The 1,153,433-nt window shown below is 42.1% G+C and overlaps 4 protein-coding genes across 14 annotated transcripts; all 4 read left to right on the top strand.

Annotated features, from left to right (window-relative positions):
• The first annotated feature begins 25,835 nt into the window (after nt 1–25,835).
• Nucleotides 25,836–26,279, top strand: LOC139153841 (protein LDOC1-like). The gene has a single exon (XM_070728263.1). It carries the CDS (start codon nt 25,836–25,838, stop codon nt 26,277–26,279), a length of 444 nt encoding a protein of 147 aa, XP_070584364.1.
• Nucleotides 26,280–148,833: 122,554 nt separating this feature from the next.
• On the top strand, nt 148,834–156,051 carry CCK (cholecystokinin). Its single transcript, XM_070727030.1, has 2 exons — nt 148,834–149,071; nt 155,921–156,051. Exons 1-2 carry the CDS (start codon nt 148,834–148,836, stop codon nt 156,049–156,051), a joined length of 369 nt encoding a protein of 122 aa, XP_070583131.1.
• A 140,353-nt stretch (nt 156,052–296,404) lies between these two features.
• On the top strand, nt 296,405–1,006,315 carry TRAK1 (trafficking kinesin protein 1). 11 transcript variants are annotated; one of them, XM_070727389.1, is made up of 18 exons: nt 296,405–297,142; nt 434,629–434,918; nt 448,120–448,398; nt 536,130–536,324; nt 725,201–725,277; nt 799,197–799,313; nt 807,948–808,048; nt 808,543–808,651; nt 814,730–814,808; nt 828,146–828,276; nt 829,208–829,282; nt 844,562–844,699; nt 941,037–941,113; nt 942,963–943,199; nt 945,529–945,845; nt 949,126–949,335; nt 988,863–988,965; nt 1,005,355–1,006,315. In XM_070727389.1, exons 3-18 carry the CDS (start codon nt 448,350–448,352, stop codon nt 1,006,133–1,006,135), a joined length of 2,796 nt encoding a protein of 931 aa, XP_070583490.1. In that variant the 5' UTR covers nt 296,405–297,142; nt 434,629–434,918; nt 448,120–448,349; the 3' UTR covers nt 1,006,136–1,006,315. The 11 variants fall into 11 exon arrangements, 10 of the variants coding, with proteins under 10 accessions (XP_070583490.1, XP_070583492.1, XP_070583489.1 ...); XR_011556832.1 differs by lacking the exons at nt 296,405–297,142; nt 448,120–448,398; nt 1,005,355–1,006,315 and adding exons at nt 425,797–425,874; nt 979,622–979,777; nt 997,256–997,834; XM_070727391.1 differs by lacking the exon at nt 448,120–448,398 and having other exon boundaries at nt 296,406–297,142.
• On the top strand, nt 709,746–929,624 carry LOC139153446 (uncharacterized). Its single transcript, XM_070727398.1, has 2 exons — nt 709,746–710,328; nt 927,884–929,624. The coding sequence occupies exon 2, from the start codon at nt 928,134–928,136 to the stop codon at nt 929,565–929,567; it is 1,434 nt and encodes a 477-aa protein (XP_070583499.1). The 5' UTR covers nt 709,746–710,328; nt 927,884–928,133; the 3' UTR covers nt 929,568–929,624.
• Nucleotides 1,006,316–1,153,433: the final 147,118 nt, after the last annotated feature.

The following is a 1,153,433-nucleotide window of genomic DNA, read 5'->3' as shown; positions in this document are numbered from 1 at the left end:
AGAAGCACTAGCAGACATTAAGGCATTGCAAACCCAGGCAAAAACTCAAAGTGACACTGACAAGGAAGAAATGAAAACCTTTCTACAAGATCTGAGGCAAGAGATGAAGGAGATGAAAGATGAAATTAAAAAAGAAATTGCGGAACTTAGAACTGAATTAACTGAAGTAAAAGGAAATGTTGCCGAAATGGACGGAAATATAAAAGTCATTCAACAAAAACTACAAGATAGTGAAAAGAGAATACAAGTGACAGAAGGAAAAATCCAAGATGTGGGACAGAGAGTAGAAGAATATGAAGACCATAACTACGCAGCCCGCAGAGACTTTGATATAGCAATAACCAATCTAGAACTCCACTCCGCACAACATGGCTTGAGGTTTCAAAACATCAAAGAAGAAAAAGACGAAGACTTGCCTTCAAAAATGGCAGAAGTCATGGGAACTATTTTGCAGTTAGACTCAACAGACCTGGTAAAAGAAATCGATGAAGTTTACCGAGTCCAGACTGGCTATGTAAGGCGCCACAATTTACCTAGAGAAGTCCACATTAAGTTCACAAGAAGAATAGTCAAAGATGCTATACTGAGATACACAAAAAAAGAGTCCTTTCAACGCAATGGGAAAGAAATCACGATTCTGAAACAAGTCCCGAGGAGAGTCCGAGAGAGTAGAAGACAATATTATTTTCTTACAAGCATTTTAATCAGAAAGAACATTGTTTTCAGATGGCTGATACCAGAAGGGTTGACCCTAACATGGCAATCAACGAGAGTGAAAATAGAAAGTGTAGAACAAGCAAGATCTTTCTTAGCACGCAGTGGACTGGACAGCACCGTACAAATTCAGATTCAACCAAAGCCTAGCGACGAAACGATGGGAGCTACGGTGGTGGAGGGGAAGAAGCGCTGGTGGTGAGGCAGAAACAACCACAGATCTCACAGGACTTAATTTTGGATACCCGACTCCGAGAACCAAAAGAACCTAAAAGGTACTATAAATAAAGATGACACATGATCTGAAAATATTTTCAGTCAATGTAAATGGATTGAATAACCCAAGGAAGAGAAACCAAGTATTAACTAAACTTACGAAACAAAAAGCCCAGATAAACATTTTACAAGAAGTCCATATCAAAAAATCAAAAAGAAGTCTCCTTAAAAATTCAAAATTGGGAAAATTATGTACTAGTTTGGCTAATCAAAAGAAAAGAGGTGTAGCAATGTATATTGATGAACTAATTGAATCAAAAGAAATATATAATGATGGGGATGGAAGGATTTTGATAGTACAATTAGATTTAGAAACAAAACCATTAACAATTGTCTCAATTTATGCACCAAATGATAACCAAAAACAATTTTATAAAGATTTACACGAAAAAATTAACGAGTTATCAATTGAAAATATGATAATAATAGGAGACTTTAATGCAATCTCAGATGACCAAATGGATTATAACGGGAAAAGAAAAGAAAAGAAAAAAAAGGTAATCTTACCGGCGTCATTTTGGAAAATGAGTTCAGAATTAACATTAAAAGACATATGGCGAGAACAGCATTTAAAAGATAAACAGTATACTTTTTATTCCAACCCACATAAGACATGGTCTAGAATTGACATGGCTTGGGCCCCTATTCACATAATGGAACAAATAAGTGAAGTAGAAATAGAGACAAACACTTGGGCGGACCATAACCCTTTATCTATATATTGGAAAGGTAAAAGGAGAATAAAGAATTGGTCAATGAATAGAACTATAATAAAAGATCCTGAATATAAGAAATGGATAGAGAAGGAATTAGAGATTTTTAAAAAAATTAATAAAAATACAGATACCACACCTCAAAATTTATGGGATACAACTAAAGCATACATACGCGGACTAACAATATCATTTATGGCAAAAAAAAATAAAGAAAAGAAAGAATATCAAGGAGCATTAGTAGAAGAATTAAGAAAATTAGAAATTTCAATGCAAAAAGAGGACAAGGATGACAAATTAAAAAATCTGAGAGAATTAATAAGACATAAACTGAGATTAATAGAACAAGAACAAATTGTAGAAAAGATAAAGAGAGCAAAACAAGATAATTTTTAACATGCGAATAAACCTGGAAGATGGCTGGCATACAAACTAAGAAAAGAGAGAGAAAATAAAATTATTAAAAATTTGATAGATTCAAAAGGTACAATAAAACATAGAATAGAAGATAAAAAGGAAATAGTATTAGAATTTTATAAACAATTATATAAGAAAGAAGAGATAAGTGAGGATTTAATTTTTAAATATCTGGAAAAAATAGAACTTCCAGTTCTAACCGAAACACAACAGCAAAGATTAAATAGACCTATTACAGATATAGAACTAAAACAATCCATAAAGAATCAAAAAAATAATAAAGTGACTGGTCCAGACGCAATACCAGCTGAATTTTATAAATTAGAATTAGAAATATTGTTCTCAAATATGCTTGAGATATATAATCAAATATTGACAATAGGTAAATTACCAAAAACCTGGTCAGAAACCTTAATAACCTTAATACATAAGGTTGATACTAAGAAAGAAAAAATTGAAAATTATAGACCTATTTCATTGTTGAACGTCGATTATAAAATCTTTATATCAATATTTGCTAATAGACTTAAAAGTATTATAAATAACATGATACATAGTGATCAAAATGGATTTTTACCAGGAAGACAAATTAAAAATAATTTAAGAATAATAGTTAATACTTTAGAATATTATGAGCAGCATCCAGAAAAGCAAATAGCACTTGTATTTTTGGATGCCAAAAAAGCATTCGACAATGTGGATTGGAATTTTATGAAAATACAACTAAACAAGATGGAAGTAGGAACCAAATTTTTTAATATAATAGACGCTATATATTCTGAACAAACTGCTAAAATTATAATAAACAGTGAACAGACAGAAAAAATAGTTATACAAAGAGGAGTAAGACAAGGTTGCCCAATATCACCATTGTTATTTATTTTAACTTTAGAAGCATTGTTGATAAAAATAAGAGCGGATAAGGAAATAAAAGGACTGGAAATTAGAAAAGAAACCTATAAAACACAAGCATTTGCTGACGATGGAGTGTTTGTGTTGGATGACCCAATCAAATCTATTTTAAACTTAATAAATGTGATCGAAGAATATGGGAAAGTTGCAGGATTGAAAATAAACAAGGAAAAGACTCAGATATTAACAAAAAATATGACAGAAATGCAGAGAAAATATTTAGGAGATCTATCAAACATGAAGATCACGAAAAAAGTGAAATACCTAGGGATATGGATGACTTCTAAAGCCGTATCTTTAAAAAATGATAACTATTTAAAATTATTAAGTCAGATTTAAAAAGATTTAGAAACATGGAGTAATTTACAATTATCACTTGTAGGAAGAATTTCTACAGTTAAAATGAATATTCTCCCAAAAATATTGTTTCTTTTTCAAGTGATTCCAATAAATCCAGGAACGAAATTCTTTGTTGAATTGAATAAGATAATAAGAAAATTTATTTGGCAAGGCAAAAAATCAAGAATAAAACAAAATTCATTAGAAGATTGTAAGGAAAGAGGAGGCCTAGGTCTTCCAAATTGGAAATTATATTATCATGCCACGGCCCTGACATGGATAAAAGAATGGCTGACATTAGAAAATCAAAGATTGCTCAACCTAGAAGGTCACGACTTGATGGTCGGGTGGCATGCATTTGTATGGTATGATAAGTTAAGAACCCACTCATATTTTAAAAATAATGTTATTAGAAAGGCATTGATAGAAGTGTGGAATGAAATAAAGAAAAATCACTTTTTAGTAATGCCAGAATGGGTTTCACCCCTTGAAGCTATAGTACACCCAAATCTTAAAGGAAAAGGTAAGATTTGGAAATATAGTGACTTGTTAGATAATCAATTAAAATTAAGAACAAAACAAGAGTTATATGAGTTAGGTATAGATTTAGATTGGCGGCATTATATGCAGATTAGTTCTAGATATCAAATAGACGCAAAGATTTATATTTTTAAAAAAGAAAATAATGTACTGGGCAAATTATTATTCCAAAACCAAACAAAGACAATTGGAAATGTTTATAAATATTTACTAAATCATAGAACGATAGGTTGGATATTGAAAGATAATATGATCAGTTGGTGCAAAAATTTTGGCAAAGAGATTGATTTAGATACTTGGGAAAAGATATGGATGTATAACTGGAAAATAACAAAATCAATCTCTTTCAAAGAAAATCAAATTAAGATGTTTTATAGATGGCACCTTCCACCATACAGAATATCTAAAATGTTTCCTTCGGTATCGCCCATTTGTTGGAAATGTAAAAAAGAAGTTGGCACATACTACCATGCATAGTGGACCTGTCCGGAGACAAAAATATTTTGGAATAAAGTAGAGAATTGGATAAATGAAATAACAAAGGAGAAGATTAAAAAATCCCCTGAATTTTTTCTATTGGGTATTTCAAATACAAAGTATAAAAAAGAAATTTACTATTTAATAATACATATATTGACGGCGGCATGAATAACATTCGCGCAGAAATGGAAAGAAAAGACGATACCGAAAGACACTGCGGTGTTTAAAAAAATTATAGAGTGTGCAGAACTAGATATGATGTCTAAACGTTTGAACAACCAAACCGAAACAGAATTTTATAAAATTTGGGATAAAGTATATGATTGGTGGAATGTTAAAAACAGTATTAAAAATGAAATATATAAGAATAAATGACTATTTAAAAACTATAAGATAGAATTATATAGTTTATATTATAACTAACTTAGAAGTGTTTATATTATCTCTTTTTTGCATTACTAATAATTTGTTTATTGCTCTTTGATATATATATATATATATATATATACATATAAGTATATTATTTTTCATTTTTACTTTAAAAAAACATAAAGAAACTTAATCAATAATCTTAATTATAATTAAACTTAACAATAATGTAATCTTCAAGTGTGGCTTTTCTGCTTAGATCTGGTAATAGTTAGAGTGTTTTATATTTTGTATTAGTTAGACTTCTATGATAAGCGGAGCAATGGTAGCTCCTTAAATGTTCAATGTTGTATGTCTTTGTTTGTTTTCTTTTGAAAATAATAAAAAATATTTTTTTAAAAAAAGAAATGGATACGCTAGTGATAAATTAATATATATATGTAATAACAAATAAGAAGGGAAAAATATATATATGTATATATTATAAATGAATATGCTGCATGAAACAATTAGCCTGCAATATAGCAGGTGTAAATATTAAGCTCTGACACCAGGATAACTTATGTATAAAGCATAATGCTTTATTTTGTCTTGAATGTATATATGTATGTATGTATGTTGTAACCCCCTTTGTTGTCACACTTCACTTTCTTCTCTCTTCTCTCTTTTCTTTCTTTCTCTGAAAGATGCCTATGCATAAAAACTTATGTAATTTCATGCACCATGTAAATGTTGTATTGTTGTAGTGTTTATACCTAATCTTTTTTAATGTAAATAATCAATAAAGCATTTAAAAAAAAAAAGACTTACAAATTGGCACTCAAGGGGGCAAGATGCGCATATCATGCCGCCTTGATTGCATCAGCGGAATCTCACCCAGCCGCTCTGTTTAGGGTGGCCCGCTCCCTTCTTAACCAGGGGGGAGTTGGAGAGCCCTTGCAGAGTAGTGCCGAGGACTTTAACACTTTTTTTTGCTAAAAAAGTCGCTCAGATCCGGGCAGACCTCAACTCTGATTAGATAACAGAGTCGACTGACAATGAGTCAGTCGAGGTCACTGGGACCCGAACTTGTCCATCTGTCTGGGAACAGTTTGATCTGGTGACACCTGATGAAGTGGACAAGGCCATTGGAGCTGTGACTTCCACCACCTGCTTATTGGATGCGTGTCCCTCCTGGCTGGTCTCGGCCAACAGGGAGGTGACACGGAGCTGAGCCCAGGAGATTGTAAACACTTCTTTGGGGAGGGGGTCCTTTCCGGCTTCCTACAAGGAGGCACTTGTGCATCCCCTCCTCAAAAAGCCTTCCCTGGACCCGGCCATTCTCAACAACTATCGTCCAGTCTCCAACCTTCCCTTGGGGAAGATTGTTGAGAAGGTGGTGGTGCACCAGCTCCATTGGTCTTTGGAAGAAGCCGATTATCTAGACCCTCAACAGTTAGGTTTCAGGCCTGGCTACAGCATGGAAATTGCTTTGGTCGCGTTGATGGATGATCTCTGGCGGGCCCGGGATGGGGGTTTATCCTCTGTCCTGGTGCTTCTTGACCTCTCAGCGGCTTTCAATACCATCGACCATGGTATCCTTCTGCGCCGGCTGGAGGGGTTGGGAGTGGGAGGCATTGTTCTTCAGTAGTTCTCCTCCTACCTCTCCGGTCGGTCACAGTCGGTGTTAGTGGGGGGTCAGAGGTCAACCTCTGGGTCTCTCCCTTGTGGGGTGCCTCAGGGGTCAGTCCTCTCCCCCCTGCTATTGAATATCTACATGAAACCATTGGGTGAGATCATCCAAGGGCCTGGGGTGAGGTATCATCAGTACACTGATGATACCCAGCTTTACATCTCCACCCCATGTCCAGTCAACGAAGCAGTGGAAGTGATGTGCTGGTGTCTGGAGGCTGTTGGGTCTGGATGGGTGTCAACAAGCTCAAACTCAACCCCGACAAGACGGAGTGGCTCTGGGTTTTGCCTCCCAAGGACAATTCCATCTGTCCGACCATTACCCTGGGAGGGAATTATTGCCCCCCTCAGAGAAGGTCCGCAACTTGGGCATCCTCCTCGATCCACAGCTAACATTGAAACATCATCTTTCGGCTGTGGTGAGGAGGGCATTTGCACAGGTTCGCCTGGTGCACCTGTTGCGGCCCTATTTGGACGGGGAGTCATTGCTCACAGTCGCTCATGCCCTTATTACCTCGAGATTCGACTACTGCAACGCTCTCTACATGGGGCTACCTTTGAAAAGTGTCCGGAAACTTCAGACCATGCAGAATGCAGCCACGACCTAGGTTCGCCCTCGTCTCTCCAATACCCCGTGGCTTGCATTGGCTGCCAATCAGTTTCTGGTCACAATTCAAAGTGTTGGTAATGACCTATAAAGTCCTACATGGCATCAGACCAGAATACCTCGGGGACCATCTGTTGCCGCTCGAATCCCAGCGGCCGATATGGTCCCACATAGGTGCCTTCTCTGGGTCCTGTCGCCTAAACAATGTCATCTGGCGGGCCCCAAGGGAATACCCACCTCTCTGGTGGCCCTGGCCCTCTGGAATCAACTCCCCCCAGAGATTAGAACTGCCCCCACCTTGCCTTTCGCAAATTGCTTAAGACCCACCTATATTGCCAGGCATGCGGGAATTGAGACATCTCCCCCAGGCTTATATAGTTTTATGTATGGAATGCTTGTGTTGTATGGTTTTTAAATGATCGGTTTTTAGATGCTTTCTTTTAAATATTAGATTTGTTACATTGTCACATTGTTGTTATTGTTGTTGTGAGCCACCCTGAGTCTACGGAGAGGGGCGGCATACAAATCTAATAAATTATTATTATTATTATTATTATTATTATTATTATTATTGACAGATGGCGATGAAAACAGATGTCTAGTCACATCACGGAAGATCTTAGCAAACAAAGTAGGGAAAAAACTTTTTAAAAGTACATAAAATAATGAAAATTACTAAAATAACTACTGGAGAAGTGCCCACAGACTCCTACCCTGAAGGACTTCTAGCAAAAAGCCTCTGCAGAGCTCAGCTAAGAAGAAAACAAAAACAAAAACCTTCAGATCATTGCACAGACTCAAAGTTCGGCTATCCTGAACAGAGGGTAAGCGGGGACTATAGAAGAGATCGTGTGGGATGGGAGAGAGTGTTTGAGTTAATTAAGCCAGCCGAAACTTCTGTAGGGAGGGAGAAGTTTTTTGCCTTGCGAAAGGAAGCCGCTAGCTGGGAAAGAAAGCAAAGAGTCACTAGCTTTGATCTCCTCCCTGACACCCAGCTGATGCCTCCCAGCAGCCTCCAACAACCAGGAAATAGCCTCCACCAACCTGGGATTTCCCCCAGTACTCCCCAAAGCCAACACTACCAGCCTGAGCCCCTTTCGCCCAGCTGATACCTCCCCCCCACCTTCACCCACCCTCACGGAGCCTTTAAAAAACCTTTGTGACACAGACGCCCAGCTAATTTCCTCCCCCGGAGCCCCCCCAGAGCCTCCATTAGCTTGGGATTCCCCCCCTCTTTCCTTAAGCTGCCAGCCTGAGCCCCTGCCGCCCAGCTGTCTCCCCCCCTTACCTTTACAGAGCCATCAGGTAATCTTCAGGAGGATTCCACCTCTAAACTCCAGAAGCCCAGAGATCTCTCCTCACAGCTCTGACTCCTGAAGACCCATCCTGCAAATCTAGCTTCTGTTGAAAGTTGTGTCCACCATTAAAGAAACTTTAACCTCGTGGCTTCAAGCAAAGCCACTCTTCTAACAAAGAGACCACGTGATCCCATAGGTGAAAGGGACCAAATAATTAAATGAACAAATCAAGTGGCTGCGAGGGGCACTTGGAGCTCAGCAGAATCATCTCAGTCTCCAGAGACTACCATAAACTTCAATAGCCCAGTCTAATTATCCCTGATTGCTCCTAGCTTCAGATACACAATAGACCCATCAGCAAGCCCCAAGATACTTAACCTCAATGACCTTAACAAACTAACAATGTTTACTACCTACTGTCTAACAGCATTCTACTTCAACCCTACCTACTGGCAAACACTATTAACAAGAATGCCAAACAAAAAATTTAAAAATGCCACAAACTCCCCCCCCCCCCCCAATGGATGATGATTTCACCAACACTGATGATTTATGCTACAAATGCAACAAATCCATCGTACATAAAGAAGAATGCACTAAATGTCAAATGTGCCATAACTACATCCACTATACCTGCCTGGAAATTAGCAAAAATGTCATCAACTTCCTACAAAAAACTTCCTCATTTCTACATTTCTGCCCTTCATGTTTACCTAAAATGAATGACCTATTCATTATGACAATAAAATTTCAAAACCTTGAAACAATCATAGCCTCACAAAAAGTCCTCATAGATTCCATCAAATCACGCATTGAAGAACGCTTGTAAGCCCACATTGAAGAACGCTTGCAAGCATGCTTCACATCTTTGGATAACAAAGTCACAGCACAATCAAAAGGAAACCCAATTCATCTAAACCAGGGGTCTCAAACCCGCGGCCCATGGGCCAACTGCGGCCCTTGGGACAATAGTTTGCGGCCCCCACCTCAATATCAAAGTTAAATTTACTGCAGCCCATGTTTGATACAAATGGCACTTTTCAGTGTTGTGTGTGGAGCTGAATGAACCTACTAATCATGATGGGGTATATTGCTCTCAGAGGGGGGCTTATTGCGAACTTGCGCCATTATCCCGGGCTCAGAAGCAGAGGCAGCCGTGAAAATTGCTACTCAGTGAGATAGAAAAAAAGCGGAAAAGATGCATCGGCTAAAGTTTAGCCGCTAAACACTGAAACAGTAACACCTAGTGGAATTATATATTACATAGCCCCAAACATGTCCTTTTCAAAGCCTGCAGTGAAGAGAAAGGTTAGTGATGAGCACAGACAATTTCAGAAAAGTGGGAAGTGCAATATTTCTTTGTTGAGTCACAGGGGCATCCCGACGTGTCTTATTTGCACAGAGAAAGTTGCAGTGCACAAAGAATACAATTTGAAACGTCATTACGCAAGTAGATTCAGGGGCTTAAAGCACAGAAGGTTTTGTGCTTTTTTAGAGGAAATGGAGTCAGAATATGGTGATGTGCCCTCCTTCACCGAGGTACGTTGGCTCAGCAGGGGAAACATATTGGAGAGATTTTTTTAGTTGAGAGCGGAAGTGAAAACCTTCATGGAGAAAGATGGAGCTGCTATTCCTGTGCTACGTGATCCAAAATGGCTTATGGACTTAGCTTTTTTTGTTGATATCACACATGAGCTTAATGTACTGAACAAGAAGTTACAAGGCCAGGGGCAAATTGTCAGTGCTGCCTATGACAATGTGAGAACATTCTCTACAAAACTTATGTTATGGAAAGCCCAGCTTTCTCAGACAAACCTTTGCCATTTCTCAGTATGCAAGGCACTCATGGATGCAGGCACACCAATCAGTGGTGAGGAGTATGTGGATGTCATTTTGAAACTACAGGAGGAATTTGATCACAGATTTGCAGACTTTAAGATGCACAGAGCCACATTTCAAATTTTTGCGGACCCCTTCTCCTTTGATGTGCAAGATGCCCCTCCTGTGCTTCAAATGGAACTCATTGACCTGCAGTGTAACTCTTAACTCAAAGCCAAGTTCAGGGAGGTGAGTGAAAAAGAAGACAAGCTCAGGCAATTTTTGAGAGAATTGTCTACTGTTGTGGTTCAGCCTGAGGCTGCTCAGGGACCAGCTGTGTCTCTGCTGGCTCCATGCCTGGAGGAGGATGACAGCGAACAGGAGGGGGCTGAACAGTTGGACGGGGGAGAGGAAAGTCAGGAATGGGATGAAGGAGAACAGCATGAGAGCCCCGGGGAGGGGGGGCTCTCCCCAGCCAGTAGCTTGGAGTCATTAGGTGATGACGCACAAGCCGTCATTGACATGCGACAGAGACATTCAGATCAGAGAAAGGAGCAATTAAAGAAGTATTATCAGCACTGAATTAGGAACAGCTGGGCGTGGGTGTGGTCCTCCTTAGCAGGGTTTAAAAGGCAGGCAAGCCTTTGAAGCCATGTGGAGTGTTATCAGTTTGGAGTTGCGTTATCCTGTCTTGTTTCTCGGCGTCTCTGTTCCTGGCTTGTGGCCCAGCAGCTTTGGAAGACCCGTGGGAGGTGTAGGTCTGCTATCTACAGCCTCGGCTTGGCAGCAAGAATTCTGTATTGCTGCATGGACTTTTGCCTTCGTGGATATATCTGAAGATACAGCATTTTCCTGTTTGTAAAGACATTTTCTGTTACCTGTGTGTTTCTTGAATTTTATAAAACTGCCTTTGCCTTTTACCAGTGTGTCTGGATTCTCTTTTTGGGTTGGTATTGGCTTCTGGAGTGACCCAGACAGAACACCCACCAGCTTCCCTGAGCTTTCCTGAATGTTCAAGTGGCCCATGTATCTTTTTGGGAGCAAATACTTGTGCGAAAAGCTCTTCTGTACCTTGAACTTCAATAAGTCCAAGTACAGGTCCAGACTAACTGATGGGCATCTTCAGTCCCTACTGAGGGTCTCAACTGCTTCCTCCCTTAGGCCAAATGTGGCTCGGCTATGCGAGAGTAAACGCTGCCAGAACTTTAGCAGCAAGAAGTAGGCAGAAGAAACCATGTTCAATACTGTTTATGTTCAATGCTACATTCATGTTCAGAAGGATAAATGTTAAGGAACTGTTAATACAGACATTTGAATCTGAATAATAATAATAATTACATTTCTCTAGTCAGCAACTATATGTGGTTTCTTCAGGCTTCTATATCTGCTATATTTTCATTTTCATTTTCATTTTCATTTTCATTTTCATTTTCATTTTCATTTTCATTTTCATTTTCATTTTCATTTTCATTTTCATTTTCATTTTCATTTTCATTTTCATTTTCATTTTCATTTTCATTTTCATTTTCATTTTCATTTTCATTTTCATTTTTTTATTATTTATTATTTATTTATTTTTCTTATGAATTTGTTAATTTATTTTTATTTTTTAGCACAAAATAAGATGAAAAAATAAAGACATTTGATAACATTGGAATGTTTTTGTAAGAGCTTTTCTTGTGGAAAACCTGATGCGGCCGAGCCTCACCCAGCCTTTACCTCCAGTGGACCCTGGGTAAATTGAATTTGAGACCCCTGATCTAAACCATATTCCAACTCAGCAACAATGATCACTACCTCAACCGTATGCCCATCAACTGTCACCTCCACCATATGTTCAGTCACATCATCCACTACCTTAACTATCCTCAAACCATCCTAATGACATTTCCCTACTCATCAGAGACAACCTGGAACATGAATAAAAATGGAATAATGCCATTCTATTTGGGCTCGAAGTCACTAATGAACCTGATATAGACCAAATTCGAAAAATCATCGCATCCAATTTTCCAGCTGATGAAATCATTGAAGTAACCAGAGATGGCCTGGAATACAAATATAGATATGGTTCAGTAGCCCCCAAATTCTGCAGAGTGGTTCTCACAAATGAACTTAGCAAACGCAAATTCATTAAGACCATAAACTCATTAAACAGAGATGACTCAAATCCTACAAAAACTTCACTCAAGACCAGACTTCTCAATTTTACAATGTATCCAATCCCGTGAATTATGAGCAGATCTTTAAAAATGTCAAGACCAGGGCCAAACTGATCTTTATATCGACTACCGTGCTGGCTGCATCAAAACCAAGTTACGCAATCCACCAACCAACCCCCAAACCATCATCAACAAAAACCACCCCAACCTCCAATCTACCCTCAACCAAGATCAACCCCTTATTAACTACAACCTTCCAATCCATCACTACTCAAAACCAACTCTCAATAAACCAAGACTAAGTATGCACACCCCTTACTTCCTCAACACCATCCACTGCTAATCTCAAATGTAAACTGATGAACTCAAGAAGCATCGTTAATAAAATACCTGAACTCCTTCTCTTACTACAAACTGCTAAATTCGACATCATATTTATCTGTGAAACATGGTTAAATGAATTCCTCCCAGACTCCGTTATCACAGTAAGTGACTATCAAGTTTACCGTTCTGATCGTGAATGCTGCAGAGGAGGTGGTGTTGCAATCTTCTACAAGAAATCACTCAACCTTAAAAAAGTGCAAGTTAAACAAGAACTTTATCTTCCTGAAACCATCATCTGTGAACTGACTTTAGATACCACACTTCACTTTTTTCTATGTTATAGAGCTCCAGATTATGATATCACAAACGCGAACAAACTAACCTCACTACTAACGTGGGCAAGCTCCCAACCTCATCCTCTTATATTTCTTGGAGACTTAAACATTCCACATATAAACTGGATTCTAAACAAATGTTCCACTGAACCCATACATTCAACCCTTTGCAATGCCTAGGTCTAGATCAACTAATTACTGCCAGCACTAGACTTAACAATTGTCTAGACCTCATCTTCTGCAACAGTCTACACTCAATTTATGGACTACAAATAAAAGAACCCTTTTCTAACAGTGACCATAGCATGATTAACTTTTACCTAAACATACACCTTCACAAAAACCATCTTAACGAAAGGACTACCAAGTATAACTTTAAAAAGGCCAATTACGACCTCATCGAAGCCTACCTCTCACCTCTCAATGGGTACACAATTTTCTCTGATTGCATCACTACTGAAGACTACTACAATATGTTTTTACTTGAAATCCAAAGAGTCATCAAATTATACATACCATTATTATTCACTAAAACTAAGAAAAACAAATTACCCATAAAAATAAGAAAGCTCCAAACCAAAAAAGAATTATTTGGCACAAAAATAAAGCAGGCCATGTTTCAAACTTTAAAAGCCAGTATAAAAATTTGTGTCAGCAAATAAAGACTGAATGTACTAATTATTACATCATCCAAGAAGAAAACCTTCTACGGACAAAGTCTACTCGTGCCTTCTACAACTCTGTTAACAATGAACTCAAAGACTCTAGACCCATCCCACCCCTTAAGGGACCAAACAACATAGACCATAATGATGAATCAGTCAAAGCCAACCTCTTTAACATCTTCTTCAGTTCAGTCATTGTTAACAATGGCTCATGCCCAACATTTCCTAACCGCACCACAAATAACTTCAATGATCTTACACAAATTGATTTTACAGAGGATAACATTAGAAAGACATTACACAACCTAAAACCATCTTTATCTATTGGACCAAATGGACTATGGGCATTCTTCTTTAAAAAGCTGTCCTCCATCTTGGCTAAACCTCTGAGCATAATTTTTAATAAATTTTCCAGTACTAGCTCCCGACCCACACTATGGCCACAGTCATCCTTATCATCAAAAAAGGAGATCCAAACAACATTGAAAATTACAGACTTATCTCTTTGTGTTGTGTCACCTGCAAAGTTATGGAATCAATCATAAACCAATCCCTTACACTCCACCTTGAAGCTAATAACCTACTTTCCAATAAACAATTTGGTTTCAGAAAAAAATTATCCTGTAATCTACAACTCTTACACTGTAAAAACATTTGGACCACTCAACTTGACTAAGGTAATTCAATTGATGCAATCTATATCGACTTTTGCAAAGCCTTTGACTCAGCTGTCCATGACAAACTTCTTCTGAAACTCAAATCTTATGGCATCTCTGGACTACTACAAAATTAGTTAACAGAATTCCTGTCTAAAAGACAACAAGTGGTCAAAATAGGAAGTGCCACTTCTCTTCCTGCTCCTGTTAACAGTGGTGTCTCTCAAGGTAGTGTTTTAGGACCAACACTATTCATACTATACATAAACAATCTTTGTGATTGCATCACTAGCAATTGCATTCTCTTTGCAGATGATGTCAAACTATTTAATACCACCGACAATACTGCTACCCTTCAAAAAGACCTTGACCACGTACCAGAATGGTCTAAAACATGGCAACTTCAAATCTCCACCACTAAATGCTCTGTCTTACACATTGGTAAAAAGAATCAAAATACTAAATATAAACTTGGAGGAATTGAACTTATTGATAACCCTCAATCTGTCAAAGACCTTGGAGTACTCATATCCAATGACCTAAGTCCTAGAGCCCACTGCAACAACATTGCCAAAAAGGCTTTAAGAGTTGTTAACCTAATCCTTCGCAGCTTCTTCTCTGGTAATTTTGAACTGCTAACAAGAGCTTACAAAACATTTGTCAGGCCAATCCTAGAATACAGCTCTTCTGTATGGAACCCACATTGCATACCTGACATCAACACAATTGAGAAAGTCCAGAAATATTTTGCAAGAAGAGTCCTTCATTACTCTTCTCATAACAAAATACCTTACTTTGCCAGATTTGAAATTCTTGGCTTAGACAACTTACAACTCCATCGTCTCCATTCCGACTTAACTATAATTCATAAAATCATATACCAAAATGTTTACCTGTTACGACTACTTCACCTTCAACCGCAACAACACATGAGCACTAAATCGATTTAAACTAAATGCCAAACGCTCCAAACTTGACTGCAAAAAATATGACTTCAGCAACAGAGTAATTAACACCTGGAATGCACTACCTGACTCTGTGGTTTCTATTCCTAACCTTTAATCTTAGACTATTTACAATCGACCTCTCCCCCTTTCTATGAGGTCTGTAACGGGGGTGCATAAGCACACCATTGTGTCTACCATCCCTGTCCTGTTGTCTTCTTGGTTAGTTTTTATCATTACTTATCTAATATTTTATTTGTACAAATTACCACCCTATAATTGTTTGACTAACTAACTAACTAACTAACTAACTAACTAACTAACTAACCAGCTAACTAACTAAATAAATAAATAAATAAATAAATTTGCAAGTTCTTCTATTTTTCCAAGTCTTCTTCTATTTGAATTCTCAATTTGTTATAATTATCTTCTTTTATTTTTTATAGACCTTGCTGTTAAATATATACCCAAATATGTACTTTTTTTCTATCTGGATGCCCAATTTCTCTTCCACTTTTTCCTTTTGTTTTTCTGTCATATTTTTCACTACCAATTTCATTTTTTCCTTATTCATTTTTAACCCTGCTACTTCTTCATATTGTTCTATTTTTCTTGATATTTTAGGTCAATTTCTGTTAGAGCTTCCATTATAAACACCAAATCATCTCCAAAAGCATGTAATAATAATAGTAATAACAATATTATTATTATTATTATTATTATTATTATTATTATTAATTATATTTGTATTCCGCCCTTCTCCAAAAACAAGAATTTAAATCTTGTTTTCTGATTTTCATTCCTCTTATTTCTTTATCTTCACTTATTTTTCTATTTAATATTTCCACTACTATTTCCACTAAATAGTAGTGGAGATAGAGGGCATCCCTGTCTAGTACCTTTAGCTTTAGTCTCTCTGTCAATTCACCATTTACCATCTCTTTTGCCAATTGTTTATCATATACTGCTTTTACCATATTCAAAAAGTTATCTCTGAAATTCATTGTTTGTAATTGTAATGTCATAAATTTCCAATTAATGTTGTCAAAAGCCTTCTGTTCACGTAGAAACAATAATCCTAGTTGTTTTTCAGCGTCAGCTTCATAATATTCCAACATATTTAAGACAATTCGTATGTTATCTCTTATAGTCTTCGGAGAGGGGCGGCATACAAATCGAATAAATAATAATAATAATATGTCTTTTAGGTAGGAAGCCATTTTGGTCCAAATGGATAAATTCATTCAACCATCTTGCCATAATTGAAGCAAAAATCTTATAATCCACATTCAATTTAAAAAAATGGTCTATAATTCCTTATTTGTTGTAAGTCACAATCTTCTTTAGGTATAAGGGTTAAATATGCTGAGATTTTGGCATTCAATAACAAATCATAACTTCACTTATTTGTTGTAAGTCACAATCTTCTTTAGGTATAAGGGTTAAATATGCTGGGATTTTGGCATTCAATAACAAATCATAACTTCACTTTATTTATTTATTTATTTATTTATTTATTTATTTATTTATTTATTTATTTATTTATTTATTTATTTATTTATTTATTTATTTATTATTTATTTATTTATTTATTTATTTATTTATTTATTTATTTATTTATTTATTTATTTATTTATTTATTTATTTATTTATTTATTTATTTATTTATTTATTTATTTATTTATTTATTTATTTATTTATTTATTTATTTATTTATTTATTTATTTATTTATTTATTTATTTGGATTTGGTAATCTCCTGGGCCCAGCTCCATGTCACCTCCCTGCTGGCTGAGACCAGCCAGGAGGGACATGGATCCAGCAAACAGATGGTGGAACTCATAGCTCCAATGGCCTTGTCCACTTCATCAGGTGTCACCAGGTCAAACTTGCTCCAAACAGGTGGATTAAGATGGGCCCCTGTCATCTTGACTGACTCATTGTCAGCCAACTCTGCACTCCAATTGGAATCAAGATCAGTTCGGATCTGAGCGATTTTGTCTGCGAAAAACTTATTAAAAGCCTCGACACTACCCTGCAAGGGCTCCCCAACTCCCCCCTTGATTAAGAAGGGAGTGAGTCACCCTAAAAAGGGTGGTCAGGTGAGATTCCACAGACGCAATCAGGCTGACATTGTATGTCGACCTGATCGCCACTTTGTAAATCTTAATATGAGCTTTTACAAGTGTTCCATTAGATTCGGATCTGGTCTTTCTCCAACGCTTATCTAGACTGCTCTTCTGGCGTTTCATTTCCCGAAGCTCCTTGGTAAACCAAGGAGACCTCCAGGGTGTGTTGCCAGAGAGAAGTCGCAAAGGGGCAATTTGGTCAAGAGCCTCCATCGCAGCCATATTCCAGGAGGCAGCAAGCGACTCCGCCGAACTGTGGACAAGTGAATCTGGCAAAACCCTAAGCGTCCTTTGAAATCCATCAGGCTGGGGCAGATCCTCCTAATCGTTTCCACCTCCTTGCGGGGAAGGATTAGAGCCCTAAAATCAAGCCACAGTAGAAAATGATCTGACCATGACAAAGGCAATGTTTCTAAGCCCCTTAATATCAGATCATTACTGAACTGTCCCAAGAGGAAAACCATGTCAAGAGTGTGCTCCCTCTCATGGGTTGGGCCCTGAACTACTTGGGTTAGATCCATGGTTGCCATGGTGGCCATGAACTCCTGCGCCAATCCAGAGGATTCACCGAGCAACAACATATTAAAATCCCCCAAGACAATAAGTCTGGGGGACTCCACTGCCAGCCCAGCTACCTCCTTGAGCAATGCAGGCAGGACTGTTGACACGCAGCTGGGAGGCAGGTACGTGAGCAACAAGTCCACATGTTCCCCTGGGCCCAGCCTCATAAGAAGGGACTCACAACCCGCAATCTCAGGAGCAGTGAGCCTACGCAGCTTGAAGGTCTTCTTGGCTATAATTGCCTCTCCTCCCCCACTTCCCTGGGGTCACAGCTGGTGCCACACCTGAAACCCGGCTGGGCACATTTCTGAGAGAAGAATTCCTCCCTCTGGGCCCAGCCAGGTCTCAGTCACACATGTCAGGTCTGCCTCCTCCTCCAGGAATAAATCCTGGATGAGGGGAGCTTTATTTATAGCAGACCTGGCATTAAGCAGCAACAGCCTGAGCCCAGGGTCCGGATTTCACTTGTCACCAGTACTCCAGATCAGGTCCATGTGGCTGGAACAAGGAACCGCTTTCAAGCAGGGGTCCATTCTTCCCCGAGAACAGCCTACCCCATGTCTCCTGCCATATTTGCCTCTCCCCAGCAACACTGGAATGTTTTGACCCTCCATCACCCCAGAGATGGGCTCCCCCACTCCTCCTGCCCTCAGGCCGCCAGGTAAATTGACCCTTCCATTCACCCTATACATTTCGCTCATCCCAAACATTCACACTTCCAATCATATCCACTTATCTAAGTTAAAAAATCTAAGTTAAAAGATAGTCTCATTAATTATTAAATTGTATCTTGTAATATTTTGTAAAATTCTTCTGGTAATTCATTAGGTCCCAGTGTTTTCCCCATTCTTCTGTATTTTAATCCTTTCTATTAATTCCATCATTGATATCCTTTCCTTCAAGTTCTTTTTGATATTTTCTGGGATTTATTATATATTTGCATTCTCCAAATAATATGTTATTTCTTCTTCCTTTATGTTTTCTTGTTTGTATAATTGTTCATATTTATTTTCTATTATTTTCTTTTCTTTCATTATTTTGGAAATGTACATTTTCTTTCACTATTAATTGGTTTATATCTTTCTTTTCTCTCTTTCTTAATTTTATAGGTCAAACAACATCCTGGATAATTTACTTTTTCAAAAAGGTTTTGTTTTACCTGTTTTATTTTTTGAGCAATCTTTTCATACTCTTTCAAGTATGTTTATTTTATGTTTCTGTAGAGTCATTTCATTTTTAACTGTTTTATATTGTGGATATTTTTGCAAATCTTTTTCCAATCTTTTGTATTTTTCCTCCATCCCTTTTTGTTTTTGTCCCTTTTGTTTCTTCTGTTTTCCCATATATGTCGTTACTAGTCCTCTAAGTATATGCTTTAAAATATTCCACAAATTTTGTAAGGAAGTATCCTCTTTCTTATTTTCTTTAAAAAATAAAGTTCTTTTTCCATATATATTTGAACATTTTTTCATTTACTACTCTCTATTCATTGTCCATCTTGGCCCTTTCTTTGTCCTTTCCTAATTCTAAATTAATTAAAGTAATGTCTTTCTACCATTTTTGGATTTCTTCCAATAGATCCTGGCCTTGTGACAGATCCACCCAGGGCCGCCGATAGGGGGGTACTACTGGTAGTGGGGTACCGGGCCCGGGCATGAGGGGGGCCCGGTTTTGCCCACCGTCGCACATGCACAGTACCGGCCCTCTGTTCCCGGCTGCCTGCCTCACCAACGAAAAAGGCGGGCCCTCTGGCCCTCGTGAGGCAGGACTCGAAGAAGCCCCGATGGAGCCTTTGGCAGCGCGGTCCTCCAGTCCCAGAGTAAAGCGTGCGGCGAAGGTAGGAGCCCCTTCGGGGTGGCGGTTGCAACTTGAGCTTGTGTTAAATTTTGTTTCTTTCCTAAGCAGCCTTCTGTGTAAAAAAATCCATTTGGGAACGAGTCGTTCCCAAATGGATTTTTTTACACAGAAGGCTGCTTAGGAAAGAAACAAAATTTAACACAAGCGCAAGTTGTAGGCTTCGCACGTGTGCGCCAGCGTCCCCCAAAAGCCCCCCCGTGCACCCTTTTCCAAGGGCGCGCATGAAGCTGCGGCCGCCCCCGCTCTCCCCGCGCCTCTAGCCCCCTCGCGCCCCCGTGGCTACTCGCCGCTGCCCTCGCTCGCCCGTCCGCTCTGCCTCTCTTCCCTGCAGGCATTCTCACAGCGGGGGCCACCACGCTCTCTCCATCTCCCTGCTAGCCTGCCCGGAGCATTCAAAGTAAGAGCGAAGGTTTTTCTTACTTTGAATTTTCCGGGTTGGGCTGGCAGCAGGGGGGTGGAGAGAGCGCGCGTCAGCCCACGCACCCGACATTCCAGGCGCCATCCCCTGACCCCAGTTTCCTGGATTCCTGGTGGTGGCGACCGAGCCCTGACCAGTGGGCTCCCGACCGAGCCCTGCGGCGGGAACGAAGCGAGTGGGGCGCTCCCCGCCTGCCTGCGGCTCTTGTAACTCGGCCCGGGATGGGTGTGACTCTACGGGCTGCCCTCATCGGGGAAAGGGAGGGGAGGGGAAGAGAGGGCCAGGAGGACACAGAAGGGAAGGAAGGAAAAATAGGGAGGGAAGGAAGGGAAAGACGGAGGGGAAGGAAGGGGAAGAGGGAGGAGAAGGAAACAGGAAGAAGAGATAGGTTGGTTGGAATGAAGGAAGAAGGGAAAGAAGGAGAAAGGGGAAGGGAAGGAAGGAAAGGAAAAGAGGGAGGGGGAAGGAAGGAAGGAGAGATAGTTGATTGTAATTGAAAATTACAATTGAAAGTAATTGAAAATTACTTTCGCCAGCCTCCGGAGAACGAGAGAGAGTGAGAGTGACGACAGAACAAGATAGAGAGAAAGTGAGAGAGATAGAGAGAGAGAGAGAAATAGGGGGAGAGAAAGAGATAGCAAGAGAAAGAGAACGAGAGAAAGAGTGTGAGAGAGAAAGCAAGAGAGAGAGAGAAAGAAAACAAGAGAGGGAAAGTGAGAAAAAGAGAGAGAGAGAAAGAGGGGGAGAGATAGAGAAAGAGAGAGAAAGAAAAGAGAGAGAGATCAGAAATGAAGGAAGAGTGAGAGAGAGGAAGAAAGCAAGATAGAGAAAGAGAGAGAGAAAGAAAGAGATGAGAGAGGAAGGAAGAGAGAGAGAGGAAGAAAGCAAGATAGAGAAAGAGAGAGAGAGAAAGAGAGAGAGAGAGAGAGAGATGAGAGAGGAAGGAAGAGAGTGAGAGAGGAAGAAAGCAAGATAGAGAAAGAGAGACAGAGAAAGAAAGAAAGAGAGAGGGGGAAGAAAGCAAGATAGAGAAAGAGAGAGAGAGATAGAAAGAGAGAGAAATGAGAGAGGAAGGAAGAGAGTGAGAGAGAGGAAGAAAACAAGATAGAGAAAGAGAGAGAGAGAAGGAAAGAAAGAGATGAGAGAGGAAGGAAGAGAGTAAGAGAGAGGAAGAAAGCAAGATAGAGAAAGAAAGAAAGAGATGAGAGAGGAAGGGAGTGAGAGAAAGAGAAAGAAAGCAAGAGAGAGAAAGAGAAAGAAAGAAAGAGATGAGAGAGGAAGGAAGAGAGTGAAAGAGAGGAAGAAAGAGAGAGAGAGAAGAGTGGAAGGAAGAGTGAGAGAAATGATAGACAAAAAGGAGAGAAAAAAAGAGAAATGAGAAAATGATTGAGGCAAAGAATGACAGAAAAGAGAGAGAAACAGAGAGAGAAGTGATTCTTGATTTAAAGCATATGGTAAAAGCACTTAAATAATAACAGAGGAAAAAACCCAGCCCTCACCTGTTTTTATTAATAGTTTTGCTGGTTGTTTTAGTTTTAATAGTAATGGATTTTGTTTTTTTTAAATTATTATTGACAAAATTGAACGGGTCCAAAGACGGGCTACAAGAATGGTGGAAGGTCTTAAGCATAAAACGTATCAGGAAAGACTTCATGAACTCAATCTGTATAGTCTGGAGGACAGCAGGAAAAGGGGGGACATGATCGAAACATTTAAATATGTTAAAGGGTTAAATAAGGTCCAGGAGGGAAGTGTTTTTAATAGGAAAGTGAACACAAGGACAAGGGGACACAATCTGAAGTTAGTTGGGGGAAAGATCAAAAGCAACCTGAGAAAACATTATTTCACTGAAAGAGTAGTAGATGCTTGGAACAAACTTCCAGCAGACGTGGTTGGTAAATCCACAGTATCAGAATTTAAACATGCCTGGGATAAACATATATCCATCCTAAGATAAAATACAGGAAATAGTATAAGGGCAGACTAGATGGACCATGAGGTCTTTTTCTGCCATCAGTCTTCTATGTTTCTATGTTTCTATTAATTTCTTTTAATAAAAAAGAAGGGATTTATTATTTATTTATTTATTTATTTATTTATTTGTTTGTTTGTTTGTTTGTTTGTTTGTTTGTTTGTTTGTTTATTGTTTCTATGCCGCCCAGTCCCAAGTTTTTCCTTATTTCCAGATTGCATTTCTTCTTGGTGAGGTTCCGCCCATTGCTTCTTGTACTACCTTCAGGTGGCATGAAGAATAAATAGATGCCATCTGCTCTGTGGCAGCCCTTTAAGGATTGGGAAACTACTATTATATTCCCCCTCAGTTTTCTATTTATTGAGTTAAACATACTCATTCTCTTAGCCCTTGTTCATGGGATTTAGCCTCTAGGCCAGGGGTGTCGAACTCAATTTCATTGAGGGCCACATCAGGGCTGTGTTTGACCTCAGAGGGCCGGGGGAGGGCTTGCCCAGGGTGTGTGGCCATGGTGGGCATGGCACCGGATTTGGGGGGCAGTAGTTTTAAAATGGCCGGGTGGGGCAGACACTTAGGCTGTATGGGGCCCCAAAATTCCTGATGGTGGCCCTGGATCCACCATATATGAAAGTATGTGCCAAGTTCTGATTTACATTTCCAACATTTAGGGGAAACTTTGGGATAAATTTACACGGTCTTGCTGGAGCAATCTGCCACTGATAAAACATTTTATATGAATTATCTTTGAAAGCCATAGAGATTGTCAATTTGAGATTATGGTTCCATAAGTTTTCCCAGTTGTCCAAATCAATTGCATGTCCTATATTTTGGGCCCAAGTAACCATTACCTCTTTAACCATTTTTTCATGCATTTTATAAGTTAATATATAATTGTACAGTCTTGAGATTATTTTGGTTGACATGTATAATGGGATTTAAAATTATTTTTAATCTTTCTGCCATAATGGAAACAAAAATTTTATAATCAATGTTAAGGAGCGAAATATGCCTATAATTTTGTATTAGGCATTCGTCCAATCCCTCTTTCTGTTTCAATGTAATTATGTATATTCCTTCCCCCATGACTCTGGGATGTTACCTTTGTCCAAAACCTCGTTATATAGTTCCAGTAATCAGTTTTCAAGTACAACTATAATTTTTTAATAAATCTCAGATAGAAGCCCATCAGGGCAAGAGTCCTATTATTTTTTTGCTTTTTATGGCTTTTTGTAGTTCTTCTTGAATGATTTCCTTGTTCAGTGTCTTCCTCACTCCTCCAAAGGTTTCTGGTTCATTAAGTATCTTTTAACATCTTTTTTACTAATGTCCTCCCTTTCATATAGTTGCTGCTGTTGTTGTTGTTATTATTATTATTGTTATTATTATTATTAATTAGATTTGTATGCCGCCCCTCTCCGTAGACTCCGTAGTTAATAGTTCTGCACCACTTTTTTCTTTTCCTCTGTTCCCTAATGTAAATTCCCCATGTCATCTTTCAGTTGTTGAATTATTCTCTTTATTTTCTTTTCTTTTCTAAGTCTGTGAGTCAGCCACCTCCCAGTTTTATTTGTTTGCTCAAAATAGTTTTGTTTCATAGTTTTAATATTATGGGCTCCTTCTTCCTGTTTCATTAAATTAATTTTATGTTTTAATGGTACTGGGCCTTTCTGGCAAAAGATTTCTACCTCTCCTAATTCTTTCTGCAGTTTTTTTTTTAATTTTTCTTTATATGTTTTATTTTTCCTTGCTAAATATGTGATTGAGATGCCTCTTACATAAGCCTTCATTGTGTCCCAGACATTTTGTATTGAGGTCTGCTCACTAGGATTTTCCTTAAAGAAGTAACCTAATTCTTTTTTCATCTTTTCTAAAAAAAATGTTGGTTTAATGTCCATTTATTTCTCTTTTTTATTATCTGTTTCCATTGCAACAGTACTGGGTGGTGGTCTGCCCATCAGTTAGTTTGTATCTCTATGTTTGCTTTATCTAAGAGTAATGTTAAATTTGTCCAGATCATATCAATACGGGGCCAGGACTTGTGCGGATGCGAATAAACTGTGTATTGCTGATCATTCGGGTTAAATTTCTGCCAGACATCTTGAAGGTCAAATTCTTTAAGCATATCAGTAAATGTATTTGGTAATTGTCTTCTTCTGTGTTTTTGCCTACACTCTTACAATCCATTTTACTGTCAAAAATTGCATTAAAGTCTCCTAAGGTACAAATGTTTCCCCAGTCTATCTCATTTATTTTGTTATGTAACTTTACGTAATTATTTTCTGTTTTTGATTTGGAGCATAAATTCCCACTATTAGGACTCTCCCCCCCCCCCATTTATAACTTCAATCATTAAGATTTCTTTGTCTGTGCATTTTAATTTCAGGTTTAACCATTCTTTCACATACATAGCAATTTTTCTTACTTTGCTGATGCACAAAACAATTTCCCCAATTTTGAACAAAACAGCAATTTATTATATTGTTCTTTTATATGAGATTCCTGAATACAAGTGACATCCAATTTCTGTTTCCCCAAATCCAGCAATTAATTAATGAATTAAGACCATTTATATTCACGGACAAGGTTCTTGTTTGACATTCTTTTCTTTCTTTATTAATTATTTATTTTAAGGCCATCTCTCATCTTTGTTTCAATTGGCATCCTTGCTCTTGCTCCTTCTCTTCCATTTCTCTCCAAATCTCCAGACTCTCTAACCTCTCCCTCCTCCAGTCCCTCTGTTTGAACTTCTGTAGCTATCTCCTCTTGGCTTTTACTCAGGGTTTCTTCTCTATTAAAATGTTCTTCTAATGACAATGTTCTGTGGAGTTCCTGTGCCTTTTGTGTAGAATCTCTCTTGTATTTCTTTTCTTTCCACGTCACCAACATCCCTTCTGGGATGAGCCATCTGAACGGAATTCTATTTTTATTAAGTTGTATTGAGAAGAATTGATACTTTCTTCTCTTTTCTCTAACTTTACAGGGAATTTGTTTCAAAATCAAAATGTCTTTGCCTTTGTATCTTAAAGATTCCCCTCTTATTGTGTTTTAAATCTCTTCTTTCACTTGTCTCCTCAAAAATCTAACATGTATCTTCCTTGGATGCGTAAACCATCTTGCAAAGCTGATATTTATATGATACACTTCATCAATTTCTTTTGCCATCTCTTTTTTGGGATCTAGCAAACCTCATTTTCTCTTTGATTTAAAGTCTTTTGATTTAGAGTCTTTTCGATTCCGTTTTTCTTCCTCCCCTCTCTGCCGACTTACATTTTCGTTGCTACAGCTCATACTATTCAAGGACTTCTACTGACTTTGGGATGCTTCATAGTTAAAGAATTCTTGAGGATATTTTGGCGTGTGTGGCTGTGGAGATTACAGCTGTCTTATCTGCTCTATTGTTTTTGGTAAACTCATGCCTTCAAGGACTTTTTTTGAGACATTTAGCTCCTCTAAGCGTTTGAATTTCAAGATTGTTTTATAAACTGGCTTTCAGTGTGTGTGTGCGTGCTTGAATTTTATTCCAAACTCACTGGGGGCTAATTGCCAAGGACCCGGCATAATAGAATAAACGCCCACGTATCAAACACACATTGACCAAGTTTTATGGGCTGTTCCCATTTGTTTTTTCTGTGTTTGTTTGGATTGCTGCTGCTGTAAGCATGGAAGAGGTGGAGGCCATATTTGCTGCTTTTTGTCAGGAGATTCAAGACCTGACTAAAATAGTGGCTGACCTTCAGAATCAGGTGGCTCAATTAACACAGCAGCCAGCCCCTCTGGTTCAGCAGGTTGTTCAAGCTCCACAGCCTATGTCATGTAGGAAGTGCTTTGTTGCTATGCCGGAAAATTTTGGGGGAGACCGCTGTCAGTTTCCTGCCTTTCTCAGCCAGCTGCAGCTGTTTATAAATGCACAGCTTGCACATTTTTCCATGAACGCAAAGAAGGTGGCTTTCCTCTGCAGTTTGCTGGCCAGCCCAGCTGCAGCGTGGGTGTCACCGTTGCTGGACTGCAATGATCCGCTGCTGCAGGACTACACCACTTTTTATAAATGGCTGTGGCGGCAGTATGCAGACCTGATGCGGGAGCAGACAGCCATGAGGCATTGAAAGAGCTGAAGCAAGGCTCGTGCCCACTGGCCAAATATATGAGTGACTTCCGCTGCCTCAGCGCTCAGGTGCAATGGAACGAGCCCGTGTTGCTGGAGGCCTTCCAGGATGGCTTGTCTGAGGCCATGTTGGATGAGTTAGTTCATGAGGCCTTGCACTGTTTGGACATTGAAGCCAGGCTGCTGTCCCGAGAGGTGCGTCAGGCCGCATGGACTTCCACCCGCATTTCTGGTGCCGTGCCTGTGCCTTCTCTGTGTCGGTGGGTGCTGGCTGCACCTGTTCAGTGCCCAGTTCCTATGCCCCAATGTTTTGTTCCAGCCCTGCCTCCACATCCAGCAGATCATTCAGTTCCAGAAACTCATTTTGCTAATTCCTGCCCTCGCAAGTGGTGGACCATGGCACCTGCCACCATCCCGACTACCCCAGTGCCGGCTCCCGATCCTTCATCACCTGTTCCGACCACAGCTCCTGCCTCAGCAACGCTGGCTCCCATGATTGTTGCAGCCCAGCTGGAACCACTGTCAGGAAATGAGGGGAGCCCAGTTTGGTGGCAATGATAGGTCAGGCTGGTATTCAGCCCTCTTTGGACTCTGGCTAACGACCCCGGCTTGTACCGACACTTAACTCTTGAAGTACAACTCCTCATAGAATGACGTACCCGGTAACTCGCAGCTTGTGCCCTCATGGATTTGGGGGCCACCACAAACTTTTTGGATGAGGCCTTTGCTCAGTGACATTCCTTGCCGTTGTGTCCTATTAATCCACCTTTAACTGTTCCAGACCCCACCGGTGCGTATGGCCATCGGGACTCACGAGGAGGCCCTCCAGTTCTATGTTACCCAAGGCCTCCATTTTCCTGTGGTTTTGGGATTGTCTTGGCTATGAGCACATGATCCTCACATGGTGTGGTCTCAGAATGTTGTTTCATTCCCAAGTCTGCAGTGTGTGGACTATCACCATCATGTTTGTACCGCTGAGGGGCCTTGGCGGACTGTGTTGCAATTACCAACAACTTGATGCCATCACTGTGCACAACCGGTACCCGTTGCCATTGATCCCAGAGCTAATGAAGCATCTGAGATCCACCAAGGTTTTTTCCAAAATCGATGTAAGAAGTGTGTACAATTTGGTGCGGATCCAACTGGGGGATGAGTGGAAAACAGCATTCGGCACCTGGTACGGGCACTTTGAGTACACAGTCATGCCCTTCAGTCTCACCAATGCCCCGGTGGTCTTCCAGCATCTGATGAATGATGTTTTTTGCAATACATTGGATTATTTTGTCGTTATTTATCTTGATGACATTCTGATATATTCTCCCTCACAGTCCAGTCATCTGTATAATCTACGCCGGGTCCTGCAACACTTATGTGAGCAACAGTATGCCAAGTTGGAGAAGTGTCAGTTTTTTCACATAACCATAGAATTCCTGGAGCACATCATTTCTCCAGGGGGGCATAGCATGGACCCAGGCAAGGTTTGCTACCAAAGCTTATGGCTGATCATCACACCTTACGATCAACCATTAATAAGCTGATCTCTTTGAAGCCCGATTTAAGGGTGTTTCTAGCACCATAGAGGAGATCGCCCTTCTCCCTCTGATGCTCTGAAACTTCCTCTCTCCACTGGTACTCTTCATTCGATGAGACCTTACCAAAACCAGCCATTGGCAAGAAAAGACCAAATCAGCCTAGCAGAGCTCCCACCGGCTGCTTATAATGGTGAGGTGCCAAACTAGAAATTTCTTTTTTGTCCTATTTCATTTTAATTGAAATGTGGTCAGCCCCTATATTTCTATTTTAGTCAATTCTAAATGACAGTCACATCATATCTATTCCTGACTATGATAAATGTCTATTTGAGTAGAATGTGTATCATCTTTTTTTCATAGTGCTCTGCCTCCAAGCATCTTGCAGTGTTAACTCATCCATTATTCTAAAAAATGTTTTTGAAAGAGTCTTTTTCTGTTCCTTATTTATTTTGGTTGATCTATAATCCAATTTCTTTAAATACAGCTGCACTAAAATCTCCTAGTAAACATATATTTTCATATTTATATTCAATTATTTTTCTATGCAATTATCTATAAAATTCTTCCTGATTGTCATTTGGGGCAGACTGGAGGATGGCAATTTCCCTCCTAATTCCTCCTCTTCTTATTCAAGCTGACAGTCCTTTGGCAATTCTTTTTCCCCACCCTCTGTAAATTCAAACTGATTGGAGGATGGCAATTTCCCTCCTTTCTTCTCCTCTTCTTATTTAAACTCTCACTCCTCTGCGAGTTGCTGTTTCCCCAGCCTCTGTAAATTCAAACTAATTGGAGGATGGCAATTTCCCTCCTTTCTCCTCCTCTTCTTATTCAAACTCACTGTTCTCTAGCAGTTGCTGTTTCCCCACCCTCTGTAAATTCAAACTGATTGGAGGATGGCAATTTCCCTCCTTTCTTCTCCTCTTCTTATTCAAACTCTCACTCATCTGCAAGTTGCTTTTTCCCCAGCCTCTGTAAATTCAAACTGGTTGGAGGATGGCAATTTCCCTCCTTTCTCCTCCTCTTCTTATTCAAATTCACAGTCACTTGGCAGTTGCTCTTTCCCCAGCCTCTGTAAATATAAAATGATTGGAGGATGGCAATGTCCCTCCTTTCTCCTCCTATACTTATTCGAACTAACAGTCCTCTGGCAGTTGCTCTTACCCCAGCCTCTGTAAATTCAAACTGATTGGAGGATGGCAATTTCCCTCCTTTCTCCTCCTCTTCTTATTCAAACTCTCACTCCTCTGCGAGTTGCTGTTTCCCCACCCTCTGTAAATTCAAACTGATTGGAGGATGGCAATTTCCCTCCTTTCTTCTCCTCTTCTTATTCAAACTCTCACTCATCTGCAAGTTGCTGTTTCCCCAGCCTCTGTAAATTCAAACTGATTGGAGGATGGCAATTTCCCTCCTTTCTCCTCCTCTTCTTATTCAAACTCACTGTCCTCTAGCAGTTGTTCTTTCACCAGCCTCTGTAAATTCAAACTGATTGGAGGATGGTAGTTTCTCTCCTTTCTCCTCCTTTTCATGTTCAAACTCACAGTCCTCTGGCAATTGTTCTTTCCCCAGCTTCTGTAAATTCAAACTGATTGGGGGATAGCAATTTCCCTCCTTTCTCCTCCTCTTCTTATTCAAATTCACAGTCACTCGGCAGTTGCTCTTTCCCCAGCCTCTGTAAATATAAAATGATTGGAGGATGGCAATGTCCCTCCTTTCTCCTCCTATACTTATTCAAGCTAACAGTCCTCTGGCAGTTGCTCTTACCCGAGCCTCTGTAAATTCAAACTGATTGGAGGATGGCAATTCCCCTCCTTTCTCCTCCTCTTCTTATTCAAACTCTCACTCTTATTTATTTATTTATTTATTATTTAGATTTGTATGCCACCCCTCTCCGAGGACTCGGGGCGGCTCACAGCAGAGAAAAACAAATCATAAATAATCTAAGTACATTTAAAACATTTAAGATTTAAAAGAAAACCCCATATAGTACATACACACTCACAAGCATACCATACACAATTTAAACATGCCCAGGGGGAGATGTCTTAATTCCCCCATGCCTGACGGCAAAGGTGGGTTTTAAGGAGTTTACGGAAGGCAGGTAGAGTAGGGGCAGTTCTAATCTCCGGGGGGAGTTGGTTCCAGAGAGCCGATGCCGCCACAGAGAAGGTTCTTCCCCTGGGGCCCGCCAACTGACACTGTTTAGTTGACGGTACCCGGAGAAGGCCCACTCTGTGGGACCTAATCGGTCGCTGGGATTCGTGCAGCAGGAGGCGGTCTCGGAGGTATTCTGGTCCGATGCCATGAAGGGCTTTAAAGGTCATAACCAACACTTTGAATTGTGACCGGAAATTGATCGGCAGCCAATGCAGACTGCAGAGTGATGGTGAAACATGGGCATACCTAGGTAAGCCCATGACTGCTCTCACAGCTGCATTCTGCACGATCTGAAGTTTCCGAACACTTTTCAGAGGTAGCCCCGTGTAGAGAGCATTACAGTAGTCGAACCTCGAGGTGATGAGGGCATGAGTGACTGTGAGCAATGAGTCCCGGTCCAGATTGGGCCGCAACTGGTGCACCAGGCGAACCTGGGCAAACGCCCCCCTCGCCACAGCTGAGAGATGGTTTTCTAATGTGAGCTGTGGATCGAGGAGGACGCCCAAGTTGCGGGGGATGGCAATTTCCCTCCTTTCTCCTCCTCTTCTTATTCAAATTCACAGTCACTTGGCAGTTGCTCTTTCCCCAGCCTCTGTAAATATAAAATGATTGGAGGATGGCAATGTCCCTACTTTCTCCTCTTATACTTATTCAAACTCATAGTCTTCTGGCAGTTGCTATTTCCCCAGCCTCGGTAAATTCAAACTGATTGGACGATGGCAATTTCCCTCCTTTCTCCTCCTTTTCTTATTCAAACACACAGTCCTCTGGCAATTGTTCTTTCCCAAGCTTCTGTAAATTCAAACTGATTGGAGGATGGCAATTTCCCTCCTTTCTCCTCCTCTTCTTATTCAAATTTGCAATCACTTGGCAGTTGCTCTTTCTCCAGTCTCTGTAAATTTAAACTGATTGGAGGATGACAATTACTCTCCTTTCTCCTCGTCTTCTTATTCAAAGTCACAGTCCTCTGGTGGTTCTTTATCTCCAGCCTTGGAAAATTCAAACTGATTGGAGGATGGCAATTTCTCTCCTTATTTCTTCTCTTCTTATTCAAATATGCAGTCACATGGCAGTTGCTCTTTCCACACCCACTTTAAATTCAAACTGATTGGAGGATGGCAATTTCCCTCCTTTCTCCTCCTCTTCTTATTCAAATTCGCAGTCACTTGGCAGTTGCTCTTTCTTCAGTCTCTGTAAATTCAAACTGATTGGAGGATGGTGATGTCCCTCCTTTCTCCTCCTCTTCTTATTCACATTCACCACGCTATGGCTGTTGTTCTTTCCCCAGCCACTGTATATTCAAAATGATTTGAGGATGGCAATTTCCCTACTTTCTCCTCCTCTTCTTATTGCAACTCACAGTCACTTGGCAGTTTCCCTTTCCCCAGCCTCTGTAAATTCAAACTGATTCTTGGGTGGCAATTTCCCTCCTTTCTACTCCTCTTTTTATTCAAACTCACAGACTTCTATCAGTTGTTCTTTCCCCAGCCTCTGTAAATTCAAATTGACTGTCCTCTGGCAGTTGCTCTTCCCCCAGCCTCTGTAAGTTCAAATTGATTGGAGGATGGCAATTTCCCTCCTTTCTCCTCCTCCTCTTATTCAAATTCACAGTCCTCTGGCAGTTGCTCCTTCCCCAGCCTCTGTTAATTCAAACTGATTGGTGAATGGCAATTTCCCTCCTTTCTTTTTAATATTTTTTTTAAATTATTTTTTAAAAAATTATTATCGACCATGGTATCCTTTTGCGCCGGCTGGAGAGGTTGGGAGTGGGAGGCACTGTTCTTCAGTGGTTCTCCTCCTACCTCTCCAGTCGGTCGCAGTCGGTGTTACTGGGGGGGGCAGAGGGGTCAGTCCTCTCCCATTGCTAATAATAATAATAATAATAATAATAATAATAATAATAATAATAATAATAATATATTATATTTGTATGCCGCCCCTCTCTGAAGACTCGGGGCGGCTCACAACAGTAATAAGAAACAGTGTAACAATGGGACAAATATAATAATAAAAAATATATAAAACCCCCAACAATTAAAAACCATAAAGCGCATACATACAAAACATGAAATATAAAAAGCCTGGGGGAGTTGTCTTAGTTCCCCCATACCTGGCGATACAGATGGGTCTTGAGTAACTTGCAAAAGACAAGGAGGGGGTGGGGGCTGTTCTAATCTCCGAGGGGAGTTGGTTCCAGAGGGCCGGAGCCACAACAGAGAAGGTTCTTCTACATGAAACCGCTGGGTGAGATCATCCAAGAGCATGGGGTGAGGTATCATCAGTACGCAGATGATACCCCGCTTTACATCCCCACCCCATGTCCAGTCAGCAAAGCAGTGGAAGTGATGTGCCGGTGCCTGGAGGCTGGTGGGGTCTGGATGGGTGTCAACAGACTCAAACTCAATCCTGATAAGACAGAGTGGCTGTGAGTTTTGCCTCCCAAGGATAATTCCATCTGTCCGTCCATTACCCTAGGGGAGGTCACTGACCCTGTTGAATCCTATGTAAATAGTTGGTTCCATGAAAAAACGCTGTCTGTGCTCAGACACTGACTGCTCTCTTTTGGCGGGAGCCGCAAAAGTATAAAAGAGCGGCTACTTTCCATGTTAAGCCAGACATATTCCCGCTGATTGTCACTTCCCTTTAAGAGCTGAATAAAGGAACCGTCCTTGCTTAGCCTTTGTCTCTGGACTCTTCACTGGCGACGACGGACGGAAGAACCACGTGTCCAAGATGAACAACCTTCAAATCGGCCGGGCTCCTGAGTTCTTCGATCCGGAGAAATCCTCCTGGGAGGCCTACATGGCCAAGTTTGAGATCTTCCTCGAAGCTGCCGGAATAAGGGATGCTGATGCCGAACGGAAGCGGGCAATTTTCCTGAATTACTGCGGCCCAGAGATATTCGATCTCGCCCAGACTCTCACCGATCCGCTTCCAGCCAAATCCGTCGCTTGGGACATCCTGCAAACCAAGCTCGCGAGCCACTTCAAGCCTACGAAACCAGCCGTCGTTTTCCGGCACCAGTTCTCAAGAATGGCCCAGCTCGAATCCGAATCCATTAACCAGTTCGCTACGCGTCTTCGAACGGTGCTTTCAAAATGTAAGTTTGATAGCCCGGAAGCTCGCCTCACTGATACCCTAATCTTCGGCATGAGAAATGCCATGGTCCGAAACAAGCTCCTCACCGAAGACGAGCCGTCTCTCCAGGCAGTAATCAAGCTGGCACAAACCGCAGAGGTCGCCGATGCTGCTGCCAAAGAGCTGAAGGAGCATGACAAGCGGGAAGTCATCGCCAAGATCGACTCCACGGTTTCCCGCGCAGAGGCCCCAGATGACCTCAGCCCACCTGCCCTCAACGAGGACAGCTGTTTTCTGCTGCAACAGGACCAGCCGAGACAACCCAGATACCCTCGCCCCGTCGCCCCCTGCTCCGGCTGCCGAGGAAACCATCCGCGCCAACGCTGCCCTTTCCGGGACGCCATTTGCCGCCGCTGCAACCGACGCGGCCACATCGCCGAAGCCTGCAGAGCACCCTTGCCTGAGAAATCTTTTTCCACACCTCGTCCTCCTCGGTTCCAGACCCAAACACCTCAACCGCGCGAAAACCGGTTTCCTCGGTTTTCCGGCCACAAGAACTACTCAACCGCTAACCGCGACTACTCAAGAGGTAACAATCAATTTTCTGTAAATAGCACGGCAACAAAAAATGGGAGCAAGATTGTAATCTCACTGCTCCTAAACAACAAGCCATGCACTATGGAACTTGACACGGGGTCTAAATACTCCATTATGCCATGGGAAAAGCTTATAATGTACATGCCTAGCCTCTCAAAGTCTGACCTTTTACAAACTTCATTGGTAATTAGAGATTTTCAAGGGGGGATAATACCTGTTCTGGGCCAAGTGAATGTACCTATTATGTTTAAAACTGTTAAATGTACCCTTCCTATGGTTGTTGTTGCAGGGGCTAGACACTCTCTCTTGGGGTTGGCTTGGATGGAACCATTGGGAATTGAAATTTCTGGTATTTGTACTGTTAACTCTGATAGCATTCCAAATTTCTTACAGGAATTCCCAGAGGTGTTTAGCCCCACCTTGGGATCGTATAAAGGGCCCCCTATCTCCTTTTCTATTGACCCCAAGGTTCCTCCTGTCCGGCTCAAACCACGCAGGGTACCCTTCCCGTTCCTTCCCAAGCTTGACCTACAGCTAGATAAGCTCATAAGCCAGGGCATTTTAGTTCCTGTAGAGCAGGGACCTTGGGAAACACCCATAGTCATGCCTCTTAAACCTGATGGCTCTTTGAGGGTTTGCGCTGACTATAAGTCAATGCTCAACAAAGCCCTCCAACATCACCCTTACCCCATTCCAGTGGTACAACAGCTCCTTCACTCCCTGGGGGAAGGGAAAGTGTTCGCAAAAATCGATTTAGCCCAAGCTTACCAGCAACTCCCTGTCGATGAACCGACAGCACTCGCACAAACCATTGTCACCCACAGGGGTGCGTTTAAATGCACCAGATTACAATTTGGAATAAGCATAGCCCCTGGGATTTTTCAAAGCATAATGGAACGTTTGTTGTCAGGAATTAAAGGGACCATTCCCTATTTTGATGACATTTTAATTTCAGGAGAAAACCAATCTCAACTCAACAAAAGAATAAGAGAAGTATTACATAGGCTACAAGATAAGGAGCTAAGGATCAAACCTGACAAATGTGTGTGGGGAACCAGCAGTGTAGAATTCTTAGGATATAGAATCGATGGGGAAGGCATCCACCCCACTACTGAAAAATTAAAAGCCATCAGGGAAGCCCCAGAGCCACAGAATAAAACAGAATTGCAGGCATTTTTAGGCCTTCTAAACTTTTACTCTGTTTTTTTAAAACAGAAGGCAACAGCAGCAGAGCCTCTACACCGGCTGCTTCAGGAAGGAACCCTTTGGACATGGGGGAGAACTGAGCATGAAGCCTTTTTACAAATAAAGCAGTTGTTAACTTCCACAAGTGTAGTAGTCCAGTATAGCACTTTGCTACCCGTCAGGCTTAAGTGTGATGCGTCCCCATATGGCGTGGGAGGGGTCTTGGCACATGTTTTGCCGAATAATACAGAGGCCCCAATTGCTTTCTTTTCCAGAACAATGACCAATACTGAGACAAATTACAGCCAACTAGATAAGGAGGCTCTAGCGTTAGTGGCTGGGGTGAAGAAGTTTCTTTTTAAAAAAAAAATAAATTTATTAAATATCTACAATAAAAACCAAATACAGAAAGACAAAAGAGATATGCGTATTGTACATTTTTTACACTCTACTTATGTAGTAATTGGGGAGTGGGAGAAGGGGGTTGTGAAGGGAGGGAAGTAGATACAGAAGGAAGGGGGATAGAAACATAGAAACATAGAAGTCTGACGGCAGAAAAAGACCCCATGGTCCATCTAGTCTGCCCTTATACTATTTCTGTATTTTATCTTAGGATGGATATATGTTTATCCCAGGCATGTTTAAATTCAGTTACTGTGGATTTATCTACCACGTCTGCTGGAAGTTTGTTCCAAGGATCTACTACTCTTTCAGTAAAATAATATTTTCTCATGTTGCTTTTGATCTTTCCCCCAACTAACCTCAGATTGTGTCCCCTTGTTCTTGTGTTCACTTTCCTATTAAAAACACTTCCCTCCTGGACCTTATTTAACCCTTTAATATATTTAAATGTTTCGATCATGTCCCCCCTTTTCCTTCTGTCCTCCAGACAGGGAGGATAGGGAAAAGAAGGGGGGGATAGAGAAGCGAAAACCAGCGTTAGAGCTGGGTCTTTCATGATTTGCGGCCTGTAGTTTGCGCTCGTAGTTGGTGTGTTTTACCCTAAGGCTTTATCGATATGTTTTGAATGTGGTTTTTAGTGCCAATATATATAATTCATTTAGGGGTTTATTTTCTTTGTAAAGTTGGAGTTTGTGTCGATCGATGTTTACAGTTTGTTGTTTCAATTTGATGTTATGCTTTGTGATGTAAATTGCTATTTTTTCAAGTTGTTTTTGTTGGATATTTTTCTTGATGAATAATTTTTAGATAATTCCTTTTTTTTTAACCAGAGGTACCATTTATCCCAAGCTTTGTAGAAATCTGTCTCATCCTTGTTTTCCAGTTCCATTGTTAGTTTGGACATTTCTGCGCATTCCATTATTTTAATCAAGAGTGATAGAGTAGTTGGGTTTTTTTCTTGCTTCCAAAATTGTGCATATAAAATCCGTGCGGCTGTAATAATATGGATTATAATATATCTGTTTTCTTTACTAAAATTTTGTCTTGTGATTCCTAGTAGAATCACAGTAGTTTCGCATGGATAGTCTGAGAAGTAATTTGTTCTAGTATAGTTTTAATTTTTTCCCAATATTTTTGGGTGGTTTCACATGTCCACCAGATGTGGTAATATGTACCTGGTTTTTCTCTGCATTTCCAACATAATGGTGATAGATTTGGATACATTTTTGCAAGTCTAGCAGGTGGCAAGTGCCATCTGTAGAACATTTTATAATGGTTTTCCTTATATGAGGTTGCCATCGTTAATTTATAGTTAGCAGTCCAAATTTTTTCCCATTCGTTTAAATAAATTGTGTACCCAAAGTTTTGTGACCACGCTATCATAGTTCGTTTAACTATTTCTTCAACAGTATCGTGTTGAAGGAGGATATTGTATATATTTGATATTTCCTTTTTTTGTGGACCAAAAATTATTTTATCGAGGGGGGTTATTTTTTTGGAAGTCTGATTTGTTCTTATCTTCATTATATTTTGATTTTATTTGTAGGTAGTGTAACCAATCTACTTTAATACCTTTTTCCATGAGTTTTTGCTTAGGGATTAGTTCATTATTTTCGTTTAGTAGTTGGTCGTATGTTATAATTTTATCAGGGGTTAATGCATTCGGGTATATAATGGCTTCTGTTGGTGAAATCCATTTTGGGATGCAGAGGTAGTGGGTTTTTTTAATGAAGTGCCAGGTGTTAATTAAGGTTTTTCGGATGTAGTGTGATCTGAAATATGTTGGTATTTTATCTATGTCTGTCATCAGAAACTTGTGCCACCCGGATTGAAGGTCATAGCCTTCAAGTGTTAATATTCTAGAATTTTTAAGTATTATCCATTCTTTCAGTAGGTTTACAATTGAGGCATGGTAGTATAGTTCCATGTTTGGTAACCCAAATCTACCCCTTGACCTATGGTCTTGTAGGTCCTTAAGTTTTATCCTGGCCTTTTTTTTGTCCATATGAATTTGCGAATTTTTGTGTGTAAGTTTTTGAAAAAGGTCCTGTTTAGTTTAATGGGTGCAGTTTGGAAAAGGTATAGAAATCTAGGAAGTATATTGCTTTTAATTACAGCAATTTTCCCCATTATAGAGAGTGGGAGTTTCGACCATCTGCAAAAATCTTTGTCCATTTCATTGATTAGTTTATCGTAATTGTCTTTCTTGATAGTGCTGCAATTTGCGGTAATCCATAATTCTAAGTATTTAACTTTTTTGGCGGTTTTTATTTTAGTGGATTCTTCTAATTTCGATATCTGCTGTTTTGTCATATTTTTTGTTATCATTTTTGTTTTTTCTCTATTAATTTTAAATCCAGCAATCTCTCCAAATTTATTTATTTCATTAATTAGGATAGGTGCAGATTTTAAGGGGTCTTGTACAATGAACACCATGTCATCAGCAAAAGCTTGAATTTTATAGTGTTCATTTTTAATTTTTAATCCTTGGATTTCCTTATTGTGTCTTATTTTATTTAGTAGAACTTCTAGTGCAAAGATAAAAATCAGGGGGGCTAAGGGACAGCCCTGCCTCACTCCTTTTTTTTATACTTATTGTTTCTGTCATATCATTGTTTATCAGTATTTTGGCTGTTTGTATTGAGTATATAGTTTTAATGAGTTCTGTAAATTTATTACCAAATTGCATTGACGCTATTTGTGTTGTAAAGAATTGCCAGTATAAACTATCAAAAGCTTTCAGTAGATCTACGAATAGGAATGCTGCTGGTTTATCTATGTTTTTATCGTAGTATTCTAAAGAGTCCAAAATAATCCTTGTGTTTGTTGTTATGTTTCTTGCCGGAAGGAAGCCATTTTGGTCTGTATGTATTCTAACAGTTAATATTCGTTTAAATCTTTCGGCTATGATGGATGCAAAGATTTTATAATCTGAGTTAAGCAGGGATATTGGATGATAATTTTGAATGTGAGCTCTATCTTGTGTATCTTTAGGTATTAAAGTTATGTAGGCCTCGTTCCAGGAGGAAGGAAGTTTTGAACCCTCGAGAATTTCTTTAACAAGGGGTAACATTATAGGCTCCAGAATTTCTTGAAATTGTTTATAGAATTCGGCAGGTATACCGTCTGTGCCCGGGGTTTTATTATTTTTTTGTTTTGTAATTGCACTAGTTAGTTCCATTGATGTTATTTTGTCATTTAGCATATCCTGATCTTCCTTATTTATTTTTTCTGTATTTTCTAAGTTCTTGAATAGATTATTTATTAATTGTTCATTTACGTCATCTTTTTTATATAATTCCTCAAAGAAAGATTTAATTATTTGTTTTTTATCGCTGAGTGTTGTTTTTAAAGCATCTGTATGATCATATAATGCCTCTATAATTTTATCTGCTTTTTGGTGAGCGAGTTTTGAGGCTAACCATCGCCCAGGTTTGTTTGCAAATTCAAAGTGCTTTTGTTTGGCAATCCTTAATTTATGTGAGAGTTCTTCTTGAGTTTGCAGGTTTATGTAATGTTTTGTAATATTCAATTATCCTAAAATTTCGGCGTTGTCTGGTTTCATTTGTAGAGTTTTTTCAAGGTTCTGAAGTTTTATTTTTAGTGTGGATAGGCTGTTTTGTTTCTGTTTTTTCTTTTTATTTTGGTATGCAATATAGGTTCCTCGCACATAGGCTTTCATTGTGTCCCATAGGTTTTGTGTGGAAGTGTTACCATCATTGTTAATTTGGAGAAACTCACCCAATTGTTGTTTTAACATTTTTTGAAAGTTTTCTTCTTTAAATATTGTTTGGTTCATAGTCCATCGTCTTGAATGGTTATTAGTTGAATCTCTCCATTTTAACAATATGGGGTTATGATCTGCCCAGGAGTTTGGAAGTATTTGTATGTCTGTTACTTCATTGATAAATTCTAAATCAGCCCAGGCCATATCAATGCGGGACCATGACTTGTGAGGAAAAGAGAAAAAAGTATATTGTCTATTGTTTGGATTAAAGTGACGCCATATGTCTTTTAGTGCTAATTCAGTTGTAAGTTGTTCAAAAGTTGTCGGTAGTTGTTTTCTCTTTTTCATTTGCTTAGTGCTTTTATGATCCTTTTTCCTGTCTAATATTGCATTGAAGTCGCCTGTTATTATTATATTTGTTAAGTTTAATTCCGTGATTTTTTGATGTAGCTTTGCATAAAATGTGGATTGATTTATTGTGGGAGCATAGATTGCGATTATATGTATTTTTTTTGTTCCTGATGTAATTTGTACTATTAATATCTGTCCGTTGTCGTCTGTGTAAATTAGTTTAGGGTTAAGTTTAGGTTTAATGTATAGTACTACTCCTCTTTTCTTGACTTCAGCAAGGGATGAGAAGATTTCTCCAAGCTTGGGATGGTTTAAGATTAATTGGTCTTGTTTTTTTACATGCATTTCTTGGAGACAGATTATATCTGCTTTTTGTTGTTCAATTTTGTAGAATGTTTTTTTCCTTTTACTAGGAGACTTGAGGCCGTTGATATTGATAGAGAATAGTCTTATTTCATTATTCGGTAAGCGTTTTTTGTGATGTAAGTTAGTTTGCTGGTTCTCTTCTTTTCTCCTTTCTCGCCTCCGCTTGAGATCTTGTTGTTGGGCCATCTCTGCCATATTCTTCCGTTAATTTAAGTCCAGTTTCCTTATCTGCGAGAGTGTCTTCAGAGCTGATTTCATCCAGGCTAGATTTATCTTTTGATTCTTGCTCCCTAATACATTCCTCATCTACCTTTTTGATGACTTGATCGTAAAAGTCTCTTGCATCTTCTGTCGAGGTTATTTTGTATTTTTTGTCAATTAAGGAGATAAGCATGCCCTCAGGTGTCAGCCATCTAAATGGTATCTTGTTTCTGTTGAGTTTATTAGCTAGGGTTTGATAGGGTTTCCGCTTTTCACGCACTCGTCTAGGAACTTGACGAAGGACTATGATCTCTTTTCCTTTATATGATGGAGGATTTTCCTTTGACATATTGTAGATTTCATCTCTTATAGTACGCTTAGTGAATCTAATATGTACTTCCCTGAGTAGGCGATTTCTTTTTGCGTAACTTGTAGATAATCTGTAAATTTCATCCATTTGTTGATACATTTCCTGTGGGGTTTTATTTGTGATGGGTGCAAGAATTTCTGACATAATCTGAGGCAGGTTCTCTTCACTTGATTCGCTAATATTCTGGAACCTCAAGAAGAATGCTGATTTTTCAAGCTCAAGATTTAAAATGGCCTCTTCCAGATTTTTATTGATGTATTCTGTCCTACTTTCTGCGTATTGCAACCTGGTTTCCATTCTATCATTTTGTTCCTCAGTTTTTTGAATTTTTTCATCATTCTGTGTGAGGGTTCCATGCATCATCGCTATCTTCTTATCAAGCTGTCCAACACGATCGTCAATTTTCTTGATCTCTTCCTTGATATCTTCCTTCATTGCACCCATATTTTCCATCATTAATTCATACTTCCGATCCATCGATTTCTGCATATTAATCATTATCTCTTGTAGGGAAGCTAGGGTGATGGGTGCAGCTTGGTCTGATTGATAGGGAAGCTAGGGTGATGGGTGCAGCTTGGTCCTGGGACACCTACATGGCCAAGTTCGAGATCTTCCTCGAAGCTGCCGGAATAAGGGACGCTGACGCCAAACGGAAGTGGGCAATTTTCCTGAATTACTGCGGCCCAGAGATATTCGATCTCGCCCAGACTCTCACCGATCCGCTTCCAGCCAAATCCGTCGCTTGGGACATCCTGCAAACCAAGCTCGCGAGCCACTTCAAGCCTATGAAACCAGCCGTCGTTTTCCGGCACCAGTTCTCAAGAATGGCCCAGCTCGAATCCGAATCCATTAACCAGTTCGCTACGCATCTTCGAACGGTGCTTTCAAAATGTAAGTTTGATAGCCCGGAAGCTCACCTCACTGATGCCCTAATCTTCGGCATGAGAAATGCCATGGTCCGAAACAAGCTCCTCACCGAAGACGAGCCGTCTCTCCAGGCAGTAATCAAGCTGGCACAAACCGCAGAGGTCGCCGACGCTGCTGCCAAAGAGCTGAAGGAGCATGACAAGCGGGAAGTCGTCGCCAAGATCGACTCCACGGTTTCCCGCGCAGAGGCCCCAGACGACCTCAGCCCACCTGCCCTCAACGAGGACAGCTGTTTTCTGCTGCAACAGGACCAGCCGAGACAACCCAGATACCCTCGCCCCGTCGCCCCCTGCTCCGGCTGCCGAGGAAACCATCCGCGCCAACGCTGCCCTTTCCGGGACGCCATTTGCCGCCGCTGCAACCGACGCGGCCACATCGCCGAAGCCTGCAGAGCACCCTTGCCTGAGGAATCTTTTTCCACACCTCGTCCTCCTCGGTTCCAGACCCAAACACCTCAACCGCGCGAAAACCGGTTTCCTCGGTTTTCCGGCCACAAGAACTACTCAACCGCTAACCGCGACTACTCAAGAGGTAACAATCAATTTTCTGTAAATAGCACGGCAACAAAAAATGGGAGCAAGATTGTAATCTCACTGCTCCTAAACAACAAGCCATGCACTATAGAACTTGACACGGGGTCTAAATACTCCATTATGCCATGGGAAAAGCTTATAATGTACATGCCTAGCCTCTCAAAGTCTGACCTTTTACAATCTTCATTGGTAATTAGAGATTTTCAAGGGGGGATAATACCTGTTCTGGGCCAAGTGAATGTACCTATTATGTTTAAAACTGTTAAAAGTACCCTTCCTATGGTTGTTGTTGCAGGGGCTAGACACTCTCTCTTGGGGTTGGCTTGGATGGAACCATTGGGAATTGAAATTTCTGGTATTTGTACTGTTAACTCTGATAGCATTCCAAATTTCTTACAGGAATTCCCAGAGGTGTTTAGCCCCACCTTGGGATCGTATAAAGGGCCCCCTATCTCCTTTTCTATTGACCCCAAGGTTCCTCCTGTCTGGCTCAAACCACGCAGGGTACCCCTCCCGCTCATTCCCAAGCTTGACCTACAGCTAGATAAGCTCATAAGCCAGGGCATTTTAGTTCCTGTAGAGCAGGGACCTTGGGAAACACCCATAGTCATGCCTCTTAAACCTGATGGCTCTTTGAGGGTTTGCGCTGACTATAAGTCAACGCTCAACAAAGCCCTCCAACATCACCCTTACTCCATTCCAGTGGTACAACAGCTCCTTCACTCCCTGGGGGAAGGGAAAGTGTTCGCAAAAATCGATTTAGCCCAAGCTTACCAGCAACTCCCTGTCGATGAACCGACAGCACTCGCACAAACCATTGTCACCCACAGGGGTGCGTTTAAATGCACCAGATTACAATTTGGAATAAGCATAGCCCCTGGGATTTTTCAAAGCATAATGGAACGTTTGTTGTCAGGAATTAAAGGGACCATTCCCTATTTTGATGACATTTTAATTTCAGGAGAAAACCAATCTCAACTCAACAAAAGAATAAGAGAAGTATTACATAGGCTACAAGATAAGGGGCTAAGGATCAAACCTGACAAATGTGTGTGGGGAACCAGCAGTGTAGAATTCTTAGGATATAGAATCGATGGGAAAGGCATCCACCCCACTACTGAAAAATTAAAAGCCATCAGGGAAGCCCCAGAGCCACAGAATAAAACAGAATTGCAGGCATTTTTAGGCCTTCTAAACTTTTACTCTGTTTTTTTAAAACAGAAGGCAACAGCAGCAGAGCCTCTACACCGGCTGCTTCAGAAAGGAACCCTTTGGACATGGGGGAGAACTGAGCATGAAGCCTTTTTACAAATAAAGCAGTTGTTAACTTCCACGAGTGTAGTAGTCCAGTATAGCACTTTGCTACCCGTCAGGCTTACGTGCGATGCGTCCCCATATGGCGTGGGAGGGGTCTTGGCACATGTTTTGCCGAATAATACAGAGGCCCCAATTGCTTTCTTTTCCAGAACAATGACCAATATTGAGAGAAATTACAGCCAACTAGATAAGGAGGCTCTAGCGTTAGTGGCTGGGGTGAAGAAGTTTCATAACTATCTTTTTGGCAGAAGTTTTGAATTGGTTACCGACCACAAGCCTTTACTAGGCCTCCTAGCCCCTAACAAACCAACTCCCCCATTTATGTCTCCAAGACTAATTAGGTGGGCCTTGTTTCTCTCAGGGTACCAGTACGAGCTCATTCACAAAGGGGGTAAAACCATAAACCACGCAGATGGTCTTAGTAGGTGCCCAATGGCAGAGTTAGTAGAGGACCCTGCCCCATCTGCTGATGTTTTAATGATAGAACTCGAAGATAACCCACTAACAACAGCAAGGGAGGTGGCTGTGCACACGCAGCAAGACCCAATTTTGAAAAAGGTGGTAAACTGTGTACTCAAGGGGTGGCAAAATGACTCTGTAGAAACAAACTTAAGTGAATTTAAAACCAAAAGATTGGAATTGTCATATGTTAAAGGTTGCCTGTTGTGGGGTGATAGAGTAATCATTCCTGAAAGTCTAAAGACCAAAGTACTCACCATGCTACATGTGGGCCACCCTGGTATTGTCAGGATGAAGGGTCTAGCTAGGGGGCACTTATGGTGGCCAGGTCTGGATACTGATATTGAAAAGTGGGTAGACAAGTGTGATCCATGCCAAGAGTCTTGGTCAAATCCCCCCAAAACAACTCCAGCTGAGTGGGAGCAACCTGCAGGGCCTTGGTCCAGGGTCCATATTGATTTTGCAGGGCCAGTGGGGTCACAATATTTCTTAATAGTGGTAGATGCATTTTCCAGATGGGTTGAAATCATTGCAATGAATAATATAACCACTAGTGCTACAATTAAGGTTCTGCGCCATTTGTTTGCCACCCATGGCTGTCCTGACATCTTAGTGTCAGACAATGGGCCCCAATTGACAGCCAGGCAATTTGAATTGTTTTTAGATAACTTGGGGATCAGACATGCTCTCATCTCGCCTTACTCGCCCTGGGCTAACGGGTTGGTAGAACGGTACGTTCGGGTTGCAAAAGAAGCATTGCGCAGGTCAGGCCCTAGAGATGTACAACAGCATCTGGACCAATTTTTGTTAACACAACATATTACACCAAATTCCCCCACACACATAAGTCCTGCTGAAATACTAATGGGAAGGAAACTTAGATCCCCACTGGATAGATTACACCCAAGGTATTGTACTCATAATTCTATGTATGTAAATCCTGAAAGACAATTGTACTTGGGTCAAAGTATTTTTGCAAAGAATTTTGATGGGGGTTTGAATTGGATGAAGGGAACAATTGTACAACAAACTGCTCCTAAAACATATATTGTAAAATTGGAAGATGGCCGAATGTGGAAGCGGCACATTGACCATGTACGAAGGCGCATTGAAACCTCCCCTGTGCAAACTGCTAAAACAGACTCTTCCCCTCTAATAGACTGTAACGCGCAACCCGCTTTAATGGACATTCAAATGGACTTACCGAGCCAGGAAAGGTCCTCCAGCGACGCCGAGCCATCTTCGTCCTCAGAGGCCGGTGTTGTGCCTGCCCACTTGACTCAGCGGGCCAGAGCCCAAACTCGGCCCTAGCCGCACTGGGGAAGTACAGGCGAACCGACCTCCACCGTTGGAAGCGAGGACTCAAATGATCTGCGCAGGTCGGAGAGAACCCTGCGTAGACCGAGCAGATTGGAGGATTTCGTCACATGGCTTACTTGATTGATGTATTCTTGACTAAGGAGGGAGGGGTGTTGAATCCTATGTAAATAGTTGGTTCCATGAAAAAATGCTGTCTGTGCTGAAACAGGAAGTCGCGCCTGATTGGCTCAGACGCTGACTGCTCTCTTTTGGCGGGAGCCGCAAAAGTATAAAAGAGCGGCTACTCTCCATGTTAAGCCAGACGTGTTCCCGCTGATTGTCACTTCCCTTTAAGAGCTGAATAAAGGAACCGTCTTTGCTTAGCCTTTGTCTCTGGACTCTTCAGACCCCCTCAGAGAGAGTCCGCAACTTGGGCATCCTCCTCGATCCACAGCTCACATTAGAGAAACATCTTTCAGCTGTGGTGAGGGGGGCATTTGCCCAGGTTCGCCTGATGCACCAGTTGTGGCCCTATTTGGACCGGGAGTCACTGCTCACAGTCACTTATGCCCTCATCACCTTGAGCCTCGACTACTGTAATGCTCTCTACATGGGGCTACCTCTGAAAAGTGTTCGGAAATTTCAGATCGTGCAGAATGCAGCTGCAAGAGCAATCATGGGCTTCCCTAAATATGCCCATGTTACACCAACACTCCACAGTCTGCATTGGTTGCCGATCAGTTTCCGGTCACAATTCAAAGTGTTGGTTATGACCTATAAACCCTTCATGGCATCGGACCAGAATATCTCCGGGACCGCCTTCTTTCGCATGAATCCCAGCGACCAGTTAGGTCCCACAGATTTGACCTTCTCCAGGTCCTGTCGACTAAACAATGTCATTTAGTGGGACCCAGGGGAAGAGCCTTCTCTGTGGTGGCCCCAACCCTCTGGAACCAACTCCCCCCAGAGATCAGAATTGCCCCTACCCTCCTCGCCTTTCGTAGGTTCCTTAAAACCCACCTTTGTCGTCAGGCATGGGGGAACTGAGATATTCCCTTCCCCCTAGGCCTATACAATTTATGCATGGTATGTTTGTGTGTATGTTAGGTTTTTTTTAAATAAGGGTTTTTAAAATTATTTTAAATATTAGATTTGTTACATGTTGTTTCATTATTGTTGTTAGCCGCCCCGAGTCTATGAAGAGGGGTGGCATATAAATCTAATAGATAGATAGATAGATAGATAGATAGATAGATAGATAGATAGATAGATAGATAGATAGATAGATAGATAGACAGATAGATAAATAGATAAATAGATAGATAGATAAATAGATAGATAGATAAATAAATAAATAAATAAATAATTTTTTCAAAAGACAAACATTACAAACACAACACATAACATAAAAAGGAGCTACATTTGCTACATTCAAAATAGAAGTCTTCATAGTACAAAAGAGAAAAACTTCTTATTGTTTAGATCAATTCAAAGAATTATAGAAAATACCTGTTACACTTCTCTATTTGTTAACAAATCTAATAATATATTGATATATATATATTTTCTAAAATCATTAACTCATTAAACATTTTTTTTATTCAACCAGATATAAACCCTCTCCCAGATTTTATAAAATTCTGTTTCTTTTTTATTATTTAACCACCTCATCGTCATGTCCATCTTAGCACATTCAATAATTTTCTTAATTACCTCCTTTTCTTTAGGGGTTTCCATTTCTTTCCATCTTTGTGCAAAAATAATCCTGGCCGCTACCAGAATATGAATTATTAAAAAGTAAATTTATTTTTTATATTTATAATTTGTAATACCTAGTTTAAAAAATTCTGGGGTTTTCTTTATTTCTTTTGAGGTGATTTCTCTAATCCATCATTCTACTTTATTCCAGTAGAGTTTAGCTTTTTGGCAGGTCCACTACTGATGATAATAAGAGCCAATTTCTTTTTTACATTTCCAACAATTTGGGGATGGATCTGGGAACATTTTTGAAAGTCTATTAGGGGGTAGATGCCATCTATAAAATATCTTAATCTCATTCTCCTTGAAGGAAACTGATTTCGTTATTTTCCAGTTATATGTCCATACTCTTTCTCATGTATCTAGATCTATTTCTTTTTCAAAATTCCTACACCAATTTATCATGTTATCTTTTAAAATCAAACTGATAGACTTCCGGTTGTGACGTTGCCCTGGTGCCCTGCTCTTCTCGACTGCTCTGAAAAAGCTGGGCTTTTGAAGGATTTTTTTGGCTGCCAAACGGGCGATTGCGGACCCGAGGACCTGCAATCAAATAGGGGAAACTGCAGTGCAGCTGAGGGTGTGATCGGCACCCCTCTAGACATTGGGGAACCCCCTTTCCAACCTTCAAAGAGATCGGCCTTCCCAGACCGATCCAGAAGCGCGACATCTTTAACTCACCAGCAGAAGCCGCGAGGACGACTTAGCATCAAGATCGAGTGACAGAAAGAAACAAAGAAGAGGGAAACGTGAGTGATTAAATAGTGGATGGTTAAGAAAGCACCTCTTTCAGAACTTTGATTGCTGGGGGTTTCCAAAAGAAATAAAAAACATCGTTGGAACTGCACTGCTTTTGCTCTGCTGTAGCTTTAAGGCTGAAACCTCTCACAGAGGAGACAACGTGACGCAGCAGAAATACATAATAATTGCATCAGAAAAGGCACCGCAGAGTCCGAACTAAAAGGATTGAAACTGAGCCAAGGAGAGTTAATAAGTGTTAAGACCTAGCTGAAAGAGTGGAAGGTCTTTTGAAAGTGAAGGATTGTGAAAGTGTTGGATTAAACCTGCTAAGCTGATACGGAAGAAAAGGAACCGAAAGAGATCTGAGTCAGAGGTACTGAAGACTAACAACCGGAATATACTTTATTAAAATCCTCTCCCTTTATGTTTCCTAATGAATTTTAAAATGTGTGTAGAGAATTGATTCTTTTGCTACATATTTACTTATAGCTTTATCCTTTATCCTTAAATATAGCTTTATTTTACCCGGCTTTGCACCCACAGCCTTCTTTAACAGTAAAACCAACACCTAGCTGACATGGGAGGTTTCCCAGTACCCCCAGATGTACACCCAGCACACCCTCAAACAGAATTCCAAACCTCACCCCCGCAACAATGCCATCCAAGAAGAAACCCCAAGCAAACCAAGTAAACATTTCTGATAACAATTGTGTTATATGCAACACTAATATAAATTCACAAGAAGGAACCACAAAGTGCCACTCCTGCAAAAAATTGGCTCACCATACCTGCCTCAACTTCAATAAACATGTTGCCACCTTTCTACACGACAATCCCTCATTCTACTATTCCTGCCCATCCTGCACTCCCAAACCAGACTCCTTCGACAATTTGTCCGATGTAATCTTATCTGCAGTCTCAAAAACCCAACAATCTTATACCGAAAGTATTGAACCACGGATCACCTCCATTGAAAAAAACATCCAAGCCCTGATAAAACCAAGTACCCTGCACCCCCACCCCCACCCCCACCACCATACTCCCAACCCAGGCCACCAAAACCTCCTCCTCCAAACCCTACCACTGACATCTCCACCCTGGTGAACGATGCCATGGAAAGGGCACAAAAACGCCATAATGCCATCCTTTTTGGCCTTGAGGAAAACGGGGAAAACCGACCTAACAAATATACGTAACATTATCCACAATCATCAGCCTCAAACAATTACCCCTAATGACATCTTAGAGGTTTCCAGAAACGGACCCATATTAAAGTACAGCAACGGGTCAACGGCTCCCCGATTGTGCAGAATAGTCTGCACAAACGAAACTACCAAACAACAGTTCATCAGGACCATGAACTCCATCGCCAGAAACAACACCAAATTCAACAAACTCAGATGCAGACCAGACTTAACCTTACTCCAACGCATCCGCTCCCGGGAACTACGCGCCGAACTTTGGAGACGTCGTGAACTCGGTGAAACTAACCTTTACATTGACTACCACTCTGATTGCATCAGAACCAAAACCCACAACCCTCCCTTCATCTCCAAACCCACTCCCCCTCCTCAACCATCCCACACGTCTCCAACCCCCATCCCTCATCAACAATTGGACCTCCCCAGCACTTCCAGCAATGAATAGGAAAATGCGCCCCTTACTACCTTGCCTCAATCCTATTTCAACTCAACCCAATCCAGTCCCCTTCCTGTACACAAATGCAATCTCAAATGTAAACTAATCAATGCAAGAAGTTTAATCAACAAGATATCAGAATTCCTCCTTCTACTCGACACCAACTTATTTGACATAATCTTTGTTTATGAAACATGGCTGAATTGTTCCAATCCTGACTCCATCATCACACAAAATAACTACCTGGTTTTCCGGTCCGACCACGAATCCCGCAGAGGAGGTGGTGTAGCCATATTCCATAAAAGCTCACTCAATCTAAAAAACATTCAAGTTGCACATGATTTATTCCTTCCTGAAACCTTAATCTGCGATCTTTCCCTCAACACTACTCTCCACTTTTTACTGTGCTACAGAGCTCCAAACTATGACACTACCCATGCATCAAAATTAACCTCCCTACTAACATGGGCATCCTCCTGCCCCCATCCCTTTATCTTCCTAGGTGACCTCAACTTACCACACATCAACTGGACACTAAATGAATGCTCCACCGAACCTATACATACCGCCATTTACAACACCGTCACCAGCCTGGGACTGGAACAATTAGTCTCAAACAATACCAGACTCAACAACTGTCTCGACCTCATATTCTGTAATAGCAAAAGTGCTATTTATGGACTGCATATCATAGAACCCTTCTCCAACAGCGACCATAGTATGATCAACTTTAAACTCAACCTACGCCATCATAACACTCAACAGAACAACGCGGCACCTAAGTACAATTTCAGGAATGCCAACTACGAACTCATAGATGCCAATCTCTCATTTATTAATTGGCAATCCTTGTTCTCTAACTGCATCACCATTGATGACCTCTACAACACGTTCTTACACCAAATTAATAGACTTATCGATCTGCATGTTCCAATCACCTCTCCTACAAGAAAACGAAAAAATAACGTACCTATCTTGATAAAGAAACTACAAACCAAAAAAAGATCCCTCTGGCGTGGAAACAAAAAAGGTCCAGTAACCAACTTCAAAAGCCGCTACAGAAGCATATGCCAACAAATAAAAGTAGAATGTCTCAACTATCACAGTGAACAAGAGGAAAATCTCCTACGCACCAAATCTAACCGTGCCTTCTACAACTTCGTCAACAACAAACTTAACGACTCCAGACCTATTCCACCTCTCGTAGGTCCCAACAACAAAGAATACCACGATGACCCATCCAAAGCTAACCTCTTCAACTCCTTTTTTGGCTCCATTTTTAACAGTAATGGCTCAGCCCCCCTCTTTGCAAATCGCACTCCAAACTCATTAAAAAACCTAACCCAAATCATCTTCACTATAGACCACGTTGAAAAAGCAATCCGTGATCTCAAACCTTCCCTATCTGTTGGACCAGACGGTCTTTGTGCATACTTCCTAAGAAAACTTTCTTCTACCATAGCTGAACCCCTAAGCATTATCTTCCAAAAATCCTTCAGGACCAGCACTCTCCCCAAGCTGTGGTCAAAAGCAGTAGTCATCCCCATTTTCAAAAAAGGAGACCCATCACTAGTTGACAACTATAGACCAATATCACTATGCTGCGTCCCTTGTAAAATCATGGAATCAATTATAAATAGATCAATCACCCTTTACTTAGAATCTAATAACCTACTATCAAAAAAACAATTTGGATTCAGAAAGAAACTATCCTGCAACCTTCAACTACTTCACTGCAAAAACATCTGGACTACTCACCTTGATCAAGGAAAATCCATCGATGCAATTTATATCGACTTCTGCAAAGCCTTTGACTCAGTGGTTCATGAAAAACTTCTCCTAAAACTCAAATCCTATGGCATCTCAGGACTCCTCCACAACTGGATTACTGCTATCCTTTCAAACAGGCAACAAGTTGTCAAAATCGGAGGCGCCATTTCCTCCCCCGTCCCTGTCAAAAGCGGCGTTCCCCATGGCAGCGTACTAGGTCCTACTCTTTTCATCCTGTACATCAATGACCTCTGTGATAATATCGCAAGCAACTGTGTGCTTTTTGCCAACGATGTGAAACTTTTCAACAACACTGATAACACACTCACTCTCCAAAAAGACCTCGACTTTTCTCAGATTGGTCTAACACAGTGATGGGCAACCTTTTGAGCTTGGTGTGTCAAAATTCGCCAAAAAACCGAGCATAATTTGGGTGGTGTGTCACCTTGAGAAAAAAACACTCTCACTCTCTCTCACTCTCTTCCTTCCTCTCTCATCTCTCTTTCTTTCTTTCTCTCTCTATCTTTCCCCCTCTTGCTCTCCCTCTCTTTTTCTCACTTTCCCTCTCTTGTTTTCTTTCTCTCTCTCTCTTGCTTTCTCTCTCACACTCTTTCTCTTGTTTTCTTTCTCTCACTCTTTCTCTCTCGTTCTCTCTCTCTTGCTATCTCTTTCTCCCCCCTCTCTCTTTCTCACTTTCTCTCTATCTTGCTCTGTCGCAATCACTCTCTTTCGTTTTCCGGAGGCTGGGGAAAGTGATTTTCAGTGTCGGGCGCGTGGCCCGGCGCACGCTCTCCCCATCGCCCTGCCAGCCTGCCCAGAACATTCAAAGTAAAAGCGAAGGTTTTTCTTACTTTGAATGTTCCTGGCGGGCTGGCAGGGCGATGGGGAGAGCGCGCGCCGGGCCATGCGCCCGACACTGAAAATCGCCTTCGCCGGCCCCCGCTGTGAGAATGCCTGCCGCGCCTCTCTTGCAGCGGAGGAGAAAGAGAGGCGAAGCGGGCGGGCGGGCAGGGGGCAGCGGCGAGTAGCCAGGGGCGTGAGGGGGCTAGAGGCACGGGGGGCGGGGTTGGTTCGTGCGCGCCCTTGGAAAAGGGTGTGCGGGGCGGGCGGCGTTTTGGGGTGCGCTGGCACAGGCTTGCGCAGGCTACAGCGAACGGTGCAGCACAATGACTGCTATGGGCGCCAGGGGGCCGGCACACGGTGGCAGGCCAAAACCGGGGTGGGCGGCCCCCCCCCCCAATTTTCAGTTTGGCAGGGCCCCTGACGCCAGTCCCGGTAGTACCGGCCTATCGGTGGCCCTGCTGTACCTGCTTGCAGTCGGTGGGAAATTGGAAAGCAGGGAGATTTGCATCTTGGCCACTCCCTAAAGCTCCCCTTTTCTCGGCAGCCGAGTGTCACCGAAAATGGCTACGCGTGTCAGTGCTGACACGCGTGTCATAGGTTCGCCATCACTGGTCTAACACCTGGCAACTTCAAATATCAACCAACAAATGCTCTACCCTTCACATCGGCAAAAAGAATCCAAACCACATATATGAACTGAATAAACAAATTCTCGCAGCCAACCCACACTCAGTAAAAGACCTTGGAATACTAATATCAAATGACCTAAGTGCTAAAGCCCACTGCAACAATATCGCCAAAAAGGCTTCCAGAGTTGTTAACCTGATCCTACGTAGCTTCCGCTCTGCCAATCTCTCACTACTGACTAGAGCCTACAAAACCTATGCCAGACCCATTCTCGAATACAGCTCATCTGTCTGGAACTCACACCACATCTCAGACATCAACACTCTCGAAAACATCCAAAGGTATTTCACCAGAAGAGCCCTTCACTCCTCCACTCAAAACAGAATACCTTATGAAAATAGACTAACTATCCTGGATCTTGAAAGCTTAGAACTGCGGCGCCTAAAACACGATTTAAGTATTGCCCACAAGATCATATGCTGCAACGTCCTTCTGGTCAACGACTACTTCAGCTTCAACAGCAACAACACAAGAGCACGCAACAGATTCAAACTTAATATTAACCGCTCCAAACTTGACTGTAAAAAATATGACTTTAACAATCGAGTTGTCGAAGCGTGGAATTCATTGCCGGATTCAGTGGTGTCAGCCCCCAGCACTCAACATTTCTCCCTTAGGCTCTCCACGATTGACCTCTCCAGGTTCCTAAGAGGCCAGTAAGGGGCGTACATAAGTGCACTGATGTGCCTATCGTCCCCTGTCCAATTGTCTTTCCTTATCTCATATATCATATATTTTCTCTCCTTCCCTTCTACTTCTCTTCTTTCTTACTTTCTATCTTTATATATATTACTTAATGTCTACTCTCTTTCATATGTATTGTATATTGGACAAAGAATAAATAATAATAATAATAATAATAATAATAATAATAATAATAATAATCTATCTGATTTCCCCACTGACTTTTTTTCTCTCTACTCCCATACTTCAACCCAAACTTTGCTATTTTGTTTTCAAAGAGACAACTACTAAAATATTTGGATTCTTTACCGCAACTGGATTTTTACCCTTTCCCCACTTCGAGCCTATTTGGATTATATTAACTTTGAGCCTATTTGAACTGCACCAGCTATAACTACTAATCATAACAACTGTAGACTAGAGACTATTTGATTATTAGATGGACTGATAGACTATTAGACTAATTAATTGATGGACTGATTGACCAATTAATTGACGGAGGACACCAGACAGATTGATAAACTGGAATAAACTGAATTAATAAACTATCTCATTTTCTACATCCCGACTTCAAATCTACTTGAATGCTGGTGGAACATTTTTGTGGAATATCTTTGAAATGTTTTAAACTTCATATCCAAACATACTGAAGATACTTCGTTGAAAAAGATAAGAAAACGACCTCATTAACGGTTTATTAAATTAATTTTATAAGCAATTTTAATAATAGTTTACTCTTACTTAAAGTAATAATTGTATTTACTTAACATCTTTTCTTTCCTTTCTTTCCTTTTTTTCTGTATTTAAATAATTTAGATTAATATTTAGATTAATATAGTAAAAGACTTAGAAACGTAGTAGCAATATATATATATATATTTCCTTTTTGCATACTTTATATACTTAATTAACTGAAAAAAACCCTTTATTACATATAATATTTCTGATATAATCAATTGTCAATTAGATTGCTATTTTTCTTTTTATATAAAATATATATACTCCCCCGCCTTCTTTTTCCTTTCTAAATCTACTCCTTTTCTAAACCTACTACTTTATACTTACTCTCCTTTCTACCCTTTATATACAACATTAACTAATGAATTGTTTGAATCTCTTAGATAAATTTATTTTGTAAATATTAACATTAATTGGAAATTAAAATAATTGTATTGAAACATTTATAATTGATTCTATATAGATATTTATAGTAGATCTTCCATAGATTAAAACCAATTAACAAAATATAAATATCTCTCCTAATTGATTGTATAACATAACCTATATACGTTATAGACAAAATTGTACTGATCTTATAATATAGAATACTGTGTTTCCTTTTTATATTTAATATATTATAGATAAAACTCTACCTAGTTAATAACATAATTTACTGTGTTTTCTTATATATATTATAGACAAAATTGACTGATAAAATTGACTGCCTTATTCTCCTATTCTATATATACCTTACTTCTATCCTATACTTTAAAATCTTACGTTTCTTACTAACTTATTAACACCCTTTAACCTTTAAATAAAATTAACCAATTAACATATTAATATACGCTCAAAGATACTAATACTATTCTATTCTCTATATCTACTTAAATAACTTTACTAACCCAAGAATTGAATACCACCCCAAAAATCCAATGCGAAATATCGAGCAATAAATCTGAAGATGTCTACAACAAACCAAACAACAATAACAAAAGCATGGAAAAAGAACACCACACAATCGACCACATCATCTGCTCAACGTCCACCAGAGGCAACTCCTACAGACAAAGCAACATCACCTCAAGCCTCACAACCACCCCAGAATATTACAATGGCCTCACTCTTCGAAATGATGACAAAGTTGCAAGAATCCATCGATCGCAGCCACGAATCAATGTATGGAAGCATGGGAATAATGCGAGAAGACATTTAAAAAATGCAGGACAACATTGGCAGCCTAGACGAACGCATTGGAAAACTAGACAACAAAATGGAAACGGTACAGGAAATAGTAACCACTAATGGTCAAAAAATTCAAACAGTAGAAGAAAAAAATGAATGAACAGAAATGCGCCTGCAATTTACAGAGGCCAGAGTAGAATACATAAATAAAAATCTAGAAGAGGCGGTGATGAACTTAGAAATGGAAAAATCTGCCTTCTTCCTGCGATTTCAAAATGTGAAGGAAACAGATGAGCAAGATCTTCCACAAACCATGTCCGAAATTCTTTCAAAAGTTACTGGGAAAACAAAACAGGAAACGTTAGAACAAATTGATGAAATATATCGAGTCTCTACCTCGTTTGCACGCAGACACAGATTACCTCATGAAATACATATAAGATTCACAAAGAGAAGTATATGAGATGAAATATATAGAACATTAAAAAAAATTAATCTCACACGGAGGAAAAGAAATAACAGTACTAAGGCAGATTCCCAGACGAGTATGAGAGAAACGTAAACCCTACCAATTCCTAACATCCAAACTAAACAAAAATAAAATTATGTTTAAATGGCTGATACCAGAAGGGATACTCATAACTCTACTGGACAAGAAATACAAAATAACGACACCAGAAAATGCAAAGGAATTTTATGAAGAATTATTAAAACCTCTCAAAGAAATATTTTCAAAAGGAATAGAGGATAAAGATACAACAAACACCGAAGAATCAAGTTTAGAAGACATCATCCAAGAAAAAGAACCAGAAACAATACAGATTGAGGAAAATGACCCACAGAAACTACAAAACAAACATGAAAGACAAGGACCAATCACAAGGGCAAAAGCCAAAGCCAAAAAATAAAAATGGCAAAAAACTAGATACTACAACACAAAAAGATGACATTACTATATTCTCAACAAATATTAATGGATTGAACAAGAGAAAAATTTTTCCACAAACTCCTAAGCCACAATTTTCACATTACATGTCTACAAGAAACACATATCGTAAAAAAAGACACCACGACCTTATTACTCCCAGGTCTTGGCGAACTTTTCACCCCATCAGCATTAGTTAAAAGGAGAGGAATAGCAATATATATCAAAAGCCAATATAAACCAAAACTTATATATGAAGAATCCGAGGGCCAAACGAACAATTAACAATAATAGGAATATATGCACCCACTATTAATCAACCAGCATTTTACACACAATTACATAAAAAAATCCTAGAATTAAATCTAACAAACTTTATTATAATAGGTGATTTCAACGCAATACACAACAAAAACAAAGACCATAAAAGTAGCAAACACCACTGTTCTCGAAAAATCCTCCCATCTACATTTGACCATCTAACATACAAATTTGCCCTTAAAGATATATGGAGAACACATCACCCGGAAAATACACAATACACTTTTTTTTCATACCCACACAAATCCTGGTCGCGCATAGATATGGCTTGGTCCAATTCTTATATTATAAACCAAGCAAGAGAAATAAAAATCTTACCTGCCACATGGGCCGATCATAATCCCATACTCTTAACTCTCAATAACCAAGACTCCATAACATACAAAAGATGGACTATGAACTATTCCACCATAAATGAAAAACATTTTAAAACCAAAATAGAAAATGAATTACCATCTTTTATAACGACCAACTGCGGAGGAGATACAGCTTTACAGGTAGTTTGGGATACAATGAAAGCCTATATACGTGGAATATATATATCCTATTCAGCCTACACCACAAACAAAAAAAAGAGAAACTTAACAACCTTAACATAAAATTACAGGAAGCAGAAACAACATTACAGCAATATCCGGATGACCCAGCAACACTAATTAAAATCAAAACCATAAAACATGAAATAAACCTAGAAACTCAACAACAACTCACTGCCAAATATAAAACCTAAAGCAACTAAATTTCGAATCCACTAATAAACCTGGTCGATGGTTGGCCTTTAAACTGGCGCAACAAAAAGCTGACAAAACTATAGAATCTCTTTATGATAATTCGGGCTTACTGAAAACAAACACAGAGGAAAAGAAAAACATAATACAACAATATTATCAGGACCTATACAACTCAGATAAACCAGATAATTCTGCAATTAAGGAATACTTATCTCTAAACGAAACATTTCAGATAACAGAGGAAGAAAGAAAAAACTAATTAGAAATATCACTTCTACAGAAATTAAATTGGCTATTGCAAAACAACACAATAACAAAACACCAGGACCTGACGGTATTCCTTTGGAATTCTATAAGCATCACCAAGACATACTAGAACCAATAATGCTAAATTTATATAATCAGGCATTACAACAAGGCAAGCTTCCGAAAACATGGTCCAAAGCCTACATTGCCATCATACCAAAGGAAAACAAAGACAAAAAATACTTAGAAAACTACCGGCCAATTTCATTACTAAACACAGACTACAAAATCTTCTCATCTATAATTGCAGAACGCTTTAAAAATATATTAAACAACATCCGGACCAAAACGGATTTCTACCAAAAAGAAATATAAGCAATAATACCCGAACTACACTTAACACCCTAGAATACTATAACGAAAATCGTGATAAACCAGTGGCACTCATGTTTATTGACTTGAAAAAAGCCTTCGATTCCCTTTATTGGGAATATGTTATAATACAAATTGAACACATGAAATTTGGAGACAACTTTATTAACTTAATAAAATCTATTTACAGTGAACCCTCGAGTTTCGCGTCCTCAAGTATCGCGAAAGGGCTATTTCGCGAGTTTTCAACCCGGAAGTAAACTCCACCATCTGCGCATGCGTGGCCTTCCACGCATGCGTAGATGGTGGAGTTTCCCCGCCGGGCAGAGGCTTCCCTGGGTCTTCCCCCTTCCCCCAGAGGCTTCCCTGGGTGCCCGCTCGCTTGGGGACATCCCAGCTCCGCTCCCCAGCTGGGAAGCGGATCTAGGGAGTCCCCACCGCGCGCGCATTGCTGGGGAAAGCGCGCGTGCTTGGGGACATCCAAGCTCCGCTCCCCAGCTGGGAAGCGGATCTAGGGAGTCCCCACCGCGCGCGCGTTGCTGGGGAAAGTGCGCGCGCTTGGGGACATCCCAGCTCCGCTCCCCAGCTGGGAAGCGGATCTAGGGAGTCCCCACCGCGCGCGCGTTGCTGGGGAAAGCGCGCGCGCTTGGGGACATCCCAGCTCCGCTCCCCAGCTGGGAAGCGGATCTAGGGAGTCCCCACCGCGCGCGCGTTGCTGGGGAAAGCGCGCGCGCTTGGGGACATCCCAGCTCCGCTCCCCAGCTGGGAAGCGGATCTAGGGAGTCCCCACCACGCGCGCGTTGCTGGGGAAAGCGCGCGCGCTTGGGGACATCCCAGCTCCGCTCCCCAGCTGGGAAGCGGATCTAGGGAGTCCCCAAGCGCGCGCGCACCCCAGGCGCGAGCAACGGGGTGAGCGGGCGAAGGGCGGGCGGCAGTGGAAGCAAAAACACCATGGTGTTTTTACTTCCGCACCGCTACTTCGCTAAAAATCGATCATCGCGTGGGGTCCTGGAACGGAACCCTCGCGATGATCGAGGGTTCACTGTACTCCCAACAAACAGCAAAAATACTTTTCAATAAAACCATCACAGAAGAAATAACAATAATGAGAGGAGTACGCCAGGGATGCCCTTTAGCACCTTTAATTTTTATATTAGCTATAGAAACATGTTTTAAAAATATAAGAAACAATGAACAAATAAATGGACTTAAAATAAAAAAGGAACACTTCAAACTTCAAGCGTTTGCAGACGATATAGTATTCACAATTCAAGACCTCCTTAAATCAGCCCACATTCTAATGAGTGAAATCCATAGATTTGGGGAAATAACCAGTCTCAAAATCAACCTTGATAAAACTCAAATTATAACCAAAAATATGACAGCAAAACAAAACTCTATATTGGAACAAGCCCTTAATATAAAAATAGTGGAAAAAACCAAATACTTGGGCATTACGATCTCAGCGAACAACAATACTCTGAAAAAAGATAATTATGACAAACTCACACAGGACATACAAAAAGATTTAAATAGATGGACAAACTTAAAATTATCACTGATGGGTAAGATTGCCGCAATAAAATCAAACATTCTCCCCAGATACCTATATTTATTCCAGGTAGCTCCAATTAAATTAAATAAGTCATTCTTTGAACAATTACACAAAATAATTAGGAAATTCATTTGGACAAAAAAAAAGGCAAGAATAAAATTAAAAAATCTGCAAGATCACAGATCAAGGGGAGGCTTTGGCCTCCCCAACTTCAATCTTTACTATCAAGCCACTATTTTAACTAAACTTAAAGATTGGATAACATTACAAAATACAAGATTACTTTCCCTAGAAGGATTTAACCTACAATCAGGATGGCATACATTGTTAATGGTAGAACCAAATAAAATTCCAAAATACTTTAAAAATCATCATATTAGAAATACATTAATATCGACATGGCAACAGATAAAAAAAACTATTATCTAGCAATTCCAAAATGGCTATCCCCAAATGAATCTTTCATGTACCAGATCCCCCTTTCAGTACCAAAAATAATAACCTACTCTAAATTACTAGATGCTAATGATAATATTCTCACCAACTACAAGAACTACAAGACAATGGAATACCCATAGACTGGTTCACATACATACAAATAAACACAAAATATAAACAACACAAAAGTACATTTGGCTTTCAAAATACAAACCCTCTCAATTTAATAATATTTGGACCCAATATAAAAATGATTTCTAAACTATATACCTATTTGTTAAAACAGGATAATATAGAGGGTCAATGATTGCATGGACACAAAACTTTGGATACACAATAACACTCACGGAATGAGAAAAAATATATACAATTAATTATAAAATGACACTTGCTGTTTCCTACAAAGCAAATCTTTACAAAATGATATACAGATGGCACCTTCCACCAGCTAGGCTTTCTAAAATGTACCCAAACGTATCTTCTCTATGCTGGAAATGTAAAAAAAACCAGGGAACATACTATCATATGTGGTGGACCTGTACATACGCCCAAAAATTTTGGACACAAATTAAAAAAATAATGGACCAAGTCATATTGACAAAGATCATAACTAAACCAGAGTTATTCCTTCTGGGCATTTTTAGACAGAAATTAAGTAAAGAAGACAGATACCTCACTATCCAAATACTAACGGCTGCCAGACTAACATATGCACAATATTGGAAAAAAGAAGACATTCCGACAAATCTAACCATCATTAGTAAAATTATGGAATGTGCCGAACTAACTAAATTAACAGTGGAAATTCAAAACAAAAATGATTCACAGTTCTACAAGGCCTGGGAGAAATGGTTCAGATGGCTATCCAACTCTAAAGATGACAAAGCGAAAAATAACCAAAATCGCTTAATATAAACCAAAATAAAGATATGTATAATCAAAAATTGGATCAAAAATAATTCAATCCCTGTCTGAGTTCAATCCACTTGATAATTATTAGAAATCTACTAATATTACAACCTACGATTAAGTTTCACTAACAAAAACAACAAATACAATCCATCTAAGTGGTCACAATCCAAACGCCTGCTTGCTTGCAGGTACTACTTCTCCTCTCTCTATCTCTCTCTTCTTTCTTTCTTCTCTCTTTTTTTTCTCCCTTTTCTCCCTTTCTACCCCTTCTCTTTCCACATTACTGTTGGATTATTAAATATTACAGCTATAAGATTATTTAAATAAGAATTCTGAATACGTAATATTTACATATGGACAAATACTTGAAATGTATATACAATAATATATATAAGCTGTGATATAACAATACTGTTTACCCCACTCCCCTCCCACTTCTCTTTTCTGTACTCCCATCCCCCTTTCCCCCTTTTTTATTCCTTTTTGTATAAATTAATAAAGTATATATTTTTTAAATAAAATAAAATAAAATCAAACCAATAGTTTTTAAACTAATCAAATATTTATATGCTTTCCCAATCAATTTTCCTTAATTTTTGGTTAGTAATTTCCCTAAAACATTATTCTCTTTTCTAAATGCATACATTCTTACATCTTTTTGATATCTAGACTGAATCTGGGCATATTGCCACGAATCTATTGTTACTCCAGCTTCCTGTGATTCTTGTCTAGTTTTCAATTTCATTTGCTTATCTAATAAATCCTTATATTTCCATAACTTACCTTCTTGTGATCAATTATGGTGGCATGTTGCCTCTATTGGAGAAATCCATTCAGGAATTGTTAAAAAGTGATCTTTTCTTACATCAGTCCATACTTCCAGTAGCGACTTTCTAACTATATGTCTCTTAAAATATGATTGAGTTTATCATACCATACAAAAGCGTTCCAACCTAATATTAAATCATGCCCCTCCTTTCTCCTCCTCTTCTTATTGAAACTCACAGTCACTTGGCAGTTGCTCTTTCCCCACGTTCTGTAAATTCTAACTTTTTTTTTTTTTAAATTAATAGAGCTGAAAGGGACCGTTAGGTCATCGAGTCCAACCCCCTGCCTGAGCAGGAAACCCTACAGCACCCCAGCCAAATGGAAGTCCAATCTCCTCTTGAAGGTGTCCAGAGTTGGGGAGTTCACCACCTCCCCTGGCAGGCAGTTCCATTGGTTGATCGCTCTGACCGTCAGGAAGTTCTTCCTTATTTCCAGGTTGAATCTCTCCTTGGTCAGCTTCCAACCATTGTTCCTCGTCCGGCCCTCTGGTGCCCTGGGGAATAAAGAGACCCCCTCCTCACCGTGGCAACCCCTCAAGTATCTGTAAACTGCTATCATGTCCCCTCTAGACCTTCTTTTTTCTAGGCTGTCCATGCCCAGTTCTCTCAATCTCTCTTCGTAAGTCTTGGTTTCGAGTCCCCTAATCATTTTGGTTGCTCTTTTTTGCACCTTCTCCAGAGTTTCGATGTCTTTTTTGTAGTGAGGTGACCAAAATTGGATGCAGTACTCCAGGTGGTGTCTGACCAGGGCATAGTAGAGTGGTATTAGTACTTCCCTGGTCTTGGAGCGTATTCCTCTGTTGATGCAGCTTAGGATTGAGTTGGCTTTTTTGGCTGCTGCTGCACATTGCTGACTCATGTTTAGTTGATTGTCCACCAAGACTCCAAGATCTCTTTCGCAGTCACTACTGCTGAGTGGGGTATCTCCCAGGCTGTATGTATGTCTAGGGTTCTTTTTGCCGAGGTGGAGGACTCTGCATTTGTCGGTGTTGAACCTCATTTTGTTGGTATGGGCCCACTGTGATAGTCTGTCTAGGTCTTCTTGTACTCTGAGCCTGTCCTCAAGGGTGTTGGCTACCCCCGCCAGCTTGGTGTCATCTGCAAATTTTATTAGTTCCCCTTTTATTCCCTCATCCAGGTCGTTGATGAAGATGTTAAAGAGTACAGGACCCAGGACAGAGCCCTGTGGTACTCCACTGTCTACTTTTTTCCATGTGGATTTGGTGCCGTTGAGGACAACTCGTTGGGTGCGGTTGGTCAGCCAACTGTTTATCCATCTACATGTGTAGTAATCTACTCCATTTTTTTCTAGTTTGTGGATTAGGAGATTGTGGTCGACTTTATCGAAAGCCTTACTGAAGTCCAAGTATATGAGGTCCACTGAGTTGCGTTGGTCAACTGACTTGGTTATGGTGTTGAAAAATGATATGAGATTGGTTTGGCATGATTTGTTTCTGATGAATCCGTGCTGGCTATTGGATATGATCTTGTTTGTTTCTAGGAAGTGGGTAAGTTGTTTTTTGATTATTTTCTCCAGTATTTTTCCAGGTATGGAGGTCAGACTGATTGGTCTGTAGTTACCTGGGTCGGTCTTTTTGCCTTTTTTGTGGATGGGGACTACGTCAGCTCGCTTCCAGTCTTCCGGTAGGTCTCCAGTGATCCAGGATATTTGGTAGATGAGGAGGAGTGGTTCCGCTATGGTGTCTGCCAATTCTTTTAGGACTTTGGGGTGAAGTCCGTCTGGCCCTGGTGATTTGTATTCGTTGAGTTCCCTCAGGTAGTCCCTCACTGTGCTTTTGTCTATGTTGAGTTTGGTTCTGGGGCACTTTGTTGCAGTTAAATTGCAGATTGGTTGGAGGGAGGTTCCCTTTTGTGTGAAGACTGATGCAAAGTAGGCGTTGAGTAGCTGTGCTTGGTCATTGCTGTCTGTGATTTCTCTACCCTCTTCGTTTTTTAGTGTGACGATTGTTTCTTTGATTTTCTTCTTATTGTTGATGTGTTGGAAGAATCTTTTTTTGTTGTCTTTGACTTCCGCTGCAAGGTGTTGTTCATATTGTGCCTTTGCTGTTTTTATTTTTTGTTTGCAGGAACTGGCTGTTTGCTGATATTCCGCTTTGGTTATGAGTCCTTCTTTCCATTGTTTGTACTTAGCTTTTTTTCCTTTTATGTCATCTGCGAGGGCTTTGTTTAGCCATGCAGGTTTAGTTTTGGTTTTCCTGTTTTTCCTTTTCATGGGGATTGCGTTGTTTTGGGCGTCTATGATGCTGTTTTTTAGGATCACCCAGGCTTCCTGAGTGGTTTTTCCTTCTAAGAGTTCGTTCCAGGGGCATTGTTCAAGGTTCGCTCTGAGCTTGTTAAAGTCCGCTTTTCTGAAGTCTGGGACTGTAGTGGTGTTGGGTATAGTAGCTAGTGATTGCACTATGTTGAATTTGAGGATGACGTGGTCGCTCTCTCCCAGTTTCCCTTCTTCTTCTGTTCCCTCTATTGTTTCTTCCCTGTTTGTTAGTATTAGGTCTAATATAGCATTCCCTCTGGTTCCTGTTTCAACTTTTTGGGTTAGAAAGTTGTCAGCTAGACTGGAAAGAAATTTGGCAGACTTTCCGCTTGGTGCTGAGTTAGTTTTCCAGTTGATGTCTGGGTAGTTGAAGTCCCGCATTATTGTCGTGCTGTGTTTGTTGCATATGTCTGTTAGTTGGCATGTGAAGAGGTTGTCCATTGTGTCTGTTTGATTGGGTGGTCTGTAGTATACTCCAATTGTGGTGTTGCTCTTTTTTTCTTTTATGTTGACCCATATGATTTCTAGGGGGTTATCATCTTTGGTTGGATGTAGTTCTGTGGCAGTGTAGTGGTCTTTGATGTATAGTGCAACACCTCCTCCTTTCTTGTTTGACCTGTTCTTCTTGAAGAGGTTGTAACCCATTATCTGTGTGTTCCAGGCGTGTGTTTCGTCCCACCAGGTTTCTGTGATTCCAATTAGATCGTATTGGCCCTCGTGTATTAATAATTCCAGTTCATCCTGTTTGTTTCCCAAGCTTTGTGCGTTCATGTACAGGCATTTTAGATGTTTGTGTTTGTTTGCAGGTAGAAATTTTTTATTCTCAGGTTTGTTTGTAGGCTTGTCCCGTTCCCCTTCCTTGTTTTGTTCAGTGTTTTGTCGTATAGTTTGGTCACCCTCCCCTCTCAGAGCTAGTTTAAAGCCCTCCTGATGAGTTGGGCTAGTCGGTTGCGTAGGAGGTTCTTCCCCGCTCTAGTGAGGTGTAGCCCGTCGCTTGCTAGAAGCCCTTCTTGGAGATAGTGCAGGCCATGGTCGAGGAAGCCGAAGTTCTTATGGCGACACCATCCTTTAAGCCAGTGATTTATCTGCGGGATTTTGCGTTCTCTGGTGGGGTGTCGTCCTCTAGTGGGGAGGATGGAAGAAAAAACAACCTGAGCACCTGTTTTTCTGATTGTGTTGCCCAAGTGGTCATAGTCTTTCATAATTTGGTTCATGTCTTTCCCTGTGTCGTTGATTCCCGCATGAATCACCAATAGTGGGTAGTAGTCCGTGGGTTTGAGTATTTTGGTGAGGTTTTCAGTTATGTCAGAGATTTTAGCTCCAGGGAGGCAGCACACCTCTCTAGATTGGTTGTCTGGTCTGCAGATGGGAGGCTCAGTTCCCCTGAGGATTGAGTCTCCAATTACCAGTACTCTCCTTTTCTTTTTGGCTGGCTTGGGGTGAGGGAGGTTAGCTTCTGTTGTTGAGGCTTTTGGTGGAGTTGTGCTGTGCTTGGTTCTTGGTGGTTCTTTGTCAGATGTTTGCAGGTTTTCTTGTTCCGAGAGTACTGAATATTTGTTGCTTGTAGGCAGTGGGGTTGGGAGGAGGAGGGTTGGAGTTGGTGGAGGCTTGTTTTTTCGTCTTAGGGTGATGTGTGTCCAGCTATTTACTGCTTCTGGGGCGTGGATTCGGCTTAGCTCCTCTGGGGTGTTGGTTTTGTTGGGAGTCTGATGGATTTTCTCATTGTGATGTTGGTGCTTCAGGGTTGTTAGGTTTTTCTCTAGGTTTTCGATTTTTTCCTCAAGTAGCTGGATGAGTTTGCATTTGTTGCAGGTAAAGTTTTGGAGGTTTGAGGGGAGGAGTGAGTACATGGAGCACAAACTGCAGCACACCATGGATTCAGTTTCGTCTTCATCTATGCTTGTTCGGGGAGTGACTTGTGTGTGCATGGTTGGTGTATCTTCTCTCTCTCTCTCTGTGTTGTTCTTTATGTGTGTGGTAGGTTGCAGGGTGGGTGCGGGAGAGTGCAGAGGTGACATGTCTGCTCTTGTTGCTGGGTTGGTGATTTCCTCTGCTTCCCTGGTCAGCAAACCCGGTGTTCTTTTGCCTCGCGATGAGCTTTTAGCTTCTTCCCAGCATGCACCAGGAGTATGCAAATTACCCCCTGAAGCTCAGATTCCTGGGTGGTGAGTTCCTCTGCTTCCCTGGTCAGCAAACCCAGTGTTCTTTTGCCTCGCAGTGAGCTTTTAGCTTCTTCCCAGCATGCACCAGGAGTATGCAAATTACCCCCTGAAGCTCAGATTCCTGAGCTGATTGGAGGATGGCAATTTCCCTCCTTTCTCCTCTTCTTATTCAACTCACAGTCCTCTGGCAGATGACCTTTCCTCAGCCTCTGTAAATTCTAACTAATTGGAGGATGGCAATTTCCCTCCTTTCTCCTCCTCTTCTTATTCAAACTCACAGTCCTCTGGCAGCTGCTCTTTCCCCAGCTTCTGTAAATTCAAACTGATGGGAGAATGGCAAATTTCCCACTTTTCTCCGTGTCTTCTTTTTCAAACTGACAGTCACTTGGCAGTTGCTCGTTCCCCACACTCTGTAAATTCAAACTGATTGGAGGACGGTAATATCCCTCCCTTCTCCTCCTTTTCATATTCAAACTCACAGTTTTCTGGCAGTTGTTCTTTCTCCTGCCCATTTAAATTCAAACTGATTGGAGGATGGCAATTTCCCTCCTTTCTCCTCCTTTTCATATTCAAACTCACAGTCCTCTGGCAGTTGTTCTTTATCCTACCTCTTTAAATTCAAACTGATTGGAGGATGGCAATTTCCCTCCCTTCTCTTCCTCTTCCTATTCAAACTCACTGTTAGTCTTTCCCCAGACTCTGTAAATTCAAATTGATTGGAGGAAGGCAATTTCCCTCCTTTCTACTCCTCTTCTTCTTCAAACTCACAGTCTTCTCTCAGGTGTTCTTTCCCCAGCCTCTGTAAGTTCAAACTGATGAGAGGATGGCAATTTCCTTCCCTTCTCTTCCTCTTCTTATTCAAACTCACTGTTACTCTTTCCCCAGAATCTGTAAATTCAAACTGATTGGAGGATGGCAATTTCCCTCCTTTCTCCTCCTCTTTTTCAAACTCGCATTCCTCTTGAAGTTGTTCTTTCCCTAGCCTCTCTAAGTTCAAACTGATTGACGGATGGCAATTTTCCTCCTTTCTCCTCCTCTTCTTATTGCAACTCACAGTCACTTGGCAATTCTTCTTTCCCCAGCCTCAGTAAATAAAAACGGATTCTTAGGTGGTAATTTCCCTCCTTTCTCCTCCTCTTCTTATTCAAACTCACAGTCTTCTGGCAGTTGTTCTTTTTCCAGCCTCTGTAAATTCAAATTGATTGAAGGATGGCAGTTTCCCTCTTCTTATTGAAACTCACATACCTCTGGCAGTTGTTCTTTTTCAAGCCTCTTTAAATTCAAAGATTGTTGTGTTGCAGTATAGCATAAAACAGCGGTCCCCAAACTACAGCCCGTGGGCCACATGCGGCCTGCTGAGGCCATTTATCTGGCCCGCGGGTCTTTTCCAAGGCTGCACTGGAAAAGCAGTGAGAACGTCCTCCTCAATCTCATCTCACCCGAGGTAAAGTAAGGCTTGCCGAAAGCTGAGCTGGGCACAACACACACACACATGCACACACATACCCACCTCCTCCTCTTTGAGTTGCTAGCTCCTGTTTTCTGAATGGGGATAGAATGGGAGTCCAGGATCGGAGGGTGGAGGCTTGTTGGGGGAGTCCTCCACGGGGAGAGAAGAGGCAGGGTGAAAGAGGGAAAAGAGAGAGAGAGAAGTGGAGAGAAAGAAAGAAAAGGGAAAGAGAAGGGGAAAAGAGTGAGGGAAAGAGAAGTGGAGAGGAAGGAAGGATGGAGGGAAGGGAGGGAGGGAAGGAAGGAAGGGGGAGAAAGAGAGGGAGAGAGGAAGGGAGGGAGGGAGGAAGAGAGATAACAAGAGAGTGAGAAAGAGACAGAGAGAGCAAGAGACAGAAAGAAAGCAAGAGAGAGAGAGAAGGCAAGAGAGAGAGAGAGAAAGCAAGAGAGAGAGAGAGAAAGAGAGTGAGAGAGAAAGAAATAAGGTATGTGCAGTGTGCACAGGAATCTGTTCATAGGTTTTTTTATAGTCCAGCCCTCCAACAGTCCGAGGGACAGTGAACTGGGCCCCTGTGTAAAAAGTTTGGGGACCCCTGGCATAAAATGTTAGAATAGGAATATATCATATTATATATATCTGGACCTCTAGCATAAAAATGCTCTGCTTACCCTGATTCTATTATAGCCAGGATAGGATGGTATTAACTTGCTTAAGTCTGCATTCTGGTGAATTTGCAACAGGAAGACAACTGACCATAAAAGGGTTCAATAAACATCTCACTTATAAACAAGTTTACATCACTCCAGACAGGACGTTATACGATCAAAGGGGGAAATTTACATTGCCTGAAGCAAAAACAGGATGAGACTGTGATAAAGGAGATTGGTTGTGATAAGGCAGAAGGCTTCAGAGAAATTAGGTGTGAGAAACATTTGCTCAAAGGAAAAGTTTCAAGGAAATTGGTTTGTGATATCTGGGGGAAAGGGAGGACTCAAAGATATGTCATGTTTGAAGTTATGTTATTGTATGTTTGTGTATCACTTGACATGTATGTGTAATTATCCCCATCTGCTTATGCTCCCAAATAAAAAGAGGTACACAACTCCATACTGTGTCACTTCACCCAGAGAGAAAATGTGTCCAAGTCTTCTTTCTAGGATTCGCGTTTGTGAATGACCCCCCTTGGCTGGGTTGCCCTTAGCCCCTCTGAAGACATTGTCTTCATCAGGGACTTTGAAGCACCTCAGGCATAGTTCCCTCTAAGCTGAGCAGTGAGCAGTCGCTCACTTAAAAATCATCATCAACTCAGAGTTTTCCAAACCTGCCCAGAAGCCGAGAGGGAAAGAGTGAGAGGGAAGGAGAGAGAGAGGAAGAGAGAGAAACAGATAGAAAAAAGAGAGGAAGGAAAAGAGAAAGAAAAAGAATGGGAGTAAGGAAGACAGAAAGAAAATCAAAATCTAGTTTGAAACTAGCTCAACTATTTAAGTGGCATTTTGATATTGATAGGGTTGCCCTATTATGAGCTCACTGTGATAGACACACAGTACAGTATTTTATTTTGAAATTCTCTGAGGCAAAACAGGGTGGGGTTTTTATTTATTTGTTTGTTTGTTTATTTATTATTTCTGTGCCGCCCAGTCCCGAAGGGATTGCCGCTCAGACACTATACTTTTCTGCCCACCCCCACAAAAAATTAGAGGGAACACTGACCTCAGGTGGCGGAGAATGCAGGCAGATTTATCCTGTTACCTCACTGTGCCGATGCTGTCGTCACGTGCCTGAGACCCTCATCGCTTATCTGCACACTCGTCCGTCGCTGGGAATGGGCGATTTTTTGTAAGTATGGGGGCAAATTTGTCCAGGGAACAGGTCGTTCATGTAAAGGAACTTGGGCAAATTCTCAGAGCTTTTAAACCTCAATTAAGAAAAAACTTTCTTTTCCCTACTAAATGTGAGTTACGCCAACTCTTAACTTATGTTTGGAAACATTGTCCCTCTTATCCTCCTCACGGCTCGATAAAGCCTGCAGCTTGGATTAACATAGGTACTTATCTTTATCAGGAACCTCATGCTCCTGCTTCAATTCTTTTGACTTGGAAGGCTGTTCTCGCTGCCCTTCGTTTTCACAACTCTGATTCTCCCTCTCCTCCCGACCTCTCTATCGCTCATCCTGCCAAGCCTTCGGCACACACACACCATCTTATTCCCCCTCCCTCACAGATCACTGCCCTCCTCAACCTATGCCCCCCCAGACCCCGGGCCTATGCCCTCTCAGGATTTTCCTGCTCCCATGCTTATACCCTCTCAGGAAATTTCTACTCCCGCTTCTGCTTACTTCACCTCCCCTCTTTGCTCGGATCCTTCTTCCGGCAGTGCGGTTGCACGGGGACTTGCCTCCGCCCTGGCTGACCCATCTCTTTCTCCAGAGGATCTTGAAACTATTTCCCAATTCCCTGTTGATTTTGGGGGTAATGCCCCAAATTATAGGGCTATCCCCTATAAGGTTTTGAGGAACTTGAAAGAATCTATCACTGAATATGGTCTTACCTCTGCCTATTGTCAGACTGTTTTTAAAAATCTTACTGCAATTTATAACCTTCTTCCTATGGATTGGAAGACGCTTGCAGAGGCATTCTGACATCTACTCAATTTGTAATTTGGAAGTTTCTCTTCTACCAAAAATGCGAGGAAAAACATGCCCAAATTGGCCAATATCCTCTTGATCAGTTGAAAGACGAGGGGGCTTTTTCCACTCAGCAACAACAGCTCACTACTAACTTGGCTTGTATTCTTCTTATCAGTGAGTGTGCCCTTAATGCCTTTTCAAAAATAGATGATCCTGCTTCTAAATCTGCCTCTTCAGGGCCCCTCTGAAGCCTATGACACTTTCATTGAACATTTGCAGAAAGCTTTGAAGTGGGATATTAACAATTCTGACGCACGACAAGAGGTGTTGGTATGCTTAGCCTATGAAAATGCCAATGTAGATTGTCAGCGAGTTCTTGAACCGCTTCATGGAGACACCACTAAAAACCTGGCTGATTATTTACAAAAAGCCGCCCGGGTAGGCTCTCTTACTTATCAGGCTGAACTCATGGCCTCTGCCATTTCTGCCCTGCAGGTCTCTTCTTCCCACCCCAGGGCAGGTATCTGTTTCCATTGCGGCCGCTATGGGCATTATTGAAGCCAGTGCCATGCCCCAGGTGGTGGTGCCGCCCTCCAAACCATGAGCACGTGACCACAAACTCCGTGCCCTAAATGTGGCTGCCTCGGTCACTGGGCCCATGAATGCCATGACAGCTGCAGCTCTATTCCTAATCCCTCTCCTAGCAATGTCCAACCAATTTCGGGAAACTAGGTTTGGGGCATGTGGCTAGCCCCACTCTCAAAGCCACTTCTCATTTTGCTTTATCCTTACCTCCTGAACGGGACTCCATTCATTTGGGCGTAGACCGCCCTGAGGAACCCCAACCTATCGCCATCCTGACATCACCAGTTGGGGTGATAGATTCTGGTAAACTTACCACCTTTGTCCAATCCATAATTGTTCAAGCTATAGAAACTGTGTCTATGCAGACCCCTGGTCTTGTCTACTGTCTTCCCTTAAACATTCAGTCTCTCTCTTTTCCCCCCTCTTTGCCACTTATGCTGTATCCTCATTGTGATCTTATTTCCAAAGGGGTTCTTGCTTCCCCCTTTTTACTTTCTGCCCATGAGCTAACCTCTTTGGCTCTTGTTTGTATCCCAGATTCCCCCATTGTGGTGCAGCAAGGCTCTGACGTTGCTGTTGTTATGCCTGTACCACTAGAAATTGATCCTCATAAATATGATGATCTTTCCACTCATGAGGAGCACCCTTGGAGTACACTTCTTCTCACTTCTTCTGTCTCTTCATCTAAACCTGTGCTGACCCTTTATCTAAATGGCATCCCCTTTTCTGGTATTCTAGATACTGGAGCCGATGTCACCGTCATCCAGTTCTCTCTTTGGCCCACTGACTGGCCTTTGCAGTCTTCACCAGCCATGAGGGGCGTCGCCGGCATTCAGAGTGCACAGATTAGCACTGCTTGGATAGAAGCTACCATCCCCTCTTCTAAGACCAAGTATCCGTCCCACGTATCCGTCCCGTTGTTTTGCCCCTACACGTCAACCTCTGGGGACGTGATCTTCTTTCTCAGTTTAATGCTTCCCTTGTCCTTGACTAACTATGTCTGACCCCTTGCTTTCCCTTCAATTGCTCAATTCTTCTCCTGTCTGGATCGATCAATGGCCACTCTCATTGGAAAAATTGACAGCTCTTAAAGTGCTAGTGGAGGAACAAATAAGTCTTGGTCATTTGGAGCCCTCCAACAGTCCTTACAATACTCCGGTATTCGTAATAAAAAAGAAAAGTGGCCGTTGGCGTTTCTTTCAAGATCTTAGGGCCATCAACAAAGTAATCCGTCCCATGGGCCCCTTACAATGTGGATTGCCTAACCCTAATCTCATTCCACAAAACTTCAAACTGGCTGTAATTGATTTGAAGGATGCTTTCTTTTCCATCCCTTTGCAACTTTAAGACCGCCTGCTGTTTGCTTTCACTCTCCCTGTTTTCAACAATAGCTATCCTGTTTCTCGCTATCAGTGGAAAGTTTTGCCTCAAAGCATGTTAAACAGCCCTACCATGTGTCAGTATGTAGTACATTCACTGTTAGAGCCCTTTCGCCTCTTTTGTACCATGACATCTTGCTTTGCGCTGATATGCCTCACCCATCCTTTCAACAGATTCTGCACCTTCTCATTGAACACTTAACCGCTAATGGCATGACCATAGCTCCCGAGAAGATCCAACAAGCAGAACCTTTTCTGTACTTAGGTCACAAACTCTCCCAGTCTCGTTCTTCCCCTGTCCTTCCCTCCTTAACCTTACCCTCCTCTGTAACACTTGTACAGCTCCAGCAGTACCTGGGATCACTGAATTGGGCTCGCCCTTACATGGGATTTACAACCTCTAAGCTGACCCCCCTCTTTTCTGCCCTGGCAGGGGCTTCCTCCCCCTCGGATCTTATCCACCTCACCCCTGAGCAGCTTGACATGTTGGCTGAAATTAATAGTGCGCTGCGCGTTAAATGGGTGGATAGGTGCCAGGAGAACACCCCCGTCTTTTCTTTTGCTTAACACTCCTTCTATTCCTACTGTTTGTATTATACAAGTATTGCCCTCATCAGTCTTGATCATTGAATGGATTCATCTTCCGCACACACCCCGAAAAACTATTTCCTCTCTCTTTTCATTATACTCTCTTTTAATTGTTCGCGGCCACTGCCGCTGTTTAACGCTCATAGGTTTTGAGCCGGTTTCACTTTATGTCCCCCTTCTCCTTCCCATGTGGGAATCTTTATTTTTTCAAAGTACAGACCTCCAGATGGCCCTTGTGGACTGGACTGGCCAGGTCTTATATCATCTACCTGCGGACACTCGCATTCAATTAATTCAGTTGGTCCCTGTCCACTTTAACACCTGTATGCAAGACCCACCTAGCCTGCAGGCATTAACTGTTTTTGCTGATGGGACAAAAACCAGGGAAGCCTGTGTTTTTCAAAGAAATGGCCAATGTGTTATACACCACACCTCGGCCCAAACCTCTGCTCAACGCGCAGAATTGGCTGCTTCCATTTTGGCCTTTCAGAAACTAACTAATACACCCTTTAATCTTATTGTAGACTCCTTGTATGTTTCCCAGATTATTCTTAATATTTTTGATGCTTATTTGTCCCCAGCTGTTGACAGCTCCTTATTGGCCCTGTTTTTGACTCTCCAGCAGCTAGTTATGGCTAGGACTGCCCCCTTTTTTGTCGCTCACATACACAGTCATTAGCCTTTCCCAAGAATGCTACCCAAGGGCAACGATGCTGCCGATCAAGCTTCATGGTCATCTGCTGTTTTTTCTTTGTCCTCCCCAACCCCTTGGGAAAGCCACTCCTATTTTCACCAAAATGCCAAAGCTCTCGCCAAACAATTTAGTATCTCAAAATCTGAAGCCTCGGCCATTGTTCAGCAGTGCCCCACATGTAGTCAGCATCCTAACTCAATCCCTATGGGGGTCAACCCGCGTGGTCTTGAGGCTTCACAAATTTGGCAGATGGATGTTATGCAATTCCAACCTTTTGCACCCTGGAAATATTTACATGTTTCCATTGATACTTATTCAGGTTTTATTATGGCCTCCCCGCAAAGAGGTGAGGCCACCAAACATGTTATCAACCATTGTATTCGTACCTTTGCAATGATGGGATGCCCTAAAGAACTTAAAACTGACAATGGCCCCGCCTACACTAGTTCAGCCTTTACGCACTTCTGTAACACTTGAGGTATCACACACAAGTTTGTTATAATTTTTAACAGCCAGGGTCAAGCGGTGGTGGAGAGAGCAAACGTGACCTTTAAACGGGCGCTAGAAAAATTAAAAACGGAGAAAATCCCTCCGGGCCTCCCGTCCTTGCAAAACCAATTAAACAGAGTACTTTTTATTCTTAATTTTTTAAACTTAACTGGGTCCTCTGCTCTCTCTACTTCCACCCAGTGACATTTTGCTGCGCATGAATCTTTGCCTCCCCGACCCCCCACTTATTACAGGTTACTTCCAGATCTGACCTGGAGAGGCCCCGCAGATCTCATCACCTGGGGCTGAGGTTACGCTGCAGTGCAACTAGAAGATCATGTTTTGTGGGTTCCCGGATGGCACGTACGCACATTTTTGCCAAAAACTAAGGAAAAGAAGGGATCCCTCCCTGACCTCGCTGAGTGCTGTATCTTTAATTGATGATGTCCGCATCAACTACAGAGGCTGTTTCCATGCCCGTCCAGGAATCCGGACTGTGTCAACTGCCACCTTATGATGAAGTTTTTCCTGACCCTCCAGGACACCTTCCACCATGAGGATGCCCTTTTTTGCACATTCATAAATGCCCCTCCCATGTCACTCTATGGGATGAATTAAATGGGCCCATGTCATGTATGTCATTTTTCTTGCATGTTTTTATTTTTGTGTTGTGTTTTTTGTGCTTATTTTTTCTTATTGCCCTAGTTACCTGTTCCCAGGCTCCCACTTACACCCGCCCCAGGCATTCTGCGGACCTACAACAATGGATGGAGTATATTTGGCTACGTCTCGCAAATCTTTCCAACTTGTCTACATTCTGTTTGTCGCAAATTGTTGATATGCATATGATTCTTGGGCATTGTCTGATTCCTGTATGTACCCCCCTTTCTGTGTTCCTTAATGATTCCTCTTTTTCGATGTTTTTAACTGCCCAGGAACTACAATATACCCGGTTTTATGAGTGGGGTCCCGCGTCATATTGTCTCCCTTCTGGAGCAATGTCATTATATACCCCTCACGTTGCCATAGGAGCAAATGTGATGTGTGCCCGTATTGTTAATTGTTCCACCCATCAGTCCCACCCACACTGCTTGAAATTGTCATCTGCTACATGAAAGCGCAATTGCTCAACCATTCAAAATGTATCATTTGCCTATGGTCATGTGCTGCTGCCTCCAAGATGATTTTTTACATGTGGCGATAGGACCTTCAACTACATTCCAGCAAACTTATCTGAAACCGTTTGTAGCCTAACCCGCTTAATCCCTGTTCTCCCCTCCAAGCAGGATGTATTTTTGTCTCAACATTACTGGCAACGCAGAGACACTATTCCCATGGATGCTACTTGTGATAGTCAGGTCCACCTATTTAATAAGGCTCCGTACATTTCCTTAGCTACTTCACTTGTAGGGGTGCCCGGATTGACAGTGTATAATTCGCATTTGGCAGGGAAGCTTGCTTGTGCCTTGGCAAAAGATATTAATAGAACCTCTATTGCCTTTGCTGCTTTGAATGAAGAACAATCTGACTTAAAACATGCTATATTAGATAACAGAGCCACCATAGATTTCTTACTGTTACTCCACCATCAGGGTTGTCAGGCAGTTAAGAACATGTGTTGTTTCAATCTCACTGATAACTCTGCTACCATAGAAGAACAAATAAAGCAGATGAAGCAATTGGTGGACAATATAGGCACAGACATATTACCCAATTGGTGGAATGCTCTATGGTCATGGCTTCCGGATGGCTCTTGGTTAAGATTAATTTTTATATATATGATTGGTATTATTTCATCCGCTATATTGATATGTTATTTTATCCAATGTATTCCTTCGTTATTGTCTATGTGTCGCTCTACCTTTGTTCATGATGTATTGCATGAGTCTGCTCAACCCCTCAAAAAACCCCTGGAACCGTTTTATGATGATCCAATGGCAAAGAAGAAGCCCTTTCATTTCTCCTGTGATGAAGACATAAAAACAGAGTACTGACATAGGTGCTTGCGTTCAAAAACAAAACAAAGGAAATGTTGCAGTACAGCATAAAATGTTAGAATAGGAATATATCATATTATATATATCTGGACCTCTAGCATAAAAATGCTCTGCTTACCCAGATTCTGGGTTAATACCAGGATAGGATGGTATTAACTTGCTTAAGTCTGCATTCTGGTGAATTTGTAACAGGAAGACAACTGACCATAAAAGGGTTCAATAAACATCTCACTTATAAACAAGTTTACATCACTCCAGACAGGACGTTATACGATCAAAGGGGCAAATTTACATTGCCTGAAGCAAAAACAGGATGAGACTGTGATAAAGGAGATTGGTTGTGATAAGGCAGAAGGCTTCAGAGAAATTAGGTGTGAGAAACATTTGCTCAAAGGAAAAGTTTCAAGGAAATTGGTTTGTGATATCTGGGGGAAAGGGAGGACTCAAAAAGATGTCATGTTTGAAGTTATGTTATTGTATGTTTGTGTATCACTTGACATGTATGTGTAATTATCCCCATCTGCTTATGCTCCCAAATAAAAAGAGGTACACAACTCCATACTGTGTCACTTCATCCAGAGAGAAAATGTGTCCAAATCTTCTTTCTAGGATTCACGTTCGTGAGTGACCCCCCCCCCCTTGGCTGGATTGACCTTAGCCCCTCTGAAGACATTGTCTTCATCAGGGACTTTGAAGCACCTCATTGGTGGATAGCAATTTCTCTCCTTATTCCTCCTCTTCTTATTCAAATTCTCAGTCTCTTGTCAGTTCCTCTTTCCCCAGAATCTGTAAATTCTAACTAATTGCTGGATGGCAATTTACCTCCTTTCTCCTCCTATTCTGATTCAATCTCAGAGTCCTCTGGCAGCTCCTCTTTTCCCAGCCTCTGTAAATTCAAACTGATTGGAGGATGCCAATTTCTCTCCATTCTCCTCCTCTTCAATTTTTTAAAATTAATTTTTAACAAGTTTAATAGACACACAACATAAAACAGTGCATAGTGAAATGTGCCCCCCCCCTGACACACACACATACCCCACCACCAATCGGGGGTGTTTCTTATATAATCCACTTTGACCCAAGAGCAAAATATATATTTACATATTGTAGAGTGATTCCAATTTATTTTTTATAGCTTGGTCTCGGATTCTACTCGGATTCTACTCATCATTTATCGTCTTACCTTGTCCCACCATCCCATCAGTTGTCTCAATTCAGTTTCATTATCCAAATTTATCTTTTTATCCATAATTTCAAATTGAATATGGTCCACCATGTACCAATACCAATTTTGCATTGTCCATTTTATTGCATCCTTCCAACCCAAAATTATTACCACCTGAGCGCTTTCTATTGCTGCTTTTTTTATTTCTCTAAATTCTCCCATCACATTGCTTTTAACTAGTACTGCCATTTCCTTAGTGATTGTCCATTATACAGTGATCCCCCGCTCGTTGCGAGGGTTCCGTTCCAGGACCCCCCGCAACGAGCGGGTTTTCGCGAAGTAGCACTGCGGAAGTAAAAACACCATCTGCGCATGTGCAGATGGTGTTTTAAACTTCCGCAGCGCTAGCGAGGAGCCGAAGATTGGGGGGCGGCGCGGCTCTTTTAAAACATCGCCGCCGACATGGGGGGCTCGCTAGCACCCCCCCGAACCCCCAACCCGGGTTTGGGGGGGTGCTAGCAAGCCCCCCATGTCGGCGGCGATGTTTTAAAAGAGCCGCGCCGCCCCCCAATCTTCGGCTCCTCAGCGGCGAGCGAGCGAAGCCAAGCCGGCAACAATGTCGCCGCCGCTGCAGCCAACGCGTGCTACGATCTTCCGGGCCAGCCAGGCTCAGTCACGGAAGGCAGCCGCTTGGCCCGGGATGCTGGGCCGAAAGGAGCCGGGCTTGAAGATCGCAGCGCGCGTTGGCTGCGGTGGCGAGGGCTTGCGATGGAGGGTGGAGGAAGCGGCCATGGGAGGGCGAGCTGCCTCAGGGAGGAGGATCGGGCGGGACCAGGTGGGGGCTGGAATTTCTCCGCTGGGAAGAAGCGGCCAGGGCGAAGGGCGGGCGAGCGGTGAAGGGCGGGCGAGCGGGTGCTGGGGAGGGCTTCTCGCCCTCCCGCCAGCAAGAGGGGGAGCGAACGGCATGGGCAGGCGAAGGGCGGGCGAGCGGCAGCGAGGAGTTTGCGTGGGCGGTGGGGAAACTCCTCGCTGATGCCAGCAAGAGGGGGAATACCCAGGGAAGCCGCCCAGCAGCTGATCTCCCGGTTGCCATCTACGCATGCGTGCCCATAGAAAAAAAGGGCACGCATGCGTAGATGGTATTTTGACTTCCGGGTTGAAAAATCGCGAATTACCCTGTTCGCAATGGTCGGGGACACAATAACCGGGGGATCACTGTATATTTAGCATTCTATTGATGTTCTCTTGCACTTTTTGCCAAAATTCCTGCACTATCGGGCATTCCCAAAACATATGCATAAACACTCCTTTATCTTGACCCCCATGCCAATAAATACCCCTGACATTCTGCTGAAAGTGCGTGAGTTGAATGGGAGTAAAATACCACTTATGTAATATTTTCCTTCTCATTTCCCTGATTTTAATTTTCCTTATATTTTGTACTATATTTTCCATCTCTTGTACCTCTACTTGTATCTCATTTTCCCATCATTTAGTCAATCCTTCAATCACGTCCCCGTCTGACTGCACTAGCAATTTATATATATTGGTTGCTTGCACCTTTATACCCTCACTTTTTTCTCTTATTATTTTCTCTAACCCTGTCTCCTCCCTCAATAGTACTTCTTTATTCTCCCTTTCATTAAGATATTTACATATTGCATTTATTTGTAACCACCTCCCCTTACCTAACCACCATTCTATACAGTTTCTACTTGGCCTGCCATCCTTCTCATATAACTGTTGTATCTTAGTTATCCCTCTTCCCTTCAACTCTCCTATAACCCTATTTAAATTCACTTCATTATTTCTATTTATTACATAAAGCGATGACAGTTTAGATTTATATAATCCTATTTTCCCCTGCCATTTTTTCCAAATTTCCATAGTCCCTTTCATGGAACCTATTAATTTAACTAAATCGCTCCTGTTCCACTTTGTAAAAATTAATTCTCTATTCTTCATCCCGTTTATCTGTTTTTCCAATTTCACCCATTTGTTTTCACATAATTGCAACTCCATTAACCTTTCCATTTGAAAAGCTTCCCTATACAACTCCAAACAATGAACTCCTCATCCCCCCTCTTTTTCGTTCGCAATTAACCACTTTTTCCTTATTCTTGGTCTCTTATCTTCTTCAATCCAATAATTAAGATTTTTGTCCCACTCTTTAAACTTACATGCTGATAGCCCCCCTCCCTGACAGCAGCTGAAATAGGTACATCATTTTGGGAGCTATCATCATTTTTAAAGCTCTTATTTTATAGCGTCTCCTTAGCTTTTTCTCCTTCCAGCTCCTCATCTGTTTCAACATTTTCCTCCATATTAATCTATAATTCATCTCCTCAATTTTCACTGGGTTTTTCAATAACCAAATTCCCAAATATTTAATTTTTTAAAGTTCTAATTTCAACCCTGATTATTTCCTGATTTCTATCTGTTCTCTCAGACCTGTATTTAAACACATAATCTCTGATTTTTCCATATTAATCAACAGACCCGATTCCTGTTTAAACTCTTGTAAAATATTTGTTATACATTTAATCATCTCCATCGGGGTCTCGGTCAATATAATTGCATCATCTGCAAATAAATTTATTTTCATTTCTTATTCCCCTATTCTATATCCTGCCCAGGTGTTATCTTATTAGCTAAGATCTCTATTGCTATTACAAATAATTTTGGAGATAAAGGACATCCCTGCTTGGTGCCGTTTAATATTTTAATACTCTGCGTTCTTTGTCCATTCACTCTTCTATACGCTTCATTCCCTTTATAAATCTCTTTTATAATTTCATAAACTTTCCCCCCATATTTAGTTCCTTACATAATTTATATAAATAGCTATGGTTAACTTTATCAAATGCTTTATACACATCTAATTTCAAAATTCCCAATTTCCTTTTAGTAACGGTAGCATGGTGCATCACATTTATTACAGTCCTCTTCTTATTCAAAATCACTGTCTTCTATCAGATGTTTTTCCCTCAGCCTCTGTAAATTCAAACTGATTGACAGATGGCAATTTCCCTCCTTTCTCCTCCTCCTGTTATTCAAACTCACAGTACTCTGACAGTTGTTCTTTCCCCAGCCTCTGTAAATTCAAACTGATTGACAGATGGCAATTTCCCTCCTTTCTCCTCCTCTTCTTATTGCAACTCACAGTCGCGTGGCAGTTCCTCTTTCCCCAGCCTCTGTAAGTTCAAACCTATTGGAGAACGTCAATTTCCCTCCTTTCTCCTCCTTATTGAAACTCACTGTCCAGTGGCAGTTGCTCTTTCCCCAGCTTCTGTAAAATCAAACTGATTGGAGGATGGCAGTTTCCCTCCTTTCTCCTCTTCTTCTTATTCAAACCCACAGTCACTTGGCAGTTGCTCTTCCCCAGTCTCTGTAAGTTCAAAGTGATGGGAGGATGGCAATTTCCCTGCTTTCTCCTCCTCTTCCTATTCAAACTCACAGTTCTCTGGCAGTTGCTCCTTCCCCAGCCTCTGTAAATTCAAACTGCCATTCTCAACAACTGTTGAACAGTCTCCAACCATCCCTTTACGGGGAAGGTTGTTGAGAAGGTGGTGGCGCTTCAGCTCCAGCGGTCCTTGGAAGAAGCCGATTATCTAGGCCCTCCGCAGTCAGGATTCAGGCCCGGCTACAGCACGGAAACTGCTTTGATCGCGTTGATGGATGATCTCTGGCAGGCCCGGGACAGGGGTTTATCCTCTGTCCTGGTGCTTCTTGACCTCTCAGCGGCTTTTGATACCATCGACCATGGTATCCTTCTGCATCGGCTGGAGGGGTTAGGAGTGGGAGGCACTGTTCTTCAGTGGTTCTCCCCCTACCTCTCCGGTCGGTCGCAGTCGGTGTTAGTGGGGGGTCAGAGGTCGACCTCTAAGTTACTCCCTTGTGGGGTGCCTCAGGGGTCGGTCCTCTCCCCCCTACTATTTAATATCTACATGAAACCGCTGGGTGAGATCATCCAAGGGCATGGGGTGAGGTATCATCAATATGCAGATGATACCCAGCTTTACATCTCCACCCCTTGTCCAGTCAGCGAAGCAGTGGAAGTGATGTGCTGGTGCCTGGAGGCTGTTGGGGTCTGGATGGGTGTCAACAGACTCAAGCTCAACCCTGATAAGACAGAGTGGCTGTGGGTTTTGCCTTCCAAGGACAATTCCATCTGTCCGTCCATTACTCTGGTGGGGGGAATCACTAACTCCCTCAGAGAGGGTCCGCAACTTGGGCATCCTCCTCAATCCACAGCTCACATTAGAGAAGCATCTTTCAGCTGTGGCAAGGGGGCGTTTGCCCAGGTTCGCCTGGTGCACCAGTTGCGGCCCTAATTGGACCGGGAGTCACTGCTCACAGTCACTCATGCCCTCATCACCTCGAGGCTCGACTACTGTAATGCTCTCTACATGGGGCTACCTTTGAAAAGTGTTCGGAAACTTCAGATCATGCAAAATGCAGCTGCGAGAGCTATCATGGGCTTTCCTAAATACCCCCATGTCACACCAACACTCCGCAGTCTGCATTGGTTGCCGATCAGTTTCCGGTCACAATTCAAAGTGTTGGTTATGACCTATAAAACCCTTCATGGCACCGGACCAGAATATCTCCCGGACTGCCTTCTGCCGCATGAATCCCAGTGACCAGTTAGGTCCCACAGAGTTGGCCTTCTCCGGGTCCCGTCAACTAAACAATGTCATTTGGCGGGACCCAGGGGAAGAGCCTTCTCTGTAGCGGCCCCGACCCTTTGGAACCAACTCCCCCCAGATATCAGAGTTGCCCCTACCCTCCTTGCCTTTCGTAAGCTCCTTAAAACCCACCTCTGTCGTCAGGCATGGGGGAATTGATACTTTCCCCCTAGGCTTATAAAATTTATGCATGGTATGCTAGTATGTATGATTGGTTTCTAAATTGGGGTTTTAAATTAACTTAAATATTAGATTTGTTTACATTGTATTATTATTGCTGTGAGCCGCCCCGTGTCTACGAAGAGGGGCGGCATACAAATCTGATTAATAAATAAAATAATAAATAAACTGATTGCAGGATGGCAATTTCCCTCCTTTCTCCTCCTCTTCTCATTCAAACCCATAGTCACTTCGCAGTTCTTCTTCCCCAGCCTCAGTAAGTTCAAATTGATTCTTGGGTGGCATTTTCTCTCCTTTCTACTCCTCTTCTTATTCAAACTCACAGTCTTCTATCAGTGGTTCTTTCCCCAGCCTCTGTAAATTCAAACTGATTGACGGATGGCAATTTCCCTCCTTTCTCCTCCTCCTCTTATTGCAACTCAGTCACCTGGCAGTTCCTCTTTCCCCAGCTTCTGTAAATTCAAACTGATTGGAGGATGGCAGTCTCCCTCCTTTCCCCTCCTCTTCTTATTCAAACCCACAGTCACTTGGCAGTTGTGCTTCCCCAGCCATTGTAAATTCTAACTAATTGGAGTATGGCAATTTCCCTTCTTTCTCTTCCTCTTCTAATTCAAACTCACTGTCCTCTGGCAATTGATCTTTCCCCAGCCTCTGTAAGTTCAAATTGATTGGAGGATGGCAATTTCCCTCCTTTCTACTCCTCTTCTTATTCAAACTCACAGTCTTCTAGCAGGTGTTCTTTCCCTAGCCTCTGTAAATACAAACTGATTTGAGGATGGCAAATTCCATCCTTTCTCCTCCTCTTCTTAAGTCACAGTCACTTGGCAGTTGCTCTTCCCCAGCATCTTTTTTTTATTTATTTATTTTGTCAAACAATTATAGGGTGATAATTTGTACAAATAAAATATTAGATATGTAATGATAAAAAGTAACAAAAGAAGACAATAGGACAGGGACGTTTGGCAAAGTGGTGCGCTTATGCATGCCCCTTAAGGACCTCCTAGAATTGTAGATATGTAGGTCAATTGTAGATAGTCTAAAATTAAAGGTTTTGGGATTAGGAGTAGAAACCACAAAATCAGAAGTCATATTTTTTGCAGTCAAGTTTGGAGTGGTTTAACATTTAGTTTAAATCGATTTAGTGCTCATGTGTTGTTGTGGTTGAAGGTGAAGTAGTCGTTAACAGGTAGGACATTTTGGTATATGATTTTATGAACTATAATTAAGTCGGAACGGAGACAATGGAGTTGTAACTTTTCTAAACCAAGAATTTCAAGTCTGGCGGATGTTAACTCTAGTCGTTGCGTCTCCATTTATAATAATATAAACTGTGGATATATCTTTTTTTTATTTCTAATTTTTGTTTTTACTTTCCTTTATTAACTACCCTTTGCTCTCTTTTTTAAATTCTTTCTTTTTATTTTTCATTATTATTATTCTAAAAATTACATAACTATTTTCAAAATCCTTCTTTTTTATTTTTTTTTACCTGATATTTTTTCCTTCTTTTTCCCTCTTCCTTTCCTTTTAGTTAATAGATATTGTAAGTTTATTAAATTGATGCCATTTTGGAAATAGTTAAATTCTATAGGTTTTAGAAGATCCAGAAAAGTACCTAAGATATCTACTACATCCACCATTATAAAAACTTCAAAAAAACAGATTAAACTCCAACTGCTACACCACAAAGCTCCCCTTCACCATTGCCATCCCCCTTACCACAGAGAACAATAACAAGCATGCTGAGCAAGGAAAAAGAAAAGGAGAAGGAGAAAACCCTGGCACAGCGAACTTTACAAACTATTCAAGATACATTGGCCTTGCTTCAGATTTCTATAAATGCTAACAGAGACGACACACGTGAAGAAGCTCAAAAGCATTATGAAGGCATAAAAGGAGAAATGAGCGATCTGAAGGGAAGTGTACAAGCAATGGACAGGGAAATCAAAGTGATGCAGCAAATTCTAAAAGAAAACTAGCAATGGATGAAAAAGGTTGAAGATAAAATGGAAAAAACTGAAAAGAGATTGGATGAATTTGAGGACCATAGCACTGTGGTAAACAGAGGATTTGACCAAGCTATTACCAACTTAGAATTACAATGAGCCTCACATGGGCTGAGGTTTCAAAACATACATGAAGAAAAGGATGAAAATTTGGGATCGAAAATGGCAGAAATAGTAGGCAAGATTTTACAGATGGACCCATAGGAAGTAATTAAGGAGATTTATGAAATTTATAGAGTCCAAACCAGCTATGCCAGAAAACACAATCTACCAAGAGAGGTGCACATCAAATTCATTAGAAAAACCATAAGAGATGACATCTTAAACTGGTCAAGAGATGAAAGTTTAAAATACAAAGACAAAGATGTTATAATACTAAAACAAGTGCCAAGAAGAGTACGAGAAAGCAGGAGGGAATTTTACTTCTTAACAGCTGCAAAGCCAAAAGACTCCTGAAATGCCTGAAAACACTGAGGCACTTGGGGCGGTGGCCAGTGGTAGTGGCTGCTGTCTTGAGGGGGGCGCCCAGCAGAAGCTTTAAGAACGTGCTGGAGGGAGCCTGTTGGTGTCAGCTGCAAAGCCAAAAGACTCCTGAAACGCCTGAAAACATCGAGGCACTTGGGGCGGTGGCCAGTGGGAGTGGCTGCTGTCTTGGGGGGGGCGCCCAGCAGAAGCTTTAAGAACGTGCTGGAGGGAGCCTGCTGGTGTCAGCTGTAAATCCAAAAGACTCCTGAAATGCCTGAAATGCCTGAAAACACTGAGGCACTTGGGGCGGTGGCCAGTGGGAATGGCTGCTGTCTTGAGGGGGGCGCCCAGCAGAAGCTTTAAGAACGTGCTGGAGGGAGCCTGCTGGTGTCAGCTGTAAAGCCAAAAAGACTCCTGAAATGCCTGAAAACACCGAGGCACTTGGGGCGGTGGCCAGTGGGAGTGGCTGCTGTCTTGGGGGGGCGCCCAGCAGAAGCTTTAAGAACGTGCTGGAGGGAGCCTGTTGGTGTCAGCTGCAAAACCAAAAAGACTCCTGAAACACCTGAAACGCCTGAAAACACCGAGGCACTTGGGGCGGTGGCCAGTGGGAGTGGCTGCTGTCTTGGGGGGGGCACCCAGCAGAAGCTTTAAGAATGTGGAGCTACGAAGGGGCGATGGAGATAGAGATGTTATCAAGTGGGACTGAGGACTACTGGAGATTGCCCAGGGCACCTGATGGAAACTGGAACCCCCAGAGAGGAAGAACTTGGGACATTCTCAATTGAGGCAAAGAGACGGAATTTTTACAGTACTGGTCACCGATCTTGACCAGTCCTAGAAAAACCAAACTGTATTTAGACCCTGTGTCCCAGATACTGATATCCGAGGCTTTCAGAACTTTCACAACTTTGAGAACTAATCAGCCAAACCAACTTAGTAACTGAGAACTGATACGACCTTGCTGCTAACCAAATTCCTATATTCCTATATTCTCTATATATACACTTTATACACTACTGATTAGATTGGATTCATTTTAATTAACTAAATTATTACATTATTATCCATATTTTATATATTTTATATTTTTATGTGTATCTATTACCTTTGTTAGTATTTTAATTTTTAGTATTTTTAACTATAAATTGATTTACTTTTAACTAAACTATTGGGGGGGTTTAATGATGGACAATTGGGGAGGGTGTAGTATATATGGAGTGAATGATTGGTATGGATGGGATGGATGGGGTTACAATATGGGTGAAATGAATGGGAAGGATGCAAGTAACATAGTTGGCCCACCGGGCGCTGGAGAGGCAGGAGGGGGGGAGGCACCTATCTCTGGGGGGACAGAGGGTCAGAACATCCCGGTGTTGCTGGGGAGAGGCAGATATGGCGGGGGCCACAGAGTTAGCCGTTCCAGGGGAACGAGGGATCGTTGCGTAATAACGATCCCTTGTTCTGGCTCTGTGAGCCCAACCTTGGGTACTGGTGAGGAGTGTAATTCTGGCCCTGGGCTCAGGTTGCTGCTGCTTAATGCCAGGTCGGTGGTAAATAAAGCTCTCCTCATCCGGGATCTAATCCTGGATGAGGAGGCCGACCTGGCATGTATTAATGAAACCTGGCTGGGCCCAGAGGGAGGAGTTCCTCTCTCTGAAATTTGCCCAGCTGGGTTTCAGATATGGCATCAACCTCGACCCCAGGGAAGGGGGGGAGGAGTGGCTATTATAGCCAGGGAGAGCCTTTGCCTACGTAGACTCATTGTTCCAGAGATTGCGGGTTGCGAATCTCTCTTGATGAAGCTGGACTTAGGGGTTCAGGTGGGCTTGTTTCTCACGTACCTGCCTCCCAGCTGCATGTCAAAAGCCCTGCCTGTGCTGCTCGAGGAGGTAGCCGGGTTGGCGGTGGAGTTCCCCAGACTTATTGTCCTGGGGGACTTCAACCTGCCATCACTCGGTGAAGCCTCTGGACTGGCACAGGAGTTCATGGCCACCATGACAGCCATGGACCTGACTCAAGTAATACAGGGTCCGACTCATGAGGGAGGGCACGCGCCCGACATGGTATTCCTCTCTGAGCAATTGAGTAATGGTCTGAGACTAAGGGGCTTAGAAATATTGCCTTTGTCATGGTCAGACCATTTTCTACTACGGCTTGACTTCCTGGCTCCAATCCTTCCCCGTAGGGAGGTGGAACCAACTAAGATGTTCTGCCCCAGACGCCTGATGGACCCAGAGGGCTTTCAGATGGCGCTTGGGGTTATTCCAGATGCACTTGTCCACAGTTCGGCGGAGTCTCTTGCGGAAGCCTGGAACAAGGCTGCAGCGGAGGCTCTTGGTCGGATTGCGCCTTTGCGACCTCTCCGTGGTGCTAGACCCCGTAGAGCTCCATGGTTCAACGAGGAGCTCCGGGAGTTGAAACGCCAGAAGAGACATCTAGAGAAGCGATGGAGGAAGAGCAAATCTGAATCCGATAGAACACTTGTAAGAGCTTTTATTAAGACTTACAAAGTGGCACTCAAGGCGGCAAGATGCGCATATCATGCCGCCTTGATTGCATCAGCGGAATCCCACCCGGCCGCTCTGTTTAGGGTGACCCGCTCCCTTCTCAACCAGGGGGGAGCTGGGGAGCCCTTACAGAGTAGTGCCAAGGACTTTAACACGTTTTTCGCTGATAAAATCGATCAGATTCGGGTGGACCTTGACTCCAATTGGAAAACAGAGTCGGCTGACAACGAGTCAGTCGAGGTGACTGGGGCCCATACTTGTCCACCTGTCTGGGAAGAGTTTGATCTGGTGACACCTGATGAAGTGGACAAGGCCATTGGAGCTGTGAGTTCCACCACCTGTTTACTGGATCCGTGTCCCTCCTGGCTGGTCTCGGCCGGCAAGGAGGTGACACGGAGCTGGGTCCAGGATATTATCAACGCTTCCTTGGGGAGGGGATCCTTTCCATCATCCTATAAAGAGGCGCTTGTGCACCCCCTCCTCAAGAAGCCTTCCCTGGACCCAGCCGTACTTAATAACTACTGGCCAGTCTCCAACCTTCCCTTTATGGGGAAGGTTGTCGAGAAGGTGGTGGCACTCCAGCTCCAACAGTCCTTGGAAGAAGCCAATTATCTAGGTCCCCAGCAGTCAGGTTTCAGGCCCAGTTACAGCACGGAAACTGCTTTGGTCGCGTTGATGGATGATCTCTGGCGGGCCCGGGACAGGGGTTTATCCTCTGTCCTGGTGCTTCTTGACCTCTCAGCGGCTTTCGATACCATCGACCATGGTATCCTTCTGCACCGGCTGGAGGGGTTGGGGGTGGGAGGCACTGTTCTCCAGTGGTTCTCCTCCTACCTCTCCGGTCGGTCACAGTCGGTATTAGTGGGGGGCCAGAGGTCAACTCCGAGGTCTCTCCCTTGTGGAGTGCCTCAGGGGTCGGTCCTCTCCCCCCTGCTATTTAATATCTACATGAAACCGCTGGGGGAGATCATCCAAGGGCATGGGGTGAGGTATCATCAGTACGCTGATGATACCCAGCTTTACATCTCCACCCCATGTCCAGTCAACAAAGCGGTGGAAGTGATGTGCCGCTGTCTGGAGGCTGTTGGGGCCTGGATGGGTGTCAACAGACTCAAACTCAACCTGGATAAGACGGAGTGGCTGTGGGTTTTGCCTCCCAAGGACAATTCCATCTGTCCTTCCATTACCCTGCGGGGGGAATTATTGACCCCCTCGGAGAGGGTCTGCAACTTGGGCGTCCTCCTTGATCCACAGCTCACATTAGAGAACCATCTTTCAGCTGTGGCGAGGGGGGCGTTTGCCCAGGTTCGCCTGGTGCACCGGTTGCGGCCCTATCTGGACTGGGACTCATTGCTCACATTCACTCATGCCCTCATCACCTCGAGGTTCGACTACTGTAATGCTCTCTACATGGGGCTACCTTTGAAAAGTATTCGGAACCTTCAGATCATGCAGAATGCAGCTGCGAGAGCAGTCATGGGCTTACCCAGGTATGCCCATGTTTCACCATCACTCCGCAGTCTGCATTGGCTGCCGATCAGTTTCCGGTCACAATTCAAAGTGTTGGTTATGACCTTTAAAGCCCATCATGGCATTGGACCAGAATATCTCCGAGACCGCCTGCTGCCGCACGAATCCCAGCGACCGATTAGGTCCCACAGAGTGGGCCTTCTCCGGGTCCCGTCAACTAAACAATGTCGGTTGACGGGCCCCAGGGGAAGAGCCTTCTCTGTGGTGGCCCCGGCCCTATGGAATCAACTCCCCCCGGAGATTAGAACTGCCCCTACTCTCCTTGCCTTTTGTAAACTCCTTAAGACCCACCTCTGTCGTCAGGCATGGGGGAACTGAAACATCTCCCCCGGGCAGATACAATTTATGAATGGTATGTTTGTATGTATGTGTGTTTAGAATATGGGGTCTTTTAAATATTTTTAAACAGTAATTTAGATTTGTTGTAGATTGTTTTTTTCACTTGTTGTGAGCCGCCCCGAGTCTGCGGAGAGGGGCGGCATACAAATCTAAATAATAAATAAAGAAATAAATAATAAATAAATAAGAATTCTTATCAAAGAAAAATAATATTTCGTTGGCTGGTTCCAGAAGGTGTCTCTCTCTATTGGCAAAGATCCAGAATAAAATTAGAGACTGTTGAAGAAGCCAGAGCTTTTTATGAACAATCCGGCTTGTTTAGACAAGACTTAGCTTATAAAGAAATTGGAGGGGGAGGGGAGGAGTGGGGAGTGGCCTCTAGGGGGGAGGAAAAAAGTCAAGATGCAAAAAAAACCCCAACAATCACAACCACAACAAGATTTAGTACTAAGTACTAGACTTCGAGAACCTAGAGAAACAAAAAAATATTATAAATAGAAATGTACTCAGATGTTAAAATCTTTTCCGTAAATGTGAATGGATTGAATCACCCAAGAAAAAGAAAACAGATATTTTTAGCTTAAAAAACAAAGAGTGCAAATTATGATTTTACAAGAAGTTCATAACAAAAATACAAATAGAGAATTATGATGTAATTCAAAATTAGGTAATTTGTTTACTAGTCTAGCGTGGAAAAAAGGAGAGGGATAGCTGTTTATATCGACAAAATGATTGAAGTTAAACAACTTTATAGCAATAAAGAAGGTAGAATTTTAATTTTGCAAATAAACTTAGAAACAGGACCTCTTGTCATTATATTGATTTATGCTCCAAATGAAAATCAAAAAATATTTTATAAAGAACTACATGAAAAAATACTAGAGTTATCTATTGAAAATATGATTATAATTGGAGATTTTAATGCGATAGGCAAAAAGAAAGATAAGAAAAAGAAAACAATTTTACCTACATTTTGGAAAATGACTTCTGAATTAACATTGCAGGATACATGGCGAGATCATCACCCCACAGATAAACAATACACTTTTTATTCAAATCCACATAAAATTTGGACTAGAATAGATATGGCATGGATTTCAACCCAGATTTCTGAACATGTTTCGAATATCGAAATTGAAGCAAATAACTGGGTAGACCACAACCCATTAACAATTACTTGGAAGGGAAATAAAAAAATGAGATATTGGAGAATGAACAGAAACATTCTGCGAGATTCTCAATATAAAGACTGGATAGAAAAAGAATTGGAAATCTTTTTTAATTTAAATAACAATATAGACACCTCAACACAAAACTTATGGGATACAACTAAAGCATACATACGTGGCTTGACAATATCATATACAGCAAAAAACAATAAAGAGAAAAAATGTCAACTCCAAAAGCTAGAGACAGAATTAAAAGCACTAGAAGTACCATCACAAAGCAGTCAGGGTGAAAATGAGAATAAAAAGAAGAGGGAGTTAGTCAAACACAAAATACATTTAATAGAACAAGAACAGCTAGCATAAAAAATTAAACAGGCCAAACAGAAATATTTTGAACATGCTAATAAACCAGGCCGTTGGTTAGCATTTAAATTAAGAAATCAAAGAGGCTAGAACAATAAAAAATTAGAAGACAGTAAAGGTACACTTAGATATAGAATTGAGGAAAAGAAGGACATAGCGTTAGAATTTTATAAAAAATTATATCAAAAAGAAGATATAGATGAAGACAAGGCCTTTGATTTTATAAACTCAATAGATTTACCTTTCTTAACAGAAGAACAACAATAGAAACTTAATGCTCCATTTACTATGATTGAATTACAGCAAGCAATTAAAAACCAAAAAAATAACAAGGGCACTGGACCAGATGTTATTCCGGAAGAATTTTACAAATTAAATAGTAATATACTTACAACAAATATATTAGAGATCTTTAATAATATAATTCTAGACGGTAAAATCCCCAAAACTTGGACAGAAGCCCTAATAACTTTAATACATAAAGCTAATACCGAAAAAGAAAAAAAATCAAGACTACAGACCAATCTCATTATTGAATGTGGATTACAAAATGTTTCAATCTATGCTGATAGATTAAAAAATATTATGATTGGAATAATACACAAGGATCAAAATGGATTCTTACCAGATAGGCAGATTAAAAACAACTTAAGGGCAATTATAGACACACTAGAATACTATAAACAACATCCAGAAAAATAAATGGCATTAATATTTTAGATGCAAAAAAAGCATTTGACAATGTTAACTGGACTTTTATGAAACTACAACTTAATAAAATGAATTTTGGAACCAAATTTTTCAACATAATTGATGCAATATATTCCACCCAAACAGCTAAAATTATTCTTAATAATGATCAAACAGAAGTGTTTGTGATACAAAGAGGAGTCAGACAAGGTTGCCCTATTTCCCCTCTATTATTTATTTTAACATTAGAAATTTTATTGATAAAGGTAAGGCAAGATAAAAATATAAAAGGTTTACAAATCAAAAAAGAAATATATAAATTACAGGCCTTTGCGGATGATGTTGTCTTTATATTAGAGGATCCAACAATTTCTATTTTAAAGTTAATAAAGTTAGTAGAAGAATATGGAAGAATGGCTGGCCTAAAAATCAATAAAAATAAGACACAAATACTAACTAAAAATATGACAGATTTTCAGATAAAACAACTAGAAATAAAATCAAATATGAAAATAACTAAAAAAGTAAACTATTTAGGTATTTGGTTATCAGCAAAATCCATGACATTAAAAGCAGACAATTACACTAAATTTTTAAAGCAAATTTAAAAGATTTAGTAATTTGGAATGAAATTATCATTACTAGGCAGGATTTCCACAAAATGAATATTTTACCCAAAGTCTTGTTTTTATTCCAAGTAATCCCGATAAACCCAGGAAAAGATTTTTTTAAAGAATTAACAAGTATAATAAAAAAATTTATATGGCAAGACAAAAAACCTAGAATAAAACAATGCACATTAGAAGATATAAAAGAAAGAGGAGGCCTTGCCTGCCCAAATTGGAAGTTATATTACCAAGCCGCAACCCTGATCTGGACTAAAGAATTGCTTATCTTACAAAATAGAAGACTACTGAATTTAGAAGGACATGACTTAATGTTGGGCTGGCATACCTTCATATGGTATGAAAAATATAAAACACATTCTTATTTTAAGAGACATATAATTAGAAAAGCACTTATAGATGTTTGGAATGATATAAAGAAATACCATTTTTTAGTTTTGCCCGAATGGATATCTCCGATCGAGGCAATACGCCCCCCAAGCTTAGTACAACAAGGTAAGATTTGGAAATACAAGGACTTAGTAGATAATCAGTGGAACTTAAAATCAGGACCTGTTGGACGCGAGTATCGTTATAGACTGGTGGCAATATACACAGATCAAGTCTAGGTTTTTCAAAGATAAAAAAATATATACACTTAGAAAAGATAACAATATTTTAGGCAAATTATTAACAACAAACTAAAGAAAACTGATTGGAAAAACATATAAATTTTTAATTAACTGTAAGAATATAGAATGGATATTAAAGGATAACATGATTAGTTGATGCAGAAACTTAAATAAAGAGATAGATTTGAATACTTGTAAAAAGGTATGGACATATACCGGTAATTGGAAAATAACAAAGTCAACTTCTTTTAAAGAAAATCAGATTAAGATGTTTTACAGATGGCACCTACCATCAAATAGAATTTCAAAAATGTTTCAAAGTAATTCACCCAATTGCTGGAAATGCAGAACAGAAATAGGTACCTACTATCACACTTGGTGGACCTGCCCAAAAGCAAAAGAATATTGGAACTTAATAGAAAAATGGATGAAAGAAATAAAAATCAAGAAAATGCCAGAATTTTTTCTACTGGGTATATCAAATAACAATTATAAGATATGTTTTACTTAATCGTACATATATTAGCAGTAGCTAGGATAGCCTTTGCACAAAAATGGAAAGATACTGAGATCCCAAAAGAAACAGACATTCTTTAAAAAGTTTTAGAATGTGCTGAGCTTGATATGATGACGAGAGGGTTAAACAACCAAGAAGAATCAGAATTTTATGTCATTTGGCAGAAGGTATATACTTGGTGGGAAAAAAAGAAAAAGAAATAAGTGGGCTGTTGTATTATTTTGAATATTTGAATTTAGTAGTTAAATTGTGATTATTTACAATATAAAAGTAAACTCTTCCTTCTTCTCTTAAAAATTTCTATTTAGATTTTTATAAACTTTTGTATACGTTGATACTTATTATTTTAAAATTGATAATTTTACATATTTCATAGATAATGTTAAATAACAAAATATTTTTTCTCTCTCTTTTTTATTACAATGATGACTTCTACTTTGAGCGGAGCGACTGTAGCGCCACTAAATGTTGTATGTCATGTTTGTCATGTTTGTTTTTGAAAATTAATAAAATATTTTTTAAAAAAAATATAATAATATAAGGAGATTGTTGAGTATATATAGCTTTGATTGCGTTTATAATTTTTTTTATCAAATTCAATGTATTCCAATTGTTTAAGCATAAAATTCCAAGACACGTTGTCAAAGGCCTTCTGGGCATCTAAAAAGATTAGAGCCACTTGCTTTTTATTATGGACTTCGTAATATTCAAGAATATTTATTATTATCCTAATGTTATTTCTTAATTGCCTACCTGGAAGGAAACTGTTTTGATCCGGATGAATAAAATAGTTTAAATATCTTTTGATCCTATCTTCTAGTATAGAACTAAAAATTTTGTAGTCAACATTTAGTAAAGAAATAGGCCTATAATTTGCAATTTCCAGGACAATGGTATTTTACCTTTCTCTAAAGCTTCATTGTATACTTCTAGAAGGATCTCCATTGCTTTGTATGGTAAGACTTTATGAAGTTCAATTGTGAGACCATCTGGTCCGGGGCTTTATTTATATTTTGCTTTTTGTCTCTTTTAATTCTGTAATTGAAATTTCCTTATTTAACAACTCTTTAGTTTCATTAGGAATCTTAGGAAGATTGGCGTAATTTAAAATATCTTGTATTTTTTGATCTTGTATTTCCTCATTTTCATTTCCTTCATTTTCGTATAACTTACTATAAAAGTCCTTAGCAATTTGCTTTTTTTTTTTCTAGGTCGTGATACAATTCCCCTTCTTCTGTTTTGAGACAATTTATTAATTGTTGATATAGATTGCATCAATTGCATTACCTTGGTCAAGTTGAGTGGTCCAAATGTTTTTACAGTGTAAGAGTTGTAGATTACAGGATAATTTTTTTCTGAAACCAAATTGTTTATTGGAAAGTAGGTTATTAGCTTCAAGGTGGAGTGTAAGGGATTGGTTTATGATTGATTCCATAACTTTGCAGGTGACACAACACAAAGAGATAAGTCTGTAATTTTCAATGTTGTTTGGATCTCCTTTTTTGAACGTAGGGATGACTGTGGCAAGTGACCATAGTGTGGGTAGGGAGCTAGTACTGAAGGATTTATTAAAAATTATGCTCAGAAGTTCAGCCAAGGTGGAGGAGAGCTTTTTTAAGAAGTATGCACATAATCCATATGGTCCAATAGATAAAGATGGTTTTAGGTTGTGTAATGCCTTTCTAACGTTATCTTCTGTAAAATCAATTTGTGTAAGATCATTGAGGTTATTTGTGGTGCGGTTAGGAAATGTTGAGCATGAGACATTGTTGTTAACAAAGACTGAGCTGAAGAAGATGTTAAAGAGGTTAGCTTTGACTGATTCATCATTATGGTCTATGTTGTTTGGTCCTTTAAGGGGTGGGATGGGTCTAGAGTCTTTGAGTTTATTGTAAACAAAGTTGTAGAAGGCACGAGTAGACTTTGTCCGTAGAAGGTTTTCTTCTTCGATGATGTGATAATTGGTATTCAGTCTTTATTTGGTGACACAAATTTTTATACTGGCTTTTAAAGTTTGAAACATGGCCTGCTTTATTTTTGCGCCAAAGAATTCTTTTTTTTGGTTTGGAGCTTTCTTATTTTTATGGGTAATTTGTTTTTCTTAGTTTTAGTGAATATTAGTGGTACGTATAATTTGATGACTCTTTGGATTTCAAGTAAAAACATATTGTAGTGGTCTTCAGTAGTGATGCAATCAGAGAAAATTGTGTGCCAGTCGAGAGGTGAGAGGTAGGTTTCGATGAGGTCGTAATTGGCCTTTTTGAAGTTATAGTTGGTTGTCCTTTCATTAAGACGGTTTTTGTGAGGGTGTATGTTTAGGTAAAAGTCAATCATGCTATGGTCACTGTTAGAAAAGGATTCTTTTATTTGTAGTCTGTAAATTGAATGTAGACAGTTGCAGAAGATGAGGTCAAGACAATTGTTAAGTCTAGTGTTGTTAGTAACTAGTTGATCTAGTCATAGGCTAGTAATGGCATTGCAAAGGGTTGAATGTATGGGTTCAGTGGAACATTTGTTTAGAATCCAGTTTATATGTGGAATGTTTAAGTCTCCAAGAAATATAAGAGGATGAGGTTGGGAGCTTGCCCACGTTAGTAGTGAGGTTAGTTTTTTCGCGTATATGATATCATAATCTGGAGCTCTATGACATAGAAAGAAGCAAAGTGTAGTATCTAAAGTCAGTCCACAGATGATGGTTTCAGAAAGATAATGTTCTTGTTTAACTTGCACTTTTTTAAGGTTGAGTGATTTCTTGCAACAACACCTCCTCTGCGGGATTCACAGTCAGAATGGTAAACTTGATAGTCACTTACTATGATAGCGGAGTCTGGGAGGGATTCATTTAACCATGTTTCACAGATAAATATGATGTTGAATTTAGCAGTTTGTAGTAAGAGAAGGAGTTCAGGTATTTTATTAACGATGCTTCTTGAGTTCATCAGTTTACATTTGAGATAGCAGTGGATGTTGTTGAGGAAGTAAGGGGCGTGCATACCTAGTCTTGGTTTATTGAGAGTTAGTTTTGAGTAGTGATGGATTGGAATTTAGGATGGTTGTGGGTGATGGTGGTTTGAAGGTAGTGGTTAATGAGGGGTTGATCTTGGTTGAGGGTAGATTGGAGGTTGGGGTGGATTTGGCTGATGATGGTTTGGGGAGTTGGTTGGTGGATTGCGTAACTTGAGTTTGATGTAGCCAGCATGGTAGTCAATATAAAGATCAGTTTGACCTTGGTCTTGACCTTTGGAATGGGAGGATGGCAATTTCCCTCCTTTCTCCTCATCTTCCTATTCAAACTCACAGTCCACTGGCAGTTGCTCCTTCCCCAGCCTCTGTAAATTCAAACTGATTTTTGGGTGGCAATTTCCCTCCTTCTACTCCTCTTCTTATTCAAACTCAAAGTCTTCTATCAGTTGTTCTTTCCCCAGCCTCTGTAAATTCAAACTGATTGATGGATGGCAATTTCCCTCCTTTCTCCTCCTCCTCTTATTGAAACTCACAGTCCTCTGGCAGTTGCTCTTTCCCCAGCCTCTGTAAATTCAAACTGATTGGAGGATGGCAATTTCCCTCTTTCTCCTCCTCCTCTTATTGCAACTCACAGTCCCTTGGCAGTTGCTCTTTCCCATTCTCAGTAAGTTCAAACTGATGGGAGGATGCCAATTTCCCTCCTTTCTCCTCCCCTTCTTATTCAAACTCACAGTCCTCTGGCAGTTGCTCTTTCCCCAGCCTCTGTAAATTTAAACTGATTGGAGGATGGCAATTTCCCTCCTTTCTCCTCCTCTTCCTGTTCAAACCCACAGTCCTCTGGCAGTTGTTCTTCCCCCAGCCTCTGTAAAATCAAACTGATTGGAGGATGGCAATTTCCCTCCTTTCCCCCTCTCTTCCTTTTGAAACTCACAGTCACTTGGCAGTTGCTCTTTCCCCAGCCTTTGTAAATTCAAACTAATTGGAGGATGACAATTTCCCCCCTTTCTTCTCCTCTTCTTATTCAAACTCACAGTCCTTAAAGAACAGAGCTCGTTCTTTTTCAGCTGCAGCACCCCAGGTCACCACTGGAAATCCTAGTGAAATTATTTTAATCTCTTCTTCCACCTCTTTTATTTATTTAATTGGCTAGTTGCTCTAGTTACTCTTTGTTCCTTACATTCGTTTGGTCACGTTCCTTCTCTTATTGCTATTTCCTGACATTCTTGTAGTTATTATTATTTGTCTTTCTATTTTTATGTCTTTTTCCTTTATCTCTTGATTCTTCTCCTTTCTTTCTTCAATGGATTTCAAATCATCCAAGAGCTCAATATATTGATAATAAAATGATTCCGTTTTATCGAAAATGTCCAGTCTATATTTTTGATCCTACCAATTCACTAATAACCGTTCAGGTTATCCATCTAAAATTCATTCTTTTTCAAATCAGACATTTAGTCAAAAATTGATACTCTTTTCTAATAGCTCTCACTCTTCTGGAAATTTTATTGTGGTATTTCTTGCTGTGTATGATCTGATTTCTCACTACTGTTTTTGTGAATCTAATATTTGTTTGTTTGTTTGTTTGTTTGTTTGTTTGTTTGTTTGTTTGTTTGTTTGTTTATTTATTTATTTATTTATTTATTTATTTATTTATTTATTTATTTATTTATTTATTTATTTATTTATTTATTTATTTATTTATTTATTTATTTGAGTTGAAAGGGACCTTACAGGTCATCAAGTTCAACCCCCTGCTTGAGCAGGAAATCCTACAACACTCCAGCCAAATGGCAGTCCAATCTCCTCTTGAAAATGTCCAAAGTTGGGGAGTTCACAACCTCCGCTGGCAGGCCGTTCCATTGGTTGATCGCTCTCACCGTCAGGAAATTCTTCCTTATCTCCAGGTTGAATCTTTCCTTGGTCAGCTTCCAACCGTTGTTCCTCGTCCGGCCCCCTGGGGTCCTGGAAAATAGTGTGTCCCCCTCCTATCTGTGGCAACCCCTTAAGTACCTGTATACTTAAGCTATCATGTCCCCCCTCGCCCTTCTTTTTACTAGACTATCCATGCCCAGTTCCAGCAACCTTTTCTCGTATGGCCTGGTCTCTAGTCCACTTATCATTTTAGTTGCTCTTTTCTGCACCCTTTCCAGAGTTTCTATATCTCTTTTGAAGTGTGGTGACCAGGACTGGATGCAATACTCCAGGTGTGGTCTGACCAGGGCCTTATAGAGTGGTATTATTACCTCTCTGGTCTTGGAGTGTATCCCCCTGTTCATGCAGCTTAGGATTGTATTGGCTTTTTTAGCCACTGCTGTACATTGGTGCCCCATGTTTAGCTGGTTATCCACCAAGACTCCAAGATCCCTTTCACAGTCACTTATGGTGAATGTGGTTTCGCCTAATTTGTGTGGATGTTTGGGGTTTTTTTTGCCTAGGTGCAGGATTTTACTTTTCTCTACACTGAACTTCATTTTGTTCATTTCGGCCCACTGTACAAGTCTGTCTACATCTTTCTGTATCCTGTGCCTATCCTCTGGGGTGTTGGCCACTCCTGCCAGCTTGGTGTCATCTGTGAATTTAATTAATTTCCCCTCTATTCCCTCATCTAGGTCGTTGATAAATATGTTAAAGAGTACTAGGTCTAGGACTGATCCCCGTGGTACCCCGCTGCCTACCTCTTTCCATGTAGGCTTAGTCCCATTGAGAGCTACTTGCTGGGTGCTATTGGTCAGCTAGTTTTCAATCCATCTTGTTGTGTTACTGTTGATCCCACTCTTCTTTACTTTGGAGAGCAAAAGGTTGTGGTCCACCTTGTCAAATGCTTTGCTAAAGTTTTGGTATGTTATGTCCACTGCATTTCTCTGGTCAATTGATTTGGTCACAGTATTGAAGTATGAAATGAGGTTGGTTTGGCACCATTTGTTTCTGACAAATCCATGTTGGCTGGTGGTTATTACGTTGTTCAATTCAAGGTGATGGCAGATCTGTTTCTTGATTATTTTTTCTAATATTTTCCTGGGAATAGACGTTAGGCTGATAGGTCTGTAGTTTCCTGGGTCTGGTTTTTTGCCTTTGTTGTAAATAGGGACCATGTTGGCTCGTTTCCAATCGTCTGGTAGGTCTCCTGTGGTCCAGGATTTTTGAAAGATGTGGTACAGAGGCTCAGTGATGACATCGGCAAGCTCCTTTAGGATTCTTGGGTGCAGTTCATCTGGTCCTGGTGATTTGTACTCATTCAGTTCCAATAGGTGGTCCCTTACTGTATTTCTATTAAAGTAGTGTTTTGTTCCAATTTTGATTTCTGCAGCTGTGATACAAGCTCATTGTTTTGTTATTTCTTTATGCGTGAGAACTGATGCAAAAAAGGTGTTGAGCAGTTCTGCTTTCTCTTTATTGTCCGTTACTTCTATGCCGTCTCCTCTTTCTAGTGGACTGACTGCTTCCTTGATTTTTGTGTGTTTTGGAAAAAGCTTTTTTAATTGTCTTGGACCTTTGTTGCTAGGCTTAGTTCATACTGGGCTTTTGCTGTCCTGATTTTTTCCCCCAGATTCTGGCTGTTTGTTGGTAATCTGCCTTGGTTATGTGCCCTTCTTTCCATTTTTTTGTATCTGTCTTTTTTCCCCTTCAGTTTGTTTGTTAGGTCCTTGTGTAGCGAAGCTGGTTTCTTTTTGGATTTTGGATGTTTCTTTTTCATCGGTATAGCATTGTTTTGGGCTTTTGTGATAGTGGTTTTTAAGATTTCCCAAGCTTCTTGTGTGGTTTTGCCTTTTAGGACTGTTGTCCAAGGGATCACTCTCAAGTTTTCTCTAAGTTTATTGAAATCTGCTTTTTTAAAATCTAGGATTTTGGTGTTGTTGGGTCTAGTTGATTGTGTTGATATTATATTGAATTTGAGAATGTTGTGGTCACTTTCACCCAGCACTCCATCTGTTTCGACCCCAACAATCACTTCTTCTCTGTTTGTGAGAATTAGGTCCAGTGTGGCTGCCCCTCTAGTTACTTTTTGGACTATGAAGTTGTCTGCAAGGCATGTCAGAAATTTGTTTGATTTTTCGCTTGGTGCGGAATTATTTTTCCAATTTATGTCCAGGTAGTTAAAGTCTCCCATTATTACTGTGTTGTTTTTCTTGCATATGTGTGTCAGTTGGTTGTTGAAAAGGCTGTCCATTGTTTCTGTTTGATTTGGTGGTCTATAGTACACACCAATTGTTGTGTTGCACTTTTTTTCTTTTTTGATGTTGACCCACAAGCTTTCTAGTAGGTTTTCTTCTTTTGTAGTTTGTGTCTCAGTGACGTTGTAGTGGTCTTTTATGTACAGTACAACTCCACCTCCTTTTTTGTGTGATCTGTTTTTTTTAATAGTTTGTATCCTTTGATCTGTATATTCCACTTGTGTGTATCGTCCCACTAAGTTTCGGTGATTCCAACTATGTCGTATTTGCCTTTGTGGATTAGAATTTCTAGTTCACTCTGTTTGTTCCCTAGGCTTTGTGCATTGGTATAGAGGCATTTGAGTTCTTTGTGCCTGTTTTTTGGGGGGGGCATGGGTGACTTCTGGTTGGTGTTTGTGTGTGTTTCCCTTCCCTTCCCTTTTTAGTTTGTTGTTGACCCTGCTTGCTAAGGGGCCCTGATTGGCGTTAGGTTCTGGAATATGAATCTCACCCCACACGGTGTTAGTTTAAAGCCCTTCTGACGAGTTGGGCTAGATGGTTTCCAAGGACATTCTTCCCGGTCTTGGGCTAGATGGTTTCCAAGGACATTCTTCCCCATCCCTAGCTAGAAGCCCATCCTGGAGAAAGTGTAGTCCATGATCAAGAAATCCAAAGTTTCTTTGGCAGCACCAACCTTTTAGCCAGTGGTTCAACTGCAGAATTTTTTGTTCTCTTGTTGGGTTCCATCCTCTTGTAGGTAGTATGGATGAAAAAACTACCTGTGCACCCATGTCTTTGGCTTTCTTGCCCAGTTGGTCGTAGTCCCTCATTGTTGTTTTTAGGTCTTTTGCTGTGTCATTTGTTCCCACATGGAATATTATTAGGGGGTAGTAGTTTGTGGGTTTTATTATCTTAGTTATTTTTTCCGTTATGTCAGAAATTTTGGCTCCAGGGAGGCAGCATACCTCCCTTGATTGATTGTCCGGCTGCAAATGGCAGGTTCAGTTCCCCTGAGAACTGAGTCCCCAATTACGAGCACTCTCCTTTTTTTCTTTTGGTTGGTGGTGTTTGGGGTATTCTTTTTTATCATGGTGGTAATTGGTGTTGTTGTTTTGTTGGGGGTTCTAGCTGGTGCTTTTTCATCAGCTGCCTGTTTGTTTTCTTCTATTGGGAGTCCTTGGTAGTGGTTGTGGTTGCTTGTAGTTAGTGGAATTGGTTGTGGGTGAGTTGCTTTTGTTGTAGGTTTTGTGTTTGTTTTATACTTTTTTCTGTGGGTGACATGTGCCCAGCTGTTTTTGTCTTCTGGGGGAGTGTTTCACATGGAGGTGGCATGGTCATTTCTGTCTACTGGATGTGGTTGTTCTTTTTGTGTGCTTTGAGGTTTATTGTTGCTGTTGTTAAGTTTAATGGTGTTCACTTCCTGTTCTAGGTTTTCTATTTTCCCCCCAGTAGATAGATCAGTTTACACTTGGTGCATTTGAAGTTTTGGAGGTCAGTGGGTAGAAGAGTGTACATTGAGCATGAATTACAGATCACGGTGACTTCTGTTGCTTGTTCTTCCATGTGTGTGGCTGGTCTGGTTCAAGTTGTGTATGTGTGTGTTTTGTTGTTTTGTTGTTGTTTATGTGTGTGTCAGTATAAAGAGTCTTGGAGTGTTCAACGTCCGCTTAGTATTAGAGATTTCAAAGTCTCTTGGTGTTAGAGTAATCAAATGTCCACAGGGAATTGCAGTTGTCAGAAGTCTCTTTGGTGTTGGATAAATAAAACTCAGAGTCTTTTCATTTAAGGTTCAAAGTGAATTTATCAAATCAGAACTTGAAACATCAAAAGCAAAGCAAAGTCTGAATAAAATGGCGCGTAACCCACATACTAAAACCCTATATTTCACACACACACACCCTGTTGGGCATCTACCCAATCTCCATTGTCCAGACACATCAGGTGGTCCAAGATGCTCCTCCCGGGCTTCTTTTGGGTCTTATTACCTCAATCCAGTAAATCCAATAAATATGATAGCAAGGCACAAAAGTAGAAAAACGTATGTTTAAAAAGAGGGAAAAAATCTAGAAAAAAATCTCCTCAAAGAGAAAAGAAAGAATAACAAATACAATACGGTCTCTTATTTGAAAATTTAATAGCATGAATTTATAAAATTAATTTAAAATTCATTTTAAATTGATTTAAGTAAAATTAAGTAAAGTAAATTGAGGGAAGTAAATTGATTTACTTCTAAAAAGAAAAAAGAAAAATTAACAAACTCCCCAAACAAACTTGGCCACATTTTTCTCTTTAAAAATAATAATAATAATAATAATAATAATAATAATTTATTAGATTTGTATGCCACCCCACTCTGAAGACTCCCAACAAAAACACCACCAATGATATGAGAACTAAGTCTCACATATTTCTACTCCTCTAACAAAACAAAACCAGCAGCCATTTGTTATTATGATTATCTGGTGCTGTCCAAAATCACGTTACTTTCCTTCTTTGTCCAATATATGGCAATATTGTACTCCAGAACTCAGTAAATTTACTTTCAGTTTTAACTTTCAATAACTCATTTAAAAAAGAAAACCATACAGAATATAAAAATTTTAAAAAATCCAATCTTGCTTTCCAATTGTTTTTTTTTTTTAAATATTATCTTATTTATTTATTAGATTTGTATGCCGCCCCTCTCTGGAGACTTATTTAAAAGTCTTTTCAGGCTTTTTAATTTTCTGGCCTCCATTGTCCGCTGTTGTTATTTGTATAAAGTAGTAGCCATTTTTCAACTCCTCTTCACTTTTCTCCAAACTTCCCCCCAAAAAGATTCTTCCTTAAAGGAGACCCACTTTAAATAGGCAAAGGCCTATTTAAAAATAGGGTTCTTGTTTTTAAGACCAAAACAAAAATATCTCACCCAGATGTTTCACTCCACTGTTCCTCACTTCTTCAGTGTGGTCATCCCAGCTTTTAACATCTCATCTGGCTGTCTTCTACATCACCTGGTCCAGGGCTTTTTACTGGTGTTGTGGGGAAACTGTGGTTTCCCCAAAATTGCTTTGGTTCTTCACTGTCTCTCCAGGACAGCTCTGGATCACAAGAACATCCAACAATGGTGGGATTCAGCATCTATTTCAAAGCCACAAAACTTACACTGTGTTGCTATGACTCTGATCATGCCCTCTCCCAATTTGTTTTATTATTCAAAGCAAGCAAATTCTATGGAGTTCATACCTTCTACATTCAGAAGAGACAAGATCAAGGCTATAATCTTTGATAGATTTTGCATAGAATGCTGATCCAAAGAGAGATTAAGCAGACATACATTTTAGATCCCAAATACAAGGAATGTATAAATGTTTAAAGAAACCAGCTTCCATCCTCTAATAAAAGAGCCATTAAATACTTTTTGGATTTAGTAACACACACATTGTTAAGGCACCTAAAGGATTCAAAAGTGGTGTGAAAGTGCCAGCACTTCAGAAAGATTTGAGGGGTGGGTGGGTTGTTTTTTATATTTTCTTCTTTTTTCTTTTCTTTTCTTTTTTCTTTTTTTCTTTTCTTTTTTGTATGTATTGGTTTGTATGGTTTTGTTTAAAGTTTGTATGTTGACATTTTAAATGTTTCTTGTTAATGTTTTATACTCAATAAAAAATATTTTTTTAAAAAAAGAGAAAGGGCCAGCATTCAGCCCACAGAGCACTCCAGGCAATTCGTTCAATTCTACAAGTTAAAAAGATCTCAACTTATATTATAAGACTTTCGGCCTCTACATTCCACTTGACTCTGCCTACTTAACATCGAGTAAATGCCAAAAGTCTTTATTCCAAAGATAGGCCATGTTCCATATGGACTACATTTTTAGGAAAAAACTGAAGCATTCTCTGAAAATCATTGTTATCCATTTAGTGATTGGATAGACCACTTGAATTGCTGACCCCCTCGGAGAGGGTTCGCAACTTGGGCATCCTCCTCGATCCACAACTAATTTTAGAACACCATCTTTTGGCTGTGGCAAGGAGGGTGTTTGCACAGGTTTGATTGGTGCACCAGTTGCGACCGTATTTAGACAGGAAGTCTTTGCTCAAACTCATGCCCTCATCACCTCGAGGTTTGACTACTGTAATGCTCTCTACATGGGGCTACCTCTGAAGAGTGTTCAGAAACTCCGGATCATGCAGAACGCAGCTGCGAGAGCAATTATGGGCTTTCCCAGATATGCCCATGTCTCATCAACACTCCGCAGCCTGGCACTGGTTGCCGATTAGTTGCCAGTCACAATTCAAAGTGTTGGTAATGACCTATAAAGCCCTTCATGGCATTGCACCAGAATACCTTCAGGACCATCTTCTGCCTCACGAATCCCAGCACCCGGTCAGGTCCCACAGAGTTGGCCTTCTCCGGGTCCTGTCGATAAAACAATGTTGTCTGGTGGGCCCCAGGGGAAGAGCCTTCTTTGTGGCAGTCCCGGCCCTCTGGAATCAACTCCCTCCAGAAATTAGAACTGCCCCCACCCTCTTTGCCTTTTGTAAGTCTCTGAAAACCCACCTATGTCACCAGGCATGGGGTAACTGATATATCCCCTTGCTAATAAGATTTATGTATGATATGATTGTGCTGTGTGGTTATTTTTAATGATAAGGGGTTTTAGACAGAGTTTTTAATTATTGGATTTGTCATATATTGTTCACTATTGTTGTGAGCCGCCCTGAGTCTTCAGAGAGGGGTGGCATACAAATCTAATAAATTATTATTAATTAATTATTATTATTACTATATATATAATATAATAAGAGTACAAACACTTATTATTATTTATTCCTTATATCTCTATCTTTGCACACTTCAGATCTCTCCTATTCCTTCCACTCTTTCTTACTTCTTCCTCTCCTTTCTTACTTCCTCTATCCAGCTATAAAACATGTTCCAGCTTTTGCAAAATTATGTATCTTTTTTGTTATTTAATGTATATGTTAATTTGTCCAATTTCGTACACTCTAATATTTTTGAATAATAATCTTATTACTTGGTATTTCATTCTGTTTCCAGTGTTGTGCCATTACTATTTTTGTTGCTGTAAGAATATGTTGTATAATGTACCTATACTTTCCCCCTAGATTCTCCTCAAATATACCTAATAAAAATGCTTCTGGTTTCATATTAATCTTTTGTTGTGTTATGTCTTCTAACCATTTATGTATTTTAATCAATATTTTTTTAATATTAGGGCATGTCCACCACATATGATAGTAAGTTCCCTCGTTTTGCTGACATTTCCAACATTTGGGATCCATATTTTTGAACATTTTTGCTAATTTTGCTGGCAGGAGGTGCCACCTATAAAACATGTTATATAAATTTTCTTTATAAGACATCGCTTTTGTCAGTTTATAATTGCAAGTCCAGATTTTCTCACATTGATCCATATTTATACTATATCCAAAATTCCTTCCCCAACTAATCATACTTCCCTTAACAATTTCTACTTCCATTTTATAGTTTAATAAATATTTATATATTCTGGTTATAAATTTTCTTCCTGGTCCCAATTGAATCTTATCTAATTCCGTTCTTTCTTTTTTGCTATTCCTTCTTTCTTTCTATCTTCATTAAATTTAGATTTAATTTGATAATATGTCCACCAATCTAAGGTTATACCTTTTTGTTTTATAATTTTCAAATCTTCTATATTTTCCTGTGGATCCAATATTTCTTCATATCTTAATATCTTTTCCAAATTTATTACATTTGGATATATAAATGCCTCTATGCTTGAGATCCATATAGGTATTTCTCTATAATGACAAGATTTAATTTTTAACCAAATTCTGTGGAGAGATTCCCTAATTTTGTGATTGTAGAAATATGAATGTACTTTATGGTTCCCATACCATAAAAGACTGTGCCAACCTATTTGCAATTCATGTCCTTCTAAAGTTAATAGTTTAGTATTTCATAATGTTATCCATTCAGTGATCCACTGCAATCCTGCTGCTTGGTAATATAGTTCTATATCTGGTACTCCAAATCCTCCATGCCTTCTATCTTGCAAATCTTTTAATTTCACTCTTGCTTTTTTCTTTGCCCAAATGAAATTCATTATCATTTTATTTAAATCCTGAAAATATTTTTTATTTAATTTAATTGGGATACTTTGGAATGGGTATAGTATTTTGGGGAATATGGACATTTTGGTAGCTGAGATTCTTCTTAATAATGAAATCGGAAGTTTATTCCAATTATCCAATTCATTCGCTATTTGTTTACTTAATGTCACATAATTATCATTTTTAAATGTTGCATGTCTTACAGATATAGAATAAAATAAAATAGAATTTTATTGGCCAAGTGTGATTGGACACACAAGGAACTTGTCTTGGTGCATATGCTCTCAGTGTACATAAAAGAAAAAGGTACATTTGTCAAGAATCATGTGGTACAACACTTAAGGATGGCCATAGGGGTCAAATAAGCAATGAAGAAACAATCAATATTAATAAAAATCTTAGGATACAAGCAGCCAGTTACAGTCATGCAGTCCTAAGTAGGAGGAAAAGGATGATAGGAATGATGAGAAAAACTAGTAGAAATAGAAGTGCATATTTAGTAAAAAGTCTGACAGTGTTGAAGGAATTATTTGTTTAGTAGAGTGATGGCGTTCTGGAAAAAACTGTTCTTGTGTCTAGTTGTCTTGGTGTGCAGTGCTCTGTAGTGATGTTTTGAGGGTAGGAGTTGAAACAGTTTGTGTCCAGGATGCGAGAAGTCAGTAAATATTTCCCCCACCCTCTTTTTTGACGTGTAGTATACAGGTCCTCAGTGGAAGGCAGGTTGGCAGCAATTGCTTTTTCTGCAGTTCTGATTGTCCTCTGAAGTCTGTGTCGGTCCTGTTGGGTTGCAGCACCAAACCAGACAGTTATAGAGGTGCAGATGACAGACTCAATGATTCCTCTGTACAACTGTATCAGCAGTTCCTTGGGCAGTTTGAGCTTCCTGAGCTGGCACAGAAAGAACATTCTTTGTTGTGCTTTTTTGATGATGTTTTTGATGTTAGGTGACCATTTTAGGTCTTGAGATATGATAGAACCTAGAAATTTGAAGGTCTCTACTGTTGATACTGTGTTGTCTAGTATTGTGAGAGGTGGAAGGGTTTCTTTTAAAGTCTACCACCATTTCTACGGTTTTGAGTGTGTTCAGTTCTAGATTGTTCTGGTCACACCACAAGGATAGATGTTCAACTTCCAGTCTCTATGTGGATTCATCATTGTCTCGAATGAGTCCAATCACTGTTGTATCATCTGCAAACTTCAGTAGTTTAATGGATCGTTTGAGATGCAGTCATTAGTGTATAGAGAGAAGAGAAGTGGTGAGAGTACACAGCCTTGGGGGTCACCTGTGCTAATTGTACATGTATCTGATGTGATTTTTCCTAGCTTCACCTACTGCTTCCTTTCTGTTAGGAAGTTTGTGATCCACTTACAAGTGTGTTCAGGTACCGCTAGCTGATTTAGTTTGGTTAAGAGAATGTCCAGTATGATGGTATTGAATGCTGAACTGAAGTCTACAAAGAGGACCCTAGCGTAGGTCATTGGAGATTCAAGATGTTGAAGGATGTAGTGTAGAGCCATATTAACAGCATCATCTGTTGATCTATTTGCTCAGTATGCAAATTGCAGGAGTTCTAACAGTGGATCCGTGACAGTTTTCAAGTGGAACATCACTAGCCTTTAGTTTTCATAACTACAGATGTTAGAGCAACTGGTCTGTAGTCATTCAGTTCCTTGATGGAGGGCTTCTTCAGCACTGGGATGATAGTAGAGCATTTGAAGCAGGAAGGAACATAGCACAACTCTAAATGATTTGTTGAAGATTTGGGTGAAGATGGGGGCCAGTTGGTCAGCACAGACATTTAAGCAAGAAGGTATTATCTTGTCTGGGTCTGGTGCTTTTCCAGGCTTCTGTCTGTGAAATAGATATTTCACTTCCTTTTCTGTGATCACCAATGGGATGGGTTCAGTTGTAAAAGATTTAGCTGTTGGTGTGTCTGGGATGGAAGTTGTGGAGATAAGTGATTGTGGTTTCTTTTCAAATAGAACACATTCAGGTCTTCTGCCAATTGCTGATCTCCTTCAGCTTGGGAAGGTGGTTTGCTGTAGCCGGTGATGTTCCTGAGAGTTTTCCACATGTTTGCTGGTTCATTTGTTGAGAATTGATTATTTAGCTTTTCAGAGTAGTTCTTTTTGGCTGCCCTGATCTCCCTTGTTAATATATTTCTGGCCTGATTGTACAGCATTCTGACACCTTTTCTGTAGGCTTCACCTTTGGAATGATGTAACTGCTTGCGTTTGGCTGTGAACCAAGGTTTATTGTTACTGTATATTTGCAAGTTCCTGGCTGGTACACATAGGTCTGCAGAGGTGTCTTTAAAAATATTCCAGTCCGTGCAGTCAAAACAAGCCTGTAGCTTTAACTTTGCTTTGTCAGTCCAAGTCCTCACTGATTTAATTGTTGTTTTTGTGGCTTTAAATCCCAAATAGTTGGGTTTTTTAAACTATTTGTATTTCCAAATATCTCTCTATTTCTTGGTTCTGTTGATTAATCATATTTTTGGTTATTATCTTAGTTTTAATTTTATTTATTTTCAAACCAGCTACTTTCCCGAATTCATTTATTTCTTCAAGGAGATTTTCCGCTGATTCTAATGGATTTTCCAATATGCAGACTATATCGTCTGCAAAGGCTTGCAATTTATATTCCTGTTTTTTTATTTGAAGACTTCATATATAGATATTTCACCTAATTTGTTTTAATAAATATAACATAATAAAATACATAAATATAAAGAGCAATGGGGACATTGGATACCCTTGTCTTACTCCCTTTTGAATGTTCAATTGTTTTGTTAGTTCTCCATTTACAATTAATTAAGCCTTTCGCTCCAAATATATTGCATCAATCATTTTTATATATTTTGGTCCAAAATTCATTAATTTTAATTTGTTAATGTCAAGCTGCCAGTCAGAATTCAGACAAATAAAACTCAGAGTCCTTTTATAAAGGTTCAAAAGTGAATTCATCAAAATCAGAACTTGATGCATCGAAAGAAAAGCAAAGTCTGAGGAAAATGGCGCGATACAGCATGTATCAAAAAAACCTTTCCACCCCGTTGGGCTTTTGCCCAATCCCCATTGTCCAGCTTCATCAGGTGGAACATGTTGCCCCTCCAGTCACTCTTCAGGAATTTTTCCATCTAACGGTCCTAGAAAACAAAACAGACAACACCAATATATACATTTCAATATTAGGATATTTCATTCTAAAACGGTCAATTTCCCTCTGGGCATTCATGTGTTTCTCATCAACCCATTCAGCATGAGATGCAGGAAAATGTTTCCAAGCTACTAAATACTGAGTCTTCCCCCTGTGCTTCCTGGAATCCAGCACTTCTTTAACCTCAAAATGTTGCTCACTCTCAATGAGTAATGGAGCAGTGGGATCCGTTTGCGGTGGCCCCAAGTCACTTGTTCGTTCCGGTTTAAGTAAGATTACATGGAAAACCGGGTGAATTTTCCTTAGCTCTTTTGGCAATACTAATTTCATTGCCACCGAATTCACCACCTGTATAATTGGAAAAGGACCCACATACTTAGCTCCTAGTTTCTTTGACTTTTGAGTGGTCCTTAGGAACTTAGTGGAGAGATAAACCCTATCCCCCACCTTATAATCCACTGCAGCCATTATTTTTTTGTCAGCCTGGGTCTTATGTGTATTTTGAACCTCATCCAACGCCTTCCGCGCTATGGGCCAAGGTTGCCTCGAGCTGTGTTACCCAATCCTTTAATGATGGGTGTTGAGGCTCATCTTGGGGTAATTCCGGGATTGGCACAAGATCTTGTCCACTCACCAATTTAAATGGAGTGAACCCAGTACTACTATGTAGCGAATTGTTATAGGCAACCTCTGTGAACGGTAAAAAATCGCTCCAGTTATCTTGTTGATAATTCAAGTAACACCTAAGGTACTGCTCCAACACAGAGTTAGATTAGATTAGATTAGATTAGATTTATTGGATTTATATGCCGCCCCTCTCCGAAAACTCGGGGCGGCTCACAACAATAAGTTAGCCCTCTCACACCCACCATTGGTCTGAGGGTGGTGGCTCGAACTGAGCCCTTGTTTCATACCCAACAACCCTAAAAAGTCTTTCCAGAAGTTTGAGGTAAATTGTACCCCCTCGGTCTGATATGATTCTCTCAGGAACCCCGTGAAGACGATATACATGTTGTATAAACATTTTCGCTAGCGACCTGGAAGTGGGGATCTTAGACCATGCCACAAAATGAACCTGTTTGGAGAAAAGGTCAGTAACAACCCAAATCACAGTATTCCCCCCACCCTCAGGTAGGTCCACAATAAAATCCATTGAAATTTCCTTCCAGGGTGTCCCAGGTCTCGCCACTGGTTGCAACAGTCCTTGGGGACGACCCGGGGGCCACTTTTTCATGGAAGGCCACCAGAACTGCCTTCTCAATAAATGCAATGTTTTCAGGAACGCGAAGTGACCAGCCACTTTGGAATCGTGTCCCCTCTCCAGTATCAGTGACCTCATGGATAGGGGAACATATAAGCGGGACCCTAAAAAGGCCGCTTCTCTTGGTGTAGTCTCCTTGATGAGACAAAAACCAGTCATCGGATTCTAGTGCCTTCTGAAGATCCGCCACCAGACTGTCAGGAAGCTCCGTCTTCCCTGAACTCTGGTGTCTGGTAAGTGCCGGGCACGCTGTTTGTGAAGGCTGAAATACTGGTTGAATTAGTTCCAGTCTCCCGCTGTTGTATTGTGGCAATCTAGACAGCGCATCAGCCATGAAATTGTTCCCCCCCCCCCGGTATATAGCGCAGCGAGAAATTGAACCGACTAAAATGCTGCACCCACCTAGCTTGTTTTGGGGACAATTTCCTGCGGGGTTTTAAAGCTTCCAGGTTCTTGTGATCTGTCCACACCTCAAAAGGTTGCTTAGCTTCTTCTAGAAAGTGCCTCCAGGAGAGTAAGGCCCACCGCACTGCAAATGCTTCCTTTTCCCACACAGCCCACCTTCATTCAGTTTCAGTTAGCTTTCTAGAAGTGTACGCACAGGGATGTAACTCCTGTTCCTCATCCTTTTGTAACAGTACTGCTCCCACGGCCACATCACTTGCATCCACTTGTACCAAAAACGGCTGCTCTAAATCAGGGTGTTTGAGAATTGGCTCACTCGCAAACAGTCTCTTCAGCTTTTCAAAAGCTGCCTGACACTCCATGGACCACGATAGTGGACCGTTGGGGTTGGGCTTACCCTCTCCCTTGATTTTCAGCAAGCTGGTGATTGGCAATGCTATCTGGGAAAAAGCTGGAATAAATTGTCGGTAGAAGTTAGCGAATCCTAGGAAACTTTGCAACTGCTTCCTAGTACGTGGAGCTTCCCACTCCAAAATCACCAGCACTTTCTCCGGATCCATCTCCACACCTTGGTGTGAAATGCGATAACCTAGGTAGTCAATATTGCTCTGGTGAAACTCACACTTTGCCAAATTAGCATATAGTTTGTCAGCTTTAAGTTTCTTTAGGACCTCCCTGACCAGAGACACGTGTTCCTCTAGGGTCTCTGAGTATATTAAAATATCATCCAAGTAAATCAAACACCCTTTAAACAAGTGCTCATGCAGCACCTCATTGATCAGTTGCATGAAAACTCCTGGCGCCCCCTGTAGGCTAAAGGGGAGCACCCTGAATTGAAAACATCCCAGTGGAGTGTTGAAAGTGGTTTACCACTCATCTCCTTTTATGCGCACCCGGTAGTACGCCTCACGTAAGTCCAATTTTGTGAAAAACTTCCCTTTTGCCAAGTAGGTCAGCATGTCCTTCATTAATGGCAGGGGGTACACATTATGCATGCAAATTGTATTTAAATTTCGGTAATCAACTACCAGTCTCAGGGAGCCATCTTTCTTCTTTCTGAACATGATAGGGGCCGCCATTTGAGGCCTCGCTGGTAGTATGAAACCCCTTGCCAAGTTCTTGTCAATGAACCTGCATAGCTCTCCCAATTCCCCAGGGGTTAAGGAGTACATCCTGGGTTTTGGCAGTTTTGCCCCGGGTGATATATCAATGCTACAGTCCATGACCCTATGGGGTGGCAACTTATCAGCCTCCCTTTCACTGAAAACTGCCTTAAGATCCCAATATTCCTTAGGGATTTTCTCCTCCGCTATAATTTTCTCCATCAGGTGGGGGTTAATTTCAGGATTCCATTTTTGTAGCCAGGGCAGTCCCAGTATAACTGCATTATCGGGCAAAGGTCCCACAATAAATTGTATAGTCTCTTGGTGGGATCCCATTGTCATGATAAGAGTCCTTGTCTCATGGGTGGCTGGCTTTCCCCCTGCCATCGATCCATCCTGCTGGGTAAAGGAAATGGGGTCCCTCAGGCCTCTTAGTTTGAGGCCCAAGCTCACCGCCACCTCAGGAGTCATCAGGTTCCTGGTGCAGCCCGAATCCAAAAGGGCTAGCATGCTTCCCCTTGTCCCCCCTGTCGGATCCCTTAAAGCAGGGGTCCCCAAACATTTTACACAGTAGGCCAGTTCACTGTCCCTCGGACTGTTGGAGGGCTGGACTATAAAATAAACTATGAACAAATCCCTATGCACACTGCACATACCTTATTTTAAAGTAAAAAACAAAATGGGAACATATTTTTTAGAGGGGGGGAGAAGCCTGAAATTCATATACCGTATAAGATGTGTGTATAAGATGCACCGGTGTATAAGGCGCACCTAGATTTTAGAGGAGGAAAACAAGGAAAAAAGTATTCTGAACCAAATGGTGCAATATTATATTATTTAATAAAATACCATTGTAGCAGAATAATTTTTACAACAATGTATGATGTTTAAAGCCATGTACACCCTTTAAAGCCATGTGTACTTTTTAAAACCGTGCACTTTTTACAAACTTCAAACTTGACAGCTTTAAGACTTATTGACATCAACTCCTAGAATTCCTCCTTCATTCATGCTACCTCAGGAATGGGAGTTGAAGTCCACAAGCCTTAAACTTGCCAGGTTTGAAGACCCTTACACTCCTAACCACTAACTCAGGGGTTTTCAAACTTGACAGCTTTAAGGCTTGTGGACTTCAACTCCCAGAATTCCTCCTTCAGTCACAAGTCTTAAACTTGCCAGGTTTGAAGACCCTTGCACTCCTAAGTCAGGGGTCTTCCAACTTGGAAGTTGGTCTTCAAACCTGTCAGGCAGCTTGCTTCAGGCAGGGGAAGCAGTGGCAGCTCCTCAGATAAAGGCTTTTTCCAGTGGCGGCCAGCAGCAGCTTTTCTGAGCAGTCAGCAGCGGCGGTAGCAGCTTTCCGATTTTGCAAGCTGGGGAAGGAAAGGTGGATGCTCTCGATCTCTACACGCGAGACAAACCTACCAAGGGAGAGAGGCACCCCTGCGACGGAAGATAGAAGCTCGGCTTTCCCCCATGCCGTGAAAGCAAGCATGGGGGAAAGCCGAACTTCTGTCCTCCGCCGCATGGGCGCCTCTCTCCCTTGGTAGGTTTGTCTCATGTGTAGAGATCGAGAGCACCCACCTTTCCTTCCCCCTCCCAGCCTCCGAAGAGAGCAGTGTGGCGCTTGCAATGAGAGCCATATTGGTTGCCCTCCCCATTGGGAGCCTCGCATGCTCAGAAAAACTGCTGCCGCTGACCCACCCCGCTTCCACAGAAGGAAGCAGCGGCTGTAAGATTGAGAGCCTCGTGCCAAACGTTACCGCAGGAACGAGTTGGTGCCTAACACAGCTCGGCAAGTGCTGGTTTTTGAGTCTTTTGGGATGGTGGGAGTTGTGGTGAAAGACTGACCTGCAGCCCTAACTAGCGCACAGCTTGCTGGGAGGAATCGGTGCTGAATTCCTTGCTGAATTCAGCGCAGATCTTTTTTTATTTGTATCCTTGGGAAGAGGAGCCTGCAAGCGGGTCCAGGAGTCTCTAATAAGGGATTGAAGAGAGGTGGCTTGCCACCACCGGACTACGGGAAAGTTGCTAACGCCACTGGTGGCCGCAAACTTCGGCCAGGCAAAAGACGCGGCGGCGGAGGTTCTTAGGCTTCCTCTGGCGCCACTGTGTCTTTTGCCTGGGCAAAGAAGGTTGGAAGCGCTTCTGTTCTCCCCACCCCGATAGAAGACCTCTGGTACTAAACGGAGAGAAAAGCGCTTTTGGAGCACAAGATGAAATGGGGAAGGAGGTGAGATGTCCCCAAGGCTGCCCGTCAGCAGATCAGCTGTTGGGCGGGAGAAATTACGCCGACTCTACCGTGTGGGGTTTGAAAAACTTGCATGGAGTTTGTTGAACAGTGGCCAGGAGCACAGGATGCAGATGCATCCTGTGCTCCTGTCACTCACCCACGGGCCGGATAAATGGCCTCAGTGGGCCACATGCGGCCCCCAGGCCGTAGTTTGGGGACCGGTGCCTTAAAGTGAGAGGAATGTACACACATCCGGGGGGGGGGGGACTTACTGAAATAGCTTCTTCCAGCTCGCTATCCACGATGTTTGGATGAACCAGAGATTCCAACTCCTCCCTTTTGGGGGGAGCGACCTCTACAGTTTCCTTCCCCACCCGACCAGCATCTGGGAATTTCTTGATCTGTTGCTCCGGCTTCTTTCCACCGCTAACTGTCACTCTCGGCACAGGCTTGGCCAAACACTCCGCAGCTCGGTGACCCTCTTTTCCACATTGGAAGCAAGCTGTAGTTTTGGGTTTCTCTGGAAACACCCGGGGCATCTTTTTCAGGCCCTTCTCCCCCCTTGGGGTGGGGAGCTTTTCTCCCGTTGGCTTCTCAGGAGGTCCACCTCCACCTCTGCCGCCAACTCGAATCATCTGCTGAGATTTCTAGGGGTTGCTCTGGCTCTGCAGTGCTGGTAAACCCCATCATCCAACCCATCCATGAAATATTCCATCAGGATATTCATTGGGTACGAACTAACATAGGCCATCAGCTCCCTGAACTCCTGGGTATATTCAGTAACTGATCTCCCTCCTGTTTCAGGGTTTTCAGCTTGGTTCTAGTCTTCCTTTCTGCCTGGAGATCCTCAAAGCGCGCTCTGAGGGCGGTCATAAATTGATCAAAATTCCTAAGGACGGGGTCTCTGCATTCATGTAATGACACCATCCAATCCACGGCTTTCGCATCCAGCACTCGGGTCACCACCCTCACCCGGGCTGGGTCATAGAGAAACTATCTTCATAATCTTCCATGTATTGATTCACTTGGGCCAGGAAATATCTCAACCCTCCCGGCGCTCCATCATGTCACTGGCTGAAGGGGGGGCAGTCGGGGCCTTGCTCCTGCAGGCCTCCCCCCCCTTTGTGGCGTACGTCTAGAGATCAAGGGCTCAGATCTCGTGCTGGAGGGGGGCTTCGGGCGGCTGCACTTTGCTGCTGTCCTCCCTGCCCCAAGGGCCCGGCCATCTGGTCCTCCTCCCCCTCTTCCTCACTTGGGATGCCAGTTAAGGATTCCTGACTTTTTTTCTCCACCACTAACAGGGCTTCCTTAATTCCTGACATCAACTCCGTCAGCAAGCTCCCTTCCTGGCTTACCACCCACTTCTCTTTCTTTTGTTTCTTGTGGTGGGTCACATTAGCATCAGAATCCCTCATTACATCTCCAAGGAGACCACTTACGCCTACCCCGGTCGACCATTGTGGGGCTCTCCTTGCTGGCTCGTCTTTGCCATGTTTGTCTCCGCTGGGATCCAGTGTTCCTTCTTTCTCAAGTATTGGAGGATCAGGGCTTTTGAGGACAATATCCTCATCGGAAGAATCTCCCTCACTTTCACATCGGGACATCTTCGCCAGTCCCTGGTAGAATCACTTCTCCAGGAGTGACTGTTAGGGCAGACTTTGCTTAATGTCAAGCTTAATTTTTGTGCTAATTTTTCTTGTGTTATTAAATTATTATCATGTTTTGATAGTTCAATTTCCTCCCTGGTTTCATCCATTTTTATTTCTGTTAATTGTCTTTGTTCTAAATCTGAGAACATTTCTGTTCTCCAATCAGTGCAATCTCCTTCTCCTTTTCAGCTCCACTCCTCGATCTCTTCCAAGATGTCGTCTTGCAGGTCTGCATTGTCACGCTCGCTCCCTCCTCTGTCTGTCCTTCACTTTCCACTCTCCCCTGCGTCTGACAGATGATCATACAAATGGAGGAGGACTGCCTTAAGCTCCAGGTTAGCTCTGTATTTAAATTATGTTGCCGGAGATATTCCTGAGAGACAAATAGTCTATATTCTATATTTCCTTCAAAGTTTGAAATCAAGATCATTTTAAGTTTAGAGCTTAAGGTCTTTGTTAAACTTTTATACTATTTACTCTTAATGCTGCCCGATCAATCTCTGAGCCTCCCTAGGTTCCAATCAAATCAGTCTTTTCTTTTTCTTTTTTTTGAAAATAAATTTATTAAATATATACAATAAAAACCAAATACAGAAAGACAAAAGAGATATACATATTGTACATTTTAACATTTACACTCTACTTATGTAGTAATTGGGGAGTGGGAGAAGGGGGTTGTGAAGGGAGGGAAGTAGATATAGAAGGAAGGGGGATAGGGAAAAGAAGGAGGAGGGATAGAGAAGCGAAAACCAGCGTTAGAGCTGGGTCTTTCATGATTTGCGGCCTGTAGTTTGAGCTCGTAGTTGGTGTGTTTTACCCTATTGATCAAAAAGATAGCTACATAAAAATTAAAGCTAAAAAGTGAGGGTGCAATTGGTATCCTTAGTATTCTTTGGGGATATCGTAAATGTACTTGTGACTTCTCTATAATGATGTCATTCAGGTTTGCCTCAAATGATGTAATCTGATGGGAGTTATGTTCCTTGTGGATTGTTCTAATCTATTGGTACCCCTAGTGAAATCTGGATTACTATGCAAATCTGAAAATATTATCTATGTCCCAACTTCTAGATCTGTCCAATCTGAAACCAGTAGATGTGAATACATCAACTGCATTTACTTTCCTTGTTAGGTCTTCGATGGCCTTTACATAATTAATTCATGGAATTTACATTAGATATAAGATTTCATGGAGGAACTGGCTGTGAAAATGTCATTTCCCCAAATGATTAGGGTTAACCTAGTTTTACCCTAAGGCTTTATCGATATGTTTTGTATGTAGTTTTTAGTGCCAATATGTATAATTGATTTAGGGGTTTATTTTCTTTGTAAAGTTGGAGTTCGTGTCGATCGATGTTTACAGTTTGTTGTTTCAATTTGATGTTATGATTTGTGATGTAAATTGCTATTTTTTCAAGTTGTTTTTGTTGGATATTTTTCTTGATGAATAATTTTTAGATAATTCCTTTTTTTTAACCAGAGGTACCATTTATCCCAAGCTTTGTAGAAATCTGTCTCATCCTTGTTTTGCAGTTCCATTGTTAGTTTGGACATTTCTGCGCATTCCATTATTTTAATCAAGAGTGATAGGGTAGTTGGGTTTTTTTCTTGCTTCCAAAATTGTGCATATAAAATCCGTGCGGCTGTAGTAATATGGATTATAATATATCTGTTTTCTTTACTAAAATTTTGTCTTGTGATTCCTAGTAGAAATAGTTCGGGTTTCACATGGATAGTCTGAGAAGTAATTTGTTCTAGTATAGTTTTAATTTTTTCCCAATATTTTTGGGTGGTTTTACATGTCCACCAGATGTGGTAATATGTACCTGGTTTTTCCCTGCATTTCCAACATAATGGTGATAGATTTGGATACATTTTTGCAAGTCTAGCAGGTGGCAAGTGCCATCTGTAGAACATTTTATAATGGTTTTCCTTATATGAGGTTGCCATCGTTAGTTTATAGTTAGCAGTCCAAATTTTTTCCCATTCGTTTAAATAAATTGTGTACCCAAAGTTTTGTGACCACGCTATCATAGTTCCTTTAACTATTTCTTCAACAGTATCGTGTTGAAGGAGGATATTGTATATATTTGATATTTGCTTTTTTTGTGGACCAAAAATTATTTTATCGAGGGGGTTATTTTTTTGGAAGTCTGATTTGTTCTTATCTTCATTATATTTTGATTTTATTTGTAGGTAGTGTAACCAATCTACTTTCATACCTTTTTCCATGAGTTTTTGCTTAGGGATTAGTTCATTATTTTCGTTTAGTAGTTGGTCGTATGTTATAATTTTATCAGGGGTTAATGCATTCGGGTATATAATGGCTTCTGTTGGCGAAATCCATTTTGGGATGCAGAGGTAGTGGGTTTTTTTAATGAAGTGCCAGGTGTTAATTAAGGTTTTTCGGATGTAGTGTGATCTGAAATATGTTGGTATTTTATCTATGTCTGTCATCAGAAACTTGTGCCACCCGGATTGAAGGTCATAGCCTTCAAGTGTTAATATTCTAGAATTTTTAAGTATTATCCATTCTTTCAGTAGGTTTACAATTGAGGCATGGTAGTATAGTTCCATGTTTGGTAACCCAAATCCACCCCTTGACCTATGGTCTTGTAGGTCCTTAAGTTTTATCCTGGCCTTTTTTTTTTGTCCATATGAATTTACGAATTTTTTTGTGTAAGTTTTTGAAAAAGGTCCTGTTTAGTTTAATGGGTGCAGTTTGGAAAAGGTATAGAAATCTAGGAAGTATATTGCTTTTAATTACAGCAATTTTCCCCATTATAGAGAGTGGGAGTTTCGACCATCTGCAAAGATCTTTGTCCATTTCATTGATTAGTTTATCATAATTGTCTTTCTTGATAGTGCTGCAGTTTGCGGTAATCCATAATCCTAAGTATTTAACTTTTTTGTCGGTTTTTATTTTGGTGGATTCTTCTAATTTTGATATCTGCTGTTTTGTCATATTTTTTGTTATCATTTTTGTTTTTTCTCTATTAATTTTTAATCCAGCAATCTCTCCAAATTTATTTATTTCATTAATTAGGATAGGTGCAGATTTTAAGGGGTCTTGTACAATGAACATCATGTCATCAGCAAAAGCTTGAATTTTATAGTGTTCATTTTTAATTTTTAATCCTTGGATTTCCTTGTTGTGTCTTATTTTATTTAGTAGAACTTCTAGTGCAAAGATAAAGATCAGGGGGGCTAAGGGACAGCCCTGCCTCACTCCTTTTTTTATATTTATTGTTTCTGTCATATCATTGTTTATCAGTATTTTGGCTGTTTGTATTGAGTATATAGTTTTAATGAGTTCTGTAAATTTATTACCAAATTGCATTGACGCTATTTGTGTTGTAAAGAATTGCCAGTATAAACTATCAAAAGCTTTCAGTAGATCTACGAATAGGAATGCTACTGGTTTATCTATGTTTTTATCGTAGTATTCTAAAGAGTCCAAAATAATCCTTGTGTTTGTTGTTATGTTTCTTGCCGGAAGGAAGCCATTTTGGTCTGTATGTATTCTAACAGTTAATATTCGTTTAAATCTTTCGGCTATGATGGATGCAAAGATTTTATAATCTGAGTTAAGCAGGGATATTGGGCGATAATTTTGAATGTAAGCTCTATTTTGTGTATCTTTAGGTATTAAAGTTATGTAGGCCTTGTTCCAGGAGGAAGGAAGTTTTGAACCCTCGAGAATTTCATTAACAAGGGGTAACATTATAGGCTCCAGAATTTCTTGAAATTGTTTGTAAAATTCGGCAGGTATACCGTCTGTGCCCGGGGTTTTATTATTTTTTTGTTTTGTAATTGCATTAGTTAGTTCCATTGATGTTATTTTATCATTTAGCATATCCTGATCTTTTCAAGAGAGTGTTCAGAGGTTCACTTTCAGTATCTTAAGTACAGTTGTACCTCTATTTAAGAACGCCTCTACTTAAGAATTTTCTAGATAAGAATCAGCTGTTCAAGATTTTTTTGCCTCTGCTTAAAAACCATTTTCTATTTAAGAACCCCAAACCAGAAAAATTACCCAGGAAATTTGAGAGTGGCACAAAGTCCTGGCCAGTTTCCTGCCATTCCTCCTTTAATCCCGGCCATCTTGGGCTTTTCTGGGCTGCCAGAGGAGCCTTTCGGTGGTGCTTAAGGAGGCTTGGGCAGTCCAGAGTGAATGGAGCGTTTTCCTTTCTCTGGGCCCTTGGAGAGGGAATAAACCATTTTGCTGTGGTGACTCCCTCACACTGTCTCCCATATACCCGGTGCGAGGTTGCCTCCTGGAGCATCTGGCATGGAAAAACAAAAGGGGACACTTCACCCTGACTGGATCAACTCAGCTTCAGCCAAACCGAGGAATCAGGAAAATGTATATAAAACGTATCAGGAAAGACTTAATGAACTCAATCTGTATAGTCTGGAGGACAGAAGGAAAAGGGACATGATCGAAACATTTAAATATGTTAAAGGGTTAAATAAGGTTCAGCAGGGAAGTGTTTTTAATAGGAAAGTGAACACAAGAACAAGGGGACACTATCTGAAGTTAGTTGGGGGAAAGATCAAAAGCAACGTGAGAAAATATTATTTCACTGAAAGAGTAGTAGATGCTTGGAACAAACTTCCAGCAGACGTGGTTGGTAAATCCACAGTAACTGAATTTAAACATGCCTGGGATAAACATATATCTATCCTAAGATAAAACACAGGAAATAGTATAAGGGCAGACTAGATGGACCATGAGGTCTTTTTCTGCCGTCAGTCTTCTATGTTTCTATGTTTCTATGAATCACCGCAGTGAAGGAAAGGCGCTGGCTACAAAGTGAGCGAGTGAGAGAAGAGGGGAGCTCTTCAGCATGGGAAGGAAGAGGAGGCACATAACAGCAGCAGCAGCAGCAGCAGCAGCAGCAGCAGCAGCAGCAGCAGCAGCAGCAGCAGCAGCCTTTTGGTCAAACCCACCTGGGTTTTTCTCTCTGGCACAGTGTTTGGGAGGCAACCTCATACCGGGTGTATGGGAGGCGTGTGCTCCTCCTTGCTGCCTCAGAGTCCCTCTTTTTTTCGTTTTCTAAACCTTAAAGTTTGGGATTTTTAAAATTCCCCTCACCTCACTTTCTTCCTTCGGCAGCAACTCTTCTCCTCCTCTTTTTCTTTCTCCTCCTCCCACCCAAATTCTGAGCTTTTATTTCTTTCCTAATGGACTTGCATGCATTATTTGCTTTTGCATTGATTCCTATGGGGAAAATTGCTTCTACTTACAAACTTTTCTACTTAAGAACCTTGTCATGGAACAAATTAGAGCTAGAGGTATACAGTAGAGGTACCACTGTATATCGAATTCACACAAAATAAAGTCCAACAGAGCAGTTTACTGATCAATCTCAGTGCTTTTTCTTTTGAAGTTAAACCGCTATGTCTTCCGATCTCCACGTCCTTTTGATCTCTTCTAAGCTTGGATTTTGGGTGTTCCACCTGCTGCAATGGGAAAAAGCATCTCTCCACATTTGCAGCAGATTATCCCCTTTATGTCAGTGATGTCCTCCAGAGTAATGGTTTGTCTAAACCAGTGATCCAAGGCTCAGAAAATTGGGCAAAGACCGTAGCCCCTTTTTTTGCTCCGCTCCGACATAGCATCACACCAGACGTCATTTGGATGGGCCATTTGAATGTGTCTTTCTATTTGGCAAAGACCTTGGATGCCTTCAATCTGCATTGGCCAGAAAGTAATCTTAGGAAAATCATGTTTCACATCATGTATCATCTGCTCCAAAGCAAAACTGTATTCAGCTTATGCCTGCCTACCTGATCTTTAGGTTTTTGTAATGTTCATAATGGAGATGGAGATGGAGATCAGGAAACATGAACTACCTTGAATACCTTTCCCAGGGAATGGAGACTGAAGCTCAAAAGCACAAAAGAGTCTAATACCTATTTTGAAATCAACCTAGAACATCACTGAGCTAATAATTACTCATTTATCTATATCATTCATTCATTCGATTTTTATGCCGCCCTTCTCCTTAGACTTAGGGCGGCTTACAACATGTTAGCAATAGCACTTTTTAACAGAGCCAGCCTATTGCCCCCACAATCTGGGTCCTCATTTTACCCACCTTAGAAGGATGGAAGGCTGAGTGAACCTTGAGCCGGTGATGAGATTTGAACCACTGACCTTCAGATCTACAGTCAGCTTCAGTGACCTGCAGTACAGCACTCTACCTGCTGCGCCACCCCGGCTCACTCATTTATCTATATCACTAACTCCACATACAAATATTTGCAATCCATTAGATAGTGGAACGGAGCTTCTGGCTAGGGCAATCATTTCCCAAATGATTCCAGAAACCTCTTCTCTCTGGCTTCAACATCAGAGCTGCTGCAGAACCAGAAACCAAAAGGGGAGATCTCCATCATGGCCAGGTTCCCATTACTACATAACCAAATTTCAGTAAAACATACCAAATCTGCACAATCATCCACCAGCATTTCATGGTTGGATATGATTTTACTGTACATAGATTTGGTGTTTATCAACATATAAACTAAAACCCTATATGGCTCAGGGCCAGGCCATTTATGGGACCATCTCTTACCACATACCTCCCAGAGACCTTAGGATATAAGCAACAAGTTACAGTCATACAGTCAACATGGGAGGAAATGGATGATAGGAATGATGAGAAAAACTAGTAGAATAGAAGTGTAGATTTAGTAAAAAGTCTGACAGTGTTGAGGGAATTATTTGTTTAGTAGAGTGATGGCATTCGGGAAAAAACTGTTATTGTGTCTAGTTGTCTTGGTGTGCAGTGCTCTGTAGTGACGTTTTGAGGGTAGGACTTGAAACAGTTTGTGTCCAGGATGTGAGGGGTCAGTAAATATTTTCCCCGTCCTCTTTTTGACTTGTGCAGTATACAGGTCCTCAGTGGAAGGCAGGTTGGCAGCAATTGCTTTTTCTGCAGTTCTGATTGTCTTCTGAAGTCTGTGTCGGTCCTGTTGGGTTGCAGCACCAAACCAGACAGTTATAGAGGTGCAGATGACAGACTCAATGATTCCTCTGTACAATTGTATCAGCAGCTCCTTGGGCAGTTTGAGCTTCCTGAGCTGGCACACAAAGAACATTCTTTGTTGTGCTTTTTTTGATGATGTTTTTGATGTTAGGTGACCATTTTAGGTCTTGAGATATGATAGAACCTAGAAATTTGAAGGTCTCTACTGTTGATGCTGTGTTGTCTAGTATTGTGAGAGGTGGAAGTGTTTATTTATTTATTTATTTATTTTATTTATTAATAGAGTTGAAAGGGACCGTTAGGTCATCGAGTCCAACCTCCTGCCTGAGCAGGAAACCCTACAGCACCCCAGCCAAATGGAAGTCCAATCTCCTCTTGAAGGTGTCCAGAGTTGGGGAGTTCACCACCTCCCCTGGCAGGTAGTTCCATTGGTTGATCGCTCTGACCGTCAGGAAGTTCTTCCTTATTTCCAGGTTGAATCTCTCCTTGGTCAGCTTCCAACCATTGTTCCTCGTCCGGCCCTCTGGTGCCCTGGGGAATAAAGAGACCCCCTCCTCACCGTAGCAACCCCTCAAGTATCTGTAAACTGCTATGTCCCCTCTAGACCTTCTTTTTTCTAGGCTGTCCATGCCCAGTTCGCTCAATCTCTCTTCATAAGTCTTGGTTTCGAGTCCCCTAATCATTTTGGTTGCTCTTTTTTGCACCTTCTCCAGAGTTTCGATGTCTTTTTTGTAGTGAGGTGACCAGAATTGGATGCAGTACTCCAGGTGGGGTCTGACCAGGGCATAGTAGAGTGGTATTAGTACTTCCCTGGTCTTGGAGCGTATTCCTCTGTTGATGCAGCTTAGGATTGAGTTGGCTTTTTTGGCTGCTGCTGCACATTGCTGACTCATGTTTAGTTGATTGTCCACCAAGACTCCAAGATCTCTTTCGCAGTCACTACTGCTGAGTGGGGTATCTCCCAGGCTGTATGTATGTCTAGGGTTCTTTTTGCCGAGGTGGAGGACTCTGCATTTGTCGGGGTTGAACCTCATTTTGTTGGTATGGGCCCACTGTGATAGTCTGTCTAGGTCTTCTTGTACTCTGAGCCTGTCCTCAAGGGTGTTGGCTACCCCTGCCAGCTTGGTGTCATCTGCAAATTTTATTAGTTCCCCTTTTATTCCCTCGTCCAGGTCGTTGATGAAGATGTTAAAGAGTACAGGACCCAGGACAGAGCCCTGTGGTACTCCACTGTCTACTTTTTTCCATGTGGATTTGGTGCCGTTGAGGACAACTCGTTGGGTGCGGTTGGTCAGCCAACTGTTTATCCATCTACATGTGTAGTAATCTACTCCATTTTTTTCTAGTTTGTGAATTAGGAGATTGTGATCGACTTTATCGAAAGCCTTACTGAAGTCCAAGTATATGAGGTCCACTGAGTTGCGTTGGTCAACTGACTTGGTTATGGTGTTGAAAAATGATATGAGATTGGTTTGGCATGATTTGTTTCTAATGAAACCGTGCTGGCTATTGGATATGATCTTGTTTGTTTCTAGGAAGTGGGTAAGTTGTTTTTTGATTATTTTCTCCAGTATTTTTCCAGGTATAGAGGTCAGACTGATTGGTCTGTAGTTACCTGGGTCGGTCTTTTTGCCTTTTTTGTGGATGGGGACTACGTCAGCTCGCTTCCAGTCTTCCGGTAGGTCTCCAGTGATCCAGGATATTTGGTAGATGAGGAGGAGTGGTTCCGCTATGGTGTCTGCCAATTCTTTTAGGACTTTGGGGTGAAGTCCGTCTGGCCCTGGTGATTTGTATTCGTTGAGTTCCCTCAGGTAGTCCTTCACTGTGCTTTTGTCTATGTTGAGTTCGGTTCTGGGGCAGTTTGTTGCAGTTAAATTGCAGATTGGTTGGAGGGAGGTTCCCTTTTGTGTGAAAACTGATGCAAAGTAGGCGTTGAGTAGCTGTGCTTGATCATTGCTGTCTGTGATTTCTCTACCCTCTTCGTTTTTTAGTGTGACGATTGTTTCTTTGATTTTCTTCTTATTGTTGATGTGTTGGAAGAATCTTTTTTTGTTGTCTTTGACTTCCACTGCAAGGTGTTGTTCATATTGTGCCTTTGCTGTTTTTATTTTTTGTTTGCAGGAACTGGCTGTTTGCTGATATTCCGCTTTGGTTATGAGTCCTTCTTTCCATTGTTTGTACTTAGCTTTTTTTCCTTTTATGTCATCTGCGAGGGCTTTGTTTAGCCATGCAGGTTTAGTTTTGGTTTTCCTGTTTTTCCTTTTCATGGGGATTGCGTTGTTTTGGGCATCTATGATGCTGTTTTTTAGGATCACCCAGGCTTCCTGAGTGGTTTTTCCTTCTAAGAGTTCGTTCCAGGGGCATTGTTCAAGGTTCGCTCTGAGCTTGTTAAAGTCCGCTTTTCTGAAGTCTGGGACTGTAGTGGTGTTGGGTATAGTAGCTAGTGATTGCACTATGTTGAATTTGAGGATGACGTGGTCGCTCTCTCCCAGTTTCCCTTCTTCTTCTGTTCCCTCTATTGTTTCTTCCCTGTTTGTTAGTATTAGGTCTAATATAGCATTCCCTCTGGTTCCTGTTTCAACTTTTTGGGTTAGAAAGTTGTCAGCTAGACTGGAAAGAAATTTGGCAGACTTTCCGCTTGGTGCTGAGTTAGTTTTCCAGTTGATGTCTGGGTAGTTGAAGTCCCCCATTATTGTCGTGCTGTGTTTGTTGCATATGTCTGTTAGTTGGCATGTGAAGAGGTCGTCCATTGTGTATGTTTGATTGGGTGGTCTGTAGTATACTCCAATTGTGGTGTTGCTCTTTTTTTCTTTTATGTTGACCCATATGATTGCTAGGGGGTTATCATCTTTGGTTGGATGTAGTTCTGTAGCAGTGTAGTGGTCTTTGATGTATAGTGCAACACCTCCTCCTTTCTTGTTTGACCTGTTCTTCTTGAAGAGGTTGTAACCCATTATCTGTGTGTTCCAGGCGTGTGTTTCGTCCCACCAGGTTTCTGTGATTCCAATTAGATTATATTGGCCCTCGTGTATTAATAATTCCAGTTCGTCCTGTTTGTTTCCCAAGCTTTGTGCGTTCGTGTACAGGCATTTTAGATGTTTGTGTTTGTTTGCAGGTAGAAATTTTTTAATCTCAGGTTTGTTTGTAGGCTTGTCCCGTTCCCCTTCCTTGTTTTGTTCAGTGTTTTGTCGTATAGTTTGGTCACCCTCCCCTCTCAGAGCTAGTTTAAAGCCCTCCTGATGAGTTGGGCTAGTCGGTTGCGTAGGAGGTTCTTCCCCGCTCTAGTGAGGTGTAGCCCGTCGCTTGATAGAAGCCCTTCTTGGAGATAGTGCAGGCCATGGTCGAGGAAGCCGAAGTTCTTATGGCGACACCATCCTTTAAGCCAGTGATTTATCTGCGGGATTTTGCATTCTCTGGCGGGGTGTCGTCCTCTAGTGGGGAGGATGGAGGGAAAAACAACCTAAGCACCTGTTTTTCTGATTGTGTTGCCCAAGTGGTCATAGTCTTTCATAATTTGGTTCATGTCTTTCCCTGTGTCGTTGATTCCCGCATGAATCACCAACAGTGGGTAGTAGTCCGTGGGTTTGAGTATTTTGGTGAGGTTTTCAGTTATGTCAGAGATTTTAGCTCCAGGGAGGCAGCACACCTCTCTAGATTGGTTGTCTGGTCTGCAGATGGGAGGCTCAGTTCCCCTGAGGATTGAGTCTCCAATTACCAGTACTCTCCTTTTCTTTTTGGCTGGCTTGGGGTGAGGGAGGTTAGCTTCTGTTGTTGAGGCTTTTGGTGGAGTTGTGTTGTGCTTGGTTCTTGGTGGTTCTTTGTCAGATGTTTGCAGTTTTTCTTGTTCCGAGAGTACTGAATATTTGTTGCTTGTAGGCAGTGGGGTTGGGAGGAGGAGGGTTGGAGTTGGTGGAGACTTGTTTTTTCGTCTTAGGGTGATGTGTGTCCAGCTATTTACTGCTTCTGGGGCGTGGATTCAGCTTAGCTCCTCTGGGGTGTTGGTTTTGTTGGGAGTCTGATGGATTTTCTCGTTGTGATGTTAAGTGTGGAAGGGTTTCTCCTAATGTCTACCACCATTTCTACGGTTTTGAGTGTGTTCAGTTCTAGATTGTTCTGGTCACACCACAAGGATAGTTGTTCAACTTCCCATCTGTATGCGGATTCATCATTGTCTCGAATGAGTCCAATCACTGTTGTATCATCTGCAAACTTCAGTAGTTTAACAGATGGATCGTTTGAGATGCAGTCATTAGTGTATAGAGAGAAGTGGTGAGAGTACACAGCCTTGGGGGTCACCTGTGTTAATTGTACATGTATCTGATGTGATTTTTCCTAGCTTCACCTGCTGCTTCCTGTCTGTTAGGAAGCTGGATGATAATCAAATTATTGCCAAGATTTGACCCTAAAAGAAAAGAAATCCAGGAAAGAGGGTCTCTGGAATGCTTTTAAGCAGTGACTAAAAAGAGACAGAGTGAAATTACACCCTAACAGAATTCTGTCACATGAATCCCAGCATCTGGTTAGGTCACACAGAGTCGGCCTTCTCCAGGTCCCGTCAACTAGACAATGTCACTTTGCAGGTACTATGGGGGGGCATGGCCCTCTGGAATCAGCTCCCCCCAGAGATTGTACTTCCCTCACCCTCCTTCCCTTTCATAAAAATCTGAAAATTTATTTATGCTGCCAGGCTTGGGGTCAGTAGACCCCAGCCTCTGGCCATTGAATCTGTAGGGTGGTTGTAGTGTGTACTTGAATGAATAATTTTTAAATGTTTAACTTTTTAGAATATTTTAAACTAATTATGTATGTTATTTGGATTTTGATTTTTTTATTGATGTGTTGTGATCTGCCCCAAGTCCACGAAGAGGGACAGCATACAAGTCCAATTAATAAAATAAAATAAAATAAGTAAAGGCTATAAAACACAGAAAGAATGGATCTATAAATCTTACTGGCATAACTTTGAATAGGCATTTTAAAATGCTGGACAATTGACTTTGAAATAAATAACTGGCAGAATATTTTTAATGTTGAATTATAAGCTAAAGGTGCCATCCACTGATGACTACATATATACTATGTCATACTCCTAGAATAACAAAAAAACAGCCTTGGAAAATTCTGATGTAAAAGAAAAAGAAAATAATGAATGGCTATGGCTTTGGATACCCCCCCCCCCCCCGGTGAGGAATTGTCTTAGAAGTGGCACACTTTTACATATATACTAAATATATGCAGCAACATATTAGAATTGACCTCTTTTGTATTACTTGAAAAATTATTCTTGATTAAAGCATATTTTTATTAATGCAAAATAATATTGAACTTAACACATTGATTTGGCACATTGAATTTGATCTATTATACATCTAAGCTAAATGTTTCATTGCTTTTCTTTGGTTTAATTGCTTTTTTTATCCATTCAAGTAGCTTATCTTTCCCTCCAGGAATTGATTATTTTTAAAAGTGCTGTTTACCAATAACTATGTGTACTTGCTGTTATATATCCTATTAGAAATGCAGTTTATTTAAATATTCCCCATATAACTTTACTTATCTTCCACACAGCTGTTGTTATAGATTCTATTTTTATGACCTTTTATATAAAGTATTATAAAAATACTGCTGTTATCAGAAGAACACAAAGCAAGTAGTAGTCCTGATGCTTGTTTTATTACTCAAGCACTTAGAAATAATCCTTTTATCTGTGGCCATATGACCAAATGCTTTCCTATCTGCTATAGATAAAACATCAATTTTAAACAGTTTTAGTAGGTCCTAGCTTGGTGACAGAAGATTTATATACCAACATTTCAATACCTGGGATTTTCACATTTTTTAATGATCAGGGAAAAATAAACACAGAAGAAAAAACACAGTCCTCCTAACTTCAGAGCACAAAGTATTTAAACTGAACTTTCTATAATTTTCCTTAAGATAGGAAGATTAATTTTACTACTAGTCTTCCAAGCTCTACTTATTTTGAATTAAAGTATCCTGAGCCCAGAATGAATTTCTAATAATTGAATAAATTGAATTCACAGTTGAATACAAAAATTTGCCCCTGGTTACTTTAACCTTTCTTCATTTCCATAGTATAATTCAATACTTGGCATCTCTCTTATTCAGTTAGGAATCAGATATTCTTGACAATTTATTATAAAATTGATTAATTGTTCTCAATGTCAGAAAATTTGTTCTTATTTCAAGGTTAGATCTCTCTTGAGCAAGCTTACTCCTTGTACTGCTCTCCAGTGCTTTGGAGAATAGGTTCCCTGTTCTTTGTATCAGTTTCTTAAATTATCACATCCCTTGTAATCCTTCTCTTTGATAAGATAGACATATCTTGCTCCCTCAACCATTCATCATATAATTTAGTTTCCAGGACATTTTTATCATCTTTGCTCTCTTCTCTGCACACTTTCTAGACTCTTGGTGTCTTTTATTTATTTTATTTTATTATTAGAGTTAGAAGGGATCTTGCAGGTCATCTAGTCCAACCCCCTGCTGGTGCACGAGATCTACATCACATTACTCCAATAGCAGTGCAGTCTTTTCTTGAAAGTTTCTAGTGTTGCAGTGTTCACCATCATCTCTGCAGGCAAGCCGTTTCCATAGGTTGATTGCTCTCAGTCAGAAAGTCCTCCTTATTTCCAGGTTGAATCTCTCCTTGGACAGCTTCCAACCGTTGCTTGTCTGGCTCTCAGGTGCTTTGGAAAATAATGTGACCCCCTCCTCCATGTGGCAGCCTCTCAAGTATTTGAAGACTGCTATCATGTCTCCCCTGGTCATCCTCTTTGCTAGACTATCCATGACCAGTTCCTGCAACCTTTTTTTGTATGTTTTAGTTTCTAGTCCCTTTATCATTCTGGTTGCTCTCTTCTGCACTTTTTCTAGAGTATCAGTCCCTTTTGTGGTGTGGCAACCAAAAATTAATGGATGTCTTTTTTATGATAGTGATCAGAACTGTACACAGTATTCCAAATGTGGTTTCATCCATGCCAAGTAAAGCAGCCTTATCACATTTTATGATCTTGATGTTATCCTTCTGTTGATGCATCCCAAGACTGTAGGGATTACTATTTCACCAGTATGTTGCTAATTCACATTTAAATGTCCACTTGAACACCTAGCTCTCTCATACCACTTATATTGTACCTATGCATTTGGTTTTTCTGACTGCACACAGGACCACTGAATTGTATCTTGTTGACTGGGCCCCACTCATAAACTTTGCCAAGATCCTTCTTGACTCTATCTTCCAAAATGTTAGCAACTTTCCCCAGTTTGTAATTATCTGTAAATTTGCTTAGTTCCCCTCCTATTCCCTTTTCTAGATCATTTATGAAGATGTTGAAGAGCCCAAAACAGAACCTTGATAACCCATTGCACACTTTACTCCTAGTAAATGTAATTCCATTAAAGACTATATGTTGTGTGTGTGTGGTTGGTCAGCCAATTGAGAATCCCTATATTTGTATGTTGTATATATTGTGTTCTGCTCAAAAACACATCCTAAAGTTCTGTTCCCGGGTCTATTTGACCCGGACCGCAAATTGTTCATTTTAGGTATGTATATGTGGTCTTTTTGAAATCTTTTTTCACTTGGAAACAAGTTTGAACATTTCTGCACACAATGAAATGAAAATTGAAATGAAAAAATGAATGCTTATTGGTTTATTTTGCTGATAAAATGCGCCCCCCCCCTTTTTGTGAAATTTATTTCAATTTATAGATAGGTTTGCCTGCAAAATGTGTTCTATTTTACTAAGGTTGGTATGGGATTGGTAGCTTGAACATTTCTGAATATAATGATGTGAAAATTGAACTGAAAAAAATGATGCTTATTTGTTTATTTTGCTCATAAATGCCCCCCCACTGTGTTCAATTATTTCAATTTATATAAAAATTATGCTGTTAATTTCAAAATTACATACTTATTTTTAGTAAAATGGATTTCTTTCATAAAATTAGTTGTCTGGCTATCATGTGCTTTCTTTTCAAAAGGATATTCCAAATATTACTAGCCAAATCTATATAAAAAGTGAAAATAATGGCACACAGCAAGGCCGAGGGGATGGCCCATTTGTGAGCAAAATAAACAAATAAGCATCATTTTCTTCAGTTCATTTCTGTTTTCTTATAATCAGGAATGTTCAATTTAGTATATCAAAACTTTTGAGGGAAAATTCCTTAGAGATTTGTAGCCTAAAAAAAATATAAGCTGACACAAAATGCTGAAAATATGGGGGAGTGGATTTTTGATCAAAATAAAAATATAAGCATCAATTTTTTTCAGTTCAATTTTCATATCATTATGTTCAGAAATGTTCAAACTAGTTTCCCAGTGAAAAAGGTTTTCAAAAATACCAATGTTAAGTACCTAAAAGATTTTTTTTTGTTCCGGGTCAAATAGACCTGGGAACAGTACAATTTTAGGTAAACTTTTGCCCAGAAAAAAGTTAGCCCCCACCCCCAAAAATATTTTTATGATGATCAGCAATGTTAAATTGAGTAAATCAATGCCTAAGATATTAAAAATATTTCGGATTTGGAGCCTAAAAAAAATTTAAAGTGAAAATGGTTGCAAGCAGCAGGGGGGGGGATGCCTTATTTCTGATTTTAAAAAACCAATTATCATTTTTTTCAGTTCATGTATATTTTTCTTATGTTCAGAAATGTTCAAACTATCAGTCCCATACCAACCTTAGTAAAATTGAACGCATTTTGCAGGCTAAACTATCTATAAATTTTTAAAAGTTCACAAAAAAAGGGGGGCTGCCATTTATGATCAAAATAAACCAAAAAGCATTATTTTTTTCAGTTCAAGTTTCATATCATTGTGTGCAGAAATGTTCAGACTACTTTCCAAGTGAAAAAAGTTTTCAAATTGACCAAACATAAGCACCTCAAATGAAGAATTTTCGGGCTGGGTCAAAGTGACCCGGGAACAGAATTTTAGGCCTATTTTTTTTCAGCAAGAAAGAAGCCCCCCAGCCCCAAAAATTCTCATAGAGAGAACCCCTAAAATGATGCAAAGTCATGAAATTTCAAGTTTCAGACATGCAGGGAAAAATTTTTACAGGGTCTCAGACTTTGATTTCAGGTCTCACAGCAGGGTTTTAAATGCTGTCTATCTCACATTTTATATCTTATCAAGAAGCAGGCTGTGGTTACTTTGCCAACTGTCTTACTGAAGCCCAAGCATATCACTGGTCCACCAACGTAGTCTTTTTATCAAAGAAGGATATATGGTTTATCTGGCATGATATGTTTTTAAAAAACTTATGCTGGCTTCTAGTAATCACTTCATTTGATTTCTAGGTGTTCACAAATCCTCCGCTTGGTTATTTTTTCAAGGATTTCGCCACGTATTGATGTCAAGTTGATTGGCTATAATTTCCTAGATCCATTTTTTCCGTTGAAAGTTAGTACCACATATGCTTTTTTCCAGACCTCTGTTACTTTCCCTGTGCTGCAGGAGCATTGAAAGATTATACTCAGTGATTCCAAGTCATTCAGACATAAAGTAATAGGATGCATCTTCTGCCCATTCCTATGCTATAGCATATGTTCTTTCAATTCTGTGAGACACAGATCACTTATTTCTCATTTTGCACTACAGCTCTCTTGTTGTAAATGTTCCAAAATACCTTCAGAACTTAAAATTTAAGAGACCCGTAGAATTACGAGCTTTTTCTTCTGTCCATGATGCTAGTTAGAAAATGATTTTAAGCAGAACTGGAGCAAAGCAAGAGAAACCATGAAAATCATATTTCCATGTATACTTGCAATTAAGCTGTGAATTTTAGGTACTAAAATTCACCATCATATTTGGGTCTGGCTTATCCATTGATGGCTTTTTTTCAAGTATCCATATTTCTCATATATACATATGTACAAGCTCATCTTTGGATAAGCTGTTGAATTTGTAATCAAATTACCATAAAAATATGCATCTGCTTATTTGTGGGTAATATCTTTTCCATAATATTTCTCTTAATTTTTTTTTAATAAAAGTTTTTATTTACAAGTATATAAAGAAAACATAAAAGACAATAATAACAGTTGACAATTGAAACCTAATACATTACAATATGTCTGAATATAAAAATACAACAATCAATAAACATATAGACTTACAAAGAAAGGCTAGAGAGAGAGTAGAGAGAAGAAGAAAAAGAAAAGAAAAAGAAGAGAAGCAAAGGAGAGAAAAGAAAGAGAGAAAAGGGTGGGCGAGTGTACAGTGAAGCTTCTCTTAAATGATTGAGGGTCTTCTTATCTGAGGAAGGGATTTTATACACTATAGCTAGTAAAAAGGGAAAAGAAATAACCCTCTCAGTTTTATTTTCAAAAGTAACTGATACAAATAATAGCTTTCAAACATCATTGCTTCAAGTCAGTTAAGTGTTACTTTAGTCTTGAGGACTGTTTCAGGGAAGAAATAAGGCATTGCAATGAGATTTTGAAGAAGAGAGATACATTTGCTATATGATGTCCATTGTGTTCCTAAGCAAATTAGCTGTTCTCAAGTAATGCAAAATAATCTACTAGTGTTAAAAGTAAATTCAATTGTCAGCCTGGACAATTTCTGAACATGAATGGGATGGGGCTATCTTCCTGCAATCAACTGAAAAAGGTGACAAATATTTTGACAAATCAAATCATTGTCACCCAGTGGGAAGTAGAACTTCCATGGCTGAAATGATATGTATCAATGGTATATAATCTTCTCCATAAATTCAGGTGGTAGTTAACACAGGAGCAATGAGTTCATTATTTCTCTTAATTTAAGCTACAATGCCAAAGAGATGCCACAATGGCACAATTTCAAGATATTATGCCTCTCAATGAAAATTGAATTTCAGCAACATGTGGAAGATAAAATATTTTCCATTCTGCACATTTAAAAATGATAGTTCTCTTAGAAGAACTTGAACGATTAAAGATAAATAAGGCAATGGGTCCAGATGGCATCCATCCCAGAGTTCTTAAAGAACTCAGATCTGTCATTGCTACCTCCCTGACTGATTTCTTTAACCAATCCCTGTTAACAGGAGATGTTCCTGAGGATTGGAGAATGGCCAGTGTTGTGCCTATCCACAAGAAGGGCAGTAGAGAAGAAGCTGGTAACTACAGGCCAGTTAGCTTGATATCAGTTGTAGTTAAAATGATGGAGACTCTACTCAAAAAGAGGATAAATCAGCACCTAAAAAACAATAACTTATTGGACCCAAATCAGCATGGCTTTACTGAAGGCAAATCATGTCAGACTAATCTCATTGATTTCTTTGACTATGTCACAAAGGTGTTGGATCAAGGTGGTGCCGTGGATATTGCCTACCTGGACTTCAGCAAAGCCTTTGATACGGTTCCACATAAAGAGCTGATAGATAAATTAGTGAAGATTGGACTTAATCCCTGAATAGTTCAATGGATTTGCAGCTGGCTGAAGCGTAGACATCAGAGAGTTATTGTTAATGACAAGTACAGTGGTACCTCAAGATACGAACACCTCGTCTTACGAACAACTCGTGATACGAACCCGGGGTTCAGAAAATTTTTGCCTCTTCTTACGAACTTTTTTCGAGTTACGAACCGGCGTTCGGAGACTGCTGCGAAGCCGCGCGGCTGTTTTAAAAGGTGACAGCCGGGCGGCGGGGCTTCCCAGAAGCCTCCCGAACGCCGGTTCGTAACTCGAACAAAGTTCGTAAGAAGAGGCAAAATTTTTCTGAACCCCGGGTTCGGTTCGGGAGATTGCTGGGAAGCCCCCCAGCTCGGCTGTCACCTTTTAAAACAGCCACGCCACTTCCCAGCTGTCTCCCGAAGCCGAATGCGGAAGTTCGGCTTTGGCGTTCGACTTCAGGAGACAGCTGGGAAGCGGCGCGGCTGTTTTAAAAGGTCGCAGCTGGCCTGGGGGGCTTCCCCCCCAAAAAACCCGGGTTCGGGGTTCGGGGGGGTGCTGGAAAGCCCCCCAGGCTGGCTGCGACCTTTTAAAACAGCCGCGCCGCTTCCCAGCTGTCTCCTGAAGCCGAACGCCAAAGCCGAACTTCCGCGTTCAGCGTTCGGAGACAGCTGGGAAGCGGCACGGCTGTTTTAAAAGGTCGCAGCCGGCCTGGGGGGCTTCCCAGCACCCCCCGAACTGGGAAGCCCCCCAGGCCGGCTGTCACCTTTTAAAACAGCCACGCGGCTTCCCAGCAGTCGCCGAAAGCCGTTTTTTTGCGGGGGGTTTTGGTTGCACGGATTAATTGACTTTACATTGTTTCCTATGGGAAACAATGTTTCGTCTTACGAACCTTTCGTCATACGAACCTCCTCCTTGCACCAATTAAGTTTGTATCATGAGGTATTACTGTATTCTGAGCAGAGACAGGTTACAAGCGGTGTGCCACAAGGGTCTGTTCTGGGTCCTATTCTTTTTAATATGTTTGTGAGTGACATAGGGGAAGGTTTGGTAGGGAAGGTTTGCCTATTTGCCGATGACTCTAAAGTGTGCAATAGGGTTGATATTCCTGGAGGCGTCTGTAATATGGTAAATTATTTAGCTTTACTAGATAAATGGTCAAAGCAATGGAAACTGCAGTTTAACGTTTCCAAATGTAAAATAATGCACTTGGGGAAAAGGAATCCTCAATCTGAGTATTGTATTGGCAGTTCTGTGTTAGCAAAAACTTCAGAAGAAAAGGATTTAGGGCTAGTGATTTCTGACAGTCTCAAAATGGGTGAACAGTGCAGTCAGGTGGTAGGGAAAGCAAGTAGGATGCTTGGCTGCATAGCTAGAGGTATAACGAGCAGGAAGAGGGAGATTATGATCCCGCTATATAGAGTGCTGGTGAGACCACATTTGGAATACTGTGTTCAGTTCTGGAGACCTCACCTACAAAAAGATATTGACAAAATTGAACGGGTCCAAAGACGGGCTACAAGAATGGTGGAAGGTCTTAAGCATAAAATGTATCAGGAAAGACTTAATGAACTCAAATCTGTATAGTCTGGAGGACAGAAGGAAAAGGGGGGACATGATCGAAACATTTAAATATGTTAAAGGGTTAAATAAGGTCCAGGAGGGAAGTGTTTTTAATAGGAAAGTGAACACAAGAACAAGGGGACACAATCTGAAGTTAGTTGGGGGAAAGATCAAAAGCAACGTGAGAAAATATTATTTTACTGAAAGAGTAGTAAATCCTTGGAACAAACTTCCAGCAGACGTGGTAGATAAATCCACAGTAACTGAATTTAAACATGCCTGGGATAAACATATATCCACCCTAAGATAAAATACAGAAAATAGTATAAGGGCAGACTAGATGGACCATGAGGACTTTTTCTGCCGTCAGTTTTCTATGTTTCTATGATCAGTGGAAACTACTTTTTAATAGGCATGTTTTTAACAATTCACTTGTACATAAAAGTATTTACGTTTTAATTTTATCTCTTTTTTAATTGGGTGAATCATTTATTGAAACAATCTTTTCAATTATAAAAAGAGAGGGGCAGCATACAAATCTAATAAATAAATATATTGTTTTTGAAGCTACAGAAAATTCAGTCTTATTTCATGTGGAATCTGAACCAATTCATAAATAAAATAGAGTTCAAGTGAGGAAAGAAATTGGAATTTTGCTGCTTAGGTGACTTTGTTGTATAAGGTCCGATGACTCAAATGTTGTTTTAATTAATTTTTATATCTAACAACGAGAAGAAAAAGATTATAAGACTAATTTTCCCATGAAAATGATTTTTTTAAGTGTAATAATAATAATAATAATTAATAATAATTTATTAGATTTGTATGTCGCCTCTCTTCAAGGACTCGGAGCGGCTCACAACAAATAAAAGCATCATATACATAATAATAAATAATAAAGAATCAAATAAAAATAATAAGAAAAATAGTCACATAGAAATGATAAGACTGGGGGGAATTGTCAAAACTGGAGCCCATTATCACATTTTATTAAGTGGAAGTATTCAACCAGGGGACCAATAGAGGAGATTGTTTCATTGGTGAAATGCATAAATTTTGAGCCTAATGTGCAGTGCGGAGACAGCTTGGTTCATGAAGAAATGTTTCATTCTCATTGATTCAACTCTAATCTTTATGACCATTGCAAGATAGTAATGAACCATAATATAAACTATATAAAAACATTGCTTTTTCTTGTTGTTTATGACAATAATGTGCAGAATACATTGGAATAGTTTGCTATTCAACTTTTCTGTTCATTTCTGATCCCCTCTATCTTATTTTCTTTGTCTCCATCACTAAACGTATTGGGCTATAGGATGCTACAAACCAGATAGTTATCTGCAGAAGCCTTCTGGAGTAAGTCCATTACCCACTTCCTGAAATTAAGCCCAATAAAATGGACCACTGTGTCTTTCAGGCCACCAATTTCCTCTTTATTCCATTGCTACAACAGAGCACTTCAAGCTTCTTTGGGCTGAAAAGTTGAGAACTAATATCATTTGCTCTCTGTTGTGTGTGCTCCCTGTCAGCTGTTGGAATGCTCAGATTCAGAGGGGGGAGGTGAAATGGAGCCTGTCATTTTACCTGATTTATGAGATGAAGATAATTTTAGTGAAGATGAAATTGAAATGGGAGAACAGCTTTCGAGTGAAGGCTTACAGACAGATGTGTCTTCAGACAGTTCCAGCTGTCAGGATTTGAGATGGATTGATCCAAAATTCAGAAGGCAGCAGAAAATGTCAGAAGAAATTGGTGGGAAGAAATTTTGAGATGCATTTTAGAGCGTAGTTAATTAATTAATTAATTACATCACGTCCGGAGTTGGACAGAAGCAGTAACTGCTTGCGTCAATCTGACATCCAACCAACATGAACGCCTGCATGATAGCTCCGGAATGTGAAGTTTTATTGTGTGACTTATTGCCTTTCTTATTGCCTTTCTAATCAGCAAAACCCGGCCAGATAATTAAAGAATGCCCCCTAGCAGCCAGTGAAGCAATTATAGAGATAAATTATCTAGTTTATCACGGGAAAAACCAAAAATAATTCTGCTGTGTCACAGAATTGTATTGTACTAGAATTGAAGTAGAAGAAATAAATAGAAATGTTACTGTTTGAACATTAAGTGTCTGAGAAGCAATTTATTCAACTATCATCTGACTAACCTGAATCAGAACAATATTGATGCAAGCCCCAAAAAACAAACCAGCCAGCCTGCGTGATGGCCAATCTCCATAATCACTTTGATACAGACAGTCACTGGCTTGCAGGCCCAAGTGATAACCTTGCAGCAGAATCAGACCGCAGCAACCACCCCAGTTCCCCCCAGGTTGTATTTCAAAAGAGACCAAAGATTTATTTAACCAGGCCATCAGTCTTCCTGGGTGAAAGGGACCAAGTAATCCCATTTCTAAATCAATGCACAATTTTTTTCAACTCGTCCCCAGTGGACAAGACACCATGAAGATTTCTTTTATTATAAGTCTGTTGAGAGGTGCTACATTTGATTGGGTGTCACCCTTACTGAAACGTCAGGATCCAATCCTACAAAATTGTGACAACTTTCGCCAGAGGCTTGAAGAGGAATTTGCTGATCCCATGTGCATACAGAACGCCATTATCCAACTGCGCCAGCTACAACTTGGCACCAAGACCATCTCTGAATATATCTCTGAATTTCAGAACTTAGTAGTGCCCCTGAACTGAGATGAGGGGGCTCTGATGGAATTGTTCCAGGATGGTCTGTCACCCAAGTTTGTGAACGAGTTGATGTGCCAACCAACTCCTGATACACTACCCAAACTCTACCAGCTACCCAAAACTGAAATACTATCTGCCCAGACCTGTGTGACCAGATATGAAACACCAGACCAGTGCCAGCTCTAATCATTATTATTTTACAAAATATTTATTCATTTATTCATTTATTCATTTATTCATTTATTCGTTTATTCATTTATTCATTTATTCATTTATTCATTTATTCATTCATTCATTCATTCATTCATTTATTCATTCATTCATTCATTCATTCATTCGATTTTTATGCCGCCCTTCTCCTTAGACTCAGGGCGGCTTACAACATGTTAGCAATAGCCCTTTTTAACAGAGCCAGCCTATTGCCTCCACAATCCGGGTCCTCCTGTTGTTTTGTTCTAATACTGTAAGTGTGTTTGCATGATCCATCTTGCTCATTTTCATTTTTTTATTTTTGTCCTCAATAAATGCATATTTACAGATGTCAACTTTGGGTGGAGGGGTTGAAAATAAAAACATTTATTCTTAAAATATAAAAGATGCTTGGCTGATGATTATTTCAAAAACTGGGTCAGAACAGTATTTCATTTAGAAATTTCTATTGATTTCAATGATTGCTGCTTCCACCCAAGAATACTAACTCTCACTTTACGTGCTTAAGTCACAAGAATGGGAATGGCTGTCTTGATGGTCTCAATATTTTATTGTAAAAGCATTTAAGTTTCTCATCCAAATAATGCAAAACCTTTAGTTTGTAATGGGTCATATAGAATAGAATTCAGGCTCAACTCAAAATCAGCTGAAATACATAGCTCTATATCTAGGTTATAGCTAACTATGGATTCAGTCCATAATTTCCTCTGGATCTGTTCCACATTAAAAAACAGGTATTACTACATCTGTTTGGTAGTTCACTAAATATAGATAATCCTCAACTTACCACAGTTCAGTGGCCATTCAAAGTTACAATAGCACTGAAAATGTGACTTATGACCATTTTTCACAGTTGCAGCATTTACAACATCCATGATCAAAATTTAGATGCTTGCCAACTGGTTCATATTTTAATGTTTGCTGTGCTCCAAGGTCATGTAAACACTTTACAATCTGTTGACAAGCAAAGTCAATGGGGAAGCCAGATTCACTTAACTGGTTTACCAAATTATCAAATGCAGTGATTCACAACACCTGTGGGTAATCAAATGGGGTAAAACTCAATAAATGTGTTACTTAAAATTTGTTAACACAAATTTTGAGTTAAATTATGGTCATAAGGATTACTGTATTTTTTGGAGTATAAGACACACTGGAATATAAGACGCATCTTAGTTTTGGGGGAGGAAAATAGGGAAAAGAATCTGCTTATCAGGTATTTATCTGACTAGCATAAATTTAATCTGGGAGAGCTTGCAAGCCAGTAAGAGCTGACTTGCAGTAATGAAAGAGCTTGCAAGCCTGTAAGAGCTGGGAACATCATTAGTATCTGGAAAGAAATAGTCTGAGCAAGTAGAGCAATGGGGAAAAAACCTGCAAAGACTTAGGGCTTGGAAAACATTCTTCTTTGGAGAGTAACAATGAAAGAGCTTGCAAGAGGGTAAGAACTGGGAACATTGCTAGCACCTGGTTAGGGCTGGAAAGAAACATTCAGAGCAAGTAAAACAATGGGGGGGACTACAAAGACAGGCTTTGGAATACATTCTTGGCAGAGAGTAACAATGAGAGAAACAATTGGTACATTAATAGCACCTGGTTACGTCTGGAAAGAAATATCTGGAACAAGTAAAGCAATGAAAAAAAAACCTACAAAAATACATTGTTGGTAGAGAGTAACAATGAAGGAGCTTGTAAGCTGGTAAGAGCTGGGGACATTATTAGCACCTGGTTAGGGCTAGAGAGAAACTTACTCAAAGTAAGTTAGAGTAATGAAACAAGCCCTGCAAAAATTTAGGGCTTGGAAAACATTCTTCACAGAGAGTAACAATGAAAGAGCTTGGGTACATTAATAGCACCTGGTTAGGGCTGGAAAGAAATATCTGGAGCAAGTAAAGCAATGAAAAAAACCCTATAAAGACAGGGCTGGGGAAAAAAGCTATATTCAGAGTATAAGACATACCCTAATCATCAGCCTCTTTTAGGGAGGAAAAAGGTGCATCTTATACACAGAAAAATACGATACCTGTAAACCACTATCAGCAGCCACTCATGATGAACTAAAAGTGCCTAATATTCATGAAATTATATATATATTTAAATAGGTTAAGAGTATGATGCTAGATCTCGGACAGCAGCAGCAGTAAACAAATAAAGAAGTTTGAACCCTAACTTTTTTCTATATTAAAATGCAACATGAAATAAAATTATTTTCAATAAATATCAATGGACTTAATAACCCTTATAAGCGTAGAATTTTTTTTTCAAAACTATTAACCCCAAAAGCCCAAATAGTCTGTATGCAAGAGACACATGTAAAGCAAATCCATAGAAAAATGTTAGAATACCAAATCTAGGCAAACCATTCACATCATTAGATGATAAAAAGAAAAGAGGAGTAGCAACATATGTCAAAAAAGAACTAAAACCTAAGGAAATACTTACTGATACAAAAGGCAGATTTATAGTAATTGAAATTGAATTCATGGGAGAGAAGCTGACATTAGTTAATATTTATGCCTCAAAAAAATGTTTTTTCAAAAATTTGCATGAGAAATTGGTCCATATAAACCTCAAAAACATCTGTGTAATTGGGGACTACAATGGAATAATAAATCCAAAAACAGACCATGGAGTAGTTGGGAAACATAAAATGAAGAGACCTACTCTCCCTAACACCTTTAATAAGTTGGCAGAAGAATTAGATCCTAACAGACATATGGAGAACTAGACATCCGGAAATTAAACTATTTACATTTCATTCTGTACCACACAACTCTTTTTCAAGAATTGATATGGCATGGACCAACAAAGGATTCTGCCATAAAATAAAAACTGTAGAAATCAAACCAAATCACTGGGCTGATCATAACCCCCTTATTACTTTCCAAGGAGAAAAGAAAAGTTTTAGAAGATGGACCTTTAATACAAAATTACTCTCTGACGAAAATTATATCGATTTGATTAAAAAAGAGACAGAATTATTTCTAGTGGAAAATAAAAAACAACCTACAAAGACACATATAATATGGGACACTCTTAAGGTATACATCAGAGGAATAATAATATCATATACAGCAAAAAAAACTTAAAGAAGAGAAGAAAGAATATAACAATAGTCTAAACAAAATTAAAAATTTAGAAACAGCTTTACAGCAAGAACCCCAAAATAAATAAATAAAATATTCCGTGATGGATGCCAGACATAGAGTTAATCTTATTGATCAACAAGAATATGCAAGAAATATAAGACAAGCCAGACAAACTTATTTCGAATCAGCAAATAAGCCAAGCAGATGGCTGTCACAAAAAATTAAAAAAGGAAAAAGTGACAAAATTATCCATCATCTAGCAGATAAACAGGGCACATTACAACATACTGAACAGGAGGAAAGAAAGATAATTTATGAGTATTGCAAAGAATTATATATGCAAGGACAGGTTGATATAATGAAAATAATAAGCTATCTATCAGAGAGTAATTTTCCACCATTAGAGGAACAAGATAGAATGGCAATAAAGAATGAGATAACAATACCGAAATTGCAACAAGCTTTAAAAAGTCAGAAGAATAACAAATCACCGGGCCCAGATGGTTTTCTGGGGGAATTTTATAAAAAGTTAAATATTTGAACCTATACTTCTCAAACTATATAATAAAACGTTTAAAAAAGCATAAAGACACTTGGAGAGAATATTTTATCTCAATTATTCTGAAGAATGAGACAGAAAGAGATAAAATTCAAAATTATAGGCCCATATCATTATTAAACACAGATTATAATATTTTAATGACAAATTTTTGCAGATAGATTAAAGAAAGTTTTGAATAAAATTATAAATCAAGATCAAAATGGCTTTCTCCCATATCGTCAAATTAAAAATTGTACCAGAACTGTTTTAGACATCCTAGAATTCTGCGATGCACATCCTGGGAGACAAGTAGCATTGGCCTTCTTGGACGCACAAAAGGCTTTCGATTAGGTCAACTGGCAATATTTTTTAGAACTGATTCAAAAATTAGATTTTGGGAACAACTTTAAAAACATCATGCAAAACATATACTCATGGCAAACAGCCAGGGTGACAGACAAATTCTTTATTAACAAAGGGGTCCACCAAGGATGCCCGTTATCACCCCTACTCTTTATAACAGTGCAAGAAATACTGTTAAATAAGATAAGGAATAACGATGAGATAAAGGGTATTAAAATCAAAGATCAAGAGTATGGTATATTTTTTTGAAGATCCATTAGAATCAGGTGCAATATTACTTAGAGAAATAGAGAAATTTGGGGAGCTCTCTGGGCTAAAAATTAATAAACAAAAAAATAAAATTATGACCAAAAATATGATTCAAAAAATTGAAAAAGAACTGGAAAATATTTTGGATTTGCAAATAACAAAAAAGATTAAATATTTGGGGTTAAACATAACAAAAAAAGTGTCATTTATTAAAAGAGATAACTATGATAAATTAGCTCAAGAAACAAAGAAAATTTTAGAAAAATGGGGGAATTTACAATTATCTTTTCTAGGAAGAATCACCACAATAAAAATGAATATTCTCCTGAAATATTTGTAACTGTTTCAAATAGCCCCCATATATTTAGATTCAAAATATTTTAGGGAATTGAATAATATCATCTCAAAATTTGTATGGCAAAAAACTAAACCAAGAATTATATTAAAATATGTTCAAGATAATAAAAGAAGGTGGGGACTAGGTTTTCCCAACTTCAAACATTACTAGAGGTTGCGGGTTGCGAGTCCCTCCTTGTGAAGTTGGACTTAGAGGTTCAGGTGGGCTTGTTACTCACATACCTGCCTCCCAGCTGCATGTCAACAACCCTGCCTGTGCTACTCAAGGAGGTGGCCGGGTTGGCGGTGGAGTTCCCCGGACTTATCGTCCTGGGGGACTTCAATCTACCGTCGCTCAGCGGTTCCTCTGGACTGGCATAGGAGTTCATGGCCACCATGACAGCCATGGACCTGACTCAAGTAGTTCAGGGTCCGACTCACGAGGGTGGACACGCACCCGATATGATATTCCTCTCTGAGCAATTGAGTAATGATCTGAGACTAAGGAGCATAGAAGTGTTGCCTTTGTCATGGTCAGACCATTTTCTACTACGGCTTGACTTCCTGGCTCCAATCCTTCCCCGCAGGGAGGCGGAAACAACTAAGTGGTTCCGCCCCAGATGCCTGATGGACCCAAAGGGCTTTCAGAGGGCGCTTGGGGTTATTCCAAATGCACTCCACTGTTCGGCAGAGTCTCTTGCTGAGGCACAAGGAACAAGGCTGCAGCGGAGGTTCTTGACCGGATTGCGCCATTGCGACCTCTCCGTGACACTAGACCCCGTAGAGCTCCATGGTTCAATGAGGAGCTCCGGGAGTTGAAACGCCAGAACAGACATCTAGTGAAGTGATGGAGGAAGAATAAGTCCGAATCCGATCGAAAACTTGTAAGAGCTCATATTAAGACTTACAAAGTGGCACTCAAGGCGGCAAGATGTGCATATCATGCGGCTTTCATTGCATCAGTGGCATCCCGCCCGGCCACTCTGTTTAGGGTAACCCACTCCCTTCTTAATCAGCGGGGAGTTGGGGAGCCCTTGCAGAGTAGTGTCGAGGATTTTAACACGTTTTTCGCTGATAAAATCGCTCGGATCCGAGCGGACCTCGACTCCAATTGTAAAACAGAGTCGACTGACAATGAGTCAGTCGAGGTGACTGGAGTTAAACGTCTTTGTCCATCTGTCCAGGAGGAGTTTGACTTGGTGACACCTGATAAAGTGGACAAGGCCATTGGAGCTGTGAGTTCCGCCACCTGTTTACTGGATCCATGTCTCTCTTGGCTGGTTTCGGCCAGTCGAGGGGTGACACGGAGCTGGGTCCAGGAGATTGTCAACGCCTCCTTGGGGAGGGGGTCCTTTCCAGCCCTTTATAAGGAGGCACTTGTGCGCCCCCTCCTCAAGAAGCCTTTCCTGGACCCAGCCGTGCTTAATAACTACCGTCCAGTCTCCAACCTTCCCTTTATGGGGAAGGTTGTTGAGAAGGTGGTGGCACTTCAATTCCAGCGGTACTTGGAAGAAGCCGATTATCTAGGTCCTCAACAGTCTGGATTCAGGCTCGGCTACAGCACGGAAACTGCTTTGGTCGCGTTGATGGATGATCTCTGGCGGGCCCGGGACAGGGGCTTGTCCTCTGTCCTGGTGCTCCTTGACCTCTCAGCAGCTTTCGATACCATCGACCATGGTATCCTTATGCGCCGGCTGGAGGGGTTGGGAGTAGAAGGCACTGTTCTTCAGTGGTTCTCCTCCTACCTCTCCGGTCGGTCGCAGTCGGTGTTAGTGGGGGGTCAGAGGTCAACCTCGAGGTCTCTCCCTTGTGGGGTGCCTCAGGGGTCGGTCCTCTCCCCCTGCTATTTAATATCTACATGAAACTGCTGGGTGAGATCATCCAAGGGCATGGGGTGAGTTATCATCAATACGCCAATGATACCCAGTTGTACATCTCCACCCCATGTCCAGTCAACGAAGCAGTGGAAGTGATGTGCCGGTGCCTGGAGGCTGTTGGGGCCTGGATGGGTGTCAACAAACTCAAACTCAACCCAGACAAGATGGAGTGGCTGTGGGTTTTGCCTCCCAAGGACAATTCTATCTGTCCGTCCATTACTCTGGGGGGGGGAATTATTGACCCCCTCAGAGAGGGTCCGCAACTTGGGCGTCCTCCTTGATCCACAGCTCACATTAGAGAAATACCTTTCAGCTGTGGTGAGGGGGGCGTTTGCCCAGGTTCGCCTGGTGCACCAGTTGCGGCCCTATTTGGACCGGGAGTCATTACTCACAGTCACTCATGCCCTCATCACCTCGAGGCTCGACTACTGTAACGCTCTCTACATGGGGCTACCTTTGAAAAGTGTTCGGAAAGTTCAGATCGTGCAGAATGCAGCTGCGAGAGCAATTATAGGCTTCTCTAAGTATGCCTATATTACTCCAACACTCCGCAGTCTGCATTGGTTGCCGATCAGTTTCCGGTCACAATTCAAAGTGTTGGTTATGACCTATAAAGCCCTTCATGGCACCAGACCAGAATATCTTCGGGACCGCCTCCTGCTGCATGAATCCCAGAGACCGGTTAGGTCCCACAGAGTCGGCCTTCTTCGGGTCCCGTCGACTAAACAATGTCGTCTGGCGGGACCCAGGGGAAGAGCCTTCTCTGTGGTGGCTCCGACCCTCTGGAACCAGCTCCCCCCTGAGATTAGGATTGCCCCCACCCTCCCTGCCTTTCGTAAACTCCTTAAAACCCACCTCTGCCGTCAGGCATGGGGGAATTAAAACATCTCCCCCTTGCCCATGTTGTTTTGCCGTTTGATTGATGGACTGTGTGCCTCTTTTTTATATATATTGGGATTGTTTTATGAATTCTTAACTTAAAATTGTAATTAGATTGGTGGGCATTGGATTGTTATTATGTACTGTTTTTACTATTGTTGTGAGCCGCCCCGAGTTTGCGGAGAGGGGCGGCATATAAATCCAATAAATCTAATCTAATCTAATCTATGTTGCCACCTCCCTAATTTGGATTAAAGATTGGATCAAGCTTCTAAACAAAAGATTATTAACACTTGAAGGCCACAATTTGCAAACAGGATGGCATGCCCACTTATGGAAGGATGAAAATAAAACATAAAATATATTCAGTAAACATTTAATTAGAAAATCCCTATTAAAAACACAGCAAAAAATTAAAAGGAAATACTACATCAAAATTATCCTCTGGCTTTCTACAATGGAGGCCATTATCTTCCCCAACGTAATTGATCCGACAAAATCGTTGACCTATAAAGATATATACTACACCCAGATGGACATTTAAAATCCAGAGAAGAACTAGAAATTCAACATAATAAAATGGATCCAGATACAATAAGGATATAAGTGGGGTAGGCATAGAAAAATCTTTTAATCGATTAGATAAAATTTTTATAGGACCAGACAGGAAAAATATAACGATGATATACAATCACTACCCAGAAGAAGTAGTAAAAGGACCCATGCTTGCATGGGCTAAAAACATAGGTCATAACATTCATTTAATAGAATGAGAGAAAACATGGAATATAATTAGTAAAATAACATTATCTGTAGCCTATAAGGAAAATTTTTATAAATTATTTTATAGATGGCATCTCTCTCCATCAAGAATTGCAAAAACATTCCCAAGATCCACATCAACATGTTGGAAATGTAACACTACATGTGGTGGACGTGTTCTAAAGTAAAACTGATGTGGAAGAATGTACATAGGTGGTTGACAGAAATTACAGAAACAGAAATAGAATTTACCCCCAAATGCCTCTTACTTGGAATCTGGAACAAAAAATACTCAAGACATATATTATACTTAGTCACCCACATAATCACCACAATTAGAATAGTTCACACCCAGATTTGGAAAAATAAAAACATACTCTCAGAAGGTCAAAATATAGAAAAGGTATACAGATGTGCAGAGATGGACGAGATGACAAGGGATATTAAGGGAACAAAAGATAATGAAACTGTTAAAATATGGGAGAAATGGCACAAGTGGATTCAAAAAAGATACCAGACCGAATGATAATTAATTTCAGACTAAAGGTGTTCCAAACTATTTGATCATCCTTTCTTCAATTGGCTTACTGTAAATATATGCATACGCTCACAACTTTTCGCTATTTTAATATCTTTCTTTTTGGATTGAAATAAGTTTCTCATTTTTCTTTTGTTTTTTCCCCCTTGTATTACAGAAGTAAAGACAAAATATAATTGTATATTAAAAATGGGCAATGATCTGTAAATAGACGTTTTTCTTTATGTACCAAAAACAAAAAAACGTCTGATTGAGCTTATTATCAGGGAATGCCTTATTTTGGGAAAATCAGGGTAGATTCTAGTAGGTTATTGTTTCAATTGAAATAATTTAAGAATCCAATATAGAAAATCTATGTGAATTTGGATGAACCACTCTAATTCTATCATGCAAATCACCTGCATACCCTGTACAGTCTCAATTAATGTCTATTTTGTAAGAAGAACATTTTGCTAAATTCAATCATGGGGGCCTCAAAGTTATTCCCTGCTTGAATTTCATTGCCTGCACACAACACACGAGTTGATTCTAAGTCCCTATAAAGCAGAAGAGAATATCAAAGAAATATAGCAATGCTGTGGATATGATTAAACCGCAGAAATTGTCCCCCTATCCCCCCTCCAGTTGGAGACTTTCTATTCTCTCTCTCCATTATTACCATTCAACACTCATTCCAGAGGGAAGTGTATGGTACTCTCCTAGTTGCGTCAGATCTGTACAAACAAATGATAGCCTCTGGAGCACTTAACCAGACTATTTAAGGAGAAACTATGAATGGCTTTGCTACATTCTGGAGACCATTTCCTGTCCTGGCTAGTCAGCAGATCTACCTGCACTTGATTTGAAGGTAAGATCGGAAGATTTTGTATGATTCCTTTAGCTGGAGAAAATAAAACAGTAGAGGGTGACTAGCATCTTTATACAATTTATGCCACCTGAATTTCTCTCATAGTTTTACAAATGAAATCATCTGTGGTATCTTTCGCAACTCTTAATCTTAACCAAATTGTATATAGCTCATTCATAACATTTACCTTGGGCAACAGAATGATTTTGGAGAGGAAGTTATGAAATTGCTTGCTACATGTTAGGATAGGAAAGACTTTTTCATTAGCATTCTAAAGTATACTGTCAGGGAAAAATGTATTGCAACCTTATTTTTCAGTGCAGTAAATAAATCCTATGCTTTAATACAAATAATTTTGCACCAAGAGTAATTGTTACTCTTCAGTCTGTGGATGGATATAGCTTTAATTATTTACAGCCTTTTAATTATATCATTTGGATTTTTATCTATACACTTCTATATTTGGATTGTAGTCTAAAACAAACTTCATCATAATTTTTTAACTTCTCAGAACAAAAAGTTGGCACTGTATTACTTTCATCTTAAAAGTAAATGCTGACCACAGAATATGTATGTAATTATGATATATTGTATATTAAGCTGATAAAAGATTTAAAATTTAAAGACTTTTAATAACTTAAAGGTAAACAAAGTATTCTTCCACTAAAATAATGGATCTTATATACACTTAGCTAGAGATTGACTATATTTTGATACCTAAGAATTGTATGCTATATTGCAGTACATTCTACAAATATATCAAGTTAAGAGCTAATATCCAAATTTAATTTCTTTCTCTCACAAATTTATAATAAAGTGAAATCATGATTACGGCATTCCTTTTAAAATCCACACTCAAGTTTTAATTACTGTTCCTTATTAATCATCTAATAAACAGTACATTCTATAAGAGTTATATTTTTCAGCTAGTGACTTTCATCTGCATTTGTAGATATGGAATTGGAGCAGCGAATTCCATAAAAATTGAAATACATTATGAAAAACGAAGTGTAATGTTATAAACATTGCCTTATACATTACATTTTCATATGCTTTAGCGGTGGCTAAAGCATATGAAAATGTAATGTATAAGGCAATGTTTATAAATTGGATGCACTGATAAAGAACAAGCACAACAGTACTGAAATAATTGTTTTAGTGTATTTTAAAAGCACAATATTTGCAAATCTAAATATGACAATTCCTTCTTATTCTTGTTTAGCTATGTATAGTGGGATTTGCATTTCCCTGTTCCTGGCTATGTTGTCCCTGAACACCTTGGGACAGCAAACATCTGGATCCCATCATGCAATGACAAATTTTGAGCAGAGCTTGGTAGAAAATCACCAACATGGCCATATTCCAACCTCAGGGAAACCTGTCCAGCTGGTAGATGACAGTATTGACCAAAAGGCCAATCTTGGAGCTCTGTTAGCCAAATATCTCCAGCAAGCCCGAAGAGGTATACCTTTTAATCATTTTCTGTTCCAGGGATTCTTTGGGTTTAAAGGAATCCCTTTTCAAAATTCAGTACATACATAGATTCAAACTGAAGTTAGAGTGATCTCATTCTGTCAAATATGAGAGAGAGAAAAGGCCAGCATTATTGATCATTCCCACACAATGTAGCCTTTCAACACCTCTGGATTGCACTAGCTTGAGAATGTGCTGAAGACGTTAAAATTGTATTTTTTATTAGCAATCAACACAGTTATGCAACTTTTCCCAAGCTGGCATTATCCAAACATGTTGAGATAAGACATATCAACATTCTAAACCCACATGGGACTTTGCTTAGGTGAGTCTTTCTTCAAATGCATACAGGAATCATTGTGAAACTCCTTCTTCTCTTCCACATATCATCACATCTTTTTCAGTTTCTCACAGTGGCTACCTTAATTATCCAGAAATATTATTGTAAAAGAATTAGAAGGAAATAGCAATGTGTCCCTCACTCTGAAAGGTGTAATTTTAGGTGTTTACATGAAAATTGCATGGTGAAACTCTGTATGTATTGTTTGCTTTCATCTAAATACTAAAGCTGATTGCACATCAATGGGACACACTTGTGCATCTTATTTCCATAGAGGCAAGAGAATAAGGCTTTAACTTCCTAAGAGTTTTTTGTCAAGATAATTCTATGTTCCACCAATCCAATTAAATTAACTTTGCAATATTTTCTGAATCATACGTTGGATAACATTGTTCAATTCATACAGCATCATCTATCTTCTAAAGAGGAGGAGAAATAAATATGACATAGAAGATCAAGATTTAGATTCAGAACAGTTATAATTTGTCCAGAAATATAAAGAAAATGAAAATGGATGAAAATTCTTACCTGCAGGAATTTTTGTTTTGTCTATTTCTATTGGAATAGAAATCTTCCTGAAATACATAGTTGTCTGCTCCCATTTCTTGGTTTCTCCAGGTTTTTTGGGGAGGGAGGGAGAAACCAGAGGCTTTTAAGGATCAAAAAGTTTGGTCTTAATATAGCATCTCTCCCTTTACTTCTAATTCTCACTTTTACAAAGTATCTCTTCTTTATACAGTCAGTGAAGATTTAGTAGAGGCTGGGGAAATATGCTTCTGATAAGTATCATAAAGATATGATTTGTGAGTATGGGGTGCAAGCTACAAACCTTCAAGTAATGTTAGGTTACTCAGGTAAAGGTATGTATGCCCTAATTTTCATCCTGATTGCCCATATATACCACTTGATTAATTAAAGGATTAATTCTTATAATTAAATGTATGCCTGTTTGGATTTTTTTTTATGATTGTCTAAAATAATGTGTGTTCCATTGTTAGTATTCACTCAAAATATTTATTATCAAATAATGACTTGTCATAAGGTAAGAAAATAATTGGTACAATAATGAAAATGTCTCAAATTAATATCATAAAATGGGCAATCTTCCTCTTCCCAGCATTCTCCATAAAGGTTAGAACCAGAACTTCCATAATTCCCAGTTAACATTATTTATTCGGTTTTTTATGCCGCCCTTCTTCTTAGACTCAGGGCAGCTTACAACATATTGCATAGCACTTTTTAACAGAGCCAGCATATTGCCCTCACAATCCGGGACCTAATTTTACCCACCTCGGAAGGATGGAAGGATGAGTCAACCTTGAGCCGGTTATAAGATTTGAACCACTGACCTACATACATGAAGTCAGCTTCAGTGGCCTGCAGTACAGCACTCTACCTGCTGTGCCACCCCGGCTCATTATTAAATATATTGGAGAATTATAATGCTTAATTAATCTAAAATATATATAGGGCAATAAGTTAGGAAATCAGAATTTTCCATTAAAACCATTTTATATATAGTTGAATCCTTAATTCTTGGAGGCACTTTTCTGGTTAGGGGAATCTGTCAGACATACAAATACATGTACAGTACTGGGAGCTTGAAAATCTTTATTCCAAGAGAACTATATACTTATTTTTGTGGAGAGCAATTGATTGTAGAGAAAATTTCATTCAAAATAATCTTTATTAGGCATTGAAAGTTCTGTAGAATCACAATTCAGAGAAGGCTGATTAATGTCTCCCTTATCTATCACTTTTTGCCATTGGGTAAACCTCAGTGACTAAATAATATAGATAAAAATAGTGTTTTGATAAATTAATCAACGTTAAATATACTATTGAATAATTAAAGTGATTACTAAAAATCTAACAGATTGAGGTTATTCTCTGCCAACTTTATTAACATCTGGTCTCCTAAATTCTAAGCAGAGTGGGCAAAGTTCAAGAAGAAGAAGAAGAAGCAATCCATCAACATCTAGAAGACTATCAATTGCTCATTGCTAGTCTATTTTCTGAATTAGTTAATTATGACTAGGGAATAGAATCTAACATGGAATAAAGCACACAATGACCTTCTGAAGTTTTCTGATTTTTGAAAGAAATTGAATCAAAAATATCTGTCTCTTGGGAAAGAGATTGCCAATTTCTTCAAGGCAATCACTCTTACCAATCAAAGCAGCTACTAAAGAGCCAGATGGAAGGATATATTTTATTAGAGAGTCAGGGAGGCTGCAGACCAGCAAGGAGATCATTCTAGGCTATTCACATGTACCTTTCAGCTGTCTCCCATTTCAAGACAATTTCTCAGAAATAAATGTTCTTTTCCTTTTCCTCCAAAGAAAGAAAAATTGAAAGCAAATGCTCATTTATCAAATTGAATTAATATTGGCAGTTTTTTAATTTTAAAAAAACCAATCAGGCAGCAGATGAACAAGTCTGCCCTATTTTCTTCAGCCTTGTCAAGATACATTGCCTCTACAGATAAAATTCTAGTTGGCTAGCAATAGACCAATATGTCTTCATATAGGTTTAATATGTTACTTGGAGATCAGGATGGACAGACTTCAATGTTTCAGAATCTGCTCTTTGTCTGTTTGTTTGTGTCTCTGTGTGTCAATTTGAAACCTGATATCAAATTAGTAAGAGACAGTGACAAAATAAACTGGGCTAATAAAGTTTTAAAAGAAAAGGTGCTATATATTTACCATGATTTTTTTTTATTAGAACCAAGCTTACAATATAATCTCAAACAGCTGTCTTTTTGTTTTCAATATGATTTGTTTCAGCACTGTCCTGGTGTGCTTTTTTCTTTTCTCTTTTGGGAAAATGGGGGGAAAAAGAAAAACTATAAAATCCCAATAATCCAAAATAAATCTTTTAATGAAAAAGAAAAAAACCCAGCAACAATAAATTCCAATAAGAAAAAAAACAAGAATTATTAATATAAAATAAAAATGCAATTATGCATCCAATACTTTGCCAAAAAATAAAATAAAAATAAAAATGGAAATAGTGAGAAACTTAAAGAAGCTAAAAAAGGACTTCAGTTCATTTTCATTCTAAACCTCAAAATCAAAACAAAATAGAGCAAATATATAAAAACCTTTTAAAAGGCCAATATAATCTTAAGGGGAAGAACATCTGTTGAGAACAAAGTCCTTATTGTAAAAAATGCTAATATAAATACAGCAAGACAATCCACTTATTGATTCTAAACCAGATGTCTGTGTTTTGAGAAGCTGGTCAGTTCCAAGGTTAACTCAATTTTAAAAGCTGCAACAATGTTTCCAGCCTAGGATACTTATTAACGCTTGTTAGCACTAGATGGCAATCTTTTTCCAAAAAGAGTCCTGAAATAATGGTAATCAAAAATTCAAATTAATAGAGAAAAATAAATAACTTCTTAGGCTTAATCTAGTTGCAGCCACCTCCAAATAAGTCTTTTTAAAGCAAAGGTACAGTCACTTAGGTATCCATTTAGAAAAGAGGTCTCAATTTCCATTGCTTCTGCCAGCACTAAATCAGAAGCAGCTTTTTCCGCTGCTTCCAGTCCTCTTTCCTTTGCCAATGTTTCACTCTATTTTTTACAAATCAGCCTTTTTCACTTTTACTTCAGTTCCAAAAATTTATGCTAAACAGAAAAAAACCTTCTCACCCAGATGACTTCAATCTCACTTCAGCCTCACTTTTGCTGTTTTGCTAGTGGAACTGATAGCGACATGTCACCTCCAAAATGGCTGCCGGTCAGGGAACTGGTTACCTACAGGGTTTTGCATTAACCTGTAGCTTGCCAGACTGTTCCCTTGCTTCACTGACCCTACATGTCAGTTTGACCCAAAATTGGGTTCCCAGGCTGTTGCGGTTCAGCAGGTTCTCTGAAGTGCAGATGAAACTGTCCATCTCGTTCTGGTTGTAGCTCCACCCCCCCTTCTTTATTTTTTGTGGATGTAGTAGAAGTGACAAGATAATGAATATGTCCATTGTTGCTGCTACTGGGAGACTATTTTTTTAAATTATCCAGATAATCACTAGTGTATCTTGATTCTGTCTTTTAAATTTTATTTTAGAATGGACTTTGCTAATATGTTTTTTAATGATGCTTTACAAAAACACTTAGAAACATAGAAGCTTGACAGCAGAAAAAGACTTCATGGTCCATCTAGTCTGCCCTTAATGCTATTTCCTATATTTTCATCTTAGGATGGATATATGTTTATCCCAGGCATGTTTAAATTCAGTTACTGTGGATTTACCAACCATGTCTGCTGGAAGTTTGTTCCAAAGATCTACTACTCTTTCAGTAAAATAATATTTTCTTATGTTGCTTTTGATCTTTTCCCCAACTAACCTCAGATCGTGTCCCCTTGTTCTTGTGTTTACTTTCCTATTAAAAACACTTCCCTCCTGAACCTTATTTAACCCTTTAACATATTTAAATGTTTCGATCATGTCCCACCTTTTCCTTCTGTCCTCCAGACTATACAGATTGAGTTCATTAAGACTTTCCTGATAGGTTTTATGCTTAAGATCTTCCACCATTCTTGTAGCCTGTCTTTGGACCCGTTAAATTTTGTCAATATCATTTTGTAGGTGAAGTCTCCAGAACTGAACACAGTATTCCAAATATGATCTCACCAGCGTTCCCTCTTCCTGCTTGTTATACCTCTAGCTATGCAGCCAAGCATCCTATTTGCTTTTCCTATTGCCTGACCACACTGTTCACCCATTTTGAGACTGTCAGAAATCACTACCCCTAAACCCTTCTCTTCTGAAGTTTTTGCTAACACAGAACTGCCAATACAATATTCAGATTGAGGATTCCTTTTCCCCAAGTGCATTATTTTACATTTGGAAACATTAAACTGCTTTGACCATTTATCTAGTAAAGCTAAATCGTTTACCATACTACAGACGCCTCCAGGAATATCAACCCTATTGCACACTTTAGAGTCATCAGCAAATAGGCAAACCTTCCCTACCAAACCTTCCCCTATGTCACTCACAAACAGATTAAAAAGAATAGGACCCAGAACAGACCCTTGTGGCACACCGCTTGTAACCAGTCTCTGCTCAGAATACTCGCCATTAACAACAACTCTCTGATGTCTACGCTTCAGCCAGGTGCAAATCCACTGAACTATCCAGGGATTAAGTCCAATCTTCACTCATTTATCTATCAGCTCTTTATGTGGAACTGTATTAAAGGCTTTGCTGAAGTCCAAATAGGCAATATCCATGGCACCACCTTCATCCAACACCTTTGTAACATAGTCAAAGAAATAAATGAGATTAGTCTGACCTGATTTGCCTTCAGTAAAGCCATGCTGATTTGAGTCCAATAAGTTATTGTTTTTTAGGTGCTGATTTATCCTCTTTTTGAGTAGAGTCTTCATCATTTTAACTCAAGGTTGACTCAGCCTTCCATCCTTCCGAAGTGGGTAAAATGAGGACCCGGATTGTGGGGGCAATATGCTAGCTCTGTTAAACAGTGCTATTGCTAACATGTAAGCCACCCTGAGTCTAAAGAGAAGGGCGGCATAATAAATAAATAAATAAATAAATTGATAGATAGATAGATAGATAGATAGATAGATAAATAAATAAATAAATAAATAAATAACTACAACTGATGTCAAGCTAACTGACCTATAGTTACCAGCTTCTTCTCTACTGCCCTTCTTCTTGTCCAATCCTCAGGAACATCTCCTGTTAACAGCGATCGGTTAAACAAATCAGTCAGGGGGGTAGCAATGACAAATCTGAGTTCTTTATGAACTCTGGGTGGATGCCATTGCCTTATTTATCTTTAAACCTTCAAGTTCTTCTAAGACATTGGCCTCTAAGAGCACTAGTTTAAATGCCTGTCCAAAAAAGTGCTGAACTCCTCACTGAGCACCTGGGTACATATGTATGATGGATGCAAACCATCCCTCTTAAACAACTCCCTATTAGACCACCTACTGGCATCATGACTTACCTAGCCAAAATCTTCAGCTTTATACCACTGCCTTAACCACACATTAAACTCTCTGATACAAGTTGTTTTATCCTCCTGACCACAAACAGGTAACAACTCTAAGAAAGTCACTGAATCAGTTATTCTGCCCAGCTCCATGCTAAGACATTGGAAATATCTTTTTACTACATTAACATTTCTCTGGGACAAATCATTTGTGCCAAGATGCACCTTCTGGCACTGTAACTATACACTTCCTTCTGGCACTGTAACTATACACATGCAATAGCTATTTTACTGTCTATTATATATTTATCAATAAAACTGTAACTTTAAAATGTTTAAACTGACTAAAATTAGTAGTATATCACAATATTAACAAAAGGAAAATGCAGGTTTCATTTGATCATGGATGATAATGTTCACCATCACAGGATATTGATTTCACATTTAATGTTCTATAATTGATTTAAGATAGCAAAGAATTCATATTATTAAAAATGAGTCTGCTTATTTGTATGTTGCTGTCCAATATTTAGGTTCTACTGGAAAGGTCTCCGTGATGGGGTTACAGAATTTTGATCCTACCCACAGGATAAGGGATAGAGACTACATGGGCTGGATGGATTTTGGACGTCGCAATGCTGAAGAATATGAATATTCCTCTTAAATATTGTGCAATTTTGCTTAAAGGAAATAAAAATCAAGTCCTTGTACAGAAATATGATTTTCTCTACAAAACAATATTGGCATTCTTTATAAATTGGTGTTTAAAATATATGTATTTGATGTAAATTTGTCTGTAAAACTATGCAATATATATTTCGCAAATATAAGCAGAATTCTCAAGAATGTGGATCTATCAGAAGTATTTTATTCATTTCTTAATAATTTTATAATTGCAAATGTTGCCATCCCTTTCTAAAGTGTTTGCAATTTAATACATGGACTATTTGTTAATTTGAACTATTTATGTATTAAATAAAAAAAATATCACCCATGAGTCAGATTCAGATACACTCAAAATTAGTATTATTGTAATCAGTGAGACTTAAATTTGTCATGATCAACTGAATTGACTACAATGAATCCTCTCTACATATGACTAAATCTCGATTTTATTCTCTTTGTCTAGATAGTAACACTATAGAAAAGACATTATTCCAGTACATTATAAATGTAGTCAAATAATTTTCTATGCATGTTACAGCCTCTAGTTATTTTAAAATGTGCTATTTGTAAATGTGAAAATTCTGATAAAATTGTTCATACTAGAATAAATAGAACCTTTCTTGCTTTGTGGCTCTGTATTTGCTTTGCAATGAAAAGCTATACTTATGTCTCCTTAAGACCACATATTTGAGCATAAGGATATATTTCTATGACTAGAAGAAATTAGAACACTGTTTTAAATCCGAAAATAATGTTACACTGTTAAATTTGTAAAGGTTTATTTAAAATACATTCCATTAACTTGAATAAAAGACAATATTTTATAACTATAAAACATATTTGAAGAGGAGTGGATCAGTGGTAACATTGTCAACAATAGTAGGGAAATGATGGAAGGAAGGTAGTGGATTGGTCCCCAAGGACACCTGACCTGCCTCTATAAAAGGCAGCACCTTGCTGTCTATCGCCATTGTAAGAGATACCAGCTAGGGAGGGAAAGCCTGTTTTAGTTATACTGAGGGAGAGATAGTTTAGATTTCAAAGTCACACTTTATTTCTGCTACACAGAAAGAGAGATATTGACCTCAAAGACTCTTCATGTAAGTTGAAGAGACAAGAAAACTTTGGTGAGCATCCATCCAGGTCAGGGCTGAAGAAGAAAAAGACAGTGGGAGGCAGGAGGCCAGTTGCTCTCTGCTACACTTCCCCATACCCACAAGGGCAATCATGAGGACAAATCCAATGCAGGGATTTCTAATTCCTTCCTGTGTTCAGTACTTTGGATTCTGCGTGAAGGAATGTGTACTACATGGCATAATCTTTCACTCCCCTGGGTGTGGGGGTTTATTTTCTTTCTACCATACTATGTCAGGCCAGCCTTTGAATTCACTGGGGCCTGACAGGCGGCCTCCCCTGAGAATAGGGGTTGCACCATTCCAAACCATCTTGCCTCCCTCCTCCAAGACCCTTTGGCTTGTTCAGATAATTTTCATGGAACTGCTTGACTAACCTATCAGCACTAACGTCCCGACTTTTTACCCAGGTAGCCTCCGACAGAGGGTACCCCTTCCAATGAATTAGGTACTGCAAGGTTCCCCGGAAAATGCGGGAATCCAAAATTCTTTTCACTTCGTAATAAGGTTCCCCTTGAATTACTACAGGGGAAGGGGGCGGCTGTGCATGTGGCCTAGTATTGGATCTGATCACCGGCTTAAGCATGCTGCAATGAAATACAGAGTGGATCCTCCCTAGGATTCTAGGTAATGCAAGCTGCACCGTGACCGGGTTGATTACTCTCACTATTGGAAAAGGGCCCAAGAATTTTGGACCTAGCTTTTTGCTAGGCAGCCTTAACCGAATGTATTTGGCAGACAGAAAAACTTTATCTCCCACTTGAAAAGGCGGTCGGGGAGACCAGTACTTATCTGCTTGTTTCTTGCAGACTTGCGCTGCCTCTGTCAGCACCTTCTTCATGTCCTCCCACCCTCTCTTCAGCTTCTCCCTCCACTCCACCAACATAATGGATGAGGGAGGTTCTGTAGGTAGTACTGGCATGGGAACGAAATCTCGACCACTGGTAACCTGAAAAGGAGTTAGTCCCGTACTACTGTGTACAGAATTATTGTATGCTACTTCTGCAAAAGGCAGCAATTCAGCTCAATTGTTCTGCTGGTAACTCACATAACATCTAAGGTATTGTTCCACTAGGGCGTTAGCTCTTTCTGCTGCTCCATTTGTGGAAGGGTGGAACGCAGAACTGAGTCCTTGGGTGGAACCAATGGTATGGACGAATTCTCTCCAGAATGTGGCTGTGAATTGGACCCCCCAATCTCATATGATTCTGCGGGGGGCTCCATGCAACCTGTAAATGTGTTTTAAGAATAATTTATCTGGCTGTGGGTAGCCCTGAACATGCGATGAAGTGGGCTTGTTTAGAGAACAAATCAATGACAGTCCAAATAATAGTGTTTCCCTTGCTCTCGGGGAGCTCCACTATGAAATCCATCGCTATTTTTTCCCAGGGCCTAGTAGGGTTGGTTACTTCCTGCAGCAATCCAGGGGGGTTTCCGGGCCGATGCTTTCTGGTGGCACAGGTAGTACAACTTTTCACATAATCTTCCACTTCCCCTCTCATTCTGGGCCACCAGAACTGTCTCCGCACCAGATGCAATGTTTTCAGGAACCCGAAGTGGCCCCCTAGTCTGGAGTCATGACTCCTTTGGAGAATATCTAGTCGCAGGCTGGCAGGCACATACAGCTTGGTTCCCTTCCAAGCTAACCCTTCCCTCAGTGTTAGGATTTCCTTATTTATTTATTTATTTATTTGTTTGTTTGTTTGTTTGTTTATTTATTACTTAGATTTGTATGCCGCCCCTCTCCGAAGACTCGGGGCGGCTCACAACACGTGGAAACAAATCATAAATAATCTGACAAATTTAAAATATTTAAAGATTTAAAACAGACCCCATATACTAACAGACATACACACAAGCATACCATATATAAATTAAACATGCCCAGGGGGAGATGTTTCAGTTCCCCCATGCCTGACGGCAAAGGTGGGTTTTAAGGAGTTTACGGAAGGCAGGAAGAGTAGGGGCAGTTCTAATCTCCGGGGGGAGTTGGTTCCAGAGGGCCGGTGCCGCCACAGAGAAGGCTCTTCCCCTGGGGCCCGCCAATCGTCTTGGGGTTGTAATGAACAAACCAGAAACAATCTATCTTCCTGATTGGGGGTGGCTGAGATGCCCATGGGTTCCTGAAGATCCCCATGGCCCCTGAAGTTGCCTCTCTACATGGCAAAGATGAATAATGTAGACTTTCCTCCCACCCCCCTCGCTGACTCCCTAAGTGAATTGTGAGATAAAGCCAAACCACATGCACGTCAAAGACATTCCTTTGTGGGGAAATTTCAAAACCTGCTCGGCACCCCTTCTCCTGTTCCTCTGATGGCAAATGCACTTCCTAAAGTGCATAAGGAGAGGGCTTATGAGCCAATTAGTGCAACAAGGGATTTTTCAAGAGGCTGCCTTTTCCCTTGTCAGCTGGGCTCTCCTTGCTTAGGGGTTATGAGGGGAACAAATAGCTATAGATGTGACCAGATTGGACATAAGGAGACAGACTGTTTGACGCCCCTCTCTCCCCCAAAACCCAAGCCCGGTAGCAGAAAGAGGATCTGAAGAAGCCCCTCTGCAGAGTCTCTGGGCCTTTCAAACTACAGAGCTGTGACCTCCTGAGGATTTTGCTAAAGTGAAACCCTTATTCCTTCAGGAACTGGGCACAATTGGAATGAGAAGCCCAGTAGAAAGGATGACCCAATGGTGAGCAAGACCATCCATCCATTCATCATTAAAGCAAGGATTAAAGCAATGACCACAGGGGAAGAGGAAGAAATACGGGCTCTGATAGACACAGGGTGCTCGAGATGCCTTATTAGCAAAAGCTTAGTGGAGAAGTTAAAAATCCAGACCACGCCTTTAGCAAAACACATCTGGTTTCAGCAGGTGGACGGCTCTCTAGTGGGTGGAGTTTCTACTACGCTCCTGACTGAGTTAGTGGAGCTGCAGATTGGCCGGCACCGTGAACTCTTGAGATTCGTAGTCGCCCCCAAAATGTCAGAACCAATTATATTGGGCTTGGCCTGGATGGACAAATGGACTCCCACCTTTCAGTGGGAGGGTGGGCATCGTAAGCTTTTCATCCCCTTGGGCTCTAACCCTTTTCTAGAGACTGACAGGAGAAAATCTCCTCCCCGGAAGGAGCCAGATGGGTCCTTAGCAGCGTTTGCAATGAAGGAAGGAACACTTCCAAATCTCCTGAAGGTGCCCTTGGAATACAGAGACTAGGAAAAAAATTTCAGTGAGGAAGATTGCAATGAACTGCCCCCTCACAGACCTACAAACTGTGCAATAGAATTCGAGCCAGGGGTAACTCTCCCAAAACCTAGGATGTATGCAATGTCACCAAAAGAATTGGGAGAGCTGAGAAACTTCATAGACACCAATTTAAAGAGGGGATTCATCCAGCCTGCAAATTCCAGGACAGCAGCCCCCGTTCTCTTTAAGGAGACCGCTTAGTCATTGACTTCAGGAAAATTAATGTGTTATGTGTGCAGAACACTTATCCCCTCCCCCTCATGAAGGACTTATTAAATTATCTAGCCAAGGGAAAATACTTTACCAAATTGGACTTGAGGGAGGCTTATTACCGCATCAGAATAAAGGAAGGGGATGAGTGGAAAACCACTTTCAACTGTCCATTAGGGAGTTTCCAATTTCGGGTGATGCCATTTGGCCTGAAAGGGCCCCCTGCCGTGTTCATTCAGTACATAAATGAAGTTCTACACGCCCACCTCTACAATGGGGTTCTCGTGTACTTAGATGACATCCTTATCTACAGCCAGAACCTCCCTGGGATACCATATATCTAGTGAAGGCATAGAGATGGACTCAACCAAGGTGAAAGCAGTGCTCGATTGGCAAGCTCCCCGCACACGCAAGCAATTACAGAGGTTCTTAGGATTTGCAAATTTCTACCGGCAATTCATTCCAGCTTTCGCAGAAGTTGCCTTGCCCTTGACTGAGTTACTAAAGACTGGGTCAGCCCCTACTAAGCCAAGACCCTCTCAGCCAATCAGGTGGATGATGGAATGCCAAAAGGCATTCGAAAGGCTCAAAAGACCATCCTGCAACATCCTGACCCCGAGTGAAAGTTTGTGATCCAGTCTGACGCCAGCGATGTGGCAATAGCTGCAGTGCTATTACAAGACAATGGAAGGGGACAGTTGCTGCCTTGTGCTTACCTTTCCAGAGAAGCTGACCCCCACCGAGAGGAGGTGGGCTATTTGGGAGAAGGAAACATTTGCTGTATGTGTAGCGCTGGGGACATGGAGGCATTTTCTGGAAGGTGGAGCCATTCCTTTCGAAGTGTGGACTGACCATAAAAACCTGGAAGCATTAAAGATCCCTCGGAGGCTTTCCCCTAAGCAAGTATGATGGGCCCAATATTTCAGACGGTTCAATTTTACACTGAAACATATCCCAGCTGGGAAGAACCTCATTGCGGATGCTCTGTCAAGAAAGCCACAGTACAATAGCAAGAGAGAAGTAGTAGTACATCCAATCATCCCCTGTATTTTCCCCCCTCCTGAAAGTAAGGAGAAAGCTGCACCTGTCCTCACCCGAGACCAGACCAGGAGACAGGTTCCCCCAGGGAAGGGGGAATGGGAAAACAAATTGAAGTCAGTGTTGCCCACTCACCCGTGGTTCAGCATGTTTCATTCCAACTTAAGGCCCTTTAAGATTACATCCAGGTCAAAAACTCATCTCCTATCCCCACACCCACAAGGGCAATTATGAGGACAAATCCAATGCAGGGATTTCTAATTTCTTCCTGTGTTCAGTACTTTGAATTCTGTGTGAAGGAATGAGTGCTATGTGGCATAATCTCTCACTCCCCTGTGTGTGTGGGTTTATTTTCTTTCTACCATACTGTGTCAGGCCAGCCTTTGAATTCACATATTAACCTGGGGCCTGACAATTACTTTGTGGGTATTTTGGGGGTTATTTTCTCTATCCTATACTTCCACTTTCAAATTTTTAAACCATGTTTTCCCTTTCATTCATTCATTTTTATTTTGTGGGCGGCAAGACTGCCACTCAGCCAAAAAAAAAAAAGATTGCTGAGTCTGAACAAGCCTGCTGTTCCTGTCTGAAAAAAAGTTCTCCAGTGCGGTCTGGGGAACTTCTTGTCTTGGAAAGCAACACCTGCTTCCAGGGCCAAAGCTATGTCCTGTATCCAGAGGGAGAGGGACTCCTGTTCCTGTCTGAAAAAAAGTTCTCCAGTGCGGTCTGGGAAACTTCTTGTCCTGAAAAGCAACACCTGCTTCTGGGGCCAAAGCTATGTCCTGTATCCAGAGGGAGGGGGACTCTTGTTCCTTTCTGAAAAAAAGGTCTTGTCCTAGAAAACAACACCTGCTTCCAGGGCCAAAGCTATGTCCTGCATCCAGGACTTGTCCAACGTGCAGATTGGTTGGGTGGAAAAAGTTCATGTAGAAGTGATCAATCGAGCCATTCCAGTAATTAAAAAGTGCAATGGCTAACATGTTGAAAGTCGCCCTGACTCTAAGGAGAATTGCAGCATAAATATTGAATAAATAAATAAATAAATAAATAAATAAATACATTAAAAGGGGTGGATGGTCACTTTTGTCTCGCTACTGACCTCTGGCACTCGTACCTTTGGGTCCACCTCTGGGCCACCTTCTTTCAATTTCTTTCTGTGCATTTCCTTTTTTTCTATATATAAAAAAAGCCACTAGAGCTCTGTCAATTTATTTTTTGGTAAAACAAGGGCCAATTCCTATCTCTGCATCTCCATCTTCTATCTAATCTGAAACCTCTAGTGCTCTCTAAAAGTTTGGGTCAAACATGGGGCCACTTCATGTATCTGTGATTTTGATGTTTTTCTGTCTAATACAAAGGCTCTACTGCTGCCTGGGCATTTAAGTTTTACACGGCATTTATTCTCTAATTCTAGTTCCACCTGAACGCTGCACCTTCATCTGTTCCTTGGACCAGTGTCACTGCAGGCCTTTAAACATGAAGAAAGCCGCGAAAAAGGGATATGGCCCTGCTGCTGCTGCTGCTGCTGCTGCTGCTGGTGGTGGTGATGGTGATGGAGCTGGTGCTGCAGGGGCAGGTAGAGGGCGTGTAACATCTGCATCTCCTACCCTTTCCTCTGGTGCAAGCAGGCACCTGGGTTTGATGCAAGAAGTTGGAGATGACATGGCATGCAGCGCTACCTTTTCCTTTTTATTGCCTTCTACACACTCCATCACATCTGCGTGTTCAGTGCCTGAGTCATCATCCGCCTCCAAAGCAGCAAGGCCGTCTCAGCCAGAAGCAGCGAATGCTGTTCTCTGAAACTTGCAACTGGGATGCCATGGGGCGTCCACCTGCCCAATCTGCAGTTGCAGAACTTGGGCTTCCAGATAGCCAGGAGCTTCTGCCGGAGAAAGAGGAGGTGTCCATGGCATCATCAGGGAAGACCACGATAGATGATGATGAGACCCAGATCCCCGCTTCTGCAGCTTACTGCAATGTAGAGTTAACAGAAGACAAAAAAAAGGTTGTTTGCAATCTCTGCCACCAGTCCCTGAAGCGAAGGAGAGATCTTAATAATCTCAGCACCAGCTGCATGACCAGGCACCTGATTTCAAAACATGACCTTCAGTGGAGACAATACCTTAAAAGTATTCAAACGCCTGGGTCTTCCTCTTCTGCTGTGGCTGCCTCGGCCACTGCCAACGCCCCCCAAGAACAAGGTCATCTGTCTCTCCCCAAAGGGACAATGATGGATCACCACCAACACCACCACCAACGGCAGCACTGGCACCAGCAGCAGCAGCAGCACCGGCAGCAACACCACCACCACCATCGCCAAGCATGGTGCATTCATCAGCTGTCCATCCCTCAAACTTTTGAGAGAAAGTGGAGGTTCGGCCCATCCCACCCATGAGCCCTGGCCCTGAATGCCAGCATTTCACAGCTGCTTGCATTTGAAATGCTCCCCTACTGCGTGGTGGAGACACCAAGTTTCAGGAAATTATTTAAATTGGCTGTCCCACAATAGTCCGTTCGCAGCCGCTATTACTTTTCACGCAAGGCCATCCCTGCCCTGCACCAACATATAGTGGAGAAAATTTGGTGTGCACTGCAAAATGCTGTCAGTTCCCACGTCCACCTCACCACCGACACGTGGACCAGTAAACATGGGCAGGGCCGGTACATCTCTCTCACTGTCCACTGGGTGAATGTAGTGGCGGCTGGGAATGAGGCGGGAAGCAGTTCAGCACATATCCTTCCACCACCCAGGATTGCTGGACATCAGTCGGTGCCTGCTGTTGCCTCCTGCTTCTATTCTGCTTCCCCGTATTCTTCCTCCACATCTAGTAAGCTCAGCCCAGTAACCTCCTACTTCAGAATGGCCGTGGGTAAACGGCAGCACGTGGTGCTGAAACTCATGTGCTTGGGCGAGAGACCACACACCGCCCAGGAGCTATGGACCAGCATCCAGGGGCAGACAGACGAGTGGTTGTTGCTGCTGAACCTGAAGCCGGGGAAGTTGGTGTGCGACAATGGGTGGAACCTTGTGGCAGCCTTGGGCCGAGCGGGGTTGACTCACATCCCTTGCATGGCACATGTGGTCAACCTGGTGGTGCAGAGGTTCCTGGACAATTATCAGGGCATGTCGGTGCTGCTGGGTAAAGTGAGTGCGGTGTGCGCGCACTTTCAACGTTCCCACCCTGCTGCTGCTCACCTATCTTCCCTGCAGAAGAACTTTGGCCTTCCCACCCACTGCCTCATCTGCGATTTGCCAACCAGGTAGAATTCCACGCTGCATATGCTTGAAAGGGTGTGTAAGCAATATTAGGCAATAGTGGATTACCAGTTTCATAACTCCCGGTCAAGTAGAAGTGCAGACCCACAGCACTTTACCCCCAATAAGTGGGCCTCCATGAGGGACATTTGTTCCGTCCTGCATGGCTTCCAGTATGTCGCTAATATGGTCAGGGCTGACAATTCTGTCATCAGTGCTACCATCCCCATGGTTTTCCTACTGGAAAAAACCCTTCAGGCCATGCAGGATGTGCGACAGGAGGAAACAGAGCAGCAGGCGAAACAGGAGGAGCAGGAGGAGGAAGGCCCATTTTCCCAGCAAATCCATGTCTCGCAGGCTGGGGGGGCTGTGCCGACAGCAGCCAGGTACTCTGCTGTCCAGCCAGCGTAGAGTTTTGGGGCAGGAGGAGGAGGACTTGCAGCAGAGTGGTTGTTGCCGCTGAACCTGAAGCCAGGGAAAGTGGTGTGCGACAATGGGTGGAACCTTGTGGCAGCCTTGGGCTGAGCGGGGTTGACTCACATCCCTTGCATGGCACATGTGGTCAACCCGGTGGTGCAGAGGTTCCTGGCCATGGAGGATGTGCGACAGGAGGAAACAGAGCAGCAGGCAGAACAGGAGGAGCAGGAGGAGGAAGGCCCATTTTCCCAGCAAATCCATGTCTTGCAGGCTGGGGGGCTGTGCCGACAGCAGCCAGGTACTCTGCTGTCCAGCCAGCGTAGAGCTTTGGGGCAGGAGGAGGAGGAGGACTTGCAGCAGGGCGGCCCCCAGTGCAGCTTATGGGCACCAATAGAGCGTGGCTGATGGGGGGAGCAGGAGGAAGAGGAGGAGAGACCTGTTGCTGAAAACATTGCCTTGACTCCGGGCAGCCTGGCTCACATGAGCCACTACATGGTCCAGTGCCTGCGGAATGACCGCAGGATAGACTGCATCCTCAACTCTGCCAGTTACTGGGTGTCCGCCCTGCTGGATCCCTGTTCTAAGGACAGCATCACCTCCTTCATACCAGCACCCAAGCGGGAGCACAAAATCGAGTACAAGCGTGCGCTCATGGACGCACTATTGGAAGAGTTCCCACAGCAATTGGAGTGCCCAGTGGTGGCACGCGGAGTAGGAGTAGGACAGTCAGCAACGCAGCGGGGACACTGGCAGCAACGCAGGGGGGTGGTCATTGTCAGACGTTGCAAATATCTATGAGGTCTTATTCAATATTCATACAGATCCACCACCCTCAGATGTGATGTCCCATAGCAGAAGGCATCACGTGACCCACATGGTGGACGACTACCTGTCCACGTGCATGATGGTTCTTAGTGATGCCTCCACCAACTTCAATTTTTGGGTAGGTAAATTGAACACATGTCCAGAGCTTGCCCTCTATGCCCTGGAAGTGCTGCCCTGCCCTGAGGCAAGCGTCCTGTCAGAGCGTGTGTTCAGCACTGCAGGAGCAGTCATCACTGACAGAAGGATCTGCCTATCCACAGACAACGTTGACATACTGACATTTCTTAAAATAACCGTTGAACTTACCTGAACGGTCTTCTCGATGCCCTGGAAGGAGAGTCCAGCATGGGTTTAACTCAAGTCTTATTGGTAGGGACTGAGTTTTAAATTAATATAATTAACATATTAATTAGGTACCGCCCCCTTGCTGCCCCAAGAACTCAGTTTTAAAAAAACGAAGGTAAGAATAATCAAACAATTTATTGAACAAACATGAATAATAACAAGTAACTGAACTGGAACTCCCCATGGTTCAAGAAGGGAGGGTTTGGACTCTCCTTCCAGGGAATCGAGAAGACCGTTCAGGTAAGTTCAACGGTTCTTCTCCCATGCCTCTGGAAGGAGAGTCCAGCATGGGATATACCCAAGTTTAATGTTCAAGGGAGGGAGATTGTTGAACCATGGGCTGTGCTTCACCGCACACCTTCTGAAGTACACGTCTGCCAAGAGCAGCCTCAGCCGAGGCAAAGGTATCTAATTTGTAGTGGCAAATAAAGGTTGTGGGTGTAGTCCATGCCGCCGCTCTGCAGATGTCTTCAATGTACGCCTGCGTAACCCAAGCTGCTGACGAAGCTGCACTCCTTGTGGAATGAGCCTGGATCCCACTAGGTGGAATGGTTGATCTCGCCTTGTACGCCTCAATTATGCATAGTTTCAACCATTGGCTAATGGTATTGGAAGAGACCTTGAGACCCAGTCTATGTGAGCCAAAAGACACAAACAAGGCCTCAGTCTTTCGTACAGCACTGGTACGCCTGATGTAAAGCTTCAAAGCTCTGCGAACGTCCACCTTATGCCACTTAAGTTCCGAAGGATGGTTACCACAGGCACAGAAATCTGGCAATACCAATTCCTGGGATCTGTGAAAATGTGTGTTTACTTTTGGAATAAATGTGGGATCCAGACGCAGAATAACTCTGTCCGGATAAAACCTACACAAATCGGATCTAACCGATAGAGCGGATAATTCGGACACCCGCCGGGCCGAGGTAACTGCTACTAAAAATGCCATCTTAAGAGAAAGGAAACGTAATGAAACTGTTCTTAAGGGCTCAAAGGGTGGGCCCGTGAGAGCCTGAAGAACCAAAGTTAAATCCCAGGTGGGAAAACATCTCACCGGAGGAGGGTGTGTATTAGTAGCCCCCCTGAGGAAGTCTTTAATCCAAGGATGATGGGTCAAGGAGCTCCCATCTTCTCTCTTTATAATGGTGGCCAAGGCTGCCACCTGTCGTCTCAACGTGTTCGGTGCTAGTCCCTTCTCCAAACCCGCTTGTAAAAACTCCAGGACAGGAAGTACTGAAGAGTCCTGGGGCTGCAGATGCTTGTTGGTACAGAAGGATGTAAAAGCAGCCCATGTCACCTGATACACTCTGGTCGTGGAAGGACGCCTAGCCGCTTAAATTGTGGCGATGACATTTTCCGGGAGTTGGCAGCTCCTCAACCTGTCCCCCTCAAGTGCCAAGCGGTTAGGTGGAACCATTGGGGTTCTGGATGACACACAAACCCTTGGCTGAGGGAGATTCGGTTGTCCGGAATTCTCCATGGTGGGGAGACGGATAGTTCCATAAGGTCCGCAAACCAGGACCTTCGAGGCCAATGTGGTGCTAACAAGATCACCTCTGCCTTTTCCATCAGGATCTTTCCTATCACTTTTGGAAGAAGTGGAATTGGTGGAAAAGCATACAATAAGGTCTCTGGCCACGGGAGGTGAAGAGCATTGACTCCCTCGGCTCCCGGAGATGGGAACCGGGAATAGAACCTTGGGAGTTGGGTATTCTGGGGCGTGGCAAACAGATCCACCGTTAGGTCCCCAAACCGACGGATGACCTCTCGGAAGAGAAGGGGATCGAGCCTCCACTCCGCCGGGTCCAGCGCTTGCCGACTGAGCCAATCCGCCTGCTTGTTGTCCTCCCCCGCTATGTGCTCTGCATGTAACGAGGCAAGGTGAGCCTCTGCCCAGTCGAAGAGGAGAACAGTTTCTTCCATCAGTCTGAGTGACCGCGTTCCTCCCTGATGATTTAGATGCGCCCTGGTCACCACGTTGTCCGTGCGGACAAGAACGTGTTGCCCTTCGAGCATTGTTGAAAAGGCTTGTAACGCCAAACGTACGGCCCGCAACTCCAGGAAGTTGATATTGATCGGGTCGAGATCCTGGGGGTCCCAAAACCCGCCGGGCCGAGGTAACTGCTACTAAAAATGCATGGGCACCCCACCTCATGAGGCTGGCATCTGTAGTAAGGATGATGTAATGGAGATGGCCAAAGGGGGAACACTGACGTAATGCTGGGGATCTCCACCATCCTAGGGAGAGTCGTAGTTCTTGTCCCAAGGAGATCAGATGATGTGTGTGACTTAGGCGCCATCTCTGATACGGAAGTAATGTCCATTGAAGCAGACGAAAATGGTAGCGTACCCAAGGAACAATTTATTTATTATTTATTATTTATTAATCAGATTTGTATGCCGCACAATGTCCACACACGACACCAGGGTCCCCAGTACCTTGGACAGGAAGGACAATGGGACTTGCCGTTGATGCTGGAGTCTGTTCACCAGTGTCCGGACGTTGAGCTGTCTGTCTGGGGAGAGATACACTCTCCTGGCAATCGTGTCTATCACTGCACCCAGATGGGTGAGGCTGGTTGTAGGCACAAAGTGACTCTTTGGCACATTGATCGTGAAGCCGTGCCGTTGTAGCAAAGTTAACGTGGTTTGCAGGTCTCGATGTGCCGCTCTGCGGTTTCCAGAAAGGAGGAGGATATCGTCCAAATAAGCTAGGATTCGAATTGATTTGGATCGTAAATTGGCCGTCAACGCATCCAAGAGTTTTGTGAAGGTGCGTGGGGCCGAAGAAAGGCCAAAGGGCATTGCCCTGTATTGATAGTGAGTGTTGTTTAGGCAGAATTGGAGGAACCGCCGATGATCCGGATGCATGGGTACATGCAAATATGCCTCCTTCAAGTCGACTGAGGTCAGGAGGTCCCCTGCCCGAATGGATGCCAGGATGGATCGAAGGGAGCTCATCTTGAACCTGCGGTAGAGAACGTACTTGTTCAAGCGTTTGAGGTTCAAGATGAGCCTGCAACCCCCTGATGCTTTGGGTACGAGGAACACACTTGAGTAAAACCCCGTACCCTCCAGCTTGCACGGTACCGGTTCGATTGCTTGGATTTCCAAGAGGTGTAAAATCTCTTGCTCCAAGAGAGTCTTTTTTGCGGGATCCTTTGGCATGGGGCAAGTCACAAACTGATGTGGTGGACTGTAGAGGAATTCGATTCTCAATCCCCGAGACACAGTTGCCAACACCCAGGAATCGGTGGATGTATTCTGCCAGGCCCCTCTGAACTGCTGTAACTTGCCCCCCCAAGGGAATACTGTTTGAGTAGTCACTTGGAGCGTCGGAAGTTTTGTTGCTGAGATCCTCTAAAGGGGCATCTTGTCTGGTGGAAACCTCTACTCCAATCCTGGAAGTAGGTTCTGTCACTGCTATATGGTGTCGAGAAGTGACCTTGAGAATAAGCTCTGGCAGGCTGAGTTGTGGTTGAAGCTGAGTCCCACCGAAAGGACTGGCGGCGAGAGTATGGACCAGTTCTACGGTCCTGACATCTATACGATCTTGGAAGGACCTTCCTCTTGTCCTTATCCTCCACCAGGACGGACTCAAGTACCTCCCCAAACAGTTTCGTGCCCTCAAAAGGAGCAGATGACAATGTCCACTTCGACTTGGAATCTACCTGCCAGTTCCGTAACCAAAGGAGGCGACGTGACGAGATGGTTGAAGCCATGGCCCTTGAAGAGAATTTAGCTGCATGTAACGTAGCATTGGCCGAAAATTCAGCCGCCACCAGCAACCTATTTAAATCCTGCCTCAGTCGGGTCTCGTCTGAGCCCAGTCTAGCCTGGACCTCCTGGATCCACATGATGGATGCACAATTGAAAAAGGAGGCAGTAGATGCCGCTCGAAGAGCCCAAGCGGCCATTTGGTGAGTTTTCTTCAACAGAGTCTCTGCCCTTCTTTCATCAGGCTTGAGGCTATCAGCAGTCTCAGAGGGCACGACCGCATTGGACACTAACGTGGCCACCGGTTTGTCCACAGGCGGAAACTGTAACAAATTCTCCATTTCATCATCGAACATGTAGAATCTGCGTTCTAAGTTTGAAGGACCCTGTGCTGCCGCCGGATGTTGCCATGGGCGCCTTACGTTTTCAAGGAATATTTCTGACGCAGGAACTTTGTCAGATTCCTTGGGGGGTTCCTTGCATAATGTCGCCGATGTGCGCAGGCCATTCCCTGCTTCTACAGGAGTCGCAGATCCCGGTACATCCAATGCTTGTTTCGCCTTGTGTAATAGAACCCTGAACAAAGAGGGTTTAAATAGACCGGCCAATGCTGGTTGTTCGGGAAAACTATACTCGTCATCCGACAAGTCATTCCCATGGTCGCTGTCTTCCTCCAGATTAGAATGGTCACCTGTCATTGAGCCCAACCCAGTAGGGGGCGGTGGAGCTGACCAGAGATCTCTGGGTTGGGTGGCATGAGATGGGAAGGTATTAGAGCGTTGGGCTGCCGCCGCTATGCCTTGCATATAAGCATTAGCTATAATGTCCTGTAACGCTGGTGAGAAGGCTTGCCAAGCATCTGTGTGATCTCTAAGACCTGCTGCTGTTGGCGTAAAAGTAGCCGAAGGAGCATATGATGTTTGCATCCCAATCTGTGAAGCAGCCTGACTATTCAGGGATGAAGGCCTTTCAGGTCTGGTGATAGGTGAAGGCAAAGGCGGGGGAGGGAATTGCAACGCCTGCCTGTCAGGTGACCAGTCTCTCTCAGTTGCAGTACCTTGGACTCCCATTGATAAGCTAGGTGAGAGAGCTGATGGAGGAAGCGGTTGAAATTGGCTTATAGTTGGCCCCCCCTTGTGTGGGGGGGGGACAAGGCCGCTTCTAAACGTTGCTCTAGGGCTTTAATCTTCCTCTCAGCTTCGCGGAGTGATGAGGCTGACTGGGAAGATTTAATCTTGGGCTTGCCCGAGGACTTCTCCTTTCCTTTTGAAGCCACCTTAGGCATTTGGACCTGCTCCTCCCTCATATCAATTTGGTCAGCCATCACAATGAAAGGGGGCAGCGTACTCACAATCACTATCCACAAGCAGTAATAAGTAACGAGCCTGCACGGAGGAACTCACTCGCAAGTGAAGCGTGCGTGCAAGCTGACAGCTAGCCTGAACAATTTAATTGGCTGCCAAGTCTCCACATCAACTTCCAGCGTCAGGTCTGCTGTATCGAGGCAGAATAGGAGCCCTGCAACCGCTTGGCAGCTTGCCAGGTTCGCGCCAAATTAAAACAGCTAATTAGGAGCGTTCGCGCCTTCGGGCGCTCCAAAATGGCGGGCGCGACGAAATTACGTCTCAAAACTGAGGGCACATATAAGTAAGTCACCGAGGGACTCTTCTGCCAGGCATCGGCGGCTGACTCCCTTCAGGGTGTCCCTGATCAGCTAGAAACGCCGTTGCCTTCTGCTCCCTTTATCCGGAGTGATCAGCTGTTAGGCGGCTTGTAAACAGCGGTCGCCGCACCGGGCATCAATCTCCTGCCGCCCCCAGCAATGGGGGAGGGCAGACACCCCCCCCCCATCTGGGGTGTTAGGGCTTGGTATGGCCGTGGAGGTCAGTGACTTAAAGCCCAGTTGCTCCTTCTCAGGGCAGTACCCACGGAGAGAAGAGGCCCCATAAGGAGAATGATGGGGGTAGTGCCCGCGGAGGGCAGAGACCCCAAGGCGATCCCGAGCCTGTAGTGAAAGAAAGAAAAAACATTACAAAGTTCAATTTATTAAATTTCTCTAATAAACTCTAAACAATACTTATCCAAGAGAAAAACTCAAAGTCCCTTATCCTAGACTGAGTTTTTAAAAACTGAGTTCTTGGGGCAGCAAGGGGGCGGTACCTAATTAATATGTTAATTATATTAATTTAAAACTCAGTCCCTACCAATAAGACTTGAGTTAAACCCATGCTGGACTCTCCTTCCAGAGGCATGGGATAATTTCTTAAAATGAACCAGGCATGGATCACAGAGGACGTTGCTGTGCCACCACCTGAGTGAGTGGTTAGAGCGTTCGCTACCTGCACCAACACCACAGTCACAGTTGTAAAATTCATGTTATGTATGTATATAGTCAGTTATATTTTCATGGTGAAAATTTGGGTATAGTTTGTGTTTGACTAAAGTTTGTGTTCAGTAAACCTATTTTTTGCACAGATTTGTTCTGAGAGCCTAAATGTATGTTCCTTCCAAGTTGTGTCACCTATTGAAAATCTTTGATATCCCTGTGTATTTTCATGGGGAAACTTTTAGTGTGTCCTGAGTTCAAATCCAGTCAATGGCTGTACTGTGCACCTGGCCAGGAAGAAAAAATTTCTTTTGGAAAAATGGTTGCAGGGAACCTAACTGCAGAGAGAGGGGCGGCATACAACTCTAATAAACTATAAACTATGTTCCCTCCCAGAACTGTCACTGTTTGTAAATCTGAGATATGCAGACTTATAGTAATGGGATGTAATGTTCTCATTTCTGTTTGACAAACACGTTTTGTGTTCTCTCTCCACCAGTTGCAGTTTGCCAGTATGTCACTCTTGTCCAGTGTGCAAAGCCATCCAGCCATGGCAACAGAACAAGAGAAAGGGGAGGTGTCCAGGGCATCATCTGGGAAGGATGATGAGACCCAGATCACTGATCCTGCAGCTTACTGCAATGTAGAGTCTGAGAGTAAGGCTAGCAGGGAGAAGTCGGTGGAAGAAGATAACAGGGATGATGACGAGGTGCTAGATCACACAAGGACCAAAAAACCTCACTGTTCAGTCTGCTGTTACTACTGCCCACAGTGGCCAGTGACCCAGCGCGCCACAAAGCGCATGCCCTCCAATCACACAGGATTGCTGTGCAAAATCTGATTGGTGGCTGCTGTTCCATCCTCCTGCTACTCTGAGTCTGTCTTCTGTGACTCTATTTTTAAAAGTTTAAAAAGTTCAGGGTTCGGGTTTGCGTTTGGTGACGTCACCCGAATTTTTGCAAAGTTCGTCTGAATCTGCCGAGCCCGAACTTCGTTGGGCTCGCCCATCACTAGTAGTGACAATATTTATTTATTTTTTATTTTATTTATTGATTTTGTCCAATACACAATAAGGGGTTTAGTGGGTATAACGAAATGGGTTGGTATATGTACACTGTGCCAGGAGTCCCAATCAGCACTCTCCAAGGGACCCACAACCGAATGGGAAACCCCAAAGCACCCTGGTCATGAGTGCACATTTATTTATTTATTTATTAGATTTGTATGCCACCCTTCTCCGAAGACTCGGAGCAGCTCACAACAACAGAACAATACAAATCCAATAGTTAAAAACAATTGAAAACCCTTAATATAAAAAACAATCATACGTCTCATACAAACCATAAGTAAAGCGGGAACGGCCCAGGGGAATCAATTTCCCCATGCCTGACGGCAGAGGTGGATTTTAAGGAGCTTGCAAAAGGCAAGGAGGGTAGGACCCGTTCGCGGCCAAACATTCTTAATAGTTGGAGATGCATGTTCAAAGTGCTATGCAAAGTGCAAGGTAATGCTTATGGCCACAACAATGACCAAAGCAGTCATCAAGGTATTACAGAGACTTTTCTCCTTCCATGGCCTATGGCCTACCAGAGTATCTATCTATCTGCCTGCCTTCCTGGATTACTAGGCTGCCCTTCTCCAGGGGATTCAGGGCAATGTACAAAATAAAATAAAATACAAAATACAAAATGTAAGAAACCCATACATAAAATCTAAATCTAAAACCTGAAACAATTAAAATCATTGAACCAAATTCATCCAATCACAATCATACTATCTTACTGTCAGCCAGAACAGAATGGCAATGCTCAACAGCCCCAGGCCTGCCAGCAAAGGTGTGTTTTTAAAACCTTTCAAAAGGTCGGGAGGGCGGTGCGAATCTCTGGCCACAAATAAGACCCTTCTCCAGGCCCCACCAAGTGACATTGCTTGGCTGAAGGGACCTAGAGAAGGGCAACTCTGTGGGATTGAACCGGCTGCTGGGATGTGTGAGGTTCTAGTCTCCAGTCATGGCGCCCAATTCACAACAAACTAATTTGAGATATTTCTAGCAGAGCAGGGAATTAGACATGCCTTGGTTGCACCATTCCAACTTAGCAATGGCCAAGTGGAGAAAATGTTGCCAAGCATCCAAATTTGGATCACCTGATCATGGGGATGCTGCAATGGTTATTAAGTATGAAAATCAGACATAATTCCCTTTTTACAGTGTGATTGTAACTTTGAACAGTCACTAAATGGACTGTTGTAAGTGGAGAACTACCTGTATTTGGGAAGACTAGGTTCTTTAATGTACAGATTTTTCTCCAAACATTCATGGTTTAAATCTGGTTAATCAAAATAAGCTAAGATTACGTGCAGGCTGAAAAAACTTGCGATATTTTATAGACCATGTGGCAGAGTCGCTGATCCACTCTGTCAAAGCTGATTCCAGATGTGCTGGAATTGAACCAGTTCAATAAATCTTGTAACAGGAAATCCTCAATCTCTGACCTCTTGCTTAGTTATCATTCCAGGATATAGCCTATGGGGGAGGAACCCAAACATATACCCTGGTTCTGAAGTTCTAGCTGTCTGGGCTACAGCAAACCATGGTTTTCGCTTAACGATGATGTTTGTTTAATCACAGCAGGATTTGCTTAGTGATTGTCACAAATATGGTCATAAAATGTTTGGATAGGCTTGTTTGACAACTGACTCACAATATGACCATTGTATGAAGTTAGTGTGATGGATATATGATCTTCCGTATAGTGTGATCTTAGGTATGCCAAATTGGGAAACAATACAGGTAGTCCTTGATTTATAACCATTCATATAGTGACCATTCAAAGTTACAATGTCACTGATTATTATTATTATTATTATTATTTATTAAATTTATATTTAAATTTATAAAGTCACCCGAAGACTTGGGCGACTCACAACATATAAAAAACGGTATACATCAAGATAAAAATAAGTTAAAATGAAGAGTTACATTTAAAAAGAAATTTAAAAGCCTATTAACATGCACATATCCCATTCAGCAAGCTTACTATATATTCATTGGCCGGGGTAGAGTCTAATGACCCCAAGCTTGGCAGCATAAGTGAGTCTTTAAACTCTTATGGAAGGTGTTCTGATTTCAGACTGATTCGTATAATACTTGGAATAAAGGAATTCTCAATGCAGCTCATTGTAAAACATATCCTCTTTATTTTCTCCTCTACATTTCAACTATGCACGCAATTTTCTTTCCCCATCATTTTTACCTCAGCAATTAAGAAAAGCTTGGAAGTAACATGAAAGACATTCCACAAGTCATTCTAAAATTTATGGCTAATTAGGGCTAGCCAGGAGTAATAAAGAAACAAATAATAAATCACAAATCATGCTTATGCTTTGGAGTAACTTCGGAACCCAGCCATTCTTTTTTTGCAAGATTGAACAAATTCAGTGTCCCTTCCATTTCACAACTGGATGTGACATAATTCATTCATTAATTATTCTCTAATATCTCCACTCCCTGTCTTCCCAGCGTTTCTACAATCTTCGTAAACGAGTGTCCCTCACTGCAAGAGAGTACACACAACTAGTGATGGGCGAACCCAACAAAGTTCGAGTTCAGTGAGTTCGGCCGAACTTTGCCATTAAGTTCAGGTGAGTTCGCTGAGCCACGCTTTATTAAAATCAAATTGTCAGAGAGCTCTAGTGGCTTTTTCTTAGATAGAAAAAGGAAATGCAGAGAAAGGTGTCCCTGTGGTTGATCTCAAATTAAATTTAGAGAGATAGAGGCTTTAGATTTGATAGAAAAAGGAGATGCATAGAAAGAAACTATCCCTGTGGTTGACCCCAAATTACATTTGCAAGAGGGTGAAGAGGGGAATGCAGAGCAGCAGGAGGAGGCAACAGCAGCCACCAGCTTTTTTCCAGCAATCCTGTATGCAGCAGGCACCAGCTTTTTTCCAACAATCCAGTGTGATAGAAGGGCATGCGCTCTGTGGCGCGATTGGCTCTGGCCACAGTGGCCATTAGTAAGTTTTAGGCTTTAGATTTGATAGACAAAGGAAATGCATAGAAAGAAACTGTCCCTGTGGTCGACCCCAAATTACATTTAGAGAGAGCACTAGTGGCTTTAGATTAGAGAGAAAAAGGAGATGCATAGAAAGAAAATGTCCATGTGGTTGACCCCAAATTATATTTGTAAGAGGGTGAAGAGGGAGACGCAGAGTAGCAGGAGGAAGCAACAGCAGCCACGAGGTTTTTTCCAGCAATCCTGTATGCAGCAGCCACCAGCTTTTTTCCAGCAATCTTGTATGCAGCAGGCACCTGCTGGCCTTTGGTCCCCGTGGGATCTAGCACTTCATCATCACCATCAGAATCTTCTTCCACCCACTCCTCCCCGCTATTCTCCCTCTCAGCCTCAACATTGCAGTAAGCTGCAGGAGTGGGGATCTGGGTCTCATCATCCTTCCCCGATGATGCCCTGGACACCTCCTCATTCTCCAACAGAAGCTCTGGGCTATCCAGAAGCCCAAGGTCTGCAACTGGGGATGGGGCAGGTTGACGGCTCATGGCATCCCAGTTACAAGTGTCAACAAAGAGCATTAAAGACTCCACTGCTTCTGGCTGAGACGGCCTTGCTGCTTTGGAGGTGGGTGATGATGAGGGCTCTTTATGCCTTTGCGCACAGAATCAAATTGGCACAGTTTAGAACTGGCACCCCGTCCACCAAAGTCTGCTTGTTCTGGTGCCCTGGCTGGCTGGCTTGGCACACAGGGCAAGACTGGCACACTGGCAAACTGCAACTGGTGGAGAGAGAACCCAAACCGTGTTTGCCAAACTTGAACCCAAATCCAAACCCTTCTGCAAATAAAGCCACGCACCAGGAAGGAATCTCTGTGATGTCAAAGCCCCGCCCCCAGAATCCCATCGTGGAATTCCCTACCTCCTTTTGCTTGCAGCGCCGCTGCAGTGTCCTTTTACATAAAAAAAATTCTCCTATGAATATACACCTGGATATCTGAGATTTTCAACAGGTGACAGTTCTGGGAGGGAACATGCATTTAGGCTCTCTGGAACCATTTTCCCCAAAGATGTTTTTTTTTCCTGGCCAGGTGCACAGTACAGTCATTGACTGGATTCGAACTCAGGACACACTCAAATTTTCCAATAAAAATATACCTGGATATCTCAGATTTTCAAAAGATGGTACACCTTGGAAGGAACATGCATTTAGGCTCTCAGAAAACATCTGTGCAAAAAATAATTTTATTGAACACAAACTTTATTTGAACACAAACTATTCCCAAACTATTTTTACCATAAAAATATACCTGATTATCTACATGCATAACATGAATTTTACAGCTGATGTGGGGGGGGGGGAGTAGTGGTTGTGGTAGCAAACGGTCTAACCACTCACTCAGGTGGTGGTTGCACAGCCAAGTTTTGTGCGATCCATGCCTGGTTCATTTTAAGGAAAGTCAGTATGTCCACGTTGTCTGTAGATAGGTGGATCCTTCTGTCAGTGATGACCCCTCCTATGGTGCTGAAGATATGCTCGAACAGGACACTTGCCACAGGGCAGGGCAGCACTTCCAGGGCATAGAGAGCAAGCTCGGGCCACATATCCCGCACCCACGCTGCAACCTACCACACACATAAAGAACAACAGAGAGAGAGAAAGAGAAGATACACCAACCATGCACACACAAGTCACTCCCCGAACAAGCATAGATGAAGACGGAACTGAATCCATGGTGTGCTGCAGTTTGTGCTCCATGTACTCACTCCTCCCGTCAAACCTCCAAAACTTTACCTGCAACAAATGCAAACTCATCCAGCTACATGAGGAAAAAATTGAAAACCTAGAGAAAAACCTAACAACCCTGAAGCACAAATATCACAATGAGAAAATCCATCAGACTCCCAACAAAACCAACACCCCAGAGGAGCTAAGCCGAATCCACGCCCCAGAAGCAGTAAATAGCTGGACACACATCACCCTAAGATGAAAAAACAAGCCTCCACCAACTCCAACCCTCCTCCTCCCAACCCCACTGCCTACAAGCAACAAATATTCAGTACTCTCGGAACAAGAAAACCTGCAAACATCTGACAAAGAACCACCAAGAACCAAGCACAACACAACTCCACCAAAAGCCTCAACAACAGAAGCTAACCTCCCTCACCCCAAGCCAGCCAAAAAGAAAAGGAGAGTACTGGTAATTGGAGACTCAATCCTCAGGGGAACTGAGCCTCCCATCTGCAGACCAGACAACCAATCTAGAGAGGTGTGCTGCCTCCCTGGAGCTAAAATCTCTGACATAACTGAAAACCTCACCAAAATACTCAAACCCACCGACTACTACCCACTATTGGTGATTCATGCGGGAACCAACGACACAGGGAAAGACATGAACCAAATTATGAAAGACTATGACCACTTGGGCAACACAATCAGAAAAACAGGTGCTCAGGTTGTTTTTTCTTCCATCCTCCCCACTAGAGGACGACACCCCGCCAGAGAACGCAAAATCCCGCAGATAAATCACTGGCTTAAAGGATGGTGTCGCCATAAGAACTTCGGCTTCCTCGACCATGGCCTGCACTATCTCCAAGAAGGGCTTCTAGCAAGCGACGGGCTACACCTCACTAGAGCGGAGAAGAACCTCCTAGGCAACCGACTAGCCCAACTCATCAGGAGGGCTTTAAACTAGCTCTGAGAGGGGAGGGTGACCAAACTATACGACAAAACACTGAACAAAACAAGGAAGGGGAACGGGACAAGCCTACAAACAAACCTGAGAATAAAAACTTTCTACCTGCAAACAAACACAAACATCTAAAATGCCTGTACACGAACGCACAAAGCTTGGGAAACAAACAGGATGAACTGGAATTATTAATACACGAGGGCCAATGTGATCTAATTGGAATCACAGAAACCTGGTGGGACGAAACACACGCCTGGAACACACAGATAATGGGTTACAACCTCTTCAAGAAGAACAGGTCAAACAAGAAAGGAGGAGGTGTTGCACTATACATCAAAGACCACTACACTGCCACAGAACTACATCCAACCAAAGATGATAACCCCCTAGAAATCATATGGGTCAACATAAAAGAAAAAAAGAGCAACACCACAATTGGAGTATACTACAGACCACCCAATCAAACATACACAATGGACGACCTCTTCACATGCCAACTAACAGACATATGCAACAAACACAGCACGACAATAATGGGGGACTTCAACTACCCAGACATCAACTGGAAAACTAACTCAGCACCAAGCGGAAAGTCTGCCAAATTTCTTTCCAGTCTAGCTGACAACTTTCTAACCCAAAAAGTTGAAACAGGAACCAGAGGGAATGCTATATTAGACCTAATACTAACAAACAGGGAAGAAACAATAGAGGGAACAGAAGAAGAAGGGAAACTGGGAGAGAGCGACCACGTCATCCTCAAATTCAACATAGTGCAATCACTAGCTACTATACCCAACACCACTACAGTCCCAGACTTCAGAAAAGTGGACTTTAACAAGCTCAGAGCGAACCTTGAACAATGCCCCTGGAACGAACTCTTAGAAGGAAAAACCACTCAGGAAGCCTGGGTGATCCTAAAAAACAGCATCATAGACGCCCAAAACAACGCAATCCCCATGAAAAGGAAAAACAGGAAAACCAAAACTAAACCTGCATGGCTAAACAAAGCCCTCGCAGATGACATAAAAGGAAAAAAAGCTAAGTACAAACAATGGAAAGAAGGACTCATAACCAAAGCAGAATATCAGCAAACAGCCAGTTCCTGCAAACAAAAAATAAAAACAGCAAAGGCACAATATGAACAACACCTTGCAGCGGAAGTCAAAGACAACAAAAAAAGATTCTTCCAACACATCAACAATAAGAAGAAAATCAAAGAAACAATCGTCACACTAAAAAACGAAGAGGGTAGAGAAATCACAGACAGCAATGACCAAGCACAGCTACTCAACGCCTACTTTGCATCAGTCTTCACACAAAAGGGAACCTCCCTCCAACCAATCTGCAATTTAACTGCAACAAACTGCCCCAGAACCAAACTCAACATAGACAAAAGCACAGTGAGGGACTACCTGAGGGAACTCAACGAATACAAATCACCAGGGCCAGACGGACTTCACCCCAAAGTCCTAAAAGAATTGGCAGACACCATAGCGCAGGGGTCCCCAACCACCGGGCCGCGGACCAGTACCGGGCCGCGGGGCATGTTGCACCGGTCCGTGGAGTCAGCAGCTGCCAGCCCTCATGCCGCCACCCCCTCCCTCCAGCGCTTCGCCTCCCGCCGGGCAAGAGGCCTCGGGAGGCAGGTTCTGCCGGCCACAGGACGATGGATGGGACAGAGGGGCGGGAAGGACCGAGAGGCTCAAGCCTCTTTTGGCTTCTGCCGCGGGGCGCTTTTGCGTTTTTGGCTGGGGGGAGGCAGGAGGGCCAGCCTGACCCCCTCTCTCCAGCGCTTAGCTCCCGCTGGGCAAGAGGGCTTGGGAGGCAGGTTCTGCCGGCCACAGGACGATGGATGGGACGAGGGGCGGGAAGGACCGAGAGGCTCAAGCCTCTTTTGGCTTCTGCCGCGGGGCGCTTTTGCGTTTTTGGCTGGGGGGAGGCAGGAGGGCCAGCCTGACCCCCTCTCTCCAGCGCTTAGCTCCCGCTGGGCAAGAGGGCTTGGGAGGCAGGTTCTGCCGGCCACAGGACGATGGCGGGAAAGAGGGGCGGGGAGGACCAGCACCCCCATGCTTAATCCCGCCCCCAACCACGCCCCTTTCCACCCCCACTGGGCCATAGAAAAATTGTCTTGCTGAAACTGGTCCCTGGTGGAAAAAACGTTGGGGACCACTGCCATAGCGGAACCACTCCTCCTCATCTACCAAATATCCTGGATCACTGGAGACCTACCGGAAGACTGGAAGCGAGCTGACGTAGTCCCCATCCACAAAAAAGGCAAAAAGACCGACCCAGGTAACTACAGACCAATCAGTCTGACCTCTATACCTGGAAAAATACTGGAGAAAATAATCAAAAAACAACTTACCCACTTCCTAGAAACAAACAAGATCATATCCAATAGCCAGCACGATTCATCAGAAACAAATCATGCCAAACCAATCTCATATCATTTTTCAACACCATAACCAAGTCAGTTGACCAACGCAACTCAGTGGACCTCATATACTTGGACTTCAGTAAGGCTTTCGATAAAGTCGACCACAATCTCCTAATCCACAAACTAGAAAAAAATGGAGTAGATTACTACACATGTAGATGGATAAACAGTTGGCTGACCAACCGCACCCAACGAGTTGTCCTCAACGGCACCAAATCCACATGGAAAAAAGTAGACAGTGGAGTACCACAGGGCTCTGTCCTGGGTCCTGTACTCTTTAACATCTTCATCAACAACCTGGACGAGGGAATAAAAGGGGAACTAATAAAATTTGCAGATGACACCAAGCTGGCGGGGGTAGCCAACACCCTTGAGGACAGGCTCAGAGTACAAGAAGACCTAGACAGACTATCACAGTGGGCCCATACCAACAAAATGAGGTTCAACACCGACAAATGCAGAGTCCTCCACCTCGGCAAAAAGAACCCTAGACATACATACAGCCTGGGAGATACCCCACTCAGCAGTAGTGACTGCGAAAGAGATCTTGGAGTCTTGGTGGACAATCAACTAAACATGAGTCAGCAATGTGCAGCAGCAGCCAAAAAAGCCAACTCAATCCTAAGCTGCATCAACAGAGGAATACGCTCCAAGACCAGGGAAGTACTAATACCACTCTACTATGCCTTGGTCAGACCCCACCTGGAGTACTGCATCCAATTTTGGTCACCTCACTACAAAAAAGACATCGAAACTCTGGAGAAGGTGCAAAAAAGAGCAACCAAAATGATTAGGGGACTCGAAACCAAGACTTATGAAGAGAGATTGAGAGAACTGGGCATGGACAGCCTAGAAAAAAGAAGGTCTAGAGGGGACATGATAGCAGTTTACAGATACTTGAGGGGTTGCCACGGTGAGGAGGGGGTCTCTTTATTCCCCAGGGCACCAGAGGGCCGGATGAGGAACAATGGTTGGAAGCTGACCAAGGAGAGATTCAACCTGGAAATAAGGAAGAACTTCCTGATGGTCAGAGCGATCAACCAATGGAACTGCCTGCCAGGGGAGGTGGTGAACTCCCCAACTCTGGACACCTTCAAGAGGAGATTGGACTTCCATTTGGCTGGGGTGCTGTAGGGTTTCCTGCTCAGGCAGGGGGTTGGACTCGATGACCTAACGGTCCCTTTCAACTCTATTAATAAAAATAAAATAAAATAAAATAAATAAAATATTCAATTTACCTACCCAAAAATTGAAGGGGGTGGAGGCATCGTTAATAACCATCAAGCACGTGGACAGGTAGTCATCCACCGTGCCTTCTGGTATGGGCCATCACATCCGATTGTAGTGGATGTGTGGGATGATGGAATAGGTTTTCCCACATTTTGTCCATGCTCCTCCTCCTCCATGAGGTGCTGTCAGTGCCACTGCTGCATTGGCGACTGCGTCCTACTCCTACTCTGCGTGCCATCACTGAGCACTCCAATTGCTGTGGGAGCTCTGCCACTAGTGCGTCCACGAGCGCATGCTTGTACTATTACATTCTGCTCTCCTGCTCTCCTGCTGGGATCAAGAAGGTGATGTTGTCCTTATAATGGGCATCCAGCAGGGTGGCCACCCAGTAACTGGCAGAGGTCATGATGCGGGGTACCCTAGGGTCATTGTGCAGGCACAGGAGCATGTAGTGACTCATGTGAGCCAGGCTGCCCTGAGCCAAGGCGATGTTTTCAGCAACAGGTCTCTCCTCCTCTTCCGCCTGCTCCTCCCTCCAGCCACGCTCCATTGATGTCCATGAGCTGCACTGGGGGCCGTCCTGCTGCAAGTCCTGCTCCTCCTCCTCCCCCAAAACTCTATGGTGGCTGGACAGGGGAGTACCTGGCTGCTATCGGCCCAGCAACCCACCATGCGAGCCACGGCTGCGCCCCCTGAGGAAAATGGGCCTTCCTCCTCTTCCTCCTGCTCCTCTGCTTCCTCCTGTGCCACATCTTCCGGCATGGCCTGAAGGGTTTTATCCAGTAGGCAAAGGATGGGAGTGGTAGAACTGACGATGGCATTATCAGTGCTGACTATATCAGTGGCATACTGGAAGCACTGCAGCACGGCACATATGTCACTCATGTAGGCCCACTAAAGTGCTGTGGGTCTGCACTTCTACTCACCCAGGCGTTTATAAGCTGGAAATCCACTATTGCCTTCTGCTGCTCACACATCCTTTCAAGCATAAGCAGCATATGCAGCGTGGAATTCCACCTGGTTGGCAAATCGCAGATGAGGCGGTGGGTGGGAAGGCCAAAGTTCCTCTGCAGGGAAGATAGGTGAGCAGCAGCAGGGTGGGAACGGCGAAAGTGCACGCACACAGCATGCACTTTATTCCGCAGCGGCGACATGTCTGGATAATTGGACAGGAGCTTCTGCACCACCAGGTTGAGCACATGCGCTAGGCAAGGGATATGCGTCAACCCTGTTCGGCCCAAGGCTGCCAAAAGGTTCTGCCTGTTGTTGCACACCACCTTTCCCGGCTTCAGGTTCAGCGGCAGCAACCACTCGTCTCTCTGCCCCTAGATGCCGGTCCATAGCTCCTGCGCGGTGTGTGGTCTCTCGCCCAAGCAGATGAGTTTCAGCACCGCCTGCTTCCGTTTCCCCATGGCCGTTGTGAAGTTGGAGGTTGCTGTGCTGTGCTTACTGGATGTGGAGGGTGAAGACGGGGAAGCAGAGGAGGAGGAGGAGGCAACAGCAGGCACCGACTGATGTCCAGCAATCCTGTGTGGTGGAAGGATATGCGCTAAATTGCTTCCCTCCTCATTCCCAGCCGCCACTACATTCACCCAGGGGGCAGTAAGAGACATGTACTGGCCCTGTCCATGTTTACTAGTCCACGTGTCGGTGGTGATGTGGATGCGGGAACTGACAGCATTGTGCAGTGCACACCGAACTTTCTCCACTACATGTTGGTGCAAGGCAGGGATGGCCTGATGTGAAAAATAGTAGTGGCTGGGAACAGAGTATTGTGGGATAGCCAGTTTCATAAAATTCTTGAAACTTGCTGTCTCCACCAGGTGGTAGGGGAGCATTTCAAATGCCAGCATCTTTGAAATGCCGGCATTCAGGGCCTGGGCTTGTGGTTGAGATGGGCCGAACCTCCGCTTTCTCTCCAAAGTTTGAGGTATAGACAGCTGAAAGCTTCCTTGGGATGGTACAGACAGGCTTGCTGAGGGTGATGGTGTTGGTGCTGGTGCCGGTGGTGGTGGTGATCCTACATTGTCCCTTTGGGGAGAGACAGGTGGCCTTGTTGTTGGGGAGGCAGTGGCAAGGGCCGAGGCAGCCATAGCAGAAGAGGACCCAAGCGTTTGAATACTTTGAAGGTATTGTTGCCACTGAAGCTCATGTTTTGTATTCAGGTGCCTGGTCATGCAGGGGTTGCTGAGATTATTAACACCTCTCCCTCGCTTGATGGACTGGCGGCAGCGCGTGCAAATTACCTTTGTCTTTTCATCTGTAACCTGCTTGAAAAAATGCCATGCTGGTGACATTCTTTGTGGCACATGTAACATGCTCAGTCCCTGGCCACAGTGGGCAGTAGTACCAGCAGACTAAGTGCTGATGGTCTGCACCCATCTCCCTCTTCTGCTGGCTGCCTGGGACTGTGGGACCACCACAGCCTCTTCCTCCTCTGAACTCTGCTGGCCTTCGATCCATGTGGGATCTAGCACCTCGTCATCCCCCCTGGCATCTTCTTTCACCAACTCCTCCCCGCTAGTCTCCCTCTCAGCCTCAACGTTGCAGTAAGCTGCAGGAGCAGGGATCTGGGTCTCATCATTATCCATAGTGGTCTTCCCCGATGATGCCCTGGACACCTCCTCGTTCTCCGGCAGAAGCTCCTGGCTATCCGGAAGCTCAATTTCTGCAACTGTGGGTGGGGTAGGTGGACGGCCCATGGCATTCCAGTTATAAGTGTCATCGAACAGCATTAAAGACTCCGCTGCTTCTGGGTGAGACAGCCTTGCTGCTTTGGATGGGGGTGATGACGAGGGCACTGAACACGCAGATGAGGTGGAGTGTGTAGAAGGCAATACCAAGGAAAAGGTAGCGCTGCATGCCATATTATCACCAACTTCTGTTCTGGTTTCTGGTAGAACTTTAGCTATTACAAATAACTCTTACAGTACAGTAATCCCTCACCTATCGCGGGAGTTACGTTCCAGACCTTGCCGCGATAGGTGAAATCCGCGATGGGGAATTTATCCTCCTTCCCACCAGCTCCGGATGCCTGGAGGCGAGCAACGGCCGGCTAACCTTTCCCCCCCACTACTACTTACTCTGTTCTTTGCAGCAGTTCGGCCAAATGTTGTGTTTTTTGCCTTGCCCCGGCTGTAAAGTCCCTGGTGAGCTGCCCCGTCTGTTTCTTTTTCTCTCTCTCTCTCTTCCGCCCTCGAGCACTTCCTCTTCCGCCCTCGAGCCCAGTCTGGAAATCCCCGCCGCGTCGCGTTCCTTTCTTTTTTTTCCTTTCGGCACTGGCGAGGGGGATTGAACGAGGGGACGGGCCTCCGCCGGAGCTCAGTCCCCGCCCCGCTCATCATTTGGGAGTCCCGCTGGGGGATTCTAGCGCTTGTTTGTGTGGTAAAATCATTCAAATGAAGCTGACTTCAAAACCCGTGATGAAGTGAAGCCGCGGCAGGTGAAGCGCGATAGAGCGAGGGACTACTGTATTTCATAAACAAAGAAACTCCATTTTATTTCTCTTCCCTTCCATATTCAAAATACAGTTCATACTAGCACATTCCTCTTCCTTCCATTATCTTTATTAATTGCATTCCTCATACAGTCCTCCCAGCCTTCTCCGTTTAACAAAATTCATGTACTCACAGCATGATTCAAAAACAACAGAAATGACTGTAAAATAACACAGAATGCATTTGCTTGCTTGGGAGCTGAACGAAATACCTTTTATTTTAGCCCTACAACATTGAAACTCCTCCCTTCTTCCCCACTGACTCCCTGACGTACCAAATACATCACTCCAGTATTTAACCCATTCCTTCCCTTAATATCATCTTTCAAACATCTGTTCCTTACGTTTTTGGAACCTTCTGAATTTAGGATTGACCCAGCGAACGTCTGATTCTTCCTCGCTAGATTCTGGACTCATAGCCACATCCTGTGGTTGGCCTCCCACCTGTTCTACTACCTGTAACCCTGGGCCCACCACTAATTCATAAACACTATCTGTATCAGAGTCCTCAATTTCTTCATCATCCTCCAACTGACCAGGAGTATGTACAACACCATTCCCCTCCTCAGAGTCCCTCCCCTCCCCTGGAGGAAAATTAGGGTGAGGTTTATCAGGGAAATGAACATGAAAGTTAGCAATCAAAGCAGGAGCATCAAAGTCATGAGCATCCATCCAAACACTGGTGTCAGGCCCGCCTCCGGACCATTACACCTGGTATTGGAAATGATCGTTGAGCCAACAAGAGTCCCGGATGCTAGTAATGTCCAAGCGTTGTAGTGGAATGCAAAGAGCGGCGTCCAGATGGGAGGAAGCAGGACCGGCAGGGCCTGGGAGTGGGGCCCAAAGTGGAGAGTCAGGGGAGACTGGCAGCAATAGTGAACGATGAAAAACAGGATGCACCCACATGGAAGAAGGTAGAGTCAAACGGTATATGACAGGATTGATGACCTTTTCAACAGGGAAAAGGTCCAATGAAATGTTGATCCATCTTGCAGTGAGGTTTAGAAGAAAGGTATTTGGTAGAAAGCCAAACTTGATCGCTAACAGTCAATGGGGGAGTGTCTCTGCGGGAACGGTCGGCAAAGCATTTGTAGTCTTCTTTGGCTTGAGTTAAGGAACATTGGACGAGTTGGTGAATGGCACGTAACTCATTGAGAAAGTCACCAGCATGTGGAAACGGCGAATCAGGAGGAGGGAGTGGAATCAAGCAGGGATGGAACCTGTAGGTAGCGCAGAACGATGTGGTCTGCGTAGAGGTATGTTCAGAGTTATTAAAGGCGAACTCAGCTACAGAGATATATTTGGACCAATCGTTTTGTCTGTCGTGAACAAAACAATGGAGGTATTGTTGCAAGATGCCAAAAACATTTTTGATGCCCCCATCAATTTGGGGGTGATGAGTAGATGTCAGGGAAATCTTGACTTGGAGAGAGGTCATGAGTTCTTTCCAAAACTGGGCAGTGAATTGCGGACCACGGTTGGAGACGATGGTGTTGGGTAATCTATGGAGGCGGAAGATATTTTGGATAAATAGGTGAGCTTTGATTTTGGCTGTGGGGATTTGACGACAAGGGATGAAATGAGCCATCTTAGTTAACATGTCCACTACTACAAATATAGCAGTGAACCCTTTGCATAAAGGTGGTGTTGTCGGAGGCGTTGGAGTATTTGTCGTAAGTGGTGTAGGTGAGTTTCTGGTGAAGGAGAGTATATCAAAATGTCATCAATGTAGACAATCATGAAGTGGTCAATAAAGTCTTTAAAGATCTCATTCATAAAATGTTGGAATACTGCAGGGGTATTGGTAAGTCCAAAAGGCATGACAGTGAATTCAAAATGGTCATAGCGGGTGGCAAAGGCGGTCTTCCGTTCATCACCTTGACAGATGCGAATGAGGTTGTAGGCACCTCGTAACTCGATTTTGGTGAAAACGGTTGCTTTAGGGAGGCAATCCATGAGTTTCAAGATTTTTTTATTTTTTTTATTTTTTATAAAGTTTTTATTTAAAAAGATAAATACAATAAATACATTTAATTACAATTAACAATATGGACATGTCAAGATACAGGGAGAAAAAATAATAAGAGAATTGGGTGATTAAAAACAATAATTATATGTCAAATTATGGTCTAGACAAAATGTATTTAACAGTAAACAGAAACAAACAAACAAAACGGTCGACAAACATACAGACATACAGAAAGAAAAAGGGAGAAAAAGAAAGAATAAAAGAAAGGAAAAGGTGGGCGGGTGTACGATGGATCTGTATTGGAATTGTGAATTAAAAGTATTTTAAGTAGCCTATTCCCTTATAAATTATAGATAAATAAGAGAAAATGTTGAATAAATCAAGATAGAGATTTTAAGAAAGCCAATCTAATTTTAGCATATATATCAATGTCTCATACATCCATTTAGAAAAAAAGGAAAGATTTGACACCAGATGTGTATCTATTTAAATATATACAGTTCTTAACATTTATTGGGAAAGTTGTTCTTTTTTTTTTAACCAGCGATAGAAGGGATCCCAGCAGTTGTTAAATGAGGACTCATCATTATTTCTAATTTCCAGAGTTAATTTGGTCATTTCTGCACAGTATTTGATTTTTCCTATTATTGAATCCTCTTGAGGTATGTCTTCCTTTTTCCACCATTGAGCAAATTCTAATCTGGCTGCTGTAGTTATATGTATAATTAGGTAAATTTGATTTTTTGAAAGTTTCTGTCTTATAATGCCTAAAAGGAAACATTCTGGTGTTTTGTGAAGTTTCAAATTTAAAATTTCATCTAGCCAGACTATTTTTTTCCAATAGGCCTATGATTTTTTACATTGCCACCATAAATGGAAGTAAGTGCCTTGTTCTTTTTGGTATTTCCAGCAAGTAGATGATAATTTATTATTTAGCTTTGCTAATTTTATAGGAGTAATATGCCATCTGTAGAACATTTTAATCAAATTTTCCTTATATGGTATGGCTAAAGTCAATTTAAAGTTCCAAGATTAAAGGGAGAGGGTAGTGGTTGCGAATGGTAATGGAATTGAGTTTATGATAGTCACAGCAAAGTCTAAGGTCTCCAGTTTTCTTTTTGACAAAAAGTACTGGGGCGGAGAGTGGTGAAGAGGAGGGTTGGATGAAACCTCTGGCAAGGTTTTGGTCAATAGAGTCTTTTAAGGCAGTTGATTCGAGTTGAGACATTGAATAGAGGCATCCAGCAGGAAGTTTGGTGTCGAGTAAGAGGTCAATGGTACAGTTGTAGGATCGGTGGGGAGGTAACTGGTCTGCTTCTTTCTCATCGAAAACATCGGCAAAGTCAGTAATCTCTGGTGGGAGGGTGCAGGCAAGTTGGGCAGGAAGTGGAGTAGTAAACAGTAGACGGATGTGGTTGACACATTGCAGACTTGGAAAGGAAATTTGGTTTTGGGACCACACGATGTGGGGATCGTGGATTCTGAGCCATGCTAAGCCCAAGGACCATAGGAAATTGGAGGCCTCTTGTGACATAAAATTGAATAGGTTCTTCGTGTTGTTCGATGGTTAAGGTAAGTGGTTAGGTCTGGAATTTGATTGGTCCAGACAAGATAACTCGGCCGTCAATGATTTCAACAATAATAGAAGGTGTGACGGGGCACAATGGTATGGCATGAGAACGAGCAAAGGTCTCATCCATGAAGTTGGTGGTGGCTCCAGAATCCACTAAGGCAATAGCAGGGTGGGTTTTGGATGGGTTTTCTAAGTTCATCTTAGTGGCTAAGGTCAGGTGTCTTGACGGTCTCAGTTCCTCTGTCTTATCATTGTCATTTGGTTTGGTGCCTGCTCGGCCTAAGGTTTGTGTTAGGTCAGGCTCTGGTCATTTCCCGGCAAGGTAGCCTGTACCTGAAACATGGGCGTGGTGTTCGAGACTGGAGTGGACAGTGAGACGTCTTCTCTGAGGGCAAGTAGTTATCATGAGTCCAGCCTCTCCACAATACATGCATAGGCCTTCCACTCGACGTTTGACTCTCTTGGCTTCACTCAGATGAGGTCTGGCCGTGCCGAAAATCATTGGTTCCTCCCGAGCGATGACCGTTGGTCGGTTTCCCGTGTCTGTTGGTATCTGGAAGGGACGCCTTGGCACGGAGTTGAAACAGTTGTTTTGAAATCTTTGGTGTGGAACTGGCACTGGTCTGGTTCTCTCTCCAAACTGGTTTTCATGTTGGGCAGCACTGTCCTGGGCAGATGAGAATTTAGTCTCAATGGTCAAACAGGTCTCGTAGAGTTCATTTAACGTGTTAGGTGTTGGTTGGCGTGTTATCTCATGCACAATTCTGGCTTTCAGGCCATCTTGGAACAGTTCCATAAGGGCTTGCTCATTCCAATTCAGGGGTGTGACTAGTTTCCGGAAGTCGGAGATATATTCCAAGATGGTCTTATTGCCCATGTGCAATTTGCGTAATTGAGTGATAGCATAGGTCTTGAAATTCTTGTCCAAACCTCTGGCAAAATGCAGCATAATTTTGTAGGATTGGATCCTGGCCTGCTATAAAGGGCATTGCCCACTCAAATGCAGCACCTTTACACAGGCTTCTCATGAAAGAGACTTTCATAGCATCCCTAGCAAAGTCCTCAGGAGATGCGTTTCCGGAAGTCGGAGATATATTCCAAGATGGTCTTATTGCCCATGTGCAATTTGCGTAATTGAGTGATAGCATAGGTCTTGAAATTCTTGTCCAAACCTCTGGCAAAATGCAGCATAATTTTGTAGGATTGGATCCTGGCCTGCTATAAAGGGCATTGCCCACTCAAATGCAGCACCTTTACACAGGCTTCTCATGAAAGAGACTTTCATAGCATCCCTAGCAAAGTCCTCAGGAGATGCGTTGAAAAAATTCTGACATTCTTGTAGAAATACGTCAAGTTTATCTCATGCCCCTGTAAAAATGGATGGCTTAGCTAAGTAAATCTTTGCCCTTGGTTGAATGATTATTTGTCGTTGTGCGGGGGGGGGGCTTGATTTTGTAATGCAATGATTTGCACTTGTAAAGTAGTCACTGTTTGTGCTAAAAGTTCAATATCATTAGCTAAATTGGCCATCCTGATCTGGCTGGTTGAATTTCTTAATTAATTCAAAAACAGGAAGTTTCAACACTGTTCTGGTTTCTGGTAGAATTACAATTACAAATAACTCTTATTAAATGCATTATATCATGAATAAAGAAACTACATTTATTTCTCTGCTCTTCTGGAATTCAAACACATTTTACACACGCACTCATCTGTTGGTCCGTTATCTCCCTTGACCGTATTTCTCACATTCCTTCTCTGTCTCCAATTAACAAGATTTATTTTCCTAAATGCATGATCTCTAAAAGCAGCAGCCCTGAGAGTTAATCACACAGAATACTTTTGCTTACTTGACAGGGGCAAGAAAAACATCAATTTTTCTCATCGGCAATGTTGAAACTCCAAACATCTTCCCCACTAACCCCCTGACGTACCAAATACATCACTACAGTATTTAACCCATTCCTCTCCTTAATATCTTCTTCCAGACATCTGTTCTCTACGTTTATGGGCGCTTCTGAATTTAGGGTTAACCCAGCGAATGTCTGAATCTCCCTCGCGAGATCCTAAACTCATAGCCCCATCCTGTGGTTGGCCTCCCACCTGTTCTACTACCTGTAACCCCGGGCCCCCAACTAATTCATAAACAATATCTGAATCAGAGACTTCAATATCTTCATCATCCTCCAACTGACTAGGAGTATGTACAACAGACAGGAACTGCAGTCTTGGTCAGGATCAGGAACCTTAAATGTCTTTGTTCCTGGGTGTCAAGACGGGGCACCCAGGAGAATGTAGGCACTGGAAAACAATGGTACTGAGGTAGACAGGAACTGCAGTCTTGTTCAGGATCAGGAACCTTAAATGTCTTTGTTCCTGGGTGTCAGACGGGGCGCCCAGGAGAATGCAGGCACTGGAAAACACTGGTACTGAGGTAGACAGGAACTGCAGTCTTGTTCAGGATCAGGAAACTTAAATGTCTTTGTTCCTCGGTGTCAGAAGTGGCACCCAGGAGAATGCAGGCACTGGAAAACACTGGTACTGAGATACACAGGAACTGCAGTCTTGGGCAGGATCAGGAACTTTAAATCTCTTTGTTCTTGGGTGTCAGACGTGGTACCCAGGAGAATGCAGGCACTGGAAAAAGCTGGTACTGAGGTAGACAGGAACTGTTGTCTTGGTGAAAATCAGGAAACTTAAATGTCTTTGTTACTGGGTGTTAGACATGGCACCCAGGCGAATGCAGGCACTGGAAAACACTGGTACTGAGGTAGACAGGAACTGTTGTCTTGGTCAGAATCAGGAACCTTAAATGTCTTTGTTCCTGGGTGTGGGACATGGCACCCAGGAGAATGCAGGCACTGGAAAACACTGGTACTGAGTTACACAGGAACTGCAGTCTTGGGCAGAATAAGGAACTTTAAATGTCTTTGTTCCTGGGGGTCAGATGTGGCACCGAGGAGAATGCAGGCACTGGAAAACAATGAAAATGTTGAAGACAAGAACTGCAATCTTGGTGAGGATCAGGAAACTTAAATGTCTTTGTTCCTAGGTGTCAGCCATGGCACCCAGGAGAATGTAGGCACTGAAAATCACTGGTACTAAAGTAGACAGGAACTGCAGTCTTGCTCAGGATCAGGAACCTTAAATGTCCTTATTTCAGGGTGTCATATGTGGCACCCAGGAGAATGAAGGCACTGGAAAACAAAGGAAATGTTGAAGACAGGAACTGCAATCTTTGTCAGGATCAGGACTTTAATGTCTTTGTTCCTGGGTGTCAGACGTGGCACCCAGGAGAATGCAGGCAGTGGAAAACACTGGTACTAAAGTAGACAGGAACTGCAGTCTTGCTCAGGATCAGGAACCTTAAATGTCCTTATTCCAGGGTGTCATATGTGGCACCCAGAAGAATGAAGGCACTGGAAAACAAAGGAAATGTTGAAGACAGGAACTGCAATCTTTGTCAGGATCAGGACTTTAATGTCTTTGTTCCTGGGTGTCAGACGTGGCACCCAGGAGAATGCAGGCAGTGGAAAACACTGGTAGTGAGGTAGACAGGAACTGCAGTCTTGGTCAGGATCAGGAACCTTAAATGTCTTTGTTCCTCAGTGTCAGAGATGGCACCCAGTAGAATGCAGGCACTGGAAAACACTGGTACTGAGGTAGACAGGAACTGCAGTCTTGTTCAGGATCAGGAAACTTAAATGTCTTTGTTCCTCGGTGTCAGACGTGGCACCCAGGAGAATGCAGGCACTGGAAAACACTGGTACTGAGATACACAGGAACTGCAGTCTTGGGCAGGATCAGGAACTTTAAATCTCTTTGTTCCTGGGTGTCAGACATGGTACCCAGGAGAATGCAGGCACTGGAAAATACTGGTACTGAGGTAAACAGGAACTGTTGTCTGGGTCAGGATAAGGAACCTTAAATGTCTTTGTTCCTGGGTATCAGACGTGGCACCCGGGATAATGCAGGCACTGGAAAACAATGGTACAGAGGAACACAGGAACTGTTCACTTAGTGAGGATCAGGAACCTTAAATGTCTTTGGTCCTGGGTGTGAGACGTGGCACTCAGGAGAATGCAGGCACTGGAAAAAGCTGGTACTGAGGTAGACAGGAACTGTTGTCTTGGTGAAAATCAGGAAACTTAAATGTCTTTGTTACTGGGTGTTAGACCTGGCACCCAGGCGAATGCAGGCACTGGAAAACACTGGTACTGAGGTAGACAGGAACTGTTGTCTTGGTCAGAATCAGGAACCTTAAATGTCTTTGTTCCTGGGTGTGGGACATGGCACCCAGGAGAATGCAGGCACTGGAAAACACTGGTACTGAGGTAGACAGGAACTGCAGTCTTGGTCAGGATCAGGAACCGTAAATGTCTTTTTTCCTGGGTGTCAGATGTGGCACCCAGGAGAATGTAGACAACGGAAAACAGTGGAAATGTTGAAGACAGGAACTGCAGTCTTGGTCAAGATCAGGAACCTTAAATGTCTTTGTTCCTCAGTGTCAGAGATGGCACCAAGTAGAATGCAGGCACTGGAAAACACTGGTACTGAGTTACACAGGAACTGCAGTCTTGGGCAGGATAAGGAACTTTAAATGTCTTTGTTCCTGGGTGTCAGATGTGGCACCGAGGAGAATGCAGGCACTGGAAAACAATGAAAATGTTGAAGACAAGAACTGCAATCTTGGTGAGGATCAGGAAACTTAAATGTCTTTGTTCCTAGGTGTCAGCCATGGCACCCAGGAGAATGTAGGCACTGAAAATCACTGGTACTAAAGTAGACAGGAACTGCAGTCTTGCTCAGGATCAGGAACCTTAAATGTCCTTATTCCAGGGTGTCAGATGTGGCACCCAGGAGAATGCAGGCACTGGAAAACAAAGGAAATGTTGAAGACAGGAACTGCAATCTTTGTCAGGATCAGGAATTTAAATGTCTTTGTTCCTGGGTGTCAGACGTGGCACCCAGGAGAATGCAGGCAGTGGAAAACACTGGTAGTGAGGTAGACAGGAACTGCAGTCTTGGTCAGGATCAGGAACCTTAAATGTCTTTGTTCCTCAGTGTCAGAGATGGCACCCAGTAGAATGCAGGCACTGGAAAACACTGGTACTGAGTTACACAGGAACTGAAGTCTTGGGCAGGATCAGGAACCTTAAATGTCTTTCCTCCTTGGTGTCACACAGGGCAATCAGAAGAATGCAGGCACTGGAAAACACTGGTACTGAGGTATACAGGAAGTGCAGTCATGGTCAGGATCAGGAAGCTTAAATGTCTTTGTTCCTAGGTGTCAGCCATGGCACCGAGGAGAATGTAGGCCCTGGAAATCACTGGTACTAAAGTAGACAGGAACTGCAATCTTTGTCAAGATCAGGAACTTTAAATGTCTTTGTTCATGGGTGTCAGACGTGGCACCCAGGAGAATGCAGGCAGTGGAAAACAATGGAAATGTTGAAGACAGGAATTGCAGTCTTGGTCAGGATGTGGAACCTTAAATGTCCTTGTTCCTAGGTGTCAGACATGGCACCCAGGAGAATGCAGGTACTGGAAAACACTGGTAGTGAGGTAGACAGGAACTGCAGTCTTGGTCAGGATCAGGAACCTTAAATGTCTTTGTTAATGGGTGTCAGTCGTGGCACCCAGGAGAATGCAGATACTGGAAAACCCTGGTACTGATGTAGAGAGGAACTGCAGTCTCGTTCAGGATCAGAAACCTTAAATGTTTTTGTTCCTGGGTATCAGACGTGGCACCCAGGAGAATGCAGGCAGAGGAAAACACTGGTACTGAGGTAGACAGGAACTGCAGTCTTGCTCAGGATCAGGAACCTTAAATGACTTTGTTTCTGGGTGTCAGACGTGGCACCCTGGAGAATGCAAGTACTGGAAAAGACTGGCACTGAGGTAGACAGGAACTGCAGTCTTGGTCAGGATCAGGAACCTTAAATGTTTTTGTTCCTGGGTGTCAGATGTGACACCCAGTAGAATGCAGGCACTGGAAAACAATGGAAATGTTGAAGACAGGAACTGCAGTCTTGGGCAGGATCCGGAACCTTAAATGTCTTTGTTCCTGGGTGTCAGACATGGAACCCAGGAGTATGTAGGCTCTGGAAAACACTGGTAATGAATTACACAGGAACTGCAGTCTTGGTCAGGATCAGGAACCGTAAATGTCTTTGTTCCTGGGTATCAGACGTGGCACCTGGGAGAATGCAGGCACTGGAAAACACTGATACTGAGGTAGACAGGAACTGTTGTCTTGCTCAGAATCAGGAACCTTAAATGTCTTTGTTCCTGGGTGTGGGACATGGCACCCAGGAGAATGCAGGCACTGGAAAACAGTGGAAATCTTGAAGACAGGAACTGCAGTCTTGGGCAGGATCAGGAACCATAAATGTCTTTATTACTGGGTGTCAGTCGTGGCACCCAGGAGAATGCAGATACTGGAAAACCCTGGTATTGATGTAGAGAGGAACTGCAGTCTCGTTCAGGATCAGAAACCTTAAATGTTTTTGTTCTTGGGTGTCACACATGGCACCCAGGAGAATGCAGGCAGAGGAAAACACTGGTACTGAGGTAGACAGGAACTGCAGTCTTGCTCAGGATCAGGAACCTTAAATGCCTTTGTTCCTGGGTGTCAGACGTGGCACCCAGGAGAATGCATGAACTGGAAAACAGTTGAAATGTTGAAGACAGGAACTGCAATCTTGGTCAGGATAAGGAACCTTAAATGACTTTCTTTCTGGGTGTCAGATGTGGCACCCTGGAGAATGCAAGTACTGGAAAAGACTGGCACTGAGGTAGAGAGGAAATGGAGTCTTGGTCAGGATCAGGAACCTTAAATGTTTTTCTTCCTGGGTGTCAGATGTAACACCCACGAGAATGCAGGCCCTGGAAAACCCTGGTACTGACATAGAGAGGAACTGCAGTCTTGTTCAGGATCAGGAACCTTAAATGTCTTTATTCCTGGGTGTCAGACGTGGCACCCAGGAGAATGCAGGCACTGGAAAACAATGGAAATGTTGAAGACAGGAACTGCAGTCTTGGGCAGGATCAGGAACCTAAAATGTCTTTGTTCCTGGGTGTCAGACGTGGCACCCAGGAGAATGCAGGCACTGGAAAACACTGGTACTGAGGTAGACAGGAACTGCAGGCTTGGTCAGGATCAGGAACCGTAAATGTCTTTGTTCCTGGGTATCAGACGTGGCACCTGGGAGAATGCAGGCACTGGAAAACACTGGTACAGAGGAAGACAGGAACTGTTGTCTTAGTCAGGATCAGGAACCTTAAATGTCTTTGTTCCTGGGTGTCAGACGTGGCGCCCAGGAGAATGTAGGCAACGGAAAACAGTGCAAATGTTAAAGACAGTAACTTGGGCAGGATCAGGAACCTAAAATGTCTTTGTTCCTGGGTGTCAGACGTGGCACCCACGAGAATGCAGGCCCTGGAAAACCCTGGTACTGACATAGAGAGGAACTGCAGTCTTGTTCAGGATCAGGAACCTTAAATGTCTTTATTCCTGGGTGTCAGACGTGGCACCCAGGAGAATGCAGGCACTGGAAAACAATGGAAATGTTGAAGACAGGAACTGCAGTCTTGGGCAGGATCAGGAACCTTAAATGTCTTTGTTCCTGGGTGTCAGACGTGGCACCCAGGAGAATGCAGGCATTGTAAATCACTGGCACTAAGGTAGAAAGGAACTATAGTCTTGCTCAGGATCAGGAACCTTAAATGCCTTTGTTCCTAGGTGTCAGACATGGCACCCAGGAGAATGCAGGCACTGGAAAACACTGGTACTGAGGTAGACAGGAACTGTTGTCTTGGTCAGAATCAGGAAAATTAAATGTCTTTGTTACTGGGTGTTAGACCTGGCACCCAGGAGAATGCAGGCACTGGAAAACACTGATACTGAGGTAGACCGGAACTGTTGTCTTGGTCAGAATCAGGAACCTTAAATGTCTTTGTTCCTGGGTGTGGGACATGGCACCCAGGAGAATGCAGGCACTGGAAAACAGTGGAAATGTTGAAGACAGGAACTGCAGTCTTGGTCAAGATCAGGAACCTTAAATGTCTTTGTTCCTCAGTGTCAGAGATGGAAAGGAAATGTTGAAGGCAGGAACTGCAATCTTTGTCAGGATCAGGAATTTAAATGTCTTTGTTCCTGGGTGTCAGACGTGGCACCCAGGAGAATGCAGGCAGTGGAAAACACTGGTAGTGAGGTAGACAGGAACTGCAGTCTTGGTCAGGATCAGGAACCTTAAATGTCTTTGTTCCTCAGTGTCAGAGATGGCACCCAGTAGAATGCAGGCACTAGAAAACACTGGTACTGAGTTACACAGGAACTGAAGTCTTGGGCAGGATCAGGAACCTTAAATGTCTTTCCTCCTTGGTGTCACACAGGACACCCAGAAGAATGCAGGCACTGGAAAACACTGGTACTGAGGTATACAGGAAGTGCAGTCATGGTCAGGATCAGGAAGCTTAAATGTCTGTTCCTAGGTGTCAGCCATGGCACCGAGGAGAATGTAGGCACTGGAAATCACTGGTACTAAAGTAGACAGGAACTGCAATCTTTGTCAGGATCAGGAACTTTAAATGCCTTTGTTCCTGGGTGTCAGACATGGCACCCAGGAGAATGCAGGCAGAGGAAAACAATGGAAATGTTGAAGACAGGAACTGCAGTCTTGGTCAGGATCAGAAACCTTAAATGTTTTTGTTCCTGGGTGTCAGACGTGGCACCCAGGAGAATGCAGATACTGGAAAACCCTCGTACTGATGTAGAGAGGAACTGCAGTCTCGTGCAGGATCAGAAACCTTAAATGTTTTTGTTCCTGGGTGTCAGACGTGGCACCCAGGAGAATGCAGGCAGAGGAAAACACTGGTACTGAGGTAGGCAGGAACTGCAGTCTTGCTCAGGATCAGGAACCTTAAATGCCTTTGTTCCTGGGTGTCAGACGTGGCACTGAGGAGAATGCAGGCACTGGAAAACAAAGGAAATATTGAAGAGAGGAACTGCAGTTTTGGTCAGGATCAGGAACCTTAAATGTCTTTCTTATTGGGTGTCAGACGTAGCACCCAGGAGAATGCATGCACTGGAAAACAGTTGAAATGTTGAAGACAGGAACTGCAATCTTGGTCAGGATAAGGAACCTTAAATGACTTTCTTTCTGGGTGTCAGACGTTGCACCCTGGAGAATGCAAGTACTGGAAAAGACTGGCACTGAGGTAGAGAGTAACTGCAGTCTTGGTCAGGATCAGGAACCTTAAATGTTTTTGTTCCTGGGTGTCAGATGTGACACCCACGAGAATGCCGGCCCTGGAAAACCCTGGTACTGACATAGAGAGGAACTGCAGTCTTGTTCAGGATCAGGAACCTTAAATGTCTTTATTCCTGGGTGTCAGACGTGGCACCCAGGAGAATGCAGGCACTGGAAAACAATGGAAATGTTGAAGACAGGAACTGCAGTCTTGGACAGGATCAGGAACCTTAAATGTCTTTGTTCCTGGGTGTCAGACGTGGCTCCCAGGAGAATGCAGGCAGTGGAAAACACTGGTAGTGAGGTAGACAGGAACTGCAGTCTTGGTCAGGATCAGGAACTTTAAATGTTTTTGTTCCTTGGTGTCAGATGTGACAGCCACGAGAATGCAGGCCCTGGAAAACCCTGGTACTGACATAGAGAGGAACTGCAGTCTTGTTCAGGATCAGGAACCTTAAATGTCTTTGTTCCTGGGTGTGGGACATGGCACCCAGGAGAATGCAGGCACTGGAAAACAGTGGAAATCTTGAAGACAGGAACTGCAGTCTTGGGCAGGATCAGGAACCATAAATGTCTTTATTACTGGGTGTCAGTCGTGGCACCCAGGAGAATGCAGATACTGGAAAACCCTGGTATTGATGTAGAGAGGAACTGCAGTCTCGTTCAGGATCAGAAACCTTAAATGTTTTTGTTCTTGGGTGTCACACATGGCACCCAGGAGAATGCAGGCAGAGGAAAACACTGGTACTGAGGTAGACAGGAACTGCAGTCTTGCTCAGGATCAGGAACCTTAAATGCCTTTGTTCCTGGGTGTCAGACGTGGCACCCAGGAGAATGCATGCACTGGAAAACAGTTGAAATGTTGAAGACAGGAACTGCAATCTTGGTCAGGATAAGGAACCTTAAATGACTTTCTTTCTGGGTGTCAGATGTGGCACCCTGGAGAATGCAAGTACTGGAAAAGACTGGCACTGAGGTAGAGAGGAAATGGAGTCTTGGTCAGGATCAGGAACCTTAAATGTTTTTCTTCCTGGGTGTCAGATGTAACACCCACGAGAATGCAGGCCCTGGAAAACCCTGGTACTGACATAGAGAGGAACTGCAGTCGTGTTCAGGATCAGGAACCTTAAATGTCTTTATTCCTGGGTGTCAGACGTGGCACCCAGGAGAATGCAGGCACTGGAAAACAATGGAAATGTTGAAGACAGGAACTGCAGTCTTGGGCAGGATCAGGAACCTAAAATGTCTTTGTTCCTGGGTGTCAGACGTGGCACCCAGGAGAATGCAGGCACTGGAAAACACTGGTACTGAGGTAGACAGGAACTGCAGGCTTGGTCAGGATCAGGAACCGTAAATGTCTTTGTTCCTGGGTATCAGACGTGGCACCTGGGAGAATGCAGGCACTGGAAAACACTGGTACAGAGGAAGACAGGAACTGTTGTCTTAGTCAGGATCAGGAACCTTAAATGTCTTTGTTCCTGGGTGTCAGACGTGGCGCCCAGGAGAATGTAGGCAACGGAAAACAGTGCAAATGTTAAAGACAGTAACTTGGGCAGGATCAGGAACCTAAAATGTCTTTGTTCCTGGGTGTCAGACGTGGCACCCACGAGAATGCAGGCCCTGGAAAACCCTGGTACTGACATAGAGAGGAACTGCAGTCTTGTTCAGGATCAGGAACCTTAAATGTCTTTATTCCTGGGTGTCAGACGTGGCACCCAGGAGAATGCAGGCACTGGAAAACAATGGAAATGTTGAAGACAGGAACTGCAGTCTTGGGCAGGATCAGGAACCTTAAATGTCTTTGTTCCTGGGTGTCAGACGTGGCACCCAGGAGAATGCAGGCATTGTAAATCACTGGCACTAAGGTAGAAAGGAACTATAGTCTTGCTCAGGATCAGGAACCTTAAATGCCTTTGTTCCTAGGTGTCAGACATGGCACCCAGGAGAATGCAGGCACTGGAAAACACTGGTACTGAGGTAGACAGGAACTGTTGTCTTGGTCAGAATCAGGAAAATTAAATGTCTTTGTTACTGGGTGTTAGACCTGGCACCCAGGAGAATGCAGGCACTGGAAAACACTGATACTGAGGTAGACCGGAACTGTTGTCTTGGTCAGAATCAGGAACCTTAAATGTCTTTGTTCCTGGGTGTGGGACATGGCACCCAGGAGAATGCAGGCACTGGAAAACAGTGGAAATGTTGAAGACAGGAACTGCAGTCTTGGTCAAGATCAGGAACCTTAAATGTCTTTGTTCCTCAGTGTCAGAGATGGAAAGGAAATGTTGAAGGCAGGAACTGCAATCTTTGTCAGGATCAGGAATTTAAATGTCTTTGTTCCTGGGTGTCAGACGTGGCACCCAGGAGAATGCAGGCAGTGGAAAACACTGGTAGTGAGGTAGACAGGAACTGCAGTCTTGGTCAGGATCAGGAACCTTAAATGTCTTTGTTCCTCAGTGTCAGAGATGGCACCCAGTAGAATGCAGGCACTAGAAAACACTGGTACTGAGTTACACAGGAACTGAAGTCTTGGGCAGGATCAGGAACCTTAAATGTCTTTCCTCCTTGGTGTCACACAGGACACCCAGAAGAATGCAGGCACTGGAAAACACTGGTACTGAGGTATACAGGAAGTGCAGTCATGGTCAGGATCAGGAAGCTTAAATGTCTGTTCCTAGGTGTCAGCCATGGCACCGAGGAGAATGTAGGCACTGGAAATCACTGGTACTAAAGTAGACAGGAACTGCAATCTTTGTCAGGATCAGGAACTTTAAATGCCTTTGTTCCTGGGTGTCAGACATGGCACCCAGGAGAATGCAGGCAGAGGAAAACAATGGAAATGTTGAAGACAGGAACTGCAGTCTTGGTCAGGATCAGAAACCTTAAATGTTTTTGTTCCTGGGTGTCAGACGTGGCACCCAGGAGAATGCAGATACTGGAAAACCCTCGTACTGATGTAGAGAGGAACTGCAGTCTCGTGCAGGATCAGAAACCTTAAATGTTTTTGTTCCTGGGTGTCAGACGTGGCACCCAGGAGAATGCAGGCAGAGGAAAACACTGGTACTGAGGTAGGCAGGAACTGCAGTCTTGCTCAGGATCAGGAACCTTAAATGCCTTTGTTCCTGGGTGTCAGACGTGGCACTGAGGAGAATGCAGGCACTGGAAAACAAAGGAAATATTGAAGAGAGGAACTGCAGTTTTGGTCAGGATCAGGAACCTTAAATGTCTTTCTTATTGGGTGTCAGACGTAGCACCCAGGAGAATGCATGCACTGGAAAACAGTTGAAATGTTGAAGACAGGAACTGCAATCTTGGTCAGGATAAGGAACCTTAAATGACTTTCTTTCTGGGTGTCAGACGTTGCACCCTGGAGAATGCAAGTACTGGAAAAGACTGGCACTGAGGTAGAGAGTAACTGCAGTCTTGGTCAGGATCAGGAACCTTAAATGTTTTTGTTCCTGGGTGTCAGATGTGACACCCACGAGAATGCCGGCCCTGGAAAACCCTGGTACTGACATAGAGAGGAACTGCAGTCTTGTTCAGGATCAGGAACCTTAAATGTCTTTATTCCTGGGTGTCAGACGTGGCACCCAGGAGAATGCAGGCACTGGAAAACAATGGAAATGTTGAAGACAGGAACTGCAGTCTTGGACAGGATCAGGAACCTTAAATGTCTTTGTTCCTGGGTGTCAGACGTGGCTCCCAGGAGAATGCAGGCAGTGGAAAACACTGGTAGTGAGGTAGACAGGAACTGCAGTCTTGGTCAGGATCAGGAACTTTAAATGTTTTTGTTCCTTGGTGTCAGATGTGACAGCCACGAGAATGCAGGCCCTGGAAAACCCTGGTACTGACATAGAGAGGAACTGCAGTCTTGTTCAGGATCAGGAACCTTAAATGTCTTTGTTCCTGGGTGTGGGACATGGCACCCAGGAGAATGCAGGCACTGGAAAACAGTGGAAATCTTGAAGACAGGAACTGCAGTCTTGGGCAGGATCAGGAACCATAAATGTCTTTATTACTGGGTGTCAGTCGTGGCACCCAGGAGAATGCAGATACTGGAAAACCCTGGTATTGATGTAGAGAGGAACTGCAGTCTCGTTCAGGATCAGAAACCTTAAATGTTTTTGTTCTTGGGTGTCACACATGGCACCCAGGAGAATGCAGGCAGAGGAAAACACTGGTACTGAGGTAGACAGGAACTGCAGTCTTGCTCAGGATCAGGAACCTTAAATGCCTTTGTTCCTGGGTGTCAGACGTGGCACCCAGGAGAATGCATGCACTGGAAAACAGTTGAAATGTTGAAGACAGGAACTGCAATCTTGGTCAGGATAAGGAACCTTAAATGACTTTCTTTCTGGGTGTCAGATGTGGCACCCTGGAGAATGCAAGTACTGGAAAAGACTGGCACTGAGGTAGAGAGGAAATGGAGTCTTGGTCAGGATCAGGAACCTTAAATGTTTTTCTTCCTGGGTGTCAGATGTAACACCCACGAGAATGCAGGCCCTGGAAAACCCTGGTACTGACATAGAGAGGAACTGCAGTCGTGTTCAGGATCAGGAACCTTAAATGTCTTTATTCCTGGGTGTCAGACGTGGCACCCAGGAGAATGCAGGCACTGGAAAACAATGGAAATGTTGAAGACAGGAACTGCAGTCTTGGGCAGGATCAGGAACCTAAAATGTCTTTGTTCCTGGGTGTCAGACGTGGCACCCAGGAGAATGCAGGCACTGGAAAACACTGGTACTGAGGTAGACAGGAACTGCAGGCTTGGTCAGGATCAGGAACCGTAAATGTCTTTGTTCCTGGGTATCAGACGTGGCACCTGGGAGAATGCAGGCACTGGAAAACACTGGTACAGAGGAAGACAGGAACTGTTGTCTTAGTCAGGATCAGGAACCTTAAATGTCTTTGTTCCTGGGTGTCAGACGTGGCGCCCAGGAGAATGTAGGCAACGGAAAACAGTGCAAATGTTAAAGACAGTAACTTGGGCAGGATCAGGAACCTAAAATGTCTTTGTTCCTGGGTGTCAGACGTGGCACCCACGAGAATGCAGGCCCTGGAAAACCCTGGTACTGACATAGAGAGGAACTGCAGTCTTGTTCAGGATCAGGAACCTTAAATGTCTTTATTCCTGGGTGTCAGACGTGGCACCCAGGAGAATGCAGGCACTGGAAAACAATGGAAATGTTGAAGACAGGAACTGCAGTCTTGGGCAGGATCAGGAACCTTAAATGTCTTTGTTCCTGGGTGTCAGACGTGGCACCCAGGAGAATGCAGGCATTGTAAATCACTGGCACTAAGGTAGAAAGGAACTATAGTCTTGCTCAGGATCAGGAACCTTAAATGCCTTTGTTCCTAGGTGTCAGACATGGCACCCAGGAGAATGCAGGCACTGGAAAACACTGGTACTGAGGTAGACAGGAACTGTTGTCTTGGTCAGAATCAGGAAAATTAAATGTCTTTGTTACTGGGTGTTAGACCTGGCACCCAGGAGAATGCAGGCACTGGAAAACACTGATACTGAGGTAGACCGGAACTGTTGTCTTGGTCAGAATCAGGAACCTTAAATGTCTTTGTTCGTGGGTGTGGGACATGGCACCCAGGAGAATGCAGGCACTGGAAAACAGTGGAAATGTTGAAGACAGGAACTGCAGTCTTGGTCAAGATCAGGAACCTTAAATGTCTTTGTTCCTCAGTGTCAGAGATGGAAAGGAAATGTTGAAGGCAGGAACTGCAATCTTTGTCAGGATCAGGAATTTAAATGTCTTTGTTCCTGGGTGTCAGACGTGGCACCCAGGAGAATGCAGGCAGTGGAAAACAATGGTAGTGAGGTAGACAGGAACTGCAGTCTTGGTCAGGATCAGGAACCTTAAATGTCTTTGTTCCTCAGTGTCAGAGATGGCACCCAGTAGAATGCAGGCACTGGAAAACACTGGTACTGAGGTATACAGGAAGTGCAGTCATGGTCAGGATCAGGAAGCTTAAATGTCTGTTCCTAGGTGTCAGCCATGGCACCGAGGAGAATGTAGGCACTGGAAATCACTGGTACTAAAGTAGACAGGAACTGCAAACTTTGTCAGGATCAGGAACTTTAAATGCCTTTGTTCCTGGGTGTCAGACATGGCACCCAGGAGAATGCAGGCAGAGGAAAACAATGGAAATGTTGAAGACAGGAATTGCAGTCTTCGTCGGGGTGTGGAACCTTAAATGTCCTTGTTCCTAGGTGTCAGACGTGGCACCCAGGAGAATGCAGGTACTGGAAAACCCTGGTACTGATGTAGAGAGGAACTGCAGTCTCGTTCAGGATCAGAAACCTTAAATGTTTTTGTTCCTGGGTGTCAGACGTGGCACCCAGGAGAATGCAGGCAGAGGAAAACACTGGTACTGAGGTAGACAGGAACTGCAGTCTTGGTCAGGATCAGAAACCTTAAATGTTTTTGTTCCTGGGTGTCAGACGTGGCACCCAGGAGAATGCAGATACTGGAAAACCCTCGTACTGATGTAGAGAGGAACTGCAGTCTCGTGCAGGATCAGAAACCTTAAATGTTTTTGTTCCTGGGTGTCAGACGTGGCACCCAGGAGAATGCAGGCAGAGGAAAACACTGGTACTGAGGTAGACAGGAACTGCAGTCTTGCTCAGGATCAGGAACCTTAAATGCCTTTGTTACTGGGTGTCAGACGTGGCACTGAGGAGAATGCAGGCACTATGAAACAAAGGAAATATTGAAGAGAGGAACTGCAGTTTTGGTCAGGATCAGGAACCTTAAATGTCTTTCTTATTGGGTGTCAGACGTAGCATCCAGGGGAATGCATGCACTGGAAAACAGTTGAAATGTTGAAGACAGGAACTGCAATCTTGGTCAGGATAAGGAACCTTAAATGACTTTCTTTCTGGGTGTCAGACGTGGCACCCTGGAGAATGCAAGTACTGGAAAAGACTGGCACTGAGGTAGAGAGGAAATGGAGTCTTGGTCAGGATCAGGAACCTTAAATGTTTTTGTTCCTGGGTGTCAGATGTGACACCCACGAGAATGCAGGCCCTGGAAAACCCTGGTACTGACATAGAGAGGAACTGCAGTCTTGTTCAGGATCAGGAACCTTAAATGTCTTTATTCCTGGGTGTCAGACGTGGCACCCAGGAGAATGCAGGCACTGGAAAACAATGGAAATGTTGAAGACAGGAACTGCAGTCTTGGGCAGGATCAGGAACCTTAAATGTCTTTGTTCCTGGGTGTCAGACGTGGCACCCAGGAGAATGCAGGCACTGTAAAACACTGGTACTGAGGTATACAGGAAGTGCAGCCTTGGTCAGGATCAGGAACCGTAAATGTCTTTGTTCCTGGGTATCAGACGTGGCACCTGGGAGAATGCAGGCACTGGAAAACACTGGTACAGAGGAAGATAGGAACTGTTGTCTTAGTCAGGATCAGGAACCTTAAATGTCTTTGTTCCTGGGTGTCAGACGTGGCACCCAGGAGAATGTAGGCAACGGAAAACACTGCAAATGTTAAAGACAGTAACTGCAGTCTTGGTCAAGATCAGGAACCTTAAATGTCTTTGTTCCTGGGTGTCAGACGTGGCACTGAGGAGAATACAGGTACTGGAAACAAAGGAAATATTGAAGAGAGGAACTGCAGTTTTGGTCAGGATCAGGAACCTTAAATGTCTTTCTTATTGGGTGTCAGACGTAGCACCCAGGAGAATGCATGCACTGGAAAACAGTGGAAATGTTGAAGACAGGAACTGCAATCTTGGTCAGGATAAGGAACCTTAAATGACTTTGTTCCTGGGTGTCAGACGTGGCAACCTGGAGAATGCAAGTACTGGAAAAGACTGGCACTGAGGTAGACAGGAACTGCAGTCTTGGTCAGGATCAGGAACTTTAAATGTTTTTGTTCCTGGGTGTCAGATGTGACACCCACGAGAATGCAGGCCCTGGAAAACCCTGGTACCGACATAGAGAGGAACTGCAGTCTTGTTCAGGATCAGGAACCTTAAATGTCTTTATTCCTGGGTGTCAGACATGGCACCCAGGAGAATGCAGGCACTGGAAAACAATGGAAATGTTGAAGACAGGAACTGCAGTCTTGGGCAGGATCAGGAACCTTAAATGTCTTTGTTCCTGGGTGTCAGACGTGGCACCCAGGAGAATGTAGGCAACGGAAAACACTGGTACAGAGGAAGACAGGAACTGTTGTCTTAGTCAGGATCAGGAACCTTAAATGTCTTTGTTCCTGGGTGTCAGACGTGGCACCCAGGAGAATGTAGGCAACGGAAAACAGTGCAAATGTTAAAGACAGTAACTGCAGTCTTGGTCAAGATCAGGAACATTAAATGTCTTTGTTCCTTGGTGTCAGACATGGAACCCAGGAGTATGTAGGCACTGGAAAACACTGGTAATGAATTACACAGGAACTGCAGTCTTGGTCAGGATCAGGAACCGTAAATGTCTTTGTTCCTGGGTATCAGACGTGGCACCTGGGAGAATGCAGGCACTGGAAAACACTGATACTGAGGTAGACAGGAACTGTTGTCTTGGTCAGAATCAGGAACCTTAAATGTCTTTGTTCCTGGGTGTGGGACATGGCACCCAGGAGAATGCAGGCACTGGAAAACAATGGAAATGTTGAAGACAGGAACTGCAGTCTTGGGCAGGATCAGGAACCTTAAATGTTTTTGTTCCTGGGTGTCAGACGTGGCACCCAGGAGAATGCAGGCAGAGGAAAACACTGGTACTGAGGTAGACAGGAACTGTTGTCTTAGTCAGGATCAGGAACCTTAAATGTCTTTGTTCCTGGGTGTCAGACGTGGCACCCAGGAGAATGTAGGCAACGGAAAACAGTGCAAATGTTAAAGACAGTAACTGCAGTCTTGGTCAAGATCAGGAATCTTAAATGTCTTTGTTCCTGGGTGTCAGACGTGGCACTGAGGAGAATGCAGGTACTGGAAACAAAGGAAATATTGAAGAGAGGAACTGCAGTTTTGGTCAGGATCAGGAACCTTAAATGTCTTTCTTATTGGGTGTCAGACGTAGCACCCAGGAGAATGCATGCACTGGAAAACAGTGGAAATGTTGAAGACAGGAACTGCAATCTTGGTCAGGATAAGGAACCTTAAATGTCTTTCTTATTGGGTGTCAGACGTAGCACCCAGGAGAATGCATGCACTGGAAAACAGTGGAAATGTTGAAGACAGGAACTGCAATCTTGGTCAGGATAAGGAACCTTAAATGACTTTGTTCCTGGGTGTCAGACGTGGCACCCAGGAGAATTGAGGCACTGGAAAACACTGGTACTGAGGTAGACAGGAACTGCAGTCTTGGTCAGGATCAGGAACCGTAAATGTCTTTGTTCCTGGGTATCAGACGTGGCACCCAGGAGAATGCAGGCATTGGAAATCACTGGCAATAAGGTAGAAAGGAACTATAGTCTTGCTCAGGATCAGGAACCTTAAATGCCTTTGTTCCTGGGTGTCAGACATGGCACCCAGGAGAATGCAGGCACTGGAAAACACTGGTACTGAGGTAGACAGGAACTGTTGTCTTGGTCAGAATCAGGAAAATTAAATGTCTTTGTTACTGGGTGTTAGACCTGGCACCCAGGAGAATGCAGGCACTGGAAAACACTGATACTGAGGTAGACCGGAACTGTTGTCTTGGTCAGAATGAGGAACCTTAAATGTCTTTGTTCCTGGGTGTGGGACATGGCACCCAGGAGAATGCAGGCACTGGAAAACAGTGGAAATGTTGAAGATAGGAACTGTTGTCTTCGACAGGATCAGGAAGCTTAAATGTCTTTGTTCCTAGGTGTCAGCCATGGCACCCAGGAGAATGTAGGCACTGGAAATCAATGGTACTAAAGTAGACAGGAAATGCAGGCTTGCTCAGGATCAGGAACCTTAAATGTCCTTATTCCAGGGTGTCAGATGTGGCACCCAGGAGAATGCAGGCACTGGAAAACAAAGGAAATGTTGAAGGCAGGAACTGCAATCTTTGTCAGGATCAGGAATTTAAATGTCTTTGTTCCTGGGTGTCAGACGTGGCACCCAGGAGAATGCAGGCAGTGGAAAACACTGGTAGTGAGGTAGACAGGAACTGCAGTCTTGGTCAGGATCAGGAACCTTAAATGTCTTTGTTCCTCAGTGTCAGAGATGGCACCCAGTAGAATGCAGGCACTAGAAAACACTGGTACTGAGTTACACAGGAACTGAAGTCTTGGGCAGGATCAGGAACCTTAAATGTCTTTCCTCCTTGGTGTCACACAGGACACCCAGAAGAATGCAGGCACTGGAAAACACTGGTACTGAGGTATACAGGAAGTGCAGTCATGGTCAGGATCAGGAAGCTTAAATGTCTGTTCCTAGGTGTCAGCCATGGCACCGAGGAGAATGTAGGCACTGGAAATCACTGGTACTAAAGTAGACAGGAACTGCAATCTTTGTCAGGATCAGGAACTTTAAATGCCTTTGTTCCTGGGTGTCAGACATGGCACCCAGGAGAATGCAGGCAGAGGAAAACAATGGAAATGTTGAAGACAGGAATTGCAGTCTTGGTCGGGGTGTGGAACCTTAAATGTCCTTGTTCCTAGGTGTCAGACGTGGCACCCAGGAGAATGCAGGTACTGGAAAACCCTGGTACTGATGTAGAGAGGAACTGCAGTCTCGTTCAGGATCAGAAACCTTAAATGTTTTTGTTCCTGGGTGTCAGACGTGGCACCCAGGAGAATGCAGGCAGAGGAAAACACTGGTACTGAGGTAGACAGGAACTGCAGTCTTGCTCAGGATCAGAAACCTTAAATGTTTTTGTTCCAGGGTGTCAGACGTGGCACCCAGGAGAATGCAGATACTGGAAAACCCTGGTACTGATGTAGAGAGGAACTGCAGTCTCGTGCAGGATCAGAAACCTTAAATGTTTTTGTTCCTGGGTGTCAGACGTGGCACCCAGGAGAATGCAGGCAGAGGAAAACACTGGTACTGAGGTAGACAGGAACTGCAGTCTTGCTCAGGATCAGGAACCTTAAATGCCTTTGTTCCTGGGTGTCAGACGTGGCACTGAGGAGAATGCAGGCACTGGGAAACAAAGGAAATATTGAAGAGAGGAACTGCAGTTTTGGTCAGGATCAGGAACCTTAAATGTCTTTCTTATTGGATGTCAGACGTAGCATCCAGGGGAATGCATGCACTGGAAAACAGTTGAAATGTTGAAGACAGGAACTGCAATCTTGGTCAGGATAAGGAACCTTAAATGACTTTCTTTCTGGGTGTCAGACGTGGCACCCTGGAGAATGCAAGTACTGGAAAAGACTGGCACTGAGGTAGAGAGGAAATGGAGTCTTGGTCAGGATCAGGAACCTTAAATGTTTTTGTTCCTGGGTGTCAGATGTGACACCCACGAGAATGCAGGCCCTGGAAAACCCTGGTACTGACATAGAGAGGAACTGCAGTCTTGTTCAGGATCAGGAACCTTAAATGTCTTTATTCCTGGGTGTCAGACATGACACCCAGGAGAATGCAGGCACTGGAAAACAATGGAAATGTTGAAGACAGGAACTGCAGTCTTGGGCAGGATCAGGAACCTTAAATGTCTTTGTTCCTGGGTGTCAGACGTGGCACCCAGGAGAATGCAGGCAACGGAAAACAGTGCAAATGTTAAAGACAGTAACTGCAGTCTTGGTCAAGATCAGGAACCTTAAATGTCTTTGTTCCTGGGTGTCAGACGTGGCACTGAGGAGAATGCAGGTACTGGAAACAAAGGAAATATTGAAGAGAGGAACTGCAGTTTTGGTCAGGATCAGGAACCTTAAATGTCTTTCTTATTGGGTGTCAGACGTAGCACCCAGGAGAATGCATGCACTGGAAAACAGTGGAAATGTTGAAGACAGGAACTGCAATCTTGGTCAGGATAAGGAACCTTAAATGACTTTGTTCCTGGGTGTCAGACGTGGCAACCTGGAGAATGCAAGTACTGGAAAAGACTGGCACTGAGGTAGACAGGAACTGCAGTCTTGGTCAGGATCAGGAACTTTAAATGTTTTTGTTCCTGGGTGTCAGATGTGACACCCACGAGAATGCAGGCCCTGGAAAACCCTGGTACCGACATAGAGAGGAACTGCAGTCTTGTTCAGGATCAGGAACCTTAAATGTCTTTATTCCTGGGTGTCAGACATGGCACCCAGGAGAATGCAGGCACTGGAAAACAATGGAAATGTTGAAGACAGGAACTGCAGTCTTGGGCAGGATCAGGAACCTTAAATGTCTTTGTTCCTGGGTGTCAGACGTGGCACCCAGGAGAATGTAGGCAACGGAAAACACTGGTACAGAGGAAGACAGGAACTGTTGTCTTAGTCAGGATCAGGAACCTTAAATGTCTTTGTTCCTGGGTGTCAGACGTGGCACCCAGGAGAATGTAGGCAACGGAAAACAGTGCAAATGTTAAAGACAGTAACTGCAGTCTTGGTCAAGATCAGGAACATTAAATGTCTTTGTTCCTTGGTGTCAGACATGGAACCCAGGAGTATGTAGGCACTGGAAAACACTGGTAATGAATTACACAGGAACTGCAGTCTTGGTCAGGATCAGGAACCATAAATGTCTTTGTTCCTGGGTATCAGACGTGGCACCTGGGAGAATGCAGGCAATGGAAAACACTGATACTGAGGTAGACAGGAACTGTTGACTTGGTCAGAATCAGGAACCTTAAATGTCTTTGTTCCTGGGTGTGGGACATGGCACCCAGGAGAATGCAGGCACTGGAAAACAATGGAAATGTTGAAGACAGGAACTGCAGTCTTGGGCAGGATCAGGAACCTTAAATGTTTTTGTTCCTGGGTGTCAGACGTGGCACCCAGGAGAATGCAGGCAGAGGAAAACACTGGTACTGAGGTAGACAGGAACTGTTGTCTTAGTCAGGATCAGGAACCTTAAATGTCTTTGTTCCTGGGTGTCAGACGTGGCACCCAGGAGAATGTAGGCAACGGAAAACAGTGCAAATGTTAAAGACAGTAACTGCAGTCTTGGTCAAGATCAGGAACCTTAAATGTCTTTGTTCCTGGGTGTCAGACGTGGCACTGAGGAGAATGCAGGTACTGGAAACAAAGGAAATATTGAAGAGAGGAACTGCAGTTTTGGTCAGGATCAGGAACCTTAAATGTCTTTCTTATTGGGTGTCAGACGTAGCACCCAGGAGAATGCATGCACTGGAAAACAGTGGAAATGTTGAAGACAGGAACTGCAATCTTGGTCAGGATAAGGAACCTTAAATGTCTTTCTTATTGGGTGTCAGACGTAGCACCCAGGAGAATGCATGCACTGGAAAATAGTGGAAATGTTGAAGACAGGAACTGCAATCTTGGTCAGGATAAGGAACCTTAAATGACTTTGTTCCTGGGTGTCAGACGTGGCACCCAGGAGAATTGAGGCACTGGAAAACACTGGTACTGAGGTAGACAGGAACTGCAGTCTTGGTCAGAATCAGGAACCGTAAATGTCTTTGTTCCTGGGTATCAGACGTGGCACCAAGGAGAATGCAGGCATTGGAAATCACTGGCACTAAGGTAGAAAGGAACTATAGTCTTGCTCAGGTTCAGGAACCTTAAATGCCTTTGTTCCTGGGTGTCAGACATGGCACCCAGGAGAATGCAGGCAATGGAAAACACTGGTACTGAGGTAGACAGGAACTGTTGTCTTGGTCAGAATCAGGAAACTTAAATGTCTTTGTTACTGGGTGTTAGACCTGGCACCCAGGAGAATGCAGGCACTGGAAAACACTGATACTGAGGTAGACCGGAACTGTTGTCTTGGTCAGAATCAGGAACCTTAAATGTCTTTGTTCCTGGGTGTGGGACATGGCACCCAGGAGAATGCAGGCACTGGAAAACAGTGGAAATGTTGAAGATAGGAACTGTTGTCTTCGTCAGGATCAGGAAGCTTAAATGTCTTTGTTCCTAGGTGTCAGCCATGGCACCCAGGAGAATGTAGGCCCTGGAAATCAATGGTACTAAAGTAGACAGGAACTGCAGACTTGCTCAGGATCAGGAACCTTAAATGTCCTTATTCCAGGGTGTCAGATGTGGCACCCAGGAGAATGCAGGCACTAGAAAACAAAGGAAATGTTGAAGACAGGAACTGCAATCTTTGTCAGGATCAGGAATTTAAATGTCTTTGTTCCTGGGTGTCAGACGTGGCACCCAGGAGAATGCAGGCAGTGGAAAACACTGGTAGTGAGGTAGACAGGAACTGCAGTCTTGGTCAGGATCAGGAACCTTAAATGTATTTGTTCCTCAGTGTCAGAGATGGCACCCAGTAGAATGCAGGCACTAGAAAACACTGGTACTGAGTTACACAGGAACTGAAGTCTTGGGCAGGATCAGGAACCTTAAATGTCTTTCCTCCTTGGTGTCACACAGGACATCCAGAAGAATGCAGGCACTGGAAAACACTGGTACTGAGGTATACAGGAAGTGCAGTCATGGTCAGGATCAGGAAGCTTAAATGTCTGTTCCTAGGTGTCAGCCATGGCACCGAGGAGAATGTAGGCACTGGAAATCACTGGTACTAAAGTAGACAGGAACTGCAATCTTTGTCAGGATCAGGAACTTTAAATGCCTTTGTTCCTGGGTGTCAGACATGGCACCCAGGAGAATGCAGGCAGAGGAAAACAATGGAAATGTTGAAGACAGGAATTGCAGTCTTGGTCGGGGTGTGGAACCTTAAATGTCCTTGTTCCTAGGTGTCAGACGTGGCACCCAGGAGAATGCAGGTACTGGAAAACCCTGGTACTGATGTAGAGAGGAACTGCAGTCTCGTTCAGGATCAGAAACCTTAAATGTTTTTGTTCCTGGGTGTCAGACGTGGCACCCAGGAGAATGCAGGCAGAGGAAAACACTGGTACTGAGGTAGACAGGAACTGCAGTCTTGGTCAGGATCAGGAACCTTAAATGTTTTTGTTCCTGGATGTCAGACGTGGCACCCAGGAGAATGCAGATACTGGAAAACCCTGGTACTGATGTAGAGAGGAACTGCAGTCTCGTTCAGGATCAGAAACCTTAAATGTTTTTGTTCCTGGGTGTCAGACGTGGCACCCAGGAGAATGCAGGCAGAGGAAAACACTGGTACTGAGGTAGACAGGAACTGCAGTCTTGCTCAGGATCAGGAACCTTAAATGCCTTTGTTCCTGGGTGTCAGACGTGGCACTGAGGAGAATGCAGGCACTGGGAAACAAAGGAAATATTGAAGAGAGGAACTGCAGTTTTGGTCAGGATCAGGAACCTTAAATGTCTTTCTTATTGGGTGTCAGACGTAGCATCCAGGGGAATGCATGCACTGGAAAACAGTTGAAATGTTGAAGACAGGAACTGCAATCTTGGTCAGGATAAGGAACCTTAAATGACTTTCTTTCTGGGTGTCAGACGTGGCACCCTGGAGAATACAAGTACTGGAAAAGACTGGCACTGAGGTAGAGAGGAAATGGAGTCTTGGTCAGGATCAGGAACCTTAAATGTTTTTGTTCCTGGGTGTCAGATGTGACACCCATGAGAATGCAGGCCCTGGAAAACCCTGGTACTGACATAGAGAGGAACTGCAGTCTTGTTCAGGATCAGGAACCTTAAATGTCTTTATTCCTGGGTGTCAGACGTGGCACCCAGGAGAATGCAGGCACTGGAAAACAATGGAAATGTTGAAGACAGGAACTGCAGTCTTGGGCAGGATCAGGATCCTTAAATGTCTTTGTTCCTGGGTGTGAGACGTGGCACCCAGGAGAATGCAGGCACTGTAAAACACTGGTACTGAGGTATACAGGAAGTGCAGCCTTGGTCAGGATCAGGAACCTTAAATGTCCTTGTTCCTAGGTGTCAGACGTGGCACCCAGGAGAATGCAGGTACTGGAAAACCCTGGTACTGATGTAGAGAGGAACTGCAGTCTCGTTCAGGATCAGAAACCTTAAATGTTTTTGTTCCTGGGTGTCAGACGTGGCACCCAGGAGAATGCAGGCAGAGGAAAACACTGGTACTGAGGTAGACAGGAACTGCAGTCTTGGTCAGGATCAGGAACCTTAAATGTTTTTGTTCCTGGGTGTCAGACGTGGCACCCAGGAGAATGCAGATACTGGAAAACCCTGGTACTGATGTAGAGAGGAACTGCAGTCTCGTTCAGGATCAGAAACCTTAAATGTTTTTGTTCCTGGGTGTCAGACGTGGCACCCAGGAGAATGCAGGCAGAGGAAAACACTGGTACTGAGGTAGACAGGAACTGCAGTCTTGCTCAGGATCAGGAACCTTAAATGCCTTTGTTCCTGGGTGTCAGACGTGGCACTGAGGAGAATGCAGGCACTGGGAAACAAAGGAAATATTGAAGAGAGGAACTGCAGTTTTGGTCAGGATCAGGAACCTTAAATGTCTTTCTTATTGGGTGTCAGACGTAGCATCCAGGGGAATGCATGCACTGGAAAACAGTTGAAATGTTGAAGACAGGAACTGCAATCTTGGTCAGGATAAGGAACCTTAAATGACTTTCTTTCTGGGTGTCAGACGTGGCACCCTGGAGAATGCAAGTACTGGAAAAGACTGGCACTGAGGTAGAGAGGAAATGGAGTCTTGGTCAGGATCAGGAACCTTAAATGTTTTTGTTCCTGGGTGTCAGATGTGACACCCATGAGAATGCAGGCCCTGGAAAACCCTGGTACTGACATAGAGAGGAACTGCAGTCTTGTTCAGGATCAGGAACCTTAAATGTCTTTATTCCTGGGTGTCAGACGTGGCACCCAGGAGAATGCAGGCACTGGAAAACAATGGAAATGTTGAAGACAGGAACTGCAGTCTTGGGCAGGATCAGGATCCTTAAATGTCTTTGTTCCTGGGTGTGAGACGTGGCACCCAGGAGAATGCAGGCACTGTAAAACACTGGTACTGAGGTATACAGGAAGTGCAGACTTGGTCAGGATCAGGAACCGTAAATGTCTTTGTTCCTGGGTATCAGACGTGGCACCTGGGAGAATGCAGGCACTGGAAAACACTGGTACAGAGGAAGACAGGAACTGTTGTCTTAGTCAGGATCAGGAACCTTAAATGTCTTTGTTCCTGGGTGTCAGACGTGGCACCCAGGAAAATGCAGGCACTGGAAAACAATGGAAATGTTGAAGACAGGAACTGCAGTCTTGGGCAGGATCAGGAACCTTAAATGTCTTTGTTCCTGGGTGTCAGACGTGGCACTGAGGAGAATGCAGGTACTGGAAACAAAGGAAATATTGAAGAGAGGAACTGCAGTTTTGGTCAGGATCAGGAACCTTAAATGTCTTTCTTATTGGGTGTCAGACGTAGCACCCAGGAGAATGCATGCACTGGAAAACAGTGGAAATGTTGAAGACAGGAACTGCAATCTTGGTCAGGATAAGGAACCTTAAATGACTTTGTTCCTGGGTGTCAGACGTGGCACCCTGGAGAATGCAAGTACTGGAAAAGACTGGCACTGAGGTAGAAAGGAACTGCAGTCTTGGTCAGGATCAGGAACTTTAAATGTTTTTGTTCCTTGGTGTCAGATGTGACACCCACGAGAATGCAGGCCCTGGAAAACCCTGGTACTGACATAGAGAGGAACTGCAGTCTTGTTCAGGATCAGGAAACTTAAATGTCTTTGTTCCTGGGTGTCAGACGTGGCACCCAGGAGAATGCAGGCAACGGAAAACAGTGCAAATGTTAAAGACAGTAACTGCAGTCTTGGTCAAGATCAGGAACCTTAAATGTCTTTGTTTCTGGGTGTCAGACGTGGCACTGAGGAGAATGCAGGTACTGGAAAACCCTGGTACTGATGTAGAGAGGAACTGCAGTCTCGTTCAGGATCAGAAACCTTAAATGTTTTTGTTCCTGGGTGTCAGACGTGGCACCCAGGAGAATGCAGGCAGAGGAAAACACTGGTACTGAGGTAGACAGGAACTGCAGTCTTGGTCAGGATCAGGAACCTTAAATGTTTTTGTTCCTGGGTGTCAGACGTGGCACCCAGGAGAATGCAGATACTGGAAAACCCTGGTACTGATGTAGAGAGGAACTGCAGTCTCGTTCAGGATCAGAAACCTTAAATGTTTTTGTTCCTGGGTGTCAGACGTGGCACCCAGGAGAATGCAGGCAGAGGAAAACACTGGTACTGAGGTAGACAGGAACTGCAGTCTTGCTCAGGATCAGGAACCTTAAATGCCTTTGTTCCTGGGTGTCAGACGTGGCACTGAGGAGAATGCAGGCACTGGGAAACAAAGGAAATATTGAAGAGAGGAACTGCAGTTTTGGTCAGGATCGGGAACCTTAAATGTCTTTCTTATTGGGTGTCAGACGTAGCATCCAGGGGAATGCATGCACTGGAAAACAGTTGAAATGTTGAAGACAGGAACTGCAATCTTGGTCAGGATAAGGAACCTTAAATGACTTTCTTTCTAGGTGTCAGACGTGGCACCCTGGAGAATGCAAGTACTGGAAAAGACTGGCACTGAGGTAGAGAGGAAATGGAGTCTTGGTCAGGATCAGGAACCTTAAATGTTTTTGTTCCTGGGTGTCAGATGTGACACCCATGAGAATGCAGGCCCTGGAAAACCCTGGTACTGACATAGAGAGGAACTGCAGTCTTGTTCAGGATCAGGAACCTTAAATGTCTTTATTCCTGGGTGTCAGACGTGGCACCCAGGAGAATGCAGGCACTGGAAAACAATGGAAATGTTGAAGACAGGAACTGCAGTCTTGGGCAGGATCAGGATCCTTAAATGTCTTTGTTCCTGGGTGTGAGACGTGGCACCCAGGAGAATGCAGGCACTGTAAAACACTGGTACTGAGGTATACAGGAAGTGCAGCCTTGGTCAGGATCAGGAACCGTAAATGTCTTTGTTCCTGGGTATCAGACGTGGCACCTGGGAGAATGCAGGCACTGGAAAACACTGGTACAGAGGAAGACAGGAACTGTTGTCTTAGTCAGGATCAGGAACCTTAAATGTCTTTGTTCCTGGGTGTCAGACGTGGCACCCAGGAAAATGCAGGCACTGGAAAACAATGGAAATGTTGAAGACAGGAACTGCAGTCTTGGGCAGGATCAGGAACCTTAAATGTCTTTGTTCCTGGGTGTCAGACGTGGCACTGAGGAGAATGCAGGTACTGGAAACAAAGGAAATATTGAAGAGAGGAACTGCAGTTTTGGTCAGGATCAGGAACCTTAAATGTCTTTCTTATTGGGTGTCAGACGTAGCACCCAGGAGAATGCATGCACTGGAAAACAGTGGAAATGTTGAAGACAGGAACTGCAATCTTGGTCAGGATAAGGAACCTTAAATGACTTTGTTCCTGGGTGTCAGACGTGGCACCCTGGAGAATGCAAGTACTGGAAAAGACTGGCACTGAGGTAGAAAGGAACTGCAGTCTTGGTCAGGATCAGGAACTTTAAATGTTTTTGTTCCTTGGTGTCAGATGTGACACCCACGAGAATGCAGGCCCTGGAAAACCCTGGTACTGACATAGAGAGGAACTGCAGTCTTGTTCAGGATCAGGAAACTTAAATGTCTTTGTTCCTGGGTGTCAGACGTGGCACCCAGGAGAATGCAGGCAACGGAAAACAGTGCAAATGTTAAAGACAGTAACTGCAGTCTTGGTCAAGATCAGGAACCTTAAATGTCTTTGTTTCTGGGTGTCAGACGTGGCACTGAGGAGAATGCAGGTACTGGAAAACCCTGGTACTGATGTAGAGAGGAACTGCAGTCTCGTTCAGGATCAGAAACCTTAAATGTTTTTGTTCCTGGGTGTCAGACGTGGCACCCAGGAGAATGCAGGCAGAGGAAAACACTGGTACTGAGGTAGACAGGAACTGCAGTCTTGGTCAGGATCAGGAACCTTAAATGTTTTTGTTCCTGGGTGTCAGACGTGGCACCCAGGAGAATGCAGATACTGGAAAACCCTGGTACTGATGTAGAGAGGAACTGCAGTCTCGTTCAGGATCAGAAACCTTAAATGTTTTTGTTCCTGGGTGTCAGACGTGGCACCCAGGAGAATGCAGGCAGAGGAAAACACTGGTACTGAGGTAGACAGGAACTGCAGTCTTGCTCAGGATCAGGAACCTTAAATGCCTTTGTTCCTGGGTGTCAGACGTGGCACTGAGGAGAATGCAGGCACTGGGAAACAAAGGAAATATTGAAGAGAGGAACTGCAGTTTTGGTCAGGATCGGGAACCTTAAATGTCTTTCTTATTGGGTGTCAGACGTAGCATCCAGGGGAATGCATGCACTGGAAAACAGTTGAAATGTTGAAGACAGGAACTGCAATCTTGGTCAGGATAAGGAACCTTAAATGACTTTCTTTCTAGGTGTCAGACGTGGCACCCTGGAGAATGCAAGTACTGGAAAAGACTGGCACTGAGGTAGAGAGGAAATGGAGTCTTGGTCAGGATCAGGAACCTTAAATGTTTTTGTTCCTGGGTGTCAGATGTGACACCCATGAGAATGCAGGCCCTGGAAAACCCTGGTACTGACATAGAGAGGAACTGCAGTCTTGTTCAGGATCAGGAACCTTAAATGTCTTTATTCCTGGGTGTCAGACGTGGCACCCAGGAGAATGCAGGCACTGGAAAACAATGGAAATGTTGAAGACAGGAACTGCAGTCTTGGGCAGGATCAGGATCCTTAAATGTCTTTGTTCCTGGGTGTGAGACGTGGCACCCAGGAGAATGCAGGCACTGTAAAACACTGGTACTGAGGTATACAGGAAGTGCAGCCTTGGTCAGGATCAGGAACCGTAAATGTCTTTGTTCCTGGGTATCAGACGTGGCACCTGGGAGAATGCAGGCACTGGAAAACACTGGTACAGAGGAAGACAGGAACTGTTGTCTTAGTCAGCATCAGGAACCTTAAATGTCTTTGTTCCTGGGTGTCAGACGTGGCACCCAGGAAAATGCAGGCACTGGAAAACAATGGAAATGTTGAAGACAGGAACTGCAGTCTTGGGCAGGATCAGGAACCTTAAATGTCTTTGTTCCTGGGTGTCAGACGTGGCACCCAGGAGAATGTAGGCAACGGAAAACAGTGCAAATGTTAAAGACAGTAACTGCAGTCTTGGTCAAGATCAGGAACCTTAAATGTCTTTGTTCCTGGGTGTCAGACGTGGCACTGAGGAGAATGCAGGTACTGGAAACAAAGGAAATATTGAAGAGAGGAACTGCAGTTTTGGTCAGGATCAGGAACCTTAAATGTCTTTCTTATTGGGTGTCAGACGTAGCACCCAGGAGAATGCATGCACTGGAAAACAGTGGAAATGTTGAAGACAGGAACTGCAATCTTGGTCAGGATAAGGAACCTTAAATGACTTTGTTCCTGGGTGTCAGACGTGGCACCCTGGAGAATGCAAGTACTGGAAAAGACTGGCACTGAGGTAGAAAGGAACTGCAGTCTTGGTCAGGATCAGGAACTTTAAATGTTTTTGTTCCTGTGTGTCAGATGTGACACCCACGAGAATGCAGGCCCTGGAAAACCCTGGTACTGACATAGAGAGGAACTGCAGTCTTGTTCAGGATCAGGAACCTTAAATGTCTTTATTCCTGGGTGTCAGACGTGGCACCCAGGAAAATGCAGGCACTGGAAAACAATGGAAATGTTGAAGACAGGAACTGCAGTCTTGGGCAGGATCAGGAACCTTAAATGTCTTTGTTCCTGGGTGTCAGACGTGGCACCCAGGAGAATGCAGGCAACGGAAAACAGTGCAAATGTTAAAGACAGTAACTGCAGTCTTGGTCAAGATCAGGAACCTTAAATGTCTTTGTTCCTGGGAGTCAGACGTGGCACTGAGGAGAATGCAGGTACTGGAAACAAAGGAAATATTGAAGAGAGGAACTGCAGTTTTGGTCAGGATCAGGAACCTTAAATGTCTTTCTTATTGGGTGTCAGACGTAGCACCCAGGAGAATGCATGCACTGGAAAACAGTGGAAATGTTGAAGACAGGAACTGCAATCTTGGTCAGAATAAGGAACCTTAAATGACTTTGTTCCTGGGTGTCAGACGTGGCACCCTGGAGAATGCAAGTACTGGAAAAGACTGGCACTGAGGTAGATAGGAACTGCAGTCGTGGTCAGGATCAGGAACTTTAAATGTTTTTGTTACTGGGTGTCAGATGTGACACCCACGAGAATGCAGGCCCTGGAAAACCCTGGTACTGACATAGAGAGGAACTGCAGTCTTGTTCAGGATCAGGAACCTTAAATGTCTTTATTCCTGGGTGTCAGACGTGGCACCCAGGAGAATGCAGGCACTGGAAAACAATGGAAATGTTGAAGACAGGAACTGCAGTCTTGGGCAGGATCAGGAACCTTAAATGTCTTTGTTCCTGGGTGTCAGACGTGGCACCCAGGAGAATGCAGGCACTGGAAAACAATGGAAATGTTGAAGACAGGAACTGCAGTCTTGGTCAGGATCAGGAACCGTAAATGTGTTTCTTCCTGGGTATCAGACGTGGCACCCAGGAGAATGCAGGCATTGGAAATCACTGGCACTAAGGTAGAAAGGAACTATAGTGTTGCTTAGGATCAGGAACCTTAAATGCCTTTGTTCCTGGGTGTCAGACATGGCACCCAGGAGAATGCAGGCACTGGAAGACACTGGTACTGAGGTAGACAGGAACTGTTGTCTTGGTCAGAATCAGGAAACTTAAATGTCTTTGTTACTGGGTGTTAGACCTGGCACCCAGGAGAATGCAGGCACTGGAAAACACTGATACTGAGGTAGACCGGAACTGTTGTCTTGGTCAGAATCAGAAACCTTAAATGTCTTTGTTCCTGGGTGTGAGACATGGCACCCAGGAGAATGCAGGCACTGGAAAACAGTGGAAATGTTGAAGACAGGAATTGAAGTCTTGGGCAGGATCAGGAACCTTAAATGTCTTTGTTCCTAGGTGTCAGCCATGGCACCCAGGAGAATGTAGGCACTGGAAATCAATGGTACTGAGGTATACAGGAAGTGCAGTCATGGTCAGGATCAGGAAACTTAAATGCCTTTGTTCCTGGGTGTCAGACATGGCACCCAGGAGAATGCAGGCAGAGGAAAACACTGGTACTGAGGTAGACAGGAACTGCAGTCTTGCTCAGGATCAGGAACTTTAAATGCCTTTGTTCCTGGGTGTCAGACGTGGCACTGAGGAGAATGCAGGCACTGGGAAACAAAGGAAATATTGAAGAGAGGAACTGCAGTTTTGGTCAGGATCAGGAACCTTAAATGTCTTTCTTATTGGGTGTCAGACGTAGCACCCAGGAGAATGCATGCACTGGAAAACAGTGGAAATGTTGAAGACAGGAACTGCAATCTTGGTCAGGATAAGGAACCTTAAATGACTTTGTTTCTGGGTGTCAGACGTGGCACCCTGGAGAATGCAAGTACTGGAAAAGACTGGCACTGAGGTAGACAGGAACTGCAGTCTTGGTCAGGATCAGGAACCTTAAATGTTTTTGTTCCTGGGTGTCAGATGTGACACCCACGAGAATGCAGGCCCTGGAAAACCCTGGTACTGACATAGAGAGGAACTGCAGTCTTGTTCAGGATCAGGAACCTTAAATGTCTTTATTCCTGGGTGTCAGACGTGGCACCCAGGAGAATGCAGGCACTGGAAAACAATGGAAATGTTGAAGACAGGAACTGCAGTCTTGGGCAGGATAAGGAACTTTAAATGTCTTTGTTCCTGGGTGTCAGATGTGGCACCGAGGAGAATGCAGGCACTGGAAAACAATGAAAATGTTGAAGACAAGAACTGCAGTCTTGCTCAGGATCAGGAACCTTAAATGTCCTTATTCCAGGGTGTCAGATGTGGCACCCAGGAGAATGCAGGCACTGGAAAACAAAGGAAATGTTGAAGACAGCAAGTGCAATCTTTGTCAGGATCAGGAACATTAAATGTCTTTGTTCCTGGGTGTCAGACGTGGCACCCAGGAGAATACAGGCAGTGGAAAACACTGGTATTGAGGTAGACAGGAACTGCAGTCTTGGTCAGGATCAGGAACCTTAAATGTCTTTGTTCCTCAGTGTCAGAGATGGCACCCAGTAGAATGCAGGCACTGGAAAACACTGGTACTGAGTTACACAGGAACTGCAGTCTTGGTCAGGATCAGGAACCGTAAATGTCTTTGTTCCTGGGTATCAGACGTGGCACCTGGGAGAATGCAGGCACTGGAAAACACTGGTACAGAGGAAGACAGGAACTGTTGTGTTAGTCAGGATCAGGAACCTTAAATGTCTTTGTTCCTGGGTGTCAGACGTGGCACCCAGGAGAATGTAGGCAACGGAAAACAGTGCAAATGTTAAAGACAGTAACTGCAGTCTTGGTCAAGATCAAGAACATTAAATGTCTTTGTTCCTCGGTGTCAGACATGGAACCCAGGAGTATGCAGGCACTGGAAATCACTGGTAATGAATTACACAGGAACTGCAGTCTTGGTCAGGATCAGGAACCGTAAATGTCTTTGTTCCTGGGTATCAGACGTGGCACCTGGGAGAATGCAGGCACTGGAAAACACTGGTACAGAGGAAGACAGGAACTGCAGTCTTGGTCAGGATCAGGAACCTTAAATGTCTTTTTTCCTGGGTGTCAGACATGGCACCCAGGAGAATGTAGGCAACGGAAAACAGTGCAAATGTTAAAGACAGTAACTGCAGTCTTGGTCAAGATCAGGAACCTTAAATGTCTTTGTTCCTGGGTGTCAGACGTGGCACTGAGGAGAATGCAGGCACTGGAAACAAAGGAAATATTGAAGAGAGGAACTGCAGTCTTGTTCAGGATCAGGAACCTTAAATGTCTTTATTCCTGGGTGTGGGACATGGCACCCAGGAGAATGCAGGCACTGGAAAACAGTAGAAATGTTGAAGACAGGAACTGCAGTCTTGGGCAGGATCAGGAACCTTAAATGTCTTTATTACTGGGTGTCAGTCGTGGCACCCAGGAGAATGCAGATACTGGAAAACCCTGGTACTGATGTAGAGAGGAACTGCAGTCTCGTTCAGGATCAGAGACCTTAAATGTTTTTCTTGCTGGGTGTCAGACGTGGCACCCAGGAGAATGCAGGCAGAGGAAAACACTGGTACTGAGGTAGACAGGAACTGCAGTCTTGCTCAGGATCAGGAACCTTAAATGCCTTTGTTCCTGGGTGTCAGATGTGGCACTGAGGAGAATGCAGGCACTGGAAAACACTGGTACTGAGGTAGACAGGAACTGCAGTCTTGCTCAGGATCAGGAACTTTAAATGCCTTTGTTCCTGGGTGTCAGACGTGGCACTGAGGAGAATGCAGGCACTGGGAAACAAAGGAAATATTGAAGAGAGGAACTGCAGTTTTGGTCAGGATCAGGAACCTTAAATGTCTTTCTTATTGGGTGTCAGACGTAGCACCCAGGAGAATGCATGCACTGGAAAACAGTGGAAATGTTGAAGACAGGAACTGCAATCTTGGTCAGGATAAGGAACCTTAAATGACTTTGTTTCTGGGTGTCAGACATGGCACCCAGGAGAATGCAGGCACTGGAAGACACTGGTACTGAGGTAGACAGGAACTGTTGTCTTGGTCAGAATCAGGAAACTTAAATGTCTTTGTTACTGGGTGTTAGACCTGGCACCCAGGAGAATGCAGGCACTGGAAAACATTGATACTGAGGTAGACCGGAACTGTTGTCTTGGTCAGAATCAGAAACCTTAAATGTCTTTGTTCCTGGGTGTGAGACATGGCACCCAGGAGAATGCAGGCACTGGAAAACAGTGGAAATGTTGAAGACAGGAATTGAAGTCTTGGGCAGGATCAGGAACCTTAAATGTCTTTGTTCCTAGGTGTCAGCCATGGCACCCAGGAGAATGTAGGCACTGGAAAACAATGGAAATGTTGAAGACAGGAACTGCAGTCATGGTCAGGATCAGGAAGCTTAAATGTCTGTTCCTAGGTGTCAGCCATGGCACCGAGGAGAATGTAGGCACTGGAAATCACTGGTACTAAAGTAGACAGGAACTGCAATCTTTTTCAGGATCAGGAACTTTAAATGCCTTTGTTCCTGGGTGTCAGACATGGCACCCAGGAGAATGCAGGCAGAGGAAAACACTGGTACTGAGGTAGACAGGAACTGCAGTCTTGCTCAGGATCAGGAACTTTAAATGCCTTTGTTCCTGGGTGTCAGACGTGGCACTGAGGAGAATGCAGGCACTGGGAAACAAAGGAAATATTGAAGAGAGGAACTGCAGTTTTGGTCAGGATCAGGAACCTTAAATGTCTTTCTTATTGGGTGTCAGACGTAGCACCCAGGAGAATGCATGCACTGGAAAACAGTGGAAATGTTGAAGACAGGAACTGCAATCTTGGTCAGGATAAGGAACCTTAAATGACTTTGTTTCTGGGTGTCAGACGTGGCACCCTGGAGAATGCAAGTACTGGAAAAGACTGGCACTGAGGTAGACAGGAACTGCAGTCTTGGTCAGGATCAGGAACCTTAAATGTTTTTGTTCCTGGGTGTCAGATGTGACACCCACGAGAATGCAGGCCCTGGAAAACCCTGGTACTGACATAGAGAGGAACTGCAGTCTTGTTCAGGATCAGGAACCTTAAATGTCTTTATTCCTGGGTGTCAGACGTGGCACCCAGGAGAATGCAGGCACTGGAAAACAATGGAAATGTTGAAGACAGGAACTGCAGTCTTGGGCAGGATAAGGAACTTTAAATGTCTTTGTTCCTGGGTGTCAGATGTGGCACCGAGGAGAATGCAGGCACTGGAAAACAATGAAAATGTTGAAGACAAGAACTGCAATCTTGGTGAGGATCAGGAAACTTAAATGTCTTTGTTCCTAGGTGTCAGCCATGGCACCCAGGAGAATGTGGGGCACTGAAAATCACTGGTACTAAAGTAGACAGGAACTGCAGTCTTGCTCAGGATCAGGAACCTTAAATGTCCTTATTCCAGGGTGTCAGATGTGGCACCCAGGAGAATGCAGGCACTGGAAAACAAAGGAAATGTTGAAGACAGCAAGTGCAATCTTTGTCAGGATCAGGAACATTAAATGTCTTTGTTCCTGGGTGTCAGACGTGGCACCCAGGAGAATACAGGCAGTGGAAAACACTGGTATTGAGGTAGACAGGAACTGCAGTCTTGGTCAGGATCAGGAACCTTAAATGTCTTTGTTCCTCAGTGTCAGAGATGGCACCCAGTAGAATGCAGGCACTGGAAAACAATGGTACTGAGTTACACAGGAACTGCAGTCTTGGTCAGGATCAGGAACCGTAAATGTCTTTGTTCCTGGGTATCAGACGTGGCACCTGGGAGAATGCAGGCACTGGAAAACACTGGTACAGAGGAAGACAGGAACTGTTGTGTTAGTCAGGATCAGGAACCTTAAATGTCTTTGTTCCTGGGTGTCAGACGTGGCACCCAGGAGAATGTAGGCAACGGAAAACAGTGCAAATGTTAAAGACAGTAACTGCAGTCTTGGTCAAGATCAAGAACATTAAATGTCTTTGTTCCTCGGTGTCAGACATGGAACCCAGGAGTATGCAGGCACTGGAAATCACTGGTAATGAATTACACAGGAACTGCAGTCTTGGTCAGGATCAGGAACCGTAAATGTCTTTGTTCCTGGGTATCAGACGTGGCACCTGGGAGAATGCAGGCACTGGGAAACACTGGTACAGAGGAAGACAGGAACTGCAGTCTTGGTCAGGATCAGGAACCTTAAATGTCTTTTTTCCTGGGTGTCAGACATGGCACCCAGGAGAATGTAGGCAACGGAAAACAGTGCAAATGTTAAAGACAGTAACTGCAGTCTTGGTCAAGATCAGGAACCTTAAATGTCTTTGTTCCTGGGTGTCAGACGTGGCACTGAGGAGAATGCAGGCACTGGAAACAAAGGAAATATTGAAGAGAGGAACTGCAGTCTTGTTCAGGATCAGGAACCTTAAATGTCTTTATTCCTGGGTGTGGGACATGGCACCCAGGAGAATGCAGGCACTGGAAAACAGTAGAAATGTTGAAGACAGGAACTGCAGTCTTGGGCAGGATCAGGAACCTTAAATGTCTTTATTACTGGGTGTCAGTCGTGGCACCCAGGAGAATGCAGATACTGGAAAACCCTGGTACTGATGTAGAGAGGAACTGCAGTCTCGTTCAGGATCAGAGACCTTAAATGTTTTTCTTGCTGGGTGTCAGACGTGGCACCCAGGAGAATGCAGGCAGAGGAAAACACTGGTACTGAGGTAGACAGGAACTGCAGTCTTGCTCAGGATCAGGAACCTTAAATGCCTTTGTTCCTGGGTGTCAGATGTGGCACTGAGGAGAATGCAGGCACTGGAAAACACTGGTACTGAGGTAGACAGGAACTGCAGTCTTGCTCAGGATCAGGAACTTTAAATGCCTTTGTTCCTGGGTGTCAGACGTGGCACTGAGGAGAATGCAGGCACTGGGAAACAAAGGAAATATTGAAGAGAGGAACTGCAGTTTTGGTCAGGATCAGGAACCTTAAATGTCTTTCTTATTGGGTGTCAGACGTAGCACCCAGGAGAATGCATGCACTGGAAAACAGTGGAAATGTTGAAGACAGGAACTGCAATCTTGGTCAGGATAAGGAACCTTAAATGACTTTGTTTCTGGGTGTCAGACATGGCACCCAGGAGAATGCAGGCACTGGAAGACACTGGTACTGAGGTAGACAGGAACTGTTGTCTTGGTCAGAATCAGGAAACTTAAATGTCTTTGTTACTGGGTGTTAGACCTGGCACCCAGGAGAGTGCAGGCACTGGAAAACATTGATACTGAGGTAGACCGGAACTGTTGTCTTGGTCAGAATCAGAAACCTTAAATGTCTTTGTTCCTGGGTGTGAGACATGGCACCCAGGAGAATGCAGGCACTGGAAAACAGTGGAAATGTTGAAGACAGGAATTGAAGTCTTGGGCAGGATCAGGAACCTTAAATGTCTTTGTTCCTAGGTGTCAGCCATGGCACCCAGGAGAATGTAGGCACTGGAAATCAATGGTACTGAGGTATACAGGAAGTGCAGTCATGGTCAGGATCAGGAAGCTTAAATGTCTGTTCCTAGGTGTCAGCCATGGCACCGAGGAGAATGTAGGCACTGGAAATCACTGGTACTAAAGTAGACAGGAACTGCAATCTTTTTCAGGATCAGGAACTTTAAATGCCTTTGTTCCTGGGTGTCAGACATGGCACCCAGGAGAATGCAGGCAGAGGAAAACACTGGTACTGAGGTAGACAGGAACTGCAGTCTTGCTCAGGATCAGGAACTTTAAATGCCTTTGTTCCTGGGTGTCAGACGTGGCACTGAGGAGAATGCAGGCACTGGGAAACAAAGGAAATATTGAAGAGAGGAACTGCAGTTTTGGTCAGGATCAGGAACCTTAAATGTCTTTCTTATTGGGTGTCAGACGTAGCACCCAGGAGAATGCATGCACTGGAAAACAGTGGAAATGTTGAAGACAGGAACTGCAATCTTGGTCAGGATAAGGAACCTTAAATGACTTTGTTTCTGGGTGTCAGACGTGGCACCCTGGAGAATGCAAGTACTGGAAAAGACTGGCACTGAGGTAGACAGGAACTGCAGTCTTGGTCAGGATCAGGAACCTTAAATGTTTTTGTTCCTGGGTGTCAGATGTGACACCCACGAGAATGCAGGCCCTGGAAAACCCTGGTACTGACATAGAGAGGAACTGCAGTCTTGTTCAGGATCAGGAACCTTAAATGTCTTTATTCCTGGGTGTCAGACGTGGCACCCAGGAGAATGCAGGCACTGGAAAACAATGGAAATGTTGAAGACAGGAACTGCAGTCTTGGGCAGGATAAGGAACTTTAAATGTCTTTGTTCCTGGGTGTCAGATGTGGCACCGAGGAGAATGCAGGCACTGGAAAACAATGAAAATGTTGAAGACAAGAACTGCAATCTTGGTGAGGATCAGGAAACTTAAATGTCTTTGTTCCTAGGTGTCAGCCATGGCACCCAGGAGAATGTGGGGCACTGAAAATCACTGGTACTAAAGTAGACAGGAACTGCAGTCTTGCTCAGGATCAGGAACCTTAAATGTCCTTATTCCAGGGTGTCAGATGTGGCACCCAGGAGAATGCAGGCACTGGAAAACAAAGGAAATGTTGAAGACAGCAAGTGCAATCTTTGTCAGGATCAGGAACATTAAATGTCTTTGTTCCTGGGTGTCAGACGTGGCACCCAGGAGAATACAGGCAGTGGAAAACACTGGTATTGAGGTAGACAGGAACTGCAGTCTTGGTCAGGATCAGGAACCTTAAATGTCTTTGTTCCTCAGTGTCAGAGATGGCACCCAGTAGAATGCAGGCACTGGAAAACAATGGTACTGAGTTACACAGGAACTGCAGTCTTGGTCAGGATCAGGAACCGTAAATGTCTTTGTTCCTGGGTATCAGACGTGGCACCTGGGAGAATGCAGGCACTGGAAAACACTGGTACAGAGGAAGACAGGAACTGTTGTGTTAGTCAGGATCAGGAACCTTAAATGTCTTTGTTCCTGGGTGTCAGACGTGGCACCCAGGAGAATGTAGGCAACGGAAAACAGTGCAAATGTTAAAGACAGTAACTGCAGTCTTGGTCAAGATCAAGAACATTAAATGTCTTTGTTCCTCGGTGTCAGACATGGAACCCAGGAGTATGCAGGCACTGGAAATCACTGGTAATGAATTACACAGGAACTGCAGTCTTGGTCAGGATCAGGAACCGTAAATGTCTTTGTTCCTGGGTATCAGACGTGGCACCTGGGAGAATGCAGGCACTGGGAAACACTGGTACAGAGGAAGACAGGAACTGCAGTCTTGGTCAGGATCAGGAACCTTAAATGTCTTTTTTCCTGGGTGTCAGACATGGCACACAGGAGAATGTAGGCAACGGAAAACAGTGCAAATGTTAAAGACAGTAACTGCAGTCTTGGTCAAGATCAGGAACCTTAAATGTCTTTGTTCCTGGGTGTCAGACGTGGCACTGAGGAGAATGCAGGCACTGGAAACAAAGGAAATATTGAAGAGAGGAACTGCAGTCTTGTTCAGGATCAGGAACCTTAAATGTCTTTATTCCTGGGTGTGGGACATGGCACCCAGGAGAATGCAGGCACTGGAAAACAGTAGAAATGTTGAAGACAGGAACTGCAGTCTTGGGCAGGATCAGGAACCTTAAATGTCTTTATTACTGGGTGTCAGTCGTGGCACCCAGGAGAATGCAGATACTGGAAAACCCTGGTACTGATGTAGAGAGGAACTGCAGTCTCGTTCAGGATCAGAGACCTTAAATGTTTTTCTTGCTGGGTGTCAGACGTGGCACCCAGGAGAATGCAGGCAGAGGAAAACACTGGTACTGAGGTAGACAGGAACTGCAGTCTTGCTCAGGATCAGGAACCTTAAATGCCTTTGTTCCTGGGTGTCAGATGTGGCACTGAGGAGAATGCAGGCACTGGAAAACAAAGGAAATATTGAAGAGACGAACTGCAGTTTTGGTCAGGATCAGGAACCTTAAATGTCTTTCTTATTGGGTGTCAGACGTAGCACCCAGGAGAATGCATGCACTGGAAAACAGTTGAAATGTTGAAGACAGGAACTGCAATCTTGGTCAGGATAAGGAACCTTAAATGACTTTCTTTCTGGGTGTCAGACGTTGCACCCTGGAGAATGCAAGTACTGGAAAAGACTGGCACTGAGGTAGAGAGGAACTGCAGTCTTGGTCAGGATCAGGAACCTTAAATGTTTTTGTTCCTGGGTGTCAGATGTGACACCAACGAGAATGCCGGCCCTGGAAAACCCTGGTACTGACATAGAGAGGAACTGCAGTCTTGTTCAGGATCAGGAACCTTAAATGTCTTTATTCCTGGGTGTCAGACGTGGCACCCAGGAGAATGCAGGCACTGGAAAACAATGGAAATGTTGAAGACAGGAACTGCAGTCTTGGACAGGATCAGGAACCTTAAATGTCTTTGTTCCTGGGTGTCAGACGTGGCTCCCAGGAGAATGCAGGCAGTGGAAAACACTGGTAGTGAGGTAGACAGGAACTGCAGTCTTGGTCAGGATCAGGAACTTTAAATGTTTTTGTTCCTTGGTGTCAGATGTGACACCCACGAGAATGCAGGCCCTGGAAAACCCTGGTACTGACATAGAGAGGAACTGCAGTCTTGTTCAGGATCAGGAACCTTAAATGTCTTTATTCCTGGGTGTCAGACGTGGCACCCAGGAGAATGCAGGCACTGGAAAACAATGGAAATGTTGAAGACAGGAACTGCAGTCTTGGTCAGGATCAGGAACCGTAAATGTCTTTGTTCCTGGGTATCAGACGTGGCACCTGGGAGAATGCAGGCACTGGAAAACACTGGTACAGAGGAAGACAGGAACTGTTGTCTTAGTCAGGATCAGGAACCTTAAATGTCTTTGTTCCTGGGTGTCAGACGTGGCACCCAGGAGAATGTAGGCAACGGAAAACAGTGCAAATGTTAAAGACAGTAACTGCAGTCTTGGTCAAGATCAGGAACCTTAAATGTCTTTGTTCCTGGGTGTCAGACGTGGCACTGAGGAGAATGCAGGTACTGGAAACAAAGGAAATATTGAAGAGAGGAACTGCAGTTTTGTTCAGGATCAGGAACCTTAAATGTCTTTCTTATTGGGTGTCAGACGTAGCACCCAGGAGAATGCATGCACTGGAAAACAGTGGAAATGTTGAAGACAGGAACTGCAATCTTGGTCAGGATAAGGAACCTTAAATGACTTTGTTCCTGGGTGTCAGACGTGGCACCCTGGAGAATGCAAGTACTGGAAAAGACTGGCACTGAGGTAGACAGGAACTGCAGTCTTGGTCAGGATCAGGAACTTTAAATGTTTTTGTTCCTGGGTGTCAGATGTGACACCCACGAGAATGCAGGCCCTGGAAAACCCTGGTACTGACATAAAGAGGAACTGCAGTCTTGTTCAGGATCAGGAACCTTAAATGTCTTTGTTCCTGGGTGTCAGACGTGGCACCCAGGAGAATGCAGGCACTGGAAAACACTGGTACTGAGGTAGACAGGAACTGCAGTCTTGGTCAGGATCAGGAACCGTAAATGTCTTTGTTCCTGGGTATCAGACGTGGCACCCAGGAGCATGCAGGCATTGGAAATCACTGGCACTAAGGTAGAAAGGAACTATAATCTTGCTCAGGATCAGGAACCTTAAATGCCTTTGTTCCTGGGTGTCAGACATGGCACCCAGGAGAATGCAGGCACTGGAAAATACTGGTACTGAGGTAGACAGGAACTGTTGTCTTGGTCAGAATCAGGAAACTTAAATGTCTTTGTTACTGGGTGTTAGACCTGGCACCCAGGAGAATGCAGGCACTGGAAAACACTGATACTGAGGTAGACCGGAACTGTTGTCTTGGTCAGAATCAGGAACCTTAAATGTCTTTGTTCCTCAGTGTCAGAGATGGCACCCAGTAGAATGCAGGCACCAGAAAACACTGGTACTGAGTTACAAAGGAATTGAAGTCTTGGGCAGGATCAGGAACCTTAAATGTCTTTCCTCCTTGGTGTCAGCCATGGCACCGAGGAGAATGTAGGCACTGGAAATCACTGGTACTAAAGTAGACAGGAACTGCAATCTTTGTCAGGATCAGGAACTTTAAATGCCTTTGTTCCTGGGTGTCAGACATGGCACCCAGGAGAATGCAGGCAGAGGAAAACAATGGAAATGTTGAAGACAGGAATTGCAATCTTGGTCGGGGTGTGGAACCTTAAATGTCCTTGTTCCTAGGTGTCAGACGTGGCACCCAGGAGAATGCAGGTACTGGAAAACCCTGGTACTGATGTAGAGAGGAACTGCAGTCTCGTTCAGGATCAGGAACCTTAAATGTCTTTATTCCTGGGTGTGGGACATGGCACCCAGGAGAATGCAGGCACTGGAAAACAGTAGAAATGTTGAAGACAGGAACTGCAGTCTTGGGCAGGATCAGGAACCTTAAATGTCTTTATTACTGGGTGTCAGTCGTGGCACCCAGGACAATGCAGATACTGGAAAACCCTGGTACTGATGTAGAGAGGAACTGCAGTCTCGTTCAGGATCAGAGACCTTAAATGTTTTTCTTGCTGGGTGTCAGACGTGGCACCCAGGAGAATGCAGGCAGAGGAAAACACTGGTACTGAGGTAGACAGGAACTGCAGTCTTGCTCAGGATCAGGAACCTTAAATGCCTTTGTTCCTGGGTGTCAGATGTGGGACTGAGGAGAATGCAGGCACTGGAAAACAAAGGAAATATTGAAGAGAGGAACTGCAGTTTTGGTCAGGATCAGGAACCTTAAATGTCTTTCTTATTGGGTGTCAGACGTAGCACCAAGGAGAATGCATGCACTGGAAAACAGTTGAAATGTTGAAGACAGGAACTGCAATCTTGGTCAGGATAAGGAACCTTAAATGACTTTCTTTCTGGGTGTCAGACGTTGCACCCTGGAGAATGCAAGTACTGGAAAAGACTGGCACTGAGGTAGAGAGTAACTGCAGTCTTGGTCAGGATCAGGAACCTTAAATGTTTTTGTTCCTGGGTGTCAGATGTGACACCCACGAGAATGCCGGCCCTGGAAAACCCTGGTACTGACATAGAGAGGAACTGCAGTCTTGTTCAGGATCAGGAACCTTAAATGTCTTTATTCCTGGGTGTCAGACGTGGCACCCAGGAGAATGCAGGCACTGGAAAACAATGGAAATGTTGAAGACAGGAACTGCAGTCTTGGACAGGATCAGGAACCTTAAATGTCTTTGTTCCTGGGTGTCAGACGTGGCTCCCAGGAGAATGCAGGCAGTGGAAAACACTGGTAGTGAGGTAGACAGGAACTGCAGTCTTGGTCAGGATCAGGAACTTTAAATGTTTTTGTTCCTTGGTGTCAGATGTGACAGCCACGAGAATGCAGGCCCTGGAAAACCCTGGTACTGACATAGAGAGGAACTGCAGTCTTGTTCAGGATCAGGAACCTTAAATGTCTTTGTTCCTGGGTGTCAGTCGTGGCACCCAGGAGAATGCAGGCAACGGAAAACAGTGCAAATGTTAAAGACAGTAACTGCAGTCTTGGTCAAGATCAGGAACCTTAAATGTCTTTGTTTCTGGGTGTCAGACGTGGCACTGAGGAGAATGCAGGTACTGGAAACAAAGGAAATATTGAAGAGAGGAACTGCAGTTTTGGTCAGGATCAGGAACCTTAAATGTCTTTCTTATTGGGTGTCAGACGTAGCACCCAGGAGAATGCATGCACTGGAAAACAGTGGAAATGTTGAAGACAGGAACTGCAATCTTGGTCAGGATAAGGAACCTTAAATGACTTTGTTCCTGGGTGTCAGACGTGGCACCCTGGAGAATGCAAGTACTGGAAAAGACTGGCACTGAGGTAGAAAGGAACTGCAGTCTTGGTCAGGATCAGGAACTTTAAATGTTTTTGTTCCTGTGTGTCAGATGTGACACCCACGAGAATGCAGGCCCTGGAAAACCCTGGTACTGACATAGAGAGGAACTGCAGTCTTGTTCAGGATCAGGAACCTTAAATGTCTTTATTCCTGGGTGTCAGACGTGGCACCCAGGAAAATGCAGGCACTGGAAAACAATGGAAATGTTGAAGACAGGAACTGCAGTCTTGGGCAGGATCAGGAACCTTAAATGTCTTTGTTCCTGGGTGTCAGACGTGGCACCCAGGAGAATGCAGGCAACGGAAAACAGTGCAAATGTTAAAGACAGTAACTGCAGTCTTGGTCAAGATCAGGAACCTTAAATGTCTTTGTTCCTGGGAGTCAGACGTGGCACTGAGGAGAATGCAGGTACTGGAAACAAAGGAAATATTGAAGAGAGGAACTGCAGTTTTGGTCAGGATCAGGAACCTTAAATGTCTTTCTTATTGGGTGTCAGACGTAGCACCCAGGAGAATGCAGGCACTGGAAAACAGTAGAAATGTTGAAGACAGGAACTGCAGTCTTGGGCAGGATCAGGAACCTTAAATGTCTTTATTACTGGGTGTCAGTCGTGGCACCCAGGACAATGCAGATACTGGAAAACCCTGGTACTGATGTAGAGAGGAACTGCAGTCTCGTTCAGGATCAGAGACCTTAAATGTTTTTCTTGCTGGGTGTCAGACGTGGCACCCAGGAGAATGCAGGCAGAGGAAAACACTGGTACTGAGGTAGACAGGAACTGCAGTCTTGCTCAGGATCAGGAACCTTAAATGCCTTTGTTCCTGGGTGTCAGATGTGGCACTGAGGAGAATGCAGGCACTGGAAAACAAAGGAAATATTGAAGAGAGGAACTGCAGTTTTGGTCAGGATCAGGAACCTTAAATGTCTTTCTTATTGGGTGTCAGACGTAGCACCAAGGAGAATGCATGCACTGGAAAACAGTTGAAATGTTGAAGACAGGAACTGCAATCTTGGTCAGGATAAGGAACCTTAAATGACTTTCTTTCTGGGTGTCAGACGTTGCACCCTGGAGAATGCAAGTACTGGAAAAGACTGGCACTGAGGTAGAGAGTAACTGCAGTCTTGGTCAGGATCAGGAACCTTAAATGTTTTTGTTCCTGGGTGTCAGATGTGACACCCACGAGAATGCCGGCCCTGGAAAACCCTGGTACTGACATAGAGAGGAACTGCAGTCTTGTTCAGGATCAGGAACCTTAAATGTCTTTATTCCTGGGTGTCAGACGTGGCACCCAGGAGAATGCAGGCACTGGAAAACAATGGAAATGTTGAAGACAGGAACTGCAGTCTTGGACAGGATCAGGAACCTTAAATGTCTTTGTTCCTGGGTGTCAGACGTGGCTCCCAGGAGAATGCAGGCAGTGGAAAACACTGGTAGTGAGGTAGACAGGAACTGCAGTCTTGGTCAGGATCAGGAACTTTAAATGTTTTTGTTCCTTGGTGTCAGATGTGACAGCCACGAGAATGCAGGCCCTGGAAAACCCTGGTACTGACATAGAGAGGAACTGCAGTCTTGTTCAGGATCAGGAACCTTAAATGTCTTTGTTCCTGGGTGTCAGTCGTGGCACCCAGGAGAATGCAGGCAACGGAAAACAGTGCAAATGTTAAAGACAGTAACTGCAGTCTTGGTCAAGATCAGGAACCTTAAATGTCTTTGTTTCTGGGTGTCAGACGTGGCACTGAGGAGAATGCAGGTACTGGAAACAAAGGAAATATTGAAGAGAGGAACTGCAGTTTTGGTCAGGATCAGGAACCTTAAATGTCTTTCTTATTGGGTGTCAGACGTAGCACCCAGGAGAATGCATGCACTGGAAAACAGTGGAAATGTTGAAGACAGGAACTGCAATCTTGGTCAGGATAAGGAACCTTAAATGACTTTGTTCCTGGGTGTCAGACGTGGCACCCTGGAGAATGCAAGTACTGGAAAAGACTGGCACTGAGGTAGAAAGGAACTGCAGTCTTGGTCAGGATCAGGAACTTTAAATGTTTTTGTTCCTGTGTGTCAGATGTGACACCCACGAGAATGCAGGCCCTGGAAAACCCTGGTACTGACATAGAGAGGAACTGCAGTCTTGTTCAGGATCAGGAACCTTAAATGTCTTTATTCCTGGGTGTCAGACGTGGCACCCAGGAAAATGCAGGCACTGGAAAACAATGGAAATGTTGAAGACAGGAACTGCAGTCTTGGGCAGGATCAGGAACCTTAAATGTCTTTGTTCCTGGGTGTCAGACGTGGCACCCAGGAGAATGCAGGCAACGGAAAACAGTGCAAATGTTAAAGACAGTAACTGCAGTCTTGGTCAAGATCAGGAACCTTAAATGTCTTTGTTCCTGGGAGTCAGACGTGGCACTGAGGAGAATGCAGGTACTGGAAACAAAGGAAATATTGAAGAGAGGAACTGCAGTTTTGGTCAGGATCAGGAACCTTAAATGTCTTTCTTATTGGGTGTCAGACGTAGCACCCAGGAGAATGCATGCACTGGAAAACAGTGGAAATGTTGAAGACAGGAACTGCAATCTTGGTCAGAATAAGGAACCTTAAATGACTTTGTTCCTGGGTGTCAGACGTGGCACCCTGGAGAATGCAAGTACTGGAAAAGACTGGCACTGAGGTAGACAGGAACTGCAGTCTTGGTCAGGATCAGGAACTTTAAATGTTTTTGTTACTGGGTGTCAGATGTGACACCCACGAGAATGCAGGCCCTGGAAAACCCTGGTACTGACATAGAGAGGAACTGCAGTCTTGTTCAGGATCAGGAACCTTAAATGTCTTTATTCCTGGGTGTCAGACGTGGCACCCAGGAGAATGCAGGCACTGGAAAACAATGGAAATGTTGAAGACAGGAACTGCAGTCTTGGGCAGGATCAGGAACCTTAAATGTCTTTGTTCCTGGGTGTCAGACGTGGCACCCAGGAGAATGCAGGCACTGGAAAACACTGGTACTGAGGTAGACAGGAACTGTAGTCTTGGTCAGGATCAGGAACCGTAAATGTGTTTCTTCCTGGGTATCAGACGTGGCACCCAGGAGAATGCAGGCATTGGAAATCACTGGCACTAAGGTAGAAAGGAACTATAGTGTTGCTCAGGATCAGGAACCTTAAATGCCTTTGTTCCTGGGTGTCAGACATGGCACCCAGGAGAATGCAGGCACTGGAAGACACTGGTACTGAGGTAGACAGGAACTGTTGTCTTGGTCAGAATCAGGAAACTTAAATGTCTTTGTTACTGGGTGTTAGACCTGGCACCCAGGAGAATGCAGGCACTGGAAAACACTGATACTGAGGTAGACCGGAACTGTTGTCTTGGTCAGAATCAGAAACCTTAAATGTCTTTGTTCCTGGGTGTGAGACATGGCACCCAGGAGAATGCAGGCACTGGAAAACAGTGGAAATGTTGAAGACAGGAATTGAAGTCTTGGGCAGGATCAGGAACCTTAAATGTCTTTGTTCCTAGGTGTAGGCCATGGCACCCAGGAGAATGTAGGCACTGGAAATCAATGGTACTGAGGTATACAGGAAGTGCAGTCATGGTCAGGATCAGGAAGCTTAAATGTCTGTTCCTAGGTGTCAGCCATGGCACCGAGGAGAATGTAGGCACTGGAAATCACTGGTACTAAAGTAGACAGGAACTGCAATCTTTTTCAGGATCAGGAACTTTAAATGCCTTTGTTCCTGGGTGTCAGACATGGCACCCAGGAGAATGCAGGCAGAGGAAAACAATGGAAATGTTGAAGACAGGAATTGCAGTTTTGGTCGGGGTGTGGAACCTTAAATGTCCTTGTTCCTAGGTGTCAGACGTGGCACCCAGGAGAATGCAGGTACTGGAAAACACTGGTAGTGAGGTAGACAGGAACTGCAGTCTTGGTCAGGATCAGGAACCTTATATGTCTTTGTTACTGGGTGTCAGACGTGGCACCCAGGAGAATGCAGGCAGAGGAAAACACTGGTACTGAGGTAGACAGGAACTGTAGTCTTGCTCAGGATCAGGAACTTTAAATGCCTTTGTTCCTGGGTGTCAGACGTGGCACTGAGGAGAATGCAGGCACTGGGAAACAAAGGAAATATTGAAGAGAGGAACTGCAGTTTTGGTCAGGATCAGGAACCTTAAATGTCTTTCTTATTGGGTGTCAGACGTAGCACCCAGGAGAATGCATGCACTGGAAAACAGTGGAAATGTTGAAGACAGGAACTGCAATCTTGGTCAGGATAAGGAACCCTAAATGACTTTGTTTCTGGGTGTCAGACGTGGCACCCTGGAGAATGCAAGTACTGGAAAAGACTGGCACTGAGGTAGACAGGAACTGCAGTCTTGGTCAGGATCAGGAACCTTAAATGTTTTTGTTCCTGGGTGTCAGATGTGACACCCACGAGAATGCAGGCCCTGGAAAACCCTGGTACTGACATAGAGAGGAACTGCAGTCTTGTTCAGGATCAGGAACCTTAAATGTCTTTATTCCTGGGTGTCAGACGTGGCACCCAGGAGAATGCAGGCACTGGAAAACAATGGAAATGTTGAAGACAGGAACTGCAGTCTTGGGCAGGATAAGGAACTTTAAATGTCTTTGTTCCTGGGTGTCAGATGTGGCACCGAGGAGAATGCAGGCACTGGAAAACAATGAAAATGTTGAAAACAAGAACTGCAATCTTGGTGAGGATCAGGAAACTTAAATGTCTTTGTTCCTAGGTGTCAGCCATGGCACCCAGGAGAATGTGGGGCACTGAAAATCACTGGTACTAAAGTAGACAGGAACTGCAGTCTTGCTCAGGATCAGGAACCTTAAATGTCCTTATTCCAGGGTGTCAGATGTGGCACCCAGGAGAATGCAGGCACTGGAAAACAAAGGAAATGTTGAAGACAGCAAGTGCAATCTTTGTCAGGATCAGGAACATTAAATGTCTTTGTTCCTGGGTGTCAGACGTGGCACCCAGGAGAATACAGGCAGTGGAAAACACTGGTATTGAGGTAGACAGGAACTGCAGTCTTGGTCAGGATCAGGAACCTTAAATGTCTTTGTTCCTCAGTGTCAGAGATGGCACCCAGTAGAATGCAGGCACTGGAAAACACTGGTACTGAGTTACACAGGAACTGCAGTCTTGGTCAGGATCAGGAACCGTAAATGTCTTTGTTCCTGGGTATCAGACGTGGCACCTGGGAGAATGCAGGCACTGGAAAACGCTGGTACAGAGGAAGACAGGAACTGTTGTGTTAGTCAGGATCAGGAACCTTAAATGTCTTTGTTCCTGGGTGTCAGACGTGGCACCCAGGAGAATGTAGGCAACGGAAAACAGTGCAAATGTTAAAGACAGTAACTGCAGTCTTGGTCAAGATCAGGAACCTTAAATGTCTTTGTTCCTGGGTGTCAGACGTGGCACTGAGGAGAATGCAGGCACTGGAAACAAAGGAAATATTGAAGAGAGGAACTGCAGTCTTGTTCAGCATCAGGAACCTTAAATGTCTTTATTCCTGGGTGTGGGACATGGCACCCAGGAGAATGCAGGCACTGGAAAACAGTAGAAATGTTGAAGACAGGAACTGCAGTCTTGGGCAGGATCAGGAACCTTAAATGTCTTTATTACTGGGTGTCAGTCGTGGCACCCAGGAGAATGCAGATACTGGAAAACCCTGGTACTGATGTAGAGAGGAACTGCAGTCTCGTTCAGGATCAGAGACCTTAAATGTTTTTCTTGCTGGGTGTCAGACGTGGCACCCAGGAGAATGCAGGCAGAGGAAAACACTGGTACTGAGGTAGACAGGAACTGCAGTCTTGCTCAGGATCAGGAACCTTAAATGCCTTTGTTCCTGGATGTCAGATGTGGCACTGAGGAGAATGCAGGCACTGGAAAACAAAGGAAATATTGAAGAGAGGAACTGCAGTTTTGGTCAGGATCAGGAACCTTAAATGTCTTTCTTATTGGGTGTCAGACGTAGCACCCAGGAGAATGCATGCACTGGAAAACAGTTGAAATGTTGAAGACAGGAACTGCAATCTTGGTCAGGATAAGGAACCTTAAATGACTTTCTTTCTGGGTGTCAGACGTTGCACCCTGGAGAATGCAAGTACTGGAAAAGACTGGCACTGAGGTAGAGAGGAACTGCAGTCTTGGTCAGGATCAGGAACCTTAAATGTTTTTGTTCCTGGGTGTCAGATGTGACACCCACGAGAATGCCGGCCCTGGAAAACCCTGGTACTGACATAGAGAGGAACTGCAGTCTTGTTCAGGATCAGGAACCTTAAATGTCTTTATTCCTGGGTGTCAGACGTGGCACCCAGGAGAATGCAGGCACTGGAAAACAATGGAAATGTTGAAGACAGGAACTGCAGTCTTGGACAGGATCAGGAACCTTAAATGTCTTTGTTCCTGGGTGTCAGACGTGGCTCCCAGGAGAATGCAGGCAGTGGAAAACACTGGTAGTGAGGTAGACAGGAACTGCAGTCTTGGTCAGGATCAGGAACTTTAAATGTTTTTGTTCCTTGGTGTCAGATGTGACACCCACGAGAATGCAGGCCCTGGAAAACCCTGGTACTGACATAGAGAGGAACTGCAGTCTTGTTCAGGATCAGGAACCTTAAATGTCTTTATTCCTGGGTGTCAGACGTGGCACCCAGGAGAATGCAGGCACTGGAAAACAATGGAAATGTTGAAGACAGGAACTGCAGTCTTGGTCAGGATCAGGAACCGTAAATGTCTTTGTTCCTGGGTATCAGACGTGGCACCTGGGAGAATGCAGGCACTGGAAAACACTGGTACAGAGGAAGACAGGAACTGTTGTCTTAGTCAGGATCAGGAACCTTAAATGTCTTTGTTCCTGGGTGTCAGACGTGGCACCCAGGAGAATGTAGGCAACGGAAAACAGTGCAAATGTTAAAGACAGTAACTGCAGTCTTGGTCAAGATCAGGAACCTTAAATGTCTTTGTTCCTGGGTGTCAGACGTGGCACTGAGGAGAATGCAGGTACTGGAAACAAAGGAAATATTGAAGAGAGGAACTGCAGTTTTGTTCAGGATCAGGAACCTTAAATGTCTTTCTTATTGGGTGTCAGACGTAGCACCCAGGAGAATGCATGCACTGGAAAACAGTGGAAATGTTGAAGACAGGAACTGCAATCTTGGTCAGGATAAGGAACCTTAAATGACTTTGTTCCTGGGTGTCAGACGTGGCACCCTGGAGAATGCAAGTACTGGAAAAGACTGGCACTGAGGTAGACAGGAACTGCAGTCTTGGTCAGGATCAGGAACTTTAAATGTTTTTGTTCCTGGGTGTCAGATGTGACACCCACGAGAATGCAGGCCCTGGAAAACCCTGGTACTGACATAAAGAGGAACTGCAGTCTTGTTCAGGATCAGGAACCTTAAATGTCTTTATTCCTGGGTGTCAGACGTGGCACCCAGGAGAATGCAGGCACTGGAAAACAATGGAAATGTTGAAGACAGGAACTGCAGTCTTGGGCAGGATCAGGAACCTTAAATGTCTTTGTTCCTGGGTGTCAGACGTGGCACCCAGGAGAATGCAGGCACTGGAAAACACTGGTACTGAGGTAGACAGGAACTGCAGTCTTGGTCAGGATCAGGAACCGTAAATGTCTTTGTTCCTGGGTATCAGACGTGGCACCCAGGAGCATGCAGGCATTGGAAATCACTGGCACTAAGGTAGAAAGGAACTATAATCTTGCTCAGGATCAGGAACCTTAAATGCCTTTGTTCCTGGGTGTCAGACATGGCACCCAGGAGAATGCAGGCACTGGAAAATACTGGTACTGAGGTAGACAGGAACTGTTGTCTTGGTCAGAATCAGGAAACTTAAATGTCTTTGTTACTGGGTGTTAGACCTGGCACCCAGGAGAATGCAGGCACTGGAAAACACTGATACTGAGGTAGACCGGAACTGTTGTCTTGGTCAGAATCAGGAACCTTAAATGTCTTTGTTCCTCAGTGTCAGAGATGGCACCCAGTAGAATGCAGGCACCAGAAAACACTGGTACTGAGTTACAAAGGAACTGAAGTCTTGGGCAGGATCAGGAACCTTAAATGTCTTTCCTCCTTGGTGTCAGCCATGGCACCGAGGAGAATGTAGGCACTGGAAATCACTGGTACTAAAGTAGACAGGAACTGCAATCTTTGTCAGGATCAGGAACTTTAAATGCCTTTGTTCCTGGGTGTCAGACATGGCACCCAGGAGAATGCAGGCAGAGGAAAACAATGGAAATGTTGAAGACAGGAATTGCAGTCTTGGTCGGGGTGTGGAACCTTAAATGTCCTTGTTCCTAGGTGTCAGACGTGGCACCCAGGAGAATGCAGGTACTGGAAAACCCTGGTACTGATGTAGAGAGGAACTGCAGTCTCGTTCAGGATCAGGAACCTTAAATGTCTTTATTCCTGGGTGTGGGACATGGCACCCAGGAGAATGCAGACACTGGAAAACAGTAGAAATGTTGAAGACAGGAACTGCAGTCTTGGGCAGGATCAGGAACCTTAAATGTCTTTATTACTGGGTGTCAGTCGTGGCACCCAGGACAATGCAGATACTGGAAAACCCTGGTACTGATGTAGAGAGGAACTGCAGTCTCGTTCAGGATCAGAGACCTTAAATGTTTTTGTTGCTGGGTGTCAGACGTGGCACCCAGGAGAATGCAGGCAGAGGAAAACACTGGTACTGAGGTAGACAGGAACTGCAGTCTTGCTCAGGATCAGGAACCTTAAATGCCTTTGTTCCTGGGTGTCAGATGTGGCACTGAGGAGAATGCAGGCACTGGAAAACAAAGGAAATATTGAAGAGAGGAACTGCAGTTTTGGTCAGGATCAGGAACCTTAAATGTCTTTCTTATTGGGTGTCAGACGTAGCACCCAGGAGAATGCATGCACTGGAAAACAGTTGAAATGTTGAAGACAGGAACTGCAATCTTGGTCAGGATAAGGAACTTTAAATGTTTTTGTTCCTTGGTGTCAGATGTGACACCCACGAGAATGCAGGCCCTGGAAAACCCTGGTACTGACATAGAGAGGAACTGCAGTCTTGTTCAGGATCAGGAACCTTAAATGTCTTTGTTCCTGGGTGTCAGACGTGGCACCCAGGAGAATGTAGGCAACGGAAAACAGTGCAAATGTTAAAGACAGTAACTGCAGTCTTGGTCAAGATCAGGAACCTTAAATGTCTTTGTTCCTGGGTGTCAGACGTGGCACTGAGGAGAATGCAGGTACTGGAAACAAAGGAAATATTGAAGAGAGGAACTGCAGTTTTGGTCAGGATCAGGAACCTTAAATGTCTTTCTTATTGGGTGTCAGACGTAGCACCCAGGAGAATGCATGCACTGGAAAACAGTGGAAATGTTGAAGACAGGAACTGCAATCTTGGTCAGGATAAGGAACCTTAAATGACTTTGTTCCTGGGTGTCAGACGTGGCACCCTGGAGAATACAAGTACTGGAAAAGACTGGCACTGAGGTAGACAGGAACTGCAGTCTTGGTCAGGATCAGGAACTTTAAATGTTTTTGTTCCTGGGTGTCAGATGTGACACCCACGAGAATGCAGGCCCTGGAAAACCCTGGTACTGACATAGAGAGGAACTGCAGTCTTGTTCAGGATCAGGAACCTTAAATGTCTTTATTCCTGGGTGTCAGACGTGGCACCCAGGAGAATGCAGGCACTGGAAAACAATGGAAATGTTGAAGACAGGAACTGCAGTCTTGGGCAGGATCAGGAACCTTAAATGTCTTTGTTCCTGGGTGTCAGACGTGGCACCCAGGAGAATTGAGGCACTGGAAAACACTGGTACTGAGGTAGACAGGAACTGCAGTCTTGGTAAGATCAGGAACCGTAAATGTCCTTGTTCCTGGGTATCAGACGTGGCACCCAGGAGAATGCAGGCATTGGAAATCACTGGCACTAAGGTAGAAAGGAACTATAGTCTTGCTCAGGATCAGGAACCTTAAATGCCTTTGTTCCTGGGTGTCAGACATGGCACCCAGGAGAATGCAGGCACTGGAAAACACTGGTACTGAGGTAGACAGGAACTGTTGTCTTGGTCAGAATCAGGAAACTTAAATGTCTTTGTTACTGGGTGTTAGACCTGGCACCCAGGAGAATGCAGGCACTGGAAAACACTGATACTGAGGTAGACCGGAACTGTTGTCTTGGTCAGAATCAGGAACCTTAAATGTCTTTGTTCCTGGGTGTGGGACGTGGCACCCAGGAGAATGCAGGCACTGGAAAACAGTGGAAATGTTGAAGATACGAACTGTTGTCTTCGTCAGGATCAGGAAGCTTAAATTTGTTCCTAGGTGTCAGCCATGGCACCCAGGAGAATGTAGGCACTGGAAATCAATGGTACTAAAGTAGACAGGAACTGCAGGCTTGCTCAGGATCAGGAACCTTAAATGTCCTTATTCCAGGGTGTCAGATGTGGCACCCAGGAGAATGCAGGCACTGGAAAACAAAGGAAATGTTGAAGACAGGAACTGCAATCTTTGTCAGGATCAGGAATTTAAATGTCTTTGTTCCTGGGTGTCACACATGGCACCCAGGAGAATGCAGGCAGTGGAAAACACTGGTAGTGAGGTAGACAGGAACTGCAGTCTTGGTCAGGATCAGGAACCTTAAATGTCTTTGTTCCTCAGTGTCAGAGATGGCACCCAGTAGAATGCAGGCAGTAGAAAACACTGGTACTGAGTTACACAGGAACTGAAGTCTTGGGCAGGATCAAGAACCTTAAATGTCTTTCCTCCTTGGTGTCACACAGGACACCCAGAAGAATGCAGGCACTGGAAAACACTGGTACTGAGGTATACAGGAAGTGCAGTCATGGTCAGGATCAGGAAGCTTAAATGTCTGTTCCTAGGTGTCAGCCATGGCACCGAGGAGAATGTAGGCACTGGAAATCACTGGTACTAAAGTAGACAGGAACTGCAATCATTGTCAGGATCAGGAACTTTAAATGCCTTTGTTCCTGGGTGTCAGACATGGCACCCAGGAGAATGCAGGCAGAGGAAAACAATGGAAATGTTGAAGACAGGAATTGCAGTCTTGGTCGGGGTGTGGAACCTTAAATGTCCTTGTTCCTAGGTGTCAGACGTGGCACCCAGGAGAATGCAGGTACTGGAAAACCCTGGTACTGATGTAGAGAGGAACTGCAGTCTTGTTCAGGATCAGAAATCTTAAATGTTTTTGTTCCTGGGTGTCAGACGTGGCACCCAGGAGAATGCAGGCAGAGGAAAACACTGGTACTGAGGTAGACAGGAACTGCAGTCTTGGTCAGGATCAGGAACCTTAAATGTTTTTGTTCCTGGGTGTCAGACGTGGCACCCAGGAGAATGCAGATACTGGAAAACCCTGGTACTGATGTAGAGAGGAACTGCAGTCTCGTTCAGGATCAGGAACCTTAAATGTTTTTGTTCCTGGGTGTCAGACGTGGCACCCAGGAGAATGCAGGCAGAGGAAAACACTGGTACTGAGGTAGACAGGAACTGCAGTCTTGCTCAGGATCAGGAACCTTAAATGCCTTTCTTTCTGGGTGTCAGCCGTGGCACCCTGGAGAATGCAAGTACTGGAAAAGACTGGCACTGAGGTAGAGAGGAAATGGAGTCTTGGTCAGGATCAGGAACCTTAAATGTTTTTGTTCCTGGGTGTCAGATGTGACACCCACGAGAATGCAGGCACTGGAAAACAATGGAAATGTTGAAGACAGGAACTGCAGTCTTGGGCAGGATCAGGAACCTTAAATGTCTTTTTTCCTGGGTGTCAGACGTGGCACCCAGGAGAATGCAGGCAACGGAAAACAGTGCAAATGTTAAAGACAGTAACTGCAGTCTTGGTCAAGATCAGGAACCTTAAATGACTTTGTTCCTGGGTGTCAGATGTGGCACTGAGGAGAATGCAGGTACTGGAAAAGACTGGCACTGAGGTAGACAGGAACTGCAGTCTTGGTCAGGATCAGGAACTTTAAATGTTTTTGTTCCTGGGTGTCAGATGTGACACCCACGAGAATGCAGGCCCTGGAAAACCCTGGTACTGACATAGAGAGGAACTGCAGTCTTGTTCAGGATCAGGAACCTTAAATGTCTTTATTCCTGGGTGTCAGACGTGGCACCCAGGAGAATGCAGGCACTGGAAAACACTGGTACTGAGGTAGAAAGGAACTATAGTCTTGCTCAGGATCAGTAACCTTAAATGCCTTTGTTCCTGGGTGTCAGACATGGCACCCAGGAGAATGCAGGCACTGGAAAACACTGGTACTGAGGTAGACAGGAACTGTCTTTCTTATTGGGTGTCAGACGTAGCACCCAGGAGAATGCATGCACTGGAAAACAGTGGAAATGTTGAAGACAGGAACTGCAATCTTGGTCAGGATAAGGAACCTTAAATGACTTTGTTCCTGGGTGTCAGACGTGGCACCCTGGAGAATGCAAGTACTGGAAAAGACTGGCACTGAGGTAGACAGGAACTGCAGTCTTGGTCAGGATCAGGAACGTTAAATGTTTTTGTTCCTGGGTGTCAGATGTGACACCCACGAGAATGCAGGCCCTGGAAAACCCTGGTACTGACATAGAGAGGAACTGCAGTCTTGTTCAGGATCAGGAACCTTAAATGTCTTTATTCCTGGGTGTCAGACGTGGCACCCAGGAGAATGCAGGCACTGGAAAACACTGGTACTGAGGTAGACAGGAACTGCAGTCTTGGTCAGGATCAGGAACCATAAATGTCTATCTTCCTGGGTATCAGACGTGGCACCCAGGAGAATGCAGGCATTGGAAATCACTGGCACTAAGGTAGAAAGGAACTATAGTCTTGCTCAGGATCAGGAACCTTAAATGCCTTTGTTCCTGGGTGTCAGACATGGCACCCAGGAGAATGCAGGCACTGGAAAACACTGGTACTGAGGTAGACAGGAACTGTTGTCTTGGTCAGAATCAGGAAACTTAAATGTCTTTGTTACTGGGTGTTAGACCTGGCACCCAGGAGAATGCAGGCACTGGAAAACACTGATACTGAGGTAGACCGGAACTGTTGTCTTGGTCAGAATCAGGAACCTTAAATGTCTTTGTTCCTGGGTGTGGGACATGGCACCCAGGAGAATGCAGGCACTGGGAAACAGTGGAAATGTTGAAGACAGGAACTGAAGTCTTGGGCAGGATCAGGAACCTTAAATGTCTTTGTTCCTAGGTGTCAGCCATGGCACCCAGGAGAATGTAGGCACTGGAAATCAATGGTACTGAGGTATACAGGAAGTGCAGTCATGGTCAGGATCAGGAAGCTTAAATGTCTGTTCCTAGGTGTCAGCCATGGCACCGAGGAGAATGTAGGCACTGGAAATCACTGGTACTAAAGTAGACAGGAACTGCAATCTTTGTCAGGATCAGGAACTTTAAATGCCTTTGTTCCTGGGTGTCAGACATGGCACCCAGGAGAATGCAGGCAGAGGAAAACAATGGAAATGTTGAAGACAGGAATTGCAGTCTTGGTCGGTGTATGGAACCTTAAATGTCCTTGTTCCTAGGTGTCAGACGTGGCACCCAGGAGAATGCAGGCACTGGAAAACACTGATACTGAGGTAGACCGGAACTGTTGTCTTGGTCAGAATCAGGAACCTTAAATGTCTTTGTTCCTGGGTTTGGGACATGGCACCCAGGAGAATGCAGGCACTGGAAAACTGGAAATGTTGAAGACAGGAACTGAAGTCTTGGGCAGGATCAGGAACCTTAAATGTCTTTGTTCCTAGGTGTCAGCCATGGCACCCAGGAGAATGTAGGCACTGGAAATCAATGGTACTGAGGTATACAGGAAGTGCAGTCATGGTCAGGATCAGGAAGCTTAAATGTCTGTTCCTAGGTGTCAGCCATGGCACCGAGGAGAATGTAGGCACTGGAAATCACTGGTACTAAAGTAGACAGGAACTGCAATCTTTGTCAGGATCAGGAACTTTAAATGCCTTTGTTCCTGGGTGTCAGACGTGGCACCCAGGAGAATGCAGGCACTGGAAAACCCTGGTACTGACATAAAGAGGAACTGCTAATTAGAGAACTAAAATTAGGTAACAGATTTGAAAACATTATCAAAAATATATATACCACCCAAAAGGCCAGAGCAATAATAAATGGAGACACTACAAAACCAATTTTGATAGAAAAAGGAGTCCGCCAAGGCTGCCCAATGTCACCCTTATTATTTATACTGACACAGGAACTACTACTAAATAAAATAAGAAATAATAAAAATATACAAGGAATTAAAATTAAAAAAGAAGAATACAAATTACAGGCATATGCGGACGACATGGTGTTCTTTTTAGAAGAACCAACCAGCTCTGGCCCAGAGCTAATCAAAGAAATTGAAATTTTTGGGGAATTTGCAGGTCTAAAAATAAATAAACAGAAAACAATGTTAATGACAAAAAACATGAGTATACGACAAATTAGGAAATTAGAAGAAACTACTAAACTCCAAACTACAAAAAAAATGAAGTACTTAGGATTAATATTAACAAACAAAACAATTACACTTAAAAAGGACAATTATGACAAATTATTGCAAGATACCAAAAAAAATTTAGAGAAATGGAAAGACCTACAAATATCAATGTTAGGCAGAATATCTGTAATAAAAATGGATATTCTTCCCAAATTTTTATATCTTTTTCAGACAGCTCCGATTAACTTGGAACCAAATTTTTTTAAAGAAATCAATAAAATCATCTCCAAATTCATCTGGCAAAACAAAAGGCCAAGAATAAAATATGTGTATCTCCAAGATAATAGAATTAGAGGAGGCCTGGGGCTCCCGGATCTAAAATTATACTACAAAGCGGCAAGCCTAATTTGGATAAAAGAGTGGATTAACTTAAAAAATAAGAGAATACTTGTATTAGAAGGTCATGACTTACAAACAGGCTGGCATGCGCATTTATGGAAAGATAAATTGCAAAAACAAACTATATTTGACAGGCACTTGATCCGTAAATCACTACTAAAAACCTGGTACGAAATTAAAAATAAACACTACGACAAAATTCCAAGATGGCTTTCCACTATGGAAGCCATCATCTACCCAAATTTGATCGACATAGCCAAAACCATCCAGTACAGAGACATATTACACCCAAACGGGGAACTCAAATCTAGACAAGAACTGGAAAGATTAAATCATAAAATGGATTGGTGGACATACGCCCAAATAGAATCCAGATTTAAAAAAGACAATCAAACACCCGGTATTCAAAAATCTATGAACCCATTAGATAAGATTCTGATAGGAAATGAAAACAAACAAATAAGCAGAATATACCAAATACTTTTAGAACAGGAAAGAATAAAAGATACGACCAAAACACCAATGATAGCGTGGGAAAAAAATCTGCAACACGCCATCCATATTGCCGACTGGGAAAGAACATGGACCACAATATCCAAAATAACCCTTTCGGCAGCATATAAGGAAAACTATTACAAATTATTCTACAGATGGTACCTCCCACCGGCGAGATTAGCAAAGATCCACCCAACGTTATCAGACTCATGTTGGAAGTGTAAAAAGGAAAGAGGTACGTTTTTCCATATGTGGTGGTCCTGCCCCATGATACAAAAAATTTGGACAATAACTCATACTTGGCTCACAGAGATCACGAAAGAGGAAATAGAACTCACACCGGAAGCTATGCTTTTAGGAGTTTGGAGAAAACATTATTCAAAACAAACAATGCTCCTCACAACACATATTAACACCGCCACGAGAATTGCGATAGCACAACTCTGGAAAAGTGATCAGATACCAACGGAAGATTTAATTATAGATAAGATATATGCATGTGTAGAGATGGACGAATTCACGAACTCAATTAAGGGAAATAAATTAATAGAATCAAAAAGAACATGGCAAAAATGGCACGAATGGGTTCAAAAGAGAACATAAAAGCAACATAATATGAAACAACAGTACAATTGAAACGACCTACAGTTACCGTGTATAATTAATGAACGTAATAGATTTTAGAATTTAAAAATATAAAATACAATGTATATAATGAAAGAAAACCGGTCAAAACTTACTGTCAGAATGTTAACTGAGAATATGTATAATCTGTAATTCAAAATAATATGTGATGGGAATGACATAAGAAAAATTAATAAAGAGATTTAAAAAAAAAAAAAAAAAAAAAAAAAAAAGAGGAACTGCAGTCTTGTTCAGGATCAGGAACCTTAAATGTCTTTATTCCTGGGTGTCAGACGTGGCACCCAGGAGAATGCAGGCACTGGAAAACAATGGAAATGTTGAAGACAGGAACTGCAGTCTTGGGCAGGATCAGGAACCTTAAATGTCTTTGTTCCTGGGTGTCAGACGTGGCACCCAGGAGAATGCAGGCACTGGAAAACACTGGTACTGAGGTAGACAGGAACTGCAGTCTTGGTCAGGATCAGGAACCGTAAATGTCTTTGTTCCTGGGTATCAGACGTGGCACCCAGGAGCATGCAGGCATTGGAAATCACTGGCACTAAGGTAGAAAGGAACTATAATCTTGCTCAGGATCAGGAACCTTAAATGCCTTTGTTCCTGGGTGTCAGACATGGCACCCAGGAGAATGCAGGCACTGGAAAATACTGGTACTGAGGTAGACAGGAACTGTTGTCTTGGTCAGAATCAGGAAACTTAAATGTCTTTGTTACTGGGTGTTAGACCTGGCACCCAGGAGAATGCAGGCACTGGAAAACACTGATACTGAGGTAGACCGGAACTGTTGTCTTGGTCAGAATCAGGAACCTTAAATGTCTTTGTTCCTCAGTGTCAGAGATGGCACCCAGTAGAATGCAGGCACCAGAAAACACTGGTACTGAGTTACAAAGGAACTGAAGTCTTGGGCAGGATCAGGAACCTTAAATGTCTTTCCTCCTTGGTGTCAGCCATGGCACCGAGGAGAATGTAGGCACTGGAAATCACTGGTACTAAAGTAGACAGGAACTGCAATCTTTGTCAGGATCAGGAACTTTAAATGCCTTTGTTCCTGGGTGTCAGACATGGCACCCAGGAGAATGCAGGCAGAGGAAAACAATGGAAATGTTGAAGACAGGAATTGCAGTCTTGGTCGGGGTGTGGAACCTTAAATGTCCTTGTTCCTAGGTGTCAGACGTGGCACCCAGGAGAATGCAGGTACTGGAAAACCCTGGTACTGATGTAGAGAGGAACTGCAGTCTCGTTCAGGATCAGGAACCTTAAATGTCTTTATTCCTGGGTGTGGGACATGGCACCCAGGAGAATGCAGACACTGGAAAACAGTAGAAATGTTGAAGACAGGAACTGCAGTCTTGGGCAGGATCAGGAACCTTAAATGTCTTTATTACTGGGTGTCAGTCGTGGCACCCAGGACAATGCAGATACTGGAAAACCCTGGTACTGATGTAGAGAGGAACTGCAGTCTCGTTCAGGATCAGAGACCTTAAATGTTTTTGTTGCTGGGTGTCAGACGTGGCACCCAGGAGAATGCAGGCAGAGGAAAACACTGGTACTGAGGTAGACAGGAACTGCAGTCTTGCTCAGGATCAGGAACCTTAAATGCCTTTGTTCCTGGGTGTCAGATGTGGCACTGAGGAGAATGCAGGCACTGGAAAACAAAGGAAATATTGAAGAGAGGAACTGCAGTTTTGGTCAGGATCAGGAACCTTAAATGTCTTTCTTATTGGGTGTCAGACGTAGCACCCAGGAGAATGCATGCACTGGAAAACAGTTGAAATGTTGAAGACAGGAACTGCAATCTTGGTCAGGATAAGGAACCTTAAATGACTTTCTTTCTGGGTGTCAGACGTTGCACCCTGGAGAATGCAAGTACTGGAAAAGACTGGCACTGAGGTAGAGAGTAACTGCAGTCTTGGTCAGGATCAGGAACCTTAAATGTTTTTGTTCCTGGGTGTCAGATGTGACACCCACGAGAATGCCGGCCCTGGAAAACCCTGGTACTGACATAGAGAGGAACTGCAGTCTTGTTCAGGATCAGGAACCTTAAATGTCTTTATTCCTGGGTGTCAGACGTGGCACCCAGGAGAATGCAGGCACTGGAAAACAATGGAAATGTTGAAGACAGGAACTGCAGTCTTGGACAGGATCAGGAACCTTAAATGTCTTTGTTCCTGGGTGTCAGACGTGGCTCCCAGGAGAATGCAGGCAGTGGAAAACACTGGTAGTGAGGTAGACAGGAACTGCAGTCTTGATCAGGATCAGGAACTTTAAATGTTTTTGTTCCTTGGTGTCAGACGTGGCACCCACGAGAATGCAGGCCCTGGAAAACCCTGGTACTGACATAGAGAGGAACTGCAGTCTTGTTCAGGATCAGGAACCTTAAATGTCTTTGTTCCTGGGTGTCAGACGTGGCACCCAGGAGAATGTAGGCAACGGAAAACAGTGCAAATGTTAAAGACAGTAACTGCAGTCTTGGTCAAGATCAGGAACCTTAAATGTCTTTGTTCCTGGGTGTCAGACGTGGCACTGAGGAGAATGCAGGTACTGGAAACAAAGGAAATATTGAAGAGAGGAACTGCAGTTTTGGTCAGGATCAGGAACCTTAAATGTCTTTCTTATTGGGTGTCAGACGTAGCACCCAGGAGAATGCATGCACTGGAAAACAGTGGAAATGTTGAAGACAGGAACTGCAATCTTGGTCAGGATAAGGAACCTTAAATGACTTTGTTCCTGGGTGTCAGACGTGGCACCCTGGAGAATGCAAGTACTGGAAAAGACTGGCACTGAGGTAGACAGGAACTGCAGTCTTGGTCAGGATCAGGAACTTTAAATGTTTTTGTTCCTGGGTGTCAGATGTGACACCCACGAGAATGCAGGCCCTGGAAAACCCTGGTACTGACATAGAGAGGAACTGCAGTCTTGTTCAGGATCAGGAACCTTAAATGTCTTTATTCCTGGGTGTCAGACGTGGCACCCAGGAGAATGCAGGCACTGGAAAACAATGGAAATGTTGAAGACAGGAACTGCAGTCTTGGGCAGGATCAGGAACCTTAAATGTCTTTGTTCCTGGGTGTCAGACGTGGCACCCAGGAGAATTGAGGCACTGGAAAACACTGGTACTGAGGTAGACAGGAACTGCAGTCTTGGTAAGATCAGGAACCGTAAATGTCCTTGTTCCTGGGTATCAGACGTGGCACCCAGGAGAATGCAGGCATTGGAAATCACTGGCACTAAGGTAGAAAGGAACTATAGTCTTGCTCAGGATCAGGAACCTTAAATGCCTTTGTTCCTGGGTGTCAGACATGGCACCCAGGAGAATGCAGGCACTGGAAAACACTGGTACTGAGGTAGACAGGAACTGTTGTCTTGGTCAGAATCAGGAAACTTAAATGTCTTTGTTACTGGGTGTTAGACCTGGCACCCAGGAGAATGCAGGCACTGGAAAACACTGATACTGAGGTAGACCGGAACTGTTGTCTTGGTCAGAATCAGGAACCTTAAATGTCTTTGTTCCTGGGTGTGGGACGTGGCACCCAGGAGAATGCAGGCACTGGAAAACAGTGGAAATGTTGAAGATACGAACTGTTGTCTTCGTCAGGATCAGGAAGCTTAAATTTGTTCCTAGGTGTCAGCCATGGCACCCAGGAGAATGTAGGCACTGGAAATCAATGGTACTAAAGTAGACAGGAACTGCAGGCTTGCTCAGGATCAGGAACCTTAAATGTCCTTATTCCAGGGTGTCAGATGTGGCACCCAGGAGAATGCAGGCACTGGAAAACAAAGGAAATGTTGAAGACAGGAACTGCAATCTTTGTCAGGATCAGGAATTTAAATGTCTTTGTTCCTGGGTGTCAGACATGGCACCCAGGAGAATGCAGGCAGTGGAAAACACTGGTAGTGAGGTAGACAGGAACTGCAGTCTTGGTCAGGATCAGGAACCTTAAATGTCTTTGTTCCTCAGTGTCAGAGATGGCACCCAGTAGAATGCAGGCACTAGAAAACACTGGTACTGAGTTACACAGGAACTGAAGTCTTGGGCAGGATCAAGAACCTTAAATGTCTTTCCTCCTTGGTGTCACACAGGACACCCAGAAGAATGCAGGCACTGGAAAACACTGGTACTGAGGTATACAGGAAGTGCAGTCATGGTCAGGATCAGGAAGCTTAAATGTCTGTTCCTAGGTGTCAGCCATGGCACCGAGGAGAATGTAGGCACTGGAAATCACTGGTACTAAAGTAGACAGGAACTGCAATAATTGTCAGGATCAGGAACTTTAAATGCCTTTGTTCCTGGGTGTCAGACATGGCACCCAGGAGAATGCAGGCAGAGGAAAACAATGGAAATGTTGAAGACAGGAATTGCAGTCTTGGTCGGGGTGTGGAACCTTAAATGTCCTTGTTCCTAGGTGTCAGACGTGGCACCCAGGAGAATGCAGGTACTGGAAAACCCTGGTACTGATGTAGAGAGGAACTGCAGTCTTGTTCAGGATCAGAAACCTTAAATGTTTTTGTTCCTGGGTGTCAGACGTGGCACCCAGGAGAATGCAGGCAGAGGAAAACACTGGTACTGAGGTAGACAGGAACTGCAGTCTTGGTCAGGATCAGGAACCTTAAATGTTTTTGTTCCTGGGTGTCAGACGTGGCACCCAGGAGAATGCAGATACTGGAAAACCCTGGTACTGATGTAGAGAGGAACTGCAGTCTCGTTCAGGATCAGAAACCTTAAATGTTTTTGTTCCTGGGTGTCAGACGTGGCACCCAGGAGAATGCAGGCAGAGGAAAACACTGGTACTGAGGTAGACAGGAACTGCAGTCTTGCTCAGGATCAGGAACCTTAAATGCCTTTCTTTCTGGGTGTCAGCCGTGGCACCCTGGAGAATGCAAGTACTGGAAAAGACTGGCACTGAGGTAGAGAGGAAATGGAGTCTTGGTCAGGATCAGGAACCTTAAATGTTTTTGTTCCTGGGTGTCAGATGTGACACCCACGAGAATGCAGGCACTGGAAAACAATGGAAATGTTGAAGACAGGAACTGCAGTCTTGGGCAGGATCAGGAACCTTAAATGTCTTTTTTCCTGGGTGTCAGACGTGGCACCCAGGAGAATGCAGGCAACGGAAAACAGTGCAAATGTTAAAGACAGTAACTGCAGTCTTGGTCAAGATCAGGAACCTTAAATGACTTTGTTCCTGGGTGTCAGATGTGGCACTGAGGAGAATGCAGGTACTGGAAAAGACTGGCACTGAGGTAGACAGGAACTGCAGTCTTGGTCAGGATCAGGAACTTTAAATGTTTTTGTTCCTGGGTGTCAGATGTGACACCCACGAGAATGCAGGCCCTGGAAAACCCTGGTACTGACATAGAGAGGAACTGCAGTCTTGTTCAGGATCAGGAACCTTAAATGTCTTTATTCCTGGGTGTCAGACGTGGCACCCAGGAGAATGCAGGCACTGGAAAACACTGGTACTGAGGTAGAAAGGAACTATAGTCTTGCTCAGGATCAGTAACCTTAAATGCCTTTGTTCCTGGGTGTCAGACATGGCACCCAGGAGAATGCAGGCACTGGAAAACACTGGTACTGAGGTAGACAGGAACTGTCTTTCTTATTGGGTGTCAGACGTAGCACCCAGGAGAATGCATGCACTGGAAAACAGTGGAAATGTTGAAGACAGGAACTGCAATCTTGGTCAGGATAAGGAACCTTAAATGACTTTGTTCCTGGGTGTCAGACGTGGCACCCTGGAGAATGCAAGTACTGGAAAAGACTGGCACTGAGGTAGACAGGAACTGCAGTCTTGGTCAGGATCAGGAACGTTAAATGTTTTTGTTCCTGGGTGTCAGATGTGACACCCACGAGAATGCATGCCCTGGAAAACCCTGGTACTGACATAGAGAGGAACTGCAGTCTTGTTCAGGATCAGGAACCTTAAATGCCTTTATTCCTGGGTGTCAGACGTGGCACCCAGGAGAATGCAGGCACTGGAAAACACTGGTACTGAGGTAGACAGGAACTGCAGTCTTGGTCAGGATCAGGAACCATAAATGTCTATCTTCCTGGGTATCAGACGTGGCACCCAGGAGAATGCAGGCATTGGAAATCACTGGCACTAAGGTAGAAAGGAACTATAGTCTTGCTCAGGATCAGGAACCTTAAATGCCTTTGTTCCTGGGTGTCAGACATGGCACCCAGGAGAATGCAGGCACTGGAAAACACTGGTACTGAGGTAGACAGGAACTGTTGTCTTGGTCAGAATCAGGAAACTTAAATGTCTTTGTTACTGGGTGTTAGACCTGGCACCCAGGAGAATGCAGGCCCTGGAAAACACTGATACTGAGGTAGACCGGAACTGTTGTCTTGGTCAGAATCAGGAACCTTAAATGTCTTTGTTCCTGGGTGTGGGACATGGCACCCAGGAGAATGCAGGCACTGGGAAACAGTGGAAATGTTGAAGACAGGAACTGAAGTCTTGGGCAGGATCAGGAACCTTAAATGTCTTTGTTCCTAGGTGTCAGCCATGGCACCCAGGAGAATGTAGGCACTGGAAATCAATGGTACTGAGGTATACAGGAAGTGCAGTCATGGTCAGGATCAGGAAGCTTAAATGTCTGTTCCTAGGTGTCAGCCATGGCACCGAGGAGAATGTAGGCACTGGAAATCACTGGTACTAAAGTAGACAGGAACTGCAATCTTTGTCAGGATCAGGAACTTTAAATGCCTTTGTTCCTGGGTGTCAGACATGGCACCCAGGAGAATGCAGGCAGAGGAAAACAATGGAAATGTTGAAGACAGGAATTGCAGTCTTGGTCGGTGTATGGAACCTTAAATGTCCTTGTTCCTAGGTGTCAGACGTGGCACCCAGGAGAATGCAGGCACTGGAAAACACTGATACTGAGGTAGACCGGAACTGTTGTCTTGGTCAGAATCAGGAACCTTAAATGTCTTTGTTCCTGGGTTTGGGACATGGCACCCAGGAGAATGCAGGCACTGGAAAACAGTGGAAATGTTGAAGACAGGAACTGAAGTCTTGGGCAGGATCAGGAACCTTAAATGTCTTTGTTCCTAGGTGTCAGCCATGGCACCCAGGAGAATGTAGGCACTGGAAATCAATGGTACTGAGGTATACAGGAAGTGTAGTCATGGTCAGGATCAGGAAGCTTAAATGTCTGTTCCTAGGTGTCAGCCATGGCACCGAGGAGAATGTAGGCACTGGAAATCACTGGTACTAAAGTAGACAGGAACTGCAATCTTTGTCAGGATCAGGAACTTTAAATGCCTTTGTTCCTGGGTGTCAGACGTGGCACCCAGGAGAATGCAGGCACTGGAAAACACTGATACTGAGGTAGACCGGAACTGTTGTCTTGGTCAGAATCAGGAACCTTAAATGTCTTTGTTCCTGGGTTTGGGACATGGCACCCAGGAGAATGCAGGCACTGGAAAACAGTGGAAATGTTGAAGACAGGAACTGAAGTCTTGGGCAGGATCAGGAACCTTAAATGTCTTTGTTCCTAGGTGTCAGCCATGGCACCCAGGAGAATGTAGGCACTGGAAATCAATGGTACTGAGGTATACAGGAAGTGCAGTCATGGTCAGGATCAGGAAGCTTAAATGTCTGTTCCTAGGTGTCAGCCATGGCACCGAGGAGAATGTAGGCACTGGAAATCACTGGTACTAAAGTAGACAGGAACTGCAATCTTTGTCAGGATCAGGAACTTTAAATGCCTTTGTTCCTGGGTGTCAGACATGGCACCCAGGAGAATGCAGGCAGAGGAAAACAATGGAAATGTTGAAGACAGGAATTGCAGTCTTGGTCGGTGTGTGGAACCTTAAATGTCCTTGTTCCTAGGTGTCAGACGTGGCACCCAGGAGAATGCAGGTACTGGAAAACACTGGTAGTGAGGTAGACAGGAACTGCAGTGTTGGTCAGGATCAGGAACCTTAAATGTCTTTGTTACTGGGTGTCAGTCGTGGCACCCAGGAGAATGCAGATACTGGAAAACCCTGGTACTGATGTAGAGAGGAACTGCAGTCTCGTTCAGGATCAGAAACCTTAAATGTTTTTGTTCCTGGGTGTCAGACGTGGCACCCAGGAGAATGCAGGCAGAGGAAAACACTGGTACTGAGGTAGACAGGAACTGCAGTCTTGCTCAGGATCAGGATCTTTAAATGCCTTTGTTCCTGGGTGTCAGACGTGGCACTGAGGAGAATGCAGGCACTGGGAAACAAAGGAAATATTGAAGAGAGGAACTGCAGTTTTGGTCAGGATCAGGAACCTTAAATGTCTTTCTTATTGGGTGTCAGACGTAGTACCCAGGAGAATGCATGCACTGGAAAACAGTGGAAATGTTGAAGACAGGAACTGCAATCTTGGTCAGGATAAGGAACCTTAAATGACTTTGTTTCTTTTTTTCTTTTTTTTAAATATTTTTTATTATTTTCAAAGTAAAACGAACAAAGACATACAACATTAAACATTTAAGGAGCTACTATTGCTCCGCTTATCTTAGAAGTCTAACTAATACAAAATATAAAAAACTCTAACTGTTACAAGATCTAAGCAGAAAAACCACACTTGAAAATTACTTTATCATTAAATTTAATTATAGATTTTTAAAATTAAGATTATTGATTGAGTTTCTCTCTCTATATTTTTTTTGTACAAAAAATAATAATAATATACTTATATGTATATATATATATCAAAAAACAATAAGCACATTATTAGTAATGCAAGAAAAATAAAAAAAATAATAATATTAGTTATATTATGAACTATATAAACTATATAATTCTATCTTATAATTTTTAAGTAATCATTTATTCTTATGTTTAATTTTTAATACTATTTTTAACATTCCACCAATCATATACTTTATCCCAAATTTTATAAAATTCTGTTTCAGTTTGATTGTTCAACCTTTTAGTCATCATATCTAGTTCTGCACACTCTATGATTTTTTTAAACACCTCAGAGTCTTTCGGTATCGTCTTTTCTTTCCATTTCTGCGCGAATGTTATTCGTGCCGCAGTCAATATATGTATTATTAAATAGTAAATATCTTTTTTATACTTTATATTTGAAATACCCAATAAAAAAAATTCAGGAGATTTTTTAATCTTCTCCTTTGTTATTTCATTTATCCAATTTTCTACTTTATTCCAAAATATTTTTGTCTCCGGACAGGTCCACCATGTATGGTAATATGTACCAACTTCTTTTTTGCATTTCCAACAAATGGGCGATACCGAAGGAAACATTTTAGAGATTCTATATGGTGGAAGGTGCCATCTATAAAACATCTTAATTTGATTTTCTTTGAAAGAGATTGATTTTGTTATTTTCCAATTATAGGTCCATATCTTTTCCCAAGTATCTAAATCAATCTCTTTGCCAAAATTTTTGCACCAACTGATCATATTATCTTTCAATATCCAACCTATCGTTCTATGATTTAGTAAATATTTATAAACATTTCCAATTGTCTTTGTTTGATTTTGGAATAATAATTTGCCCAGTACATTATTTTCTTTTTTAAAAATGTAAGTCTTTACGTCTATTTGATATCTAGAACTAATCTGCATATAATGCCACCAATCTAAGTCTATACCTAACTCGTATAACTCTTGTTTTGTTCTTAATTTTAATTGATTATTTAACAAATCACTATATTTCCAAATCTTACCTTTTCCTTTAAGATTTGGGTGTACTATGGCTTCAAGGGGTGAAACCCATTCTGGCATTACTAAAAAATGATTTTTCTTTATTTCATTCCACACTTCTATCAATGCCTTTCTAATAACATTATTTTTAAAATATGAGTGGGTTCTTAACTTATCATACCAAACAAATGCATGCCACCCGACCATCAAGTCGTGGCCTTCTAGGTTAAGCAATCTTTGATTTTCTAGTGTAAGCCATTCTTTTATCCATGTCAGAGCCGTGGCATGATAATATAGTTTCCAATTTGGAAGCCCCAGGCCCCCTCTCTCCTTACGGTCTTCTAATGAATTTTGTTTTATTCTTGATTTTTTACCTTGCCAAATAAATTTTCTTATTATCTTATTCAATTCGGCAAAGAATTTCGCTCCTGGATTTATCGGAATCACTTGAAAAAGGAATAGTATTTTTGGAAGGATATTCATTTTAACTGTGGAGATTCTTCCTACGAATGATAATTGTAAATTACTCCATATTTCTAAATCTTTTTTAATCTGACTTAATAATTTTAAGTAATTGTCGTTTTTTAAAGATAGGGCTTTGGAGGTCATCCATATCCCTAAGTATTTCACTTTTTTCGTGATCTTCATGTTTGATAAGTCTCCTAAGTGTTTTCTCTGTATTTCAGTCATATTTTTTGTTAGTATCTGTGTCTTTTCCTTATTTATTTTCAATCCTGCGACTTTCCCATATTCTTCAATCGCATTTATTAAATTTAGGATAGATTCTATTGGGTCATCTAAAATAAAGACTACGTCATCTGCAAATGCTTGTGTTTTATAAACTTCTTTTTTGATTTTCAATCCTTTTATTTTCTGATCTGCTCTTATTTTTATCAGCAATACTTCTAAAGTCAAAATAAACAACAATGGTGATATTGGGCAACCTTGTCTTACTCCTCTTTGTATAACTACTTTTTCTGTTTGTTCACTATTTATTATAATTTTAGCAGTTTGTTCAGAATATATAGCGTCTATTATGTTAAAAAACTTTGTTCCTACTTCCATCTTATTTAATTGTATTTTCATAAAATTCCAGTCCACGTTGTCAAATGCTTTTTGAGCATCTAAAAATACAAGTGCCATTTGCTTTTCAGGGTGTTGTTCGTAGTATTCCAAAGTGTTAACAATTATTCTTAAATTATTTTTAATTTGTCTTCCTGGTAAAAACCCATTTTGGTCACTGTGTATCATGTTGTTTATAATACTTTTAAGTCTATTGGCAAATATTGATATAAAAATTTTATAGTCTACGTTCAACAATGAGATAGGTCTATAATTTTCAATTTTTTCTTTCTTGGTATCCGCCTTATGTATTAAGGTTATTAAAGTTTCTGACCAGGTTTTTGGTAATTTACCTGTTGTCAATATTTGATTATATATCTCAAGCATGTTGGAAAAGAATATTTCTAAATCTAGTTTGTAAAATTCAGCTGGTATTGCGTCTGGACCGGTCGCTTTATTATTTTTTTGATTCTTTATAGATTGTTTTAATTCTATATCTGTAACGGGTCTATTTAATCTTTGCTGTTGGGCTTCCGTTAAAACTGGAAGTTTTATTTGTTCCAAATATTTAAAAATTAAATCCTCGCTTATCTCTTCTTTCTTATATAATTGTTTATAGAATTCCGAAGCTATTTCCTTTTTGTCTTCTATTCTATGTTTTATAGTACCTTTTGAATCCATCAGATTTTTTATAATTTTATTTTCTCTCTCTTTTCTAAGTTTGTATGCCAGCCATCTTCCAGGTTTATTTGCATATTCAAAATAATCTTGTTTTGCTCTTTTTATCTTTTCTGCAATTGATTCTTGTTCTATTAATCTCAATTTATGTCTTATTAATTCTCTCTGATTTTTTAATTTGTCGTCCTTATCCTCTTTTTGCATTAAAATTCCTAATTTTCTTAATTCTTCTACTAATGTTTCTTGGTATTCTTTCTTTTCTTTATTCTTTTTTGCTGTGAATGCTATTGTTAATCCACGTATATATGCTTTGGTTGTGTCCCATAAATTTTGAGGGGTAGTATCTGCATTTTTATTTATTTTTAAGAAAATCTTTAACTCCTTCTCTACCCATTTCTTATATTCAGGATCTTTTATTATAATTCTATTCATTGACCAAATCTTTATTATCCTTTTACCTTTCCAATATATGGATAGAGGGTTATGATCGGCCCAAGTATTTGTTTCTATTTCTATTTCACTTATTTGTTCCATTATTTGAGTAGGAGCCCATGCCATATCAATTCTAGACCAAGTCTTATGTGGATTGGAATAAAAAGTATACTGTTTATCTTTTAAATGCTGTTCTCGCCATACGTCTTTTAATGCCAATTCTGTTCTCATTTTCCAAAATGATGCCGGTAATATTACCTTTTTTTTCTTTTCTTTTCTTTTCCCATTATAATCCATTTGGTCATCTGATATTGCATTAAAGTCTCCTATTATTATCATATTTTCAATTGATAACTCATTGATTTTTTCATGTAGGTCTTTATAGAATTGTTTTTGATTATCATTTGGTGCATAAATTGAGACAATTGTTAAAGGTTTTATTTCTAAATCTAATTGTACTATCAAGATCCTTCCATCACCATCATTATATATTTCTTTAGATTCAATTAAATCATCAATATACATTGCTACACCTCTTTTCTTTTGGTTTGCCAAACTTGTGTATAATTTTCCCAATTTGGGATTCTTAAGGAGACTTCTTTTTGATTTTTTGATATGAACTTCTTGTAGGATGCTTATCTGGGCTTTTTGTTTCATAAGTTTAGTTAATACTTGGTTTCTCTTCCTTGGGTTATTTAATCCATTTACATTGACTGAAAATATTTTCAGATCATGTGTCATCTTTATTTATAGTACCTTTTGGGTTCTTTTGGTTCTCGAAGTCGGGTATCTAAAATTAAGTCTTGTGAGATCTGTAGGTGTTTCTGCCTTACCACCAACGCTTCTTCCCCTCCACCACCTGTGGCCCCCCTCACTTCGTCGCCAAGCTCTGATTGGATCTGAATTTGCGCAGTACTGTCCAGTCCACTTCGTGCAAGGAAAGATCGTGCTTGTTCTACACTTTCTATTTTCACTCTCGTTGATTGCCATGTTAGGGTCAAACCTTCTGGTATCAGCCATCTGAAAGGAATGCTCTTTCTGATTAAAATACTTGTAAGAAAATAATATTGTCTTCTAGCCTCTCGGACTCTCCTCGGAACTTGTTTCAGAATCGCAATTTCTTTTCCATTACGTTGGAAAGACTCGTTTTTTGTGTATCTCAATATCGTATCTTTGACAATTCTTCTTGTGAACTTGATGTGGACTTCTCTGGGTAAGTTGTGGCGCCTGACATATCCAGTCTGAACTCGGTAGACTTCGTCGATCTCTTTTACCAGGTCTGTTGGGTCCAACTGCAAAATGGCTCCCATAACTTCTGCCATTTTTGCGGGAAGATCTTCGTCTTTTTCTTCTTCGATGTTTTGAAACCTCAGTCCATGTTGAGCAGAGTGAAGTTCTAAATTGGTTATTGCTATGTCAAAGTCTCTACGGGCAGCGTAGTTACGGTCTTCATATTCTTCTACTCTCTGTCCCACATCTTGAATTTTTCCTTCTGTCACTTGTATTCTCTTTTCGCTGTCTTGTAATTTTTGTTGAATAACTTTTATATTTCCATCCATTTCGGCAACATTTCCTTTTACTTCAGTTAATTCAGTTCGAAGTTCTGCAATTTCTTTTTTAATTTCGTCTTTCATCTCCTTCATCTCTTGCCTCAGTTCCTGTAAGTAGGTTTTCATTTCCTCTTTGTCTGTGTTGCTTTGATTTTTTGCCTCGGTTTGTAATGCCTTGATGTCAGCTAATGCTTCTTGGATAATCTGAAGACCAGGGTCCATCGTAGGCTTGTCTTTTTCTTTCTCTTTAGCTAACATTGTGGGTATGGTCATTTGTTGTAACGGTGATGAAGTTGGAGAAGTCCTAGGTGTTGAAGTTGGAGCGGGAGTAGTTGGTTGTTTTCGCGTTGTTATTGTAGTCACTGAAGTCACACTCTGTGCCCTGTGGGAACCTTTCATAGTCCAAAATTTACTGTTAATTATTTTGTGTTAAAAAAAATATTTTAATCTGGATCTTATGTATCTTAATAGAAAAATGAAGCAGTAAAAGGAAAAAAGAAAGATTAAATATATTGATTTAATTCAATTAATGCTATAATTTATTGTTGAGTTTAATTAAAAGGAAAGTAAAAAAGAAAAAGAAAATAAAGGGGTAAAGGTAAAGAAAGAAAAAAATATTTTGGTGAGTTCCTAGATTCCTTAAGTGGGGGTCAGGTAGGGGAAAGGAAGAAACCAATATTCTAGCACATATCTATTTAATAATAATTAAAAAAAGAAAAAAATATAGAAGAGAAAAAAGGGGGAAGAGAAAAAGAGGAGAAGAAAAAAAGAGAAAAGTAAAAGGAAAGAAGGATAGAGAGGGTTTCTTCAAAGAGGGGTAAATAGAAAGTAAAATCAATACCTAGATAGAATTTCTTTTAAGAAGACAGAAAAGGGAGAGGAGAAATAAATATTCTATATATAAAAAAAATAGAAAAATATATTTAAAATTATTTAAAAAATATACTTATATGTGTAGGAATGCAAAAATAAAATAAAATGAAATAATAAAATAAAAACAAATTAATCCAATTAATAAACAGACTTTTTGTTAAAAAAGAGAGATATATCAAAAACTCTAAGGGAAAAAGGGTTCAAAAATTTCTAATGAGTCCAAAAAAGAAAAAAAAACCCCAAAAAGAAACAGTAGGCCTAACTTATGCTCTAATAAAATTATCCAGAGAAAAAGGGAAAAAAGAGAAAAATAGGTCCAAAATCAATGTCCAGAATATTTTCTAAATTCAAATACCAATGAGATGGTCCAAGTTTCTATACTATATATTTAAAAAGAGAGAGAACAACGAGAGTAAAAAAAAAGTAAAAATACAAAAAATATCCTTACGCCTCTGAAATCAGACAAAAAATAGTCCCAGCAAGTCCAAGGGAAGATTTATAATAGAATAAAAATAATATCAAAAGTTTTAAGGATAGGAAAATAAGATGTATACTCCAAAATTCGTTTAAAATATTTATAGCTTCAGAAAAAATCCATTGAAAAGAAACAAAAACATAAATTGAATTAGTTCAGTTCATTAGTTCCACAATGCTCAATTGATTAATATATTTTACTTCATTCACTCCATGATTTCCAAGTCAAACTTTAGTTTTAGAAGAGAAAAAATTGTAACAAGAAAAAATATACGAAGAAAGGGGAAAGTAGACACACCACACTATAATCTTAAGTAGCAAAAAAAAAGTGAAAGTTATACTCAGTTGTAACAAAGGCAAGTAGTTCCGGCTGATATTCTCCACCGCGGATGGATATCACTCACAGTTTTCTTCTTTTGTTATATTCGCCCTAGAGTTGAAAAAATCTTCTTTTTCCCAAACTTGTGAAGATACCAAAGGAATTCCGTGTGGTGCTGTGAGTCTCCTCTTTCTGCTGATCAATTATTTGTAGACTTCTTCTATTTTTTTGACCTTCCGCTGTCGGCGATCACTACGGCTGTGTCCAGGCTATCCCTCACCCCCGGGACCGTGGCGATCCGTCCCAGGGTGTCCGGGAGACCCCCTGTCCTGTGCCAATCCCTCCTCTTCCCAGTTTGCTCTCCATGTGTCCCCAACCTTTCACGGAGGGTTTTCCACCTCTCCTCTTCCCAGTTTGCTCTCCATGTGTCCCAAACCTTTCAGGGAGGGTTTTCCACCTCTCCTCTTCCCAGTTTGCTCTCCATGTGTCCCAAACCTTTCAAAAAGGGTTTTCCACCTCTCCTCTTCCCAGTTTGCTCTCCATGTGTCCCAAACCTTTCACAGAGGGTTTTCCACCTCTCCTCTTCCGAGTTTGCTGTCCATGTGTCCCAAACCTTTCACGGAGGGTTTTCCACCTCTCCTCTTCCCAGTTTGCTCTCCATGTGTCCCCAACCTTTCACGGAGGGTTTTCCACCTCTCCTCTTCCCAGTTTGCTCTCCATGTGTCCCAAACCTTTCAAAAAGGGTTTTCCACCTCTCCTCTTCCCAGTTTGCTCTCCATGTGTCCCAAACCTTTCACAGAGGGTTTTCCACCTCTCCTCTTCCGAGTTTGCTCTCCATGTGTCCCAAACCTTTCACGGAGGGTTTTCCACCTCTCCTCTTCCCAGTTTGCTCTCCATGTGTCCCAAACCTTTCAAAAAGAGTTTTCCACCTCTCCTCTTCCCAGTTTGCTCTCCATGTGTCCCCAACCTTTCAGGGAGGGTTTTCCACCTCTCCTCTTCCCAGTTTGCTCTCCATGTGTCCTCAACCTTTCACGGAGGGTTTTCCACCTCTCCTCTTCCCAGTTTGCTCTCCATGTGTCCTCAACATTTCACGGAGGGTTTTCCACCTCTCCTCTTCCCAGTTTGCTCTCCATGTGTCCCCAACCTTTCACTGAGGGTTTTCCACCTCTCCTCTTCCGAGTTTGCTCTCCATGTGTCCCAAACCTTTCACGGAGGGTTTTCCACCTCTCCTCTTCCCAGTTTGCTCTCCATGTGTCCCAAACCTTTCAAAAAGGGTTTTCCACCTCTCCTCTTCCGAGTTTGCTGTCCATGTGTCCCAAACCTTTCACGGAGAGTTTTCCACCTCTCCTCTTCCCAGTTTGCTCTCCATGTGTCCCCAACCTTTCACGGAGGGTTTTCCACCTCTCCTCTTCCCAGTTTGCTCTCCATGTGTCCTCAACATTTCACGGAGGGTTTTCCACCTCTCCTCTTCCCAGTTTGCTCTCCATGTGTCCCCAACCTTTCACTGAGGGTTTTCCACCTCTCCTCTTCCCAGTTTGCTCTCCATGTGTCCCCAACCTTGGTTTTCCACCTCTCCTCTTCCCAGTTTGCTCTCCATGTGTCCCCAACCTTTCACGGAGGGTTTTCCACCTCTCCTCTTCCCAGTTTGCTCTCCATGTGTCCTCAACCTTTCACGGAGGGTTTTCCACCTCTCCTCTTCCCAGTTTGCTCTCCATGTCTCCCCAACCTTTCACGGAGGGTTTTCCACCTCTCCTCTTCCCAGTTTGCTCTCCATGTGTCCTCAACCTTTCACGGAGGGTTTTCCACCTCTCCTCTTCCCAGTTTGCTCTCCATGTGTCCCAAACCTTTCACGGAGGGTTTTCCACCTCTCCTCTTCCCAGTTTGCTCTCCATGTGTCCCCAACCTTTCACGGAGGGTTTTCCACCTCTCCTCTTCCCAGTTTGCTCTCCATGTGTCCCCAACCTTTCACGGTATGGTTTTCCACCTCTCCTTTTCCCAGTTTGCTCTCCATGTGTCCTCAACCTTTCACGGAGGGTTTTCCACCTCTCCTCTTCCCAGTTTGCTCTCCATGTGTCCCCAACCTTGGTTTTCCACCTCTCCTCTTCCCAGTTTGCTCTCCATGTGTCCCCAACCTTTCACGGAGGGTTTTCCACCTCTCCTCTTCCCAGTTTGCTCTCCATGTGTCCCAAACCTTTCACGGAGGGTTTTCCACCTCTCCTCTTCCCAGTTTGCTCTCCATGTGTCCTCAACCTTTCACGGAGGGTTTTCCACCTCTCCTCTTCCCAGTTTGCTCTCCATGTCTCCCCAACCTTTCATGGAGGGTTTTCCACCTCTCCTCTTCCCAGTTTGCTCTCCATGTGTCCTCAACCTTTCACGGAGGGTTTTCCACCTCTCCTCTTCCCAGTTTGCTCTCCATGTGTCCCCAACCTTTCACGGAGGGTTTTCCACCTCTCCTCTTCCCAGTTGCTCTCCATGTGTCCTCAACCTTTCACGGAGGGTTTTCCACCTCTCCTCCCAGAGCAAACTGGGAAGAGGAGAGGTGGAAAACCCTCCGTGAAAGGTTGAGGACACATGGAGAGCAAACTGGGAAGAGGAGAGGTGGAAAACCCTCCGTGAAAGGTTGAGGACACATGGAGAGCAAACTGGGAAGAGGAGAGGTGGAAAACCATACCGTGAAAGGTTGGGGACACATGGAGAGCAAACTGGGAAGAGGAGAGGTGGAAAACCCTCCGTGAAAGGTTGGGGACACATGGAGAGCAAATTGGGAAGAGGAGAGGTGGAAGGTTTGGGACACATGGAGAGCAAACTGGGAAGAGGAGAGGTGGAAAATCCTCCGTGAAAGGTTTGGGACACATGGAGAGCAAACTGGGAAGAGGAGAGGTGGAAAACCCTCCGTGAAAGGTTGAGGACACATGGAGAGCAAACTGGGAAGAGGAGAGGTGGAAAACCCTCCGTGAAAGGTTGAGGACACATGGAGAGCAAACTGGGAAGAGGAGAGGTGGAAAACCCTCCGTGAAAGGTTTGGGACACATGGAGAGCAAACTGGGAAGAGGAGAGGTGGAAAACCAAGGTTGGGGACACATGGAGAGCAAACTGGGAAGAGGAGAGGTGGAAAACCAAGGTTGGGGACACATGGAGAGCAAACTGGGAAGAGGAGAGGTGGAAAACCCTCCGTGAAATGTTGGGGACACATGGAGAGCAAACTGGGAAGAGGAGAGGTGGAAAACCCTCCGTGAAAGGTTTGGGACACATGGAGAGCAAACTGGGAAGAGGAGAGGTGGAAAACCCTCCGTGAAAGGTTTGGGACACATGGAGAGCAAACTGGGAAGAGGAGAGGTGGAAAACCAAGGTTGGGGACACATGGAGAGCAAACTGGGAAGAGGAGAGGTGGAAAACCAAGGTTGGGGACACATGGAGAGCAAACTGGGAAGAGGAGAGGTGGAAAACCCTCCGTGAAATGTTGGGGACACATGGAGAGCAAACTGGGAAGAGGAGAGGTGGAAAACCCTCCGTGAAAGGTTGGGGACACATGGAGAGCAAACTGGGAAGAGGAGAGGTTCGGGGGGGGGGGGTGCTGCGAAGCCCCCCAGGCCGGCTGTCACCTTTTAAAACAGCCGTGGGGCTCGCTGAAAGCCGTTTTTTTGGCGGGGGGGGGGGGGGGTTTGGTTGCACGGATTAATTGACTTTACATTGTTTCCTATGGGAAACTATGTTTCGTCTTAGGAACCTTTTGTCTTACGAACCTCCTCCTTGCACCAATTAAGTTCGTATCATGAGGTATTACTGTATTTTTAGAAAAGAAAACAATGTGTTAAGCAAATTATTACTCCAAAATCAAGTGAAGTTGATTGGAAATGTATATAAATATTTAATAAATCATAGAATAGGTTGGATATTGAAAGACAAAATTTTTGGGAAAGAGATAAATTTAGAAACATGGGAAAAGATATGGGTATATAATTTGAAAATAACAAAATCAATTTCCTTTAAAGAAAATCAAATTAAGATGTTCTATAGATGGCACCTCCCACCATATAGGATTTCCAAAATGTTTCCGACTGTTTCACCTGTTTGTTGGAAATGCAAAAAAGAAACTGGCACATACTTTCACGCATGGTGGACATGCTGTGAAGCCAAGAAATATTGGAATAAAATAGAGAAATGGATAAATGAAATAACAAAGAAGATAAAAAAATATCTCGAATTTTTCCTACTGGGTATTTCAAATATGAGGTATAAAACAGAAATTTACTATTTAATAATACATATATTGGTGAAATGGAAAGAAAAGGAAATCCAAAAGATGTAGAAGTATTTAAAAAAATTATAGAATGTGCGGAATTAGACATGATGACAAAACGCTTAATAGAATTTTATAAAATATGAGATAAAGTATATAAATGGTGGAATTTTAAAAAGTTTTAAAAATTAAATAAGTAAGAATTTACAATTATTTGTACTCATTAATTTGATGGTAAACTGCATGCATATATGAATAGTTTAACAATAATATAAACATAGGGTAGTTTTGTAATATGATAAATTTTTGATTAAAATTTGATAGATAAGAAAATTAATTAATATAGAAAATATAGTCAAAATTAATAAGAATATAGAGTATGTATGTTATGTTTTTGTATCGATCTTATTATAGTTAGGCTTTTTTCTTTTTGTATTAGTTAGAGTTCTATGATAAGCGGAGCAATGGTAGCTCCTTAAATGTTGAATGCTGTTTGTCCTTTGTCTGTCTTTTGAAAAACCAATAAAAAACATTATTTAAAAAATTAGATAATAAAATTGAGATAATACAGGAAGCAACTGCTAAAAAAGACAGAAAATAAAAGTAATAGAAGAGAAAACAGAATGGAAAAAAGATTAGAGGAAACAGAAGAGGGATTGAAAATGGTAAATATCTGGAATTGGAAAGATCTGAGTCTTCGGAGAGGGGCGGCATACAAATCTAATAAAACTTAAACTTATTATTTAAGATTCCAAAATGTACAAGAAACAAGATAGGAATATTTACTAAATTAATGCTAGAAATATTGACAAACTCCCTTCAAATAGACAAGAGATAAATTAAGAAACAATATCTATGTAATTTATAGAGTAGAAACAAATTACAGTGGTCCCTCGACTTGCGCGTTCTCGATTAGCGCGAAACGCTGCAACGCGGTTTTTCAAAAAATATTATTTAAAAAATAAAATATTAAAATATTATTTAAAAAAAAAAAATTTTTTTTTAAAAAATTTTTTTTAATTCTGTTCCCTGAATGGAGACCGCCGGCCGCTCAATCGGGCCGGCAGGGAACAGAATGGAGCCTTCCGCGGCGGGGCTGGTAAGGGGGGGAGCCGAGGGGGGAGCCGAGCCCAGCCCCGTGGCATTCGCTTTCCTCCCGCCGGCAGCCGACTGATCGTGGGCTCCTTCGCAACCTCGGAGAGCTTCCTGGTTTTCGTGAGCTTTCATGCCCCGGAAGCTCTCCGAGGTTGCGAAGGAGCCCACAATCAGTCTCGGCTGCGGGTGGGAGGAAGGCGAATCCCCCGTGGGCTCCGTTACATTTTCCGCTGCCAGCCAGGCCATGCTGGCGGCAGCGGAACAATCGCTGGGTGGAAGGCGTGCTCGGCTCTGCCGCTCCAGCCGCTTTCGGCCGAGCCTCCCCGGCCAAGCAGCCAGGGAAGTCGAGCCAGGCGTGGCGGCGGCAGCGCTGCTTCTCCGGTCGCCCGGTCCTCTCCTGCCTTCTGCGCCGATGTTCCCCGCTGCGACGGAAGGCAGTCGCTTGGCTAGGGAGGCTCGGCCGAAAGCGGCTGGAGCGGCAGAGCCGAGCACGCCTTCCACCCAGGGAGTCCTGCCCTTTCATTCCCGCCGACCACAGGGGCGAGGGGTGGGGATGAAGGGGCAGGACTTCCCGGGCGGAAGGCGTGCTCGGCTCTGCCGCTCCAGCCGCTTTCGGCCGAGCCTCCCTAGCCAAGCGACTGCCTTCCGTCGCAGTGGGGAACATCGGCGCAGGCCGCCGCCACGCCTGGCTCGACTTCCCTGGCTGCTCGGCCGAAAGGGGCTGGAGCGGCAGAGCCGAGCATGCCTTCCGCCCGGGAAGTCCTGCCCCTTCATCCCCACCCCTCGCCCCTGTGGCCGGCTCATCCAGGGGGGCGTGTGTGGACTGGCAAGCGGCAAGCGGGAAGACCAAGGGAAGGTTCCTTCAGCCGCCCAACACCTGATCCGCTCCGCAGCGCGGCAGCAGCGAGGAGCCGAAGATGGGGTTTCCCCTTTGCCTTTACCCCCATCTTCGGCTCCTCGCTGCTTCCGCGCTGCGGAGCAGATCAGCTGTTGGGCGGCTGAAGGAACCTCCCCTTGGTCTTCCCCGCCGCCCACACGCAAACTCCACCATCTGCGCATGTGCGGCCATGAAAAAAATGGCGCACATGCGCAGATGGTGGTTTTACTTCCGCATCCAATATAACGCGGAAATCGGTTAGCGCGGGAGGTCTTGGAACGTAACCCCCGCGCTAACCGAGAGATCACTGTACATGAGAAGATATGGATCTTCATGTGAGCTACACGTTAGTGTCATGAAAGGAGCTATTAGAAATGAGATTTATAGAAACATAAGGGGTGAACAGATACATTTTAAAGAGGAAGAGCTCATTGTATTCAAACATATACCAAAAAGAGAGAAGAGAATTTCAATCTTTTACAACAAAATTAATAAGAAATGAAATACCCTTTAGATGGCTGATTCACCTCAGCTGCTTCTCTCTGCCACAGCTTTTTCCGAATGGAAAGCTCACATCTGCTAAATTTAAGCAGAGAATGTTGATTCTCTCTGCTGCAGTGTTATCCCGATGGGATTTACGGGACCCAAAACAGTAGCTCAGGGCTACTAAATTTTGGTATGCTGCACTAGATGCCTCTCAGCAAGAGCAGTGGTGAATAGAAGCAGCTGCCAAGCCAAAGAGCACATCGAGCATCTCAGTGAGGAAACAAAGCTCACCCAACATCAAAAGCTGGAAAAAAGGGCTGCAAGATCTTAAGAGATGCTGGAGATTTAAACTTCTTTCCAGATGGGATTTCTTACAGATAAGAAAGAACCTTACCCAGTCCACTTCTCCCCTTCTGCACTCATGCTGCCCCCTCCCATGGCCCTTTGGATGAGCATGGCGGGCCAAATACATTGTTTCTGCCCATGGAGCCGTAGTTTGAGACCAGAAGAGAGCAGGCAGATGGACGCCCCAGAAAAAAACGGAGCCAGGGACTAGTGTACCCCCCAACCCAAGGCAAAGGATGAGTGGGCAGAATGTGAATAGAAGCCCTGGGGAAGGTAGAGCCAGAGACTGGCACATCCTGACCCAAAGTGAAGAATGAGTGGACAGCATATGGGTGGAGGCCCTGGGGAAGGCAGAGCCAAAGACAAAGGGTGAGCAGATGGCATACAGATGGAAGGATGGCAAGAGCCATGCCTGAAAGGCAGCCATTCCTCACCATGTTCACTTTGAGGCTGTCCTTCAGCCATGCGCTTTACCTCTGTTGGTAGTCACAGTCAGCAGAGTGGGCAAGGCTAGAAAATAGCTGGGTGCAGGCATGACTCTAGCCACTGGCCAAGGCAGGTGAGGTCGCGGTGTGTGGGGCCAACTAGTGGTGGGATTTGTCGGTTCGCTGAAGTGCTCAGAATCATAATATCCCGTAAAAGTCTTGAATTATTTGCTTCTTTTCATCTAATTTATAACAAAAAGTTCCATCCTCTTTTTTAAAGAGTGCGGTTAAACTTTTTCTTTTCATTTTTTGTTTATTTGCAAGCCACTTTCCAGGCTTATTAGCATTTTTTAAAAAAAGGTAACTATACTTAATTTACTGTGCAAGTTCTTCCTTATCTAGTAAGTTTAATTTATGTTTAGCCAATATCATCTGATGTTTAATTTATTTTCTACTCTGGTTCTTTTAATAGTTCTTCCAATTTCCTACATTCATCTATAATTTCTCCCTATTTAACCTCCTCTTTTAAAAGTCTTTGGCTGTGTATGCAATCGCCGTCCCCCCTCATTACTGCTTTAGTGGTATCACAGAGGTTCTGCAAATTAGTTTGCTCCTTGGTATTTTCTTGAAAGAAAAACATTAACTCTTCTTTTAATTTAAAATCCTTGTGATTCCCAATTGTCCTTTTTAAAGTCCATCTTATTTTTCTTTCCCTTCCTTTCCAGTTTATCCTTATTTCTTTATGGTCTGCCTCCAGATTGTTTTCGATTTCTACCTCCCCTAATTGTAAATCTACTTCAATAGTTGCCCAGACAAGGAGCAGTATCTATCTGAATAATATGTGAACCCTCTTTGTGTCAAATGTCTTTCTCTCTAGCAGCATAAAGACAGAAAGACAGAATTACACTGCAATTGATGGGAGATACACATTTCTTTTTCTAGAGAAGCTGGTTATTCACCCATCCCCTTTTCTTTCTCTCTCTCCCTTTAAAAGAAAAGAACCTGGTGGAAAGCTAGCCATCTCAAGCCGAACTCACACTCCAGCCGATCCCAGGTGCGTAGCCTTCCTCAGATTTTCCTCAGCTGGGCTTGGCTTCCTACTCGTGGCTGCTATATCTTCAGAGCGATGCCAGTTCTAAGTCCAGCTAGAGCAGAAGGGGATGTGAATCTGAACTGTGGGGTGGGTAGGTATTAAAGCTGTCAAGTTTGAAGACACCTGAGTTAGAGGTTAGGAGTGCAAGGGTCTGCAAACCTGGCATGTTTAAGGCTTGTGGACTCCCATTTCTGAGCTAGCATGACTGGTAGAGGAATTCTGAGAACTGAAGTCTACAAGTCTTGAAGCTGTCAAGTTTGAAGTTTGTAAAAGGCGTACATGGTTTTAAAATTATACATGGTTTTAACAAGTGTACATGGTTGTAAAAAGTATTCTGCTACATTGGCATTTTATTAAACAATATAATACTACACCATTTGGTTCAGAATGCCTTTTTCCTTATTTTCCTCCTCTAAAATCTAGGTGCGTCTTATAAACCGGTGTGTCTTATGTTGGGGATGGATTTTAAAGCAGGACTTCAGCAGGCAGGAACCATAGTGAAAACAAACTTTATTTTATAAACAGAAAAAGTTCATTGAGCCAGCTGCGCTTTATCAAGCAGCTTCTAACGAAAACATGGCTGCAAGCACACAAGAAGGTTAGATTAGAATGTGCTCACTCACATAAGCAAGCGGATATATATATAGGAAACAGAGAAAGATAAGGATTGTGGGAGTGATGTAAGAGGGGGTGTGATCAGAGCAAATAAAGAAACACAGCAACACTTTAACTAAGGAAAGTCTCTGTTGGCTGGCAATCTCAGCGTGACATCTTATACAGTGGTACCTCATGATACGAACCCCTTGTCTTACGAACACCAGGGTTCAGAAAATTTTTGCCTCTTTTTATGAACTTTTTTCTTCTTACGAACCTGCCGCCGCGGCGAAGCCCCGCCGTCCGGCTGTCACTTTTTGAAACAGCGCGGGGGGGGGCGCTTCCCAGCATCTTCCTGAACCCGAACGCCAAACTCGAACTTCCGGGTTCGGCATTCAGGAGGCCGCCAAGAAGCCCCCCGGCTGTTTCAAAAGGTGACAGCCAGGCAGCGGGGCTTCCCAGCAGCCTCCCGAACGCCGAATCCGGAAGTTCGGCAAAAGTTCGGGTTCGGGAGGCCGCTGGGAAGCCCCGCCGTCCGGCTGTCACCTTTTAAAACAGCCGGGGGGCGTCCCAGCAGCCTCCCGAACCCGAACGACAAACCCGAACTTCCGGGAGAAACGTTGGGGAGGAGCAGAAGGGCCGGCTTGCCTCCCTCCCCAGCACTTCTCCTAGGAACACAGGGACGGCGAAGGGGTGATGGGGGAGAGAACGGGAGGCTCAGGACTCCATCAGTCCCAGCACTGGCTGGCAACTTTTTTTTTTAGCGCTGGGGATGCAAGCCGGCCCTTCTGCTCCTCCCCAGCGCTAAAAAGAAAAGTTGCCAGCCAGTGCTGCAACTGACGGAGTCCTGAGCCTCCCGTTCTCTCCCCCATCGCCCCTTCGCCGTCCCTGTGTTCCTAGGAGAAGCGCTGGGGAGGAGCAGAAGGGCTGGCTTGCCTCAATCCCCAGTGCTTCTCCCAGGGACACAGGGGCGGCAGGGGGAGAGAACGGAAGGCTCAGGACTCCGTCAGTCGCAGCGCTGGCTGTCAACTTTTCTTTTTAGCGCTGGGGAGGCAAGTCGGCCCTTCTGCTCCTCCCCAGCGCTAAAAAGAAAAGTTGACAGCCAGCAGCTCCCCAGTCGCCGAAGGAGGCTTAACCCCGCCCCTCTGTCCCACCCATCACCCGTGGCCGGCAGAAGAAAGGGGGCAGGCAGGAGGCAGTTCTGCTGGATACGGACGATGGGTGGGACAGAGGGGCGGGGTTAAGCCTCCTTCGGCGACTGGGGAGCTGCTGGCTGTCAACTTTGCACTGGGCAAAGCACTCTTCACCTCCAGCCGGGCAAGAGCGCTCTTCTGCCGGCCACGGGCGAAGGGCGGGGAAGCCTCTTGCAGCAGCTGCTACAGCGGAGACATTTGGGGTTTTGGCTGGGGGGGGAAAGGCAGGAGGTCCGGTGCTTCACTTGCCCTCCCAGCCAAAAGGCAAAGCCACACAGCTCCCCAGCCACCTAAGGAGGCTTAACCTCGCCCCTCTGTCCCACTCATCACCCGTGGCCGGCAGAAGAGCGGGAGCAGGCAGGAGGCAGTCTTTAACATGCCGCAGAGGCTCTGGAGCGCCGCCCGGTCGTCGTCGCAGCACTGGCTTTCGCCCTTGTTGCATTCGTGAGCTTTCATGCCCAGGATCTCTCTGAGCTCGGGAAGGAGCCCACGGTCAGTCGGCTGCGGACGGGAGGAAGGCGAATGCGGCCCGGAGGCTGGGAGGGAGGCGGAATACGGGAGGAGGAGGGAGGCATCCTCCACGCTTTTCTTTCGGAGGAGCTAATTGGCCAAAGACGTTCCCAGCCCAGTGGCGCTTTTACATTGATCCCTTTCTCTGGCCACTTAGCTCCTCCGCAAAAAGAAAAGCGTGGAGGCTGCCTCCCTCCTCCTCCCGTATTCCGCCTCCCTCCCAGCCTCCGGGCCGCCTCCCGGCTGTCATTTTGTAGAGAAGCGAGAAGATAAGGAGGAGCTGGATGCTGGTGGTGGCGGAGGAAGGCGAATGCGGTCCGGAGGCTGGCGGAATACGGGAGGAAGCCGGGAAGCTGGGCTGGGAACGTCTTTGGCCAATTAGCTCCTCCGAAAGAAAAGCATGGAGGCTGCCTCCCTCCTCCTCCCGTATTCCGCCTCCCTCCCAGCCTCCGGGCCGCATTCGCCTTCCTCCGCCACCACCAGCATCCAGCTCCTCCTCCTCTTCTCGCTTCTCTACAAAATGACAGCCGGGCAGCAGCGCGGAGGCTGGGGGGCGGCGGGGATGTGTGGAAGAGGTCCGTGGGAGAACTGGGGGGAGCCACGGCCACCGCCCCGTGGAAGGGACCTGGCTGGGAAGCTCCTGAAGGTGATATTTGCGGGGGGCCCCAGGAGAGCAAGCAGGAGGCGTGGGCTGGGGTCTTTCCTCTGGGGGCAAAGGTGGTGGTTGCGGGGTACCTTTGCTGCAGGCAGGTGTCTAGGCACCACAGCTCCCCCCAGTTCTCCTGCGGACCTCTTCCACACACACCCGCCGCCTCCAGCCTCCGTGCCGCCGCCCAGCTGTCATCTTGTAAAGCGAGAAGAGGAGCTGGATGCTGCTGGCGGTGGAGGAAGGCGAATGTGGCTGGGAGGGAGGCGGAATACGGGAGGAGGAGGAAGAGGAGGAGGAGGGAGGAAGGAGAGAGAGAGAGAGAGGTTTCTGCTTGAAGTTGAAGGTGGCGGCGCAGCGCGAATCCAGCAAGGGCTTCTCCAACCTTTTCCCTCCCTTCCCTTCGAGTCAGTGCAGCCAGACAGTAACTGTCTACCTAATCCACCCCCGAGGTTCCCTCCGGGCAGCCTGCACTGTCTCTCTCTCCCCCCCCATCTCCCCCCTCCTCTACCCACCCCCGAACGATCTGAATGCCGGCAGTAATGAGGCAAAAGGGGTGAGTTTTCCGCTTGCACGCATTATTGGCTTTTCCATTGATTCCTATGGGAAACATTGTTTCATCTTACAAACGTTTCACCTTACGAACCTCGTCCCGGAACCAATTAAGTTCATAAGATGAGGTATCACTGTACACCGAAAAAGACGGTAATTAAAAATTTATAAATTTTACCAATTAATTTTGTATCTGTTCCCATAATTATCCTATCTAGACCACTCTTTCCCACTTGGAACCAAAGTCCTGCCTTATCTTTTTGGTATATATCCTGAATCTGTAAGCCACCCAAGAGCAAAGTAATAAATCAAACACACAAACTTGAACAGTAAAACAAAAAGGTTTCCTTTACATACAAAGGGTTGTACGCCTCCGGGAATGCAAGAACAATGCTGAGTTATTAGTCCAGAAGTTCAGAGTTACTCATTCAAGTCCGCACAGTACTTCTGCTTGACTGTCAGAAAGTTCACAGAAATCCAAAACCCAAAACGAAACCACGATGTATCACAGCTCAAACGATAATCTCCCACACAGATCACCCCAACCCTCCCTTTTCATCAAGGTTGCAGCAGTGTCCTATAATTTGCGTCTGCTCTTGCGCAGCTACTCATGCCTTCCCAACATTCTCCGTACTCGAGCATTCAGAATAGGATTACTCATTAATTCTTCCCTTTCCCCTTCTGATTCTGAGGAACCTCTGGTTGGAGGGCTGGCTGAATCCATTACTCTCTCTGTCTCTGCTGTCCCTTCCTGCTCCCTGTCTTTGCTTCCGATTCCGTCTGACTCGTGCTGCAGCCAAACTAGTCTTCTGTAAACAGACGACTCCCACTGCTCTTCATCAAAATCCCCAGCCACAGGAGCTGGCCTTACACCAGCCACAACATATCTAGGTGTATTAAACTTGGGTGGTATTTTGTTTCAATTGGGGAGACCGAATCAGATATTTTTTGGTAATTGTCTTTCTTTATATCCTGCCAAATTTCTATTAGTGCATTCCTAAGTATGTGTTTCTTGAAATATATATGTAATTTATATTTTTCATAGCATACATAGGCATACCATCCCAAAAGCAGATCAAATCCTTCTAAAATTAATATTTGCGCGTACCATGTCACCTTGAATCCCGCCCGGCCGCTCTGTTTAGGGTGACCCGCTCCCTTCTAAATCAGGAGGGAATTGGGGAGCCCTTGCAGGGTAGTGCCGAGGAATTTAACTTGTTTTTCGCTGATAAAGTCGCTCGGATCCGGACGGACCACGACTCCAATTGTATAGCAGTATCGGCTGACAATGAGTCAGTCGAGGTGACTGGGGCTAAACATCATTGTCCATCTGTCTGGGAGGAGTTTGACTTGGTGACACCTGATGAAGTGGACAAGGCCATTGGAGCTGTGAGTTCCGCCACCTGTCTACTGGATCCGTGTCCCTCTTGGTTGGTTTCGGCCAGTTGAGAGGTAACACGGAGCTGGGTCTAGGAGATTGTCAACGCCTCCTTGGTGAGGGGGTCCCTTCCGGCTCCTTATAAGGAGGCACTTGTGTGCCCTCTCCTCAAGAAGCCTTCCCTGGACCCAGCCGTGCTTAATAACTACCGTCCAGTATCCAAACTTCCCTTTATGGGGAAGGTTGTTGAGAAGGTGGTGGCGCTCCAACTCCAGCGGTCCTTGGAAGAAGCTTATTATCTAGGTCCTCAGCAGTCTGGATTCAGGCCCGGCCACAGCACGGAAACTGCTTTGGTCGCGTTGATGGATGATCTCTGGCGAACCCGGGACAGGGGCTTGTCCTCTGTCCTGGTGATTCTTGACCTCTCAGCGGCTTTCGATACCATTGACCATGGTATCCTTCTGCGCCAGCTGGAGGGGTTGGGAGTGGGAGGCACTGTTCTCCAGTGGTTCTCCTCCTACCTCTCTGGTTGGTCACAGTCAGTGTTAGTGGGGTGTCAGAGATCAACCTCTAGGTCTCTCCCTTGTGGGGTGCCTTAGGGGTCGGTCCTCTCCCCCCTGCTATTTAATATCTACATGAAACCACTGGGTGAGATCATCCAAGGGCATGGGGTGAGGTATCATCAATATGCTGACGATACCCAGTTATACATCTCCACCCCATGTCCAGTCAACAAAGCAGTGGAAGTGATGTGCCGGTGCCTGGAGGCTGTTGGGGCCTGGATGGCTGCCAACAAACTCAAATTCAACCCAGACAAGATGGAGTGGCTGTGGGTCTTGCCTCCCAAGGACAATTCCATCTGTCCGTCCATTACCCTGGGGAGGGGAAACTATTGACCCCTCAGAGAGGGTCCGTAACTTGGGCGTCCTCCTCGATCCACAGCTGACATTGGAACATCATCTTTCGGCTGTGGAGAGGAAGGCGTTTGAACCTCGAGGTTCAATTACTGCAACACTCTCTACATGGGACTACCTCTGAAGTGTTCGGAAACTTCAGATCGTGCAGAACGTGGCCGCGAGAGCCATCGTGGGGCTTCCTAGATTCGCCCACATTTCTGCAACATTCCATGGCCTGCTTTGGCTGCTGATCAGTTTCCGGTCACAGTTCAAATTGTTGGTTATGACCTTTAAAGCCCTGCATGGCATTGGGCCAGAGTACCTCCGGAACCGCCTGCTACCGCACGAATCCCAGCGACCGATAAAGTCCCAGAGAGTTGGCCTTCTCCGGGTCCCGTCGACCCAACAATGTCATTTGGCGGGCCCCAGGGGAAGAGCCTTCTCTGTGGCAGCTCCGGCCCTCTGGAATCATCTCCCCCCAGAGATTAGAACTGCCCCCACAATCCTTGTCTTTCATAAATTACTCAAGACCCATCTATACCGCCAGGCATGGGGGAGTTGAGACACCTTTCCCCCAGGCTTTTTAATATTTATATTTGGGTATGTATATGTTGTTTGGTTTTTAAAATATGATAGGGTTTTATGTGTTTTTTAATATTAGATTTGTTTTCGCTGGAATATTGTTTTTATTGTTGTAGTGAGCCACCCCAAGTCGTCGAAGAGGGGCGGCATACAAATATAACAAGTTGAATTGAATTGAATTTTCTAGGGTTATCCAATATTTAATCCATAATAATCCTGCAGCGTAATAGTATAGTTTCCAGTTGGGAGGCCTAATCCTCCATTTTTTTAACGTCTTACAATGATTTTGATACTATAGGTATCCCTCCTATCTCTTTTCCTGTACTTCCCACTGGTCTGTTTCCCTCCAGGAATAGGATTTCACATTTAGATTTATTTATTTTGAACCCAGAAAATGAGCCAAAGTCCTTAAATAAAGTTAGAGTTTCAGGGAAATCCCTGCATGGGTCAGACACGAATAGAAGGATATCATCTGCAAAAAATGTGGTCTTAAGTGTGGAAGATCCTATTTGTTTTCCTTTAAATGTATTTTGTTCCACTAGATATCTCACCAGGGGTTCAATGAGGGCAGGGGACGCCACAGAGAAGGCTCTTCCCATAGACCCCGTCAGACTACATTGTTTAGTCGACGGGATCCAGAGAAGGCCAACTCTATGGGACTTAATCTGATGGACGGATGGAATTGTCCTTGGGAGGTAAAACCCACAGCCACTCTGTCTTGTCAGGGTTGAGTTTGAGTCTGTTGACACCCATCCAGACCCTAGCAACCTCCAGGCACTGGCACATCACTTCCACTGCTTTGTTGACTGGACATGGGGTGGAAATGTATAACTGGGTATCATCAGCCTACTGATGATACCTCACCCCATGCTCTTGGATGATCTCACCCAGTGGTTTCATGTAGATATTAAATAACGGGGGGGGGGGGAGGACCGACCCCTGAGGTACCCCACAAAGGAGAGACCTAGAGGTTGACCTCTGACCCTCCATTAATACCGACTGTGACCGACCGAGAGGTAGGAGAGGTATATTCATTTATGAAGAGTAAAAACTTTCTAGGCAATTTGTTAACTACAAACCAGAGTAAACTAATAGGGAAGGCATATAAATATATGATTTGGTATAAAAAAATAGATCAGACATTGAAAGATAATATGATAAGTTGGTGCAAAAATTTAGGAAGAGACATTGATTTACAAACCTGGGAGAAAGTCTGGACATCTAATTGGAAAATGACAAAATCAGTTTCATTAAAAGAAAATCAAATCAAGATGTTTTATAAGTGGCACTTGCCACCAAATAGAATAGCAAAGATGTTTCCTAACATGTCTCCAAAGTGCTGGGAATGTAAGCGAGAAATAGGTTCTTTTTATCATCAGTAGTGGACTTGCCACAAAACTAGGTCATATTGGAACACAATAGAAAAGTGGATAAAAGAAATTATTTCACAGGACATAAAGAAAACGCCAGAATTCTTTTTACTAAGTATAACAAATCAAAAATATAAAAAAGATTTTTCTAAAAAAATTATTCATACTTTGACAGCAGCTAGGCTTCGCACAAAATTGGAAGGGTGGAGATATTCTCAAGGAAGATGAGGTAATAAGAAAAATTATAGAATGTGCCGGGATGGACATGATGACAAGGCGGTTAAACAATCATGAAGAATCAGAATTTTATGATATATGGAATAAATTGTATACATGGTTAAATAAAAGGGAAAAAAATAAGATTTAAATGACTTGAAAGTATATACAGATATTAGAATTAGTTATATTTCATTAACTTTATAGGTAATAAGTATATAAAAAGAAAAAATCTTCTTTTCATTTTATATTAATTTTACACGTTATTAGTGAATTTTCTTTTTTCTGTATTAGAAAGACTTCAAAGATGAGTGGGGTAATTGTAACCCCAAATAGATGTTAAATGTTTGTATGTCATGTTTGCCTTTTTATGGAAAATTCAATAAAGTTTATTAAAAAAACACAACACCGACTATGACCAACCGGAGTGGTAGGAGAACCACTGAAGAACTGTGCCTCCCACTCCCAACCCCTCCAGCCAGTGCAGGAGGATACCATGGTCGATGATATCGAAAGCCGCTGAGAGGTCAAGAAACACCAGGACAGAGGATAAACCCGTCCTGGGCCCGCCAGAGATCATCCATCAACGCGACCAAAGCAGTTTCCATGCTGTAACCGGGCCTGAAACCCGACTGCTGGGGACCTAGATAATCGGCTTCTTCCAAGGACCACTGGAGCTGGAGTGCCACCACCTTCTTAACAACTTTCCCGATAAAGGGAAGGTTGGAGATTGGACGATAGTTATTAAGCACGGCTGGGTCCAGGGAAGGCTTTTTGAGGAGGGGGCGCACAAGGGCCTCCTTGTAGGGAGCCGGGAAGGACCCCCCTCTCAAAGAAGCAATGACAATCTCCTGGATCTGTTCTGGTTTCTGGTATAACTTTAGCTATTACAAATGACTCTTACTAAATGCAGTATTTCATAAACAAAGAAACTCCATCTTCATTTCTCTTCCCTTCCGTATTCAAAATACAGTTCATATTAGCACATTCCTCTTTTTTATTTATTTATTTATTAATCAGATTTGTATGCCGCCCCTCTCCGCAGACTCGGGGCGGCTCACAGCAATCGCCATACAATGTAAACAAATCCAATATTTAAATTAATTTTAAAACACCACAAGTTAAAACCAATCATACACACTAGCATACCATACATAAATTTTATAAGCCTAGGGGGAAGGAACATGTCAATTCCCCCATGCCTGACGACAGAGGTGGGTTTTAAGGAGCTTACGAAAGGCTAGGAGGGTGGGGGCAACTCTGATATCTGGGGGGAGTTGATTCCAAAGGGTCGGGGCCGCCACAGAGAAGGCTCTTCCCCTGGGTCCCGCCAAACGACATTGTTTAGTTGACGGGACCCGGAGAAGGCCAACTCTGTGGGACCTAACTGGTCGCTGGGATTCGTGCGGCAGAAGGCGGTCCCAGAGATATTCTGGTCCGGTGTCATGAAGGGGTTTATAGGTCATAAACAACACTTTGAATTGTGACCGGAAACTGATCGGCAACCAATGCAGACTGCGGAGTGTTGGTGTGACATGGGCAAATTTAGGAAAGCCCATGATAGCTCTCGCAGCTGCATTCTGCACGATCTGAAGTTTCCGAACACTTTTCAAAGGTAGCTCCATGTAGAGAGCATTACAGTAGTCGAGCCTCGAGGTGATGAGGGCATGAGTGACTGTGAGCAGTGACCCCCGGTTCAAATATGGCCGCAACTGGTGCACCAGGCGAACCTGGGCAAACGCCCCCCTCGCCACAGCTGAAAGATGTTTCTCTAATGTGAGCTGTGGATCGAGGAGGACGCCCAAGTTGCGAACCCTCTCTGAGGGGGTTAGTGACTCCCCCCCCAGGGTGATGGACGGACAGATGGAATTGTCCTTGGGAGGCAAAACCCACAGCCACTCCGTCTTATCCGGGTTGAGTTTGAGTCTGTTGACACCCATTCAGACCCCAACAGCCTCCAGGCACCGGCACATCACTTCCACTGCTTCGCCGACTGGACACGGGGTGGAGATGTAAAGCTGGGTATCATCTGCATACTGATGATACCTCACCCCATGCCCTTGGATGATCTCACCCAGCGGTTTCATGTAGATATTAAATAGTAGGGGGGAGAGGACCGACCCCTGAGGCACCCCACAAGGGAGTAACCTAGAGGTCGACCTCTGACCCCCCACTAACACCGACTGCGACCGACCAGAGAGGTAGGAAGAGAACCACTGAAGGACAGTGCCTCCCACTCCCAACCCCTCCAGCCGGTGCAGAAGGATACCATGGTCGATGGTATCGAAAGCCGCTGAGAGGTCAAGAAGCACCAGGACAGGGATAAACCCCTGTCCCGGGCCCGCCAGAGATCATCCATCAGCGCGACCAAAGCAGTTTCCGTGCTGTAGTCGGGCCTGAATCCTGACTGCTGAGGACCTAGATAATCGGCTTCTTCCAAGGACCGCTGGAGTTGGAGCGCCACCACCTTCTCAACAACCTTCCCCATAAAGGGAAGGTTGGAGACTGGTCGATAGTTGTTGAGAATGGCTGGGTCCAGGGAAGGCTTCTTGAGGAGGGGGCGCACAAGTGCCTCCTTGTAGGGATCCGGGAAGGACCCCCTCCCCAAAGAAGCGTTGACAATCTCCTGGACCCAGCTCCGTGTCACCTCCCTGCTGGCCGAAACCAGCCAGGAGGGACACGGATCCAGTAAACAGGTGGCGGAACTCACAGCTCCAATGGCCTTGTCCGCTTCATCAGGTGTCACCAGATCAAACTCTTCCCAGACAGGTGGACAAGTACGTGCCCCAGTCACCTCAACTGACTCGTTGTCAGTCGACTCTGTATTCCAATTGGAGTCGAGGTCCGCTCGGATCCGAGCAATTTTATCAGCGAAAAACGTGTTAAAATCCTCGGCACTACTCTGCAAGGGCTCCCCAACTCCCCCCTGGTTAAGAAGGGAGCGGGTCACCCTAAACAGAGCGGCCGGGCGGGATTCCGCTGATGCAATCAAGGCGGAATGATACGCGCATCTTGCCGCCTTGAGCGCCACTTTGTAAGTCTTAACATGTGCTCTTACAAGTGTTCGATCGGATTCGGACTTACTCTTCCTCCATCGCTTCTCTAGACGTCTCTTCTGGCGTTTCAACTCCCGGAGCTCCTCGTTGAACCATGGAGCTCTACAGGGTGTAGTGCCGCGGAGAGGTCACAACGGCGCAATTCGGTCAAGAGCCTCCGCTGCAGCCTTGTTCCAGGCCTCAGCCAGAGACTCTGCCGAACTGTGTACGAGTGTATCTGGAATAACCCCAAGCGCCTTCTGAAAGCTCTCTGGATCCATCAGGCATCTGGGGCGGAACAGCTTAATCGGTTCCGCCTCCCTGCGGGGAAGGATTGGAGCCAGGAAGTCAAGCCGCAGTAGAAAATAGTCTGACCATGACACAGGCAACACTTCTAAGCCCCTTAGTCTCAGACCATTACTCAGTTGCTCAGAGAGGAATACCATGTCGGGTGCATGCCCCCCCTCATGAGTCGGACCCTGTACTACTTGGGTCAGGTCCATGGCTGTCATGGTGGCCATGAACTCCTGTGCCAGTCCAGAGGTTTCACCGAGCGACGGCAGGTTAAAGTCCCCCAAGACAATAAGTCTGGGGAACCCCACCGCCAACCCGGCTACCTCCTCGAGTAGCACAGGCAGGGCTTGTGACACGCAGCTAGGAGGCAGGTACGTGAGAAACAAGCCCACCTGGACCCCTAAGTCCAACTTCACCAGGAGGGACTCGCAGCCCGCAATCTCTGGAGCAACGAGTCTACGCAAGCCAAGGCTCTCCCTGGCTATAATAGCCACTCCTCCCCCCCTTCCCTGGGGTCGAGGCTGATGCCATATCTGAAACCCGGCTGGGCAAATTTCAGAGAGGGACTCCTCCCTCTGGGCCCAGCCAGGTTTCATTGACACGTGCCAGGTCGGCCTCCTCATCCAGGATCAGATCCCGGATGAGGAGAGCTTTATTTACCACCGACCTGGCATTGAGTAGCAGCAGCTTGAGCCCAGGGCCAGAATTACAGTCATCACCAGCACCCAGGATTGGGTTCACAGAGCCGGAACAAGGGATCGTTATTACGCAACGATCTCTCGTTCCCCTGGAACGGCTAGCTCTGTGGCCCCCGCCATATCTGCCTCTCCCCAGCAGGACCGGAATATTCCGACCCTCTACCACCTCAGACATCGGTGCCCCCTCCCCTCCTGCCTCTCCTGTGTCAGGTAGGCTAATCAAGTCATTCATACCATTTCCATTTATTTCATCCATACCAAAGTTCCACCCAGCCCACCCATAACAATCATTCATTTCATACATATCATCATACCCACCCCAATAATTCATTAGTTTTAAAACCCCTTCTAAGAAATTAGCTAAAATATTAATTATTAAAAATTCAATATAGATTCACTTAAAAAGAAAAACAATATAAAAAACCAATTACACTAAATAGGATATTAATTAACACTAAGTTATTCTCAAGATCTTAATAGAATAACATATAATTATTAAAAAATCGTTAAAGCTATAAAGTGCTAAAGTTATAGAGTGCAAAAAATATAGGAAATAATTAACAAATAATAATCTTCCTCCCGTTATGTTTATTAATTGCATTCCTCATACATTTCTCCCAGCCTTCTCCGTTTAACAAGATTTACCGTGTTTCCCCGAAAGTAAGGCAGTGTCTTACTTTCTTTTTACCCCCAAAAGCCCCACTGTGTCTTACTTTGGGGGTATGTCTTATATTGTCCCGGGCACCGGGGTCGGCTCATCTTCAGGCAGCCTGGTGCCAGCTTTCTCTTTCCGCGGCAGCAGGCTCCGGAGGGAGCTCGGGTGGTGGTGAGAAGACGGGATTCCGGGTGCCGAGCGCCACCTGCCCGCCGTTCATGCCAAGGACAGGCAGCCCCAGTTCCAGCGTCTCGGCCTGCTCGCCCAGCGGGGAGAGCAAAGGCGGCGGCGGGAGTAGCGGAGGCGAGGCGGAGAAAAAAGAAGCGGCGGATAGCTGGCGAGGCGCCGGCTAGAGGGCTGGACCCCGCCACTTTGCCGCTGCTCCCGCCGCCAGCTTTGCTGGGGTCGAGCGCCACGCCCGGCGGCAGGAACTGCGTGGGGTAGCTGGTGTACGCTCCGGCTAACGAGCCCTTGCCGCAGCTATCCGCCGCTTCTTTCTTCTCCGCCTCGCCTCCGCTACTCCCGCCGCCGCCTTTGCCTCTTGCCCGGCGGGGAGAAGTACAGAAGGGCCGGGTGTGCCACGTAGACGGCAAAGAGCCCCACTGCCAGCCCCGTCAGCGAGCTGCGCCTCGGCAGCATCGCTCCCCAAGACTAGCGCCGCGGCCGCCACCGGCATCGACCACCCCGCCACGGAGAGCAGCGTACGACACCGAGCGCTCCGAATCCCGGGGCCGTTGCCCGAGACGAGCGCGATCACCTCCCCGGCCGCTTCGCTTCTTCGGATCTCCCTTCTTTCGACAACGGAAACGGAGGCGGGCCGCGCGGAGAGTGCTGGGAAATGTAGTCTCTTAGAGAACAACGGCATATCATGGCGAACGCGTGCAGGAGTAAGCTGGCTGCAACGCGAGCGCTAGAAGTACATCAGCAAGGTAACAGGAATGCTAACCTTAACAAGCTACCGTGTTTCCCTGAAAGTAAGACATATGTCTTACTTTCGGGGTATGGCTTAAATTAGCCGACCCCCCTGAAACCCCCCATATGTCTTACAATCGGGGGGGGGGGGTCTTAATATCAGGGAAACACGGTATGTACTCACAGCATGATTCAAAAACAGCAGAAATGACTGTAAAATAACACAGAATGCATTTGCTTGCTTGGGAGCTGAACAAAATACCTTTCATTTTAGCCCTACAACATTGAAACTCCACCCTTCTTCCCCACTGACCCCCTGACGTATCAAATATATCACTCCAGTATTTAACCCATTCCTCCCCTTAATATCTTCTTCCAAACACCGGTTCTTTACGTTTTTTACCCTTCTGAATTTAGGATTGACCCAGCGAACGTCTGATTCTTCCTCGCTAGATTCTGGACTCATAGCCACATCCTGTGGCTGGCCTCCCACCTGTTTTACTACCTGTAACCCCGGGCCCACCACTAATTCATAAACACTATCTGTATCAGAGTCCTCAATTTCTTCATCATCCTCCAACTGACCAGGAGTATGTACAACACTAGGTAGGAGGGATGGGCTGAGTAAAATATAGTCAATATGTGACCATGAGTCATGGGGGTGTGAATAATGGGTATATGCTCTCCCATTTAGATGCGTGAAGCGCCAACTGTTGGATGTTATCTAGGAAGTCTGCAAGGCAAGTCTGGGTTTCCCCCCCGGTGGGGCATACAAATTATATATACTAAGCTTCCCTATTGGGCAAGACATTCTGACATTTAAAAGTCTACATGCATCATCGGTATCTATTGAGTAGATTTCATGTTGAAGATTTTTATGAATAAGCAATAAATCTTCTGCTTTCCTTTCCTTTGCCGAAGAATCAAATACCTTTCCCACCCATAATTATGCATCCTAAAAAAATCTGTTTCATTCAAATGTGTTTCTTGCAGTAATGCTATGTCTGCATTCAACATTTTTAAATGGCGTAAAACTTTCATTCTTTTCGAAGGGGACCTAAGACCTTTCAGATTCCAACTGACCAACTTCATATGGGTGTTGGTTTATCCCAGTAATGCTTGTTCAATGTATAGTTCGGTATAGTTTCAGTTATACTTTTGATTATGGTATTAGTTTTAAGGTTAATTTTAATTTTAGTTTTGGTTAAAGTTTTAATTTTAGATATGAGATCTTATACAGAGATCAACCTTTCTAACTCAATAAAATGGTAAAAATACAGAAATTCCCAATTAACTAATAATGTTTCTTTACATTTTAAATGGCATCTCTTTTTTCTGGTACCAAGTGGCCATCTCCTTTTCCCTTCTCCAATAATTGTAGTATTTATATGTAACAGCTTTTTCCCCCCTTTAAACTTCTAAAAAATGTAACTAATGAACTTTGAACTGGTAAGAAGATAATCACTTCCCTTCTCCATGTGCCATCTTCAGTCAAGTAGTAGTGTCTTTAAGAATGAGTATACAAAGATTAACATGTGTTGTAAATTGTTGAATGTCCATTCCAGGGATTGGGAAATAAGTGGCTCATTTGAGATATTTTAGTTCCTATTGTGTGGATTGTAGATTGTCTTGAAAGGTCTGCCTTTTATTGCTGAAGCTGTATTATGTCCCAAAGCTGGCCAGTCTTCAACTTGTAATGTAGTAGTATTGATTTTTTCAAATTTGTTGCATGAAGTTCCCTCTGTTCGGAGTTGCTCCTTTGATAATAAAGTTGATGGTAAATCCTGGTCTGGATTGATTGGAGAGCTGGATTGCTGTGCATCTTGATCTTCAAGCAGAGATCTTGGGCTGTGTGACACTATTTCATTACTAGATGGCAGTAGATGTCTTTGAGCTTCTTCTGCCGAGTTATACATTGTAAAAGAGCCATCAGAATTTCTAGTTCTTAAAATGGCTGGATAAAGTAATTGGAAATGCACCTTTTGTTTTGCTAACACAGAGCATATTCCACTAAATGTTTTTTTTTTCTTGTAACCTCTGCTGAATAATCTGCAAATAGGAGGATTTTGCAGCCTCTCACTTTAACTGGGTCTCTGTGATTTCTATAGGTTCTCAGCAATTCTTCTTTCTCCACATAGTCTAGAAATTTCATTATGATCTGTCTATGTCTTATAGCGCCTTCCTTTGCATTGTCCAAATTTTGGGGGCATATCACCCCTATCCTATGGGCTCTTTCTATTTCAAAAGGGTGAAGAAGACCCAAAGCAGCAGGTAAGTCCTTTTCACAAATGGCACGCAATTCCTTTGCAGGGATATCTTCTGTAATATCTACCATTTGGAGGTTATTCCTTCCGGAGCGATTTTCTAAGTCTTCAATACATTCATGTAATTTGGTAGTTGCTTGGATTACATCTTTAAGAATGCTATAGTTTTCCTCCAGTTCTTTTTCTGTTTGTCTGTTTCTTCAAGGTGCAAGCCCTGTTGTGCTACATTAGCTTTTATAGCATTTAGAGTCTCTTGTATTGTATTTGTGAGTGTAGCTTTAAGGTCTGGAGCAAACAGTTTAGCAACTTCAATTGCCATGTTACTGTAATCCAGTCCTTCAAGGGTTAATATAGTTTGAGTACCTTGCTCGGTAATTAAGGCTTTTGCTTGGGAGGTTTGTTGTCTCTGTGATTGGGGATCTGGAGAGGGAGGCGCCATTTTGGAGAGAGTCGTTGTATTCCTTGTGCTCTGTTCAGCTTTGATTCTATGTTTGTGTCCGCTCCATAAAAGGCAATGTTCCATAAAATACAAAGGCACCAGCTGTGGAAGTTTCCACGTGCTAGGAACCTGATTTTTTTTTTGTATGAGCTGCGGAGCTCTTACTGACAGAGGGATTCCCCTGCCTTGTGACTGCCCCTGATGGGATTTTCCATTTGTTTCCATGCCTGCTGGGATTCCCCGCCTCCCGACTGCCAGCCGAAGCACCTTGTCCATATGCCCCCCTTCTTCATCCATCTGCACGGCGGGAGGCGAAGCGCTGGGGTGGGGGTGTCAGGCCGGCCCTCCAGGCTCCCCCCCCCAACTAAAACCCCAAAGCTTTGCAGCCGCAGCCACCGCCACAGGAGGCTTAAGCCTCCCGGTCCTCCCTGCCCCTCACCCATGGCCGGCAGAACTGTCTCCCGAGGGCTCTTGCCCGGCGGGAGGCAAAGCGCTGGGGTGGGGGTGTCAGGCCGGCCCTCCTTGCTCCCACCCCAGCCAAACCCCAAAGCTTTGCTGCTACAGCAGCCGCTGCAGGAGGCTTAAGCCTCCTGGTCCTCCCCAACCCTCACCCGTGCCCAGCAGAATTGTCTCCTGAGGACTCTTGCCCGGCGGGAGGCGAAGCGCTGGGGTGGGGGTGTCAGACCGGCCCTCCTGGCTCCCCCCCAAGCCAAAACCCTAAAGTTTTGGTGCTGCAGCTGCCGCCGCAGGAGACTTAACCCTACTGGTCCTCCCCGCCCCTTGCCCGTGCCCAGCAGAACTGTCACCCAAGGGCTCTTGCCCGGCAGGAGGCGAAGCCCTGGGGGAGGGTGTCAGGCTGGCCCTCCTGGCTCCCACCCCAGCCAAAACCCCAAAGCTTCACCGCCGCTCGCCCATGGCTGGCAGAATTGTCTCCCGAGGGCTCTTCCCTGCGGGAGGTGAAGCTCTTTGGAGACTAAAAGGCAAACTCCTTCCAGGTGCCGCTGCTGCCACCCAGCTCAGTTTTTGAGTGTGAGGGTGTACGATTGTGAAGACCAGCGTTTGTGCTTCACAGAGAGACAGAGTGTGTGTGAGCAAGTGTGTTTGTGAAGACCAGCGTTTGTGCTTCACAGAGAGAGAGATAGAGAGTGAGACCATTCAGGGAAGGAAGGCTTGCAGGTGACGGGCTTCGCCCCTCCTCTTTTCTCACCCGCTGCGTGCCTTCCTCCATGGCTGTGAGATTCTCTCTTTCTATCTCTCTGTCTCTTTCTCACTCTCTTTCTTTCTCTGTCTGTCTCTCTCTCTCTCTCTGTGAGCACAAACCCTGGTCTTGAAGAGAAAAAGCCAACTGGCCCTTTAAACGGAAGCCTTCCGAGATGCTGACGTGACCTCGTTTGAGAAGCCGCCACAGGAAGACTGAAGGGGTGGTTGTATCTCCCTCCCCCGTGATGTCACACACCCCGCAAAGGTCCGGGGTGCCAAGTTTGAGGAGGATCCCGGGGAGGAAGGATGCCAATGGGAGAGGGAGGGAAAGAGGGGGAGGAGAGATCTTGTTTCGGGCTATCCGATTGGTGAGGATATTTTAACTCTGCAATTCTTATGTGGGTGAGAGATTTGATAATGTTAGAATATACTAGAATTTTAACATTTGAAGGCTACGATCTACTTAAGTCATCATTATTTTACAAAGCATTTTATAAGAAATTCTGTGCTGTCTGTTTTGGTTAAAAATCAAAACACAAATTTATAGAGGGATCCCAAATTGGTTTTCTCCTTTAGATGCAATTACCCGCCCCAACTTTACAAAAATTCGCAAGAGAATAACATATGAAAAAGTAATAAATGAAGAAGGGATTTTAAAACCTAGGATAGAATTGAAAGAAGAGGGGATTAATCTGGAATGGTGGGAATACTTACAGATAAAATCAAGACTAGACAAAGATAGGAGAGAGGGAATACTGAAACAAAAGTAGCACTAGATAAAATATTACTGGGCCCAAAAGAGAAACTAATTAAAAACATCTATTGTTATTTATTAAATTTTAAAATGGGAACCGAACAAGTGAAAGAAAATATGATTAAGTGGGCACAGGATTTAATCTAAATGAATGGAAACAGATGTGGAGTAGAATAAAAAGCTAACTTTAGCTATGGCTTGTAAAGAAAAATGGCACAAGATGTATTACAGATGGCAAAGGACCGCCACAAAATTAGCAAAAATAAATAAAAAGTGCTCGCCCAGATGTTGGAGATGTAATAAAAATGTGGATCATATTATCATATATGGTGGAGCTGTGAGAAAATTAAGAGATATTGGGGAACAATTCAGTCATGGTTAGAAGATATATTAGAGAGAAAAATTGAAAAGAAGCTCAAATTATTTTTGCTAGGTATAGCCCGTGAGCATTTTGAAAAAGAGCAATTATATTTAACCCTCCACATAACAACAGCAGCAAGGATGGTGATTGCACAACACTGGAAAAATGAAACTATATCCACAGAGGAAAATACCATCGAAAAAAATATTATCATGTGTCTTACTGAGGAAATAAAAAATAGAGATGAGGAAGAATTTATTAACTGCTGGGACAAGTTTTATAATTGGTTGGGAAAAGGTGGGGGGGGGCAAGAAAAAGAGCCAATAAGTGGTAGAAAACTTGGAAAATAAAGGTCAGAGTTTTGGATATAAAAGGGATTTTTTAAAAAAATGTATACCTGATTAAGATCACTACTAAGTTTTGATGTATATTATGTAAATATAATATGTATACTAGGAAAGAAGCACTCTTAGAATTGCATCACAGGGACGTCACAAATTGTCCAACTCTTTTAAATGTTTTGCCTGTCTTGTTGTGTATGTTTTCATTTATAAATAAAATTTATTTTTAATTTAAAAAAAAAGAAAAAAAGAAGAATCATAACAACCGGTTTGCCAACAGCCCATCTTGGATGTAAAACATCTCAAGACTTACGCAGTGTTTTGGTATAATAACTTCCATACTCTATATACCCGTGATGGCGAACCTATGACACAGGTGCCACGCCAAGCCATATCAGAGGGCATGCGAGACTTTGCTATGTTTCAGCTCCAGCGTGAATGCACACGTTGGCCAACTTATTTTCAGCCTCTAAACCCTTCAGGGAATCTTCCCTGAAGCCCTGGAGGCAAAGAAATTCAACGGACAAACTGGAAGTTCGGAAAAATGCACTTCCAGTTTGCCATTGTGCTGTTTTTTGCACTCCAGAGGGTTCAGGGAAGCTTCCTGAAGAGTCCAAAAATCAGTACAATGGGCAAATCAGAAGTGCGTTTTCCAAACTTCTGGTTTGCCCGTTGTGTTGTTTTTTGTACTCCGGAGCTTTAGGAAGCTTTCCTGAACCCTCTGGACTGCAAAAAACAGCACAACAGCAAACCAGAAGTGTTTCCCCAAACTTCCGGTTTGCCCGTTTGGGCATTTTTTTCACCTAGCAGGCTATGTGCATGCGCGGAGGGCAGCACGAAGTTCATGCGTGGGGGGAGGGAAGGGATGTGGGCATGTGTTCACACACTAGCATACCCATATACCCTTTTGGCATGCAAACCAAAAAAGATTAGCCATCACTGCTTTATACCAACACAGGTGATATTCATCTTTGTATTACATAATGTTATCATATCTAGTTTTGAACTGGATTTATTTCTACATTGAAAGTAAATTCCACACTGCAACTAGAGGCAGATTTCTTTTTGCAGAAAGAGACAGATTAATTATTTCTTCTTTTTATAGAAAAAATAACTTTCCAAAATTATCGAAGGTACCTTATGGTTACCAAGAACAAAGACCTTTACTCTCTACTGGACTTTTTTGACCTATTTTTTCCCTTTATGTATCTGTGTTGCAAATATTTTTGTTTCTCTACCATTGTGCATATTTTGCAAAAGGTTCTGTGGTTATTTTGCACTGAATTTCAGAACAATTATTGCACATTTTTGTTTTCCCCTTTCATATTTTTATTGTTCCTTATCCAGAAGTACTGTATAGGGAAACTGGCTTATAATTTTGAGCTTTACCAGTTTATTCTCTCTAGTTTTCTACAAAAGTATGGCATTATTTTTTTCCAATAGTATTATTCGCTATTCATGTTTCACAATATGACTCATTGTTTGCTCTACAGAGATTTTTGTCTTCTACAATGTTTCCCTGAAAATAAGCCCTAGCATGTTTCCTGTGTCTGTGCCCAATAAGATCTACCTCAAAATAAGCCCTACTTAAGCACCTATGTAGCCGCCTAGCCACCCTTTCTGTCTGGTTACTTGTGGTGCCACCAAGACAAGGTGAGGTCAGGCAAGGAGGATGGAGCTGCCTCACATATATACCAGCTTACCTTAGGACCTCACATGCCACAACAATTGCCTCATGGTGGAAGCACCAGCAGCCATTTACAGCAGAAGCCCATGTGGCTGCTGGCTCACTTCTGCTTATTCATGGCCCTAATAGCAAGAAGCTAAGCACCACGCTGCTGCCACAGCCACGAGGCAAGCTAGGGGGGAAGCTGCCTCACGTGCCCTGCACCAGTTTATCTTAGGGCTCCTACAGCCAGGTCATCCATACCCCAACAACTGCCTTACCTCGCGGCGGCAGTTCCATCCAACAAGACCCCATGTGGCTGCCAGTATGCACTTCTGGTGCAGCATTGGAGCAGGAGGCTGAGCGATGTGGTGCCACAGATACAAGGTAAGGTGGAGGGTGGAGATGCCCTACGTGCCCTGCACCAAATTACCTCAGGGTATTTCTATTATAATATTCTGTGGGAAGAAAAACAATTGGACATTAGAGATATATTTCAAATCCAGGGTGAAATGTGCATTTATCAAAAAATCTGTAAAAGTGGTAGTAGAAATATAATTAAAATGAAACAATATAGTTTTTCTCTTTTATATCCTTGTCAAATATTTGTTTTATAAATATGAGAGATAAATGATTTTATGCTCAAAATAACGTGAGTCAATTTTATTGCTGTCTACACTAACTCAATGAAATATTTCTGGGACTGCTACATCCATTTTTCTTTTCTAATTTATGGAAATAAACGTTAGGAATTACTATGATAATAAAACATTTCTTACAAGTGGATTTTAGGTAGTATGGTATCACCATGATTTATAGGGTTAAAAAAATAAAAGACTAAAAACCATTTTTCTATGTTTATCAATACTATTTTAATTATAAAATAGTTGATAATGCAAAAACTATTTTTAATTTGTACAAGTGATCTCTTCTTTTGAAACAGAGAAATGGGCTAATTATATTTTTAAACAAATCACTTATGATGCTTTTTGAAAGATGAAGTGGAGTTTGTAAAGCAAATTCAGGTATCCCTTTAAACTGAAAACAATCCCTATGCACTCAGTGAAAATTAGGCAAATTTCTTAGACAAATTTGCAGGACACAAATTTTATTTTCCCTCTTTTAATTTATAGTTTGAATGTAATCATTCATAGACTATGACTGAAATAAATAGAGCAAGAATCATTAATTATTTATAAATATTTCATACAGTTTGTTTACAGCTTCAATAAAAATATCACATGTACCAACAATGTCAAATGTTAAAACAGATGTATGAACGGCCCATGAAAACAAATACAAATCTGAATATCATCCTAAAGAGAATTGTATTGTACTGTACTAGCTAGTGACAATTCCATGTATAATATGCAGTGGAGAAAATAACATGACTAAATATGGATTCAACTTTATTGCTCAGTTTAACATTTCCGAAGCTGAGAGCTGGAACATGCATCTTTTGAAAAGTTAACCTTTTCACTTAACTTGGCTTTGCCATTATATCCAGAAGTGTCCTTTTGAAGGTCGCTGGTAAAATTTTAAATTTGCTAAGTTGTACGTAATGATGCGGTGAACGGGATCAGCTTTTGTTGGTGTACCAGGGTCAGTTGCTTAGAAACTCCAGGAGCTCTGGCATTCCCCTTCTCCCCGCCACCCGGGTTGGTGCGATGAGGTAATAGCTAAAGAGAGAAGGGCCTGCAAGCGAAAAGGCAAAACTGGGGCTCGCTCAACTTGTAAAGAAAAGATTTATGGCATCTCCCTTATTAATCTTTCTGGAAAGCCTAAAGAGAAGAGGATCCCCAGGCAACAGAAACGTCTTTTAGCATAGGATTCAAGAACAAGCGTGCGGACAGAAAAGGTGACGCAGTTTTAGAGAGCGCCTTAAGAAGCCTCCCTGCCACCCCTCCCAGCTCAGAGCGTGGGATCTGTGCAAGACGCCTGCCAACGAGCTCAAGACGGTGCAACGGCGGGAAAACACTAGGTTTTATTTTTTTGCCTTACACGTGGAGCTACTAGGCTACAAACAGCTCAAACTGATCACTTATTTAGCAAGAAAGTGACTCCCACCTTCTTATTGTCCGATCCTCTTCTTCTTGAATAATTCTGGAGAGCGCGCGCAGTTCGAAGTCAAACCGGAGGCAGTGTCGAAACGAAACGAGAACGCGCCGTAAGGCAGAGGAGGAAGTAGTTAAGTCATAATCGCCCGCCCCGCCGCTCATGTGCCGCTTGATCCACCGCGTTTGGAGGGGGATCCATTTACACCACCAACCGTTGTAGCAGAGCAAGCGTCAGAGAAGGGCCGTTTGCAAATGCTCCACCATAGTTGCCCTTTAATGTCGGGCTTTTGCTGTGGCGATTGCAAGACGTCTTGGGAAACCTACGCTTGGTGAGTTTCTTTTAATTTATTAGGTGTTCAGGGCAGTCGCCTTTCTCAGAAAGTAACAACCGGTTTTGTGTTTCCATCCCTGGCCGTGAGTTTGGCCCGCCCTTATGTTTCCAGACCTTAGATATTTTTTCCTTACTTTCACTGCTTTTCCTGGCAATTCAGAGAGGGGGAACGGAAGGACAATCTTGCGGGTTGCTGATGCGGCGTGTCCGACAGGCAAGTATGTTTTTGGTTGTTGGGAAGGTTAATGGGGTTTTTGCTATCGCTCATGGCACAGATAGGAATCTTCCAGTTTTTCCCTGAACCTTGCCTGCACCGCATGACAGTTGTTTGACCTTCAGAGAGTTATTTAAAAATAAACGAAAATAGCCCTGGATTGAACATTTTCTCTAGCAGTGCGTTTCTTCTCTTGATAAGCGTAGTCTAACTGAAGTTTGTTTGAACAAAAATTTGCTTGCACGTGAATTTATATCGGTGGTCTTTAATTTATTTAATTTATTTAAAATTATTTCCTTAACCTTAGAAGCTTCCAACTGTTATTGGATAAGGGTGATAGTAATATAGGAAAATAAATTGCTTACTTATATATGCATACATATATGTGAAACAATTATAACTTATCAAGTAAGAACTTAATTCGTTCTGAGACCAGGTTCTTAAGTAGAAAAGTTTGTAAGTAGAAAATGGGAAAATGATAGAAAAAACGCTAAAAGAGATTGTATCACAAGAAATAGGAAAAAAATCCCAGAATTTTATTTGTTAGGTATAACTAAGCGGGAATATAAAAAATACATTTTTTACTTAGTTATCCATATTTTAACAGCACCCAGGATAGTCTATGCACAAAATTGGAAGGGGTAAAATATCCCCAAAGAAGATGTAATAAAGAAAATTTTAGATTGTGCAGAGATGGATATGATGACAAGACAGTTGAATAACCAAGAAGAATCTGAATTTTATACTATTTGGAATAAAGTTTATAAGTGGATAGATAAAAATAAAAATTAAACATTATGAGAAATGTATGAATATATTAAAATGACCTTATATTTTTTTCCTCTTTTTTATTAAATTAATTTTATGTTATTATAATATTTGAACAAAATTCTTTTCACTTAGATCAATATGTTGACTTAATGAATCAAGAATATATTCTTTTTCTGTATTAAAAATTAACTTCTAAGAGGAGAGGGGTAATTGTAACCCCTACTATGGGTTAAGTGTTTGTATGTTTGTGTGTGATTTTTATGAAAAATTAATAAAGTATTTTAATAAAAATAAGCAATTTTTCCCATAGGAATCAATGCAAAAGCAAATAATGTGTGCAAACCCATTAGGAAAGAAAATGAAAGCTTTTGGGTGGGAGGAGGAGGAGGAAGACGAGGAGGAGGACAGACTGCCGAAGGAAGAAGGTGAGGTGAGGGGAATCAAAAAAATCTAAAACTCTAAGGCTTTAAAAAAAAGGGACTCTGAGGCGGCAAGGAGTAGCATGCACCTCTCATACATCCGGCTCCTTTGATCAAAGGTCAGCTGCTGCTGCTACCTGCTTCCTCTTCCTTCTCATGCTGAAGGGCTCCCCCTCTCACTCGCTTTGTAGACGGCGCCTTTCCTTCATTGTGGTGACTCCTTGGTTTGGCTGAAGCCAAGTTGATCCAGCCGGGGCAAAGCGCCTACCTTTGCCTTTTTGCGCTCAGACGCTCTGGGAGACAACCTTGCACCGGGTGTATGGGAGGCAGCGCGAGGGATTTACCACAGCGAAGTGATTTATTTGTTATCCAAGTGCTCAGAGAAAGGAAAACGCTCCGTTCACTCTGGGCTGCCCAGAGCGAAGGGAACGTTTCTTTTCTCTGGGTGCTGGCAGAGGTTTATTCCATCTCCAAGCGCCCAGAGAAAGGAAAATTATTTGTTTGCTCTGGCCTGCCAAAGCCGCCTTAAACGTTACCGAAAGGCTCCTCTGGCAGCACAGAAAAGCCCGAGGTGGCCAGGATTAAAGGAGGAATGGCAAGAAACTGGCCGGCCTGCTTGCCGCTCTCAAATTTCCTGGGAAATTTTGGTTTCTTAAGTAGAAAATGGTTCTTAAGAAAGGCAAAAAAATATTGAACACTGGATTCTTATCTAGAAAAGTTCTTAAGTAGAGGCATTCTTAGATAGAGGTACCACTGTACAATTAAAGTATTATGGTCTATGGATTCATATGACCTTTAAAATATCTCTCCTTGATTTTCAAACCCCTGCTCGAGCAAGAGACCCTACATCAGCTCAGAAAGGTGGCAGTCCAATCTCTTTTTAAAAGTGTTGAGTGTTGGGGCATTTACAACCTCAGCTGGCAATCCGTTCTACTGGTTAATCGTTCTCACGGTCCGAAAGTTCTTCCTTATTTTTAGGTTGAATCTCTCCTTGGTTGCATCTGTAGGTCCTAGTCTGGCCCTCCAGTGCCCTGGAAAATAATGTGACTCCTTCCTCTCCGTGGCATCCCCTCAAATATCTGAAGACTGGTATCATGTCCCCCCAGGACCTCCTCTTCACTAGACTATCCATGCCTAGTATCCTGCTTAGATTCAAGAGACCTTTAATATTCCAATAAATCAGATGCGGCAATCCTCTAATATATGAGGTTGCTTTAGAACAGTGGTTCTCAACCTGGAGGTCGAATGATTGTTTCACAGGAGTCGCTTAAGAGCATCGGAAAAGACAAATTTTCCATGGTGTTAGAAACTACAGCTTCTATTCTGGCACCTTAGAACATATTTATACAATTCAGGCATTTATAGTGGGGGTATCCCTCTGATTTTCCTGCCAATCAGCTTCTCTGTATGGAGAATTGGCACTAGACATATAGTTGGGGGTTACCACCACACCCCAGTAGAGGGGTGACTTATTAATCCAATAAATTAATGAATGAAGGAGGAATTGTAGTAAGGGGCCATGGCATTAGAAGGGTTGAGAATCACTGCTAGATGTTCTCAGATATCCTACAGCAGTGATGGCAAACCTTTTTTGGTTCATGTGCCAAAAAGGGTGCGTGTGGGGTACTAGCATGTGTGCATGTGTCCACACCCCTCCCCTGCTCCCATGCATGTGCAAGCACCCACCGCATTGCCCCCCCCCCCCCCGTGTGTGCGCACAGCCTTTATGAAGCCTGGTAGGTGAAAAAAAATGTCCAAATGGGCAAACCACAGCCCCTTCAGCTCTGCCGCTGCTCCTTTGGCTGTGCCTGTCACTGTTGCTTCCTTCCCTTGCTTGCTCGCTCACAGCAGAAAGAGCAGCTCACAGCCGTGAGAGCGATAGCAAGCGAGAGGTGGTGCATACACACATGGCGGAACTAGCTTGTTTGCTCCTCTAGGCTCTGCCTACAGCAATTTAAAATGCACTTCTGCCTGTGATGAAGAGGCGACGAGCATCGATCACTGCCTCCATGCAGGCAGGAGTGTGTTTTAAAATGCTGCCGCAGGCAGCCCAAAGCAGTCGAGCTAGTCCTGCATGTAGCCACCTCTCGATTGCTGACACCACGCCTCCCACACAGTGTCTCTTCCTATCTCTCCCTTCCCCCATCTCTTTGTAATCAAACTCTTAAGAAGGAAGAGAAGTGTGGAAGGAAAAGGCAAAGAAATGAGGGAGGGAAACAAATGAAGAAGCACCGAGAAAGCAGAAGGAGCCGCTCAGCCGCTTCTGGCCACCTGCACTGTGCCTGGTGAGTAGGGGAACCAGATGAGGCTCACCCCTCTTTCAAAGCTGTTTAAAACTCAGCTGCCTCTTTGTTGCAATGAATGGCAAACGGCATGTAAAGAGTTCTGGAGGACTGGAAGAGGGGATGCCCTGGTTTGCTAATGATCAGCTTGATAGAATTTTTTCCTCCAGTCTCATTTCTCTGAGGGCACCCTTCCCTGCCCACAGAGACTTGGAGGGCTAAGGGATAGCGGGAGGGGGCTGCCTTGAAGAAAAACCTCTTGCGAAAGTGTTTTCTGTTTTCCAGACATTTCAAACATCATGTTGAAACATGCTTTCTTTAACCAACTCTTGCTTCATAACAGCAAAACTAGTGTTTTCTCAACACAGAATCAGCCAAAAAATGGACAGGGACAATACAATAGATCAAAACAGGAGACGTTTATATTTTTTGGTGCTAGCAGACAGTTATTAAAGTCACACTGTTGTTTCTTTGATCGAAGTTTTAAAGTACAACGCACCTTAAGGGTTACTTGTTTTCAAAGTTTTTTTCTGTAACTTTAGGTTGGTGGGTGTTGTGAGTGATCTTTGTCAGCCTCAGGAAATTTCCAATTCTGAAGACGAAGAAAAAGAGACCTTCATTTATCCTGGGTTACAGAGGTTAACAGATGACAGAGGAGACGGGAGTGAAAGATACAGTGATTCAGAACAGCCCCAGGAAATTGAATTTACTATTGAAAGTAGTTCCTTGTCAGATAGTGATGAAATATCAAACAGTGGATAAACGCAAGATATAGAATATTGATAGAACTCAGGGAAGAAGTGCAGGGGAAAAGGTTTTGATTCTGTAGTTACAGTGGTACTTCTACTTATGAACTTAATTCTTTTTGTGACCAGGTTCTTAAGTAGAAAGGTTTGTAAGAAGAAGCAATTTTTCTCATAGGAATCAATGTAAAAGCAAATAATGCATGTGATTGAGGAAACCACAGGGAGGGTAGAGGCCCTGTTTCCTCCCAGGAGATTCCTAGATAGGCCCCACAGAGGCTTCTCTCTGCCTTTTCTGGCCCTGTTTCCTCCCAGGAGATTCCTAGAGAGGCCCCACGGAGGCTTCTCTCTGCCTTTTCTGGCCCTGTTTCCTCCCAGGAGATTTCTAGAGAGGTCCCACGGAGGCTTCTCCCCGCCTTTTCCGGCCCTATTTCCTCCCAGGAGATTCCTAGAGAGGCCCCATGGACGCTTCTCCCTGCCTTTTCCGGTTACAGTTTCGAACGCTTGGGTTTGTAAATGGAAAATGGTTCTTGAGAAGATGCAAAAAAAATCTTGAACACCCGGTTCTTACCTAGAAAAGTTCGTAAGTAGAGGCTTTCTTAGGTAGAGGTACCATTGTATTAGATCTCTGTATTGGACACGTCATTTCCAGCAGAAAACCGGAAATGAAAGTTTGTATCGAGCAAACTGCCAATTAAAACATGGCGTGTTTTATTTATCTTCTTGAAAAGAATGCCTAGAATAAATCATGAAAGACCCTGCAAATGAGACAGCTGTTGGCTTCCAGTTGCTGGTAAGCTATCTGCTTAGAAATAGAATTTATAGCCCCTGCCTTGCTGTTAATTTGGATGGAATGTTAATGTGGGTCATAAAGCTTTCAACTCCTTGCTGCAAGATTTCTCCCCTTGCTCTGCATGCCAATTTGTTTGCTATGAAGAAAAAACTGTGTGTGTGTATTCTGAACTGCTGAAGAGAAAATAAAGCATTTACTGTTTTGAATATCAAAGACTTGGGGTCTGGATCAGAACAGTAGGGGGGGAAACTTATTATACACAGATTGTTTTTTTTAATCTATATTTCATGTCAGTTTGGTTTTGCCTGTGTTTGTCTGTTTTTTTAGTTAAATAGAATTCTTTATTGGCCAAGTGTGATTGGACACACAAGGAATTTGTCTTGGTGCATATGCTCTCAGTGTACGTAAAAGAAAATATAGATTTGTCAAGAATCATGGTATAACACTTAATGATTGTCATAGGGGTCAAATAAGCAATGAAGAAACAATCAATATTAATAAAAATCTTAGGATACAAGCAACAAGTTACAGTCATATAGTCCTAAGTGGGAGGAAAAGGGTGATAGGAATTATGATTCACTGGCCATTATTTTGGGAGATTTAAACAAGTCAAACTTAAGAGATGAGCTACCAAAATACTTTCAACATGTAAATTGCCCCACCAGAGGCAATAATATCTTAGACCATTGTTACACAACTGTAAAAAATGCTTACCGGACCCTTCCAAGAGCAGCTGTGGGCCACTGATCATTGCATGATTCACCTTGTACCTGCTTACAAACAAAGATTTAAAGCCACAAAACCAACAATTAAACCAGCGAGGACTTGGACTGAGGAAGCAAAGTTAAAGCTACAGGCTTGCTTTGACTGCACAGACTGGAATATTTTTAAAGTCATTTCTGCAGACCTAGATGAACTCACAGATACTGTAACATCATATATTAGCTTCTGTGAAGACCTATGAGTACCAACCAGGAACTTGCAAATATACAGTAAAAATAAACCTTGGTTCACAGCCAAACTCAAGCAGTTACGTCATTCCAAAAAGGAAGCCTACAGAAAAAGTGATAGAATGCTGTACAATCAGGCCAGAAATATATTAACAAGGGAGATCAGAGCAGCAAAAAGGAACTACAGTGATCCCCCGATCATTGCGAGGGTTCCGTTCCAGGACTCCCCGCAATGATCGGTTTTTCGCGAAGTAGCGCTGCGGAAGTAAAAACACCATCTGCGCATGCGCAGATGGTGTTTTTACTTCCGCAGCGCTAGCGAGGAGCCGAAGATTGGGGTTCCTGGGAAGGGGACTCAGCTGGGAAGCGGCGCTGGGGTTTCCCCACCGCCCTCGCAAACTCCTCGCTGCCGCTCGCCCGCCCTTCGGCCGCCCACGCCGTTCACTCGCGCCGCTTCCCAGCTGAGTCCTGAAGCCAATTCGCTTCAGGACTCAGCTGGGAAGCGGCGAGAATGAACGGCGTGGGCGGGCGAAGGGCGGGCGCGCGGGCAGGCAGGCGGCGGACAAGCCGTTCGCTCTCGCCGCTCGCTCGCGCCGCTTCCCAGCTGAGTCCTGAAGCCAATTCGCTTCAGGACTCAGCTGGGAAGTGGCGAAAATGAACGGCGTGGGCGGGCGAAGGGCGGGCGCGCGGGCAGGCAGACGGCGGACAAGCCGTTCACTTGCGCCGCTCGCTCGCGCCGCTTCCCAGCTGAGTCCTGAAGCCAATTCGCTTCAGGACTCAGCTGGGAAGTGGCGAGAATGAACGGCGTGGGCGGGCGAAGGGCGGGCGAGCGGCAGCGAGGAGTTTGCGTGGGCGGTGGGGAAACTCCTCGCTGATGCCCGCCGCTCGCCCTCCCGCCAGCAAGAGGGGGAAGACCTAGGGAAGCCGCCCAGCAGCTGATCTGCCCGGCGCCATCTACGCATGCGTGCCCATAGAAAAAAGGGCGCGCATGCGCAGATGGTGTTTTTACTTCCGGGTTGCAAAATCGCCATATAGCCATTTCGCAATGATCGGGATCGCAATACCCGGGGGATCACTGTACTCTGAAAAGCTAAAGAATCCTCAACAAATGAACCAGCAAATACATGGAAAATTCTCAAAAACATCACCTGTTACAGCAAACCACCTTCCCAAGCTGAAGGAGATCAGCAATTGGCAGATGACCTGAATGTGTTCTACTGCAGGTTTGAAAAGAAACCACAACCACTTATCTGCACAACCTCCATCCCAGACACACCAACAACAGCTAAATGTTCTACAACTGAACCCATCCCATTGGGTTTACAACCCCTAGTGATCACAGAAAAGGAAGTGAAAGATCTATATCTCAGACAGAATTAATTTTAATTTAATTTAATTTATTATATTTGTATGCCGCCCCTCTCTGAAGACTTGGGGCGGCTCACAACAACAATAAAAATAGTATAACAATGGAACAAATCTAATAATAAAAATACATTAAAAAACCCCCAACAATTTAAAAACCATACAACACATACATACCAAACATAAAATATAAGAAAGCCTGGGGGAGATGTCTTAATTCCCCCATGCCTGGCGATATAGGTGGGTCTTGAGTAACTTGCGAAAGCCAAGGAGGGTGGGGGACGTTCTAATCTCCGGGGGGAGTTGATTCCAGAGGGCCGGGGCCGCTACAAAGAAGGCTCTTCCCCTGGGGTCTGCCAAATGAAATTGTTTGGTTGACGGGACCCGGAGAAGGCCAACTCTGTGGGACCTTATCGGCCGCTGGGATTCGTGCGAATCTAGGAAGCCCCACGATGGCTCTCGCGGCCGCATTCTGCACAATCTGAAATTTCCGAACACTTTTCAAAGGTAGCCCCATGTAGAGAGCGTTGCAGTAGTCGAACCTCGAGGTGATAAGGGCATGAGCGACTGTGAGCAATGACACCCTGTCCAAACAGGGCCGCAACTGGTGTACCAGGCGAACCTGGGTAAATGCCCTCCTTGCCACAGCCGAAAGATGGTGTTCCAATGTTAGCTGTGGATCGAGGAGCACGCCCAAGTTGCGTACCCTCTCTGAGGGGGTCAATAATCCCCCCCAGGGTAATGGATGGACAGATGGAATTGTCCTTGGGAGGCAAAACCCACAGCCACTCCGTCTTGTCTGGATTGAGTTTGGGCTTGTTGACACCCATCCAGACCCCAACAGCCTCCAGGCACCAGCACATCACTTCCACTGCTTCGTTGACTGGACATGGGGTGGATCTTGACTCCAATTGTATAGCAGTATTGACTGACAACGAGACAGTCGAGGTGACTGGGGCCCATACTTGTCCATCTATCTGGGAAGAGTTTGATCTGGTGACACCTGACGAAGTGGACAAGGCCATTGGAGCTGTGAGTTCCGCCACCTGTTTACTGGACACGTGTCCCTCCTGGCTGGTCTCAGACAGCAGGGAGGTAATATGGAGTTGGGTCCAGGAGATTGTCAACGTTTCTTTGGGGAGAGGGTCCTTTCCGGATCCCTACAAAGAGGCACTTGTGTGCCCCCTCCTCAAGAAGCCTTCCCTGGACCCAGCCATTCTCAACAACTATCGTCCAGTCTCCAACCTTCCCTTTATGGGGAAGGCTGTTGAGAAGGTGGTGGTACTCCAGCTTCAGCGGTCCTTGGTAGAAGCTGATTATCTAGGCCCTCAGCAGTCAGGATTCAGGCCAAGCTACAGCACATTTATCCTCTGTCCTGGTGCTTCTTGTCCTTTCAGCGGCTTTCTATACTATCGACCATACTATCGACCATACTGTCCTTCTGTGCCGCCTGGCGGGGTTGGGAGTAGGAGGCGCTGTTCTTCAGTGGTTCTCCTCCTATGTCTCCGGTCGGTCGCAGTCGGTGTTAGTGGGGGGCCTGAGGTCAACCTCTAAGTTGCTCCCTTGTTGGGTACCTCAGGGGTCGGTCCTCTCCCACCTACTATTTAATATAGTGGAAGTGATGTGCCGGTGCCTGGAGGCTGTTGGGGCCTGGATGGGTGTCAACAGACTCAAGCTCAACCCGGATAAGACGGAGTGGCTGTGGGTTCTGCCTCCCAAGGACAATCCCATCTGTCCGTCCATCACCCTGGGGGGGGAATTATTGACCCCCTCAGAGAGGGTCCGCAACTTGGGCGTCCTCCTCGATCCACAGCTCACATTAGAACAACATCTTTCAGCTGTGGCGAGGGGGGCGTTTGCCCAGGTCCGCCTGGTGCACCAGTTGCGGCCCTATCTGGACCGGGACTCATTGCTCACAGTCACTCATGCCCTCATCACCTCGAGGTTCGACTACTGTAATGCTCTCTACATGGGGCTACCTTTGAAAAGTGTTCGGAAACTTCAGATCGTGCAAAATGCAGCTGCGAGAGCAGTCATGGGCCTACCCAGGTATGCCCATGTTTCACCATCACTCCGCAGTCTGCATTGGTTGCCGATCAATTTCCGGTCACAATTCAAAGTGTTGGTTATGACCTTTAAAGCCCTTCATGGCATCGGACCAGAATATCTCCGAGACCGTCTCCTGCCGCACGAATCCCAGCGACCGATTAGGTCCCACAGAGTGGGCCTTCTCCGGGTCCCGTCAACTAAACAATGTCGGTTGGCGGGCCCCAGGGGAAGAGCCTTCTCTGTGGCGGCACCGACTCTCTGGAACCAACTCCCCCCGGAGATTAGAACTGCCCCTACTCTTCCTGCCTTCCGTAAACTCCTTAAAACCCACCTTTGCCGTCAGGCATGGGGGAACTGAAACATCTCCCCTGGGCGCGTTTAATTTATGCATGGTATGTCTGTGTGTGTGACTGTTAGTATATGGGGTTTTTTAAATATTTAAATATTTTAAATTGTCTGATTGCTTATGATTTGTTTTTTACATGTTGTGAGCCGCCCCGAGTCTTTGGAGAGGGGCGGCATACAAATCTAAGTAATAATAATAATAATAATAATAATAATATATATGAAACCGCTGGGTGAGATCTTCCAAGGGCATGGGGTGAGGTATCATGAGTACGCGGATGATACCCAGTTGTACATCTCCACCCCATGTCATTTTATTAAGATTGATTGTACTCACTCGTAATCGCGAAAGAAGTCCTGTCTTCCTTAGAAACTCAGATCTTAGATTCTGTTTGATCTCCTGAGAATGCTTTACTCCTCTGCTTTCCTTCAAGAAGGATTTATGATGTTTTAAGGAGGAATTTCACCTTTATTTAATATATCATAATTAGAGCTCGAAAATGAATCTAGCCTTGACGCATGTGCAATCTTCATTGAAAGTCTTTTTCTAGTAAAAATTCTCTCTTTAAAATCCATCTTGGTCTTTTTCTTTTATCTTTCCATTGTATAGTGATAGGGTTATGATCCACCCACACATTCGTTTCAATATCCACTTTTTCTATCTGTTTTGTTAATTCTAATGTAGTCCAGTGTTCTAATGGACGGACAGATGGAATTGTCCTTGGGAGGCAAAACCCACAGCCACTCCGTCTTGTCTGGATTGAGTTTGAGCTTGTTGACACCCATCCAGACCCCAACAGCCTCCAGGCACCGGCACATCACTACCACTGCTTCGTTGACGAAGCTGGATCAGCTATTACAAATTGTTTCAGGCTTTGAACAGAGGTTTCAGAAAGTGGTATCTGCTTTCGGAAATCTTTCTTTAGACTTTAAAACAGTTAAGGAAGGAGAGATGGCGGCAGAAAAAATTCAAAGTTTGGAAAAACAAGCTAAAATTCAGGATGAGACTTTTTAACAATTGAATTACAGAATTGCTAATTTGGAAGATTACCAAAGGCAAAAGAATTTTGCTTCAGGTTCAAAATTAAATGAAGCAATTCTAGGTTGGATGCAAGCGCAGGGTGCTCAGGTTCTTTCTGATGATATTTTACATGTCCATTGGGCTGTCCCACGTAGAAACCGGGAGAGGCAAAGAGACATTGTTATGGCTTTGGTCAGCGAGAAAAAAGCTGAGGACATTTACAAATATTTGAAAAGCTGTGCCAGCCTTAAGATGGGAACGAGATAAGAATTCTGAGAGATCTCTCTTGGGAAAACTTGAGAGCAAGAGCTGCCTTATGCCCAATTTCAAGCCACCTATATCAAAGTGGAAAAAAGTTTACTTGGGGTTTTACAGCTGCCATTTTGGTATTTCAAGAAAACCAGATGTTCAGAGCTCGGTCACTGGAGGAGGGAAAGGCATTGAATCAACTGGGTATTCAGTTTCAAGAGAGTGAGCCATGAGGAGCAGAAGGAGGGGGGACTATAGAGCCAAAAAGAGCTGAAGAAGGAGAAGGAGGAGGAGAGTATTTTAGCGATCGCAGTACCCCGGATGAGAAGGAAAGGCAAAGGGAGAAAGAGCTGAAGGAGTTAATCGGGCAGGTGGAGGTCATTACAAGGGAGCAGAGAAGAACAAGAGCCCAGTGGGACAAGAAAGCGAAGAAGTGATTTCATCAGAGACGTTTCAGCAATGCAGTGTTAACTCTTATTTTTCCTGGGGGGAGAAGGGAAAAAGGTAAGGGAAGTTAAAAAAAAGTAAAAGAAGGAATCATTTAAATGGATAAGGGAGAGTGGGAGAGGGATTTTTCTCTTTAATTATATTTAAAAGAAGTTGAAAGTGGAGCTCAGTAGGGTGGAACGCAATCCGGAGTAGTGCCTCATGATTCAACAAGATTTTTTCTTGTCTTCTCCACTTTTGGTGGGGGGAGCACGGGTGGGAGGAACTTTGGGGGGGGTAACTGGGGTAAGTTAGGAGAAAACAAGGAAACCAAGAGTGAAAGGGTGGGGGAAAGGGATATTATTGTATATTATGAATGAGTGTAATATAATGGTTTTAAATGTAAATGGTTTGGGATCTGATTTAAAACGTTACAGGATATTGAGAATGGCTAAGCAAAATAAGGTGGATATTATGATTTTGACAGAAACACATAAAAGACGGAGAGGAAGGGATAAATTGATTAATGATAGAAATTGGAAATGGGTATATGAATCTCGAGGAATGCAAAATAGTAGAAGTACAGCGATTCTTATTCATCAGAGGGTTTTATTTGAAGAGGTTGGAGTTCAGAAAGATAGAGAAGGGAGGTGGTTGCTTGTTAAAGGGAAAATTAATCATAAGAAGTTGACATTGGCACCAATTTATGCCCCGAATGCAAAAACAAAACAATTTATAATAAATACAAAAAGGAAGCTGGATAACTTTATGGCGGGCACAACGTTTTTGGCAGGAGATTTTAATATGCAATTAACAAATTGGATCGGAAATAGTAGGATGTCACATTTAAATAGACTTAATATGGTGGATCTCCATGCAGATATCCCAAATAGAGCTACGTATTATTCAGCAAGATATCATACATTTAATTGCATTGAATTTATATTAATGAATAGAGTGGGCAATATACAAGTTAAAAAAGTAGATATCAAAAATACTTGGTTGTCAGATTATGCCCCACTATTGGCAAAATTGGAAATAGGTCAGGAATGCAACCAAAGAATTTGGAGATATAATGCAGTTGTAACTGCTAGTGAACAAGATAAAGATAAATTGCAGACAGAGTTACGTGAATATTTTAGAATTAACAATATAGGTGATATTAAATAATCAATTGTATGGGATGCATGTAAGGCTTTTCTGAGGGGACAATGTATATCTATGGAAGCAGATATTAGAAAGAGGTGGGGTAGAGAAAGGGAAATGAAGATAAGGGAAATAGACGATGCAAGATCAGTTATGATTAACTAAGAGTAGGGATTGGAATAGTTTATTGAAATTGAAAAGGAAACAATTGATGGTATATGATGAGATCCAATGGAATAAGATGAGAATGATGATGAGACAAAAAACTTTGAGTTGGGGGACAAAACCAATGCAACAAATGGCAAGATATTTGAAGAAGAGGAAAGAAAAATCATGTATATTAGCACTGAGAGACCCTAGTAGAGTGGTTAGATATGGTAAAGAGCAGCTAGAGAAGATAATGAGAAAATATTATGAGGATTTGTATAAAGAGGAGCAGGTTAATATAGGAGTCCTCAATGTTGGGAAAATAGTAAGCGAAGAAGACAAACAAATATTGAATGCAGAAATCACACAATAAAAAATTGCTAGAGTAATTAAAGAGTTAAAACAAGCACCAGGCCCAGATGGGTTTACAGGTGAATTTTATGAAACTTATATGAATGTATTGTTGCCGTACTTGGGGAAACTGTTTAATAATATATTGTTAACTCATGATATCCCACAGACATGGAAGCTTTCAGAGATTGTTAATATTCCGAAGATGGATCGAGATTTAAGAGAGCCTGGGTCCTACCGTCCTATCAGCTTGGCAAATCAAGATTATAAAATATTTATGAAGATATTGGCAAATAGACTTGAAAATATTTTACCAAAAATAATTGAAGAGGATCAATAAGGATTTCTGAAGGGAAGGAAAATAAGTGAACCAATTAGAAATGTAATAAATGTGATGCACCATGCCACCGTTACTACAAGTAAATTAGGAATTTTGAAATTAGATGTTTATAAAGCTTTTAATAAAGTTAACCATAGTTATTTATATAAACTATCTAAGGAATTAAATATGTGGGATATATTTTGTGAAACTATAAAAGAGATTTATAAAGGGAATGAAGCGCATGAATGGACAAAGAACGCAGAGAATTAAAATACTAAATGGCACCAAGCAGGGATGTCCTTTATCTCCAATGTTATTTGTAATAGCAATAGAGATGTTAGCTAATAAGATAAGACAAGATAACATTTGGGTAGGATACAAAATAGGGGAAATAGAAATGAAATTAAACCTATTTGCAGATGATGCAATTATATTGACCCAGCCCCCGATGGAGATGATTAAAGGTATAAGAAATATTCTACAAAAGTTTAAACAGGAATCAGGATTGTCGGTCAATATAGAAAAATCAGAGATTATGTGTTTAAATACAGTTCCGAAAGAGCACATAGAAATCAGGAAAGAATCAGGGTTGAAGTTAGGACTAAAGAAAATTAAATATCTGGGAATTTGGTTATTGAGAAATCCAACGAAAATTGAGCAGGTGAATTATAAATTAATATGGAGGATAATGTTGAAACATGAAGAGCTGGAAAGAGAAAAAGCTAAGGAGAATCTCTAAAATAAGAGCCTTGAAAATCATGATAATTCCCAAAATGATGTATCTGTTTCAGGTACTGCCGGGGGGGGGGGGGGGCTATCAGCATCCAGGTTTAGAGAGTGGGACAAAAAACTTAATTACTGGGTTGAAGAAGATAAGAGACCAAGAATAAGAAAACAGTGGTTAATAGCGAACGAAAAAGAGGGTGGATGGGGAGTTCCTTGTTTGGCGCTGTATAGGGAAGCATTTCAAAATGAAAGATTAATGGTGTTGCAATTATTCGAGAATAAATGGGTGAAACTGGAAAAACAGATAAACGGGATGAAGAATAGAAAGTGGAGTAGGAGAGACTTAAATAAACTACTAGGTCCCATGAAAGGGACTATGGAAATTTGGAAAAAATGGCAGGGGAAAATAGGATTATATAAATCAAAACTCATCGATTTATGTAATAAATAAAGATATTGAAATAAATTTAAATAGGGGTATAGGAGAGTTGAAGGCAAGAGGGATAACTAAGATAGAACAGTTATATGAGAAGGATGGGAGGCCAAGTAGAAATCGTATAGAATGGTGGTTGGGTAAGGGGAAGATGGCTACAAGTAAATGCAATATGTAAATATCTGAATGAAAGGGAGAATAAAGAAGCACTATTTAGGGAGGAGATAGAGTTAGAGAAAATAATAAGAGAAAAAACTGAGGGTAATAAGGTGCAAGCAAACAATATACAATGGTACCTCATCTTACGAACGCCTCTTCTAACGAACTTTTCAAGATACGAACCCGATGTTTAAGATTTTTTTGCCTCTTCTTCCGAACTATTTTCACCTTACGAACCCAAGCAGCTGCTGCTGGGATGAAGGGGTTTCTTTCCCTCCCTTTTTTTGAAGAAAGAAAAGGGAGGGGCAGCTTGGAGGAGTAAAGATTTTGCATGCTTGCAAAGGCACTGAAACGGTGTCTTTTGAAGAAAGAAAAGGGAGGGGCAGCTTGGAGGAGTAAAGATTTTGCATGCTTGCAAAAGCACTGAAACGGTGTCTTTCGAAGAAAGAAAAGGGAGGGGCAGCTTGGAGGAGTAAAGATTTTGCATGCTTGCAAAGGCACTGAAACGGTGTCTTGAAGAAAGAAAAGGGAGGGGCAGTTTGGAGGAGTAAAGATTTTGCATGCTTGCAAAGTCACTGAAACGGTGTCTTTTGAAGAAAGAAAAGGGAGGAGCGCCCCCCTTGCCTTTCTTCCTTCCCACTCACCCTTTAGCCTAGCCTTGCTTCTTCCACCCACCCCCTTTAACTGCTCCTCCCTGCCCTCTGTTCGCCTCCCTTCTAAAGTTTGGGATTTTCCTGAAGGATTTGCATGCATTATTTGCTTTTACATTGATTCCTATGGGAAACATTGTTTCATCTTACGAACTTTTCACCTTACGAACCTCCTCCTGGAACCAATTAAGTTCGTATGATGAGGTACTACTGTATATAAGATGATAGTGAAGTCAGACAGGGATGTGATCCAAGGATTGACTAAATGGTGGCAAAATGAGATACGTGTAGAGGTGCAAGAGATGGAAAATACAGTAGAGAATATAAAGAAAATCAAGAAAACAAGTTAGGGAAATGAGAAGGAAAATATTACATAAGTGGTATTACACATCCGTTCAACTTGTTCAACTTTCAGCAGAACATTAAAGGTATCTGTTGGCATGGGTGTCAAGATAAAGGAGTGTTTATGCATAGAGACTTCCAAGTAATGAGAGGCAGACAAAAGACAGAGATTAGAAGTACTGGAGGGCGACTGGGGTGACATTGTAGACATGGAAGAGACACACAGATAAGATCAGGGGATGCTGGCTGGTGGCAGCGGCCGGCATCAAAAGGACTAATACACTTAGAGACTCGAACATTTCTTTTTAGACCTTTTAGAACCCCAGACCTTTTAGACCTTTTAAAACACAGCTAGATTAGGACCTGGCGCCATGTTCTGTTGACTATTAAGACTGCTGAATGCTTTTAAGAACTGCTGATTGACTGACTTTCCCTATATTGTTATCGTGTTTTTAATGCTTTTATTAGTGGGTTTAATTATTTTATTAGTGGGTTTAATATTAAGATTAGCAGTAATTAATTTAATTTTTTAATTTTAAATTATGGATAATTGGGGTGGGTTTAATAATATGTATGGAATGAGTGAATGGTATGAATGAGGTGGGTGGGATTATGGTATGTATGGGGTAAATGGGTATGATATGAATGATTTACATGGCCCACCTGACGAGAGAGAGGCGGGAGGGGAGGAGGCACCAATCTCTCGGATGGCAGTGGGTTGGAATATTCCAGTGTTCTGGGGAGGGACAGATATGATATAGCCAGGGAGAGCCTTTGCCTACTTAGACTCATTGCCCCAGAGATTGCGCATTGTGAGTCCCTCCTTGTGAAGTTGGACTTAGAGGTTCAGGTGGGCTTGTTGCTCATGTACCTGCCTTCCAGCTGCGTGTCAACAGCCCTGCCTGTGCTGCTCAAGGAGATAGCCGGGCTGGCGGTAGGATTCCCCAGACTTATTGTCTTGGAGGATTTTAACCTGCTGTCACTAGGCGAAACCTCTGGATTAGCACAGGAGTTCATGGCCACCATGACAGCCATGGACCTCACAGGGTCCGACTCACGAGGGGGGGCACGCACCCAACATGGTATTTCTCTCTAAGCAATTGAGTAATGATCTGACATTATGGGGCTTAGATGTGTTGCCTTTCTCACGGTCTGACCATTTTCTACGGCGGCTTGACTTCCTGGCTCCAATCCGCGGAACAGATTAGGCAGTTCTGCCCCAGATGCCTGATGGGCCGAGAGGGCTTTCAGAGGGCTTGGGGTTATTCCAGAGGCACTCATCCACAGTTCAGCGGAGTCTCTTGCTGAGGCCTGGAACAAGGCTGCAGTGGAGGCTCTTGACCGGGTGCGCCGTTAAGACCTCTCCGCGGCACTAGACCCCGTAGAGTTCCATGGTTCAACAAGGAGCTCCAGGAGTTGAAACGCCAGAAGAGATGTCTAGAGAAGCGCTGGAAGAAGAGTAAGTCTGAATCCGATCGAACACTTGTAAGAGCTTTTATTAAGACTTACTAAGTGGCGCTCGAGGCAGCAAGATGTGCGTATCATGCCGCCTGGATTGCATCAGTGGAATCCTGCCCGGCTGCTCTGTTTAGGGTGACCCGCTTCCTTCTTAACCAGGGGGGAGTTGGGGAGCCCTTAGAGAGTAGTGCCAAGGATTTTAACACATTTTTCGCTGATAAAATTGCTTGGATCCGGGCAGACCTCAACTCCAATTGGATAACAGAGTCGACTGAAAACGAGTCAGTTGAGGTGACTGGGGCCCGTACTTGTCCATCTATCTGGGAAGAGTTTGATCTGGTGTCACCTGATGAAGTGGATAAAGCCATTGGAGCTGTGAGTTCCGCCACCTGCTTGCTGGACACGTGTCCCTCCTGGCTGGTCTCCGCCAGCAGGGAGGTGACACCGACCTGGGTCCAGGAGATTGTCAACGCTTCCTTGGGGAGGGGTCCTTTCCGGATCCCTACAAGGAGGCACTTGTGCGCCCCCTCCTCAAGAAGCCATCCCTGGACCCAGCCATTCTCAACAACTATCGGCCAGTATCCAACCTTCCCTTTATGGGGAAGGTTGTTGAGAAGGTGGTGGCGCTCCAACTCCAATGGTCCTTGGAAGAAGCCGATTATCTAGGCCCTCAGCAGTCAAGATTCAGGGCCGGCTACAGCACGGAAACTGCTTTGGTCGCTTTGATAGATGATCTCTGGCGGGCCCGGGACAGGGGTTTATCCTCTTCCTGATGCTTCTTGACCTTTCAGCGGCTTTCGATACCATCGGCCATAGTATCCTTCTGCATCGGCTGGAGGGGTTGGGAGTGGGAGGCACTGTTCTTTAATGGTTCTCCTCCTATCTCTCCGGTTGGTTGCAGTCGGTGTTAGTGGGGGGTCAGATGTCGATCTCAAGGTCACTCCCCTGTGGGGTACCTCAGGGGTCGGTCCTCTCCCCCCTGCTATTCAATATCTACATGAAACCGCTGGGTGAGATCATTCAGAAGCATGGAGTGAGGTATCATCAGTATGCAGATGATACCCAGTTGTACATCTCCACCCCATGTCCAGTCAACGAAGCAGTGGAAGTGATGTGCCTGTGCCTGGAGGCTGTTGGGGTCTGGATGGGTGTCAGTAGACTCAAACTCAACCCTGATGAGACGGAATGGCTGTGGGTTCTGCCTCCCAAGGACAATTCCATCTGTCCATTCATAAGCCTGGGGGGTGGAATTATTGACCCCCTCAGAGAGTGTTCACAATTTGGGTGTCCTCCTTGATCCACAGCTCACATTAGAGAACCATCTTTCAGCTGTGGTGAGGGGGACTTTTGCCCAAGTTCGCCTGGCTCACCAGCTGTGGCCCTGTCTGGACCGGGACTCACTGCTCACAGTCACTCATGCCCTCATCACCTCGAGATTCGACTACTGTAATGCTCTCTACATAGGTCTACCTTTGAAAAGTGTTCGGAAACTTCAGATCGTGCAGAATGCAGCTGCAAGAGCAATCATGGGCTTCCCCAGGTATGCCCATGTTACACCAACACTCCGCAGTCTGCATTGGTTGCTGATCGATTTCCAGTCACAATTCAAAGTGTCGGTTATGACCTATAAAGCCCTTCAAGGCATCGGACCAGAATATCTCTGGGACTGCCTTCTGCCGCACGAATCCCATTGGCCGATTAGGTCCCACAGAGTTGGCCTTCTCCGGGTCCCAATGTCGTTTGGCGGGTCCCAGGGGAAGAGCCTTCTCTGTGGCGGCCCCAACTCTGGAACCAGCTCCCCCCGGAGACTAGAACTGCCCCCACCCTCCTTGCCTTTCATAAACTTAAAACCCACCTTTGCCGCCAGGCATGGGGGAATTGAGATATCTCCCCCGGGCCTATCATGCCCTGTCCTGTGCCCGCCAGAGATCATCCATCAATGCGACCAAAGCAGTTTCCATGCTGTAGCCGGGCCTGAATCCAGACTGCTGAGGACCTAGATAATCGGCTTCTTCCAAGGACCATTGGAGTAGGAGCGCCACCACCTTCTCAACAACCTTCCCCATAAAGGGAAGGTTGGATACTGGCCGATAGTTGTTGAGAATGGCTGGGTCCAGGGATGGCTTCTTGAGGAGGGGGCGCACAAGTGCCTCCTTGTAGGGATCCGGAAAGGACCCCTCCCCATAAAGGTAAGGTTGGAAACTGGTCGGTAGTTATTGAGCACAGCTGGGTCCTGGGAAGCTTCTTGAGGAGGGGGTGCACAAGTGCCTCCTTGTACGTTGTATGTTGAGCCTCCAACGAACAAGAAGATTATTGGCACACGATGGGTCTACAGAATTAAACAAAAAACAAATGATGAGAAAATATACAAAGCAAGATTAGTAGCACAAGGCTACTCACAAGTTTATTCCGAAGATTACAGATACATTTTCACCTACAGTTAAAAATGAAAGTGTCAAAATTGCCTTAACTACAGCTATATCCTTGAATTTAGAAGTTTATCAATTTGATGTTGAAACTGCTTATCTGAATGCTGATTTAAATGAAGAAATCTACATGAAGAGCGCACCCGGGTTCCAGGATCGAGAAGGGGATGTCTGGTACCTGCAAAAGAGTCTCTACGGTCTGAAACGGTCAGTCTTAATGTGGCACCATTGTCTCATTGACAAGCTAAATTCAATGGGCTTTATTAAGTCGGACTCTGATGAATGTGTGTTTACAAAAGGGCAAGATAACGTACGGAGCCGGACAATCTCCTCGACCCAGCTCTGTGTCACCTCCCTGCTGGCCGAGACCAGCCAGAAGTGACACGGATCCAGTAACCAGGTGGCGGAACTCACAGCTCCAATGGCCTTGTCCACTTCATCAGGTGTCACCAGATCAAACTCTTCCCAGACAGATGGACAAGTACAGGCCCCCGTCACCTCGACTGATTCGTTGTCAGTCGACTGTTATCCAATCGGAGTCGAGGTCCGCTTGGATCCAAGCCACTTCATCAGCGAAAAATGTGTTAAAATCCTCGGCACTACTCTGCAAGGGCTCCCCAACTCCCCCCTGGTTAAGAAGGGAGCGGGTCACCCTAAACAGAGCAGCCGGGCAAGATTCCGTTGATGCAATCAAGGCAGCATGATACACGCATCTTGCCCCCTTGAGCGACACTTTGTAAGTCTTAATATGAGCTCTTACAAGTATTCGATCAGATTTGGACTTACTCTTCGTCCATCGCTTCTCTAGACCAGTGTTTTTCAACCAGTGTGCCGCGGCACACTAGTGTGCCGTGAGACATGGTCAGGTGTGCCGCAAAGCTCAGAGAGAGAAAGAAAGCAAGAGAGAGAGAAAGAAAGAGAAAGCAAGAGAGAGAGAGAGAGAGAAAGCAAAAGAGAGAAAGAGTGAGCGAGCAAGCGAGAGAACAAGAGAGAGAGAAATAAAGCAAGAGAGAGAGAGCAAGAGAACAAGAGAAAGAAAGCAAGAGAGAGAAAGCAAGAGAGAGCAAGAGAGAAAGAAATCAAGAGAGAGAGAGAAAGACATAGAGGGAGGTAAGGAGGGAGAGAGGAAGAGAGCAAAAAGAGAGAGGAAGGAAGGAAGAGAAAGAAAGAGGGATGGAGAGAGAAAAATAAAGAGGAAGGAAGGGAGAGAAAGAGGGAGGGAGGGAGAAATAGAGTGAAAGGGAGGAAGAGAGAGATAATTGTTTTGTTCAAACTTTTTTTAACCCACCCCACCCCACCGCCCCAGGGTTTCGTAAATGTAAAAAATGTGCCGCAGCTCAAAAAAGGTTGAAAATCACTGCTCTAGACGTCTCTTCTGGCGTTTCAACTCCTGGAGCTCCATGTTGGAGCTCTGGCGCTGAAGGATACCATGGTCGATGGTATCGAAAGCTGCTGAGAGGTTAAGAAGCACCAGGACAGAGGATAAACCCCTGTCTCAGGCCCATCAGAGATAATCCATCATCCATACTTACATAAGTTAGTATACATTTATTCAAGTTTATCCATTTTGGAAGTTCTCTTATAGTCAAAATTTATTTTTCATATATTTTAGATCTGTGATGGTAAACCTATGGCACACGTACCAAAGATGGGCACATGAGGCATTGCCCTATGTTAGCTCCAGCATTCATGCATGTGCTGGCTAGCTGGTTTTTGACCTTGAGAAAAGCCATTTCATGCTTTGGATGCTTCAGGGAAGCTTCCCTGAAGCCCTGGAGGATATATATATATATGACGGTCTTGGTATATTCGGGTTTCTTCCCGTGTAGGATTTGGAAATTTCTGGCGACGTTTCGACGAGGTCTCACTCGTCATCTTCAGGCTGGTGTTTCTGTCCTTGAACAAGGACAGAAACACCAGCCTGAAGATGACAAGTGAGACCTCGTCGAAACGTCGCCAGAAATTTCCAAATCCTACACGGGAAGAAACCCGAATAAACCAAGACCGTTATACCTATACCCGTGAAAATCTACGAAAACAAGTATATATATATGTCACACGTTTTTTTTGCTGAATTTGAAAATTAAGGCCTTATTTTGGCCTCATCAGCTAGCCATACCCACTGGGACTTGAACCTGAAACCTTTGCCTTGTAAGGCAGAGAATTATCCTCTAGGCTACAGTATCCAATCCCTTCAGCTCTGCACCAGGGAAGGGTTACATATTTTTGTGTCGAATTACCCTGGTGTATTGAAGGACCATCACAGCTCATTATATATATATGATGGTCTTGGCATATTCGGGTTTCTTCCCATGTAGGATTTGGAAATTTGGAAACCCGAATATGCCAAGACCATCATACCTGTACCCTTGAAAATCTACGAAAACATATATATATATATATACACACACACACACACACACATACTTACAACATACACACACAGTGATACCTCGTCTTACGAACTTCATTGGTTGCAGGATGAGGTTCGTAAAGGCGAAAAGTTTGTAGGATGAAACAATGTTTTCCATAGGAAACAATGTAAAACGGATTAATGGGTGCAAGGAAAAAAATCGCAAAAACGGTTCTCCGGTGGGTGCTGCCGCTCGGCTGTCACCTTTTGAAATAGCTGGGCGCTTCTCAGCGTTCTCCTGAACGCCGAACCCAGAAGTTCAGCAAAAGTTCAGCGTTCAGGTTCGGGAGGCTGCTGAGAAGCGCCGCCGCCCAGCTGTCACCTTTGCAGAAGAGCCGCGGAGCTGTCGGCCGGTTTGGAGGTGGGGAATCCCAATAGGGAATTCCATGGGCGGAGCTTTGACGTCACGAAGACGTCCTTCCTGGAGTCCACGTTTCGGCCGGCTAAGAAGGACGTCTCTATGGCATGCATCTTTCTGATTTTTTATTTGGAAGGTTTGGTGTGCTTATGAGCTTTGGCAATGGATTTTATGCCCCTGGCTTCACATCCGGAGGAGCAAGAGTGCAGGACATCCCGAGTGCCGCCCTCGCATGTGTTGTGCCCCAGACCCCCCCCCCTTCCACAGAAGACAGGTGCAGGGTGAGGTGAGGGAGTGAATGATCCCTGTGCAGGGTAACTAGCCTGGCACTGCTGCTTAAGCCGAATGAGCGAGGGAATCATAGATGGGGAGATGGCCATTGATGTCACCAGGCAACCCCAGCAGGCACCATCATTGGCGCAGCCCTAGTCATCGTTGGCGCAGCCCCAGCTTATGGGCCATTTCTCATCATCTGTCTCATCCCAGTGGGGGAGCCCTATCCTAGCCACCCCTGGCCAGCCATCATCCCCCATCTGAAGGGGAGGGAGGTGGAGGGTGACAGGCTCGTGCCAGCGAGTGAGCGAGGGAGGTTGTGGCAGGAGGTGGAGCCGAAGGGGCAGTAAGCAGGATGCTTGCTTCTCAATCCCTGTGCTCATCTGGGCTCTGCCTACATCAGTTTAAAATGTGCTCCTACCTGCACGCCTACAAGCACAGAGCTTGAGCAGCAGACATCCCAGTCACTGCCTCTTTGGACTGCATATCACCGCCGCCTCCATCACTCGCTGTCATATTGGGTTTGGTCGCTAGCTGCTTCTGCTGGGCGGGGATGACTGAGGTGCTGCAAGTTCTGCTGGCCCTGCTGCCACTGCCTATGGAAACCCCAGCCGGCTCCCTGTAGGGCTATCACAGCTGCAGATAGGAAACACTGACTGTATCTCTTGGGGCTGCCCTCGGCGTGACTGCCCAGTGCCTTGGGAGGGACTGCAGCCAAGGATCCTGCGAGGCTCTCTTCCCCAGGAAGAATCTGGATTAATCCCAAGCCGTCCCAAGGTTGAAGGGCTTATGGGCATGCTGGCAGGTATTCCCTGTCAGCCAGCACTCAGGTGGGAGGAGTGTGGGGAGATTGTAGCAGAGAAAAGCATGGCGGAAGGGGAGGCATTCAGTCACTGTCACCATAGAGTGGAAAGTACATTCAAAGAGTGGCTGTTGCCCTGGCTAATATTTTGAAGTCTCAGAGCTGGAGTTTGCGGGAGAGAAAGAAAGACTGCTGCTGCTTTCCTTTCATGCAGCCAACTCCTGCTCTTTCCCCCAACTCCTCCTCTTCAGCTGTTGCGGGAAAGGATTCCCTCGATTCTGGTTGCTCTTTACCCAGCAGCTTCTGCCTGTCCCGATTCTCTCCTTTGCTTTTTTTTTTTTTCAATTTTGGTGTGCAAAAAACCAGCACAACAGCTAACTGGAAATGCATTTTTTCAAATTGCCGGTTTGTTCCTTGGGCTATGTTTTTTTCACCTACCATGCTTCAGAAAGGCCTGTGCGCATGCATGGGTGGCAGCGAAGGGGGGTTGCGCATGCACTTGGGGAGGGAAGAGGTGTACACACGTTATGCATGATAGCACACACACCTTTTGGCACACAAACCTGTTCTGCCGGCATGTTTCAACAGCCCGTAATTACACAGTAATTAGTCCAGGAAGACACACACCACACGATAAAAGGAAAACCCAAAAGTTTTTATAAACAGAAAAACAGAAACAGCTCCATTTTAAATGTCAAAGAGATTTTCTGGTACACACAAGGCACTGGTTAAATGCAATCCAATTGCTCACCCAATAACTGGGAAATTGAGTCCAATTCTGAAGTCCAGAGAGTCCACACACAATCTTGAACAGCACAAAAACCACGATCTTGACAAAACAATGAATCAGATAAACTGCCATGAGGCTAAAAGACCAGGCTGCGCTTTTATCTGTAGCACTAATTACAGCAGCCCCACTCAACCACAAGTGGCCTCATTTTCTCTTGTAATAATCCTTCAGTTGTTGTCTCCTATGCATCACTCTATGCATGTGTGGATGTGTCATTAATTCTTGTTCAGAATCCAGGGATGATACAGATGATTGATCTCCTCCTGGGCTGTCTACCAAACTCCCCTCCTCCCTGTCACTCATGCCTCCTTGGTCAGAGGAGACTTCATCGGCAGATTCCACTGGGAGCAAAACAGGCCTGCGGCATGTGGATGTCTCCCCCACATCCACCTCCACATTCCTTGGGGCAGGAGCTGGGCCAGAGCTAACCATAACACAAACCAAAAAAGTTTTGCCATCATTGTTTTAGATGATTAAATATCTCATATTTATATCTTCCAACCCACTGGGATTCCTCAGCCCAGGCCAGCCCTGCTTCCCCAAGAGAGCTCCCAGCTACACTTACCTCCTCCTTGAGGCTGCTGCTGCTGTCCTTGCTCTCTTTGGCCAGGTTGGTCATGGTGTGTGTGGGAGGGTAAAGTGTCTGGGTCAGAGGAAGGCCCACACTCTATCCTTCAGCAAAGATCTGACTTTGTAATGAACATATCCTCAGCAATAGGATGGGAGACTACCAGAAAGGTCAGAAGGAGAGAAGAGGATGGCAAAAGGGCAGCAGGGCTGCTGATGGCCAAGTGCCAAGGCAGAACTTTCTTCAGACCCTCCTCCCTTTCATCAAAATCATTATATTCTCTCTTCCCTCCCTCCCTTTCCTTTTTTCCTTTTCTTTTTTTCCCTTCCCTCTTCGTTCTCCTTTTATTTCTTCCTTTTTCCTTCTTCCTTGCTCTCTTTCCCTCCCTTTTTTTTTTTGGTCTTTCCTCTTTTTCCTTTCCTGTCCCTTCTTGGATGTTCAAATGCAAAACGAAACAATTCTCTTTGCCTCTGCTTTGTGATCAAATGCCAATTTTGCTAGTAGTTTGTGGCCACTTAAAAGACTACGAACAAACTAGGATCAGTATCTTATGCTTGCATTTAGTGGAGTTGTTTAGTGATAGCTGTACATCAGAACTCTCAAAATGGTTGTGTTAATTGATTAGAGCTCATCTGTTTTTTATGTGCAACAGCTTTATTTGTTTATTTATTGGATTTGTATGCCACCCTTCTCCATAGCTTTAGTGTTTAAGAACAGAGCTACCGTATTTTTCAGAGTATAAGATGCACTGGAATATAAGACACACCTTAGTTTTTGGGGAGGAAAATAGGGAAAAGAATCTGCTTACCAGATATTCCTCTGGCTAGTGTCCTTAGCCAGCACAGTATTTTATCCCCTAATATTAATAAATAACTTTTTTTGGAGAGATTAACAATGAAAGAATTTGCAAGCCACTAAGAGCTGTGAACATCATTAGCACCTAGAAAGAAACATTTGGAGCAAGTAAAGCAAAATAAAGCTAACCCTGTAAAGACTTAGGACTTGGAAAACATTCTTCGCAGAGAGTAACAATGAAAGAACTTGCAAGCCGTAAGAGCTGGGAACATTGTTAGTATCTGGTTAGGACTGGAAAGAAACACTTGGGGCAAGTAAAGCAATGAAAAAACCTACCAAAAACAGGGTTAGGAAAACATTCTTTGCAGAGAGTAACAATGAAAGAAATTGCAAATGGGTAAGAGCTGGAAGCATCGTTAGCACCTGGTTAGGGCTGGAAAGAAACATTTGGAGCAGGTTAGACCAATGGAAAAAAAAACCTCTGCATAGACTTAGGGCTTGGAAAACATTATTTGCAAAGAGTAACAATTAAAAAACTTGCAAGCTGGTAAGAGCTGGGAACATTGTTAGCACCTGGTTAGGTCTGGAAAGAAACTGATTTGGAGCAAATATCGGCAATGAAAAAAACCTGCAAAGACTTAGGGCTTGGAAAACATTCTTCACACAGAGTAACAATGAAAGAGCATACAATGTAAGAGTTGGGAAGATTGTTGGCAGCTAGTTAGGGCTGGAAAAAAGCCTACATTCAGAGTATAAGACACCTCAAATTATCAGCCTCTTTTGGGGAAGAAAAAGGTTCATCTTATGCGCCAAAAAATAAGGTATGTTGCTTTTCTCTGGTGTGCTGAGCCGATAATACAAACACGTGGATTAACTCAGCCCAGAGACTGAGTCCTTTTAAACTTTGTAGCCATACCTCTCTTGACTGTATCCCAGTTTTGATTCAGTCTGAGCCCAAGAGAGACGCATTTTTAGGAAAAGAGCAAAAGGCAGAATGAAAGGTTTTTGGATTCTCAGCTCTTTTGGGGTAGCAATCAGCTGTTTGGAGCGAGATCGCCAAAGGATCAGCTTTTTTTTTTTTTAGAAAACAGCGTGGGGCTTGGTGCGCAATTACAGCCATTTTAGGAATCAGGCAAGTAGCGTGAATTATGGATGAAGATTGCAGCCATTTTAGCAATCAGTTGTTTTTCAGCAAATAATTCAGCACTTTGGGAATCAGCTATGTTTCGGATAGCGGAACAGTTTGACTGTAAATTTTTCCTTTCATGATTTATATTAATATTGATTGTTTCCTGATTGCTTATTTGAATCCTATGACAAACATTAACTGCTGTATCTCATAATTCTTGACAAATGTATATATATATTTTAAGTACATTGAGAGCAAAAGCACCAAAGACAAATTCCTTGTATGTCCCATCGCATTTAGCTAATAAAGAATTCTGTACAGTGTTTCAGAGCTTGAGTTGGCCACTGCAGTATTTAGCTGCTTGAAGAGATGCCCCAACAATTCAGCTGGCTTCGCCATTTGATTGGCATAGCTGTTGCAACGACGAAGCTCAATTCGGCATAGCATAACAACTACTAAGCTCAATATGGCATTACCCCTTCCCCACCTTCTTCTGGAACTTTTAAATAGAGTTGACGTTTGATGCACTTTTCAGAGCAGACTCTGGTGCCTCCCCAGCAGTGGAAACAAAAGATGAAGGATATTGTTCCCTCAGAGAACCATGAGAGTGAGGAAGAAAGGTGTGGCCCAAAACTGTGGTTGGCCAAATAAGGGCTAAAGCCTTTTATTCCAGAACAATCTCTAAGGGTGAAGAAAGAGATGCCTGGAGATGCCAAGAGGCTTTGGAGAAAGAGATCTCTAAGGCTGAGAGGCAAGTTAAGAGACAGACAGGTTCTTAGATTCTCCAGAGGGGGGTAGGGAGGGGATGGGACATTTTGCCTCCGCCAGTTGGATGAAGCCCTTTCCTCCGCAGCAGCTGATAGGCCGCTGCATTCTCTCCTTCAACCAAAGGTCCCTAGCTCTTCGCCCCAGCCCTTTCGTCACAAAAATCCACATTCAGCCACAGCCTATTGGCCACATGGGTCACTTTGTCACCATCCAATCAGAACGGTTGTTACAAAATGCTACTTTTGGAAGGAAAGAATGGGACAGTTTGCTCTTTCAAACACACACACACCAGTTGATAGATAGAGAGGGAAGGGACCTCAGTAGCCATCTAGTCTGACACCCCCCTTCTCATTCAGGAGACTTACAGAATAATAGAGAGGGAAGAATGGGACAGTTTGCTCTTTCATACACACACACACCAGTTGAATGGTAGAGATGGAAGGGGCCTCAGTTGCCATCTAGTCTGACCCCCAGCACAAGCAGGAGAATGGAGGGGACCACAGAGGCCATCTAGTCTGACCCCCAGCTCCTCATCTTCAAAGAAACAGGAATTAACAAAAGAGTGAGAAAAGGATAGGAGTTATTTTACAAATTGGCATACCTGGTCACATTTAGTTGGGGCAATAGACCTCATGATCCCTTTACCATATATCAAAGAAACAGGAGTTTCCTAAAACAATTAGCATTTCAAGGAGAGATGGGAACAGCTTACCACATTCTCTTTTTTTAATAATTAAATTCTGTACTTGGTGGTTTCGATTCCATATCTATTGATGGGATAACCATCGGAGTTTAGCTTTGCTGAAAATAAAAGTTCATCACTGCTGATAATGTGTGTGTCTGTGTGTGTGTGTGAAAGAGCTCCCAAAGCCCCCCATACACTTTGGATACTCTACACATGAACGGAAGGCATGGGATGGTCTAGATGCCCAGAGTATGAACGGACCTCTCTCTCTGCAAAAAGGAAAGGATCATTAGCCTCCCCAATTTTTCCCCCCACAAAGCCCCCTGCCCCCCCCACTTTGGGGACCCATGCCTCTTTTCACCCCTCCTTCATTCGTCTTGAGGGTCCCCAGAAGTGGGATGGGGAGGGGGCTTTGGGAGCTCTTTCACACACAAACACACATCCACACATACCAATTCTACTCAGGACCCCTCCTCAAGCAGGAAACTGACACAGAGTCATAGAGATGGATGGTACCTCAGAGGCCATCTAGTCCAGCCCTCTTCACAAGCAGGAGAATTGGTCTCCCGGTCAAATTTCTGGGCTGCTAAATTGGCTGGTGGAATTCCCTGCCTCACAACAAGCTAATTTGGGAAGCCAAACAGATTGGTCCTCACAGAAGAGGGGTGGGAGAGAGAGAGGTAGCATTCTATTAGCAAAGGACAGAAGTGAAGGCTGGTTGCTGTCTGGGGTGGCCCCCTACCCCCACATCTGGGGCCTCCGAGATTTTGCCTCTCTCAACACTTTCTTTTGTCATAAATGCTCCACGCATCACAAAAATTCCAAAGATTACCATGAGGAGCAGGTCATAAAGGGGCCCCACAGGTCACATCTGTCCTTTGCTAAGAGAATGCTACCTAGCTCTCCCAACCCTCTTTTGAGAGGACTGCTCTGATTGGGTTTCCAAATTAGCTTTTAAAGGATTAGCTTGTTGTGAGGCAAGGAGTTCCACCAGCCAATTTAGCAGCCCAAGAATTTGATTAGAAGACCAATTCTCCTGCTTGTGAAGAGGGTTGGACTAGATGGCTTCTGAAGTCCCGTCCTCTATCATTCTATTTCATTCTCCTGCTTGAGCTGGGGGTCAGACTAGATGGCCACTAAGGTCCCTTCCATCTCTATCATTCTGTAAGGCTCCTGAATGAGAAAGGGGATCAGACCAGATGGCCATTGAGGCCCCTTCCATCTCTATCATTCTGTAAGGTTCCTGAATGAGAAGGGGGGTCAGACTAGATGGCCATTGAGGCCCCTTCCATCTCTTATCATTCTGTAAGTCTCCTGAATGAGAAGGGGTCAGACTAGATGGCCACTGAGGTCCCTTCCATCTCTATCATTCTGTAAGGCTCCTGAATGAGAAAGGGGATCAGACCAGATGGCCACTGAGGCCCCTTCCCTCTCTATCATTCTGTAAGTCTCCTGAATGAGAAGGGGGGTCAGACTAGATGGCCACTGAGGCCCCATCCCTCTCTATCATTCTGTAAGTCTCCTGAATGAGAAAGGGGGTCAGACTAGATGGCCACTGAGGTCCCTTCCATCTCTATCATTCTGTAAGTCTCCTGAATGAGAAGGGGGGGGGGTCAGAGTAGATGGCCACTGAGGCCCCTTCCATCTCTTATCATTCTGTAAGTCTCCTGAATGAGAAAGGGGGTCAGACTAGATGGCCACTGAGGCCCCTTCCATCTCTTATCATTCTGTAAGTCTCCTGAATGAGAAGGGGTCAGACTAGATGGCCACTGAGGTCCCTTCCATCTCTATCATTCTGTAAGGCTCCTGAATGAGAAAGGGGATCAGACCAGATGGCCACTGAGGCCCCTTCCCTCTCTATCATTCTGTAAGTCTCCTGAATGAGAAGGGGGGTCAGACTAGATGGCCACTGAGGCCCCATCCCTCTCTATCATTCTGTAAGTCTCCTGAATGAGAAAGGGGGTCAGACTAGATGGCCACTGAGGTCCCTTCCATCTCTATCATTCTGTAAGTCTCTTGAATGAGAAGGGGGAGGTCAGAGTAGATGGCCACTGAGGCCCCTTCCATCTCTATCATTCTGTAAGTCTCCTGAATGAGAAAGGGGGTCAGACTAGATGGCCACTGAGGTCCCTTCCCTCTCTATCATTCTGTAAGTCTCCTAAATGAGAAGGGGGGTCAGACTAGATGGCCCCTGTGGTGGAGAACCCAAGGACCAGAGATTTCTGAACAAATGAAACTTTTGATTTTCATAATGCAGAGATTGCTGCAGTATTGCAGCAAGGTAACCAAGCTGATTCTGTGACATCAGATTCATCCTTAAAGCATGACCAACACCTGACTTCTTAGGTTCATACAGACTTGGTGGACCTTAGGGAACCTAATTCTCCCACTTCATCCCTATAAAATAAATATTGGTTTTCAGGGGAGGAAGTGCAGAGAGAACTAATACTTTCAGGGGGTGGGGGTTTAGACCCTCCAGCGTTCACAGGGCTTTTTTGCTTAGCCCTCTTTAAATCCTCCTGTTCTCCGTGCTAAAGGAGCGGGTCCAGCAGTCACGTGGGTTGCTCATGTCCAATCCGGTGGAACTGAGCCTTGTATTAAAAAAGCCTGCTGGATCCGCCCCTTCCCAGAATTCGCTCAGTTCTCATATCCACGGTACGGTGAAACGCTCGTTCAACATAACACCTTCCCTTGACTCTTTCTGCTTAGAACAGTAAGCATATTTCTCTATTTTTTACTTAGTATATAGCCAGCCGTAACCGGCTTGGCTCCTTTAAGAGAGAAGCCTGCAGCCCGGCCCCCCGCGGCTTTCCCTTCGCCGCTAGCCGGCTGCTGCTGCCGGCTTGGATTGTTTCCCCTCAATCCTTTCGGCCTGGAGGTTTTATTTTTTTTTTTATATAAACAAGAGGCTTTTACTTAGAGGGCTTTACCTCCTGCGGTGTGAGACGTTATCAAGTTTCTCTTGTCAGTCTCCTGGACTTAGTCATCGCTTCTTTAAACTTCGGAGCGTTATTTTTTTTTTATTTTTTTTTTGGCGCGAAGGCCTTCGTGTCCCCTTAATTGCGCACTTTCGTTTTTGGCTTTCTGCCATCCGTTTAGTGCTTACAGTCCACCGCTGGGTTCCTGGAGTGGGCTTTGAGTCTCTCAGGCTAAATTCTCCACCGGCTAAGCCTTTAACCAGTGTGCCTTGGTTAATTAATTATCTTTAGGGAGGCTAGCCGCGCTGCATTTGAGGACACGAACTCTGGTCTCGCCCAGATTGCTCTCAAGTCGCAGCAGCTCCTAGGCCTAGGAGCAGGATCCCATTCCTCTTGGGAATAAACCCTTTTAAAGTGCTTCTCCCTCCTAGGTTCTTTGGCTCAAGCCTGGTTTCTGCTAATTTCAGACTATGGCTTCTTTTCCCAAGAGAGGCACAGCTAAAGGTCCCAGAGAGGCCATGCCTACAGGTGATGAGATTACTATTTTACCCCAGGCCTCTGTTTCCTCTCCTGCTGGAGCTCACCATGTGGCTAAATCCACCAGAGCTGAAAAGAGAAGGGACCTAGCCCTCCAAAAAATTCATGACAAATCAGCTAAACGCTTAAAGATGCAGGCCCAAGTGCACCCTAATCCTGACCCCTCAGAAGCATCTATCCTGCCTCCCCCTGGGTCATCTTTTTTATCTCTGGATGAGCCAAACCTAAACTTACCCCAACCTAACCTGTGGGGTCTAGGGCCAGAGGAACCAGATTTAGTGGAAGACTCCTCCCAGCCAGAAACTTCTCAGGCTCCCAAGGACTCTTCTAACATTCCTGCTGATATTTCTTCTCTACCACCAGAATTTCGATCTATTTTCTCTGTCTTATCCAAAGCCATTGATGCTAAGCTCTCAGCCATCAATGTGCCATCTGTGTCACACCCACCTGTGCGTCCTTCCCGCCCCCATGGTTCTCCCTCAACCTTTAGGGCTCCAATGGAGGAGGTCTCAGACTCCTCCCAGGACGAAGATGAGGATGAATACCCGGCAGAGGAGGAGGACCCTTTTCAGGGTCTCTCAGAGGACGAAGAATCTCAAGTCAAAACACCTACTCCAGCTACTATTTTTCCTTCTCAACTTTTCAAATCTCTCCTTCTCAAGGCAAGAGTATCCACAGGTTTAGCTGGACAGGAGAAGCAGACTGCTTCCTCCACTGAACCCCCAGAGGAAAATTTGCCATACTTCTCAGAAGAGCAGGAAGATAATGAGGCAATTCCTATGCCAAAATTATTTAAGGATGCCTTAATCAAACAGTGGGATCATCCAGCCTCTGGCCTCAACCCCACTACCAAAGACAAGAAATTGTACAAGCTCTCTCCTTCATACGAAGAGCTTCTATCATGCCCTAAACCTGATGAACCTGTCAAAACTCTCCATTCTGCTGCAGCCATGTCTGGTGAGGCAGAGGAGGTGCTTCGCCCAGAAGATAAGCGACTTGAGCAAATGCTCAAGAGGGGATTCACCGCTGACTCCTGGGCAATTAAGAGTGCTGCAGCTGCATCCTTCTTCTCCAGGGCTATGCTTCTTTGGCTTCGTCAACTTCAACAGCATATTCCTCCCGATGATCTGAGGGGTCAACAGGACTTCAACAAGGTTTTTGCTGCTGCCCAGTACGTGGCGGATGCCACTCTTCAATCCTCCAGATTTGCAGCCAGATCTATAGCGGCCTCCACAACGGCCAGAAGACTCCTATGGCTCCGTCCTTGGCAGGCAGGAGTACGCCAAAAGTGGCAACTTTCCATGGGGCCATTGAAATGTGACCTCCTCTTCGGAGATCTCCTGGACCCCCTGCTCACGGAGACCACAGACAAGAAGAAGATTTTGGGCCCCACCATCAAGAAGGCGTCCAAAACACAGCCTTTTCGTCGCCCAGGGCGCCAACAGGAGCAGGGGTCTACCTTTCAAAGACAGCCAGGTCAGTATTCCCCCCGCTTTCGTTCCCAAGCTAGAGGCGCCAGGGGCAGAGGCTTCCGGTTCCAAAGAGGAGCCTCTTCCAATAGGGCTTCAAAGAAACCCAGATGGTAATCTCCCCTCACATCCGATAGGCGGCCGCCTGGCCCTTTTCTCCTCCGCTTGGCGCCGCTCCTCCAAGGACCCCTGGGTCATTGACACTGTAGAAAGGGGTCTCTGTTTAGAGTTTATTTCCTTGCCCCCTAAACGTTACATTTCATGTCCCTCCCCTAGATCCTCCTCATCCAGTTCCCGAATGGAGGAAGCTATTTCTCATTTACTATCTATTAAAGCCATTCAACCAGTTCCCCCCGACCAAAGGGGCCGGGGTTTTTATTCCATCCTCTTTATGGTCCCTAAGACGTCTGGAGGCTGGAGAGCCATTCTAGATCTCAAAAAGTTGAATCTATTCATCAAGTATAGAAAATTCAAGATGCACTCCTTGGCATCCATTTTAGCTTCCATTCATCCGGGGGATTTCATGGTCTCGCTGGACCTCACAGAAGCGTACCTCCATATTCCCATTGCCAAACACCACAGGAAATATTTACGTTTTGCCTTCCAGGGCAGACACTTTCAATATAGAGCTATGCCCTTTGGGCTCTCCTCAGCCCCAAGAGTCTTTACCAAGCTTTTGGGAGCTCTAGCGGCTCACATCCGGTCCACGCCCATTCACATATTATGTTATTTAGATGACATTTTAGTTCATGGGAACTCTAGAGATGGAGTGGCCGCAGATCTTTCTATCACCATGTCAGTTCTACAGAACCATGGTTTCTCCATAAACTTCGATAAAAGTCACCTTCGACCATCTACTGCCATTCTGCATCTGGGATCCATTATTAATACTGAGATATCTCAGGTATTTCTCTCTCCTGAGAGGAAGCAGAGCATAGATGACCTGATTTTCTGTGTGTTGTCCCATCAATCAGTCCCCATAGTTTCCCTATCTTCCTTGCTGGGGAAAATGGTATCATGCATTGGGATTGTTCCCTGGGCTCGCCTTCACGCCAGGGAACTACAGTGGCTTCTGTTACCTTTCCAGAGATCGGGACGTAGCAACTCGACTCGGCGTATCGCCATTCCACCGGCAGTTCGCAGATCTCTCAAATGGTGGATTTCTCCAGCCATGGACAGGGGCTCCCCCTTCAGGTGCCCAGACCAGTTTGTGGTCACCACAGATGCCAGTCTCCTGGGCTGGGGAGCCCATGCTCAAGGATTGATAGCCCAGGGCACTTGGTCTCTGGAGGAGGCCTCCAGGCCCATCAACTGGCTGGAGTTAAGGGCCGTCTCTCTAGCATTAAAGCAATTCTATCCTCACATCTCCAACCAACATGTTCTGGTCCTGACCGACAACATAGTCACCAAAAGCCATATTTGCAGACAGGGAGGCACGAGATCCAAGGCTCTCATGAGGGAGGCCCTAAAGTTAGGCCTTTGGGCGGAGAAACATCTCCAGTCGCTCTTAGCCGATCACATCTCGGGAAGCCTCAATGTCCAGGCGGACTGGCTCTCACAAGCGACCATAGATCCAGGAGAGTGGAACCTCCATCAGACACTGTTCCACCAAATTTGCCTCAGGTTCGGGTTTCCAGTACTGGATCTATTTGCGACCGAAACCAATACCCAGCTCCCTCGCTTCATCTCCAGATTTCCAGCCCCGGGAGCGGAGGCAACCAATGCCCTCAGGAGCCCCTGGCCTCCAGGCCTCCTTTATGCTTTTCCTCCAATTCCGATCTTACCGGAGGTGATTCACAAAATCATCCTAGAAAGAGCTCGAGTGATCTTGATCGCCCCCCACTGGCCTCGCCGGCCCTGGTTCGCAGACCTTCAACAACTATCCGTCCAGGACCCTTGGCGACTCCCCGTTTTGGAGGATATGTTACGGCAGGGGGCCTCATTCCATCCAGACCCGGAGTGGTTCCACCTCACCGCCTGGCTGTTATCCGGAGAGACTTAGACCTGCGAGGGTACGATCCGGATACAGTGGAAATCATCCTGAAGGCCAGAAGGGGATCGACTAATAGGATATACGACCATACCTGGTCAAAATTTCATCAGTGGTGCTCACAGGAGGGTTTATCCCCCCTGTGTCTTCCCATCCACAAGATACTTACCTTTCTCATGAAAGGTTTCCATCAAGGTCTCTCCACCAGCACTATCCGTCGGCACTTAGCAGCCATCTCTACGGTTTTGGCAGGACCTCGGAGACAGCCGCTCCGTTCCTTTCCGGAAATCCAAGAATTCCTCAAGGGTATGGCCAACCTCAGACCGTCTAAGGTCCACAGATACCCTTCCTGGGACTTGCCTCGGGTTCTTCACTCCCTTACTCAGGCACCATATGAACCCCTGAAATCAGCGTCTCTCAGGTACCTATCTTTCAAGGTAGCATTCCTGGTGGCGATTACATCCGCCCGACGCATTTCTGAATTGGCTGCTCTCTCAATCAGACAGGACCTCTGCAAGTTCCATCAGGACAAGGTGGTTCTACGCTTGGACCCCACCTTCCTACCCAAGGTCAGTTCCATGTTCCACAGATCCCAGGATATTATTTTACCTTCCTTCTGCTCCCAACGGGATCATCTCCTAGCTATTAGATGGCACACTCTGGACTTGACTAGAGCGCTGAAGATTTACATCCAGCGCACAGGCCACATTCGGAGATCTGAAGCACTCTTCGTGGCCTATCACCCCAGATCCATGGGCTCCAGAGTGTCTTCAACAGTGATAGGCCGTTGGATCAGGGGAACCATATCTAAAGCCTATGAGTCAGCCTCTCTCCCCATTCCAAAGAATATTACGGCACACTCTACCAGAAGTGCTGCCACTTCGGCCGCTTGGGCGACTCAAGCCCCATTGGAAGAAGTGTGTAAAGCAGCCACTTGGGCCTCACCTAATTCCTTCATCAGACACTATAAAATCGATACATATGCCTCAGCAGATGCGGCCTTCGGTAGAAGGGTTCTCCAATCCGTTATTTCTCACAATGACAACTTGAACCCTCCCTAGGGACCTATCTATTGGGTATGTCCCACGTGACTGCTGGACCCGCTCCTTTAGCACGGAGAATAGGCGTTGATCGCTTACCTGAATGCCTCTTCTCGTGCGGTGAGCGGGTACAGCAGTCACTTCCCTCCCTTATGTGTTTTCCTTTTCTTATCTTCTATAACCTAACCTTATTCTTTTTCACGAGAGTTGAACATACTTGAGCTTTCACAACTGAGCCTAAGTCTACGGATTCGCGAATTCTGGGAAGGGGCGGATCCAGCAGGCTTTTTTAATACAAGGCTCAGTTCCACCGGATTGGACATGAGCAACCCACGTGACTGCTGTACCCGCTCACCGCACGAGAAGAGGCGTTCAGGTAAGCGATCAACGCCTATTTAAGGTCAATGGCAACAGACCATATGAGGACTGAGCTGGCATTTGGGTTACCAAACTCAAATGGGCTTGTCTTTTCAGAGCCAACAACAGAGAGTGAAGTGATCCCTACACCACAATTCTTCTATGACGTGGTCCAAAGACAATGGATTCATCCATGGACCTATGCCAATCTAAAGTGAAATGACAAAATATATTATAATATTGATCCAGAATTCGCTGAGGAGCTTCAGTTACCAACTGTGGTATCCTCCACTTTTTTGTCTCAGGACATGGCGGATGCACTTAAAATAGGGGGTAGAATGGCTGAACTGAACCCTTCGCAGTATTCACCAGGCAGCAGCCTGGACAGTAAGGGGAGCAACTATCACTTCTTTCTTTAATATAATCTCCATACTCTGGCTTCACCAGATGCACCAAATGCAAACAAGAGTGTCATCTCCAACAAGATATCAACAAATTTGTAACAGATTAACAGAGTTGGAGGACATCTAGTGCCACCACCACCCCTACTCAAGCAGGAGACCGTAGACCAGTGGTCCCCACATTTTTTACACAGGGGGCCAGTTCACTGTCCCTCAGACTGTTGGAGGGCCAGACTATTAAAAAAACCTATGAACAAATCCCTATGCATACTGCACATATCTTATTTTAAAGTAAAAAACAAAATAGAAACAAATACAATATTTAAAATAAAGAAGAAAACTTAAATCAACAAACTTGCCAGTATTTCAATGGGGACTATGGGCCTGCTTTTGGCTGATGAGATGGTCAATGTCCACTTCCATATTTGTCACTACTAGCAGTAACAAGTGATGTAAGTGTGCATCAGTTAATCTAGATCTGGTTGGAAATTTCATATGTTTCATTCTGGAAAAAATCTGTTCACAGACATAAGTGCTGCCAAAGATGGTTGCCTTTTTTTTTAATTTTTATTTTTTTTCCCAAATCTTTTTATTGTTTTATAGATACATATATCACAATTTGTTTATACAGTTTACAGGTCATATCCAACTTTTTTACCGGTTACAGTTCTTATATAGATAATATTAACTTAATACTATGCAATGCAAAACATGGTAAAAACATTCAAATGGTATTTTCATTTTCTTTTAAGGTTTGTACTGCTATTTTGTATAGAATTATACAAATCTTTTCCTTTGAATCCACTCGTGCCAATTGTTCCACATGCTTTTAGTTTCATTAATTCTGTTTCCCTTAAGTAGGTTTGTCATCACGTCCATTTCTGCACATGTATATATCTTGTCTATTATTAAATTTACATTGGGAGTCTGTTCGTTCTTCCATGTTTGCGCTATTGCAATTCTTGTAGCTGTGTTTATGTGAGTCAATAAAAAAAGGGTTTGTTTAGAGTATGATCTTTTCCAAATTCCAAGGAGCATCCCCTCCGGTGAGTACTCTATTTCCTCCTTCGTAATTTCCTTTAACCATTTGTAAATTGTTTCCCAAATTTTTTGAATTTTAGAGCAGGACCACCACATATGGAAGAAAGTTCCTTTTTCTTTATTGCATTTCCAGCATACGTTTTGTAGTGCTGGGTAAATTTTGGCAAGTCTTGCCGGTGGTAGATACCACCTGTAAAATAATTTGTAATAGTTTTCTTTATAGGCTGATGATAGGGTGATTTTAGTTATTGTATTCCATGTTTTCTCCCATTCTGTTATATGGATTTCCCTTCGTATATTTTTCTCCCAGGCTACCATTGAATTTTTAATCATCTCTTTTTCTTTCTCCTGTTCTAGTAAAATCTGGTACAGTTTGGTTATCTGTTTTTCCACATTTCCTGTTAAGATCTTGTCCAGAGTTTGGGTGGAATTTGCTATACCTGGTGTTTGTTTATCCTTATTATATCTGGATTTTATTTGTATATATGTCCACTCGTCCAACCTATAGTTTTGTAATTCCAATTCTTGTTTAGTTTTAAGTTCTCCATTTGGGTGTAAGATATCTTTATATTTTATGGTCTTGGTTGGGTCTATCAAATTCGGATATACTATGGCTTCCATAGTAGATAGCCATCTAGGAATTTTGTTATAAAATTTTCTTTTAGTCTCATACCAGGTTTTAAGGAGAGATTTTCTTATCATGTGTTTATTAAAGGCAGTTTGTTTTTGTTTATCCTCTCTCCATAAATAGGCGTGCCACCCCATCTGTAGATCATGGCCCTCAAGTACCAGTATTCTTTTATTAGTGAGATTAATCCACTCTTTTAGCCATGTTAGGCACGCTGCGGTGTAATACTGTTTCAAATCGGGGAGTCCTAATCCTCCTCTGTTTTTGGTGTCTTGGAGGTATCTGAATTGAATTCTGGGTTTTTTATTTTGCCAAATGAATTTTGAAAAAGTTTTATTAATGTCTTTGAAAAAATTTTGTTCGATATTAATAGGGGCAGTTTGAAAAAGGTAGAGGAATTTGGGTAAAATGTCCATTTTTATCACAGCGATTCTACCTAACATGGATAGTTGCAAATCCTTCCATTTTTCTAAGTTTTTATTAGTTTCTTGTATGAGTTTGTTATAGTTATCTTTTTTGAGAGATGAAATTTTATTTGATAATATTAGTCCTAAGTATTTAATTTTTTTTGTAGTTTGTAGATTTTTAATTTCTTCCAATTTTTTAATTTGTTTTGTAGTCATATTTTTTGTCATAAGCATCATTTTTTGCTTATTAATTTTTAGTCCTGAGAGTTCCCCACAAATTTCTATTTCTCTAATTAGTTCTGGGCCAGAATTTATAGGATCTTCTAAGAAAAGTACAATATCGTTTGCGTATGCCTGCCTGTAATTTGTACTCTTCGTCTTTTATCTTAATTCCTTTTATTTCATTATTTAGTCGAATTTTGTATTAGTAGTATTTCCTGGGTTAATATGTATAACAAAGGGGACATTGGGCATCCCTGTCTTACCCCTTTTTCTATTGAAATTAGTTCGGTCATGTCATTATTGATTATCGCTCTGGCTGATTGTGTTGTACAAGTATTTTTAATGATATTTTCGAATTTGGTTCCCAGTTTTAGTTCTCTGATTACAGCTATTAAGTATTGCCAGTTGACGCTATCAAAAGCTTTTTGTGCGTCCAGGAATGCAAGGGCTACTTGTTCTCCTGGATGAGCTTCACAGTATTCTATGATATCTAGAACTGTCCTTGTGCAATTTGAGATTTGTCTATTAGGTAGGAATCCGTTTTGGTCTGGGCTGATTATTTTATTTAATATATTTTTTAATCTTTCTGAGAGAATTGCCATAAAAATCTTGTAATCCGCGTTTAGTAAGGATATTGGTCTGTAGTTTCTTATTTTTTGTTTATCCAGGCCTTCCTTAGGTATCATTGTGATGTATGATTCCCTCCAGGTATTCGGGATTTTAGCTTGTTCCAGGATTTCATTGTAAGTTTCTAGTAATATAGGTTCGAATAATTCTTTATTATGTTTATAAAATTCTCCTGGAAGTCCGTCTGGTCCTGGTGTTTTATTATTTTTTTGTTTTTTTAAGGCCAATTGAATTTCCTGTAGAGTTATTTTCATGTTTAAAAGTTGTTTGTCTGGCTCTTCTATCTTTAGTATATTATTCTCATATATTTGGCAATTTTTGTACTTTCTACTGATTCCTCTTTATATAAATTTTGGTAATAATCTTTCACTATTTCTTTTTTCTGCTGTTCATCGTATTGTAATATTCCGTTTTTATCTTCTAAGTCAGGGGTCCCCAACCACCGGGCCGCGGACCAGTACCGGGCCGCGGGGCATGTTGCACCGGTCCGTGGAGTCAGCAGCTGCCGGCCCTCATGCCGCCACCCCCTCCCTCCAGCGCTTCGCCTCCCGCCGGGCAAGAGGCCTCGGGAGGCAGGTTCTGCTGGCCACAGGACGATGGATGGGACAGAGGGGCGGGAAGGACCGAGAGGCTCAAGCCTCTTTTGGCTTCTGCCGCGGGGCGCTTTTGCGTTTTTGGCTGGGGAGAGGCAGGAGGGCCAGCCTGACCCCCTCTCTCCAGCGCTTAGCTCCCGCTGGGCAAGAGGGCTTGGGAGGCAGGTTCTGCCGGCCACAGGACGATGGCGGGAAAGAGGGGCGGGGAGGACCAGCACCCCCATGCTTAATCCTGCCCCCAACCACACCCCTTTCCGCCCCCACTGGGCCATAGAAAAATTGTCTTGCTGAAACTGGTCCCTGGTGGAAAAAACGTTGGGGACCACTGTTCTAAGTGATAGATTAGTTTATCGCTTCTCACTTTTTATATTTTTTGCAAAAGCCATCTGCCCGGTTTGTTGGCCGATTCAAAGTGTTTTTGTTTTGAATATTTTATATCTTTGGCAAGTTCTTGTTGTTCTGAAGTGTTTATTTTGTATTTAGCTTCTCTTAATAAGTTTATTGTTTGATTATTTGTGGGGTCTTGTTGGAGGATTTTTTCCAAATTTACTATTCTATTTGTGTGGTAATTGTGTTCTGCTCTTTCTTCCTTTGATTTTTTGGCTGCATATGATGTTATTCCTCTCGTGTATGCCTTTAGTGTGTCACACAATATTTGTGTTGTAGTGGGTTGTTTCCTATTTTCTTCTAAAAATAATTTTATTTCTCTGTTAATCATCTTTATATATTTCTCATCGTGTAATAAATTTGTGTTCAATGACCATCTCTTATAATCTTTTTTTGTTCCTTGCCAAATTATAGTAATCGGATTATGATCTGCCCACGTGTTAGGTTCTATTTCCAGGGATTTTATTGATTTATGTAATCTTTTGCTTAGCCAAACCATATCTATTCTTGATAGTGAGTTGTGTGGTCCAGAGTGGAAAGTAAATTGTTTGTCTTTTGGATGTCTCAATCTCCACATATCTGTTAAATCTAATTCTTCAGTCATTTTATTAAACGTATTTGGTAATGTAGGTCTTTTCAGTTTACTTTTTTTCCCTGTTTTGTGGTCCATTTTTGGGTCTACAATTCCGTTGTAATCTCCTACCATACAAATGTTTATATAGTTAGTTTCAAGCAAAATTTGATGTATATTTTTATAAAATGGTTTAACTCTTGATTCGGGGCATATATGTTCACCAGTAATATTTTTTCCCCTAATATTTCAATTTCCGTCATTGTATATCTTCCTTTGGGATCCGTTTTAATTTCTTTTGGTTTTAGTTCTTTCTTCACATATGTGGCCACTCCCCTTTTTTTTTTCATTTTCGTCTAATGAAGCATGTAATTCCCCTAATTTTGTATATTCTAAGAATTTCTTATGTGCTAATTTGATATGCACTTCTTGCAAACATATTATCTGTAGTTTCTGGTTTAGGAGTTTGGAAAAGACCTTTTTTCTCTTACAATTGTTATTAAGGCCATTTATATTTATTGAAATCAGTTTGATATCTGAAAGCATTTAGTTAAGTATTCCTCCTAGGGAGGAAAAAAGTTAAAGCAAGAAAGCTAGTTTTGTTTATCTGCTGCCGCTGCCGTTTGTGATCTAGTCTTAGCCCCTTCTTCCTTCTCCTTTCCTCTCTCTGTTTCCTCTGGTCCTTGCTTTCTGTCTATTTGTCCGTCTGTTTCTATATCCTCTTCCTTGCTTGATTCTAGTCTATCTCCACTTTCTAATTCGGAGTCTAGGGCAGTTATTCGTTCGTATATCTCTTGTGCTTTTTCCGCATTGTCGACTTTCACTCTCCTTCCTTCTATTTTTACCATCATCCCCTCTGGTGTTATCCATCTAAATGTTATTTCCTTTTTGTTCAGGAGGGAGGCTAAGTTTCTATATTCCCTTCTTCGTTCTCTAATCTTTCTAGGGATTTGTTTCAAAATATTTAGTTCTCTACCTTTATATGTCATTTTCCCTTCTCTAGAGGCTGCATATACCCTGTCTCTTGTAATCTTTCTAGCGAATCTTAAATGTATTTCCCTGGGTAATCGATGTCTTCTCGCAAAGTTAGTATTAATTCTGTAAATTTCGTCTAATTCATTTATGACTTCCTCTCTGTTAGTCTGTGATATCCCTGAGATTAATGTTGTCATAATCTCCCCAAGGTTTTCATTTTCTGCCTCTACCACATTTTGAAATCTTAGAAAGTAAGATGATCTCTCTAATTCCAATTGGATCAAGGAGTTTTCGAGCTCTCTGTGGGATTCTATGAGTTTTTGATCAACCTGTTCCAATTTTTTTTCATTTTGTTCTGTCCTTTTTTCAACTATTATTTTTTCCTCATTTTTTTGTGTTTCTGCTTGTGCGGATTCCAATTGGTTTTCTAATCTCAGTATATCAGTTTTTAATTCTACATGATTATTTGTAATCAGTTCCTGCAGTTTCAACATGGTCTCCTGCATTACTGTTAAAGTTTTGTTCATGTTTTGCATCAATAATGTACTCTCTTTTTCCTTCTCTACATTTAACATCTCATCTATTTGCCTTTGAGAGGCAGGAGAAGCTGTATTTGTTGTTGTGGTGGGTTTTTTTACCACCTTTAGGTTGATAACTAGCCATCTCTTTTATGATCTGATTTTGCTTTTCCAATATAGTAAATATTCTATTCCAGATCACCATGGAAGATGAAAGAAAAGTGTTTAAGCAGATTAATAACTCTTGCTATATTTCATTCACTAATTAAATTTTTATAGTCAACTTTCTAGTTTGTAATTAATTAAATGATTCTAAATTCCTTTGCAAATAGCAATGTAAATAACAATGTAAATATAAACTTATGAACTTATAAACTTATTTTCTATACAGTTCAATTCTAATTCTTATCAATATTCTATAGTTTCCTATCTTATTCCGATCTAAAGTAATAAAGAAATAAAGAAAAACAATTAAGATACTCTTAAAAATATTAGGCAAATAATATGCTTTCAATTTCCAATTCCTATCTATCTATTTATTATGTTAAGAGGAGGATTATAATGAGAAAGAAATATTAACACAATACTATAAATAGTTCTAATGCTTATTCTTATCTATATTATATATATATAAATATTCTTATGTATAGTAGATATGAGTAATTATAAGAGTAGAAATCATAAGAAAATTATAAGCAAACATGTAAAGTATAAGAGGTATTGTGTCTTCTCTCCCCTCGTTGATTGTTGATTGTAGTTAGTGCTGTTAAAGAGTCCTTATTCCAAGGACTTTCGAAAGCTTTAAGTGTTCTGAAGTGCAGCTCTGAGATGCAGTTCTTTTTTTTTTTTGAAAGAGTTAACGAGTTAATTATAGGGTTGATTGTATTTGAGTTCGCTGAGTGTGACTTTCCTTCCTTTGCACTCCTCTCCGCGTTCACTTTCAGGGGCAGAGAAAGTACAAGGTCTTTTGCCGCTTGCTAGTTTGTGCTGACTTGTCTGTTCCGGCTCTCCTCCGACTCCTCGGTTCCTATGCTGTTTTGCACCCCGTCTCTGGGTCTGTCCTCAGCTCCGGCTTCCTATTCTTAAAGTTGTGGATTATGGAACAAATCTTCCTTCTGTTCTCGGCGTTCTCCTCGTCCTCTTGTCAAATCGCTCGGCTCACTCGGCTTTCGGGTTTTTTATATTCAAAGAACCACTTTTGCTACTTTCTCCTTCTTCCAGACACCCCAATTCCAAACACCGCAGTTCTCGGTAAATAGGAAAAAGAGAGAGGGGGATAGATGAATATTTCCTCTGCTCTCTCGATCTGTTATATCGGATCTTTGAGTCCAATTCCGGATTCTGCGCACACCAGCAAAGGAAAAATCAATATCTATGTGCTTCAGTATTATATTATCAATGGTTCCAAAAATCCAAATTAAACACTGTCCTGGGAAAAAGTTTTTAAAGTCCCTTCGGAGATCGGTATTTTCAAATTAACCAGCACTCGATCAAAAAGGGTTGCTGGATTTTTCAACCTCACCGTCGCCGCTTTTGTAGATTCCTACGGTAATTTTTAAAAAAAATCTCCTTACAGGCAGTCTATTTCAGCAATATAATAGAATTTCTATTTTTAACTTCTAATAAAAAGTTCTAGAATAAGTTCTTCAATATGCAGTACATAGTATGATCTTAAAAAAAGAAGGTGCAAAAAAGAGCAACCAAAATGATTAGGGGACTCGAAACCAAGACTTACGAAGAGAGATTGAGCGAACTGGGCATGGACAGCCTAGAAAAAAGAAGGTCTAGAGGGGACATGATAGCAGGTTACAGATACTTGGGGGGTTGCCACGGTGAGGAGGGGGTCTCTTTATTCCCCAGGGCACCAGAGGGCCGGACGAGGAACAATGGTTGGAAGCTGACCAAGGAGAGATTCAACCTGGAAATAAGAAAGAACTTCCTGACGGTCAGAGCGATCAACCAATGGAACTGCCTGCCAGGGGAGGTGGTGAACTCCCCAACTCTGGACACCTTCAAGAGGAGATTGGACTTCCATTTGGCTGGGGTGCTGTAGGGTTTCCTGCTCAGGCAGGGGGTTGGACTCGATGACCTAACGGTCCCTTTCAACTCTATTAATAAATAAATAAATAAAATTGTGGAAAGATCTGTATTTCTCACTTGCTTCCCTCTGCGGTGGCTCCTTGGAGTTTCGGACCCGCCATACTTTGACTGTAAGGACGGGTGCCTCCAACCTCTGATAGAAAGGGTGTCCTTCGCATCGATTGCAAAACGCCTTTTAACAATCGATACCCAGATAGTCCCTCATCTTCCACGTCGCCCTCCAAGCGAACTGTGCCCCGAAAGGTCTCGGAGATTGGAGGAAAAAAGCAAGCCCAGGGAGGAGATCCTCCTTGCAGCTGCTTCACTCCGCGTCACCAACCCGGAAACTCCCCAACCCGGAAACGCTGGTTGCCTTTTTTTTTTTTTTTTTTAAAGGGAATATATATAATGTACATTCTAGCAATTATAATTTACTTATATAGTACGCATAAGTGGGTAAGGAGAGAAGAAGAAGGGGAGGAGGTTGAGGAAGAAGGGGAAGAGATACGAGGGGAAGAGGGATAGGAAATTGGAGCAAAAAAGATTAGTAAGAAGAGTGTAGAGGGCTAGCGTTAGAGCTGCAGCTTCAATGTTTAGCGGCCTGTGGTTTAACGTAGTTGCTAGTGCCAACACGTATTAGTGATTTAAGGGTTTGTTCATTCGGTTTCTTTGTAGTTCGAAATTTGTGTCGATCGATGTAGTTCGAAATTTGTGTCGATCGATGTTTACAGTTTGTCGTTTCAATTTGATATTATGATTTGTGTCATAGATTGCTGGTTTTTCACGTTTTTGTTGGATATTTTTCTTGATGAATAATGTTTAAGTAATTTCTTTTTTTTAACCAAGGTCCCAGGCCTTGTAGAAATCTGTCTCATCCTTATTTTGCAGTTCCATTGTTAACTTGGACATTTCTGCACATTCCATTATTTTAATCAAAAGAGATAAAACGGTTGGGTTTTTTTCCTGTTTCCAGTATTGTGCATATAGAATCCTCGCAGCTGTAATAATGTGAATTATAATATATCTGTTTTCTTTATTAATATTTTGTCTTATGATTCCTAATAAAAATAGTTCAGGTTTTACTTGGATGGTCTGGGAGGTGATCTGTTCTAGTATAGTTTTAATTTTATACCAATATTTTTGGGTGGTTTCACATGTCCATCAGATGTGGTAATATGTGCCTGGTTTTTCCCTGCATTGCCAACATAGTGGTGATAAATTTGGATACATTTTTGCAAGTCTAGCCTGTGGCAGGTGCCATCTGTAGAACATTTTGTAATGATTTTCCTTATATGAAGCTGCCATCCTTAGTTTGTAGTTGACAGTCCAAATTTTTTCCCATTCATTTAAGTTAATTGTATATCCAAAATTTTGTGACCAGGCTATCATAGGTCCTTTAACTATTTCTTCTACTGTATGTTGAAGGAGGAGATTGTATATGTTTGATATTTGGTTTTTTTTGTGGGGCAAAAATGATCTTATCAAGGAGATTGTTTTTTGAAAGCCTAATTTGTTCTTATCTTCATTATATTTTGATTTAATTTGTAGGTAGTGTAGCCAATCCACTTTAATACCTTTTTCCACAAGTTTTTGTTTAGGGATTAGATCATTATTTTCATTTAGCAGTTGGTCGTATGTTATGATTTTGTCAGGGGTTAATCCGTTCGGGTATATAATTGCTTCTGTTGGGGATATCCATTTTGGGATACAGAGATAATGGTTTTTTTAATGAAGTGCCAGGTGTTAATTAAAGTTTTTCGTATGTAGTGTGACCTAAAAGTATGTTGGTATTTTACCTATGTCTGCCATAAAAAATGCGTGCCACCTGGATTGAAGGTCATAGCCTTGAAGTGTTAATATTCTAGAATTTTTTAATGTTATCCATTCTTTCAGTAAATTTGCAATTGAGGCATGGCAATATAATTCCATGTTTGGTAACCCGAATCCACCTCTTGATCTATGGTCTTATAGGTTTTTGAGTTTTATTCTGGCCTCTTTTTTTGTCCATATAGATTTGCGAATTTTTTTGTGTAGGTTATTGAAAAAGGTCCTGTTTAATTTAATGGGTGCAGTTTGAAAAAGGTATAGAAATCTGGGGAGTATATTACTTTTAATTACGGCAATTTTCCCCATTATAGAAAGTGGAAGCTTTGACCATCTGAATAAATCTTTGTCCATTTCATTGATTAATTTGTCCTAGTTGTCTTTCTTAATAGTGTTACAATTAGCAGTAATCCATAGTCCTAATTATTTAACTTTTCTGGCGGTTTTGATTTTAATAGATTCCTCTAGTTTCGATATCTGCTGTTTTGTCATATTTTTTGTTATCATTTTGGGTTTTTCCCTGTTGATTTTTAGTCCGGCAATCTCTCCAAATTTATTTCATTAATCAGAATAGGTGCAGATTCTAAGGGGTCTTGTACAAAGAACACCATGTCAACAGCAAATGCTTGAAGTTTATAGTGTTCACTTTTAATTTTTAGTCCTTGGATTTCCTTGTTGTGTCTTATTTTATTAAGTAGAACTTCTAGTGCGAATATAAAAATCAAGGAGGCTAAGGGGCAGCCCTGCCTCACTCCTTTTTAAATGTTTATTGTTTCTGTCATATCGTTGTTTATCAGTATCTTGACTGTTTGTATTGAATAAATAGTTTTAATGAGTTCTGTAAATTTAATACCAAGTTGCATTGATGCCATTTGGGTTGTGAAGAATTGCCAGTATAAACTATCAAAGGCTTTCTGTAAGTCTACGAATAGGAATGCTACTGGTTTGTCTATGGTTTTATTGTAATATTCTAGAGAGTCCAAAATAATCCTTGTATTTGTTGCTATATTTCTTGCTGGAAGAAAGCCATTTTGGTCTGTATGTATTCTAACAGTAAGTATTTTTTAAAATCTTTCAGCTATGATTGATGCAAAGATTTTATAGTCAGAATTAAGAAGGGATATTGGGCGATAATTTTGGATGTAGGCTCTATTTTGAGTGTCTTTAGGTATTAATGTTATATAGGCCTCATTCCAAGAGGAAGGAAGTTTTGAATCTTCAAAAATTTCATTAAAGAGAGGTAGTGTTATAGGCTCCAGTATTTCTTGAAATTGTTTGTAGAATTCAGTGGGTATACCGTCTGTGCCCGGGGTTTTATTGTTTTTTTTGTTTTGTTTCATAATTGCGTTAATTAATTCTATTGATGTTATTTTGTCATTTAACATATCCTGATCTTCCTTATTAATTTTTTTGTATTTTCTTAGCTCTCGAATAGTTTATTTATTAATTGTTCATTTACGTCACCTTTTTTATACAGTTCCTCAAAGAAGGATTTAATTATTTGTTTTTTATCACTAATTGTTGTTTTTAAGACACCTGTGTCTCTATGGTTTTGTCCGCTTTTTGATGAGCAAGTTTTGAGGCTAGCCATCGCCCGGGTTTCGAAATGCTTTTGTTTAGCAATCCTTAATTTGTGTGAGAGTTCTTCTTGGGTTTGTAAGTTTATGTAATGCTTTGTAATATTCAGTTCTCCTAAAATTTCGGTATTGTTTGGTTTGGTTTATAAGGTTTTTTCAAGGTTCTGAAGTTTTATTTTTAGTGTACATAGGCTGTTTTGTTTCTGTTTTTTCTTTTTACTTTGGTATGCAATATAAATTCCTCACACATAGGCTTTCATTGTGTCCCATAAGTTTTGTGTAGAAGTATTACCATCATTGTTAATTTGGAGAAATTCACACATCTGTTGTTTTAAAGTTTTTTGAAAGTTTTCTTCTTTAAATATTGTTTGGTTCATAGTCCATCACCTTGCATAATTATTGATTGAATCTCTCCATTTCAACAATATGGAGTTATGGTCTGCCCAGGAATTCGGAAGTATTTGTATGTCTGTTACTTCATTGATAAATCAATGCAGGACCATGACTTGTGAGGAAAGGAGAAAAAAGTATATTGTCTTGTTTGGATTGAAGTGACGCCATATGTCTTTTAGAGCTAATTCAGTTGCAAGTTGTTCGAAGGTTGTCAGTAGTTGTTTTCTCTTTTTCATTTGTTTAATGGTTTTATGATCCTTTTTCCTATCTAATATTGCATTGAAATCGCCAACTATTATTATATTTGTCAAGTTTAGTTCCGTAATTTTTTGATGTAATTTTGCGTAGAAAATAGATTGATTTATTGTGGGAGCATAATTGCAATTATGTGTATTTTCTTTGGTACTGATGTAATTTGTACTATTAATATCTGTCCATTGTCATCTGTATAAATTAGTTTGGGGTTGAATTTGGGTTTCTCTTCTTAGCTTGAGCAAGGGATGAGAAGATTTCTCCAAGCCTGGGATGGTTCAAAATTAGTTGGTCTTGTTTTCTTACATGTGTTTCTTGGAGACATATTATATCTGCATTTTGTTGTTGGATTTTATGGACTGTTTTTTTCCTTTTAATAGGAGAGTTGAGGCCTTTAATATTAATGGAGAATAATCTTATTTCATTGTTCGGTAAGGTTTTTTTGTGATGTAGGCTAGTTTGCTGGTTCTCTTCCCTTTTCCTTTCTCGCCTCTGCTTTAGATCTTGTTGTTGGACCATCTCTGCCATATTCTTCCGTTGATTTCAGTCCAGTTTCCTTATCTGAATGTCTTCAGAGCTAAGTTTGTCCAGACTACGTTTATCTTTTGATTCTTGTTCCCTAATACATTCCTCATCCATCTTTTTGATGACTTGGTCATAGAAGTCCCTTCCATCTTCTATCAAAGTTATTTTGTATTTTTTATCAATCAGGGAGATGAGCATGCCCTCAGGTGTCAGCCATCTAAACAGTATCTTATTTCTGTTAAGTTTAGTAGCTAGTGTTTGATAGGGTTTCCGCTTTTCTCGAACCCATCTGGGAACTTGACATAGGACTATTATCTCTTTTTCTTTATATGATACAGGGTTTTCCTTTGACATATTATAGATTTCATCTCTTATAGTACACTTTATAAATCTGATATGTACCTCCCTGGGTAAGCGATTTCTTTTTGCATAGCTTGTGGATAATCTGTAAATTTCATCTATTTGCTGATACATTTCCTGTGGGGTTTTGTTAATAATGGATGCAAGAATTTCCTACATGATCTGGGGCAGGTCCTCTTTGTTTGATTCACTAATATTCTGGAACCTCAAGAATGCTGATTTTTTTTCAAGTTCGAGGTTTATTATGCCTCTTCCACATTTTTATATAATATATTCTGTTCTACTTTCTGCGTATTATAGTCTGGTTTCCATTCTATCATTTAGTTCCTCAATTTTTTAAATGTTTTCATCATTCTGTGTGAGGGTTCCATGCATCATCTCTATTTTCTCATCAAGATGCCCAACACGGTCGTCAATTTTCTTAATATCTTCCTTGATATCTTCCTTCATCGCACCCATATTTCCCATCATTAATTCATAATTCCGATCCATTGATTGCTGCATTTTAATCATTATCTCTTGTAAGAAGGCTAAGGTGATAGGTGCAACTTGGTCTGATTGTACAACTGATGTTTTGTCAGTAGAAGTTTTCTGAGTTACGCTGGATGGTCGGGTTTGAGGGTTGAGGTGTTGCCTTCCTCCAAGCTTTAGTAATTGTATTTGTATTGGTGGATGACACTTTGAATATTTTACAAATAATTTCCAGTTTAGTCATGTATAATTAGTTATGGGGATTTCAGATTTGAATATCTGTCGTAGTTCAAAGTAATTGTATTGAAAAGATTAAAGTGATGAAAGGTAAAAGTAACTGGCTAGAAGTTTTCTATTATGAATATAGGAAAATCAGATAGAGTATAGTAAGTGATACGGAAATATTAGTTGTACTCAAAAGGGTCAATGTTGTTGATTTATATTAATGTTGTTGATTTATATTAATCTTAGTAAGATAACTTATAATAAACTCTACAGTCCAAATCTTAAGAGTCAAAATTGTCAATATACAATTCTATATCAATATCTCATTATTATTAATGTTCTAAATATGAGTATTCAAATATTCAAGTAAGTTGGAGTAAGTTAAGGACCGAATAATTAAGTAATTAATAAGTGATAAAAAGTAACTTTCAATTAATATATAATAGTTAAGTAAAGTTGTTTAGCAAGTAATTATCTCTTGTATTAATACAAATAACATATTATTTGTATTAATAGATAAATCAACACATGAGCATATATGTATATAGGTCAATAAATAAATTATTAATTTAAATATAAATCAGTAAGTAAATCTAGCTCCGTAATTCAATTAATTCATAGGTTCAATAAATATCTAATAGTAATGACATTATAACAGTATAGAGTATTATCAATGGCAGTATAACAGTGTAATGGCAGTATATCAGTATAGAATATTATCAAAAATCAATCGAAGGGTTATTCTCAATGTTGCAGCAAATCACATATAAAGTATTCAAAAAATAATTGAAAGAGAGAGAGCAGCAGGGGGCAGGATTATTCAGGAGTAGGAAGGAAAACAGTAAGAAGCAGGTAGTATCAAGAGACGTTTTGTTCCTTTTTCTTTTTCTCTCTCCTTGGGCTTATGCAATAGTGCTGAGTCACAGTTCAGTCTCTATCAGTAAGGGAGTCTCTGACAGTCTCTGACAGTTTCTATCAGTAAGGGAACAGCGTTGTAGGTTTAATAAGAAATCAAAGTTCAAAGTTTGTAGTTTTTTGTTTTTTAACAACTGGGGCAACAATGCAAAGTCAATACACAGTCAAAAGCGAGGTAGAAAAAAGGGATTAAAGGGATTAAACAAAGGGGAGGAGGTGAGAGGGAAGGTTAAAAAAAATAAAGTATATAAAGGCCTCCGATTTTGTAGCTTGTCACGGACTCAATTCGTTCTAATCCACTTAAATCTGTCCAAAACTTCCTCTTACCATCAAGACATCCAAAACCTTTCTCTCCCCCAACTGTTGTGTATCACACGTTGTTTCCAATTTATCACTGCATTAATCACAAACGGAGTCCAGCGGAAAAGGCCAGATGGTATATAGTTTTCACTCACACATCCACTCAATCTGCCTAATCTTTTTTTTTTAAAAAAAATATTTTTAATTGATTTTTAACAATTTAACATCACACAACATAAAACAGTGCGTAGTGAATTGTGCCCACCACCCCGACATACACACATTCCCCACCACCAAATTGGGGGTATTTCTTGTATAGTCCACTTAACCCAAGAGCAATATATCTGTTTACATATTATAGAGTGATTCCAATTTATTTCTTGTAGCTTGGTCTCGGATTCTGCTCGTCATATATCGTCTTACCTTGTCCCACCGTCCCATCAGCTGTCCCAACTCAGTTTCATTATCCAAATTTATCCTTTTTTCCATAATTTCAAATTGAATATGGTCCACCATGTACCTATACCAATTTTGCATTGTCCATTTTGTCGCATCCTTCCAACCCAGAACTATTACTGCCTGAGCGCTTTCTATTGCTGCTTTTTTTATTTCTCTAAATTCTCCCATCGCATTACTTTTTACTAGTACTGCCATTTCCTTAGTGATTGTCCATTGTATATTTAACATTCTATTGATATCCTCTTTCACTTTTTGCCAAAATTCCTGCACTATCGGGCATTCCCAAAACATATGCATAAACACTCCTTTGTCTTGACAACCATGCCAACAATTCCTCCTGACATTCTGCTGAAAATGTGCGAATTGAACGGGAGTGAAATACCACTTATGTAATATTTTCCTTCTCATTTCCCTGATTCTTGTATTTTTAATTTTCCTTATATCTTCTACTATATTTTCCATTTCTTGTACCTCTACTAATATCTCATTTTGCCACCATTTAGTCAATCCATCGATCGTGTCCCCGTCTGACTGCACTAGCAATTTGTATATATTAGTTGCTTGCGCCTTTATCCCCTCACTTTTTTCTCTTATTATTTTCTCTAACCCTGTCTCCTCCCTTCATAATACTTCTTTATTCTCCCTTTCATTTAGATATTTACATATTGCATTTATTTGTAGCCACCTTCCCTTACCTAACCACCATTCTATACGATTTCTACTTGGCCTGCCATCCTTCTCATATAACTGTTCTATCTTAGTTATCCCTCTTCCCTTCAACTCTCCTATAACCCTATTTAAGTTAATTTCATTTTCTCTATTTATTACATAAAGCGATGACAGTTTAGATTTATATAATCCTATTTTCCCCTGCCATTTTTTCCAAATTTCCATAGTCCCTTTCATTGGGCCTATTAATTTACCTATATCACTCCTATTCCACTTTCTAAAAATTAATTCTCTATTGTTCATCCCGTTTATCTGTTTTTCCAATTTCGCCCATTTATTTTCACCTAATTGCAACTCCATTAACCTTTCCATTTGAAAAGCTTCCCTATACAGCTCCAAACATGTTCCATGTTCCCCCCTCTTTTTCATTCGCAATTAACCACTTTTTTCTTATTCTTGGTCTCTTGTCTTCTTCAATGCAATAATTTAGTTTTTTGTCCCACTCTTTAACCTTACATACCGATAGCCCCCCCGACAGTACCTGAAATAGGTACATCATCTTGGGAGCTATCATCATTTTTAAAGCTCTTATTTTAGAGAGTCTCCTTAGCTTTTTATCTTTCCAGCTCCTCATCTGTTTCAACATTTTCCTCCATATTAATCTATAATTAATCTCTTCAATTTTCGCTGGGTTTTTCAATAACCAAATTCCCAAATATTTTATTTTTTTAAGTCCTAATTTCAACCCTGATTCTTTCCTAATTTCTATCTGTTCTCTCGGATCTATATTTAAACACAAAATCTCTGATTTTTCCATATTAACCAACAGTCCCGATTCCTGCTTAAACTTTTGTAAAATATTTATTATACCTTTAATCATCTCCATTGGGGTCTGGGTCAATATAATTGCATCATCTGCAAATGAATTTATTTTCATTTCTAATTCCCCTATTCTATATCCTGCCCAAGTGTTATCTTGTCTTATCTTATTAGCTAAGATCTCTATTGCTATTACGAATAATTTTGGAGATAAAGGGCATCCCTGCTTGGTGCCGTTTAATATTTTAATACTCTGCGTTCTTTGTCCATTCACTCTTATATATGCTTCATTTCCTTTATAAATCTCTTTTACAGTTTCACAAAATTTTCCCCCCATATTTAGTTCGTTACATAATTTATATAAATAGCTATGGTTAACTTTATCGAACGCTTTATAAACATCTAATTTCAAAATTCCCAATTTCCTTTTAGTAGCGGTAGCATGGTGGATCACATTCATTACATTTCTAATTGGTTCACTTATTTTCCTTCCCTTCACGAATCCATATTGATCCTCTTCAATTATTTTTGGTAAAAAAAATTCTAATCTATTTGCCAGTATTTTCATAAATATTTTATAATCCTGATTTGCCAAACTGATCGGACGGTAAGACCCAGGCTCTCTTAAATCTCGACCCATCTTTGGAATGGTAACAATTTCTGAAAGCTTCCATGTCTGCGGGATATCACGATTTAACAATATATTATTAAACAATTTCCCCAAATGCGGCAAAACAAGAGGGGAAAAGGGTGATTTTGGTATATTATGACGGAGTGTAAGATAATGGTTTTAAATGTGAATGGTTTGGAATCGGATTTGAAACGTTTTAGGATATTAAGGATGGCTAAGCAATACAAGGTGGATATTATGATTTTGACAGAAACACATAAAAGAAGGGGAGGAAGGGATAACTTGATTAATGATAGAAATTGGAAATGGGTGTTTGAGTCGAGAGGAACACAAAAAAGCCGAGGCACAGCGATTCTGATTCATCAGAGGGTTAATTTTAAAGAGGTGGGAATTCAGAAAGACAGAGAAAGAAGGTGGATATTTGTTAAAGGGAAAATAAATCAAAAGAAGCTGACATTAGCAGCAATTTATGCCCCAAATGTGAAAACAAAACAATTTATAATAAATACTAAGAAGAAGTTAGACAACTTTATGGAGGGCTCAACTTTTTTGGCAGGAGATTTTAATATGCAATTAACAAATGGGACTGCAAATAGCAGGATGTTACATTTAAACAGACTTAATATGGTGGATCTACATGCAGATATTTTAAACAGAGCTACATATTATTCAGCAAGACATCATACATTTAGCTGCATAGACTACATATTAATGAATAGGGGAGGCAATATACAAGTTAAAAAAGTAGACATTAAAAGTATATGGATATCAGATTATGCCCCACTATTGGGAGAATTGGAAATAGGTCAGGAACGTAATCAAAGAATTTGGAGATATAATGCAGTTGTAACTGCTAAGGAACAAGATAAAGAGAAATTGCAAACAGAGTTATCAGAATATTTTAGAATTAATGATGTGGGTGGTATTAAACAATCAATTGTATGGGATGCATGTAAGGCCTTCATGAGGGGACAATGTATATGTATGGAAGCGGATATTAGGAAGAGGTGGGGTACAGAGAGGGAAAGGAAGATAAGGGAAATAGATTTGATACAAGAGCAGTTAAGATTAACGAAAAGTAGAGATTGGAATAGTTTATTGAAATTGAAAAAGAAACAGTTGATGGTGTATGACGAGATTAAATGGAACAAGATGAGAATGACGATGTGACAAAAAATACAGAGCTGGGGGACAAGATCAATGCAGCAAATGGCGAGATATCCGAAGAAGAGGAAAGAAAAATCATGTATTTTAGCATTGAGGGACACTAGTGGAGTGGTTAGATATGGTAATGACCAGTTAGAGGAGATAATGAGGAAATATTATGAAGATTTGTATAAAGAGGAGCAAGTGAAGATAGGAGTCCTCAAGGTTGGGAAAATAGTAAGTGAAGAAGATAAACAAATTTTGAATGCAGAAATTACACAAGATGAAATTGCTAGAGTAATTAAAGGGTTAAAACAAGCCAAAGCACCGGGCCCAGATGGGTTTACAGGGGAATTCTATAAAACTTATGTGAATGTGTTGTTGCCGCACTCAATCTGCCTAATCTTGTTTGTTCTCTGCCGCCATCAGCCAGTTAAACAAAATCGCAGTCACCGCTTTTTCTCAAGGGTTTTGGCACTCTTCTTTAACAATGCAAAGTACACAACAGAGGGTCTTTCATCTGCTATTATCCACAAACAACGATCAATCAAACAGAAATTCTTCACTTATTTCACTCCAAATGCTTTCACCGCCGTCTTCTCACAGCTTCCTTAATGGAGTCAGAGCGTTACAGCTTCAGGCCGATTTGCAAATCGGTTCTTCATGTGCTGTCAAAAAGGGTTTCCCTGCTTCCCGGTGGGCCCACCGACCTCCCTTAGGTGCACAAGGAATTCCTCTATTAAATCACCGTCTCTCCAGGTCGGTGATCGCCATTAAGCCACCAAGAAACACCCGAAAGGCCAGGACAGCCCCGGAGAAACCAAAGGCTGCCTGGTGTCAGCGTGATGCCAAAACCAGAAGTCTAAAGATAGTTGCCTTTTGAGTGCATGGTTCCTGAGATTAGGATATGACTCAGAGAGGAGAGATGCATAGAAATTAAGCAAGCTACTTGACTTGAATGCATCTTTCAGACAGTCTCAATTCTGCATGTCCAACAGTTCCATTTGGTAAATTATATCCACATTTTCAATGTCAATAGAAAATGGGTTACGGAAAAGCTGTATTTTCTGTTCATGGAGATAAAGCTCTTTAAATCTGGATTGGAACTCCTTTTGCAACTTTTCCAGTGAATCCACACGTTTCTTTTGGAATTGCAATCAAGGGTTTTTCCGCTAAGAGATTTCGAGTTAAGGGGAGATGGCAGAAATTTTGCTCCTTCACTTGTTTGATGAGGCCTAATTTTACTTCAAATGCTTTCACATGTGATTGCATATCAATGATGAGCTTCTCTTTTCCTTGAAGTTTGCACATTGAAACTGTTGAGTAGCTCTGTTACATCTGTCGGAAAGGTGAGGTGCCATTTCCATTCTGTACCATTTAGCTCTGGTACTTCTTTGTATTTTGAAATCATAAAATCTGTAATCTGTGGAATTAAGTCATAGAAATGTCTCAGAAATCTCCCTCGACTCAACCAACAGACTTCTGTGTAATACACAACATCGCTTTGGCAACATTTAGCTCAAACAGAAATTCTTGAAATTGGCTCTAATGAAGTTAACACAAGATATCACAATTTTCAAAATTGAGTCCTACTTCAGTGATTTACTACATACTAGTGCTTGTTGGTGGATGAGGCAGTGTATGACTATTGGATGAGATTGGTTACACATGTCCATCTGTTGGTTGATCCGAGCAATTACTCCTTTCTTAGATCCCACCATGCTAGGAGCACCATCTGTTGTTAAGCTGGCTAGTGTAGCCCAGTCCAGCTCCAAATCCTTCACAGTTTGGGAAACCTTTTCATAAATATCCTCTCCTGTAGTTGTACCTTTGATGCTGCAAAGTTCAGCAAGCTCTTCTGTGGCTTTGAAATTGTCATTCGTCCCACGAACAAAAATAAGTAGTTGTGTGGAATCCCAAAAATCATTGCTCTCATCCAATGCCAAGGAAAAATATGACAGTTTTCTTGCAGAGTTTTGCAAATGCTGATGCAAATTGTCTCCTATTTCTTCAATCCTTCACGTAATTATAGATCCTGAAAGACTAACTGTACTAAGTAACTCTGCCTTTTCTGGACACTTCTCCATACTGAGAGAGCGGGTCCAGCAGTCACGTGGGTTGCTCACTGTCCAATCCGTAGAGGACTGAGCCTAGTTTTTAAAAAACCTGCTGGATCCGCCTCTTCCCCAGAATTTGCTCGGTCCTGCGATCCAGCAGGACTCGTGATCACTGTTTCCTGTAAGCTGCGTGCGCGTGCCCCAAAATACCCCCCGTGCACCCTTTTCCAAGGGCGCGTGAGGAGCCGGGCGTTGGAGTTGGGGGCGGAGAGCAACGAAAGTGCGGAAGTGCCGCACACACTCCCCACCCCCCTGCCAGCCCGTGGGTGGAAGGAAAGTGAGCTGCGGCCCCCTCCGCCTCCCCACAGTGCCTCCAGCCCCCTCGCGCCCCTGGCCTCTCGCTGCTGCCCCCACCTGCCCGATCTGCCCCCTCTCCGGCTTTCTCCGCCTCCCGCCTTGGGGCATGACTTTTCCCGTGGCGGCGGCGGCTTCTCTTCCTCATCCACGCTCCCAGCCAGGGGGCTGCGAGAGGGTTTTCTCCGCGCGCTTCGGGAATGCCCGCTTTGCCCCTCTTGCAGCCCCTTCGCTGGGAGCGCTTTCATCCTGAGCTTTCAGCAAGGGGGTTGCAGTGGAGGCAGAGCAGGTGTTCCTGAAGCGCTCGGAGAAAGCGCTCTCGCAGCTTCCTCGCTGAGAGAGAGAGAGAGCAACAGACAGAGCAAAATGGAAAGAGAGAGGGAGAGAGAAAGAAAGTGGGAGAGATAGAAAGAGTGAGAGAGAGAAAGCAATAGAGAGAGAGAAAGAAAACAAGAGACAAAGAGTGAGAGAGAGAGAAAGAGAAAGAGAGCAACAGACAGAGCGAGATAGAAAGAGAAGGAGAGAGAAAGTGAGAAAAAGAGAGAGAGATCAAGAGGGGAAGATAGAAAGAGAGAAATGACTCTTGATTTAAAGCATATCGTAAAAAGCACCCAAATAATAACAGAGAGAAAAAAAACCAGCCTCTGTGTGTGTGTGTGTGTGTGTGTGAACTCTTGAACCATTTCCAATAGCCCTCACCTGTTATTGGAAATGGTTCAAGAGTTCACATACACACACACACAAGGGGGGAGGAGACAGGGATGGAAAAAGAGAAGATAGTAATAATAGCAATAGATTTTGGTTTTGTTTTATTATTAATTTCTTTTAATAAAAAAGAAGGGAATTTTTTTCTTATTTATTTATTTGTTTGTTTTTGTTTGTTTGTTTATACTTCTATGCCGCCCAGTCCCAAAGGGACTGCCGCTCAGACACTATATTTTTCTGTCCACACCGAAAAAAAATTAGAGGGAACATTGCTCATGGTGGCTCGTTCCTCTCGCAAAACACCTTCCCTTCGTCCTCTTTCTATCAGATAAGTAAAAATTTAACTTTATCTTTTAACTAGAGCTTGCCTTGGTTTGCGTGCCAGCATTACTGGGCTCGGCGCCAAGGGAGAAGCCGCGGCACTGCTATAGCGGTTATTTTCAAAATGCCCTGCTTGCGCTACTGCCGGACTGTATTTTCTTGCAAATCTAATCGGCCAGGAGGTTAATCGGCAAGCTAAGGACTTCAAAATAAAAGGGGGGGGGGTTCCTCCTGCGGTGTGAGACTGTTAGCAAGCTTCCCTTGATTGTCCCCCGGACTTTAGACTTCCCTCCATTTTTAAAATCTCGGAGCGGTTTATTTTGGCGCGAAGGCCCTCAGTGTCCAGTAATTGTCGTCCCTTGCGGATCACCCACGTGCGGCCCGCCTGGTGCCAATAAGTCCACTGCTTGGCCCAGGAGTAAGCTTTGAGTCCCTCAGGCCTTCTCTCCCTGATTAGTCCTCCAAACCAGTGTGCCTTGGTTTACTTTGATTAAGGTTAGCAAGGCCTGCCCCTCTACACTCCCTGGCATGAACTCTGGTACCGACCAGATTTACTGTGAGTTGCAGACGCTCCTGGACCTAGGAGCAGGGCCCCCTTCCTCTTGGGAACGTTGCCCTAGTAGCTTCTCCCACCAAAATTTTGGCTCGTCTTGTCCCTGTAGTTTGTTCAGGCCATGACTTCGTTTCCCAAGAGAGGCACATCTAAAGGTCCCAGAGAGGTTAGGCCTACTGGCGATGAAATTGATACTATCCCCCAGGCCTCTTCCTCCTCTTCCTGGGGAGCCCCTATAATGGCTTGACCCACCAGAGCTGAGAAGAGGACCAAGTTCTGCAGAGAATACATGAAAAATCGGCTAAACGTTTAAAGGTGCAGGCCCAAGTGCACATTAGCCCTGACCCCCGCAGAGGCTTCTAACCTGCCTCCCTCTGGGGTCCTGTGCTCTCTCTGGATGAACCAAACCTAAACAGACCCCAACCTAACTTATGGGGCTTAGGTCCAGAAGAGCCAGACATTATGGAAGATCCCTCCGAGCCAGATCCATCCCAGGCCTTCAGGGAATCTCCATCTTTACCTGCAACCATTACTAATCTTCCTCCAGAGTTTCAATCTATGTTTTCTGCCTTATCTAAAGTCATTGATGCCAAGCTCTCGGCTATCAATGTGCCTTCTCACTCTCGTCCCCTTCCACGCGTCCCTTGGCCCGTGAGTTCTCTCTCATCCTACAGAGTCCCAATTAATGAGGATTCGGATCCTTCTCAGGATGAGAATGATGACGTGGACGTAGAGGATAAAGATGACCGTTTCATTGCCTGTCAGAAGATGAGGAATCTCAAATCAAGATTCCAACCCCGGCTGCGATTTTTCCATTTCAACTCTTCTAATCTCTTCTATTCAAAGCAAGAGTTTCTACAGGCTTAGCTGGGCAAGATAAACAATCTGTTCCTTCCACAGATCCTCCTGAGGAAAATCTACAATACTTCATGGAGGAACAGGAAAACAAAGAGGTCATCCCTATGCCCAAATTGTTTAAGGATGCTCTGCTCAAGCAGTGGGACCACCCAGCGTTTGGCTTCAATCCCACAACCAAGGACAAGAAATTATATAAGCTTTCCCCATCTTATGAAGATCTTCTTGTCTGCCCTAAACCTGATGAACCGGTTAAGACTCTACATTCTGCAGCTAGAAGACTTCTATGGCTGCGCCCTTGACATGTGGGAGTGAGGCGAAATGGCAGCTGGCCATAGGTCCTTTGAAGCGCGACCTCCTATTTGGCGACCTCCTGGACCCTCTTCTCACTGAAACCGCTGACAAAAAGAAAGTTTTGGGGCCCACCAACAAGAATGCCATCAAAACTCAACCCTTTCAACGTCCCAATTGTCAACAGGATCAAGGGTTCGCCTTCCAGAGAAACTCAGGTCAGTATTCCCCTCGTTTTCGCTCTCAAACTGGCAGAAACCCCAGGGGTAGAGGATCCCGTTACCAAAGAGGTTCCTCCTCGACCAGAGCTTCCAGAAAGCCCAGATGGTGAGCTTCATTCTACTCCCATAGGGGGGCGCCTGGCTTGGTTCTCCTCCAGATGGTGCCATTCGTGTAAGGACCCCTGAGTTATTGCTACTGTGGAATGGGGTCTTCAGTTGGAGTTTATTTCCATACCTCCTAAATGTTTCATTTCTTGCCCATCCCCCAGGTCTTCTCCATCTTGTCTCCGAATGGAGGAAGCTATTGTTTATCAGGGCTATCCAGCCTGTTCCATTTTCCCAAAGAGGTCTGGGCTTCTACTCCATCCTCTTCGTGGTCCCTAAGACATTGGGAGGATGGAGAGCCATTTTGGACCTTAAAAATTTGAACCAGTTTATTAAATATAGTAAATTTAAGATGCATTCTTTGTCATCCATCCTAGCCGCTATACATCCTGTGGACTTTATGGTCTCCTTGGATCTCATGGAAGCCTATCTTCATATTCACATTGCCAAAGGTCACAGGAAATTTCTATGCTTCGCCTTCCAGGATAAGCACTATCAATATAGGGCCATGCCCTTCGGGCTCTCCTCAGCTCCTCAAGTCTTTACTAAGCTCCTAGGAGCTCTGGCGGCTCACATCCGAGCCACGGCCATTCATATTTTATGCTATTTGGATGACATATTAATTCATGGGGCCTCTAAAGGGAGCACCTGCTCAGACCTCAACATTACCATGTCTATCCTACAGGATAATGGTTTCTCCATTAACATCAAAAAAAGTCAGCTCCATCCGTCTACTTCTATTCAACACCTTGGGGCCATCATAAATTTGGATCTCTTTCAGGTTTTTCTCTCTACTGAGAGAAAAGTCAGTATTAAGGAGCTCATTTCCTGTCTGATCCAAGGGACTATCTCAAAGACTTATGAGTCAGCTTCCCTCACCATACCTAGAAGTATCACAGCACATTGCACAAGAAGTGCAGTCACATCTGCCGCATGGGCAACTCAAGCTCCATTGGAAGAAGTCTGCAAAGCAGCCACTTGGACCTCTCCAAACTCTTTCATAAGGCATTACAAAATTGACTCTTATGCTTCAGCGGATGCTGCCTTCGGCAAAAGAGTCCTCCAAACCCATTATCTCTCACCATAATGAACTAATCCCTCCCTAGGAACTCATCTATTGGGTATGTCCCACATGACTGCAGGACCCGCTCTCCCAGTACGGAGAATAGGTGTTGATTGCTTACCTGAATGCCTCTTCCCGTACGATGAGCGGGTACAGCAGTCACTTCCCTCCCTGTATTTCTTTTCTAACTATGGTTATTGCTTTTTCCTATCATGAGAGTTGAACACTATTGAGCCACCACAATTGAGCCTACGTCTACGGATTCACGAATTCTGGGGAAGGGGCGGATCCAACAGGTTTGTTAAAGACTAAGCTCGGTCCTCTGCGGATTGGACAGCGAGCAATTCACGTGACTGCTGTACCCGCTCATCGTATGAGAAGAGGCATTCAGGTAAGCAATCAACGCCTAATCTCTTTGTTTGTTTGTTTTTTAATAAATTGTATTGATTTTTTAAAATTTTAACAAAAAGATAAAAAAATTCAAAACATAAATGTATCTACCATCACCAAACAAAATCATATATCCCTCCACCAGGGAAGATTCAATTCTATATCTTTCATTTACCTCAGCTCCAGGTTGCATTGCTCATTCTTTATAGAGTGATTGAATTTTATTTTTTACATTTGCATCGCTTACTAATATTAATATATGATTTTTAACCTTTTCCCACCGCCTCATTGTTGCTGCTAATTTCTCTTCATTATAATTATGTAATCTAATTTCCATAATTTCGTAGTGAATGTGATCCACCATGTACCTGCACCAATTTTTTTTTGTCCATTTATTAGCATCTTTCCACCCAAGCACTATAGTTGCTTGGGCACTTTCCATTGCTGCAATTTTAATTTCTTCATATTCTTTTACCTCACTATTTTTTATCAATAGTGCTGCTTCTTTGGTTAATTTCCAATCGCTATTCATAATTTTATTCACTTCCGTTTGTATTTGCTTCCAAAATATTTGGACTTTACTGCATTCCCAAAACATATGCATAAATACTCCTTTTTCCTTACATCCATGCCAACAATTTCCTTTCATCATCGTTTGAAAGCGTGCTAGTTGTACTGGTGTATAATACCATTTATGTAAAATTTTTCTTCTCATCTCTCTTATCCTTGTATTTTTAATTTTTTAAATATTTTCAATTATGCCTTCCATATCCTATTTGTCAATTTCTAAGTCATCCTGCCAATATTTCGTCAGTTCTTTTATTACTTGTTCCTCTGCTTGTAATAATTCCCTATATATATTACCTGCTTGTGCTTTTATATTCTTACTCTTTTCCCTTAATATCTTCTCTAAATTTGTTTCTTGTTTGAGGAATATTTCTATATTTTCCTTTTTACTTAAATACGTACTTATTGCATTAATTTGTAACCAATTTTGTTGTCCAAGGCATCTCTCTATTTCGTTTCTATTGATCCTTCCATCCTTTTCATATAACTGTTCTATTCTCTGTATATCTTTTTCCCTTAATTTCAATATTATCTTTGTGAGGTTACTTTCTTTCTTTATATTTATCACATGCAACGTTGCTAATTTCAAATTTGTCATTTTTAATTTACCTTGCCATTTCATCCAACTTTCTATAATCGCTTTAATTGGGTCTATTAATCTATTTAATTCTATCTTATTCCATTTCCTAAATAATAATTCTTGATTCTTAATATCATTAATTTCTTTCTCTAATTCTACCCATGGTTTCTCTTCTAATAATTGTAATTCCATTAATCTATCTATTTGATATGCATCCCTATAGTACTCCAGACTTGGATTTCCTCAACCTCCTTCGCCTTCCGTGACTATCAACCTTTTTTTTTTAATTCTTGATCTTCTATTACCTATTATCCAAGCATTTAATTTAGTATCCCATTCTTTTAGTTTCCTTATTGGGAAGGTTCCATGCATTACCTGTAATATATATAACATTTTTGGGATAATCATCATTTTTAATGCTCTTACTCTAGCCAAGCTTCTCAAATTTTTATTTTCCCAATTCTTAATTTGTTTCTGAATTTTTTTCCATATTAAATTATAATTAAATTCCACCATTTTTCCCGGGTTCTTTAATAACCATACTCCTAAATATTTCATTTCCTTATTCCCAAGTTTTAAACCTGATACCTTCCATATTTCAATTTGTTCTTTAGGCCCGGTATTTAAACAAATGATTTCTGATTTTCCCATATTTACTCTTAATCCTGATTGGTCTTTGAACTCCTGAAATATTATAATCATTCTCTTAATCCTATCTACTGGTGTTTCTGTAATTATTATAGCATCATCTGCAAATAGGTTTAATTTTAATTCCAAGTTCCCTATTTGATATCCCTTCCATTGTTTGTCTTTTCTAATTTTATTAGCTAATGTTTCAATTGCCATTGCGAAAAGCATCGGGGATAGGGGGCATCCTTGTTTGGTTCCATTATTTATTTCTATCTTCTCCGTTCTATTTCCATTTACTCTAACATAGGCTATATTTTCCTTATATATTTCTTTTATTACTTGACAAAACCTTTTCCCCATATTCAAACCATTACATAATTGGAATAAATAGTCATGATTTATTTTATCAAAAGCTTTATAAACATCTAACTTTTATAGTCCCATTTTCCTTTTAGTTCCAGTAGCATGGTGCAGCACATTCACTATATTTCTAATGGGTTCATATATTCTTCTTCCTTTTATAAATCCATACTGATCCTTTCCAATTATTCTTGGTAGTATATTTTCCAATCTGTTTGCTAAAATTTTCATAAAGATTTTATAATCTTGATTTAGTAGACTAATTGGGCGGTAGGAACAGGGTTCTTTTAAATCTCGATCTGGTTTAGAAATTGTTACAATTTCAGAGTTCTTCCATGTTTGTGGAACATCTAATGTTGTGAGGACATTATTATACAATCTCTCCAAATGCGGTAGCAAAATTTCTAAATACGTTTTGTAATATTCTCCTGTAAATCCATCAGGGACTGGTGCTTTACCAGGTTTTAACCCTTTTACCACTTTAATTATTTCATCCCTTGTTATATTTGCATTTAACATTTGTCTTTCTTCTTCATTCAGCCTTTCTTTAATCTCTATATCTTGTAACATAACATGTTCTTTTTCATACAATTTTGCATAAAATTCTCTCATTACACTTTCTAGCTCTCTATTACTATATTTCCTTACTCCATTTTTGTCTCTTAGACCATTTATTATTAATTTTTCTTTTCTCTTTTTGAGATAATTCGCCATTTGTTTTGCTGATTCCCCCCCCATCTTTCTATTCTCTGTTTTACCGTCATCCTCATATTATTCCATTGTTGTTCCTCTATATCCTTTAATTGTCTTTGTTTAAGTTTTAACAAATCATTCCATTCTTTATTTCTTGTTATTCTTAAATCTTCTCTTATTAATTCTATTTCCCTTATTCTTTTTTCCCTTTCCATTCCCCAACTTTTTTTAATATAAGACTCCATACTGATTAAATTACCCGTAATAACTGCTTTCTTCATGTCCCAGATAACTGATTGCCTCATTTCACCATTTTCATTTATATTATAAAATTCCTGAATATCTCTCTGAATTTTTTCCTTATTTCTTTCGCTTACTGAAACAATTGTATTATATCTCCAAATTCTTTGTCTACTAATGGAGTCTATTTTTATGACTGCTGTTATGGGTGCATGATCAGATATCCAATTACTCTTAATTTCTGCTTTTTTAATTTGAATATTTCCTGTTTTATTCATAAATATATAGTCAATACAACTAAACTTATTATGTCTTACAGAATAATATGTTCCTCTATTTAAATTATCAGCATTCAGGTCTATCATATTTAACCTATTTAAATTTAGTTGTTTCTTTTCTTTGTTATTAGCCATTATTTCTACTTTGAAATCCCCAGCAAATATCACTGTCCCTTCTGAAAATAAATCCAATTACGTTTTGCATTCATAATAAATTGTTTAGCATTTACATTTGGAGCGTATATTACCGCTAGTGTTATTATCATTTGATTTATTTTTCGTTTTACAAATAATAATCTTCCTTCTTTGTCCCCTTTTGTTTGTATCACCTGAAATGGGTTCCTTTGATTTATTAATATGGCTACTCCCCTACTATTTGTTATTCCTCTAGATTCAAAAATACCTTTCCAATCATTGCTATCTATCAATTTATCCGTTCTTTTCCGTCCCTTATGAGTTTCAGTGAGAAATAAAAAATCCACATGATTTTCTTTCGCTAACTTCAATAGTCTGTGCCTTTTTAGAGGCAATGCAAGACCGTTTATATTTAATGCCATAATTGTTTGATCATTCATAATATTTCCATTTGACGTTTCTCCCTCCTGTAACCCAGAGTTCTGTTAAATTCTTCATTTGTATAAAAGAATCTTCCCACCCAGGTGCCTCCCCCGGAATTTCTCTCACAATGAGAGAAAAGAGGGGGGAAAATCCGCTGTTTTGGTCAGGCACCATTGAGGGCACGGTTCCACCGAAACTGTTGCCCCCCCCAAACACCTTTTCTTTAAAAAAAAGGAAATAAAACCCCACACTCCCCTCCCCAAGTCTCCCTTAATTTGATTAAAGTTAAAACAGATATTAAATTGAATCAGGACCAAACCTTAGCCTTTTTCTTACTATATAAAACAAACAGAACAAAAACATTTTACAAACGTTTCATTTCTTTTTTTGCCTCGTAACTCTCGTCTCCATTTTGGAAGAATCTGGTGGTTCTTTCTCTTTCTCCAAGAGAGCTTGCCTTTTCAGTTCAAATTCCTTAATGGGGAATGTTGATTGCAGAAGTTCAAAAAGATTTTTAACCCCCTCTTCTCCTGTTGCACCCCCCTCTTCAATCACCTCTGTTGCTTTTTCTGCCTGTTGCTTTAAATCTGGATTCAAACCAAGTTTTACCAGCATCTCCTTCCCTTCCTCCAACGACTTTGCTCGGTACATTTTCCCCTCTTGAAAAACCATTATAATTGCCGGATATTGCTAGCTGAAATGAATGTTTCCTTTGAACAAAGCTTCTGCAATTGGACGCATCTGGCTCCTTGCTTGCAAAGTTTGCACCGACAAATCTTTCAAAACTCGGATCGAGGCTCCTTTAAAACTAAGGTTGGTAATTTTCCTTAGCTCTTTATAGACTGCTTCGGTTGTTTTTTCTGAGAGGAATTTGATTACGATGTCTCGTTAATTCCCGTCTCTTTGCGCTCCAAAAACCCAGTGTGCACATTCTATTTGGTGATCCTGAATTTCAATCTTATACTCCTTAAACCATTGCTGAATATTTTGGATCATATTTCTGCCATCGGCAAAATCTGCCTTAAACCCTCTCAGATGTAAATTTGCTCTTCTTAATCTATCTTCCAGCATATTTATACGTTGGCGGTCCTGTTCCCTTCCTTCTTCTATCTTTAAAACCCTAATACCCTGGGCTTGCTGTTCTATTTTCACTTCTTGCTGTTCTATTTTCACTTTTTGCAACTCGATCTCAGTCTTAATTACCACCTCTTGCATTTCTTTCAACTGCTGACCGACCATGACAAAAGTTTTCATCAAAGCGTCCATTCTCTCTGTGAGTTCTACTCCAACTGCTTCCACCATTTCCCTCCTCCTCTTAACTTATTGTTTACTCACAGTTCCGAATGCAGGCTGTTTTCACGTTGTTTCTGCTCTCCTTCGATAAGCCCAAGGTATTTTCAGGTTCCAAAGTTTTAACTTTTTTGCTTAGTCCAATTTATTTGAGACTCCAAGAGGTTCAATGGGGTTTAAAATCCAATGTTTATTTTCTCATTTGAGGAGCGTTCAGCGGAGCATCTACTCTCCTTGACGCATGCGTAACCCCCCTCCGCCTAATCTCTTTGGCAACAGAAAGAAGGCACTCTTTCACAAATTCTGCCTCCACGACTGGTCTCCCAGTGCGGGCTATTAGTTTAGCAACTTGAAAACTTGCTCGCAGTGATGAAATATTTAGCTGCTTCTGCTTCAGAAAAGTATTTTGCAGAGTTGTCACTGTACTTTTCAGTTTTAATATTTTATCTTTTCTCACATGTCCAACAATGTTCGCTCTAATTGTTTTTCAGTGTGGGCGGAAAAGCATAGTGTCTGAGTGGCAATCCCTTCAGGACTCGGCGGCATAGAAGTCAAAATTAATTAATTAGTTAATTTTTTCATTAATTAGTTAGTTAATTTTTAGTTAATTAGTTAGTTAATTTTTAGTTAATTTTAGTTAATTAGTTAGTTAATTAGTTAGTTAATTAATTAGTTAGTTAATTAGTTAGTTAATTAGTTAATTAATTTTCATGCCTGATTTTTTTCACAGATGTTACCCAAGCCAACTTATTGCATAATTATTTGGGGCTCGGTGCTGGGGCAGAATAAGGTCCCTTCTCACTATGTTATTCTGTTATTTTATATTTCAATTAATATCATTATCCTCTTATAAATCCAGATTGGCCGTCATGCCTACTCTTCCTTCTTATACATTCTTCTTAAAAGAAACAAAAAAACCTTATACAACTTTTTCCTAATTAGAAAAACATAATTCCCTTCTTTTTTATTAAAAGAAATTAATAATAAAACAAAACCAAAATCTATTACTATTAAAACTAAAACAACCAGCAAAATCAAAAACACAACTATTAATAAATCCATGCTTTAAAATCTTCATTTCTTAAATATTTATCATAGTATTATAGTAATCTAATAATACTATGAAAATCTATCTGAACACCAATGCATCAATTAATATATTTCCATATTTACTTTTCTATAATTTCATTCAATATTTCCAAGCCCAATTAATTTTCAGGCACTTAGCATTTACTATTATTAGCTTTCATCAATCTTCTACATTTCTAAGTATATTTTAAATTCATAATGAAAAGTCATAAAATCATACAGTACATATCATAAACCTTTATTTATCCTATGTATCTTCCATTAATTTTACCTATGTAATTCTATATACTGTGGTACCTCATGATACGAACCCCTCGTCATACGAACTTTTCGAGATACGAACCCAGGGTTCGGAATTTTTTTGCCTCTTCTTACGAACTTTTTTCACCTTACGAACCTGCCGCTGCCACTGGGATGCCCCGCCTCCAGACTTTCATTGCAAGCCAAGCGCCAGTTTTTGCGATACTGGGATCCCCTGAGGCTCCCCTCCATGGGAAACCCCACCTCCAGACTTCTGCAAAAACGCGATGCTGTAGGGAAATCCCAGAAGGGTAATCCCAGGATCGAAAAAACAGGCAGAGTAGTGGGGACAAAAAGACGCATGGAGCTCAAGGGAGGAGAAAGGTGTGGGGGAGATGAGGAGAGTGGGGTGGGAAAAAATGGGAAGAAAAGACTCATGGAGCTCAAGGAAGGAGAAAGGTGTGGGGGAGATGTGCAGAGTGGGGTGGGAAAAAACGGGAAGAAAAGGCTCATGGAGCTCAAGAGGGGAGAAATGTGTGGGTGAAATGATCAGGACAAGGTGAGCAAAAACGGGAGGAAACCATGGAGATCAAGAGAGGAGAAAGGTGTGGGGGAAATGATCAGGACAGGGTGAGCAAAAACGGGAGGGAACCATGGAGATCAAGAGGGGAGAAAGGTGTGGGGAAAATGATCAGGACAGGGTGAGCAAAAACGGGAGGGACCCATGGAGATCAAGAGAGGAGAAAGGTGTGGGGCAAATGATCAGGACAGGGTGAGCAAAAACGGGAGGGACCCATGGAGATCAAGAGAGGAGAAAGGTGTGGGGAAAATGAGCAGGACAGGGTGAGCAAAAACGGGAGGGACCGATGAAGATCAAGAGAGGAGAAAGGTGTGGGGAAAATGATCAGGACAGGGTGAGCAAAAACGGGAGGGACCCATGGAAATCAAAAGAGGAGAAAGGTGTGGGGGAAATGATCAGGACAGGGTGAGCAAAAACGGGAGGGAACCATAGAGATCAAGAGAGAAGAAAGGTGTGGGGGAAATGATCAGGACAGGGTGAGCAAAAATGGGAGGGAACCATAGAGATGAAGAGAGGAGAAAGGTGTGGGGAAAATTATCAGGACAGGGTGAGCAAAAACGGGAGGGAAAGACCCATGGAGCTCAAGAGAGGCTCTTTTCGCCTTGCTTCGTTGGGACTGCCACCTCTTGCCACCTCTCGCTGTCACTCCCTCCACTCCTTCGCCTCAGCTTCGTCTGCCGGCAGCTTTTTTTTTTTTAAGCCTTAATGTTTTGAATTTGCCTAATGGGCTTGCAGGGATTATTGTCTTTTCCATTGATTCCTATGGGAAACATTGTTTTTTCTTACGAACTTTTCACCTTAGGAACCTCCTCCCGGAACCAATTAAGTTCATAAGATGAGGTATTACTGTAATTAATACATCCTAATATTAAAGAACATCTAAATATATCTTTTACCATCATTCCATAGTCAATCCATATTTAATAATCAATCATCCCTCCTCAAATTTCCACCACTTGTCAAAGGGAAGAAACCATGTTGTTTTTCAGTAGCCTGCGTTTTTCTTTTGATATTTGTTATTTTTCTTTTTAATTATAAGCTACCAAAGGTTTTTATGCAGTTGAGAGACATGGAAATTAAAGTATATTAAGAAATTGGATGATTTATATTGTTTTGCTGAACTTAATCTGCAGTAAAGATATTTTGGTTTTTAAAAACCCCACAATATTTTGCCTCACAGAATTTCAAAATAAAATACTGGGTGTCTTTAACAGTGACCTCGGAATGGGGCAACTCTGCTAAGTATCAAAATGCCACTTAAATAGTTGAGTTAGTTTCAAACTAGATTTTGATTTTCTTTCTCTCTCTCTTTCTTCCTTCCTTTCTTTCCTTCTCTCTTCCTTCCACTTTTTTCTCCCTTCCTCTCTCTTTCTCCTTCTCTCTTCCCTCTTTCCCTCCCTTTCCCTCTCTTTCTCTCTTCCTCACTCCCTCCCTTTATATTTCTCTCTTTCTCCCTTTCTCTCTCCCTCCCTCCCTCCTTCCTTCCTCTCTACTTCTCTTTCCCTCCCTCTCTTTCCCTTTTCTCTCTTTCTCTCCACTTCTCTCTCTGCTTCTCCAGCGGGCACTGCCTCTGCGCCCTCTCCTTGACTCTGCCACCATGGCAGCTGCCGTTGGTGCGGCGACAGTGGCGGCTCCTCTCGGACCAGGTCTCACCAGCGGGTGCCGCTTTCTCCGCAACTCCAGCCTCCTCCCGCCCTGGCCAGCGTGGCCACCTCACCGCTGACACAGGCGGCAGGGACCACCCTGTCCCCCTTCATGGCCTCTTCGACAGCCCTTCCCAGCAGAGGCGCCACATCTGCCTCCCTGCCAGCTCTTGGCACCGCCGCGCAGCTCTGCTCACCCGAAGTCTGGCGTTGACACTTGAGATCGGGCTCGAGGCTCGGCATTAGTGGTCGTCACAACGCCGTTGCAACGCTTGGGAACTGCTGGTGACTGACCCTAGGGCTTGCTACAAAACTGAGGAATCTGTTGCTCAAAGTAGGGGTAGATAATTTGGACTCACGGCGATGGCCGCCGGCTTGGCAGGAGCTGCCAGAAGTAGACACAGGTGGTGAAGAAGGAGCGGTTGCCTGAAGGGGCAGAGTTGTCGCCCGCACCAGCGCCATGTTCTTGGGGGTCCCTGTAGCAGCGGCTGAAACTGGAGCCGTGTCAAGGCTGCCAGTCAGAATTCAGATAAATAAAACTCAGAGTCCTTTTATAAAGTTCAAAAGTGAATTTATCAAAATCAGAACTTGAAGCATTGAAGAGAAAGCAAAGTTTGAAGAAAAATGGTGCATTACACACATATCAAAAACCCCTTTTCACTCCCCTGTTGAGCATCCACCCAATCTCCATTGTCCAGATGCATCAGGTGGCATAAGTTGCTCCTCCCGGACTCTTCAGGAATTTTCCATCTAATGGTCTCTACCTGGCACCTGGGGAATCGAAACTTACTCTCCTCCTGCACACTTCCCAATCCCCCCCCCCCCGATCTCTACCCCTCTCCGTTCTCTATGACAACCAAGCAAAAGAATGCAGCAGCATAGCGAAGGTTGACATTCGCCCCCCCCCCCCGGAACAGGGATGTTAGTCCTAGAAAACAAAAACAAACAACACCAATATATACATCTCTACTTTAAGGCTTGTCAGGATATTTTAGTCTAAACCGGTCAATTTCCCTCTGGGCATTCATGTCTTTCTCGTCCACCCATTCAGCATGCGATACAGGAAAATGTTGCCAAGCTACTAGATATTGAGTTTTTCCCCTATGTTTCCTGGAACCCAGTATTTCCTTAACCTCAAAATGTTGCTCACCCTCAATGAGTAGCGGGGCAGGGGGATCTGGGTGCGGTGGCCGCAATTCACTTATCCATTCCGGTTTAAGCAAACTTACATGGAATACCGGGTGGATCTTCCTTAATTCTTTTGGCAAATCTAATTTCATTGCCACTGAATTTACCACCTGCACAATTGGGAAAGGACCCACATACTTAGCCCTCAATTTCTTTGACTTCTGCGTTGTTCTTAGGAACTCTGTAGAGAGATAAACCCTATATCCCACCTTGTAGTCCACAGCTACCCTTTTCTTTTCAGCTTGGAACTTATGTGTATTTTCAGCCTCATCCAGCACCTTTCGTGATATGGACCAAGTTGCCTTGAGTTGCATTACCCATTCTTTTATTGATGGGTGGTGAGGCTCATCTTTGGGGTAATTCCGTGATTGGCACAAAATCTTGCCCACTTACCAATTTAAATGGAGTGAATCCTGTACTACTATGTAATGAATTGTTATAGGCCACTTGGCAAAAGATCACTCCAGTTATCTTGCTGATAATTTAAGTAACACCTAAGATACTGTTCTAGGATGGAGTTCATCCTCTCACGCCCCCCCCCCCAATTTGTTTGAGGGTGATGGCTCAAACTGAGCCCCTGTTTTGTACCCAACAATCCCAAAAACTCTTTCCAGAAGTTGGAGGTGAATTGCACCCCACGATCCGATATAATCCCCTCAGGAACTCCATGCAACCGATATACATGTTGTATAAACATCTTTGCCAATGATCTGGAAGTGGGGATCTTTGAACACGCCACAAAGTGAACCTGTTTGGAAGAAAGGTCAGTAACAACCCAGATTACAGTATTACCCCCACTTTCGGATAAGTCCACAATAAAATCCATCGAAATTTCCTTCCAGGGTGCCCCAGATCTCGCCACTGATTGCAACAGTCCTTGGGGCCGACCTGGGGGCCGTTTGGCTGCCGTACATACTGGGCAGCTTGCCACATAAGTCTCGATGTCCTTTTTCATAGAGGGCCACCAGAATTGTCTCCTCAATAAGGGGTGGAGCTCGGCCAGAGAGCCGCCAGGACTGGCTAACTCGGGCGGCGCACCTAGGAGGAATAAGGTGGCCGGGAAAATTTGGAAAGTGCAAGGGAACTTTTCGTGCCCTCAGCAGAAAGTTGCGAGACTGGAAGTTCTTCACAATTTTTCTGACCACCGGCACGGGGAAAAAAGAGGTTTGAGACTTCTGTGCCAGAATTGAAAATTTGTGCGCCTAGCTCTCAAATCTCCTGCACTATAACACATAATACAGGCTAGAGGGAACAATTATCTCCGACCAAGCAATCATATTTAATTTTATTATTTATTTATTTATTTATTTATTATTTATTTATTTATTTATTTATTTATTTATTGGGTTTGTATGCCGCCCCTCTCCGTAGACTCGGGGCGGCTAACAGCAATAGTACAAAACAGCATGTAAATCCAATACTAAAACAATTTAAAAACCCTTATTTGAAAAACCAAACATACATACAAACAAACATACCATGCATAAACTGTAAAGGCCTAGGGGGGGAAGAATATCTCAGTTCCCTCATGCCTGATGGTAGAGGTGGGTTTTAAGGAGCTTACGAAAGGTGAGGAGGGTGGGGGAAATTCTAATCTCCAGGGGGAGTTGGTTCCAGAGGGCCGGGACCGCCACAGAGAAGGCTCTTCCCCTGGGGCCCGCCAAACAACATTGTTTTGTTGACGGGACCCAGAGAAGGACCACTCTGTGGGACCTAACCGGTCGCTGGGATTCGTGCGGCAGAAGGCGGTGTCTTAGATACCCTGGTCCGGTGCCATGAAGGGCTTTATAGGTCATAACCAACACTTTGAATTGTGACCGGAAACTGATCGGCAACCAATGCAGACTGTGGAGTGTTGGTGTTACATGGGCATTTTTGGGAAAGCCCATGATTGCTCTCGCAGCTGCATTTTGCATGATCTGAGGTTTCCGAACACTTTTCAAAGGTAGCCCCATGTAGAGAGCATTACAATAGTCGAGCCTCGAGGTGATGAGGGCATGAGTGACTGTGAGCAGTGACCCCTGGTCCAAATAGGGCCGCAACGGGTGCACCAGGCGAACCTGGGCAAACGTCCCCCTCGCCACAGTTGAAAGATGTTTCTCTAATGTGAGCTGTGGATTGAGGAGGATGCCCAAGTTGCAGACCCTCTCCAAGGGGGGTCAATAATTCCCCCCCCCCGGGTGATGGACGGACAGATGGAATTGTCCTTGGGAGGCAAACCCCACAGCCACTCCATCTTATCAGGGTTGAGTTTGAGTCTGTTGACACCCCTCCAGGCCCCAAGAGCCTCCAGACACGGCACATCACTTCCACTGCTTCGTTGACTGGACATGGGGTGGAGATGTAAAGCTGGGTATCATCAGTGTACTGATGACACCTCACCCCATGCCCTTGGATGATCTCACCCAGCAGTTTCATGTAGCTATTAAATAGCAGGGGGGAGAGGACCGACCCCCAAGGCACCCCACAAGGGAGAGACCTCTGGGTCGACCTCTGACCCCCCACTAACACCAACTGTGACCGACAGGAGAGGTAGAAGGAGAACCACTGAAGAACAGTGCCTCCCACTCCCAACCCCTCCAGCCGGCACAGAAGGATACCATGGTCGATGGTATCGAAAGCCGCTGAGAGTTTAGTTTAGTTTAGTTTAATCAGATTTGTATGCCGCCCCTCTCCGCAGACTCGGGGCGGCTCACAGCAACAGCAATACAAGACAAATCCAATATTAAATTAATTTTAAGAACACCACAAGTTAAAAACCAATCATACACACTAGCATACCATACACAAATTTTATAAGCCTAGGGGGAAGGAACATGTCAATTCCCCCATGCCTGACGACAGAGGTGGGTTTTAAGGAGCTTACGAAAGGCTAGGAGGGTGGGGGCAACTCTGATATCTGGGGGGAGTTGATTCCAAAGGGTCGGGGCCGCCACAGAGAAGGCTCTTCCCCTGGGTCCCGCCAAACGACATTGTTTAGTTGACGGGACCCGGAGAAGGCCAACTCTGTGGGAGGTCAAGAAGCACCAGGACAGAGGATAAACCCCTGTCTCGGGCCCGCCAGAGATCATCCATCAATGCGACCAAAGCAGTTTCTGTGCTGTAACCGGGCCTGAAACCCGACTGCTGGGGACCTAGATAATCGGCTTCTTCCGAAGACCGCTGGAGCTGGAGCGCCACCACCTTCTCAACAACTTTCCCCATAAAGGGAAGGTTGGAGACTGGACGATAGTTATTAAGTACAGCTGGGTCCAGGGAAGGCTTCTTGAGGAGGGGGCACACAAGCACCTCCTTATAGGGTGTTGGAAAGGACCCCCTCTCCAAGGAAGCGTTGATAATCTCCTGGACCCAGCTCCGTGTCACCTCCCTGCTGGCCGACACCAGCCAGGAAGGACACAGGTCCAGTAAACAGGTGGCGGAACTCACAGCTCCAATGGCCTTGTCCACTTCATCAGGTGTCACCAGATCAAACTCTTCCCAGACAGGTGGACAAGTACGTGCCCCAGTCACCTTGACTGACTCATTGTCAGTCAACTCTGCTGTCCAATCGGAGTCGATGTCCGCCCGGATCCGAGCGATTTTATCAACGAAAAATGAGTTAAAGTCCTTGGCACTACTCTGCAAGGGCTCCCCAACTCCCCCCTGGTTAAGAAGGGAGCGGGTCACCCTAAACAGAGCAGCCAGGCGAGATTCTGCTGATGCAATCAAGGCGGCATGGTACGCGCATCTTGCTGCCTTGAGCGCCACTTTGTAAGTCTTAATATGAGCTCTTACAAGTGTTCGATCGGATTCAGACTTACTCTTCCTCCATCGCTTCTCTAGAAGTCTGTTCTGGCGTTTCAACTCCCGGAGCTCCTCGTTGAACCATGGTGCTCTACAGGGTCTAGTACCGCGGAGAGGTCGCAATGGCGCAGTCCGGTCAAAAGCCTCCGCTGCAGCCTTGTTCCAGGCCTCAGCAAGAGACTCTGCCGAACTGTTGATGAGTGTATCTGGAATAACCCCAAGCGCCCTCTGAAAGCCCTCTTGGTCCATCAGGCATCTGGGGCGAAACATCTTAATCGGTTCCGCCTCCCTGCGGGGAAGGATTGGAGCCAGGAAGTTAAGCCACAGTAGAAAATGATCTGACCATGACAAAGGCAGCACTTCTAAGCCCCTTAGTCTCAGATCATTACTCAATTGCTCAGAGAGGAATATCATGTCAGGTGCGTGCCCCCCCCTCATGAGTCAGACCCTGCACTACTTGAGTCAGATCCATGGCTGTCATGGTGGCCATGAACTCCTGTGCTAGCCCAGAGGTTTCGGCAAGCGACGGCAGGTTAAGGCCCCCAAGACCATAGGTCTGGAGAACCCCACTGCCAGCCCAGCTACCTCCTCCAGCAGCACAGGCAGGGTTGTTGACACGCAGCTGGGAGGCAGGTACATGAGTAACAAGCCCACCTGAACCCCTAAGTCCAACTTCACCAATAGGGACTCGCAACCCGCGATCTCTGGAGCAACAAGTCTACGCAGGCAAAGGCTCTCCCTGGCTATAATAGCCATTCTCCACTGCATCTGGAAGGAGAGTCCAACACGGGTAGTTTACCAATCCTATTGGTAGAGACTGAGTTAAATATTTACATATTAATTGAGTACCTCCCCCTTGTGTCTCCCATGAGCTCAGTTTTAAAAACTCAGTCCCAGTGTAGACTGCTGAGTTTTGCTCTTAGATTAAAAATTGTTAAAATTACCTGTTTAATGTTTTTCTCTTTTGTCTTTCAGATGGTGATGAAGACTTGGATGGGGTCTCTGCCCTCCGTGGGCACCACCCCCAACGGTCACTCCTCAGGGGTCCTTTTCCCCCCACAGGAATTGCCCCGGAGAGGAGCACCTCAGCCTGGGGTCCCTGGCCTCCAAGGCCAAATTAGGGCTGCGAGCCAAAGGTGGGGGGGTCTGCCTCCCCCACTGGGAGGCTCGACATCGCTCCCGGGACCCGGCATCGCCTGCCTGCAGCGCCTCTCAGCTGTTCGGTGGCTGGGGGGAAAAGCCCCAGCCCCAGCCGCCGCAGCCGCGCTACTGCTGAGGCCACCAGTCACTGAAGATAGCAAGGAGGGGAGCCAGGAGAGGAACCCTGGCAGAGAACCTCATTAGCGGCAAGGCGAGGAGCGGCTAGCCCAAAGACCGTGGACCGGCATGGGCGCCGCCATTTTGGAATGCCAGCATCGGCTGGCGCGAAAGAGCGCGAAAATGCTAATTTCTGGCGGCGATGGGCGAAAGTGCTGACAGACCCTAGTGCGCCGGCGCAGGAGGCTAGGAAGCCTGAGCGCCATTTGGGGGAGCGACCTGACGAAGCAGTTGGGTTTCTTCCGAGTCACGGAGCCTCTGCTAGATCACCAGAGCAATACCTGTGAGTAGAATGGAGGAACAGACTGGGAGTGATAAAGCCAGCTCCCCCATTATTAAAGACAAGGGCAAGGGGAAGGCTAAAGATAAAGCCAAAGCCTCCCATTCCTCAGCTTCAAGCTCCTCGTTAAAGGAGGCTGAGAAGCGAATTAAAGCCCTAGAACAAAAGCTGGAAGCGGCCCTTCACCCCCCACCTTCAGGATTGCCTCTAACACAAAGGCAACCGCTGACCCCTGACCTGATGACCACCCAGTCTACCTTGGGGGCTACAGGGATCATGACTGAGGGGGACTGGTCTCCTGAAAGGCATTTGCCACCTTTACCTCAGGTCATGCCATCACCTGGCACATCTTGGACCAGACCGGGGTCTGCAGGCCACTCAGTCTGAAGCCTACAGGGGTCCTCAGCTACATTTACCCCCACGGCAGCCGGCCTAAGGGGCCCATCTGGTTCATGGCAGCAGATGTCACCTGACCTGCAGGAGATCATCTCCAACGCATACTCACAAGGCCTTGCAACGGGGGTGCAACAATGTGCTAGACACCCTCAACAGGCTCAAATGAGGATCCTCTGGTCGGTACCGCCCCCTTCGGGCGTGGGGTCCTTGATGGAGGAACCACAATTTGATGACAGCGACAGAGAATACGACTTATCAGAGGATGAGACAGCGCCAGAACAACCGCCAGCGGTAGGCCTTTTTAAACCGACACTTTTCAGGACCCTGCTCTACAAGGCCAAGCAGGTGATGAACCTACCTGGTGCGCCCAAGGCAACCGAGGCCACAGACACAAACAAGACTTCAGCTACCCTCCTCAAAAAGCCTCAGCCCGAATCCGACCACATCCCAGCATCAGAGATCTTCGTGGAAGGAGTCAAGTGCCCTTGGCAACATCCTGCAGCGGCACAAGTACCCTCGAACCTTGAGCAGAAATTTTACACCTTCGATGAGGAGGTAGAGAAACTCCTCGAGTTCCCACCAATTGACCAGCCGGTAGTGACACTTGTCTCCAACGCACTGGTACCCTCAGAGACTGGTGACAGCCTAAAGCCAGAGGATAGGAAGGCGGAGACATTGTTGCGAAAGGCACATCAGATGTCCGGCTGGGGGTTCAGAGCAGCTGCCGCGGCGTCATTCTTTAACAGCATCAATTATGTGGTTGCAGGAAATGCAATCTCGGCTCAGACCTGAGTACGGTCGCCTCCGCCACGATCTGAGCAAGCTGTTAGCGGCAGCGGAATTCTCTGCAGATGCCACTCTCCATGCGGCAAAGTTCTCAACTAGAAGCATGGCAACCACACTGTCGTCACGCCGCCTCCTCTGGCTGAGGAACTGGCAGGCAGACTTGAAATCTAAGTGGCGGCTGGCCTCAAGTCCCTTCCAGGGTTCCATGCTCTTTGGGGAGATTCTGGAGAAAGTCCTCATAGAGGACAGGGACAAAAGGAAAGTGCTCCCCAAGGCCAATAGAAGACAGGACCGCAGGTCCGCTCCATACACAAGATGTCAGAACCCTCGCTGGGAAGCTTCCTCCAGAACGGGGCAGGCCCAAAGATCCTTTACACAGGGCCAATATAGCCAATATAATCAACCAGCATTTAGAACCGATCGAGGATCGTTTCAGGACAGACCCCGAGGCTATCAACAATCGAGACGGCCCTTTCGGGGTAACAGCCAGAGGGGGTTTCGTCACACCAAATGACTCTGCCCTGCTTCCAATAGGAGGGAAACTCCCAACATTTCAGTTCCTCCTGGCAAATCATGTCATCCGACAAATGGGCCTTGGCCACCATTTCACAGGGACTCCGGTTGGAGTTTATCCATCCTCCACCCAACTGTTTCTTTCATTGCCCCGTAGTACGAGACCCACAAAAGAGGCTACAACTACGCAAGGAAATCACACATTTACTGGACATTCACGCCACAGAACAAGTACCCTGCCAGGAAGAAGGCAAGGGGTTCTACTCCCTGATCTTTATAGTCCCCAAGGCCTCGGAAGGATGCAGATTAATCCTCAATCTAAAACAACTGAATGTTTTCATAAAATACAGGAGGTTCCGCATGCACTCCTTACAGACAATTCTGGCTTCTATACGATCTCGAGATCTGTTAACATCCATAGATCTGAAGGAAGCGTACCTGCATGTCCCGATCCATCCAGCACATTGGAAGTTCCTCCATTTCTGCTCCGAAGGGAGACATTTCCAGTACAGGGCCATGCCTTTCGGCCTTTCATCGGCCCCACGAACCTTTACCAAACTGTTGGACATTTTGACTGCAGATCTTCGACAGCAGTCAATACGGTTAATGACCTACCTGGACGACATAATTATATTGTCCAGGTCCCCATCAAGTGCCAGAACCGATTTGGAAAAGACTATACAAACACTAGAAGCTCACGGTTTCACGATCAGTATGGAGAAAAGTCAACTGTCTTCCACCACAAGACTGCTCCACTTGGGGTCAGTCATAGACACCCTGTCAAACACAGTATCGCTTTCTCCGGAAAGGCAACTCAACATACACCAACTGATTTCCAGCATCCAGCGTCTGAAGAAGGTTCCACTGGCACTGCTATCCAAAGTGCTGGGGACCTTGGTGTCAGCCATAGGCATCGTACCTTGGGCCAGACACCATATCCGGAACCTACAGTGGTTCTTGCTTCCCGCTCAGAGGACCAAGACGAGCCACTCCCACAAAAAGGTACATGTTCCACGGACGGTCAAGGAGTCCTTAAGATGGTGGACATCCCAAGCCTTACGCAAGGGCTTCCCCTTCCATCTACAGCACCCGGTCATTCTTACGACAGACGCCAACCTTTCAGGGTGGGGCGCTCACATTGGACACCATATGGCCCAGGGACTATGGACAGCCAAGGACCTAAACCCGATCAACATAAATTTCCTCGAACTCAGGGCAGTCTTCTTAGCCCTTCAAACGTTCACTCCACTAGTACAGAACAGACACAATGTCGCAACCAGGGCTCACCTGAACCACCAGGGAGGTACGAGGTCACAGCGCCTCATGGAAGAGACAAACCGCCTCTTCAATTGGGCCGAGAATCACTTGGCATCCTTGACGGCAGAGCACATTGCCGGTATCAGCAATACTCAGGCGGACTGGCTGAGCAGGACCATTCTAGACTCATCAGAATGGAGACTGGACCCAACACTCTTTCAATGAATGGCCCACAGATTCGGGACTCCTCTAGTAGACCTGTTTGCCAGCAACCAGAACGCTCAGCTCCCCAGGTTCTACACACGCTTCCCGGAGCCGGGGGCAGAAGGGGTCAATGCTCTTTTATCCCCTTGGCCACCTGGCCTACTCTACGCCTTTCCCCTGACAAATCTCATACCCAGGGTGGTGGAGAAGATTCTGGAGGAGAGGGCAGAGGTATTGCTGGTGGCTCCACATTGGCCATGTCGCCCATGGTTCTCCGACCTGGTGTCACTGTCGGTGTCACCTCCGTGGAGGATTCCGGATCAAATCGTATCCCTCAGTCAGGGGAATCTACAACATCCGGATCCCCAGTGGCTACATCTAATCATGTGGCACTTGAGAAGAGCCGACTGAAACAACAAAAATTGCCAGAGAAGGTCATCGATACAATGCAAGCAGCACGACGTCCATCTACCTCAAGGATTTACCAAGCAACTTGGCAAACCTTCTGTAAATTTTGTGACGAATACCACTTGAACCTGTAAGAGGCATCGGTGATTACAGTATTAGAGTTTCTACAAATGGGGATGGAGCGGGGCCTGGCCCCTAATACCCTAAAAAGACAGGTGGCGGCCCTCTCGACCATGATACAGGTACCAGAGACACGTTCGCTAGCCTTCCATCCATGGGTGAGAGACTTCATTGAAGGGGCCACAAACAAACACACCCCGCCGGTTCGAAGGTTCCCGTCATGGGACCTCGCCTTGGTACTCAAGGCATTGACAAAACCACTGTTTGAACCCTTGAGGTCCATTTCACTACGGCTGCTTTCCATCAAGACAGCATTCTTAGTGGCAATAATGTCAGCACGCAGGGTGTCTGAAATATCGGCCCTATCAGTTAGGTCAGACCTCTGCATCTTCTATCCTGACAGAGTTGTGCTAAGACTAGACCCTACCTTTATACCAAAGGTGAATACTATTTTTCATAGGAAACAGGAACTGATACTCCCTGATTTTTGTATCCATGGAAGCCATCCATCAGAATTAAGATGGCACAAATAGACGTCAGGCGAGCACTGAAGATCTACATCAGAAGGACAGAAACATTCAGGAAATCTGAACGATTGTTCATTTCATTTTCACACCACAAAATGGGACTTGGACTGTCTTCTAAGTCCATTAGCCGTTGGCACAAGGACTGTATCACGGAAGCTTACAAAGCAAGGAACCAGGTTCCACCACTAGGGTTGACAGGTCACTCAACAAGGAGTGCGGCCGCATCAGCCGCCTGGTCTACGCAGGCGTCCATAGAAGATATTTGCAAAGCCGCAACCTGGGAAGCTCCTTCAACCTTTATTAGACACTACAAGTTGGATTCCTTTGCTTCAGCGGACGCAGCATTTGGGAGACGTGTTTTACAACGAGTTTGTTCTTCCCCAACGTCCCTGACAAGACCTTCTCCCCCCCATGGGCCTTAAATCTTTGGCATATTCCATGTTGGGCTCTCCTTCCAGATGCAGTGGAGAAGGACCGTTGTACCTACCAGAACGGTCTTCTCACTGCACTGGAAGGAGAGTCCAAACCCACCCGGCACTGCTATGTTCAGGGACTCCGGAGTTGGGGGGAATCTGTTTAGTTGTTGGTTGTTGACAATAAAATTTGGTTATCCTCTTACATTGTCTTCGTTTTTAAAACTGAGCTCATGGGGGATACAAGGGGGCGGTACTCAATTAATATGTAAATATTTAACTCAGTCTCTACCAATAGGATTGGTAAACTACCCGTGTTGGACTCTCCTTCCAGTGCAGCGAGAAGACCGTTCAGGTAGGTACAACGGTCCTTCCTCCCTCCCCTCCTGGGGTCGAGGCTGATGCCATATCCGAAACCCGGCTCTGCAAATTTCAGAGAGAGGAACTCCTCCCTCTGGGCCCAGCCAGGTTTCGGTCACACAAACCAGGTTGGCCTCCTCATCCAGGATCAAATCCCAGATGAGGAGAGCTTTATTTACCACCAACCTGGCATTGAGTAGCAACAGCTTGAGCTCAGGGCCAGAATTACACTCATCACCAGTGCCTTGAGTTAAGCTCATGGAGCCGGAAGAAGGGATCGCTACTAAGCAGCGATCCCTCCTTCCCCTGGAACGGCTAGCTCCATGGCTTATTTATCTTTATGTTGAGTTTGATAATGTTGACGCAAATTGTATTCTTTGAATACAGCCACTACATTCTGGCATATCAAACACACATCTTTTTCCTTGTACTGCATGAAAAAGTAATCATAAGTCTATTGTTCTTTGAATATCCTACATTTCAAATCAATGTTTCTCTTTCTTGACATAATTGTTTCCTAGGGAATCCAAATTGCTATTAGAAAAATACCAATAGAAAAATATACAGTCCTACATATACCAACAATTTCCCTTCCTTTCTTGTTCTCTCCATTTCTCCTTCCTTCCTTCCCTCCCTCCTTCCTCTGCACTTCTCTCTTCCCTCTCCCTTTTTTCCTTCTCTCCCCTTCTTTCTCATTTGTTTCATTTTCCTCTCCCTTGTTCTTTCCCTCCATCATTTTCTCATTTTTCTCTTTCTCTTTTTCTCTCTCTCACATTCCCTCCCCCTCTCACTTCCCCCCTCTTCGCCTCTGTCTCTCTGCCTCCATCTCTGTCTGAGCCAATAGGGAGGAAAGGGGGGGTTATTTCTCCCAAATTCCTGGCTTATTAAAAAAGTGGTGCTGAGGCGGGGTTCCTGCGGTTTTCTTAACGCTGCCCTCGGGTGGAAGAGGAGGCGAAGTGGAACAAGTCCCTAACTTCTTGCCGAGTTTTCTTTCTCTCTCTCTCTCTTCCTTTCTCTCCTTTTCTCTCTCTCTCTTGCTTTCTCTGTCTCTCTCTCTATCTTGCTATGTCTCTCTCTCCCCCTCTTTCTCTCTTTCTCTCTTGCTTTCTTTCTCACTCTCTTTCTATCTCTCCCTCTTTCTTTCTCTCTCTGTCTTTCTGTCTTTCTCTCTTTCCCTCCCTTTCTATCTCTCCCTCTTTCTTTCTCTCTCTTACTCTCCCTCCCTCTTTCTCTCTCTTTCTTTCTCTGCTGGGGCTGCCTTCCCTCCGCTTGGACCATTAGCGGGCCTGGCGCAGCGATCCGTGCACCCGCCCTCCCCAGCAATGGAGCGTTAGCGGGCCTGGCACAGTGATCCACAGTCCCCGAACCCCCCCAGCAATGGACCGTTAGCACTGGGAGGAGGTGTAAAATCTCATGCGCTGTCACTCACCCGCGTGCCGGATAAATAGCCTCAGTGGGCCGCATGCATCTTGTGGGCCATAGTTTGGGGACCGCTGCTTTAGATTATTTCTGACAAATGGCAGTCCAAATCTTTGAAAGTCTCAAATGATGAAGTTCCACAACTTCCAACGGCAAGCTGTTGCATTGGACGATTGTTGTCACTGTTAGAAAGTTCCTCCTTATTTCTAGGTTGAATCTCTCTTTCATCAGTTTCCGTCTATTATTTCTTGTCTGGCCTTCAGATGCTTTGGAAAATAGCTTGACACACACATCCTCCTCTGTGACAGCCACTTGATTGAAAAACTTACCACGTCTCCTCTGGTCCTTCTCTTCATTAGACTAGCCATATCCAGTTCCTGCAACCCTCATATGTTTTAACCTCTAGTCTTCTAATCATCCTGTTTGTTCCTCTCTGCATTCTTTCTAAAGTTTAACATCTTTTTTATAGCATGGTGACCAAAACTGAATACAGTATTTTAGGGGGGGTCTTAATAAAACTTTTTAGAGTGGTATTAGTACCTCACTTGATCTTTTGTATCCCTTTGTTAATGCAATTTAGGATTGTATTGGCTTTTTGGCTGCCACTGCACATTTAACTGGTTGTCCACTAAGACTGCAAGATCCCTGTCACAGTCACTGCTATTTAGCGTGGTTTCATCCAGTTTATATGTGTACTTTTGGTTTTCCTTACCTAAGTATAGGACTTTACTTTTCTCTACATTTAATTTTATTTTGTTAGATAGGGCCCAGTGTTCAAGTCTGTCAAGATCGATCTGTATCCCGAACCTATCTTCTAGGCAGTGATGGCAAAAAATTTTGGTTGTATGCCAAAAGGAGGGGAGCAGGGGGAGCACACATGTGCATGCCTACACTCATAATTGTGTGATCCCTCCACTCCTAGCACATGATGGCATGCCTGTTTTCATACTTTCGGAGGCCCTCTGGAAGCCAGAAATGGCCCATTTCAAGTTGGGAAACTTCCAGTCTCTGAAGGACCTCCATGGTGGGAGGGCAGGGGGGGGCATTTTTACTCTCACCAGGCTCCTACAAAGACTCTGAAGCTTGGGGAGAGCAAAAAATGGTTCTTTCCCACCACTTCCTGGGGCTGAAAACAGGCTGTTTTCCGACTCCCAGTGAGTCCAGATGACCCAAAAATAAGCTTGCTAGTGCATGCATGCATGCTGGACCTGAGTTCTCATGCCCACCAATATGGCTCTGCGTGCCACTTGATTTGGCATGATCTGTTTTTAACAAACCCATTTGTTTTTAGGTGTTGGCAGATCTGTTTTTTAAATCTTTTCCAGCATTTGTTTCCCCCCCCCTTTTTTTGAAGATGGGAAACATATCATCTCTTTTCCAGTGCTCTGGTGTTTCCTCGTATTCTAGGATTTTTGAAAAATGTGATGCAGTGGTTCTGCGATGACATCTGCCAGCTCCTCTGCGATGTAATTTATCTGGTCCTGGTGATATGTATTCATGAAGATCAGACAGGTGTTCTCTTACTATTTTTTGGCTTATTTTAACTTATTTCCAGCCTGTTACAGTTACGTTTCTGGCAGGTTTGGCTGTAGCTTCTGTTTGCATGAAGATCAATACAAAAAATGAATTAAGTAGCTCTGCTTTCTCTCTGTTGGCTGTTACTTCCTTGTCATCTCCTCTATTTAGAAGATCAACTGTTTCCTTGGTTTTTTTCTTGTTATTTATATGTAGGAAGAAACTTTCTTTATTATCTTTGACTTTTATAAAAATAATGGAGGGGGAAGATATGAATAACTAGTATCATTATAATTGTTAAAATAGATTTGTTATAATGTTACTTTACTACTATGGAGAAGTAAATGGACAGGAAGGTAATAAAAAATAGAAAATTACAAAAGCAAATTACAAATGCTGATAAAGAAAGCTGTTCAATGATCCTAAATGGTATGTATTATTTTTTAGTGATTTTTTTCTGTATTTGTGGTTGTTTTTTATGTTGTTATTATCATTTTTTACTTTTTTTGCAAGTCTTTGTTCATACTAAGTCTTTGCTTTCCTGACTTTGTCTTTACAGATTCTGGCTGTCTGCTGATATTCTGCCTTAGTTATGTGTCCCTCTTTCCAATTTTTGTACTTCTCTTTTTTGTCTTTCAATTTTTCAGAGAGATCTTTGTGCAGCATTTCCCTGAGTTGTTTTCCCCTTTAGAATTTTCATCCAAGGAATCGTTCCAAGTTCTGTCTGAACTTATTAAAATAAGCTGTTTTAAAATTTGGATGAACTACTTCTTTTAAACAGATGCAATTTTTATTTTTGGCATGCACGCAACAGGGTTTCAGATACTTTGAACAGACAAGATTGCAGAATTATCAGGGGCAAAAAAGGGAGGAGGTTTGTGTGTGTGTGTGTGTGTGTGTGTGTGTATGAAGGTCTTGGCATATTCAGGTTTCTTCCCGTGTAGGATTTAGAGATTTCTGGCAACGTTTCGACGAGGTCCCACTTGTCATCTTCAGGCTGGTGCTTCTGTCCTTGTTCTAGGACGAACAAGGACAGAAGCACCAGCCTGAAGATGACAAGTGGGATCTCGTCGAAACGTCACCAGAAATCTCAATCCTACACGGGAAGAAACCCGAATATGCCAAGACCTTCATACCTGTACCCATGAAAATCTACAAAAACATACACACACACACACATACATACAGTGGTACCTCATCTTACGAACTTAATTTGTTCCGTGACAAGGTTAGTAAGTAGAAAACTTCATAAGATGAAACAATGTTTCCCATAGGAATCATTGTAAAAGTAAATAATGCGTGCAAACCCATTAGAAAATCCAAACTTTAAGGCTTAAAAAAAGGCGGTGGGCAGACAAAGTGAAGGCTAACGGAGTGGAGATGGACAGTGAGGAACGGAGTCCTAATGAAGGCTAATGCCACCCCAAATTGCTCTCAAAATCACCCCTCCAGACGCTTCCTACACCATCCCAAATCTCTCCCAAAATCACCCGTCCAAAAGCTTCTTACACCACCCCAAATTGCTCCCAAAGTCACCCCTTCAAAAGTTTCATATGTTGCCCCAAATCGCTTTTAAAATTGCCCCTTCAAAACCATCCTATGTTGCCTGAAATCGCTCCTAAAATTGCCCCTCAAAAAGTTTCCTACGTTGCCCCAAATCTCTCCAAAACTCACCCCTCCAAAACCTTCCTACGTTGCCCCAAATCACTCCAAAAATCACCTCTCCAAAAGCATCGTACGTTGCCCCAAATCACTCCAAAAATCACCCCTCCCAAAGCTTCCTACATTGCCCCAAATCACTACTAAAATCGCTCCTCCAAAACTTTCCTATGTTGCCCCAAATCGCTCCTAAAATCACCCCTCCATCCCATTCGATTTAAAACCCCTGGTGATCACAGAAAAGGAAATTGAAGCTTTTTTCAAAGACAGAAACCGGGAAAAGCACCAGGCCCAGATAACATTTATTTATTGTTTGTTTGTTTGTTTGTTTTAGTTGAAATGGACCTTGCAGGTCATCAAATCCAACCTCCTGTCCAAGCAATAAACCGTAATCCCATCCATTTCCTTTTGAATATGTCGAGTGATGGGGTGTTCACAACCTTCACTGGCAGGCCGTTCCACTGGTTGATCGCTCTCACCATCAAAAGGTTCTTCCTTATTTCCAGGTTAAATCTCTCCTTGTGCAATATACATCCATTTCTCCTGGTATGGCTCTCTGGTGCCCTGGAAAAAAGTGTGACCCCTCCTTTCTGTAGCAACCCCTCAAATATCTGTATACTGCTGTCATATCCCCTTTGGTCCTCCTTTTTGCTAGACTATCCATGCCCAGTTCCAGCAACCTCTCTTGGTATGCCTTATTTCCATTCCCCTTATCATTCTGGTTGCTCTTTTCTGTATTTACTGTAGAGTTTTGATGCCTTTTTTGTAGTGAGGTGACCAAAATTGAATGCAGTACTTTAGGTGTGGTCTGACTAGGGCATTGTAGAGTGATATTACTACCTCCTTAGTCTTGGAGTGTATCCTCCTGTTGATGCAGTTTAAGATTATGTTGACTTTTTTAGCTGCTGTTTGCACATTGCTGACTCATATTTAGTTGGTTATCCACAAAGATTCTGAGATCTCTCTTACAGTCGCTACTGTTAAGTGTGATTTCTCCCAGTTTGTATGCGTGTCTTGTGGTTTTTTTGCTAGGTATAAAATCTTGCTTTTTTCTTTTTCTTTTTTTAAAATTAAAAATATACTTTATTAATTTATTAAGAATGGGGAAGAGGAATGGGAGTACAAAAAGAGAAATAGGAGGGGGATGGGGCAAACAATATTGTTGTATATTCATTTCAAACATTTGTCTATAGATAATTATTTTATATTCAATATTTGTATTTACATAATCTTATATCTATAAAATATAGTAGTTTAGGAGTAACGTAGTGTTTTGCTATATGCATTGATAAATAGAGATTGTAGTAGAGATTGTAGATAAGGTAGGAAAGGAAAGGAAAAGGAAAAGACAAAAAAAAGAAAAAAAGGGGTAGTACCTACAAGCTAGCAGGAATATATATTGTGACGACTTAGTTTGGTTATGTTTGTTAGTTTTGTAAGTAACAGATATTTGTGAGTTATGATATTGGTAAGTTGTTAGTAATTATCGGGTGGATTGAACTCAGACAGGGATTGTATTGATTTTGGTCAGGATTTCTGTTGTGTATATCTTTTGATTTATGTTGAGAAATTTTGATTGGTTTTTGTTTTACTGTTTAAAGTTAGATAACCATCTGTACCATTTCTCCCAGGCCTTGTAGAATTCTGAATCGTTTTTGTTTTATATTTCCATTGTTATTTTTGATAATTCAGCACATTCCATGATTTTACTAATAATGGTTAGATTTGTTGGGGTATCTTCTTTTTTCCATTGTTGTGCATATGTTAGTCTGGCAGCCGTCAGTATTTGGATAACAAGGTATCTGTCTTCTTTGTTTAGTTTCTGTCTAAAAATATCTAAAAGGAACAGTTCTGGTTTGATTATAATTTTTATCAAAATGACTTGGTCCATTATTCTTTTAACTTCTGTCCAAAATTTTTGAGCGTATGTACAGGTCCACCATAAATGATAGTATGTTCCCTGATTCTTCTTGCATTTCCAACATAGGGATGATACATTTGGGTACGTTTTAGAAAGCCTAGCTGGTGGAAGGTGCCATCTATATATCATTTTATATAAATATTCCTTGTAGGATATGGCAAGTGTCATTTTGTAGTTACAGTGATCCCCCGAGTTTCGCGATCTCGATCATTGCGAAACGCTATATCGCGATTTTTCCACCCGATGATGTCACTCCCTTCCTTTCTCATCTTTCTTTCTCTCTCTCTTTCTCTATCTTGCTTCTTCCTCTCTCACACTCTCTTCCTCCCTCTCTCATCTCTTTCTTTCCTTCTCTCTCTTTCTCTATCTCTCCCCCTCTTGCTCTCGAGCGGCGGGCGGCACCCAGGGAAGGTTCCTTCGGCCTACCACCAGCTGATCTGCTCGGCAGTGTGGCAGCAGCGAGGAGCCAAAGATGGGGTTTCCCCGTTGCCTGGGCAACGGGGAAACCCCATCTTCGGCTCCTCGCTGCTGCCGCGCTGCACGCGAGCGGCAAGCGAGCAGCCGGGCGGGCGGGCGAACGGGCAAGCAGCAAGCGATCTTGGGGTTCCCCTTTGCCTGGGCGGCGGGAAGACCCAGGGAAGGTTCCTTCGGCCGCCCAACAGCTGATCTGCTCCACAGCGTGGCAGCAGTGAGGAGCCGAAGATGGGGTTTCCCCGTTGCCTGGGCAACGGGGAAACCCCATCTTCGGCTCCTCGCTGCTGCCGCGCTGCGGAGCAGATCAGCTGTTGGGCGGCCGAAGGAACCTTCCCTGGGTCTTCCCCGGGTCTTCCCCGCCGCCCACATGCAAACTCCACCATCTGCGCATGTGCGGCCATGGAAAAAGGGGCGCGCATGCGCAGATGGTGTTTTTACTTCCGCACCCCTACATCCCGAAATATCGATTATCGCGAGGGGTCTTGGAACGGAACCCTCGCGATAATCGGAGGATCACTGTAATTGTAAATATTTTTTTCCCACTCTGTGAGTTTTATTATATATCCGAAGTTTTGTGTCCATGCAATCATGGATCCTTTGACTTGCTCTTCTATAGTATCCTGTTTTAATAGATAGCTATATAATTTGGAGATCATTTTTATGTTAGATCCAAATAGTATTAAGTCGAGCGGATTGGGGTTTTGAAAGCCATTGGGGTTTTGTGTTGTTTGTATTTTGTGTTTATTTGTGTATATGTAAACCAGTCTATAAGTATTCCGTTGTCTTCTAGTTGTTGTTTAGTGAGAATGTTATCATTGGGATCTAGTAATTTGGAATAGGTTATTATTTTTGGTACTGAAAGAGCGGTCTGGTAGGTGAAGGATTCATTTGGAGATAACCATTTTGGAATTGCTAAATAATGATTTTTTTTAATCTGTTGCCAGGTCGATATTAATGTATTTCTTATATAATGGTTTTTAAAGTATTTTGGTATTTTGTTTGGTTCTGCCATTAGGAATGTGTGCCATCCTGACTGTAAGTCAAATCCTTCTAAAGAAAGTAATCTTGTGTTTTGTAAAGTTATCCAATCTTTGATTTTAGTTAAAATAGTGGCTTGATAGTAAAGATAAAAGTTGGGGAGGCCAAAGCCTCCTCTTGATCTATGATCTTGCAGGTTTTTTAATTTTATTCTTGCCTTTTTTTTGTCCAAATGAATTTCCGAATTAGTTTATGCAATTGTTCAAAAAATGACTTGTTCACTTTGATAAGAGCTACCTGAAATAGATATAGGTATCTGGGAAGAATATTTGATTTTATTGCGGCAATCTTACCCATCAGTGATAGTTTTAAATTTGTCCATCTGGTTAAATCCTTTTGTATGTCCTGTGTAAGTTTGTCGTAATTATCTTTTTTTAAAGTACTATTATTTGCTGAGATCGTGATGCCAAGATATTTAGTTTTTTTGACTGTTTTTACATTAAGAGCTTGCTCTAATATGGAATTTTGTTCTGATGTCATGTTTTTGGTTATAATTTGGGTTTTGTCTAAATTAATTTTAAGACCGGTTATTTCCCCAAATCTATGAAGTTCGCTCATTAAAATATGGGCTGTTTTAAGTGGATCTTGAATTGTGAATGCTATGTCGTCTGCAAAAGCTTGAAGTGTAAAGTGTTCTTTTTTTATTTTAAGTCCATTTATTTGCTCATTATTTCTTATGTTTTTTAGTAGTGTTTCTATGGCTAATATAAAGATTAAAGGTGCTGAGGGACATCCCTGACATACTGTTATTTCTTCTGTGATAGTTTTGTTAAAGAGTATTTTTGCTGTTTGTTGGGAATAGATAGATTTTATTAGGTTGATAAATTTGTCTCCAAATTTCATATGTTCTATTTGTGTTATGAAATATTCCCCATAAAGAGAATCAAAGGCTTTTTTAAGGTCTATAAATATGAGCGCCACTGGTTTATCGGGGTTTTCATTGTAGTATTCTAAAGTGTTGAGTATAGTATGGGTATTATTACTGATATTTCTTGTTGGGAGGAATCCGTTTTGATCAGGATGTATAATGTTGTTTAAAATCTTTTTGAAACGTTCTGCAATTATTGTTGAAAATTTTTTATAATCCGTGTTTAATAGTGAGATTGGTCGATAATTTTCTAAATATTTTTTGTCTTTATTTTCTTTTGGTATGATAGTAATGTAGGCTTCAGACCATGTTTTCAGAAGTTTGCCATGTTGTAATGCCTGGTTATATAGCTTTAGCATTATTGGTTCTAGTATGTCCTGGTGATGTTTATAAACTTCTGAGGGGATACCGTTGGGTCCTGGGGTTTTATTGTTATGTTGTTTTGCGATGGCCAGTTTAATTTCTGTAGAAGTAATGTTCCTATTTAATTTTGTTCTTTCTTCCTCTGTTATCTGTAGTGTTTCAATTTGAGCTAAGTATTTCTTAATTGCAGAGTTATCTGATTTGTCTGAGTTATATAGTTCCTGGTAAAATTGTTGTGTTATGCTTTTCTTTTCTTCTGTTTGTTTTCAGCAGGCTCAAGTTATCGTAAAGGGATTCTATGGCTTTGTCAGCTTTTTGTTGCGCCAATTTGAAAGCCAACCATCGGCCGCGTTTATTAGCGGATTCAAAATTTAGTTGTTTTAGTGTTTTGTATTTAGCAGTACGTTGTTGTTGAGTTTCTAAGTTTATTTCATGTTTTATAGTTTTAATTTTAATTAGTGTTGTTGTGTCATCTGGGTATTGTTGTAGTGTTGTTTCTGCTTCCTGTAAGTTTGTGTTGAGGTTGTTGAGTTTCTCTCTTTTTTCTTTACTAGTGTGGGCTGAGTAAGATATGTATATTCCACGTATGTAGGCTTTCATTGTATCCCAAACTACCTGCAATGCCGTATCTCCTTCACAGTTAATCGTTATAAAGGGTGGTAGTTCATCTTGCTTTTTTCAACATTAAATTTCATTTTGTTAGTTTGAGCCCACAGTACTAAGCTATCTAATCTTTCTCTATTTTGTGCTATCCTCTGGGTTGTTGGCTACCCCTGCCAGCTTGGTGTTGTCTGCAAATTTGATTAGTTCCCCCTCTATTCTCTCGTCTAAGTCATTGATGAATATATTGAAGAGCACTGGGCCCAGAACTGAACCATGCCTACCTCCTTCCATGTGGAATTGGATAACTCCTTCCTTAAAAGTCTTTGCTGACCAATTGGTCTCCATCTTCACCCAAATCTTCAAGAAATCAGTAGAGGTGTGTTATGTTCCTTCTTGCTTCAAACATTGTAATATCATCCTAGTGCTGAAGAAGCCCTCCATCAAGGAACTGAATGACTACAGACCAGTTTCTCTAATATCTGTAGTTATGAAAATCTTTGAAAGATTAGTGATGTCCCATTTAAAAACCATTAGGGATCCACAGTTAGACCCCCTAACAGATAGGAAGCAGCAAGTGAAGCTAGGCAGAATCACAACCTGTACAATTAGCACACACACGCCACTCCGTCTTGTCTGGGTTGAGTTTGAGTTTGTTGACACCCATCCAGGCCCCAACAGCCTCCAGGCACCGGCACATCCACTGCTTCGTTGACTGGACATGGGGTGGAGATGTATATTTGTTTGTTTGTTTGTTTGTTTATTAGATTTGTATGCCGCCCCTCTCTGTAGACTCGGGGCGGCTAACAACAGTAATAAACAGCATGTAACAAATCGAATGTTTAAAATAATTAAAAAACCCTTATTAAAACCATGCACACAAACATACCATGCATAAATTGTATAGGCCTAGGGGGAAAAGGGTAATTCAGTTATCCCAAGCCTGACGACAGAGGTGGGTTTTAAGGAGCTTATGAAAGGCAAGGAGGGTAGGGGCAATTCTGATCTCTGGGGGGAGCTGGTTCCAGAGGGTCGGGGCCAGAGAGAAAGCTTTTCCCCTAGGTCCCGCCAGATGACATTGTTTAGTTGATGGGACCTGAAGAAGACTGACTCTGTGGGACCTAACTGGTCGCTGGGATTCGTGCGGCAGAAGGCGGACCCAGATGTATTCTGGTCCGATGCCATGAAGGGCTTTATAGGTCATAACTTTGAATTGTGACCAGAAACTGATCGGCAGACAATGCAGACTGCGGAGTGTTGGTGTAACATGGGCATACTTAGGGAAGCCCATGATTGCTCTCGAAGCTGCATTTTGCATGATCTGAAGTTTCCGAACACTTTTCAAAGGTAGCCCCATGTAGAGAGCGTTACAGTAGTCAAGCCTCAAGGTGATGAGGGCATGAATGACTGTGAGCAGTGACTCCCGGTCCAAATAGGGCCGCAACTGGTGCACTAGGTGAACCTGGGCAAACGCCCCCCTTGCCACAGCTGAAAGATGTTTCTCCAATGTGAGCTGTGGATTGAGGAGGACGCCCAAGTTGCGGACCCTCTCTGAGGGGGTCAATGTTCCCCCCCCCCAGGGTAATGGACGGACAGATGGAATTGTCTTTGGGAGGCAAAACTCACAGTCACTCCATCTTATCAGGGTTGATTTTGAGTCTGTTGACACCCATCCAGACCCCAACAGCCTCCAGGCACCGGCACATCACATCCACTGCTTCGTTGACTGGACATGGGGTGGAGATGTATAACTGGGTATCATCCGCATACTGGTGATAACTCACCCCATGTCTTTGGATGATCTCGCCCAGCGTTTTCATGTAGCTATTAAATAGCGGGGGGGGGATAGGACCAACCCCTGAGGCACCCCACAAACACCACTCCGACCCCCCACTAACACCAACTGCGATCGACTGGAGAGATATGAAGAGAACCACTAGAACAGTGCCTCCCACTCCCAAAACCTCCAGTCGGCGCAGAATGATACCATGGTCAATGGTATCGAAAGCCGCTGAGAGGTCGAGAAGCACCAGGACAGAGGATAAACCCCTGTCCCGCGCCCGCCAGAGATCATCCATCAATGCGACCAAAGCAGTTTCCATGCTGTAGCCGGGCCTGAATCCTGACTGTTGAGGGCCTAGATAATCGGCTTCTTCCAAGGACCGCTGGAGCTGGAGCGCCACCACCTTCTCGACAACCTTCCCCATAAAGGGAAAGTTGGAGACTGGACGTATTGATGATACCTCACCCCATGCCCTTGGATGATCTCACCCAGTGGTTTCATGTAGATATTAAATAGCAGGGGGGAGAGGACCGACCCTTGAGGCACCCCACAAGGGAGAGACCTAGAGGTCGACCTCTGACCCCCCACTAACACCGACTGCGACCGACCGGAGAGGTAGGAGGAGAACCACTGGAGAACAGTGCCTCCCACTCCCAACCCCTCCAGCCGGCGCAGAAGGATACCATGGTCGATGGTATCGAAAGCCGATGAGAGGTCAAGAAGCACCAGGACAGAGGACAAGCCCCTGTCCTGGGCCCACCAGAGATCATCCATCAACGCGACCAAAGCAGTTTCCGTGCTGTAGCCGGGCCTGAATCCAGACTGCTGCGGACCTAGATAATCGTCTTCTTCTTTCCTTGTAACTGGATTGATTCGACTGATCTACTTGACTGATCTGCTTGACTTTCTTAATTTGATTTGCCTAATTTGCTGATTTGTTTGACTTGATTAAATGAAATTGTTTCGGATTGAACCAGATTAATTTTAAAATTAACTAATTAACTGAATTTAAAGAATTTAAGGAACTCTGAACTCTAAATTTAGGAATTTAAAAACCTCTGTTGGATGCTATTTCCTTTTTTTCCCTATGTTGACAGAAAGCAGACATAAATAAAAATTTCATAGACACTTTTCCTTTCAACCTACAACTTTAAATTTGGATTTTAGTGTGTGTTGATGCCGGTGGCTTTTGACTTTGCTTCTGGACTTTAAAACGTGGATTGTACAACGGGGATCCTAGCCCTCTTAAATCAAATTTATGAACTTCTTTTTCTGCTGACATCCTGATGTAACTGTGTGAACAACAATATCCGGCCCCATACCCCCTTCAAAGAGAAAAAGGAAGAAGAATGAAAAAAAAACCTCCCTGTGATTTATGGAATCTTCAAGTTAGTAAATTTAAATAATTTAAACAAGTTAAATGAGCTGTATTGGTATTTTCTCTTCAGATCTGTATTTTTATAGTGAAGATATCTCTCGATAATCAATTGTTTAATGTTTAATTGTCAATTAATTGCTCAACTGCTCAATCATTAATAATTAATTGTTTGAAATTTTTAATCAATTGTTATTCTAGATATTTAATACTTAAATGATTTAAGTGATTTACTATATATTACTTTTCTACTTATCTCCTTATTAATTAAATAATCAATTTTAGTATATTTTGAATAATAGTAAATCTACAAATATTGGGGGAAAATTGATTACTTTATTAATTTGTTAATTTATAGAATACATATAGAGTATAGTATAGTATTTTTAGTATTTTTAGCATTTATAACAGTTATAGTATTAAATAATATTTAGAATATTTTATAAATATTTCAATTTCTATATCTTGGTAGATTAATAGGTTTTTATAAGTAATTTCTTCTTTGGGAGTAGAACTTGGTAAGGCCTATTTAAGAATATAGTATTTAAAGGCGGATAATTTAGATAAACAGACAGATCAAAGTTAAAGAATAATTATTGTTAGTAGTTCTAATCTTAAAATAAGATTGCTTCTAGAACTCTTATTTATTTTATTTATTTATTTATTGGATTTGTATGCCGCCCCTTTCTGTAGACTCGGGGTGGCTAACAACAGTAATAAAAACAGCATATAAACAATCCAATATTAAAATAGTTAAAAACCCTTATTATAAAACCAAACATACATACAGACATACCATGCATAAAATTGTAAAGGTCTAGGGGGAAAGAGTATCTCAGTGCCCTCATGCCTGGCGGCAGAGGCGGGTTTTAAGAAGCTTATGAAAGGCAAGGAGGGTGGGGGCAATTCTAATCTCTGGGGGGAGTTGGTTCCAGAGGGCCGTGACCGCCATAGAGAAGGCTCTTCCCCTGGGTCCCGCCAACCAACATTGTTTAGTTGACGGGACCCGGAGAAGACACACTCTGTGGGACCTAACTGGTCGCTGGGATTCGTGCGGCAGAAGGCGGCCCCTGAGATAATCTGGTCCGGTGCCCTGAAGGACTTTATAGGTCATAACCAACACTTTGAATTGTGACCGGAAACTGATCGGCAACCAATGCAGACTGCAAAGTGTTGGTGTAACATGGGCATATTTGGGAAAGCCCATGATTGCTCTCGCAGCTGCATTCTGCATGACCTGAAGTTTCTGAACACTTTTCAAAGGTAGCCCCATGTAGAGAGCATTACAGTAGTCGAATCTCGAGGTGATGAGGGCATGAGTGACTGTTAGCAGTGACTCCCGGTCCAAATAGGGCCGCAACTGGTGCACCAGGTGAACCTGGGCAAACAACCCCCTCGCCACACCCAAAAAAAGGAACAAAAAAGCAAACCCTTCTATTTTCAACTCCGACAAGACAAAGATCTTTGGAAAGCATGCTAACAGAAGAAAAGACATCTCCCCAGAAATTATAAGTCACCTTGAACACGTTACAAGACACTCTCCTAAAAATGCAAGACAATATCACTAAAAATATAGATGGAGTGAAAGATGAGATTAGTGAATTGAAGACCAACATGGGTAAAATAGATGAAAGAGTTGGGGCAATGCAAGATGCCATAACGAGGAATGAACAAGAAATAGAAATAGTAAAGAAAAAGACTGAAGGAATTGAAAGGAAAATGGAGAAGACGGAGGACAGACTAAAAGCCATCAATAATAATCTGGAAGAGACCATACTTCATCTTTTTTTTTCTTTTTTTAAATATATTTTCATTGATTTTTATAAAATGGTTACATAAAAAACAAACATAAAACAGTGCACAGTGCATGTGCCCATCACCTAACAGACAAGAAAACCCCCCATCACCACCGCCACCCATTACAAGGGGTTCAAAATTTACTAGTTTGTCTATATATATTTCCTTGGCTCTACTTTGCATTAGATATTACTAAAAGAGTGATTGCAGTTTATTTTTCACATTTACATCACAGATTCTACTCAACATATAACCTTTCACCTTATTCCATCGTGCCATCAGCTTCTCCAGTTTGTTTTCATCAAAATTGTTTAATCTTATTTCCATAATTTCAAAATGTATGTGATCCACCATGTACCAGTACCAATTCTGTAATGTCCATTTTATAGACTCTTTCCAACCCAATACCACTACTGCTTGAGCACTTTCCATTGCTGCGGTTTTTATTTCTTTGAATTCTCCTAGTTCTCTTTGTTTAATTAAAATCGCTATTTCTTTTGTAATTGTCCAATTAATATTTAACATTTTATTAATTTCATTCTGCACTTCCTTCCAAAATGTCTGAATTTCTACACACTCCCAGAACATATGCATAAAGATTCCCTTCTTTTGGCAACCATGCCAACAATTACCCTTCTCTTTCCCCTGGAAGTGTGCAAGTTGTGCCGGTGTATAGTACCATTTGTGTAAGATTTTCCTTCTCATCTCTTTAACTCTTGTATTTTTAATCTTATGTATATTTTCTACTATTTCTTTCATTTCACTTTCATCTATTTGTAATTCGTTTTGCCAACATCTTGTCAAACTTTTTATTACTTCTTCTTCCACTTGCAATAACATTCTATATATGTTACTAGCTTGAGCTTTTGTATCATTGATCTTTTCTTTTATTATTTTTTCTAAACAATTTTCTTCTCGCAAGAAAGCTTCTTTATTCTCACTTTTATTTAAGTATTTACTTATTGCATTAATCTGCAGCCATTTCTGTTGACCAAGCCACCATTCCAACCGAGTTCTGCTAACTCTCCCGTCCTTCTCATATAATTGTTTAATTCTCATTATCCCTTTTCTATTTAATGCTTTTATAATTCTGCTTAAATTAACATCATTACCTGTATTCAATACGTGTAACGTTGATAATTTTGAATTTCTAGTTCCACATTTTCCCTGCCATTTGGACCATATTTCTAAGCTTGCTTTCAGAGGGTCGGTTAAATTATTGATTTCTATTCTACTCCATTTTTTAAATAATAGCTCTTTATTATTTATATTATTAATTTCCTTTTCCAATTTCACCCACTTCTTTTCCCCCCATAATTGTAATTCCATTAATCTTTCTATTTGAAACGCTTCTCTATATAATACTAAGCACGGGCTCCCCCACCCCCCCTCTTTCTTGTGGGCAAACTGCCATTTTTTTCTTATTCTAGGCCTTTTGTTTCCTTCAATCCAAGAATTTAATTTACTATCCCATTCTCTCAATTTTTCACCAGGAAAAGTACCTGGTAAAACCTGAAATAAATACATCATTTTTGGTATTATCATCATTTTAAGGGCTCTGATCTTGGCAATTCTTCTCAACCTTTTTTCCCTCCAATTTTTTATCTGCTTTTGAATTCTCTTCCATATTAAATTATAGTTGGCCGTCGCAATTTTCATAGGATTCTTAAACAACCAAATTCCTAGATATTTCATTTTTTTACATCCTAGTTTCAATCCTGATACTTTTTGTATCTCAATTTGCTCTTTAGGGCCTATATTTAAACAATATCTCTGATTTCTCTATATTAACCATAAGCCCCGATTGGTCTTTGAATTCCTGGAGCAAGATCATTATTCTTTTCATCATTTCAATTGGGGTTTCAGACAACACTATAGCATCATCTGCAAAAAGATTTAATTTTAATTCAAGTTTTCCTATTTGATAACCTCTCCATTCTGAGTTAAAAATTAGCATAAATAACCGGTCCAACCCCCATGTTGCCCTCTCTGGGTCAGTCTAAAAAACTCAGTCATAGTGGAGGGACTCATGAGTTTTTCCTCCTATGACTCTTGTAGTCTTGTTATTATTTAGCTTGTACATTTACTTGCTTTTTTATTGTTTTTTATTATAAAGCATATTAAGATATTCACTAACATTCCTTTTTTCTGTTTGTCTTTCACACACTGGAGATGACCTACTTCGGCAGTTTGGGCCCCTGCTCTGCGGAGTTATGCCCACTTCTCTTCTCCCAGGTCGGAGCCTCTTCCCTGCGAGGGTACAGCTCCAAGGACCGGGTGTCGCCCAGTGAACGAGGTCCCCGGCCTGCGCGGCCATACCTCCGTTCGGAGCGACCATCGGGAGCCGGACACGTTGAGAAGAAGGACGGCAGCATTTGAATTTCCCACCGGAAAGCCGCTGCTGGGAAACGAAGGCGGCGAGCGAAGCGCCGAGCCGGGCAGCCCTGGAGATTGCGATCGCCGTTCGTAACGGCAAGAGCAGTGGGCACGGCCATGGCAATAAAGGCGCCATACACAGGGCGCCGCCATATTGGGAGTCAGCTCCGGGCCGCCATTTTGAAGGGTTGACGGACAGCCTGATTACCCCATTAAAACGGCCGGATGTCCTGTCTAGCAGGAAGAGGCGGAACTCAACGGCGGCGGCCATTTTTGCTGACCAAAATTGCTCAAACGCAGCTATAATTACCTGTTGGTCTCACGGAGCTTTACATCATCCCCATGGCCGATCCAGCCCAACAGGGGACAACTGAAGCCCCGATGACAAAGGCCAAGGAGAAGTCTCACTCTTCCAAGGCCAAGTCCAAAAGTTCTCAAGCCTCCTCTGCAATGAGAGATGCTGAAAGGCGCATCAAAGCCCTGGAGGAGCAATTGGAGGCGCAAAAACAAGCTGCCCTGCCACTGAATGCACCAATATCAGGTACTACCCCCCCGAGACTCCCGGAGGGTATTGGGTCAGCTACTGATCGGGACTGGTCGCCGGATAGGTTTGGAGGACCATCCCAGGTGGCAGAGCCAACTAGACCAGAACTTACCAGGCCTTCTTCCTCTTCCTCTGCATGGCACATGGCACCCCAACCAATGCCAACTGCCTCATTCACCCCGACAGCGGCTGGCCTCAGATCCTCCCCAGACACCTGGCAACGCCTACCACCTGCATTGCAGTACATGATTGCTTCGGCCTATTCCCATGGCATAGTGGCTGGGGCCCAACAGCACATGGCCAGTGTTCCCCCTGCTTCGCCTCGCCCTCCTCCATCTCTTCAGAGGAATATATAGGCAGCTCCAGCACCTCCGTCTCCTACGCATGAATCCTTTCAGGAGGACCCGGGCTTTAGAGAGCATGGTTCTGAACCAGATGATGGCCTATCAGAGGATGAGGGCGTACCTCCAGAACCTCCAGCATATGCTGGCCTCTTTAGGCCCTCTATTTTTCGAGTGCTTTTGAACAAGGCTAAACTAGCCATCGCCTCGGGCACACCTGACAAGCCCGCTGACCCGGCAGTGACCACTCAACCGACCTCAAGGGTACTTACTGAGACCCAGAGAGATGCAGACTGCATACCTGCTCCTAAGTTATTCTTGGACAATGTTAAAAGACCCTGGCAATACCCAGCGGGTGCTCTAGGCCCAACAGCCTCAGAGCGGAAATTCTACGCATTTGAACCAGAATTGGAAAACTTACTAGAATTTCCATCTGTCGATGCCCCTGTAGCGGCTCTTGTTTCCAATGCGCTCGTCCCATCAGAGGTGGCAGATGGCCTAAAACCAGAAGACCGGAGGGCCGAGGGCATAAACAAAAAAGCCCATCAAATGAACGCATGGGCCCTCAAAGCAGCCTCAGCAGCATCATTTTTTAACCGAGCGTCGGTCCTATGGCTGCAGGACATGCTCACGAGGCTAGGACCGGAAGATGGTCGCTTGAGGCAAGACCTCAACAAGTTATTAGCGGCAGCGGAGTTCTCCGCGGACGCCACTCTATCGGCATCCCGTTTTTCTTCACGGGCTCTAGCAGCAAATCAGTCGGCTCGCCGCTTACTCTGGCTCCGAACATGGCAGGCTGACGCCAAATCCAAATGGTGTCTGGCTTCAGCCCCATTTGATGGATCTAAATTGTTTGGCGAATCTCTTGACAAGGTCCTCATAGAGGATAAAGACAAGAAGAAAGTCTTACCCAGAACCTATAGAAGGCAGGACAGACGGACCACACCGTACTTCAGATGCCCACCCTTTCGGGCAGAAGCCTCCTCCAATGTACCCCAGGTTGGAAGGTCATACACCCAGGGGTCATACTCTCAACCCGCGTACAGAGCAGACAGGGGTGGTTTTGGAGATCGGAATAGACAATTCCAACAATCAAGAAAACCCTACAGAGGTTCCAACAGAGGAGGCTATAGAAGGAACAAATGACTCCATCGAGAACTTTCCTATAGGAGGACGGCTACAACACTTCACCGCCTCTTGGGAAGCCATATCTACAGACACTTGGGCTCTAAAAACAATAGCCCAGGGTCTCACTCTGGAATTTATCCAGGAACCTCCCAGCAGGTTCCTGCAATGCCCAGCAACCCTCAACAACCTCAAAAGCAACCTTCTGTATCACGAGATCAACCACCTACTCCAGATAGGTGCCATCAAAAGGGTCCCTGTCCATCAGGAGGGACGGGGCTACTATTCAATCGTGTTCATAGTACCAAAAGCCTCCGGTGGTTGTCGCCTCATCCTGAACTTGAAACAACTAAACATATATATCAAATACCGGCGATTCAAAATGCATTCATTAAAGACAATATTAGCAGCAATTCGCAAAGGGGATTGGCTGACGTCAATAGACCTCAAAGAGGCCTACCTACATATCCCAGTACATCAGGATTACAGGAAATACCTTCGCTTTTGCCTCGACAACCAACATTTCCAGTACAAGGCCATGCCCTTCGGCCTGTCATCTGCACCCAGGACATTCACAAAGTTGCTGGACATACTCACAGCACATCTCAGGTCACGTCCACTGCGCCTTATGGCGTATTTGGACGATATCATCATACTGTCCAAAAGTCCTGGCCGGGCTCACCACGACTTGACAGAAACCATGAGGACACTAGAACACCTCGGTTTCTCCATCAATCATCAAAAGAGCCACTTTACACCAACAAGGTACCTACCTCACCTAGGTACCAACATAGACACCACAACCGGCACAGTCTTCCTCTCATCAGAACGACAGACCAAGGTCAAAACCTTGGTCACACAGTTACAGCGCAACCGTTCACCGACATTAGCATTCCTTTCTCAACTGTTGGGGGTACTCATATCTTGTATAGACATTCTACCTTGGGCCAGGCTCCATGCCAGGCCTCTACAATGGTTCCTCATTCCCTTTCAGAGAAACAGAACAAGTCACTCTTCCACATCAGTGACAATTTCGCAGGAAGTACGGAGATCACTTCCTTGGTGGAAGTCATCAGCCCTCGCACAAGGATCACCGTTCCTGCCACAGCAGGGGATAACCATAACAACGGATGCGAGCCTCTCAGGCTGGGGAGCACACTCCGATGTGGGAGTGGCTCAGGGCCTTTGGACCTCGGAGGAGCTCACATGCCCAAATATCAATTACCTGGAGCTCAGAGCCGTTCACCTTGCTCTCAGACATTTCACTGCGCAGGTCAGAGGTCAGAATGTACTGATCCTCACAGACAATGTGGCAACGAGGGCACACATCAACCATCAGGGCGGCACAAGATCGGGTCGCCTGATGAGGGAATCCCAGTCCCTGTTCAAATGGGCGGAACGGCATCTAGCATCCCTGAGGGCGGAACACATATCCGGCATCTCAAACCTTCAAGCAGATTGGCTCAGCCGGACCACCATAAATCCGGCAGAGTGGAGCCTGGGCAGAGATCTGTTCCTAGAGATCATTCACAAATACGGGACACCGGAGGTGGATTTGTTTGTCACCCATCACAACAACCAATTGCCCATGTTCTTTTCAAGGTTCCCATCACCGGGAGCAGAGCAAACCAATGCACTGTCATGCCCGTGGCCGGAGGGACTGCTATATGCTTTTCCCCCAGTCTGCCTGATCCCAAGGGTAGTCAGCAAGCTGTTACAAGAACAAGCGGAAATCCTCTTGGTAGCCCCATTTTGGCCCAGGTGTCCTTGGTTCGCGGACTTGATGAGCCTCTCGATTTCCCCCCCTCCTGGCGAATCCCACACCACAAGGTGGTCCTGACACAGGGGTCAATTTATCACCCAGACCCTCAGTGGTGGAGTCTTGCCGTGTGGCACTTGAGGGGGAGAGATTGAGGAAAGAACAACTACCGGACAGAGTGATAAACACCATGCAGGCAGCTCGCCGACCCTCCACGACCCGCATTTATCAGGCCACATGGAGGGCATACTGTACATTTTGTAGAAACCGTCATCAGGACCCACAGTCCCCATCCGTAATCCAGATCCTGGAATTCTTACAGGCTGGGTTGGACAAAGGACTGTCACCCAACACACTTCGCAGGCAAACGGCAGCTATAGCCACAATTCTTAAAATGGACTTTTCTCGCCCAATTTCACAACACCCATGGATTCGGGATTTTATCAGGGGAGCATCGAACATCAGACCCCCTACCGTTCATAGATTCCCTACATGGGACTTACCACTGGTTCTACAGGCCCTGACGGGACCCCCCTTTGAACCTTTAAGAGACATTCCACTCCGTCTCCTATCGTTGAAAACGGTCTTCTTAACAGCAATCACATCAGGAAGGCGAGTTTCCGAACTCGCGGCCTTGTCAATCAGACCGGACCTATGCATATTTCATACAAACAGTGTAGTCCTGAGGCCTGATCCTTCCTTTTTACCAAAAATAAACACTGTTTTCCACAGATCACAAGATATCATCCTTCCGGATTTTTGTGCCAAAGGGTCACATCCACTAGAACTAAGGTGGCACAAAATAGATGTTCGTCGTGCCATCAAAATATACATAAGACGGACAAGTTCCTTCAGAAAAACAGAGGCCCTGTTCGTTTCCTACTTCCCGGCATCCATGGGGAATAAGGTATCATCTAAGACTATTAGTTGTTGGATACGCTCCTGCATTGCCACCGCATATAAATCAGGGTCCACACCAATACCTAGAGGTATCACGGCCCACTCTACAAGAAGTGCGGCCACATCAGCGGCCTGGGTGACACAGGCTTCTCTTGAAGATATTTGCAGGGCAGCAACCTGGGCTGCCCCCAATACGTTTATCAAGCACTATCGTTTGGACAGTTTCGCTTCGGCTGAAGCGGCCTTTGGACGCAGAGTATTGCAGAGAGTTTGCACCAAGTCTGCGCCCCTGGTCCAGCCTTCTCCCTCCCTAATGGTTTAAAGCTTGGGTATATCCCATGTTGGACTCTCCGAAGCAGTGCAAGTGGAGAAGAACCGTTGCACTTACCTGAACGGTCTTCTCGCTGCACTGCAAGGAGAGTCCAAACCCACCCGGCTAATGGGCCCAGGGTCACAAGACGATTCATAGTTGAGTTTGGATTCTGTTGAATCAGTTGAATAAAGTTTCCTTGGTTTACTAGCACTATGACTTCGTTTTATTATAAGACTGACCCAGAGAGGGCAACATGGGTGTTGGACCGGTTATTTATGCTAATTTTTAACTCAGTCCCTTCCAATAGGCTGTAGATTAACCCATGTTGGACTCTCCTTGCAGTGCAGCGAGAAGACCGTTCAGGTAAGTGCAACGGTTCTTTCATTGATTTGTTCCCCCAACCCATAATTCTCTGTTTTACAATCATCTTCATTTTATTCCATCTCTCTTCCTCAAGAGATTGTAATTTCTTTTTCTTAAATAATAATAATATATTCCAAGCTCTATTTCTTGTAGTTTTCAAAGTCTCTTGAATTAAATCTATCTCTTTTAATAGACTTTCTCTTTCAGCTTCCCAGGATTTCCTAATAAAAGCTTCGGTGCTAATACAATTACCTCTCATAACAGCCTTGTGTGTATCCCAAACTATTGTTTGCTTAGTTTCTCCTGTTTCGTTAATACTAAAGAATTCACTCAACTCCTTTTGTAATTTGAGTCTATTTTTCTCACTAGCCGAAACCACAGGGTTATATCTCCAAATCCTTTGTTGCCTACTAATATCCATTTCAATCACTGCTAACAGTGGAGCATGATCTGATAACCAAATGCTTTTAACTTCTGCTTTCTTGAGATGTACCTCTCCTGTTTTTCTCATTAATATATAATCAATGCAACTAAATTTATTATGTCTTGCCGAATAAAATGTATCCCTGTTTACTATGTTTTCATTGAGGTCCAACATATTAATTTTATTTAAATGTAACTTTTTCTTTTCTCCCCTCCCTGCTGTTAATTCCAAGTTGAAATCGCCTACATATTATAAAGTGATTCCAATTTCTTTCTTGAAGCTTGGTCTCGGATTCTACTCGCCATATATCGTCTTACCTTGTCCCATCGTCCTATCAGTTGTCTCAAGTCAGTTTCATTAACTAAATTCATCCTTTTATCCATAATCTCAAATTGAATGTGGTCCACCATGTACCTATACCAATTTTGCATTGTCCATTTTGTCGCATCTTTCCAACCCAAGACTATTACCGCCTGAGCGCTTTGTATCGCTGCTTGTTTTATTTCTCTAAATTCTCCCATCTCATTACTTTTGACGAATGCTGCCATTTCCTTAGTGATTATCCATCGTATATTTAACATCCTATTAATATCCTCTTGCACCTTTTGCCAAAAATTCTGCACCATCGGGCATTCCCAAAACATATGCATAAACACTCCTTTATCTTGACACCCATGCCAACAAATACCCTTAACATTCTGCAGAATGCGAGTTGAACGGGTGTGTAATACCACTTATGTAATATTTTCCTTCTCATTTCCCCAACTCTTGTATTCTTAGTTTTCCTTATATTCTCTACTATATTTTTCATCTCTTCTATCTCTACTTGTGCCTCATTTTGACACCTTTTGGTCAATCCTTGGATCACATCCCCGTCTGACTGCACTAACATCTTATATATATTGCTTGCTTGCACCTTTGTACCCTCACTTTTTTTCTCATTATTTTCTCTAACACTATCTCCTCCCTAAATAGTTCTTCTTTATTCATTCAGATATTTATATATTGCATTTGTTTGTAACTTTTTCTGTACCCAACCACCATTCTATACGATTTCTACTTGGCCTCCCCTCCTTCTCATATAACTGTTCTATCTTAGTTATCCCTCTTCCCTTCAACTCTCCTATATCCCTATTTAAATTCATTTCGTTATCTCAATTTATTACATAAAGCGATGACAGTTTTGATTTATATAATCCTATTTCCCCCTGCCATTTTTTCCAAATTTCCATAGTCCCTTTCATGGGACCTATTAATTTATCTAAATCGCTCCTATTCCACTTTATGAAAATTAATTATCTATTCTTCATCCCGTTTATCTGTTTTTCCAGTTTCAGCCATTTATTTTCAAATAATTGCAGCTCCGTTAACATTTCAATTTGAAATGCTTCCCTATACAGCTCCAAACAAGGAACTCCCCATCCACCCTCTTTTTCGTTCGCTAGTAACCACTTTTTCCTTATTCTTGGTCTCTTATCTTCTTCAATCCAATAATTAAGTTTTTTATCCCACTCTCTAAACTTGGATGCTGATAGCCCCCCTGACAGTACCTGAAATAGGTACATCACATCTCAAAATGAAAAAAAAATTCAAAATTATAGACCCATTTCGTTACTAAATGTGGATTATAAACTATTTGTTTCAATCATTGCAGAAAGACTAAAAACAGTATTAAATGAGCTGATACATCCTGATCAGAACGGCTTTCTCCCTAACCATTATATTAGAAACAACACTAGAATAGTAATAAATGCATTAGAATATTACGAATTACGATCAGATAAACAATTGACTCTCCTTTTTATCCACACGAAAGAAGAGGAGTTGGTCCCGAATTCTCGTGCGTGCTGCAGCGGGCAGCTCTGCCCAACCAGGTTACAGCTCCTCCCGCAGGAGGTCCTAAAGCCTGCGAGAGGAGGCTCATTTCTCTCTCGCGCTCACTCCTGCCCGCTACAAGGATACCGTGGCTGGTCTCTTTTGCTTGATCACTTGTTCTCCTGCCACATTGGGAGCTCCAGGGGGAGGAGGAGTAGCCCGGCCGAGCAGAGCTGCCCTGCTGCAGCAAACACGAGGATTCGGGACCAACTCCTCTTTCTTCTTCCTAGCGACATCTCTGCAAGGACAGTCTCAAGCGTCCCCCCCTCAAGCATCCCCCCTCCCAAAGATGCCTCCCCCTCCCAAAGGTGCCCCCAAAGCTGCCTCAGTTGGGAAGAGGCAGCACCTGCCATAGCTCCCTCACCCACCGGAGCCACCAATGCCTGCCGGGCTTCTGCGGGGCGCCCTCTTGTAGTGACTCGTCAGTGACCCGAGTATAAGCTGAGGTTGGGTTTTTTAGCCCATTTTTTGGTCTGAAAAACTTGGCTTATACTCAAGTATATACGGTATATATTTACATATCTTTAAAATTAATGTGGCTTCCTGGAAGTATTCTCTGCTATTTAAAAGAAGGTAAAATAGTACTGGGCTTTTTCAGATCAAGTATTCATTTTAAAAAGCTTCTTCATTTTGTTAAGTTAATAATAAAACAGTCTTTAAAAAATAAGTCTAATAATTTGAACCTTCTATAGGCATTTATTTTTAATGTCTTACCTCTTGCAGTAAAAAACAAACAGCCACTTTCAGCACAGTCTGATTCCTCCAGCAATTTGCCTCCATGCAGCTTTAGTTTCACTTTCATTTTAGCAGGTGGGGTTGCTGGCAACTTCAGTCAATCAGTGAGAGTCCTTAATGCCGGTAATATTCAGCTGGGGTAGGGGAACTTGGAGTCTGGCGCTAAGCGTGGAACAGTGGGAACAGCTTGGTTTGGAACAGGAAGACAAAGCCGAGAATCAGGGCTAACTGGAACAAGTAAGGAACGATGAAAGACGGGATATAAATGCATAGAGCTAGGCAAAGTCAGGCGATAAGTCACAGGATTAATGACCTTTTCAACAGGGAAAGGTTCTAAGAAATGTTGGTCAAGTTTGCGGCTGGTTTTTTCTGAGGAGAGGTACTTGGTGGAAAGCCAAACTCGATCACCAACGTTCAATGGTGGGGTGTCCTTGTCAGAATGGTTGGCAAATCTTTTTTAGTCTTCTTTGGCTTTGTTCAAGAAACGTTGGAACAGGCCAATGTTCCCTCTAATTTTTTTTGGGGTGTGGCGGAAAAGTATAGTGTCTGAGCGACAGTCCCTTTGGGACTGGGCAGCATAGAAGTATAAATAATTAGATAGATAGATAGATAGATAGATAGATAGATAGATAGATAGATAGATAGATAGATAGATAGATAGATAGATAAAAAATTCCCTTCTTTTTTAAAAAAAGAAATTAATAATAAAACAAAACAAAAATCTATTTTATTACTATCTTCTCTTTTTCCATCCCTGTCTCCCCCCCCTTGTGTGTGTGTGTGTGTGTGTGTGAACTCTTGAACCATTTCCAATAACAGGTGAGCTATTGGAAATAGTTCAAGAGTTCACACACACACACACAAACGGCTGGGGGGTTTTTTCTCTGTTATTTGGGTGCTTTTTACCATATGCTTTAAATCAAGAGTCATTTCTCTCTCTTTCTCTCCCCCCCTCTTGCTCTCTCTCTCTTTTTCTCACTTTATCTCTCCCTCTCTCTATCCCTCTACCCTTCTTGCTCACTCTCTCTCTTTTTCTCTCTCGTTTTCTTTCTCTCTTTCTATTGCTTTCTTTCTCTCATTCTTTCTTTCTATCTATCTTTCTTTCTCTTCTCTCTCTTGCTATCTCTCTCCCACCTTTTTCTCTCCCACCTTTCTCTCTCTCTTTCTCTCTTGTTTTCTTTCTCTTCTCTCTCTCTCTCTTTCTCAGTTACTTTCTCTCTCCTCCTCTCTCTCTGTCAGCGAGGGGGCTGCAAGAGCGCTTTCTCCGAGCGTTTCGGGAACGCCTGCCCTGCCTCTACTGCAGCCCCCTTGCTGGAAGTCCAGGACGAAAGTGCTCCCAGCGAAGGGGCTGCGAGAGGAGCGGGACGGGCATTCCCGAAGCCCACGGAGAAAGCCCTCTCTCGCAGCCCCTTGGCTGGGAGCGCTTTCATCCCGAGGAGAAGCCACAGCCACCACCGCCGCAAGAGGGGGAGAGAGAAAGAGAGAGAAGTCGTGCCCCAAGGCAGGAGGCGGCGGAGGAGGAGAGGGGGTGGATCGGGCGGGCGGGGATCTAGGTTGACAGCTGTAATTTGCAAAGAACAGTGGTGTGCGTGGAAGTGTACTGAGTTATTAAATGCGAATTCGGCTAAGGGGAGGTATTTTGCCCAATCTTTCGGTCATGGATGAAACAGCATAGGTATTGCTCCAGGATGCCAATGACTTTTTCTGTACCCCATCTGTCTGGGAGTGATGGGTGGAAGCCAAGGAGATTTGGACCTGGAGCGTGGCCATGAGTTCTTTCCAAAACCTGGCAGTAAATTGAGGCCCTCGGTCAAATACTATAGTACCAGGTAGACCATATTGTCGGAAGATGTGCTGGATGAATAGTTGAACAGTTACAATGAATAAAATGCACCATGTTGGTTAACATGCTCACCACCACGAACATGGCTGTGAATTCGGCAGAGACAGGTAAACAGGTCAGGAAATCCATGAAAATGGCCCTCCAAGGTCTCTCTGGTGTAGACAAAGGCTGTAATAATCCGGGGAGTGGCTCCTGTAGCTTTCTTGGCTTGGCGACAATGGGTACAAGAATTTACATAGGAGTGGACATCACGGTGAAGTCTCGGCCACAAGAAAGTCTGAGGTACTAGGTGTAGTGTCTTGAAAAGGTCAAAATGGCCAGTTGCAGGGTTATCATGGCACTGGTTCAAGATGAGGGTTTGAAGTGGCCCTGCTGGAACATACAATAGGTCTCAGTAACGTAGCAGGTCCTCGGAAAATGTCCATGGTGAATTAGGGTCAAGGTCTTGTTTTCTTTGGTCTACAAAGTCATCTTGGCATTGTGCTTTCTGAATCTGTTCTCGAAGATCTACTGTATTCTGTATGGCTGTGATCGAAGCGAGAGGTAGAATGGTACGAAGTTGCAATGTTTCTTTGGCTTGGTTGTACTCAGGTTTGTGAGACAAGGCATCGGCTTGTTTGTTATTCCACTTGGAGATGTAGGTGACTCTGAAGTTGAATCTGGCAAAGAAAAAAGAGCAACGGATCTGTCTTTGATTTAATATTCTGGCAGTTTTGAAGAATTCCAAGTTCTTGTGGTCAGTCTTGACTTTTGCTTGGTGGTGGGTTCCTTCCATGTGGTGTCTCCAGGACTCAAATCTGGTCTTGATAGTCTAGAGTTCTTTTTCCCTAATTCTGCTTGGATGCGTTTAGTTTTCTGGACTAATAAGAAAACGGGAACAAGGGGCCAACATTGTGGCGTGCTTGAAAGAGCATGGCCCCCACTTCGACATCTGAGGCATCAGCCTCCATTACAAAGGGACAACAAGGGTCTGGGGACTGAAGGATAGGTTCCTGCATGAAAGCTTTTTTCAGGGTCAGGAACACTTGTTGCTCTGCATCACCCCATTGAAATTTTACTCCCTTAGTCAGGAGTCAGGTGAGGGGCGCAGTCAACGTAGCAAAACTCAAGATGAAAGTTTGTTAATAGTTCACGAATCCCCAAATTCTCTTAATATCTTTTACTCAACATGGGGTTTGCCATGTTTGCAAGGCCTTGAGTTTTCCGGTGTCCATTGTGATGCCTTGGGTAAAAATAATATGTCCCAAGAATTCAATGGTGGTCTGGAAAAATTGACATTTCTCCAGCATGGCATAAAGGTGGTTTTCTCTTAGGCATTGCAGGACTTGTCGTAGGAGCTGAAGGTGACTTTCTCTTGAAGGGGAGTAAATTAAAATGTCATCAAGGTAAACCATAATGAATTGGTCAAATAAATCTCGGAAGATGTCGTTCATGAAGTGTTGGAGCATGGCTGGAGCATTGGTAAGTCCAAAGGGCATGACAGTATACTCAAAATGGCCATACTGGGTCCCGAATGCAGTCTTCCATTCGTCACCTTCCTGGATACGTATCACCTCGCAAGTCGATCTTGGTAAAGACGGCTGCTGAGTTTCTATGAGTTCTGGAATCAAAGGCAGTGGATACCGGTTACACACTGTTATGTGTGCTCCTTTGCAACATGAGGAGTTTTCAGATTCGGATGATGAGTGGGATCTAGAGATCATAAACCTTCCTGCTCTACCAACAGTTAGCGATGTTAGTGAAGACCACGGAGCTAATGACATAGATGAGTTTGAGTGACTCAAGTGGGGGAGATCACAGATGGAGGGATGCTCGCTTCAGATTTCAGAAATGCTGGGAATAAAGAGGGAGGAGATATTAGAGAGTAATTAATTAATGAATTACTTCACATCCGGGTATAAAATGTAAGAGACGCTGAATTCGTTCAATCTTGCAAAATAAGAATGGCCGAAGCATAAGCTATCATGTGTGATTTATTACTTGTTCTTTATGACTCCTGGCTAGCCCTAATTAGCCATAAATTTTAGAATGACTTGTGGAATGTTTTTTATGTTACTGCCAAGCTTATCTACTTAGTTGCGGGGATAATAATGATGAGAGAAGAAAACTGTATGCAGAGTTTGAGTGTTAAAGGAGAAATTAAAGGGGATATGTTTTACAATGAGATGCATTGAGAATTCCTTTATTCCAAATTTTATATGAATCAGCCTGAAATCAGAACAGTATTGAACGAATTCCTAAGAAAGAAAACTAACCAGCTGGTTCCGGATGGCCGATTTAACAAATGAATTTATTGCTTTAGCTCAAACTGTCATTGCCTTACAGGCCCAGATCATAACTTTACAAAATCAAGCCGCAGCTACAGCAGCCCTGGCGCAGCCCCAGGTCATAATTCAACCAAGACCAAAGATTTATTTAGCCAAGCCATCAGTTTTTACTGGGGCTAGAGATCTAGTCACCCCATTTGTTCATCAGTGTGTAAACTTTTTAAATTCTTCTCCAGAGGATTTTGCTAGAGATGCCATAAAAGTTTCTTTTATTATAAGCTTCTGCAAAGGTGCTGCATTTGAGTGGGGATCGCCTTTCCTAGCATGTCAGGATCCAATCCTGCAAAATTATGCTGCTTTTTACCAGAGGTTTGAACAAGAATTTGAAGATCCCATGTGCGTACAAAACAGTTGCGCCAATTGCACATGGGCAACAAAACCATCTCTGAGTATATCTCCAACTTTTGGAAACTAGTTACACCCCTGGATTGGGACGAAGGAGCCCTTATGGAACTGTTCCAGGATGGCCTGACCCCCAAGTTTATGAATGAGCTGATGCACTAACCACCTCCTGGCACGCTAAATGAACTCTACCAGACCTGTTTGACCATTGAAACTAAATTGTTTTTTTAAAAAAAATAATTTTTATTAGTTTACAAACAAGTATATACAAAGGGAGGAAGAGTGGATACATCTTGTTTTACATCATTATGATAACATATAGTTACAAGTAGAGTATGATTAATCTGTTCAATTAAACTTTATCCAGTCAATATACATATCAAGACTAAAATCAGTTGTGGATTAAATTTTTTAAAGTACTGTATCTCTGTAATTCGTTATCATCTAACTCTTCTGACTCTTCCTTCCCTCCCCCTCCCCCCCAGTGAACTGTTGTTGACAGTTCTAAAGATTTTAGATTGCTAATTGGTCGGCATATGGTTGCCGCGGTTTTTCCAGAGCATTTTTGATCTACACTTGAGTTAGGATCCGATTTGGTTGATCAAGATGTTAATAATAATCCAATAAAACCATTCAGAGTTTTGTATTTTGTCGATATAAAAGCTTCTCCAGTATCGGTTAGCCTATTTTTGATTTGCAATTTATGTTGTTCCCTTGTCTTTCTTTTCTTTCTCCATTTGTTTTTTATTTTTTACCCAGTCGTAAAAATTTTCCCAAGTCTTATAAAATCTTGAATCCTCTTTATTTTTAAGCTTTTGGGTGAGCCTGTCCATTTCTGCACAATCATAGACTTTCTTAATAATCTCTCTTTCAGTTGGTGTGTTCTCTTTTTTCCAATTCTGCGCAACTGTGATTCTTCTAGCTGTAATTATATGTTGTATTAAATAGAGGTCCTCTTTTTTACTTTTCAAATCTATTATGCCCAAAAGAAATATTTCTGGTCTAAGTTTTAATGTGATTGCAGTGATCTGTTGGATCCATATTTGAATTTTTTTCCACAACTTTTTTATGTGTGGACATGTCCACCATAAGTGGTAGAAGGATCCAATTTTGTTGTTACATCTCCAACAATTTGGTTTTAGGTTGGGATAAATCTTAGCCAATCTAGTTGGGGCTAGATGCCATCTATAGAACATTTTTTGTAAGTTTTCTTTGTACGGTACTGATTTAGTTAGTTTCAAATTTTTCCACATTTGTTCCCATTGTTCTATATAAATGTTACATCCTATATTTTTAGCCCAGCTAATCATATTTTCTTTTACTATTTCAGTTTCCATAGTATACTCCATTATATAGTTGTACATTTTAGTTATAATTTTTTTTCCATATCCTAATAATATTTTATCGATTAAACTATCTTTTTCTTGAATTCCTTCTTTCTTTTTATCTTTGTTCCATTTCGTCAAAATTTGAGAATAAGACCACCAATCAATATTGATGTTTTGGTTTTGTAGTTGTTGTCTGGTTTTTATAACTCCTTTCTCATCCAGTATATGGTTGTAACTCAGCACTTTTTGTGTTTGAAATAAATTAGGGTGTCTAAGGGTTTCAAGGCTGGAATACCACCTTGGGACTTTGGAGTAATGTTCTTTTTTAATTTTTAACCATGTGTTTATTAAAGAGTCTCTGATCATGTGGTTTCTAAAATATACTGATATTTTCTCCTTTTCGTTCCATAGGAAGCTCTATGCCATCCTTGAAGGATATTGTGTCCTTCTAATGCCAAAAGTCTCCGGTTTTGGAGAGTTATCCACTCCTTTACCCATAAAAGAACTGCTGATTGATAGTAGACTTGAAAGTTTGGTAATCCAAATCCGCCTTGTGTTACTTTGTCTTGTAAAGATTTAAATCTCACCCTTGGTTTTTTCCCCTCCCAGATAAATTTAGAGATAGTGGTGTTTATTTTGGTAAAAAAGTTTTTGTTCAATTTTATTGGGATAGTCTGAAATAAATATAAAAATTTAGGTAAGATAGACATTTTAATTGTAGCTATCCTCCCTGATAACGAAATATGAATTTTATTCCACCTAATTAACTGTTGTTCTGTTTTTTGGATAAGTGAGTCATAGTTGTCCTTTTGAATTGTACCACACCTGTTAGTTAATATTATGCCCAGATATTTTACTTTTTTGACAGTTTGGATTCCTAAGATTTTTTCTAATTCCTGTTCTTGTTTAATATCCATATTTTTGGTTATAATTTTGGTTTTTTGTTTGTTGATTTTTAGGCCAGCTACCTCTCCATATCGTTGTACTTCTCTCAATAAATGTTCCCCAGCTTCTATTGGATCATCCAAAATAAATGCTAGATCATCTGCATAAGCCTGGACCTTGAATTCCTGTTTTTTGATCGTGAGACCTGTAATTCTCACATTGGTTCTTATTTGATTTAATAGTGTTTCTACTGCTAAAATATATAGAAGCGGGGATAGGGGGCATCCTTGTCGAACTCCTTTTGAGATTTGAAAAGATTTTGTTAATTCACCATTAAGTATAATTTGAGCTGATTGGGTGTTATATATAGTTTGAATCATTTTTATCATTTTTGGACCAAATTGCATTTTTTAAATTAATTCAAGGGTAAATTCCCACCTTAAATTATCGAAAGCCTTTTGGGCATCCAAAAATATTAGTGCTAATTGTTTTTCTGAGTGTGTTTCGTAGTATTCTAAGATGTTCAGTATTGTTCTTGTATTGTTTCTTATGTACCTACCTGGGAGGAAACCATTTTGATCTTCCTTTATTATTTTGTTTAAGATTGGTTTGAGTCTTTCAGCTATTATTGTCATAAAGATTTTGTAATCGACATTGAGAAGGGATATTGGCCGATAGTTTTGTATGTGGTTTTTCCCCCCCGGTCTTTCGGGATTAGGCTTATTAAGGCTTGTGTCCAGGATGCCAGCAACAAACCTTTTCCTAATACTTCGTTAAATATTATTACTACGATTTCAAGTAAAGACTCCTTTAGTTCTTTATAAAATTCGGCCGGTATGCCATCGGGGCCTGGGGTTTTGCTATTCTTTTGTTTAGCTATTGCATATTCAACTTCTGATAGAGTTATTTCTTCATTTAATCTAGCTTCATCTGATTCTGCTATCTTTTGTACTTTCGCTTCCTCTAAGTATTTATTTAGTTGAACTTGATTTGTTTCTTCCTTTTGGTACAAATGGGCATAATATTCAACTGCTATATTCTTTTTTATTTCCAGTATATGTTGTATTTCCCCGTTTTTATCCTCTAGGGCTTGTATGTATCGGTCTTCTTCCTGTTTTTTTAGTTTGTAAGCAAGCCATCTGCCTATTTTATTCGCGTTTTCAAATTGATATTGATTAGTTTTCCTTAGTTTTGTGACAATTTTGTCTTGTATTATTAAATTAATGTTATGTTTTATTGTATCTATCTCTTCTCTTATTTTTTCATTTTGGAGGTCTTTTTGGGCTTCGATTTCTAAGTATTTTAATTTACTTTTGAATTCATCTAGTTTCCTATCTTTGTGTTTCTTTTTTTTTTGCTAGATAAGCTATTGTTATCCCCCTCATAAATGCTTTTATTGTATCCCAGATGTTCTGAGTAGGGTCCAGATGGCATCCACCCCAGAGTTCTTAAAGAACTCAGATCTGTCATTGCTACCCCCCTGACTGATTTGTTTAACCAATCCTTGTTAACAGGAGATGTTCCTGAGGATTGGAGAATGGCCAGAGTTGTGCCTATCCACAAGAAGGGCAGTAGAGAAGAAGCTGGTAACTACAGTTAGCTTGACATCAGTTGTAGTTAAAATGATGGAGACTCTACTCAAAAAGAGGATAAATCAGCACCTAAAAAACAATAACTTATTGGACCCAAATCAGCATGGCTTTACTGAAGGCAAATCATGTCAGACTAATCTCATTGATTTCTTTGACTATGTCACAAAGGTGTTGGATGAAGGTGGTGCCGTGGATATTGCCTACCTGGACTTCAGCAAAGCCTTTGATACGGTTCCACATAAAGAGCTGATAGATAAATTAGTGAAGATTGGACTTAATCCCTGGATAATTCAATGGATTTGCAGCTGGCTGAAGCGTAGACATCAGAGAGTTATTGTTAATGGCGAGTATTCTGAGCAGAGTCAGGTTACAAGCGGTGTGCCACAAGGGTCTGTTCTGAGTCCTATTCTTTTTAATATGTTTGTGAGTGACATAGGGGAAGGTTTGGTAGGGAAGGTTTGCCTATTTGCCGATGACTCTAAAGTGTGCAATAGGGTTGATATTCCTGGAGGCGTCTGTAATATGGTAAATGATTTAGCTTTACTAGATAAATGGTCAAAGCAATGGAAACTGCAGTTTAATGTTTCCAAATGTAAAATAATGCACTTGGGGAAAAGGAATCCTCAATCTGAGTATTGTATTGGCAGTTCTGTGTTAGCAAATACTTCAAAAGAAAAGGATTTAGGGGTAGTGATTTCTGACAGTCTCAAAATGGGTGAACAGTGCAGTCAGGCAGTAGGGAAAGCAAGTAGGATGCTTGGCTGCATAGCTAGAGGTATAACAAGCAGGAAGAGGGAGATTATGATCCCGCTATATAGAATGCTGGTGAGACCACATTTGGAATACTGTGTTCAGTTCTGGAGACCTCACCTACAAAAAGATATTGACAAAATTGAACGGGTCCAAAGACGGGCTACAAGAATGGTGGAAGGTCTTAAGCATAAAACGTATCAGGAAAGACTTAATGAACTCAATCTGTATAGTCTGGAGGACAGAAGGAAAAGGGGGGACATGATCGAAACATTTAAATATATTAAAGGGTTAAATAAGGTCCAGGAGGGAAGTGTTTTTAATAGGAAAGTGAACACTAGAACAAGGGGACACAATCTGAAGTTAGTTGGGGGTAAGATCAAAAGCAACATGAGAAAATATTATTTTACTGAAAGAGTAGTAGATCCTTGGAATAAACTTCCAGCAGACGTGGTAGATAAATCCACAGTAACTGAATTTAAACATGCCTGGGATAAACATATATCCATCCTAAGATAAAATACAGAAAATAGTATAAGGGCAGACTAGATGGACCATGAGGTCTTTTTCTGCCGTCAGACTTCTATGTTTCTATGTTTCTATGTTTCTAGTGTCAGTATTCCAATTATCCCGTAAGAATAGCTTGAGTTCTTGTTTAATGTGTTTAATATAATCCTGATCTTGGAATAACATTTGATTTATGGACCAACGGTGCTGTCCTGGGGTCGGTATTTTAATTTTCATCAATATTGGTTGGTGGTCTGCCCATATATTTGGGCCTATTTCAATCTTGTGGATTAGTTTTCCAAAATTTTGGTCTGTCCAGATCATATCTATTCGGGACCACGATTTCTGGGGGGGTGAATAAAAGGTGTATTCCCAGGCAGATGGGTTTCTTTCTCTCCAGATATCTACCAATCTATATTCTCTTGCTATTTACTGGAATTCTGATGGTAGTGTTTTTCTGTCTTTCGATTTTTTCTTCATAGTTTTAAAATCTTTTTTAATATCGCTCACTGCATTATAATCCCCAATGATACAGATGTCCCCTTTTTGTATGTGTCTTAGCTGTTCAGCTAATTTTTTGTAAAATTGTTTCTGTTTTGTGTTTGTAGCGTAAATGGCAATTATCACTATTTCTCTATGTCCTATTTTAATTTTTACAATCAGTATTCTTCCTTCTTCATCTGAGTAAATTTTTTCCGGTTGAAGTACAGTGATCCCTCGATTATCGCGAGGGTTCCGTTCCAAGACCCCTCGCGATAATCGATTTTTCGCGATATAGTGGTGCGGAAGTAAAAACACCATCTGCGCATGCGCGCCCTTTTTTTCCATGGCCGCGCATGCGCAGATGGTGTTTTTACTTCCGCACCTGGGAAGACCCAGGGAAGGTTCCTTCCGCCGCCCAGCAGCTGATCTGCTCGGCAGCGCCGCAGCATCGAGGAGCCAAAGATCGGGGTTTCCCCTTTGCGTGGGCGGCGGGGAAGACCCAGGGAAGGTTCCTTCGGCCGCCCAGCAGCTGATCTGCTTGGCAGCGCCGCAGCAGTGAGGAGCCGAAGATCGGGGTTTCCCCGCCGCCCACGCAAAGGGGGAAACCCGGATCTTCGGCTCCTCGCTGCTGCGGCGCTGCCGAGCAGATCAGCTGCTGGGCGGCCGAAGGAACCTTCCCTGGGTCTTCCCCGCCGCCCACGCAAAGGGGAAACCCGGATCTTCGGCTCCTCGCTGCTGCGGCGCTGCCGTGCAGATCAGCTGCTAGGCGGCCGAAGGAACCTTACCTGGGTCTTCCCCGCCGCCCACGCGCCGCTCGAGAGCAAGAGGGGGAGAGATAGAGAAAGAGAGAGAAGGAAAGAAAGAGATGAGAGATGGAGGAAGAGAGTGTGAGAGAGGAAGAAGCAAGATAGAGAAAGAGAGAGAGAAAGAAAGATGAGAAAGGAAGAGAGTGACGTCATCGGGTGGGAAAATATTTTTAATTAATATTTTTTGAAAAATCGCGATATAGCGTTTCGCAAAGCTCGAGATCGCGAAAATCGAGGGATCACTGTATGTCCCTAATATATAAAGCAATCCCTCTCTTTTTGGAGTCTGTTAGAGCTGTGAATAATTTAGCTAATTTTTTGTTTTCTAAGAATTTACGGTCCTGATTTCTTATATGTACTTCTTGAAGGCATAATATATCTGAATTTTGTTTTAATAATTTAGTCATTATCTGTTTTCTTTTTATCGGTGAATTCAACCCATTGATGTTTACAGAGATTAAATCAAGTGTTTTTGACGTCATTTTCTTCCCTTCCCCCCCCCCCCGGTTACTTTCCTTTTCTTTACTGACGTTTAGCCGCCGCTCTTGTTGTAACCCTTTGTTCTTTTTGTTGTTCTCCTTTGTCCTGTTCCTCCTCTCTTCTCTCCTCCACCCGTCTCTCCTCTTGTGATAATTCTTCTACAGTTTGGCGGTTCTCTAAGTCCTGTTCTAGATGTTTTTGTATGAAATAATCTGCTTTCTCGAACGAATCTATTTTGATTTTTTTTCCATTCCAAGTTACCAGGAGACCGTCCGGAATTAGCCATCGGAATGAAATTCCCCTTCTCAATAGCTTTGCTGTAAAATAGTGGAATTATCTCCTTTTCTCCCTTATTCTTTTCGGAATCTGTTTGAGAATTATTATTTCTTTTTCTTGATATGTGATTTTTTCATTTCTTGTTGATTTATATATTTCGTCCCTAATGGATTTTTAAGTAAATTTTACGTGGACTTCTCTGGGTAATCTGTGGTTCTTAGCATAGTTTGTTTGAATTCTGTAAATTTCGTCAATGTGATTTTTAACCTTGTCTAGATCAATTTGTGTATTGTCGCTTATTAACTGGGCTAATTTATTGAATAGATCTTTGTCTGCATTTTCGGGAATATTTTGAAAGCGGAGAAAGTAAGCTGCTTTCTCCATTTCCAGGATTGCGATAGAGTTTTCGAGTTTGTTATTGGCCGCTATTAATCTTCCTTCCGCTTCGATTCTTCTCTCGTCTACTCTTTTTGTGTCTGTTTCAATTTTTTGTATCCTCTGTTCATGATTAATTATAATTTCCTGTATGCCTTCCATTCGATTTTCCAAACCTTAAATTTTTTTGGACATTTTTTCAAAATTTTGTTTTGTTTCCTCGTGATTTTGTCTTATGGTTTCTTGGGTATCTGTAGATGCCTCTTGGCTGCGGACCATGAACTCTTGGATCAAGTTTAACGAGGCCTGGATTGATTGCAGAGAAGTTTTGTGAGTCGTTGCCATTTCTGTATTTAATTTTGTGCTTTGCGTCGTCGGTGTTCCTGGTGTGGGTTTTTTTTTATATTTAGAAAAGTTGGTTGTCATACTCTCTTTCCAGTTAGAAGTAGTTAACAGATTGTCCGAGATAATATCCGTTCCACGTATTCAATTAGTTAATAAAGAAGAAATTGTTGTTTGAATCACGGTTCAAAGTTAGTCTCACTTGGGAAGTTGGAGTAAATAAATTCGTTCTAACGTAACTGGATTCTCCAATATTTGGTAAAAGAAGAGTCAAATATAAAATTTCTAATTTCTGATTTCTAATTAACTATATATATATATATATATATATATATATATATATATATATATATATATGTAGATTGTTCTGAGTTCGGGTTTTGCCCTGTGTAATGTTTTGCATGTCTATGCGACGTTTCGGCGAAATCACATTCACCATCATCAGGCTGGAGTTCCAATCTTTGTGTTTTTGCAAATGAATATTAGCAACTGACATTTCTTCTTAGCATGTAGTGTGGGGGTGGAGATTTGCTTTGAATGTAGCAAATAGATTGGGTGACTATATATATATCTTTCTTAACTAGTCACTTATTATCAACTGATCAGTTAAATAAATAGCAAATAACAGCATTCAATAAGCATATGAATAAGGTATAAATAGAGATAGAGTTTAAATAGACAATTAAGGTGAGTAATTAATCGTTATTAAAATATACTCTAGTAGTAGTAATAATCAAATAGTATTGGATAATTAAATGAGTTAATTAATTAATAGTTAACAATTAATAAATAGTAATAAATAGCTTAAATAGCTTAAATAGTATAAATCTAACTTAAGTTTCTTCTATGCTAGTCCTAAAATCCTTAAAACACTCTATAAGCACTATTATAAACACTATTATAAACACTGTAATTAATAATTAATAGTTAATCTTAAATAGTTTTAATTAATATCAGTTGTCAATTGTCAATTAATTTAAAGGTCTTAATAGCTAGCCAGTTAATCAATTAATCACTTTTGATTCTTAAATAGAAAAAGGGGTTTCAAGGGGTTTCTTAATCTTGGTTAGAAATGAGAGCAAGGAAAGAGGGAGGGGGAAGAGGGAGAAGAGGGGATTAATGAAGTAGGGAGAACAATAATTTCATCCTTAAACTCCTTAAACTCCCGTAGAAATAAAAGAAGGAAAAAGGGATTAATAAAGTAAAGTAAACAATAAACAATTAGCTTTAGTATTGCAACACGTTCCAATCGGCTCGAAATTTGCAGCGGTCGCTTTAAGTAAGGGTCAGCAGTTCAGTCAATGTTGTTCACCAATGATAGAGGTATCCTGGTTTATCGTGAATGTCAGCAATGGTTTCTCAGATCTCCCTACAGGCAGGCAAAAGAAAAAGGCGTCTTCTCTCCTTCTCTCTCCTTCGGTCATATTAAATTATGAAACCCCCACAGACCATTCTCAGAGCAACAAACAACAAGCCTTTAGCTCTCCTTCACTTCCTCTCCTGCCGTCTCCCAGCCGGGCTTCTTTTCTTCTCCGTCGTTCGGTTACTAAGGGTAGCTGAATTCGATGGAGGAGAGGAGGGGAGAATAGCAAAAAAGAAAGAAAGAAGAGCAAGCGGCGGTTGTCTCAAATCTTCCGCCGCTGATCTTACTTGTCTCCTCCACGTGGGTGTTCAGCTGCAGAGGCTTCCGGGGGTGGAGCCAGGCTGAAGCGATGTGCAAATCGGTAGCTCCTGGTTTGTACTCGAGATTTCTCGTTTAAAAGACCACTTAGTGGTGTTAATTCTTCCCGGTGAGAAGATTTATAGTTAGGGGAAACACCCTGTTACGGGGGGGTCGCAACCCCTCCCTTAGCGGGTGGTAAACCCCCGTATTTGAGCGGGGGAAAAAGCCGGGGTTTGTCCTCAGCCCGAAGGCCTGGTTTACTGAGCTGTCATCAAAGAAGTCAAAAAAATAGAGCGGCGGCAGCAGCGGTTTGAAAAAAATACTACTTACCCAGAAAGATCTAGAGGTGGAAAACAACGGCTTTGTGAGAATTTATATAGTCTCCTGTGACTAACAAGCAGCGATTGAAGAGAGCGGAGCTTTTCATTTTTTTTGAAGAAAAAAGTAAGTTGCTGATGGTGGGCGGAAGTAGTCGCAGCCGGCTAGAAAGTTAAAAGAGGAAGTTCTGTGTGGAGGAAAGACGATATTTTGATGGAGGACTTGGAGCGGTGTGGTTTGTGTGGTTGGTGACAAAGAGAGAGGAGAAAGAGCAGAGGCGAAAGCGGTTATAGAGAGCAGCATATCGTGAGCGTTTGCAGTCGCTGCAGCGAGCGGAGAGCGGAGACCGGGGAGCGATGTGAGCCAAACGAGACAGGAGGCCTAGACCGGTCGGAACGCAGCGGAGCCGAGTTGTGACCATTGAAACTAAATTGTTATCTGCCCAGAACTGTGTCACCAGATATGAAAGCCAGTAACTATCGACAGCCACATTCTCTTGTCCGGACCAATCAAATTTCAGACCCAACCACTCACCTTAACCATCACGCACCATGAAGAACCTATTCAATTTTATGTCACCAAGGGTCTCCACTTTCCTCTAGTCCTTGGCTTAGTATGGCTCAGAAACCACGATCCCCACATCATGTGGTCCCTAAACTGTATTTCCTTTCCTAGCCTACAATATGTAGATCACATCCGTCCACCGTTTAGCACTCAACTTCTTGCCCAGCTTGTCAGCACCCTCCCACCAGATATTTCCGACTTTGCCAACGTTTTCGATGAAAAAGAAGCAGACAAAATCCCACCCACCCCGATCTTATGATTGTGCCTTTGACCTTTTACTGGACGCCAAACTTCCTGCTGGACGCCTCTATTCAATCTCTCAACTCAAATCGGCCGCTTTAAAAGACTTTCTTGACAAGAACTTAGCCAGAGGCTTCATCCAACCCTCATATTCCCCACTCTCTGCTCCAGTACTTTTTGTCAAAAAGAAAACTGGAGACCTAAGGCTCTGCTATGATTACCAAAAACTCAACTCCATCACCGTTCGTAACCGCTACCCTTTACCATTGATCTCCGAACTCATGGAGCACCTACGCACAGCAACTATCTTCACCAAAATCAATTTGCGAGGCACTTACAACCTCATTTGCATTTGCGAAGGCAATGAATGGAGGACCGCCTTTGGCAATCGCTACAGTTGTTTTGAATTCACCATCATGCCTTTTGGACTCACCAATGCGCCAGCAGTATTTCAACATTTTATGAATGATATTTTCAAGGACTTTATTGACCACTTCATGGTCGTCTACCTCAATGACATTTTGATATACTCTCCTTATAAAGCAGGGGTGGGCAATTGATTTTGCCATGGGGCCACATGAGTAATTGGGATGGTTTTAGAGGGCTGGACTAATATAATTAACTCTGTTCTACTCTCTTCCTTGTTTTCTTTCTCCCAAATTATTCCCCCTCCCAATGCACACACACACACACAAAGAGCGCAAACCTCCCCCCTGTTCCTTATTTATTTATTTTCCCCTCTGTTCTCCTCTCCCTCCCTTCATTTCATCATTCAAGCTGCCCCTCCCCAGCAGCCCATACCCCCACTCCTGGCTGGCCCCGCCCCCACATTATCACAATAACACTCACCTATGGCACAATAACACCCAATATGGCATGAAGCCGTCCGCCTGTCTTCCTCCCCTTTGTGTCAGCCCGCTGCCGTCTCCCCCAACAGCCCTCTGCCCTTGCATCCTATCCTCTGGGCTGTTCCCCCCCATCTCTGCTACCCAGCCTGTTCCCGCCGGGGTTGGGCTGCTGCTGCCCTGAGCCTCAACAACTGTCCCCCCTCCCAACCCGCTGCCTTTTATCCGGCACTGCAGAGAGGGGAGAGCTGCGAGGAAGGAGGGATAGTTGCTTTCCTGCAGCAAAACGGGACTAAAAAGAGCAACCCTGATTTGTCCCGTGACAGTGGGGCTCTCAGAGAGCCTTGTTGGTGGGTGCTTTTTTGTCCTGTTCATTTGAGGCGCTTGTTTTCCCCCCCCCCACTCCATGTCTTCCTCCTCCAGGAAACTGGTCACACTTAGCGGGTGGGCCAGACATAGACAGTGGGCGGGCCGGATGCCCCTTGCCCAGGTCTGTTCTAAAGAGACCCACCTACATCACCTACGACAAGTACTCCAGCGCCTCCAACAACATCATTTTAATGCCAAGTTAGAAAAATGTTAAAGGAGAAATTAAAGGAGATATATTTTACAATGAGATGCATTGAGAATTCCTTTATTCCATGTATTATATGAATCAGCCTTAAATCAGAACACACACTGTGATGGCATTTATTATTTATTTATTTGACTTCTATGCCACCCAATCTCGAAGGACTCAGGGCGGCTTACAAAACAATAATACAATATAAAAAGGTACAAATCAATAAAAGAAGTTGAATATAATTTCTAAAAAACTAAATCCCGTAATAAAATCCATTTATTATAAAAGAGGCATAATCGCATGCAAGAAAGATGTACAATTCATGGCCCCCAGGCATGCCGGCAGAGCCAGGTCTTTGTGGCCTTATAGAAGGCCAATAGGGTGGGAGCAGTACAGACATCTGGGGGTAGTTGGCTTCATAGAGCCGGGGCAGCTACAGAGAAGGTCCTCCCCCACTGTCACGCCAACGTGCATTGCTTAGTCGACGGGACCTGGAGGAGGCCAACTCTGTGTGTTGTTATTGGTCTCTGGGAGGTATGTGGTAAGAGGCGGTCCCATATATAGTGTGGCCCTGAGCCATATAGGGCTTTATAGGTAATAATCAACATCTTGAATTGTGCCTGGAGACTAATAGGATGTCAGTGCAGCTCACAGTGCACAGGTATTATATGGGTATGCCAAGGCATACCCATGACAGCTCTCGCAGCTGCATTCTGGACTATTTGCAGTCTCTGAACATTTTTCAAGGGTAACCCCATGTAGAGCATATTGCAATAATCGAGAAGGGAGGTGATGAGGGCCTGAATGACTGTGCACAGAGCCTCCTCGTCCAAATAGAGCCGCATTTGGTGAACCAGGGGAACCTGGACAAAGGTTCCCCTGGCCCCAGCTGAAAGATGATGGTCAAGACTCAGCTATGGGTCCAGGAGGATGCCCAAGATGTGGACGCTATTTGAGGGGGACAGTGTCCCCCCCCCCCCAGAACAATGGACAGGCAGATTGAGGAGTCCTTAGGAGGAAATGCCCAAAGCCACTTTGTCTTGTCTGGGTTGAGCTTGAGCCTGTTGGCCCCTATCCAGATCCTTACAGCTTCCAGGCACTGGCACATCACATCCACCGCTTCACTGAATTGGCATGGGATGGTGATATATAACTGGATATCATCAGCATAGTGATGATACCTTACCCCATGCTGTCGGATGATCTTGCCCCGCGGCTTCATGTATATATTAAATAGTAGAGGGGAGAGGACATACCCCTGCGGCACCCCATAAAGAAGAGGCCAAGGGATGGACCTCTGCCCCCCCCCACTAACACTGACTGCAATTGGAGAGATAGGAGGAGAACCACCGTAAAATGGTGCCTCCCACTACCTCCAGTCGTCGCAGCAGGATACCGTGGTCAATGGACGTAGTCGGATACCTCAGCTTCTGAATGTAGTCGTGGAGACAGAGTGGGAGCCATGAGGGAGTCAGGAGAAACCAACATTGCCGAGCCTTGAGCTGAAGGAGTGGACCTCCTGGGACTTCTTGTGAGAGGTAGAAGTGTTGAAGGAGAGTGAGAGCGAGCCAACGCCCCCGAAGAAGTAAAAAGTGACCAGCATTGTCGAGACTGCTGAATTTGATCAATTAGTAAGAACCATCATTGGTGAAGAAGCTGCAATTGTGACCTATGCTTGCCAGCAAGTGAGAGTGGCTGACAAGGACAAGGTCTTTTAACATGTCAACGCTTTCCGTTTGGTTACTTTTGAATTGTGACTGTGAAACCTGTCACCTTTGGACTAGGGGAATAGGCAAAGAGGGACTCACAAACTATGATATGCTCCTGATAGCATTTGTTTGGACCCTTCTCCCACAAATGGACCTCATTAATAAGACTGTTGCTTTGTCACTGCACTTAACACTTTATTGTTCTCCGGTTGTAGGAGAGAGAACAATCCTTAGTAGGACTGGGCTAGACTGGACAGTATATCCTCTTTTCTTATGGACCTGTTCTTTAGTTAATTTAATAATACTGTCTGGTTTGGTGCTGCAATCCAACAGGATCGACACAGACTTCAGAGGATAATCAGAATTGCAGAAAAAACAATTGCTTCCAACCTGCCTTCCATTGAGGACCTCTATACTGCACAAGTCAAAAAGAGGGCGGGGAAAATATTTACTGGTCCCTTGCAACCTGGACACAAACTGTTTCAACTCTTACCCTCAAAACGTTGCTACAGAGCATTGCACACCAAGACAACTAGACACAAGAACAGTTTTCCCCCGAACACCATCACTCTACTAAATAAATAATTCCCTCAACACTGTCAGACTTTTTACTAAATCTGCACTTCTATTGTGTTGTACCACATGATTCTTGATAAATGTACCTTTTTGTTTTATGTACGCTGAGAGCATATGCACCAAGACATATTCCTTGTGTGTCCACACTTGGCCAATAAAATTCTATTCTATTCTATTCTATATTGTAATCCTTGGTTATTAAATGGGGAGATGTGAATGTGGGTGAGAATGGAGAGAGGTTGTATATGCATGGGTTAGAAGGGAATGCATGGTTTATTAATATAGGGTATATTTTAATGTTTGAGGGAATGTATATTTTATTGTAATTTTAACTAATCTTAATTATATTAAGTACAATTTTAGAAATTTATAAATGGATAAGTGTGGAAAGATAGGATGTTTGGGATGAATGGGATAAATGGAAGGACCAGTTCTCCAATGCACTGCTGTGGAGCGTCCAACATGGGTAATACTTCAGCCTTATTGGTAGGGACTGTGTTAAAATTAGCATATTAATTAGGTCCCGCCCTGTACCTGCCCCCAATAGGTCAGTCTTAAAAACTCAGTTGCAGTGAAGGGACTAGAGACCCTTCTTCTACACAATCTTCTTATCTTCTACACAAATGAATTATTATTATTATTATTATTATTATTATTATTATTATTATTATTTATTAATTAATTAATGCCGCCCCTCTCCGAAGACTCAGAGTGGCTCACAAAAATAAAACAGTTCAAATCCAAAAAGCAATTAAAAACCCTTAATATAAAAAAACAGTCAAACCATACATAAAACAGAATTGACATTTATCTAATAAATAATAATAAATATTTTTTCTTTCTTTTTCACAGGAATGAAGTTGTCAAAATGAAGATCAGGCCTCTGTCCTCTGTGGACATGACTTGCATCGGTGTACCTCCTCAGGGCCCCTGCTCTCTGCAAGCACTGCCCAGAGGACAAAGGGAAGGGGTCCTAGGCTGGGTCCCTGATCTCCACGGTCATATCCCCCCCACAACCTAGAGACTTGAAGGGGAGATGAGATGGTCAGTTGGAGCCTTGAGCCGCCACCCCCCCCTCCCCACGTCGCCTGGTTTGCCTGCCTGGACTGCTGCTGCCTGGGCAGAGAGCACAGAGGGAAATCGTCCTCATCGATCCCGGCTATTTATTTGAGGGATTGGGCAAGGCCCGAAGAGAGTGCCTGCCATTTTGGGTGCTGAATACCGGCCCTCAGCTGACAGGCGTGACTGAGGAATCGCGCCTTTCATGTGGTCCCAGAGCTGTTGCTGCCATTTTGGGGACCCTCGGGAATGTCCGACACCCAGCTGACAGGCGCACTTAGGAGATCGCGCCTGTCATTGTTGAGAAGAGGGCGGGCCGGTCTTTACTGATGCCGCCTGCCATTTTGGGGCGTTCTGGGACTACCCGCCTCCCAGCTGACAGGTGTGACTGGGAGATCGCGCCTGTCATTGTTGGCAATGTGGGGGGAGCAAGTTGACCCCCTGTGATACCGCCCACCATTTAGGAGCATTTGGGGAGCCTGGCATGTATCAAGGACCCGCCCTTGCAAATGGGCGCCATAGCACACCTAGTATTAATATTATTAATATTTTTAATTTTATTTTATCCCTATTTTTAATTAAATTTTTGGGGTTTTTTTAATTGATGGATAATTGGGGAGGGTCTAATAATATGTATGGAATGAGTGATTGGTATAGATGGGATGGGTGGGGTGGGTGGGATTATGGTATGGATGAGGTGAATGGGAATGGTATGAATGATTTATTTGGTCCACCTGACGTTAGAGAGGCAGGAGGGGAGGAGGCACCGATCTCTGGGGTGGCAGAGGGTTGGAATATCCCGGTGTTTCTGGGGAGAGGCAGATATGGTGGGACCCACGGAGCTAGCCATTCCAAGGGAACGAGAGATTGCTGCTTAATAATGATCCCTTGTTCCAGTTCCGTGAGCTCAACCCAGGGCACTGGTGATTCTGTGTAATTCTGGCCCTAGGCTCAGGCTGCTGCTATTCAATGCCAGGTCGGTGGTAAATAAAGCTCTCCTCATCCGGGATTTGATCCTGGATGAGGGGGCCAACCTGGCATGTGTGACTGAAACCTGGCTGGGCCCAAAGGGAGGAGTTCCTCTCTCTGAAATTTGCCCAGGCAGGTTTCAGATATGGCATCAGCCTCGACCCCAGGGAAGGGGAAGAGGAGTGGCTATTATAGCCAGGGAGAGCCTTTGCTTGCGTAGACTTGTTGCTCCAGAGATTGCAGGTTGTGAGTCCCTCCTGGTGAAGTTAGACTTAGAGGTTCAGGTGGGCTTGTTCCTCACGTACCTGCTTCCCAGATGAGTATCAACAGCCCTGCCTGTGCTGCTCGAGGAGGTAGCTGGACTGACTAGCATAGTTCCCTCTAAGCTGAGCAGTGAGCAATCGCTCACTTAAAAATCATCATCAACTCAGAGTTTTTCAAACCTGCCCAGAAGCCGAGAGGGAAAGAGTGAGAGGGAAGGAGAGAGAGAGGAAGAGAGGAAGAGAGAGAAACAGATAGAAAAAAGAGAGGAAGGAAAAGAGAAAGAAAAAGAATGGGAATAAGGAAGAGAGAAAGAAAATCAAAATCTAGTTTGAAACTAGCTCAACTATTTAAGTGGCATTTTGATATTGATAGAGTTGCCCTATTATGAGCTCACTGTTATAGACACACAGTACAGTATTTTATTTTGAAATTCTCTGAGGCAAAACAGGGTGGGTTTTTTGTTTGTTTGTTTGTTTGTTTGTTTATTTGTTTATTTGTTTATTTATTATTTCTGTGCCGCCCAGTCCCGAAGGGACTGCCGCTCAGACAGTATACTTTTCCGCCCCCCCCAAAAAAAAATTAGAGGGAACACTGCTGACTAGTGCAGGAGTTCATGGCAACCATGACAGCCATGGACCTGACTCAAGTAGTACAGGGTCCGAATAACGAGGGGGGGGGACACACCCATCATAGTATTCCTCTCTGAGCAACTGAGCAATATCTGAGACTAAGGGGCTTAGAAGTGTTGCATTTGTCATGGTCAGACCATTTTCTATTGCGGCTTGACTTCCTGGCTCCAATCCTTCCGTCCCAGATGCCTGATGGACCCAGAGGGCTTTCAGAAGGCGCTTGGGGTTATTTGAGATGCACTCGTCCACAGTTCGGCAGAGTCTCTTGCTGAGGCCTGGAACAAAGTTGCAGTGGAGGCTCTTGACCGGATTGCGCCGTTGCGACCTCTACGCGGCACTAGACCCTGTAGAGCTCCATGGTTCAACAAGGAGCTCCAGGAGTAGAAACGCCAGAAGAGACGTCTAGAGAAGCAATGGAGGAAGAGTAAGTCCGAATCCGACCGAACACTTGTAAGAGCTCATGTTAAGACTTACAAAGTGGCGCTCAAGGTGGCAAGATGCGCGTATCATGCTGCCTTGATTGCATCAGTGGAATCTCGCCCGGCCGCTCTGTTTAGGGTGACCGGCTCCCTTCTTAACCAGGGGGGAGATTTTATTTATTTATTTACTTATTATTTAGATTTGTATGCCGCCCCTCTCCGCAGACTCGGGGCAGCTCACAACAGAACAAAACAATTCATGACAAATCTAAATTATAGTTTAAAATATTTAAAAATACCCATTTACTAAGCAAACATACATACAAACATACCATGCATAAATTGTATATGCCCGGGGGAGATGACTCAGTTCCCCCATGCCTGACGACAAATGTGGGTTTTAAGGAGCTTACGAAAGGCAAGGAGAGTAGGGGCAGTTCTAATCTCTGGGGGGAGTTGGTTCCAGAGAGTCGGGGCCGCCACAGAGAAGGCTCTTCCCCTGGGTCCCGCCAATCAACATTGTTTAGTTGACGGGACCCGGAGAAGGCCCACTCTGTGGGACCTAATCAGTTGCTGGGATTCGTGCGGCAGAAGGCGGTCTCGGAGATATTCTGGTCCAGTGCCATGAAGGGCTTTAAAGGTCACAACCAACACTTTGAATTGTGACCAGAAATTGATCGGCAACCAATGCAGACTGTGGAGTGTTGGTGAAACATGGGCATACCTAGGTAGGCCCATGACTGCTCTCGCAGCTGCATTCTGCACAATCTGAAGTTTCCGAACGCTTTTCAAAGGTAGCCCGATGTAGAGAGCATTACAGTAGTCGAACCTTGAGGTGATGAGGGCATGAGTGACTGTGAGCAGTGAGTCCCGGTCCAGATAGGGCCGCAACTGGTGCACCAGGCGAACCTGGGCAAACGCCCCCCTCGCCAGAGCTGAAAGATGGTTCTCTAATGTGAGCTGTGGATCGAGGAGGACGCCCAAGTTGCGGACCCTGTCCGAGGAGTCAATTCCCCCGTCAGGGCGATGGACGGACAGATGGGATTGTCCTTGGGAGGCAGAACCCACAGCCACTCCATCTTATCCGGGTTGAGTTTGAGTCTGTTGACACCCATCCAGGCCCCAACAGCCTCCAGACACCGGCACATCACTTCCACTGCTTCGTTGATTGGACATGGGGTGGAGATGTAAAGCTGGGTATCATCAGCATACTGATGATACCTCACCCCATGCCCTTGGATGATCTCACCCAGCGGTTTCATGTAGATATTAAATAGCAGGGGGGAGAGGACCGACCCCTGAGGAACCCCACAAGGGAGAGACCTTGGGGTTGACCTCTGGCCCCCCACTAACACCGACTGCGACTGACCGGAGAGGTAGGAGGAGAACCACTGGAGAACAGTGCCTCACACCCCCAACCCATCCAGCCGGTGCAGAAGCATACCATGGTCGATGGTATCGAAAGCTGCTGAGAGGTCAAGAAGCACCAGGACGGAGGATAAACTCCTGTCCCGGGCCCGCCAGAGATCATCCATCAACGCGACCAAAGCAGTTTCCGTGCTGTAACCAGGCCTGAAACCCGACTGCTGGGGACCTAGATGGGGAGTCCTTGCAGAGTAGTGCTGAGGATTTTAACACATTTTTCGCTGATAAAGTCGCTCGAATCCGAGCGGATCTCAACTCCGATTGGGTAACAGAGTCGACTGACAACAAGTCAGTCGAGGTGACTGGGCCCCATACTTGTCCATCTGTCTGGGAAGAGTTTGATCTGGTGACACATGATGAAGTGGACAAGGCCATTGGAGCTGTGAGTTCTGCACCTGGTTACTGGATCCATGCCCCTCCTGGCTGGTCTCGGCCAACAGGGAGGTGACACAGAGCTGGGTCCAGGAGATTGTCAATGCTTCTTTGGGGAGGGGGTCCTTTCTGGCTCCGCACAAGGAGGCACTTGTGCCCCCCCTCCTCAAGAAGCCTTCCTTGGACCCTGCCAGTCTCCAACCTTCCCTTCATGGGGAAGGTTGTTGAGAAGGTGGTGACGCTCCAACTCCAGTGGTCCTTGGAAGAAGCTGATTATCTAGGCCCTCAGCAATCAGGATTCAGGCCTGGCTACAGCACAGAAACTGTTTTGGTCGCGTTGATGGATGATCTTTGTCAGGCCTGGGACAGGGGTTTATCCTCTGTCCTGGTGCTTCTTGACCTCTCAGCGGTTTTCAATACCATCGACCATGGTATCCTTTTGTGCCGGCTGGAGGGGTTGGGAGTGGGAGGCACTGTCCTTCAGTGGTTCTCCTTCTACCTCTCCGGTCCATCGCCGTCGGTGTTAGTGAGGGGTCAGAGGTCGACCTCTAGGTTTCTCCTTGTGGGATGCCTCAGGGATTGGTCCTCTCCCCCCTGCTATTTAATATCTACATGAAACCGCTGGGCAAGATCATCCAAGGACATGGGATGAGGTATCATCAGGACATCTCCACCCCTTGTCCAGTCAACAAAGCAGTGGAAGTGATGTGCCAATGCCTGGAAGCTGTTGGGGTCTGGAATGGCTGACAACAGACTCAAACTCAACCCTGATACGACGGAGTGGCTGTGGGTTTTGCCTCCCAAGGACAATTCCATCTGTTTGTCCGTTACCCGGGGGAGAAATTATTGACCCCCTCCTAGAAGGTCCGCAACTTGGCCATCCTCCTCGATCCACAGCTCACATTAGAGAAACATCTTTCAGCTGTGGCGAGGGGGGTATTTTCCCAGGTTCACCAGTTGCGGCTCTATCTGGATGGGGAGCCACTGCTCACAGTCACTCATGCCCTCATCATCTTGAGGTTTGACTACTGTAACACTCTCTACATGGGGCTACCTTTGAAAAGTGTTCGGAAACTTCAGATCGTACAAAATGCAGCTGTGAGAGAAACCATGGGCTTCCTAAGTATGCCCATGTTACACCAACACTCCGCAGTCTGCATTGGCTGCCGATCAGTTTCCGGTCACAATTCAAAGTGTTGGTTATAACCTATAAAGGCCTTCATGGCATCGGACCAGAATATCTCCGGGACCACCTTCGGCCGCATGAATCCCAGCGACCAGTTAGGTCCCACAAAGTTGGCCTTCTCCGGGTCCCGTCGACTAAACAATGTCGTTTGGCGGGGCCCAGGTGAAGAGCCCCCCACCCTCTGGAACCAGCTCCCCCCAGAGATCAGAATTGTCCCCACCCTCCTCGCCTTTCGTAAGCTCCTTAAAACCCACCTTTGTCGTCAGGCATGGTGGAATTGAGATATTCCTTTCCCCGTAGGCCTATACAATTTATCCATGGTATGTTTGTGTGTATGTTTGGTTTTTAATAAGGGTTTTTAAATTATTTTAAATAATAGATTTGTCATATGCTGTTTTATTATTGTTGTTAGCCGCCCCGAGTTTACGGAGAGGGGCAGCATACAAATCTAATAAATAAATAAAATAAATAAATAAATAAATAAATAAATAGCACAACCCTGATGATTTTTTGAATATTTGGGTGAAGATGGGGGCCATATCTACATGAAACTACTGGGTGAGATCATCCAAGGATACGGGGTGAGTTGTCATCACTACGCTGATGACACTCAGTTATACATCTCCACCTCATCTGCACTAAGTGAAGCAATGGAAGTAATATGGTGGTGTCTGGAGGCTGTGAAGTTCTGGATGGGTGCGAACAGGCTCAAGCTTAATCCCAACAAGACGGATTGGCTGTGAGTATGGCCTCCTAAGGAAAATTCCATCTGTCCATCCATCACCCTGGGGGTGATGACCCCCTCAGAAAGGGTCCGCAACTTGGGTGTCCTCCTTGATCCACAGCTGACTTTATAACATCATCTTTTGGCTATGGCAAGGAGGGTGTTTGCCCAGGTTCACTTGGTACACCAATTGCAGCCCTATGTCAGGCTGAACTCTCTAACTGCACATGAAGACTGGTTGGACTGGGACTGGTTTATTTCTCAGATGCTATTTAGAACGCTGACACCCTACTTAGATAGGGAGTCTCTGCTCATGGTCACTCATGCCCTTATCACCTCGAGGTTCGACTACTGCAATGCTCTCTACATGGGGCTACCTTTGAAAAGTGTTTGGAAACTTCAAATTGTACAAAATGCAGCCGCATCAATTCAAAGTGTTGGTTATGACCTATAAAGCCCTACATGGCATGGGACCAGAATACCTGCGAGACCGCCTTCTGCCGCATGAAGCCCAGCGACCAGTTAAGCCCCACAGAGTCGGCCTCCCCCAGGATCAATGTTGCTTGGCAGGGCCTACGTGCCTAGGGGGAGAGCCTTCTCAGTGGGGGCCCTGGCCCTCTGGAATCAGCTCCTCCCGGAGATTTGTACTGCCCCCCCTCGCCTTCCGTAAGAGTCTGAAGACTCATTTATGCTGCCAGACCTGGGGCCATTAGATCTTTGCCCCCTGGCCAATGAATGTGTTGAGTGAATGGAATGATTGTTTTTTTACGTTTTGGGGTTTTTTAGATTTTTTAAATTAATTAATTGGATTTAAGATTTTGTATACTGTATATTATGTGTTGTGAGCCGCCCCGAGTCCTCAGAGAGGGGCAGCATAGAAATCCAATAAATAAATAAATAAATATTTCTTTGGATCAGTGACTTTCTTTCATTCCAACCTACTTAGGATTATTGTATGGTAAATTGGACTGTGAAAAAAAATACCAATCCCTGTTTAAGCTTCTTTCAGGTTCTGAAAAACAGTGAATATAAGTCAGATAAATACAAAGTAAATAATATTGATTAAGATTGACATAAAAAAGTTCCCAGCATGGTACTGCTAATAGAATTTTGGAGGAGAAGGAAAATATAATTGTGGTAACAGAGTGACAATACAAGAATTCCCAAATTCTTATCTTCAATACTGTTCCAAGTACAATGCTTAGTTATACTATAGCCCAGCGATGGTGAACCTATGGTAGAGATGCCACAGGTGGCACATGGAGCCATAGCTCCTGGCACGTGTTCTGCCAGGCTTTCTGGTAGGAGCCTCCTGAAAATTCAAGGGTACAAATTTCAGACACACACACGTTTGAAAATTCAAAACAATGTTCGTTATCCCAAAATTCAAAATAAACTAAACACTCTTTTTATATTGCAAAGAGCATTCATCCCAAAACAACAGGGTAGTCTGTACAATTAACCTTAAGCAGTCATTAAGTACTTAGCTATCAGCTGTGAAGAAACTTCACACCCCTTCTTCTTCCAACCAAGTGAGACACACACACACACACACACACGTTGCTCTGCTTTGTTTTCAAAGGCGTGAAAAATCAACAAAGTCCAGAAACTAGCAACACAGGATTCTTGACGAACTGCGATCAGATACTCTTCCACAACGGCCAAACCTACATGCTGCTATTTATAGCAGCAGCCCTAATTACTGGAGCCCCACCCAAACACAGGTGGCTGCTCTTATCTCCTGTAATATGTTCTTACTTGGTCTCTTCTACGCATAATTCTGCGCTTGCGTGGATCTAAAACGTCTTCATCCTAATCAATGGAAGATAATGGAGATTGACTGCCTGGGCTGTGTGCCAAGCCCCCTCTGCCGAGTCACTCCCACCTTCTTCTTTGTCCGAGGAAACTAAACTCTGAACCGACTCTGTCGGCAATAACACAGGCCTGTGACATGTTGAAGTTTCCCCTGCATCCACCTCCACATTCCCTGGGGCAGGAGCTGGGCCAGAGCCAACCACAACAGCAGGTGAGCCCTTGCCCTAGCTCAGCTCCAGCATGCATGTGTGTGCTGACTAGCTGATATTTGGCTTCCAGAGAGCCCGGGGAGGGGGGAGGGAATCTTTATCTTCCTCCGGCTCCAGGGAAGCCTTTGAAGTCTGGGGAGGACGAAACATGAGCCTACTGAGCCCACCAAAAGTTGGGAAACAGGCCTTTCCCGGCCTCCAGATCACCTCTGGGGAGCGGCAGAAGCTGTTTTCACCCTCTCCAGGCATTGACTTATGGGTATGGGCACTCGTGCATGCGCGATATTACATGCACACATTCTTTTGGCACCCAAGGAAAAAAAGGTTCACCACCACTGCTATAGCCTATTAGAAATATTTTGAGCAGAAGCCTATCCGAGCAGTAACTATTGGAATAATTTTAAAAACATTCTCAATGCAGGAAACTTGATCAGTTGGATATTACATTTAAGGATATTAAGTTCATGTCAAAGTGAGATTCTTGCATAAATAGAGTATTACAAAGTGTAAACTAAACTTTCCAAGGATTAGTATGGACTGTTGTAAGACCGAGTGATATTTTTAACACAGAAAACAATAATCTTACTTTATCCAGCTACATTTGGAATGCTTGATAAAAATGAGCTGAGTATGAATCAACCACTTAATTACTTAGAAAACTGGTTTGTTTTTAAAGTGGACATATTTTTTAAGCTTAGTATCTATCTTTTAAACTTGATTTATATTACATTTTAGCAGGTTTATATTGAAGTGAATCCTGGATGATTAGATGAAACTTTGATGTAGTTGCACTGGGCCCTTGTCAATAGAATTAATACTGATCTAGAAACTTGCATCATTAATATTTATTGTTCCTAGATTCTCTTCTTATCCTAATTACTTTTGTTTTAAATTGTTAACTTATGACCTCCAGAATGTCAGTATTTCCCACTTTTATCCTTCTGAATTTGTTTCTGTGTACATATCTTTAAAAATATATAGAAGTAAAAGAGACAATTTTATGCTGCTTTTCAATTGCCTTGGACACTTAGAAAATATATCTTGAAGTTATCATTAAAGAGCAAATATTTTTAGAAATGTGTCTTGTTTACTTAAATTTTCCTTCTTTTGTGTATATATTACAGATCCATCAAGGAAGCCAACAGAGAGAAGATTGCATTGCCAATCTCTGTCAGACATAGTCTCCTGCTTTGGCTCTCTGATGGCAATAGGCACTTTGCTGTGAAACTTGCCAAGCTGGACGCCACAGTTTTGAATGACTGTTCTTTGGAAGCTGTTGTGCCCCCTTCAGAGACAACTAATCATGCACTCCTTGCCTGTAGTACAGACATTAATGAAGAGCACTATGTAAGTGAAGCTGAGGTAAACAATGTGTCAGACTGCAGGGAATACAGAGATGCTGGCACCATTACTGGTAGGTAATAATCTTTACATTTCTCTCTTAGTATTGACAAATCTGCCATCTTTTTTGCAATGTCATTTGGGAGGAATTTGAACCTCTGAGTCCCAAAGACGTGAACAGAGTCTTTGGTACTGTGGTTATAGCCACTCATATTTTAGATCTGTCCCCCTTCTGTTGGTTAGGGAAGTGTTATTGTGTAGATATATGCAGTAATAAATGCCAATTTGATGCTATAGAAGGAGGGGTTCCATTGACTCAAAAGGAGCCCCTATCAAGAGACCATTTTTTTTCAAGAGACCTGGAAAGTTTCTTGTTGGTTGCTTTAAATTATTCCGTTCAGAATTTTGTTTTGCTCATCTTAACTATATTTTAGTATATGATTATTGCTTTCTTTACTTAAAGGTTCACTTTTGTTTTACAATGTCTAGAATAATTTTGATTGATAAGGCAGATATGCTTGACATACAAAACGAGGGCAACTAATTAAATATGAGCCAACAGTATGCAGTGGCAGTCAAAAAAACAATGCAATCCTAAATTGCATTAACAGGGGAATTCAATCAAGATCATGTGATGTTCTAATACTACTCTATAAAACCTTAATGAAATGTCTGGAATGCTGCATCCAGGTTTGGTCACCGCACTATAAAAAGATTTTGAAACTCCAGAAAGAGTTCAGAAAGAGAAAAGAAAGTGATCAAGAGACTGAAGGCTAAAACATATAAAGAACAGGGCATGCTAGTCTAGTCAATAGAAGGATCAGTGGAGACATCAATGCTCCAATACTTGAGGGACTGTCACAGAGAAGAGGGGGTCAACCTATTTTCAAAGTACCTGAAGCCCAGACATAAAATAATAGATGGAAACTGAACAAGGAGAGATTCAACCTAGAAATAAGGAAACATTTTCTGACTTGCCTGAACAACTTGCCTTCAGAAATTGTGGAAGCTCCAACACTGGAAGTTTTCAAGAAGAGACTGGACTGCCATCTGTCAAAAATCAGGTTTCCCCAGCTGGCTCCCGCTCCAACAGGTAAAATTGCTGGGTTGATGGCACAGAGTTTCAGCTCTAACCACAACAGCCGTTTCCTCAATGCCTGATTACAAAAGGGGGTTTCTGCTCCCAATGTTGCTATTGGAGCTCTTGCGCTCCAATCCCAACCTAATTCATCTGATGAGTCAGTCAAGGTGACAGGAGCCCATCTTAGTCCTGTTGTGTGGGAGGAGTTTGACTGCACAGCACCTGATGAAGTGGACAAGGCCACTGGAGCTGTGAGCTCCGCCAGCTGTTTATTGGACCCATGTCCCTCCTGGCTGGTTGTGGCCAGCAGGAAGGTGACATGAGACTATATCCAGGCAGTTGTCAATGCTTTTTTGGGCGGGCGGTCCTTCCCAGTTCCCCTAAAGGAGACACTTGTGTGCCCCCTCCTCAGGAAGCTTTCTATTAGACCCAAAGTCATTCTATGAAGTTAGAGGTTTTGGCCTGACACCGCAGCGATAGTGTAATGGGAAGGGTGAGAGAGATAGAGAAAGATTGATACCACCACACATTCCTTTACGCAGAGTCCAAGGTCAACTGAACTAATGAAGAAGCCAGTAATCCCTGCATTGGATTGGTCCATATGATTGCATTTGTGAGTGTGGGGATGTGAAATGAATCTTAACCTGGATGGGAACTGAAGAAAAATTCAGTATTGGAATGATTGAATACGAATCCAAAATGGCTTTGCTAATAAATTGAACCTTGTGTGAGAGCACAGAAGTGGAATGTGGTTTATTTTCAAATGCTATTTGGTTCACTGACAACAAATTCCAACACTCAGGAGAATGGAAGAGAGAGAGTTAACCAAGAACCTGGAGGTGCAAGGGCTTGGAGTTTTCTAACTCCCTCTCCTGGAGGATCCAGCCAGAATTCAACAATACGGATGTACAGAGTGAAGTTTCCAGCATGGGAGACAGGAGCTTGGGGCTGAGATGAAGAAGCCAGAGGAAATTTATTTTCCAAGGTTGGGATGGGTGAGGTGTCAATGGGTTCCTGAAAATCCCCCTCCCCATGGGCTCCCGAAGTTACCTCTCTACACGGCAACAATGAATAATGTAGTTTCCCCCAAGCGTCTTACCCTCTAAGCAAATTGGGACATAGACAAAGCTATCTGTTACATCAAAAGAATTTCCCTTTAATAAAATCCATCCAGTTCCAATAGGTGGACGGCTCTCTAGTGGGTGGAGTTCCCACTACGCTCCTGACTGAGTTAGTGTAGCTGCGGATAGGCCAACACTGTGAATTCCTGAAATTCATAGTTGCCCCAAAGATATCAGAAGCAGTCATGTTGGGTCGGGCCTGGCTGGACAAACGAACCCCCACCATTCCTTGGGAGGGTGGATATCGCAAGCTTTTCCTCCCCCTGGGCTCTAACCCTATTCCAGAGACTGACAGGAGAAAACTCCCTCCCCGGAAGGAGCCAGATAGGTTCTTAGCAGTGGCTGCAATGAAGGAAGGAACACTTCCAGATCTCCAGAGGGTGCCCCTGGAATACAGAGACTTGGGGAAAGTTTTCAGGGGGGGGAAGATTGCAATGAACTCCCCCCTCACAAACCCACAGACTGTGCGATAGAATTTGAACCAGGGGCAACTCTCCCCAAACTTAGGATGTATGCAATGTCACCGAAGGAATTGGGAGAGCTGAGAAAATACTTAATCATCTAGCCAAAGGGAAATATTTTACCAAATTGGATTTAAGGGAAGCTTATTACCGCATCGGAATAAAGGAAGGGGATGAGTGGAAAACCACTTTCAACTGCCCATTAGGGAGTTTCCACTTCCAAGTTATGCCATTTGGTCTGAAGGGAGTCCCTGCCGTGTTCATGCAGTACATAAATGAAGTTCTACACACCCACCTCTACAAACGTGTTCTCGTGTACTTAGATGACATCCTTATCTCCAGCCAGAATCTCCCTGACCACGTCAAATTGGTGAGGCAAGTCTTGAAAAAACTTTTGGCTGCTAAGCTCTATGTAAAACTTTCCAAATGTGAATTTCACCAGGCGTCAGTAGACTATTTGGGATATCGCATATAAAATGAAGGCATAGAGATGGACCCCACCAATGTGAAGGCTGTGCTGGATTGGCAAGCTCCCCGCACATGCAAACCATTACAGAGTTTCTTAGGATTTGTAAATCTGAATCTGGAACAATATCTTTCAGCTGTGGAAAGGGGGACATTTGAACAGGTTCTCCTGGTGTACCAGTTGCGGCCTTATTTGGACAGGGAGTCTCTTCTCTTTTTTAAAAAAAAAATCTGTTTATTGGTTATATACATTAAAAACAGGGTACAGAAAAGTAAAGGGAATATATATAATGTACATTCTAGCAATTATAGTTTTCTTATATAACATGCGTGATTGGGGAAGGAGAGGGAAAGAAAGGGAAAAGGATTTAGAAAGAAGGGAAAGAAATACAAGAGGAGGACAAATAGAAAAATAGAGCAAGAAAAGAGCAGTAAGAAGAGTAGGGGGGCAGCGTTAGAGCTGGGGCTTCTATGTTTTGCGGCCTGTGTTTTAAGCATATAGGTAGTATAGATTTTCCTGAAGTTTTATCCATATGTATTTGACGTAGTTGCTAGTGCCATCATTCATCAGTGATTTATGAGTTTGTTCATTCAATTTCTTTGTAGTTCAAAATTTGTGTCGATCGATGTTTACATTTTATTGTTTCAGTTTGGTATTATGATTCATGTCGTTGTTTACTGGTTTTACACGTTGTTTTAGTTGGAAATTTTTCTTGATGTATAATTTTTAAGTAATTTTTTTTAAACCAATGGTACCATTTGTCCCATACTTTGTAGAAATCTGTCTTATCCTTGTTTTGCAGTTCCATTGTTAGCTTGGACATTTCTGCACATTCCATTAATTTAATCAAAAGAGATAAAACGCTTGGTTTTTTCCCCTGTTTCCAGTATTGTGCGTATAGTATCCTTGCGGCTGTAATAATGTAAATTATAATATGTCTGTTTTTTTAATTAAAATTTTGTCTTATGATTCTAATAAAAATAGTTCGGGTTTTGCATGGACGGTCTGGGAGGTGATTTGTTCTAGTATAATTTTGATTTTATGCCAATATTTTTGGGTGGTTTCACATGTCCACCAGATGTGGTAATATGTACCTGGTTTGTCCCTGCACTTCCAACATAGTGGTGATAAATTTGGATACATTTTTGCAAGTCTAGCCTGTGGCAGGTGCCACCTGTAGAACATTTTGTAATGATTTTCCTTATATGAAGTTGCCATCATTAGTTTGTAGTTGACAGTCCAAATTTTTTCCCATTCGTTTAAATTAATTGTATATCCAAAATTTTGTGACCACGCTATCATAGTTCCTTTAACTATTTCTTCTACTATATCGTGTTGAAGGAGGAGATTGTATATGATTGATATTTGGTTTTTTTGTGGGCCGAAAATTATCTTATCAAGGATATTGTTTTTTTTGAAAGCCTAATTTGTTCTTATCTTCATTATATCTTGATTTAATTTGGAGGTAGTGTAGTCAATCCACTTTAATACCTTTTTCCATGAGTTTTTGTTTAGGGATTAGATCATTATTTTCATTTAACAGTTGGTCGTATGTTATAATTTTGTCAGGGGGTTAATGCATTCGGGTATATAATTGCTTCTGTTGGGGATATCCATTTCGGGATACAGAGGTAATGGTTTTTTTTAATGAAGTGCCAGGTGTTAATTAAGGTTTTTCGTATGTAGTGTGACCTGAAGTATGTTGGTATTTTACCTATGTCTGCCATCAGAAACGTGTGCCACCTGGATTGAAGGTCATAGCCTTCAAGTGTTAATATTCTAGAGTTTTTTAGTGTTATACATTCTTTCAGTAAGTTTGCATTTGAGGCATGGTAATATAGTTCCATGTTTGGTAACCCGAATCCACCTCTTGACCTATGGTTTTGTAGGTTTTTAAGTTTTATTCTGGCCTTTTTTTTTGTCCATATAAATTTGCGAATTTTTTTGTGTGGGTTATTGAAAAAGGTCCTGTTTAATTTAATGGGTGCAGTTTGAAAAAGGTATAAAAATCTAGGGAGTATATTACTTTTAATTACGGCAATTTTCTCCATTATAGAAAGTGGGAGCTTTGACCATCTGGAAAAGTCTTTGTCCATTTCATTGATTAGTTTATCGTAGTTGTCTTTCTTAATAGTGCTACAATTAGCGGTAATCCATAGTCCTAGGTATTTAACTTTTTTGGCTGTTTTGATTTTAGTAGATTCCTCTAGTTTCAATATCTGCTGTTTTGTCATATTTTTTGTTATCATTTTGGGTTTTTCCCTGTTGATTTTTAGTCCAGCAATCTCTCTAAATTTATTTATTTCATTAATCAGAATAGCTGCAGATTCTAAGGGATCTTGTACAATGAACACCATCTCATCAACAAATGCTTGAAGTTTATAGTGTTCACTTTTAATTTCTAGTCCTTGGATTTCCTTGTTGTGTCTTATTTTATTTAGTAGAACTTCTAGTGCAAAAATAAAAATCAGGGGGACTAAAGGGCAGTCCTGCCTCACTCCTTTTTTGATGTTTATTGTTTCTGTCACATCATTGTTTATCAGTATTTTTGCTGTTTGTATTGAATAAATAGTTTTAATGAGTTCTGTAAATTTATTACCAAGTTGCGTTGACGCCATTTGTGTTATGAAGAATTGCCAGTATAAACTATCAAAGGCTTTCTGTAAGTCTACGAATAGGAATGCTACTGGTTTGTCTATGTTTTTATTGTAGTATTCTAAAGAATCCAAAATAATCCTTGTATTTGTTGCTATATTTCTTGCTGGAAGAAAGCCATTTTGGTCTGTATGTATTCTAACAGTAAGTATTCTTTTAAATCTTTCAACTATGATTGATGCAAAGATTTTGTAGTCTGAATTAAGAAGGGATATTGGGCGATAATTTTGAATGTAAGCTCTATCTTTAGAATGTATCTTTAGGTATTAAAGTTATACAGGCCTTATTCCAAGAGGAAGGAAGCTTTGAACCTTCAAAAATTTCATTAAAGAAAGGTAACATTATAGGCTCCCGCATTTCTTGAAATTGTTTGTAGAATTCAGCGGGTATACCGTCTGTGCCCGGGGTTTAAATTACACTGCTCACCCATTTTGAGACTGTCAGAAATCAATACCCCTAAACCCTTCTCTTCTGAAGTTTTTGCTAACACAGAACTGCCAATACAATACTCAGATTGAGGATTCCTTTTCCCCAAGTGCATTATTTTACATTTGGAAACATTAAACTGCAGTTTCCATTGCTTTGACCATTTATTTAGTAAATCATTTACCATATTACAGACGCCTCCAGGAATATCAACCCTATTGCACACTTTAGAGTCATCGGCAAATAGGCAAACCTTCCCTACCAAACCTTCCCCTATGTCACTCACAAATATATTAAAAAGAATAGGACCCAGAACAGACCCTTGTGGCACACCGCTTGTAACCTGTCTCTGCTCAGAATACTCGCCATTAACAATAACTCTCTGATGTCTATGCTTCAGCCAGCTGCAAATCCACTGAACTATCCAAGGATTAAGTCCAATCTTCACTAATTTATCTATCATGTGGAACCGTATCAAAGGCTGTTCCTTTATGTGGAACTGTATCAAAGGCTTTGCTGAAGTCCAGATAGGCAATATCCATGGCACCACCTTCATCCAACACCTTTGTGACATAGTCAAAGAAATCAATGAGATTAGTCCGACATGATTTGCCTTCAATAAAGCCATGCTGATTTGGGTCCAAGAAGTTATTGTTTTTTAGGTGCTGATTTATCCTCTTTTTGAGTAGAGTCTCCATCATTCTACTGCGGCTCCAATCCTCCCCTACAGGGAGGCGGAACCGACTAGGTTCTTCCGCCCCAGGTGCCTGATGGACCCTGAGGGCTTTCAAAGGATGCTTGGGGTTATACCAGATGCAGATTGGGGTTATACCAGATTGGGGTTATACCAGATGTTTATCCTCTGTCCTGGTGCTTCTTGACCTCTCAGCGGCTTTCGATACCATAGACCATGGTATCCTTCTGCGCCGGCTGGAGGGTTTGGGAGTGGGAGGCACTGTCCTTCAGTGGTTCTCCTTCTATCTCTCCGGTCGGTCGCAGTCGGGGTGCCTCAGGGGTCAGTCCTCTCCCCCCTGCTATTCAATATCTACATCAAACCACTGGGCAAGATCATCCAGGGGCATGGGGTGAGGTATCATCAGTTTGCTGATGATACACAGTTGTACATCTCCACCCCATGTCAAATCAATGAAGCAGTGGAAATGATGTCCTGGTGCCTGGAGGCTGGATGGGTGTTAACAGACTCAAACTCAACCCTGATAAGACGGAGTGTCTGTGGGTTTTGTTTCCCAAGGACAATTCCATCTGTCCGTCCATTACCCGGGGGGGATTACTGACCCCTTCAGTGAGGGTCTGCAACTTGAGCATCCTCCTCGATCCACAGCTAACATTAGAGAACCATATTTCGGCTGTGGTGAGGGGGGCATTTGCCTGGTGCACCAGTTGTGGCCCTTCCTGGACTGGGAGTCCCTGCTCACAGTCACTCATGCCCTCATCACCTCGAGGTTCGACTACTGTAATGCTCTCTAAATGGGGCTACTTTTGAAGAGTGTTTGGAAACTTCAGATCGTCTGCATTGGTTGCCGATCAGTTTCCAGTCGCAATTCAAAGTTTGGTTATGACCTACAAAGCCCTTCATGCCACTGGACCAGAATATCTCCAGGACCGCCTTCTGCCGCACGAATCCCAGCAACCGATTAGGTCCCACAGAGTTGACCTTCTCCAGGTCCCATCGACGAAACAATGTCATCTGGCGGGCCCCAGGGGAAGAGCCTTCTTTGTGGTGGCCCCAACCCTCTGGAATGAATGCAGATCAGGACTGCCTTCACCCTCCTTGCCTTTCGCAAACTCCTTAAAACCCACCTCTGTCATCAGGCATGGGGAAATTGATTCCCCTGGGCCATCCCGTTTTATGTATGGTTTGTCTAGGATGTATGACTGTTTTTATATTAAGGGTTTTAAACTGTTTTTTTAAAGTATTGGATTTGTACTGTGTTTTTTTGTTGTGAGCCGCTCCGAGTCTCTGGAGAGGGGTGGCATGCAAATCTAAATAATAATAATAATAATAATAATAATAATAATAATAATAATAATATAAAAAAAACCAACCTCAGCACCTTATGTTGTAAGCCGCCCTGAGTCCTAGGAGAAGGGCATCCTAGAAGTTGAATGAATTAATGAATAAATAAATAAATTCAGGCACTGGGACAGGATTCAGGCCTCCTATCCACAGAGTCAGTCGTGGCCAGAGGAGCTTCGCAATCCTGCAAATTCTGTAGCCAATAACACTGGCTAGTTTGTTAAGAAGCATGTTGGATTGGGCTGTTGGAGGCTTTCAATCAAAAAGGTGCTTTGAGAACTTCCTATCGCCCAGCCACAGCCAAGACAAAGTTGCAGGGCGACAATAGACCACTGAAAATTAGCGCTCCATTTCTACAGCAAATGGCTACGGAGGAGGCAATGTGGATAGATTTAAGTTGCAGCAGCTTCACACTTGAGCGACTTGCTGTACTGCTCCTGTAGGATGCCCAGAGCTCAATTTGCCATAATACAGGCCCTGCACACACCACACTATAGTTGACCGCAGGCTGATAGCCAGAACAACAATCACATGGCTGGTCCATAGCTGACCAGATCCGATTCCCAACTAGTTATTTGCCCAGCCAAGAGCTACTCTCAATTGACCACTTTCATAGCAAACTACATGCTGAACGGAGCTGGCTGAGCCATTGTTTAATACTTCCGTGCTCAGGACGCCAGTTTAGAAAGTGTAACAGTGGCCTCTCTAAAATGCTACATTGCCTGTAGTGCCTCAAAGTGGCGGAGAGATTAGCTTCAGGCAACACAGCCAAGACTAAAACAGGCAGACGGCACAGGAAATTGGTGCCCCCCTATAACTGAGGCTATTCCTGGCACCTTCAATCAGGGCCACACTAAAACCAAAGATTAGTCTAAGGGGCACCTTAACAAGCACAAAATCTCCAGGGCAGACGAATATGACAAGTGTCACAAAGACAGGGTGCTAGAGAAGCTCTGTGCTCAATCCATCACCAACGCAGCCGGACCCCAGGACACACAAGTGGAAAGAGACAGAATAATAGCGAATCAGATATTCCTTGCCAGGAAAAACATCAACAAATCTTGCTGGACAACCAAAAATCTCCATCGATAATGCCAATATTTAGTGGTTTGTGCAGGTAGATTCAATGCCTGATCAGGCCGAGGGGCCCAGTCACATTGGGGCCCTCAGCCACATTCATGCCCATTGCAGCAGGCTTTAGATCCAATGTGGAGGAAGGCTCCTTGGAGCCAAAAGGCACCTACTCCATTATTGCCGAAGCCATTAACCAAGCCATTGCAGAAGGACTGAAATTCTCTGTGGTCTCAGACATGCCCTATTCACAAATTTGAAATCTAGAGGTGTCTTGGTCAAAAGCCAGTATAAGAGTTCCAGAATATTATTTGCTTGACCATTTGACAGGCTCTCGGTTGGACATCTCGGTCGAGGAAAGTCACCTGGACCTAGATCTCTCCTAGGGTGAGGGCATTTTATCAACTGTATCCAGCTGGGCTTTTCAAATCTCTGCTTTTTAAGGCCAAGACCTCGGCCAACCTTGGACCATCTTCAGCGGCCTCAGTGGAACTTCTGATGGGACAGAATGACCCACTCTTCACTGAACCAACTGCAGAGATGGAGGTTATACCATCTCCACAAATCTTTGTGGATGTCATCCAACACCAGTGGAAATCTCCTGCATCTGGACCCATATCATCTACGGCTGACAGGAGGTTCTATAGTGTTGGGTTGGAGCTGGCCATCTCACTCCTGACTCCAGTGGTGGATATGCCAGTGGTGGCTCGCCATTCATTGACCACCATGCTGGGTGCAGAGGAGAGGAGGATGGAGCAAGCACTCCATCACCAAGTGATTGCCTGAATGATCCGTGCATCCACCACTGCCTCCTTTTTTACTCACAGATCCCTCATATGGCTGTGACAGCTCCAGGACAGAATTCCGACCTCAGGGCACACCAGGACATAAATAAGCTCCTGATGGCAGCTCAATTTTCAGGGGATACCACCCTGCAAATAGTCAGATTCGCTTCTAAGGCCATGGTGTCCTCCATAGTGGCTCCCGATATACACTGGTTCCACCACTGGCACAAATGGCATCTGGCATCTGCCCCCTTTAGGGATACACACCTTTTGGGGGGAGGACTTGGACCCGATTTTGGTTGAGTCCAGGGGCAAACGAAAGGTTCTGCCCACCGTCTCTAGGAAAGGTTCCGTCCGCTCTGCTCCATAGCCTTGGCAGCTCTTAACCATGCGCCTGGGTACCCAGACCTCAAGGTCAGCATGGTCTAGACCAGCGTTTCCCAACCGGTGTGCCACTCGCAGCTGTCCCCTGGCTACTGCCTGATGCCGCTGTTTCCGGCGCTCTCCTGCTGGGCCCCAAAGAAGGAAGGCGGGAAAAAGGAGGGGTGAAGAATGAAGCTCTCCTTTTCCCCGCCTTCCTTCTTTGGGGCCCAGCAGGAGAGTGCCGGAAACAGCGGCATTGGGCAGTAGCCGGGGGACAGCTGCGAGTGGGAGCTCCAGGTCGGAGGCATCGGCAGCGCCCCGCCCAGCTGGAGCTTCCCTGACCTCGGCGGCAAGTGTCCTTTGGGGCCCGGCGGGAGGGCACTGGCGGTGGGAGTGGGAGGGTGCCGGCTGCAGTGGCCCCAGGCAGTCGTGGGGAGATGGCGGCGGCGAGAGGGAGCTCCAGGGTGGAGGCACCGACGGTGGCGGTTGGACGTGCTGCTGGAGACGTACATGCTGGCGCTGCGGGGCTGGCACTGGCTCGCTGGCTGGGCCGGAGGTGCCAGCCCCATGCCCAGCGCAGCGCCAGCATATACTGCGTCCAGCAGCACGTCCAGCTGCTGCCGTCAGGGCTCCCGCTCACAGTCAGCCGCTCTGCCGCCACCCTTGGCTACTGCCTGATGCCGCTGTTGTTGGCGTGGTAGAAAGACAGAGAGAGACAGAGAGAGAGAGAAAGAAAGAGACATAGCAAGAGAGAGAGAGAAAGAAAGAAAGAGACATAGCAAGAGAGACACAGAGAGCGAGAAAGAGAGACAGAGAAAGAAAGAAAGAGAGAGAAAGAGAGAAAGAAAGAGATAGCAAGAGAGAGAGAGAAAGAAAGAGACATAGCAAGAGAGACAGAGAGAGAGAGAAAGAGAGAAAGAGATAGCAAGATAGACAGAAAGCGAGAGAATGAAAGAGAGATAGCAAGAGAGGCAGAGAGAGCAAGGGAGAGAGAAAGACAGAGGGAGGGAAGGAGGGAGAGCGAAAGAGAGCAAAAAAGAGAGGAAGAAAGAAAGAGGGATGGAGAGAGGGGAAGGAAGGAGGAGAGAGAAAGAGGAAGGGAGAAATAGAGCGAAATGGAGAAAGAGATATTTTTTTTGTCCAAATTTTTTTTTAGCCCCCCATTCCCCCCCCCCCCCCCGTTCAGTGTTCCCCAGGATTTTGAAAATATGAATAATGTGCCGCGGCTCAAAAAAGGTTGGGAAACACTGGTCTAGACAGAGGCAGCTTCCAGACAGACTAGGCAGGGAAAGACAATATAAGTGGCCCTTTCAGGATGGAGGAGGTCACCCCTTTTGTCACCCTGAGTCAATGTCCAATCCTTCCATTGGAGGTAATCTGGCCCTATATGCTGATAGATGAGAGAAAATTTCATTGGAAGTGTGGGTCAGGGAGACAGTTAGATTAGGTCTCTCCCTAGAATTCCTCTCCCATCCCCAAGGTTTTTCTTCAGTTCCTGATAAACAGGTTCTCATGAAATATGCCATACAACACCTGCTGAACATTCAAACCATCCAGCAGGTACTGAAGGATCAACTATGTCAGAGGTTCTACTCTATTCTCTTCATAGTACCCAAATTCTCAGGGTGGGGTGAGGGTGGAGAGCTATTCTCGACCTTAAAAGATTGAACCGTCATCTCCAGCTATCAGCCATTCAAAATGCACTCACTTCAGACAATCCTGGGCAATATTCGACAGGGGAACTTCCTTCCCTCGATAGCTCTAACAGAGGCACACTTGCATATTTCTATTCTGCCACCACATTGGCAATATCTCTGATTCTGATATGCAGGTGTGCATTACCAATTCAGGGCCCTCCTGTTTGGTCTCACCTCTGCCCCTATGGTCTTTACCAAAGTGCTAGTAGTGGTGGCTGCCCACCTTAGAAATTTACCTGTGCATGTCCAGTGTTACTTGGTGTATTAATACAGTCATCCTCTAGGCACCAAGTGGTGCAGGATATCCTGGTAACAACATCCTCAGACACCACGGATTCTCCATTAATATGGAGAAGAGCTGCCTCTCTCCCTGTACTCACATGACACCCCTGGAAGCCATTGTGGACTCTCTGGAGTGTTGGATGTACCTTTCCCAGGAGCACCAGGACAGTATTAAAGATATGTTATCCTATGGTACTGCAGCAGTGCAAGGTTCCCCTGAGATTGGTTTTGACGCTCTTGGGCAAATCGCATGCCTACACTCCAGAGACCTACAGTGGTTTCTCTTGCCATTCCAGAGATCAGGAGGCAGCACCTCAGCAGTTAGGGTCCAGGTTACCTCAGAGGTTTGTCACTCCCTTTTCTGGTGGACATTGTAAGCCATCTCAAAAGAGTGCCTCTTTCAGGAGGCCCAACAACTCGTAGTCACTGAAAGAAGAAATTTCTAAAACTTACATTTTTTATATAAGTTAAGTAAGCATGGACTGGTAAACCGCACCTTTGTCAGTAATTTTAAGCAACCCTTGTATCTCCGTTGAAATTTGTGGTTAAGCAGCTAGAAGGTAAGATAAGGGAGGGGCAGGCAGGAAATAGTAGGATACGTATCAGGAAATGTGATTAGTTTTGTAACCCACCCACCAGGTTAGCAGGTGGGAATGGGAGGTCTCTGGATAAGATATATAAACCTGCATTTCACTTCTGTATGGTGTGCATCCTGAAAGGGGTGACACTGTGCTTGGCCAACTGCTTTGGGCAGTACAGAGATTGCTGCGCCCAAATAAACCTTGTTTCCTTACTCCGAAACCTTCTTTGGTTGATTATTTCTTTCAGAGATTTTCAGCGAACAAAATTGGTGCCAGAAGTGGGATCCGGATTCGATTGTCCACTCCCAACAGGAACCGACAGTGGACCTTGCCAATTTCGGTGATCGGACTCTTTGACTGGGGAGGACAACGAACTCCGGTAATCCCAGAAACAATTGGTTGGAAGAACGTCGGAGAAGGAAACAGGAAGGGAGAGGAAAAACTTAAAACCGGGAGGAGAAAGGAGAACAGAGAGAAATGAGAGAAAATTCCCTCGAGAAACTGGCAAATTTGTGCACAAACTTAGGTAAATAATTTATAAACGTATTCCCAGAATTGTCCGGGACAGCTGGCACCTTAAGAGAAAACCAAGGCGGTTTTGGGGTAAAGTTGGGCAGGCAAAATTTTGAAGACTGAATGTGTGGTGAGACATCCTTTTGAGGGATCTCTTAGAGATCTGCAGAGCAAAAATGAGTGCCTGATCTTGTGTTTCCAAAATCACCCGAGGGACTTGGCCAGGAGAAGGGGAAGCTATTTTAATAAAGAGTGTAGTAGGGATAAGCCTACCAGGAAGATAGAGGAGCGGTACTGCGGGAAGGAACAAAGAGAAAGATAGATGGGAAGTAGTGGATACAAAGAAGGGGGTAAGGCTAGTGCCCCCTAATATAAGATCTTAAAAGACAGTCCATGAGGGACAGGTCTAAGTAGATGGAATAGCTATCCATATAACCAAATTATAGAAGACAGAAATTTGAACAAAGTCGACTTTTTTTTTAATGTAAACTATTTATGGAATCAACAATGCAACCATTTACTGGCTCCTTCAGAGGAGTCAGAACCCAATAGACCAAGACAATTTACTTAGATATGCAAAACCCAAGGTAGAGAAGAAAAGAAGTCTACTGGATATTTAAAACTCCCAAGTAGACTGGACTATCCCCTTTTATATGCACCCAATGAATGGTACCCTAAGAGACAAAAAGGGAGAGAGAAAATAATGGTGGCCAGACATGAAAATAGTGACAGCGAATCAGAGGAAGAAATCAATCAAAGGCCTCCCAAATATACCAGGAGGCAGAACCCCAATGGCTCCTCCCTTGCCCAAAGATAGAAAAGAAGAACTCTCTAAAGGATCTGCCTATGCCCAAATTAACACCTGAACCTAAATAACTTCAACCACCAAATATTGAATTAAGAAGAAGGTCAGAAAGATTGAGAGAAAAAGAAGAAAGAGATAGTTTTAGCAGTCCAAAGGAAATTATCTGATTTGGTTCTAGATGAAAATGACAATGAGACTGAAATAAAAAATGATGAAGCCAAGTGCCTTCCCTTTAAGGGAAGTTCAAAATAGACAATGCAGGGCAAATTTGATTAGCTCTGGTCCAAGACCTATTGAACATGAAAGAGTTAAGAATGTTCAAGAAAGAAATGCCTTCCTTCATGGAAGATCCTACAGTTTGTGCTGTGGAATTAGATTTGCTGCTACAACCACCAGCAACAACCGGGGGGGGGGGGCATTGTCCCCGAGGCTGACCCTAGCTGGTGAAACAATATAGCAGCCGATAGGAGAAGAATGGTTCAGATGAGAGAATGTTTAATTGCAGGAATAAAGATAGCTGTTCCTAAACTCCATAAGAGCTCATCAAACTACTCAAGACAAAGATAAAAGCTCCATAGAGTTTCTAAAGAGACTTAAAGAAGCTTTCCACAAATATGGAGAGATTGACCCAGATGTGGAAGAACACAAAGGAAATGTAAAGGTTCAGTTTGTGGCCCCGAAACATACACTAAATTGCAGAAGATGAATTAGGGAGCCTTGAGTCTAGATGTCCTTTTGAAGAAAGCACAAGAAGTTTATGTGAATAGGGAAGTTGAGGTCCAGAAGAAGATGCGGGTTTGGACAGCCCTGCCGCAGGAAACAAACAGAATGAGGCTATGATGAAATTAGTGGAGGAAATTAATTAAGCAGGCAACCCGGCAGAAGTGGGAAAGGACAGTCCTAATGGGGACCCACCTAGTGAGGTGGTGCCTGATGTCTGTCCCACATGGGAAAACAATGTGCAAGGGGATCTACAAAAGATGAAAAGAATGAGAGATGCCCTTATGGCAGGAATGAAACAAGCAGTCCCTATGGAAGGAACATTAGAAAAGTTAGTCATTTGATGCAGGGACCTACTGAAAGTCCAATTGACTTCCTGACTATAATGAAGGAAGCTTATTGAAAATATGGAGGAGTCAATCCAGAAGACCTGTTCCATGCTAAGGTGCAATTTGTTATTAATAGTACCAAAGAGATATCAGACAAATTGCAGAAACAACAATGGATTGGTAAAAGTTTGGATGAATTAAGTGGTACAGCAAATTGATATAAATAGAGATAAGGAGAAGAAGAAAAAAACTTAATGCAAAACAGAGTAAGGGGAAAAAACTAGAAGCAGGAGAATTGAGAAGAATAACTAGCCCTACAAATATGAAAACATTTAAGTTTAGAGAGAAAAAAATCAGAATCTGAACCAGAAGAGAGTTTTTAAAACTTTTATTTGAGGAAGTTAAAGAGTTAAAGGGGACAGATGGCCCAGAGTTAAAGAAGTTAAGAGCTCTGTAGTAACAAGAAGGGGAGAGTTACATCTTGAAAATGCTTCGAATTAACAAAGCCCAGAAATGCAATTTGTGAGTCAGTCATTAATACCTCAATTGATTTAGACTCCTGACTTCCATACATATTTCAGGAGAATGGAGTATGCCTCCTAAAATGACTCCCCAAGATACTGAGTTTACTCCAAGTAAGAAAAGAGGTTGAGCAATTTATAGGGGATTTAACATAATGATGATGTGTAGAATTGAATAGATTGCATTGATTGTGATATGTTTGGCGGTCGGCAAATTAATGATGTGTGTGTGTATGTGTAAAATGGAACTCATTAGCTTGTGAAAAAGGTCCCTGGAATAATTGTAGATTGGTTTGTAAGTTTCGGTGTAGTTCTCTTTTTTTTTGTCTTGAATGATTGGGGGGGGGAGTTAGTCCCCCCTTCCCCCTTTCAGTGTACCTGCTTGCTTTTAACAGATTTTTTTCCTTACTAGCCCTTCTCCCTGCTTCAGAGAAAGGGGAGTAAATGAGCAGCCAATTCATAAAGCCTTTTACTGTTTTGATTTGATTTGATTCCTGTGAAGATTTTTTGAGGTTTAAAAAGTTTAATTAAACATATACATTTGTAAATGTTTTGATCTATGAGAATTGCTTCCATTTGAATGGAATTTGAATCTGACTCAATTTATTAAAAGTAAAGCATTGATTCTAAAGTTTGCCTCAAATATATTTCAAAGCATTAACTTAGAATACCTCATTAAGATTGTTTACTTATTTTAAAAAGGCTGTTCTTTTTTTATGTCTGTGTGCGACACACAGATTTAAAAAAATTAGCACCTCTCTTTTTGGTCTTGAACTAAAAAAAGCCAGTAGATGGCCAATGGATTGAAAAAGTCTGAAATATGAGAGAATATTTATGGAACAAATGATTAGTGTTAAAGACTGATGTTAACTTGAATCCAGCTTAGTTTTTAAGAGGAGATTTAGAAGAAGGATCATATAACATTACTGTGATGAAGTAATTAAATTACAGACCAGAATTAGATCTGACCTGATGGATCAGGAAAAGAAGGAGTTCTCCTTTAAGCCAGTTAGAAAGCTACCTTTAAGGTTGGTAACTACAGAGAACCTTTGGAGGGGAAATTGAAAGAAATTATTTGATATTAATTATTTGTATATGTACAATTGTTGAAAGGGCAAATGAAAAACAATGGTATGAATGGGATAGATATGTGTCAAAGCAAGTGAAACCAAGATTTGAGATTGGATGAGAACTTGTGGAGAATTGTGATCAAGTAGTGAAGTAAGAATGGAGGGTCTGGAAGAACAAGAATGTTAACCACCCTTGTCATTGAAGAGAGCATGGTATAAACCAGGGTTCTCAAACTCAATTTACCCGAGGGCCGCTGGAGGTAGAGTCTGGGTGAGGCTGGGCCGCATCAGGTTTTCCACAAGAAAAGCTCTTACAAAAACATTCCAAAGTTATCAAATGTCTTTATTTTTTAATCTTATTTTGTGTTAAAAAATAATTCACAAGAAAAATTCATAAGAAAATAAATAAATAAATCAGTAATAAATAAATAAAATGATAATAATAATAATACAGCAAATATAGAAGACTGAAGCAACCACATATAGTTGCTGACTAGAGAAATGTGATTATTATTATTCAGATTCTGTAATAATAATGTCTGTATTAACAGTTCTTTAACATTTAACGGACATAGATTGTGAGCTGGGCAGTGTCGGTGATGTTTGTGGTCTCATCAAGAGTAACGGAATATACACTGAAACATTTTGCTTTCTCACACAGATGATCATAAATGTGGATTGACAGGTCAGAAATGCGCTCTGCTACGGTGTTGGCAGAAAGGCTGATGTTGCTAAACTGACCTTTCTTTTCTGGACATACAATACTTGCAGCCTGTAATATGCACTTTTTTACAAATTCACCTTCTTTGAATGGCTTTCCTTATTTGGAATCATCTCATTAACCACATAGCTAGCTTCGACTGCTGCATCATTCTTGCTTTCTTAAAGAAATCTTGTTGCCTCAATAGATGTGTTTTAAGATTAGCAACCCGGTTTGCTCCCTCATCTCCTTGGTATTTTGCAAACTCCTCAGCATGTCTAGTTGTGTAATGACGTTTCAAATTGTATTCTTTGTGCACGGCAACTTTCTTTGTGCAAATAAGACATGTCGGGATGCCCCTGTGCTCAACAAAGAAATATTGCACTTCCCACTTTTCCTGAAATTGTCTGTGCTCATCACCAACCTTTCTCTTCACTGCAGGCTTTGAAAAAGACATGTTTGGGGCTGTGTAATATATAATTCCACTTGGTGTCACTGTTTCAGTGTTTAGCGGCTAAACTTTAACCGATGCGTCTTTCCCACTTTTTTTCTGTCCGACTGAGTAGCAATTTCCGCCTCCGCTTCTGAGCCCGGGGCAATGGTGCAAGTTCGCAATATGCCCGGCTGATGTTCCACCTCCAAGAGCAATATACTCCACCATGATTGATAGGTTCATTCAGCTCTGCACACAAAACTGAAAAGTGCTATTCGTATCAAACTCGGGCTGCACTAACATTAAACTTTGATATTGAGGTGGGGGCCACAAACTATTGTCCCAAGGGCCGCAGTTGGCCCATGGGCCGCGGGTTTGAGACCCCTGGTATAAACGGAATTTGAATGTATAAGTGAAGGAGGAACGAGAAAAAAATGTAAGGAATAGGTTGCACTAATTCACCAAGGGACGTGTAAAAAGTAGTAGAAGATGGTTAATAAAAATTGGAATGGATAAAATGCTGCCTAAATTGCCTGAGGGACAGAGAGTAGTGTGTGGGAACAAGACATACGAAGGATGTAAAATGGCAAAAATTGAACAAGAAGAAGAAAAAGGGAAATATCCTGAAAGAAGGTGGGCTTTAATAACTATTTTGGGGGGTAAGGCCTGTTATAAGCAAAATAAGACAGGTGGTCCATATGTGGGGGATTTGGTGTGTCTTGGATACTGGGAGAATGGAGTATGGCATCGTAATGCAAATTATACTGTCATTCTCCAATGCACTTGCAAGGAGAATCCAACAGGGGTAATTCTACAGTCTGATTGGTAGGGACTGAGTTTAATTTAAATATTAGCCAGGCACCGCCCCCTAGCCCTCCAGTCTAAAAAACTCAGTCGCAGTAATGGGACTCAGAGTTTTTCTCTCTTGTGTAAACTAAGGTTTAATTTGTAAGGTTTGAATAAATTAAGAAAGTTTTTGGAGTTTTACCTTGTGTTAATCATTTTTTCTCCTTTCTTTCTTTTGCAGGCACAGCAAGGGGTAGCTCCACTGTTGGCAGCATAGGGTTCCTAACCTCCGCGGGGCGAACCCTTTAAGCTGCGGCTCCTCGTTGTTTTTACCCACTCTCAGAGAGACTTATATGTGGGTTTTAAAGGAGCCCCCGGGTTGCCTACCTCCGCGGTAGCGCCCGGTGAGTGTGAATACGACTGACGCTATGGGGGGCCTGCCCCCTGTGGCGGAGATGCTGGGATGGCATCAGGAGCTCAAGCGCCCCCTTCTCTCCTCCTCTGACCTCAATGCAAAGAGGAAAGAAATCTTCGGCGATTGCCTCAGCTAGGAGCGGCGGCCATTTTGGAGGGGAGATCGGGCGGGAACGAGGAAGAGCTTCTTGCCCGTTTCCATAGCAACAAAGCGGCAGCTATTAAACTGAGCCGCAGGAGGCCGGCACTCGGCGTGAGTTTCAGCGGTTGCTATGGCAACCGTGACGCAGCCTATGAAGGGCCTAGGAGTGACGTCAGGCTCAGAGGGCCGATGTTTAAGCAAATCTGCCCAGTGACACGCAACCGCAGCAGGTGCCAGGGAGAAAAGACCGTTGGTCATTGCTGCTTCTTCTGGCATGCCTGCCTGAGCGGTTTTACTGATTCCTCTCAAGCAATCGTGAGTGTCAAAGAACAGATCTAGTGATGGCAGAAACACCGGCCCATTCAGGGGAGGAGGCTATTGTCCTGAACAAGCCTGATACCCCCAAGGAGAAGAGCCAGAGGGCTAAGGCTTCTCAAGCTGCCTCGCTGAAGGAGGCAGAAAAACGTATCAGGGCCCTTGAGAAGAAATTGGAGGCGACTCAAAAACAGGCCTCCTTATCAACTTTGTCTTTTGGGCCCATTCCTCTGCCAGCCTCCCCCGTGATTACACCAGGGGTAGCAGGCTCGGCTTCAGAGAAGGACTGGTCTCCAGAGCGCCCTGCACAGCTGGCTCCTGGCCCGGCTCTTGAGGCCTACGCATATACAAGACAGCCCTCCGGGTGGCCTGGAATCTATCCTCCACCTCAGGCCTCTGCTCATTCGACCTATGGCCAAGCGCAATCAGCCACTTTTACTCCAACTGCGGCGGGTCTGCGCAGCTGTCAAGATACCTGGCAGAGCATGCCTCAGGCCCTTCAGGAGTTAATCACTAGTGCGTACTCCCAGAGCCTTACAACTGGGGCACTCCAGCATCAGCAGCCGGTGGGGCCACCACCGTTGAGGCTCAGGGACCCATGGATAGCCCCAGCCACACATTCGTTGGCTGATTCTATGGAGGAGGAAGGATCCCCCAGGGACAATTTCAGTGACCATGACGATGATCTGTCCGGCGACGAGCAACAGCCGGAGCAGCCTTCATTCACTGGCCTGTTCAAGTCTTCCCTCTACAAGGTCTTGCTCAACAACGCCAAATTGACTATTGATCAAGCAGGTGAGGGGAGACAAGCAGAAGCCTCAGCTACGGCCCCTTCCACGGGAGGCCTCTTTGTTCTTCCAAGGCCAGAGACTGTGTGTATCCCTTCTTCACAGATGTTCCTCGAGACTATCCAACGCCCTTGGGAGAACCCGGCAGCAGCTCAGGGTCCATCTGTCCTGGACCGTAAATTTTATTCTTTTGATCAGCAAATGGAGGACCTGCTGGCCTTCCCGTCAGTGGACAAGCCCATCACAAGTCTTGTCTCCAATGCGCTGCTCCCGTCCGAATCCCAAGAGGGTCTGAAGGCCGAAGACAAAAGGGCTGAGAACATAGTCCAAAAGACTCACCAGATGGCAGCTTGGGCCATTCGGGCCGTCTCTGCAGCCTCGTTTTTTAACAGGGCCACCCTCCTCTGGATTCAGGAGATCCAGTCGAGAGTGAATCCGGAGGACGGACGCCTCCGGCAAGATCTCAACAAACTTTTGGCGGCCACGGAATTTTCTGCTGACGCTACGGCAAACGCTGCCAAGTTCGCGGCTAGGGCATGGCCTCATCGGTGTCCTCTCGCCGTCTCATATGGCTCCGCCACTGGCAGGCGGACGTGAAATCGAAGTGGTCCCTGGCCTCTTCCCCATTTACGGGTAAGAAACTCTTTGGAGAGGTCCTCGATGACGTATTAATAGAGGACAAGGACAAAAAGAAAGTAATGCCGCAGTCAAATAAGAGACTAGGCGTTTTACACCTTATCAGAGACGCCAGCCCTTTCGGGCAGAGCCCGCCTCAACCTCTACCCAGTCGAGGCCGTATTTCCAGGGCTCTTTTAATCAGGGATTTTTCAGACCCGACAGGACCGCAACAGATCCTACCAGGGCCGTCGTCCATTCAGGGGAGCCAATCGTGGCTTCAGAAAGGGCAAGTGACTCTCTGATTTCCTTTCTGTTGGGCGGCAGGCTGGCGCATTTCGCAAGCCGCTGGGAGTCCACGTCATCGGACGCTTGGGCAATAACAACAGTGGCTCAGGGACTAAGGCTCGAGTTTTTTCGCCCTCCACCTCAGCGCTTTCTCCCATGCCCTGTTCCTTCAGAGCCTCAGAAAAGATCCCTCTTGTACCAAGAGGTCTCGCATCTTTTGGAAATAGGGGCCATAGAGGAGGTCCCCCCAGACCAACGGGACAAGGGGTTTTACTCTGTGGTGTTCCTTGTCCCAAAGTCGTCCGGAGGAGTCAGACTGATCTTAAACCTTCGGCAACTGAACCTCTACATCAAGTACCGGAGGTTCAAGATGCACTCGCTCAGGTCTATCCTCGCTTCTGTTCGGCACAGGGATGTATTGACTTCCATCGACCACAAGGAGGCTTATCTCCATGTCCCCATTTTTCCATCACACAGACAGTTTCCACGATTCAGTCTGGGGGACAATCACTTTCAATACAGGGCAATGCCCTTCGGACTTTCTTCGGCGCCGAGGACGTTCACGAAGTTGTTGGACGTCCTCACGGCCTGTCTAAGACAACGATCGGTACGCCTGATGGCGTACCTCGACGACATCGTCATTCTGGCAAGGACAACGGAGCAGGTGTACCGAGATCTCCGCCTGACCATCCGGACTCTCCAGGCTCACGGGTTCACAGTAAACTGGGAAAAGAGCCATCTAACGCCTACGACACGTCTGGCCCACCTTGGAACTACCATAGATTCAACCCTGGGGATGGTGTTTCTGTCCCAAGAGAGACAGCCCTCCATCCGGAAACTACTACGAGACCTGGACAAGCAGCGATACCCTCGTCTTTCCTTCTTGTCAAAGTTCTTAGGGACTCTGGTGTCGTGCATAGACATCTTACCATGGGCAAGGCATCATTTGCGTCTGCTTCAGTGGTTCCTGCTCCCGTTTCAGAGGGAGAAGTCCAGCCATCTTCACAGGAAAGTGTTCCTCAACACCAGAGTGCGCAGGTCCCTCCACTGGTGGGTTTCCCCAGCATTAGGAAGAGGTTCCTCATTCCTACAGAAGGATCTTCTCACGGTAACGACGGACGCCAGTTTGACGGGGTGGGGAGCCCACGCTTCCTCTCAAATGGCCCAGGGTCTCTGGGAGCCAGGCGACTTACTGGACTGCAACATCAATCGTTTGGAGCTGCGGGCGGTCTCGCTGGCCCTTAAGAGCTTCACCCACTTGGTGAGAGGTCAGCATGTTTTAATTATGACGGACAATGTCTTGACACGTTCACATATAAACAGACAGGGGGGAACACGGTCGCGGTGATTAATGAGGGAGTCCGAGTCCCTGCTAACATGGGCGGAGGCCAATTTAGCCTCTCTGTCTGCGGAGCACATTTCGGGGGTGGAAAATGTATGTGCGGACTGGTTAAGTCGGGAGACTCTGGATCCAGGGGAGTGGCGCCTGGACCCCACACTCTTCCAGGAGATTGTCGGGCGGTTTGGGAGTCCAGTTATGGATCTTTTCGCCACCTGCTCCAATACTCAGCTTCCCCGCTTCCTCTCACGCTTCCCCTCCCCAGGGGCGGAGGGAGTGAATGCGTTACGCCAGAGGTGGCCACCCGGTCTGCTCTACGCCTTTCGGCCTGTCACCATAATACCGAAGGTGATCCGGAAGATACTAGAGGAAAGGGCGGAGGTGCTGCTGTTGGCTCCGTTCTGGCCTCGACGCAGCTGGTTTGCCGATCTCGCAGAGCTCTCGATGTCACCCTACTGGAGGATTCCCGACCATCGGATATCACTGAACCAGGGGACAATGGTCCATCCGGAGCCCCAGTGGTGGCAACTGACCGTGTGGCACTTGAGCGGTTCCATCTAAAAAACCAGCTCGTGCCTGACACGGTCATAGACACCATGCTAGCTGCCCGTAGGCCCTCTACTAGAAGGATCTATCAAACCACCTGGGCGGCCTTCTGTACCTTTTGCGAGCAGCGACAGATAGACCCACAGGGGGGCGTCGGTTCTAGTGGTCTTGTCCTTCTTACAATCAGGTCTGGAGAAGGGCCTTGCACCCAATACACTTAGGCGCCATGTGGCTGCGTTATCGACCATTTTAGACAAAGATCATTACCGACCCCTTGCACGACATCCTTGGGTCAGGAACTTCCTAAGAGGGGCAGCCAATATTAAGCCCCCCACTGTTCCTCGGTTTCCATCGTGGGATCTGCCTCTGGTTCTTCACGCTCTGACAGGCCCTCCTTTCGAGCCTATTCGCCAGATTTCCTTAAGGTTCTTGACCATCAAGACTGCTTTCTTGGTGGCCATTACGTCGGCCAGGAGGGTGTCCGAGATCTCAGCTTTGTCAACCAGACAGGATCTCTGTCAATTCTATCCTGATAGAGTTGTGTTGAGATTGGACCCGGCCTTCATGCCTAAGATTAATTCCACCTTTCATAGGTCTCAAGACATTGTAGTTCCTGACTTCTGTACTCATGGAACTCACCCTTCGGAACTGAGGTGGCACAAGCTTGACGTGAGACGCGCTTTAAAGATCTATGTGTGCAGAACTCAGACGTTCAGAGTTTCGGAAGCCTTGTTTGTGTCTTTCTCGACCAGTGCCATGGGTCGTAAGGTATCGTCTCAAACAATCAGTCGATGGCTGAGAGACTGCATATCGGAGGCATACAGGACTAAGAACACAGCCATCCCACAGGGGATAACAGTGCATTCTACCCGTAGTGCTGCCACGTCTTCGTCCTGGAGGACGCAGGCTTCGTTAGAGGACATCTGCAGGGCGGCAACGTGGGCCGCTCCGTCCACATTCATTAAGCACTACAGAATTGACTCCTTTGCTTCTTCGGAAGCTGCGTTTGGGAGGAGGGTTTTACAGGGGGTTTGTTCCTTCTCAGCGCCCCTGGTCCAGCCTTCTCCCTCCCTTTAACGGTAACTTGGGTATATCCCATGTTGGACTCTCCTTGCAAGTGCATTGGAGAAGGACCGTTGAACTTACCTGAACGGTCTTCTCGATGCACTGCAAGGAGAGTCCAAACCCGCCCGGCTTTGGGACCAGGGTCTCAGTTGGTTGAGGTTCTTGTTGGAAGTGGATTTGAATTTTATGGTTCAATAAATTGATTTGTTTTAAATTACTGCTCCTTCGTTCATATTAGACTGGAGGGCTAGGGGGCGGTGCCTGGCTAATATTTAAATTAAACTCAGTCCCTACCAATCAGACTGTAGAATTACCCATGTTGGACTCTCCTTGCAGTGCATCGAGAAGACCGTTCAGGTAAGTTCAACGGTCCTTCCTCATAATTACATAGGAATTTTAACAAATAGTAGTAATGAAAATTGGACTACAGTGATCCCTCGATTTTCGCGATCTCGATCTTCGCGAAACGCTACATCGCGATTTTTCTCACCCGATGACATCACTCTCTTCCTTTCTCATCTTTCTTTCTCTCCCTCTTTCTCTATCTTGCTTCTTCCTCTCTCACACTCTCTTCCTCCCTCTCTCATCTCTTTCTTTCCTTCTCTCTCTTTCTCTATCTCTCCCCCTCTTGCTCTCGTGCGGCGGGCGGGCGGGCGAGCGGCGGGCGGGCAGCAGCGAGGAGCCGAAGATCAAGGTTTCCCCTTTGCGTGGGCGGCGGGGAAGACCCAGGGAAGGTTTCTTCGGCCGCCCAGCAGCTGATCTGCTTGGCAGCGCGGCAGCAGCGAGGAGCCAAAGATCGGGGTTTCCCCTTTGCGTGGGCGGCGGGGAAACCCCGATCTTCGGCTCCTCACTGCTGCGGCGCTGCCAAGCAGATCAGCTGCTGGGCGGCCGAAGAAACCTTCCCTGGGTCTTCCCCGCCGCCCACGCAAAGGGGGAAACCCCGATCTTCGGCTCCTCGCTGCTGCGGCGCTGCCGAGCAGATCAGCTGCTGGGTGGCCGAAGAAACCTTTCCTGGGTCTTCCCCGCCGCCCACGCAAACTCCACCATCTGTGCATGCGCGGCCATGGAAAAAGGGTGCGCATGCGCAGATGGTGTTTTTACTTCCACACCACTATATCGCGAAAAACCGAGTATCGCGAGGGGTCTTGGAACGTAACCCTCGCGATACTCGAGGGATCACTGTACATCAAAAGGCATGAATTGGATTTGTGGGAATGCGGAATATGAATATTTGCCTACTAACAGGACTGGAACCTGTGTGTTAAGCTGGATTAAACCATCTTTCTTTTTAATATCTCTGAGAAACGAACAGAATTTATATGTACTAGTCTACGATGAAATGGAGAGGAACCAAAGTAAAAAGTAGTGACAACACTGGAATTGGAGTGTTACAAGTTGGTCAATGGGCAAAGGATGAATGGCACCCGGAACAAATCATCACCTATTTCGATTCTACGAGTTGGGCTGAGGATGGAAGTTGGAGATACTGGACTCCAATCTATATGCTCAACAGGATTATAAGGTTACAAGCAGTAATGGAAAGATGCAGCCTTGAATGCTATAGCAACTGAGCAAGATAAACTGCAGACAGTGTTTTATCAGAATAGGCTTGCATTGAATTATCTGTTAGCCACTGAAAGAGGTGTATATGAAAATTTTAATTTGACCAACTGTTGTTTGCAGATAAATACTGTGGGGAAGGTGGTAGCTGATTTAACCGTAGATTTGAAGAGAATCATACATGTACCGATACAAAGGTGGACTGGGTTATTGGATGAGGAAGAATTTTTTTTGGGGGGGGGGTATATTTAGAAGCTGGAAACAGGCAGCCTTCATGATTGGTGTAATCCTGTTAGATTTACTAATGTTACTTTGTCTTTTTCCTCTTGTTTGAAGTTTTATTTCGTTCACAGTGGGAAAGTGTCATTGCCAGTATACCAAACCCAAAAACTGAGCAAACAATGTTACTGTTGAATAATGTTGGAAAAGAGGCTCTGAAAGAATTTGAGCTGGAATTCCAGAAAGGTGAAAGCAGAATAACAAAACTTAAAGGAATGGTGTTTGGAAATCCCATAGAAGAAGAAAATGAGGGATTGAAAGAAGACATTTTTAAAATTTAAAGTTTTTTATATAAGTTAAGTAAGCATGAATTGGTAAACTATGTCAGTACCCTTGTAACAGGAAAACCTTTACCTTAACCCCCATTTTCTTCTTCTGTGGGATTTCCAAACACCATTCCTTTAAGTTTTGTTATTCTGCTTTCACCTTTCTGGAATTCCAGCTCAAATTCTTTTAGAGCCTCTTTTCCAACATTATTCAACAGTAACATTGTTTGCTCAGTTTTTGGGTTTGGTATACTGGCAATGACACTTTTCCACTGTGAACTAAATAAAACTTCAAACAAGAGGAAAAAGACAAAGTAACATTAGTAAATCTAACAGGATTACACCAATCATGAAGGCTGCCTATTTCCAGCTTCTACAACTACAAGACACAATGACAAAAGCACTAGAAAACAACAGAGAAGAAGCCAAAAAACAACATGAAGAATTAAAGACAGAGATGGGAGAAGTCAAAGATAAGGTTAAAGGAATTGACAAAACAATAGTAGATGTGCAACAAACATTAAAGGAAAATGTACAAAAGCTAAGGAACAAGAACTAAAACAAATAGAAATGGAATTACAACTAAATCCAAAAAGCAAAAAAACTAAGGAGAAAAAAATATCAAATTATACATGCAATTAATCTTTTACATCAGGAAGAAATGGAAGATAAAATTAGAGCAGGCAAACAAGTATATTTTGAGCAAGCCAATAAACCAGGTAGATGGCTAGCTCACAAATTAAGAAAACAAAAAGAAAAAAATTCATAGACAGATTGGAAGATGAACAAGGTATTATAAAATATGATAAAGAAGAAAAGAAAAGAATAGCAGTACAATTCTATAAGAAATTATACACGTATGAAGAAGTAAAAAAGGAAGAAATAGAAAAGTATATTGAATAATCAAATATGAAAATATTAACAGAAGAGCAACAGCAAGAATTAAATAGATCAATCACCTTAGTCGAATTGCAGGCAGTGACAAAACAACAAAAAAATAATAAAGCAACTGGTATAGATGGTATCAATGTTCCCTCTAATTTTTTTTCGGTGTGGGCGGAAAAGTATAGTGTCTGAGCGACAGTCCCTTTGGGACTGGGCGACATAGAAGTATAAATAAATAAATAAATAAATAAATAAATAAATAAATAAATAAATAAATAAATAAGAAAAAAAAACCTTCTTTTTTAATTAAAAGAAATTAATAATAAAACAAAACCAAAATCTATTACTATTATTATCTTCTCTTTTTCCATCCCTGTCTCCTCCCCCCTTGTGTGTGTGTGTGTGTGTGTGAACTCTTGAACCATTTCCAATTAGAGGTGAGCTATTGGAAATGGTTCAAGAGTTCACAGACACACACACACACACACAAACGGCTGGGTTTTTTTCCTCTGTTATTATTTGGGTGCTTTTTACCATATGCTTTAAAACAAGAGTCATTTCTCTCTCTTTCTCTCTCCCCCTCTTGCTCTCTCTCTCTCTCGTTTTCTTTCTCTCTCTCTATTGCTTTCTCTCACTCTTTCTTTCTATCTCTCTTGCTTTCTTTCTCTTCTCTCTCTTGCTATCTCTCTCCCCCCTTTCATCTCTCTCTCTCTTTCTCTCTTGTTTTCTTTCTCTCTATTGCTTTCTTTCTCTTCTCTCTCTTGCTATCTCTCTCTCCCCCCCCTTTCTCTCTTTCTCTCAGCAGCGGCATTGGGCAGTAGCCGTGGGGTGGCGGCAGGGTGATCAGCTGTGAGGCGGAGCTCCGGAACGGAGGCACCGACGGTGAGGGGGCTGCGAGAGCGCTTTCTCCGAGTGCTTCGGGAACGCCTGCTCTGCCTCTACTGCAGCCCCCTTGCTGGAAGTCTGAGACAAAAGCGCTCCCAGCGAAGGGGCTGCGAGAGGGGAGGGGCAGGCATTCCCGAAGCCAGCGGAGAAAGCCCTCTTTCTCAGCCCCTTGGCTGGCAGCGCTTTCGTCCTGCAGCCGCCACTGCCATGGGAGGAGTCGCGCCCCAAGGCAGGAGGCGGCGTAAGAGGAGAGGGGGCGGATCGGGGGGGTGGGGGGGCAGGGCCGAGAAGCCAGGGGCGCGTTTGGCCGGAGGCCCTGTGGGGAGACGGGGCAGCCGCGGCTCCCTTTCCTCCTACTGCCGCACCTCCCCCCTGCCCCCCCCCACGGGCTGGCAGGGGGATGGGGAGCGCACACCCATGGAAAAAGGGTGCGCGGGGGGTATTTTGGGGGGCGCATGCGCTCCCACGCAACTTACGGGAAACGCTGGATGGTATACAAGGCATACAAGGCAGTGGTGTAAAGCTGAAGGTTTTGGCTATGTAAGTCATGATGTCAGTAGGTGGTCTAATAGGGAGTTGTTTAAGAGGGATGGTTTGCATCCATCATACAGAGGTACCCAGGTGCTCGGTGAGGAATTCAGAACTTTTTTGGACAGGCATTTAAACTAGGTAAAGGGGACAGAGATGTAACAGATGTGGGTGATTTCTGTCCCCGACCAATGAGGATAAATCAGTTTCTGGAAGCTTTTGAATAGGGAGCTGTAAATAAAATAGATGTAGTTGTTGATGATAAGGGGCAAACTAATAATGAAAATAATGTTCTTCGGGCAATGTGCACGAATGCTCGAAGCTTGAGCAACAAGCTCTGTGAGTTAATGGCCATAATATCTAGAGATAATCTGGATCTGGTTGCCATAACTGAGACATGGTTTAAGGATTCTAATGAATGGGAAATATCCATACCAGGATATACACTGTATAGGAAGGATAGAATAGAGAGAAGGGGAGGTGGAGTAGCCATTTATGTTAAAGAAAGTCTAAAAACAATACTAATTCAAAATACATGTAAAGATCTGGAGACCCTCTGGATTTGCATGCAAAATAAAGACGGTTCTGTCATTAGAATTGGGGTGATCTATAGGCCTCCAGGGCAATCTGAGGAACATGACAACAAATGGTGGATGAAATTACCCTAATGGCAGTAAAGGGAGATATTGTGTTTATGGGTGATTTCAACATGCCTGATGTTGACTGGAATATCCCCAGTGCCCTTACATGTAAAAGTAAGAATATAGTAGAGGCCTTTACAGGAGCAGCTCTGGCACAGCTAGTTAAGACACCAACTAGAGGGGAGAATATTCTAGATTTAGTTTTTACGAATGGGAATTGGGTTTCAGAGGTCAAGGTGGGAGAAAATTTAGGTTGCAGTGACCATCTATGTTTGTGGTTTGATGTAAAAACTGATTGTGAGCAATCCTATACTGCAACCAAAATATTGGATTTCAGAAAAACAAATTTTAATGCAATGGGGGAATATTTAAATAATGAATTAAAGGGGAGGGATAAAATGGCAGGAGCGAGCACCCAGTGGACTGTATTAAAAAAGGCCATCTTAAAAGCCACAAGACTTTATGTAAAGCAAATAACTAAAGGTAAAAGGAAGAAGAAACCACTATGGTTTAGCAATGATGTAAGGGCTATAGTCAATGAAAAAAAGGCTGCCTATAGGAGGTATAAAGAGTCTGGAAGTATAGCTGATAGAGAGGTGTATAAATGAGACAGAAGGAGGCGAAACAGATAATATAAAGCCTCAAAAGCCTCAAAAGAGGAAGAAATTGCAAAATCTGTAAAGAAGGAGGATAAAACCTTCTTCAGATATATTAGTGATAGGAAGAAGAAAAACTGCAGCATCACAAAGCTTAGTACCGGGAATAATACAGGCATTGATGGGAATAAGGAGATCGCTGACCATTTCAATAGCTACTTCTGTTCAGTTTTCTCAAAAGACACCCTACAAAATAATACTATAGAGGGATATAGCATTGCTTCCAGCTGTACGGATTAGCTCCAGTGATCTTAGAAGCCAATGTCTTAGAAGAACTTGAACGATTAAAGATAAATAAGGCAATAGGTCCAGATGGCATCCACCCCAGAGTTCTTAAAGAACTCAGATCTGTCATTGCTACCACCCTGACTGATTTGTTTAACCAATCCCTGTTAACAGGAGATGTTCCTGAGGATTGGAGAATGGCCAGTGTTGTGCCTATCCACAAGAAGGGCAGTAGAGAAGAAGCTGGTAACTACAGGCCAGTTAGCTTGACATCAGTTGTAGTTAAAATGATGGAGACTCTACTCAAAAAGAGGATAAATCAGCACCTAAAAAAACAATAACTTATTGGACCCAAATCAGCATGGCTTTACTGAAGGCAAATCATGTCAGACTAATCTCATTGATTTCTTTGACTATGTCACAAAGGTGTTGGATCAAGGTGGTGCCGTGGATATTGCCTATCTGGACTTCAGCAAAGCTTTTGATACGGTTCAACATAAAGAGCTGATAGATAAATTAGTGAAGATTGGACTTAATCCCTGGATAGTTCACTGGATTTCAAGCTGGCTGAAGCATAGACATCAGAGAGTTACTGTTAATGGCAAGTATTCTGAGCAGAGACAGGTTACAAGCGGTGTGCCACAAGGGTCTGTTCTGGATCCTATTCTTTTTAATATATTTGTGAGTGACATAGGGGAAGGTTTGGTAGGGAAGGTTTGCCTATTTGCCGATGACTCTAAAGTGTGCAATAGGGTTGATATTCCTGGAGGGGTCTGTAATATGGTAAATGATTTAGCCTTACTAGATAAATGGTCAAAGCAATGGAAACTGCAGTTTAATGTTTCCAAATGTAAAATAATGCACTTGGGGAAAAGGAATCCTCAATCTGAATATTGCATTGGCAGTTCTGTGTTAGCAAAAACTTCAGAAGACAAGGATTTAGGGGTAGTGATTTCTGACAGTCTCAAAATGGGTGAGCATTGTGGTCAGGCGGTAGGAAAAGCAAGTAGGATGCTTGGCTGCATAGCTAGAGGTATAACAAGCAGGAAGAGGGAGATTGTGATCCCCTTATATAGAGCGCTGGTGAGACCACATTTGGAGTACTGTGTTCAGTTCTGGATACCACCTACAAAAAGATATTGACAAAATTGAACGGGTCCAAAGACGGGCTACAAGAATGGTGGAAGGTCTTAAGTATAAAACGTATCAGGAAAGACTTAATGAACTAAATCTGTATATTCTGGAAGACAGAAGGAAAAGGGGGGGCATGATCGAAACATTTAAATATGTTAAAGGGTTAAATAAGGTTCAGGAAGGAAGTGTTTTTAATAGGAAAGTGAACACAAGAACAAGGGGACACAATCTGAAGTTAGTTGGGGGAAAGATCAAAGGCAAAATGAGAGAATATTATTTTACTGAAAGAGTAGTAGATCCTTGGAACAAACTTCCAGCAGACGTGGTTGTTAAATCCACAGTAACTGAATTTAAACATGCCTAGGATAAACATATATCCATCCTAAGATAAAATACAGAAAATAGTATAAGGGCAGACTAGATGGACCATGAGGTCTTTTTCTGCCGTCAGTCTTCTATGTTTCTATGTTTCTATGTATACCAGCAGAATTATACAAACAAGAAATAAAAATATTAGAAAATAATATGTTGGAAATTTACAATCAAATAGCCCAAGAGGCAAAGATACCCCAAACATGGTCAGAAACATAATTATAGACCGATGTCCATAATTATAGACCCATATCCCTAGTAAACATGGACTACAAAATATTTATTACAATCTATGCAACAAGAATTTTTTAAAAATGAATCAATTAATACATTGAGATCAAAATGGTTTTCTCCCCAAGAGACAAATTAGAGACAATTTGAGGATAATAATAAACACATTAGAATATTATGAAGAGCGACTTCTGGGTTGGTCCGGGATCGCAGCGGAGGCTCTGGGGCAGGGCTCTGTCCCTGAGACTCCTACCCCTCCAAAGGTCGCATTTGTGGTTGGTTCAGGCCTGGATGGCTCGTCCTCAGAACAGGGGGCTTCCCTGAACCCGAGGAGCTACCACCGAAGCTCTGGAGGCAAGGGATCGCCCCGCAGCTTTGGAGAAGGGAGAACCGATCCTCGTACCTTCGAGGATCCGGCCATTACGATCCGTCCTTACCAGTGGGAAGTGAGGAAATAAGAAGAAGAACTAAAACACCGAAATAAGCCGTTAAAGCAGAAAGAGAACACAAAAGAGAAAGGAAGATTTTAAGGTATAAGTTTGCTATATGATAAGCTTGAAAAAATTGATTAAGTTGAACTTTTAAAATAATAAGGCGAAAAAAGAAAGTTTTAAAAAGAAAAATCATATCCTGGGGCCGAAAAAGACTATTCGTCCGGAACTACTTTTCTTTTCTTTTCTTTTCTTTTCACACCGAACTAAACTTAAAAATTGAATTTGACTTGATTCTTAAGATCGGGACTGGATATAAATTTATATTTTGGAAGAAGATGTTAGGAGGTGTGATTTAACAAAGATTCAACAAAGATTTGAATTCCAGAAAGTTTAGTATAACGTCAAATCCTGGGCACTACTTTTCCATATTATCTGCGGAGGGATTACGCTTCATGGCTTCTATTTCGAAAGTGAAATAAAAGTAAAGGAAAATCTTCTATGTGACTTTTTGCAATTGAGACTGGCGAATTATTTAAAGAAGAGCTGCATTGTTTGATTGGTTTTGCTGCCGTTGGATCTTCGGGTTTCTTGTGGAATTTGCTGCAAGGGGGAAATATTTTTTTTTCTTTCTCTTTTCATTTCATCGCTTGAAAGGATCTACTACAAAAGTTTAAATTTGAAACTGGATTACAATTATTTTTTTAAAAAACATTACTGGACTAAGCTATTGGATTATAATCATTGTAGAGCGCTCCCAAGAACTAATCAACATATAAAGACATTTTGGCCTCGTGACTGGACTAGATTTGGAACTATTATTGGATTATTGGATTATTAAACAAAATTAACTTGGACTAAATTGACTTTCTGAAATATTTTGGATCCTGGATTTTAGAAGAGAACTGTAAAAGAACTGTAAAGAACTATAAATTTAAAACTTCAATCAACAAAGACTTCTACATCTGATTGAAAATTATAAATATACTATTGGTGCTTTTTCTCCCTTTTCTCTCTTCTTTCCCTTTTTTCCCCTAGGTATTGACTATATTTATAGATATTTTGATATAAGATTAATTGAAATAATGAATTGCTAATTTTTGACCCTTCCTCCCCTCCCCTGGTGTGGTGCCTTTTTCTTTAAAAAAAAAACTTTTAAAGTGTAGCTAATAAGCTTTATTTATGTGAATTTTTTTTAATAGAAGTAATATAATCAACTTAAACTTTTTAAAATTAGTTTTAACATTGATTAAAAGCCCTTTTCTCCTTCCTTATCTTTGGTTATTTCTTTTTTCTTTCCTGTTTCCTTTTTGTTATTTCTTTTTTTCTTTTTTCTTTCACCTAGTAATTTTATATACAGTGGAACCCCGACATAAGAGCTGCTCTACTTAAGAGCAACTCGAGATAAGAGCTGGGAGGGGAGAGATATTTTTGTTCTACTTACAAGCCCAAATTCGAGATACAAGCGCCAAGGAGCTGTCTCCTGAAGCCAAACGCTAACTTCCGTGTTCGGCTTCAGGAGACAGCTGCGAAGCGGCGCGCGTGTTTTAAAAGGTTGCAGCCGGCCTGGGGGGCTCGGGGGGGTGCTTGCAGCTTTCTTTCTTGCTCTTTTTCTTTCTCTCTTTTACCTTCCCTTCCTCTATTTCTTCTTTCTCCTTCCCACCTTCTTCCCTCCCTCCCTCCCTTCACTCATTCCTCTCTTACTCTCCCCTTTCATAAGTTTCCTTGCTTCCTTCCTCTGTTCCTGTCCCTTCCCCCTTTCTTTCTTTCTTTCTTTCTTGCTTTCTTTCTTGCTCTTTTTCTTTCTCTCTTTTACCTTCCCTTCCTCTATTTCTTCTTTTCTTTCTCCTTCCCACCTTCTTCCCTCCCTCCCTCCCTTCACTCATTCCTCTCTTACTCTCCCCTTTCATAAGTTTCCTTGCTTCCTTCCTCTGTTCCTGTCCCTTCCCTCTTTCCTTCCTTCCTTCCCACCCTCCGTCCATTCATTCACCCATTCCTCTCTTGATCGCTTAAAGACGGTCCCTGGTGCAAAAAGGGTTGGGGACCTCTGTCCTACAGGATTGGGTGGCAGAGAAGTTGAACATATGTAAATTTAAAAGTTTAAGAAAGTTTACAAGTTAAGTGAAAGAAACTTCATTATTCATTTATATGTACATGTACATTTCTTCATTAAAAACATGTCTTTCTGCATAATTTAGACTAACTTTGTGAGTTTTTTGAGGGCTGGAACCAATTAAAATTATTTACATTAATTCCTATGGGGAAAAGTCGTTCGAGATAAGAGCTGCTCGACTTAAGAGCCCAGGTCCGGAACGAATTAAACTCATATCTCGAGGTACCACTGTACTTATTATACCTATCATTACGAATTATATATTGAAAATTAGTTTTAGGTAATTGAGAATAATCTCCTCCTTTTGTAAGAGTGAATATTAAAATAAGCTTCCTTTTGATATATTGATTTAAAATTATACATTATTATTTTAAAATAGATTAAAGATAAATTTGTGATTACCAGTATTTACATTGTTTTAAAAATAAGAACTAAGTCTATATTTTTGTTAACGTACAAAGAAGGTTAATTGGATACAATAGTGCTTTTTTTCATTTTTTCTTTCTCTCTTTGTCTAAAGGTGGTAATACATAAATGAATTTTCAGTCTTTATTTTATTTTTTTATTCTGGATATACAGTGTTCCCTCGATTTTCATGGGGGTTACGTTCCAAGACTGCCCGCGAAAGTCGAATTTCCACAAAATAGCGGTGCGGAAGTAAAAACACCATTTTTGGCTATGGACAGCCAAAAACTACCCCCACTCACCCTTTTTCAAGGAGCCGGGCTTGAAATTAGGGCGGGGAGCGACGAAAGTTCGGAGGTCGGCAAAGATTGCTTTGAATGTCGGCTGCCCCCACCCCCCCCAGCGCCTCCGGCCCCCTCGCCGCTACCGCCCGCTCGCCCGATCCACCCCTCTCACTGGCTTTCTTGGGACACAGGTCCTCCTGCAGCAGCGCTGGCGGCTACGGCTTCTCATCCTCTTCATTCGGCCGGTAGCCACTCTGAGCGCTTTGAGAATGCCCGCCCTGCCCCCTCACAGTCCCTTAGCTGAGAGCGCTTTCGTCCCAGCTATCAGCAAGGGGGCTGCAGGAGAGGTGGGGCAGGCGTTCTCAAAGCGCTCAGAGCAGCTACCGGCCGAATGAAGAGGATGAGAAGCCGTAGCCGCCAGCGCTGCTGCAGGAGGACCCGTGTCCCAAGAAAGCCAGTGAGAGGGGTGGATCGGGCGGGCAGGCGGTAGCGGTGAGGGGGCCGGAGGCGCTGGGGGGCGGGGACAGCCGACATTCAAAGCAATCTTTGCCGGCCTCACAGAGAGGGAGAGAGAGAGGGAGAAAGAGAGAGAGAGAAAGAGGGGGGAGAGTGGAAGGTAGAGAAAGAGAGAAAAATTATAGAAAAAGGGAGAGAAAAAGAGAAATAAGAAAATGATTGAAGCAGAGAATGACAGGAAAGAAAGAGAAAGAGAGAGAGAAGTGACTCTTGGTGATGACATATGACGTCATTGGGTGGGAAAAACCGTGGTATAGAAAAAAAACCGCGGAGTATTTTTTAATTAATATTTTTTGAAAAACCATGGTATAGCCGTTTCGCGAAGTTTGAACCCGCGAAAATCGAGGGATCACTGTATAATTGTTCTCTTGGTACTTTGAAATTAAAAACTTTTAAAAAAATTAAATATAGGTAGCAAAGTTTGATTGGGTTGGAGTTTAATGGAGTTTTCCTTTTTAAAAAAAGGGGGGGGGGAAACAAAATTATAAATCACTATCAAATATATTAAAAGTACCAGAAAATATTACAGAAGAGTACCATCTAGAGAAACAACTTGGATGTCGAGTACATCCACATTTACAAAGACTATCAAAAAGCAAACTTTAACTTCTTCTACATCACCTCAAGTGTCGCCTCTACCATCTCCCGTACATCAAAGCACAGCTGCAAGTATGTTAGTTAAAGAAAAAGAGAAAGAGAAAGCACAAACACAACCTACTCTCCAAACAATCCAGGAAACACTGAATGCAAAAGACTTTACAGTGATCCCCCGATTATCGCGAGGGTTCCGTTCCAAGACCCCTCGCAATAATCGATATTTCGGGATGTAGTGGTGCGGAAGGCAACGGGGAAACCCCATCTTCGGCTCCTCGCTGCTGCCGCGCTGCGGAGCAGATCAGCTGTTGGGCGGCCGAAGGAACCTTCCCTGGGTCTTCCCGCCGCCCAGGCAAAGGGGAAACCCCAAAATCGCTTGCCGCTTGCCCGTTCGCCCGCCCGCCCGGCTGCTCGCTTGCCGCTCGCTTGCAGCGCGGCAGCAGCGAGGAGCCGAAGATGGGGTTTCCCCGTTGCCCAGGCAACGGGGAAACCCCATCTTCGGCTCCTCGCTGCTGCCGCGCTGCCGAGCAGATCAGCTGGTGGGCGGCTGAAGGAACCTTCCCTGGGTGCTGCCCGCCGCTCGAGAGCAAGAGGGGGAGAGATAGAGAAAGAGAGAGAAGGAAAGAAAGAGATGAGAGAGGGAGGAAGAGAGTGTGAGAGAGGAAGAAGCAAGATAGAGAAAGAGAGAGAGAAAGAAAGATGAGAAAGGAAGGGAGTGACGTCATCGGGTGGAAAAATCGCGATATAGCGTTTCGCAATGATCGAGATCGCGAAACTCGGGGGATCACTGTATTCTAAAATCTCAAGATGACGCAAATTAACAACGTGAAGGATTAAAGGCGGAAATAGGAGAACTAAAAGCAGATACAGGAGAGATGAAAGAGAAGATGAAAGAAATACAACAGACTTTGAAGGAAAGTGAACAAAGAATTAAGGCAGTAGAAGAAAAAACCAAAAAAGTAGAACAAAGAATGGATGACTTTGAAGATAGATCGGATAGTAATAAATTTATACCTTGAATCTTCTTTTCTCTTTTGTATTCTCCTTCTGCTTTTGGTGCTCTTTTGAAATTTTAGGTTCTTATTATTATTATTTTCTTGCTTCCCACTGGTATGGATGGATCACAATGGCCGAGTCCTCTGGGAGTTCGATTGAATTGTCTGATTTAGTATGGATTGTCTGATTTAGTAATATATTGGGGTTTTAGCTGTAGTTTTTTTCATGTGTTAGATTTGTTTTTGTACGCTTTGTTTCTATATTTATTCTGTGAGCCGCCCTGAGTTTTCGGAGAAGGGTCGCATACAAATCTAAATAATAATAATAATCATCATCATCATCATCCCCACTGATGGGTACGCCTTGTCATGGTAGTGGGGCTTGTGTGCTTCAAGTGTGCTTCAGTGCCGGTGGTAGGGTAAACTACTGGTAGGTCTAACCTTGCCGGAGTGATCAAAGCAGAGGAGCCAGACTAAACGTACCTGACCCATTTAAACTAATGGAGAGACAAAACAAAAAGAAGTCCATACTGGCTCAGTCGTCGCCCAGGATAAAAAGGTCCGCGGTGGCTGCTGTGGAACCTGGGCAACCATCGACAAATGAGCTACAGGAACAAAACAAACAAAGCTTACAAATCAAAAAGCAGCAGAAATTCTCAATGTCAGAGAATCACACAATCATGAAGTGTTATTACAACTCGGAACCTGAAAAACATGGATATCAAAGACGGATGTACCAATTATGGAAACAAGAATATACAGACTCAAAAATAACAGAACTTCGACTGGCCGATCAGCGACGACTCATAATCAGGAACCAAATGTTCAGTGAAGTCGAATTAGAAAAAATACAGAAAATTTGCAAAATAGAAACACCAAAATCTGATCTGGCACCAGTAGAAGCTCCAATAAGATCTGGAGTTACTGCACAACTGGAACCTGATGAAAACTTGGAAAGACAGCAAGAAGCTGCAGATGAGACACTTGGCATTATGACTCAAAGGCAGCAAGAACTTAAGGACCAAATACTTGCTCATGCAGGGTCCAATGCAGAGCGAAAGAGACTGCCAGCCTTAAAAAACATAGGCAAGAAACGACTTGTCCCACTGATGGAAGATATTAACTCTGCACTTGCAACTGTCAATGTAACGTCAATTGAAGAACTGAATCAGCTTGCCTAGAGTACAGCTATGATAGTAACTGAAGAACTAGAGTTACTGCAACAGAAATCAATCGGAAAACCAACTGGAAAACCAAAATGGAAAATCCGACTAGAACTGAAAATCAAAAGCTTGAGATCAGATGCAAGTAACTTGAATAACATTAAGGAGCAGAAATTGAACAATCAGATCAAAGACTATTTGACAAAAAAGTACTGACTTAGTACAAGAAAGATTGAGGAAGCTCTGGAAATTGTAAAGCAGCAGATAACAGCAACAGCTAGAAAAATTGAGCGATATGAAGCTAGGATCAACCAGTACAGGCAGAATCAAACATTTCAATCCAATCAGAGGCAGTTCTACTAGAACCTGCATCAGCAAACAGATAAGAAAATTGGAAAGCCAGAGGTGAAAATAACAACAAAGTTCTGGAAAGATCTCTGGGAGGTCAAAAAGGACTATAACAGGACGGCTGGGTGGATAAAGGAGTTTGAGAAGGAATTCTCAGGGAGCAATATGCAGCAGCTGGAGATAACACCTGAAATGATTGCAGAAAGAGTGAAGAGGGTAAAGAACTGGACATCCCATGGCACTGATCAGGTGCATGTTTTTTGGCTGAAATACCTGACCAGCCTGCATGCAAAAATGGCCGAATTGTTCAACAAAATGCTGCAGAGAGGAAATATTAGTGAATGGCTTACAACTGGCAGAACATATTTAATACAGAAAGACACAGCGAAAGGAGCCATACCCGGAAACTACAGGCCAATAACATGTTTGACGACCATGCTCAAACTGCTGACAGGTATCAGAGCTGACAGAATTCAGGACTACCTAGAAGAAAATGACATCATGCCAGTGGAGCAAAAGGGCAATAAAAGACGAAGTAGAAGTACGAAAGACCAGCTCCTAATTGATAAAATGATTTTGGAGAACTGTAAGAACAGGAGAACAAACCTATACATGACCTGGATTGACTACAAGAAAGCCTTTGACTCATTGCCACACAGTTGGCTCATAAAATGCCTGGAAGTCATTGGAGTCAATGAAAACATCAGGAAATTCATAGAAAAGAAAATGAAATATTAGAAGACTGAGCTTTTTGTTGGGAATGAAAGCTATGGACTGGTCAACATCAGAAGGGGCATCTTCCAGGGGGATTCTTTGTCCCCATTGCTATTCATCATTGCTATAATCCCGCTGTCACTCATCCTACAGAAAACAAACCTAGGCTACCAAACTGCTAGGAATTCACCAAGAATTTCACACCTGCTGTATATGGATGACCTGAAGTTGTACGGAAAATCAGAAACTGAGATACAGTCAGTAACCAACACTGTGCGAATCTTCAGCAATGACATCGGCATGGAGTTTGGCCTGGATAAATGTGCCACAGTGGCACTGAAAAAGCGGAAAATCACTGAAAGTGAGGGCATTGAAATGCCAAATGTCAAACCATCAAGTGCCACCAGCCAGAAGCCTACAGATACTTGGGCATCTTGCAACTGGATAATATCAAGCATGGCCATGTGAAAACTGTGATCAGCAGAGTACATCCAGAGGATCAGAAAATTTTGAAGTGCAAACTCAATGGTGGCAACACTATCAAGGCTATAAATACGTGGGCCATACCTGTCATTAGATACACAGCTGGCATAGTGAACTGGACTCAAACAGAGCTGGACAACCTGGACAGGAAAACCAGAAAATTAATGGCGATCCATCATGCACTACACCCCCGCAGTGACGTTGACAGGCTGTATTTACCAAGAAAAATGGAAGGCAGAGGACTTTTGCAAGTGAAGCAGACAGTGGAAGAAGAGAAGCATGAAGGAGAGCAAAGAGTCAGCGTTGATGGAGGTCAACAATAGGAAGCTTCTCAAGGTGAAACAAACTAAGGACCAGTACAGAAAAACTGTAACTCAATATCATATGGACAGTTGGCGGAACAAAGCATTGCATGGCCAGTTCTTGGAGAAGATTGAAGGCAAAGTGGATAAGGAAAAGACCTTACAAGTGGAACACTCAAAAAGGAGACAGAAGCACTAATACTGGCGGCACAAGAACAGGCCATTAGAACAAATGCTGTCAAAGTCAGAATTGAAAAATCAACAGACAATCCAAAGTGCAGACTCTGTAAAGAAACAGATGAAACAATCAATCACATACTCAGCTGCTGCAAAAAGATCGCACAGACTGACTACAAACATAGACATGATGCTGTGGCACAGATGATCCACTGGAACTTGTGCCGGAACTACCATTTACCAGTGGTAATGAACTGGTGGGATCATAAGCCTGAAAAAGTGGTCGAAAATGAGCAAGCAAAACTACTGTGGGACTTCCGACTTCAGACATCCTGATTGTGGAGAAAAAGAAAGTATGGATCATCGACATCGCAATCCCAGAGGACAGCAGAATTGAGGAGAAGCAGCTAGAGAAATTAATGAAATACGAAGATCTAAAAATCGAGCTGCAACGACTCTGGCATAAGCCAGTGAAAGTGGTCCCAGTGGTACTTGGCACGCTGGGCGCAGTGCCAAAGAATCTCAGCAGACACTTGAAAACCATCGGAATTGACAAAATCTCCATCTGTCAATTGCAAAAGGCTGCTTTACTGGGATCGGCAAACATAATTCCCTGCTACATCATGCTGTCCTAGGTGCTTGGGAAGCGCCTGACTGGTGATGAAATACGAAATCCAGCATAGTGATCTCGTTTGCTGTGTTGTATTGACATGATGATGATGATGATGATGATAATAATAATAATAATACAGGTGTAGAAGCATGTCTGTATGTGGTTTTGGTGTAAGTAAAGGGAGGTTAGGAAAATATTAGAAACAGCTTCTGATTGGCTCCTCCCAGGCCCTGTAAGGCATAAGAAGAAGAGAAACCAAAGCCACATACAGACTTGCAAAAGTTTAGTCTTTCTCAATTATTTATTTGTTTGTTTGTTTGTTTTATATGACTTATATGCTGCCCAATCTCGAAGGACTCAGGGCGGCTTACAACAGTATAAAATTACAAGTAACAATAACAATAAAAAGAAGTCAAGAAAAAAAAGAACTAATTTCTAAAATCCTAATTAAAACTTAAAAACAGTTCAACAGCACACATACTAGTCATTCCTACCAATTCATTTACATGGACAAGCTAGTGGTTGATTTAGGGCCCCCAGGCCTGCCGGCATAGCCAGGTCTTCATGGCCTTATGGAAAGCCAGCAGGGTGGGGGCCATACAGACCTTGGGGGGAGAGTTGCTACCATAAAGTCGGGGCAGCAACAAAAAGGGCCCTCCCCTGCAGTCCTGCCAGCTTGATTGTTTAGCTGGCCAACTCCTCCAGGTCCTGTCAGCTAAAGTGTTTTCAGGCAGAAGTGCCATGATCCCCTCCCTGATTCTAAAAACTGATTGTGCAGAGACCCAAACAAAGCATTGCATATTGAGCGACAGGCAGCTCTGGTTGCAGGCCCTATTTTTGGAACCAAGAAGGAAAGAGTTTTTGGGTGGCAGCGCTGGCCAGAACTGCCTGCCACCTGAAATGCGATGAAAACGCTTTTCTCCCAGGCCAATTGGCGAGTTATCTTGTCTTATGCCTCCTGCACAGCACCCACTTTGCCTATTGAGTACTTACCTTCTGGGAATGAGTGGAAGTGATCACTGCTTCCTGGAAGGATGGGGGCTGGCAGGTTCAGAATGTAAGATGCACCTAGGTTTTGACCCTCTTTTTGGAAGTAAAAAGGTTCATCTTATTTTATTTATTTATTTATTTTATTTATTCTTTGTCCAATATACAATACATTTGAAAGAGAATAGACATTAAGTAATATATATAAAGATAGAAAGTAAGAAAGAAGAAATACAGTATGTTCCCTAGATTACCACCTAGATTGGTAGAATGTTTCCAGGCCACCAATGAATTGGACCTCGAGTTCCTGGAAGACTGGTCTAGAAGAGACTGGACCATGAGGCCTCAGAAACTACTGGTATATCCTTCTGGGATGGTTCCACAGGTGGATACCAGTCTTATAACCAGACCAATGGCTGCTATGACAGGGGCTTCATTACTGAGACCCCCCATTGACATGTTTCCGATGCAGGAAGATGGGGCAGACTGCCCAGCAATACAGCCATGGATGACTACAGGTAAATCCAGTCTCCAGAAGAGTACAGCAAGGAAGAGCACAAAGTTGAGTTCTGAAAAATTGTGAGTGGTCCACCAAACGGTCACACTTGACCCCAAGGAATGACAGGCCTGAAATAATGAAGATCTAAACCCCTAGTCGCATCAATGAGGATAGAGAGGCAGATCCTATATGGTAAGTGTGCCAATGGCATTCGTCATACCTGTGCTAATGTAGGATTTGAGCCAGTGTAGACCCAGCACAGCATTAATAGATTCAAGCTGTATCTGATGCTTGATGAAGGCTGCGATTGCCAGAGAGTTAGAGTTAAGGACAAGGGAACTGAAATGGCTAGTTAGGTTTGAAGAAATGAATGGCTCATTATTGTGAGGTATGATCAGCAACACACGTCACAGAAAATGTAGCCTTAGACATCGTGAGCACAGGGAGAATATACATTTCGTAATGGTTCCAGGCATAACCAACGAGATTTTATTAGTAGTGTCTTGGCTGGATAAGTTTGGCCGCATGATATGGTGGGCTAGGGGATGCTGGAATATCTGGATAGGTTTAGGCCCCTTTCCTTCTCCCCATGAGGAGCCCTCATGTAACCTAATAAAAGCTACAGTACAGTCAGGTAACCCTTCAGTATATGCTGATTTAAGGGAGGTCTTTAGTGAGAAACAGTCAGACTATTCTGCCTCCTCCTTGGAAGGCCAACTGTGGCATGAAAATCCTCCCAGGGGTACATTGCCGAAGCCCAGGATATACGTGATGACTCCTCAGGAGTTGGTAGAAATATGGGCTTACTGTATATAGAAAAGAATTTTAAACAGGGCTTTATTGAACAAAGCAGATCGAGGGTGGCAACTCTGGTCCTCTTCTGAGAGAAGAATGGATGGTTGCGTCTATGTGTGGACTGTGGGGGTGTTATTGCCATCTGAGTTGAACATTTGTATCCCTTGCTCCTGACAGTGGATATGCTGTCCAAATTGGCAGAAGGCCAACTGTTTACTAAACTAGACCTCCAGGAGGCATATTATCAGGTACAATTGAAGGCTGGTGATGGAAAACAGACTTTAATTGTCCATTGGAGAGCTATCAGTTCCATGTAATGCCTTTCGAGTTACAGGTTACCCAAAAGTCTTTAGGCAATTTATAAATGAAGTATTGCAAGAACATCTTTACAAGGAAGTACTCGAGTCTGCGGAGAGGGGCGGCATACAAATCTAAATAATAAATAAATTTATTTTGCGTCACAGAAAGCAGTAGACGCTTTCATAGAGGAGCTCCCTAATGTGGATTTGAAAAGTTGAATATAACCCCCAAACCCCCCTCAAATTCCTCAAAAGACAGAATTGAAGAGGAAGTAACACAGATCAAAGAGAGCTGAAGATAAAAGTTGAAAGAGGAAGATGCCTATTGGCTATTGGTAAAAGTGAGTAGAAAACAAGAGAAAAAAGAAAAGTTGGCAGACGGAGGAGCTTTAAATCCCTGGGGAAACATGGAAGGGAAATTAGATAAATTGTTGCAGATGTTTGGCTCCATGCAGGAGAGATTTAAAGCTGTCGAAAATGTTTTGGAGAACTTTGCTAAGGAAGCCGCCCCGAGTCCTCGGAGAGGGGCAGCATACAAATCTAAGTAATAAATAAATAAATAAATAAGTACAAGCAGTTAAAAAAGGGTCAGAAGAACAAGCAGGAAAAAAATCAAAAAAATACAGGAGGTAAAAAGACAAGCTAAGATGGTGAATGAACTACATAGACAGCATAGTTATACACTGACTAATTTAGAGGATCATCAAAGGAGACGAAATCTTCATTTGCGTGGCTTTAAAGAAGGTTTTTGTGTAGGATTGAAATTGGCTGAGGTAGTCCAAAGTTGGTTAAAACTGAATGGAATACAAATAGATTTGGATGATATGGAAAAAGTGCATTGGAGTTTTCCACGTAGAAATCTGGAGAGGCAAAGAGATATCGTGATTGTGCTTGTAAGTGAAAGGAAAGCTGAAATGCTTTACAAACATCTGAAAGGCAGTGCTGGTCTCAGTCAAGATGGAAATGAGATAAGAGTTCTTAAGAGATCACTCCTGACAAACCTTGCAAGAGAGGGCTGCTTTACGCCCAATTACAAGCTGCCTGTTTCAAAATGGAGTAAAATTCACCTGGTTTTTCCTGCAGCTGTTTTGGTGTTTCAAGGAAATGAGATGCTTAGAGCATGTACATTGGAGGAGGGAAAAGCATTATTGCAGCAATTGGTATTGAGTTCGAAGAAGCTGGAGCAGCTGGAGGATTATGAGGAGCAGAAGGAGGAGCAGAAGCAGTCCAATTCTAGCGGACGTGATATCCCAGATGAAGAGGAAAGGCAAAGAGAGAAGCAACTGAGAGTATTGGTGGAGCAAGTTGAGGACTTGAGAAAGGAACAGAGGAGAAAACTAAGACTGCAGCCTGAGATGAAAGTGAGGAAGTGAAGATCTGAAATTGACTCTGTCTCTTCTTTTGGGAAATGTTTCTGATTTTTTTTTGTTTATTAGTTTTTTTATTCTACTCTCTTTTATGGGGGAAGAGAATAGTATAAAGCAAGAGGAGGTATTCCTTAAGGGTAAAATAAAGGAGGACGGCGGGGGGGAGATTTTAAAAATAATGGTTGTAAGGGGAGCCCAAAGATGTGGGGACATAATCTGGATGGTGCCTTCAAGGAAGGACAAGGGGAACTTTTGTCCGCCCCCTCTCCCGGGGGGGGAGCACAAGGGGAGGCACTTGTAATGAGTAGGGTGAAGAAGGGGAAAACAAGTAAATTAAGAGCAAAACAAAAGGGGAAAGGGATTAAATTTATATATTATGAGTGATTGTATCATAATGGTTTTAAATCTGAATGGTTTCGGATCGGATTTGAAATGCCATAGAGTATTAAGGATAGCGAAACAAAACAAGGTGGATATTATTGTTTTGACAGAAACGCATGAAAGACGCCAAGGAAGGGACAAATGATAAAAATTGGAAATGGATATATCAATTTCGTGGTACCCAAAATAGTAGAGGTACTGTGATTCTTATTCACCAGAGGGTGTCATTTGAGGAGGTGGGAGTTCAGAGAGACAGCGAAGGGAGGTAGTTATCTGTTAAAGGGAAATTGTATAAAAAGAAATTGATGTTGGCAGTAATTTATGCCCCAAATGTGAAAACATTTGAATTATTGCAAGCATGTTTGTATCACCAACGATAATATTTTGTGTTTTATGAAATGACATAAATTTCCCCTCAGTTCAATTTCCCAAGCCATCAGGATCTCCTTCAGTGACTCTTGCTTACATGTTACTTTCAGAATAATTAAGTTTTAACTTCATTATTAGTGTTTCCAATAGACAATCTGATTTTATTTGATATAATATGTTCTCTAGACCTTCTATTAATTTTTTTAAATGATCTTCTCTAATACTACAATTTAATTACATCAACTATTGCCAAATTTTATAATGTAGAAAGGTTAAAATGACATTTATACTTACTGTAAACTTAACATTTTACTGTTTTCAAACAATTATTTGTATTGGATTTTCCAATAATATTCCTATCTTCGTGCACGAATATTAAATACTGAATTGGGAGTAAGCTTTGTGCTGACAAAATAATATTTTCTTTGTCAGACAACTCAGAACAATCATAATGTAATAATAATGGAATGGCCATAATATCTTTATTATGGCAGAAGTTATAATTGTTGTAAACCTCAGTCTGCATTCTAATTTCTCAGAACTTATGATAGCTCTAACTCAAAACATTCAGAGGTTATCTTCCTCTACAGAGGTTTTCTGGCTCTGTTTTAGATATCTTCAATTATTAATATTCAAATTTTATTAAATACTGAAGAGGGGAAAAACCATTTCAACTTGGATTTTTTTTTCTTGGTATAAATTCTGAATTTAATGGAAACAATCCTTCAGTAGCATTTTCTAGCAGGGAAAAAGTATGAACAATAATTTCTGTACGATCCGGCCACTCTTCCTTGTCCAAGAAAGTAAAAACTCTTGAAACTTTAGTACAGTGATACCTCGTCTTACGAACTTAATTTGTTCTGTGATGAGGTTCGTAAGTAGAAAGGTTCATAAGATGAAACAATGTTTCCCATAGGAATCAATGTAAAAGCGAATAATGTGTGCAAATCCATTAGGAAAATCCCAAACTTTAGAAGAGAGGCGAACGGAGGGTGGGGAGGAGCAGTGAAAGGGGGCTGGCGGAGGATGCAAGGCTAGCAGGATGCTTGGAGAGGCAGCGAAAGGGTGCATGGGAAGGAAGGAAGGTGAGGGGGGCCACCCATCCCTTTTCTTCCTTCAAACACACCCTTTCATTGCCACTCTAAGCACTCCATTCGCCTTGCTTCCTTCACACAAACACTTTAGCTGCCTCTCCAAGCCGCCCATCCCTTTTCTTCCTTCAAACACACCCTTTCATTGCCACTCTAAGCACTCTGTTCACCGTGTTTCCTTCACACAAACTCTTTCACTGCCTCTCCAAGCCGCCCCTCCCTTTTCTTCCTTCAAACACACCCTTTCATGGCCTCTCCAAGCACTCCGTTCGCCTTGCTTCCTTCACACAAACTCTGGCAATGGAAGTCCGGAGGTGGGGTTTCCCAGCGAGAGGACCCTCAAGTGAATCCCAGCAGCGCAAGAACGGGCACTTTGGCTGGCAACAGAAGTCCGAAGGCGGGGCATCCCAGTGGCAGTGGCTTGGAGAAGAGGCAAAAAATTCTTAAACACCGGGTTCATATCTCTAAAGGTTCGTTAGAAGAGGTGTTTGTAAGACAAGGTATCACTGTATTTCAAAAGGAACCTTTTATTGAACAGGAGGGATTGCAAGACAAATGAGAAAGGCAAATGATAAAGAAATTGGAAAACCTGCCCTTTGGTCCGATGTAGATTCAGCCAGTCTGCAGGTGTGGAGATGTTATTGATTGATTGATTGATTGATTGATTGATTGATTGATTGGATTTGTATGCCGCCCCTCTCCGTGGACTAACAACAGTGATAAAAACAGCATGTAACAATCCAATACTAAAACAACTAAAAAACCCTTATTTATAAAACCAAACATACAAAGAAACATACCATGCATAAATTGTAGAGGCCTAGGGGAAAAGAATATCTCAGTTCCCCCATGCCTGACGGCAGAGGTGGGTTTTAAGGAGCTTACGAAAGGTGAGGAGGGTGGGGGCAATTCTAATCTCTGGGGGGAGTTGGTTCCAGAGGGCCGGTGCCGCCACAGAGAAGGCTCTTCCCCAAATGACATTGTTTAGTTGACGGGACTCGGAGAAGGCCCACTCGGGATTCATGCGGCAGAAGGCGGTCCTGGAGATAATCTGGTCCGGTGCCATGAAGGGCTTTATAGGTCATAGCCAACACTTTGAATTGTGACCAGAAACTGATCAGCAACCAATGCAGACTACGGAGTGTTGGTGTGACATGGGCATATTTGGGGAAGCCCATGATTGCTCTCGCAGCTGCATTCTGCACGATCTGAAGTTTCCGAACATTTTTCAAAGGTAGCCCCATGTAGAGAGCATTACAGTAGTCGAGGTGATGAGGGCATGAGTGACTGTGAGCAGTGACTCCCGGTCCAGATAGGGTCGCAACTAGTGCACCAGGCGAACCTGGGCAAACGCCCCCGTCGCCACAGCTGAAAGATGTTTCTCTAATGTGAGCTGTGGATCAAGGAGGACGCCCAAGTTGCGGACCCTATCTGAGGGAGTTAGTGATCCCCCCCCCGGGTAATGGACAGATAGATGGAATTGTCCTTGGGAGGCAAAACCCACAGCCACCCTGTCTTATCAGGATTGAGTTTGAGTCTGTTGACACCCATCCAGACCCCAACAGCCTCCAGGCACCGGCACATCACTTCCACTGCTTCACTGACTGGACAAGAGGTGGAGATGTAAAGCTGGATATCATCTGCATATTGATGATACCTCACCCCATGCCCTTAGATGATCTTACCCAGCGGTTTCATGTAGCTATTAAATAGTAGGGGGGAGAGGACCAACTCCTGAGGTACCCCACAAGGGAGCTGTACATTGTAATGGCTGTCCTGAGAACATGATAAACAAATGTTCTTAGGACAATCTTCCATAAGTTTCCTGAGTGAGACAACCGACATGGCCCTTCCTCCCATTACATTACCCAAAAGGTAAGTATATCTCAAGACAACTAGATGCCAGGATAAAAGTTATAAAGTGAAAGGTTACATATTGTGTGGGAGTGAGAAAGGAAGCAATAACTTAAGTAATACATCCCTGGGTTTCTCCCACCCCTTTCCCAGAACTATGGCAGTATCACACTAGGGATCTGACCATTTCATTTAAAATGCATATTAGTAGTATTGAGAATTAATCTGCCTTAGAACAGTAGCAATCCAGGCAGATTGTTTGTCACATTTCATAAAATATGACTGTTATTATGGTCTAAGTATTAGGCCATAGTTTTGTACTACAATTATTTTTTTTCTTCACAAGGACATGGCAAGTATTGTTTATATTTATGCACAGTATATAATACTATAAATTTTCTCCAGTTGTTTTTCAGTTGTGAAAATAAAAGATCAGTAAACTAATTGCCACTCATACAGAAACAATTTATTAAAAAAATCTTATCTTCAATGGATTGTTAGTACTAAGATGGTTTTTTGCTGAGACATTGGATTCCAAAATACATTCTCTTTTTGATCATTTAAATTACAACAGTTGCTTTTTCTTGCAAAGACTAGTACACTAATAGTATTTCTATACTAGAAACCTAAACTGTTTTTCTACTTTTTTAAAGAAACAGTCTTAAAACAGTTCTTTAAAAGTGACAAAGATTAATAAAAAAGAGCATACAGTGGTACCTCTACTTAAGAACGTCTCTACTTAAAAACTTTTCTAGATAAGAAACGAGTGTTCAAGATTTTTTTGCCTCTTCTTAAGAACCATTTTCTACTTAAAAACCTGAGCCCGGAAAAATTTCCTAGGAAATTTGAGAGCAGCATGAAGGCCTGACCAGTTTCCTGCCATTTCCCCTTTATTCCCAGCCATTGCGGGCTTTTCTGGGCTGCCAGAGGAGCTTTTTGGTGGTGCTTAAGGAGGCTTTGACAGTCCAGAGCGAACAAAGCATTTTCCTTTCTCTGGGCGCTTGGAGAGAGAATAAACCTCTGCTAGCGTCCAAAGAAAAGAAACACTCCCTTTGCTCTGGGCAGTGACTGTCCTCCTCCCACCCAAATTCCGAGCTTTTATTTCTTTCCTAATGGGTTTGCATGCATTATTTGCTTTTACATTGATTCGTATGGGAAAAATTGCTTTCACTTACAAACTTTTCTACTTAAAAGTCACAGAACAAATTAAGTTCTTAAATAGAGGTACCACTGTATATCAAATTCACTAAAATTCATATTATACTCAGTGAAAATCATGTGGGAATTTTAATACAATTTATAACCATAGTTGGGACCAGAATTTAAGTTGCTGCAGTCATAACATTAGTAATCAGGTGACTGAATCCAGGTTAATGAACATTTTTACATCTGGTAGCCATGTACCCAAATTGCAATAGGAAACCATGAGGCTTTATAATCTTTTTTGAAATTTGCAACTACATTAAAATCTCCGATCACACAAATGTTTTCTTTCTCAAGTTTTATTATTTTTTGTTCAAGTTTTTTATAAAAAGTTTTTGGTCAGTATTAGGCACATAAATCACAATTAATGTTATCTTTTTTCGGTTGAATTCAATTTCTATTATCAAAATCTTCCCTTCCTCATCTCTGTCAATCATTATAGGATTTAACCAATTTTTTATATAAACTGCAATTCCCCCTTTCCCCCCTCTGCTAGAGAGGTGAATAGCTTCCCCAGCACAATTTTTTCCAATATTGTTTTATCCTTTTTTTTAACATGTACTTCTTGAAGGCATATAATATCTGCATTTTGTTCCTTTAATTTACCATAAACTTGTCCTCTTTTTTTAATGAATTAAATCACTAATGTTTACAGAAAATAATTTAATCTGTTGGTACATTCTCCTGTTAGCTATTTCGTTCTTCTGCTACTCCTTAATTCTCGGCTAGTTTCTGTTCTTTCCCTTCTTCCTTTTTTTAGTTGGTCAACTCTCTCTACTTCGGATTCTCTTTCTTCCTGGTTTACTGCCTCTGATTCTGTGCTACTTTCCCGTTCTTTGTTCAAATGTTCTGAAATAAATTGGTCCGCCTGTTCTAATGTCTCCATCGAAATCTTTTTCCCTTTCCACTTGACCACCACCCCTTCGGGTACAAGCCACCTGAACTGTATTTCTTTCCTTATTAACTTAGCTGTAAAATAATGGAAATCCCTCCTTTTTTCCCTAATCCTTCTAGGTATTTGTTTTAATACCATGATGTCTTTTCCTTTGTAAGATAATACTCCTCTAGTACTTTTATAAATTTCGTCCCTTAGTGTTTTCTTAGTAAATCTGATATGAACTTCCCTGGGGTGTTGGTGGCGTCGGGCATAATTAGTTTGCACTCGGTATATCTCATCTATATGTCTAATCAACTCATCTTCATCTATTTTCAATTCCTCTGCAAAGATTTCAACAACTGTCACAAATAAGTTCTCCTCTTTCTCTTCTGGTACGTTTTGTAACCTTAGGTAGAAGGAAGCTTTTTCAAATTTGAGCTGCGCAATGGCTGCTTCCAAATCTTTATTCACCCTTTTGAGTTCATCTTCACTTTTATTTAATTTAGTCTATTGTCTTCTGTTGTCTCCTCAATCTTTTTAATTTTATTCTCATGTTTGTCCACTGTCTTGTATTCCCTCTACTACAGCATTAATTTAACAAAAATCTCATGCACCTCTTCAAATTTTTATTTTGTTTCCTGGTGGTTTTGCAAAATTGTTTCTTGGGTTTTATTAGTGGCCTCTTGTTGTTTAAGCATGAACTCGTATATTTTGTCTAAAGAGTTCTGTAATGTTTGTAAAGTGGGGGTCTGCTCTTTACCTTCTGTTGTGAAGCTGAAGATTTATGAACTACTGGGGATGATAGAATTAAATTAGCCCTTCTCATAGACTTGTTTGTTGAGTTGCCATTCCTTCTTCTATGGTTAAAAAAAAGATTACCCAGATATTTCACTCTCAGTCACAACTCAATTATTATATACTAATCCCAAGTCAACTAACAGATATCCTATTATAACTTAATATGTCACCAATTAATTAATATACATTTACAATATATATATATATATATATATGTGTGTCAGAGAAAGTACAAAATTTAATTCCACTTAATTATTTAACAGTTGATTGACAGTAAAAACAACATGTGCAGTAAATATCAATTTCAAAAGGGATAGAGAAAAAATAAAAAATATAATAGTCAACAACTATATAGTATAATTATAGTACAGAAAGAATAATGATTTCTTGTTTAATATCTTACAGTTCATCAAATTTTTAACTTTCTTAAGGTCAATCTAATAAATTCTACTTAATATCTTCAATTAAGGTTGATTAAAGTTGATTAAAATTAGTCAATATTAATTAAAGTTAAAGTTGGCCTTTGAATAAGGGAAAATGATATTAATATCAGTAATAAAGTAATAAAAATATCAAAGTTCAATTCATTGAAGTTCAGTAAGATTTTATTTCTTTCTTTCCAATTTACATCTAGTTTTGTATTCTTAGTTCCAGAATCAAAGTTCAGTCCAGTTTCGTATCAATCCCCTTCTCCCAGAATCAAAGTTCAGTCCAGTTTTGCATCAATCCCCTTCTCCCAGAGAAATAGAAAAAAAGAAAAAGAAAAAAGGATTACCAGCTGAATTTAAAGATATAGTAGAGGAATTAAGTTAAAAGATGTATGGAGAGAAATTCATCAAGACGAACAAAAATATACATATTACTCTAACCCTCACAAGTCATGGTCCAGGCTTGATATGGCATAAATAGATATAGGGCTCCAAAAAGATATCTTAACATCCGAAATTGAACCAAATTTTTGGGCTGACCACAATCCAATAAGCCTTATAATTAAAGGAGAACATACTAAAAGATATAGGAGGACAACGAATCCTAGAATAATAGAAGAAAACGGTATATAGATAAAGAATTAGATATTTTTCTAGAAAAAATTGGAATAATGATACATCGATAGAAAATATATGGGATACAAAAAAGGCTTTTGTCAGAGGACTAACGATTGCATATAGAGCAAAAAAACAAACAAAATTAAAACTAATCAAATGAGGGAAAACCAGAAGGAATTAGAGAGATTAGAAACTAAATTACTAAATGATCCAGAGAATATGGAAGTAAAGAAAGAAAGGGAATTGATTAAGCACAAAATTAATCTCTTGGTACAAGAGGAGATAGCCCAGAAGATTAAACCTGTAAAACAATTATTTTGAGCAGGCGAATAAGCCAGGAAGATGGCTATCATATAAATTGAAAAAGAAAAAAGAAAAGAAATATATAGCATAATTAGAGGATGAAATGGGAGAGAAACAATTTGACTTAGAGAAAAAAAAACAATAGCCAAAAATTATTTTCAAGGATTATGTAAAAAGGATGAAATGGGAGAAGAAATAGAAACATACTTAAATCAGCCTAAATTACCACAAATATCTGAGGTTAACTTACACAAGATGGAGGAAAACATATCAATGATAAAGGGCGATTAAGAAACAAAACAATAATAAAACTCCCGGGACAGTTGGAATTCCAGTGGAATTTTATAAACAATCTCAAGAATCTATTAAAATATTAATGCTGGTAATGTTAAACGAAGTTCTTAACGAAGGGAGAATTCCACAATCATGGAAAGAGGGACTAATCACTTTAATTAATTAATTAATTAATTTTATTTATTAGATTTGTATGCCACCCCTCTCCGTAGACTCGGGGCGGCTAACAACAATAATAAAACAACATATAACAAATCTAATATTTAAAATAACTAAAAACCCTTATTAAAAACCAAACATACACACAAATATACCATGCATAAATTGTATAGGCCTGGGGGGAATGAATATCTCAATTCCCCCATGCCTGATAACAGAGGTGGGTTTTAAGGAGCTTACGAAAGGGGAGGAGGCTGGGGGAAATTCTGATCTCTGGGGGGAGCTGATTCCAGAGGGTCGGGACCGCCACAGAGCAATCAAAATATCCATTTTACCTAAAATATTATATCTGTTCCGAACTATACCAATCACCCTGAAGAAAGATTTCTTTCAAAAACTAAATAGAATCATAAGAACGTTTATTTGGGCAGGAAAAAAACATAGAATTAAACTACAGTACTTACAAGACAATTAAAAACAAGAATTTGGACTACCTGATTTTGAATTATATTATCATGCATCAATTATAGATTGGCTAAGAGAATGGATCAAACTTGAGAATAAAAGATTATTGTTACTAGAAGGCCACGATCTGATGTTAGGGTGGCATGCTTTCTTATGGGATAAGAAAGATAGAACCCACAAATATTTTAGACACCATATTATCAGAAATTCAATATATGAGGTATGGACCAAAATTAAAATAGCCTACTACCTGCAAATTCCGAAATGTTTCTCCAGCATGGAAGTCACTATGCATCCGAACACTAAAGATGGTTAAACCAACTACTGGACTACTGGAGGTGAATTGAAGACTAGGGAACAATTAGAAAAAAAATGAGATAAGAATGGATTGGTGGCCGTATGCCCAGATAAAATCAAGATACCAAGAAGTTAAAAGGAAAATAGGGATACAAAAGGGTGAAACAGAACTTGATAAAATAATCCTGGGACAAGATGAAAAAATGATCTCCAAAATTTATAAATATTTATTGAACTATAAAATGGAGGATTATATAGTTAAAAATAATATTCGTAGTTGGAATAGAAATTTTGGTTATAGTGTAAATTTAGATAAGTGGGATATGATTTGGACCAAAAATTATAAACTAACAAAATCAGCGGCATACAGGGAATACTTATACAAAATGTACTATAGATGGCACCTCCCCCCAGCAAGATTAGATCAGATGTATACTGGAATAAAGCCACAGTGCTGGAGATGGAAGGAATACATGGGGACTTATTATCATATCTGGTGGACCTACCCAGAGATAAAGGAATTTTGGATCAAGATACAAAAATGGATAATGGATATACTAAAAATTAAAATAAATAAAAGACCCGAAGCATTCCTCTTAGGAATTATAGATCAGAAAATAGATAAAGATAAATATTATTTAATTATACATATATTGACGGCTACTAGAATAGCGATAGCCCAATGCTGGAAGCAACCTAACTTGCCAGACGACTCACTGATCCTTAAAATAATTATGGATTGCACAGAAAAATAACTCTTGAATTAACTCTTTAATTTAACTCTTAAATTAAATAATAAAGAAGACTCCGTTTACTATAAAATCTGGAACTCTTTTTATGATTGGTTCAAGAGAAGGAAAGAAAGTTTAAATTAAACTACGACAATAACAATTCATTTACTTATTTTTCTTTATTGGTATAATAATATTGGTATGATATAGGTGTAATAGGTATATGGAAATAAAGATCTTTAGGAAATTAAATACTTAACAAAGAGTGTATAGAAGGAGGTTAAAATAAACTATTATTAATAGAATATGGATAACCAAAATGATTAATAGTGGATATTGGAGATTACATATATATAATGTGTGTGTGTGTGTGTGTGTGTGTGACATGTTTTTTTGCTGAATTTGAAAATTAAAGGAGACTAGGATAGATCTATTTCGGCATTATTTTGGCCTCATCAGCTAGCCATACCCACTGGGACTTGAACCTGCAACCTTTGCCTTGTAAGGCAGAGAATTATCCTCTAGGCCAGTGTTTCCCAACATTTTGAGCCGCGGCACATTATTCACATTTACAAAATCCTGGGGAACATTGAGCGGGGGGGGGGGGCGGGGGGGCTAAAAAAAGTTTGGACAAAAAATCTCTCTTCCTCCCTTTCGCTCTATTTCTCTCTCTCTCCCTCTTTCTCTCTCTACCTTCCTTCCTCTTTCTTTCACCCTCTCTCTCCATCTCTTTGTTTCTCCCTTCCTCTCTTTTTTGCCCTCCTTCTCTCTCCCTCCTTCCCTCCCTTTATGTCTTTCCCTCACCCTCCTTCCCCCTCTTTCTCTCTCTTGCTTTCTCTCTCTCTTGCTGTCTTTCTCTCTTTCTCTCTCCCCCTCTCTTGCTATCTTTTTCTCTTCCTATCTCTCTTTCTCTTTTTGTTTTTGCTTTCTCCCCTCTCTCTCTCTCCCCCTCTCTCTTTCTCTCCCTTGCTTTCTTTCTCTCTCTCTTTTGCTTCTCTCTTTCTCTCCCTCTCTCCCTCTCTTTTTCTCTCTCCCTCTCTTGCTATCTCTTTCTCTCTCTTTCTCTCCCCCTTCTCCCTCTCTTTCTCTCCCTCTCTTGCTATCTCTTTCTCCCCCTCTCTCCCTCTCTCTTTCTCTCTCTCCCGCTCTTGCTTTCTCTTTCTCTCTCTCCCTCTCTTGCTATCTCTTTCTCTCTCTTTCTCTCCCCCCTCTCTTTCTCTCTCTCCCTCTCTTGCTATCTCTTTCTTTCTCTTTCTCTCCCCCCCCTCTCTCTCTCTTTCTCTCAGCAGCGGCATTGGGCAGTAGCCATGGGGCAGCGGTATGGTGGTCAGCTGTGAGGCGGAGCACCAGAACGGAGGCACCAATGGCGGTGGCTAGACATGCTGCTAGACGCCGTACATGCTGGCATTGCGCTGGGCATGGACGTGGGGCTGGAGCCTCCGGCCCGGCCCAGCAAGCAGGCAAGTGCCAGCCACACAATTCCAGCATGTCCATCCACTGCCGTCGGTGCCTCCGTTCTGGAGCTCCACCTCACAGCTGATCACCTTGCCGCCGCCCCATGGCTACTACCCGCTGCCGCTGTCGCCGCCATCACCCTCCCACTGCGCGCTGCCCTCCCGCTGCCGCCGTCCTCCCACCAGGCCCCAAAGCTCACCTGCTGCCGCCGCCAGGGAAGCTCCAGCTGGGCGGGGCGCTGCAGCTGCAGCTGCCGGAAAACTTGGAAGACGCAAAGAAGGAAGCTCAGCTTCCAGTCTCACAACTTTTTGCTCTTCGCAAAAAGTTGTGAGACCATAAGCTGAAATTCTTTCTTCCCGGCACACCTGACCATGTCTCGCGGCACACCAGTGTGCCGCGGCACACCGGTTGGGAAACACTGCTCTAGGCTACAGTATCCAATCCCTTCAGCTCTGCACCAGGGAAAGGTTACATATTTTTGTGTTGAATCACCCTGGTGTATTGAAGGACATCACAGCTCCTTATTTGCCTCTCGGCCCAACCCAGGGCCATTTCCAAGGCAGTTAATTTTATTGATAGCCGACAATTCTATCTGTATGTGTCACATGGTGTTTTTTTTGCTGAATTTGAAAATTAAGGGAGACTAGGATAGATCTATTTCAGCTTTATTTTGGCCTCATCAGCTAGCCATACCCACTGGGACTTGAGCCTGCAACCTTTGCCTTGTAAGGCAGAGAATTATCCTCTAGGCTACAGTATCCAATCCCTTCAGATATATATATATATATATATATATATATATATATATATATTTACCAGAATAGGAAATATTTAATTACATTTTCCCTCCTCACACGATGATGTAAAGTATACATTGATGGTTATTTATTATGGTGATGTTGTTGTTTTTGTTTTGGGTTTTTTTCTTTTCTTCTTTTTGTATTCTGTAAATGTATGTTTGTTTATTTTTTGTTATATTTTTAAAGAATTTAAATAAAAACTATTGTTTTTTTAAAAAACCATGAAGCTGATATGATGGTAATGTTAAGGACAGGTTTTGAATCATTATTTTTTCTGAGGCCATTGTAATTTTGAATCACTGTTAAACTAATAGTCAGTTCAGCCCCACCTGTATAATTAAGCTTCAAGATGGAAAATATAGGACTAGATTTGATTCATAGAATTGAAAGTATAATTTTAATAAGAATGTCCAAAATTGATTCCTAAAGTTATCAAATAGTTCTCTTTCTGCATTTCCAGCTGAAACAATTGAGACTTTAGAGGAGGGTGTCAGTTCCAGCCGCCTGGTTGTATTTCAGGCAGGGAAGACTGTGATGGGACCCCTCCAGAACACCATAACCACCAATTACCCTACAGGACTTGCTTTCTGTCATCTATGCTGGCTCTTGCTAGAGCAGTGGAGCTGAATCAGATGAGTGGTGGCTCTGACAACAGCTGAGAGGCAGCCCCTTTGTTGAAAGCTCATAAGAAGCAGGCTTAGCAGTAGGGCAGCTGAGAGGCAGCCTCTACGCACAGAGCCAGTTCTGATGTCATGTGGGGTTGGGTGTGCATGTGTGACGGCCAAATCAGCAGAGAAGCGGCTTTGTCAACAGCTGAGAAGTGGCTTATTTGGCAGAAGCTAAGGAGAAGCAATTATGTATCGTGGGGTTGGGCATGCACGCATGATAAGACAGGGTGGGGCAGTGGGCAACATTTAAAGGTGATGAGGAGCACTGGGTGAGTAGCCTTGACTAAACTTCATTGAGTTGAGCTGTATTCATTGATAGTTCATGCAGAATGAAGCCTTGGACAAAGCTGGTTATCTAGGCCCCTTTCAGTCTGGCTTCAGGACCAGTCACAGCACAGAAACTGCTTGGGTCGTGCTGATGGATGATTTCTGGTGGGCCTGAGATAGGGGATATTTCTCTATACTGGTAATCCTTGATTGCTCAGTGGCCTTCGATACCATCGACCATGGTATCCTTCTGCGATGGCTGGGGAGATTGGGAGTGGAGGGCACCGTTTTATGGTGGTTCTCCTATCTCTCTGGTCATTCACAGTCAGTGTTAGTGTGGGAGCAGAGGTCCACCCCTCGGCCTCTCTTTTGTGAGGGTGCTGCAGGGGTCTGTCCTCTCCCCCTACTATTTAACATCTACATGAAGCTGCTGGGTGAGATCATCTGATGGCATAGCGTGAGGTATCATCAGTATGCTGATGATACCCAGTTATACATCTCCTTCCCATGCCAATTCAGTGAAATGGTTGACGTGATGTGCCGATGCCTGGAAACTGTTAGGGTCTGGATGGGTCTCGACAGATTCAAACTCAACCCAGACAAGACCGAGTGGCTCTGGGCATTCCCACTGAAGGACTGTTTCATCTGTCCATCCATTGCTCTGGGGGGGGAGGGGAAAGTTCTGGCATTCAGATAGGGTTCATAACTTGGGTGTCCTCCTGGACCCACAGCTAAACCTTAAAACCATCCTTCGGCTGTGGCCCAGGCTACCCTTGAAGAGTATTCAGAGACTACAGATAGTCCAGAATGCAGCCGTGTGAGCTGTTGTGGGTGTACCTCAGTATGCCCATATAACACCAACACTCCGCATGCTCCACTGGCTACCGATTAGTCTCTGGTACCTGAATGTTCCTGAGTGTTCCCAGAGGATTTGGGGATACAGGAGTGGGCAGCCCGGATGCCACAAGTATGGAAAGTGGTAAAAGTGATTTTACAATAGTCAGCAACAGAATATAAATAGCAAGCAGATAAGAAACAGAGGTTACAGTCCCTTTCTATATAGGTCAGCAAGTGTACCTTTCCACAAAACATCTCAAATTAAAGATGTCCTGTAAGAATCCAGCCACTAAATTCATTGAACCGTTTCCAATCATGAAGATTAATATCCCTGTCATAGTGCAACTCTAACTTTCCTGGTTATAGGGAAAGCCCACTCGGTCTTCCACTGCAGCTTACTCCGTCCAGGCCAATTCAGTTCAGGGGGACCCCCATTCAGTTATCCCTGCCATCATGGTGGTGGTGGGGAATATTATGAGATAGACGATATATTAGTCTCCAGTGGCATAGGGGTCAGCCAAAATACCTGATACAATGGAAAGGGTGGGGAGGAACCAAGATGGAGGACAGGCAGCAATGGCTCTAAAGAGCTCCTCCAAAAGTAAATAGGCTTTCTTTTTAACTCATTTATATTTATATTTTTAATTTATTTTTTAATTTTTAACTCTATTTTACATTTAACATTTTAACTCTATTTTACATTTTAACATTTTAACAAAATATTTTATACTTTTAACTTTTTCAACATAATTCTATTTTTAACTTTTTCAACATTTTAAAATCTATATCAGGTGGAGTGTTTTTTCAGCAGTTCTACATTTTTAATTTTATTTTAACAATCTTTTAAACAATTTTTACTGGATATTTTTATTTAAATAATATTTGTCTGGAGACAGACAAAGCTTTGGTGGTTGTTGACTAATAAGGCATGGGGAAAAGAAAGGAGTGCCATGGAACCAGCCCAGGATCTCTCCCACTAGGGAAGAATGTAAAATATCCCTAAATACCACAGTTCGCTTCTTACTCTGCTACAGAACCCCGGACTATGACATTGAACATGCTAACAAATTATCCACATTATTAACGTGGGCAACCAGCTGCCCATACCCCATTATCTTCCTCGGAGACCTCAACCTACCACACGTTAACTGGTCCTTAAATGAATGCAGCACGGAACCCATCCATTCTACTATATATAATACTGTCACCTATCTGGGACTCGACCAACTAGTAACTAACAATACCAGATGATAACTGTCTGGATCTCATCTTCTGCAACAGCAAAAGTGCAATATATGGTTTACAAATAACAGAACCATTTTCCAACAGCGACCACAGCATGATAAACTTCAGTCTCAGCCTAAGCCACACTATGTATGATCCACCAAAATAATACAACACCAAAATTCAATTTCAAAAAAGCAAACTACGAACTCATTGAAGCCCACCTCTCAACATTAAACTGGAAAACTCTATTCTCTGAATGCTACACTACTGATGACCTCTACAGTACATTCCTACTCGAAATGAAAATTATCATCAGACCTCATGTACCTCTAAACAAAAAAAAATAACCTCCCTATCTCAATACGAAAATTACAAACAAGAAAAAAATATCTCTGGAGGAAAAACCAAAAAGGACAAGTTTCCAACTTCAAAAGCCTATATAAAAGCATTTGCAATCAAATAAAAACAGAATGCCTTAACTACTACAGCAAACAAGAGGAAAACCTCCTATGCACCAAATCTAATAGAGCTTTCTACAACTTTGTCAAGAATAAACTTAAAGACTCTAGACCCATCCCACCTCTCAAAGAATACCACGATGATTAATCCAAAGCCAACCTCCTCAACTCTTTCTTTGGCTCTGTCTTTGTTAACAACAATGGCTCATCATTTCATCAATCACGCCTAAAACTCCCTCAACGACCTAACCCAAGTAGACTTCACTGAAGACCGAGTTGAAAAATATTACGTGACCTTAAACCTTCTCTATCAGTCGGACCAGATGGTCTATGTGCTTACTTCCTGAAAAAGCTCTCTTCTGCCATAGCTGAACCACTAAGCATAATTTTCAAAAAATCCTTCAGAACCAGCACACTTCCTAAGCTATGGTCGAAAGCAATGGTCATCTCCATCTTCAAAAAAGGAGGCCCCTCTCTTGTCGATAACTACAGACCAATTTCACTATGCTGCGTCCCATGCAAAGTCATGGAATCAATTATAACCAAATCAATTACTCTCCATCTAGAAACTAATAATTTGCTCTCTAACAAACAATTTAGTTTCAGAAAAAAACTATCCTGCAACCTGCAGCTCCTCCACTGCAAAAATATATAGGCAACTCATCTAGATGAAGGGAAATCTATAGATGCAATTTATATTGACTTCTGCAAAGCCTTTGATTCAGTGGTCCACAACAAACTACTCCTAAAACTCAAATCCTATGGCATCTCAGGATCCCTCCATAGCTGGATTACAGCATTCCTGTCAAACAGACAACAAGTGGTCAAATTAGGAAGCACCATATCCACCCCATCCCAGTTAAAAGTGGTGTTCCCCAAGGTAGTACTGGGACCAACGCTCTTCATTCTCTACATCAATGACCTTTGCGATTACATCAGAAGCAACCGTGTCCTCTTCGCCGATGATGTAAAACTACAACAACACCGATAACACAACTATTCTCCAAAAAGACCTGAACTCTGTTTCTGAGTGGTCTAACACATGGCAACTCCAAATCTCAACTAGCAAATGCTCTGTCCTACACATTGGGAAGAAGAATCTGAACTCCAAATACGAACTGAATAATCAAATTATCACAGATAATCCCCACTCGGTTAAAGACCTTGATATACTAATAACAAAATATGCCAAAGCCCACTGCAACAACATAACCAAGAAGGCTTCAAGAGTTGTAAACCTAATCCTATGTAGCTTCTGCTCTGGCAATCTCACACTACTTACCAGAGCTTACAAAACTTTTGCCAGACGCATCCTCGAATACAGCTCATCTGTTTTGAACCCATATCGCATCTCAGGCATTAACACCCTTGAAAATGTCCAAAGATACTTCACCAGAAAAGCCCTTCACTCCTCCACTCGAAATAGAATACCCTGCGAGACTAGACTTTTAATCCTGGGCCTAGAAAACTTAGAACTAAGACGCATTAAACAAGATCTAAGTATTGCCCACAAGATCATATGCTGCAACATCCTGCCTGTCGGCAACTACTTCAGCTTCAACCACAACAACACAAGAGCACACAACAGATTTAAACTTAATATTAACTGCTCCAAACTTGACTGTAAAAAATATGACTTCAGTAACCGAGTTGTCGAAGTGTGGAACTCATTACCAGACTCCATAGTGTCATCCCCAAACCTCCAACACTTTATCCTTAGATTATATACGGTTGACCTATCCAGATTTCTAGGAGGTCAGTAAGGCGCAAGTACAAGTGCACTAGAGTCCCTTCCATCCTCTGTCCTATTGCTCTCCTATATCTCTTTCTTCTATTATTTCTTTTTCTATATCTCTTCTTTCTTTTATTTCTTCTATTCCTATATCTCTTCTATTGTTTCTTTTTTTAAAAAAAAATCTTTATTGAATATACCTTAGAAAAAATAAAGAGAAGAAAAAGTTAATCAAAATGAAATAGAAAAACAATAACAGTACAAACAAAATAGTAAAGAAAAGAATACAATTCCCACAATGGTGAGTAGTAAATACATAAGAAAAGTACTAAAAGGAATAGTTTAAAGCTTTTTCAATACATAGGGTTGATTCTTAATAGTTTAATCAAATATATCCATTTCATCTCTGAGTGAATCTTATATAATCAGTAGTCGTACTTTCCTATTTTTTGGTTTAATCTAAAAGATATCACATCATTAGAGATTTTTAAGGTAAATAAAAGGATAGAGGAGAGGGGAAGACAAAAGGAGAGGAAGGAATGGTTAGAAAGAAAGGAGAAGGTGGAGGAGATAGGAAAAAAGCAATAAGATGGTAAAGTAAGAAAGAAAAAAGCAAAGTAAGATAGATAAAAGGTGAGAGGAAATCAGCGAAGGGCTGGTATATCATTTCATACAACGTTGAGTTCGCATTTATCGTTGGTATATTGTTCCATTTCTTAGAGAAGTTGAGAACTTCTGTTGGTTTAGGGTTATGGGTATGAGTTCTTCCAATGTTACATATGAGTTGTATCTTATACCTTGTATTGATTAGGGTGTCTTTTAAGGGTTTATCATTCAATAATAAATTATTTTGTTGGATTATTTTCTTTTTGGATTATTTGAGCGAATTTTTTTCCCCTTAGCCATTCATACAATTTGCCCCAGACTTGGTAAAAGACCGTATCATCTCAATTTTGTAGTTCCATGGTCAGTTTTGACATCTCTGCGTAGTCCATAATTTTAATTAGGAGCTTTAAAATAGTAGGTGTTTGTTCCTGTTTCCAATTTTGGGCTTACAGAATTCTTGCTGTGGCCAGGATTTGAATTATAATATAATAATCATCTTTGTTAATCTTCTGTCCGATTATTCCTAGGAGAAACAGTTCTGGTTTTAGGGGTATATTTACGGAAGTAATTTGGTCTATTATTTTTTTTTATTTTTAGCCAATAAGCTTTTGCAATTTCACATGTCCACCACATATGATAGTATGTCCCATTTTTTTCATTGCACTTCCAGCATTTTGGAGACATATTTGGGTAAATTTTAGCAAATCTTACTGGAGGGAGATGCCATCTATAAAATATTTTATATTGTTTTTCTTTCTGAGTGGTGGCAATTGTATATTTATAGGTTTTTGTCCATATTCTTTCCCATTCGTTAAGATAAATGTTGTACCCAAAATTTTGAACCCAGGCAATCATCGATGTTTTGACTGTTTCTTCTATCGTGTATTGTTGTAAGAAGATATTATATATATTAGATATTATTTTCTTTTTTGGGCTGAATAAAATCTTGTCTAATGTGATATTTTTTTGAAATCCAAAGGTTTTTTTGTGTTTGGTGTAAATATTATGTAATTGGATATATTGATACCAGTCTAAGTTGAAGCCAGTCTCTGCAAGGGTTTGTTTAGGTATTAAGAGGTCATTTGAGTCAAGTATGTGTACGTAGATTATCTTATTTATGGGAAGAAGATTAGGATAAGTAAATACTTCAATTGGTGAAATCCATTTTGGGGTAGCTAGGAAATATTTCTTCTTAATAAATTGCCAAACATGGATTAGTGCATTACGGAGGTAGTGTTGCTTGATATAAGATGCTATTTTGTGCAAGTCTGTTAGTAAGATGGCATGCCATCCCGTAAGGAGGTCATAGCCTTCTAGTGCTAGTAGCCTTCTGTTTTACAGAGTTATCCATTCCCTAATTAAATTAAGCATTGAGGCTTTATAATACAGCTCCATATTAGGGAGTCCAAATCCTCCTCTTGTACGGTGATCAAACATACATTTAATTTTTATCCTTCCCTTCTTCTTTGCCCAGATAAATTTGCAGAACTTTTTATGTAGTGACTCAAAAAAGGCTTTATTTAATTTTGTTGGGGCAGTTTGAAATAATTATAAATATCTTGGGAGAATATTTGATTTAATCATGGCTATTGTTCCCATTAGAGAGAGAGGGAGTTTTGTCCATTTTTTCACTTCTTTATCTACATCTTCGGTGAGTTTATCATAGTTGTCTCTTTTTATTGTTGCACAGTTCGCGGTGATCCATAGGCCTAAATATTTAGGGGGTTTTGTGGATTTAATGGTCTAAACTCCCCTTCTAAGAGAAGAAAACTTTCCACAAAATAATAAAACAAAACTTTGATTTAATCTGCCTGCAAGAAACTCATCAAATTCCAAGATGCCGAGATACTAACTTGCCCCAGACTTGGTAAAAAATTCATATCACTCGCAAGTGTAAAAAAGAGAGGAATAGTTGTATACCCCAAACCAAATCTCGCCCCAAATTTAATTTATTCTGACAATAATGGTCAGATTTTAATAATACAAATTTCTCTAGGCTCAAAAAGAGTGAATATAATTACAATATACGCCCCATCGATTCGGCAACCCATATTCTTTTTCAAACTCCATAAAAAAATTCTGGAATTAAAATTAGAAAATATAATAATTGTGGGGGATTATAACGTGATACTTAACAAAAAAATGGACTACAAAGCCTCTAAAGCTAAATCTAGAAAACAACTGCCATCAACCTTTGAAGATTTAAGTGCGGAATTTGCACTACAAGACATCTGGCATTATTACAACCCAGACTGTCTATACGTTCTTTTCTGCCCCCCATAAATCATGGTCACGCATTGACACGATTTGGTCTACCCCAGAAATCATTAATGAAATTACTCAGGTCCAAATACTTCCGAATACATGGGCAGACCATAACCCCATAACTTTGAAACTAAGAATTCCCACAAGTCTGTACTCCCGAAGATGGTCTATGAACCAAGCAGTTCTCAATGAAAAAGAGTTCCAAAATTTAATCCAAAACGAAATTCAGATCTTTCTTCAAATAAACCAGGACGGAATAACATCAACTCAAAATTTGTGGGATACCTTAAAAGCCTACATAAGAGGCATTTATATTGCATATACAGCCAAAAAGAAAAAACAAAACAAAACAAAACTCAATTTGACTCACTAAATACAAAAATAAAAAAATTAGAAGAAAAACTACAAATAAACCCAACCAATTATAAAATCCTACCCGAAATAAATCTGATCAAACATGAAATAAACATAAAAACCCAAGATGAACTATTTCGAAAATTAAGAATGTCCAGGCAATAACAATTTGAATTCGCCAATAAACCTGGTAGATGGCTATCTTTTCAACTTGCTCAACAGAAGAAAGACAAAAACATGGAAGCTCTACATGATGAACAGGGAGTCTTCAAAACCTCCCACAATGATAAAAAACAAATAATCGAAATGTTTTTCGCTAATTTGTATAAAAAGGAAGATATAGATGAACATTTGAACTCAGAATTATTACAACATTCAGATTTAATTAAAATAAAGAACACCAGGAACTCACGAATAAAAAAATAACGTCTCTTGAATTAGACAAAGCAATTGCCAATGAAAATAATAATAAAACTCCAGGGCCAGATGGCATCCCTGCTGAACTATATAAACAAAACTCAGAAATTTTGAACCCTATACTTCTTAAATTATTTAATGAAGCACTAGAAAAAGCCCTAATCCCCGACACATGGAATGAGGACTATATAACATTAGTCCCGAAAGATGAGAAAAATAGGTCCCATATACAGACTTACCGTCCTATATCCCTACTAAATTCAGATTATAAAATCTTCGCTACAATTATCGCTGACAGATTAAAAAGGATTCTAAACATTATTATACATGCAGATCAAAATGGTTTCCTCCCGACAAGGAACATTGGAATAAATACTAGAATTATACTTGATTCAATAGAATATTATAATAAAAATATTGATAAGCCCGCTGCGTTCATATTTGTTGACCTCTATAAAGCTTTTGATAGTTTACACTGGCAATTTCTTATTTCACAACTGGAAATTATGAACTTTGGTAACCACTTTGTTAACCTAATTAGAGCCCTATATACTATCTACTAGCGAAAATACTAGTCAATAATGATATCACAGACAAGATAAATATTGGTAAAGGTGTCAGACAAGGATGTCCACTAGCCCCATTACTTTTTATTTTGGCATTAGAAACTTTGTTAAATAACATAAGAGCAAATAAACAAATTCAAGGTCTTAAAATAAAACAGGAACATTTTAAAGTCCAAGCTTTCGCTGACGACATGGTTTTCATATTACAGGACCCGTTAAAAACAATTACAAACTTTATCAAAGAAATGGAGAGATTTGGCACTGTGACTGGATTAAATATTAACAAAGAAAAAACCAAAATGATAATTAAAAATATGTCTCAAAACCAGGTAATTAAATTAGAAGAACTATCAAATCTTCTATTCTTTCATTGATATGTTCTATTACTATATCTTCTTTTCTATTCTTTCTTAGATATATATTTACTATGAGTATCTCCTGTATAACCTTTATCATGTATTTTACTATGTGTGTGTATGTATATATATACCCACTAAAACCCTCATTGTGTATTGGACAAAATAAATAAATAAAATAAATAAAAACAACCTAAAATTGAAGAGCTCTTTGCTGGCAAGAGACTTGGAAGTAAATCTATCCCCCTCTCCACTTACAACAATCTAGAGAGGTCAGAACAGGTCCTGCCAAACAGCCAACAGTTTCTACAACCACGGAGTCCAGTTACAGCTACAGCTGATATGGAGCCCTCCGTTCCCTCTAAGCTGTGCGTGGCTGCGCGCGCGCACCCCAAAACACCCCACACACACACTTTTCCAAGGGCGTGCAAGGAGCCGCAGCCGCCCCGCCTGCGCCTCTGGCCCCCTCACACCCCTGGCTTCTCGCCACTGCCCCCGCCTGCCCTATCTGCCTCTCTTTCTCCTCCGCTTCCCGTGTTGGGGCGTGGCTCCTCCCGCAGCGGGAATGCCTGCCCCGCTGCTCTTGCAGTCCCTTCACCGAGAGCACTTTCGTCCCAGGCTGTCAGCGAGGGGGCTGCAGGAGAGGCGGGGCAGGCGTTCTCACAGCGGAGACCGGTGAAGGTGATTTTCAATGTCGGTGAAGGTTTTTCTTATTTTGAATGTTCCGGGCGGGCTGCCAGGGGGATGGGGAGCGCGCGCGCCTGCCCACACACCCGACATAGAAAATCACCTTCACCGGTCTCCGCTGTGAGAAGAACGGAGAGAGAACAAGAGAGAGTGAGAGCAACAGACTGAGCAAGATAGAGAGAAAGTAAGAAAGAGAGAGAGAGAGAGAAAGGGGGAGAGAAAGAGATAGCAAGAGAGAGAACAAGAGAGAAAGAGTGAGAGAGAGAAAGCAAGAGAGAGAGAGAGAGAGAAACAAAACAAGAGAGAAAGTGAAAAAAGAGAAAGTAAGAAAGAGAGAGAGAGAGAAAGGGGGAGAGAAAGAAATAGCAAGAGAGAGAGAACAAGAGAGGAAAAGAGTGAGAGAAATAAAAGAAGAGAGAAAGAGTGAGGGAGAGAAAAAGCGAGAGACAGAAGAGTGGAAGGAAGAGAGAGAGAGAGAAATGATAGAAAAAAGGAGAAAAAGAGAAATGAGAAAATGATTGAGGCAGAGAATGACAGGAAAGAGAGAGACAGAGAGAGAAGTGACTCTTGATTTAAAGCATATTGTAAAAGCACTTAAATAATAACAGAGAGAAAAAAAACCCAGCCCTCACCTGTTTTTATTAATAGTTATGTTTTTGTTTTTGCTGGTTGTTTTAGTTTTAATACTAATGGATTTTGTTTTTTTTTAATTATTAATTTCTTTTAATTAAAAATAAGGGATTTTTTTCTTACTTATTTATTTTTTCTATGCCGCCCAGTCCCAATGGACTGCCACTCAGACACTATACTTTTCCGCCCTTTTTTCTATGGCCACGCATGCGTAGATGGCGCCGGGCAGATCAGCTGCTGGGCGGCTTCCCTGGGTCTTCCCCCTCTTGCTGGCGGGAGGGCGAGCGGCGGGCATCAGCGAGGAGTTTCCCCACCGCCCACGCAAACTCCTCGCTGCTGCCACGCCCGCCGCTTGTCTTGTCCGCCCGCCGCTTGTCCGCCGCCTGCCTGCCCGCGCGCCCACCGCTCGCCCACCCTTCGCCCGCCCACGCCGTTCGCTCGCGCCGCTTCCCAGCTGAGTCCTGAAGCCAGAAGGCAAAGGCGAACTTCCGCGTTTGGCTTCGGGAGTCAGCTGGGAAGCGGCGCTGGGGTTTCCCCACCGCCCACGCAAACTCCTCGCTGCCACTCGCCCGCCCTTCGCCCGCCCACGCCGTTCGCTCGCGCCGCTTCCCAGCTGAATCCTGAAGCGAACTTCCGCGTTTGGCTTCAGGACTCAGCTGGGAAGCGGCGCGAGCGAACAGCGTGGGCGGGCGAAGGGCGGGCGAGCGGCAGCGAGGAGTTTGCATGGGCGGTGGGGAGACCCCAGCGCCGCTTCCCAGCTGAGTCCCGAAGCCAAACGCGGACGTTCGCCTTTGCCTTCTGGCTTCAAGACTCAGCTGGGAAGCGGCGCGAGCAAACGGCGTGGGCGGGCGAGCGGCGGGCGCACGGGCAGGCAGGCGGCGGACAAGCGGCGGGCGGACAAGACAAGCGGCGGGCGCGGCAGCAGCGAGGAGTTTGCGTGGGCGGCGGGGAAACCCCAATCTTCGGCTCCTCGCTGCTGCGGCGGAAGTAAAAACACCATCTGCGCATGCGCAGATGGTGTTTTTACTTCCGCACCGCTACTTCGCGAAAAACCGATCATTGCGAGGGGTCCTGGAACGGAACCCTCGCAATAATCGGGGGACCACTGTATAGCCAACGGATCCTGGGCTGGAGATTATCCTGGCGAGATCACTTTTATGTCAGGGTCCAAAACCAGCACCATTTATTATATTCTAATCTCTATGGACTTACTATATTATATTAAAAAATTTGAAGTCCTTCCTTACCTGGAAAGCGATCATCTATCTTTATGTATATACATGAAGTCTCTCATCAGGCAGATGCCCTTTGCAGACCAATTTATCCCTGCAATTTCTCCAGCAGGTCCAACAAGATGTAGAGTCAAATGGTCCCAACAAAAGGTGAAAAGAGCTCTATCAGAGGATAATCTTCAAAAACTTCACTCAGCCTTTATCACAGCCAACCCTTCTCAAAACTTACTAGAATCATATACAAGTATAATTCATAAGCTTCAACCAACTCTAGTATATGATCAAAACTTTTCAGCTAAGAGGTCCTATACTATCTCAAAACAATGGTTTGACAAGGATTCTGTAGAAGCCAAGAAAGCTCTCACCTTGGTTTATAAGCTGTACAAAAGTGAGACTGGGAATGGCAACAAAACAAGCCTAAACCATCTTGTTACCCTAAAAAAAATAGTATAAGCAACTAATTGCCCTTAAGAAGAGACAAGATGAAAGGTCCTCCTGCGAACAGCTTATTGGGGCCGCAAAGCAAAAGAACTCCTCTCTATTCTGACATTTAATAGCTAGACACTCAGATAGAATACATACTCCATTAAACGTTCCCATACCTCCTAACACCTGGGAACTTCACTTTCAGTGGATGTACGAAGACCCATGTAGTGAGAGTATAAAATCTACAATGAAGGACTTGCCAAATTGTCCCCCGGTCTCAGAGTCTGAAATCAAATCGCTCATCGGCCAACTCAGGTCTGGCAAAGCCCCAGGAGCTGACTCGGTTACCTCAGAAATATTGAAGAATAACTTGGAGTGGTGGACACCAGTTTTGGCGGCGTTGTTCACGTATATTGATTCTACTGGCTACGTCCCAGAGGATTGGGGCTTGGCAATTGTGATCCCAATTTTTAAAAGGGGTAAAAGAGATGACCCTGCCAATTATAGACCAATGTCTATTAAATATAATTAGTAAACTTTATGTCAAACACCTACAAGGCAAGCTAAAGGAGTGGCTGGATTCTGAGAATCTGATCACTGAAGAACAAGCCGGCTTTAGAGAGGGAAGGGGCACTATTGATCAGTGCTTAGTTCTCCGCCACCTTATTAAAAAATACATCTCAAATAGTCCTGAATCACTATACAGTAGAACCCCGACTTACGAGACTAATTGGTTCCGGAAGGAGGCTCGTAAGTCAGAATGCTTGTATGATGAAACATTGTTTCCCATAGGAAACAATGTAAAGTCAATTAATCCGTGCAACAACAAAAAAACCCGCTGCCGCCGAACGCGGAAGTTAGCGTTCAGAGACAGCTGCGAAGCGGCGCGCGTGTTTTAAAACGTGGCAGCCAGCCTGGGGGGCTCGGGGGCTTCCCCCCGAGCCCCCCAGGCCGGCTGTGACGTTTTAAAACACGCGCGCCGCTTCGCAGCTGTCTCCTGAAGCCGGAACGCTAACTTCCGCGTTCGGCTTCAGCAGACAGCTGCGAAGCGGCGCGGGTGTTTTAAAACGTGGCAGCCCACCTGGGGGGCTCGGGGGCTTCCCCCCGAGCCCCCCAGGCCGGCTGTGATGTTTTAAAACACGCGCGCCGCTTCGCACCTGTCTGCTGAAGCCGGAACGCTAACTTCCGCGTTCGGCTTCAGCAGACAGCTGCGAAGCGGCGCGCGTGTTTTAAAAGGTTGCAGCCGGCCTGGGGGGCTTGCCAGCACCCCCCCGACCCCCCAGGCCGGCTGCAACCTTTTAAAACACGCGGGATACGAGTGCCAAGGAGCTGTCTCCTGAAGCCGAAAGCGGAAGTTAGCGTTCGGCTTCAGGAGACAGCTCCTTGGCGCTCGTATCCCGAATGTGAGCTCGGGAGGCGAACAAAATTGTCGCTCCCCTCCCAGCTCTTATCTCGAGTAGCTCGTAAGTAGAGCTGCTCGTATGTCGAGGTTCCACTGTATGCTGGATTTATAGATCTCAAGGAAGCCTTTGATTCAGTTACTAGGACTAAATTATGGGAGAAGCTGGGAGCTGCCTACATTGACCAAAGACTTCTTCATTTACTACGTGCCCTATATACCTAAACAACCCTCAAGGTGAGGTGTAATACGCAAGGGTCCCTCTCAAAGCCAGTTAAAACTGAAAGAGGGGTTAAACAGGGGTGCATGTTGGCCCACTGCTTTTCAACTTTTATATAAATGATATGGCAAAATGGTTGAACAAACCAAATCACCCCCCCAAAATAGGTGACCGAAACATCGCCCTTTTGCTCTATGCAGATGACGCCGTGATCCTCTCCAGGATGCCATTAGGCCTTAAAAGAGCCTTGCGAGACCTTCTTCAGTACTGTAATAACCATAACCTGAGTACAATTTATGAAAAAACAAAGATCATGGCCTTTGCAAAAAGGTATCTTGATGGGCACAAAATAGAGCAGGTAACCACCTTCAAATACCTGGGGGTGGTCTTTCAGGCCAATGGCTCAAGGAAAGCACATGGAGAATATGCAGCTGCCTTGGGCCAAAGATCAGTGAGCTCCATTCTCAATTTTTTCCGCACAAAGGGAGGTTATTATGTTCCTGCTGCTATTAAACTTTTTATGGCCAAGTCACTAGCTCAGCTTCTTTACGGGTCCTTGTTTGGACCGCCAGCTTCAGCTTTACACTTTAAGGCACTGGAATTAGTTCAATCCAAATTTATTAGAGCAATTCTCCAGATGCCACGTTATGTTTCAAACGCACTTCTGCGCCTGGAGACTGGATTGATAAAAGTCCTTAGAGGGAATCTGTATAGCGTCTCTAAATATGTGGTTAAAGCTTAATTTTTTCCCACAAGGTCTTGCTCCGTTAACCCTTCACGCAAATTTTCCTCCTCATGGATTAAGGCTGTCGAGTTCAATCTTCACAAATTAGCCTTCTCACCAGCTTCAATACTCGAGATGAACTATGATCTAGCAGACATACCTTGTGACAAAGTGTTCTGGTTCCCGGCTAGAGCCTTGATTAATTGGAAATAAGACTTACTGAATGCAGAGATTTATAAAGCAAGACAAACCTTGTGACAGTGTTCTGGTTCTGGTTCCCGGCTAGAGCCTTGATTAATTGGAAATAAGACTTACTGAATGCAGAGATTTATAAAGCAAAACACATCATTTTTATTCCTTCTCTCTTCTGTTACAAAACTCCGTCATTTGAAGGCAAACACTTTTATCTCATTCTTTAGTGGTAAAAAAACATTAAAAACATTCTCTGAGCGCTCCTCCCTTAATTTAAGATTTATGGCTAGACAGCATTAGCCCAGAGTAATAAAAACAACAGCATTTGCTCTTATACGGTGCCATGCACTTCCATCCGCTGTTTTGTTCGGCAAGTACAAAAGAATATCATTCACTGAAAGATTTTGTCCTTGTGGCTCAGGAGAGGTGGAGACTGAGGGACACATGCTCCTGAGATGCTCCTTTTATACAGACATTAGGAAAAAACATATTTTGCCACTAATTGAAAGGTATCCTGGCCACTCAGACACTACCTATCTCCAGTGGCTGCTTAAAGATGAACAGGCCATAATTACAGCACAGGCAGCCAGATTCTGTGCAGCAGCAGTGGGGATTAATCGCAAATGTGTGCCTTCATCATAGCGAGATATGTACATCTTTTGTATATTTACAATGGGTCAATTTTGATTGGTCAGCCAAAAGTCAAGAATTTTGTAAGTCATTTGTCTCCAGATTAGATTAGATTAGATTAGATTTATTGGATTTATATGCCGCCCCTCTCTGCCATTTAAAAACATTTCATTCTCAAATCACAAGTTCTTACAGGTCCAAGAACCTCAACACTTAGTATGTCTTTGTTGACTTGAGTGATGACCAACTTTGGATGGTCAACGAACTGCTGTAAGTCAAGGACTATATTTATCACCCACGAATCTGCTACTAGGATCAAAGAGATACTAAAATGTCTAGATTCTAAGAATCTGAAATGGTTCTTGGATGTTCTGTTTTCCGTTTAAAAAAAAATATTATTATTATATTGATGATTTTTGACTGTAATAAAGGTCTATTTATTTATTTAATGGAAAGGGCTTCTTTAGTTAATAGATTCCACATCCTGCCAAACTGGAGGGTGGCATTCTCTATGTTCCCGCCCACTTTAGTATTTGTCTTACAGGTGTTATCTCCATGGTTGGGAGTGGGGCTGCATGTCAGCTCTGGTGGGCCTGGCCAGAGGCAGACAGGGAAACCTGCGATGGGACCCTCCAGGACACCACAACCACCACCTGCCCTACGGGACTTCTGTCACTCATGTTGGCTCTCGCTGGAACAATGGAGCCTCAGTGGCCAAATCAAACGAGTGGTGGTTTCAACAACAGCTGAGAAGTGGTGCATTTGGTGGAAGCAAATAAGAAGCAGTTCCAGTATCGTGGGCAGTGTTCCCTCTAATTTTTTTGCGGTGTGGGTGAAAAAGTATAGTGTCTGAGCAGCAGTCCCTTCGGGACTGGGCGGCATAGAAGTCTAAATAGATAGGTAGGCAGGTAGGTAGGCAGGCAGGCAGGCAGGCAGATAGATAGATAGATAGATAGATAGATAAAGTGTGGGCGCACGCTATAACGTGTGCGCGAGTTCTGACATCCATAATTCGCTCCCCCTCCTTTCTCTCTCCTCCTTCCTCTCTCATCTCTTTCCTTTCCCTCCCTTTCTCTTTCCTTTCTCTCCCTCCCTCTTTCTTTCTATCCTTTATATCTCCCACTCTTTATTTATTTATTTATTTATTTCACTCCTTCATTCCCTCTTTCTCTTTCCCTCCCTCCCTTTCTCTCTTTCTTTTCTCTCCCTCCCTTTCTCTCCCTCCCTCTTTCTCTATCCTTTCTATATCTTTCTCTTTCTTTTCTCTCTCTTTCCTTTCTCTCCCTCCCTCTTTCTCTCCTGGGGCTGCCTATGCCTGCCCTGCACCCCTCATCACGGACGGACCTATTTGGAATCGGCGTGGTAGACCTATTCAGAAGCTTGGTGGTGGGGCGCACCGCTAGGCCGCTTGCCTTTTGGCAGCGCCTGGTCGGCGACCCCCACCGACAGACATTGTCAGTCTGGTGGATCTGCCTCCCAACCCCTGCGGATGGATATCGGGTTGGTGGGGCCGGTGGATCCACCCTCCCCTCCACAGATGGACATTGTCGTGCTGGTGGATCTGCCCCCCCCCCACCCCTGTGGACGGACATCGGGCTGGCGGGGCCAGTGGATCTGTGCCCACACCCCCACGGACGGACATCAGGCTGGCGGTGGTCTAGCGGATCCGCAACCCCCCCATAGTAAGGGACTTACCCATCCTAGCTGGAAGGAGAAAGGGTTAAAGGGGCTGGAAGGAAAGCGGGCCAGCAATTGGCCCGTTTCTTTCCTGCCTTTCCCCCTTTACTGTGCACTGTAGCGCAGGAATTTAAAATCTCAGCAACAGTTTGCCAATTCTAGCACAGAGGTCGGTCCTTTGCGCTAGAATCGCAATCTTCAGGGCTGAGCTTTTTAATCTCCTGCGCTACAGCGCATAACTTAGGTTGGTGTGTACATATGATAGAACAGGGTGGGGCGGCAGGCAACATTTAAAGGTGATGGGGGGCACTGGGCAGGTAGCCTTGACTAAACTTCATTGCATTGCATTGTATTGCATTCATTCATTGATGGCCAGAAAGGAGATAAAGCTCTAAAAATACAAGACTCTGTTTGGTGGCTTTCATTCAAGCCTTTCACATGTGGTGTCAAACCCAAGGCCAATGGGCTGGATCAGGCTTTGAAATTGTAAGCCCATGTCATTTCAGCCTGGCCTATACTATCTATGCATGCGTGCGCACAGGTCCAGTTCTCCCTTGCTGTGGGCAGGGCAATTAAAATAGTGAGACTACAGTAAAAAATAATAATAATTCAGACCTTCCAACCTCACAAGATTTTTGGGGGGGTGAGAAGTTGGAAGACAAATTGTGAGGCTGGCACATACAAATGAGTAACAATTCCACAGCCAGCCTTACTGCTTGAAGGCTTAATGAAGCACTGTGGAGCCAGTCCCTTCACAGCTGTGATCAGTCTGCCTGAGTTCACTAAGCTGGGGCAGAAATGAAACCCTGTTTTGCAAAGTCCACTGCTGCTTGGGCTAAGAGGATGAAAACAACTACAAGAAGAATGGCAAGGCTTTGTATCCAGCCAGCAAGTCAGGCAGGCCTGGCTGGTTGGGGAGGGGGATATCATGGTGGCTCATGCCATTCATGCCTCTACCAGTAGCTTTGGTGCCTCGGCTGAAGCACGGATTACATGTGCACCTGTGTGTATGCATGCATGCACACGCACACACAGAGAGAGAGTGTTTGGAGAGCCCCACCTCCTCTCTCTGTCTCACTGCAGTGGCAGTGGTCAGCTTGAGTGCCCTGACTGCATCCAAGCTGAATAAAACAAAGACGCAGCAGCAGACCTGCCTTCAAATATCATTCCAATTGCCCCATGTGCACACAGAAGCCCTATTTGCATGCAAATGTACTTCATAGGACAATAAGGTCTCATTAAGTGTAAAGTAGTTTGGGTGGGGAGGAGCAGGAGACTGGCAAACACTTTTCACACTGAGAATGAAAGTTTCTTGCTCCCTGACTCTTTGCAAAAAAGGATGATTGTCTGAATCTGTGTGATATTATAACACCCAGGAGCATCCATTCATTTCCAAGCTAACTTTCCTCTCTCCTCCTCAAAGGCAAATAAACATCAGCAGAGAGGAGACAGATGTTTGCAAGGTAAGTGAGTCCTTGCAGAAGGAAGAGAGGGGAAAGCATGAGGTATCTTAGTGGGTTGGAGTGACCTTGAGGGCCTTTTCCATCACTAGGCCCCTCATGGCCTTCCCCACCTGATATGCTTCATGGGCACATTGGTATTCTTGAATTGTGATCTCTTAGAACAGTTACCCCTCCCTGTGCCTTGCAAACATCTATTTCCAGTGAGGTAAACAGGACAAAGCAAGTGGGGGAAAATATTTTCCTTTGCTATACTTCCAGTCTGAATTAGACCATGGCAGGGTCCCTACAGGAGAGTCTTTTTAAGGATTAAAAAGCAATTAACTTGTATCTGTTCTTAAACACTAAAGCTGTTGCATATAAAAAACAGGAGCTCTGTTCAACTATCACAGCCATCATTTTGATAGTTTTGTTGTACTGTTGTCTGTGCATTCCCCCACAAAATGTAAGATGGAATAAACTGAGCCTGATTTGTTCTCAGTCTTATAAGTAGCAACAAACTACTAGCAAAAGTGGCATTTGATCACAAGATGAGAAGGCATCAAGAAAGTTTTCCCTTTTTGCATTTGAGCATCCAATAAGAGACAGGAAAGATAAAGACAAAGAAGCAAAGGAAAAGAGATTAAGGGAGAAAAAAGAAGGAAAGAGCAAAAAGAAATAAAAATGAAGAGGAAAGGGAAAAAGAAAAGGGAAAAGGAAGGAAGGTGGTTATAATGAGAGAGAGTAAGTGTCTGAGGTAAATCTTGCCTTAGCACTTGGCCACCAGCATCTTCTGGTCTCCTCTTGACTTCTCTTGAGTCTCGCATCCTATTGCTGAGGATGCTTTGGTTACAAAACCAGGTCTTTTCAAAAGGAGAGGGAGTAGGCCTTCCTCTGACCTACACACTTTGCCCTCCTGCACACACCATGAGCAATCTAGCATAGCAGCAGTGGAAACTGGCCATATCCACCGTGCCCCCCCAAAGTCAAGTACAATCCTGATTCAGCCCTCAATGAAATGGAGTTTGATACCCCTACTTTAGAGAGTGGGAATTTAATATTTACTACACATTCTGTCACCCATTTGGTCATTTTGTTTCACATGTAATACCGGGTTGCACTATTTTCTCTTCTTCATGTCCCTCTGCTCTGCATTGCCCTGCTCTGCTCTGCTATGCTTTGCTTTGCACTGCGAAGCTGGCAGGAAGTTGCAAGTTGAAGCCAAAGGGCAGGTGAATGAGGGTGAGATTGTGAGGTGTATGAGGATACAGTGAAGGTCAGCAAGGATGCTCAGAGGTGTCATGCACATGAGTAAAGGTGTGCAGGAAGTTCTGTCCGAGTCAAGAAGAGCAAATGGGAGTGTAGATCATGAAAAGTACCTAGATATGTGGCATGGATAAGAAAGCATGCACATGTTGCATGAAATATGCCATATGGGTTGGGAAGAAGGCACATTGGTGTAACAGGTCAGGAAGGGTGGGCAGGGATGCAAAAAAATATGGTACAGGAAGACACAGGGTATAGCCTGGATTGGCAAGAGTTCCACAGAGATGCAACAAAGATGCTGCATGGATTGGGGAGAGCATACAGTGAGCGTTGCAAGGGTACACAAAAGAACCAGCATGATGTGAACACAGAGATGTTTAATGGGTTAGGCGTGAAGAGAAGATTTATCTAAGCACCTTGAATCTTCTATTTTGGCTTTCCCATTGTTGACCCTCCTTACCAACTTCCCACAATGAAGTACTTTTTAAAAAAACATACATGTTGTTGATAGTGAGTTTTGGCAATCGTAATCAAGTTTAGATTTGCTGCTTCCCCACTGACTTGTAGGAAACAAATGGGGAGTGTTATAAATAAAGATCATGAAGCATGATAACCTTGAAGCAGCAATAGCGATGCTGAAATGGCCACAACTTTCCAAAATTTCAATTCCAGTGGAGCAATGGGTACCATATTTTGGACACACTCTGTTACTCTATGATGTGCTGTTTCACCCAATTGAAAGTTACGTACAAGCACAATAGTTTTAGTAATATATAGGCAAAAGGAAAACCTCCATAGAATTGGTTTGAATTACAGGTAGACCTCAATTTACAACCACAATTGGAATTAAAATTTTGTTTTCTAAGTGATTTAGTCATTAAGTAACCAGACCTGATTTTATAATATTTTTTATTATTTGACCAGGCCTGATTTTATAATAATTTTTATTGTGTTCATTAACTGAGTCACATGGTCATTAGGCAAATCCAGCTTCCCCCATCAAACTTTGCTCATTGGAAGCTGGCTGGAAAGATTGCAAATATGATCACATAACCTTAAGATGCTGCAGCCATCATATCTACAAGACATTTGCCAAGAGTCTGAATTTTGATTATGTAATCATTGTATATCACTTTTCCAAGGTGGTTGTAACTTTGGGTTGTCCTTAAACAAATAATTGTAAATTGAGGACTACCTGTACCTTCAGCAGAATTTCTAATTATTAATGTAACAAAGCCAATTAGTAAAATATCCCCTCCTCCCCGCTTGGCATATCACAATTATGATAAAATCTTTCCTCTTTGAGGTATATCTGACTCACATGATGGTAAGGTTACAAATGACAAATAGCATTGCTTTGTCATAAAGGATGAAACTGACACTGTCTAACATACTTAGGATAGTGTTGATAAGAGCCATGAATTGGGATAAAGATGCAATTAAGCATTAAAAGGTAAGAATCTTCTTGGGGCATTTTACATTAAAGGTTGATTCAATCCAAAATAGGACAATATTTATGTTTTTATCCTTTGTGAGTGAAATGGAGTGCAAAAATATAAGGACAAAATTTTTATCTCAGCATGATTGAAATACAGGAAATAGTAAAAGGGCAGACTAGATGGACCATGGGGTCTTTTTCTGCCGTCAGTCTTCTATATTTCTAAGCTCTGGTGGCAAAGTGGTTAGAGTGCAGTACTACATGGTATTTCTGCTGATTGCCAGCAGTTTGGCAGTTGAAGTCCCACTTCAGAGTTGATTTAACCATCCAGGGTCAGCAAAATGAGGACCCAGATGGCTGGGAGCAATAGGCTGACTCTGTAAACCACTTTACAGAGTGTAAAAGTATTGTGAAGTAGTATATAAGTCCAAGTGCTATTGCTGTTGCTAAAAGCACAATGTAGTAAGAAAAAAATGTACATATAGATTATACTACAATATGTAAAAAAATCAAATTCTGGATTATAATCACCAGCCATCATAGCCAATTATTTGTTTAATTGGAGTTATAAACAGTGATGGGCTACCAAAATTTTTACTACCACAATGTGGCCGTGGCTTATGCATTTTGTTTCAACATTTTTCAGTGCAAATTGGGTGCTCTGGGGTGGAGCTCCAAGTTTTGCTACGGAACTGCGTTCCTGACCGTTCCCATAGGAGCCCCCATTGGTTATAAGCCAGCTCACTTGCAAGGCAGCATGTATTCTTTCTTTCGTTTACATTCTCAGAACTTTTGTGATACATTTTATATATGCTTTCATATCAACATTTTGGAGCTTCCCAATATCTTTCTAAGGATATCTTTCAAAGATTGTCTATTCTGGATGTCTTGGTTGGTATATTCTCAACTCTAATTTTCAGAAGTGATTAAGTTTATAGCTTCTAGATATTCATTCTGGATAGTCTGGAAATATAATTGTGATTTTCAGATCAATAATAATTGACTTTTATGACCACATGTGGTTAATTGTTGGTTTTTTCCCAGCCAAAACAACTGTCAGTGAACCAGCTAGCATCTGAGAAATAAATTCAAATCCACTGCTGTGTAAACACAGAAAGTTCCATTTATTATCAGAGACATGTCTGGATTCTAGCCATGATAATACCAGCACTGAATTTCACTTCTGTGATTTATTTTTAGGTTAAAGTTCATTTCCCAAACCCCACACCCACAAGTGCATCACATGTACCAATCCGGGGAAGGGAATGCTAGCTTCTCTTTGTACAGTCGATCTATGGCTCTGCACAAAGAATGTGCTGTAGTTCCAACATCTCTCTATCTCTCTCTCTCTCTCACTCTTCCCATTCCCTATCACTGTTATTCTGTCAGGAGGCCTGACAGGCGGCCGCCCTTCCCCAAACCCCCATCTCCTGAACAATTGAGTAAAGCATCAGGGCAGTACCGCTTCCAAAACATTCTACCTCCTCCCTCCAGGAACCCTTGGCTTATACGGGTAATTCTCTTTTTTTTTAATTAAAAAAATATTTTTATTGAATTTTTTTAAAAGGACAAACAAAGACACACAACATTGAACACTCAAGGAGCTGCCATTGCTCCGCTTATCTTAGAAGTCTAACTACTACAAAAAATAAAAACCTAACTATAGTCAGATCAATAGAAAAATAGCATACATTTATATTAGATATTTATAAATTTGACTCTATATGTTAATTAATTACTTTGTCTGTAAAATAGTTATTCAAAAAAATATAATATAGTAAATAGCATATCTAAATTTATTCTACTGTAAACCTTTTTAAACTATTAAACTCTAACTTATAAAATTTCAAAACTATAGGTTCAAAAAGTTATAAATTCTTGTTATTTTAACTTGTAATATTATTTTTAAAATCCCACCATTCATACAATTTGTTCCATATTTTATAATATTCTGTTTCTACTTGATTATTCAAGCGTTTTGTCATCATATCTAATTCTGCACATTCCATAATTTTTTTATAAACTTCTGCATCCTTTGGTATTTCCTTATTTTTCCATTTCTGCGCAAATGTAATTCTTGCCGCAACCAATATATGTATTATTAAATAATAAATTTCTTTTTTATACTTAATATTTGAAATACCCAATAAGAAAAAATCAGGAGATTTTTTAATCTTCTCCTTTGTTATTTCATTTATCCATTTCTCTACTTTATTCCAGTATTCTTTTGCCTCTGGGCATGTCCACTATACGTGGTAATATGTGCCAATTTCTTTTTTACATTTCCAACATATAGGTGAAACTGTTGGAAACATTTTGGAAATTCTATATGGTGGAAGGTGCCATCTATAGAACATCTTAATTTGATTTTCTTTAAAATAAATTGATTTTGTTATTTTCCAATTGTATACCCAAATCTTTCCCCATGTTTCTAAGTCTATTTCTTTGCCAAAATTTTTGCACCAACTGATCATGTTGCCTTTTAATATCCACCCTATTGTTCTATGATTTATTAAGTACAGTGATACCTCGTCTTACAAACGCCTCATCATACAAACTTTCGAGATACAAACCCGGGGTTTAAGATTTTTTTGCCTCTTCTTACAAACTATTTTCACCTTACAAACCCACCACCACCACTGGGATGCCCCGCCTCCAGACTTCCGTTGCCAGTGAAGCACCTGTTTTTGCACTGCTGAGATTCCCCTGAGGCTCCCCTCCATGGGAAACCCCACCTCCGGACTTCTGTGTTTTTGTGATGTTGCAGGGGAATCCCAGCCGCGGAATCCCAGCCGGGCAAAAACGGGCGCTTCGCTGGCAACAAAAGTCCGGAGGTGGGGTTTCCCAGTGAGGAGAGCTTCAGTGAAATCGCAGCATCGCAAAAACACAGAGGTCCGGAGGTGGGGTTTCAAGGACTTCAGTGTTTTTGTGATGCTGTGATTTCACTGATGCTCCCTTCGCTGGGAAACCCCACCTCCGGACTTCCGTTGCCAGCGAAGCGCTCGTTTTTGCGATGCTAGGATTCCCCTGCTGGGATTCCCCTGCAGCATCACAAAAACACTGAAGTCTGGAGGTGGGGTTTCCCATGGAGGGGAGTCTCAGGGAAATCCCAGCAGCACAAAAACGGGCCCTTTGGCTGGCAAAAGGGGTGAATTTTGGGCTTGCACGCATTAATCAATTTTCCATTGATTCCTATGGGAAACATTGTTTCGTCTTACAAACCTTTCACCTTAAGAACCTCGTCCCGGAACCAATTAAGTTTGTAAGACAAGGTATTACTGTATTTATATACATTTCCAATTATCTTTACTTGATTTTGAAGTAATAATTTACTTAATACATTGTTTTCTTTTCTGAAAATATAAGTTTTTACATCCATTTGATATCTGGAACTAATCTGTGTGTATTGCCACCAATCTAACACAATACCTAATTCCTGCAACTCTTGTTTTGTTCTGAGTTTTAATTGATTGTCCAGTAAATCCCTATATTTCCAAATCTTACCTTCCTTTGCTAAGTTCGGATGCATGATGGCTTCTATAGGTGAGATCCATTCTGGCATTACTAAGAAGTTATTTTTCTTTATTTCGATCCATACATCTATCAGTGCTTTTCTAATTATATTATTTTAAAAATATGAATGTGTTTTAATCTTATTATACCATATAAAGGCATGCCAGCCTAACATTAAATCATGGCCTTCCAAATTAAGTAACCTTTGATTGTCCAAGGTTAACCAGTCTTTTATCCATGTTAGGGCAGTGGCATAATAATATAATTTCCAATTTGGGAGGCCAAATCCTCCTCTTTCTTTACGATCTTCTAACGCATTTTGCTTTGTCCTTGGTTTCTTGCCTTGCCATATAATTTTTTTTATTGTCTTATTTAATTCTAGAAAAAATTTCGATCCTGGATTTATTGGAATAACCTGAAAAAGAAACAAAATTTTGGGGAGGATATTCATCTTGATTGTAGATATTCTTCTCACCAGTGTTAATTGCAAATTGTTCCAAACTTCTAAGTCTTTTTTAATCTGTTCTAATAATTTCAAATAATTATCGTTTTTTATAGATATGGCTTTAGAGGTCATCCAAATCCCTAAACATTTCACCTTTTTGTAGTTTTCATATTTGATAGATCTAATTTTTTTTTGTATCTCTGTCATATTTTTTGTAAGAATCTGTGTCTTATCTTTATTTATTTTTAATCCTGAGACTTTCCCGTATTCTTCAATTAAATTTATTAGCCTTGAAATAGATTTTATGGGATCTTCTAAAATTAGAACCACATCATCTGCGAATGCTTGTACTTTATAAATCTCTTTTCTTATCTTCAACCCTTTTATCTCCCTGTCAGCTCTTATTTTTTCAACAGTGCTTCCAGGGTTAAAATAAATAACAGTGGTGATATTGGACACCCTTGTCTTACTCCTCGTTGTATTGCCACTTTTTCAGTCAACTCACTATTTATTATAATTTTAGCTGTTTGTTCAGAATATATTGCATCTATTATATTAAAAAACTTAGTTCCAATCTCCATCCTGTTTAATTGTATTTTCATAAAATTCCAGTCTAAATTATCAAATGCTTTTTTCGCATCTAAAAATATAAGCGTCATTTGTTTTTCTGGATGTTGTTCATAGTATTCTAATGTATTTATTATTGTTCTTAAATTATTTTTAATTTGTCTTCATGGTAAAAAACCATTTTGATCACTATCTATAATATCATTTATAATGTTTTTAAACCTGTTGGCAAAGATTGATATAAAAAATTTATAATCTACGTTTAACAATGAGATTGGTCTATAGTTCTCAATTTTTTCTTTTTCTGTACCCACTTTATGTATTAAGGTTATTAACATTTCTGACCATGTTTTAGTTAACGTACCTTCTGCCATTATTTGATTGTATATCTCAAACATATTTAAGAAGAGTATTTCTATATCTAATGATAAAATCCAACAGTAACTGTAAAAATTAAGGAAAAATGATTAAAAAAGAAAAAAAAAAGAATATCAAATTTCAAAAAGAAAAAGGAGTCCAATATATCCAAATATGCCAAATATGAATTGTGAGTTGTACTTTAATGTGACTGTCCAGAAAAAGAAAAAAACTCCAAAACCAATTCCAACATATTATCTATGATATGCCAGTTAAAAGAAAAATAATAATAAAATTCACGTCTATTTTATTATATAAAGGAAAAAGTACAGGAAAAAAAGATACAATAAAAGAAAACATCCTTACGCCTCCAATATCTGGTTGAAAAAAAAAAAGTCCCTTAGATTCCAAAAAAAGGAAAAGAAAATAGTAAAAATATAACAAAAAGCCCAAAATTTGTTCCAAATAGCTAATATTGCAGTAAGATTCCAATAAAATGATTTAATTTAAGTTCAGTTCGGTTTATTCAGTTCATTTTTTCATATGTTCAATTTGCTTAGATATTCCTACTTTATCTAATTTGACAAGTTAACAGTTCAGTCTTTCAATCTTTATACTACTATTGAGAAAAAATTATAAAAATATGAATAATAAAAAGTAAAAAGAAAGAAAAAATCACACTATGATCTTAAGATTCAAAAGGAAAAAATATACTATTAATATTAACAAAGACAAGTAGTTCTGGCCATTTTTCTTCTGAGCGTATGGATATCACTTACAGTTTTTTCACTTTGTTTATGTTCGCCTTTTCGATCTGAATTCTTCTCTTTTCAAACTTGCTCATTGGTATACCACAAGATTGACACGTTGTGCTGTAAATCCTCTTTCTCTATTGATCCGCTTCTTCGTAGACCTCTGTATTCTTTTTTTTTACTTCCTTCTATTGGAGATCGCTATGGCTGCGCCCAGGCAGCCACCTGGACGGAGGTCTTCATGGATGTAGCTTTGGGGCTTTCCCTGGCCCCCGGGACCATGGCGATCCACCCCGGGGGATTCGGGAGACCCCCTGTCCTGTGCCGACCCCTCCGGGTGTCGGCAGCATGCAAATTGCGCCCTACGACCCTGAAAAGGTAGGCTGCGGAGACAGAGCTATGTCTCCGCACCCCCGTCGCGATCGTGCTCCAAGCCGGAAGTCTCTATATGGGTAATTCTCATGGAACTGCCTGACTAACCTATCAGTCTTGACATCCCGACTGTTTACCCAGGTAGCCTCTGATAGGGGGTACCCCTTCCAATGAATTAGGTACTGTAAATTTTCTCTAAAAATGCGGGAATCCAAAATCCCCTGGAGTCACAACAGGAGAAGGGGGCGGCTGTGCGTGTGGCCTAACGTTGGACCCGATCACCAGCTTTAGCAGGCTGCAGTGAAATACAGGGTGGATCCTCCCTAGGATTCTAGGCAATGCTAGCTGCGCCACGACCGGGTTGATTACTTTCACAATTGGGAAAGGGCCCAGGAATTTTGGACCTAGCTTTTTGCTAGGCAACCTCAACAGAATGTACTTGGTAGATAGGAAAACTTTATCTTCAACTCTAAAAGGGAGCTGGGGAGATCAGTGTTTATCTGCTTGCTTCTTGTAGGCTTGCGCTGCCACCACCAGCACCTTCTTGGTGTCCTCCCATCCTCTCTTCAGTTTCTCCATCCACTCTGCCAACGTGACAGACGAGGGAGATTCTGTAGGTAGTTCCGGCATGGGAACAAAATCTCGACCACTGGTAACCTGGAAAGGAGTTAGTCCCGTGCTACTTTGTACAGAATTGTTGTAAGCTACTTCTGCGAAAAGCAACAATTCAGCCCAGTCGTTCTGTTGGTAACTCACATAACATCTAAGGTATTGTTCCACTAGGGCGTTAGCTCTCTCTGCTGCTCCATTTGTGGAAGGGTGGAATGGAGAACTAAGTCCTTGGCTGGAACCAATGGTGTGAACAAATTCTGTCCAGAATCTGGCAGTGAATTGAACCCCCCCGATCTGATATGATCCTGCGGGGCACTCCATGCAACCTGTAAATGTGTTTTAAGAATAACTTCGCCAAGTGTCTGGCAGTAGGTAGCCCCTAACAAGCGATGAAATGGGCTTGTTTGGAGAATAAATCAATTACAGTCCATATAACAGTGTTTCCCTTGCTCTCAGGGAGTTCCACTATGAAGTCCATCGCTATTTCTTCCCAGAGCCTAGTAGGGTTGGCTACTTGCTGCAGTAATCTAGGGGACCTTTCAGGCCTATGCTTTCTGGTGGCACAGGTGGCACAACTTTTCACATATCCTTCGACTTCTGCTCTCATTCTGGGCTACCAGAATTGTCTCTGTGCAAGGTGCAATGTTTTCAGGAACCCGAAGTGGCCCCCTAGTCTGGAGGCAGGCACATACAGTTTGGTTCCCTTCCAAGCCAACCCTTCCCTCAGTGTTAGGATTTCTTTGTGGTTGTTGAACAATGGGTCAGTGGGCAAAGACGACTTCAATTTTTTCTCCCATTCCCCTTTTCCTGGTGGAGACTGTCTCCTGGGTTGGTCTTGGGTGAGGACAGGTGCAGCTTTCGCCTCACTTTCAGGAGAGGGGGAGAGACATGGGATGATTGGATGTACTTCTTCCTCTCTCTTGCTATTGTACTGTGGTTTTCGTGACAGAGCATATGCTTCCTTCTCCCAAATGACCCAACTCCTCTTGGTGGGGGTTAGCTTCTTTGAAAGGTATGCACAAAGCAGTAACTGTCCTTTCCCATTGTCTTGTAATAACATCACAGCTATTGCCACATCGCTGGCATCTGACTGGATCACAAACTTCCATTCGGGATCAGAATGTTACAGGATTGACTCCTTTGCAAAAAGTCTTTTGAGCCTTTCAAAAGTCTTTTGGTATTCCATCGTCCACCTGGTTGGCTGAGACGGTCTGGGCTTACTGGGTACTGACCCGGTCTTTAGTAGTTCGGTTAGGGGCAAGGCAACTTCAGCGAAAGCTGGAATGAAAGCCGGTAGAAATTTGCAAAGCCTAAGAAACTCTGTAGTTGTTTGCGTGTGCAGGGAGCTTGCCAATCTAACACAGCCTTCACTTTGGTGCGGTCCATTTTGATGCCTTCGCTGGGTATGCGGTATTCCAAATAGTCTACTGACGTCTGGTGAAATTCACATTTGGAAAGTTTTACATAGAGCTTAGCAGCCAAAAGTTTCTTCAAAACTTGCCTCACCAACTTGACATGGTTGGGGAGATTCTGGCTGTAGATAAGAATGTCATCTAAGTACATGAGAACTCCTTTATAGAGGTGGTAATGTAGAACTTAATGTATGTATTGCATGAATACCGCAGGGGCTCCTTTTAGGCCAAATGGCATCACCTGAAATTGGAAACTCCCTAATGGGCAGTTGAAAGCGGTTTTCCACTCGTCCCTTCCTTTATTCGGATGCGATAATATGCCTCCCTTAGGTCTAGCTTGGTAAAATACTTCCCCTTTGCTAGATGATTAAGCAAATTCTTCATGAGGGGGAGGGGATACGTGTTCTGCACGCACACACCTTTCAGGTTCCGGTAATCAACCACAAGACGAACCCCTCCATCCTTCTCCTTGAAGAGGACTAGGGCTGCTGTCCTGGATTTTGCAGGCTGGATGAATCCCCTTTTTAAGTTGGTGTCAATGTAATTTCTCAGCTCTCCCAATTCTTTGGGTGACATTGCGTACATTCTAGGTTTTGGGAGTGTGGCCCCTAGTTCAAATTCTATAGCGCAGTCAGTGGGTCTGTGAGGGGGCAGATCATTGCAATGTTCTTCACTGAACACATTTCCCAAGTCACTATATTCCAAAGGCACCCTCTGGAGATCCGGAAGAGTTCCTTCTTTCATTGTGGCCACTGCCCAAGACCCATTTGGCTCCTCCCGGGGAGGGATTTTTTTCCTGTTAGTATCTGGAACTAGTTTGGAACCCAATGGGAGGAAAAGTTTGCGATATCCACCCTCCCTGCAGATGGTGGGGGTCAATTTGTCCAGCCAGGCCAAACCCAATATGATTGCATCCGACATCTTGGGGGCTATGAATCTCAAGAGTTCATGATGTCAGCCTATCTGCAATTCCACTAACTCAGTCAGGAGCATGGCAGGCACTCCACTCACAGGAGAGCCGTCCACCTGTTGGAACTGGATGGGCTTCGCCAAAGGCCTAGTCTGGATTTATAACTTCTCCACTATGGTTTTACTGATGAGACACCTCGAACACCCTGTGTCTATCAGAGCCCGTATTTCTTCTTCCTCTCCCATGGTCGTCACCCTAATCCTTGCTTTAACAAGTAACGGATGGATGGGCTCACTCACCATTGGATCACCTTCTCCGCCAGGCTCCTCATCCCAATCGGGGCTGGTCTCTGAAGGAAGGGGGTCTTCACTCTCAATAAGATCCTCAGGAGCCCACAACTCTGTTATTTGAAAGGCCCAGCATCCCTGCAGAGGGGCTTCTTCAGATTCCATTCTGCTACTTGGCATGGCTTGGGTTTAGGGGGAGAGCGGGGCGTCAAGCAGTCGGTCCCCTTATCCCATTCTGGTCACATCGACAGCATTTTGTTCCCCTCTTGGCCTCTGAGCAAGGAGGCCCCAGCTGGCAAGGGGAAAAACAACATCTCAAAAAATTATCTGGTGCATGAAGGAGTGGAGGAGGTTCCTTCTCAGCAGGAATTACTTCACCCAAAGTGACCACGTTGGCGTACCAATCTTGAATGGTCCAGTTTTCTCCCCCCTGCCTCTTGCAAGCCTCTCTTAATTCTGGATCAAGGGCACTCTTGAACATATGGATCAATTGGGTTTCTGGCCACCCCTCAAGTTGCATGCAATTTTCTGGAAAACTGCCACAAAAACCTTCACAGGTCTGCCTGATTGCTTTAAATGGAAAATCTGGAAATTTTCCTCTGGCTGTGTTTCTGCCCTTTTCCACTGGGTGGCCCCCTCATATTGCAATTCAGAAAGCAGTTCAGGCCAGCCACATTCCTGCATTCCAATGTTATCTTCACACTCCAGCTGGCTCATTGTAGACATAGCCACACAAGGAGGAAGTAAGGGTTGAGAATTTTTTACATTGAAGCTCTCTTTGTGCAAACGGAAGCCGCCTTTCCCTCTTAATACTCTTAGAGGATGAGATGGTTGAGTGTGGAAAGCTGCATTGTTTGCTGCTGTAGTGCAAAAAAGGTAACTTTGGGACCCCATAGGGAAGGGGACTTTCAGGAATCCACTGGCACCTCCCCCATCCAAACTCCGGAGAATAAATTGCATTTGGTTTCCTCATCTCAGCCCAACCTCTTTCTGTAATGCAGGAGCTCCCCCCCCCGTACTTCTGAATAGCTGGATTCCGGCCGTATCCTCTAGGGGAGGGGGTGGTAAATTCCTTCATTTGGTTAATTCTTTCATTTCCATTCCTTGAAGATTAAGAGAGTGGCTGTGTCAGTGAACTAGAGAGTGGGAGTGCTGTGTAAACAGAGGAAGTTCCATTTATTATCAAAGCCATGTCTGGATTCTAGCTGTGATAATACCAGCACTGTATTTCACTTCCATGATTTATTTTTAGGTTAAAGTTCACAACCCTACACCCACAAGTGCATCACATGTACCAATCCGAGGAAGGGAATGCTAGCTTCTCCTTGTACAGTCAATCTATGGCTCTGCACAAAGAATGTGCTGTAGTTATTATTATTATTATTATTATTATTATTATTATTATTATTTATTGGATTTGTATGCTGCCCCTCTCCACAGACTCGAGGCGGCTAACAACAGTGGTAAAACAACATGAACAATCCAATTAATAAAAACAACTAAAAAAACCTTATTATAAAAAAACCAAACATACACACAAACATACCATGCATAACTTGTAGTAGCCTAGGGGGAAAGGATAACTTAACTCCCCATGCCTGGTGACAAAGGTGGGTCTTAAGTAATTTGCGAAAGACAAGGAGGGTGGGGGCCGTTCTAATCTCTGGGGGGAGTTGGTTCCAGAGGGCCGGGGCTGCCACAGAGAAGGCTCTTCCCCTGGGGCCCACCAAACGACATTGTTTGGTCGACGGGACCCGGAGAAGGCCAACTCTGTGGGACCTTATCGGCCGCTGGGATTCGTGCAGTAGAAGGCGGTTCCGGATGTATTCTGGCCCAATGCCATGTAAGGCTTTAAAGGTCATTACCAACACTTTGAATTGTGACCGGAAACCGATCGGCAGCCAGTGCAGGCCGTGGAGTGTTGCAGAAACGTGGGCGAATCTAGGAAGCCCCATGATGGCTCTCGTGGCCGCATTCTGCACGATCTGAAGTTTCCGAACACTTTTCAAAGGTAGCCCCATGTAGAGAGTGTTGCAGTAATCGAACCTTGAGGTGATGAGGGCATGAGTGACTGTGAGCAGTGACTGCCTGTCCAAATAGGGCCGCAACTAGTGCACCAGGCAAACCTGGGCAAACGCCCCCCCTCGCCACAGCCGAAAGATGATGTTCCAATGTCAGCTGTGGATCGAGGAGGACGCCCAAGTTGCGGACCCTCTCTGAGGGTGTCAATAGTTCCCCCCACCAGGGTAATGGACAGACAGATGGAATTGTCCTTGGGAGGCAAGACCCACAGCCACTCCATCTTGTCTGGGTTGAGTTTGAGTTTGTTGACATCCATCCAGGCCCCAACAGCCTCCAGGCACCAGCACATCACTTCCACTGCTTTGTTGACTGGATATGGGGTGGAGATGTATAGCTGGATATCATCGGCATATTGTTGATACCTCACCCCATGCCCTTGGATGATCTCACCCAGCGATTTCATGTAGATATTAAATAGCAGGGGGGAGAGGACCGACCCCTGAGGCACCGCACAAGGGAGAGATGTAGAGGTCGACCTCTGACCCCCCCACTAACACCGACTGCGACCGGCCAGAGAGGTAGGAGGAGAACCACTGAAGAACAGTGCCTCCCACTCCAAACCCCTCCAGCTGGCGCAGAAGGATACCATGGTCGATGGTATCGAAAGCTACTGAGAGGTCAAGAAGCACCAGGACAGAGGACAAGCCCCTGTCCTGGGCCCGCCAGAGATCATCCATCAACGCGACCAAAGCAGTTTCCATGCTGTAGCCGGGCCTGAACCCAGACTGCTGAGGACCTAGATAATCGGCTTCTTCCAAGGACTGCTGGAGTTGGAGCGCCACCACCTTCTCAACAACCTTCCCCATGTCTCTTTCTCTCACTCCTCCCATTCCCTATCACTGTTATTCTGTCAGGAGGCCTGACAACAACATTTGACATTTAATACTGATGAAAAATCAACACAGCTTGCACCTGCTGAGCCATCAAACCACACTCACCCACCCACCAATATTTATAGAGGGAAGGCAGCTCAGGTTTCGCTGTGTTCATCCTAGAAAAAGGACAGAAGCACCAGCCTGAAGATGACAAGTGGGACCTCATTGAAACATCGCCAGAAATTTCTAAATCCTACACGGGAAGAAACCCCAATATGCTAAGACCTTCTCTCATATACAGTGTTCCCTCAATTTTCGCGGGTTCGAACTTCGCGAATGGCCTATACAGTGATCCCCCGGTTATTTCGTCCCCGACCATTGCGAACAGGGTAATTTGCGATTTTTCAACCCGGAAGTCAAAACACCATCTACGCATGCGTGCCCTTTTTTTCTATGGGCACGCATGCGTAGATGGCGCCCGGCAGATCAGCTGCTGGGCGGCTTCCCTGGGTCTTCCCCCTCTTGCTGGCATCAGCGAGGAGTTTCCCCACTGCTCACGCAAACTCCTCGCTGCCGCTCGCCCGCCCTTCGCCCACCCACGCCGTTCGCTCCCCCTCTTGCTGGCGGGAGGGCGAGAAGCCCTCCCCAGCACCCGCCCGCCCTTCGCCGCTCGCCCGCCCTTCGCCCTGGCCCGGAGCAGCCGACAGAGGTAGACATTCCAGCCCCCACCTGGTCCCGCCCGATCCTCCTCCCTGAGGCAGCTCGCCCTCCCATGGCCGCTTCCTCCACCCTCCATCGCAAGCCCTCGCCACCGCAGCCAACGCGCGCTGCAATCTTCAAGCCCGGCTCCTTTCGGCCCAGCATCCCGGGCCAAGCAGCTGCCTTCCGTGACTGAGCCTGGCTCGCCCGGAAGATCGTAGCGCGCGTTGGCTGCAGCGGCGGCGACGTTGCTGCCGGCTTGGCTTCCCTCGCCAGCGCAGCCAACGCGCGCTACGATCTTCCGGGCGAGCCAGGCTCAGTGACAGAAGGCAGCCGCTTGGCCCGGGATGCTGGGCCGAGAGGAGCCGGGCTTGATCCGCTGAGCCTGGCTGGCCCGGAAGATCGTAGCGCGCGTTGGCTGCAGCGGCGAGGGAAGCCAAGCCGGCAGCAATGTCGCCGCCGCTGCAGCCAACGCGCGCTGCGATCTTCCGGGCCAGCCAGGCTCAGCGGATCAAGCCCGGCTCCTCTCGGCCCAGCATCCCGGGCCAAGCGGCTGCCTTCCGTCACTGAGCCTGGCTCGCCCGGAAGATCGTAGCGCACGTTGGCTGCGCTGGCGAGGGAAGCCAAGCAGGCGCGCCGTTCTCTGCTGACTCCTAAAGCGAGGAAGTTCGCCAGGAGTCAGCGGAGAACGGCGCAACTGTTTTAAAACGATCGGAGCTTTCCAATGAGTCCCAAAGACAAACGTCAAACTTCTGCGTTTGTCTTGGGGACTCATTGGAAAGCCGCGCGGGTGTTTTTAAAACATCCCCGCCGACATGGGGGGCTTGCTAGCACCCCCCCAAACCCGGGTTGGGGGTTCGGGGGGGTGCTAGCGAGCCCCCCATGTTGGCGGTGATGTTTTAAAACAGCCGTGCCGCCCCCAATCTTCGGCTCCTCGCTAGCGCTGCGGAAGTTAAAAACACCATCTGCACATGCGCAGATGGTGTTTTTACTTCCGCAGCGCTACTTCGCGAAAACCCGCTCGTTGCGGGGGGTTCTGGAACGGAACCCTCGCAACGAGCGGGGGATCACTGTACCATGTTTTTTGAAAAAATATTAATTAAAAAATACTCCATGGTTTTTTTCTATACCATGGTTTTTCCCGCCCGATGACATCATACGTCATCACCGAACTTTCGTCTGCCATTGCTGATTGGCCGAGATCTCGGCCAATCAGCATTGACATCGCAAAAATTTTGCCCATCATCCCTGATGGCCCGAAATCTCGGCCAATCAGTGGTGATATTGCAAAAATTTCGCCCGTCATTGCTGATGGCCCGAAATCTTGGTCAATCAGTGGTGTTATCCTGGTGTGCATTAGTATTTTTACAACTACAGTATTAAAACCTATTAGAAGACATATCCAAGATGCCTCCTAAACATTCCACGCAGAGCGGAGGCAGCGACAGTAAAAAGAGTAGGAAGATGCTGACAATTAAAGAGAAGATTGAACTGTTAGATATGCTAAAAGGGGGCCGGTCATGTGCGGAAGTTGGGTGGCATTATGGAATAAACGAATCGAGTGTGAGATACATTCGGAAAGATGAAAAGAAGATAAGACAAACAGCTATGATCACATTCAACAAGGTAGCAAAAAGGATGGTGACGCCTAGAAATTAACAGCTTATGAAAATGGAAGCTGCTTTGCCTGTGTGGGTACAAGACTGCCGTAAGAAGAGCATTGCATTGGATACCAATACGTTACGGACAAAGGCACAACAACTCCACACCCATCTGGCGAACAAAGAAGGAGGCGATGCAGCTAAGGGAAAAGAAGATGTTGATGAAGGTGCTGATGACTTAGAAGACCCCCAGCCCTCAACATCCACTGCTTCTCCAAACCCATCCACATTCACGGCAAGTAAGGGATGGTTTGATAAATTTCAACGGCGCTATGGCCTGAGGAGCGTGTCATTGCACGGAAAAGCTGCCTCAGTGGATACAGGTGCAGCCAAGCAGTACGTCCATGACACGTTTAAAGAGATAATTGAAGAAGGGGCCTACCTTCCAGAACAGGTGTTCAACATGGATGAAACAGGCCTCTTCTGGAAGAGGATGCCATCGCGCACTTTCTTAATGAAAGACGAAGCCAATGCCCCTGGTTTTAAGGCCCAGAAAGATCGGGTAACTTTGATCATGTATGGAAATGCAGCTGGCTTCATGATCAAGCCAGGTCTCATTTATAAGTCCCGAATTACCACAGCCCTAAAGAACAGAAATAAGAATGCGTTGCCAGTGTACTAGATGCATAATCCTTTTTAAAAAAAATAAACTTTATTGATTTTTTCATAAAAAATAATACACAGACATACAAACATTTAAACATGTAGGGGTTAAAATTGCCCCTCTCTTCTTAGAAGTTAATTTTTAATACAGAAAAAGAATATACAGTGGTACCTTGGTACTCAACCACAATTCGTTCCAGAAGTGTGGTTGAGAACCGATTTGGTCAAGTACCGAATTTATTTATCCCATAGGAAATAATGGAAATGGATTTAATTGGTTCCCAGCCCCTGTTAAATCGCTGGGAACCAATTAAATCTATTTTCTTTATTTCCAATGGGATAAATAAATTCGGTACTCCAAGCTGCAGGAAGGGTGGGGCTGCTACAATCCCAGCAGCTTCAGGGGGCTGAGGAGTTCTATAATTCCTCCAAGCTGCAGGAAGGGTGGGGGCTGCTACAATCTCAGCAGCTTCAGGGGGCTGAGGAGCTCTCTAAGAGCTCCAAGCTACAGGAAGGGTGGGGGCTGCTACAATCCCAGCAGCTTCAGGGGGCTGAGGAGTTCTATAATTCCTCCAAGCTGCAGGAAGGGTGGGGGCTGCTGCAATCCTGGCAGCTTCGGGGGGCTCCTTTCTTCATTGCTTTCCTCTTATTACCTGTAAGCAGCTGCAAAAACTTTCTCCTTCCTGGTGGCTCCTTCCCTTCGAGGAGCAACAGCGCCGGGAACGTCACGTAATGAAGGGAAGCTGCTGGAGCGGCGGCAACTGCTGAGATGGCTCTGGCGGCTTCCCTTCATCACGTGATGTTCCCGGCGCTGTTGCTACTCGAAGGGAAGGAGCCACCGGGAAGGAGAAAGTTTTTGCAGCTGCTTACAGGTAATAAGAGGAAGCAATGAATAAAGGAGCCCCCCGAAGCTGCCAAGATTGCAGCAGCCCCCACCCTTCCTGCAGCTTGGAGGAATTATAGAACTCCTCAGCCTCCTGAAGCTGCTGGGATTGTAGCAGCCCCCACCCTTCCTGTAGCTTGGAGCTCTTAGAGAGCTCCTCAGCCCCCTGAAGCTGCTGAGATTGTAGCAGCCCCCACCCTTCCTGCAGCTTGGAGGAATTATAGAACTCCTCAGCCCCCTGAAGCTGCTGGGATTGTAGCAGCCCCCACCCTTCCTGCAGCTTGGAGCTCTTAGAGAGCTCCTCAGCCCACTGAAGCTGCTGGGATTGCAGCAGCCCCCAGCGGTAACATTTCGGATAATGAACAAAATTTTCTCTGGCTGTTCGGTATCTGAATTTTTGTTCAGATACCGAAGCAAATTTTTGCCGAAAATTTTGTTCGTTATCCGAAATGTACGAGAACCAAAGCGTTTCGAGTACCGAGGTACCACTGTATTCTTTATTCATTAAGTCAACATATTAAACTAGATGAGAAGAAGAATTTTGTTTATACATTCTAATGAACATAAAATTAAGTTAATAAAAAGAGAAAAATTCTAAAGTCATTTTAATATATTCACACATTTCTCATAACATTTAATTTTTCTTTTTCTTTTTATCTATCCACTTGTAGAATTTATTCCAAATAATATAAAATTCAGATTCTTCTTGGTCATTCAGCCTTCTTGTCATCATATCCATCTCTGCACAATCCAATTTTTTTTTAACTACGTCTTCTTTTTTTGGGATACTTTCCCCCTTCCAATTTTGTGCGTAAACTATCCTGGCCGCTGTTAAAATATGTACAGCTAAGTAAAAAAATATCTTTTTTATATTTCTGCTTAGTTATGCATAACAAATAGAATTCTGGGGGTTTTTCTATCTCTTGTAGTGAATCTCTTTTAACATTTTTTCTATCATTTTCCAATATGTCTTAACTTTATTGCAGGTCCACCATTGATGGTAATAGGAAGCTATTTCCTTTTTACATTTCCAACATTTTGGGGATATATTTGGAAACATTTTGGCAATTCTATTTGGTGGGAGATGCTACCTATAAAACATCTTAATTTGGTTTTCTTTTAGAGATACTGATTTCGTCATTTTCCAATTTGTAATCCATACTTTCTCCCATGTCTCTACGTCAAATTCTTTGCCTATATTTTTACACCATTTTATTACCATATTATCTTTAAGAGTCAAATTTACATTTTTATATTCAATCATATATTTATATGCATTCCCTATTAATTTCTTTTGATTTGTAGTTAATAAACTACCTAAAAAGATTTTACTCTTATTAAATATATATGTTTTACTGTCTCTTTGAAATTTCGACTGTATCTGTATCTATTGCCACCAATCTAGTTTAAACCCTTCTTCTTGCAAGTTATGTCTTGTTTTAAGCTTCATTTGTTCATCTAATAATTCTTTATACTTTGGTATCTTTCTATCCTGCATCACGTTAGGGTGGCAGATCGCCTCTAATGGAGATATCCAATCTGGCACTGTTACAAAGTGGTCTTTCTTAATATCTTTCCAGACTTCTAATAGATATTTTCTTATTGTATGCCTTTTAAAATAAGAGTGTGCTTTATCTTTATCATACCAGAGGAAGGCATGCCATCCAAGCATCAAGTCATGTCCTTCCAGATTTAGTATTCTTCTATTTTCTAATGTTACCCATTCCTTAATCCAAGTTAATGCGGCTGCCTTGTAATATAATTACCAATTGGGCAAGGCAAACTCACCTCTTTCCTTTATATCTTCTAGTATGCTTAGCTTTATTCTTGCCTTCTTACCCTGTCATATAAATTTTTTGACAATTGTTAGATCTTTAAAGAATTTCCCCCCTGGGTTTATAGGTAATACTTGAAATAGGAACAATATCTTAGGTAATATGTTCATTTTGATGGTTGCTATTCTTCCCATGAAAGATAATTTTAAACTATTCCAAATTTCTAAGTCTTTTTTAATTTCTTCAATTACTTTTATATAATTATCATTTTTTAACGATATGGTTTTGGATGTAATCCAAATTCCAAGATACTTTACTTTCTTTACCATCTTCATATCTGTGATAGTTTCTAATCTTTCCTGCATGTCTGTCATGTTTTTAACTATTTTGTGTCTTATTTTTATTGATTTTCAATCCTGCTACCTTACCATATTCTTCTATTGTATCAATCAAAATTGGTAATGTTGTCATTGGATTTTCTATTATAAAAGTCATATCATTGGCGTATGCGTGTATTTTATATGATTCTTTCCCAATAGTCAATCCTAGTATTTTGCTATTTGCCCTAATCTTAATTAATAATGTTTCAAGAGATAAGATAAACAATAAAGGTGATATCGGACATCCTTGTCTCACTCCTTTAAAAATTTCAAACTTTTCCAATTGTTCATTGTTTAATATAATTTTAGTTGTTTGTTTAGAATAGATAGCATCTATTAAATTCACAAATTTTGTACCAAATCTCATTTTATTTAATTGCATTTTAATAAATGTCCAATCTACATTGTCAAATGCTTTTTTGGCGTCTAAGAACATCAGTGACATTTGTTTCCCTGGATATTGTTCATAATATTCCAACGAATTAATAATCATTCTAAGATTGTTTTTTATTTGTCTACCTGGTAAAAATCCATTTTGATCTTGGTGTATTATCTCTTCTAAAATCTTTTTAAGTCTTTCTGTGTAGATTGAGGTAAATATTTTATAGTCAACATTTAATAATGATATAGGTCTATAATTTTGTATTTTATCTTTATCTGTCCCAGACTTATGAATTAATATTAATGATTCTGACCATGATTTTGGGATTTTACCATCCATTAAACCTTCATTAAAAATTTCCAACATATTATTTAGTATTACTTCACTTTCTATTTTGTACCATTCCGCTGGTATAGCGTCCGCCCCAGTTGCTTTATTATTCTTTTGTTTTTTAATGGTTGTCTGCAATTCTTGTATTGTAATTAGGCTATCTAGTCTTGCTTGTTGTACTTCTGTTAATTGTGGTAAATCTAATGCATTCAAATACTTAAAAATCTCATCTTCTTTAATTTCTTCTTATGTAATTCTTTATAAAAGTCTTGTTCTATTCTTGCTTTTTCATCAATTCTATATTTTTTCATACCTTTATTGTCTACCAATTCTTTAATTATTTTTGATTGTCTATACTTTCTTAATTTATATGCGAGCCATCTTCCTAGTTCATTAGCATGTTCAAAGTATTGCTGTTTGGCCTTTTTAATTTTTTCTGCTATTTGCTTTTGGCGCATGAACATGATGGGTACAAGTCGAATTCTTGCCACCAAACACCACATCACATATCCAGCCGATGGATCAAGGCGTTATCCGTGCGTTTAAGGCGCTGTACATGCACAATTCCCTTGGAAGCCTTGTGGAAGCAATGGATGCTGATGAAAACTTCACATTGAAGGGCTACTCGTGTCAGTACATGATCGCATTGTGTCTGAAGAACATTCAGAATTCCTTAATGGATATGAAGACACAGACAATGAATGCCCGCTGGAAGAAATTGTGGCCAGAAGTGGTGCATGATTACAAGGGATTTGCTCCCGAAGAAATTCAACATGCTGCAACATGCTGCAATCCAGAAATCTGTGAAGCTGGCACAGTTACTGGGTGGAGAAGGCTTCAGTGACATGACTCCCGATGAAGTCAATGGGTTGCTTGATGAGCATGACCTACCACTAAAGATCTGGAGGAGCTGACCAGGTCAGCGAGTGAAGAAGAGGAAACTGAACAAGCTGAGGAAGAAGAAGAGGTTGGCCTAACGCTTGAATGGTTTGCAGAAGTGCAGAGAAGCGCTGCACATCTCCAACAGATTGTGGAACTTTGGGATCCCAACATGACTCGCTCTATATACTTTAAGGCCTCCCTTGACAACATCTTTGCACCATACAGAGCCATGTTAGCCCAGAAAAAGAAAGTGCACCAACAACTACCCATAACTATGTTCATCACGAAAACCAAGAGTTCTGTCACGCCATCGCCTTCAGCGTCCATTGATGAATGGTGCCTGATGAAATGGTGATTGAAGAAGATCCTTAGTTATGCTAATAATTTTTGCAAAATAAATAAATAAATATTGTTAATAAATCATTATGCTGATAAATATCAGGATCACTAAGTGTCTTATTCAATGTTGAGTACCAGTAATAATGGTGAGTAAATGGTTTTTAAGTGAATGGGAAATGGTAATATAGGGGTTTAAAGTGTTAAGGGATGGCTTGTGATACTGTCCATAGCCAAAAATGGTGTTTTTACTTCCGCATCTGTACTTTGCGGAAATTCGACTTTCGCGGGCGGTCTCGGAATGCATCCCCCGCGAAAATCGAGGGAAAACTGTATATTTATATATGTATATATACACTGTATATATATTTTAAAAAAACACACACACACATATATATATATATACACACAGTGATACCTCGTCTTATGCACTTAATTGGTTCCGAGAGGAGGTTTGTAAGGCGAAAAGTTCATAAGATGAAACAATGTTTCCCATAGGAAACAATGTAAAACCGATTAATGCGTAAAAGCAAAAAAAAATCGCAAAAACGGCACTCTGCTGGGTGCCGCCGCCTGGCTGTCAGCTTTTGAAACAGCCGGGCGCTTCTTGGCGTTCTCCAAACACCAAACCTGAAAAGTTCGGCAAAAGTTCAGGTTTGGGAGGCCGCAGAGAAGTGCCGCCGCCCAGGTGTCACCTTCCGAAACAGCCAGGGGGCTTCCATTTATTCCTTCAGCCATCCTCATTCCTTACGTTCCAGGATCCCCTGCCATTTATTCCTCCAGCCACCCTCATTCTTTACATTCCAGGATCCCCTGTCATTTATTCCTCCAGCCACTCTCATTCCTTGAAGCAGGTAGGAGGAGGCTGTGGCAGGTAGACAGGTTCCTTCCTTCGCCTTCCCCAGTAGTGAGGTGATTATTTCCATCGGTTTCAAAACAGGCAGACTGCACTGAGAGGAAGGGGGACAAAGGCAGCACTGCACACCAGCGAGATCCTCCAGCTTTGCAGGCAGTGGTGCTGCTTTGCTCATCCCCTCTCTTCCCCCTGCCCCCACTTGGAAGCTTTTGTCCGACCTCCTTTTGGGCTGTGGGCGGCTCCTTCAGTTCTCCTTCGGGTCCCGTTCTTTGCATCCAGCCACTGGATACAGATACAGAGAGCGGGACCCGAGGCAGATGGAAAGCCAGGGATGACGGAGCTCTCTGCCTCTTGCTCTTTGCATGCAGGCAAGCCCAGAACAGGGTACACTGGCGGGCAGAGTGAAAAAGGTGCTTCCCCTCTCTCAGTGGTGGGAGAAGCTTCTCCCACCACTGGGAAAAAGGAAGTGTCCCACTCGCTCTGATAGGGCAGATGGCCTCTGGTAATGATCTGCGCATTCAGAGTCTCTCCGGCAGTCGAGAGGTGAGTGAAACGGGTGGCAGGCAATATGCACAAGCTGGTGGAGTCCCACGGGGTTGCTGTTTCCCCTGGAGCCCCCGCTGGCTGGGCCAGCTATGTCGCAGCCTGGCCTCTGTGAGCTCCCCCAGTGCTTGCCTGCCCCCGTCCCTCAGCCAGCCTGCTCGTGAGGGTGGCCGGGCCAGGCGGCACAAGAACAGGCAGGACAACTGCATCAGGACGCACCACATTAAGTTTCTCACCTCGCGGGGAAGGACTCAGACTGCAGACGGAGGAAAGCAGTCCTGGCTTCTCCTAGCTACTGCCCGCCTCCCTCCAGTCTTGTGTGGGGCAACGCATTTGAACTGCTTTTACCTCTTTTCTGTTTTCCTTCAAGACACTGAACTCAGAGGTGGTTGGGTTTTTTGGGTCACCAAAACATTCTGGCAGACTGGAGAAGTGGAAGATCCACTCACTAGGTCAGCCTGGACTTCCTCCATTGCCACAGGCCGCAATCGAGGAGTTCTGCTGAACTGAACTCCCAACGTATGCACAGATGATTAAAAAAAATAAAAATTTTAAAAATGAAAAATGTTTTTTTTAAAGATGGCGGTCCCGCCGGTCAGCTGGAGCTGCGTGCGCAATTTCAATTTCACTACCGGAACGGGGTTCTGCCCCGTATCAGCTGGGGGCCACTCCTGCTTGCAAGCATGTTTTCATAAAATGTATGACTTTCTATTTTTTCTAAAGATGTTAGAATTTATTGAAAAAGCATTATTTAGTTGGGTTATGCTAAATTACAAATGCACTTTTAAAAAATATAACACATTTGTGTCTTCCTTTTTGCCACTTTTTTAGATGTGTGCAATAGTACTGATCTTCCTGAAGTTGAAATCATCAGTCTGCTGGAAGAGCAGCTCCCCCATTACAAGCTAAGAGCCGATACAATCTATGGTTATGACCACGATGATTGGCTTCATATTCCTCTTATTTCTCCTGATGTGAACATTGACTTAACAACTGAGCAGATAGAAGAGACATTGAAATACTTTGGTAAGTCCAGATATGTTCATTAATATTCAAATAATGCAATTATCTTTGAGTGGTCTTTTTTCCAGATTCTGTGCAAGGATTACGTTATAAGTTGAACCATTTAAAATGTGCAATTTTAATATCATTTTGTTGTAAGTGGCATAATTTCCATCTAATTAGAATAATTTGAATGTAGCTTGTATATTTCAATTTTTAATTAAGTTTTCAGGTTTTTTAAAATCAAATTTTATTATAAATACTATGACTGTCCTATATAACAAGGCCTGAAATCAAATTATTTCTTCTGGCATTCTTATCTTCCTTGTTTTTATGCTTAAAATATATGACAAGGCTGTGAAAACAGAGTATACAGAATATTTCTTAGGATGAACAAAATCCAGCTCTTTGACATACTCAGAATATTCTTTGCAAGCTTTGCCTAGCTGTCTAAGTGGATATCCTTGCCTATCTGTGTATGTATATTCAACCACTACTGTTAAGATAAAGGCAAAGAAGTTATGCAGGGCACACATGCAGGTACTTGGTTACAGTTTCTAGAAAAATCTGATCAATTTTCCAAAGGTTGTAGTTATGTTAAAATTATTTTTTATTTGCTCCAACATCCCATACGTCTATTCAGAATACATATAAAATATATTTTGTTTTGTTTTCTTTTTTCTTTTTTAAAAATATTTTATTTTTAAATGCACAATACAAACACTAAAATCAAAACCAGATATAAACTCATTCAAAGAAAGAGAAAATAAAATATGTAACAGAAGAAAAACAAAAAGAATTTTGGAATTACAAAAATAAAATAACAATTGGAGAGGTATTTGCTCTCTCCTTCCTTCCTTATTTTGTTTTATAAATTTACAATATAATAATATTCAAACTTGCGGATTACCATATTTATATTTTCATGCTTTCCTAAAGTAGTTATATTTCTTAATATCAAACAAAACATTTTTTCCTATCATTATTCATTTTAAAATTATAGCAAAAACATATTTTAAAAAAACAGCTTTAAAAGTATAGAAACAGTGATATCAAAAGAATAACAGAACTAACAAACAATTCTAGTATGTAAATATTGTGGCATGACTCAATTAAGGAAAAAAGGTCTTAATTTCAATTTTGGTAAAATTCCTTTTGACAATGTAGAAAATAGCTAATTGTTTTCAATTCTTTTCGTTTTTTGTAGTCAATTATATAATTTGTCCCAAATTTTGTAGAAGACTGTATCTTCTCTGTCTTTAAACCTCATTGTTAACCTATTTATTTCAGTCAATTCCATTATTTTATTTATAATATGTACATTTGTGGGCATGTAGTCTTTTTTCCATTTTTGGGTGTAGCATATTTTAGTGGCAATAATCAAATGTATAACAAGGTATTTATCCTCTTTTTTTAATGTTGCTATCAATCATTCCTAATATAAAAATTTCTAGTTCAAATTTTATCTCAACTAAAGTAATTTCTTTTACCCATTTCCATATTTTCTTCCAGAAATATCTAGCCTTTCCACAGGTCCACCACATGTGGTAGTACGTTCCTATCTCATCTTTGCACTTCCAACAATTTGGAGATCTTCCTTGATAAATTTTTGCTAATTTAACTGGTGTGAAATGCCAACGATAAAAAAATTTATACAAATTTTAAGCAGCCGAAAAAGTCAGTTTCAAATTATAGCTCCAAAGGGATTCCCATTTCTCCAATTCTATCACGTGGCCTATGTTCTGTGCCCATTTTATCGTCATTTCTTTAACTTTCTCTTCCCCCATTTCCTTATTTAACAAACATTTATAAAACTTTGAAATTGTTTTTCCCTCTGGTTTAGAAAAAAATTATCAATTTCCTGCTCTCTGGATTGAAAGCCAAATTTTTCAAGATCAGATTTATGCTTTATGATAAGGCCACCAATCTATAATTATGCCTTCTTGTACTAATTTTGATCTTGTTTTAAATTTGTATTGATCTGATAACAATTTTTGATACGTAATAGTATTTTTTAACTCAATTAAATTTGGATATATGATTGCCTCTAGGGCTGAAAGCCATTTGGGGATATTAAAATAATTTTTTTTAATTTCTAGCCAATTTTGTATCAATATGCCTCTAATGTAGTGATTTTTAAAAATATCTATGTATTTTTTCTTCATCGTTCCACAAATATTTAAGCCACCCATATTGCGAATCGTGACCTTCAATAGTTGAGTCTTTTGTTTTCCAAAGTTACCCAATTTTTTAACCATAAGGCCATAGTCTCATGGTAATATACTGTATTTTCCAATTAGGTAAACCCATACCTCCTTGGCTTTTTATGTCTTGTAAAAGTTTATATTTAATTCTGGGTTTTTTCCCCATCCATATAAATTTCCTGACTGCTTTATCCAATTGATTGTCAAATTTTTGTTCATTTTTTATTGGGGCAGTTTGAAATAAATAAAGAACTTTTGGAAGTACATTCATTTTAATAACAGATATTCTACCTAGTAGTGATTTGTAGTTTGGACCATCTTGCTAAATCATTCTGGATATCTTTTAATAATTTCTCATAATTATTCTCTTTTATCAAGTTACATTTAGCTGATAGATTCCTAAATATTTCACTTTTTAAAACAGATTTAATTTCTATATTTTCTTCCAATTCCTGTGTATGTTTATTATATATCCTTTACATTGAAATTCTACTAAATAGAGTAAACCAAGAAATTAGAGGTCTAAAAATTAAATACCAACATTATAAAGCACAGATCTTTGCGGATGATATTGTTTATATAAATCCATTAACATCTGGTCCAGAATTGTTAAAAAAAATGGAAAATTTTGGAAGAGTAGCTGGCCTCAAAATGAATAAAGACAAAATAAAAATACTAGTTAAAAACATGTCCAAAAAACATACACAGGTATTTTGTTTTCTATTAACACAGTTGACTATTGTCTGGAATTGTTTGCTGATCTGTGACAGGAATAAAATTGATTGATTGGTTGATTGGGAATTCTCATACAAAGTGTACTAAAATATTCTCCAGCCTATAGGAGATTCCACAGTCGGTGGGTTGACCTCCGTCCGTCAACCATTCAGGACTGAGCCCATACTATAAAAGCTCAAATTCTGTCAATCAATCCACTTTTTTCCTCAGTCCTCAGCAGGACAAGACGTGTGGTCAACTTACCGACTGTGTTCTCTTCTGACCTTAATTTCCTTTACCTTATCTTCTTTCTACACCAGGTATTTAAAAATAAATAAATAAATAAAAACCTCTCCCTTCTCTTCCTTCCCGTCAGCCGCTGCCCCAGGAAGGCATTTTGTGAGGGGGAAAGTTCGCCCTTCCCGGCTGAGCCGGCAGGCCAGCCAGATCGTTTCTTTTTGAAGGCGATCCTTTTCTTTCTTCTCTGCCGCCTTATCAGAGCCTCTAAACAACCGGTGGGGGAGAGGTTTTTTCCCTTGCTGACAGCCGATATGTCCTTCTTGGAGGCCTCATTAGCCGGCGAAATAGCTGAAGGGGGGAAATCCCTGAGATCGCAATTTCGGCTCCTACACAGATCGGCTTACAAACCGCCTGGTTGTTTTTTAGTTAATTATTCAGCGCCTCACAGCTGACAGGCTTCGCGGCAGAGCAGCGCTCCACTCCGAGAGAATTTAGGCCTCTCTCTCCAAGTCAAAGCCTTCAGTTTACTAAGTGGTTTGGAGTGGATTCAAGCGGCTAAGCCGAAATTTCTTTGTTGCCTATTCAGGGGAGTGAGTGATTGTGTGACTAACAAGTGTTAAAATAATAATTTAAAAAATAGCGCCGTTTGTCTCTGTGCAGTTGAAAACCACAAATCTTGAGGCCCACAGCTCTAAGCCTATCTAGGCCTCCTGCCAATTTGCTATCTCCCAACCGCTATTGTGGCCCGCAGAATGCTTTGGCTCTGCTCCTGGCAAGCGGACGCCAAGCACAAGTGGAAGCTCGCCACATCTGCCTTTGATGGAGAACATCTATTCGGACTGGCTCTGGATCTGCTTCTCATATTTTTTTTTTTAAATAAATTTTATTGATTTTATAAGTTTACAAAAAACAAACGTATAACAGTGCACAGTGCATGTGCCCATCACCAAACAACACACACACCCCATCACCCCCACCACCCCTATAGAAGGATTCAAAGACTTTTGAGTTATTTGTCTATCTATTAATCCTTGGCTCTATCTTGAACGCTTTTTTTTTACTAAAAGAGTGATTGTAGTTTATTTTTCGTATTTACATCACAGATTCTACTTAACATATAATCTTTTACCTTGTTCCATCGCACCATCAGCTTCTCTAGTTTATTCTCATCAAAATTATTTAATCTTATTTCCATAATTTCAAAGTGTATGTAATCCACCATGTACCAATACCAATTCTGTAGTGTCCATTTTGTAGAGTCTTTCCATCCTAATACTATCACCGCTTGAGCACTTTCCAATGCTACAGTTTTAATTTCTTTAGATTCTCCTAGTTCCCTATATTTAATTAAGATTGCTGTTTCTTTTGTAATTATCCAATTAATATTTAACATTTTATTAATTTCATTCTGGATTAGCTTCCAGAATTTCTGTATTTCTATACATTCCCAGATCATGTGCATAAAAATTCCTTTTTTCTGGCATCCATGCCAGCATTTACCTTTCTCTTTCCCCTGGTAATGTGCAAGTTGTGCAGGTGTATAATACCACTTATGTAAGATTTTTCTTCTCATCTCTTTAACTCTCGTATTTTTAATCTTATATATATTTACTATTATTTCTTCCATTTCTCTTTCGTCTATTTTTAAGTCATCCTGCCAACATCTTGTTAGACTTTTAACTACCTCTTCTTGCCTCTGCAATAGCATTCTATATATGTTACTGGCTTGTCCTTTACTTTCATTTATCTTTACCCTTATTATTTTTTCCAAGTTATTTTCTTCTCGTAAGAAGGTTTCTTTATTCTCCCTTTTATTTAAACATGTACATATTGCATTAATCTGCAACCATTGCTGTTTACCGATCAGCCATTCCAATCTAGTTCTACTAACTCTTCCATCTTTCTCATATAGCTGTTCCATTCTCATTACCCCTTTACTATTTAATATTTTAATGATTCTAATTAAATTAGCCTCATCCCCTATATTCAGTGCATGCAACGTTGATAGCTTGGATAACTTTATTCCACTTGTCCTCTGCCATTTAAGCCATATTTCTAAACATGCTTTAAAAGAATCACTTAGGGTACTGATTTCAATTCTATTCCAATTTTTAAATAATAATTCTTTATTATTTATATTATTAATTTCTCTTTCTAATTCTACCCATTTCTTTTCCCCCCATAGCTGTAGCTCGATTAACCTTTCAATTTGAAATGCATTTCTATATATTACTAGAGATGGGCTTCCCCAACCTCCTTCTTTTTCTTGTGCATACTGCCAATGCTTCCTTATTCTAGATTTTTTCTCTCCTTCAATCCAAAAGTTTAGTCTATTATCCCATTCTCTTAATTTTGCCTCAGGAAAGCTGCCCGGTAAAACTTGAAACAAATACATCATCTTTGGTATTATCATCATCTTAAGGGCCCTTATCTTAGCCATTCTTCCTAAATTTTTTCCCTTCCAATTTTTGATCTGCTTCTGGATTTTTTTCCATATTAAGTTATAATTGGCCATTGTTATTTTGGATGGATTTTTAAATAACCAAATTCTCAAATATTTCATTTTTTTACAACCTAGTTTCAATCCTGAAATTTTTTGAATTTCAATTTGCTCTTTGGGGCCAGTATTTAAGCATATTATCTCTGACTTTTCTATATTAACCTTGAGCCCAGATTGATCTTTAAATTCTTGAAGTAATATCATTATTTTTTTCATCATTTCAATTGGGGTTTGAGACATTACTATAGCATCATCTGCAAATAAGTTTAATTTCAATTCAAGTTCCCCTATTTGATAGCCTCTCCATTCCTTATCATTTCTAATTTTATTTGCTAAGGTCTCAATTGCTAATGCAAATAGCATTGGGGATAATGGGCATCCCTGTTTAGTTCCATTTTGAATTTTAATCATTTCTGTTCTATTGCCATTTACTCTAATTTGAGCTACATTATCCTTATATATTGTTTCTATAACTTTACAAAATTTATTTCCCATATTTAAATCTTTACATAGTTGAAATAGGTATTCATGATTAACTTTATCAAAGGCCTTATAAACATCTAATTTTAAAATGCTTAATTTCCTTTTGGTACTGGTAGCATGATGTAGAACATTAATCACGTTTCTTATTGGTTCAAAGATTTTCCTTCCTTTCACAAATCCATATTGATCTTCTCCAATTATTTTTGGTAATATATTCTCCACCCTATTTGCCAATATTTTCATAAATATTTTATAGTCCTGATTTAACAAGCTAATAGGGCGATAGGAACTAGGATCCATCAAATCACGATCTGGTTTTGGGACTGTTATAATTTCTGACATTTTCCACGTTTGTGGAGTTTCAAAAGTTTCCATTACATTATTGAACAATTTCTCCATATACGGTAATAATTCGTTCATATACACTTTATAATATTCAGCTGTAAAACCATCTGGACCAGGAGCTTTAGCAGGTTTCAATCCCTTAATAACTCTAGATATCTCCTCACTTGTAATTTTTGCATTTAACATTTGACTGTCCTCTTTCTTTAATTGCTTTTTAACCTCTGAAGTTTGTGAAACAACATACTCTTTTTTATATAATTCCCCATAAAAGTCTCTCATTATTTTTTCCATTTCTACAGTATTACGTTTTATTAGACCATCCTTATCTTTTAAAGCAGAGATAACAGATTTCTCTTTTCTTTTTTTTAAATAATATACCATTTGCTTCATGGATTTCTTATTCCAGCTACTAATTCTATGTTTCATAATCATCTTCATTTTATTCCAATTTTCCTCATCAAGTAATTGCAATTGCTTTTTCTTAAATGATAGTAATAAATTCCATTCTCTGTTTCTTGTAATTTTTAAAGTTTCTTGAATTAATTCTATCTCTTTTAGTAGATTATTCCTCTTAACATTCCAGGATTTCCTAAGGAAAGCTTCCGTACTAATGCAATTACCTCTCATCACTGCTTTATGTGTATCCCAGACTATTGTTTCTTTAACCTCGCCTGTTGCATTAATACTAAAAAATCCATTGAGTTCCTTTTGTAATTTAGTTCTGCTCTCCTCATTTGCAGAGACAATGGGGTTATACCTCCAAATTCTTTGTTTGTTAGAAATCCCTATTTCTAACACAACTAACATAGGAGCATGATCTGATAGCCATATGGCTTTCACTTCCGCTTTCTTCAACTTAACCTTATCTGTTTTATTAATTAACATATAATCTATACAGCTAAATTTATTATGTCTAGCAGAATAGAAAGTGTCTCTTTTAACCACATTTTGATGGAGGTCCATCATATTAATTTTATTTAAATGTAACTTTTTCTTATCCCCCTTCCCTGTTGTTAGTTCCAAATTAAAATCACCTGCTAAAACCACTATACCTTCCGCAAAGTTATCTAATTTCCGTTTTACATTTATTATAAATTGTTTTGCATTTACGTTAGGGGCATAAATAACTGCTAAAGTTACTAGATTATTTCTTATTTTCCCCTTAATAAATAACATTCTACCATCCTTGTCTCTCTTAATATTGCTTAACTGAAAATCCACTCTTCTATGAACCATTATAGCCACCCCTCTGGATTTATTCGTTCCTTTCGAATGATAAGTTTTTTCCCATTCAATATTTTTTACTAATTTGTTTGTTTTTTCCCTTCCCTTGTGGGTCTCCGACAAGAATAAAATATCTGCATAACAGTCTTTAGCCAGCTTCATGATTCTACATCGCTTCTTCTGTGATGAAAGACCATTTACATTGAGAGATAGAAGGCTTAGATCACCCATCTGCATAAACTAAATGCATTTCCTCTTTCAACAAAACAGAGCCTACCGGAGAATTGTTTATTTTCCCAAAGAATCCCCACCCTGTGTCCCTCCCCTGACCCTCCCACAGGGGAAGGCAACGGAAAAAAAATCTTCCGTTACTGAGAGGCACTCTTAGATCTACGTTCCCTCTGAAAGCCCTCCCTTCTCCCCCATTTTACAAAACAATAAAAGATTCCCCCCTCCTTCCCTCCTTTCCCTTTCTTAACTAACGTGAACCCCCAACAAGAAGTACAAAAGTATGGAAAAAAAGAAGTTAATTAGTTGAAAAACTTAATACCATATTAGCATGACAACTCAGTTCAGTTTATTATTTTTTCTTCTGTCTGGTCACACGAGGCTGATCACGCTTCTCCGATTGCAGTGAGGCCAATTCTCTTTGAAGTTCGGCAATCTTCTCCTCCTTGGTTTGTTCTGGCTCGCGAAAATGTTCTGCTGCGTCAGGCTGGTCGATCGGTGCCTGGATCTGCATTGCTTCCTCTGGATTTAATCCCAATTGTAAAAGCATCTTCCTTCCTTCTTCTAATGACTTTGCCTGGAAAAATTTAGTATCTTTAAACACAATAATGGTGGCTGGATATCTCCAAGAAAATTTTATCCCATTTTCATACAGCTGAGAAGAAATCTCTCTCATCTGGTTCCTCATCTTGAGAGTCTCGGCAGATAAATCTTTTAAAACACGTATTGGAAAGGCTTTGTAGCGTAAGTTTAAAATCTGTTTGAGTTCTTTAAAAATCTCTGTAGCTCTTCTTTCTGAAAGAAATCTGATAACAATGTCTTTTGAATCACCCCTGCGAGGACCAAAAGCCCAATGCGCTCTTTCAAATTCTTGCAACTCACATGTAACTTTGTTCTCAAAGAACCACTGGTGGATTTCTTGAATAAGTTGTTTGCCCCCCCCAAAATCTTTGGGGAAGCCTCTCAAGCGTATGTTAGCACGACGCTGTCTATCTTCAAGATTAATGATACGAATTTCCTGGCGAGATTTCCCCGCTTCCAGTTTTCCAATCCTTTGATCTTGAGTTTTTGTTTGTTGTTTCAGTTCCGCCATTCCGGTTCCCAGTGCCGATAAATCTTTTTTCATCTCTTGGAGCAATTTGCCCATGTCAGCAAAACCTTTAAGCAGCGAGTCCATCTTCTCCTCCAGCTCCACAGCAGACGCCATCTTCGCTTTGTTCTTACTTCTTCACCCAACCGCGTCAAAAAGAGTTGTTTACTTCAACTTTTAACTCCTTCTGGTGAAGTTTTTCGACAGTTTATCCAGTTCACTCTCCTCTCAATCCACTTTTAGTAAGCTAGAGAGGGTAGTTAAGGGTTAACTTTTATTTTTTCTTCTTCATATGGGGGAGCTTTCCCTTGGTGCGTCTAGTCCATCCGACGCATGCGTAGATCTCGGGCGGATCTGCTTCTCATAGAAGATAAAGATAAGCGAAAAATCTTACAGCATACCAACCGTAGAGGTAACACCAAATCCTTTCCAAATTCAAGGAAACCCTATCGTTCCCCTGCCCAATCCTCTGCTCTATCTAGACAGAATTTCTCTTATGAACAACAAACTTTTTATGGGGGGAGGCAGTGATCTTTCCAAAACCAATCCTTCCGTGGTAGGGGCTCTAAACGGCCCTTTCGAGGGGGAGGAGGTCATGCTTTCTGACGGACTAAGTGAGTCACAATTGGATTTGGATCCTCCCATTGGGGGTCGCTTGTCACTCTTTGCGAACCAATGGGAGGAAACCACATCCGATGTGTGGGTCAGGGAGACGGTGAAATTTTGTCTCTCCCTTGAATTCCTTTCCACTCCCCCTCAATTCTTTATTCGGTGCCCTGTTTCTAACAACTTGGCAAAGAAGCGCCTTGTGAATGAGGCCATTAATCACCTCCTTAGCATTAAAGCCATTCAGCAGGTACCAACGTCTGAAGCTGGATCAGGGTTTTATTCCATCCTTTTTCTGGTCTCTAAGTCTTTGGGGGGATGGAGAGCTATTCTGGACCTTAAGAGATTGAACCGTCATATTCGATACCGGCGGTTCAAGATGCATTCACTTCAGTCCATCTTGGCGTGCATACGGACGGGCGATCTCCTATCCTCTATTGACCTGACGGAGGCCTATCTCCATATTCCTATTCACCCTGATTTTCAGAAATACCTTAGATTTTGTTATGGGGGTATGCATTATCAATACAGAGCTCTCCCCTTTGGACTTTCCTCTGCTCCCAGAGTATTTACCAAGGTGTTAGCAGCCCTTAGGTCTCTCCCAATCCGAATTCACTGTTATTTAGATGACCTTTTATTGCTGGCCTCCTCCAGATCACAGGCTCTACAGGATATTCAGGTAACCTTATCAGTGCTAGCTGATCATGGTTTTTCTGTTAACAAAGACAAAAGTCACCTTGTTCCCTCTTCTTCTATTGTACACCTGGGTGCCATTATCGATTCCCTGGAGTGTAGGGTGTTCCTCTCTCAGGAGCGCCAGGCTAGTATTGTGGATTTAAATCACTCCATTCTGCGACAGCGCAGAATTCCTCCGCGCCTACTTTCTACGCTCCTGGGAAAATTCATTTCGACAATTAATATTGTTCCTTGGGCATGCCTACACTCTAGGGACTTGCAATGATTCCTTCTCCCATTCCAAAAACAGAATTGGGGCTCTTCTCCTCTAAGAATACTGCTCCCTCAAAAAGTACTCAATTCCCTCCGATGGTGGTCACCACAAAATTTGAGCCAGGGCTCCTGCTTCCTAGAACTATCCCGGCTGGTTCTTACCACCGATGCCAGTCTATCGGGATGGGGTGCCCACATTGACTCCTCAGTGGCTCAGGGTCTTTGGTTATTACAGGAGTCCTCTCTGCCCATCAACATCCTGGAGCTGCGGGCAGTTTACCTGGCCCTTCAAGATCTCAGCCGGCTCACGGTGGGGAAGCATATCCTCGTCCTCACTGACAACATCACGGCCAAGGCGCCTATAAACTGACAGGGGGGTACCAGGTCCCCTGCACTTATGGAAGAGGCCAGGACACTTTGCTCCTGGGCCGAGAACTACCTGCTCTCGATCAGGGCGGACTACATCGCAGGGGAGGACAACACCACAGCAGACTGGCTCAGCTGCTCCACAATAGATCAGATGGAGAGGCAGCTGCATCCCAGCATCTTCAAACGGATCTACTCCCGATTCAGTCAACCTCAAGTGGACCTTTTTGCTACCAGCACAAACGCTCACCTTCCTCGGTTTTTCTCCAGGTTCCGCTGTCAGGGGGCAGAGGCTACGGATGTTCTTCGTTCCCCGTGGCCGGAGGGGTTCCTTTACGCCTTCCCTCCCCTTGCCTTAATACCCAGGGTGATACGCAAACTGTTGGAGGAGGGGGAGGATCTGGTACTGGTAGCCCCTTACTGGCCATGCAGGGCATAGTTTGCAGACCTTGTGACCTTGTCTGTATCCCCTCCTTGGCGCCTCCCAGTACGAACCAATGTATTACAGCAGGGGTCTGTGTGTCACCCAGACCCCATTGGATGAAACTGACCGCCTGGCGCTTGAGCGGCTCACGTTAGTCAATCGGCAGGTGCCTTCTGGAGCGATGGACTTGATCATCAATAGCAGACGCTCCTCTACACAACGAATTTACGCCTCCACCTGGCGCACCTTCTGCAAGTGGTGCAAGGAAGCGCAATGCTCACCAACTGACCTGATGGTAGGCAAGATGCTGGGATTCCTGAGCGATGGTTTTGCCAAAGGATTGGCCCCCAACACCTTAAAACGCCAGGGTTCAGCCTTGTCTTCAGTGTTGGCCTGTGTGGATTTTTCTCCTTTATTCCAACATCCGTTGATTAAAAGGCTTTTCGGGTGCCTCGTTACGTCATCCATTGCTTTCCGACCTGGAACCTGACCAAGGTGCTGGACTCTCTGACGAGGTATCCATACGAACCACTATGGGACGCTTCAACTCCCCATCTAACTCAAAAAGTAGCCTTCCTGGTCGCTATCACCTTGGCCAGGAGAATTTCTGAATTAGCAGCCTTATCTATGCATAAAGACCTCTGTTTCTTCCTGCTTGACAAAGTAGTTTTACGCCTTGATCCTTCTTTCCTCCCGAAGGTAAATCCTCCGTTCCACAGATCTCAGGAACTCTCCCTGCCTTCCTTTCATTCCAAACCGGTACATCCACTGGAACGAAAGTGGCATGCCTTGGACGTCAGGCGCGCCTTGCGCATATATTTAAAATGCACGGCAGAATGGAGGAAATCTGAAGCCCTCTTCGTTTCATTTTTGCCAGCTTCTATGGGGAGAAAGGTCAATTCCAACACCATAGGTAGATGGATAAGAGCGGTCATAGCTAAGGCCTACGATATATCTTCAATCTCTTGTCCCAGGGGCATTACCAGGAGTGCAGCCGTCTCAGCGGCCTGGTCCAAACAGGCTTCCCTAGAGGAAGTGTGTATAGCAGCCACTTGGTCTGCTCCTAATACCTTCATAATACCTTCATAAAATAGATACCTTTGCCTCTTCTGATGCAGCTTTCGGCAGGAGAGTCCTCCAACAGGTTATACCGACCTCCACTCTGGAGACCTAGTATTACCCTCCTTAGGGACTCAGGCTTTGGCAGGTCCCAGTGACTGTGGAATCTCCTATAGGCTGGAGAATCAACCGTTGAACTTACCTTCTATCTGAACGGTGATTCTCTCATATAGGAGATTCCACAGTCAGGCCCTCCCTTCTCTTCTTGAGAGTCTAGTTATCTATTTCTTTCTCATTCCTCCTCTTACCTAGGAGGTTTACCCTTTTCTGTGCTTGTATTATTTTGCTATTGTTTAACTGTCAATCATTATGCACGTTGACCACACTGAGCCCAAGCTTCGAACTTCGCAAAAAAGCGGATTGATTGACAGAACTTGAGCTTTTATAGTATGGGCTCAATCCTGATTGGTTGACGGACGGAGGTCAACCTACTGACTGTGGAATCTCCTATATGAGAGAATCACCGTTCAGATAGAAGGTAAGTTCAACGGTTGAATCTATTAACTAGTGCATAATGATAGTCAGCGCATAATGATAGTCAGCTCTCAGTGTAGATAAGAAATATAAAATATATCCATCATGAATAAAAAGATACAACAGTAAATAAATGAATAAAAAGTAAATGAATAAAAAGATACAACTATAAATTAGCTATCAAATCGTACTAGGAAACAAATAAAAACAATATAAATTGAAAGCTACAAGCAACAAGCCGTTCCGAGTCCTCGGAGAGGGGCGGTGTACAAATCTAAGAAATTATTATTAATTATTATTATAACATGGTTATAGTAATAAGTGGGAAAAGATAAATACAGTGGTACCTCTACTTACGAACGCCTCTACTTGCGAACTTTTCTAGATAAGAACTGGGTGTTCAAGATTTTTTTGCTTATTCTCAAGAACCATTTTCCACTTACAAACCCTAGCCTCTTAAATTGTAATCGGAAAAGACAGGGAGAAGCCTACATGGGCCTCTCTAGGAATCTCCTGGAAGGAAACAGGGCTGGAAAAGGCATGGAGAAGCCTCCACAAGGCCTCTCTAGGATTCTCCTGGGAGAAAACATGGCCTCCACCCTCCTTGTGGTTTCCCCAATCGCACACATAATTTGGTTTTACATTGATTCCTACAGGAAAAATTGCTGCTTTTACAAACTTTTCTACTTAAGAACCTGGTCATGGAACAAATTAAGTTCGTAAGTAGAGGTACCACTGTACTAGTAAGGAAGAGAAAAATGACAGTAATACAGTTTTAGTAAATTATTTGGTAGTATTGTGGGAATCAGTTGTTAAGAAGAATGATGGCATATGCGAAAAAACTGTACTTGTGTCTAGTTGTTCTGGTATGCAGCGCCATATAACGTTGTTTTGAGGGTAGAGGTTAAAAAAAATTATGCCCAGAGTGTGAGGGGTCTGTAAATATTTTCACAGCCCTCTTTTTGACTTGTATAGTATACAGATCCTTAATAGAAGACAGGTTGGTAGCAATTGTTTTTTTCTGCAGTTCTAATTATTTGTTGAAATCTGTGTTTGTCTTGTTGGCTGCAGACAGATATGGAGGTGCAGGTGTCAGATTCAGTAATTCCTCTGTAGAACTGAATCAACAGCTTTTTGGGCAGTTTGACATGTCTGAGTTGGCGCAGAAAAAACATTTTTGTTGTGCTTTCTTGATGATGTTTTTGATGTTAGGTGTCCATTTTAAGTCTTGTGATATGAAACTTGAAGGACTCTACTGCTGATACTGTCTTGTCTAGTATTGTAAGAGGTGGTAATAAAGGAGATTTTCTTCTAAAACCCACTTCCATATCTACAATTTGCAGTATATTTAGTTCAAAATTGTTCTGATTGCACCACAAAGCTAGTTGTTTAAAAAATACCTTTTTTTAAAAAGGAAGAAATCCGTGCCTTGTAAATGGATATTAAGTTTTTTAACAGGAAGCAGCAGGTGAGGTTAGGCAAAATCACATTAGATACCTGTACAATTAGCATAGCCCTGCCTTGCACACATAACCCCCCTGCTCATGCATACATGTCTCCCGCATGCGCCTCACTCCAGTGCATGCATAGCAAATTTCCAAAACCCAGCTGGCCGAGGGGAGGCACACACACAAGCATGGTGCAGCTGAGCTGGGGTGATGGCTCACATGCCCGCAGAGAGGGCTCTGCATGCCACCTGTGGCACGCATACCAAGTTGACCAGACACTCCGTAAGGCAACCTCGTGCCAGGTGTATAGGAGGCAGCATGAGGGAATTACCACAGCGAAGTGGTTTATTCCTTCTCCAAGTGCCCAGAGAAAGGAAAATGCTTTGTTCACTCTGGACTGCCAAAGTCTCCTTAACCGACACCGAAAGGCTCCTCTGGCAGCCCAGAAAAGCCCGAGATGGTCGGGATTAAAGGGGAAATGGCAGGAAACTGACCAGGCTTTCGTGCCCCTCTCAAATTTCCTGGGAAATTTTTCTGGGCTCGGGTACTTAAGTAGAAAATGGTTCTTAAGAAGAGCAAAAAAATCTTGAACACCCAGTTCTTATCTAGAAAAGTTCTTAAGTAGAGGAATTCTTAGGTAAGGGTACCACTGTACTATGATAATGATCTGTCACTATTATTGTATATACACTGACAGCTTATGCACTGGAGACAAATTGCTCATGTGTATAATCACAATTAATCAGTGAAAAAACTTGCCTCAAGAAGTTGTGGGTGTTTCAACATTGGGAGTTTAAAAAAAAAGATTGGACAACCATTTGTTTGGTTTTCTAACTGAGCAAGGGTTGGACTAGAAGACCTCCAAGATCCTCTGAATAACAATTAACACCATCTGCAATCAATACAACATATTAACCATGCTTTGTTCAGCATTTGTCTGTTTCCCATTCTAATTTAACAACAGGTTCCCTGTCCTAACGAGCAGCTAGATAAGTGTGGCTGAGTAGTCATGTGACTGTGTGGACATTGCCAACTAAATGTCACTCACATTAGGGCACCTCGCCTTGCCTGGTTTCTCTTCACAACATCATGCCCAGCCTCACGCCTCCACTCCAAGCCACTCCTTGTCACACCTGGTCTTGTCTTGTGCGACTCTTCACCTCACATCCCGGCTGCTTGCTCACTTCACTTCCTGGCTGATTGCCCACTTGGTCAGGGATGGGCTGCTGCCCGGATTGGGGGGGGGGGACAGGGATGCAGTGGGGTAGTGAAAATGGAGCTCCACCCCAGAGCACCCAATTTGCACTGAAAGATGTTGAAAGAAAATGCAGGGCCTTCTGCATAAGCTACGCCCACACTGTGGTAGTAAAAATTTTGATAGCCCTTCACTCGTCAGGAGGCCATTTGCCTGCCTTGCTGGGTGAGCATTCTGTTATTAACCATGAAGCAAAAGGAATCATGATAAATCTAACTTTGTGACCAGTTTATCTGATTGCTTTATAAGCATAGATTTATATATCAGTTGCCACACATCTTACAAACTCATGTTTATCATTGACCTACAGTTCTTCAACATATATGCATTTATATTACATATTTTTAGCCAGATAAACTATTCTGTGTCCTATTTATTTTAGTAGTGAAATAGTTTTATTCCCCAAATTATTTCATCTTTGGAATCTTTTCTATTCTCTAGTTTTAAAAACCAAAAACAGTTGTACTTGCTTCAGAGCTTGCATATCACAGATTGCAAAACTAAGTAAAATTGATGAATCGCTGGGACAAATCGAAAAATTAATTTTCATATTTGATACATTATATTTGTCCCTGAAACAATTTCTTCAAAATTTTTATGCAAAGTGTAATTGCTTGAGAAACTCTGATTCCAAGTCACTTGGCCCCTCACTGGCCTCGCTGGCCCTGGTTTGCAGACCTGCAATGTCTGTCCATTCAGGACCCCTGGCGACTCCCCATTTCGGAGGATATGTTGCAGCAGGGGGTCTCTCACCATCCAGATCCGGAGTGGTTCCACCTCACCGCTTGGCTGTTATCCGGCGTGACCTAGACCTTCGGGGTTATGACCCGGACGCTGTAGAAGTAATCCTCAAATCCAGAAGAGTTTCTACCAACAGGATCTACGACTATACCTGGTCCAAGTTTCACCAGTGGTGCACATAGGAAGATCTATCACCTCTGTGTATTCCCATTCACAGAATCGTATCTTAGAAACATAGAAACATAGAAACATAGAAGACTGACGGCAGAAAAAGACCTCTTGGTCCATCTAGTCTGCCCTTTTACTATTTCCTGTATTTTATCTTAGGATGGATATATGTTTATCCCAGGCATGTTTAAATTCAGTTACTGTGGATTTCCCAACCACGTCTGCTGGAAGTTTGTTCCAAGGATCTACTACTCTTTCAGTAAAATAATATTTTCTCATGTTGCCTTTGATCTTTCCCCCAACTAACTTCAGATTGTGTCCCCTTGTTCTTGTGTTCACTTTCCTGTTAAAAACACTTCCCTCCTGAACCCTATTTAACCCTTTAACATATTTAAATGTTTCGATCATGTCCCCCCTTTTCCTTCTGTCTTCCAGACTATACAGATTGAGTTCATTCAGTCTTTCCTGATACGTTTTATACTTAAGACCTTCCACCATTCTTGTAGCCCGTCTTTGGACCCGTTCAATTTTGTCAATATCTTTTTGTAGGTGAGGTCTCCAGAACTGAACACAGTACTCCAAATGTGGTCTCACCAGCGCTCTATATAAGGGGATCACAATCTCCCTCTTCCTGCTTGTTATACCCCTAGCTATGCAGCCAAGCATCCTACTTGCCTTTCCTACCGCCCGACCACACTGTTCACGCATTTTGAGACTGTCAGAAATCACTACCCCTAAATCCTTCTCTTCTGAAGTTTTTGCTAACACAGAACTGCCAATGCAATACTCAGATTTAGGATTCCTTTTCCCCAAGTGCATTATTTTACATTTGGAAACATTAAACTGCAGTTTCCATTGCTTTGACCATTTATCTAGTAACGCTAAATCATTTACCATATTACAGACCCCTCCAGGAATATCAACCCTATTGCACACTTTAGAGTCATCGGCAAATAGGCAAACCTTCCCTACCAAACCTTCCCCTATGTCACTCACAAACATATTAAAAAGAATAGGACCCAGAACATACCCTTGTGGCACACCGCTTGTAACCTGACTCTGCTCAGAATACTCGCCATTAACAATAACTCTCTGATGTCTATGCTTCAGCCAGCTTGAAATCCACTGAACTATCCAGGGATTAAGTCCAATCTTCACTAATTTATCTATCAGCTCTTTATGTGGAACCGTATCAAAGGCTTTGCTGAAGTCCAGATAGGCAATATCCACGGCACCACCTTGATGCAACACCTTTGTGACATAGTCAAAGAACTCAATGAGATTAGTCTGACACGATTTGCCTTCAGTAAAGCCATGCTGATTTGGGTCCAATAAGTTATTGTTTTTTAGATGCTGATTTATCCTCTTTTTGAGTAGAGTCTCCATCATTTTAACTACAACTGATGTCAAGCTAACTGGCCTGTAGTTACCAGCTTCTTCTCTACTGCCCTTCTTGTGGATAGGCACAACACTGGCCATTCTCCAATCCTCAGGAACATCTCCTGTTAACAGTGATTTGTTAAACAAATCAGTCAGGGGGGTAGCAATGATAGATCTGAGTTCTTTAAGAACTCTGGGGTGGATGCCATCTGGACCCATTGCCTTATTTATCTTTAATCTTTCAAGTTCTTCTAAGACATCGGCTTCTAAGATCACTGGAGCTGAATCCGTACAGCTGGAAGCAATGCTATATCCCTCTATAGTATTATTATTATTTTGTAAGGTGTCTTTTGAGAAAACTGAACAGAAGTAGCTATTGAAATGGTCAGCGATCTCCTTATTCCCATCAATGTATGTATTATTCCCGGTACTAAGCTTTGTGATGCTGCAGTTTTTCTTCTTCCTATCACTAATATATCTGAAGAAGGTTTTATCCCCCTTCTTTACAGATTTTGCTATTTCTTCCTCTTTTGAGGCTTTAGCAGCATATATTATCTGTTTCGCCTCCTTCTGTCTCATTTTATACACCTCTCTATCAGCTATACTTCCAGACTCTTTATACCTCCTATAGGCAGCCTTTTTTTCATTGACTATAGTCCTTACATCATTGCTAAACCATAGCGGTTTCTTCTTCCTTTTACCTTTAGTTACTTGCTTTACATAAAGTCTTGTGGCTTTTAAGATGGCCTTTTTTAATACAGTCCACTGGGTGCTTGCTCCTGCCATTTTATCCCTCCCCTTTAATTCATTATTTAAATATTCCCCCATTGCATTAAAATTTGTTTTTCTGAAATCCAATACTTTGGTTGCAGTATAGGATTGCTCACCATCAGTTTTTACATCAAACCACAAACATAGATGGTCACTGCAACCTAAATTTTCTCCCACCTTGACCTCTGAAACCCGATTCCCATTGGTAAAAACTAAATCTAGAATATTCTCCCCTCTAGTTGGTGTCTTAACTAGCTGTGCCATAGCTGCTCCTGTAAAGGCCTCTACTATATTCTTACTTTTGCATGTAAGGGCACTGGGGATATTCCAGTCAACATCAGGCATGTTGAAATCACCCATAACCACAATATCTCCCTTTACTGCCATTAGGGTAATCTCATCCACCATCTTGTTGTCATGTTCCTCAGATTGCCCTGGAGGCCTATAGATCACCCCAATTCTAATGACAGAACCGTCTTTATTTTGCATGCAAATCCAGAGGGTCTCCAGATCTTTACATGTATTTTGAATTAGTATTGTTTTTAGACTTTCTTTAACATAAATGGCTACTCCACCTCCCTTTCTCTCTATTCTATCCTTCCTATACAGTGTATATCCTGGTATGGATATTTCCCATTCATTAGAATCCCTAAACCATGTCTCAGTTATGGCAACCAGATCCAAATTATCTCTAGATATTATGGCCATTAACTCACAGAGCTTGTTGCTCAAGCTTCGAGCATTTGTGTACATTACCCGAAGAACATTATTTTCATTATTAGTTTGCCCCTTATCATCAGCAACTACATCTATTTTATTTACAGCTCCCTTTTCATAAGCTTCCAGAAACTGATTTATCCTCATTGGTCGGGGACAGAAATCCTCCACATCTGGTACATCTCTGTCCCCTTTACCTAGTTTAAATGCCTGCCCAAAAAAGTTCTGAATTCCTCACCGAGCACCTGGGCACCTCTGTATGATGGATGCAAACCATCCCTCTTAAACAACTCCCTATTAGACCACCTATTGACATCATGACTTACATAACCAAAACCTTCAGCTTTACACCACTGCCTTAACCACACATTAAACTCTCTGATACAACTTGTTTTACCCTCCTGGCCACAAACCGGTAACACCTCTGAGAAAGTCACTGAATCAGTTATTTTACCCAGCTCCACACTTAGACATTGAAAATCTCTTTTTACTACATTAACATTTCTCTGGGACAAATCGTTTGTGCCAAGATGCACCACCACATCAACGTTATTATCTTTACTCACAGCCTTGATAATGTTTGTAATCCGCCTCCTATCCCTGTGGGCAGTGGCTCCTGGAAGACACCTCATCACCTTCACTACATCCTTCCTCTGCCCCAAATCAACACCTCTGACAATCGAGTCACCCACAAGAACATGTGTCCTCTCTTTATTTCTACTTTCATCTTTCCTAATGAAAGGTTTTCATCAAGGCCTTCATCAACCAGCACCATTTGTCATCATCTAGCAGCCTTATCTTCGGTCCTGGCAGGGCCTCGCAGACAACCACTCCGTTCTTTCCTGGAAATTCAAGAATTTCTAAGAGGTATCTCAAATCTCAGGCATACTACGGTTCACAGATATCCGTCCTAGGACTTACCATGGTTTCTGCACTCCCTCACTCAAGCGCCATACGAACCCCTAAAGTCAGCATCCTTCAGGTACCTGTCTTACAAGGTAGCCTTTCTGGTGGCAATAACGTCTGCCTGACGCATTTTAGAGCTGGCGGCCCTCTCTATTTGACAGGATCTATGCCAGTTCCATATGGACAAAGTAGTCCTGCGCCTGAACCCCACCTTTCTACCAAAGGTTAGTTCCAAGTTTCACAGATACCAGGACATTGTGTTGCCTTCATTCTGTTCCAATCAGAACCATCACCTTGCGGTCAGATGGCACACCCTAGACCTCACCAGAGCTCTACTAATCTATATCCAACGGACGAGACCTGTTTGGAGGTCCGAAGCCTTATTCGTAGCCTACTATCCCAGATCTCTGGGTTCCAGGGCATCCTCAACCATATTAGATCATTGGATCTGAGGGACAATCTCAAAGGCTTATGAGTTAGCTCCCCTCAGCGTACCAAGAGGTATCATGGCACATTGCACAAGAAGTGCAGCCACATCTGCCGCATGGGCAACTCAAGCTCCATTGGAGGAAGTCTGCAAAGCAGCCACTTGGGCCTCTCCAAACTCTTTTATAAGACACTACAAAATTGACTCTTACACTTCAGCGGATGCTGCCTTTGGCAGAAGAGTCCTCCAATCCGTTATCTCTCACAATAGCCAACTAATCCCTCCCTAGGGAGTCATCTATTGGGTATGTCCCACGTGACTGCTGGACCCGCTCTTTCAGTACAGAGAATAGGCGTTGATTGCTTACCTGAACGCCTCTTTTTGTATGCTGAGCGGTACAGCAGTCACTTCCCTCCCTATTTTCCTTCTAACCATGGTTATATCTTTTAACCTGTTTCTTCCTATCAAGAGAATAGAGCATTATTCGAGCCACCAACTTTGAGCCTAAGTATACGGATTCGCAAATTCTGGGGAAGGGGCGGATCAAGCAATCTTTTAAAATACTAGGCTCCGTCCTATGCGGATTGGACAGCGAGCAACCCATGTGACTGCTGTACCCGCTCAGCTTACGAGAAGAGGCGTTCAGGTAAGCAATCAACGCCTATTTAGCAAAAACATTTTTAATGCAGTTTGTAGATATGGGAGCACCTTGGATATAAAGTTAATTTTTATAACACCCCATTGTCCAATGAGCATATTGATTAACAAAATTAATACAGGTTTATACGGTGGATTTCAAGAATTATTTCCAGTGATGAAATATTAATTATTAGCTTAATTAAGAAATAAGTGCTATGAATTACAAACACCATACATACAGATTACATTATGTAAATTTAGCAATTTCACATCAGTTGAATCTTCCAAAGATATAATGCAAATTATAAAGATTCTGTTTCACTAAGCAGCTTCATTTGATAAATGATTTCATACCACAAATTCACCTTTGTTTTATGAACTTACAGTTGACCGAAATTTAAAGATCATTGCAAATTTTCAATGTTTTGTTTTTGATTTGATCAATTAGTACCTAAATAATAAACAAGGCAGCGTTCAGCTAATTGTTCTAAGAAAAATGTGATAAATGCAGTTTTATGCCCCTTCATTTTTTCTGCTTTTGAAATATTATGTTTAGTAACAATATAAAAGAAAAACTTTTCTTGGTTATTCTCTTTATTTTCTTATCCCAATTTTCTCCATATATTTTACTTCCTTTCTTGTTAAAATAATTTCTCTTATTGAAAGAGACATCATCTTCCTCCTAACTAAATATGTATCAATTATTTATCTGGAAGAAAAGTGTATCACCATAAAATGGGCCAGTCTGACCCTAGATACCTTTGGTTCCAAGCCAAAAAAATCCAATAACCTTTGGGCAGGAAATTCAAAACAAGAAATTCAAAACAAGGATGATGTCTGGCGGGCCCAGGACAGGGGCTTGTCCTCTGTCCTGGTGCTTCTTGACCTCTCAGCGGCTTTTGATACCATCGACCATGGTATCCTTCTGCGCCGGCTGGAGGGGTTGGGAGTGGGAGGCACTGTTCTTCACTGGTTCTCCTCCTACCTCTCCAGTCGGTCACAGTCAGTGTTAGTGGGGGGTCAGAGGTTGACCTCTAGGTCTCTCCCTTGTGGGGTGCCTCAGGGGTCAGTCCTCTCCCCCCTGCTATTTAATATCTACATGAAACCGCTGGGTGAGATCACCCAAGGGCATGGGGTGAGGTATCATCAATATGTTGATGATACCCAGTTATACATATCCACCCATGTCCAGTCAACGAAGCAGTGGAAGTGATGTGCCAGTGCCTGGAGGCTGTTGGGGCATGGATGGGTGTCAACAAACTCAAACTCAACCCAGACAAGACAGAGTGGCTGTGGGTCTTGCCTCCCAAGGACAATTCCATCTGTCTGTCCATTACTCTGGGGGGAGAATCATTGACCCCCTCAGAGAGGGTTCGCAACTTGGGCGTCCTCGATCCACAGCTCACATTAGAGAAACATCTTTCAGCTGTGGCGAGGGGGCGTTCGCCCAGGTTCATCTGGTGCACCAGTTGCGACCCTATTTGGACCAGGAGTCACTGCTCACAGTCACTCATGCCCTCATCACCTCAAGGCTCAACTACTGTAATGCTCTCTACATGGGGCTACCTTTGAAAAGTGTTCGGAAACTTCAGATCGCACAGAATGCAGCTGCGAGAAAAATCATGGGCTTTCCCAAATATGCCCATGTTACACCATCACTCCGCAGTCTGCATTGGTTGCCGATCAGTTTCCGGTCACAATTCAAAGTGTTGGTTATGACCTATAAAGCCCTTCATGGCACCGGACCAGATTATCTCAGGCACCGCCTTCTGCTGCACAAATCCCAGCGACCAGTTTGGTCCCACAGAGTGGGTCTTCCCCGGGTCCTCTCAACTAAACAATGTCGCTTGGCGGGACCCAGGGGAAGAGCCTTCTCTGTGGTGGCCCCGGCCCTCTGGAACCAACTCCCACCAGAGATTAGAATTGCCCCCTACCTTCTTGCCTTTCGTAAGCTACTTAAAACCCACCTCTGCCGCTAGACATGGGGGAATTGAGACACCCTTTCCTCCTAGGCCTTTACAATTTTATGCATGGTATGTCTGTATGTATGTTTGGTTTTTTATTATAATGGGTTTTAATTGTTTTTAGTATTGGATTATTGTTATACGCTGTCTTATTATTGCTGTTAGCCGCCCCGAGTCTCTGGAGAGGGGCGGCATACAAATCCAATCAATCAATCAATCAATAAATTAATTAATAATAAATAAGAAAGAGGGAGGCAAAGCTGATACATGGTTTGTATCTTGCAGGAAAGACAATGTTAGGGATGTTTTGAATCCACTGTATGGGGACAGATAGCCTTTTTTTTGTTCTGCTTCTTTGTCTGATGAGTAGTTCCAATAAAGAAATGTGCTTGTGTCCCCCCATCCCCCCCAAATATCTTTCCCCAAGGACTCTGAAAATAGTATGATTGTTTAGGTCTGAAAAGTACAGCAGGGGAAGTTATCAATTTATACATTTGTGTTCTGTGACCATGCCATGTGGTTGCATTAAATAGACAATGCAGCATCCTGAGAAATGTCTCTCTTTATTGGCCAAGTGACGGACACACAAGGAATTTCTTTGGTGCATATGCTCTCAGTATACATAAAAAGAAAAGATACATTCGTCAAGAATCTTAAGATATAACACTTAATGGTAGTCATAGAGAACAAATAAGCAATCAAATCATACTAAGAAACATCAATATATGGGTAAAAAACCCCAAAACAGAATATTGTGCAAAACTTCATTTATTTTAGTAATGCAGCTTAAAAGGTGAAACTAATATATAATAATTAATAATAATAATTTATTAGATTTGTATGCCGCCCCTCTCCGAAGACTCGGGGCGGCTCACAACAATAATAAAAACAATATTATAGTAGAACAAATCTAATATTAAAAACATATAAAACCCTATCATATTTAAAAAAACCATACAACACATTCATACCAAACATAAAGCAAAATATAAAAGAGCCTGGGGGAGGGAGATTCATTACATGTAAAGCAAGATAGTTCAAGCCATGATTTGTCATAAATGTGATGAGTATCGGCTACAGTTCATGAAAACCTCAGAAACCTCATGAAAATCTCAGAAAATTATAATATTGTGAAAAGGTGCAATGTTTTAAGCTCAAAGTGCCCCACTCTAATCAGCTAAGCCAGATCTGGGCAAGGGGCAGCCCGCAGGCCTCAGGGAGAATTGGGTGGAGGAAGCTAAGCACTCCGCAGTGAGCTTTAAAGAAAAAGGTGGAGGGAGGACGAGGCCAGAGTTCCAGTTTGGGCAGCACCGCAGGAGTGTGTGTGTGTGTATTTTGTGGGGGGAAAAGGGGTGATCGCTCCCATTGCCCAGTGACAATGCTGCCCAAACTGGAGCTTTTGCCTCGACCTTCCTCAGCCTTTCTTTCTTTCTTTCTTTCTTCGGAGAGGGGCGGCATACAAATCTAAGTAATAAAATAATAAATAAATAAAAGCTCTCGCTCAGCCTCCCCCCCCCAGAGGCAATAAAACGGCTCTTTGCCTGTCTCTGCAGCCGCAACCCCCCACCCGAAATTAAGGTGAGAGAAATGAGAGCAAAAAGGGAGGAGAAACAAATGAGAGAGAGAAGGGTGGGAGAAATAACAGAAATAAGAGAGACCTGGAGGGAAAGAATGAGAAAGAGGGAAAAGAGAGAGAGAAAGAAAGAAAGAAAAGGGAAAGAGAGGGAGAGAGAGAGAAAGAGAAGTGGCGAGGAAGGAGGGAGTGAGTCAGGGAAGGAAGGAAGGAGAAATGGAGGGAACAAGGAAGGAGGAAGGAAGGAGGAAGAATGAAATGAATGGAGGGACAGAGGAAGGAAGGACTTTTAGGATGGATTTTTTTTTTCTCTCAACATACTTTCAAACAATAGAGTGTGTCATCTACTTTCTCCAATGCACTTGCAAGGAGAGTCCAGGATGGGTTATTCTCAGCCTGATTGTCTGGGACTGAGTTTAATTTAAATAATTAAATATTAACCAGGCACCGCCCCCTTAGCCCTCCAGTCTAAAAAACTCAGTCGCAGCAATGGGACTTTGAGTTTGAAGCTCCTGTTAAACTGGGTTTAATAGGGTATATTTCTGTTTTTTAATAAAAGTTGTGTGCATTTATTTAATATGTTTAATGCTTTTCTTCTTGTTCCTTTTTTTTCAGGCACCAAGGGGCGGCTTCAGGTCGGCAGCGTGGGTTAACTCCCTCAGTGGGATTAACCCCCTATGCTGCAGCTCTTCTCCTGAGTGAACCTCAAGCCTGGAGGCTCGTTGAGGGTTCTGAGAGGAGCGTCCGGGTTGCCTGCCTCCGCGGCAGCGCCCGGTGGACAGGCGGTCGGCTGACGCCATGGGGGGCCTGCTCCCCATGACGGATATGCCGCTGGAAGACGGACAGAGCTGACAAAAGGAAGCCTTGTGCCCCGAAAGAAGCCCCCCCCCCCCGGTGCGCCGATCGCCTGTTACAGGCCAGCCGGAGGATCTCTTCTCCTCGGCATAGAGCGTCGCCATCTTGGGGGGGGACATAAAGGCGGGAACGGAGGAAGAGTTCCCGCCTGAATAAACGGCCCTTTTGCCTGCCCGTCGAGACCGCTGGGGCGGTCGCCATGACGACGACGGGCCAACCCTCCTGCAGCAGGCAAGGGCGGAGGAGGAGTCCCCACCCACTTCCTGCTTGCTTATGGGCGGCTGGCCGTTCTCCCTCCTAGGACCGAGGCGGCTGTCGCTCAAGTCTAAGGGTTGCCATGGCAACGTCTGGATGCCATAACTTGGAGCCAATAGGAGAGCGCAGAGGCCGGGCCAGGCCGATAATGAGCTCTTCCTCAGACTCTTTCCTGCCCTGGGGTTACGCAGCCGCAGTAGAGTCTCATAAATCCCTCTGTACTTCGTCATTGCTGCAAGTACACCGATAGGGATTTCTTGCTCGCTTTTTTGGACATTCTTTCTGCCTGACCGTGAGTTGTATCCAATATAGTTATGGCTGAAACACCTGTCCACGCAGGGGAGGAGGCCACCACCATTGCTAGGCCCAGTACCCCTAAGGAAAAAAGCCACAAAGCCAAATCCTCTCAGGGCACCTTGCTCAGAGAGGCAGAAAAACGGATAAGGGCCCTGGAAAGGCAATTGGAGGCCACACAAAAACAAACCTCTTTGCCTAATAAAAGTTTTGGCCCTACACCCCCGCCAGCCTCCCCCATGATTCCAACAGGGGTAGCAGGCTCGGCTTCGGAAAGGGACTGGTCCCCTGAGAGGCCTGTTCTGCCTTCTCCTACAGAGGGATTTCCTTGGAGCAGACAAGTGGCCATGTGGTCTGGCGGCCTGGGACCTCAGTCTTACATCCCTTCTCAGCATGCCCCACCACAGCCCTCCACATTTACACCGACAGCTGCGGGGCTGCGCAACGCCCAGGACTCATGGCAGAGCATGCCACAGGCTCTGCAAGATTTGATCACGAATGTGTTTTCCCAAGGCGTTGAGACAGGGGCACTTCAGCAGCAAGCTATGGTGGGTCATCCCCCACAGAGATCCAGAGACCCCTGGGTTGCCCCAGCCTCACATTCCATGACCGGGTCTATGGAAGAGGAGGACTCCGCTCGGGATGACTACAGTGAGCATGAGGATGACCTATCTGGGGATGAACACCCTCCGGAACAACCTGCTTTTGCAGGTCTCTTTAAGTCATCACTGTTTAGGGTCTTGCTCAATAAGGCCAAACTCACTATTGAGCAAGCAGGAGAGGGCAGCCAGCCGGATGACTCCAATTCATCCCAACCTAAGGCGGGCCTTTTCGTACTTCCGAAGCAGGAGACAGTGGACATTCCCTCGTCCCATCTGTTCTTGGAGACTGTCCAGAGGCCCTGGGAAAATCCGGCAGCTGCACAGGGCCCATCCAACCTGGACCGCAAATTGTACACGTTTGACCAGCAAATGGAGGACCTGTTAACGTTCCCAGTAGTGGACAAACCGGTCACCGGCCTGGTCTCCAATGCCCTGGTCCCCTCTGAGTCTCAGGAGGGTCTCAGAGCTGAGGACAAAAGGGCCGAAAATATCGTGCGCAAGACCCACCAGATGGCGGCCTGGGCCATTCGGGCCTCTTCTGCAGCCTCGTTTTTTAACAGGGCAACTCTCCTTTGGATTAAGGAGCTCCAATCACGGGTGGATCCTGAAGACGGTCGCCTTCGGCAGGATCTAAATAAAATTCTAGCAGCCACCGAATTCTCGGCAGATGCGACGGTCAACGCGGCCAAGTTCGCAGCCAGGGCCATGGCCTCGTCGGTGTCCTCTCGCAGGCTCATATGGCTACGCAGCTGGCAGGCGGACGTCAAGTCCAAATGGAGCTTGGCCTCAGCACCGTTTAAGGCCGGCAAACTATTCGGGGAAGTCCTCGACGACGTATTGGTCGAGGATAAGGATAAGAAGAAGGTCATGCCAAGGTCCAAAAGGCTGGAAAGACGCTTCACCCCCTACCAAAGGCGCCAGCCCTTTCGCTCAGAGCCCTCCTCGAGCACTACCCAGGCATCGAGGCCTTACTTTCAGGGCTCCTTCAACCAAGGGTCATTTCGCTCGGATAGATCAGCCACTCAAGACCGCGGCAGGTCCTATCAGGGACGCAGACCCTTCAGAGGAGCCGGGAGGGGATTTAGGAAAAACAAATGACTCCTTCACCTCCGTTCCTTTGGGAGGCAGGCTCACCCACTTCGCGGACCAATGGGCCATGTTATCTTCAGACGCTTGGGCGGCAGCTACCGTGGCCGAAGGTCTGAGGATAGAGTTTCTTCACCTCCCTCCTCAGCGTTTTGTCACCTGTCAGACCCCCTTGGATGCTCAAAAGAGGAATCTCCTTCACCAAGAGGTCTCTCATCTCCTGGAGATAGGAGCCATAGAAGAGGTTCCCCTGGAAGAACGGGGCATGGGGTTTTATTCCCTCGTTTTCCTTGTCCCCAAAACTTCCGGAGGGGTCAGACTAATTCTGAACCTGCGCCAATTGAACATCTATGTGAAGTACAGACGTTTCAAGATGTACTCACTGAGGACCATCCTCGCCTCTGTCAGACACAAGGACTTGTTAACATCAATCGACCTCAAGGAGGCTTACTTACACGTCCCCATCTTTCCGCCACACAGGCGTTTCCTCCGGTTCTGTCTAGATGGAACCCACTTTCAATACAGGTCAATGCCCTTTGGGCTTTCATCCGCTCCCAGAACTTTTACGAAGCTCTTAGACGTTCTCACATCCTCTCTGAGGCAGCAGTCGGTACGCCTTATGGCGTACCTAGACGACATTGTTATATTGGCAAAGACAAAAGACCAGGCGCTTCGGGATCTACACTTGACCATCAGTACCCTCGAACGCCATGGCTTCACTGTGAATTGGGACAAGAGCCACTTGACGCCCACGACGAGGCTGCCGCACCTGGGGACTACCATCGATACCTCCCTGGGTATGGTGTTCCTCTCCCCAGAGAGGAGGTCTTCCATCAGGAGGCTGGTAAGAGATCTGGACGGTCAGCGGTTCCCAAGACTCTCATTCCTGTCAAAGATCTTGGGGACCCTGGTATCCTGTATAGACGTCGTCCCATGGGCCAGACATCACTTGAGACCGTTGCAGTGGTTCCTGCTGCCTTTCCAACGGACAAAGTCCAGCCACCTGCACAGGAGGATTTTGCTCCTGGGCGGCGTTCGCAGTTCGCTTCGCTGGTGGACTTCTCCAGCATTGGACAAGGGCTCCTCCTATCTGCCGAAACAACATCTCACGTTGACAACAGACGCCAGCTTGTCAGGATGGGGGGCCCACCTTGCCTCCCAGTTGGCCCAGGGCTTGTGGGACCGTCAGGACTTACAGGAGTTCAACATCAACTTCCTGGAGTTGAGGGCGGTCTCGTTGGCCCTCCGGAGTTTCGCTCCATGGGTTCGGGGGCGTCACATCCTGGTCCTCATGGACAACGTGTCTACCCGGGCCCATATCAACCGGCAGGGCGGAACACGATCTCGTCGCCTAATGGAGGAGTCGGAGTCCCTATTATGGTGGGCAGAGGCCAATTTAGCCTCTAATTCAGCGGAACACATCTCCGGGGTGGACAATGTCTGCGCGGACTGGCTGAGTCGGGAGACTCTGGATCCCGGGGAGTGGCACCTGGACCCCACGATCTTCCAGGAGCTAATCGGGAGGTTCGGCCTGCCCATACTGGACCTGTTTGCGACGGTCCACAACACCCAGCTTCCCCGTTTTTTCTCTCGCTTCCCCTCCCCCGGAGCGGAGGCAGTGAACGCGTTACACCAACAGTGGCCGTCGGGCCTCCTTTATGCCTTTCCACCTATCCCGCTGATACCGCAGGTAATCCGAAAATTACTGAAGGAACGGGCAGAGGTTCTCCTATTAGCTCCCTATTGGCCGAGGCGCATCTGGTTCGCCGATCTGGTGGAACTATCGATTTCGGCCCACTGGAGAATTCCGGATCATCGAATACGCCTCACGCAGGGGGCAATGAGTCACCCAGAACCTCATTGGTGGCAGCTGACCGTCTGGCACTTGAGCGGGAACATCTGAAGAGCCAACTCGTGCCAGACGCAGTCATAGACACTATGCAGGCGGCTCGCCGACCGTCTACAAGGCGGATCTACCAGGCGACTTGGGCGGCGTTCTCCGATTTCTGTAAGCAGCGGCAGGTGGACCCACAGGGAGCCACTCCCTTGATGGTGCTCTCCTTTTTGCAAGCGGGCTTGGACAGGGGTCTTGCTCCAAATACTCTTCGACGCCATGTCGCCGCCTTATCAACAGTCCTTGTCAAGAACCAGTGTCGGCCACTCTCACGACACCCATGGATCAGGGACTTTCTGCGAGGAGCGACCAACTTGAAACCCTCTACGGTTCATAGATTTCCATCCTGGGACTTGTCCTTGGTCCTGCATGCATTGACAAGCCCGCCCTTTGAACCTTTACGGCTCATCTCACTGAGACTTCTATCCATTAAAACTGCCTTCCTGGTGGCTATTACATCCGCCAGGAGAGTCTCGGAAATCTCAGCGTTGTCCATCAGGCAGGACCTCTGTATATTTCATCCGGACAGAGTCGTCCTGAGATTGGACCCAGCCTTTATCCCAAAGGTGAACACCTCCTTTCATAGGGCACAGGACATTGTGGTGCCAGACTTCTGCACCCACGGCAGCCACCCGTCTGAACTAAGATGGCACAAACTGGACGTTAGACGGGCCTTAAAAATTTATATACGTCGGACTCAGGTCTTCCGGGCTTCCGAAGGCCTCTTCGTCTCTTTCTCCACTAGAACGATGGGAAAAAAAGTATCGCCTCCTACAATCAGTCGTTGGTTGAGGGATTGTATTTCCGAGGCTTACACTGCTAAGAACACTGCAGTTCCACAAGGGATAACTGCTCACTCTACCCGGAGTGCGGCCACGTCATTGGCCTGGAGGACTCAGGCCTCTCTCGAGGACATTTGTCGAGCGGCCACGTGGGCAGCTCCGTCCACCTTTATAAGACATTACAAGATTGATTCGTTTGCTTCCTCGGAAGCCGCCTTTGGAAGGAGGGTCTTACAAGGGGTGTGCTCGTTTTCAGCGCCCCTGGTCCAACCTTCTCCCTCCCTCTAACTATAACTTGGGTATATCCCATCCTGGACTCTCCTTGCAAGTGCATTGGAGAAGGACCGTTGAACTTACCTGAACGGTCTTCTCGATGCACTGCAAGGAGAGTCCAGACCCGCCCGGTTCTTTTTGGGACCAGGGTCACAGTTTCGTTGTTGTTCTCGTTGGAACTTGGGGGGTTGTTCCTAGTTTAATAAATAGTTGATTTTTGCATTGCTGCTCCTTCGTATTATTAGACTGGAGGGCTAAGGGGGCGGTGCCTGGTTAATATTTAATTATTTAAATTAAACTCAGTCCCAGCCAATCAGGCTGAGAATAACCCATCCTGGACTCTCCTTGCAGTGCATCGAGAAGACCGTTCAGGTAAGTTCAACGGTCCTTTCCATGAATAAAATGCAGTATTTTGTTAGTAACTAATATCAATCATCAAAAAAGTTGCAAAAGTTTTTTTTTCTAATTTTGTCATCCAGTTACATTTTCTTTTAATTAAGTTCTCTTCTTAATGTTCCTTCAAAAAGTACACCAATTATATTTCTAACTTATTAACCATTATGCCAAAGTGCTTCCTTCTTTCTTTATACATTTTTATAAACCAATAAAACCTTGTATAGCCAATCAGATGTTAACAAAAGAAAATTAAAAACAAAATATAAACATATATGAATTTTAGACTTCTTCCCCCTCCAAATAGCACATTTTTCTAATCCCAAATTTAAAAATTATTTCAACCCATATAACATTTAGCCAATTAATACTTATCTACATTTCTTACTTAATTATTAATTTTAAATTTCAGTCAATTTGAGAAAACAAAAAGGAAAAAATTCTAAATATTCTCTATTTTCAATCAATTAAAAATCATTAACATTATTAATCTCCCCAACAATTCTAAATTCAATTCCATTTATGCATTAATCCAAATCAGTATCACCTACAAATATCTAATTATAATCAATACTTCTAACTTTATTAAAACAGATCCGCAATTTCTAAATTCATATATCTAAATATAAAAAATAATTAAAGTTCGGCCCTCTAAAACCATCCCAATTTAATTGCCATGGGGCTGCTCCTGAGCTAAGCCATAACACCTGCAAAAAGGGTTCCTGAGCCTTTAAATGGTCTCTCACACTGGTTCAGCAGGAATCACAATCATGGGAAAGACTTCCGACCTGACAGTTGTGCAGAAAATCATCACTAATTCTCTCCATAAGGAAGGAAAGCCTCCTTATAGTAATTGCAAATGAAGTTGGATATTCCCAAAGTACTGTATCACAGTCTGGAAAAGACCATTCAAAAGTGTTGGAGACTTTCACAAGGAGTAGACTGAAGCTGGAGTCAGTGCATCAAGAGCCACCACTCACAGATGGATCCTGGACGTGGACTTCAAATGTTGTATTCCTTTTGTCAAGCTGCTCCTGAACAACAAACAATGTCAAAAGCATCTTTCCTGGGCTAAAAAAAAGAGACTTGGTTTGTTGCTCAGTGGTCCAAAGTTCTCTTTTCTGATGAGAGTAACTTTTGCATCTCATTTGGAAACCAAGAACCTAGAGTATGGAGGAAGAATGGAGAGGCATACACTGCAAGATGCTTAAAGTCCAGTGTTGATTTGGGGAGCCATGTCATCTGCTGGCATTGGTCCACTGTGTTTCATTAAATCCAGGGTCAACGTAGCTGTCTACCAGGAGATTTTGGAACATTTCATGCTTCCTTCCACAGACGAACTTTATGGGGATGCTGACCTCATTTTCCAGCAGGACTTGGCACCTGTCCACACTGCCAAGCATCAATGACCATGAGATTACTGTGCTTGATTGGCCAGCAAATTCACCTGACCTGAACTCCATAGAAAATTTATGGGGCATTGCCAAGAGAAAAATGCAGAAGAGCTGAAGGCTGCTATTGAAGCATCCTGTCTTCCATAATACCTCAGCAGTGTCACAAACTGCCATGCTACAAAAGGGGCCCAAACCAAGTACTGAGTACATATGCATGCTTATACTCTTCAAAGGTCCGATATTCTTTTATGTACAATCCTTGTTTTATTGATTGCATATAATATTCTAATTTTCTGAGACTATGGATTTGGGGGTTTTATGAGCTGAACCCATAATTACAGCTGTGATAAATCAAGGCTTGAACTATCTTGCTTTGCATGTAATGAGTCTCTTTCATATATTAATTTGACCTTTTAAGTCGCATTACTGAAATAAATGAACTTCTGCATAATATTCTACTTTTTTGAGTTTTACCTGTAAGTCGTAAGGATTCAAGCTACAAGTTACAGTAATAAGTGGGATGAAGTGGGTGGTAGGAACAACAAGGAACGATAAGACATAAGCCCAATTGGGCCCTTGAGTTCATGGCAATAAGGCCAGCACTTATTTCAGATTCAAAAAATAAAATAAAATAGGATCTATATAAATAAATATAAATATAAAACAGGGAAACATGGTAATAGTAATGCAGACTTAGTGAATAATTTGCCAGCATTGAGGGAATTTTTTGTTTAGCAGAGTGATCTCAAACAGGAAAATATGTTCTTCTGTCCAGTTGTTCTAGTGTGCAGTGCTCTATAGCAGTGTTTCCCAACCTTGGCAACTTGAAGATATTTGGACTTCAGCTCCCAGAATTCCCCAGCCAGCAGATGCTGGCTGGGGAATTCTGGGATTTGAAGTCCAGATATCTTCAAGTTGTCAAGGTTGGGAAACACTGCTCTATAGCATTGTTTTGAGGGTAAGAGTTGAAACAGTTTATGTCCAGGATCCGAGGTTTCTGTAAATGTTTTCACAGCCCTCTTTTCAACTCATGCTGTATACATGTCCTCCATGGAAGGCAGGTTGGTAGGATTTTCCCCCCCAATTCTAATTATCCTCTGAAGGTTGTGTCTGTCTTGGGTTGCAGAACCAAACCAGACAGTTATAGAAGTGCAGATGACAGATCAATAATTCCTCTATAGAACTGTATCAGCAGCTCCTTGGTAGTTTGAGCTTCCTGAGCTGGCGCAGAAAGAACATTCTTTGTTGTCTTTTTTGCTGACATTTTTCATGTTAAGTGACCCTTAGGTCTTGAGGTATGATAGAACCTAGAAATTTGATACTCTACTGTTGATACTTTGTTGTCTAGTATTGTAAGAGGTGATAGTATGGGAGGGTTTCTCCTAAAGACTACCAGCATTTCAATGGTTTTGATTGCATTCAATTGCAGAGCGTTCTGTTCGCACCACAACACTAGTTGTTCAATCTCCCATCTGTATGCGGATTCAATGTTGTCTTGAATGAGACTAATCACTGTTGTATCATCTGTAAATTTTATTTATTTAGTTAGTTAGTTCCGTTTGTATGCCACCCTATTCCCTAAGAACTCTGAGTGGCTTACAACCAAAAGAACAAAAAATAAATTATTAATATCAAAACATCTAAAAAGAAAAACAATTTAAAAACCATTTAAGGGCGCTTGGGGTTTTGCCGGATTAGCTTATACACAGTTTGGCAGAGTACCTTGCAGCGTATATGGCAGTGGAGGGGGCTCTTGACTGGATTGGCCTTTGCGACCTCTCTGTGGCAGTAGACCCTGGAGATCTCCTTGATTCGCTGAGGAACTCCAGGAGATGAAATGCCAGAAGAGATGTCTAGAGAAGTAAATCCGAATCTGACCAAATACTTGTAAGTGCTTATATTAAGGCTTACAAAGTGGCGCTCAGAGGTACAAGATGCGCATATCACATCCCCCTGATTCATCTGTGGAATCCCGCCCAGCTGCCCTGTTTAGGGTGATTTGCTTCCTCCTTAACTGAGGGGTGTGTATGACAAACAGGATAGTGCTGAGGATTTTAATGATTTTCGCAGATAAAATCGCCCAGATCCAGACGGACCTTGATTCCAACTGGAATGCAGTATTGGCTGACAACAACTCAACTCAGTCAAGGTGACAGGGGACCGTCTTAGTCCTGTTGGGTGGGAAAAGTTTGACCTAGTAACACCTAATAAAGTGGACAAGGCCATGGGAGCTATGAGCTCTGCCACCTGTTTGTTGGACCTGTGTCCCTACTGGCTGGTCTCGGCCAGCAAGTGACATGGAGCTGGGTCCAGGAGGTTTTCAATGCTTCCTTGAAGGAAGGGTCCTTTCCAGCTCCCTACAAGGAGGCACGCTTACCCCTCAAGAAGCCTTCTCTGGATACAACTGTATTCAATAACTATCGTCCGGTCTCCAACCTTCCCTTTATGGGGAAGGTTGTCAAGAAGGAGGTGTCTCTCCAGCTCCAACTATCCTTGGATGAAGCCAATTATCTGGGCCTTCAACAGTCAGGATTCAGGCCCAGCTACAGCACGGAAACTGCTTTGGTCGGACTGATGGATAATCTCTGGTGGGCCCAGGTTAGAGATTTATCCTCTATTCTGGTGCTTCGTGACGTCTCAGTGGCTTTTGATACCATTGACCATGTAATTCTTCTGCACCAGCTAGAGAGGTTAGAAGTGGGAGGCACCATTTTACAGTGGTTCTCCTCCTACCTCTCCAGTTGATCGCAGTCGGTGTTAGCAGGGGGTTCCTCAGGAGTTGCTGTTTAATATCTACATGAAACCGCAGGGTGAGATTATCCAAGGGCCCAGGGTGAGTTGCCATCAGCATGCTGATGATACTCGGCTATACATCTCCAACCCATGTCCACTCAGTAAAGCAGTGGAAGTGATGTCTGGAGGCTGTTAGGGTCTGGATGAAGATGATGATGGTTGTTGTTGTTGTTGTTGTTATTATTATTATTAGATTTATATGCTGCCCTATTTGGACAGAGAGTCTCTATTCACAGTCGCTCATGCCCTTATCACCTCGAGGTTCGACTACTACAATTCTCTCTGCATGGGGATACCTTTGAATAGTGTTCAAAAACTACAAATCGTGCAGAATGCAGCCATGCGAGCAATCATGGGCCTTCCTAGATATGCCTATGTTTCTCCAAGACTCTACGGACTGTATTGGCTGCCAATTGGTTTCCAGACACAATTCAAAGTGTTGGTGATGACCTATAAAGCCCTACATGGCATCGGACCAGATTACTTGCGGGACCGCCTTCTGATGCATAAATCCCAGTGACCGATTAGGTCCTGCAGAGTAGGCTTTCTCCAGGTCTCATCAACCAGACAATGTCGCTTGGGGGAGTCTAAGGTAAGAGTCTTCTCTGTGGGGGCTCTCTGGAATCATATCCCCTGGAGATTCACATTTCGCTCACCCTACTCACCTTTTGCAAGAGCCTTAAGGCTCATTTATGCCGACAGGCTTGGGGCAGCCAAATCTTAGCCCCCTGGCTGATGAATGTTTGCCACCCTGAGTCCTTAGAGAGGGGCGGCATATATGTCAAACAAACAAGCAAATAAATAAATAAATATTGAAAGCCACTCTAGAGGTCAAGAAGCACCAAGATCTAGTCCTAATAATGGCTCTTAACAATATTTAGTCAGATTTGGAGTTACTGATTCTCCAGCATTGCTCTAGATGTCTCTTCTGGCGCTTCATCCCCCGGAGCTCCTTGGTTCACCACCATGGAGAGGTCACAAAGGCACAATTTAATGCCCCTTGATCTCTCTCTCTCTTTCTCACTTTCTCTCTCCCTCTCTTTCTTTTTAACTCACTGTCTCTTGCTCTCTATCTGTTGCTCTCTCTCTTGTTCTCTCTTTCTCTCTCTTCCTTTCTTCCCTCTCTCCGTTGGTGGCGGGCAACTGTGCTGCCTAGCTCACCTGCTTCAAAGGCGGCGCCGACCCAGAGGAAGAAGAGCGGGCTCAGTCACTCCATTGGCGGCACTGGGGCGAACGCTCCCATTGCCAGCCTGCCATGCGCCTGGGGGAGAAGGTGAGAGTCTCTCCCAGCAACTGCAACTGGGCGCTGCCCCCTCTCCTTCTTCCATCACCTGTGTCAGGGAGCGACAAGGAAAGTGCGGGGAGCAACAAGGAAAGTGCGGAGGCCGGTGAAGGTTTTTGTTGTTCTGAATGTTGCATGTGCATGTGAGCGTGCTCCCCACCCCCCTGCCAGCCCACCTGGGGGGGTGGGGAAGCTTGGCACTGGCCCATCTGCGGCGGCATGGGGGTGGAGGCGGCCATGGCTCCCTTTCCTTCTCCCACCACCTGTTTCTACCATGGGCGCTGAGCAAGAGGAAAAGGCTCGGCGACCACGTTGACTCCCTGAGTGGAGATGATGATGATGATGATGATGATGATTATTATTATTATTATTATTATTATTTTATTATTATTATTATTATTATTATTATTATTAATTAGATTTGTATGCCGCCCCTCTCCGTAGACTCGAGGCGGCTCACAACAATAATAGCACAATAAAAAACAAATCTAATAATTAAAAGTCACTAAAAACCCCTTATTTAAAAAGAAACATACACACAAACATACCATGCATAAACTGTATAGGTCCAGGGGAAATGTCTCAGTTTCCCCCTGCCTATAGGGAGAGGTGGGTTTTAAGAAGTTTACGAAAGGCAAGGAGGGTGGGGGCAGTTCTAATCTCTGGGGGGAGCTGGTTCCAGAGGGTCGGGGCCGCCCCAGAGAAGGCTCTTCCCCTGGGTCCCGCCAGACAACATTGTTTATTCGACAGGACCCGGAGAAGGCCAACTCTGTGGAACCTAACCGGCCGCTGGGATTCGTGCAGCAGAAGGCGGTCTCGGAGATATTCTGACCCGATGCCATGAAGGGCTTTATAGGTCATGACCAACAGTTTGAATTGTGACTGGAAACTGATCGGCAACCAATGCAGACTGTGGAGTGTTGGTATAACATGGGCATACCTAGGTAAGCCCATGATTGCTCTCGCAGCTGCATTTTGCATGATCTGAAGTTTCTGAACACTCTTCAAAGGAAGCCCCATGTAGAGAGCGTTACAGTAGTTGAACCTTGAGGTGATGAGGGCATGAGTGACTGAGCAGTGACTCCCAGTCCAAATAGGTCCGGAACTGGTACACCAGACAAACCTGGGCAAATGCCCCCATCGCCACAGCTGAAAGGTGGTTTTCTAGTGTTAGCTGTGAATCGAGAATGATGCCCAAGTTGCGAACCCTCTCCCCCAGGGTGATGGACGGACAGATGTGATTGTCCTTGGGAGGCAAAACCCATAGCCACTCGGTCTTATCAGGTTTGAGTTTGAGTCTGTTGGCACCCATCCAGACCCCAACAGCCTCCAGGCACCAGCATATCATTTCCACTGCTTCGCTGACTGGACATGGGGTGGAAATGTAAAGCTGGGTATCATCTGCGTACTGATGATACCTCACCTCATGCCCTTGGATTATCTCACCCAGCGGTTTCATAGCAGAGGGGAGAGGACCGACCCCTGAGGCACCCCACAAGGGAGCAACCTATAGGTCGACCTCTGACCCCCCACTAACACCGACTGCGACCGACCGGAGAGGTAGGAGGAGAACCACTGAAGAACAGTGCCTACCACTCCCAACCCCTCCAGCCGGCAGAGAAGGATACCATGGTCGATGGTATCGAAAGCCGCTGAGAGGTCAAGAAGCACCAGGACAGAGGATAAACCCCTGTCCCAGGCCCACCAGAGATCATCCATCAACGCGACCAAAGCAGTTTCTGTGCTGTAGCTGGGCCTGAATCCTGACTGTTGAGGGCCTAGATAATCGGCTTCTTCCAAGGACCGTTGGAGTTGGAGTGCCACCACCTTCTCAACAACCTTCCCCATAAAGGGAAGGTTGGAGACTGGACGATAGTTGTTAAGAATGGCTGGGTCCAGGGAAGGCTTCTTGAAGAGGGGGCACACAAGTGCCTCCTTGTAAGGAGCTGGAAAGGACCCCCTCCCCAGAGAAGCGTTGACAATCTCCTGGACCCAGCTCCGTGACACCTCCCTGATGGCTGAAACCAGCCAAGAGGGACACGGATCCAGTAAGCAGGTGGCGGAATTCACAGCTCCAATGACCGTGTCCACTTCATCAGGTGTCACCAGATCAAACTCTTCCCAGACAGATGGACAAGTACAGGCCCCAGTTACTTTGACTGACTCGTTGTCAGTCGACTCTGTTACCCAATCAGAGTCAAGGTCCACCCGGATCCGAGCGACTTTATCAGCGAAAAATGTGTTAAAGTCCTGTGCGCTACTCTGCAAGGGCTCCCCATCTCCCCCCTGATTAAGGAGGGAGCGGGTCACCCTAAACAGAGCGGCTGGGCGAGATTCCGCTGATACAATTAAGGCAGCATGATACGTGCATCTTGCTGCCTTGAGCGCCACTTTGTAAGTCTTAATAAAAGCTCTTACAAGTGTTAGATCAGATTTGGACTTACTCTTCCTCCATCGCTTCTCTAGATGGGAAGCGTTGCGCGCATGCGCACGCGACATTCAAAATAAGAAAAACCTTTGCCAGCCTCTGCACTTTCCTTATCGCTCCCTGCCCCCAACTCCAACGACCGGCTCCATTGTGCGGCCTTGGGAAAGACTGCACAGGGGGGTGTTTTTGTGTGTGCAGCCGCATGGCCACGCACCTTAGAGGGAACACTGGTTGAGATGGTTTAGGCTTTGCAGGGATTGGCCTGTTCTTTAGTAGCTCAGTTATATTTATTTATTTATTTATTTATTTATTTATTTATTTATTTATTTATTATTAGAGTTGAAAGGGACCTTACAGGTCATCAACTTCAAACCCCTGCCTGAGCAGGAAATCCTACATCACCCCAGCCAAATGGCAGTCCAATCTCATCTTGAAAGTGTCCAAAGTTGGGGAGTCTACAACCTCCGCTGGCAGGCCATTCCACTGGTTGATTGCTCTCACTGTCAGGAAATTCTTTCTTATCTCCAGGTTGAACCTTTCCTTGGTCAATTTCCAACCGTTGTTCCTCGCCTGGCCCTCTGGTGCCCTGGAAAACAGTGTGTCCCCATCCTCTCTGTGGCAACCCCTCAAGTACCTGTATACAGCTATCATGTCCCCCCTAGCCCTTCTTTTTACTAGACTATCCATGCCCAGTTCCAGCAACCTTTCCTCGTATGACCTGGTCTCTAGTCCCTTTATCATTTTAGTTGCTCTTTTCTGCACCCTCTCTAGAGTCTCTATATCTTTTTTGAAGTGTGGTGACCAGAACTGGATGCAATATTCCAGGTGCGGTCTGACCAGGGCCTTATAAAATGGTATTATTGCCTCTCTGGTCTTGGAGTGTATCCCCTTGTTCATGCAGCTTAGGATTGTGTTGGCTTTTTTAGCCGCTGCTGCACGTTGCTGGCCCATGTTTAGCTGGTTATCCACTAAGACTCCAAGATCCCTTTCACAGTCACTCATGGTGAGTGTGGTTTCGCCTAATTTGTATGCATGTTTTGGGTTTTTACTCTTCTCTACATTGAAGGATTTTACTCTTCTCTACATTGAACTTCATTTTGTTCATTTCAGCCCACTGTACAAGTCTGTCTAGATCTTTTTGAATTCTGTATCTATCCTCTGGGGTGTTGGTCACTCCTGCCAGCTTGGTGTCATCTGCAAATTTAATTAATTCCCCCTCTATTCCCTCATCTAGGTCATTGATAAATATGTTGAAGAGTACTGGGCCGAGGACTGATCCCTGTGGTACCCCACTGCCTACCTCTTTCCATGTGGATTTAGTCCCGTTGAGGGCTACTCGTTGGGTGCGATTGGTCAGCCAGTTTTCAATCCATCTTGTTGTGTTACTGTCGATTCCACTCTTCTTTATTTTGGAGAGTAGAAGGTTGTGGTCCACCTTGTCGAATGCTTTGCTAAAGTCTAAGTATATTATGTCCACTGCATTTCTCGGGTCAATTGATTTGGTCACAGTGTCGAAAAATGAAATGAGGTTGGTTTGGCATGGTTTGTTTCTGATGAATCCGTGTTGGCTGGTGGTTATTACGTTGTTCGATTCAAGGTGGTGGCAGATCTGTTTCTTGATTATCTTTTCCAATATTTTCCCGGGAATAGACGTTAGGCTGATCAGTCTATAGTTTCCTGGGTCTGTTTTTTTGCCTTTTTTGTAAATAGGGACCACGTTGGCTCGTTTCCAATCATCTGGTAGGTCTCCTGTGGTCCAGGATTTTTGAAAGATGTGGTACAGAGGTTCAGTGATGACATCAGCTAGCTCCTTTAGGACTCTGGGGTGCAAGCCATCTGGTCCTGGTTATTTCTACTCATTCAGTTCCAATAGGTGGTCTCTTACTGTATTTCTATTAAAGTAGTGTTTTGTTCCAATTTTGATTTCTGCAGCTGTGATACAAGCTCGTTGTTTTGTTGTTTCTTTGTGCATGAAAACAGATGCAAAAAAGGTGTTGAGCAGTTCTGCTTTTTCTTTATTGTCCATTACTTCTGTGCCGTCTCCTCTTTCTAGAAGACTGACTGCTTCCTTGATTTTTGGGGGGGGGGGGTGTTTATGTGTTGGAAGAAGCTTTTTTTATTGTCTTGGACCTTTGTTGCTAGGCTTAGTTCATACTGGGCTTTTGCTGTCCAGATTTTTTCTTTGCAGATTCTGACTGTTTGTTGGTATTCTGCCTTGGTTATGTGCCCTTCTTCCCATTTTTTGTATTTGTCTTTTTTTTTCATTCAGTTTGTTTGTTAGGTCCTTGTGTAGCCAAGCTGGTTTCCTTTTGGATTTTGGGTGTTTCTTTTTCATCGGGATAGCATTGTTTTGGGCTTTTGTGATCGTGGTTTTTAAGATTTCCCAAGCTTCTTGCGTGGTTTTGCCTTTTAGGACTGTTGTCCAAGGGATCACTCTCAAGTTTTCTCTTAGTTTATTGAAATCTGCTTTTTTAAAATCTGGGATTTTGGTGTTGTCGGGTCTAGTTGATTGTGTTGATATTATATTGAATTTGAGAATGTTGTGGTCATTTTCACCCAGCACTCCATCTGTTTTGACCCCAGCGATCATTTCTTCTCTGTTTGTGAGAATTAGGTCCAGTGTGGCTGCCCCTCTAGTTCCTTCCTCTACTTTTTGGACTATGATGTTGTCTGCTAGGCATGTCAGAAATTTGTTTGATTTTCCGCTTGGTGCGGAATTATTTTTCCAATTTATGTCCGGGTAGTTAAAGTCTCCCATTATTACTGTGTTGTTTTTCTTGCATATGTGTGTCAGTTGGTTGTTGAAAAGGCTGTCCATTGTTTCTGTTTGGTTTGGTGGTCTGTAGTACACACCAATTGTTGTGTTGCACTTTTTTCCTTCTTTGATGTTGACCCATAAGCTTTCTAGAAGGTTTTCTTCTTTTGTAGTTTGTATCTCAGTGACATTGTAGTGGTCTTTTATGTACAGTGCAACTCCGCCTCCTTTTTTGTGTGATCTGGTTTTTTTTAATAGTTTGTATCCTTTGATCTGTATATTCCAGTTGTGTGTATCGTCCCACCAAGTTTTGGTGATTCCAACTATGTCATATTTGCCTTCGTGGATTAGAATTTCTAGTTCACCCTGTTTGTTCCCTAGGCTTTGTGCATTGGAATAGAGGCATTTGAGTTCTTTGTGTCTGTTTTTGGGAGGGCCCTGGGTGATTTCTGGTTGGTGTTCGTGAGTGTCTCCCTTCCCTTTTTGGTTTGTTGTTGACCCTGCTTGCTGAGGGGCCCTAATTGGCATTAGGTTCTGGAATATGAATACCCAGCCCACACGGTGTTAGTTTAAAGCCCTTCTGATGAGTTGGGCTAGACGGTTTCCAAGGACATTCTTCCCAGTCTTAGTGAGGTGTAACCTGTCCCTATCTAGAAGCCTATCCTGGAGAAAGTGTAGTCCATGATCTAGAAATCCAAAGTTTCTTTGGTGACACTAACCTTTTAGCCAGTGGTTCAACTGTAGAATTTTTTGTTCTCTTTTTGGGTTCCGTCCTCTTGTAGGTAGTATGGACAAAAAAACTGCATGTGCACCCATATCTTTGACTTTCTTGCCCAGTTGGTCATAGTCCCTCATTGTTGTTTCTCGGTCTTTTGCTGTGTTGTTTGTTCCCACATGGAATGTTATTAGGGGGTAGTAGTCTGTGGGCTTTATTATCTTGGTTATTTTTTCTGTTATGGGCAAAGCAACTTCAGCAAAAGCTGTACTGAGTTGTTGGTAGAAATTTGCAAATCCTAAGAAACTCTATAATTGTTTGTGTGTGCAGGGAGCTTGCCAATCAAGCACATCCTTCACCTCAGCTGCATCCATCTTTATGCCTTCATTTGAGGTGCTATATCCCAAATAGTCTACTGACGTCTTGTGAATTTCACATTGGGAAAGTATTACATAAAGCTTAGCAGCCAAAAGAAGACTTGCCTCACCAATTTGACATGGTCATGCAGATTCTGGCTATAGATATCATCTAAATTCATGAGAACACCATTGTAAAGAGAGGATGTTTGTTTATGTATTGCATGAACATACCTTCAGGCCAAATGGCATAACACGGAATTGGAAACTCACCAAAGGGCAGTTGAAAGTGGTTTTCCACTCATTCCCTTCCTTTATTCTAATGTGATAATAAGCCTCTCTCAAATCCAGTTTGGTGAATATTTTCCCCTTGACTAGATGATTGAGTAAGTCTTTCATCAGGGGGAGGGGATAATTGTTCTGCACGCACAATGCATTTAAGTTTTTAAAATCCATGACTAGACGGCTCCCTCCATCCTTTTTCTCTTTAAAGAGAACTGGGGTTACTATCCTGGAATTTGCAGGCTGAATGAATCCCTTTTTTAGGTTGCTGTCTATGTACTTTCTCAGCTCTTCCAATTCCTTTGGTTACATTGCGTACATTCTAGGCCAGTGATGGGCGAAAGAGTGTGCACACACACTATCGCACATGCACGAGTGCCCACACCCATAATTCAATGCCTGGGAGGGCAAAAACAACCCCCACCCCCCATAGGCCTTCTGGAGGCCAGAAATGGCCTGTTTCCCAGCTTCGGGTGGGCCCACTAGGCTTGTGTTTCGCCCACCCTGGGCTCCAAAGGCTTCCCTGAAGCTGGAGGAGAGTAAAAATACTCTCCCCCATCCCCCAGGAGGCTCTCTGGAAGCCAAAAACATCCTCCCAGAGTGAGCCAGAAATGAGCTGGCCAACACACACATGCACTTTGGAGCTGAGCTAGAGCAACAGCTACTCAACGCCTACTTTGCATCAGTCTTCACACAAAAGGGAACCTCCCTCCAACCAATCTGCAATTTAACTGCAACAAACTGCCCCAGAACCGAACTCAACATAGACAAAAGCACAGTGAGGGACTACCTGAGGGAACTCAACGAATACAAATCACCAGGGCCAGACGGACTTCACCCCAAAGTCCTAAAAGAATTGGCAGACACCATAGCGGAACCACTCCTCCTCATCTACCAAATATCCTGGATCACTGGAGACCTACCGGAAGACTGGAAGCGAGCTGACGTAGTCCCCATCCACAAAAAAGGCAAAAAGACCGACCCAGGTAACTACAGACCAATCAGTCTGACCTCTATACCTGGAAAAATACTGGAGAAAATAATCAAAAAACAACTTACCCACTTCCTAGAAACAAACAAGATCATATCCAATAGCCAGCACGTATTCATCAAAACAAATCATGCCAAACCAATCTCATATCATTTTTCAACACCATAACCAAGTCAGTTGACCAACGCAACTCAGTGGACCTCATATACTTGGATTTCAGTAAGGCTTTCGATAAAGTCGACCACAATCTCCTAATCCACAAACTAGAAAAAAATGGAGTAGATTACTACACATGTAGATGGATAAATAGTTGGCTGATCAACCGCACCCAATGAGTTGTCCTCAACGGCACCAAATCCACATGGAAAAAAGTAGACAGTGGAGTACCACAGGGCTCTGTCCTGGGTCCTGTACTCTTTAACATCTTCATCAACGACCTGGACGAGGGAATAAAAGGGGAACTAATAAAATTTGCAGATGACACCAAGCTGGCGGGGGTAGCCAACACCCTTGAGGACAGGCTCAGAGTACAAGAAGACCTAGACAGACTATCACAGTGGGCCCATACCAACAAAATGAGGTTCAACACCGACAAATGCAGAGTCCTCCACCTCGGCAAAAAGAACCCTAGACATACATACAGCCTGGGAGATACCCCACTCAGCAGTAGTGACTGCGAAAGAGATCTTGGAGTCTTGGTGGACAATCAACTAAACATGAGTCAGCAATGTGCAGCAGCAGCCAAAAAAGCCAACTCAATCCTAAGCTGCATCAACAGAGGAATACGCTCCAAGACCAGGGAAGTACTAATACCACTCTACTATGCCCTGGTCAGACCCCACCTGGAGTACTGCATCCAATTTTGGTCACCTCACTACAAAAAAGACATCGAAACTCTGGAGAAGGTGCAAAAAAGAGCAACCAAAATGATTAGTGGACTCGAAACCAAGACTTACAAAGAGAGATTGAGAGAACTGGGCATGGACAGCCTAGAAAAAAGAAGGGCTAGAGGGGACATGATAGCAGTTTACAGATACTTGAGGGGTTGCCACGGTGAGGAGGGGGTCTCTTTATTCCCCAGGGCACCAGAGGGCCGGACGAGGAACAATGGTTGGAAGCTGACCAAGGAGAGATTCAACCTGGAAATAAGGAAGAACTTCCTGACGGTCAGAGAGATCAACCAATGGAACTGCCTGCCAGGGGAGGTGGTGAACTCCCCAACTCTGGACACCTTCAAGAGGAGATTGGACTTCCATTTGGCTGGGGTGCTGTAGGGTTTCCTGCTCAGGCAGGGGGTTGGACTCGATGACCTAACGGTCCCTTTCAACTCTATTAATTAAAAAAAAAAAACACAGCTCATGTGCCAGCAGATATGGCTCTGAGTGCCACCTGTGGCACCCGTGCCATAGGTTCGCCATCATCGTTCTAGGCTTTGGGAGAGTTACCCCTGGTTCAAATTCTATTGCACAGTCTGTTGGTCTGTGAGGGGGCAGTTCATTGCATTCTTCCTCACTGAAAACCCTTTCCAAGTCTCTGTATTTCAAGAGGTACCTTTTGGAGACCTGGGAGTGTTCCTTCCTTCATCATAGCCACTGCTAAGGAGCTGTCTGTTCTCTCCCGTGGAGGTGGATTCCTCCTGCCAGTCTCTGGGGGAAAGGTAGGCCCGATATGGAGGGCAAGCTTGCGGTATCTATCCTCCCACTTAATGATGGGGGTGCATTTGTCTAGCCAGGCCAGACCCAATATGACTGCTTCTGACATCTTTGGGGCGATTATGAACCACAGAAATTCATGGTGTTGGCCTATTTGCTACTCAGCTAACTCCGTCAGGAGTGTGGCTGGAACTCCGCCTACTAGGGAACCATCCATTTGTTGGAAATAGATGGGGTTGGCTAAAAATCTGGTTGGATTCTTAATTTTTCTGTTACTGCTTTGCTGATAAGGCGTCTCGATTACCCTGTATCTATCAGGGCCTGTATTTCCCCCTTCTCCCCCATGGTTATTATTTTAATCTTTGCCTTAAGGAGGAACGGCAGGATGGGTTCACTCATCATTGGGTCATCTTCTCCACCAGGCTCCTCATTCCAGTCGGGGCTCAGTCCTTCTTTGCCCTCAGGAGAATGCTCAGGGGGGAACAGCTTCATTGTTTGAAAGACCCAACGACCTGGCTCTGAGGCTTTTCCAGGTTTTGTTTTTGCTACTGAGCGAGGCCTTCCTCTTGGGAAAGAAAGGGGTGTAGGGCCAAGCACTCTGCTGCCCTATGGCCAGTCCAGCCGCACTGATAGCAATTTATTCCCCTCATGGGCTCTGAGCAAGAAGGCCCCAGCTGGCGAGGTAAAGGGCGGTGTCCTGAAGTCTGTGTGAGACACAGCTGGGGGGAGTTTATTTCTCCCAGTGCGAACCACATCATCCAAAGTAATAGCTGTGACATACCAGTTGTGAATGTCCCAGGGGATGTCATGTATTTTACAAGCCCTTCTCAATTCTGGATCAAGAGCATTTTTAAAAGTATGCCCCAAAAGTCTTTCTGGCCATTCTTGCCTGCTGCCCATCTGAATTCCCATACCAGTTCCTTTACAGGTCTCCCTGATTATTTTAATAGGCCAGTCTGTTTATCTGCATCCACCTGGCTTGTAACATCTAGGAATCTTATCCTCATCATTTCAATGAAATCAGCCACATTGTTTAGCTCAGGAGCACTTTCATCATATAGTTCAGCAATCCATTCTGCTGCCTCTCCCTCATTCATCCCTTTTGAAATGCTATCAATCAACTGTCGATCTCTTGGGAACAGATGGCCATGTTGTTTCACATATGCCCCCACTCAGTAGAGGAAATAGGGAATTTGGTTTGGGAGGAAGGTGGGTCTTCCAGGCCTGGAGAGGCAGCAGCAGGCAAGGGGGGTGAACAGAGGATGAACCCCCACACACACTGATGGACCCCTTGCTGAGGGGGAGGGCTTCATCTCAGATCCATTCTGCTGGAAGGGGGAGGAAGCTGGATAGAGAAAGAGGCAGCAGTTGTTCTCATGGTTGCAGTGTAGAAAGGTGGCTGCTGGAACCCCTGGGCAGGGGGGAGACTAATGTCCACTGGTACTGAGCCCATTCCATTCCTGGCATATATACAGCCCCAGGCGTCTTCATATCAGGGCTTCCTCCAGACTCTTTTTCCCATGCTGGGAGCCAAACCAACCTGGTCTTGGGGCCAACCTGGGCTCAGAAGGAAGGATCACCCAGGTGATTTCAATTCAGCTGGAGGACCTTTAGGGTCTTCACTCACAATCATGTGTAATGATGGGGTTTCTTCGCTTCTCAGGGACCCCTTCCTTAACCCAGGAAAAAGATCCCCAGGGGAGATCATTCTCTTTGGTTGCTTTCTTTAAAAAATCTTGTTGCCTCAGTAGATATGTTTTAAGATTAGCAACCCAGTTTACTCTCTCATCTCCCTGGTATTTTGCATACTCCTCAGCATGCATAGTTTTGTAATGATGTTTCAAATTGTATTCTTTGTGCACTGCAACTTTCTCTGTGCAAATAAGACACGTAGGGATGCCCCTGTGCTCAACAAAGAAATATTGCACTTCCCACTTTGCCTGAAATTGTCTGTGCTAATCAACAACCGTTCTCTTCACTGCAGGCTTTGAAAAAGGCATGTTTGGGGCTGTGTCCCACTGAGTAGCAATTTCCATGGCTGCCTCCACTTCTGAGCCCGGGGTGATGGTGCAAGTTCGCAATAATCCTGTAAAAAAGGCATATCTATAACTTGAAATTACATGACTGTATTTCATTTGAGGGGTTCTTTCTAAGGGGGGTAGTTTAGTTTTTGCTGGGCAAAATGACTTAAATTTGTGCTCCTCCAGGTCCTTTTAGACACGGAGTAAAAAAAGGTTGGTTTTAGCTAGTGGAAGTGTTCTTTTGAATATTTTTTTCAGTACTATACTTATTTGAATATTTCTGAACACAATGAAATTAAAAATGAAATTAAAAAAATTAATGCTTATTTGTTTATTTTGCTCAGAAATGCCCACCCCCTGGCTGTGTGCAATTTTTTCAATTTATAGATAGATTAGCCTGCAAAATCAGAATTTTGAGCAAAATAAACAAATAAGCATTAATTTTTTCATTTCATTGTGTTCAGAAATGTTCAAATTAGTATACTAGCAAAAAAAAACCTTTTCATCCATATTTTCAGTTTGCTGCAAAAATCTTGGCTGTTCATAACCCTTCTGTTTCTGGTGGTCAGGAGACATTGGCTTGGGAACACATTAGATTGGGACCTCCAAATTTGGGCGCTGCACAGAGTCTGCAAGGTGCTGGGCGGCCTAAAAGTCTAATAAATTAAGTTAAATTCAATTTAGAAGAGCCTTTTCTTGTGCTCCACTCTTTTTCCTTAAAGCAGATTTGGGGAAAACGATGACCTGCTGCCTCCCCTCCCCCAGCATGCTGGATCCCAGCTACTTTACAAGTGATAATTAAATTATAATATTTATGAGGATTTTGCACTTTCTACCAGATGGAATCGCAACCAACAGTAAGGGACAGTGCCTGACTTTTTCCCACCCCTCCTGATCCTTGCATGCCATTTCTGAAGAACAAGGCAGAGGCACCGAACTCAGAGCAGATTATAATAATAATAAAATTTTATTTACAGTCAAAGACCATCAATATAATATTAATAATAATTAAAAGGAAAAAGAACAGGAAGCAGGACTTTTGACTGAGCAACCAAGATTGACCCATTGTAAATATACAAGAGATGTACATATCTCGCTATGAAGGCACATATTTGCGACGAATCCCCGCTGCTGCTGCGCAGAATCTGGCCACCTGTGCCGTAATCCTGGCCTGCTCATCCCCAAGCAACCACCGGAGACAGACTTAACTGTATCCAAGAATTACAAAAGGAATTGACAAGAGTCGGATGCACAAAGAGTTCTATATGTGCATTCCTCATTGTTAGTTTACATTTTTAATAGCTTTTTATAACTCCTTTTTCTGCTTGTCTTGGCAAGATTTCCATTTTCTAAAGGAAGGGTCCCCATCCTTTCCCTCAATAGCTTCTTTGACACTGCTAGTTAACAGAGTTGCTGACTCTTACAGGTGGGGGCCTCTGTTGGATCCACCGCCGAAGAAACAGACGGGCGGATGGGGAGGAAAGCCAGAGCCGCAGGCCTCACCTGCTGCCAGAGGGCACCAGCGGTGGCAGCAACCTGCAGGGGGAAAAGAGAAGCGGGCTTCGCAACTTAGGAGGATTTCCCACAGTACACTTTCTACCCAAAAAGCCCGCCTTGCGCAAGCACCCTCAAGGTGGCCACCTGGGGAAGAGAAGAGCAGGGCAGGTGGCTTTCCCGAGGCTGCTTGCTTTGACACTGGCACCGGCGGTGGCACTAACCTGCAGAGGGAAAAGAGAAGCGGACTTCACAATTTAGGAGGATTTCCCACAGCATGCTTTCCACCCAAAAAGGCTGCCTTGAGCAAGCGCCCTCGAGGTGGTCACCCGGGGAAGAGAAGAGCGGGGTGGGTGGCTTTCCCAAGGCTGCTTGCTTTGACGATCTGGGGTTGTCCCCACCCCCTGCTCACCTCGGGCCGCACTAACATCATACTTTGATATGGTGGGGGCCACAAACTATTGTCCTGTTGGCCACAATTGTCCCACGGGCCGCGAGTTTGAGACCCCTGAACTAGAAGATCTCCAAGGTCCCTTCCAATTCTGTTATTCTATTCTGTTCTGTTCCAATTACATAAAAAGTATGTATAGTGATACCTCTACTTAAGAATTTAATTTGTTCCGTGACCAGGTTCTTAAAAAAGTCTTCGGAGAGGGACGGCATACAAACCTAATAAATATTATTATTATTATTATTATTATTATTATTATTATTATTATTATCATTATCATCATCATCATTATTTGTAAGTAGAAGCAATTTTTCCAATAGGAATCAATGGCATATGTTCGGCGGCCAAGCCACAAGCCCTTTAATGCCGCCGACTGAGTCAGCAATTGCTTCCCGGCACTAGGAATCGCCGAGCCGATCTGACAGGCGGGGGAACGCGGATGTCAATAGAGGAGGCTGGCGACCTCCCATATGTTCGGCGGCTGCCCGGAGCGCTGGGGAATGCGGAAGCATGATCCCCTTATAATCAAGGCTGGTGGAGGGAACTGTAAGGGCACAGCACTCTTGTTCAGTCCCCATATTAGAAGCGGCGGTGCACCGCGCCCGCCATTTTGGCGGTTGGCGGGAACCCCTCCCCCCTCCTGTATTCTTCCTCAGTAACCGTTAAAAAGGTGCGAGGAATGGCTGGGAGGGCCGGGAGGCGCAGGCGCACTACACGGAAGGCACGGGGGGCCATTTTGAGGATCGGTAGTCAGTAGAAGAAGTGACAGCAGAGCTCCGTGTCTGCTCCGTTCCTCTTTCGCTGAGATTGCTAATTGATTGTGAGTAATATGGAGACGAATGGCAGTGGAGAGCAAAGTCTCCCTCCTACCCCGGTGCCCAAGCCCAAAGATAAGGGGAAGATAAAGGCCAAATCATCGCAGTCCTCTTCCTCAGCCATCAAGGAGGCCAAGAGGCGGATCCAAGCCCTTGAACAGAAGTTGGAGGCAGCCCTTAATACGGCTCCTTTAGCCAAGGCTGGACCATCGTTGGGTCTTGGGCATGCTGCCGGCCTAACCACCCCAAGAGCTCATGGGGAGGCCAGAACCGAGATAGATTGGTCTCCAGACCACCAAGTATTGCCTCTGCTACATGCTCCTAAAAGTAGGCCAGGCTTAGCGGGCCAGGAGAGATCAGTGTGGGGATGCTCCCCTCAGCCCAAAGTGGTTCCAACAGCTACCTTCACTCCTACAGCTGCGGGACTCAGGGCTCAGCCAGATACGTGGCGAGATATGTCACCGGCCCTTCAGGAGTTAATTACTAATGCCTACTCACATGGCATAGCATTTGGAGCACAACAGGGGCCTCAACAGCCAAGACAAGCCACAAGCCGGGATCTCTGGTCTGCACCGCCCCTTTCAGGTTTGGGATCTGTGACTGAAGAGCCAGCGTTAATGGAGGATAGTGACAAGGACTATGATATGTCAGAGGATGAAACACCCCCAGAACAGCCGTTGGCGGCGGGTCTGTTCAAACAATCCTCGTTCAGGACACTACTGCATAAGGCAAAACAGACAATGGAGTTGAAGGATCCGGCTCAGCCTTCGCAAGTCATACCATCCAGATCCTCTACTCTGTTGAAGGAGCCTAAGCCTGAAACAGACCATGTCCCAGCATCGGAGATCTTTGTACAAAGCATAAAAAGACCATGGCAGTATCCGCCGGCGGCCCAGGGGCCATCAGTGGTAGAAAGGAAATTCTACACTTTTGACGATGAAGTAGAGGCCCTGCTTCAGTTCCCTCCTATTAACCAGCCGGTGGTAACACTGGTTTCCAACGCTCTGGTTCCTGCTGAGATGGGAGACAATTTGAAGCCAGAGGACAAGAAGGCCGAGGTTCTTCTGAGGAAGACACATATGATGTCCGTTTGGGGGTTCCGCGCACCAGCAGCTGCATCCTTTTTTAATAGAGCCTCCATAGTATGGATTGAGGATATGCTGTCCCGCCTGGGGCCAGAGGAGGGGAGAATGCGTCAGGATCTTAGTAAGTTGTTGGCGGCTGCAGAATTTTCAGCCTATGCCACCTTACATGCTGCCAAATTTGCAGGAAGAGGGATGTCAGCTACCCTGGCATCGCGTAGACTACTGTGGCTGCGCAGCTGGCAAGCAGACCCTAAGTCGAAATGGCGCCTGGCCTCATCGCCTTTCCAGGGCTCTCAACTTTTTGGAGACATATTGGAAAAAGTCCTCATAGAGGACAAGGACAAACGGAAAATACTCCCGAGGTCCAAAACGGGACAGGATCGCCGCCAGAACCCCTACAATGGGCGCCAGTCCTTTCGCTGGGACACTTCACGGTCAAACCAATCATTTAGGCCCTTCTCTCAAGGCAATTTTACCCAAAATACCTACAGGAGTGACCGAGCGCCGTTTCAATACCGGACAAGGGGATATCAACAAACTAGACGCCCATTTCGAGGTTCCAGCCAGAGGGGTTTTAAACGCCCCAAATGACTCTATCGTGACACAGCCAGTAGGAGGGAAACTCCACCTTTACAGTACCTCCTGGCGTGCCACATCCTCAGACAGATGGGCATTATCTACAGTAGCACAGGGACTGCGGTTGGAGTTCGTTCAGCCCCCACCCAACCATTTCCTGCATTGCCCAAGATCCCGGAACCCTATCAAACGGAAGGAACTACACCAAGAAGTAAGTCACCTCCTGGAGATCCAGGCCATAGAGCCCGTGCCCAAACACGCAGAGGGCACGGGATTTTACTCTGTGGTGTTCATAGTCCCCAAGGCATCGGGGGGGGGGGGGTGTCGCTTAATTCTGAATCTGAAACATTCTTTACCGGAGATTCAGGATGCACACTCTGCATACTATCCTAGCGGCAGTGCGCCCTCAGGACTTCCTTACCTCCTTAGACCTGAAGGAGGCTTATCTGCATGTGCCGATCTTTCCACCACATCGCAAGTATCTACGATTCTGTGTAGAGGGGACACATTATCAGTACAGGGCCATGCCATTCGGCCTATCATCGGCCCCTCGAACCTTCACGAAGTTGCTGGATGTGCTTACAGCGCATCTGCGCGCGCAGTCCGTCCGCCTGATGGCATACTTGGACGATATAATAATTTTGTCCAAGTCCCAGGCAGGGGCGCACCAAGACCTCCACCTTACAATGAAGGTTCTGGAGGAACACGGCTTTACAATCAATATTCCCAAGAGCCAATTGGAACCATCTACAAGGCTGCTGCATCTGGGGTCGGTAATAGACACAACTACGAGCATAGTGTCACTTTTACCGGACAGGCAGGACAACATCATAGCCTTGATAACCTCCATCCAGAGACAACGGAAAGTCTCCCTAGCCTTATTGTCCAAGCTGCTGGGCACCATGGTCTCGTGTATAGGGATTGTGCCGTGGGCCAGGCATCACATCCGCCCGTTACAAGGGTTTCTGCTTCCGGCCCAGAAGGCAAAACTGAGTCAGTCATACAAGCAAATCAGGCTCCCACAGAGGGTCAGGACCTCTTTGGTCTGGTGGACTTCGCCAGCCCTGTTTCAGGGGTGTTCTTTCCAGACTCACGATCAGGTCGTCATGACTACAGACGCCAGTTTGTCGGGTTGGGGCGCGCACATAGGCCTCCAAGTGGCACAGGGACTTTGGACCAAGGAGGACCTCACACCTGTGAACATCAACCTCCTAGAGCTCAGGGCTGTGTTCTTAGTGCTCCAACACTTTGTGGCTTTGGTTCAAGGGAAACACGTATTAGTCCTAACGGACAATGTGGCAACAAAGGCCTACCTCAACCACCAGGGAGGCACGAGATCACCACGCCTCATGAGGGAGACCATGGCCCTCTTCAACTGGGCCGAAAACAATTTGGCTTCTCTATCGGCGGAGCACATAGCAGGCGTCAACAACATCCAGGCCGATTGGCTAAGCCGAACCACCTTAGACCCCACGGAGTGGAGACTGGATCCGCAGTTGTTCCACAAGATTGCACTGCGATTCGGGACACCGCTGGTGGACTTGTTCGCCTCTCACACCAATGCACAGCTCCCCAGGTTCTATTCTCGGTTCCACTCACCCACGGCGGAGAAAATCAACGCCCTGAGGTCGAGCTGGCCACGCGGCCTCTTATACGCCTTCCCTCCAACAAATTTGATTCAGAGAGTGATAGACAAAATTCTACTGGAGGAAGCGGAAGTGTTGCTTGTCGCACCACATTGGCCACGCCGCCCGTGGTTCTTGGACTTGGTAGCTCTGTCGATCTCCTCACCTTGGAGGATCCCGGACAAGATAATCTCACTCAGTCAAGGGTCAGTCTATCACCCAGACCCGCAATGGTTTCAATTAGCCATTTGGCATTTGAAAGGAACAAGCTGAGGGAGCAATGTTTACCGGACAGTATCATTGCCACAATGCAGGCTGCCCGCCGGCCATCCACGTCCAGGATTTACCAGGCAATGTGGTCGGCCTTTTGTAAGTTCTGCAATGGAAAAGATATGGAACCGGAAATGGCTCAAATAATTACTGTACTAGAATTTTTGCAATTGGGCCTCGAAAAAGGACTAACTCCAAACACCCTTAGGAGGCAGGTGGCGGCATTGACAACCGTTATTCGGTTACCAGAATACTGATCTTTGGCAATTCACCCTTGGATACGGGACTTTCTCAGAGGTGCTATGAACAAACACCCTCCGCCACTGCATAGATTTCCAACGTGGGACTTATCCCTGGTGTTGAAGGCTCTCACTGGTCCACCCTTTGAGCCTTTGAGATCCATTCAGTTCAAATTTCTTTCCATCAAGACGGCCTTTGTAGTGGCTATCACATCAGCCAGACGTGTATCGGATTTGTCTGCGTTATCCATCAGACCAGACCTTTGTATCTTTTATCCGGACCGGGTGGTCCTACGTTTGGACCCGACCTTTCTTCCTAAGGTCAACTCGTTATTCCACAGGAAACAAGAGCTGATCTTGCCGGACTTTTGCTCGCACGGGAGCCACCCTACAGAACTTAGGTGGCACAAACTAGATGTTAGACGAGCGATTAAAATCTACATTAGAAGAATCAAGTCCTTTAGGAAGTCTGAGTCGTTGTTTATTTCTTTTACAGAACCAAAAATGGGCCTGGGCGTTTCTCCCAGTTCAATCAGTCGATGGATCCGGGACTGCATAGGGGAGGCGTATAAGGCTAGAGCTCAGAATCCCCCTCAAGGGGTCACGGCGCACTCCACTCGCAGTGCAGCCACGTCAGCAGCTTGGAGAACTCAAGCCTCGATCGAGGACATATGCCGGGCTGCAACTTGGACGACACCTTCTACATTCACTAGACATTACAGATTGGATGCCTATGCTTCAGCTGAGGCATCTTTTGGGAGAAGGGTATTACAGAGGGTGTGTTCCTCTCCAGCTGCCCTGACTTAACAATCTCCCTCCCATTTAAATTGGAACTTGGGTATATCCCATGTTGGACTCTCCTTCCAGATGCAATGGAGAAGAACCGTTGTACCTACCTGAACGGTCTTCTCAGTGCACTGGAAGGAGAGTCCAAACCCTTAACTCTTTAACATATTTAAATGTTTTGATCATATCCCCCCTTTCCCTTCTGTACTCCAGACTATATAGATTGAATTAATTAAGTCTTTCCCGATAAGCTTTATACTTAAAACCTTCAACCATTTTTGTAGCCTGTATTTGGATCCGTTCAATTTTATCAATATCTTTTTGTAGGTGAGGTCTCCAGAACTGAACACAGTATTCCAAATGTGGTCTCACCAGCAGTGTTGTCTCTAATTTTTTGGGGGGGTGGGTGGAAAAGTATAGTGTCTGAGCGGCAGTCCCTTCGGGACTGGGCGGCACAGAAATAATAATAAAATTTCCCTCTCGGCTTCTGGGCAGGTTTGGAAAACTCTGAGTTGATGATGATTTTTAAGTGAGCGATTGCTCACTGCTCAGCTTAGAGGGAACTATGCTCACCAGTGATGGTATATTAAAGTCCCCCAGGACTGCAAGCCTGGGGAACTCCACCGCCAGCCTGGCTACCGCCTCGAACAGCACAGTCAGGGCTGTTGCAAGATAGCTGGGAGGCAGGTTTGTTAACAACAAGTCCACCTGAACCCCTATGTCCAATCTCAAGAAGAGAGAATCATATCTGACAATCTCAGGAGCAGGGGCCCTGTGAGGGCTTAGAGTCTGATGGACAATGATGGCCACTCCCCCATCCCTTCCCTGGTGTTGCGGCTGGTGCAGGAGCAGAAGGCCGTCTGGGCACATTTCCGAGAAAGGGATGCCTCCCCCCGGACCCAGCCAGGTTTTGGTCACACAAGCCAGGTCAGCCCCCTTCTCCAAGAGTAAGTCTTGGATCAAGGGGGCCTTGTTGGCAACTGACCTGGCATTGAGTAGCAGCAGGTTAAGATCAGGGCCTTGACTATGTCTGATACCAGGTACACGGGATGAGACCGGTGGGCCAGAACAGGGAATCACTCCCATGCAGCAAGTCCTCATTCTCTGAGAGTGACTTACCCCTCAGCTCCCGCCATACCTGCCTCTCCCAGTAATGACCATAATGCCCCGGCTCTCCACCACACCCAAAGTCATTCCCCCACCCTCTCTGGCCTCTATCTCTCAGCAGGCCTGCCATTCCAATCATACCGGTTGTCAGTCCGAAAGCCATCATGTGGAGTTAGAGGCTTTGGCCTGCCACAGTAATACAGCATAAGGGAATTGGGAGGGGTAGGAAAGAAGTTGTAGCCACAACAAATTCCCTTTTCTGAGTCCAAGGTCATCTTTTGTTCTGAGTCAACTGTACGAAAGAGGAAGTAGGTGAAACCCTGCACCGGAATGGTTCACATGATTGCACTTGTGAGTGTGGGGATTATCAGAGCTGCATTTGCAGAAACTAGCCAGTCCAAGCAGCAAACCAGCCCAACTAGCTAACCAACCCAACCAGCCAGCCATAGACCAGTAGATATGGAGTTGAAGTCTTCAATGAAACACAGCAGCAGTAGGAAGTCTTGGAAAAATATATTTACTTCTTATTTACAGTACTATTGTATTCTATCTATACTATACATACATCACACCAGTATCTCACTAGTTTCTCACTACCACTATCTCAGCTACAATAACTCACAGGAACCAACATATCAATACTGCAATACAGCAGCTTCAGAGCACACTTCTCACACTTCTTCTTTTTTTTAAAAATAATTTTTTTTATTAATTTTCTTAAAATAAACAGACAGACATACAAACATTAAGCATAGAGTGGGGGTGCATTTCCCCCGCTTATCTTGAAAGTATAAATTCAAATACAGAAAAAGAATACATAGTTGAATATATATTAAATATTAAAAAGTCTAGTAAATTTGGGTTAGAATTTTCCAAATTTTAACTACTATATGTATATAAACCAAAATTCTTAGTATGTTGCTTATACATAAACTAATATACCATAATCATCAAACGATACATTTAAACTAATATTAACATTATTATTACCCAGGTAAAAACAAATACAAGAAATTAACTAAAAGTAAATTTATATATCTTATTTTTTCTTGTCTATCCATTTATAAACATTGTTCCATGTTTCATAGAATTTAGTATCTTCTTGATCATCATAACCATTTCAGCGCAATCTAATATTTTTGCTATGACTTCTTCCTTGGGGATTTATTCCCCCTTCCAATTTTGCGCATATATTATTCTAGCCGCAGTTAGTATGTGTATAATTAAATAAAGAATTTCTTTCTTATAAGTCTGATTGGTAATTCCTAATAAGTAAAATTCCGGGGTGTTTTCTATATCCTGCTTTACTATTTCTTTTATTATTTTCTCTATCATCTTCCAGTATATTTTAGCTTTACCACATGTCCACCATTGATGGTAGTAGGTTCCTATTTCTTTCTTACATTTCCAACACAGTGGAGATGTTTTGGGAAACATTTTTGCTATCCTATTTGGTGGGAGATGCCACCTGTAAAACATTTTAATTTGGTTTTCTTTTAATGAGACTGATTTAGTCATTTTCCAGTTGTTAGTCCAAACTTTCTCCCATGTATCTATATCTATTTCCTTGCCAATATTTCTGCACCATCTTATCATAGTGTCTTTTAAGGTCAACTCTATATTTTTGTGTGCAATGAGGAATTTATATATTTTACCTATCATTTTTGTTGGGTTAGTAGTAATTAAGTTACTTAGCAAATTTTTACTTTTATTAAAAATATAGAGGGTTTTATCCTTCTGATATCTAGATCGAATCTGGGCATAATGCCACCAATCTATTGTTATCCCTTCTTCTTGTAATTTAATCCTAGATTTTAACTTCATCTGATCATTTAGTAATTCTTTATATCTAAAAAATATTTTCTTGTCTTTTATAGACTTCGGATGTGTTATTGCTTCCAGGGGGGCAAGCCATTCTGGGATATTTAGAAAGTGGTTTTTCCTTATATCTTTCCAGACCTCTAATAGATACTTCCTTAATGTGTGTCTTTTAAAATATGAGTGGTTTTTTTCCTTGTCATACCATATAAATGCGTGCCATCAGAGCATAAGATCGTGTCCTTCTAGGTTTAATATTCTTTTATTCTCTAGAGTTATCCAATCTCTAATCCATGTTAAGGCGGCAGCCTGATAGTATAATTTCCAATTTGGAAGGCCAAATCCTCCTCTTTCTTTAATATCTTCTAGACAATTTATTTTTATCCTTGCTTTTTTCCCTTGCCATATAAATTTTTTAACTATATTTGTCAAAGTTTTAAAAAAGATTCCCCCTGGATTTATTGGGATTACCTGGAAGAGAAATAAGACCTTGGGTAAAATATTCATCTTAATTGTTGCAACTCTTCCTAAGAATGATATTTTCAGGTTATTCCACATTGCTAAGTCTTTTTTAATTTCTGTTAATAATTTTGTATAGTTATCATTTTTTAATGTTATTGTTTTCGCTGTTAAACATATTCCTAAGTATTTTACTTTTTTAACAATCTTTATTCCGGAAATGCTTTCTAATTTGGTTTCTTGCGTTTTGCTCATATTTTTAGTTAGAAAATGTGTTTTACTTTTGTTTATCTTTAAACCTGCTACCTTTCCATATTGTTCTATAGCTTGCAGTAATGTGGGGACTGTTATTATCGGTTCTTCGATTATAAACGTTAAGTCATCTGCAAAGGCTTGAACTTTATAAGTTTCATCTCCTACAGTTAGACCTTTTATTTTAGGGTCTGTTCTTATTTTAATTAATAGAGTCTCCAGAATCATAATTAATAACAATGGTGATATAGGACAACCTTGACGAACTCCGCTATTTATCTCGAGTATTGGTAATTGGTTATTGTTCAATATTATATTAGTTGTTTGTTTTGAATAGATAGTATCTATTAAATTAACGAATTTTGGGCCAAATCTCATTTTATTTAATTGCATTTTTATAAATATCCAGTTGACGTTGTCAAAGGCCTTTTGGGCATCTAAGAACATTAAGGATGCTGTCTTACCTGGATGTTGTTCATAGTACTCTAGTGTGTTTATGACTGTTCTGAGGTTATTTTTAATTTGTCTCCCTGGTAGAAACCCATTTTGGTCTTGGTGTATTATTCCATTTATGACTCTTTTAAGTCTGTCTGCATAAATAGCAATAAATATCTTGTAATCTACGTTTAATAATGATATGGGCCTGTAGTTTTTGATTTTTTCTGGCTCTGTACCCGGTTTGTGTATTAAAGTTGTTAGTGATTCTGACCAAGATTTAGGAATTTTACCCTCAAGTCTGCATTGATTGAAAATTTCTAACATATTATTTCTTATTGTTTCATTTTCTATTTTATACCATTCTGCCGATATGGCGTCTGGGCCCGTGGCCTTATTATTTTTCTGTTTTTTGATTATTATTAGGAGTTCTTCCATTGTTATTGGTCCGTCCATAGTGGCCTGTTGGTCTTCTGTTATTTGTGGTAATTTTGAAGACTGTAAATAGTTAAAAACTTCATCTTCACTAATATTATCTTTTGCATATAGATCTTTATAAAAAGTATACACAATGGCTGCCTTTCCTTCTGTATCATATTTTATTGTACCATCTTTGTCTTCTAGTTTTTTAATTAATTTTGATTGCCTCTGTTTTCTAAGTTTATATGCTAACCATCTGCCTGGTTTGTTTGCATGTTCAAAATAATGTTGCTTTGCTCTTTTAATTTTTTCAGTTATCTGATTTTGTTCTATGATTCTAATTTTATGTTTAATTACATTTATTTCTGTTTTTAAGTCTCTATCCTTGATATGCTGCTGCGATAAGAATTCTAATTGTTTTAATTCATTTATTAATTGTACATACTTTAATTTGTTTTCCTTATTATATTTTGCTGTGTAGGATATTGTTAATCCTCTTATATAGGCTTTAACTGTATCCCATAAATTTTGTGGAGTAGTGTCTGAGTTTTTATTAATTTCAAAGAATATTTTTAATTCTTTTTCAATCCAATCCTTATATTTCTTATCATTTAAAATGTTTCTATTCATCCGCCAGTTGTTCTGTTTGTTATTAATTCTCATAGAAACTACTATTGGATTGTGATCAGCCCATGTATTGACATCTATCTCGACCTCTTTTATTTGTTCTGCAATAATTTTTGGTGCCCATACCATGTCTATTCTTGTCCAGATTTTGTGGGGGTTGGAGTAGAAGGTATATTGCCTCTTGTGAGGGTATCTTTCCCTCCAAATATCATTTAATAATAGTTCCGCTTTCATTTTTTGAAAAGTACTAGGTAGTAGATTCCTTCTTGTTTTTTTTCTTTTTTTTCTTTTATTGTTACCTCCCCCCCCCCCTGAATGGTCTAGTTGTCTATTCGCAATAGCATTAAAATCACCAATTATTAATACATTTTCAATAACTAGTTCTATTATTGTTTGGTGTAGTTTTTTGTAAAATGTCATTTGATCTTCATTAGGGGCATAAATAGAAACAATAACTAGAGGTCTGGGTTCAATATCAACTTGAACAATCAATATTCTACCTTCATTATCCTTAAATATTTGTTTGGAATTTATAGAATTCTCAACATACATCACTACTCCTCTTTTTTTTTGATCTGCTAATGCAGCATACATTTTTCCAATTTTGGGATTCAACAGTAATTTTTGGTTGCTTTTTTTAATATGCACTTGTTGTAATATTGCAATTTGAGCATTTTGATTTCTGATTTTGGAAAAGATTTGTTTCCTTTTCCTTGGTTCATTAAGTCCATTGACATTTACAGAAAAGATTTTTAAGTCTTTACTTATTGTCATTTAGTAGGTTTTTTGGTTTCTCGCTGAGGTTGAACTCTTCTGGCACCTTGGTCCTGCTCGATTATCTGAGCGGTAGCCCCCAGATCTTCTTCTTGTTGGATTGCTGGTTTTTCCCCTGGTTGCTGTTGTACTGGTTGTTGTTGGACCACTTGTTGCTTGGCTGTATGGTCCAGATGGCTGATACCGCTATTTTCAAAGAAGTACATGGCTTGATCTATATTTTCCAGTTTGTATCTTGTAGAACGCCAAGTCAGAGATAGGCCTTGTGGAATGAGCCAACGGAAAGTTATATTTTCTTTAATCAAAATTCTGGTTAGGAAGTGATAATCTCTTCTGCTTTCTCTGACACTTCTTGGAACTTGTTTTAATATTTTTATTTCAATTCCTTGATGTTGGAGTTTGGAATTTCTTGACCAGTGGAGTATGTCATCTCGCAAAGCTTTTCTTGTGAACTTGATGTGTATCTCTCTCGGAAGATTGTGGCAACGAATGTAGCTATTCGAAGTTCTGAAAATTTCATCGATTTCTTTCAGTAGTGCTGTGGGATCCTCTTGGAGTATTCCTCCAATAGTTTCAGCCATAGTCATTTTTAAATCTTCATCTTTTTCCTCTTTTATATTCTGAAATCATAGCCCATACGAAGCACGTTGCATCTCCAACTGAGTGATTGATTCATCATATCTTCTATATCGTGCATCAGCTCTACCTTCAAGGTAGTCCATTCTTTTTTCGGTTTTGTCAGACTTCTCTTCAACTTTTTTAACTTGGTCATCACTTTCTTGTAGTGTTTGTTGTATCTCCTTTATCTGATCTTTCATCTCTCCCATGTCAACTTTCAGTTCAGCCATCTCCGTTTTAAATTCTGCCAGCTCTGATTTTATAGCTTCTCTTTGTTGTGTTGCGTCCTCTTTTATAGCCTCTCGTTGTTGGGTTGCATCTTCTTGAGATTTAAACATAAAGTCTTTCAATGTATTTAAAGTTTCTTGTATTGTTGCAAAGTTGGACTGCATTGTTTTGTCTTTGTCTTTGTCTTTCCCCTTGGTAGACATAGTTAACACCTGGTGCGACGGGGAAGGATGCAGTGACCCTTGTGGGGAAGGAATTGCTGCTATAGTTTGTTTTTTAACCGTTTTAACAAAGGTTGAGGTGCTTGACATTATCAAATTTGAATCCACTATTTAAAATTTAAAATTACTTTCAATTTATATGTAGTAAAAGGAAAAGAATTCCTATAGATTCCAAACCTGTTCAATTTACCTTGTTTACAATTTCCCTTCAAATATAGCAATATATCAATCCAATTACTAACAAAATTCAAAATGTATTGTTATTTTTAAAACTTTAGATAGGCAATACCAAAAGAACCAGGTGTAAGACTTTTAAAAATAAGAAAGAAGCAAGAACTAAAAAGAAGTAGTCTGAAAAGAGGACAGAATAAATGAGAAAAAATGACTATTCATAAAAGGCAGAAAGGAACAGAGAAAGAAAAAATTATAGGAGAGAAAAAGGAGGGGGAGAGAGGAGAGAAGAGAAAAATAAGAAAAAGAGTGGAGGAAATTATTCTAGGGGAGAGAGAAAGGAAGGAGGTGGTATTTTAATTCCACTGAAAAGGAGCAGGAAACCAAGGTTTATTAACAACGCATATGTTTCAAATCAATTTTCTTTTAAAAATGACACTGCACAAAAGAAGGAAGGAAAAGAATCAAAAAAAGACCAGGGAAGAAAATAGTTATTCTAAAAGACAAAATATCAGTATTATATACTTATGTTCTTCTTATAAGTCGAATAGTTGTGCTGGTAAATAAGGGTTGTAAATCCAAATGTCAAGGGGTAAGGTTGTATTTAGTTCCAATTTCAGATTCAAAGGCAAAGTCAAGTTAAAAGTTTTCGTTTGTTTAAAATAGAGTCAGTTTATTTTCCAAATCCAAGACAAAGGTAAAGAGGCAAATCCTAAAATGGAGTCAGGTTAAGTTTCGTGCACCAAGGCAGATGTTAGAAAATTCTCAACAAATAATCCAGAAACGATCAGCAAGTAATCCAAATACGTTAATCCAGAAGTAAATAATCCAAAGGAAAGGCTGGATAAACTCTTTTTGATTTAATATTTCAGTTCCTTTTATTTTCCATTTATTTTCAAGTTATTGCGTTATTTCATTGTTGTATAGAAAAAAAACAGCAAGGTGAGAAGAAAGGCAGCAAGACTGTGTTCCTCCGCTGTCAGAGTTAAAGCCCGGAACACTATATTTTTAACGGTCTAGAAAATACGAATTCCAATCATCATTGCAGATTTCCTTTAGCAATTTAGATTTTTTCTATAATCATATCAAATTTAAATTGTTTTGTTAATCCATAGAGTAAAAAAAATATTTTTTAAGTTCCAAAGTTCAAGTTCAAGATGGAAAAAACGAAAGTGAAAAAATTAGATTCGGCTGTTATTTGCGGATGAATACAAATTGTCCAAAAAAACCCTTTCACCTTCGCCTTGTTGAAAAAAAAAAAACTTTCACTGGAAACTTTTACTGTGATCAAATCTTCTGTTTTTAAACATGAAACGAAAAAATAATTTTTTACCTTAGGTCTTTTTGTCTGTTGCATTCCTTATCAGTCAAATCGATTGCAATAATTTCACTTTCTATAGCTTTCTCTTGCTTCCCGCTAGGTTTGGAGAGAATGCACTGGCCGAATCTTCCTAAGAAAGGGAGATCGGTTCTCCCTTCTCCGAAGCTGCGGGGCGAACCGCTGTCTCTGGAGCTTCAGCGACGGCTCCTCGGACAGAGGGGAGCCCCCTGTTCTGGGATCGGGCCATCCGAGCCCGATCCGATCGCAATTGGCGACCTTCGGAGGGGTAGAAGGAATCTCGGGGCAGAGCGCTGCCGAAGAGATCCCGCTGCGGTCTCTTCCAGACCGGAAGTCTATATAGAGGGAACTATGCTCACCAGTGATGGTAGATTAAAGTCCCCCAGGACTGCAAGCCTGGGGAACTCCACCGCCAGCCTGGCTACCGCCTCGAACAGCACAGTCAGGGCTGTTGCAAGATAGCTGGGAGGCAGGTTTGTTAACAACAAGTCCACCTGAACCCCTATGTCCAATCTCAAGAAGAGAGAATCATATCTGACAATCTCAGGAGCAGGGGCCCTGTGAGGGCTTAGAGTCTGATGGACAATGATGGCCACTCCCCCATCCCTTCCCTGGTGTTGCGGCTGGTGCAGGAGCAGAAGGCCGTCTGGGCACATTTCCGAGAAAGGGATGCCTCCCCCCGGACCCAGCCAGGTTTTGGTCACACAAGCCAGGTCAGCCCCCTTCTCCAAGAGTAAGTCTTGGATCAAGGGGGCCTTGTTGGCAACTGACCTGGCATTGAGTAGCAGCAGGTTAAGATCAGGGCCTTGACTATGTCTGATACCAGGTACACGGGATGAGACCGGTGGGCCAGAACAGGGAATCACTCCCATGCAGCAAGTCCTCATTCTCTGAGAGTGACTTACCCCTCAGCTCCCGCCATACCTGCCTCTCCCAGTAATGACCATAATGCCCCGGCTCTCCACCACACCCAAAGTCATTCCCCCACCCTCTCTGGCCTCTATCTCTCAGCAGGCCTGCCATTCCAATCATACCGGTTGTCAGGCCGAAAGCCATCATGTGGAGTTAGAGGCTTTGGCCTGCCACAGTAATACAGCATAAGGGAATTGGGAGGGGTAGGAAAGAAGTTGTAGCCACAGCAAATTCCCTTTTCTGAGTCCAAGGTCATCTTTTGTTCTGAGTCAACTGTACGAAAGAGGAAGTAGGTGAAACCCTGCACCGGAATGGTTCACATGATTGCACTTGTGAGTGTGGGGATTATCAGAGCTGCATTTGCAGAAACTAGCCAGTCCAAGCAGCAAACCAGCCCAACTAGCTAACCAACCCAACCAGCCAGCCATAGACCAGTAGATATGGAGTTGAAGTCTTCAATGAAACACAGCAGCAGTAGGAAGTCTTGGAAAAATATATTTATTTCTTATTTACAGTACTATTGTATTCTATCTATACTATACATACATCACACCAGTATCTCACTAGTTTCTCACTACCACTATCTCAGCTACAATAACTCACAGGAACCAACATATCAATACTGCAATACAGCAGCTTCAGAGCACACTTCTCACGAACAGCAACAGAGCACAGCGAACAGAGAACTCTTGCATAGTTAAATACTATTTACATAATTACTAGGTTGCTGCACGCTCACCTCAGAATGATTCAGCATTCTCGATAGAAGCCTACCTTCTGCATTAATATATTATCTCAGGATTTTTAATTCCTGACACCCCTTCTAATATCTTAATGCAGTGCTACACAACTTGTTTATCAAGGCGTTACATTTACATACATTTACATTATTGCATTTACCTTCTTCATATACATATACACTCCTCATATACATACTGAATATATTTCCATTTTAATCCATTCGGATTCTACAAATTGTGTTACATTCTGTAATTTAACTTCAATGTACAGTTTTCACTTCATTGGCTTCCTGTACCTTCACTTATTCCCACAATTATTCAATCTTTGTTTCCTGATTTCTACAATGTCAGTATTCACCTATTGTCTTACCTATCCCAAGTCTGTAACCATACATGACTTGTTCAGATCATTAAATACTTGCATGATTAACCAATCATCTCTTGCACTTACATAAATATCATCACCACATACACTTATCCTTATTTGATCCTTTCCGCCATCCTTGATGTATACATACGCGTCAGCTGTGCTGGGCCTGAACTCCATTTGGATTAATTTTTCATCTATACATTTATTCCAACTCTTAGAGAACTTCTTTAAGCCATAGAGAGCTTTGTTCAATCTATACACTTTAGAACTAACCTTCAGTTCAAAACCAGGTGCTTGTTTGACATACACATCTTCCTTTAGATCAGCATTTATATAAGTACATTCTAAATCAAACTGTTTCAACTTGAAACCTTTTTCCATCTCTAATGCTAACTTACTTCTCATGGTTTCTTCTTTAGCTGTGGATGAATGCTTTTGCACAAATCCCCTCGCTACAAGTTTTGCTCTATATTTCTTACTTCCATCAGGCATTGACTTCAACCTGTACACCCATTTTGTACCAATTACTTTTCTGTCCTTGGGTAACTCAACAATGTCAAACACATTTTGCTTCTGCAAATTCATCCTTCATTGCATGTTGCCATCTTTGCACTTCCTCTGGTGGCCTTTTTAACATTTCATTATAACTTTTTGGCTCATCTAACTCACTAAATAAAAGAACACTGTGTGAATAACCATACCTTTCTGAAGGTTTCCCAATATTAGACCTCTCTGACCTCCTAGGTAGCACTCTTTCTTCATTAACAACCTGTTTTTCCTCAGGCTTTAATATCTGTTCTTCTTCTTCTTCACATTTTCTACTTGTGGCCTATACTTAACATCAATTTGCCTTGACTCTGTTGGCTTATTCTCCAAAAATATCTCTGCATTGGAGTGAATCCTTTCCCAATTACTGTGTTTCTCAAAATTGGCACTTCTAGAAATCATAACTCTGACTTCCGAGGTGGGGCCATGGCGGAGCGGAGCTAAGGGGACAACCACTACACTTAGACCGAGTTTTTTTGTCTTAGATGCCTACTTAAAGGCATTGCAAAACCTTGTAGAGTGGAGTGAAAGGAAAGGGAGCACCGTGGGACAGCGTGGGTGAGCGCAGACCACTGCTCTTTTAGGTAGATTCCCCACGATCGGACGAAGAAGAAGCCAGTGTCAGGCATTACGGCCTGAAGCAATGGAGCCTAATAAACCAGCGAGGGAAGGCAGTGAAAGAGGAACGGTGTGCTATTGGAGGGATCGAAGGGAAAGCAGCTGACAATGGAGACGCAGATAAGAACAAATTGTCTAGAGGGCTCCCGAGCGACAAGCAGTGAGAGAAGTTCCGAAAGTGATAGAATGGTGGTGCTGAGAGAGGAAAAAGATGGAGTGGAAGGAGCGGTAACAACAAATCCACACGAAAAGGGCTGTCTCATCTGTTCGAGAAGGAGGTGAATCCAGGAATCCAGGCAACTTCTTTTGCTGTTGAAAAGCCTCCAAATCGGGATTTTTTTGGGGGGGGGAATGAAAGAAGACAGGTAATTCCCCAATCTGTGCTAGAATGTTTATTGATTTAATTAGAAGAACTCATGTTGATTTGGAAGTGTTTACCATGAAAATTGTCTCTGTCTTTTTGAACTACATCATAACCGGACGAGGGGACTGAGCAGACAAAGCAAGCGGTTTTTGAACGGAACTTCCCCTTTCTGTTTAGATCCTAGTGGAATTAAAACCAAAAACCAATATTATTGAAACCCACAGAATAACTTTGATTTGACAAGACTTTGAACTGATTACAAACTGATCTTGTGAACTGACTTTGATTTGGTGTGACAATTTAAGTGACTGTAACTATGAGAATTTCAGCATAAGAGGCTAAACAATTTCATGGTAAAGGGACAATTTATGTTTTTGGATCGCAGCTGCCTAACTTAGATATTCCTTTTTCTTGCGACTCTCTTTTCCTTGAAACTGAGTATACTACTTTGTTTACCCTACTTCAGACCCTTCATTTTACTAACTTTTAGATTCCTTAACTACTCTTTGTCTACCATTGGAATATATTTGGATATTATTGGACATTATTTAGACATTACACTTTATTATAATAGACACGTTTTTACTATTGCTACTTTATTTTTCTTGGGAAAATACATTTGATGATTAAGTATATTAACTGATTTAAATATATTAACTGATATAAGCATATTAATTGATAATTGAAGTTTGATACTTAAGTATATTAATTGATTAGCTAATAGTGATTGACTTTATAATGATTGAAATAATATAATACAATAGTGATTAATAAGGCCTTAGAGATTAAATGATTAAGGGATCAGAGTGACACATAGGTTCTGATATCAATATTGAATTTGTAGAGTGATTTTATGACAATTTCTATAGCTTATACTTAGCCAACTAATATTTAAGTAATTAACATTAGATAAGATTAATATTGATATTTGATGCAAGTACTGTATTTTATATTTACTGGTGAATTAACTGATCTGAACCAATTTGGTTAACCTACTTGATCAGGTTTAATAGCTATATCTCTACCCAAATCTATACTGCAAGTATTTTTTTTAATTATTATCTTACTGAGTTTTACAGAAATAAAAATAGAAAAAATAAGTTGAAATAAGTCAACAGTAATTTTGTTATAAATCAGTACATTTGGCACATATACCATAAACATCACATACCGTATTTTTCGCTCTATAAGACGCACCTGCTGATAAGACGCACCTAGATTTTAGAGGAGGAAAATAGAAAAAAAATATTTTGAGCCAAAAAGGGGAGAGGAAGAGAGGAAGGAGTGAAAGAAGGGAGTGAGGGAGGAAAGAAGGGAGGAAGGAAAAGGAAAGCAAGAAATGGAGGGAGGAAAGGAAGGAAGGAAGGAAAGAAAGAAAGAAAGAAAGAGGGAAGGAACAGGAACAGAGGAAGGAAGCAAGGAAACTTATGAAAGGGGAGAGTAAGAGAGGAAGGACTGAAGGGAGGGAGGGAGGGAAGAAGGTAGGAAGGAGAAAGAAAAGAAGAAATAGAGGAAGGGAAGGTAAAAGAGAGAAAGAAAAAGAGCAAGAAAGAAAGCAAGAAAGAGAGAAAGAAAATGAAAGAGAAATAAAAATAGAGAGGGGGAATGAAAGAAATGGAAGGAGGGAAGGAAGGAGAGAAAGCAAGAGAAAGAAAGAAAGCAAGAGAAAGAAAAAAGAATGAAAGAGCAAGAGAGCAAGAGAGAAAAAGAAAGAAAGAAAGAAAGAAAGAAAGGCAACTTCAAAGAAAGGCTCACTGAGCATCTCTCACTCTCTCTCTTTCTATCCCTCTTTCTTTCTTTCTTTCTCTTCCTTTCTCTCTCTCCTCTTCCTTTATCTCCTCTCTCTCCCTCCCTCTCTTTCTCTCCCCCCTCTCTCCCCCTTTCCCTCTCTCTTTCTCTCTCTCCCTCTCTTGCTATCTCTCCCCCTCTCCCTCTCTCTTTCTCTCCCCCCTTTCCCTCTCTCTTTCTCTCTCTCCCTCTCTTGCTAGCTCTCCCCCCTCTCCCACTCTCTTTCTCCCTCTCCCTCTCTCTCCCCCTCTCTCTTTCTCTCTCTCCTCCCCTTTCTCTCCCTCTCTCTTTCTCACTATCTTGCTGTCTGTTGCTCTCACTCACTCTCGTTCTCCGTTCTTCTTAGCGGTGACGCGCGCACGCCCTGCCCGCCTCACCTTTGCCGAGAGCTCTCAGCAAGGGGGTTGTAGGAGAGGCGGGGCCGGCGGCAAAGGTGATATTCAATGTCGGGGGCGCACGGGCAGTTGCAGGCGCTCCCTATCTCCCTGCTAGCCCACTCGGAATATTCAAAATAAGAAAAACCTTCGCCGGCAAAGGCTTTTCTTATTTTGAATATTCCGAGTGGGCTAGCAGGGAGATAGGGAACGCGCCAACCGCCCGTGCGCCCCGACATTGAATATCGCCTTCGCCGGCCTCCGCTGACAAAAGCCTTTGCCGGCATTTCCTCTCGGCGCAGCGGCGGGCGGAGAGAAGGAAGGGGGGGCAGCGGCGTCCCTCCTGGCCTTGGCGGGCCGCCCGACCCTCCCCACCTCCTGCAAACGCGGCGGGCGGCGGGGGGAGAGCGAGGAGCCGGTTCCGGCGGGCGCGGGGCTTGGCTGGCTGGCTTGCGTGGGGAGCGCCGCTGGTGGTGAGGAGGGAGACCCTCCTCCGGGAGGGAGGGGGCCAGGCAGCAGCTAGCCAGCCAGCCGGCGCTTCGGAGTTCGCAGCCTCCCCCCCCCCACCCTGCCTGCATCTTCGCTCCATAAGACGAGGCTGATTTTTCTTCCTACTTTGGGAGGAAAAAAACTGCGTCTTATGGAGCGAAAAATACGGTAATATTAGAAATATTAAGGATATAAGAAAAAGAAATAGGGAAAAGGGAAGAAATGAAAAGAGAAAAACCGCTTGTCTCAGGCTTGGTCGAAAACTTTATCTTTCCGATTTTGTAATTCCATGGCCAATTTGGACATTTCTGCGTAGTCCATAATTTTAATTAAAAGGTTTAAGATAGTAGATGTTCTTTCTTGTTTCCAATACTGGGCATACAAAATTCTTTCAGCGGCTAGAATGTGAATGAGTCGGAGCGTCACAGCCTCCAGCCGATCTACAGATCAAGTAAGGTCCGAACAAAAAAGCAATTACAAATATATACAAATTACTATTAGAACATAAAAATTTAGAGGAAATTGTTAAAGGAAACATGATTGGCTGGGCAAAGAATATTGGGCACACTATCCATCTGGACCAATGGGAAAAAATTTGGCTAACAAACTACAAAATGATGAAATCTACTCCATATAAAGAAAATTTAATAAAAATGTTTTATAGGTGGAATATGCCGCCAGCTAGGTTAGCTAAGATGTACCCAAACCTTAAGCCAAATTGCTGGAAATGTGGAGAAAAAAATGGTACGTACTTCCACATGTAGTGGATGTGCCCATTAATTAAGAAAATTTGGTATAAGTTACAGAATTTGATAAAAGAAATAATTAAAATCAAATTGGAAATGAAGGCCAAAATATTTTTACTTGGTATCATTGACAAAGCCATGAAAAAAGAACAATACTATTTGATTCAACATTTGATAACTACAAGAATATGTATAGCACAGCTTTGGAAAAATGAAGCACTGCCAAATGTTAGAAATCTGATTTTAAAATATGTTAGATTGTGCAGAAGAAGATAAATTGACACTGGAGATGAAAGACCAGGAAGATACAAGATTTTACCAGGTGTGAAAGGATTTCTATATATGGTTGAACCAAAGAATGAATACAAATATTGCTGCATGAAAAGGGAACAAATAAAGTAAAAAATTTTATTTAAGTTAAAGAATAATAGTTTAAATGCAAATCTTATTACTATTTGGCTAGATATATACTTGCATGTTGAAAGTTTGTAATCAAGTAAACTGAATAATAAACCACAAGTAACACCATTGTACAAGAGAACCTGATGAGGCTGTCGGGGGATATGTAAATTCTTGCGTGTGTTACAATTAATATTCTTCAGACAAAATTTTGTACAGACAGGACAAGGTGAGAGAGAACCACAAGTAAAAAAAAAGGGAACAGAAACAGCCCAAACATCTAGCAGAGGGAGGATTAGTGAAATTGACTGAAAAACATTTATTGGATATAGCAGCAGGGGGGATGGAACCAATACTATCACTACCACTTAAAAATATTGCAATTGCAGGAAAACTTCTGGGTTGGTGAGAAGGGGTGAAGCAGCTGCGAGGAGGTCGCTCCTCCCCGCAATTGCTTTTTTCTTTGGATTTCTGAGACCTTTCGGGGCACAGTGCGTTTGGAGGACGGCGTGGGTAATGTGGGACCATCCAGGCATCGATTGGTAAAGGCATTTCACAATCGGTGCCAAGGACACCCTCTCTATCAGAGATTCAAGGCGTCTGTCAAGCTGTCACCAGTATGGCGGACCTGAAACCCCAATGAGCCACCACAGAGGGAAGCGAGTGAGACAAACAGATCTTTTCATAATTTTTTCTTCAGTTTATTTTTGTACTGTTTGCTGTTGATTTCAAGAAGAACAACTTTTGGCACAACAAATACTGACTAACTTTTGTTTGGAAGAAAGTGTCCACCCCCCAATCTGAGATTTAAAAAAAATTGCATAAATTAGTAAAGTGGCGACGGTGAGAGGAGAAAAGGGATCGGTAATTACAAAAACTTGGAACTTAAAATAACTGAAGAAATGCCGATCTCAGGAGGGGAGGGGAGAATTTTCCCAACGATATTAATTCTGAGATTCTTTGCTTTGCTTTAAAAAACATTTCTGAAACACACTGGATATCTTATTTTTGCCGAGGGCTTGAAAACCAGAAGCCGGTCTAGGCAATTTTGAAACAATGTGGGGATCTTTTCTGTTCTTCCTCAACGATCTCAATGCAGAGAAGCTAAATAGGTGGCATACATTGATTCCTACAGACGGAGAGACGGGGAGACCTGAGGAGCAGCCGGTGAAAAAGAAGGTGAAAGAGAGAGCTGAACGGCACGAGAAGGAGAGAAATCTGATGTGATCTGATGTACAGCCAGTGAAAGAAAGAACGGAACGACACGAGAGGGAAATATCGGATTACTATATATCTTAACTGGGAAGTAAACAGTAAGAAAAGACTTGTTCTCAGACTTAGTGAGACTTTGCAGAGACAGAGATTGACACAGGAGGGAGAAAAGTATTCTAGAAAAATCGGTGGAAGCTTGGACGACTAATAGAACAACAACGGAAGTGACAAAGAGACAAAGCACCATTATAGCAGGCACAATAGATCACTCCGCAGAGGAAGATTTGGAAGTCGACGTCTAGAAGAGCAGAAAATGCTAATCAGTAAAGAAAGCGATAATCTAGCTTCTAAAAAGTGAAATAAGATACAACACCCCCTTTTCTCTCCTCTTTCTTCCCCTTCCCCATAATTATACTTCCTTTTTCTCTTGTTATTATTATTATTCTATTTGTTCCTCCCCTACTAAAGTTAATATTAATTAATATTATTAAATATATAAATATAGAGAATATAGAATTATCTGGATAACAAACAATAGCAAATACAGATATAGGTATAGATATTAAGATTAATTGTTTAGCTAAAAATAGAAAATAGAAGTTTACATATTATATTAGATCTTTATAGGATTCTTACTGGATTAATTGTTTAGATATTACATTAGATATTATATTACTTAGATTATAAGTACTATATATTGGATTTTTATAGGATTTTTATAGATATTATATCATATTATACATCATTTAGATAACACTTAGATTATTTAGATATATTTAATACATATTTATAAATTAATTGTTACTTACTGTGGCTACTAATTATTAACTATTACAGATATATTTATAAATTAATGAACTGTAAGAATTATAACATTTGTAAGAATTGTAAGAAACCTCCAATTTGCATAAATACTTCCTATGGTTATATGGAATAGAATATACAATATCCTAGAAAAGCAAAATCAGATTATAAAAGAAATGGCTAACTATCCGCCTAGAGGTGGTAAAAAAACAACTCCTGCAACACCTGCCTCACAAAGACAAATAGACGATATGCTAAACTTAGAGAAAGAAAAAGAAAAAGAGAGTTCCTCACTGATGCAGAATATGAATAAAACACTAACAGTCATGCAGGAGGCAATGCTGAAATTACAAGAACTTATTACAAATAACTGCAATTGGCAACACAGAAAAATGAACAAAAAATAATGCAGGTAGAAGAGAAAATAGAACAGAATGATAAAAAAATAGAACAAGTAGACCAAAAACTCAAAGACTCCCACCAAGAACTCGAATACTCGTTGATCCAATTGGAATTAGAAAGATCTTCATATTTCTTAAGGTTTCAAAATGTAATTGAGACAGAAAATGAAAATCTAGGAGAGATTATGATAACTATAGTCTCAGGAATATTGCAAACTAGCCGGGAAGAGGTAATAAGGGAACTGGATGAAATATATAGAATTAATACTAACTATGCCCAAAGACATCAACTCTTGAGAGAAATCCATTTAAGATTTGCTAGAAAGATCACGAGAGAGTGTATGCAGCATTTAAGGAAGGGAAAATGACATACAAGGGCAAAGAACTAAATATACTAAAGCAAATCCCTAGAAAGGTAAGAGAGCGAAGAAGAGAATATAAGACTTTAGCCTCTGTTCTAAATAAGAAGGAAATTACATTTAGATGGATAAACCCGGAAGGAATGATGATAACCATAGATGGCAGAAGAGTTAAGGTTGATACCCTTGAAAAGGCACAAGAAATATATGAACAAATAGTGATTCCAGAAACAGGGCTAGAGAGTGCGGAGAGACTAGAATCCAGTAAAAAAGAAGAGACAGAAATAGACAAGCAAGCAGGAGGGAGGACGGAGAAGGGGGGGGGGAAAAGGGGGAAGAAAGAGGGAGCTAAGACTAGATCTCAAACAGCAGCGGCGGCAGACAAACAGAACTAAAGTAAACAAACAAAGACACTAAACAGACAAAAACTTAAAAACCCTTACTTTTATTTATATATTCTCGTTCCTCCATACATAGCTAAATGCTATCGGAAATCAAACTAATTTCAATAAACATAAATGGTCTTAATAGTAACCAGAAAGGGAGAAAGATTTTCTCCAAACTGTTGAATCAAAAAGCACAGATAATATGTCTACAAGAAGTACATATTAAATTGGCACATAAAAATATTTAGAATAGACAAAACTCAGAGAGCTATATGGAGGCTGTTGGGGTCTGGATGGGTGTCAACAGACTCAAACTCAACCCGGATAAGACGGAGTGGCTGTGGGTCCTGCCTCCCAGGGACAAATCTGGAGACCTCACCTACAAAAATATATTGACAAAATTGAACGGGTCCAAAGACGGGCTACAAGAATGGTGGAAGGTCTTAAGCATAAAACGTATCAGGAAAGACTTAATGAACTCAATCTGTATAGTCTGGAGGACAGAAGGAAAAGGGGGGACATGATCGAAACATTTAAATATATTAAAGGGTTAAATAAGGTTCAGGAGGGAAGTGTTTTTAATAGGAAAGTGAACACAAGAACAAGGGGACACAATCTGAAGTTAGTTGGGGGAAAGATCAAAAGCAACATGAGAAAATATTATTTTACTGAAAGAGTAGTAGATCCTTGGAACAAACTTCCAGCAGACGTGGTAGATAAATCCACAGTAACTGAATTTAAACATGCCTGGGATAAACATATATCCATCCTAAGATAAAATACAGAAAATAGTATAAGGGCAGACTAGATGGACCATGAGGTCTTTTTCTGCCGTCAGACTTCTATGTTTCTATGTTTCTATGTTTCTAATTCCATCTGTCCATCCATAACCCTGGGGGGGAATTATTGACCCCCTCAGAGAGGGTCCGCAACTTGGGCATCCTCCTCGATGCACAGCTCACATTAGAGAAACATCTTTCAGCTGTGGCGAGGGGGGCGTTTGCCCAGGTTCACCTGGTGCACCAGTTGCGGCCCTATCTGGACCGGGACTAACTGCTCACAGTCACTCATGCCTTCATCACCTCGAGGTTCGACTACTGTAGTGCTCTCTACATGGGGCTACCTTTGAAAAGTGTTCGGAAACTTCAGATCATGCAGAATGCAGCTGCTAGAGCAATCATGGGCTTCCCAAGATATGCCCATGTTACACCAACACTCCGCAGTCTGCATTGGTTGCCGATCAATTTCCGGGCACAATTCAAAGTGTTGGTTATGACCTATAAAGCCCTTCATGGCATCGGACCAGAATACCTCCAGGACCGCCTTCTGCCGCACGAATCCCAGTGACCGGTTAGGTCCCACAGAGTTGGCCTTCTCCGGGTCCCGTCGACTAAACAATGTCGTTTGGTGGGACCCAGGAGAAGAGCCTTTTCTGTGGTGGCCCCGACCCTCTGGAACCAGCTCCCCCTGAAGATTAGAACTGCCCCCACCCTCCTTGCCTTTCGTAAAGTTCTTAAGACCCATCTCTGCTGTCAGGCATGGGGGAACTGACACATTTCCCCCAGGCCTATACAGTTTATACATGGAATGTTTGTGTGTTTGTTTGCTTTTAATAATGGGGTTTTTAGTGTTTTTTAAATTATTAGATTTGTTCTTACATTGTTCTTGTTATTGTTGTGAGCCGCCCCGAGTCTATGGGGCGGCTAAATAAATAAAATAAATAAATACATCATTAGATGAAAAGGAAAAGAAAAGAGGAGTGGCCACATATGTGAAAAAAGAATTAAAGCCAAAAGAGATAAAAATAGACCCAAAAGGAAGATACATAATGGTTGAAGTTGAAATTAAAGGAGAGAAAATATTACTAGTGAACATATATGCACCAAACCAAGAACTGAAACAATTTTATAAAAAAATACATGAAATACTACTTCAAATAGATTATATAAATATTTGTATAATAGGATATTATAATGGGATTGTGGACCATAATATAGATTATAAAATAGAAACTAAAAGTAAAATAAAAAGAGCCACACTACCCGCCACATTTGAGAAAATGACAGATTAATTAGATCTGGTAAATATATGGAGATTAACTCACCCAAAAGAGAGACAATTTACTTACTATTCGGCACCACACAACTCTTTTTCAAGGATAGACATGGCCTGGATAAGTAAAAATATGTATTAAAAAATTAAAATGGTACAGATAGAACCAAACACTTGGGCTGACCACAACCCGATAATAATCACTTGGCATGGAGAAAAAAAAGAATATAGAAGATGGTCATTAAATACAAATTTACTCCAAGATGAGAAATATACGGAGATGGTAAATAAGGAAATAAAATTATTCCTGGAGGAAAATAAAGAACAACCCACCTCAACCCAAATACTTTGGGATACATTAAAAGTATACACGAGAGGTATAACTATATCATATATGGCCAAAAAACAAAAAGAAGAGAAAGCAGAGTACAACCAATATGTAAATAAAATAGCTAATTTGGAAAAGACCCTTCAACAAAATCCAAATAACAACCAGACCCTAACATCACTACAGGAAGCCAAATATAAAAAAAATTAATAGAACAGCAAGAACTTATTAGAAATTTAAAACAAACAAAACAAAAATACTTTAAAACAGCGAATAAGCCAGGAAGATGGCTCTCCCCAAAAATCAAAAAGACAAGAAGTGATAAATTAATATGCCACTTAGAGGATAAGGATGGAACAATACAATACATGGAACAACAGAAAAAAGAAATAATACAAGATTACTATAAAAACTTATATAGGGAAGAACCATTAGATACTGCAAAAATTACCAAATATATACAAGAAAATAACACATTACAAATTGAAGATCTTGACAAACAAATTTTAAATAAAAAAATTACTATACAAGAAATACAATTAGCATTGAAAAAACAAAAAAAATTATAAATCCCCAGGGCCAGATGGACTCCCTGGAGAATTTTATAAAGGAAACAAAGACCTATTTGAACCTATTCTATTAGAGATATACAATGAAATATTAGATCAAGCTAAAATTCCAGAATCTTGGAGAGAATCATATATAACGATGATACCAAAAGAGGGATTAGACAACCAGAAAATAAAGAATTATAGACCGATCTCCCTGGTTAACGCAGACTACAAGATTTTTATGGCAATCCTAGCTGTAGAACGAAAGAAATTTTAAATAAAGTAATTAACACCAATCAAAATGTTTTTTTACCTTTTAGACAAATTTCTAACTGTACCAGGACAGTATTAGATATTTTGGAATATAGTGAAGCGCATCCAGGAAGGCAAATGGCCCTTGCCTTCCTGGATGCGCAAAAAGCATTCGACAACGTCAATTGGCAATATTTAAACAAATTAATTAAAGAACTGAAATTAGGGTCTATTTGAAAACATTATTAAAAATATATACACCACCCAAAAGGCCAGAGCAATAATAAACGGTGATACTACAAAACCAATTTTTATAGAAAAAGGAGTATGCCAAGGTTGTCCAATGTCACCTCTATTGTTCATATTGACACAAGAACTATTATTAAATAAAATAAGAAATAATAAAAATATAAAAGGAATTAAAATAAAGAAAGAAGAATACAAATTGCAAGCATATGCGGATGACATAGTCTTTTTTTTTTTAAAGATCCCATAAACTCAGGCCCAGAGTTAATTAAAAAAATAGAAAGTTTTGGTGAATTCGCAGGATTAAAAATAAATAAACAAAAAACAATGCTAATGACAAAAAACATGTATACACAACAAATTAAAAAACTGGAGGAAACCACAAAGCTTCAAACTACCAAAAAACCCAAATACTTAGGATTAATATTAACCAACAAAACCACAATCCTTAAAAAAGATAACTATGATAAATTATTACAAGAAACCAAAAAAACCTTAGAAAAATGGAAAGATCTACAAATTTCAATGTTAGGCAGAATTGCTGTAATAAAAATGGATATTCTTCCTAAATTTTTATATCTTTTTCAGACAGCTCCAATTATGTTAGAACAAAGATTTTTTAAAGAAAGAAATAAAATTATCTCCAAATTTATTTGGCAAAATAAAAAGCCGAGAATTAAATTTGTATACCTTCAAGATAGTAAAGACGGGGGGGCCTGGACCTCCCAGACCTAAAGCTATACTATAATGCGGCAAGCCTGACATGGATAAGGGAATGGATAAATCTAAAAAATAAAAGAATATTGATATTAGAAGGTCATGATTTACAAATAGGGTGGCATGCCCATTTATGGAAAGACAAAAAACAAAAGCAAACTATATTCAATAGACACCTGATTCGAAAATTTCTGCTAAAAACCTGGTATGAAATTAATGAGAAGCATTATAATAAAATCCCAAGATGACTGTCCACTATGGAAGCCATTATATACCCAAATTTGATAGACGTAACTAAGACCATTAAATATACAGACAATTTACACCCAAATGGAGAGCTAAAATCCAGACAAGAACTGGAAACGTTAAACTATAAGATAGACTGGTGGACATACATCCAAATAGAATCCAGATATAAAATAGACAGCCAAACACCTGGTATAGAAACCTCTACCAAAGCATTGGACAAGATCCTAACAGGCCATGAGAATAAACAGATAACTAGAATATATCAAATACTTCTTGAACAGGATAGAATAAAAGAGATAACTAAAAAACCAATGATAGCATGGGAAAAAAAATTACAACATGAGATACATATAGCAGACTGGGAAAGAAGATGGACTACAATAACTAAAATAACTCTCTCAACTGCATATAAAGAAAACTACTATAAACTCTTTTACAGATGGTACATCCCACCAGCTAGGTTAGCAAAGATTTACCCAACATTACAAGATATATGTTGGAAATGTAAAAACGAAAAAGGCACCTTTTTTCATATGTGGTGATCATGCCCTAAAATACAAAAAATTTGGAAAATAATTCATAACTGGCTCACTGAGATAATCAAAGAAGAAATAGAATATACCCCAGAAGGAATGTTGTTAGGAATCTGGAGGAGACATTACTCCAAACAAACTTTACTTCTTATAACCCATATAAACACAGCAACAAGATTAGCAATAGCACAATTATGAAAGAACGAACAGACCCCAACAGAAAATTTAATAATAGATAAAATATATAATTGTATAGAAATGGACGAAATTACTAATTCAATTAAGGGAAATAAAATCAACAAATCAAAAAGAACATGGCAAAAATGGCATGAATGGATTCAAAAGAGAATATAGAAATAACATAATAACAAGCAACAGTACAATTGAATTAAATGATAGATACCTTGTAAATATTTTTATGTATCACTCAGGAATTGTAATAAATATTAGACAACAAATGTACAAGATATATTGCACGCTAAGGAATGTAATAGGTTAAAAAACAATGTAACTCACTAACAAAGATGGTTTGTGATCTGTAAAAGGGAACAAAATGTGATCTGAATTTTCTTCAATGTGAAAATTTAATAAAGAAACTTTTTTTAAAAAAATGTTGCAATTGCAGAAGAATTTGAAAAACTACTAGCGGCTAAGGAAAAGAGAGAAAGAGTTATGACGAGATCAGCAACAGAAAGGCAAAAGCTTTAAGATAGGAAAAAATAAAAAATTAACAAAAATGGATCAGCAGTTTAAATGGATTTCATTGAATGTTAATGGACCTAATGCACCAAATAAGAGAAATAATATATTTACTAAACTTTAAAAAAAATGGACATAATTTGCTTACAAGGAGTACATATTAAAAATCAACATAAAAAGTTTTTGGAAAATAAACCTCTAGGAGAATTGTATGTTTCATTAATTGATCAGAGTAAAAGAGGAGTGGCAATGTATGTTAAGAATAATATAGAATATAAAGACATATATTCTGATCAATTTTTTTTTGAACAGGCGAATAAACCAGGGAGATGGTTGGCTTATAAAGTAAGGAAAGATAGAGAAAAAAATGGATAAAATATTTAGAGGATGAAGGAGGAGAATTAAAATTTAAAGAAGATGAAAAAAAGGAAATAATATGGCAATTGTACCAAAAACTATATAAAGAAGATGCTATCGAAGATGAAAAAAATTGTCAATACTTAGAAAAGACAAATCTACCTAAAATTTCAGAAACTATTAGGGGGACATTGGATGCTAAGATAACAATGATGGAACTGTCAGAAGCTATTAAGAAACAAAAGAACGGTAAAGCCCCAGGACCTGATGGATTACCACCCGAGGTTTATAAGGTATTTGAAGAGGTATTTGGACCTATCTTTTTGGATTTGATAAATGAAATATTTATACAAGCTAAAATTCTGGATACTTGGACAGAAAGTTATATATCTCTGTTACTGAAAGAAGGGACTGATACACAAAACATAAAGAACTACAGGCCAATATCTTTGTTAAATGTTGACTATAAGATTTTTGCATCAATCATTGCAAATAGACTTAAAACATACTTAAATGAATTTATACATTCATATCAGAATGGATTTTTACCTAAAAGGCAAATTAAGGACAATATAAGTATAATTTTAAATACTTTAGAATATTATGAACAGCACCCTGAAAAACAGATGGCACTGATGTTTCTGGATGCACAAAAGGCTTTTGACAATTTAAACTGGCAATTTCTAAATAGACAATTACAATATATGAATTTTGGAGTGAGGTTCCTACATGTTATAGAAGCAATTTATAATAAATAGTCGGCGAGAATAATTGTGAATGTAGAGCTGACCGATAAAGTAAAAATCACTAAAGGTACAAGATAAGGCTGCCCATTATCACCTCTGTTATTTATTTCGATGTTAGAAGTATTGACCAGAGCTATAAGAGCAGACAAAGAGGTTTTGGGTCTCAAAATTCAAGATGAACAAAATAAGCTGCAAGCATTCGCGGATGATTTAGTTTTCATTTTGGAAGAACCACTTACTTCAGGCCCAAAACTTCTAACTCAAATTGAGAATTATGGAGAAGTAGCAGGACTTAAAATCAATAAAAAGAAGACAAATATGATTGTAAAAAATATGACAGAAAACCAAAAAATGGATTAAGACACTTTTAAACATACATAGTGAAGAGGGTAAAATATTTTGGAATTCAGTTAACAGCAAGATGTTCGACATTAATGGAAGAAAACTATATTAAATTGAAGAAATAAATTGAAACTGATTTGCAAAAGTGGAAAAACTTGCAGTTGTCATTGATGGGCAGGATTGCACTAATTAAGATGAATATCTTACCACAATTGCTTTTCCTATTTTCAAACATACCAATTAAAGTTAATAAAACCTTTTTTAACAACATGAATAAGATAACAACAATTTATTTGGTAAGGAAAAAGACCAAGGATTAGTTTAAAATGTTTACAAGATGTATGAATAAGAGGAGGATTTGTTTTTTGTTTTTTTGTAAATATTTTTTATTGATTTTTAACAATTTTTACATCACACAACATAAAACAGTGCCTAGTGAATTGTGCCCACCACCCCGACACACACACATTCCCCACCACTAAATTGGGGGTGTTTCTTGTATAGTCCACTTAACCCAAGAGCAATATATCTGTTTACATATTATAGAGTGATTCCAATTTATTTCTTGTAGCTTGGTCTCGGATTCTGCTCGTCATATATCGTCTTACCTTGTCCCACCGTCCCATCAGCCATCCCAAATCAGTTTTATTATCCAAATTTATCCTTTTTTCCATAATTTCAAATTGAATATGGTCCACCATGTACCTATACCAATTTTGCATTGTCCATTTTGTCGCATCCTTCCAACCCAGAACTATTACTGCCTGAGCGCTTTCTCTAAATATTTCTCTAAATTCTCCCATCACATTACTTTTTACTAGTACTGCCATTTCCTTAGTGGTTGTCCATTGTATATTTAGCATTCTATTGATATCCTCTTTCACTTTTTGCCAAAATTCCTGCACTATCGGGCATTCCCAAAACATATGCATAAACACTCCTTTGTCTTGACATCCATGCCAACAATTCCCCCTGACATTTTGCTGAAAATGTGCGAATTGAATGGGAGTAAAATACCACTTATGTAATATTTTCCTTCTCATTTCCCTGATTCTTGTATTTTTAATTTTCCTTATATCTTCTACTATATTTTCCATTTCTTGTACCTCTACTGATATCTCATTTTGCCACCATTTAGTCAATCCATCAATCGTATCCCCTTCTGACTGCACTAGCAATTTGTATATATTAGTTGCTTGCGCCTTTATCCCCTCACTTTTTTCTCTTATTATTTTCTCTAACCCTGTCTCCTCTCTCCATAATACTTCTTTATTCTCCCTTTCATTAAGATATTTACATATTGCATTTATTTGTAGCCACCTTCCCTTACCTAACCACCATTCTATACGATTTCTACTTGGCCTGCCATCCTTCTCATATAACTGTTCTATCTTAGTTATCCCTCTTCCCTTGAACTCTCCTATAACCCTATTTAAGTTAGTTTCATTTTCTCTATTTATTACATAAAGCGATGACAGTTTAGATTTATATAATGCTATTTTCCCCTGCCATTTTTTCCAAATTTCCATAGTCCCTTTCATTGGGCCTATTAATTTACCTATGTCACTCCTATTCCACTTTCTAAAAATTAATTCTCTATTCTTCATCCCGTTTATCTGTTTTTCCAATTTCACCCATTTATTTTCACCTAATTGCAACTCCATTAACCTTTCCATTTGAAAAGCTTCCCTATACAGCTCCAAACATGGAACTCCCCATCCCCCCTCTTTTTCATTCGCAATTAACCACTTTTTTCTTATTCTTGGTCTCTTGTCTTCTTCAATCCAATAATTTAGTTTTTTGTCCCACTCTTTAACCTTACATACCGATAGCCCCCCCCCGACAGCACCTGAAATAGGTACATCATTTTGGGAGCTATCATCATTTTTAAAGCTCTTATTTTAGAGAGTCTCCTTAGCTTTTTATCTTTCCAGCTCCTCATCTGTTTCAACATTTTCCTCCATATTAATCTATAATTAATCTCTTCAATTTTCACTGGGTTTTTCAATAACCAAATTCCCAAATATTTTATTTTTTTTTGAGTCCTAATTTCAACCCTGATTCTTTCCTGATTTCTATCTGTTCTCTTGGATCTATATTTAAACACATAATCTCTGATTTTTCCATATTAACCAACAGTCCCGATTCCTGCTTAAACTCTTGTAAAATATTTATTATACCTTTAATCATCTCCATCGGGGTCTGGGTCAATATAATTGCATCGTCTGCAAATAAATTTATTTTCATTTCTAATTCTCCTATTCTATATCCTGCCCAAGTGTTATCTTGTCTTATCTTATTAGCTAAGATCTCTATTGCTATTACAAATAATTTTGGAGATAAAGGGCATCCCTGCTTGGTGCCGTTTAATATTTTAATACTCTGTGTTCTTTGTCCATTCACTCTTATATACGCTTCATTTCCTTTATAAATCTCTTATAGTTTCACAAAATTTCCCCCCCATATTTAGTTCATTACATAATTTATATAAATAGCTATGGTTAACTTTATCAAACGCTTTATAAACATCTAATTTCAAAATTCCCAATTTCCTTTTAGTAGCGGTAGCATGGTGCATCACATTCATTACATTTCTAATTGGTTCACTTATTTTCCTTCCCTTCACGAATCCATATTGATCCTCTTCAATTATTTTTGGTAAAATATTTTCTAATCTATTTGCCAGTATTTTCATAAATATTTTATAATCCTGATTTGCCAAACTGATCGGACGGTAAGACCCAGGCTCTCTTAAATCTCGACCCATCTTCGGAATGGTAACAATTTCTGAAAGCTTCCATGTCTGCAGGATATCACGATTTAACAATATATTATTGAACAATTTCCCCAAATGCGGCAACAACACATTCACATAAGTTTTATAGAATTCCCCTGTAAACCCATCTGGGCCCGGTGCTTTGGCTTGTTTTAACCCTTTAATTACTCTAGCAATTTCATCTTGTGTAATTTCTGCATTCAAAATTTGTTTATCTTCTTCACTTACTATTTTCCCAACCTTGGGGACTCCTATCTTCACTTGCTCCTCTTTATACAAATCTTCATAGTATTTCCTCATTATCTCCTCTAACTGGTCATTACCATATCTAACCACTCCACTAGTGTCCCTCAATGCTAAAATACAAGATTTTTCTTTCCTCTTCTTCAGATATCTCGCCATTTGCTGCATTGATCTTGTCCCCCAGCTCTGTATTTTTTGTCGCATCATCATTCTCATCTTGTTCCATTTGATCTCATCATACACCATCAATTGTTTCTTTTTCAATTTCAATAAACTATTCCAATCTCTACTTTTAGTTAAATTTAACTGCTCTTGTATCCAATCTATTTCCCTTATCTTCCTTTCCCTCTCTCTACCCCACCTCTTCCTAATATCTGCTTCCATACATATACATTGTCCCCTCATGAAGGCCTTACATGCATCCCACACAATTGATTGTTTAATACCACCCACATCATTAATTCTAAAATATTCAGATAACTCTGTTTGCAATTTCTCTTTATCTTGTTCCCTAGCAGTTACAACTGCATTATATCTCCAAATTCTTTGATTACGTTCCTGACCTATTTCCAATTCTGCCAATAGTGGGGCATGATCTGATATCCATATACTTTTAATGTCTACTTTTTTAACTTGTATATTGCTTCCCCTATTCATTAATATGTAGTCTATGCAGCTAAATGTATGATATCTTGCTGAATAATATGTAGCTCTGTTTAAAATATCTGCATGAAGATCCACCATATTAAGTCTGTTTAAATGTAACATCCTGCTATTTGCAGTCCCATTTGTTAATTGCATATTAAAATCTCCTGCCAAAAAAGTTGAGCCCTCCATAAAGTTGTCTAACTTCCTCTTAGTATTTATTATAAATTGTTTTGTTTTCACATTTGGGGCATAAATTGCTGCTAATGTCAGCTTCTTTTGATTTATTTTCCCTTTAACAAATATCCACCTTCCTTCTCTGTCTTTCTGAATTCCAACCTCTTCAAAATTAACCCTCTGATGAATCAGAATCGCTGTGCCTCGGCTATTTTGTGTTCCTCTAGATTCAAACACCCATTTCCAATTTCTATCATTAATCAATTTATCCCTTCCTCCCTGTCTTTTATGTGTTTCTGTCAAAATCATAATATCCACCTTATATTGCTTAGCCATCCTTAATATCCTAAAACGTTTCAAATCCGATCCCAAACCATTCACATTTAAAACCATTATCTTACACTCCATCATAATATACCAAAATCACCCTTTTCCCCTCTTGTTTTGCCCTTGGTTTATTTCCCCCCCCTTCTTTACCCCTATTACCCCCCCCCAACGTGCCTCCCCCTGTGCTCCCCCCACCAAGTGGGGAGAAGACAAGAAAAAAACTTGCCCATTCATGAGGCACATTATCTGGATTGCGTTCTCACTCAACTAGCTCCTCTTTCAACCTTTTTTAATTATAATAAAGAGAAATCTTCTCCCCCCCTCCTTTCTCCTTTAAATAATTCCTTCTTTAATTTTAAATTCTTAAACCACCTTTTTCTCCCCCTTAGACTTCCCCCACTGAATGACAGATATACAGGAATCCCAAGGCATCTCCAAGAAAAATAATAATAATAATAATAATAATAATAATAATAATAATAATAATAATAGTAATAATTCTTTTTCTTTCTTTCTTTCTTTCTTTCTTTCTTTCTTTTTCACAACAAGACAAGGAGACCAAACACCATCACTTTCTGTCTCTATTCTCACGCAGAGCCCGTGTTTTTCTCTGCTCCTTTCTGATGGCCTCCACCTGCCCAGTTAACTCCTTCAGCTGCTCTTCCCTTCGTCTTTCCTCCTCGTCTGGGGTACTCCGACCGTCAAAAGCCTCTTCTCCTTCATGTGCTAGTGCTCCAGTTTCATCAAACTTAATCCCCAGTTGATCCAATAAAGCCTTTCCCTCCTCCAGTGAACGTGCTCTGTACATTTTATTTTCCTGGAACACCAAGATGGCCACTGGGTAGCCCCAGCTAAATCTGGTTCCATTTTGATATAACCGGCTTGCAATTGGTTTCAAAATAGCTCTCGCTCTCAGAGTTTCCCAGGAAAGATCCCTCAGAACCCTTATCTCATTTCCGTCTTGTTGAAGGCTCGTAGAAGTCTTCAAAGATTTATAAATCATCTCTGCTTTTTTTTCACTGAGGAAAGCGACAATTATGTCTCTCTGCCTCCCGTCTCTTCTCGGGGCCGCCAAGTGAACTCGCAATAAATCTTCCAAGCTGACATGTACGCCTGTCTGTTTATTTAACCAAGCACAGACAGCTTCTGTTAACTTTGAATCAGAGGCAGAGGCAGAATCCATTCTGAACCCACGCAGACGCAAATTCCTTCTTCTCTGACGGTCCTCCAGATTAGCAATTCTATCATTCATTTGTTTTATTATTCCATCGTGATCCTTCACTTGTTTTTCAACTTTATGTATCTTTCCAGCAGAGGATTCCTCCTCCTTTTTAATTTGCTTTACTTCTGACGCCAGCTGCCCCATTGTAGTTTCTACTTTAATAAATCTCTGCTCAAATCCAGAACAAATGTCCAGCAATTTATCCAGTTTTTTTCAATGTTCGCTAAGCTGGAAGCGTCTTCTTTTTTCCCTCCCTCCGCCATTTTAAGATTTATTGTACTCACTTCCTTGTTACAGCGAAAGCACCTCCGTCTTTGCTTGAAATTGTAAATCTTCAAATTCTCTTTGATGCCCGTAGATTCCTGTACCTCCTATTTTTTTCCTAAGAGGGATTTATAGTATTTTTAAGGGAGAGAAAACCCTTTACATTATATATTAATTCGGAGCCAGAGGTGAAATGCCTAGAAACCAATTCGGCACATGCGCAATCCCTGAATAAGAGGAGGATTTGGACTTCCAAACTGGCATTTGTATTATCAAACGGCAGCAATGACATGGATTAAAGAATGGACAATGCTCAGAAACAAAAGACTTTTAACATTTTAAGGGCACGATTTACAGATAGGATGGCATTCATTTGTATGGTATGGAAAACGGACTATACATAGGTACTTTTAAAGACATAGATTAGAAACTCTTTAATTGAAACTTGGGAAAAAATTAAAAACAAACATTATTCTAGAGTACCTTATTGGACTGCACCTTTGGAAGCTCAGATACACCCCAGCAGGGTACAGTAGAATAAAATTTCAAGATATAAAGATTTAATAGGACAGTCAAAAAGGTTGAAAACAATGATAGAATTAGAAAAATATGGTATAAACCTTGATTGTTTTACATATATACAATTACAGGCAAGATATAATGAAGATAATAAAGAAGAAGGTATAAATCTTGAAAAAATAAACTAGATGAAATTTTGTTTGGCTCAGATGAGTATATGATAAAAAAAGTGTTATGGTTATTTTTTATCTATTGATTTAGAATTTGAACAAGTTAAAGATACAATGATAAAGTGGATGAAGAATATAGGATATTCAATCGATAGAGATAAGTGGCAACAAATTTGGGAAAGAAATTATAAAATGTCAATGTCAACAGCGTATAAGGAGAATATATATAAGATGTTTTATAAATGGTATACCAGAAAGATTAGCAAAAATGTTTAAGAATAGATCAATGAAATGCTGTAAATGTAATCAGTTACCAGGCTCTTTTTATCATATGTCGTGGAAATGCACAGAAGTTAAGAAATTTTGGAAAGAGATTCAGTAATGGATACAGAAGGTTCTGAAAAGGACTATTGAATTTAAACTAGAAATATTCTTATTAGGTATTTTACCAGAAAATTTTAATAAAGAAGAAACATATTTGATTATACATATTTTAACAGCAGCTAGAATAGCATATTATATTAATTATATTATATTATCCATTATATTAATGGATTTTTAATCATTTCTAATACCAAATTACTATTGTACACTGTTTTATTGTCGCTGTTAGCCGCCCCGAGTCTCCGGAGAGGGGCGGCATACAAATCCAATAAATAAATAAATATGCACAAAATTGGAAGCTGAATAAAATTCCAGACGAAAGGGAAACATTATGTAAGATTTTAGATTGTGCTGAAATGAATAGGCTTACTTTAAGAGGAGTGTAATTACTATAAGATTTGGGGAAAGTTTTATGAATAGTTGGAAACTAAAAATAATTGAGAAGTAGTTTCTTTTACTTACTTTTGAAGAAATGCATGATGATTTAATTTTAATCTATTAAATACCCAGATGATGAAATAAGGACTGGTGGCAGCATTGAATAAGGAGTTAACACAGAGATGAAAGGATTAAATTAGATATTGAGTTAAGATGTTAAGATGTTTATGTTTTATTATAAACAGAAAAAGGGATATAAGGGACTGGATTTTATAATATTGTTATTTGTAGATGAAATATATCTCATGTGTGGTTAATTTTAATTTACCTAGCAAAGAAGAGGATAAAAAGTACATATTGAGAGTATTATTAGCACTTTTTTCTCTCTCCGAATGTTTAACATATCTAAGAAATATTATTAATTATTATTTTAAGCATTGATTCTGTGTTTTTTATTGCTCATGTTGTTTTATTGTATGTTGAAAGAAAAATAAAGAAAAATTTTATACCTGGAAAAAAAATTCTTGTGTGTTTATTGTTGTGTACATGTCAATTATATGTAAATAAAAATTATTTTTTAAAAAAATATATTAAAAAAGCAAAAAAAAATAGAAAAAATCTAACCTTTGGAGTGTTCATCATATTCCACAAATCTTAATTTCTTCCACTTTGGCTGTTATTTCAATATCTGTTCTTCGGGTACCAACACATAGGCATAAGAACCAAAAATCCTTAAGTGTTGCAAATTGGGATTTTTCCTAAACAGTCTATAATATGGAATCTGATTGATTACTGAACTCCATGTCCTATTAATTAGGTAGACAGCTGTACCCACAGTCTCACCCCAAAAATTAAATGGTAAATTCGCGTCTTTCTTGGAAAATACTTTCTGGATAAGGATACAAACTAAAAAAATTATCTTAAAGGAACTGTGTTTACTGATTAATTTGAAAATCTCTCAAATTTAAAGTCGCTTTATATAAGAAGCGTTTATAAGAGTACAAGAATTGAAGTCAAAACCCAGGAGGTTGTTGTATTATAGTACTGTAAGTAACAATTGTTTTGCTAAGATAGAAAATTGGAAATTTGACAGATTGATAAACTGAAAGGGAGAGAAGTAAGTGAATATACATAGAAATTTGCAAAGAAACAATCCAATTCAAAAATAAAACTAAAAGGAAAAGTAATCAGAAAGGACTCTCAAGAGGACTTCCGGTTTTGACGTCATGTAGCTGAGCAGCCTTCAGACGCTCCAGGGTTGTGATTCGCTTTTCATAGCTTTTGGACAGCCTTTTGGAAAAACGTGGACCCGAAGAGCCCGGCAATCAAAAAGGGAAAATCCGGAGCTTCTGTGGCTGGCAGGAGTGCCACCCGGACAGTGAGGAGAGCCCCTGTGCAATCTATGAATAAACCGACCTGTCTTTGACAGATCGGCCCGGAAACGTGGCAGTCCGACTCCCATAGAAGGAAGTGAGAAGAGCAACGAAAACAGCAGCAAGAGAGTCAAGAACAAAGAGTGAGTGAGTGAATGATCGAGAAAGCGATCTGACTGGTAGGACCATAAAATCGTTTGGTAGAAATATTTGTTGATGAGCCCGGCTGCGGACAGTGTTTATTTAGAAGGAAAGTCTAAATCAGAATTGTGTGAAAGTGGTGACTTCGCAGACGAGTCTAATGGCAGCAGAGACTGAACTAAGAACAAGCGGATTTCAAATGCTTTAAGATCATGTGCTGAAGATACAATCCACAAAAAATTGCTTTTCTGATTAGGAAACTTAATATTTGGTATTTGATCCAGGCAGCAAGGGCTCAGAAGGACTTTGGAAAGTGCTAAGGGTATGTGGACGTGGACGCTGTTGTACCTGGGAGTCTAAGCGAATCTAGATGAGTTGGAGCCATATTCTGAGAAATAGAAGCGACTTGTAAATATAAATTAAAACTGCTACAGACTTTATTTTCATCCTTCACTTTGTCCACTACTTTGAACTATTTTCAACTGTGAACCTACAAAAATCCTGTTTCTTTGCAACTGATCAGAAGAATATTTTGAACTCTTACTTTATTTTCAAACATAGGATCCCAAGAAATCCAAGAAATTAAAGCTTTATTTTTTTCCTCCCTTCTTCTTATTCTTTTTCTCTCCATTCTATAAGTAAATGCTTTGAAACTCTTATGTCTTTCTCTCCTCTCTAACGTCTCTCTGGAATTTTTCTCAACCAACTTTAAGGTGTAAAAACTATTTCAATAGATCTAGACAAATAACTTATTTATTTATTTATTCATTTAGTTATAATAAATTTCATCAAGTACATGTGTTTATAAATTTATAAGTGATATTGAATAGCTATATCTTCTTTTAAATACTTTTTTCTGTTAATTAACCTATATATTTAACTAATTTATATATAGATAGATTTATATATCAATTGTCTTATTCTTGACTATTATTGATTATTATTACTACTATCAGCTGAAATATTAATTGATTGCTGAATGTTCTTAATTAATTGTTAATTAATCTCTGACCTTGACCTAATTCTAATTAATTGATCTTAATTAATTCAATTTGAATAATTGATTGATAGTTTGATATAGACCAATTGAACGAATTGATTGAGTCATAATCTGTTATACATCAACCACTTACTACAGTTTAAAATTCATCAACCTGACCAAAAATTAAATTATGTATTAATCAACATAGCAAGATTCACCTAGAATTGTATAGTTCATCTGGGAAGCCTCTGGGACATATTTAAGATGCCTAATATTAACAAAGCTTGGAAGAAGACTTCAGCCCTCCCAAACACCACCATCCACCCATTACACACCAGACCTGTCCTTGTCTGACAAGGTTCCAGACCCTCCCTCCATGACCACTGCTGAGCAAGCAACAACTATAATGTCCCTTCAGGAAATGATGATAAAGATGCAGAATCAATTGACAAGATCCATGAAATAATGGCTGGAATGGCTGGAAATATGGTAGTTATTAAAGAAGATATTAGGAGAATAGAAAATAAGAAATGGACGAGAGGATAGAAAATATTCAGGGGGTGCTAACAAACAACGATGAAAGAATTTAAAAAGTGGAGGAATATAACGAGTGTGTGAAAACAAGATTACAATACACAGAAAACAGGACTGAATATAACAACTGAAATCTGGAAGAAGCCAATTTAGAACTCGAAAAATCGGCTTTTTTTCTCAGATTCCAGAATACCGTTGAAGAGGAGGAAGAGAACCTTCCAAGGAAAATGACAGAAATGCTAGCAGGGATCACCAACAAACCTCCACAAGAAATAACGTCACAAATTGACAAAATTTACATGATAAGCACAGCATACACATGAAGAAATAAACTCAAGAGAAGTCCACATTCGGTAAACTCAAGAGAAGTCCACATTCGGTTTACTAAGCCATCAGTAAGAGATGAAATATACAATCTCTCCAAGGAAAATACCGCTATATACAAAGAGAAAGAAATGCTAGTTCTGAGACAAATCCCGCGAAGAGTAAGGGAAAAGAGAAGGCCTTACCATTTTCTAACCAGAAAACTCAACAGACATAGGATTCCCTTTCGCTGGTTAGTACTAGAAGCATTACTCATAACGCTCCTTGATAAAAAAATACAAGATCATGACTGTGGAAGACGCTAAGGATTTTTTCGATCAATACATAAAAAATATAGAGAAAGAAACCTGGGGGGAGGCTGAAAGAGGTAGAGAAAGTGTGGAAGAGCTGAGTTCAGAAGAGAACATTATAGAAAGAAAAAAGAGAACAGAACGACTGGCAAAGAACTATGACTGAGAAGGGCCTACAATGAGAGCCCAAGCTGAGGCAAAGAAGGAGAAGCCAAACTAAACAACAAAATGAACTGCAAACAGGAAGTATCAAGCTACCTTGGGAAGTGAGTATTAGTCAGACACCAATTATGCAAATTCTCCCACTTAAAAAGATGATATCATAGGTGTTCTGTCTGGGTGCCCCCAGACTTCAACACCAACTGGAAAAAGCAGCCAGACACGCTGGTAAAAGCAAAAGCACTTTATAGTTTGAAAAATAAACACAGAGAAAAACCTGTTCTTCCCAACAGGCAGGCTATGAGACTTCACAGCAGAGTGCTGATGGCCAGACAATACAGCAGACTTCTTGCTGGCACACCCACCACTGTAGAGAATAAGACCCACACCTTTTCCCCCCAAGGTTTCAGTATTCAAAGTCACAAACCAGAATTCCAAGACGCCAAAGATCACAGCCAAGTCCCAGGACTCCCAAAGATAATACTCCACAAGCCAGGAAGGGTGGGTCTGCCTTTTCAGCCTTTCCAGAGAGCACCACACCCAAACCCAGCTGTTGCCTCTTTAGTGCTGAAAGTACCTGGCTAATTGTCCCCTTCGTTGTGTTGCTCTTCTCTGCCGGAGATCGATTATTGCTTGTGCATTTTCATCTACGGAATCCAGGCTGCTTGCTGGGGAGAGCTCCCTCTCGGGGGACTCTGGCTGTCCTCCCTCTCCCTCAGCCTGAGATTCCTCCTCCCCGTCTGCCTGAACCTCCTGTTCCTCATCCTCCCCCTCTGAGCAGGAAGCCGGCAGAGGATCAGCCGTTCCCTGAGGGGCCTCAGACGGAATCACAACACATAGGTAGACCTCAAACATGAGAGACAACATGAGAAAACACATCCAGAAAATCACATTGTCTGATTTTTAACTAATTTATTTCCCAATTATGGTGGAAAATAAGTATTTGGTCAATAACAAAAGTTCATCTCAATACTTAGTTATACAGTGATCCCCCGGGTATCGCGACCCCGATCATTGCGAAACGGCTATATCGCGAGTTTTCAACCCGGAAGTAACACCATCTGCACGCATGCGTAGATGGTGGAGTTTGCGTTCCGGCAGATCAGCTGCTGGGCGGCCGAAGGAACGTTCCCTGGGTCTTCCCGCCGGCATGGGGGGCTTCCTAGCACCCCCCAAACCCGGGTTGGGGGCTGGGGTGGTGGTGCTAGGAAGCTCCCATTGTTGGCGGAGACCTTTTAAAACACCCGCCCGGCTTCCAAACTGAGTCCTGAAGCCAAGCGCAGAAGTTCGCCTTTGGCGCTTGGCTTCAGGACTCAGTTTGGAAGCCGCGCGAGTGTTTTAAAAGGTCTCCGCCAACAATGGGATCTTCCTAGCACCCCCCAAACCCGGGTTGGGGGATCGGGGGGGGTGCTAGGAAGCTCCCCATGTTGGCGGAGACCTGTTAAAACACTCGCGCGGCTTCCAAACTGAGTCCTGAAGCCAAGCGCAGAAGTTCGCCTTTGGCGCTTGGCTTCAGGACTCAGTTTGGAAGCCGCGCGAGTGTTTTAAAAGGTCTCCGGCAACAATGGGAGCTTCCTAGCACCCCCCAAACCCGGGTTGGGGGCTCGGGGGGGGGGTGCTAGGAAGCTCCCCATGTTGGCGGAGACCTGTTAAAACACTCGCGCGGCTTCCAAACTGAGTCCTGAAGCCAAGCGCAGAAGTTCGCCTTTGGCGCTTGGCTTCAGGACTCAGTTTGGAAGCCGCGCGAGTGTTTTAAAAGGTCTCCGCCAACAATGGGATCTTCCTAGCACCCCCCAAACCCGGGTTGGGGGCTCGGGGGGGGGTGCTAGGAAGCTCCCCATGTTGGCGGAGACCTGTTAAAACACTCGCGCGGCTTCCAAACTGAGTCCTGAAGCCAAGCGCAGAAGTTCGCCTTTGGCGCTTGGCTTCAGGACTCAGTTTGGAAGCCGCACGAGTGTTTTAAAAGGTCTCCGCCAACAATGGGAGCTTCCTAGCACCCCCCAAACCCGGGTTGGGGGCTCGGGGGGGGTGCTAGGAAGCTCCCCATGTTGGCGGAGACCTGTTAAAACACTCGCGCGGCTTCCAAACTGAGTCCTGAAGCCAAGCGCAGAAGTTCGCCTTTGGCGCTTGGCTTCAGGACTCAGTTTGGAAGCCGCGCGAGTGTTTTAAAAGGTCTCCGCCAACAATGGGAGCTTCCTAGCACCCCCCCCGAGCCCCCAACCCGGGTTGGGGGCTCGGGGGGTGCTAGGAAGCTCCCCATGTTGGCGGAGACCTGTTAAAACACTCGCGCGGCTTCCAAACTGAGTCCTGAAGCCAAGCGCAAAAGTTCGCCTTTGGCGCTTGGCTTCAGGACTCAGTTTGGAAGCCGCGCGAGTGTTTTAAAAGGTCTCCGCCAACAATGGGAGCTTCCTAGCACCCCCCAAACCCGGGTTGGGGGCTCGGGGGGGGTGCTAGGAAGCTCCCCATGTTGGCGGAGACCTGTTAAAACACTCGCGCGGCTTCCAAACTGAGTCCTGAAGCCAAGCGCAGAAGTTCGCCTTTGGCGCTTGGCTTCAGGACTCAGTTTGGAAGCCGCGCGAGTGTTTTAACAGGTCTCCGCCAACAATGGGATCTTCCTAGCACCCCCCAAACCCGGGTTGGGGGCTCGGGGGGGGTGCTAGGAAGCTCCCCATGTTGGCGGAGACCTGTTAAAACACTCGCGCGGCTTCCAAACTGAGTCCTGAAGCCAAGCGCAGAAGTTCGCCTTTGGCGCTTGGCTTCAGGACTCAGTTTGGAAGCCGCGCGAGTGTTTTAAAAGGTCTCCGGCAACAATGGGAGCTTCCTAGCACCCCCCAAACCCGGGTTGGGGGCTCGGGGGGGGGTGCTAGGAAGCTCCCCATGTTGGCGGAGACCTGTTAAAACACTCGCGCCGCTTCCAAACTGAGTCCTGAAGCCAAGCGCAGAAGTTCGCCTTTGGCGCTTGGCTTCAGGACTCAGTTTGGAAGCCGCGCGAGTGTTTTAAAAGGTCTCCGCCAACAATGGGAGCTTCCTAGCACCCCCCAAACCCGGGTTGGGGGCTCGGGGGGGTGCTAGGAAGCTCCCCATGTTGGCGGAGACCTGTTAAAACACTCGCGCGGCTTCCAAACTGAGTCCTGAAGCCAAGCGCAGAAGTTCGCCTTTGGCGCTTGGCTTCAGGACTCAGTTTGGAAGCCGCGCGAGTGTTTTAAAAGGTCTCCGCCAACAATGGGAGCTTCCTAGCACCCCCCAAACCCGGGTTGGGGGCTCGGGGGGGTGCTAGGAAGCTCCCCATGTTGGCGGAGACCTGTTAAAACACTCGCGCGGCTTCCAAACTGAGTCATGAAGCCAAGCGCAGAAGTTCGCCTTTGGCGCTTGGCTTCAGGACTCAGTTTGGAAGCCGCGCGAGTGTTTTAAAAGGTCTCCGCCAACAATGGGAGCTTCCTAGCACCCCCCAAACCCGGGTTGGGGGCTCGGGGGGGGTGCTAGGAAGCTCCCCATGTTGGCGGAGACCTTTTAAAACACTCGCGCGGCTTCCAAACTGAGTCCTGAAGCCAAGCGCCAAAGGCGAACTTCTGCGCTTGGCTTCAGGACTCAGTTTGGAAGCCGCGCGAGTGTTTTAACAGGTCTCCGCCAACATGGGGAGCTTCCTAGCACCCCCCCGAGCCCCCAACCCGGGTTTGGGGGGTGCTAGGAAGATCCCATTGTTGGCGGAGACCTTTTAAAACACTCGCGCGGCTTCCAAACTGAGTCCTGAAGCCAAGCGCCAAAGGCGAACTTCTGCGCTTGGCTTCAGGACTCAGTTTGGAAGCCGCGCGAGTGTTTTAACAGGTCTCCGCCAACATGGGGAGCTTCCTAGCACCCCCCCGAGCCCCCAACCCGGGTTTGGGGGGTGCTAGGAAGATCCCATTGTTGGCGGAGACCTTTTAAAACACTCGCGCGGCTTCCAAACTGAGTCCTGAAGCCAAGCGCCAAAGGCGAACTTCTGCGCTTGGCTTCAGGACTCAGTTTGGAAGCCGCGCGAGTGTTTTAACAGGTCTCCGCCAACATGGGGAGCTTCCTAGCACCCCCCCCGAGCCCCCAACCCGGGTTTGGGGGGTGCTAGGAAGATCCCATTGTTGGCGGAGACCTGTTAAAACACTCGCGCGGCTTCCAAACTGAGTCCTGAAGCCAAGCGCCAAAGGCGAACTTCTGCGCTTGGCTTCAGGACTCAGTTTGGAAGCCGCGCGAGTGTTTTAACAGGTCTCCGCCAACATGGGGAGCTTCCTAGCACCCCCCCGAGCCCCCAACCCGGGTTTGGGGGGTGCTAGGAAGATCCCATTGTTGGCGGAGACCTTTTAAAACACTCGCGCGGCTTCCAAACTGAGTCCTGAAGCCAAGCGCCAAAGGCGAACTTCTGCGCTTGGCTTCAGGACTCAGTTTGGAAGCCGCGCGAGTGTTTTAACAGGTCTCCGCCAACATGGGGAGCTTCCTAGCACCCCCCCCGAGCCCCCAACCCGGGTTTGGGGGGTGCTAGGAAGATCCCATTGTTGGCGGAGACCTGTTAAAACACTCGCGCGGCTTCCAAACTGAGTCCTGAAGCCAAGCGCCAAAGGCGAACTTCTGCGCTTGGCTTCAGGACTCAGTTTGGAAGCCGCGCGAGTGTTTTAACAGGTCTCCGCCAACATGGGGAGCTTCCTAGCACCCCCCCCGAGCCCCCAACCCGGGTTTGGGGGGTGCTAGGAAGATCCCATTGTTGGCGGAGACCTGTTAAAACACTCGCGCGGCTTCCAAACTGAGTCCTGAAGCCAAGCGCCAAAGGCGAACTTCTGCGCTTGGCTTCAGGACTCAGTTTGGAAGCCGCGCGAGTGTTTTAACAGGTGTCCGCCAACATGGGGAGCTTCCTAGCACCCCCCCCGAGCCCCCAACCCGGGTTTGGGGGGTGCTAGGAAGCTCCCATTGTTGGCGGAGACCTTTTAAAACACTCGTGCGGCTTCCAAACTGAGTCCTGAAGCCAAGCGCCAAAGGCGAACTTCTGCGCTTGGCTTCAGGACTCAGTTTGGAAGCCGCGCGAGTGTTTTAACAGGTCTCCGCCAACATGGGGAGCTTCCTAGCACCCCCCCCGAGCCCCCAACCCGGGTTTGGGGGGTGCTAGGAAGATCCCATTGTTGGCGGAGACCTTTTAAAACACTCGCGCGGCTTCCAAACTGAGTCCTGAAGCCAAGCGCCAAAGGCGAACTTCTGCGCTTGGCTTCAGGACTCAGTTTGGAAGCCGCGCGAGTGTTTTAACAGGTCTCCGCCAACATGGGGAGCTTCCTAGCACCTCCCCCCCCGAGCCCCCAACCCGGGTTTGGGGGGTGCTAGGAAGCTCCCATTGTTGCCGGAGACCTTTTAAAACACTCGCGCGGCTTCCAAACTGAGTCCTGAAGCCAAGCGCCAAAGGCGAACTTCTGCGCTTGGCTTCAGGACTCAGTTTGGAAGCCGCGCGAGTGTTTTAACAGGTCTCCGCCAACATGGGGAGCTTCCTAGCACCCCCCCCGAGCCCCCAACCCGGGTTTGGGGGGTGCTAGGAAGATCCCATTGTTGGCGGAGACCTTTTAAAACACTCGCGCGGCTTCCAAACTGAGTCCTGAAGCCAAGCGCCAAAGGCGAACTTCTGCGCTTGGCTTCAGGACTCAGTTTGGAAGCCGCGCGAGTGTTTTAACAGGTCTCCGCCAACATGGGGAGCTTCCTAGCACCCCCCCCGAGCCCCCAACCCGGGTTTGGGGGGTGCTAGGAAGCTCCCATTGTTGGCGGAGACCTTTTAAAACACTCGCACGGCTTCCAAACTGAGTCCTGAAGCCAAGCGCCAAAGGCGAACTTCTGCGCTTGGCTTCAGGACTCAGTTTGGAAGCCGCGCGAGTGTTTTAACAGGTCTCCGCCAACATGGGGAGCTTCCTAGCACCCCCCCGAGCCCCCAACCCGGGTTTGGGGGGTGCTAGGAAGATCCCATTGTTGGCGGAGACCTTTTAAAACACTCGCGCGGCTTCCAAACTGAGTCCTGAAGCCAAGTGCCAAAGGCGAACTTCTGCGCTTGGCTTCAGGACTCAGTTTGGAAGCCGCGCGAGTGTTTTAACAGGTCTCCGCCAACATGGGGAGCTTCCTAGCACCCCCCCCGAGCCCCCAACCCGGGTTTGGGGGGTGCTAGGAAGATCCCATTGTTGGCGGAGACCTGTTAAAACACTCGCGCGGCTTCCAAACTGAGTCCTGAAGCCAAGCGCCAAAGGCGAACTTCTGCGCTTGGCTTCAGGACTCAGTTTGGAAGCCGCGCGAGTGTTTTAACAGGTCTCCGCCAACATGGGGAGCTTCCTAGCACCCCCCCGAGCCCCCAACCCGGGTTTGGGGGGTGCTAGGAAGATCCCATTGTTGGCGGAGACCTGTTAAAACACTCGCGCGGCTTCCAAACTGAGTCCTGAAGCCAAGCGCCAAAGGCGAACTTCTGCGCTTGGCTTCAGGACTCAGTTTGGAAGCCGCGCGAGTGTTTTAACAGGTCTCCGCCAACATGGGGAGCTTCCTAGCACCCCCCCCGAGCCCCCAACCCGGGTTTGGGGGGTGCTAGGAAGCTCCCATTGTTGGCGGAGACCTTTTAAAACACTCGTGCGGCTTCCAAACTGAGTCCTGAAGCCAAGCGCCAAAGGCGAACTTCTGCGCTTGGCTTCAGGACTCAGTTTGGAAGCCGCGCGAGTGTTTTAACAGGTCTCCGCCAACATGGGGAGCTTCCTAGCACCCCCCCCGAGCCCCCAACCCGGGTTTGGGGGGTGCTAGGAAGATCCCATTGTTGGCGGAGACCTTTTAAAACACTCGCGCGGCTTCCAAACTGAGTCCTGAAGCCAAGCGCCAAAGGCGAACTTCTGCGCTTGGCTTCAGGACTCAGTTTGGAAGCCGCGCGAGTGTTTTAACAGGTCTCCGCCAACATGGGGAGCTTCCTAGCACCTCCCCCCCCGAGCCCCCAACCCGGGTTTGGGGGGTGCTAGGAAGCTCCCATTGTTGCCGGAGACCTTTTAAAACACTCGCGCGGCTTCCAAACTGAGTCCTGAAGCCAAGCGCCAAAGGCGAACTTCTGCGCTTGGCTTCAGGACTCAGTTTGGAAGCCGCGCGAGTGTTTTAACAGGTCTCCGCCAACATGGGGAGCTTCCTAGCACCCCCCCCGATCCCCCAACCCGGGTTTGGGGGGTGCTAGGAAGATCCCATTGTTGGCGGAGACCTTTTAAAACACTCGCGCGGCTTCCAAACTGAGTCCTGAAGCCAAGCGCCAAAGGCGAACTTCTGCGCTTGGCTTCAGGACTCAGTTTGGAAGCCGCGCGAGTGTTTTAACAGGTCTCCGCCAACATGGGGAGCTTCCTAGCACCCCCCCGAGCCCCCAACCCGGGTTTGGGGGGTGCTAGGAAGATCCCATTGTTGGCGGAGACCTTTTAAAACACTCGCGCGGCTTCCAAACTGAGTCCTGAAGCCAAGCGCCAAAGGCGAACTTCTGCGCTTGGCTTCAGGACTCAGTTTGGAAGCCGCGCGAGTGTTTTAACAGGTCTCCGCCAACATGGGGAGCTTCCTAGCACCCCCCCCGAGCCCCCAACCCGGGTTTGGGGGGTGCTAGGAAGATCCCATTGTTGGCGGAGACCTTTTAAAACACTCGCGCGGCTTCCAAACTGAGTCCTGAAGCCAAGCGCCAAAGGCGAACTTCTGCGCTTGGCTTCAGGACTCAGTTTGGAAGCCGCGCGAGTGTTTTAACAGGTCTCCGCCAACATGGGGAGCTTCCTAGCACCCCCCCCGAGCCCCCAACCCGGGTTTGGGGGGTGCTAGGAAGCTCCCATTGTTGGCGGAGACCTTTTAAAACACTCGCACGGCTTCCAAACTGAGTCCTGAAGCCAAGCGCCAAAGGCGAACTTCTGCGCTTGGCTTCAGGACTCAGTTTGGAAGCCGCGCGAGTGTTTTAACAGGTCTCCGCCAACATGGGGAGCTTCCTAGCACCCCCCCGAGCCCCCAACCCGGGTTTGGGGGGTGCTAGGAAGATCCCATTGTTGGCGGAGACCTTTTAAAACACTCGCGCGGCTTCCAAACTGAGTCCTGAAGCCAAGCGCCAAAGGCGAACTTCTGCGCTTGGCTTCAGGACTCAGTTTGGAAGCCGCGCGAGTGTTTTAACAGGTCTCCGCCAACATGGGGAGCTTCCTAGCACCCCCCCCGAGCCCCCAACCCGGGTTTGGGGGGTGCTAGGAAGATCCCATTGTTGGCGGAGACCTGTTAAAACACTCGCGCGGCTTCCAAACTGAGTCCTGAAGCCAAGCGCCAAAGGCGAACTTCTGCGCTTGGCTTCAGGACTCAGTTTGGAAGCCGCGCGAGTGTTTTAACAGGTCTCCGCCAACATGGGGAGCTTCCTAGCACCCCCCCCGAGCCCCCAACCCGGGTTTGGGGGGGTGCTAGGAAGCTCCCATTGTTGGCGGAGACCTTTTAAAACACTCGCGCGGCTTCCAAACTGAGTCCTGAAGCCAAGCGCCAAAGGCGAACTTCTGCGCTTGGCTTCAGGACTCAGTTTGGAAGCCGCGCGAGTGTTTTAACAGGTCTCCGCCAACATGGGGAGCTTCCTAGCACCCCCCCCGAGCCCCCAACCTGGGTTTGGGGGGTGCTAGGAAGATCCCATTGTTGGCGGAGACCTTTTAAAACACTCGCGCGGCTTCCAAACTGAGTCCTGAAGCCAAGCGCCAAAGGCGAACTTCTGCGCTTGGCTTCAGGACTCAGTTTGGAAGCCGCGCGAGTGTTTTAACAGGTCTCCGCCAACATGGGGAGCTTCCTAGCACCCCCCCGAGCCCCCAACCCGGGTTTGGGGGGTGCTAGGAAGATCCCATTGTTGGCGGAGACCTTTTAAAACACTCGCACGGCTTCCAAACTGAGTCCTGAAGCCAAGCGCAGAAGTTCGCCTTTGGCGCTTGGCTTTAGGGCTCAGTTTGTAAGCCGCGCGGGTGTTTTAAAACCCCAATCTTCGGCTCCTCGCTGCTGCGGCGGAAGTAAAAACACCATCTGCGCATGCGCAGATGGTGTTTTTACTTCCGCAGCGCTACTTCGCGAAAACCCGATCATTGCGAGGGGTCCTGGAACGGAACCCTCGCAATGATCGGGGGATCACTGTATATCCTTTGTTGGCAATGACAGAGGTCAAACATTTTCTGTAAGTCCTCACAAGGTTGGCACACACTGTTGCTGGTATGTTGGCTCATTCCTCCATGCAGATCTCCTCAAGAGTAGTGAGGTTTTGGAGCTGTCGCTGGGCAACACGGACTTTCAACTCCCTCCAAAAGTTTTATATAAGGTTCAGATCTGGAGATTGGGTAGGCCACTCCAGGACCTTACAAAGCCACTCCTTCATTGTCCTGGTGGTGTATTTGGGATCATTGTCATGCTGAAAAATCCAGCCACGTTTCATCTTCAGTGCTCTTGCTGATGGAAGGTGGTTTGCACTCAAAATCTCACAATACATGGTCCCATTTATTCTTTCATGTACACAGATCAGTCGTCCTGGTCCCTTTGCAGAGAAAGTGCCCAAAAACATGATGTTGCCACCCTCATGCTTCACAGTGGGTATGGTGTTCTTTGGGTGCAACTCAGCATTCTTCCTCCTCCAAACACAAGGAGTTGTGTTTCTGCCAAACAGTTCTACTTTGGTTTCATCTGACCATATCACATTCTCCCAATACTCTTCTGGATCATCCAAATGCTCTCTAGCAAACTTCAGATGGACCCAGACATATACTGGCTTAAGCAGGGGGACACGTCTGGTACTGTAGAATCTTGAGTCCTTGGTGGTGTAGTGTGTTACTGATGGTAGCCTTTGTTACGTTGGTCCCAGCTCTCTGCAGGTTCCCCCATGTGAGTCTGGGATTTTTGCTCACCGATCTTGTGATCATTTTGACCCCACGGGATGAGATGTTGCTGTAGTCCCAGATCAAGGGAGATTTTCAGTGGTCTTGTATGTCTTCCATTTTCTAATTATTGCTCCCAGAGTTGATTTCTTCACACCAAGCTGCTTGTCTATTGCAGATTCAGTCTTCCCAGCCTGGTGCAGGGCTAAAATTTTGTTTCTGGTGTCCTTCAACAGCTCTTTGGTCTTCACCATAGTGGAGTTTGGAGTGTGACAGTTTGAGGTTCTGGACAGGTGTCTTTTATACTGATAACAAATTCAAACAGGTGCCATTACTACAGGTAATGAGTGGAGGACAGAGGACCAATTATTTATTTTCCACCATAATTTGGAAATAAATTCGTGAAAAATCAGACAATGTGATTTTCTGGATGTGTTTTCTCATGCTGTCTCTCATGGTTGAGGTCTACCTATGATGTCAATTACAGGCCTCTCTCATTTTTTAAAGTGGGACAACTTGCACAATTGGTGTCTGGCTAAATACTCCCCCCCCCTGTATTCTCAACAAATATAAATGGACTAAACTCACCTGCTAAAAGAAGGAAAATATTCTCAAAATTAACCAAACTTAGACTGGACATATTATGCCTTTGGGAAACACAGGCCAAAATCTCCCTCTTGTATTTCACCAGATTGGGGAAATATTCACCACATCAGCACCAATTAAAAAACGGGGAATAGCCCTATACATTACAGACAGATTACATCCAAACCTCATATATAAAGATGAAGAAGGGAGAATAGTGATAGCCCAAATTGAAGATGGACAAAAGAAAATAGCAATTATAGATATCTACACACCATCCAACAATCAATCTACCGTTTTTGCTGACCTACACCAAAAGGTTCTAGATATAAACCCAGAAAACTGGGTAATAATTGGTGATTTTAACGCAATCATTGATAGAAAAAAAGATTATAAAGGTTTAAACAAAATTAAAAACAGGAAAGTACTTCTTCTAACATTTCAACAATTAAAAAGTGAATTAAAGATAAAATTATCATCAATGGTGGACCAATAAAAAGCTAAACTGTACTGGAATAAAGTAGAAAGATGGATAAAGGAAATTACCCTCCAGGAAATCAGGAAAACCCCAGAATTTTTCTTACTAGGCATTACAAACCATAAATATAAGATATATATATATATTACTTAATAACCCATATATTAGTAGCCTCCAGGATTATTTTTGCCGAAAGATGGAAAGAAGCAGAAGTCCCAAAAGAAGAGGAACTAATCAGAAAAATTATAGAATGTGCAGAGCTGGACCTGATGACAATGTGGTTGAATAACCAAGAAGAATCAGAATTTTATAAAATTTGGGATAGGGTCTATACCTGGTTGAACAAAAGAAATTCTCAATGAATTTAAAAATATTTAAATTTACTATTTTGAAATGTGTATAAATAGAGATATGTAATAGAAGTTTTCAGAAAACTAGAAAAATACTACAGGAGAACCCAAACAATAATAAAACAATCGGTGAACTCAATATAATTAAACATAAGATTAACCTAAAATCACAAGATGAAATAATAAGGAAACTAAAAATAGTAAAGCAAAACAACTTTGAATTAGCTAACAAACCTGGAAGATGGCTAGCGCACAAACTGGCAAAACAAAGATCTGACAGGACCATTAAAGCGTTATATGACAATAACGGAAATCAAAACCTGAATGACGGATAAAAAACAAATTGTGCAAACATTTTATGAAGAACTCTACAAAGCAGAAGAACCAAAAGAAGAGGTTATCAAGGAATTCTTCAAGGAAATTACTCTCCCAAATATTTCTGAAGATGATAAAGTAATGCTAAATAGAAAAATAGCATCTACTGAATTAAGGAAAGCAATAAGTAGACAAAAAAAACCAATAAATCTCCTGGTCCCAATGGCATACCATTCGAAATTTATAAAAATATTCCAAATTTACCTAGAACCAATAATAACAAAATCCTAGAAAATGGCGACCCCCCCCCCAAATTCTTGAAACGAATTCTATATTATGCTTATCCCTAAATAAGTAACAGATTTAAAAATCTATAAGGAATTGCAGACCAATATCACTTTTAAATACTGATTACAAGATACTAGCCTCAATAATATGTGAGAGACTTAGAATACTTAACCAAATAATACACCCTGACCAAAATTGTTTCCTTCCCAACAGAAATATCAGTTTAAATACAAGGATCATTTTTGACATACTTGAATACTATGATAAAAGAATTAGGAATTAGGACTAGTATTTGTCAACATCCAGAAAGCCTTTGACAACTTATATTGGAAATTTTTAAAAATATAACTGGAAATAATGCAGTTTGGAGACAATTTTATAAAACGGATTAAATCGATATACAATAATCAAACTGCCAAAATTCTAATAAATAATGATATTACAATTAAAATCAACATTGAAAAGGGGGCACATCAGGGATGCCCTTTGGCACCTTTGATTTTCATACTAGCAATAGAAGCATTCTTGTAAAAATCAGAAATACCAGAGAAATCAGAGGATTGACCTCTAAGTGGCTTTCAATACCATCGATCATGGTTTCCTTCTGCACCGATTCGGGGTGTTGGGAGTGGGAGGCACTGTTTTACAGTGGTTCTCCTCCTACCTCTCTGGTCAGTCGCAGTCGGTGTTAGTGGGGGGGAGAGTCGACTCCTAGGTCCCTACCTTGTGGGGTTCCTCAGGTCAGTTCTCTCCCCTCTGCTGTTTAATATCTACATAAAACCGTTGGGTGAGATCATCCAAAGGCATGGGGTGAGTTACCAGCAGTACGCTGATGACACCAATTGTACAACTCCACCCCATGTCCACTCAGTGAAGCAGCGGAAGTGATGTGCTGGTGTCTGGAGGCTGTCAGGGTCTGGATGGGTGCCAACAGGCTCAGACTCAATCCAGACAAGACGGAGTGGCTGTGGGTACTGCCTCTCAAGGACATGTCCATCTGTCCATCCGTCACCCTGGGGGGGGGAATTATTGACTCCCTCAGAGAGGGTTCGCAACTTGGGCATCCTCCTCGATCCAAAACTAAATTTAGAACACCATCTTTCAGCTGTGGCGAGGGGGGGCGTTTGCCCGGGTTCGCCTGGTGCACCAGTTGCGGCCCTATTTGGACAGGGAGTCTTTGCTCACAGTCACTCATGCCCTTATCACCTCGAGGCTCGACTACTGCAATGCTCTCTACATGGGGCTACCTTTGAAGAGTGTTCAGAAACTTCAACTTGTCCAAAATGCAGCGCGAGCAGTCTTGGGCCTTCCAAGAAATGCCCACATCTCACCATCACTCCGCGGACTGCATTGGCTACCAATCAGTTTCTGGGCACAATTCAAAGTGTTGGTTATGACCTTTAAAGTTCTACATGACACAGGACCAGATTATCTCCGAGACCACCTTCTTCCGCACGAATCCCAGTGAGTTGGCCTCCTTAGAGTCCCGTCGACCAAACAATGTTGGCTGGCGGGACGTAGGGGAAGATCCTTCTCTGTGGGAGCCCCGGCCCTCTGAAATCAACTCCCCCCAGAGATTTGCACTGCCCCCACCCTCCTTGCCTTCCCAAAGAGTTTAAAAACTCATCTTTGCCACCAGGCTTGGGACTTTTAGATCTTCCCCCGATCACTAAATTCCTTAAGTATGATTGCTGAATGTTTGGTTGATAAGTTTTTCTTTTAAATTATTTTTAAATTGTGGTATTAATTGAATTTACATTATTGTTTTGTTTTTATATATGCTGTTAGCCGCCCCAAGTCCTCGGAGAGGGGCGGCATACAAATCCAAATAAATAAATGAATGAATGAATGAAACAGTTTGATTAGTGTATGGCTACAGATTTGGAAAAACTATTACAATGCGGTACCAAAATGGTTGTCCTCAGTAGAGGCAATAACATATCCCAGTGTACTAGATCCCCACAAGGTAGTAACATACGAACAAATACTCGATAAACAAAATGAATTAATCCCAAGACAAATCCTTATGGAAAAAGGTATCAAATTGGATTGGTGGTGTTATTTACAAATTACTTTAAAATACAAAAAAGCTAAAACCAAACACGGCTTTCAAAATACAAGTAATCTTAGATAAAATTTTGCTGGGCCCGGATAAGAAAATAATTTCTAGGTTATATAACCTCCTCCTCACTGACAAAACAGCCGAGGAGGAGGTGAAAGAAACTATGATAGCCTGGGCCCTGAACTTTGGATATGCCATAAACTTAGCAGAATGGGGAAGAATCTGGAATATAAATTACAAATTAACACTAGCCACACCATACAAGGAAAATATGTATAAAATGTTCTACCATTGGCATCTCCCCCCAGCCCGATTAAATAAAATGTACCCAACAAAATCACCAATCTGCTGGAAATGCAAGAGGGAAATGGGAACATATTACTTATGGTGGACTTTCCCAGTCGCAAAAAACTATTGAAAGAGGGTCAAAAAATATACTGAACAAATTACTTTACAAACAATAAAATTAAAATCTGACTATTTCTATTAAGTTTTGCAAGGCAGAAATTTGCCAAAAGAGAAATATACCTGATCCTACACATTACAACAGCTGCCAGACTGCTTTACGCACAAACATAGAAGAAACAAACTGCTCCATCAACTCTATCCTTAATAATTAAAATCATGCAGAGATGAGAAAAATGACTCTCGAACTCCAAGAAAAAGACAAATCTGACTTTTATAGTGCATGGGAAAATTGGTATAAATGGTTAGAACAGAAAAAAAAATCAAAACCTAAAAGATCTAAAGAAATAATACCTCAGCACCGAAGATATATAAAATAACCAAGCTACCCCACTAATTGATGAAACCCAAAATCATCCACAACATAACCGATACGAACTCTGAAGAACACCATATTACAAACCAACAGATTACACCCATTCATATACATTATCTCTGATAAAACATTTTTCCTTTCCTTTTTAATTCATGAAATACTTAATTTATGGAAAACAAGAATTTGCTAACCATACAGAATACTCTTGAATAGTTCGCTCAACCTCAAGAACCAACAGAAACAGTTGGCTGCCCCATTTTCCCTTACTTTTTTTTGTCTTTCTTTCTTTTCTATTTCCATCTGTTCAACTGTATGTTTTAATTGTTCAAATAAAGTCTTTTTTTTTAAAAAAGGACTCTCAGGATTATACATTGAATATAGTACCTTTGAAGAGGAAAACTAATTTTCCCAAATTACAAATTGGAACGTGACAAGTTAACTGATTAAATCTCTGGAAAACATATAGAATGTAAACTTTTGCCCAAATGCTGCAATCGAAATCTGGCAAAAAGACCGTGATCTTGCCTCTAACATTGACATCTTCAAATCAACAAACTTATAATTATAAAATGACCAAATCCGCTGCATATAAAGAAAACATCTTAAAAATGTTCTATAGGTGATATCTATCACCATCCAGACTAGCAACAATTTACCCTAAATTAAAACCAAACTGCTGGAGATGCAGAAATAAAGATGGAACCTTCTTCCACATGTGGTGGACATGCCCGGAGATTTTTTTAAAAACTGGAAAAAAGAAGGTGTACCGACAGAGAGACATGATAAAAAAAATATGCAATTGTGCAGAACTAGATAAATTAACACAAGAACTCAAATATAAACATGAATCATGCTACTATGATACCTGGAAAGATTTCTACACATTGGTTGATAATAGGAGAAATAATAGCTGTAAATAATAAATACTATGCTACTAGATACTAGACGTTTTATAAATTAAGATGTAGAACTGAATATAACTTGTTATTGTTATTAGATTGCTTATATATAGAAATATAATCTAACCACTGCTGTTTGTTTGTTTATTTATTTATTTATTAGATTTGTTATAGGCTGTACAAACATATACAGTAAGAATTGGAGTTTTTGGATTACAGACAGATTGCTGGACTAAAAATCAATAGAGAAAAAACAAAAATGGTAACAAAAAATATGACAAAACAGCAGATATTGAAATTAGAAGAATCCACTAAAATAAAAACCGCCAAAAAATTTAAATACTTAGGACTATGGATTACCGCAAATTGCAGTACTATCAAGAAAGACAATTACAATAAACTAATCAATGAAATGGACAAAGATTTTTGCAGATGGTCGAAACTCCCACTCTCTATAATGGGGAAAATTGCTGTAATTAAAAGCAATATACTCCCTAGATTTCTATACCTTTTCCAAACTGCACCCATTAAACTAAACAGGACCTTCTTCAAAAACTTACACAAAAAAATTCGCAAATTTATATGGACAAAAAAAAAGGCCAGGATAAAACTTAAAGACCTACAAGACCATAGGTCAAGGGGTGGATTTGGGTTACCAAACATGGAACTATACTACCGTGTTTCCCCGAAAGTAAGACAGTGTCTTACTTTCTTTTTACCCCCAAAAGCCCCACTACGTCTTACTTTTGGGGTATGTCTTACATTTGAAAAAAATTGAAAGGGTCGCATTCCCGAAGGCATCTCCCCAGAGTCCAGAAGGGCAGCCGCGGGACAGGAGCCTCGTGAGCCCTTTTCCAAGTTCAACCTCAGGGCTCCAAGCGGCGTGCACGCGTGGAGCCGCAGACGCGTGTCGGGGAAGCGTGTGTCTGGAGGGGAGGAGCCGCTCTGCACAGTTGGGCAGCCCCACCTGCCTGCCGGAAAGGAGGCGGGCGAAGGAGGGCACAGCTCCGGCCGCTCGCCTCGGGGCCGGTCGGCCTCGGTGGCCGCTTGCAGCCAAGCCTCGGCAGGACTCGGTTGCTGGGACGAGCGCCTTCGCTGCAAGCCGCCGCCCGCTCGGCTCGCTTCGGACCAGCGCCGTCCTTCGCTTTGCCAAGCCGGGGAAGAGGCGGTGGCGCCGCGGCGAGGCGAAGGAGGGCGCAGCTCCGGCCGCTCGCCTCGGAGCCGGTCGGCCTCGCCGGCCGCTTGCAGCCGAGCCTCGGCAGGACTCAGTTGCTGGGACGAGCGCCTTCGCTGCAAGCCGCCGCCCGCTCGGCTCGCTTCGGACCAGCGCCGTCCTTTGCTTTGCCAAGCCGGGGAAGAGGCGGTGGCGCCGCGGCGAGGCGAAGATGAGGGGCGCGCGGGGAGCTTGGAAGCGACGTCATCGGGCTCCCCCCCGGCAATACCCCCGTGTTTCCCCGAAAGTAAGACATATGTCTTACTTTCGGGGTACGGCTTATATTAGCCGACCCCCCTGAAACCCCCGATACGTCTTACAATCGGGGGTGTCTTACTATCGGGGAAACAGGGTACCATGCCTCAATTGTAAACCTACTGAAAGAATGGATAATGCTTAAAAATTCTAGAATATTAACACTTGAAGGCTATGACCTTCAATCCGGGTGGCACAAGTTTCTGATGACAGACACAGATAAAATGCCAACATATTTCAGATCACACTACATCCGAAAAACCTTAATTAACACCTGGCACTTCATTAAAAAAACCCATTACCTCTGCATCCCAAAATGGATTTCCCCAACAGAAGCCATTATATACCCGAATGCATTAACCCCTGATAAAATTATAACATACGACCAACTACTAAACGAAAATAATGATCTAATCCCTAAGCAAAAACTCATGGAAAAAGGTATTAAAATAGATTGGTTACACTACCTACAAATAAAATCAAAATATAATGAAGATAAGAACAAATCAGGCTTCCAAAAAAACAACCCCCTCGATAAGATAATTTTTGGTCCACAAAAAAAGCAAATATCAAATATATACAATATCCTCCTCCAACACGATACTGTTGAAGAAATAGTTAAAGGAACTATGATAGCGTGGTCACAAAACTTTGGGTACACAATTTATTTAAACGAATGGGAAAAAATTTGGACTGCTAACTATAAACTAACGATGGCAACCTCATATAAGGAAAACCATTATAAAATGTTCTACAGATGGCACTTGCCATCTGCTAGACTTGCAAAAATGTATCCAAATCTATCACCTTTATGTTGGAAGTGCAGGGAAAAACCAGGTACATATTACCACATCTGCTGGACATGTGAAACCACCCAAAAATATTGGGGAAAAATCAAAACTATGCTAGAACAAATTACTTCTCAGATCATCCATGTGAAACCCGAACTATTTTTACTAGGAATCATAAGACAAAATTTTAGTAAAGAAAACAGATATATTATAATCCACATTATTACAGCCGCACGGATTTTATATGCACAATTCTGGAAACAAGAAAAAAACCCAACTGCTCTATCACTCTTGATTAAAATAATGGAATGCGCAGAAATGTCCAAACTAACAATGGAACTGCAAAACAAGGATGAGACAGATTTCTACAAAGCTTGGGATAAATGGTACCTCTGGTTAAAAAAAGGAATTATCTAAAAATTATTCATCAAGAAAAATATCCAACAAAAACAACCTGAAAAATTAGCAACCTACATCACAAATCATAACATCAAATTGAAACAACAAACTGTAAACATCGATCGACACGGACTTCAATTTTACAAAGAAAATAAGCCCCTAAAGCACTTATACATATTGGCACTAAAAACTACATTCAAAACATATCGATAAAACCTAGGGTAAAACACACCAACTACGAGCTTAAACTACAGGCCGCAAATCATGAAAGACCCAGCTCTAACGCTGGTTTTCGCTTCTTTATCCCCCCTCCCTCTTTGCCCCTTTCTCCTATCCCCCTTCCTCCTATATCTACTTCCCTCCCTTCCCAACCCCCTAACTTTCTATCACCCCCCAATTACTACATAAGTAGATTGTAAATGTTAAAATGTACAGTATGGATATCCCTTTTGTCTTTCTGTATCTCGTTTTTATTGTATATATTTAATAAATTTATTTTCAAAAAAAGAAAAAAAAAGAAAATTGAACTGAAAAAATTTATGCTTATTTGTTTATTTTGCTCTGAAAAGCCTCCCACCAGCCTGTGTGCAATGTTTTCACTTCATATATAAATTATGCATGTGAATTCAAAATTACATACTTGTTTTTAGTCAAATGGATTTCTTTCATAAAATGAGTTGTCTGGCTATCATGTACTTACTTTTCAAAAGGATATTCCCAATATTTTTAGGCAAATCTATATAAAACTAAAAATAATGGCACATAGCAAGGCCGAGGGGTGGTGGCCCTTTTCTGAGCAAAATAAACAAATAAGCATCCTGTTTTTCAGTTCATTTCTATTTTTCTTATGATCAGGAATGTTCAATTTATTATATCAATACCCTAGGGAGGGGGAATTTCTTGACATTTTGAGCCTAAAAAACCCCATAAACTGACAAAAAATGCTCCAAATCATGGGTGGGGGGCTTTTCAGAACAAAATAAACAAATCAGCATAATTTTTTTCAGTTCATATTATTATGTTCAAAAATGTTCAAACTAGTTACCCAGTGAAAATGTTTTCAAAAAAGTTGGAACTGGCAATATTACATACAGCCGAAATGTGGTTGGGGCTTTATGAGTGAAATAAACATATAAGCACCGATTAGAAATCTTTGGGCATATTTTTCTGATGATTGAGACATCTCCCCCAGGCCTATACAGTTTATGCATGGTATGTTTGTGTGTATGTTTGCTTTTTAATAAGGGTTTTTTAGTGATTCTTAAATTATTGGATTTGTTGTACATTGTTTTATTGTTGTTGTGAGCCACCCCAAGTCTGTGGAGAGGGGCAGATTACAAATCTAAATAATAATAATAATAATAATAATAATAATAATAATAATAAATATTCAATTTAGTAAATCAATGCCTAGGATATTAAAAATACTTCAGATTTGGAGACTAAAAAAATGTAAAGTGAAACTGATTGCACACAGCTGTGGGGGGGAGGCCCTATTTCTCAGCAAAATAAATAAATAAGCATCACTTTTTCCACTTCAATTTTCATATCATTATGTTCATAAATGGTCAAACTAGTAATGCAATGCAAAAACCTTTAATAATATTTTGATTTTGGAGCCTGAAATATATATAAATTGAAAAAAATCGCACACAGCAGAGGGTGGGACACCTATGAGCAAAAGAAACAAATAAGCATCTATATTTTCAGTTCAATTTTCATATCATTATGTTCAGAAATGTTCAAAATAGTAATTCAATGCAAAAATTTTCAAAAAAGTTGCAAAAACTAACCCCGCCCCTCAAAAAAATTCTCATAAAAGAACCTCTAACATGATGCAAAGTCATGATATTGCAAGTTTCAGATATGCAGGATCTCAAACTTCAATTCGGGTCACATAGACCTGAACAGAACAGCAGGGTTTTTTAAAACTGAGCTCCTGGGGCAGCTAGGGGGCGGTACCTTAGTAATATGTTAATTATGTTAATTTAAACTCAGTCCCTACCAATAAGACTTGAGCATAACCCACACTGGACTCTCCTTCCAGGGCATCGAGAAGACTGGTCAGGTAGGTTCAACGGTTCATTTCCCCCAAAAGGTTTGATATACAAAATTGAACATATCTGATCATAAGAAAAATATAAATGAACTGAAAAAATTGATGCTTATCAGTTTATTTTTGAATATAATACCATAGCCTACTTGAGTATAAGCCTATTTAAGTATAAGCATGGGGGTCGCCTTTTATGAGCAAAATAAACCAATAAGCATCAATTTTTTCAGTTCAATTTTCATTTCATTGTGTGTAGAAATGAAATGAACAATTTTCGGTCCGGGTCAAATAGACCTGGGAACAGAACTTTAGGATGTGTTTTTAAACAGAACAGCAGGGTTAAGTGACATCCATTTGCCATAAATCATAAAATTGTAAAAAATTATTTAAGGAGAATTTCAAGGTTCAACACTTAGCATGAAAAATATTGGAACAGAGTCCAAAATATTAGAAAGAAAAATTGAAAAAAATCTATAATTTTTTTCTTATTAGGAATAGCATATGAAAAATATGAAAATTTGAAATATGAAAAATATACAAAATATGAAAATATGAAAAATGTGAAAATATGAAAAATGTCAAAACATACATGTAATATCATCAGTGAGATTTACTTCTGTAAAACAATGGAGAAGTAAAAATATACCAACTGAAGTAAACTTGATAGAAAAATAATGTCTTATCCAAAAATAGATAAGTTAACAATGAAAATAAAACATAAAAATGAGTCAAAATATTACAAATGTTAAAATAGGTTTCGCTGTATGCTGAGACAGAAAAATAATACACAGATACATAATCAACCAAAATAAATGTTTGGATCCAAAATAAAAGAGGATCAGTTTAAAAATATAACAAGAGAGATACTTAAGTAAAATTCTTTGCATAATGCAATGTATAAAGTATAAAATAATAGCAACAATGATAAATCTCTATAAAAATTTAAAATGTCATACATTGTCCAATGCTTTTTATGCTTTTTATAGAGAAATACAAGACTTGAGTAAGACATTTATTTGTTTGTTTGTTTGTTTGTATGCCATTTTTAAAATGATGGCTTTACATTTAACTCAGAAAAAAATGTCTACAAGATAAAACATCAATTACCGTATTTTTCGGTGTATAAGACACACCTTTTTACCTCAAAAAGGTGTGTCAAAAAATGGGTGTATCTTATACACCGGATGTGGGGCGGGGGTCAGCAGCCGCAGGGGCTATCCCCAAGGCCGCCCAGCAGCTGTCGGGTGGAGGCCGGTGGCTCGGCGCCAGGGATGAGTGTGATGCATGGCAGCAACTTTGGAGAAGTGGGCGGGGTCACCTGAATGCATCCAGTCGACAGAGGAGCCCGTGGGACAGCTTCGATCATCCAACAGGATGGGACTCAGCTCCATTCGCACTCCACCCCAATCTCCCACCTTCGGGACCCCTTTGGGAGAGTGCAGCGGTCAGTGAAGGCACTCCAAGCAAAGCTGCCTCAACTCGGGAATTCTTCAGCTGGCGCCCTCTGCTTGGAGTGCCTTCACTGACCGCTGCGCCCTCCCAAAGGTGCCCCCGCAGGCGGGAAATTGGGGGGAGGCTAATGGAGCCGAGCCCTATCCCGCCAGATGATCGAAGCTGCCCCGTGGGCTCCTCTGCCAGCTGGATACGTTGAGGGGACATCCACTCGCTTCTTGGAAGCTGCTGCTGTGCGCCCCGCCTCAATTGCCCAGCAGCAGACTTCCTAGGGTCCCTGCTGGCACTGCCCCAGCAGCGGCGGTGGCTGTCCCCAAGGCCGCCAAGCAGTCATCGGCTGGAGGCCGGAAGCTTGGACCAGGGGATGAGTGGGGTGCGTGGCATCCAGCTGGCAGAGGAACGTGCGGGGCAGCTTTGATCATCTGGCAGACGGGGCTCGGCTCCATCAGCCCCCACCCCAATCTCCCGCCTTCGGGTGTGCTTTTGGGAGGACACAGCGGTCGGTGATGGTGCTCCAAGCAATGCTGTCTCAGCTCGGGAATTCTTCAGCTGGCACCCTCTGCTTTGAGCACCTTCGCCAACCGCTGCGAAGGCGCACCAAGGCGCCCCTGAAGAGGGCGAGCTCGTTTATGCTCCCAAGTGCCACCGCCACTGCTTGTGCCATGGAAAGGCAGCAAAGGGGAAAATAAACCTATCTCCTGCAGCTGCCTTTCTATGGCAGCAGCGGTGGCGCTCGGGAGACTGAACGAGCCCGTATCCCAGGATCTGCCCAAGAAGAAAACAAGGGAACCTCATGCTGCCAGAGAGAAAAGCACAAAGCCCGCACCGTTCCAAGCACTTCCGGTCTGAAGCCAGCCGGTTTTCTCACCCAAGTGGCCCAACCGAAACAGTGGATTGTCGTGGAAATGGAAAGATAAGAATAGATAAGTGGGGGAGGGAATAAGATGTGTTCCCAGTTTATAACTTCCTGGTAAATCTTGCAGCTTCTTAAACTTTCTCTCTCTCAAGGAAAACGGGAATTTAGCTGAATCTTTAGTGCTCTAAAACTTTAAGATTTGTGGACTTCAGCTCCCAGAGTTCCTCAATCAGCAAAGGTGGCTGAGGAACTCTGGGAGCTGAAGTACACAACTCGTGAAAGTTGCCAAGGTTGGAGGTCCCTGCTCTAGAAACACTCCTTTTAAGGAGTATTTCAGGTTTATCATCATCACCATCTATTTCCATGCACTTCATTTGTGAAAATTGGAGTAGTCAAGAGAGGGGTCTTTGAAAACCTCATGGTATAATAGTAATATTAAGGCAACCTCAACAGGAAACTGTAATTGTAAATTATTCTATCACTTGCCATTTCTGTGACTAAAGGAACAACTAACAAAATGAATTGTTCTTGTTTGTTTTGTTAGGGGTTAGGAGTGCAAGAGTCTTCAAAGGGGATGACAGGCTTTTTTCTTTTTTGCTTGCAGGGTGGCATTGCTTTGAATCTTGTGACTTTTGATGCTTCTTCCTCTTTTCTCTCCCCCACTTTTTTCCTTTGGTGATCTTCCTGAACGTTTGGGAAGGTAGAAGAGGAAGAATCAGGAGGGGGGACTGAATGGGAATGGGAGTTGAAGTCTACAAGCCTTAAACTTGCCTAACCCAGGGGTCTTCAGATTTGAAAGCTTTAAGACTAGTGGATTTCAATTCCCATTTCTGAGGTAGCATGACTGGTGGAGGAATTCTGGGAGTTGAAGTCCACTAGTTTTCAAACTGTGAAGTTTGAAGAGCCCTGCGGTAGGGGTTAGGAGTGCAAGGGTCTTCAAACCTGGCAAGTCTAAGGCTTGTGCACTTCAATTCCCATTTCTGAGCTAGCATGACTGGTGGAGGAATTCTGGGAGTTGAAGTCCACAAGTCTTGAAACTGTCAAGTTTGAAGTTTGTAAAAAGTACATGGTTTTAAAAAGTATACATGGTGATAAAAAGTATACATGGTTGTAAAAAGTATTCTGCTACACTGGTATTTTATTAAACAATATAATACTGTACTACACCATTTGGTTCAGAATACTTTTTTCCTTGGTTTCTAAAATCTAGTTGCGTCTTATATGCCGGTGCGTCTTATACACTGAAAAATACAATAATACAATCAACATAGAATTCTGGCTTCCTGGAGACTCTTTGTGAAGAAAAAAGTTGATAGAATTTACCATCCGGTCCGTGGAAATCATAAACTTACTGATAGACAAGATGAGAAAATATCTTAATAGTTTTTAGAATAAAATTGCTGAACACTAGTAAAACTTCATTCATTTTTTGTCACCATGATGTAAAAAGAATGTTGAGACTTTAGAAGAAAATCCAAAGAAAGAGCAGCAAAAATAATTAAATTAAACGCTAAAACATATAAAGAATGGTTGCAAAAAGTCTATATCTTTTTAAATTTAATGTTAATGAAAAGAAAACCTAGGGAGAGACATATTAGTCTTTTGATGTCATGGAGGTTGCCACAAAGAGAGAGAGAAAAACTGTTTTCAAAAGATCTGAGGATAAAACAAGAACAATGGATGGCAACTAATGGAAGAGAGAAGCAACCTAGAATCAATAAATTTTTCCAACAGTTAGAGCAATTAATCAATGAAAGAGTTTATTCCCAGAAGTTGAGAATGTTCCAACACTGGAAATTTTTAAAGAAATTGGATGATTATTTTTCTAAAATAATGTAGCTTTTTTACCTAAGAAACGGGGTTGAGCTAGATGACCTTAGAGTTTCCTCTAAGCTTTCTTTGTAATGGAAGTTCCTTCCAACTCTTTTGTAATGCTAAGTAAGTTCCTCATTCCAAAGAGGAGACATTCTAAAAGCAATGAAGTCAAGCATTCCTTTGTGAAAATGGTAAGCACATTTTTCTAAGTTATAAATTATTGTAAATTAATCAATTGTAAAGCTGTAAAAATATTTAAAATAAGAGAATCTTTAACAAGATGAAAAGTAATTTCTGCAACAAATCTTCCAAAGCTATTTTAAAAAGACATTTTAAAAAGACAAGATTTAGATTTGGAAATAAGAAAAAACGTTTTTAAGAAAATCCTAGCCAACTTTAGTAACTGCTCATGAATGCTGCAGAGTTTCACTAAAGCTTGAATATAAAGATAAATATTTTGATGAAAAATATCTACAAGACACATTCTTTGCAAAACACAGCTAGCCATTTCTTAAATATAAGAGATAATAGTTAAAATTTGCATTTTTAAATTTATGAAGATTTTTTTGAGAAAAGAGAAAAAACAGAATGGCATGTAAAAATCACAAACATTTATAATCTGCAAACTTAATCTTAAAACTTAACTCCAAACTCACTTGAGAAACTTGGTTAAGCTCCTGAAGAATTGAGATGGAATGATTGCTTTTAGTTAGGCACATGGAAAGGAAAAACAGAAAAGAACTAACCCAATGAACGATTTTCAGCAATTTGTTTTTAATTGAAATGAATGAATTTTTTCTTCACTGGTTTAGATTTTTTATCCATTGAGAATTAAACTTCCAATCTTAGTTAAAATGCTTGAAAAGCTTTTAGCATAAGATGAGTCATTCAAATGCTTAAATTAACCACATGGCATTTTAAAAAGAGTATGTACAATTTACATTGAGAAAGCCTTTGTGTCAATCATGGGTATTTTTCCATTGTAACTAAGTCTTTTTAACAAAGATTACTTTTCACATGGCTAGAACTTCCTTTTGGTATCTTTGTGTGAGAATTATTTTAAAACTTACTGGGAAAGCAAATTTTCTTCATCCATGTCACGTTAAAGGTATAGTGTTGTAGTTGGCTCTGGCCCAGCTCCGGCCCCAAGGAATGTGGAAGTGGATGCAGGGGAAACATCAACATGTCAAAGGCCTGTTTTATTGCCGACAGAGTCAGATAGTGACGTTTCCTCGGAAGAAGAAGAAGGTGGAGGCGACTTGGAAGAGGGGGCTTGGCAGACAGCCCAGGAAGCCAATCTCCATTATCTTCAGTAGATTCGGATGAGGATTTGCTAGACCCACACATGCGCAGAGTTATGCATAGAAGAGACCAATTGAAGAAATATTACAGGCGATAGAGAATCCACCTGTGGTTGGGTGGGGCTCATGAAATTATAGCAGCTGTTAAATTGGCAGCGTGTGCGGGCTGAGCAGTGTGGAGATTATCTGATGGTAGTTGTTGGGAGTTACGGAGTTTGAGAAAAGAAATCCTTGTAAGTTTTTGCCACGTCTGAAACAAACAGTATTTGTGCCGAACTGCACAGTACTGGTTTATTGCTGATTTATTGCTTGCCTTGTTATCCGACTGTAATCCATTACTGCCTTGTTTATACAAGAAATCCCTTTGAATTCTAAAAGGGAGTTTTGCTTCTCTTTTGTTGAGATAAAACACATTTACTGGACTTCTACCGAGTGTGCGTGTCTGTTTTGAACCAATTTCCTTTTCATCGGAGGCTTGTACTAGAAGCCGGCAGAACAGTATAGTAAAAGTCTTTTTTCCAAATTGTCCATCATTGATTGTTACTCATTTGGAATAATATTTTGTACAGCTGTTTTGCCTGATCCTTCTGCTCAGCTCACAATAACCGATCTATGCCCAGGCCTGAAAATGTGCCACTCAGGCATTATACTTTTCCACCCACACTGAAAATTTTTTTGAGGGAACATTGATTGGCGTCCTGATAGTAAAGAAGAATACAGTCCTATAAGAAATTGAGTAATTTGTTCCTGCATTGCTTTATAAAAGTCCCCTGTATAGCCATCTGGGTCTGGGGCTTTGCCTGTAGGTAGTGACTTTATGGTTTTTTGAACTTCCTCTGCCATCATTGGGGCATTTAATGTCTCTAGTTGTTCTATAGATAGCCGTGGCATATTAACCCTCTGAAGGAATTCCATTCCTTTGGTATTATTTACTTTTGTATTGGTGTAAAATTGAGTGAAGTAGTCTCCTAGAATATCTACTACAGTGGTACCTCAAGATACGAACCCCTCGTCTTACGAACAACTTGAGATACGAACCCGGGGTTCAGAAAAAATTTGCCTCTTCTTACGAACTTTTTTCGTGTTACGAACGGCAAACCCGAACTTCTGGGTTCGGCATTCGGGAGGCTGCTGGGAAGCCCCCCGGCTGTTTTAAAAGGTGACAGCCGGGTGGCGGGGCTTCCCAGCAGCCTCCAAACGCCGAACCCGGAAGTTCAGGTTTGGCGTTCGTAACACGAAAAAAGTTTGTAAGAACAGGCAATTTTTTTCTGAACCATTCGGAGGCTGCTGGGAAGCCACGCGGCTGTTTTAAAAGGTGACAGCCGGGCTGGGGGTTTCGGCAAAAGTTCGGGGTTCAGGAGGCTGCTGGGAAGCCCCCCAGCCTGGCTGTGACCTTTTAAAACAGCCGAGCGGCTTCCAAGCAGCCTCCCGAAGCCGAACGCCAAACCTGAACTTCCGCATTCGGCGTTCGGAGGCTGCTGGGAAGCCGCGCGGCTGTTTTAAAAGGTCCCAGCAGCCTCCCGAACCCCCAACCCGGAAGTTCGGCAAAAGTTCGGGGTTCGGGAGGCTGCTGGGAAGCCCCCCAGCCCGGCTGTGACCTTTTTAAAGAGCCGGGCGGCTTCCCAGCAGCCTCCCGAAGCCGAACGCCAAACCCGAACTTCCGCGTTCGGTGTTCGGAGGCTGCTGGGAAGCCGCGCGGCTGTTTTAAAAGGTGACAGCCGTCTGGGCGGCTTCCCAGCAGCCTCCCGAACCCCGAACCCAGAAGTTCGGCAAAAGTTCGGGGTTCGGGAGGCTGCTGGGAAGCCCCCCAGCCTGGCTGTGACCTTTTAAAACAGCCGAGTGGCTTCCAAGCAGCCTCCCGAAGCCGAACACCAAACCTGAACTTCCGCGTTCGGCGTTCGGAGGCTGCTGGGAAGCCGCATGGTTGTTTTAAAAGGTGACAGCCGGGCTGGGGGGCTTCCCAGCAGCCTCCCGAACCCGGAAGTTCGGCAAAAGTTCGGGGTTCGGGAGGCTGCTGGGAAGCTCCCCAGCCCGGCTGTCACCTTTTAAAACAGCCAGGCGGCTTCCCAGCAGCCTCCGAACGCTGAATGCCAAACCCGAACTTCCAAGTTCGGCGTTCGGAGGCTGCTGGGAAGCCCTGCCACCCGGCTGTCACCTTTTAAAATAGCCTGGGGGCTTCTCGGCAGCCTCCCGAACGCCGAACCCGGAAGTTCGGGTTTGGCGTTCGGCGTTGGGGAGGTCGCTGAGAAGCCCCCAGGCTGTTTTAAAAGGTGACAGCCGGGCGGCAGCGTTTTTTTTGCGGGGGGGGGGTTTGGGTTGCACGGATTAATTGACTTTACATTGTTTCCTATGGGAAACAATGTTTCATCTTACGAACCTTTCGTCTTACGAACCTCCCCCTGGAACCAATTAGGTTCGTAAGACAAGGTATGACTGTATTTCTTTGGGATTAGTAGTATATGTTCCATTGGGTCGTTTGAGCTTGTGTATATTTGTCTGTGGTAATGTACCCCTTGCTTGGTTGGCCAGTAGTTTGCCAGATTTATTTCCAAACCGGTGTAATTTCACTTCCAATAAAGACCATACAAATGCCTCCTTCCGCTCTGCACATATATCAAAGGCCCTTTAGGGCTCAACCCATTGGTCTTTGTTTAAAGTGATTGGGGATGAGAGGAAGTTCGCATAAGCAGTTCTCACTTTGACAGATGTCAAGCCATATTGCTGTCTTGTTATCTCCTTTTTAAAAAAAAGTTTTTATTCACAAATAGAAAAACAATACAGTTCAAAAAGAATAATAAATGACTATTACAAACATATAATTAAGGGAAAGAAAAGTACGGATAGGAAGAAGGAAAAAACCTAGAGAAGAAAAGAAAGAGAAACGAGAAAGATGAGAGACAAAAAGAGAGAAAAGAAAATAGAAGAAAAACAGAATAGAAAAAGAAAGGAAAATGGTTTCCCTTTCCATTTTGTTTGCATCCCTGGTGAATCAAAAGCTCTATATATCTCCTTATTGCTTTATCTAATACATATATCAATTTTTTACATTTTTGTGTTATAGTTATCAATTATATCCATACATTATTTACTTATTTATTAGTTATTTCTTCTGGTTTCAAGCCATTCATAAAGATTTTCCCAAATTGTTTAAAATCTTTCTCTTCTTTATTTTGTAGTTCAGAAGTGAGCCTGGACATTTCAGTGCAATCCATAAGTTTGTTTATAATCATATTGTCTGTGGGGAGGCTAATCTCGCTGTAGTTATTATATAGATGATCAGGTAGTATTTTGATTTTACGTGTTGCCCTCTAACAAGCCCTAGAAGATAGGTCTCTGGTTTCAATTCTAAATCAAATTGCAGTATATCTTTTATCCATCCTTTGATTTTCAGCCAATAATTACGTGCCTGGGGGCATAGCCACCACAGGTGGTAGTAAGTTCCAAATCTTTTTTACATTTCCAGCATATGGGATCTATATTAGGATAGAACTTAGCCAACCTGGCGGGAGCATAATGCCATTGGTAAAATATCTTATAGAGGTTTTCCTTATGTGGTACCGATAATGTTAATTTCTAGTTTTCTTTCCACAGTTTTGTCCATTCTTCTAAATGAATTGGATACCTAAAATTCTTCATCCATGCCAACATGCTGTCTTTTACTGTTTCTTCTAAGTTATCAAATTTTATTAAATAATTATACATTTTTGTTATAAATTTTGTGGGTGGGCCTAATAAAAGTTTGTCAATTATATTTAATTTAGGGCTTTTCCCATATTCTTCAGAATTAATTTTATGTCTTGTTATCTCTTTTATTGATTGGGCATAATTCTACCCCGTAGAACAGCTTTTGCTATTTCCCAAAAGAGGATGTGATCTTGGGCATGTATATGGTTGTCACTTACATATTCATGCCACCATTTCTTGAGTAACAAGTCAAAACTTTCATCTCTTAGTAGAAAGATGGGAATCTCCAAATATAATTGTTACCTTTTGGGTATATTTCTTGCATATTCAATGAAACGGGAATGATCTGAAATTACTAAATCTTCAATATTTACTGATGAGGTCCTAGATAGGAGGGATGGGCTGAGTAAAATATAGTCAATAGGTGACCATGAGTCATGGGGGTGTGAATAATGGGTATATGCTCTCCCATTCGGATGCGTGAAGCGCCAAATGTCCAGTAGTTGGGTGTTATCTAGGAAGTCTGCAAGGCAAGTCTGGGTTTCCCCCAGTGTATTTACAATGCTCATATTTCATTTCCTATCCTCCAGCACTGAGACAACTTCATTCATATCTCCTTCCAATATCTTATTAGGGAAGGGATCTCCCAATTACCAGGATTAGATCTCTGTATAATAAGTATGCTAGCCTGCATTTGGGGCATACAAATTATATATACTAAGCTCCCCCATTGGACTAGACATTCTGACATTTAAAAGTCTATCTGCATCATCGGTATATATTGAGTAATAATAATAATAATAAAAAAATTTATTTACGGTCAAAGACCATCAATGTAATATTAATAATAATTAAAAGGAAAAAGAACAGGAAACAGAACTTTTGACTGAGCAACCAAGATTTACCCATTGTAACTATTATTATTATTATTATTATTATTATTATTATTATTATTATTATTATTGGATTTGTATGCCGCGCCTCTCCGTAGACTCGGGGCGGCTAGCAACAGTGATAAAAAACAGCATGTAAAAATCCAATATTAAAACAACTAAAAAAAACCTTATAAAACCAAAAATACATACAAACATACCATGCATAAATTGTAAAGGCCTAGGGGGAAAGAGTATCTCAGTTCCCCCATACTTGACGGCAAAGGTGGGTTTTAAGAAGCTTATGAAAGGCGAGGAGGGTGGGGGCAATTCTAATCTCTGAGGGGAGTTGGTTCCAGAGGGCCAGGGCCGCCACAGAGAAGGCTCTTCCCCTGGGCCCCGCCAAATGACATTGTTTAGTTGATGGGACCCGGAGAAGGCGGTCGCTGGGATGCCGCCACAGAGAAGGCTCTTCCCCTGGGTCCCGCCAAATGACATTGTTTAGTTGACGGGACCCGGAGAAGGCCCACTCTGTGGGACCTAACTGGTCGCTGGGATTCGTGCAGCAGAAGGCGGTCCTGGAGATAATCTGGTCCAGTACCATGAAGGGCTTTATAGGTCATAACCAACACTTTGAATTGTGACCAGAAATTGATTGGCAACCAATGCAGACTGCAGAGTGTTGGTGTAACATGGGCATATTTGGGGAAGCCCATGATTGCTCTCGCAGCTGCATTCTGCACAATCTGAAGTTTCCGAACACTTTTCAAAGGTAGCCCCATGTAGAGAGCATTACAGTAGTCGAGCCTCGAGGTGATGAGGGCATGAGAATAACTAATAAATAATAACTATACAGGAGATGTACGTATCTCGCTATGAAGGCACACATTTGTGACGAATCCCCTGTGCTGTTGCGCAGAATCTGGCCACCTGTGCCGTAATCCTGGCCTGCTCATTCCCAAGCAACCACCAGAGATAGGCAACATCCAAGCGGCCAGGATATCCCTCAATAAGTGGTAAAATATGCTTTCTCCTAATGTCAGTGTAAAAGGAGCATCTCAGGAGCATGTGTCCCTCAGTCTCCACCTCTCCTGAGCCACAAAGGCAAAATCTTTCAGTGGCTGGAGTTCCCTTGTACTTGCCATACAAAACGGCGGATGGAAGCGAACGGCACCATACAAGAGCAAATGCCTTTCAATGGCTTGCTGACTCTAGCTGTCCCAGGTATCTTGCAGGAGCCACAACATATCTAGTGGCATCTGGGGCCAGAAACAGCGGAGCTCTACCCAAGTCCTCCTGCCTCTCGATGTCCTCCACCCTTTGTCGCAAGGTCTGTCCTGCTAGATCATAGTTCATCTCAAGTATTAAATCTGGGGAGATTTTGAAGATTTTTATGGATAAGCAACAAAACTCCTGCTTTCCTTTCCTTTGCCAAAGAGCCTAATACAGGGGTCTCAAACTCGCGGCCCGTGGGCCAACTGTGGCCCTTAGTACAATAGTTTGTAGTTTCCACCTCAATATCAAAGTTTAATCTTATTGCGGCCCGAGTTTGATACAAATGGCACTTTGCAGTGTTTTTTGTGGAGCTGAATGAACCTATCAATCATGGTGGGGTATATTGCTCTCAGAGGCGGGACATCAGCCAGGCATATTGCGAACGTGGTCCGTTACCCTGGGCTCAGAAGCGGAGGCAGAAATTGCTACTCAGCAGGACAGAAAAAAAGCAGAAAAGAGGCATTGGCTAAAGTTTAGCCGCTAAACACTGAAACAGTGACACCAAGTGGAGTTATATATTACACAGCCCCAAACATGTCTTTTTCAAAGCCTGCAGTGAAGAGAAAGGTTGGTGATGAGCACAGACAATTTCAGGAAAAGTGGGAAGTGCGATATTTCTTTTTGAGCACAGGAGCATCCTGACATGTCTTATTTGCACAGAGAAAGTTGCGGTGCGCAAAGAATACAATTTGAAACGTCATAACAAAACTAGGCATGCTGAGGAGTATGCAAAATACCAGGAAGATGAGAGAGTAAACCGGGTTACTAATCTTAAAACATATCTACTGAGGCAACAAGATTTCTTTAAGAAAGCAACCAAAGAGAATGATGCAGCAGTCGAAGCTAGCTACGTGGTTAGTGAGATGATTGCTAAAGCAGGAAAGCCATTCAAATAAGGTGAATTTGTTAAAAAATGCATATTACAGGCTGTAAGTATTGTCTGTCCAGAAAAGAAAGGTCAGTTTAGCAACATCAGCCTTTCTGCCAATACAGTACCATGGCAGAGCGCATTTCTGACCTGTCAAGTGACATTTATGATCAACTGTGTGAGAAAGCCAAATGTTTCAGTGTATACTCAGTCGCTCTTGATGAGACCACAGACATCACCGACACTGCCCAGCTCGTAATCTGTGTCCGTTAAATGTTAAAGATACAGACACTATTATTACAGAATCTGAATAATAATAATTACATTTCTCTAGTCAGCAGCTATATATGGTTTCTTCAGTCTTCTATATCTGCTGTATTATTATTATTATTATTATTATTATTATTATTATTATTTCAATACAACACAGCAAACGAGATCACTATGCTGGATTTCATATTTCATCACCAGTCGGGCGCTTCCCAAGCACCTAGGACTGCATGATGTAGCGGCGAATTATGTTTGCCAATCCCAGTAAAGCGGCCTTTTGCAATTGACAGATGGAGATTTTGTCAATTCCGATGGTTTTCAAATGTCCGCTGAGATCCTTTGGTACTGCGCCCAACGTGCCAAGTACCACTGGGACCACTTTCACTGGCTTATGCCAGAGTCATTGCAGCTCGGTTTTTAGATCTTCATATTTCACTAATTTCTCTAGCTGTTTCTCCTCAATTCTGCTGTCTCCTGGGATTGCGATGTCGATGATCCATATTTTCTTTTTCTCCACGATCACAATGTATGGTGTGTTATGCTTCAGAATTCGGTCAGTCTGAAATTGAAAGTTCCACAGTAGTTTTGCTTGCTCATTTTCAACCACTTTTTTGGGCTTATGGTCCCACCAGTTCTTTGCCACTGGTAAATGGTAGTTCCGGCACAAGTTCCAGTGGATCATCTGTCCCACAGCATCATGTCTATGCTTGTAGTCAGTCTGTGCGATCTTTTTGCAGCAGCTGAGTATGTGATCGATTGTTTCATCTGTTTCTTTACAGAGTCTGCACTTTGGATCGTCTGTTGATTTTTCAATTCTGGCTTTGACAGCATTTCTTCTAATGGCCTGTTCTTGTGCCGCCATTATTAGTCCTTCTGTCTCCTTTTTCAGTGTTCCACTTGTAAGCCATTATTATTATTATTATTATTATTATTATTATTATTATTATTATTATTATTATATTTATTATATTTATTATATTTATTATATTTATTATATTTATTATATTTATTATATTTATTATATTTATTACATTGATTTTTTTTTCTTATGAAATTTTTAATGAATTATTTTTTAACACAAAATAAGATGAAAAAATAAAGGCACTTGATAACATTGGAATGTTTTTGTAAGAGCTTTTCTTGTGGAAAACCTGATGCGGCCCAGCCTCACCCAGACTCTACCTCCAGCAGCCCCTGGGTAAACTGAGTTTGAGATCTCTGCTCTAAATGCTATAAAAGCTGATGTAGCACAACAGGGCTTGCCCCTTGAAGAAGCAGACAAATGCTTGACAACAATAGAAACAGAAGTAGAAGAAAACTACAGCATGCTTAAAGATGTGATCCAGGCAACTATCAAATTACATGAATATATTGAGGACTTTAAAAAATCGCTCCAGAAGGAATACCTCTGAATGGTAGGTCTTAAAGAAGATATCCCTGCAAAGGAATTGTGTGCCATTTCTGAAAAGGACTTACCTGCTGCTTTGGGTCTTCCTTGCCCTTTCAAAATAGAAAGAGCCCATAGGATAGGGGTGATGCACCCCAAAATTTGGACAATGCAAAGGAAGGCAGTGTAAGACCTAGACAGGTCATAATGAAATTTCTTGACTATTTGAAGAAAGAAGAATTGCTGAGAACCTATAGAAATCACAGAGACCCAGTTAAAGTGAGAGGCTGCAAAATCCTCCTATTTGCAGATTATTCAGCAGAGGTTACAAGAAAAAGAAAAACATTTAGTGGAATATGCTCTGTGTTAGCAAAACAAAAGGTGCGTTTCCAATTACTTTATCCAGCCGTTTTAAGAATTAGAAATTCTGATGGTTTTTTTATAATTTATAACTTGGCAGAAGAAGCTCAAAGACATCTACTACCATCTATTGATGAAATAGAGTCACACAGCCCAAGATCTCTGCTTGAAGACCAAGATGCACAGCAATCCAGCTCTCCAATTAATTCAGACTAGGATTTACCATCAATTCTAGTATCGAAGAAGCAATGCCGAAAAGAGGGGACTTCATGCAACAAATTTGAAAAAAATCCCAGACTACTCCATTACAAGATGAAGACTGGCCAACTTTGGGACATAAGACAGCTTCAACAGTAAAAGGCAGACCTTCCAAGACAATCTACAGTCCACACTATAGGAACTAAAATACCTCAGATGATCCACTACCTTTCCAATCCTATTCAACAATTTACAACACATTAGACTTGTGTACTTATTCTTAAAGACAAAGCTACTACTTGACTGAAGATGGCACATGGAGAAGGGAGGAGATTATCTTCTTACCAGTTCAAAGTTAATTGGTTACATTTTTTAGAAGTTTAAAAAAGCTGTTACATATAAATACTACAATTATTGGGGAGGAAAGAAGGAGATTGCCAACTGGTAAAAAAAAGAGAAGCCAATTAAATTTTAAAGAAATTATATCAGTTAATTGGGAATTTCTGTGTTTTCTGTGGAGCAGGCTTTCTGAGGGAGGATTGAACGGAGCTCTCAGCTCAAGCTGCCTGCATACCAGCGCTGGAACCGGAAGTCTTGGGGTTTTATTTATTATTGTTGTTCGATTTCTTTTTATTATTGTATTGTTTTTTTAATTGTTGTAAGCCGCCCTGAGTTCTACGGGATTGGGCAGCATAGAAGTTAAATAAATTAAATTACATTAAATATTCCATGAACAATTACTTCACCAGTCCACTAAAATTGAAAAAGGAAGAGATGGGTAAATTAAAAAAAAACATTTTAAATCATCTAGATTGATATAATTCAATGTCAAAACTAAGTTCAGTGGAAAAAAATAAAAAATGGTCTCCAACAAAGCCTTAGTTATTGATTAAATCCAAATTCACTGTGAAAATAACACAACACCTAGAACACTCACAATTACCTATTAAGAGGCTGTATGTTAAGATAGTCGACAGAAAGGTTGACGTTTTTGTAAATTACATTAATATAGCAGTGTATATACAGTATATGTATACTTTTGTTTCCTTTCTTCTTCTTTATATTTATTTAGAGTTTAGTAAATATTTAATATGTACTATGCAAATGTTCTATATATTTGCAATTTTTCTTGTTTTTTTTACCCCTCTTTTTCTTTTTGTACCCCTTCCCTATTTACTCTCAATAAAGATTCTATTTTTCAAATAAAAATAAATACTGTAGTTTACATTGTCTTTTCTTCTAAAGAATAATAGAAATCCTATATATATATATTCTATATATAGAGAGAAAGATAATATTTAATAATGCTCATGTTTAATAATTTAGTTGTAGAAGATCCCAGTGTAAGATTTGAGATAATTATGATAAGGAAACCATACATTCATTGAACTTTAAGCTTAGATTTAGAATTTTGGGAATACAGTGATACCTCATCTTACGAACGCCTCTTCATATGAACTTTTCGTGATACGAACCCGGTGTTTAAGATTTGTTTGCCTCGTCTTAAGAACCATTTTTGTCTTATGAACCCATGCCTGGGTGTGTGGAGTCTCTTACTGTGCGTGCGCTCTCTTGCTGCCGCAGGGATTCACCTGCCTTGTGATTGCCACTTCCAGGATTTCCCATTTGCTTGCCGCCCCCGCCGGGATTCCCTGCCTTTGGACCGCCAATATTGACTGTTGCCGGCCGAAGCGCCTTGGATTTTCCTTTTGCTTCCCAGCGGCTGGGCAAGATGCCCCCTTTCCTCCTCCTTTGGAGCCCGTGGAGTCCGCCACGCGCTACCCAGTTGAAGTTAAAGTATCTCTAGTGAAAGTGGCATTTTCATACCATATAGCATTGACCCAATGGCAGAGAACCAGAGGAAAATCATGGCTATGTTCCAAGCACCCATTTTCCCCCAAGTCAACTGCTGTGAAATATAGGAAGCTTTTTTTAATGGAAGAAGCAGCGCATCTTGTTTGTGCAATCAAACTCAAGAATGAAAGGCGGTGCTGAGGCTGAGCAGCTTTTGCAGCCGAGCGGTCCAATGTTCACGATTGCAAGGGAAAGCATTTTAAAAAATGGAGTAATGGAAATCAGGGGTCCCTCTCCGGCTAGCCAAAAGCTAAGAAACCGCTTTGGGAGGGATGGAAAGGTGACAGCGAGGGTGGCCAGGACTCTCAGCCCAATTGGGTTTCTCGTCAAGGACCGAGTCCTGTTTTCCCCCAAGGACACCTTTCATTAGCATGGAGGCGGGTGGAGAGGGCCAAAACTGCTGGAGTGGAGGGGAGAGGGAGGGGAAGAAAAGGAAAGAGAGAGGGAGGGAGGGCGGGATGGGGAGAGGAGGGAGGAGAGTCATACACACACAGAAGGAGGGCAAGAAAGAGATGGAGAGGGAGGAAAAAGAAATGGAGAAAGAGATGGAAAAAGAGAGGAAGGGAAAGAGGTAAGGGTGTGTATGTGAAAGAGAGAGAGAGAGAGAGGCTGACTGCCTCTCCTTTGCAATGACACCCAAAGCTGCCTGGCGCCTGTGTTTCGCCTTGGCCGCCTCCTCCTCCTCCCCCTCCTCTTCCTCCGGGGTAGCAGGTAAGTCTGCCCCAGGCTCAGGTGGGACAGGGGAGGAGGTCGAGATCTGAGCCAGCCCTTCCCCTCTCGTCCCACTCCACCACCAAATTTGTCCTCATAGGTGCCACCACCGCCTTTTTCTACGCACTGGGACAGCGCCTTTCCTCAAGAGCCCCAAGATAGGGCTGGGGGGAGGCCCATCCCCATCTTTTCCGGAGTTGTTGACCCCCCCGACCGAGCATGTTTTCGGGGTGCACTGGGCTGGCTTTGCCCGAGGACGAGAGAGCGGGTTTCTTTCTTTTTCCCCCCTCATTTTTTCAACCTTCTCATCAGAAGCTGCCTCCCATCCCTGCCTCACACAGATATGCATGCTCGTGTTTCCCTCGAGGGGTGTGTGTGTGGATGGGGGGGGGCTCTCCGTCTTTCCCAAAGCTGTTGCCCCCCCCCCCCGACCAAGCTGTGTTTTCAGGGTGCCCTGGGCTGTCAATGGGCTGGCCGTAAGGAAACCAGGGTGGGGGCTATTCATCCATCCATCCATCTAGATGCTTGCCTGAGAACGGAACAGAAATAGTTTTAAGAAGTGCTAGTTGGCTCTCCTGGAAAGTAATGAAAGGTTGTGGAGGGAACTTTCACCTGGGATGGGGACGATTCTTTCCGTTCTCAGGCAAGCCTCTAGATACATAGATGGATGGATGGATGGATGGATGGATAGATGATGGATAGATAGGTAATGGATAAATGGATAGATAGATAGGTAATGGATAAATGGATAGATAGATAGATGATGGATGGGTGGGTGGATGGATAGATAGATAGATGGATGGATGGATGGATGGATGGATGGATGGATGGATGGATGGATAGGGTTTCCTGAGGGTCAGCCCATTGCCAGCTAAGTGCACACACTCGGTCAGGGGGGCAACAACTCTGGGAAAGACGGGGAGGCCCCCCCATCCACACATACACCCCTCGAGGGAAACACGAGGCTGTGAAGCTGCGGGAGGCAGGGACAGGAGGCAGCTTCTGAGGAGAAGGTAGAAACAATAAGGGGAAAGAAAGAAAGAAACCCGTGTTCGCCCATCCCTCAGCTGCTCTCTTGTCCCTGGGCACCCAAGCGCACCCTGAAAACATGCTCGGTTCGGGGTGGAAACAGCTGCGGGAAAGACAGGGATGCCCACCCTAGCCCTATCTCAGGGCTCTTGAAGAGAGGCGTTGCCCCAGCCTGGAGAAAAAGGTGGCGGCGGCACCTCTGGGGACAAATTTGGTGGCAGGGCGGGAGGAGAGGGGAGGGGCTGGCTCAGCTCTTGACCTCTTCCCCCATCCCACCTGAGCCTGGGGCAGACTTACCTGCTACCCTGGAGGAAGAGGAGGAGGAGGCGGCCAAGGCAAAGCACAGGAGCCAGGATGCTTCGGGTGTCATTGCAAAGGAGGGACATTCAGCCTCTCTCTCTCTCTCTCTCACACACACACACACACACACAGTCCCCCTTTTCTCTTTCCCTTCCTCTCTTTCTCCTTCTCTTTTTGCCCGTTTCTTTTCCCCCCCTCTCCACCTCTCTCTTGCCCTCCTGTGTGTGTATGACTCTCTCCCTCCCTCTTCTCCCCGTCCTGACCTCTCTATCTCCCTCTCTCTTTCCCTTTCTCCCATTCCCTCTCTCCTCTTTCCCTCTTTCCCCCTTTCTCTTTTTTCCCAGTCCCTCAGTTTTGGCCCTCTCCGCCCACCCCCATGCTAACGAGCGGCGTCCTTGGGGGAAAACGGGATTCGGTCCCTGATGAGAGACCCAATTGGGCTGAGAGTCCCAGCCGCCCTCGCTGTCACATTTCCACCCCTCCCCAAGCGGTTTCTTAGCTTTTGGCTAGCCGGAGAGGGACCCCCCGATTTCGGTGACTCCGGTTTTTTAAATGCCTTCCCTCACAATAGTAAACATCAGACTGCTTGGCTATGAAAGCCGCTCAGCCTCAGCACCGCCTTTCATTCTTAAGTTTGATTGCACAAACGAGATGCACTGCTTCTTCCATTAAAAAAGGCTTCCTATATTCCGTGGCAGTTGACCTTGGGAAAAATGGGTGCTTGGAACATAGCCATGATTTTCCTCTGGTTCTCTGCCACTCCACCCCCACCTTCACCGACCCCCTCCACCCACCCCTGAACAAGGATCCGAATGCCAGCGGTAATAAGGCAAAATGGGGGAGTTTGGGGATTGCACCGCATTATTCACTTTTACATTGATTCCTATGGGAAACATTGTTTCTTCTTACGAACTTTTCTACTTACGAACCTGGTCACAGAATGAATTAAGTTTGTAAGACAAGGTACCACTGTACATAAAATGAATAAGCATATTAATTCATTTCGGATGCCTCAAAATTCTAAATAATAATTGCTTGTTAAATTCCTATCTCTTTTCTATATAATTAATATAAGATTATGTACTTAACAAGATTTCTGTTTTAGAAAGAATGATGGCAAACAGTATGGAAAGAGATCAATGATTTATATTACTGAAAATGGCTGTGGCTTGCTGCAAACATTTCTATGCTGTCATAGAGGTCAGGTATTTGGAGTGTGGATTATTGGTTTGCAAAATAAGCACATAAGAATGAGTTATTATTTTTTCTTTATCAAGAATGTAGACATTTAGATGTTATCATAAGGCAATTGCAGAGGAACTTGTCAAGTTCCCTTCATCTAATTGGGCTGTGGGGGTTATATTAGGACTGCATTTTAACCATATCTTTAATGAATTAACCACATTTATGCTGCTGTTTAATGTAAGAATATTACTCTTTTGGAAATGAAACAGCAGTGTATAGCTCTACCCTCCATTTTTGCATTTCATTCAGAACCAGCCAGTCTCCATGGCAACCTATTAGACTGAAAGAGATGTGAGGAGCAGAATGGAAAAGAAATGAGTTAGAAACCCCAAATGGTGATATGTGCCTCCAACGTCAGCTTCTAAACCTTCTGATTGGGTGGGTTTGTTAATTCCCACCCCCACAGCCTCTCTATAAAGCTTATGTATTAGAATAACCTGGTGCAGCAGTTTCAACAGCCTCTCCCTTCTGAAGTTACATTTTCTTTTAATTTTTAATTTCTCCATTGACAGAGGATGTTTATTATGTTAATAATCCCAGAGTTCCATTCCAACTTGGTGATCAGTAAATGCAGGCATCCATGGCTGTATTTCACTTGACCTCTGTTAATATTCTTGTAAAATCTCGTTCGATGGTGTCTAAGGAGAATGGAATATGCAGAAATTTATTGAAGCAGATTACTACGAGCTGGACTGGTTTTACGAAGAATGTACAGATGGTAATTACATGATTTTGTAATAATTCTGTATTATACTGATCTAAGCTCATCTATCAGTGTAGCAAGAGAACAGGAAGAAATAGTGAAGTGATATTGTAGTTAAGTACAGAGATTTTAGCATTTCTTGGTGTAAATTCAAAAGATGTTATAATGAATTATAATTAGAGCCTTTGGCCAGTGGGACTGGCAGTAGAACATACGTATTAGACAATTTTGGGGGAGAAGGAAATTGCTTCTTTAATACTTATTGTGTATAGCTGCTGGTAGAGCTTATACTTAAATCCATATCTTTTGTTGAGAAGGGTATATATTTAGAAAATTGATTAATCTTCACATATTACAGTAAAATGGAAATACTTGCATCTCTGCCTGTGTCTGTCTGTCTGTGAATATATAGACAAGGGAGTTAACGTCTCAGTTTGGGATTTAAAACTTTATTGAAGGAAATAACATTTTAGCTTACATCATAAGCATCTCTCTAACTTTCTGTTTTCTGCCACATTGGTAATTCTGTTTTCTTGTAAAGCAGGATGTGATCACCAGTCTCATGATAAAGTAGACTGCAAGGAGTAACTAAAACTGTACCATGTGTCTTGCGGGAAATTCAAATCTTCCAATTTCACCTCAAAACAGAAACACAAAATGAAAATGTAAAACTCAGAATATTTCCTGACATAGTTGTATTCAATTTAAGTATTCCTGTTTATAAATAGAGAGATGCATTTATAGGGGAACAAAAGAGATGTAGCCATTGTTAGGAATTTAGCATAAAATATAAAATTTAATGTCAGGATTTAGAAGGATTAGGATAAAATTGAAAATAAATATAGAAATGATGAACTGTTTGAATACTCTTCCAAATTTAACATGATCCTTATTACATGCAAGGGTAACAATGGTGACTGACTGTAATTTGAGAAATACTTAAGATAACATTTGTTCATTATACGATTTTCTGGTTTATCAGAATTATCTATTTCTGGTTTAATTAATGAAATAGCACTTTAGGTAAGATGATCCAATACAGAATATCAAGAAAAAGGCATGTTTCTATTTCCTTATTTGGCTTCCAACATCCTAGGTTAACCTTTAAGATGTTTCTAAAATAGTTAATTCTAAGGTACAGATAGAAAAATAATATTAATATTAATATTAATAGGATCGCCATATTTCTAGTGTTAATCTGATAAATGGAACAAATGTTTATTTCTTGACTAGATTTTTTTTAACAACATTCATCAGTTTAAATTTTTGAATTGTAATTTGGCAAAGATTTTTTTAAAAAACTGGAAAAACATGTTCCACCAAATGCAAATTTTTGGTCAGCATAGTCTTTGTATGTGAATACATTCTAAAGGGTCTAAGACATTTTGCCTCCACCAGTTGGGTGAAGCTCTTTCTTCCGCAGCCTTTGATCTCTGATGAATGGCCGCTGCCTTTTCTCCCTTGCCAAAAGACCCCTCGCTGTTCAGCTCAGCCCTTCCATCACAAAAAAACACATTCATCATCAGCTTTTTGGCTGCATGGAACACGTTGTTGCCAGCCAACCAGAACGATTCTAACAAAATTAGAGAGAGGTCAGGACACGCTCTGGGCATCTAGATGATCCCATGCCTCTTTTCACTCCCTCCTCCATTCATGCCCTGATCTCTCTGCAAACAGGGAGGGATTATTAGACCTTTTCCTCTTTTCCCCCCAAAGCCTCCTTCCCCCCCACACTTTGAGGACCGTCAATATGAATGGAGAAAGGGGTGAAAAGAGGCATGGGATCGTCTAGATGCCCAGAGCGCGTCCCAACATCTTTCTCTGAAAACAGGGAGGGATCATTAGACTCCTCCACTTTTTCCCCAAAGCCTCCTCCCCCACCATTTTGGGGACCCTTAATATGAATGGAGAGAGGGTGAAAAGAGGCATGGGATCGTCTAGATGCCCAGAGCGTGAACGGACCTCTCTCTCTGCAAACAGGGAAGGATCACTCAAGAGGAGGCAAACTGTCCCATTCTTTCCTTCCCAAAGTAGCATTGTGTTGGGACCGTTCTGATTGGCTGGTGGCAAAGTGTCCAAGGCGGCCAAAAGGCTGAGGCTGAATGTGGTTTTTTGTCACAGAAGGGCTGGGCCGAACAGCTAGTGGTCTTTTGGTGAGGGAGAAAAGGCAGCGGCCAATTGTCAGAGATCAAAGGCTGCAGAAGAAGGTAGCAGACCTGGAGAAGCAGAGAGAGATAGTGAGGCAGGAGAATATCTTCAGGGATGTAGTAGGAGCATCCCACTCCATGCTGAGCAGCTCTCCAGCTGCTTTGGAGAATGGGGATCTTGGGCAGGGAGGACATAAATCTGTGGAAGAGGAACAGGCTCCCTTAGTTGGGACCCCTTGCACCGAGGATACTTCTCCACAGGTAGTGGGAGGGGGGCTTCTTGTAGTGGGCGATTCGATTATTAGAAATATAGAGAGACGGGTTTGCAATGGAAGTGTTGACTGCATGGTAAACTGCCTGCCAGGTGCAAAGATTGTGGACATCACAAGGCATCTAGACAGGCTGATAGATAGTGCTGGGGTGGAGCCAACAGTTGTGGTACATGTCGGTACCAATGACATTGGGAAAGCTAAGCGGAAGTTTCTGGAAGCCAAATTTAGGTTGCTAGGTAGAAGGTTAAAGTCCAGGACCCCAAGGTTGCATTCTCAGAAATGCTACCTGTTCCGTGCACAGGGCCAGGTAAACAGGCAGAGCTCAGAAGCTTCAATGCATGGATGAGGCAGTGGTGTCAAGAAGAAGCTTTTAGATTCGTTAGGAACTGGGAAACATTTTTGGACAAGCCACACCTGTACAAAAGAGACGGGTTATACTTGAACCATAATGGAACCAGACTGCTGACGATTAATATTAAAAAGGTTTCAGAGCAGCTTTTAAACTGATCCATAGGGGCAAGTCGACAGGAGCTGGGCAGCTTCCGGTTCGAGAAGGCGCACTGCCAAATATGGAGGGTGGAAGTTATGCACACATCGATGAATCAACAGGAAAAATTTTAATAGTCAAACAGAAGGATATAGTAGACCATCTATAAATTCTACAGTCAAATTCTACAGTCAAAATCTACAGTCAAAGTTGAAAGTGCACCAGAAAATTATATAGAAATGTTTGTAAACGAATGCTAGAAGCTTTCAAGCAAAAATAGGGGAATTGGAATGCTTGGTGAAAGAAAATAATATTGATATTATTGGCATAACAGAAACCTGGTGGACAGATGAAAAGCAATGGGACACAAGGATTCCAGGTTACAAACTGTATAGAATGGACTGGAGAGGGAGAAATGGTGGTGGTGTGGCCTTGTACATAAATGAGGAGTTAGAATCTCATGAACTTGAAATTCAATAAAATTCAAACTCACCCACAGAAACATTGTGGATAAAAATTCCAGGACAGGAAACTAATCTGACGTTAGGGATCTGCTATCGCCCTCCCAACCAAACTCCAGAGGCAGATTGCTATTTGGAAAATGAATTTAAGGTGGCCTCAAAAAGAAATAGGGTAGTCATAATGGGGGACTTTAACTATCCCCGAATAGATTGGGTAAATTCTTGTTCTACACATGAAAGAGAGACAAGGTTCCTCGACATATTAGCTTATTCCCTTGAGCAGATGGGTCAGGGAACCAACCAGGGGAAAGGGGATACTGGACCTGGTTCTAACTAACGCACAGGATTTGATCCATGATGTCTTTGTAACCGAGCCCATAGGAACCAGCGATCACAACACAATAACCTTCAACTTAACCATGGATAGCAAATTGTCAGTGAAAACTAACACATAGATCTTAAACTTTCACAGAGGGAATTTTGCCAAAATGAGGAAAATAGTAAAGAAGAAACTAAAAGGGACAGTAAAAAAAGTCAAAGCCCCGGAAAATGCTTGGAAACTGTTTAAAATACGTTACAACAGGCTCAACTCAAATGCATTCCTAAAAGAAGAAAGAGGACTGGAAAGTCCAAGAGGATACCAATATGGCTTATGAATGAGATAAAGGAGGTTATTGGAAAGAAGAAAAAACTCATTTAAGAAATGGAAGACGCTTCCTACCGAGGAGAACAGGAAGGATCACAAACTCTGGCAGACCAAATGCAAGGCGATAATCAGGAAAGCCAAGAGAGATTTTGAGGAGCGTATAGCAAAGAATATTAAAAATAATAACAAAACATTTTTTTAATTACATCAGAAGCAGGAACCCAACCAGAAAAACAGTTGGGCCACTCGATGACAATGAAGGGGATAATCAGAGAAGACAAGATTGCTGAGAAACTAAATGACTTCTTTGCCTCTGTTTTCATAGAGGAGGATAGAGAGCATTTGCCTGCCACTGAATTAGTTTTCTCAGGGAGGGAATTAGAAGAATTAAACCAGATAGAGATAAACAAGGAAGATGTTCTTGCATGCCTCTCTAAACCAAATGTCAACAAATTGCCGGGTCCAGATGGCATCCACCCTAGAGTTCTCAAGGAACTCAAGTGTGAAATTGCTGAACTTCTAGCTAAAATATATAATCTTTCTCTAAGATTGGGCACTGTACCTGAGGATTGGAGGGAGGCAAATGTAACCCCGATCAGTTTAACCTCAGTTCCAGGTAAAGTGATGGAAACCATTCTTAAAGATAAAATTACTGGGTACATAGAAAAACAGGCATTGCTGAAACATGGTTTCTGCAAAGGCAAATCGTGTCTTACTAACCTTAGATAATAATAATAATAATAATAATAATAATAATAATAATAATAATAATAACTCTTCAGCCATGGAATTAGAGGACAGGTCTTGTCCTGGATTGGTAATTGGCTAAATTGTAGGAAGCAAAGGGTGGCAATAAATGGACAATTCTCTGGATGTAAAGAAGTGAGAAGTGGTGTACTCCAAGGTTAAGTTTTGGGACCTTTACTTTTTTAAAAAAATACTAATGATCTGGATGTAGAAGTAAATAGTGAGGTAGCAAAGTTTGATGACGACACTAAATTGTTCCGGGTAGTGAAAAGTGAAACTGATTGTTGGGAGTTCCAGAAGGATCTCTCGAAATGGAATGCATTTTAACCTAAACAGCAAATGCATTTTAACCTAAACAAGTGCAAAGTTGTGCACATTGGGGCAAAGAACCCCAATTATACCTACCAACTGATGGGGACCAAACTTTCTGAGACAACCCAAGAAAGGGATCTTGGGGTTTTGATGGACAGCTCAATGAAGATGTCAACCCAGTGCACAGCAGCAGTAAAAAAAGCAAATTCCATGCTTGGCATGATTAGGAAGGGAATCGAAAATAAGTCGGTAAGTGTTGTATTGCCTCTACAAATAGATGATGAGACCACACTTGAAGTACTGTGTGCAGTTCTGGTCACCGCACCTCAAGAAGGATATAATGGAACTGGAAAAGGTGCAAAAAAGGGCAACAAGAATGATAAAGTAAATGGAGCACCTCCCTTATGGTATCAGGTTGCAACGCCTTGGTCTCTTCAGCCTTGAAAGTCGGAGTTTAAGGGGTGACTTGATTGAAATGTGTAAAATCATGCCTGGGATAGAAAAGGTGGATAGAGAAAATTCTTTTCTCTATCACACAATACTAGGACAAGGGGGCACTCCCTAAAGCTCATAGATAAGAAAGTGAGGACAAATCAAAGGAAATATTTCTTCACCCAGAAGGTCGTTGGTTTATGGAATTCACTTCCAGAAGAGGTCATGACTGCTGTCAGCCTTGATAGCTTTAAGGCAGGATTAGACAGATTAATGGATGCCAAGTGTATCGGTGGTTATTGAAATGGATGTCCATGTGCTGCCTCTATGTTGGTTAAGGCAGGCAGGATTCTCTTGAGTACCATTTGTTGGGGGTCAGGAGAAAGGGAGAGTCTTGCCTTCTCTTTCTGCTCAAGATCCCCAAGGACAATTGGTGGGCCACTGCGTGACACAGAATGCTGGACTCGATGGGCTTTGACCTGATTCAGCATGGCTCTTCTTATGTTCTTATGTTCTAAGAAAGAGCTTCCCCCAACTGGCAGAGGCAAAATGTCGTATCCCCATTCTAAAGCATGGTCAATAAAAAAACAGGGGAAATGTGCAAATAATATAAATCTAACAGAGAAGTCCATATTATTATTTTCATGATAATGCAATTTAGATCTAGTGTTGTATATATGAATTCATCCATGTGTAGAGACTTCCGGTTTGACGTCACGTTGCAGCAGAGCAGCCTCCGAGGAGCTCTCGGGGTTGTTCTCCGTTTTTGGGCTTTTTTGGTCGCCGTAGAGGTAGTTGCAATCTGGAGGGATTTGTAGCTTGAAGAGGAAATTCTTGTGTATCCGTGATGGTAAGGCACCCCCCCCCCGGGGAGCGGGAATACCCTCAGGGCCGGAGCCGAAGAGATTGGCCTGTGTCGATCCAGAGACGTGACTGCCCAACATTTAAAGGGGAAGCGAGAAGAGCAGCTAAAAACAAGTTTGATATGAGGCAGTAACTGTTAAGATCGTGGTTTAGTGGAAGACATGGACTGTGTTTTGACAACAGTAGAGGGAATTGGAAGAAGAGCCCTTGTTGCTACAAGATAGGGATGATCTGGGACAATCTATTTGAAAATTTTTGAAGGTTTTTCACAGCAGCCATTGCCTCATTGCTAAAAGTGGCGGAAGGGTTGTATTGGTGGTACTGGAGCTTGGGATCGGAGCTCAGTGATAGGAAAGAGACCATAGACCCCTCCCTCTTATCGGATTGGATTTGGATTAATAACATCGAAAATAGATTGTGCAGCAAAGGGCAAGGTGGATTTCTGAATGTGTATGGTGGTTTGTGGAAGTGGCATTAAAAAAAAAAAAGAACGGAGCGGCCTAGAGGTGACTTTGCAAATCAGAAGCCTGTGCTTGCATACTGCTAAACCAGCACACCTAACAACTAGAATTTACTTGGTTCAGAATTTGGAAGTTTTACATGATCATCCAAAACACTGTGAGAACTTTTAGATAGGATCTGGGATTCTTGATTTTACAATTAATTTACTTCCTAAATACCGTCAATTTAGACACTGAACTCTGGTGACAGAACATTTGGACATTTGGATACCTTGAATATTTGGACATTTAACATCTGATTTATATAGAAGACAGAAGATCGTAGAAAACCTTCGGAGATATAAAAGTCATACACTGATATCTGATACCTGATCACCTGAAATATTTATATATCTATCCTATTTATTTAAAATATCTGTAAACTTTCTTTATTTTCTCTTCTCTTCCTTATTTTGAAATAGCACCCACATATTTTTTTTGTCTATTTAGCAACACTATAGTTCCATACTACAATATATTATAACTCTATATTTTATACTTAATACACAATATATATGATACTTATTGTTTATTGTTTATTACTGTTTATTATTTAGAATTTAAGACAGACTTAATTGAGATATATAATATTTAGGTATTTAGATATTTAAGTGATTTAAAACATTAGGTAAACTTATATTGCTAGCTAGACTATTTAACAATCAATTTAATTATTTAACTATCAATTGTTCAATTAATTAACACCCTTTATATTAAGTGATGAATTATAAATGAATATATACTGTTATTGACTTAATTTGATTTCTATTGTTATCCTCTCCTCTTAATCATGTATTGAATTGTTAGTATTATAGTATTATTGATGAATTGCATTGATTGACTAATATTATTATTGACTATTACTAGTGTGCAATTGTTAGACTGACAATAGTATATACCATTTTGATCAGGTTCCCAACCAGTCCCAATTAATTAATTAATTAACTTACATCAATCTATCAATCAAACCTAATGATTATTCTATTAACTTGTTAAACAACCAACTTGTGAGCTATAGTATATTAAATTGTATATTTGGTGACTTTGGGACTAATCAAGATGTCGAGACCTTTAGCGATTACATCTCAATCTAAAAGCAGTAATAAGCCAACAACAATGCCCCAACCATCGACTCCACAAAATATTAGAAGAACAGAAAGTGTAACAACAATGGCCCCCCAAGCATCTAATATAACCTTGGCGTTGTTACAAGAGTTGATGTTAAAGATGCAAGAATCAATTGATCGGAACTATGAAAAGTTGACAGGAAATATGGAAAATGTGAGGGGTGATATTCAAAGAGATATTCAAAGAGTAGAGGATAGAGTAGGTAGAATGGACAAAAAAATTGAGTCCATCCAAGATACACTTTATAAAAATGAACAAAAAATACAGGAGATAGAACAGAAGAGTGAAAAACTGGAAATAAAAATACACAAAATGGAAACCAACACAATGTCAGCCATGAAAAATATGGAAGAAGCCCAACTCAATGTGGAACTTGAGAAATCTTCTTTTTTCCTGAGGTTCCAAAATATACAGGATAACAAAGAAGAAAATATTGCAGAAACAATGGCAGAGATAATAGCGGGCATCACAGTGTCAACACCAAATAGAGCACTGAAAGAAATTGATGAAATATACCGTGTTTACACTAGCTATGCCCGCAGAAACAAATTACCACGGGAGGTGCATGTTAGGTTTCTGAAAAAAACAGCAAGGGATGAGGTATACCATCTAGTAAGGGAAAATACAATAACATACAAGGAAAAGGAGGTCATTGTTTTAAAACAAGTCCCTAGAGGGGTCAGGGAGAAAAGAAGACTTTATCAATTTATTACTTCAAAGCTACATCGGCATAGAGTTCCATTCAGATGGTTGGTTCCAGAAGGCCTCCTAGTTACCCTCTTGGGGAAAAAACAGAATAAACTCAGTAGAGGAGGCCCAAAACCTTTATGACCAGCACATTAAATTGATAGAGACACAGGAGATAAAAGAGACAATGTAAAAAGAAGGGGAGAGCAGGGAAGAATTGACCTCAGAAGAGAACCTGCAAGAGCCAGAGATTAGATACAAACGGAATGACAATGACAGAGGAGGAGCAATTACAAGATCCCAGACAGGAGCTAGGGAACGGAGTTAAAAATACAACCTTGCATGATGAAATATGATTACTCTCTATAAATATCAATGGTATAAATGCACCAAAAAAAGAGAAATAAAATATGTTACAAATTAGTGAAATATAATCCAGACATCACCTGTCTCCAAGAGGTACATATTAAAAACGATCAATACCAAATTTTAGAATGTCCAAAGTTAGGGAAGCTTTTTGTAGCCTTGGCCCCAGTTAAAAAACGTGGGATTGCAATTTACGTCAAAACATGGCTAAAACCCAAACTACTATATTCAGATGAGGAAGGAAGGATTTTGATTGTGCAAATAAATAAAGGGATTACCCCTACAGTAATAATTTAAATATATGCCCCCAATACAAACCAAAGCAAATTTTATGCAAAGATACACCAAATATTATTAGAGATGGAGCCAGCAAAAGTAGTGTTTGTTGGAGATTATAACTCAATAGTAGATAGGAAAAAAGAGTATAAAAGCAATAATAAGAAAAAAACTAGGGAAACATTGCCCCCTACCTTTACTCAAATGGCAGAAGAACTTTACCTGAAAGATACTTGGAGATATCTCCACCCAGATAATAGATATTATACTTTTTTCTCATACCCGCATAAGTCATGGTCCAGGATAGATATGGCCTGGGCCAATCAAGAATTTACAAAAAAATTAATAGAATCTGAGATACTGCCCAATACATGGGCAGACCATAATCCCATTTGGATTAAATGGAGGGAGCAAGAGAGAAATACCAAAAAATGATGGACATTAAATCAATGTACAATTAAAGAAAAGAAATATATATCAATGATGGAGAAATAATTACAATTTTTTTTCAAAATAAATGATAATGATGAAACAACCAAAGCTAACCTATGGGACACCATTATATTAGAGGCCTATCTATATCCTACTTATCAGCAAGTAATAAAAAAAGTGGAGTAAGATACAAGCCCTAAATCAAAAAGTAAAAGAATTACATAAAAATCAATCGGATAAAAAAAATTAGAAGAATTAAATTTGACAAAACATAAAATTGCTCTTCAAAACCAAGAGGAATTGGCACAAAAATTAAAGGGCCAAAAACAAAAAACCTTTGAATGTGCTAATAAACCGCGAAGGTGGCTAGCTTGGAAATTAGCAAACCAAAAATCAGAAAGATATATTGAAGCATTGGTTGATCTTACAGGAGAAAGGCAAACAAATGAAATATTAAAAAAAGGAATAGTGGAACAATTTTATTCTAGTTTATATAATCAGGAAGAGGTGAAGGAAGGGGAAATTATCGATTATTTAGAACAAATTAATCTACCAACAATCTCTGAAGAAGATAGGGGAAGACTAAATGCAAATATTACAATAACAGAATTAAGATCAATTATGGGTAGACATAAAAATAATAAATCTCCGGGGCCAGATGGAATCCCATTTGAATTATATAAGGCTTTACAAGATATTTTAGAATCAACTATGTTAGACCTATTTAATGATATAATGAAGGGAGGAAAGTTGCCAGAATCCTGGAAGCACACATATATAAGTTTAATATCTAAAAATGAAGTAGATAAACACGCCGATGATATGGTTTTTATTTTTGAGAATCCATTAGAAAGTGGTAAATTTCTATTAGAAGATATTGAAGACTTAACGGAACTGTTGCCAGATTAAAAATAAATAAAAATAAAACCAAGATAATAACTAAGAATATGACTCAAACAGGATTTGGAATTAGAAGACAAATTAGGCATTAATATTGTAAAAAAGGTGAAATATTTAGGAATAACACTCTCTGCCAAATGTAGCTCAATATTTAAGGACAACTATGAGAATCTCTTACAAATAACTAAGATAAATTTGGACAAATGGTCAAAACTTCAACTATCCCTCTTAGGCAAAATTGCAGTAATTAAAATGAACGTATTGCCTAAAGTCCTTTTTCTTTTTCAAACGGTCCCCATAAGGCTACCCAAAAACCTCTTTGAGAAACTTAAAAAAGTAACACATCAATTTATATGGAGCAAGAAAAAAGCGAGAATTAAATATAAAAATTTACAAGATCACAAGATTAGAGGGGGATGGGAGTCCCAGATTGGAAACTATTATATAGCAGCCTCACTGTGTTGGGTGAAAGATTTGATAACTCTCAGGGCGAAGAGAATAATAGCAATAAAGGGCTTCAATCTTGAATTTGGATGGCACTCTTTTCTATTCGGGAGCAAAAATAAATCCTATACCTATTTTAAACAGCATGTCATAAGGAAAAGTTTAATAGAATCCTGGTCAACAATTCAAAAATCCCATTACTTTCAAATTCCAAGATGGATGTCATCTAATGAAGCAATTATATGCCCTAACATAATGAATATGAATAAAGTAATAACATATGATCAAATAGTTGATGAGAATAACCTTTTAATCTCTAAACGAGATTTGCAACAAAAAGGGATTAATGTAGACTGGATTCAATACTATCAGATCAAATCAAGATACAATGAAGACAGAAATAGATGGGGATTTCAAAAAATAGGAATATCGGATAAAATTCTATTTGGACCAGATGAAAAGTTGATTTCCAAAATATATAAGTACCTATTACACCAAGAACTAGCGGAAGAAGAAGTAAAGGGCCCCATGATAGCATGGGGCCAAAACTTTGGTTACGCTATAAACCTGCAGGAGTGGGAGAAACTATGGACATCTAACTATAAAATAATGTTATCAGTTCCTTATAGAGAAAATATATATAAAATGTTCTATAGGTGGCATTTGCCACCTGCGCATTTAGCTAAGATGTACCCTAGATTCTCCCCGAAATGCTGGAAATGCAAAGTGAAAGCAGGCACATATTATCACATGTGGTGAACGTGTCCATTAGTAAAGAAATTCTGGAAGAAAATTAAAGATATGATTGAACAAATTATAGGGGAAAAAATACCATTGAAACCAGAACTCTTCCTTCTTGGAATAATTAGGCATAAAACTACAAAAATAATAGACATTTGATCTTACATATAACGACTACAGCAAGAATTATATATGCCCAACACTGGAAACAGGAGACCATTCCGACACTGTTTAATAACAAAGATATATGAGGTAGTAGAGATGACCAAGCTCACCCAAGAACTACAGGACAAAGATACCAAGGAATTTCACAATACCTGGGATGTCTGGATAACAAAAAATAAAATAAAATAAAAATAAATAATAATAATAATAACGCAAATTATACAAATACCTAAAACTGTTATCGTAAATACATATTCAAATTATAATGGGGGAGGGAAAAAAAGGGAGAGAAAAAAAACAAACTGTTGTTAAAATAAATTATTGTTGTTTCAAGGCACCATTATACCATGGGAAAAATATAGAGGAAATGAAAGTAATCGCATAGAAATGGACATTAATAAATTAAGGAGATCTATATGTATTAATAAATAAGGAAAAAATTGTTATAAATGAATAAGCGGCAAAAACCAATTATCCTGTAATTCAGCAGGTACAATTACTAAGTTCTGATACCAAAAACACCCTATGTATAAAGCATAATGCTTTATTTTGTCTTGAGTGTATATATGCATGTTTTTTTTTCCTTTTGTAACTTCCTTTCTGTAAATGCTATTTTGTTTTCTTTTAATGTAAATAATTAATAAAGACATTTCTTAAAAAAAGAATTCATCCATGTGTAATTATGTCGAGAAATTTAATAAATTTGTTGCTTGACTTTTTAAAAAAAAATCCAATTTATAAACAGCTAATGTACATAATAATCAACCAAATGTAATATATTGAGACTATAACTCCCAATATTCCTGGACAGCAGTGTTTTGAATTATTCCAAATTTTGTTAAATTGTTTTCCCACACGTCTAGAAGACCTTGAATAGGAAAAACAACAGCCCCAAATCCTGCTTTTATGATTTTATTACTATTTACTGTAACTCTTCCATCTTAATTACCCCAACATTATTTTAATATATTTCACTGATCATAGCTAATCAGTTGTTTTTCTCTATCCCCCAAATTTCATGGCCATTGATTGAAAGTTTGATTTTGAATTTTCTGAGGCTGCATTTGTCAGGTTTATGTACTGCATGAACAGAGCTGGGACTCCCTTCAGGCCAAATTTATTTATTTATTTATTTATTTATTTATTTATTTATTTATTTATTTATTTATTTATTTATTTATTTATTTATTTATTTATTTATTTATTTGTATGTTGTCCCTCTCCGTAGACTCGGGGCGGCTCACAGCATACAATGAAACAATTCATAACAAATCTAATAAATTTAAAAAACTTTTTAAAAAACCCATTATTAAAACAGACATACACACAAACATACCATACATAAGTTGTATAGGCCTGGAGGGGTGTGCCTCAATTCCCCCATGCCTGACGGCAGAGGTGGGTTTTAAGGAGTTTACGAAAGGCAAAGAGGGTGGGGGCAGTTCTAACCTCCGGAGGGAACTGGTTCCAGAGAGTCGGGGCCACCACAGAGAAGGCTCTTCCCCTGGGACCCGCCAGACGACATTGTTTAGTCGACAGGACCCAGAGAAGGCCAACTCTGTGGTACCTAATCGGTCGCTGGGATTCGTGCGGTAGAAGGCGGTCGCGGAGATATTCTGGTCTGATGCCATGAAGAGCTTTATAGGTCAAAACCAACACTTTGAATTGTGACCGGAAATTCATCGGCAACCAATGCAGACTGCAGAGTGTTGGTGTGACATGGGCATACCTTGGGAAGCCCATGATTGCTCTCGCAGCTGCATTCTGCACTTTCTGAAGTTTCCGAAAACTTTTCAAAGATAGCCCCATGTAGAGAGCATTACAGTAGTCGAATCTCGAGGTGATGAGGGCATGAGTGACTGTGAGCAGTGAGTCCCGATCCAGATAGGGCCGCAACTGGTGCACCAGGCGAACCTGGGCAAATGTCCCCCTTGCCACAGCTGAAAGATTTTTCTCTAATGTGAACTGTGGGTCGAGGAGGACACCCAAGTTGCGTACCCTCTCTGGGGGGGTCAATAATCCCCCCCAGGGTTATGGATGGACAGATGGAATTGTCCTTGGGAGGCAGAACCCACAGCCACTCCGTCTTATCCGGGTTGAGTTTGAGTCTGTTGACACCCATCCAGACCCCAACAGCCTCCAGACACTGGCACATCACTTCCACTGCTTCGTTGACTGGACATGGGGTGGAGATGTACAACTGGGTATCATCTGCATACTGATGATACCTCACCCCATGTCTCTGGATGATCTCACCCAGTGGTTTCATGTAGATATTGAATAGCGGGGGGAGAGGACCGACCCATGAGGTACCCCACAAGGGAGTAACCTTGAGATCGACCTCTGACCCCCCACTAACACCAAATGCGACCGACCGGAGAGGTAGGAGGAGAACCACTGAAGAACACTCCCACTCCCAACCCCTCCAGCTGGCGCAGAAGGATACCATGGTCAATGGTATTGAAAGCTGCTGAGAGGTCAAGAAGCACCAGGACAGAGGATAAACCCCTGTCCCGGGCCCATCGAATTGGAAATTCCCCAATGGGCAGTTGGAAGTGTTTTTCCACTCATCCCCTTCCTTTATTCTGATGTGGTAATAATCTTCTCTTAAATCCAGGTTGGCGAATATTTTCCCCTTGGCTAGATGATTGAGTAAATCCTTCATAAGGCGGAGGGGATAAGTGTTTGGCATGCACAAAGCATTTACATTTTAAAAGTCAGCCACTAGGTGGCTCCCTCCATCCTTTTTTTTCTTTAAAGAGAACCGTGGCTGCTATTTTGGAATTAGCAGGCTGAATAAATCCACTTTTCAGATTGATATCTATGTACTTTCCCAGCTCTTCCAATTCCTTTGGTGACATTGCGTACATTCTAGGCTTTAGGAGAATTATCCGTGGTTCAAATTCTACTGCACAGTCTGTTGGTCTGTGAGGTGGCAGTTTATTGCAATCTTCCTCACTGAAAACTCTTTCCAAGTCTCTGTATTCAAGGGCTACTTTTTGGAGATCTGGGAGCGTTCCTTCCTTCATCATAGCCGCTGCTAAGGGGCCATCTGTTTCCTCCTGGGGAAGGGGGCTCCTCCTGCCAGGCTCTGGAGGAGGGGTATGGCCAATGTGGAGGGCAAGTTGGCAATATCTATATTCCCACCTAATGGTGGGCGTCCATTTGTCCAACCAGGCCAGACCCAATATGACTGCTTCTGACGGGGGTCACTATGAACCTCAGAAATTCATGGTGACAGCCTATTCACAACTCCACTAACTCTGTCAGGAGTGTAACTGGAACTCCACCTATGAGTGAGCCATCCACTTGTTGAAATCAGATGGAGTTGGCTAAAAGTCTGGTTTGGATTTTTAATTTCTTTACTATTGTTTTGCTGATAAGGCATCTTGAGCACCCTGTATCAGAGCCTATGTTTCTTCCTCCTCCCCCATGGTCATTACTTTAATCTTTGCTTTAATCAGGAATGGGTGGATGGGCTCACTCACCATTGGGTCATCTAATCCACCTCCTCATTCCAGTCGGGGCTGGGTCCTGAATTTCTAGGCCCTTTTCTAATTGTGAAACTAATCAATCCGGTCACTGTGCAACTTGCATTGCCTAGAATCCTATGGAGGATCCACCCTGTATTCCACTGCAACCTGCTAAAGCCGATGATCGGGTCCAACATTAGGTGGGATTGCGCATGTGTCAAAGTTTTTTCTAGACACCCTGCCTCAAGCTCCGAGGTGATTTATTATGTAAAGGGAAATTTCTCTCTCAAAATACTATAAATCCTTCTTGAAGAAAAACAGAGGGGTAGAGAATCCACAGACCTTCAAAGAGAATCTAAAGATTTATGGTTTTAAGCAAAGATGGAGATTCTTTCATTATAACGAAGTGAGTACAATAAATTTTAAAATGGCGGAAGGTGGTGAGTCAAGCCTCGGGAAGATTTAATTAAAGTTGGATAAACTTTTAGAAATTGTTTCAGGATTTGTGCAGAGATTTATTACAGTGGAGTCAGCACTGGGAAATCTTGCTTCAGATGTAAAATTAGTTTTAAAAAGAGGCTGACGTAGCTACCAAAAAAAATTCAGATGGTTGAAAAACAAGCTAAGGATCAGGAAGAAATTATTAAACAAATGAATTACAGAATTGCTAATCTGGAGGATCGTCAAAGGAGAAGAAATTTATGTCTGCATGGGTTTAGACTTTGCTTCAGGCTCAAATTTAAATGAAGCAATAACTGGTTGGATTAATAAGCAAGGTGCCCAAGTTGGTTCTGATGATATTATACGTGTCCATTGGGCTGCCCCATGTAGAAATAGGGAGAGACATTGTTATGGCTTTGGCCAGTGAGAAAAAAGCAGAGGTCGTCTACAAGTTTTTGAAAAGTTGTGCCAGCCTTAAACAAGATGGGAACGAGATAAGAGTTCTGAGAAATCTCTCTTGGGAAACTTTGATAGCGAGAGCTGCCTTACGCCCAATTTCAAGCCATTTATATCAAAGTGGAAAAAGGTTTACTTGGGGGTACAGGGCACATTCATTGGAAGAGGGAAAGGCATTATTGGATCAACTGGGGATCGGGTTTGAAGAAGGCGAAGAAGGCGAAGCACAAGGAGCAATGGGTGAGACAAAAGAAGCAGAAGGAGAAGATCTTTTCAGCGGTCGTAGTACTCCAGATGAGGAGGAAAGACAAAGAGAGGAGAAGCTGAAGGAGTTAACCGGACAGGTGGAGGCCATCAGAAGGGAGCAGAGGAAAACAAGAGCGCAGCATGAGAAGAAAGCGAAAACGTGACTTTGTGCCCCCCCCCCCCCCTTTTCGGAGATGTTTTTGGAATGTAGTGTATCTGTTATTCTGGTTGGAGGGAGAAGGGAAAATGGTAAAGGAAGTTTAAAAAAAGAAGAAGGAATTATCTAAATGAAGAAGGGAGGGTGGGAGGGGAATTTTTCTCTTTAATTACATTTAAAAGTGGTTGAAAGTGGAGCTCACTAGTGTGGGAACGCAATCAAGAGAATGTGCCTCATGACACATAAATATTTGGGAATTTGGTTATTGAGAAATCCAGCGAAAATTGAGGAAGTGAATTATAGATTAATATGGAGGAAAATGCTGAAACAGATGAGGAGCTTGAAAGAGAAATAGCTAAGGAGAATCTCTAAAATAAGAGCTTTGAAAAAGATGATAGTTCCCAAAATGATGTACCTATTTCAGGTGTTGTCAGGGGGGCTATCAGCATTTAATTTTATTGGATTGAAGAAGATAAGAGACCAAGAATAAGGAAAAAGTAGTTAATTGTGAATGAAAAAGAGGGGGGATGAGTTCCTTGTTTGGAGCTGTATAGGGAAGCATTTCAAATGGAAAGGTTAATGGAGTTGCAATTATGTGAAAATAAATGGGTGAAATTGGAAAAACAGATAAACGGGATGAAGAATAGAGAATTAATTTTTATAAAGTGGAATAGGAGCGACTTAGGTAAATTAATAGGTCCCATGAAAGGGACTATGGAAATTTGGAAAAAATGGCAGGGAAAAATAGGAGTATATAAATATAAACTGTCATCGCTTTATGTAATAAATAGAGATAATTAAACAAATTTAAATAGGGTTATAGGAGAGCTGAAGGGAAGAGGGATAACTAAGATAGAACAGTTATATGAGAAGGATGGGAGGCCAAGTAGAAACTGTATAGAATGGTGGTTAGGTAAGGGAAGATGGCTACAAATAAATGCAATATGTAAATATCTCAATGAAAGGGCGAATAAAGAAGCAATATCAAGAGAGGAGACAGTGTTAGAGAAAATAATAAGAGAAAAAAGTGAGGGTATAAAGGCGCAAGCAACCAATATATATAAGATGCGATCCAAGGACTGACTAAATGGTGGCAAAATAAGATACAAGTAGAGGTACAAGAGATGGCAAATATAGTAGAAAATATAAGGAAAATTAAGAATACAAAAATTAGGGAAATGAGAAGGAAAATATTACATAAGTGGTATTATACTCCCGTCCAACTCGCACACTTTCAGCAGAATGTCAGGGGTATTTGTTGGCACGGGTGTCAAGATAAAGGAGTGTTTATGCATATGTTTTGGGAATGTATTTATTTATTTATTTATTTATTTATTATTTGGATTTGTATGCCACCCCTCTCCGAAGACTCGGGGCGGCTCACAACAAGTGTAAAACAAATCATAAATAATTCAATTAATAAAATATTTAAAGATTTAAAAAAAACCCATACACTAACAGACACACACACAGGCATACCATGTATAAATTAAATGTGCCCAGGGGGAGATGTTTAGTTCCCCCATGCCTGACGGCAAAGGTGGGTTTTGAGGAGTTTACGGAAGGCAGGAAGAGTAGGGGCAGTTCTGATCTCCGGGGGGAGTTGGTTCCAGAGAGTCGGTGCCGCCACAGAGAAGGCTCTCCCCCTGGGGCCCGCCAACCGACATTGTTTAGTTGACGAATGCCCGATAGTGCAGGAATTTTGGCAAAAAATGCAAGAGGACATTAATAGAATGTTAATTACACAATGGACAGTTACTAAGGAAATGGCAGTATTAGTTAAAAGTAATGTGATGGGAGAATTTAGAGAAATAAAACAAGCAGCGATAGAAAGCACTCAGGCGGTAATAGTTTTGGGTTGGAAGGATGTGACAAAATGGACAATGCAAAATTGGTATAGGTACATGGTGGACCATATTCAATTTGAAATTATGGACAAAAGGATAAATTTGGATAATGAAACTGACTTGAGACAACTGATGGGACGGTGGGACAAGGTAAGACAATATGACGGGTAGAATCCGAGACCAACCTACAAGGAATAAATTGGAATCACTCTATAGCTCTTGGGTTAAAATGGTTTATATAAGAAACACCCCCGATTTGGTGGTGGGGTATGTGTGTGGGCACTTTTCACTATACACTGTTTTATGTTGTGTGTATATTAAAATTGTTAAAAATCAATAAAAATATATATTTTTTAAAGGGTCCAACATTAGGCCATGTACATCATCTCCCCTTCCCCCTGTAGTAATACAGAGGGAAACCTACAATGAAGTGAAAAAGATTTTAGATTCCCATATTTTATGGGGTAAATTACATTACTTGATTCATTGGAAGGGGTAGGTTTCCCACTGTATTACCTGGGTTAAAAGTCGGGAGATCAAGGCTGATAGGTTAATTAAACAGTTCCATGAAAATTACATGACCAAGCCTATGTGTACCCATGGGTGTGTGTAGAAGGGTTTAAAAGTACCAACTCGTATGTGTTTTGTTTTATTCTATTGGAAATTAGTATCGGAAGTTAGTATCCTATTTGTTTTATTCTATTGGAAGTTAGTATTGGAGAAACAAATCGGATTCCAGTCCAATTCTCTCACATAAGGTTTGATTTATTATCAGAGGCATGTTGTTCATGCTATTGCCATTCTGATACTAACTTCCTTCCAGTACCCCACCCAGTTTAAGGTTCATCCCACACCCACAAGTTCATCACGAGAACCAGTCCAACTGCAGAGATTCCACCAACTTCCTCTTTCTTCAGTTGATGCAGAACAAAAGATGACCTTGGACTCTAAGAAAGGAATTTCTTATGGCTAGTAACTTCCCTTTCATTCAACATCCCCTCCCAATTCCTCTAATATTGTACTACTGTGGCATGGCTTTCGGCGTGACAAGTAGGTTGAGGTCCACTTTGGTGAATGTTTTACTGAAGTCCAGATATACTAAGTATACTGCATTTCACTGGTCTATTGATTTGGTCACAGTGTTGAAGAATGAAATTAGATTGGTTTGGCAAGATTTGTTCCTGACAAACCTGTGTTGGCTATTGGTTATTATCTTGTTTGTTTTTAAGTGGTGGCAGATCTGCTTCTTGATTATTTTTTCCTAGTATTTTCCCAGGTATGGATGTTAAGCCAGTTGGTCTGTTGTTACCTGGGTCTGGGGGGTTTTGCCTTTTTTTGTAGATGGAGATCATGTCAGCTCGTTTCCAATCTTCTGGTAGTTCTCCTGCGATCCAGGATTTTTGGAAGATGTGGTACAGTGGCTCTGGGATGACATCTGCTAATTCCTTTAGGGCTCTGGGGTGTAGTCCATCTAGACCTGGTGATTTGTACTCATTAAGTTCCGACAGGTGGTCTCTTACTGTGTTTTTGTTTATGTTGAGTTTTATTTCAGTTCTCTTTTTTGCAGCTGTGTTACTGGTTTGTTGGTTTGCAGTTTCTTTTTACATGAAGATAGATGCAAAGAATATGTTGAGTAGTTCTGCTTTATCTCTGTTGTCTTTTACTTCTTTGCTGTCTTCTCTTTTTAGTGGACTGACTGTTTTCTTGATTTTTTTCCTTGTTTATGTGTTGGTAGAAACTTTTTTTTTGTTGTGTTTGACCTTTGTTGCAAGATTTTGTATGTATTGGGCCTTTGCTGTCCTGATTTTTTTTCTTGGCAGATTCTGGCTGACAGTATCTGTAATTTTAAAAATCTCAAACATGTTTATAATAGACATTAATCCTATGGTTTTTAAAATGGGGTACTGATAAATCCTAGTTTGAATTTTCAATGGGAACATATAGTGGAAAAAAGTGGTAAGGTAAAGTGTTAAGGTAGAAAGAGTACATTACTTTATTGCTGGATTCCTAGATTGAATATTTAAAGCAAATGTTCATAATCAATCTTTTCAACTATGAGTAAACCCAAATTTCTCAATTTCAGATTTATTCACAACTTAATTCCTAAATTTTACATTTTCCTGGTTCCAGTTGTTTCTATGCCTGAGCAACCAGTACGATCAAGATTACTCAATAGATTGCAAAAATAATTTCACTGCCTCAGTTCAAGGTGTAGCATTCTTTGTACCTATGTTTACTTACTGATATAGTTGCTATGAAACCCATAGGAAGCTACCATTTTCAACTAGTGGGAACTACAGTGGTACCTCAAGATACGAACCCCTCGTCTTACGAACAACTCGTGATACGAACCCGGGGTTCAGAAAAATTTTGCCTCTTCTTATGAACTTTTTCCGAGTTATGAACCGGCGTTCGGAGACTGCTGGGAAGCCGCGCGGCTGTTTTAAAAGGTGACAGCCGGGCGGCGGGGCTTCCCAGAAGCCTCCCGAACGCCGGTTCGTAACTCGAACAAAGTTCGTAAGAAGAGGCAAAATTTTTCTGAACACCGGGTTCGGTTCGGGAGGTTGCTGGGAAGCCCCCCAGCCCGGCTGTCACCTTTTAAAACGGCCGCGCCGCTTCCCAGCTGTCTCCCGAAGCCGAACGCGGAAGTTCGGCTTTAGCGTTTGGCTTCAGGAGACAGCTGGGAAGTGGCGCGGCCGTTTTAAAAGGTCGCAGCCGGCCTGGGGGGCTTCCCAGCACCCCCCCCGAACCCGGGTTCGGGGTTCGGGGGGTGCTGGGAAGCCCCCCAGGCCAGCTGCGACCTTTTAAAACGGCCGCGCCGCTTCCCAGCTGTCTCCTGAAGCCGAACGCCAAAGCCGAACTTCCGCGTTCGGCATTGGAGACAGCTGGGAAGCCGCACGGCTGTTTTAAAAGGTCGCAGCCAGCCTGGGGGGCTTCCCAGCACCCCCCCGAACCCCGAACCCGGGTTCGGGGGGGTGCTGGAAAGCCCCCCAGGCTGGCTGTCACCTTTTAAAACAGCCGTGCGGCTTCCCAGCAGTCGCCGAAAGCCGAACGCCAAAGCCGAACGCCAAAGCCGAACTTCCGCGTTCGGCGTTGGAGACAGCTGGGAAGCCGCGCGGCTGTTTTAAAAGGTCGCAGCTGGCCTGGGGGGCTTCCCAGCACCCCCCGAACCTGGGTTCGGGGGGGTGCTGGAAAGCCCCCCAGGCCGGCTGTCACCTTTTAAAACAGCCGCGTGGCTTCCCAGCAGTCGCCGAAAGCCGTTTTTTTTGCGGGGGTTTTTTTGGTTGCACGGATTAATTGACTTTACATTGTTTCCTATGGGAAACAATGTTTCGTCTTACGAACCTTTCGGCTTACGAACCTCCTCCTTGCACCAATTAAGTTCGTATCATGAGGTATTACTGTATAACTATTTAAAATTTAAATTTAAATAAAATATGCCTTAAAGGGACAAAAATTTTAAGCATTCAATTTTATTATGAAAAACATCCAAAGGAAGAAGTTTATAATTCAGTGCTATTTATATTGTATGGATAAAGTCTAGTTCTGTATTTTGCCCCACCTTTCATAGATTATCATAACATACAGGTTACCCAGCTATACTAGTTGAAGAATGTTAAAGAAGAAGATTGATTTATTTTGTATTCAAATCTCATTTAATTTGTACTGCAGATATTGGAATGTTTAACTGTTTTCGAGCATTATGTTAGAAGATCTTACTTAATGATGATTTTTAGCAATGTCACTGAAAGAATCCATGTATGAAGATGAAAGCTTTGAATCCAGTTGTAACACTGAATGTAAACCCAGAAGTTATGAGAACTTTGATTTCTTGGAAGAAGGTATTTTTCCTTGTCTATTGTTTTCATAAGAATGTATAAAAATCTGTTGTGTGGTAGTAACACACTACGGAAAGATTGGGGTTAAGGCTTTAATGCTTTTGCATAGTAATTTTGAATAACATTTTCAGGTTTCTTTATTTCGTATTTATTTTTAAAAGTTCATTCTGTCAGTGAAATGCTGTTTTCTTCTCTTGCAACACAGGATTAATGTCATATATACTGTATGTTTAGTGTTAATAGAAAAAATCTCAAAAAGGACCAAACCAGCTGCCATATTTTTTATAGTTTCTTGAGATGTTACCAGTTTGGCCTGGCTTGGGTGTACCGGTAGCAGCAGCCAACAGTGGTTTGGAGAATAGAAATAAGGGGTTATAGAAACATAACAGAAGATTATTTTTCCCTTAAGATGATGCAAAATGAAATAGAACTTATATGCAAAATGAGATAGAACTTATATTCTTAGAATACACAATGATATTAGTCATCATTTTGTTTTTGTTGCTTGCCAGCAAGATATAAGAAAAATATGACACACTCAATAATATTCCCATAGCAATGTTGTTGTTGTTGTTGTTTTTGTTGTTGTTGTTATTATTATTATGTCAATACAACACAGCAAACGAGATCACTATGCTGGATTTCGTATTTCATCACCAGTTGGGCACTTCCCAAGCACGTAGGACTGCGTGATGTAGTGCCGAATTATGTTTGCCGATCCCAGTAAAGTGGCCTTTTGCAATTGACAGATGGAGATTTTGTCAATTCCGATGGTTTTCAAATGTCCACTGAGATCCTTGGCACTGTGCCCAGTGTGCCAAGTACCACTGGGATCATTTTCACTGACTTATGCCAGAGTCGTTGCAGCTCGATTTTCAAAGCTTCGTATTTCACTAATTTCTCTAGCTGCTTCTCCTCAATTCTGCTGTCCCCTGGGATTGCGATGTCGATAATCCATACTTTCTTTTTCTCCACAATCAGGATGTCTGGTATGTTAAGCTTCAGAATTTGGTCAGTCTGAAGTCAGAAGTCCCACAGTAGTTTTGCTTGCTCATTTTCGACCACTTTTTTTGGGCTTATGATCCCACCAGTTCTTTGCCACTGGTAAATGGTAGTTCCGGCACAAGTTCCAGTGGATCATCTGTCCCACAGCATCATGTCTATGCTTGTAGTCAGTCTGTGCGATCTTTTTGCAGCAGCTGAGTATGTTATTGATTGTTTCATCTGTTTCTTTACAGAGTCTGCACTTTGGATCGTCTGTTGATTTTTCAATTCTGGCTTTGACAGCATTTGTTCTAATGGCCTGTTTTTGTGCCGCCAGTATTAGTCCTTCTGTCTCCTTTTTCAGTATTCCACTTGTAAGCCATGACCACTTTGCCTTCAATCTTCTCCAAGAACTGGCCATGCCATGCTTTGTTCTGCCAACTTTCCATACGACATTGAGTTACAGTTTTTCTGTACTGCCTCTTAGTTTGTTTCACCTTGAGAAGCTTCCTATTGTTGACCTCCATCAACGCTGACTCTTTGCTCTCCTTCACATAGTCAGCTAATGCATGCTTCTCTTCTTCCACTGTCTGCTTCACTTGCAAAAGTCCTCTGCCGCCTATTTCCCTTGGCAAATGCAGCCTGTCAACGTCACTGCGGGGGTGTAGTGCATGATGGATCGTCATTAATTTTCTGGTTTTCCTGTCCAGGTTGTCCAGCTCTGCTTGAGTCCAGTTCATTATGCCAGCTGTGTATCTAATGACAGGTATGGCTCAAGTATTTATAGCCTTGATAGTGTTGCCACCATTCAGTTTGCTCTTCAAAATTTTTCTGGTCCTCTGGATGTACTCTTTGTTGATCACAGTTTTCACATGGCCATGCTTGATATTATCCAGTTGCAAGATGCCCAAGTATCTGTAGGCTTCTGGCTGGTGGCACTTGATGGTTTGACCATTTGGCATTTCAATGCCCTCACTTTCAGTGATTTCCCCCTTTTTCAATGCCACTGTGACACATTTATCCAAGCCAAACTCCATGCCGATGTCATTGCTGAAGATTCGCATAGTGTTGGTTAATGACTGTATCTCAGTTTCTGATTTTCCATATAACTTCAGGTCATTCATATACAGCAGGTGTGAAATTTTTGGTGAATTCCTAGCAGTTTGGTAGCCTAAGTTTGTTTTCTGTAGGATGAGTGATAGCGGGATTATAGCAATGATGAAGAGCAATGGGAACAAAGAGTCCCCCTGGAAGATGCCCCGTCTGATCTTGATCAGTCCATAGCTTTCATTCCCAACAAAAAGCTCAGTCTTCCAATATTTCATTGCCTTTTTATGAATTTCCTGATGTTTTCATTGACTCCAATGACTTCCAGGCATTTTATGATCCAGCTGTGTGGCAATGAGTCAAAGGCTTTTTTGTAGTCAATCCAGGTCATGTATAGTTTTGTTTTCCTGTTCTTACAGTTCTCCAAAATCATTTTATCAATTAGGAGCTGGTCTTTCGTACCGCTACTTCGTCTTTTATTGCCCTTTTGCTCCACTGGCATGATGTCATTTTCTTCTAGGTAGTCCTGAATTCTGTCAGCTCTGATACCTGTCAGCAGTTTGAGCATGGTCAGTAAACATGTTATTGGCCTGTGGTTTCCTGTTATGGCTTCTTTCGCTGCGCCTTTCTGCATTAAATATGTTCTGCCAGTTGTAAGCCATTTACTGATATTTCCTCTCTGCAGCATTTTGTTGAACAATCTGGCCATTTTTGCATCCAGGCTGGTCAGGTATTTCAGCCAAAAACCATACACCTGATCAGTGCCAGGGGATGTCTAGTTCTTTACCCTCTTCACTCTTTCTGTAATCATTTCAGGTGTTATCTCCAGCTACTGCATATTGCTCCCTGAGAATTCTTTCTCAAACTCCTTTATCCACCCAGCAGTCCTGTTATAGTCCTTTTTGACCTCCCAGAGATCTTTCCAGAACCTTGTTGTTATTTTCACCTCTGGCTTTTGAATTTTCTTATCTGTTTGCTGATGCAGGTTCTGGTCGAACTGCCTCTGGTTGGATTGAAATGCTTGATTCTGCCTGTACTGGGTGATCCTAGCTTCATATCGCTCAATTTTCCTGGCTGTTGCTGTTATCTGCTGCTTTACAATTTCCAGAGCTTCCTCGATCTTTCTTGTACTAAGCCAGTATTTTTTGTCAGATAGTCTTTGATCTTCTGATTGTTCAATTTCTGCTCCTTAATGTTCTTCAAGTTACTTGCATCTGATCTCAAGCTTTTGATTTTCAGTTCTAGTCGGATTTTCCATTTTGGTTTTCCAGTTGGTTTTCCGATTGGTTTCTGTTGCAGTAACCTTAGTTCTTCAGTTACTATCACAGCTGTACTGTAGGCAAGCTGATTCAATTCTTCAATTGAAGTTACATTAACAGTTGCAAGTGCAGAGTTAATATCTTCCATCAGTGGGACAAGTCGTTTCTTGCTTATGTTTTTTAAGGCTGGCAGTCTCTTTGCATTGGACCCCGCATGAGCAAGTATTTGGTCCTTAAGTTCTTGCTGCCTTTGAGTCATAGTGTCATGTCTCATCTGCAGCTTCTTGCTGTCTTTCCAAGTTTTCATCAGGTTCCAGTTGTGCAGTGACTCCAGATCTTATTGGATCTTCTACTGGTGCCAGATCAGATTTTGTTGTTTCTATTTTGCAAATTTTCTGTATTTCTTCATTTGGTTCCTGATTATGAGTCGTCGCTGATCGGCCAGTCAAAGTTCCATTATTTTTGAGTCTGCATATTCTTGTTTCCATAATTGGTACATTCGTCTTTGATATCTATGTTTTTCAGGCTTCGAGTTGTAATAACACTTCATGATTGTGCGATTCTCTGACATTGAAAATTTCTGCCACTTTTTGATTTGTAAGCTTTGTTTGTTTTCCTATAGCTCATTTGTCGATGGCTGTCCAGGTTCCACAGCAGCCACTGCGGTTCTTTTTATTCTGGGCGATAACCAAGCCAGTATGGACTTCTTTTTGTTTTGTCTCTCCATTAGTTTAAATGGGTCAGGTACGTTTAGTCTGGCTCCTCTGCTTTGACCACTCCGGCAAGATTAAACCTACCAGTAGTTTACACTATCACCGGCACAGCTCTCAGCTTCATTGAAGGACACAAGCCCCACTACCACGACAAGGCGTACCCATCAGTGGGGCTTATAGTGTCTGAGCGGCAGTCCCTTTGGGACTGGGCAGCATAGAAGAATAAATAAATAAACAAACAAACAAACATACAAATAATGGAACACTTCTATCATCTTCCCTAGTCCTTCAATTTTGTTGTGCTGCAACTTGATTCCACAATTGTTAAAATTCATTCTTTTTTCTCATTAATCTACATTCAGTACTCCCTAATGACAAAGTGAAAACAGAATTTAAGAAAGCTCTATAAATTTATTAAAAAGAAAAAACTGAAATATTGCCTTGACATAAATATTTAGACCTTTTGCAGTAACGTGAAATTTAGCTCTAGTGTTTCCCATTTGTCTTAGTCATTGCTGAAATGTTTCTGTACCTTAAATGGAGTCAACCTGTGGTAAATTAAATTGATTGGGCATGAACTCAGAGACAGGATTATTGCCAGGCACAGATCTGAGGAAGGCTACAATAAAATTTCTGCTGCACTGAAGGTTCCTAAATGCACATTGGCCTCCATAATTCTCAAATGGAAAAAAATTGGTACAAGCAGGACTCTTCCAAAAGCTGTTTGCCTGATCAAAGTGAACAATCAGGAGAAGGGCCTTAGTAAGATAAATGACCAAGAGAACCCAATGGTCACTCTGAGCTCCAGAGATCCTGTGTAGAGATGAGACAGAGTTCCAGAAGGACAATCATTGCTGCAGTTATTCACCGATCTGGGCTTTATGGGAGAATGCCTGGATGTAAGCCTCTAGTCAGTGCAACTTCCTCAGTGCAAAACACATGAAAGCTCACTTAGAGTTTGTTCTTCACAGTTGAGAGTCCTTCAAATGCTTTTTTTAAACTCCAAGCAGGCTTTCATATGTTTTGCACTGAGAAGAGACTTCCATCCAGCCACTCTCCCATAAAGTACAGGTACAGGTATATGTAAAAATCTACAAAAACAAATATAGATAGATAGATAGATAGATAGATAGATAGATAGATAGATAGATAGATAGATAGATAGATAGATTATGTCGGATCACCCTGGTATATTGAAGGAACGTCACAGCTCCTTTTTGCCTCTAGGCCCAACCCAGGACCATTTCAAGGCAGTTAATTTATTTATAGCCGACAACTATATTCTGTATGTGTCCAAAAAAAAATTAGCTAGAATTTTAAAATTAAGGGAGACTAGGATGGTCCCATTTCGGCCTTGATCTGGCCTCATCAGCTAGCCACACCCTTCCTTACTGGGATTTGATCTGGTGGACTCTGCCTTGTAAGGCAGAGAATTAGCAGTTGAGCTATCAGACCTGATCCCTTCCAGCTCTGTACCAGGGAGCTCCCTTGTTCTTCCCTAAATATGCCCATGATACTCCAACACTCTGTAGTCTGCATTGGTTGCCGATCAGTTTCCGGTCACAATTCAAAGTGTTGGTTATGACCTACATGGCATCGGACCAGAATATCTCCGGGACTGCCTTCCACCACACGAATCCCAGTGACCAGTTAGGTCCCACAGAGTTGGCCTTCTCCAGGTCCCTAAACAATGTGGTGACCCGACCCTCTGGAACTAACTCCCCCCAGAGATCAGAATTGCCCCCACCCTCCTCGCCTTTGGTAAGCTCCTTAAAACCCACCTTTGTCGTCAGGCATGGGGGAACTGAGATATTCCCTTCCCCCTAGGCCTATACAATTTATGCATGGTATGTTTGTGTGGATGTTTGGTTTTTTAAATAAGGGTTTTTAAAATTATTTTAAATATTAGATTTGTTACATGTTGTTTCATTATTGTTGTTAGCCGCCCCGAGTCTACAGAGAGGGGCGGCATACAAATCTAATAAATAAATAATAAATAAATAAATAGACTAAGTTTTTGAATGCTTCCCTCTGATGGTGTAGACATGATTGGCGGTGGTGGTGGTGGTGCTGGTGCCGATGCTGCTGCTGGTGGCCTTGTTGTTGGGGAGGTATTGGCAGGAGGGCCGAGGCAGCCACAGCAGAAGAGGAAGACCCAGGCGTTTGAATACTTTTAAGGTATTGTTTTCACCGAAAGTCATGTTTTGTATTCACGTGCCTGGTCATGCAGCTGGTGCTGAGATTATTAAGACCTCTCCCTCGCTTCAGGGACTGGTGGTAGAGCTTGCAAATGACCTTTTTCTTGTCTTCTGTTAACTGCTTGAAAAAATGCCATGCTGGTGAGATTCTTTGTGACACATGTGGCGTGCTCGGCTTCTGGACATGGTGGGCAGTAGTATCAGCAGACTGAGCGCTGAGGGTTTGAAGCCTTCTCCCTCCGCTTCTGCTGGCTGCCCTGATGGCTGCCTGGGGCTGTGGGACTACCACAGCCTCTTCCTCCTCTGAACTCTGCCGGCCTTTGGTCCACGTGGGATCTAGCATCTCATCACTTTCTTCCACTGACTCCTCCCTGCTAGCCTCCCTCTCAGACTCAACATTTAAATAAGCTGGAGGAGCGGGGATCTGGGTCTCATCATCATCTATCGTGGTCTTCCCCGATGATACTATGGACACCTCCACTTTCTCTGGCAGAAGCTCCTGGCTATCCAGAAGCCCAAGGTCTGCAACTGCGGATTGGGCAGGTGGACGGCCCATGACATCCCAGTTGCAAGTGTCAGCGAACAGCATTAAAGACTCCACTGCTTCTGGGTGATAGGGCCTTGCTGCTTTGGAGGGGGGTGATGCCTTGGAAACTGAACACGCAGATGTGGTGGAGTGTGTAGAAGGCAATAACAAGGAAAAGGTAGCGCTGCATGCCATGTCATCTCCAACTTCTTGCATCAAACCCAGGTGCCTGCTTGCACCAGAGGAAGGGGTAGGAGGCGCAGATGTTACACACCCTCTACCTGGCCCTGCAGCACCAGCTCCACCACCACCAGCACGGCCATGTCCCTTTTTCGCGGCTTTCTTCATGTTTGAAGGCCTGCAGTGACACTGGTCCAAGCAACAGAAGAAGGTCTGGCTTTCAGGTGGACCAGGAATTAGAGAAAAAAAATGCCCTGTAAAACTTAAATGCCCAGACAGCAGTAGAGCATTTGCATTAGACAGAAAAACATTAAAATCACAGATATAGGAAGTGGCCTCGTGTTTGACCCAAAATTTCAGAGCACTAGAGGCTTCAGATTAGATAGAAGAAGGAGATCCAAAGATAGGAATTGGCCCTTGTTTTACCCAACAATAAATGGATAGAGCTCTAGTGGCTTTTTTTAATAGAGAAAAAAAGGAAATGCACAGAAAGAAATTGAAAGAAAGTGACCCAGGGGTGGACACAAAAGTACGAGTGCCAGAGATCAGTAGTGAGACAAAACTGACCGTCCACCCCTTTTTCTTTTTATTTATTTATTTATTTGATTTTTATGCCGCGATTCTCCTGAGAGTCTGGGCGGCTTACAAGATGTTAGCCATTGCACTTTTTAATTACTGGAATGGCTCGATTGATCATTTTTAAGTGTACTTTTGCCATTCAATTGGAATGTTCAACAAGTCTATCACTGAGAAATCTACCAATATCCCAGTGCTCAAAACAAGGTGGTAAAGCTTGATTAATGGACTTCAACTCCCAGAATAGCATACCCATGTTTGACCCAAAATTAAATTTATAGAGAGCACTAGAAGCTTCAGATTAGATAGAAGAAGGATATGCAGAGATAAATTGGCCATTGTTTTACCCAAAAATAAATTGACAGAGAGCTCTAGTGGCTTTTTTTTATATAGAAAAAAAGGAAATGCACAGAAAGAAATTAAAAGAAAGTGGCCCAGGGCTTTAATTTAGATTGCCATGACCCGCACTGAGTCCTCAGAGAGGGGCGGCATACAAGTCCAAATAAAAAAATAATTAATTAATTAATTAATAGAGAGGAAAAGGAAATGCACAGAAAGAAAGTTAATGATCTATTCCTTCTACAGTAACAGAATTCTGCACGAACACAGAAATATGCAAGTAATTTCCCCCTTTCACTTGAAGTGTTAGCAGGAGCTGCTCCATACATATTTTTAAAAATACAATGACATGTTAATGCATATTATTTGGTATTGTGTTAATGGTTTCACTAAGCATCTGAACTTGCTGTTATATTTAGAGAAAAAGATAAAAAAGGGAAAGTGTTTTGGTTAACACAGATAGATCTTGGCTTCCCCCCCAGGACAAGAAGGACACCAGGCCACACTGGAAAACTTTTTGGCAGACAGGAACATCAGTCTTGCTTACTCTGGTTACAGTTAATAGCTTTGGTCCTGGAAGGCAGGCATTGCTTCCAGGACAGGAAGAACACCAGGCCACATAGGAAAACTTTTTGGCAGACAGGAACAGCAGGATCGCTAACTCTGGATACATTTAATACCTCTGGTCCTGGAGGGCAGGCATTGCTTCCAGGACAAGAAGGACACATGGCCACACTGGGAAACTTTTTGGCAGACAGAAACAGCAGTCTCACTCACTCTGGATACAATTAATAGCTTTGGTCCTGGAAGGCAGCCATTGCTTCCAGAACAAAAAGGACACCAGGCCAAACTGGAAACCTTTTTCACAGATGGGAACAGCAGTCTCGCTCACTCTGGGTACAGTTAATAGCTTTGGTCCCGGAAGGCAGCCATTGCTTCCAGGACAAGAAGGACACCAGGCCTCACTGGAAAACATTTTGGCAGTCAGGAACAGCAGTCTCGCTCAGTCTGGATACAGTTAATAGGTTTGGTCCCCGAAGGAATCCCTTGCTTCTAGGACAAGATGGACACCAGGCCACACGGGAAAACTTTTTGGCAAACAGGAACAGCAGGATCGCTAACTCTGGATACATTTAATACCTCTGGTCCTGGAGGGCAGGCATTGCTTCCAGGACAAGAAGGACACATGGCCACACTGGAAAACTTTTTGGCAGACAGAAACAGCAGTCTCACTCACTCTGGATACAATTAATAGCTTTGGTCCTGGAAGGCAGCCATTGCTTCCAGAACAAAAAGGACACCAGGCCAAACTGGAAACCTTTTTCACAGATAGGAACAGCAGTCTCGCTCACTCTGGGTACAGTTAATAGCTTTGGTCCCGGAATGCTGGCGTTGCTTCCAGGACAAGAAGGACACCAGGCCACACTGGAAAACATTTTGACAGACATGAACACCAGTCTCGCTTACCTTGGTTACAGTTAATAGTTTTGGTTCCGGAAGGCAGTCATGGCTTCCAGGACAGGAAGAATACCAGGCAACTCTGGAAAACCTTTTGGCAGACAGGAACAGCAGCCTCACTCACTTTGGTCCTGGAAGGCAGGCGTTCCTTCCAGGACAAGAAGGACACCAGGCCACACTGGAAAACATTTTGGCAGATAGGAACAGCAGTCTCCATCACTCTGGATATAGTTAATAGCTTTGGTCCTGGAAGGCAGGCGTTGCTTCCAGGACAGGAAGGACACCAGGCCACATTGGAAAACTTTTTTGCAGGCAGTCTCCCTCACTCTGGATACAATTAATAGCTTTGGTCTGAGAAGGCAGACGTTGCTTCCAGGACAAGAAGGACACCAGGCCACAATGGAAAACTTTTTGGCAGACAGGAACAGCAGTCTCGTTCACTCTGGATACAGTTAATAGCTTTCGTCCTGGAAGGCAGCCATTGCTTCCAGGACAAGAAGGACACCAGGCTAAAGAGGAAAACTTTTTGGCAGACAGAAACAGCAGTCTCACACACTCTGGATACAATTAATAGCTTTGGTCCTGGAAGGCAGCCATTGCTTCCAGAACAAAAAGGACACCAGGCCAAAGTGGAAACCTTTTTCACAGATAGGGACAGCAGTCTCGCTCACTCTGGGTACAGTTAATAGCTTTGGTCCCAGAAGGCAGCCATTGCTTCCAGGACCAGGCCACACGGGAAAACTTTTTGGCAGATAGGAACAGCAGTCTCGCTGACTCTTGATACAGTTAATAGCTTTCATCCCGGAAGGCAGGTGTTACTTCCGGGACAAGTAGGACACCAGGCCACAGAGGAAAACTTTTTGGCAGACAGGAACAGCAATCTCACTCACTCTGGATACAGTTAATAACTTTAGTCCTGGAAGGAAGGCATTGCTTCCAGGACAAGAAGGACACCAGGGCACACTGGAAAAATTTTTGGCAGACAGGAACAACAGACTCCCTCACTCTGGATAGTTAATAGCTTTGGTTCTGGAATGCAGGCGTTGATACCAGGACAGGAAGGACACCAGGCCACACTGGAAAACTTTTTGGCAGACAGGAAAAGCAGACTCCCTCACTCTGGATACAGTTATTAGCTTTGGTCCCGGAATGCTGGCGTTGCTTCCAGGACAAGAAGGACACCACGCCACACTGGAAAACATTTTGACAGACATGAACACCAGTCTTGCTTACTTTGGTTACAGTTAATAGTTTTGGTTCCGGAAGGCAGTCATGGCTTCCAGCACAGGAAGAATACCAGGCAACTCTGGAAAACCTTTTGGCAGACAGGAACAGCAGCCTCACTCATTTTGGTCCTGGAAGGCAGGCGTTCCTTCCAGGACAAGAAGGACACCAGGCCACACTGGAAAACATTTTGGCAGATAGGAACAGAAGTCTCCATCACTCTGGATATAGTTAATAGCTTTCATCCTGGAAGGCAGGTGTGGCTTCCAGGACAGGAAGAACACCGGGCCACACTGGAAAACATTTTTGCAGACAGGAACAGCAGCCTCACTCACTTTGGTCCTGGAATGCAGTTGTTCCTTCCAGGACAAGAAAGACACCCGGCCACACTGGAAAACTTTTTGGCAGACAGGAACAGCCATCTCACTCACTCTGGATACAGTTAATAGCTTTGGTCCTGGAAGGCAGGTGTTTCTCCCAGGAAAAGAAGGACACCAGGCCACACTGGAATACATTTTGGCAGACAGATATAGCAGTCTCCCTCACTCTGGGTACAGTTAATAGCTTTGGTCTGAGAAGGCAGACATTGCTTCCAGGACAAGAAGGACACCAGGCCACACTGGAAAACATTTTGGCAGATAGGAACAGCAGTCTCCATCACTCTGGATATAATTAATAGCTTTGGTCTGAGAAGGCAGACGTTGCTTCCAGGACAAGAAGGACACCAGGCCACATTGGAAAACTTTTTTGCAGGCAGTCTCCCTCACTCTGGATACAATTAATAGCTTTGGTCTGAGAAGGCAGACGTTGCTTCCAGGACAAGAAGGACACCAGGCCACAATGGAAAACTTTTTGGCAGACTGGAACAGCAGTCTCGTTCACTCTGGATACAGTTAATAGCTTTCGTCCTGGAAGGCAGCCATTGCTTCCAAGACAAGAAGGACACCAGGCTACAGAGGAAAACTTTTTGGCAGACAGGAACAGCAATCTCGCCCACTCTGGATACAGTTAATACCTTTGGTCCTGGAAGCCAGGTGCTGTTTCCAGGACAAGAAGGACACCAGGACACAATGGAAAAAATTTTGGAAGACTGGGACAGCAGTCTACCTCACTCTTGATACAGTTAATATCTTTCATCCTGGAAGGCAGGTGTGGCTTCCAGGACAGGAAGAACACCAGGCCACACTGGAAAACATTTTTGCAGACAGGAACAGCAGCCTCACTCACTTTGGTCCTGGAATGCAGGTGTTCCTTCCAGGACAAGAAGGACACCCGGCCACATTGGAAAACTTTTTGGCAGACAGGAACAGCCATCTCACTCACTCTGGATACAGTTAATAGCTTTGGTCCTGGAAGGCAGGTGTTTCTCCCAGGAAAAGAAGGACACCAGGCCACACTGGAATACATTTTGGCAGACAGATATAGCAGTCTCCCTCACTCTGCGTACAGTTAATAGCTTTGGTCTGAGAAGGCAGACGTTGCTTCCAGGACAAGAAGGACACCAGGCCACAATGGAAAACTTTTTGGCAGACAGGAACAGCAGTCTCGTTCACTCTGGATACAATTATTACCTTTGGTCCCAGAAGGCAGATGTTGCTTCCAGGACAAGAAAGACACCAGGCCAAACTGGAAAACTTTTTCACAGACAGGAACAGAAGTCTTGCTCACACTGGATACAGTTAATAGCTTTCGTCCTGGAAGGCAGCCATTGCTTCCAGGACAAGAAGGACAGCAGGCTACAGAGGAAAACTTTTTGCCAGACAGGAACAGCAATCTCGCCCACTCTGGATACAGTTAATACCTTTGGTCCTGGAAGCCAGGTGTTGTTTCCAGGACAAGAAGGACACCAGGACACAATGGAAAATTTTTTGGAAGACTGGGACAGCAGTCTCCCTCACTCTTGATACAGTTAATATCTTTCATCCTGGAAGGCAGGTGTGGCTTCCAGGACAGGAAGAACACCGGGCCACACTGGAAAACATTTTTGCAGACAGGAACAGCAGCCTCACTCACTTTGGTCCTGGAATGCAGGTGTTTCTTCCAATACAAGAAGGACACCCGGCCACACTGGAAAACTTTTTGGCAAACAGGAACAGCAGGATCGCTAACTCTGGATACATTTAATACCTCTGGTCCTGGAGGGCAGGCATTGCTTCCAGGACAAGAAAGACACCAGGCCACACTGGAAAACATTTTGGCAGACAAGAACAGCAGTCTCCCTCACTCTGGGTACAGTTAATAGCTTTGGTCTGAGAAGGCAGACATTGCTTCCAGGACAAGAAGGACACCAGGCCACAATGGAAAACGTTTTGGCAGACAGGAACAGCAGACTCCCTCACTCTGGATACAGTTAATAGCTTTGGTCTCGGAAGGCAGGCATTTCTTCCAGGACAAGAAAGACACCAGGCCACACTGGAAAACATTTTGGCAGACAAGAACAGCAGTCTCACTCACTCTTGATACAGTTAATAGCTTTGGTCCTGGAAGGCAGCCGTTGCTTCCAGAACAAGAAGGATACCAGGCCAAACTGGAAAACTTTTTGGCAGACAGGAACAGCACACTCGCTCACTTTGGTCCTGGAGGGCAGGCGTTGCTTTCAGGACAAGAAGGACACCAGGCCACACGGGAAAACTATTTGGCAGACAGGAACAGCAGTCTCACTCACTCTGGATACAGTTAATAGCTTTCGTTCCGGAAGGCAGGCATTGCTACCAGGACGAGAATGACACCAGGCCACACTGGAAAACTTTTTGGAAGACTGGGACAGCAGTCTCCCTCACCATGGATACTGTTAATATCTATGGTCCCGGAAGGCAAACATTGCTTCCAGGACAAGAAGGACACCAGGCCACACTGGGAAACCTTTTGGCAGACAGGAACGGCAGTCTCACTTACTCTTGTTACAGTTAATAGCTTTGGTCCTGGAAGGCAGTCATGGCTTCCAGGACAGGAAGAACACCAGGCCACACTGGAAAACATTTTGGCAGGCAGGGACAGCAGCCTCACTCACTTTGGTCCTGGAAGGGAGATGTTCCTTCCAGGACATGAAGGACTCGAGGCCACACTGGAAACCCTTTTGGCAGAAAGGAACAGCAGTCTCACTCACTCTGGATACAGTTTATAGCTTTGGTCCCAGAAGGCAGACTTTCCTTCCAGGACAAGAAGGACACAGGCCACACTGGAAAACTTTTTGGCAGACAGGAACAGCTGTCTTGCTGACTCTCGATACAGTTAATATCTTTGGTCCCAGAAGGCAGCCGTTGCTTCCAGAACAAGAAGGACACCAGGCCAAACTGGAAAACGTTTTGGCAGACAGGAACAGCTGTCTCGCTGACTCTCGATACAGTTAATAGCTTTGGTCCCAGAAGGCAGGCGTTGCTTCCAGGACAAGGACACCAGGCCAAACTGGAAATCTTTTTGGCAGACAGGAACAGCAGTCTCACTCACTCTGGATACAGTTAATATCTTTGGTCCCAGAAGGCAGCTGTTGTTTCCAGGACAAGAAGGACACCAGGCCAAACTGGAAAACATTTTGGCAGACAGGAACAGCACACTTGCTCACTTTGGTCCTGGAGGGCAGGCGTTGCTTCCAGGCCAAGAAGGACACAGGCCAAACTGGAAAACCTTTTGGCAGACAGGAACAGCACACTCGCTCACTTTGGTCCTGGAGGGCAGGCATTGCTTCCAGGAGAAGAAGGACACCAGGCCACATGGGAAAACTATTTGGCAGAGAGGAACAGCAGTCTCACTCACTCTGAATACAGTTAACAGCTTTGGTCCTGGAGGGCAGTTGTTGCGTCCAGGACAAGAAGGATACCAGGCCACACTGGAAAACATTTTGGCAGACAGGAACAGCAGACTCCCTCACTCTGGATACAGTTAATAGCTTTGGTCCCGGAAGGCAGGCATTGCTTCCAGGACAAGAAGGACAGCAGGCCACACTGGAAATCTTTTTGGCAGACCTGAACAGCAGTCTCGCTCACTCTGGATATAATTAATACCTTTGGTCCTGGGTGGCATGCGTTGCTTCCACGACAAGGACACCAGGCCACACTGGAGAACATTTTGGCAGGAACAGCAGGGTTGGTCATACTCAGCAACCCTTTTTTTTTTTTGTCTTGCTTTGTGGCAGTCCTGCAGCCCACAAAATCAAAATAAATAAAATGAAATAAAGTTTGAAAAATGTAAAAGTGGAAGTGTAGCCTTGAGAAAATCACCCCAAAACTACCTACAAAGCAATATTTTTTTGCCCTTCCATGTCTTTGCCCAGAAAATCAAAATAAATAAAATCTATTACAATTTTAAAAATGTAAAAGTGGCGGGCTTCCTGTTTGGGAATGGAGCTGCAGTGGGAGCTTTGGGACATGGCTCTGTCCCCAATGTTCCCTCCCCCCTCCCCCCGAAGGTCGTATTTTGCGTTTCGATCGGATCCGGATGGTCCGATCGAAGAACAGGGGGCTCCCCGGATCCTGAGGAGCTAATGCCGAAGCTCCGACGGGAAGGGTTTGCCCCGTAGCTTTGGGGATGGAAAAACTGTGTCTCGGTTCCCCGAAGACACGGCCATAGCAGTACGACCACACCAGTGGAAGAGAAGAAGATCAGAAGAAGAAATCCAAAAAGGAAATAAGAAGAAAATAAGAAAATAAGGTATAAGTTTATTTCGACAGTTTCAAAACGCTTAGAAGTATTAATTTTCTAAAATAGAAGGTGAACAAGAAAGCAATAAGGGAAAAAACATATCTTTGGGCAAAAAGAACTTGCAGCCGGAACTTCTTTATTAAGTATAACGGCTACAAATATAAGAATAGAATTAAAGATTTCAAATATTACTGTCTGAAATTGAATTTCCATCTCTGAAGAGGATTCTAGGAGATGAGAGTAAATTAAAAATCAAAGAACTCAAAGACGAAAGGAAAATGTTTAAATCGGCAGCAGTTCCTGGAACTTTTTCTTTATACTAGCTGCGGAAGGATCACTTTCTGAAATCGTCTTGAAAATAAAAGTACCAAAAGAAAGAATAAATACTGCGAAATAAAAGATACAAACAGAAAATAAAGATGAGAGTTGGAATGGATTAATTTTGCTTTTTTAGAAAATTGGAATATATTTTCTGGTAAAACAACAGGAATAAACTTCTTCAAAAGAAAGTTGAACATCTGAACTATTTGTACTGTCTGGAAGGAACCATTATAATAAACGCTTAAATCGCAACAGATGCAAGAAATTAAATCCTAATGTGGATTATAATTGAATCATAAATCATTGGATTACAATTCGACATAAGTGGATTTCAATGACAAACTAGATTGTAATGAATTTGATTTAGATTAAAATTAGAAACTTGGATTTGCATTTTAATACACTTTGAACCCTTTTGGAATATAACTACAATTTGACTTATTGGTGTGCATCAGAACTATAACTGGATTATATTTTAAATTTCAATTTGGATTATAACTGGACACACTTTGGATTATAATTAAAGATTAAATTGACCCTAGAAAAAGATATTAAAAATTTGGGACCTTCTATTAACAAATAAGAACAATTCAAAATGGATTCCTGAAGAAAAGAAGAAGTTTATATTAAGTATACTTGAATATTACTGGTTTATTAAATGTCTTTTTAGAAATTATATCATATATTTTATGCCATAGTTATAATTATATTTAATTATACTTGATATTCATCTTGGTGTTTTCTTTTTCTTATTTCTCTTATTCTTGTTTTATTTCTTGATGTTTTCTTTGGATTGACAAATTAATTGACATAATGAACTGCTAATTTAAAATTTCCTCTTACCTGGTTTGGTGCATTTCAACTTAAAAGAATGCGGTTGCTATTTTTAAAGATTTGACTAAAATTCACTTACCTGCTCAACTTTTTAAATTAGAATTAATTTTCATCTTCTTATCTTTTTAATTGGAATTAATTCATTAAATTTTATATGATATTTTATAATTTATAAGCCTAAAGTTTTATTAAGTTTTATGTTATTATATTTTATATAAAGTTTTAGATTTTAAACCTTCATATTACTTTACATTATTAAGCCTGTATAATTTTTAGAAACTCAACTATTAGGTAACATTATAGTCTATAAAGTATTTTAAGTGTAATACAACTAAGTTTTTGATAATATTGATTTAAATTCCTTTTTTTTCTTCTCCCTCTTTTTCTCTTGTGTTCATAAACATAGATCATATAACAATAATTAAGTTTATATTTTGTTAAAGTGATAGAATTAATTTTCACTGCCTTTTCTTTTTTAATAGTGATACATAAATATATAAGATTTTTAAACAATGATACATAAATATATAAGAAGACTGTTTTTCTTTTTTAATTAGATCCATAGTTGCAATTTTAAATCTTGTTTGGAATTTATTTGGATAATCCAAATTTTATTTTACAAAGTAAGTGAAAATTTGAAGAAGTGATGTGAAGGATCTCCACCTTCTCTACAGTAACATATAATTTGCTCCAAACAGTATTATATATTGAAAAAAAAAGAGAGAGAGAATCAGATCTACCCTAAAATACACACAGGATGTCAAGTACATTCACCACTACAAAGACAATTAAAAAAATCAACCTTAACCTCTTCTATATCTCCACAAGTGTCTCCATTGCCTTCACCTGTGCATCAAAAAACAATCACAAGTATGTTAGCCAAGGAGAAAGAAAAGGAGAAAGAGAAGGAGAAACCACAATCACAACCTATGCTGCAAACAATTCAAGAAACATTGGCAGTCATGCAATATTTTATGTTAAAATCCCAAAATGAAGCAAAACAACAACGTGAAGAGTTAAAAGCGGAAATGGGGGAGTTGAAAGCTGATAAAGGAGAAATGAAAGCAAAGATGAAAGAAGTAGACAACAAAGTAGCAGAAATACAACAGACTTTGAAAGAGAATGAACAAAGAATTAAGACAGTAGAAGGGAAAATAGATAACGTTGAGCAAAGAATGGACGATTTTTAGGACAGAAGTGACTTTCCAAACAAAGGATACAACAAATCAATAACACATCTAGAGTTACAACGTGCATCTTATGGCTTGAGATTCCAGAATATAACAGAAGAAAAAGATGAAGACCTCCACGCAAAAATGGCAGAAATCATAGAAGGAATCCTTCAGGTGGATCTCCAGGAACTAATAAAAGAAATTGATGAACTTTATAGAGTGCAAACAAGCTATGTTCAAAGACACAATTTATCGAGAGAAGTCCATATCAAATTTGTGAGGAAGACTATAAGAGATGACATTTTGAAATGGACAAGAAATGAAAAACTGCAAGACAAAGGAAAATAAATTACAATACTTAAACAAGTTCCAAGAAGAGTACGAGAAAGCAGAAGGGAATATTATTTTCTGACTAAAATCCTAATTGAAGAAAACATAACCTTTTTTTAATTTTTATTTTATTAATAGAGTTGAAAGGGACCGTTAGGTCATCGAGTCCAACCCCCTGCCTGAGCAGGAAACCCTACAGCACCCCAGCCAAATGGAAGTCCAATCTCCTCTTGAAGGTGTCCAGAGTTGGGGAGTTCACCACCTCCCCTGGCAGGCAGTTCCATTGGTTGATCGCTCTGACCGTCAGGAAGTTCTTCCTTATTTCCAGGTTGAATCTCTCCTTGGTCAGCTTCCAACCATTGTTCCTCGTCCGGCCCTCTGGTGCCCTGGGGAATAAAGAGACCCCCTCCTCACCGTGGCAACCCCTCAAGTATCTGTAAACTGCTATCATGTCCCCTCTAGACCTTCTTTTTTCTAGGCTGTCCATGCCCAGTTCTCTCAATCTCTCTTCGTAAGTCTTGGTTTCGAGCCCCCTAATCATTTTGGTTGCTCTTTTTTGCACCTTCTCCAGAGTTTCGATGTCTTTTTTGTAGTGAGGTGACCAAAATTGGATGCAGTACTCCAGGTGGGGTCTGACCAGGGCATAGTAGAGTGGTATTAGTACTTCCCTGGTCTTGGAGCGTATTCCTCTGTTGATGCAACTTAGGATTGAGTTGGCTTTTTTGGCTGCTGCTGCACATTGCTGACTCATGTTTAGTTGATTGTCCACCAAGACTCCAAGATCTCTTTCGCAGTCACTACTGCTGAGTGGGGTATCTCCCAGGCTGTATGTATGTCTAGGGTTCTTTTTGCCGAGGTGGAGGACTCTGCATTTGTCGGTGTTGAACCTCATTTTGTTGGTATGGGCCCACTGTGATAGTCTGTCTAGGTCTTCTTGTACTCTGAGCCTGTCCTCAAGGGTGTTGGCTACCCCCGCCAGCTTGGTGTCATCTGCAAATTTTATTAGTTCCCCTTTTATTCCCTCGTCCAGGTCGTTGATGAAGATGTTAAAGAGTACAGGACCCAGGACAGTACTCTTTAACATCTTCATCAACGACCTGGACGAGGTTATCCCAGAAGGCCTCTCTCTGTATTGGCAAACACAAAGAGTTAAATTGGAAAATATTCAAGATGCCAGAGAATTTTACAAAACAAGTGGTATATGCAAATTTGAGCAACCAACAAAGGAAGTATCTACAAGGAAAGAAGAAGAGTTGGGTGATACCAGCCAGGAAAAAGAGGAAACTAGTGGTGCAAGAAGGAAACAACCACAGCGTGAATCTAAAGATACCAAGAAATATTACAAATAACCATGTCAGAAGACATGAAAATATTCTCTGTTAACGTAAATGAACTAAATGTACCAAGAAAAAAGAAACCAAATATTTTCCAAACTCAACAAACAAAAAGCACAGATAGATATTAGAAGAAGTTCATATTAAAATAATTAATAGAAAATTGCTATATAATCCAAAAATAGGGAATATGTATACCAGTTTAGCAAATTTTTAAAAAGAGGTATTGCAATGTATATTGAAAATTCAATAAACTCCAAACAATTATATACTGACCAGGATGGTAGAATACTAATTGTACAATTGAATATAGATCCAAAACCTCTTGTCATCGTCTCTATTTATGCACCCAATGATAACCAAATGGGATTTTATGAACAATTACATCAAAAGATAAATGAATTAAATATTGAAAACATAATTATAATTGGCGACTTTAATGCAATTTCAAACAGATCACTGGACCATTCGGGTAAAAAGAAAGACAAAAAAAGGAAAACAATTTTCCCAACCACTTTTCAGAAAATGAGGTCAGAATTATTATTGAATGACATTTGGAGGGAACGACACCCTTTAACTAGACAGTATACTTTTTATTCGAACCCTCACAAAATTTGGACAAGAATAGATATGGCCTGGGCCTCGAAAATAACTACAGAACAAATTAAAGAAATTGAGATAGACACAAACACCTGGGCAGATCACAATCCTTTAGTGATATATTGGAAAAGACACAAGAAACAAATAAATTGACAGATGAATAGAAATATTATAAGAGACCTACAATTTAGGGAATGGATCAAAAAAGAACTAGAAATCTTCTTTAAAATTAATAAAAACTCAGAAACCTCCCCTCAAAACTTATGGGATACTGCAAAGAAAGAAAGACACAAGAAAGATACGAACAATTAGAGAAAGAACTAAAGGAATTAGAAGTAGTTTCACAACACAATTCAGAAGATTGAGAGATTAAAAGGAAAATAGAACTAGTTAAACATAACATAGAGCTTATAAAACAAAACCAAATAGCTGAAAAAATCAAAAGAGCCAAACAGCAATATTTTGAACACACCAATAAGCCAGGAAGGTGGCTCGCATATAAACTAAGAAAACAAAGACAATCAAAAATAATAATCTAGTAAATAATAAAATCAAATCAAAAATATTACAGGAATTTTACAAAGAGCTATATAAAAAAGAGGTAATAAAAGAAGATGAGATTTTTAAATATTTAAACCCCTTAGATTTACCTCAATTATCAGAAGAACAACAGATAAGTTTAAATAGCCCATTCACAATGATTGAACTACAGATAACATTAAAAAATCAAAAAAATAACAAAACTACTGGGCCTGATGCTATACCGGCAGAATGGTATAAAATAGAAAGTAATGTTGTAATGACGAACATGTTAGAAACTTTTAATTGGATCGTAATGGACAGTAAAATTCCCAAGTCCTGGTCAGAGGCTTTAATAACATTAATACATAAAACAGGTTCAGACAAAGATAAGATAGAAAACTATAGACTATATCTTTATTAAATATTGATTATAAAATCTTCACCTCTATTTATGCATCAAGGCTTAAAAAGATTTTGGATGAGAAGATACATGAAGATCAGAATGGTTTTTTACCAGGCAGACAAATAAAAAATAATCTAAGAACGATTATTAATACTTTAGAATTTTATGAACAATACCCAGGAAGACAAATGTCACTAATGTTCCTAGATGCAAAAAAAGCTTTTGACAATGTAGTTTGGACATTTATTAAAATGCAATTTAATAAAATGAGATTTGGAACAAAATTTGTTAATGTAATAGACGCAATATATTCAAATCAAACAGCAAAAATTATACTAAATAATGAACAACTTGAAAAGTTTGAAATTTTCAAAGGTGTGAGGCAGGGTCGCCGTCTCTCACCCTTACTGTTTATATTAACTTTGGAAATTTTATTGATAAAGATAAGAGCAAATAATAAAATCCAAGGATTAACTATAGGAAAAGAAACCTATAAAGTGCAAGCTTTCGCAGATGACTTGACTTTTATAATTGAAAATCGTATAACATCAATACCTAATTTAATTGAAATGATAGAAGAATATGGTAAAGTAGCAGGTTTAAAAATAAATAGAAACAAGACACAATTAGTAGTCAAGAACATGACAGAAATGCAGAAAAGGCAACTAGAACACACCACAGGTATGAAGATAGTTAAGAAAGTGAAGTATTAGGAATCTGGATTACATCCAAAACATGATAATCATATGAAACTTATCGGCGAAATTGAAAAAGACTTAGAAATATGGAATAACTTGAAATTATCTTTCATAGGGAGAATTTCAACAATTAAGATGAATATATTACCTAAGGTATTGTTTTTATTTCAGGTGTTACCCAGGAGGGAAATTCTTTAAGGAATTAACAACGATAGTCAGGAAATTCCTATGGCAAGGAAAGAAGGCGAAAATAAAATTAAGTGCATTAAAAGATATAAAAGAAAGAGGAGGATTTGCATTACCTAATTGGAAGCTATACTATCAGGCTGCAGCTTTATCTTGGATTAAAGATTGGATAACATTAGAAAATAGAAGAACACTAAAGTTGGAAGGCTATGATCTCATGCTCGGCTGGCATGCCTTTATTTGGTATGAGAAGGACAAAACACTTTCTTATTTTAAAAAACATATAATAAGAAAACATCTATTAGAAGTTTGGGAAGACATAAAGAAAGACCACTTTTTAACCATTCCTGATTGGATCTCTCCATTAGAAGCAATATGACACCCTAACTTAATGCAGAAAAGGAAGATACCAAAATACAAAGAATTAATAGATGACCAAATGAAATTAAAATCAAGAGAAAAACTACAGGAAGAAGGAATAACAATAGACTGGTGGCAATATATCCAGATACTGTCTAGATATCAAAAAGATACTAAAATATATTTATTTAGGAAGAGTAAAAATTTATTAGGAAATCTGTTAATTACAAATCAGAGTAAATTAATAGGGAAAACATATGAATACATGATAGGATATAAAAATATAGACCAAACTTTGAAAGACAATATGATAAGTTGGTGTAAAACCTAGGAAAAGAAATCGATTTAGAAACTTGGGGAAAAGTTTGGATATCCAATTGGAAAATGACAAAATCTGTCTCATTAAAAGAAAATCAAATTAAGATGTTCTATAGGTGGCATTTGCCACCAAACAGAATTGCCAAGATGTTTCCTAACATGTCCCCAAACTGTAGGAAATATAAGTGAGAAATAGGCTCCTATTACCACCAGTGGTGGACTTGCCATAAAACTAAATTATATTGGAATATAATAGAAAAGCAGATAAAAGAAATTACAGGATATAAATAGAAAAGCAGATAAAAGAAATTACAGGATATAAAGAAAACTCCAGAATTTTTTTTATTAGGTATAACGAAGCAAAACTATAAAAAGGATATTTTTTTCCTTAATTACTCATATTTTGTCAGCGGCTAGAATAGTAATGCGCACAAAATTGGAAGGGAGAAGATATCCCCAAGGAAGATGATGTAATAAGGAAAATTATAGAATGTGCTGAAATGGATATGATGACAAGGCGGCTAAATAATCAAGAAGAATCAGATTTTTAAAATATTTGGAATAAAGTTTATGCATGGTTAAACAAAAAAAAAAAAGACCTGAAAGTATGTAAATCTATTAAAATAGTTTTTTTTCTATAATTATAGGTATTAATGGTTAAACTACATAAAAACAAAAATTCTTCTTTTCATTTAATTTACTATGTTGATTTTACAAATTATCAGTATATTCCTTTTCTGTATTAGAAAGACTTCTACAATAAGTGGGGTAATTGTAGCCCCAAATATATGTTAAATGTATGTATGTCCTGTTTGTCCTTTTTATGAAAATTAATAAAGATATTTGTTTTTAAATGTAAAAGTGAAAGTGTAGCAGGGAGAAAATCACTCAAAAACTACCCACAAAGCAATATTTTTTTGTCCTTCCATGTCTTTGCCCACAAAATCAAAATAACTAAAATGAAATTAAGTTTTTAAAATGTAAATATGGAAGTGTAGCAGAGAGAAAATCTCCACCCAAAAACTACCCACAAAGCAATATTTTTGCACCCTTCCATGTCTTTGCCCACAAAATCAAAATAAATAAAATGAACATTAAAAGTGGAAGTGTAGCAGAGAGCAACTGCCCCCATGCTCCACCTGCTCCCCCCCATCTTTTTCTTCTTCAGCCCTATATGGCTTTCTAGACTCACCCAACTTTTCTTGTCTCTTTAACTTGTATGAAGAGTCTTTGAAGACAATATCTCCCTTTCTGTGTAGCAGAAACAAAGTGTGTAGGTCTTCGAAATGTCCCTAAGCTATCTCTCTCTCTCAGTAGAACTAACAATAAGTCTCCCTCCCTAGCTGGTATCTCTTACAATGGGGATGGACCGCATGGTGCTGCCTTTTATAGAGGCAGGTCAGGTGTCCTTGGGGACCAATATAAGCCATGCATCCTGCTGGCCAATCAGTGGTCAGCAAGACACATGGCCAATCACAGCCTTTTATTTACCTTTATGTCCGGAGACCGCATGGCTTCAGGTAAGAAGAAGGCTGTCCATTGGTCCATCGCTTCGCCACGTTGCGGGATTCGGCCCAACCCCGAACTTTGGCATGGATTTTTGGCAAAATTCGGGTTCGGCATCACGAACAGTACGAAATTCGGTACGAACCCGAATTGTGCGAGTTCGGTTCGCCCAACACTAGTGATAATTTCATAGATTTTTTTTAAAAAGAGGACTTTTTTCTTTCCTTTTGACTATTTGAATTCAAACAGAAAGAAAAAGAGGGGTTAATTATTTAAAGAGGACTAAGAATATGGCAACTTCATCAAACATAGCTAAGATAACCAAGAAGCTGACACTGACAATGTCATCACCAGCAGTGCAAAAATCTGCTATTGCTACTGCTCCAGACCCTAATGTGCCAGATGCACCCACAATGCAGACATTACAAAGCTTTCTAGACAAAATTCAAGAATTTATGATTTGGCAGGAAGAATCTATGAATAAAACTCAATAAGTAATATTACAAAACCATTAAGAAACCAGGCAAAAATTTGAAGAAGTACAAGCAAATTTTGTAATACTTAATTACAAAATAGAGGGAATGCAAGAGACAGTGACCAGACATGAGACAGATATAAAGAATTTAGAAGGAAGAACAGAAGATATAAGAACAAGGGTAAATGAAACAGAAGAGAAACTTAAAATAATTAATAAAGAATTGGAAGCGGCCATAGTATTAAACAAATTCCAAGAAGAATCCATGAAAAGAGAAGAGACTTACACTACTTAACTGCAAAATTGATAAGACGTGAAATACAATTTAGGTAGCTGGTGCTGGAAGGGTTATTGATTGTATGGAAAGGGAAGAAAATAACAATTGAAAGAACTGAACAAGCAGACAAATTTATTGAGGAACATTATAACACTACAGGATCAGGGTCACAAAGCTTAGAAGAGAAGGAAACGAAGAGGAAATACAAGAAGGACAAATAGAACCAAAGGAGGACAGAGCAGGCACCTTGCGTGAACCAAGCATCAAAAGAGTGAAATAACAGGAAAATTACAATATGCAAAATACAATAAAGTTATTCTCATAAATGGACTTAACTCACACAAAAAAAGAGGTCAAGTTTTAACAAATTATACAAGCAAAATGCCGATATCATTTGTATGCAGGAAGTCCATGTTAAAAAAGACGATGTTAAATTTTTGGAAAAACCAAAATTAGGTAAACTCTTTACATCTCTAGGAATGGGGGGGGGGAGAGGAATTGCAACATATATTAAAAATTGGCTAAATCCGAAACAAATATATGCAGACAAAGAAGGAAGAATTCTAATTATCAAGATTATAATGAAAAAAAAGTAACATTAATTATAATATATGCGCCTAATACAGAACAGAATTTTTTTTAAGGAACTATATGAACAAATTATAAAATTGGAGAAAGATAATATTTGTATAGTGAGAGATTTTAACTCAATATTGGATATTAAAAAAGACTATAAAGGTGAAGGGAAGATTAAAAATAGAAAAGGATTACCGTTGGAATTTTTAGATATGGCAAATGAATATAAGTTAAAGGATATATGGAGAGAGAGACATCCGGAACAAGAAAAATACACATACTTCTCAAATCCCTATAAATCGTGGTCTAGATTCGATATGGTTTGGGCAGTTATAGAGTTAGAAAAAGTCATAACAACAGTGGAAATTGAACCTAACATATGGGCAGACCACAATCCTATTACAGTAACAATCAAAGGAGAACAGAAAAAAAAGAAATAAGATGGATAATGAACTCTAAGGTAATAGAGGAAACAGAACACAAACTATTAATGGGAAAATAATTAGATTTTTTCTTAACAGTTAATTGGAATAACGATACCCCTATTCAGAACATATGGGATACAACAAAAGTGTATGTAAGAGGATTAACAATAGCATATATTGTTGTTGTTATTATTTATTATTATTATTATTATTATTATTATTATTATTAATTAATTTATTGGATTTGTATGCCGCCCCTCTCTGCACTACCAAATAGAAATATCAAACAATACGAGAATGTTATTAAATATTCTTGAGTATTATGAAGCACACCTGGAAAAACCAGTAGGATTAATGTTTCTCGATGCTGAGAAAGCTTTTGATAATTTGAATTTGAATTTTTTTTTGAATCAACTAATAAAGATGAAATTTGGAGAAAAATTTAACATAACAATCCAAACTATATATACTAAACAAATGGCTAAAATTATAATTAATGGAGATACTACAAAGAGCATAAATATTGAAAAAGGAGTAGGCAGGGATGCCCACTATCCCCTCTAATATTTATTTTAGCAATAGAAATCCTATTGATCCAAATATGGCTTAATAACGACATAAAAGGCCTTAGGATTAAAAGACAAGAGTATAAATTATTAGCATTTGCGGATGATTTAGTATTCAATATTGAAGAATCATTGAAAACTGGAGAAAAATTACTAGAAGAAATCAATAAATTTGGTAGAGTGGCAGGTTTAAAGATAAATAAACAAAAGACTAAAATAATTTCAAAAAATTTAACAGATCAAGAAAATCAATTATTGGAATGAAAATTAGGAATACAGACAGAAAAAAAATTAAGTATAGTGATACCTTATCTTACAAACTTAATTGGTTCCGGGACAAGGTTTGTAAGATGAAAAGTTTGTAAGACAAAACAATGTTTCCCATAGGAATCAATGGAAGAGCAATTAATGCGTGCAAGCCCAAAACTCACCCCTTTTGCCAGCCGAAGCACCCGTTTTTGCGCTGCTGTGCTTCCCCTGAGGCTCCCCTCCATGGTAAACCCCACCACTGGACTTCCGTGTTTTTGTGATGCTGCAGGGGAATCCCAGCAGGGGAATCCCAGCAGTGCTTCGCTGGCAACGGAAGTCTGGAGGTGGGGTTTCCCAGCGAGGGGAGCCTCAGTGAAATCGCTGCATTGCAAAAACACGAAAGTCCTTGAAACCCCACCTCCGGACTTCCATGTTTTTTTGATGCTGCAATTTTGCTGAGGCTCCCCTCGCTGGGAAACCTTACCTCCAGACTTCCATTGCCAGCGAAGCGCCCATTTTTGCGCTGCTGGGATTCCCCTGCAGCATTAAAAAAACACGGAACTCCGGAGGTGGTGTTTCCCATGAAGAAGAGCCTCAGGGGAATCCCAGTAGCGCAAAAACGGGCGCTTCGCTTGCAACAGAAGTCCAGAGGTGGGGCATCCCAGTGGTGGCGGCTTGGGTTTGTAAGGTGAAAATAGTTTGGAAGAAGAGGAAAAATACCTTAAACTCCGGGTTTGTATCTCGAAATGTTTGTATGACGAGGGGTTTGTAAGACGAGGTATCACTGTACTTAAGTGTAAAATTAACAGCAAAATCTATAATAGTTAAAGACGATAACTACATGTAATTACTTTAAAAAGTTGAGGAAAAATTGGAAAAATTGAATAAATTACCTATTTCAATGACTGGAAGAATCTCAATGACTAAAATGGTAATTCTCCTGGTGTACTTATTTCAGACAATTCCAACTATTCTAAACAGGAAATTTTTTGAAAAGCTGAATAAAATTTTGACAAAATTTATATGGGCAGGAAAAAGGCCAAGAATCTTACTTACAAGATAATAAAAAACAGGGGGGGGGGTTGAACTTCCTGATTTCGAACTCTACTATCAAGCGGCAATAATAACTTGGCTCAAAGAATGGATTATGTTAAAAAATAAAAGACTTCTCTTGCTCGAGGGACATGACCTACACGTGGGTTGGCATGCATTCCTTATAGATGGAAAGGATAAAACTCATACACATTTTAAAAGACATAAAGTTAGAAATGTAATTTATGAAATCTGGACAAAAATTTAAAAAACACCATTACCCTCAAGTCCCAGAAAGGTTTTAAAGAATGGAGGCTATGATACTAAATAAGATAGATACTAAAAGAATGGTTACATACTATGAAATATTGGATGAGAGAGGGGAACTTAAAACACCTACACAATTAGATAATGAAGGAATAAAGATTGACTGGTGGCCATTTATGCAAATAAAGACAAAATTTGAGGAAGATAAAAGGAAAATAGGAATACAAAAGAGGAAATCAGAATTAGATTAGATAATATTAGGACAAGATTTTAAAATGATATCTAGAATATATAATTTTTTGTTAAAATATAAGATGCAGGACATCGTAAAAGGGAACTTCTATAGCTGGCATAAAAGTTTGGGATACAATATAAACTTAGACAATTGGGACACAATATGGAATAAAAATTACAAACTTACTAAATCTGTGGCATACAAAGAAAATTTGTACAAAATGTATTATAGGTGGTACCTTCCACCAACACGACTGGCGCAAATGTATCCCACACTCAAATCGAATTGCTGGAGATGTAACGAGAAAGCAGGGACTTACTTTCACATATGGTGGACATGTCCACACCTCAAGAAATTTTGGAATAAAGTTCAAAATTGGTTAAAGGAATTGACAAAACTCAAAATTAACAAAAAACCAGAAGCACTCTTATTAGGCATTATTTATCAAAAGATGGAAAAAAACAGTATTATTTAACATTGCACATATTAACGGCAGTCAGAATTTCAATTGCACAATACTGGAAATAAAAAGAGCTAACAGATGATTCTATATTAATAAAGGAAATAATGGACTGTGATGAAGCAGATATGCTAATGCTTAAGATAAACAACAAAGAAGACTCAGAGTATTATAAAATTTGGAACAATTTTTATGAGTGGTTAGAAATAAGAAAATAAGAAAATTGATATATAAATATGAGTTAAATATAAAATAAAAAGGATGAAGTCATTTAACTTATAACATTTTAAAGATAAATTATGAATAATTTGATTTATATGAATTGTGATATAGCAATATTGATTGGTCTCAGGCAGTTGAAAGCATACCAAATATGCAAATAAATTAAATAACCAAAATTAACTTTTTTCAAAATATCATCGTTCGCAATAGCCATAAAAATAACTAAGTAGAGGTTGTGTTAAATGGATATGTATAAACTGATTGATGGAATTGATTTTTTTCTTTTCTCTTTTTTTCCTTTTTTTGTGTGTATCTGTGTAAAATTGTTTGTTTTAAACGTTTATATGTTTTGTTTTTAATATGAATATTTCAATAAAAATTATTTTAAAAAAAGGAAACTTGTATGTCCCAACACCCTATGCAAGTAATGAATGCAATTATAATGTACTGGTTGATTTGTCACACAAGTAGCATTACCCATTTCACTCTTGCCCATCATTACATAGATTTTATCCTTCATAACACTCTCAGTACAAACCATACCATTTTTCAATATTTTGCATCCTTTTTCATAAAAATGTACAATATCAGCTATGGCTGTTAACCTTCCCACACTTAGCAAACAAAATTTTAACCTGGGTACACAAATTACATATTTTACAGTTTTTCCTAAACAAGGAATATATGCAGAACCTTTTATTTGCACTTGAGAAATGGAACCATCTGCTAAGCTAACATGTTAAGTTCAGAAGTTTTTAAATCACCAGTTAATAAGTCTTTAGAATTTACAAAATGTTCTGAACAAGCTGAATCTGAATCTGAAATCCATGTAATATTGTTCTGAAGACTTTTTGCAGATACTCTTCATTCTGCCGTCTCGCCCCTTCTTGGTTTTACTTTGTGATTTATATCTTTGTAAACACTTTCTTGCAACATGCCCGACATTCCCACAGCAGCAACACATAATTACTGTAAATATTAGCAGAACCTTCTGTTCTGCTTTACTGAAAGCTTTCTATTGACTTTCCTCATGAAATTGCCTTTGCTTAACACAGTCCATTAATTTTGAGGCAACAAAGTTCATAATCAAAGATGTTCAGAAACACTCTGAAGGCTTAATACAAACTGCTCCTAACTTTGTCTAACAAAGATAGCAGAATGTAAGTCTTATATTCTTCAGGAAAAGTTAAACCCCTGCACTCCAACTCAGCAAATAAACTTTTAATTTTGATTAAAATTCTGATGAACATATTCACCTGTCTACAGTTTTAAATTATAAAGTTGTTTAGTCAATATGACCTTCACTCCAGCAGTTTCTCTTGAACCACTACCAAACCTCAGCTGCGTTATCACCCAGTCTAACATTAACTAATTAGCTATCTTCTACTGCCAGTGTTAGAGTTGCCTTTGTTTTATCATTCAGTCTTTGCTGACCTGCAGGTGGTGTTACAATTATCTCCCAGAGGCCTTTTCTCATGAGCAAACTTTACATTTTTATGCTCTGTGCATGATGGTTACTTTCATTTAGTTTTTCAAACAGCAACCAGATGCTGAAAATACCATTTTTAATTTCAAATAGCCCATACTCACAGAAAAAACTGTCCACTTTCTCAGGAAATATCTTCTGTAGTACACCCGGCTCTATCTGTTCTAGAAACCTGGTTTCTTGCCAACTTTGTTCCACTGCCTATGTCTAAATTCCTACTAACTCTGGCTTCCTACAAATCTTGGTTTGCTGTCAATTCTGGTTTCCTTCTAACTTCTGGTCTGAGTCTGGATCTGGAATTGGATCTGGGCCCATAATCTATTAGAGTTGCATTTAGAAGTAGAAAGGATATCAGGAACTGGAGAGGTTTTGGAATGAAGACACTACAGCAGGAATTCTTCAGAAGACTTTTACTTATTCTTAGTATCAAAACTATAATCTCTATTTTATATTACACCAAACTATCTAATCAGATGACTTTACCACTACTAACTATAAACTAAAACAACCACCACTGACCACAAACCACAATCCATACCTATGCAAAGATGCATTACAGTATATACAGATCTTGACCAATCAAGTTGTAGTACATTCTGCTAATCCATCATGACTCAGCATTCCTTTTACTTTACACTAATTTTTCACAGTAACTGGAATATTATCTCAGATACTAATCCTGATAGGGAGGAAGGGAAGAAGGAAAGAAAAAGGGGAAAGAAAATAAGGAAGGAAGGAAGTTGGTAGGTAGAAAGGAAGACAGACAGAAAAAGAAAGGGGGAAGGGAAGGAAGAAGGAAGGGAGAGAGTGAGAGAAAGAAATTATAGGAAGAGAGGGAGGGAGGGAGGAAGAAAGACAGAAGAAGAAAATATTAGGAAAGAAAGAAAGTTGGTAGGAAAGAAGGAACGAAGACAGAAAGAAAGAAGACCCCAAAAAGACAGTGTCAAGAACCACTAAATCAGTGAAGGAAGACCCCCACCTCAGATAGAAAAAGCACTTGAGATAAACCTAACTAGAATGAAGCAAAGGAGCAAACACATTATCTGTGGCTTGTTAAACCAATCAGAACAAACAGACACAAGAACTAGCTAGCTTTCTGAAGCTGCTTCTTTTCAGAAATAGAAATTAACATTTTCTCTTCCAAATAAGGTTGAATAGGGAAAATTATTCCATCAATAAAAACAGGATTAAATATCACCAAGCACAGAATTAAAGTTCACCAAAATCCAGTTTTAGACCAAAATCCAGAAAGGCTATGGAAACTCATGTTTGCATGCCAATCTTTCTACCGTGTTTCCCCGATAGTAAGACCCCCCCGATTGTAAGACATATGGGGGGTTTCAGGGGGGTCGGCTAAAATAAGCCATACCCCGAAAGTAAGACATATGTCTTACTTTCGGGGAAACACGGTACGATATGCCGGAGAGCCGGAGAAGGGGGCGTCCGGACCCCCCCACCCCCAGCAGAAGCCAAGGGGGGGTTCCTTTCAAGCGGCGTTGGGCGAAAGAGGGCGGCCAGCAGCGGCGGAAGGTGAGAGGTGCCTCTTCGATATGCCGGAGAGCCGGAGAAGGGGGCACCTCTCGCCTTCTGCTGCTGGCCGCCCACCCTCTTTTGCCCAGCGCCGCTTGAAAGGACCCCCCCCTTGGCTTCTGCTGAGGGTGGGGAGGTCCGGACGCCCCCTTCTCCGGCTCTCCTGCATATCTCAGAAGCCAAGGGGGGGGGTCCTTTCAAGCGGCGTTGGGCGAAAGGGCGGGCGGCCAGCAGCAGAAGGCGAGAGGTGCCTCCTTCTCCGGCTCTCCGGCAGATCGAGCGCGCGAAGAGGCACCTCTCACCTTCCGCCGCTGCTGGCCGCCCTCTTTCGCCCAGCGTCGCTTCGGAAGCCGCCGAATGCCATCAGGGGGGCGCTTGGTGACCGCCTCTCCGCTCGCCAAGCACCTCCCTGACGGCGTTCGGCGGCTTCCGAAGCGACGCTGGGCGAAAGAGGGCGGCCAGCAGCGGCGGAAGGTGAGAGGTGACTCTTCGATATGCCAGAGAGCCGGAGAAGGGGGCACCTCTCGCCTTCTGCTGCTGGCCGCCCGCCCTCTTTCGCCCAGCGACGCTTGAAAGGACCCCCCTCCCTTGGCTTCTGCTGGGGGTGGGGGGGTCCGGACGCCCCCTTCTCTGGCTCTCCGGCATATCGCAGAAGCCAAGGGGGGGTGTCCTTTCAAGCGGCGCTGGGCGAAAGAGGGCGGGCGGCCAGCAGCGGCGGAAGGTGAGAGGTGCCTCTTCGCGCGCTCGATCTGCCGGAGAAGGAGAAAGAAAGAGGTCGGGTTGTGTGAAAGAGGCCGGGGTTGGGGGAAGGGGAGACGTAAGATGTGTGGTTTTTTTTTTGCAACGCCGCTCAAAAGGTGCCTTGGCTGGAAGAGTAGCTGGTTTCCAGGGCATAAACTGGCTCGCTTCCGGGGATGGTAATGTAAGACATACCCCGAAAGTAAGACATAGTGGGGCTTTTGGGGGTAAAAAGAAAGTAAGACATGGTCTTACTATCGGGGAAACACGGTAGCTAGCCAAGAAGGCTTGCTGAATGTCACACATCTTTTTTCCTTGTTATTAAAAGCTTCTTTCTGTGTTTTTCCCAACAGCAGTGTAAAAAAAAATGCAGGGAAGAAAAAAACCTCCAGAGACAATAAATCCAGGAATACTGCCAAGAATGTAATAAGAGTTAATGAAAAGGCAATTTCTGTAAACCCGGCAATAAAGGTTAGGCTATAGAAACAACACCAGAATGTTGCAATTCCTTACTGGATTTACCCTGTAAAGTGAAAAAAGCAAAATGAGGTTTCTTCCTAACTGCTTAGAATGTAAACAACAGGTTCTAGAGAACCTGTTAGTACTGGTAGAATCCCATCTCCATATGGAGATCATGTAAGGATTGTGTAGCAGTCATAGCTGGCTCTATAGGCAAAAGAGAAAATGCAAATCCTAGTTGTTTGTCTGAGTTAATTTTGTCAACCTTTCGTTTGTTGCTTATCTGAGTTTATGTTTTGACCCAGTCTTTCTTAATGGATTCCCGAATCTGTATTTTTAAAACTTGGCTTCTTCAGTTTCTGTTGGGGCAGGGAAACGGGGGCTGATTTCTACCTCCCTTAAGATTTGTTTTATTTCTCCATTAGGGAAAATATTTTATCCTGCTTTTTTAACATTTCCCAAAATATTTCATTCTTCTGGGGTGGAGGCTTCTCACAGTATACTAAGCTATACGTCCCCTAGGTATATCATTTTTTGGTCAGTCATATGCAAATATTTTGTTTTAGTGAGATAATATAAAAATTATTGAAATGGTGAGGTATCCAAAATTTTGTAATATTGTAATAGAATTCTTTGAATTACTAGGAACACAAGGTGATGTTTTAAATGCCCTATTAAATACAATATTGGGTTAAGTGGAGCATTTTCTATTGAATTTAACTTGAATTATTCCCATATATGAATTAACTGATACAGTATTGATTATTTGAAAAAAATGTCTTTTTGGTTATATTCTATTTAAATTTATTTTTATATAGTAGATAAAATATTACCTGTTTTATTTCAGTTTTATGTGCTGAACGAGTGGGCCAGATGACTAAAACATACAATGACATTGATGCTGTTACACGTCTTCTTGAGGAAGTAAGTGCCCCATTTTCATTTATATGGTAACATGGTTGTAACACAGTAATCAATGTTTGAATCTTTTCAGGTTTCATGAGATATGCAGGATATTATAATTAATCACCATATGCCTGAGGCCTCCTTAATTTAGCCCCTTATAGAGGGATTACTGAAAAACTGTCCATTACTTAATTCTCAGCATACTACTGTATTTCTTTTATTTATTCAATTTTGTTTCAGTTCAATATATTTTGTTACTCTGATGATATCCATAAGGTTTAATATTAATAGGACTTTTGATTATAGTATATCCTTAAAATAGTCCTACAAATCATATTCCAAGATCATATTCCAAGATGGCAATCCGGGCAGATGTTTAGTCTCATCACTAGTCCCAACGCTAGGTTAAAAATAGGAAATAAGCTGAAAAATTCTCCCAATTATAACAAGATAAAATCAGGATAGTAGCTAGTGAATTAGGTCCAATTTATCTAAAAGGAACAGTGCTTTCTGAGCAAAAGCTACATCAACAACCCATGAAGAGCAGCAAAGCAACTGATAACAAATCTCAGACTTCGCACAACTACAAAGCTACAAAACACCAAATGGAGGTACGTTCCTTACCAGGGAAAGGGAGAGAAAAGATCCAACCAGTGGGAGGGAGAAGCTTCAGCGAAGCGCAGTCGTTTCCCTAGCCCTGCAATTTGGCCTAGGTGCGGGAAAGGCGAACTGTGAAGAGCCCCAATTCCCTCTCCGGCACTTCCCAGCTGATTCCTAAAAGCCTAGCAGAGTTACCAGCGAGTCTCCACAACTTTCTTGTTTCCGGAGCCCTGTTTTCCTCTCCGGTGCCTCGCAGCCAATTTCAATAAGCCCAGCTGAGTACCAGAGAGTCTCTGTGACCAGAATAATTAATTTTTTAAAAAGGCCGAAAAACTATGGCTCTCAACTGATTAAGTTGAGCTCAAACAGTCCTGTTACCCACTGAAACAGCGGCAGGAGTCCAGCCTGCACAATAAAGACTCCGTAACTGCCTGAACTCCCCCAAAGCCAGTCCTTCAGCCGAGGCATCGCTTCCCAGCTGATTTTCACTTTCCAAACAACGAATATCAAAGGGAATAGGCAGAAGCTGCTATTTGTCTCCAGCCTCACAGCTCTGAAGCCTTTCAAGCCCTGATTCTTCTCTGGAACAGCCAGAAACAAAACACTAAACATTGCAAGAAAAATGAGATTCCTAGGGGAGTTTATTGAAACAACTAATCCCTTCCTAACAGTGAAGTCCTGCCATGAATAACCGACTCTATAAACACCCAGATGGTGTTAGGAGCTGAATCTCCATCACATATCATTTTTATTGCCAGCATTACTGAGGACACAAACCACCATCCCACATGGTTCCCCAGCATCTTATCCTCAGATCTACATAGCATCTCAAAGGGCTAGCCAAATTCTAAAGCACTCGTAAACTCCCATTTCCTGCCTCCCCTCCACTCAGTATACCATAAAACAATAAAAGCTACAAAACCCCTGAGGCCAACTATGCCAGTGAAGAAGAAAACACTGAATCTTCATTCAAAAGATCCAAACAACATCCTTTGCTGCAACATATGCAAAGACACTATAAATGATCTTGATAAATACATCAAATGCCAATCCTGCAAAATTCCTTCACACCATTCTTGCCTAAACTTAACTTACCCAATAGTCACCTTTCTCCATGGAAATTCTTCATTTTTCTACCTCTGTACTACCTGTACCCCAAAATTGGAAATCCTCAATAGCCTGTCTGAAGATATCATTACCAAAACTCAGTAATCATTCATTGAAACACTACCCATACCAGAAAGTCAGCCCAACTCTTCTTCAGACATCCCCACTCTTGTCAAAGATGCAATAGAGCGTGAACAAAAATGCAAGAATGCCATCCTCTTTGGCCTTGAAGAAAATGATGAACCTGATTTAATAAAAATATGTAACATTAGTCTCCAGCAACATCATCTCTCTCATACAATCATTAGAAGTCTCCAGAAATGGACCAGAGCACAAGTACAATGATGGCTCAGTGGCACCACGATTCTACAGAGTGATTTGCAAAAATGAACCTACAAAACAGCTTTTCATTAAGACTGTTGTGGTTAGCTCTGGCCCAGCTCCTGCCCCAAGGAATGTGGAAGTGGACGTGGGGGGGACATCTGCATGCCGCAGGCCTGTTTTGCTCCCAGTAGAATCTGCAAACGAAGTCTCCTCTGACCAATGAAGCGTGATTGACAGGGAAGAGGGGAGTTTGGCAGACAGCCCAGGAGGAGATCAATCATCTGTATCATACCTGGATTCTGAACAAGAATTAATGACACATCCAGGCATGCGTAGAGTGATGCATAGGAGACAACAACTGAAGGATTATTACAAGAGAAAATGAGGCCACCTGTGGTTGAGTGGGGCTGCTGTAAGTAGTGCTAAAGTGCAGCCTGGTGTTTTAGCCTCATGGCAGTTTATCTGATTCATTGTTTGGTCAAAATTGTGGGTTTTGCTGTTTAGGATTGTGTGTGTGGACTCTCTGGACTTTAGAATTGGACTCAATTTCCCAGTTATTGGGTGAGCAATTGGACTGCATTTAACCTGTGCCTTGGGTGTACCAGAAAATCCCTTTGACATTTAAAAAGGGAGCTGTTTCTGTTTTTCTCTTTATAAAAACGTTTGGGTTTTCCTTTTATCATGTGATGTGTCTTCCTGGACTAATTACCCTGTAATTATGGGCGGTTGAGACACGCCGGCAGAACAGAATAAACTGCCATCAACTCCAGACACATACCGTTCCAGAGTGAAGTGTGCTTCTCTTTTTTCCAGCATTTATCTGATATTGGCTGCTGGTATGGCAGAAATGCAAGCAGTCATTGAGGTTTTGCGGTTGGAAATCCAAGCGTTAATGCTGACAGTGCAGCAGTTACAGAACCAGATGGATATATTATCTCAGCAGCCTGTCATTCCACAGGTGCAGCCAGCAGCTCCTGCCCCACAGCCACTACCAAGGAGGAAATGTTTTGTGTCTCTGCCTGAAAAATTCTGGGGTGACAGGCGCCTGTTTGCAGCTTTCCTCAGTCCAGTGCAGTTGTTTATTAATGCACAACTGCCCCATTTCCCAAGAGATGGAGAGAAGGTGGCGTTCCTCTGCAGTTGGTTGGCCGGCCCCACTGCTTCCTGGGTGTCTCCATTGCTGGACAGAGATGATCCGATACTGCAGGATTATACCGCCTTTTGTGCTCAGTTGCGACAGCAGTTTTCGGATCTGGTGCGGGAGCAGACGGCCACGAGGGCATTGATACAGCTGAAACAAGGTTTGCGCCCATTAGTGGAATATTTAAGTGACTTTCGTAGCCTCAGTGGACAGGTGCAGTGGAATGAGGCCACCATGATGGAGGCGTTTCAGGATGGCTTGTCAGAGACAATGCTTGATGAACTGGTGCATGAAGCCCTGCCGGGCACCCTGGATGAGCTGGAGCAGCATTGTTTGGCCATTGAGGCTCGGCTGCTGGCTCGAGAGGTGCGCGAGGCTGGGCAGTCCTCCCCCCATGTTTCAGGCGTCACGCCAGTGCCCACTATGTCCATGCCCATGCCGACCCCAGTTCCTGTACCCTGTTGCTCCCTGCCTGCCCTGCCTCCTAGTTTAGCGGATCGTGCCCCTGCAGTGGAGCCCATGGAGGTGAACTTTGTGCAACCCCGTTTGTCCCCGGAGGAGAGAGTGCAGCGACATGCGACAGGCAGGTGCTTCTATTGCGGGGGGGGGGCAGGTCATTTCGCGAATGCCTGTCCCTGCAAATGAAGGAACACGGTTGTTGCCGCAGTTTCGAAACCTCCCAGTCCTCCTGTTGCCACGCCAACTCTTGCAGGACAGCTCCCAGAGTTGTCAACTCATGTTCCCACCATAGTTCCGGATTCCTCGATGGCTGTCCCCATTCCCCTGGTTTCCCCGCTGGTTGTGCAGTCGGGAAATGAGGGCGGCCTGGCTTGATGGCAATGCTAGGTCGGGCTGGCATTTCATCGGTTAAGGATTGTTCGGATAACGACTCCGGAACGTACCGTCACCTCACGATTAATATCAAGCTCCTGGTGGATTGACATACTCAATCGATTTCTGCTCTTGCCCCCCGTGGATTCGGAAGCCACCACGAATTTCCTGGATGAGGAGTTTGCACAGAGACATTTGTTGCCCTTGTGTCCTGTAAACCCTCTGTTGACTGTAGAAACCATTGATGGGCGGGTGTTGTTGTTTGGGCCCATCCGTTTTCAGACCTTGCCAGTGCAGATCAGCATCGGGACTCATGAGGAGGCTTTACAATTTTATGTCACACGGGGCCTCCATTTCCCTTTTGTCTTGGAGTTGTCATGGTTAAGGGTGCATGATCTTCAGGTGGTGTGGTCACAGAACAGCGTCATGTTTTCCAGTTTACAATGTGTAGACCATCATCGTCACGTTTGTGCCTCGCAAGGGCCCGTTATCCTCGCAGCAGTATTACTGGAGGGCCATGCTGAATTTGTGGATGCCGCCGCATCACCCATATGATTGTGCCATAGAACTGTTACTCAATGCCAAGTTGCTGGTTGGTCGTTTGTACTCTATGTCCACTGAATTAGTGGCCCTCAAGGACTTCATAGATAAAAATCTGGCCAAAGGGTTCATCAGGCCATCGACTCCCCAGTATCAGCGCCCATCTTGTTTGTGAGAAAAAAGACTGGGGACATATGTCTGTGTTGTGACTACTGGCGCCTGAACGCCATTACGGTGCGCAATCGCTATCCCTTGCCACTGATTCCAGAATTAATGGAACAGTTATGAGCTGCCACTATTTTTTCCAAGATAGACCTACGCAGCACTTACAATTTGGTTCGTATAAGGCCAGGGGATGAGTGGAAAACAGCGTTTGGCACCCGATATGGGCGTTTTGAGTATACAGTGATGCCTTTCGGCCTCACAAATGCCCCGGCTGTTTTCCAGCATTTGATAAACGATGTATTCCGGGAATTTTAGACCATTTTGTGGTCATATATCTGGATGACATTTTAGTGTACTCCTCCTCCAAGTCTAGTCATTTGGGACATTTGCGCTGGGTTCTGCTCCGGTTGAGAGAGCATCGTTTATATGCTAAGCTGGAGAAATGTCAGTTTTTGCAGACCACCATAGAAATTTTAGGTCATGTCATTTCTCCAGGGGGCATAGCAATGGACCCGGGCAAGGTGTCAGCACTAAAAACCTGGCAACCCCCAAGGAGTGTCAAGGATGTGCAGAGGTTGTTGGGGTTTGCAAACTACTATTGCACATTTATACCAGGGTTTGCCCATTGACCGTGCCTCTCACCCGGTTGTTGCAAAAATGGGTCTCGTTTCAGTGGGGTGAGGAGGAGGAGCAGGCTTTTGTAGCTTTTAAGGACGCTTTCATGAAAGAGCCCTTGTTGCAGCATCCAGATCCGTGTTGGCCGTTTGTCGTCGAGACCGACACCTCTGATATTGCCGTCGGCGCTATACTTCTACAGGCCCATCCCGAAGGTGGCATCTTGTTTCCGTGTGTCTACCACTCCAGAAAACTCACGCCCTCGGAAAGAAACTACATGATCTGGGAAAAAGAACTTTTGGCAGTCAAGTCGGCATTCGAGACATGGCGACATCATCTCGAGAGCGCCAGGCATCAGGTAGAGGTCAGGATAGACCATAAAAATTTGGAGTATCTGTAAACGGCCCGAAGGTTGAACCAACGACAGATACGTTGGTCGTTCTTTTTTGCAAGGTTCAACTTTCAGATCCGGTATACACCCAGCTTCCAGAATCCCAGAGCGGATGCTTTGCCTAGGAAACCAGAGTTTCTGCATCCGAAAGAGCCAGCCCCACTACCAACAATCTTGCCAGCTACCCAGGACCCCATTGACTTGAGAAGGCGTATCCGTGAGATGCAGCAGAAGGATGGGTTTGTGGCACAGCGGGTGAGAGAGATGGTGCCCAATTCTCCCTGGACATTTGCTGAGGGACTGCTCTGGTACTGGGAGCAGTTGTACGTCCCAGCAGGGTCGCTTCGCAGATTGATTCTGTCCCAATGCCATGACAATCCTGCGGCAGGTCATTTTGGCTTGTTTAAAACCTTGGACTTAGTGACTCAAACATTTTGGTGGCCGCAAATCCAAGATGACGCTCACTCGTATGTTGCCACATGTGAACGGTGTCGTGTGGCCAAGTCAGCCACAGGGGCCCCGCCAGGATTATTACAGCCATTGCCAACACCCACAAGGCCGTGGGGAGCTATGTCCATGAACTTTGTCACACACTTGTCCCCCTTGGCGCGGTTCACGACAGTCATGGTGGTGATGGACATGTTGACAAAAATGGTCCATTTCATCCCCTGTCACCAGGTACCCACATCCCATGACACCGCTAAATTGTTTTTGCAACATGTCTTCCGGATCCATGGACTTCCAGATCGAGTTGTGTCGGACCGAGGAACTCAGTTCACGGCACGGTTCTGGAAAGAGCTTATGTCTGCTTTACAGGTCCAAGTGTGTTTTGCTTCAACCCAGCATCCTCAGACTGATGGGGGAACAGAAAAAACCATTGGAATTTTGGAACAATATCTGCGGTGCTTTGTGTCAGACCAGCAGGCTGATCGGTCACGTTTCCTCCCGGTAGCGGAGTTTGCATTTAATAACTCCCAGCATACCTCCATAAGACTCATGCCATTTTATGCAAACTATGGCTTCGATCCCCGGGTTTTCCCGTTAACCCTGTTAGATTCCTCGGTCTCCACAGCAGAGGACTTCTTATCAGAACTGCAAGCGGTTCATGAGATGGTGAAGCGGTATTTGATTAAGGCCAAAGAGGACTACAAACGGATGGTGGACCGGTCCTGGTGAGGCGTCCTCCTGTTGGCTGTTGGTGACCAGCTGTGGTTATCCACCAAACACATCACTTCGGAATTACCTTGACGTAAACTGGATCCACGCTTCATGGGCCTTTTCCCGATTGAGAAGGTCATCAATCTGATGGCCTAATGGCTTACGTTGCCTGCCAACCTGCGTGTTCACCCCATTTTCCACCGTTCCCTTTTGGTACCTGTTTCTCTTGAGTGCCCACTTCATCCCAGTGTCCCTTTGTTGCCTGTCCACTGTGTTCGGGATCATCTGTCTGAGGTCATGATCCATGCCATCCGGGACTCGCGCTGGGTGGACAATAGTTTTCAATATCTTGTGCAATGGATGGAGGGTGAGCCTGACGATTGTTCGTGGGTGGAGGCTGCCCTGGTTGATGCTCCCATACTTGTCCGGGCGTTTCATGCACAATTGCCAGAGAAACCTCGTTCCTTGCGCAGGAGCCAGGGGAGGGGCCTTCCGGGAGGGAATGGTGTTGTGGTTACCTCTGGCCGAGCTCCTGTCCCAAGAAATGTGAAGGTGGATGTGGGGGAGACATCCACATGCCACAAGTCTGTTTTGCTCCCAGTAGAATCTGCCGACGAAATCTCCTCTGACCAAGGAAGCGTGAGTGACAGGGAAGAGGGGAGTTTGGCAGACAGCCCAGGAGGAGATCAATCATCTGTATCAAACCTGGATTCTGAACAAGAATTAATGACACATCCACGCATGCGTAGAGTGATGCATAGGAGACAACAACTGAAGGATTATTACAAGAGAAAATGAGGCCACCTATGGTTGGGTGGGGCTGCTGTAAGTAGTGCTACAGATAAAAGTGCAGCCTGGTGTTTTAGCCTCATGGCAGTTTATCTGATTCATTGTTTCGTCAAAATCGTGGGTTTTGCTGTTCAGGATTGTGTGTGTGGACTCTCTGGACTTTAGAATTGGACTCAATTTCCCAGTTATTGGGTGAGCAATTGGACTGCATTTAACCTGTGCCTTGGGTGTACCAGAAAATCCCTTTGACATTTAAAAAGGGAGCTGTTTCTGTTTTTTTGTTTATAAAAACTTTTGGGTTTTCCTTTTATCGTGTGGTGTGTGTCTTCCTGGACTAATTACCCTGTAATTACGGGCGGTTCAGACACACCGGTAGAACAAAGACCATCAACCTCATAGCCAGAAACAGTACCAGTTACAAGAAACTCAGATCCAGACTGTCTTTCCTCCAATGCATCCACTCCCATGAACTAAGAGCTGAACTAAAGCAACGTCAAGACCTGGGTGAAAACAACTTATACATCGACTATCGCACAGAATGCATCAAATCCAGGACACACAATCCTCCCTACATCTTTCAGCCTAACATCCCGCACCAACCACCCTACTTCTCCCAACCGACCCTCTCTCAAAATCAAATCAACACCTACCAACCAGCACTACAACAACAAAATGTTATCCCTAACACCACAAACAAAGACTAGGAAAGCGTGCCCCTTGCTGCCTCTAACCAACCCAAAACCTACTCCCAACACAAAACCAATCTCAAATGCAAATTTTTAAATGCCAGAAGATATCAGAATTATTCCTCCTTCTTGACTCCTCAGTCTTTGATATTATCTTTGTTTGTGAAACATGACTCAATGCATCCTACTCAGACTCCATTATTACAACAAGGAACTATCTTGTCTCTCGTTATGACTGTGAATCCCACAGAGGATGTGGGGTAGCTATATTCTACAAAAAATCTCTAAACCTAAAAAACATCAAAGTTGCACAGGATCTATTACTCCCTGAAACGATTGTCTGTGATCTTTCCCTAAATACCACAATTCGCTTCTTACTATGCTACAGAGCTTCGGACTATGACATCACACACGCAAACAAATTATCAGAACTACTAACGTGGGCTACCCAGTGCCCACACCCCATCATCTTTCTCGGAGACCTCAACCTACCACACATCAACTGGACATTAAGTGAATGTAGCACGGAACCTATCCACTCAACTATATATAACACCATCACCAATTTGGGACTAGAACTTAACTTCTACAACAGCAAAAGTACAATATATGGCTTACAAATAATAGAACCTTTCTCCAACAGTGGCTTTCTCCAACAGCCACACCAAGATCCATCCAAACAATGCGACACAGAAATTTAACTTCAAAAAAGCGAACTATGAACTCATTGATACCCATCTCTCAACATTAAACTGGCAAACTTTATTCGCAAACTGCAACTCTACAACTCTTGTTTTACAATTTAATAAGTATATGCAACCAAATAAAAGCAGAAAGTCTCAACTACCACAGCATAAAAGAGGAAAACCTCCTATGCTCCAAATCCAATCGAGCCTTCTACAACTTTGTCAACAACAAACTCAAAGACTCTAAACTTATCCCATCTCTCAAAGGACCCAACAACACAGAATGCCACAACGATTCATCCAAAGCTAACCTCCTGAACTCATTCTTTGGCTCTATCTTTGTCAACAGCAATGGCTCATCCCCCAAATTCATCTATCACACCACAAACTCTCTCAATGACCTAACCCAAATAAACTTCAGTGAAAACTGAGTTGAAAAAGCATTATGTGGTCTTAAAACCTCTCTATCCGTTGGACCAGATGGCCTATGTGCATACTTCCTAAAAAACCCTCTCTTCTGCTATAGCTGAACCACTGAGCATAATCTTCAAAAAATCCTTCAGAACCAGCACACTTCCTAAGCTATGGTCAAAAGCTATGGTCATCCCGATCTTCAAAAAAGGAGACCCCTTTCTTGTCGATAACTACAGACCAATATCATTATGCTGCATTCCATGTAAAGTCATAGAATCAATTATAAATCAATCAATTACTCTCCACCTAGAAACTAATAATCTGCTCTCTAACAAACAATTTGGATTCAGAAAAAACTATCCTGCAACCTACGGCTCCTCCACTGCAAAAACATATGGACAACTCATCTTGATCAAGGAAAATATATAGATGTAATTTATATTGACTTCTGCAAAGCCTTCGATTCAGTGGTCCACGACAAACTTCTTCTAAAACTCAAATCCTATGGTATCTCAGGATTCCTCCACAGATGGATTACACAATTCCTGTCAAACAGACAACACATGGTTAAAATAGGAAGCACCATATCTACCCCTGTCCCTGTTAAAAGTGGTGTCCCCTAAGATAGTGTTCTGGGACCAACACTCTTCATTCTCTACATCAATGACCTTTGTGATCTCATCACAAGCAACTGTGTTCTCTTTGCAGACGATGTAAAACTCTTCAACACCACCGATAACACAACTGCTCTCCAAAAAGACCTAGACTCTGTTTCTGATTGGTCTAACATATGGCAACTCCAAATCTCAACCAGCAAATGCTCTGTCCTTCACATCGGCAAAAAGAATCAAACCTCCAAATACAAACTGAATAAATAAATTATCACAGATAATCGCCACTCAGTCAAGGACCTCGGAGTACTAATAACTAAAGACTTAAATGCCAAAGCCCATTGCAACAACATCGCCAAGAAGGCTTTAAGAGTTGTTAATCTAATCCTACGTAGCTTCTGCTCTGGCAATCTCACATTACTTACCAGAGCTTATAAAACTTTCGCCAGACCCATCCTAGAATATAGCTCATCTGTTTGGAACCCATACCGCATTTCTGACATTAATACCCTCTAAAATTTCCAGAGATACTTCACCAGAAGAGCTCTTCACTCCTCTACCCATAACAGAACACCCTGCAAAACTAGATTTACAATCCTGGGTCTAGAAAGTTTAGAACTAAGACGCCTCAAACATGATCTAAGTATTGCCCACAAGATCATATGCTGCAACGTCCTGCCTGTCAAAGACTACTTCAGCTTCAACCACAACAACACAACAGAAACAAGCTTAATATTAACCGCTCCAAACTTGACTGTAAAAAATATGACTTTAGTAATCGAGTTGTCGAAGCATGGAATTCACTACCGGACTCTGTAGTATCATACCTTTACCCTTAGACTATCCACGGTTGACCTCACCAAGTTCCTAAGAGGTCAGTAAGGGGCGTACATAAGTGCACCAGAGTGCCTACCTTCCCCTGTCCTATTGTCTCTCCTATATCTCATCTTCTCTTCTATACCTATATCTTTTCCTGCTATTCTCTCATAGTTATATTTTACTCCTTTATTTGCTCCTCCATTCCCCCGTTAATACATTCTACCTGATTATATCCTCTATAACCCTCATTGTGTATTATTGTGTATTGGACAAAACAAACAAACAAACAAATGAATAAATACTGCATAGCTGTAATTCTATTGTTAGATTTCAGAAAACTTAATTAGACGATTCAAAGCCACTGTTTTATTCATAGCTGTTTGTTATTTTGAAAAATCTGTCATAAGATTAAAAATATGTTTTGGTCTTCCTGAATATAATACTGATAAGCTCAGAAAAATTTAAATGCTCCTTCAGAGATCAAAGTAGGAAACAATAAATCAATCCAAATCACAATTATCAGTTTTTTAGTAGAAATTTGTGCCAAGATGATCAGGTGTCCTTTCCACCCATTATGTTAAAGGACACTGAGAAAACTAACATGCTTGTTATATTAAAACCAATACTTTGTTTGCGCTCAAATGCATTATTGAAATAATGTTGTCTCAGTCAATTAAGTATTGATTTTGGACTCCAGACCATCAATATCTCTTGAAAGTGAGATTACCATGCCTATGATTGCACCTTGTAGATTATAAGAAAGTAAATTTTATTAAAGCAAAATAAAGTTTCTCTCAACTTACATAAAGCCTCTTTCAATTTACACAAATTGGCCTGCAATTATCTGCTGAATCATCTTTTTTTTTCTATTTGAAGTTTGCCAACATCATCTTCTGAATTGTTTTTTTCAATTCCTGTTTTAAAAAAAATGTTTTTATTGTTTTTCAAAAGAAAAACAACAAACACATCACATAACGTAAAAAGGAGCTACATTTGCTCCACTCAGAATAGAAGTCTTTGTTGTACAGAAGAAAAAAACCTTATTATTTAGATCAATACAGAGAATTATAAAACTACCTATTACAATTCTAGTGAAATATTGAACTATTTATATTTTCTAAAAAGAAAAAAGCCTGATTATAAGTTGAATCAAATCAAAGAAATATATTCTATTGTAAAACATCACTACCTCTAAAGAGTTTAACTTTTTAACTTAATATTTCAACATCCTTATACATTTTTTTATCCCACCAAATATATACCTTCTGCCAAATACTATAAAATTCCGATTCTACTTGGTTATTTAACCGCTTCGTCATCATATCGAGCTCAGCACATTCTATAATTTTTCTAAGTACTTCTTCCTCTTTTGGTGTCTCCATTTCTTTCCATCTTTGTGCAAAAACTATCCTAGCAGCTACTAATATATGAATTATTAAGTAATATATTTCTTTTTTATCTTTATTATTTGAGATACCTAATAAAAAGAATTCTGGAGTTTTCTTAATCTTTTGTTGCGTTATTTCTTTTAACCATCTTTCTATCATGTTCCAGTAACCCTTTGTTTTTGAGCAAGTCCACCATGTATGATAAAAAGTGCCTATTTTTGTTTTACATTTCCAACAATGAGGTGATTTACTTGGAAACATTTTTTAAATTCTATTCGGTGGTAAATGCCATCTGTAAAACATCTTAATTTGATTTTCCTTAAAAGAAGTTGACTTAGTTATTTTCCAGTTGTATGTCCACACCTTTTCCCATGTGTTTAAATCTATTTCTTTACCTAAGTTTCTGCACCAACTGATCATATTATCTTTTAATATCCAACCTATAGTTTTACAATTTATTAAGTATTTATATGCTTTCCCAATCAATTTTCCTTGATTTGAGATTAATAATTTGCCTAAAATGTTGTTATCTTTTCTAAATATATATATTCTTCTATCTTTATGGAATCTGGACTTAATCTGTGCATATTGCCATCAATCTATTACGACACCTGTATCCAGTAATTCCTGTCTCATTTTCAAATTCCAGTGATTATCTAATAGATCTCTATATTTCCATATTTTACCTTCTTGTAGTAAATTAGGGGGACATATGTCTTCGATTGGGGATATCCATTCTGGCATAACTAAAAAGTGGCCTTTTTTTATGTCATTCCAGACCTCCAATAGTGCCTTTCTAATTGTATGCCTCTTAAAATAAGAGTGTGTTTTATACTTCTCATACCATATAAAGGCGTGCCAGCCTAACATTAAATCATGGCCTTCCAAATTTAGTAACCTTCTATTTTCTAAAGTAAGCCATTCTTTAATCCAAAATAGGGCTGCTGCTTGATAATATAGCTTCCAATTAGGGAGGGCGAGGCCTCCTCTTTCCTTCACATCTTTTAATGCACATTGTTTTATTCTAGGTTTTTTACTTTGCGATATAATTTTTTTTGTTATGTTCATTAAATTTTTGGAAAAAATCTCCTTCTGGATTTATGGGGATTACCTGGAATAAAAACAGATCTTTGGGTAAAATATTCATCTTAATTGTAGAAATTCTTCCTAATAATGATAGCTGTAGATTATTCCATATTTCTAATTCCTTTTTAATTTGCTTTAAAAGTTTCATGTAGTTATCATTAGTGATGGGCGAACCCAACGGTGTTTGGGTTCAGCAAGTTTGGATGAACTTTACGCAAAATTTGGACGAACCCGAACCCGAACCCAAATGAGGAATCCCTCCCACGAAGAGATTCTGGGGGCGGAGCTTTTACTAAGATTTTAGAGTATAAATTCTAGTATATCTTTCAAAACCCAAGGATATTACACAGATAAAATTATGTTGCCAGTCCTTTTCTACTAAGTATATTAGGGTCCCAAACTTTGGTAGTCTCTTAACTTTTAAAAAAATTCAAGCATGTTTGAATTATTGAGAATGTCCCTTGAATGAAAATATCTATGGAGATTCTCAATCATCCACCTCATGATTGTGCCAAAGGTGCTTTTTTGAAGAAGCAATTGGATTTCTGTTTTTTCTTTGAAGACGTTTCACTTCTCATCCAAGAAGCTTCTTCAGCTCTGACTGCATGGTGGGAAATAGAAGAATTTATACTCCTTACAGACAGCTGGTCATTTGCATTCTTTTAAAAAACATTTTTATTTTTATTTTGTGAAGACAAGACATTACAAACAAACATTATAAAACAAAACAAAACAAATAACATGAAAAGGAGCTACAGTTGCTACGCTCAGAAGTAGAAGTCTTTATACAAAAAGGAAAAACTAATTATAAATTAGATCAAATCAGATAAATAAATTATAATGTAAAGCCTCACTACATGGCTTGTTCTTTCTAATAAGTTTAACTATTCGACTTTATATTTCAACATCCTTATACATTTTTTTTATCCCACCAAATATATACTATCTGCCAAATATTATAGAATTCAGGTTCTTCTTGGTTATTTAACCCCCTCGTCATCATATCTAGCTCTGCACATTCTATAATTTTCCTAAGTACTTCTTCTTTCGGTGTTTCCATTTCTTTCCATCTTTGTGCAAAAACAATCCTAGCCACTATTAATATATGAATTATTAAGTAATATATTTCTTTTTTTAATTTATTATTTAAGATACCTAATTAAAAAAAATCTGAAGTCTTCTTAATTTCTTGCTGCGTAATTTCTCTTAACCATCTTTCCACCATATTCCAATAGCTCTTTGCTTTTGAGCAAGTCCACCATTTCTTTTTTACACTTCCAACAATTAGGTGATTTGCTTCGGAACATTTTTGAAATTCTATTAGGTGGCAAATGCCATCTATAAAACATCTTAATTTGGTTTTCTTTAAAATAAACTGATTTAGTTATTTTCCAATTGTATGTCCAGACCTTTTCCCATGTATTTAAATCTATTTCTTTACATTGATTTCTACACCAACTAATCATATTATCTTTTAATATCCAACCTATAGTCTTACAACTAATTAGATATTTATATACTTTCCCAATCAGATTTCCTTGATTTGTAATTAATAATTTCCCTAAAATGTTTCCTAAATATTTATGTTCTTGCATCTTTGTGGAATCTGGACTTAATCTGTGCGTATTGCCACCAATCTATTACTACGCCTGTTTCCAGTAATTCTTGTCTCATTTTCAGATTCCATTGGTTAATATATCCTTATATTTCCATATTTTACCTTCTTGTAATAAATTAGGGGGACATATAGCTTCTATCGGGGATATCCATTCTGGCATTACTAAAAAGTGGTATTTTTTAATGTCATTCCAAACCTCCAGTAATGCCTTTCTAGTTGTATGCCTCTTAAAGTAGGAATGTGTTTTATACTTCTCATACCATATGAAAGCATGCCAGCCTAGCATTAAGTCATGGCCTTCCAAATTTAATAACCTTCTATTTTCCAAAGTAAGCCATTTTTTGATCCAGGATAAAACTACTGCTTGATAAAATAATTTCCAATTTGGAAAGGCGAGGCCACCTCTCTCCTTCACGTCTTCCAATGCACATTGTTTTATTCTAGGTTTTTTCCCCTTGCTATATAATTTTTTTTGTTATCTTTGTTAATTCTTTAAAGAAGTTTCCTCCTGGATTTATGGGAATTACCTGGAATAAAAACAGAACTTTGGGTAAAATATTCATCTTAATTGTGGAAATTCTTCCAAGTAATGATAACTGTAAATTATTCCATATTTCTTAGTCTTTTTTAATTTGGCTTAAAAGTTTCATATAGTTATCATTTTTTAATGACATAGATTTAGCTGAAATCCAAATACCCAAGTATTTTACTTTCTTTGTAATCTTCATTTTTGCCAGTTTTTCTAATTGTTTTGTCTGGAAGTCCGTCATATTTTTGGTTAGTAATTGTATCTTATTTTTATTAATTTTCAAACCCGCTACACTCTCATATTCTTCTATTAAATGTATTAATTTGGATATTGAAGTTAAGGTATCTTCTATTATAAAAGCAACATCATCTGCAAATGCCTGTGCTTTATAGGATTCTTTTTTAATCTCTAATCCTTTAATGTTATTATTTGTTCTTATTTTTATTAATAAAGTTTCTAATGTTAAAATAAATAACAATGGTGAAATAGGGCAACCCTGTTTAACTCCTCTTTGTATTTCAAACTTTTCTGTTTGATCGTTGTTTAATATAATTTTAGCCATTTGACTTGAATATATAGCATCAATTATATTAAAAAATTTGGTACCGAAATTCATTTTGTTTAATTGCAGTTTCATAAAAGACCAATCAACATTATCAAATACTTTTTTTGCATCTAAAAATACTAATGCCATTTGTTTTTCTGGATGTTGTTCATAGTATTCTAATGTATTTAGAATTGTCCTCAAATTATTTTTAATCTGTCTACCTGGTAAAAATCCATTTTAGTTTTCATAATATTTTAAAGTCTGAAGGCATATATGGAGACAAAGATTTTGTAGTCTACATTTAACAAGGATATTGGCCTATAATTTTGAATTTTTTCCTTCTCTGTTCCTGGTTTGTGTATTAAAGTTATTAAGGCTTCCGACCAGGATTTTGGTATTTTGCCATCTGCAATTATCTTATTAAAAATCTCTAACATATTTGTAGTAAGTATGTTGCTATTTAATTTATAAAATTCCGCCGGTATAGCATCGGGTCCGGTAGCTTTATTATTTTTCTGGTTCTTAAGTACTTATTGTAATTCGACCATTGTGAATGGTTCTTAAGCTTTTGTTGTTGTTGTTCTGTTATTATTGGTAAATCAATTGAACTTAAAAATTCAAAGGCCTTATCTTCTTCTATTTCTTCTTTTTGATATAATTTTTTATAGAATTCCGACACTCTCTCCTTCTTTTCATCTGTTCTATATATTATTATACCATTACTATCTTCTAATTTCTTTATTATTTTAGATTCTCTATGGTTCCTTAATTTATATGCCTTCTCCGGGTCCCGTCAACTAAACAATGTCGGTTGGCGGGCCCCAGGGGAAGAGCCTTCTCTGTGGCGGCACCGACTCTCTGGAACCAACTCCCCCCAGAGATTAGAACTGCCTCTACTCTTCCTGCCTTCCGTAAACTCCTTAAAACCCACCTTTGCCGTCAGGCATGGGGGAATTGAAACACCTCCCCCGGGCATGTTCAATTTATACATGGTATGCTTGTGTGTGTGTCTGTTAGTATATGGGATTCTTTTAAATCTTTAAATATTTTAATGTTATTTGGATTATTTATGATTTGTTCTATCTTGTTGTGAGCCGCCTCGAGTCTTCGGAGAGGGGCGGCATACAAATCTAAATAACAAATAAATAAATAAATAAATAAATATTCCTGTTTAGCACTTTTTATTTTTTCAGCTATTTGTTCTTGTTCTATCAAATTTATTTTATGTTTTATTAAATCCATTTTCCTTTTAACTGTGTTATCATCTTGGTTACTCTGCAATACTGCTTCTAAATCTTTTAATTCTTCCTCTAATTGTTGGAATTGTTTCTTTTTATTTTTATTTTTGTTGCCATATAAGAAATTGTCAGGCCACATATATAGGCCTTTGTTGTGTCCCATAAATTTTGTGGTGTTGTTTCTGTATTTTTATTTATATTAAAGAAAATTTCTAGTTCTTTTTCTATCCATTCTATATATTGGGGATCTCGTAAAATATTTCTATTCATTCGCCAGTTGCTAGATTTTTTATTTCCTTTCCAAGAAATTACTAATGGTTTGTGATCTGCCCAGTTGTTTGTTTCTATTTCAATATTCGAGATATTGAATATTGAATATTTGAGATATCGAGATAGTGTGTGCTGGGGCCCATGCCATGTCTATTCGGGTCCAGATTTTATGGGGATTTGAATAAAAAGTATATTGTTTATTTAACGGATGATGTTCACACCAAATATCTTGCAATAATAATTCTGAAGTCATTTTCCAGAATGTTGTTGGTAAAATTGTTTTCTTTTTCTTATCTTTCTTTTTACCTGAATAGTCCATTTGACTATTAGAAATAGCATTAAAATCACCAACTATTATCATATTTTCAATAGATACCTCGATTATTTTGTCTTGTAATTTCTTGTAAAATTGTTTTTGATTTTTATTTGGTGCATAGATTGATACAATGACAAGAGGTTCTGTTTCTAATTTTACTTGTAGCATTAAGATCCTACCTTCTTGATCACTGTATAATTGTTTAGTCTCAATTGTTTCATCTATATAAACTGCAATACCTATTTTTTTTGGTCAGCTAAACTGGTAAAAATATTACCTAGTTTTGGGTTGCATAATAGTTTTCTATTCAATTTTTTGATATGCACTTCTTGTAAGATTAAAATTTGTGCTCTTTGTTTTTTGAGTTTAGAAAATATGATGGGTTATTTAACCCATTTACGTTAACAGAAATTTTTTTAATATCAGACCACATATCTATTTGTAATATATTTTGGTTTCTTTGGGTTTTCGTAGTCTGCTACTTACACCAATTCTTGTTGTATTTGTGGTTGTTTTCTCTTAGCACCTTGGGCCTCCTCCCTCTCTTTGCCAGCAGCCCCCTGTTCCTCTTCTCTTTCTTTAAGGAGGTTGTTCTGACCTATTCAGGCCAGTGTCTTCAAAAAAGGCCCTAGCTTCGTCCACATTCTCCAATTTTATTCTGGATCCTTGCCAATATAAGGAGATACCTTCTGGGATAAGCCAACGGAAGGTTATATTTTCTCTAATTAAAATTCTGGTTAAAAAGTAATATTCCCTCCGGCTTTCCCGTACTCTTTTTGGAACTTATTTTAATATTATGATGTCTTTTCCTTTGTAGTTCTAATTTTGATTTCTTGTCCATTTTAAAATATCATCTCTTATAGTCTTCCTAATGAATTTAATGTGAACCTTTCTTGGTAGATTATATTTCCAGGCACAGCTGGTCTGTACTCTATAGATTTCATCAATTTATTTTATTAATTCTTGTGGATCTGTCTGTAGAATATCTCCTATTATCTCTGCCATTTTTAAACAAAGATCTTCAACTTTTTCCTCTATCACGTTTTGGAATCTCAATCCGTAAGAAGCATGTTGTAATTCTAAATGTGTAGTTGCTTCGTCAAACCCTCTATTAATTATGTTACTATGATCTTCAAATTCTTCTATTTTCCCATCCATTGCTTTCCTGCTTCCTTTCACATCTCCCATTTCAACTTTCAGATCTCCCATTTCTGCTTTTATATCTTCATAATACTTTTTAGCTTCTTCTCACGCTTCTTCTCTATTTGTATCAATTGAGATCTGAGTTTTCTGCATAAAATCTTGGATGACAGCTAAAGAATCTTGAATGGTCTGGAGAGTTGGTTGTGTCGAGGTTTTCTCCTTTTCCTTTTCTTTCTCTCTGCCCAACATACTTGTTATTGTTTCTTGTTGGGATGGGGATGGAGATGGAGACCCTTGTGGGGTGGAAGATGGAGTTAAAGTCTGTTTTTTTTAAAAGTTTTTTTGATAGTGGTCGTAGTAGACATCTTAAAGGAATTTCTAAGTTTCCTAACACCTGTAAAATTTATATTCTTCCAAAATGACATCAACTTAACAACTTAAAGATTGAAAAATAATTTGTCTTTTATTTTACTTAATACTTTAAAATCAATTATTAAACTACTGTTATTATACTTAACAGATAATCTAGTAAATATAATAGAAATGCTAAATATGGTAAAGTGCTAATATATAATAAATCTATGAATATAAAAAGGAATAATAAAATTTATATAAAATATGAATCAAATACTTTATGCTTATAATTACTTAAAAATACTACTAACTCTTAAAAAATATAAGGAAACAGAAAAAGACTTTAAATATATCAAAACATATCAAGAAGAAAGCAGAGAATATCACAAAAACCCTTAAAATAGCTTATATATATGAGAATTTTTTAAGATATGCAGCTTATTATTCAATATAAAAATTACTATATTAAAGCTATTTATGCAGTTAATATTAATCCAATATAATTAATCAAATATTGTGAAATCAATCAAACAAAGGAAGAAAGAAAAGTTAAAAAAAAGAAAAAGGAAAGGAGGTGAGGGAAAGGGGTGAAGCAGAACAAGAAGAAACAATTAGACAAATATTGATATAATACTAAAATATAAAAGAAAAACGATGTGCAAAATACAATGAGAAGTAGGGGCATACCAGAATGAGAGGGAGGAAGGAAAATCTAGCAATTCATTCAGTACTTTAAATTAATTTGATTAAAAGAATTTCTACCACAATGATTAAGTATACTTAAGTCAATTTTTCTGTAAAGTCCAGAGCAATCCTGTCTTCTTCTTCTAGTATTTAAAAATAGTTAAAAGTAAACCAATTCAGTCCTGTTGTTGTTCAGAAGTAAATCAATGTTCCAATAATTAATTAGTCCTGTAATCTCCAATTAAATAGCACAATGTAATGCAATTAATTATGGTCCAAATAATCCAAATTATAATCCAAAAGTAAAATCCAAATAATGTTCTGTTCAGGGTCAAGAATTTCTTCAAATGTATATAAAGCTCAGTCCATGATAAACCTAATTTAAAATACTTCAATCACAATAATCCTGTTTTCTTTAGTAAATCCAGATGTGATGTAATATAATGTAATGTCCAGGCAAATTCTCAAAACTTAACAACTCAGTTCTTCTTATCTGGGCTTTTATACTATGGTGTCTTGCCTAGTCCTTTGTCTTCATTAAGCATTAACCCTCCATCTTGTAAAATATTTTCCTGCTGTTACTTTAAATCCAACCACCACGTAAATTCCATTAAAAAAAGGGGAGCCGGTAATTTTAAATTTGCATGAAGTTCAGTTCAATCCTTATCCCCTCAGTTCTGATATATTTGTTAAAACCTTCCAGGAATAAGGTCACACAACGAATTGTTTTAAGGCAAGTTAGATCTTATTCTTCTAATATGGTCTGGGTAATCATGTGAGCTAAGGCTGTTCCGGCTTATTAAGATCCGCTCACACTTGCAAATTGCTTATAACGTTCTTCTTCGCCTTAATTCAGTTATATTTTCTCGTATTAGTTAGACGTAGGAATATCTTAATCTTTTTACCTCCTTTCTTCTCCGATTACCTATTTACTCTGGTCAACTTCTTTTTGATGTGTTTCCTCCCTTCTTTGTGGACGTGCCGCTATGGCCGGGCACCAGACATCACCAGAACCCGGATCTCAGCTCTTGATGCTGTGGGGCAATCCTTTTCCTTTGGGGTAGTGGCAAAATACCCCCCCCCCCCAGGTGCCAGGAAACCCCCTGTTCTCAAATCGGACTCTCTAGGTCCAATCGGATCGCTAAAGCGTGACTGCCAGGGCGAAAACGGAAGTCCGAGGACGGAGCTCTGTCCCCAGCCTCCCGATGCAGGGCCGCTGCCACCGGTCATTTGCATTCTTATAGCTGGTCATTAAGGTCACCTGGAAGTTTACATGTGTCATCAGGATTACCTATGGGGTTCAAATTGGTGTGGAGCCTTCTGTTGAAAGGACTGAGTTGTAAATTGGATATAGATGATGCTGTATCCCTCTCCCTCTGTTGAGAGAGAGAATTTGTTTTTGAGTTCTAACCAGTCGTCCAGTAATATTCCTCTGATGTAATGTCATGAAGTACTTATGGGTCTGATGTTTGCCTTCCCAAATAAAATTATGCCAAACAATTTCTAAATTCTGGCCTTCTGTTTGAATATCAGACTCTCCCCAATACTTAATAGACTCTCCCCAAAAACTCAACAGAACTGTAACATTAATTACATCTAACTGGACACTTACTCCTCACAAACCTAGGGTATAACACTGTCTATTCCACACACCCAATCACACACATGGAAGATAAACCAATCACACACATGGAATAAGAAGGAGCAGACTGTCAAAATTAAAAATCCCTAGGTAATATCATAATGCAGAAAGTAGACCTCAGGTAAGAATGCTGAGTCATTCAGAGGCAGTTGAGTGTGTAGCAACCTAGCAATTATGTGAAAAGTATTTAACCCGGCAAGAGCACTCCATTCTCTTTTTCTCTGTCTGTTCACTGTTAGCTGTGTTCTGTTGCTGTTCGTGGAAGTATGTTTTGAAAAAGCTGTAATGCTGCAGAAGTTGGTTCCTGTGAGTTATTGAACTAAGATAGTTGTAGCAAGGTACTAGTAAGATACTAGTTTATTGTATGTACAGTATAGACAGTAGTAGTAGTAGTAGTAGTAGTAGTAGTAGTAGTAGTATAAAGAAATAAAGATATATTTTCCACAACTTCCTACTGCTGCTGTGTTTCATTGAAGACTTCAACTCCATTTCTACTGGTCTGTGGCTGGCTGGCTGGTGGGGTTGATGGGCTGGCTGGACTGGTTTGCTGTTTGGGTACAAACAGGCTAGTTTCCGTAAATGAAAGCTATGATACAGACTCCATTGTGATTTGTAGATTGTGCTCAATGTACACTCTTCCACCCACAGGCCCCCCAAAACTTTACATGCACCAAAGGCAAACTGATCAAATAGTTGAAGAAAAAATAGAAAATTTAGAGAAAAATTTAAACACCCTGAAACACAACTATCAAACTGAGAAACCCCAAGCCCATTAAAAGAACAAGCACAAACTTAACATAGAAATGACAAAGCAACTCCTAATAGAGCCAACCCCTCAGGGGAAAAAACCAGAGCCAATCCCTCAGAGGAAGAAAAAATCTGGACACACGTCATCCACAGAAAAAAGCATAAATCAAGTACAACGCCCAAGCCAAAACCAACACACCCACAACCAACCCCACTGGCTATAAGCAACCAATACCATGGACTCCCAATAGAAGAAAACAAACAGACAACTGACAAAGAAGCACCAGAAATAAACCACAGGAAAACAGAACCATCAGAAACCCTTACAACAAAGAAAAGCACTCCCCAAACCACTCCAGTCAAGAAAAAAGGGGAGTGCTATAATTGGAGATTCAATTCTCAGAGGAACCAAATCTGCCATCTACAGGCCAGACAATCAATCCAGAAAGGTGTGCTGCCTCCTGGGAGCTAAAATCTCTGACATAACAAAGAAACTAACCAAAATAATAAAACCACACTCAACAGTGATTGCGAGAGAGAACTTGGAGTCTTGGTGGACAACCAACTAAACATGACCCAACAATATGCATGTAGCAGCTAAAAAAACCAACACAATCCTAAACTGCATTAACAGAGGGATACATTCTAGCATTAGGGAGGTACTAATATCACTCTAAAAAGCCCTAGTTAGACCACACCTAGAGTACTGCATTCAGTTCTGGTCACCACATTACAAAAAAGATATTGAAACTTTAGAGAAGGTGCAAAAGAGAAACTTTAGAGAAAGTGCAAAACGTGGTTGATAAGGGGACTGGAAATTAAAACATACAGCACCCAAGATGATGTACCTATTTCAGGTGCTGTCGGGGGGGTTATCGGTATGTAAGGTTAAAGAGTGGGATAAAAAATTAAATTATTGGATTGAAGAAGATAAGAGACCAAGAATAAGAAAAAAGTGGTTAATTGCGAATGAAAAAGAGGGGGGATGGGGTGTTCCATGTTTGGAGCTGTATAGGGAAGCTTTTCAAATGGAAAGGTTAATGGAGTTGCAATTAAGTGAAAATAAATGGGCGAAATTGGAAAAACAGATAAACGGGATGAATAATAGAGAATTAATTTTTAGGAAGTGGAATAGGAGAGATATAGGTAAATTAATAGGCCCAATGAAAGGGACTATGGAAATTTGGAAAAAATGGCAAGGGAAAATAGGATTATATAAATCTAAACTGTCATCGCTTTATGTAATAAATAGAGAAAACGAAATTAACTTAAATAGGGTTATAGGAGAGTTGAAGGGAAGAGGGATAACTAAGATAGAACAGTTATACGAGAAGGATGGCAGGCCAAGTAGAAATCGTATAGAATGGTGGTTAGGTAAGGGAAGGTGGCTACAAATAAATGCAATATGTAAATATCTAAATGAAAGGGAGAACAAAGAAGTATTATGGCGGGAGGAGACAGGGTTAGAGAAAATAATAAGAGAAAAAAGTGAGGGGATAAAGGCGCAAGCAACTAATATATACAAACTGCTGGTGCAGTCAGATGGGGACACGATTGATGGATTGACTAAATGGTGGCAAAATGAGATATTAGTAGAGGTACAAGAAATGGAAAATATAGTAGAAGATATAAGGAAAATTAAAAATACAAGAATTAGGGAAATGAGAAGGAAAATATTACATAAGTGGTATTTTACTCCTGTTCAATTTGCACATTTTCAGCAGAATGTCAGGGGGAATTGTTGGCATGGTTGTCAAGATAAAGGAGTGTTTATGCATATGTTTTGGGAATGCCCGATAGTGCAGGAATTTTGGCAAAAAGTGAAAGAGGATATCAATGGAATGTTAAATATACAATGGACAATCACTAAGGAAATGGCAGTACTAGTAAAAAGCAATGCGATGGGAGAATTTAGAGAAATAAAAAAAGCAGCAATAGAAAGTGCTCAGGCAGTAATAGTTTTGGGTTGGAAGGATGCGACAAAATGGACAATGCAAAATTGGTATAGGTACATGGTGGATCATATTCAATTTGAAATTATGGAAAAAAGGATAAATTTGGATAATGAAACTGATTTGGGACGGCTGATGGGACGGTGGGACAAGGTAAGACGATATATGACGAGTAGAATCCGAGACCAAGCTACAAGAAATAAACTAGAATCACTCTATAATATGTAGACAGATATATTGCTCTTGGGTTAAGTGGATTATAAAAGAAATACCCCCAATTTGGTGGTGGGGAATGTGTGTATGTCGGGGTGGTGGGCACAATTCACATTTCACTACGCACTGTTTTATGTTGTGTGATTTTAAAATTGTTAAAAATCAATAAATAAAATTATATAAAAAAAAGAAATTAAAACATACAAAGAGAGGTTGTAGGAACTGGGCATGGACAGTCTAGCGAAGAGAAGGACCAGGGGAGACATGATAGCAGTCTTCCAGTACTTGAGAGGCTGCCACAGAGAGGATGTGAGGCTGTTTTCCAAAGCACCAGAAAGCCAGACAAGGAACAACAGATGGAAGCTGACCAAAGAGAGATTCAATCTGGAAATAAGGAGGAACTTTATGACGGTAAGAGCAATCAATCAGTGGAATGGTTTGCCAGCGGTGGTTGTGAACACTCCAACACTCAACACTTTGAAGAGGAGATTGGACTACCATTTGTCTGGAGTAGTGTAGGGTCTCCTGCTCGAGCTGGGGGTTGGATTAGGTGACCTATAAGGTCCCTTCCAAATCTAACAATAAATAAATAAATAAGACAAATAAACAAACAAATAAATATTGTCTTTCACAAAAAGTCAATAGACGTTTGTATGCCTTGCATATTTACACTTGCACCTGCTTTTTCACTATTTGCAGTGTTTTCTGACTTGTTGATAATGCTATTGCCAGTATCTGCTTTTTACCCCCTTTAGTTAATGTTGAAGTCATTGTTGTCATCTGAATAATATTAAGTATATCGTTCCACTTTTACATCGATTTTTTTCCTATATTTCTATTTAAACTTAATGCAATTTATGCTATTAAGAATGAATATAGCAAAAGCAATTTGGTAATTATAATCACTAACAATAGAAATAACAATTAATATTAACTATTACAATTTTCTTAAGGCAATTGATTAATAATAATTGTCACAACTAATTGATCAAACTCTTATACTTTATACAGTAGAACCCCGACTTACGAGACTAATTGGTTCCGGAAGGAGGCTCGTAAGTCAGAACGCTCGTATGACGAAACATTGTTTCCCATAGGAAACAATGTAAAGTCAATTAATCCGTGCAACAACAAAAAAACCCGCTGCCGCCGAACGCGGAAGTTAGCTTTCAGAGACAGCTGCAAAGCGGTGCGCGTGTTTTAAAACGTCAGAGCCGGCCTGGGGGGCTCGGGGGGAAGCCCCCGAGCCCCACAGGCCGGCTCTGACGTTTTAAAACACGCGCGCTGCTTCGCAGCTCTCTGCTGAATCCGGAACGCTAACTTCCGCGTTCGGATTCAGCAGACAGCTGCAAAGCGGTGCGCGTGTTTTAAAACGTCAGAGCCGGCCTGGGGGGCTCGGGGGGAAGCCCCCGAGCCCCCCAGGCAGGCTCTGACGTTTTAAAACACGCGCGCTGCTTCGCAGCTCTCTGCTGAATCCGGAACGCTAACTTCCGCGTTCGGATTCAGCAGACAGCTGCAAAGCGGTGCGCGTGTTTTAAAACGTCAGAGCCGGCCTGGGGGGCTCGGGGGGAAGCCCCCGAGCCCCCCAGGCCGGCTCTGACGTTTTAAAACACGCGCGCTGCTTCGCAGCTCTCTGCTGAATCCGGAACGCTAACTTCCGCGTTCGGATTCAGCAAAGAGCTGCGAAGCAGCGCGCGTGTTTTAAAACGTCACAGCCGGCCTGGGGGGCTCGGGGGCTTCCCCCCGAGCCCCCCAGGCCGGCTGCCACGTTTTAAAACACGCGCGCTGCTTCGCAGCTGTCTGCTGAATCCGAACGCGGAAGTTAGCGTTCCGGATTCAGCAGAGAGCTGCGAAGCGGCGCGCGTGTTTTAAAAGGTTGCAGCCAGCCTGGGGGGCTTGCCAGCACCCCCCCCGAGCCCCCCAGGCCGGCTGCAACCTTTTAAAACACGCGGTATACGAGCGCCAAGGAGCTGTCTCCTGAAGCCGAAAGCGGAAGTTAGTGTTCGGCTTCAGGAGACAGCTCCTTGGCGCTCGTATCCCGAATGTGAGCTCGGGAGGCGAACAAAAATGTCGCTCCCCTCCCAGCTCTTATCTCGAGTAGCTCGTAAGTAGAGCTGCTCGTATGTCGAGGTTCCACTGTATAGTATGTCAGGATCTAGATATAAATATACTGTACAGTAATACCTCATCCTACGAACTTAATTGGTTCTGGGATGAGGTTCGTAAGGTGAAATGTCTGTAAGATGAAACAATGTTTCCCATAGGACTCAATGGAAAAGCGAATAATGCGTGCAATCCCAAACTTACCCCTTTTGCCCATTACTTCTGGCATTCAGATCCTTGTTCGGGGGCGGTGGGCGGTGGGGGAGTGGACGTGATATTCCTGGCGTTGCTGCTGCTTCTCAAAGGAAAACCACCACCGCCACCGCTATACTCTTGTCCTGGCCAGAGGGATGGAATCCGCCGGGACATGGCAGCCCCACCCTTTGGGAGGGCGTGGCTGGAGTAGAGGGGCGGCTACGAACGGGCTGGCTCAGTGAAAGCGCTCCTAGCAAAGGGGCTGTGAGAGGGTTTTCTCCGAGCACTTTGGGAATGCTGCCCCTCCCTTCTCGCAGACCCTTCACTGGGAGCGCTTTCATCCAGGGCTGTCAGCGAAGGGGCTGCAGGAGAGGCAGGGCAGGCGTTCCGGAAGCGCTAGGAGAAAGCGCTCCCAGTGAAGCGGCTGTGAGAGCACTTTCTCTGAGTGCTTTGGGAACGCCTGCCCTGCCTCTCCTGCAGCTCCTTCGGTGACAGCCCTGGATGAAAGCACTCCCAGCGAAGGGGCTGTGAGAGGGGAGGGGCGGGCGTTCTGGAAGCACTCGGCAAAAGCGCTCCCAGTGAAGCGGCTGCGAGAGCGCTTTCTCCAAGTGCTTCCGGAATGCCTGCCCCGCCCCTCTTACAGCCCCTTTGCTGGGAGCGCTTTTGTCCAGGGCTGTCAGTGAAGGGGCTGCAGGAGATGTGGGGCAGGCATTCCCAAAGCACTTGGAGAAAGCGCTCTCACAGCCACTTTGCGTTTTTGGCTTGGGGGGCAAGAGGGCCGACCTGACACACACACCCAGCGCTTCAACTCCCGCCGGGCAAGAAGGCTCAGGAGGCAGGTTCTGCCGGCCGGCTGTGGAGGATCCTGCCGGCCGAGGGCGATGGGCGGGACGAAGGGGCAGGGAGGACTGGGAGGCTCAAGCCTCCTTCGGCGGCGACGGCCCGGCTTTGTGTTTTCAACTAGGGGGGCAGGAGGGTGGCCTGACACCTCTCCCCCAGTGCTTCGCCTCCTGCCGGGCAGGAGGAGGAGGAAGGGCGGCATCTTGACCAGCCGCTGGGAAGCAAAGGGAAAATCCCAGGCGCTTTGGCTGGCAGTTGGGAGGCAGGAAATCCTAGCAGGGGCAGGAAATGAATGGGAAATCCCAGCGGTGGCAGTCACAAGGCAGGGGAATCCCTTCGGCAGTAAGAGAGTGCATGCGCAGTAAGAGAGCCCACGGACCCAGACTCGGGTTCCTAAGACGGAAATGATTCTTAAGACGAGGCAAAGAAATCTTAAACCCCAGGTTCATATCTCGAAAAGTTTGTATGACGAAGGGTTCATAAGACGAGTTATCACTGTATATGCATATAAATATAAATATAATTATAGGCGCTGAGTAATCATAAAGGCCAATATAAGTTCTAAATATTATAGTTAAAGTATGTTAAGATATAGTAGAATAAATTGGGTTAATAAGGAACAGAAAAGACAACAAAGCTAGAAAGTATAAGAAAAGAGAGAGGCAAAGCATAAAAGAGAGGCAAAAAGAATTTTTTTCCTCTCTCTTAAATTTTGTCCAATCTTCTTAGTCTCTGTTTTGTAAACCCAGCTCTGGGACCAATCTTCTTAGTCTCTGTTTTGTAAATCCAGCTCTGGGACCAAATCCAGTTTTCCTTCAATTATTGTATTGTTATCCCTCTTTTCAGATCTCCCAAGCATTTCAAGCATCTTAAAATGGTGTCCCTATTTTTGCACAGTCATGTGTCAGGTTTAGTATTGACGTGATGTAATATTCCAAATGTAGGAAGGAGAAGTACTATTACTGTAGTGACTGTAATAAGAAAAGAATGCTGAGTCACCATGAATCTACAGAATGTGCTACAACCCGATTGGTGGATAAATGTATAAGATATAGTGCACCTTTGCATAGGTGTGGCTTGTGGCTTGTTGTAAATGATCTGTATTAAAATTGTAATAGCGTCATCTAATGAGATAGTTATTGTGTAAATAGATAGAATAGTTTTTTGCTACAAAGAAGTAAATATTTTTCTCAAGAATATTTCTGCTACATTGTATTCATTTAAAGGCTCCAGTTTCTAATATCTTGTTCTGTGGCTGGCTGGTTAGGCTGGATAGCTTCTGAAAAATGCAACTCAAACAACAAGTCCTCCCCTCAGTTTCAATTTGTCTTTACCCTCTTCCAGTCTTCCAACGTTTACCTCATTCTCTCTGTTTCTCCTTTAAAATCTTCTCTTTGTGTCCTCTTCCTTCATCCCTCACCATCCCATTTTAATTCAAAAGTCACTCGTACCTCCTCTTTGCCATCTCTGCACTTACTTTTATCTTCTTTTTGCTGTGCCTGTTGTAAAATTACCGCTTGTCTGTTTGATCAGGATTTCTCTTGGTTTACTCTCCTTTTCCAATTTACTTTCACCAGTAAAGAGGTTTCAATGTCTATTTGCAAGTTTTGGTTGGTGATATGTTTTGCTGTTCTATGTTCTACTTCCTCCTTTTTTGGCTACAGTCACGTCTTTAGATTGGCCATTAACAAGCTGATATCTTTCCTGCTTGCTTTAAGGGAGCCCCTTGCTCTGTTCATAGATTGCATTTCTCCTCCAGATATTCTGGAGCTGCCCCTCTTCACTGGTGTCCTTTCCCAGGACCAACCTTGCCTTAATCAGCCGCAATATCAGGAAAAATTGGTGTGCCAGACGGAGATCAGCCGGCTTGCTCGCACCAGCGTGATGTCGGATCTGGAAGCCCCTCTTTATTAACATTTTATTCTTTTCCCTATTAATTTAAATTAATTATTTTAATTAATAATTTTTAATAAATTTAATAAATTAATTTATTAGTTTAAAGACCTATCTGTGCCACCAGGCTTGGGGCCATTAGTCCCTAGCCCCGTGGCCGACGAGAGTAATATGTCTTGCTGTGTGAATGAATGATTTAAAATATTATTAGAGTTTTTAAAGTTTTTTAGCTACATTAATTGGATTTTTAGATATGTATATTGTTTACTGATTTGATATGTTGTGAGCCACCCCGAGTCCTCAGAGAGGGGCAGCATACAAATCCAATAAATAAATAATTAAATGAATAAAATTTTCAATCATGCCACTCTACTATAAAGAAGAATTGAAGATCCTAACACAAGAAAATAAATATGATGTCATAGGTATCACTGAAACTTGGTGGGATGAGACACATGATTGGAATACAAAGCTTAGAGGTTACAAATTATTTATAAGAAACAGACTTAACAAAAGGGGAGATGGTGTTGCATTGTATGTTAAGGAAATATATACTTCCTCAGAGATTCAAGTTTCAGAAAATGGAAGCTCTGTAGAAACCGTCTGGACACCATCGTGGAAGTTTATTATGGGCCTCCTGGACAAACAGAAGATATGGATGAACTCTTCCTATAACAGATAACTATGGTCTCAAATAAACATGATACAGTGATTATGGGAGATTTTAGCTATCCAGACATTTGTTGGGGATCTCTCTCGGGCAAAACCTACGGGTCTACTAAATTTTTATCTTCTCTAGCTGATAATTTTATCTGCCAAAAAGTGGAAGAAAAAACAACAGGATCTGCTATCCTGGATCTAATTCTTACCAACAAGGAAGAAATTGTTGAGGAAGTAAAGGTGGCTGGGACCTTGGCCTGCAGTGACCATGCAATCATTGAATTCTGCATAACAAAGGGCGGAAGACCTGAGAGGACTCAGACTTCAAGAAGAGCAGATTTTGATGGACTCAGAAAGAAGGTAGAAAGAATCCAATGGTTGGAAGTCAAAATAAAAAGCTGAGGTGACATTGGACACCTCCCTTATTTATTTCAAATTTCTCTGTATTATCCCCATTAATTATTGCTCTTGCCTTTTGTGTTGTTTTCTTAAACTTCCCTCCAAATCTCATATCTTTAATTTGTTGGAACAAGAATCACCAATTAAGATTGTTCATCAGGGATGTCCATTATCCTCTCTAATATTTATTTTAGCAATAGAAACATTATTGACACAAATAAAACTTAACAATGATATTAAAGGTCTCAGAATTAAAGGACAGGAGTACAAACTCCAAGCATATGTGGATGACTTGGTATTTAATATAGAAGAACCACTAGAAACAGGAGGAAAATTAGTGGAAGAAATTAATAAATTCGGAAGAGTAGCAGGTTTAAGAATAAATAAACAAGAGACCAAACTAATTTAAAAAAACTTAACAAATAAAGAGAATCAAACATTAAAAGAAAAATTAGGAATCCAGATAGAAAAAAAGTTAAATACTTAGGTATAAAATTAGCAGCAAAATGTACAACAATTAAAGATGATAATTATACAGAATTATTTTTAAAAATTGAAGGGGAATTAGAAAAATGGAATAAATTACCCATCTCAATAAATTGGAAGAATATCAACGATAAAAATGATGATTTTACCACAAATGCTGTATCTATTTCAAACAATCCCAATCATTCTGAAAAATTTTTGTGTGAAAAATTGAATAAGATTTTGACAAAATTTATATGGGCAGGAAAAGGGACAAGAATCAGATTATGCAATTTACAGGATAACAGAAAACGGGGGTTTTTTACTCCCTGACTTCAAACTGTATTACCAAGCAGCAATATGCCAATCTCTCCGGCTGAGAGATTGGATCATGATGAAAAATTAAAGGCTTGTTTTTTAAGAATAATAGTTTTCATTAGTTTTTCCGAATTTTAAAAACATTTCAGTAGATCTACAGTGTTCCCTCGATTTTCGCGGGGGATGCGTTCCGAGACCGCCCGCGAAAGTCGAATATCCGCGAAGTAGAGATGCGGAGGTAAATACACTATTTTTGGCTATGGACAGTATCCCAAGCCTTCCCTTAACACTTTAAACCCCTAAATTACAATTTCCCATTCCCCTAGCAACCATTTAGATGATTACTCACCATATTTATTTATTAAAGTTTATTTTAAAAAATGTTTTTTAAAGACAGATGAAAGTTTGGCAATGACATATGATGTCATCGGGCAGGGGGGGAAACCGCAAAGTATTTTTAATTAATATTTTTGAAAAACCGTGGTATAGACATTCCGCGAAGTTCGAACCCGCGAAAATCGAGGGAACACTGTATATCCTATTTCTTATGTTTGTTACATTTTTATATCATTTCTCTATATGTTACATTGCATGTTTATATATTCCATTTAGTACACGCTTTCACATTTTATTCTTATTTTTACCTATTTTTACCTTCATTACCAATCCAATCATACCAATTGTTCCAAATCTTATAATACTTTGAATTACTAGTTTCTTAATCTCCATAGTCATCCTATCCATTTCTGCACAACTATAATTTTTTTCTATATTATTTTCTGGTGGGATCTCATTTTTCCAGAATTGTGCATAGGATATTCTTGCAGCTGTGCTTATGTGAGTGATTAAGATTGTATTTTAGAGGGGTATTTTTTTTTTGTCTTTATTCCTAGGAGCATGCATTCTGGGGTAAATTCTATATCTGTTTCAGTTATTTCCATTTAAGAGTTCTTTTCCAAAATCCTTTTGCCTTAGGGCACGTCCACCACAAATGGAAGAATGTGCTTATTTCTTTGTTGCATTTCCAACAGGTCAGGTTCAGATTGGGATAAATTTTTGCTAATCTGGAGAGAGCCAAATACCATTTATAGAACATCTTATAGTAATTTTCTTTAAAATACGCTGATTTTGCAATTTTACAGTTAATATTCCAGGTCTTCTCCCAGTCAACCATATGAAAACTGTGTCCTATATTCTTGCCCCAAGTTATCATTGGTTCTTTAACCGTTTCTCCTATTTTATCCATTTCTAATAAATATTTGTTTATTTTAGATATTATTTTTTCATCCGGTCCTAACAGAGTTTTGTATAATAGATGTATATTTCTGTGTATGCCTGTTCCTTCTCTGTCTTTTTTATATCTTGGTTTAATTTGCATATATGGCCACCAATCAATTTTTATATTTGGTTTGTCTAGTTCTTCTCTACTTTTTAGCTCACCGAAGGGTCCACTATATCGCTATATTTTATAGTTTTAGTAGGGTCAATCAGATTTGGTTATATAATTGCTTCAATTATGGATAACCATCTCAAAATTTTATATAGTATTTTTTATTCCCTCCCATGTTTCTATCAAAGACCTCCTAATTAAATGTTGATTGAAATCACTGTACAGTTTTAAGCCTTCCCTCTAAAGATATGCATGCCATCCCCTTTGTAACCCGTGGCCCTTTAAGGTTAATATCGGTTTATTGGATAGCATTATCCATTCTTTTATTCAATTGAGGGGGGCAGCTTTGAAATAAAGTTCCCAGTCTGGGAACCCTAGGCTGCCTCTGCTCTTACTGTCCTGTAAGCTTGATAATTTAATCCTTGGTTTCTTATTATTCCATATAAATTTTGTAATTGGAATCTAATTTTTATTACTGCAATTTGGCCTAATAGGGAGAGTTGTAAATGTTTCCACTTTTTGAAGATCTGTTTTGTTTGTTGCAATAATTTGTCATAACTGAAGAAAATTTGTTTGTTATTATTAAACCAAAGTATTTAATCTTTTTAATTATCTGTAGGTTAAATAATCTTTCCAATTCTCCTTTTTGCGTTGATGTCATATTTTTCATTATCAGTTTGGTCTTTTATTTATTAATTTGTAATCCTGCCAGCTCCCCATATTTCTCAATTTCTAGTTCTTGTCCTGACTGTATCGATTCTTCTATGAAGAATACCACATCATCTGCATAAGCTTGCAGTTTGTATTCTTCTTCTCTTATTTTTATACCTTTAATTTCATTATTTCTCCGTATTTTATTTAATAATATTTCCAATGTTAGTATGAAAAGCAGAGGCAACATAGGGCATTCCTGGCATACTCCTTTGGCTATTGCTAATTATTGTGTCATGTCTCCATTTATCATAACTCTGGCTGACTGGGATGTGTAGAGGTTTTCTATTATTTTTTCAAATTTGTTGACGAATTTTAATTTTTTGATTAATCCTAATAAGTACTGCCAATTTACATTGTCGAACGCTTTTTGCATGATCAGAAAGACAAGGGCTATCTGCCTTTCTGGCTGCACTTTATAATATTCTAAAATATCCAAAACGGTCCTTGTATTATTTTTTTATTTGTCTTGATGGTAACAATCCAATTTGGTCCAAATTAATAATTTTGTTTAATATTTTTAAAAATCTTTCTGCCAATATTGTCATGAAAATTTTGTAGTCTGCGTTCAACAATGAAATTGCAGCGATCACACACCCAAGACTTTTGTCCAGCAAACAGATAGTCATACATGTGACACTCAATGCAAAACATGGATGTTTTTTATTTTCCTCCATAAATTGCTTAGTTTCCTTTGTAATCATTTTTATGTACTCTTCATCTTGTAGTAGTTTTGTGTTAAGTGTCCATCTCCATATTTCTCTTCCATTGCCTCGCCATATAACTGTTAGTGGGTTTTGATCTGCCCATGTGTTAGGATAAATTTCTATAGATTTAATTTTTTATGTAACTCTTTGTCCAAGTCATATCTATTTTGGAGAATGAATTATGTGGGATAGAATGAAATGTAAATTGTTTTACACCAGGATACCATAGTCTCCATATAGATCTAGTTCTTCTGTCATTTTACTACATGTGACTGGTAAAGTGTTTCTTTTTATTTTATCTTTTTTCCTTCCTGTTGTATAATCTAACTTGAAGCTATTACACTATTATACTCATCAATTATACATACATTTTTGTATTTTATAGATAACAGTTGTTCATATATTTTTTGTAGAATTGTTTTTGATTATACAGAGCAGAGCAAAGAAAACTAGCTGTGGTCTTTGCTTGATTTTCTGAGCCTTGGATCACCAAAATTGGTGGATGATCGTCTGGAAGAGATCATGGGAATAAAGGGGATAATCTACTGTAGATGAGGAACGGTGCTTTTTCCCACTGCTATAGGTTGAAGACCCTGAAACTAAGCTCAGAAGAGATCAACAAGAGAAGGGAGTCCAGAGACATGGTATTCTGATTCCTCTAAAAAATAGGAAATGAAAAGAGTAAATGATAAATCACTAGATGGACTTTATGCTACCAAGAAAAACTGAACAAGAAACTTCTGAAAGGAATTTCGGAAGGACTGGTAAGGACTGCAATTTAAGAGAGGTCCAAAGAGAGAAATGGGTGGCACTGAATTAATAAAGAGCATAACAGATAAGAAATTATAATCCAAAGTTAAAAGAACTTTGAAAGAAACCAAATAAGGCATGAAAAAACCTCGAATTTCTTCTTGGAGACTCTCTTCTTGATAGAAGAATAAGATTGGAATAAAATCAGAATTTGGAATAGCTTTTTGTCAGAGCGGTCGGCTGGAAAGTTGCTGAGAAGAGTGGAGAGTGGAGAGGAGAGAGCGGGTGTGACAGCACAGATTTTGGAGATGACATTTTGAAAAGGAATAGAGAGCTGAACAGAGAAAGAGATTCATGTGAGGTGGCTGGCATTGGAAAATGGAGAGTTGAGCTCAGAGAGTGGGGATCCATGGATTGCCATATGCTCAAATATGGGGTTTCCTAGTACCTATATTACATGATGTAAAAAGTGAAATCGGGCAAAATGCAATGGATAAAATCCTCTTACTAAATCTAGGGATCAGGACAGTGACAATGCTGTATGAGAAATCTGGATGTAAAGCTTTGTTCTCCTCATGGGATAAGGGCATTGGGGATACAATCCTAAAAGGATGGAATATGTTACACAAGGCCATGATCAATTAATATTGTATAATTCAAAATTGTACATAGAACTATATATGCATTCAATCTCCCAATAGCAAGTAGACCGGACAGATTAACAGCTTGCCCAAAGTCTGGAACATCCAACACTGACGTACACCATGGATTGTGGGAATGTCCATATGTCACAAATAGAAGAAATTATTTAAAAGATTTGGCTAAAAGAAAATAATCTTTCTTCTAAGTCTGTGGTTCTTAACCGGGGTTCTATCGAACTCTAGGGGTTCGGTGAGTTGGTCTCAGGGGTTCGGCGGAGCCTCCGACATGGAGGTCAAGAAACACCCGACTCATTATGTAAATTCGTGATGACATGCCCCGCTTGGCCATCACTTACTGCAGATGATCACATTACATTAATTGGCCAATCAGTGCTGCGGGGAATTTAGTGTGCTCAGTAGTCACCGTGTGACTGTCGTAGTCATACATTGAGTGGTTTCTCTCTTAATATTTTAATCCATACTAACTATGTCGAGCAAAAAAGAAAGTGGTCAGACGGATATGTACAACATGGATTTACATGTATCACGGAATGTGATGGGAGACAGCATCCTATCTGCATGATTTGCAATGCCAAGTTGAGCAACTCTAGTCTTGCACCGGCAAAACTGAAGGAACACTTCTTGAAGCTGCATGGAGATGGGGAATACAAGAAAACAACGCTTACTGAATTCAAGGTGAAAAGAGCCAGATTCTATGAAAGGGCCACTCTGCCTGCTCTTGGATTTGTAACCGTGAACAAACCGATCCTCACCGCATCGTACGAAGTTGCTTACCTGATCGCAAAGCAGGGCAAGCCGCACACCATCGGTGAAACACTCATAAAACCAGCAGCATTAAAGATGGCGAATCTGATACTCAGAACAGCGGCCAATGTTAAATTATCCCAAATTCCTCTTTCAAATGACACCAGCAGTGACAGAATAGAGTGTGTGAGTAGAGACATCTTGGCTCAAGTAGTTGCAGATCTAATTTCAAGTCCGGCAAAATTCAGCCTTCAACTCGCTGAGACCACAGACGTTTCTAATCTAAGCCAGCTTGCTGTTTTCATGCGCTGTGTGAAAGACAACATGATAAAAGAAGAGTTTTTATTTTGTAAGCCTCTTACAACAACAATTAAGGTAGCCAATGTGAAGAAGCTTGTGGATGACTTCCTTAGAGACAACAATCTTTCATGTGATATGGTTTCTGCAGTTTGTACGGATGATGCTCCAGTCATGCTGGGAAAGAAGTCTGGTTTTAGTGCGCTAATAAAAGCCGATGCACCACACATCATTGTTACGCATTGTATTCTGCACAGGCATGCGTTGGCAACAAAAACCTTGCCTCCAAAAATGGCAGAAGTATTAAAAACTGTAGTGGAATGTGTGAACTATGTTCGAAATAGTGCTCTGAGGCACCCTGTTTTTGCAAGAGCACCAACATTGTCGTGCAGATTGCTTCAAAAATCCTGAGTTCATTCTCATTTTAGCGTACATGGCTGATATATTTGCAGCTCTAAATCATCTCAATCAGCAGATGCAGGGTGGTGGAGTCAACATCATGAAAGCAGAAGAAAACTTGAAGGCTTTTTAAAAAAAACTGTATGAAAACGACAAACAGAGAACAATAACTTCACAAACTTTCCCCTTCTGGACGACTGTGTAATAAGATAAAAAAAAAAAATCAAGGAAGCAGTCGGTCCACTAGAAAGAAGAGATGGCACAGAGGTAACGGACAATAAAGAGAAAGCAGAACTGCTCAACACCTTTTTTTGCATCAGTTCTCACGCACAAAGAAACAACAAAGCAACGAGCTTGTATCACAACTGCAGAAATCAAAGTTGGAACAAAACACTACTTTAATAAAAATACAGTAAGAGACCATCTATTGGAACTGAATGAGTACAAATCAACAGGACCAGATGGACTCCACCCCAGAGTCCTAAAGGAGTCAGTATCATCACTGAACCTCTGATCCACATCTTTCAAAAATGAGACAGCAGATGTCAATTATGAATACCTCGACTAAATCATTGAAATTCAGCGGAGCCAGGTTCAACAGCAAGTCTTCAGAACAATAACACTCAACGTTTTGGTGTTGACAGTTGGAAAAGTACCCAATTATTGCTAAGAAAGCCCTGGATTTTTTTAAACCAATTGTTACAACATATCTCTTCGAACAATCTTTTTCGAGGATGCTGGACGTTAAAACAAAGGAAAAGAACAGACTTTGCTGTGAAAATGACATGAGAGTAGCACTTGCCAAGGTGAAGCCACGCATATCTGAACTGGTCTCTCAAAAACAACAGGAGAAGTCACACTGATTTGCAGGTATGTAATTTGTTGTGAGTTCATGCACTGTGTTGGTTTTGTTCTTTGATCAAGGTGATGTTCATGCATGGCTCATTGTGAGTCCCTTCTTATGAGGTTGGACCTAGGGTACAGGTGGACCTGTTGCTCAAGTCCTGCCTCCCAGCTGCGTGTCAACAGGAGGTTGAAACTTGAGGAGGTAGCCAGGTTGGCAGTGGACTCCCCCAGACTTATTGTCTTTGGAGATTTTAACCTGCCATTGCTCAGCAAATCCTCTGGATTGGCACAGGAGTTCATGGCCACCATGGCAACCATGGACCTGACTCAAGTAATTCAGGGCCCAACCCATGAGAGGGAGCACACTCTCAACATGGTTTTCCTCTCAGGGCAGTTGAGTAATGATCTGATATTAAGGAGCTTAGAGATGTTGCCTTTGTCATGGTCAGATCATTTTCTATTGCGGCTTGATTTTAAGGCTCCAATCCTTCCCCGCAGGGAGGCGGAACCGATTAGAAGGTTCTGCCCCAGACGCCCGATGGATCCAGAAGGTTTTCAAAGGGCTTGGGGTTTTGCCAGATTTACTTGTACACAGTTCAGCAGAGTCTCTTGCTGCAGCCTGGAATGGGGCGGTGACGGAGGCTCTAGACTGAATTATGCCTTTGCGACCTCTCTGTGGCAGCAGATCCTGGAGACCTCCTTGGTCTCCTGAGGAGCTCCGGGGAATGAAACACCAGAAGAAAGGTCTAGAGAAGCGTTGGAGGAAAACCAGATCCGAATCTGACCAAACACTTGTAAAAGGGATCAGGTCGACAAGACGTGCATACAATGTCGGCCTGATTGCATCTGCGGAATCCCACCCAGCCGCCCTGTTTAGGATGATTCACTCCCTTCTTAATCAGTGGGGAGTTGAGGAACCCTTGCAGGGTAGTGTTGAGGCCTTTAACAAGTTTTTCGCAGATAAAATCACTCATATCTGGACTGATCATGACTTCAATTGGAATGCAGAATTGGCTGACAACGAGTCAGTCGAGGTGACAGGGGATCGTCTTAGTCCACCTGTTTGGAGCGAGTTTGACCTGGTGACACCTGATGAAGTAGACAAGGCCATTGGACCTGTGAGTTCCACCACCTGCTTATTGGACCCGTGTCCTTCCTGGCTGGTCTTGGCCAGCAAGCAAGTGACACGGAACTGGGTCCAAGAGATTACCAATGCTTCTTTGAGAGGGGGAATCCTTCCCAACTCCCTACAAAGAGGTACTTTTGCGCCTCCTCCTCAAGAAGCCTTCCCTGGACCCAGCCTTATTTAATAACTATCATCCTGTCTCCAACCTTCCCTTTATGGGGAAGGTTGTCAAGAAGGTGGTGTCGCTCCAGCGGTCTTTGGAAGAAGCTGATTATCTAGTCCCTCTACAGTCAGGATTCAGACCCGGTTACAGCACAGAAACTGCTCTGGTCGTGCAGATGGAGGATCTCTGGTGGGCCTGGGACAGAGGTTTATCCTCTGTCCTGGTGCTTCTTGACCTCTCAGTGGCTTTTGATACTGTCGATCATGGTATCCTTCTGCAATGACTGGAGGGGCTGGCACTGTTTTACAGTGGCTCTCCTACCTCTCTGGTCGGTCGCAATCGGTGTTAGTGGGAGGTTCAGAGGTGGACTCCTAGGTCCCTATCTCGTGGAGTTCCTCAGGGGTTAGTACTCTCCCCTCTGCTGTTTAATATCTACATGAAACCACTGAGTGAGATCATCCAAGGGCACAGGGTGAGTTACCATCAGTATGCTGATGATACTCAGCTCTACATTTCCACCCCATGTCCACTCAGTGAAGCAGTGGAAGTAATGTGCCGGTGTCTGCAGGCTGTCGGTCTGGATGGGTTCCGACAGGCTAAAGCTCAATCCAGACAAGACGGAGTGGCTGTGGGTACTGCCTCCCAAGGACACGTCCATCTGTCCATCCATTACCAGGGGGGGAATTACTGACCCCCTCCGATAGGGTCCACAACTTGGGCATCCTCCTTGATCCACAGCTGACTTTAGAACACCATCTTTCTGCTGTGGTGAGGGGGGCATTTGTCCAGATTTGCCTGGTGCACCAGTTGTGACCCTATTTGGACAGGGAGTCTTTTATCACGGTCACTCTTACTGTCCTGTAAGTAGTCAGTAGTTAAAAAAACCAAATATCTGGGAATAGTAATATCAGCAAAATGTTCAACAATTGATAACTATACCGTATTAAGTAAACAAATAGAAAAAGACATAGAAAATTGGAACAAATTACCCATCTCACTATTAGGAAGAATTTTGACTATTAAAATGTCTTTCCTCCCAAAATTGCTGTATTTATTCCCAACAATCATGATAAAATTAGATAGAAAATATTTTCAAAGTTTAAATAAAATTCATCTGAGCGGGGGGGGGGATCAAGGGTTAAATTAAAATATCTTCAAGATAATAGAAAGCAAGGAGGCGTTGCAGTACCCGATTTAGAATTATACTACCAAGTGGCAGCCCTACAATGGATAATTGAACGGATATCATTAAATAATAGCAGAATATTGGCATTAGTGGGACATGAACTACAGGCAGGATGGCACTTTCATATGGAACAAAAAAAAATCACATTCTTATTTTTACAATCACAACATTAGGGAATCATTACACAGAATGTCTCAAAATAAAACTATAAGACTATAGAGAAATATCCACGTGGATCTCAAGTATGGAAGAAGTCATACACCCAATGAAGGGCTACCAAAATTTTTACTACCACACTGGGTGTGGCTTATTCAGGACACCGTGCATTTTCTTTCAACATCTTTCAATGCAAATTGGGTGCTCTTGGGTAGTGCTCTATTTTCGCTTCCCCACTGTCCCTCCCCCTCCAATCTGGGCAGTAGCCCACCCCCTGCATATACCCAATGCTCTGGATAAACAAAATATAAGGCATACCCATATTTCTCCAACACTTAGCAGATTGCATTGGTTGCCAATTGGTTTCAGGACACAATTCAAAGTGTTGGTAATGACCTATAAAGTCCTACATGACATTGGAGCAGATTACTTGCAGGACCACCTTCTGCTGTATGAGTCCTAGCAACCAATAAGTCCCACAGAGTTGGCCTTCTCCAGGTTCCATCAGTCAGACAATGTCGCTTGGTGGGGCCTAGAGGAAGAGCCTTCTCTGTGAGGGCCCCAGCCCTCTGGAATCAGCTCGCCCTGGAGTCTCGCACAGCCCCCAGCCTCCTTCTATAAGAGTCTTAAGACTCACCTATGTTGCCAGGCTTGGGGCAATTAGGTCTCAGCCTCCTGGCCAACGATATGAGATATATGTTATATGATTGAACTGGCATGATTGTTTTTAAATATTAGATTTTTAGATTGTAATTTTATTTTTAGATTTGCCATTGTACTGTATTGTTATATTAAATGCTATTAGATGCTCCGAGTCCCCGGAGAAGGGCAGCATACAAATCTAAGAAATAAATAATAAGATATGAAGAAATTCTAGATGTGCAAGGAAACCTAAAAGAAAATATAAAAAGGTATTAATCTGGATTTATTTATCTACTTATTTATTTATTCAACTTCTATACCACCCAATCCTGAAGGACTCAGAGCGGCTTATAACATAATAACAACACAAAAAGATACAACAATAAAAAAGAAGTCGAATATAAGCTCTAAAAAACTAGCCCCAATAAAACCCATTTATATAAAAACCAGTCAAAACTTATGCATTGGCACACTTTGGTAGACATATCACCAAATTAGTTCAAAATTCAATATAGACAAAAAGAAATACAGGAATAATAAAAGAAAGAATGGAATTAGACAAAATACTATTGGGGCCAGAGGGGGGGGGAATATAAGAAAAAATTATAAATATTTTTTGAATTCTAAAATGGAGGAAGAAATAGTTAAAGGAAGCATGATAAGATGGGCAAAAAAATTGGCTATATATATTATATATATATTATATACATATATATATAATTCAGCAAAAAAATGTGACACACACATACACACATATACATATATATATATGTCACATGTTTTGGCTGAATTTGAAAATTAAGAGAGACTAGGATAGATCTATTTCGGCCTTATTTTGGCCTCATCAGCTAGCCATACCCTCACTGGGACTTGAACCTGCAACCTTTGCCTTGTAAGGCAGAGAATTAACCTCTAGGATACAGTATCCTATCCCTTCAGCTCTGTACCAGGGAAGGGTTACATATTTTTGTGTAGAATCACAATATATATATACACACATTGTACTGTATAGTTAAAAGCTTTAAGAAATTTAAAAACCTAACATATTTTATAGGATTTATATCTATATCTAATATTTATTGTATTTATAACTATAGCTAATTAAATATCAAATGTTCAAAAGTATTAATTAATAAATTACTTTGATTTTGAATGTATTAATAGAAGTAATACCCTTATTCCTGCTTTCGTTTTTCTTTCTCTTACTCTTCTTCCCTCCTTTCCTTTTTCCCTTTTCTGGATTAGATTGTAAGCTTACAGCAAATCATATACTAACAGAAATTGTATGTATTTAGATATTTAAATTTATTTTTATTATTAGAAGGTATCTGTTATTTGAAAATTAATACGTTTATACAGGTTCATAATTTCATAATTAATAGAATAGAAATTTTCATATGGTCATTTGGAACAGAATTTCAAAAATTCAATGATACCAACAAAGATCTCAAAAATTCTTTAATCCATCTTGAGATGGAGAAGTCTGCCTACTTCTTAAGATTTCAAAATATTGTAGAATCAGATGGGGAAAATATAGGGGAAATTATGTTAACAATTGTTGCAAGCATTTTACAAAAAAATCATGAAGAGGTGATTAATGGGATTGATGAGGTATACAGAATACAAACTAATTATGTTTGAAGGCACCATTTCCCCAGGGAGGTACACCTAAGATTCTCAAGAAAAAAATATAAGATATAAAGTCTATGTAGCATCCAGAGAAGGCAAACTAACCTACAAGGGTACAGAACTTAACATCCTGAAACAAATTCCCAGGAGAGTTCAGGAATGTAGAAGGGATTATAAATCACTGGCCAAACTATTAAATAAAAAAGGAATTAACTTTAGATGGACTATATCTGAGGGAATGACAATTACCCTAGAAGGTAGGAGGATTAAAGTAGAGAATATAGAACAAGCACAAGATGTTTATGAGCAAGTTGCTGGATTGGAGCTAGAATCGGAGCTAGAATAGAGTCAAGTAAAGACGAAGATTACGAATCAAGACAAGTAAATGAGGAGAGGGAAGAAGAGAGGAGGGAATCGGAGGAAGAGACAAATAAGGGAAAAGAAGAGAGAACAAGAACTAGACCTTGGACAGTGGCAGCAGTAATCAAATAAAGAAGTTTTTTCTAGATTAAAATGCAACATGAAATAAAATTATTTTCAATTAATATCAATGGACTTAATAATCCTTATAATTGTAGAAAAATTTTCTCAAAATTATTAACCCAAAAAAGCCCAAATAGTCTGTATTCAAGTGACACATATAAAGCAAATCCATAGAAAAATGTTAGAATACCAAAAACTAGGTGAATTATTTGCATCATTAGATGATAAAAAGAAAAGAGGAGTAGCCACATATGTCAAAAAAGACATATGTCAAAAAATTTACAGATACGAAAGGCAGATTTATAGTAATTGAAATTGAATTCGTGGGAGAGAAACTGACATTAGTTAATATTTATGCCCCTAATCAAAAACAATTTTTTCCCCAAAAAATTTGCATGAGAAATTGGTTTATATAAATCCGAAAAACATCTCTGTAATTGGGGACTACAATGGATTAAGAAATCCAAAAATAGACCATGGAGTAGTTGGGAAACATAAAATGAAGAGATCTACTCTCCCTGACACCTTTAATAAGCTGGCAGAAGAATTAGATCTAACAGATGTATGGAGAAATAGACATCTGAAAATTAAACAATTTACATTTCACTCTATACCACACAACTCTTTTTCAAGAATCGATATTGCATGGATCAACAAATTATTCTGCCATAAAATAAAAACTGTAGAAATCGAACTAAATCACTGGGCTGATCATAACACCCTTCTTATTACAGTGTTCCCTCGATTTTCATGGGGGTTACATTCCAAGACCTCCCGCGAAAGTCGATTTTCCGCGAAGTAGCGGTGCGGAAGTAAAAACACCATCTGCGCATGCACACCCTTTTTCCATGGCCGCGCAAGGGCTTGAAGTTGGAGGCTGGGAGCGACGAAAGTGCGGAGGCTGGCAAAGATTGTTTTTAATGTCGGCCACCCACCCAGCGCCTCCGGCCTCCTCGCCGCTACCCCCCGCCCGCCCAATTCACTGCTCTTACCGGCTTTCTTGGGGCACGAGTCCTCCTGCAGCAGCGCTGGCGGCTACGGCTTCTCGGCCTCCTCATTTGGCCGCTAGCCGCTCTGAGTGCTTTGAGAATGCCCGCCCCACCCCTCTTGTAGTCCCTTGGCTGAGAGAGCTTTCGTCCCAGCTGTCAGCGAGGGGGGCTGCAGGAGGCGGGACAGGCATTCTCACAGAGAGCAACAGACAGAGCAAGATGGAAAGGAGAGAGGGAGAAAGAGAGAAAGAGCAAGAGGGGGGAGAGTGGAAGGTAGAGAGAGAGAGAGAAATGATAGAAAAAAGGGGAGGAAAAAAGAGAAATGAGAAAATGATTGAAGCAGAGAATGACAGGAAAAGAGAGAGAGAAGTGACTCTTGATTGAAAGCATACAGTATGGTAAAAGCACTTAAATAATGACAGAATAAAAAACCCCAGCCCTCACCTGTGTTTGAAAATGGTTCAAGAGTTCACACACAAACACACACACACACACAGGTGGGGGGGGAATTTACATACAGGTACAATATTCATTCATTCACTCACTCACTCACTCACTCATTCATTCATTCTTCTATGTCACTCAGTCCCAACACTTTTAACCCATAAATTACCATCTCCCATCCCCTTAATTACCATTTCCCCTTCCCATTACTGTACAGTACTGTACTGTACTGTACCTCTACCTGTACCTGTACAGTACATTGAATAAGACACTTAGTCATCCTGATAGTTATAAATGATAATTATTTATTTACATTTTTTGGGGGGGGTTCTTTGCAAAAAATATTAGCATAACTAGGATAACTAGGGATCTTCTTCTATCACCATTTCATCGGGCACTTCTACAATGGACGCTGAAGGTGATGGTGTGACAGACCTCTTGGTTTTCGTGACAAACATAGTTATGGGCAGTTGTTGGCGCAGTTTCTTTTTCTGGGATAACATGGCTCTGTATGGTGCAATGGTGTTGTCAAGGGAGGCCTTAAAGTGTATAGAGCGAGTCATGTTGGGATCCCAAAGTTCCACCATGTGTTGGAGATGTGCAGGAGCTCTGTGCAGTTCTGCAAGCCGCTCAAGCGTTAGGCCAACATCTTCTTCTTCCTCAGCTTGTTCAGCTTCCTCTTCCTCCTCTTCTTCACTCGCTGACCTGGTCAGCTCCTCCAGATCTTTGTCTGTCAGCGGTAGGCCATGCTCATCAAGCAAACCATTGACTTCATCTGGTGTCATGTCAATGAAGCCTTCTCCACCCAGTGCCTGTGCCAGCTTCACAGATTTCTGGACTGCAGCATGTTGAATTTCTTCGGGAGCAAATCCCTTGTAATCATGCACCACTTCTGGCCACAATTTCTTCCAGCAGGCATTCATTGTCTGTGACTTCATATCCATTAAGGTATTCTGAATGTTCTTCAGACACGATGCGATCGTGTACTGATGCCAGTAGCCCTTCAATGTGAAGTTTTCATCAGCGTCCATTGCTTCCACGAGACTTTCAAGGGAATTGCGCGTGTACAGTGCCTTAAATGCGTGGATAACACCTTGATCCATCGGCTGGATAAGCGATGTGGTGTTTGGTGGCAAGAATTCGACTTGTACCCCAGCATGTTCATGTGCCAGGTCATCATGGCCTCCAGCATTGTCCATTAGGAGAAGCACTTTGAAATTGAGTCCTTTGCCAGCCAAATAATCCTTCACTTGTGGGATGAAGCACTGATGAAACCAGTCCCGCGTGAGAGCTTTTGTAATCCATGCTTTAGGATTATGCATCCAGTACACTGGCAATGCATTCTTATTTCTGTTCTTGAGGGCTCTTGGATTTCATGACTTATAAATTAGCCCTGGCTTCATCAAAAAGCCTGCTGCATTCCCACACATGATCCAAGTTACCCGATCTTTCTGGGCCTTAAAACCAGGGGCTTTGGCTTCATCTTGCATCAAGAAAGTCCGTGAAGGCATCCTCTTCCAGAACAGGCCTGTTTCGTCCATGTTGAACACCTGTTCTGGAAGGTAGGCCCCTTCTTCAATTAGGTCTTTAAACGTGCCATGGACGTACTGCTCGGCTGCACCTGTATCTGCTGAGGCAGCTTCTCTGTGCAATGACACACTCCTCAGGCCATAGCGCCGTTGAAATTTATCGAACCACCCTTTACTTGCTGTGAATGTGGATGGGGCCGAAGAAGCAGTAGATGTTGATGGCTGGGGGTCTTCTGAGTCATCAGCACCTTCACCACCAGCATCTTCTTTTCCCTCATCTGCATCTCCTCCTTCTGTGTTTGCAAGAAGCAGAGAATGACAGGAAAGAGAGAGAGAAGTGACTCTTGATTGAAAGCATACAGTATGGTAAAAGCACTTAAATAATGACAGAATAAAAAACCCCAGCCTTCACCTGTGTTTGAAAATGGTTCTTTTCCCTCATCTGCATCGCCTCCTTCTGTGTTTGCAAGACGGGCGTAGAGTTGCTGTGTCTTTGTCCGTATGGTGTTGGTATCCAAAGCAATGCTCTTTTTACGGCAGTCTTGTACCCACACGGACAAAGCAGCTTCCATTTTCATAAGGCGTTTGTTTCTAGGCGTCACCATCCTTTTTGCTGCCTTGTTGAATGTTATCAGAGAAGTTTGCCTTATCTTCTTTTCGTCTTTCCGAATGTATCGCACACTCGATTCGTTGATCCCATAATGCCGACCAACATCTGCATAAGAGCGTCCCTCTTTTAGCATGTCCAAAAGTTCAATTTTCTCCTTAATTGTCAGCATCTTCCTGCTCTTTTTAGCGTCGCCGCCTCCGCTCCGCGTGCAACGTTTAGGAGCCATCTTCCAACAAGTTTTAACAAGTTGTAAAAGTTCCAAAGCATGCTGGGATAACACCACTGACTGGCCGAGATTTCTGTCCATCAGCATTGTCGGGCGAAATTTTTGCAATGACAATGCTGATTGGCTGAGATTTCGGAGCATCAGCGTTGTCGGGCAAACTTTTTGCGATGGCAAAGCTGATTGGCCGAGATTTCGGCCAATCAGCAATGGCAGACGTAAGTTTGGTGATGACGTATGATGTCATCGGGCGGGAAAAACTGTGGTATAGGAAAAAAAACCCGCAGACTATTTTTAAATTAATATTTTTTGAAAAACCGTGGTATAGCCGTTTCGCGAAGTTTGAACCCGCGAAAATCGAGGGAACACTGTACTTTCCAAGGAGAAAGGAAAAGCTTTAGAAGATGTGCTTTTAATACGAAATTACTGTGATGAAAATTATATTGATTTGATTAAAAAAGAGACAGAATTATTTTTAGTGGAAAATAAAAAAAACATCCTACAAAGACACATATAATATGGAACACTCTTAAGGCATACATCAAATGAATAACAATATCATACAGCAAAAAAACCTAAAGAAGAGAAGAAAGAATATAACAATAACCTAAACAAAATTAAAAATTTAGAAACAGCTTTACAGCAAGAACCCCAAAAATTTTTACAAAATATTCTCTGACCGATGCCAGACATAGAGTTAATCTTATTGATCAACAAGAATATGCAAGAAATATAAGACAAGCCTGACAAACGTATTTTGAATCAGCAAATAAGCCAAGTAGATGGCTGTCCCAAAAAATTAAAAAGGAAAAAGTGACAAAATTATCCATTATCTAGCAGATAAACAGGGCACATTAAAACACACAGAACAGGAGGAGAAAAGATAATTTATGAGTATTACAAATAATTATATACACAAGAACAGGTTGATATAATGAAAACCTATCTATCAGGGCTATCTATCAGAGAGTAATTTTCCACCATTAGAGGAACAAGATAGAATGGCAATAAACCAGTGTTTTTCAACCAGTGTGCCGTGGCACACTAGTGTGCCGCGAGACATGGTCAGGTGTGCCGCGAAGAAGGAAGCTCAGGTTCCGGTCTCACAACTTTTTGCTGAGAGAGAAAGAGAGAGTGAGTGAGAGAGAGAGAGAGAGAAAGAAAGCAAGAGAGAGAAAGAAAAGAGAAAGAGAAAGCAAGAGAGAGAGAGAAAGAAAGCAAGAGAGAGAGAAAGAGAGAGAAAGAAAGCAAGAGAGAGAGAGAAAGAGAGAGAAAGAAAGCAAGAGAGAGAGAGAGAAAAGGAGAGGAAGGGAGAGAGAAATGAGCAAAAAGGGGAGGAAAAAAGAGAAATGAGAAAATGATTGAGACAGAGAATGAGAGGAAAGAGAGAGAAACAAAAGAGAGAGAAGTGACTCTTGATTTAAAGCATATGATAAAAAGCACCCAAAGAATAAGAGAGAAACCCCCCCCAGCCCTCCCCTGTTTTTGGAAATGGTTCAAGAGTGGGTATACACACACACACACACACACAAGGGGGGGAGGAGACAGGGATGGAAAAAGAGAGGAGAGTGTCTTAGGGTGTCATTTTGTGTCATTTTGGTTGGTGGTGTGCCCCAGGATTTTGTAAATGTAAAAAATGTGCCGCGGCTCAAAAAAGGTTGAAAATCACTGCAATAAACAACGAGATAACAAGACAGGAATTACAACAAGCTTTAAAAAGTCAGAAGAATAGCAAATCACCGGGCCCAGATGGTTTTCCGGGGGAATTTTATAAAAAGTTAAATATTTGAACCTATACTTCTCGAACTATATAATAAAACATTTTAAAAAGCAGAATTCCAAAGAATGAGACAGAAAGAGATAAAATTCAAAATTATAGGCCCATATCATTTTAAACGCAGATATAAAATTTTAATGATAATTTTTCAGATAGATTAAAGAAAGTTTTGAATAAAATTATAAATCACGATCAAAATGGCTTTCCCCCATATTATCAAATTAAAATTTGTACCCAAACTGTTTTAGACATCCTAGAATTCTGTGATGCACATCCTGGGAGACAAGTAGCATTGGCCTTGTTGGATGCACAAAAGGCTTTTGATAATGTCAACCGGCAATATTTTTTAAAACTGATTCAAAAATTAGATTTTGGGAACAACTTTAAAAACATCATGCAAAACATATACTCATGGCAAACAGGCAGGGTGATGATAAATAGCAATCTGACAGATAAATTCTTTATTAACAAAGGGGTCCACCAAGGATGCACGTTATCACCCCTACTCTTTATAACAGCGCAAGAAATACTGTTAAATAAGATAAGGAATAACTATGAGATAAAGGGTATTAAAATCAAAAATCAAGAGTATAAAGTTTTGGCATATACGGATGACACGGTATATTTTTTTGAGGATCCATTAGAATCAGGTGCAAAATTACTTAGAGAAATAGAGAAATTTGGGGAGTTCTCTGGGCTAAAAATTAAAAAACAAAAAGCTAAAATTATGACCAAAAATATGATTCAAAAAAGTGAAAAAGAACTGGAAAATATTTTGGATTTGCAAATAACAAAAAAGATTAAATGTTTGGGGTTAAACATAACAAACAAAGTGTCATCTATTAAAAGAGATAACTACGATAAATTAGCTCAAGAGACAAAAAAATTTTAGAAAAATGGGGGAATTTACAGTTATCTTTTCTAGGAAGAATCGCCGTAATAAAAATGAACATTCTCTCGAAATATTTGTACCTGTTTCAAATAGCCCCCATATATTTAGATTCAAAATATTTTAGGGAATTGAATAATATCATTTCAAAATTTGTATGGCAGAAGACTAAACCAAGAATTAAATTAAAATATGTTCAAGATAATAAACAAAGGGGGGGACTAGGTCTTCCCGACTTCAAACATTACTATGTTGCCGCCTCTCTAATTTGGATTAAAGATTGGATCAAGCTTCTAAATAAAAGATTACCGTATATACTCGAGTATAAGTCGAGTTTTTTAGCCCAAAAAATGGGCTGAAAAACCCGACCTCGACTTATACTCGGGTGACTGACATGTCACCACAAGAGGGCGCAAGCGGCTGAGGGAAAGACAGCCGTCTGCCTTTGCTTCAGCTAGAAAGAAGCGGCAACTGCCCGGTCAAGAAGCAAGAATCCACCCCCTAGCCAAATGGCTTTTTTCTTGTTTAGCGCGGCGTTCGAATGGTTGGCAGGTTCCTTTGCTTGCACGCAAGAGCCAACCCCTCGAACGCCGCGCTAAACAAGAAAAAAGCCGTTTGGCTAGGGGGTAGATTCTTGCTTCTTAACCGGCAGTTGCCCCCTCTCCCAGAGCTTCTTTGGAGCTGAAGCAAAGGCAGACGATTGCCTTTTCCTCGGTCGCTTCCCGGAGACCGCTTTGGGACATTGCTTTGGGAGAGGGGGCAACTGCTCCCAGTTAAGAAGCAAGAATCCCCCCCCCCTAGCCAAACGGCTTTTTTCTTGTTTAGCGCGGCGTTCGAGTGGTTGGCTCTTGCGTGCAAGCAAAGGAACCTGCCAACCACTCGAACGCCGCGCTAAACAAGAAAAAAGCCGTTTGGCTAGGGGGGGATTCTTGCTTCTTAACCGGGCAGTTGCCCCCTCTCCCAGAGCTTCTTTGGAGCTGAAGCAAAGGCAGACGATTGCCTTTTCCTCGGTCGCTTCCCGGAGACCGCTTTGGGACATCGCTTTGGGAGAGGGGGCAACTGCTCCCAGTTAAGAAGCAAGAATCCCCCCCCTAGCCAAACGGCTTTTTCTTGTTTAGCGCGGCGTTCGAGTGGTTGGCTCTTGCGTGCAAGCAAAGGAACCTGCCAACCACTCGAACGCCGCGCTAAACAAGAAAAAAGCCGTTTGGCTGGGGGGGGATTCTTGCTTCTTAAACCGGGAGCAGTTGCCCCCTCTCCCAAAGCGATGTCCCAAAGCGGTCTCCGGGAAGCGACCGAGGGAAAGGCAATCGTCTGCCTTTCCTTCAGTCCGAAAGAGGAGGCAAATGCCCCGCCTTCCCCCAGCCGGTTAACTTGAAGCGCTCGGTTAACCGGCTGGGGGAAGGCAGGGCATTTGCCTCCTCTTTTGAGCTGAAGGAAAGGCAGACGACTGCCTTTCCCTCGGTTGCTTCCCGGAGACCGCTTTGGAACGTTGCTTTGCTTGCGCCTGCCTCTCCTACAGTGGAGAGAGGCGGCAAATGGCCAGCCCTTCCCCCACCCGCTTAGCTGAGCCCTTCGGGAAGGTGCCGCCTGTCTTCGCTGTAGGAAAGGCAGGCACATCCGAAGCGCGTGGGGTAGTGGCTGTGGGAGGCAACGACATTCCTAAGCCGGTGAGGTGTGGTGGGGGGGTGGCGAGAAGATAGAAGCTAGAATCCACCCCCCCCAGCTTTTTCCCCCTCTCCCCGCAAGAAAAGGAGCCAGCCAAACACTCCAATGCCGCGCTAGAGGGGGACAAAGCCGATGAGGTGTGTGTGTGTGTGGGGGGTGGATTCTTGCTTCTGTCTTCTCAACACCCACTCACCCCACCTCTCGGGAAGAGAGCAACAGGAAAGGACGCGGTTTTCTTCTGCCGGGTCGAGGACAAAGTGGGTGTTGAGGGCGGCGGGCGAGCAACATTTCAGCGGGGAGAAAACCCCAAGCTGAGAGTGCCTTTTAAAATCACTCTCCTCTCAGCCTCGGCAAGCTGCCGAGAAGTGGGGTTTTTGGAGTGGGGAGGCAAAAACGCTCAGAATGTCACCAACGAGGCATTTCTCCAAGGGGCGGGGGTCCCTAAACTTTCCTTTAACCCCAGCGGACACAAAGATGGGAATGCGTGGTCCTCGCCAGCCACCCATCTGCGGGGGCTGCCCCGCGCCAAGGCAGAATTAAATTCAACAACCAAAATATTATATTTTTAAAAAACATACTTTTTTGACAGTTTGTTTGCCTTTTAAGACATCTCTCTGGCTGTGCCTAATGTCAACAATAAAAAGTTTTGCCAGGTGAAATTTTTTTTGCCAGATTAGCTATGGATCTCACTGAAGAAATTTTAAAGAATACTCAAAATGATTCTTCATTTGCTTTGTAACCTTAAATAAAAAAACAATACAGTATTGACTCTGTAATTTACCCGGGGAGGGGACAGGAGGGGGGCACAGACAGACAGGAAAGGAAGACAGACAGACAGACAGAGACCTATGACCACAATTGAGCTCAAAATTTGTTGTTAAGCAAAAGCATTGTTAAGTGAAAATCACCACATTTTACTCAATCCATGACATTTCCTAGCTCTAACAGTGATGTGCAAGCTAGGGAAGTACCGGTACATCTGAAGACATGTGTAATGTTCTAGTTATGGTTAACTGTGTGGCAGAAAGTGGACTCTGGGTTTGTTTTCCTATTACAGTAAGTGAGGTTGAATGTACCATATATAATTTTACAAGAGCTCTCTCTCTTTCTCTCTCTGTATATACACATACAGTTTATATAGTAGATAATGTACAGTATATTTTTGTGTGCCTGTGTGTAATATTTATTTACACATATGGCATATATACATAGAATTAAGTATATTTTGGATGTTCAGTAATTGTAAATATAGAGGGAAATTGTATCTCTTTGAGGCAAGGAGAGGTCAAGTATCCTAACCCTAACCCAAACCAGCAGGAGCAGGGGATTGAGGTAAGTACCTAGGTACTTGCATTTTTTTTTGCCTATACCTGCCTTGGGGGATATATACCTGTTTACCCTCTTTTAAACTTACAGAGCTAGTTTACTGGCTTTCTTTGAAATAAATATTCTAAAATATTTAATCTACTGATGCCTCAATTGATGTAATTTTATTGGTTTCCATTTTTATAAGTTACCAGTAGCCGCTGCAATTTCCACCCTCGACTTATACAGGGGTTTATAAATTTTCCCAGTTTTTGTGGCAAAGGTAGGCGCCTCGACTTATAGTCGGAGCGACTTATACTCGAGTATATACGGTATTAACACTAGAAGGCCACAATTTGCAAACACGATGGCATGCCCACTTGTGGAAGAATGAAAATAAAGCGCAATATATATTCTACAAACATTTAATTAGAAAATCCCTATTAAGAACATGGTAAGAAATCAAAATTCCCCTCTGACAATGGAGGCCGTTATCTACCCCAACTTAATTGATCCGACAAAATTGTTGACCTATAAAGATATACTACACCCAGATGGACGTTTAAAATCCAGAGAACTAAAAATTCAACATAATAAAATGGACTGGAATCAGATCCAGATACAATAAGGATATAATTGGTGCAGGCATAGAAAAATCTTTCAATCGACTAGATAAAATTTTTATAGGACCAGACAGGAAAAATATAACGATGATATACAATCATGTCCTGGAAAATGATTATCCAGAAGTAGTAAAAGGACCCATGCTTGCATGGGCTAAAAACGTAGGTCGTAATATTCATTTAATAGAATGGGAGAAAACATGGAATATAATTAGTAAAATAACATTATCTGTAGCCTATAAGGAAATTTTTATGAATTATTTTATAGATGGCATCTCTCTCCATCAAGAATTGCAAAAATGTTCCCAAGATCCATATCAACATGTTGGAAATGTAATGAAGAGATTGGGTCTTTTTGGACGTGTTCTAAAGTAATACTGATGTGGAAGACTATACATAGGTGATTGACAGAAAATACAGAAATAGAAATAGAATTTACCCCTGAAGGCTTCTTACTTGGAATCTGGAACAAAAAATACCCAAGACATATATTATACTTAGTCACACACATAATCACCGCAACTAGAATAAAAAATGAAAAATAAAAACATACCCTCGGAAGGTCAAATTATAGAAAAAGTATGCAGATGTGCAGAAATGGATGAGATGACAAGGGATATTAAGGGAACAAAAGATAATGAAACCATTAAAATATGGGAGAAATGGCACAAGTGGATTTTAAAAAGATACCAGACAGAATGACAGTTAATTTCAGACTAAAGGTGTACCGAAATATTTGATAATCCTTTCTTCAATTGGCTTACTGTAAATGTATGTATACGCTCACAGCTTTTCGCTATTTTAATATCTTTCTTTTTGGATTGAAGTAAGTTTCTTATTTTTCTTTCTTCTTGTATTACAGAAGTAAAGACAAAATATAATTGTATATTAAAAACGGGCAATGATCTGTAAATAGATGTTTTTCCTTATGTAACAAAAACAATAAATAAAACTTTAAAAAAAAATAAAGTCTTAATCCTGCTGTTCTGTTTGGGTCTGTGAGACCTGAAATCAAAGTTTGAGACCCTGTAAAATTTTTTCCCTGCATATCTGAAACTTGAAATTTCATGACTTTGCATCATTTCAGGGGTTCTCTCTATGAGAATTTTTTTGGGAGGGTGGGGGGGCTTCTTTCTTGCTGAAAAAAATAGGCCTAAAGTTCTGTTCCTGGGTCACCCTGACCCGGCCAGAAAATTCTTCATTTGAGGTGCTTATGTTTGGTCAATTTGAAACCTTTTTTCACTTGGAAAGTAGTATGAACATTTCTGCACACAATGATATGAAAATTGAACTGAAAATAACAATGCTTATTGGTTTATTTGGATCATAAAAGGCATCCCTTCCTTTTTTGTGAACATTTTTTCAATTTATAGATAGTTTAGCCTGCAAAGTGCGTACAATTTTACTAAAGTTGATGTGGGATTGATAGATTGAACATTTCTGAACATAAGAAAAATATAAATGAACGTAAAAAATGATGCTTATTGGTTTTTTAAAATCAGAAATAAGGCCTCCCCTCCCTGCTGCTTGCAATCATTTTCACTTAAAAAAAATTTTAGGCTCCAAATCCAAAATATTTTTAATATCTTAGGCATTGATTTACTCAATTTAACATTGCTGATCATCATAAAAATATAGGTACTTAACTTTGATCTTTTTGAAAACGTTTTTCACTGGGAAACTAGTTTGAACATTTCTGAACGTAATGATATAAAAATTGAACTGAAAAAATTGGTGCTTATATTTTTATTTTGATCAAAAAGCCACCACCACCCATTTTTTCAGCATTTTGTGTCAGTTTATATTTATTTAGACTACAAATCTCTAAGGACCTTCCCCCAAAAGTTTTGATATACTAAATTGAACATTCCTGATCATAAGAAAAATAGAAATGAACTGAAAAAAATGATGCTTTGTTTATTTTGCTCACAAATGGGCCACCCCTCGGCCTTGCTGTGTGCCATTATTTTCACTTTTTATATAGATTTGGCTAGAAATATTTGGAATATCCTTTTGAAAAGCAAGCACATGATAGCCAGACAACTAATTTTATGAAAGAAATCCATTTTACTAAAAACAAGTATGTAATTTTGAAATTAACAGCATAATTTTTATATAAATTGAAATAATTGAACACAGCGGGGGGGACGTTTATGTGCAAAATAAACAAATAAGCATGAATATTTTCAGTTCAATTTTCATATCATTATATTCAGAAATGTACAAGCTACTAATCCCTCACCAACTTTAGTAAAATAAAATGCATTTTGCAGGCACACACCGGGGGGGACGTTTATGTGCAAAATAAACAAATAAGCATGAATGTTTTCAGTTCAATTTTCATATCATTATATTCAGAAATGTTCAAGCTACTAATCCCTCACCAACTTTAGTAAAATAAAATGCATTTTGCAGGCAAAACTATCTATAAATTGGAAAAAAAATCACAAAAAGGGGGGCACATTTTATCAGCAAAATAAACCAATAAGCATTATTATTATTATTATTATTATTATTATTATTATTATTATTATTTATTAGATTTGTATGCCGCCCCTCTCCGTAGACTCGGGGTGGCTCATAGCAATGATAAAAACAATATATAATAACAAATCTAATAGTTGGAATCTAAAATAACAATAACACATTTTTAAAAGTCTAAAAAAAAACAACCCCCAATATATAAAAACATACGTACAGTCATCATACACAAAAACTACATAGGCAGGGGGAGATGTTTCAGTTCCCTCACGCTTGATGGCAGAGGTGGGTTTTAAGGAGTTTATGAAAGGCAAGGAGGGTGGGGGCAGTTCTAATCTCTGGAGGGAGCTGATTCCAGGGGGTCGGAGCTGCCACAGAGAAGGCTCTTCCCCTGGGTCCCGCCAAACGACATTGTTTAGTTGACAGGACCTGGAGGAGACCAACTCTGTGAGAGCTAACCGGTCGCTGGGATTCGTGCGGCAGAAGGCGGTCTCATAGATACCCTGGTCCGGTGCTGTGAAGGGCTTTATAGGTCATAACCAACACTTTGAATTGTGACCGGAAACTAATCGGCAACCAATGCAGACTGCAGTTGGAGTAACATGGGCATATTTGGGAAAGCCCATGATTGCTCTCGCAGCTGCATTCTGCAAAATCTGAAGTTTCCGAACACTCTTCAAAGGTAGCCCCATGTAGAGAGCGTTACAGTAGTCGAACCTCGAGGTTATGAGGGCATGAGTGACTGTGAGCAGTGACTCCCAGTCCAAATAGGGCCACAACTGGTGCACCAGGCGAACCTGGGCAAACGACCCCCTCAACACAGCTGAAAGATGTTTCTCTAATGTGAGCTGTGGATCGAGGAGGATGCCCAAGTTGCAGACGCTCTCCGAGGGCATCAATAATTCCCCCCCCCAGGGTGATGGAAGGACAGATGGAATTGTCCTTGGGAGGCAAAACCGACAGCCACTCTGTCTTATCAGGGTTTAGCTTGAGTCTGTTCACACCCATCCAGGCCCCAACAGCCTCCAGATACTGGCACATCACTTCCACTGCTTCGTTAACTGGACATGGGGTGGAGATGTAAAGCTGGGTATCATCAGGGTACTGATGATACCTTACCCCATGCCCTTGGATGATCTCACCCAGTGGTTTGATGTAGATATTAAATAGCAGGGGGGAGAGGACTGACCCCTGAGGCACTCCACAAGGGAGAGACCTCGGCGTTGACCTCTGACTCCCTACTAACACTGACTGCGACCGACTGGAGAGGTAGGAGGAGAACCACCAGAGAACAGTGCCTCCCACTCCCAACACCTCCAGCCAGCGCAGAAGGATACCATGGTATCGAAAGCCACTGAGAGGTCAAGAAGCACCAGGACAGAGGACAAGCCCCTGTCCCAGGCCCGCCAGAGATCATCCATCAACGTGACCAAAGCAGTTTCCGTGCTGTAGCCGGGCCTGAAACCGGACTGCTGGGGACCTAGATAATCGGCTTCTTCCAAGGACCGCTGGAGCTGGAGCGGCACCACCTTCTCGACTATCTTCCCCATAAAGGGAAGGTTGGAGACTAGACTATAGTTATTAAGTACGGCTGGGTCCAGGGAGGGCTTCTTGAGGAGGGGGCGCTCAAGTGCCTCCTTATAGGGCACCAGAAAGGACCTCCTCCCCAAGGAAGTGTTGACAATCTCCTGGACCCAGCTCCATGTCACCTCTCTGCTGGCCGAAACCAGCCAGGAGGGACACGGATCCAGTAAGCAGGTGGCGGAACTAACAGCTCCAATGGCCTTGTCCACTTCATCAGGTGTCACCAGATCAAACTCTTCCCAGACAGGTGAACAAATACGGGCCCCAGTCACCTTGACTGACTTGTTGTCAGTCGACTCTGCTATCCAATCGGAGTCGAGGTCCACCCGGATCCGAGCGATTTTATCAGCGAAAAATGTGTTAAAGTCCTTGGCACTACTCTGCAAGAGCTCCCCAACTCCCCCCTGTTTAAGAAGGGAGCGGGTCACACTAAACAGAGCGGCCAGGCGAGATTCCGCTGATGCAATCAAGGCGGCATGGTACGCGCATCTTGCCACCTTGAGTGCCACTTTGTAAGACTTAATATGAGCTCTTACAAGTGTTCGATTGGATTCAGACTAACTCTTCCTCCATCGCTTCTCTAGATGTCTCTTCTGGCGTTTCAACTCCCAGAGCTCCTCGTTGAACCATGGTGCTCTACAGGGTCTAGTTCCGCAGAGAGGTCGCAACAGCACAATCCAGTCAAGAGCCTCCACTGCAGCCTTGTTCCAGGCCTCAGCAAGAGACTCTGTCGAACTGTGGATGAGTGTATCTGAAATAACGCCAAGCGCCCTCTGAAAGCCCTCTGGGTCCATCAGGCGTCTGGGGCAGAACTTCTTAATCGGTTCCGCCTCCCTGCGGGGAAGGATTGGAGCCAGGAAGTTAAGCCGCAGTAGAAAGTGATCTGACCATGACAAAGGCAGCAGTTCTAAGCCCCTTAGTCTCAGATCATTACTCAATTGCCCAGAGAGGAAGACCATGTCGGGTGCGTGCCCCCCCTCATGAGTCAGACCCTGCACTACTTGAGCCAGGTCCATGGCTATCATGGTGGCCATGAACTCCTGTGCTAGCCCAGAGGTTTCATCGAGCTATGGCAGGTTAAGGTCCCCCAAGACCATAAGTCTGGGGAACCCCACCGCCAGCCTGGCCACCTCCTCCAGCAGCACAGGCAGGGCTGTTGACATGCAGCTGGGAAGCAGGTACGTGAATAACAGGCCCACCTGAACCCCTAAGTCCAACTTCACCAGGAGGGACTCGCAACCCGCAATCTCTGGAGCAACGAGTCTACGCAGGCAAAGGCTCTCCCTGGCTATAATAGCCACTCCTCCCCCCCCCTTCCCTGGGGTCGAGGCTTGAGCCCAAGGCCAGAATTACACTCATCACCAGTGCCTTGAGTTAAGCTCATGGAGCCGGAAGAAGGGATCGTTATTAAGCAGCGATACCTCCTTCCCCTGGAACAGCTAGCTCCATGGCTTCCGCCATACCTGCCTCTCCCCAGCAAGACCCTCTGCCACCCCAGAGATAAGTGTCCCCCCCCCTGCCCTTCCAGCGTCAGGTGTGCCAAAAAATTCATTCATATCATTTTCATTCATTTCCTACATATTATAATCCCACCCACCCACCCCATTCCATCTATCACCCCCCTCCCATTCATTTCCATTCACAATATTTTGTTCATTCCAATAATTTCTAAAATAATCCCATTCATTCATACCATTAATTTGTTTCATTTCAATTTTCATTTCATTGTGTGCAGAAATGTTCAAACTTGTTTCAAGTGAAAAAAGCTTTCAAAAAGACCAAATATAAGTACCTAAAATGAACAATTTGCGGGCCGGGTCAAATAGACCCAGGAACAGAACTTTAGGATGTGTTTTTCAGCAGAACACAATAAGAATCCGGGTAGCTATCTATGGTGTTGTTGTTTTTTTGAAATATTTTTATTGAATTTTTTTAAAAGGACAAACAAAGACACACAACATTGAACACTCAAGGAGCTGCCATTGCTCCGCTTATCTTAGAAGTCTAACTACTAAAAAAAATAAAAACCTAACTATAGTCAGATCAATTAAAAAATAATATACATTTATATTAGATATTTATTAAATTTGACTCTATGTTAATTAATTACTTTGTAAAATACTTATTCAAAAACGTATAATATAGCAAATAGCATGTCTAAATTTATTCTACTATAAACCTTTTTTAAACTATTAAATTCTAACTTATGAAATTTCAAAACTATAAGTTCAAAAAGTTATAAATTCTTGTTAGTTTAACTTGTAATGTTATTTTTTAAATCCCACCATTCATACAATTTATTCCATATTTTATAATATTCTGTTTCTACTTGATTATTCAAGCGTTTTGTCATCATATCTAATTCTGCACATTCCATAACTTTTTTATAAACTTCTGTGTCCTTTGGTATTTCCTTATCTTTCCATTTCTGCGCAAATGTAATTCTTGCCGCAACCAATATATGTATTATTAAATAATAAATTTCTTTTTTATACTTAATATTTGAAATACCCAATAAGAAAAATTCAGGAGATTTTTTAATCTTCTCCTTTGTTATTTCATTTATACATTTCTCTACTTTATTCCAGTATTCTTTTGCCTCTGGGCATGTCCACTATACGTGGTAATATGTGCCAATTTCTTTTTTACATTTCCAACATATAGGTGAAACTGTTGGAAACATTTTGGAAATTCTATATGGTGGAAGGTGCCATCTATAGAACATCTTAATTTGATTTTCTTTAAAATAAATTGATTTTGTTATTTTCCAATTATATACCCAAATCTTTCCCCATGTTTCTAAGTCTATTTCTTTGCCAAAATTTTTGCACCAACTGATCATGTTGCCTTTTAATATCCACCCTATTGTTCTATGATTTATTAAGTACAGTGATACCTCGTCTTACAAACGCCTCATCATACAAACTTTTCGAGATACAAACCCGGGGTTTAAGATTTTTTTGCCTCTTCTTACAAACTATTTTCACCTTACAAACCCACCACCACCACTGGGATGGCCCGCCTCCAGACTTCCGTTGCCAGCGAAGCACCTGTTTTTGCACTGCTGAGATTCCCCTGAGGCTCCCCTCCATGGGAAACCCCACCTCCGGACTTCTGTGTTTTTGTGATGTTGCAGGGGAATCCCAGCAGGGCAAAAACGGGCACTTCGCTGGCAACAAAAGTCCGGAGGTGGGGTTTCCCAGTGAGGAGAGCCTCAATGAAATCGCAGCATCGCAAAAACACAGAGGTCCGGAGGTGGGGTTTCGAGGACTTCAGTGTTTTTGTGATGCTGTGATTTCACTGATGCTCCCTTCGCTGGGAAACCCCACCTCCGGACTTCCGTTGCCAGCGAAGCGCTCGTTTTTGTGATGCTGGGATTCCCCTGCTGGGATTTCCCTGCAGCATCACAAAAACACTGAAGTCTGGAGGTGGGGTTTCCCATGGAGGGGAGCCTCAGGGAAATCCCAGCAGCAGAAAAACGGGCCCTTCGGCTGGCAAAAGGGGTGAATTTTGGGCTTGCACGCATTAATCAATTTTCCATTGATTCCTATGGGAAACATTGTTTTGTCTTACAAACCTTTCACCTTAAGAACCTCGTCCCGGAACCAATTAAGTTTGTAAGACAAGGTATTACTGTATTTATATACATTTCCAATTATCTTTACTTGATTTTGAAGTAATAATTTACTTAATACATTGTTTTCTTTTCTGAAAATATAAGTGTTTACATCCATTTGATATCTGGAGCTAATCTGTGTGTATTGCCACCAATCTAACACAATACCTAATTCCTGCAACTCTTGTTTTGTTCTGAGTTTTAATTGATTGTCCAGTAAATCCCTATATTTCCAAATCTTATCTTCCTTTGCTAAGTTCGGATGTGTGATGGCTTCTATAGGTGAGATCCATTCTGGCATTACTAAGAAGTGATTTTTCTTTATTTCGATCCATACATCTATCAATGCTTTTCTAATTATATTATTTTTAAAATATGAATGTGTTTTAATCTTATCATACCCTATAAAGGCATGCCAGCCTAACATTAAATCATGGCCTTCCAAATTAAGTAACCTTTGATTGTCCAAGGTTAACCAGTTTTTTATCCATGTTAGGGCCGTGGCATAATAATATAATTTCCAATTTGGGAGGCCAAGTCCTCCTCTTTCTTTTTTTTCTTTCTTTTTTTTAAATATACTTTATTTATTTACAGATATAATAAGAAGGGAAGAGGGAAAAGGGGGAAGGGGACAGAACAAAAGGTTTAGAGTAGGGGAGGGTAGGAACGGGTGGTAAGAGTACAAAGTCAAATCGTTTATAATAAAATTGTAATACATATGATTTATAATACACAAATATTTTAAAGAGAATAATTTCTTAATCTTTATATGTATATAAATTTTTAAATCAAATGTCATATCTCTTAATATCTATAAACTTTAAAGTTATAGTTGTGGAAAGGGAAGAAGGAAAAAAGAAAAAAGAGAGAAGAAGAAAAATCTGCGTTTAGCGCAGACGTTTTTAGGAACGACTTTTGTTTAGGAGTCGTATGAGGAGTATAGAAATAATATAATGAGTATGTGTAAAGGTTAATTGTTTTAATAATGGTTGATAAACTTGTAGTATGTATTGGATTGGTTGGAAGACAGATAAAAAGAGAGTTGGTATAGTTTTTATTGCAAATTTAATTGTTTTTTGGTGCTCCTTTTTTAATTTGTTTTAATATTGGTTTGAGTGCTCGAGAGTATTTTTTGGTGTAGTGGAGTAAAAATTTTACAGTAAGTAGTTTTTGTATTTTTTTTGAGAAACCCATTTATACCAATTTTCCCATATTTCGTAGTATTCTGAATCTTTTTTATTTTGTGCTTCCATTGCTGTTTTAGACATTTCAGCACATTCAATAATTTTTGTAATTATTATGAAAAAAGAGGGTACCTGATCAGATTTCCAAAGGGAGGCATATGATATTCTAGCTGCTGTTATAATTTGTAAGATGAGATATTTTTGTGCTTTAGTAAGGTTTTGTCTGAATATACCTAAAAGGTAAAGCTCTGGTTTAAGTGGTAATTTAATTGACATGACTTGGTCGATTAGGCTTTGAATTGTTGTCCAATATTTTTGTGCAATTGGGCATGTCCACCATGTGTGGTAGTAAGTTCCAGGTTTGGCCTTGCACTTCCAGCAGTTCGGTGAGAAGTTTGGGAACATTTTCAATATTCTTGCTGGGGGCAAGTGCCATCGGTAAAACATTTTCATTTGGTTCTCTTTATAAGACATTGCCCTTGTCATTTTATAGTTTAATGTCCATGTTTTCTCCCACTCCTCTTTCTTTACGATCTTCTAACGCATTTTGCTTTGTCCTTGGTTTCTTGCCTTGCCATATAAATTTTTTTATTGTCTTATTTAATTCTAGAAAAAATTTCGATCTTGGATTTATTGGAATAACCTGAAAAAGAAACAAAATTTTGGGGAGGATATTCATCTTGATTGTAGATATTCTTCCCACCAATGTTAATTGCAAATTGTTCCAAACTTTTTTAATCTGTCCTAATAATTTCAAATAATTATCGTTTTTTATAGATATGGCTTTAGAGGTCATCCAAATCCCTAAATATTTCACCTTTTTGTAGTTTTCATATTTGATAGATCTTCTAAAAAATTTTTTTGTATCTCTGTCATATTTTTTGTAAGAATCTGTGTCTTATCTTTATTTATTTTTAATCCTGCGACTTTCCCGTATTCTTCAATTAAATTTATTAACCTTGAAATAGATTTTATAGGATCTTCTAAAATTAGAACAACATCATCTGCAAATGCTTGTACTTTATAAATCTCCTTTCTTATCTTCAACCCTTTTATCTCCCTGTCAGCTCTTATTTTTATCAACAATACTTCCAGGGTTAAAATAAGAGTGGTGATATTGGGCACCTTTGTCTTACTCCTCATTGTATTGTCACCTTTTCAGTTAACTCACTATTTATTATAATTTTAGCTGTTGGTTCAGAATATATTGCATCTATTATATTTACAAACTTAGTTCCAACCTCCATTTATTTTTATTTATTTATTATTTAGATTTGTATGCCGCCCCTCTCCTCTCCATCCTGTTTAATTGTATTTTCAAAAAATTCCAATCAACATTGTCAAATGCTTTTCTCACATCTAAAAATATAAGCGTCATTTGTTGTTCATGGTATTCTAATGTATTTATTATTGTTCTTAAATTATTTTTAATTTGTCTTTCTGGTAAAAAACATTTTGATCACTATGTATCATATCATTTATAATGTTTTTAAACCTGTTGGCAAAGATTGATATAAAAATTTTATAATCTACGTTTAACAATGAGATTGGTCTATCGTTCCCAATTTTTTCTTTCTCTGTACCTACTTTATGTATTAAGGTTATTAACGTTTCTGTCCATGTTTTAGGTAACATACCTTCTGCCATTATTTGATTGTATATCTCAAACATATTTAAGAAGAGTATTTCTATATCTAATTTATAAAATTCTACTGGTATCGCGTCTGGCCCTGTCGCTTTATGATTTTTCTGGTTCTTTATAGATTGTTTTAGTTCCATTTCTGTAATAGGTTTGTTTAATCTTTGTTGTTGTGCTTCGGTTAATACCGGTAAGTCGATATTTTTCAAACATTCAAAAATTAAATCCTCATTTATTTCTTCTCTCGTGTATAATTTTCTGTAAAATTCTAATACTATTTCCTTCTTTTCTTTTATTCTATGTTTAATTTTACCTTTTGAGTCTAACAAATGTTTTATGATTTTATTTTCCCTCTCTTTTCTTAATTTATATGACAGCCATCTTCCTGGTTTATTCGCGTGTTCAAAATATTCTTGCTTTGCTCTCTTTATCTTTTCTATTATTGGTTCTTGTTCCATCAATCTCAATTTATGGTTTATTAATTCTCTCTGATTTTTAGCTTTGTCACCATTGTCGCCTTTTTGCATTAATGTTTCTACTTTTTTGAGATCTTCTACTAATTTTTCATAACATATTTTCTTTTCTTTTTTTTTTTTTTGCTATATAAGAGATTGTTAGCCCACGTATATATGCCTTTGTTGTGTCCCATAAGTTTTGGGGAGTGGTGTCCCTATTTTTATTTATTTTTTAAAAAATCTCTAGTTATTCCTCAATCCATTTTTTAATATTCTGGATCTTTTATTATATTTCTATTCATTGACCAATTATTTATTTTCTTTTTACCTTTCCAATATATCACTAAAGGACTGTGGTCTGCCCAGGTATTTGTTTCTATTTCTGTTTTGCTAATTTGTTCCATTATGTGTGGTGATGCCCAAGCCATGTCAATTCTGGACCAGGTCTTATGTGGGTTAGAATAAAAAGTGTATTGTCTATCTTTTAAATGATATTCTCTCCATATATCCTTCAATACTAGTTCTGTGCTCATTTTCCAAAATGTCACAGGTAAAATTACCTTTTTTTCCTTTTCTTTCCTTTTTCCAGTATAATCCATTTGGTCATCTGAAATTGCATTAAAATCTCCTATTATTATCATATTTTCAATTGCCAATTCCCTTATTTTTTTCATGTAAATCTTTATAGAATTGCTTTTGGTTATCATTTGGTGCATAAATTGAGACAATTACAAAAGGTTTTGTTTCAAGATCTAATTGTACCATCAAAATCCTACCATCACTGTCAGTGTATATTTCTTTAGATTCAATTGATTCATCTATATACATTGCTATACCCTTTTTCTTTTGATTTGCCAAACTAGTATATAATTTTCCCAATTTTGAGTTGTTCAGAAGACTCCGTTTTGTTTTTTTAATATGAACTTCGTGTAAAATATTTCTCTGTGCTTTTTGTTTTTTAAGTTTGGCAAATATTAGGTTTCTTTTCTTTGGATTATTCAACCCATTTACATTGACTGAAAAAATTTCCAAGTCATGTGTCACCTCTATTTGTAGTATTTTTTTGCTTCCTTTGGTTCTCGAAGTCTAGTTTCTAAAATTAATTCTTGTGATACTGTTGGTTGTTTCTTCTTTGCTTCTGGTATTTCTTCCCCTCCTCCGCCCGTGGCCCCCACCATGTCATCGTTGCTCTTTGGCTCTATCTGAGGCTGATCAATCCTATCCAATCCAGTATGTCCTAAGAAAGATCTTGCGAGTTCCACACTGTCAATTATCACTTTTGTTGATTGCCAAGTTAGAGTAAGGCCCTCTGGTACCAGCCATCTAAACACGATATTTTTCTTGATTAAAATACTTGTAAGAAAGTAGTATTCTCTTCTGCTTTCTCTCACCCTTTTCAGAACTTGTTTCAGAATTGTGATACCTTTTCCATTAAGTTGAAATTTCTGGTTTCTTGTCAGTCTCATGATCTCGTCTTTAATTAATCTTCTTGAAAACTTAATATGTACTTCTCTTGGTAGGTTATGATGTCTTGTATATCCAGTTTGGACGCGGTAAACTTCATCTATTTCCCTTTTCAATTCTGCGGGGTCCTCTTGCATAATTCCTCCTATCACTTCTGCCATTTTTGAAGGTAAATCTTCATCTCTTTCTTCTTCAATGTTTTGGAATCTCAGGCCATGCGATGCGGATTGGAGTTCAAGGTTAGTTATTGCGATATCAAAGCATCTACAAGCGTTGTAGTTATGGTCTTCATATTCATCCATTTTCTGCCCCATACCTTGGATCTTTTCCTCTGTAACTGTAATTTTTTTTTCGTTCTCTTGCAAGTTTTGTTGTACAGTAGAACCCCGACTTACGAGACTAATTGGTTCCGGAAGGAGGCTCGTAAGTCAGAACGCTCGTATGACGAAACATTGTTTCCCATAGGAAACAATGTAAAGTCAATTAATCCGTGCAACAACAACAAAAACCGCTGCCGCCGAACGCGGAACTTAGCGTTCAGAGACAGCTGCAAAGCGGTGCGCGTGTTTTAAAACGTCAGAGCCGGCCTGGGGGGCTCGGGGGGAAGCCCCCGAGCCCCCCAGGCCGGCTCTGACGTTTTAAAACACGCGCGCTGCTTCGCAGCTCTCTGCTGAATCCGGAACGCTAACTTCCGCGTTCGGATTCAGCAGACAGCTGCGAAGCAGCGCGCGTGTTTTAAAACGTCAGAGCCGGCCTGGGGGGCTCGGGGGCTTCCCCCCGAGCCCCCCAGGCCGGCTCTGACGTTTTAAAACACGCGCACCGCTTTGCAGCTGTCTTCTGAAACCGAACGCGGAAGTTAGCGTTCCGGCTTCAGAAGACAGCAGCGAAGGGGCGCGCGTGTTTTAAAACGTCAGAGCCGGCCTGGGGGGCTCGGGGGGAAGCCCCCGAGCCCCCCAGGCCGGCTCTGACGTTTTAAAACACGCGCGCTGCTTCGCAGCTGTCTGCTGAATCCGAACGCGGAAGTTAGCGTTCCGGATTCAGCAGAGAGCTGCGAAGCGGCGCGCGTGTTTTAAAAGGTTGCAGCCGGCCTGGGGGGCTTGCCAGCACCCCCCCAGCCCCCCAGGCCGGCTGCAACCTTTTAAAACACGCGGGATACGAGCGCCAAGGAGCTGTCTCCTGAAGCCGAAAGCGGAAGTTAGTGTTCGGCTTCAGGAGACAGCTCCTTGGTGCTCGTATCCCGAATGTGAGCTCGGGAGGTGAACAAAAATGTCGCTCCCCTCCCAGCTCTTATCTCGAGTAGCTCGTAAGTAGAGCTGCTCGTATGTCGAGGTTCCACTGTATGTCCTTTATATTCCCATCCATTACTGCCATGTTTCCTTTTACTTCTGGTAGTTCTTTTTTAATCTCATCTTTCATCTCTTGTCTCATCTCTTGTTTCATCTCTTCCAGGTACTTCTTCATTTCTTCTTTATTAATCTCAAGTTGAATTTGTGTCTGAGCGTGTGTCTTCTGCATAATGTCTTGAATACCAGCTAGTGCATCCTGTATGGACTGGAAGTTTGGATCTGCTGGCAACTTCTCTTTCTCTTTCTCTTTCTCCTTGGCTAGCATTGTAGTTATAGTCCTTTGTTGTAAAGGAGATGATGTTGGAGAAACTTTAGGTGTAGGAATTGAAGTTGGAGTTGCAGTAGTTGCTTGTTTTCGGGTAGTTGTTGTCACCGAAGTCACACTTTGCGCCCTGTAAGAACCTTTCATATTCCAAAATTTCTACTTTGTTTAACTATTACTTAGATCAATCTCTTATTTACGCTCAATTACAGAAGAAAATAAATAAAATTGAAATCTGCAATACTAATAATGAAATATAATATTTCAATCATATGTCCTTTAATCTGTCCATTTTGAAATTGTCCAATATATATCACTTTAATATTTCCATTGCTTCCTGTGTGCTGATAAATCTGATCATCATTCTTCTTTTCATCTCCACCACTACTTGTATTTCCCTTCATGTTGTCACAACCATCTTGTTTTGGAATCCCTTGAAGATTTTTTATACTTTCAATTAAAGAGTTATTTATTATTTATTTATTCAATTTTTTTATACCGCCCTTTTCCTTAGACTCAGGGCGGCTTACAACATGTTAGCAATAGCACTTTTTAACAGAGCCAGCATATTGCCCCCACAATCTGGGTCCTCACTTTACCCACCTCGGAAGGATGAAAGGCTGAGTCAACCCTGAGTGAGCGTTGTTTCTCATTTCCTCTCTCCATTCTTTAATGCCTATGTATATATCACTACATAAATATCTTATTTCTCGAAGCTCCATGTTTCTTAGTTGCCAGACAGCTTTGTCCAGCTGTCCAGTAAATCTTTATACAGCCTCAAAGCATAAAAGCCTCAGAAGAAAAATCAAACTCTTTTTTCTTTTCTTTTCCCCCTTTCAGATTCACATAAAGTTCAGCAGAAAAATATTCTTTCTCAGTTCACAGCTTTTTTTAATCAGTTATTATATAAACAATCTGACTAATTCTATTGAATCAAGGTCACATCTGGCAGAGCATACATTTCAGCCAAATGTTGCCTCAACTTTGCCAACAGATTTCTCACCATGCAGTCTCACAGTTGCCTTCCTTTCTTTTAATTTTCAATACAATCAAAAGTTTTAAATCAATTCTACTTCCACCTTTCCAGCTCCACACTAAGTTTATGAAATTCCTGAGTTTTAGTTTTAATTTTGATCAGCTTTTCATGTCAATTTAAACTCAATTGAACAATTTTGATACAGTCGCTTTCCAACTTCCACTATAGCTTGTCTCCTGATCTCAAACAAAAGCAGTCTTTGAAAGTATTTTCCCCTCTGGCAAAGTGCTTACCTTCTTATTCAAAGCTTTTCTTCTTTTTAACCTCCAGCACAAAACTTACATTCCCTCACTTTCCAGATGACATCCTTAGTTTTTTCTCTATCCTTCTGATTGTAGGTGCCTCGGCTAAGAGCGGCAAACTGCTTCCACTCTGCTGTTGGCAGAGGCTCTTGGTTGAAACCTGTGGGGTATGCAAACCCCAAAAGGGTACCAAACCAGGTCCCATTCTTCCCCTCCTCTTCAGGGAGGTTCTGGGCCGATTCAACAGAATCAGCACCCCACCCCAAACAGCGGGGGTTCAGCAATTCCTCTTGCAAGAACGAGAGGAATGCTGTGGCATTGAGGCGGATGACCACAAAAAGAAAAACCAGAAAGTCCAGTTGCCTCTTGAAAAAAGCACCTTTGGAATAACCTTGAATGAAAAAAACAGCTTCTCATATTGTGTTAGTATATATGTTTGTTTCCAGAAGTTAATTTATTAAAACCTTTCCAAAATATTTTATTCGTATAGATATCATTGAAAATAACTGCCTCAGAAACATTTATTTATTTGTAACCGGCCTTTATTGTTTTTAAAAATAATTCAGGGCAGCACACAAATCTGTCAACTGGACCTCCGGCGTTTGATGCATGCTTGCTGTTGGCTGTCATAATATTGGGGAGGAGGGGGTTTGCAATGCAGTTTGGGAAGAGCACTGGTGAGACCACATTTGGAAGGGGATGGGACTTTTTGCCTCTGCCAGTTGGATGAAGCTCTTTCCTCCGCAGCAGCTGATCGGCCGCTGCCTTCTCTCCCTCGCCCAAAGGCCCCTAGCTCTTCGCCCCAGCCCTTTGGTCACAAAAATCCAAATTCAGCCATAGCTTTTTGGCCACATGAGACACTTCGCCACCATCCAATCAGAACGATCCTAACAAAATGCTACTTTTGGAAGGAAAGAATGGGACAGTTTGCTCTTTCATATACACACACACCAGTTGAATGATAGAGATGGAAGGGACCTTAGTGGCCATCTAGTCTGTCCCCCCTTCTCATTCAGGTGACTTACAGAATGATAGAGAGGGAAGGGACCTCGGTGGCCATCTACTCTGACCCCTCTTCTCATTCAGGAGACTTGCAGAATGATAGCGATGGAAGGGGCCTCGGTGGCCATCTAGTCTGACCCCCCTTCTCATTCAGGAGTTTTACAGAGTGATAGAGAGGGAAGGGACCTCAGTGGCCATCTAGTCTGACCCCCCTTCTCATTCAGGAGACTTGCAGAATGATAGAGGGGGTTGGACTACATGACCTCTGTGGTCCGTTCCATCTGTCTGATTCTGTAGAAATCTGCTTGAGAAGGGGGTTGGACTAGATGATCTCTATGATTCTAGATGACCTCCTTAAGGTCCCATCCAATTCTGTAAGGGTCACCTTCTTGAGAAGGGGGTTGGACTATATGCCCTCTAGTTTGTTTTGTCATAACCGCTTGTTCCTCTTGGATATGACTCAAGGCATCGCAAAAATTCTACAGATAATCATGACGAGGAGGTCATAAAGGGGCCCCAGTCAGCAACCAGCCTCCACTTCTGTCCTAACTAAGAGAATGCTACCTAGCCAATTTACCAATCCACCAGCCAATTTAGCAGCCCAGAAATTTGACCGAGGGACCAAAGACGGGCTACAAAAATGTTGGAAGATCTTAAGCATAAGACTTATCAGGAAAGACTTAATGAACTCAATCTGTATAATCTGGAGGACAGAAGGGAAAGGGGGAGATGATCAAAACATTTAAATATATTAAAGGGTTAAATAAGTTTCAGGAGGGAAGTGTTTTTAATAGGAAAGTGAACACAAGAACAAGGGGGCACAATCTGAGGTTAGTTGGAGGAAAGATCAGAAGCAACATGAGAAAATATTATTTTACTGAAAGATTAGTAGATGCTTGGTACAAACTTCCAGCAGATGTGATTAGTAAATCCACAATAATTGAATTTAAACATGCCTGGGATAAACATATATTCATCCTAAGATAAAATACAGGAAATAATATACATGCAAATTATATGGACCATGAGGTGTTTTTCTGCCGTAAATCTTCTATGTTTCTAAGTAAGCTGGTGTGATGAAGGCCCATGTGTACTGAAAGGGAGGTTTACTCTCACAAATACTGCACTGGATGGAGTTGTTTACACCCAGTCAAGGCCAACTATCCTAAAACTCCAACAGGACAAAAGCACCAGAAGATATGCTCCACGTGAAACTATGAGGGATGTGGCTTGGACATTCATCCTTGGTCCCTGGGAGAGGGATTTGGGGAAACTTTCAATATGTAACTTGCTCTCCTTTTGGCTCAGATCTTGCTTTCCTTTTACCACTATTATTTCAAACTCAGTAAAAGTACCCCTACTTTTCTCTTCTCTACTTCAATGGAGTCTGAGATTTTCTTTTTGGGGTTTTGAACAGAGGCAGACCTAACAATATGTTTCTTCCCAAAAAAAACCTTTTGAGGTGACTTGGGCTGAGAGAGAGTGACTGGCCCTGAGAAGCCCAAGGTCCCTCAGCTGGCTTTCATGGCTAAGGCACACTACAACTTACAGTCTCTCACTTTCTATTTTGATGCCTTAACCACTAGATGAAATGTCTCTCTTATGTAATTCAGTTTGTTGTACCTGCATATACTTGAATATAAGTCGACCCAATTATAAGCCGAGACACCTCCTTTTGACACAAAAACTGGGAAAATTTATTGACTCGAATATAAGTCGAGGATGGAAAATGCAGTGGCTACTGGTAACTTATAAAAATTGAAACCAATAAAATTATATCAATTGAGCCATCAGTAAATTAAATGTTTTAGAATATTTATTTCAAAGAAAACCAGTAAACTAGCTCTGTAAGTTTAATAGAGGGTAAACAGGTATATGTCCTCCCAAGGCAGGCAGAGGCAAAATAAATAAATAAAGGCAAGCGCTTACCTCAATCCCCCGCTGCTCCCGCTGGTTTGGGTTAGGGTTAGGGTACCTGGCCTCTCCTTGCCTCAAAGAGATACAATTTCCCTATCTATTTACTATTACTGAACATCCAAAATATACTATTTAATTCTATGTATATATGCCATATGTGTACATACATATTACACACAGGCACACAAAAATATACCGTACATTATCTACTATATAAACTGTATGTGTATATATATACAGAGAGAGAGAGCTCTTGTAAAATTATATACATTCAACCTCACTTACTGTGAAGTTGCCACATAACTATAACTAGAACATTACACATGCCTTCAGATATACTTCCCTAGCTTGCACATCACTGTTAGAGCTAGGAAATGTCATGGATTGAGTAAAATGTGGTGAATCTCACTTAACAATACTTTTGCTTAACAACCAAAATTTTGGGCTCAATTGTGGTCATAGGTCTGTCTTTCTTTTTTTCTTCCTTCCTTCCTTCCTTCCTTCCTTCCTTCATTCATTCATTTATTTCTCCTTCCTTCTTTGCTTCTTCCATCCCCCTTTTCTTTTTCTGTCTGTCTGCCTGTCTTCCTTCCTTCCTTCCTTTTTCTTTCCTTCTTCCATCCCTCCTTTCCTTTATTGTCTGTGTCCTTCCTACCTACCTACCATCTTTCTTTGTCTGTCTCTCCTCCTTCCTACCATCTTTTTCTGCCTGCCTGCCTTCTTTTCTTTCTTTTTCTTTCTTTCTGTCTTCCTTCCTAACATCTTCCTTCTTTCCTTCCTTCCTTCCTTCCTTCCTTCCTTCATTCCTTCCTTCCTTTCCTGTCTTTCTTTTCTTTCTGTCTTTTTTCCATCTTTCCTCCTAGCATCTTTCTTTCTCCCCTCCTGGCAGATGGGTGGCTGGCGAGGACCACACGCTCCCATCCTCGTCTCTGCTGAGGTTGAAGGAAAGTTGAGGGACTCCCACCCTGTCGAGAAACGCCTCGGCAGTGACATTCCGAGAGATTTTGCCTCCCCACTCCAAAAATCCTGCTTCTCCGCGCCCTGCAGAGGCTGAGAGGAGAGTGATAAAAAAGGGACTCTCGGCTTTGGGCTTTCTGGCTGCTGACATGTTTTTCTCACCGCTGATATGTTGCGCCATCGCAGCGCCCGAGCGCCGTCAGTGACTCGAGTATAAGTCGAGGTTCGATTTTTCAGCACATTTTTGGTGCTGAAAACTCAACTTATACTTGAGTATATACGGTAAGTATAAAACGGAGACAACTTCTTGAATGACAAATATTTACCATTTACCCCGGAAACTTTGATCCTTTAAATAAACTACTGAAACACTTGATATTCTTTCACGGTTCCTCCAATTCACTAACTTTCCTTGTAACTCTTGTTGCAAGAAATATTGTAGCATATGGCTTTTACTGTTGCTTGAACATATCCATTGTATCACCTGCACTACAAAGAAAAAGTCTTACAGGATTGTAAGAATTTAATTTTTGTTGTTTAATCTTAATTTATTTTCTGTATTGAGATTTTACTTTTCCTGTTGTTATAGGTAGATATTGAATACAAAGTGTAAGTTTCACTAAAAAATATCTAAAAGTCAAGGGGCTTTTTTGGTAAGAGGCCATAAAATTATCAATTTTGTTAAATCCTCTATAAATATAATGGTTTTTGTGAACCTGATTATATTCTACATCCATTTGCCACACAGAAATCTGGAGTTTGGATCACTTTTCTCAATAAATAAATGAACAAATATAATATTTTTTAGGCCTTTGTGTAACTGGGTTCTCTATGTAATTTTGGAAGTGTATATAAAACAGATCATGGTTGAGAGCATACTTGTTCAGAAATAGGAAACATTCAAAAGGATTCGCAAACTTAAGCACATCTACACTTTACAAATTATATACTGTACCAAATATAATTTTACAACTCCTGGATTTAGAAATAAAAGCTATTGAAAGTGTTTATATTCCTGGTCATGCATGAATTTGGAGTATTTAGTTATGTTTAATGTCTAAATTATATTCCTCAAATTAAATGGATGTCCCCAACATAAAATTAAAGAAAAAATACAGGCTTTTTTTTCAAAAAATACATAAAGCAAAACTGATTTTCTAGTTTTTCTCTAGAATAGAAGATTCAACCTTCTTGTACTTTCTAGTGATGGTTATTTCATATGTGAGCCATAATTCAGACTTCCTTCCTTCCTTCCTTCCTTCCTTCCTTCCTCCCTCCCTCCCTCCCTCCCTCCCTCCCTCCCTCCCTCCCTCCTTTCTTCCTTTCACAGAAAGAACGGGATTTAGAATTAGCTGCTCGAATTGGCCAGTCATTGCTAAAGAAGAATAAAACTCTTACAGAGAGAAATGAACTTCTCGAAGAACAAGTAGAACATATCAGGGAAGAGGTAAGAACAGTAACTTATGCCTAACCTGGTTTTTACACATAATATTTGCTTGTTCCTGCTTCAAATGAAAGCTGTTTGGCTTTACTTACTTGTTGATATATTTTTTTCTTGTTTGTTTTATAACAGATTTAAAGGATTCAGATTTAAGCTGATAGTAGCAATGGATCCATTAGCTGTTTTATTTTTATTTATTTATTTACTTACTTACTTACTTACTTATATACCGCTTTATTGATTTTATAAATATTTCAAAACAACAAACATACCTAATAATCCTTCCTCTTCTTATTTTATCCACAACAACAAACCTGTGAAATGAGGGGCTGAGGGATAGTTGCTTGCCCAATGTTGCCCAAATGGGCACCATTTTTAAGCAGGTTAAGCAGAGATATAAATTGAAATATTTATATTCTAAGTGTTAAAAAAAGATGTATGTACCAGAGAGTATATTTTACTACCATATATTTCAGATATAATTTGTGGTTTGCGAATTATAAATTGATTTTATCAACTGTAAATTGATTTTTTGTTTCTCATCTCAGAAAGCACTATTGCTAATACAGATGTAATATATTATTTCCTTGCATGAAGGGCCTAACTCTCACTGAATCAACAGTATGGCATAATATTTTAAAATTGTATTATTTATTATATATTTATTTATTAGAGTTCTATGTCGCCCTTCTCACAGCAACTCAGGGCAGCGTACAACATCATAAATACAACAATATATAAAAGAAATCTAATTTACTTTAAAAAGACTGATACAAATTGCTAAAATGTTAAAAAAAACTCATCTACAGACATACACATTCATCAGATTCAATCGTTCATAATATCAGCTGTTCTGCCGGTGTCCAGAAAGACACACACCACACGATAGAAGGAAAACACAAAAGTCTTTATCAACAGAAAAACAGAAGCAGCTCCCTTTTTAAATGTCAAAGGGATTTTCTGGTACATACAAGGCACAGGTTAAATGCAATCCAAATGCTCACCCAATAACTGGGAAATGGAGTCCAATTCTAAAGTCCAGAAAGTCCACACACAGTTTTGAACAGCAAAAACCACGATCTTGACAAAACTATGAATCAGATAAACTGCCATGAGGCTAAAACAGCTGGCTGCTCTTTTATCTGTAGCACTAATTACAGCAGCCCCACCCAACCACAGGTGGCCTCATTTATCTCCTGTAATCCTTCAGTTGTTATCTCCTATGCATCACTCTACGTATGCGTGGCTATGTCATAAATTCTTGTTCCGAATCCAGGGATGATAAGGATGATTGATCTCCTCCTGGGCTGTCTGCCAAACTCCCCTCTTCCAAGTCACCCCCACCTTCTTCTTCTTCTGAGGAAACATCACTACCTGCCTCTGTTGGCAATAAAACGGGCCTATGACATGTTGATGTTTTCCCTGCATCCACCTCCACATTTCTTGGGGCAGGAGCTGGGCCAGAGCCAACCACAACATCAGCCAGAGACAGTCTCATCGCTCACAGCTCCCATGGCCGCTGGTAGAAGTGGGTCTTCACAGCTTTATGAAAGACCAGGAAGGAGGGGACAGTATGTATCTCTGCAGGGAATTCATTCCAGAGGGCTGGGGATGCCACAGAGAAGGCTCTTACCCTAGGTCCTGCCAGACGACATTGTCTGGCTGACCGGATCTGAAGAAGGCCGACTCAGTGGGACCTAACCAGCCACTGGGATACATGAGGCAGAAGACAGTCCCGAAGGTAGTCTGGTCCTAAGTCATGTAGGGCTTTATAGATCATAACCGGCACTTTGAATTGCACCCGGAGATCAATTGACAGCCAGTGCAGCTCGCAAAGTGATGTTGAAATGTGGGCAGATTTTGGTAGCCCCACTATAGCTCGCTTGGCTGCATTTTGCACAATTTGTACTCTCCCAACACTCTTCAAAGGCAGCCCCACGTAGAGAGCATTGTAGTAACCAAACCACAAGGTGATAAGGGTGTGAGTGACTGTGAGAAGTGACTCCCTATCCAGGTAGGGCTGCAAGTGCACACAAGGTGTACCCGTGCGAACTGCCCCCTTGCCATAGCCGAGAGATGGTCTTCTAAACTCAGCTATGGATCGAGGAAGATGCCCAAGTTGTGGACCTTCTCTGAGGGGGGTAAAGACTCCCACCCAGCGTGATGGATGGACAGTTGGAATTGTCCCTGGGAGGCAAAATTCACAGCCACTCCGTCTTGTCGGGATTGCGTCTAAGCCTATTAACGCCCATCCAGACACTGACAGCCTCCAGACCACTGGCACATTACCTCCACTGCTTCACTGAGTGGACACAGGGTGGAGATGTATAGCTGAGTGTCATCAGCATACTGATTTTAACTCACCCTGTGCAATGTTCCCTCTATTTTTTTCCCGGTGTGGGCGGAAAAGTATAATGTCTGAGCAGCACATTTTCATGCCTGGCCGTGGATCACTTAGAAACAAAAGGAAGTCACATGACTTCAAGACACACAGCAACGGTCATAAATATGGAATGGCAGCAAAGTTTTGATCCTGTGATCATTGGGCTTCTGTGAAGGTCCTAAGTGTGAAAAGGGTGCATAAGTCACTTTTTTCAGGGCCGTTGCAACTTTGAACGGTCAGAAAATGAACCATTATAAGTCGAGGACAACCTGCCTTCCCCACTAGAAGTTTTCTGTGGAGCTTCAAAATGAAGTCCTGATCTGCTGATCTGCTTCTAGAAGAGCACACTGGTCAGACAGATAATCCTTGACTTCTGTTCTGACCCCAATGGAGGCCAATGTTTCTATCTCCAGAATAAGGCGGTTATTAAATGAGTTGTGTCTCACTTTACCACCTTTCTTGCCACAGTCATTAAGTGAATCCCTGCAGTTGCTTGTCAGAAGATCCCAAAAGATGTTCACATAACCCTGGGACATTACCACTATCATAACTATGTTGTCAAGTGTCCAAAGTTTGATCCAATAGCCCCTTTATTTTTCTAACGAAGTCCTTCCTTCCTAGAAGGAAGAATAGAAAGAATAAAATGGAAAAGGGGATTAAAAGGGGATACAAAAAAATAAAAAAGAAAGGGTTCGGTTCAAAGTTCTGCTCAGATTAAAGAAATTGGAGTTTAAGAAGGGTTGATAAAGCTTGGAGTATTGTTTTGTTTGCTCTTTTAAAACTTTAATTATTTTTTCTATTTAGATATATGAATTTAGGAATTGCTGATCTGTTTTAATAAAATTAGAAGTATTGATTATAATAAGATATATAGTAGGTGATACTGATTTGGATTAATGCATAAATGGAATTGAATTTAGAATTATTGGGGAGATTAATGATATTAATGATTTTCAATTGATTGAAAATAGAGAATACTGTATTTAGAATTTCCCCCCCCCCCTTTTTTCTTTTCTCAAATTGACTGAAATTTAAGATTAATAATTAAGTAAGAAATGTAGATAAGTATTAATTGACTAAGTGTTAGATGGGCTGAAATAATTTTTAAATTTGGGATCAGGTAAATGTACTATTTAGAGAGGGGGAGAAGTCTGAAATTCGTATATGTTTTTGTTTTGTTTTTAATTTTCTTTTGTTAGGAACATTAAGGAGGAAGTTTAATTTAAAGAAAATGTATGTAACTGGATGACAAAATTAGAAAAAAACCCTTGCAACTTTTTTGATGATTGATATAAGTTACTAACAAAATACTGCATTTTATTCATGGAAAATTAGATGGTACATTGTATTGTTTGAATGTATGTTGAGAGAAAAAATTTAAAAAAATTACACCCCCCCCCAAAAGTCTTTCCTTCCTCTGTCCCTCCATTCATTTCATTCTCCTTCCTTCCTTCCTTCCTTCCTTCCTTCCTTCCTTCCTTCCTTCCTTCCTTCCTTCCTTCTTCCCTCAATTTGTCCTTCCTTCCCTCCTTCCTTCCTCTCCACTTCTCCCTTTCCCTCCCTCTTTTTCTCTTTTCTTTCTTTCTCTCCACTTCTCTCTCTCTCTCTTTTCCCTCTCTTTTTCTTTCCCACCAGGTCTCTCTCATTTCTGTGTACTTCTCCCTCCCACCCTTCTTTCTCATTTATTTTCCCTTTTTGCTCTCATTTCTTTCACCTTCATTTCTGTTTTTCGCTCGCTTTCATCTCCCTTTTTCTTTCTCTCGGGCTGCAGGATTGGGGTTGGGGCTGATGGAGCCCTAATGCCAATCAAAGCCACCCCGTGGGCTTTCTTGAGCGTCTGGATACACAGAGCGCTGATGCACACCTGCTTTTCCTCAGCTGCTGCCGTGCATTCCATGTCACTTGCCCAGTGGCAGGTGTTTCTCGCAGGGTCCCTGCCAGCAATGCCTCCATTTCGGATGCCTGTGGCAACTAGCCGCCCCCATCCAAACTGGGGGTGGTGCCAGCAGGGACCCCGTGAGAAACGCCCTCCGCTGGTCAAGTGATAGGAGGCACGGTCGGCAGCTGAGAGAAAGCGGAAGGGCATCCCTCCGTGCTCTGTGTATCCAGATGCTTGAGAAAGCCCGCGGGGCAGCCTTGATCGGCGTGAGAGGGCTGGCCTCCATCAGCCCCTACTCCAATCTTCAGGAGGTCGCAGGGGAGGTGGGCGTGCACGATGGCAGCCCCAGACAGAGCCAGAGAAGCCGGGGGTTTCTCCCCTGCCGACAGCTTGGGAGGGGCAGATCAGCTGTTGGGTGGGGAGAAACAGCGCCGGCTCCACTGCGCAGCTTGGAAAATGCTGTGCCATGTTTGGTATTTGTCTGCACCCCAGTGCACTGCGCACGTTAGAGGGAACAGTGACCCCATGCTCTCAGATGATCTCACCCTGCGGTTTCATGTAGATATTAAACAGCAGGGGTGAGAGGACTGACCCCTGAGAAACCCCACAAGGGAGGGACCTCAGAATTGACCTCTGCCCACCTGCCAAGACCAACTGTGACCGACCAGAGAGGTAGGAGGAGAACCATCGGAAAACAGTGCCTCCCACTCCTTCCAGTCGGCGCAGAAGGATACCATGGTCAATGGTATCGAAAGCCACTGAGAGGTCAAGAAGCAACAGGATAGAGGATAAACCCCTACCCTGGGTCCGCCAGAGATCATCCGTCACCGCAATCAAAGAGTTTCAGTGCTGTAGCCGGGGCTGAATCCTGATTGCCAAGGACCCAGATAATCGGCTTCATCCAAGGACCGTTGGAGCTGGAGTGACACCACCTTCTCAACAAGACAGGACGATGGTTGTTCAAAACAGCTGAGTCCATGGAAGGCTTCTTGAGGAGGGGGCGCACAACTGCCTCCTTGCAGGGAGCTGGAAAGGAACCCTCCCTCAGAGAAGTGTTGACAATTTCCTGGACCCAGCCCCTTATCACCTGGCCAAAACCAGCCAGGAGGGACACGGATCCAATAAACAGGTGGAAGAACTCACAGCTTCCATGCCCTTGTCTACATCAGGAGTCACTAGGTCAAACTCCTCCCACACAACAGGACGAAGACATGCCTCTGTCACCTCGACTGACTCAAGGTCTGTCGGGATCTGAGCAATTTTATCAAAGAATACATTAAAATCCTCAGCACTGCCATGCAAGGATTCTTCGACTCCCCCCTGGTTAAGGAGGGAGGGGGTTACCCTGAACAGGGTGGCTGGCTGAGATTCCGCTGATGCAATCAAGGCAGCACTTTATAAGTCTCAATATGAGCTCTTAAAAGTGTTTGGTCAAATTCAGATTTACTTTTCCTCCAATGCATCTCTAGACGTCTCTTCTGGAGTTTCATCTCCCGGAGTTCCTTGGTAAATCAAGGAGCTCTCCAGGGTCTACTGCTACAGAGAGATCATAAAGGCACAATTCAGTCAAGATTTAAGATTTCATTGGATTTGTATGGCATCCCTCTCCGAGGACTCAGGGCAGGTCATAGCACGTACAAAAATCAGAAAACAGTAATAACAATCCAATTAATAATACATTAAAAAATCTTTAAAATCCTAATTAAAAAACTATCAATACCATTCATTCATCAATCATACTAAAAACATTCATTGGTCGGGGGGGATCTAAAAACCCCACGCCTGGTGGCAAAGATGAGTTTTTAAACTCTTTCAGAAGGCAAGAAGGGGGGGGCAGTGTGAATCTCTGGGGGGAGCTGATTCCAGAGTGCCGGGGCCCCCACAGAGAAGACTCTTCCTCTAGGTCCCACCAGCCAACATTGTTTGGTCGACGGGACCCTAAGAAGACCAACTCTGTGGGACCTCACCGGTTGCTGGGATTCGTGCAGCAGAAGGCGGTCTCGAAGATAGTCTGGTCCTATGCCAGGCTTTATAGGTCATAACCAACACTTTGAATTATGTCTGGAAACAGATTGGTAGCCAATGCAATCCGAGGAGTGATGAAGAGATATGGGCATGTCTTGGAAAGCCCAAAACTGCTCATGCGGCTGCATTTTGGACAAGCTAAAGTTTCTGAACATTTTTCAAAGGTAGCCCCATGTAGAGAGCATTGCAGTAGTGAACCTCAAGATGATAAGGGCATGAGTGACCGTGCAAGTGGTGCACCAGGCGGACCCGGGAAAATGTCCCCCTCACTACAGCCGAAAGATGGTGTTCTAAAGTTAGCTGTGGATCGAGGAGGATGCCCAAGTTGCGAACCCTCTCTGGGGGGGTCAATAATTCCCCCCCAGGGTGATGGACGGACAGATGGAGGTATCCTTGGGAGGCAGTACCCACAGCCACTCCGTCTTGTCTGGATTGAGTCTGAGCCTGTTAGCACCCATCCAGACCCTGACAGTCATTATTATTATTATTATTATTTATTGGATTTGTATGCCGCACCTCTCCGCAGACCTCTCCGCAGACCAAATCCATTTTCCACAGTGGTTGTTTTCTGCCAGAAACTGGAAATAAATACTAGAAATTGGCAAAAAACATTTCATATTACAATAATGTTACTGCAGAATACTACAATGGCAACAAAGATGAGCCAGAAGCCAAGTACCCAAAATCTGATTGTGTAGCCACCTAACTTTGATAAAGGGTTTTAAGTAGCTTTGGAGATATCTGTCATACTTTGACCAGTCTTTGTCATAAGTTGAAGACTACCTGTACACAAATATTATAACTTTCATCATCTTGTAAGCTGCCCAAAATTGCTCCAATGATGAGATGGGCAGCATATGAATTTAATAAATAAACAAATTTCTCTAGCAATTCCTTGTGTACACTTAATGCTATAAAACAGACAGTATGTTAATATTTCAGTTATATCAGTTCAAGCACTAGGGCTTTGTGAAATTTCAGTCATAAAATAAATTTATTTCACAGACTTTATATTTGTTCAAAATGGATTTGGTGCTGGTTCTTTGCTTCTAGTGATTAAAATGAAAAAAAAATCTTTTTAAAAGTAGATAATGTAGATAATTCTCAGCCTTCAGAAAGTTATGGAGATCACATTATGAAAGCAAAACAGAGTACTTTGTCTCTTATATGATAGCCTTGTGGAAGTGGCTGGCATTTTGGACCATCCACAAGTGGACTGCATTAAGACTGTTAATCAAATGGTTATTCCTTCATCTGCATGGCTGATTCCAGAATTGTGCCATGCTGTCAAATGACAAAGTAAACTACTCCCATGCTATGGAAAGTTTTGGAACTGTTCAAAGGTAAGTGATAAGGAGTTTGTGTCACCAGATGGGGTGGGAATCAGGCATAAGGCCAGCGGGGAGATGTTGGGAGATGAAACTGCTTGCAAGAACCTGGTGGGCGGGGAAAAGTCCAGCAGGGAGCAGCAGGGTGAGGGAAAAGGCCTCTGGGAACTTAAGTTATGGAAAGTAGGGATGGGGTATGCCCAGATCAGGTGCACATGACCAGTACTGGACCTCCTCCACTGCTGAAGCACCCTGTGCTTTGCTTAATGACATTTGTGTTTATTAATGGCTGCATCAGAGAGAGAAGTGAATGGGGTGGTTAACTGAGGCCATTTCATTTAAAATCTGTTGCAATATACAACTATAATGGGCAGACTCCATTACCGTGCTATCTTGACTGTTCTTTCCTAAAGCTAACATGGTGGATTAATGGCCCACCAAATGTTTCTATTAATAGTAAAAAGTTCTGTCACCAAATTATTAAAATTTTCCATTTATGTGTATAGTCCAAATAACTACAGCTATACAAGTAGTCCTTGACTTACAACCAATCACTGAGCAGCTATTTGAAATTATGACCTACTTGAGAAAGGGGATTTTTGGCCTGGATCCAAAGTTTTCCCCCATAGCCCCATGATAGTATTTGAGGTGCTTGGCAACATAGCTTCATTTATGACCATTTGAATGTCCCATATTTTACAATGATTTGAAAACTAGAACTTTACAACTCATCAAAACAGCACACATAGCACATGATAGGTTTGCATTTACTACTGCTATTTTTGCTGAATAACAACTACCAAAACTTGTAAAATTGGGCTAGTGAGGGGAATGCTCCATTACAATCATAACTAGCTAAAACACAGTGATGAATTGACTGCTTTGAATGAAACGTTGTGGCAGCATTCTAAATATGGTCTTGGAATTTGTGATCTAAACTTTTTTCCTGCTGTGGAACAATTTTCTGTTTCTATTTAAAATGCAATCACTTACATGATAGGTATTTTCCCCTTTAATTTTTTTAGGTTTCTCAACTGCGTCATGAGCTGTCCATGAAAGATGAGCTTCTTCAGTTTTATACCAGCACTGCTGAAGAAAACGAGCCAGATTCCATCTGTTCAAATCCGTAAGTATACGATGAAAAACAGAAATATTACTAAGGTTGTATAAAACTTTTTCAAGTGTGAAATTTCATAGAAAGCTCAAAATACTTTTAAAATATTTGAAACAACTTTATATTTAGTATGGGATGCTTCAGAAGATCCTTTGCCCAAAACAGTTTGAAATGTTTGTTCTTATATATATGTGTACTGTCTCCTTAATTATTTTATGTATGCCTTACAATATGAAGATTGTTTTTAAAGATTTTTATGACAGTTATTTTTTATAATTTCATGTATAAGCAGAAATTTATATTTTTTGCTATTTTATAATTTAAATTTCCACATTAAAATGTGTAGAAAAAAGGAAGTGATCCTAAATTGAGTTAATCCACCAAAATTCTATGAATCTCTTATATTTTAAGCAGTGTTATTATTGAAAGATTATTGTGCAACTCTCTACAGAGTTTATAAATAAAAGGGACTATCTATATATGCTTTAAAATATATATTTTATTAGATTGAAGAGGAATGAATCATCTTCATCTGTCCAGAATTATTTTCATTTTGATTCTCTTCAAAAGAAGCTGAAGGAGCTCGAGGAGGAGAATGTTGTCCTTAGGTCAGAGGTAAGCTTCATTGCTTTTTAGCAATCTGAACTTGTCTTCCGTTTTCTCTGTATAAATTAGCAGCTTGACAAAAATACATAAATCATAATTCAAGCCCATAACTGATTCTTTGATAATACATGTCAACACCCTTATGTAAACATTGTTTTCCATTTCTATTTCCAGATGTAACAGTTATCATTAAGGCAATCAAAGTGTTGTTGAATAACAGACTACATAGTGATGTGTATTATTTATAATAGAATAATGAATTTTTTTCCCAGGTTTAGAATGGTCCAAATATGTGCTGCATAATAGAGTACATATACTCACATCTGAAACTCTGACGGAAAAAATACTGAAGAGAAAGAGATTTTAAAAGTATGAGTAGAAGAATAAATCTGAAAAAAATCTGTCTTCTAGCTATCTAGATATTAATAATATTTATTCACAGGGAAGACAAAGAATATATTTTGCCAAGAATCTTCTTGTAAGAGCTAAGAGAATAGTCTTGACTGGCCTGGGCTTCACTGAGTGAAAGGAGTTGTCTTCAGTTACATATAAAATACCTAATAATGTTAAAAGTTTATGTTCTTGTGAGGCTGCATTCCTAGTTGCCTAAAGTCACATGCATCCTATAGGCCACAAATTTGTCACATCTGCTCTAAAATATTTGTCTAAGATGTAATCTTAAGAGAACCTTTTAATAAAAGGTAATTTGATTATTTGTTCAAATATAAAAGAGAGAGACTGTATTTTCTATATTGTCTACATTCTACAAAATTACATTACCTGATATAAATATAAACATAGATACAAGGGGTGGGTTTTAACTTACTGCACTGCTGGTTCACTTCCTTCTGTACTGTTGCGCAGTAGCAAACATTTTAAAAAAACCTCCCCAAAAGCTGAAAACAAGATGGTGACTGCATGCGCAGTAACAGAAATTCTGCTTTTGTGCATGCTCAGAAGAAAAAAAGATTTTTTTAAAAAAAATAAATAATCATTCAAATCAATAAAAAGATGGTGGTGCCCACAGACTGGCACCAACCGAAACGGTTCCATGATGTCACCAAAGGGTCACTACCAGTTTGAGTGAACCAGTCCAAACCAGGAGGAACTCACTTCTGATAGATACAGATACAAATATAGCTATAGCTATACGGATTAGGTGTAGATCAGTAAGAACCAATGATGGATCGATAGATGATAGAAAGAAAGATAGATAGATAGATAGATAGATAGATAGATAGATAGATAGATAGATAGATAGATAGATAGACAGACAGACAGATAGGCAGGCAGGCAGGCAGGCAGATAGTTAGATTAGACAGACAAGACAGGTACTGTAGATAGACAGATAGATAGAAAGCACTGAATTAAGAGCAATGAAGTCTCTAGTCTCTCCTTAGGTATAAAAGCTGGCTTGGATCAGTTTCTCTTTCTAAAATGTAGACTGACTTTGGATCAGTTACTCTTTCTAAACTGTAGACTGGGAAGTTTAAAAATAATCAACCTATTAGCTTATACTGCATTGATATGGTAGATTACTATACTACATTGATAGATTATAAATGATAGCATTCATTGGCATGGCTTTATTGGAGAGGCTTTCACTCACACACACAATAATTTTCAAATCAGGAAAAGCTTTGATGGTGGCATTTAAAGAAAAAGATCCCTTAAAACTGTTCAGATTGTCATTTAATTGTGGATAAATGATAGAAAGACATAGGGCAATTCTGTTTTAGATTTACCAGTACTTTTCTTCACGGTGCAAGTAATCCTTGGCACGATTGGGACCAAAATCTTGGTTATTCAGCAAAGCACTTTACCAATTTTAATAATTAATATGTTATTCTTTTAAGATCTTAAGAGTAACTTAATGCAATTTGGTATTTTAGTTTAGATTAATTGATTAATTATTAATAGGAATTTATATGGAGTTTATAAAATTAATTACTAACATTTTAACTAATTTATTGGAGGGGGGATTTAAATTAGATGTATTATTGGAGTGGTTGTGATAATATGTATGATATGAGTGATTGTTATGGGTGGGTTGGGTGGGATTTTGGTATGGATGAAACAAATGAAAATGGTATGAATGATTTAATTAGTCTACCTGACACTGGAGAGGCAGGAGGGGAGGGGGCACCGATGTCTGGGGTGGCGGAGGGTCAGAATATCTCGGTCTTGCTGGGGAGAGGCAGATATGGTGGGGGCCACAGAGCTAGCCGTTCCAGGGGAACGAGGGATCGCTGCTTAATAACGATCCCTTGTTCCGGCTCTGTGAACCAAACCTTGGGTACTGGTGATGAGTGTAATTCTGGCCCTGGGCTCAAGCTGCTGCTACTCAATGCCAGGTCGGTGGTAAATAAAGCTCTCCTCATCCGGGATTTAATCCTGGATGAGGAGGCTAACCTGGCTTGTGTAACTGAAACCTGGCTGGGCCCGGAGGGAGGAGTTCCGCTCTCTGAAATTTGCCCAGCCAGGTTTCAGATATGGCATCAGCCTCGATCCCAGGGAGGGGAGGAGGAGTGGCTATTATAGCCAGGGAGAGCCTTGGCCTGCGTAGACTCATTGCTCCAGAGATTGCGGGTTGTGAGTCCCTCCTTGTGAAGTTTGACTTAGGGGTTCAGGTGGGCCTGTTTCTCACGTACCTGCCTCCCAGCTGCGTGTCACAGGCCCTGTCTGTGCTACTCGAGGAGGTAGCCGGGTTGGCGGTGGAGTTCCCCAGACTTATTGTCTTGGGGGACTTCAACCTGCCATCACTTGGTGAAACCTCTGGACTGGCACAGGAGTTCATGGCCACCATGACAGCCATGGACCTGACCCAAGTAGTACAGGGTCTGACTCACGAGAGAGGGCACACACCCGACATGGTATTCCTCTCTGAGCAATTGAGTAATGGTCTGAGACTAAGGGGCTTAGAAGTATTGCCTTTGTCATGGTCGTACCATTTTCTACTGCGGCTTGACTTCCTGGCTCCAATCCTTCCCCGCAGGGAGGCGGAACCAATTAGGTTGTTCTGCCTCAGGCGCCTGATGGATCCAGAAGGTTTTCTGACGGCGCTTGGGGTTATTCCAGATACAGTCGTCCACAGCTCGGCAGAGTCTCTGGCTGAGGCCTGGAACAAGGCTGCAGCAGAGGCTCTGGACCGAATTGCGCCGTTGCGACCTCTCCGTGGCGCTAGACCCCGTAGAGCTCCATGGTTCAACAAGGAGCTCCGGGAGTTGAAACGCCAGAAGAGACGTCTAGAGAAGCGATGGAGGAAGAGTAAGTCCGAATCCGATCGAACACTTGTAAGAGCTCATATTAAGACTTACAAAGTGGCGCTCAAGGCGGCAAGATGCACGTATCATGCTGCCTTGATTGCATCAGCGGAATCCCACCCAGCCGCTGTGTTTAGGGTGACCCGCTCCCTTTTTAACCAGGGGGGAGTTGGGGAGCCCTTGCAGAGTAAAATCACTCGGATACGGGCGGACCTCGACTCCAATTGGATAACAGAGTCGACTGACAACGAGTCAGTCGAGGTAACTGGGGCACGTACTTGTCCACCTGTCTGGGAAGAGTTTGATCTGGTGATATCTGATGAAGTGGACAAGGCCATTGGAGCTGTGAGTTCCGCCACCTGTTTACTGGATCCGTGTCCCTCCTGGCTGGTTTCGGCCAGCAGGGAGGTGACACGGAGCTGGGTCCAGGAGATTGTCAACGCCTCCTTGGGGAGGGGGTCCTTTCCGGCTCCTTATAAGGAGGCACTTGTGCGCCCCCTCCTCAAGAAGCCTTCCCTGGACCCAGCCGTGCTTAATAACTACCGTCCAGTCTCCAACCTTCCCTTTATGGGGAAGATTGTCGAGTAGGTGGTGGCGCTCCAACTCCAGCGGTCCTTGGAAGAAGCCGATTATCTAGGTCCCCAGCAGTCTGGATTCAGGCCCGGCTACAGCACGGAAACTGCTTTGGTCGCGTTAATGGATGATCTCTGGCGGGCCTGGGACAGGGGCTTGTCCTCTGTCCTGGTGCTTCTTGACCTCTCAGTGGCTTTCGATGCCATGGTATCCTTCTGCGCTGGCTGGAGGGGTTGGGAGTGGGATGCACTGTTCTCCAGTGGTTCTCCTCCTACCTCTCCGGTCAGTCGCAGTCGGTGTTAGTGGGGGGTCAGAGGTCGACCTCGAGGTTACTCCCTTGTGGGGTGCCTCGGGTCGGTCCTCTCCCTCCTACTATTTAATATCTACATGAAACCGCTGGGTGAGATCATCCAGGGGCATGGGGTGAGGTATCATCAGTATGCGGATGATACCCAGTTATACATCTCCACCCCATGTCCAGTCAACGAAGCAGTGGAAGTGATGTGCTGGTGCCTAGAGGCTGTTGGGGTCTGGATGGGTGTCAACAGACTCAAGCTCAACCCGGATAAGACGGAGTGGCTGTGGGTTCTGCCTCCCAAGGACAATTCCATCTGTCCGTCCATAACCCTGGGGGGGGAATTACTGACCCCCTCAGAGAGGGTCCACAACTTGGGCGTCCTCCTCGACCCACAGCTCACATTAGAGAAACATCTTTCAGCTGTGGCGAGGGGGGCGTTTGCCCAGGTTCACCTGGTGCACCAGTTGCGGCCCTATCTGGACCGGGACTCACTGCTCACAGTCACTCATGCCCTGATCACCTCGAGGTTCGACTACTGTAATGCTCTCTACATGGGGCTACCTTTGAAAAGTGTTCAGAAACTTCAGATCGTGCAGAATGCAGCTGCGAGAACAATCATGGGCTTCCCAAGGCATGCCCATGTTACACCAACACTCCGCAGTCTGCATTGGTTGCCGATCAATTTCTGGTCACAATTCAAAGTGTTGGTTATGACCTATAAAGCCCTTCATGGCATCGGACCAAAATATCTCCGGGACCGCTTTCTGCCGCACGAATCCCAGCGACTGGTCAGGTCCCACAGAGTTGGCCTTCTCCGGGTCCCGTCGACTAAACAATGTCATTTGGCGGGACCCAGGAGAAGAGCCTTCTCTGTGGCGGCCCCGACCCTCTGGAACCAGCTCCCCCCAGATATCAGAGTTGTCCCCAACCTTCTTGCCTTTCGCAAGCTCCTTAAAACCCACCTCTGTCATCAGGCATAGGGGAATTGAAATTTTCTCCCTTCCCCCTAGGCTTATAGAATTTATACATGATATGCTTGTTTGTATGATTGGTCTCTTAAATTTTGGTTTTTTTAGATTACTTTTTAATATTAGATTTGTTACATTGTTGTCTTTATTGTTGTTAGCCGCCCTGAGTCTTCGGAGAGGGGCGGCATACAAATCTAATAAATAAACAAAATAAATAAATAAATAAGTGAAAAGTCACTGACTGCTTTGCTCAACATTTACAACCTTGGCACTTTTGAGTCTGATTAGACACAGTCCAATGTAACAAATTTGGATGAGGGTGCCTCAGGGAGGTTCTGGGAAACCCAGAATTCACTTTATAGAATTAAATAATTTAGTCACCGTTTGAAGTTAAAATGACACTGAACAAAGCGACTTATCACTATTGTTCAGTTACAACTCTTGCAGCAGACCCACATTCACATGATCAGAATTTGTATATTTGGCAACTGATTCTTAGTTATGACAGTTGCAGTGTCCTGGGCTTGTGTGTTCCACGTTTGCAGCCTTCTGACAACGTCAAGATAGAAGGCGGATTCCCTTAATAATTAAGTTAATAAGAAAAGTTACTAATTTAACAACTGTGGCAATTTTCTTATCAAGTATGGCAAGAGAAATTATAAAGTGGGGCAAAACTCACTTAACAAATGTTTCACTTTATAACAGAAATGTTGGATTCAGTTGTGGTAGTAAGTTGAGGACTACTGTACATTTGTATAGTTCAATTATGCCAGATATCTTGAAAATATTTTTATATAATTATCTTTCACTTCTCAACATTAATGGCAGTTTGTTATTAATTCACTATAGTTGCAAAGGGGTAAAGTTTTAGTTGTTCTTCAATACTGTGTACTGTTATGAAAAACTTATTTTTTTAAAAATCAAATAGCAGTGCTACAGTAGCAAGAAGTTAATTGAGTTTTTCTTTTCTTGATATTATAAACAGGCCTGCCAGCTGAAGACTGAAACCATTACTTATGAAGAGAAAGAACAGCAACTTGTAAATGATTGTGTAAAAGAGCTCAGTATGTTTTCTTCTTTGCTTTCTGGCAGAATTGATAATGGGGTTTTGCCTGAGGAGTATGCCATTTAGTTATGTTTTTTAAAAAAACTGATGTGATTAACCTAGTGTATGTTGCCTGCAATTTATCTGGAGGGGAGGAGGGAAATGGATAGATAGAGTAAGATGGATGGATGGATGGATGGATGGATAGGTAGATAGGTAGATAGATACCGGGGTGGACAAAACAATGGAAACACTTAACTTTTTTGCATCATAATGTTTGAACATGTTCAAATCAATCAAAACATGGCATATTTTAATGTTTTTTAATTCTGTTGATATGTTTTTTTAAACTACCTTTAAAAAAAAGAAATTTAAGGAAATTGGTTATAACCTTCTAGAAATGGCAGACCTCTCAGACTTTCAAAGAGGCCAAACTGTTGGTGCTCAAATGGCAGGCACTAGTGTAACAGAAAGTTCCCGAATGTTTGGCATTTCAAGAGGTAATGTCTCAAAAGTAAAGACTGCTTTTGAAAGGGAAGGGAAAACGTCCTCAGCCAAGTACAGGTCTGGTTGAAAGTCGAAGTTGTCTGAGAGAGACTGTCGGACTCTAAAGCGAATTGTTAGAGTGGATCGCAAGACCACAGCTCCTAAAATCACTGCAGAGCTCAATAGACATGTACAGAACCCAGTTTCCACAAAAATTGCTCAAAGGGAGCTTCACAAATCTGGATTCCACGGAAGAGCTGCAATTAGAAAACCTCTGCTCTCAAAGACAAATGTTTCAAAGCGTTTAGAGTTGTGTAGAAACCACCAAAAATGGTCCCTCGAGCAGTGGCAAAATGTGATTTTCTCTGACGAATCATTGTTTACCCTTTTTCTGACCTCCGGCCGTGTTTATGTTTGGAGACAGACAAAAGAATAATTTCCTCCAGGCTGCCTTCTCCCAACCGTAAAACCGTTCAGTGATGATCTGGGGTGCTATTTCTTAGAAATCTGCTGGGCCAATGATTTACCTTCATGGAAGAATTAACAGCCATCACTATTTAGGACATTTGGCCAACCAAATTCATCCTATGGTTCAAGAACTGTTTCCAGAGGGGGAAGCCATCTTTCAAGATGATAATGCACCAATCTATAGAGCAAGAATTGTTAAAGAATGGCACGAGGAACAATCCAATAAAGTTCAGCATCTCATCTGGCCACCACAATCACCAGACCTCAACATTATTGAGCATTTATGGTCAATTTTAGTGATTCAAGCAAGAAGTCGATTTTCACCACCATCGTCTCTAAAAGAACTGGAGGGTGTTTTAACTGAAGAATGGGCTAAACTTCCTTTGGAAACAATTCACAATTTGTATGAATCAATACCTTGGAGCAGTGATTTTCAACCAGTGTGCCGTGGCACACTAGTGTGCCGCGAGACATGGTCAGGTGTGCCGCGAATAAGGAAGCTCAGGTTTCGGTCTCGCAACTTTTTGCTGAGAGAGAGACAGAAAGTAAGAGTGAGAGAGAAAGAAAGAAAGCAAGAGAGAGAAAGAAAGAGAGAAAGAAAGAAAGAAAGAGAAAAGGAGAGAGAGAGAGAGAGAAATGAGCAAAAAGGGGAGGAAAAAAGAGAAATGAGAAAATGATTGAGACAGAGAATGAGAGGAAAGAGAGAGAGAAGTGACCCTTGATTTAAAGCATATGATAAAAAGCACCCAAAGAATAAGAGAGAAAAAACCCCCCCAGCCCTCAACTGTTTTTGGAAAGAATAAGAGAGGAAAAACCCCCAGCCCTCACCTGTTTTTGGAAAGGGTTCCAGAATGTGCATACACACACACACACACACACACACAAGGGGGGAGGAGACAGGGATGGAAAAAGAGAGGAGAGTGTGTTAGGGTGTCATTTTGTGTCATTTTGGTTGGTGGTGTGCCCCAGGATTTTGTAAATCTAAAAAATGTGCCGTGGCTCAAAAAAGGTTGAAAATCACTGCCTTGGAGAATTGAGGCTGTATTTGCCACAAAAAGTGGACCAACACCATATTAAAAGATTTTTGATTATTTTTCAAGGTGTTTCCATTTTTATGTCCACCCCCTGTAGATAGAGAGATAGAGAGATAGATAGATAGATAGATAGATAGATAGATGATAGATAGATAGATAGATAGATAGATAGATAGATAGATAGATAGATAGATAGATAGATAGATAGATAGTTCATTCAGTCATTCCCAGGTTGGTACTTTAAACATGATTCATACTTTGCTTACTAATCTTTTAATATCCATAAGCTTTGTTAGAGAGAGAAAAATTAAATACATTTTAAAATAGTTACTCCAATAGTCTCATGCAAGTTAAATCATGGTGGAGATTCCTGCAGTGTTGAAGATGTATTTTTCTTATGCAGTTACCACATTCTTGATTTGATTTATAATAGTTCGTGCTCACAATTATTTAAATGGCATAATTAAGTGAGTGCATCTGTGAATTTTATCTGGTATTTTTTATCAATAATATAAATTTAGTGCACATAATTAAAATAATGTTCTTATGGTTATGACATAGAAATTCTTGGAATCTAATATTTGTTAAATAAAGCAAAAATAATTTCATAGTACTTAAAATCAAACTATTTTCATAGTACTACAGTATGTTTGATTTAAATTTTAACCTGTAGTAAAGTGATTGGAACTGTGTGATTTGAAAAATCATTGGTATACATTGTACTAGATGTAGATTTTTCTTCTTCTTTGTTCAAATGCTCAATCTTTCTCCCAATATAATTTAATCAAAATATCACTACAGTATGAAGTTAGTTTTTAAAAGATCTTCAATCCATTTTTTTAATATTTGAGGTTATTCAAAAACTAATTTATAGTAGTATTTTAGTGCCCAAAACCTAGTTTGGTCCAGTGAATTGATTCCATAATGCCATGCAAATGGAGAAGACAAAGACCAAGTTCAGGGTCTGTAGCTGCTTGGCAAACCTCCTTGAGAGACACCTGTAGCCCAGGCTGCCGACTTGGCCAAGTTTCTGGTTGAGTGGGTGGTGATACGAGATGGTGCCTGATGTGATTGAAGTTCACACATCCAAACTGTTGTGGAACGAATCCATCTGCAGACTGTGGACAATGACCCCTTCTAGCCCATGGGTGCAGGTTGAAATGATAAAACAGTGACTCCGACCTGCGAAACCCTGCAGTCCATTTGATGTAGATACAAACACCCTTCTCACATAAAAGTATGCCAGCATTTCTCCCTAAGGTGAACAGGCCGAGAACAAAAGGTCAGGAGAACAATCTCTTGCATCTAATGGAACCAAGTATTCACCTTTGGCGGGAATGTCGGATCTAAATGAAGAACTACCTTGTCAACATGAAAAATACATAAATCTGATAATGCTGCCAACTCGGACACTCTCCTGGCTGACGTAATCGCTACCAAAAACATCAACTTATAGATAAGGTGATGTAAACTGGCCTCCCTCAGCAGTTCATAGGACGAATCCATCAGGAATTGTAATATTTTAAGAAGAACCTAATTTGGATAGCGATGGATGATTGAAGGGGCAATGTTAGTGGCACCTCGTAAAAAACGCCAGACATGCGGACAATGAACTCTTACAAGCGCTGAACAGAACAGTCACTAAGGCTGCTGCCTTAAGGTGTTCGGACTAAGCCCCCTATCCAAGCCATCCTGGAGAAACTGAAGGATGTTAGTAGATGAAGCCTTTGAAAGAACAATGTTCAACTTCATACACCAGTCTCAAAATGTGCACCAGGTGGCGTCATATATTTATGTAGTGGAAGATCTTCAGGAGGTTTGCATGGTAGCAATAACTCTGGATGGAATATTGTCGTTCGTTAAGGGGACCCACTCAAGAGCAAAGCAGTCAGTTTGAACCACTGGGGTTCTGTGTAACTTAATGACCCCTGGCTGAGTGAGTCTGGCCGCTGAGGTAATCTCCAAGATGGAGACACAGAGAGAGTAATCAGATATGCAAATCACAATCTGTGAGGCCAGTAAGGTGCTATGAGAATGATATCTGCATTTTCTTGCAATGTCTTCAGATGACATATGGTATGATCAGAAGTGGCGAGACCTTGTAGAGAAGCCCCTTGGACCATGGGATTCAGAGCACATTGGTTCCTACTGCCCCGCAGGGTGGCAAATCAAGTCATGTAACTGCTGAGTTGGGTGTTGCTCAGAGTGGCAAACTGGTCTACTACTGGTATACTGAATCTGCTTGTCAGTTCCTTGAATAACTCCGGATCCAGTTGCCATTCGGCTTGGTCAACCGATGACCAGCTGAGCTAATCACCTTGCACCTTGACGATACCTGAGATGTCGTCCGCCTGAAGGGAGAGAAGATGTCCCCCCCACTAAAGGGCAATTGGCATGCTTCCACCATCAGGGTCTTGGACCGTGTGCCTGTTTGGCAATTGTGCCTTGGCTGCAATGTTGTAGGTCATAACCAACACATGATGGCCAGTCATCAACAGGCTGAAATAGCAGGGTGCCAGATGTATTGCCTTTAACTCTAACCAGTTTATGCTGCATTTGCAGTCCTTCCTGGTCCACTGACCTTGAACCATAGGCAATGCAATGTGGGCACCCCAGCGTATCAAACTTGCATCCATTGTCAGGACCAATCGATCTGGTTCCCAAAACAGGCTGCTGTTGGAAAGAGCCTGAGATCTCCACCAAGTGAGAGACATGATGACTTTTATTGGAAGATGCATCCTGGCTGGAGAACTGCCCCTGCCAGACTTCTAAAAAGGTAAAAATAAGCCACTGAAGATCTCAGAAGTGACAAAGGTGGACGCTGTCTTGTCTTATATTAGTAATGAGTTCCAGCAAACTGGAATCTCAGCTATTGCCGGTGACATGAGACAATAGGCACATGCAAATATGCTCAGTAAGATCAGTGGAAGAGAGGAGATTGCCCTCTCTAACACTCTCTAAAATAGTGGAAAGTGAATGCATCTTGAACTGTTTGCAGATGATATAATGATTCAGTTGTTTGAGTCGAGAACTGCCCTCCATCCCCCTGAGGTCTGTGGGACTACAAACAAGATTGAATAAAATCCCTGACCACATTGATTCATAGGGACGGCCTCAATGGCAGGATATCCAGCAAGTGCTGGACAGCTGTCCCCATGAGGATCTTCTTGGCCAATAATCTAGAGACCAGACACAAAGCCTGGGGGGAATGGAGCAAAATTCAAGTGAGAGACCCAATTGAATTGTGTCCCAAATCCAAGCGTCCGATGTGGACTCCACCCATTGATCTGCAAAATAGACCAGGAGGCCTCCAATGGGATTTTGGGTTTGCACCCACTGAGGGCACAGGAAAACATAACCTCCTCATTGAAAGGGCTGCTGTGATTTAAAGGGGCAGCTCCATTCAGGGTGTTCCTGGCACTCTCTGGACCTCTGTCCATAAAACCTCTGGGATCTCTGGGCATTGGCACCTGAACGATAGTAAGATCGCCTAGTGTACGGTGAAATTCAGGTCATCTGGTCACAGAATGCAGGATCTTCTTGTGTTTCTTGTTTTCCATCAACAATGGCTCCAGACAATCACCAAACAAGTGATCTCCCTCACAGTTAGCCATTGCCAACTGCCACTTATGGTGGGTATCTGCCTACCAATTCTTCAACTACAGAAGCCTGCAAGCCTCCAATGGATTTGGATGCAAACAGGGCTGTGTTCAAGGTCACATCCACTGTCTGTTGTGCTGCCACTAACAATTTGTTAATATCTTGTCAAAGATGAGCATCCACTGATGGAGTTCTCTCCTGTAACTAGTGAAGCCAGATCAGCGATGACCAAGAGAAGAAAGATGCCATTGTCGATGGACAGACCGCCTAGGCTGCTGATTAGTGCGCCCATTGAGGGAACTGCTCTAATCTCCGATTCTCAGCTTGTAGTAATTCAGCCAGCTCACTGGGTAAATTAGATGATAGGTATAGCACTACAACTGGCGATCAACCAATTCAGGACCTTGATTAGGTCTGGGGCACATTATATAACTTCTTTTCAGCCCACTGCCTGCAGATAATGTCCCCAAACATCTTAGGCAAAGGTACCTCTTCCTGTGACACTGTGAATTCCAAGAAGAGTGGATCTGTCAAGTCCTGCACCGATGACTGATCCGGTTCTGAGATAGAGGCCAAGCCTGCTGCGATCTTTGCCTTGTATAACAAGGGTCGAAAAAGTTGTAGCAGCAACAGTTCAAAGGTGTTCAAGTTGAACGTCCTTGTCCTCCAGAAGTTACAGTGATAGGTGCCAGGCAAGTGAACTCTCTTGTTCTGCCACTGAGCGGGGCCTCTTGCAGCTGCCAATAGAGTAGATAGCAATTATTTGATGATGGGTTTAGTTTCAGGCAGCTCTGCTGTGGAATGAGCATTAGCCTCTGGAGCAGCAAAAATGGCCATCACTATCACCTATGCCTACCTCCTATATCCACCACTCCTAAAGAGACATATCCAGTGAATTGACACTTCTAGTTTGTTAAATAAAGGTTCTAAATATAGTTTAAGTATTACAGAATCTGCTTCTCATTGAATAGTTTTTCCAAACAAATTATGGCTGAATCCAGAGAAAGTTATTCATTCATTATTTCAATTCATAAAATGTGTCTATTTTCTGTTGAATCCAGAATTGCATATTTTAATTTAGGTATAAAATTAGGTATTGCATAAAATATTTTCTAAATTGCTGTATTTTATTTTCTTAACGGGGCATAAATAACCAGGATTGACCTTTTTTGGTATTTTGTATCCTGAGTAATAATCTGGGATTAGAATTCCTTTAAATTAATTCTTATTTACTTTATTAAAAAAAAAAATCAGTGGAATTTTATTTGAAATATAAAAAATAAAATTCTGCTCAATCTTTTATTTTACTGTCTTCATGAAAGAATAATGGCATATTATCCCATTCAATTATTCTATTATAGAAAAAGATCCTAATAAGTAGCAGCCTTATATTTAAACATAATTACTTTAGGAGCTGAGAAAATGTTTTCAGCTGAGTGCCCACAATCTTTCGAAGGCAAATGCCTGACTGAGAAACTAGGGCTAAAATTTAAGCAGGCTGCCCAAATTTCCCAGTACAAAAATTGATTAGAATGTTTCAGGAAGGACAAAACTTCCTGAAACTCTGATTCTCCATTGCATCTGGAAGGAGAGTCCAATATGGGTTATTCTCAATCCTATTGGTCGAGACTGAGTTTAAAATTAACGTAATATTAGGCACCGCCCCTTGCCTGCCCCCAGTGAGCTCAGTTTTAAAAACTCAGTCCATGTAACGAGACGTATGAGTTAGTTGTAATAAAGAAATGGTTTAATTTTAATTTAATTTAAATTGTTTTACCTTGCTTTTAACTTGTTTTAACTATTTCTCTTCTTGTTACTTCTGTTTTTACAGGTGCTGCAGAAGATGGAAGGGGTTTCTACCCTCCGTGGGCAGATTCCCCCATCAAGTTTCCCCAGGAGACCTCTTCCCTCATAGAGGGTACCGTCCCACAAGGGGATCAGCCTGGTGTCACTGGCCTCCGTGGCCAAACTCGGCTGGGAGCCGAAGGTGGGGGGGTCTGCCCCCCCCCCACTGGGAGGCTCGGGGACACGGAGTCCCCCGAAGACGATATATTTTCCCTCAGCACTAGTCAGAAGGGCCATTAACACGAGGGAAATAAAAATTTAGCGGCAGTTTGGAAATCGCCAGAGCGCAGCGCCGCAGCCGCCGTTTAGAAACAACGCGGCAGACTTCAAAAGGACAATTACCGCCGCCCATATGTTCGGCGGCCAAGCGCGCGCGATTAAACTGCTGGGTGACGGGGAGTGGCTGGCCGAGCCGACCTATTAAGCAGCATATGTTTGGCAGTCACCCGAGCCGCGGGGAATGCGGAGGCATGATTCCCCTGTGATTTAAGGCCAGCAGTGGGGACTGTAGGGCAAGCAGCCCTCTCACTCCTCTTCTTTCTTAAGCTGCGATCCGCGCCCGCCATTTTGGGCGGTTGGCGGGAAACCCTCCCTCCCCCCGCCGGTGTTGTCCTCAGCGTCCTGAACGAGGCGCGAAGAGCGGTTGGGAAGGCTGAGAAGCGCATGCACACTTTGCAGCAGGCACGGGGGGCCATTTTGAAGGTGTTTGTTAGTCGGTGAAAACAGCAGTAATTAAGAGCTCCGTGCCCGTTACTTGCTTTCTGCTACCGTTTTTTTCTGCTTCACTGTGAGTACTATGGATACATGTGGCAATGGAGATCCAGCCCCTGCTTTGGGGTCTGTAGTTTCTGCCCCGGTGCCCAAGCCCAAAGATAAGGGGAAGATAAAGGTGAAATCATCTCAATCATCTTCCTCAGCCATCAAGGAGGCCGAGAGGCGAATTCAGGCCCTTGAACAAAAGTTAGAGGCAGCCCTCAATGGTGCTCCATTGGCCAAGTCGGGACCACCACTGGGTCTTGATATGGTTGCTGGCCCGCAAACCCCAAGAGACAGAGTTGATAGGGACTGGTCTCCTGATCACCCAATTCTGCCTCAGCTTCACACTTCCAGAACTAGGCCGGGATCAGCGAGCCAGGAGAGACCAGTGTGGGGTTTCTCCCCTCAGGCCAAAGTGGTTCCAGCAGCTACATTCACTCCTACAGCTGCGGGACTCAGGGATCACCCTGATATGTGGCAAGATATGCCACCGGCCTTTCAGGAGTTACTTACTAATGCCTATACAAAGGGCATAGCAGTTGGAGCACAACAGGGGCCTCAACAGCCAAGACAAGCCACAACCCGGGATCTCTGGTTTGCACCGCCCCTTCCAGGTTTGGGATCTGCGATTGAAGAGCCAGTGTTAATGGAGGATAGTGACCAGGACTATGATATGTCAGAAGATGAGACACCTCCAGAACAACCGCTGGTAGCGGGTCTGTTCAAACAATCCTCGTTCAGGACTCTTCTATATAAGGCAAAGCAGACAATGGAGTTAAAGGATCCGGCCCAACCGTCTCAAGCCGTACCATCTAGATCCTCTACTCTGTTGAAGGAGCCCAAGCCTGAAACAGACCATGTCCCGGCATCAGAAATTTTTGTACAAAGTATTAAGAGACCGTGGCAATATCCGGCGGCAGCCCAGGGGCCATCAGTGATAGAGAGGAAGTTCTACACGTTTGATGACGAAGTAGAGGCTCTTCCACAATTCCCTCCAATAGACCAACCGGTGGTGACACTGGTTTCCAACGCTCTGGTTCCTGCTGAGATGGGTGACAACTTGAAGCCAGAGGACAAGAAGGCTGAGGTGCTTCTCAGGAAGACCCATATGATGGCCGGATGGGGGTTCCGCGCAGCAGCGGCTGCATCGTTTTTTAATAGAGCCTCCATCGTCTGGATCGAGGATATGATGTCTCGCTTGGGGCCAGAGGAAGGACGGATGCGCCAAGATCTTAGTAAGTTGTTGGCTGCGGCAGAATTTTCCGCTGATGCCACCTTACATGCTGCCAAGTTCGCGGGTAGAGGGATGTCCGCCACTCTCGCATCACGCCGACTGCTATGGCTGCGCAGCTGGCAAGCTGACACCAAATCTAAATGGCGCCTGGCATCATTGCCCTTTCAGGGGTCTCAACTTTTTGGAGACATATTAGAAAAAGTCCTCATAGAGGACAAGGACAAACGGAAGATACTTCCAAGGTCCAAGAGGGGACAAGATCGTCGCCAGACTCCGTACAACCGGCGCCAGTCCTTTCGCTGGGACACTTCACGATCAAACCAACCGTTTAGGTCCTTCTCTCAGGGCAATTTCAACCAAAATGCCTACAGGAATGACCGTACCTCCTTTCAAGACAGGACCAGAGGCTATCAGCCAACTAGACGCCCATTTCGGGGTTCCAACCAGCGCGGGTTTAAACGCCCCAAATGACTTTACCGTGACACAGCCAGTCGGAGGGAAACTCCACCTTTACAGTACCTCCTGGCGTGCCACATCCTCAGACAAATGGGCGCTATCAACAGTAACACGGGGACTGCGGTTGGAGTTCATTCAGCCCCCGCCCAACCGATTCCTACACTGTCCAACACCAAAGAACCCCACCAAACGGAAGGAACTATTCCAAGAAGTAAGTCACCTCCTGCAGATCCAGGCCATAGAGCCCGTGCCAAAACACGCAGAGGGCACGGGATTTTACTCTATGGTGTTCATAGTCCCCAAGGCATCGCTTAATTCTGAATCTGAAGCAATTAAATCAATTCATTCTTTACCGGAGATTCAGGATGCACACCCTGCATACTATTCTAGCGGCAGTACGCCCTCAGGACTTCCTCACCTCCTTAGACCTGAAGGAGGCTTATTTGCATGTGCCGATATTTCCACCACATCGCAAGTATCTAAGATTTTGTGTGGAAGGGACACATTATCAATACCGGGCCATGCCATTCGGCCTATCATCGGCTCCTCGCACTTTCACGAAATTGCTGGATGTGCTCACAGCACATCTCCGTGCACGGTCCGTCCGCCTGTTGGCATACTTGGACGATATAATCGTTTTGTCCAAGTCCCAGGCAGGGGCGCACCGAGACCTCCACCTTACAATGACGTTTCTGGAAGAACACGGCTTTACCATCAACTTTCCAAAGAGCCAATTGATCCCCTCTACAAGGCTGCTACATCTGGGATCAGTGATAGACACCACTACGAGCATCGTGTCACTCTCACCAGACAGACTGGACAATATCTTGGCCTTGATAGCTTCCATCCAGAGGCAACCGAATGTATCCCTAGCCCTTTTGTCCAGGGTGTTGGGAACCATGGTCTCCTGTATAGGGATTGTGCCATGGGCCAGGCATCACATTCGCCCATTACAAGAATTTCTGCTACCGGCCCAGAAGGCGAAGCTAAGTCAGTCACACCAGCAAATCAGGCTACCACAGAGGGTCAAAACCTCCTTGGCCTGGTAGACTTCACCAGCCCTATTCCAGGGCTGTTCCTTCCAGACTCACGATCAAATAGTCATGACTACAGACGCAAGTTTGTCGGGTTGGGGCGCACACATCGGCCCCCAGGTGGCACAGGGACTCTGGACCGAGGAGGACCTCAACCCTGTGAACATCAACCTCCTAGAGCTCAGGGCTGTGTTTTTAGCGCTCCAACACTTTGTGGCCTTGGTACAAGGGAAACATGTGTTAGTCCTAACGGACAATGTGGCAACAAAAGCTTACCTCAACCATCAGGGAGGCACGAGATCACCTCGCCTCATGAGGGAGACCATGGCCCTTTTCAACTGGGCCGAGTACAACCTGGCTTCTCTATCTGCGGAGCACATAGCAGGCGTCAACAACGTCCAGGCCGATTGGCTGAGCCGAACCACCTTAGACCCCACAGAGTGGAGGCTGGATCCGCAGTTGTTCCACAGGATCACACTACGATTCGGGACACCGCTGGTAGACTTGTTCGCCTCTCACACCAATACACAGCTCCCCAGGTTCTATTCTCGGTTCCACTCACACATGGCGGAGAAGGTCGACGCCCTGAGGTCGAGCTGGCCTCGCGGCCTTTTGTACGCCTTCCCTCCGACAAATTTGATGCAGAGAGTGATAGACAAAATTCTACTGGAGGAAGCGGAGGTGTTACTTGTTGCACCACATTGGCCACGCCGCCCGTGGTTCTCGGACTTAGTAGCGCTGTCGATCTCCCCACCTTGGAGGATTCCGGACAAAATAATCTCACTCAGTCAAGGGTCAGTCTATCACCCAGACCCTCAATGGTTCCAATTAGCCGTTTGGCATTTGAGAGGAACAAACTGAGGGAGCATTGTTTACCGGACAGTATCATTGCCACAATGCAGGCCGCCCGCCGGCCATCCACGTCCAGGATTTACCAGGCTACGTGGTCGGCCTTTTGTAAGTTCTGCAACGGGAAAGACATGCAACCAGAAAGAGCCCAAACACTGACTGTCCTAGAATTTTTGCAATCCGGCCTTGAAAAGGGACTGTCTCCAAACACCCTTAGGAGACAAGTGGCGGCATTAGCAACCATTATTCGGCTACCGGGATACCGGTCTTTGGCAATTCACCCTTGGATACGGGACTTTCTTAGAGGTGCTACTAACAGACACCCTCTGCCTCTTCATAGGTTTCCATCGTGGGACTTATCTCTGGTGCTGAAGGCTCTGACTGGTCCACCCTTTGAGCCTCTGAGATCCATTCAGCTCAAATTTCTTTCCATCAAGACGGCCTTTTTAGTGGCTGTCACATCAGCCAGACGTGTATCGGATTTGTCTGCATTATCCATCAGACCAGACCTTTGTATCTTTTATCCGGACCAGGTAGTCCTACGTTTGGACCCGACCTTTCTTCCTAAGGTCAACTCGTTATTCCACAGGAAACAAGAACTAATCTTGCCAGACTTTTGCTCCCACGGAAGCCACCCTACAGAACCTAGGTGGCACAAACTAGATGTTAGGCGAGCAGTTAAAATCTACATTAGAAGGACCGGGCCCTTTAGAAGGTCCGAATCATTGTTTGTTTCATTTGCAGAACCAAAAAAGGGCCTGGGCATCTCTTCCAGTTCAATCAGCCGATGGATCCGGGACTGCATAGGGGAGGCGTATAAGGCTAGAGCTCAGAATCTACCTCAAGGGGTCACGGCGCACTCTACTCGCAGTGCAGCCACATCAGCAGCTTGGAGAACTCAAGCCTCGATTGAGGATATCTGTCGGGCTGCGACGTGGAAGACTCCTTCTACATTTACCAGACATTACAGAATGGATGCCTATGCTTCAGCTGAGGCATCTTTTGGGAGAAGGGTATTACAGAGGATGTGTTCCTCTCCAGCTGCCCTGACTTAACAATCTCCCTCCCATTTAATTTGGAACTTGGGTATATCCCATATTGGACTCTCCTTCCAGATGCAATGGAGAAGAACCGTTGTACCTACCTGAACGGTCTTCTCAGTGCACTGGAAGGAGAGTCCAAACCCACCCAGCATTGGATTGTTTCAGGGAAGCTGGGGTTGATTGGTTGATTGATATTGTATATATATATATATAGATATTTGTTCAATAAATTGTGTTGGATTATATTACCTTTCGTTTTTAAAACTGAGCTCACTGGGGGGCAGGCAAGGGGCGGTGCCTAATATTATGTTAATTTTAAACTCAGTCTCGACCAATAGGATTGAGAATAACCCATATTGGACTCTCCTTCCAGTGCACTGAGAAGACCGTTCAGGTAGGTACAACGGTTCTTCTTATTTCCCAACTTTTGGCTGGTTAGTAATTGTCTTCATTTTGTTGGTATGGCTAAGTTGCAATATTGTTTACTATATCAGTATTTTTACCAAGGACCAGTTCTATATAGTTAGTAATGTTTTTGTTATTTCTTTAAGGAGATGCAAATCTTCAGATTTCCAGTATTTCTGAAGAGTTAGCTAAGAAGACTGAAGATGCTGCCCGACAACAGGAAGAAATCACCCATCTTCTATCTCAGATAGTGGATTTGCAGAAAAAGGCAAAAGCTGTAAGTTGGTGATATTTATTTTTATTTATTTAATTTATTTATTTATTTATTTATTCATTTGTCCAATACACAAATACATAGGAAGAAAAATAGACATGTAGTAATATATATAAGGGTAAAAGTGAACTTAGAGGAGAGGATATATGAAAGGAAGAGAATATATATGATAGGTGAAAGAAAGGAAAGACAATTGGACAGGGGACGAAAGGCACACCAGTGCACATATGTACGCCCCTTACTGGCCCCTTAGGAACCTGGAGAGGTCAATCGTGGAGAGTCTAAGGGAGAAATGTTGGGGGTTAGGGGTTGACACAATTGAGTCCGGTAATGAGTTCCACGCTTGGATAACTCAATTGTTGAAATCATATTTTTTACAGTCAAGTTTGGAGCGGTTCATATTAAGTTTGAATCTGTTGCGTGCTCTTGTGTTGTTGCGGTTGAAGCTGAAGTTATCATTGACCGGTAGGACGTTGCAGCATATGATCTTGTGGGCAATACTCAAATCGTGTTTTAGGCGCCGTAGTTCTAGGCTTTCTAGGCCCAGGATTGTTGGTCTATTTTCGTAGGATATTCTGTTTCAAGTGGAGGAGTGAAGGGCTCTTCTGGTGAAATATCTTTGGACATTTTCAAGAGTGAGATGTGGTATGGGTTCCAGACAGATGAGCAGTAGTCTAGGATGGGTCTGGCAAAAATTTTGTAGGCTCTTGTGAGTAGTGTGAGATTGCCTGAGCAGAAGCTGCGTAGGATCAGGTTAACAACTCTAGAAGCTTTTTTGGCGATATTGTTGCAGTGGGCTTTAGCACAATTTATCCACAATATGATGCAATTTATTTTATCCCTTACTTTTCAATAAAGTCCTTTAAATCTTGAAATAGAGAAATCATGGAATGATGACTGTGTTGTAATGCTTTTCCTGTTGATCCCTTTTCAGTGTACAGTTGAAAATGAAGAACTTGTCCAACATTTGGGAGCAGCTAAAGATGCCCAAAGGCAACTCACTGCCGAAGTGAGTAATAATCAGGATTCTAAAACAGGGAAATGGCTTTTGGCCAGTTACATTATATTTTCATATCAGAAGAATATTTTTTTATTAAAAATTATTTATATGTTTTTGCTTTCCGGTTTTCTTGATTCCACGTAGGCTTAAAATTTTTTACTCTGAATATGCCATATTATATTTGTTTTACCCTTATCCCTTTCTTTGTATTTTTTTCTTTCTTTCCCTGCTTTTTTATATATGCAGAAAAATTAGTTTATTTGGCAGAAAAAGATGGCAATCCACATTCCTTCATCATGCTAGAAATCCAAGAGGGACAGGGTGAACTTGAAATATTAATAAACAAAGATAGATACGACATAGTTGTAATAAAAAAAAACTTGGTGGGATGAAACCCATGGCTGTAACATACTGATAGAAGGATACAAACTCTACAAAAAAAATCTAGACCACAAAAATGAGGAGGTAGACTTACACTGTATATAAAGAACCACTATGTTGTTACAAAACTACATGTAACCAAAGAAGAAAACCTAGAATGCATATGAATCAACATAAAAGAAAAAAAGAATGATATGGCAATAGGAGTACAGTGATCCCCCGTTTATTGCGTCCCCAACCATTGCGAACAGGGTACTTCGCTATTTTTCAACCCGGAAGTCAAAAATACCATCTACGCATGCGTGCCGGGCACGCATGCGTAGATGGCAGCGGCTTCCCTGGGTCTTCCCCCTCTTGCTGGCATCAGCGAGGAGTTTCCCCACCGCCCACGCAAACTCCTCGCTGCCGCTCGCCCGCCCTTCGCCTGCCCACGCCGTTCGCTCCCCCCTCTTGCTGTCGGGAGGGCGAGAAGCCCTCCCCAGCACCCGCTCGCCCGCCCTTCGCCCTGGCGGAGAAATTCCAGCCCCCACCTGGTCCCGCCCGCGGCTCGGCTTCCCTGGCTGCTGCTCCGGTCGCCCGATCGTCTCCTGTCTCCCGTGCCGATGTTCCCTGCCAAGCCTGGCTCGGATTCCCTGGCTGCTTGGCCGGGGGGGGGGGGGGGGCTCGGCCGAAAGGAGCTGGAGACGCAGAGCTGAACACACCCCTTCATCCCCAAAGGCCGGCCTTTTTGTCTGGGAGGGAAGATGACGTGCCGGTGGCACAGGGGCGAGGGGCGGGAGGCAAATCGCTGCGTCTCCAGCCCCTTTTGGCCGAGCCCCCCCCCCCCTCCGGCCAAGCAGCCAGGGAAGCCGAACTGGGCTTGGCGGGGAACATCGGCACGGGAGGCAGCTTCTGCCGGACATGGGCAATGGGCGGGACAGAGAAGCGGGGAGAATCAGGAGGCTCCTTTGGCAGCTGGGGGCTGCCTGGCTTTGTTGTTTTGGCTGCAGCGGGTGCCAGGCAGCCTCCAGCCGCCAAAGGAACCTCCTGATTCTTCCCGCTTCTCTGTCCCGCCCATTGCCCGTGTCCGGCAGAAGCTGCTGCCTTATTGCTCTTTGCCGGCGGGATGCAAAGTGCTGGGGTGGGAGGGTGTCCTGACAGCCCCCCCACCCATATGCTTCGCCTCCCGCCGGGCAAGAGCGCTCGGGTGGCAACTTCTTCTAGATACGGGCGATGTCCACGCTCTCTCTCGGCGCTTTCGAGCCGAGTCCGTGAGCGAGTTCGCTCCCGGACTCGGCACGAAAGCCCTGAGAGACAGCGCCAAGGAACGGGCCTGTCCACGCTGTCTCTCGGCGCTTTCCAGCTGAGTCGGGGAGCGAGTTCGCTCCCGGACTCGGCACGAAAGCCCCGAGAGACAGCGCCAAGGAACGGGCCTGTCCACGCTGTCTCTCGGCGCTTTCCAGCTGAGTCGGGGAGCGAGTTCGCTCCCGGACTCGGCACGAAAGCCCCGAGAGACAGCGCCAAGGAACGGGCCTGTCCACGCTGTCTCTCGGCGCTTTCCAGCTGAGTCGGGGAGCGAGTTCGCTCCCGGACTCGGCACGAAAGCCCCGAGAGACAGCGCCAAGGAACGGGCCTGTCCACGCTGTCTCTCGGCGCTTTCCAGCTGAGTCGGGGAGCGAGTTCGCTCCCGGACTCGGCACGAAAGCCCCGAGAGACAGCGCCAAGGAACGGGCCTGTCCACGCTGTCTCTCGGCGCTTTCCAGCTGAGTCGGGGAGCGAGTTCGCTCCCGGACTCGGCACGAAAGCCCCGAGAGACAGCGCCAAGGAACGGGCCTGTCCACGCTGTCTCTCGGCGCTTTCCAGCTGAGTCGGGGAGCGAGTTCGCTCCCGGACTCGGCACGAAAGCCCCGAGAGACAGCGCCAAGGAACGGGCCTGTCCACGCTGTCTCTCGGCACTTTCCAGCTGAGTCGGGGAGCGAGTTCGCTCCCGGACTCGGCACGAAAGCCCCGAGAGACAGCGCCAAGGAACGGGCCTGTCCACGCTGTCTCTCGGCACTTTCCAGCTGAGTCGGGGAGCGAGTTCGCTCCCGGACTCGGCACGAAAGCCCCGAGAGACAGCGCCAAGGAACGGGCCTGTCCACGCTGTCTCTCGGCACTTTCCAGCTGAGTCGGGGAGCGAGTTCGCTCCCGGACTCGGCACGAAAGCCCCGAGAGACAGCGCCAAGGAACGGGCCTGTCCACGCTGTCTCTCGGCACTTTCCAGCTGAGTCGGGGAGCGAGTTCGCTCCCGGACTCGGCACGAAAGCCCCGAGAGACAGCGCCAAGGAACGGGCCTGTCCACGCTGTCTCTCGGCACTTTCCAGCTGAGTCGGGGAGCGAGTTCGCTCCCGGACTCAGCACGAAAGCGCCGAGAGACAGCGCCCCCCGGACCCCCAACCCGGGTTTGGGGGGCTGCTAGGAAGCCCCCCATGCCGGCGGCAAACAGCCGCGCCGCCCCCAATCTTCGGCTCCTCGCTAGCGCTGTGGGAGTAAAAACACCGTCTGCACATGCGCAGACGGTGTTTTTACTTCCGCATCGCTACTTCGCGAAAACCCGCTCGTTGCGGGGGCTCCTGGAACGGAACCCTCGCAACGAGCGGGGGATCACTGTATACTATAAGCTACCCAATCAAGCAGAAAAAAATGGATACCCTTTTTGCCAACCAACTATCAAACACATGTAGGAAACATACTAAAGTAATAATGGGAGACTTCAACTATCCAGATGTCAACTGGAAAACTAATTCTGCACCATGAGAAATCAAATAGGTTCCTAACCAACCAACCATATTTTTTGGATCATAAGACATACCTTTTTTACCCCCCAAAACAGGGTGAAAACCTGTGGGCATCTTATACACCGAATATAGCCCCAGCCACCCACACCTTTTGGCCTCTGCCTCCCAGCAATTTACTTGCAGCAAAAAGAACAGAGCCTGTTAAACCAAGCAACTCATTATCAGCTTCCCAACCCTCAGCTGATTTGAGGCAGGCTAGCCACATGCTAAATTGAAACTGAAACTAGCTCCAAGTAGGCAAATTGTTGGAAGAGAGAAGCAGATTTTCATTTTCTGCTGAACTGGATGCAAGGAGGTAAGCCAGTAACTATAAATGTCCGCAGAAGGTTCAAATTATTAGGTTTATTTTTTAAAGGCTGCTTTTTTATTCTTCTAGGCAACTTAACAAAATGAACAAGCTTTTTAAAATAAGTGCTTGATCTGAAGAGGTCCAGTGGTATTGTATCTTCCTTTAAAAAACAGAGAATAACTTTATTTCCAGAAAGCTACATCAGTTTTAACAGAATCTGTACAAGTATAGTTTGAAATGTATCCTGTTTTAGTATTAAGATAAGGCAGCTGAGTTTAACCTTGACTTACTCATGTTTGGAGTAGATCTATTTAAATAATTGGGAGGGATTAGAGTGATTATATTATATACAGTTCGGCAGAGCCCCTGGTAATGGCCTGGAATACGGCTGCAAGAGGGGCTTTAGACTGAATTGCGCCTTTGTGACCTCTCTGTGGCAGTAGACCCTGGAGATCTCCTTGGTTTACTGAGGAACTCCAGTGGATGAAATGCCAGAAGAGAAATCTAAAGACGTGTTGGAGGAAAAGTACATCCGAATCCAACCAAACAAGTGCTTGTAAATACTTCTATTAAGTCTTATCAAGTGGCACTCAGGGCAACAAGATACGCATATCATGTAGGGCAGTGCTGAGGATTTTAATGAGTTCTTTGCAGATAAAATTGCTCTGATCCAGTGTAGACTGGCGACGAGTCAGTCTAGGTGACAGAGGCCCATCTTAGTCCTGTTGTGTGGGAGGAGTTTGATTTGGTAATGCCTGATGAAGTAGACAAGGCCATAGGAGCTGTGAGCTCCACCACCTGCTTATTGGATCCATGTCCTCCTGGTAGGTATGGCCAGCAGGAAGGTGACACGGGGCTGGATCCAGGAGATTGTTAATGCTTCTTTGAGGGAGGCTCCCTGCAAGGAGACAATTGTGCATCCCCTCTTCAAGAAGCTTTCACTGCACCCAGCTGTTTTGAACAACTAATGTCCTGTCTCCAACCTTCTCTTTATAGGAAAGGTTGTTGAGAAGGTGGTGTCGAACCAGCTCCAATGGTCCTTGGATGAAACCTATTATCTGGGCCCTCGGCAGTCAGTATTCAGGCCCAGCTACAGCACTAAAACTGCTTTAATTGCACTGATGGATGATTTCTGCTGGGTCTGAGATAGGGGCCAGTCTTCTATCCTGATGCTCCTTGACTTCTCAGCGGCTTTTGATACCATCAACTGTGGTATCCTCCTGCACTGGCTAGAGGGGTTGGGAGTCCGAGGCATTGTTTACACAGTGTATATCATCTGTGCTGTTTGCTCTTTGCTGGGAGCAAATTGCTGGGAGGCAGAGGCAGTTTCCCCCCCCCCCTTGTCTTCTCCCCAAAAACTAAGGTGTGTCTTATACTCTGAAAAATACAGTAGATGACAACGTTGTCCAAAAGGTAGAGGAGAGAATTAGAGGAACAGCCATACTGGACTTAATACTTATAGAAAGGAAGTGATAGAAGGAGTTGGAACTGCAGGAACCTTAGGTGAGAGCGACCACATCATACTAGAATTCAGCATAACGCAAACCCAAATAATTGAATACAACGATATCAAAGTCTTAGATTTTAAAAGAACTGATTTTAATAAACTCAGATAGAACTTGGGAAGGATTCCTTGGATGAAATTCCTTAAGGTAAAAACAATTCAAGAAGCTTGGGAAACTCTGAAAAATCTGGTCATAAAAGCCCAGACCAGCACAATACCACTGAGAAAGAAAAACAAGAAATAAAATTTAAGGACAAATATTTTAAAAGGCAAAAATGCAAAGCAATATGTTAATATAACTATAAATTAAAAATGATGAAAAACTCTCCGATCGAAAATTCAAAATGAGCAGGGAAAGTAACTTCCCAAATGTTTGTTATATGTTTTTTCACATTTTGTTTTGTTTGTCACTGTAATGTCTTGTATGTATAAAAAAAATCAATTAAAAAAAGAGATAGAAAAACAAGAAATCCAAAAAGAAACTAGCATGGCTGCACAAAGACTTCACTGACAAATTGAATGAAAATAGGACAAGTACAAAAAATAGAAAGAGGGAAACATAACTAAGGCAGAACATCAGCAGATAGCCAGAATCCGTAAAGAAAAATCAGGAAAGCAAAGGCCCTGGATGAACAAAGACAAGCAACAAAAGACAAAGATATTTTTTTAAAAAAAATCTTCCAAAATATAAATAACAAGAAAAATTCATGGAAATAGTTGGTCCACTAAAGAGAGAAGACAACAAGGAAGTAACAGGCAACAGAGAGAAAGCAGAGCTGCTTAATTCATTCTTTGCATTGGTCTTCATGCAAAAAGAAACTATAACCCAACCTACCAGAAATATAATTGCAAAAAACAAACTGGAAGTTCTAAAGTTAAAATAAACAAAAAAGGTAGTAAGAGAACACCTGTATAAACTTGATGAATACAAATCCCCAGGAATGGATGGAATACACCCCAGAGTACTGAAGGAGGTGACAGATATCATCTCAGAACCACTGCATCACATCTTCCAAAAATACTGGAACACCAGGGAACTATCAGAGGACTGGAAAAGAGCTGATGGGTTCCCATCTTCAAAAAGGGGTTGGTGGGACTGACCCAAGCAATTACAGACCAATCAGCCTAACATCAATCCCTGGGAAGTTACTGGAAAGATAATAAAAAATAGATCTGCCAACACCTAGAAATGAGTAAAATAATAACTAGCAGCCAGCACAGTTTTGTTAAAAACAGATTATGCAAAACCAGTCTCATTTAACTTTTCAACACCTTGACTGAATTAATAGGCCAGCGACATACAGTACTGTATTGTGGACATAATATACCTAGACTTCAGCAAGGCATTCGACAAAGTAGACCCCAACCTGTAAGCTAGAGAAAAGTGGACTAGACAATCTCACCATTTGATGCATCCATAACTGGGTGACAAACCATACTCGACAAGTCGTCTTTAATGAGTCTAAGACCACATGGAGAGAAATAAGCAGGGGGGTGCCACAAGGCTCCAATACTCTTCAATATCTTTATAAATGACTTGTGATGAGGGAATAAAAGGGGAACTTACCAAATTTGCAGATGATACTAAGCTGGCAGAAATAGTGAGAAGATAGGCTCAAGATTTAGATGGATTTTGACAGACCAGAGCACTGGTCCCTATCTAACAAAATAAAATTTAATGTAGAGAAAAGTGAACTCCTAACATATGGTAAAACAAAAAACAATTTAAAAAGTATACATATAAACTGGGTGAAGCCAAGCTTAATAGCAGTACTTGCGATAGGGATCTGTTAATCTAGTAGACAACCAACTAAACATGAGCCAGCAGTGCAGCAGCAGCCCAAAAAGCCAATGCAGTCGTAAATTGCATTAACAGAGGAATACAGTCAAGATCAAGTGAGGTACCAATACCATTCTATAAAGTCTTAGACTGCACCTGAAGTATTTCATCTAGGTGCAGTCACTACTCAATAAAAAAGATATTGACACTGAAGAAAAAGTGCAGAGGAGAAGATGATCAGGGGACTGGAGACTAAAACATATGAAGAGCAATCGCAGGAACTGGGCATGGATAATTAGGGAAGAGAAGGACCGGGGGAGACATGATAGCAGTATTCCAATATTTGAGGAGCTGCCACAGAGAGGAGGGGGGTCAAGCTATTCTCCAAAGCACCTGAAGGGCAGACAAGGAATAATGGATGGATACTGATCAAGGAGAGATTCAGTCTAGAACTGAGAGGGAACTTTCTGACAGAACTATCAACCAATATAACAGCTTGCCTTTAGAAGTTTTGGGAGATTCATAACTTGAGACTTTCAAAGAAAAGACAGAGAGAGAGAGATTGGACTGCCATTTGTCAGAAATGGTGTAGGGGATTGAACTAGATGACCTACAAGATCCCTTCCAAGTATGTTAATTTGAACCTGAAAGGCTCAATGGACAGACTCTTTATAGCACAATATTTTCCCAGGACTTTGTAGTCTGAGATTCAAAATATCTTTTGCCACTTTTGAATTTTGTTTTAAGAAACAAAAATATAAACAATAACAACTGCATACAAATCCAAATAATAAATAAATAAATAAACTGGGCATCATAATATTGATGCAGCTTTAAAGCTCACTCAATATGTAGGAATACACAATTTGCCCTAGCTAGTTAAATACTCATTCTGCGCTTTGTACGCCTTGTATGTATGTAATGGGACTTTTTGCCTCCTCCACTTCTCAAGCCTGTTTTGCCCCAGTCTTCTGCCCCCCAGCCATTCGGTGCTACCTTTTACTCCCTGACCCTTTCGCCAAACGGGCTCAAAAGCACTTTCACCCTGGCCTTTTAGATGCAGGGGACATTTTCTTGTCAGCCAATCAGAGGATTCATTCTTTTTTCATTCCCCTCCACTCTGCCTACACATGTGTCTGGAAGCAGCCTTTTTAGGAGAAGGAGTGGGAGTTTTATATCTTAATTTGAATAGTAGTAAGGCAAAAAGCGAAATAACAAATGAGCGCAGTTTCCTTGTCTTTATCAAAAAAATATTTACTTCATAGAATCTTTTCTGGTTCAGTGATTCTAAAACAAAATTACACCCCCTCCTTAAGAATCCCACCCCGTTCTTCATTCATTGTGCTTTATAGGAGAAGAAACGGGAGGGGGGTCTCCCTCCCCCCCGTGCTCTGTGTGTGTATGTGCTTTTTAAGAGAAGGAACATGAGTGGGTAGCCTCCCTCCATCCCTCTCTCCATGTGTGTGTACACAGGATGGTGGGGTGACAGCGGTGTGTGGATGTGGGGTGGCTGGCAGGGCTGGCACACGTAGGACGCGGACATCGTCTGCAGGTGCCAGGTGAGCACCCCAAGGGGCTGAAGAGGGGGTGTGTGGGGGTGTGTGTGGGGGTGTCTCATCTTGAGTCTTCTGGAAGTCAGCAAAAGACAAAAGCACCAGTGGCGGGTTCCAGAGGCACCTTTGGAGCCATTACCACCTTAAATTGCGAGAGAGGCTGCCCAGGAGCTAGGTCGATTCATTGCGCCCCTCCATCTACACCTCTTGGGTTCGCTTGTCCCCCATCTGCCCCACTTTTCTCAACAAAGGAGGCTTTTGCATGCCTCTCAGATTGAAAGGGCCAGGGAGAAAAGGAGCACCGAATGGCTGGGGGGGGGGGGGGGGCTGAAGGCTGGGGACGAAACAGGCTCAGAGAAGTGGAGGAGGCAAAAAGTCCTAGACCCTTGTATATACGTAGAAAGGGGAAGAAAAGTCACACCACCAACTTCTTGTCAAATGTTCATGTTGCCAATGTAAAAGGCCAATTGTCTTGAGTACCAACTACTTTATTTAATTGAATGCCTATCTATTTTTCTCCTATTGTTTAACTATCGCACTTAGTAGTGCAGTAGCACTAAAAATTTGCTTTCTGAACAAGTAGTGATTATGAAAAACGTAATTATGTATTGTAGAGGATGGAGAGAATAAGAACTCTTTCATTTATTCTGTTCTTGTACAATATACAAAAAATATGTACCAGTCTTTATGTAGAAAAGAGACTTTTCAAATGAAAATTACTAAAAAACAAAACAAAATGAACAATATTTATTCTGTAGGAGTTTTTAACAACCTAATATGCTTCGCAGTGTCTAAATAGAATTTTTTTCTATATTAAGACTTCAGAATATTTTGAAAACAATGAAATTTAATTGAAATAAAGATTGGATTTTTCAGATGTGTGTCTTCAGATAATGTATATTATCTGAAAATTATTTTAGTTCAACTTAGGGCTGTTGTTTCTAATGTGAATGTATTCAAACATCAAACTATTAAATATAATTTTATACATTAAAGGAAGCATAAGCTATAGTGAAGAAGAGCAAGATTTATTTTTTAAGTCAGCATGTCTATGATTGTTTACATTTAAAATAGGGAAGGCTCTTTGCATGATATTAGGTACTTTTGCTTCACTCTTCAGCATTACTTTCCTTAAAGATTTCTAAATTGTGTGATATATAAATTATGATGTTTCCGAATACAGTATGTAAGAATCAATCAATCTCTGCATGCAGGCTACCTCCCTAGCAGTTTGGAATCTCCATCTCCAGTGAACACTGCTCCCCATCTGCCTTTCAGTATATTTATTTGCAAGGAGTGATCAGTATTGAGTTTCTGCCCTCCTCAGGCATTACTCAGTCTTTAAAATGAATTATCTGCGGTCAGTCCCTCAGCTGCTCTAAGCCTCATAATTGGCAAAATAGCTGGTACCACCTTTTTCCGGAGTGTTTGCTTTCCCGCAGCAATTCAAAAGACTCCCTTTTTTCCTATTGGTAGAGAGAGTGGTTGCCATTTTGGATTTCCATGTCATGAGTTTCTAGGCAGATTTGCAGCTCTTCGTAAACTCAGCACAGTTGCAGTGGAGAGTTCCTGAGTGATTTAGCACTTATGACTCCTATAACTGATTCCAGCTGTTTCAATGGCTGATTTCTAGACCCAGGTAGTCTCATCATCAGATAATCTGATCACAGCCTTCAGAGCCAATTATCCTTCCTTTCACCAGTGCAGTATTACCTTACTAAGCCTCTTACCACCACCTTGTGGCCATTTGGGGTTATTTCACTTTCTATATTGGCATCTATGTCTGATCATACAGATCAATATACTGAGGAGGAAGCTACTGCTGCCCCCAAATCCTCCAAATTTAAGGATAAAAATCGGCCCACTAAATGCAAGGCCCAGCCCTCCACATCTTCATCTTCAGCCCTTAAGAGGCAGAGAAGAGGATCAGGGCCCTGGAAAAATAAATGGAGCAGGCCCAGAAGCAATCCTTTATTCAGGCCTTTCCTGCCTTAGCATTGATTAATTCTACTTTGTCTGATCTGGCAAGCACAGTCTCTGCTCAGGACTGATCTTTTGAACACATAGAGAGGGGCCCAGACCCCAGGACCACCTGAGCCTTTAGGATCTCAGAGAGCAGAAGGGTTTCTTTCCTCTCAGCCACAGCCTTATGAGTCTCTAAGCTACCTTCATTCCTCCCCTGTAGCAGGCCTTCGTTCTGGAGCAGCTTCCCCCCCCCCCCCCAACAGACTCTTCATTCTGGAGCAGCAACTTTCACCATTTATTCAGGATATGCATTGATAGTCAATGCATATTCTCATGGAATAGCTACTGGTATTCAACAGCACCCTTCCTTTCCTACTGTAAGGGCCCCAGCTCAGGATTTGTGGTCAATTGCAGCATGGCCATATTCAATCAGAGGTTCTGAGTTAGGTGAAGCTGCAATGCAGAAGGATAAAGGCCTCCCAGAGGATGAGTTCTCTGAGGATGAGGAGGCAACTCCGGAACAGCCAAACTATACTGGGCTATTTAAACCATCCTTATTTAAAACTTTACTACACAAGGCCAAGGTAATTACCAACTTAGGAACTGGGGACGAATCTATCACCCCATTGGCATTGACCCAGCCACTAGTCTCTTAATGAACCAAAAAGGGAGTTGGAGGCTATTCCTTCATCCAAAATATTTGTAGACAGTATTAAACATACCTGGACCCAACTGGCAGCAGCTCAAGGTCCATCTACCATAGACCGTATGTTTTACGGACTTGGGCCTGAAATAGAGGACCTCTTACAGTTCCCACCTATTGGTGGGCAGCCTTATTTCTATGGCATGTTCCCAGGTCAGATAGCAGAAGACCTGAGCTCAAGGATCAGAAAACTGAATTACTGCTGCACAAGATATACCAGATGGCAGTGTGGGCGCTTTGGACCTCCTTCTGCTTCATTCTTTAACTGTACTTCTATCTTGTGGCTGAGGGATATGCAGGCCAATTTAGGTTCTGAGGATCTGAGACTCTGCCAAGATTTAACAAACATTTGGCTGCAGCAGAGTTCTCGGGTGATGCAACACTTAATTCTGCAAAATTTGCATCTTAAGCTATGACATCCACACTTTCAACTCGCAGGCTATTGTGGCTCCATAATTGGCAGGGGATGTTTGATCTAAATGCTGCTTTTCCATTCATGGGTGACCATTTGTTTGGAGCATCTCTAGACTCTATTTTAATCTTACCCTACGGGGGGTGATACACAGGATAGATTTGCCTTCAGGGACAGGGGACGTCAATACCAGCAGCTCAGATGGCCCTTCAGTGGTTCTGCCTCCTGGGGATTCCATAAGACAAAGTGACTCAGCAGAGGCCATTCCCATTGGAGGCAGACTCCAGCACTTTGCTGCTCAATGGGAAATCACTTCATCAGACGCTTGGGCGCTAGCAATCATCAAATCCACTCTGTTAATCAAATTTCTCTTCAGCCCTCCCCCCTCAACAGTTTCATCCAATGTACTTTATCTTCAGATCCTATCAAACACAAGCTGCTGTAAAAAAAAGATCACTAACCTCCTGCAGATGTCAGCAATAAAACTGGTTCCTCAAGGCCAGGAGCATTTGGGCTTCTACTCAGTTATCTTTTTAGTTCCCAAAGCCTCGGGAGGCTGGCGAGTCATCATCAACCTGAAACATCTCAACCTATATGTAGCTCACCACCATTTCAAGATGCAGTCTCTGAAGTCAATCTTGGAATGCATCAGGACACGAGACTGGCTCACATCCATCGATCTAAAAGAAGCCTATCTACATGTCCCAATCCATCCTTCCCACAGGCAGTTCCTTTGATTCTGCATCAGCAGCTGGCATTTTCAGTACAAGGCTTTGCCCTTCGGTCTGTTATCCACACCTCGGATATTCACAAAATTGTTGGATGTGGTAGCAGCCAACCTGAGGGCATTTCCATTACGCCTTCAGTGCTATCTCGATGACATAATTATACTATGCCATATGGATGGTCTATTGCACTTGTACTAACCTGGACCCTTTCTCTCCTTCACTTCGTCAAATCTTGATCTTTCTTCAATCCGGTTTGATCTCAAGGTCTGGCGCCTAACACACTACACAGACAGGTAGCAGCCTTATCAACAGTTCTCTGTTTGGACAACTTCAGGTCATGCTCCCATCATCCGAGCATCAAGGGGTTTTTCCGTGGTGCCATCAACCTCAGGCCACAGGTGACTGATCATTACCCCACGTGGGATCTTCCACTTGTGTTACAGGCTCTTATTGAACCACCGTTCGAGCCTTTACAAATTGTCCCATTGAAAATTCTATCCTTCAAGACAGCCTTTCTGGTCGCTATTACTTCTGCCAGAAGAGTGTCAGAGTTGACAGCCCTGTCGGTTCGACAGGACCTTTGTATATTTCATCCAGATAGAGTAGTTCTACGCCTGGATCCGGTTTTTCGTCTGAAGGTTAACATCTGGTTTCACAGCACAAGAACTCATCCTGTCAGGCTTCTGTGTTAATGCAAACCTTCAGCTGGAGCATCGATGGCACAAATTGGATGTTCGTTGAGCATTTAAATATATATATCCCACATACAGCCTCATTTAGATTGACAGAAGCACTTTTTGTCTTTTTCTTACCTTCCTCCAAAGGGTGGAAGATTTCATCATCAGATGAAATCACCATGGCATATGGCATATGACTCAAGGCACTTTCCTGTTCCAGTTGGCATTACTGTGCATTGTACGCATAATGTGGCCACCTCTACAGCATGGGCCACTCAAGCTTTGGTTGAAGATGTCTGTAGAGCAGCAACGTGGTCTTCTCCTTCTACCTTTATATGCCATTATAAGATTGACTCTTTTGCATCGTCTGAAGCTGTATTTGGAAGGCAGAAGATTTGCACTCCAGAGGGTTTGCACTACTGCTGCTCCCCTGGTGCAGCCTCCCACCCAGGACAATTAAGCTTGGGTATATCCCATGTTGGACTCTCCTTAGCAGTGCACTGGAGAAGATTCATTGACTTACCTGAATGGTCTTCTCGGTGCACTGCATGGAGAGTCCAAACCCACCCAGGCTTGTCCCAGGGACGCAGCATTCTATTTCCTCTTATTATCAAATAGGATTTCCTCTCTTTTCCTACCCCTTCCTTTTAAATTGACCTTCTAGGCAACTAGAGGGTGCTCTTCAAATTGAATAAATTAAAACTCAGTCCCTACCAATCAGGCTCAAGTATTACCCATGTTAGACTTTCCACGCAGTGCACCGAGAAAACCGTTCAGGTAAGTCAATAGCTCTTCTGTTTGAGAAGGAAGCTTGCGGTGAATACTTACTTAGAACTTTAAACAACATGCTGTAATTGCCTGACTAAAATACCTCCAATTGAAATTCAACTGTCAGGCACAGGAAATTAGGAGATCAGACAGTTCATTTGAATATATACCGTAAATTTATTACGGTATATTTGAAATACTAATGGTCAAAGTGAATTGGTGGCAGATAAGAATCAACAGTATTCACGATTGGCTGGACTTGGATCTCTTGTGGGCATGAGAAGACTTGAGACTGATGACATGTTTGACTCCTCCCTGGGGCTCAGACTGATCATCTTCTACATCAACACTGCATGCAGATTACCTGTGGTGATGACTAGTTAAGTAAGTAATATGTATTACTGGCCCAAAAAAAAGATGGTGAGATACATAGAGGTTTGTTTGATCAAGCATTAAATGGGCAACCTGTGACAGTAATCAATGAGTTTCACATGCAGAAGTTTGTTGAACTGATTAAAGACAATCAGTAAAGCACTTAAAGGGAAATTATCATCAAGCTTGACATTTCAAAGAAAATGTGAACATATTACTGATGTTCTTCAGTATGAGATGGTTTGTATAAACAGAATTCCTTGCATGCTGACAGCAAAGATAAAAGCATTAATAATTGAAATTCGTCAGCAATTATTGTCATGCTTAGGAGAGAGAAAGTGAGAAACATTGTGACAGCCAAAAAAAATAGTCTCATTTTAAAAGTCAGATATGAAGCACCAATCCATAGAACGTTTCCCTACAAAATAAATTTAAAAAAAGATTTGGCAGGAAAACTTTTAATTACAATTGCAAATGGCATGAGTCACATGAATTTTCTTGAACTTGGCACTTCAAAGTACTTCATTGCAGCACTCAAAACTTGGAAACAATAAGCAGAACTTAGAAGCACGTTTTCTCCTACAACATGGCAGCATTATGCTTCATCTCTCATGAATCATTCAAGAATTAGTTGAAAATTGAATACTATCATCTTACCTAATCAACACACAGTGCAGACTTGGTGCCATGTAACTTCCACCATTCCCCAAAATTAAATAGATACCTTTGTAGGCATCAATTTGACTGAAATGAGACAATGAAAAGGACTTTGACGACTGGTTGAAGAATCAAAGTGTGGTATTCTTTCATGACATGTGTAAGAGGCATTTTTGGGCAGTAATGTGTATTGAATATGTGGGAAAGTAAATACAAAAAACAACCCATTTCACAAATTTTGTACTGGTTTTATTTAATTAAATACCAACATTTAAACTAAGCTTATGAAACTGGTGAGATTACTTTTGAGTATTTTTCATTATTTCAACCTTTGTAGATATTAACTTTGTTAGATATTAATACTGTAATTCAAAGCACAATAATGCAGCGGCTTCTTTCTCCTAATTTATAATCAAGGGGAAGAGATAATTGTGTTTGTATCATTTCAGCAACAGTTTTAATACGCAATAATTTTGTGTATGTCTCTGTATGTGTGTAGGTAGGTAGGTAGATAAATAGAGTGACAGACAGACAGATAGGTAAAACAAAATATAAGTCTACAATAAGTTGTATAATTCATCTGTTCAGTATATGTTTTCCTTTTATAAAAAGTACTTTTCTTCATTTAAATAAAGGCTATAGTGAAGAAAAACACTTTTACTTAATTTTTTTTTTCATTGCAGTTACAAGAGCTGGAAGAAAAATATGCAGAATGTATGGAAATGCTTCATGAGGCACAAGAAGAACTGAAAAATCTTAGAAATAAGACAATGCCAAATGCTATATCACGCCGTTACCATTCATTAGGCCTTTTTCCAATGGTGAGAAGTCTCATATGAAATAGTTCTCAAAAATTCACTTTGTGCCAACACTTAATGCAACTTTGTTTAACTGAAGAAAATGGTTTTAGGGTTTATTTCAATATATATATATAAAAGAAGCATCGGGATTCTTGAGTTGAATCTTTTGTTAGGTAACAGGCAGTCTTTAGTGTGTTACTGAAGTTATATTGTTGCTGTGCCTTTGGAATATATTATAGTCAGCACTTCATGTTCAATGTGTATTACTAGCATAATATTTCTTGGTTTATGTAGATATCTAAATGAATTGGCACTGTATCATTATCAGGCAATTTTTCTTTAAAATATTCTCATTCATTTCAATTGAATAATTTCATAACTTCAAAATAAATTATTGCCAAAAACGAATTTGCTCATAAGAGGTGAATATGATTTACTATAGGTCTGCAGATAAAATAGACATTTGAGCCTGTAGTTAAAGGGGGGAAAAATCATAATTGTTTTAAAAATTGGTTTACTGAACTATGATTAAGAATTATCCACTAACTGAATATTTAATATCCAAGTTAAATACAGAAAAAAAGATATAAAAATACAGACTAAAATTGGTAGTGACAGGCACTCTGCACATACAAATTCTCCATCTGTATGAAATATATTATCCTTTATTGCTATGAAATCTATCCAAATTTGGTAGAATTTTCCTTCCTGCTTCATTATTTTAACTGTCATTTTATCTAATGTATCAATTGAAAAGATATTGTAATCCACGTTTGTTACAATAGTTGGAGTTTTGTAATGTTGGGCAATTTATTTTACCTATGTTTTAGCTAAAATTAAGTAGATAATTGTAGCTATATTTTAGCTAATATTAAGTAGATAATTATTTTTAAGTATCCGATTCAATCCTGTAAATACAAGTAGATTCAAGTTACCATTATAGTTATCCATCGCTTGCTATCCTGATATCTTAAACAATTATGTGGGTGAGGCAAGGGGGCCTTAAGAGACCTAGTATAGGCCCACTTACCTCTGACCTCGCAGAACTTCCCTTATTCCCTGAGACACCTTGTGCTCCAATCTCAGACTCCAGAGTCCCATCCCTGTCCCCATCCCTCCCGATTCGTGCATTTCAGATTTCTCTTTTCACCAGACTCTTGTAGACCTTACACCCCTGTTCCAGGCCTTTATCCCACCACCACCACTGCCAGGTCCCCACAGTGCTTGGGTCTCCTCTCCAATCCCTGTTATTTACTTATCTTTAAAAAATCTATGCAGCACTACACAATCTTCAAGGAAGCAGAATAGATTGCTTTGTTGCAGGTTATGTGACTTTATTCCGGAAATGGCTGCCCTTTTCCAAATGACCACAATTCAATGCAACCACTTGGAAAAAGGCAGCAGTTCCTGGAATTGTGCTATATAGCCATACAACAAAATGATTTGTTATGAATCCCTAAGCCAAACTTCAGAGATCCTTGAAAAGAAGGGTATGGGGCCTGCTGGAATGGGAAGGCCAGCAGGAATCCAGTGGGGAAGATGTGATGAGCAGATAGCCAGGGATTTCTGAAGAATCTTTTGGTCAGTTACAAAGACAAATGACATTGAGAGCATTGCAATGGCTGTAACTTCAAAACTGAGAGTAAACAGGTTTTGTAGAATTTGCCATAACATCTCATAACTCTAAAATATATATATATACTATTTTTCTTTTAAAAATTATACTATTTTATTAGATTATAGGATAAAATACAAGGCAAATAGGAGGACACAGTGGAAAGGGGAAAGAAAAGGGAGAGGAGGGAGAAAAGGGAAAAAAGTGTTGACTTATGATTCCCTCTGCATTAATATCAAATCACAACTTTTTCATTTTCCATAATAAAATTAACTAGCCTTTTTTATAACAAGAAATCAATCTAAGCAGTAAAACCCAAAACCAAAATTTCTGATTTTCACAAAGTCCAGAATTGGTCTCCATGTAACAACAAAAGTAGTTACTGTATTTTTTGGAGCATAAGATGCACCTTTTACCCTCCAAAAGAAGGTGAAAATTTGGGTGTGTCTTATTCATCGAATGTAGTCCCACACAGCCACCCCTACTTTTGGTCTATGCCTGCCAGCAAACAGCAGCAAAGCCTGCTTAGCACAAAGCCACAGATTATCTGCCTCCCGACACTCAGCTGATTAATTGAAGTTGCGGGCTAAGTGAAACTAAAGCTGCACAGAACCAAATTGCTGGAAGGTTCAGACTGTGCTGAAACTGGCTGTTTGCTTTTTGCTGCAAGGAGGTAAGTCAATAACTATAAATGCCTATAGAATGTTCAAATGATTAGACTTATATTTTAAAGACTGCTTTATTATTAACCTAACAAAATGAAGAAGCTTTTTAAAATAAATGCTTGATCTGAAAAGGCCCAGTGCTATTGTATCTTCTTTTAAATAGCAGAGAATACTTCCAGAAAGCCACGTTAATTTTAAAGATCTGTAAAAGTATAATCTGAAATGTAACAGTGTCCTGTTTTAGTATTAAAATAAGGCATCTGAGTTAAACCCTCACTTAGTCATGTTTGGAGTAGATCTATTTAAGTAATTGGGAGGAATTAGTGTGATTACATTCAAGAAAACTTTCTGGGATTAATATACTGGCATAATGTACATTTCTCTAATTCTTTGATATTTCTATGGGTCAAGCACACATGCCCAGAAATATGCAGTGTATATTATCTATGCTGTTTGCTGTTTGGCAAATTGCTGGGAGGGAGAGGTCTTTTTTCCTTGTTTTCCTCCCCCAAAACTACTTTATTTATCTATTTATTTATTAGAGTTGAAAGGACCTTGCAGGTCATCAAGTCCAACCCCCTGCTCAAGCAGGAAACCCTACACCTTCTCAGCCAGATGGCACTCCAATCTCCTCTTGAATATGTCGAGAGTTAAGGTGTTCACAACCTCTGCTGGCAGGCCGTTCCATTGGTTGATCGCTCTGACCATCAAGAAGTTCTTTCTTATTTCCAGGTTGAATCTCTCCGTGGTCAGCTTCCATCCATTGTTTCTCATCTGGCTCACTGGTGCTCTGGAAAATAGTGTGACCCCCTCCTCTCCGTGGCAACCCCTTAAGTACCTGTATACTGTTATCATGTCCCACCTTACCCTTCTTTTCACTAGACTATCTAATCCCAGTTCCCTCAACCTCTCTTCGTATGTCTTGGTTTCTAGTCCCCTTATCATTTTGGTTGCTCTTTTCTGTACTTTTTCCAGAGTTTTTATGTCTCTTTTGAAGTGTGGTGACCAGAACTGAATGCAGTACTCCAGGTGAGGTCTGACTAGGGCATTATAGAGTGGTATTAATACCTCCCTAGTCTTGAAGTGTATCCCCCTGTTGATGCAGTTTAAGATTGTGTTGGCTTTTTAGCCACTGCTGCACGTTGCTGGCTCATATTTAGTTGGTTATCCACCAAGACTCTCAGGTCTCTTTCACAGTCCCTGCGTGAGGCTCCTCCTAGTCTGTATGTGTGTCTAATTTTTTTTTACCTAGGTGAAGGGCTTTACTTTTCTCAATGTTGAACATCATTTTGCTAGTTAGTGGTAATCTATCTAGGTCCTTCTGTATTTTGAGCTTATCCTAGGGTGTTGGCTATCCCCGCCAGCTTGATGTCGTCTGTAAATTTGATTAGTTCCCCCTCTATTCCCTCATCTAGGTCATTAATGAAAATGTTGAAGAGCACAGGCCCCACGACTGATCCCTGTGGTACCCCACTACCTACCTCCTTCCATGTGGATTTGGTGCGTCTTATACTCTGGTGCTTCTTATACTCCAAAAAATGCCTCTCTGAGGACTCGGAGTGGTTAGTCCGTCCCAGACATGTTTTTCATACTTTGGGAATTCTAAAAGGATAATTTTTCATACAGATGAGCCTTTAAAAAACCCAAACCCTTTTTATTATTTTGTTTAAAAGGGTTTTTAAATATGAAAAACATACTTAATTATAGAACAGAGAAAAGTTTTCATTGAAGAAAACCTGTATCTGATCAGGCAGAGAAAGGACAGCACTACTGCAAACACCATTCAGTTAAGTCCCTCTCTAGAACCACTTTGATGCTACTGGAGAGAGAGAAACTGTTTAAGATCTGGGATTGTGAATGAATACCATTGTTTGGGATAGATCTATAAAGAAATTCTCAAAGAAAACAGGTTCTGTGATTTCCACTGTTGTGTTCATTATCCAATATGTATTATACTCATTGTATATTCTTTTCTTTGATTAAAACAGTCAATTTAGCCCTCTCTGTCAACTCCATCACTGTGGTAGCCATTCGTCCATGGTGGAAAATGAAACGTCCTTCCATTTTTATGCATACAGTAGTCTTGCTGCTGCCAACATATATAAGATCAAAAATTTTTTTTAAAAAAACACCCAGGTATTTCTCCATTAAGCCCCTGAAAAAAATTTCGGGTTTCATCTTTATCTTGGTTTTAAGAATTTTCAGTATTAAAATATGAATCCTATTCCAATATCCAATGTCCCTTTTTTATATTTTCATTTCCCATATTCATTTGAAATTCCTTTACATATTTTAGATAATGTTGTGGTGGGCTCTGGGCCAGCTCCTGCAGCTGGGGATTTTGATGTAGATTTATGGGAATCCTCATTTATCAGAGACCTGTTTAGTTGCCAGCTGAATCGGACGCTACTTGCCAATAGCCCGGTATAACAGTTAACTTATCTAGTGTTAAATATCAGTGATACATCATCTTATTAAAAAAAAAAGTATAGTTTAGTTTGAATTTCAAACCTTTCATCCACATATTCTCCTATTGTTCAAACATTACATTATATCCAAAGTTCCTTTCCCACTAAATCACACATTGTTTTACATGTTCACTTGCCAAACTCAATTTCAGTAATGTTTTATAAACCTTAGCAATAATATGTTCATTACTACTACACAATAAGATTTCCAATTCATTTTTAATAATTCAAAACCATAATTCTTTTTATCTAGTTTAAGTCTTTCTTTCAGTTGTTGACACGCAAACCAATGGCAAATGTAATCTTCTAATTATAACTCTTCCCTCAACTTTAGAATAGGGTCTCTGGAGTTGAAAGATATTATTTTACTATAAATCCATCTATTTAGCTTTGCCACCATTTCCTTTCTAAAAAAAAAAAGCTTCCTGGGGACACACCCAAAATGGCAACTTTGTAGAAAACCTTGTTTTCTATAGAAACATACAAACATAGAAGATTGACGGCAAAAAAAGACCTCACGGACCATCTAGTCTGCCCTTATAACTATTTCTTGTATTTTATCATAGGATGGATATCTGTTTATCCCAGGCATGTTTAAATTCAGTTACTGTGGATTTACCGACCATGTCTGCTGGAAGTTTGTTCCAAGTATCTACTACTTTCAGTAAAATAATATTTTCTCACATTATTTCTAATCTTTCCCCCAACTAACCTCAGATTGTGTCCCCTTATTCTTGTGTTCACTTTCCTATTGAAAACACTTCCCTCCTCAACCTTATTTAACCCTGTAACATATTTAAATGTTTCGATCATGTCCCCCCTTTCCCTTCTGTCCTCCAGACTATAGAGATTGAGTTCATTAAGTCTTTCCTGATAGGTTTTATGCTTAAGACCTTCCACCATTTTTGTAGCCCATCTTTGGACCCGTTCAATTTTATCAATATTTTTTTGTAGATGAGGTCTCCAGAACTGAACACAGTATTCCAAATGTGGTCTCACCAGTACTCTATATAGCGGGATCATAATCTCCCTCTTCCTGCTTGTTATACCTCTAGCTATGCAGCCAAGCATCCTACTTGCTTTCCCTACTGCCTAACTGCACTGTTCACCCATTTTGAGACTGTCAGAAATCACTACCCCTAAATCCTTCTCTTCTGAAGTTATGCAATTAACAGAGGCTGTGACGAACCAATAACCAATCTGGAATTACGATCCGCCTTGCATGGATTGAGATTCCAAAATATAATTGAGGAGAAAGATGAAGATTTAACAGCAAAGATGGCAGTGATAATAGGAGAAATATTACAAATGGACCCACAAGAGCTTATAAGAGAGATAGATGAAATTTACAGAGTCCAGACTGGCTATGCTCGGAGGCACAATCCTAGCAAGAGAAGTTCACATTAAGTTCTCTAGGAGAATAATTAGAGATGACATCCTAAAAGAGGCAAGAAATCAGACTTGGAAGCATAAGGGGAAAGGCATTACAATCTTGAAACAAGTCCCAAAGAGAGTAAGAGAAAGCAGAAGAGAATATTACTTCCTTACAAGCGTGTTAATAATAAACCCCACAATTTTCAGATGGTTGGTACCAGAAGGACTCTCTTTGACATGGCAAGGAATGAGAATCAAGATAGAGAATGTGGAAGAAGCAAGAGTCTTTTTTGCACAAAGCGGATTGAATAGAACAGAACAACTACAGAAAGAAACTAAAGATAAAGAGGAAGAAAAGGGGGCTACCGGTAAAGAGAGGGAGGAAATACAAGATGTTAAAAAGAAACAGTCAGATTCAACAAGAATTGGTGTTAGATAGCAGATTGCGTGAACTAAAAGAAATAAAAAAATACTACAAATAGAGATGTCGCATGACTTGAAAAAATTTTCAGTTAACGTAAATGGATTGAATAACCCCAGGAAAAGAAATCAAATATTGACTAAACTCAAGAAACAAAGAGCACCAATAAATATTTTACAAGAAGTTCACATTAAGAAATCAAACAGAAAATTACTTAATAAACCAAAATTAGGGAAACTCTATACCAGTCTAGCAAACCAAAAAAAAGAGGTGTAGCAATGTATATTGATGAAACAATTGAGTCGAAACAAATATATAGTGATAGTGAAGGCAGAATTTTAACTGTACAATTAGATCTAGAATTGAAACCTCTCGTTATTATATCAATATATGCACCAAATGACAATCAAAACAATTTTATAAGGAATTACATGATAAAATAATTGAATTATCAATAGAAAACATGATAATAGTAGGTGATCTCAATGCAATCCCAGACATTTAAATGGATTATACAGGGAAAAAGAAAGAAAAGGAAAAAAAGGTAATCTCACTGACAACATTTTGGAAAATGAGTGCGGAACTATTATTAAAAGACATATGGCGTGAATGCCACCTGCAAAATAAACAATATACCTTTTACTCAAACCCCCATAAAATTTGGACTAGGATAGACATGGCTTGGGCACCAGCTCATACAATGGAAAAGATTAGAGACATTGAGATAGAAACCAACAGTTGGGCGGATCATAATCCATTAGTTATATATTGGAAAGGCAAAGAAAAATCTAATAATTGGTTCATGAATAGAAATGTATTGCGCGACCTTGAATATAAAGAGTGGATAGGGAAAGAATTATAATTTTTCTTTAAAACAAATAAAAATAATGATACAACCCAACAAAATCTTTGGGACACAACAAAGGGATATATACGGGGGCTAACAATTTCTTATATGGCAAAAAAAAATAAGGAGAAAAAGACGCAATATCAAAAACTAGAGGATGAATTAAAAAAATTAGAATTAGGAAAGCAACAAAATGAGCATGATGATAAAGTTAAAAATCAGAGGGACCTATTAAAACATAAAATAAGGTTGATAGAACAAGAAGAAATAGCAGAAAAAATAAAAAGAGTGAAACAAGAATATTTTGAACATGTAAATAAACCAGGAAGATGGCTAGCTTATAAATTAAGGAAAGAAAGAGAGTCTAAAATCATTAAAAAATTAATAGATTAATAGGAGTAACAAGACATAGAATAGATGAAAAGAAGGAAATAGCCTCAGAGTTCTATAGGAAATTATATGAAAAAGAAGAAATAAAAGAAGAGGCGATTTCGGATTATTTAAGCTCTATAGATTTACCTACATTAACTGAAGACCAACAACAAAAATTAAATAAACCTTTTACAGAATTAGAGTTACAGCAACCCGTGGATCATTTTGTAGCTGTATTTCCAATTTTTTTATTTGATCTTGTAGTTCCCTTAATTTTTGCTTTTTATTTCTGTTTTCCCTACTTGTGTAGAAGATTGTTAGACCCCTAATATACACCTTAGTGGTGTCCCAAATGTTTTGCAAAGTAGTATCCTTGTTCCAATTGTCTTTCAAAAAGAATGTTAGTTCTCTGGTAATATATTTTATATATTCCTTTTCTTTTATTATATTTGGGTATATTGCCCAATGTTTATTTCCTTTTTCAATGGATTTAAGTGTTACTGTTATTGGATGGTGGTCTGCCCAAATATTTATTCCAATGTTAATTTTTTCTATCATATTTTCAATCTCATTAATGGTCCAGAACATATCTAGTCTGGACCATGATTGGTGTGGGGATGAGTAATATGTAAATTGTGTCTTGAGTTTATTTCTCTCCCTCCAAGTATCTTTTAGTCTATATTCTTCCACAATATCAAAAAATACTGGTGGTAAACGATTTCTATTGTTTATTTTGTTATTTTTTCTCCTAGATTTATAGTCAATTTCTGGATCTACTATAGCATTAAAGTCTCCCAACAGGCATATATTTGGGTTTTGAGTCGTACTTATTTGTTCATGTAGTTTTTTATAAAATTCCTTTTGATTGGTATTTGGTGCATAAATCACAGTTATTAAAATCTTTTTTTGATCTATTGAAATTTCAAGTATGAAAATTCTGCCTTCTTCGACTGAGTATACATGTTTCGGGTTAAGTCACTCTTTGGCGTACACTGCTATACCTCTTCTTTTATTGTCTGCTAGGGCTACAATGTTTTACCAAGTTTAGGATTCTCTAGTAAAAAAATTTCAGATTTTTGGATGTGGGTTTCCTATAGACAAATTAGATCTGCATTTTCATTTTGTAGTTTCTTATATGTTTGTTTTCTTTTAACTGTTGATTTTAATCCATTGATGTTGACTGAAAATATTTTTGCTTGTTTTTCCATGTTACTGTTTCCTGGCCATTGCTCATGTAACTACTCTCTCTCTTTCTTCTCTTAAATCTTGATTCACGGTTTTTATTTCTGTGTTTTTGTTCTTGGCTTCCTGATTTGGGGGTTCACTCTCCGAACTGCTATTTATGGTTCTCTCTAAGTTTTCTTCTATGAATCTATCGGCTTTTTCATAGGAATCTATTTTGATCTTCCTATCCTTCCATGTAATTAACAGTCCTTCTGGGATTAGCCATCGAAATGGGATCCCTTGTTTTATCAATTTATTCGTTAGAAATTGGAAGTCTCTTCTTCTCTCCCTTATTCTTTTCGGGATTTGTTTTAATATTATTATTTCTTTCCCTTCATATATTAGCAGTTCACCTCTTGTGCTTTTATAAATTTCGTCTTGGACGGTTTTCTTTGTAAATCTAATATGCAACTCTCTCGGTAATTTAAGGCGTCTGGCGTAGTTTGTTTGAACCCTCTACAGTTCATCGATATGATTCCTGAGCCCTTCTTCATCTACTTCTAAGAGTGAAGTGAATATTTCAATCATTTTTTTGAAGAGATCTTTGTCATTAGTTTCCGGTTCATTTTGAATTCGTAAGTAAAAGTTAGATTTTTCCATTTCTAATAGTGCCACTGCTCCCTCCAACTCACAGTTAGCCGCTCTTAATCTCTCTTCTGTTCCTTCTATTTTTTATTCCGTCTTCACCATGTTCTCTTCCATTATTTTAATCTTTTGATCGTGGTTATCAATTACTTCTTGTATATTTCTTATTTGAGTTTTAATTTCTTCCATGTTTCCATTCATGAATTCGAAATTTTTATTTGTTTGAACTTGGTTTTAACTTGGGTCTGTTTCATAAATTCCTGTATTAACTCCAGTGATCTCTGAATGGATTGAAGAGATTGTCCTTGTTCTTGTTTCTCTATTGTTGTCATTTCTGTCGATGATTTTGCTCCAATTGTAAGTGGTGTTGTTGGTATTTGTTTCTTAAGAGACTTAGTATATATTTGTGACATATTTACTACTCTGAAAAAGTTACTCCACACTTTCATTCAATAGTAAGAAAAATAAACCTTATGTTTAGGATTGTGTTAATAAATATGATTATTATGTTAAGTTGATTATTTTAACACAATCATCCCTACCACCTTTAATTCATACAGTATTTAGTCTTAATCTTATAATCACTCTATCTGTTCGTCTCAGAGCAAACAAAGATACATGTAGAAAGGAAAGAACAGAGTAGTAAAATATCTATTCTATTACTAATCATACACTAATCATTCACTTATTTGTACACTTATTCCTACACTTATATAGCTATATCAATTTTAATGTTATTTATAAAATATTTAATTAAATTTCATTTAAGGTGTTCAAATCAATTTATCACTTATATTAGTTTGTCTTGCATAAACAGTAAACAATAAACAATAAAATGTATTATAGTACATTATAGATTGAAACTTAACAGTTGATTACTTAACACGAATATTAGGAATAGTTAAACTTATTAGTATATTAAATATGTAGATATGTAAATATAAAATATGTAGAACAGTAATATCTAACTTATCTATAAGTTGTACTGAGTTAATAATCAATTATTGACTCAGTGTTCAAATGGAAGAGTAAAAAAAATTACAATATCATGGGTTAAGTAATCTATTTATGTCCAAATAGTGGGAGAAGGAAAAGGAGAGGGAAAGGGGTAGGTAGTGGGGAAGAGAAAAAGAGAATAAAAATGTGGCAAAAAGGAAGAAGAAAAATAAAGATAAAAATAAAAGGGGGAAAAAGAAAAATAGGAAAATAGTTGTTGGAAAGGTTATAATGGAATGGTCCAAAAATGGGCAAAAAGTTAATACAAAGAAAAAATGAGGAACCGTCCTGTTTGCAAAAAAGGAAAAAAGGAGCAATAAAAAGGTGGGAGAGGGAGAATGAAAAAAAATCCAAAGTTTCTGGCAGTTCCGGAAGAGTGTTCCCTTATCAGGAAGTTATTTCAAGTTTCCACAGTTCCGATAGTCCAATACGCTTAGTGTTAAATTTCCTTACGTTGTCCTTTAATCCAGTTGGTTTCAAATCGAATCAGCGCTTATAGTAAAAGTTATGAGTACGAAGCTAGAGAGAAAGAAAAAATAAATAAATGCTCGAAACGCCGTGGGAAGTCACTAGTTTTATATTCTGGTGGTCTGTGTCTACAGAAAGTTCTCGATGTCTACGCAAAGTTCTTAATATTATACGCAAATTTCTCAGTGGGAAAACCACTCAAAGGGAGCCAAAAAGAAAAGGAAAGAAAATAAACCAGCAGGTATTGTTTACCTGTGATCCGAATTGTTCTATAATTAGTTTGTAACAATTGACCAAGGGGAGCTGTGTATATAAGAGAAACTACGGCTTAATTTCCTCCTTCTAGCCGATGGACTTGCAGTTTCTAGCAACTCACTATTTCCGGTCTCACGATTTGACGCTCCAATCTCTTTCCTCACTACGCCGTTATCTCCCTCTTGTCTGGAGCCTTTCTCACCCGTACCTTTTCAGGAGCCTTCTTGGGAAAAAGGTCGGGTCTGTCTTCTTCTTATTCTTCTGGTTGTCACTCTCCGATCCACTGGTATTATACCGTCTCTCTCGTGTTGTCTTCTTCCTGATGTCTTAAGGGGTCGCCATGTCTTCGGGCATAATGTTCGAACATCGGCTTCTTTCCTGTCTGGTTATGGGATCTACCCTGGAAAGGCAGGATTCGCGCACATCCACAACTTCCTGTGGTATTCCCACTTTTATCGCTCACCTCTCCGGGATTTGCGATGTCTCTGAAGGAGCCCCCAACCGGAAAATTTCAGAGTCAAATGGAGCAGCGTCTCTCTTAGCTCTGCTCCGCCATGGCCCCACTCCCAGAAGTTAGAGATATTTAATAAGATAATAGCAGATGGTAAATTACCGAAATCATGGACAGAAACTTTAATAACATTAATACACAAAGCAGGAACAGAAAAGGAAAGAATCGCAAATTATAGACCGATTTCGCTATTAAATGTAGATTATAAAATTTTTATATCAATATATGCATTTAGGCTTTAAAACATTATAAATGAAATAATACATGAAGATCAGAATGGATTCCTACCAGGCAGATAAATTAAAAATAACCTGAGAACAATTGTAAATACCCTAGAATATTATGAACAACACCCTGAAAAACAAGTGGCACTCATATTTCTAAATACCAAAAAAGCATTTGATAATGTGGATTGGACCTTCATGAAAATACAATTAAATAAGATGAAAGTGGGAACCAAATTTTTCAATATAACTGACACGATTTATTCTAATCAATCAGCAAAAATCATAATAAATAAAGAACAAACAGGAAGATTAGAAATACAAAGAGGGGTCAGACAAGGTTGTCCTATATCACCACTATTATTTATTTTAATATTAGAAACTTTACTAACAAAAATAAGAACAGAAAAGGAAATAAAAGGTTTGAAGATTAAAAAAGAAACATATAAAGTTCAAGCTTTTGCTGATGATGTAGCCTTTATAATAGAAGACTCTTTGACATTAACATCAAAGTTAATAAATTTAATAGAAGAATATGGGAAAGTAGCAGGTTTGAAAATTAATAAGAAAAAGTCACAAATATTTACAAAAAATATGACAGACTTACAGATAAAACATCTTGAAAACTTAACAAATATGAAAACAACAAAAAAGGTTAAATACTTAGGTATCTGGATTTCTTCCAAAGTTATGTCTTTAAAAAATGATAATTACACAAAGCTTCTAGGACAAATCAAAAAAGACCTGGAAGTATGGAATAATTTACAGCTATCTTTAGTTGGAAGAATTTCCACAATTAAAATGAATATTCTTCCCAAAGTACTGTTTCTATTTCAAGTTATCCCAATTAATCCAGGACCAAATTTCTTCAAAGAATTAAATAAAACTACTAAAAAATTAATATGGCAGGGTAAGAAACCAAGAATAAAACAAAGCTCATTAGAAGATCGGAAAGAGAGAGGAGGGCTTGCCCTCCCAAATTGGAAATTATAGTATCAAGCCACTGCACTAACGTGGATAAAGGAATGGTTAACCCTGGAAAATAGAAGACTACTAAACCTGGAGGGTCATGATTTAATGCTAGGCTGGCATGCCTTCGTAAGGTATGAAAAGTCCAAAACTCACTCATATTTTAAAAGTAATATAATTATGAAGGCATTGATAGACATTTGGAATGAGATAAGAAAAAAACATTTTTTAGTAATGCCGGAATGGATCTCACCGATAGAAGCTATTTCTGTTAAAAGAAGGTAAAATATGGAAATATCGAAATTTACTCGATAACCAATTAAAACTGAAAACAAAACAAGAATTTCAAGAGACTGGGGTTGAAATTGATTGGTCGCAGTACGCCCAGATTAACTCTAGATACCAAAAGGATGTGAGAATATTCATCTTTAAGAAAGATAATATACTTGGGAAATTATTAATTCAAAACCAAGAGAAATTAATTGAGAAATTATATAAATATTTAATAAATTATAAGATGATAGGTTGGATATTGAAAAATAATATGATTAGTTGGTGTAAAAATTTTGGAAAAGAAATAAACTTAGATACATGGGAAAAAGTATGGGTATATAATTGGAAAATAACTAAATCAATCTCCTTCAAAGAAATCCAAATTAAAATGTTTTATAGATGGCACTTTCCACCATATAGGATTTCAAAGATGTTTTCAAATGCTTCCCCTATTTGCTGGAAATGTAAAAAAGAAATTGGTACATATTTTCATGCATGGTGGACTTGCCCAAAATCTAAGATCTACTGGAATAAGGTAGAAAAATGGTTAAAGGAAATTACAAATAAGGAAATTAAGAAGACCCCAGAATTTTTCCTATTAGATATTACTGATGCTAGATATAAAAAAGAAATATACTATTTATTAATTCATATATTAGTAGAGGAAAGAATTGCATTTGCGCAAAAATGGATAGAAAAGGAAATTCCAAAAGACGAAGACGTCTTTAAGAAAATTATGGAATGTGCAGAATTAGATATGAAGACGAGAAGGTTAAATAATCAAATGGAAACAGAGTTTTATAAAACTTGTGAGAAAGTATATAATTGGTGGAATGTAAAAAAAGATTATTAATGATACAAAAATAAACTATAGAAAAGTTAAATTTACCAGGTTGAATATATTGTATATCAATATTTAATAGATAAGTTTTAGTTTTATTAATTGATTTTGATTATTTTAATCACAATGATACAACGCTAACACGGAAATATGTAGACCTTACAACATAGTAGCATATTAAGAGATATGTTACTAACAACTTTTACTTTTCTGTATTGATCAAATTATAATTAGTTATTCTTTTTTGTATTAGGAAGACTTCTATACTTGGCCGATCAATGGTAGCTCCTCTACATGTTAAATGTTGTTTGTCTTGTTTTGTCTCATATTTTAAAAAACTAATTTTTTAAAAAAGGAATATCCACGGCACCACCTTCATCCAACACCTTTGTGGCATAGTCAAAGAAATCAATGAGATTAGTCAGACATGATTTGCCCTCAGTAAAGCCATGCTGGTTTGGGTCCAATAAGTTGTTGGTTTTTAGGTGCTGATTTATCCTCTTTTTGAGTAGAGTCTCCATCATTTTAACTATAACTGATGTCAAGCTAACTGGCCTGTAGTTACTAGCTTCTTCTCTACTGCCCTTCTTGTGGATAGGCACAACACTGGCCATTCTCCAATCATCAGGAACATCTCCTGTCAGTCAGGGGGGCAGCAATCACATATCTGAGTTCTTTAAGAACTCTGGGGTGGATGCCATCTGGACCCATTGCCTTATATGTCTTTAATCGTTCAAGTTCTTCTAAGACATCGGCCTCTAAGATAACTGGAGCTGAATCCTTATAGCTGGAAGCAATGCTATATCCACCCCTAGTATTATATTGTAAGCTGCCTTCTGAGAAAACTGAACAGAAGTAGCTATTCAAATGGTCAGCGACCTCCTTATTCCCATCAATGTATGTATTATCTCCAGTACTAACCTTTGTGATGCTGCAGTTTTTCTTCTTCCTATCACTAATATATCTGAAAAAGGTTTTATCCCCTTTCTTCACAGATTTGGCAATTTCTTCCTCTTTTGAGGCGTTAGCAGCATATATTATCTGTTTTGCCTCCGTCTGTCTCATTTTATATACCTCTCTGTCAGCTATACTTCCAGACTCTTTATATCTCCTATAGGCAGACTTTTTTTCATTGACTATAGCCCTTACATCATTACTAAACCATAGCGGTTTCTTCTTCCTTTTACCTTTAGTTATTTGCCTTACATACAATCCAGTGGCTTTTAAGTGGCTCCTGCCATTTTATCCCTGCCCTTTAATTCATTATTTAAATATTCCCCCATTTTATTGAAATTTGTTTTTCTGAAATCCAATACTTTGGTTGTAGTATAGGATTGCTCACAATCAGTTTTTACATCAAACCACAAACATAGGTGGTCACTGCAACCTACGTTTTCTCCCACATTAACCTCTGAAACCCGGTTCCCATTCGTAAAAACTAAATCTAGAATATTCTCCCCTCTAGTTGGTGTCTTAACCAACTGTGCCAGAGCTGCTCCTGTAAGGGCCTCTACTATATTCTTACTTTTGCATGTAAGGGCACTAGGGATATTCCAGTTAACATCAGGCATGTTGAAATCACCTATAATCACAATATACCCCTTTACTGCCATTTGGGTAATTTCATCCACCATCTTTTTGTCATAATCCTCAGTTTGTCCTGAAGGCCTATAGATCACCCCAAATCTAATGACAGAACCTTCTTTAGTTTGTATTTTGAATTAGTGTTGATTTTAGAATTTCCTTAACATAAATGACTACTCCACCTCCCCTTCTCTCTACTCTATCCTTCCTATACAATGCATATCCTGGTATGTATATTTCCCAATAATTGAAGTCCTTAAACCATGTCTCAGTTATGGCAACCAGATCCAAATTATCTCTAGATATTATATCCATTAACTCACAAAGCTTGTTGCTCAAGATTCGAGCATTTGTGCATATTACCCAAAGAACATTATTATCATTATTTGTTTGTCCCTTATCCTCAACAACTACATCTATTTCATTTACAGATCCCTTTTCATAAATTTCAACAAACTGATTTATCCTTGTTGTCTGGGGACAGAAATCATCCACATCAATTACATCTCTGTCCCCTTTACCTAGTTTAAATGCCTGTCCCAAAAAGTTCTGAACTCCTCACCAAGCACCTGGGTACCTCTGTATGATGGATGCAAACCATCCCTCTTAAACAATTCCCTATTAGACCATCTACTAACATCATGATTAACATATCTAAAACCTTCATCTTTACACCACTGCCTTAAACACTCATTAAACTCTGCAATACAAGTTGTTTTATCTTCCTGACCACAAACCAGTAACACCTCTGAGAAAGTCACTGAATCAGTTATTCTGCCCAGCTCCAAACTAAGACATTGGAAATCTCTTTTTACTAAATTAATATTTCTCTGGGACAAATCATTTGTGCCAAGATGCACCTCCACAACAACATTATTATCTTTACTTACAGCCTTCATAATAAATATTTGTAATCCGCCTCCTGTCCCTGCTGGCAGTGGCCCGTGGGAGACACTTCATCACCCTCACCGCATCCTTACTCTGTCCCAAATCAACACCTCTAACAGTCGATTCACCCACAAGAAAATGCATCCTCTTTTTATTTCCACTAACTGCTCCTGATGGTTTGGTAGCACTATGCACTTCTCTTACAACAACTTCCCTTTGGAACATCCCCTAATCCTCTACCTGGGGGGCCTCGCTAATGTCCGCAGCAACCTCACTATTTTAATCTGCAAGAACATTATACCAATTAAATGAAGAGAGGCCAAAATTGCTGTGCCTGTGCTCCACTGCACGTAATCTTTCTTCCAAACTCTTAGTATAGCATGTCTGGCAAAGTGATTATTGAAATCAACATTAATTTTGGAGCTATCTTTGAAGAGTAACATGGGGCTATCTTTGAAGAGTGTTCGGAAACTGCAAATTGTGCAGAATACAGCCTTGCGAGCAGTCATGGGCCTGCCCAGTATTAGTATTAGTATTAGTATTAAATACTGTGTCAGAATAAAGATTTTTTTAAGCCCTTAAGCAGGGGAGAAAATAATGTGCTGAAGCTGACCAGACTAAGTACGCTAGCCAGATGAATACCTGGTAAGCAAATACTTTTCCCTATTTTCCTCCCCAAAAACTAAGAGATATCTTATACTCTGAAAAATACGGTAGCCAACAAATGATTGTATGATTGTTGTAAGAATGGGTGTGATTGATATTTTTAAAAAATACAATTAGGGATTTCAGATAGCCATGTAATTTTAAATTTAATTGTATTGATTTTATTGTAATTTACTGTTTTTATATGTTGTAAGCCACCCCGAGTCTTCAGAGAGGGGTGGCATAGAAATCCAATAAATAAATAAATAAACAAACAAACAAACAAACAAACAAACCAATCAATCAATCAATTTTAACTTTATGATACCATTTATATAACTGTGCCATTCAAATCCTAATTCATGGCCTTCTAAATCAAGTAGCCTCTTTTTCTGGAGGTTCATCTACTCTTTTAACCAGAACAGACAGCATGCATCAAATAAAATTTCAGTTGGGAATGGTTAGGTCAGATCTTTATGATGATTCTAGCTGACTGGGAGGAGTAAATTGTTTCTATTATTTTCTCAAATTTATCACCAAATTTTATTTTATTTATCAAGCCTAACAAATATTGCCAATTAACATTGTCGAAAGCCACCTGCCTTTCTGGATGTGCTTCATTGTATTCTAATATATCCAAAACAGTTCTCGTATTATTTTTATCTGTCTTGTTGGTAAAAATCTGTTTTGGTCCAAATTAATCATTTTGTTTAATATTTTTTTTAAAAAATTCTGCCAATATTGCTGTTCTGCCAGCTCTTGGCACGGGCCTCTAATTAAATGCAAAAGTAGCCAAAATAGACACACACACCGGAAAAGTCAACAATACTTTCTTTATCCACAGAAAAATAGAAGCAAAACCCTCTTTTTGTAGTCAAAGGGCTCACGTGTAAAACAAACAGACTTGAAAGCAGTGAAATAACAAAAAAACCCAACAACTCAAAGCAATTAACCAGTAGCTGTGAAGTTGTCACAGCTACTCTCCTTCAGACTTTGTTTAACTCACATGGTTAACTATGATTTACGTTCAGAGTCCAGATATCAAAGCACAGGGTCCTTGGAGAATCTGAAGAGTCAAGGCAAATCCACAATCACAAACAGATAATCTTCCACACTTAAAGGGCAGCACACTGCCCATTTAACAGCAGCCCTAATTACTTGAACCACACCCAATCACAGGTGAACTCTCTTATCTCTTGTAATACCTCCGTAGCTGCTCTCTTCTATTCATGGCTCTTCACATGCGTGGGTCTATAACTGCTTCCTCACCAGAGTCCAGCGAAGATAAGGAGGATGAGTAATGGCTACCTCCTGGGCTGCCTGCCAAGCCCCCCTCTGAGGGTACCATTTGACAGTCACTCCCTGGTTTCGATGATACTTCGCTGCCCGAAGCAGTCGGCAATAAAACAGGCCTCTGACACTGGGAGGATTCACCCACATCCACTCCCACAGTCCTTGGGGCAGGAGTTGGCCCAGAGCCAACCACAACAATTGCCATAAAAATTTTGTGGTCCGTGTTCAACAATGAAATTGGTCTATAATTTTGAATTTGATCTTTCTTGGCACCTTCTTTCAAATTTCAAATCTGGTAAACCCAAACTCTCTCTTTCCTTAGCATCTTGCAATAGCTTTTATCTAATTATTGGTTTTTTTATCTTGCCATATAAGCTTGGACATGTCCCTCTGCCATTGTTTAAATGGATTATCAATTGCAAGTATTGCTAATGTCTGGAACAGAAAGAGCATCTTTGGTAAAACATTCATCTGAACTACAGAAATTCTACCCAATAGTAATAAATGCAGTTTGTCCCATCTTTATAAATCCTTGTTAATGTCCTTCCACTGAGGCATATAATTATTTTGAAACAATGACAGTGTTTGCTTTCTGTCATGCTTTGACTCCTTGAATGAGATTCTCCCCAAAGTCATTTTTCCCCAGCACTTTAAATATAAAAGCTCAATTTAATTGTCAAAGGCCTTCTCTGCATCTAAAAGTATTACAGCTGCCTATTTCTCATTATGATATTATAAATATTTAATAATGTACAAAATAATCCTCACTTTATCTCTTAGCTGTCTTTTTATCAGAAAACCAATATGCTTGTGAAATCTTCTTTAATCCTTCTGCTAAAACTGCAGCAAAGAGTTTATACTCCTTATTTAATAATGAAATTGGTCTGTAATTGATTGTTTTTCTAACATCTTGACCCTGCTTCAGTATCAACACAATAGTTATAAGATTTGTTAAAGATGATGTAAGAGCAGAGAAAGGACACTAAGAGAATATAATTCAAAAAGCACTTTTTGACAGATAAAGAGGGGTTTTTTCTTTACAAAATACAAGTCTCTCAAGGGAAGATTAAGGAGGTGAGGGAGGAAGTAGTTTTTTGAGAGGGTTAAAGGTGGAGTCAATAGAGGAGGGATAGTAGGATGGAGAGAGAGGAAGGAAGGAAGATGGGAGGAATGGAGAGTGCAGGAGGGGAGTGAGAAAGAGAGATTTGAACACAGATTGATAATTCATTAATAAGATAGAGGTATTAATATGAATATAGAAATAACTAGAAATAGGGAAATAGGCACTGTTTTTGAGATGTATGTAAGGTATATGCATTAGCATTTGTATGAATATGATGTGGAAAAAAACATTTTGCAACAAAAAAGAGTAACAACACAATATTAGTTTCCTTCCACATTTGAGTTATCTTTCCTCCCTATAATATATCATTCATTGTATCCTTCAGTAGCGAAAGAAGTTCATCCTCAAAGTACAGTGGTACCTCGGTATTCGACCATAATCCATTCCAAAAGTGTGGTCGAGAACCGATTTGATTGAGAACCGAAACAACAAGAAATAAACTGCAGCCGTTTAGGCAACGCGCGAGAGATCCGCCCTCCCCCTTTATTCCTGACTAACAAGAAATAAACTGCAGCTGTTCAGGCAACACACGAGCGATTCCCTCCCCCTTTATTCCTGACTAACAAGAAGAGCGATTCCCTCCCCCTTTATTCCTGACTAACAAGAAGAGCGATTCCCTCCCCCTTTATTCCTGACTAACAAGAAATAAACTGCAGCTGTTCAGGCAACACACGAGCGATTCCCTCCCCCTTTATTCCTGACTAACAAGAAGAGCGATTCCCTCCCCCTTTATTCCTGACTAACAAGAAGAGCGATTCCCTCCCCCTTTATTCCTGACTAACAAGAAATAAACTGCAGCTGTTTAGGCAACACACAAGCGATTCCCTCCCCCTTTATTCCTGACTCCCGAAGAGGCAGACAGGCACCCACAAATACAATTTACATATCTTTGTGACTGCATTGTGAAGGCATACCAGAATGGATGTGGAGGGAGGAGGGGATTGTTATTCTTTTGAAGGGGATTCCCCCTCCATAGAAACAGGGGGTAACTTCCCTTCGGGTGTTTTTTCAATTTTTTTTCTTTTTTGCTCAGGAGAATCTGGCTCTGCAGTTGCCTGTCTCTTTTCATTATGGAAGAACTTGTCAATTGTTATTTGTTTTTGTCTTGTTAGTAAATTTTTTCTGAAAGTGGACATAACACTATAATTAAAAATGTTCATTGCTCTATTTGCTAGGACTTTATCAGGGTGATGTTTTTCAGCAAAATTTGCTATTTCTGCCCATTTAGCACACATTTCATGAATTAAGCCACTTGAAACATTTTCCCTTCCCTCCTCCTGCTCAGAAGATATTTCTTCGACCATATCTTTCTGCTGCTGTTGTTGTAGATGCATCAATTCCTCTGTGGTTAACTCAGCAGCATGACCTTCCACAAGTTCATTGACATCCTCTTGTTGAATGTCAAGCCCCATGCTCTTTCCCATGGTCACAATATCATCAATCACAGCAACATGGTCATCAATGACAGGAGCTGGGTCAGGTTCCAAATCCTCAGTGTTCCTTTCTGGTACACATTCTGGCCAAAGTTTTCGCCATGCCGAATTCAATGTGCGATGAGTGACATTACTCCAAGCACTGTCAATTAAATTCACACAATTCAGGATGTTGAAGTGTTCTTTCCAAAATTCCCTCAGAGTTAGCTGTGTCATTTGTCACTTCAAAGCACTTCCAGAAGAGAGCCTTTGTATACAGTTTCTTAAAATTACATATGACCTGTTGGTCCATGGGTTGAAGAATAGGCGTTGTATTCGGGGGTAAAAATTTCACCTTGATGAAGCTATAGTCATCAACTAGGTCTTCCTCTAAAGCAGGGGGGTGAGCAGGGGCATTGTCCATCACCAAAAGGCATTTCAAAGGCATTTTTTTTCCTGTTAGGTATTCTTTCACTCGAGGGGCAAAAACTTCACGTACCCACTCTGTGAAGAATTGTCGGGTAACCCAAGCTTTTGTGTTTGACCGCCACATCACATCCAATTTACTTTTCATTACATTGTGCCTTTTAAAGGGCCGGGGGTTGTCGGAATGATAAACAAGCAAGGGTTTAACCTTGCAATCACCATTTGCATTTGCACAAAACAAAAGAGTGAGCCTGTCTTTCATAGGCTTGTGCCCTGGCAGTGATTTTTCCTCTTTTGTTATGTATGTATTGGCTGGCATTTTTTTCCAAAATAATCCAGTTTCATCACAGTTGAACACTTGCTCAGGAGCAAAGCCTTCTGCACTTACATAATCTTTAAATTCTTTGACAAACTCATCAGCTGCCTTCCGGTTTGAACTAGCCGCCTCCCCATGCCTAGTTACATGATGTATGCCACTTCGCTTTCGAAATTTCTCAAACCAACCCCTGCTGGCTTTAAAGGTAAAAGCACCTTCACTACTTGTACCAGGAGTTTGTTTCTCAAGATCATCATGTATTTGTAGTGCTTTCTCACAAAGACAAGCTTCACTGATACTGTCACCTGCTAACTCTTTTTCTTTAATGTATATAAGGAGCAGCTTCTCCATTTCCTCCATTACCTGAGGCCTTTGCTTGCTTAACAATGTAACACCCTTTGCAACATCAGCAGCCTTTAAAGCTTCTTTGTTCTTCAGGAATGTTGAGATAGTTGATTTGGGCATGCCATACTTGACAGCAAGATCTGAGACACGTGTGCCCTTTTCAAATTGGGCAATAATTTCCTTCTTGAGTTCTCACAGTTTTTCTCTTTCCAGTACTGCTTTTCTTTGGACCCATGTCTAAGTGTCCAATAAGTATAATAGGCAAAATACAAAATAGTCCAAAACAGTAAGAATAATAGGCAAAGTACAGTACTGTAAGTGGAAAACGCTTCCTTCGATACTCTCTCCGTTCACACTCCCTCCGATCACACCCCCTCCGAGCACAGCTTGACTCCTAATGATGATGCAGGCAAGACATGTCATTCCCTGCTGAACGAAAGGCATTCGGCTGGGCTCGGCTGGGCTGTTTGAATTCCGAAGCTTTGTTCGAATTGCAAGGCAAAAGTTTTTGGATTTTCCTGGTCGAAAACCGATTTGTTCGAACTGAGAAGCGTTCGAATACCGAGGTACCACTGTACTTATAGTATTGGTTTGTAAGGCCATATGGGTCTGAGGCTTTACCTGATTTCATTTTTTAAAATGACTTCTGACATCTTGAAGGCAGTTATTGGATCATTCATAACTTGTGTCTGAGTTTTTTATAATTTAGGCAGCTGTTTTCTTAAAATAGAAGCTTTACTGATTTCATCTATTTTAGACATATTATGTTTCTCCAAAAATATGACATGTCCTGATATTATGACCAACAGGGCTTTTCAAGGCATGCACTGAAATTATACCCCCTAAAAAATAATCCCCCCCCCAGGTATTTTCCTGTGAAAGGGAAGAAATGCCCCACACACCTGGCCCGAGCCTGCTTGGGGGCAACAGGCAGCTGCTTCCTTGCCTGGTGGCTGCCCCCAGCATGCTGGGCTCCCTTTTGTTCCCAGCCCTGCATCCTTTCCTTGGAAAGAAGGTAGCAGCAGCAACTCACCAAAGTGGAGAAATGTTTGATATCCATATCGGCGATTTAACTCATGCCCAGTGGCATGATGTGGTGATCAGTGGTGGGAAACAACCGAGACAGCGGGAGGGCGCTGCTACAGAGCCCGTAAAGAGAATCACCTGCTGATCCAGAATTGCCAAGGAAGTGGATGCCAGGGCAGGCAGGTGGAAGGACACTCGTGTCTCATCAGGTCACTCTGACGGATGAGGGGGTTCTCCCCTTCTCACCATGGCGACTGCAGAGCCTAAATCCCTGCCTCTTCTCCTCTTCCTTGCAGGTAGGAGCGTGTTTCAAAACATCCCCAGAGGCAGAGTTCAGAGGAACCGAGTCAGTCCCGCATGGTGTGCACATCTTGTATCGGTACTTGCGCACACCCACCTCTCCTTTGCAATCTCCCTCCCTCCAACTCTCCCTCCTTCCCCCCGTCTCTCTCCCAGCCAAAAGATGCCCACTGCAAAAAGAGTGGCTACTGGCCAGGAGAGAGAGAGAGCAAGCAAGGAGCAGATGCACACAGGCACTGACACATGATGCACACACCACACAGGACTGGCTCGGCTCCTCTGGGCTCTGCCTCCAACAGCATTTTAAAAATATGCCTGCCTGTGAGGAGGAGGCGGCGAGGCAGAGATTGAGGCTTCCGAGCCATGGGGGCAGTAGGGAGGAGAGTCCCATCCCACCCATCCACCAGCACAACATGGAGAGAGATGAAAACTGCCAGACTCCATAAAGATGCCTGGTACAGCCCATCCCCCATCCCACTGTGAGACACGCATCTTACCTAAGTAGGGCAGTTCTATGGCATCTCTCAGCCGATATGTGTAGGGAAATACCTTGCAAAGTACAGGGCAAGAAATTAACTTCTCGCAGCAAGGTGTTTCCCTGCACAAACCAGCCAAGAGATGCAATGGAGCTGCCAGACGGAACTGTCAAACTCAGGTAATATGTGCATTTCATGGACCGGTCTGCCTCCTGCACCCCAAAAATAATATGAAACCCTCCCCCCCGATAATAAGACCAAGGCCATATTTTGGGGGTCACAAAATATAAGACAAGGCCTTATTTTCCAGGAAACATGGTACCTAACTCTTATCTTTATACAGCTTGGAATAGAAGTTATGAAAAGGCTGTTTAATAAGATCATTATTTTTTATTACATTGCTACCTGTCTGTCATCTGCACCTCTATAACTGTCTGGTTTGGTGCTGCAACCCAACAGGACCGACACAGACTTCAGAGGATAATCAGAATTGCATAAAAAACAATTGCTGCCAATCTGCCTTCCATTGAGGACCTGTATACTGCACTAGTCAAAAAGAGGGCGGGTAAAATATTTACTGACCCCTCACATCCTGGACACAAATTGTTTCAACTCCCACCCTCAAAACGTCGCTACAGAGCACTGCACACCAAGACAACTAGACACAAGAATAGTTTTTTCCCGAACGCCATCACTCTACTAAACAGATAATTCCCTCAACACTGTCAGACTTTCTACTAAATCTGCACTTCTATTCTACTAGTTTTTATCATCATTCCTATCACCCATTTCCTCCCATGTTGACTGTATGACTGTAACTTGTTGCTTATATCCTAAGATTTTTATTAATATTGCTTCTTCATTGCTTATTTGACCCCTATGACAATCATTAAGTGTTGTACCACATGATTCTTGACAAATGTATATTTTATTTTATGTACGTTGAGAGCATATGCACCAAGACAAATTCCTTGTGTGTCCAATCACACTTGGCCAATAAAAATTCTATTCTATTCTATTCTACCTCTTCTCAACAATTCTAACTCTTTCCTCTAAGTACTAAAAGCACTGGATTATGATAAAAAATGATTTAGGTACATTTTTAAAATTTTATTTGCAAAATTTTTAAAGTCCATATCATATCAATCCTTCAAAAGATTTATGTCTTTCTGAAAAAAGGTATATTCTTTACCAGAGCTCTTTTTGTGGCTCCAATCTGTCCATTATCTCAAAAACAGTATTTGATAGTTTGTTTGTTTATTAGATTTCTATGCCACCCTTCTCACAATGACTCAGTGTGGCATACAATATCATAAATACAACAATACATAAAAGAAATCTAATTTACTAAAAGACTGATATAGATTACTAAAAGTGTTAAAACCCCATATACAGACATACACACTCATCTGTTTCAATCATTCATAATATTGGCCAGAGACAATCTCATCGCTCACGGCCCCCATGCCCGCCGGCAGAGGTGGGTTTTCAGAACTTTACGAAAGACCAGGAGGGAGAAGACAATATGTATCTCTGGAGGAAGTTCATTCCAGAGGGCCTGGGCCGCCACAGAGAAGGCTCTTCCCCTAGGCCCCGCCAGATGGCATTGTCTGGCCAACACGACCCGGAAAAGGCTCACTCTGTGGGACCCAACTGGCCGCTGGGATACATGAGGCAGAAGACAGTCCTGAAGATAATCTTGTCCTATGCCATATAGGGCTTTATAGATCATAACCATCAATTTGAATTGCCCCGAGAGACCAATTGGCAACCAGTGCAGCTTATGGAGTTACATTGAGATGTGGGTAGATCTTCTTAGCCCCATTATACCTCGCACAGCTGCATTTTGCGTAATTTGAAGTCTCCAAACACTCTTCCGAGGCAGCCCATGTAGAGAGCATTGAAGTAATCGAACTTCAAGGTGATAAGGGCATGAATGACTGTGACAAGTAATATGGCCACAATGGGTGCACAAGGCATACATGTGTGAACACCCCCCTCACCACAGCCGAGAGATGATCTTCTAAATTCAGGCATGGATCGAGGAGGACGCCCAAGTTGTGGATTTGTGCGTAGGCAATTCTCGCAGCCATTACTATGTGTACAATTTAATATATTTCTTCTTTATTGAAACCTTCCGGTAAAATACCCAGCAGGTATATTTCAGGTTTCAATTCAATAGGCTTTTTCAAAATCTTCTGTATCCAGTGTTGAATCCGTATCCAATATTTTCGAGCTTCTGAACAAGTCCACCACATTTCCAACATTTCATTCCATTCCCATAATTGCTGCCAACTATCTATATCAATTGTAAAGCCTATATTTCTCATCCATTTTATCATTGTGTCCTTCACCTGTTCAAAATCTAATGCAATAGATAAGAAGTACTTATAAATTTTTTTAATCAAAGTGTCCTCTTGACCAAATATAATCTGATCTAGCTCAGTTTTTTGTAAATCTGCCCTTGATCTTTATCTGCCCTTGATTGCGACTGTAGTTTCATTGACTGTGTCAGTATATCTTTATATCTTAAGATATTAGACCAATCTAATCTGTTGGGGTGAAGAAAAATTTATATTGTCGAAATCCAGAATGGAACTTTTGAATAACATTTCTCCTTTATCTTTTTCCAAATTGCCAATAACGGATTCCTTATAATATGTCTCTGAAAGTAACTATGTATTTTTTCCTTCTCATTCCACATAAATGTGTGCCATCCAATCTGCAAGTCATGTCCTTCTAAAATTAAAAGTCTTTTATTTCTAAGTAAAATCCATTCTTTTATCCATGTCATTGCAGCCGCTTGATAATTAAGAAACAAATAAACTTGAAAACTAAACTTATTATCAAGTTTATTTGTTTCTTAATATGTGTTTCTTGAAGGCAGTTTATGTCAAGATTACGGCGAGTTTCCCCAGGTGAAATTATTATTATTATTTGCTTAGATAGAGCCTTTGCCCCATTAGTATTCCATGTAATAGACTTATCATCAACCTCTCCAAAAGTTTCCCATGCTGCCCCAAATCGCTCCCAAAATAACCTCTCCAAAAGCTTCCCATGCCTCCCCAAATCGTGGGAATTTGGGGCAACGTAGGAAGCTTTTGGAGAGGTGATTTTTGGAGTGATTTGGGGCAACGTAGGAAGCTTTTGGAGGGGTGATTTTTTGGAGTGATTTGGGGCATAGAAAGCATTTGAAGGGATTATTTTTGGAGTGATTTGGAGTGGCATAGGAAGCGTTTGAAGGGGTATTTTTGGAGTGATTTGGGGCGGCGTAGAAAGGTTGTGGAGGGGTGATTTTGGGAGCAATTTTGGGCAGCATAGGAAACGTTTGAAGAGGTGATTTTTGGAGTGATTTGGGGTGGCGTAGGAAGGTTTTGGAGGGGTGATTTTGGGAGTGATTTGGGGCAATGTAAGAAGGTTTTGGAGGGGTGATTTTGGGAGCGATTTGGGGCAGCGTAGGAAGTTTTTGGAGAGGTGATTTTGGAGGTGATTTGGGGCAGTGTAGGAAGCGTCTGGAAGGGTGATTTTGGGAGCAATTTGGGATGGCATTAGCCTTTGTTAGGACCTCCTTTCCTCACTTCTCGCTGTCCATCTCCACTCCATTAGCCTTCACTTTGTCCACCCACCACTTTTTTTTAAAGCCTTAAAGTTTGGATTTTCTTAATGGGTTTGCATGCATTATTTGCTTTTACATTGATTTCTATGGGAAACATTGTTTCATCTTATGAACTTTTCTACTTACGAACCTCGTCACGGAATGAATTAAGTTTGTAAGATGAGGTATCACAGTAATTGCAATCTACACCCCCTGGATAAACTAATCCATATTTTTTTCAGACCTACACAAAAAAATTCTAGAACTAAATCTGGTAAATATAATAATAGTTGGAGATTTTAATGCAATTTCTGACAAGATTATAGAAGTACTAATAAAATGAAATCAAGAAACAATTACTCATTTGTTTTGAACAACTTACAACTGAACTAGTCTTAAAAGATGCATGGCATTTCTTCAATCCCGATAGTAGACCAAATAGCTTCTTTTCTTTTCCCCATAAATCCTGGCCACGCATAGATATAAACTCATAAACAAACTCATTATAACTCATAAACAAAATAACAGATATACAAATCCTCCCAAATTCCTGGGCAGATCACAATCCCATATTGTTGAAATGGAGGGACTCAACCAACAAATTTCCACAAAGATGGACTATGAACCAAACAATTATCAAAGAAGAAGAGTTCAAAAAAGCATTACAACATGTGTTGCATTGTTTCCTCCAAATCAATGAGGGTAATACATCCATTCAAAACCTATGGAACTAGAGGAATTCACATTGCATATTCAATAAAAAGGAAGAAAAACAATTTATATACATTAAATACAAAACTACAGAACCTAGAAAAAGCCCTACAAATTAAACCAAAAAACTCTGAGATCCTAGGAGAGATAAATACCATAAGACATGAAATAAATCTAAGAACCCAAGAACTCTCATTTAAATTAAGAATTGCTGACCAAAAATACTTTGAATCAGCAAATAAAACCAGAAGATGGTTAGCATCAATGCTTGCTCATCAAAAAGCAGATAAAATCAGAGGCCCTATACGAAGATACAGGATCCCTAAAATTAATGACAAAAAGCAAATTAAGTTATTTTTTGAAGAATTATATAATAAGGAAGAAATAAAAGAGGAATCAATTTTAAAATTATTTAAGGAACTAGAATTAACAAAAATAACTGAGCAGGAGCAGGTTATGTTAAATGATTAAATAACGACAACAGAACTAAGTAATGCAATTGCAAAACAAAAAAACAATAAAACTCCAGGTCCAGACAGCTTACCTTCTGAATTTTACAAGCAATTCCAAGAAATTCTGGAACCCACAATGCTGGATCTCTTCAATGAAGCCCTTGATGAAGCTAAATTACCAACTTCTTGGAACGAGGAATACATAACTTTAATTCCCAAAGAAACCAAAGATAGACACATATTCAAAATTATTGACTGATTTCTCTCCTTAATTCAGATTACAAAATTTTTACTTCAATAATAGCTAAAAGGCTAAAAAGAATACAGTACTACACTTTGACCAAAACTGTTTTCTCCCTTCAAGGAATATCGTAACAAATACAAGAATTATTTTAAATTCCTTAGAATATTATACCAAAAATATAGATAAACCCGCAGCCTTTATATTTGTAGGTCTCCAAAAGGCTTTGATAGCCTATACTGGCCATTCTTTATAACCCAATTGGCAACCATGAAATTTGGAGACAATTTGTATGACTCATCAGAGCTATCTACTTACATCAAACAGCTAAAATTATGGTAAATAATGACATGACAGAAAAAATAAACATAAGGAAAGGTATGCAACAGGGTTGCCCCCTAGCCCCATTGATTTTCATCCTTGCTTTAAAAATAAAGTAAGACATAATAAAGAAATTCAAGGACTAAAAGTTAAAAAATAACATTATAAAGTACAAGCCTTCGCAGATGATATGGTATTTATTTTACAAGATCCTCTGGAATCAGCACCAATCTTGATTAATGAAATTTACAAATTTGGAGAGGCTGCAGGACTAAAAATTAATAGAGAAAAAACAAAGATAATAATGAAAAATATGACACAAAAACAGATTACTGAACTTGAAGAAACCCTTAAAATCAAAACTACAAAAAAGGTTAAATACTAAGGATTGTGGATTATAGCAAATTGTAGTACTATTTAAAAAGATAACTATGAAAAATAAAAAGATTTTACTAGATGGTCAAAATTTTCACTCTCTTTAATGGGAAAGATTGCTGTAATTAAAAGTAACATACTCCCAGGCCTTTTGTACCTTTTTCAAACAACACCAATTTAAATAAAACCTTTTTTAACAACCTTCACAAAAAAATCCGTACATTCATCTGGGCAAAAAAAGAGATAAAGATTAAACCCCAAAATTTGCAAGACCACTACCTAATATGGAGCTGTACTTTCAACATCAATTCTAAACTTATTGAAAGAATGGATAATATTAAAAAAAATATCAAAGAATACTAACCCTTGAAGATTTTGATCTTCAGTCAGGGTGGCATGTTTTCCTAACAGCTGATAGTCACAAAATACCAACATACTTCAAACACTACTACATAAGAAAAGCCTTAATTGATATCTGGCAGTACACAAAAAGAAACCACTATCACTCCATTCCTAAATGGATATCCCCAATGAAAGCGATTATATATCTGAATGTCCTACTTCCCAACAAAATCATAATATATGAACAAAAACTCCCAGGAAAAGGAATTAAACTTGACTGGTTACATTACTTTCAAATCAAATAAAAATACAATGAACACAAAAATAAATTTGGCTTCCAAAAAAATAACATGCTTGATAGGACTATTTTAGGCTCAGAAAAGAAATCAATATCTAAAATACATAACTTCCTCTTACAGCATGACACAATAGAAGAACAAGTCAAAGGGACGATGGTCGCATAGGCCCAAAACTTTGGTTATTCAATTAACTTAAATGAATGGAAAAAAATCTGGACTATAAATTATAAACTAACAATGGCTACTTCCTACAAGGAAAACCAATAGAAAATATTTTACAGGTGGCACTTATCACCTGCTGGACTCACTAAAATGTTTCCAAACATGTCACCCTTTGTTGGAAATGCAGAAAGCAACCTGGAACTTATTACCATATCTGGTGGACTTGTGAGATCACAAAAAAATACTGGCAAAAAATTAAAAACCTCTTAGATCAGATTACTTCCCAGACTATTCAAATTAAACCAGAATTATTCCTTCTCAGAATTGTTAGTCAAAAGATCAAAAAAGAAGATTGCTACATCATTCTACATATCTTAACTGCAGCAAAAATTTTATATGCATAATTTTGGAAACAAGGGAAAAGCCCAACCACCTTAAACCTCTTAATTAGAATAGAATAGACTTTTGCAGGAGAGGTGGAGTAACGACACGGACACAATGAGCTGGATTTAAAACTGGGTCATTTTATTAAAATAAATTTGCATAATTTATTTAATCAGATTAGCATAATCAACATGAATAGCTAATGACCCTAACTTGGACCTGCAGGGTCAAACAATTGCTTCCGGGGCGGAAAATGATGTATAATAAACTTCCGGGGCAACATATGGGCGTAGCTCCATGCTAATCCAGGTGAGGGACCCCTCCCTCACCTGAGACCATGCCATGCACTTGCATGTGGGAGGTCCCGCCGGCTAACCCCTAAAAGGGGAATCAAATAGGCGGGACCCAAAGACAGGTTCCCCCCAGCTGCTCAGGTCGCCAATACCACAAGCTTGGAGAGAACCTGTCAATCATCCCCAAAGATGCCCAACAGAGAACACGCAGTTGCTAAACCACCACCCAGTTTTCCGCCCCTAACCTGCCTAGCCAAATGACCAAAGGTAAGCCAATTAACCTAAACAGGTGCAAGCACCCCTAACAGCTCTATCCGTCTCCACAGTGTGGAATAGGCGAAAAAACGGTCATGGCTAAGGGACCAGACCCCCAAAAATTCCTATTCGGCCCCCTAGGGCGACCCAAAATAGCACACTGTAAGATAGGGAGGGCGGGTGGGTGTCTGCAATTAACATCGAGTCCGGGCGAGAAGGGAGAGCCTCGGGCCTGCACGCCCTTATATAGGGCATGCAGGCCCCACCCGGACACGTCACTGATCAGGCCATCCAGGCCTGATCATCGGCCGAGATCTCGCGAAGTCTCGCGAGATCTCGGCCGAATCCAAGATGGCGGCTGCCATGTGCCCCTGTCTCCCCGGGCCTCCAGCAAAAGGCGCCGGTGAGTAAAGACCACCGGTGCTATTGCAGGAGAGGAGGAGTAACGACACGGACACAATGAGCTGGATTTAAAACTGGGTCATTTTATTAAAATAAATTTGCATAATTTATTTAATCAAATTAGCATAATCAACATGAATAGCTAATGACCCTAACTTGGACCTGCAGGGTCAAACAATTGCTTCCGGGGCGGAAAATGACGTATAATAAACTTCCGGGGCAACATATGGGCGTAGCTCCATGCTAATCCAGGTGAGTGACCCCTCCCTCACCTTAGACCATGCCATGCACTTGCATGTGGGAGGTCCCGCCGGCTAACCCCTAAAAGGGGAATTAAATAGGCGGGACCCAAAGACAGGTTCCCCCCAGCTGCTCAGGTCGCCAATACCACAAGCTTGGAGAGAACCTGTCAATCATCCCCAAAGATGCCCAACAGAGAACACGCAGTTGCTAAACCACCACCCAGTTTTCCGCCCCTAACCTGCCACGGAACGGGGGTCAGATCTCTATCTTGGCCCCCCGACTCCCCCCTCTAACTGCACCAGCTCGCGCAGTGACCGCTGCAGGTCCTGTAAGAAGGTGATGTTCCACTGTTCTGACAGAGGAACATCGGCAGCCCGGTAAAGCCATGGCTGATCTATGGTGATGAGGGAAAGGGCCACTACAACCCCGCCTAACTCTCTAATCACTTTACCCGGGGCCTTAATAACTCTCCGTCTAACCCGGTGAATGGCCCTAAGGGAAATGGCATCCCAACAAGTGATCCTCGGGAGGATCCGAGACCACACCCCTTGCATGGTAGGCCACACAGTGCGAAGCCACCGCAGGCCTTCGCGAGCCTGGCAGATCAAAAATAGACCTCCAGGCACCGACAGGTCCTTGCCACCGAGGTGCAAGACCCACCACCTGGGCGCAGCAATGGGATGCCGCCCTCCCAGTACCAACCTGGGCACAGCAATGAGATGCCGCCCGCCCAGTACCACCTGGGCGCAGCAATGAGATGCCGCCCTCCCAGTACCACCTGGGCGCAGCAATGAGATGCCGCCCTCCCAGTACCACCTGGGCGCAGCAATGAGATGCTGCCCTCCCAATACCACCTGGGTGCAGCAACAAGATGCCGCCCTCCCAGCACCACCTGGGCGCAGCAATGAGATGCCGCCCTCCCAGTACCACCTGGGCGCAGCAATGAGATGCTGCCCTCTCAATACCACCTGGGTGCAGCAACAAGATGCCGCCCTCCCAGCACCACCTGGGCGCAGCGAATGAGATGCCGCCCTCCCAGTACCACCTGGGTGCAGCAATGGGATGCCGCCCTCCCAGCACCACCTGGGCGCAGCAGGGGGATGCCGCCCTCCCAGCAATAGCGGTAGAAAACCCTTACCACCGCACGCCTCTTCTCCCCAGCCAGACGACGTTGATCCATCCACCAAAAGACTGTTGGCCCCCCCCGGCGGTTCAAGCTGCTGAGCGGCCGGCCCAGGATCAGTACAGTGACCGCAAAACAACCCGTCGGTGTCGTACAGGCGGGGCCCACTAGAAGAGGGCCAAGAGAGGTAGCCTAGCCTAAGACCTCACCCCAGACCCTCAGCCGGCCGTTCGTGCCCTAAACAGGCTGCTGACCGCCAGCGGCCGATTTCCCGAATCCTCCGTATCGAGAAACCTTAATTGCCGCACCAGCGACGGCGCCGATATGGAACAACCGTTCCATAGCCGGCGGGATCAATACCTAGCTCGTCCAGAACCCTAAACACTAGAACCCGACGAAACTGACTCAGCGAACTGGAAGGCACGGAGCAACCTGTCAGCCTTCGATGAGGCCATAGCCCCGCTGACCCACAGGGCCCCAAAACATGACACAAGTCGCCGCCCTAAAAAGACGGGCCTCGTACAGAGAGGCATACAGACTGTCCAACGCTTGCTTAAAAGCGACAGCTGCTGCACCGTCAGCCTGGCGACCATCAGAAGGGGTCCCCTGTCACTCCCTCACCCAGCCGTCCAGTATCTTCCAAATGCGGAAGTCACCAGAGAAGTCCATAAACCACCCGCCTTGAACAGAAAAGGCGAGACCGGCTAACTGGGACCTAATCGTCCTAACCAAAAGGCCAAGCTGCCTAAGCTGGACACAGAATTCAACCAGGTGTTCCACTGGGGCAGGCCAACTATGGGGTAGCCCCTATCCTGCCTGTAACCCCCAAACCTCTTACCTGCATGCTGGTAAGCCCTCAGGGTGCCTGGTGCCACTGAGAGGGCCATAGCCCTGCAGGCCTCGTCTCTCCACCGCTCGGGAGCCCTCCCAGGTTCCAAAGGTGGTCGGGAAAAGCCTCCGGAGACGCTCGGGCCCACGGAGCCAGGGTCCGGAACCTGGACAACTGACCACGGGACAAAGCGTCAGCGATCCCGTTGTCTAACCCGGTGACGTGTTTCGCCAAAAATAAAGCGTTTAGGGACAAAGACCTGTGCACAAAATGTCGGACAAGCCGCATGACCCTGTCGCTTTTAGAGGACAGGGCGTTCACAACGTGGACAACAGCCAAGTTGTCGCACCAAAAGTGCACGGTTTTGTCCCTAAACTGCTCCCCCCAAAGCTCCAAGGCCACTACCAAGGGGAAGAGCTCTATAAAGGTCAAGTCCTTAACCAGGGGAGAGGCCCTCCATTCCAGAGGCCAAGCAGACCAGCACCATTGGTCACCTAACACGACCCCAAATCCGCATGTCCCCGTGGCATCAGAACACAACTGCAACTCAGCTTCCAAAAGAAGCTCGTGCCTCCAAAAGGATAACCCATTAAACTGCTCCAGAAACTCCCGCCACACACTAGGTCATCTTTGACCCCTGTGCATAGGCGGGTACGATGATGGGGCAACCGTAGCCCCTTCATTGCACTATACAACCTCCGTGAAAAAGTGCGCCCGGGAACAATGACCCGACAAGCAAAATTCAGGATCCCCGCTAGCTCTTGTAGCTGCCGAAGGGTAACCTTCCTGCAGCCCAACACCTGATCGAGTTTGTCACGGGTCTTGACCAACTTGTCTAGGGGCAATCTAGAAGATTGCTCCTCTGAGTCCAGCTCAATACCCAGAAAAGTAATCCTGGTAGCAGGGCCCTCGGTCTTCTCCGGGGCTAAAGGCACCCCCAGCTGGGCACAAAGGGCCTCAAACTCCCGCATTAGAGCAAAGCATTGTTCCGAATGCGCAGGCCCCGCCATCAGGAAATCATCAAGGTAGTGAACAACCGAATCCTGACCACTGCGCCTCCTGAGCGCCCACTCCAAGAAGGTACTGAAGCTCTCAAAAAGAGAGCATGAGACAGAGCAGCCCATTGGCAATGCTCTGTCTACATAATAACCCCCCTCGAAGTGGAAACCCAAGAGCTCGAAGTCGTCAGGGTGTATGGGGAGGAGCCGAAATGCGGATTTAATATCGCATTTCCCCATAAGGGCCCCAACCCCACATTTCTTAACCATGGTCACGGCCGCATCAAAGGATGCGTACCGGACTGAACAAAGCTCGTCAGGAATGAAATCATTCACCGACTCGCCTTTTGGAAAAGACAAATGGTGAATCAACCTAAATTCACCACTCGCCTTTTTGGGGACAACACCTAAAGGGGACACCCTGAGATTCGGGGAGGGCGGCTCCGGAAAAGGCCCCAGAACCCTGCCCTCGGCCACTTCCTTCTTTATTTTGTCCCTAACAATGTCTTCATGCCCCACAACCGATCTAAGGTTGTCAGACATGAAGGCCTTCCTAACCCCTCTGTAAGGGATCCTAAATCCCTCAGAGAAACCCAGAAGAAGAGCATCCGCTCTCTCGCGAGGGTGGTAGTTTTTTAACCAACCCTGAAGAACAACAAGATTAATTGGACTGGGGCCCTTTTCCCCCAGCAGGCGGGGGCTGGTTCGCCTGACCCCCACCCTTCCTGCCCTTCCCCTTCTTAAGCCAAGGACAAACGGACGCGGCGTGGGAGCCCCCACAGCTCCCACACGCATGCCAGTATTTACGGAAGGGACGAAAGCACACCCCGTGGCATGGGGGAAGGGGTCCCTTCGCGGCACCCCCTGAGGCGGCCTTATCTTGCGTGGAAGCTGGGGACTCCCCCCCATGCAATGCCCACTATCTGTTCTGTCACAGCCCTCTGTCCCAGACATGTAGGCCGCTTAGAACCACAAGTCAGGGACCACCACATCCCACGGGAGAGTGGGATCGAAGGCTACCCGCATTCTGAATGCATTATCATAATGCCTCCACATTGATCCCTTGTATTCATAATGGACCCTAGCTATAAGGTCCATATAATGAATCATCGAGGCAGCCCTAGCCGCCTGCCTTTGGATCACGATGGTGGCATAGGTCAAGAAAGCGTACAGCCAAGAGCTGAAACACTTGCTGACCTTTGATTCCTTGTGTTCTTCCCCCGGGACCTCCCCCTCCGTATCCGCCCTCGGGACCTCCCTATTCAAGATAGAGAAAAGGTCCACGAATTCCCCCTTCCAAATGGCCTCCTTGACCGAAGGGTGAAGGTGGAACCCCAGGGGTGTCGCCGGCAACCTGCATGGGATAGCCCCTGCCCTAAGACTGGCAACCGGGTCCCAAACCGTAGTGGCCCCCAAACTAAGCACCCCAGGCCCCGACGGATAAGCCATCCCAGGGGCCAGGGCCATAGCGGCTGAAACTGCCGGGGTCCAACCCCCCGCACTAGATGCCCCAGGCCCCGACGGAAAAGCCGTCGCAGGAGCCCAAGGAAGTGCAGCCATAGCCGGCAGGGACCACACCTGGTTACAGGTGCCCGCCGGAGACCCTAAACCATGGACCCCACTCCCGAAACCCGGCGGGCCCCAGGCCTGCCCGGGCAACGGGAGTAACGCAATGGGCGTTAAATACGGGGGTGCTTCACCCACCCCGAAAGGTGGAAAAAACACCCGGGGTAAACCCTATCCCACGGGGCCCGGCAACGCTACCATCGTTCCCCGGGCCCTTCCGGATAATATGCGTATGTCTCTTTATATATTTTTATTTATTCATTTCGGAAGGCAGGGAAGTGTCAGAGGGGCTGCCACCTGTCAAAGGGGACCCCAAACTGACCCACGCCGCCCTCCTCGATCCAGAGGAGAAGCAGGGCCAGCCACTCCCCCCCCTTACCAGGGCCCCATCCGGGCCCAAGGACCAACGGAGCCCCGATCCGAAGGGGGAAAACGCCGCTGGCATCCAAAAAGCTGGCCTCCGATGAGGCAGAGAGTCCCTTTCGCCCGGGAGGGGTGGCAGCAACCCGAAAAGGCCTCCGATGAGGCTCTTCCAAGACGCCACGAGGCCGCCCAAAATGGCGGCCGCAAGCAGACACCCGACCGAGTGTCTGCAATTAACATCGAGTCCGGGCGAGAAGGGAGAGCCTCGGGCCTGCACGCCCTTATATAGGGCATGCAGGCCCCGCCCGGACACGTCACTGATCAGGCCACCCAGGCCTGATCATCGGCCGAGATCTCGCAAAGTCTCGCGAGATCTCGGCCGAATCCAAGATGGCGGCCGCCATGTGCCCCTGTCTCCCCGGGCCTCCAGCAAAAGGCACCAGTGAAAGACCACCGGTGCTATTTTATTGGCCAAGTGTGATTGGACACACAAGGAATTTGTCTCAGTGCATATGCTCTTAACGTACATAAAAGAAAAAGATACATTTATCAAGAATCATGTGGTACAACACTTAATGATTGTCATAGGGGCCAAATAAGCAATGAAGAAACAATCAATATTAATTAAAATCTTAGGATACAAGCAACAAGTTACAGTCATACAGTCCTAAATGGGAGGAAAAGGATGATAGGAATGATGAGAAGAACTAGTAGAAATAGAAGTGCAGATTTAGTAAAAATTCTGACAGTTGAGGGAATTATTTGTTTAGTAGAGTGATGGCATTTGGGGAAAAAACTGTTCTTGTGTCTAGTTGTCTTGGTGTTCAGTGCTCTGTAACAACGTTTTGAGGGTAGGAGTTGAAACAGTTTGTGTCCAGGATGCAAATGTAAATATTTTCCCCGCCCTCTTTTTGACTCGTGTAGTATACAGGTCCTCAATGGAAAGCAGGTTGGCAGCAACTGTTTTTTCTGCAATTCTGATTATCCTCTGAGGTCTGTGTCAGTCCTGTTGGGTTGAAGCACCAAACCAGACAGTTATAGAGGTGCAGATGACAGACTCAATGATTCCTCTGTAGAACTTATCAGCAGCTCCTTGGGCAGCTTGAGCTTCCTGAGCTGGCGCAGAAAGAACATTCTTTGTTGGGCTTTTTTGATGATGTTTTTGATGTTAGGTGACCATTTTAGGTCTTGAGATATGATAGAACCTAGAAATTTGAAGGTCTCTACTGTTGATACTGTGTTGTCTAGTATTGTGAGAGGTGGAATGGTGGAAGGGTTTATCCTAAAGTCTACCACCGTTTCTACAGTTTTGAGTGTGTTCAGTTCTAGATTGTTCTGGTCACACCACAAGGATAGTTGTTCAACCTCCCGTCTGTATGCGGATTCATCATTGTCTCGAATGAGTCCGATCCCTGTTGTATCGTCTGCAAACTTCAGTAGTTTAACAGATGGATCGTTTGAGATGCAGTCATTAGTGTATAGAGAGAAGAGAAATGGTGAGAGTACATAGCCTTGGGGGACACCTGTGCTAATTGTACATGTATCTGATGTGATTTTCCTTAGCTTCACCTGCTGTTTCCTGTCTTTTAGGAAGCTTGTGATCCACTTACAAGTGTGTTCAGGTACTGCTAACTGATTTTGTTTGGTTAAGAGAATGTCCAGTATGATGGTATTGAATGCTGAACTGAAGTCTACAAAGAGGACCCTAGCATAGGTCATTGGAGATTCAAGATGTTGAAGGATGTAGTGTAGAGCCATACTAACAGCATCATCTGTCGATCTATTTGCTTGGTATGCAAATTGCAGGAGGTCTAACAGTGGATCCGTGATGGTTTTCAAGTGGAACATCACTAGCCTTTCAAAGATATTCATAATTACAGATGTTAGAGCAACTGGTCTGTAGTCATTCAGTTCCTTGATTGAAGGCTTCTTCGGCACTGGGATGATAGTAGAGCGTTTGAAGCAGGAAGAAACATAGAGCAACTCTAGTGATTTGTTGAAGATTTGGGTGAAGATGGGGGCCAATTGGTCAGCACAGACTTTTAAGCAAGCAGGAGTTATCTTATCTGGGCCTGGAGATTTTCCAGGCTTCTGTCTGTGAAATAGATTTTTCACTTCCTTTTCTGTGATCAGTAGGGGTTGTTAACCCAACGGGATGGATTCAGTTGTAGAAGATTTGGCTGTTCTTGGTGTGTCTGGGATGGAGGTTGTGCAGATAAGTGGTTGTGGTTTCTTTTCAAACCTGCAGTAGAACACATTCAGGTCATCTGCCAATTGCTGATCTCCTTCAGCTTGGGAAGGTGGTTTGCTGTAACCGGTGATGTTTTTTAGAGTTTTTCACATGTTTGCTGGTTCATTTGTTGAGAATTGATTCTTTAGCTTTTGAGAGTAGTTCCATAATTAAAATTAAAATTATGGAATGTGCAGAATTGTCAAAATTGACAATGGAGATGCAAATGTTTGGTTTTTATATTAATTGATTTTTAATCATCAATACCAAATTACTGTTGTACACTGTTTTATTGTCGCTGTTAGCCGCCCCGAGTCTCTGGAGAGGGGCGGCATACAAATCCAATAAATAAATAAATAAATAAAATAGGGATGAATCCGACTTCTACAAGGCCTGGGAGAAATGGTACCATTGGCTAGGACAAAAAAAATATTTAAATATTATTTAAAAAGAAGATGTTTCAACAACAATCTCATGCACTGACAACATTTCATGAAATGAAATCAACCTCTTCATATCATTTACAAAAGACATTGATCGACACAACCTTTAGACATACAACAAATATTATGAACAAACCCCCAAAATATCGACTGCATAGAAAAAAATATGGTCATCAGATAAGCATTATCAATACTCACAAAAACCTAATTAATACCACACTAAGAACTAATAAAAATTAAGGGAATCTTACACCAATTACACATTGAAATCAGAGGTCGTATATTATGGAAGTGCCAGCTAAATAGCCGGCACGTTCTCTTTTCCCTCTTTTTCTTTTTTCCCCCAATCCCTTTTTCTTTTCCCTAATTCCCTCTTTCTACTATATCTTCCTTATTCCCCCTTTTTTCCTTTCTTCTATTTCTGCCTTAGTATAATATATATGATTGTAATACCAGGCATTATATTTACTTCTGTTTCATTTTTAATGTATATACAGTAGTCCCTCACCTATCGCTGGTGTTACGTTCCAGACCTGGCCGCGATAGGTGAAATCCGCGATGGGGAATTTATCGACTGATAGTACTTATTTAAGTATTTATATTGTAATTGTTTGGTAAGTTTTCATTGTTTTAAGTGTTTATAAACCCTTCCCACACAGTATTTATTTTAGAGACAGTATTTAAATACAGTATTTACAATTTTAGATATATTTTTTTGAAAAACCTGCCGATCAAGTTCGGCCAGCTGTTTAAATCTGCCGATCGACTTCCTCAGAAACCCGCGAACCAGCGAAGATCCGCGAATGATTTTTCTCATTAATATTTCTTGAAAACCCGCAATGAAGTGAAGCCGCAGTAGGTGAAGCGCGGTATAGCGAGGGACTACTGTACTCAATAAAGATTTTTTAAAAAGAGAATAACCATGGTAATCCAGCCAACGAAGCAGTGGAAGTGATGGGCCGGTGCCTGGAGGATGTTAGGGCCTGGATGAGTGTCAACAAGCTCAAACTCAACCCAGACAAGACGGAGTGGCTGTGGATCTTACCTCCCAAGGACAACTCCATCTGTCCATCCATTACCCTGGGGGGAGAATCACTGGCCCCCTCAGAGAAGGTTCGCAACTTGGGCGTCCTCCTCGATCCACAGCTGACATTAGAGAAACATCTTTCAGCTGTGGCGAGGGGGACGTTTGCCCAGGTTCGCCTTGTGCACCAGTTGCGACCCTACTTGGACCGGGAATCACTGCTCACAGTCACTCATGCCCTCATCACCTCGAGGCTTGACTACTGTAACGCTCTCTACATGGGGCTACCTTTGAAAAATGTTCGGAAACTTCAGATCGTGCAGAATGCAGCTGCGAGAGCAATCATGGGCTTTCCCAAATATGCCCATGTTACACCAACACTCCGCAGTCTGCATTGGTTGCCGATCAGTTTCCGGTCACAATTCAAAGTGTTGGTTATGACCTATAAAGCCCTTCATGGCACCGGACCAGATTACCTCAGGGACCGCCTTCTGCTGCATGAATCCCAGCGACCAGTTAGGTCCCACAGAGTGGATCTTCTCTGGGTCCCGTCAACTAAGCAATGTCGCCTGGCGGGACCCAGGGGAAGAGCCTTCTCTGTGGCGGCCCCAGCCCTCTGGAACCAACTCCCCCCAGAGATTAGAACTGCCCCCACCCTCCTTGCCTTTCGTAAACAACTTAAAACCCACCTCTGCCGCCAGGCATGGGGGAATTGAGATCCTCTTTCCCCCTAGGCCTTTACAATTCTATGCATGGTATGTATGTATGTATGTTTGGTTTTTATATTAATTGATTTTTAATCATCAATACCAAATTACTATTGTACACTGTTTTATTGTCGCTGTTAGCCGCCCCGAGTCTCTGGAGAGGGGCGGCATACAAATCCAATAAATAAATAAATAAATTTAACATCAATAAAATTCTTTATTCGGAAGTTTCCTGTTCTTATAAAAACATTTGATACATTGTCTCAAAAGTTACATTTGAGCCAGATCATAGTAGTTATCCTGATGTGTTCTGTCTGGGTCACTCCGGAAGCTATGACCAACCCAAAAAGATAAGCCAAACACACCGGTAGAATTCACACACAGTTTTATAATGAGAAAGAGAAAAATAACCAACAGAAAATGCCCTTACAAGTCAGGAAACACTGGAACTCCAAACAGATACACAGAGGCAATTGTCCATACAAAAACACAGGATTCTTGATGCCAAGACGAGGCTGTAGATAACAGACATACACCTCCCACGGGTCTTCAAGACTGCTGGGCCACGAGCCAGGAACAGAAACGCTGAGAGACAACGCAGATTACAGCAATTCCACTCAGATAACACTCCACACTGTTACAAGAGTTTGCCTGCCTAATAAACCCTTCCCTGCTAATGAAGACCACGCCCAAACCCTGGTGTTCCTTATTCAATGCTGATAATATCTCTTCAGTTGCTGCCTCCTTTGATCTATGCATCTCTGTCACATATCATTGGATGATGACAGCTTGTGCGTCATCATCCAATGACTCTAGAGACTCCAAGCTACTTGCTGAAGAGAGCCCCTCCCCAAGGTTCCCAGGCCCCTCTTCCTCGTCACATTCCTCTTCGCTCTCATCCTCCACCGGGCATGGAGCCAGCAGAGATGCAGCTGGTCTTTCATCTGCCTCAGGCTGAACCACAACACTGATGTATAAACTCCTTATTGAAGAAATGAAAGGAGAAATATCCTTTATCAAAGCTATGTTATTCTTTCAAATTCAACATATCATATAGTGAAAATACTTGCATTGAATTATAGAAAATCATTTTTGATTAACCTAAGATTGATTATTACAATTATTTGGCTCTAAAATAGTTTTAGTTTGAATCGCATTTCTGTACTTCTTCATAATATAGTATCAAATTGGATTTGCCCCAACCTCCCTGTTTCTATGGTCTATTTAAAATCATTTTTTATTCTTATTTTTGTTCTTGAAAGCAGAAGCTTTCAATTTTAAAAAAATGCCAATATATTAAAATGCATTGTAGATTTTTCATTGGGAGGCATGGAAATATAAATTGAGCCTTGCAAGGAGTTTCATTTCCAAAGCTGCTGTTTGCCTAAAACATCGAAATGGTTTGAATCCCAGGTTTTCATTTTTCTTCTTAATTTTTTTCAAGTTAATATATAATTATCAAAAATATTAATACTTTAATATTAGTAATGCTTAACTATTGAATACTGTTGGAATCCCTAAAATACTGATTTAATGTTTTAATCAAGTTTTATAACTGTTATGTTCTTTTTTATCCATTATTTTCCCCATCCTCTTCTCCCTCCTATCTTTGAAAATCATCCAATAAGAATAATAGGAGGAGGAGAAGCGGAAGAGAAAGAAGATCATCATCATCATTTGGAACATAACACGTCAGATATCACGTTAAAAACAGAAATGTACAATTTATTGGTATGGCTGCACCAGGAGATGCAAGAGTCAAAGAGAAATAACTGGAAAAAATCATGAAATATCACAATCTGGCTATCAAAACATGCAATTATGAATGAAATGTGTAACAGCGATACCCATTGTCATTGGGGCACTTGGTATCATGTCCAAGAATTTTACAAAATACATCAATAAATTTCAGCTTCCTGCTGTAGGGCCAGAGGAGCTCCAAAAGATGGCGCTACTCGGAACAACATACATTTTAAGAGATACTTGGTTGATACCTAGGATGCTGGCAGCAACCCATATCAACCATCAGAGCCTGTCAACAATATTTATGATACATTTTTAAATGTTCAGTTGACTCAGTTTCATGTTTAATGAATAAAAATCAATAAACAAAATAATGATAATAATGATAATGACAATGATAATAGTAATAATAATGTAAATAACTGTTCAGCAACAACATCAAAATGAACTTTGGTCTTTTAAACATAATTAAAACCATTAATACATGGGTTCCAGTGATACACTACTCAGCTGGACTTTGGAAAACTTGGACCGGAAAATACACATCAACAGGTTGTACTTGCCAAGAATAGGGGTTAGAGTACTATTGCAAATCCATCAAACTGCAGAAGAAAAATGAAGTTTGAGTGACTATGTATCAAAGTACGGAAAAAATGCTGTATGTTTGAACATAGAACATCACATAAACAACAAAAACAAAGGCAGAACAAAGGAAATAATAATAATAATAATAATAATGGGTACGCCTTGTCGTGGTAGTGGGGCTTGTGTGCTTCAATGAAGCTGAGAGCTGTGCCGGTGGTAGTGTAAACTACTGGGAGGTCTAACCTTGCTGGAGTGGTCAAAGCAGAGGAGCCAGACTAAACGTACCTAACCCATTTAAACTAATGGAGAGACAAAACAAAAAGAAGTCCATACTGGCTCGGTCGTCGCCCAGGATAAAAAGGACCGCGGTGGCTGCTGTGGAACCTGGGCAGCCATCGACAAATGAGCTACAGGAACAAAACAAACAAAGCTTAAAAATCAAAAAGCGGCAGAAATTATCAATGTCAGAGAATCGCACAATCATGATGTGTTATTACAACTCAGAGCCTGAAAAACGTGGATATCAAAGACGGATGTTCCAATTATGGAAACAAGAATATGCAGACTCAAAAATAACAGAACTTCGACTGGCCGATCAGCGACGACTCATAATCAGGAACCAAATGTTCAGTGAAGTCGAATTAGAAGAAATACAGAAAATTTGCAAAATAGAAATACCAAAATCTGATCTGGCACCAGCAGAAGCTCCAATAAGATCTGGAGTCACTGCACAACTGGAACCTGATGAAAACTTGGAAATACAGCAAGAAGCTGCAGATGAGACACTTGGCACTATGACTCAAAGGCAGCAAGAACTTAAGAACCAAATACTTGCTCATGCAGGGTCCAATGCAGAGCGAAAGAGACTGCCAGCCTTAAAAAACATAAGCAAGAAATGACTTGTCCCACTGATGGAAGATATTAACTCTGCACTTGCAACTATCAATGTAACTTCAATTGAAGAACTGAATCAGCTTGCCTACAGTACAGCTGTGATAGTAACTGAAGAACTAGGGTTACTGCAACAGAAACCAATCGGAAAACCAACTGGAAAACCAAAATGGAAAATCCGACTAGAACTGAAAATCAAAAGCTTGAGATCAGATGCAAGTAACTTGAAGAACATTAAGGAGCAGAAATTGAACAATCAGAAGATCAAAGACTATTTGACAAAAAAGTACTGGCTTAGTACAAGAAAGATCGAGGAAGCTCTGGAAATTGTAAAGCAGCAGATAACAGCGACAGCCAGGAAAATTGAGCAATATGAAGCTAGGATTACCCAGTACAGGCAGAATCAAACATTTCAATCCAACTAGAGGCAGTTCTACCAGAACCTGCACCAGCAAACAGATAAGAAAACTGAAAAGCCAGAGGTGAAAATAACAACAAAGTTCTGGAAAGATCTCTGGGAAGTCGAAAAGGACTATAAAAGGACTGCTGGGTGGATAAAGGAGTCTGAGAAGGAATTCTCAGGGAGCAATATGCAGCAGCTGGAGATGACACCTGAAATGATTGCAGAAAGAGTGAAGAGGGTAAAGAACTGGACATCCCCTGGCACTGATCAGCTGCATGGTTTTTGGCTGAAATACCTGACCAGCCTGCATACAAAAATGGCCGAATTGTTCAACAAAATGCTGCAGACAGGAAATATCAGTGAATGGCTTACAACTGGCAGAACATATTTAATACAGAAAGACACAGCGAAAGGAGCCATACCAGGAAACTACAGGCCAATAACATGTTTGCCGACCATGCTCAAACTGCTGACAGGTATCATAGCTGACAGAATTCAGGACTACCTAGAAGAAAATGACATCATGCCAGTGGAACAAAAGAGCAATAAAAGATGAAGCAGAGGTACGAAAGACCAGCTCCTAATTGATAAAATGATTTCGGAGAACTGTAAGAACAGGAAAACAAACCTATACATGACCTGGATTGACTACAAGAAAGCCACACAGCTGGGTCATAAAATGCCTGGAAGTCAGTGGAGTCAATGAAAACATCAAGACATTCATAAAAAGGCGATGAAATATTGGAAGACTTAGCTTTTTGTTGGGAATGAAAGCTATGGACTGGTCAACATCAGAAGGGGCATCTTCCAGGGGGATTCTTTGTCCCCATTGCTATTCATCATTGCTATAATCCCGCTGTCACTCATCCTACAGAAAACAAACCTAGGCTACCAAACTGCTAGGAATTCACCAAAAATTTCACACCTGCTGTATATGGATGACCTGAAGTTGTACGGAAAATCAGAAACTGAGATACAGTCACTAACCAATACTGTGTGAATCTTCAGCAATGACATCAGCATGGAGTTTGGCCTGGATAAATGTGCCACAGTGACACTGAAAAGGGGGAAAATCACTGAAAGTGAGGGCATTGAAATGCCAAATGGTCAAACCATCAAGTGCCACCAGCCAGAAGCCTACAGATACTTGGGCATCTTGCAACTGGATAACATCAAGCATGGCCATGTGAAAACTGTGATCAGCAAAGAGTACGTCCAGAGGACCAGAAAAATTTTGAAGAGCAAACTGAATGGTGGCAACACTATCAAGACTATAAATACTTGGGCCATACCTCTCATTAGATACACAACTGGACTCAAGCAGAGCTGGACAACCTGGACAGGAAAACCAGAAAATTAATGACGATCCATCATGCACTACACCCCTGCAGTGACGTTGACAGGCTGTATTTACCAAGGAAAATAGGCGGCAGAGGACTTTTGCAAGTGAAGCAGACAGTGGAAGAAGAGAAGCATGCACTAGCTGACTATGAGAGGGGGAGCAAAGAGTCATCATTGATGGAGGTCAACAATAGGAAGCTTCTCAAGGTGAAGCAAACTAAGGACCAGCACAGAAAAACTGTAACTCAATGCCGTATGGACAGTTGGCGGATGAAAGCATTGTTTTCCTTATAGTCAGTCTAACATAATTCGCCGCTACATCACGCAGTCCTAGGTGCTTGGGAAGCGCCCGACTGGTGATAAAATACGAAATCCAGCATAGTGATCTCGTTTGCTGTGTTGTACTGACATAATAATAATAATAATAATAATAATAATAATAATAATAATAATAACAACAACAACAACAACAATAATAATTTATTAGATTTGTATCAGCTGGATGACAAAGCTTTGCATTGACAGCACTTGAAAAACATGGAATGGAAATGAGTAGCCTTGGGCGAACCCAACAGTGTTCGGGTTCGGCAAGTTCGGACAAACTTTACGCAAAATTCGTCCGAACCCGAACCGAACCTGAGATTCCGGGGGCGGAGCTTTGACATCACTGGCAGGTTGCTAAGGACGCCAAGGTGATCACTTCTTGGATTCTATGGAATCCAGGAAGTGATCACCTTGGCATCCTTAGCAACCTGCCGGTGACGTCAAACCTCCGAACGTCGAACACGACCCCAAACTTTGCCCGAAGTTTGAAAAAATTTCGGCTTTGTGCTTGGCATACTGAACACCGCAAAATTTGGTACAGACCCAAATTGTGCGGGTTCGGTTCGCCCATCACTAGAAATAAGATAACAACTTGAAATGGGCATGATTTTAAAAATTTTGGGTATATCTCCCTGTACTTTTTCGGAACTTTCCAAAGTCAATTAATCATTGATATTCAAGCCTTTATTGGTTCTACATTATTTCCACATCTCTTGTTTATTCTTTCTCATTTCTCAGTCATTCCACATTCTCTGTATTTTGTGTAACTATATTTGCAGAAGAACAAATCTCCTCCTCTTTTTACAGGGACGGGGTTATGTAAGGCAAAGGTGACATAGGGTCATTTTTCTTACAGGTGTTCTGGAGAATAGGTTGACTCCTTCTCTGTGGCAACCCCTGAGATATTGGAACACTGCTATCATGTCTCTCCTGGTTCTTCTTTTCATTAAACTATCTTTGCCCTGTTCCTTCAACCATTCTTCATATGTTTTAGCCTCCAGTCCCCTAATCATCTTTGGTGCTCTTCTCTGCACTCTTTTTAGAGTCTCAACATCGTTTTTGCATCATGGCAACCAAAACTAAATGCAGTATTCCAAGTGTGGTCTTCCCAAGGCCTTATAAAGTGGTATTAACACTTCATGTGATCTTGATTTTATCCCTCTTTTAATGCAACCTAGAACTGTATTGGTTTTTTTCACAGCTGTCACACACTGCTGCCTCATATTTAAATGGTTGTCCACTAGGACTCCAAGATCCCTCTCACAGTTACTACTCTTGAGCAATGTACCACATATACTGTGCCTGTGCATTTTGTTTTTCTTGCCTAAACATAGAATCTTACTTTTTTCACCATTGAATTTCATTTTGTTAGAAGTGCCCGTTGTTCAGGTTTGTCAAGAACCTACTGTATTTTGCACCTACCTTCTGGAGTGTTGGCTATTCCTGTCAGTTTGGTGTCATCTGCAAATTTTTTATTTTTATTTATTTATTTTATTTCATTTGTTTTGTCACATATGTATTGGTGCTATATAAAGATATAATATTTATATACATGATACTAGTAAAAGAGAAATATTAGGACAGGGGAAGGAAGGCATTCTGGTGCACTTATGCACGCCTCTTACTGACCTCTTAGGAATTGGGAGAGGTCAACAGTGGATAATCTAAGGATAAAGTTTTGGGGGTTAGGTAATGATACTACAGAGTCTGATAATGAGTTCCATGCATCAATTACTTGGTTACTAAAGTCGTATTTCCTTCGGTTTACTTTAAGTTTGTATCAGTTGTGTGCTCATGTGTTGTGATTGAAATTGAAGTAGTCATTGACAGGAAGGATGTTATAATAGAATATTTTATGGGCTATGCTTAGATTGTGTTTAAGGCGACATAGTTCTAAGCTTTCTAAACCTAGGATTGTAAGTCTAGTTGCATAGGGTTTTCTGTTGCAAGTAGAGAAGTGGAGGGCCCTTCCAGAAAAGTATCTCTAGACATTTTGCAGAACATTTATGTCTGAATGCGGTGAGGGTTCCAGACAGACGAGCTATATTCAAGGATTGGTCTGGCAAAGGTGTTGTATGCTCTGGTTAGTAGTGTGAGATTACCAGAGCAGAAGCTACATAGGATTAGGTTAACAACTCTTTTTAAAAAAATAATATTTTTATTGATTTTTATAATATAAAACACACACACAACATATTACATATAATATGTGCTCAGTGATCCCACCACCAGACAATCAATCATACCCCACCACCAGTTGGGGCTATTTCTTGTATAAATCATTTAAACCCAAAAGTGAAATATTTCTTTACATATTATAGAGTGATTCCAACTTGTTTCTTATAGTTTGGTCTCGGATCCTACTTGCTATATATCGTCTTACCTTGTCCCATAGCCCCATCAGCTGTTGCAAATTAGTTTCATTAATCGAATTCATCCTTTTATCCATAATCTTGAATTGAATGTGGTCCAGCATATACCTATACCAATTTTGCATTGTCCATTTTGTCGCATCTTTCCACCCCAAGACTATTACCGCCTGAGCGCTTTCTATCGCTGCTTGTTTTATTTTTCTGTATTCTCCCATCTCACTACTTTTTATTAATACTGCCATTTCCTTAGTAATCGTCCATCTTATATTTAATATCCTATTAATATCCTCTTGCACTTTTTGCCAAAAGTTCTGCACCACTGGGCATTCCCAGAGCATATGCATAAACACTCCTTATCTTGGCACCCATGGCAACAGATACCTTTAACGTTCTGCTGAAAGTGTGCAAGTTGAACGGGTGTGTAATACCAGTTATGTAATATTTTCCTTCTCATTTCCCTAACTCTTGTATTCTTGATTTTCCTTATATTCTCTACTGAATTTTCCATCTCTTGCACCTCTACTTGTATCTCATTTTGCCACCATTTAGTCAATCCTTGGATCACATCCCCGGCTGACTTCATTAACATCTTATACATATTGCTTGCTTGCGCCTTAGAACCCTAAGTTTTTTCTCTTATTATTTTCTCTAACTCTATCTCCTCCCTAAATAATGCTTCTTTATTCTCCCTTTCATTCAGATATTTATATATTGCATTTATTTGTAGCCATCTTCCCTTACTCAACCACCATTCTATACCATTTCTACGTGACCTCTTGCCTTCAACTCTCCTATACCCCTATTTAAATTTATTTCATTATCTTTATTTATTACATAAATTGATGACAATTTGCGGAGAGGGGCGGCATACAAATCCAATAAATAAATAAATAATTTTTGATTTATATAATCCTATTTTCCCCTGCCATTTTTTCCAAATTTCCATAGTCCCTTTCATAGGACCTATTAGTTTATTTAAGTCGTTCCTATTCCATTTTATAAAGATTAATTCTCTATTCTTCATCCCGTTTATCTGTTTTTCCAGTTTCACCCATTTATTCTCAAATAATTGCAACTCCATTAATCTTTCAATTTGAAATGCTTCCCTATACAGCTCCAAACAAGGAATTCCCCATCCACCTTCTTTTTCATTCGCTATTAACCACTGTTTTCTTATTCTTGGTCTCTTATCTTCTTCAACCCAGTAATTAGGTTTTTTGTCCCACTCTCTAAACTTGGATGCTGGTAGCCCCCCCCCCCCCCCACCCGGCAGTTCCTGAAACAGATACATCATTTTGGGAATTATCATTATTTTCGAGGCTCTTATTTTATAGATTTTCCTTAGCTTTTTATCTTTCCAGCTCTTCATCTGTTTCAACATTTTCCTCCATATTCTATAATTCACCTCCTCAATTTTCACTTGATTTCTCAATAACCAAATTCCTAGATATTTAATTTTCTTTAGTCCTAACTTCAACCCTGATTCTTTCCTGATTTCTATCTGATTTCTCGGACCTGTATTTAAACACATCTCTGATTTTTCCATATTGACCGACAATCCTGATTCCTGTTTAAACTTTTGTAAAATATTTCTTATACCTTTAATCATCTCCATCGGGGTCTGAGTCAATATAATTGCATCGTCTGCAAATAAGTTTAATTTCATTTCTATTTCCCCTATTTTGTATCCTGCCCAAGTGTTGTCTTGTCTTATCTTATTAGCTAACATCTCTATTGCTATTATAAATAACATTGGAGATAAAGGACATCCCTGCTTGGTGCCATTTAATATTTTAATTTTCAGCGTTTTTTGTCCATTCACCCTTATATACGCTTCATTCCCTTTATAAATCTCTTTTATAATTTCACAAAATATATCCCCCATATTTAATTCCTTATATAGTTTATATAAATAACTATGGTTAACTTTATCAAAAGCTTTAAAAACATCTAATTTCAAAATTCCTAATTTCCTTTTAGTAACTGTAGCATGGTGCATCACATTTATTACATTTCTAATTGGTTCACTTATTTTCCTTCCCTTCACAAATCCATATTGATCCTCTTCAATTATTTTTGGTAAAATATTTTCAAGTCTATTTGCCAATATCTTCATAAATATTTTATAATCTTGATTTGCTAAGCTGATAGGACAGTAGGACCCAGGCTCTCTTAGATCTCGATCCATTTTCGGAATAATAACAATCTCTGAAAGCTTCCATGTCTGCGGAATATCATGAGTTAACAATATATTATTAAACAGTTTCCCCAAGTACGGCAACAATACATTCATATAAGTTTTATAAAATTCCCCTGTAAACCCATCCGTGCCCGGTGCTTTGGCTTGTTTTAACCCTTTAATTGCTCTAGCAATTTCTTCTTGTGTGATTTCTGCATTCAATATTTGTTTGTCTTCTTCGCTTACTATTTTCCCAACATTGAGGACTCCTATATTAACCTGCTCCTCTTTATACAAATCCTCATAATATTTTCTCATTATCTTCTCTAGCTGCTCTTTACCATATCTAGCCACTCTCCTAGGGTTTCTCAGTGCTAATATGCATGATTTTCCTTTCCTCTTATTCAAATATCTTGCCATTTGTTGCATTGGTTTTGTCCCCTAACACAAAGTTTTTTGTCTCATTATCATCTTATTCTATTGGATCTCATCATATACCATCAATTGTTTCTTTTTCAATTTCAATAAACTATTCCAATCCCTACTCTTAGTTAATCTTAGCTGCTCTTGTATCAAGTCTATTTCCCTTATCTTCATTTCCCTTTCTCTACCCCACCTCTTTCTAATATCTGCTTCCATACATATACATTATCCCCTCATAAAAGCCTTACATGCATCCCACACAATTGATTGCTTAATATCACCTATATCATTAATTATAAAATATTAACATAATTCTGTCTGCAATTTATCTTTATCTTGTTCACTAGCAGTTACAACTGCATTATATCTCCAAATTCTTTGGTTGCATTCCTGATCTATTTCCAATTTTGCCAATAGTGGGGCATGACTCAAACTCAACCCGGATAAGACAGAGTGGCTGTAGGTTCTGCCTCCCAGGGACAATTCCATCTTGGGGGGGGAATTATTGACCCCCTCAGAGAGGGTCCGCAACTTGGGCGTCCTCCTTGATCCACAGCTCACATTAGAGAACCATCTTTCAGCTGTGGCGAGGGGGACATTTGCCCAGGTTCGCCTGGTGCACCAGTTGCGGCTCTATCTGGACCGGGACTCACTGCTCACAGTCACTCATGCCCTCATAACCTCGAGGTTCAACTACTGCAATGCTCTCTTCATGGGGCTACCTTTGAAAAGTGTTCGGAAACTTCAGATCGTGCAGAATGCAGCTGCGAGAGCCATCATGGGCTTCCCTAGGTATGCCCATGTTACACCAACACTCCGCAGTCTGCATTGGTTGCCGATCAGTTTCTGGTCACAATTCAAAGTGTTGGTTATGACCTATAAATTCCTTCATGGCATCGGACCAGAATATCGCTGGGACCATCTTCTGCCGCATGAATCCCAGCGACCGATTAGGTCCCACAGAGTTGGCCTTCTCCAGGTCCCGTCGACTAAACAATGCCGCTTGGAGGAACCCAGGGGAAGAACCTTCTCTGTGGCAGCCCCAACCCTTTGGAACCAGCTCCCCCAAGAGATTAGAACTGCCCCCACCCTCTTTGCCTTTTGTAAACTCCTTAAAACCCATCTCTGCCATCAGGCATGGGGGAATTGATTCCCCCAGGCCATTTCATTTTATGTATGGTTTGTTTGGGATGCATGACTGTTGTTTATAATAAGGGTTTTAAACTGTTTTTTTAACCATTAGATTTGTACTATATATTGTTGTTGTAAGCCGCTCCGAGTCTCCGGAGAGGGGCGGCATACAAATCTAATAAATAAATAAATAAATAAATAAATAAATAAATAAATAAATAAATAAATAAATTTTATGAAACCAAATTGTTTGTTAGAGAGTAGGTTGTTAGTTTGTAGGAGGAGAGTAATTGATTGGTTTATGATTGATCAATACAGAAAAATAACTCATAATATAGTACTATAATATCACATCTACTTCAGTATTTCCATTTTAATGTTGTAGTTAAAATAATTGGAGTAATATACTACTGTAATTTAACATCTACTTCTGTATTTCCATTTTAACAATATAATTAAAATAATTAAAATCAATTAATAAAACAAAGAACCTTATGCCTAAAATTTCTTAATATATTACTATACTATAACATCTACTTCAACATTTTCGTTATAGTTAAAATAATTAAAATCAGTTAATAAGGTTAATAGCTTATCCTTAAAATTTCAATATATCATTTATTCAGTGTAATGAATTTAAGTTTTCTAGAATTTATTTGTATATTGTTAATAATCTTTTTTAACATTCCACCAATTATACACTTTCTCCCAAGTTTTATAAAATTCTGTTTCCATTTGATTTTTAACCGTCTCATCATATATCAAATTCTGCACATTCCATAATTTTCTTTAAAACATCTTCGTCTTTTGGTATTTCCTTTTCTTTCCATTTTTGTGCAAATGCAATTCTTGCCACTACTAATATATGAATTATTAAATAATGTATTTCTTTTTTGTATTTGGTATCACTAATGCCTAGTAGGAAGAATTCCGGGGTCTTTTTAATCCTTATTCATTATTTTCTTTAACCATTTTTCTACCTTGTTCCAATAGATCTTAGCTTTAGGGCAGGTCCACCATGTGTGAAAGTATGTACCAATTTCTTTTTTACATTTCCAACAAATAGGAGAAGTATTTGGGAACATCTTCGAAATCCTATATGATGGAATTTGCCATCTGTAGAACATCTTAATTTGGTTTTCTTTAAAATAAATTGATTTAGTTATTTTCCAATTGTATATCCATACCTTTTCCCATGTTTCCAAATTTATTTCTTTTCCAGAATTTTTACACCAGCTAATCATGTTATCTTTCAATATCCAGCCTATCATTTTATAATTTATCAAGTATTTATATAACTTCCCAATTAATTTTCCTTGATTTTGAATTAATAATTTCCCAAGTATATTATTTTTTTTAAAAAAATATATAATTTCTGACGTCTTTTTGGTATCTAGAATTAATCTGTGCTTACTGCCACCAATCAATGTCGACACCTATCTCATGCAATTCTTGTTTAGTTCTTAATTTTAATTGATTATCCAAAAGGTCTCTATATTTCCATATTTTACCATCTTTTAAAAGATTTGGATGTGAAATAGCTTCTATCGGTGAGATCCATTCTGGCATTACTAAAAAATGATTTTTCCTTATCTCATTCCAAACGTCTATTAATGCTTTCCTAATAATGTTACTTTTAAAGTATGAGTGAGTTTTAAGCTTTTCGTACCATATGAAGGCATGCCAGCCTAGCATTAAATCATGGCCCTCTAGATCAGTGATTTTCAACCTTTTTTGAGCTGCAGCACATTTTTTACATTTACAAAATCCTGGGGCACACCACCAACTAAAATGACACAAAATGCCATTCTAAGACAGTACATATTATACATATAGTTAATAATATAGTTTCTAAATGTACTTATTACTCAGTGTGAAACCTGGGCCTGTTTCGATGAACACAAAAGGGATATCCTGGCAGGAATGGTAGAAAGAGGGCCGGGGGGGGGGTTTCTCTCATTCTTTGGGTGCTTTTTACCATATGCTTTAAATCAAGAGTCACTTCTCTCTCTCTTTTGTTTCTCTCTCCTCTCATTCTCTGCCTCAATCATTTTCTCATTTCATTTTTTCTCCCCTTTTTTCTCTCATTTCTCTCTTTCTTTCTCTGTCTCTCACTCTCTTTCCCTCTCTCTCTTGCTTTCTTTCTCTATTTCTCTCTCTTTCTTTCTCTCTATTTCTCTCTCTCTTTCTTTCTTTCTCTATTTCTCTCTCACTTGCTTTCTTTCTCTCTATTTCTCTCTCTCTCTTGCTTTCTTTCTCTATTTCTCTCTCTCTTGCTTTCTCTCTTTTTCTCTCTCTCTTGCTTTCTTTCTCTCTATTTCTCTCTCTCTTGCTTTCTCTCTTTCTCTGTCTCTCTTGCTTTCTCTCTCTTTCTTGCTTTCTCTCTCTTTCTCTCTTGCTTTCTTTCAGCAAAAAGTTGCGAGACTGGAAGCTGAGCTTCCTTCTTTGCGGCTCAAATCTCCTGCGGTAATTTCCCCACGGCACACCTGACCATGTCTCACGGCACACTAGTGTGCCACAGCACACTGGTTAAAAAACACTGCTCTAGATTAAGTAATCTTCGATTTTCAAGAGTTAACCATTCTTTTATCCACGTTAAGGCCGTGGCTTGGTAATATAGCTTCCAGTTAGGGAGGCCAAGTCCTCCTCTCTCTTTACGGTCTTCTAATGAACTTTGTTTTATTCTTGGTTTCTTACCCTGCCATATAATTTTTTTTGTAATTCTATATAATTCTTTTTAAAAATTTGGTCCAGGATTGATTGGAATAACTTGGAAAAGGAATAATACTTTAGGAAGGATATTCATTTTAATTGTGGAGATTCTTCCAACTAGATATAGCTGTAAATTATGCCATATTTCCAAATCCTTTTTAATTTGTCCTAACAGTTTTGTATAGTTATCATTTTTTAAGGATATGGCTTTAGAGGTAATCCATATACCTAGGTATTTCACCTTTTTTGTTATTTTCATATTTGTTAAATTTTCAAGATATTTTGTCTGTAACTCTGTCATATTTTTGTGAATATTTGCGTCTTCTCCTTGTTTATTTTCAAACCCGCAACTTTCCCATATTCTTCTATAAAATCTATTAACTTTAAAATTGATGTTAAGGGATCCTCTATTGTAAAAACTACATCATCAGCGAAGGCTTGTACTTTATATGTTTCTTTTTTAATCTTCAACGCTTTTATTTCCTTTTCCGCTCTTATTTTTATTAGTAATATCTGTAATGTTAAAATAAATAATAATGGTGATATTGGACAACCTTGTCTCACTCCTCTTTGTATTTCTAATTTTCCTGTTTGCTCTTTATTTATTATAATTCTTGCTGATTGATTAGAATAAATGGCATCAATTATATTAAAAAATTTAGTTCCCACATTCATTTTATTTAACTGTATTTTAATGAAGGTCCAATCCACATTATCAAATGCTTTTTTGGCATCTTAAGAATATAAGTGACATTTGTTTTTCAGGATGTTGTTCATAATATTCTAGGGTATTTATTATTGTTCTTAGATTATTTTTAATTTGTCTACCTGGTAAAAATTCATTCTGGTCTTCATGTATTATTCCATTTATAATTTTTTAAATCTAGTGGCGAATATTGATATAAAAATTTTGTAATCTACATTTAATAATGATATCGGTCTATAATTTTCAATTTTTTCCTTCTCAGTTCCCACTTTATGTATTAATGTTATTAAAGTTTCTGTCCATGTTTTTGGTAATTTACCATCTACTATTATTTGATTGAATATCTCTAACATATTTGAGGAAAGTATTTCGATATCTAACTTATAAAATTCTGTTGGTATCGCATCTGGACCGGTAGCTTTATTATTTTTCTGATTTTTAATAGATTGGCGTAATTCTATTTCTGTAATAGGTATATTTAATTTTTGTTGTTGATCTTCCGTTAATGCTGGTAGATCTATCAAGCTTAAATAATCGAAAATTAAATCTTCTTTTATTTCTTCTTTTTCATATAATTTCCTACAAAATTCTAATGCTATTTCCTTTTTTTCATCTATTCTATGTCTTATTACACCTTTACTATCTATTAATTTTTTAATAATTTTATTTTCTCTTTCTTTCCTGAGTTTATATGCCAGCCATCTTCCTGGTTTATTTATTTGTTCAAAATATTCTTGTTTTGCTCTTTTTATTTGTTCAACCATTGATTCTTGTTCTATCAACCTTAATTTGGGTTTTAATACGTCTCTCTGATTTTTAACTTTATCATCATGTTCATTTTTTTGCATTTCTAGTTTTTTAATTCGTCCTCTAACCTTTGGTATTGCAACTTCTTCTCTTTATTCTTTTTTGCCATATAAGAAATTGTTAGCCCATGTATATATGCATTTGTTGTGTCCCAGAGATTTTGTGGGGTAGTATCATTATTTTTATTTATTTTAAAGAAGGCCTCCAATTTTTTCCCTATCCATTCTTTATATTCTGGGTCATATAATATGTTTCTATTCATAGACCAATTTTTTACTTTTCTCTTACCTTTCCAATATATAACTAACGGGTTATGGTCTGCCCAGCTATTAGTTTCTATTTCGATATCTCTGATCTTTTCCATCGTGTGCGCTGGGGCCAAGGCCATATCAATCCTAGTCCAAATTTTATGAGGATTAGAATAGAAAGTGTATTGTTTATTTTGTGGGTAGCATTCGCGCCATATGTCTTTTAATAATAATTCTGTGCTCATTTTCCAAAATGTTGTAGGTAGAATTACCTTTTTTTCCTTTTCTTTCTTTTTCCCTGTATAATCTATTTGACTATCTGAAATGGCATTAAAATCGCCTATTATTATCATATTTTCTATTGATAGCTCAATTATTTTATCATGCAATTCTTTATAAAATTGTTTTTGGTTATCGTTTGGTGCATATATTGATATAATTCTGAGAGGTTTCATTTCTAGATCTAATTGTACAATTAAGATTCTGCCTTCACTATCACTGTATATTTGTTTAGACTCTATTGTTTCATCAATGTACATTGCTACGCCTCTTTTTTTGGATTTGCTAAACTGGTTTAGTTCCCCTGACTTTGGATTATTAAGTAAATTCCTCTTTGATTTTTTGATATGGACTTCCTGTAAAATATTTATTTGTGCTTTTTGTTTCTTAAGTTTAGTCAATAATTGATTTCTTTTCCTGGGGTTATTCAGGGCATTGATATTGACTAAGAAGATTTTCAAGTCATGTGACATTTCTATTTATAGTATTTCTTGATTTCTTTCGGTTCACACAATCTACTGTCTAACACCAATTCTTGTTGTGTTTGTGGTTGCTTCTTTTTAACATCTTGCATTTCTCCCCTCTCTTTACCGGTGCCCCCCTTTTCTTCTTCTTTATCTTTCAGTTCTATCTGTAGTTGGTCAGTTTTATTTGGTCCACTTTGTGCGAGAAAAGCTCTTGCTTCATCCACACTCTCTATCTTAATTTTCATTGCTTGCCAGGTCAGAGAAAGTCCTTCTGATACTAACCATCGAAAAATTATGTTCTTTTTGATTAAACACTTGTGAGAAAATAGTACTCTCTTCTGCTTTCTCCTACCCTCTTTGGGACTTGTTTCAGAATTGTAATATCTTTCCCTTTGTGTTTCCAAGTCTGATTTCTCATCTGTTTTAAGATGTCATCTTTAATTACTCTTCTTGAGAACTTGATGTGGACTTGTCTTGGTAAGTTATGTCACCTTGCGTAGCCAGTTTGAACTCTATAAATTTCATCTATCTCTAAGTTCTTGAGGGTCTGTTTGTAGGATTTCTCCTATTATCTCTGCCATCTTTGCGGATAAATCTTCATCTTTCTCTTCATTTATATTTTGAAATCTCAAGCCATGTGATGCAGATTGAAGTTCAAGCTTGGTTATTGCTTTGTCGAAGCCTCTATTGATTGCGTAATTATGTTCTTCGTATTCTTCCACCTTTTGTCCTATATTGTGGACTTTATCTTCTGTTGCTTTTATTCTTTTTTCGTTTTTTTGCGGGTTCTGTTGTATAACTTTCATATTTCCATCCATCTCGTTCATGCTGCCTTTGACTTCGCCAATTTCAGTTTTAAGTTTGCCAATCTCCTTCTTGAGCTCAGTTTTCAGGGTATCAATTTCATTTTTCATTTCTTCCTTCATTTCTTCAAAGTATTTTTTCACTTCTTCTTTATTTGTGTCCATTTGAATTTGTGTTTGTGTTTTCTGCATAAAATCTTGAATGACCGCTTGGGTATCTTGAATAATCTGGACTGGAGATTTGATTCTGCCGGCATCTTTTCTTTTTCTTTTTCCTTGGCTAGCATTGTTGTTATTGTTCTCTGTTGTAAAGGAGATGATGTGGGGGATACCTTTGGAGTAGGAATTGGAGTTGGGATTGGAGTAGATGTTTGTTTTTGAGTTGTTGTTGTAACAGAAGCACACTTTGAGCCCTATAGGAACCTTTCGTGTCTCAGAGGTTTACAATATAATATGCAATATCTTAGTATAGCTTCTTTTTTTTACTTTGAAATTAAAGTAATAATTATACACAATTTAAAGGGGGGGAAATTACTAATTAGGCAATAGAATAATCTATTTAAAGTACACTCTAGAGCAATTATTGTGCAATGTCTTAATTAAACTTCTTTTTACTATTAAGTTAAAGTGATCAGACTTAATAATTATACAATTTTTTTTAAAAAGAGAATTTAGCAATCAAACTGCAAAACCATCTAGTAGAGAATATCAATAATAATAAAGAATAAATAAAAAAGAATATAAAAAAGAAAGTAAGAATATAAAAAGGAGAGAAAAAGGAATAAAGAGAAAGGAATAAAAAAAGAATAAGGTTAAATAATAAAGAAAAAACTATGACAATAAATTTTGAGATACACTCTAAATCAAATATCAAACAATACACTTAACGATATTCCTAGTAATACGCTTAACTATAGAATAAAATCTGAAATATATTATAAAATTAGGGGGGTACACCAAATCAAGAGGGGGGAGAATAAAGTTCTAGCACATTTTAAATATCAGAATTAAACAAAAAGAAATTAGAAAGACCAAGATAGAATATAAAAAAGAAGGAACAAGAAAGAGGAGAAAAGATTTAAAAATTTAAAATTATGTAAATATATATAAAAAGAAAAAAAGGTTTAACAGAAAGAGGCAGATAAAAAATGTTTAAATACTAATATGGGAATAAAAAAGTGTTGCAATATCTTTAAAAATGTTTATAATATGTGAAAAAAGATGAAAATGTATAAGTATTTTCTGAATGGGAAAAAGAAAAAAGCAGGTTTTATTTTTACCAACGTCTTCTCTCTAGGTTGTTAGTCTTCTGTTAAACAGGAAAATAGATCCAAAAAAACAAGTCCAAGGTCCACAATCCACAAAGAGAGGCAAGGAGAATATATAAAAGTAGATGTATTACTAATATAAAAATTGAAGAATATAAAATAAGAAAAAAATAAGGTGAAAGAAGGCTCTGATGTGTCTCATTCAGTTACCTCCAAATTAGTAGAAATCTTTTTTTTAATACAAGAATTTCAAATTCAGTCCAATTAAAGAATAGAAGATTCAAAAATTAATCCATCAAGGTAAGATTCATTTAAAAAAAAATTAATCCATCAAGGTAAGATTCATTAAAAAAAAATTAATCCATCAAGGTAAGATTCATTTAAAAAAAATTAATCCATTTGCCACGATTCCTTCTGAATTAGTCCACTTAAAAATTTATTAAATCTTAAATAAGTTCATAAGAATTCATTCATTTCAATCATTTTCATTTTCATTCCATTTTCTAAAGTGCAGTTAATTTGTGTCAGGGTTTGTCAGTCCAATTGTTTAAAGAATTTAAAGTCCAGAATCAATATATAATATTTAAAATATAAAATTGTCCCCCCCCCCCAAAAAATAAACAGTCTAACAAAAGAAAGTAGGTCCGGCCGTGTCTTACTTTCATGGAAGGATTTCACTCTGAGTAACAAACTTTTTCACTTTTATTTTATTTATTTATTTATTTATTTATTAGTTGGACTTGTATGCCGCCCCTCTCCGAAGACTCGGGGCGGCTTTTGCCTTTTAAGTTCAAGATCTTCACTTTTAAGGTATTGATTACCAAAATATTACCTCGTATGTGCTTTTGTCTTCTTCTTTTCTGTTGATCTGCTTCTGTTCTATTTTCTGTGCTTCCTCCATAGACCGATCGCTAAGGCTGCGTCCCTGCCGAAGCTGGGGCGCGGTTCTCCATACTACAGCTGTGGGGCTTTCCCTACCCTTCGGGGCAGTGGCGATCTGTCCCTAGGGATCCAGGAGACCCCCTGTTCTATGCCGAGCCCTCTGGGCTCGAGCAAAGCACAAAAAGCACCCTGTAATAAGGAAAAGGGAGAAACGAAGACGGAGCGATTTCTTCGTCCTCCCGGTGTGATCGAAGCGTCACCCGGAAGTCCCGTCTGCTTACTTTTTTATAGAGCCATTTCAACTAGTGCTTTCTTGGTGTCCTCCCATCCTTTTCTCAGCTTTTCCATCCACTCAGTCAGGGACATTGTAGTGGGGCCCTCCATAGGTAGCTCTGGCATGGGAATGAACTCTTGACCACTGGTGATCTGGAAAGGGTTTAGCTTGTGCTGCTGTGCATGGTGTTGTTGTATGCTATTTATGCAAATGAAAGCAGCTCCACCCAGTCGTCCTGCTGGGAGTCTACATAATAATTGATATATTGTTTCACCATTTATTTATTTATTTTATTAATTGGATTTATATGCCACCCCTCTCTGAGTACTTGGGGCGGCTTATAACATATAAAAACAATGCAACATTATAATCCAATCTAAAACCCCAACAATATTAAAACAGTCATTACCATTCCTACAATAAACATACATTATATTCATTTAGTCAGGAGGCTAGGGTCTAATGGCCCCAAGCCTGGTGACATAAATGTGTCTTGAGACTCTTGTGGAAGGTGAGGAGGGTGGGGCAGTGTGGATCTCTGGGGGATCGTTTGCACATTCCACTGTGCCATTGCTACTCAAATGAAAAGCAGAGCTGAGTCCCTGTGTGGATCCAATGTTACATAGGCATTCTCTCCAAAACTTTGTGATGAACTACACCCCTCGATCAGAGATGATCCTTTTCAGGACTCAGTGTAAGTGGTAAATGAGGTTGAAGAACAATTTTGCTAGGTGTCTGGCCGATGGTAATCCAGAGCAGGTGACAAAGTGAGTTTGCTTAGAGAACAAATTGATGACAGTCCAGATCAGGGCAGTTGCTTGTAATGTGATCGCAAAGGTCATTTATATAGAGTATGAAGAGTGTTGGTCCAAGTACGCTGCCTTGGGGTACGGCGCTCTTAACCAGAACAGGATTAGATATGGCATTCCCTATTTTGACAACTTGTTGTCTGTTTGATAGGAATGCAGTTAGGATTTTTTAGAAGTAGTTTGTCATGAACCATTACATTGAAGATTTTACAGAAGTCAATATGAATTTCATCTATAGATTTGCCCTAATTGAGATGTGTAGGCCATGTGTTTTTGCAGCGAAGGAGTTGCAGGTTGCAGGATAATTTTTTTCTGAAACCAAATTGTTTGTTAGACAGTAGATTGTTAGTTTCTAGGTGAAGAGTAATTGATTCATTTATGATTGATTCCATGACTTTGCATGTGACACAGCATAATAAGATTGGTCTGTAGTTTTCAACTGGACTGGGATCTCCTTTTTTTGAAGATGGGAATGACTGTTGCTTGCGACCATAGCTTTGGTAATGAGCTGATCCTGAATGATTTTTCAAAGATTATGCTTAGTGATTCAGCCAAGGCTGTGTAATGCTTTTCCAACAATGTCTTCAGTGAAGTCCATTTGAGTTAAGCCGTTCTGAGAGTTTGAGGTGCGATTAGTAAATTTTGGGGATGAGCCGTTGCTGTTTACAAAGACTGAGCCAAAGAATGTGTTGAAGAGGTTAGCCATGGCATTCTTTGTTGTTGGGTCCTTTTAGTGGTGGGATGGGTCTTGAGTCCTTGAGTTTTTGTTTACAAAGTTGTAGAAGGCACGGTTGGATTTAGTGTGCAGGAGGTTTTCCTCTTGTTTGCTGTGGTAGTTGAAGCATTCTATTTTTATTTGATAGCACATACTTTTGTAACGGCTTTTGAAGTTGGATATGTGACCTTTTTTGTTTTTCCACCACAGAGATTTTTTAGGGGGTTGTAGTTTTCTTATTGAGATGAGTAAGTTATTTTTCTTGCTTATGGTAGTTATTAGTGGTACATGTGGTCTGATAATTCTTTTGACTTCAAGCAAGAATGTATTGTAGAGGTCATCGGCAGTGTTAAATCCAGAGAATAGAATTTGCCAGTCAAGAATTGAGACATCAGCGTCTGTGAGATCATAATTGGCTTTTTAAAAATTGTACTTGGGTGTTGCATTATTAGGGTGGATCTTGGAGTGGTGTAGGTTGAGGCTGAAGTTAATCATGATGTGGTCACTGTTGGAAAAAGGTTCTTTTATTTGGAGTCCATAAATTGCAGTTTTGCTGTTGTAGAATATGAGGTCTAGGCAGCTGTTGACTCTAATATTGTTTGTTACTAGTTGGTCGAGTCCCAGATTGGTAACAGCATTGTATAGGATAGTATGTATGTGTTCTGTAGTGCATTCATTTAGGGTCCAATTAATGTGGGGTAAGTTGAGGTCACCAAGGAAGATAAGGGGTATGAGTAGGAGGCTGCCCACATTAGTAGTGAGGTTAATTTGTTTGCATGGTTGATGTCGTAGTCAGAGGCTCTGTAACAAAGTAGGAAGCAAGGTGTGGCATTTAGGGATAGATCACAAACAATAGTTTCAGGGAGGGTAAAATCATGTGCAACTTGGATGTTTTTTTAGGTTTAGTGACTTTTCGCAGAATATAGTTACTACTCCTCTTCTGCGGGAATCATGGTCAGACCAGAAGACAATATAGTTTCTTGATGTGATGATGGAGTCAGGATAGAATTCATTTAGCCATGTTTTGCAGACAAAAATAATGTCAAAGGTGTCAGTGTCTAGGAGGAGGAGGAATTCAGACATCTTATTAACTATGCTTCTTGCATTGATTAGTTTGCATTTGAGATTGGTTTTGTATTCAAGATTGGCTTTGTATTGGATTGAGGAAGTAAGAGGTGCGTTTTCCTATTCTTGGTTGGTGGTACTTGGGATATCGATTTATTGTTGAGGTATTCTAGGCTGCAAGATGTAGGATGGGTTGTGGGTCTTGAATTTGATACAGTCAGCATGGTAATCTACGTATAAGTTTGTCTCTCCAAGATCTAGTTGTCTCTTAAGTTCCTCATCTATCCCCTCATCCAAGTCATTGATGAAGATTTTAAAGAGTACTGTGCCTTAGACAGAGCCTTAGGGTACTCCACTGCATACATCCCTCCATGTAGATGCAATTCCATTTGGCACTATGTGTTGAGTGTGGTTGATTAGTCAGCTTTGAATCCATCTGGTGGTGTTTCTGTCCATCCCACATTTTTCTATTTTATTTATTAGTAGGTTATGTTCTAGTTTGTCAAGTCCAAGTAAACCACATCAACACCATTCTCTTGGTCCATTAATTTTGTCACTTTGTCAAAGAATGCAATAAGATTAGTCTAGCATGATCTGTTTTTGACAAATCCATGTTGGCTTTTGGTTATTACTTTATTTGTTTCTAGGTGTTCATTGATTTGTTGCTCGATTATATTTTCCAAAATCTTCCCTGATATTGAGGTCAGGCTGATAAGTCTGTAGTTTCCTGGATTTTATTTATGTATGTATTTACTTACTTACTTACTTACTTATTTATTCATTTGATTGATTTTTATGCTGCCCTTCTCCTTAGACTCAGGGCGGCTTACAACATGTTAGCAATAGCACTTTAACAAAAAATAGTTTATTGAGTTTTACAAAAGAAAAAAAGGGAGGGGAAGTGGGGAGAAAGGGTCCAAGGATGAAAAGGGTATACAAAGGTAAGCAAATAAATACATCGTAATGCAAAAAAATTTGAGGTATACAGAGAATTGACAATATCTTTGAATATTTGTTTTGTAATATTACATTACGTATTATAAAGAAAATATACATAGTCCATAATAATAAACATCCTTATACATGACCCAAAAGGGGGAAAAATTGGAAATAGGAAATGGAGGGTAGGTAAGTATAAAGGGGAATAGGAGATAGGGAAAGGGATGAGAAGGATCTGCAAAATCACATATTAATAGAATAAAGTAGTTGGAGTATATAATAGAAGAATGTAAAGATTCAGTATAGAGTTGAAACAGTAATAAATGATTGTATTATAAAGATGTGATTTAGTTCTCATTTCAAATCAATATAGAAAAAAGAGAGAGGAGAAAAAAAGATTGTGTTGGAAAAATGTTGTCTACAAAGTCGAATTAATTATTTTCTGTACAGTGGTACCTCGAGATACGAGTTTAATTCGTTCCGGACCTGGGCTCTTAAGTCGAGCAGCTCTTATCTCGAACGACTTTTCCCCATAGGAATTAATGTAAATAATTTTAATTGGTTCCAGCCCTCAAAAAACTCACAAAGTTAGTCTAAATTATGCAGAAAGACATGTTTTTAATGAAGAAATGTACATGTACATATAAATGAATAATGAAGTTTCTTTCACTTAACTTGTAAACTTTCTTAAACTTTTAAATTTACATATGTTCAACTTCTCTGCCACCCAATCCTGTAGGACAGAGGTCCCCAACCCTTTTTGCACCAGGGACCGGCTTTAAGCGATCAAGAGAGGAATGGGTGAATGAATGGACGGAGGGTGGGAAGGAAGGAAGGAAAGAGGGAAGGGACAGGAACAGAGGAAGGAAGCAAGGAAACTTATGAAAGGGGAGAGTAAGAAAGGAATGAGTGAAGGGAGGGAGGGAGGGAAGAAGGTGGGAAGGAGAAAGAAAAGAAGAAATAGAGGAAGGGAAGGTAAAAGAGAGAAAGAAAAAGAGCAAGAAAGAAAGAAAGAAAGAAAGAAAGAAAGGGGGAAGGGACAGGAACAGAGGAAGGAAGCAAGGAAACTTATGAAAGGGGAGAGTAAGAGAGGAATGAGTGAAGGGAGGGAGGGAGGGAAGAAGGTGGGAAGGAGAAAGAAAAGAAGAAATAGAAGGGAAGGTAAAAGAGAGAAAGAAAAAGAGCAAGAAAGAAAGCTGCAAGCACCCCCCCGAGCCCCCCAGGCCGGCTGCAACCTTTTAAAACACGCGCGCCGCTTCGCAGCTGTCTCCTGAAGCTGAACGCGGAAGTTAGCGTTTGGCTTCAGGAGACAGCTCCTTGGCGCTTGTATCTCGAATTTGGGCTTGTAAGTAGAACAAAAATATCTCTCCCCTCCCAGCTCTTATCTCGAGTTGCTCTTAAGTAGAGCAGCTCTTATGTCGGGGTTCCACTGTACTTGGATTCGTTATATTGGTATCTAATATTTTCATTTAGAACATTCGAAGATGATATGAATTTACTGAGTGATAAAAAGTTGGTATTTATTTTCTGTGATCCATCAATATCATTTGTCCCAGATCTTATAAAAATCAGATTCTTTTTTATTTTGAATTTCCATAGTTATTTTGGTAATCTCGCTGCATTCCATAATTTTAAAAATAACTGTTATAATGGAAGGAGTTATCTCCTGCTTCCAGGTTTGGGCATAGGAAATTCTAGCAATCCCTAATATCTGTAAGATGATATATTTTTCTTGACGTGTAAGTTTTTGTCTAAATGTCCCTAAGAGGAATAATACAGGTTGTTAGGTCTATCGATATGACTTGGTCAATTAGAATTTTAATGTCTTTCCAGAATTTTTTAACATAGGTACAGGTCCACCATAAATGATAGTATGTTCCTGGTTTTGTTTTGCATTTCCAGCATTTGGAAGATAAGTTTGAAAACATTTTGGATAACCTGGCTGAAGGAAGGTGCCATCGATAAAACATTTTCAGTTGGTTTTCTTTATATGACATTGCCAGGGTCATCTTATAATTTATACTCCATGTTTTTTCCCATTCTGCAAGATTAATGGTATAACCAAAATTTTGGCACCAGGCGATCATGCAACCTTTAACTTGCTCTTCAAAATTATCGTGCACTAATAAGTAATTGTATAATTTAGAAATCATTTTTACGGTTGGGCCATGGAGAATTTGGTCAATTGTGTTATTTTTTTGGAAACCAAGTCTTTTTTTATGGTCGTTATATTTTGAATTGATTTGTAAGTAGGTTAACCAGTCCAAATTAATCCCTATATCATGTAGTTGTTGTTTTGTTAGCAAGATATTGTTTTCATCAAGTAATTGTTGATATATCAGTAGTCTGGAAGGAGAAAAAAGGTTAGGGTAAATAATTAGTTCGCTGGGTGATATTCATCTCGGTAAGGAGTGGTAATGGTTCTTTTTAATGTGTTGCCAAGTTGTTATTATGGTTTTTCGTAGATAGTGATGTTTAAAATAGTTGGATTTTTTTGGGAATCCATCATCAAAAAAGAGTGCCACACAGATTGAAGGTCAAAGCCTTCAAGAGTTAGCAATCTTGTATTGCTAAGAGTCATCCAGTCTTTTAGCATTGTTAGAATCACTGCTTGGTGATATAGTTGAAAGTTGGGAAGTCCAAGGCCACCTCTAGTTCTATGATCTTGGAGATTTTTTAATTTGATTCTGGCCTTTTTTTTTTGACCATATAAATTTCTGAATTTTCTTATGTAAAGTTTCAAAAAAGATTTTATTCAAATTTATGGGTGCAACTTGGAAAATATATAAAATCTTGGGAGGATGTTAGATTTAATGGCAAATATTTTCCCCATCAAGGAAAGATTCAGTTTAGACCATCTTATTAAATCTTTTTTGGTATTTTGAAGTAATTGATCATAGTTATCCTTTTTTATGGTATTATAGTTTGAGGTCATCCATACACCCAAGTATTTAATTTTTTTGACTGCTTTTATATTGATCAGATCTTCCAGAAGGATAATTTGTTCGGGGGTCATGTTTTTAGTTAGCATCTGAGTCTTTCTTTTGTTGATTTTTAAGCCAGATACTTCTCCAAATTTATATATTTTATGTAATAAGATCGGGGCAGTTTCTATTGGGTCATGTACAATGAAAACAACATCGTCCGCAAATGCTTGTAATTTGAATTGTTCTTTTTTGATATTGATACCATGGATTGAATTATTATTTCTTATATTATTTAAAAGTGTTTCTATGGCCAAAATGAAAATCAGTGGAGCTAACGGGCACCCTAGTCCTTTTGTCATTGGTATTTTTTCAGTAATATTGTTGTTAAAGAGAAGTTTTGTGAATTGTTGGGAGTAAATAGCTTTAACTAGATTGAGGAAATTTTCACTGAAGTCTACAAACTGAATTTGGCTAAATTCATTGTAAACTATCAAATGCTTTCCTTCAGTCCATGAAAATTAAAGCTACTGGTTTATCAAAGTGTTTATCGTAGAATTCAAGGATATTTAATATTACTCTTGTGTTGGTTGATATATTTCTCGATGGCAAAAACCCATTTTGGTCTGTATGAATAATAATGTTTAAAATTTTCTTTAGGCGGTCTGCAATTATTGAGGTGAAGATTTTGTAGTCAGTGTTGAGCAGTGATATAGGTCTATAATTTTCAATGGATTCTCTATTCTGGTTGTCTTTTGGTATTAATGTTATATACGCTTCCAACCAAGAATTCGGAAGCGTGCATGTAAAAGTGCATCATTATAAATATGTAACATTATAGGTTGGAGTATGTCTTGATGTTGTTTTTATTATTCTTTTGTTTTACAGTAGCAATTTAAAGTTCTGTAATAGTAATTACATCATTTAACATAAGTCTTTGTTGATCATTTATTGATATTTTTTATTTTTTTGTAAGTAGTTTAGTATCATTTTTCATCTATTTTAACTGTGTTGTATAATTGTTCATAAAAGTTGTAGATTATTTGTTTTTTATTAGGGTTAGTAGACTTCAAATTTCCAAAATTATCAATATTCTTATCTAGTTTTTGATGGGCTAATTTGAGGGCCAACCATCGACCTGGTTTATTGGCCGATTCAAAGTGTATTTGTTTTGCCATTTTAAATTTTGCTGTTGTATTATTAGGTTTATTTGATGTTTAATAGTTTTTGTTTCTGTCAGAAGTGAAACATTTTTAGGGTCCATCTGGAAAGCTTTTTCAGTATGTTTTAAACTTGTATTTAATTTTTGTAGGTTCTCTTGTTTTTCTTTTCTTTTATTTGATAAATAAGATATGTAAATTCCTCGTATATAAGCTTTGGTCGCATCCCATACAACCTGTTGGGATGTCTCACCATTATAATTAAATTCGAAGAAAGTGGACAATTCTCATTGTGTTTTCATTCTAGATCTAGTATTTTTTCATGCAAATTATTAAAGAAAGTAGATTGGTTGTTAGAGGGAGCATATATTCCTATGATGTTGATTTTTTTGTGTCCTAAGTTTAATTCAACTATAAGTATTTGATCGTTTGGTTCGTCATAAATAAGTTTTGGAAAAATAGTTTTTTTAACATATATAGCTATGCCTCTTATTTTAACAGACGCTGATGCGGTGAAAAGATCTCTGAGAGTGGGAAAATATAGTAAATTAACCTCATCTTTCAAAACATGTGTTTCTTGAAAACATACTACATATTAATTATAATTAATCAATTTGTGAAAAATTTTAGCTCTCTTTTGAGACGAATTTAAGCCATTAATATTAGCCAAAAATATTGTAATCTGATTTTGTTGGGAGTTAGTATGTAAGGTCTTTTTCTTTTCGGGCTTCAGCTTGCGTTGTTGGTCCTTTCCTTGCGTATTCGTCATCCGGTTGTTTGGTTTCACAATCCTTATCTAGTAAGTTTTCTTGCGAGCTGAGCTCTTCAGAAATAGGCTTATCTTTGTTATCATCTTCTCTTGGTCCTATATCCTTGACTGGTTTGAGAACTTGATAATAAAATTCCTTTGCTTCGTCGGGAGATGTAATTTTGTACTTTTTATCTATCAGAGTCACCATTATTCCTTCAGGAATAAGCCATCTAAATGGGATATTATTCTTGTTTAGCTTATTAACTATCATTTGATATAGTTTCCTTTTGTCTCTGACACGCCTTGGGATTTGACGAAGCACAACAATTTCTCTACCTTTGTGAGATACCTTAATTTCTTTGGACATATTGTATACCTCATCTTGGATGGTTCTTTTGAGGAATCTAATATGTACTTCTCTTGGAAGCCTATGGCGTCTTGCATAGGAGGTCGAGATTCGATAAATTTTGTCTGTATGGCCAATCATTTCCTGGGGAGTCTTACCTGTGATGTTCGCAAGTATCTCACCAATAATATGGGGTAGATCTTGGTGTTCTGATTTTTTTTATATCCTCCTTCATTACTCCTATGGTTCCTGTTAAAAGGTCATAGTTCCAGTCTATCGACTCCTGCATCTTGTCATCATATCAAAGAGTGAGTTTACGGTAATCACCGGTGCTGATTGTGGGGGTTATATCGTAGATGCTTTTTCCACTGGGGCCATTTCTGTAGTATGTTGGGAAGCAGAAGTCGATGGTTGTGCAGTGTTCTTCTTCCAAGATTTTGTTATGGTAGATTGAGTTGAAGAAGACATCTTAAATTTGTTCAGAATAAAGTCCAATGTAATCATACAGTTTTGAAAGTTAATTGTACAGGTGAAATTAGTATAGTTAATAGATATTAAATATCAGTGGGTTGAAAGGAGATTAAAGATAGTTATAGTGTCTGGAAGGGTAAAACATTAATATAAAAGAAGAAGTTCAGAGGTTTCAAAAATTATATAGGAAGTATAATATCTAAGGTATACCCTAGAAATATATAATGAGGGTATGGTCAATCTGAAAAATTACAGTAAAAGAGGAACAATCAGTTCATCAATAAAGCTCAGAAAAATCAAGTTGATTCAAATATGAGATTTTTGTTTTAAATAAAGAAGTGCAAAAAACTCATCATATAAAAACAAATACACTATACTTTACTATGTTTACAAGATTCTAAACAGTATACTATATATATAATTCAGCTGTTGGGAGTTGAATTAAGCTGTTTAAATGTTAGAGTAAATATATTAGGTATTAAGGTAGTGTATTAAATATTAATGTAAATTATAAATTTATATTATCAAGCACAGTCAAAATGTATATTGTATATATTTTTTAAAAAAAATTATAATATATACTTAGTAGATCTTAGTAGTTAATACAACTTAATCTAATTTATTATAAAGTTAATATAAGTTTAGCATAGCATAGATCTAAATCTAAATTTAAATATCAAGTAATAAAGTAGTCTATAAATATGAAAATAAATATAACGATAAATATAAAGAGTCCAAGAAACAGTAAAACATTAATTTCTTCTTTAAATACTTGTGACGTTGTTTTGCTTGTACAGTAGTAGGTTTTGTAGGTCCTGTAGATGTAGTAAATTCAACAGCTAAATTAATCCAATAAGTGATGTGTTGGTTCAATACATAGAAACAGTCTCGGTAGAAAGGTAGACAAGTTCAAACAGTAAATTGATTGTGAAAGTTCCAAATAGATTCAAAAAAGTTAATGAGTAATTAATCAATGGGGAATTAGTCTATTGTTACTGTTGAAATCGGGTAAATGTCTAAATGTCCAAGTCTTCAAATGTCCAGATGGGATCCAATAAATATAAGTAGTGTTGTCTAAATACTAAATACTAGAAAAACAAAAATAGAGTCATGTGGGTCTACGAAATAGTTGGGTCAGTAACCAAAAAAAGGAAAAAAAAGACAAAAAAACCATGGGTAGGAAAAAAGGTATACGGTAAATGGACACAGAGTATATAGGGAAATTCCGGTTGATATAAAGTTGTTATAACGTTAATGGGATTTGATTCACTCCATCAAAGTTTTTTAGTCCTGACAACTAAAGCAATCCAACAAAAAATTTGCTTCTCCTACCTTCTCCTGCCTTCAGCACGTTCTAAAGTCTCTCACCCTTTGCGGTCAATATGTCTGCCAATCCAATAGTATGAAAGTCTGATGCTGGGGTCCAGCAAAAGTATGTTGTTTGTGCCTACCCGGCTTTTATTGCTGTCATTGCAGCCATGTTTTTTAGGTTGGAAAAAAAGAGAAGTTGCAGTCGCCGCTTCCTAGTCTGTTAAAGTTTAGGGGGAAAAAGACCAATTCTCATGCCACAAAGGGGTTACTTTCTTGGGCTTTCAAAATCCAAAGTGCCACTCAAAATCTTTCAAATCCTGAAAAATGCTTCGTCGCTACCACGGCTTCCTCCAATGAATCAAGAATGCCGCGCTTCCAGATCTGCCTGGATGACAGATCTCTTTAAGAGACGATCAGGAGGGGTTTCCCCGCTCCCTGGGGGGCCTGCCGGCTACCCCCGGGTGCGCTGGAATTTCCTCTTAGAAACCGTGAGCTCTACGGGTCCACGGTCGCCCGGTACGGCAATCGTAACTCTCAAAAGGCCGAAAACAATCCCAGAGAGTCGGGAATCGCCCGGCGGCAGCGTGACATCACAACCAGAAGTTCAGCAATAGCACTTTTTAACAGAGCCAGCATATTGCCCCACAATCTGGGTCCTCATTTTACCTACCTCGGAAGGATGGAAGGCTGAGTCAACCTTGAGCCGGTGATGAGATTTGAACCGCTGACCTACAGATCTACATTTAGCTTCAGTGGCCTTCAGTACAGCACTCTACCTGCTGCGCGTTCTCTACCTGGTGTTTTCTTTTCTCTGTTCTTTTTTTCCATTTTTTTAAAGATTGGAACTACATCAGCTCTTTTCCAGTCCCCTGGCAGTTCCCTAGCACTCCAGGATCTTTGAAAGATTTAATAATAATTAATAATAATTTATTAGATTTGTATGTCGCCCCTCTCCACATACTCGAGGCGGCTCACAACAATAATAATAACAATGTGCAATGTAACAAATCTAATATTTAAAAGAAAGTATCTAAAAACCCATCATTTAAAACCATATAACACAAGCATACCATACACAAAACTATATAAGCCTGGGGGAGATGTCTCAATTCCCCCATGCCTGGCGATATAAGTGGGTATTAAGCAATTTATGGAAGACAAGGAGGGTGGGAGCAGTGCTGATCTCTGGGGGAGTTGATTCCAGAGGGCTGGGGCTGCCACAGAGAAGGCTCTTCCCCTGGGGCCCGCCAGATGACATTGTTTAATAAATGGGACCTGGAGAAGGCCAACTCTGTGGGACCTTATCGGCTGCTGGGATTCATGCGACAGAAGACAGTCCCGGAGGTATTCTGGTCTGATGCCATGTAGGGCTTTATAGGTCATTACCAACACTTTGAATTGTAACCGGAAGCTGATCGGCAGCCAATGCAAGCCACGGAGTGTTGGAGAGACGTGGGCGAACCTAGGTAACCCCAGAATAGCTCTTGCAGCTGCATTCTGCATGATCTGAAGTTTCTGAACACTTTTCAAAGATAGCCCCATGTAGAAAGCATTGCAGTAGTCGAACCTTGGGGTGATGAGGGCATGAGCAACTGTGAGCAATGACTCCCTGTCCAAATAGGGCCGCAACTGGTGCACCAGGCGAACCTGTGCAAATGCCCTCCTCGCCACAGCCGAAAGATGATGTTCCAATGTTAGCTATGGATCGAGGAGGACGCCAAGTTGTGAACCCTCTCCGAGGGGAGCAATAATTCCCCCCCTGATTAATGCACGGACAGATGGAATTGTCCTTAGGAGGCAAAACCCATAGCCACTCCGTCTTGTTGGGGTTGAGTTTGAGCTTATTGACACCCATCCAGACCCCAACAGCCTCCAGACACTGGCACATCCCTTCCACTGCTTCGCTAATTGGACATGGGGTGGAGATGTATAACTGGGTATCATCAGCATACTGATGATACCTCACCCCATGCCCTTGGATGATCTCACCCAGCAGTTTCATGTAGATATTAAATGGCAGTGGGGACCCCTGAGGCACCCCACAAGGGAGAGACCTAGAGGTTGACCTCTGACTCCCCACTAACACCGAGGTAGGAGGAGAACCACTGAAGAACAGTGCCTCCCACTCCCAACCCCTCCAGCCGGTGCAGAAGGATACCATGGTCGATGGTATTGAAAGCCGCTGAGAGGTCAAGAAACACCAGGACAGAGGATAAACTCCTGTCCCGGGCCCGCCAGACATCATCCATCTGCGTGACCAAAGCAGTTTCCGTGATGTAGCTGGGCCTAAATCCTGACTGTTGAGAGCATAGATAATCGACTTCTTCCAAGGACCGCTGGAGTTGGAGCGCCACCTCCTTCTCAACAACCTTCTTCATAAAGGGAAAGTTGGAGACTGAACGGTAGTTATTAAGCACGCCTGGGTCCAGGAAAGGCTTCCTGAGGAGGGGGCGCACATGTGCCTCCTTGTAGGGAGCCGGGAAGGACCTCCTCCTTAAAGAAGCATTGACAATCTCCTGGACCCAGCTCCGTGTCAACTCTCGGCTGGCCGAAACCAACCAAGAGGGACACGGATCCAGTAAACAGGTGGCGGAACTCACAGCTCCAATGGCCTTGTCCACTTCATCAAATGTCACCAGATCAAACTCTTCCCAGACAGATGGACAAGTATGAGCCTCATTGTCAGTCGACTCTGTTATCCAAATGGAGTTGAGGTCCTCCCAGATCTGAGCGATTTTATCAGCAAAAAATGTGTTAAAGTCCTCTGCACTACTCTGTAAGGGCTCCCCAACTCCCCCCTGATTAAGAAGGGAGCAAGTCACCCTAAACAGAGCGGCCGGGCGGGATTCTGCTGATGCAATCAAGGCAGCATGATATGTGCATCTTGCTGCCTTGAGCACCACTTTGTAAGTCTTAATATGAGCTCTTACAAGTGTTCGATCAGATTCGGACCTACACTTCCTCCATCGCTTCTCTAGACGTCTCTTCTGGTGTTTCAACTCCCGGAGCTCCTCAATGAACCATGCAGCTCTACGGGGTCTAGTGCTGCGGAGAGGTCGCAACGGCGCAATCCGGTCAAGAGCCTCCGCTGCAGCCTTGTTCCAGACCACAGCAAGAGAGTCTGCCGAACTGTGGATGAGTGCATCAGGTGTCTGGGGCGGAACCACCTAGTCGGTTCCGCCTCCCTGCGGGGGAGGATTGGAGCCAGGAAGTCAAGCCGCAATAGAAAATGGTCTGACCATGACAAAGGCAGCGCTTCTAAGCCCCTTAATCTCAGACCATTACTCAGTTGCTCAGAGAGGAATACCATGTTGGGTGCATGTCCCCCATCGTGAGTCGGACCCTGCACTACTTGAGTCAGGTCCATGGCTGCCATGGTGGCCATGAACTCCTGTGCTAGCCCAGAGTTTCACCAAGCGACGGTAGGTTAAATTCCCCCAAGACAATAAGTCTGGGGAACCCCACCGCCAGCCCGGCTACCTCCTCGAGCAGCACAGGCAGGGCTGTTGACACGCAGCTGGGAGGCAGGTATGTGAGTAACAAGTCCACCTGAACCCCTAAGTTCAACTTCACCAGGAGGGACTCACTACCCACAATCTCTGGAGCAACGAGTCTACGCAGGCAAAGGCTCTCCTTCCCCCCCTTCCCTGGGGTCGAGGCTGATGCCATATCTGAAACCCGGCTGGGAAAATTTCAGAGAGAGGAACTCCTCCCTCTTGGCCCAGCCAAGTTTCAGTCACACATGCCAGGTTGGCCTCCTCATCCAGGATCAATTCCCGGATGAGGAGAGATTTATTTACCACCGACCTTGCATTTAGTAGCAGCAGCTTGAACCCAGGGCCAGGATTACACTCAACACCAGTAATCTGGGTCGAGCTCACGGAGCCGGAAGAAGGGATTGCTATTAAGCAGCGATCCCTTCTTCCCTTGTAACGGCTAGCTCTATGACTCCCACCATATCTGCCTCTCCCCAGCAAGACCAGAATATTCTGACCCTCTGTCACCCCGAAGAAAGGTGCCCCTCCCCTCCTACCTCTCCAGCGTCAGGTGTGCCAAACATTTCATTCATACCATATCCATTCACCTCATCTATATCATAATCCCACCCTCCCGCCCCATCCCATCCATCCCACCAACCCCCATTCAATCCATCCCATTCATTCCAATAGTCATAACCATTCATCATTTTAAAAAGCCCAATGATTAATTAAAATATGTTAATTAAAATACTAATAAAACAATCCCATTCATTCCACCACCCACGAGCATATATAATTTAATCCCCTTAAGATTAATTAAAAACAGAAAAACATAAAGACATAGAGACATAACAAAAAATAGCATAGGAATGATTGATTAGCTAATAGATCTAAGATAGAAAAAATAATAAATAAAGCAGCAGCAAGAGGACGCCAGTCCTGGTTGACAAAGTTTTAAAAGGTCCAATGCCATTTGGCTCAGTTGGGATTGTTCCGGATCTTCTTTCCCTATGACAATCCCAACACTCGTTGGTTGCCCCAGTCACCCTCCAGCAATTATCAGTTCTACTGGGCAACATCTCCAGCTCTCCACCCCCTCCGTGGTTCCATACAGCCCCCCAAACCGCCCCTGGGCAGCCTTCTCACGATCTCAGCATAGACAGTCACGATCTTTTTTGCCCTTCCTCTTCACGGCAACCTTCCTCTCCATAGTAATTGGTACTTTCCAGTTTCCACCAATGGACGACATTCCCTTCGATGTCAGGCGCCCCCACTACTCTGTGTCCTGGCATTCCAGGTCTGTCCAGTCCAATAAGTCAGGGCTGTCTGGCCAGTTCAGCAATAAAAAGGTCACAGTCCTTCACCGTCTCTCCAGTCTCTCCTGTCTCCTCCCAGGTCTCAGGTCGGGGCGGCAGACGGAAGGCGATGGGCGGCTTAGTTTTTTCTTACAGCCGCCATTTCCCGAGTCCCAGCTGATTAGTCTCGGTGCCTTCAATGTCTCTAACGTTCCTCCCTCTGTCGGCTCTCCCACAACGCCAAAGGCAGCAGGCGACAACAGACGGTCCAGTTGACAGTGGGCAACACAGAAGGACAGTAGGTGGTTTGGGTAGCTTGCGGAAGACGATTCGGGTGGCAAACGTTTCTGGTGGATCGGCGGCTCAAGGTGTAATAGCGGCCACCATTTTCGGAGTCTCAGCCAATCTCAGTCAACCGGCAGATCGGCTCCCGATGCCTTCAGCGCTTTTCAGGAACAGGGTCCTCTAACGCCGGCACTTCTCCCCTCCTTAGTTGTTTGAAAAATAAGCTGCTGCACTTGCTAAAAACTTCTATGCTACGATGTTCCCCCCGTTCTCCGGCGGAGCAGCTTTCCTCTCCCCCTTCTCGCTGCTCCACCGGAACCGGAAAAATCATGATTGTATTGGGTAGCAAACCAAATATACTTAATAACCCAGCCTCCACTCTAGATAAAAGTATCACTTCATCACTTCATCTACATCATATACCTGGGCAATAGATTGTTTTTTTCCTATAGATGTTTTCTTGGTTTGGATTGAATAACATGGGTGAAATAGGCCACTGCACTGGCCATTGTGCTGGTATATGTTCATGGGATATATGTGCTATTTCCCCACCTTCTTGGACATGATCTTGTGTTCGTTCCTTTATGTCACTTTCTATTATAATATCTGGTGATATGTGATTATTATTATATAGTGTAGTATTCATCATCTCATAATAAAATTGTGTTTCTTGATGAATATCCTTAAAATGTGCTACCCGCATAAATGAAATCAAACGTCCTATAGTGCAAGGACCACCCACTGCATTTTCAGGAACAAAAGCATAAGCATATAAGCCACAAAATAGGAACCATCCCATAGGCAGATATAAGACCTGTCCTAAGGCTTCAACTTCTTCTTTCTCAGTGCAGATAAATATATTATCTGTATGTACTGATGTATCTGCAACTTTGTCTAATTTCTTTTCTGGTTGCCGATATACCACACAGTCATAGGCTAGTAATACATATTTTACTACAATTACCAACTTTTTGATTAGTCCATTTAGTGGGTCTAATTGGATTTCCAAATAAGGTAATTACCTTTGCAAGTTTATAATTATTAGGCTTTATAACGACCTTCACCTCTTCAAATAAGAATTTTCCTGGTACTGGAACTCCAACAAAGCATGTAGACATTATATCTGAAACTGTCACTTCTCCTTTTACCTCTTCAAATAAGAATTTTCCTGGTACTGGAACTCCAACAAAGCATGTAGACATTATATCTGAAACTGTCACTTCTCCTTTTACACAGAAAGAGGAACTATTTAATGCTATTTTGATTAATTCTAGAAAAACATTTCCCTCTTTTTTTACCAAGTCTCCTGCTTCTCTTGTTTATCTAAGTCTCCTTTCACTTACATAGCCAATTGCACATTTACCTTTCCATACATAAGGCAGTTTCATATAGGCTATGTTGCCACGTAAGAATACAAGTTTGGAGGGTGTTTTATTTCATGATATGACAACATTAATCCCTCTTCTATAATCCTGAATTTCTAATATGAAGGAGTGTAATTTCCATATATCTCATAACATTGCTTGTGCATGAATTCCATTCTATTAGCTATGCCTTGCAACTCCCTTTCTATATCATAGGTACGATTACACCGTGGATATCTTCCCATGTTCATTCCATCACTGTAAGTGGATCTAATACACACTCCAGCTTCCACTTCCGAATCATGTTCAATTAATGTTACTGCTGCTGTGTATACTGTTCCTCAAGTTCAGTATGGAAACAAAGCTGCTTCCATGTCACTGGGTAACTAGGCAACACAGCTTCTGCTCCCATCCCTACTTGTGTATACAATATAATATTCCATAGGACAATCACCAACTTTATTATCACATCCATACTGCTATTTGTTATGTGGACTACCCCCGCCCCCCAGTGCTTGGTTTGTATATAATGTTTTGTTTTATACACTAATCTCCTGAATTCGGGGACTTACATCCACAGAATTCCACAGCATAGATTTTAGCCACTCAGTAATGTCAGTATAAGTGAGAATTATACCTAACCAAATGCAAAGTTCTACCCCCCAAAATTCCATTTATTAAAAATAACAAAACTGTCACTGCTTCCTCCTTTTCCTCTGGTTCCAGAAGGTGTTGTTGGATTGTTAAAGTTCACTCAATCATCTGGTGCAGGTACTGGTCCCTTTATTTGAGAATGATGAACCCGACCTCTTTCTCTAGTTCAGATAGCCGTCTCTGTCGTAATCAGGACTTTAAAAGGCCCTTCCCAGACAGGTTGTGGTTTATGTTCCTTCAGGGCTTTAACCAGGACCCAGTCACCACTCTTTAGATCATGCACCTCGAAATCAAGCGGAAGAGTTTGCGCCAATAGTCCCTTAGACCTTAAATGAGAAAAACACTGTGACAATCCTTGTATATATTGTCTTAAAAATACATCCTTTAATTCTATTCCAAATTTTCCAAAATGGATGCAATATACCAAATGCATATTTAGAATCAGTATATATAGTTTACGCATTATTTGATAGCAATTTTAAAGCTTGTAATAAGGCAAATACCTCACATGTTTGAGCTGACCATTCTAATGATAGTTTCCCAGAATCCAATTCTTCATTCATATCCACATTCACTACAGCACAACCATTCTTCCGTCTTCCACTCGAGATGATCCATCAATGAATAGATTTACTCCTCCTTAAATTGCACTGTCTCTCAATTCTGCACATACTTTTGTCTGTAAATCAATCACTTCCATACAGTCATGCTCTATAGCATTCCACTCTTGTCTCACTCCAGATAAGAATTCAGCTGGATTGAGGTTTCTCCACTGCATCTGGAAGGAGAGTCCAACATGGATATTTCACCAATCCTATTGGTAGAGACTGAGTTAAAATTTACATATCAATTGAGCACCGCCCCCTCTGCTCTCCCCATGAACCAGTTTTAAAAACTCAGTCCAAGAGTAGAGACATACTGAGTTTGTTCTTAGGAATTAAAAATTAGGAAAAATTAGAAAAAATTAAATAAAATGTTTATTACTTGTTTAATCCTGTTTCTTTGTCTTTCAGATCAGAAGAAAGAAGCGGAACATATGGAACGGGGTCTCTGCCCTCCGCGGGCACACACCCCCAACGATCCTCCTCAGGGGTCTTGTATTCCCTCCGTGGGAACACCCCGTAGAGGAGCACCCAGCCTGGGGTCCCTGGCCTCCGAGGCCATACCAGGGCTGTGAGCCGAAGGGGAGGGGTTTGCCCCCCCCACTGGGAGGCTCGAAGGCGCTTCAGGGAAGCCGGCAGCAGAGCGCCTAACAGCTGATCGAGAGATCAGCGCGGCTGCTGCCGCCGAAGCCACTGCCGCCGCCGCAGCCGCCGCAGCCACCACTCCGGAAGCCAAGAGGCAGGAGAGAAAGGGTCGAAGCCTCCAGTGGACGGAGGGACCCTGGCGACTGACCCGGGAGCCGCGGAGGCACAGGCGCCGCCATGTTGGGCGGCCCTATACAGCGGCGCATCATTGGGCACGAGAATGCTTCCCCAGGCGGCAAAAGAGCATGAACGGGCTGGACAGCCCTAGTGCGCAGGCGCTAGTCCAGAGAAGACGAAAGCGCCATTTTGCATGACCCTGACGAGGCAAAGCAAAGTCCCAGCTACCGGAGGGCAGAAACAGAAAGTCTTTGGCACCCAACTCGGCTGTCGTGAGTAAAATGGAGGACCGCCAAGGCACTGATAAGCCCGGCTCCCCTGCGCCACCAAAGGACAAGGCAAAAGGGAAGGGCAAAGAGAAGGCCAAGTCCTCCCATTCTTCTGCCTCTTCCTCTTCAATTAAAGAGGCTGAAAAGCGCATTAAAGCGCTTGAAAAGAAGCTGGAAGCAGCCCTACAGACGTCTCCAGCAGGGTTACCTCTAGCCCAGAGACAACCCTCAGACCCTATGTCGCCCCCAGCCACCTTTGGGTCTATTGGGGTCACTGCTGAAGGGGACTGGTCACCAGACAGGCAGTTCCTGCCCCTTCCTCAGGTCATGCCCTCTCCTAGCACATCCTGGGCCAGACCAGGGTCAGCGGGGCATTGGGGGAGAAGCTCCCAGGGGCCATCTGCCACCTTTACCCCCACGGCGGCTGGCTTGAAATCACAGCCTGGTGCGTGGCAGAACTTGCCCCCAGACCTGCAGGACATTATAGCCAATGCATATTCGCAGGGCATGGCAACAGGGGCTCAGCAGTATGGCAGGCATCCACAACAAATGAAAGGCTCATGGTCGGCACCGCCCCCCTCGGGTTTGGGGTCCTTGTTAGAGGAACCGGCTCAGTTTGAGGACAGTGACCCAGAGTATGGCCTCTCAGAGGATGAGACAACGCCAGAACAGACGCCCACGGTTGGTCTGTTTAAACCGGCTCTCTTTAAAACCTTATTATACAAGGCCAAACAGGTGATGAATCTCCCTGGCTCAGCAAAGGCAATGGAGGCCACTGATACAGGCAAAACTTCGGCCGCCCTACTCGAGGAGCCTCAGCCCGAGTCCGACCATTTCCCTGCCTCAGATATTTTCGTGAAGGGGATCAAGAGGCCCTGGCAGCATCCAGCAGCGGCTCAGGGGCCTTCCAATCTCGAGAGGAAATTCTATACCTTCAATGAGGAGGTGGAAAAACTCCTCGAATTTCCCCCCATCAATCAGCCAGTCGTGATGCTTGTCTCCAGCGCATTGGTGCCCTCAGAAACCGGTGACAGCCTGAGGCCGGAGGAGAGGAAGACGGAGACATTGCTGCGCAAAGCACACCAGATGTCCGGCTGGAGATTCAGGGCAGCCGCCGCAGCGTAATTCATTAACCGGGCATCAATGCTGTGGATCCAGGAGATGCAATCCCGCCTTGGACCCGAAGACGGCCGCCTTCGCCAAGACCTAAGTAAGCAGTTGGCAGCGGCGGAATTCTCCGCGGACGCCACTCTCCACGCTGTCGTCTCGCCGTCTCCTGTGGCTAAGGAACTGGCAGGCGGATCTTAAATCTAAGTGGCGACTGGCCTCCGGTCCCTTCCAAGGCTCAACACTCTTCGGGGACTTGCTAGAGAAAGTCCTCGTTGAGGACAAAGATAAGAGGAACGTACTTCCCAGGGCCAATAGACGACAGGACTGAAGGTCCATGCCATATTCGAGACGCCAATCCTTTCGTTGGGACCCATCTTCCGGTTCCACCCAAAACCAGCGGCCCTTTTCCCGGGGCCAATACAATCAGCAGTCCCATAGGAGTGACCAAGGCTCCTTTCAGGACAGGCTGAGGGGCTACCAACAATCCAGAAGACCCTTTCGTGGAAACAACCAAAGAGGCTTTAAACGCACGAAATGACTCGGCTGCCCCACAGCCCATAGGAGGGAAGCTACAGGGCTTCAACACTACCTGGCATGCGACCTCCTCCGACAAATGGGCTCTGGCTACGGTTACACAAGGACTCAGGTTGGAATTCATTCAGCCGCCTCCCAACCGTTTCCTACACTGTCCAAGGATAAAGGAATCTCAAAAGAAACTGCAATTGCGCAGGGAAATTACGCACCTGTTAGACATCCAAGCCATAGAACAGGTCCCCCAGCAGGAGGAAGGCAAGGGGTTCTATTCAATGATTTTCATCGTCCCCAAGGCCTCCAGGGGCTGCAGGTTGATCCTCAACCTGAAGCAACTGAACCTCTTCGTAAGATACCGGAGGTTCAGGATGCATTCCCTGCAGACTATTCTGGCTTCCATCCGAGCTCAGGACTTTTTAACATCCATAGACCTCAAGGAAGCATACTTGCATGTTCCCATTCACCCAGAACATCGCAGGTTTCTCTGATTCTGTACCGAAGGGAGGCATTACCAGTACAGGGCCATGCCGTTTGGCCTCTCATCGGCCCCAGGGACGTTTATGAAACTCCTGGACGTGCTAACAGCCAGCTTACGAGCACGATCCATCAGGCTGATGGCCTACCTGGACGACATAATCATATTGTCCAGGTCTCCGTCAACAGCAAGGAGAGACCTAAACGAGACCATTCACACGTTAGAAATCCACGGCTTCACCATCAATGTGGAGAAAAGCCAGCTTTCACCCACCACCAAACTACTGCACCTAGGAGCCATTATAGACACCCAGGCGGGCACGGTGTCACTTTCTTCAGAACGGCAGGACAACATACGCCGTTTAGTGTCCAGCATACAGCAGAAACCGGTCCCATTATCACTGCTATCAAAAATACTGGGAACCCTGGTGTCGGCCATTGGCATCGTCCCCTGGGCCAGATACCATATCAGGACACTACAGTGGTTCCTGCTTCCAGCTCAGAGAACCAAGGTGAGCCATTCCCACAAGCAGGTGCGCTTACCCCAGAAGGTCAGGGAATCTTTGAGATGGTGGAACATCTCCCGCAATAGGCAAGGGTTCTCCCTTCCAAATTCAGAACCAGATCATCCTGACCACCGACGCCAGCCTTACCGGATGGGGCGCCCACATTGGGGCCCACATGGCTCAAGGCCTGTGGACGGCGGAGGACCTATCGTCGGTCAACATAAACTTTCTAGAACTAAGAGCAGTTTTTCTAGCTCTACAGACATTTACACCACTGGTTCAAGAAAGGCACGTATTGGTGCTCACGGACAATGTCGCGACCAGGGCTCACTTGAACCATCAAGGGGGCACGAGGTCGCAACGCCTCATGGAAGAGACGGACAACCTCTTCAGCTGGGCCGAACAACATCTGAAGTCCCTGTCAGCAGAGCACATTGCAGGAGTCAGCAATACGCAGGCGGACTGGTTGAGTCGGTCCACTTTAGACCCATCAGAATGGAGACTGGACCCGGACCTATTCCAGCAGATGGTGACCAGGTTTGGGTCCCCGTTAGTGGACCTTTTTGCAAGCTCCCAGAATGCTCAACTCCCGAGATTCTACACACGCTTTCCAGAACCAGGAGCGGAGAAGGTCAACGCCCTTATGGCCCCCTGGCCCCCGGGACTACTCTATGCGTTCCCACCAACGAACCTTATACCAAGAGTGGTGGAGAAACTCCTGAGGGAAAGGGCAGAGGTGTTGCTGGTGGCTCCACACTGGCCCCGCCGCCCGTGGTTTTCCGATCTGGTGGCAGTGTCGGTGTCACCTCCATGGAGAATTCCGGACCAGATGATATCCCTCAGCCAGGGGAACCTGCAACACCCAGATCCCCAGTGGCTTCAACTGACCATCTGGCACTTGAACGGCTCAGACTACGACAACTAAATTTACTGGAGAAGGTCATCGACACTATGCAGGCTGCAAGGCGTCCATCTACATCTCAGATCTACCAGACAACGTGGGCGGCCTTTTGCGGTTTCTGTGACAAACAGCAAATAAACCCTAGAAAGGCATCGGTGATTACCGTTCTGGAGTTCCTGCAAGCTGGAATTGAACGTGGGTTAGCGCTTAATACTCTAAAACGGCATGTGGCGGCCCTTTCAACCATGATACAAGTAGCAGAAGTACGCTCCTTGGCTTACCATCCGTGGGTGAAGGACTTTATGCGGGGAGCATCGAACCAACATTCTCCACCGGTTCGGAGGTTTCCATCATGGGACCTCACGCTAGTACTCAGAGCGTTAACAAAGCCACCGTTTGAGCCTTTGAGATCCATACCGTTGCAACTGCTTTCTATCAAAACAGCCTTCCTGGTGGCTATCACGTCGGCACGGAGAGTGTCGGAGTTATCTGCCTTGTCGGTAAGACCTGACCTTTGCATCTTCTATCCAGATAGGGTAGTGCTGAGATTAGACCCTTCTTTCATACCGAAGGTGAACACAGAGTTTCACAGGAAACAGGAACTGATTCTTCCTGATTTTTGCACCCACGGCAGCCATCCGTCGGAATTACGCTGGCATAAGATCGATGTACGCCGTGCGGTTAAGATCTACATTAGATGGACAGAAACTTTTCGGAAAATGGAAAAGTTGTTTATCTCCTTTTCGCAGGATAAAAAGGGACTTGGACTTTCATCTACCTCCATTAGTCGTTGGATCAGAGACTGTATCGCGGAGGCATACAAGGCTCGTAACCAACCCATACCAGCAGGAGTGACTGCTCACTCGACAAGGAGTGCGGCCACCTCAGCGGCCTGGGTCACCCAGGCGTCCATAGATGACATCTGCAGAGCTGCAAGGTGGTCGGTGCCTTCGACTTTCATACGTCATTACAAGTTGGACTCCTTCGCTTCAGCAGAGGCAGCCTTTGGGAGACGTGTTTTACAGTGAGTTTGTTCCTCTCCAACGTCCCTGACAAGACCTTCTCCCTCCCATGGGCCTTAAAAATCTCTGGTATATCCCATGTTGGACTCTCCTTCCAGATGCAGTGGAGAAGAACCATTGTACCTACCTGAACGGTCTTCTCAGTGCACTGGAGTCCAAACCCACCCGGTATTGTTATGGGTGCAGGGACGCCGGAGTGGGCAGTTAAGTCAGTTAATAGTTGTTGACAATAAAATTTGGTTATCCTCTTACTATGGTTTTTCGTTTTTAAAACTGGCTCATGGGGAGAGCAGAGGGGGCGGTGCTCAATTGATATATAAATTTTAACTCAGTCTCTACCAATAGGATTGGTGAAATACCCATGTTGGACTCTCCTTCCAGTGCACTGAGAAGACCGTTCAGGTAGGTACAACGGTTCTTCTATCTGTAGTGAGCACTAAATTTTCTTGTGACAAAATAATCACTTCATATTGCAATAAGCGAGAACTAGTAAGCCACTATGAGCCTTTTGCATCACCACATTCCTTACATGATGAGGACTACTTATCACTAAAGCCCCACCAAAAGTTAATTTCCTGCTTTCCTCTACCAAAAGAGCAGTAGCGGCTATGACTTGTATGCATCTAGGCCAGCCTCTAACCCAGTGGTTCTTAACCTTGTTTGAGGTACCACCAGTTTCATATGCACATTCACCGAACCCTTCTTTAGTGATAAATCAAATATGATTTTTTTCAAAATTCAAGACATAGGTATATGTTTTTTTATGGGTACACATGAACATCACCTTGATCAAAGAACAAAACCAACACAGTGCAACTCACAACAAATTACATACCTGCAAATCAGTATGACTGTTGTTTTTGAGAGACCAGTTCAGATATGCGTGGCTTCACCTTGGCAAGTGCTACTCTCATGTCATTTTCACAGCAAAGTCTGTACCTTTTCTTTGTTTTTATGTCCAGCATCCTCGAAAAGGATTGTTCGCAGAGATATGTTATAACAAATGGTATAAAAAATTCCAGGACTTTCTTAGCAATAATTGGGTACTTTCCAACTGTCGACACCAAAATGTTGAGAGTGTTGTTGTTCTGAAGAGTTGCTGTTGAACCTGGCTCTTTTGAATTTCAATGTTTTCGTCGAGGTATTCATAATTGACATCTGCTGTCTCAACAGCAAATGTGAATGGCTGTCTCACCCATGCTGGATATGACTCTGTTGTAGGGAAATATCTGTCGAGATACTTTGCAAGCTCATCTAAGTGCATGGCAATTGTTTGCTTCAGTTCCATGGATACAGAAATGTCTCCAATTCCAGACACATCTTCGATCTTACTTACACAGTCGTCCAGAAGGGGAAAGTTTGCGAAGTTATTGTTCTCTGTTCGTCATTTCCATAAAGTTTTTTTTTAAAGCCTTCAGGTTTTCTTCTGCTTCCATGATGTTGACTGCACCACCCTGCATCTGCTGATTGAGATGATTTAGAGCTGCGAATATATCAGCCATGTACGCTAAAATGAGAATGAACTCAGGAGTTTTGAAGCAATCTGCATGACAATGTTGGTGCTCTTGCAAAAACAGGGCTAATTCCACACGCATGGCAAAAACACGATTCAGCACCTGTTCCTGGGATAACCACCGAACATTAGAATGGCACAGGAGTACCTCGAATTCAGAGCCCATTTTTTTACACAGCTCACTGAAGATGCGGTACCTCAGAGCACTAATTCGCACATAGTTCACACATTCCACTACAATTTTTAATACTTCTGCCATTTTTGGAGGCAAAGTTTTTGTTGCCAATGCATGCCTGTACAGAATACAATGCGTAACAATGATGTGTGGGGCATCAGCTTTTACTAGCGCATCAAAACCAGACTTTTTTCCAAGCATGACTGGAGCTCCCTCCATACAAACTGCAGAAACCATATCCCATGAAAGATTGTTGTCTCTGAGGAAGTCATCCACAAGCTTCCTCACATCGGCTGCCTTAGTTGTTGTTGTAAGAGGCTTACAAAATAAAAACTCTTCTTTTATCATGTTGTCTTTCACATAGCGCACGAAAACAGCAAGCTGGCTTAGATTAGAAACGTCTGTGGTCTCATCGAGTTGAAGGCTGAATTTTGCCGGACTTGAAATTAGATCTGCGACTACTTGAGCTAAGATGTCTTTACTCATGCACTCTATTCTGTCACTGATGGTGTCATTTGAAAGAGGAATTTGTGATAATTTACCTTCGGCCGCTGTTCTGAGTATCAGATTCGCCATCTTTAACGCTGCTGGTTTTATGAGTGTTTCACCGATGGTGTGCGGCTTGCCCTGCTTTGCGATCAGGTAAGCAACTTCGTACGATGCGGTGAGGATCGGTTTGTTCACGGGTACAAATCCAAGAGCAGGCAGAGTGGCCCTTTCATCAAATCTGTCTCTTTTCACCTTGAATTCAGTAAGCGTTGTTTTCTTGTATTCCCCATCTCCATGCAGCTTCAAGAAGTGTTCCTTCAGTTTTGCCGGTGTGAGACTAGAGTTGCTCAACTTGGCACTGCAAATCATGCAGATAGGACGCTGACTCCCATCCCATTCCATGATACATGTGAATCCATGTTGTACATATTCGTCCAACCACTTTCTTTTTTTGCTCGACATAGTTAGTATGGATTAAAATATTAAGACAGAAACCACACAACGTACAACTATGACAGTCACACGGTGACTACTGAGCACACTAAATTCCCCACAGCACTGATTGGCCAATTAATGTAACGTGATCATCTGCAGTAAGTGATGGCCAAGCGGGGTGTGTCATCATGAATTTACATAATGAGTCGGGTGTGTCTTGACCTCCGTGGTGGAGGCTCAGCAGAACTCTTGAGACCAACTCATCAAACCCCTAGGGTTCGATAGTACCCCGGTTAAGAACCATTGCCCTATACTAAGACTCTGGATAAAGTGCTTATGATAACATATTGTACCAGTGTGGCCCAAACATATATTGATTAAGCCAAATTATAGATGGAATAAATACGGGGATTCTGATCCGTATTGGATTGTACACCCTAAAAAGAGTGCTGGAAGCAAAGGAGTTGACAGATCAAATCCCTTATGTAATCCCGTGGAATCATGTGGTCTGGGAGAGACCCCTTGTGGCGACAGGGAGAAGTGTTACTGCGTTATATGAAAAGGAGGAGGATAGAAGTAGCTGGGACCCTTTGAGATACCTTCTCTGTCCATCTTCTCCCCCTGATTATGGTCAGGCTGCTGGTATGGGTGCACAGATTGGACCTACTGGGTCTCCTGAGCAGGCAGATGTAAAACCTCGCATCAGGTTACTCTCTTCTTCTGATCAAGTCACTAGGTCAAAGGCCAGGGTATTACCTCTTAGGGAGTTACCTAGTGATCTGAACGCAGTAGGTGACGCCATTACGACCTTTGTCAATGTTCCCTTGACTTCCTCTGATTTAGGTAACTACAAATTAGTAATGCCTAATTTGAATAGTGACCCTATTGGAACAGCAGACTCTTTAAATTTGTTTTTGGGGCCAAGTGTTTATACATTTGCAGAACTCCAGTACATTCTAAGTTATTTGTTTACTGCACAGAAGAGGACTCAAATCTGTGCTGCTGCTATGAATTACTGGACCAAGTCACAGACTGGGGTATTAAACCTAGTGGCTGCAGATGTGAAATATCCATTGGTAGACCCTGAGTAGGATGTAAACACGCAGGCTGGCAGAGGGCAATTGAAAGATTTGAAAAGGATTATAATAGAGGGGGGGAGAATAGCTGTGCCACAAGAAACTAATTTGAAAAAGGCTTTTGAGATAGGACAGCATAGAGGTGAGACCCCATATGATTTTCCTAATAGGATTAAAGATAGTTTGAATAAATATTCTGGTCTTACTCCGGGGAGTGCCAAATACGAGGCACTGCTTAAGATGCAGTTTGTAACTAACTCTTGACCAGACATTCAGAAGAAGATTCAGAAATTAGAAGACTGGGCCAGTGCAGATATTACTAAATTATTAAAGGCTGCTCAAAAGGTTTATGTGAATTGTGAGGAAGCCAAGAGCAGACTGAAGGCACAATTAATGGCGTCTATGCTGAAAGCTGAGAAAGCATAGGAGAAAAAAGAGGTGGCTAGTAAAGGAAGAGGTAGTGTGACATCGGACTTGGCTGGAAGGGGGAGGCCTCAGTGGAGGAGACCGCTGGTTCCAGAAAATAAACAATGTTTTGCCTATGGACATGAAGGTCATTTTGTAAGGAATTTCCCCCAGAAGAATAGAAATCAGAGAAGGAACCAGAGTTTGTATGCTTTGATGGGAGAGGAATGACAATTTCAGGTGTTTATAATTTCATCCCACACTGAACCCTTGGTAAATCTTTTAGTGGGACCATATGAGGAAGAACATTTTTTTCTAATTGATACTAGGGCTGTGAAAACATCTCTTTGTGAAATACCCAAGGGGATGAAGGGGGGAACAGATACTATGAAGATAAAAGGAGTACAAGGTGTTACTTTTGAAGTACCTGTGGTAAAAAAATGTTAGTTTGAAGTATGAAAGAAAAATCTAGTTTTGGATAAGTTCCAGAAGCTGGCTCAAACTTATTAGGTGGGGATGCTTTATCTTCATTATTATTATTATTATTATTATTATTATTATTATTATTATTATTATTATTATTACTAGGTTGTGAGATGAAATTTACTGAGAGAGCATGTATGGTAAATGTATTAACAGCAGATTAGGAACAGAAAATAGATCCAATGGTTTGGGAGGCAGTGGGGAATAGACGTAAAATCTCGGGTTCTCCATCTGGGCACGCGCACACCTTGGACTTTTCCTCCCCTTGCCATTGCAGAACTGCAGAAGCGAGGAAGTGTCATAGAGGCTGCTGTAGCTAGAGAACCTGTCCTCCATCATCCCGAAGGCGGTTTTGTGTCCCTCTCTGGGCCCACTTGGGATCCCCGGGGGGACCCTCCCCACCAACCTTAAGTCCAAACGGCTCCTTCCAGCCTCCCTCCTTTTTTCCCCACCCGCCTCCCAGTCCAACTCAGGCTCTTAGGCTCCTTTAGGGCTGCTCAGTTCTCTCACCACCACCACCCGCCTCCCCTTCCAGCAGAGGAGAAAAGCAGTCACCGCTTTTTAAACATTCTGGCACGATCACTTCTCGGGTTCAAAAAGCACAACAGAGAGGTTCACAATCTGTTACCTTCTACAAACATTGATCGATCGAAGCAAAATCCATAGATCATCTCACTCCAAAAACTATCTTCGTTGTCTCCTTGCAGCTTCCTTGATGGAGTCGGAGCATCACGACTTTAGGCCGGTCAGAAGACCAGTTTCTTCAGGTGTTGGCTAGAGGATTCCATCACTGCCTGATGGGTCTGCCAACCACCCTTGGGTGCACTGGAGGTTCCTCTATCAAATCACCAGCTCTATGGATCAGTGATCGCCCTAAAGCCTCCAAAAATCACACGAAAAGCCACAGCAACCCCAGAGAGACCAAAGGCTGCCTAGCTGTCAGCGTGATACCAAAACCAGAAGTCGTACACCTGAGATTCTTGATATTTAGTTGCTGTGACTTCTGATACAGTATAAGATTGTTGCTTCTTCCAAAGGAGTCCATTCTGCTATGATCTAGTTGTAATTTGCATAATCTTATTGAGTCTAATGATAACAAATTGTATTGTCAGATAAAATCAGATCGTTGCAGAATTGGTTCTATTTGGGGATAGATGCAAACTAGCCATAAATACATTTGTATGATGAATAAGAATATAATTACTTTAGATTGTCATGCTACGAGTCAGTTAAATTGAGCTACAGACAACAGGTGCAGATCCTATAGGTGTACCCCACTACCTTGCTACTCAGGAACATCCTTTCTTTAGCTTTTGAACTAAAGATAGAAATCTCCTGCCTTTTGGTACTTGGAGGACACTAATTTCCATGTTACGGCTACCATATCAATTTGAGCCTAAGAATTCATGATCTCTGTGGCAACCATGGGTTTTCCCATTCTGATTTTGGAGCCAATATGCATAAGCAAACACACATTGGATCTTGCCTTTCCTTTGGAGCAGTGCAATGTGGAAGGGAATATTACAAGTTCACTAATTGATGAAGCAGTTGATTGCCACCCAAGAGTTCTATGGAACTGGACTATTTAAATAACTCTGTCCCAGCAAAATGGATGATGCCTCCTGGTGAACACTTAGGGAATTTGCTGAATGGATGAATTTCCTGAAGGTCTAGTTTGCTGTTGGCATCATGATCTTGCTGTTGGCATTAAGTTTTGATCAAATGTATTTTGAGTGATCATTTCCTTGTTCAGGAAGAACAAAAATCACACATATTGGGTTGTTGTGATCAGATGGCATTGCTTGTACAAATGGATGATCTTGGTTGGAATTTGATCTTTTGAAGTGTGTCTTTTGAATCTTGCAACAACCCTCAATACCATCAACAATGATACCCTAGACTGTTTCAGAGGTTGGGAATTAGGAGCACTGTATTGTAGTGGTTCTCTTCATTATTGATAATTGTTTCAATCAGCAGAAATGGAGCAATCGACATTGCCCTGATGGTTATTTTCTTGTAGGAGACTGCAAGAATTTATTCCCTCCCACTTCTGTTTAACATATTTTTCGCACTATAAGACAAACCATAGGACACATATTAGAGAAGTAAAACAAGAAAAAAGCATTCTGCCTCTTCCACCCAGCATCCATCTGGTATTCATCTGGCTAGTGTCCTTACAGCAAACAGCCTGGTCAGTTTCAGTACATTATCACAGCCCTGGCATATGGCTTGTCAGGGCTGCATTCTGTTGTGCCTCCTGGAGAACACTGGTGCCTTTGCTGCCAATCAGCTGATTGGCCATAAAGTTTTCAGCATTCCCCACTGGTGGCAAGCAGTTGCAGTGGTGACAGGCAATGATGGTGACAGGTGGCTGCAGCACTCCCTCTCCTGCCACAATATTTGCTCTTTAAGATGCACAGACATTCCCACCCACTTTTACGGAGGGTATCTTATATTGCAAAAAATACGGTATATGACACAACTGAAAGAGATTATCCAAAGATTCAGTTGGTTTTATAGGTATGTTGGTGATAACTAACTGTACTTCAATAGTATCATTAGACTGGTTATATCATTTAAGTCCTGTTTAAGCACCTGGAAGTATGAAGGTGTAAATAGGTGAGAACAGGCTTAAATTAAACCTTTATTAAGTTTAAATTATTGTTGTCTATTGGAATTATATGTTTGCTTCAGATATGTTAGTGACCCTTTCCCCGAATGTGTAAGTTTGTGATTTGGGGGGTGTTTTTCTGAAATCATGGTTTCTGAAAGATCAGTAGGTCAGGCATGAGGTTACTAGAAGTTCAACAGTTCTGGATAGATCTCATCAGGGAAGCCACACAAAGAATGCCCCTCTCATAAACAATATGGTAAGATGTAATTCTCAGAAACCATATCAAATTGGTCAATGTCCAGGATAATATGTTTAGTGCTATGTGTCGAAGTTCCTGGACTCCATTACTGTTGGCTAAACAACCAAGGCCAGTAACTTCAGGCATACTGGGGAAAAAGTTATTCACCTATTGTAAATATACAAAGAGTGAAAACAAAGAAATGATATTTATTCAAATAATGTTGAACAAGAAGAGGATACTTGAAAATAATGCACCAGTTCTAGAAAGAATTATGTCTTCGGGGTTCACCCTGGTGATGGTGGTGGTGGACATGTTGACTAAAATGGCACATTTTATCCCTGCCACTGAGTGCCCACAGTTCATGTCACTGCCCAGCTATTCCTACAAAACATTTTCCAGCTCCATGGCCTTCCAGACTGGGAGACCCAATTCATGGCACGGTTCTGGAAGGAACTAATGTCTGCTTTGTAGGTGCAGGTTTGTCTAGCATCTATACAGCACCCTCAGACCGATGGTGGCACCGAGAAGGTCATCAGCATTCTCGAACAATACCTATGGTGTTCTGTGTCTGACTGCCAGTCCGACTGGTTAGGCTGTCTTCCGGTGGCCGAGTTCTCCTTCAACAACTCCTGTCATACGTCCACAAGAATCACGCCCTTCTATGCAAATTATAGCTTCCATCCCCGTTTCTTCCCAGTGACCCTATTGGTCCCGGCTGCAGAGGACTTTCTATCAGAACTTCACGCGGAGCATGAGATGGTGAAAAGATACCTCAACAAAGCCAAGGAGGACTATAAGAGGCATGCTGACCGGTCCCGCCGGGATGTTCCCCCATTGGCTGTTGGAGATCAGGTGCTGCTGTCCACAAAATACATTGCATCGGAGTTGCCCCGTCGGAAGCTGGTTCATGGGCCTTTTCCCCATTGAGCAGGTCATCAATTCTATGACTTATCTTTGACCCTTCCTGCCAACATGAGAATTTACCCGGTATTTCATCGCTCCCTATTGGTTCCTGTTCGTCCTGACTGCCCACTCTGCCTGCACCCTGTGTTCAAGATCACCTGTCTGAAGCCATGATTCATGCCATTCGGGATTCACGATGGGTGGAGGATTGTTTTCAATATTTAGTTCAATGGGTTAAGGGTGATTCGGATGATTGCTCTTGGGTGGAGGCCGCTCTGGTGGATGTGCCTGCACTCATTCAGACTTTTCATGTGCAGTTCCCACACAAGCCCCATCCCTTGGGCAGGGTTCAAGGGAAGGACCTTCTGGGGGGGTGTTGTGGTTGGCTCTGGGCCAGCTCCTGCAACAGAGAATTTGGATGTTGGCTTAAGAGAGTCCTCAGGTTCCCAGAGACTTGTCTTACTGCCATCAGATTCAGACAGTGAGGATTCCTTGCCAAAGGTTAGACGCTGGGGAAGAAGAATAATCATCAGATAAAGAGTTGGATGCAGCCAGCCCATTAGTTAATGACCCCATTAGTGGGTCATCGGACTCAGAGGATCGGTGGATAGATGCCAGAATGCGCAGGCTCATGGCTAGAAGGGGCCAACTGCATAGGTATCATCGGAGATAAGGGAGAACATATGTGGCTGGGGCAATTAGGCTAATGGGGCTGCTGATAAATTGCCAGCATTGCAGAGAGCGCATGTGGTAGATTATCTGTTTGGAGAAGGAAATGTCATGTTTGCATTTTGTTCCTGGTTTTTCACGGACTCTTGGGGATATTTCACAGCTAAGTAAAAACTTGTGAACTGACTGGAAGAGGTCTGGCTGTGACGCTTCCACTGCTGCTCTTATCTACTTTGCTTGTTTTTGTTCTCACAACTTTCAAGGACTGTTATCTGTAATTTGCTCAGTTTAAAGTGTGTGCATCACCACGGAGGAAGTGTTTTATGGCTATGCCTGAGAAGTTTGGGGGAGACCGTTGCCAGTTTCCTGCCTTCCTCAGCAAGGTGCAGCTATTAATCAATGCACAACTGGTGCATTTTCCAAGGGACGCAGAGAAGGTGGCTTTCCTCTGCAGTTTGTTGGCCGGTCCCACTGCAGCATGGGTGTCACCATTGCTGGACTGCGATGATCCGCTACTGCAGGATTACACCGCTTTTTGCAACTGGTTGCGGCGGCAATTTGCGGACCCAGTGCGGGAGCAGACGGCCACGAGGGCATTGAAACAACTGAATCAAGGCTTGCGTCCGTTGGCTGAGTATATGAGTGACTTCTGTGGCCTCAGTGCTCAGCTGCAATGGAACGAGACCGCGTCACTGGAGGCTTTCCAGGATGGCTTGTCTGAGGCCATGTTGGACGAGCTGATTCATGAGGCCCTGCTGCGCACCCTGGATGGACTGGAGCTGCACTGTCTGGACATTGAAGATCGGCTGCTGTCTTGAGAGGTGCGTTGGCTGCACGGCCCTCCCCCTGTGTTTCTGGCACTGTGCTGGTGCTTGCTCCACGTTGGGGTGTGTGCCAACTGTGCCAGTCCAGTACCCAGTACCGCACCCCGCCGTTTCATGCCAGCCCTGCCCCCACATCTGGTGGATCGTGCATTTTCAGAGACTCATGAGGAACTGATGGACGTGAGTTACGCCAGATCCCGCATGACCACTACGGAAAGGGCTCATTGGCGCGTGGCAAGTCTCCGTTATTACTGCGGGGGGGGGGAGGTCATTTTGTTAATTTTTGTCCTTGCAAACTGCAGAGCATGGCAGCTGCCGCTGTCCTGACAACTCCAGTACCGACTGCCGCCATTTCGACTACTCCAGTACCAATTCCCAAGTCTGCACCCCGTGTTCCAACCACAGTTCCTGATTCATCTGTGTCAGTTCCCGTGACCATGGCACCTCAGCCAGAGGCTCTGTCAGGAAACGAGGGGAGCCCGGCCTGGTGGCAACGCTAGGTCGGGCCAGTATCCAACACTTTGACAACCATAATCTAATTAGTTTCTGCAAGAAGATTGCACAGACTGACTAAAAGCAATGCCATGACAAAGTAGCAACAATGATACACTTTAATATCATTTGCGTACAAGAAATAATTCAAGTTTCCACAAAAAAGACAAGGTATCTTTAGAAAATGAAGACATTAAAGTGCTCTGGGACTTTAGAATTCAAATAAATAAGCACCTGCTGCAAAATACCTCATAGTTAAAGCTGTTGAAAAGTCTGGATAATGGATTTGGTGATATCTGGAGACAGCAGAATAGAAAACAACTGGAGAAAATAACAAACACAAAGACCTGCAAATAGAACTAGGATAAATATGGCAATATATATATCTAAACAACTGGAGTGCAAATTGAACAACATCAGCATTGACCACATCAGTCAATTGCAAAGGACAACTTATTAATAGCTCACCATCTTACAATGATACCTTTAACATTATCTACAACATCTACCTATTACAGGTTCTTGGGAAGGATTCTATAGATAAAAATGACTAACTGTGCAATGAACCATAATTAGGATAATACAACACAATTCTGGTTCAGTTGCTTAATGACCAGAAGTTATGTCCATATATAAAAGATTTTTCTACTGATGTGATTGTTTGAGTCTTTTTAAAATAATATTGCTGAGTTTGGCTCATTGATTAACTTTTTTATACATATCGTACTTTGTTTGCTGTAATAATTTATTTAATTCCTTTTCAAAAAATTATTTTTAGCGCCAATTATTACCATTATTTGAGACAATCCGTTTTTTCAAAAAGAAGATATGAATTAAGATAAAGCTGCATAGGTATTAGAGATCTTTATCATAATACTTTTTTTCCAAGAATGTCTGTAAATTTTAATATTGAAAAACATCTTGATTCATTTATTTATATGTAATGTGTATTTTGGTGCAGATACTATAGAAGTATCTAGAAATGCTAAATATTCATATATAGAAATGTCATTTCTAAATAATGACATTTTACAAAAAATTAAATTGATTCCTTCCACCCCACCTCCTTGTGTGTTTCAGGCTGGGGGGAAGAGAAAACAGAGAAAGAGAATGAGATAATAATGTGCTCTCATCCCATTTAAAATTGTCCCAACAGGATTCCTTAGCTGCAGAAATTGAAGGATCAATGCGAAAAGAGCTGCATCTGGATGATACTGACTGCTCGGATTCAAAGTATGACCAATATATAGTAGTAGTAGTAGTAGTAGTAGTAGTAGTAGTAGTAGTAGTAGTAGTAATAATAATAATAATAATAATAATATATTAGATTTGTATGCTGCCCCTCTCCGTAGACTCGGAGCTGCTCACAACAAAATAATACTTATATTAACACTAATAATCAGTAATCTTTGTGTACATATAAAAAATTTGGACAATCCATTTTAATGATCTTTTAAATTGTTAAATAACAAAATGTTGGTAACATTGGAAGATTTTTACAGGTGTTGCAAGTAGGCAGTAGCTTTTTATTTAATAATGGGTTGGAGGAAAGAAATGATAATTCTCAATTAAAATATAAAAATAACTTTTTTGAGAATAACAAATTTTGAAATGTATCAGGAAAATATGATTAAATATTAGGGGCATTTCTCTACTTTCTTCAATGAAAAAAAATATTCTCCCTCCATACCAGCAGATGTTTTGCATGGCAGGAGTTGGTAGGCAAATGTTGTTCAGAAAATTCTAGACTACAACAATATTAAGGTTACTGGATTTGTGGTCTAAAAAACATCTGGAATCATCAGATACCTATATACTCCATTTTAAGTTGGTGCATTCTAGATGTGGTAAAATAGGATTAATATGTATTCCATAGCTTGAGCTTACCTGAACAAGTTTGCAGTAATATGTTCTTTGAGGTTCAATCAACTGAAGTTAAACAAGTGTGGGCTTGAGTTTGAGTCTTGCCTGAAATTGGAATCATCTGGAAATCTTTCTATATTGTTTTTGCAACCTCTGAAAGAAAGGCAGTATATACATGGAAAAAATCAAATCAATGATAAAATATGACATCTGGTAGCGAGAATATGGGGGACAGATGTAAATAGTTCAATATGTTAATTTATGTGGCAGCTTATCGTAATTATTAGATTTTTTCCCCATGCAGTCACATTAATCTATATTATACTTATACTTATACTAATACTTATGAAGGATCTTATATAGCATAGTTAAATTTCCTGATCCTTATCCATTAATTAACATTTAAGTGACAGTTTAACTTAAATTCTCACAAACCAGTCCTCTTGATTTTGTCCAAAGCCAATAAGAATTATCATATTGTCAGTCATTTTAATATTTTTAGTATAAACTTGTTCACTGAGCATTAATTCTGTAGGACAGCTATTCAGATTTATTTTGCAGACAGTGGCATCCCATGTTCAATTGTAGGAACTTCTAATTCAGTTCTTGTTTTCTATTGGGAGAGAAGGAAGTGTTAACATTTGAATCTGAAAACTATAGCTAGAAAAGTTGGGATACTGTCTAGGCAAGTAAACAGGTCAGTTATATTAAAAATAGGCAGCATTTATGAAGAAGATACTGCTATACTACTCCTTCTCTTTTCCATACATACGAAAAAAATTTAATTATAAATTTTAATTTATAATTAAAGAATGTATAATTATTTAATTATAAGGAATTATACATTCTCCCTTTGGTGTTAAGATGTAACATGTCTATTCTTCTCTAAGCATTATTGAGGAGTCCCTGCAGAGAGTTATCACTGCATTAGTTATTGCCAGTTATAGGGGGCAGTGCTCATCTCCACCTATGAGCCAGCTCTATCCAAAGACATTTCTGCTCTGATGTGGCCAGTGTGATGTCAAAAAGCATTATTAATTATGATAAAATATAATTGCAGAAAATTAAACCAGGCTGTCATAATATGCTGCCCTTCAGATATACTGTATATACAGTATAGAAATTCATGGAACTAGCTGATGAAGGTTTGTTTACGTATTTACTATAATGTGGCTTATACATTATTTAGAAGAATACTAACTATATGTGTTTTTGTCAGCCATCACAAGAGAGTGTTTGACACTGTACGAAACATCAATCAGATAGTAAAGCAGAGATCCCTAACTCCATCTCCAATGAACATCCCAGGATCTAACCAGTCTTCCACAATTAATTCAATCATTTCTAGCTGTGTCAGCACACCACGATCCAGTTTCTATGGAGGAGATGTTTCCAATATTGAGCTAGACAATAAGATGAATAGTATCATCCTAGAAACTGAACCCACTGACTCTAGGTTAGTAATGCATGGCTAATGTTTAACTGTATCCTCTTATGAAAAACAGCTTTGTCCTAATTATTTTCTTCCATTTTCTTCACTTTCTGCTATTATATGGTATTCATTGGTTAGATCAATTCACTAGACAACATTATCATTAATTTTAATTTAAGCTGTTCTTATCATTTTCATATTGTTGTAATTTAAGATTAATTATGTTTATTTTAAATTATCAGACACTTTTAAAATGTAGACCTATTTTGTTCCTTAACTATATTTGTCTTACAGATCATCAGAGTAATGTATTCCAAGCAAATAATTCTATTTACTGATATGAAATTAACTTTGAATAATTAAATTTTAATTTCATTCAAATAATTTATTTATAATTAAAAATCACTGTATTTCCCTAGCATGATCATTGCTTCAATCAGTTAGTGGATTTGGAATTTTCTTGAGCCATTAAAATATAACTCCCATAGTGATTTCATTATCAATTAAACAAAGCATCATATGTATTGCATGTTTAATTAATCAAGAAATTAACAGGGAGTAGGGAGATAATATGGTTTGAGACTGTATAAGTCAGTAATGGCTACTCTTTTTCTTGCTGTGTGCCAAAAGCGCATATGTGCACATGTGACCGCACCCATAATGCAATGTATGGTCCCTGTGGATGCACGCACACTCCCCTACCTACATGTGCACACAACCCCCCCACGTTCCCCCACCCTCCGCATATATGTATATGACTCTCGTCCTCGTCCTTCCTGCAACCTCCTGAGACAAAAAATGGGCCATGGGGTGAGCCGCATCCCCCATGCTCTGTTTGGGCCTAGCAGCCCTCCCTGCAGCCTTATGGGACTAAAAACTGACTGTGTATGCTCCTTTGTGGGCAGCCTCCTGGGACCAAAAATTGGCCATGAGGGGGCACCCCTACTTGTGCAATTCTTATCTGTGTACATGTGCGTGTGATCTCCACCTATGCATGCACGCATCCTCTGCATGTGCCCTGCCTGAAAATCTGCCTGCATCCTGAAAATCAGCTGGCTGGCAGGAGGCACTCAGTGGAGCAGAGCTGGGTGTCGACTGATGTGCCTGCAGAGAGGGCTCTGCATGCCAGCTGTAATCTATGTGCCATAGATTCGCCATCCTGGGTATAAATTCTCCTGCTTGAGCAAAGGGCTTGACTAGAAGACCTCTAAGGTCCCTTCCAACTCTATTCCATTCTAAATTCTAAAATTAATTTGACATATGCAGTACAGTATACAAAAAATACAGTATATTTTTTTCCTAAAGAAAATATGACCCTCATTTTCTAACAAATACCATCATATTTTATTATAAAATAGGTGCTATTGGGTTGATAAGTCCTTTTTCACAAATTTTTGTACTATATAAACTCCCATTATTTGTGTTATTAGGGAGAATTGAGGAAAAAAACATTATTGATGACACTGAAGATTGCAGAAAATAATAATTTGCCATTTATGGTTTTAGTGCAGACTTGCACAAATCAGCAGGGGAAAGGGCCACACTTATAATTTAAAAATCCTCAGGGACTGCAAATACTAGAAGTATGGGCCAATCAGCTATTTGGCTAGCTGAGTGGCAGAAGTCCTGTAGCTGACAGCAGTGCTCAAAATTTGCTACTTTAAAAAAAATATAGCCATAAGTCTGCTTGGAGGGTCACATAGAAACATAGAAACATAGAAGTCTGCCGGCAGAAAAAGACCTCATGGTCCATCTAGTCTGCCCTTATACTATTTTCTGTATTTGTTGTGTATACGATACGGCATTTATTAAAGCTTTCTATATTTATTAAATCAGCTATATTTCTGTTCCATGGCACCTTCTAGTTTTTTCTTTAAATGATTAGCATGTGTATAATACATTAACCTGTAAGATAAGGAACATGCACTGTTTGTATCTCTTACCAAGTGTGGGTTCTAATTTACCTCACTGCCAGTTTGCTTCTTCCCGCACTGCAAGGGCACATGTGCACTTTGGGCCCCCCAAAAGCCGAAAACAAGATGATGACATGTGCAATGCTGGAGGGAAATTTCCAATTCAAAAAAAAAATTCAAAAAAATTGGACCGAAAGAATGGCACTGACCAAAACAGGTTCTGTGACATCACTAGCGATTTTCTACCAGTTTGGGAGAATCAGTCCGAACTGGGAGAAACCCACTTCTGATCTCTACTCCTTCTAATCCTTTCTACATATTTCTCAGATTGAAAGTGTATATTCTATTGATTGAACTGAACTTTTAAAATAAATAAATAAATAAATAAATAAATTTTCTTATTGTTGCTTATATTAATGTGTGGTTGTTCTTTGTTTTAGAGATGAAGAAAAGAACAAGAAACCAGGAACACCAGGAACACCAGGTTCTTGTGACCTGGAAAAAGCCCTTCGAAGGTTATCCCTTCGGAGGGAGAATTACATGTCAGAAAGGAGGTTTTTTGAAGAAGAACAGGAAAGAAAGTTGAGAGAATTAACAGAGAAGGGGGAGCTTCATAGTGGTTCTATTACTCCAACAGAGAGTATTATGTCATTTAGAACACACTCTGGGTTTTCTGAATATACTGGCTATTCAGGAATATCTATCAGCAGTCGTTCATACTTCCCAGAGAAGCTTCAGATTGTGAAGCCCTTAGAAGGTGATAATAAAGTTCCTCGACATTTTTCTGTTCTCTTTTGTGACTATTTGTAGTCTCTTTTCCATCAGCAAGAAAGAGGAAATTTTTGTGATATTCATTTTACTTTAGAGGTAGTTGTCCTCATTGTTAATTTGACTTCTTCTGAGGGCAGGAATTGCCCTCTTAAATAAAGTAGCGTATGCTACATTTCTAATTTATTCAGTAGAATATTTATAGTTTTTAGGGATTCATCTTGCATTTCTGTATTAATTTAGATATTCCTGTCATTCAAACAGCAAGGAATGTAAATTTAAGTTTCATTGACATGAAGAACAGTATGGTGACAGTTCATTGAATTTCAACATTATAGGACTATTGACTTTCATGCACTTCTGTGCAAACTAACACTTGCTACATTGCAGTGTTGCGATCTGAAAGTGGTACTTAATTTGTTGCAACAAATTCAAGATAGCATTCACTTCAAAAGCTCAAATCGCTTTGCCTTGATCTGGCAGGCCGCTTGCTTCATCAGAAACAGGCTTCCATGAAGTCCATTTACAGACCCACTTTTTAGTATTAGGATGTTATTTTAAATGGATGCTTTTCTTTCATCATGTGAATAAAAAAATCTGCAGCCAGATTACTCTATCTTCCAGTAATACCTACTTATATTATTCCAAAGCAGCACACAGCATTTCATTTATTAAAATGTAAAATTATGATAACATACATTCTCTTTTTCAAAAGAATTGCATAAAAATTGCATTAAAATGCATTAAAAATGATGCAATAGATGTTACCCAAATGCTTAATTTGGGATTTGAGGTTACATTTTTAGAGTTTATAATGTAAATCTAACAAATCAATTGTTTTAAAAAATCTGTAAACTATTTTAATTTTTTGGAATTTGCATCAGAATTGGAAGATTCTCCCAACACAATTGAACTAATATACATTTTTGGCATTTTAGCTTTTGCAGAGTGCTTATTAAACAAATTAAAGTATTTTAGAGAAGAAAGAGATAATCAACTTTTGATTAATCAATCTATTGTTTAATAGTATTGTATAGGTTTCTGTCATCCATTTTATTTTCTTCAATAAACTTTCAGTCTCCATTTTCTCTATTTCTTCTGATTTAGCTTTTTTTTTTGTGTGTATGAAGCTTTTTTTCTTGCATTTTGTGTTCATGATCATCTTTAAAATTTTACCATATATCTTTTATGCAGGAGATGATTTCAAAATCCTTATATTTTTTAAAAGAATGTTTTATTTAAATAATTGTTTATGAAATTTGGGGAATAGATATAGTACATCTGCTATCTAGCTATTCTCCATTTTTTACTTAGCCTTGTTAAAATATATAATTCAAATGCATTACAGCATTTTATTAAATTATTTCCAATTATAGATTAGTAATAGCAGTTAATTTATATTATTTGTTATCATATTGTTTAATTATTTAATGTACAATTAAAATTAATTTATGACATATTAAGAATAAAAGAAAGGAGGAGAGAGGGATAATACGCATACACATGCACAAAATGTATGTCTACATTGTCCGGTAGTATGAACAAGGAAACATATCCTGTCCTCTCTTGTCGTATCTTCTCCTAGCATATCGTAGCTTACATTTTAGGTTACATCTCTGCCTAATGGTCCTGGTACATGTATGGTAGAACTCTGCTTTTGTGGATCTGGTGCTTAGTCCTGTTTTTGTGCTGCTATGATCAATGCTTTAGTGTTATCTTTTAGTTTGGAGTGAGCAAAAGGCAAGCTACTAAAAAAAATGTTTTTGGTAAAATCAGAATGGTAGGTCCAGTCCATAAGAATATTCCATATTATTCTTGGTCTAGTAGTTAAGGTATAGGCTTACTCTTGGTCTAGTGGTCAAAACCAGGATCTTGGAAGTTTGAATTCTCCTTTAGGCATGAAATGACCTGGGTCACTTTGGGCAATCTCTCACAGCCACAGCCACTTCAGAAGTTTGTTTTTAAGGGGAAAATATATGGCAGGAAGGAATATTAGGTATGTTTACTGCCTTGAGTTATTTATAAAAGAAATAAGGGTGGATATTTTTTAAAAGGGTAAAACTGATTTTTTTTTTATTGTTTAATTGCTAGAAATGGTGCTCTTCTTGCTTCTGTCTGTCTTATCTAGTTAAACTAGCCAAGAAGTTGATAGAACTATTCAATGTCCTTTCTCATCCCCTTTCCAATCTACATTAAAAATAACAGAAATATCACTGAAGTCTTTTTAACTCAGTTCAATTTTTTAAAAAAATAACCTTGACAATTAGTCAATATCTTATTATGCACTTTTATTACATTTATTACATTGAAATAAATTGGATTTATTTCTTAATCAATGTATCAGAGTCATTGATTGAGATGGTCACCACTGTTATTGAACAAGCGAGCCAATAAAGGATACATTGTGAATTTGGTCTGGGGGAGCAAGTTTATGCCCTCAAGCCTGTCTAATCCTCCTGATTAGGAATAGATTGCTACTGGTGAGGTAGGTGACTCTGCACCAGTAGCAGCAATTTGCCAGCCACCGCTCCGATACCATCATTATTTTCTTTAATTTTTGATATTTTTTGCTTCCTGCACATGCACAGAAACAAAATCTTGTGAGGGGATGCTCGCATCCCTGAGAGTTCAGTTATTTCTTTGCTTCTGCACATGCCTAGAAGCAAAAAATCATCAAAATCTATCTCATACATCTATTCCCTCATGAGATTTTGGTGTGCTTTTGCTTCCTGCACATGCACAAAAGTAAAATCACATTGGGAAAGCACATGCATGTGTGTAGCATGTGCGTGCATGTGAGACAATTCAAGATGTGCATGCAACACAGCAGTAGCAGCAGGTAAGACCAATCTACCCCTGCTCCTGGACAAATCCCTGCAGGTATTTTTGGCAAGTAGATTACCATTCCTGATTCTTAGAGCAGGGAGAGAGAGCTGTTAGTGGAACCCACTATCCCTAGTTTCTAGCCTAGTACTTGAGCTAGTATACCAAACTGACTTATCTTAATCAGAATTATGCCTTCTCAAAAAAACTACTTCTATTTTGTACCTAGTAACAAAAATGCTATAAAACAATGTTTGATACTTGCAAACTGAAGTTAAATTTTTATGACGTTTCCCACTATGATGATTTCTTTTAGAACAGTTGGTTTGAAGCAGTTGTGATGCTTCATCAGCAATTAAGATGTAACTATATATAATGAGGATTATAAGCACTTTGTCCATAATTCAGATTTTGATACTGACCTGTTTGTTCTATTGTTTTCCAAGGTTCTGCTACACTACATCATTGGCAACAGCTTGCTCAGCCTCATCTAGGAGGTATCCTAGACCCAAGGCCTGGAGTTGTTACTAAGGGCTTTTGCACTCTTGATCTGGATGAAGTGTATTGCCTTAATGATTTTGAAGAGGATGAGTCAGGTGAAATTACATACAAAGGCTTAACTACCTCGACACCAATTCATCATACAGAGACCTCAGGTGAGAAGTCTCAGGCACGAATAACTGTTTCAAACAGCAAGAATTACCCAAATCGATCTCGAGCTTTCCCAAAGGAGATGCAGGAACCTGCAACTGACAATGGGGAGTCTGGTGAGGGAACCTCATTAAGCCCAGCACAACTGCCATGTTTGCAGGATGTTGATAATTGGGCCATTTTTAAATCTCTCCAGAGCAGCGTCCATAATGTTGCTTCATATTTAACTTCACAACAGTTCACACAAGAATTAACATTAAACTGTTTCTGAAATGTGATTTCTAACTATTACTGGAGAGGATAGGGGGTTTAACCCAAAAGAAGAAAAAATGCCTATTTTCTTCTTCAGTTTGATGACAGAAGGCTGTTAAACGGATGCAATTCATTGGGGGGTCTCAGAAAAAAGAAGCCAGTTCTTTTGTTCTGGGCTTGCATGAATAGGTTACAGTTTTGCAGATTGCCATTCTTTCGGGATTTGACAAAGTAATTAAGAGTGGATGGCAGAATTTCAGCATTGTTATCTGTAATAAGAGTTCCTTGAAATCAACCACTTTGATTCTTAGGATAAAATTACATACTGGATTAAATAGTGCAAATTTTTAGAAACATAGAAACATAGAAGACTGACGGCAGAAAAAGACCTCATGATCCATCTAGTCTGCCCTTATACTATTTTCTGTATTTTATCTTAGGATGGATATATGTTTATCCCAGGCATGTTTAAATTCAGTTACTGTGGATTTACCAACCACGTCTGCTGGAAGTTTGTTCCAAGGATCTACTACTCTTTCAGTAAAATAATATTTTCTCATGTTGCTTTTGATCTTTCCCCCAACTAACTTCAGATTGTGTCCCCTTGTTCTTGTGTTCACTTTCCTATTAAAAACACTTCCCTCCTGAACCTTATTTAACCCTTTAACATATTTAAATGTTTCGATCATGTCCCCCCTTTTCCTTCTGTCCTCCAGACTATACAGATTGAGTTCATTAAGTCTTTCCTGATACGTTTTATGCTTAAGACCTTCCACCATTCTTGTAGCCCATCTTTGGACCAGTTCAATTTTGTCAATATCTTTTTGTAGGTGAGGTCTCCAGAACTGAACACAGTATTCCAAATGTGGTCTCACCAGCACTCTATATAGCTGGATCATAATCTCCCTCTTCCTGCTTGTTATACCTCTAGCTATGCAGCCAAGCATCCTACTTGCTTTCCCTACCGCCTGACTGCACTGTTCACCCATTTTGAGACTGTCAGAAATAACTACCACTAAATCCTTCTCTTCTGAAGTTTTTGCTAACACAGAACTGCCAATACAATAATCAGATTGAGGATTCCTTTTCCCCAAGTGGAAACATTTGGAAACATTAAATTGCAGTTTCCATTGCTTTGACCATTTATCTAGTAAAGCTAAATCATTTACCATATTACAGATGCCTCCAGGAATACCAACCCTATTGCACACTTTACAGTCATCGGCAAATAGGCAAACTTTCCCTACCAAACCTTCCCCTATGTCACTCACAAACATATTAAAAAGAATAGGACCCAGAACAGACCCTTGTGGCACACCGCTTGTAACCTGTCTCTGCTCAGAATACTCACCATTAACAATAACTCTCTGATGTCTATGCTTCAGCCAGCTGCAAATCCATTGAACTATCCAGAGATTAAGTCCAATCTTCACTAATTTATCTATCAGCTCTTTATGTGGAACTGTATCAAAGGCTTTGCTGAAGTCCAGATAGGCAATATCCACGGCACCACCTTGATCCAATACCTTTGTGACATAGTCAAAGAAATCAATGAGATTGGTCTGACATGATTTGCCTTCAGTAAAGCCATGCTGATTTGGGTCCAATAAGTTATTATTTTTTAGGTGCTGATTTATCCTCTTTTTGAGTAGAGTCTCCATCATTTTAACTATAACTGATGTCAAGCTAACTGGCCTGTAGTTACCAGCTTCTTCTCTACTGCCCTTCTTGTGGATAGGCACAACACTGGCCATTCTCCAATCCTCAGGAACATCTCCTGTTAACAGGGATTGGTTAAACAAATCAGTCAAGGGGATAGCAATGATAGATCTGAGTTCTTTAGGAACTCTGGGGTGGATGCCATCTGGACCCATTACCTTATTTATCTTTAATCGTTCAAGTTCTTCTAAGACATCGGCTTCTAAGATCACTGGAGCTGAATCCATACAGCTGGAAGCAATGCTATATCCCTCTATAGTATTATTTTGTAAGGTGTCTTTTGAGAAAACTGAACAGAAGTAGCTATTGAAATGGTCAGCGATCTCCTTATTCCCATCAATGCATGTATTATTCCCGGTACTAAGCTTCGTGATGCTGCAATTTTTCTTCTTCCTATCACTAATATATCTGAAGAAGGTTTTATCCCTCTTCTTTACAGATTTGGCAATTTCTTCCTCTTTTGAGGATTTAGCAGCATATATTATCTGTTTCGCCTCCTTCTGTCTCATTTTATACATCTCTCTATCAGCTATACTTCCAAATATAGTCTTTTTAAAGACTATATTTAATAACTGAAGTGGAGACTGAGGTTAGAAGAATTGCTATTTTTTTAAAAAATCCAGAATGCCCAATATAAGACTCTAGTGGGATCAACATCTAAGTCATTTGGACCACAGAGACTTTATAAGACTTTATACTTCAGTTCTTTCATACTAATATCTAGTTATGAATCATGGAAAAAATAAGGCTGAACAATGAAATTGTTATATTTTTTCTTGCCAATTACTGCTTTTGGATCCATATGAGATATATATATATATATATATATGTGTGTGTGTGTGTGTGTGTGTGTGTGTGTGTTTTCGTAGATTTTCACGGGTATATGTATGTAGATTGTTCTGAGTTCGAGTTTTGCCCCGTGTAATATTTTGAGTGTCTATGCGACGTTTCGGTAAAATCACATTCACCATCATCAGGCTGAAGTTTTAAGCTTCGTGCTGCTGTAAATACTGTGTAGAAACTTCCTGGTGAGTCAGTGGGGTAACATCTGGGGTCGTTACCCCACTGACTCACCAGGAAGTTTCTACACAGCAGGCAATTGCTTAGCCATCAAACCACACCCAGCCACCAGTATTTATAGAAGGAAGGCAGCTCAGGTCTCGCAGTGTTCGCCTTAGAACAAGGACTGAAACACCAGCCTGAAGATGACGAGTGAGACCTCGTCGAAACGTCGCCAGAAATTTCCAAATCCTACTCGGGAAGAAACCCGAATATACCAAGACCGTCATACATAAGCAAGCAGTCCAAGTTTGACTCCAATAAGGGCATGGCTAGCTGGTGAGAACTAAATAGTTTGAAATAGAGCTATACTTGTCTCCTTTTATTTCCTTATCAGCAAAAATTTGAATATATATTATTTCTATAAATAATAAAAAACAAAAACTACAACCTGGTGACCTACTTGTGAGTTTCGATGTCGTATCCCTTTTATTTTATTGATTGATTTATTGATTTATTATTAGAATTGAAAGGGACCATGCAGGTCATCAAGTCCAACCCCCTGCCTGAGCAGGAAACCCTATAGCACCCCAGCCAAATGGCAGTCCAATCTCCTCTTAAAAATATCCAGAGTATTTGAGTTCACAACGTCCGCTGGGAGGTTGTTCCACTGGTTGATCGCTCTGACCGTCAGGAAGTTCTTCCTTATTTCCAGGTTGAATCTTTCCTCTGTCAGCTTCTAGCCGTTGTTCCTCGTCTGGCCCTCTGGTGCCCTGGAGAATAAAGTGACCCCCTCCTCTCTGTGGCAACCCGTCGTATACCTGTAGACTGCTATCATGTCCCCTCTTGCGCTCCTTTTCTCTAGGCTATCCATGCCCAATTCCTGCAGTCTCTCTTCATAAGTCTTGGTTTCTAGTCCCCTAGTCATTTTGGTTGTTCTTTTCTGCACCTTCTCCAGAGTTTCAATGTCTCTTTTGAGCTGTGGAGACCAGAACTGAATACAGTACTACAGGTGAGGCCTGACCAGAGCGTAGTAGAGTGGTATTAAGACCTCCCTGGTCTTGGAGTGTATTCCCCTGTTGATGCACCTTAGCATTGTATTGGCTTTTTGGCTGCTGAGGCACATTGTTGGCTCATGTTTAGTTGATTATCCACCAAGACTCCAAGATCTCTTTCGCGGTCGCTACTGCTAAGAGGGGTTTCTCCCGGGCTGTATATGTGTCTAGGTTTTTTTTTTACCTAGGTGAAGGACTTTGCTCTTGTTGACGTTGAACATCATTTTCTTAGTATGTGCCCACTGTGTTAATCTGTCCAGGTCTGTATTTTGTATTTTGAGCCTGTCTTCTAGGGTATTGGCTACCCCCGCCAGCTTGGTGTCGTTTGCGAATTTGATTAGTTGCCCTTCTATTTCCTCGTCCAGGTCGTTGATGAAAATGTTGAAGAGTACAGGGCCCAGTACAGAACCCTATGGTACCCCACTGCCTATCTTCTTCCATGTGGATTTGGAACTGTTGAGGACAACTCGTTGGGTGCAGTTGGTCAGCCAACTGTTAATCCATCTGCATGTGTTGTAATCTACCCCTCTTTTTTCTAATTTGTGGATTAGGAGATTGTGGTCAACTTTATTGAAAGTTTTGCTAAAGTCTAAGTATTGCGCTGGTCTACTGATTTGGTTATGGTGTTGAAAAATTATATGAGATTGGTTTGGCATGATTTGTTTCTGACAAACCCATGTTGGCTGTTGGATATTATCTTGTTTGTTTCCAGGTAGTGACAAAGCTGTTTTTTTTATTATTTTCTCCAGTATTTTTCCAGGTATAGAAGTCAGACTGATAGGTCTTTAGTTGCCTGGGCCAGTCTTTTTACCTTTTTTTGTGGATGGGAAATATGTCAGCTCATTTCCAGTCTTCTGGTAGGTCTCCAGTGGCCCAAGATTTTTGGTAGATGAGGAGAAGAGGTTCCGCTATGGTGTCTGCCAGTTCTTTTAAGACTCTGGGGTGAAATCCGTCTGGTCCCAGAGATTTGTACTTGTTGAGCTCCCACAAGTAGTCCCTAATAGTAGTTTTATCTGCGTTGAGTTCGGTTCCGGGGCTGTTTATTGGAGTTAAGTTGTAGGTTAGTTGATTGGTGGTTCCTTTTTGTGTGAAGATTGATGTAAAGTAGGCATTGAGCAGCTGTGCTTTATCTATGTTGTCTGTGATTTCATTACCGTCTTCATTTTTTAGTGTAGTGACTGTTTCCTTGATTTTCTTTGTTGTTGTTTTCTTTGTTGTTGTTTATGTGATGGAAGAAACTTTTTTTGTTGTCATTAACTTTTATTGCAAGGTATTGTTCGTGTTGAGCTTTTGCTGTTCTTATTTTTTGTTTGCAGGTTCTGGCTGTTTGCTGATATCCTGCCTTGGTTATGAGTCCTTCTTTCCATTTTTTGTATTTGGCTTTTTTTTCTTTTACATTGTCTGCGAGGTCTTTGTTTAGCCATGCTGGTTTCATTTTAATTTTTCTGCTTTTCTTTTTCATGGGGATTGAATTATTTTGGGCCTCAATGATAGTGTTTTTTAGGGTTTCCCAGGCTACCTGTGTGGATTTACTCTTTAGAAGTTCCTTCCATGGTTTATTTTTCAGGTTCACTCTGAGCTTGTTAAAGTCCGTTTTTCTGAAGTCTGGGACTGTAATGGAGTTGGGTGTTGTAGTTAGTGATTGCACAATGTTGAATTTTAGGATGATGTGGTCACTCTCACCTAGCGTCCCTTCTCTTTCTATTCTCTCTATCATTTCTTCCCTGTTTGTTAGAGTTAGGTCTAGTATTGCAGTCCCTCTGGTTGCTGTTTCCACTTTTTGAGTTAGTAACTTGTCAGCAAGGCTGGTGAGAAATCTGTCAGACTTTCCACTTGGTGCTGAGTTTGTTTTCCAGTTAATGTCAGGGTAGTTAAAGTCCCCCATTATTGTTGTGCTGTGCTAGTTGCATATTGCTGATAGTTGGGTTGTAAAGAGGTTATCCATTTTATCTGTTTAGTTTGGTGGACTGTAGTATACTCCAATTGTAATATTGCCTTTTTTATGTGAACCCATATGATTTTTAGGGGGCTATTTTCTTTGGATTGGTATAGCTCGGTGGCAGTGTAGTGCTCTTTTATGTATAGTGCAACTCCACTTCCTTTCTTGTTTGACTTGTTTTTCTTGAAGAGATTGTAGCCCTTTATCTGTGTGTTCCAGTTGTGTGCTTCGTCCCACCGTGTTTCTGTAATACGAATTAGATCGTATTGGCCCTCGTGCATTAGTAATTCCTGTTCGTCTTGTTTGTTCCCCAGGCTTTGTGCATTAGTGTACAGGCATTTTAGGTATTTGTGTCTGATTCTGGGTGGACATTTTTTATCCTCTGGTTTATTTGTGGGCTTGACTTGTGCCCCTTTCTTGTTTTGTTCATTATACAGTCTCTTACTTTGGTCACCCGCCCCTCTCAGTTCTAGTTTAAAGCCCTCCTGATAAGTTGGGCTAGTCGATTTCCTAGGAGGTTCTTTCCAGCTCTGGTAAGGTGTAGCCCGTCTCTTGCTAGGAGCCCTTCTTGAAGGTATTGTAGACCGTGGTCGAGGAAATCAAAGTTATTTTGGCGACACCATCTCTTTAGCCAGTGGTTTATCTGTGGGATTTTGTGTTCTCCGGCAGGATGTTGTCCTCTTGTGGGTAGAATAGAGGAGAAGACAACCTGTGCCCCTATCTTTTTGACTGTGTTGCCCAAGTGGTCACAGTCTTTCGTTATTTGATTCATGTCTTTCCTTGTGTTGTTTGTTCCCGCATGGATCACCAGTAGGGGGTAGTCAGTGGGTTTTAAGATTTTTGTGAGGTTTAGCGCTATGTCACAGATTTTGGTTCCAGGGAGGCAGCTCACCTTTCTGGATTGATTGTCCAGTCTACAGATGGCAGGTTCAGTTCCCCTGAGAATTGAGTCACCAATTACCACCACTCTCCTTTTCTTTTTGGTTGGGTTGGGGAGAGGGGGGCTTGCCTTCGTTGTGGCGGTGTTTGATGGTGTTGTGTTGTGTTGTTGTGCTTGGTTCTTGATGGTTCCTTGTCAGGTGTTTGTTGGTCTTCTTGTGCCAGGAGTACTGTATATTTGTTACTTGTAGGTACTGAGGTTGGAGGGAGGTGGGTTGGAGTTGGTAGAGGTTTTGGGATGGTTTGGTTTTTTTTCTTCTATGGGTGATGTGTGTCCAGTCGTTTTCAACCTTGGGGGGGGGGGTTGGTTCTGGTGTGCTCTTCTGAGGTGTTGGTTGTGTTGGGAGTATTTTGGTCTTTCTTGTTTTGATGCTGGTGCTGCAGGATTTTGAGGTTTCTCTCTAGGTTTTCTATTTTTTCCTCAAGTAATTGGATTATTTTACATTTATTGCAAGTGAAGTTTTTGAAGTTTGAGGGTGTATACATGGAGCACAGTCTGCAATTCACTAGGAAGTCAGTTCTTTCATCGTCTTTGTGTGTGGTAGGTTTGTCTTCCATGTGGGTAGTAGGAGTGTCTTCTCTCTGAGTGTGTGGGTCGTCTTTATGTGTGTGGTAGAAGGCTGGTTATAGGGTAGTTGATGACTGCTAATGATGAGTGCTGTTTTTTGTATTTTTGTTGTGTTTTATTTGGTATTGTTTTTACTGATTTATTAGTTGTTTACACTGTGATTAAACGTAAGGTTCTGGGGAAGCTCCTGCACATCTGGGCACTGGATGTGATGCCAGGGGCTCGAGGAGGCTCTGGCAGGCTTTGTTGGGCTCCGGGTGTCTTCCGCTGTCGTCGGGGGCACTGGGGAAGCTCCTGCGTCAGCTGGGTGTTGGGTGTGATGTCGGGGCTAGAGGAGGGTATTTTCAAGGATGGTATTTTCACCCAAATACCAATTAAAGAAGCCTTAACTGCTATCGAAAACAAATACAAACCCCCCCAAGCATATCTTAGATCTGACCAACCACTGCCTAACAAATACATACTTCATCTACAATGAACAAAGATACAAATAAATAGATGGAGCTCCCATGGGATCACCCCTCTCACCTATCATTGCAAACCTCTACATGGAACATTTTCAAACCAATGCCTTAGAGAAATCTGAACACAAACCCAAACTCTGGCTGAGATATGTAGATGACACTTTTGTAATTTGGCCACATGGACAATTTCCTCACACATCACAATAGATTACACCCCAAAATACAATTCACTATGGAAATAGAAGCCAATTACCAACTTCCCTTTCTGGATGTCCTAATCTACAAAAAACCCAATGGCATCCTAGGACACACCATCTACCAAAAGAAAACACACACCAACCGCTAATTAAATGCACACTCCCACCACCACCCTGCACAGATCACCTCAGTAATCAAAACCCTCATTTCCAGAACCAAACACCTAGCAGACCAAGACCACTTGAAAACTGAATTGAACAAGCTCAAAGATGTATTAATTTCCAATGGATTTGAAAGAAAAACAATTACAAACCTAATCAAAAAAGAGATACCCCCAAAAACCAAGACAAAGAACAGGATAATGGTATCATCCTCCTCCCTTACATTAAAGGCACCACAGACAAAATTAGGAAAAAAAAAAACAGGACGTGAATTGACTTTGAAAAAACTAAATTACTCTCCAAAACAGAACACTTATATAAAAGAATAATCATGGAAGCCATAGAAATAGAAAAACTCCCCCTCAGTATGAATAAACGTGATGACACGTCCCGCCTACGAGAAATTTGGAAGCCTGCCCTAACCAAAAAAACATATCACAATCATCACCATGTCAATCTTTTAACTAAATGTGATTCCACCAACCAATCAAATCATTAAAACACAGCCACCCAGTCTATTTGCAACATTTAAACCAAATCTCCACCCCCCCCACCACTATTTATAAGGAACAAATGGCAGTTGCAAACAAACTATATTCAAAGCAGCACGAAGCTAACAACTTCAGCCTGATGATGGTGAATGTGATTTCACCGAAACGTCGCATAGACACTCAAAATATTACACAGGGTAAAACCCGAATTCAGAACAATCTACATACATACATACATACATACATACATACATACATACATACATACACCTTTGCCGTCAGGCATGGGGGAACTGAAACATCTCCCCCGGGCATGTACAATTTATGTATGGTATGTTTGTGTATGTGCTTGTTAGTATATTGGGATTCTTTTTAAACTTTTTAAATATTTAAATTTATTTGAATCTATTTGGATTTGTACGATTTGTTTATGCCTTGTTGTGAGCCGCCCCGAGTTCGCGGAGAGGGGCGGCATACAAATCTAAATAATAAATAAATAACTAAATAAAATATTTAATTAATTAGAATTTTTCTTTATTTTCTGCATGCTAAGCAAGATTATCTGAAAGATAAGGGTTAATTATGTTGCTAGAATTCACAAGAAATCATGTAATCCAGTTTGTTGCCTTCATTTTACCAAATGTAGCAAATGAAAAGGCAGCATAGCTGAACACTTTGGGTTCCCCCCCACCCCCAAATCTTTGCATATTCATGAGACAAAAAATGAATGCTGAAGACAGCTCAAATTCATACATTGTTTTTAACCTTTCTCAAATGAGCTTTCTTGAAGTAGTTATTTCCCAATGTCTCAATATTTTGAGGGCACTGAAATTTAGCACTTCATATACTGTATGTAGGGATTTATAGGACAGGAGGCCATATTTTTCATTCTTAATTCAGGAGCTAGTTTTTTATATTGCCAGATATCATTCCTTTGAAGTCATCTAGCATTTGCAAATTACTCAAGAGCAGGTTTAAATTTTCTCTGCAGATTAACCCGAAATGAAACAGAAAAATATTTCTTGTTGCTTCATTTCTCAGCCGAATTGTAGGCTACTTTATGACTTTAAAAAAGTATTGATTGGGATTTTACAATGTGATCTATAAAACCCAATACATGGATAATTACTTGCATAAGGGCTTGATGGCTTGGGAATTGTGGTAACATTGTATGATATTTTAATTAATTGAGAGAATTTAAAATGTTGCAGCATTTCTATCTGTATCATTCTGTCTTCTGATTTACATTAGCCTATGTTTTGATGTTCTATTTGAAAAATCTCCTGCTGCAAACTGTTTATTTTCCTTTGATTGACTGCAAAGGGATGTTAAAACAAATTATGAATCAAAAGTATAACACATAACCTGTAACTTTTGCATTACTTTTGGATCCAGTATTGTGTATGAAAGAATATGGTTTCCATCATGATATATTTTGTCATAGCTGTGGATTCCTATGTCTGGTAATTGAAACAGATGCCAGTTTTCTTTTAAAATAAATAATTTGAAGTGAAACATTTTTCAACATTGAATAAAACATGTTCCTAATTCTGATTGGTTACCATTCAAGAGCTGTATTTCATAGAAACATAGAAACATAGAAGACTGACGGCAGAAAAAGATCTCATGATCCATCTAGTCTGCCCTTATACTATTTTCTGTATTTTATCTTAGGAGGGATATATGTTTATCCCAGGCATGTTTAAATTCAGTGAGTGTGGATTTACCAACCACGTCTGCTGGAAGTTTGTTCCAAGGATCTACTACTCTTTCAGTAAATTAATATTTTCTCATGTTGCTTTTGATCTTTCCCCCAACTAACTTCAGATTGTGTCCCCTTGTTCTTGTGTTCACTTTCCTATTAAAAACACTTCCTTCCTGAACCTTATTTAACCCTTTAACATATTTAAATGTTTTGATCATGTCCCCCTTTTTCCTTCTGTCCTCCAGACTATACAGATTGAGTTCATTAAGTCTTTCCTGATATACTTAAGACCTTCCACCATTCTTGTTGCCCATCCTTGGACCCGTTCAATTTTGTCAATATCTTTTTGTAGGTGAGGTCTCCAGAACTGAACACAGTATTCCAAATGTGGTCTCACCAGCACTCTATATAGCGGTATCACAATCTCTCTCTTCCTGCTTGTTATACCTCTAGCTGTGCAGCCAAGCATCCTACTTTCTTTTCCTACAGCTCAACCACACTGCTCACCCATTTTGAGACTGTCAGAAATCACTACCCCTAAATCCTTCTCTTCTGAAGTTTTTGCTAACACAGAACTGCCAATACAATACTCAGATTGAGAATTCCTTTTCCCCAAGTGCATTATTTTACATTTGGAAACATTAAAGTGCAGTTTCCATTGCTTTGATCATTTATCTAGTAAATCTAAATCTAAAAATACATTTCTGTAAATGTAATGATGAAAATGATTTTCACAGGCGTTCTTTTGTTTTTTTACCTTTTACATACATTTTATATATCAATTGAGAATTCTTATGAAAATGCAATTATGGAATGAGAAATTCTTACTGAAACCTAAAAGAAAATTTATTTGCTATAATTTTGTTTTGGTAACTTCCAGCCAATCTTTGATATATGAATGAAAGAAGAGGTTATTTTATTTGTTAACAGCACTGAGATTTTCTATAAAGGAAAATAATTTGAGAAATCAGTTGGTGGCTAGAGAAAAGGATAGTTCTTTCAACATATACCTAGATTTTGTTTTCAAAATAAATAATAGAAAAATCTCATGTTGATCATAATATTAGCCTTTTTTATATGTTGCACCAAATAACTGTTGAGTTTTTGTTGGAGATTTTATTGGAATTAAAACCTGACATTCTTTTCATGTTTGAATTGTTTGCAATACCGATCACTGTTTCCTGATAGAGAATACTGCAGCCATATATTGGAAGATGATGTCCATATTTCTCTGCGTGGTATCTTTACAGGATTAGTCTTTCTGGATGTTATCTTTCACAGTCAAGAAAACTTACCCACTAGCCTCAATTGCTAATTTTAGCAGCCTTTTCCTCTCTTGTATATTAATAATAATGAGTGGGTCTACTGTGTTTACTGCAACAGGTTTCTGCTAATATAATTCCTTAGTGAAAGAAAAATTCTTCTTATGAAATGGGTAATGTAGTCATGGAGAGAGGTGAAAACTTTCATCCATTCTTTGAATAATTGTGTAATCTTAAATATCCATACTCTTATTCTGTTATTATTTGTCATCTAACACTGAGCTTACTCTTTTTCTTTTAAATTTAGATTTTCTCTCCATATAGCCTCTTTTCATTATTGATTATTATTTGAGATTTTTTCAAATATTAAAGCATGAGCTGTAAAGGTACTATAAGTATTTTTTTGAATGTTGGTACTGTATTAGTGTATTAGTAATCATTGAAAAATGTAGAATAGTACCTCATAGAAATGTGGGACCAATTTTAAAAAAATTGAGTCACTTCATTATATTAATACTTAAAAAAAAAGATTGTTATTTCATATGCAATAACTCTTTTCAGATAATTATCTTCATTATATGTTTATTTTGCTGCCAGTTTTACAGAAAACATAGCCACAATAAGCATGTATTTTTCTCAGCCCCTCTGTAAATTTAAAAAGATATTGTAAATGTAATAGGACACCATGTTATTATATATATCGTATCGTGGATAAACAATATTTTAGAATGTAGTCACATCATAAAAGTCTAAACAATCATAGATATGTTTCTTGTACATGTTTAATCATGATAATGTATTGAGGATTTTTAATCTCACCTGCAATCATGATGACTTTGCAATTGTACTTAATTTTGGATTGGTTCTATGACTTTTGATGGATGCATGGCATTTTCAGTTTATGAATTGCTTTGCAACCAGTGGGGTATCCATAAAGTATGTCATATGAAAAAAAATGGCATGATTAAACAATCTATGATACTGAAAACAGAAAAAACAATGTTGACAAAAACATGTTGCTTTTCCCATATTTGCTTCCTTGCTCTTGAGGTATAATCACAAGAGGTCATCAAACGCTTTCCATTTTTTTGTATCCGCTTGCAATTTACACAAGCACATCCATTTTCCTTAATGATCCTTCATTCGCCGGACATGGACATCCCCCCCTCCTTCTCTGGGGGGGGGAGGGATATTGAATGAACCTTGACTCTGAACAACCTTTGACTCTACCATCTGAGCACTTGGTACTTTTGCTACTTGTTGTTGACTTGATTTATTTTGATGAACTGAACTACTGCACTATTACCTATATTTTGTATATTCTATATTTTTATTTATTTTATTAGTGTTTTAATTATTAGTATTCTTAATTATTAATTAATCTATATTTTAACTAAATTATTGGGGGGGGTCTCTTAAAATGATGGATAATTGGGGTGAATGTAGAATGTATGGAATGAATGATTGGTATGGATGGAATGGATGGGGTGGGTGGGGTTATAATAAGGGTGAGATGAATGGGAATGATGTAAATGATATATTTGGCCTACCTAGCGCTGGAGAGGCAGGAGGAGAGGGGGCACCTATCTCTGGGGTGGCAGAGGGTCAGAATATTCCGGTATTGCCGGGGAGAGGCAGATATGGCGGGAACCATGGAGCTAGCTGTTCCAGGGGAAGGAGGGATCGCTGCTTAATAACGATCCCTTGTTCCAGTTCCGTGAGCTCAACCCAGAATACTGGTGATGAGCGTAATTCTGGCCCTGGGTCAAGCTGCTGCTACTCAATGCCAGGTCAGTGGTAAATAAAGCTCTCCTTATCCGGGACTTGATCTTGGATGAGGAGGCCAACCTGGCATGTGTAACTGAAACCTGGCTGGGCCCAGAGGGAGGAGTTCCTCTCTCTGAAATTTGCCCAGCCAGGTTTCAGATATGGCATCAGCCTCGACCCCAGGAAACAGGGGGAGGAGTGGCTATTATAGCCAGGGAGAGCCTTTGCCTGCGTAGACTCGTTGCTCCAGAGATTGCGGGTTGCGAGTCCCTCATGGTGAAGTTGGACTTAGGGGTTCAGGTGGGCCTGTTTTGCACGTACCTGCCTCCTAGCTGCGTGTCACAAGCCCTGCCTGTGCTACTTGAGGAGGTAGCCGGGTTGACGGTAGGGTTCCCCAGACTTATTGTCTTGGGGGACTTTAATCTGCTGTCGCTCGGAGAAACCTTTGGACTGGCACAGGAGCTCATGGCCACCATGACACCCATGGACCTGACCCAAGTAGTACAGGGTCCGACTCACAAGGGGGGGGGCACGCACCCGACATGGTATTCCTCTCTGAGCTACTGAGTAATGGTCTGAGACTAAGGGGCTTAGAAGCGTTGTCTTTGTCATGGTCGGACCATTTTCTACTGTGTCTTGACTTCCTGGCTCCAATCCTTCCACGCAGGGAGGCGGAACTGATTAGGTTGTTCTACCCCAGACGCCTGATGGATCCAGAGGGCTTTCAGAAGGCGCTTGGGGTTATTCCAGATACACTCATGCACAGTTTGGCAGAGTCTCTGGCTGAGGCCTGGAACAAGGCTGCAGTGGAGGCCCTTGATCGAATTGTGCTGTTGCAACCTTTCCGTGGCACTAGACCCCATAGAGCTCCATGGTTCAATGAGGAGCTCCGGGAGGTGAAACGCCAGAAGAGATGTCTAGAGAAGCGATGGAGGAAGAGTAAGTCCGAATCCGATCGAACACTTGTAAGAGCTCATATTAAGACTTACAAAGTGGCGCTCAAGGCGGCAAGATGCGTGTATCATGCCACCTTGATTGCATCAGCGGAATCCCGCCCAGCCGCTCTATTTAGGGTGATCCGCTCCCTTCTTAACCAGGGGGGAGTTGGGGAGCCCTTGCAGAATAGTGCCGAGGATTTTAACACGTTTTTTGCTGATAAAATCGCTCAAATCCGAGCAGACCTCGACTCCAATTGGAAAACAGAGTCGACTGACAGCGAGTCAGTCGAGGTGACTGGGGCCCGTACTTGTCCACCTGTCTGGGAAGAGTTTGATCTGGTGACACCTGATGAAGTGGACAAGGCCATTGGAGCTGTGAGTTCCGCCACCTGTTTGCTGGATCTGTGTCCCTCCTGGCTGGTTTTGGCCAGCAGGGAGGTGACACGGAGCTGGTTCCAGGAGATTGTCAATGCTTCTCTGGGGAGGGGGTCCTTCCTGGATCCCTACAAGGAGGCACTTGTGCACCCCCTCCTCAAGAAGCCGTCCCTGGACCCAGCCATTCTCAAGAACTATCGCCCAGTCTCCAACCTTCCTTTTATGGGAATGGTTGTCGAGAAGGTGGTGGCGCTCCAGCTCCAGCGGTCCTTGGGAGAAGCCAATTATCTAGGCCCTCAACAGTCAGGATTCAGGCCCGGCTACAGAACGGAAACTGTTTTGGTTGCGCTGATGGATGATCTCTGGCAGGCCCGGGACAGGGGTTTATCCTCTGTCCTGGTGCTTCTTGACCTCTCAGCGGCTTTCGATACCATCGACCATGGTATCCTTCTGTGCTGGCTGGAGGGGTTGGGAGTGGGAGGCACTGTTCTTCAGTGGTTCTCCTCCTACCTCTCTGGTCGGTCGCAGTCGGTGTTAGTGGGGGGGTCAGAGGTCGACCTCTTGGTTGCTCCCTTGTGGGGTACCTCAGGGGTCGGTCCTGTCCCCCCCTGCTATTTAATATCTACATGAAACTGCTGGGGGAGATCATCCAAGAGCATGGGGTGAGGTATCATCAGTATGCAGATGATACCCAGCTCTACATCTCCACCCCTCGTCCAGTCAGCAAAGCAGTGGAAATGATGTGCTGGTGCCTGGAGGCTGTTGGGGTCTGGATGGGTGTCAACAGACTCAAACTCAACCCTGATAAGACGGAGTGGCTGTGGGTTTTGCCTCCCAAGGACAATTCTATCGGTCCTTCCATCACCTGGGGGGGGGGAGTCATTGACCCCCTCAGATAGGGTCGGCAACTGGGCATCCTCCTCGATCCACAGCTCACATTAGAGAAACATCTTTCAGCTGTAGTGAGGGGGGCATTTGCCCAAGTTCACCTGGTGCACCAGTTGCGGCCCTATTTGGACCGGGAGTCACTGCTCACAGTCACTCATGCCCTCATCACCTCGAGGCTCAACTACTGTAATGCTCTCTACATGGGGCTACCTTTGAAAAGTGTTCAGAAACTTCAGATCGTGCAGAATGCAGCTGCGAGAGCAATCATGGGCTTCCCCAAATACGCCCATGTTACGCCAACACTCCACAGTCTGCATTGGTTGCCGATCAGTTTCTGGTCACAATTCAAAGTGTTGGTTATGACCTATAAAGCCCTTCATGGCACCGGACCAGATCATCTCAGGGATCGCCTTCTGCTGCACGAATCCCAGAGACCAGTTAGGTCCCACAGAATGGGCCTTCTCCGGTTCCCGTCAACTAAACAATGTCATTTGGCGGGACGCAGGGGAAGAGCCTTCTCTGTGGCGGCCCCGGCCCTCTGGAACCAACTCCCCCCAGAGATCAGAATTGCCCCCACCCTCCTCAACTTTCGTAAGCTTCTTAAAACCCACCTTTGCTGTCAGGCATGGGGGAACTGAGATATTCTTTCCCCGTAGGCTTTTACAATTTATGCATGGTATGTTTGTATGTATGTTTGGTTTTATAATAAGGATTTTTTAGTTGTTTTAGTATTGGATTGTTACATGCTGTTTTTTATCACTGTTGTTAGCTGCCCCGAGTCTACGGAGAGGGGTGGCATACAAATCCAATAAATAAAAATAAAAATAATAAAATACTTATAAATGTCCTTGATAAGGTCAGAATCTGTCTTTATCTTTTTTATATCCACTTAATTTTTCTCTGTTCTACTCAGTTTTCTCTGTTCTACTCAGTGTTCTATTATCCTCATTCTATGCAATGCTTATAGTATTTTAAAGAGGTTTCACTAATAAAAGTTATACTAATTACACTAAAATAAATTAGAGTTTTAAAGCAATATAATTTGAGGGAATTATATAGATCAATTAATAGCAATAAAACAATATGAAATAATAATAAAAGATATTCCTCGACTTATGACCATAATAGAACCTGTGCACAATGTTCTTATGTCATAGTCGTAAATAGATCATGACTAATCTGATTTTATGAGCTTTTTTCCAATATCATTAAGTAAATATGACAGTTAAACAAATCAATGGTGTGCACAGTTTTGCCCAAAACTGGAAACATTTGTGCTATGTTATGTCAACAAAACTATTTTAAAACGTATCACATGATCATGGGACACTGCAAAAGTCTATTAATGTAGCTCTGTGGCTGCATACTGAAGTTGTTACATGACTATGAGGGGCTGACCATTGAAACTTCAAATCTGTAACATAAGTAACTCCAAGATAGGTGTTTTTAAATGTTGGATGATCACTAAGCAATTAGTAATAAATCTAGGACTACCTGTGTGATCATATGGGCCATGTTAAAGAACTTGAAGTTACAAAACTATGTTACTACTGCCAGTTCAAAATTGCCCGCTTTCATCTTTTTATGACCTGATATGATACAAATAGATTATCAGTGGAATTGTTTCGATGTTCAATCTCAGAACACAGGCTAACGTATTTGTAGATTAATTAGGTAATCAATTGCTATGGCCAATATCAAATACAGTGGTACCTCGGTTCTCGACCACAATTCATTTCAGAAGTGTGGTCGAGAACCGATTTGGTCGAATACCGAAGTAATTTATCCCATAGGAAATAATGGAAATGGTTTAATTGGTTTCCAGCCCCTATTTCCTTTATTTCCTATGGGATAAAGATCTGAGGAGCTCTATAGTCTAAGCACTCCAAGCTGTAGGAAGGGTGGGGGCAGCTGCAATACCGGCAGTTTTGGGGGGGGCTCCTTTCCTCAGTGGTTCGTCTTGTAGCTGTAGGCAGCTACACCAACTTTCTCCTTCCCGACGGTAGCGGTGGCTTTCCTTCGAGCAGCAGCAGCACCGGGAACGTCAGCGACTTCCCTTTCTACACCCTTCCTACACCCTTCCGCTCCAAATTGTAGGAAGGGTGGGGGCAGCTGCAATACCGGCAGTTTCGGGGGGGGGGCTCCTTTCCTCAGTGGTTTGTCTTGTAGCTGTAGGCAGCTACACCAACTTTTTCCTTCCCGGCAGTGGCGACGGTGGCGGCGGCTTTCTTTCAAGCAGCAGCAGCGCTGGGAACGTCACATGAGAAAGGAAAGCCGCTGACGTTCCCAGCGCTGCTGCTGCTCAAAGGAAGGAGAAAGTTGGTGTAGCTGCTTAAAGGGAACAAGTCGAACCACTGAGGAAAGGAGGCCCCCCCGAAGCTGCTGGTATTGCAGCCGCCCCCACTCTTCCTACAGCTTGGAGCGCTTAGACTAGAGACTGGGAGGCTGTTTAGTGGGCGGCCAGGATGGGCGTGTTGGATTCCGACTCCCATTCCGTCTCACCCCATCCCCTCAGATCTTGTAGCATTTCAGATAATAAACAAAATTTTCTGTGGCTGTTCGGTATCCGAATTTTTGTTCAGATACCGAAGCAAATTTTTGCCAAAAATTTTGTTCGGTATCTGAAATGTACGAGAACCAAAGTGTTCAAGAACCAAGGTACCACTGTATAATTTAATCTGAAGAATACCAGAAAATGGTAACTGTGGCCATAATCTTCCATAATCACTACTAGTACAGTGGCTGAAATAGTTTAAAGCCCCATAATTCCCCCCCCCCCAATTACTTGTCTAAGGATTATTCCTTATACCGGTCATAGTGAATTATTTTTTTTTTTGCATGCCAAAAGGGTGTGTGTGCATGTGCTAGCATGCACACATGTGCTCACCCCCATTCTCTCCCCCTTATATGCCCACGCACACACATCTGCACTGCTCCTGCAGATGCACGCAATCTCCCCATCCCTGTGCATGCGCACAGGCCTCACTAAAGCCTGGGGAAATGAAAAAAACCAGCAAACCGGACTTTTAGAAAAAATGTTTGCCTGTTGTCTGTTTTTTGCACTCCAGAACCTTTGGGGATGCTTCCTGAAGCCTCAGAGTATGAAAAACAGCACAACAGGCAAACTTCCGAACTTCCAGTTTGCCCATTGGATTGTTTTTTGTACTCTGGAGCTTCAGGAAGCTTTCCTGAAGCCTCCAGAGGGTGAAACAGTCTTCCCCAAGGCCAAAAATCAGCTGGCTAGTGCACACATGCATGCTGGAGCTGACATAGGACAACACCTTGCATGCCCTCTGATACAGCTCCATGTGCCATCTGTGGCATGCGTGCCATAGGTTCACCACCATGGCCCTATTCAATTCAATTCAATTCAATTTATTAGATTTGTATGCCGCCTCTCTCCGTAGACTCGGGGCAGCTCACAACAATAATAACATAATATATAACAAATCTAATAATTAAAAGTCATTAAAAACCCCTTATTAACTCTGTGGGACCTAACCAGTCGCTGGGATTCATGCGGCAGAATACTATTCATGTTGTCTTGTATTTTCTAATATGGATTGTACCATTAGAGGCTAAATCAATTTCATTGTACATATGATGTACATGGACAATAAAGGCTGCTGATGTTTTTGTTGTTATTATTTTCCTGTAGTAGTATCTGCTGTATTGAATAGCCTTTGTCCAAAGGGTTCTTTCCTTAACCTTTTTGAAGGCAATGAACCCTAGCTCAATGGTGTCAAACGTAATTTAATTGAGGGCCACATTTGCATTATTGTTGCCCTCAAAAGGGCCAGTAGCCGAGTCGCCATAATTAGGTGGGCATGGCTGGATGGGCATGGCCATCTCAATGCTTCTCACTAGGCACAGCTGACTTTGGACAGCTGGGTCAGGATGGAACAAGTCGTAACAGCTAACTTGACATGGGGACAATTCAGTGCCCCACAAGCTCCTCAAACTGCTGACAGCTAAGCGTATGCACGCTCTGTCACACTGCATTACAAGTTTGGGACTTTATCCACAGAGGAAGTATATAAGTCTCCAAGCTTGGAATGGTTTGTGTGTACAGCATGCCAAAGGAGACATTCTCGCAATTCCAGATATCATTGGTATTTCCCACTCTGCTGCCTCCTCCCAGCAAAGCTGAAGGTAGATGACCACACTGCTGCATTGGAAGCATGGAGGAGTAAGTTTGCAGGAACCAGTTTCCTCTGAGTCCAACTTCTGCCTTGACAGATCCCTGAAGAGCAAGAGGAGGAGGCGGGGAAGCAGTACTCCCTGGTCCTGCATGAGGGAGGCTGATCCTTCTCTAAAGGGAATCTCCATTTCCAATTGTGGATGGTAAGGATGCTGGCTTGTTGAGGCAATTCCTGATGCTGCTCCTCTGCCTCTCCAGAGATCTGTGCTTCCACACACTGCAGCATCATTCTCCGCCTCCTGTGTGGGGCCAGACAAGATTGCAACTGGGGAATCTGGCAATCTCCAGTGAAGGAAATTTATCATAGATTTATTGCTGTCCTTCTCGGTCAGACATGTCAAACACAAGCCTGTGGGACAGATCTGGAGACAGAAGGAGACATTGGTTAGATCTGGCCCATGTGGCCACTCTGGGACAGCAAGTATGTCTCTAGGGTGGCCTCATCTCGTCCCTGCCCCTGAGCATAAACACAGGAGACTGTGAATGTGTGGGGCCTGGTGTCCCCTGTGACTATCTTGCCCCACAGGCTGATCGCATTCTAAGTGCTTCCCTTTCACCGGGACACCAGCCCTTGTGCACTCACTGCCTTGCGTTTGTGCCTACAGTGGGATGGGATAGGGCTGAGGCAGCGGGGACCAGCCCCTCACTGTCTCCAGGATGGTTTCACAGGCCTTGTATTTCTGGATCGGAATCTGGCCCGCAGCTCTAAGTGCAGGGTGTGGATGGGAGTTGAGCTCAACACCTGTGATGTGATATAGCAGGCATCCTCAACCCCAAGTCTGTGGACTGTTCCTGGGCCATGCAAAGAAATGAAGCTCCATCTGTGGGATGCAAGCAGCATGCAAAACCAGACCTGTTCAAACCCACAGAAAAATGTCTCTGCATGGAACTAGTCCTTACTGCCCAAAAGGTTGGGGGCCGCTATAGTATAGAATATAGTAACTAACTATATAGTATAGTTAGCTGGAGTGTGATTTTTAACTGATGGTTTTCGTTTTTAGTATAGTTATAATGCACATGAGGATCGTCAGCCACCAGGATTATCTTTCTTTTGCCATGGTTAATAAGCCAATCTTATGTTTATTAAGTGAATCATATGGTTGTAAAATTAATACAGCTTTCCCCATTGATTTTGCTCGTCAGAAGTGCCCCAGGAAGGTTTCAAATAGCAGTCAATATATCTATGACACAATAAAGTGAGAGATTAAGAGTTCAAGTCACCATCACCATGAAAGCCAGCTGGATGAGTTTGGTCCATCACTACCCGCCCCGAGTCTTCAGACAGGGGCAGCATACAAATCTAATAAATTATTATTATTATTACCTCTCAGCCCAACCTACTCACAAGATTGTTGTAAGGAAAATAGGAGGAAGGTATGTTGGATATACCTTCCTCCTCCTATTTTCTCTGAATTATTTGTAAAAATAATAAAGGTAGGATAAAAATGAATAACTTTGAAAATACATGCTACTTTCCAAGCTTCTGAATTTTGATCATAGGACCATGGGACCCTGCAGTAGTCATAATTGCAAGTGCAGTTAGTAGAAATAAAAAAAGGACACATTCTCTTGTGGGTGACTCGACTGTTAGAGGTGTTGATTTGGGACAGAGTAAGGATGTGGTGAAGCTGATGAGGTGTCTCCCAGGGGCCACTGCCAGCAGGGACAGGAGACGGATTTCAAACATTGTCAAGGCTGTGAGTAAAGGTAATAATGTTGATGTGGTGGTGCATCTTGGCACAAATGATTTGTGCCAGAGAAATGTTAATGTAGTAAAAAGAGATTTTCAATGTCTAAGTGTGGAGCTGGGTAAAATAACTGATTCAGTGACTTTCTCAGAGGTGTTACCGGTTTGTGGCCAGGAGGATAAAACAACTTGTATCAGAGAGTTTAATGTGTGGTTAAGGCAGTGGTGTAAAACTGAAGGTTTTGGCTATGTAAGTCATGATGTCAGTAGGTGGTCTAATAGGGAGTTGTTTAAGAGGGATGGTTTGCATCCATCATACAGAGGTACCCAGGTGCTCGGTGAGGAATTCAGAACTTTTTTGGACAGGCATTTAAACTAGGTAAAGGGGACAGAGATGTAACTGATGTGGATGATTTCTGTCCCCGACCAATGAAGATAAATCTGTTTCTGGAAGCTTATGAAAAGGGAGCTGTAAATAAAATAGATGTAGTTGTTGATGATAAGGGGCAAACTAATAATGAAAATAATGTTCTTCGGGTAATGTGCACGAATGCTCGAAGCTTGAGCAACAAGCTCTGTGAGTTACCGTATTTTTCGCTCCATAAGACGCAGTTTTTTTCCTCCCAAAGTAGGATGAAAAATCAGCCTCGTCTTATGGAGCGAAGATGCAGGCAGGGAGGGGGGGGAGTCTGCGAAGTCGGAAGCGCCATCCCGCCGGCTGGCTGGCTAGCTGCTGCCTGGCCCCCTCCCTCCCGGAGGAGGGTCTCCCTCCTCACCACCAGTGGCGCTCCCCCCGCCAGCCAGCCAGCCAAGCCCTGCCCGCCGGAACCGGCTCCTCGCTCTCCACCTGCCGCCCGCCGTATTTGCAGGAGGTGGGGAGGGTCGGGCGGCCCGCCAAGGCCAGGAGGGACGCCGCTGCCCCCCCTTCCCTCTCTCCGCCCGCCGCTGCGCCGAGAGGAAATGCCGACAAAGGCTTTTCTCAGCGGAGGCCGGCGAAGGCGATATTCAATGCCCTGCCCGCCTCACCTTTGCCGAGAGCTCTCAGCAAGGGGGTTGTAGGAGAGGCGGGGCCGGCGGCAAAGGTGATATTCAATGTCGGGGGCGCACGGGCGGTTGCACGCGCTCCCTATCTCCCTGCTAGCCCACTCGGAATATTCAAAATAAGAAAAGCCTTTGCCGGTTAAGGTTTTTCTTATTTTGAATATTCCGAGTGGGCTAGCAGGGAGATAGGGAGCGCGTGCAACTGCCCGTGCGCCCCCGACATTGAATATCACCTTTGCCGCCGGCCCCGCCTCTCCTACAACCCCCTTGCTGAGAGCTCTCGGCAAAGGTGAGGCGGGCAGGGCATGCGCGCGTCACCGCTGAGAAGAACGGAGAAAGAACGAGAGTGAGTGAGAGCAACAGACAGCAAGATAGTGAGAAAGAGAGAGTGAGAGAAAGGGGGGGAGAGAGAGAAAGAGAGGGGGAGAGAGAGAAAGAGAGGGAGAGGGAGAAAGAGAGTGGGAGAGGGGGGAGAGCTAGCAAGAGAGGGAGAGAGAGAGAGAGGGAAAGGGGGGAGAGAAAGAGAGAGGGAGAGGGGGGGAGATAGCAAGAGAGGGAGAGAGAGACAGAGAGAGGGAAAGGGGGGGAGAGAAAGAGAGAGGGAGAGGGGGGAGAGATAGCAAGAGGGGGAGAGAGAGAAAGAGAGAGGGAAAGGGGGGGAGAAAGAGAGAGGGAGAGGGGGGAGAGATAGCAAGAGAGGGAGAGAGAGAAAGAGAGAGGGAAAGGGGGAGAGAAAGAGAGAGAGGGAGGGAGAGAGAGGAGATAAAGGAAGAGGAGAGAGAGAAAGGAAGAGAAAGAAAGAAAGAGGGATAGAAAGAGAGAGAGAGAGAGAGAGAGATGCTCAGTGAGCCTTTCTTTGAAGTTGCCTTTCTTTCTTTCTTTCTTTCTTTCTTTTTCTCTCTTGCTCTCTTGCTCTTTCATTCTTTTTTCTTTCTCTTTCTTTCTTTCTTTCTCTTGCTTTCTCTCCTTCTTTCCCTCCTTCCATTTCTTTCATTCCCCCTCTCTATTTTTATTTCTCTTTCATTTTCTTTCTCTCTTTCTTGCTTTCTTTCTTGCTCTTTTTCTTTCTCTCTTTTACCTTCCCTTCCTCTATTTCTTCTTTTCTTTCTCCTTCCTACCTTCTTCCCTCCCTCCCTCCCTTCAGTCCTTCCTCTCTTACTCTCCCCTTTCATAAGTTTCCTTCCTTCCTTCCTCTGTTCCTGTTCCTTCCCCCTTTCTTTCTTTCTTTCTTTCTTTCTTTCTTTCTTTCTTTCTTTCTTTCTTTCTTTCCTTCCTTCCTTCCTTCCTTTCCTCCCTCCATTTCTTGCTTTCCTTTTCCTTCCTCCCTTCTTTCCTCCCTCACTCCCTTCTTTCACTCCTTCCTCTCTTCCTCTCCCCTTTTTGGCTCAAAATATTTTTTTTCTATTTTCCTCCTCTAAAATCTAGGTGCGTCTTATCAGCAGGTGCGTCTTATAGAGCGAAAAATACAGTAATGGCCATAATATCTAGAGATAATTTGGATCTGGTTGCCATAACTGAGACATGGTTTAAGGATTCTAATGAATGGGAAATATCCACACCAGGATATACACTGTATAGGAAGGATAGAATAGAGAGAAGGGGAGGTGGAGTAGCCATTTATGTTAAAGAAAGTCTAAAATCAACACTAATTCAAAATACATGTAAAGATCTGGAGACTCTCTGGATTTGCAGGCAAAATAAAGACGGTTCTGTCATTAGAATTGGGGTGATCTATAGGCCTCCAGGGCAATCTGAGGAATATGACAACAAGATGGTGGATGAAATTACCCAAATGGCAGTAAAGGGAGATATTGTGGTTATGGGTGATTTCAACATGCCTGACTGGAATATCCCCAGTGCCCTTACATGCAAAAGTAAGAATATAGTAGAGGCCTTTACAGGAGCAGCTCTGGCACAGCTGGTTAAGACACCAACTAGAGGGGAGAATATTCTAGATTTAGTTTTTACGAATGGGAATTGGGTTTCAGAGGTCAAGGTGGGAGAAAATTTAGGTTGCAGTGACCATCTATGTTTGTGGTTTGATGTAAAAACTGATTGTGACCAATCCTATACTGCAACCAAAGTATTGGATTTCAGAAAAACAAATTTTAATGCAATGGGGGAATATTTAAATAATGAATTAAAGGGGAGGGATAAAATGGCAGGAGCGAGCACCCAGTGGACTGTATTAAAAAATGCCATCTTAAAAGCCACAGGACTGTATGTAAGGCAAATAACTAAAGGTAAAAGAAAGAAGAAACCGCTATGGTTTAGCAATGATGTAAGGGCTATAGTCAATGAAAAAAAGGCTGCCTATAGGAGGTATAAAGAGTCTGGAAGTATAGCTGATAGAGAGGTGTATAAAATGAGACAGAAAGAGGCGAAACAGATAATATATGCTGCTAAAGCTTCAAAAGAGGAAGAAATTGCCAAATCTGTAAATAAGGGGGATAAAACCTTCTTCAGATATATTAGTGATAGGAAGAAGAAAAACTGCAGCATCACGAAGCTTAGTACCGGGAATAATACATGCATTGAAGGGAATAAGGAGATTGCTGACCATTTCAATAGCTACTTCTGTTCAGTTTTCTCAAAAGACACCTTACAAAATAATACTATAGAGGGATATAGCATTGCTTCCAGCTGTACGGATTAGCTCCAGTGATCTTAGAAGCCAATGTCTTAGAAGAACTTGAACGATTAAAGATAAATAAGGCAATGGGTCCAGATGGCATCCACCCCAGAGTTCTTAAAGAACTCAGATCTGTCATTGCTACCCCCATGACTGATTTGTTTAACCAATCCCTGTTAACAGGAGATGTTCCTGAGGATTGGAGAATGGCCAGTGTTGTGCCTATCCACAAGAAGGGCAGTAGAGAAGAAGCTGGTAACTACAGGCCAGTTAGCTTGACATCAGTTATAGTTAAAATGATGGAGACTCTACTCAAAAAGAGGATAAATCAACACCTAAAAAACAATAACTTATTGGACCCAAATCAGCATGGCTTTACTGAAGGCAAATCATATCAGACTAATCTCATTGATTTCTTTGACTATGTCACAAAGGTGTTGGTTCAAGGTGGTGTCGTGGATATTGCCTATCTGGATTTCAGCAAAGCCTTTGATACAGTTCCACATAAAGAGCTGATAGATAAATTAGTGAAGATTGGACTTAATCCCTGGATAGTTCAGTGGATTTCAAGCTGGCTGAAGCGTAGACATCAGAGAGTTATTGTTAATGGCAAGTATTCTGAGCAGAGACAGGTTACAAGCGGTGTGCCACAAGGGTCTGTTCTGGGTCCTATTCTTTTTAATATGTTTGTGAGTGACATAGGGGAAGGTTTGGTAGGGAAGGTTTGCCTATTTGCCGATGACTCTAAAGTGTGCGATAGGGTTGATATTCCTGGAGGGGTCTGTAATATGGTAAATGATTTAGCTTTACTAGATAAATGGTCAAAGCAATGGTAACTGCAGTATAATGTTTCCAAATGTAAAATAATGCAGTTGGGGAAAAGGAATCTTCAATCTGATTATTGCATTGGGAGTTCTGTGTTAGCAAAAACTTCAGAAGAGAAGGATTTAGTGGTAGTGATTTCTGACAGTCTCAAAATGGGTGAGCAGTGTAGTCGGGCAGTAGGAAAAGCAAGTAGGATGCTTGGCTGCATAACTAGAGGTATAACAAGCAGGAAGAGGGAGATTGTGATCCCCTTATATAGAGCACTGGTGAGACCACATTTGGAATACTGTGTGTTCAGTTCTGGAGACCTCACCTACAAAAAGATATTGACAAAATTGAACGGGTGCGAAGACGGGCTACAAGAGTGGTGGAAGGTCTTAAGCATAAAACCTATCAGGAAAGACTTAATGAACTCAATTTGTATAGTCTGAAGGACAGAAGGAAAAGGGGGAACATGATCGAAACATTTAAATATGTTTAAGGGTTAAATAAGGTTCAGGAGGGAAGTGTTTTTAATAGGAAAGTGAACACAAGAACAAGGGGACACAATCTGAAGTTAGTTGGGGGAAAGATCAAAAGCAACATGAGAAAATATTATTTTACTGAAAGCGTAGTAGATCCTTGGAACAAACTTCCAGCAGACGTGGTTGGTAAATCCACAGTAACTGAATTTAAACATGCCTGAGATAAACATTTATCCATTGTAAGATAAAATACAGGAAATAGTATAAGGGCAGACTAGATGGACCATGAGGTCTTTTTCTGCCGTCAGTTTTCTATGTTTCTATGTATAAGTCGTTTTTTCAGCAGCAGCGTATCTGGAAAAAAAGTTAAATAAATAGTTTTCTGTTGAGGGCTACCTTTACAGGCATGAATCACTCAATTGTAAGAAAGCACGTTTCAATCCAAAAATATATTTCTGTATATTGGCTCTTCCAAAAGGTTATACAAAGAAGAACTTATGTTGAGAGAAAAGGACAGATCTTGTCTCCTACACTGCTTTTTATGCTCTTCTTGATGATTTCCAAACTTGGAATATAATAACTAAATTCTTTTCAGCACCTCTCATTTCTTTCCACTTCAGCTAAATGTATAATGTTTTCTTTTGTAACTTGAGAATACAGTGATACCTTGTCTTACAAACCCCTCGTCATACAAACTTTTTGAGATACAAACCTGGGGTTTAAGATTTTTTTTGCCTCTTCTTCCAAACTATTTTCACCTTACAAACCCAAGCCGCCGCCACTGGGATGCCCCGCCTCCAGACTTCTGTTGCCAGCGAAGCGCCCATTTTTGCACTGCTGGGAAACCCCACCTCCGGACATCCGTATTTTTGCGATGCTGCAGGGGAATCCCAGCAGCGAAAAAACGGGTGCTTCCCTGGCAACGGAAGTTTGGAGGTGGGGTTTCCCAGCGAGGGGAGCCTCAGCAAAATCGCAGCATCACCAAAGTCTGGAGGTGGGGTTTTGAGGACTTACGTGTTTTTGCGATGCTGCAATTTCGCTGAGGTTCCCCTCGCTTGGAAACCCCACCTCCAGACTTCTGTTGCCAGCGAAGCACCCGTTTTTGCACTGCTGGGATTCCCCTGTTGGGATTTCCCTGCAGCATCACAAAAACACGGAAGTCCGGAGGTGGGGTTTCCCATGGAGGGGAGCCTCAGGGGAATCCCTGCAGTGCAAAAACAGGCACTTCGGCTGGCAAAAGGGGTGAGTTTTGGGCTTGCACACATTAATAGCTTTTCCATTGATTCCTATGGGAAACATTGTTTCATCTTACAAACTTTTCACCTTACAAACCTCGTCCCGGAACCAATTAAGTTCGTAAGACGAGGTATCACTGTATATAGAATTTTAAAAGTTGAGATAACTTGTTTAAGATGGCATACTTAATGGTTTGTTTAACTTTGCATTGTACAGTTGCACCCTATAGCAAACTGTAAATGCAAATTTGGATCTGGTATGGTTCTATAATCTGTTTCATTGCAATACCACAAAAATAAGTTATCTTATATTCAGCTATTCAGATCGTTTTACTAATTGATTAATTTAATTGCTATCTGGTACAGCAGCTGCTGCTTTGTGTTTCAGATGGAGGTAGAAAATAAAACTGCAATTTGGCAATAGTGAATCCATAATAATTATGCTGGATGCAAAATAATACATAATAAGTGATCCAAAGCTACATTTATATGGCAAAGGTATATGAACCTCTAGAAGCTCTTTCAATGAAGGGATGATAATCAGACATGAGGGTAGCAGGTTCTGCCTTATTTAAAGAAGAGAATTCTGGATATTCTCTGTTAAAATCTTGCCTCATAGCAGATGTTTGGACGTATTTCATGGGTTGAACAAAGGATATGTCTAAAGACATCTGTAAAACAGCTATTAATATCCACCAAGTTAGAAAAGATTACAATACTATTTCCAAAAGGTATAAACTTGACCAGTCCACTGTCAGGCAGATTGTGTACAAATGGAGGCAATTCAACCCCACAGTTATTCTCCCCAGAGTAATGGTATAAAATATTCTGTCTGAAAGAACCCCAGGGTAATATCTAAGAAACTAAAGTCAGTTTTGATGAGAATAGCATAAGAACATTGAATAGCAATAGTATGCATGGCACCATTGCAAGGAAAGGGTCACATAAAAGATTGTTGCTGCTTATCTATAGTTTGTAAAATACCATGTGGATCAGCCTAAAAACTAGTGGAAGAATTCTTTTATGCAAAAGACACATCCTGCATTCTAGCATAAGAACTTTTACCCATCTGTGAAATGTAGAACAATATCATTAAGTTTGTTTTGGTGAGAAGTGAATGGTCTTTAAAGAAAAAAGAGGAAGTCCAGTTGCACCTTTAGAACAACCATGACCAAAAGACAAAGAATGGTTAAAGCAGAGGAAAGTTAGTATTTTGGAATGATCAAATTAGTCCTAGAGAAATGTTGGAGGAATTGAAATGGGCAATTCATGTGAGGGAACCCATTAACTTCCCTAATTTGAATCTGCTCTGAAAGGAGGAATCAGTTCAAATTCCTGCAAGCTGATATGTAGGACTGATCAACAGTTATCAGAAACATTGAATTGATGTTAACACTGCCCAAGAAGAAGCACACTAGTTACTGAAAAGAAAAGTTCACATAGTTTTGTCACATACAAATATATAGCTTTGGATCATTTCCCTCTAAATCGATGAATAAATATCATGTTTTTGACTCACTTGTTTAATTGGGTTCTCTCTATAGTTTGTTAGATTTGTATGCTTTATCTAGTTTTAGGAATTGCTTGGAAAAATGATTGTTTTAGATCACATTTACACAGAAATATTACAAATTCAATAAGGTTCATAAACATTTAAGCACCACTTTGTTCTATTATTTTTGTATACTAACATTTATTATTGTCTCTGGATCAATTACTAAATAAAAGTGATGAGATATATTTGCCTAGATCAATGTAAAAGAAACTAAAATATATGATTTCTAGGTATTACACATTTTTGTTAAGAATTGTCATATCTTGCCTGACGAGACGCGATCCCTGCTGGACGGGGGTCTCGACAACCCTGTGATGGTTCACTTTACGAGGCCCGATCCTGAAACCATTACTAGTGCTTACCAATGAAACACGGAGTCAATGGTCTGGGTAAAGTGACAAAGCTTTATTGTTACAAATATGCTTCTTTTATACCCTTCATATGCAAATGAAGGGGTTTCAACTAATAATTTTCTATTGGCTAAATGCAAGTCTAATTTTCCCTAATATACGTTTCTTATAGGCTACAAATATAAGGTTTTTCAAATCTATAGGCTAATAATAAAACTTTTGAATACGCAAGTTTTCATAGGCTATATCTATATGCAAAATTAAGGCTATTTCTATTAAGCTTCTAATTGGTTATAAAAGGTATCATCTACAGCTTATGATAGGCTACTAACTTCTCACTTTATGCACCTATCGGTGGCTGAGTTGCTAGCCAATCACACCGTTAGTGTCTTATCTCGTGCCAGGAGCACTGTTGAGGGTTTTTTCTTACTCTGTCCAAAGTTCATGGCTATTCTATGAGTCACTGTCTCTGGGCAAATTTTCACCATGCTATTTCAGATAACTGTTTCTGTATATCCTAGAGCATAGCTAATATTTGGCTTACACAATCCCTACATCTGCTCCTTTCTTTTTATATATAGAAGGGACTGGGAACACGGGCAGTGACTTTGTCAGCTGGTTGATCATAGGACATCCCGGGATGAAAAGGTCTTCTTCCGGACACTTAACAACACTCATGACAGAATGTTTTTGAACAACAGACTCAGCCACCGACTGCATAACAGTTTTCAATATAGGTATTAAACAGGGTAACATAACAATAGCAAGTAAAATCATTCCTGCAAAAAATATAGCTTGCTTCCAGTTACGGAATATTCCACCTAAAAATCCTCCATCATCCAGGATTCCTGTCCATTTCTGAGGAGGTACGTGGATGATCCTTCGCATTTCTGCCGTTAAATCAGCGACAACCTTGCCTACGGGATTTATCTGTAGACAGCAATTGCTTAGGTTAAATTTCCCACAAACACCTCCCTCTGCGGCTAAAAGATAATCTAAAGCCAATCTATTCTGGTAAACTGCTGTCCTAAGTTTGTCTTGTTCCGTTGCGATGTTATTTAACGCAGAGTCAATATTCCTTCCTGCTATTTCTAAAATAGCTTGCAAACGTATGATTCTGTTAAGCATATATATTGGGGTTCTATATCCCCAAGACCCATCCTCCGCCCATGTAGCAGGATCGTAGTAAGCGATGATTCTCTCAGGTGTCCAAATATCATCAGTTTTTCCCATTACCTGCAGACCTCCTATCCCTGTGTTTAAGTCTCTTTTATTTTTATTGTGTTTCCATGCGTCATAAACTGGGGCTCCCAGAGTTTGGGCGTTACTTAGAGGAATGAGGAAAAAGGAAGGTCTTATCCATGCCAAAATACACGACCCCGACCAGTCGCTATCTAGTTGGGAATAAGCTCTGTTCCCACATACCCAATACATACCCTTTGGGGTACTCCATGGTTTACCTGATGTTACATTGGCTATGTTGTTAAAATTGTGTTTTTCTGGTTTTGACAAGTTTGAAGGAGAAGTCCAATTATCATTTTCCCAATATCCTAAACACATTAAATCTCCCACATAATTCCCATTGGTTAAATTTCTCTTGTAACATTCTACCCCTACTATATTAGTGGTAAGAGCCCATGTCACAATTTGTTCATCTGTTAACAATTGACCTTTAGTGATATTTCCCGATTCTTTCATGCTGTTAAACACATGGCCGTGGGCTTCTGTAGCTTCCCATGGCCATTGATTACCCATATTTGTTCCCCCCCACACAAAACAATTTTTTATCCCTAGAGTGGTGGCTACATCACTGGCAAATTCTACAAACAAATTTCTGGCTTTATCGGTAATTATTTGTTGCTTTCCTGCTTTTTCCAGCATCTGATATACTGACCATTTTATTTCAGAATTATTTCGTAAAATCGTTTGTTTAATGGTGATATATGTTAGGGGGTCTGAGCCTGTTCCATCTATGCCCAAACCATAGGTGCGGGTGAGTGAGTTCTTACTAGAAACTTTCCATTGGATGTTAATCCGGTTAGAAGCAGAAAGCCGTGTGAATTCTGAAATGTCTGGGCAATCCTTACCAGAGTAGCCCCCTCCCGTATGATAGCATACACATCCCCAGCCTTGACAGTGCCGCCCATGACATGGGCTAGGTGCGAGGGAGAAAAAATCATCCCGACGGTCTCCTGATGAGACCACTCGCTTTTTTCGCATGATGTTGGCTGCTTGTTGGCCGGTATCTGCCTTACACAAATATTTATGATCAAAGTGATATGAAGATTTCCAGCTGTCGGATCCGCATTTAATAGTTCCAGGAGATACGGATCTGGACATGGCATTACATGCATCAATGATGAGGGAAACGGTAGTGGGTTTTATAAAAATGATACTTGTTGAATTAAGAAATGACAGCCATGTAAAATGTGAATTACGTACACCTACATCCCCTGCGTAAATAGTGATGTTAATGGCCACTGGTGCAGATGGTTTAGAGCACCATAGCTTGTCCTTTGTTTGATATATATCGTATTGAATTCCCTCATGAATACACACACCGTCTTTTTTACCTCCTACTGGGGGGATATTGGTATGTAATAAAGTGTATTGGATGCGTGTTCCCAATATGGTCTTTACAATGCATTGGGCACAGGTCTCTTCTATAGCGTCATTGGCTCTTTTCTTGCGAGTAAATTGCCGTTGTCTAAAAGCCCTTAAGCAAGGATCATTAATAGGGAAGTTAAAACTATATTGGGAATGCACCTGAGCCAGGATATAATAAGTTTGCCATTTTTGGGATTGAATACAAACATAAGTTCCCGTGGTTTCATTGCTAATTATAAATTGTATAACATTGAGACATCCTTCGTTTTTGCCAAATTGGGTGCCTTTTAAAAATTGTACGGGTTGACTGCTGTTAATAGGATAAAACATCCAGTTAACGTGACAGGGAGCGAAGTCTGGTAAGGGATTTCAATTGCGTCCCATAGACCCTTCTTCTTTAAATTGTTTGGGGGGACCGATCCATTGAAGAAAAGGCGTATCAGATTTCCCATCTAATGACACCGATCTAGTGTGTCGTGAATTGGTATGGGTATATATCATAGCCAGGTGCATTCCCCCTCCTACAACCAACAAACATATAATGAAAGGCAAAAGGTGATATATGAAGTGTTTAAGGGACATCGGGTGCATCCAAAGATCCCAAAAGGTGAGATGATGTCCTGGTGCAGGTCCCCTGAATATTGGACACTGAGGAGGAGAAATGGGACGGGGTTCACAAATGTGGCAGCCCATAGGGCAAACGTTTGTATGAGTCGAAAAAATCTTCATTCTGTGTGGTAAGATTGTAAAAGGGGTGACACAAAGAGTACAATACCGTGGGTGTGAGAGTCAAAGTTGTACAGCGTTCGTGTGGTGTCAGAGAAATATATTCTTCCAAGAATTGGTCAATCACGACGATGTCACAAGGCACTGGACAATTAGTACATAAAACACAAGCCGGACAGTGTGAACAGCAGCAAGCTGCGCAGGGGCAAAAGCAAAACCAGCACATCTACCGGAACAAAGAATGAATATCCTCTTCGGGAGGTGTGGCAGGTGTCTTCTTGGCCACCTGATATGGGCGAACACAGCGGCCTGGCACCCACAAGATTCGATCAGTGTCTTGGAGTTGTACAGCAGCGTAGCCGCGTCCCCACGTAATTAGCTGGGCAGGTCCTTTCTACTCCGGGTCGGGGAGTTCTCTGTAATAAACAGGGGGACGGGGAGAAACTACGCTAGGCTGAAACAGCCGTTGGGCGGCTGTGGTTGGGTTGTGGGTGCCTGTGAGATTTTAAAAATTCAAAGTATACAGAGCTTTTGCAATTGCATTTTGAACAGTGGGCAGCGATGTTAACATCGGCTCCTTTTGTTTATCCAGCATATTTTTTAATGTTAAATGTGACCTTTCAACCACCGCTTGACCCCCCGGATTATGAGGGATGCCAAACTTATGAACAATTCCCCATTTATTGCAAAACTCCGAAAATTGTTTACTGACATATGCTGGCCCGTTATCCGTTTTTAATTCAGCAGGTTTTTGTAATAGTGAAAAGGAGCGTATACAGTGATTAATAACATGTTTTGCCGTTTCTCCCCGCTGGGGGGTTACAAAAAGAAAGCTAGAAAAAGTATCTATAGATACATGTAAATATTTCCATGGGGCAAAGGGGGAGTATTGGGTAACATCCATCTGCCAAATTTGCGCAGGACTAAGTCCCCGAGGATTAACCCCCATAGGGAGGGCGTGTGCTTGTTTGCTACAACTGGGACATTGTTGAATAATAGCGGAAGCCTCTGTTTTTGTAATCTTAAACTGTTTACTAAGGCTAGACGCATTCTGGTGAAAAAAGGAATGGCTCTCCCACGGTGTTTCGAGAGAAAAAATTGCTCGGGATGCCTCATCTGCTTTATTATTCCCTTCCGTTAACATGCCTGGAAAAGGTTGATAGCTCCTTATATGAGCAACAAAATAGGGGAAAGCTCTTTTTTCTATTTCATCTTGTAGTGTGTTAAACAGAACCGATAAATTTTTGTCCACCGAGGGAGATATATAACTCCCAAAAATATTCTGAATGGTGTGATAGACATACAAAGAGTCAACTATTAAGTTAAAGGGCTCTTCTGGCTTTTTCTGAAATGCTAGTGTTGCTGCAGCTAGCTCAGCCCTTTGGGCAGAAGTCTGAGGGTAAGTGTGATGTACAATCCATTCACCTTTCTCCTTATATACACATGCTCCCATGGTTTTTGATCCATCTGCAAAAACAGTCAAGGCTCCCTTTATGGGCATGGTTTGCTGCTGGGACTGTATAGTTATAGGTAAAGTAGTGACAAGGGCAAATCGGGGGTCAACAGGCAAATGATATTTTACAGGGGAAACAAAATCTGCAAGTGCCAATTGAAGATCATCGGACACTTTAAAATGTTGCTCCCAAACAGGTAAGGGGAATGGGACATATAGGGTGGAGGGATCTGCAGCGGCCAGCTGGCGACAGCGTAAGCATAATTTAAAGATTAGTTGAGAAACTAAAAAAGGGCGAGTAGATATAGTTTTCTTTGGGGTATTTGCTAAATGGATCCATTCAATAATATACACTTTACTCTCATGACATTGTAATAGACAACCAGTAGGAAGGCGCGAAGTATTAAGTACTGCTGCCGCTATAGGCACCTTATCTATCCTTCTATCTACCCATTTATTAGAAACTGCCTGTTGAATAGTACGAAGACATTGTTCCTGAGCAGGGCCCATGTGAATAATTGTAGAGGGTTCTTTGGAGCCTCCCAATAAAGCAAACAATGGTTGTAATTGTTCTGTTGTTAAGCCCATATAGGGGCGTGCCCAATTTAATATGCCTAAATATTGTTGTAACTGTACTAGGGTGCAATTCTCAAAAAGGTCAATGTGTGGCAGCACAGGAACAGATCTATCAAAGAACATCTTGTGGCCTAGATACGAATAGGGGGGGTAAGAGCTGGATTTTTTCTTGGGCTATCGTAAAGCCTTGGTTATTAAATAACTGTATTAGTTCTTCAAAAATAGTCTTATAAAATCTAGATTGTTCTACGGCCAAGAGGATATCATCCATGTAATGATAGAAAATAACAAAGGGATATTTGTTACGAAAGGGTTCTAAAATTTTTGAAATATAATACTGACATATGGTTGGACTATTTAACATTCCTTGGGGTAAAACTTTCCATTGATACTGTTTAGTGGGCATATCATGGTTTTCTACTGGCACCGTGAATGCAAAAAGTTTTCTGTCTTGTGGATAGAGAGGTATTGAGAAAAAGGCATCGTTTAAGTCTATTGCTACTAATTTATATTTTTGGGGGATCATATTGGGGTTCGGTAGCCCACACTGTAATGCTCCCATGGGTTCTAAAACACTATTAATCTTTCTTAAATCTTGTAACATTCTCCATTTTCCTGATTTCTTTTTTATTACAAATACAGGGGTGTTATATGGGCTATTAGAGGGTTCAATTTTGTCTTCTTCTATCAAATTAAAAATTATATCCTGGAGTGCCAAATATTTATCGTATGGGAGGGGCCATTGGTCAATCCAGACTGGAGTGGTATGTTTTAAAGTTAATTTCATTAAGGGGTCCATTGCGCTCAGTCCAGCGTGAGGGTGGTTCGAAATTGGGATAATAAGTCCCTTCCCCACAAATTTACATGCAAGGGTAAAACAACGGGGCGAATACGTGCCGTTTGTGATGAGCCCGGGATAGAAGCGTCCAACCACTGGGCACTGGACTGAGCCAATTGAACTCCTCCTACTCCTTTAATGGCTGGGGACGATTGGAGCGGCCAGTCACGAGGCCATTGCTGAAGGCTTATTACAGATACATCTGCTCCTGTGTCTAGAATTCCTAAAAGGGGTACATCATTAATAACTATGGTCAAATAGGGTTTAGAATTTGATACGTTAGTGGTAAACCAGGCACTTACATCTTCCTCAATAAAGTCCTTAAAGGGGGCAATACAACAGTGAAGTTCGTAATTACGTTCATAAGGATCGGATGTCAGGTCTACTGATATTATTATAGCCACATCCTCCCCCTTTTGAATTGTCATCGGGCTATCAGGTATGCAACCTAAAGCTAGGGAAGCTAAGTCTTCTTCTTGTAAAATATATGGTGAGGCCAAAATGCCTTTGGATAAAAGATTATGATTAGGGTACATAATAAGGGGCTGACCTGGGGGGAGGTAAAGTTCTTCTATATTTACAGGGAGGAAATACACAAGTCCCGGGGTTAACATGTCTATAGTCTCTGAAGCCTGCACTATGATAGACTGCACATAAGAGCCTTCTTTTTCATCATGAGAATTCAAAACTGCCATGGGTTGGGGGTTTTCTGGGGGCACAAGCATATTAGATTCATATCTTTGGGGTTTATATGGGGGAATATTAACCACATTTTCCTCCTTAGTGTCCAAAAAATGTTTTACAAATGTTGTGGCTTCCTTTTGTTCGGGGCTGGAGCCATGCCCCGCATCTAGTTTCCCTGAGGCTGATGGGACCATTTGGCTTCTGGGATGTCTCGGGCGTCCTTGATCCGATAGTGGCTTCTACATTCTCTAGCCCAGTGACCTATTTTTTTGCATACTTGGCAAGGGCTAGTAGGACGCTGCCCACCTCTCGCGGGACCTGCCCCTCCCCCTGGGGCCCTACATTGGCTCTTGTAATGACCATAGCGGCCGCAATTATAACAGTGGCCCGTTCGTGGGCCCCTTATATGGTTATTCTGATAGTTATCCCCTGATTGTACTATTGCTATAGCCTGTGCCATTTGTTCTGCTTGATATATTACTGAGCCAACTGTAGCAGCAGCCTTCACATAATCAATCAATTTTTTAGAGGGGTCTGTACGCAGAGGACCCAATACACGTTGACAATCCGCATTGGCATTTTCAAAGGCTAGTTTAAGCGTGAGTTGTTTTCTTGCTTCCTCATTAGTAATTTCCCTGTTGATAGATTGTTGCAATCTCTCAACAAAATCCCCAAAACTTTCCCCATTATTTTGCACAATTTTTAAAAATGAGGAGGAGGTTTGATCTCCAAAGTTGCCTATTTTTGAAAATGCAGTCAAGGCAGCTTGGGCAGTGTAATCTAGGGTGGCTCGAGGAATAGCCATTTGTTGCTGCTGGGTTTGAAAATTCCCCCCGCCCTTCACATGGGCCTCGGGAACCCCATGTATATTAGCTTTCTTTTGAGCTTCTTCTTTAAAAACTGCTTTCCACATCATGAATTGGGTCAAATTTAGCAGCGATTTTGTCAGGGTGACCCATTCCACCGGCAAGAGTGAGTAACTTGTTCTTAAATTTCCCAGTAAACCACATACATAGGGGGATCCCAGCCCATAATTTTGTACAGCATATTTTAGGTCCTTAAGCATAGAAAATGGTAGCGGAGAATATACCGGCGCTGCCCCGGCGAAATCCACGGGAAATGCTGACATGGTTTCTAAATCGTCAATTGAAGCTGAGGGATCTTTTCTGGCCAATTCTATTCCCGTCATTAACGCTCCCTTCTCTGTTTTAAGTGTGGTTACAGGGTACATGGTTTCTACCACCTCATTAAATCTATTCATCTTTTTAGCTTCTACTTCCTCATATTCAGGAGGTGCGCTAGCTTCCTTAAAGGCTTCGTTATGGCTATCATATGTTATAGTCTCCTCATCGTAATGAAGCCTTAGGGCTGTTAAAACAACTTTCCATGTTAATAAAATAGGTGGAGGCGCCCTTGGTTCTTTATGTAAATATTCACCTATTTTTGTCCATGTCTCAGTTTGTAATGTTCCTTTATGAGGATAACTTGGACATTCTTGCCAGATATATAATAATAATTTGGCCAATCCCTTCTTTGTCGGATATTGCCCTTTCTTTTTTAAATAAGTTTTATTAGCTTCAACTATCTGTCCTAATTCCCGAACATGAAGTTCCTGTACCAAAGACAGCCGTACTCCCATACTTACGTATTTGTTCACTTGGTAAGAGATGGGAGGTTGAGTGCGCTGAGATGCGTGATCCAAGCGTTGCTCCTTCAGCGATGTCCTTAAGGCCAATCGGTCACCGTCGGGGTTCACCACTTGACGAGATGCGATCCTCGCTGGACGGGGGTCTCGACAACCCTGTGATGGTTCACTTTACGAGGCCCGATCCTGAAACCATTACTAGTGCTTACCAATGAAACACGGAGTCAATGGTCTGGGTAAAGTGACAAAGCTTTATTGTTACAAATATGCTTCTTTTATACCCTTCATATGCAAATGAAGGGGTTTCAACTAGTAATTTTCTATTGGCTAAATACAAGTCTAATTTTCCCTAATATACGTTTCTTATAGGCTACAAATATAAGGTTTTTCAAATCTATAGGCTAATAATAAAACTTTTGAATACGCAAGTTTTCATCGGCTATATCTATATGCAAAAATAAGGCTTCTGAGTACACACCTGTTCATAGGCTATTTTTATTAAGCTTCTAATTGGTTATAAAAGGTATCATCTACAGCTTATGATAGGCTACTAACTTCTCACTTTATGCACCTATCGGTGGCTGAGTTGCTAGCCAATCACACCGTTAGTGTCTTATCTCGTGCCAGGAGCACTGTTGAGGGTTTTTTCTTACTCTGTCCAAAGTTCATGGCTATTCTATGAGTCACTGTCTCTGGGCAAATTTTCACCATGCTATTTCAGATAACTGTTTCTGTATATCCTAGAGCATAGCTAATATTTGGCTTACACAATCCCTACACTTGCCCATAAAATAAACCTGCTAATATAGATTAAGATATTATATTTACTTCTTACAGAATTAGCATTTATCACTTCGTTGTCCCCATTCAATATTTCTAATAATGTAACAATAAGCTCAAATAGCTATCATTTTAATTCCTTAGAATTGGGGGAAATTAGCATGATATATTACTTTGTTGCCTTTTCTAAGTTTTATTTTATATTATTGGAAATTACTATATCAGAGTAATAAATGGAAGTAAGATTTCCTTTTATTGGTCACCCTAAAGCATTGATATTTGCTGAGAGTCCTTACAGTAAAGATTGTCCTTGTAAAACAAAAGATGTGACAAATTAAAAAGACTCTTCTTATAGATATTAATATATCAGAGGAGCTAAATAATAAAGAGATTTAGAAATATTGGATATTTATTGTACTGATACTTTATAATATCACTTTTCCATCTTAATTTGCGAATATAAAAGTTCTTTTAATGTATAAATGCAAATAAAGTTCTCTCTTTTTAATGTAGTACATCATCCTGGGAAGTGCATGTCACAAACCAACTCCACATTTACCTTTACCACTTGCCGTATTTTACATCCTTCTGATGAGCTCGCAAGAGTAACACCAAGGTAAGGTTTTTCAGAGAGGTGTTTTAGTTTCTAAAAGTGTAGAAATATTAAGTATAGTCAAATAAGCAAGATGAATTTAATAATCGTGTTTGACATTGTCTCAATTTAATTTATATGTAAGCAGCCATCCAGAATCTGTATGTTTGTTTTATGGATGTATACCTGGTACAAGTAAAAAAAAAAAGGATATTCACTCTTTTAATCCATGATGTTCTAACCAAAACATTAAAAAAAAATATTCCTATGCCATTGTAATTCTCATTGGCAGAGTAATAGAAAATGCCTCTTTCCCACTCATATTCACACCCTGCTTCTGCTACCTCTTTGCAGGACAAACATTGCAAATTCTCTGAACACTCTCCCTGATGCATGCTTGGACGGCTGCCATCATTGCATACATATATATGAGAACTGGAGCAATCAGACACTGTTTTTTGGAGACTTTTTAGAGTAGAAAAGAAACATGACCCCTCCTGTTTTGTTGCTCGAGATCTCACTTATTTTGAGCTATTCTGTGCTCTTTGTGCCAATCAGGCCCAAAGAGAGGGCCTGATTGGTTCATCTTTCTGCCAATTCTCCCACTTTAGCACTTAGAAGTAGCAGTAAGCTCAATGGATATATTTTAAAACAAAAATGCAATATCTGAAATCTTCTCTCTGAAAATACAGATCAATATATTGAAATGGAGCTTATGAAGAATTTTCAGAATTCATATTTAAAAAATAATTAAAAAGATAAAAATAGTGCCCCTTATGCTCCATAAAAGTTTGTGAGCAGTATTTATGAAAATAGGGTGTTGTACCAATCCCTCTGACCTTCTTAATGTCACAGGAGGCTACTACATGATGCTGAAATATAATTGAAAGAGGTGTATTGAAATGTTTTGCTATTTTTTCAACTTTCAGGAGAGTTAAAAAATGAAGATGGGAGCATAAATGTTTTGTTTTTATTTTATTTATTATTTTTTTATGATATTGGTCTCTTCTATAAGATGACTCTGCAACTGTTTGCAACAATGTACTCCCATTATATCCTTAAGCAACTGTCTCCCAAATTCAGCCAGTTTTGCTGAACCTAAACAGCAAAATCTCAGTGTTGCGAGGATACAAATGGAATGCTGGAAGGATACATAGGAGTGCAACTTTGAGTTTTTTACTTTTGTCCTGTTTATTAATACCAAAGCATTTTTCATGTAATATTCTCTATTAACTGGAGACGTATTACTAATTTTAATTCCTTTTTATACTTGAATAGGTTTATAGTTGATGGTCATCCTATTGTTATAATTATTTCTGTATTATTAATTCAGAAACACAATATTTTCATGCAGCTGCTGGAGAAGAGAATCTTTTTAAACTATGAATGATGCTTCTTCACAGGTCATGTGAGGAAGATGATGAAACAGCTTTATGTCACCTTATGCTGAGAGGAGATGTAGGGCACACAATATGATCAGCATGACAGGGGGTGAGCAGCACAGTCAGCAACCTCTATGCTGGCGGAGTCTCATAAAAAGAATGCTAGTGTTCGTGGCATCAACTAACTTGAAGACTTCTTATCAATCTCATTCTCTCCCGTTCCATTCTAACATTAACATGAAATGACCTAACAGTTTTTAAAAATTTCATAGTGCTGATTTTATATAACCTAACAATAATTGAAGATGCAAAGGGAGCATAGTTCCCTCTAAGCTGAGCAGTGAGCAATCACTCACTTAAAAATCATCATCAATTCAGAGTTTTTCAAACCTGCCCAGAAGCCAAGAGGGAAAGAATGAGAGGGAAGGAGAGAGAGAGGAAGAGAGGAAGAGAGAGAAACAGATAGAAAAAAGAGAGGAAGGAAAAGAGAAAGAAAAAGAATGGGAGTAAGGAAGAGAGAAAGAAAATCAAAATCTAGTTTGAAACTAGCTCAACTATTTAAGTGTTTGTTTGTTTGTTTGTTTGCTTGTTTGTTTATTCTTCTATGCTGCCCAGTCCCAAAGGGACTGTCGCTCAGACACTATACTTTTTCGCCCACACTGGAAAAAAATTAGAGAGTACATTGAAAGGGAGGTCTGCGTTTTCTTTTCTTTTTAGAAAATGTTCTGGCTATTTCTTCTTCCTTGAATTCCTCCTCCTCCTTCTAACTAGGTATTGCATATTAGTAAAAGGACTGTTATCAATCAAGAGAATATGTAGTATTTCCACTGCTTTTTACAAGTATTGCTTGGCCTACAACTGTAACGGAGCATGCCCAGTACAGTTGTAAATCTTAATGGTTATTAAGCAAGGTGTTTGGGATCTCTGCCATAATCCCTCTTCTTCCCATTGTGATCACTAAGCAGAGCATGGAGTGCCTCAGAAGTGGAGAAAGCTCTGAGTAGCCTTATCCAAGCACTCACTGCAGCATCTCTCCGACTCATACATGGCATTGCCCTGTTCCAGAAGTTGGTACCATTTTGTTAGTAGCCATAATTCATTGGCAAGTGGTTGAACAAACAGCTTTAAATTGAGGATTATCCATAATGAACCAGATTAGGAATACTTGCAACAAGAGTCTTTATAAAGCAGTATCGATGCATTTGACATTTTGGAAAGGTGAGGATTAATCTAGCACCAAATACTTTAGATTTTAAATTACCTTAGAGGAGTTTTGTTATTATGGGAAGGATTGCAAGAAATACTGGTGTATTAGGGCAAAATTCAATTGGGAAAAATGTGCACACACTATGATTAAAAGTACAGCTTGTACACACTATGATTAAAAGTACAATTAAAATTTTAGTAAATACTCTGAAGCAGAAAGTTTATGAATCTCAAATTAATTCTCCTTCCATGGGTATCATCTTAATGTCAATGTTTGTGTAGTTATTATTTGTGAGACCTTGAAAAGTTGATTATAGGTCACTTGACAAATACTTGAGATGATTTATGTTATGAAATGGCTTAGGCCACAGTTCAGGCACAAGACACATAATAAAAATAGGCATATGTACACACAAACACAGAGAGAGAGAGAGAGAGAGAGAGACTAAATGAGTAAAATAAACTTTATTTTGAGGTTTCTGGAATCTTTCTGAAAAGTGTAGGTCACATTATGAGAGCTGATAGTAAGAGCAATGGCTGAAACTTGGCAATAAACACGTTTAACAGTGAATAATAATAATAAATGGATAGCATATTGACATATTGGCAAAAGTTTGGGTTCGGCGTTCGGGTTCGGGTGGCCACCAAGAAGCATTGCCGAGAAGTGCTGCCGCCCGGCTGTCACCTTCCGAAACAGCTGGGGGGCTTCTTGGCATTCTACCGAATGCCGAACCCAGAAGTTTCAAAAGGTGACAGCCAGTCGGCGGCGCCCAGCGGAGCAACGTTTTTGCAATTTTTTTTTGCTTGCACACATTAATCAGTTTTACATCGTTTCATATGGAAACATTGTTTCGTCTTATGAACTTTTTGCCTTACGAACCTCCTCCCGGAACCAATTAAGTTCGTAAGACGAGGTATCACTGTATTTGGGAATTTGGTTGTCCACAAAATATGTTTAAATAAAGAAGGATAATCATTGGAAATTACTAAAAGATGTACAAAAAGAACTTACAAACTGGATCAAACTACAAATTTCTTTATTAGGTAGAATTTCAGCAATTAAAATGAATATACTTCCAAAACTGCTATATTTATTTCAAACTGACCCACTTAAGATGGAACAAAAATTTTATAAAGAACTAGACAAAATAATTAGAAAATTTATTTGGAAAGGGAAAAAATTCAGAATCAAGTATACACTTATGCAAGATGCAAAATGCCAGGGAGATATGGGTCTACCTGATTGGAAATTATATTAACAAGCAGCAATTATTACTTGGTTAAAAGAATGGGTGTCGTTATCAAATAAAAGATTGTTAACTATCGAAGGATTTGATTTACAATATGGGTGGCATAAATATCTATAGAGTGATGAAGATAAAATACTCAAATTATTATTATTATTATTATTATTATTATTATTATTATTATTATTATTTATTGGATTTGTATGCCGCTCCTCTCCGCAGACTCGGTGAGGGGTGGCATACTTTAGAAACCATTATATTAGGGGAATCTTAATTAAAAACTGGTTGGAAGTTAGGAAAAAAAATTATATTCAGATTCCTAAATGGTTATCACCCCTGGAAGCAGTAATTCATCCCAACCTGCTTAAATAATAGAATTACTTATAAAAAAATACTAAATGAACAAAATGAACTTAAATCAAGGGAAGATCTAGCAGAATAGGGATTAAGTATTGACTGGTGGCCATATTTTCAATTGCAGAATAAATATAAAGCAGACTTGGTAAAATTTGATTTCCAGTTGAATTATCAAGAAATAGATAAAATTTTAATAGGCCCGGAGGAAAAAACTATTTTGCATCTGTATAATTGTATGCTTAAAAATAAAATGGAAGAAGAAAGGGTAAAGGAAGTAATGATTATTTGGGCCCAAAATATAGGTCATTCAATTGACTTGGACGATTGGGAAAATCTATGGAACTATAACCTTAAATTAACAATATCTTCATCTTATAAAGAAAGTCTGTATAAAATATTTTATCGTTGGCATCTCGCTCCTGTAAGATTAATAAAAATTTACCCAAGGATATCTCCTAAATGCTGGAAATGTAAAAGGGAGCTAGAAACATACTTCCACATGTGGTGGACATGTGCGGAGGCCAGGACCTATTGGAAAAACATTTGGAATTGGAATTACACTAATTGACCTCAAATTGAAACCAGAAATATTTTTATTAGGTATGATCGACCCCAAATTAAACAAAGATAATACATATTTGATTATACATCTGATTACAGCAGCAAGAATTTGTTACAGCCAAAGCTGGAAGAAAGACACCGTGCCCACCAATATACACATCAAAAATAAAATATTGGAATTGGCAGAAATGAATAGATTAACTATGCGTATAAAAGAGAAAGAAGATTCGGCCTTTTATAAAATATGGGACAAATGGTACAACTGGCTGCAAAAAAATAAACAATAAACAGTGAAACAACGACCAAAAAAATGATTAAAAAGGAAAATAAATAACTTAAATACATCACATTGAGGAGGGAAAAAACATATTTAGATATGCTAGAATATACATAGGAAATTTGGAATTAAACGATAGCCTTTCAATGATAAGTAAGCTACATTAACTTGATTTAGAATGGTGCTTATTTGTTATCAAAAATTAAGTCTTTATTACTAATACCACTTACTATTATTATTATTGCAAGCAATAGAGTTAAATTGAAAAAGTATATATGCTATCAATATGAAAATCTGCAAACAATTTGGAAATGCATAAGTTAAAACACCCGAGTAAAGAGAGAGCATGGTCATCTCTCTTGTTTTTAAAGTTGTGTGTATAACATTCTTGTTTGTAACATATATTTGTATATAAAATTATTCTTTTTTTAACAAAAGTTTTAAAAAATTAAAAAATGAACTGTGGTAAATTGGGGACTTCTTATACCCAGAGAAACTAAAGCTTAAATCCTTGATCTACACCCTTTCTATTCACATCAGATGCCAGGACACATGGCTATTTCCCTCTACTTAATTTGCATTTCTACAAGAGTGGAATTTACTTAATGATGGTAATGGAAGTTATTGGGATTACTGTTGCAATGCAGTCTTGTGAAGTTGCACTTTATTACTGCATCACTTAGCAACATGACATCATTTGAAAATTTATGTTGAACCTCTCTTGATATTTTTGGTTTTATTGTTGAAGACAGTGAAAAATATTACTGTTGGTCTTGTTTTACATTGCATATTTCCATCACTTTTAGATTACTCTTACTTCCTCAATCTTAAAAAGTCATCAATCCTATGGGAGAAATTAGTTCATTAGGTGTTTAAAGTCAGGAATTAAGCTTTAAATGCATGTAAGAACACTACATCTCTAAAAAAATTTCCATAGTTAATTTCTCCTTGAAATAATATGCAAGCAATTTCATCAAATTGAGTAAAAACAGCAAAAATCTGGATTTTTCTGCGCTTTCTCTTGCAGTTTAAGGAGATCTTTCAACTATAAACTTGAAAATTAATTAACATGACTTTTTTCCTTTGTTTTGTAGGTATGAAAACCTATTAGCTGACTTATAAATGTACTATTATCCAAAGAGTAAAGTGATGGCAAGAATTTCTTAGCAGGAGCTTCTGTTAATTTAAAGATTCATTGTACAGTCTACCAAGTTGGAATTTTTTAGTGTCTAGACTCAGTAGTATTTCAATAGTTGCTCAGGCGTATGATTTTTGAATGCTCACATACTCAGTGTGGTCACCAAAAATAAAAGCTCTTTATTTCTACCAGGACTTGCTAGTAGTTGTGAGGGGGTCAGTTTGTATACAAAGGTCTGCTTCAGGAACAATAAAAGCTAAAGGCAAGATGAAAACTAGGTGGCAGTTACAGTATTCCTGCAACAAATTCAAACAAGCATGTACAGCTGCATAATATTCATGATCTCAGATATATATACCCATGCAATCAAAGATCTTTAAATTTATTTTATTTTATGCCACCGTTTCATAAATCATCATATCTAACCACATTTCACAATGGTGTATCATTTATTATGACTTAGCATAGTCTGATTTTTGACAGCATAACAAAACAACCACACTTTTCTATTTCAGGAGTGTCTGGTATAAAGAAAATTGCTTCCCTTTTCCACTTTTCTCCAAATGTTGCACAGTGGTGCAGTGAATCATTTACAACTGCTCTCACAGGAGAACCAAATGAATGAAGCATCCTTTCAGAAATCTCAGCCATGAGGCTTGATTGTATTTACAACTACAATTGGAATTATCTGCCAAGAATTAAACAGAGGGAAATGTGCAGTTTGGCAGATAATAAAATGTGATGGCTTTGTTTGTCACTCAAGTTCTGCATACTCTCTGACTCTCAAAACCAATTCACCATGCTTATGAGCACTAATGCCAGTTTTTTGAAAACTTTCTCAGATAAATCATTACAGATTACAGATAAATTGAACCCTCCCTCCACACTGACATAGCTATGTCAGCGATGAAACACAAAATCATTCCATATCAGTGCTACAGCGGCATCCTTCTATAAATACTGTACTGTCATTCCAAGAGTAGAAATATTAATAAGACCAGCATCTATGAGTTTTATTTTTATAGATAGTGTATTCTATAACAAAATTGGTTTGATACTCATGTACAATATTAAGCCAGGATTTTTTAATACCATATTACAGGTTGTCCTTCACTTAGAACTAAAATTGAGTCCAAAATTTCCATTCCTAAAATTTCCATTCCATTCCATTCTGCCCCATTTTACCATTTTCTTTGCACAGTTAGATAACTTGCCATGGCTGTTAAAGGAATAGTCTTATGGTTGTTAAATGAATTTGACTTCTTCATTGACTTTGCTTGTCAAAAGCTCATCAGAAGTGATCGTATGACCTAGGACACTGCAATCATCATAAATAAATGCTAGTTGCTAAATGTCCGAATATTGATTACATGATTGAGAGAATGCTGCAATGATTGTAAATGTGAAAAATGGTAATAAATTACTTTCAGTGCCACTGTAACTTCAAAGATCATTAAATGAATGGTTGTAAATCTAGGACTATTTGTATGTAGCTTAAGCCATTATGATTTAATATATATATAAATCTAAACCATAATGATTGGGCTTAACATTAATGTCCCTCCAGCAAATTATAAATGTATGGTTTAGTCCAAAATACAGACAGTTGCCTGTACATATCTCAGCCTATGTTACAGGTTGAAATATTTGCTATTTTTAAATTTTAGTTTTTAATTGGAATGCACAGAACTGCTTTTTAAATGGAAGCTGACTTCTTTGGATACTCTAGATTAACTCAGAATATAGATTCCTAGATTATAGATGCTAGCAGAGCAAAGAATTCTGTTAATAGGTATATTGTGTTGCCATGTTAGAAGTTTTCTTCTGCCCTCATGAAGGTAACTGGTAAAGGTGATAATTTTGCACTTAAATATGGCAACTCAACTTTTATACATAACTATTATGAATTAGGAGGATCCTTACTGCCAAAAATCATTACAATTGAAGCAAATCATTTAGTGATTTAAAAATGATTATGCACAATGTTATGTCCCGAGAAGCTGGAATTCAAGCAGATAAAATCTGATTGGCTCCTGAGTTAAAGGTCTCCCTATTTAAATCCCTGCCTATAGCAGGATGTTGCTGATGTTTGCTCGCTATGACCAATAAAGAGCTGAAGTCGCTAAATGGTCTCCTGCCTTTTCAGTAGATGAATTTAACATCTGGCAATGAGGATGGGATGCTGAAGGGAATTTTGAACAAAAGCTGGAATGGAAGCGGTGAACCACAAGGCACCAAATTCAAAGGCTGAACAAAGGAAACGAGTCATTACCATGTCACTTTACCATTTGCCGACCCCATTTGATGTAAACAACGAGATCTAGAACTAATATATGGCAAAATGCTGTTGTTTCCTGGGGGCAAATAATATGAAAGATCTTACTGATAACCAGAAAAGAGACATCTTCCTTAGCCATTGTGGACTGAAGGTTTTCAATAGGGCTGTTGCTGTAACAGAGCCCGAAACAATGGAAATAGTCACTTGGACGAAATTACAAGAGGTGTTCAAGAGGCACTATGATTTGGAAACGCCAAAATTTGCAAGCCAGTACAAGTTCAGTGAACATCTGCAACAGGATGGCGAAAACATACCGTATTTTTCAGTGTATAAGACACACTGGAATATAAGAAGCACCTAGATTTTGGAGGAGAAAACAAGGGGGGGAAAGTATTCTGAGCCAAATGGTCTAATAACATCACACTTGGCCAATAAAGAATTATATCCTATTTTATTCTAATGTTTCCTTTATAAACACTTTAGCTGAAACCATGTTCATACATTCAACTTTAAGACTTGAGTATTTCAACTCCCATTCTAAGCTAGTCCTCCTCTAACTGTGGCCACTGTGCTCTATTTACAAAGAGCCATAAAGATTATCACAGGGTGTGTATGAGGTCTTGGACTACTGGCACTAGGTATGTGCTCTGCTGTAACGCCTTGTTCAATGTGCATTTATAGCCAGCAAATATACGCAAAGACCCATCTCCCTTGACTAAGGGTAGTCAAAGTTGGCTCTTCTATGATTTGTGGACTTCAACTCCCAGAATTCCTGAACCAATCATGCTAGCTCAGAAATTCTGGGAGTTGAAGTCGACATGTCACAGAAGAGCCAACTTCGCTTACATCTGCCCTTAACTATGGGAGTTTTCCATTTTGCATGATCAACCAGTTCTAAGATTATCTGTCCTATTAGTCTATCTAGCTCTTTGTTGATCAGTGGCTTAAGCACAAAGGGAACTCTACAAGGGTATAATCTTATTGGCTTCACTTGAGGATCTAAACTAAAGGAAATAGGGGTGCCCAGCATTGGGTCAAACACGTCCTGGAATTCCTGCAGCAGGTCATCATAGCCATCCACAGTTGTCATGTTTATTGTTTTCTCATCTCTGATGACCTTCATCCTTAGTGTTCTGAACCAATCATGACCCAGCAGACTAAGAATGTGATCTCTGGCAATTGTTAGCTTCTTGGTCCCTGTATTTGATTATCACTCTTTTGACGCCTATCACCGGAATTCGGTTTCCTTGGCAGTCTGAGAATCTTATGGGCTGAGCTCTTAAATGTGTTGGATTTAGGTTCGGCATGGCTTGTTTTGCAGTTTCCCAGGAAACTATTGTTACTGAGGACACTGTCAATTTGCATTTCACAGAGGGACCCTTCCACTGAGGCAATGATGCGTATAGCTGCATCTCCTCTTGGCTTGCCTGAGTAGTAGTTTCAATCAGGACCCCTGGATGCCCAGCATGGTGCTCTGCAGACCCTCATGATATGGCCATATTTTCTGCACCTGTGGCACACAGAATCACAAAATTTGCAGTTTTCTGGGAGTGGTGTCCCTCACAACAGCCACAAACTCCTGGCCGTTTTTCACACCTCTCTTTTCCAGTCCGTCTGTAACACTTTTTCCTCATCTTCTTTGTGGTCACTTGGTTCTACAACAATTTTACTTTCACCACTCTGGATCTCATACACCTTGGCACCACCCTTTCCAAAAAGGGCCCCTTTCCGGTATAATGCTTTAGGAACCTTGTTAGATGTTTCAGCTGCTCTGGCTTCCTTCTACTGCTATCTTTTGGGTTATAGCATCTCCCTTAGGCTCTTTTCTGTAATCCCATCCCATGCCTCACACCCCTCTGATGAGCTGGAAAAGTAATGCTTCATCAATGCGCTGTGGCTTTTCTCAATTCAGCCAGGAAATCGTTTACCGTATTTTTTAGTGTATAAGACTCACCTTTTTATTTCCAAAAAGTGCATCAAAAACTGGGTGCGTCTTATACATCAAAGTCACCACTTGTGAGCAGCTCCAGCAGCATCTGGGTGGAACAGAGCAACTCGCCTGTTCACGTCCAGCAGCCTCAGCCAATACCGACTGCTGCCCCTCCCCCCTGCTGCTCCCATATCTCAAGCCGTCCAGGACTCCTAGGGTGATCAGTAAATTGGCAAAGAAGGAAGCGGCTTCTGTCTCTTGGGGTGTGTGGGTGGAGGAGGGAAGGAAAGTGGGATGGCTGACTCAGTAGAGTGGGCGGAGAGAGAGGACTTTGTCAGCCGGCTTTTATCGGCATTTTTTCCTGTTACCTTATCAGTGAGCCCTCCCCTCAGCAGTAAAACAGATGCACTTGGTAAATATTTAGATTACTGAAAAACCTCCGTCTCTGTTGCTGTGCTAGCCAGCCCACCCCTAGCCAGCAGTAAAATATATGCATCTTTAAATAATTGCTGAGAAGCTTCCGTCTCTGTTGTTGTGCTAGCCAGCCCACCCCTAGCCAGCAGTAAAATACATGCACCTTTAAATAATTACTGAGAAGCTTCTGTCTCTGTTGCTGTGCTACCCACCCTGCCACCAGCCAGCAGTAAAGTGCATGCACATTTAAATATACTGCTCAAAAAAATAAAGGGAACACTCAAATAACATATCCTAGATCTGAATGAATGAAATACAGTGGTACCTCGGTACTCGACCACAATTCGTTCCAGAAGTGTGGTCAAGAACCGATTTGGTCGAGTACCGAATTTATTTATCCCATAGGAAATAATGGAAATGGATTTAATTGGTTCCCAGCTCCTGTTAACTCGCTGGGAACCAATTAAATCTATTTTCTTTATTTCCAATGGGATAAATAAATTCGCTACTCCAAGCGGCAGGAAAGGTGGGGGCTGCTGCAATCCCGGCAGCTTTGGGGGGCTCTTTTCCTCATTGCTTCCTTTTATTACCTGTAAGCAGCTTCAAAAACTTTCTCCTTCCCTGCGGCTGCAACAGCGGCGATTTCCCTTCCAGTAGCAAGAGCGCCGGGAACGTCACGTGATGAAGGGAAGCTGCTGGAGCCAAAGGAAGCAATGAGGAAAGGAGCCCCCAGAAGCTGCCATCCCGGCAGCTTCAGGGGCCTGAGGAGCTCTCTAAGAGCTCCAAGCTGCAGGAAGGGTGGGGGCTGCTGCAATCTTGGCAGCTTCTGGGGGCTCCTTTCCTCATTGCTTCCTTTTATTACCTGTAAGCAGCTTCCAAAACTTTCGTTCCCTGTGGCTGCAACAGCGGCGATTTCCCTTCCAGTAGCAAGAGCGCCGGGAACGTCATGTAATGAAGGGAAGCTGCTTTGACTCCAGCAGCTTCCCTTCATCATGTGACGTTCCCGGCGCTCTTGCTACTGGAAGGGAAATCGCCGCTGTTGCAGCCACAGGGAACGAGAAAGTTGTTCTGGGTTGTTCTGGTGGAGGACCCTCATCCTCAGACAACTCGCATTCATGGTCTGTATCCATCTCCCCTTCATCCATCTTGGATTCATGTGGGAAGGAATAAGAGGAAGGTGGCACCGACCATAAGTCCCTTCTGGGTGGTCTGGCCTGTGATCCAGTCTTCTGCTGGGAGCCAATGGACAGACCTTGTATATATGCATTAGTTAACATTTCTTGTAGTGCAGGAGGCATAGTTTGCCAGGTCTCATTGGCTCGAAGCCCCGCTGCTCTGGGGGTGAAAGTTGCTGATGGCAGCTGTGGTCCATATGCAGACTGAGGCTGTTGGGACCAAGGCTGGGTCTGAGGCAATATGGCTTCCGGTTTCTGAGAAATGTCAGTTGGTTGGAAGCCATAAGAATGTCTATCTGGAGATAGATCTGTAGTATGGGCTGATGTTACTGATCCCATTTGAGTTCCTGGGGAATAGAGGGGCAACCACTGAGCGGGGCGGCTCACAACATGTAAAAACAAATCATAAGCAATCAGACAAATTTAAAATAAAGAGAGAGAGAAGAAATTGTTATTAATATTTATTAACATTTATTATTTATTATTCCACATAACCTGCAAGGAGAAAGAAAACTCTAGTCCCTACACTACAACTGAGTTTTTAAGACTAAGCTATAGGGGGTGGCTACAGGGTGGAGCTAATTAATATTCTATTCTAACTCAGTCCCTAACCAATCAGGCTGAAGTATCACCCATGTTGGACTCTCCGCAGCAGTGCATTGGAGAATGCTGTCTTTGTTGCTGTGGTAGTGAGCCTTCCCTTCAGCAGCAGTAAAATACATGTACATTTAAATATTTAGATTACTGAGAAACTGCCACAGTTGCTGCCTGAAGTGAGCCCTTCCCACCACTGCTGCCCTTCCTGCACAAAGCCTGCTCCCAGACTGCCTGAGGAGCTGTCACCCCAGTTGCTACCCTAGTGAGAGCCAACTAACAGGGTACTGTCACTTTGCTATCTCCCCCTTTGATCTTCCTTTCCTGAATCAAAGTTAAACCTCATGAAAGCGTACCAGCAGCTTTCTGTTGATTGCAAGACTGCAGAGGCCCAAATGATAGCTTCTCACCACAGGGCTTTCAAATGTAATAGGCTTCAATTTGGGGTCAGTGTGGCCCTAGGAATTTTTCAAGGAATAATGGAACAAATCTTAAACAAGGTACCTGGTGTAGTTCCATACTTTGACATGTATTAATAACAGCAAGGAATATTAGCCAGCTGAGGGACAAACTGAAAGGAAAATGCTCATGCGCTTCTGAGCAGCAGGCCTGCGAGTTAAGGCAAACAGCTGCCAGATAGAGGTTCCAGAAGTAGATTTCTTGGGGTACCGAATAGATGGATCTGAGCTGCATCCCAGTAAAGATAAACTTAGGGCTACTAGAGAGGTTCTTGTGCCCACCAAAAAGGCCAAGCTACAAGCATTCCTGGGGCTGCTGAATTTCTACAGCATTTTCCTGCCAAATAAAGCTACCGTTCTAGAACCCCTCCACAAGCTGCTGTCTAAAAATACTCCATGGGTGTGGGTTCCATTACAAAACAGAGCATTAAGGCAGTAAAAAACCACCTCTTCAAAGACAGTTTTTTAATGTAGTTCCATGAGACCTAGCCAGTGGTGCTGCTGTATGATGCATTATCTTTTCGGATGAGGGGAGTCCTGAGCCATAGGCTTCCAAACAGTCACAAAGTCCCCATTGCTCCAGGACTCTGTCAAGTGCTGAGAAAAATTATGGTCAAATTGACAGAGAGGCCCTTGCTGTAGTGGCAAGGGTGAAGTGTTTCCACAAGTATCTTTACAGAAGACCATTTGAGCTGAACACTGACCATCAACCCTTATTAGGAATACTAGCAGGGAACAAGCCCAGACCCTTTTAGAATGCTAAGATGGTCTTTGTTCCTTGCTGTTTACTTGTATATATTGACTTACTGGCTTGGCAGGGCTAACATGGATGCATTTAGCCGCTGCCCTTTGCCAGACTTGTTGGACAACGCCACTCCGGGTGTCCCCATTTTGCTAATCGACCGCCCAGGCCAGGACTAATCACAACAGTAGACATTGCAGCTGAGACAACAAAAAAATAAATCAGAAGTGTTAAGAAAAGAAAAGATATTATTTAAATTGGAATAATAAAACAAATCTCTAGATACCCTGCATGCAGTTTAAAGTGTGCATTGTGTGTTTTGCATTATTTAATAAAACTTATTTCTGATTGGCATTTTATGACTTACTGCATGAATTTGTTTTGAAAAAAAATGAGAAGTAAAGAAATTGATTCTGATTTAAGATGAATGTCCACTAAGCACAAGACATTTCCACTATCATTGTAACATGAACATGAACATTCTTTTTATTATATTTGTAGAGAAAATCATTCTCAAAGTTATATAACATATATTTAAAAATTGAGCACTAATAACTTCTAGGACTAAAATTTGGCCATGGAAGATATACAATTCATAGCCCCCATGCCTGCCAGCAAAGCCAGGTTGGAAGGCCAGTAGGGTGGGAGCAGTACGAACATCAGAGGGGAGTTGGTTCCACAGAGCCGGGGCAGCCACAGAGAAGGCCTCCCCCATGGCCTCACCAACCTGCTTTGCATAGTCAATAGTGCCCGGAGAAGGCCAACCCTGTGCGATCTTATTTGTGTCTGGGAGGTATATGGCAGAAGACAGTCCTGTAAATAGTCTGGCCCTAAGCCATGTAGGACTTTATAGATAATAACCAATACCTTGAATTGTGACCAGAGACTAATTGGTAGGCAGTGCAGCTCGCGGAGTACACCTTCGGTACACCCATGACAGTTTGCACGGCAGCATTCTGGATTATTTGCAGCCTCTGAACACTCTTCAAGGGTAGCCCCATGTTGAGTGTGTTGCAATAGTCAAGATGGGAGGTGATGAGAGCTTGAGTGACTGTACGTAACACCTCCTGATCCAGAAAGGGTCGCAACTGGTATACTAGACGAACCTGGGAAACGGTCCCCCTGGCCACAGCTGAGAGATGGTGATCAAGATCAACCATGGGTCCAGGAGGACACCCAAATTGTGGACCTTATCTGAGGGGATCAAAGTTCCCCACCCCCAGAATGATGGACGGACAGTTAGAATGGTCCTTAGAAGGAAATGCCCATAGAAACTCAGTCTTTTTTGGGTTGAGCTTGAGTCTGTTGGACCCATCCAGACCCTTACAGCTTCAAGGCACATTACTTCTACTCTTCACTAAGCTGCCATGGGGTGAAGATGTATAGCTGGGTATCATCAGCGTACGGATGATATCTCACCCCATGCCGATGGATGATCTCACCCAGAAGCTTCATGTAAATGTTGAATAGCGGGGGAGAGGACAGATCCCTGTGGCATCCCACAACATAGGGGCCAAGGGTGGACCTCTGACTCCCCACTAACACCGACTGCAAGCGATCAGGGGGATAGAAGGAGGATTAGTGAAGGGCTACCAAAATTTTTACTACCACACTGTGGGCGTGGGTTATGCAGAATGCCCTGCATTTCTTTCAACATCTTTCAGTGCAAATTGGGTGCTCTGGGGTGGAGCTCCATTTTTGCTATCCCACTGCGTTCTCCCCATCCAGGCAATAGCTCACCCCCGAGGAGAAGCATTGTAAAACGGTGCCTCCCACTCCTAACCCCTCAAGCCTTCACAGAAGGATACTATTGTCAATGGTATCGATGGCCACTGAGAAGTCAAGAAGCACCAGGATAGAGGAATGATCCCTATCCCAGGCCCACCAGAGATCGTCCAGCAGTGAGACCAAAGTGGTTTCTGTGCTGTGACCGGTCCTGAAACCAGACTGAAAAAAGTCAAGATAATCGACTTCATCCAAGGACCGCTGGAGTTGGAGTGCAACCACCTTTTCTATAACCTTACCCAAGAAGGGTAGTTTGGAGACTAGTCGAAGGGTTTTCAACTCAGTTGATTAAGATCAAAGTTGGATGGTTATTATTATTTACAAAGAGGATATCAATTCCATACAGTACGTTACCACCCACACTAAGATAAAACACGTGCAATTTTGTCTACACTTGTTTTGTCAATCATGTGCACAAAATATTAAATTGTACTTTTTAGATCATATTATGAATGTGGAGCTGTTTGAGTGGAGCTTTTATTTAAGAAGACCTTTTTGATATAATAGATTTTATCTTTTGTAAAAAAAATCTTTAAGCATTCTTTTTATTTCAATTGGTAAGTGATGCTTCCATTAGCTGATTATTGTGAAGCAAAAAATGATTTAAACTTAATTTTTTGCTGTAACTTATAAATGCTTATCATATCAATCTTTTCCTATTAGCCAAAAGAAGTTCAAAGAATCTAATAACAGAGCTAATTGAATTCAAAGTGAATGAAAATAGCTATTGAGGAGTTATTGCTTAAAGAATATGAGATGGTCTTAAAAGCCTGTAGTCATAGGGTTATTGTTTAATAATAGGTTTTCTAAGCAGTTCGTTAATATTAATATTGGCAAAGACATTAACTTAAGTTTTGCTTTTTCCTTAGTTTTAATGCAGCATCTACTCCAGCTTGCAACAATGTTGGCAATTTGAAAGGCACTCCGCTGGCCGCTCCATGTACTCCTCGGCACCTGAGTTTGGTAGAATCCTTCACTAATGTTCGAGAATCCACAACTACAATGAGTACGTCCTTAGGACTTGTGTGGCTACTCAAGGAACATGGGATATCAGCAGCAGTGTATAACTCACAAAGTTGGGACAGAATGGGCAGGAGCACTCTTCTGAGCACATATTATCCAAGAATGGCTGTCATTCCTTCCACTCCTCCAAACTCACCTATGCAGACACCTTCTCCTTCCCCACCATCATTTGAGTTCAAATGTTCCAGTCCTCCTTATGATAACTTCCTGGCTTCCAAACCAGCTAGTTCAATTCTGAAAGAAGTAAGAGACAAAAAAATTATCAGAAATAGTGAGAGTCAAACAGATATGTCTGTCTCCAACCTTAACCTAGTGAACAAAGTAAAAAGGTTTGGAATTGCCAAGGTAGTAAGTCCAGGGGAAACACAAACTCTTACATTAACTGATAAACAAGGACCTCATTTCTCTGGATCACAAAAGTCTGGAGGACTGCTGCCCGAGAGTTTGCCTTTGGGTTGCCCTGATGTGACAACTGCTATTGAAGGCATTCAGTTGAACACTGTCATTAGAAGGAATCAAAGTTTTCCAACTATGGTTGGTTCGAGCATGCAGATGAAAGGTCCATCAACTCTAACCCCTGGAATCCTAATGGGAGGAAAACTTCCCAAACAAACTAGCTTACAATAAACGGTTTAATATATCTCAAGCTCCTTCTTCAAACACTTTTTTCTTCCATTTGTTACTTAGTTTGACAAATCAACTTTGTGCCTAATTGGAGAAAGTGTAAAATTTATATAGAATATAAATATGTATTAGCTGTATTATAGATGAGTCAGGTCACTGTTTTAAACATATAACATGCTAAAATTTTGAAAAGCTTTTTTTTTCTTTGCACTGAAAAAGTTTACTTGCACAGGGAAAAAGAATGATCAGTTCTCTAGTTCAGTGTTTCCCAACCATTTTTGAGCCGCGGCACATTATTCACATTTACAAAATCCTGGGGAACATTGAGCGGGGCGGGGGGGCGGGGGTGTGTGTGTAAAAAAAAGTTTGGACAAAAAATATATCTCTTCCTCCCTTTCGCTCTATTTTTCTCTCTCCCTTTTTCTCTCTCTCTCTCTCTCCCTTCCCTCCTCTTTCTTTCCCCTCTCTCTCCATCTCTCTTTGTTTCTCCCTTCCTTCCTCTCTTTTTTGCCCTCCTTCTATCTCCCTCCTTCCCTCTCTCTGTCTTTCCCTCACCTTCCTTCCCCCCTCTTTCTCTCTCTCTCTTGCTTTCTCTCTCTTGCTGTCTTTCTCTCTTTCTCTCTTCCCCCTCTCTCTCCCTCTCTCTTTCTCTCTCTCTTTTGCTTTCTCTCTTTCTCTCCCCTCCCTCTCTCCCTCTCTCTTGCTATCTCTCTTTCTCTCTCTCTCTTTTGCTTTCTCTCTTTCTCTCCCCCCTCTCTCTCCTTCTTTCTCTCCCCCCTCTCTCCCTCTCTCTTTCTCTCTCTCCCTCTCTCTTTCTCCCTCTCCCTCTCTTGCTATCTCTTTCTCTCTCTCCCCCTCTCTCCCTCTCTCTCTCTCCCTCTCTTGCTATCTCTTTCTCTCCCCCCCTCTCTCCCTCTCTCCTTCTCTCTCTCCCTCTCTTGCTATCTCTTTCTCTCTCTTTCTATCCCCCCCTCTTCCTCTCTCTTCCTCTCTCTACCTCTCTTGCTATCTCTTTCTCTCTCTTTCTATCCCCCCCTCTCTCCCTCTCTTTCTCTCTCTCCCTCTCTTGCTATATCTTTCTCTCTCTCTCTCCCCTCCTCTCTTCCTCTCTCTTTCTCTCTCTCCCTCTCTTGCTTTCTCTTTCTCTCCCCCCTCTCCCCCTCTCTCTTTCTCCCAGTAGCCGTGGGGCGACGGCAGGGTGATCAGCTTGAGGCGGAGCTCCAGAACGGAGGCACAGACGGCGGTGGCTAGACGCCGTACATTTCTGGCGTTGCGCTGGGCATGGACGTGGGGCTTGAGCCTCCGTCCTGGTCCAGCCAGCAGGCAAGTGCCAGCCACGCAATTCCAGCATTTCCAGCCGCCGCCGTCGGTGCCTCTGTTCCTCTGTTCCGGAGCTCCGCCTCACAGCTGATCACCCTGACGTCGCCCCACGGCTACTGGGAGAAAGAGAGAGGGAGAAAGGGGGGAGAGAAAGAGAAAGCAAGAGAGGGGGAGAGAGAGAGACCACCCTGCCACCGCCCCACGGCATGGCTCCTGCCCGCTGCCACTGCCGCCGCCATCACCCTCCCGCTGCGCGCCGCCCTCTCGCTGCCGCTGCCCTCCCACCAAGCCCCAAAGCTCACCTGCTGACAGGGAAGTTCCAGCCGGGCGGGGCGCCGCAACTGCTGGAAAACTTGGAAGGCGCAAAGAAGCAAGCTCAGTTTCCGGTCTCACAACTTTTTTCTCTTCGCAAAAAGTTGCGAGACCAGAAGCTGAGCTTATTTCTTTGCGGCACACCTGACCATGTCTCGCGGCACACCAGTGTGCCGTGGCACACCGGTTGGGAAACACTGCTCTAGTTAGCCTAACGACATGGCAACAGGATAATTTCGCAAGAATTACTGATCATGCTGTCAGAATTGCAAGATTTCAGAATGGGTGGTGAATTTTATGAGGAGTCTTCATTTTTTATGAAGTGTTCATCATGGCAGAAGCTTAGCATTTTTACCTTTTTTTGCCTTTGTAGTAAGAGGGAACATTGTACTTCAGGAATCATAATTCTAACTGATTTCATTTTTCCCTTCTAAAATAAACTTGAAATAATATATATATTGGGAAACATTGCTAAGCATGCTCCATGCCTCTACTGTTGTTTTGATCATATTCTTTATTATTATTATTTTTCAAAGTTGCGCTGATTATAAAGTGAAAAGTATTGAAATAAACTTTTATTGCAGCCATGGAAAAATCATGATGGCATATCCAAAATTCAAGTAATACTCTTAGAATTATTATTTGCTTCAGTGTTAAAAATGCTAAATAAATATCTCTTTCTGTGGAAGCAAGAGTTATTGAATGAGTTGATAGTAGCCCTCTTTAAAAACCAAATGTAAATACAAAAAAACCCCATCAAAATAGCATTAAAGTAAAAGGAAGGACATTTGCAGCTACTTCCCAAGTCTCTAGCTTTTTAGTTACTGAAAGTTAATCATTTTATATAAGCAAAATATAGAACATTATTAGTTTAATTCACCCTTTCTATCAAGAATATAGTTACCAAAATTAGGGAGTAACAGTCTAATTTTTGTCCTATGATTTTAATGGAAAGCTTTAGATTTTAAATATTTCTTTTCTCAAGGATGATGACTTTTTGTTATCCTAATGTATAGTTGACTTAATAATCCAGAATCAAACTCTGATTTCTAATTATTTGCTACTAATTATGAACTATGTTCTCCAGCATTTGGAGACAACAGAAAAGTTTGCTTGACTGAAAAGCATAAATCTATATTTCTTATTTTTCAACTATGTTGCATAATTTATGATTCCAAGTCTCATTCAAATAATGCTTAAAGCAGTCCAGCATGTAGGAGTGAGGGGAAGAAGAGGACTGAAAATATAATGGAGTACAAAAGGAACTCACAATCTAGGAGACTCAATGTCATGGGATGCCTCTTCATTTTTTAGGAGGTTATATAGGAAACTCAAAAAATGATTATGTAAATCACAGATACTTTAGGGTTATTGGAAAGCAATTGGTATATGTAGGTTGCATGCCATTTTTTTCTTTTTAAAAATCAGTTTCTGTTTGTTTATTTAATGCCAATGCATTAGTTTCCACATAGTTGCTATATATATTAATTCTGCCAGAGTTTTAATTAAAATGCCAATACATTAGATGAATTATGGTGTATGTATTCGCGTGCCTCTTACTGTACATTCATAACATACATATGCACACTTAGTGGATTATTCAATTCAGTACTGCAATGAGCAGTTAGCGTGTAGATGTAGAAGAATGAAAGAGGTTGGTATATGCTATGAATTTTTGCATCTGTTTTCAGATTTTTATTTATTTCATTTATTGTTATTGGCTTAAATGCACATTCCTTTGTATGTGCATTTAATTGTAAAAATGTGACATCTTTTTATCCAGATGTATCTTAAAGAGAACTGATAAATTGATAATTTTAAATAAATGAAAAAAATCATGCCTGGAATACTTTTCATGTATTCTGAGCCTATAATATGATTGGTGAATTAACAGAAATAAAAAGCAAGTAAATCAAGAAGCTTTATTATATATGGAATAAAAATTTTAAATGGGAGTGTTGTTATTTATCACTCTTACTCATAGAAGACATCCAATCATGGGAAGATGAATTAGTGCAGTTCCCAGCTTTTGGACTGGTGGATAAAGATGTGTATGTGCACAGTCACCGGACATTTCCACAGCCTAGTTGCGATCTCCACAGGTTGGAGATCCTTGAAGTAGTGTATTTAATAGTATATTTTTCTTTAGAATGAAGTGTCCAATTAATGAAGGTTCTGTTGTGAATTATCTGTGTTTGCTCTTTTTGCTTTCTAAGTACAATATTTCACCAAAAATATGACATGTCCTGATATTAATCCAAACAGAGCTTTTCAGGACCTGCACTAAAATAAGCCCCCACCCAAAAAATAACCCCGCCAACTACATTTTGGGAGAAGGGGGGAAATGTCCCACACACCTGGACCAAGCTAATACCAAGCCAATATGCAGCAGCACCCAAAAAGCCAATACAATCCTAAGTTGCATTAACAGAGAGATACATTCTAGGACTAGGGAGGTACAAATACCACTCTACAAAGCCCTAAGGAGATCGCACCTAGAGTACTGCATTCAGTTTTAGTCATCACACTACAAAAAAGACATTGAAACTCTAGAGAAAGTGCATAAGAAAGCAACCAGAATGATAAGAGCACTGGAAACTAAAACATACAAAGAGAGGTTGCAGGAACTGGGCATTGATAGTCTAGTGAAGAGAAGGACTGGGGAGACATGATAGCAATGTTACAATACTTGAGGGGCTGCCACAGAGAGGAGGGTGTCAGGCTGTTTTCCAAAATATCAACCTAGACAAAGAACAAAGAATGGAAGCTGACCAAAGAGAGATTCAACCTGGAAACGAGGAACTTTCTGACGGTGAGAGCGATCAACCAGTGGAATGGCTTGCCTGGGGAGGTTGTGAACGTTTTAACTCTTGAGACTTTCAAGAGGAGATTGGACTGCCATTTGTGTGGGGTAGTGTAGGGTCTCCTTCTCGAGCAGGGGTTGGTCTAGAAGACCTACAAAGTCCCTTCCAACTCATATAAATAAATAAAAGCCCACTTAGGGGGGGCAACAGAGGCAGCTGCTCCCTTGCCCGGTGGCTGCCCCCAACATCTGGGGCTCCCATTTCCTTGGAAAGAAGGCAACTCACCCAGCAGGAGGAAATGTTTGGTGTACATGTCTGCAATTTAACTTATTCCCAGCAGTGGAGCATGGCAATCAGCACAAAAGAGCCAAGGCAACGGAAGGCCCCTGCTACATAGTCCGCCAAGAGAGTAACCATCCAAGCCAGAGGTGCAGGGGATCCTGGGGTGAGCAGGTGGAAGGGCACTCATGTCTTTCCACATCACACCGGCGGATGGGGGGCAAGGGTACCCCCCTCCCATCACGGCAACTCCAGAGCCTTCATCCTTGCCTCACCTCCTCCCAGGCAGGAGCATATTTTAAAACACCACTGGAGGCAGACCCCAGAGGAGCCAATCCAATCCCGCAGGGTGTGGGCAACAGCACAGCAAAATGAGTTGGTAAAATTTGCCAAGCAATATTACTAAAGTACAGATCTTGTGTCAGTGTTGCACACACCTGCCCCTCTCTCTTTCTCTCTCCTGGACAGGAGCCACTCTTTGTGACAGGCACTGTTGGTGGCAAGAGAGAGAGAGAGCAAGTGAGAAGCGGATGTGTGCAGACACCAGCACAAGACCTGTACTTTAGCAATTGTTCTGTTGGGCTCTCTGGTAGAATCCTTCCGAAAATTCACAGGTACAAATTTCAGACACACACACACATTTGAAAATTCAAAACAATGTTCTTTATAATTAAAATTCACTTAAAGTAAGCCCTCTTTTTGTATAGCAAAGAGCACTCGTCTCCAAACAAACTGGTAATTGGTAGAAGTCCCTTATCCGTTCTGAGATGCTTAGCTTGCAGCTGTGAGGCAATTCACAGTCCTTCTTTCACAAAGTGAAACACTCTTTGCTTTAGTTTCAAAGCGGGGAAAAAGCAACACACCAAGGTCGAAATCAGCAAGGCAGGCACGAAACACAACGATCAGATAATCCTCCACAATGGCCAAACCCACATGCTGCTCTTTATAGCAGCCTCACTAATTACCACAGACCCACCCAACCACAGGTGGCCTCATTTTCTTTGATAATAATCTCTCAGTTGTTGCTGCCTATGCATCGCTCTCCACATGCGTGGCTGTATCATTAACTCTTGTTCCAAATCCAAGGAGGAGAGAGATACTTGATCTCCATCTGAACTGTCTGCCACACTCTCCTCATCCTGGTCACTCATGTCTTCTTGGTCAGAAGAGCCTTCATCAGCAGATTCTACCAGGAGCAAAACAGGCCTTCGGCATGTGGATGTCTCCCCCACATCCACAGTCCTTGGGGCAGGAGTTGGGCCAGAGCTAACCACAACAGTAATATTGTTAGGTGAGTTTACCAACTCCCTCCGCCGTGCCATTGCACACACCCTGTGGGACTGACTTGGCTCCTCTGGGCTCTGCCCCTAGTAGTGTTTTGAAATGCACTCCTGCCTGTGTGGAGGTGGCAGCAAGGCAGGAACTGAGGCTCTGGAGCCACCACGGCAGGAGGGCGGAGAACCCCGGCCCCACCATACATCAGCACAATTTAGAGAAATGTGAAAGCTGCCAGATTCCAATAAGATGCATGTGTCACAGCCTGTCCCGCTCCATGGGCTGTGCCACCTGCCATACCAAATTGTGCTCCACCATGAGACATGCATCGTACCTGAGTCGCAGCTCTGTGGTGTTTCTCAGCTGATCTGTGCGGGGAAGCACCTTGCAAAGTACAGAAAAACTTGAGAGGGCAAATGGATGAGGAATAACGGCTGGAAGCTGACCAAGGAGAGATTCAACCTGGAAATAAGGAAGAACATCCTGATGGTCAGAGTGATCAACCAGTGGAACAACCTTCCAGCGGACATTGGGAACTCCAATACTCTGGACATTTTAAAGAGGAGATTGGACTGCCATTTGGCTGGGGTGCTATAGGATTCCTGCTCAGGCAGAAGGTTGGACTTGATGACCTGCATGGTCCCTTTCAACTCTAACAATAAGTAAGTAAGTAAGTAAGTAAGTAAGTAAGTAAGTAAGTAAGTAAGTAAGTAAGTAAGTAAGTAAGTAAGTAAGTAAGTAAATAAATAGCAATTTCCTGCAGTGAGAAGTTTTCCTGTACTTTGCAAGGTTTTTTCCCTGCACAGACCGGCTGAGAGATGCCAGACTCAGGTAAGATGCGCATCTTGTGGCCTGGCGCACTTTCTGCACCAAAAAATAAGACCTCTCCCGCCTCCATAATAAATACAAGGCCATATTTCGGAGGTCAAAACAGTATAGATCAGAGTCTTGTTTTGGGGGAAACATACTTTTTCTAATGTAAAAATCTGTAAAATTACAGAAGGATAAGAATTTAGCAATCTGTTTTTGGGCAAGAAAATGTTTCTGGAAATACTTTACAACATGGATTTTATTTCATTGCTGGTTTTTTATTAGTTTAGAAACCAATTCCAAAAGCTGGCTTTGATATATTTCCAAAATTTCTAATTTGTTAAAAATTTGTAATAAATACCAAATTTAGTTTTTTAAAAAATAATTTTTATTTGAATTCCTTAAAAAACATAGTAACTGAAAATAAACATGCATACATTTACAAAGTACAAAAATACAAACAAACAACCAAACCCCCCCAAAAAAACAAAACACAAAAAACAACAATAACAACAATACCAAACAAAAACAAATAACAAAAAATGTATCATTTATATCCTCGTGTGAAGAGGGAAAATACAATTTCTTCTATTATCAAATTATTTTCTGGTAAATACAATCGGTATTCACTATTAATCATTTTGGTTATCCATATTTTATTTATTATCATTTATTTCTTAGCCGCCTTCTGTACATTCTTTATTAAATATTTCATTTCCTAAAAAAATTATTTCCATATAACTACTGTATACATATCGTACCAAATCTGTTATACCAAAAAGAAAAAAACATAACAAATTGTTATTATCGTGTTTTAATTTGAACTTTCATTCCTTCTCTTGAACCAATCATAAAAAGAATTCCATGTTTTATAATAATCGGAGTCTTCTTTATTTTTAAATTTAAGGGTTAAAGCATCTGCTTCTGCAAAGTCCATAATTTTTTTGAGTATTAGTGAGTCGTTCGGTAGGTTGGGTTGTTTCCAACATTGGACTACAGTACTGCCATTCTATTTGCGGTCAGTATATGTATCATTAAATAATATTTATCTTTATCTATTTTCCGATCTATAATTCCTTAGAGCAGTGTTTCCCAACTGGTGTGCCACGGCACACTGGTGTGCCGCGAGACATGGTCAGGTGTGCCGCAAAGAAATAAGCTCAGCTTCTGGTCTCGCAACTTTTTGCGAAGAGAAAAAAGTTGTGAGACCGGAAGCTGAGCTTGCTTCTTTGCGCCTTCCAAGTTTTCCAGCAGTTGCGGCGCCCCGCCCGGCTGGAGCTTCCCTGTCAGCAGGTGAGCTTTGGGGCTTGGTGGGAGGGCAGCGGCAGCGGGAGGGCGGCGCGCAGCAGGAGGGTGATGGCGGCGGCAGCGGCAGCGGGCAGGAGCTATGCCATGGGGCCGTGGCAGGGTGGTCCCTCTTTCTCTCCCCCTCTCTTGCTTTCTCTTTCTCTCCCCCCTTTCTCCCTCTCTCTTTCTCCCAGTAGCCGTGGGGCGACGTCAGGGTGATCAGCTGTGAGGCGGAGCTCCGGAACAGAGGAACAGAGGCACCGGCGGCGGCGGCTGGAAATGCTGGAATTGCGTGGCTGGCACTTGCCTGCTGGCTGGACCAGGACGGAGGCTCAAGCCCCACGTCCATGCCCAGCGCAATGCCAGAAATGTACGGCATCTAGCCACCGCCGTCTGTGCCTCCGTTCTGGAGCTCCGCCTCAAGCTGATCACCCTGCCATCACCCCACGGCTACTGGGAGAAAGAGAGAGGGGGAGAGGGGGGAGAGAAAGAGAAAGCAAGAGAGGGAGAGAGAGAAAGAGAGAGGAAGAGAGGGGGGGAGAAAGAGAGAGAAAGATATAGCAAGAGAGGGAGAGAGAGAAAGAGAGGCAGAGAGGGGGGAGAGAAAGAGAGAGAAAGAGATAGCAAGAGAGTTAGAGAGAGAAAGAGAGAGGAAGAGGGGGGGATAGAAAGAGAGAGAAAGAGATAGCAAGAGAGGGAGAGAGAGAAGGAGAGGGAGAGGGGGGAGAGAAAGAGATAGCAAGAGAGGGAGAGAGAGAGAGGGAGAGAGGGAGAGAGAGAAAGAGATAGCAAGAGAGGGAGAGAGAGAGAGGGAGAAAGAGAGGGAGAGAGGGGAGAGAAAGAAGGAGAGAGAGGGGGAGAGAAAGAGAGAAAGCAAAAGAGAGAGAGAGAAAGAGAGATAGCAAGAGAGAGGAAGAGAGAGGGGGGAGAGAAAGAGAGAAAGCAAAAGAGAGAGAGAAAGAGAGAGGGAGAGAGAGGGGGAAGAGAGAAAGAGAGAAAGACAGCAAGAGAGAGAAAGCAAGAGAGAGAGAGAAAGGGGGGAGGAAGGTGAGGGAAAGACAGAGAGAGGGAAGGAGGGAGAGAGAAGGAGGGCAAAAAAGAGAGGAAGGAAGGGAGAAACAAAGAGAGATGGAGAGAGAGGGGAAAGAAAGAGGAGGGAAGGGAGAGAGAGAGAGAAAGAGGGAGAGAGAAAAATAGAGCGAAAGGGAGGAAGAGATATATTTTTTGTCCAAACTTTTTTTTACACACCCACACCCGCCCCGCTCAATGTTCCCCAGGATTTTGTAAATGTGAATAATGTGCCGCGGCTCAAAAAAGGTTGGGAAACACTGCCTTAGAGGAACACTTCAGGTCTTCTATTTATTTTAATTTGAAGTATATCCATTATCCATTTTTTGTATCTGAATCCAAAATTTCTTTATTTTTGGGCAGGTCCATCACAGGGCTGAAGATGCAAGGAAAACATGGGGACTTATTATCATAAGTCCCCATGTTTTCCTTGCATCTCCAGCCCTGTGGATTTATCCCTGTGTACATCTGAGCTAATCTTGCTGGAGGGAGGTGCCATCTATAGTACATTTTGTATATGTTTTCCCTATATGCTGTTGATTTTGTTAATTTATAATTTTTAGTCCAGATTGTATCCCACTTATCTAAATTTACGCTATAAGAAAAATTCCTACTCCAACTATGGATATTATTCTTGACTATATAATCCTCCATTTTATAATTTAATAAATATTTATAAAGTTTAGAAATAATTTTTTTATCTTGTCCCAAAATTATTTTGTCAAGTTCTACTTCTCCTTTTTGTATCTCAATTATCCTTTTATCTTCTTGATATCTTGATTTTATTTGGATATATGGCCACCAATCCATTCTTATCCCATTTTTTTCTAATTGCTCCCTAGTTTTCAATTCACCTCTTCGATTCAATAATTGATAGTAATTAACCATTTTATTTAAATATTTTGTGTTGGGATGCATTATAGCTTCCATGCTGGAAAACCATTTCGGTATTTGTGGGTAGTGGGCTCTTTTAATTCTGGTCCATACCTCATATATTGAATTTCTGATAATGTGTTGTCTGAAATATTTGTGGGTTTTATCTTTCCTGTACCTTAAGAAAGCGTGCCACCCTAACATCAGATCGTGGCCTTCTAATGCCAATAATCTTTTATTCTCTAGTTTGATCCAATCTCTTAGCCAGTTGATAGTTGATGCATAGTAATATAATTCAAAATTGGGTAGACCAAAACCTCCTTGTTTTATATTATCTTGTAAATACTGTAATTTAATCCTAGGTTTTCCCCTGCCCAAATAAATTTTGTTATAATTCTATTCAATTTTTGAAAGAAAGGATTGTTCTAAATAGATATAATATTTTAGGTAGGATGGACATTTTGATTGTTGAGATTCTTCCAATAAGAGAAATCGGTAACTTGTTCCATTTTTCTAATTTTATTTGAATCATTTATTTTTATGACATTAAATGAAAAACAATTTGTGCTTTTTATATCTTGTTGATATATAATTAAGTATCCTGAAATTATGTATCTCTACATTGATTCCTAGAAAATTAAATATATTCAGACTGTAGTATTTTGTTAAGATCCTGAATTTGCATCTAATGGTAAACTAATTCGTTTAGTAGGAGTTTATAAAATACAATATTAAGGTTCCTTTAATCATTATGCATTAAGCAAAACTCAAATAACCCATAATATGATATCTGAGAAATGGCCAAAGGGAATGATCAATATAGACTGTATTATTTTAATTGCAAAGATTTATGAGACAGTTCCTGAAGAAGCTTGTGATGATTTCTCAGACTACATATTCTAAGTATATACCGTATATACTCAAGTATAAGTTGACCCGATTGTAAGCCAAGGAACCTAATTTGCCACAAAACTGTGAAAATTTATTGACTCGAGTATGTCAAGGGTGGAAAATGCAGTGGCTACTGGTAACTTATAAAAATGGAAACCAATAAAATTACATCAATTGAGGCATCAGTAGATTAAATCTTTTAGAATATTTATTTCAAAGAAAACCAGTAAACTAGCTCTGTAAGTTTAAAAGAGGGTAAATAGGTATATGTCCCCCCAAGGCAGGTATAGGCAAAAAAAATGCAAGTACTTACATGAGAAAATATTATTTTATTGAAAGAGTACTAAATCCTTGGAACAAACTTCCAGCAGACGTGGTTGATAAATCCACAGTAACTGAATTTAAACATGCCTGGGATAAATCCACATGGAAGAAAGTAGGCAGCGGGGTACCACAGGGTTCTGTCCTGGGCCCTGTGCTCTTCAACATTTTCATCAATGACCTGGATGAGGGAATAGAAGGGCAACTCCGAGTCTACGGAGAGGGGCAGCATACAAATCTAATAAATAATAATAATCAAATTCGCAGATGACACCAAGCTGGTGGGGGTAGCCAAAAGCCTTGAAGACAGGCTCAAATTACAGAAAGACCTGGACAGACTAACACAGTGGGCCCAACATGTTCAACATCGACAGGAGCAAAGTCCTTCACATGGGTAAAAAAAAACCTGGACACACATACAGCCTGGGAGAAACCCCTCTCAGCAGTAGCGACGTCGAAAGAGATCTCAGAGTCTTGGTGGATAATCAACTAAACATGAGCCAACAATGTGCAGCAGCAGCCAAAAAAGCCAAAACAATCCTAAACGGCATCAACAGGGGAATACACTCCAAGATCAGGGAAGTCTTAATACCACTCTACTATGCCCTGGTCAGACTACACCTGGAGTACTGTGTTCAGTTCTGGTCACCACACTTCAAAAAAGACATTGAAACTCTGGAGAAGGTGCAGAAAAGAGCAACCAAAATGATCAGGGGTCTAGAAACCAAGACTTACGAAGAGAGACTGCGGGAACTGGGCATGGATAGCCTAGAGAAAAGGAGGGCCAGAGTGGACATGATAGCAGTCTACAGGTATACGAGGGGTTGCCACAGAGAGGAGGGGATCACTTTATTCTCCAGGGCACCGGAGGGCTGGACGAGGAACAACGGCTGGAAGCTGACCAAGGAGAGATTCAACCTGGAAATAAGGAAGAACTTCCTGACGGTCAGAACGATCAACCAGTGGAACAACCTACCAGTGCACGTTGTGAACTCCAATACTCTGGACATTTTTAAAAGGAAATTGGACTGCCATTTGGCTAGGATGCTATAGGGTTCCTGCTTAGGCAGGAGGTTGGACTTGATGACCCGCATGGTCCCTTCCAACTCTAACAATAAATAAATAAACAAACAAACAAACAAACAAACAAACAAACATATATCCATCCTAAGATAAAATACAGAAAATAGTATAAGGGCAGACTAGATGGATCATGAGGTCTTTTTCTGCCATCAGTCTTCTATGTTTCTATGTTTCTATAACATCTTCGTCACTGATGGGCTCCTACGGGTATGGTCAGGTATGCAGAACCAGTTGAAAAAATTTGAATTTTTTTCTTTTTCCCCCCTTCTGGGCTCTGTGTATATTTTTCCCATTGCAGTAAATAAGGTTTAATGTGTATAATTTTAGATGAGATGTGCATGCATGTGTGTTTGTAGATAATCTATATTTTTGTGTCCCTGTGTGTAATATGCACATATGGCATATATACATAGAATTAAATAGTATATTTTGGATATTCAGTTATAGTAAATAGATAAGGAAATTGTATCTCTTTGAGGTGAGGAAAGGGCAGACACTCTAACCCAAACTCTTGATGTGAGTGACGTCAGGTTGGCCACCTTTAAGCCAGTCACATGAACTTTAAGCCATCTCCCAGTCATATGATCATCAAGCCATTCCTATCTGGTCCCGTGGCAGGCAAGCCACACCAACAAAATAAGCCACACCTAAAGTGTGATAGTAAAATATTTTGCAGCCCTTCACTGATCTTCTTGCTTGAAGTCAAAAGAACTATCAGACTATACATACCACTAATAACCACCATCACCAAGAAAAACAAACTACCAATATCAATAAGGAAGCTACAATCCAAGAAAAATCCCTCTGGTGAAAAAGCAAAATCCATCTTCAAAATCCGCTACAAACATATATGCCACCAAATAAAGACGGAATGCTTCAACTTTCACAGCAAACAAGAGGAAAACCTTTTGCACACCAAATCCAACTGTGCCTTCTACAACTTTGTAAATAACAAACTCAAACTCAAGGACTCAAGACCCATCCCACCACTAAACAACAAAGAATGCTACAATGAAACAGTCAAAGCTATGCCTTCAACATATTCTTTGGCTCACTCTTTGTAAACAGCAAGGCTCATGCCCAAAATTTCCTAGTTGTGCCACAAATACACTTGTATATTTATGAACTTAATTAATTCCGTGCTCAGGTTCATAAGTAGAAAAGTTCATAAGAAGAGACAATTTTCCCCATAGGAATCAATGTAAAAACGAATAATGCATTGATAGAAAAAAACCCAATAGACACAGAGCTCTGTATAAAATCAAACTGTTTATTGATACAAAAAACAATAAAGTGGTTTGTCTATTTACCATATATGTATAAGTGGGATCACAGCACAGACTGGCTGATATTGTGATACCTTGTGGATGAATACAATAATATATTTATAGTATTTGATATGATATTGCCTCCCTCCATTCTCTTTTTCTAGCTCTGCTTCCTATTTCTTCATTTTTCTTCAGAACTATTCATCATGTTGTTATTCCCCTTTCCTATGAAAGTTCCTTGGCTTGGAACATAAGATTTCATCATTCCTGCTTCCTAATAAACATGTTTTCCCCCTCTTGTGCAATTCCCTACTTGCAAGGCTCACCAAGGTTCAAATGTTCAATACACTATTAAGGATAAATGGTATACAGTGATCCCCCGCTCGTTGCGAGGGTTCCGTTCCAGGACCCCCCGCAACGAGCGGGTTTTCGCGAAGTAGCGCTGCGGAAGTAAAAACACCATCTGCGCATGTGCAGATGGTGTTTTTAACTTCCGCAGCGCTAGCGAGGAGCCGAAGATTGGGGGCGGCGCGGCTGTTTTAAAACGTCGCCGCCGGCATGGGGGGCTTCCTAGCAGCCCCCCAAACCCGGGTTGGGGGTCCGGGGGGTGCTGGCAAGCCCCCCATGCCGGCGGCGACGTTTTAAAACAGCCGCGCCGCCCCCAATCTTCGGCTCCTCGCTAGCGGGCTTTCGAGATGAGTCCTGAAGCGAATTCGCTTCAGGACTCAGCTCGAAAGCGGCGAGAGCTAGCGCTTCGCAACCTCAGAGAGCTTCCTGGTTTTCGTGAGCTTTCATGCCCAGGAAGCTCTCCGAGGTTGCGAAGGAGCTCAGGATCACTCGGCTGCCGGCGGCAGGAAAACGAATGTCACGGGGCTGGGCTTGTCTCCCCCCCCTTAGCAGCCCCGCCGCGGAACGCTCCATTCTGTTCCCTGCCGGCCCGATTGAGCGGCCGGCGGTCTCCATTCAGGGAACAGAATGGAGCCTTCCGCGGCGGGGCTGGTAGGAGGGGAGCCGAGGGGATAACCGAGCCCAGCCCCATGGGATTCGCCTTCCTCCCGCCTGCAGCCGAGTGATCGTGGGCTCCTTCGCAACCTCAGAGAGCTTCCTGGTTTTCGTGAGCTTTCATGCCCAGGAAGCTCTCCGAGGTTGCGAAGGAGCCCAGGATCACTCGGCTGCCGGCGGCAGGAAAACGAATGTCACGGGGCTGGGCTCGTCTCCCCCCCCCTTAGCAGCCCCGCCGCGGAACGCTCCATTCTGTTCCCTGCCGGCCTGATTGAGCGGCCGGCGGTCTCCATTCAGGGAACAGAATGGAGCCTTCCGCGGCGGGGCTGGTAGGAGGGGAGCCGAGGGGATAACCGAGCCCAGCCCCGTGACATTCGCTTTCCTGCCGCCGGCAGCCGAGTGATCCTGGGCTCCTTCGCAACCTCGGAGAGCTTCCTGGGCATGAAAGCTCACGAAAACCAGGAAGCTCTCTGAGGTTGCGAAGGAGCCCACGATCACTCGGCTGCAAGCGGGAGGAAGGCGAATCCCACGGGGCTGGGCGTGGTTATCCCCTCGGCTCCCCTCCTACCAGCCCCGCCGCGGAAGGCTCCATTCTGTTCCCTGAATCACTTTGAATCCAGCAGCTTCTGCTGGATACGGGCGGTGGGTGGGACGAGCGGTGAGGAAGCCAGGGGCTGTGGCAGCTCACCCCCCCATCGCCCGTATCCAACAGAAGCGGCGGGATTCAAAGTGCTGGGGTGGGGGGGGGTGTCCCGACAGCCCCCCACCCCAGCACTTTGAATCCAGCAGCTTCTGCTGGATACGGGCGGTGGGTGGGACGAGCGGTGCGGAAGCCAGGGGTGTGGCAGCTCGCCCCCCCATCGCCCGTATCCAGCAGAAGCGGCGGGATTCAAAGGGATTCAAGGCTAACTTCTGCGCTTGGCTTGAGGACTCAGCTGGGAAGCGGCACGGGTGTTTTAAAAGGTCTCCGCCAGCATGGGGGGCTTCCTACCCCCCCGAACCCCCAACCCGGGTTTGGGGGGGTGCTAAGAAGCCCCCCATGCCGGCGGAGACCTTTTAAAACACCCGTGCCGCTTCCCAACTGAGTCCCGAAGCCAAACGAACCCGGGTGGCCGGGCGAGCAGCGAGCAAATGGCGGGTGGCCGGGCGAAGGGCGGGCGAACGGAGGGCGAGCGGGTGCTGGGGGGGCTTCTCGCCCTCCCGCCAGCAAGAGGGGAAAGACCCAGGGAAGCCGCCCAGCAGCTGATCTGCCCGGCGGGGAACACCATCTACGCATGTGTGGCCATAGGAAAAAAGGGCGCACATGCGCAGATGGTGTTTTTACTTCCGGGTTGAAAAATCGCGATGTAGCCCATTCGCAATGGTCGGGGACGCAATAACCGGGGGATCACTGTATAATATATCTAGGCCTGCATTCTATAGATTTTTCTTACATGCGTACAAACCAATTAGGAAAATTCAAAATTTTAAGGCTTTTTTTTTAAACCGGCAACTGGAGGAAGCGGCGGGTGTGAGCTTATTTCAGAAATGAGATCAGGCAGAGAATGTAGCAGCAGGCAAGGGGCATTTTGAAGAGAGAGATTGGGCACAGAACGTTGCAGCAAGCAAGGGGCATTTTGAAAACATATTGAGCTCATAAAGAAGAGAAGCTGTTTGGAAGAGATTGTTTTGGGGTGAGGGAGAAGAAAGGCAAGGACATATTGAGCCCATAAAGTAAAGAAAACTGTTTGGAAAGATCGTTTTGGGGTAGGGGGAAAGGAAGACAAGGACACATTGATTTCATAAAGTAAAGAATTGCATAACAATAGTGCATGCAATTTCTGGGGGTTTTTTGCTTCTGTGCATGCAGAAATTGGAGAGAAGAGTTGCCAGTTGCAAGCAAAACAACGTAAAAACTGCCAACCCCCGCGGCACTGCTTGCACTCACTCTCCCCGCTGCTTGCCCAGCTGCGGCCCTCGCTCGCTCGCCCTGCCATGCCCCTCACCCCTGCTTACCTGGATCTCCTCCTGCAGGGGGCATGGTACAGGGAGCAGGCCGGGTGACCCCAATTCTGGCCATGTGTCTTGTTCTGTGCTCTTCCACGCTGCAGGCATCTCTCCTGTGGCTCGGGAAATCAAAGAGTAGGCCACGCGGCTGGAGCTGGTGCAGGCCACTTTTGCTGCTGGCCCCAGCTGTTGCTCTAGTTGCTCTAGTTGCGGCAGCAAGATTTGGCTGCTGTGCACGTGCAGCAGCCAAAATCTCTTTTCGGCAGAAAAAAATAACAAAAACCTGATAATTTTTACCGGAATTGTGCCAGTTGCACATGCATGGCGCATGCACACCAGATGGCAATGAAGTGAGCCTACGCACTCCATTTCTGTCAATGGAACAGTGTTCCCGCCATTCTGGTTTGTGGCCCACCCCTTGGTGTACCCCAAGGCAGCACACTAGGACCAACTCTCTTCATACTCTATATAAATGACCTTTGCAATCACATTACAAGCAACTGCATTCTCTTCGCGATGATGTAAAACTCTTCAACATCACCAATAACACTGCTACCCTCCAAAAAGATCTTGACTTTGTATCAGAATGGTCAAACATCTGGCAACTCAAAATCTCAACTAACAAATGCTCTGTCCTAAACATTGGCAAAAAGAATCAAAACACCAAATATAAGCTGAATAGACAAGATCTTGCAGACAATCCTCTGTTTTGCCTGGCCCCAGGCCACCCAAAAATGAAGTAACTAATCAAGCACTCACACACAGGCTTGTAAAAATAAAGCAAGGTGTTCTTTATATTCAGAAGGCTACCAGCCATGGAGTTTCAGAGCATTTTAGTTTAAGAGTCGAGGATGTTCAGCGTTAATTTACTCAAGTCAGTACAGAAGCCTTTCTGGCTTACATTAGTCAAAACTCATGGCTTAAATGCCAGAATGTCCCAAAGGTATCCACAGCAAACATGAAACCACAATTCATCAAAGTCACTCCAAGAACTGAACTGATAAACTCCACGCTGTTGTCTGCAAATGCTTCCCTTTATCAAGGCTGCAGCAGCGTCTTTAATTCTTGGGTAAATTTAATTTTTCTTCTCCAATCATGTATACAGAAAAAAAAACCCATTAATTTTTAATTACATTGCAATATATCATTTTTTGGAATTTCGGTATACATAGATTAACCAAGGCCACCTCCTTACCATTTGACATCTGAACAAAAAATAATTATTCTAATTCCTTATATGATACGAAATTTTTAAAAACCTGTTAGCCAATATACATTTTAAGCTGTTACTATTCTTAATCACATCAAATTAATTAGATCATAATGTTTCAATTTTCTCAAAATCTCCTCCATATTAATTTTCATGTATGCTTTAAACCCTCTTCCATAATAAATGCACTTTAAAATAAAAGAGAAAAAGAAAAAGGACATTAAGGGAAAAGAAAAGGAGCAAAGATTTCCAACTACCTCCCACACAATATTTAAATTAAAACCAACCATTGCTAAAAAATAGTTAAATATATACCGTATTTTCCGGCGTATAAGACGACTGGGTGTATAAGACGACCCCCTAACTTTTCCAGTTAAAATATAGAATTTGAGATATACTCGCCGTATAAGACTACCCCTCTTCTGACGCACACCAAAAAAAAAATGAAAAAAACCCCCATCAGATTTGATTTCAATATGATAATAATTTTAATTCAACTGCTTATGACATGCAGGTGCTTAGCAGGAAAACATAAGACTGCTTGTCATCAAACATAAAACAGTGCAAGTGGATTACACTTTTCATAATTCACTCTAAAGCTGAAATAAACCCATGGGAGCTGCCATGCTGTTTGTTTTCTAGACTGTCAACCAAACTGAAACTGATGATGATAAGAGGAAGATAATAAATAATAGAGAGAGCAAGTGCCGGGCAAGTCCCTGGCGAGTTAGCAACACCTATAACTGCAAGCTAAGTTTTTCTGCCGTGACTGTTTCCCTTTAGAAGCCTTCAAAATCCTCCTGTTCGTCATCTGATATCATAAGTACATCAATGACATCTTGTGGTACATCTGTAAGGCAGTCATCATATGGATTGAATTCCGTATCAGATGGTGTGGTCTCAGCTTCGGCTTCATCTTGCCACAAGTAGTCATCCTCCATGCCATCTAATGAATTGGATATGCCACACTTCTTGAAAGACCTGATTACTGTTTCTGCATCAATATCATTCCAGGCTTTTATGACAAACTGGCACAAAACATCCAGCTGTGGAGCCCGCATGTTTCCTCCTTTTGTGAATGACTTTTCGCCACTAACCATCCATTCATTCCACTGTTCTCGAATGCGATCCTTAAATGGCTTGTTTAGGCACACATCCAGTGGCTGTACCAACGATGTCAGACCTGCAGGAATGACTGCTGCATCTGTGTTTAGTCTTCTAAGCCTTTGCTTGGTTCTGGGGGTTAAATGAGCCCTGAACATATCCCACACTAGTAGACTACGTTTTTTAATAAGTCCACCTGGTCGCCTGCTCCATATATTATCAAACCATAGTTTTACCCCTTCTTCATCCATCCAGCCTTTTTCATTCACATGTACAAAGCAACCAGCAGGGAACTTGAGTTTTGGCATTGTTTTTCTTTTAAAAATAATCATTGGTTTCAGTTTGGCACCATCAGCTGTGCATGCTAGCACCACTGTAAAACTGGACTTCTCATGTCCTGTTGTTTTAATTAGAATTGTTTTTTCACCTTTTTGATGGACAGTTTTATTTCCAATCATATCAAAATTCATTGGAGTTTCATCCATATTTCCAATACTACTTAATGCATAGCCATGTTTAGTGCGCTGCTTTATTACATATCCATGGAAGCTATTTAGTTTGCCATCAAGATCTGCAGGTAATTTTTGGGCAATTTTTGTCTTTTGCCTCAATGCCAAATTATGCCTTCCCATGAATCTAGTGCACCATGATATAGTGGCCTTAAATCTGTTGCTGTGATCTGGGTTAGATTTGGCCCACTGAAGTGCAAACAGACGTACTTGGTTTCGTGTCACCACATAACCGTTTTGGCGACGCTCATTTACCATGTCTGCTACATGTTTTTCGAGTTCTGGCCAGTGTGGGGTGCCTCTTCTTAATGCACACTTACCCCTTGGCATATTCTTTAATGCTTTTTCATTTGCTTTCCAGTCCCGAACCATTTTTTCTGTTACTCCATATTGTCTTGCAGCAGCACAGTTATTATGTTCCATGGCAAAGTTTACAACTTTAAGTTTGAAACTGGCTTCATATTTCTGTCTTCTTGCTGGTGTAGCCATGGTGGGGTTTTGACTTTTGGACATTTGTGTACTGTATTATACTTTGGGGGTATGTTTTATATTGTTCCTGACGCGCTACCGGCTGGTGTTGGAGGCGTCGGAGCAGTTCGCGGCGCTGGCGAGGGAGCTTCGTGCCCAGGAGAGTCTCCCTTACGCAGCCTGGTGCCAGTTGTTTAAGTGTTCCCTTTTCCCTTATTGGATTTGTATGCCGTCCCTCTCCGCAGACTCGGGGTGGCTAACAACTGTAATAAAACAGCATATACCGGTAATAATAATAATCCAATACTAAAAACAGTTAAAAACCCATTGTAAAGGCCTAGGGGGAAAGAGTATCTCAATTCCCCCATGCCTGTTTATATAAATAAGGTGTAGTTTCCAGATTGTCAAGTATCCTTTAAAAGGTTTGGATTATTCTTAGGAGCCACAAGCATCAAAGGGCTGTTGCAACCAGATGTTGAGAACTCCACATCTACCTACTTATCTACCTACCTACCTGTCCGTCCATCCATCTATCTACCTATCCATCATATATCTTTCTATCTATCTATCTATCTATCCATCCATCCATCCATCCATCATCTGTCTGTCTATCTGTCTGTCTGTCTGTCTCTAAATTTGTAATTGGCTTATAGCAGGACTCTGAGCAGTATACAATTTAATCAATGTAATAAAACGTTAAAACAAAATAATTAAGATTTTTTTAAAATGTAAAATAACGTTATCAAATTACATTTTTTGTATGTGTGGTGGTGGCTATCACTCACATGTAAAAAGGCTTCAATCCTTGTGGGGCCTACCATTTTAATGCTGTTAACTAGGCCTGAAGAGATTTCCACTCCACTTAGCATAGCTAAGAATGCTGACAGGCCAAATTGAGGGAAAAACAAGATTAAGAATTGTCCTAAAATTCATTTGCAGTAACTAAACTTAATAAAGCATCAAACAGTCACCTCTTCAGGTAAAGTCAGATGTAACCAGCTGTTGGACAATTAGTAAACAGGTTGCTCAATGGCCCTCCTAGAACTGACAAAGGCATTCAAACTGTCAACTGCCACAACCATCTTAGAATGGAACGTACGGTACGTATTCAAATATGTCAGAGTTCTGAAACAGTTGCCGAAGGGGGCGGGGGAAGACAGGCATTTTTTTTAAAAAAAAACTCTTCCTTTTATTTTTCTTTTTTCTTTTCTTCTTTCTTCTCCGCCTCGCCTCCGCTACTCCCGCCGCCTTTGCCTCTTGCCCGCCGGGCAAGGGGCAAAGGCGGCGGCGGGAGTAGCGGAGGCGAGGTGGAGAAGAAAGAAGCTGCGGATAGCTGGCGAGGCGCAGCTAGAGGGCTGGACTCCAGCAAAGCCGGCGGCGGGAGCCCTTTTTTTTTCTTCTTTCTTCTCCGCCTCGCCTCCGCTACTCCCGCCGCCTTTGCCTCTTGCCCGCCGGGCAAGGGGCAAAGGCGGTGGCGGGAGTAGCGGAGGCGAGGTGGAGAAGAAAGAAGCGGTGGATAGCTGGCGAGGCGCAGCTAGAGGGCTGGACTCCAGCAAAGCCGGCGGCGGGAGCCCTTTTTTTTTCTTCCTTCTTCTCCGCCTCGCCTCCGCTACTCCCGCCGCCTTTGCCTCTTGCCCGCCGGGCAAGGGGCAAAGGCGGGTGGCGGGAGTAGCGGAGGCGAGGTGGAGAAGAAAGAAGCGGTGGATAGCTGGCGAGGCGCGGCTAGAGGGCTGGACTCCAGCAAAGCCGGCGGCGGGAGCCTTTTTTTTCTTCTTTCTTCTCCGCCTCGCCTCCGCTACTCCCGCCGCCTTTGCCTCTTGCCTGCTGGGCAAGGGGCAAAGGCGGCGGCGGGAGTAGCGGAGGCGAGGTGGAGAAGAAAGAAGCTGGCGAGGCGCGGCTAGAGGGCTGGACTCCAGCAAAGCCGGCGGCGGGAGCCCTTTTTTTTCTTCTTCTCCGCCTCGCCTCCGCTACTCCCGCTGCCTTTGCCTCTTGCCCGCCGGGCAAGGGGCAAAGGCGGCGGCGGGAGTAGCGGAGGCGAGGTGGAGAAGAAAGAAGCGGCGGATAGCTGGCGAGGCGCGGCTAGAGGGCTGGACTCCAGCAAAGCCGGCGGCGGGAGCCCTTTTTTTTTTCTTCTTTCTTCTCCGCCTCGCCTCCGCTACTCCCACCGCCTTTGCCTCTTGCCCGCCGGGCAAGGGGCAAAGGCGGCGGCGGGAGTAGCGGAGGCGAGGTGGAGAAGAAAGAAGCGGCGGATAGCTGGCGAGGCGCGGCTAGAGGGCTGGACTCCAGCAAAGCCAGTGGCGGGAGCCCTTTTTTTTTTCTTCTTTCTTCTCCACCTCGCCTCCGCTACTCCCGCCGCCTTTGCCTCTTGCCCGCCGGGCAAGGGGCAAAGGCGGCGGCGGGAGTAGCGGAGGCGAGGCGGAGAAGAAAGAAGCGGCGGATAGCTGGTGAGGTGCCAGCTAGAGGGCTGGACCCCAGCAAAGCCGGCGGCGGGAGCAGCGGCAAAGCGGCGGAATCTGTGGAATCAGTATCCGGCGTATAAGACGACCCCCCACTTTAGATAAGATTTTCGGGGGTTAAAAAGTCGTCTTATACGCCGGAAAATACGGTATAAAGGGGGCAAGAAAGAAGAACCCACCAAATAGTATATCCCAAATATCACCAGATTAATAAACCAAATTAAAAAAGAACCTAATTAAAAATAATTCCCTTTAATGAATTAAAAATACAAACAATGGTAGCTCCTATACATGTTAAATGTTGTTTGTTTTGTTTGTCTTACATTTTAAAAAATCAATAAAAATTATTTTTTTTAAAAAGAAACATCATACCCTATTCTAAAAAAGCAAGAAAAATAAGTCACTGTAAACCCAGTGGAATCATCTACCCTACTCTGATTATAACTTAATCCAATAAAATCAACATACCCCATCCTGAAAGAAAGGGAAGAAAAAGAAAAAAGAGGGCAAAAAAGATCATTAAATTAAATTTAATAATCATATTTCAGATTAAAAATATAATCAATATTTCTAGTTATCTTTATTCCTTTTTCTTTAACTTAAAAAAATAAATATCAGCAAATATCATTAAGAAATATTTTCTATTTCCATGCTTTTTCTTTTTGCATTCATCATAGTTTATTTACTTATAGTTCATTTACTTATACAATTCCATAGTCCCTCTCATCAATATATTTGAACCAACAACATTAACCAACATTTTCAATTCAATTTCATTTTCAATATTATTTCATTATTCTAAAATTTTTCCCATTGAAATAATTTTATACATCGCAAAAAGTTGATCATTATTTCATATGCAAGTCAATTAAAATCTTAATCTTTACATTAATCATTAAAGCTAAACAACACTATCAAACCTAACCATTTTCAATTTCTCTTTGACAATAATATTTCATCATTTCAAAATTTTTCCCACAAAGAAAATTTTATAAGTCTCAAATGTCTTAGTTAAACATTCAATTCAACTCAATTAAAATCTAAATCTTTAATTAATTCCCCTCCATTAAAACAATTTGTTCCTAAGAATTTCATTACATTTCCTTATAATAAAGTCCAATTTAAAGTCCAATTTAATTTAAAGATCCATTATTTATTTATTTATTTATTTATTTATTTATTTATTAGATTTCTCTCCATAGACTCGGGGCGGCTCACAACAGCATTTAATAGTTTTTAAGTCTTAATTTAAATCCTTTCGTAAAAATCTTCTTCTTCTTTAGAAATCCTATCAGCATCCATATTTCCATTTCGTATTCCTTGAGCCATACTTGCCCAGATGACACTCCAATCAGTCTCAAATCTATCTCCACTGAGGTTATCCAATATATCTCCAGTATATCTCCAACCAGCATATTCTTCAAACTATATCACCTCCCAGCTTCAAAAAGATTTCTTCTAATTGGCCACTATCCAAAATAGAGCTGGGTTCTTTCCACAGTGTAGATGAATAAGATCAATCCTTCCAGCAAAGAACAGATGTAGAACCATCTGGTATGAATATGCATAATAAAAATTCCTTATAAAAGCTCCTCTGACCAGAAGGTGGCAGTATATTATCAAAGTTAATTATTCTCTTCAATTGTTACAAAGGAAAGTGGCATCATCATAAAAAACCCCTAATTAAATCCAAATAAAATCCAAATTGAAGCTCCAAATCTTTGAAATCTTTAAATATCCTTGAAGAATAAAAAAGAAAAAACAACAATTCCGGGCAATTGCTACCATTATAGCTTTACGCTAATTGCCCTGTAACCAAACAGCCGCTTCTGCACCAATTATTAGCATTTCTGCTTCCAGGAAAAAAAAACACCGAACAGTCATTTAAGGTCTCCTCCACCTCTCTGCACTCACCAGCACATCGTTTAAAGCATTTCTGCACCTCGCCAGTGCTAAAAATCGATTCTCCTTCCAGATGTTTCCAGGCTTCTTCAATCTCTGCATTGCGTTTTCTTGCGTGGCTACATCAGCCAGATATGGCGTCCTGGCCGACCTTGCACCACCACTGCCATGAGACTGAGCTGGTTTACCTGGGGGGGCTTGCCAACCCCCAACCAGGCCCCCGATAGCGTCCCCTGCGTCTTCTCCCCTGCAGGGAGGATCGGGCACGGTTCAGAAGAACTGGGACACCTGGATGGTGGGGATTCGGGCCTTCCCTTGTGAGAGTGAAGGAGCCCTGTGGCACCACAGCCATTGACCCCGCCTCTCTCAGCGTCTTTAATTTTTATTACCTGTGACCTAGAATGTTTCTGCATTTGCACAGCTGCTCTTGGCGTCCCATCATTCTCCTGACCTGAACATTTAGAATAGGATTATTCCTAAAATCATCCCTGTTTGATTCAGAGGAAACTCTAGCTGGAGAGCTGACTGACTCTCTCTCTTCATCTCCAACCCTTTTCTTTTCCCTTTCCCCTTCTGGTTCACTGTCTGATTCCTCCTCCAGCCAGACTGTGATCAGACAGCTCCCACTTTTCTGAGTCAAAATCAGAAGCCATAGGAGCTGGCCTGAAGCCAAACACAACACCCTCACTCTGTAAAAAACCTTGGAATATTTATATCAAATGACCTAAGTGCCAAAGCCCACTGCAACAACATCGTCAAAAAGGCTTCAAAAGTTGTTAACCTAATCTTATGTAGCTTCTTCTCCAATAATATCACACTAACTAGACCATACAAAACTTTCACCAGACCAATCCTTGAATACAGCTCATCTGTCTGGAATCGACACCACATTTTGGACATAAATACATTAGAAAGTGTCCAGAGATATTTTATGAAAAGAGCCCTCCACTCCTCTACTTGCAACAGAATATCTTATGTAACTAGACTTGAAATTCTAGGCTTAGAAAGCTTAGAACTACATTGCCTTTGACACAACCTAAACATAGCTCATAAAATCATCTTCTACAATGTCCTTCCTGTCAACGACTACTTCAGCTTCAACCACAACTATACACAAGCACACAACAGATACAAATTCAAAGTAAACCACTCCAAATTTGATGTAGAAAATAAGACGTCAGCAACCAAGTATTCAATGCCCGGAACTCACTACCTGACTGTAGTCACCAAGCCCCGAAATTTTACCCACAGACTATCAACTATTGACCTCACCTGATTCCTAAGTGGTCAGTAACAGATGTACATAAGGGTACCAGTATGCCTACCATCTTTATCCTAATGCTTCCCTCTTATTAGTACCCATCTCATGTATATAAACAGTGTTATATCCAGAGGTGGGCTACTGCCCGGATGGGGTAGAATGCTGTTCCACTGGCAAAAATGGAGTTGTATTTCCATTGCCACATGCTGTGCATGCAAGATTTGGCTTCTGAATTTTTTTTTTGTTCTAAACATGTTATACATTTTTTAATTAGGAAATTGGAATATCTGTGGCTTTAAACTTGAAACATTATAAATGTTAAAGATGGAGGAATTTAGAAGTGAAAGTGAGAGTCATACTTCCAGAAGAGAAGCTATTAAAGAAAGTGTATTGCAAATAACTCAGAGAGAAAGAAAAGAAATCTACAGAACTGGACTTGGGGATAAACTTATTATTTGACTTTTTTTGGACTTAAAGACCTAAAAACAACTTTGCAATAGAGGACAATAAATAGCTAAAGGAATATTTGACTAAAAGAAGGACAATTAAAATTAACAGTAACACTCATAAGCAGTAATGCTTATATGTAACTAAGAAAATTTGTGTTACAAGTAACAGGACTCAGATTGAAATTAACTGACAAAAAAGACTGATAAGGATTTTTTTTAAATTTCCTCTTTCCTCTTTATCTGTATACTGCTTTAAATATATTACATATATTTCATGTGCCAGCAGATATGTCTCTGCATGCCATTTATGGCGCCAGTGCCATAGGTTCACCATCACTGCACTATAACATATAGAAATTCGATATATTAATGATATATGGGATAAAATTGTGCAAAGTTTAAAAATGATAAGTACACATGGATTAACAAAAACAGGAAAGAAAACAACATTAAATCCTTTAAATGGAAAGATTGTCCCAGCCATGTGCTTTAATGCAGCCATGTGTGCAGCCTCCACTTCCGCAGCACCCCTCAAGGAGAAGGGCTGTGTGGACAACTATTGGTTCAGGAAGATTACGTGCAGTGGAGCACAGACACAGCAATTTTGCCTCTCTTTATCTAATTCCTATAATGCTCTTGCAGATTTAAACAGTGAGGTTGCTGCGGACATTAGCGAGGCCCCCCAGGTAGAGGATGAGGGGATGATCCAAAGGGAAGTTGTTGTAAGAGAGGTGCATAGTGTTACCAAACCATTAGGTGCAGTTAGTGGAAATAAAAAGAGGATGACTAAACTGTTAGAAGTGTTGATTTGGGACAGAGTAAGGATGTGGTGAGGCTGATGAAGTGTCTCCCAGGGGTCACTGCCAGCAGGGACAGGAGACAGATTACAAATATTGTGAAGGCTGTAAGTAAAGATAATAATGTTGATGTGGTGGTGCATCTTGGCACAAATTATTTGTCCCAGAGAAATGTTAATCAAGTAAAAAGAGATTTCCAATGTCTTAGTGTGGAGCTGGGCAGAATAACTGATTCAGTGACTTTCTCAGAGGTGTTATTGGTTTGTGGTCGGGAGGATAAAACAACTTGTATTGCAGAGTTTAATGAGTGGTTAAGGTAGTGGTGTAAGGCTGAATATTTTGGATATGTTAGTCATGATGTCAGTAAGTGGTCTAATAGGGAGTTGTTTAAGAGGGATGGTTTCAGAGGTACCCAGGTGCTTGGTGAGGAGTTCAGAACTTTTTTTGACAGGCATTTAAACTAGGTAAAGGGGACAGGGATGTAACCGATGTGGATAATTTCTGCCCCCGGACAATGAGGATAAATCAGTTTGTTGAAATTTATGAAAAGGGAACTGTAAATGAAATATATGTAGTTGTTGAGGATAAGGGACAAAGAAATAATGATAATAATGTTCTTTGGGTAATGTGCACAAATGCTAGAAGCTTGAGCAACAAGTTCTGTGAGTTAATGGCCATAATATGGATCTGGTTGCCATAACTGAGACATGATTTAAGGACTTCAATGAATGGGAAATATCCATACCAGGATATATTGTACATTGTATAGGAAGAATAGAGTAGAGAGAAGGGGAGGTAGAGTAGCCATTTATGTTAAGGAAGGTCTAAAAGCAGCACTCATTCAAAATACATGTAAAGCTAGAGACTCTCTGGGTTTGCATTCAAACTAAAGAGGGTTCTGTCATTAGATTTGGGGTGATCTATAGGATCCAGTGTATCGATTAATCTCGGGGTTTTTTGTCCTTTTGGGAGAGCCCAAATGTTCTGCTAAGATGGTAAATCGCTAAAAGGGGGTGTTTAAATTATATCGGACACAAACGATCTCGCCACTCTTTGAGGGGGAAAAGATGACAGCTTCCTCCCTCCTCCTCGTTGTCCTCACTTCGTCCAAATAAACACATCAAATGGGATCGATCCCCAGGAAACTTACCGCCAGATACTCAAAGAAAGGAAAATCAGATCGTAATCTTGGTGAGTGTTCAGTCAGCTCTTGCCAGCACAATCGTCCCGCCAGTTACCACTTAAGTGTTCTCCAGCTGGGAGTGCCTCAGGTTGCCATTATGCTCCTGACTTCTAGTCGCTCGATCTTCAACGGGGAATTCCTGCTCCACCGATTGGGCCGCCACCCCCAAAATCAGCTAACAGGACCCCCGTCTCTTCAGACACACTCCTGTGGGGTCTGCGATCCTGGGGAGACTGATCAAACACCTCAAAAGTAGCGATGCACCCCGGAGCTCCATTCCACACCAACCACCCTGCTCCGCAGCTGGCTCTGCCCCCCCCCCACTTGAGCTATCTTCATGTGTTTGGAGCACCAGCATGGGTGCATATTCCATCTCAAGTTAGGAGAAAAGGGCAACATAGAACAAGGTTGTTGTATTTTGTTGTTTATCGCAATAACCATAGATCTTTTAAGTTCTGGGATAAGAACATTGGTGTATGCAGTTATAGTGCAAGTGCCAAGTTTCTAGAACAGACTGGATGGAATAGGGTAGAACAGTGTTTTTCAACCAGTGTGCTGTGGAACACTAGTGTGCCGCGAGGCATGGTCAGGTGTGCCGCGAAGAAGGAAGCTCAGCTTCTGGTCTTGCAACTTTTTGCTGAGGGTACAAAGAGCAAAAAGCTACTGGAAGCTGAGCTTCCTTCTTCACGCCTTCTTTCTTCGCGGCAGGTGAGCTTTGGAGCCCGATGGAAGGGCGCCGGCAGTGGGTGTGGGAGGGCGCCAGCATCAGTAGCATCGGGTAGTAGCCGCAGGGTAGCGGCTGTGAGTGGGAGCTCCAGGGTGGAGGCACTGGCAGCTGCAGTGCCCCTCCGGCTGGAGTTTCAGTGGTGGCAGGTGAGCTTTGGGCCTGGTGGGAGGGTTCCAGCAGCAGGAGCTCCAGGACATTGGCAGCAGCGGCACCAAGCAGTAGCCGTGGCTGCAAACAGGAGCTCCAGGGCAGACACACCAACGGCAGCGGCTGGACGTGTTGCTGGATGCTGTACATGCTGGTGCTGTGCTGGGCATGGGCGCGGGGCTGGTACTGGCCTGCTGGCTGCGCCGAGTTGGAGGTGCCAGCGCAGCACCCATGCCCAGCGCAGCACCAGCATTTACGACATCCAGCAACACATCCAGCTGCCGCCGTCAATGCCTCCGCCCTGGAGCTCCCCCTCGCAGTTGACCTTCCTGCCCGATGTCGCTGTTGCTGGCCTGGTGTGCGAGAAAGAAAGAGAGAGATAGCAAGAGAGAGAGACAGACAGAGATAGAGAGACAGAGAGAGAGACAGAGAGAGAAAAAGAGAGATAGCAAGAGCGACAGAGAAAGAGAGAGGGGGGAAAGAGAGAGAGAGAGAAAGAAAGAGAGAGTGAGACAGAGAGGAAAAAAGAGAGAGGGGGAAAGAGAGAGAGAAAGAGAGAGAAAGAGAGAGAGAGAAAGAGAGTGAGAGAAAGAAAGAAAGAAAGAAAGAGAGAGAGAGAGAGAGAAAAATAGAGTGAGAGAGAGAAAGAAAGCAAGAGAGAGAGAGAAAGGGAGAGAAGGAGGGAGAGAGAAAGACATAGAGGGAGAGAGAGAGAAAGAGAGCAAAAAAGAGAGGTAGGAAGGAAGAGAGAAAGAAAGAGGGACAAAGAGAGAGAGAAAGAAAGAGGAAGGAAGGAAGAGAGAGAAAGGAAGAGGGAGGGAGAGAGAAATAGAGTGAAAGGGAGGAAGAGAGAGAGAGACAATTTTTTTGTACAAACTTTTTTAAGCCCCCCTTCCCCTCTCAATGTGCCCCAGGATTTTGAAAATGTAAAAAGTGTGCCACGGCTCAAAAAAGGTTGAAAATCACTGGGGTAGAACACCCTGAAGAGATAAGAAGTTATTGTTCAGTCTCCTTTGTTTGTAGAGAAGAAGGATAGCTGCCAGAGACTGTCTAACAGTGCTGGAAGCGAGTCTGAAGGGTCAGGTAGTGAGGAGTTATCGGCTGAGGAAGCTCCTGGTACAAGTGAAAGTGCTCCAGTAGTGGATAGTAAGAGTGAAGTGAAGGAAGAGCCAGTGCAAAGTATTAGTGATGTTGTTGTTCCAAGGAGAGGTTCTAGAGCTAGGAAAGAGCCTGATAGGTACAAGGCTAATGTAGCTTGTGCAGTTGTGGAACCATGCATTATGGAGAACTTAAAATGTTTCCGGATAAAGAGAAGAGGCATTGGCATGATGTTGCCATAAAGGAGTTGGAAGTTTATGAAGAAGTACAGCTGCCTCCTGGAGAGCATTTGGTGGGATCTTGTTGGGTCTATAAAGTTAAGACTGAGTCCAGTGGTGCTCTGAAATATAAAGCTAGATTAGTAGCACAGGGCTTTTCCCAGATGGAGGGTGACCATGATGAAGTTTTTGCTCCAAGTTTGAGAGCGGCAACTCTGAGGACAGCGTTAGTATGGGCTGCGAAGCACAAGTGTTGTTTGCACTACATTGATGTGGAAACAGCATATCTGCATGCGCTGTTGCAGCATACAATCTTTATGAGAATTCTGCCTGGTATCAAGCATGACAAGGGTTGGTGTTGGAAACTTAAGAAAGGCTTATGTGCATTGAAACAATCTGGTTTTGAATAGAACTCCATGATTGTTAAAGCATTAGAAGGTATGGGATTTTATGGAAGTAAGGCTGATCCCTGTATGTTCCTGAGAAGTAGAAAAAATTCCTAGTAGTTGTTGTTATTGTTTACAGATGACATTGCAATTATAGCTAGGTCTGTTGAAGCTGTAAAGAGAATAGTGCAGGATCTGGAAAAGAAATTCAGGATCAGGAATCTTGGAGAAATTATCCACTATTTAGGCATTGGCATTGATAAAACCAAGAATGGTTTTAAGTTAACACAAGCTTTGAAAATTAACAGTCTTTTGAAAAAAATATAACATGGAAAGCTGTAAGGTTGCCAAGACTTCAATGGAGAGTACCTTTGTGCAAGGCAATACAGAAGGGAAGGCTGTTGATAGGGAACTGTATCATTCTCTGGTTGGTAGCTTGTCTTACTTAGGACTTTGGTCATGGCCTGATATCACTTTTACCATTAATCAGTTGGCGCGGTATAGTAAGAAGCCAACGAAATATCATTGGAAGGCTGTTAAGAGGATTTTATGGTATTTAAAAGGGACTATGCATCATAGTTTGTACTTAGAGCCAGATGATAGTTTGAAACTAGTGGCTTATGCCGATGCTAGTTTTGCCTCGGACAGTGTGACCAGAAAGTCTACTGTGGTTTCTAAAATATACTGGTATTTTCTCTTTTTCATTCCATAGGAAGCTATGCCAACCCTGTAGAATGTTGTGTCCCTCCAAAGCCAAAGTTCTCTGGTCTTGGAGGGTTATCCATTCTTTTGCCCATAGAAGAACCGATGCTTCGTAGTAGACTTGAAAGTTTGGTAGTCCAAATCCGCCTTGTGTTACTCTGTCTTGCAGAGCTTTAAATCTCACCCTTGGTTTTTTCCCCGCCCAGATAAATTTTGAAATAGTTGTGTTTATTTTGGTGAAAAAGTTTTTGTTCAATTTTATTGGGATAGTCTGGAATAAATATAAAAATTTAGGTAAGATAGACATTTTAATTGTAGCTATCCTCCCTGATAATGAGATGTGAATTTTATTCCACCTAATTAACTGTTGTTCTGTTTTTTTGATAAGTAGATCATAGTTATCCTTTTGAATTGTGCCACACCTTTTAGTTAGTATTATGCCCAGATATTTTACTTTTTTGACGATTTGAATTCCTAAAATTTTTTCTAGTTCCTGTTCTTGTTTGATGTTCATGTTTTTGGTTATGATTTTGGTTTTTTGTTTATTGATTTTTAGACCAGCTACCTCTCCATATTGTTGAACTTCTCTCAATAGATATTCCCCTGCTTCTATTGGGTCCTCCAAAATAAATGCTAAGTCATCTGCGTAGGCTTGGACTTTAAATTCCTGTTTTTTTATCGTGAGACCTGTGATTCTCGCATTGGTTCTTATTTGATTTAGTAGTGTTTCTACTGCTAAAATATATAGAAGCGGAGATAAGGGGCATCCTTGTCGGACTCCTTTTGAGATTTGAAAAGACCTCGTTAATTCACCATTGAGTATTATTTGAGCTGATTGGGTGTTATATATAGTTTGAATCATTTTTATCATTTTTGGGCCAAATTGCATTTTTTTAATTAATTCAAGAGTAAATTCCCATCTTAGGTTATCGAAAGCCTTTTGGGCGTCCAAAAATATTAGTGCTAATTGTTTTTCTGAATGTGTCTCGTAATATTCTAAGGTGTTGAGTATTGTTCTTGCGTTGTTTCTTATGTATCTACCTGGGAGGAAGCCATTTTGATCTTCCTTTATTATTTTATTTAAGATTGGTTTGAGTCTTTCGGCTATTATTGTCATAAAGATTTTATAATCAACATTGAGAAGGGATATTGGCCGATAATTTTGTATGTGTTTTTTTTTTTCCGGGTCTTTCGGGATTAAACTTATTAAGGCTTGTGTCCAAGATGTCGGTAGCAAACCTTTTCCTAATACTTCGTTAAATATTATTACTAGAATTTCAAGTAAAGACTCCTTTAGCTCTTTATAAAATTTGGCCGGTATTCCATCTGGGCCTGGAGTTTTGCTATTCTTTTGTTTAGCTATTGCGTATTCAACTTCTGATATGGTTATTTCTTTATTTAGTATAGTTTCATCTGATTCTGCTATCTTTTGTACTTTCGCTTCCTCTAAGTATTTATTTAATTGGGCTTGATTTGTTTCTTCCTTTTGATACAAATGGGCATAGTATTCCACTGCTATGTTCTTTCCCCCCCCCAGTATATGTTGTATTTCCCCGTTTTTATCTTCTAAAGTTTGTATGTATCGCTCTTCTTCCTGTTTTTTTAGTTTATAAGCAAGCCATCTACCTATTTTATTCGCGTTTTCAAATTGGTATTGATTGGTCTTCCTTAATTTTATGACAATTTTGTCTTGTATTATTAGATTAATGTTGTGTTTTATTGTGTCTATCTCTTCTCTTATTTTTCCATTTTGGAGGTCTTTTTGAGCTTCTATTTCTAAGTGTTTTAGTTTACTCTTAAATTCGTCTAATTTCCTATCTTTATGTTTCTTTTTTTTTTGCTAGGTAAGCTATTGTTATCCCTCTCACAAATGCTTTTATTGTATCCCAGATGTTCTGAATAGTGGTGTCAGTATTCCAATTGTCTCTTAAGAATAGCTTGAGTTCTTGTTTAATATGTTTAATATAATCCTAATCTTGGAATAATAGCTGGTTTATGGACCAACGGTGTTGTCCTGGGGTCGGTATTTTAATTTTCATCAATATTGGTTGATGGTCTGCCCATATGTTTGGGCCTATTTCAATCTCGTGGATTAATTTCCCAAAATTTTGGTCTGTCCAGATCATGTCTATTCGGGACCACGACTTTTGGGGCGATGAGTAAAAAGTGTATTCCCGGGCAGATGGATGTCTTTCTCTCCAAATATCTACCAATCTATATTCCCTTGCTATTTCCTGGAATTCTGAGGGGAGTGTTTTCCTATTTTTCTATTTTTTCTTCATAGATTTAAAATCTTTTTTAATGTCACTCACTGCATTATAATCCCCAATGATACAAATGTCCCCTTTTTGTATATGTGCTAACTGTTCAGCTAATTTTTTGTAGAATTGTTTCTGTTTTGTGTTTGTAGCGTAAATCGCCACTATCACTATTTCTCTATATCCTATTTTAATTTTTACAATCAGTATTCTTCCATCTTCATCTGAGTAAATTTTTTCCGGTTGGTATATGTCCTTGATGTATAAAGCAATCCCTCTCTTTTTTGAGTCTGTTAGAGCTGTGAATAGTTTACCTAATTTTTTATTTTCTACAAGTTTACGATCCTGATTTCTGATATGTACTTCTTGAAGGCATAATATATCTGAATTTTGTTTTAATAATTTCATCATTATCTGTTTTCTTTTTATCGGAGAATTCAATCCATTGATGTTTACAGAAATTAACTCAAGTGTTTTTAGCGTCATTTTCTTCCCTTTTTTTCCCGGTTGCTTTCCTTTCCTTTATTGACGTTTAGCCGCCACTCTTGTTGTAACCCTTTGTTCCTTTTGTTGTTCTTCCTTGTCTTGTTCCTCCTCTCTTCTATCCTCGGTCCGTCTCTCCTCCTGTGGTAGATCTTCTATAGTTTGACGGTTCTCTGGCTCCTGTTCTAGATGTTTTTGAATGAAATAATCTGCTTTCTCGAACGAGTCTATTTTGATTTTTTTCCCATTCCATGTTACCAGGAGACCGTCCAGAATTAGCCATCGGAATGGGATTCCCCTTCTCAATACCTTTGCTGTGAAGTAATGGAACTCTCTCCTTTTCTCCCTTATTCTTTTCGGGATCTGTTTGAGAATTATTATGTCTTTTTCTTGATACAAGATTTTCCCATTTCTTGTTGATTTGTATATTTCGTCCCTAATAGATTTTTTGGTAAATTTTATGTGGACCTCTCTAGGTAATCTGTGGTTCTTAGCATAGTTTGTTTGAATTCTGTAAATTTCATCGATGTGGTCTTTGACCTCGTCTAGTTCAATTTGTGTATTATCAGTGATCAGCTGCGCTAGTTTATTGAATAGATCTTCGTCTGCATTTTCGGGAATGTTTTGAAAGCGGAGAAAGTAAGCTGCTTTCTCCATTTCCAGGATTGCGATTGAGTTTTCGAGCTCGTTATTGGCCGCAATTAATCTTCCTTCCGCTTCGATTCTTCTCTCATCGATTCTTTTTGTGTCTTTTTCAATTTTTTGTATCCTCTGTTCATGGTTAATTATAATTTCCTGTATGCCTTCCATTCGGTTTTCCAAACCTTCAATTTTTCCAGACACTTTTTCAAAGTTTTGTTTTGTTTCTTCGTGGTTTTGTCTTATGGTTTTTTTGGGTGACTGTAGCTGCCTCTTGGCTGCGGACCATGAACTCTTGAATCAGGTTTAACGAGGCCTGGCTCGATTGCAGAGAAGTTTTGTCGGTAGTTGCCATTTCTATATTTGATTTTGTGCTTTGCGTCATCGGTGTTCCTGGTGTGGGTTTTTTTTTGGTATTTAGAGAAATTGGTTGTCATACTCCCTTTCCAGATAAGAGTGATTAACAAATTGTCCAAGATAATGTCCTTTCCATGTATTCAATTGATTAGTAAAGGAGGAGTTGTTGTTTGAGTCACACTTTAAGGTTAGTCTCACTTGGTAAGTTGGAGTAATTGAAATTCATTCTAACGTAACTAAATTCTCCAATATTTAGTATAAAAGTAGTCAAATATAAAATTTCTAATTACTAATTTCTAACTGATTATATATATATATCTTTCTTAACTAGTCACTTATTATCAATTGTTATCAATTGTTATCGATTGTTATCAATTAATCAATTAAATAAATAGTAAATAACAGTATTCAGTACACATATAAATAAGGTATGGATAGAAATAGAGTTTGAGTGAACAATTAAGGTAAATAATTAATGTACTGTCAAGTAGTATTAGGTAGTTAAATGAATTAATTACTTAGTTAATAGTTAACAGTTAATAAATAGTAATAAATAGCTTAAATAGTATAAATCTAACTTAAGTTGTTTCTAAGCAGGTCTTAAAATCCTTAAAACACTTTATAGGTATTATTATAAACACTATAGTTAATAATTAATAATTAATAATAATTAATAATTAATCTTAGATAGTTTAAATTGATATCAGTTGTCAATTGTCAATTAATTTAAAGGTCTTAATACCACAACTAGTCAATTAATCAATTAATCACTTTTGATTCTTAAATAGAAAAAGAAGGGTGTTTTTTTAAAAAAAATCTTGATTAGAGAAGGAAGGAAGAAAAGAGAGAGGGGGGAAAAGATTAATACAATAAAATAAAAAAAGAAAGGAGAGAAGGGAAAAAAAGGAAAAAAGGGAAACAATAAAGTAGAATCAAGAATAGGCAATTAGCTTTTTAGCTTTTAGTATTACAACACATTCCAGTCAGCTCGAAAGATTCGCAGCGTTCACTTTAAATAAGGCTCAGCAGTTCAGTCAATGTTATTCACCAATGATCGAGGTATCCTGGTTTGTCAGCAACGGTTTCTCAGATCTCCCTGCAGGCGTGCAAAAGAAAAAGGCGTTTTCTCTCCTTCTCTCTCCTTCGGTCGCATTAAACTATGAAACCCCCACAGACCATTCTCAAAGCCACAGGCCTTTAACCCTCCTTCACTTCCTCTCCTGCTGTCTCCCAGCCGGATTTCTTTCTCCTTCATCTTACAATCACTAAGAGTAGCTGGATTCGCTGGGAGAGAGGAAAGGCAAGTAACAAAACAAAAAGGGGACCGAGAACAGGCGGCGGTTGTCTCAAATCTTCCGCCGCTGGTCTTACTTGTCTCCTCCATGTAGATATTCAGCTGTTGAGATCCTTCACAACTCGGCTCTGCTGCGTTCCGACCGGTCTAGGCCTCCCGTCTTGTTTGGTTCGCACCTCTCCCCGGTCTCCGGTCTCCGCTCTCCGCTGCAGACGTTCACGATATACTACTTTCTATAATTGTTCTCGCCTCTGCTCTTTCTCTCCTCTCTCTTTGTCACCGACCACACCAGCCACACAGCACCAGATCCTCCGTCAAGGTACCGTCTCCTTCACACAGAACTTCCTCTTTTAGCTTTCTAACCGGCTGTGACTACTTCCGCCCACCATCAGCAACTTACTTTTCCCTTCAAAAAAAAGAAAAGCTCCGCTCTCCTCAATCGCCGCTCGTTAATCACAGGAGACTATATGAGTTCACACAAAGCCGTTGTTTAGCACCTCTAAATCATTCTGGGTAAGTAATTCCCCCCCCCCAAACCGCTGCTGCCGCCGCTCTATTTCTTTAACTTCCTTGATGACAGCTCAGCAAGCCAGGCCTTCGGGCTGAGGACAAACCCCGGCTTTTTTCCCCGCTCAACTACGGGGGTTTACCACCCGCTAAGGGAGGGGTTGCGACCCCCCCGTAACCAGATGCTTCCCCTAACTATAAATCTTCTCACCGAGAAGAATTAACACCACTAAGTGGTCTTTTAAGCGAGAAATCTCGAGTACAAACCAGGAGCTACTGATTTGCACGTCGCTTCAGCCTGGCTCCACCCCGGAAGCCTCCCATATTGAAAGTATTATTAGCATTTTCTTTTTTTCTGAATGTTTAACGTATTGAAGAAATATCATTATTATTTTAAGCATTGATTCTGTGTTTTTTTATTGCTCATGTTGTTTTATTGTATGTTGGAAGAAAAATAAAGAAAAAATTTATATCCAAACCTCCCCCAAAACAAAATCCTTCTCAATCCCTGCTGCTGGGATTGAATGTCAAGTTCTTTATTGGAGGTTCAAAATTAAAATTTTGTTTAATTTTCACCACTGTCTCAAAACATCCTGGAGAAGACAAGAACCATCGCTTCAGGGAATTGTAAGATAGGACTATTGTCAGAAAAAATCTCAAAAGAAAAATCACTCAGAGCTCTGGTTAAAATAAAAATTTATTTAAAAGAGAAAAACAAACCATATATGGGATCGCAAAGTAACAGTTTGCGATAACTTAGCTGCAAATACAATGATATATTTATAGTATGGAATATAACATCGACTGCCCTCTTCTCCCTATCTATATATGGGCATATTATCCAAAGCCAACTTCCTATTTCTCAATGCTTCCCCAGAAACATAACTTATACTTTTTATGTTGACTCTCTGATGGTTTTCTGGCCCATAACAGGCATCGTCAGCATACTGTTTCTCAATAAACATGTTTTTCTCTGTCTTGTGCAACTTCCTAACTGGCTATGAGTGCCAAGGTTTAAAAGTTCACTTTTCCTTCTGGAATATCTATAACATACACTTTTTAGGCCATATCTCAATATATATTTCTCACTATCCCCCCTATCCTTTTATCAAACTATTGACCCAATAGTCAGATCTCTTGCATCATAATACGAACCTCTCTGTTAGAGGGGATGTCGTTAACAACCCCTATCTTCCTTTCCCCAGGTACTTTTCCATAGAGCTTTCCAACAACCTATACAACAAGGTATACATTTAATACAGATACATGTAATTAAACATAATACTATAATCACAATAATCCCTACAAACAGGCTTTTCAGCCATTTGAAGTCAGGTAACCAGGAGATTAAAGTATTCCATATATCAGTAAATGCTGCATTTTCTGTGACATATTTCAAATGTGTAGTGATATTATGTAAGTGCTTTAATTTAGCTTCTATAAACTGTTTTTTATCATCTATATCAAAACAGCATAATCCATCAAATTCCTCACATCCATGGCCTAATCTTAACAAAATATAATCAATGGCTACTCTATTTTGCAACACCGATTTTCTTACCTCACCCATTTCATCAGCTAAAGCAGCTATAGCAGATGATGTTTCATTTATACTTTTTGCTAAGGCACACACTAGATGTCCCATCTGCTGATGATTATACTGATTGGCAAACCAAGGAAACATACTAAGAAGTCCTGCTTCTACTTTTGATAATATTACCACCTCATCACTATACCCTACATCAGTGTTTCCCAACCGGTGTGCCACGGCACACTGGTGTGCCGCGAGACATGGTCAGGTGTGCCGCAAAGAAATAAGCTCAGCTTCTGGTCTCGCAACTTTTTGCGAAGAGAAAAAAGTTGTGAGACCGGAAGCTGAGCTTGCTTCTTTGCGCCTTCCAAGTTTTCCAGCAGTTGCGGCGCCCCGCCCGGCTGGAGCTTCCCTGTCAGCAGGTGAGCTTTGGGGCTTGGTGGGAGGGCAGCGGCAGCGAGAGGGCGGCGCGCAGCGGGAGGGTGATGGCGGCGGCAGTGGCAGCGGGCAGGAGCCATGCCGTGGGGCGGTGGCAGGGTGGTCTCTCTCTCTCTCCCCCTCTCTTGCTTTCTCTTTCTCTCCCCCCTTTCTCCCTCTCTCTTTCTCCCAGTAGCCGTGGGGCGACGTCAGGGTGATCAGCTGTGAGGCGGAGCTCCGGAACAGAGGAACAGAGGCACCGACGGCGGCGGCTGGAAATGCTGGAATTGCGTGGCTGGCACTTGCCTGCTGGCTGGACCAGGACGGAGGCTCAAGCCCCACGTCCATGCCCAGCGCAACGCCAGAAATGTACGGCGTCTAGCCACCGCCGTCTGTGCCTCCGTTCTGGAGCTCCGTCTCAAGCTGATCACCCTGCCGTCGCCCCACGGCTACTGGGAGAAAGAGAGAGGGGGAGAGGGGGGAGAGAAAGAGAAAGCAAGAGAGGGAGAGAGAGAAAGAGAGAGGAAGAGAGGAGGGGAGAGAGAGAGAGAAAGATATAGCAAGAGAGGGAGAGAGAGAAAGAGAGGGAAAGAGGGGGGAGAGAAAGAGAGAGAAAGAGATAGCAAGAGAGGTAGAGAGAGAAAGAGAGAGGAAGAGGGGGGGATAGAAAGAGAGAGAAAGAGATAGCAAGAGAGGGAGAGAGAGAAGGAGAGAGGGAGAGAGGGGGAGAGAAAGAGATAGCAAGAGAGGGAGAGAGAGAGAGAGGGAGAGAGAGGGGGAGAGAGAGAAAGAGATAGCAAGAGAGGGAGAGAGAGAAAGAGAGAGGGAGAGAGAGAAAGAGAGAGGGAGAGAGGGGGGAGAGAAAGAAGGAGAGAGAGGGGGGAGAGAAAGAGAGAAAGCAAAAGAGAGAGAGAGAAAGAGAGATAGCAAGAGAGAGGGAGAGAGAGGGGGGAGAGAAAGAGAGAAAGCAAAAGAGAGAGAGAAAGAGAGAGGGAGAGAGAGGGGGAAGAGAGAAAGAGAGAAAGACAGCAAGAGAGAGAAAGCAAGAGAGAGAGAGAAAGAGGGGGGAAGGAAGGTGAGGGAAAGACAGAGAGAGGGAAGGAGGGAGAGAGAAGGAGGGCAAAAAAGAGAGGAAGGAAGGGAGAAACAAAGAGAGATGGAGAGAGAGGGGAAAGAAAGAGGAGGGAAGGGAGAGAGAGAGAGAAAGAGGGAGAGAGAAAAATAGAGCGAAAGGGAGGAAGAGATATATTTTTTGTCCAAACTTTTTTTTACACACACACACCCGCCCCCCCCGCCCCGCTCAATGTTCCCCAGGATTTTGTAAATGTGAATAATGTGCCGCGGCTCAAAAAAGGTTGGGAAACACTGCCCTACATCATATAACTCAGTAACATCCCTTTTACCTCTATATATATTTTCATGATTCGAATTAAATAATACAGGTGAGACCGGCCATTGTACTGGCCATTGTACTGGGATATGATCAATGGGTATATGTTCATGGGGTGTATGTATTTCCCCATCTCCTTCCTGCACGTGTTCCTGATTTGCCTCTCTGTCAGTGTGTTCGCCCTTCTCTTGCAAAACACGATTACCATTATATAATGTAGTACTGTATTCATCATTTCATAATAAAACTGTGTCTCCTGATTAATTTCCTTAATATGTGCTATCCCCATCATTGTCGTCAATCGTCCTATGGTACATGGGCCTCCTACCGCATTAGCTGGGATAAACGAGTAAGCCAATAGACCGCAAAATAGAAACCATCTTCTTGGAAGATATAATACCTGTCCTGCAGCTTCCACTTCCTCTCTTTCAATACATGGGAATACATTCTCTGTCGGGATTGCTGTATACATCACTTTCTCGACTTTCTTTTCTGGGTGCTTATATATTACACAATCATAAGCCGGTAATATATTTTTTACTTCTATCACCAATTTCTTCTGGTTAGTCCATTTAGTGGGTCTAATAGGGTTCCCAAACAATGTTATCACCTTGGCCAATTTGTAATTATTTGGTTTTATAATTACTTTCACTTCATCAAATATAAATTTCCCCGGTATTGGGACCCCAACAAAACAGGTAGCTATTATATCTGACACGGTTGTGTCCCCATTTACACAGAAAGAGGTACTATTCAAAGCTACTTTCATTAATTCTAGGAACACATTTTCATCTTTCCTTTCTGTTTCTCTCACATCTCTCTTATCCCTTTGTGTTCCATCCTTTACATAACCAATCGTACATCTACCCTTCCAAGTGTATGGTAATTTCCATAGAGCTATGTTGCCACAAATAAATACCAACTTGGAAGGGTTCTTAATCTCATGATATGGTATAAGTAAGCCTTCTTCTATTATACGAAACTTCCTATATGAGGGATAATAATTCCCATAAGGTTCATGACATTGTGTATATATATTTTCCATTCTGTATGCTACTTCCTTCCATCCCCTATCAACATGATATGTGCGGTTGCATTGAGGGTATTTTCCCAAATTCATTCCATCACCATAGGTGGATCTGATACAAACTCCGGCATCGATTTCCTCATCATGTTCAACCAATGTAACAGCTGTTATTTGGGCATATTGTTCCTCAGATTCAGTATGGAAATAAAGCTGCTGCCATGTAACAGGGTAACTGGGCAAAACAGTCTCTGATCCCATACCCACCTGTAGGTGCAATATTATGTCCTACAAAAGGAGCATCAGAGTTTGTTCCTTACCCATACTGCTAATCTAATGTGAACTGCCCCCCCCTGGAGTAAAAACAATATGTAATGTTGTGCTTCACACACGGTTCTCCTGGTCTCGGGGACATACATCCACAGACATCCACAGCATGGATTTCAGCCACTCAGTGATATCTTCCCTTAATATGACTATTATAATCATGTACAGAGCAACCACACTCAACCAAATACACAGCTCCACCTCCCAAAATTCCATTTAACCCAAGTCCTAAAGAAAATTTATTCAGTCTCTTTCTTTTTCCTGTTTAAGTCAATCCATCCAGCAATCGGAATACTGTCCAATCCTCATCATAGTTCCTCTTAAGCGTCCGGTAAAGGAACTGGTCCTTTAATCCTGGAATAATGGACCCAACCTCGTTCTTTAGTTCAGATAGCTGTCTCTGTAGTTAGCAAAACTTCGAACTGTCCTTCCCAAATAGATTGCAGTTTTCTCTCCTTCAAGGCTTTAACCAGGACCCAATCACCACTCCTTATATCATGTACATGAAAATCAAGCGGAGGAGTCTGCGCCAGCAATCCTTTAGACCTTAAATGAGAAAAACACTGCGACAATCCTCGAATATATTGCCGTAAAAACACATCTTTTAATTCTATTCTAGGCATTCCTACACTTCCTGTATATGGTATATCAAACATCATTTCATATGGGGATATGCCTATATCCTTTCTTGGACTTGTACGTATGCGTAATAGTGCTAATGGCAAACATTTCGTCCATGGCAGCTTCAATTCCAACATTAATTTTTTTAACATGGTTTTTATCGTCTGGTTTTTTCTTTCCACTTTTCCAGCCGAAGATGCATTATAAGCCAGATGATATTCCCAGGTAATACCTAAACTTTGCATTACCTGTTTCACTACCTGGGCTGTGAAATGTGTGCCTCTATCACTATCAATAGATTCAACCAAACCATACCGTGGTATTATTTGTTCTAAAAGTATTTTTACAGTCATCTGTGCATTAGCACGTGCACAAGGAAAAACTTCCACCCAACCAGTCAAATGATCTACTATTACAAGTAGATACTTCAATGTTCCCACTGGAGGCATTTCAGTATAATCCACTTGAATTCTTTGGAAAGGCCATATAGCTAAAGCTCGACCACCCCTATCCTGTTGTTGGCTAATTTTTTTATTTATCCTAATACAATGGATACATTTTCGTACTATCTGCATAGCTATTACATACATGCCCCTGCAAACATATCTACTTTTTATAAAGTCCACCAATGCTTGAGTTCCCCAGTGAGATCCTTCATGTACTCTCTCTAAGATAGTCCTCATGGTTGGTTTGTTTACTAACTGTAGACCATTACTCGTATACCATTTCCCATCTATTTCTTTTACCCCCTCTTTCCTCATCTCATCCTTTTCTTCATCCGTAAATAATGGAGTAACATCCCATTCTACAACTGGTATTAAAGCCATTACTGACACCTCCACCTCCCCTCTTGCTGCTTTCTTAGCTGCTTCATCCGCCAGTCTGTTCCCCATTATTTCCTTTGAAGCCCCCTTCCTATGGGCCTCAACATGCATTACAGCTAACTGTGTAGGACCATCTGCCTCCCCTAACACAGCCTTTATGAGTTCCACCTGTTTTAACTCCTTCCCTCTGCTAGTTACCAATCCTCTTTCCATCCATATCTTCCCAAAAGTATGCAGTATACCAAAGGCATACCTTGAATCTGTATACACATTTCCTACCATATTCCGTAATAATTTTAGGGCTTGTAATAAAGCAAATACCTCACATGTTTGTGCTGACCACTCAGTAGGTAGCTTTCCACATTCCAACACTTCATGTGTATCACCATCTACTACAGCATATCCGTTTTTCCGCTTTCCATCTTCAACATGAGACGATCCATCAATGAATAAGTTCTTTCCACCATCTATTGCATGGTCTTTCAAATCTGCACGTACCTTGGTCTGCAAATCAATCACTTCCACACAATCATGTGCTATATCATCCCACTCTTGTCTTACTCCAGATAGAAATTCAGCTGGATTGAGATTTCTATCTGTCGTAAGCACTAAATTGTCCTGGGTTAACAAAATCACTTCATACTGCAATAAACAAGAATTCGTAAGCCATCTATGAGCCTTTTGCATCAAAACATTCCTTACCTGATGGGGGCTACTCACCACCAATGCCCCTCCAAAAGTCAATTTCCTGCTTTCCTCTACCAACAAGGCGGTGGCTGCCACAGCTTGTATACACCTAGGCCACCCCCTTACCACATTATCCATCAATTTGGATAAAAATGCTATAGGCTTCTTTTTCCCAGCCCATACTTGTGCCAATACCCCTTTCGCTATTCCATCCTCAACTGCTACAAATAAATGAAACGGTTTTTCCAAATCAGGTAAACTCAGAACCGGTGCCTGTATCAATGCTTTTCTTCAAATCCTGTAACCGGTCCTCATCATCCCTTTTCCATCGTACCTCCCATGGCTCTTCTTCCAACAATTTTTCATATAAAAATCTCACCTTCTCTGTATATCCATCGATCCATAATCTGCAATATCCTACCAGGCCCAAAAGCCTCCTAACCTCCTTCTTGTCTTTTGGTAGGACTTGCCTCATTATACCTTCTATTCTTTCTGGATTTATTCTCTTACTCCCATGGCTAATTAGATGACCCAGATACCTCACCTCCAATTCAACATATTGTAATTTATTTTTTGACACTCGCAAACCCTGTCCTCCCAAGAAATTCAATAAAGCATTTGTGCCATTTACCATATCCTCCATCTTCTCCCCAGATAGCAATAGATCATCCACATATTGGAGAAGACTTAATCCCTTAGGTACTGAAATTTTTTTTAACACTTGTTCCAACATTTGTCCAAACAAATTAGGGCTTTCTGAAAACCCCTGTGGTAACACACACCACCTGAATTGCTGAGTCCTATTAGTTTCTGGATCTGTCCACTCAAAAGCAAAAATATCCCGTGATTCTTCAGCCAATGGACATGTCCAAAATGCATCTTTTAAATCAATAACACTGAAATATTTATGAGCATTCGGAATGCGACTTAAAAGGGTATATGGATTTGGTACTATAATATGCCTACTAGCAATTAATTTATTAACCTTCCTCAAATCCTCCATTAAACGATAAGAGCCATCTGGTTTTCTGACAGGTAAGATAGGGGAATTGAATTGAGACATAGCTGGCTCAATCAAACCATCCCGTAACAATGCCTCTATTACTGGTTTTAATCCTTTCCTACCTTCTATGGGAATTCTATATTGTTTCTCTTGTATTGGTTGTACTCCTTCCTTTAAATTCACAACTAAAGGAGCAATCTGCAGTATTCCTCTATTTCCGACTGCTTCCCAAACCATTGGGTCTATTCTCTTTTCCTGTTCTTTTGTTAACATCCTCATATCACAGACCCGTGTTGTCAAAGTCAATTCACAACCCAATAAAGATAAAGCATCTCTACCCAACAGATTTGACCTGGCTTCTGGTACTATAATCACATCTAACACTATGACCCTATCTCTATACTGTATTTTCACATTCTTTACTAATGGTACTTCAAATATAATTCCCTGCACCCCCTTAATTCTCATGGTCTCCATGACTTTATCCATCCCCTTTGGTACTGCACAAAGTGAAGTTTTCACTGCACCAGTATCTATTAAAAAAATCTGGTCTTCTTTCTCTGGCCCCACTAAAAGATTTATCAAGGGTTCAGTGTGGGACCTTACTTCAAACCCCTGAGTCTGTCAGTCATCTCCCATTAAGGAGTATAACCTCTGATTCCTCCTCTGATCCCTGGCCTTCTGGGGACAATTCCTCACCATATGACCTTCTTTGCCACATGCGAAACACTGTTTACTTTCTGCACCTAGGGGCCTTTTCCATGAAGACCCCACTCCCATCCTTCTATTTGGACCTGGTATTATATTTCCTCTACCTCTCCCGGACTCCTTTCTTTCTCTTGTTTTTTCAGCTTTCAGAACTGAAGCCATTAGCTGTGCCTTCTGTCTACTCCTAGTCTCTTCCCTATTCACATAAACCTTCTGAGCAGCCTTCATAGCCCAGTCTTCCAATTTCTGGATCTTTTTTTGTATATCTGGCCATGAATTCGTCACAAACTGCATCTTAAGCAAAGCCTCATATTCAGCACTGCTGGGCGTAAGCCCAGAAAATTTGTTTAAGCTGTTCTTAATCCTATCCAGAAAATCATGAGGAGTCTCATCCTTATATTGCCCTACCTCAAAGGCTTTCTTTAAATTGATCCCTTGTGGCACTGCAGTTTTCACCCCTTCTATTATAATTTTCTTTAAATCTTTCAACTGTCTTCTACCCTCCGGAGTATTTACATCCCATTCCGGATCTGCCAATGGAAACTTCACTTCTGCAATTACAGGATTTATGACTCCTATCTGGGACTTGGTCCAATAATTCATAGCAGCAGTCCGGATCTGAACCCTCTCTTCTGTGGTGAACAAATAACTCAAGATATACTGCAATTCTGCAAATGTATACACATTAGGACCCAAAAATAAGTTTAATGAGTCTGCAGTTCCAATGGGGTCACTATTCAAGTTAGGCATTACCATTTTATAATTACGTAAATCCGAGGAAGTTAACGGGACGTTAACAAAGGTAGTAACAACTTCGCCAACAGCATTTAATCCCCCTGGAACTTGTCTCAGGGACATAACCTTAGCCTTTGACCTAGTGACCCTCTGGGAAGGGGATGACAATATAACAGGCTTAACATCACCCCTTTCCGGAGATCCAGCTATCGCTGCCTGTCCAGCAGCCTGTCCATAATCAGGGGGAGGAGAGGATGGGCAGAGGGGATACTCTAAGGGATCCTATCCCTTCTTGTCTTCCTCCTTTTCATAAAGGATCGGAACCCCTCTTCCCCCTCTAGTCAGTGGCTCCTCCCAGATGACAAAATTCCATGGGGAGACATACTTTATTTGATCAATGAGCCCCTTCGCCTCAAGGACCTTCCTCAATGCTGTAATCCAATATTTATCTGAATCCCCATACTTATTCCACCTATAATTGGGGTTTATCAATATGTGCTTTGGCCATTCCCTGGTACAATATGTTATCATAAGTACTTTAGACAAATCCTTAGTATAAGGGGACAGCCAAGCCTCATCCCACTGTGCCAACAATTCCCCCAAAGGGGATATTGAAGGGATAGTGGGAACCTCAGCAACACTCCCAAAACGCTGACACATAGCTGAAAGTCTTGACCCCATTTTACAGTTTACACCACAAGACCCCTTCACAGCATACGCAACAGCTAAACAACACTTTGATGCATCAAAGCTATACAGACACAAGAAATGAACCCAAAAAAGAACAACGGTCATTCCTTTCGTATCACATACACACACACCACACTTCCAGATGGTTTATACTCACCACCCCCGATGTGTGCCGGCAGCTGTCAAAACGCCACCCCATCCCGGGACCTTGTAAACCTAGATTCACGGAGCCTTCCCCCAGACAGAAGAGGAATAACAGGAGAAAAAAGGGAGAAAAAAAAGGGGGGGAAACCCTCCTCACCCCTCCTCCCTGCCTGTACAAGGAAAAAGTCACTAGACTCCTGGCTGGCTCGCCAAAATTGTCAGAAAAAATCTCAAAAGAAAAATCACTGAGCTCTGGTTAAAATAAAAATTTATTTAAAAGAGAAAAACAAACCACATATGGGATCGTAAAGTAACAGTTTGCGATAACTTAGCTGCAAATACAATGATATATTTATAGTATGGAATATAACATTGACCGCCCTCTTCCCCCTATCTATATATGGGCATATTATCCAAAGCCAACTTCCTATTTCTCAATGCTTCCCCAGAAACATAACTTATACTTGTTATGTTGACTCTCTGATGGTTTTCTGGCCCATAACAGGCATCGTCAGCATACTGTTTCTCAATAAACATGTTTTTCTCTGTCTTGTGCAACTTCCTAACTGGCTATGAGTGCCAAGGTTTAAAAGTTCACTTTTCCTTCTAGAATATCTATAACATACAATTTTTAGGCCATATCTCAATATATATTTCTCACAACTATTACTTAACATTGATTATCTCAAGCCTGCATATGAGGACACTTAATGATACCAGTATGTTAGCGATCCTTGCTTGTTTCTTCCTGAACTGCAATGCTACATCCTTGCATGATTGGAGTAAGGGGAGTGGAAAGGAGGAATATATGGACTATGCTGAATCCACCCTCCCCTTACAAGGGGACCTTAAGAAAGACTTCTATGTTAATAATATCTCATTAACACTTTACCACTCTCCATGTTTTGGAGAGAGGACAGTTCTGATAAGAATAGACAATATAGTTTTAAACATGACCTTGTCACTTGCTGGGATTGAAATTGTTTTGGGGGGAAGGTTTTGGGTTATGTAAGCTTTAATTAGGAAAGGGTTTATTGTTTTAACTAGTAAGGGACGAGTGGGTGAATGAATGGTTATAGTGGAAGAATGCTTGATATGTGAATGAATGATATGTGAATGGAGGGTTTTTTATGATGCATGGATGGAATGATGGCTATGCTTAAAGCAATCCCTTGTTCTGGCCCCTCTGTGTTATCTAGCTCAATCCTTGGTGCTGGTGATAAGCGAATTTTGGGCCCTAGGCTGCTGCTACTCAATGTCATGTCAGTTAAGAAAAAAGAATAATCCCCTCATCTGGGATCTATTCTTCGATGAGGAGGCCAATCTGGTGTGTGTGACTGAGACTGGCTGGGTCCCAACGGGGGAGTTCTTCACTCAGAGATGTACCAAGCTGGGTTTAAGGTGTGGCATCAGCCGTGACCCCAGGGAAGGGGTGGGAGTGGCTATTATAGCCTGGAAGACCTTTAACCTATGCAGGTTTTCTGCTCCCGAGATAGTGGATTATGAGTCTCTCCTTGTGAAGTTGGACCTACGGGTTCAGGTGGGCTTGCTGCTCACATACCTGCCTCCCAGTTACATGTCAACAGCCTTGCCTGCACTACTCAAGGAAGTAGCCAGGTGGGCGGTCGAGTTCCCCAGACTTACAGTCTTGGAGGACTTCTATGTGCCATCGGTCAGTGAATCCTCTGGGTTGGCACAGGAATTCATGTCTTCCATGGACCTGACCCAGGGCCCGACTCAAGAGGAAGGGCACACTCCCGACATGGTTTTCCTCTCAGGGCAGTTGAGTAATGATCTGATTTTTTTAAAATAAGTTTTTATTCACAAGTAGAAAAACAATACAATTAAAAAAATAGTAAATGATTATTACAAACATGTAACTAAGAGAAAGAAAAGAAAGGGTAGGGAGAAGAAAAAAAGAAAAACCTAGCAAAAGAGAAGAAAAAGAAACAAGAAGATGGACATAGAGACAAAAAGAGAGAAAAGAAAATAGAAGAGAAAGAAAAAAAATAGAAAAAGAGAGGAAAATAGTTACATAGTACATCATTTCCATTTTGTTTGCATTCCTGGTGAATGAAAAAGCAAACACTATATATCTCCTTATTGCTTTATGAAATCCATATTTCAATTGTTTACATTTTTATTGTGTTATTTATAGTTATCAATTATATCCATATATTATTTATTTATTTGTTTATTAGTTATTTCTTCTGGTTTCAAGCCATTCATAAAAAAATTCCCAAATTGTGTAAAAGTCTTTCTCTTGTTTGTTTTGTAGTTAAAAAGTGAGCCTGGACATTTCAGCGCAATCCATAAGTTTGTTTATAATCATATTATCTGTTGGGAGGTTATTATCTTTTCACATTTGTGCATAGGCTAATCTCGCTGCAGTTATATGGATGATCAGGTAGTATTTTGATTTTACGTATTGCCCTCTAACAAGCCCTGGAAGATAGGTCTCTGGTTTTAATTCTAAATCGAATTGCAGTATATCTTTAATCCATCCTTTAATTTTCAGCCAATAATTACATGTCTGGGGGCATAGCCACCACAGGTGATAGTAGGTTCCAAGATCTTTTTTACATTTCCAGCATATGGGATCTATATTAGGATAGTGTTGTGAGCCGCCACGAGTCTACGGAGAGGGGAAGCATACAAATCTAATTAAAAATAAAATAAATGAAAATGAAAAAAATGAAAATGAAAATGAAAATGAAAACGAAAATGAAAATGAAAATGAAAATGAAAACGAAAACGAAAACGAAAACGAAAACGAAAACGAAAACGAAAACGAAAACGAAAACGAAAACGAAAACGAAAACGAAAATAAAAATAAAAATAAAAATAAAAATAAAAATAGATCTTAGCCAACCTGGTGGGAGCATAATGCCATCGGTAAAACATCTTATAAAGGTTTTCCTTATATGGTACCGATAATGTTAATTTATAGTTTTCCTTCCACAGTTTTGTCCATTCTTCTAAGTAAATTGGATACCCAAAATTCTTCATCCGTGCCAACATGCTATCTTTTTACTATTTCTTCTAAGTTATCAAATTTTATTAAATAATTATACATTTTCGTTATGAATTTTGTGGGTGGGCCTAATAAAATTTTGTCTATTATATTTAATTTAGGGCTTAGTCCATATTCTTCAGAATCAATTTTTTATCTGTTTTGAAGTTGTGTATATGGAAACCAATCTATATGTTTCCCTTCAGCTTCTAAAGTTTGTCTAGATTTAAGCTTACCGTCCTCATCTAACAGTTCATCACATGTTCTCACTCTAGTATTTCCTAGGACATTCGGGTATATCAAGATAACCACCTTGTTTATTTTTGATTTTCCTCCAAATGAATAGTAAGGTACCTCTTATTGCGTGTTATTGGAATTGTGTGTGTTTGATATTCTTTTTTTCCAAAGGTGGGCATGCCATCCTTCTTGTAGATTATAACCTTCTAATTTGAGAATTCTTTGATTATTTAGTGTGATCCAATCCTTAATCCATAAGAGGCTGGCTGAATAGTAGTAAGTTTCAAAATCAGGTAGACCGAAGCCCCCCACCTCTCGTTTGTCAACCAGATTTTTATATTTAATTCTTGGCTTTCTCCCTGCTCAGATGAATTTTGATATAGCTCTATTAATTTCTTTGAAGAATTTTTTTCTAATTTAATTGGAACTGTTTGGAATAGGTAAAGCCATTGGGGAAGAATATTTGATTTTATAATTGTGATTCTGCTAAGAAGCGATGATTGTATTTTACCCCATTTTCCTAGTTCTTTTGTGTTGCTATGAACAAGGCCATAGGAGCTATGAGCTCCGCCATCTGCTTGTTGGACCTGTGCCCCTCCTGGCTGGTTTCAGCCAGTAAGGAGATGACATGAGACTGGATCCAGGTGGTTGTCAATACTTCTTTGAGGAAGGGCTCCCTTAAAGGAGGGAATTGTGTGCCCCCTTCTTAAGAGGCCTACCCTGGATATGGCTATTTTAAACAACTATCATCCTGTCTCCAACCTTCTCTTTCTAGGGAAGGTTGTTGAGAAGGTGGTGTTGCTCCAGTTCCTGGATGAAGCCGATTATCTCCCTTAACAGTCAGGATTCAGGCCTGGCTACAGCATGGAAACTGCTTTGGTTGCACTGATGGATGATCTCTGGCAGGCCTAGGATAGGGGTCATTCCTCTATCCTGGTGCTTCTTGACCTCTCAGCAGCTTTCAATACCATCGACTATGGTATCCTTCTGCACCAACTGGAGGGGTTGGGGTAGGAGGCATCGTATTATGGTGGTTCTCCTCCTAGCTCTTCAGTCGGTCATAGTCAGTGTTGACAGGGGTTCAGAGGTCAGCTCCTAGGTCCCACCTTTGTGGCATTCCTCAGGGCTTGGTCCTCTCCCCTTTTTAATATCTACATGAAACCGCTGGGTGTGATCATCCAACAACATGGGGTGAGCTACCACCAGTACACTGATGATACTCAGTTGTACATCTCCACCCTGTGCCAACTCAGTGAAGCAGCGGAAGTGATGTGCCAGTGTCTGGAGGCTCTTAGGGTTTGGATGGGTGCTAACAGGCTCAAGTTCAATCCCAGCAAAATGGAGTGGCTGTGGGTTTTTGCTTTCCAATGACAATTCCATCTGTCTGCCCTGGGGGGGGGACTTTTGACCCCCTCAGAGAGGGTCAGGAACTTGGGCATCCTCCTCGATCTACAGCTGAGCTTAGAACACAATCTCTCAGCTGTGTTGGTGGGGGACATTTGCACAGGTTCGTCTCATGCACCAGTTGCGGCCCTATTTCGTCCTTGGAAGAAGCCGATTATCTAGGCCCTCAACAGTCAGGATTCAGGCCCGGCTACAGCATGGAAACTGTTTTGGTCGTGCTGATGGATGATCTCTGGCGGGCCCGGGACAGGGGTTTATCCTCAGGGATCAGTCCTCTCCCCCCTGCTATTTAATATCTACATGAAACCACTGGGTGAGATCATCCATGGGAATGGGGTGAGGTATCATCAATATGCACATGATACCCAGCTTTACATCTCCACCCCTTGTCCAGTCCGCGAAGCAGTGGAAGTGATGTGCCAGAGGCTGTTGTGGTCTGGATGGGTGTCGAGTGGGGAGTTTGCCCAGGTTCACCTGGTGCACCAGTTGCAACCCTATTTGGACTGGGAATCGCTGCTCACAGTCACTCATGCCCTCATCACCTCGAGGCTCGACTACTGTAATGCTCTTTACATGGGGCTACCTTTGAAAAGTGTTCGGAAACTTCACATCGTGCAGAATGCAGCTGCGAGAGCAATCATGGGCTTCCCCAAATATGCCCATGTTACACCAACACTCTGCAGTCTGCATTGATTGTCGATCAGTTTCCAGTCACAATTCAAAGTGTTGGTTATGACCTATAAAGCCCTTCATGGGACCGGACCAGATTATCTCAGAGACCGCTTTCTGCTGCACGAATCCCAGCAACCAGTTAGGTCCCACAAAGAGGGCCTTCTCCGGATCCCGTCAACTAAGCAATGTCATTTGGCGGGACCCAGGGGAAGAGCCTTCTCTGTGGCGGCCCTGGCTCTTTGGAACCAACTCCCCCCAGAGATTAAAATTGCCCCCACCCTCCTCGCCTTTCGTAAGCTTCTTAAAACCCACCTTTGCCTTCAGGCATGGGGGAATGTAGATACTCTTTCCCCCTAGGCCTTTACAATTTATGCATGGTATGTTTGTATGTATGTTTGGTTTTATAATAAGGGTTTTTTTTAGCTGTTTTAATATTGGATTGTTACATGCTGTTTTTTATCATTGTTGTTAGCCGCCCCAAGTCTACGGAGAGGGGTGGCATACAAATCCAATAAATAAATAAACAAATAAATAAATAAATAAATTTGGGCAGGGAGTCTTTCCTCACAGTCGCTCATGCCCTTATCACCTTGAGGATGGTTTACTGCAACGCTATCTATATGGTGCTACCTTTGAAGAATGTTTGGAGACTTCAGCTAGCCCCAAAAACAGCCGTGAGAGCTGTCATGGGCTTACCTAGGTTTGCCTATATTTCTACAACATTCCGCAAACTGCATTGGCTACCAATAGATCTCCAAATGCTATTCAAAGTGTTGGTCATTACCTATAAAGTCCAACATAGCCTAGGACCAGGTTACTTATGGGACCATCTCCAACCTCATATATCCCAGTGACTGGTTAGAGGCCATAAAGTCGACCTTCTCCAAGACCTGTCAGCCAATAAATGCTGTCTAGTGGGCTCTAGGGGAGGGGCCTTCTCTGTGGCAGCTCCAACTCTCTGGAACTAACTCTCCATGTAAACATGCCCGTACAGTTTGGTATATAATTCAGCCACCCTGAGTTTCTCCAATACTGACCATACCAGGATTACGTGCTCTTCCATAGTTTCAGTGTAAATGAGTACATCATCCCAATAAACTAACACCCCCTTATTCAAATGCTCATGAAGCACCTCTTAAACAACTGCATGAACACCCCCGTCACCCCCTGTAAGCCAAACAGGAGCACTCAGAATTGGAAGCAACCTAATGGGCAGATTAACACAGTCTTCCATTCATCTCTTTCTTTAATTCGAACTTTATAGTACATCTCACGTAAATCCAGTTTGGTGAAGATTCTCCCTTTGCCAAATTGCGTTGAGACTTGGATAGTCAGTGCACAGTCTCAGTAGCCATCCTTCTTCTCTCTAAAAAGAATTGGAGCAGCCACTCATGACCTAGCTGGTTGGATGAAACCCCGCTCTAAGTTTTTGTTAATGAATCTGTATAGCTCATCTAACTTGCAGGGGGTCAAAGAATATAAGTTGGGCTTAAGAAGTTTCACTCCCAGCAGCTTTTTAATACTACAGTCTATGGGCCAGTGAGGTGGCAATTCATCTGCAGCCTTCTCACTAAAAGCCCCCCTTTTCTCCCTGGTGATCTTTCTCTGCGGGCTTCTTTGTGGGAGGCCATGACCCCCCTTTATCATGTAGAATTTTCACTACCCTGGTACACCAGTTGATATCCAGGTTCCACCTCCTCAACCATGGCAAACATGGCAATCAAGGGGTTGTCCATCCCTAGACCCATGATGAAATTTATAGTCTTTTAGTGGGCCCTGATTGCCATTACTATGGGCTCAACCTCATATTTAGCTGGTTTTCCCCCAGCCACTGACCCATGTAGCTGACAAAATGTGATGGGATTTTCCATGGGCAGGAGCTTTAGACCCATTTTCTCCACCACCTCTGTGCTAACTAGATTTCGGGTACAACCAGAGTCTAGAAGGGCCACTATTTTCCCCAGGCACCAGATGATGGGTACCACAGTGTGATGGGGAGGTAAAAGGACCCACTGGGAGGACTTACCAAAGTGACGTTATCTGGTTCACTGTCCTCAATGTTCAGGAAGACCAGAGGTCCCAGCTCCTCCCCTTTTGGGGGCGGCCTCTATGGCCTCCATCCCTGACACGCCACTTCTGGAGGTTTTGCGATGTGCTTGTTGGTTTTCCTTCCACCACTAGGGGTCCCCCTCAGCACAGGTTTTGCAAAGCACTCAGAAAGCCCTCATTCCTGCATCTGAAACAAGCTGTCGTTCTGAAACAGGCTGCTTGGGCTCTCCGGGTTTCCCAATTTTCTTGAAACTATGCTCTCCTGCCAGGGTGGAGGTTTTCTTCTGGCTTTGCCCTATTTTTCATTGACTTCTAGCCAAATTGATTTCCACCTCTGCGGCTAACTTGTACCAATGCCTCAGCTCTTTAGGGACCTCTCTTGCAACAGTTTTGATAGATGTTGTCATTCAGATCATCCATGTAATACTACATCAGGACTTTGACTGGATATGCACTCACATAAGTTACTGCTCATGGAATTCCTATACGTACTCAACCACTGATCTTCCTCCCTGTGCTAGGGTCTTAATTTTATTCCTAGCTTTGCGTTCGGCCAAGGGATCCTTAGCCCTTCCGCCAGAGATCTGCCATGAATGAATCATAGCATCTTATCATGGGGTTATTCTCATTGTAAAGACCCACCATCCAATCGGCTGCCAACCCAAGTCCTTGGAGAGAGGCAGCATACAAACCCAATTAATACATTAAATAAATAAATAAACAAACTCCTCCAAGGCTCTGGCTACAGCTCTCACTTTAGAAGGTTCATTGGGGAACTCTTCTCCATAATTTTCCATGTACTGCCAAACTTGGGTAAGAAAATGCCTTAGCCCCTTGGGGCTTGTTGTGCTTGGATCACAACCAGTTCCTCTGGTAACAGACTTTGAGCCAGAGCAGCCGGGTCCGTCTGAGTATCAGAGACCTATGTGGTTATTGGAGGATTCAGACAGTGAGGGAGAAGGAGGGATGCAGGTTCTGGAGAAATAGAGGTGGAGGCCCCTGCAACACCTATCAAACCCCCAACTAGGATCTTGTTTGGGTCGGATGAGGAGGGGGTGATTAGAATAAAATAGAATTGAATTCTTTATTGGCCAAGTGTGATTGGACACACAAGGAATTTGTCTTGGTGCATATGCTCTCAGTGTACCTAAAAGAAAAATATACATTTATCAAGAATCATGTAGCACAACACTTAATGATTGTCATAGAGGTCAAATAAAAACAATCAATATTAATAGAAATCTTAGGATACAAGCAACAAGTTACAGTCATACAATCCTAAGTGGGAGGAAAAGGATGATAGGAATGATGAAAAAACTAGTAGAAACAGAAGTGCAGACTTAGTAAAAAATAATGATCCAATCTTGAATGTGCGTGTGTGAAGGATTAGAGGGAGACAGGAACAGTTATGCAGACAGGAGAGGAGATCTTGTTCACAACTGAGAATAATAGGGAATTCTGCAGCATGCATAAAAGGGGGGTTTATGGGAGTGTTCTTTGAAGGAGTTAGCATTTGTGGTTTAACAGAGAAAGAGAAACAGATCCAGAGTTTTCTCTAAACCAACATTAGTAATACCATATAAGGAAAACATGTACAAAATGTTTTACCATTGGCATCTCCCCCCAGCATGACTAAATAAAATGTACCCAGTCATATCTCCAATCTGTTGGAAATGCAAGAGAGAAATAGGGTCATATTACCACTTATTGTGGACCTGCTCAGCTGCGAAGGATTTCTGGAAAAAAGTTTTAAAATGTTTGGAGCAAATCATTTCACAAACAATTAAACTAAAACCAGAACTATTTGTACTACGCATCGCTAGACAAAAAATTGCTAAAAAGATATATACCTGATCCTCCACATCACAACTACCGCCAGGTTGCTATATGCACAAACCTGGAAAAACAAACAACGCCTTCAATTTTATCCTTAATAATCAAAATACATTTGAATCAGCCCAGAACCTCCCTGAAGGGTAGGGGAAGAAAGGGACCCAGTCTGGTGCCCGTTTTGGGGTCTGGAAACCCCACAGGCGCTGTCCAAGAGCCTCCACCAGCAACAGAGTGGAAGGAGCTTGCTGCCTTTAGCCGTGGTGACTATGATCGAGAAGATTGAAATGAAAGTGAGGGATGTCATCCAGAATGAAAAAGGAAAGTTAGTTTTGTGCTGGAGGAAGAGAAACAGAGAATTGTTGATTGAAATGTGCACTTTGACTGGAGGAGAGATTTTGTTAAAAAACTGTGTTATGATAAAGAAACTTTCTGTCTAATTGGATTAAGTGGCTAAATTGAAACCAGAACTTTCTAACTTGCAAAAATTAAGGAGAATAAGGAAGCGACTCTAAAACCCATTTGGATAAAAATTGGATAGTTTGAGCCTTAGAAATTGGACTTAAAGAAAAAAAGAACTTTAAGAGTTTAAACAATTAAAATGGAATCTTTCTGGTTATATCTAGGTCCCCAGCAGTCAGGCTTCAGGCCCGGTTACAGCACGGAAACCGCTTTGGTCGCGTTGATGGATGATTTCTGGCGGGCCCGGGACAGGGGTTTATCCTCTGTCCTGGTGCTTCTTGACCTCTCAGCGGCTTTCGATACCATCGACCATGGTATCCTTCTGCACCGGCTGGAGGGGTTGGGAGTGGGAGGCACTGTTCTTCAGTGGTTCTTCTCCTACCTCTCTGGCCGGTCGCAGTCGGTGTTAGTGGGGGGTCAGAGGTCGGCTCCGAGGTCGCTCCCTTGTGGGGTACCTCAGGGGTCGGTCCTCTCCCCCCTGCTATTCAACATCTACATGAAACCGCTGGGTGAGATCATCCAAGGACATGGGGTGAGGTATCATCAATATGCCGATGATACCCAGCTTTACATCTTCACCCCATGCCCAGTCAACGAAGCGGTGGAAGTGATGTGCCGGTGCCTGGAGGCTATTGGGGCCTGGATGGGTGTCAACAGACTCAAACTCAACCCGGATAAGACGGAGTGGCTGTGGGTTCTGCCTCCCAAGGACAATCCCATCTGTCCGTCCATCACCCTGGAGGGGGAATCATTGCCCCCCTCAGAGAGGGTCCGCAACTTGGGCGTCCTCCTCGATCCACAGCTCACATTAGAAAACCATCTCTCAGCTGTGGCGAGGGGGGCATTTGCCCAGGTCCGCCTGGTGCACCAGTTGCGGCCCTATCTGGACCGGGACTCATTGCTCACAGTCACTCATGTCCTCATCACCTCGAGGTTCGACTACTGTAATGCTCTCTACATGGGGCTACCTCTGAAAAGTGTTCGGAAACTTCAGATCGTGCAGAATGCAGCTGCGAGAGCAGTCATGGGCTTACCTAGGTATGCCCATGTTTCACCATCACTCTGCAGTCTGCATTGGCTGCCGATCAATTTCCGGTCACAATTCAAAGTGTTGGTTATGACCTTTAAAGCCCTTCATGGCATCGGACCAGAATACCTCCGAGACCGCCTCCTGCCGCACAAATCCCAGCGACCGATTAGGTCCCACAGAGTGGGCCTTCTCCGGGTCCTGTCAACTAAACAGTGTCGGTTGGCGGGCCCCAGGGGAAGAGCCTTCTCTGTGGCGGCACCGGCTCTCTGGAACCAACTCCCCCCAGAGATTAGAACTGCCCCTACTCTACCTGCCTTCCGTAAACTCCTTAAAACCCACCTTTGCCCTCAGGCATGGGGGAACTAAGACATCTCCCCCTGGGCATGTTTAAATTGTGTATGGTATGCTTGTGAGTGTGTATGTACTATATGGGGTTTCTTTTTAAATCTTAAATGTTTTAAATGTATTCAGATTATTTATGATTTGTTTTTCTCTGCTGTGAGCCGCCCCGAGTCCTCGGAGAGGGGCGGCATACAAATCTAAATAATAAATAAATAAATAAATAAATAAATAAATAAATAAATAAATAAATAAATAAATAAATATAAATGATTTTTAAAGTATTTTTTGAGAACGAATTGGTGGAGCCACCTGCTGGTCAAAGCTTTATTGTTATGAGAATCTTCTTTGATGTCTCAGCACTGGCCTTGGAAAAGAGAAACTAACTGGATTATTGATATTTTGTCTCAAAGGAGACTAAGAAGAGATGAAAGGAGGGTTTGCAAATCCTGTGTGAGCCTGAACTTTGGTTGAACTGTTTTGCAAAATATATCTAGGTTGTTGGTTGTTTTGTTGAATATACTTGTTGTGGTTGGCTCTGGGCTGTGAGGGTGGATGTGGGTAAATCCTCCCAGGGTCAGAGGCCAATTTTATGCCAACTGCTTCTGACAGCGAAGTGTCTGAAGCAGATAGTGGAAGTGAAATGGGATCCTCAGAGGGGGTAATGGCAGACAGCCCATTAGGTAGTCGCCCCCTGAGTGATTCGTTGTCATTATCATCACTGGATTTGGAAGGAGAGACATTCATTGATGTACGCAGGTGCAGGGCAATGTCTAGAAAAGAGCAACTGTGTAAATACTACAGGAAATAAGGTAGATCACCTGTGGCTGGGTGTAATTAGACTAAATGGGGCTGCTGTTAAATAGTCAGCATTTTGGCCTCTGAGTGTGGAAGTTTATCCATTCGGTAAAGGAGAATGTGTGTTTTGTATCAGGATTCTACAAGGACTCTCTTTGAACTGTTTCCAGGACCTTTGAACTTAATTGAGGGCTCGTGCCGAGAAGCCCGGCCGAACAATACTTAAATAGGTTTAAACAATTTTAATGTAATATATTAAGGAAATATCGGGTTGGTTGGTTATATTAAAATAAGCTTAATTAGTTTTATTGAAATGTACTGATAAAGCAAGTTGAATTTGATAAGTAACATTGGAATATAAGAATAGATATACAGTGGTAACTCTACCTAAGAACGCCTTTACTTAAGAACTTTTCTAGATAAGAACCAGGTGTTCAATATTTTTTTTGCCCCTTCTTAAGAACCATTTTCTACTTAAGAACCCGAGCCCAGAAAAATTTCCCAGGAAATTTGAGAGTGGCACAAAAGCCCGGCCAGTTTCCTGCCATTCCCCATGGGTTTCTCTCTCTGGAGCAGTGTATGAGAGGCATCCTCATGCCAGGTGTATGGGAGGCATGTGTTCCTCGCCACCTTAAACTTTTGTGTGCAAACCCATTAGGAAAGAAATAAAAGCTCAGAATTTGGGTGGGAGGAGGAGGAGGAAGAATAGGAAAAGGACAGTCGCTGCCAAAGGAAGAAGGTGAGGTGAGGGGAATAAAAAAACCCCAGAAACATTAAGGCTTTTTTTTAAAAAAGAGGGAGTCTGAGGCGGCGATGAGGAGCATAGAAACATAGAAGTCTGAAGGCAGAAAAAGACCTCATGGTCCATGTAGTCTGCCCTTATACTATTTTCTGTATTTTATCTTAGGTTGGATATATGTTTATCCCAGGCATGTTTAAATTCAGTTACTGTGGATTTATCTGCCACGTCTGCTGGAAGTTTGTTCCAAGGATCTACTACTCTTTCAGTAAAATAATATTTTCTCATGTTGCTTTTGATCTTTCCCCCAACTAGCACACAGCTCCCATACACCTTGCATGAGGCTGCCTCACATACACTGCACCAGAGAGAGAAACTTAGGGGGAATGGCAGGAAACTGGCCGGGCCTTTGTGCCAATCTCAAATTTCCTGGGAAATTTTTCCGGGCTCGGGTTCTTAAGTAGAAAATGGTTCTTAAGAAGAGGCAAAAAATCTTGAACACTTGGTTCTTATCTACAAAAGCTCTTAAGTAGAGCTGTTCTTAGGTAGATGTACCACTGTATATATATTATTATAAATAAATGTACCTTACTGTATAATAACTGTTTTTGCAAATCAAGAACTTACTAATTACATAAATGTGTTTTCAGTTGACTCAAATGCATGAGTCAACTGAAATAGTTGACCAACAGCACTCTTTTCCCTTTTTTCCCTCTTTCTTTCTTTACTCTTCCTCCCTCTTCTTCCTTCTTTGTCTTTTCCCCCCTTTCCTCTCCTTTTCTCCTTTCTTTCTTTTTCATTTTTACCATATATAAATTTAGTCTAGGCTTAAGTGATAAGACCAATATAGCATATTAAGTATATGTAACCAATAAAGTATATTAAGTATTCTGCCGGGCTCTCTGGCAGAAACACACACATTTGAAAATTCAAAACAATGTTCTTTATCATAAAATTCAAAATAAACTAAGCACTCTTTTTGTATTGCAAAGAGCACTCATCCCAAAACAACCGGGTAGTCTGTACAATTTCCCTTAAGCAGAGTAATAATCCTTCAGTTGTTGTCTCCTATGCATCACTCTATGCACGCGTGGATGTGTCATTAATTCTTGTTCAGAATCCAAGGATGATACAGATGATTGATCTCCTCCTGGGCTGTGTGCCAAACTCCCCTCTTCCCTGTCACTCATGCTTCCTTGGTCAGAGAAGGCTTCATCGGCAGATTCCATCGGGAGCAAAATAGGCCTGCAGCATGTGGATGTCTCCCCCACATCCAACTGCATATTCCTTGGGGCAGGAGCTGGGCCAGAGCTAACCACAATTAAGTATATACCAATATATTAAGTAATTAATATAAAATATATAAAGAAGAAAGAACGATAAATTACTAAAATGTAAGCCTAAAAATCTCAACTAATGTCAAACATGTTGATCAATTTTATTTATTTTAATTGTTTAATAAAGTTTATCTTTTTTCAAAAAAAAAAAAAAGGAAATATAGAATCATAGAATCATAGAATTGGAAGGAACCTCGAGGGTCTTTTGTTTATTGTTTATTGTTAGAGTCGAAAGGGACCATGCAGGTCATCAAGTCAAACCCCCTGCCTGAGCAGGAATCCTACAGCACCCCAGCCAAATGGCAGTCCAATCTCCTCTTGAAAGCATAGTTCCCTCTAAGCTGAGCAGTGAGCAATCGCTCACTTAAAAATCATCATCAACTCAGAGTTTTCCAAACCTGCCCAGAAGCCGAGAGGGAAAGAGTGAGAGGGAAGGAGAGAGAGAGGAAGAGAGAGAAACAGATAGAAAAAAGAGAGGAAGGAAAAGAGAAAGAAAAAGAATGGGAGTAAGGAAGAGAGAAATAAAATCAAAATCTAGTTTGAAACTAGCTCAACTATTTAAGTGGCATTTTGATATTGATAGAGTTGCCCTATTATGAGCTCACTGTTATAGACACACAGTACAGTATTTTATTTTGAAATTCTCTGAGGCAAAACAGGGTGGGTTTTTTATTTATTTGTTTGTTTGTTTGTTTGTTTGTTTGTTTGTTTGTTTATTTATTTATTTATTTATTTATTTATTTATTTATTTATTTATTATTTCTGTGCCGCTCAATCCCAAAGGGACTGCCGCTCAGACACTATACTTTTCCGCCCACCCCAAAAAAAAATTAGAAGGAACACTGCTTGAAAGTGTCCAGAGTTGGGGAGTTCACAACCTCCCCAGGCAGGTTGTTCCACTGGTTGATCGCTCTGACCGTCAGGAAGTTCTTCCTTATTTCTAGGTTGAATCGCTCCTTGGTCAGCTTCCAGCCGTTGTTCCTCATCCGGCCCTCTGGTGCTCTGGAGAATAGAGTGAACGCCTCCTCTCTGTGGCAACCCTTCATATACCTGTATACTGCTATCATATCTCCTCTGGCCCTCCTTTTCTCTAGACTATCCATGCCCAGTTCCCGCAATCTCTCTTCATAATTCTTGGTTTCAAGTCCCCTAATCATTTTGGTTGCTCTTTTCTGCACCTTCTCCAGAGTTTCAATGTCTCTTTTGTAGTGTGGTGACCAGAACTGGATGTAGTACTCCAGATGTGGTCTGACCAGGGCGTAGTAGAGTGGTACTAATACTTCCCTGGTCTTGGAGTGTATCCCCCTGTTGATGCAGCTTAGGATAGTGTTGGCTTTTTTGGCTGCTGCTGCACATTGCTGGCTCATGTTTAGTTGATTGTCCACCAAGACTCCAAGATCTCTTTCGCAGTCACTACTGCTAAGTGGGGTTTCTCCCAGGCTGTGTGTGTCTAGGTTTTTTTTTACCTAGGTGAAGGACTTTGCTCTTGTCGACTTTGAACACCATGTTGTTAGTGTGGGCCCATAGTGTTAATCTGTCTAGATCTTTCTGTATTTTGAGCCTGTCCTCTAGGGTGTTGGCTATCCCCGTCAGCTTGGTGTCATCTGCGAATTTGATTAGCTCCCCTTCTACTCCCTTGCCCAGGTCATTGATGAAAATGTTGAAGAGCACAGGGCCCAGGACAGAACCCTGTGGTACCCCACTGCCTACCTTCTTCCATGTGGATTTGGAGCCATTGAGGACAACTCATTGTGTGCGGTTGGTCAGCTAACTGTTTATCCATCTGCGTGTGTTGTAATCTACCCTGTTTTTTCTAATTTGTGGATTAGGAGGTTGTGGTCAACTTCATCAAAAGCTTTGCTGAAATCCAAGTATATGAGGTCTACTGCGTTGTGTTGGTCCACTGATTTGGTTATGGTGTTGAAAAATGATATGAGGTTGGTTTGGTATGATTTGTTTCTGACAAACCTGTCACGGATTGTAAAAGTCTGTTTGAACTTTTAAACCACGGAGGCAATGGAATTCAGAGTTCCAAGCATGTTATTCAAAAACAAGCTTTCTTTTATTATGAAAGTAAAAATAAACATTGTCTGGGTAGACAAAAGAAACAAAACTTACATCATGGAGTCTTAAGGCAGAGAACAACAAAGAACAACGGAGCAAGAAGGCGGAAATGACAAGGCAGGATATTACATAAAATATAGGAGGAGATTAATGACAAGGCACACATGTTAACTCTTTAATTACTGATGTCTCTGAGGCTGGCAATATTCAGCGTGACACCCCTTCTTTGGCGGTCATCAGGGACATTGGTTCACATAAGGCACATTTTCTTGGAGAGGTATTTGTGTTGGTCAGCTGGCAGTGGTTTATTCAACACGTCAGCGATCTGTTCAGTTGTGGGCACATAATGTAGTTTCATGAATCCTTGTTTTACGTATTCTCTTGCATTCTTATATCTTATGTCGATGTGCTGTGAACGAGCTCCAACATATTCAGTTTCAGATATGAACGTAACTGAAACATTGTCCTCCATAATAACAATTGGTTTCATGGGATCACCCCAAATACTATCAACGAGAGCAGAAATACAGGTTAAAGCATTACAACAGTCAGAAACACAAGCATATTCTGACTCAGTGGAAGAACAAGAAATAAAGTTTTGCTTTCTAACTTTCCAATAAATTGGACAACCATTCAAAAACATTATATAACCAGAGGTACTTTTTTGTGTTTCTTTTTTTTTTTTTTTTTTTCAAATCTTTTTATTAATTTTCTTTAAAATGACAAACAAACTTACAAACATTTAACATACATTGTAGGGATGTATCATCCCTGCTCTTCTCAAAAGTATAATTGCAGATACAGAAAAAGGAATACACAATTGAATATCTAATTCAATGCTACTAATACAAAAAATATCTAGTAAAAAAAAAAATTAACTGTCATATAAAAGTTTCTAATTAATTTCAAGTCAAAAAATCTTTAGAAAAAACAAATTTCTATTCTATCTATGTAAACTAAATCTAAGATAAATCTTAATAAGAAAAGATCATCTAAAATATCTATACTTGTTACTACTCTTCTTTCTTTATTTTTTTATTCTTATCTATCCATTCATAAACATTGTTCCATGTTGCGTAAAATTTGGTTTCTTCCTGTTCATTCAAGCGTCTTGTCATCATGTCCATTTCCGTGCAGTCTAATATTTTTGCAATAACTCCCTCTTCTTTGGGGATATCTTCCCCTTTCCAATTTTGCGCGTATATAATCCTTGCCGCTGTAAAAATATGTATAATCAAGTACAAAATTTCTTTTTTATAATTTTGGTTAGTAATTCCTAGCAAACAAAACTCCGGGGTGAAATCTATTTTCTGCTTTGTAATTTCTTTTGTCATTTTTTCTATCATTTTCCAATACATTTTAGCTTTATTACATGTCCACCATTGATGATAATAGGATCCTATTTCTTTCTTACATTTCCAGCACAAAGGTGATGTCTTTGGGAACATTTTTGCTAATCTACTTGGTGGGAGATGCCATCTATAAAACATTTTTATTTGGTTCTCTTTCAAAGAAACTGATTTAGTCATTCTCCAATTGCACATCCAAACTTTCTCCCATGTATCTAAATCAATTTCTTTACCTATGTTTCTACACCAATGTATCATACTATCTTTTAATGTTAATTCAATATTCTTGTGGGTAATCAAATATTTATATATTTTTCCAATTACTCTGTTGTGGTTTTTAGTGATTAACTCACTTAACAGGTTTTTACTTTTGTTAAATATATAGAGTGTACTATCTTTCTGGTATCTGGATCTAATCTGTGCGTAATGCCACCAATCAATTTGTATCCCTTCATCTTGTAGTTTAATTCTAGATTTTAATTTCATTTGATTGTCTAACAAATCTTTATATCTTATATTTCTTGAGTCATTAATAGAATTTGGATGTATTATTGCGTCCAGGGGGGTAACCCAATCTGGAATTGTTAAAAAGTGGTTTTTCTTTATGTCTTTCCAGACATCAAATAAATATTTTCTCAGCGTGTGTCTTTTAAAGTAAGAATGGTTTTTATCTTTATCGTACCACACAAAAGCATGCCAACCAAGCATGAGGTCATGTCCTTCTAATATTGATGTTCTCATGTCCTCTAAAGTTATCCAGTTTTTAATCCATGTTAAGGCGGCTGCCTGATAATATAGTTTCCAATTTGGGAGCGCAAAACCCCCCCTCTCTTTTATGTCTTCTAACATATTTATCTTAATTCTTGCCTTTTTCCCTTGCCATAGAAATTTTTTAACCACATTTGTTAAGTTTTTAAAAAAGTTAGCCCCTGGATTGATTGGGATCACTTGAAATAAAAATAATACCTTAGGTAAGATATTCATCTTAATCGTAGCAATTCTTCCCAAAAATGATATTTTTAGATTGTTCCATATTTCTAGATCCTTTTTAATTTCATTAATTAATTTTATATAATTATCATTTTTTAATGTTATTGTTTTGGCTGTTAGCCATATTCCCAAATATTTTACTTTTTTAACTATTTGCATTCCAGTAATACATTCTAAATTGCTTTCTTGTATTTTACTCATGTTTTTAGTTATAATTTTTGTTTTATTTTTATTTATTTTCAAACCTGCCACCTTGCCATATTGTTCTATTGTTTGGATTAATCTTGGTGCTGTGACTAACGGATCTTCCATTATAAAAGTCAAATCATCTGCAAAGGCCTGGACTTTGTATATCTCTTTTCTAACTGTTAAACCTTTTATCTTTGGATCTGATCTTATTTTTATTAAGAGTGCTTCTAAAGTCATAATGAAAAGAAGAGGTGATATGGGACATCCTTGCCGCACTCCTTTATTTATTTTAAACGCTTCTAATTGTTCATTGTTTAATATAATTTTTGTCGTTTGTTCTGAATAAATAGCGTCTATTAAATTAACAAATTTGGGGCCGAATCTCATTTTATTTAATTGCATCTTTATAAATGTCCAATTCACGTTATCAAAAGCTTTTTGCGCGTCTAAGAACATTAAAGATAATGTTTTATCTGAATGTTGCTCATAATACTCTAATACATTAATGATTGTCCTAAGATTATTTTTAATTTGTCTACCTGGGAGGAAACCATTTTGGTCTGAGTGAATTTTGCTGTTTATCACATTTTTCAATCTATCTGCGTATATTGCTATAAAAATTTTATAATCTACATTCAATAAAGATATTGGTCTATAGTTTTTAATTTTTTCTTTTGGTGTATCTGGTTTATGAATTAAAGTTATCAAAGATTCCGACCATGATTTAGGAATTTTACCATCTACTCTACATTCATTAAAAATTTGGAGCATATTATTTCTTAATACTTCATTTTCTATTTTATACCACTCTGCCGGGATAGCGTCCGGTCCCGAGGCTTTGTTGTTTTTCTGCTTTTTAATAACTATAAGGAGTTCTTCCATCGTTATTGGACTCTCCATCTTTTCTTGTTGCTCTTCTGTTATTTGTGGTAACTCTGCACTCTCTAGGTATTTAAATACGGCTTCTTCTTCAATATTATCATCTTTATACAATTCTTTAAAAAAGTTTTGAACTATATTTGCTTTTCCCTCTGGGTCATATTTTATTATTCCATCTTTATCTTCTAATTTTCTAATTAATTTAGATTGTCTCTGCTTTCTCAGTTTATATGCTAACCATCTACCTGATTTATTGGCATGCTCAAAATACTGTTGCTTAGCTTTCTTTATTTTTTCCAATAGTTGATTTTGTTCTTGTAATCTAATTTTGTGTTTAATTAAATTTATTTTTTTCCCCAAATCTTTATTTTTCACATTTTGTTGTGATAGAAACTCTAGTTGTTTTAATTCATTTATTAATTGTTCATATTTTCTTTTTCTTTCTTTATTATATTTTGCAGTGTAGGATATTGTTAATCCTCTTATGTATGCTTTGGTTGCATCCCACAAGTTCTGAGGGGTGGTGTCTGTATTTTTATTAATTTCAAAAAATATTTTTAATTCCTTTTCCATCCATTCTTTATATTCTTTCTCTTTCAAAATATTTCTATTCATTTGCCAATTGCGATGTTTTTTAATATTTCTCATATAGACTATAACTGGATTATGATCTGCCCAAGTATTAACATCTATTTCTACGTCTTGTATGTACTCTGCTGTTGTTTTGGGAGCCCACACCATATCTATTCTAGTCCAAATTTTGTGGGGGTTTGAGTAAAAAGTATATTGCCTGCTATGAGGATGCCTTTCCCTCCATATATCATTCAATAGCAATTCTGCTTTCATTTTTTGGAAAGTTGAGGGCAGTAAATTCTTTTTTTTCTTTTTACAACTTTTCTTCACCCCCGAATGGTCTAATTGTCTATTTGTTATGGCATTAAAATCTCCAATAATTAACATATTTTCCAAATTTAATTCTAAAATTTTTTGATGTAATTTTTCATAAAATGCAATTTGGTCATCATTTGGGGCATATATAGAAACAATAGCAAGCGATTTGGGTTCAATATCTATCTGGACAATCAAAATTCTACCTTCATCATCACTATATAGTTGTTTGGAATTTATAGAACTCTCAACATACATTGCCACTCCTCTTTTCTTTTGGTCTGCTAACGCAGCATACATCTTTCCAATTTTATTATTTAACAATAAATTCCGATTACTTTTTTTTATATGCACTTCTTGGAGTATCACAATTTGAGCTTTTTGATTCTTGATTTTGGAAAACATTTGTTTTCTTTTTTTTGGTTCATTAAGTCCATTGACATTTACTGAAAAGATTTTTAAATCTCTCAATGTAGTCATTTGTTGTATTTCTTGGTTTCGCGTTGAGGTTGCTTTCTTCTGGCCCCATGGTCCTGGTCCTCCACTTGTGCAAGTGCCCCCATGGCTTCGGCCTGCATTGCTTCCAGTTCTTTTGTTATCTGTTCCATTTCGCATATTCCACTGTTTTCATAAAAGTCTCTTGCTTGGTCTAGATTCTCCAATTTATATCTCGTTGATTTCCATGTCAATGATAGACCTTGTGGAATAAGCCAGCGAAAAGTTATGTTTTCTTTGATCAGAAGTTTGGTCAAGAAATGATAGTCTCTTCTAATCTCTCGAACACGTCTTGGGATTTGTTTTAATATTTTTATTTCTTTGCCTTGGTGTTGTAGTTGTCCCGCTCTTGACCAATGCAATATATCATCTCGCATGCTTTTTCTTACAAATTTGATGTGAATCTCGCGTGGAAGATTAAAACGGCGAATATAGCTGTTAGAAATTCTGAAGACTTCATCGATTTCTCTTTTTATGTCATCTGGGTCCATCTGAAGGATTTTCCCAATAATGTCAGCCATAATGGCCTTTAAATCTTCATCTTTTTCTTCTATTACGTTTTGAAATCGAAGTCCATATGACGCACGTTGCATTTCCAGATGTGTAATTGATTCATCATACCCTCTGTAACGTGAAGCAGCTTTGTCCTCCAAGTGACCAATTCTTTTCTCCACCTTTTCCGCCTTTTCTTCCACTGCCTTCATTCGTACTTCATTATCTTGCAAGGCTTGCTTAATCTCCTTCATCTGGTCTTTCATTTCACCTGTGTCAACTTTCATTTCCGCCATCTCTGCTTTAATTTCATCTCTCTGTTGTGTTGCGTCTTGTTGAGATTTTAGCATAAAGTCATTTAATGTTGTTAATGTCTCTTGGATTGAAGCCAGAGATGGTTGTTTCTCCCTGTCCTTCTCCTTGGTGAACATAGTTGCAGATAAAGTCTGCTGTGCGGGAGATGGATGTGGTGAACTTTGCGGGGAAGAAATGACAGTTGTTTGCTTCTTGATTGTTTTAGTATGGGTGGAAGAACTTGACATTTTCAAATTTAAATTTAGTGGTATTTTATGTTAGCAAAATGTAAAGAGATTCTATAAATTCCAAACCCACAGTAACAGTTATACTAAATCAATAGCAATTAATTAATAGCAATAAAAGTTCTAATTCAAATAAAAGGCTAAATTTCAAATACACTTAAAATTTAAAATATATCTAATTAATGCTCAACTTATTTATTCTTATTACTCTAGTCAAAGTTTATATCAAGAAGATGTGAAGAAGAAGAGGGGGAAAAGGGGAAGAGATTAGTTTAGCACAGCTGCAAAGATAAGGAGAAAAAGTCAGCAAAGTGAGAAGGAGGGTAAAAGCATGTGAAGAAAGGGGACAATCAGAGTTAAAGACTATTATTCAATTAGGAGGAACAGGGGACCAAAGACCAAAAGAAAATTTAGCAATGCATAAACAAAACCAATTGTAATATAATGTAATATAGAATTAAAATTCAAAAATTGAAATTATCAAAGGGAAAATGCAAGAAAAAAAACAATTGATTGAAGATCTAATTTGTTGTCAGAAACACCTTAATGAGTACTGCAAAGGTATTCCGTTTTTTGAAGAAGGGTATAGTCTTTAGAAAATTTATAAAACTTTTTCCAAGCAAATGCAGTTTAATCTCACGAAGTTAAAATGAAGTCGGTCCGTCTCTCACAGCCCAGGAAGAAATCTCTCCGCAGTAAATCCAACGAAAATGCTGTTAATCCACAAACCGCTATTAATCCAAACGAAATCCAATGGAAATAGTCCAACAGAATAATCCAAAAAAAACGTCGATTAGATAATCCAAATTTTAAAGTTCTCAAATGTAGGAAAAGAGGTTTTTTTCCCTTTATAAATGTTTATTCAGAATTTGTAGGAAAATAGTGAGCAGTCTGGTCCTTCCGCTAGAAAAATCCCAGCCCGGACTTCATTTTTCAACTTTCGGTAACCAAATGTTTCAAAAATGTTTCAAAAGAGGAAAAAAAAATTTTTTTTCAACCAAATAATGTCATTTTGTGAATAATAAATCCTTTAATGTCTCATTCTAAAATCTTCTAGATCTCCTTGTTTGCAAAAATTCAACAATTCAAAACAAGTGAAAGTGATTAGAATAAGTTCCGGCTGTTAATTCGCGCCTGGATACAATGTTGTTTTAACAACTTTCTCTTTCGCCTTTGTTTAAACTCCGATTCAATTTTCTTGTTTTTTTAAACTTCTTGTTTAGCATGGAACATAGAAAAAACTTTTACCTTAATTGTAGCTTCTTTGGCAATATTCCTTTTTCGATTAGGGTTGTTCAGTTTCTCTGCTTTTTACTCTCTTGATGTTTCTTGCTTCCCACTGGTTAGGTGGGATCGCAATGGCCGTGTCCTCTTGGGAGAGGACCGGTGCTCCCTGCACCAGAGCTGCAGGATGAACCCTCTGTCCTGGAGCCTCGGCGATGGCTCCCCGGGCAGAGGGGAATCCCCTTTTCTAGGATCGAGCCATCCGGACTCGATCCGATCGCGCTGGGGCGACCTCTGGGAGGGTTGGAGGGGTCTCGAGGCAGAGCCCTGCCAAGAGACTCCGCTGCGATCCTCACCTGCCCAATCAGAATCCGCATAGCAAATCAGCTCAGGATACTTGTTGTGCTCTGGTTCTAAGAACAATTTCATGTTTTTCATGTACTTCATGTATCTCAGCAGTCTCTTTATGCATGTCCAGTGAAATGTAGTTGCTTTGCCAACGTACCTTGACAAAAGATTCACACTCAGTGAAATGTCGGGTCTTGTCCAACTGCTAATGTATAACAGTGACCCAATTACTGACCAATAAAGCATTTGGTCTTCAAATTGAGGACAATCTTGCTGTGCCAACCTGTAAAAATCGGTTTGCATAGGAGAATGACATGGATGTGCGTTAGACATGAAACAATTTTGCAAAAGTTGATCAACCTTGTTCTCTTGAGAAAGGTAAAACCCCTTCTCAGTTTTTTCAATCTGAACTCCTAGATAATCATGAATATGCCCTAAGCTTTTCAAAGTTAAATGTCTTTCTAAACCTTTTGCAAAAATTTCACTCATAAGTTTGTTAGGACCAATGTAAACAATATCATCAACATAAACAAGTATAATTTCATAAACATTACCTTGCCCTTTTGTAAACACGCATTCATCAGAGTCGGACTTAATAAAGCCCATTGAATTTAGCTTGTCAATGAGACATCTATGCCACATTAAACCAGATTGTTTCAATCCATAGAGACTCTTTTGCAGGTACCAGACATCTCCTTCCTGGTTCTGGAACCCGGGCGCGCCCTTCACGTAGACTTCTTCATCTAGATCAGCATTCAGATAAGCAGTTTCAACATCGAACTGGAAAACTTCTAAATTCAAGGCAACGGCTGTGGTTAAAGCAATTTTGACACTTTCATTTTTAACTGTAGGTGAAAAAGTATCTATGTAATCTTCTGGATAAACTTGAGAGTAACCTTGTGCTACTAATCTTGCTTTATATATTTTCTCACCATTTGGTTTTTGTTTAAATCTGTAGACCCATCGTGTGCCAATAATCTTCTTGTTCGTTGGAGTTTCAACGTGTTTAAACACCTTAAGTTTCTTTAAACTGTCCAGTTCAGCTTGCATTGCATTATACCATTTTTCTTGTTCTGACTCAGGTAAATGTCTTATTTGAGAAAAAATTTTCAGGAGTAAGTGTAACATTGTTGCAAAGAAAAGATTTTTGTAATACTTGCTGTTGATATCTCTTTGGAGGAATTCCTTTCGTGGTTCTCTTTGAACGTCTTAGAACTGTGGTCCATTCATCACCTTGGTCATCTCCGTCTCCAACTGCATCGCTAGGAACATCATCTGCGACTGGTGAAGACTGTACATCATCTTTTTTAAAAAATATATTTTTATTGATTTTTTTAGAATTTTACAAAAAACAAAACAGAAAGCATAAAGATACAGGGGAAAAAAAGATACAAAAAAAAATCCCTTCACCAGGGAAGAATCCATTTTGTATCCTTCATTTGCTTTGTCTCTGGGTTACATTGTTCATTCTTTATAGAGTGATTGAATTTTATTTCTTACATTTGCATCGCTTACTGATGTTGTTAATATATAATTTTTAACCTTCTCCCACCGCCTCATTGTTGCTGCTATTTTTCCTTCATTATAATTATGTAGTCTAATTTCCATAATTTCATAGTGAATGTGATCCGCCATGTATTTGCACCAATTTTCTATCGTCCATTTATTGTCATCTTTCCACCCAAGCATTATAGTTGTCTGGGCACTTTCTATTGCTGCAATTTTGATTTCTTCGTATTCTTTTACCTCACTATTTTTAATCAATAATGCTGCTTTCTTAGTTATTTTCCAATTACCATTCGTAATTTTATTCACTTCCATTTGTATTTGTTTCCAGAATTTTTGAACTTTATTACATTCCCAAAACATATGCATAAATACTCCTTTTTCCTTGCACCCATGCCAACAATTTCCTTTCTTCGCTGTTTGAAAACGTGCATTATTTATTCCTATCTTCTCCGTTCTATTTCTGTTCACTCTGACGTAGGCTGTATTGTCCTTATATATTTCTTTTATTATTTGACAAAACCCTTTCCCCATATTCAAACTATTGCATAATTGGAACAAATACTCATGATTTATTTTGTCAAAAGCTTTGTAAACATCTAACTTTAGTAATCCCATTTTCCTTTTAGTTTTGGTAGCATGATGCAGCACATTCACTATATTTCTAATTGGCTTATATATTCTTCTCCCTTTTATAAAACCATACTGGTCTTTCCCAATTATCCTTGGCAATATATTTTCCAACCTATTTGCTAAAATTTTCATAAAAATTTTATAATCCTGATTTAGCAGACTAATTGGGTGGTAGGAACCTGGTTCTTTTAAGTCTCGACCTGGTTTAGGTATTGTTACAATTTCAGACACCTTCCATGTTTGTGGAACATCTAGTGTTATGAGGATATTGTTATACAGTTTCTCCAAATGCGGTAATAGAATTTCTATATACGTTTTGTAATATTCACCTGTAAATCCATCGGGGCCTGGTGCTTTACCGGGTTTTAACCCTTTTACCACTTTAATTATTTCATCCCTTGTTATATTTGCATTTAACATTTGTCTTTCTTCCCCATTCAGCCTTTCTTTAACCTCTATTTCTTGTAACATAACATGTTCTTTTTCATATAATTTTGCATAAAATTCTCTTATTACATTTTCTAATTCTCTGTTACCATATTTCATTACTCCATCCTTATCCTTCAAACCATTTATTATTAATTTTTCTTTTCTTTTTTTAAGGTATTTTGCCATTTGTAATGCTGATTCCCCCCCCCCATATTTCAATTCTCTGTTTCACTGCTATTCTCATGTTATTCCAATTTTCTTCCTCTATGTCCTTTAATTGTCTTTGTTTAAGTTTTAACAAGTCATTCCATTCTTTATTTCTGGTTATTCTCAAATTTTCTCTTATTGATTCTATTTGCCTTATTCTTTTTTCCCTTTCCATCCCCCAACTTTTTCTGATATAAGACTCCATACTAATTAGATTACCCCTAATAACTGCCTTCTTTGTGTCCCAGATAACTGATTGTCTCATCCCGTCATTTTGATTTATTTCATATAATTCCTGAATATCTTTCTGAATTTTTCCTTATTTTCTTCACTTACTGAGACAATTGTATTGTATCTCCAAATTCTTTGTCTACCAATAGGGTCTATCTTTATAACTGCCGTTATAGCTGCATGATCAATTACTTTTGATTTCTGCCTTTTTAACTTGAATATTTCCTGTTTTGTTCATGAATATATAATCAATACAACTAAACTTATTGTGTCTTGCAGAATAATATGTCCCTCTATTCGAATTATCAGCATGTAAATCTATCATATTTAACTTATTCAAATTTAATTGCTTCTTTTCTTTGTTATTAGCTGTTATTTCTACATTGAAATCCCCAGCAAATATCACCGTCCCCTCTGAAAATAAATCCAGTTTACGTTTTGCATTCATAATAAATTGTTTCGCATTTACATTTGGAGCATATATTACCGCTAACATTATCATCTTTTGATTCATTTTTCCTTCTACAAATAATAATCTTCCTTCTTTATCCCCTTTTGTTTGTATCACCTGAAAAACATTTCTTTGATTTATTAATATGGCCACTCCTTTACAATTTGTTTCTCTTCTACTCTCAAAAATATTTTTCCATTCTTTACTCTCAATCAGTTTATCCATTTTTTTCCTTCCCTTATGAGTTTCAGTAAGAAATAAGAAATCCACATAGTTTTCTTTCGCTAATTTCAATAATCTATACCTTTTCACCGGCGATGCTAAACCATTTATATTCAATGCCATAATTGTTCGATCACCCATAGTATTTCCATTTAACCTTTCTCCCTCTTGCAACCCAGAGTTCTATTAATTTTTTCATTTTTATTAAAGGTTCTCCCCACCCAAGTGCCTCCCCCCAAATCTCTCTCACAAGGAGAGAAAAGCGGGGGGAAATCCGGTGCTTTGGCTAGGCACCATCAGGGGCAAGGTTCCACCAAAGCTAGTGCCCCCCCAAACACCCTTTTAAAGTTGGAAATAAAACCCCATACTCCCCTCCCCAAGTCTCCCTTAATTTGATTAAAGTTAAAGCAGATATTACATTGAAACAGACCTCAACTTTTCCCCTTAATATGTAAAACCATTAAAACAGTTAAGACAGAGATTTTTACAAACATTTAATTTCTTTTTTTGCCTCGTGACTCTTGCTTCCGTCTTGGGTTCCGGTGCTTCCTTCCCCAAAAGAGCTTGTTTGCCAAGGAATGTTGATTGTAGAAGTTCCATAAGATCTTTACTCCCCCCTCCTCCTGCTGCCCCCCCTTCTTCCAGCACTTCTGTTGTTCTTCCTGCCTGTTGCTGTAGATCTGGATTCAAGCGGAGTTTCGCCAGCATTTCTTTTCCTTCTTGGAGTGTTTTTGCTCGATACATCCTCCCTTCATGAAACACGATGATTATGGCGGGATACTGCCAACTGAAACGCATATTTCCTTTAAACAGGGCCTCCGTTATCGGGTGCATTTGACTTCTTAATTGTAGGGTTGACACTGACAAATCTTTTAACACCCGAATCGGGGCTCCTTTAGAAGTAAGGTTAGTGATTTTTCTTAATTCTTTATAAACTTTTTCAGCCGTTCTTTCTGAGAGGAATTTAATTACAATGTCTCGTTGATTTGGGTCTTTTCTTGCTCCAAAAACCCAGTGTGCTCTCTCTATTTCATGGTCCAACACTTCAATTTTATTCTCCTTAAGCCACTGCTGGATATTTTGGATCATGTTTCTGCTATCAGCAAAATCAGCTTTGAAGCCCCTCAGGCGTAGATTTGCTCTTCTTAATCTGTCTTCTAACACAGAGGTCCCCAACCGCCGGTCCGCGGACCGGAACCGGGCCGTTGGGGTTTTCCAGCCGGTCCGCTGCGCCGCTGCCCTCCCGGCAGAGGACATTATGCAGGACAGGGTGGGGCGTCGGGCAGGGCGGGGAGAATCAGGAGGCTCCTTTGGTGGCTGGGGGCTGCCTGGCTTTGTGATTTTGGCTGGGGGGGAGTTAGGAAGGTCCTACTTCTCCCCCCCCAGCCAAAAACTCAAAGCCTATCTGCTGGATACGGGCGATGAGCGGGACGAGCGGCGACGAAGCCGGTGGCTGTGGCAGCTGCTGCAAGAGGCTTCCGCGCTGCTCTGTCCCACTCATCGCCCGTATCCAGCAGATAGGCTTTGAGTTTTAGGCTGGGGGGGACTTAGGAAGGTCCTACTTCTCCCCCCCCAGCCAAAAACTCAAAGCCTATCTGCTGGATACGGGCGATGAGCGGGACGAGCGGTGCCGAAGCCGGTGGCTATGGCAGCTGCTGCAAGAGGCTTCCGCGCCGCTCTGCAGTATAGGATATTGTCAGTCTGGGATATATGCTTTAGTTGTGTCCCATAGATTTTGTGGGGAAGTATCTACATTATTATTTAGATTAAAGAAAATTTCTAATTCTTTTTCTATCCAATCTTTATATTCAGGGTCTCGTATAATATTTCTATTCATTCGCCAATGTCTCTGTTTTTTATTTCCCTTCCACCTTACTTTCAATGGATTGTGGTCTGCCCAATTGTTTGTTTCAATTTCAATATTTGAAACATGATCAGAAATCTGAGTTGAAATCCAGGCCATGTCTATTCTAGTCCAAATTTTATGTGGGTTTGAATAAAAGGTATACAGTGGTCCCCCGATTATCGCGAGGGTTCCGTTCCAGGACCCCTCGCGATGATCGGTTTTTCACGAAGTAGCGGTGCGGAAGTAAAAACACCATCTGCGCATGCGCAGATGGTGTTTTTACTTCCGCCGCAGCAGCGAGGAGCCGAAGATTGGGGTTTCCCCGCCGCCCACGCAAACTCCTCGCTGCTGCCGCGCCCGCCGCTTGTCTGCCCGCCGCTTGTCCGCCGCCTGCCTGCCCGCACGCCCGCCCTTCGCCCGCCCACGCCGTTCGCTCGCGCCGCTTCCCAGCTGAGTCCTGAAGCGAACTTCCGCGTTTGGCTTCAGGACTCAGCTGGGAAGCGGCGCTGGGGTTTCCCCGCCGCCCACGCAAACTCCTCGCTGCTGCCGCGCCCGCTGCTTGTCCGCCCGCCGCTTGTCCGCCCGCCGCTTGTCCGCCGCCTGCCTGCCCGCGCGCCCGCCCTTCGCCCGCCCACGCCGTTTGCTTGCGCCGCTTCCCAGCTGAGTCCTGAAGCGAACTTCCGCGTTTGGCTTCAGGACTCAGCTGGGAAGCGGCGCTGGGGTTTCCCCGCCGCCCACGCAAACTCCTCGCTGATGCCCGCCGCTCGCCCTCCCGCCAGCAAGAGGGGGAAGACCCAGGGAAGCCGCCCAGCAGCTGATCTGCCCGGCGCCATCTACACATGCGTGGCCATAGAAAAAAGGGTGCGCATGCGCAGATGGTGTTTTTACTTCCGGGTTGAAAAATCGCGATATAGCGTTTCGCAATGATCGAGATCGCGAAACTCGGGGGACCACTGTATTGCTTATTTGTAGGATGGTGGTCACGCCATGTATCTTGAAATGTTAGTTCTGAATTCAAATTCCAAAATGTTGTTGGTAAAATTGTTTTCTTTTTCTTGTCTTTCTTTTTACCTGAATAATCTATTTGGCTATTAGCTATTGCATTAAAATCTCCAATTATAATAATATTTTCAATGGATAACTCTACTATTTTTTCATGTAATTCTTTGTAAAATGTTTTTTGGTTTTCATTTGGAGCATAGATTGATATAATGACAAGAGGTCCCGTTTCTAGATTTACTTGCAACATTAAAATTCTTCCATTATTGTCACTATAAAGTTGTTTAACCTCAATCATTTCATTTATATAAACAGCTATCCCTCTTCTTTTTTTGTCGGCTAAGCTAGTAAACAAATTACCTAATTTTGAGTTATGTAATAACTCTTTGTTTGTATTTTTAATATGAACTTCTTGTAAGATAATAATGTGCGCTCTTTGTTTTTTAAGTTTGGAAAATATCTGTTTTCTTTTTCTTGGATGGTTCAATCCATTTACATTTACTGAAAAGATTTTAACATCTGAATACATTTCTACTTATAGTATTGTTTTGTTTCTCGAGGTTCTCGAAGTCTAGTACTTAACATCAATTCTTGCTGTGGTTGTGATTGTTTTTTCTTTGCGTCTTGAACGTCTTCCTCCCCCTTGGAGGCAGCCCCCCTTTCTTCTCCCCCCTCTCTGATTTCCTTATAGGATATGTCATGTTTGAACAGGCCGGATTGCTCATAGAAAATTTTGGCTTCGTCGACAGTTTCTATCTTTATTCTAGATCTTTGCCAGTAGAAAGAGAGGCCTTCAGGGATCAACCAATGGAAAATTATTTTTTCTTTGATTAATATTCTTGTTAAAAAGTAGTATTCCCTCTGGCTTTCTCGTACTCTTCTTGGCACTTGTTTTAAAATAATGACAACTTTTTCTTTGTATTTTAATTCTTCGTCTCTTGACCATTTCAGAATATTGTCTCTTACAGTCTTTCTAATAAATTTAATATGTACCTCTCTTGGTAGGTTGTGTTTTCTGGTGTAGCTAGTTTGGACTCTGTAAATTTCATCGATCTCCTTGATTGCTTCCTGTGGGTCCATCTATAGGATCTCTCCTATTATTTCAGCCATTTTCGAGCCCAAATTTTCATCCTTTTCTTCATGTACATTTTGAATCTCAAGCCATGTGAGCCTTGTTGTAATTCTATATTGGTGATGGCTTCGTCGACACCTCTGTTTACCACATTGCTGTGGTCTTCAAATTCATTCATTCTCTGTTCCGATTTTTCCATTTTGTCTTCAACTTTTTTCTTCCATTGTTCATTCTCTTTTAAGGTTTGTTGTATCACGTCAAATTTCCCATCCAGTGTTTGTACACTTCCTTTTACATTCCCTAGCTCGGCCTTCAGGTCACTCATTTCTGCTTTTATGTCTACTTTTATGGCTTCATAATGTTTTTGAGCTTCTTCACGTGCATCATCTCTATTAGCATTCATGGAGGCTTGAAGTAGAGCCAAGGTGTCTTGGATGGTCTGTACAGTTGGTTGTGTTAGGGTCCTTACTTTCTCTTTTTCCTTCTCCTTGGCCAGCATGCTTGTTATTGTTCTTTGTGGTAGAGGAGATGGTGATGGCAAAGGGGACCTTTGTGGAGTAGCAGTTGGAGTTGTAGTCTGTTTCTTTGAAGTTTTTATAATGGTAGATGTAGTAGACATCTTAGAAGATTTTCTGTGTCTTCTAGGACCTGTAAAGTTTAACTGTTTCCAAAATGGCATCAATTTGACAAACTTACAGTGACTAAAGACAGGAAAAATAAGGAGAGAAAGGGGGGGGGGAAAGGGCTAAAAAGAAAAGGCAAAGGAAGAAAGGGAAAGATCAAGAGTATTTATATGGCTTATATATATCAAAAAGACAAAAAAATTCCAAAACTATGCAGATTAAATCTTGATTGTAAAAATATGAGAATATAAGATATAATATCAGTTCATTAGGTCAGTTAATATAATTATATAATCCAAAATGTCAATTAATTAAACAATCTAAAATACAAATTATTAAAGAGGTTCATACTTAAGCATTGCTAATTCATTTAAAATTCATTTTCAAGGAAGGAGGGAAATTAATTTTTTTTTTGGTTAAATTCATTCAATTATTTATAAGTCTATTTGAGTACAAGTCTATTTATGCTATAAAAAATTTAAAAAAAGAAAAACTTGGAGTGAAAGATCACAAAATAGAAAAAGAAATATAGAAAGAAAATTTGCAATATCTATATAACCTTAAACATATCTAAATAATCCTAGAAATAGAGAAAAGAGAGGAAAAAGGAAAAAATAACTTTAATTCAAGTTAATATAGAAAGAGACAGGGGGGTTGGGGGACTGCCAAACAAAGGGGAGGAAGAAATAAAGTTTAGCAATTCATTTCTATCAAATACAAGTTTAATAGAATAGAATAGAATTAGAATTTTTATTGGCCAATTGTGATTGGACACACAAGGAATTTGTCTTGGTGCATATGCTCTCAGGGTACATAAAATAAAATATACATTTGTCAAGAATCATGTGGTACGACACTTAATGATTGTCATAGGGGTCAAATAAGCAATGAAGAAGCAATATTAATAAAAATCTTAGGATATAAGCAACAAGTTACAGTCATACAGTCAACATGGGAGGAAATGGGTGATAGGAATGATGAGAAAAACTAGTAGAATAGAAGTGCAGATTTAGTAGAAAGTCTGACAGTGTTGAGGGAATTATTTGTTTAGTGGAGTGATGGCGTTCGGAAAAAAATGTTACTGTCTAGTTGTCTTGGTGTGCAGTGCTCTGTAGCGACGTTTTGAGGGTAGGAGTTGAAACAGTTTGTGTCCAGGATGTGAGGGGTCAGTAAATATTTCCCCGCCCTCTTTTTGACTCGTGCAGTATACAGGTCCTCAATGGAAGGCAGGTTGGCAGCAATTGCTTTTTCTGCAGTTCTGATTGTCCTCTGAAGCCTGTGTCGGTCCTGTTGGGCTGCAGCACCAAACCAGACAGTTATAGAGGTGCAGATGACAGACTCAATGATTCCTCTGTAGAATTGTATCAGCAGCTCCTTGGGCAGTTTGAGCTTCCTGAGCTGGCGCAGAAAGAACATTCTTTGTTGTGCCTTTTTGATGATGTTTTTGATGTTAGGTGACCATTTTAGGTCTTGAGATATGATAGAACCTAGAAATTTGAAGGTCTCTACTGTTGATACTGTGTTGTCTAGTATTGTGAGAGGTGGAAGGGTGGGAGGGTTTCTCCTAAAATCTACCACCATTTCTACGGTTTTGAGTGTGTTCAGTTCTAGATTGTTCTAGTCACACCACAAGGATAGTTGTTCAACTTCCTGTTTGTATGCGGATTCATCATTGTCTCGAATGAGTCCGATCACTGTTGTATCATCTGCAAACTTCAGTAGTTTAACAGATGGATTGTTTGAGATGCAGTCATTAGTGTATAGAGAGAAGAGAAGTGGTGAGAGTACACAATCTTGGAGGGCACCTGTGCTAATTGTACATGTATCTGATGTGATTTTTCCTAGCTTCACCTGCTGCTTCCTGTCTGTTAGGAAGCTTGTGATCCACTTACAAGTGTGTTCAGGTACCACTAGCTGATTTAGTTTGGTTAAGAGAATGTCCGGTACGATGGGATTGAATGCTGAACTGAAGTCCACAAAGAGGACCCTAGCGTAGGTCATTGGAGATTCAAGATGTTGAAGGATGTAGTGTAGAGCCATATTAATAGCATCATCTGTTGATCTATTTGCTCGGTATGCAAATTGCAGGGGGTCTAACAGTGGATCCGTGATGGTTTTCAAGTGGAACATCAGTAGCCTTTCAAAGGTTTTCATAACTACTGATGTTAGAGCAACTGGTCTGTAGTCATTCAGTTCCTTGATGGAGGCTTCTTCAACACTGGGATGATAGTTGAGCGTTTGAAGCAGGAAGGAACATAGCACAATTCTAGTGATTTGTTGAAGATTTGGGTGAAGATGGGGGCCAATTGGTCGGCACAGAATTTTAAGCAAGAAGGAGTTAAAAAGTTAAAAAGTAGAAATAATAGTAAAATAGTGTTTCAAATACTTAAGTCCAATTTTCAGTATTATCCAAGGAGATCTCAAGATCTTCTTCTCACAATTAGGATAGAACATTTCAGTCTTATTATTATTTAAAATGAATCAAAGTCCAAATTAAAAATGAGTCACTGTCCAAATTCTAATTAGTATTCCAAGTTCAATTTCAAGTGCACCTAAGAGTTCTTTATTGTCCAATTAAAAGAAAAAATGAAATAAAACAGAGTCCAAATTAAGAGTATATCAGTATCCAAGATCCTTAAAGTTTATTTGTTACCAGACCTGCACCCAGTTCTCAATGGGGAGGGCATTTTTACACCCCTACTATGCAACTCATGAGCAATAGTTAGGGGGGTCAACAGGTTTACCTCCCAGAACCTGTAATGAAAATAACAGTGGGAGGACATAATTTTGATTCCATGGTTGACACGGGAGCTCAAAGATCTGTAATTACTCAACTAATTGGAAAACCTACAAACCAGCAGACCAATATTATCAGGGCTTCAGGAACGGCCACTCCAGTGATAAATTTAAAGTCTCAACCAGTAAGAATCTGAAGACTGAAATCTTGCATGAATTTTTATATTTGCCTGAATGCCCAAATTTCTTTAATTGGATGGGATCTACTGACCAAGATGCAAGCTACCATTACCTTTTCTGATTCAGGTTCCATTTCTTGCCAAATGCCTGAAAAATCCCAAGTCATATTATGCCCACTTAGTGAACTGGCAATTTTTTTCAAATTTGGAACTTCCAAGTACAACAGGGAAAGAGGAAATAATAAGACTCGTACCTGAGGTTTGGGTTGAGGATTATCCGTATTCCCTAGCAGTAAACAGTAAACCAATACACATTTTCTTGAAACCTGATGCTGTGCCACAGAAAGTTCCTCAGTATCCGATACCCTTAGAGGCTGCAAAAGGAATACAGGTGCATCTTAAACAGTTATATGACTTGGATATAATCATTCCAGTATCCTCCCACTGGAATACTCCCCTGTTACCTGTCTGTAAAACTGGTCCTGTTCCAGATTACTGCTCGGCCCACGATCTGAGGGCTGTGAACTCGGTTGTACAGCCCATGGTCCCTGTGGTCCCCAATCTTTACACCCTTATTTCTCAGTTACCTGGAGGCAGCCAAATATACTCTGTTATTGACTTAAAAGATGCCTTTTTTATCCTACCTCTGGATGAATCTTCCCAGATCTTTGCCTTTACCTGGACAGACCCTTATAATCATAATCGCTGCCAGTATACCTGGACAGACTGCCTCAAGGGTTTTGTCACTCCCCTTCTATATTTAGTCAACAACTGATTTCTGATCTCCTACCTTGGCAAGAAAATAATTCCTGTCCCCTGTTAATTTATGTAGATGACATTCTGTTACCTGCCCCTAATCTGTTAGTTTGTTATCAATTTACTGTTTCATTGCTTCGGGAATTGGCTAAATTAGGATATTGGGCCAGCAAAAATTATTTGGGCTTTACTATTCAACATGACACAAGAATCTTAGCTCCATCAAGAATCCAGGCCCTTTGTTCACTCCCGGTACCACAGTTGAAGAAAGAATTAAGGACTTTAGTAAGAATGACTGGATTTTGCAGGCTATGGATCTTAGGGTTTGCTGAAATCACCCAACCATTATATCAAAAACTATCTACTCCTGTTCCTGACAGGGTAATGCTTGAATGGACTAAGGAAGATCTTAAAAATCTTGAATTATTGAAACAGGCATTGACATCACCACCTGCCCTGGGTATCCCAGATATTACTCGCCCCTTCAAGCTTTTTGTGGATGATAAAAGGGGAATTACTTTAGGAATGTTAACTCAGGCATTTGGTTCATGGCAGCAACCCATTGCCTATTTAAGCAAACAAATTGATAATGTTAGTAAAGGATGGCCTTCCTGTCTTTCTAGCATTGCTGCAATTTCTTTATTGCTAAAAGAAGCCTTGAAATTAACCTTTGGTCAAACAATTGAAGTCACAACATCCCATTCAGTTAAAAATATCTTGGAAAAGCAGGGACCAAAATGGATGACTACGCCTAGACTTGTGAGGTATACGGCTCAATTGTGTGAGAATCCAAATATTGTCTTATCTGCAGCAACAGTTCTGAATCCTGCTACCTTAATGCCTACCTCTGATGTCCCTGTTCATGACTGTGATGATCTGCTACAATCACTTTACGCAAGCAGGTCAGACTTGTCAGACCGGCACCTCCCTCGAAGCCTTAACCTATTTGTAGATGGCAGTAGTGCTTATGTGAATGGACATCATAGGGCTGCGTTCGCTGTTACCAAACAAATTGAAATTATTCTCCAAAAATGCTTACCCGACTGCTGGTCAGCTCAGAAAGCAGAACTAATTGCTCATTAAAGCCTTAGAATGGGGAACCGGGAAAAGACTCAATATCTATACTGATAGCAAGAATTGTTTTCTCACTGTCCACATGCATGGAGCTCTCTATCGGGAAAGGGGTTTTCTCACTGCAGCTGGAAAAGAAATTGCACATATATCTGAAGTATGCTGCTTGTTAGAAGTTATACATTTACCTCTAGCTGTTACTGTTATCCATGTAAGGCTCATACTAATTGTTACTGTTATCCTCATACTAATTGTTACTGTTATCCATGTAAGGCTCATACTAATCTCAAAGGACCTATAGAAAAAGGAAATGCCTTTGCTGGTAAGCTTAGCTTTGCTAAGGAAGCTCTGTTATTCCCAGTCACTGATACCCCCTTATTGTATTTAGCTCCAGCCCTAAATTATTTGGCCCAGCCCTTGTATTCTTTCGAAGAACAAACTGAAGCACCTTTAAGCTCTTATAAGAAACATAATGGCTGGTATATCCTTCCTGATGACCATATTTGGGTGCCTCAATGCTATGGATATAAAATGGTGGATGCTCTCCATCACCAATGCCATTTTGGAAAATTTAATCTTGAAAAGTTACTAGCCAAACAGTATTATATCAATCAGCTCTACAAGATATGTAAACAAGTAACTCAAAAATGTGTAACATGTGCAAAAGCAAATCCAAGAAGAGGTCCCGCCCCAGCCGAAGGTCATCTTTTGAGTGGAACAGAGCCTTTTCAGATTTTACAAATTGACTTTATTCACATGCCACAAGCCAAAGGATATAAAATCTTGTTAGTAGCAGTCTGTACTTAAACCAAATGGGTGGAAGTTAAACCAGTCCGATATGAAATAGCGGATGTTGTTGCTAAATTCTTACTTACTGAAATTTTACCTAGATACGGTATTCCTAAACAAATTAATTCTGACAATGGCCCTGCTTTTACCTCTGCTGTCACTCAAAAGCTATCTGATGTTCTTGGTCTAGTTTGGAAACTTCATTGTGCCTGGAAACCTCAAAACAGTGGCTCGGTTGAAAGAGCAAACCAGACAATAAAGGAACATTTAACTAAACTTTGTATGGAAAGTAGCCTCAAATGGATTGACCTGTTGCCTCTAGCCTTATTGCACCAATGCTGCACTCCAGATTCCAAAACTAATCTTACCCCTTTTAACCCCCTATTCCATAGGCTCATAACTTATTGTCAGATGTAGGGAACCTTTTAATCAGGAATTGGAACTCCTATCTAAAACCCTGCAGGACATTCGACCTTATACTGATCCTTCCGAGATCTCTCTCAGTACTTATATGCATCTTTATCACCCTGGAGATCTCGTTTGGATCAAGAAGTGGGGAGATAATCCTTTTAAGCCTTAGTGGGAAGGCCCTTTTGAAGTGATTTTTACTACTCCTACTTCTTTACGAGTTGCAGATAGTTGCAGATAATCCAGGCTGGATACATTGGACTCGTGCAAAACGAGCATACAGAAACATATTCCGCTTCTGCCGAATCACCTGAAACTGTCACCAACGTAACTGAAGAATTATGGTCCTGCCAGCCGACTACATCACCCTTGAAACTCCACTTGACGAAGGCCCAATGACCGGACGTGACGGGAGAAGCCTCCCTGGGACCGGCAACTGGGTGAGTGAAGCCTTTGGACCTGCTGAGGCTGTTTCCTCCCCTGACCAGGTAACAGGGGATGGACACCCTTCACCGTATGCCCCTCCAAAAGGATGCCCTGTGTTTTGGCACTCCAATCCTGCTTATCCTTTCTCTGCTTTTTGAATGAATTTACAAAACTTATTGACTGCTGCACCTGTTCTTACCAATGTGTTATTTTCTCATTACTTGTGATAATTGTTTTTCTGTTGTTAATGATCGAACCCGGTTTAGGAAACAGGGAAGCATGTGGGACATGTATTACCTCCATTAGGACAGGGACTAAGGAAGGACGTACTCTCATTTATAAAACTAAGTATAATTGTCAAGGGAATATAACAACTGGCTGTAAGTTCCATAACATATCTTATTCAGCTTGCCAAGAAAACCAGAAAATAACATGTTATGGTTCCCAACAGACAACTAAATATTTTAAAGGGGAACTATGACGAGGAACACAGTCAGGCCAACTGTTGTACTCCTCATGATATACTCCAGGAAAGCATTTCTCTTTTCTTTTTGATGCCTGCCAAGTAATAAGGCCAGGTTTAACTGGGTGTGGGTCACTTGAACGAATAAGAACATACACACATAATGAAAAGTATATTTGTGCCTCCACAAAACCTATATCTTATGGGAGAGGGAGGTATGATTGTGACAACTGCCCATATTGGTCTTTTGCCCATTAGATGACCTCTTTTGAGCAGAGTACGGGGTCTACCGCCCAGCTGTTGAAAGTATCTTCAATGTCAGACTGTGAGCTGACCAGTTGCAATAAGTTGAATGGGACTATATTCAATTTACAAAAATTCATAGCTAGTAATCAATGGGGACATGTTTTACATTAGGAATACATGGCACAGGGACAGATCCCTTACAAAAAATCTGGATAGATCTTAAGGAATATCATGAAGTTGGAGATGACATGAACTTTTCCTTCTTCACTGACCTTTGGGAAGAAATGTCCCAGGCAGTAGAAATACCACAAATGGCAGTAAACACATTTGTAAAGCTGGCCGGGACTATTGCTGAAACCCTACAAATTAAGAACTGTTATGTCTGTGGGGGAACAAACATGGGGGCTGCTTGGCCTTGGGTGGCTTCTGAGTGGTACATTAGGAAACCTTATAACCTGATCCAATTGAATCTTACAAAGGTCGCAATCACAATGCCCTAGAGTATTTGGCCACTGAACCATGAGATACTTGGCAAGTGGTGCCTGCAGCGTATCAATGCTTCCAGTCGAATGGCAGGAAGTCACACTATTTGTGAGACTATAACTATCACAAATACAACCAGTGGTGCAATAACATTCTGGCCAAATGAAACATGGGTGAATCAAACCACTGCCAATAATGGTCTCTGGACAAACGACATGCTAAAATTAATTAATGTGACTTATAGCAGGCCCTGGATAGCCCCACTAGGAATGTATTGGATATGTGGGGAAAAGGCACAATCTGTTTTGCTTCCTGGATGGCAGGGTACTTGCACTTTAGGCACTATTATACCCTCCTTTTTCATGTTGCCCTTGGCGAAGGGAATAGATCTCAGTTATACCACATATAACCAGAGAAAAAGAGAGTTATATAAAAATATTCAGATCGGAAATTGGAAGAATGATGAGTGACCCCCAGAGCGTATACTTGCCTATTATGACCCAGCCACATGGGCAGAGGATGAGATGTGGGGTTATCGGATGCCCATTTATATGATAAACCGCATAATACGCCTCCAGGCAGTCTTGGAGCTCATAACAAATGAAACTGCCAGAGCTTTCAAACAGAGTGGAAAAACTCAGCACCAGCTGAGAACCGCTGTGTTTCAGAACTGCTTATCTCTTGATTACTTATTGGCTGCTGAAGGGGGGGGGGTATGCAGCAAGTTTAACTTTAGTAACTGTTGCCTATAAATTGATGACAGTAGCAAAGTCCTTGAAGAAGTGGCAGATCGCATTGTTCACTTGGCCCATGTGCCAGTGCAAAAATGGAAAGGATTTGAATGGGCAGAAGGACTTTCATCATGGTTTAATTGGATGGGTGGAATGAACAGAATAATTATAATCATATCCCTTATGATTTTAAGTTGTATGTTACTCCTGTGTTTGATACCAATATTGATGAGAGGATTGGATTCGGTCATAAATTCTAAGGTAAATTCACAGGTATCTCATCAATTGAATCTGCATTGAGAATATACTAAAATACCTGTATCAGATATCGCTGAGGATGATACTTAAAAAAGTATCAAAGGGGGGAATGAGAGAGTAAAATGCTTATGTACAATGAACCAAGGTTCAGCCATGATAAACTATGTATAACCTTTTATACTTAAAGTTTAATAATGTCTGCATAAGATGCTGAAAATGTAGCAAGAAAAACGTGTAACCACAAACTGCCAACCACAAGCTGCTAACCACAAACTGTTTCAGGACAGGAAACACTGAAGAAACAGCTTAGGGAATACTTAGGGAATAGTGCTAAAGACATGTATAAAAACCCTCATACCCCCCTGCAGAAGTGTGAGATAATTTTTCTCTCTCTGCCTTGCATTGCAATAAAATTTATTTTATTTTATCAGATTGCCTCTCTCCATCCCCTGTTTTCTCCACAAATCTTTCCCATATCAAATCCAGGCCAGGCCATCATATTCGTAGTGGGTTTTTACAATTGTGTCCATGAATTTCATCATGGACCTTGCCTGGCTAGGATCTTTTTCCATTTTGACGTAAAAATACGTCATGTATCCGTACAACCATGAACTAAGGCTCCTGTCAACCTTGGTTTTCTTCTGTTTTTTGGTAACGCCCTCCTTGTCTTTCTCTTTCCTAGGGATTTCTCTATTTATTAAGGAGAAAACGTTTATTTAAGCCCACCTCATCTAAGCCTCCATCGCATCCATTCAGTCTAGTAACTTAGAAAGAATGTTAGCTGGCAGGCCCGCGTCCTTGTTTCCCCCAACATTTTTCCCCTTGCCCTTTTTGGCCCCATTATTCTCTATGGTCTTTTGTGAGGGTGTAGCACTATGCTTGGGATGAGAGGGGGGCTTAAGGCAATACCAAATGACTGCAGTCCCGGAACACAGTGAAAAACCAAGGCTGAATTTACTAAAATTAAAAGCAAAATTAAGGAAGGCAAGAGCCCAAAACAAAAGGTGGAAGGAGGCCTGGCAAATAAACCTTGATACAATTGAGATTCTGTTCAGGTGGGAAATAAGAGACCCTCAAAATCTGTGCACGCTACCTGTGCTGGGAATTAAAGGAAAACAATGCTACCTTAAATGCAAAGGAAAAAAATCTCCCAGTTCCCACACCAAATCCATTTAAAAGAAAAGGGATCCTCCTCTAAAAGAATCCAATGCAGTGAAATAACACTCACTATGAAAATTAGCAATAACAAGTGAGAAATACCTATGCCCTCCCAGCTGGAAAACCACCAATAAATCCTGTTTAATAAAGGAGGCCAAAGCTACCTGCAGATTCTATGTGGGGTAGGTTCTATTTTATAAAATTAGAATACTTAAATTGAGTGATGCAAGCCACTCCCAGCAGCAAACCTCCTCTTTTAGCTTATTTATTTATTTATTTATTATTTAGATTTGTATGCCGCCCCTCTCCGCGAACTCGGGGCGGCTCACAACAAGGCATAACAAATCGTAACAAATCCAAATAAATTTAAATATTTAAAAAAGTTTAAAAAGAACCCCAATATACTAACAAGCACACACACAACATACCATACATAAATTGTACATGCCCGGGGGAGATGTTTCAGTTCCCCCATGCCTGACGGCAAAGGTGGGTTTTAAGAAGTTTACGGAAGGCAGGGAGAGTAGGGGCTGTTCTAATCTCCGGGGGGAGTTGGTTCCAGAGAGTCGGGGCCGCCACAGAGAAGGCTCTTCCCCTGGGGCCCGCCAACCGACATTGTTTAGTTGACGGGACCCGGAGAAGGCCCACTCTGTGGGACCTAATCGGTCGCTGGGATTCGTGCGGCAGGAGGCGGTCTCGGAGGTATTCTGGTCCAATGCCATGAAGGGCTTTAAAGGTCATAACCAACACTTTGAATTGTGACCGGAAATTGATCGGCAGCCAGTGCAGACTGCGGAGTGATGGCGAAACATGGGCATACCTAGGTAAGCCCATGACTGCTCTCGCAGCTGCATTCTGCACGATCTGAAGTTTCCGAACACTTTTCAAAGGTAGCCCCATGTAGAGAGCATTACAGTAGTCGAACCTCGAGGTGATGAGGGCATGAGTGACTGTGAGCAATGAGTCCCGGTCCAGATAGGGCCGCAACTGGTGCACCAGGTGAACCTGGGCAAATGCCCCCCTTGCCACAGCTGAAAGATGGTTCTCTAATGTGAGCTGTGGATTGAGGAGGACGCCCAAGTTGCGGACCCTCTCCGAGGGGGTCAGTAATTCCCCCCCCCAGGGTAATGGACGGACAGATGGAATTGTCCTTGGGAGGCAGAACCCACAGCCACTCCGTCTTATCCGGGTTGAGTTTGAGTCTGTTGACACCCATCCAGGCCCCAACAGCCTCCAGACACCGGCACATCACTTCCGCTGCTTCATTGACTGGACATGGGGTGGAGATGTAAAGCTGGGTATCATCAGCGTACTGATGATACCTCACCCCATGCCCTCGGATGATCTCACCCAGCGGTTTCATGTAGATATTAAATAGCGGGGGGAGAGGACCGACCCCTGAGGCACCCCACAAGGGAGAGACCTCAGATTCGACCTCTGACCCGCCACTAACACCGACTGTGACCGGCCAGGGAGATAGGAGGAGAACCACTGAAGAACAGTGCCCCCCACTCCCAACCCCTCCAGCCGGTGCAGAAGGATACCATGGTCGATGGTATCAAAAGCCGCTGAGAGGTCAAGGAGCACCAGGACAGAGGATAAACCACTGTCCCGGGCCCGCCAGAGATCATCCATCAACGCGACCAAAGCAGTTTCCGTGCTGTAACCAGGCCTGAAACCCAACTGCTGGGGACCTAGATAATCGGCTTCTTCCAAGGACCATTGGAGCTTCATCAGGTGTCACCAGATCAAACTCTTCCCAGACAGGTGGACAAGTACGTGCCCCAGTCACCTTGACTGACTCGTAGCTTACCAGGCAGTGCAGAAAATAACAACAACTCTAGAGCAACTAACCCCAAAAGGCACAGTTTCCCAAAATTTAACTATTGCACTCCCAGAAGGTAAAGCAAACCCCCCCCAGCTACTTGTGGTTCTCCATGTGGCTAATGGAAGCTGTAAGAATCCCGTGGCGTCTTTGGTGATTCTCCTTTAAGCTTCCTCTTTCAGCAGGCACAAGAAGGAAAAAAGAGAAAACTTTGCAGAGTCTGCAGGGGGCCTGATATAGGGCCCTGACCCCGCCCACACCTTCCCAGAGGCCCAAGCAGCCCGTTGAGCATTCTGGGCGCTCCCAGCTGGTAGGAGCTGCCCAGCTGCTTCCTGCCTTCAGCAACTGTCAGCTGGATGTTACATTGCCCGGCCTCTCAATTGTGCCATTTTAAGTCTGATTCTGTGAGAATTTATTTATTTATTTATTTGTTTGTTTGTTTATTAGATTTGTATGCCGCCCCCCTCCGTAGAATTGTACTGTGGGATTAAGATGCAATGTATACTTTGGTAGAATATAGTCCAAGGAATATGTTAGTGATTTGGGTTGCTGGTGATGGTTGCTGCTGTTCAGCTAGCATATTTTAATTTTTGAAATATTTGTAATCATTTTATTTTCACTCCATTCACTGTTAAGAGTCTTTTGTTGAGATATGCACAGTTATAAATTGTATGTATGTATGTATGTATGTATGTATGTATGTATGTATGTATGTATCTATCTATCTATCTATCTATCTATCTATCTATCTATCTATCTATCTATATATGTTTTCGTAGATTTTCACGGGTACAGGTATGACGGTCTTGGTATATTCGGGTTTCTTCCCGTGTAAGATTTGGAAATTTCTGGCGACGTTTCAATGAGGTCCCACTCATCATCTTCAGGCTGGTGTTTCTGTCCTTGTCCTAAGGCGAACACTGCGAGACCTAAGCTGCCTTCCTTCTATAAATACTGGTGGCTGGGTGTGGTTTGATGGCTCAGCAATTGCCTGCTGTGTAGAAACTTCCTGGTGAGTCAGTGGGGAAACATCTGGGGTCGTTGATATAGCTGAAGTATGCTGATTAGTTAATGGTTGTTGATTAGGCGTGATATCCTGAGTAGTTGGAGCTTGCAGGATACTTGATTGTTTTGCAATATGTGTTCAGAGTCTAGTTTCTGTTTTTATGGCTGGGTTACATTTGAGGGCTGGTTTCCAGATGTCTGGTAGGCAAGAGGTATCATCCCGCTTGTTCATAGAAAAACATCCCCAAAATATGAACAAGCGGGATGATACCTTTCATAGATTCCTTGGTGTTCTATAATGAACAAAGATATAAACATATAGAGGGAGCCCCCATGGGATCACCCCTCTCACCTGTCATCGCCAACCTCTATATGGAATATTTTGAAAATAATGCATTAGAGCAATCTAAACACAAACCTAAACTTTGGCTGAGATATGTTGATGATACCTTTGTAATTTGGCCACATGGAAGAGAAAAACTAGACAATTTCCTCACACATCTCAATAGCCTACACCCCAAAATAAAATTTACTATGGAAACAGAAGCCAATGATCAACTTCCCTTTCTGGATGTACTAATCTATAAAAAAACCAATGGCACCGTAGGACACACCATCTACCAAAAGAAAACCCATACCAACCGTTATTTAAATGCACACTCCCACCACCACCCCGCACAGATCACCTCAGTAGCCAAAACTCTCATCACCAGAACCAAACGCCTAGCTGACCATGAGCACTTAAAAACTGAATTGAACAAACTCAAAGATGTATTAATTTCTAATGGATTCGAAAGGAAAACAATCACAAACCTAATCAAAAAAGAGACACCCCCCAAAAATCAAGATCAAGAACAGGATAATGGTACCACCCTCCTCCCTTACATCAAGGGCACCACAGACAAAATTAGTAAAATTCTGCACAAACATAATATCAAAACTTCATTTGTCACTAACCAAAAAATAGCAAACATCCTAAGGAACCCAAAAGATAAAATCCGACTAGAACACCAAGGAATCTATGAAATCCCTTGCAAAACATGTGCAGCCACATACATTGGACAAACCAATCGAAGAGTGAGCGCACGCATTGCAGAACATAAGAATGCAGTTAAAAAAGAAGAAAAGACTTCCTCCCTTGTCCAGCACATTAAAAAAACAGGGCACGAAATTGACTTTGAAAAAACTAAATTACTTTCCAAAACAGAAAATTTATATAGAAGAATTACTATGGAAGCAATAGAGATTGAGAAACACCCCCTCTGCATAAACAAAAGAGATGATACGTCCCGCCTACCAGAGATTTGGAAACCAGCCTTAAACAAAAAAAACATTTCATAATAATCACCATGTCAATCCTTCAAGTAATTGTGATTCCACCAACCAATCAAATCACTAAATCATAGTCACCCAATCTATTTGCTACATTCAAACCAAATCTCCACCCCTAACACTATATATAAGGAAGAAATGGCAGTTGCAAACATTCCATATTTACAACAGCACGAAGCTTAAAACTTCAGCCTGATGATGGTGAATGTGATTTCACCGAAACGTCGCATAGACACTCAAAATATTACACGGGGCAAAATCCGAACTCAGAACAATCTACATACATATACCCGTGAAAATCTACGAAAACACACACACACACACACACACACACACACACACACATATATATATATATATGTAGATTGTTCTGAGTTCGGGTTTTGCCCTGTGTAATATTTTTGCATGTCTATGCGACGTTTCGGTGAAATCACATTCATCATCATCAGGCTGAAGTTCCAAGCTTCGTGCTGTTGTAAAATTTTACATATATAATTATCTATGTATCTATGTATGTATCTCTGTGTGTGTGTCTGTGTCTGTGTGCATGCAAGCATTTTATCTATCCAGATTCTTAGGATATTGACAGTACATAAATTCTGCCAATATAGTCACTACTTAAATTGAACATTCTTATTCTTTCTAATATTCTAATACTTTCTAATATTCAGTTATATTGAAATTAAAATTAACATTTCATCATCAACACGGGATACAGGACCAACTATGAGAATAGTGATAGTTCTTGGGATAATTATATTCTCTCAACCTGCTTTCTTATAAAATGTTTTGCACTTTTCTTGTCATGGAATTACTGAGGTACTATGTATTATTTAAAATAAATAACAACTTGTTTCAATATTATTTCCAGTGATGTGCCTTTACCTTAATATAGATTAAGGTTGTGAAAAACATCCAGTCCAAAGGAGTGTTCCATTCTTGAAAGAATGAAGCAGGCATGTTTTCAGAAGGCTTAGTCTGGCTGCTCCAAAGACTTTTTCAGAGTTTTTCAACTATTCATGTGTATGTTTTTGCACCCAGATGTCTGCCATTGAAGCAAAGGGTCTGCGTGTATCTATAAAGTAAATGATAATCCCGGAGAGTTCTTAAAGCAGTTGCATCAAGCCTTTTGGTAGATGGTACTGCCTCATCTCTTTCAGGGACAGTTCACAAAATTGTCTGTCAAATCCTTTGAACAGTGCTAGTAGAGTAATTAGGTTAAACTGAATAAAATTTTAAAGTTTACTTTGAACTTACCTAACTTTGAATTTTATAATCTGTCTAAAAATAATGATTTCCTTCCTTCCTTCCTTCCTTCCTTCCTTCCTTCCTTCCTTCCTTCCTTCCTTCCTTCCTTCCTTTTATTTGCTGCCCAGTTAGCTTTAATGTGACTGGGTGGTTTGCAACATTAAAAGCAATAAAACTGTAAAAATAATTATTTCTCACATGAATAAAAATATAAATTGCAATTAAAAGTTAGGAAGAGAGAGAGAGAGAGAGAAGAATATAGGAGAGGAATTGTTATTAGTTAATCAACCATTTCCAGTGTGCTACTCCCCCAATGGCCCGAGAGAATCATGTTTTCAGACTCCTGTAGAAGGTCAAGAGAGTGGGAGCCAATCACTCCTCAGGGGGCAAGATGTTCCTAAAGGCCAAAGCCATGGTACAAAAGATTCTTTTCCTGAATCCCACCAGCCAGAATTCCTTGATGGCAAAGCCTACAGTATATTTAGCTTATGTTAAGAGAATGGTGGAGGTTAGAATTCTATAGCATTTTGAATACAAAATAAGGTAGCAGGATTAATTTTTTAGCTTTTTTTAAAATGAAGGTTTGATTGCTCGTGCTATGGTGAGAAGTCCCAAGCTTGGGCAAAGTGATATTCATAGGTAGCAGTTACCTCTCTAGCTATTTGCCTGGCTGTCTGCCCCAGCTAATTTTTTAATCTTTCTTAAAATAGTTTTAATTAAATCAGTTAAAAAATGGCAAGCTACAGAATATAGAACCTCAAATAAGTGGGAAGGGACCTTGGAGGTCTTCTAGTCCAGTGATTTTCAACCTTTTTTGAGCCGTGGCACATTTTTTACATTTACGAAACCCTGGGGCACATTGAGGGGGGGGGGCTAAAAAAAGTTTGCACAAAAAAATTCTCTCTCTCTCTCTTCCTCCCCTTCATTCTATTTCTTTCTTCCTCCCTCTTTCTCTCCCTTCCTCTTTCTTTCTCCCTCCCTCTCTCCATCCTTTCTTTCTCTTCCTTCCTTCCTCTCTTTTTTGCTCTCTTTCTCTCTCCCTCCCTACCTCCCTCTATGTCTTTTTCTCTCTCTCCTTCCCTCCCTCTCTTTCTCTCTCTCTCTTGCTTTCTTTCTCTCTCTTGCTCTCTCTCTTTCTCTTGTTTTCTCTCTCTCTTGTTCTCTTTCTCTCTCTTTTTCTCTTGCTTTCTTCCTCTCTCTGTCTTGCTTTCTCTCTCTCTTGCTTTCTCTCTCTCTTGCTTTCTCTCTGAGCTTCGCGGCACACCTGACCATGTCTCCCGGCACACTAGTGTGCCACGGCACACTGGTTGAAAAACACTGTTCTAGTCCAATCTCTGTTCAAGCAGAGATGCTGTGATGATGAACCTATGGCACAGGTGGCACATGGAGCCATATTGGAGGGCTCAGCACACTGGCCAGCTGATTTTCAGCCTTGGGAAAGACCGGTTTGTCCTGAAGCCCCAGAGGGGGGGAAATCGACCAATAGATAAACTGGAAATTCAGAAAAATGCACTTCCAGTTTGCTGTTGTGCTGTTTTCCACTCAGGTGTGCGGGGTGGGGGGTGTCAGAGAAGCTTCCTGAAGCCCCAGAATGTAAAAAACCAGCACAATGGGCAAACAGCAAGTGCATTTTCCCAACATCTGGTTGGGCATTTTTTTCACATACCAAGCTTCAGTAAGGCCTGGGCGCATGCGCAGCTGAGGGTGTGCATGCATGGGGGGAAGGGAGGAGTGTGAGCACATGCATGCATGTTAGCACACACACACACACAAACACAAACCCTTTTGGCACCCAAATCAAAAATGGTTCACCGTCACTGACCTATACTATTTCACATAAAATTTCACATTTCCAGTTCTGGAGTAGCAGGAGGAAGAGAAGAGAGCTCTGCCACTGGGAACAATGGTTGAACATCTTAGTTCAGTCAAGGTTTGCCACCCCCACCCCCATGTTTTCTTTCTATGCCAGGGCTCCTTAATATTAGAGCTACTAGCTTGAGACTTCACAGACTTCACAGTCGACTTGGTGGTGATAGAAAATGGTGACATTGGAGGCACCGTTCCCTCTAAGTGTCTGGATACACAGAGCGCCAAGGGACGCCCTTCCGCTTCCCCTCAACTGCCGCTGCACACCTCATATCACTTTCCCGGTGGAGGGCATTTCTCGTGGGGTCCCTGCTGGCACCGCCCCCAGTTTGGATAGGGGTGGCAAGTTGACGAAATGGGGACCCTGCAAGAAACGCTTGGGCAAGTGACATAGGGCACACGGTGGCAGCTGAGGAAAAGCAGGTGTGCGTCGGTGCTCTGCGTATCCAGACACTTGAGAAAGCCCACGGGGTGGCCTTGATCGTCATGAGGGCTCCATCAGCCCCCACCCCAATCCTGCAGCTTGAGAGAAAAACAGAAGTGAAGGTGAGAGAAATGAGAGCAGAAAGGGGGGAAACAAATGAGAAAGAGAAGGGGGGAGGGAGAAGTACACAGAAATGAAAGAGACCTGGAGCGAAAGAAAAAAAGAGGGAAAGAGAGACACAGAGAGAAGTGGGGAGAACGAAAGAAAATGGAAAAAGAGTGAGGAAAAGAGAGAAGTAGAGAGGAAGGAAGGAGAAATGGAGAGAACAAGGAAGGAAGGAAGGAAGGAAGGAAGGAAGGAAGGAAGGAAGGAAGGAAGGAGAATGAAATAAATGGAGGGAAAGAGGAAAGAAAGACCTTTTTGGGGGGGATGTAATTTTTTTTCCTCTCAACATACATTCAAACAATACAGTGTACCATCTAATTTTCTATGAATAAAATGCAGTATTTTGTTAGTAACTAATATCAATCATCAAAAAGTTGCAAAAGGTTTTTTTTCTAACTTTGTCATCTAGTTACATATATTTTCTTTTAATTAAATTCCCTTCTTAATGTTCCTTCAAAAAGTACACCAATTATATTTCTAACTTATTAACCATTATACCAAAGTGCTTCCTTCTTTCTTTATACATCTTTCTGTAAACCAAGAAAACCTTGTATAGGCAATCAGATGTTAACAAAAGAAAATTAAAAACAAAACATAAACATATACAAATTTCAGACTTCTTCCCCCCTCCGAATAGTACATTTACCTAATCCCAAATTTAAAAATTATTTCAGCCCATCTAACATTTAGCCAATTAATACTTATCTACATTTCTTACTTAATTATTAATCTTAAATTTCAGTCAATTTGAGAAAAGAAAAAAAGGGGGGGATTCTAATTATTCTCTATTTTCAATCAATTAAAAATCATTAATATCATTAATCTCCCCAACAATTCTAAATTCAATTCCATTTATGTATTCATCCAAATCAGTATCATCTACTACATATCTTATTATAATCAATACTTGTAACTTTATTAAAACAGATCAGCAATTCCTAAATTCATATATCTAAATAGAAAAAAATAATTAAACTTAAAAAAGAGCAAACATAATATGAAGCTCGTTCCATCTCCAGATGGGCTATGGATTCTTCAAGACCTCTGATGATTGAAGTATTTTTTCCCCTCCATCCTCTCTATCTTTTGATCCACCTGATTTACTTTGGTTTCCACAGTCTTCATCCTTTGCTTATTCTCTGCTAACATCTGTTGTGTCAGGCCCAAAGTATTATATGAAGTTAGAGGTTTTTGGCCTGACACAGTTAGCAGCAATAAGGAACCAGGAGTGTGTGTGTGTGTGTGTGTGTGTGTGTGTGTGTGTGTGTGAGAGAGAGAGAGAGAGAGAGAGAGAGAGAGAGAGAGAGAGAGAGAGAGGGATTGATACCAACAAACATTCCTTTTTGCAAAGTCCAAGGTCAACTGAATAAATGAGGAAGCCAGTAATCCCTACACCAGATTGGTCCACATGATTGCATTTGTGGGTGAAATGAACTTTAACCTGGATGGGAACTGAAGGGTAATTCAGTGTTGGAATGAATGTCCCATGAAGTCAAAATAGCCAACTTAATACATCAAACCTTGTGTGAAGATAGCACAGGAGTTGAATAGCATTTATTTCTCAAATGCTATTTGGTTTGCTCACAACAAATTCCAACACTCCTTCTGAAGAGAATGGAAGGGCTTGGAGTTTTCAATCTCCCCCTCCTGAAAGATCCAGCCAGAATTCAATGATTGAAAGGTATGGAGGGAAGTTTACAGCGTGGGAGATGGGAGCATGGGGCTGAGGTAAAAAAACCCAGAGGCAATTTATTTCCCGGAGTTGGGTTGGGTGAGGTGCCAGTGGATTCCTGAAAATTGCCCTCCCTATGGGGCCCCGAAGTTACCTCTCTAACGGCAACAATGAATAATGTAGGTTTCCCTTCCTCACAAGCATCCCACCCTCTAAGCAAATTGGGATGTAGCCAAAAACCTGTGTTACATCAAAGGAATTTCCCTGTGGAGGAATTTCAACCCCTGCTCACCCCCTCCCTCCTGCTTCTGTGATTGCAAACAGTCTGCTGCTTTCCCAAGCTGAGACTGGGGTGGAAGAGTGGGAGGAACCCACATTGCTTTCTAAATTGCATAACAAGGGGATCCCTGAGCAAGACAAACAGAGGCAGAGATCCGGATTTTTCAATTCAATCAGGGCAGCCTGTGAAGAAATTTGTAGAGAAATTGCAAAAAGTTGCCTGTAACCTGAGAGAATGGCCAGAAAATCATTTGGTCCATATTTTCTAAAGTGCCCTTGACCTAGAATTGAGAGAGGCTTGTGAACTGTATGGAGGAGGCAGCTGGGCCATTCAAGACTGGTATGCCAGGGCGGTCACTTTGGGAGATGTAATTCCTGCTGAAAAAGAACCTCCCCCCTCCATGTGCCAAAGGATTCTTTAAGATGCCCCCTTTTACCTTGCCAGCTGGGCCCCTCTTGCTCAGGGGCCATGAGGGGAATAAATTGCTACCGATGTGACCAGACTGGCCACACGGGGACCGACTGCTTGATGCCCCTCTCTCCTCCAAAACTTGAGCCATGCCCAGAAACAGAAAGATGATCTGAAGAATTCCCTGTGCAAGGTTGCTGGGCCTTAAAAAAGACAGAGCTGTGCCATCCTGAGGATTTTATTGAGGGTGAAAAACCTATTCCTTCAGGAACCAGCCCCAATTGGAATCAGGAGCCTGGTGGAGAAGACGACCCAATGGTGAGTAAGCCCATCCATCCGTTCCTCATTAAAGCAAGGATTAAAGTAATGAGCACGGGGAGGGGGAAGAAATATAGGCTCTGATAGATACAGGGTGCTCGAGATGCCTTCAGCAAAACTGTAGAGGAGAAGTTAAAAATCCAGACCAGGCCTTTAGTGAAACCCATCCGGTTCCAACAGGTGAATGGCTCTCTAGTGGGTGGAGTTCCTGCTACGCTCCTGACTGAGTTAGTGGAGTTGCGTATAGGCCAACACTGTGAATTCCTGAGATTCATAGTTGCCCCCAGGGTGTCAGAAGCAGTCATATTGGGTCTGGCCTGGCTGGACAAATGGACCCCCACCATTCATTGGGAGGGTGGATATCACAAGCTTTTCCTTCCCCTCGGCTGTAACCCTTTTCCAGAAACTGACAGGAGGAAGCCCCCTCCCCAGGAGGTGCCAGATGGGTCCTTAGCAGCAGCTGTGATGAAGGAAGGAACACTTCCAGATCTCCAGAGGGTGCTCTTGGAATACAGAGACTTGGGAAAAGTCTTCAGTGAGGAAGATTGCAATGAACTGCCCCCTCCTAGACCCATAGACTCTGTGATAGAATTTGAACCAGAGGCAACTCTCCCAAAACCTAGAATGTATGCAAAGTCACTGAAAGAATTGGGAGAGTTGAGGAATTATATAGATACCAGCCTGAGAAAGGGATTTATCCAGCCTGCCAATTCCATGACAGTGGCCCCCGTTCTCTTTAAGAAGAAGGAAGGAGGGCTTCATCTGGTGGTCGATTACCAAAATTTAAGTGTGGTGTGCGTTTAGAACACTTATCCCCTCCCCCTTAGGAAAGACTTACCTAATCATCTAGTTAAGGGGAAATATTTTACCAAACTGGATTTAAGAGAGGCTTATTACCACATCAGAATAAAAGAAGGGGATGAGTGGAAAACCGCTTTCAACTGCCCATTAGGGAGTTTCCAATTTTGAGTGATGCCATTTGGTCTGAAGGGAGCCCCTGCTGTGTTCATGTACATAAATGAAGTTCTACATGCCAACCTCTAATACGGGGATCTCGTGTACTTAGATGACATCCTTATCTACAGCCAGAATCTCCCTGACCACATCAAATTGGTAAGGCAAGTCTTGAAGAAACTTTTGGCTGCTAAGCTCTATGTAAAACTTTCCAAGTAAGAATTTCATCATACGTCAGTAGACTATTTGGGATACTACATATCAAACGAAGGCATAGAGATGGACCCCGCCAAGGTGAAGGCTGTGCTTGACTGGCAAGCTCCATGCACACGCAAACAATTATAGAGTTTCTCAGGATTTGCAATTTTCTACTGGCAATTCATTTCAGCTTTCGCTGTAGTTGCCTTGCCCCTAACAGAGTTACTAAAGATTGGGTCAGCCAATCAGGTGGTCGATGGAATGCCAAAAGGCTTTCGAAAGGCTCAAAAGACTTTTTGCAAAGGAGCCAAACCTGCAACATCCTGACCCCGAGCGGAAGTTCGTGATCCAGTCAGACGCCAGCAATGTGGCAATAGCTGTGGTGTTATTACAAGACAATGGAAAGGGACCATTGCTGCCTTGTGCATACCTTTCCAAGAAGCTAACCCCCTCCAAGAGGAGGGGGGCTATTTGGGAGAAGGAAGCATTTGCTGTACATGTAGCACTGGGGACATGAAGGCAATTTCTGGAAGGTGGAGCAATTCCTTTTGAAGCATGGACTGACCATAAGAACCTTGAAGCATTAAAAGACGCTCGGAGGCTTTCTCCTAAGCAAGTACGATGGGCCCAATACTTCAGACGTTTCAATTTTACACTGAAACAGATCCCAGCTGGGAAGAATCTCATTGCTGATGCTCTGTCATGAAAACCACAATACAATAGCAAGAGAGAGGAAGAAGTACATCTGATCATCCCATGTCTTCCCCCGTATCCTGAAAGTAAGGAGAAAACTGCACCTGTTCTCACCTGAGACCCGACCAGGAGGCAGTTCCCACCAGGAAAGGGGGAATGGGAGAACACATTGAAGTCAGCTTTGCCCACTGACTCGTGGTTCAATGACCATAAAGAAATCCTAACACTGAGAGAAGGGTTGGCTTGGAAGGGAACCAAGCTGTATGTGCCTGCCAGCCTGCAATTAGATATTCTCCAACGGAGTCATGACTCCAGATTGGGGGGCCACTTCGGGTTCCTGAAAACATTGCACCTGGCGCGGAGACAATTCTGGTGGCCCAGAATGAGAGTGGAAGTCAAAGATTATGTGAAAAGTTGTGCCACCTGTGCCACCAGAAAGTATAGGCCCGGAAACCCCCTGCCCCGGATTGCTGCAGCAAGAAGCCAGCCCAATTAGGCCTGGGAAGAAACATTATCATCATCATCATCCTCATCCTCATCCTCATTATTATTATTATTTATTAGATTTGTATGCCGCCCCTCTCCGTAGACTCGGGGCGGCTCACAACAGTAATAAAAACAATACATGGTAACAAATCTAATAATTAAAATCTAAAATAACAATTTTACATTAAAAAGTCTAAGAAGAAAAAAAACAATAGATAAAATATATACACACAGTCATATCATGCACAAAATTACATAGGCAAGGGGGGATGTCTCAGTTCCCCCAAGCCTGACGACAGAGGTGGGTTTTAAAGAGTTTAAGAAAGGCAAGTCGAGGTGACTGAGGCCCGTCCTTGTCCATTTGTCTGGGAAGAGTTTGATCTGGTGACACCTGATGAAGTGGACCTGTGAGTTCTGCCACCTGTTTACTGGATCCGTGTCCCTCCTGGCTGGTTTCGGCCAGCAGGGAGGTGACATGAAGCGGGGTCCAAGAGATTGTCAATGCTTCTTTGAGGAGGGGGTCCTTCCCGGCTCCCTACAAGGAGGCACTTGTGCACCCCCTCCTCAAGAAGCATTCCCTGGACCCAGCCATTCTCAACAACTATCGTCCAGTCTCCAACCTTCCCTTTATGGGGAAGGTTGTTGAGAAGATGGTGGCGCTCCAGCTCCAGCGGTCCTTGGAAGAAGCTGATCTAGGCCCTCAACAGTCGGGTTTCAACCCTGGCTACAGCACGGAAACTACTTTGGTCGCGTTGGTAATCTCTGGCGGGCCCAGGACAGGGGTTTATCCTCTGTCCTGGTGCTTCTTGATCTCTCACTGGCTGGAGGGGTTGGGAGTGGGAAGCACTGTCCTTCAGTGGTTTTCCTCCTACCTCTCTGGTTGGTCGCAGTCAGTGTTAGTGGGGAGTCAGAGGTCGACCTCTAGGTTTCTCCCTTGTGGGGTGCCTCAGGGGTCGATCCCCTCTCCCCTGCTATTTAATGTCTACATGAAACTGCTGGGCGAGATCATCCAGGGGCGTGGGGTGAGGTAACATCAGTATGCTGATGATACCCAGCTGTACATCTCCACCCATGTCCAGTCAATGAAGCAATGGAAGTGATGTGCCGGTGCCTGGAGGCTGTTAGGATCTGGATGGGTGTCAACAGACTCAAACTCAACTCTCATAAGACGGAGTGGCTGTGGGTTTTGCCTTCCAAGGATAATTCCATCTGTCCATCCATTACCCTGGGGGGGGAGTTACTGACCCCCTCAGAGAGGGTCCACAACTTGGGTATCCTCTTCGATCTACAGAAAAACATTAGAGAACCATCTTTCGGCTGTGGCGAGGGGGGCATTTGCCCAGGTTTGACTGGTGCACCAGTTGCAGCCCTACCTGGACTGGAAGTCACTGCTCATAGTCACTCATGCCCTCATCACCTCAAGGTTCGCCTACTGTAATGCTCTCTACATGGGGCTACTTTTGAAGAGTGTTTGGAAACTTCAGATTGTGTATAATGCAGCTGCGAGAGCAATTATGGGCTTTCCCAGGTATGCCCATGTAGCACCAACACTCCACAGTCTGCATTGGTTGCCGATCAGTTTCCGGTCACAATTCAAAGTATTGTTTATGACCTATAAAGCCCTTCATGGCTTCGGACCAGAATATCTCCGTGACCGCCTTCTGCCGCACGAATCCCAGCGACCGGTTAGGTCCTACAGAGTTGGCTTACTACCAGTGTTCTCTCTAAATTATTTTTGGAGTGGGCGGAAAAGTATAGTGTCTGAGCGGCAGTCCCTTCGGGACTGGGCGACACAGAAATAATAATAAAATTTCCCTCTTGGCTTCTGGGCAGGTTTGGAAAACTCTGAGTTGATGATGATTTTTAAGTGAGCGATTGCTCACCTGCTCAGCTTAGAGGGAACTATGCCTTCTACGGGTCCCATTGATGAAACAATGTCACCTGGCGGGACGCAGGGGAAGAGCCTTCTCTGTGGTGGCCCTGACCGTCTGGAATCAACTCCCCCCAGATATTAGGATTGCCCCCACCCTCCTTGCCTTTTGCAAACTCCTTAAAACCCACCTCTGCCATCAGGCATGGGGAAATTGATTCCCCTGGGCCATTTCCATTTTATTTATGGTTTGTCTGAGATGTGTTTTTTATATTAAGGGATTTTAAATTGTTTTTAACTATTGGATTTGTACTGTTTTGTTGTTGTCAGCCACTCTGAGTCTTTGGAGAAGGGCAGCATACAAGTCTAATAAATAATAATATTATTATTATCTACTATATAAACTGTATGTGTATGTACACACACACACACGCACATACAGCTCTTCTAAAATTATATATATTCAACCAACGTTCCCTGTAGTTTGCGCATGCCTGCACCAGCGCACCCCAAAACGCCCCCGCGCACCCTTTCCCAAGGGCGCGCATGGAGGCTGCAGCCGCCCCCCGTGCCTCTAGCCCCCTTGCGCCCCTGGCTACTCGCCGCTGCCCCCCGCCCGCCCACCTGATCTGCCTCTATTTCTCCTCCGCTTCCTGCCTTGGGGCGCGGCTCCTCCCGCAGCGGGAACGCCCACCCTGCCTCTCTCGCAGTCCCTTCACCGAGAGCACTTTCATCCCAGGCTCTCAGCGAGAGGGCTGCAGGAGAGGCGGGGCAGGCGTTCTCACAGCAGGGGCTGGCAAAGGTGATTTTCAATGTCGGGCGCGCGGAGCGTCACACACTCTTCCCATCCCCTGCCAGCCAGCCCGGAATATTCAAAGTAAGAAAAACCTGGCAGGGGGATGGGGAAAGCACATGTCCACCCGCGCGCCCGACATTGAAAATCACCTTTGCCGGCCTCCGGAGAACGAGAGAGAGTGAGAGCGACAGAGCAAGATAGAGAGAAAGTGAGAAAGAGAGAGAGAGAAAAAGAGGGGGGAGAGAAAGAGATAGCAAGAGAGAGAGAATGAGAGAGAGAATGAGAAAGAGTGAGAGAAAGAAAACAAGAGAGAAAGAGTGTGAGAGAGAAAGCAAGAGAGAGAAAGAAAAGAAGAGAGAGAAAGTGAGAAAAAGAGGGGGAGAGAAAGAGGGGGAGAGAGAAAGAGAGAGAAAGAGATGAGAGAGGAAGGAAGCAAGACAGAGAGAGAAGAGTGCATATGGTAAAAGCACTTAAATAATAACAGAGAAAAAAACCCCAGCCCTCACCTGTTTTTATTAATATTTATGTTTTTGGTTTTGCTGGTTGTTTTAGTTTTAATGGTAATGGATTTTGGTTTTTTTAAATTATTAATTTTTTTTAATTAAAAAGAAGGGATTTTTTTCTTATTTATTTATTTATTTCTATGCTGCCCAGTCCCAAGGGGACTGCTGCTCAGACACTATACCTTTCCGCCCACACCGAAAAAAAATGAGAGGGAACATTGTATTCAACCTCACTTAACTGTGCTGGGAAAAACATACCCGGAGTCCATTTTCTGCCACACATTTAACACTAACTTCTCTGCATTAGAACATTACACATGCCTTCAGATGTACCTCCTAGCTTGCGCATCACTGTCAGAGCTAGGAAATGTCATGCATTGAGTAAAATGTGGTGAAACTCTCACAACACTCTCGCTTAGCAAACAATTTTTTTCTTTCCTTCCTTCCTTCCCTCCCCTTTTCTTTCCTCCTTTCCTTTCCTTCCCTCCCCTCCCCTCCTTCCTTCCCTCCCTCCCTCTTCCTTCCTGGACAAAGAACAAATCACAGAAGGTGGAAGAGGAGAGAGAGAGAAAAGGATAGATAGATAGAGCTGGGCTTAGCTTAGCTTTGTGATAAAAGCTTTACACATCACAAAGAGGGATTTAGAAGAAAGGTTGCACCAATTATCTTCCCCAAACATACACATTTTTACACACAAGCACTACATTTTTTAAAAAAACACCCCAACCAAACCCCAATGACTGGGATTGGCAGATGGGATTATTAATTCTGGCCCAGAATAAAGGAGGCAGCATACTCCATGCAGACCCTTCAGCAAAAGGAAGCAGGCAGTCACACACTTACCTTCAAGGGCTGCACCAAGCTGGGGCTTTAACCAGGTGGTGTGGAGAGCAGGTAAGAGCCTGAGGTCCCTTTCTTCAACCCCCATCCAGAGAGCGATTTGCCCACACTCCTCATTAAGAAGGTAAAGGAAGACCTTGCAACACATTGGATTTTCCAATACTTGCTGGAAATCCACCCCCTTCTATTTTATTTTTTTAAATGCCACTAGCAAAACATGGCAGCATCCAGAGATCTAGGGAACAGAGTGGGGAGGTGTATAATGGGCTGGCATTTTCTCTGGATAGTTTTTAGAAAAACAATCCAAGAAAAGTTCCTTATTTCTTTCCTTTCAGAAGAGTCCTATTGCTAGTAGGACTTTCCCTCTCCACTCCAAAGTTGGAAGAGCTAGAAGTGGGGTACCTCAGGCTGAACAGTAATCAGGAGGGGGAAGAAAATGAATGCATGTAGACAGTGGTACCAAATACATTCTTGAAAGCAACTTGTTTTGTTTAACACTTTTAAGCTTTTGAAAGGCAGCTACTTTAAGAAGCTTTTTAAAAGGCAGCTACTTTAAGAAGCTACTTTTGAAAGGCAGCTACTTTAAGAAGCTACTTTTGAAAGGCAGCTACTTTAAGAAGCTTTTTAAAAGGCAGCTACTTTTTAAAAGGCAGCTACTTCCTTCTTTCCTTCCTTCCTCTCTCTTTCTCTCGATGGTAGGAGAACGAATAAAGTGCTCTGGTAGTGTCCTGGCAATGGCATGTCCCCTGTCATGGGCTGGATGCAGAGACCAAGACCTGATGCAGAGGGCAGGTTCCATCATGATCAGGCCCGTGGAAAGCACAGGCTCTTTCCACTAGACCAGGCATGATGGAAGCTGCCCTATGCCTCAGGTCCCACTTCCTGAATCTAGCCCATGACAGGGGATGTACTGCTCCTTCAGAGGTGCTGGAGAGTTCTTGGCGATCTGTGGCAAGGACATGCCAGCACCTCCATTTTGCTCCCTATCAAGGGCATTCAAAGAGAGGAGGAGGTGGCATATAGCAGATTCCAGGCACGCACAGAGGGTAAAAGAACTCAAATGGCACCATACAGGTGGAGCCTCGTGCTGCTATTCCTACTAGCTTTCTAACCACCAGCGGGCAGGCCTGAACTGCAGTGAAATCCTCCCTAGTCCATTGCCATTAAAAGAGCTATTAGTTAGTTAGGGACAGTGCTGTTGCTGCTGCTGACAGGGAGAGATAGGTTGGGGAGATTTCTAAGATCACCTAGGCTGTATCTGGTGGCTGCTGCCACTGAAAGGGAGATTTCTCAACTGTGCAATTGTCTTCAAAAGATCAGATAAGCTACCCATCCAAGGTAAAGAAAGAACAAAACTCGTGTGGGCAGGGGGCAGTTCCTCTGTACCCAAGGGGCAGTTCTCAAGTGTGCCAATTTCTTCCTGTGGGCATAGCAGCCTAGCCATCCATCCAAGGCAAAGAAAAAAAAGACTTTTTTAACAGTTTTCCTGAATCTTTGGGTTTTCGCATTTCTCAAATGTGCCAATTTGTTCCTGTGGGTATAGCCGCCTAGCCATCCATCCAAGGCAAAGAAAGAACAAGACTTGTGTGGGCAGGGGGCAGTTCTTCTGTACCCAAGGGGCAGTTCTAGAGAGTGCCAATTTGTTCCTGTGGGCATAGCCACCTAGCCATCCATCCAAGACAAAGAAAGAACAAGACTTGTGTGGGCAGGGGGCAGTTCTTCTGTACCCAAGGGGCAGTTCTAGAGAGTGCCAATTTGTTCCTGTGGGCATAGCCACCTAGCCATCCATCCAAGACAAAGAAAGAACAAGACTTGTGTGGGCAGGGGGCAGTTCTTCTGTACCCAAGGGGCAGTTCTAGAGAGTGCCAATTTGTTCCTGTGGGCATAGCCACCTAGCCATCCATCCAAGACAAAGAAAGGACAAGACTTGTGTGGGCAGGGGGCAGTTCTTCTGTACCCAAGGGGCAGTTCTCAAGTGTACCAATTTGTTTCTGTGGGAATAGCAGCCTAGCCATCCATCCAAGGCAAAGAAAGAAAAAGCCTTTTTTTGCAGTTTCCCTGAATCTCTGGGTTTCCGCATTTCTCAAGTGTACCAATTTGTTCCTGTGGGTATAGCTGCCTAGCCATCCATCCAAGCCAAAGAAATAAAAAAACTTGTGGGCAGGGGGCAATTCTTCTGTACCCAAGGGGCAGTTCTCAAGTGTGCCAATTTTATTTATTTATTTATTTGTTTATTTGTTTGTTTATTTGTTTATTTGTTTATTTATTTATTTATTAGATTTGTATGCCGCCCCTCTCCGTAGACTCGGGGCGGCTCACAGCAACAATTAAAAAATGTACAACAAATCTAGTAATTTAAAAAAAAGACTAAAAACCCCATTATTAAAAGCAAACAAACACACAAACATACCATGCATAAACTGTATAGGCCTGGGGGACGGCAGTGGTGGGTTTTAAGGAGTTTCCAAAAGGCAAGGAGGGTGGGGGCAGTTCTAATCTCCGGGGGAGCTGGTTCCAGAGGGCCGGGGCCGCCACAGAGAAGGCTCTTCCCCTGGGTCCCGCCAAACAACATTGTTTAGTTCACAGGACCTGGAGAAGGCCAACTCTGTGGGACCTAACCGGTAGCTGGAATTCGTGCGGCAGAAGGCGGTCCTGGAGATATTCTGGTCCGATGCCATGAAGGGCTTTATAGGTAATAACCAACACTTTGAATTGTGACCGCAAACTGATCGGCAACCAATGCAGACTGTGGAGTGTTGGTGAAACATGGGCATACTTAGGGAAGCCCATGATTGCTCTCGCAGCTGCATTCTGCACGATCTGAAGTTTCCGAACACTTTTCAAAGGTAGCCCCATGTAGAGAGCATTACAGAAGTCAAATCTCGAGGTGATGAGACTATGAGTGACTGTGAGCAGTGAGTCCCAGTCCAGATAGGGCCGCAACTGGTGCACCAGGCGGACCTGGGCAAACGTCCCCCTCGCCAAAGCTGAAAGATGGTTCCTTAATGTGAGCTGTGGATCGAGGAGGATGCCCAAGTTGCGGACCCTCTCTGAGGGGGTCAATAATTCCCCCCCCAGGGTTATGGACGGACAGATGGAACTGTCCCTGGGAGGCAGAACCCACAGCCATTCCATCTTATCAGGGTTGAATTTGAGTCTGTTGACACCCATCCAGGCCCCAACAACCTCCAGGCACTGGCACATCACTTCCACTGCTTTGTTGACTGGACATGGGTTGGAGATGTACGGCTGGGTATCATCAGCATACTGATGTTACCTCACCCCATGCCCCTGGATGATCTCACCCAGCGGTTTCATGTAGATATTGAATAGCAGGGGGGAGAGGACCAACCCCTGAGGCACCCCACAAGGGAGTAACCTTGAAGTCGACCTCTGACCCCCCATTAACACCGACTGCGACCGACCGGAGAGGTAGGAGGAGAACCACTGAAGAACAGTGCCTCCCACTCCCAACCCCTCCAGCCGGCGCAGAAGGATACCATGGTCGATGGTATCGAAAGCCGCTGAGAGGTCAAGAAGCACCAGGACAGAGGATAAACCCCTGTCCCGGACCCACCAGAGATCATCCATCAACGCGACCAAAGCAGGTTCTGTGCTGTAGCCCGGCCTGAATCCTGACTGTTGAGGGTCTATATAATCGGCTTCTTCCAAGGACTGCTGGAGTTGGAGCGCCACCACCTTCTCAACAACCTTCCCCATAAAGGGAAGGTTGGAGACTGGCCGATAGTTGTTAAGAATGATTGGGTCCAGGGAAGGCTTCTTGAGGAGGGGGCGCACAAGTGCCTCCTTGTAGGGATCCAGAAAGGACCCCCTCCTCAAAGAAGCATTGACAATCTCCTGGACCCAGCTCCGTGTCACCTCCCTGCTGGCTGAGACCAGCCAGGAGGGACACGGATCCAGTAAGCAGGTGGCAGAACTCATGGCTCCAATGGCCTTGTCCACTTCATTAAGTGTCACCAGATCAAACTCTTCCCAGACAGGTGGACAAAGACAGGCCCCAGTCACCTCGACTGACTCGTTGTCAGTCAACTCTGTTATTCAATTGGAGTCGAAATCCGCCCGGATCCAAGTGATTTTATCAGCAAAAAACGTGTTAAAATCCTCGGCACTATTCTGTAAGGGCTCCCCAACTCCCCCCTGGTTATGAAGGGAGTGGGTCACCCTAAACAGAGTGGCTGGGTGGAATTCTGCTGATGCAATCAAGGCAGCATAATACGCACATCTTGCTGCCTTGAGCGCCACTTTGTAAGTCTTAATATAAGCTCTTACAAGTGTTTGATCGGATTCAGACTTACTCTTCCTCCATCACTTCTCTCGACGTCTCTTCTCGCGTTTCAACTCCCGGAGCTCCTTGTTGAACCATGGAGCTCTACGGGGTCTAGTGCCACAGAGAGGTCACAATGGCACAATCTGGTCAAGAGCCTCCGCTGCAGCCTTGTTCCAGGCCTCAGCAAGAGACTCCGCCGAACTGTGGACGAGTACATCTGGAATAACCCCAAGCACCCTCTGAAAGCCCTCTGGGTCCATCAGGTGTCTGGGGCGGAACTGCCTAATCGGGTCCGCCTCCCTGCAGGGAAGGATTGGAACCAGGAAGTCAAGCCGTAATATAAAATGGTCTGACCATGACAAAGGCAACACTTCTAAGCCCCTTAGTCTCAGACCATTACTCAATTGCCCAGAGAGGAATACCATGTCAGGTGCATGCCCCCCATCATGAGTCAGACCCTGTACTACTTGAGTCAGGTCCATGGCTGTCATGGTGGCCATGAACTCCTGTGCTAACCCAGAGGTTTTGCCGAGCAACGTCAGGTTAAAGTCCCCCAAGACAATAAGTCTGGGGAATCCTACCACCAGCCCGGCTACCTCCTTGAGCAGCACAGGCAGGAATGTTGACACGCAAGTGGGAGGCAGGTACGTGAGCAACAAGCCCATCTGAACCCCTAAGTCCAACTTCACCAGGAGGGACTCACAACCCGCAATCTCTGAAGCAACGAGTCTACGTAGGCAAAGGCTCTCCCTGGCTATAATAGCCACTCCTCCCCCCTTTCCTGGGGTCAAGGCTAATGCCATACCTGAAACCCAGCTGGGCAAATTTCAGAGAGAGGAACTCCTCCCTCTGGGCCCAGCCAGGTCTCAGTCACACATGCCAGGTTGGCCTCCTCATCCAGGATCAAATCCTGGATGAGGAGAGCTTTATTTATCACCGACCTGGCACTGAGTAGCAGCAGCATGAGCCCAGGGCCAGAATTACACTTGTCACCAGCACCCTGGGTTGAGCTCATGGAACCGGAACAAGGAATCGCTGTTAAGCAGCGATCCCTCCTTCCCCTGGAACGGCTAGCTCCATGGCTCCTGCCATATCTGCCTCTCCCCAGCAGCACCGGAATGTTCTGACCCTCTGCCACCCCAGGGATAGGTGCCTCCTCCCCTCCTGCCTCTCCAGCATCAGGTGGACCAAAGTCATTTATAACAATCCCATTTGCCTCTTCCATACCATAATCCCACCCACCCCACCCATACCAGTCATTCATTTCATATACACTAATACACCCACCCCAATTATCCATCGATTAAAAATCCCCCCCAATAATTTAATTAAGAATAGATTAATTATTTAAAACAGAAAAATAAAAATATTAAAAATAAAAATATAAAAGTATATAAATATAGAATATAGGAAATTGTTCTGGATTAATACTATGTTCTATGTCCCAAAGGGGAGGGGAAATGTCCCAGTCCTGGATAAAAAAGTCTCTTCTTGATATTACCCTTTTTTCCAGCTCTTTGGTGCCGGCCGCTGCCACTGGCCGACACTCCCAGGTCTCTCTGTCTGCCCTGGTTCTGCCTCTGGCTCCTTGGCCCCCCCAGGACCTCTGGCTCTTGCTGGTGGCTCCCTGATAGCTTTCGTTGATGTCGCTGAATTCCGAGCAACATTTCTGTATCTCCGTTTGCCAAACAGCACTGCAGGGCCTCCAAACGCTCTCAGCACAGCCTTGGTGTCGCCCCGACATCCTCCTCAGCTCCTCTCCTCTTGCGTCGCCTCAGCAGTGACAGCCGGCCCGGCCTCTCCATGCTGGCCCTTTGACTGGCAGACCCTCCAGTGCTGGGCACTCCCACCAAAACGCGCTTCAGCATCCCAGGTCCATCCGGTGGGCTCAGGCTGTTCCAGGCCGTCTCAAGCCAGCACCTCCAGCCAGCACCATCCACATCAGTCGCCTCTTGTTCTCGCGTCTCATCCCTCCACTTCCACTTCCACCTCCACCTCCACCTCAGCTCTCTCTCTCCTCGCTCTCTCCTCTCCTCCTCAATCTCCTCTTAACCTTTCAGTGCAAGTCAGTCCTCAGTGACGGCCACCATTTTCCCACAGCCCAGCTGATCGAAAACCAACTCTTCCATGGCCGACACAGTTCTCAATTGGCATACAGAAGTATTAGGTGGGGGCTCCGAAGGCAGGGACAACTCACCCCACTAGAACTGCCAAAAACAAGCTCGCTGACACAACCAAATCCTCTATATTCCAGATGTTTCCTGTGGGCATAGCCACCTAGCCCTCCATCCAAGGCAAAGAAAGTACAAGACTTGTGTGTGGGCAGGGGGCAGTTCCTCTGTACCCAAGGGGCAGTTCTCAACTGTGTCAATTTGTTCCTGTGGGCATAGAAGCCTAGCCCTCCATCCAAGGCAAAGAAAGAACAAGACTTGTGTGTGGGCAGGGGGCAGTTCCTCTGTACCCAAGGGGCAGTTCTAGAGAGTGCCAATTTGTTCCTGTGGGCATAGCCACCTAGCCATCCATCCAAGGCAAAGAAAGAAAAAGACTTTTTGAGGGCCTGTCTCACTGCATCCGCTGGCTGCCACTGAAAGGGGAACCAAACTTGCATAGTTCTGGTACGTGCAGAATTTTGTTTGGAAAAAAATTGTGGGATAAGTTCACATAGCAGTGATAGATCTAGGCAGTCCAGAATTTAAAAGGGGCCGGTCAGTTTTGCATTGCTGCTACTGACCTCTGGGTCAATGATAGACTTGTCCTACGTGCAGATTGGGTTTGAAAAGTTCATGTAGAAGTGATAAATCAAGCCATTCCAGTAATTAAAATGGGGGGGTCAGTCTTATATTTCTGCTACTGACCTCTGGTACTTGTAATTTTGGGTCAACCAAAGGGCCACTTTCTTTCTCTGCATTTCCTTTTTCAATCTAATTAAAAGCCACTAGTGCTCTCTGTCAATTTAATTTTGGGTCAAAGACGGGGCTACTTCCTTTCTCTGCATCTCCTTTTTCTGCCTAATTAAAGCCACTGGTGCTCTCTGTCAATTTAATTTTGGGTGAAACACAGGGCCACTTCCTTTCTCTGCATTTCCTTTTTCTATCTAATACAAGGCGTCTACTGCTGTCTGGGCATTTAATTTTGGGTCAAACATGGGGGCACTTCCTGTATCTGTGAATTTACTGTTTTTCTGCCTAATACAAGGGCTCTACGGCTGTCTGGGCATTTAATTTTTACAGGGCATTTAATTTTTCAATTCTAGGTCCACCTGAATGCCGCAGCTTCTTCTGTTCCCAATTTTCATGGGCCAGTGTCACTGCAGGGCTTCAACCATGAAGAAAGCTGCAAAAAAGAGCCATGGCCGTGGTGCTGCTGCTGGTGACGGAGCTGGTGCTGCAGGGGCAGGGAGAGGGCATGTAACATCTGCACCTCAAACCCCTATCTGCGGTGCAGGCCCCAAAACTGCTTCCAGAGTAGTGAGGCAAGAAGAAGATAATATGGCATGCAGCCCTACCAGTTCCGTGGTATTGCCTTCTACACACTCCACCTCAGCTGAGAGTTCAGAGCCCTCATCATCACACCCCCTTCAAAGCAGCAAGGCCATCTCAGCCAGAAGCAGTGGAGTATTTAATGCTCTTCGATGACACTTCTAACTGGGATGCCATGGGCTGTCCACCTGTCCCATCCCCAGTTGCAGACCTTGGGCTTCCAGATAGCCAAGAGCTTCTGCTGAAGAATGAGGAGGTGTCCAGGGCATCATCAGGGAAGGCCACGATGGAGGATGATGAGATCCAAATCCCCTCTCCTGCCGCTTATTGCAATGTTAAGGCTGAGAGGGAAGCTAGCAGGGAGGAGTGGGTGGAAGAAGATGCCAGGGGTGATGACGAGGTGCTAGATCCCATATGGACTGAAGACCGGCAGAGTTCAGAGGAGGAAGAGGCTGTGGTGGTCCCACAGTACCAGACAGCCAACAGAAGAGGGAGAAGGGTGCAAATCCTCAGCACTCAATCTGCTGGTACTACTGCCCACCTGTCCAGGGATCGAGTGTGCCACATGTGCCACAAAGAATCACACCAGCATGGCTTTTTTTCAAGCAGTTTACAGATGACAAGACAAAGGTCATTTGCACACTCTGTCACCAGTCCCTGAAGGGAGGGAGAGGTGTTAATAATCTCAGCACCACCTGCATGACCAGGCACCTGAATACAAAATATCAGCTTCGTTGACAGCAATACCTTCAAAGTATTCAAACGCCTGGGTCTTCCTCTTCTGCCCAGGCTGCCTCAGCCCCTGCCACCACCTCCCCAACTACAAGGCCACCTGTCTCTCCCCAAAGGGACAATGTAGGATTACCACCAAAACCACCTCCACCACCACCACCTCCACCACCAGCAGCACCACCACCACCACCATTGCCAAGCCTGTCTAAAACGTCCCAGAGAAGCTTTCATCTGTCCATCCCTCAAACTTTGGAGAGAAAGTGGACGTTTGGCCCATCTCACCCACGAGCCCAGGCCCTAAATACCAGCATTTCAAAGCTGGTGGCATTTGAAATGCTTCCCTACCGCCTGGTGGAGACAGAAAGTTTCAAAAATTGTATGGAAGTGGCTGTCCCACAATACGTTGTTCCAGCCGCTACTACTTTTCATGCCAGGCCATCCCTGCCCTGCACCAACATGTAGTGGAGAAAGTTAGGTGTGCACTGTGCAATGCTGTCAGTTCCTGCATCCACATCACCACCGATACGTGGACCAGTAAACATGGCCAGGGCCGGTATATTTTTCTCACTGCCCACTGGGTGAATGTAGTGGTGGTTGGGAGTCTCCGGCAAGGGGCGGCATACAAATCTAATGAATAAATAAATAAATAAATGAGGCTGGAAGCAATTTAGCGCATATCCTTCCACCACCCAGGATTGCTGGACATTAGTCAGTGCCTCCTGTTGCCTCCTCCTTCTACTCAGTTTCCTCCTCTTCACCCTCCACATCCAGTAAGTGCAGCGCAGCAACCTCCAACTTGAGCACGGCCATGGGGAAACAGCAGCAGGCGGTGCTAAAACTCATCTGCTTGGGCGAGAGACCACACACTGCCTAGGAGCTGTGGACCAGCATCCAGGGACAGACAAACAAGTGGTTGCTGCCGCTGCACCTAAAGTCTGGGAAGGTGGTGTGCGACAACGAGCGGAACCTTGTGGCAGCCTTGGGCCAAGCGAGGTTGACGCACATCCCTTGCCTGGCGCATCTGCTCAAGTTGGTGGTGCAGAAGTTCCTGGCCCATTATCCAGACATGTCGGCGCTGCTGAATAAAGTGTGTGCGGTGTGCGCGCACTTTTGCCGTTCCCACCCTGCTGCTGCTTGCCTATCTTCCCTGCAGAGGAACTTTAGCCTTCCCACCCACCGCCTCATCTGCGATTTGCCAACAAGGTGGCATTCCACGCTGCACATGGTTGAAAGGGTGTGTGAGCAGCAGCAGGCAATAATGGAGTTTCAGCTTCAAAACGCCCGGGTGAGTAGAAGTGCAGACCAACAGCACTTTACCACCAGACTGGGCCTCCATGAGGGACATTTGTGCTGTGCTGCAGTGCTTCCTGTATGCCACTGATATGGTCAGCGCTGATAATGCCATTGTCAGTGCTACCATCCCCATCCTTTGCCTACTGGAAAAAAACCTTCAGGCCATGACAGAGGATGTGGCCGAGAGGAAGCAGAGGAGGAGGAGGAGGAGGAAAGCCCATTTTCCCAGACAGCAGGTAGGTGCATCCGTGGCTCGCAGGGTGGGTGGCTGGGCCAACAGCAGCCAGGTACTCCACTGTCCAGCCAACATAGAGTTTTGGGGGAGGAGGAGGAGGACTTGCAGCAGGGTGGCCCTCAGTGCAGCTCATGGGCATCAATGGAGCGTGGCTGGAGGGAGGAGCAGGAAGAAGAGGAGGAGGAGAGACCTGTTACTGACAACCTCTCCTTGACTCAGGGCAGCCTGGCTCAATGAGCCACTACATGCTCCAGTGCCTGCACAATGACCCCAAGGTAGCCAGCATCGTCACCTCTACCAGTTACTGGGTGGCCACCCTGCTGGCTCCCCGTTATAAGGACAACATCACCTCCTTGATCCCAGCACACTTATTGTTGTGAGCTGCCCCGAGTCTTCAGAGAGGGGCGGCATACAAATCTAATAAAATATTATTATTATTATTATTATTATTATTATTATTATTATTATTATTATTATTACAAGCATGCGCTCGTGGATGCACTAGTGGCAGAGTTCACACAGGAATTAGAGGGCTCAATGGTGGCACGCAGAGGAGGAGGATGCAGTCACCAATGCAGCAGGGGCACTGGCAGCACCTCACAGGGGAGGGTGAACATGGCCACAACGTGGGAAAACCTATTCTATCATCCCACACATCCCCCACCATCGGATGTGATGGCCCATAATACCAGAAGGCAGAATGTGACACGCATGGTGGATGACTACCTGTCCACGCATCTCATGGTACTTAATGATGCCTCCACCAGCGTTCCCCGTAAGCGCGCGCCCCAAAATACCCCCCACGCACCCTTTTCCACGGGCGCGCGCTCCCCATCCCCCTGCCAGCCCATGGGGGGGTGCAGAGGCGGGGAGGTGCCGGCAGTAGGAGGAAAGGGAGCCGCAGCCGCCCCTGCCTTTCCACAGTGCCTCCGACCCCCTCGCGCCCCTGGCCTCTCAGCCCTGCGCCCCACCCGCCCCCTCTCCTCCTCCACCGCCTCCTGCCTTGGGGTGCGACTTCTCCCGCGGCAGTGGCGGCTGCAGCTTCTCCTCGGGATGAAAGCACTCCCAGCCAGGGGACTGCAAGAGAGGGCTTTCTCCATGCGCTTCGGGAATGCTCGCCCCGCCCCTCTTACAGCCCCTTCGCTGGGAGCGCTTTCGTCCCGGACTTTCAGCAAGGGGGCTGCAGTAGAGGCAGTGCAGGCGTTCCCGAAGCGCTCGGAGAAAGCGCTCTCGCAGCTCCCTCACTGACAGAGAGGGAGAGAGAAAGTAAGTGAGAGAGAGAGAGAGAGAGAGAAAGGGGGGGGAGAAAGAGATAGCAAGAGAGAGAAGAGAAAGAAAGCAAGAGAGATAGAAAGAACGAGTGAGAGAGAAAGCAAGCAATAGAAAGAGAGAAAGAAAACGAGAGAGAGAGAAAGAGAGAAAGAGAGAGAGAGAGATAGAAAGAGAGGGAGAGAGAAAGTGAGAAAAAGAGAGAGAGAGCAAGAGGGGGAGAGAGAAAGAGAGAGAAATGACTCTTGATTTAAAGCATATGGTAAAAAGCACCCAAATAATAACAGAGGAAAAAAACCCAGCCGTGTGTTTGTGTGTGTATGTGTGTGTGTGAACTCTTGAACCATTTCCAATAGCTCACCTGTTATTGGAAATGGTTCAAAAGTTCACACACACACACACACAAACAAGGGGGGAGGAGACAGGAATGGAAAAAGAGAAGATAGTAATAATAGTAATAGATTTTGGTTTTGTTTTATTATTAATTTCTTTTAATAAAAAAGAAGGGATTTTTTTTCTTATTTATTTATTTATACTTCTATGCCACCCAGTCCCGAAGGGACTGTCGCTCAGACACTATACTTTTCCGCCCACACCGAAAAAAAATTAGAGGGAACATTGGCCTCCACCCCTTTCAATTTTGGGGTAGGTAAATTGGACACTTGGCCAGAGCTTGCTCTCTATGCCCTGGAAGTGCTGGCCTGCCCTGTGGCAAGTGTCCTGTCTGAGCGTGCGTTCAGCACCGCAGGAGGGGTCATCACTGACAAAAGGATTCGCATATTCACGGACAACATGGACATACTTACATTCCTTAAAATGAGTCAGGCGTGGATCCCATGGGACTTGGCTATGCCACCACCTGAGTGAGTGGTTAGAGTGTTTGCTACCACCACCACCACCTCCCCCCCCCGACAGCTGTAAAATTCATGTATGTATGTATATATTCAGGTATATTTTAATGGAAATATTTGTGCATAGTTTGTGTTTGAATCCTGTCAATGGTATAACTGGAGGTGCCCATCAATAAAATTATTTTTGGCACATATGGTTTCTGAGAGCCTAAATGCATGTTCCTTCCAAGGGATGTCACCTTGGGAAAAGCTGAGACATCCAGGTTTATTTTTATGGAAATATTTGTGTGTGTTCTGTGTTTGAAATCTGTCAATGGTATAACTGACCAGCTGGCCACGAAAACAATTATTTTTGGCACATATGGTTTCTGAGAGCCTAAATGCATGTTCCTTCCAAGGGGTGTCACCTTGGGAAAAGCTGAAATACTTTGCACCAGGCAAATCGGGTTCGGGTTTGAGTTTGAGTTCGGCGAACTCACCCGAACTCCGCCACCAAGTTTGGCCGAACCCACCGAACCCGAACTTTGTTGGGTTTGCCCAACACTAGTTAGGACTAAAGAAAATTAAATATTTGGGAATTTGGTTATTGAGAAATCCAGTGAAAATCAAGGAGGTGAATTATAGACAAATATGGAGGAAAATGTTGAAACAGATGAGCTGAAAAGAGAAAAAACTAAGGAGAATGCCTAAAATAAGAGCATTAAAAATGATGATAGTTCCAAAATGATGTACTTTTTCATGTATTGCCAGGGGGTTTATTAACATCAAAGTTTAGGGAGTTAGATAAAAATCTTCACAATTGCATTGAAGATGATAAGTGACCGAGAGTAAGGAAAAAGTGGTTAATAGTTAATGAAAAAGAGGGCGGATGAGGAATTCCCTGCTTGGAGTTGAATAGAGAAGCATTTCAAATTGAAAGATTAATGGAGTTGCAGGAGGGAATATTACTTTCTAACAAGAATCTTAATTAAGGAAAAAATAATTTTCCGTTGGCTGGTTCCAGAAGGTGTTTCTTTCTATTGACAAAGATCCAGAATAAAATTAGAGACTGTTGACGAAGCTAGAGCCTTTCTATGAGCAATCCGGTCTGTTTAGACACGACTTATCTTACAGAGAAATCGGAGGGGCAGGAGACGAGCAGGGAGCAGCCTCCAAGGGGGAGGAAGAGAGTCAAGATGCTAAGAAAAAACAATCACAACCACAACCACAACAAGATTTGGTACGAAGCACTGGACTTTAAGAACCCAGAGAAACAAAAAAATATTATACATAGAAATGTATTCAGATGTTAAAATCTTTTCCGTAAATGTAAATGGATTGAATCATCCAAGAAAAAGAAAAAGCATATTTTCTAAACTTAAAAAACAAAGAGCACAAATTACGATTTTACAAGAAGTCCATATCAAAAATACAAAAAGAAAGTTATTATGTAATTCAAAATTAGGTAATTTGTTTACTAGCTTAGTGGGGGGGGGGAAAGGAGAGGGCTAGCCATTTATATTGATGAAATGATTCAGGTTAAGCAACTCTATAGTAAGGTAGAATTTTAATTTTGCAAATAAATTTAGAAACAGGACCTCTCATTATTATATCAATCTACGCCCCAAATGAAAGCCAAAAAATATTTTATAAAGAATTACACGAGAAAATATTAGAGTTATCTATTGAAAATATGATTATAATTGGAGACTTTAATGCGATAGCTAATAGCCAAATGGATTATTCAGGCAAAAAGAAAGATAAGAAAAAGAAAACAATTTTACCTACAACATTTTGGAAATTGACCTCAGAATTAACATTGCAAGATATATGGCAAGACCGCCATCCCACAGATAAACAATACACTTTTTATTCAAATCCGCATAAAATTTGGACTAGAATAGATATGGCATGGATTTCAACCCAGATTTCTGAATATGTTTCAAACATTGAAATTGAAACAAATAATAGGGCAGACCACAATCCATTAACAATTACTTGGAAGGGAAATAAAAAACTGAGATATTGGAGAATGAACAGAAATATTCTGTGAGATCCCCAATATAAAGAATGGATAGAAAAAGAATTGGATTTTTTAAAAAATTTAAATAATAATATAGACACTTCATCACAAAATTTATGGGACACAACTAAAGCATACATGTGGTTTGACAATATCTTACACAGCAAAAAAGAATAAAGAGAAAAAATACCAACTTCAAAAGTTAGATGCAGAATTAAAAGCACTAGAAATACCATCACAAAGTAGCCAGGGTGAGGAGGTGAATAAAAAGAAAAGGGAGTTAGTTAAACACAAAATAAATTTAATAGAACAAGAACAGCTAGCCGAAAAAATTAAACAGGCCAAAGAGAAATAGCTGGCCACCTAGTCTGACCCCCCTTCTCATTCAGGAGACTTACAGAATGATAGAGAGGGAAGGGACCTCAGTGGCCATCTAGTCTGACCCCCCTTCTCATCCAGGAGACTTGCAGAATGATAGAGAGGGAAGTGACCTCGGTGGCCATCTAATCTGACCCCCCTTCTCATTCAGGAGACTTGCAGAATGATAGAGAGGGAAGGGACCTCGGTGGCCATCTAATCTGACCCCCCTTCTCATTCAGGAGACTTGCAGAATGATAGAGAGGGAGGGGACCTCGATGGCCATCTAGTCTGACCCCCCTTCTCATTCAGGAGACTTGCAGAATGATAGAGAGGGAAGGGACCTCGGTGGCCATCTAGTCTGACCCCCCTTCTCATCCAGGAGACTTGCAGAATGATAGAGAGGGAAGTGACCTCAGTGACCATCTAGTCCAGGGGTCCCCAAACTATTTACACAGGGGGCCAGTTCACTGTCCCACGGACTGTTGGAGGGCCGGACTATAAAAAAAACCTATGAACAAATCCTTATGCACACTGCACATACCTTGTTTTAAAGTAAAAAACAAAATGGGAACATACTATTTAGAGGGGGGAGAAGATCTGAAATTCATATATGTTTATGTTTTGTTTTTAATTTTCTTTTGTTAACATCTGATTGGCTATACAAGGTTTTCTTGGCTTATGAAAAATGTATAAAGAAAGAAGGAAGCACTTTGGTATAATGGTTAATAAGTTAGAAATATAATTGGTGTTGCACTTTTTGAAGGAACATTTAGGAGGGGATTTAATTAAAAGAAAATGAATGTAACTGGATGACAAAATTAGAAAAAAAAACTTTTGCAACTTTTTTGATGAATGATATTAGTTACTAACAAAATACCACATTTTATTCATGGAAAATTAGATGGTACACTGTGTTGTTTGAATGTATGTTGAGAGAAAAATAAAAAAAACCTACCCCCCCCAAAAAAAACAGTCCTTCCTTCCTCTGTCCCTCCATTTCATTCTTCCTTCCTTCCTTCCTTCCTTCCTTGTTCCCTCCATTTCTCCTTCTTTCCTTCCTTCCTTCCTTCCTTCCCTCCTTCATTCCTCTCCACTTCTCCTTCCCTCCCTCTCTTTCCCTTTTCTTTCTTTCTCTCTCTCTTTTCCCTGTGCTCTTGTCACTCACTGGCGGGCCGGATAAATGGCCTCAGTGGGCCGCATGTGGCCCACGGGCCGTAGTTTGGGGACCACTGATCTAGTCTGACCCCCCTTCTCATTCAGACTTACAGAATGATAGAGAGGGAAGGGACCTCGGTGGCCATCTAATCTGACCCCCCTTCTCATTCAGGAGACTTGCAGAATGATAGAGAGGGAAGGGACCTCGGTGGCCATCTAGTCTAACCCCTCTTCTCATTCAGGAGACTTGCAGAATGCTTGAAGAGGGGTTCTGAGTAGAATTGGTATGTGTGGGTGTGGGTGTTTGTTTATGTGTGTGAAAGAACTCCCAAAGCCCCCTCCCCCTCCCACTTCTGGGAACCCTGAAGAGGAATGAAGGAGGGGTGAAAAGAGGCATGGGTCCCCAAAGTGGGGGGGCAGGGGGCTTTGTGGGAAAAAACTTGGTGAGGCTAATGATCCTTTCCTGTTTGCAGAGAGAGGTCTGTTGATACTCTGGACATCTAGACGATCCCATGCCTTCTTCTGCATTCATGTGGAGAGTCCCCAAAGTGTGTGGTAGTTTTGGGAGCTCTTTCGCACACACACACACACACACACACACACACACACATATTATCAGCAGCAATGAACTTTTGTTTTCAACAAAGCTAAACTCCGATAGTTATAACATCAATAGATATGGAATTAAAATCACCAAAAAGCTCCTCATCTTCAAAGAAACAGGAATTAACAAAAAATGAGAAAAATATAGGAGTTATCATTCTACAAATTGGCAAACCTGGTCACATTTAGTTGGGGCAATGGACTAGGTAGCATTCTCTTAGCAAAGGACAGAAGTGAAGGCTGGTTGCTGTCTGGGGCCCCTTTATGACCTGCTCGTCATTATCTATGGAATTTTTATGATGCCTCGAGACAGATGCAAAGGGAAAAAGCAGTTATGACAAAACAAACTAGAGGGCATCTAGTCCAACCCCCTTCTCAAGCAGGTGACCCTTACAGAATTGGATGGGACCTTAAGGAGGTCATCTAGAATCATAGAGATCATCTAGTCCAGCCCCCTTCTCAAGCAGATTTCTACAGAATCAGAGAGATGGAAGGAACCACAGAGGTCATCTAGTCCAACCCCCTTCTCAAGTCAGTGACATCTACAGATTCCCAAACAAATTAACAAGTGTTGGAAGAGACTCTGGAGAGAGAGAGAAATGCAAAGGGAGTTTGAGAGAGGACCATGTAGCAGTGTGTTCCCACAGCCAATTTAGCAGATCAGAATTTGTCAAATGTGTAAGGGTGGAAGGACAGGGTGGGACTGGATGACCACCAAGGTCCCTTCCAACTCTTGTTAAATGTGTATGGGTGGAGGGCAGGGGTGGCCCCCTACCCTCATGCCTGGGGCCTCTGAGTTTTTCCTCTCTCGACACTTTCTTTTGTCATAAGTGCTCCACACATCGTAAAAATTCCAAAGATTACCATGAGGAGCAGGTCATAAAGGGGCCCCAGACAGTAACGAGTAATTTCACATCTGTCCTTTGCTAAGAGAATGCTATGTAGCAATCTCTCTCAACTCTCTTTTGGAGGACTGCTCTGATTGGGTTCGCAAATTAGCTTTTAAAGGATTAGCTTGTTCTGAGGCAGAGTTCCACCAGCCAATTTAGCAGCCCAATTCTCCTGCTTGAGCTGGGGGTCAGACTAGATGGTCTCTGAGGTCTCCTCCTTTCTATCATTCTGTAAGTCTCTTGAATGAGAAGGGGGGTCAGACTAGATTGCCACCGAGGTCCCTTCCCTCTCTATCATTCTGCAAGTCTCCTGAATGAGAAGATGGGTCAGACTAGATGGCCACTGAGGTCCCCTCCCTCTCTATCATTCTGCAAGTCTCCTGAATGAGAAGGGGGGTCAGACTAGATGGACACTGAGGTCCCTTCCATCTCTATCATTCGGTAAGTCTCCTGAATGAGAAGAGGGGTCAGACTAGATGGCCACCGAGGTCCCTTCCCTTTCTATCATTCTGTAAGTCTCCTGAATGAGAAGAGGGGTCAGACTAGATGGCCACTGAGGTCCCTTCCCTCTCTATCATTCTGCAAGTCTCCTGAATGAGAAGAGGGGTCAGACTAAATGGCCACTGAGGCCCCTTCCATCTCTATCATTCAACTGGTGTGTGTGTGTATGAAAGAGTAAACTGTCCCATTCTTTCCTTCCAAAAGTAGCATTTTGTAACAACCGTTCTGATTGGATGGTGGCAAAGTGTCCTATGTGGCCAAAAGGCTGTGGCTGAATGTGGATTTTTGTGATGAAAGGGCTGGGGCGAAGAGCTAGGGGCCTTTGGGCGAGGGAGAGAATGCAGCGGCTGATCAGCTGCTGCGGAAGAAAGAGCTTCGTCCAACTGGCAGAGGCAAAATGTCCTAAACCCTGTTAGAGATTTTTAATAATATAATTCTAGATGCTAAAATTCCTAAAACATGGTCAGAAGCCCTAATAACTTTAATACACAAACCTGATACTGAAAAAGAAAAAATTCAAAACTACAGACCAATTTCATTATTGAACGTGGATTACAAAATCTTCGTTTCAATATATGCTCATAGATTTAAAAAATATTATGATTGGAATAATACACGAAGACCAAAATGGATTCTTACCAGATAGGCAGATTAAAAACAATTTGAGGACAATTATAGACACATTAGAATACTATGAACAACTTCCAGAAAAACAAATGGCATTAATATTTTTAGATGCAAAAACAGCATTTGATAATGTCGATTGGTCCTTTATGAAATTACAATTTAACAAAATGAATTTTGGAACCAAATTTTTCAATATAATTGATGCAATATACTCCACCCAAACAGCTAAAATTATTCTTAATAATGATCAAACAGAAAAGTTTGTGATACAAAGAGAAGTTAGACAAGGCTGCCCTATCTCCCCCCTATTATTTATTTTAACATTAGAAACTTTATTGATAAAGGATTATTGATAAACGCGTTTGTCTTCGGGACTCATTGGAAAGTCGCGCGGGTGTTTTAAAACGTCCCCGCCGACATGGGGGGCTCGCTAGCACCCCCCTGAACCCCCAACCTGGGTTAGGGGGGTGCTAGCGAGCCCCCCATGTTGGCGGGGACGTTTTAAAACACCCGCGTGACTTTCCAATGAGTCCCGAAGACAACGCGTTTGTCTTCGGGACTCATTGGAAAGTCGCGCGGGTGTTTTAAAACGTCCCCGCCGACATGGGGGGCTCGCTAGCACCCCCCCGAACCCCCAACCCAGGTTAGGGGGGTGCTAGCGAGCCCCCCATGTCGGCGGGGACGTTTTAAAACACCCGCGCCGCCCCCAATCTTCGGCTCCTCGCTAGCGCTGCGGAAGTAAAAACACCATCTGCACATGCGCAGATGGTGTTTTTACTTCCGCAGCGCTACTTCGCGAAAACCCGCTCGTTGCAGGGGGTCCTGGAATGGAACCCTCGCAACGAGCGGGGGATCACTGTATACAAATTACAGGGCTTTGTGGACGACATTGTTTTTATATTAGAGGACCCAACAATTTCTATTTTAAAGTTAATAGATTTATTAGAAGAATATGGAAGAATGGCTGGCCTAAAAATAATAAAAATAAGACACAAATATTAACTAAAAATATGACAGATTTTTAGACAAAACAACTAGAAATAAAATCAAACATGAAAATAACCAAAAAAGTAAAGTACTTAGGTATCTGGATATCAGCAAAATCTATGACATTAAAAGAATTATACTAAACTTTTAAACAAATTAAAAAAGAGTTAGTAATTTGGAATAATCTGAAAGTATCACTGCTAGGCAGGATTTCCACAATCAAGATGAATATCTTACCCAAAGTTTTGTTTTTATTCCAAGTAATCCCAATAAATCCAGGAAAAGATTTTTCTAAAGAATTAACGAGAATAACAAAAAAATTTATATGGCAAGACAAAAAACCTAGAATAAAGCAATGTGCATTAGAGGATATAAAAGAAAGAGGAGGTCTTTTCTGCCCAAATTGGAAGTTATATTATCAAGCTGCAACCTTAACTTGAACTAAGGAATGGCTTACCTTACAAAATAGAAGACTATTGAATTTAGAAGGATATGACTTAATGCTGGGATGGTATGCCTTCATGTGGTACAAAAAGTACAAAACGCATTCTTATTTTAACAGACATATAATTAGAAAGGCACTTATAGATGTTTGGAACGATATAAAGAAAGACCATTTTTTAGTCCTGCCGGAATGGATATCTCTGATCAAGGCTATAAGTCCCCCAAGCTTAGTACAAGAAGGTAAGATTTGGAAATATAAGGACTTAGTAGATAAACAGTGGAATTTAAAAACAAAGCATTACCTGTTGGAGGCAGGTATCATTGTAGACTGGTGGCAATATACACAGATCAAGTCTAGGTTTTACAAAGATAAAATAACATATACAGTACACTTAGAAAGGATAATAATATTCTAGGTAAATTATTAACAACAAACTAAAGAAAATTGATTGGAAAAACATATAAATTCTTAATTAACTGTAAGAATATAGAATGGATATTAAAGGACAACATGATTAGTTGGTGCAGAAATTTAAATAAAGAGATAAATTTAAATACTTGGGAAAAGGTATGGACATATAACTGGAAAATAACAAAGTCAACTTCTTTTAAAGAAAATCAGATTAAGATGTTTTATAGATGGCACCTACCACCAAATAGAATTTCAAAAATGTTCCAAACCAACTCACCCAATTGCTGGAAATGCAAAACAGAAATAGGTACCTATTACCACACTTGGTAGACCTGCCCAAAAGCAAAAGAATATTGGAGCTTAATAGAAAAATGGATGAGAGAAATAACACAGCAAGAAATTAAGAAAACGCCAGAATCTTTTTTATTAGGTATATCAAACAACAAATATAAAAAAGATATATATTATTTAATGGTTCATATATTAGTAGCAGCTAGGATAACCTTTGCGCAAGAATGGAAAGATACTGAGATTCCAAAAGAAACAGATATTCTCAAGAAAGTTTTAGATTGTGCTGAGCTTGACATGATGACAAGATGGTTAAATAACCAAGAAGTTATATTATTTTGAATATTTGAATTTAATAGTTAAATTGTATTAGATGGTGACTGTTTACAATATAAATGTAAATTCTTCCTTCTTCTCTTAAAATTTTCTATATATATCTTCATAAACTCTTATACAGGTTTATATTTACTATCTTAAAATTGATACTTTCACATATTTCGTAGATGATGTTAAATAATAAAATGACTTTCTTCCCCCCCCCCTTTTTTAAATTAATGATGACTTCCACTTTGAGCGGAGCAACTGTAGCTCCACTAAATGTTGTATGTCATGTTTGTTATGTTTGTTTTTGAAAATTAATAAAATATTTTTTTTAAAAAAAGAAAGATTAATGGAGTTGCAATTATTTGAAAATAAATGGGTGAAATTGGAAAAAGAGATAAATGGGATGAAGAACAGAGAATTATTTTTTATAAGGTGGAATAGGAGCGATTTAGATAAATTAATAGGTCCCATGAAAGGGACTATGGAAACCTGAAAAAAATGGCATGGGGAAAATAGGATTATATAAATCAAAACTGTCATCATTATATATAATAAATAGAGATAACGAAACAAATCTAAACAGGGTTATGGGAGAGTTGAAGGGAAGAGGGATAACTAAGGTAGAACAGTTATATGAGAAAAATGAGAGGCCAAGTAGAAATCGTATAGAATGGTGGTTGTGTAAGGGAAGATGGCTACAAATAAATATTATATGTACATATCTGAATGAAAGGGAGAATAAAGAAGCACTATTTAGGGAGGAGATAGAGAAAATCAGAGAAAAAAGTGAAGGTACCAGGGCGCATCTTATATATAAGATGTTAGTACAGTCAGATGGGGATGTGATCCAAGGATTGACTAAATGTCGGCAAAGTGAAATGCAAGTAGATGTGCAAGAGATGAAAAATATAGTGGAGAATATAAGGAAAACTAAGAATACAAGGGTTAGGGAAATGAGAAGGAAAATATTACATAAGTGGTATTACAGACCTGTTCAACTTGCATATTTCCAGCAGAATGTTAAAGGTATCTGTTGGCATTGGTGCCAAGATAAAGGAGTGTTCATGCATATGCTTTGGGAATGCCCGGTAGTGCAGAATTTTTGGCAAAAAGTACAAGAGGATATTAATAGGATGTTAACTATACGATGGATAATTACTAAGGAAATGGCAGTGTTAGTTAAAAGCAATGTGATGGGGGAATTTAGAAAAATAAAACAAGCAGCGATAGAAAGCGTTCAGGCGGTAATAGTCTTGGGTTGGAAGGATGCGACAAAATGGACAATGCAAAATTGGTACCGGTACATGGTGGACCATATTCAATTTGAGATTATGGATAAAAGGATGAATCTGTTTAATGAAACTAACTTGTGACAACTGATGGGACAACGGGACAAGGTAAGATGATATATGGCGAGTAGAATCTGAGACCAAGCTACAAAGAATAAATTGGAATCACTCTATAATATGTAAACAGATACTTTGCTCTTGAGTTAAAATGGTATATACAAGAAACATCCCGATTTAGTGGTGGGGTATGAATACTTGTCTGGTAATGGGCACTATTCACAAAGAACCGTTGTACCTACCTGAACGGTCTTCTTGATGCTCTGGAAGGACAGTCCAGTATGGGTTATTCTACAATCCTATTGGTAGAGACTGAGTTAAAATTAACATGTTAATTAGGCACCGCCCCTTGCCTGCCCCCAAGGGCTCAGTTTTAAAAAAACGAAGTCATTATAAACCAACACAATTTTATTGATTTCAACCTTGAACCTAAACAACAAGAATTCCGAACCCAGCCTCCCTGAATCAAACAACTGCTGGGTGGGTCTGGATTCTCCTTCCAGAGCATCGAGAAGACCGTTCAGGTAGGTACAACGGTTCTTCTCCACTGCTTCTGGAAGGAGAATCCAGTATGGGATATACCCAAGTTCTAGTTCAGAGGGTGAGAGAGTGCAGATTCAGGTATTAACTGGAGAGGAACAAACTTTCTGCAAAACCCTTCTCCCAAATGAAGCTTCAGCTGAACCATAAGAGTCCAGTTTATAATGCCGGGTAAATGTAGATGGCGCAGCCCAGGTTGCTGCCCGACATATGTCCTCAGCCGAAGCCTGTGTCATCCAGGCCGCTGATGTGGCTGCGCTGCGGGTGGAGTGTGCAGTGATCCCTTGAGGGGGAGTATGAGCAACTGCCTTATATGCCTCTGCAATGCACTCCCGGATCCAACGGCTGATGGACTTGGGAGATATTCCAAGCCCTAATTTTGTCTAGGAGAAGGAGATAAATAACGTTTCAGATCTCCTGAACGAATCTGTCTTTCTAATATAAATCTTAACAGCTCTCCTGACATCCAGCTTGTGCCATCTGAGTTCCTGTGGATGGTTCCCGTGTGAACAAAAGTCAGGCAACACAAGTTCCTGTTTCCTATGAAACAGTGAATTGATCTTGGGTATAAAGGTTGGATCTAGATGTAGAACAAGTCTGTCCGGGTAAAATATGCAGAGATCTGGGTGAATTGACAGCGCTGATAAGTCCGATACTCGTCGAGCCGATGTTATCGCGACTAGAAAGGCCGTTTTAATTGAAAGAAACCTAACTGAGATTGTCCTCATGGGTTCAAATGGAGGCCCTGTCAAGGCCTTCAACATCAGTGACAGATCCCAAGTTGGGAATCTGTGAACTGTCGGAGGATGTTTGTTCGCAGCACCTTTGAGGAAGTCCTTTATCCAAAGGTGAAATGTTAAGGACCGATATTCCTCTGACCGAATGACTGTTGCAAGTGCTACTAACTGCCTCTTAAGGGTATTTGGAGCTAGGCCCCACTCAAGACCTGCTTGTAAGAACTCAAGCACCTGAATCACTGAAGCTGTCTCTGTATTTGTGTTCCTTTCCTTGCAAAACTTGCAGGATCGCCTGGTAGATCCTTAAAATGGATAGACGACGGGCCACCTGCATTGTTGAAATGATTTTGTCAGATAGATGATGTTCCCTCAATCTGCTCCATTCAAATGCCAAACGGCTAATTGAAGCTACTGCAGTTCCGGGTGATAGACTGACCCTTGACTGAGGGATATCTCCTTGTCCGGGATCCTCCATGGGGGAGAGATCAATAGAGACACTAGATCCAAAAACCACGGTCTGTGTGGCCAGTATGGTGCTACTAGAAGCACTTCTGCTCTCTCTTGTAGGATCTTGTCCACTACTCTCTGCAAGAGGTTCGTTGGCAGATAGGCATATAAGAGGCCGTGCGGCCAACTTGAGAGTAGAGCATTGATCCCCTCTGCCCTGGGTGATGGGTAGCGGGAATAAAATCTGGGAAGTTGCGCATTGATGTGGGTTGCGAACAGATCCACCAGCGGTGTGCCGAAACATTGTGCAATCTTCTGGAACAACTGTGGGTCCAACTTCCATTCCGTTGGGTCCTGAGTGGTTCTGCTCAGCCAATCGGCTTGAGTGTTGTCAACACCGGCGATGTGCTCCGCTGACAAGGAGGCCAGGTTTATCTCGGCCCAATTGAAGAGAGCCTTGGTTTCCTGCATGAGACGTCGCGACCTCGTGCCCTCCTGATGGTTCATGTAGGCCTTGGTCGCGACATTGTCCATCAGGACCAGTACATGCTTGTTCTGAATGAATGGTGCAAAGTGTTGGAGCGCCAGAAACACTGCTGTGAGCTCAAGGAAGTTTATATTTACCAGGCTTAGTTCTTCCTTGGACCACAGTCCCTGCGTGAATTGAAGTCCCATATGCACCCCCCAACCTGACAGACTGGCATCTGTAGTCAGGGTGACGATATCATGGGTTCGAAACGACGACCCTCGTAGCAAGGCTGGTGACGTCCACCATGCTAGGGAATCCTTGACTTCCCATGACAACCGGACAAGTTTGTTTGAATGGATCACTCTTGCCCTTTGGGTCAATAGTAGAAACCACTGGAGCGTTCATATGTGGTGCCTGGCCCACGGAACGATCCCTATACAGGACACTAAGGTCCCTAGCACTTTGGACAACAAAGCTAGGGAAGTCTGTCGTTGTCGTCGAAGAGAAGAGATGAGGGATAAGATATTCCTCTGCCTGTCCGGTGATAGGTACACTGTGCTTGCAGCTGTGTCTATGATAGAGCTCAGGTGTAGAAGTGGCGTAGATGGGATCAGTTGGCTATTTGGCACATTGATAGTGAAGTCGTGCTCTGTCAAGGTCCTCATTGTCAAGGTGAGATCTTGCTGTGCTTATGCCTGGGACTTGGACAAAATTACTATGTCGTCCAAGTAAGCCATCAGGCGGACCGACTGCTTGTGTAGGCTTGCTGTCATGACGTCCAGCAGCTTGGTGAAGGTTTGTGGGGCCGACGAGAGGCCGAATGGCATGGCCCTGTACTGGTAGTGTGCTCCTTCTATGTAAAATCATAGAAACCTTCGATGAGGTGGATAAATTGGCACATGGAGGTAGGCCTCCTTCAAATCCAGAGATGTCAAAAAATCCTGTGGTCGTATTGCCGTTAATATTGTCTGTAGCAAATAAATCCTGAACCTTCTATATAGAATATACAGGTTTAGCTGTTTTAGGTTCAGGATTAAACGGCACCCTCCTGATGACTTTGGAACCGTGAAAATCATTGAATAGAATCCCGTTCCCTCGGCATGCCGTGGGACCGGTTCTATGGCTTGAATGTCCAGGAGGTGGGCTATTTCCTGTAAGAGTTCTGCCCTTTTGCCAGGATTCCTTGGAGTCGGGCATTGAAGGAAGCGGTTGGGTGGGGGCTGGAGAAACTCCAACCGCAGTCCTTGGGACACCGTGGCTACTGCCCATTTGTCCAATGATGTAACACGCCAGGAGGTACTGTAAAGGTGGAGTTTCCTTCCTATAGGCTGCGCAGTGTCTAAGTCATTTGGGGCGTTTGAAGCCCTTCTGATTGGTGTCTCTAAACGGGCATCTAGCCTGCTGATATCCCCTTGCCCTATCCTGGAAGGTGGTACGATCATTCCTGAAGGAAGAGTTCTGGTTAAAACGGCCCTGCATGTACGATCTTGGAAATTGGCCTGTCCCTGAGGAGGCATCCCAGCGAAAGGGCTGATGTCGGGCGTAGGGATTAGTCCGGCAGTCCTGCCGTCTGTTTGACTTGGGGAGAATCTTGCATTTGTCCTTATCTTTGATAAGGACTTTGTCCAGAACCTCCCCGAAAAGGTCAGAACCTAGGAAAGGAGAGGAGGCTAAATGCCATTTCAACTTGGTGGCGGCCTGCCAACTCCTTAACCACAACAGCTGTCTGGATGAGAGGGTGGTAGACATCCCTTTAGCCGAAAATTTGGCAGTGTGTAGCGTAGCGTCTGCCAAAATTTCTGCTGTGGCCAGAAGTTTACTTAAGTCCTGTCGCAGTCTGGCCTCCTCCGGCCCCAATCGGGACATCATTTCCTCGATCCACACTATAGAGGCCCTATTGAAGAAGGAGGCAGCAGCCGCCGCCCGGAATCCCCATCCAGACATCGAGTGTGACTTACATAGGAGGATTTCCACCTTCCTGTCCTCTGGCTTTAGGTTGTCCCCCGATTCGGCGGAGACCATGGTATTCGACACCAGAGTTACTACTGGCTGGTCGATTGGAGGGAATTGGAGCAGCTTTTCGACCATCTCGTCGAAGGTATAAAATTTCCGCTCCAACATCGATGGACCTTGTGCCGCTGAAGGGTGCTGCCATGGTCGCTTGACATTCTCCACAAAGATCTACGATGCCGGAATATGGTCTGTTTCAGGTCAAGGTTCTTTCAGTAAGGCAGTTGACCGGGATGTATCAGCGGGTTTTGTGGGGCCTGGCACGTCTACTGCTTGCTTGGCCTTGTGTAGAAGGATTCTAAACAAGGAAGGCTTAAATAGTCCTGCAACAGATGACTGCTCTGGTGATGTCTCATCATCCGACAAGTCATATTCTTTATCACTATTCTCCTGTAAGGTTTGCTCTTCTGTGAACCCCAGACCTGAAAGGGGCTGTGCAGACCAAAGATTCCAGTTTTGTGGCTGACGTGGTTGCTGGTTGCACTGTTGCACCCCTGTTGCTATGCCCTGTGAATAGGCATTGGTGATCATCTCCTGTAGGGCTGGTGAGAGGCCCTTCCAGGTATCAGAGTGGGCTCTGAGCCCAGCAGCAGTAGGGGTGAAGGTAGAAGACGGGCCTACATTAGTCTGGGGTGACAACCCCCACAATGACCGTGCGGTGTTTGCAGAGCCTGGTCTGTTCAGGGAAGGTTGGGCCTGCGGTTCGGCCTGGCGATCTGGGGACCAATCTCTTCCTGACAATAAACTCCGAGCCCAATGATTGGGGGGTCATGGCACCTGGCAATGGTACAGGGCCTGGAGACTGTCCTGAGGCCAAAGAAGGAGCATGAAGAACTGTCTCCAGTTTTTGCTCCAAGGCTTGAATACGTCTCTCAGCCTCCTTGATAGCTGAGGATGATGGGCCCTGTGAGGATCTGGGTTTGGATTTCCCCTTGTCCTTGGACTTGGTGACGAGCACCGGGGTGGCAGCTTGTTCCCCACTAATGCTTGATTGATCCATCAGGCGAACTGACTGGTACTCACAGGGAGTTCAAACAGGTAGAAGGAATCTGAGACTGAGTGATTAGAGCTGTTATACGAAGCTCCTCAGCAATACACAACAAAATGGCTCCCAGTCCCTTCCTGAGGCGTGCCTGCGTCGCCCCGCCTCCTCAGCGATGTTTCATGCCCTTCTGACAAGAGGGAAGGAGAGGGGGGCGTTTCCCGCCAACCGCCAAAAATGGTGGTTTTGCTGAATGTGTAATTAAAATGGCAGCCACATCCATATAGGGCGGTAATCTACTTCGCCCTCTGTGCCTTCGTCCGGCTGTCAGGGAAACCTGAGGTCCCCAAGCCAATGTTTACAGCGGCGGCGGCAGCGGCTTATACTTTCCCTGACTCGGGAACCGCCGATCATATGGGAGGTGCCGAGAGCGCGCGTGTGCGCTTTTCAAATGTCCGAGGCTCCGGAACGGCAAAACGGCGGTGGTGGTGGCTTGTTCCCCTGCCACCGAACATATGTTAGGCGCGATTCCTCTCCTTCGTCTTTGAATTGAGTTGGGGAGACGCCAAGGCCACTCTCGCGCCCATCAGACCTCCGGACTAGTCGGAAGGCGCCTTACCACCTAACAGGTTTGTTCTTCTGGATTCCTTTCCTTCAGTCTCCCAGTGGGGGGGGGGGGGGGCAGACCCCCCCACCTTCGGCTGCAGCCAGGTCTGACCACTGAGGTCAGTGACCTAAGGCTGGGTCCCCATACCGAAATTGTACCCTCTGAGGGAAGAGGTTCCACAGGGACAAATGATGGGGGTGGTGCCCGCAGAGGGCAGAGACCCTGGCCTTACTGTAACTGCATCTGAAAGACAATAAAAATATGAGAAAAAACTGTTAGTCAATATTTAAATATTTATTTTACTAAAATTTTTACTACGCTAAACTCGTCTCCAAGGACTGTTTTTAAAACTGAGCCCTTGGGGGCAGGCAAGGGGCGGTGCCTAATTAACATGTTTAATTTTAACTCAGTCTCTACCAATAGGATTCTAGAATAACCCATACCGGACTCTCCTTCCAGAAGCAGTGGAGAAGCACCTGTTTTATGTTGTGTGTGTGTCAATAAAAATATTAAATTTTTAAAAATGTAAAAATTTTGATGGTCCAGGACTGCTAGAGTGTAATTGCACTCACAGGGTAATACAGATGCAGATGATTTCCCCTAGAAGGGAAAATAGCATGGTGATGGAAGCCCTGCTGTCCCGCTGAATCTGGAATTCCAGTTCATGGATGCTATCTTGCCTCGCTGGGGAAAGAGAAGCCATACACTCCGGGGAATCAATAAGGATTCCCAAATGAGCAATGGAAGTGGAGGGGCATAGAGGGCTGGAGTGCCAGACTGTTAGAGTGCGCATGCACCAAAATATCATCTATATAACACAGGATTCTAACTGGGATGAAGGTGTGCTGCAAGGACCGCAAACATCTTGGTGAACACACTTGGAGCAGAAGAGAGGCTGAATGACATAGCCTTATATTGAAAGTGCTTGCCTACATAAAAGAATCTAAGAAATTTCTGATGAGGGTGTGAAATCGGAATGTGCAGGTAGGCCTCCATGAGTTCCAAAGATGCCATAGTCTCCCTGTTGGATGGAAGCCAAAATGGACTGCAATGAATGCATCTTGAACTTATGGTATTTAATGTGTAAGTTCAGACACTTGAGTTCAAGAATTGTCCTCCATCCCCGAGGCCTTAGGCACAACAAAGAGAATTCAACCCTGTTGGTCCAGGGGGACCTGTTGGATGGCTCTGATCTCCAGCAGGTGGTGTATAGCCTCTTCCCTGAGTGCCCTCTTGGAAGGGATGTTTGAGATAGAGCATGATACAAAGAATCTTGAGGGAAGGAAAAGAAATGCTAGAGGAAGTCCATATCGGACAGTGTCCTGAGTAGTGGCAGACCGAGCAGAAGAAAATCTCACCAGTCTGCCCACTGTGGAAGTTTTTAAGGAATTAGTACTTCCCCTTCTTAAAGGGGCGGCCTTTCTGACCTCCCCGAAAAGGTTTCCAATATTGCTCCCCTCGGTAGGATCTGCCATGAAACCGATGGCCTCTGGAGTCGTACTGACCTGGGGGCCCAAAGGAAACTAGAGCCCTGATCAGCTAGGCAAAAGGGCCATTTGTAGTAAGGTGCCGAATGTATAAGGTCCTTCCTGGACAGAGAGAGCAGCACTTTTCTCTTTTGCGCTCAACAAGGATGAGATCAAGACATTTGCCAAAGAGTAGAGGGTCCTTGACAGATCCGCAGGCCAGCTTCCAATTATGTCAAGTATCTACCAACCATTGCCTGAGCCAGTGCATCCGGCAGGCCACAACATTTGCCATCATGGACTTGGATGCGAAGCAGGCCTACAAAGTTGAATCTGCAATGAATTAGAGACGAAGACTTTGATATGGTCTTGTTGGCCATAAACAGAGGGCTGCATTCTCTCTAGTTTAATAAGAAAATGTTACAATGCTGCCATGCAGACAAGTCTTCTCTGCAATATTTACTGTTAGCTGAATGGCACATGCATCCTGTATACTAGAACCAATATTTAAAATTTGACATAAATCATCACAATTTCAGTAACACATGTTGGTCAGTTGGGCATAAGCTTTTAATATAATTAGGCTCAATATTACCTAGTCTTTTTCTCATGCAAGGCCTTTTGATTTGAATTTGGTTTTATATATTAAGCATTGGAGGTATATCTAAGATTTGACAATTTCCATTAAAATTGTAAAAATGGACTTCCAAAGGGCATGGTTTCTTTATTAGGAAATCTAAACCCTGTACCATTTCAATTTAGACTACCACTACATCTGCTCTGAATTTAGGTACAATGGCAAAAAACCAGAAGCGGAGTTACTGAAGCTTGAGTAAAAGCTCTGTTTGAGCTTACACGTGGCAATCAAAGCAGCAACATGTCATTTCTCTGCACTTATGATGTCCAGCTTCCTGGCAACTCTCTTCAGAGTAAAGATAACAGGAGTGAGCCAATCCCTGCATGCACCAGCGTGCCTTCCGTCCCGTCCTAATGTTTCTTTTTTACTAGTATCATATACATATATAAATATTATTATATCATTCTATACCACTAATATGTACTTGACAAAACAAACAAACTGGCAGGTTCCTTAGCAGATCAAGCTACCTGTTTCATTCTAAGTTGTTTCACTGTAGTTAACTAGGCAATGCCTTGTATTTGGATTCCTTTCTCCCAGCATCACCTGTTGTTTGAATGCCGACACTTGTGTACTTGATCAGTGGATTATGTGGATGGTCAAAGCTAGCTGTGGGAAGTAGGTAATGTATACCAGGAAAAAATATGTAATATTTTTGTTTAAGGAGACAGTAATATACCATGAATCTGAATTCCCCATTCAAAAACAGGTATTGTTGTTTTTCCAATTTCTATTTCTCTATAAAGCTAGGTGAGAAGATAGTTGCAAATCAACTACAAAGACCACAAATATAATGGATTATCTCAGGCCTTTTCAGTCAGGATTTAAAGATGATCATGAAATGGAAAATGGTCTTGCCATTTTCATTTCATAAGTTCATTTGGAATCTTTCTTGAAAAAAGAAAGAAAAAAATCCTTTTTAATCAGCAGGTAGTAGAAGCTATGACCAAGAAAGCCGTTGCCCAGCTTCAGCAAGTTTATTTGAGCAAGATGCTCCGTCAATTCATGCCTGGATCACAATTAGACAGACTATTGGATGCACTCTACATTGGGTTACCTTGGGACAACTGATACAGATCTTTTCCCCCTTTTTTCCAGGGAAGGTGCATGAACCCATATAGACTACAATACTGGAGCTAATGTTATTATGTCACCCTATTATCTACTGATAGCTGTCAATATCTTGAAAGTTTATTCTGAATTTATTTTGGCCCATCCTTATGAGCATAAAGGACTTTGCTAGCAGCTCCAGATTGGCCTAGAGAAGCAATTGAGTAAGATTGAAGATTGAAAGTAGCACTGGTTTTGTTACCACTAGGCCTCTGAGTTCAGTTCAAAGTGCCCAATTATTATCTTCCAGTTAACAGCACAGTATATGTATCATTATCAAATGCAGTATAAAACATTTTGTGGAACTCCAGAAAATAGGTGAAACCCTGGCTAAGGTATTAAAAATTTAGTAACAATATATAGTAAGTTATTTATTTATATCTCACAGTATTATTTTTACAAATAAGTCAGGGTAGTGAATACCTACAATGCTCCTTCCTCCTCTTTTCCCTACAACCATCAGGTGAAATGAATTGGGCTAAGAGACAATGACTGGCCAAAGTCACACAACCAGCTTTCATGACTAAGTAGAATTAGAACATACTATCCCAGTTCTAGACTGGTGCCTTAACCACTCACTGAACTAAATTGGCTCTGGATACCTAAATATTGTTTCTAAGAAGTTATGATGGGACACAAGTTTTTATATTATATTGTGATTGGTGAGGGACAAGAGATATACTACAAAAGTTGGTACAAAAGCATCTTTGGTATCTGGAGTGATATGGAAGTTTCTAGAGTTCTTAGGACAATTTTCAAACCTAATTTACACACCCATTTGTAAGATATATTTGTAGAACCTACTGAATTTTAATTTCAAGAACTACCCATCCCATTAATTTCAATATTACCTCTGTTAGCAAATGGTTTAGGTAAAGAAACTCACTGCTTCTCTATCAATATTCCCTTTAAATGGATTCCGGGTTCTATGGACAAGTTATTTATTAGTTTTAGCTGTTTGCTAGAAATTATATTACAACTGTCAGGATACGCGGTATAATAATTTCAAAGAAAACAACCTAAATTTGAATCAAAACATTTTTAACTGTAATTGGCAACAGTGGCTTTTATCACCTTTGTTTTGAATCTCAGCTTTCTATTTTCCTATCAGAAATTATCTAAGAAACAATTGTAGCATGAGTGATTGAAGTCAGGGTTGATACTCAACCATATATTTTGTGATTACCACTGCTCCTATTAAAACAGCTCAATCAGACTGAAAAACATAGCTAAACATATTCGGAAAACCACAATTAAGGCAGAATTCCTCCTCTCAGAGTCGTATCTACCATGTTTCCCCGAAAGTAAGACAGTGTCTTACTTTCTTTTTACCCCCAAAAGCCCCACTACGTCTTACTTTCGGGGTATGTCTTACATTGGAAAAAAATTGAAAGGGTCGCGTTCCCGAAGGCATCTCCCCAGAGTCCAGAAGGGCAGCCGCGGGACAGGAGCCTCGTGAGCCCTTTTCCAAGTTCAACCTCAGGGCTCCAAGCGGCGTGCACGCATGGAGCCGCAGACGCGTGTCGGGGAAGCATGTGTCTGGAGGGGAGGAGCCGCTCTGCGCAGTTGGGCAGCCCCACCTGCCTGCCGGAAAGGAGGCGGGCGAAGGAGGGCGCAGCTCCGGCCGCTTGCCTCGGAGCCAGTCGGCCTCGCTGGCCGCTTGCAGCCGAGCCTAGGCAGGACTCGGTTGCTGGGACGAGCGCCTTCGCTGCAAGCCACCGCCCGCTCGTCTCGCTTTGGACCAACGCCGTCCTTCGCTTTGCAAAGCCGGGGAAGAGGTGGTGGCGCCGCGGCGAGGTGAAGGCCAGGGGTGCGCGGGGAGCTTGGAAGCGACGTCATCGGGCTCCCCCCCCGGCAATACCCCCGTGTTTCCCCGAAAGTAAGACATATGTCTTACTTTCGGGGTACGGCTTATATTAGCCGACCCCCCTGAAACCCCCGATACGTCTTACAATCGGGGGTGTCTTACTATCGGGGAAACAGGGTATCTTAGTTTTTTGGACTTTTTCTGAATTCACTTGAAGTTAGCTAGTTCTTCTAACAATGAGAGATTAAAACAGCCACAAACTCTAGCCCCTGCTTTGTACCTTCCCTTCCAAAGATGAGTGCAAAATGAAACAAGCAATACCTTGCCTGTCTAGTATAAAAATCACAAAAATCATAAAAAATGCTACTTCTGTGATTATCACAAGACTGGTGATAAATGTCAGATGAATATATTGTAAAAGCACCCATGTATGTTCAACAGAGAAAAAATATTTAATACTGTCCTAGTGGTGGGAACATATCCTATAAGTAGAGCCAATATACAGTTTCTACTTTAAAAAACAATGAAAAGCTGCATGGCACTGAAAAGAATTATTCTATTATAGTGTTACTTTTCTCTATATTATCTTCTTTGCTCATGACTGTTTATTTGTATATAAGTAGTAAAGACATTTCATGTCAAAGTGTTTTTTTAAGGATTTTCCTATATACTGTATTTTTCAGATGACAAGACACTCCAGACTATATGACATACCTAGTTTTTGGGAAGGAAAACATGGGGGGGGGGGGGGGGAGAAACCGCCTCTACCTACCAACATCCATCCCGTATTCATCTGGCCCATTCACTGTCATGGGCCATTCTTGAACAGCTGTTTGGTGCCACATCAACCCTCTCCCCGCAATATTCGCTGTATAAGATGCAGGCATTTCCACTCATCTTTTTTTTTTGGTGTGTGTGTGTGTGTCTTATACTCTGGAAAAATACAGTTCATACTATAAATCATGTTTGTTCAGCAATTACTGTATTTTTCGGTGTATAAGACGCACCGGTGTATAAGACACACCTAGATTTTAGAAGAGGAAAACAAGGAAAAAAGTATTCTGAACCAAATGGTGTAGTATTATATTGTTTAATAAAATACCATTGAAGCTGAATACTTTCTACAACCATGTATACTTTTTTAAACCATGTACACTTTTTACTGTCAACTTCAATCTTGACAGCTTCAAGACTTGTGGACTTCAACTTCCAGAAATCCTCCTCCAGTCATGCTAGTTCAGAAATGGAAGTTAAAGCCTAAGAGTCTAAAATTTGCCAGGTTTAATGACCCTTGCACTCCTAACCCCTAACTCAGGAGTCTTCAAACATGACAGCTTTAAGACTAGTGGACTTCCAACTCTCAGAATTCCTCCACCAATCATGCTAATTCAGAAATGGAAGTTGAAGTCCACAAGCCTTAAACTTGCCAGATTTGAAGACCGTTGCACCCCTAACTCAGGGGTCAGCTTGGAAAAGGACCGTTGAACTTACCTGAACGGTCTTCTCAATGCACTGCAAGGAGAGTCCAACATGGGGTAATTCTACAGTCTGATTGGTAGGGACTGAGTTTAATTTAAATAATAGCCAGGCACCGCCCCCTAGCCCTCCAGTCTAATATGAACGAAGGAGCAGTAATTTAATACAAATCAATTTATTGAACAATAAAATTCAAATCAACTTCCAACAAGAACCTCAACCAACTGAGACCCTGGTCCCGAAGCCGGGCGGGTTTGGACTCTCCTTGCAGTGCATCGAGAAGACCGTTCAGGTAAGTTCAACGGTCCTTCTCCAATGCACTTGCAAGGAGAGTCCAACATGGGATATACCCAAGTTACCGTTAAAGGGAGGGAGAAGGCTGGACCAGGGGCGCTGAGAAGGAACAAACCCCCTGTAAAACCCTCCTCCCAAACGCAGCTTCCGAAGAAGCAAAGGAGTCAATTCTGTAGTGCTTAATGAATGTGGACAGAGCGGCCCACGTTGCCGCCCTGCAGATGTCCTCTAACGAAGCCTGCGTCCTCCAGGCCGAAGACATGGCAGCACTACGGGTAGAATGCGCTGTTATCCCCTGTGGGATAGGTGTGTTCTTAGTCCTGTATGCCTCCGATATGCAGTCTCTCAGCCATTGACTGATTGTTTGAGGCGATACCTTACAACCCATGGCACTGGTCGAGAAAGACACAAACAAGGCTTCCGAAACTCTGAACGTCTGAGTTCTGCGCACATAGATCTTTAAAGTGCGTCTCACGTCAAGCTTGTGCCACCTCAGTTCCGAAGGGTGAGTTCCATGAGTACAGAAGTCAGGAACTACAATGTCTTGAGACCTATGAAAGGTGGAATTAATCTTAGGCATGAAGGCCGGGTCCAATCTCAACACAACTCTATCAGGATAGAATTGACAGAGATCCTGTCTGGTTGACAAAGCTGAGATCTCGGACACCCTCCTGGCCGACGTAATGGCCACCAAGAAGGCAGTCTTGATGGTCAAGAACCTTAAGGAAATCTGGCGAATAGGCTCGAAAGGAGGGCCCGTCAGAGCGTGAAGAACCAGAGGCAGATCCCACAATGAAAACCGATGAACAGTGGGGGGCTTAATATTGGCTGCCCCTCTTAGGAAGTCCCTGACCCAAGGATGTCGTGCAAGGGGTCGGTAATGATCTTTGTCTAAAATGGTCGATAACGCAGCCACATGGCGCCTAAGTGTATTGGGTGCAAGGCCCTTCTCCATACCTGATTGTAAGAAGGACAAGACCACTAGAACCGACGCCCCCTGTGGGTCTATCTGTCGCTGCTCGCAAAAGGTACAGAAGGCCGCCCAGGTGGTTTGATAGATCCTTCTAGTAGAGGGCCTACGGGCAGCTAGCATGGTGTCTATGACCGTGTCAGGCACGAGCTGGTTTTTTAGATGGAACCGCTCAAGTGCCACACGGTCAGTTGTCACCACTGGGGCTCCGGATGGACTATTGTCCCCTGGTTGAGTGATATCCGATGGTCGGGAATCCTCCAGTAGGGCGACATCGAGAGCTCCGCGAGATCAGCAAACCAGCTGCGTCGAGGCCAGAACGGAGCCAACAGCAGCACCTCCGCCCTTTCCTCTAGTATCTTCTGGATCACCTTCGGTATTATGGTGACAGGCGGAAAGGCGTAGAGCAGACCGGGTGGCCACCTCTGGCGTAACGCATTCACTCCCTCCACCCCTGGGGAGGGGAAGCGTGAGAGGAAGCGGGGAAGCTGAGTATTGGAGCAGGTGGCGAAAAGATCAATAACTGGACTCCCAAACCGCCCAACAATCTCCTGGAAGAGTGTGGGGTCCAGGCGCCACTCCCCTGGATCCAGAGTCTCCCGACTTAACCAGTCCGCACACACATTTTCCACCCCCGAAATGTGCTCCGCAGACAGAGAGGCTAAATTGGCCTCCGCCCATGTTAGCAGGGACTTGGACTCCCTCATTAATCGCCGCGACCGTGTTCCCCCCTGTCTGTTTATATGTGAACGTGTCGAGACATTGTCCGTCATGATTAAAACATGCTGACCTCTCACCAAGTGGGTGAAGCTCCGAAGGGCCAGCGAGACCGCCCGCAGCTCCAAAAGATTGATGTTGCAGTCCTGTAAGTCGCTTGGCTCCAAGAGACCCTGGGCCATCTGAGAGGAAGCGTGGGCTCCCACCCCGTCAAACTGGCGTCCGTCGTTACCGTGAGAAGATCCTTCTGTAGGAACGAGGAACCTCTTCCTAATGCTGGGGAAACCCACCAGTGGAGGGACCTGCGCACTCTGGTGTTGAGGAACACTTTCCTGTGAAGATGGCTGGACTTCTCCCTCTGAAATGGGAGCAGGAACCACTGAAGCGGATGCAAATGATGCCTTGCCCATGGTAAGATGTCTATGCACGATACCAGAGTCCCTAAGACCTTTGACAAGAAGGAAAGGCGAGGGTATCGCTGCTTGTCCAGGTCTCGTAGTAGTTTCCGGATGGAGGACTGTCTCTCTTGGGACAGAAACACCATCCCCAGGGTTGAATCTATGGTAGTTCCAAGGTGGGCCAGACGTGTCGTAGGTGTTAGATGGCTCTTTTTAAAAAATTATTATTATTATTTAGATTTGTATGCCGCCCCTCTCCGCAGACTCGGGGCGGCTTTTCCCAGTTTACTGTGAACCCGTGAGCCTGGAGAGTCCGGATGGTCAGGCGGAGATCTCGGTACACCTGCTCCGTTGTCCTTGCCAGAATGACGATGTCGTCGAGGTACGCCATCAGGCGTACCGATCGTTGTCTTAGACAGGCCGTGAGGACGTCCAACAACTTCGTGAACGTCCTCGGCGCCGAAGAAAGTCCGAAGGGCATTGCCCTGTATTGAAAGTGATTGTCCCCCAGACTGAATCGTACAAACTGTCTGTGTGATGGAAAAATGGGGACATGGAGATAAGCCTCCTTGAGGTCGATGGAAGTCAATACATCCCTGTGCCGAACAGAAGCGAGGATAGACTTGAGCGAGTGCATCTTGAACCTCCGGTACTTGATGTAGAGGTTCAGTTGCCGAAGGTTTAAAATCAGTCTGACTCCTCCGGATGACTTTGGGACAAGGAACACCACAGAGTAGAACCCCTTGCCCCGTTGGTCTGGGGGGACCTCCTCTATGGCCCCTATTTCCAAAAGATGCGAGACCTCTTGGTACAAGAGGGATCTTTTCTGAGGCTCTGAAGGAACAGGGCATGGGAGAAAGCACTGAGGTGGAGGGCGAAAAAACTCGAGCCTTAGTCCCTGAGCTACTGTTGTTATTGCCCAAGCGTCCAATGACGTGGACTCCCAGCGGCTTGCGAAATGCGCCAGCCTGCTGCCCAACGGAAAGGAAATCAGAGAGTCACTTGCCCTTTCTGAAGCCACGATTGGCTCCCCTGAATGGACGACGGCCTTGGTAGGATCTGTTGCGGTCCTGGTTGGCGGTCCTGTCGGGTCTGAAAAATGCCTGATTAAAAGAGCCCTGGAAATACGGCCTCGACTGGGTAGAGGTTGAGGCGGGCTCTGCCCGAAAGGGCTGGCGTCTCTGATAAGGTGTAAAACGTCTATCTTGTCTCTTATTTGACCGCGGCATTACTTTCCTTTTGTCCTTGTCCTCTATTAATATGTCATCGAGGACCTCTCCAAAAAGAGTTTCTTACCCGTAAATGGGGAAGAGGCCAGGGACCACTTCGATATCACGTCCGCCTGTCAGTGGTGGAGCCATATGAAACGGCGAGAGGACACCGACGAGGCCATGGCCCTAGCCGTGAACTTGGCAGCATTGGCGTAGCGTTAGCAGAAAATTCCGTGGCCGCCAAAAGTTTGTTGAGATCTTGCCGGAGTCGTCCGTCCTCCGGATTCACTCTGGACTGGATCTCCTGAATCCAGAGGAGGGTGGCCCTGTTAAAAAACGAGGCTGCAGAGGCGGCCCAAATGGCCCAAGCCGCCATCTGGTGAGTCTTTTGGACTATGTTCTCAGCCCTTTTGTCTTCGGCCTTCAGACCCTCTTGGGATTCGGATGGGACCAGCGCATTGGAGACAAGACTTGTGATGGGCTTGTCCACTGACGGGAAGGCCAGCAGGTCCTCCATTTGCTGATCAAAAGAATAAAATTTACGGTCCAGGACAGATGGACCCTGAGCTGCTGCCGGGTTCTCCCAAGGGCGTTGGATAGTCTCGAGGAACATCTGTGAAGAAGGGATACACACAGTCTCTGGCCTTGGAAGAACTGAGAGGCCTCCCGTGGAAGGGGCTGTAACTGAGGCCTCCGCTTGTCTCCCCTCACCCGCTTGATCAATAGTCAATTTTGCCTTGTTGAGCAAGACCTTGTAGAGGGAAGACTTGAACAGGCCAGTGAATGAAGGCTGCTCCGGCTGTTGCTCGTCGCCAGACAGGTCATCGTCATGGTCACTGAAATTGTCCCTGGGGGATCCTTCCTCCTCCATAGAATCAGCCAACGAATGTGTGGCTGGGGCTATCCATGGGTCCCTGAGCCTCAACGGTGGTGGTCCCACCGGCTGCTGATGTTGGAGTGCCCCAGTTGTAAGGCCCTGAGAGTACACACTAGTGATTAACTCCTGAAGGGCCTGAGGCATGCTCTGCCAGGTATCTTGAGAGCTGCGCAGACCCGCCGCAGTTGGAGTAAAAGTGGCTGATTGCGCTTGGCCATAGGTCGAATGAGCAGAGGCCTGAGGTGGAGGATAGATTCCAGGCCACCCGGAGGGCTGTCTTGTATATGTGTAAGCCTCAAGAGCCGGGCCAGGAGCCAGCTGTGCAGGGCGCTCTGGAGACCAGTCCTTCTCTGAAGCCGAGCCTGCTACCCCTGGTGTAATCACGGGGGAGGCTGGCAGAGGAGTGGGCCCAAAAGACAAAGTTGATAAGGAGGCGTTTTTGAGTCGCCTCCAATTTCTTCTCAAGGGCCCTGATACGTTTTTCTGCCTCCTTCAGCGAGGCAGCTTGAGAAGCCTTAGCCCTCTGGCTCTTCTCCTTGGGGGTATCAGGCTTGTTCAGGACCATAGCCTCCTCCCCTGAATGGGCCGGTGTTTCTGCCATCACTAGAACTGTTCTTTGACACTCACGATTGCTTGAGAGAATCAGTGAAACCGCTCAGGTAGGCACGCCAGAAGAAGCAGCAATGACCAACGGTCTTTTCTCCCTGGCACCTGCTGCGGTTGCGTGTCACCAGGCAGATTTTGCTAAACGTCGGCCCTCTGAGCCTAACGTCACTCCTAGGCCCTTAATAGGCTGCGTCACGGTTGCCATAGTAACTGCTGAAGCCCACGCCGAGTGCCGGCCTCCTGCGGCTCAGTTTAATGGCTGCCGCTTTGTTGCTATGGAAACGGGCGGGAAGCTCTTCCTCGTTCCCGCCCGATGTCCCCTCCAAAATGGCCGCCGCTCCTAGCCGGCGAACTCCCTCAGCTGAGGCAATCGCCGAAGATTCCTTTCCCCTTTGCATTGAGGCCAGAGGAGAGAAGGGGGCGCTTGAGCTCCTGACGCCATCCCAGCATCTCCGCCACAGGGGGCAGGCCCCCCATAGCGTCAGCCGTATTCACACTCACCGGGCGCTACCGCGGAGGTAGGCAACCCGGGGGCTCCTTTAAAACCCACATATAAGTTTCTCTGAGAGTGGGTAAAAACGACGAGGAGCCGCAGCTTAAAGGGTTCGCCCCACGGAGGGTAGGAACCCTATGCTGCCAACAGTGGAGCTACCCCTTGCTGTGCCTGCAAAAGAAAGGAGAAAAAATGATTAACACAAGGTAAAACTCCAAAAACTTTCTTAATTTATTCAAACCTTACAAATTAAACCTTAGTTTACACAAGAGAGAAAAACTCAGTCCCATTACTGCGACTGAGTTTTTTAGACTGGAGGGCTAGGGGGCGGTGCCTGGCTAATATTTAAATTAAACTCAGTCCCTACCAATCAGACTGTAGAATTACCCCATGTTGGACTCTCCTTGCAAGTGCATTGGAGAATAATAAAATTCCTAGATTGCCACTAGGGGTTTTTTTCTCCTCCCAGATTGCTTGGCCCACTTATCCATAATCTAGGAAGGAAAACCAGCTAAAGGCCAATAGAGTATCCACTTCATTCCCCTCCCCAACTGGGCTGTTTTCTCTCAGAAAACAGAAGAGAAGCAAGAAACAAATGCAGCTTCTCTGTCATAAAACTCTCACAGTATCTCTATGTGAACCTAGCAGAGGAATAATTGGACACAATTAAAACCACAAGCTCAGAATGGCAATTGGGATTTCCAGACACACCCAAAAGCTGTCAAAAAAATAACAAAAACCATACACCCTAATATCAAATTAAACCCAGATAAAAGGCCAGCAATGAAAAGCTATGGAAAAAAGAAGCAACTCCTGAGCCATGCACCAGCCAGGAGATCATTATAAAAGTCATCTAAAAATGGCAATGTGGTGGTTGGTTGTCTTTTTTTTGGGGGGGGGGATCCATATATCAGGTGACAGTCTCTGCAGCTGGAGAAAACAGCTGTTAATAGGAAAGAAGAAGAAAAAAGGCAAGAGTGGGAGAGGTCAGTGATTAGTTTTTCACTTTCACCATTTGGGTGTAATTACAGCAGCAAAAGAAAGAGAGAAGGATGGTGGGAGGGAAGGAGGGTGAGGGTGGTGAAAGAAAACTTAGGATCTCCCATTCTTCTCTTTTAGAAAGTGGAAAACACAGGGAAAGGTAAAGAAAGGAGAGGAAGTGGAAAGGTAGGAGGAGATAGAGGGTGGTTAGAGGATGGAGAAGGAAGAGGGAGAGAAAGTTAAAGAAAGTTGAAGGGTAAACAGAAGAGTAAGGGAAAGGAAGGTTGAGTGTCCTTATTTTTTTTTTAAAAAAACACCAAACAGGAGGAATCTTTTTCATTCTCTTGCTCCACCAGATATTCCTTTTATTTTGAAGAGAAAGTTTGTGAAAATGACTTCCTTCCCTCCTCCTTGCAGGATGGTTGTATACATGTCTGCTACTATCCCACCCCCATCTCTTTTGTATTCCCCTTGTATCGCTTCGTACCAACTCTTGCATCTCATCTGTTTATGGAGAAAGGGAGCTTCAAATTCCTCTTCCCCAACCTCCAGATAACACGGAATCTTCCAAGAAAAAATGTTATAGATGTTTAAAAAGAGCTCAGAATTTTGCGAAATTCCAGGGACCAACTGTTTTGGATTCCATCCCCCCTACCTTTTCTCTCTTTTCCTCTCCCTTACATAATCACCTTTTCCAATTTGCTTTTTAACTCTTAATTCATCGTAAGGTTCACTGTCAAAACATACAACAAAAAAGAACGTGTGGATGTGTGTGGTCCTCATGGCAGAAAAAAAACACCCCAAAAGCTGGTACATCTACTTGCAAAAGTAGGCAGACACAATTTTGTTGTGTAATATTTGGGGAGGGAGGGAGAGAAGCTCGGGTGCCCCCCCCAGGGGTGGCTGCCTCGCACCTCCTTCCAGGCAAACAGCACGCCCCAAGCATTCTAGAATGCACCCCTCCCCAAACAGATGGAATATTTGCAACAGAGAGAGGGGCGAGGCAATGAGGAAACTAAATTTGCAGCTGCAGCCGCTGGGCTTCGTTAGCAAAACAAAACGCTGGTAAGCTCCAAAGCCAGCTGAGGAAGCCTTTGCTCCTCTCTCTCCCCCACTCCACTGAGTCAGCCATCCCTCTTTCCTTCCTTCCTCCACCCATCCACCCCAAGAGATAGAAGCCACTTCTTCGGCATTTCTTAGGAGTATCGGCAAAAGGGCCAGGCAACAATTTGAGGTGTGGGAGCAGCAGTGGGAGTGGAGAGGTGCAGCAGCCGGCTGAGGCTGATGGACATGAGCATTCTTTTTGCCAGCCAGCCACATGGTGAGAGAGGGAGCCACCGGGTGGAGGGGAACGGAGGCTGAAGCTTGCATG

This window comes from Erythrolamprus reginae, chromosome Z (assembly GCF_031021105.1).
Source record: "Erythrolamprus reginae isolate rEryReg1 chromosome Z, rEryReg1.hap1, whole genome shotgun sequence".
Classification (NCBI taxonomy): Eukaryota; Metazoa; Chordata; class Lepidosauria; order Squamata; family Dipsadidae; genus Erythrolamprus; species Erythrolamprus reginae.
Note: the sequence above shows the minus strand (reverse complement) of the source record. Positions and strands in the feature narration are given on the sequence as shown.

Excerpts from the sequence above, each read along its gene's own strand:
- LOC139153841 (XM_070728263.1), top strand. The coding sequence starts at position 25,836 with ATGGAAGAGGTGGAGGCCATATTTGCTGCTTTTTGTCAGGAGATTCAA.
- CCK (XM_070727030.1), top strand. The coding sequence starts at position 148,834 with ATGTATAGTGGGATTTGCATTTCCCTGTTCCTGGCTATGTTGTCCCTG. Across the intron at positions 149,072-155,920 it reads TCTCCAGCAAGCCCGAAGAG|GTTCTACTGGAAAGGTCTCC; the intron begins GTATACCTTTTA and ends TCCAATATTTAG.
- TRAK1 (XM_070727388.1), top strand. The coding sequence starts at position 425,822 with ATGCCGCCTGCCATTTTGGGGCGTTCTGGGACTACCCGCCTCCCAGCT. Across the intron at positions 799,314-807,947 it reads TAGAACATATCAGGGAAGAG|GTTTCTCAACTGCGTCATGA; the intron begins GTAAGAACAGTA and ends TAATTTTTTTAG. Across the intron at positions 828,277-829,207 it reads TGCAGAAAAAGGCAAAAGCT|TGTACAGTTGAAAATGAAGA; the intron begins GTAAGTTGGTGA and ends ATCCCTTTTCAG.
- LOC139153446 (XM_070727398.1), top strand. The coding sequence starts at position 928,134 with ATGGAGACTGGACCCGGACCTATTCCAGCAGATGGTGACCAGGTTTGG.